Below are 1,094,456 nucleotides of genomic sequence, written 5' to 3' on the forward strand. Positions count from 1 at the left end.
TAAGAAATAATGGTCAAGCTTATATATTCTAATGTATTCCTCTCCAGGGCACAGATTTACCAATTTGGAGAGAATGGTTGAGGAACCAGCCCTAGTTAGGATGGAAGCTGAGAGTCAAACACTATCAGTGGGGAAATCACAGGGAGTAGGATGAGTGAAATGTGTCTTACCTACCGGCCAAAGGGAGCCCAGCTCTAGCCCCAAGTGTCAGAGGTGTGCAGAGAGCAGAACTGCCTCCTGGGGACATGCAGAGATGGATAAGCAAGGGTCCGCTCTGGACTGGTGGGGAAGAAAAACACAAAGAAAAGCTCTTGGTAAGGTAAGGCAACATGTGTAAAGGCCATAGCAGACTTGTGCCTAAAGTGCTAAGATGATGCAGCAGAAGGAAAGAGTAACTTCTAAGGGCAAAGGGTCACTTCCCAGATTATTGAAATACACTGTCACCCTAAATTGTAGGTGTGTCCTCTAAATATTTTATCTATTGACCTCCCTTGACTATTTAACTTCCGTCCTTTGCCTTCTCAGGTGGCCATCTCGTTCTACATATATTTTTCTCCTATTTCACATGATTACATTTACATTTTCTTTGTCTATGTCTAATGCTACCTTTGGATCAAAATCATTGCTGGTGTGTTGCTCTTGCAGAAGAGTAGCATCTGGCAAGCCATAGGCCTTCCATCACTGGTTTGCCCTTGTTTCTGGTTTTCTGGATGCCGCTATCTGGAGAAAGGCTGTCAGTGATAATAACTGCAAAGCATCATGGTGAGCTCCTGTTACTGCAGAGATGAGGAAGCAAAGCCATAAACAGGCAGAGGGATAATTGGGCCCAAGGATAAAAAGTGATCAGATTGTCCAGAAACAGTACAGAAGCACAGAAGTTGGCAGTTTAAAAATATTGTTATGGTTTTTCTTTCCTTTGAGATGGGAAAGGGACTTTACCGCATGAGAAACTTCAGGTGGATCTTTTCAAAACTCTATAACCTGGCATATTGTTTGATAAATATTTGTTGATTTAATGAATGAACCTGAAGAAGCTGTTCTCATGTATGTCAACACTGGCTCGAGGGAGAGCTTGGGCTGGTTGGATTCAATGAGCTTGGATAGCTTAGAATGAGTTGCTGCACTGGCACCAGGCTTGGGGAGAAGTGTAACCACCCTGAAGTCGTCTGAAAGCACAGATAGATTCAGGATTATCAGGGTAGCTCAGACTACTTGAGTGAGGTTTCATTTCATAGCTAGACATGTGAGTTACCACCAGTGGTTCTTCACCGGGGGCAATCTTGTTCCCCACGGAACATTTGGCAGTGTCTGGAGACATTTTTGGTTGTCACTGCTGGGAGGAAGAGGGCGATGCTACTGGCGTCTAGTGGGTAAAAGCCAGGGAGGCTGCCGAACACCCTACAACACATGGGGCAGCTCCCGTGACAAAGCATTATCTGAGAGTTTGAGAAAACCTGCTATAGACAGATTTCCTAATTTAAAGCGCAGCTCTAGAGAAGTTATTCTTAGAGGCTTTCCTTTGACAGTTATCAGCTCAAAGACCCTTTGGACTCAATTACCTATGTGGTCAGATGACCCGTGGACCTTTGAAATATATATTGTTGCTGTACATGCAGATTTGCAGGACGCAGATTATAAGCCCCTCCTCCATAAACAAAGCAGGCTCAGGCCAAGTTCTTTATGTCCCCTGCCCTAATGCTGCTAACTGCTTAGATGTTGCTGAGCCTGGGACATTGCCACAGTGTAAAGCACTTGAGACTGGGGCGGTAATGACAGCCGTGATCTGATTGGTCCCTACTCTGGAAGGTGTGGAGGTAAGGCAGACAGTGAGAGGGCAGCAGGTACATTGTATGAGAAGCCTGTCCACTTCACCAACAGTGCTTAGCTCCCCTCGCCGCCCACCTTGCCGCCTTTTGACAAGGGATTACTACCCAGGGATTCTATTGCACTGCAGCTCCAGGCCATTGAGGTTTCACTTTTGCCAACTTGCAGAATTCCTGACCTGGCAGATCAGTTGGACAAGGGCCCTGGGAGCTCGAAGGTGATTTTCATAAGGAGATTTGGTGCTTTCCACAACCATCTCTGGGATGTGTGCTTCAGTTCTGCCCTGACCGAACTGATTCACAACACAGCAAGCAAAAGACGGCTTTTAACAACTGCTGTAGCTGTTCTGAGCAATGACAAAGATATCACCAATACGTATTTCAACCAGTGTGCTTGTGTCAGTTGCATAGACTTGGGTGATGTGAACTCATCCCCAGGAAGTATATACTCTTCAGTTTACACCCTGGATCTGTGAGAGGTGCAGAACCTTTTAGCAGTCCAGCTCAGCAGACACTGATGGGGCTTCTGCCACGTGATCCAGCCTAGTGGGTGGAACAAAGCATGGCAGAATGCACAATGCACAGGAAGGGCACTCTGCTCAGCCTGGGGCAGACGGAGGAGGTGGGAGAAGAGGTGCCTGCAAAGAGCCCGAGTGTAGACCGAAGGGGTGAGAGGAGGGAAGTTCTCCAATGGCATGAAGCACAGGAGCCATTCAGACGAGAAGGCATTTTGCCATTGACAGTGAAGAGTGGAAAGCCCTCATTGGCTCTGCGCTTCCCTTTAGCTTCTTGTATATCTGTACCTTTCCTCTTTCCCGTCCTCCCTCCTTTTTGCTTCGCCTTCTCATCTCCTTTCTTCTTGTTGGCTACCACTGTTCAGAATTATGAGATGTCTGCACCAGCAAGCCCCATGCCTCCTCCGTTCTACTTCTCGGTAATGGAAGTGCCATGGACTTAAATCCTAGATCATCAAATGTATATAGTTCCTGCAAAGTAACAGACACAATCCAGTGAGATAATTATCAATTAAACAGGACAGCTTCTCCAAGTAAAGGAAAGACATGTGCATTCATATTATTATCAACATTGTAACACAAAGTGCCTAGCATGGCCCAGGCCCTAAAGGAGACATTTTATAGACATTATCTTTCATTGTCATGCCACTCTTTAAGACAGACCTGATTATTTCCATTTAACAATGAGTTACTGAAGCTAAGAGATTAGTCACAAGAAAGAAAGAAAGAGATATTGGCCCTGAAATATCTGGAATGGAATATTTGATTTGTAATAGAATTAAGATAAAAAACTTTAGTATATTTATTTGCAGGTTTGAGGGTGATTGTCATAAAGAAAGAGAAAATTTTGATGATAATTAAAATATAATTACAACCCCATAAATCACATATTTTGCATATAAAAGCTTGGTATATCTCATCCATCTCATTGCTTAAAAAACTATATTATAGTCCATGAGGGGAAAGGAGACAAGAGATAAGAAAGAGTCATAAAACAAAAGATCCAAAGATTGCAGTAGCTGTGGCACATGGATGAATTTCTTCCTGTGGAATTTTCCAGTGTAACCAAGTGATCTTGGGTCCCATAGTCAGTGTTTGCTTTTGAAATTGGACTTGGATGAGTTGGAAACTTCTTACATGGTCTCCATCAGCTATTCCTATTGTTATTAATTACCCCATTATTAATTATTATTAGCTGTGCGATTTGAGGGATGTTACTGAAGTTTCTGAGCCTTGTTTCCTTATTATGAAGAAATATAGATAAAAACAATAACAACTTTATAGATTTGATGTAAAGACTAGATATGAATGGACATAAAAATGCTTAGCATAGTGGCTGGCATTGAGTAAGCTCTCAATATATATAGATATTATTATTGAAGTTTGCCTATAATGGCTTGCCCATGCCAAGAGAAATACATCTTCTCTCTCCATGCAGTGGGCTGTTTCATTTCTTTCAGAAAGGTAAAATCATACAATTCCCAGTTATACTTAGCTATAGATTTGAAATTTCTCCCCTCCAAGCAAATTCAAATCCTAATATTGCCTAATGCCTAATATTTTTAAAAAGTGATTATTCTGATAATTAATATCACTGCCTGCCTTTCTATGTCCATCACCCTTGACACCTACCATGCCTCCTCCCATTTCCACAGGTTTGCTGCGGTTTTCTGATTATTCAGATATAAAAGTATTTTATTGTTGTTGTTTGTTTTGTTGGTATGGAATTCTTTTTTTTCCAAATAAAGTCTTATGCAGAGGGCTAATATATAAAATAGACCAACGCAGATCTGCTCTCTTTGAAATGGGATAAGTGCCTGCTCGTACTTCACCCCCATTTTGATTATTTATGTCTCTGCATTCCAGGGGAACCCTGAGATGTTTCCAAAGGAACCTTAGGATTTCGCTGAATGTATCTTAAGAACCACTCATCCATATGGATGACATCACAGTTTTAGTTCTCTCCTTCCCAGGAGGTTTGTAGAAACAGTCTTGGCTTAGCTGAGGGTAGAGGGAGGAAGTGGAGACGGATGAACTTCCATGTAGTCCCCTAGTACCCACATGTAATGCATGAGAGAAGGTTCCCTGGTCTGGATCAGGCTGTATCAGGACTCCAAACATCTATGTGGAACCAGAGCATGTAATTCAGTCACCCATATGTCTCCAAATATTTTAATACTTTGGTAATTTGACATCACCCCAATGGTCCAGCCATACAACCCCCCTTACCAAACACAGAACACATTTTCCATCACCATGCCTTTGTACTCAAGGTTTCCTCCTCCTGGAATAATGCCCATCCTTCCCTTTCTGCCTAGCTCTCTGACTCACCCCTCCTCCAAAGCCTTCTCCACGAGCTCCTCCCCAATTCCTAGGGCCAGAATACATCTCTTTTGTGCATTTGTTCATTTTTGCCTCCCCCACATTCTTCTATCTCCCTCACATTCTCATCTTGCCTGGGGCACTGTCTTATACAGAACAGACGGGGGAAATGCTCACTGCATCAAACTGAATGGATACTGTGTTGATCAGGTCTTGGGTCAGCCGCCTGTGTTTTCCACTTGGAATCACTTCATTAACACTCCCTGCAAAGTCCAACCAGGGAAGGATCATTTCCAAAGAAAAGCCAAACCTTTTCATTTCTAATTTCCTTCCCTTTGGGTGTCAAATGGAAACTGGGCAAGATATATCATCCAGTTCACTCCTTCAACAGCCCTACTTTTCCTCTCAATCCTGAACTTCAGCTGAAGTCTGTAAGATTTCTTCTTTGAGTCAGACCATTTTCTTCTTGGTTCTCAGTAATTGTAATAAACTATTAACCATCTGTTTGTTCCCTGAAAATAAAGCTAGCTGGTTTGGGTGACTCTTATCTATTCACAATCCAGCAGATTTTTTAAACCCAAGATTTCCTGTGCAAATACATTGTTTTGGATATTTCAAAGCCTCTTGCCTGAGTGATTGCAGAACTGCTGTTTTAATCAGGGGCAGTGCTCATAGAAACTATTTCAGTGGGACAAATTATATCTACAAACATTTACTGGGAAGTGTATTGCATACAACGCTGAGTATTAAGACAAATACAGAAACAAATACCATGTTCTAATTACGGAGACAGAAACCCTGTCCTCAAGTAGCTAATCAAGTACAAGGCAAAAAATGCTGGCACATGACTAACTAGAAACATTCTTTGTTGTTTATAACCAGCTTGTGTTAGGAATTTATGGCATCCTACAAAGAAACATATAATACGGGAAAAAAAAAAGAAAACACGAGTATGAAAGATCAGGGAAATGGAAAACAACGTTAACTAGTGACAAAATGGAGGCCAATTTACAGAATATACCCCCTGGAAACTGCAGAAAAGCAACAGCCATCTCTGCTGTGTGCACAAAGATATTCCCAGCGAATTGCACAGTACATGGCACATAGTAGATATTCAATAAACAAAGGATACAATGGGCATGCCTTCCATTTTAGGTTTTTTTGTAGCACCTCTATTAACTACACCAAAACCACATTTGGAGAATCCAAAATTTGAGACCACCTTCTCTGGACCAGACTACACTGAAAAGTTTGAAGCTGGAGACCCTGCTGCCATATCTTTCAATCTGGGATGAATGTGTCTTGTTTGAAGAAAGAGGCTGGAGGAATATGTTTTATAGTCTTATTGCACTGGTCTAGTGGCTATGACCTTTCTAAAGCATTTCTCTTGGAATGCATAATTATTACATTTTATTTTGATAGATAGGGTTTTTTCTCCATGTTTATGGCTTTCTTCTTCCCAACTGAAGACACCTAGAGAAGAGGAAACAGATAGTCTTCATCTATGCAAATTTCCCTGTTTCTTCAGCATATAGTGCAATACTTTGAATGTAGTAGCCATCTAATAATGACTTTAAAATTTTTTTTATTTTGAATGAGGATTGGTTCAAGATGGCAGAGTAGAAGGACATGCACTCACTCCCTCTTGCGAGAGCACCGGAATCACAATTAACTGCTGAACAACAGACAGGAAGACACTGGAACTCACCAAAAAAGACACCTCACATCCAAAGACAAAGGAGAAGCCACAGTGAGATGGGAGAAGTGGCATAATCACAATAAAATCAAATCCCATAACTGCTGGGTGGGTGACACACAAACTGGAGAACACTTATACCACGGAAGTCCACCCACCAGAGTGAAGATTCTGAGCCCTACATCAGGCTTCCGAACCCGGGGCGTCCGGCAATGGGAGGAGGAATTCCTAGAGAATCAGACTTTGAAGGCTAGCGGGATTTGGTTGCAGGACTTCAACAGTACTGGGGGAAACAGAGACTCCACTCTTGGAGGGCACACACAAAGTAGTGTGCGCATCGGGACCCAGGGGAAGGAGCATTGACCCCATAGGAGACTGAACAAGACCAACCTGCTAGTGTTGGAGGGTCTCCTGCAGAGGTGGGGGGTGGCTGTGGCTCACCGTGAGGACAAGGACACTGGCAGCAGAAGTTCTGGGAAGTACTCCGTGGCGTGAGCCCTCCCAGAGTCCGCCATTAGGCCTACCAAAGAGCCCACATAGGCTCCAGTGTAGGGTCGCCTCAGGCCAAACAACCAACAGGGAGGGAACCAAGCCCCACCCATTAGCAGACAAGCTGATTAAAGTTTTACTGAGCTCTGCCCACCAGAGCAACACCCAGCTCTACCCACCACCACTCCCTCCCATCAGGAAACTTGCACAAGCCTCTTAGGTAGCCTCATCCATCAGAGGGCAGACAGCAGAAGCAAGAAGAACTGCAATCCTGCAGCCTGTGGAACAAAAATCACATTCACAGAAAGACAGACAAGGTGAAAAGGCAGAGGGCTATGTACCAGATGAAGGAACAAGATAAAACTGAAGAAAAACAGCTAAATGAAATGGAGATAGGCAACCTTCCAGAAAAAGAATACAGAATAATGAGAGTGAAGATGATCCAGGACCTCGGAAAAAGAATGGAGGCAAAGATCGAGAAGATGCAAGAAATGTTTAACAAGGACCTAGAAGAATTAAAGGACAAACACCTAGAAGAATTAAAGAACAAATAAACAGAGATGAACAATACAATAACTGAAATGAAAAATACACTAGAAGGTATCAATAGCAGAATAACTGAGACAGAAGAACAGATAAGTGACCTGGAAGACAGAATGGTGGAATTCACTGCCATGCAACAGAATACAGAAAAAAGAACGAAAAGAAATGAAGACAGCCTAAGAGACCTATGGGACAACGTGAACCGCAACAACATTCACATTATAGGGGTCCCAGAAGGAGAAGAGAGAGAGAAAGGACCAGAGAAAATATTTGAAGAGATTATAGTCAAAAACTTTCCTAACATGGGAAAGGAAATAGCCACCCAAGTCCAGGAAGCATAGAGAGACCCAGGCAGGATAAACCCAAGGAGAAACATGCTGAGACACATAGTAATCAAATTGACAAAAATTAAAGACAAAGAAAAATTATTGAAAGCAACAAGGGCAAAATGACAAATAACATACAAGGGAACTCCCATAAGGTTAACAGCTGATTTCTCAGCAGAAACTCTACAAGCCAGAAGGGAGTGGCATGATATATTTAAAGTGATGAAAGGGAAGAACCTACAACCAAGATTACTCTACCCGGCAAGGATCTCATTCAGATTCGACAGAGAAATCAAAAGCTTTGCAGACAAGCAAAAGCTAAGAGAATTCAGCACCACCAAACCAGCTCTACAATAAATGCTAAAGGAACGTCTCTAAGTGGGAAACACAAGGGAAGAAAAGGACCTACAAAAACAAACCCAAAACAATTAAGAAAATGGTAATAGGAACATACATATCGATAATTACCTTAAGTGTGAATGGATTAAATGCTCCAACCAAAAGACACAGGCTCACTGAATGGAGACAAAAAGAAGACCCATATATATGCTGTCTACAAGAGACCCACTTCAGACCTAGGGACACATACAGACTGAAAGTGAGGGGATGGAAAAAGATATTCCACGCAAATGGAAATCAAAAGAAAGCTGGAGTAGCAATACTCATATCAGATAAAATAGACTTTAAAATAAAGAATGTTACAAGAGACAAGGAAGGACAATACATAATGATCAGGGGATCAATCGAAGAAGAAGATATAACAATTACAAATATATACGCACCCAACATAGGAGCACCTCAATACATAAGGCAACTGCTAACAGCTAAAAAAGAGGAAATTGACAGTAACACAATGATAGTAGAGGACTTTAACACCTCACTTACACCAATGGACAGATCATCCAAACAGAAAATTAATAAGGAAACACAAGCTTTAAATTACATAATAGACCAGATAGATTTAATTGATATTTATAGGACATTCCATGCAAAAACAGCAGATTACACTTTCTTCTCAAGTGTGCACAGAACATTCTCCAGGATAGATCACATCCTGGGTCACAAATCAAGCCTCAGTAAATTTAAGAAAATTGAAATCATATCAAGCATCTTTTCTGACCACAATGCTATGAGATTAGAAATCAATTACAGGGGAAAAAATGTAAAAAACACAAACACATGGAGGCTAAACAATACATTACTAAATAACCAAGAGATCACTGAAGAAATCAAAGAGGAAACCAAAAATACCTAGACACAAATGACAATGAAAACACGATGATCCAAAACCTATGGGATGCAGAAAAAGCAGTTCTAAGAGGGAAGTTTATAGCAATACAAGCCTACCTCAAGAAACAAGAAAAATCTCAAATAAACAATCTAACCTTACACCTAAAGGAACTAGAGAAAGAAGAACAAACAAAACCCAAAGGTAGTAGAAGGAAAGAAATCATAAAGATCAGAGCAGAAATAAATGAAATAGAAACAAAGAAAACAGTAGCACAGATCAATAAAACTAAAAGCTGGTTCTTTGAGAAGGTAAACAAAATTAATAAACCATTAGCCAGACTCATGAAGAAAAAGAGGGAGAGGACTCAAATCAATAAAATTAGAAATGAAAAAGGAGAAGTTACAACAGACACCGCAGAAATACAAAGCATCCTAAGGGACTACTACAAGAAACTCTATGCCGATAAAATGGACAACCTGGAAGAAATGGACAAATTCTTAGAAAGGTATAAACTTCCAAGACTGAACCAGGAAGAAATGGAAAATATGAACAGATCAATCACAAGTAATGAAATTGAAACTGTGATTAAAAATCTGCCAACAAACAAAAGTCCAGGACCAGTTGGCTTCACAGGTGAATTCTATCATACATTTAGAGTACAGCTAACACCCATCCTTCTCAAACTCTTCCAAAAAATTGCAGAGGAAGGAACACTCCCAAACTCATTCTACGAGGCCACCATCACCCTGAGACCAAAACCAGACAAAGATACTACAAAAAAAAGAAAATTACAGACCAGTATCACTGATGAATATAGATGCAAAAATCCTCAACAGAATACTAGCAAACAGAATCCAACAGCACATTAAAAGGATCATACACCGTGATCAAGTGGCATTTATCCCAGGGATGCAAGGATTCTTCAATATATGCAAATCAATCAATGTGATACACCATACTAACAAACTGAAGAATAAAAACCATATGATCATCTCAATAGATGCAGAAAAAGCTTTTGACAAAATTCAACACCTATTTATGATAAAAACTCTCCAGAAAGAAGGCATAGAGGCAACCTACCTAAACAGAATAAAGCCCATATATGACAAACCCACAGCAAACATCATTCTCAATGGTGAAAAACTGAAAGCATTTCCTCTAAGATCAGGAACAAGACAAGGATGTCCACTCTCACCACTATTATTCAACATAGTTTTGGAAGTCCTAGCCATGGCAATCAGAGAAGAAAAAGAAATAAAAGGAATACAAATTGGAAAAGAAGAAGTAAAAGTGTCACTGTTTGCAGATGACATAATACTATACATATAGAATCTTAAAGATGCCACCAGAAAACTACTAGAGCTAATTAATGAATTTGGTAAAGTTGCAGGATACAAAATTAATGCACAGAAATCTCTTCCATTCCTATACACTAATGATGAAAAATCTGAAAGAGAAACTAAGGAAACACTCCCATTTACCATTGCAACAAAGAGAATAAAATACCTAGGAATAAACTTACCTAGGGAGACAAAAGACCTGAATGCAGAAAATTATAAGACACTGATGAAAGAAATGAAAGATGATACAAACAGATTGAGAGATAGACCATGTTCTTGGATTGGAAGAATCAATATTGTGAAAATGACTATACTACCCAAAGCAATCTACAGATTCAATGCAATCCCTATCAAATTACCAATGGCATTTTTTACAGAACTAGAACAAAAAAATCTTAAAATTTGTATGGAGACACAAAAGACCCCGAATAGCCAAAGCAGTCTTGAGGGAAAAAAACAGAGCTGGAGGAATTAGACTCTCTGACTTCAGGCTATACTACAAAGCTATAGTAATCAAGGCAATATGGTACTGGCACAAAAACAGAAACATGGATCAATGGAACAAGATAGAAAGCCCAGAGATAAACCCACACACCTATGGTCAACTAATCTATGACAAAGGAGGCAAGGATACACAATGGAGAAAAGACAGTCTCTTCAAAAAGTGATGCTGGGAAAACTGGACAGCTACATGTAAAAGAATGAAATTACAACACTCCCTAACACCATACACAAAAATAAACTCAAAATGGATTAAAGACCTAAATGTAAGACCGGACACTATAAAACTCTTAGAGGAAAACATGGGAAGAACACTCTTTGACATAAATCACAGCAAGATCCTTTTTGATCCACCTCCTAGAGTAATGGAAATAAAAACAAAAATAAACAAATGGGATCTAATGAAACTTAAAAGCTTTTGCACAGCAAAGGAAACCATAAACAAGACGAAAAGACAACCCTTAGAACGGGAGAAAATATTTGCAAACGAATCAACGGACAAAGGATTAATCTCCAAAATATATAAACAGCTCATGCAGCACAATATTAAAAAAACAAACAACCCAATCAAAAAATGGGCAGAAGACCTAAATAGACATTTCTCCAAAGAAGACAAACAGATGGCCAAGAAGCACATGAAAAGCTGCTCAACATCACTAATTATTAGAGAAATGCAAATCAAAACTACAATGAGGTATCACCTCACATCAGTTAGAATGGGCATCATTAGAAAATCTACAAACAACAAATGCTGGAGAGGGTGTGGAGGAAAGGGAACCCTCTTGCACTGTTGGTGGGAATGTAAATTGATACAGCCACTATGGAGAACAGTATGGAGGTTCCTTAAAAAACTAAAAATAGAATTACCATATGACCCAGCAATCCCACTCCTGGGCATATACCCAGAGAAAAACATAATTCAAAAAGACACATGCACCCCAATGTTCATTGCAGCACTATTTACAATAGCCAGGTCATGGAAGCAACCTAAATGCCCATCGACAGACAAATGGATAAAGAAGATGTGGTACATATATACAATGGAATATTACTCAGCCAAAAAAGGAACGAAATTGGGTCATTTGTAGATACGTGGATGGATCTAGAGTCTGTCATACAGAGTGAAGTAAGTCAGAAAGAGGAAAACATATACCGTATATTAACACATATATGTGGAACCTAGAAAAATGGTACAGATGAACCGGTTTGCAGGGCAGAAATACAGACACAGATGTAGAGAACAAACGTATGGACAGCAAGGGGGGAAAGTGGTGGGGGGTGGGTGGTGGTGTGATGAATTGGGAGATTGGGATTGACATGTATATACTAATATGTATAAAATAGATGACTAATAACCTGCTGTATAAAAAATAAATAAAATAAAATTCAAAAAGAAATTTATTTTATTTTATTGACCATCAACAAGTGGTAACTCGGTTTGAGATGGTGCTCTGCTGTGCAAACAGTGATGATTTTCTGCGAAGCCCTATTGACAGTTACATATTGACAGCTAGTAGCGTCCAGAAAGCCAGCATAAATAAAAGATAAGTCAACGTGCACCTGTGCGTCTTATCATTCCATCAAACAGAGTTCTTTGGCAACATGAATCGAGACTTTTGTGATACCAAATTTGGAGTCTGGGTAGAGGAAATTAAGATCAGAGTGTCAGGAGGAAGGCGGATGTGATATAAAAGGCAAAGACTAAGAGGTATGGGTTGCTGGACACAGTTTTTGATGGAGAGTATGGATTGGGTGCGGTGGCGGGGTGGGAGCTTTCAAGCAGCCATAGGGTAAAAAAGAAAGGAATAAGCAGGATAATTTAAAAGTATTAGCATGGATTGTAAATTAGATCTTAAAAATGTTCTTTAAGAGAGACAAAGTTAGATATATATTTTTAAAATTGTTGTTAATTTTGGCTCCTGTATCATGTTTGTTCAAACAAGAAATCACACTAGGACTAGATCACATGTGACCAAGGAACTACTCAGGTTACAAAAGTGATGCATTTTTACTTCAAAACACACACTCTTGGTTACACCAAGTCATAATTACACATTTAGTGATTTAGGGAATCATGTAGCCAGGAAGGAGTAGAACAAAGCAAAACTCTTCACACATTAATTTTTTGTAAAAGTAACTTAAAAGCCTAAAAAGTAATACATTTCATTAGTCAATTCAAAAAGCGATGAAATAGGGCTTCCCGGGTGGCGCAATGGTTGAGAATCTGCCTGCCAATGCAGGGGACACGGGTTCGAGCCCTGGTCTGGGAAGATCCCACATGCCGCGGAGCAACTAGGCCCGTGAGCCACAACTACTGAGCCTGCGCGTCTGGAGCCTGTGCTCCGCAACAAGAGAGGCCGCGATAGTGAGAGGCCTGCGCACTGCGATGAAGAGTGGCCCCCTCTCGCCGCAACTAGAGAAAGTCCTCGCACAGAAACGAAGACCCAACACAGCCAAAAATAAAATTAATTAAAAAAAAAAAAAAGCGATGAGATAGTATTTTCACCTAGCAAATATTTTGGAAAGTATCTACACATAGGAAGTGAATTCTAAGTTTTTAATACCCAACCCTCCCAAAACTTAAAAAACCATATATTACTTGTTGGGGTTACAAGTTGAGTCCGAGTTTTTGGAAAATAATATGGCAACGTATATTAAGAGACTTAAAACTATTTGTAACCTTTAGTGGAATTTGGAACCTTTAGTTCCACCTTTAGTGGAACCTGAAACAATAATCAAAAATGGAGTCAGAATATGGCCTATTATATACCAGTTGAAATCAGGTTTTAATAAATATGTAAAAAAGTAAATATCCATATATATAAAATGACTTCTATTTTGTAAAAATATCTATACTATACACCCACATAGACAAAAGGCTAGAAGGAAATACTCCAAATGTCAAGTTTTATTGGACTGTTAGAATTAGGAATGAGGGGGTTTTTTTTCTGCTTTTTAAAATAAAATGTGTATGGGTGGGTATGGGTTTAATAATGTGACAAAAATAAACATTTTAGGAAAAAAAAAAACTAGTCCATAACCTAAGCCAATCTCATTCACTTGGCCTAGCAAAGGATTCTGCTAAATTTTCTACCAAAGAAACTTGACATGCAGACCTATCAAATAGATTTGTCACTGTCTCTTCAAAGGAGGGAATTCTGTTTCAAATTCATCCTTAGCCCAAAGCAGCTAATTTGATTTTATCAGTCATCAGCAAAGACCTTACATTAAATAATTTGTGCATTTCTTAGCTCCATCCCTACAGGGCAAGATTCAGTACTTAATGGAAACCATCACACCATTAGACTGTTAGAGCTCATCTAACATGTTGGCTTTGAGAAGCCTCAAGCCTGAAGTATAGAGTGGTCACTTAGAGCATGTTTATTTGATCTGACAGCACTAGAGAGTAATGCGGAGGTGGAAACAAGACAAAGAAATCACGATGTGTACATATCAGCCTTGGGATAGAAGGTCTGGGAAAAAAATGCAAGGACATGAGTGGCAAAAGCAGGTGCAAACATGATTGTCCGGTGGATGTCCATGGATGGGATATTTTCATAAAAAATTAGCTAATTGCCAGCACCAAAGTACCTCTCCTGGCTGCAAGACATTCCCAGATGAGCCTCCTTCTCCCGAGCGTCTGCTGTCTTGAAAGGTCTTCGAGTATCTGTTTCTCGTTAACGGTCTAACTCATCTCCAGCCTTATCTAAAATCATACCTGGGCTTGCTCTTCTGTGCCTCTTCATTTCGCTTTCTTTCTGTTCCTGGCGTTAGAACTGAATTTAATTTGTTCATTGTTAAAGGGCTTTTCATCACTAGATTTCTTGGGAAGTTCTGACACTTGGTGTTTATTCCCCTGACAAGTCGGTTTTGAGGATGGATCAGATGTAGCTTGTCAGGTGCTTTGAAAACAAATCTCCTCGCAGCTAGGGAGTTGCTATGAGTGGTGTTCCCGGCTTTGTTTCAGGATCCAGTGTGATTCTGAGACAGGTAGGGAAATGAGGAGCCATTTTATTTCTAGGAATACCATCTCAGTTTCATGTCTGTTGGCTAGAGTAGTCACAGTAAACACACCGCAGGGATGCCTTAGAAGTACACGGGCTCCAGGGATTCAGGCAATGGTCTGTATTAAGAGAGACTTGTAAGAAGCTGGGATAAAATACAGATGCTGGAATAAAACCTTTCTACAGAAATGGCAGAGAGGAAAGGGTCCATTAGATTCCTTAACAAGTCATCTCTCTGGTTCATCTACAATCTGCATTTCACCCTTTTACCAGGAAGTATAAAATCAAAGAAGGTGAGGATACAAGCTTCTAGTTAGAAGACGAAGTTCTGGAAATCTAACATTCAGCATGGTGATTATAGTTAACAATAATGTATTATATACCTGAAAGTTGTTAACTGAGTAGACCTGAAATGTCTTTACCACAGAAGAGAAATGGCAATTATGTGACATGATGGAAGTGTCAGCTAACACTACAGTGGTAATCATTTTGCAACATATTAATTATATCAAATCAACACATTGTAATCTTAAACATTGTATACAATGTTGTATGTCAATTACATCTCAATAAAGCTGGAAAAAAATTTTAAGTGAAGAAGGTGAAATCCAATGTTCCACAGCCTTTATCTAGCTAGAAGAGGCAAGAGGGCTGGCCACAATCTCATGAGCAGCTTGCCACTTCTTTGATACCCTGTACCAAAAGTCATGCTGTAGGTAGAATAATATGAATAAAACACACATCCAACATGTAGAGATAAAAAAAGCATAGAATCTTTTTTGTTCTAGAAATTCTCAAATTTCAGGCATCTTTCTGGCGTTTCTGAAATCGACAGTCCACCCAGCCTTCCCTGTGGCTTGGCTACTGCTGACAGGACATGCACCACCCTCTAATTTTGTGATCCAGCTGTGGACGCTCACCTCCATTCACTGCAGCTTCATCCAGGGGGACCAGCCCAGGGGCACATGTTTCAGCTTATATCATGTCTTTTTTTTTTTTTAATTAATTAATTTATTTATTTATTTTTGGCTGTGTTGGGTCTTCGTCTCTGTGCGAGGGCTTTCTCTAGTTGTGGCAAGCGGGGGCCACTCTTCATCGAGGTGCGCGGGCCTCTCACTATCGTGACCTCTCTTGTTGCGGAGCACAGGCTCCAGACGCGCAGGCTCAGCAGTTGTGGCCCACGGGCCCAGTCGCTCCGCGGCATGTGGGATCCTCCCAGACCAGGGCTCGAACCCGTGTCCCCTGCATTGGCAGGCAGATTCTCAACCACTGCGCCACCAGGGAAGCCCCTATCATGTCTTATTTATTCATTCATTCGCTTGGGTTGTTTAGGGTGGAGTGAGGGGATCACCTTATTCATGGGCTTTAAAAAATTTTTTACCCATGCCATGGATTTGGGCTGGATAAATATGTGATTTGGGCTCCCCAGTGAGCTAACCTTCTTGTCAGTGTTACTCAAACATATTCCGTCGCTATGGCCGTTACTGTAAGTGAGGAGCGTGCTCTACTCACATCTTAGTGCAGAATCTTTCTCTAGCTTTGGTATGCATCCCGGTCAATGGTGGCTTGTTAAAAATGGTCTGAAGTCTGGTGCAGGGATCTGGACTTTAACAGGATTCCCAGGTGATTCTGATGCAGGTAATCTCTTTAATTTGTCCCAATATTGGCATAGTGGTTTTAAAAATCAAAGAACAGGGGATCCACAATTCTTACTGTTTTATTCTGAGAGCAGTTCTCACACTCTATCTTGGTGTCTCATCCCTCTGGGGTATTTTCTGCAACTGCTGTGCTCCTCAACCCCCAGGAATAGCTCATTGTCTTTCCTCCCATCTGCACGTGGGCATTTCTTAACATAGGCTGTGCCCTGCGTTTCCTTTCTATTACCACCATAGCCCTTGAGATTTCTTATATTAAATGCGAGAAAATTAGGATCAGAGAGTCCTGAATTCAAAACCCAGCTCTTTTACTTTCTAGCCATGCGATTTTGGCAAGTTCCATAAGCTTTTCCAGCCTCCTTGTCTGTAAAACGGAGAATAACAACATTATTTACCTCATGGAGTTGCCGTGAACTATAAAAGAGTTACTGCATGCTAATATTTGCTGAATGAATAAAAGTTTGGCACAATGAAGACTCCATATACTAACTAATCATTTTCAATATTCTTGTTGTTTAATTCAATAGGTGTGCATTCAACTCTTACTATGCTTATTATTGCGTGTGAATCGCCCTTTAGGGGAATTTGTCATTTTCCTCCCAGGCAGAAGTGTTTTTAGCCTACATTAACATTTCTTCTTACCTTAATGTCTCCCTTTTGGATCATTGTCAGTTGTTTCCATCTTCTCTTATAGCTTTTCCTTTAAATTATTTTGCTAATATTTTTACTCTTTTTCCTTCTTCTTCCAATTCAGCATATCCCCATTCTGGCCACACGTGCTGGGAAGAGAACAGGAACTTTTAGTAAGCAAGTGACTGTGACGTATACAAGGTACATTCTTTCCTTTCAATTAAAAGGCACTCAGCTAGGGCCTCCTGCTAATAGGGAGGTAAATCAGTCACATTTCTGAGAAACAATTAGTTACACTTACATTTTCGTTGAATTTTCGCTCCTCCAGTTTCATATATGTTGCCTGCCACTTTCCTTTTTGTTATCTCGTGCTTATGTAATTTTTCCCCCTTTTTTTCACCGTTACCTTCTCTTTTGATTTAAATTAAGCTTGGTTGGTATCTCTTTGAAAAGAAAACACAAGCTTGCTGGCTTGGGAGGTTTTTTCAAGGCCTCTCTGCTCTAGTAAAATCCTACATACGTAGGTCCTGCAAACCAACATTATTTTTGCTGTACAAACACCACGTGCATGTTCTAAGACATGAGCCCTCTGTGTAAGATCCTTTCACACATGTAAAAACAGCTGACATGTCAGCACTTCCATAGAGTGAAAACAAAAGGATCCTGGTTCAGAAAGGTCAGGGCTATTCTCCTGGGGCTGGTGCATGGCGTACCTTGACCTTCATCCCCAGCGTGAGCAATATGATGCTGGATATTCCAATTTTATACATTCTTATACATAGTCTGCTCCCAAAGATGTGCCGCAAATTGTGAATTCCTCCAACAGAACAAGTGTTAGTTTTCTATTGTGATGTGATTATACTACTACAGACTTAATGGCTCAAAGCAACAAACATTTATTATCTCACAGTTTCTGTATGCCAGGACTTCGGGCATGACTTTAGCTGGATCTTCTGATTAGTCTCAAAAGACTTCAGAGTTTTGGCAGGGGCTGTGGTCTCACCTGGCACTTGTGTGGGTAAGGACTCACTTCTAAGCTCACTTAAGTTGTTGGCAGAATTCAATTCCTTCCTCTAGTAGGACCGAGAGCTTCTTGCTGGCTGTCAGTTAAGGATGTCATCAGCTCCAAGAGGCTGCTCACAGCTCCTTGCCGCATGGGGTTCCCCAGCATGGCCTCTTAACACCTCAAAGCTAGTGAGGCAGAGAGAGAGAGAGAGTGAGAGAGAGAGAGAGGAAGGTAGGGAGGAAGGGGGGGAGGGAGGGGGAGGGAGAGGAGAAATGACCTGTATAGTAACAGAAGCCTATAAAACTCAAATGCTTTATGATCCCATAAAGTGTGTTTCAGCAGAAAGAAAATAAGACTAGAAGATCATACTTCTGAGTGCTAACAGTGGGTATATCTGGGTGATAAGTTATGAGTAATCTTGTTTACATTTTTACACATTTTTACATTCCAATGTTTCCAATAAGCATGCAAGAGCTTTGATTTTAGTTTAACATTCAAACTAATAGAAGCATATATTTTAAAAAGTAAAATATCACCCCAAGGCTCTAAGATAAAAGCAGCAGTCTTCTGCAGCTCCCCATCTCATCTCCGAATCCCACTTCCCAGAAAAAGAATTTCTTCTGGTGCACTAAATAAGATAAATATAATGCTATTTCTTTTTTTTTTCTTCTTTTTTTCAGTTTTAGATATTATCCACTGACTTGTTAGAAAGATGAAGATTTAGTTCTCCTTCCCCATTCACCGCTTATATGCATATATTTCTCTTCTCTCCAAATCCCCAATAAGTAATATATTTATGCATGATTAAATATAATAATAATTATTATTATCATTATTATTATTGTAAGTGCTGTTCATTGATAGCATATATGGTACTATGATTATGTGATTTTTTTCTATAGAACTCTCTGTTTTTCTTGGAATTGATAATTGCCTCACTTTTCCCTGTCTTTTGTTTTCTATCTACCTAGCAATAATTCATCCTCACACTCTCTAAAAGAACTCTTTACCTTCTCTCAACATGGTCATGCACATCAGCTAAATTGATACCTAATCCTCCAGTGCTGCTTTTAGAAGACTAATGCCATTCTGACCGCTGATTCTTTATGCAAGACTCATTATTCTGTCCAGAAGCTTTTAGGATGCTTTCTTTATTGTGATGCTTCAAACTTCACGATAATCTACCTTGTTGTGAGTCATTTTGTATTCATTTTGCTCAACACTAGATGTCCCTTTCAATCTGAAAACTTATACAGATCTAAGAAATTTTTCACATTGTTTTGAAAAATTTCTCCTCTTACTTCTTTCATTAACAGGTCTTCAGGGTTTTTGTTTGTTGGTTTGGTTTGATTTAGCTTTGTTTTTACTCTTATAGAAATTCTGCAATGAACAACCTTGGGCATACTTCCTTGTGCTCACTGGTAAATTTTGCTGTACAGTAAATACTGAGATACAAAGTAAAATTTCTACATTATAGAATATATATATTTTCAAAGTTTATGCAGGAAATGCATGCTTCCAATATGGAAAAAAAATCCTCAACATAATTAGATAATTTTTTCAGTGCTTAATTACAATACGTCCACATGACAGTATCATATTTTGCTTTTTATAACGCTCACAACTTCATTTTTGACACCCTCCCCCAGCCAGTTTCTGAATCTCTCTTTTACAGAGGAAAGAGCAGGTAGAGCTAGTTCATAATCCTAGCTCTACCACTCCTTAGCTGCACGACTCTCAGCAAGGCCCTCTCTGAGCCTCAGTTTCTTCATGTGTAAAATGGAAATAATATCTATTTCCCAGTGCTATTGAAGGATTAAATGAGATGCATCTAGCACAGTGCCAAGCACACAAAAGATACTGAAAAATATTAACTCCCTCTCCTTAATTATCAATTCTATGCATTTAGAGACAATGGAATTAGCACCTGTGTTTAGAGATGCAACTTAAATCCACACCATAACTACAACAGGAATCTACAATGACTCCAACAAGACCCAAGTCTACATGTCAAAATCCAGATATTCCTTGAAGGTCATCTAGAGCCTACTCCAAACTCCATCCCAAGAAGTAGAGCCTGGACAAGTCCCTTTAGAGTGGACAACCCACTTTGTATGTCCTAGCACCCTCCTACTCCCTGGAGGGGTTTGAGATTGTTCCTTTTCTACCCTGATGGACCTCCGTGTATTTTTGAGCCAGAACAGGGGCTCATAGTCAGGGAGAACAGCTTCTATTCCATAATTCCTTTTCCTGTCTCATTATCCAATCCATTTTTATGAAGCTTCATGGCATAAAGTGACAACGAATTAAATGATTATTGCTTATTTGATTATATCACAACTCAGGTAACAATTATTTCTTGAGCGCATGGGATTTGAGCCTGACTTTGTAAAAGTGAGTTTCCTTTCCTTCCCCTTCCTGACCCTTTCTTCCTTCCTTCCCCTCCTTATGCTATTGAATGGCATGCATCCCTTGCTTTGCCTCTAGCTCTCTATCCATGCCAGTGGCAGGGGATAAAGTGGAGAGGGTATGGTGGCATCTTGCCTGCTTACTGCTCATGTCTCTACATCTTTCCCTCGACCTTGCCACCCCAGAATGTCCATACAGGGTCTGGCAAAGAAGCCAGATACCCAGTCCCACGTTACAACCTTCATTAGTGACTTATCCTTATGCTGAGGAAGTCTGATATAAACAGGCCAGACCAGAGCAATTCCCACAGGAGCTTTAGGCAAGATCATAGGTCAGGATACATGGTGAGGATGAGTGCCTAGTGACAACCTAGAACTGACTTGATCATACCCTGTGTTCCAGAATGTCTATCTGTTCATCTGTGTTTCTTGGCTTAACAAGACCAGTGGGATAACCTTACTTTTTCTACTGGGTATTTCAGAAAGTAGTCAAAAAACATTTGCCAAGTGAAGCTCAGTCCCAACTCAATGTACTGAAAGACCTGATCTATGTGATTCATCCCTTGAGAGAAATTTATTGAATACCTCTTATGCGTCAGGTATTGCACGTGGGGTTGGGAGACCCTTGTCCATGGTACATTCCCCTCCCTGACCCTCTCAAATCCACAGTCACGCCTATTTCTACTGCAGTGATAAAGATTGAAATTCTAGTTTATAAACTAATAAAAGCTGTCATTTATTGAGCATTTATAATATTTCAGACACTATGCCAAGTACTTTGTCTAGTTATACATTATTTCATGTAGTCCTCATCTAAGCCCCTTGAGATAGGTACTTTATCTTCATTTTAACAGATGCAGAAAATGGGTTATAGAGAGGTTGAATAAGTTGGCCACAGACACACAGGTAGCAAGTAGAGATGCCAGGAAATGTGCTTTCAGTTTATGCCTGTAATGACCACCTGATTCGCCTGTCTCAGAGATCCCATTTCTCTTCAATACTAAAATTATAAGGATTCTCTTAATCTTAGGGATTCTCATCTCTTTCTAAGTTCTGCTTAAGAGACATATTTCTCTCAGAATCTCTATTTTTCTAGGTTTCTTCCTAGATCCTTTTCCCATCCTTGAGTTATTTCTCCTCCAAACCTTCTCTTCACTAAAGCAGGATGGGTTTTGGTAACTCATGGGTAATCTTATTCTTAACAAAAACCATGATGGTTCTTTATATAGGATTTCCAGGAACTGAAGAACATTCTTTTGCTAATCAACTTCTTGACCACAAGTGGTTCTGTGCAGGTATGACTTTTTAAACAATGAACTGGCAGTTCAAAAATAGCTTAAATCAAATCCCACACAAGCAAGCACAGTTTTACACCCTGAGATCATTCTGTTGTTTGTCCTCTCTGCTTTGCGTAGAGGCATTCAGAACCTCAAGCCTGGGGGGTTTCCATAAGTCACCCTCACACAAAAGGATGACACTCGAAAATCACTCTGGCTCCGCTTCATCCATTACCTGGCTTTCAAGGTAAAGAGGGGGAGAAAAGGAGGGGAAACAAATCATCATTGATTCATTTCAAGGCATGTAAGCAGAAAAGTCAGACTCCTCCCATTGCCAAGTGTGGGACAGAATTAAATCTGAAGCCTAATCTTAAATCTGATAAAATGGCACTCATAAGCCCATCTGTTTGTGAGGAAAACACAGTCCATCGAGATGCCCCCAGAAGTGCATAAATTCTCTGACGCCAAAAGTAAGAGTGTGTTAGAAAGATCTAATTTTTTCCCTTGTATATGGGTCTAGCCTAACTGACCCCCACCCACCACCAAAAAACAAAACAAAACAAAACAAAACAAAACCTCGCAGTAGTTCACTTGTTAGTCCCGGCTCCATTTATCTATGGGACAGTTTGAACAAGGGCAAGTTTTGCCCCGTTAATCATATACAGGTTACTGTATTTATTATTTTCTTTACGAATCCAGTTTTAATACACTTGTCCATCTCCATGGAGCCTGTCACTGTGTCTAATAGCCTTTAATAGTCCCAGGTCACAGGGCACCTTGTTTCCAATTTTTGCATTATCCTTCCAACACGGCATAGGAGGGACATCTGTAGTCTTTGGGAATTAGCAGCCTAATAGAATTCCAAAGTGTGTGTGTGTGTGTGTGTGTGTGTGTGTGAATGAAAATGATTTTCTCCATCCAATAGCATAATATCTTGGTTTAATGTTACCCATGTAGGGAAACAGGAGAGAAATCAATGGATGAATTTATTATCACAGTTATTATCAAGTAACCACAAGCCCAGTTCTGGTTTCATGACCAGTACTAAATCTATACTTGGCAGGGTTTCATCACCAATGGGAAATCTGACAAGCAGGCAGAGAAACCAATAGTATTTTAAAATGTTTTTTGAAGTACCCTTTCAATATTCAAAAAACAGTTTATCTAAAACATAGTAAATCTTATCTTCTGCACAAACTTGTACTCATGACTTATTTCCCATACGCGTGGTAAATTAGCAAAGCATGCTCTACATTTGCTGACCTTTAATAAAGATAAATTCTCCAAGGGGACAGGAATGAGCTCTCCTTTGAAAATCCATTCCTGGGTTTCTTCTGGCCTGGAATGCAAACTGGGTGCCTCTCACATTTACATGCAATTGTTTGTGAGGGCCCCTAATCATGAAAATAAATCAAAGGAGGAAGTCCTATATCTTTATAGAGAGAGCCTTGAATTAGCATAATGCTATACTGATTAGAAAAGGAAAACATATTTTTCTTAATTTTCTCTCTCTCTCTCTCTCTCTCTCTCTATATATATATATATATATATTCCACCCCCCCCCACCCCGCCCCCGCCGCCCCAGTGAAGCCTGGCTGAAAGATCTCCTTACACATGAAGTGAATCCAGTGGGGAATGAGTCTGGCTGGAATGCTCGCTGGAGTTTTGATAATGAAACTGCTGCTGTGGCTGCGTTTTGTGAGCTTCCTGTTGGGTCTTCAAACACACAAGAAGTCACCTAAAGAAATAATTTGAGGGCTAGTAAAGCTCAAGAACCAAAGGACCCTCAAAAGGACTCAGAGCTTGAAATTTGCAGGATATATTTGCATTAGTTGTTTATTTGAGTTTTCTGTCACTTCTCTGACGTAGATGCTGCAAGAATTGTTTTTCATGTTTTACAAGGGAGGAAACTGGCTGAAAGGGGACCAGCGGCTTGTTCCAGACCAACTCTACCAGTGGTGACAGAATCACAGTTAGAACCTTGGTCTCTCATCACAGATGTCTCAAACACACAGAGGAGGTCTTTGCAATCCAGCAAAAAGGAACAACCATCTGTCTAATGCATCTTAGTATCCCCAGCTTGTAGACTGGAATAAGTGCTCAGAAAACAGTTGCTAAATAAATGAAAGAAGCAGCAATTTGCAAAGAGGAGAAAAAACCAATTATGGCCATGGTGTGCCACGTTCTTAAGCCTCTCCTCCACCTACTGCAGCCTAACTCATCGTCACTCACATGGCTAGTTTAAGGAAAGCATGACTGGCCTGGTGTGTTGTGGACTTTGTCATAAAACACAGACCTGCTGTTTCTAAACTGTCTTCCAATGTCCAATTCTCAGGCTTCAGGCGCTCACTCATGCGTACTGCATGTGAACCATCAGTGACACTGACATGGACCAAGCTGGGAGCTGTAATTCTCATCAGCACTTACTTCCAACAGCCATTTGCATTCAGCCAAACAGAAGTGCTAAAACACATTCGCACCTAAGTGACTATAGGTCCACCAGTTAAATGTCAACAGGAAGTATCAGACAGGGATTAACATATTACAAACTCTAAGCAAAAAATCACTCAGATTTCATGGGACTTCAAGGTGGGAGAAACAATAGCTATTCTCTATTATTATTTATGGCTCAAGAATATGTAATACGTGATGCCATTTCTCGAAAGGGCCTCAGGTCAAACGCTCTAGAAACTGAACTCTATGCAGTAGATACTATAATTGGCTGGAATTTTCATTATTAATATATTTTATGTGTCAGGATGGAAGTTTGAAGCTCTTTACCTGACGTTGGTTCCATTTTCATTATTAGTATACTGCTAACCCCATTACCTAAGAGTAATGCTATTAGGTAATGAACCATAAGGGAAAGGTGGGTTGTACAAATAAAGAAAGGTATCCTGGGATGAACTATTACTACATTTAAATATAAACTGAAACAATCCACTCCTTTTTCCAACCTCTAGACCACAGTCAAATGTTTTTTTTTAAAAGTGACTTGTAACAAAGATTATTTTAAATAAGCATGTCCTTGCTCAACAGTCGAAAACTTTGGCTGTACCACCCATTCATGCTCATGCCCTAAATTCCAGGCATGAGCTAAGAATATTATAACTCACATACAAACCTCTCCCTTGCCCACCATTAGAATTTTAAGTCCCAGGTGAAGACTAGTTCTCTAGTTGAGTACAAATTTCAGCAGGATTTGGAAAAATCCTTTAAATAGATTTTTATTGGTTTTAAAGAACAGGGTTATTTTGTGTTAATAATGGGCACACATTAGGCTTTAGATAATTGCTTTATGTAAGTTAGAGTTTTGGCTTTCAGCTAAATAAACACTCTATGTGTTCACAGGTGTATTGTCCTCAAGGGCACTCCGCCTTTAAGGGTGGCAGCTGTTGCCAAGGTGTTGCTGATACAACTCAGTATAATTTATTGGAAACAGGTGCTAGCTCATGATGAAGATAGACAGGAAACTAAAGCAGACAACATGTTTAACCACCATTAAAAAAGTTCAGGTTCAGAGAGACAATGTGTCTGAGATGTTTGGGGGATGTTGCCAGCATCCCAGTGCAAGTTTAAAAGCTCCTGCGGATCAGCATAAGGAAGAAATTGTACATGAATTTCAAGCAGCCCAGCTTAATGAGTGCCTGATGCTATGCTGCCAGATTTAATTGATTACATGAAAAATTTTTAGTTTGTGTAAGGCTAGCAAAAAATTATGAAATACTTTCCTAAGCTAATTGTTAAAGATTACTTTCAAATGAGGTAATAACTGTTACTTTTCAATGATCTGGACAGTGGATTAGGCTATAATATGTTTTCTTTATGCACAGAGTATTTGTTTTGGATTCTGTGTGTGGATCCTTGAGTGTTGGGAAAAGCCCAGGATTCACGTCCACAGGGCATTGGTACAGGTTAGGGCAATGAGACCGGAGACGGGTCATGAGATACAGATGCTCACCCTCTTTCTTCAGATATTACTCTGCTATGGAGCCGGTCAGCAGGCTTGGGGATGGCTGCCACATTCAGTCTTCTAGCCCCATGGATGAGTGGGAATGGCCTGAAGTCTCCTCATTCTGGGAGTGGGCCGTGGGGAGCAGGGTTTGCCTCAGGGCTACCTCTTACTCCCTAGTAAAAAGAGGAGACAAATCAACTCACGCACTGTAAGACATTCCCCCCGTGAAGAGGCATTTGTATATTTTCCCAACTAATCTCCAGTCTAATCGGTGTGCTTCATAATACACATGTGCAATAAATATGCATACTAAATACAGCTGAAAAAGAAGTTGCTAAGAGTGCGTGCACAGTTTTTCAACCTCAAAAACCTAAATATCTTGGCCATTTACATGTTTAAAAAATACCCACAGGCATTAGACCACATTACGGACTAATGGCCTGCCAAATTTCATTTTTGGGAAAAGATTCTACGTTTGAGTTACAACACACGAGTGTAAAAAGAGCAACTGAAACAACAAAATTTGGTTAAAAACATTTCTTGACCCCCCAGGCTCAGCCCCCGTGTGCCAAAAATGTTGACAAAAATTTATACCAACACCAGCAGGCATGCACAGTTTAATATCTACTTTATGTGAAAAATCATTGACAATTTAATGCTTGCATTAATTTGAAAGAATTTTATGCAGTAGGTAGAAACTTTTACATTACCATCCCTAATCTCTACCAGCCGTCTTGTTCCCTTCTCAAAGGGAAAGTGACTGACAGGGCTGAAAAAACCAAATCTGCTGAAGGGCCCGGGCAGCTGCTTTTATCACCCTTCCAACAGCCCCAGCCCGGCCTGAAATGCAAGAATTCGGTTTGCATGCTGCTCAGAGCCTTCAGCTGAGGTTTAGCATAGGAAAGCAAATAGCTGATGTAAAAATAAACCTTTATTTAAAAAAAAACTTTATAAGGCCCCTTTATTTAGAGGGAGAGTCACTCAAATAAATACACCGTTAACAAACTTCTATAATGAATAATAATATATACTGTAGCAAGTGATGAAATGGAATCCCACAAAACAAGTGCTGAAATCCGATGATTGATTATCAAACCTATAGGATAAATAAACCTTCTCCAATTAATAGCTAGTCTCAGGGATGAGTTTCTGGAGAAATGTCCTGCAAGGAAAAGCACCAGTTGCAGACAGTCAAATTCTGAATTCAGCTGGACTGGGCTGAAACGCGGCTCTCTTTCCAGTGTCGTTACGAGCTTGGGGTATCATAGTGAGATGAGTCCAAGTCACTGATGGAGAAAAAAGCTTTCTCCATCTGAGCTAATGAATTACCTGGCCCATTTGGGACCCACGTGTCTAACTATCAGAAGAAGCTATTTTTAATTTATGAAAAAGGGAATTGAAAATCAACCTGGTTTCCTTGAATGTGTTTCTTGCCAACAAACCAATGAAAGCACCCATTCAGAAATTTTTATTCTCTAGCTTTGGTTTCCTAACTTTGCATCCTTATTCTTCTTTCCGAGTCGATGCAGATAGCCCAGTCAGAAGTTTCTTATTGATTTTGGAAGGGAACTGACTTCATGTTTCTAACCAGCCATGATTTGATGTCTCAGCAGCAGAGTTATGGGGAATAACAGCTAATGTGAAATCCCAGATGGCCAGCTATGTTCCTACAATCTCCCTCCAGATCATTTAGCAGGGCCTTCATTTTGAAGCAATGGAAGAAATATCTATCCAGGGGTTGCATGAATGCCACTTTGTGACTGTGCTTTATCCTTGATCTTCAAATAGGGAAGTTTCCACTGAAACAACCATTCGTGTTAGACTAGAGCTATGGACGTCAGGGAGAATAAACCTTACATATCTATTGGTCCATCTATCCATCCATCCATCCACCCATTCAACCTAATTGTGTCCTGTTTGCTCAGTTTCTTCTTATAAGGACAGCCTTAAGCCTACTCTCTTCTAGGGTGGTGTATTAGGCATGTCTTTTTATTTTGATTCTTTGACATCTTGGGGCCTTGTTGGCACTGGAAGGGACTGCTCCTCCACGGGTTAGCTAATTCCTAGCTATGGCAAACAACTCATCAGAGAATGCACCTTTACATGCAAATCAACCAGTGTGAAGCCCATACCTCAACCACTTCTCACACTGGGGCCACTATCCTCCTGCCCTAATCACCCCAGGGGCCAAGTATCAGACAACTAAGAACAGCCCCAGTGCCCCAGAGTTCACCAAGATTATTCAAACTAGCCAATCAAAAACCCACTTAGCTTCCTTACCCTGCTTCACCCATTCCTTCCCATGGAAACACCAATAAAGTTTCTTGCCCACTTTTTCCCCTCACTCCCTCTGCCTCCTGACTGACCCTGGTGCTTCCCTATGTAGCCCTGCATGGTATGGTATATCCCCTCCTCTTGGGAACTATAAGTAACAAACTACCTTTTCAATGGCAGTTGTGTCCTGATCTGTTTGCTTCATCATACCTGAATAATAATGAAACCTACATTTCCAAACAGGTGGGATAAATACATATAGTTTCCTTCAGAGCCTCAGAGAAGTTCTGGTAGAATGGAAATAGCCCTGAAATCAGAGGTCAAGAAACCTAGTCCTGGCTACATCATATGCATAACTGAGTGGTTTGGGCCAAGCTATCTGACCTTGCTAAGGTTCAGTTTCCACTTTCATCAACCTGGACAATTCCCATTTTGCTAGATTTTTATAAAGGTCACACAGATTTGCATACATGAAAGACACAGGCATGTGATAGGAACAGAATTGAATCTGTTATTATTCCCTCAAGAATCTTGTTCTTTCTTGTTCAAGTTTTATAAACACTGCCCCCCTTAGGACACTCTCCCTGTGCATTTTGCTGGTGGGGACCACAGGGAGGCTCATTTTTATGCTCTGAATGAGTAGTAGAGTTCAGGATAGTGGCTGAGAGTACAGAAAGTCCAGTCAGATTTCTTGGGGTGACTGCACACCTCACTGACTGGTGGTCATTGGAAAGTTACTATGCTTCTCCGGGCCTTGGTTTCCTGATCTGCAAAAATGAAGATAAAATTCCCTACTTCATAGGATTGTTTTGAAGATAAAGTGAGTAACACACTTAGAAAATAGTGGGTGTTCTGTGAATATGAGTAAGTAGGAATAAGAGCAGGTATGGGGTAGTAACAGTATTACAGGTAGAAGTACAAGCAGACCGCTCATGACTGTAAATCATAATATACTCCTTTTGTTGCCAAGATGCCATTTCTTGGGTCAACTGCCTTATAGGCAATGGGGCAGCTGATTTAACCAGGCTACTTTTGACACAGACATGACACACCTCTTAGCTAAATCTAGAACTCAAAGATTATATGTTGATAGAACTTCAGGCCTAAACCATTTTACTGTTATGAATGAGATCTTAAAAACCAGTACCAAGTCCTGCAGGTTTATGAAATGACTATACTGGAACATCTGAACAGGTTTTTAAGAAAACCTGATATTTGAGCTGAGTTTAACTGAGGCCACTTTGAGCCAGACTGTCCTTCCATTCAATTATGAAAGCTGAGCTTCTTCTCCCTTGCTCACTGCTCAATTCTTTTTCCCCTCAAGCAACTTTCTCCTGGTAGATATTTTCAAAGTATGCTGGGCAATAATGATAAATAGTTCTCATAAATACTGGAATAATAACCAACAGATAAACAACTGAAGTGTGTAAACGCTGAATGTAGCAGAAGCCCATGGACTTCAGAGTTAACCTGACCTGCTTTTGAACTTAAACTCTTGTTACTTTTGCACAACATTTGCCTTCCCTGAGCCTTGTTTGCACATCAATAGAAAGATAGTAGCAGACTGAGCTTGCAGGGTTATAACCCCTGGCCGCATAAGAACAGCAATCACGACAGTCAATACTCACAGAGCGCTTACCACTAGCCAGGCACTGTATTAATTCATTTTAACCCAAGCAACAACACTGAAGTGGTTATTATTATTATCATCATCACAGTATACAGCTGAAATTCCTCAGGCACAGAGAGGTAAGGTGACAGCTGCAGCCAGGATTTGAACCCAGGAGGCCTGGGCTGGAGCCTGTGTCCTTATCCACCCAACTATGGGGTCTCCCAGGAATATCTCCTCAGAGTGGTCAGTGCACATTTTTCTTGGTTTCAAGTTGTTTTGGGGGCCCCTCTGGCACAAGGAGTGTGAAGACCCCTCCCATCCCATCCCGACCTCTTCCTCTCATGGCTCCACTGCCACCCACCCTCACTGCTAAGCCCCTTCTGTCATCAGCTCGTATCTCTGGAAACACAACACTCCCTACATTTTCAAATTCAGGCTTTGGGAGCTGGTGAAAATGGGGGAGTCCAAAAGGCCAGGGAGGGAGACGGCTGCCTAGAGAAGGGGCCCAGGGAAACTTGGAAGCAAGGCCAGTATGAGTCAATCAGTCAGCAAGTATTTATTTAGTGCTAGGCAGCTTGGGGGATACAGAGAAATTATAAGACGCCATCCGGTCCCTGGCTGGATTTCTGGCCGGGTTCCCCGAATAAGAACCAGGCCCGGAGCTGGGGCCTGCCCAGCCCGTGGAAAGCTGCCATGGTTTGTGAGGCGGGCTGCCCCGAGGAGCAGCCCCCAGGGCTGGGTAAGAGCAGAAGCTGGGAACAGCGGGCTGAGGAGTCCCTGTCCCCACCACGCCACACACCAGGAGCGAGTCATCTCACCATCCCGGACCTCGGTTTTCACAATGTAATCTGGGAATAACACCAGGACTTACCCAGTTAGGTGTGGCCAGGTATGGATAAACTGAGGCATGGAAGGTGTTTAGCCCAGGGCCGGCGCATAGTATGCTCAACACATGTGGTTTCCTACTAAGGGGCAAGGACTGCACAAGATGGCAGAAGGAGGTGTGCTCTGGAAGCCCTTGGGGCCCCGCCTCACGTCCCCAGTCACTGCTGTTGCAGCTGCTCAACCCGGCCGTACCTGACGGTGCTTCTCCCACATTCTGCCCGGGGGCTCCCCTGACAAGGCAGGGGTGGTAGTGGGAGAGACTTAAAACCCTTGGGGACCCTCGACCAGCAGGGGACAGAGCTGGCGGAGAAACACTCCCCCTTCCATCCTTCAGGTGGGCAATACTGAGGTGTGTTCCACAGGCAACTCCAAGGGTCTGGCTGGATGGGATCAACCCCACCATGGAGGCAGCTGGAACACACCCTCGTATTTGCTTTTCCCCTGTCCTGTTGTACTCTTCCCGCTCCTCCCACCTGTTCCCTGGGACCAGTCTCCAGAATGAGCCCCCTTTCTCAGACTCTGCTTTCTGTGGAGGAAGGTGGAGGGGAGTGGGTGTGACTTCATGGTGTAGCAAAATGGTCAAAAGTTGGATCAGACATGGGTTGGATCAGACCTGGCTCTCCCAGCACTGGCTGTGTGACAGAAACCAAATGTCCCTGACCGTGTGTTTCGCCATCAGGAAAATGGGGCTATGGATAGTCCTGACCTCATGCGGTTTTTTTGAAGATTGGAGGAAAGAATGCACAGAAAGTACTTAGCCTGTGCCTGGTGCAGAGAGCTAGGTTCTCCAGAAGCAGAACCTGAGACCAGGATTCATGGGAAAGTGATTATTGGGAGGCCATCCCAGGAAAAACCAGAGGAAAGTGGGAGAGGGAGGGGAAGGAAGCTAAGCAAGGATATCAAGCAGTTACATCAAGGGTAATACTGACTAAATCCCTAAGGAGCTTTGGAGACAATGTGGACACACCTCAGAGGGAGGCGGCACCTCACTGCACGTGATCAAACATGTGGACTCCAGTAGGCTAAGGGCAGCGCCGAGAAAGAGACGTGGGCACAGGCTTTGGGAGGCACACTGGACACCGTGTGCAAAAAAGGAATAAAGGAAGGAAATGATAATGGGATCCAAGGAAATACGGCAGACACTGACCATGTCAGCCAGAGCATACTAGTGGTGGTGGTGTTAGGGTTATTATACTTTTGTTTTTTAAAGAAAAACCTTCTGGAATAACAGAAAAGCCATGCTTTACAGCACGTGAAGCACCAGTTTCCCTCAGGCCTTTCCTTCCTGGAACTCATCTTCCCTAAAGTTCACACAGTAATGGCCTCTCCTCTGAAGTCCCAGCCTTCTGCCATGGGCCTCCTGCCATCTGTCAACAGAAGTTCAAGGATTTCCCAGTCCCCCAGGGCGTCAGGAGGGCTGCCTTGAGATGCACCAAGGATGGAAGCAGTCATGCTTTCTCTCTCTCTCTCTGAAGCTTCACACACTAGATTCTCTCTAGGTCTCTGGTAAAAACTGAGCTGGAGGTGGGGGGGGGGTGGGGCTGGGCAAGAAGTACAGCAGGGGGACCAGGTTGGAGCTGGAGGTAGTTGGAGTCTTTCAGGGAAGAGGTGATGTGGTCTCAACACAGGCAGAGGTGGGAGGAAGAGGGTCACGTGGGTAGACTTCAAAGTTATTCACTGATCGGTTGGATAGGAAGAGATGAAACAGACAGGAAGCATTAAGGACGATGCCCCGGCTGCCATGTTTTCCACTTGAGCCAATGAGGAGATGGTGGTGACATTCACTAGGATGGAAAACCAGAGGAGGAGGTTTAGTACTGAAAGAGAAGAACAGTTCGGGGCCCTTTTTACTTGAAATATATTAGAGACAGGCAAATAAAACTGTCATTAGGCAGATGGCTCTGGGGGTCTGCAGCTCAGGAAAGGCAACTTGGTAAAGCTACACATTGGAGTTCTGAAAAGAGTCTGAGCTAGGTAGGACCTACCCCCGTGGAGGAGCAAACCTGTGGTGCAGCCTGGCCCACAGTGGGACCTGAGGGATGAACATGACTGCCAGACACCTCTGGCTACCATCTCTATAGCTGAGAGCCTGGACATTGCTCTACATCTGCTCTACATCTGCTGTACATTGCTCCCTCCAAAGTTCTTCCACAATCTTAAGGCTCCTGGCAATGGAGTATTTAAAAAATATTGTTGACAAGGCATCCCTTTGGGAGAATGTGCTCAGGGAAGGGGGAGGGGGCGGCTACTGCTCTGCCTGCTCCCCAACTTCTCCCACCACCACTTTTCTCCTGACACCGCTGGGGAGAATGGCCCTTCTTGGGTCTCTCTGGCGGAGAGCTCAGGTACTGCTTCCTTTCATGTAGGGAACGCTTTCAAATTCTTCAGTATCTCTGTGACTCTCAAGACCTGGTTAACCTCTTTCGTTACTATCTTGGAGCTCTATTACTTTTCTTAAAATCATTGATCTCAGCTTATAATTATACTCTCCTTCATCTCATTACTTGGCCATCTTGCCTACTAAATTTTAAGCTCTGCTTTTGCTCACCATCAAATCCCCAGGGCCTTGCATGGTGCTTTCTGGCATGGTAGAAATTCAATAACTATTTATTGAATGAATGAGTCTCTCCTCGTTCCTTCTCTACTCTTGAAAACTTAGGTCCCAAACTAAGAATAAAGATTCTCAACAGTATAAACCATCCTGCTTCCTTATTCTTCTAATTAAAATCATACCAAAAGCATCTACTACTTCTCTTCCCGGTTTCTCTGTTCGGTTGTATGTGCCGTGGCATTCTTGGTTTCCAATGTGTTCCGAGTTTCCTGTTGGGCAGCTCGGAGGCCCACCTCTCCTCAGGTAGCCTTAGGAAGCCTGTAGGCTTTCTCAGTAGCTTTGGACATGGATAGTAAACGCTAATCCACTGCTCAGTTGTCAGAGCCTGAAGGAACTTTAATTACAGAAAACGTGAATATCACAGAAGATGTTTCTAAGCTCTTCAAACTATAGGTCTCATCTGGAAATTTTCAAAAAGGTTGTCCATGTGGTATATTCCATGTTACATAACCCATGCCCAGCACCCTTGCTCATGTTCCCAGACACTCTACAGAAAAAATGTTCAGGACATTTTTACCCCAAAGTATCTGGAGTCCTTATGGAAAATCTTCTCAGAATGTTCGTGTTTATGCCCAAATTCAACATGTGAACCTTTTCCTTTGCTTTCCTCTTCAAACACCCATGTGGGAATAGGATCTTATGCTGTTTGAAGATTCCTTTAGTTGTTGGCCTGCCCCATGTCAGGTGGTAATCACCACTTTAAAACATTGAGATTAGTGCAGTAAAAAAGATTTATGAATATTAATTCATTTTATAGCAGGCCATAATGTGAGCTGGAGAACAAACAGAGTATGGTTTCATTCCAATGTTTTACTGCAAACAAGAATGGGATTGCGTGTTGTGGAAAATATTAGTTGGAGATGCTGGTTTGAAAACCAGTTTGTTCAGAGTCTTTGGCTATAATTTGCCAGACACCCTGAATTTGTGGAGAGTCTGTTCTGGAGAGTAAGAATCATGCAAGTTTATAGCTGTCATGTTTTTCATCATCGGCAGCATTCTCCAAAGAATTTTTAAAAATATATTCTTAAAATGCAAACCACAAAACGCTAACGTGCCTAGAATTAAGAGAAAGGATGAGTCCTTCTCAAACTCTCTAGAGTTGTAGTTTAAAGGATTGAGCTGTCTTGCTTGTTGGTCACTTCTCCACAAGTCAGCACACCTCCGCCTGAAATAGTACTTGCAGAAGTCTCTGGAGGGACACATTCAGTGGTCTCTCCTCAGCATCCTTGCAGTACTTGACATCCTTGGCTCTTCTCTTCCCTATCTTGCTCCCCTTGGCATCAGCATGGAAAATCCTGAACAGCTGTGTAACCACAATTATGGGAACAGATTCTGGATTTGGCCAGGTTATCAGGGTTCAAATCCCAGCTCTACCCTTCACCAGCTACGTGACTTTAGACAAGTTTATTAACCCATTGTCCTCATCCCTAAAATGGGGGTAACAATAGTACTCAAGAAGAGTGAATGATTCAACATATATAAGGTACTCAGAACAGTGCCTGATACATAGTAACTGCTCAATTAACAGTCTCATTGGTAAACTGATGACATTGCAGTGTCAAGAGTAAGCCTGACCCCTGCTGATAACTTTGTCTATGGTGTAATTTTGAGGGGAAATCTTTCATTTTGATACCACACCCATTAATTTATCTCTTTGGGGTTTATGTGTTGGAGTCTGGATTAAGAAGCTTCTCATATCCCAAGGTCATAAAGATTTTGTCTACATTTCCTTCATTAATTCTATTCTTTTAACTTTCAGTTTAGTTCTTACTCCATATAGAGTTTATTTTATTTGGTATGAGGTAATGATTTAATTTAAACTTTCCGTAGAGTGAGGCTATTTTTCCCATGCTATTTACCGAATAATCACTCTTTTCTCCCACTATTTTGTGATGCCTTCTCTGTAACATGCCAGGTCCCAGAGGCACCAGGAGTCGATGGGGGTGCTCTAATCTGCTCCCTTGGTCTACTGTCCTGCTCCTATTTTATTGCTGTACTGTCTTAATTACTACTGCTTTTTAATATGTCAATACCTGGCAAGAAGGATCTCCCTACTCTTCTATTTCAAAATACTCTTTGCCATTCATTAACTTTTATTCATCCACATATATTTTAGAAAACATTTTCCAAAAAAAAATTCATGCTTGAATTTTTTCTTGGAACTGCATTTATTTTCAACGAATTCAGGGTATATTGATCGATATCATTTCAGTGTTTAATTGACCCAAACCTTTGGCAGAATATTTATGCACATCATTATTCATGTCCTAGAATAAAATTTAAAATTTTTCCACAAAGATCCTGTGCAATCTTTTTAAAATTAGCTAATAGATAATTCATAGTTTTAGTTGTTATTGTACATTTTTTTATCATACTTTCTAATAGGAACTTGCTTTAGCAGGTGCCCATTACTGGTTTTTATAACTTAACCTTGTTTCTGGAAAACTTGCTGAACTCTCTTACAAATTCTAATGGTTTTCTCCTGATTCTCGTGGATTTCTATGTAATGAATATTTTGTCTTGTCCTTTCCAATTCAAAAGAAATTATTTATTTTTGTGATCTTATTGCTTTTCCAAATATTTGGAATAGCAGTTGTTACAGTAGTAAGTTTTGTCTTGTTCCTGACCTCAAAAAAAATGCTTATAAAATTTCTTTATGAAAATGATGTTTTCAATGAATTTTGGATGATAAACTTTATCAGATTATTTCTACTTTTCTAAGACTTTTTTTTCTTTCAGAAGTGGATATTGATCTTTATCATCTGCTTTTCTCTATTTCTATTGTGACCCTCCAGTCTTTTATTCTATTTTTTTAAGGTGAATTATATTGCTAGTTTTTCTAATGTCGGGCCATCCTTGAATCATTTTAATATACTTCTGGAAATAAATAGGTAATATTTTATTTAATATTTTAAAAACTAACTTCAGAACTCAAATTATAGCACTTTTTTTGTCTTGAACTCTTTTCATCTGGTTTAGCTATTAAAATTATACTTGCCTCATGAAATGAGCTGCCCAGACTTGCCCCCATTTTCAACTTTCTAAGACAATGTATATAAGTTAGGAATTGTGTATTCCTTCCCTCATCTGTAAAACCTTCTGCAGCTGTCATTTATGTTTATATTGCCATCTTTCTGGTTTCTTTGGATCTGCTCTGTTGTCTTTTCCCTCTCATCTTTAGATGATCATTTAGCTTATTTATTTTTCAAATTTTTTATTTTTAGAATGTATTCATAGCTATAAATTGCACTCTAGGAACTGCATTAGCAACATCAAGCAAATGTTGACATGTACTACTTTTGTCATCTTTAAGCTGTAGAATTTCCCCTTTTGTTTTCTAGTTTCCCCAAGTTCTACCTGATAGTAAATTTTTTTGTTTCATTTTTTTCTTAGTTTATAAATAAATTGATTTTTATTTTTAGCTAACTCAGTTTTATTAATTTTAAATTTTATTACATTGAAGTTAGAGAACATTTTCTGTTTGAGACTTAGAAATATATTGGTATTTTCTTTTTGTCTCTAGTATATGATTTCTTTTAATGACCAATCTATTCTAGAAAAAAAAGTGTGTAGTCTATGTCTGGATGCAAATTTTAATATAAAGTTATATGCATAACTTCTTAATTATTTTATTAATGTCTTCTATATTCTAGTCTATTTTTATTGGATTAGGTACATCAGCTTCTGAGAGCAGTGATTTTAAATCTCCAATAGCTTTTTACCTCTCTCTTTCTCCCATTTATTTCATCTGTTGCTTTATGTATTTTGCTCTTATTATTATCATTGCTTCTGGATATATATCTATATCTATATATAAATGCAACATCTCTTTCTGTTCTTTATGATTTAAAAAATCTTACATATATTATTTCCATTACTCTAGGAGACAGATGCAAAAAGATATTGCTGTGATTTATGTCAAAGAGTGTTCTACCTATGTTTTCTGCTAAGAGTTTTATAGTATCTGGTCTTACATTTAGGTCTTTAATCCATTTTGAGTTTATTTTTGTGTATGGTGTTAAAGAATGTTCTAATTTCATTTTTTAACATGTAGCTGTTCAGTTTTCCCAGCACCATTTATTGAACAGACTGTATTTTCTCCATTGTATGTTCTTGCCTCCTTTGTCATAGATTAATTGACTGCCGGTGCATGGGTTTATTTCTGGGCTTTTTATCCTGTTCCATTGATCTGCATTTCTGTTTCTGTGCCAGTACCATACTGTTTTGATTACTGTAGCTTTGTACCGTCTTAAGTCAGGGAGCCAAATTCCTCCAGCTCTGTTTTTCTTTCTCAAGATTGCTTTGGCTATTTGGGGTCTTTTGTGTTTCCATACAAATTAAAAATATTTTTGTTCTATTTCTGTGAAAAATGCCATTGATAATTTGATGGGAATCGCATTGAATCTGTAGATTGCCTTGGGTAGAGTAGTAATTTTGACAATATTGATTCTTCCAATCCAAGAACATGGTATATCTTTCCATTTGTGTTATCTTCGATTTCTTTCATCAGTGTCTTATAGTTTTCTGAGTACAGGTCTTTTGTCTCCTTAGGTAGATTTATCCCCAGGTATTTTATTCTTTTTGATGCAATGGTAAATGGGGTTGTTTCCTCCATTTCTCTTTCTGAACTTTCATTGTTAGTATATAGAAATGCAACAGATTTCTGTGTATTAATTTTGTATCCTGCAACTTTACTGAATTCATTGATGAGCTCTAGTAGTTTTCTGGTGGAATCTTTAGGATTTTCTATGCAGAGTCTCATGTCATCTGCAAACAGTGACAGTTGTTTTTTTTTTAAAACATCTTTTTTGGAGTATAATTGCTTTACCATCGTGTGTTAGTTTCTACTTAATAACAAAGTGAATCAGCTACACATATACATATATCCCCATATCTCCTCCCTCTTGCATCTCCCTCCCACCCTCCCTATCCCACCATTCTAGATGGTCACAAAGCACCAAGCTGATTTCCCTGTGCTATGCTGCTGCTTCCCACTAGCTAGCTATTTTACATTTGGTAGTATATAGAAGTCCATGCCACTCTCTCACTTCATCCCAGCTTACCCTTCCTCCTCTACATGTCCTCAAGTCCATTCTCTACGTCTGCGACAGTGACCGTTTTACTTCTTATTTTCCAATTTGGATTCCTTTTATTTCTTTTTCTTCTCTGATTTCTGTGGCTAGGACTTGCAAAACTATGTTGAATAAAAGTGGTGAGAGTGGATATCCTTGTCTTTTCCTGATCTTAGAGAAAATGCTTTCAGGTTTTCACCACTGAGTATGATGTTCACTGTGGGTTTGTCATATATTTTTATGCTGAAGTAGGTTCCCTCTATGCCCACTTTTGAGAGAGTTTTTATCATAATGGGACCTAATTAAATTTAAAAGCTTTCACTCAGCAAAAGAAACCATAAACAAAACAAAAAGACAACCTACAAAATGGGAGAGAGGGGCTTCCCCGGTGGCACAGTGGTTGAGAATCTGCCTGCTAATGCAGGGGACACGGGTTCGAGCCCTGGTCTGGGAAGATCCCACATGCCACAGAGCAACTGGGCCCGTGAGCCACAACTACTGAGCCTGCGCGTCTGGAGCCTGTGCCCCGCAACGGAAGGGGCCGCGATAGTGAAAGGCCTGCGCACTGCGATGAAGAGTGGCCCCTGCTTGCTGCAACTAGAGAAAGCCCTTGCATGAAACAAAGATCCAACACAGCCAAAAATAAATAAATAAATAAAGTAGCTATTAATTTAAAAAAGAAATGGGAGAGAATATTTGCAAATGATGCAACTGACAAGGGATTAATCTCCAAAATATATAAACAGCTCATACAGCTCAATATCAAGAAAACAAGCAAAAAGTGGGCAGAAGATCTAAATAGACATTTCTCCAAAGAAGACATACAGATGGCCAAAAGGCACATGAAAAGATATTCAACATCACTAATTATTAGAGAAATTCAAATCAAAACTACAACGAGGTATCACCTCACACCAGTCAGAATGGCCAACATCAAAAAGTCTACAAATAATAAATGCTGGAGAGGGTGTGGAGAAAAAGGAACCCTCCTACACTGTTGGTGGGAATGTAAATTGGTAAAACCGCTATGTAGAACAGTATGGAGTTTCCTTAAAAAACTAAAAATAGAGCTACCATATGATCCAGCAATCCCATTCCTGGGCATATATCTGGAGAAAAACATAATTCGAAAGGATACATGCACCCCAGTGTTCATAGTAGCACGATTTATAATAGCCAAGACCTGGAAGCAACCTAAGTGTCCACTGGCAGATGAATGGATTAAGAAGATGTTATATATATATATATATATATATATATATATATATATTATATTTATATAGTGGAATATTACTCACCCATAAAAAAGAATGAAATAATGCTATTTGCAGCAACATGGATGGATCTAGAGATTATCATACTAAGTGAAGCCAGACAGAGAAAGACAAATATCATATGCTATTGCTTATATGTGATATCTAAAAAAATGATACAAATGAACTTATTTACAAAACAGAAATAGACTCACAGACATAGAAAACAAACTTATGGTTACCAAAGGGGAAGGGGGGAAGGGTAAATTAGGAGTTGGGGATTAAAATATATACACTACTATATATAAAATAGATAACCAACAAGGACCGACTGTACAGCACAGGGAACTATACTATTACAATATCTTTTAATAATGTATAATGGAAGAGAATGTAAAAAAAGATTATATATATTATATATATAATATATATTATATGTGTGTGTATAATTGAATCACTTTGCTGTACAGCTGAAACTAACACATTTTAAATCAACTATATTTCAATAAAATTTTTTAAATTAAAGAAAATTAAAATTTAAATAAATCTTACATATATTACATTTCCTTTTGACTCTTATTTGTGTGGTACATTTTTTTCTATCCTTTATTTTCCTCGATTCTCCACCCTGTTATCTGAAGTGTATCTTTTTTAAATATTGTAGAGCTTGGTCTTATTTTTGTTTTCATTTTAATTCAATCTGGGAGTTTCTGTCTTTTAATCAGTGTGTTTAATTTATTCTATTTTTACTTAGTGTAATGTTGAATACATTAAGAAATTTTTGCTGTTTAACACTATAATTTTTTATTTAACATTCTTTATTTTTACTTTCAAGATTTTTTCCCAGTTTTCATTAGACAGTTTTTTTTTAGTTATTCAATTTTATTTTGCTCCAAACTTTCTAAGCCTCATACTTAATTTTTTTAAAACAATGCTTGAAGTGATATTTATATATTTTCCTTTTACAAGTGACTAGTCCCGTGTCATCTATTTTAGTCTCTCTCAATTCCCATTTTATATCACCCCTACAGGGAACTGCAACTGAAGAATTTCATTAATTTTGAATTATACTATAGTTCCCTTTAGATTCATCTAAGTCCATAGGAGAAGATATCTTCTCTTTAATCTTCCCTTATAGTTTAACCATGCATTACATCTGCTTAATCAAATTTGTTGCAAGAGTAAAGTAAGAAAATTGGTATAAATTATTTAAAACAACTCCTGGATTCCAGTAAGTGTTCTCACAACTGCTTATTAGTATCAAGCAATTTGTACAATATTTAAAAGCATATCATGACCCAGATGTCCCAATGGATTAAACAAATGGTGGAATCTCCATATTGAGGAATCCTGAATGAACTCTTGGTACATGCTACAACTTGAATGAATCTCCAGAGAATTATGCTGAATGGAAATAGTTTCAAAGGGTTATATATTGTGTGATTTCATTTGTATAAAATTCTTAAAACGAGAAAGTTATAGAAATGGAGAACAGATTAACAGTTGCCAGAGATTAAGAAAGGCATAGGGGATGGCAAAAGCATGGGTGTGACTAGAAAAGGCCAACATGGGAGACAGTACTTCAGGATGAAGTACTTGGGAGGTACTTCAGGGTGTTCTGAAGGGGCAGAACTGGTACCCGGGAGTGCACCACCTAGAGTCAGGATCACGGTCATTTGGGAGTTAAACACAAATATGACCCCATTTTATCATCACTGGCAGATGAGGTTTGATAATTTGGTATATGACTACATATGTTTATTATTTTTTTAGTAGCTACAGTAGTTCCAGAACTTTGCAGGCAATAACTATAATCCTTACAAAAACTTTGTAGGACAGATATTGTCCCCATTTTACATATAGGACTATGGAGGCTCAGAGTGTTTAAGCAGTTTGCGTGAGGTCACTCAGCTACTTACATGGCAGGTCTGTCCGTTTTCAAAGGCTGGGCTTCATTGCCTCACTAGCTCTATACCAGATTTCCATTTCTGGGCTTGATTCCAAGGAACACGGGAATCCTGCAAATCAATGGGCATGTCACACTTTGAATCTCACTTAGATTCACCTGAGGGATGGCTCTTGACTCAGGCTGGCCAGTTATCACACTTCATCCTGCAGGGCTAAGGAGAGGAGCACTTGCATGACGTGGGGGAGGAGGAGTTTCCTAAGGGTGGTGATGCTCTGGGCAGACAAATCCATACCTGTCCACTGTATCTTCCTACCTGAGGAGAAGTGACATGTAATTTGGGGCTGTGGGGGTCATATGGGTGAGGAAGATTGCATTGTGCCCATGCAGAAGGTTCTGAAGGCTTGCCTTGCAAATGATTCATTGCAATTATCTCCAGAACGCGAACCCCTGAGATGGAGGTCATCATCTCCTTGACAGGAACAGATAACAACCTCGTTTCTCTCCAGACCTGACACCTGAGACCAATCTCAAACTGACCACCCCTTCCTTCCCCTGACCTGGAAAACAGTCCTCATTGATGGATAATGGGATTGCCAATTCCAAGGACATTGATTCTAATCTGCCTTGTCAGTTTAACCCAGACCGATTTCTTTGTTAAAAAAAAAAGCTGCTCAGAAAACTGATTTCTTCTAACAATTGTATAGCAAGCATTTTCCATTCCCTTCAAAGAATAATGCAATAATAGAAGTCAGAGAGTGGGGATCTACATAATTTTTGCTCCCCCTGTTGTAGGCAGTAAGAGATAAGAGACTGGGCTGGGGTGACATACAGTGTGTATTGCCTACAGAGAAGTGGCAAGTTTCATTTAGCTTGAAATAAACGGTTACCATTTATAATTAAACTTTCAAAGGGTTGTCCGCTGATTGAAAAACATTATCCCCTGCTCTTGTTTCCAGCTGTATTTGGAGCTGATTGGCTAATTTAGGGGCAATATGCCTTTGATATTTGAGTCTGTCGTTCACTTTAATTTGAAACAGACATGCTGAGAAGAGGAAGTTAGGCTGGTGATGTGCTAATTCTTGTTTGTGATTTACCCCGGAGGATCTATAAGGAACCTGCAACTTGTACATTAAGAAACGAAACTGGAGACAGTCACATCTGGTTTGTTGGATGCCCCCCTCCCGTTTTAAAAAAATAAAGCAGTAACCAAAAATGCTTAAGCTAGATAGTTTGATTAAATGGATAATTTACCATGGATAAAAGGTTGGAGACTAAAGTGCCCCAGAGAGAGAAGCTGAGGACATTGCAAGAAGGGTTATAAGCGTCAGTAAGTGAATGGAAATTTAAAATTACATATTATGGAGTTTCTCAGAAACAGTGTGCACCAAGGTAAAGCTTTTAAAACGCATTCATGTTTTGCAGTTGAAGGGCCAAGTGGCTCTGAGCCACTGTGGGGCACACTGCTTGGTACAGTTTTGGTCTCTCACGGGGTCCCAGGTCCGGAGGGAGAAGTGGGGATGTGTCGGAGGTAGGAAGTAATCAGCTTCATAAGGGCCACGTTGTGATCTTTGTGGGCCCCCCTTCTCTGTTAAAAAAATATTAAAAAGTATGTTTTTGATTATGTTGGTATAAAGACAACATATTAAATGTATTATATATTAAAACATTTAAATAAACTCAGTAATCGAAACACATAATAATTTATGCAGTATTTGTTAAAGAATCAAGATTAATGCAAAAACATCCACAATGAACAAAATACAAACATTTTAAATAAAGACAGGATCAGCTGTACCTTAAAGCTTTCTGAAGCCCCCAGCTGCATCCTCGGGATTCCAGGGAACATAGAGGAGGCACAGGAGGGAGGCTGGTGGTGCAGAGGGAAAGGTCTGGAGTCGAATCCTTGAGTCTGGGTCCTGCCTCTTTCTTCCCCATTCAGAAGTGTTGGGTATGATCTGACCTTGTTCTACCTCATTAACAAGTGATATTTCTGAGCAGTGATGGAGGAAAATATTCTTACCACTGGTGGAGCATAAAAGTTACTGGTAAAAAAAAAAAAAAAAAAGTTACTGGTAGGTGGTATACAGATGAATTTTTAAATTTTATTTTATCATTTTTTCATTTAGTTTAATGTGTGTTTAGTTTCATGTATATTAGAAAATCTGAAACTAGCACATTAAAACAATGGTTTCACACATACGATGGTTGAGGACAAGAGTAAGTAAAAAGAGAAAACAAAGAGCGAATTAAAATAGTTAACAAATCAACATCTCTTAGAAAAATTGCTGTCAGACACTCTCAGAGTGTTCTCCTAATGACTTCCCGGTAAGAACCGCCTGGATGGGACAATGACTGAGGCAGGCGGGGGAGTCACACTGCCGGCTTCCGAGCCCAGCTCCCCTCTCCAACTGCGTGGACTCGAGCACGTATACATAACCTGGGAGGGCCCCAGTGTCCTCACATGTAAAAGGAGGTCCCAAATGATTGTACCTACTCCATGGAGCTGTAAAGACGAAATGAGATAACTCCTCCAAGGCATGTGGCCCAGGCCTGGCACAAAGTAGGAGCACAACCCCTGTGAGTTCCGTTATTATTATTGCACCAACGTATGTATTGACTTTGCTCTTATAGGGAGAAATAGAAATAAAGCTATTTTTAACCCCTTTCTCCAGCACTAAAAAATGAAATGCATAAATGGTAAGCCAAGGTAGTGGGGTAGATTAGAAAGAACATGGGCTTTGGAATCAGCAATGGTTTGGTCTTGACTCTGCCATTTGCTAGTGTGTCCCTAGATGAGACAGATAATCTAGCTTCTGTGACCTATCTAGAAATTAAGCAAAGTACCAGTGCTTAAAAGAGAGCTGTGAGTATTGCTGGCAGAAAACAAGTTTGTTTCGTCTGGTCAGGTTTAGCAAATTCATATTTCCCTCCCTTCTCTGCCCTCCCCTCCCCAACCTCTCCCCTCCTCGCTGCCCCTCCTGCCTCCCCTCCCCCACCTCTCCTCTCCCATCATCTTTCCTTTCTTTGTTTTTGGTTTTGTCTTTCCGTAACATTCTACACAGTTTCTTATTCCAGCCACCTCAATGTCTTGCCTGTTCTGTTTTTTTCACTTGCCTTTGAGATGTTCCTTTGACTTTAATTAAACTCAAGAGCCTGGAAAATGTATTCAGTTCTGTCCAAAAAAAAAAGAAATAGACAAGTATAATTTCCAGGTCATTTTTTTTTTCTTTTTCACCTCCTACACTCTTTTTAGGCTCTCGATGACTATAACCTCTTATTTCATACACTTTTTCTCACCAAAGTCACCCAACTTGGCCTCTAGTCAATTCAACGTTGATTTTTTTTTTTTTTTTTGATGCTAGGGATAAAGAGGCTGAACAGAATGAAAAGCATCCAGTGGCAATCAAAATGAATGGCCCCACATTTTCAGCCCTTCTGAAAATGATTTTTCATTTAAGAGATGCTTTTGACTCTAGTCCAGATCAAAACAAAGCAAGGTCAAAATTTCCTGAGCATCACAATGTAGTGAAGCCTGGGAATTATCAGGAAAATCTCTCATGATGAGATTTCCAGTTCATATTTCCAGGTGTGGAAAGTATTTTCCCAGAAGTTTAATGACAGAGCCAACAGAGTAGGTACTTGCCTGATTCAAACAGGTAAATAGATTTGTGGTCTCGTATCACACGTGGGTTTTATTGATTCTACTGTTGTTGGTGACATGGGATTAAGAAGATGTGGAAATGAACTCACCAGGCGCAGGTCCTAGAGGGAAAATCCATGACTCACATGGATGAGTCTTAGCGAGTGTGCTTGGCTGCAGGACTGTGTATCTCCTGGGAGTCTCATAGCTTGGAAAAGAAGCCTTTCCTGAAGAATGGGGCAAAACATTTATGAAAAGTCCAGCCTTCATTAAGGAACATAGGAGAAGATGGTGAAGAATAGTGAGAAACCAAATGGATAGCAAAGGAAAGAAGTTAACATTTTCTGAGCTTCCACTGTGTGCCAGGCACACCACAAACAGCATCTCATTTCATTATCTCAAGAGGTCCCGCAGGAAGAGAGAATACCACCACCAATTTCACAAATGAGGAAACTGAGATTGGGAGTCTAAACAACTTGTCCAAGTTATATTCACAGTTGGTAGGTGGTGATGGCTAGATTTGAGATCAGGGTCTGAAGCTTAATATATGCGTCTTTCCACCATCTGGTGCTATACTGAAGAAAAAAAAAATTACTGGAGTTTTTTAAGGCCAAGAAATAAAAACAAGAGAAATGGGAACTTATAATTCTACAAAATATTTTGACCGTAGTCTGGGTGGAAGATGCTCTAGACTAAGGCAGACTTTGGTTCAGTTCTGGTTGGGCTGCTTAGGAGTTCTGTGACCTTGGGTAAGACAGTTGACCCTCATGAAGCTCAGTCTCTTCATACATGAAAGGAAGGGCTGGTGCCACTTGGGCAGCTGGGGGGTGGCGGGTGGGGGAGGGGGTAGACAGATGGGGGAGGGGCGCACCCATGGGGAGGATCCTGCTATCAGCAGTCTGCTCTGGGCATGTTGTCCCTCTACCTTTCTGGGCTCAGCACTGCAACTGCCACAGCAAAGCCTTCAAGGGGACTCATCATCATAAAGATGACGTTCATCACTCCTTAAATGAAAAGAAACCAGGGAGAATTATTAACTATTGCAATATCACATATGTTGTGTCTAATTTAGAACTCACCAGAGACTAAAACCACTGTTTACTAAAATACTGTCTGGGTGCCATGTACTTTCAATGAGATTCCCTATGCACAGCAAAAACACAAGCATGTTTTCTGTTTGAATGCCAAACTGGAGAGGTTACCTTGTTAAAAATCCCAGTTCCCTTATTTATGTAAATGCCAGGTGTTTATAAATATAATAGTTCATAAATATTCTTTCTATTGAGATCATCTCCTACTCACCCCATGCCTTTAACATGGTACCAGGAAACGTGTCAGAACTTGCAAAAGCACTTTGAATGGAGAATAAAGTATGGGTATTTTTTTTAACCAACCTAAAAACTCCTGAGAACCATGGAGACGAGCCCAAAAAATGGACTTGTCTTTTTAGGAGCTTCCAGTGAGAAGGAGAATCCTCCACAGGGGCTCTGAAATGGGAGAAAAATGGTTGAAAATGGAACCAAAGGTTAACTGCTTCTCCAGGAGCCAAGCCAGGCCTGGAGGATAAATGGGAGACAGTCTTTGAACTCGAGCATCTATACCAAAGGCCTCTCAAGATGTGTGAACTAGTCTGATCCTCTCCTCTCCTGGAATGTGTTTTCGCTTCCTGTGTCTCCTGCCCTCCTCACCCCCACTCTAATACACCTGTGGAGTGGGGTAGGGGGTTCCCTTTCAGAGCCTAGTTTTGGCCCCAAGAAGGAAATTGTGTAAGAAGAAAGTCACTCTGGGCTTGTCTCATTAAGAACCTGCAAATTAAGCCTGACCCTGTCTTCCAGAATGGAGAAAAACTGGGGGGGAGACTTTAAACACCAACCTAGTTGAGTGGTTTTCACAGTGTGGTTGCTGGACCAGCAGCACTGACATCATCTGGGAGTTTGTTAGAAATAGAAAACAGGTGGGCGTCAGACTTACTGAATCATACTCTTGGGTGGGGCTCCACATCAGTGTTGCAACAAGCCCTCCAGATTATGTTGATGATGCTGATGTCACTGAAGTTTGAGAACCACTGGCCTGGGTCCTTGGGTAATGGTAACCACAAGGGCCATTGCTGACTGATCCTATGCATCCGTTTATGGATTGCTTACTAGCCTTTACGCATTTCATTGAGTTCTTTCTACAACTTTTGTGGTTGGCGCTAACATTTTTCCCATTTTACAAATGAGGAAACTGACATCACAGAGGTTAAAGAGATGACTCAAGATCACTCAGCTAGTAAGTGGGAGGGTCAAGGTTTAAATCCACATCTATCTCATAACACTCTTTGCATGCATTATGATCCTCTCAACACTGGAACTCCTGTCGCCTCAGAAATATCCGCCTTGTAAAAGGGAACTGCAAGAATAAAGTAAAGCCTAACACAGAACATCAGATTATAGACTTGGAAGAAACCTTAGAACTCACCCTTGGACTTATGTATAAGTTCTTTACAGCAGTGTCCTCCAAAGTGTGTCCCATCGACCACTGGTTTCACAGAACATTAATAGGCAGTTTTATTATAGAGTTCTGGGGCAGATAAGTTTGGAAAATGGTGGCTTAAATCTTGCCAAATTAGTTTCTTAGCACCAGGACTTAGTACTGCTACAGAATCCAGTCAGGTACAAGGTGACTCTCCAAGGAGAGTGTGTACGGCATGTCTCATTCAATTAATTACAGAATTATTTTCTCATGGAGCATTTCTTGGATCTAAAGGGCCACAGAACGAGACTCCAGAAGCCCCGCTCTACAGTATGCTTTGGAAAGCAGCATCCAGGTGGCTGCTTCCTTGGAGGTGTTCTATGCTGAGTGCAAACCTCCTCCTCAATAGCTGTCTGACATTGCTACTCATTCTTTCTTTGGCAGGACTGAGGGATGCCAGTCCCTCTTCCACATCCTCACTATTTGGAGATTGGAAGACAAATACTACATTCCCTGCAAAGATTTGTTTCTCCAGCGTTCAATTCCCAGGGCTTCCAGACATTCCCCCATGGCTCTATTGTCATCCCCTTTAGGCTGGACTGTTGCAGTAGCCTTAGAGCTGGCCTTTCCCCTTCTAATCTTGTGCCTCCTCTAATCCCACAGCAGCCAAAGCAAAGATACAGAATGGTCCTATCTTGTCTCTGCTTAAAACCTTCCAATCGCTCTTCATTGAACTTGGATTGAAATCCAGCTCTCTAAAATGGCCTACATGCCCTGAGGCATCTTCCTCCTTCTCACCTCCAGGCCTTTGCGCTTGCTGTTCCCTCTGCCTGCATTGCTCCTCATCACTGGTTGAGAGGCTGCCACCCACTGACCTCTTCTTAGGTCTCAGTTTAAACGTCATGTTCTTACAGGTCTTCCCAGAGATCCAGTCTAACCTAAGGATCCTGTTATAACCTACATCATCACTGTGTACTTTCCCCTCATGGCACAGCCCATGTTTCCTAATTCTATGTTTGTGTAATCATTGATTTAATGTCTGTATACCCTGCTCAAAGGTAAAATCATTTGCATATCCAACAAAGACCACTGTGCCTTGCATATGGTAGGGTCTCAAAATTTTTGGATAGATGTACAGCTGTTGATCTCCAGACCTTTCATATCCTTCACTTCCATCTTCTCAGATCCTGGTGTGTTCTGCCTGGGTGGGTTAAATGGAACTGTCACCTTCCATGCCCTGGATATCATACTTCAACTACTGTAAAGCCAAAGACCAAATTAGCTTTTCCAGTGGCCACCTCCAAACTTGGGCTCACATCAGACTTACATTAAGTCTTCAGACACACCCCGTTCTTTCCATAGGTGTTCTCCTGTGGTATGATGTTCCCAGGCTAAACATACACCGCAAATCCACAGGCCTCAGCACATGTCCTCCATCTCAATATCTGTCATCCACTTCTCTTTTTTTCAAGCATGAAGTCATGGCTCACACCTAATGGAGTCACTGATAACTTGCACAGAAGTATGTTGAGGAGTGAGCACTGGGCCCTGTGACCCAGGTCCTCAGGGGCCTCCCACTAGATTAGCACCATTCTTCAGTGATAGCTCCTCTTTCGGTGGAGGGCTAATGGTGGCATTTCAGGTGTTATGTCATCTGATGAAAGGAGAGCTATTTGGGCAGACCCCCTACATAGACTGACACTGATGGGGCCCAGTTTGAGCAGAGAAACAATGTCCATCCATTCTCACTGGCACTTTCATTCCACCCATTTTAGGTCCTGGATCTCCTTTTCTGCCGCCTATCTTGGGGCATATATCCTGACCTCCTTGTTCTGGACCTTTCTGAACTAAGTAGATTTTCTCCTTCCACATAGTCATTTTTTAATTTAAAATGCTCTCTGTGTTGTCTTTAGTATTTACCATAGGAATTGGATTAAGCCGAAGAGGAGGAATGTAGTGTGATAGTTAATGATTCATGACTAAAATTGTGATCTTTAGATCCAGACAGAATTGGGTTAGAATTCTGGCTTCATCAATCGTGAGATGTGACCTCAGGGGAGGTATTTAACCTCCTACAAGCCTCAGAATCCTTACACATAAAATGAATAGTTCAAATGCACCTTTCAGAACTGGGGCAAAGACCTAATTGGCACTGTGCTTGGTAGGATAAAAGGGGGCTGGAGCTGCTGTTGTTTCTTCTACTGTTTCTTCTTCTACTGTTTGATCTCTGGTAAGTCTTTCTTCCATAGCTAGTTGTTCTCTGAGAGGAGTGAACAAACTTTCTGTGGAGGTATAGGGATAGTAAATATTTTAGGCTTTACAGGCTATACCGTCTCTGTTAAAACTACTCAACTCAGCCATTATAGCAAAGACTTCCAAGGACAACACATAAACAAATGGCCATGTCTGTGTTTCAGTAAAACTTTATTTACAGAAGCAGGTTCAGGTGGAATTTGGTCTACAGGTTGTAGTTTGCCAATACCTGTCCTAGGACATCACTTGTAGCTGCTTATTTGATTGCTTTGGAAATTGGACTCCAGGCTTCTGCACCACTTGACTTCTGGCCTGAGGGCAGGCAGGAATCCTTGTCACCATGATCATGCAATCTTCAGTTTTACCGGATGAATCTCTGTGCTATTTGTGGGAAACCTTGCAGATAGTCCAGGAAGAATGACTCCAGTCAGCCAAGAAAATACCCTTCTTGGGAAATATCATGGAGGCAACAAAACCAGTTTTTGGAAGGACAGGAAATTTGTCCAGTCAGTTGAAATGATAAGGATAAGGGCCTACAGCAAAGGCCAAATTAGAAGAGACTCTAACAAGTAGCCGTTTGTGAAGAGGAAGAATTCTAATGTAGCTTGCTGGGTTTCTTGGCTGGCTCTAAATTCTCTCCACTAACAAGGGTTGCATTTGGCTGCTTGTAGCTGAAATCTGACTATAGCAGCTGAATTAAATGGAGATTTAATATTGATAACCTAATGGGAAGTCTGGATGCAGCAGCCCAGGGAGGTATAGCTGGTCAAAGTTTCAAATATCTTGTCTCCTCCTAGCTTCCTGTCCTGTGATCCTTAGAATAATGGCTCTTGACTTCATAGTCACAAGAAGGCTGCTGTGCCTCCAGGCGTCAACTGCAAATTTCAGGCTAGAGAAAGGAAGAAGAAGCAAGGAGCAAAGACCTGTCAGAATTGTCTGTCCCAGGAGCCTTAGGCATGTGACAAGGGAGTCCAAAGCAGTGAGTGTTTTTAACTGGGTACACTGATACCTCAAACAAATCTGGGGTTATCCTAGTGAGGGGAAAAGAAGGGTGAATTTGGGAGAGACGATAGCAGTGTCTGTCATGTTCTCCAAAATGGCAAGTCTGGGCTGCACAGTGGCTAAGAGCAGGCCTCTAAAATCAGTTTTTCTCAGCCAGGTTTCCTCATTTCCGAAGGGGAGTCATAGTATCTCTACAGGGTTGTTCTTACGATTAGATAAAACAATTCATGTAAAGTACCAAACATTATTGTCATTATTAGTTGTATTGCTACTATCCCCCTGACCTCAAAAATTACATTTTTCTTTGAGGTAAATTGTCTGATTCCATAATAGCCCTCCTGTGAACTTACCTAAGAAGGAAACCGTACTGTCACCACATAACCTCTTAGCCGTCATGACTTTCAAAATAAAACAGTAGAGAATGCTTGGAAACACTGAGTAATTCTGTTTGCAAGAGACCCAAGGAAACACTTGAACTAGGTTCTGAAAAATAAGTAAGAATTTGCCAGGCAGAAAGGAGGGAACCAGAGAGAGCATTCCAGAAAAAGGGAACATCATGTACAAAAGCCTAGTATCAAAAAAGAGCATTCTGCCTCATTATATCACCAAGTGGCAACCACTTCTAACTGCAGAGTATCAGTGGACTTTTTCCAACAGTCCCAAAGGCATGACTAGAGGCCTATTAGGCAATTACAGTGTCGCCATGATCAAAGATGAGCTCTTTGTGAAAGGCTTATATTTGTCAAATGGAGATAAGCAGAAATTTGGGGCCACCCGTTCAGAAGCTTTTAGACCACATTTTATTCTGCACTTGTTATTCCTGTCCTGGAGTTAGTACTCTACAAACACCTTCACGTTGCACCATTCTGATAACTTTCTGAAGTAAGTATTATAATCCCCATTTCATGTGTGAGCAAACTGGAGTTCAGGCAGGTTAAACCATTGCCCAATTCACCCAATCAAGAGCATCTGAACCTATGCCTGTTCTCTCAACCACAAATCTGTCATCTCTTCAGGCAAGCCACCAACCCCCTCTGTCATCATTTTTATATCATCTTTGTGTAGGAGATGGTAGCAAGGTTTCTCAAGACTTGGAATTTTAGGGCTAGAAGAGCCCAGGACTGCACTATCCAATAGGATGGCTAACTAGGTACATGTAACTATGGAGCACTTGAACATGGCCACGTGGCTAGTGCAACTGATGAGCTGAATTTTGAATTTTATTTCATTTTAGTAAGTTTTAGTTTAAAAACATTCAATTCAGATATTGGAAAACATTTAAGTATGTTCAGAATAACTTGGGTATGGGAATCTACTTTTTCACCCATAAACATTATGAAATTAAATACATATAAATATGACTGATAAAAATTTAGCCTCTGAATTGAGATGTGTTATAAGAGTAAGACACACCCTAGATTTCAAAGATATGGTGCAAGATGTACAATATGTCATTAATAAATTTTCACGTTGATTCTATGTTGAGATGATGTTTTGGATATATTGGGTTAAATGGAATATAGTATTACAATTATTTTAATCTGTTTCATTTTACTTTTTAAAATGTGACTACTAGAAAATTTTAAATTACTTATGTGACTCCTATTATAATTCTATTGAGCAGTACTGTTGTAGAGAACACATCTCACTTTTCAGGTGAGGAAAGCTGGCTTCTCTCTGTCTCAAAGAGAAGTTGACCCCTTGACAGGGATAGATTCCACTCACACCTTTGTCTCAAGTGGCACGACCTTGGGAAAGACACCACGCTTCCGTGGACCCACTTCTCAAAAACTGGTAGAATTCTTTCACACTCCAAGTGTCTATGATTCCATGAAAATCTTCAGAGTTCCAAAGATATTAATCATCATAGGTTTACATAAAGAAAATCAGAATTTAAGATATAATATAGAAAACTGCCTGGTAATGAGTTATGCTAGTATTATAGACTTGATTCAAAATTTAAATTCATTAATAATTATCCTTGTTGGATACATACATATTACATATATATATATATATATATATATATATATATATATATATATATATGATTCTGTTCTTATTTCTGTATTTTAGATAGGAAAATGATAAATAACTTGCCCATAGTCACTCAGCTAGTAAGGGGTAAAGCTGGGATTCAGGTTGTGGTCTATTTGATCCTAAAGTCTGTACTCATACCAACTACCCTGTCATGTCAGCACCCAGAGATTCTACATGGCAAACCTCTTCAAAATGCTCTTTCCTTTTAGTACCCAGCTGTACACCCGAGGACCACAACTGGGTCTGTACCAACATGGGAAGGAATTTAGAGTCTGGATGCCCTGAAATCTGCACAAAAAGATTTCAGGGAATTTCGAGGCGGGAGGTTATGAATTAGCCTCCCAGACCAAAGGGAGGGCCGCCCATTTGTTAATTTGATTTTGTTTAGGTTACTGAGCCATGATTCATCCTTAATTGCATTGTTTCGAATGACTAAATAGTCTAAATATTAACAAACTGCTAAGTCGTTGCCCAGCCTCAGTTTAACTAGGACATCTTCAGCTTAGGAGTTATTAAAATCAAAATGCTGTTGGCCCTCTGCTGGGTACTGGGTGATCTGCCCACTGAATGATGGCCCTGGAGCCTGGGGCCACAGAGCTCCAGCAGACGAGGAATGCATCCCTTTTGTCGCTGTTGCCCGGGTGGGATTTGGGCTTCCCCCTTCCTTTGGGGTTGAAGATTCCTACAGAAGGAATGCCAGAAGAGAGACTAATCTGATTCAGTAGCTCAACCTTCCTTCTGACTGTGGACCTTTGCAACGTGCTCCACCAGAAAAGTTTTGAAACATGATAAAGCAGAGCTAGACTTCCATGTTAAAGGCACTCTCAGAACATATTCTACTGGGCCTCAGATTCCTTACTTACCAAATAGGAATAATAAAGTCAGCTCTGCCCTTTACTCCTCTAAAGTGAAATGATCTCTTAAAACGGGCTTTGGAAACATTTTTCAAACAGATTTTCAAAACAAAAAAGATCATTGGCTTAATACTAGTCTTTTCCAGCACATTTGTAGGTTTCAGTCTTTGAACATGGAGCTCATCTATGTTTAACTTCATATCACATTTCCAGCCCTATATTTAAAACAAATAATTTCAAAGTATCCCAGCAACTTGTTAAAGACTATCAGGAACTGAGAAAGGATGTAAACTTGGGCTCCATTTACGGTTAAGCTTCCAGAACACAAGCGTTGAAGGGGAAAGAGGTTATCATGGGAAAGATGGTGCCCCGTCAGTGGGCAAGCTTGGCTGTAACTATAGTTTGAGGGGATGGCACACCCCACACCTTAGATCAATGCTTCTCACACTTCAACACGCATGAAAACCATCTGGAGAACTTGTTGAAACATAGATTCCTGGGCCCGATGCCTGGAGACTAATTCAGTGGGTCTGGGATGAGGATGGAGAAAGTTAGGTTCTAACCCAGACCTAGTGAATGATGATGCTGTCGGTCCATAGGCTGTACCTTGGAGAGGACCATCCCAGATGAATCCTGCAGATGGTCACAGCTACTAGGGCCATTCTAATCAGCCTCAGACCCTTTCTCTACCTGGACAGCTGGCTAATGGCCCCTACCCCCAAGGAACTCCCTTATCCCAGACATAGCCAAGCCCAAACTTCTCCCTTTCCATTTATCCTGAGTGAGTGCAATGGCCCCTTGAGTAATCCCCCGTCTCAGAATGATCTTACAACCACACATAAATTTACTTAAAAATAAGCACAGGCGCAAACATGCAAGAATCCACTTAACATGAAGACTGACAGATTTCAGAATAATGTCCTTGTACTACAAATACTCCCACCCCAGGATGGATTGTGGAGGTCTTAGAAAGGAAAGCCTGGATGGATAGCCACAGCTGTGAGCAAGAAAGGGAGAAAGAGTCCGTCATTCCACCCACTCACAATCCTTTGCCTGCTCATTGTGAAAGGGAGGTGAACTGAATGGCAGATCTGTGAAAAGGGCCCTTTTGACTCCTTCCACAGTCTGACTCCTGAGTTGGGCTGGTGTGCTGCAGACACAAGAACATTCTTAAAGGCAGAACATCTGAACGGGGCAAGAAAGGGATTGACCACATGTACTGGTGGCCGGCTCCAGCCGCCTCGTAGGAATGAAGATATTTCCTTCTGGAGCATCGGAGTAATCTGAGCATGGTGCAAAATGAGTTTTATTTTGAATTTGAATATAAGTAAAATGTCCTTAAGTCAACAACACAACGAACTGCCACCAAAAGACTATGACAATAAAAATTGATGAGGAGGATGCTGTCTAGGAGAAGACATTGCAATAAGTTACAACTATGTTAGCAACCTCAAGCTCGTGGTGGAGCGTTTGGCTATGGGTTGTTTTAATCCAACTAAGTATTAATATGCATATCTAAGTTCATTCACTATCCAGATTAGCACAGTATCATATTAGTCTATTATAGCACTATCCTAATTTAATACAGAAGTTTTAACTCAGGGGAGTCCTTTCAAGGTAAGGTATATTTCTATAGCAACTTAGTATTTTATTGGTCTGAAACAATGAATGCAGTACCAATGTGCTTCTGTCCCAAAATACACCCTAATAAACATGGGCTTCTTTGTTTCCTGCTGTGGATTCAGGGCAGCCATTGGACAGACAGAGGATAAAGTCTTGGTCCCTCTCTGATCAAACATTCTGTGTCTGCATCACTGTCACAAGCTCCCTGGTATTGTTGATGATCTGTTTGCATACCTTTCTCTCTTGCCCAAGGGGAGTCAGATGGGATGGTTAAGGTCCTTCCCGACTGAAATCAGAGCTATAACGTGCCCGCTATATCCCAAGACAGGAGATGATTTCACCCTTCTGGTCTCCCTGGAATCCCTGTGGAACTAGGCTTCCGTTGCATTTAAGTGGAAAAGTACAAGCATGACTGAGAGGAAAATGTTGGTCTGGGTCAAGTCAATGTCAAGGCCCTAAAAGAATGCTGGAGGTCATTACAGTTTTCCCAGAACAGAAGCTTGCTGACCCATTCCCCCAGAGCAAGGCCCCTGCCCTCCTGCCCCTACCTAAACACAGTGTGAGTCTGAGACTCAGAGAGAGGCCATGCTGGCGTTGGCCATGAGAGATGCTGGCAGCACCTGCCACCTGTTGGCTTCACCTCCCACAGAGACTCCTGCACATCTCCTCCTTCCAGGCCCCTGCCCCTGACCTTGGTCAAGCCTTCATTAACTCTTGCCCAGGCTTTTGAAGTAGCCTTTCGATTAGGTGTCTTTGCCTCCAGTGTTTTTTCTTACAATCCAGCTTCTGCCCTGCTGCATTATAATCATTTAATGGTACAGTTCTGAATAATATACTCCTCTACTCCAAAGCTGTCCATGGCTCCCCATTGCCTTCAGAACAAGATCCAGGAATTCTGTCCCTTGTGCCTTTGGACCACTATTCAAACTTCGAAGGTAAGTTCAGATTCCCTCTTCTCCAGAACATTTTCCCCATGCCACCCATTTAGAATTAGTCACTTTCGGCCTTCTATTCTGCTTATATATGTACTTGTCTGGCCTCCCCCATAGACTCTGCAGTCTTAAGGAAAGGGCCTTGTCTGGGTCACTTCTCAGCAAATCTAGCACACAAAATGCTCACAGTAAATCTAGGGAAGCACATAAGCCTTGTACCTGCTCCATAGAAATTATTCTTACATGCCTGCACAGATTTCAATTACTTCTCATGATCTTCTAGACATCACTCGTGTTGAATATTGAAATCAAATCATTAATGCAGTCCTGATGGCTGTTTAGAGGTATTCAACCATGGTTAGGCAGAATCTCTGAGATTATGAAAGGAAAATTTCTCTGTTGTGTAGAAATTACCTCTGGATAACTTCTGTCTAGCATGAAAAAGGCTTTATGTATTATTATTTATGTATTATTGTTTATTATCAAAACATTGACCTTTGACTCTACATGAGACATGAGGGTAGTGAAATACCGTGGTGAATACTGAACCCTTGGTCATTCTCAACAAGACTGCCTCACTATGAATCACAGCTCCGCCAACACTTTCTAGCTCTGCAAACTTGGTAAATTTATTTTACCTCTACGAGCCTGTCTCCTCATTTTTAAAATGGGGCTATAATAGTATCTCCTTCGAGGGCTTTTCCGAGGAATAATGATATCATGTATACGTAAAACACAGAAGAGGGCTTGCCATCTAATTGATGCTCAGTAAATACTAGCTGTTGTTACTGTTATTATTTATTATGGCCATCATCATTACTAATATTTTCAGCTCACTCTAAACTAATGCTCCATACATACATGACTATCTTAGCATGGATAGTTATAATACTCAATTAGAAAGTGCGCAAATGACCCCCTAAACGTCCCCATATGGGCCATTTGCTAAATATCATGTCAATTTATTTCTAGTCTCTTGTACTACTTAAGTATCTAAAGTCTGTAGCCTTTTATATCTTTATGTCTTTGAAAAAGTTATCAATTGTTTCCAAATAATATTTTTGCCTCCACAGACCCATAGAAGGTTTAAGCAAGAGGGATGTTAGCAATACTCAGCGAGTGTAGGTGATTGCATCTGGAGCTACATCCCTCTCTGTACCCAAGGCAGACACTGATAATCAATCATGGTGCCCTTTCCAATGACCCCAGATGCAACTTTCCTATCCTTCCAACCCAGTGCTCAAGCAGCAGCCGCTCATCAATCAGAACTGATATCCATTTGCCATTCCTTCTCTAGTCCTCAGCCCTCATATTCTAGTTTCCATCCCCTTCCCCTTTATGGCTGGCATTGCACAGAACTTCTACTGGAGGCCCTTGGGAAAGGTCCATGCTGCAACAGTTGAAGTTTTCCCTTCTCCTTCAGAAGCCTTCAGTAACTAAATAGATTGGAGTTTTGACAGAAGGCTGACTTTCTTCTATTGAGATGATGCACCTGGTTCTCCTTTAACTCAAAGAAAACTCAGCTCAGAGTCTAGTTCAGCCAATTTTCTTCATTAATGAGGCTAAAACGAGATGGTGTGGGCTCATTTTCAACTTTATAAGATTGACTTGAGCCCATAAATGCCACCTTAACTCTTAAAACACTGAAGATTAGGCAGCAAAGAAGTTTTCTCCCTGGGTATGAAACTACCAGGTTTCTAATAGAGGAAGGAGCCAGTTTAGAAGAATTTTACGAAAACGTTCCTTATCTTTTCTGAAAATTCTACCTCCAGGTGTGGAAAAGCCCAGGGCTATGAAGGAGCCAGTGATACCTCCAAGGTGTGCTCAGCCCTGCAAATCAGAGCCGCCGGGAGGGCTGGGCGCACTCACTGGCTGTTGTCTCTGAAAGTCTCCATGAAGCCAAGCTCTTTCAAGTAACATGGCATGAGCAAGGCCAGAAAGAGATATTCCACCAAATACAGATTTTCAACCATGTCCTGTGGTACTGGGCATAGAAGATTCTAGAAAATTGTTTCCCTTTGTTTTGGCAAACTTGACAACCATGAATCATACTCTGTTGATAAACACTATGTTGATTCACACTAGTTGATCCATTCAGAGCCAGACGAGGTTTATGTGCTTGGAAATATGGCGATGATTTGCCCCAGAGAAATCCCTGTCCATGGAGAACCAATCATGGTTCATGGAATCAATGCACGAGCTAGTGACATTCACATTCAAGATTTCCAGAAAAGGACAAAGATCTAGGGCTTCTAACACCACTGCAATATTGCTTCCCACTGAGGTGAATATGGGACCTCCTCTGCACACACCCTGCTTGGCTTCTCCCTTCCCTTTCCCTTGCTCGCTCCCATTCTAAGAGTCACTGCCCTGTGTACCATCTCCATGTCACCTCCTCTGTTACTTCCTGCTTCCCCAAACTGGTGAGCTCTCTCCGTCTCTATACTTACCCCTTATTTCCAAACTCCTCTGCTCTCCTTGAAATAGCACCTGTCCTGCTGACCGTTGTCACTACATCACTAATATGTTGCTGCTGATACATTGTAATTGCTCGATAAATAAATTGCTGCTGGGTGAATTGAATTGGGTGAATGATATGAATGAAGCTATTTAGAGAAAACTTGAATTTCAGGGGGAAAATATTAGCTGAACTGCAAATCATTGAACTATCATTCAATTACATCTCTCTGCAAAAGAAAGACAAAGAACACAGTACAGAAAAAAAAAAAACACAAACATATAAATACTTCTTAACGTGAAGTTTTTTTGCAACTTTACAACCTGAATCTTTTCTTATCACCCCTGGTCAGAATTATCCTTTAATCTTATGCAGTTTGTCTGATCTTCTGTAGCAGGTTGTGTGTTCCTCAATGTCGGGGACTGGATATTTCATTTCACTCACAGCACTCTCTGAAGTGGAATGATCACATGTCTTTTGCTACAGAGTTCTTGAGCCTCTCTCTCTCCCTGTCTGCACAAGGATCTCAGTTAAAAAGCAAATGAAATGTGAGCATTCAATCCTTTGGCTGGACCTGTTGACTTGTGGTGCCAGGAAAATAGCTTGGTGGCTTTTCAGATTGGTTTTGTCTTTTGTTCTCTGAATTTAGCATCATGTGAAGACAGAGCATAGCCTAAAGGTGTACTTAAAATGTCATCCTGTTCCTGAGCTTACTCAGACAGGCAATAGAAAATGGTACCCTTGATAATTAATGCCCTTAAAGAAATTCAGCACAGGCTAGCAACTGTAAACAATAAGTTATTAGTCAGGGAATATGCTTACAACATGAGCATGAAATTCTTATGCATCTTCATAGGGCAGGAAAGGGAAAATGCAAGACTCTCTGGATAATTTCATTATCATTTTTGCTTAATCATTTTATACACAAGCAGACTGTTCATCCCATCATGCCAATCTCTTCTGCCAGCTTGAATTCCTCAATTCATTTATAAAACAAAATTGGAGTGTTGACTGCAACCTTTAAATTTGGTCCACATTTTTGTTTAATTATAGATTCTACATAAACTATTCTAGCATTACTGGAGGTATATAAAGAAGGGATAAAAGATTATTATCTTATTAAAATGTCAATTAAAAAAACATTTTTTTAAATGTACATTTATATCATGGGAAGAGACTGGGTTAAAATCACCCAAACTCACAAAATGAGTTTTAAGAATGATGCCACTGCACTGCAGAAAGAAAAAGACAAAACTGGTTGAACATAATATTTGAGTGGTTGAAATATGGTTTAATTTTTTTTTCCTTCTAGCCCCTTTTCCTCCCTTTGTAAACTGATAAAAGATTTTGTATTTTCTAAAGAAATCAACCTCATTTTTAGTTTATTTTCTAGAAGCAGAGATGTCTTTACATGTGTTTGAAAGTATGTCTGTCAAACCTTTGGAAGACTTCTCCACCAGAGCGACGAAACCTATAAATACATATCTTACCAAACTGTTTGGGGATTTTCCACTTTTATGTGTTTGGGCATTTTTCCCTCTTAAACATCAAAACTTAATAATAGTGGTGGAAGGTTAAATATTTTCCATACTTTGTTTCTGAAATTTATTCCTTACAAAGAGCATATGGGGGAAAAAATTTACACACCCAATCTATTACTGATGATTTCACTTAGGGTTGGGGAGTAGGATTGGGTTTGGGGGCAATAAAGGAGGGTTCTCACCTCTTTCTCTATTTTATTTACAGTGAAAATGTACACTTGGGTCACTTGTATAATCTCTATGGCTCTTAATAAAGAAGAAAACCTTGTATTTAGAAAAAATACCTATATGGCTAATTTAAAACGTGATATAGTATCCCTGGTTTGAACACTGTATGTAGGGTTCCAGGATGGAAGAACAGAGAGGAATTACTGTCTGCTCTGCTGGTAGCATCCACCCTCTAAAACATTTCTGTATATAAAGATTAAATAAAAATAGGGAAGGGGGAGCAGGCAGAAGCAGAATGAAGAATCTGATATCCAGAATGGAAGGTTTCTGTTGGGGAAAGCTTCAGGAATTAACACGTTGATTAGTTATATGCAGATCACATTGAATTCATTTTCCCTAATGCTGGTTTGCTTTAACTCAATATCCTTAAAAAAAAAAACCCAACAACTATGCCTTTATGACATCATCATTCCATTTCTTGGAGCTTTAAAACAGAAACAAAGTTTACATGTCACAACCAAATTCTAGAGTACCTTATTTAAATTCTCAATTCTCTTAGGAGTTAGGAATGAAATGTAATGCTAATTTAATTTAATAATTTGTTCTCGGGACTTCCCTGGTGGCGCAGTGGTTAAGAATCTGCCCAATGGGGGACAAGGGTTCGAGCCCTGGTCCAGGAAGATCCCACATGCCGTGAAGCAACTAAGCCCGTGTGCTACAACTACTGAGCCTGTGCTCTAGAGCCCGCAAGCCACACCTACTGAGCCCGCAAGCCACAACTACTGAAGCCCACGTACATAGAGCCCATGCTCCGCAACAAGAGAAGCCACCGCAAGAAGCCCCCGCACCACAACGAAGAGTATCCCCCGCTCGCTGCAACTAGAGAAAGCCCGCGCACAGCAACAAAGACCCAACACAGCCAAAAATAAATAAATAAATAAAATAAAATTAAAAAAATAATAATAATTTGTTCTCTTTCCACCAAAACACACAATCATTGCTTGTGAAAGCCTCATCCCTTCCTTTCGTTTTTCATCAGGCTGTGATGGAACTAAAAGCTGATTTGAAGAGCAAAGTCCAGTGGCATCCCAGACCCTGGTCTCCAAACATCCAGGGTCAAGGGATATTTCATGACCATGGTGTAACCATCATTTTATTTTCCAAACATGGGCTGTGGAGGTTTAATTGGGTGGAGCTTTTTATTCTGCTCCACCCCATTACTTCTGAGATTGAAAATTATGTATACATAAGCAAGCAGCTGGCACAAGTCTTTTGTGTGCGTGTGTGTGTTAGGAGAAAGAGTTGGATCAAATGAGTAATTTCCTGTTCAGAACAGGACAAAAATTTCATTCCATGAAAGGAAGTATAATTGATTCCACTTCCATCAGCATATCAAGAGGATGGCCCCAACTGGGGGATGATGCGACCCAGGGGAAGGGACCCTTCACCAGGCCAGGGATGGGTCCTGGCTGGCCAGAGAAAGCACACACCCACATGGCCCCTTGCCTCTCATGGTCCCCCTGGAGTCTGTCAGCATTTGAGGTCTGTCCTTTTTCCGCTCTTGGGAGGACACAAAATGTCCCTCCAGGTCCTACAGTCTGGGTTTGATTAAATAATTATAAACTCCCAGCAGCAGATCTATCATTTATGTTCCAAAATATGCCAGCATGTGTCTTTTGTGGCCATGCCAGCCAATCATCAAGCCACTCTTGTTATTGTCGCTGAGAATGCAGTGGTTCAATGTTTGTGCTAGTTCCTGGATTTGGGCGATAGAATGTTGCCCAGCAGTGTGCTGGTGCCAACATCACTACAGAACTTCACAGTAAATCCTTTCTATATTTACTCAGTCCACCACTCTGACACTGAAATTGCCTTTTATGAGCTTATGATTGGAGGCTCCCATTTTCCACTTCTAACTCTGGGAGATTATATATTCTAACAGCAAAGACGTCAAGGCCTGTTGTCTGTACGTGCAGCATGGCGCAGTGGCTACTAGCTGGTTGGGGAAAGTAGGAACCTGAAAGTGTGTAAGGGCTGATCGTTCATCCCACACAAAAGAAGCACAGAGACCATCTCTTTAGTCCGTTGGGTTAACATGTCTAAAATTTTCCACTTCCTCCACAGCTGAAGCCCAAAATAAAGTAGCAATATTTCATATTAATGTTATCCCCTACAAATGCACAAAGGGAGGTGGGGGACTCCTAATTGAGTTCAAAGGACATTTAAGGAGATCTTTTTGGCTCTTTCCTTAATTGAGACACAAATGATCTCTAAATTGTTCCCATTTAAAGTGTATAATATCAGCCATCACTTGGAAAATAATCAAAATACCTGAATAGGAAGTCTCTACTTTTTGTGTACATGAATAATCATGCTAGCAATAATTTCCAAGGCCAGAATTACCTTTCTATCCCACTATTCCACCAATGATAACACAAGAAGGAGCTTCTAGAAATGATGATGTATACAAACTTAGCGATGAAACACGAGCTATGTTTTGGAAATGGAAAGATGTGTCTTCTTTTGTTTTGCATAATTCTGTATAAAGGGGTTCAGAAAAACACTAATACACACAGCTCACGTGTGTTTTCATCTTTGAAAAATGATCAAAGTCACTCACCTATTGAAAGGAGTACAATGAAATGAGATAATATAGATTAGTGAGAAGAAACTGTATAAACCAAGGGGAGAGTGCTAGAATCACAAAATCAAACTCACCTATCACTAGTCCATCATCACTGCCTTTCATTTGCCTTTACATGCACTGAAATGCCATGGACCTGAATTAGCACATAGAGGAAATGTGAAACTTGAAAGAAGAGTTTCTTTATCCAAAGGTATAATTGACTGAGGGTTGTATGTTTTTGGTTTTACTGCTTCCTTTTAAAGGATGATTAAGACGTTTCCATTTAATGCAGAAAACGCAATATTCTATCATCACAGGAAAGGCTTCAGATATTTAATTTTATTTTTAAGGGAACGGGTTTTAGGAGAATAAATATTAATGAAAGATATTTAAAATATGTACAATTTGACATCATTTTTCCCAGATGAAAAAGCCTTATTTTCAAAAAAATATAAATTGTTATTGTTGCTTTGTTATGACAATTGGAGATCTAACGTTTTTCAGTGTTATAATTCCTGGTGATATCACATTCACCTCAGTGCTCCTCAAATAATGTTTTAGTATTTTTAAAAATGAAGTCTGTTATCCTTTTAAATAATCTTATACTTCAAAAATAGATTATTTCCAAATACATCAACTTAAAACTATGCTACTATCCCCTGAGGCAAACTCAGATTGGAGAAAAAATGGATAATAAAGACATTCCAGTGTGAAATATGTAGTAGTATCTCATGACAGGTTCTTTGGGTGAGTGTTCCTGGAGAAAAAAAAAAAAAAGGTCAGGAAAAAGCAAAACCTTCAAATAGCGTAGTAAAGAGAGAAACAGAAATACGCTTTTGTTCTCCCTTAGCTTTATGTAGGAGTTCTTATGTTTGTAAACATAGAAAAGACAAAGAATTATTAAAAGAGAATACATGTTTCAACTGTAGAAGTTTTAGCCATTTGTGAGAAAAGCTGGCTTTTAAAAGTCCTTCTGACTGATAATAGTGATTAAATAGAGATGCATCCCTGTGCAGGACTGTTTCTAGTTAAGCATTTTGGATGTGCTGACCAAGGAGAGACAGAATCGGTAACTGGCCACTAGGGGGCCTTCCTATTGGTCCTTCTTTAAAACAGGGAAAGTAATTAATAAAAAATTAAAAAAAAAAAACGCTGCAGGATGTACCACCAGTATTTTCTATAATACACATAGAAATAGCTGGTTGGGAAGTCAAAAAAAAATCCTGTCATATGGCCATTCACATAATATGAAACTATTGATTGATTTTCCCCTTCACTGAACAGAACTTTTTTTTTTTTTAATCAACTGCTAGGTTTTGGTTTGTTTGTTTGTTTGTTTTTTTCCAGTTCAAATAAGAGTTGTTTTATCATGCTCAGAGTTTGCTGTGTCATTTGTAATGCGTGGATGTTAACAGTGCCTGCTCCCCCTCCTTCACCAGATTCTGGGAGGATCAAATGAAGTGATTTATTTGAGAATGCTTTATAAAGGGACATTCAAAAGTTATGTGATTGCTCAAAACAACCAAAGATTTCTATTGACTGAATTCTTGACTAGAGTACTTTGATGGATAGGAGGCATTCTTTGTCCCCAGGTTTTAAAATATCTAATGATTTATTAGCCTGAAAAAATATTTCAGTATATTAAGTTAAAAAGATTTTTGTAAAACAGTATCTTTTATTGTAATATGGATACATACATGCATAAGAGGGTTGGCAAAGATATAATCCAAGGTTGATATTGCTGTTTAAATTATGAGTATTTTAATTTTTTTCCTAACTTTCTTACTTTCTGTAACTTCTGGTTTTCTTCAGTGACTCTGAAATATTTTACAATAAAATAATATTGTATTCATTAAACAAAATAGTAGAGAAAAAGAGATATTGCTAGGCTGGTGAAAAAATTCCATTTTCAGCCATGATGAAATTTTTCCTTGTAAATATTTTGTTAAACATTTATATGAAGAGACTTTCATTAAAATTTTTAGATAATTTATAAATCAGAAAAAATTAGTATCAAAATATTTAAAAGATTTATATGGAATTATCCTTTTATAACATAAATATCTCTTTCACTGTCTATTCATCCCAAAAGGGAAATTTATAAAAATAATGAGTTATTTTCAATTTAAATATATATATTTGTTGACATCCATGTTAAAGCATGTTCCTTTAAGATTTGTATTTAGAATAGGTAGCTCTTCCAAATGACTCTGCTTCCGCATTGGATTTGGTGCACTTAGGGTGACTTCTGCTAATTTATATCACATTCCAGAGTACATTTGAAAAGTGCCCCCAACTGTACCCTCTCCACATCTCTCTGATCTTGTTTTAAGAGGCATTTTGTGCACTTCCACCTTGCTTTCATAAGCCATGCAACTTTGATCTATTACTCATTTTCTCTGTTTGAATTTAATTCCCTGGATGGCTTGAAATTTCTTTGACCTTTTACTTTTTTGCTTATTTTTGAGAACACAAGTACTGAAATAATTCCTTGGTTGTTAAAAATACAAATATGTCAGAGAATGTCAGGTTTCTTCCCTGCATTTTATCCTCTTCCCAGAGATCGCACTGTTGTAAGCGCGTTGAATAGCTCTTTCTGCATCAATTGAGATGGTCATATGGTTTTTATCCTTCAGTTTGTTAATATGGTATATCACATTGATTGATTTGCGTATATTGAAGAATCCTTGCATTCCTGGGATAAACTCCACTTGATCATGGTGTATGATCCTTCTAATGTGCTGCTGGATTCTGTTTGCTAGTATTTTGTTGAGGATTTTTGCATCTATGTTCATCAGTGATATTGGCCTGCAGTTTGCTTTTTTTGTGACATCTTTGTCTGATTTTGGTATAGGATGATGGTGGTCTCGTGGAATGAATTTGTGAGTGTTCCTCTGCTATATTTTGGAAGAGTTTACGAAAGATAGGTGTTAGCTCTTCTCTAAATGTTTGATAGAATTCACCTGTGAATCCATCTGGTCCTGGACTTTCGTTTGTTGGAAGTTCTTTAATCACAGTTTCAATTCCAGTGCTTGTGATTGCTCTGTTTATATTTTCTATTTCTTCCCAGTTCAGTCTCGTAATGTTGTGCTTTTCTAAGAATTTGTCCGTTTCTTCCAGGTTGTCCATTTTATTGGCATATAGTTGCTTGTAGTAATCTCTCATGATCCTTTGTATTTCTGCAGTGTCAGTTGTTACTTCTCCTTTTTCATTTCTAATTCTGTTGATTTGATCTTCTCCCTTTTTTTCTTGATGAGTCTGGCTAGTGGTTTATCAATTTTGTTTATCTTTTCAAAGAACCAGCTTTTAATTTTATTGATCTTTGCTTTCATTTCCTTCATTTCTTTTTCATTTATTTTGGATCTGAGCTTTATGATTTCTTTCCTTCTGCTAACTTTGGGGTTTTTTTTGTTCTTCTTTCTCTAATTGCTTTAGGTGTAAGGTTAGGTTGTTTATTTGATACTTGTTTCTTGAGGTAGGACTGTATTGCTATAAACTTCCCTCTTAGAACTGTTTTTGCTGCATCCCATAGGTTTTGGATCATTGTGTTTCGTTGTCATTTGTCTCTAGGTATTTTTTGATTTCCTCAGTGATCTCTTGGTTATTTAGTGGCGTATTGTTTAGCCTCCATGTGTTTGTATTTTTTACAGTTTTTTTCCCTGTAATTGCTATCTAGTCTCATAGCGTTGTGGTTCGAAAAGATACTTGATACGATTTCAATTTTCTTAAATTTACCAAGGCTTGATTTGTGACCCAAGATATGATCTCTCCTGAAGAATGTTCCATGTGCCCTTGAGAAGAAAGTGTATTCTGTTGTTTTTCGATGGAATGTCCTATAAATATCAGTTAAGTCCATCTTGTTTATTGCGTCATTTAAAGCTTGTGTTTCCTTATTTATTTTCATTTTGGTTGATCTCTCCATTGGTGAAAGTGGGGTGTTAAAGTCCCCTACTATGACTGTGTTACTGTCGATTTCCCCTTTTATGGCTGTTAGCATTTGCCTTACGTATAGAGGTGCTCCTATGTTGGGTGCATAAATATTTACAACTGTTAATCTTCTTCTTGGATTGATCCCTTGATCATTATGTAGTGTCCTTCTTTGTCTCTTATAATAGTCTTTATTTTAAAGTCTATTTTGTCTGATATGAGAATTGCTATTCCAGCTTTCTTTTGATTTCCATTTGCATGGAAAATCTTTTTCCATCCCCTCACTTTCAGTCTGTATGTGTCCCTAGGTCTGAAGTGGGTCTCTTCTAGACAGCATATATACGGGTCTTGTTTTTGTATCCATTCAGCCAGTCTATGTCTTTTGGTTGGAGCATTTAATCCATTTACATTTAAGGTAGTTATCGATATGTATGTTCCTATTACCATTTTCTTAATTGTTTTGGGTTTGTTATTGTAGGTCTTTTCTTTCTCTTGTGTTTCCTGCCTAGAGAAGTACCTTTAGCATTTGTTGTAAAGCTGGTTTGGTGGTGCTGAATTCTCTTAGCTTTTGCTTGTCTGTAAAGGTGTTAATTTCTCCATCGAATCTGAATGAGGACCTTGCTCGGTAGAGTGAGGTTGTAGGTTTTTCCCTTTCATCACTTTAAATATGTCCTGCCACTCCCTATGGCTTGCCGAGTTTCTGCTGAAAGATCAGCTGTTAACCTTATGGGGATTCCCTTGTATGTTATTTGTTGCTTTTCCCTTGCTACTTTCAGTATTTTTTCTTTGTATTTAATTATTGATAGTTTGATTAGTATGTGTCTTGGTGTGTTTCTCCTTGGATTTATCCTGTATGGGACTCTCTGCGCTTCCAGGACTTGAGTATTTCCTTTCCCATATTAGGGGAGTTTTCATCTATAATCTCTTCAAATATTTTCTCAGTCCCTTTCTTTTTTTCTTCTTCTTCTGCGACCCCTATAATTTGAATGTTGGTGTGTTTAATGTTGTCCCAGAAGTCTCTGACATTGTCCTCAATTCTTTTCATTCTTTTTTCTTTATTCTTCTCTGTGGTAGTTATTTCCACTATTTTATCTTCCAGGTCACTTATCCGTACTTCTGCCTCAGTTATTCTGCTATTGATTCCTTCTAGAGAATTTTTAATTTCATTTATTGTGTGTTCATCACTGTTTGTTTGCTCTTTAGTTCTTCTAGGTCCTTGTTAAGCGTTTCTTGTATTTTCTCCATTCTATTTCCAAGATTTTGGATCATCTGTGCTATCATTACTCTGAATTCTTTTTCAGGTAGACTGCCTATTTCCTCCTCATTTGTTTGGTCTGGTGGGTTTTTACCTTGCTCCTTCATCTGTTGAGTATTTCTTTGTCTTCTCATTTTGCTTAACTTACTATGTTTGGGGTCTCCTTTTCAGGCTGCACGTTCATAGTTCCTGTTGCTTTTGGTGTTTGCCCCCAGTGTGTAAGCCTGGTTTAGTGGGTTGTGTAGGCTTCCTGGTGGAGGGGACTGGTGCCTGTGTTCTGGTGGATGGCTGGATCTTGTGTTTCTGGCGGGCAGGACTGAGTCCAGTGGTGTGTTTTGGGGTGTCTGTGAACTTATTATGATTTTAGGCAGCCTCTCTGCTAATGGGTGGGATTGTGTTCCTGTCTTGCTAGTTGTTTGGCATGGGTGTCCAGCACTGGAGTTTCCTGGTCATTGAGTGGAGCTGCGTCTTAGCGTTGAGATGGAGATCTCTGGGAGAGCTCTCTCCAACTGATATTATGTGGGGCCAGGAGGTCTCTGGTGGTCCAATGTCCTGAACTCGGCTCTCCCACCTCCAAGGCTCAGGCCCGACACCTGGCTGGAGCACCAAGACCCTGTCTGCCACACGGTCAGGTACACGGGGGTGTTTCTTGCCTTTTGGGAAGTCTGAGGTCTTCTGCCAACGTTCAGTAGGTGTTCTGTAGGAGTTGTTCCACATGTAGATGTATTTTTGATGTATCTGTGGGGAGGAAGGTGATCTCTACGTCTTACTCCTCCGCCATCTTGAAGGTCGTCTTGGGCAGAGGTTTTGAAAATCCTTATCGTTTCTCCAACAAGCACTGAGCTTTAACAGACTGATCATTGGAATAAAGGAGAAAGTTTTCTCCCTGAGACAATGAAAGCAATGTTTTAATAGACTGTACTATCAAATATGTTTTTTAAAAGTAGTATTTCCTAGTGCAATGGATCCAAAATGTCTGAATTATGAAAGATTAAGAAGGACTTCTATTTTTTTTTATTAAATTTATTTTAGATACAGGAAGATGAGTTTTTAAAGAAAGCAGATACATCAGGAACTGATTATTGACATCACAGAAAGATCTTCCAAGGGTTGCTTTAAAATATAATATCCCACTGATGCCCTTATATTTTTATTTAACTTTTTTAAAGTCTTTACTTTTTTTCAGTTGTGTTTAGGAAAAAAATTTGTACTTAGGATCTTTGAATCATAAAATATTAGGTTATGTTGCAGGGATGTAACAGGACATCTTAATAGTCCTGGTAATTTAAGATACTTTGTTAAAACACTTGTCAACTAATAAATATAGGGTAGAATCCATCTCTGGCTAAGAAAATTATCTGTTAATCCATTTTTGTTTGGTTTGGTTTTAATTTGGACTTTTCTATGAGCAAGTGACATTTTAAGTCAATGCCATGTGCTTTGCATGCATAGTTATATTTTCCTCCTACACCAGAGACATGGGCAATCCTAATAAAAACCATGCTTTAAAGCTTGCTGGAGCTCTCTTGCTTATGATGGCCCTTATTTCTGAGTGCAAATGTTATATAGATCTATTCCAGCCCCCAGTCTATTCATATATATAATACGTTTTATCAACCACTCTGATTTACTAACAATAGTATTTTTCATTTTAATTTATGAGCAGATGGTATTTATCAATTAGTTAAATGCAAATAAAGCAGTACTAAACTTTTACTTAATGGGAAGATAATTCTTCAAACCAGAAAACTTTTACCAAAATCACGTCTGATAAATTTGTTGGAAAATATGGCTATTCTTTTGACATCAATCAAAAAAGTCAAAGATATACAAATATGCCAGTTTGATTTTTAGCACCTCTTCCTTTGGATGTAACTCACTAAGAATTTGTTAGTTATAAAACATATTCTTGAAACAATTTAGAGTTTAATTTGAAGCAATTGAGCATTTAACCTGTATCACTTTCAGGGGTAGGGAGGTACGAGTTAAATGAATTTACTCCCCAAAATGCAAATAAGGCTTCCTTTAATTTGGGCTCAGCTTACCTCTCTCCAATAGTGACCTGGGGTTTGGAGAACACACCTTTGCTCACAGTAGCCACTCCTTCCGGAACTGTACATGACACTCAGAGCCTGTTTTCCAAACTTGAGTTGCAACCCTTTGGAGATTCATATGTTGCAGACAATGCCTGAGGGACCTTGTGCAGCAAAGGTGGGATAGAGACCACATGTGTTGAACCACAGTCCAGGCCAACGTGCCCTTGAGGGAGAGGGGCTAGTATAGGACTTTGAAGCCTGGGGAGAATAACGCATCTGGAAAATGCTTTGGAAAATAGCAAAGCAGTCTACAAAGATTTTAGTTTTATGTGTGTTTAGGAAAGGCCAAACAGACAGGATGTAATTTGACATTTTGATTTAATTCTGTTGACGATCCACAGCGTTGGGAACATGCATCCTAGAGTGTCCAGTGTCACTGGGAGCTGGCTGTACGCAAGAGTGGTACTCGCGTAGAAGAGATGAGCTATCAAAACAATTCGCTGTACTTTCATATCCTGGATCTCAATGAAAATGTAGTGGCAAGTTTGCTAGATAAAAGAACACAAGGCTAAAAGGCAAGTCAACCTAGGTTTCCACCTTATATCTACCACTGACTAGCTGTGTAACCTTCAGCAAGTGATTTAATTTCTCTGGTCCTCTGTTTTCTCAACTACAACTTGGTGCTATTGTTAATAATAATGGCTTTTTTTCATGAAAGGTTTAATATATGCTAAGCAGGGTTCTAGAAAGATGTATTAACTCAGTCCTCACAGAAAGTTTCTGAGTTTAAAATCTCTATTATCTTTTTTGTCCAGTTGAGGAAACAGGCTTGAATGGGTTAAGTAAGTGACTTCAGCTCATATAGCTAGAAAGTGCAGGGTCAACCTCCAGATCAAGCTGCCCAGATCCAGAAACTGTGCTCTGACCCACAACACTGTGAGAGGCAGGCAAGCTTCAGCTAAGGACGGGACGGGGTGCCCATCAGTCCTCCATCACTTACCATCACCTTGCCAAGGTGCAGAGCCTCACTGTGCCTTACATCCCCTCCGTGTAAACAGGTAATAATAATGGCATCTGCCTCCTGGCATTCTTGTGAAGGTTAAATGAGTTAATGTTTGTTAAAAACTCTGAACAATGCTTGGTAAGGACTAGATCGGTACTTAAGTGCTAGTATTATTATATTAGAACTCATACTCTTCAATGATGTGGATTGGAGCAAAGATTAAATAATATGTGTAAATTACCTGCCTGTATATAATAACCACCCAATACATGATTCCTTCCAGGAGATTTAGTGCCAAGTGTGACACATGATTTAGGCGCTAGAGAGAGATGAAGACCATAGGGCACAGGGCCACCTACCAGAGAGCTCACAGTCTAGTGGAAGCAAAGTTTAGTTTTCTCACCTCCAGGTATCAGAATGTTCTGTCTTTAAGCAGCTGGCTATACCTGATTTCTCACTTGCCTGTAATAATGGCGCACGTAATGGGATAAATGGGCTGAAAAGCATTCATAGGTCCATCTTCTGTCCCAGCCCGGTGGAGAGAATCCTACAGTGGGTCCTCCGTTTCTCTCCCTCAGGCATCCCCTGTGAGAGAACAGAATCCGACTTAGAGGGTGGGAGAGGCTGAGTTAGTCTCCACAATAAAGCACCCAGTGTAGGGGGAGAGGAGGGAAGAAAGGTGCCATCCTCAGAGCACGGCAGGGGTATGTTCACGTGTACATGTTGGATGTGTATGCTGTGTCCACATGCATGTGTATGTGTTGTGAGTGTGTGTTTCTGTGTTTGTTGGGGGCTGCGGTGGTTCTAGTGTAGCTGCAGGGTCTGGGGAAGGTAGAAGATAAGAAATGGGATTGTAGTAAGTATTGCAAGGATTTGCATCTTCTTTCTTATTTTCAAAATACAGGAGTAAAGGAACTCTGTTCCTTTTTATTACTTTTGACTCATTAATTGTGTTTATGCAAGCCATGCCTCTTGGAGACCAAATAGCCATGTGGTTTTATGGGGTCTGGAGCACCTCTATTTGCCAGGGGCTGTGCTGGGTCCATTTGTTGAATAGAGGCTGTCAATTCCTGCCTGTCCTTGGACATGCCCTTTTAGCAAATATTTCAGGGCTGGCTGGCCTGGTCTCAGGGAGGCCACAGCCAGCAGCCAGAGGACTGGCCAGAGAAGGCGGGGCAAAGCCAGACAAAAGAGAGCTCAGAAGCCAAAAGAGCTTTTTCTGAAAGTCAGGCTTCATCCTCCGCTGCCTTACGAGATCACACTGGGCTCCCTCCCCTGTTCACAGTTCTGGTGTACACCAAGGGGAAGTGAGGCTGCTTCTGCCGGCCCTTTCCAGCAGAGGTGTCATTCAGAATTGGAGCATGTGAGCAGATGGGCTTATTAAGGATGGCGTTTTAGTGGGGAGGGTAGCGGGTTGATGAGGAAGAAAGAGAGACTAAAGCCAAGACAGGAGCCAGCCTGACTGGGTTGCCTGGTCCAGAGGGAACAAGGACAAACAGGGCAGGAAGGGTGAGGGGCTTTGGCTGACTTCCCCCACACCATGAAGGCTCAGGTGCATCCTGTCTGTGAACATCGATTTTGGTGCATGTGTTTTATTTCCCTAAGAGTCTTAGCAGAAGATGCCCTCCTGGAGGGTACCTTCCTTGGGTGTGTGGGTGGGCAATGGGGATAGTTAGGGCAGGCTCCTGACCCAGTCCCTTTGGGAAGTGTATCTACGGATCCTTTGCTGTAGGGCTTCTCTGAGCTTTCTATGCAGTACTCAGGATTGGGGGAGGGGGGGTGGTCTCAAATGGGCATCATATTCTAATCTTGGAATGCAGCCACCTCTCCAACATAGGGTAAGAACCATTGACATCATGCTGGACAAACTCCACAAACAGTCATGTACAGAAGTTTCCCAAACTGCCCTGATGACACAAGTCACATGAGGGCTTGATGAAAGACCTGATTCCTGGGCCCAGCCTAGACCAACTGAAGCAGGAATTCCAAGGGAGAGTTCTGGAAATCTGGAGTTTTAACAAGCATCATAGGCCATTTTTATCAGTAAAGTCTGGGACAATCCCGTGGATATTTCCAGCATTACAGTCACTCCCTACTCCGTGGGAAGAGAAGAAACTAGCTCTCTTTCATGTGGTAACTAAAGTTGGAGCTGAGAGATGAAGACCTGTGCCCTGAAGCAGGCGTGTGCAACACCAAAACCCTCCCCGCACTCCCAACTTAGCAGCGTCAGAAATCAGTATCTGTGAGCCCCCCATTAGTTGAGGCAGAGTAAAGCTACACCACAGACACCACTCCAGAACAGAAGCTTCTGGCTGCCTCGGCCTTCCTGCTGCTCCACCTCACACTTCTCCCTGGGCCACCTACCTGCTGCCTCTGGGCTCCCTACCGCTGTGAACTCCTGAGGCTGGCACCCTAAATATGATACCTCAGAGCCCCCATGTGAGCTCACCACTCCATGTCCTGAGAACAAATTTCCCAACAGAAAACATCTGCATCCTGGCAGGGGCTGGGGGATCAACATGAAACCTCCTCTACTGTGTGACTTCCTGCTGAAGGCTCAGAGCACCTCTGCAATGGACCATCAGGTGTGGCTCTTGTGCCATTCTTTGACCACCCAGAACAGTGTGGCCTTAGTTTGAAGGTTACCTTATAGGTTTTTACTGAGAAATTGTGACCCTTTTTATGTACCTTTAATTGAAAAATATTGTGTGGTTTTATTAGTTTTTGACTGCTGTGCAACAGTATCACCACAAACTTAGCAGCTCCACACAGCTTACATTTAATTATCTCACAGTTTCTGTGGGTCAGAATTTCAAGGCATGGCTTAGATGGGTCCTCCAAGTAAGATCTCACGAGGCTGCAGGCAAAGTATTGGCTGAGCTGTGATCTCATCTGAGACTTGATCGTTTCCCCAGCTCATTCAGGTTGTTGACAGAATTTAGTTTCTCGTGGCCATAGCGTTGAGGACTTATGTTTCTTGATGGCTGTTGACCAGAGGCCATCCTCGGTTCCTAGCATGTAGGGTCTGCCAACATGATCACCTACCACCTCGAATTAAGGGAGGGGAAGACTGCAGCAAGATGGATGCTACAATCTTATGTTACAAAATCATATACCTGTAATCACATACATCACCTTTGTCACATTCTACTGGATAAAAGCATGTCACAGGCCTTGCCCACACTCAAGGTCACAAACACCAGGAGATGAAGATCATGGGGTCACCTAATAAGTCTGTCTGTCATAACAGTGGTGGCCAATTGGCATGTCTGCTCAAGCCCAAAATAACACTCCTTCTCTAAGAACAGAGTCAACTTGGCAGACGTGTGTGCCGTGGGAATCCACACCCTGACAGCATTGTCTGATGTGTAGGTAGAGATCCGGCCCCAAGTGAAACAACCGGATACTTCCTTCCAGGATTTTGACATTGGGATTTACAGATAGCAATTAGTCTGGACTACTTCCTTTCAAGGAAAAGGGACATCGAGTTCTTGGGTGGGCTTCTTCCAACATATGCACCAGGGACAGAGGAGAATGAAGTTGGATCAGAGGGAGGAATGAAATTGAGTCATAGGAAAAAAAAAAAATGGAGATTAGAGGTGGAGAAAGAACGCTGTCTCGGTCTCCAAAAGCTATTAGGTTGCTGGTTCTATTTTTTCGTGTAACTCAATGATTTTTGAGTTTCAGAGTTCTTTTGATATCCTGTCCATAAAGTCTCTATTTTGTGTAAGTTTGCTCAAGTTGGCTCCTGTTACTTGCCAAGGTCAAGAACCACAACTAAGTAGAGATGTCAGGATGGGCCTTATTTATTCTTCACTTAGAATCTCTCTATCATCCTGCCATTAACCTGCCATCCACTAAAAATTATTTCTGTACTCTTCATTACACACTGTCAACTTTATCATGCATTTACCATCCAGGCACTGTCCTGCGTGCTAGGCTACACAAGCAAACAAGACTCAGAGTTCCCACCCTCACCAACCCACAATCCATGGAAGCACCAGGCACGTAAGCAGAGTTACAGGCGGGAGGTGCTGAGGAGCACCCAAAAGGAACACACACCTGAGCCTGGGGAAGAGGCCTTCCAGAAACGCTTCCTGGAGGAGATGACTAAGCTGAGATCCAAGAGATAAAGAGGAACTAACCAACTGCATAGAAAAAGAGAGAAGAATATTCCAGACAATGGGAATAGCTGGTGCAGAGGGGCCAGGAGAGTGAAAAAACTGAGAATCAGAGAGCTGAGTGTATGTGAAGAGACCTTTTATGGAGATGGTGAGGAAGCTAACATTTTACATGTCTGTCGCCCAAAACGATTACCTCCTTGAAGTTGGGGGCTGTATTTTTAAATTATTATTATGAAAATCTAGCTTGGCACTTGGGGATTTATTAATTAAAAATTGTGCGTGGGCATTTTATTTACTTTTTATTAATATATATTAAAGGTAACTCTTCTTGACGTATAGAGCTATGACTTCTGACAAGTGCGCACAGCTGTGTGTCCACCACCACTGCCAAGATACAGAGCAGATTCATCTTTCTAAAAAATCTCCTCATGCTGCCATTCTGTAGTCAACCCCTCTCCCCATCCCCTTCCCTTACTGGTATTCTCTATACACAGTATTTTGTTTAATCTTTGTACCTACCTACATGATATATATATCACGTAGGCTTCTTTCCCAGCTTCATCCAGGAAGTTGAGTGATTTATGTGTGTGAAGATAAGGGAGCCCATTCTCTCAGATCACCACGAAAGACACTCAGATTTCTCAGATCAGGCACAGGAAAAGATCAATTCAGTTCAGAAAATCATACCTTGTTTCCCAAGACTCGGGTTCTGTGCTGAAAGGATATAAGAACAAAAAACCCAGCATTATCTGTGGGTCGGGTCTGCATTTCCTGGCCTTTTGCTAAGGGGCTAAAGGCACAGGTTTCACGGAGCCAATAAAATTCACCTTCTTCTCAAGAAATGTTACGACAGCTGGCTTCCAGATCCTCTGATTGTTATGTCTTTTTCAAGAAGTATCTATTAATTATTTTTCATCATGTCTTGATTTTACCAAGAAGGCCATTATTTCTATAGGCAGTTCACTGATAAACTGGGGAATGTTTTCATGTTGTTTTTCCTGGGGTATGGTGTAACTTTCTTTGTCATCAATACATACATTAAAGCAGGCTAACCCAAGTGTTTCCACAGACACAGCATATGGCTGGGTCATGCACACAACCATCATAAATCCTCCTTGACAATGGCCCAAAATGATATCGTGACCTGGTCCTGTTGGAATCCAGATTTATGAAGATCTGAATGTAAAAACTGAGTGTTAGAAGCATGGGTTTTTAAAAATGTGCCACATGAATAGGCTGGTCTCTTATATGGCTACTTGCCTCCATATGTGGCAAGTGAATGAAAAAATATATGCAGAGGTAGTTGAAAAATTCTTGAGATGCCTCAATAAGCTTGCCTAGAGCCAGTGCAGAGTAAGCACCCAATAAATATTCATGAGCGAGTGGACGAATGGATGGATGAATGAAGTGGAACTGGAGCGAGTTATAAAATCATCTCGTGGGGCTTCCCTGGTGGCGCAGTGGTTGAGAATCCGCCTGCCAATGCAGGGGACACGGGTTCGAGCCCTGGTCTGGGAAGATCCCACATGCCGCGGAGCAACTAGGCCCGTGAGCCACAACTACTGAGCCTGCGCGTCTGGAGCCTGTGCTCCACAACAAGAGAGGCCGCGACAGTGAGAGGCCCGCGCACCGCGATGAAGAGTGGCCCCCACTCGCCGCAACTAGAGAAAGCCCTCGCGCAGAAATGAAGACCCAACACACCCCAAAATTAAAAAAAAAAAAAAATCATCTCGTTTCACTAGAGAGCAGCTCATCCTAGGAAGCTGTCGCCTTTCCAACACCTTTTCCCCTTTTTCACTTGTGAATGCATGCTCAGTTTTGCTCATGAAACCTCTCTAACCTCAGCCCCAGGGGTAAATCAATCTTATTCTAAGTCAGTCAGAGAATGGGACTTCTCATGGAGATTGTGACTAGTCTGGGAACAGGCACATGGCCTTTTTTGACCCAATCAGACTGAAGGGGATGAGTTTAAGTTTGTGGCATTGGGATAAACTTTCCATTCCTTCCAGTAGAGATGGGAAAGGATGCGTGTTATTGTACCTGCTGCCCTAGAGTTTTCCCTTCCATGCCAACAAGACCCTGTCTGGGCTACCCTACTTACCTTATGACTTTGAAGGGAATCAGCTTTGGTTCGAGGCTGATGCTCTACAGGACAGAATGGGCAAGCATCTCATCCTTGACCACATAGTTGAGCTCATGGACCTTCCTGGAGAACACCCAGATTCTGGACCACCTATTATTTGAGAGAGTAATTTCTTTCTAACTTAAGTCACCCTGAGTTGGGATTTCTACTGCTTTCCCCTGAAAACAAAAAACTAAAATATTTAAAAGTTTGAAGTTGAGAAGAGAATAAGAAAGAAGAATGAGCTGTTTTGTATTGTTTCAGTAATAATAACACCAACCGCTGCATGTAGAGCACACGTGAAGATCACTTTTAGGTCTTGTCTTTCATTGCAAGTACATTGGGGGGTAAGTATTGTCATGCTGGTTTTACTTACTTCCCTCAGGTAAGGCTTGCCCATCTGGAAAAGAAGTCCTCCTCCAGTTGGGGTAACTGTGTACTTTGTTTTCCTTAGTGGTTTTGCATGGTTCCTCTGGTAACACAGATAAAAAGAGATTTCTGTCATCTCATACTCCACAACCCTCCCAAATTTTCAGCCATTCATACTATTGCCCTTCTCACTAGTACATGAAATTCAGAAAACACCTTAGCAAATATTCCTTTTACAGTTACTGTAAGCAGGGTGCCAGGCAAGTTATACAAATAAAATATCAATATAAAATAACTCTTGCCTACAAAGATCTTATCCTCTAATTGGAATGACAGAGCAGAGCATTTCAGACAGTAATAGGAGACTTGAAAAAATAGAAACACTAAACTGTGTTAACCATCAAAAAATAGTATGTCATTAATTCTTCGATGAGAGGAACATAATAATAGCTCTCAAATCCAAACATTTTCGGGGTCTCTTTCCCCACCACCACCTTTGGCCTGGAGGGCTGCAGTAGTTTCCAGATCTACCTACTTCTACCCTGTGTAACATCTGATCAATTCTCCACATTGAAGCCAGAGAGGTCTCGTGGAGAAGAAAAACAGACGATGACATTCCTCTGATCTCCCTCCAATGCCTATAAGACCCTGCCCAGGCTGCCCCTCTGACCTCTGCAGCCTGGACTCATACCATGCCCCGTCTTGTCCTTTCTGTTTCTCTCCCTCTGGGGGCTCTTCAGTCCCACCCCACACAGCTCTTTGCATATGCTGTTCCCCATGTCCAGAACACCCTTCCCTCTCCTCTTCAACTAGCCAACACCTACTCACCCTCCTTCCAATTTCAGCTCAAGAATCCTGTCCTCAGAAAACTCTTTTCTGACCTCCTTGAGTAGGAGAAAACCTACCACAGGCTCTCACAGCACCAGGAATCTTTCCTTTGGACTTGTCCCCACTGAAGTACCACAGTTATTTGTGTCATCATTTGAAATATCACCTGTATCCCCACATACCTCTAGGTGGCCAAGGGTTTTATCTGTGTTTACTCACCATTGGATTTCCAGAGCTTGACAAGGTGTCTGGTATGTGGTAGATGCTCAATAAATATTTATTGAAAGAATGAGTATATACATGGGATCCACACTCACTTTGAGCTAGGCACCATGTTACGAACCTAACCACTTTGTCACTTACTTCTTAAAACCATCCTACGAGAGAAGTGCTATTGTTGTTGTCCCATTGTATAGTTGGAGTACATATTTAGAGAGAGAAAATAACATGGCCAAAGTCACATATAGGTGACAAAGTAGGGATTCCAACTAGGCACATAACTTCAGAAACTGAACTCTTAGCCACTGGCCTCCACCTTGTCTCACAGATGAAGAAACTTCTGGAAGGTTAGAGGAGGAAGAAGCTTAGTGAGTGAGCAGGAGTTTGGGCTAGTCTCATAAGACAGGATAGTTTTGGCCAGAGAGGTAATAAGCAGGAGGACAGGTACACAGGGACACTGCTGGCATAAAGGCACCTTTGAGAAAGGCTCCCCTTCTGGGTAGGTGAATTAGAAAAAATGGCCCATCCTCCCTGCAGACATAGCCCCACATCAGGACAAGCATGTTGATAAGCCAAGCACTGGCTCAGCTTCAGGTCCTACTTTCCCCTCAGCTAGGCATCTTTCTGTGGTGCACAAACCACACAGCTGTATGCAGCACCCTGTAGACTTGAAGGTTTAGAAGAAAAAAGCAAGAGGTGAAAAAATCCATTTGGCTAGAATGGATGCTTTCTGAGGGAAATGCAAAAGTCTAAGACTTGCCCTGTCTAATATAGTAGCTGCCCGTGACTATTTAAAACTAAGTAAGTTAAAATTAAATAAAATTTAGCATTCTGTTTCTCAGTCATACTCTTTTCAAGTGCTCAGTGGCCACATGTAGCCAGTGGCTGCCATACTGGACAGCGCAGAGAGAGAACATTTCCATTACTGCACAGCATTGGTCTAGAAAGCCAGCTGGAGCCACAGTTTGTAAAAAAGGAGCTCAGCCTTTATGCCATGGGGAGTGATGAAAGGGTTGTAAGCTGGGAAGTGATGGTGCTGGGAGGAGTAACAATTACAATTTTTTGAAGAATTCTGATGTGCCCGGTAGTGTACTAAGTACCTTTCGGGCAATATCTCATTCAGTCTTCATAAGAGTCCTACAAGGGGATAGTATTATTATTATGCCCATTTTATAGGTAAGAAAACTGAGGTCCAGTGAGGTTAAATAACTGTTTTTTTAGATTTTTTTTTTGATGTGGACCATTTTTTAAAGTCTTTTTGAATTTGTTACAATATCGCTTCTGTTTTACGTTTTGTTTTTTTGGCCGAGAGGCATGTGGGATCTTAACTACCCGAGCAGGGATCGAACCCGCACCCCCTCCATTGGAAGGCGAAGTCTCAACCGCTGGAGCGCCAGAGAAGTCCCCTTAGATAACTCTTATACTTCCAGGTCTGTCTGACTCCAAGAGGTTCTGCTTTATACCATGCTCCTCCTAGTCTATATCCAAATTAGCCTGATGATGAGAGTGAACTATTCAACAGATCAGAGACTGAGGTCAGAGAGGCCTATTCAGCAGCCTTAGAAATATTCTAGGCATGAGATGATAATGTCTCCAACTGGGGGGGTCAGGAGCTTCCTTTGTAGAAACCTTCAGATTCTTGTTCTTTGTTCCCAGCCTACAGTTTGCCACGGTTTGCTTCCCCTCCTCCCTAACCATTCATCGCAATGGGCCACATTTTCTTTGGAATCATCTTTGCTTATCCTTTTGCTCCTTGTGTTGGTGTTTCCAGAGAAACTTGTGTTTGCATTAGGTTTTAACCTAATAAATTTTTATCCCTGGGAGGATATCTCCTGCTTCATCTTGCTGCTAGGCCTCCCGCTAGAGACCCCAGGACACAGCTGGAGAGCCTGTGTGGGCCCCACCACAAGCCAAGACCAGAAATCCCATCTGGAAACGTACGTGGCAGAAGCCTTCCCTCATCTCCCAGTTCCCCGGGAAATGGAATGCACCGAAGGATCCCACTTCCTGCTGGGACAGGGTTTCTTTTTGCTTCTTTGGCCTCCTGATGTTAAAGGTAAACTTTCACGTGGAGCAGTTCTGTCTTCATTGTGAGCTCCAGCAGTCCTGAGTTTGTGACTGATTCGGCTTTAGGTGAAGCCTGTCAAGCAATGGAGATGGATTGGCCCTCCCTCCGTCTTGTAAAGAAAACTGGTCTCCAGTATTTGCTTTCACAGCTTATGGACAAGTGGATCCCCATTAACCTCCCTGAGGAAGTCTGCGAAAGAAACCGGTGACTACTGATCTACGTGTGACAGCTGGGGAAACTGAGGCATAGGACGAGGGAGAGAATTTCACATGCATCAGAATGAACTAGAACGAGAAAGAAAACCATGACATCCAGGTTGCCTGGTCATGTTTTAACCACAAGCCACACTTGCCTATTTAGTTACAACAAACACAAAAGAGATAAACATAGATGTAAGTTAGTCTAAACACCAAATTTTAGAAGTTTTTCCTCTGATGTCTAGTCAGCCATCCTGACCTTTATTGGAGGATAAACCAAGTCGCAACAGCTGTGGACAATTATTTACTGTAAGTTAGAGACTAAAGAGTTTGGATAATGAAGTGAATTCAGCATTAGAAGGAGAGCAGAGTGCTTGGTACCAGAAAGTTACCTTTTAAGTCAATTCTTGAATTCCAAAGATTGAGATACCAAGTTCATGATAGAAGAGGTCCTAGAAAAGCCCAGGATTTGTGGGGTGGTGGGCTTTGCTCCCATCTGAGGGGTGTTACAAAAATGCACGGCCACACCTGGACCTTCCTCAGCCTAGACTGGTCCAGGAAGATACTCCATGCAGATGCTACCGAGATGACATGTCCCTTGCCGTCCATTAAAGCGATCTACGGCTGGCTGTGGAGTTACCCAAGCATCTTGGCTACTCAATAAGAAACAGATTTGGATTCCCTCACTCAGGCTGTCAGATTTTACAGCCGCCCGATGGTCTCCGGCAGGGCAGTGTGGCCTCTCAGTGAGACACTGCTGAGGGGGGCTCAGAAACATTTGGCAGTCAAGAGAGGGACAAAAGCTTTGCATAATTCAGGGGTGAGTTCAAAGCCAATAACATTTACACTCCATGCCAAGAAAGCATTTTAAAGCCAGTGAGGTGCCTCTAAGCCAATAAGGTATTATTACCTTTAAGCATATTCCTTTTTACCCTTTGATAATAAGCGCTATTTTAACGTATTTGAAAATACCATCCTCAATTTAAAACAGGATATGTCACCTCTGCACTTTGAACTTCCAAGAGGAAAAGAAGCCTTGCTTGAAGCTGATGCACTTTATTACAGGCAGACTCACATACACACACACACACACACACACACACACGCACACACACACACACTCTCTCTCTCTCTCCCCACCCCCTCTCACTGTCTCTCTCCTCCTCACCTGCGCTGCAAAATAATGGAATCTGGCCACCCTGAGCGTGGCAAGAGGATCAATGAGACAAATGAATGTCCTCCCCAGGGGCCTCCTGCCTAGAAGCCCACCCACAGTACAGGGGAAGATTTACTGTAAACACTCCCATATTTTGAATGGGGTTCAGCGCCATGATGCTTTTCAGAGCAAGCCCTAGTCCTTAAGGAAGAAAAGCTGAAGACTCTGTGTTCTAGAGTTTTAACTAAACAGACCACAAAACCCACTTGCTCTCAAATTGAATTCTAAGTCTGAATTTGAGAACAACTGCAGTCCTTAAAAAAAAATGACAACAAGCAGGGAACATTATCCTCGTCCTGAACAGAACTGTTGGGCATTAATAGCATAGAGACAGAATAAGGTTTGAAAGAAATAACAGCAGAGTCTAGGACTAGATGACTTGGGTTGAAATGATGGCTCTGCTATTTGTTCACTGTGTGACCTTGAACCTATTACATAATTTAGGTGTTTGGTGAATCTTTGTGGCTTGGAATTGTGACTTAGAACTGGAAGAACCCTGGAGACCATCTTGTTCAACCATTATCCCACTAGTCTTACCCAGAGACTCCAGAATCCCCAATTCTCAGCCCTTCATTACTTGCATCAGAGAAGACCATGAAGGTGTGTCTGCAGTAGCAGAGGAAGAGGAAAGGCAGGAGGCCTACTGAATCTTTTGCCAAATACCTTGGTCTACTTTGGAAAATATCTGATAGTCGTTGAGGTTTTGAGGGTGGACAACAAAACTTAAAGCTTAGGAGCTTAGGAGGCTAACTGACAGCTAAGAAACTGCCTCTTATTCCTCTCCCCCACCTCCAGGATTCCATCCCCTTATTTCTGGAGTGAGTACTACCCTGCTACATTCCATTGTTTACTGTATAAAGCATGACGTTTACCATGGAATACAAGGTTCTTCTCCAACTCTTCTGCCCTGTTCATCCAGTCTGACTCTCACCCACATATACTCTCTGTCTGACCACACTGACTGTCGCCTACCATGTCACACACATTCATGACTCCAGGCCATTCATGCTATTCCTTCTGCTTGCAGTATCTTTCCCCCTTTTCTACCTGGCAAATCTCTACTCATTATTCAAGGTCAAGGCCAATGTTAACTCTCCAGTAAGGTTTTCTCAGACATTATCACTAATTCTAATGATAGAAAAGTTGAGTACCTACTAAGTGCTGAGAACTGTGCTCAATGCTTTGTGTGATGATCTCATTTCATTCAGAAATCCTCACTACAATTCCATGAAGTAGATACTATTGTGATCCCCATTTTAAGACTAGGAAAGCAAGTCTTACTAGAGTTAAATAACCTGCCCAAGGACACAGAGCTAGTTAGTGGTAGGGCTAATTTCAAGTCCAGGTCTGTCTGATTCTATAAGCAAGCCCTTCCCCATCTGTCAGTACAACTCTTCCAATGAACTCATGCTTTGTTTACATCATTTTCCCAGTTTAACTTTACATCTTTTTCGTCCCTACTAGATTAAAACTCAGGTTGTGTGTTATTCTGTTTTAAATCTCTAATACTTAGCCCACTGCTTGGCTCACATAAATGTGAGCCAAGATGCTTAACATAAATGTGTATACATGTGTTGAATGGAGAAATGGATAGATGGATGGATGGAAGGAGGGAGGGAGGGAGGGAAGGAATCAAGGAAGAAATATTCAGCTTCCTTAAAGGTGCATATTCTAAACAAGCTAACCTTTTCCAAGTACACCAAACATTGTGTTTCATAAAGAATAATGTTAGTGCTTTCTGAAAAATGTACCTAGATATTCAATGCATATTTTATATTGACCCTGTGCCTTATTAATGGCAGGAAATTCAAAGGAAAGTCAAATCCATACTCTGTACACCTATGGCCACAGAAAAGAAGCCTGAAAATGTTGGACAAAGTAGAAAACATCTGGACCAGGTCATAACCTTGAAGAATGAAGATATATGCTCTCTGAGTTCAGTCTTTTCACTTAAAAAAAAAACAAAAACCTTAGGTACTTCTCATGACTTCAGTGCCTTGCTTTTTGATATGTCCTCCAAGGACAAAGTCTCACCCACAGACTTCAAATAGGTAAGCTTGCAGCTGCTACAAATTCAAGTGTTTAGACTACATCAACTTGCAGTTATTAGGGATGCATAAAAAGATCTAGAGAAAATGAGAACAGATCTTAGCCTTGGGCAAAAATATATAAGGTGCCAAACAGACACATTAGGGGAGGTTCAGAAGTCAGTACTTGTGGCTCTGCGTTCAAACTGGCCTGGCCAGAGTGCAAGCCTTTCCTCAGAGCATATGAGCCAGGGTAGCTATCATTCAGTATTTTCAAAGTCTGTAGGATGCAACCTGAGAGGAAAAAGTGAGTTTCCAGGTAGGGATAGAAGTAGAATCAGAATTCTGGGTGACATGTTAAAATACAATCTCATGCGGTAATTGTTTTTCCTTTTCTGACCTACTTCACTCTGTATGACAGATTCTAGGTCCATCCACCTCACTACAAATAACTCAATTTCATTTCTTTTTATGGCTGAGTAATATTCCATTGTATATATGTGCCACATCTTCTTTATCCATTCATCTGTCGATGGACACTTAGGTTGCTTCCATGTCCTGGCTATTGTAAACAGAGCTGCGAGACGTAAGAGGGAGGAGATATGGGGATATATGTGTATGTATAGCTGATTCACTTTGTTATAAAGCAGAAACTAACACATCATTGTAAAGCAATTACAACTCCAATAAAGATGTTAAAAAAAAAATACAATATCATGGTCTACAAGGCCTAAATGCTTTGAAGCTGCATTCATGGTTGGAACCTCTTTGGGGTAGCCATGCCCAACTATGAAGTAATTGCAGGTCAGGCTGTGATGGGAGAGCAGCCCAGGGCCCTCTCTTGGGGTGTTCTCAATGTGGAGAGGTTGACTGGTTCCATGATTGGCAGCAGAAGGAAGGTTTGGAAGCTGGATTAAGTGGAAACTTTCTGCCATCTGTCTTTGATCCCAAAGGGATAAGTTCAGATGAGCTTCTACAAAGAACTCGATGATTTAAGTTTTCTATAGCTATCTCAGCAAAAACTGCTTTAGTTTTCTTGCTTTGGGTGGACCCCTGAAGCTGTTTTCTACCTTGATTTTGTCCAGTTTCATTTTGGAAGAAGAGGTTTTTATAAATTAGGGTAATGCCCTGTGCACGTTACCACATCCTAAATGTGAGAAACAATAATTGCTTCCAGTTACGGGGTGTTAAGTGTAAGAGACTCTGCCACTGCTTGATATGACACTGTCTCATTTAATCTTTGCAAGCAGCCCTGAGAGAGACGTGCATGTTCAACTGCTCTATGGTTGAGGATAACGAAACTTGTCTGGTCATTTCACCATAGAGACGAGACTTACTTGCGGGCTTCCTTTCACACCCAACTCCACTCTTGCTCTGATGATAGTGCAACACTACCCAACTTTTCATAGTTATTCAAGTCTCCCCTAGGTTCTTGATGACCAGAACTGGGTTTCACCCTCTTGTGGGCATCACAAAGTGCAGTGTACATACGAACAGCTAAATAAGTTGAGGAAACTTTTTTTTTTTAACGAAAAAGACAGATACAGAATTTTTCAGATACTGAATTTTTCACGCACTGAGTCCAACAGGAATGAATTAAGAGACAAGGTATGTCAGCAGGAGAGTGGAAGACTCCTGGGTGGGGCTGAGGTTGGAGGCACCTTCTCGTATCAAGATAGGGCGAACCTCGGAGCCAAACAAAGGACATTTGTTGCTGGAGGATAAATGTTCTGTTCACTCAGGAAAGAAGACCACTTCAAAGACCATTTGTTGGCTTGGTGAGAAACTGTTGCCGAGGTGAAGAGTCCCTATGTCCCAGCTGCCCATAAACATGTCTCCCAACAGCAGGAAGGAGCTGCACAAGATGGCTGTGGCTACCAGAGCAGGGAGCAGAGCCTCAGGAAGCGGGTGCATCTCCCTCAGCAGCACCGACGGAGCCAGGAAGGGTTCCATGTGCCAACAGGCCAAGATAAACACGGCCCAGCGCTGCCGGGGGTCGGGGGCGGCCATCGCGGAGCAGCTGAACCACCACAGTCATGCAGCCTCTCGAAAGACTGTGGCCACAAGAGCGCAACCAGGGCCTGTGGTTTCCTGCCGTCCTCCCTGGTACACAGCTTGGGCTCCCAGTGACTCATGGCCAATGGTGTGCCAAGACTTCCCGTCCCATCTCCGAGGGAGCCCAACCTGCACAGAGCCATGGCCGTTCCCACTGTTTCCTCCCCGTGAGGAGCTTAATGAGGGGATTAACGATGACCAGGATGTGAGTGGGCGACTTCACAGGAGCAGCGGGCTGTAAAAGCACCCTGCCCAGGCACGTGAGGACAAGCGGAGCGCCAGGAACCATCAGCTGTGCCGAGCTAAGGCTGCTGTTTCTCAACTCTGCTGGTTGAGTTGGGGGGGGGCGAGGGGGAGGAAGAGAAACTAACATTTATTAACGTCAGGCCTCTAGAGAGATGGTGCGGTTGGGTGGTTAAGAGTGTGGGCGGGCGTCAGATTGCATCTGGCTTCACCACGTACTAGCTGAGTGATCCTGGGAAGTGGCTCAGTCCTCTGAACCTTAATATTCTCATCCAGAAAAAGAGGGAAAATAGTAGTACCCACCTCATCCAATGGTTCTGAAGATCAAACGAAAATTATAAATGCAAAGTTTGGTAGATGTTAGCTTTTATCATTGTTATTATTCCTGCCACTATTGCTGGTGGAGCTGAAGAACAGAAAGAGTTGTTTCAGAGGGAATTAATGCCCCTTATTGAGTAGAAAGCTTTATGGAAGTTGAACATTGGGCTCCAGTTATAAGTTGGCGGTACAGGGTGCATTGTGTAGACGATGAAGCCTAAAGACCCTTTGGGATCTGCATGTACCTCAGAAGAAGTAGACTGACCACAGTTACCGTCTCACTCCCCACCTGGCACCATCATTAGTCATCCAAACCCCAACCACACACGCCTGCTATTCAGTTCTGCCAAAACCTATTGAAGACTTGTCACGTGCCAGACACTGCACTAGGCACTGAGGTGGGGGGTGGGAAGAGTTAACAACGGCCCCTGTTTTTGAGACACGAGTGAGAGATACAGACATGTGTGCACACAACTAATACTAGGGCAGGCAAATCATTGCTCTGGTGCTGAGACAAACTACATGTAGGGCACACGGGGGAGAGACTGACGCCAAGTGGGGATACCTGCAGCGTCTTCTTGGGAAGGTGTATGTTTTTAGATAAGTCTCAAAGGTTGATGTGATGGGAAGGAAAGCAATATAGAGAAAGGGACCATCTTTTGCAAAAGCAGTAGCCTAGATTGGAAGGAATGGATCAACTGGAAACTGGGAAGTTGGAAAATTGGGAAAAGACCACCTTTTGTAGAGTTTTGACTATCAGGCTGAAATTTATGTTGGGAAGCAATATGCACTGGGAATATAAACTCAGGCATTGACGCTCAAATGAATGTGAGTCATGGCTCTCCCTCATGTACACGATGTGACCTTGGAAAAGTACTTTGCCTCTGAACTGCTGGCTCCCCACTGTAAAGTGGGGATCACGGCAGTGGCTAATTCACAGTGTTGTGGATATTCACAGACTGCTCTGCACAGTGCCTCAACACAGTAGGCTCTCATAAAAAATTAGCTATTTTTATCACTGTCAGCAATCAGGAAGCTGTGACAATAGCTTAGCGAGAAATGATGAGCATCTGAACTAGCACAGTGGAAAACAAAAGGAAGGGATGTGTGTACCTTTAAGAGGCAGAATAGGGACGTTAACAGGCTACTGGGTATAAGGAGCAAGAGAGGAGGAGTCAGTGATGCCTCAAGGATTCAAGCCCAGGAGAGGAGTTTGGGATGGTGTTACCAAGGTGGGGTCATGGAAAATGATCTTGGTTGGGGGTGTAGTGAAATTAAAAGTGGCTGGTAAATTCTTTAGGTTGTTCTTTTTCATAGGAATTTCATATGCAAAGATCTAAATTTCAGTAGAGTTTTTAGGATAAAAGACTCAGATTAGGGGATTATGTATATAGAAGTAAAAGTCAAGCCTTTGGAATGACAGGATGGTCTTCTAAGGATATTTATAAGCAATAGAGTTGCTGGGAAATAGGCACTTTGAAATGTGTATTTATAAAAGAGGATAGAAAAAGGGAAACAGAAGAACTAAGCAGTTACTGTGTTCCAGAAACATCATTTGATGGGGGTTTCAAAACGGCTGTGGTGATCAGCTCTTCAGACAGAAATGAGGTCACTAGTTTAATGATGCCTTCCACGAGCATCTCAAAAGAGGCTAGGGAAGAAGCTAGGCTGTAAGGCATTAAGGAGAAAACAAAGGGAGGAACATGGTGTATGTTTCATTTATAAAGAAGTTCAGAAGTTAAAGGAATGTGAGAGAGAGTGGGAAGGAGGTTAAAACCAATCTAGCACAAGGCAGGAGTGAGTTTGGGGTGGAAACTATTTGAACAGGTTTGTAGAGTAGAGAAATACCCAGTGGAGAAAAACTGAAGATGCACAAGAGGAAAGAGGTTATTGATGATCTAAGGCGAGGCAGAAAAGTGTGTCAATCACCGACTCAGGCGGGATGTTTTTTGGAGCAAACCAGGACCACATCTTATGTAAATGCCAGAGCATGGGAGAAAGGCCATGTTTTAAGGCAAAGGAAAATTTTATTTGGGTAACTGGTTTGGAGTACTTTTATCTTCGAATAAACTGTATGTTTTCCTTTAATATAATGAATTTTCATAAGTTAAAAACACACACACAACGACAACGTGGGGTGGGATTTGTCCCCTGAATTCTCTTGAGAGGCAGAGAAGGGGAGCAGGAATAACCACAAGAGCTGATTTGAAGTCAGAAGTCCAGGCTAATCATAACCTCATTAAATTTCAATAATCTAACCTACAAAAAGAGAATGCCCACCCAGGGGACAGACTGGGGTTCCAATGAGATAATCTATGGACCAGATTGGTAATTAACTAGAGTTTGTTATTTTTCTTCATCATATTTGTTCCTGAAGCTGTTTTTGGAACTTTGACTTGAAGAGATAACGATGACTAGGACATGAGAAAATGTTTGTGCTGTGCTTTATTTGTGCTGTAAGTAGATAGTGTGTGATGCAGAAGAAAACAGCACGTATCTGGAGGTGTCTCTGTCAAGTGCTCTTAGAAATGTGCCACTATAACACTGGGGGTGCGTCACGGACTTTCGACTAAGAAAGGCCCCTTCTCCCCCAACATTTTTCCAGTGATGTCTCCAACATGGTTTTGAATGACTCAAGCTTTGGGACTCCTACCACTTCCCTTGCTATGCATGTTTACCATTTCCCAGATTTCATCATTAGGGCATTTCCTGAAATTCAGCCCAATGTGTTCCTTTTTTCTGATTTCAAAAAGGATTCTGTTTCAAGCCTCAGCTGTCAAATGGGGAACCCAACTGTGAACAGTAGCGAATTTGACTGTGACATCAGAGTTTCCAACGGGAACCCGACTTTCCACCCTGAGATCCAATTCCCCCCTTGATTCAGGATTTAAGAATGATGCACAGCCTTCTCCAGACCTCACCAAGGAGCCACTGCTGGAGCCAGCAGCAGCAGGACCCCTAACTGCCTTGGAGGCTGGCAGCCTGCAAGGACTGTCTGCCAAGAACCCCTTTGGAAACGCATCACCTTTCCAAGACCCTGTTTTTAAGCAGATCAAAGTACTTTCCTCAGACTGGTGAAAGTCAGAGGCCCAGGTCAAGGTGAATGAGTGTGGGATTCTGAAGGAAGCTGGCAGAACATCAAAGAAGGCTGGGTGGGACCTGAATCCTTTCTTTGAAAACTCTTTTCCATTGTTTCCCAGATTTTTCAGTTTGACGCATCGTTGAACTTGCCTCTCTGCTCCCACGCCTAGCCTCTACAACTGCCCATTAGTTCAATCATCTGATGCTTACACTTCTTAGGTGTTTGCATGTTCCAAAAGCCAATAAACATACATATGTACTGATCTGTATGTGTGAATAAATGTCCATGTTCGCCCACACTTACTAACCATCTTATCTTAAACCCTGAACTCATAATTAAACTTTCCTTGTTTTTATTCTGTACTTAGTTGTAGCCCTGTAACACTTAATACATAGTTCCGTGGCTCCCCACCAGACTGTACACACCCTAAGGATAGCAGTTGTGTCCTCCTAGTCATCTCTGTGCTCTTCCTCAGGCCTAATGCAGGGCCTGCTGCACTTTAAATATTTGAAAATGGTTAGTGATCGCTACGGGTAGTCTCAGACTTCCTCCTAATTTTAACAAGTATCTATTTATGCCACAGCAAGGACTTTTGGGGAACTGAATTGTCACTCTTGAAGGGCCAGAAAAAAGATATATTCAAGGTCATCGCTTCTTAGATTGATACAAAAAGCAAGCAGGCACTGTGGATACAATAAATAAAATCATAAATATAGCCATCACAGGTAACATTCATTGAACATTTACTATGGGTCACACATGTGCAATGTGTGTTCTGCCACATGTTATCTCATTTGGCTCTTCACGCTGGACCGTCCTGGGCTCAATCCTCACCTCTTCTCCATCTGCACTCTCCTTGGTGATCCCACGTGTCAACTATATGCCACTAACTCCCAACTCCTCCAGACCAGATTTCTCTTCCAAACCCCAAACTCATCTATCCACTGCCTTCACTTGGATGTCACAAATTCAGCACATCCAAAACTCACTCCTGATCCCCCTGCAAAAGCTGCTCTACCTTCTGCCTTCCCCAGCTCAGCCTTCCGGTTGCTCAGGCCAAAATCCTTAGAGTCATCTAAATTCTACTCCTTCTCTTGTTTCTCACATCCAATGCACGGGAAAGTAAATTCTGCTGACTCTCTCTTCAAGATAGATCCAGAATTCTGACATTTCTAACACTTCCCCTCTGTTCTAGTCCCTTCTTCTACCCTTGTGCCCTAAGCCATTGGTCCCAGCAAAGCAACCAAAGCAGTACACATTTTGTCACATTTCAATGACTCTCCCTTTCACTCAGAGGAACGGCCAGAGTCTTCCCAATGTCTGGCATGCTTTAGGGTCCATCTGTCCTCTGACCCCATGTCCAAACACTCCCCCATTGCTCTCCTGACTCCTGCCACATTGTGTTCCTTGCTCTTTCATGAATGTGCCAGCAGCTCCCGCCTCTGGGTTTTGCTCCAGCAATTCCCTCTGCCTCAAGTGTTCTTCCTGCAGCTACTCTTGGCTAACCCCTCGCCCCTTTCAAGTCTCACTTAGGTTTGCCCAAACCACCTTCTTAGTGCCACCACTTGCTCACCCCCAACAATCCCAATTCCCCTCATTCTGCTCTACCTTGTTTTTGTCCACGGTGCCTCTCACCTTCTAACATACCATATAAAGTTGCTTATATATGACTTGGTTATCTTTCTTTCTTTCCCTTGTATAATGCAAGCCACATGAGGGTACAATTTTTGCCTCTCTAGTTTGGAAAGGTCTGGTTCACAGAGTGGGCACTCAGTGTTGAATGAGTGGGTGAGAAAGAACAGATGCTCTTGGAATCAGGATACTCAGGCTCCCAGCCTCACAGCTCCAAGTGGCTTTAACAGCCCGAGTGGAGAACATCCTTTCACCCATCATGCTGCGTCTCAGACTCAAAGCCCTACACCCTCTGGTTCTCTAAATTCCCTTTCTATAGCTCGAATCTCTGCCCTGAGAAACCACTCTGTCTGCCAGAGAGTGGCAAGGCACCATTTCATTTGCTTGAAACCAAATCCAATTAAGGATGGGGAGACTTTTTTTGTCACAAATAGCTGCTTGGTGAGTGGAAGCTAATAAAATATGACCAGCATGGGCAGCTCTCCTGGCAAGCGGTTCCCTGAAGAGAGACTTACAGCCTGGCACAGTTCCTGGCAAGCGGTTATCCTCTCTTGCTCCTGATGCTTGATGAAGAGCATGCTGGGAGCTGGGATGGGCTTCCAAATCTACAAGGGTCATGATGGTAAAAGGATGCTTACCTTTGGGGGGCATAAAGGAGTGTTTTCCATTTTTGAAAAGAGGGACCATCTGTTTTAGTACCTACAGTTCCATTAATTGGCTATAGTCTTGTATAGGGATCTTGATTAAGTAATACCAACTGAACTCAAAGAACTTTAAATTCATTCAGGATGAGCATCTTCTCATAAGCTTCCCATTAGCATCAGAGGCACTCAGCAGCCAAATTTCAAGATGAGGAATAGCCAAACCTCAGGTGGAAAACTTCCATGGTGCCTGCTGCTGCTTCTTTCCTTTTTTTCTCCTTCTCCTCCTTCTCCTCCTCCTCTTCCTCTTCTTCTCCCTCTCCTTCCTCTTCTCCTTCCTGTCCTTCCTCTTCCTCTTCTTCCTCTTAATATACCTGAGCATTGGGTGTTATCATCCCAGTATCTTTCCTGAACAACCTGGATGGATTGCAAGGGAATTTTGCCGAGTGAAAAAAAAAGCCAACCTTAAAAGTTTACACATTTGGTTGCACAACACTGTGAATATAATTAATGCCACTGAATTGTACACTTACTAAAAAATGGTTAAGGTGGCACATTTTATGTTTTCTATACTTTACCACGGTAAAAATGATTAAAGGTTACATATTGTATGATTCCATTTACATATTCTTAAGACGGCAAATTTGTAGATATGGAGAAAAGATTAGTGGTTGCCAGGAGTTAGGGAAAAGGAAGAAAGGAGGGAGGTGGCTGTGGCTATGAAAGTGTAGCACTAGGGATTCTTGTGATGCAACTGTTCTGTATCTCGACTCTGGTGTGGTGGCCATACAAATCTCACAAGTGATAAAATTTCATAGAACTAAGTAACACATGCACAAGCACGCACAAATGAGTGCACGTAAAACTGGTGAAATCTGAATCAAATCAGTGGATTTTATCAACGTCTGTTTCCTGGTTGTGGTATTGGTCTGTAGTTATGTAAAATGTTACCATTGGGGGAAACTGGATGGGAGGTATGTGGGATCTCTGTACTATTTCTTACAACTGCATGTGAATATACAATTATCTCATAATAAAAAGTTACACAACAACAACAAAGGGTTATTTCTCACTTGTGCCACATGTCCTACTTGGCACGGCTGGGGATTTTAGTCCATGTGGGTGGCACAGGCTATTAGAGCCTCCACCATCTGGAACATCACCAGTCACCTCATCGAGGGAAGGGAACATAGCAAGTTACTCCCTGGCTCTTAAAGGTTTCCACCTGGAAGCGACACATCATTTCCACTCATGTTTCACTGGCCAAAGCAAGTCCTTTGGCTCTCCTAGCTTCCCGGAAGTAGGGAAATTCAGTTTTGCCGTATGTGTGGAAAAAGGAGAGTCAAAATATTGGTGACAGCACTAATGATCACAGCTGTTGCTTAAGATTATCTAAATGGTTAAAATATTCACAAAGCATTTTACATTTACCTCATCATCATGTGACCAAGGAAACAAGGGTCTCCCACTTAATGATAAATCTAATATAGGAAATGCAAAAATGAATATTATACTGTTCATTGTGGATAAAATTTTGTATTGGGCCTGAGTTTCACTGTTTAGAAAAAGTGAGAGCTTTCTGAAAAGGATAATTAAAATGCTAAAATATAATTTTAAATGCACCCATGTAACAAAAACTATTTCTCTTTGGCTTTTGTTTTTACTTCCAAGTGTATGTGGAAAATAACTGCCTATTAAATTTTGATGGAAGCAGTGCTTGCAAATGACCTTTAACTTTTCAATCTGAAGGTACAAATGGCCAATTTAAAATGCAACTCAGGTGTGAGTAAAAATTTCTGCATGTTAAGGGAGGCCATGTGGAGGGCATTGGAAAGGGTGGGCTCAGGTGGATCAGACTGATAGATTTCAAAGGACATAAGTGTAGGAAAAATACCAGAGAGGCCAGGAATTTGCTAAGAAAAGAAATAGGACACCATTAATCAAAAAATAACCAGATTACTCCAGGAATGACCAACCAAATGTTGTGGTTCTTAAAAATTAAATCAGATATTTTGCTATTATGAAAATATATCTAAGATATAGTCTTTAACTTGTACTTTGTCAGAAGACAATTATATTGATCAGAGTTGCTTAGAAATGGGGACAAGGGGTAACCTACCCTTACTGAGCATCTATTATATGCCAGTCCCTGTCTATGCCAGCCACCTTTAACCTGCACGATGCTCTTGCACTCTTGTACCATTATTAGCACTCTATTTTACAAATGCATAAAGAGTTAGAAAGGTGAAATCACGTGCCCAGGACTGCCTGACTGCAGAGTGGGGTTCTCTCTGGTTAACTGTGCCGTACCCTTCATTCGTTATCAGTTTCCTTGGGGCAGGACCGTGAACAACAATCCCATGACTAGACTCCAGCTCCTTTTCCAGACTCTGTTCAACTGCTTCCTGCTATGACCCCTAAGCTCCAGCCAGAGGACACTTCTCACACCTCCCCAAGCCACACCTTCAACATCCAACCTCTGTGCCTTTGCAAAAGCTATTCCTCCTGCCTTTTCTTCCTGACCTCTGTACCCCAAATTTACCTACGCTACAGGTCCTAGCTCGTATGCTGGAGCCTTCAAGTCTTCCTACGTCATTGCCTTAAAATCTTTCAGATATGAGGCAAGAAAGGAATGAATGAATGAATGCATGCATGCATGCATGAATAAATGAACAAATGATATCTTCCCCTAAAAGTAATGCTCCATTCCTTCTTTCTTTCCATTGCATTTATTGTGGTTGTTATATTCTACTGGAGGTTGGTAGCTATTTCATTTCCATTCAGAAAACATTGAGTTCTTCCTATCACAAAGCTCAGTGCCAAGTAGGGTGGGGAATACAACAATGGGTAAGACCTAGCCCAGCCCCAGCCCCTAGTTGTTCACAATCACACAAATAACAGAAACTGTTTGTGAAATGAACTCAGGCACACATGAGTTCCCCTGCCAGGCTCTCAGCTCTTTAAAGGAGGAAGTACACTTTCAGAGAGGGGGACATGACTTCATGCCTTTTCTAAGAGAAGTCTGACTCACATCAACATACTTGATCAAGAGCAAAGCCCAGTGCAGAATGACCCCATTCCTGGCCAAGTCAAGACCCACCAGGCTATGTGATGGATAGCCTCAATGCCCAGGATTGCAAATAGCGTGTTGCAGCTTTAGCTGGCCTGAAGTGATAAGGTTAGAAAACCAAACAATATTGTCCTGAGTGTCCATAAAAATAAGCAGAAATTAGAGAAGCCTTAGCATCCTTAAGAATTATCATTTATTATTATAACCTTGCTCATTTCAAGAGTGATCCCAGAACATAAAAAAATTATGATAAAATAAGATGGCAACGTAATACTACTATTTAAAATAAAATCATAGATTAATACCAGAAAACTCCAGACTATTCCATTTAACTTCGTGTAGGGGAGTCTTTGAAATTAGGTTAAGTGACTCCAGGCTTTTTATTTATAGAAACAACTTGGATGTTGGTCTGAGAAGTGAGATACCCAAGTTTTCAAATAAACTCAAGTCACAGAGAATTGTAAATAATGAAGAACCATGTGGATGAAAAATAAATCTTTTAAATACCCTGTCTAATTGATAGGAAAAGCATTTCATATTAGATAAAACCCAATAAAAAGATTCAAAGACAGGATGTAAAAATCACACGCACACACACACAAAATCACAAAACCTGCACCACCATTCTGTATCCTGAGAGAAGAAAGGAAGAAAAAAAGCAAATGGGAAAGACAGTTGCATTGCTACAATAAAAAGTAACACCCCCTCCTCCCCCACCCACCACAAAGAGGAACTATAGAAATGGAGCTACAGCCTGGCTAAGTGCCAAGCTAGCCAGTAGTGTTCCTTTGTTTGAATAAGCAAAAGGCGCCCCCTCTGGGTGGATACAGCATTTTGAACACATGACCTGGCATGGGAAGAGCCCTTGTGCTAGAAAAGGTGCCTGGCCTCCAAAGAATGCAGTCTCACTCAGGGACTGAATTTCAGCCCCCAGCCCCCTCGTAGCAGTGCATACATTGACAGCTGACCCTACCTGCCCAGCAGCATTCTGTGTAAAATGCCTGGGGAAGAGACACTGGGTCATAGTCTGTTTTAGTTTCTGGGCTAAACTTTACCTCTCTGAGCTCAGTTTCTTCTGCAAAGTGAGAAGGCAGTGACCACTCAGACCTGCCGTACAGAGATCCATTGAGCTTACTTGTGGGGAAAGGCTGGCTTAGCTGCCAGTCATCACGCAGGAATAAAATTCTCCTTACTAAATAAGCCGTGTCCCATTTACATTTCAGGGAATAAAACGTTTTCCCTTTTTACCTGCTAATGTATTCTTATTTGACATTTTAAAGTATATTCATTTTCATTTTTGTCTTCATTTATGTTTGTTTCTTCAAGTAAAAAAATATATATATTATTATAATAGCAATAAACCAAAACATAATAATGATTACCATTGACTGACCACTTTCCTGTGTGCCAGGCGTTGTGCCAAGCACTTCCTGTATCTTTATGGTCTCATATAATCCTCACAAGTGGGAGTGTCATTTCCTCCATTATATAGATGCAAAAACTGAGAACCAAAGGTTAAGAAAAACAAAAAAACAGCACAGCTAGCGTTTAAATCCATATCTTTGTGATTCAGAGCTTCTGGTCCAAACAAAAAAGCTCTCGATGAGTTCATTGCAGAAAATTTGAAAAGAGATAAAGAAGAAAATAGCAATCACCCTTAATCTGTCACCTCTCCATTAACATAATGCTGTTCATTCTCGTGATACTGCTCTGACATTGTAAGATGACCCCTTTTACAGAGTCAGTAGAAGAAAGAGGGAATTTTTTAAACAGTCGAGGATATAGCTGTTAAGAGCTAGATGCCACTACCAGTTTTAGGAAGAAGGGAAAAAGCCTAATATTGTCTGCATTGTAACTGTTTTCTCTTAGCCACTCCAAGTGCCATTATAATTCCTAATATCATCCCTAGAATCATTTATTCATGTTAATAATTGCAGCTATAACCATTCAGAATCTCTGCAGCTTTGGCAAAGACAGTCAAGGAAATATACACTGTCTTTAATTAACTCTCTATTGAGAGTAAGTGGAAGGTACTTAATCATGTTCATGAACCTGTAACTACTCTCTTATCAGAGACTCCACTCGGGAGGCCCTGTAGCTCCTTACAACTGACAGGCAAATCGTGCCCTGAAGTGCACTGCTGCTGCCTTTGAGAGTTATCACCGGCTACTCGTACGCACCATGCCTCCAAATGTTGGGCTGTAATTGTGGAACCCATCATGTACAGTTTGTCCTGATTTCTGAAAATCTTCCCAGTATCATAACATGGGCATCCCTTCTGTGTTTAAAATATCTGATTCCCATAGGTGGGAGCAATGCAAAGAGTTGCTCATCCAAAAACCCAATGGCTTCTCCAGTGTTCTGGATAAGTGGTGACCAAGAGAATTTTTGAGAGATTACGGTGTGCCAGGTAGTGAATTAGGCATTTCAATTATCTCTTTTAATGCTCAGACCAATCCTACAAGGTAGTTAATACCCTCATTTTGTAAATCGGAAAACAATCAGAGTGATTAAGTATTTGTCCAGGGTTCCATTTCTCCTAAGCACACAATAATCCTAGTTGGCTTGACTCTAGCACATTTTTAACTACTAAATAATACTACCTCTCAGGTTAGGCGTCAGCCCCAAAGAGAAATGAATGGCAGAGCCCCTCCTCTATCATGCCCCACTCTCAAGTGAGCCCTCTGACTCCAGTGAGTCAAAAAAGAGCACTTTTCCAATAGCATTTTTCACAGAAATAGAATAAGCAATCCTAAATTTGTATGGAACTACAAAAGAACATGAATAGTCAAAGCAATCTTGAGAACAAAGAGCAAAGTTGAAGGCACCTCACGTCCTGATTTAAAACTATATTATAAAGCTATAATAATCAAAACAGCACGGCATTGGCATAAAAACAGACACAGATCAAAGGAATAGAATAGAAATCCCAAATATAAACCCACACATATGGTCAATTAATTCACAACAAAGGAGACAAGAATATACAATGGGTAAAGGATAGTCTCTTCAATAAATGGTGTTAGGAAAACTGGACAGCAACATGCAAAAGAATGAAACTGGATCCCTATCTTAAACCCATAAACAAAAGTCAACTCAAAATGGATTAAGACTTGAATGTAAGGCCTAAAACCATAAGACTCCCAGAAGAAAACATAAGGGGTAAGCTCCTTGACATTGGTGTTGGCAATGATTTTTCAGATTTGACACCAAAAGCAAAAACAACAAAAGTAAAAGTAAACAACTGGGACTACATCAAACTAAAAAGCTTCCGTACACCAAAGGAAACCATCAACAAAATGAAAAGGCAACCTACTTAATGGGAGAAAATATTTGCAAATCACATATCTGATAATGTTATGGTCAAAATACTTAGAGAACTTATAAAACTCAGTAGAAAAAAAATCTGATTAAAAAGTGGGCAGAGAAGCTGAATAGACGTTTCTCCAAAGATGACATTAAAATGGCCAACAGACACATGAAATGGTGCACAACATCATAATCATTAGGGAAATGCAAATCAAAACCACTGAGATACTACTTCAGACATGTTAGAATGACTATTAGCAAAAAGACAAGAAATAACAAGTGTTGGCAAGGATGTGGAGAAAAGGGAACACTTGTGCACTGTTGGTGGAAATGCAAATTGGTGCAGCCACTAAGGATAACAGTATGAAGTTTCATCAAAAAATTAAAAATAGAACTACCATATAATCCAGCAATTCCACTTCTGGGTATTTATCCAAAGGAAAAGAAATTACTAACTGGAAAGGATATCTGCACCCCCATGGTCACTGCAGCATTATTTACAACAGCCAAGACATGGAAACAACCTGAGTGTCCACTAATGGATGGATGGATAAAGAAAACATTACATATATACACATACATACATATACACAATGGCATATTATTCAGCCACAAAAAAAGAAGGAAATCTTGTCATTTGTAACAACATGGATGGAACTTGAAGGCATTATGCTCAGTGAAATAAGCCAGAGAAGGACAAATACTGTATGATATCACTTATATGTGGAATCTAAAAAAAAACCAAACAAACCAAAAAACTAAAAATCATAGATACAGAGAACAGATTGGTGGTTCTCAGAGGCAGAAGTTGGAGGGCGGGGGAAAATGTGCGAAAGTGGTCAAAAGGTACAAACTTCCAATTATAAGATAAATAATTCTTGGGTATACAATGTGTACAGCACGGTATAACAATAGTGTACTGTATATTTAATAAAGTTGCTAAGACAGTAGATCTTCAAAGTTCTCATCACAAGAAAAAAAATGTAACTATGTGTGGTGATGGATGTAAACTAAATTTATTTTGGTAATAATTTTGCAGTATATACATATATCAAATCATTATGTTATATACCTAAAAGTAATACAATGTTATATGTCAATATCTCAACTTAAATAAAAAAGTCACTCTCTCCAATAGAACCGGTATTAATCTATTGGTTGAGTCCATTTTCTTGATATATTACCATTCCAGATCTGAGCCATAATCCTCTCCTCTGTGCCATGCTCTGAAGGCATTTCAGGAAGTAAGAGAGGAGTCACGGAGCAACTGCAATCAACCCAGCATGGTTTATTGAACAATTAAAGGACTTGGAAATTCGTTTATTTGCTTCCCCTCTTCGACAGTGATGTGCTACTTAGGAACAAGACCAGAGAGCAGGTACAACTCTATTAGGGAAAAGTGGCCCCTGGCACCATTTTTCACCCAGACAAATTAAAGTAAGCTTCTATTGCATCCTCACTTGAGCTATTCCCAAAGGGGACAACAGGGGGTGGGGGGGGGTTGCTCATGATTGCCTGGTCCTCCTAGAGGCAGGCAACGCTTGGGTCCTTGTGGGAAATTCAAGTACTTGTAATTCCAGCTGTGTAACGGATGTCATTCTCACTTTGTCTTCCACTGGTGCGGGATAGCTGAGGAAATGCTACACTCGTCATCCTTACTTTCAAGGGAAAAAAATGTCTCCATTACAAGGCTATCTATAGTTTTCCAATGTTTTCTCAAAGAAGGCAAAAGGGGATGTGTTGAAAGACATGGCTGCCTGTGGACACTGCTGAGTAAATTTTGGCCAGTTTAGCATAGTCATGAAGCTCCAAAAATATTTTTTTTCTGGTTCAAGGGAGAAGGAGATAGTTCTACCACTCTGCTAAAGATGTGCTGGACTTGACAAAGGAGAAACCTATTCTTGTGCTTTGCTCTAAAGTATTTCCATAAGCCCAAATTTCTGGGTGGTTACAAGTAATTTGCTTCAACTTGATTTCTTTCATTCAAATTTATGGAAAAAAATGTCTGGTATAGGCAATGGAAAATAATTAAGACATCAGCTCACTGTTGAATGTTCGACAGCAAAGATCCATTAGCTTACATGTCAATGTTGAATTACAGTATTGTTGACCTTAAAGGAGTGAACGAAATTCTAGGAATGGGATGACCAAATAAGCCCCTGTCATATTTCACTCTTTAAGTTCCTTCCTTTTATATTCTGGCCTTCATCTTCTCCAGTACTCGGCCGCTATCTCTTGAATGAATTGATTTTGCCAACTTCGAGGATCCTCGTTAGTAATCTACTCAATATGTGCATTCCCTTTGGAAGAAATACAGTAGTCTTGTGTGCATTTCCTATCTGCTCCTAATTTCCTATACTGTGAATTATGTCATCTAGTTTTTGTGTTGTTGCCAGTGGGAAAAGGCTGTCTAGATCAATTTGGTCAGACTGCCTCATACCCCTAGAAACACCAATTAGATCACCACAAAGTTGACTCATGCCCAAGACCAACCCCAATTTCCTCTACTGTTCCTCATTGTTTAAACATTTAGCCTTCAGAAGGCTCTTGGATGAGTCATTTGACCCACAATGCTTCATCCAAGATCTAATACCATGGTGGGTCGGATTTATGCACATCTTGCCAAAGCAATGGAAATTGAGGAGATATTAAATCTAGGAGGAGATCTATTCTGGTTATGGAGAGTGGATCTTGACCCAGGTGGTATTTTGATTCTCACCCTCCTGAATTTCCTCAGAGCACCTTCAGATAAAGTGGGAAACTTGTGATTTACGGGCTGAAGACATTAGGTTAGAGGGTAAGGGGTAATGTAATACCCACATCTACACAGCAGGGAAGAGTAAAAATACTTTCACATCAAATTACCTGGATAATTGCTTCCATTATTTAGTTTGATGTCCATGGGCAAAGCACATAATTTGAAGATTTTGAGAAGTATTTTAATGCAATCTTAGCCTTTTGGCAGAATCTAGCTGAGGAGACAAAAGATTGATCTCTAAAGCTCCCTCTGAATCTAATTTCCTAAGAAGGCACACCCATAATCAGTCACGCCATCCAGGAGAGAAACCCTGACTACATGGGTATGTAGGATGGAATGTTCAGACACACTATGTAGATGAAAGGTATTTCCTTTTCTATGTCTCCCCTATTCTGTGTTAATCATTTGATTATGGATACAGGTCCAGTAAAAATTGGACTTGTATTTAGAAGTTTTGGAAGGGGGAGGGGGAGAAATGTGTTTGGCTGTCCAGCAGGACTGGTGGAAGCTGGTACCTGCCACTCCAGTCTGGGGAGAGCAGGCACGAATATGTTTGTGTAGAACATGAACAGCCAGCATCCCTTATACCTCTGGCTCCCAGAGATCCAGGGGTGAGAACCCTGCAATTTCTGTGCCTGGACACTCATTACAGAAGCTCCTATCACTGTTCTGGCCTCAGAAACCAAATCTAATGCAATGAACAACTATGGTCCCATTAATTCAAGGCTAAAATCTGCTTTCATCTGGACCTATTGGACAGACTTTAGCTGCACCTGCAAGAAAGGAATTTGTTCCTGGACTGTTTCTGGACTGTGATAAATGAGACCAAAGGGTTGGGTTATTTCACTTAATTATCCCAAACACTTAACTTTATACACCCCCTGCTCTGGCTTTCAGAGTCTCTTGGCTACCATCAGGAATAAAGATACTCAGTGGTTAACACAGAGTTAATTCCAGAACCATCACAGATAACTATCTGCATACACCAGATGCCCCAGTGCACATAGGATGGAATGTGTCCCCATTCAGAACCATCATTGTCATGGTTTTGTTTGTCCAGTTTACATAAGTGAGCAGCTGATTTGCAATTTGCTGGATCATAATAAGAGTAATGTAGAATAATAATAATAATATCAAAACCATTTAATATCAGGAACAAGAAAATCTTGGTTACTGCCTGTGGTAGGCAGAATAATGCTCCCCCAAAGATGTCCACATCCTAATCCCCAGAACCTGTGAATATGCTACCTTACATGGCAGAAAGGACTTTGGGGATGCGATTAAGGTTTTGGACCTTGAGTCAGGGAAATTATCCTGGATTCTCCAGGTGGGCTCAGTCTAATCACATGAGTCTGTAAAAGTGGAGAGCCTTTTCCAGCTTCAGACAGAGAGACGAGACATGAGAAGGACTGGCATTGAGATGGAGTAAGGAGACCACTAGCCAATGAATTTGAAAGTCTCTAGAAGCTGAGAAGGCCATCAATCTAGAGATAACCACTAGCTGTAGGACCTCAAGGAACTGAATTCTGCCAGCAACCCAAACAAGCAAGGAACAGGTTCTTCCCTGGAGTCTCCAGAGTAAGGCAGACCTGCCTAAACTTGACATTAGCCCAGTGAGACTCATACTGGACTTCTGACCCACAGACCCGCAAGATAATAAGATTTGTGTTGTTTTAAGCCACTAAGTTTGTGGTAATTTGTTACAACAGCAGTAGAAAACTAATGCACTGCCCTCATGTACCTTGCAGTCTAAAGGGGGGAAGAAGAATGTAAATTGGCAGTGACAATACAGCAAGGTATAGCTTATGGGGCGCAAATGTTTTGGCCCTGGCTCCACACTCAAATCTAAATTTGGCTTTGTTGCCCAAATGATGATACAGATACATATGGCCATTGTCTTATGAGTATATTTGTGTGTATTAAATAAACCAATTTGTTAAATTTAAACAATTTAAATAAATGATTGTGTTACCCTTTTGAAGCAACTCTTCTTCTTCTTCTTTTTTTTTTTTTTTTTTGATATATTGCAGATGTCAGAGAGCATGGTCTGAGCCTCTCTCTTCATCTCTTGGCATCCACTGGGGAGGTGCGGCTCCTCCTGACATTGAAGTGAATGAGTCTGAGGCATGGGAAAGGATGCAGGGTTGAACAGAGTTGCATGGAGGCGCGTTGATGGTGTGTTCCACGAGAAAGGAACGACACATGCCAAGTTCAGTGGTAAAGACACAAGTCATGGGCACAGAGGGTCTGAGTGGAGACCATAGTGTCTGGGGCAGTGATGGGGCAGACGGGGCACAAGGCGCCTGGGGAAGCAGGCAGGGCTTGTTGGTGTAGCCCTTGGGGGCTGTGCTGGGAGTTTGGACTTCACCCTACAGATAGTGGGAAGCCGTGCCAGGTTCAAGCAGTGAGGGGAGGGGAGGGGAGGCTTATGTAATGGGAGCTGCACACTTAACTGTGTCCCCTCTGGCATTACTTCCCAGTTGTAACATGGATGTTCCCATTAGCTGCCCCTTTCCCCTCTGCGTCTTGACCCTCTTCTAGCAAATGCACTTAAATTGTTTCCTACTTTTTGGACTTTTTATTTTAAGACTTTTCAGACAAACAGAAAAGTAGAGCATGAAATAATGAACATCCAGAAACCCATTTTCTATATTTAGTAATGTTAACGTTTTGCCATTTTGAGTCATCTGTTTTTTTTTTTTTCTGATGTTAAAGTAAATTACAGACATCAAGATGTTTTATCCTAAAATAGTTCAGTATGAATCCCTGAAGAAGGCCATTATTCTACACAACCACAAGTCAGCATCACTCCTAACAAGGTTAATAATCGCCTGATACCATCTAAGCCCAGTCTATGTTCCCATTTCCCTCACTGTCCCCAAATATCTTTTAAAACTTTTTTGTTCAGTCTAAGGTGAAAAGTCATACATTTTATTAGATTATTATTTCTACTGAGTCTCTTTTCATTAGAACAGGCCCTCACCACCATCCTTACTTTATTTTCCTAAGACATTTAAACTAGTTAAAGAAATCAGGCCAACTTGTCCTGTAGAATGCCCCACTTCTAGATTTGTTTAATTGGTTCCTCATGGTGTTGATAAACTTGTTCCTCTATCCCCTCTCCCCCGTTTCCTGTAACCTGGTTTTAGAATCCCATTAGTGTTTTTGGCATGAATACTCCGTAAGCAATGCTAGGTACTTCCCACTGCCTTCCATTAGGGGCACATCATGCCTGGTGCCTCCACCACCACATATGTCAAGATCAGTCTCTACTTAAGGTCATGACAGTGATAGGTTTTCCTCTTATGAGATACAAGTACCTGTAGGATCATACATTACCATCACGTGTATATCTAGTTCTCCATCAGTGGTTTGCCTAAAGATTTTTGTATCTATTCTTAATTTTTACTTAAACAGGGTTATTTCATAGGCATTGCAAAATGGTCAGTTGCTTCTTGATACAGAGGTGGGCTAAACCATGAGAACGATCAAATTCTTTTGCTTGGATCAACGAATGTGGAAAACTTCTGGCGTCCCCCACTTTCCTTTCTTACAGTTCTGCATCTCTGAGTGTCATCTGGAAGGGCCATGTTCAAGGTTGTCAGGCCTCATGTCCCTCCCTGCAGCCCATGCATACACACACTCACCTAGCCGACAAGTGAGGCTGTCTTTCAATTATTGACAGAATTGCCGCCAGACAGCCAACTTCCAAGAACAGAAGGTGTCCGAGGCGGCAGGAAGCACGGGGCCCCCACAGGGCCTCCTCTTGCATGCATGGCTCTGTCACGAGGGCAGTCAATTGCCCATCTCTTGTTTGTTTTATGGGGATCACCCAGCCGAGGAGAAATGGTGGTAGGAGATTCATTCAGCCCCAAGGTTATAGCAAGGAAGGACGTCCTAATTTGGGACTCCAGACATTTCTCATGACAACTAGAAATATTTCCATTGAAAGGCAAAGAAAATAGAACTGATAGATGGTTCCTCCTCTTAATGGACTCCTCACCTAGTCAATGTCCCTGCCTTCTCCTCCATGACACAGGCTCTTGGCAGAGCTGCCCGGCACTTTTCTTGTGAATGGAGACTCTGTTAATTAAATACCACTGTGCTTCCGGGAGACATTTTCTAGGCAATTATTGATCTCCATTCAACCCAGTGGAAATGTCCCCACATTCCTGGGAGATCTCCCTGAGATTCCAGCCTTTCCCCCCAATCTTTTTTTGTTTTGACTTTTTTAACCTTCCTTATACATTTGGATATTATACAGTCCTCTAATAAAACTGAAATGAAAATAATTGGGTTCCTCAGTGGATTCAAGTATTTGCTCATTTCCAAAAGTGGAGACATTTTATAGTTTTGGCTGCTTTTATCCTCTCTGTGAATTTAGATGTTATACCTATTGGCTGTTATTTTCTCTAGTCCCCCAACCACTAAACAGTTACAAATACACGGATGCAGCTCAGGGGGCTTTTATGTGGCTCTTTTCTCTGGAAAACCACTGGCTTGGCATCCATTGGCTCAGCATGTTGGTCTAATATTCTGTCTGCTAAGGTAACATTGTGGTTTAGCAAAGGGAAGGAAAAAAAAAATACAGGGGAAGTGGAATGCCACACTATAGTGTAAAAGACTTGTTTTGAAACTCAGACTGGGATTGACATATATACACTTATACATATAAAATAGATAACTAATAAGAACCTGCTGTATAAAAAAAAATAAAACTAAATTAAAAAAAGAAACAACAAAATCTAGCCACAAGTCTCATAACTACTGTAAATCTAAAGGAGAGTAAATGATATTTGGAGATATCTACAACTACTGTAGTAAGAAATGAAAATATCTGTGATTATCATACTCAGTATTATGTAATAACCTGTAAGGGAAAAGAATCTGAAAAAGAATATATATATGTATAACTGAATTGCTGTGCTGTACACCTGAAACCTACATGATACTGTAAATCAACTATACTTCAATAAAAAAATTTTAAAAAAAGAAAAAAAAAGACACATCAAGGTTCAGGAGGTCTTTGATTTCAGACCCACGAACAGGGGTCAGATGACTTACAAACCCCTAGACCTCATAAGCACAGTTTTGTGGGTCTTTGCACTTGTGCATTTTCCTGAGAAGAACGGTCATGACTTTCACCAGATCCCTGGAGGGGTTCAAGATCCAACAAACTAATGTGATTTTCAGTGCTCAAAAAGACACAGGAAATGGGAAGGAACTAAAGAAAAAAGTAAGCTCCACCATGTGACCTCCTCAGACACAGCCCAGGTTTAGAGAGCTGCCCCGGCATCACGAGTAACCTCTCCTCTCACTTTCCAAAGAGTCCTCCTTGGGATGGTCTCCCTATCGAGAACCCTGGTCCCCACTCTGTTGGGCTAGGGTTCCCACCCCTCTGCAAATTGCTGACACCATCCTTTTCCCAGTACATCTGCTAATGGGACTTTCAACTAAACCCAGATCATGTCTCTTTGGCTAAAATTGTCCTCGAAATAGTAATAATGTTCCAGATTATCAGATCATAAAATCCTGCAGGGTGAGTTGGGCTCAGGACCTGGGGGCACAGACGGGGTTACAGGAAGACTGTTGTATAATGTTGTCCTGCCCAGAAACCCTCTTGCATGGGTGCAGGTCAGGCCTGTCATGGGGCAGGTGAGGGGCAGGGAGAGGACAGAGGAGAATGAGGACCTTGAACAGGTCTTCTATTCACAAAAGGTGGTACATTTAGACCTTAGAAACAACCCTGGGGGCCAGAAGGGAAGTGCAAGAGACTCTACAATTTCCTTTGCTGTGCAAAAGCTTTTAAGTTTAATTAGGTCCCATTCGTTTATTTTTGTTTTTATTTTCATTACTCTAGGAGGTGGATCAAAAAAGATCTTGCTGGGAATACCCTGGTGGTCCAGTGGTTAGGACTCCATGCTCTCAATGCTGAGAGGGCCCGGGCTTGATCCCTGGTCAGGGAGAACTAAAATTCCACAAGCTGTGTGGTGAGGCCAAAAAAAAAAAAAAAAGATCTTGCTGTGATTTATGTGAAAGAGTGTCTGCCTATGTTTTCCTCTAAGAGTTTTATAGTATCCAGTCTTACATTTACGTCTTTAACGCATTTTGAGTTTATTTTTGTGTATGGTGTTAGAGAATGTTCTAATTTCATTCTTTAAACAAAAAGACAACCCACAGAATGGGAGAAAATATTTGCAAATGAAGCAACCAACAAGGGATTAACCTCCAAAATATACAAACAGCTCAATATCGAAAAAAAAAAACCCAATCCAAAAATGGGCAGAAGATCTAAATAGACATTTCTCCAAAGAAGACAAACAGATGGCCAAAAAGCACATGAAAAGATGCTCAACATCACTAATTATTAGAGAAATGCAAATCAAAACTACAATGAGGTATCACCTCACACTGGTCAGAAAGCCATCATCAAAAAATCTACAAACAATAAATGCTGAAGAGGGTGTGGAGAAAAGGGAACCTTCCTACACTGTTGGTGGGGATGTAAATTGGTACAGCCACTATGGAGAACAGTATGGAGGTTCCTTTAAAAACTAAAAATAGAGCTACCATATGATCCAGCAATCCCACTCCTGGGCATATATCTGGAGAAAACCACAACTCGAAAAGATACACGCACCCCAATGTTCACTGCAGCACTACTTACAGTAGCCAGGACATGGAAGCAACTGAAATGTCCATCAACAGAGGAAGGGATAAAGAAGATGTGGTACACATATACAATGGAATATTACTCAGCCATAAAAAGAATGAAATAATGCCATTTGCAGCGACATGGATGGACCTAGAGATTGTCATACTGAGTGAAGTAAGTCAGACAGAGAAAGACAAATATCATATGATATTGCTTATATGTGGAATCTAAAAAAATGGTACAAATGAACTTATTTACAAAACAGAAATAGACTCACAGATGTAGAAAACAAACTTAAGGTTACCAAGGGGGAAGGGGGGGGAGGGATAAATTGGGAGATTGGGATTGACATATACACACTGCCATATATAAAATAGATAAATCACCAAGGACCTACTGTATAGCACAAGGAACTCTACTCAATACTCTATAACGACCTACATAGGAAAAGAATCTAAAAGAGAGTGGATATGTGTATAACTGATTCACTTTGCTGTACAGCAGAAACTAATACAACATTATAAATCAGCTAACTCCAATAAAAATTAATTGAAAAAAAAAGAAAAAAAAAGACTATGAAAATTTCTCAGGTACCATGACACCTTTTTACAACATTTTCTTTTCTTTTTCTTAAGATTTTTTGATGTGGACCATTTTTAAAGTCTTTATTGAATTTGTTACAATATTGCTCCTGTTTTATGTTTTGGTTTTTTGGCCCAGAGGCATGTGGGATCTTAGCTCCCCGACCAGAGATTGAACCCACGCCCCCTGCATTGGAAGGCAAAGTCTTAACCACTGGACCACCAGGGAAGTCCCCAACATTTTCAATATGAAAGGAATCTGAAAAAAATGAAAACATCCCAGGTCATGCTCAACCTCTGGAAAGCCCGAGACCCGAGATATTTCACTTAGTCACTCAACAAATATTATTAAGCACTTATGATGTACCAGACACTGGGACTACATTGTGAGCAAAACAGATGTGAGTCCCCCCACCCTCCCAGAACTCATGGCTTGTACTTGTGAAGGGTGTAAAGAGGTGCCACCTGATGCCAAGTTCCCAGCACACTGTAGGCACTCAGTAAATGGTCATTATTATTAGCATGTGGTCCTGAAGTTAGCAGACTGGCTCTTTGCTGTGAATAAACAGGCTAATATTGTTTCTTTTACTTTTATGACCAATAAATAACTGATATTTAATTGCTGATGTTCTACCTTTTAAACGAGAATCATCACAGAATTACAAAGAATTGTTTTTGCTATTGCTACAATAATGTATTTAACAGGCTAATTTCCATCCTGTGAATATTTAGACAGATAAATTAGGCATTAAGGAATTTCCTTCAATTTATATTAAAAAATCAACTACAAACACACACACACACACACACGAAACAATAGAAAAGAAGGAGACAGACACCCACACAACATTTTCGTAAGGAATATTAACAACAGAGGCTTGTTTCTCTTAACGTTACAGTTACTTCACAATCACTATCATCGAATAAAATAATTCAAGGATTTTCATCTGTTTTTGTTAGTAGTATCTGAAGCTGCTTAATTTACTCTTACCTTTTAAAACCAGAAGTGTCATTTTGAAAAATGGATGGACAAGGTTTTTGAGAGCATTATTCTCTGCAATTTATCTTTCTCTTTGGAAGGAGTCACTTCAATAATAAACCCGATCTGAAATGCGTTGTCTGCACTTGGTGAAAGCACTTTGCGGGGCCACAGATTTCACAACTCTCTAATCTACTGGAACTGCAAGATCTTTCCCAGCCCAGTGTGATAAATCAAATTAATGTCTCCAATTACAGCCCAGGAAAACAAGAGACAATTGCTTCAGAATGAGCTGGCCCCTTTGCAAATCACGACCTTTTTATTTATTGTGTATATCATGCTTGCCTTTCAGGCGTTTTTATTTGAGGTGACTGTAATTAATGATATGGTTCATTAGTTGGAGAACGACTCAGGCAGCTTCACAGCACAGTAGTTCACAGCATTGTGGGACTTAACTGATTCCACATGGCCCCAAATAGTTCCCTAATAGGGCCTTAGCAGGAATAGTTTGATGTGTGCATGGCAAATGATGTATTTTGAAGCACGAGTACACAGCGGAGGCATGGTATGCTGAATGGTGTTGTTTTTGGCTGATACATAATTAATATCACAGGCTCCTTCTATTCCTTAGGCTTTTTCCGGCCTTTGACGGCTATCAAACTTAGGTGATACCGCATTTTAGGCTCTTGATTCGAATGCCTTTGTGCTTGAGTTTCTGAGAGTAAACCTAACACCTGCACCGGCGTGAGAGGTTTCAGTTAATTGTTTTCCTTTGTATTAAATGTCCCCCAACCAGCAGGGAAAAAAAGCCTACCCAGGCCCCATGCTGTGAGAGCTCCATTTTTCTCAATGGATCCCAGCTCTGGCTACACATGAGAATCACCTGCAGAGTGCCCCCAAAACACTCACCCCGTCACAGAGATCCTACTTTAATTGGTCTAGGGTAGGGCCCAGGCATCGGTATTTTTAAAAATCTCTCCAGGGTTAAGAGCCTCTAATGTGTCTTGACCCCTGAGCCATCTTTTTAAAACGTAAGTTGGATTAAGTCTTGATGGCTCCTCATGTGCCCTTGAGACCCTGAATGACCTAGTCCCTGACCCGTCTTCTACTACACCCTCATGACCCTGGCTGTGCCATTCCTGTTGTTACTTCAACTCACAGCATTCTCGTCTATATACAAACATTTGTAGTATAGCAATGAAAAAGCAAAGAAAATAAAAGTACCTAATTGTGTCAATAGTAACTTGAAACATTTTTGCATACACAGAGGATATTCAGAAACTTTTTCTCAAGGATAAGAAGAAAACATTTCTTTAAGGGAATCATACTCTTGCAATTTCTTTCCTTATGTTTCCAAGAAAATGTCTTGGAAATTAATAAAGAAAATGTCAGGAATACTCACCAGACAACTCTGATGGACACTAGCTGAGAAAGGAGTTAGCTGGTATTGATGTGGATGAGGCTGTGGAAGAAGCATCCATTCCTGTCCCATTAGCCAACCAACCGCCCCACCAGGGAAGCCGCCCCAGACACTTGGACTCTGAGTTCTTCATCTTCAGCCCATATTATATATATTAAATGTAATGCAGCCAAGTTTAATGAACAAAACTCTTCATTGCCTTGAGGTTTGTTCTTTACAATTCATTTTAGATACAGCAACAATATGAATTTGTGAGGAAATATTGGGTATAATTTTAAGTACCCAGATTTTCAAATGAAATTGCAAACATAAAGATTGGTGCACTTTGCCTCTATCCTCATGTTCAATTTGGCAATAGATGCTGTTTCCAAGATCTTCAACGTGAGTGGCAAATTTTTCGAGTCCCAAAGCCAAATTAAAAATCAGGGACCAAGAGGGGAAAGTGGCGGGGGTGGTGGTGGTGGTGGGATGAATTGGGAGATTGGGATTGACATGTATACACTAATATGCATAAAATGGATAACTAATAAGAACCTGCTGTATAAAATATAAATAAAATAAAATTCAAAAAAAATCAGGGAGAGGGGATGTATAAAAATATATAAATGCAGATTTTTTTTTTTTGTTTAAGTTATTGCTTGTTAATGAGGATCTAACTTGCCTATATCTTCCATGAAAGAAAATACTTAATTTATAACCCTACAGCTTTGAAGAAATTTTTGCCCCCATCCCCAGGTAACTGTGTAGTCCTGAGTCTACCTGAATATTCCAGTAAGAATTGTTTTTCCTAAGAATCCATGGCTCGATTAGAAAGGTAATCCATATACTTGTCGAGGATTTCAGATATGTTCGCTGACTTCCGCTGCCCTTCCTCAGAGCTCGTACCTAGACCCCAGTACAACACTGACCTTACACTAGATGTTCACTGTTTCATAGTCACACGTCTTAACAAGCAGCAAATAGGCTTTGGTCTTCTCCAGCTGGGAAGAAGTGAGCATCCCTAAATCTGGTCTTTTCTCCTAGCCAGCTGGCTCAACCATTAGCTCTCATGTAATATTTATTTTCCAGATTTGAAATCTAGACTGCCTCTGACTCTTGCCCTTAGCACAGTAAAGAATGTTATTTTATCACATCCCCCGAGTTTTTTGTGATGTCCCCATGCCTGGACCTGAATAGTGCTATTTCAGGTTTCCTCTTGGTTTGTATCTTGATAATTCCAGGGCTGCTTCCTCAGGCATTGTTAATGGCGATTAACTGCCATGGTCCCCTGTGTCATTTTTGACCCAATGGCCCTCACTGAGTCTCTCATTAATTCTGGGGCCTCTCTTTTCAGTGAACAGTGTTGCCTCCATTGTCCGTTTAGGCATGGCTTTATACACTTGTGAGAAAGCTAGTTTTCTCTTTACCTTTATTTTGGAGTCTTTCTCTTTCGGTGACGGTAATCCTATGATGAATATCTTCCTTTTGCTGAAGGAAACTAGCTTCTGGGCATGTAGCATTTGTCTCTGTTTCAAGGTTTCACACCCCTTTGCAGTAATCTTTTCCAACTGAACTGGCAATGTTCTTATCGTCAATGAAAACAATAAAGATTAATCATTGGTCCCTTCATGGTTTTTGGTAGATCATTAATCAACTGAGCTTCTGCATTGTGTAGCATCATTGGACCCAACCTACCTATTTCCATGGGACAGATCAATCACTACTGCTTAGTGAGAGCACACTCGCTCTTCCCCAGTGACGTGACTTGCATGTAGCCATCTGCTCCGGGCCTGACTCTAATCTGAACAATCTCTTTTGTATGAACTTTTACTTGCTACCTGATATAGAAAGAGCTTGCTTTAGGACTGAATGAATGAGACACCTTCAGTAGTGTCTGGCACATGCTGATCTAATTTGGATCTGAATTGGGTATGTGCCATCTATGCTTAAGCTTTAATCTTCTTAACTTTTAGACCAATTCTATTATTTTCAATAATAAGAATAAAAGGAGCTCCTGTTAAGGGAGAGCTTGTGACCTGCCCTTCCTATACATATACATGTTACATTCATGTTTCTGTTTTTCATAGCAGTCCTATGAAGTATGTGTACCACAACTGCATCCCGTTTGCCTAAGGGGGAGTGAAAGTAATGAAGAGGTGAAGTGATTTTCTCAAGATCACAGAATTAGTGTTGTATTTAGTTGTTATGGAAACAACAGCAATTCACAAGGCATTACAACTGAATCTGGACCTTCCATGGTTAATCCATGATTAAGGCAGTCACATTGTTCTCACATATTCCTGACTTCCCCGCCCTCCTTCCTTCCTGAAACTCATAGAAATGGCTCTTTACCCTCTCCTTAATCTTGAGGGCTATCACCCTTCTCAGCTAAAGATACTAAACCAGCTGACTCTGAGCCATATGCTCATGAAATTTTGTCTATTGTATTGGGTAGAGAACTTATGCACAACTATTTCTCAGGACTTTAAATTTCATAAAATGTAATGAACTTCAAGGCTCATTTAGAGCAACTTTGATCCAACTGTTCATATATAATTAACGTTTGAAATGGGCACCGGTCCCTGAGTACTGAAAAGTTGAGAAGATGCTTATGTGGCTTTCTTTAACCCTTTTCCGCTAATAAAAGTTTTCATCTGTGATCAGTTTAATATTACAATTTTTTTCTTCCTTTTTTCAAAGTAAAACTGGTAATAAAAAGCTGAAATGTCATCCGGACAACAAACTCTTTGACCAGTCCTCAAAATCACCCAATAAGTTAAGGAAACAGTTAATGTATTAAACAGAGTGTCGGAAGTGGACATAAATTAACTAAGCTTCTGTATTTTGTTTTAACTTTAAACGATATTACGAAGGTTGTGAGCACCCAGGAAAGAAAACAGCCAGGTGAGGTCCCTTTCCCTTCATCAGCTCTCAGAGACCCTGTGTCCTGGGAGAACTTAATTAAACCCTTTTGTGTTATTCTCACAGTTGCTGCCTCCACCCCGACTCTGTTGAAAGAAGTTCTGCCCCAATGATGGGTCAAGGCATGAGTAGGCATAAATTAACTTGTAAGCCAGCACTGGGCTCGGGAGCCTGCGTTCTTATCTCCTACTCTGAGATCTCTACTGCCTCCCATGAAAGCCCATGGCATTCCAGGTAAAGTCAGCACCTGGAGGGAAGGTATAGAGATGGGGGATACAAAGTATGTTTGGAAGATAGACCTGTAAATCTAGAAAAGGATGGCAAACACCTGGCATTGGGCTGCCATAGCCCCCTCCAGGGCACACGGCGCTCTTCCTTCTGGAAATGCATCAGCCCTAGATCCCCTCTCAAAACTTGCCTCCAGATTGTCAGTGCCAATCAGAAGTTATGTTATCCTAGGATCGACAGAAGTTCTTCACCTGAGGTCCAAGGATTTCCTGGGTTCATGTTTAGAGAACACGATAAGAATATGCACTTGTACAGATGTGTTTATTCTCTGGGGAGACAGTACATGCCTTTCATCAGACTCTCAGTAAGATCCCTCGTCTAAGAAAGATCAAAACCACTAGTTAGAAATGCTGGAGAGGGTGTGGAGAAAAGAGAGCTCTCCTATACTGTTGGTGGAAATGTAAGTTGGTGCAGCCACTACAGAAAACAGTATGGAGGTTCCTCAGAAAACTAAAAACAGAACTACCATGTGATCTAGCAATCCCACTCCCGGGCATATACCCGGACAAAACTGTAATTCAAAAAGATACATGTGTATAAAATAAATAAATAAGTAAATAAAATAAAATAAAAAAAGATACACGCCCCCCCTATGTTCACAGCAGCACTATTCACAATAGCCAAAACATGGAAACAACCTAAATGTCCAGTGACAGATGAATAGATAAAGAAGATGTGGTACATATATACAATGGAATACTACTCAGCCACAAAAAAAGAACAAAATAATGCCATTTGCAGCAACATGGATGTAACTAGAGATTATCATACTAAGTGAAGGAAGTCAGAAAGAGAAAAACAAATACCATATGATATCACTTATATGTGGAATCTAAAACAGGGCACAAATGAACCTATCTACAAAACAGAAGCAGACTCACAGACATAGAGAACAGACTTGTGGTTGCCATGAGGGAGAGGGAGATGGAGAGAGAGGGGGATGGACTGGGAGTTTGGGGTTAGTAGATGCAAACTATTACATTTAGAATGGATAAACAACAAGGTCCTACTGTATAGCACAGAGAACTATATCCAGTCTCCTGGGATAAACCATACTGGAAAATAATATAAAAAAAGAATGTATATATGTGTATAACTGAGTCACTTGGCTGTACAGCAGAAATTAGCACAACATTGTAAATCAACTATACTTCAATTTAAAAAAAAAAGAAAGATGAGAGGAACCAAGACGGCAGAGTAGAAGGACGTGCTCTCACTCCCTCTTGTGAGAACACCAGAATCACAACTAGCTGCTGGACAATCATCGACAGGAAGACACTGGAACTCACCAAAAAAGATACCCCACATCCAAAGACAAAGGAGAAGCCACAATGAGACGGTAGGAGGGGTGCAATCACAGTAAAATCAAATCCCTTAACTGCTGGGTGGGTGACTCACAGACTGGAGAACACTTATACCACAGAAGTCCACCCACTGGAGTGAAGGTTCTGAGCCCCATGCCAGGCTTCCCAACCTGGGGGTCCAGCAACGGGAGGAGGAATTCATAGAGAATCAGACTTTGAAGCCTAGTGGGAATTGATTGCAGGACTTCGACAGGACTTGGGGAAACAGAGACTCCACTCTTGGAGGGCACACAAAAAGTAGTGTGCACATCGGGACCCATGGGAAGGAGCAGTGACCCCAGGGGAGACTGAACCAGACCTACATGCTAGTGTTGGAGGGTCTCCCACAGAGGCGGGGGGTGGCTGTGGCTCACCGTGGGGACAAGGACACTGGCAGCAGAAGTTCTTGGAAGTAATCCTTGGCGTGAGCCCTCCCAGAGTCTGTCATTAGCCCCACCAAAGAGCCCAGGTAGGCTCCAGTGTTGGGTTGCCTCAGGCCAAACAACCAACAGGGAGGGAACCCAGCCCCACCCACCAACAGTCAAGCAGACTAAAGTTTTACTGAGCTCTGCCCACCAGAGCAACAGTCAGCTCTACCCACCACCAGTCCCTCCCATCAGGAAACTTACACAAGCCTCTTAGATAGCCTCATCCACCAGAGGGCAGACAGCAGAAGCAAGAAGAACTACAATCCTGCAGCCTGTGGAACAAAAACCACATTCACAGAAAAATAGACAAGATGAAAAGGCAGAGGGCTATGTACCAGATGAAGGAACAAGATAAAACCCCAGAAAAACAACTAAATGAAGTGGAGATAGGCAACCTTCCAGAAAAAGAATTCAGAATAATGATAGTGAAGATGATCCAGGACCTCGGAAAAAGAATGGAGGCAAAGATCGAGAAGATGCAAGAAATGTTTAACAAAGACCTAGCAGAATTAAAGAACAAACAAACAGAGATGAACAATACAATAACTGAAATGAAAACGACACTAGAAAGAATCAGTAGCAGAAAAACTGAGGCAGAAGAACGGATAAGTGACCTGGAAGACAGAATGGTGGAATTCACTGCCACGGAACACAATAAAGAAAAAAGAATGAAAAGAAATGAAGACAGCCTAAGAGACCTCTGGGACAACGTTAAACGCACCAACATTCACATTATAGGGGTCCCAGAAGGAGAAGAGACAGAGAAAGGACCAGAGAAAATATTTGAAGAGATTATAGTCGAAAACTTCGCTAACATGGGAAAGGAAATAGCCACCCAAGTCCAGGAAGCGCAGAGAGTCCCATACAGGATAAACCCAAGGAGAAACACGCCAAGACACATACTAATCAAATTGGCAAAAATTAAAGACAAAGAAAAATTATTGAAAGCAGCAAGGGAAAAACAACAAATAACACACAAGGGAACTTGCATAAGGTTAACAGCTGATTTCTCAGCAGACACTCTACAAGCCAGAAGGGAGTGGCATGATATACTTAAAGTGATGAAAGGGAAGAACCTACAACCAAGATTACTCTACCCGGCAAGGATCTCATTCAGATTCGATGGAGAAACCAAAAGCTTTACAGACAAGCAAAAGCTAAGAGAATTCAGCACCACAAAACCAGCTCTACAACAAATGCTAAAGGAACTTCTCTAAGTGGGAAACACAAGAGAAGAAAAGGACCTACAAAAACAAACTCAAAACAATTAAGAAAATGGTCATGAGAACATACATATCGATAATTACCTTAAACATGAATGGATTAAATGCTCCAACCAAAAGACACAGGCTTCCTGAATGGATATAAAAACAACACCCATATATATGCTGTCTACAAGAGACCCACTTCAGACCTAGGGACACATACAGACTGAAAGTGAGGGGATGGAAAAAGATATTCCATGCAAATGGAAATCAAAAGAAAGCTGGAGTAGCTATATTCATATCAGATAAAATAGACTTTAAAATAAAGAATGTTACAAGAGACAAGGAAGGACACTACATAATGATCAAGGGATCAACCCAAGAAGAAGATATAACAATTATAAATATATATGCACCCAACATAGGAGCACCTCAATACATAAGGCAACCGCTAACAGCTATAAAAGAGGAAATCGAGGGCTTCCCTGGTGGTGCGGTGGTTGAGAATCTGCCTGCCAATGCAGGGGACACGGGTTCGAGCCCTGGTCTGGGAAGATCCCACATGCCACGGAGCAACTAGGCCCATGAGCCACAATTACTAAGCCTGCATGTCTGGAGCCTGTGCTCCGCAACAAGAGAGGCCGCGATAGTGAGAGGCCCGCGCACCACAATAAAGAGTGGCCCCCACTTGCCGCAACTAGAGAAAGCCCTCGCACAGAAACGAAGACCCAACACAGCCAAAAATAAATAAATAAATAAATAATAATTAAAATAACAAAAAAAAGAGGAAATCGACAGTAACACAATAATAGCGGGGGACTTAAACACCTCACTTACACCAATGGACAGATCATCCCAAATGAAAATAAATAAGGAAACAGAAGCTTTAAATGACACAATAGACCAGATAGATATCCTATAAACTGATATTTATAGGACATTCCATCTCAAAACAGCAGATTACACTTTTTTCTCAAGTGCGCACGGAACATTCTCCAGGATAGATCACATCTTGGGTCACAAATCAAGCCTCAGTAAATTTAAGAAAACTGAAATCATGTCAAGTATCTTTTCTGACCACAACCCTATGAGATTAGAAATGAATTACAGGGAAAAAAACATAAAAGACACAAACACATGGAGGCTAAACAATACATTACTAAATAACCAAGAGATCACTGAAGAAATCAAAGAGGAAATCAAAAAATACCTAGAGACAAATGACAATGAAAACACGATGATCCAAAACCTATGGGATGCAGCAAAAGCAGTTCTAAGAGGAAAGTTTATAGCTATACAAGCTTACCTCAAGAAACAAGAAATATCTCAGATAAAAAATCTAACCTTACACCTAAAGGAACTAGAGAAAGAAGAACAAACAAAACCCAAAGTTAGCAGAAGGAAAGAAATCATAAAGATCAGAGCAGAAATAAATGAAATAGAAACAAAGAAAACAATAGCACAGATCAATAAAATTAAAAGCTGGTTCCTTGAGAAGATAAACAAAATTGATAAACCATTAGCCAGACTCATCAAGAAAAAGAGGGAGAGGACTCAAATCAATAAAATTAGAAATGAAAAAGGAGAAGTTACAACAGACACCGCAGAAATACAAAGCATCCTAAGAGACTACTACAAGCACCTCTACGCCAATAAAATGGACAACCTGGAAGAAATGGACAAATTCTTAGAAAGGTATAACCTTACAAGACTGAACCAGGAAGAAATAGAAAATATGAACAGACAAATCACAAGTAATGAAACTGAAACTGTGATTAAAAATCTTCCAACAAACAGAAGTCCAGGACAAGATGGCTTCACAGGGGAATTCTATCAAACATTTAGAGAAGAGCTAACACCCATCCTTCTCAAACTCTTCCAAAAAATTGCAGAGGAAGAAAAAAAAAAAAATTGCAGAGGAAGGAACACTCCCAAACTCATTCTATGAGGCCACCATCACCCTGAGACCAAAACCAGACAAAGATACTACAAAAAAAGAAAATTACAGACCAATATCACTGATGAATACAGATGCAAAAATCCTCAACAAAATACTAGCAAACAGAATCCAACAGCACATTAAAAGGATCATACACCATGATCAAGTGGGATTCATCCCAGGGATGCAAGGATTCTTCAATGTATGCAAATCAATCAATGTGATACACCATATTAACAAATTGAAGAAGAAAAACCATATGATCATCTCAATAGATGCAGAAAAAGCTTTTGACAAAATTCAACACCCATTTATGATAAAAGCTCTCCAGAAAGTGGGCATAGAGGGAACCTACCTAAACATAATAAAGGCCATATACTACAAACCCACAGCAAACATCATTCTCAGTGGTGAAAAACTGAAAGTATTTCCTCTAAGATCAGGAAGAAGACAAGGATGTCCACTCCCACCACTATTATTCAACATAGTCTTGGAAGTCCTAGCCACGACAATCAGAGAAGAAAAAGAAATAAAAGGAATACAAATTGGAAAAGAAGAATTAAAACTGACACTGTTTGCAGATGACATGATACTATACATAGAGAATCCTAAAAATGTCACCAGAAAACTGCTAGAGCTAATCAATGAATTTGGGAAAGTTGCAGGATACAAAATTAATGCACAGAAATCTCTTCCATTCCTATACACTAATGATGAAAAATCTGAAAGAGAAGTTAAGGAAACACTCCCATTTACCATTGCAGCAAAAAGAATAAAATACCTAGGAATAAACCTACCTAGGGAGACAAAAGACCTGTATGCAGAAAACTGTAAGACACTGATGAAAGGAATTAAAGATACCAACAGATGGAGAGATATACCATGTTCTCGGATTGGAAGAATCAACATTGTGAAAATGACTCTACTACCCAAAGCAATCTACAGATTCAATGCAATCCCTATCAAATTGACAATGGCATTTTTTACAGAACTAGAACAAATAATCTTAAAATTTGTATGGAGACACAAAATACCCCGAATAGCCAAAGCAGTCTTGAGGGAAAAAAATGGAGCTGGAGGAATCAGACTACCTGACTTCAGACTATACTACAAAGCTACAGTAATCAAGACAATATGGTACTGGCACAAAAACAGAAACATTGATCAATGGAACAAGATAGAAAGCCCAGAGATAAACCCATGCACCTATGGTCAACTAATTTATGACAAAGGAGGCAAAGATATACAATGGAGAAAAGACAGTCTCTTCAATAAGTGGTGCTGGGAAAACTGGACAGCTACATGTAAAAGAATGAAATTACAACACTCCCTAACACCATACACAAAAATAAACTCAAAATGGATTCGAGACCTAAATGTAAGACTGGACACTATAAAACTCTTAGAGGAAAATATACGAAGAACAGTCTTTGACATAAATCACAGAAAGATCTTTTTTGATCCACCTCCTAGAGTAATGGAAATAAAAAGAAAAATAAACAAATGGGACCTAATGAAACTTCAAAGCTTTTGCACAGCTTGAAACCATAAACAAGATGAAAAGACAACCCTTAGAATGGGAGAAAATATTTGCAAACGAATCAATGGACAAAGGATTAATCTCCAAAATATATAAACAGCTCATGCAATTCAATATTAAAGAAACAAACAACCCAATCAAAAAATGGGCAGAAGACCTAAATAGACATTTCTCCAAAGAAGACATACAGATGTCCAAGAAGCACATGAAAAGCTGCTCAACATCCCTAATAATTAGAGAAATGCAAATCAAAACTACAATGAGGTATCACCTTACACCAGTTAGAATGGGCATCATCAGATAATCTACAAACAACAAATGCTGGAGAGGGTGTGGAGAAAAGGGAACCCTCTTGCACTGTTGGTGGGAATGTAAATTGATACAGCCACTATGGAGAACAGTATGGAGGTTCTTTAAAAAACTAAAAATAGAATTACCATATGATCCAGCAATCCCACTACTGGGTATATACCCAGAGAAAACCATAATTGAAAAAGACAAATGCACCCCAATGTTCATAGCAGCACTATTTACAATAGCCAGGTCATGGAAGCAACCTAAATGCCCATCGACAGACGAATGGATAAAGAAGATGTGGTACATATATACAATGGAATATTACTCAGCCATAAAAAGGAACAAAATTGAGTCATTTGTTGAGACGTGGATGGATCTAGAGACTGTCATACAGAGTGAAGTAAGTCAGCAAGAGAAAAACAAATATCGTATATTAACGCATGTATTTGGAACCTAGAAAAATGGTACAGATGAACCGGTTTGCAGGGCAGAAGTTGAGACACAGATGTAGAGAACAAACGTATGGACACCAAGGGGGGAAAACTGCGGGGGGTTGGGGATGGTGGTGTGCTGAATTGGGCGATTGGGATTGCCATGTATACACTGATGTGTATAAAATTGATGACTAATAAGAACCTGCTGTATAAAAAAATAATAATAATAATTAAAAAAAGAAAGACAAAGTAAAAAAACCCCACTATTTAGAATTGAAGAAAATTCTGGGGTGTATCAACAGACAGCTACAATCAGAACTGGGGAAATACTCCAGGGGTCTTTAATTCAACAAATATTTATCAAGCATATACCATGTGACAATCTTTATGCGGGGGCTGGTGGTACAGAGACTTAGAAGTCACTTCAGTAAACATCTAGGGTGGGCTAATTTGGAGCTTTATTCATATGTAGACAGAAAGAATGGTTTTGTTGTATGGTGTTGCTATGTTGTATGTTGTTATGTTATGCTGTATGGTCTATATCTGTTTCTGTCCCGTGGAGTTAGCAATTGCCCATTCCCAGAAAGACATCACTCAAAAGTTCAAGGTGTATGTTTTGATTTATACCTGGGACATGGCAATGGTTTCTTCAAACAGAATGGTGGTATCATCTTGTTGGTGGGATAAAGAACCATCCCACGCTGAACCAAAGTCACGGTTATGGAGGTGGAAAACTCTGTACCTTCTGAACCGGTATGATCTCTCATACCTATCTGCACTGAAGCATTTGAACATATGTTCATTCAGGCTTATGAAAGAAAATGGAGGCAAAGATATCTGAAAATAATCCAAGTGTCTAAACCACTAAGATGGGTAAATAGATGGTGGTATATTTATAAAAGAGAATACTTGGCTTAGAACACTGGCAATGAATTTTGATCGGGGGTGCACTGACTATATAGATCATTAATATTAACCTCTATAAATATTGAGCCTTCTGATCGATAAAACATGTATCCCTCAAGTTATTTAGATCTCCTTTAACTTCCATAATATTTTACGATTTTCCACGTGGATGTCTTGCCCATTGTTTATTTCCCCTGGCTATCGGAGGTTACTTAATGCCACTACAAATATAAAGTGTTGGGCTTCCCTGGTGGTGCAGTGGTTGAGAGTCTGCCTGCCAATGCAGGGGACACGGGTTCGAGCCCTGGTCTGGGAAGATGCCACATGCCGCGGAGCAGCTGGGCCCGTGAGCCACAACTGCTGAGCCTGCGCGTCTGGAGCCTGTGCTCCGCAACAGGAGAGGCCGCGATAGTGAGAGGCCCGCGCACCACGGTGAAGAGTGGCCCCCACTTGCCGCAACTAGAGAAAGCCCTTGCACAGAAACGAAGACCCAACACAGCAAAAATAAATAAATAAATAAATTTAAAAAAATAATAATAAAGTGTTAAAATTTTTTCTAAAGTTTTAAATTCTTTTTTGTAACTTTTAAAATTACTTTTTAAAAGTTTTAAATTATGTTTTCAGTATTTCCATAATTTTAGATAGAAAAACAATGTTTCTCTTTCATGTTATCCTTGTATCTAGTAATCTTGATAAATTCATTCTAATGGTTTGTAGGTTCTATTGGATTCTATACATGTATACATATTTTATTTGGAAATAATAATAGCTTTTTTTTTCATTCATTACATATTTTAGTTATTTATCTTGCCCCTTTGCACTGACCAGGACACTGCAAAGGACAAGGACACAGGAAAGGTACAATCCATTTACATTTTGACAGATTAATTCCCAATTCCTAAAATGAGTGGGAATTAATCTTGTCTGGCTAATTCCCACTCATATCAGGACTGGGTCACATTTCTTTATTGTCCACTCTCATATCACCACTTATCCGCCCTTTGTAGCACTTAATCACTATTATAAATTTTAGATTTATATGGAGGCTTTATTGATTAATATACATTTTCAGCACCACCTTTACGCATCAATAGCATTTTTAATAAGCCACAAGGATTAAGAAGGCAGCAGCTGGACTGTGTAGCCCACACTGTATCCCCTTCTAAATCGGCACATGACATGCTAAATGTATGATAAATATCAATGGAGTGAAAAATAAAAATGGATGTACGGCCAACCATGTGAGGAAGGTACCATTATGTATTCCCATTTTTCAGAGGACAAAACTGAGGCCCAGGGAGATTACAGAGCTGGTCAGTCATAGCTCTGCAATCTGCTGGATTGTAAAATCGGTGCTCTTGGCCACTGCCCCCTGCTGCCATGACAGCACTTCAAAGGTTATGTATTTGGTAAGAAGGCCTGCTGTTCAGGGCGGGCATTTTCATATTAGGCTCATTTGTGAGTTGGAATTGGATCTTTATGAGAGATAAGACATTTGAACCGCTTCTGGCCTAACAACCATTACACAAGCCCTTTAAACGCTTCATTTTCTTTTTAGTAGGCAATACCAGCTAGGAGATAAACCAGATTTGTTACCTTTGTGTCACAGGGGGCAGAAAATGGCCAATTTGTCATCTCTTTCTTCTTTTTGACTCACGAATGATTGCATGTGGCAGGGGCAGTTTACATTCAGAAATTTCCCTTTCACACCTGTCAGGTCAGTTTCTCAGGGTCATTAATCCCTACCAACCCATGGCAGGCACAGAGCTGACTGCTCACTCAGCCCGTTCACAGGATAAAGTCAGTGGGGGACAAGGCGAGGATGGCCACAGTGTGGCCCGGTTGGCCAGTCAGAAGTTGACAGAGCAGCTGCCTGGCCAGGCTTGATCGTAAAGCTGCCTTGACTGAAATATTCTTTCACTGAGGTTTGGCTTTGGAGTCAAAAGACCAAGTGTGAGTTGTGGCCATACCTTTTACCAGCTGGGAGACCTTGGGGAAAGTTACTTAATCTGAGCCTCCATGTTGTCAACTGTAACATGGGGATGGTTGATGCCTAATCCATCAACTTCCGAGGGTTAATTTACAGAATCATAAAACATTAAAGTTCTCGGTCTAAAGGATTGTTGTTTTAGCCTGACCAGCATCAATTCCCTCTTCTCCAGGGAACAGTGCCCCATGTTTCCTTGGGAGAAACACTATTCCCTGACACTCAGGCTATGGGTTTCAGGTTGGCCTCCATCCATGGCTCCAGGAATAGAACATATGGTTCAGGCCTGGCCAATCAGAAAATCCCATCAGCCTGACCACACTCTAAAGTGATTTCTTCATAGACAGGCTTGTGACCAAGTATAATCAGAGTGAATCCTGGACTTGGACGCAGACGGATGTAGGTGGGGAGCTGCTGTCTGCCACCTTGTGATCACATGGACCCTGCCATGGTGGAGATGACAGAGAACTTGAAAATGGACGGCACCAGGTCCCACTGACATTATTTAAATTCCTGTATTAAGCAACACCTGAAGGCTGTATGTGGACTTTTCCATTATTTAAGCCAATAAATGCACTTTTTCAACTAAGTAGTGCTCGTTGAAAATTTTAAAGGAAATGTTGTATTGTTTGGATGGATGTAAAACATCCATTTTAGAGATGATGAAATGAGGTTCAGAGGTGAGAAGCAGTGACATGTATCTAAGCACGTGGTGAAATGTAAAGTGTCTGCATAATAACAGACTGTGTAATAAAAACTGCCTGTAAGGCCAGGCCCCCTTTTCTTCCCTGCACCTCTGCTCACTCTGGCCCCCCCATCTTGCTTTCCTTCTCCCTTTGTTCCACCTAATTAAATCCACCCAATTGTCTAAGTTCAGCTCAAGTCCCATTCTCTCAGGATGTCCTCACTGACTTTGCCTCACGATGTGTCTCACGTAGATCTGCCTTTCCCACAAATGCACAGCTTTCTCCTTGACCTGTTTTGAACTCTTGGTGTCTCAAGGAGATGGCCTGAGTTGCTCAGAGGTATAAAGGAAATTTGAGCACTATAATTCTTGCTCCTCATGTTCACACTGGGCACCATTTCTTGCTGATGGATCTAAATGAGTCAGTCACCAATGTTAAAGTGATTCTTAGCGTGAAGAGTTGATTAAAATTTAATTCATGAAGAGCACAAAACCTTAGTACAGTAGGAGAGGCACAGTCAGCCTGACCTCTTTCCCATCGTGGCTCATGCTATTTTCCCTTTCTGCTGCCAGAGAAAGAAACGACTGGACTCTGTCTTGCCTTTTGGACCTTGAAGTTCTATGGAAATTCACAGTATCTTGCCATATTTGCACTTTAAAAAATATTAATGGCAAAAAAAGACCCAAGTGAATTGAAGTATAAAAATAAACTATTTTCAAAGATGGAAGAGATAATGATGACCCTCTAACCTCAGAACTAAGGAGGCTTTCCTCAGAATAGAGACAAATATAGAAACCACAGAGAAATGTTGAGTTATAAAAAGATATGTATATGAACTCAGTAAAAACAAAATAGAACAAAACAGAAAAAACCCCACAACACTATAAGCAGAAGTAAACGACAATGACAAACATATGTGAAAGGTGAAGATTATAACTTTCCAAGCAGTAAGTTCTTTAACCAATAAGAAGTGAAGAAAAAACTTGAAAAGAAAATTTACAATAAAGGGGGGCTATTGATGGCCAGCACACGTAGTCAAAACACGTTCATCTCCACATGGAAGCCAGTGAGCCAATCAGAAAGACAATGTGTAGTCATTTTTTTTTGCCTCTGAAATTGAGAAAAATATACTAAAATGATATCTTGTATGAATACTAAGGAATGAACCCACAAATATGTTCCTGGTACAAACTGTGAAGGGTGATTTAACAGTAAATGTCAAGATAAAAAATGTGCATTCCCTTTGAGCCTATAATCCTGCAGGAATTTATCCTGAGAAAATAATCAGAAAAGATTCCCGCAGGGGAACTTTACTTTCCTTATCTCAGCCCTTCATAATACCGAAAAATGGAAAATAACTTAAAAGTCTACCAATTGCACATTGGTTAATTAAGTCATGATAAATGGTACATCCACATGATAGATACAATTATCAAAGGTGATGAAAGAGATCTATATTCATTGATTTAGAAAAATGTTCACAATATATTGATGAGTGAAAAAAAGAAATCCCCCAAATCTGCAGGATCTCAAAGAAAAAAAGCTTTGTATTAAGTATTTGGAGAATAATGGCAACATAGGTAACAAGATGATAATAGTGTTGATATCTGGATTGCAAGATCATGGGGGTGATTTTTTTTTCTCTTCTATATTTTCCAAATTTCTGTAACAAATATGTCACTTTTAAAAATTAGAAATATTTTTTTATTTGTAAGCAGCATGCCTTTACACTTATCTTCACCAAGGCATCTGATGCCGGTATCTGACAGATAGCATCCCAAAAGGATCTACATGCCATTGGGTTTGCATCATGTGCCAGCACATGGACCACTTGGGCCTCCTCTTTTTTACCAGCACTGGTATTTTTCGGCACAAAGAGAGATTTGTTTACTACCTACTTCGTCCATTCACCAACTGGGCACAGGCACCATAAACACTGTCATTTCCCAAATGGAAGAAGGTATGGCTTTGAAGAGCGGAGCCTTTAATCAGACAAAACATCTCACTTTGCCCTAGTCATTAAACTGACTTCAGAGACAAAGGCCCAAGGCCTTCCATCTGTTTAGTTTGTATAAAGACAGTCAAGTGATGCTGAGCACTGGGGATACCGTGTGTTTATATTAGGAGTAACGAACTGAAAGCCGGGCATCTAATCCTTTCCCTAGCTAGGAGGTACTTCCAACATTTTAAAAGTCTTTTATAAAGAGTAATAGAACTTTATAAGCATATTGGTCCTTTCATCTCCCAGAAAGTATATGCAAGGCACAATTCAGACCTTTACATTAAATCATATTAAGCCTAATTTGGTTCTTCAGTTCAGCAAAGAGCCTGGGGGTCTTTAGGAAGTTGTAAGAGTCATAGACGTTAAAGAACCTGCCGGTTTAAACAAACATGCATCTTTCCCATATGATAATTAATGTGTTGAATGTACTGCCTGGGGGGTCCTGCCGACACACTGAAGGGTGGGTAGTTCCAGCAACAAAGGGATGTAAGGGGAAGAGCACACCTAGCTGATTGTCTCCCACTGGATTTCCATATTTCTAGAAGAGCTCATCTTCCTCCTTTTAAATTTCTAGGCAGTGGTCATGCTGAGGCTGCTTTTGGTGAGCCAAGGGTATAGGGCAACTGATGGCCCTCAAGTTGTCAACTGGCTTGCTCCAGGGAACTGACATTTGATTCTTAAACCAGGATGCTTGCTTTCATAATTTTCATATCTGGGATCTCAGATGATAGTCAGGATTCAATTCTTTAAAATAATTTCATGGCATAAACCTCGCCAACAGATATATCACATGTGGTTCAGTAGGCATGGGCTCTGGTCATAGCTCTGGCTGTAAATCCCAGCACTCCCATTACCTAGTCTGGGACAAGTAGCTTAGCGTCTCCAAGCCTCAATTTCCTAATCCCTGAGGGGAGGGAGATGGGACTACTCACCCAGCCTACCTCACAGAGTGGAGACAAATGAGATCATGAATGTGGAAATACTTTGTGAACTGTAAAAAGCTATGTATCATGACGATAGTGCCCAGTTCTGTTGTTTTGCCAGCTTCTTATGCAGTCAGGTAGCTTCAAGTCTCAGAGACTGGAGAGTAGCCATGAATGCATCACATGGATGCTCAGAGCTGAGGCTGGGAGCCCTCAAGAAATGTCTCTGAGTATACTGTAAACCTAAGTCCCACCCGTTGTTCGAAGTCATCATTCGCTTTCCAAAGCAGCAGACTCCTAGGACAATGTGCCTTGTTGGATGACCTAGTGTTTTGTTGCAGTAACTATTGGTCAGGTCCACAAAAGCCGGCTGCTCCTCTGGGACAGGGAAATCTTTACAGAGAGATTTTGCTGGCTAATGGGATCTTCTGAAGGGGTCTTGGATAGCAGCCACCCTCCTCTGCCTCCCTTTCTCAGGCTGACTCTGCCTCTATCAGCATGAAGAGTGGAGAATTAATTGGGCTTATATCATCCACAAGTTAGCTTAGCTGTTGGAATCATCTCTCTAGTGCACATATTCCCAAACACAAGTGACGGTTCCCATTTGCTTTTCCAGTGAGGTCACCTTCCCTGTCTACAGCTTCGATTTGTAGCTAACCAGGACTCTCACCACAGGCTGCATGGTAGCAGAGAAAATAGCCTTTCATCCAGGAGTGACAGGCCAATTTTAGGCCTTCCTTCCCCTTTCTCTGTTCTGTTCTCTTGGGCTATGATCTCTACTTGGGCTGGACCCTTAAGCCTCAAACGTAGGCACCTCTCGGCCCTGAAATGTTCTTCCCCATGCGGGCCAGGGGATGCATTTTCCTTTATCGCTCATTTTGAAGCTTTGTTTTGCATGTGGTGTGGCTCACAGAAAGCTTTTCTTTCATTGACAGGGCTGCCTGTGACTCTCAAATAAAAACACAGGATTTGAACAAAAGGGATGGCCAGCCATGGAACCTCTGGTGGCACCATATTCAGAAACCCAAGTATGCCCAAACAAGGACCGTACAGCTCATGACATCAGGAACCTGAAAAGCTCCATGCTGACCTTGCAATTCCAGGTCCCATGTAGGAGGGGAGATTTATTATCTTCCTACTAGGTGCCAAGTGATGCTAATTCATGCTTATCATCTTCACAATTACCCTACCCAGTGGGCACTCTCCATCCCACTTTTGAGGTGGGGAGGTTAAAGCCCAGAGAAGTGAAGCAATTCACCTAAGAACACACAGCCAAGAAATCAAAAACAGATGGGCAGTGCCTCACAACCTCTACCCTGTACAGCTCACAGATATTGCTGGGCTGTTCATTTATTCAGTTAGTTCACAGCCACTGAGCACTCTATGCTGGCGCACTTCCACCTCCTGGGGTATGTACAGTGCTGAACAAAAGAGACCAGGTTCCTGCAGAAATGAACAAGCGACGACACATGCAGACAATTCCAGGTGCTGGCTGGGACTTCAAGGCCTCTACAGTGAGGCGATTTGATAGGAAAGAATGGCAGTGTGGAGCAACCCCTTCAGCCAAGGTGGTCAAAGGTGCCCCTGAGAGGGAACAGAGATCCGAGCACAAGGGTGAGATGTCAGCCATGCCATCATCTGCAGAAAAAGCCCAGCAAGCGCAGAGGCTCTGAGGATGGACAGGAGCAGAAAGAAGGTATGTGGGACAGCCATGGTAAGCAGGGCCCCAGTGGGAAGCTATATTTGGAAAGGTGAGCAGGGGCCCCACCATGCTCTTGCAATCTACAATAAGGTGCTTGCATCCTCTTCTGAGTGGGATAGGACACCATCTCAGGGTTTGGGGTGGAAGACTTATCTCTTGTTCTAAAGAGATCACGCTAATCTCAGTAGGTATTATGGCTCTAGGCAGGCAAGAGGGGAATAGGAAGACCAGTAAGAGATTTGGCAAACACCATGACCAAAGATTTTATACCTTATTTATATCTAATTTAATTAATTTCATATTGTGAAATGCTTTTCCTTTTTCCATGGCTATGTGAGTAGGAGAGATTGATAGTTTAAACCAATCAAGGCTTGCTCCTGGAGTTTAGTTGCGTCAATTCCCCATGAGCTACTTGGCTGACAATGGGAAAGAAGTGGTTTCCCAAGGAGAAATTAGGATATTGTTCTAATAGAAAAAGGTGAATGAATATTGAACAAAAAGATAAACTAGGGGTATGTTACATTAGGATAGATAGAGATACTACTCTCAAGGAGCTTATGGTGTTAAAAAAAAGCTTTAATGCCAAAGAGCATGGACTGTGTCTAGCTTGTTAATGGCTGTAGCTCCAGCACCTAGAAGGTCTTCAATAAAAATGATGGAAGAATTAGAAGACTAGGAAATTACAAAAAAAAATACATATATATCAAAAAAGTGTTCATAATTCCATAGTCCAAAGATAATCTTACTCTTAAAATGTTGGGATCATACCTTCTTTTTTTTTCTTCCTGTGTAAAGGTGCTTATAGTTATTTATACTTGGCAATATAATGTTTACTCATACTTTTTACCTTGCTTTTATTTTTCCACTTAATATTATACCATATACATATCTCAAGTGATGAAAATCACTTGAAAACACAATATTTAACAACCGTGTAACATTCAATCGTAAGGATTTTGTGTAATTTATTTAAACAATATTTGACTAAGAGGTATTTAGTTTGTTTCTAAAGTTTCGCTATGATAAATAATGCTGCAAAGAACACATACCTACTAAATCTGTGTGTGTGTGTGTTTAAGAAATGATGAGTAATAGGTATACTTTTTTGTGAGCACTCACAGTCTTGCCTTCAACGTGAATTCTAAGGTTTTTGCTGTTTGCTTTACTTTGCTTGTGAGGATAATGGATAGAGAAAAGAATTGGAAGAAGAGAAAAGAGCTAAATTAATTTTTTAAAAATTTAACTTCTGTAAAAATTAACCTAAAAAAAAGACAAGTGGCTACTCAAGAGGGAAAGTTGGGAAGAGCTGGCTGAAGAATGGAGACGTTGGGTTTTAGAGAAGATTTGGGTGTGAGCAGCTAAGGTGATGCATAAGACTTTAGAAGATGGATGCCCAGAGAGGATTCATAGTTTTGTCGCGTATTGCATAGTACAATTTCCCCTTTGCCATCTCTCCAAAAGGCTTCAAAAAAGCAACACACTACAACTCAGTGTTTCTGGAGTTGAGCTTATTTTTCTTTTGGAAGCCTGAATTTGACTGGGGATGAGTAAAAGATGAGAAATCACCCTCTCTGGACCCACCTTTTTTAGTCTGATTTCAGTTTGGTATTGCAGGAAGGGTGAAGAAGGGTCTCCCGCTGGCAGAAAATAAAAGTGTGTTGTGTGCTCTTTTGATAAAAACTCTTAACATTTTGGGAAAGCAAACGTCCATGTGAATTTCTTTCCAGGCATTCTGGTGTGGAGGATGGATTTTATTGACGGGTGGCAAACTCTAAACTAGGGCATCGTTTGTTTCTTGTAGGTCTCGTTCATCCTGGTTTGGGCCAAGATCAAGAAGGAATGTCGAGAACATATTATGGCTTCCATAGTTGATCTGAACCTGGACTGCACTGCCTTACATACTTGGGTTCAACTATTTTTACTTCCTGGGGACAGTCTGGATGGTTTTGGTAAGAAGAACCACATCAAGGCAGCTTTGCAGAGACTTTTCCAAGAATACAATACAGATATATTCTACCTACTGTTCCCACAGTAAGGATGGAGGAGGAGGGCTATGGGGAAAGTCTCTACCTGCTCTTCCAAGAGCTCAGGAACATCTTATCCCGAGTGTGCTCGTGATGAGGAATACAGCACATGCTCTGAAACAAAGGAAGCCACAGAGGTATCCTGAAAGAGTTTGCCTTGACTTGTTTTTCTATCATTTCCATCACCTGCTCTCTGGGAAACCCCAACACACCCCAAAAGCCCAATGACACCCACATATCCTCCTGTTTCGGGAAAAGGCCAAGCAAGACAATATGCTCCATTTTGCTGCCTAGGACGTCTGAGTCATTAGACCTTTTTCTAAAGTAAAACCCAACTAGCAATGTATGCCCCCTTCTAATCTGAAACAGCTTCATCTCAAGGCTTCCACTTGAGACAAAATGCTTTGGTGCTCCTGGAGCTCTTAGCCAGGACTGTTCTTCCTGAGACTGCTTCTGAGCCTTGCTTGCCACTAAGTGCTTCTTGTAAAATATGGTAAATGTAGGGCCTCAGAAATGCTTTCCTTGGGGGAGGGAAGAAAAAAGTGTTGTGCAAGATAGACAGCTGAGCACACATAATGATTGCCATATGTCAAAGGATTTCAAGCCTTTAAAATGGACTTGGGCAGAACTTTGCTAAGTGTTCTCATAAAACAATGGCTTTTATAGGTTTCTGAGGTCTTAGCAATGGAAAACGGATTCCTGATCTTTCTGTATCTTGTTTAGTTTTACCATTCCTTTGTTTCAAGGACTTGGGGACTATCTCCCTTTGGCACCAAGCAGAATCTGATCTGGATCATCCAGTAATGGTCCGTGAGTTACAAGGAAGCATTTTTCTCATGATATTCCCAATTTTAGTTAGCCTTTAAAATGTAGAGAAAATTGACCTTTTATGTAAACCTTAGAGCCCTGGGAGAAAGACTGATGAAAATTCATGAGCAAATGAACCGTTTATCTGGCTTCCCATGTCTCTTTTCTCCTTCAGTGGGAAAATGAAGTGATTAATTTGACAATAAGGCAAAAATCCTTAGGTAGGGGGAATGTACATAAATTAATAACTTCCTTTGTATCTAATTCTTAATTCTGGAAAATTCCTCATGAAGGCTTCCCCACAATCTAAAATGTCTCAGTTGGCTTCTGTATCTTAGAAAGAAGCAAAGGTTCCTTCAGTGGCCCCAAGGAAGAGGTTTAAGTTCTTCAGATCGGGGAAACTGGGCACACGGAGTGCCTCCAAGCTCTCTCCATATACCTCTTTGCACATTGTAAAGTGCTGCTTTCCACCTAACAAAGACTAAGACAGTTTTTGTGTGTGTAAAGGAGAATCGACAAAGTCCTTGTTCTCCTGAAACTTATGTCCTGGACTCAGAGACAGAAATCAGAAAGTAGACAAGTCAGATCTCTATCTCCTTTATTAAGTGCTATTAAGGAGATAAACAGAAGGTTGTGTAAAAGGGTGATTAAAGGGTGAAGTGGAGTGGTCAGTGGAGGTCCCTTCCAGAAGCCACACTGAACTGACACCTGAAAAATGAGTTAGCCATGGGAGCAAACTCTAGATAATATTAAAGGATTCAAGGTACCTGAGCCCAGAATGGATCTTTGTGTCTGAGATTTGGAAAATCAGATGCCAATAATGGAAATTTGCATCATGAGAGGTGTCAAAATTATGAGTTTGCATAAGGAAGCAAAGGCATAGCACAAAAATACCATTTAAAATTGTCCCCTCTTATACAGCTCTCTCTGTTAAACATCAGCTCCTGTCCCAACCCAATGGGTCAACATCATTGTTGGTCTGTCTCATGTTGATTGTGTAATGTAAACACTGGACAACATAAAGCAAATACAAGGCAAATTGACTGCAAAATGAAATTTCAAACTTTGCAAAGGATGCAAAATTTCTTGAAGTCCTGGGAAGTTGAAGAATCAAGTTAGCTATACCCAAAGCCGTGGACCAAGGAGGATTGGGCAGAGTTAAACCAAAAGAGAAAATCAACCACATTGAGGATGTAATTGGAGCATTAAATGAGAATGATTTGAATATCAAACAGTAAGAGAAATCAGAAAATTTGTAAAACCCTTGAATAATTTTGAAAGGCAGAGATAGACACTTTATGACAGTGTTACACAAGTTCAAGAAAAGTTGAATTTTTCTATTATACAATTCCGTCAGAACAACTGAAAAAAAAATACTCAATTCATATTATATATTTTCTAAGAGGGTGGAGTTTTAATCTCGCCCTCTATTTTGATCTATTTTGTTAAACATGAAATAAAATAACCTTCTTTTCATGATTGCTATCTTTGTTTCAAAGCCTCAAGTAACTGTTTTTTTTACAGTTTATTTTCCAAATTTAGTCCCCATTTTTGATGGATTTATGTTAAGTAGTATTTTTCCAGCACCAATTATCTTCAGATAATGAAGACCTCCTGTGCACACAGTTAGGAATGTGCTGTCTCTGCATATTAAGATGACAGCTCTGAGTCACTCACCAATGCCCGAGTACCTTGAGTTACTTCTTGAAGAAGGAGATGACTTTCCTAAATATTCATATTCTCCTCTGATCCTTCACCCTGTGTGAGGAGCTGTCTGGGAAAGGAAGAAAGCTGGGTCTAAGATCCACTGGCTTCAGCCAAGTGAGTTAATCCGCCATAGTCCAACCAGCAAAGGAAAGCACTTACCCCCAAGGGAGGGATATTTCTGCTTACCAAGAGCTTTCAGAAACTACATTTAAAATGTCCTTGTCCTAGGAATTTACAGATGTCTGCATAACATTGTAAAGACTTCTCAGATAGAATATATGCCCCATTCAGGAATGACAAGTATGATACAAGTACTTGAAATTCCTTCCCACACTGCCTTTGAGAATGTCTGTGGATACCTCTTCAGAACCTTCCACAGGCAGAGCCAAGAGCTTAGAACATGATGTCCAAGAGACTTGAGACCATATCCAGGTTTCTCTCCTTCCTACTTGTGTGATCTTGGACGAATAGACTCACCATCTCATTTATCTCAGCTATGAAGCTGGGCATAGCAACACTAACCCCCTTATAAGGCAGACGTAAGAATTAAGGTGGACATTGCATAGAGTGCTTAGCATTCTGCCTGGTCGGGGTAAGTCCACAATACATGTTCTCTAGTGGTAGTAAAGCAACAATACCTGGAAAGAAGTTACACCTGATAATTCTAAACTCAGTATCACATTTTGAAAAGTGAAGGTATAAAACCCCTGTAAGGATTTTGTGCTCACAGTAGCTCCTTCTCAGCTTATATTGCAGACCATGGAGCACGTTATGTACCAAAGCAATGTATTTCAACTTTATCCCATAGGTTAGAAAAGCCTTGGAAAAGTTTTCATTAATGGTAAAAAAAAAAAAAAAAAAAAGGAACTAATAATAATAATAAGATTAGCTAACATTTACTGAATGCTTATTATATCTCAGCCACTGTTTATAGCATTTCACAGATAATAATTCATTTAATTCTCACACAACCCTATGAAGCAGGGACTATTATCATTCCCTATTTTACATATGAGAAACTGAGAAACAGAGGTTAAATGGAAGAGCCAGGATTTGAACTAAGAAAGTATGATTTCAGAGACAGTGATTGTAACCATTAGTATCCCATGGGAGGTCATCATTGTTTTTGCATTTAGAAGGGCCAAATTGGAAGGCAAGGACATGGATTTGGCTATTGAAAGAGTCCAGAAGAGACATGATGAAAACATGATCCAGACTTTGATTGTAGATGATCAGGATTTCAAACACCTGGCTGCAAGCAGAAATGAAACATTACTTGGTGCATGAGAGGACCTGAGGTGGGTGATAAGAAAGAAGATTTAAGAAGTTACTTTCTGTCTTGGTTGACCAGTTGGCTGAACAGAAAAGACTTACAAAGAAGTAGATCTGGGATAAGAGAAAAGAGGATAGAAAGTTCAGTTATGGACAGCACACAAGAGGTCTGAAATTCTTGGAAACATCCACAGAGAAACGTGGAAGCATTTTGTAAGCCAGACAGATTCCAGAAATTTAAGAGAGGAAGCAACATAGTTTACCATTAAAAAAAAAATCAAGACAACCCAGAGATTGTGAGAAAATATTTGCAAATGATGTATCTGAGAAGGGATTTGTATCCAGGATATATAAAGTACTGCTACAATTCAACAATGAAAAGAAAAATAGTGCAATTTAAAAAATGAGCAAAGGATCTGAATAGACATTTCTCCAAAGAAAATATACAAATGGCCAATAAACACATGAAAAGATGCTCAACATCGTTAGCCATCAGGGAACTGCAAATCAAAGCCACCATGAGATACTATTTCACATCTACTAGAATGGCTACAATAATAATTAAAAAAGATAATAATAAGTATTGGCAAGGATATGGAGAAATTGGATTACTCATACAATGCTGGTGGGAATGTAAAATAGTGCAGCCACTTTGAAAAACAGTTTGGCAGTCCCTCAAAATGTTAAATGTGGTGTTACTATATGATCTAGCAATTCCACTCATAAGTATCTACCCAAGGAAAATGAAAATATATGTCCACACAAAAACTATATACAAATGTCCATAGCAGCACTGTTCATAATAGCCAAAATGCAGAAAAGACCCAAATGTCCATGAACAGATGAATAAATAAATGTGGCCAAGTCACATTTGGAATATTATTCACCAATAAAAAGGAAAGAAGTACTGACACAGGCTATGACATTAATGAACCTCAGAAACTTTATGCTAAGTGAAAGAAGCCAGACACAAAAGATCACATATGATTCCATTTATATGAGATGATCAGAATAGACAAATCTATAGAGGCAAAAAGTAGACTAGTGGGTGCCTAGGGATGGGGTCAGAAAGAGGAGAAAATGGAAGTGACTGCTAATGAGTCTGGTATTTCCTTTGGGGTGATTTGATTGTAGTGATTGCACAACACTGTGAATATACAAAAAACTATTGAATTGTACACTTCAAATGGGTGAATTGTATAGTATGTGAATTATATTTCAATGAAGTTGTTTACAAAAATTAATTGGGTCCAACAATAGAACTAAATACAGCATCTACATCTCCAACTGAATTATGGTGTTTAGACGTAGAAGTTTAATTGACACATCAAGGGCAAATTTTATTTCATCTTTTTTTCCCCCTTTCTCTATTATCACCTACCACCAATGTTTCATTTTCAGCAATGGGTATGCTGAGTTCTACCCTAGAGTTTTTCCAAATAAATTCTTTAAAAGATTCATGAATGATACGTATGATTATAGAAAAAGCTCCAACTCTCGTAAGTTGCTGGCAACCAGAAAGCAAATAAGTCAAATTAATTTTAAACTGGCAACTTCAAATATTTACAAAGTCCGTCTAATTCCCATCGTGTCTGAAAGTGGTGTTCTGAAGGACTTACTGAATCATGATTGCATAATGGACCCAAGTGTTAGGTTACTGGTAACTGGAAAGGACTCAACTCGAATTAATTCTAAACCCATAATCTTATGAGTTTACAAACAAAGGTTGCACTTTAATTCTGGTGTGTTTAGACATTTTCTTCCAAAGGCCTTGTCCTTTCAAGAATAGCAGCACCTTTCACCTTCCCCACACCAGCTGATTTTCTATCATCAGATCTTAGAATAATTTCATTCTTTCTAAAACCAAAAGCAGTTCTAGTTCCAAACTGCAATTCATTAGGGGAGGTTCCATGGTGTTTGTCAGGCTTTGTGCCACTTGCTTTCACCCAAATGGGTTTCATATGCTTCCATGGGGCAATGGTCTGCATTCACTTAAGATGTCTACCACATGGTTGGGAATTTTTATTTGAGATTTGAAAAGGGAGCAATGAGAGGTTCAGACAAGGCCCTCTCAGCTTGTACTTGTGTCTGTGGGTAGCCTGGATGGGAAGCACAAGAGCTGGTTCTGGTTGTTAGTCAAATTCATTTTGATTGTATAAGATCTATACCATGACTCTGAATAACGAATGATATTAGTGTGTGCTTCCTGTGTGCCAGGAACCATCTTTACACTTGACCTACATGAAAACATTTACTCCCAATAATTACCTTGTAAGGAGGCCTTTTATTTCCCTGTTTACAGGTGAGAAGATTACATTTCAGACAGGTTAAGAAACTGACTCAAAGCTACCCAGTTTACTATCTTTCTATTCACCCATCAAGCCATCTTATATTTTTATGCACTTTGAAGTAAGTTGGTGATATCAGTGCGCCTCCAGTGAAAAAAATAAGCAAAGTGACACAACTTGACCTGTTTTCTCTGAGGAAAATGGATCCAGGGGTAGGAGGTGGGCAGTGAAGAGCAGCACAGAGACCTCTGAGTAGGCTACTTCATTTGTTCTATGAAGAGTCTCATGGCTTGTACTAAGGTTAGTGGTAAAGATAAAATATTGTTGAAAGGTTTTGAGTATGCTTTGAAGGGATAGTCAACAGGACTTCCTGGGGGATTGGAAGAGAGGAGTCAAAGGTGGTTCACAAGCATTTGGACTATGCCACTGGGCCATGGTGGTGGGGACAGTGAGGCTGTTTACCAAGATGAGAAAAGAGGGAGTAGCAGGACTTGAGGATAAAATACAGAGATCTATTTGGGGCATATCAAGGTTGAGATGCCTCTACTACATCCAAGTGGGATGTAAAATTAAAATAGAACAGTCTGTAGGTTAAGCTATACAAATACCATTTTTTGTCAAGTTTACAGCCAGTACAAAATGACTCAATCACAGAGAGCCTATCGTAAGTAGTAATGTCTGAGAACTACCAACATTAGAGGTAAGGTATAATTTAGGATAGAATGGTATAAAGTTGTGGACAAAAGAAAAGAGTTTAAATTACCATTAATAGTATTAAAACAGAAGAAAGTAGCGGAGATCAATGCAGCATAGGATAAGATGGTAGCTTTGCTTTTAGAAAATTGGTTCAAATAGTTGATGGCATATTATATAGTAATATTATTTCTAAGTAGCTTAGTAGTAGTATTATTACCAGAATGAGTATGTGGTATTAACATAATAGTAAAACTAATTAAAATAGTAGTAACTAATAATTATTGAAATCACCACATCTTGTGCAATTAGAAGTATTTCTCATTTAGATATGTCTCATTTAAACCTCAGGACAATACTGTGAGTTGGGTTCTGTGATTAGCTCCATCATATAGTTGAGAAACTTGAGACTTACAACTACCAGGTACTTAGAGCAAAATTACGTAAGGATTAAGCTGTGAAGCTGTGACTCAAACTTATGTTTGACTCTGTCTGACTTCAAAGATCGTGCCTTATGTAATAGTCATGTATTCCTCTTGGTAGCATCAGAGTAGTATGTTAAATGTGACATACTGTAGTTACAGCAACACTGAAACTAAAAATAATACTAATGAAAGCTAAAATAATATATGATACTCATATAAAACTACAAATTACAAATATTAGGACTCTCATGATATGTGTGGTCTTTCAGAATTCTGTTTTATTACTGTGCTAAACCAAAATGCATTATGGTATATCAATTCTGTGAATACTTACTATTTAAGTGTCAGACTGGTTGTGTACTTCTGCTAAAATTATAGATACCACACACTAGTTATTGTAGTGGCAGAATTGCTTCCAATTCGGAAGCCAGTGTGACATGGCTTAGCAATAATATCATAACAATGCTAAAATTACAGGACTATCATGTGGAGTAGTGCAGCAAAGGGATTACTTTCAATATCAGAGCTGGCATAGAACCCAAGTGATTCCTAAGTGTGTTGGGCAAATTGCAAGCTTTTAGTGATGTGAAATGAGGAAGTCACAGACCATAGTCCTGCCTTTGAGGAGCAGTGATGCTTCTTTAACTATTTCCCTGAAAACTTGCAGTCGCAATGGTGGTTTTCTAGGCATAGGATATAGTACTGTATAGACCACTGGGCTCCCTATTAGCACTTTTGCTGTTTCGACTAAAACTGCAGGCTGCACTAGCACGGTAGCTGTATTGTTCTCATAACTAGAAGCAAGGTAGGACTACGAACAAGGGAGGGCAGCGTTATTGTTAGAAAAAGTACAATATGTAGAGTGTAATTGTGTTATTGCGACTGAAATGATAGTAGAGTGGTCTTTGGTGCACCATACTGTGGAATAATAATATTGCCAAATTTTCTGTTAAGACAGTACATGGGATAATACAGTAGCAATGCTGGTGCCGGCATGACTGACAGTGTAATTGACAAGTAACGTTGACAAGGTGGCAAAGTAAATAGGGCTTTGTCCATCACTGCCTGTGCGACTTGGTCAAGTCCTGTAATCTCTGAACCTCACACCTGTCGCCTCCAACATGCCCCTTCTCATGGCTTGTGTGCACTCTTACTGTGAGGATTATGTGACATAATTATTGTGAAGTGCTTTTCACAGTCAGCACTCAATAAATGCTCCCCTCTCTACCCCAAGTTTATTGCTATAGCTTGGAGAGTATGTGATAGCATAATGCAATAGCACATTCAAGGACAATATAGAGTTACTGATGAATATAAGAAGAGTATGACTGTAATTTAGGACTCTTCTTGATGCTACAGTTAGTAGTGCATATCATGTCACTGTGACAATATCTTACTGAAAAGGTGCCACTCAAATATTTATCTCTAATCACTGGTTTACTGTTAGCCATTAAGAGCCAGGGTAATTACAATATGGTGTCATTTGGTATAGGATTTTGTGGTAGGATTTTTGTTAACAAGATTCTTGGTAGCCTAACATCATGGGATATAGCAGTATGACACACAATATTATAGTTTAGGGCCACACAGTACAGCATAGGCTGAGGGAAGTAACTGCTTTAAGACAGCCAATGCTGGCAGCAGCAATGTGATTTTATGTTTCACTTTATTACATTTAATTGTGGGGACAGAAATGATAATGTACTGTGCTGAACTACATTATGTCAGCCTACACCCTCACCTTACAATTCGAGTAGCAGTAATGCTAGCACTCTATAGTGAGCTATGCTCTTTATTTATGTTTGTAGTTACATGCATATAAAGGCATTAGATTATACTAGGGTACTTACAGTGTCTCAAACAGTACTAGTTTGTGTGATGTTAAAGTAAAAATCGTGTGGTCATATTTGTACTGTAGAAGCTCCCATACTGTTAGTGCTGACACAATTCTAGCATGCATGCCTGTAAGTTGCAAGGATATTCCTAATTTATCACGTAATGAGAGCCTTAAGAATTGTCACCCGCAATCTTCTAAATCAAGGGGTTGACCAACATGGCCCATGTGTCAAATCTGGCCCCCTGTCTACAGTTTTCAGGCTAAGAGTGGTGTTTATATTTTTAAATACTTGAATAAACCTCTAAATAATATTTTGCAACATGTGAAAATATATGAAATTCAAACTTCAGTGCACTTAAAGAAAGTTTTAATGGAACACAGGGGCTCTCGTGCTACGGTGGCAGAGTTCAATAGTTGCAACAGAGGCAGATGACACGGCCCACAGTGTCTAAAATATTCACTCTGGCCCTTTATAGAAAAAGCTTGCTGACTCCTGGTTTAAACCATCCTGCATTACCTATAATGTGCATATGAGTAGGAAGGACTGTATTTTGAATATACTACAGATATAGCCACAGTGTCATATTATTCTGCTGTTTCTAACCATATTTTACAAAAATATCACTATAATCTACTATTGTATATTGCCTTCAGTGTATCCAAATGCTGCTGAATTAGAGTATCCTAAACTAGAAAGTATTGCTATCCTGACTTCCTACCTATCCAAGGGGACCGGGGTCTGCTGCCATGTGGGACTATAGTACATTGTACTGATACATATGCATATGGTATATAGTATTGTAATGGTTAAGGAGGAAAGGTGTGGCATAAGGCCCTGCCTCTTACTGGCTCTAGCAATTTGGGTAACTTGCTTATTGAGCCTCAGTTTCCTCATCAGTGAAATGGGAATAGTAGCAGATGTACGAAATGATGACGGAAAGTCCTCTGCACAGTAACTTGTAAAGAGAAGGTTTTGATAAATGGTATCATGGGGGTGGTTTATTTATTCATTAAGCAAACACTTCCTGGGTGTCACTGAAGTTGAGGAGCAATTCTCAGCATCGGGAATCCAGAAGTGAACAAGACATTTGAGCTCCCTCCTACAGGTGTGGGGAGGGGAGACTGAGAGTGAATGGGAAAATGCCAGCGTCCCATGAGTACCTTGCTCTGAAGCAAACAGCAGGCAGTGACCGAGGATTCCCAGGTGTTCAGTGGCAGACTGCTGAGGCCTGGAGGACAAGAAGGACCCCATCATCTGAGTATTTTAACATATGATATACCTGGATTGCTACTGAATTGAATCTGTACTTTAGTATCTTACACTATGTAAAGAATTCCTAGCATCGGTGGAGCAAGCGTGCACAATTTAGATGCCACGTGGGGATCCAGAAGGTCCGTGGCATCTATTTGTAAAGACAAAAGCTTATCGATTGTTAAAGGATTAGAGCAGGGTTTCTCAACTTTAGCTCTATTGAAATGCTTGGCTAAATAATTCTTTGTTGTGTGGTCTGTCCTGGGATTTGGAGGATGTTTAACAGCATCCCTGGCCTCTGCCCACTAGATGCCAGTAGCACCTCCTCTTGTCTCAAATTGTGACAACCAAAAAATGTTTCCAGATATTGCCAAATGTTCCCGAGTGGGCAAAGTTGCCCAGGATTTGTAATCACTGGATTAGGGGAAATGATGCCTGCAAAGTCCCCAGCAGGAATTACAGCTGCTACAAGCTGGATATACAAGACAAAGTCACATGAGTAGAAATGCCCCCAACAGGCTCCCCAGCATATATGTGCCAATTAGAGGCATCTTCACAAAGCTCCCAAGTTGCAGACACTGCAAATGGCCCTCAAGGGTCTGCTAAATTATAACGACCTCTAATATTGATAGTAATAAAACTGTGTTCTTCTGCCTATGATTTTAATATTTTACTAAACTATACAGTCTCTTATAACAAGAGAAGTATTATCCCCTGTAGTGCTGTACTGCTCATAATTTGAATAATAATGCTACATTTCCTTATTTTAAAACCACTTCAGACATTAAATAGTAGTTTTTACCACTGCCATTACTATCTTATTTTAGTGTCCTATGTCGTCTTAATCCAATCAATGTATAGCATATGGAGTTGCCCTGTTGTTAATTTTAGGACAGATAAAGGTATCACACCTTTATTCTTGTCTAGGCTGTGTTTTATTAATCTACCTGCAATAAATATTGCAATTGTTCTATATTTTTATGAATTTTCACATATATGAAAGCTTTCTACATTTTAGGAAGACTATTGCTAGATTGCTACACTATGATTAGCTCTAGGTGCCTTCTGAATCTGTTACCAATTATATTAAATGTCAAAGCTTATAATTTTAATAACTCATTGTGCCATATAATGCTATGTTAAACTGTATCACTTTATAGTTTATCTTAATTATAAGCAGCAAACCAAACATTTTAATAAAATGTTGTGATAGGATACCTTTGGATAGGATTGGCATCAATCATTAATACTGCAAATAGAAGTCTTCAAAAATTAGCAGTGGCAGGATAATAGAGAATATGGTATTACTCCTTGCTCTCTGCAGTAACGCGGATACTCCCACATGGCACTATACCACAGGGGAATGTATACACAGTCACCCCCTATGTTGGTAGCACAGCTCTTACTACTACTATCTCTTGCTTACTTGCTTAAATGTTTATTGAGGGTCTGCTCTGAGCCGGATACTCTACTCTTCTCTCCTTGGAGATGAGAATATAGCAGTGAGAAAATAAAAAAACAGCAAACAAAATCCTTGCCTTCTTGGTGTTTATATTCACCTGGGGAGAGACAAACAATAAACAAATCCAATGGTGATAACTGCTATGGCAGAATACCAAGCAGGGAAGAGAGAAGGGTGGAGGGGTGTGGAAGTTACAACTGCAAACAAGGAGGTCAGGGTGGACTGCCAAAGAAGGAAGGACCTGAAGCAGGTAAGGGAGGAAGGCATGCAGATATCTGGGGGAAAAAGTATCTCACAAAGAAGGAACAGCAAGTGAAAAGGCCCTGAGGCAGGTGCCCACTTAGCATGCTTGAGGAGCAGGAAGACCTTGTGGGTTGGAGGAATAGTAATTTAAAGAAGTATAACAATGTAGTATTGTTATTCCTATAAATGCTGGAATCATTTTAGTATAAAGTAGTATGACATCAGTTTTTCTAAAATATCAACAGGATAATGCGGCCTTTTTTTAAAGAGTTTAAGTTGATTTCTCCACATGACTTTTAGATGTCTGTCCTCTAAAGAAAAGCATTCTCATTTCTACCTAGGCATAGAAATTATTCCACTTGGAATGGTTATTTGGTAGTCATGATCCAATGGAAGATGTTTTCTTTGGTTCAGAAATTTAGAAATGCTTACAGGTCTGGGTAGTTTCATATTCTGTTATGTATAAGACCGAATTTCATCTCTTGTTTATGGGGAGAGCCAGAAGCCATATTCTCAAGCAATAAGGTTGAGAGTCATTTGTAGTCATTGTTCTTTTCCTCCTTCAAGTCTTCTCAGAATTCCTAGGATTTATGACTTTATTTCTATTCCCAAATAGTTCCCAAATAGTTCAACACTTTAATATTATGGAAGCTTGTGTTCTCATCCAAATTATGATTTCTACTGAAGTTCTGTTCAACAAAATTCAGAGCTCTGTGTAATAAATTCTTCTGATGTAGATGATATTTTGATTTACTTCTGTAAATATTTTTATAACTGAGAGTGGAGCATCTAAACAGTTGTTAAATACTTGTCTAGAATCTGCTTTAGAGTAAAGTCTCTGCCAACAACCATCCTTTCTTGCTGTCTGGAATGGGTGACATTTTCATGTAGTTTCCATTCTGTATTCTCAGCAGTAAAATGATAATAAAACCCAAACCAGGAGATTATGATTTTAATATACTTTATTTAAAAAGTACACAGTTTTAAATAGGTTTCAATGGGTTTCAAGCAGAAGGGACACTGCCCACTTGCAGTCCCGTTTCTGATGAAGGATGATAATAACGTAGCAAACTCACATTTGCATAACTGGCAAAGTAAAAAGATAACTTTTTTGTCAACATATCTCTAAGAGTTTATATCACGCACAGTTTAATATCATGAGATGCTGATGGTTGGACTACATTTCATGTCTCCTATGTCGCACCATATTTTGGCTCACAGTTTTTCCATACTTTAGCATGCCAAGAGAACATCTCCATCAGTGTCACCTTGAGAAGAGCATCAAAAGCAGAGGGAGCAGGATAAGGACCATCTTGGCCTGGAGATTCAGCGCACCCCCACACTCCCTCGCATTCTCCTACAGGGAAAGGCAGGGTTGGTTAGAGCCGAGGTGGATCCCAAGATGCCTTAAACTTCCCAAGGTATGTGGAGTCCCCAGATCCCTCCCTGCTCTCCAGGGTATGAACAAAATCATTTGGAACCTAGAGAATGCCAGGAAATGGACTTGTCTACATTTCATCACGTTAGTAATGAGAATCTCTGATTTCACTTGTCAATGCATAAAGTATTCAAAATGACTCTTTGTATACTATTATGCAGAACATTCAAGAGGCAAAGGGCTGTTGGTAGAGAAGTCTCTTGTGATTATTTTATAAAAGCAAAATACTGACCTTCTTAGTAAAAGATCACATCTCAGGGGGCTGATCATTTCAGATACTTGGCTATGGAAGGTTTTGTGTGTGTCTTCTTTTTAATTTGGGGGAAGGGAGGCTCTGTTTTACAAAACTCAAATCATATTATTTATTCCTTTCTGTACCATGATTTTTATCTACTAATTGATGGAAATTTCTCTATCTCCATTATTCTAGGTTTATTTTATTCAGTTCTTTTTTTTTGTTATTGATGGTCATTCATCTTCTCATCTGTTCTCTACTGCTACAAAGAGTGCTGAATATAGGTCCTTACCAAACAATGATACTTGCTCCTGCCCTGGCCTTAGGTAAAGATGCCCAGGAGTGACAGTGCAGAGCTAAAGAGTATTTTTGCTTTTGATGGCTATTGCTAGATATTTCATTGGTACCTGTATTTTCTGATCACCCAGTAAATTGTATATTTCATGTCCTCGGCTTATTTTTATATGTAGCTGTTTGACTTATCAATTTAAAGAGCTCTTTATGCTTTGATTTATAAATATTTTTTCAAGTTCTATAAATTGGATACTGATTTAGTTATGTTTTTCCATCAAAAAGTTATAATTTTTATATAGTTAAATAAATCTGTTTTTCTTCTATAACTCTTTGGTCTTGGATAAGACGGTCTCTCCAATCCCTAGAATTTCTTTTTTATTTATTTATTTTTAAAATTGTATTGAAGTATAATTGATTTACAATGTTGTGTAAATTTCTGTTGTACAGCAAAATGATTCAGATACATATTATATATTATATATAATATATATATTATATATATTATATATAATATACATAATATATAATATATATAATATATATATATTTTTTTTTCCATTTTCTTTTCCATTATGGTTCATCTCAGGATATTGAATATAGTTCCCTGTGCTATAGAGTAGGACCTTGTTATTTATCCATTCTAGACATAATAGTTTGCATCTCTTAATCCCAAACTCCCAATCCTTCCCCCACACCCTTAGCAACCACAAGTCTTTCTCTATATCTGTGAGTCTGTTTCCGTTTCATAGATATGTTCATTTGTGTCGTATTTTAGATTCCACTTATACTTGATAGGTTCCACATATAAATGATATCATATGGTATTTGTCTTTCTCTTTCTGATTTACTTTGCTTAGTATGATAACCTCTGGGTTCATCCATGTTGCTGCAAATGGCATTATTTCATTCTTTTTTATGGCTGAGTAATATTCCATTATATATATACACCACATTGTCTTTATCCATTCATCTGCTGATGGACATTTAAGTTATTTCTATGTCTTGGCTATTGTAAATAGTGCTGCTATGAACATAGGGTTGCATGTATCTTTTTGAATTATAGTTTTACCTGGATATATGCCCAGGAGTGAGATTGCTGGATCATATGGCAACTCTATTTTTACTTTTATCAGGAACCTCTGTACTGTTTTCCATAGTGGCTGCACCAATTTATATTCCCACCAACAGTGTAGGAGGGTTCCCTTTTCTCCACACCCTCTCCAGCATTTGTTATTCGTAGACTTTTTGATGGTGGCCATTCTGACTGGTGTGAGGTGGTACCTCATTGTAGTTTTGATTTGCATTTCTCTAATAATTAGTGATGACGAGCATCTTTTCATGTGCCTATTGGCCATCCGTATTTCTTCTTTGGAGAAATGTCTATTTAGGTTTTCTGCCCATTTTTCAACTGGGCTGTTTGATTTTTGTTATTGAGTTGTATGAGTTGTTTGTATATTTTGGAAATTAAGCCCTTTCAGTTGCATCATTTGCAAATATCTTCTCCCAGCCTGTAGGATGCCCTTTTGTTTTGTTTATGGTTTCCTTTGCTGTATAAAAGCTTATAAGTTTGATTAGGTCCCATTTTTTTTTAAACATCTTTATTGGAGTATAATTGCTTTACAATCGTGTTTTAGTTTCTGCTGTACAACAAAGTGAATCAGCTCTATGTATACATGTATCCCCATATCCCCTCCCTCTTGTGTTTCCCTCCCACCCTCCCTATCCCACCCTTCTAGGTGGTCACAAAGCACCGAGCTGATCTCCCTGTGCTATGCAGCTGCTTCCCACTAGTTATTTATTTTACATTTGGTCGTGTATATATGTCCATGCCACTCTCTCACTTCTTCCCAGCTTACCCTTCCCCCTCCCTGTGTCCTCAAGTCCATTCTCTATGTCTGTGTCTTTATTCCTGCCCTGCCCCTAGGTTCTTCAGAACCTTTTTTCTTTTTTTTTAGATTCCATATATATGTGTTAGCATACAGTATTTGTTTATCTTGCTTTTATTTCTATTGCCTTGGGAGACTGACCTAAGAAAACACTGGTACAATTTATGTCAGAGAATGTCTTGCCTATGTTCTCTTCTAGGAGTTTTATGGTGTCATGTCTTGTATTTAAGTCTTTAAGGCATTTTGAATTTATTTTTGTGTATGGTGTGAGGGTGTGTTCTAACTTCACTGATTTGCATGTGACTGTCCAGCTTTCCCAACACCATTTGCTGAAGAGACTGTCTTTTCCCCATTGTATATTCTTGCCTCCTTTCTTGAAGATTAATTGACCATAGGTGTGTGGGTTTATTTCTTGGCTCTCTATTCTGTTCCACTGATCCATATGTTTGTTTCTGTGCCAGTACCATGCTGTTTTGATTACTGTAGCTTTGTAGTATTGTCTGAAGCCTGAGAGGGTTATGTCTCCTGCTTTGTTCTTTTTTCTCAGAATGGCTTTGGCGATTCTGCATCTTTTATGTTTCCATATAAGTTTTAGGATTATTTGTTCTAGTTCTGTGAAAAATGTCATGGGTAATTTGATAGAGATCACATGAAATCTGTAGATTGCTTTGGGTAGTATGGCCATTTTAACAACATTAATTCTTCCAATCCAAGAGCATGAGTCCAATCCCTAGAATTTCTTATGAGACCATCATTTACCATGCAAGTCCATTCTATACTCTCCCCTTTGAATTGAACCTTTGTCATACATACGAATTACTACTCTGTTCCACTGACCTCATCTCAGTGGGTCTAGAAACTTAAAGTAAAAAAATACTGATTTTTTTTAGTGTTTATCATGTATCTAGTTACCAAAGCAAATTATCTTATTAACTCGAGAAAATTTTTACTCTAGTGACTTTAGTGCTATGTATGCAGTTCTGGTTTTAACTGAAGTGGTATTATTGCTTTTGGACTATTGTTCATATTTCTATTTTCATAGAAAATAGAAAGTTCATAGAGCTTTTATTAGAGGTGATCACTCAATTTTATCAAAGGCCCTTTCAACTTATGTTGTTATTGAACTCTCCCTCAAATATAGAAGGAAACATTCTCAAAAAATTCCAAATTCTTTTTAATACTATACTGACTTTAAAATATTTTCTAGGGGGCTTCCCTGGTGGCGCAGTGGTTGAGAATCTGCCTGCCAATGCAGGGGACACGGGTTCAAGCCCTGGTCTGGGAAGATCCCACATGCCACGGAGCAACTGGGCCCGTGAGCCACAGTTACTGAGCCTGTGCGTCTGGAGCCTGTGCTCCGCAACAAGAGAGGCCGCGATGGTGAGAGGCCCGTGCACCGCGATGAAGAGTGGTCCCCACTTGCCACAACTAGAGAAAGCCCTCACACGGAAACGAAGACCCAACACAGTCATAAATAAATAAATAAAAGAACGTGAATTTCTAAAAAAAAAAAAAAAAAAAAAAAAAAAAACCTTTATTAAAAAAAAAAAAATATTTTCTAGGACTTGGATAGTTTAAATAACATTAAAATTATTTGCTATTTACAGGTGAGATTAACACTCAGCTGGCTCTGGTGGCATTTTAAAAAATGAATATCTTCCCAGTCTCCCTATAGTAATTGGTCTAGGCAAGTTTTCTATTTTTCAAGGTGGGGGATGGACTTAATTCTTACATTGTAACTTTTCTTGCCATATTTAATTTTTTTTGCCTACAACATTGAAGGACATAATTCATCTACATGGGTGATAAGTTTACCTTTCTTAGTACTAGGTTTAATTTTTCTCTGATCATCACTTTTGGTGTAAATGTAGTGCCTTTAGAGTTGTGACTTCGTGTGGTTAGGGGAGTTTAAAGGCTTATCATTCCACACTTATATATTGTGACTCTTGATCTGACATTAGTATTGCCACTTTTGCTTTACATGAATTTCTTATAAATAAAAGGCTGTCTAAAAGTAAGCAGGAAAATAATTTTAACTACAATTTGAAAGAAGTAAAACAAGATGGTAAGAGCCACTTTACATGTAATAGTGGAAAGTGGTAAAATTATAGCACATTTGTAATGGGGAAGATAGTAAAGAGGCTTTTAAAAAATATACATGGATATAATAAGACTATTAAGCACAGACTAAATAAGAAGGCAGTGAGAGGCTGAAAGTACAGTACCATTAGCCTTCCTGTATATTCTTCTTTGGTTTGCCTGAAAGGGACTGCTTTCTCAAGAGTAAACTTTTGAGCTATAGTGAGATTCTCATGGTGAATCTGATGCGAAAAGAGTAGGAAGGGTTCTCAGATTACCTCAGGATGGAAGCCATGACAAGATTCCGGACGCCTTCTGATCTTCTGAGCCTTTAAACGTTCACACTTAAGGGATTCGTTATGTTGACTGTTGTTAAGGCATATTTCCAAGATGCTCCTTTCCCTTACTCTGAATTTCAGAGCTCAAAACTTGGCACTAAACTCCCTTAACAACTTCTTTCTCTCTAATAGTGGAAAGGATATCATCTCCTCCTCTCTAAGAATTCTCCCCTAGGTTTCCTTACTGTCGATCCCCCTTACCAGCTTCATCAGTAGTGGCTGGACCTACACACAAAAGGATATACCTGATTTCAATGGGTGCCATGGTGATGGGGGCCACAGACTCACAGAGGCAGCTACTGTCCACCACCACCATGAACAGATTGCTGCTTGGGATTTGCTGGATGACAAAGGACCTGTTGGAACAAGAGGCAGAGAGACAGTGAGTGGTCATTTACCATCCCTCAACTTAATAGCCATGAGGAAAACTTTCCCTGGGGTGGGGGAACTACTGTAATGTTTTGGAAAACAAGTTTCAGAGACTGCTTTACTAGTCAAGTTGCCTCCTTCCATGAGGCTCTTCACTTTCAAATATGAAGTTTCACTAAGAAGACAGTAGCCTATAACCTACATCTATGTCCATATATAGCTCATAAAACTCACCTTGGAAAGACTGGACTTTTACGTGTATGAAACAGGAGAGTCAGAGTTGGCTAAATCACCTCAGTTTCCAGGGTCTAAGAGGTTAGGCTTTTCCAAGACTCATTTTCTTCTCCCAGGGCCTAAACATCACCCCAAGTTGCATCTGATGTTCTTTGAGGTGTATTTTTCCTTCTCCCTCCATCAAGGATAGATTGAAGCTATGTCATATTAATGATAAAAGATGAAGTGAACTTCCTAGACCTTTCCCTGAACCACTTTGCACAATGTCTGCCCATAATAGAGGTATTTTTTAGATGAAATTAGTGCTAGTTGTTTAAGGAGATCCATCCTTCTCAGAGACCAAGTTAAGCTGGTACTAAGGCCATATGGCACTTCTGACATTCTGGGTCTATCTGTACAGCTAGTCCCACATAAGTAAGCCTAATGACACCTCTTTCTCACCTTACCCAATACAATGAAATGACAAAGTAATGTCACCATAAAAATACTCCTTGAACCAGAAATACCAGTGACTCTTTGGAGGAACAAATTAGAGAACAAATCCCGTATTCTTCTATAGCCAACAGATTAGCTAAATATGTAGCCCCAGGCCCAGAATCCCTGTCACATAAATTTTCATGATATTTTACCAAATTCAGTTTAGTCAGATGAACTAGACTATAACATTAAAAAATGGTCAATTTCTCTGTAAGTTATCTTCATTCATCTTTCTCTCAAAAAATTTGTTCTGTTCTCTAGAGTGTATCTAGTATAACAAGATATGACATGAATTTTTATGATCATAGTATACAAACTGATAGAAATACCAAAATGGTATGATGAATGCATGACTTGTTTAAAATATAGAGCAAAAACTCTTCAGATCTAAGCAATAACAGAATATGTCATTTTCAAACGCAGGGAACTGCAACACATTCCAAAGAGCAGAAAGTATCAATTACATGTTCTTCTTTTACTTTTGGGTAAAATTAGAAATTAATAGCAAAAAGATATAAGCAGTGGAAATAAAAGGTTAAAAACACATCCAATTAATCCTTGAGAATTTGAGAGCAGCCCAGACTCAAATCTGTGCAGATTTGAGTCTGGGCTGCTTAAATATTTTTACTGGGAAAAAAATTTGCAAATAAATGAACTGTGTTTTTGAATCAAGAAACTGGAAAAATAAGAACATAAACCTGCACCTGTGCCCTATACTCATTCTCCCCTGTGGTACACTGGGCTGAGAATTGATGCCCCTCTCCAAAGCCCAGCCTTCAGGCTTCTGCAAGGATGTGACTGATGGAAGAGGAGAGAGGTGATCATTGTACAAATAGTTTCTCTTGTCTACTAGCCATTTTCTTCAGCTTACACAAAACTCTCCCTTAACTTTACCTTCACCTACCACCCTGCTTCCCCGTCCTCATTTACAGTACAACTCCTAAAAAGAATTATACACAATCCCTCTCTCTCTCCTCTCTCTCTCTTCCTTTCTCTCTACTTCCTCACTTCTCTCCTTTCACAAATCTACTCCAATAAGGCTGTAGTCCTTACCACACCCTTGGATCGGTTCTTGTCAAGGACACCAACGACCTCACTGCCTTTCTTCTCAGTCTCCTTTGCCTCCACTTCCTCCTTCCTTGCTCACTGTCTGTCCCTCACAACAAACTGTGGTTTCCATAGGAGGAAGGCCACATGCGTCTGCCCCTGGTTATCTTTTATCCCCAGCAGCTAGAGTTACGCCTGGGACAAAGCAGATGCTCAGTAAACATTCACTGAATCAATGACAGGATGAACTTATAAAGATAAAAGCAGAAGAATAAGATGCAGACGAAAACGTGAAGATAACTAAAAGAATCAAACTCTGGCTTAAAAGAACAAGGACATAAGTCCACTTATGGCACTCCTGATCAAGAAAAAGAAGTCACAAAGTTACATTAAAACCCAAAAGATACAGAGGCATTTTAAACATTTTAAGTGAGTATTACGAATATCATTACAAACAATTTGAAAACTTAGAGCAAACACACTTTGGTGGATAAAGTATAAATTATCAACATTTGGCCAAGCTATAAAAAACACCAGCAAACCAACTGCATGAAAAAAACCTGAAATGCACATTGAGAATCTAACCCCAAGTGAATACTACCAAGTCATCCAAAGAACAGATAACACTGTGTTCATAGAAAATCTGTGTGAACCCACTGACCAACTGTTAGAACCAAGAAAAGAACTAAGCAAGCTGCCCAGTTACATAATCAGCATATAAAACCACAGCCTTTCCCTGACACTGGCAATAACCAATGAAAAAATATTTATGAAATAAAGAACCATTGATATTGTCAATAATTACTATGAAATGCCCAAGGATAAACCTAGTAAAAGATGTTTCTTTATGAAGAAAATGATCAAACTTTACTGAACATAAAAGAAAAAAAAAAAAACCCTAAGAAATCCACAGTCGTTGTGGAAGGGAACAGTTATATATTAAAGGTGTCATTTCTCCTTCAATTAACCTTTTAATTCAAAGTAATCTCAATAAAAATCCCAACAGGAATTTTGATGGAATTTGAGGTGATGATCCTAAGATTCATTCATAAGATTAAATACAAAGAACAGTCTGGACAATTGTATAAAATTGAGTTTTATAAAAAAAAAAAAAAAGAGAGAGAGAGAGAGAGAGAAGGGAAGATGCTTGCCCCTAATCAGTATCAAAACCCATAATTTACAGAAGAGGAAACACAGATAGACAGCTGATATGTAAAAGGGGTTCAATCTCACTACAAATTAGGTAAATATAAATTAAAATGAAATTAAAATAATGAAATGCATTTTTCACCAGCAGAATGGAAAAATTTTAAGTCTATGGTAGTATCAAATGATGGAGAGTCTGAAGAAGTGAATATTATTCTACACTGCTGGTGGGAAAGTGAATTTTACAGCCCCTATGAGAACAATTCGTTATCGTTACAATGAAAAATCATTTAGATCCTATTTTTCCAGTAGTTTTACTTCTCAGTAAGAGGAACTATTGTTCAAGAACCCAAGAAGACATACATAAAGATGCTCTTGGTAACATTGTTCATTGAGAGGAGGAAAAAACAAAACCCACCTGAAAGTCCATCAACAGAGGAATGATTAAATAAGCAACAGTGTGTCTGTTCTATGGTCTACTTGGCACCAGATGAAAGGGTAAAAGGTGTCCATTTACCATCATGAAAGATTACCCAAAACATAGTAAGTGGGAAAATAACATTGCAAAACTATACATAAAGTATAAATATTTAAGAATATTTAATATTCTCATCTAAGAGTATTTGATTCTGCTACAGAGAAGAAGAAAAATAAATGGGATGGATAAGACTTATCAGTTAGGTTAGGAATAGAGAGTATCAGTAAGTGATCCATGACTCATGTTAACATAGAAGGAATAAATGAACAAGTGGAGCACATGTGGGTAGAACACAAAAAAGGACAGAACATATGAAGTGTCTTCCTAGTGATAAAAAGGAGTGAAAGGACCAAGTGAAATTAAGTATTTATAAGGCACAGATCATGTCATCTCCAGATTGACAGTTGTCACCTATATCTTCCTTAAGTCAACCCACTGGCAACTCCCATGCTCTGCCTGGGACATGTAGATAAAAGTCATGGCTGCTCAACAGATTAGAGGCAATTTGCAAACTTGACCTTCCATCTCTCCAATAAAGCAAGGATGTATTGGCTCCAGGCACCTTCTGCCTACTGAGCCCCCATCCCTACCCTCAAGTCTGGTCCTCCTACCACATCATCAGTGAGAGAGAGAGCAAGGGAGGAGGGGATGGAGGGGAGGGAACAGGATGGCAGTGGTGGACAAGAGAAGACTGGGAATAATTGTCTGGGGAGACTTAAACTTAATCTGTAACATTGGAGTTCTTTACAAGGAGAATGTGTACGTGTATTCTTAAAACATTTATAAAATGGAATGTTATGCTAGGGGCAAAGAGTATTGATTTTCTCATTTCAGAAAAGAGAAAACTGGGACTCAGAGAACATAAGTCAACTCCTACAGAAGTTGTACGAATGAGACATAATTGCGCCCATATTAGAGATCAGGAAACAAGAGATTAACTGACTTCCTAGAGTAACAGGGGCAGAGCTGCAAGCCTCTGGAGCCCAGGCCTGTTACGGGGCTGCTACCATAGGCAGCCGACTTTCTGTCTTGTACTGGAATTATTAGTGCTCAAGCTCCTCGAGGGCAGACCCAGTGATCACTTGATATGAATGGTTAATGACAACCAGTGCAAGATATTATTCGTTTTAACACATTCACCCTCCAAGGTGAAGGCTCCCCAAGTGTTCTCATGAAGCCCCAAGGGGGGGAGAGCAAACTCCCCCCCTTTTACCCCCAGTCCTAGGAGATGGAAATCTCTGCAGGCAGCTATTACTACAGTGGAGGAAAACACCCCCTACCAAGGATTTGCCAGCGGAAAGATTAACTGCTTTTCCACATTTTAAAGACTTACTGTCTGCTTATTAACATGTTTTTTTGGAGGGGTCTGGCCAATGTTAGCTGTTCATTTATGTGCACAATGTGTATTTATGGCCCAGGGTGCAGGGTTGAACTTCATAAAACACACCTCCATCCAGCTGGGCCCAGCAGCCAGACTGACTTCGCTGTGTAGAGGGACCGTGGCCTGTGGCGTTGGCCTGGGGGCCAAACAAGGCGGAAGGGAAATGCCTCAACAGAGAATCACAGCAGCCATTTCTAAGCAGGGATAGGTCAAAATGCATGAAATAAATTAGGTCCTCAAGGGAAACAGAGTAGGGGAGAGGGAAGCAATTTTGATCTGTCCATTGCCGGAACTGAAATAACCCAGCCCTCCCTTTTCCATTCACAACAGACTGAGAAAGAACTAGAGGAAAAAAGATGATGCAATTTCAAGACAGCCTCCCTTGACAAGAGGGACTATCTGCTGAGGGGGCTTTGCTACCCAGATGAGGAAGGCGGTCACAATGCTCCCCTAATGTTGCCTGGACCAGTGTGTGTGGTAGGGGGAACCCATAGCTAAGATTCCCAGAGGACCCCAGGGTGAACATTTGGAGAACTTGGTTGGCTTGCTTTTCATTAATTGGGTACAAAACCATGGCTCAAAAAATAATCGGGCAGGACAGAATCTTAAAACATTTTAAAGTCTTTCACCTTTTATAGATTTTCAACCTTTACAAATTGTCCATATTTTTTCTAAAGATAAAATAAAAGACAATGAGTAAGTCACAGGGAACCAATTTGAATTTGGCACTGATTGTGTTCTAGGTTGTACTACTCTCCAGGTGGACTGGGTATGTGGATCTCCAAAGGACCCTATTCTCTTTGGAGGTGGGGAGACGCCTGTGTTCCCCCAATGTGCCCCAAAATGCCCTGCAGTGACCCAGGCCCATAAGTTGTGAAGAGCAAGCATTTGGTGATGGACTGCTTAAATTTAAACTAGAAATTAAATACTGAGGCCATGTTCTAATCCATAGTTGTGGTACCCTGTGGCATGGGGGAGGTAAACGGGGAACACTAGCACCTACTCATGGCTCAGTTCAAACAAGGTGAAAGAATGAACAGCAGGGCCTCCCCTGCTCACCCCCAAAAGTGTCAGGCCCAGGAAATTTCACAGGTGAATCATGTGAGCATGTCAAGGCACATGTAGTTCTAAAACATTTAAGCTGCTTCAGAACACAGGGAAAGAAGGAAATACTTCAGATTTCTTTTATCAAGGACCTTGATATAAAACCTGACCAAGATTATACAAAAAGAAAGAAAGAAAAAAAGAAAGAAAGAAAGAAACAAAGAAAGAAAGAAAGAAAGAGAGAAAGAGAGAGAGAGAGGGAGGGAGGGAGGAAGGGAGGGAGGGAGGAAAGAAGAGCTACGGAATAATCTCTTTTTGTGAATATTGATGCAAAGATCTTAAATGAAATGCAGCAAATAGACTTCAGTAGGACATTGAAATACAGCATGCAGCAGTGAGGATTAACCTGGGAATGCAAATGAACAAGCTTATTGAGTTGTCTCAGCTTAATAGAGATAGAAACATGAAACAATTTTTTTTTTTTTGGCCATGTGGCGCAGCTTATGGGATCCTAGTTCCGTGACCAGGGATGGAACTCGGGCCCTCGGCAGGGAAAGTGTAGAGTCCTAACCACTGGACCACCAGGGAATTCCCAAAACAATTTTTTTTAAGTCTCTATTTTCAACCCTACTGTATTGAATTCCTGCTTTCTCATCTCTAAATAATATCTTGTATAGATTCCCTAACTTTCTGAAAACTTGAGGTTAATAAAATTAGTCCAATCTAGTTTAATACTTTAATTTCATAGCTAGTTTGAAGCTCTACACTGTCATTCCTTCAAGCTTCTATTTTCTAGCTTCTTCAGTCATTTGGGGTGGGGAAAATGGAGCAGCAAAGAGGCAAGCATTTCCTACTCACCAGGCCATGGTGCAATCTCTCACCACAGCTTGTAACAGCTTGGCCTTTGGTGTCCTCTGTGTGGATCCAGCACCCCAATGTGGCTTTTTTGTGAGGTTACCGTGGATTCTCCTAAGAACCAAGAGCCCCTCAACGTGGCCCCAGCGTGACCACCCACACAGCTCTTGCCATCAGCATCTTGCCCTTAGTGTGGACCTCTCCTGGAGAGCAACGCCCTTGCTGAGTTTAAGCAAGATGATAGCAATCTTCCATATTGTCTATCTGCCCCCTGGGAAACAGGCATCTTTGCTGGGCCAGCCATAGGCCACTTCAGTGCTGCTCCTTCTCCAAGCCTAGCCCTCTCCCTCTAGATCTCTTTCCCCTGCTTGGATAGGACACGTCAGCACACCTGCCACCCAGCAGACATTTGGCCAGTGCTGGACCTCCCTTCTTTCAGATACCCCCAAAATATATTAGAGTCTTGGAGAATTTCCCACCACCCATCTGGATCCCAGCAGGAAAAAGTACCCCCTGGAGGAAAACGCCTCTTTCCATGAACCTTGATCTCTTCCTTGTTAGGCCCCTCATCAGTCTTCTTGTGGTAGATTAAAGGCGGGCCAGTTGTCAACCCTCAAATAAACTTGAAGGTGGGGGTCAGGGGGAGGGTTTCCAATTCTAAATCAGTGCCAGCTAAATGGCTGTTCTCTTTAGAACCTCTGGTGCTCAGGTCCTCAGTCTGGGGCTACAAGGAAAGCCTCACTTGACATCCTGTTGACATTCTTCCAGTAAATCTATTGATGTAAGAGACCCTATCCAGAGTTGGAAAAGAGCCAGGGCTGTGGGACCTGTCCAATAGGTCCCTACAAGACATCTGACAAAAATCCCATCCCTGAAAACAAGTGATCAAATTACAGTTGGAAAACTTAGGCGTTAGGGAGTTGAGCCCTAGAAACCATCATCATGGCTCCCACCAGGTATTCCTCTGATGGCATGCCAGGAACCAGACTGGTACAGGCCTTTCCTGCTCCATTTCACTAGAGTGGGAAATGTGTTGTGTTTTCACAGTTAAGAGCTGAGATTAAATGAGATGAGCATATTGTCTTTGTTATACTTATTTATTCAAAAATGTATATACAATGGACACATTATGACATTCCACTTGTGACTTGCTGATGGGAAGTGCACACAAAGAGCCCAAGTGATGCTTTGTCTGCAGGGCACAGTGTCCCACGGTGGTATTTATTATACTGCAGAAAGAATGAGTCCAAAAGACCCATAATAATGACTTTCACTCATCCTCAGCCCCACCAAGGATTTGTTGAGATTTATGGTGCCAACCCAGAGCTTAAAAACCACTTGGGCAGGAAGTTCTTTGGCATTATCAGCCCAAGGCAGGTGGCAAGGAAAGCTGTTTTGTGTTTGAAATATGGGGGAAAGAGCCCCATAGAATGAAATGCAAAAAGGATCCAATTTTCTTTTCTCATCTCAGAAGAAGAAAATCTCAAAAGAGCTGACAACAAAAGATATTTTTAAAGCTTGGCTGTTACTTTAGCTTTTCAAGCTTTTATTTATTCATTTATTTTTTTGGTACTAGAGTCTTCAGTAAATCCTCTTAATGATGACATGAAACATTTTCTTCTAATCCCTTAAGAAGAGTAAGGAATTTGTTAAATATTTTCACTGGAACTATTAGTGTCTTTTCTTATAAATAATGAGAATAAGAGCTAACATTTATGGAGTATTTACCTAGGGCCAAGCACTTTTCTAAGCACTTCCCCCTTTAATCTTCACACCAACTCAAAGAATTATCATCTTCATTTTAAGGATGAAAATATATATGCTTTGATAAGTTAAACAACTTTTCCAAATCCTAAAACCCATCAAATATCAAAGTAAAAAAAGCTCTATAAAACCAGACCTATTTGACTCTAAGTCTTTATTTTAATGATTACACTCTAATCACCATCATCACAGTCATCACCATCTACCACTTACTGAGCCCTTACCATAGCAGTCATTGTGTGAAGGTCTTTTACCTAAAACTGGTTTATTTCACAACAACTCTTCGAGGCAGGTCATAATATTCCCAAGTTATAGAAAAAGCACCTGAGATTTAGAGAATGTAAGTAATTTGGTCCCATCTTGGTTTAAGATAGCACAGGTAATAGGTATCAGAGACAAGTTCTGGATTTAAGCTGTCAGACTTTACTCCTTCCATCTTACCCCATAAAAATCAAAATATCAGATGGAAAAGTGTTTGGGGCAAATTTCAGTGATAAACTGACACCAGAGAACCTGTCCCTTGATTGGAGGGTTCACATTGACATTACTTTGGATTCACAGTTATAATCTCCCACTTTCTAGCTTTACAATGTCTTCTACAATCTCCAAGTGAATTGTTGGGTTCATTTAGCAAAATAGAACAACATCATAATGAACCATCGGGAGGTCTAAACAGACGCAAAACTAAAAAGAATTCACTGGGGAGTTGAACATCTAATTTTAACTGGAAAAGTCACATTCTACCATCAATAATTTCCTTCTAAAAGGTTGGACATCTTGCATTATATGAAAAAGGCATTTTGTCTACCACACTTTGTTAAGAGCAAAAAACCAATTAGACTAAGTATAAGTTTTGCATAGGAAAAAAAGCCTAGAAGGAAATATAGCACCATTTAAATACTTTTACTTATCCACAGTTTATAGATGAAGAAACTAGGTAACTTGCCTGAAGTTACTGAGCTAATAAGACATGGAGCTGGGATTCAGATCCAGACTACTTGGCTTTAGAGTGTAAGCATGTAATTTCTCTGCCTCAGTTCTGAGTGGTGAGATTGCATGTGATTTTTACTTTATTCTTATATATTTCTCTACTGTTCAGTTTTCTACAATGAGTAGAAATTACATTTAATAGGAACCAGAACCATGGAAAAATAGCTTTCTATTTTTTAGACTATAGACATACATATGTAGAAAACTAAATCTCAGTGATCAGCATTTGCTTTACAATTTCAGTTGCTAACAGAAAAACTAAAATCACGTGAAATTTCTCCAAGATCATTAATTGAAAGAAAAAGGAAGTACCTCCTTAGTGGTTTTGCTGCCCTCTTCCATGTGACCAATTTGACTATATATCCTTGGGGTAAGTCCCCATCAGGAGCCCTCTCTGAGTTTCTCTATAATATCATCTTTAACTCTGCCTGATCTACAGTTGAAACTCAATATATTTTCACTGACTGAAATAAAGGCGGAACCCATACTTTGTTACTTTGATGCTTTCTGAATAATATATCTTGTAGCTTTGAATCAATCTCCCAGGGAGAGAGTCAGACAAATCATGTAGTTTGGTATATTTTGAGATCTGACTTCTTAAACCAATGTTGCTAATAATTCCCACCACTATTAAATAGTTTCTTATCACAAAACAGCATAGTTATTCGTTTTGAAGAATGGTAAGTACTGAGGTAGAGACCCAGAGCCATAGGGAAATTTCAAGAGAGACAGATGCATTCCAGAAACATTATATCTAAGGCAATGTTGTAGGTTTTAAAGATTAGTGTTCACACAGATTTTTGTGACTATTGGTGATATACTCCAACACAGAAGAAAAAAAGTGCCCCAGAACAAAAATGAAAACTATTCTCCTATATCCACATAGACAATATCAATGTGGAGTAGGTATGAGGAATAAAATGAAGGAGGTGGGAATAGCAGGGGATACTAGAAAGTTCACTGGTTCAAAAGTCAGTGGAGTTGAATCAAGCTCCCAGTTTGAAATTAATAGGCAAACCACCTTGGGAATTATCCCATTCCCTCTCTCAGCCTTAGTTTTCCTACCTCAAAAGTGATTTCTAAGGTACCTCCCCAATCTAACATCATAAAGTACTTGGCTTTCACATCGTTTCCTCCTTGCACAAAATTCTAGGTTGATACAACAGACTTTGATTAGTTGTCACTATCATCTTCTCTTTTGTTTAGCTCCCTCCACTGCCAATTCTAAAGAGAATCAAATTTTTCTTTTAAAAAAAAAATTTTATTTATTTATTTGGTTGTGCTGGGTCTCAGTTGCGGCAGGCGGGCTCCTTAGTTGTGGCTCAAGGGCTCCTTAGTTGTGGCATGCAAACTCTTAGTTGTGGTATGCATGTGGGATCTAGTTCCCTGACCAGGGATTGAACCCAGGCCCCCTGCATTGGGAGTGCAAAGTCTTAACCACTGCACCACCACGGAAGTCCCGAAAATCATATTTTTCTTATTAAAAAAAAAAAAAAAGAGGTGTTTTGTTAAAATCCAAAAATTCTGAATGTTAAATTAACCTAGGGTGACACCTATAATTCTAACTGATGCAGAGAAATGCTATACATGATAAAGGTAAAAAGTTTTAATGAATAAATACTACATTCCAGGGCTAGGAGCAAAGATGAAACAGACTAACCAATGAAAACCTAAAACCAAGCCACCCAAAGAGCATGGTGATCCACTGGTAATTTAAATGCAATGTACAATCAAGTTTATTCCCCAAAGGAAGATAACAAAATCCAGGGCATCTACAATGTACCATCCAAAATATTCAATGTGCAAAAACTACTATACATGTGAAGAAATAATAAAATGTGACAAAACATTCAGGAGAAAAATCAGTCACTAAAAAGAGACCAACATATGACTCAGATGTTAGAATTAGTAAATATGTAGATGAGAAAATATATTTATATGTTAATGAACCTAAAACCATGGATATATTGGTCAAAGGGATGAAGGAATTTCAGCAGAAATATGAAAACTGTATAAAATAACCAAATGCAAATCCTAAAACAGAAAGAATAAAGTACCTGAAATCTAAAATACAATGAATTTTAGTTGCTAAAGAATATGTGGTTCATATATTTTATATATATACATATATAACAGAATATTAATCAGCCATAAAAAAGAATGAAATATTGCCATTTGCAGCAACATGGATGGATGATGGACCTGGAGGGTATTATGCTTAGTGAAATAAATCAGACAAAGGCAAATACTCTATGTCATCACTTACATGTGGAATCTAAAAAATAAAACAAATGAATTGAATTAATATAACAAAACAAAACCAGACTCACAGATAGAAAGAACAAACTAGTGGTTACTGTGGGGAGAGAAAGGGGGAGGGGCAACATAGGGGTGGGGGACTAAGAAGTACAAACTACTATATATAAAATAAATAAGCAACAGGATATATTGTGCAGCACAGAGAATATAGCCAATATTTTATAACAACTTTAAATGAAGGCTAATCTATAAAAATATTGAATCACTATGTTGTACACCTGAAACTAATATAATATTGTAAATTAATTATACTTGAATAAAAAAATAATAAAATAAAATAAAATTCATTGAATAGACATTGAAAGCTGATTGAGCTTTTAATGGAAGAAAAGATCAGTAAACTTGAAGCCAAGTTAATAGCAACCACCAAATTAGAGAACAGAAAGAGAGAAAAAAAGATTGAAACAAAAATGAACAGAACTTCAATAAGCAATGACACAGTATCAAGCAGTCTAACAAACAAGAATTTGGAATCTCAGAGTTTACTAAAGAGAGACTGGGCCAAAAAAATATAGAAAAAAACATCAGGTGGCTTAAAATGAGAGAGAAGAATTGGGAGTATATTATCATAAGGTATGTACACTACACATGAAACATAATATTATTTGAAGATAAACCATGAGAAATTAAAGATGTATGTTGTAAACCTTATTACAGTCATGAAAAAAAATCTACTTAAAAATATATAAATAAATAATAAACCAGTAGCAGGAAAAAAATGGAATCATAAAACACTCAACAGAAAACAAGGTAGGAGAAAAAGAGGAGAAAAGAAACGAAGAACAAACAGAACACAACCAAAAGGATGGTAGCTTTTAAGCCAAACATATCAAGAGCTAAAGTAAAAATTACTGGCCTAAACACACCAATTAAAAGATAAAGATTGACACACTGGATAAAAAAGTGAGACCCAACTGTAACTCGTCAACAAACCTTCTAATTATGAACACATAGATACGCTCAAAGTAAAAATATTAAAAGATATACCATGAAAATACTAATTAAAATTTAAAAAAAGCTGGAGTGACTATATTAATATAAAGAAGGATATCGCAGAGTGATAAAGGAGTTAATTCATCAAAATGCATAATAACATATATATCAAATGTTGTTAGGTATATACACATTTAGAATTATTATGCATGAAGCAAAAACTAATATACCCTGAAAGGAAAAATAGACAAATCCACAATTATAGTTGGAGACTGTAACAGTACTCTTTCGGTAATCAATAGAATTAGCAGAATAAATGGACAGAAAATTGTTCAGGATATAGAAACAATTTTACCTAATTGACATGTATAGAACACTCCAATTAACAACAGCAAAATATACATTTAAAAAAAAATGGAAACACTCACCAAATTAAATCATGTTATAAGCCATAACGCAAATCTTTGCAAACTTAAAAGAATTGAAATTATACAAAGAATGTTCCCAAACCGTAATGAAATTAAACCCCAAATAAATGACAGAAAGATTTCTGGAAGACCCCCAAATACTTTGAAACTGAGCAACACATTTCTAAATAACCTAAGTTTAAAGAGGAAGCTTCATGGAAACTGAGAAAATACTTTAAAATATTCCAAAAATGTTTAATGAAAAACAAAATACACAACACATATCAAAATTTGTGAGATGCAGTTAAAAAACTGCTTCAAGGAAAATTTCTAGTATTAAATTCTCATATTATAAAAGAAGAAAGGTCTCAAATCAATAATCTAAGTTTTAACCATAAGAAACTAGAAAAAGAAGAGAAAAATTCAAAGCAAGGAAGACAAGGGAGGTAATAAAGCTAAGAAAAGAACAGCAAATTTGAAAACAAACAAACAAACAAAAACAATAGAGAAATTAATAAAACTAAAAACTGGTTCTTCAACATGATCAACAAAACTATTAAACCTCTATTCTGTTTTTTCTATTACCAAGTGAAAAAGAGAGAAGACACAAACTAAAAGTAAAACTACCAGTAATGAAAAAGGGAACATCACTAGAGACCCAACAGATATGAAAAGGATAATAAGGGAATACAAAAACACAACACTATGACTATAAATCTGACAACGCAGATGAACCAAATTCCTTGAAAGACACAAACTACCAAAGCTCATTCAACAAGAAATAGATTAACTTCAATAGTCTTCTGTTGAATAAAGAAATAAAATTTGAAGTTAAAAATTTCCCACAAAGAGGGAATTACCTGGAGTTCCAGTGGCTAGGACTCCATGCTCTCACTGCCGAGGGCCTGAATTCAATCCCTGGTCAGGGAATTAAGATCCCACAAGCCGTGCAGTGTGGCCAAAACAAAACCAAAACCAAAAAAATTCCCACAAGGAAATCTCAAGGCCCAGAAGTGTTCAATCTGGGAGAGTTCTACTACATATTTAAATAAGAAATAATATAGGTTCTACATAAAATCTTCTAGAATGTAAAAGAGGAGAAAACATTTCACAAATCCTTTTATAAGGTCACAATTATACTGATACCACAACCATACAACAACTTTACAAGAAAAGGATATTACACATCAATAGACCATATAAAGCAAAAATTTCTCAGTATAATATTAGCAATTTGAATCCAGCAGTATATGGAAAGAATATTATATCTTGACCATGTATGATTTACTCCAGTAATGAAAGACTGGTTCAACATTCAAAAACCAATGCAATACAGTATATCAAAAGACTAAAGTAGGAAAACTATATGATTATCTAAAAGGATGAAAAATAAACTTTTGACAAACTTTTATAAGAATAAGAGGGAATTTTCTTCATCTAATAAAGGGTATTAAAAAAAAAACCAATAGCTAACACTAGACCTAATAATAAAGTTCTAAATCCTTTCCCTTTATGATCAGGAACATGACAAGATTGTCCACTCACACTCTCCTATTCAATATCACCCTGGAGGTCCTAGTCAGTACAATAGGCAAGAATAGAAAGATTGGAAAGAAGAAATAAAACTGTCTCTGTGCATATATGACATAATTTGTCTACACAGAAAGTCCTAAAGAAGCTACAGAAAAAAAAGTAAGTAGAATTAATAGGTCAGTTTAGTAAGGTGGGAAAATACAAGATCAATATGGAAAAGTCTATATACTAGCAATGAACAGTCAGAAATCAAAATGAAAAAGTATCATTTAAAGTAGTACCAAAGGAATAGGAAATACTTAGGTATAACTCTAATAAAATATTTGAAAAATCTGTAAGCTGAAAACTATAAAACACTGATGAAAGAAATAAAAGACCTAAATAAATGGGGAGATATATCTTGGCTATAGACTGGAAGACTCAGTAGTGTTTTGATGTCAATTCTCTCCAAACTGATTATAGTCAACACAATTTCAAACAAAATCCCAGCAGGGTATTTTACAGAAATTGGCAAGCTTATTCGAAAATTTAATTGGAAAGGCAAATGTACTAGAATATACAAAGGCATTTTGAAAAAGTGGAAAAGAGGAAAGGTTATGGATTCTTATTACCTGGTTTCAAGATGTAACAGAATGCTACAATAATCAAGACAGCTTGTTATTGGAGAAAAGACAGACACACAGATCAACTGAATAGCATAGAGTGCAGACATAGACACACATACATAAGGTCATCTGATTTTCAACAAAGGCACACAGGTAATTCAGTGGAGAAAGGATAGTTTTTTCAACAAATGATAATGGAATAAGTAGATATCCATATGCAAAAAAATCCCAATATGTACCTCACACTATGTACAAAAATTAATTCAAAATGGATTACAAACCTAAATATAAAGTTGAAGAGTATAAAGTTTTTAGAAGAAAGTATAGGAGAAAATCTTTGTGATCTTGGGTTAGACAAAGATTTCTTAGGTACAAAACAAAAGCACAATCCATCAAAGAAATCAGTTAATGAGATTTCAACAAAAGTGATTTCTGTTCTGTCTGAAAACAGTCTGAAAGACACTGTTAAGAGAATGAAAAGACAAGTTACAAGCTAGAAGAAAATATTTTCAAATCATATATTTCTACAAAATACTTGTATCTAGAACATACAAAAACTTTTCAACACTCAAAACACTCAACAAAAAGAAAACAAATAACCCAATTTTAAAAAATGGACAAAACACAGCCAAAAACCCCCAAAACTTGATTAAAAAATGGACAGAGAATCTGATAGACACCTTTTTAAAGAAGACATACAGATAGCCAACAAGTACACAAAAAGGTGGAAATGTAAATTGGTGCAGCCATTATAGCAAACAGTATGGAGGTTCCTCAAAAAGATTAAAAACAGAGCTACCATATGATCCAACAGTTCCCCTTCTGGGTATTTATCCAAAAGAAATGGAAACACTAACTTGAAAATATATCTGCACCTCCATAATCACTGCAGCATTATTTACAATAGCCAAGGCATGGAAGCATACTAAATGCCCACTGATGAATGAATGGATAAGAAAATGTTGTATATATAAAATGGAATATTATTCAGCCATAAAAAGAAGGAAATCTTGCTATTTAAAACAACATGGATGAACCTTGAGGGCATTATGCTAAGGGAAATAAGTCAGATGGAAAAAGACAAATATTGTATGATTTCACTTATAAATGGAATCTAAAACAAACAAGTAAAACTCAAACTCAAATACAGAGAACAGACTGGTGGTTGCCAGAGGCAGGGGTTGGGGGTGGGTGAAATGGGTGAAGGTGGTCAGAAGTCACAAGCTTACAGTTATAAAATAAATAAGTCATAGGGATTAAATGCACGGTGATTGTGTATGTATGTATATATATATATATATATATATATATATATATAGTGATAGTTAATGATACTGTATTGTATATTTGACACTATCTAAGAGCATAGATCTTAAAAGTTTTCTCATCACAAGACTTACTGTAGTGATCATTTCACAATATTTATAAATATCAAATCATTATGCTGTACACCTGAAACTTACATAATGTCATATGTCAATTATATCTCAATTTTTTAAAATTGGCAAAACATTTGAACAGACATTTCACTGAATAAAATACATGGAGGGCAAATAGGCACAAGAAAAGAAGCCTAAAATCATTATTCAGTAGAGAAATGTTATATCACAATGACATGCCATTGTGCTGCTCTCAGAATGGCTAAAATAAAAATAAATCAATATAAATGACAATATCAAAAGCTGGCAAGGATGAAGGGCAACTGAAACTCTCATACACTGTTGGCAAAAAGGCAAAATGGTACAGCCATTTTAAAATTTAATTTGGCAATTTCTTACACAATTAAACATACAGTCCTGAAATTCAACTCCTAGGTATTCATTCAAGTGAAATGACAACTTATGCTCATATAAACAACTGTCTGTGAATGTTTACACTGGTTCTAGTCACAATCATTAAAAATTCCAAACTGCCCAAACGTCCCTCATCTGGAGAATGGATAAACTGACTGTGGTACATACACCGGAATACTATTCAATAATAAAAAGGAATTAACTGTTGATAAGATATAACATGAATAAATCTCAACTGCATTACATTAAGTAAAAGAAGCCAGATTCAAAAGGCTACATTCTGTATGATTCCACTTATATGATATTCTGGAAATGTCCTAATTATAGGGACAGAAAACAGATCACTGTTTGCTAAGAGCTGTGCTTGGGGGATAGTGCTGACCACAATGGGGTACCTCAGGAGAATTTTCTAGGGTGATGGAACTGTTATATCTTGATTGTGATGGTAGATACACAACTATAAGTGTTAGTCAAAATTCATCTATGACAAAAAGAACAAATTTTATCATATGTAAATTTAAAATGTGAATAAAAATACAATAAAATATACCATAAACAACATCAAGAACGAAAGGGACTAAAGAGCAAGTCCAAAAACGTATGCTGCTTCCAAGAGGTGCACTTAAAAATAAAGACACAGACAAGGTGAAAGTAAAAGAACGGTACAGGAGATAACATGCAAATAGTAACCAGAAGAAAGCTGGTTTGGTATATTAATATCAAAGACTGGGACTATCACCAGAGATTAAGATGGCCATTTCTTAACAGTGAAAATAAGATAATTAATCAAGAGGACATAAAAACCCTAACTGTGTGCACCTAATAACAGAATCTCAAAATAATGAAACAAATATTTATAGAACAAAGGGAGAAATACATAAATCCACAATCACAGGTGGAGATTTTAGCAACTCTTTCTCAACGCTTGATAAAATAATTAGACCATAAATTGGGTAGGATATAGAAGATTTCAACAATGCTATCAACATCTTGACCTGATTGACATTTATGGAATACTTCAAGCAACAACTGCCAAATACAAATTCTTTTCAAGTGTATGTGGAGTATTCACCAAGATGGCAATATACGGGGCCATAAAATAAGTCTCAGTAAATCTGAAAGAACTTAAATCATACAGAATATGATCTCAAACTGCAATAGAATTGAAGTAGGAATAAAATATATTAAGTAATCTGGAAACTTTCCAAATATTTGGAAAATTAAGCCACACACTTTAAATAACACAGAAGTCAAAAAGGAAATCACAAAGCAGATTATAAAATATTTTTAAACTAGAGGACAATAAAAAGACAACATATCAAAGTCTGTGGAATATATTGTTATCATTTGTAGAGGGAAATTTATAGATTTAAATGTTTAGAGAAGAAGAATTACCTAAAAACAATGATCTAGGCTTTTACCTTAAGAAATTAGAAAAAAAATAGCAAATAAAACCCCAAGAAAATAGAAGAATATATAAAGTTAAAACAATAATCAAAGAAATAGAAAATGAACAATAAAGGAAATTTCTAAAAAATCAAAGAATAGTTTCCTTGAAAAAGTTAAAAGCCAAACTTTGGAAAATTATTTGCAACATTTTACTTAAAACGACAATATTTCTAATATAAGTAAAAAATCTGCACTATCACTTCTAGTAAGAGATATTAAATTAAAACTACAATAAAAAGTATTTTTCAATTGGGAAAAAAAAAAACCCCAAAACCTAAGAGTTTGACAATGCTCTAATTGGAAAGATTAAAGAGTAACAGGCAATCTCATAACTTTCTAGAAGAAATGCAAAATGGCACAACCTCCATGAAGGAGAAGCAACAATTAGGAAAATGATACATGTGTTTATCCCTTCACCTAGAAATCCTACTCCTATGAATACATCCCCAAATATCTTGCCAAATATTTTAAATTATGTATGTGTTAAGCTATTCATTGCAAGATTATGTGTAATAAGAAAAGACTGGAAACAACCAAAATGTCTATCAATAGAAAGCCATGTGGATAAACTCTCATACATCCATACAACAGTGCACTATGCAGCTGTGAAAAAGAATGAAGACAATCTCAATCCCCAATCCCTGGTGCTTACCACAGTGTCTGCCACCACATGTGTGCACAGGGAACACATAATCTCATAAACAAATGCATTTAATAAATTATATTTACTTTCATCTGAAAACAGCAGGGTTGTACTTCATAGTTTTTGCTTTAAAATATATTTAATGCTAGAAGGAAAAAAAAAAGACTGCTTCAGAGGGAAAAAGTCACATCACAGAAGAATTTATAAAAAGAAATAAAACATACACTAAAATGAGAGGAAAAATGTATGTCATGATACACTAAACAGTTAATTTGCCTCATCCTTTAAAGATCACTGTGGTAGTAATCTGGAGAACTCCATTCCTGTCTACTTTCTCCCCTTTCTAAATTGATGGCAATGACTTAACTTCATGCATCCTAGCTTTGGTTCATAGTTCAGCACACCCTCTTACAGGGAGGTAATACCTGCTTTCTCCAAAATTCAATGACACAAGTTCTGAAATCCCTCCTCCCAAAGTGCTAGTGATGCCTGGGTGGATTCTGTTCAGGTTTTCCTGAAGCCCTGATCCACAGCTCATTTATGATTACTCATCCCTTTTTAACTGTCACTCATTTTCCATAAACTCAACTCGAAATACTAGGTTAGCCATTTTCATTTCAGCCTGGTTGTTTTATAACCATACCTCCCAGTTACAGCCCTGAACACACAGTGGTGATACATCACCAAAAACAACCTCTGAATCTTTGGGGAGGGGAGGTACACATGAAACTTTTGGCATTGCCTTGCCCTCAGTTTTCTTCTCTTTTTTTAAAAAAATTCTTGATGTGGACCATTTTTAAAGTCTTTATTGAATTTTTTACAATACTGCTTCTGTTTTTTATGTTTTTTTGGTTTTTTGGCCACGAGGCATGTGGGATCTTAGCTCCCTGACCAGGGATCGAACCCGCACCCCCCTGCATTGGAAGGCGAAGTCTTAACCACTGGACTGCCAGGGAAGTCCCTCTCCTTTTCTTTTTTTCTAAATTATTTATGATTTTTCCCCTAGTTTATGCCAATAAGGAAAAAGGAGAAAGAATCAAACTTTTGGCAGTGAAGTCCAGGAAAGTATCCCTCATCTGGAGAACCTAGCCAAAATATAGATTCCCAGACCCACCTCCTGTAGACTGGGAATCAGTAAGTACAGGGTGAAGCACAGGAACATATATTTCCACAAGTACCACCAGATGATTCTGATTGGCCTCATCCTGTGTTTAAAAACAACTGCTAAATATTCTGACAGAGAAAACAAAGTAGAAAAATGACATCATTTTAAAAAGTAAAAAATGAAATTCCTGTGCTCATGTTGACTTAAAAATAAATCACAAGGGATGTTCTAATAATGTAAGATGGGAGATAATTGCAATATGGCTAGCTGGATTACTATATGGTTAATTGTCTAAGTCAAATGGTTTAATGAAACTGCCCACAAGCACAGGTGCCCCCAGAAGAAGAGCCATCACCTTGAACCTAATTCACTTTTTAAATAACTTTAGACCACTGTTCAGGAAACACCTGAGACTGATGTTGTATCTACACAGCAAGGTTAAGTGGAGAATTCAAGCTGATGTGTATTCAAGACCTTTCTCTTGAGTCAGCTTCATCACTGGAGCTAACATATTTTAACCTCTACCCTAGCCCATGCTTTAGTAGATGGTTATCTGAATTCACCATTTCACGTAACATGTAGAGACTTAGATTGAAAGTATTGTTAGAATTATCCTAAGTACCCTAACTGTACAACTCTTTTCTAGCCTGTGCAGTTTCCAAACATAGAAAACAAGGTTGTATATTATTTGTTTTGCTTCCTTTCTTAAAAAATAATTCAATTTTCAGAGCTTGAGAGGCATGCATCCGAAGCCCAAGTCCTTTATAATGGAGACATGACATAAGAATAGATAAATGGGCTTCCCTGGTGGCGCAGTGGTTGAGAATCTGCCTGCTAATGCAGGGGACACGGGTTCGAGGCCTGGTCTAGGAAGATCCCACATGCCACGGAGCAACTAGGCCCGTGAGCCACAGCTGCTGAGCCTGCGCGTCTGGAGCCTGTGCTTCGCAACAAGAGAGGCCACGATAGTGAGAGGCCCGCGCACCGCGATGAAGAGTGGCCCCCGCTTGCCACAACTAGAGAAAGCCCTCGCACAGAAACGAAGACCCAACACAGCCAAAAATAAATAAATAAATAAATAAATAAAAGAATAGATAAATGGGGGAAACCTTCAAGATGGCGGAGGAGAAAGATGTGGAGATCACCTTCCTCCTCACAAATACATCAAAAATACATCTACATATGGAACAACTCCTACAGAACACCTACTGAACGCTGGCAGAAGACCTCAGACTTCCCAAAAGGCAAGCAACTCCCCACGTACCTGGGTAGGGCAAAAGAAAAAAGGAAAAATAGAGACAAAAGAATAGGGATGGGACCTGCACCGGTGGGAGGGAGCTGTGAAGGAGGAAAAGTTTCCACACACTAGGAAGCCCCTTCACTGGCGGAGACAGGGGGTTGGCGGAGGGAAGCTTTGGAGCCACGAAGGACAGCGCAGAAACAGGGGTGCGGAGGGCAAAGTGGAGAGAGTCCCGCACAGAGGATCGCTGCCGACCAGCACTCACCAGCCCGAGAGGCTTGTCTGCTCACCCGCGGGGGTGGGTGGGGGCTGGGAGCTGAGGTTCCGGCTTCGGAGGTCGGATCCCAGGGAGAGGACTGGGGTTGGCGGTGTGACCACAGCCTGAAGGGGGCTAGTGTGCCACAGCTAGCCGGGAGGGAGTCCGGGAGAAAGTCTGGAACTGCCTAAGAGGCAAGAGACCATTGTTTCAGGGTGCGTGAGGAGAGGGGATTTAGAGCACTGCCTAAACGAGCTCCAGAGACAGGTGCAAGCCACGGCTATCAGCACGGACACCAGAGACGGGCATGAAACTCTAACGCTGCTGCAGTAGCCACCAAGAAGCCTGTGTGCAAGCACAGGTCACTATCCACACCTCCCCTCCCAGAGCCTGTGCAGCCCGCTAGTGCCAGAGTCCCGTGATCCAGGGACAACATTCCCAGGAGAACACACGGCGCATCTCAGGCTGTTGCAATGTCATGCTGGCTTCTGCTGCTGCAGGCTTGCCCCACATTCCGTGTCCCTCCCTCCCCCCGGCAATAACAACTGACAGTAACAACTGACATTGCAGAAATACAAAGAATCATGAGAGATTACTACAAGCAACTATATGCCAACAAAATGGATAACCTGGAAGAAATGGACAAATTCTTAGAAAAGCACTACCTTCCAAGACTGAACCAGGAAGAAATAGAAAATATAAACAGACCAATCACAAACACTGAATTTGAAACTGTGATTAAAAATCTTCCAACAAACAAAAGCCCAGGACCAGATGGCTTCACAGGTGAATTCTTTCAAACATTTAGAGAAGAGCTAATACCTATCCTTCTCAAACTCTTCCAAAATATAGCAGAGGGGGGAACACTCCCAAACTCATTCTATGAGGCCACCATCACCCTGATACCCAAACCAAACAAAGACACCACCAGAAAAATAAAATTACAGTCCAATATCACTGATGAACATAGATGCAAATATCCTCAACAAAATACTAGCAAACAGAATCCAGCAGCACATTAAAAGGATCATACACCATGATCAAGTGGGGTTTATCCCAGGAATGCAAGAATTCTCCAATATATGCAAATCAAACAATGTGATAAACCATATTAACAAATTGAAGGAGAAAAACCATATGATCATCTCAATAGGTGCAGAAAAAGCTTTTGACAAAATTCAACACCCATTTATGATAAAACCCTCCAAAAAGTAGGCACAGAGGGAACTTACCTCAACATAATAAAGGCCATATATGACAAACCCACAGCCAAGATCATTCTCAAAGGTGAAAAACTGAAACCATTTCCACTAAGATCAGGAACAAGACAAGGTTGCCCACTCTCACCACTATTATTCAACATAGTTTTGGAAGTTGTAGCCAAAGCAATCAGAGACAAAAAAGAAATAAAAGGAATCCAAAGTATAAAAGAAGAAGTAAAAGTGTTGCTGTTTGCAGATGACATGATACTATACATAGAGAATCCTAAAGATGCTACCAGAAAACTCCTAGAGCTAATCAATGAATTTGGTAAAGTAGCAGGATACAAAAGTAATGCACAGAAATCTCTTGCATTCCTATACACTAATGATGAAAAATCTGAAAGAGAAATTAAGGAAACACTACCATTTACCATTGCCACAAAAGAATAAAATACCTAGGAATAAACCTACCTAAGGAGACAAAAGACCTGTATGCAGACAACTATAAGACACTGATGAAAGAAATTAGAGATGATACAAAGAGATGGAGAGATATACCATGTTTTTGGATTGGAAGAATCAACATTGTGAAAATAACTATACTACCCAAAGCAATCTACAGATTCAATGCAGTCCTTATCAAACTACCAGTGGCATTTTTCACAGAACTAGAACAAAAAATTTCACAATTTGTATGGAAACACAATAGACCCTGAATAGCCAAAGCAATCTTGAGAAAGAAAAACAGAGCTGGAGGAATCAGGCTCCCTGACTTCGGACTATACTACAAAGCTACAGTAATCAAGACAGTATGGTACTGGCACAAAAACAGAAATATAGATCAATGGAACAGGATAGAAAGCCCAGAGATAAACCCACACACATATGGTCACCTTATCTTTGATAAAGGAGGCAAGAATATACAATGGAGAAAAGACAGTCTCTTCAATAAGTGGTGCTGGGAAAACTGGACAGCTACATGTAAAAGAATGAAATTAGAACACTCCCTAACACCATACACAAAAATAAACTCAAAATGGATTAAAGACCTAAATGTAAGGCCAGACACTATCAAACTCTTAGAGGAAAACATAGGCAGAACACTGTATGACATAAATCACAGAAAGATCCTTTTTGACCCACTTCCTAGAGAAATGGAAATAAAAACAAAAATAATCAAATGGGACCTAATGAAACTTAAAAGCTTTTGCACAGCAAAGGAAACTGTAAACAAGACGAAAGGAGAACCCTCAGAATGCGAGAAAATATTTGCAAATGAAGCAACTGCCAAAGGATTAATCTCCAAAATATACAAGCAGCTCATGCAGCTCAATATCAAAAAAACAAACAACCCAATCCAAAAATGGGCAGAAGACCTAAATAGACATTTCTCCAAAGAAGATATACAGATTGCCAACAAACACATGAAAGGATGCTCAACATCACTAATCATTAGAGAAATGCAAATCAAAACTACAATGAGTGCTGGTTGTGTACTGGGTACGTTAGGCATTTTCTCATTGCCCGGTGGAGGCTAGGAAGATTAAGAAAAGGACAAATTACTTAAAATAGAAATCCAACTTCAACTTCAACTTCTTTCAAAAAGTATAACACCAATGAAAACCAAAATGGCAAAAATCAAAAAGCAAACAAACAAAAAACTACAATGAGGTATCACCTCACACCGGTCAGAATGGCCATCATCAAAAAATCTACAAACAATAAATGCCGGAGAGGGTGTGGAGAAAAGGGAACCCTCTTGCATTGTTGGTGAGAATGTAAATTGATACAGCCACTGTGGAGAACAGTATGGAGGTTCCTTAAAAAACTAAAAATAGAACTACCATATGACCCAGCAATCCCACTACTGGGCATCTACCCTGAAGAAACCGTAATTCAAAAAGAGTCATGTACCACAATGTTCACTGCAGCTCTATTTACAATAGCCAGGACATGGAAGCAACCTAAGTGTCCATCAACAGATGAATGGATAAAGAAGATGTGGCACATATATACAATGGAATATTACTCAGCCATAAAAAAGAAACGAAATTGAGTTATTTGTAGCGAGGTGGACAGACCTAGAGACTGTCATACAGAGTGAAGTAAGTCAGAAAGAGAAAAACAAATACCATATGCTAACACATATATATAGAATCTAAAAAAGAAAAAAAAAAAAGGTTCTGAAGAACCAGGAATAAAGACGCAGACGTAGAGAATGGACTTGACGACACGGGGAGTGGGAAGGGTAAGCTGGGATGAAGTGAGAGAGTAGCACGGACATATACACACTACCAAATGTAAAATAGATAGCTAGTGGGAAGCAGCCGCATAGCACAGGGAGATCAGCTTGGTGCTTTGTGACCACCTAGAGGGGTGGGATAGGGAGGGTGGGAGGGAGACGCAAGACGGAGGAGATATGGGGATACATGTATATGTATCGCTGATTCACTTTGTTATACAGCAGAAACTTTCACAACATTGTAAAGCAATTATACTCCAATAAAAATGTTAAAAAAAATTAGATGAATAGGCTAGTCAGGAAACGTTTGGAATCAATAGCATTAGCATAATTCATTTGAGAGATTTACTATAGACTGAAATAAGCATTCTGGAACACACAGGCCTGCTCAGAGAACTGTGTGACTTTATGGACCCTCAGCACTTTACCCTGTTTTAATTAGCGGTCAGCAATCTCAATAATTTTTCATGTTGTTTTAATTTTCCTGAATAATTATAGCCATGCTCACACATTCAAAAAGTATTTCTGAAGCTCATTTTTCTCTGACCCCTCAACAAGCCTGTGTAATATCATTTCAGTGTTGCTTATTATTAAGTTGAAATAATTAACTGAACTTGGCACCCTGCTAGAAGTCAATACCTTTTGTTAAAACTGGACTTTTAAAAATAATGTAAGGACGTTTATAAATAACTACTAACAAAAGCACTAAATGTGTAAACCTGTCTATCACTACTGTATTTTCTATTTTTCTTACATCTTAGGCTAAATTACAAACCGGCTTATCCTATCACCTGAATATGGGAAATAAAAACTTATACCACTAAGGTTTCTACTCTCAGTTGGTGTCATATCTTCATGAAGAAGGTTTTTTGGAAAATAACTTCTACCTATTATCTGTTCTTTATAAAAGTTATAGCTTATGTCCAAAAATAAGTAAGAGAAAAAGGAATCAAAAGAAAAATAAACATTTTTACCTATACTGTGAACCTGATTCTTATCAAGATTTATCTTAAAACGGAATGGTTCCCAACTATTTTACTTGTAGGAATAGATACTAGAATAAATTATTACATAGATACACAGAGTTTTAGGAGTAAAGATATTCATGTATGGTGGCATTGCTTATATAGCAAATATTACAAACAGCCTAAGTGAGGCTGGTTAAAAAAACTAGTAAAGTCTATCTGCTGTGTGGCTGTATTTAAAAATTGTGTTGCAGAAATATTTAAGGGCAAGGAAATATGCTTATGACATTTCTAGTAAAAAAAAAAAAGGCATGTTATCAAACAGTGTTTATAATATCATCCCATTTTTGGGGAAAAAAAAAAAAAAAAACTACAGGGACTTCCCTGGCAGTCCAGTGGTTAAGATGCTGTACTTCCAGTGTAGCAGACGTGGGTTTGATCCCTGGTTGGGGAACTAAGATCCCACATGCCGCACAGCGTGGCCAAAAACAAAAACAAAGACAAACAAACAAACAAAAACCTACAGAAAACATGAGTGGAAGTAAATATACCAAAATTTTATCAGTAGTTTTACTTTTTATTTAAATGTATAAATTTATTTAGTCATTTATTTATTTTTGGCTGCATTGGGTCTTTGTTGTTGCCAGCGGGCTTTCTCTAGCTGTGGCGAGAAGGAGCTACTCTTTGTTGTGGTGCGCGGCCTCCTCATTGCGGTGGCTTCACTTGTTGTGGAGTGTGGGCCCTAGGCACACAGGCTTCAGTAGTTGTGGCGTGCGGCCTTCAGTAGTTGTGGCACAAGGGCTTCATTAGTTGTGGCTTGCGGGCTCTAGAGCTCAGGCTCAGTAGTTGTGGCGCACGGGCTTAGTTGCTCCATGGCATGTGGGATCTTCCCGGACCAGGGCTCGAACACGTGTCCCCTGCATTGGCAGGTGGATTTTTAACCACTGCGCCACCACAGAAGCCCAGTAGTTTTACTTTTGGACAATGAAACTGTAGATAATTTTCTACCATTTCCATAAAAATCACATATTACTTTTGTGATGAGAAAATAATTATGATGAGCTATGTTTTTAATGCAATACATAGGATAGTTAATTTTCTTACTACATAAGCTCAATCTAAAAGTCTAATATCTTAAGAGAAGAGACTAACAACACAGGACTAACAACTTGAGAAAAATAGAGGTTAAGAATATATATATGTGTGTGTGTGTGTATATATATATGGCCACACCACATGACTTGTGGGATCTTAGTTCCCCAACCAGGGATTGAACCTGGGCCCTTGGCAGTGAGAGCATGGAGTCCTAACCACTGGATTGCCAGGGAATTCCCAACAGAGGTAAGAATATAAGCAAAGGGAACTATAAATGGCTTTAAGACATATGAAATATATTCAACCTCCATCATTAAAAGAAAAGCCACAACGATATTCCATTTTTCATGTAACAGATTGGCAAAGGGTGAAACATTTTGATAAGGCACTGTGTTGGTAAGAGTATAACTAACATATATTCTCCTAAATTGGTAGAAGTGCAAATTGGTTTAACATCTCCAGAGTGCATTTTTGCAGGATCTATCAAAATTACATACCCTTTGTCCCACTGATTCTTCTAGTAATTTATCATACAGACAAATAAATTACATATTACCCAAGGATATTCCTTTCTACTTTGTTTCAAGTAGCCAACATTTTGGAACAACCCAAAAGTCCAATTATAGTTAAATGAAAACATCCTCCAATATGGAACCTCAGGTAACCATTAAAAAAAAAAAAAAGACAAACCTATATAATGACATGAAGATAGTTTCAGATCTATCAAGTGAAAAAAGGTGAAGTATCATATGTATAGTACACTGTCATTCCTGTAAGAAATGAGTGGTGAAACATATAATATACCTGTGTTTTTGTATTTGCATACAAAATGTTGATCTCTTGTTCAACATCCCTGGAGGGATACGTTAGTACCTGGAAACTATTATCCCCTAGAAAGGTTGCAAGGGGTCACTGGTGGGGGAAGACTTAATTCTCACTGCACATCTGTATGTGGTATTTGAATTATTTACCAAGTTTGTGTATGATATTTTGTATTATTATTTATTTTATTTACATATGTATTTAGCTAGTTAATAGTTATTTTTAAATTATCAGATATGAAGAAGAAGCACTGATGCAGAGAAAGATTCCTAAAAGGAGTATGGGGCTTTGAGTCTGGCATCAGCTGCTCCTTCCCTGTGGGATGTCAGGAAAGCCTCCTCCTTACCCTGGACCACCTTCTCTTTCCCTAAGGAAAATAATAAAGTTCTCTTTTCCCTCTTGGGAATCTGAGCTTCTAGCTGTTTTCAAAGCACATACTTGTTTTCAAATATCACACAAAATAACAGGTGTCTCAGCTACTAGAATTACACACATCCCCTGCCCTGTTGTTCACTCTTTACAAAGTTATTATCTTGGGAAACTTTGTCTCAAGCAACAATTTTCTGAGCACTATTTTACACACAAGGCCCTATGCTAAGTGCTAGGAATATAAGAGTATAAGACCTCCCAGCTATTGAGTGCCAACTAAATGTCAGGTGCTGGATGAAGTGTTTTTTATAATTGTACTTTGTGATGTTCACATCAACCCAGTACCTGGTAGGCTCTATTAATATCTTCATTTTACAAATGAGCAGGTGGCAACTAAGAGGGGTAAGTTACTTGCTGGCAAAGGTCACCCAATTAGGAAGTGATGGCACTGAGAACTCAAACCCAGCTCTACATGACACCAAAGCCTGAACTACTTTTTACCATTATTCCAGCCCATGGCGCCTCATTTGGTGGGGGAGGAAGACAAACAGATGCTTGACCAGTAATGGGGTAAGTGCTCTGAGAGAACCTCCAAGTAGGTCCGATGGAGATTTGCATGAAACTGGCATTCAGGAAGCATATGGCTCTTGTCCAAGTGGATGTTCGTAGACTTCTTCCCGTAGGTCAAGTGAAAGGTGAAATTGTCAGTTTTCAAAGCAAACATTGACCATGAGATGAACTCAGTCTGACATGTGGGCTACACAGGTGACTTGGTACCATGACAGGGAGGCATTCACCTGGATGCCACAGGAATTCTCTCTCAGGCTTCAGAGTCAAGCAGACCTTGACTCAATTCAGATCTGGCACTCAGTAGCTTTATAACACCAGTTAGGAGACTTAACTCCTCTGAGCCTCAGGTTCCTACTTGGTGAAATGCAGATGAAATGAAAAAATGGAATGAAAAAGGTGGAAATGAACATGAAGCTCTTGGTATAAAGTAGGCATTCAATAAACAGTAATCACATGTGAATTCTCATATAGGCTTGGATCTACCAAAATAATCCAAGATTGCAGGGCAAGTACTTCAATAGAAATGGAATCATTTGCAAAATACATAATTTGTTTTCCAAAAGTCAGTATAGTAGTGTTTTGTTTGAGAAGCATCTGACATAAAGATTCTAGCCTAAGAATTTCTCCCACTTCCTTCTGACTTTGATCATCCACACCTCTAATTACTGTGGATCATGAGTGATTCTTAGTCTCATCTTGTACCCTCCCTCTCCACCCATTTTTCTTCCAAATGCACAGAGGTGTCTGGGGCTGCTGTGTTTGCTAAGGGTCTTGGGTGACATCTTCCTAGGCATGAAAACTGTACTGAGATGGTGCCTTTCTCAACCTTATGTTGCCAAGGGGTCTTCTTGTCAAAATCATGAGCAATCCTAAAAGGAGGGGAGTGAAGGTCACCTGAAGAAAAAGAGAAAATCCAAGTCCCAAAGAAAAGCTGATGATTAAAAAATGAATTTCCTTCTTCAGTGTGCAAAATGTCTCTTGAAAAAGTGGTTTGTGTCTAGAAGTTTTATGTCTACATTCAACATGCTGCATTTCAAGCAGCATTTCTTCTTCGATCCTTTGAGCTCCTTTAATACATCAGATGGGTTTTTAATACCCACAGGAATATATAAACTCTTTCCAAGCTAAACAAATGGAGGGTAAGCTGGAGAATTAATAAACACACATCTATAGTTTTGGCAACTTGCTAAGCCACTTCAGGTGCAGCACTGGGAAGCCCAAGGGAGGAACACAGACTGCTCTTTGAGGTAGGGGTGGTGGGCGTCACACAGCAAACAGCCATCAGGATGGAGACAATGCACTGCAGAAAGGCCGCTCGCAAACGTCAATAGTGTGGATACATCTCTGCACTCCTCCATTCCGCGTGCAAATAAACATTCTAAAAATACTCCTTGGCTCTGCTGGTCTCCTACCCTCCGGCATGGAAGAGGAAAGCCTCACTGTATCGTGAGCCCAGCCAAAGTTACATGTGCTCCCACCCAGGTTTCCCACACATTAAGAAATGTACAAATGGGAAATTGTTGTGAGACTAATTCATGTCAGGTAGAGACCTGCCTAGTCATTACAGACATGTGCCCCTCTCATTTTGCATCATGGACTCTCGAGGAAAAACAGTAATTTACAACATTTCCTGTACTAAAACCTCTCCAAATATGGCTTATCAAAGAGCAAGTAAAGATAGTAACATCTACACAACAATGGCCGTTCTATCTGGAGCCTCAAAGTTGTATCATGGCTGCTTCTGGAAATAGGGCACTTTTTTCCTTTAAACAACTGAGAAAGAGAATCAGTGAAATCCTGTCTCCAGTAAAGTGCTTCACTGAATTGAGGCTCAGAAGAATTGGTACAAAAATCAATCAGAGGTTTTAATCCCAATTATTCTAATGTTTATGGGCTACATTTTCATCTTCTGGCGATGCTGCAACAATCCAAAATAAAGCTCCCAAGATAAGCATTTACTTCCCCCTCCTCCTTTTTAAAGTTTAAAGCCAAGATGTTTTTAGTAAACACAAACATACAGCACTAACTAGGTTGTTCATTGTAAGAGCTAATATTAAATTATTCAAGCCTAGCTCCATACCATAATATAAAAAGAAGGTAGCTCTTTATTAAGGAATGAGTGGCAGGTCACTAACATTATATGACAAATTGTTGAAAAACTTTTATATTTGATAGAATCATATTTTAAATATTTTGCGATGGAAAGAAATTGCTTTTAGAATCCAAAATTTATTCCTATACCACCATCTGAGATGCATGGGCTTGACACTGTAAAATTCAAAGGGAGGACTTCCCTTGTGGTGCAGTGGTTAAGAATCCGCCTGCCAATGCAGGGGACATGGGTTCAAGCCCTGGTCCGGGAAGATCCCACATGCTATGGAGCAACTAAGCCCGTGTGCCACAACTACCGAGTTTGCGCTCTAGAGCCTGCAAGCCACAACTACTGAGCTCATGCTCCACAACAAGAGAAGCCACCACGATGAGAAGCCTGTGTACTGCAACGAAGAGTAGCCCCCACTTGCCACAACTAGAGAAAGCCCGTGCGCAGCAACGAAGACCCAGTGTAGCCAAAAATAAATAAATAAATAAATAAATAAAAATTCAAAGGTATAGGAACTATTTTGATTTCGGTGATCTATGTTCTGCTCATTACCAGCCAACATGGCTAGATCTAAGAGAGTAAACGACACCAAGGGAAAACCTGGAGAAAAATAAGGCGCACAACCCTCAATCTCCAAAGGGAAGAGCTTGACCCTTGGTGCTAATTTCACTGCAGAGTAGGAAGGTTGTCTTGTTTAGAACTAAACTAAGACCGTATAAAAGGGCCAATGATTATTTCATGGGAAATTGAATCACATTTATTTACACGTTTAAAACAAGATTGAGTACAGTAGTTTGGCAAGAATCTACAGAGCAGGAGATACAAAAGTATTTCAACAAATTAGTGTATGCTTGCAAATTAAGTGGTTAAAAACTGTTACACTTTAACACCTACAAATTATATTATTCATGACACTAATGTATTCCCGCTGGCAAAGTCTGTATCTAATTTGTGTAATGAAGTATCTGATCGCTATTGAATATGTGTAGTCCCTAACTCAGAATTCCAAATTTTTCATGAACCAAGAGCTCAAGTAGATCCAGAAAGTGGCAAAACTCCAAGATTTATATTATCTAGAACAATCTCATTGGAGCAAAAACCTCACCAACTACTTTTTCTGATTGAAACTATTAGTTTTACCTTCCAGGCTAAGAAATCTGGAAGAGGGGACTGACTGGAGTTCTGTGGTTTTCCTACAACACTGTCAACACAGATGGGTTTGTGGACTGTGCTCTATAAAAATATCTCCAGTTTATAAAGCATTTACTCTGTGCTGGGCACTGTGAGAAATATGAGGGCTGTAGTTTTTTTTAATCCCACATACAGATCCTGTGAGACAGGTATTATACCCCTTTCAGAGATGAGCAGACTGAAACCTACAATATTTAAATAACTGGTTAAAATCTTTGCATGGTTAAGTGCTGTAGCCCAGACTGCAGTCCAATCCCAGAGCCCATCCTCTTAGTCTTTACTCCAGGAAGACACCATGTCCCCTTTATGCAGTGGGTCCACTGTACAGGTGGTACACTTGGTAAGATCCACTCGGTAAGAACACCTGCAGGGCATTCACTGAGAACAGTCTGAAGAATTTGTGGTAAATCACCCACCCAGCATAAGCCCTCAACAGGAAATTGGAGTCGTTTGTAGGAAAATGGAATCCCTGAACCATGGTTCTCTGAACTGTAGCCCACGAAACATGTCAACACAGCTTCGAGACCAATTACTTTCTTTCAGTTTAGTGGATAAATGAAAGGCGCGTGGGGAGAAGTGATGAGAGAAGAAAAGTGTAGCCACAGCTTTTGGGGCTTCCAGGAAGATGAGCAAAACTTGTGTGCAGATCCCAAAGTGAAATTGATGGCAACATAATTCTTATGAAAAGTGATGAGTAATACTACCAAAAAAAAAAAAAAAAAAAAAAGGACACACACATAGACACACAAAACAACAACATAAAAATCTAATCTAATTTGACTTAGAAATTAATATCTTGCCAGCACTGACATGTGACAAGAATTTTAAAGCTCTGGCATTAAAAATGTGACACATGTTTAATTTCATTCTTGATTAATTATTTTTAAATTGGTTATAAGTGTTTAACTCAGCAATTGATTCTCATTCCAAGGGAACCTTTGTGGATCCCTTTCTCAGCAAAGGGCGAGGGGGGTAACAAGAAAAAAAGCAATGTACTGGAAAGTAGTTAAAACATTGCATTCTTTTTAGATATCCAATTTTGTTAAGCTTGTTGACAGTCACAAATGCCCAGAAAATATGGGCTGAGTTGTTTTAGACTGCTGTTTGAATAACAGATTAATTTAATAATCAGTGGGATATTGAATGACGAAAATTATTGGTTAACACAGCCAAACCACCAACCCTAATGACATTCTTATGTAAATTCTTATTTTCTTTTAGGCTCCTGCATTCTTAATAAACCCTATATTTTTGAAAATCCTTTTTAAAACATTGCATACTGTCCCTCTGTTATAATGTATCTGTCTATGATATAGACAGATAAATGTCCACTTTTGGAGTTGCCACTGTGAAGGTTTCTATTTAGAGCAACTGAGTCACCTCTTGATGTTTTTTCCATATAAAGCCAACAAGGAATTCTGGAAACAGGACACAGAGATGGAGCTGGGAGCAGCCAGTCTTCAAAGATTGCTGGAGACCAAAAAGACTTTTACAATATGGCTAGAACCACCTGACATAGTTTCCTGAGTTCTAGCAAGATGTTTAGGCACCAAGGTCATCTGATGTCTTCTGAGAGATGGGAAGATTGTTCATGACAGTCCACGAGCAAACTGCCCCACGAAGCACGTTCCCGTGGGAAGTGCACAGTCCTTTGGGATTGTTGCTCTATGGTTTGCCATTGCTTGTGGAGGAAAGTAATCGCTGCCTTGAAAATGGTTTGTAAAGGACACAGCTTTATATGTTCCATTGCGGGAGGCGAGATGTTTTTCTTTGAAAAAGATCTTAGTGCGTAATTTCTGAAATACTGTAATTTTCACCAAACTCACTTTCCAACTCACTCATCGCCAAATACTGTAGAATTGTGTTATTTTTGAATGTCACTGCCCCTGACCTGAAGTTACCTACAAAGCTGGTCAAAAATTAGTAACTGTCTTAGAGAACTAGTCCTGCAAAATCTCATTCTTTCCAGGTAAAGGTTGACAAATTTCTACATTCATTGAATGTAAAGCAGATAGACAAATTTAGCTGCCTGGCTGCCACCAAACCTGTTGGCCACTGTACTGAAAAATCCACCTGCCAGCAAGAAGGGAAAGCGGACAAAAGTCAAATAACATTATTTTCCTCATTAACATATTGCATTCCAAGAATACAAAGCTCATACAAAATGTTATCTTCATTCTTTGATAAATACTCACATATACATTCTAATAAATTTTATTTCATAAAATGGAGAAAGGAAAGCCAGAGAGAATGGGATACGCAAAAGACAAGAATAAAAGAGTTCAATCCTTCAAAAGCCTTCAATGAGACTATTCTTTATGAGTCTATTTAGATTGATATGAGCATCATATCATAATTTTATAACAAAGCCTCACAAAAATTTTCGGATTAGGAAAAAAAAAATAGTCATGAATCGACTTCTCATTTAACTACTCACCCCAGCCAACCTGTCCATTTCTAATCCCTAAAAAGAGGAGGAGGAGGAGAAGAGGAGGAGGAGGAGGAAGAAGAAACAGATGAGTTTGCTCTGTTACGACCAGGGTATGCGTGCTGGGAGGGGTACATTCAGACGTGCAGCAAATGGCCTGTCTGAATCAGGAGTTTCTGCTTCAGAGGTCGGTCCCACGTCACCATTATTGCTGTCATTTCTCCCATCATCTGGCATCTGATCATTTTTTCTCCCTTCCTTAAAACTTCTCAGTTGTTCCATATGGGTGTCAGGGTAGCGTGTGAAGTCCTTCAAAGCACTAGTACTCTGCAACAGGATCAAAGGGGCAATACGACTGGGGCCTTACTCATTCTTTGCCTCCTCCTCATCTTGCCTCACCCCCACCTCTGTGTTCCAGCTTCCCTGAACTTCCAACCATTTGTGGAACAAACCACAACTTCTTTTGCCTCCACAAGGCTCTGCCCCCTGCCTGGATACTCCTACCTGTTAACTCCTCCATACTTGGTGGTCTTATATTGGATGCTACTTCTTCCAGGAAGACTCTCTTGATCACTCCAAGCCTCCCTTCTGTGCTCCTGTGTGACATTTACTCTCTAATCCTGGCATGAAGCAGGGAGTGTTGACATTGCCTAGTTACTTCCTTGTAAACTCCATGAGGAAGGAACCATGTGTGCCTCATTCACTGCTGTCTCTCCACAGTGTAGCCCAGTGTCTAGGATATAATTCACAATCAAGAAATGTTCACTGACGTCCTAAGCTATCCTTAATTTTTTTCCCTAAAGACCTATTTTGCTTTCCAGGCAAATTCCTTAGAAACATCCTTCAAGGTAATTTATGTATCAGCCCTCATATCTTAAAAACTAAATTGTCATCTCACAAATTAGACATTAGAAACAGGCAAAGCCAATCTGTGATGTTAGAAAACAAGAGAGTGGTTATCTTATGGTAAGTGGGGTTGCACCCAGAAGGGGGTAGGTGGGGGGCTTCTTAGAGGGCTGATGATGTTCTTTCACTTCTTAGCCTGCGTGCTGGTTACATAGAGGTGTCCTCTTTGTGAGAAAAATAATCAAGCGACGAACTTACGATTTGTACACTTTTCTGTATACGTTATATGTCAATAAAAAATTTACTAAAAAAGAAAGGAAAAGCACAAGCCCCTGTTCCTCTCCTCACTCAGACCCCAGAGCCTTTACTGTTTGCCTCCACAGTTTATGATGGAGCTGCTGGGTGGTGGTCTTAAAATAAAGTTTTGAAAGTAAAATCTTCCCAAGGCTACGGTATCTTTTCACTGCTGCCTGCAAATTGTATATGGCCTTACTCAACTTTCCAACCTCTTGTGGGTCTTCAACCCAGTGTGGAATTTCAACTCTGAAAAAGACTAGTCATGGGGGGTACAAATAACCTTCAGCATCAAATTCATTATCTTATTCATCCTTGGCTTCCCCAAAGCACCTACACAGTTTCTGGGCTGTAGCAAGAACACATTAACCTCCCATTGAATGAAAGGTAGTCTTCTCTTTAGTTTGAAACCTTTAGGTCACTTATTTTTATCAAGCAGCATTCATATCTTTGGTTTCTAACTACAAGTCAACAAGGAAAAATACTGCTTACCCTAGCAGTTGTCCATCTTGGTTCTATTTGTTTTCTCACTTAGAATGGAAATGAGAAACCTAACTTACTCTACTAAATATGATTGCCTATCATTTGCTAAGAGATATTGGCCACCTCATGGAGTTTGTAGTTATGATAAATGGGGAGATAATATCAGGACATAATCAGGACTTCCCCGGTGGTCCAGCAGTTAAGACTCTGTGCTCCCAATGTAGGGGACCTGGGTTTGATCCCTGGTCAGGGAACTAGATCCTGCATGCCGCAACTGAAGATCTCACACGCCACAACTAAAGATCCCGCATACTGCAACTAAAAGATCCCACACGCCGCAACTAAGACCCAGTGCAGCCAAATAAATAAATAAATAGTTAAAAAAAAAAGGTTCATGATCATTATAAAACCAGTAGCGTCCGCTTCACAGAGCCACGAATAGTCAACAAGCCTTAAGTCATACATGAACTTTGGTCATCTGAATTACCTCTTTCTCCAGGGAATTCTATAGTAGTGAAGTGATGTTAGACTTTGAAAAGGAACATTTACATTTCAACAGAATGGCTTATGGATGTTAAAAACTTTTTATATTAAGTTGGTATGGTATTATGTTTGTGTTAAGTGTGGCCATTTATTGAGTACTTACTCTCTTCCAAGCATTATGCTAAATTCACAACATAAATTTTCCCACTTAATTCTTATAAAAAGTCTATGATATGCTTACCATTATTATCCCCCAAATTACTCAGGAAGAAGTTGAGTTTCAGAGAACTTAGGTTTTTACTCAAGGTTACACAATTAGCAATTAATGGAGTTAGGACTCACACTCTGAACCCTCTGACTCCATAGCCCCAGCACTAAACCACTATACTTCAGTGCTTTCCTCTGGTGGCTCTAAAGTCCTCAGCTGATGTAGTAAACTATGACATGGTGGACTGGGCAAATACAGAAGCTATTCTGCTTTAAACACTTAGACATGCTGGATGAAATAGTAAAACAAAACAAGTGTGTTTAAATACAAAGGAACTTACAAGAAAAGATGCTAAAAGCCAACTTGTACATTTACAACTAAGTGTAAAAACCTGATAATCTGGTACTGTCTGGGGCTCTGAATGGGTAAAACAATGTTAGTGTGAGAAATTGCAATTTAAGCATAAACTACATGCTGCTTAGGAAAAATATTTACTGTAATTATATGATAAAGGGACTCCTAATTACAAAAACTTACATAACAATTACTTCTGGGCAGTCAATAGCAATAGGATACATGACTGAAGCCCAAATGTAAATCTACTGTGAAGAGAAACTCGGTCTCTATTCTGTTCTCACAAAAATAATCAATAGCAAAGATCAGCTCACAGTCAAAAATGACAAAACACATGAGAAAATAATCAACCAGGAAAGAAAGTAGACACAAGAAACAACAGGATTGGTACCTTCAAAATTTAAACTATTAAAATAATCTTAAAAGGCCTTTATTATTGGTTATAGAAACTTAAGAATAAGACTTTATGTAAAAAATATACAGATTTTTAAAATAAGCAAATAAAACTTCTAGAAATAAAAAAGACAAGCTTATTAAAATCTCAATGGATTCTTTGCACACCTGAAACTAACATAGTATTGTAAATCAACTATACTTCAATTTAAAAAGAGAATGCAGTATTTTTAAAAAATCTCAATGGACTCTTTAAGCAGCAGACTAGACACAATCAAAAGGAAATTAGTGAACTCTAATATGCTTAAGGAAATTATGTAGAATAAAGTACACAAACAGAAATACATTTAAATCTAAATACACTTCAGCGATACTTCAGAACATTAAAGAGACACACTTTAAAAGCCATGAGAGGGGAATGAAAAGCCAGACTACTTATAAAGGTGCAAACCTAAAAGTCATAAGACAATGGAATAGGATCTTCAAAGTATCAATTTAGATAGTATGAAGTTAAATTATCACTGCAGAGTACATATTAAATAAGAAATTTCAAATAAAGAATGAGATAATTTATCACTCCCAGATCATTCCTGAAAATAACTTCTAATGTATTGTAGAACCAAAAACAATGGTTAAAAACAAAGGCAGTGGGCTTCCCTGGTGGCGCAGTGGTTGAGAATCTGCCTGCTAATGCAGGGCACACGGGTTCGAGCCCTGGTCTGGGAAGATCCCACATGCCGCGGAGCAACTGGGCCCGTGAGCCACAATTACTGAGCCTGCGCGTCTGGAGCCTGTGCTCCGCAACAAGAGAGGCCGCGATAGTGAGAGGCCCGCGCACCGCGATGAAGAGTGGCCCCCACTTGCCACAACTAGAGAAAGCCCTCGCACAGAAACGAAGACCCAACACAGCCATAAATAAATAAATAAAAATAATTTAAAAAAAAAAAAAAAAAAAACAAAGGCAGTGGTAAGTAAACAACTTGGTAAACATCTCATTTACTATAGGCAGCAATAACAGTAATAAAATATTTGGTAGGTTGAGAACACAGTAGAACTAAAATGTTAGAAAATACTACATGAAAGAGATGAGATGTAATCCAAGTTAGAGGTTCTAAGGTTTTGTTTGTTCTGGAGGAAGCTGACCAACTGAAATATGTTTAAAAGGTTAAGGGTAACTAGCAAAAGAACAGAGTGTATACTTTGCTAGTATACACTAGTATACTGGTAAGGGAAAAAAGGGGATGGAGAAGACAGAATGAATACAACAGAAGGCAAAAAAGAAAGAAAAGAAAAGAAAGGAAAGAGGGGGAAAGAAAGAAAAGAAAAGAAAAAGCATGGGAAAGAGAAAACATAAAATGACAATAGAAATAAATACAAACTTATTGGTAAGCAAAATAAATTTTAAAAGATTAAATCTGCAATAATAGAGATAATAAAATTTCAAATCCAGCTATATTCTATTTATAATACAAAATCCTAATGCAAAATGACAAAAAAGAAAAAAAATACTTGAAAATGGAGGGAAAGGGGTAAATATGCCTAGAAAATATTACCTAAAGAAGAACTACTAATCCTATGCTATTATCAAACAAAACAGGCATTAAAGCATAAAGACTTTCATATAAAGAGGGTTATTACACAATGATAAAAGGAATGATTTATTAGGAAGCTACACCAGTCTTGAACAGAAATATCCATGGTAATATAGCTTCACAATATAGAAAGCAAAACAAAGTGAATGACATGAAGAAATGGAAAAATCCATAAGCCTGGTGAGAGCTTGACATCTAAAACAGACCAAGAAAAAAAAAGTTTGAAACACATAAACACACCTGATCCAATGGATACATATTAATCCCTGTACTCAGCTTTTAGAGAATAAAACTCGCTTTCAAAAACATGGGGACAAATGCCAGAATACAAAGCAAGTCTCCACACATACTAAAACACATGTGTTATACAGACCACGATGTCATTTAATTAGATATCAATAATAAAAAAAAAGATAGCCTCAAAACCCATATACTAGGAAATCTTAAAACACTATTTAAAAATTTACAGATCAAAAAAATGGTGAAAGTTAGAAAATTGTTAGAGCTGAATAACAATGAAACTCTCTATATTAAATTTACAAAGATAAACTGGAATGTAGAGAGAAAGTTTATATATTTATATATATATATATATATATATATAACGAAGCTGAAAAATGAAATTGAAAAAGTTAAGCATCAAACACAAAATCGTAGAAAATAAAAAACAGGGTAAATCCCAAATACATAGAAGAAAGGTAATGATACAGATAAGAAGCAAAATAAATGAAATAGAAAGTCAAAGCAACAGAGAGAATGAAACAAACTAAATGATGGTTCTTTGGAAAGAAAAACAAAACAAAGCTATCTGTGCCAGTATGGAGAGGGAGGGAGAGAGGAAAGGAGGAAACACAAGAGGGTGCGAAGGAGGGAGACAGGGGAAGAAGGAGAGAGTGATTTAAAAGGGGCAAAATCACAAATATGGTAACATTTTTAATGAAGAGAGAACACTATTTACAAATGTATGCAATAAACTTGAAGAGTGAGATGACACAGGCAATTTTCTCAGAAATATAATCACCAAAATCATTTAAAAAAGAAATGGAAATTCCAAAGAGATATTACCTAACCACTAAGGAAACTGAGTGACTGAAAATTTACTCACATACAAAAACAAACAAATAAGCAAAAACCCATCAGTCACTGACAGTTTTATGGGTAGTTTTACTAAATCTACAAGAAAGATAATTTAATCTTACACAAAATGTTAAAGATATTAGAGAAAGAAAGAAGACTCTTCAGGTAATTCTGTGACAATAAAATGAGCTTAACAGCAAAGCCAAACGACAGGACAAGTAAGGGAAAGCATAGTCCACTCTCTTTTTTGAGCACAGATGCAAATGTTCACAATATAATATGACCAAATGAATCTAGCAATATGGTTTTTGTTTTCCGTTTTTTGTAATCATGACAATGAAAGTCCATCCTGGGAAAGCAAGTATGTTTTCATATTAGATAACCCATCTACTATTAAAGATATTTATAATATATATGATATAGTTCATGATTTAAAAAATTTTAAATTATATTAATGTAACAACATATTTAAAAATTAAAATTATTTTAATAATGGATGTAGAAAAAGGTTTTGATAAATTTTAACATCCATTCAAGTTTCAAACAGTAACAACCAGAGCAACAAGTACACTTGAAGAGGTTTTCTTTAACCTAATAAATGGTTACCAAAAACTCATAGCAATTTAGGAAATGGATAATAATTAAGGTTGCACAACACTGGAATGTGCTTGATGCCCTTGAATTGTACACTTAAAAATAGTTATAATGGTAAATTTTATATTATTTATATTTTCCTACAATTTAAAAACCCTATATCAAACATCATACTTAACATGGAATTATTACAAGCAATTCCTTTAATTAGGAACAAGACACAGTTGTCTGCTCTCACAGCTTCTATTCAACAAATGTATCAGAAGTCCAGTTCAATAAAACAATAATTAAGTGTAGAGATTAGAAAGGAAAATTTTACAAATGGTATTACTCTGTACGAAAAAAAGTCCAAGAGAACCCATACACAAACTATTAGATCTAAAAGAGCAGTTAGCAGTTGGATGCAGGATATTTAACATACAGAAATCAGTGAGCTTCTCATATGTTAGCAATTACCGATCAGATAATGTAGTTTTAAACATATGCCATTTCTGATAGCAAAAAACCATAAGCTGCTTAGGTATAAATCTAACATAAAATTATAAAACTGTATTGATAGGTATGTAAATAAAGAGAGATATTCAGCTTATAAGTGGGAAGGTCCAGTATCATTAAAAATAGCACTTATCTTCAAATTAATCTATAACTTACAGCAATCTTAATCAAAACCCTAGCATAATTCATCAAAATTAATAAGCTGATTCTAAAATTAATACAAAAGTGTAAACAGGCAAGAATAGTCAAGTTGATTTAGAAGAAGAATAAGAAAAAGAGATTTGTTCTCCTGGCTATCAAGTCACATTACAAAGATATAATAATTAAAGAGATATGGTGTTGACACAGGTTTTGGCAAACCATAAAACCTGAAAACAGATCTGCAAATAGATGGGAATTCAGCCCATGACACAGGTGTCATAATATATGTATTGGAAAATAAAAAGTACTCAATATAAAGTGCTGGTTAACAGGCCAACTATATGGAAAAGGACCAAATTAGACCCTACCTCATGACACTCACACAAGTAAATTCCAGAGGGATTAAAGTTCTAATGTGAAAGGCAACCCTTTAAAGTGTTCAGAATAAAAATATATGAGAATGTATTTATTACATTAGGGCAGAGACTACTTTCTGAAGCACAAAATGCACAAATTGAAGAAGAAAATAAGAATAAATTAGACTACATTAAAATCAAATCAAAAAAAAATTTTATGTGCATCTATAGACTTCTATAAAAAGTGAAGAGATAGACCAAGGAATAAGACACATATACAGAGCAGAGAACTGCAAAGAAATCATACCTGAAACGAAAGAATGCCCAAATCAGTAAGAATAGATCCACCACCCAGTAGAGAACTGCCAACAGGAATGAAGAGGCCAGAGATCCCAAATGACCAATAAAACCAGTGAAAGAGGCCTGACTTCATCAGTAATCAGGGACACTCATTTTAAGCCTCCAAGAAATCATTTCCAATATGTCAGATTTGGGTGAATCCTGAAGGCTTGGTGCCTTCAATAAAAACACCTGAGAAATTTCCCCAACTAGCTGAAATTGCCAACTGTCAATTGGGAAAAAAAACCAATCAGGACTTTTTCCACCCATCTACAAACTGGACTAAAAATCTCTTATATTCTAGGATATATTTTCATACATTTGAATGTTTCCCAAACTCTAAATGATCTCTCTAGCTAAGCCAAATGATGTTTCTTCCAAGCTGATGGAAATACTTCCTCACACAAGAGGGCAGCCATGTTTCCAGCTCTCAACGTAATCCTACGCATGCCAGCCGCACTGGCCTGTCTGGAAAAGTTCTATACTGAGCAGAAAGGGGCAGGGGGGGCTTACTTGGAGCAGTCTTCACAAGCAATGTTCCCTGAGGTTTCCTTGATGGTGCGCTCAGAGACGAACGCTGGATATTCAGTATCACAAGGCTCCAGGGTCTGTTTCAATTTCTGGGCTGTAGGAGTAAGGAAAAAAAAAAAAAAATGATAAAGCATACAAGGCACAGGCTTTGTTGTGACTGGCAGCCCACAGTAACTCAGAACGCAGTTCCGCTCCTGCTGCTCTGTGATTTTTCTAGGCACAGCATAATGCATTATTTTCTAATTAGTCAAGTGATTTCATCTGCCAAGCAACTCTATAAGCTATAATTCCTCAAGCAGTTCTGCTGGCGTGATCAACTATCATTTATGCATCACAAGAATTCTACTTTCTGGGACAACATCAGTCACTCGGTCTCTGACCTCATACTTACTTGAACTTAGCAGTGACAACAACACACACACACACGTATATACATCTGAATAAATGTATAAAATACAAGTTACACCACATTATTTAGGGTCATGATACAATTGCATGGTTTTATTATAGAAACAAAATTGAAATATGGAATAGTAAAATACATAATGTCTTTGAAACACAGCCACGAACCTAATCCTACTATTATGAAGTTCCTTGTCCAGTAAGATAGTACTAAATAACCCTGGCACGTAGATGAATACACAGTATGTACTTGGTAAGGGCTTGGTGGTGGATTAATTAGTTTAAACAAGTTATGTCCAGTGGGCAAATTCCAAAACCTAAGTCTCAATTTTTTTAAATTTGTAAATTGGGATAATATAGTTCTTTTATTAGAGGCTGATGTGAGATTTCAATGAAATAATATATGTTGAGTACTTAGTGCAGTACTTGGAACATAGTGAGTGCTAATGTCAATTAATAATAATAGTAATAGCAACAACAACAACAAAAATAAAGCTAGCATTCTAATGAAGCCATTAGGGATGACGATAATGATGACAGATACTATAGCATAGTGGTTAAGGGTAAAAGTCAGAGCAGTTTGGAGTACAAATTCCTGCTTCACTGCTTTTAGCTAATCCTCAGTATTCTCATCTGTAAAATGGAGATGCTAGTAGTACAGGTACTCTTCACAGGAGATCTACTCATGAACATTTTCCTGGTAGAATGCTTGCTTATAGGTTTCCAATACCTAAACTTTGTATAAAGTTTTTGGCTGATGTTTATATAGAAATATAAATACATATTTGTAACAAAGTCTCCAGTTACATTCCAAATGCAACTGGTTTGGATGTCAGAACCACCAGTAGATGTTTTGTGGAATGTCCATCTGGGCGGCTGCCGGCACTAAGTGAGCCACCAGAGGGTTACTGAATGCAAAACAACTGTTTGGTAACAACCAGATAATTGTTGGGTGATCAGGAAGCCATGTTTTAAGCATTTGCATCCTAACGTGACTCTTTTATATACAGGCCTTTTTACTGAGCTTTAATTATTTTGAGGAAATTGGTTGGGGGTTTCGGGTTGAAGAATAACACCTTGTAATTTTTCTTATTTAAAACGAATGGAAGTAGACTCAGTCAGCTTTTTATGCATAACGTGATTTTCAGGAACTGCTCACCGACATTAAGGGGAGATTCCCATGCTAACTCACAGGGTTGCTCTGAGGAATAAATAGACTAATGCATGTACAACTCTTAACAGAGTGACACACACGCATATTTTGACACACATGTGTGCCACCCCTCCCCAGCAGCCTTCATGTTACCGTCTACAAGCCAGGAGTTGGGCTAATTGTGTAGTATTGACAGCTAAGAGCAATTCTGGGTGTTGTGAATTCTGCCACTGCTGTATGACATCAGGTGGGTTTTTAATTTCTCCACACTGTAGTGTTCTCATCTGCAAAATGGGAACCAACTCCGCATGGTCGTTTGAAGATCAAATGAATTCATCCACTAGAAGTGGCTGGTACGTTGCTAGTGCTACTTGAGTGTCTGTGCCTACTGCCAGCACCACTTCTACTGTGAAGGTTACTTCATTGAATCCTCAGACCGTCAGCCTTTTTGAGCCACTGCTGTTTGGTTAGAATGGCAAGCAGATGGCTGCCTCCCTGATCCTGACTCCACCGAGGGTACCACGCGGGTAGTCGTCATGCCCGCAAAGGGCCAGGTCCCGAACACTGTCTATCCCCTGAGCCTTCGGTGCTAGCTCATAGGAAGTGTCATTACATGCTTGCTGAGTAAGTGAATAATTCTCTTGAATGGTGTTTTTCAGGCAAATAACACAGACAAAGGAAATGGGAGACTCTCAGTCCCTAATGGCAAATTGCCTGCCTTGGGTGGAAGGCAAGGGGATTTCAGGCGGCTGAGGTCCAACAGTAACAACACAGAGGCGCTGGGCGGGAACATCATTCTCTTCCCATTTCTTTGTCAGTGTCCTCGATTTTTGTCAGGAAGATGTCTTTGTTTGATGCTAGGGAGCTTCTTCCATCTTTCTTTCATTCGCTTTTTTCTCCTTTACCCTAGAGAGGCCAAGCATGAAGCTCAGAGGACCTGACTACAATATGATAACATGGTTTATTTTCAGGGTTCTTATTTTTACAATTGATTTCTCTATATGGCAAACAAAACTGACTTTTAATTTGGGAAGCTTCCCTTTAATATTTAATTTATTTAACTTTCAAAAAGTCAGTCAGTTGCAATGAAATAAAGATTAAGTAAACAAAAGCATAGACTGTAAGTGGATATGGCACAGCATGCAGACGGCATACAATAACCCAGTGATGGTAACGGATAAATTCATTAAGAAGTTTATATGCCAGATGTTGTTCTGCTTTACATGTATTTATTTATTTAATAGTACAACTTGACAAAATTTAAAAAAAAAATCAAACTGTGAGGTAAGAACAATTGTTATCTCTGTTTTGGAGATGAGTGAATGGAGGAGAGGATGAAGTGAATTGTCCAAATTCATCCAGTGAGTATGTGGCAGAGCCAAAATTTGAACTTGAGCCGTCTGGCTCCAGCACATGGATATATATTTAACTGCTTTATGAAGTTTGGCCAATGAGAGAAAGGAAGAAAGGTCTTTGGGGCAGGCTGATAGGCAGCACACGTGATTTAAATAACCCTGATAATTGCACCATCTCTAATTCTAATTGTCTGGGCCCAGTTACAATGGAATGAGTCCAGCGCTCTCAATGGAGAGACTCATTTGGCTCTGATCCTTTCTAGAGATGAAATTCTTATTCCTCTGACAACTGTAGGGCACCCGTACTGATGTGGTGATAAGCCATTGAGTCTATCTGCAGTATGACTATAGATTGGCTGGAAGTTGCTTGGTACTTTTGGGAAACACACAAATTATCATATAAAACCATGGCCACATTTAATCTAAATAACATGGTTTATTATAAAGACCTTTCTTTGTCTGGAGCGCTATGGAAAACACCACATATATTTGTTGGCCATTACTGTTTATCTATGGAATTTCAAACCAATAACTAAGGCTGCCAGTCACCTGATGGGTACTGTTTTAACTCTCAGGCATTTAAAACTCATTATCTTACAAAGATGTAGGTACACAAGCATCATGGAGCTCAGATAGACTGATTCCTTATTTTCTCAGAAGGGAAAACTGAAGTTCAGAAAGCAGACATAGCCTGCCTTGAGTCCCACAGAAAGTGACTCATCACGATCATTACCTAAATAGCAAAACAACCGCCACCACCTTTGCAGCCAATACTCACTAAGCGCTTACTACATGCCAAACACCGTGCGAGACCCTTTGATGGATGGAATCCTCACCATCACACGGTGAGCAAGGCCCTGTTGCTATCCTGTTTTACTGATGAAGAGACTAAAACTCAGAGAAGTGAAGTTAACTGCTTGCCTACAGTCACACCACTATGTTATGGAGCCCAAATGCACATGCACACGGTCACATCCCGGAGCCTCCGCTCTTGGCCATCACCCTGTCTGCCTCCCACCCCAGTTATACTGGACGTCTCAGGCTGAAGCCGCCAGAACCTATCACTCACTCACAGTGAAGCACCCAATGGAGCATACACACAATTGGATTTCTTTAATTTTCCCTTAGCAACAAATGTCCCTGATGTGAATAACTGACTTGGGTTCACAGTAATTATGTGCAGACAATCAGGAATGAATAGAGTTGCCATTTGAAAAGCTTTCCTCTTCTTTTGTCTCTGTGAATGCACCCCCTTCATAACCGGGTGCCAGCAAGCTCCATTCTCTTTGTGCAGCTTCGCCAAAATGATACCTTTGTGATAATCAAGCAGAAATGGCCTTCCACAGTCCCCTTCATTAAGGAAATGAAGCAGATAAACAGTGTAATTATGGATTCCATTTTTAGTTAAACAAAGATGTATGTCTCAGCTCAGGGTCTTTATCCAGTGAAGGAAGGGTAAATTTAGAATGAAGAAACCTCTCAAGGCAATATTGCTATGGTGCTTGGAATTTTCCCTGCTTACACTGGGTCTGAGATTCACATTTACCTCTAACAAAGATTCAGATGATTGCAGCTCTGTGGGCGAGTGCATTCACCACCTGAACCAGTTTCTTCACCTATAAAATAGAAAAAGTCATAGCCATGCCCAGCAGAGGGCTGCAGGTCTGAATGAGACAATCCACGTGCGGCAGCTTGCTTAACTTGGGACTCACAGAAAGCCAGGTGCGTCTCTCGCCGTCCTCCAGCGGAGGTGGCTGGCCTTGGTTTGGGGTTGAGTCCAATTCCTATTAGCTGTCTGACTTACGTGCCTCAGAGAGGCTTAGTGACACATTCTAGCAGTCCCCACCTCTCAGGTATGTTGAAGGAATCTGAAGAGAACCTAGTGCCAGCTCTCTGGGAAAGAAAAAGCACTATATATTGGCACACAACTTGCAGATGATGTAACTATTTGACAAGGTCTTTGTGCACTCTGTCGATGGAGTGAGAGGACTTGGAATTACCTACTAAGGGTTGTTTAAAAAGCTTCCTAAGACAGAAAACAGAGACCTGAAGCATCACATCATTCCTCTCAGCTAAGGTGGAGGGGGAAGAAGGGAGAAGGGATGTGAAATTTCAGAATGGGAACCTTCACAAGTTTCTGTAACTGTCATGAGTGCCAAGACCGTATCCCCCTTCCTAATTCATCTCTCCTGCCCTACAGCAGGGTTTCTCAAGAGTGGCACTATTGACATTTTGAGTCAGATAATTCTTTGTTGTGAGGGGCTGTCCTGTGTGTTGTAAGATGTTTAGCAGCATCTCTGACCTCTAACCACTGGATGCCAATAGCTCTCTCCCATCCCCAGTTGTGACAACCAAAAATGTCTCCAGACACTGCAGTGACCCCTGGGAGGCAAAATCACCCCCAGGTTGAAAACCACTGGTCTAAGTGGAGATCACAGGGATGGGCACTCAAAAGAAACTCTACAACTAATTGTCCATGTCAAGGGCCAGAACAAGAGTGAGGGCAGGTGCCTGTGGCAGCAGGGAAGGGAAGCAGGCCAAGGTGAGAATGGGGGGAGCAGCAATGGAGGTTGGCGTGAAGAGGGCGCACTCTCATGCTCACCACCAAAGCCCCTCAGCCAGGGTGGGCAGGCATGCGGATATGAAGAGAAATGAGAGGAATGCCAGAAAGTGAACCACTGAAGACCACCAGCCTGCTGCCCCAGCACTGAGCACATGCCTCAGAGAGAGCCAGATGTCTTAGCCGAAAGAGACACCACCACCCAAAACTGGAGCCCCGCCCACCACGCTGGAGACTCGCTCTGTGCCCCATCTTGCACGTGGGCTTTGCATGCACGGTTTCATCCACTGCTCACAACCACATCACGTCTATTGTTATCTCTGTTGACAAGCAAGGAAACCAAAGCCCAGAGAGACCAAGCGACTTGTCCAGAACCGCACAGCTAGCAAGTGGCAGAGGAAGGCTGCCTGACTCCAAGGTCAGGGTACTTCATCTCTAGGTGAAACAGAGTTCAAAGCCTGACTGGCAAGGAGTGGTGATTTGTCCCCAGGCACTGGTGCTGCAGAGAGCAGCCATCTAACCAACTTGCCATCCATTCTCTTGGCCTCTATTGATCACCTTTCTTCCTTTTCTCTCACTTAATCTCATGTACCTTTTTTTCACCTCTAATAGTAAAATTGTGGACATGCTAGCCAAATAAGAAAAATGACTAGAAGAAGATAACAAGCACCCATTATGTAAGTTCCTTCTCATCTTTCTTTTTCAAATCATGTACAATTTTAAACAAAAGCAGGTTCATGTTATAGGTAAAATTTTATTTGGGGTGCATGAAAGTTTTCCTATTTCCTATTTTGGTTCCTGCCTATTGACTTCCCATTGGCCTGACTGCTGATCTGATTTAACTCTACATCCTCCTTCTCCCCAACCATTGGGGGGTTTTGGCGGGTATATACAACTTTGCATATTGTTTTTCTTGCTGTATTACTAAATTTCATAGGTATTTTCTATGCCTTTCTGTGAATGGGCTGTCATTTTTTTGAGGTAACCATAAGTTTGTTTCCTATGTCTGTAAGTCTTTTTCTGTTTTGTATATAGATTCATTTGTATTATTTTTAGACTCCACATATAAGTGATATCGTATAGTATTTGTCTTTCTCTGTCTGACTTACTTTACTAAGTATAATATTATCTAGGTCCACCCATACTGCTGCAAATGGCAATATTTCATTTTTTTACAGTCAACATCATCATCACCATTATCATGAATTAATTACAGCTACCATTTTTGAGGGCTTACTATATTCCAGTTCTATGCTCAGCATATATCATGATTTATCTTACCATTAAATGTACACATACACACAAATGATAAGAGATAAATATTTTTTATTATTTTCTCTACTTCGCTTACTGTGGGGGAAACTGAGCCTTGAGGAGATCAGCTAACTTGACAAAGGCCAACCTCAGAGCCAGAATTCAAATCCATACTAATCTAACTCCACAACTCAGGCCTCTAATAGTTTCTACTAATTACTGCTCAAATCATTGATAGTTTTGAGCAGGGAAAGTAATATGATCAGATTTATATTTTATGAAGGTAATGGTAAAAAGGTAATGGTTATCCATTCATTCAGCCTGAGAAAGGCAATGTGTCTGTGACCCTTAGATTTCAGCACTGCCCACTAGCTTTTGAATAATTCTCCTGTGCAGTGTATGACCTCAAAGCCTTAGTTAAGGAAACAGGTCAAAGTGTACATTCAACATGGGCTGAATGAAGCCTGTGGAATTTTTGTTAGACTGAACAGCGCTACCCTTAGCACAAAGGATGCCTTTTGCTGACAGAGAGGAGAAATCATCACTTCTTTGTCCTGGGTAGTCTTACGTGAGCACATCCCTAGTGAAAAGTAGCCAGTGAACCCTGGGTTCATCACTCTGAGCAAGGAAAGAGAAGCCAGTTGCTGCTTACCTTTAGCTGTCATATCTGAGTGCCACCAACTGCAGAGGTTAAATTCCACCAGGAACCTAAACAGGAGATGGAAAAGCCCAACGTTACTTGGTCACCCACACCCTGAATTGAAGTGACATTCTGTGTTATTCAGCATCACTCACCTAATTTGAAAGAATAACATCATCATCTGGAGATATCAAGGTGGTTGGTTCAGTTACCACTGAATTTTCACTAGGTTTTGTCTTACTTGTGAAAGACTATTTTATCACCAAGGCCAGCCAAACCCTGAAATCAGGTTCACCTAGACTCAGGGACTCTTTTGAGAAATATCTGCTTTATAGGCAGAAATTGTTTTCTTGTTATAGTCTGAGTCTATAGTAAAAAGTCAACATTCAAAGGGCTTCCCCTGCCTTGGTTCAGAAATACAAATGGAATATTCTCTACTTAGACTATGATCTACACTATAAAGGATGTTTTCAAAATTTACACTGTAACACAAATGTATTCAGTTGTGTGTGTGTGTGTGTGTTTGTAGGGCAGGGTGGTGGGGACAGAGAGGACAAACTCCTTTTTATGAAATTATATCACAATGCAACTCCACAAAAATCATAATTTCTCAACTGCTGGTAAAGAATTCAAAAGTAATATAAATCATCCTCTAAATAAATGGAAATAGATCAAAATTCAGTCATTTCCTTCTCAGGCTCATGGCTGCTATCCTCTAGCAGCTCACAATCAAAATCTCACTATTACCTGTATTTTCTGTCTCTTATGTACATTTAGAACTTACCCCCCACTTGAAGTTATAACTTTGTTACATAGGTTACATTGAAGCAATAAGGAAGACAATGTCTGTTCATCAAATAGCAAGAAATCTGCCTTAAACTCATAGAACTGGAAACTTAATGGGGAAAATAAGAATAAGAGAGTTTGGTGCAGCTTGAATGATCTGGTTTCCATGCTGGTCCATGGAATTCCTCCTTTCTGTGTGACACAGTGTTTCTGTAATGTGTCCAATATCTCATCTGGAAGTCAAGCCTTTCATCTTTGTGCCATTTCAAGTCTGACCTAAGTCACAGATGCATCCAGCAGGACTGTAATTTGACAGGGTAAACAATTAAATCACACCTGAGAAAGCCCCTGACCCATGACTGCACAGGCCCCCACGCCTGCACATGCCAAGACATCCAAAGTAGCACAGTGTACAGCCTGGCAATTTGTTCTTCTGACCACAGCCCACCCAGGCTGTATTAAAAACAGCCAGACATCTATGTTACATTTAACAGTAACCACAATAAATAAATTTGGTTTGTGTATTGCAAGCTGTTAGTCTGCTAAATGGTGACATAAGGGCATGAGCAGTGGCCATGAATAACTTAATAAAAGATACTTTTTTGGACTCAACGTTCAATATTTCGAGATGTTCAATCAGGTTATCGCAGAGTATTATGAATGTAATGGTTATTGGAAGCACAGTCTCCCAATTCACTTTTTAACACAGAAAAGCAATAATACTTTTTAATAAGCAATAACACTTTTTAAAAAAATGCAGCAAATTGTACTTACAAGACAAGTTCTGTCATTATCCATTTTATTGCAGCAAGGAAGGCATTATAAGGCTGAAGAGAAGAATTCAGTACATTAAAAACAATGTATCACACACAAAATTTGTAGTTTAACCTAAGGCTTTACAAAAAGACAATGTTATTTTTCTAGAGAGATTGATATCATGTCAAAAAAACAGTGAAGCTCTAGCTTAAAGAAGAAAATGGTTGGATACTGTATCCCAAAACTAACATTTTAAAACTTTGAACTCCCCTGTAGTGAGATGTGATTTACAAGTAAAATAAACATGATCTAATAGAGGGGTTATCTCTGGGAGGAAAAAGGAAGTTCACCAAACGATGCTTAAACCTTTACTCTCTGGGGGCTAATATTTTGCAGCCTAATGCTGAGCAGTTGGAATCATATAACTAATTTCAAATGGTAATTCACAGGGCTGCCTCTTGGAAAGGTGATTCCCTGTTCTCCATCACTGTATGTCATTCATTGAAATACGCAAAAATTGCACGTGCTTGATTTTAATGCCTCCCATTAATTATGTAGGATTTTAGCTGCGTTTTCTCACACTTACAAATTCAGACTTGAAAAAAATGATAACCAAATAAATATGTGATTTTATTCTTGCAGAAAATCCCCTTCACTCTATAAGAGAAGGCATTGACAGGCTAATCTTTATTTCAGAATATTTTAATTAAAAAAAGCAGTGGGATTGTTTACTCTGTGATATTTCCTATGTGGATAATTCAATTTCCTGAATTCTGGAAAATACCAAGTCTTCCCCTCAGTCGGTTCTTTGTACCTAGGTATGCTAGATATGTGAGCGGTGGGTGGACCTGAGAGACAGGTAATGACGTTGGCAAAGCCCGGGCCCCAAGTTGCAGGTCCAGAAAAATCTCAGAACCTTCTGTGGTTGTCTTTAGGTAGCAGGGAACTGAAATGCCCAATCCTGGTTTCTGACGTGATGGCTGCTTAATCCTACCTTCTAAGCATTTGGATGATAAGGACTAGAGCTAGGAATGGGAGGATCATCCAGTTTCAAATAAAACAAGGACAAATTTATATACCCCTGACCATTCTTAAAACTTGCCTATTCTAGCCAGTAAGCAACTGTACAGAACACAACAACAATCCACTGGGGTTACTCCCAGCCCACCCAGATTTCAGACTAAATCTCTTGCTCTGATTGAGTGTGTCCTCATCATTCCCTCAATCACAGGGCTTTCAGGGTCAGATAAGGATGTGAACTTTTAACTATTTCCTAAAACCAAATGCAGCCATGCGATCCTGTGGTTCTGCCATTACACTTCCTATGGCTTGAAAAATAACCATCTTTCTTTCAAAAGGACCAAGGGAGGTCAGACCATAGGACAGTTTTGTGTCTTTGTACCTGCCAGGATGGGTAGTGACATTTCAGTGGTCCTCCATAGTGTGGGAGGAGAGAATGAATAAAGGGATTAAGGAAGGAAGAGGGGGAGGCACAGGGGCAGCTCACCCTGAGGCCTGGGGAGGGGCCGGGGTGGGGCGGGGGGCGGCAGTGGGAGGAGGATACTCAAGCATTCCCTGCCAGATGCTGGCTCAATGCAGGGTAAACAAAGGGATTATGTAAATACGGGATTAAAAAATTTTAATGCACATTAGCATTCAGAAGGGTAAAGCCATTGAGCTCTTAAGCCTAATGATAAAAACATATCTTGGGAACATTTTAAGTCTGGAAATACTCATGCTAAGGATAGGGAAGCTGCGTTTGGAAATATGTGTTGATTCTCACTAAAAAGTGGTATTTTTCAAATCGTCCCATTTTTAGTTCCTAGTTGCCTCTCAGAAATGTCCCAGCTCAGAATCATTTCTTGCTCCCTTAGTGTAGCAGAACCGTGTTAAATATTTGGTTTTTAAATAGTCCCCTTGCAAGATCTTACATCTGCAAATGAGAAGGTGTATATTTATATTTTAAAACCAAAATGACTCTTAAATTTTGTGTTTCAAACCAAATTTTAGGTTGATTTTTTGGAATTTACAAAATGATAACATGTAAGGGTTATATTTATACCCATACGCCAGACTATGTTGAAGTATCTGTATCTGTTTTTTCTGTGTTTTCAAGTTATTGGTGACCAAATTTATATTGCTTGCACATTGTAAATTATATTTTTAAACTGGGGATAAATTGTAACAGTTAATTTCTGGTGATCTGAAAGCCAGTTTCTAATGATACAAAGCTATGTTGATTGATCCTCAACTGTGACATCATGGATGGAATCAGCTCCAGGGGAAATGATGTTAAAATCAGCAGCATGATTAGAGTAGAGAATCTCTGATCAAAATGTGAATTTGGGCATAGGCTAACAGCTCTATTACAAACTAAAAGGAAGGTTTCTGTTGAACCAAACCAAATTCTCTTTTATTTGAGAATGAGGGAACTGACAAAACTTCTCCCCTTTTCTATCCATCAAAAGGAAGGGGGGGGGGGTTTGCTGCATTAATCCATCAAATACTTTAGACCTGTTTATCATTCACACAATCACTGGATTTGGGTTAAAACAGAAGTGATTTTCTTGACTTGACACATTTAAATATTCATGGTTTTGAAACAGATAAACTTGATGACTCCAAAGAAAAAGATACGCTCACATGCAGGGACAGACAAAAACATGCAGCTGTTTTCTGAGTGACTGCACTGTACTTACATCCAGTAGACCATGGGCACCATCGCTGCTCTCCTTGTTGGCCCTGCACATGGCTTGATAGTCATAAAGGGTAATTCTACAGAAGAGAATGGAAAGGAGCTTCACTAAATGGGAAAACACGAGAACCAAATGATGCTGTGGACCAACCAGCAAGGTGAACAGTCACTGACACCACCAGCCAGTGCAGCAGTGACAAACACAAATCAAGGCAGGCCTAACAAAGGTGACAAGCAAGGGACACAGCAAAGTCCAAGACTGGAGACACAGTCATGTCACACTTGGAACTTAAAGAATAAAGAGAATAAAGCTATCGTTGGGATGGAGAGTTGGGAGAAGAAACCCCCCAACTTGACCAAATAGTCATTTTGGTTTGAACAACGATGACTTGCATGGACCAGGATACTCCAAAGAAATATGCTCTTTTAAACTGAATTCTGGGCCCCTGATGAAATCCACATGGACCATGTCTCCAAGGTCAAGGAGAGCTGGGAAGGGCCACTTTGAGTTAAGAAACGGCAGGATCCTCTGTCTCTTTTAAGCACTAGGAAATAGGCTTGGACCAAGATAAAGCCAGGACTTTCACACTTTGTTGGAAACCAGCTGGCTCATTGGTTGTTAACCCCCCTTCCATTACCACTACCATGGTAGTGAATATTTATGTATACTCACTACTAAGTATGCTTTCGAAAACAGTGCAGTTTATGAAACAGGAAAATGGACATCTTTTTCTCCCTTGGTGATAAAAATACAGCTCTCATCCCAGTTATGATCTTTACTCATTTGCAAAGATGTTTTACTTTATAATTTTTACAGATATTTTAGTTTCCTCTTAACAAAGTAAAAAAGAATGGCAATTTCCAGCAGCAAGTTAAGAGCTTTTAGATGGAGCGAACACCTTATCCCAAAGGAGACATGCATTTCGTCCCTCCCCCAAGCTCCTCTTCCCACTATTCCTGGCCCCCCAAAGGAGAGACACTTAAAGTCCAGCCTGAGTTATGTTAACAGCTGCCAGATGACATGTTAATACTGTAATACATGAACTTCTAAATGACTGGAAGGAATTCTCCCTACAGGAATATCTTTCTGAAATAATACAGTGCGTAATGTGAAGCATACTTAACACTGTGCTGGAAATGTACACTAGAATAGAAGTTCCATGCTGCAGGACTGGGGTTGGATCTGTTTCACACCTAGCACAGAACCCAGTATGGAGAAGGTGGTCCAATTTAAAAGGTTGAATGCATGAATGATTGCCTGATTGCATGAATCTTGAATAGTCGATGACACAGCTGAGACTGAAGAGGTCAACTGCAAAATGTGATGTGAAGGCTTTCTCCCCTAGACAATAAATTAGAGATATCACACACACGGATTAAACCAAAGAGCATCTATGGGCACCAAGTAGAAAACTGGCCACTTGACCAAATTGAAATGGAAACCAGCTCCTGACCAGCACCACACAGGCATCATAGGCAGCAAAGCCCAAGAGGGTACCAGTGTCACACAATCTCCTGGCAAGTCCCCCAAAGCCCCTTCCTCTTCAGGACATTTCTAGTCTTGCTGACTGTCCTCTGGCTTTTTTCCTCCCAGCAGATGCAAGCAGAACCAGTGTATACTGAGACAGAAATGAAGCCTGTGAACCAGCCAAGTGTCTGGCTCAGGGAACTCCCTGAACAAACTTCTCACAGAAACGCTCATCATTGATGCAGCCCTGACACGAATTCAGCCACAAAATCAACTGCAGGTCAGGATGGACAAGTCTAATTGGCCCCTGACTGGCCTACCATGCCACAGTCTGCATCCTCAACAGGGAATTTCGGCAGGTGCCCCTGGAAGGGCTTTCTAGGATTTGGCAAGAATTATTATTAGCTTTAACCTTTTCCTACTGCCCAACTCCATCTCTGCAGCTGGAATTTGGGTCAGAGCTGGTGAGAGGCAGCATGGGTTGAGTGGAACTTGAGTGTGTTTGGGGTCTTGTAGACATGGATGCAGTGTGGCCTTGGCTTAAAAGGTTGGTTCTGCCATTTATAATAGCAGGTTGCTTACTTCTGAGGCTTTATTTTTTCATTTATAAAGTGACTTCCAGAGATGTTCTCAGATTTAACTAATCAGGCATGTGGACGTATACTGAAATATACTATGCAATGTGCTGGCCTTGTTATGACAGAGGCCTAATTTTGTTCTTTGCTAGATTTTGGACTCTTAAAGCTACACTATTCCTAAAGGCCCAAGTGACTGGTAGTGTGACTTAATGATTAGCAAGCTAGCTTTGAAGTCAGTGACCTGAGCTCAAATCCTAACTCACCCACTTATTACAATTCTTTTTAACCCTCTTTGTGCCTCAGTTTCCTCATCTGTAAAATAGTGAGAATAATGGCTGCCTTATAGGGTGGTCGTGAGGATTAAATGAGATTATACACAGGTACTGCCTTTAGCACAGTGCCTAGTACAGAGGAAGCATTCAACAGAAGGCAGGGCTGCAGCTGCTGTTATAACTTATTAGTCTGGTTTTCACTGCCATTATTAATTAATGGGGGTGGTGTTAAATGCATTGGGAATTGACTCAGGTTTTACCCAGCTGGCTGGAGGATGGGTAGGCCTCCTGGTTTTCTTAGCTCATTGGCATATATTATGCAATGTAAAATTCACACTTCTTACTGAAGTAACAGACACCTTCAGAAGTCATGCTGGGGTTATCAACAGATGATGCGGCAACTTCTGTCCATGAGCTTCATAGCTGAGGACAAGGTAACAACAGCTAATGTCTACTGAAGTCTATTTAGCAACTGTGAGCAAGGTACTCTTTTAAGCATGTCCCTACAGGAGAGATTCTAATCATCCCCATTTCACACAGGGGCAAACCAAGTCTCGGCTAGCCTAAAAATGTGCCCAAGTTCACACACCTAACAAGTGGCAGAGCCAGAACTAGATGGGGGCCATGCTGAACCCACCTCACTCTGCCTTCCGCTCAGCAGCAGGTTCTGACAGGTCCTAGGGAATGCTTAGAATTCAGCCCTGTGCCCCATCCCAGAGTCTTATTGGAATGTCACAGGGAATGCTACCCAAGATAAGGTCTCATAATCAATATCCAGAATCAACTTCCAACCCAAGCTGAGGTGCTGTGATGGGGTCACCAGACCAGGCTGGAGTAGCTGGCCAGGCTAGTGAGAGCCCCTTGCCACGGTAACCACCATGACAAACAGATGGCTAGAAGCTCAGGATTCTCTTGGGATCATTTTTAAAGGCTCCAGTTTACTTGTTGGGTCCAAACTCAATTGCTCTAGGGCAGCTTCCAGGCCACTGGTTCCTGCCTTTCATTTCACAAATAAGCTTTCCTGATCTGATTGCCACTGAGAAGGTTACAAAACTAACCTTCTCTCTCTTCTCTATGCTTAGACAGCTTTAACTAGATGTTGCAGAAAGAGAGACTTCCAGATTGTTGCCCTTTTTGAAGTGATTTTGTTACTGTTTTAAATAACTCCATTTTGTGGCTACCTGTATCCTGTTCGGCTGATTATAGTTAAAGAACATGATAATTGCCTGCTTTCTTTCGGGTCTAAAATAAGCCCTGAGCATCGTGCCCAGCCCAAGATTGGTGCTGTACTGCTGCACTCAGCAGCAGGAGTTTATTCTTATTACAGATAACATGCCTTAATCCCCATGACATCACCACCAGGCCACGGCAACCGCGGGCTGCTGGGGAGACCTTATCATTAACATCTCTGTGCTCCCCAGATGGGTCTCCTTGAAACTTTGACAGAAGGCAGATACAGTTTCTGAAGAAGAAACTCAAAGCAATGCAAACCAAGCATGGGCAACCCTGTGTATCCTGTACTAGGTAGAGTCTTGGGTGTCAGGCTCATGACATTAGGAATTGCTTAAATCCATTTTGCTGATTCTGCTCTTTTCCAACTAGACAAAAATCACGACCAAGAAAAAGATTTCTCCTAAAAATTAGAAGGTTGAATTTCAAAGGCATGAGTTCAGCTAATTTAAGCTCATTAGTAACGGTGGGGACCAGCATTTATTAAACACCTACTTTGTGCCCATGAGGCCAGGTACATTACTTGCAACAACTCTAACTCACTTTGGCTAAAAATTTGCCTCAAAACCAGTCTTGAAACAGCTTAATGTTTGCAAATATGGCCCTAAAACAGGACAGGGAGGCATCTGACATAGAGACCCGCCAAGGGACATGTTTAATCAATTTTGAATCAAAAAGTATGAGAAGCAAAAGTGACTCACCAGGGTAGCATGTAAAAATATGCATCCTTTGTTGGGCTATAAAATGTGTTCTCTGGGGCAGTTTTCAACTTGCAAGTGTCAGGGCATGGAGCAGGAACATAGGAAATTCTAAACAAAGGGATTGTCACCATGGGAAGTTTACTCATTCATACATCTTAGACAGCCAGGAGAATGGAAAGCTCAGTCAGTCTGTTCCATCTGAACACTAATAGTAGATCCAGAAGGAGCTCTCCCGTCTCTCCTTTTTGCCTTGGTGGCCATCTCATCCCATAGCATCTTCTTACAGAGATTGTACTGTTCTTTATGATCAACACAGAGCATCTAACACAGCAGAGGTGGTAAGTTGAAGCTGCCTTTGAACGCTCTGATGGAAAATCGCTAAAACAAATCTAGTTTATGAGCACCCATCATTAGAAGAGAATAAGTGCCATAAGGCTGCACCAGCTGAAAGCCCAGCACATAGGGTATTGGGGCCACTCAGGGTCCAGTGCAGAACCCTGAGAGGGGAGCCTCACTCATTCTACAGATTAAGCAGAGGGTCTATCAGCCCCAAATGCTTTTCATCAACAGGTGCTGAGACTATAAAAAGAAACAAAGTCGCAGATACTGACCACATCAACATCTCACCCAGGTAATAAAAGCAGTAACAATAAGAAATAATCAATTACTTTCTGCCAGTCAAGTATTATCTCTGATGTCAAGGGCATGGAGAGGAAACTAAGGCTCAGAAGGTGAAGTCACTGTGGCTCTCCCAGCCAAATCTGCTTCAATCCTGGGGCACAGGATAACATGCACAGGTGCCTAGTAGGTGCACCTAGCCAGTGGCTTGTCTGCCCATTCAACTGCCCCTTCCATGAATATTAGCTTTCCTTGTTAAACTGAAGGGGAAAATGCAATTATGATTAATCCCACATAGAAAAGGCTGAATTTCTTTTGCTTCTTTGTTTGAGTAAGAAATAGAAGGAAACAGCTAAATTCTGCTTGGGGAATGAGTGAATGCAAAACCCACTTGAGGCAGGGAACTTGGACGCTAGAGGAGCATCCTTGGGCTCTGCCAAATGCCTGGCGCCATGTGTACATTTCACAACAACTGTCCCACGGTAATGCCTGAGTTGCACTTAGCACAGTGTGGGGCACGCAACTGAGGCTCAGGATGTTAGAACCTAGGCATGTTGGTGTTGCCAGTGTCATTCCTATTAGTCAAACCCAACAGGTGTTATCGAGTGCTCCTGCTGTCATTGCCTGGGGTCAGACATCATTGACACATGCATTAGATGGTGGCTATGACCATCTGTGTTCAGGACTGCACGGGCATGTGGGGTGTGGAGAAAGCTAGGAGTTAGGAATATAGCCTCATCTCTGGAAGGGTTTCAAAGTGGATGTCACAGGAAGCAGGATTCAATAGTTAGAGGACTTGGGTGGTCTGAAGCAAACTGGGGCATGTTGGATGTGGCAGAGGCTGACACAGTCTCCCGACAGCCATTCTCCTCTCGCAATGAGCAGAACACCGACTTTTTGATATGCACGTTTCCCAGGTCCTTTTGTAGGTAGGTGAGGCCATGTGATTAAGCAGAAGTATTATATGGAAGCAAAAGTATTGTATGGGACTAAGTACTTAAATAAAGAAAGAAATTTTAAGAAGAAACTTTACTTGGCCTTTTGGAGCTCCTAGAATCCTCCTGCCAGCCTAGATTGCAGAATTAATGGCTGCAGCTCAGCAGCTATCTTGGATCATGAGGTAATCTTGAGTTTAAAAGCCAACTTAGAAGGAGGTAAAGAAAAAAAAAGATGTGGTCATGCGTCCATGATGACAACATGAGGCCCCCAAATTAGTATTTTCAGACTTCCTTCACATAAAAGAGAAAAAGACTCCTATGTTCTTTCACGCTTTGTTATTTTGGAATTTCGTATTATTTCTAGTAGAACCAACTACTAACCAATACACTGGACTTCAAGTTTGAAAGACTTTTACTTTCTCTCAAAGCAAAACAAGCATGAATATGAACAAATATCCCTGCAGAGAATACTTTAGTCTTCTCCAACTATGGGAAAAGATGAGTGGTGACCAGGAAAACATGGTCTAGAATCTAGAATCCAAGAGACATGAGTTCAAATTCCATCTTCCCACACACTACTGTGGGTGAATTTGAACAAGTTACTAAAACGCTTAAAGCCTCCACTTCCAGTTCCTCTTTTGTCAAATGGCAATAATGATAGTAGGTGTTTCATGGATTTGCCATGAGGATTAATTAAGGTAATGCATGTAAGCTGCTTGGAATAATGCCTTGCCTGTACAGCTGACCCTTGAACAATGTAGGGGTTAGGGAGCTGACCCTCTGTGCAGTCGAAAATCCGAGTACAATTTGCCCTCTGTAAACACAGTTTCTTCATATCCACGGTTCTGTATCCACAGATTCAACCAACCACAGACCGTGTAGTACTCCAGTATTTACTATTTAAAAAATCCGTGTATAAGTGGACCCCCACAGTTCAAACCTGTGTTGTTCAAGGGTCAACTGCAGTTAGTATTCAATAAATGAGGCCTGCTGCTATTATGATGTAGATGACGGTGGCTATTGTTATTGTTGTAATTGGGGATCCTCAAGCAGCAGCTTTCGGGTTTTAAAGAGCAGTCCATTGGAATCCCCATGTTTCTGCATTCCAGAAAGTTTGGCCCAGAAACACACTTGTCCAAGCCAATCTGTCTTCTTGTTCCCTTCAATGCCACCTCTGACAAAGCATACTTCAGTGGACACAGTCAGGTCAACAGGAAGCCAAGAAGCCATTACATTCCTTACATGAGTTGTTGAGTATTAGACATCGGTGGAGCAGTCAGTATTAGAGAGCAGCCATCCAAACATAACAGACTTCTCCTCTAACACTCTCTGGATTGCAAGGCCAGGGCATTCGCTGAAATGTAACGCAATCACCAAAGACAGGGAAAGCTCCAGTCACCCGCCATGGAGCCAGTGCAGGTCCATCATATGGAGACAGGGGTAGAAATGGTCCAAGTCTTGAATCCTACCTGATGAGTCACCGTTTTAGAAAGGCTATTTAGAAGGAGCCGCCACAGGGAATTCTACACGAGTTGACTATGTTAATGAATGTGTAGGGGTGAGGTGAGGAGGACGTTCACCAGGCCCCGCAGGGAAAATACGAATGGCCTTGGAGGGATGAAAGCTCAGGCATGCTGCGCCATGCACACAAAACAAACAGAACAGAACAAAACAGAAAAGACACAACCAAGAGGGATAGGAATTCTCAGTAGCTCCCAAAGCAAAAACAAATTATTAGCAAGCAGTTCTTTTCTCTGCAAGTCAAGGGGCCAGGTGTGCCCCATGGGTCTTTCCTTCCTCGAGCTTACTTAAATACACAAAGAACAAGGGAAGACCCTTTGGCAGAAACCACAAGGATGTTTGGTAAAAGCATGCATTATTCCATTTAACCCTCACTGCAGGTATGAAAATCACTCCTTCAATTTCATTTTGCTGCAGAGAAAACCGAAATTATGGAGTTAAAGTTGCCAAAAGTCAGGCAACTTCAAAGTTGGGCAGCACCTAGACTGGCACCCGGTGCATTTAACTTAGTATTTCTTGACCCTGACTGCACCTGAGAATCACATGGATGCTTTTAAAAAGCATAAATGCCTGGGCTCCGTCCCCAGACAAATCTAATATGAATCTCTTGGGGTACAGCTGGAGCATGGGTGTGTTTTAAGAGCTCTCCAGGGGTGCTAGCTGAGTCCAGGCCCACAGGCCCACCCCCAACACTGTGACTGCTGTGCAGTAACTACCTTTCGGGGGTCATTAGTGATTTAAAAAAGAAGAGAAGAAAATTAAAAAAAAAAAAAGATTTCAGACATTTGGAGCTCTTATCCAAGAGCTAATCTTACCTCCTATTTGTAGTAGCATTGCAATTTGCAAAGCATTTTCACTTCTCTTATTTCAGGTGATTCTCACAAAATCCCGTCTCACCAAAATTCCTATTTTGGTGGCCAAGAAACTGAGACCCAGAGAAACTGAGGAATCTGTCCACGGCCACACAGTGGCCATTCTGAGGCTCAACCTGAAGTCTTCATATTTCAAGTCCAGTGTATCAAAGAGGCCCTATCAGGAATCTTGGACTCTGCTATGACCAGCTATATATATTTTTTCTCACTTTTCCCTGGATATTTGACATTGAGTCCCATCACTGGGGGCAAGAAGGGGTGGGGAAATAAATGAATTACTGTATAATAAGAAATATTTTGAAACTAGATTTTCTCTTAGTATTGTGAGAAGGGCAAAGTCACTGCCAAGGCCAGCAAGGAGAGCCATGGACTGTGGCTTTTGAGAAATATGAATACAAGGCTCTTACTGGACATGAACTTGAGTTAAAAGAGAAAAGCAGCTAAAATGAAAAGCCCTAAATGAGTCAGGGCCACTTAGGGAGTCCATTTACTTTCCATGGTAAGAATAAAAAAGTATTTCAAGTTCTCTGTTTGAAACACAAAAAGCTGACCTGGAATATGGTATCTTATGAGAAAATATGTGAAGCCTGGGGACATGGCTTGGTTTAACAATTTATCAACTTTAGTTAAAAGAAATCTGGGTGATCTTATCACTCGGCTGGCCTCCCATCCTGAAAGTTCTGCTTGCCCAGATAAGTCACTGCTGGGCCAACATCCTCCTTGGCTATCCTTCACTTTGTCTCCAACAAAACTGAAGGAAGTTCCATGCACTACACAATGTTACTGTACATAGAACCAGGTAAAGGGGAGAGGCTAGAAAATTCTCCCTGTGTTTAGACTGCAGGATGTTTGAATCCAGCTCCATTACACAGAGACAAGTTCTTAACCTTTCCAAGCCCCATTATTTCCATCTATCAAATACGTATATATATATACCCAGATCCAGCTTCATGGGCACGTGGCCTGTGTAACTGGACAGAACCCTGCACTTAGAAGGGCTGCGTGCTTTGTTTAATGCTCTGCTGTTGCCATCTTGAAACTCTCAATAATTTTTGAGCAAGGGTCACCACATTTTCATTTTGCACTGGTCCTGTTTATACCTGTCTCACAAGTTGTTGGAAAGGACTGCAGGAAGTAAGATCTGTCAGTTGCAACCTAGGCCTGGTATGTTGGTAGGTGCTCTGGGAAGGTAGCCACTGCTACCTTCATTATTTTCACATTGCTGAGGCTATTGGTATGTTATTTGGCCCTGGGCACTATGTCATCTGTAAGTGGGGTGGACAGAGTCAAGTCAGAGACTCAGCCTAAGTGACCAAGAGTGACCACTTTACCTCTTAGATGGTTTGCACATGCTGCTGAAGAACTTTCTCAAAGCTCCCTCAAGTTGGTAATTTGTTCACACAAATCAGTGACTTCCCTTCCTCCCACATGGCACTGTAGATGCAGAAGTGGATGTTCTTTCCCTCTGATGGCACCTAAGTAGAATGGCCATCGGGTCACCAGGTAAGTGGCCAAACAATCAAGGAAAGAGTCCATGCCAAGTAGGCAAGCATCGCCTTGCTTTAGAGAGAGAGGCAGTGACTATGGACCACTGGAGAGAGAGATAAAAGGGAGGTTGATAAAGGGAGATGGCGTTCTTTACTTTGAGCTCTGTCTTTCTGAAGAAGATGGTTTGTAGGGCTCTTGCATATGAAAGATGTTTCTTTAGAAATGGGTGTAAGCAGACCAAATTAAGAAACTTTGTGCCAGGGTGCGCTGTCCAAGATGCTGAGATGAGATGTCTGCTACGTGAATGGATCCTGAGCTTTACCAGGGCTCAGCCATGTCACCAAAGCAACTTAACCTCCATGTATCCTGTGTTTGGGGGTGGGGTACAGTTTAACATGGTGCCTGACATCTGTCCCAGGGCACTGTTACTTTTGGCTACATCCTTTCAGTGCTTCTGAAATACAGATTTTCTCTGAATAAGAGGACTGTCAACCTTATTTTCTGAGTAAACATGCTGGAAAGGGCAAGGGCTTGAACGTCTGAGTTCCAGGAGGACCTTAGTACCCCAACACTGGATGGAGACCCCATCACCAGGTGTCATGGAAAGCCCATTGAGAAATGTGTGAATGTAAAATAAAAACAAAAGCATCACCTGGTGCCAAGTAAAAAGCTAAGTCAAAGACCCACAACAACAAAAATCATAGCAGCAGCTAGCAATTACTGAGCCCTTATATATGCCAGGCACCGTGTCAGAACTTTATGCTTATTATTATCTCATTAACTCTGACAGCAACCTTTGCAAGTAATTATTATTATCATCTTCATTTTCCACGTAAGGAAACCAAAGCTTGGGGAGGTAACATGACTTATTCTAAGTCATGCAGCTAGATTTGAAGCCAGTCCATCTGACTCCAAAACCCAAACTCTCATTGCTGTCCTGGCCTCATGAGGGGGCCTTTCGAAGAAGCCTAGGAGGTTTGTCAAGTAATTCCCAAATGACAGCAGTCGCTGTTAAAATTTAGTAGAGAGTCCCAGCACTTCTCTTTTCTCAAATATGCTAGCTACTCTTGTGAAAGTTCTAAATTCATGTCAACTATACTTCACCCACATTAAGGAGAAGTCTAGGAATTTAAAATTCTGCTACAACCTTTTTCTTTCTCCCACCAAACTGTTTGAAAGGAATATCTAAGAGGGAAGAGGAAAAAAAAAGTCATTTTGTTAAAAAAGTTGAAAAATATGCTTTCAAATGAGAAACATGTGTGTACTTATTCTTCCTCTTTTGTCTCTCCCTACCCCCACCAAGTTGAAAACAAGCTAACACAATACAAATGTACATATCCACATAAAGATACAAGAAACCAGTGGTGCCCTGGATGGCAGACAATCCAGCAGAGCAACCCGAGCCCAGCTCCAAGCCCAGTTTTCAAGCTTATGTACAACGACTCCTGGCAAAAGAAGGAAAAAAATGTACTTGAATTTTAAAGAGGGACTCGAGCAGAGGTGAATACTCAGGCAGGCTGGAGAGCAAGTGTGTCAGAGATTGCAGAAGTGCTGGAGTCATGCCATTTAAAAATATCATTTCTTGTTTCCTTGCTTCTGGCACAAACAAGCTACGGAATCTCAAAAATTGGGTCATCATTTTTGAATTCCCTGCTTTCAGCACAGCACTCAGTTGGTCGTATTGACTAGCTTAAAAGTCTGATTTCCTGAGCTAACACTTCCTGGCCATTCAGCTGCGGGGGAGTAATAAATTGGGGAGACTGTCTCTCCCACTGGCAACCAATGTGCAATAGTTCTCACAGGTGAGCCTAGGTCCATCCTTGTATTTCCTGATATCATATATTTAACAGCATCATATATGTCCAGGAAAGCACCACTAATGGGCCACCATTCTCCCTGGGAGGCCAAGGGAAGGGAGACAGGTTGACTCCTGGGGGGGGGAAACCTGGCATCCTGATCTCGCAGGGTGACGATCTTTCTCATTGGCTTTGGTGTTCCCAAGAGCATGGCTGGCTTGCCCACGGGGGATGCGGGGCTGTGAGGAAATCATCCTATACGAGCTTCACTTAGGGTCAACAAGAGCCCTCACAACTCAATTGAGTGGTCCCTACCACCAATTTTAGCAATTCTAGCAACAGATTTAAACTTACCTCCATCTGGGAGCAGGTTTTGTGAACTTTTACATGATTTTCTAAAATTATATCGAGTCTCTAAACATCACTTCACATCCCTGAGTTCCAGATTTCTAGCAAGCTGCCCCAGCTTGTCAGTGTGAGACAAGACTCCCTCCTCCTTTTGACCAGGTGAAAATGCTTCCTGCTTCTCTGCAATCACTTGTTTCAGACCAACATAATCACCTCCCAGTGCAGGCTCCGACTTCAGGACCAGCCTCTAATAAATGCTATGCTAAGGGAACAGGGAATGCATTGTGAGCTGAGTTTCTGAGACTCTTAACACTCATGCAAAAGGCATCGAATTTCAGAAGATCTTCTGGAGCATGAACACAGCCATGGGGTCAAGTCTGGGCTTGCATTATTTGACCTTGGTTTGTTTTATTTTATTTAGGCAAACTTTCTCGGGGGACGCAAGGAACCATAAAATCCCTTACCTTTTAAAGGAGCCCATTGTTAACAATTTGTTCATCACAGCTCCCTCCACCTCACCAAAAAAGTCTCCAGTCTGCAGGGAAGAAAAGAAGACCCATGAGGAAGTGTAGAAAAATAATGTGCCCAAACACCAGAGAAGAAATAAAAATGGACACACTCTGTGTCCTGGAGCTGACAGGGGCAAAAAAGCAGGTTTTCAGGACTACTGTTACATAACAGCGGAAAAGGTCTTAATAGCCATGAGAAGTTATGGGATTACAGAGCAAACTAATAAGCAGATGTGAATATTCCAAATACATGGCAGGGGCGGCGGGGCGGGGTAAGGGTGACATTGCATAACACGTGCTGAGTGTTGTAATTAAAACACACATGCACACGTGTGCACACACATGCGCACAAGCACACACGCATGCACCATTACTCTTGGATAGAGGGAGTAGGCATTAATCTGCTCTCAATCCCTTGTGATTAAAACACTACTTCATACAGACAGAAACAGGCTGTGAAAGGGCTTCCTAAGCAGTAATAAAAAGAATTGTTTATAATTCCTAAATGACCTGTTTAGGGATATATAGCAGTCTTCTTCATCGGTTCTATAAATTTCCTACAGCAGAGAATATGTCCTTTCTCTAAATTACTTTCTGAGGAACACCCTCATTTTGTCCATAGGCAGTTAATATGTTGACCAAGAATGAAGCTGTCCAGCCCTGCGAAAAGAAGGCTCGGCCAATCAGACTTCCAATGGCCGACCCCAGCTCTGGGGCTGTCTTCAGGGCACTGGAGGCCTAGCAGTCCTTCCCCAGCACCAGGCTGATGCTTCCGCAAGTCCAGTTCTTGGTGCCGGCCGAGATTTGCCAACTCTGAATGGTGGAATGAAGGATTAACATCCTCGGGCATCCCTCCAGATTCCTGGAGCCACTATCATCAGTGTCCCAAGGGCGAGGGTGTATCCAATACAGCAGAACAGAGCTTGGAGCAACAGCCTTCCTCTGCCAATACCCTGGAAGGGGCTAGTGTAGATCAGTAGAGAACCCCCATCTGTACTGTGGGTGCTCTGAGGATTTATAGCTTATGTGGAGGTGGGTGGACGGCATTACACTCAGAGCCCAAATTATATAAATTCCATAGGCTTTGTATGATATTAACTAAATCCTGATTCCATTACAACGCAGTGACCTCAACAAGGCTCCTAGGAGTTTTCAGGCAGAAAGGCACATACAGACTTCGCCAAAAAGTCAGAAAAGAGAGGAGGAAAGAAAGAAATGACATTTCACTGACTGAAGGTCAAGCATTGCCTTTTTCACTCCAGGGACACTTGAACATTTGGCAAACTCTGTGGGTATGTGCTGCTGCTGGGAGCGAGAAGGACATTTGCATTTCTGGTGTGTAAATATGCCAGTATCAATGGAACTGGTTGTTGATGAAGAAGAATTAGCCTAATTGGAGTACAGGAAACAAGACATCAAACAAGCTGAGGCAGGGCAGGCCTGCAGGCTCCCTGGGCTATTCTATCCAGAAATAAAGCACGGATCAGAGCCCACATGTAGTGGCCATAGCTTGGGAAAGGGTCACTATTTCAGTGGTTCACTTTGTTGGTTGGTCCAAGACTCACCACTGGAAGATATCGTCATGTCCTTCCTCCCCCAGTATCAGGTTCCCACCCTCAGCCCTCCATGATTATGGCAGGATGACAGAGCTCCTCCTCACAGGGGATTGATTTGGTTTCTCACTCCTCCCAGACACACGGGCATATTACCATAGGCCTATGGCCAGTCCTGCTCCCAAGAGACTGGCCTTGTTTCATGGGCTCACCTTTCCTATCTAATGTCCATCAACCGTCCAACATCCAGTGATGTCCAGCATCTGAGGAGACCATGTATGGGCAGCTTGAGTCTCAACTGTGTAACTGTCACCCACCAAAGGTGCATTTAAAATCCCACAACATGGGCTCCTCTGGTGGTGCAGTGGTTGAGAATAGGCCTGCCAGTGCAGGGGACACGGGTTCGATCCCTGGTCCGGGAAGATCCCGCATGTCGCGGAGCAGCTAAGCCCCTGCGCCACAACTACTGAGCCTGCGCTCTAGAGCCCATGAGCCACAACTACTGAGCCCACATGCCACAACTACTGAAGCCTGCACGCCTAGAGCCCATGCTCTGTAACAAGAGAAGCCACCACAATGAGAAGCCCACACACTGCCACGAAGAGTAGCCCCTGCTCGCCGCAACCGGAGAAAGCCCGCACGCAGCAACGAAGACCCAATGCAGCCAGAAACAATAAATAAATAAAATAAAATAATAAAATAAATAGACAAAAAAAAATCCCACAGTGTTCTCATAGATAAGGGGGGAAACTGAAGCACAGTTCCACATGTTACCTGGAGCCAGTGTTCACAAATTAACAAGCCATTGAGCTTAGACACTAAAGAGTCATACTTAAAGACAATTAATTAATTAGGCATTAATGGGTCTATCGCACTGTTGACTATTAAAACATTTTAAATGATTTAAATGACACTTCATTATAAAATGCTAGTATCCTCAAATATTAGAGTCAGAAGAAGCCTTCGTTAGTCAACCATCCTCCTTTTATAGAGCCCGCCAGGAGTCCCTGGCAGGTTAAGTGATGCACCCAAGATCCCAAAACTAGTTGAGGAAGAGAGCTTGCATCAGAAACCATCTGCCTCCGCCTCTGGTGTTACTTTACTACACCACACTGCTAAACTTGTCTTGATTTGACTTTCTTTTAACATGCCAATTTCATTTCTAATTGCAGAAAAAGTTGTCAGTCACCACGTTTTAAAGGAGAAACCCGTGTTTCTCTATTACAGTGCTATTGATTTTAACTCTTATTTTGATTTCCAAATATCAGTGGAGCTTTCTTGGCTGAGCACCCTAGCTTGGTTTCTTTCCATCTCTCCCTCCTGCCCCTGTACTGCACACAGCTCGATCAAATGAAAAACATTCTTCCTCTATATGTGGATTCTTGTCCCTCTGTGTTGAGAACCCAAGTTAATCCCTGAGCTCAGATAACTAATTTTTAAAAAGTAAAAACCAGAAAGAAAGCCATAAAGAATAATTACTTTGACATACATAAATACATACATATATTTGTGTGTATATATAAATTATATATATATATATATATAAAGATAAAATATCAAAATATTAAAAGGAGGAAACTTCCTTAAAATTGACCAAACTCTTTCAGGCACCACCATGCTCAAGGCAAAGAGCTCCATAAATTGAACATTTTATGAGTGAGGGAGCAGACCCTGGGCTCTGCACCCCTCCCCACCTCTCCTCTCCGGAGGTAAAATCTCTTTGGGGCCTGCTGAGAAGTAGGCTGTGACATTCTTAAAGGGATGGAAATAAGGTTTTATAATCTCCTGCTATTACCTCTTAAATACAGATCATGTCTCAAAGTTTCAACACCATAATTTGTTCCCCCTGACCCAAGCACAGTCTGGGATCCTTACTTTGAGTAGGTAGAAATTTCTCACTCACTTGTGTGTAGTCTTCAGACACCAGAATAAATCCATTATTGTCTATGAGGTAACAGTTCACAGTCTAGAAAATAAAAACACCACAGTTTCAATTTGGGTCCTCAGACTGCTTTTACACGAAATGACGTACTTCCAACCTGAGAGACACCTATTTTAGGCTGTTTTGGGAGAACTGGAAATGCCTGCTGGCTCTAGGAGTTAAGGCTATGGTTAAGCTAACCCCAGCATTTACTCTGCAAAACTAATGAACAAAAATAAAACATGAAGCAAGCCTTGAACATCCCAGATTAGGATAAAAAGAATATACATTTTAAAGTTATGCATTACAGTTTATCTTCCTTTTTAAAAATTTTTATGACCTGAGTAATATTTCCCAGGAACAAAGTGTCCAGAGGCCCCCGAGCCTGTATTCATGGTGGTTGAAGTGCAGCCTGTTTTGAAAGCAAAACGCCAGCACAATGCCATTACTCTAATGATGTATTAATGAAAACACCGTGTCAGCTCAGAAGACCATCAGGGGACCAGGTAATATTTTTTAATTTGTTCATAGACTTAGGCAGGAGGGAAGGGGCAGAACTTCTGTTAAAGGGTCCCCTCAGGCCTCCTAAAGGTTTTCAAACTGTGTTTTTAATTGGGAGCTGGATTTGGGGGCAGGGCTGTTAGCTTTTGGTAGCTCAGATTTATAAATTGTAGCAAGGTAAGCCCAAACCTCTGCTTCCCCCATGCTACTTTAATCTCAAGTGAATGATTTGCTACAGGCTAAGTCTTAATTACAGTGCTGTGGAGTTTAAATTTAAGGTTTAATTCCGTCCTTGATGTAACTCAGTTTCTATTTATTGCGGCTTTACATACCGACTGCAACATTTAATTTGTAACATATCTTTACCCTGAGCTAAATTCCCCTAGCTCCAGACCACTGCAGGGCTGGTGTTTTCTGGGACATTTACCTATCTGTGTAGTCGATTTTAGTGAGGCACAAAAGTATAGCAGTAAGTTGGTCAGAAAGATGCATCCTTTATTAGTAGGCAATGGTGGAGAATCGGCAGAAAATTAAGAGCCCTGCTAGCATCTTTTAGAAACGAGTCGGCTGCTTTGGTGAGCAAGGGTTTCTCTCGGTTATCCCAAGGGGCCAGATGAATGACTTGGTCACACTCCTGCTGTTCAAAGAAGCTCTTAGCTGTAAGGAGACTACTTTGTCCCTGGTGGGAGTCTTGACAAACTTTCTCCTTTTTTAGGACACAGCACTATGAAAGCACTCATAGAGTTCTACTGCCCAATATGGCAGCCACGAGCTACGTGCAGAGTTAAACTTAATTTTAAGTTAATTGGGTCATATTAGACAAATCTATACCCTTGTTTATTTGAGGATCCTGATTGTCATTTTGCAGATATAGACCCTGATGCAAAGGGAGGTTAACCTCCTTTCAGTCATACATGTTGAGCATAGGAGTGGCCTCCATATTAAAATACCGACTCTCCAAATCCTTGCAATTGCATAGAGATCCAAAGTCATCATAACTCACCCTCTATCCCTAATTATAAAGTGAGTTCCTACTCAAACATCCCTAGCCAACTGGTATTGCTGCTATTAGACCTATATCTTTGGTCAATCTCTGTTCGTCTAATGTTGTAAACATTAGACAGTACAAAGCAAATAGATTATAAAGTCAACTGAAAATCTTCGGAAAGAGGCAATATTTCATGAAGCCCATGAAAGTGATATTGGAGATCAGCTCCAATCACACAGGAAGCCGTGGGCACATTAGTATCTGTCAGAGGTAACACATGAAGAAAGAAAACATCACCACAGATAACATGAAAGATGCTTCCAAAGAGAATGATTTCAAAAGCAAGGGACTAAGAGAAGCTCCTGGGGAAACTGATCAAGCTCCACTACATTTGACCTTCCTTGTGATCACTCTGTGAAAATCGAATATAAAGTGATGGATTCTATATTGTGATTTTTATAATTTTATCAGAAATGTTATACTCCCTACTCCCAAACCAAATGTGTCCTTTGTTTACAGAATTAGAGTATGACTGCAATTATAATTTAAATTTGTTAAATAAAATAAATGTATTTTCACCATTTCCACTTTATTTAGAGACAAAGCTTCAATGAAATGTTTCATTATTTGCCATAAATGTTTGGTTCTTTCCCCATCCTCATTTCTTGGAAATGAGGACCTCTGTGCTCCTTATAATGGCCAGCACTGGGTGAAATCAAGGTTGGATTGGCCATTAGGAGACTCACTTCTCAGGCATCCACCTTTGCTCCTGCTCTCTTCTGGTGTGGAAGGCACAGAGGGGAAAGTAAGAAACAGATATTGCCAACACTGTGAGTGACAAATCACTGAGAAAATCACAGGTCAGAAGCAAGGATGCTGTGTCATTGATGTAGAACTGGGCCCCTTAATCTGAAAGGTGTCATTTAGTTTTCATTATAGGCAATATTGCTATGTTAGGTATGTTTAGTCTCTGTGAAGACTTCATAAACAGACCTTTCTTGATTAAATTATTGGGAAGTATGGTGGAATGGAGTAAGGCCACTGGAGTAAAGTGAGCAGGGTACTGGGTTATGAAACAGGACAGAATTAGCCAGATTCCAGTCTGATGAATTGTTTTCTCTATGTCTCTTTACAATAAATAGCCAATCACCTTCTCCATACTCCCTCCTCCAGTAAAAAGAAAGAGAGGAGATATTTTCTCAGCTTTCCCTCACTGTGCTACTTCTGCCCCAAATTAAGCCAAACCTCTCAGAAGGAGTCTGCCCAGAGCCCTGTCCCAAGGGTAGGCTGACAGGCTGAAGGGCTTGGGGAAACCAGGAGCTCTAAGTTTTGACAGATATTGTAAGCAACCACTCCACAGCCACCTGTGACAAAACATGTAAAGATGAGGCTGTTTGAAAAATGCAGAGACAAAGACAGAGTGGGTGAGAGAAGTTGTCTTTTTTTAAAAAGGCATCTTTCTTCAACTACTTGATGACTCAGTATTGCTCAGAGAAGTCCTATTCCAGGCCACAAAGGCAGGTCAGGTAGACATCTGAGGTTCAGAGCCCCAAACCAGGCCATGGGAATTGGGCAGTCACAGATAGTAAGGAAAGCTGGGGAGAAAGGGTACTTGGGGGTGAGAAGCACAGCACCACGCCTGTGTTACCTGGAAGGTTACCTGTGTTACCTGAGGCTAAGATACTAGCTTGAGAATCGGAGACTTTGACACTTGCTATCAGTGTGACCTTGAGCAAAGCCTTTTAACACTCCCAGTCTCAGTTTCCTTATCTGAATGATGGAGACAGCAACAACTATTTCAGAGGAGTGGTGAGAAGATTAAGTAGGCCAGTGAGTACAAAGTGCTGAGCACAGAGCAAGGTGCATAGTGAGTACCTGAAGGACCTGTGCTTGTGTCTATTCAGCAAATGATGTTTATTGGTCACCTACTATGTGCCCTCTTTATAAGTATCCTACTGCTGCAAATTGAGTTTCTCAGAAAGGGAAGTTGTTACATAGTTTATAGCAAGAGGCTGGGGAGGCAAGTCAGCTGATAAGCGTGTGCGCTCATCTCCCCTGCTAACCAGTTAGCTCCTGGAGGACAGGGGCCATTTCTGACTCTGCTTCCCATTGACTCCCCGGGCGTTGGAGGTACCAGGCACGTAAGGAGGGCTCAGTAAACGTGTCTTGAAGGAATGAGTGAGTGTGTGAGAGGTTGCCTCTCAGGTTCTGAAGTTAACATTTGCTTTGGGTGGAATGGAGCTCCTTAAAGTCGTCAGTCAGGCCCATGGCCAGGCCCTCCATGAAGATGTATCTACAAGCCAGGAAGACATCTGGCCATACCGACTCCACCCACCGGCCCAGGGCACTCTAGCCAAGGCCCAGGGAGGCCATTGTTAGGAGAGACAGAGGGGCTGGAGTGGATCCAAGGCAAAGCATGTCTGATAAGTCTGTAGGAGTTGGGCCAGGTCTTCAGTACAGAGGAGAAGCCAGAAGCATGTGAACTTAATGAGCCCCCAGAGCTGTTTTTAATGGGGACCTGATCACTCGAGGGCAGTTCGGGGAGTGGAGGGACATGGCCTCAAAGACTTAATTAAAAGCTATGAAAGGGGAATGACACGTGGAAAGAGTCTGCTGAAAGGATGGAAAGGGGCCTGGCTTTTCCATTTAAAACGATGTCAACTGCTTGCCTGAAGCCAAAATTTAGAGTCAAAATGGGAAATGGATGATAGTTTCAAAGTGCAAAATGAGCATCAGATCAAGTTCAGCAATCCAGCAAATTCCGTGCTTAATTTTCAAAGTGTGTGAACTTTTAAAATGATATTTGAATGGGGGGTCCATCCCAATGGCTGCTAAAGGAGATCATTAGTAGTGAGGAAGGCATGCCCAGTGGAAACTGTCATTGCCTGAAGTGTGTATGTGGTTGCCGTCTGAGGTTTTAGGTTCAGGTGAGCCACTACTCTAAGGGAAGAACATGTCTGCAGATGTTTTTGTTTGATAGCTGATGTTTATTGAGTGCTTACCATTCGCCAGGAGCTGTGCTATAAAGTTTTCATATATTATCTCATTCATCCTCATCATTACTCTGTGAGGTAGGTGTTTCTACCCCCATTGTATAGTTGAGGAAACAAAGGCAAGGCTTATTACTGTCAGAGTCACAGTTTGAAGCTATTCTAACTCCATAGCCTGTGCCTTTAACCACTATGCTAGACCACCTGTGAAATCAGTTACTGAACAACTAATATATATTGTATGTTTCGAAGTCTAAGTGGGAATCCATTTCCACTTATTTTTATATATGAGAATGCACAGAGGCAGTGTGGGTTGTAGGAACACTGCCTCTAACTTTATTCATCAGATTATTCAACCAACTATTCATCCATCCCTCCAACCAATCAACTAGAAACCAATCAATCAACCAACCCAACTATCCAAAACACCATCAATCACACTAGCCAACCAACCATCCATCCAGTCACCCAACTAACCAACCAACTGTCCTCAGTTCTTTTACCACAAATAGGGATTAGTAATTGTACAAGTAAAGGGCTTAACATAGGGCCTTGTGACACTGATTAATCAATATTATTGTTGAGCTGAGTTGTCTTGAGTTGAACACTCCAGTAAGACAATTAATGCCTCAAAGACAGAGGAGAGGTTTGAAGCCACTTGACTATCCTATGAATGGCATCCCCAAACTTACTGAAAGGGTATTGATCATAAAACATCATAGGGTACTCTTTCCTACAGGAAAATTAATTTTGATCTGATGGTCAGGAAAAGTTGGGGTTTTGCTGAAAAGCTGATTGATTAGTTTTTACTCTTTGGATAGTAACTCATACAGCAATTATGTTTTTTTTTTTTTTAAACTGGCAGCCAGATCTTTGGGGACTGAGCATTTTTTACTTTAGCTTCACCCTGGACTCCCTTTTATATTTCTCTACTTGTCTTTGCTTCACCTGCTTTTCGGAAATATACTTCTAATCTATGTTTTCTGAGTTAGAATTACGTTTGGTTAGGATTTCTTTAATCCCTGTGGTAACCAGAAGGAATATGAATGTGTGATCATTTATAAGTTCCAGTTTATGTATTGACTAATGGTTTGGCTGACTCAGAGAGAGGAAGGCCGCCTAAGCCAAAGTGAAAGGCCACTTCACACCTGCTTGATCCAAAATGTGGGGCAGAAGATACATGGGATTGGATGCTGTAAAAACTTAAATCTGACGGACAGACTTAGGACAGTGGTACATCTTTTTTCTTCTATTGCTCATGTGTGGAATTCAAACTCCTCCTCCCAAGATTGAGGGAGAGGGAGAGAGATAAAGAGAAAGAAAGAAGGGAGGGAAAGGGAGTTGTAGGAGGGAAGCATTATGCTAGAATGCAACATTCTGAGTTTTCAACTCTTAGATTTTTGGCTTATTACATGAAATTAAGCAAGTCATTTTATTTCTCTGATCCTCAGTTTCTCCCTCTGCAGAATGGGTCATATATTCCTATCCATTTCACCGGGTGGTTAAGAAGATGAAAAGAGGTACCACATGGGGAGAAAACTTTGAGAGTTGTAACATGAGTTTCAAATGGCAGTAATTTGTATCTTTTTTTATAAAATGCCAAAGTCCCAGTAGTGCTGTTCGTGGGACATTTATATCACATTTCTGTAGCTCTCATAAACTATCTGATTGGGAGAAGAAAGAAAAAGAAAGAAACAAAGCAAATGTCCTTGGGTTTTTGGAAATTGGTCCAGAGCAATCTGTTAGACCTGGCTCTGTGAGACATTCCCCCTGTGAGAAAACACCCTTAGTCATCCAACCACTCCACCACCACCCGCCTCCGCCCCTGCCACCCCCAACTTGATTAGGGCAGACACAGGGCCAGGAGGCCATCATACCTCATCATCACAGCTGATAGAGCATTTGCCATCCAGAGAGGCACACTGTGGGGTGAGGGGGAAACAAAAGGAAACGTGTCATTTGGACACACCAGTGTCTGCTATGGCTGCCACATAGTTACTCAAGGACAGCCTATCAACGTCCTAGCCTGTTATGTAAATACCAAATTTCATCCAAAGGGAATGCTCCAGGATGAATTGGCCCATCCTCTCTAGGATGAGTACCAGCTCCAAACAGTAATATAAAAGACAATTTGGGGACTTCCTGGTGGCACAGTGGTTAAGAATCCGCCTGCCAATGCAGGGGACACGGGTTCAAGCCCTGGTCCAGGATGATCCCACATGCCCCGGAGCAACTAAGCCCGTGCGCCACAACTACCAAGCCTGCATTCTAGAGCCCGTGAGCCACAACTGCTGAGCCCGCGTGCCACAACTACTGAAGTCCATGTGCCTAGAGCCCGTGCTCCGCAACAAGAGAAGCCACTGCAATGAGAAGCCAGCCCGCTCACTGCAATTAGAGAAAGCCCGTGCAACAAAGACCCAACGCAGCTAAAAATAAATAAATTTATTTAAAAAAAAAGACAATTTGGGGGCAACAGGGCCCTTTTTCATTTTAATTTATGTTGTCCATTTTAATTTATGCTTCATTCAATATTGATGTCTTTTTAAGACCTGAAATCTTTGAGTAACAAGAAATATAATTATGTATCCATTTAATTTTAAATTAACCCCCAGTGACTTTTTTTTAAAACTCCTGTCTGTGTTTTTGGTACATAGTTTCCTAAAGTATCTTCATTTAAGAAATGATACACCATTTCAACATTTAGAATTGGACAGATGGAGGCAACTTATGTGTTGCCATTTCTGCTGAATTACTGAACAAATACCACTGAGATTACTTAGTACAGAATGTATAGTGCAAGTAAAGAATGTTCCCAGATTATCCAAGGCAGAAGAGCCCTTGGCCAAAGAAGGCATGCTTAGTCTAACCTAGTTATGCAAAAGCCTTCAAAAGAGATTCACAAATAAGTATTTGGGCACCACAAGATTAAAAAAAAGTCACTATGAAAATCTGCAAAAGTCCCCAATACTTAGAAGAAACACTTCTCTTTTAGAAGGGCACTAGTTTGATCTCACAATTACAATTACTACTGTTTGCAGGAGCGAATTCCCTGCTTTCCCAGCATGTGGTGTCTAACACGCTGTCAGCCCTTTATTTTGCAGTGAAATGAAAGGTAATCTGAGCAGCCCAGCAGTTCATTTTACAAACATTCATCGGAAATCTGGTACTTTTAGGCTCCAGGTACTCCAATGTGAACACCTGTATAATAACAGTGTCGCTAATGCTTCAACATGCTGATTATAACTTACCTGTCTGCTGGCAGTCCAGAACTTCCTTTGGAAAAATTCAAGTTTCATCTGAATGCCTACAGCTTGGACAAATTATAAATAAAACATGGTATTAGAGATCTCTTTACACAATTATTTAAGGTTATCATTGAAAATTATCTGTCAAGGTAAGATGCTGATGTAAGCACATCAGATAAAAACACTTAAAAACAAAATTTACAGTGAAGCATACAACTAAAACATTTTATCTTTCAGGTAAGGAATTTTCAAGGTTACCTGTACTCATAGAACTCTTGACAGAACAAACTGAGCACACTGCAGATGGCTCTTTGGAGAGATGTCACTTGAGTGTTTCTAAAATTCATATACTTGTGGTCACCACCCTCCCCAGCACAGCTGAAGACAGGAATGGAAATAAGAAGGATATTCAGAAGATCATGGTTTCTTCAGGGTTCCCACTTCTGTTATTATTGCATGAACTTGCATGCCTAAAATGTGTACTCTGCATATATTTTTGAGATATGAAACTTGAAAAGTACTTGTCCTGAGGCTGGTGTTTGGAAGCGAGTCACTCGGCCATGACATGACTTTGTTGAACTGTCCCCCAGCATCCACATCTCAGTGATCTTCTCTCCCCAGGAACTCTGGTGGAATTATATAGTTCTTTGCTTGTCTGTGGAAAGTTCCCTAGGGCAACAGTGAATGCTACTTCTAGTAAGAGAAATGTACAGAAATGGAAGAGGTTAAGAAAGTGATTTGAAACTCTGGAAAGAAGAATTCGGTGGAACCTTAGAACTAGGCAATGAACAAGCTCAGAATATTTCTCTCTATGAAGTCAAGACAAAGTAACTCTTGAAACTGTTTTCGAAAGTACTCAAGTCAGGGGAAAAAGCTCATCAGATGGTGAGAAAACTTTAGAGGAGATGGAAAGAAAGAATGAGACTCTGTGCTGGAAACACTGCCCTCCCCAAGGGGACACCATTTACCCCTGGGCAGTTTTGCAAACTTCAGTCCATTGCACACAACTTCCTCAATTTTTGCCATATCCTTATACCACCAGTATTGTTATTTATCTTTCCACATGTTTTTTCTTTTGCTGAAATACCTACAGTAACTTCAATCTACATAATAATACCTATCAAAAGAAATACACAATTGCAAAAAAAAAAAAAAAAAAAACTAAGTTCACTCATATACTTTTATGTGGCCACCATGTTAGATGCCCCCCACCAACTCCCACCTTGGGTAAACATTCTCCTGCTGGCTTCAGGAACTTGAAGATTTATGAAGGTCTTGGGCTGTTACCCTTATAAGTACCAAGTGCATTTCTACTTCCTAAACAAATTGTTGGAGCAAGACCTGAGAGTCAAAGTTAACTGGGATATGTACACTTAGAGAGACTCATCCTCTATCTTTGCACTTAGAACGTCAGACTCTAGGGTAAGACTAGAGCTAAGCATGGCTGCAACATGCAGAACGGAAGACTCTGAAATGCACCATTTCAGCACTCTGGGTTCATCCCGCTTTGCCCAAAGTGTCTTCCATCCTCTGGAGCATAAGCTCCCCAGGGACAGGGACATGTTCTTGCTCCCCACTGGATCCCTGCCTCCAGCAAGGTGCCAAGCACATGGATGACTCACTGGTAAATGCTTGCTTTTTTAGAAAAACTGTTCAGGTGATAGTATAGTTAGTAGATGGATGGATGGATAGATAGATAGATAGATAAACATCAGTGTGAATTATAATCATACCTGAATAAAGGTTTTTCAGTGGCAGTTCTCAACACATTAGAACCATCTGCGGGACTTCAAAAAAACATTCTGATGCCTGGTGCCTTCCCCCGCCACACTAAGACCATTTAAATCAGAATTTCTGGGAGTGGAGCCTAGGCATGGGTATGTTTAAAAAGCACCTCAGGTGATCTAAATGTGCAGCCGGGGTTGAGCTAGGCTACTCCACAGGCCTTACTGTAGACAGTAAGTTGGCTCTGGAGGACCTACCACGATATGGGCCATTTGGTCAGACTATAGCATAAACTGCTCGTCCTAGCCCTGGAGAAAATTTCAGAGAATACCTGAAGGAAGCTGATATTGAAGCCTGAAGGCTATTCACTGCAATTTCAAATGAATCTTGTCTTCCAAAATGCCTGACGAGCCATATCCCTATTGGAGAGGAACCAACTGAGGAAGCTGTAAACCAAAGTGCTGGCTGGGTTTTTAGTCAGATCCACCAGCAGGCAGAGGTAAGAGCCTGACCTGGACTTAACAAGGGTCTTGAAGCAAGTATCTCTGGTTCTACCAAACACAGGGAGGGATGGCAGAAAGCTGACCTCAGAGCAGAAGGCCTTAAAATTGTTGTGACATTCAATCACTGGTATCTAAGGGGAGGGAGGAAAACGAGTTTTCTCTCTTCCTCCGTGTGTATCTCTGCAGGCCAAGGTCAACAGCCACGGCAGGCTTCGAGACACAACAGGATAAAAGCAGAGGGTTCCTTGAGAGAGTCACCCCACGGTGACCTTTCTATGGTGTTTCTATTCCCAGCAACCCAGAGCTTCCCCTGGCCCACCCATCGTCTACTGAGTTCCCCCGTCAGTCACCCATGCCCTTTCTGAGCACCCTTCCCATTCTCTGATGGAGGCCCCGTTTTCACCTCTCTAATGAAGCTAGCTGCTCCCTCCTGGGTGTTTATCCATCTCACATACTTGCAGCCTGCTATCATCTGCCCCTTTCGGTCTGTATCCCAGCTCCTCAGAGTGCTTTAATCTTGCTTCATGAGTCAGTCCCTCCATCCCATTAATCATGCAGGCTGCTTCTCTCTGATCTCCCTCCAGCAGGCTGCATCCTCTCCCTGGTCCTGATGCCCTAAACTAGACACTACTTCCCTCACTCCTCACTCACTCCCTGTCTGGGCCATGAGGTCGATGCCAAAGGACTCCCAGACAGTCTTGATTATAATGGATCTGCTCCATTTTGCCCTGGCTGTGTTTTTTGTTGCCCACACCCCTTCCAGCAACTCTGGCCCATGGTTTCCCACTTCTGGGTTTGTAGTATGTTCACCTACAAGTTAATATACTTCTCTATGATTAAGAGATTCACAGGCCCATTGGTGGGTCAATTTCATGACCATTTGTTCAGTGGTGCTTTCTATGCCGGGCTCTAAGCTGGGTGCTAAGGGGAATGAGACCACATGCTCCCTCAGAGTCTATGTGGGGAGTGGCCACGTGGTAAAAGCACCATCAGAGGCTTAAACAGAGAACTGTGGAGCACAGAGGATGGGGCAGACTTGGCCTGGGGGAATCGGTAAGAACTTTGTGTAAGATAAAGCATGGAGATCTGACTCATAGAAAAAGTAAGAACAGAGGAAAGATGAGAATCAAGTGCAGAAACAGCACAGGCAAAAGGATGGAGCCTTTTCAAAGACCATACTGTCTTCTGAGGCTTGAAAGAATGCGAGTGGGGGAGATGGTTGTGGGGGCTGAGGTCAAATGGCAAATGGTCTTGAATGTCAGGCCAACACACCTGAAGAGTATCCTGTAGGCCAGGAGTTGGCCCAAGGACCAAATTTAGCCTCTTTTTATCAATAAAGTTTTACTGGAACACAGGCACCCTTATGTGTTTACGTACTGTCTGGTACAACAGCAGCGCTGAGTAGTTGCAACAGAGGCTGAATGGCCCACAGACACTAAAATACTTACTGTTTGGCCATTTACAGAAAAAGTTTGCTGACACCTGCTTTAGGGTCTGAGGAGTCATTTAAGATATTTAAGTAGAAAAGTCAAAGGACTTCAGATCTATATTTTAGAAAGTCCACAATGAAAGCCCTGAGCAGGAAGGACTAGGGAAATGGCCTGGACAGTGGGAAATAGGAGAGTGAGGTGAGTCAGGCAGCCACAGCCACTGGGTGCGTTTGGCTAATTATCTCTTAAGTACAAATTGATTTAAAGTAAAAAACAAACAAACAAGCAAACAGCAAAAAACCCTCAAAAAACCAGAATAAAAATTCCCCTCCACAAACAAACAAAAATGCTTAAGGGCATTCCTATGGCTAATTCTATTCAGAAAAACGAATACAAGCTTCCACAAACAGAAATTTAGCTTCCTCTTGCTATTTTCCTTCGTTTTGTTCCAGTTTTATTTTTCCTTTTTTCAACTTTTATCAGAAAAAAGATCATCATTACTTCAACAACTCCTCCTCTCTTCTCCCATCCCCCACACATCCCCAATGGAACCTGAGATATTTGTCATGCCCGTCTACTTTGTTCTTTCAACATTTCAAGCCATAACGGTATATTCTGATTCAAGTCAATCCTGCTAATTTAATAAGAAAAACAAGGACTGAAAATGCTTTAGCGAAACCCAAGTCCCAAAGAGAATGCAGAAAATTAAAACACCATTCCTGGGGTTTGAAATTTTTTAGACAGTCCAGAAAATCATCAACATATTTCTCGTGGAGTTCACGGTGCTCCTCACTTCCATTTGATTATAAAGGCTCCCCGGCTCCCTGCTAGGAACTTTCAACACAAGGATGGAGACAGAGTCCCTTTTCCATGACTGCATCTGGTGGTTCCTTACTCACCTCCCAGGAGCAGAACTGACCCAGAAGAAAGTATCTCTGGGGACTCTTCCCAGCACTCCAATATCGTGTGAGCCTCCTAGGACAATGACCTTAAGATACTAGGATGGTCTTTGGAAACCAACAAAACAGCAAAATCATCGTTATGAGAACTGCCATCCCAAAGAGCCCCAGAGCCTTTCATATGAAATGTTCGTGCATCTGGAGCACTGACACCTCATAATTTGCTTTGAATTAGTCAGGTTACTGCTGCCATAACACACCTCAATACTCTAAAGTATGCCTGAGTGCAGATTTTCAGCTCAGCAATACAGACCACAGAGCTTCCATGAAACATCTTCCTTCCAGTCTTCCCCTTTCCCCAACTCTCTAACTTCCTTCCTACCTACTTTTCCCCTCCCTCTCTTCGTCCCATGTTTATCAGAAACCAGATACGTGACAGGTGGTGAATGTATTGAAACGAAGACATAAGGGATGCAACAGCCATGGATGGAGGCCTGGGAGGGCAGTCAAATCACTGAAGAGAGGATCACACTTCAGGATATTCAGAGCTGACGGAGTCGAGCATCATCCAAGCACCAAAACATAATGGCACTTCATTTGCAGAATGTCAGTGATTAGTGCACTGGAATTGGGACCAACAGCTGACCTCAAATGCTGCAGTCCTATGTTGTCCAAATTGGTGGCCACTAGCTACATGTAGCTATTTAAATCAAAATTAAATAAAATTAATAATTTAGTTCCTAAGTTGCACTAGCCACATTTTAACTGCTCAATAGCCACATGAGGCTAGTGGCTACTATACTGGACCCAACAGATCCAGAACATTTTCATCATCGCAGAGAGTTTAATTGGACAGTCATCACTGATAACAGGAAGGAACACAGAGAGGAACTGGAGACTGGTGTCCCTTGAGGATGAAAGTTAACGTTCCCCACAGACCCGTCCATGCTACCCACTACCTGAAGGTGAAAGAAATGAGGATGACTTAGGTATGGAGGATCTAGAGCAGATGGACCTGCCCGTGTGAGAAGACCTGGATTTGCCAGGGGAAGATGGTAATTAGTTTGAGAGAAACCCAAAGAAATCAATGCAATATGCTCAATGTGGCTACCACCCTCAAGATTTATTTATTTTGCTTTATAAAATTTGAAAATACAAATTACATTTCCAGTGCTATTATATTCAAATGCATTCAAGATGAAATCATGCATGCATCTCATATCAGGTTAATAGACATGCATTCAAGTGTAATCCGAGACTCACCAAAGAACAATGTTACATGTAAAATTAGAAATAAAATAACTTTTTCATATTGTATTCATTTAGAAATAATTTTCTGTGGGCTTGGCCTCAACTGGCAACTTACCCCTAGGAGCACAAATCCGGTTTGTAAAACAGTGCTCACCACGCCTGGCACGCAAGCTCACACAAAACACCCCTACCTCCATTTGCCCAGTTCTCCAGCCATGCGATATATTCACATACACATAGAGAGCTCATCCAGGAGACAGAAAAACAACCCTGCCGCCATCAACAAATTATAACCAGGAAAGTGTTTACCAAGAGCTCTGGTTGTGAACACTGTTTCTAAGACAGCTGAGTGCCCATGGGTACATCATTTCACTTCTCTGTCTCTACAAAGAGAGTCACACTGGCTCTAGCTTCTGAACAGCACTTTCGTGGGATGGGGATAAATGACACAAAATAAAAGGATGTGTATCAGAACACTCTAAAGGGTTGACAGTGTTGTCAACATTCATGTGATGATTTGTTCCTAGTTTTTAATCCTTTTTGCTTGTATTTCACAACCAAGTACACCTTTTGTGCCAATATACTGACACTGAACAGAAGATTCATCCACGATAAATCCATATTGTCCACTGCTACCAAGGTCCCTTAGGATGTAATGTTGGTGGGTAAACACTCTACAAAATTATAATACCTTAGAAGGGGGGAAAGGCCATGTGAGCACTGGCAAAATGAAGCAGAAAACAGAAGGCAAAGATTCCTTTCCAGCTGAGCAAGCTTGAAATGGATTTTTTTCCCTTCAGGATTAATGAAAGGTGTGCCACTCTTCAAATGCCATCACTCACCCCTCTGGAATTGTGATTATCCATGCACACTCAGGACAAGGTTAGATAGGTCAGCATATAGACTCCAAGAGGGTTTTGTCCCTGATACTCTCACCATCAGCTCCATGTGCTCATCAGCCAGGCTACCTGGTCACAAAGCTTCTCAACTGACTGGCTACTGCTGGCAGCATGGGGACAATTATTTCATTCCAGTGCTCAGGCAGAAAATCAGATCCCAGAGCTCCCCTGGGCTGGCTTGGCCCACAAACAGGAGTGTTTTCTTCTAATAGATTCCAATTCATGGGTAGGAATATGGTAGAAAACCGTATCCTTATTAGAGAAAATAAAACTCTAATAAGTTAATAAATAAAATACATGCTAAGGATTTCCTTTGTATCTCATCACTTAGGAGTGGAACAAGTTTTCTTAAAATCCAAATTCTACAAGTTCATGCTGGCCATACATTTTCTCAACTAGAAAATGAGCTCCTTTCTGGTCATATTTCTCAAGCAGGGTAGTGGCTCTTTTTACACAGCTGGGTTAATATCTCCCACCTTGTCCTCAGCCCTCCTCTGACAGAGTCCCTGAATTTTCATTCCTTTGTGCCCAACAGCAATGATGGCTTGCAGTGACAGTAACAAGGCATGGCACATTTGGATTACAACTTGCCTTAATTAACGGTCAACTGTAATAGCTGCTAGCCAAGCCACATTGGTTTAAATGTTTTCTTCTGTTTGTTTTCAAAATAGTTAATTGCAAGTAGAACTAACAATGAATCTCAATGTCACTTTTTTGGAATATTTCATGATTAACTGGGGGTTTGGGAAAAGGCCACTGTCCTGGAGCGCTGAGGAAAAGAACTCTAACCTTCCTTACATCAAATACAAGCCCATTCCAGGGGTCTGCTAATGTCCAGGATAAATGACTTACCACATGAATAACAGTTTAAAACTGTAATGTGAATTATGACATAACTCATCTGTTAAATATTTCATGTGAAGATTTTAATGATTTGCATGATGGAATGTTGGACAAAAAACACAACTGAAATCCTGGGACTAATTTGGGCGAAACTGAGAACAGAGTATCCTCATGGAGATGAGGGGGAAGAAAAGGCAGCTGCATTTATGCCCCCCTGGGTGTCAGACTGGCAAGTCCAAAGGCTTTCTTAAAAGATTATAGGGACGGGAGAATGATCAGCAACAACCTTTTGAAAAATATTTAGATCAAAGCCATATTTGTTTATTATAATCTTGGTAAAGCCTGAACATTAATCTCCAAGGTATGGTATTATTTCAGAAATCAGGGGAAAAAAAACCATTCTCACAGGAGCAGACACACCTCATATTTTAGCCTATGCCGAGTGAAGAAATACAATGATAAAAGGGGAGGAGGTATTTTAAATATAAACCCCTCACCGATTGCATATTTCACTTCTGAAGTATACCCTGTGGTATTGGGGTGGAGGGGGGGGTAATCTTTCTTATACATGCTTTTAAGTAACAAAGAGCTACATGATATATGTCTGTGGTGAGAGAGAGGGAGGGAAACAGGACTCATTATCACTCGATTGACAATGCGATAGCAGAAGATTTTCTTTGAAGACTCATAGCTGCAGAGGCCTGTTTTAATCTGGGACTGGCTTCCGGGAATGTGTGTAGGAAGGCCTGATCCCTTCGCCTACACATTTCTTTTGTAGTCACTTTGTTTTTGTCCTGTCAGAGCTTCTTGGGAGCAGTCACCTTTGGTAAAGTATAATAAATGACAATTATGAATGTTTCCTCCATTTAGATTCTAATTACTTGACAGAATCAATGTTGAAAAGAATTAGCAGGGCTGTGGAATGGAATAATAATTTTCTTTTCACCCCTGAGGTAATCTGGAAGCATTTTTCCAGACTTCATCTGAAGAAACCTATATTCCCTCAGCTTTCTGAGGCCACTGGAGCTGGCATCGAATAGTTTTTGTCAGATCATTTTATGCTCACAAAACTCTTCAAATAATATTATTTCAATAAGGTTTTCAAGCCAATACATTTTTAGAGTCAATTCCCATCCTTTCAAACTTTCAGAATAAAACATTTAAGCCTCAGGCTTCATTGTATTTTAATCAGGGTTACGCAAATCAATGTCCATTAAGAAAATTATAAGTTTCCAAATTATAGCTCCCCAGTTAATAATTTCTTATTAGGTCACCACCTAATAACAGTTACCAAAGAGATTATAACAAAATCAGGGGTCACATTTCCAAACATTTCAAAACCCATAATAGAATGGTCACATATATTTGCCAAACACCTCTGAGCTGGATGTTGATGACTGTATCCAATGCAAAGCAGCATTAAAATATCCACATCAGAATGTAAATTGGTGCAACCACTATGGAGAACAGTATGGAGGTTCTTTAAAAAACTAAAAATAGAACTACTATACGATCCAGCAATTCCACTCCTGGGTATATACTTAGAAAAAAAGAAAACACTAATTTGAAAAGATACACACACCCCAATGCTCATAACTGCACTATTTAGAATAGTCAAGACATAGAAACAACCCAGTACCCATCTACAGACGATCTGGTTTAAGATGATGTGGCATACACACACACACACACACACACACACACACACACACACACACACAATGGACTATTACTCAGCCATAAAAAAGAATGAAATATTGCCATCTGCAGCAACAGAGATGGACCTAGAGAATATCATATGAAGTGAAGTAAGTCAAACAGTGAAAGACAAATATTATATGATATCACTTATATGTGGAATCTAAAAAATAATACAAATGAATCTATATACAAAACAGAAACAGACTCACAGACCTAGGAGATAAACTTATGGTTACCAAAGGGGAAAGGGAGGAAGGGAAGGGATAAAATAGGAGTATGGGATTAACAGATACAAACTACTATACATAAAATAGATAAGCAACAAGGATTTATTGTTTAGCACAGGGAAGTATATTCAATATCTTGTAATAACCTACAATGGAAAATAATCTGAAAAAAAAAATAATCTGAAAAAATAATAATAATCTGAAAAAATATATATATGTATAACTGAATCACTTTGCTATTCACCTGAAACTCACACAATATTGTAAGTCAAATATACGTCAATAAAAAAAAATTCACATGGACAGTTCACAGAGCTGGAGGAGGGTGTCCAGTTACTCTGATTCTCCAGCTTATGTTCCAGGGCACAGAGAAGGAAAGGGACTTGTCCAAGCACACCCAGCTCATCCTAGGAATTCTGAGTCCATTCAGACCCCCCAAAACCCAGGACTGGGTGGGAACTGTGGTGAACGAGAGACCACCCTGTGCTGGTGTCAAGGGAGCATCTCCGCTCAGCTGATGCCTTGTGGGAATATCTTCTGGATCCTGCAAGTTATTCTGATGCTGCAGGAGAAGCTGAAAATCTAGAATTAATATACAGACAATTCACTGAAAACTTCACAGCACTCCGATAGGGTTGCCAGATAAAATATTTCTGATTGACTAAATCTGGCAATCCTACACTGAGGGTCACGGGGCACATCCCAGGCAATAACCTGGCTGACCTCTGTTGCATGTTTAGCCCTGAGAGCACTGCGATAGCTTGTGTTCTGCAGGGAAATATCAGGATTGGAAACCAAGGTCGCCTCCATCAGCATGACTTTCGTGATTTTACTGTTTACTTCAGAAAATTCTTGCCCAGAAAGATAAGGCTATAAACCAGTAAAAATACTTTATGATTTACTTGAGAAACTTCCCCTAAATCAACTTATCTGAACAACAGACTGATCAAGAACAAGAGAGGGCTCAACTAGAGAAACTGCTCACTTATCAAACAACTCTGGATTTATCAAGACTCAAGAGGTACACCATTCTTAAAGGAACCCAATCCCGATCAGATCCCCACACTGAGAGACCCACCCAGACCCCAGAACCCTATCAACACCTGCCTGACTGCCCTTTCTTGGACACTCATGAGACCCTGTCAGGGCGGTGTTCCCCCTCACTGAGATAGGGAATAAACCTGATTTTGCTTGGTCTACTGGCTCTTCTGATGGTCTTCTTGTCAATAGTCAAACCGGCTTTATTTTTATCAAAGCATTAATCTGTATTTGGCATTAAATTATATTATGTAGTATTTATTGTGTTTTATTCCTACCTGGCTAGCGTTAAGCTCCTGGAGGGCAGAGGCTGTTTGTTTACACCTATATTCTCTGTACCTAGAGAAGTGCCCGGCCCAGGTAGGTACTTATGATACAGGTCAAAGGAATGACCAGGCGGTTTGATGCTGTGCTGATGGTGATGTCAACTATTCTCAGACTGTTTTCTCTCTCGGGAGACCTACCTTTGCCATCCAGGTATCTTGGGCTCTGTCCTGAGGGAAATGAAGAGCCATGAAAAGGTTCTCAGCAAGGGATGGACGTGAGATGTGAACAGATCCGTGCTTTGGAAATATCTGCAGGTGGAGGTAGTGGGCTGTATAGTTTGTGTGAGGGGCTGGTTAGGATTTGGTAGCATTCATCGAATCAGGTGAGAGGTGATGGACTTCCACCCAGCAGAGGGCACTTGGGATTGGATGGTGAGGTGTAGTCTTGCTTCTAATCCCTCCTGGCTGAGTGAAGCCTGGAACCCTGAGTTTTTCCACTGGCACAACAATCTCATCTGCGTCTTGCCAGCCACTGTCCACCTTTTCCACCCCAAGGGCCCATCATTTTAGCTTGGTAAATTTCAGCATGTTTTGATTTTGCTTGGAAATGAATTATTTCATGAAACATGTTTGTCTGCTCACCAGGCATGTCTTGGAATTACTGTTCTCTTAAGATAGTATTAGGGAAGTAGTCAATAAAGAGGGAGAACCCATAGGATGAGTAGGAATTCATGAGGACCTAGTGACCTGGTGAAGAGGGAGGGTGGAAACAGTATTTTAGGCCACATGCAAAACCCCAAGCTGGGAATAAGCTTGAAGTGTCTGAGAAAACTCCAAGACCATCTGCATGGCCAGTGCAAGTGAAGAAGGTACACTTCCCTAGTCTCTATCAGACAACAAGCAGGGCCTAACAGGGAGGTTCAGACAAAATCTGGTGAGCATTCTGGGGATAGCTCCTCAGAAGCAGAATTGCCCTCTTGATGGTGGGTCAACAAGACCATTATCTCAGTCTCTATCGACAACAGCAGAAACAGCCACGGGAAGAACATGTGCTTATGAATGTGCTCATGTGGGAAGGCAGCCTGCAAAGACAAGACCAGCACACCATTGGGCCTGGTTCCCTCTCACCATCTAGACCCCCATTCTAAAGTCAAATACCTGGGTGGTAACGTGTTCGGCTATGGCAAACCTGGACTAGGTCCTCCCACAATAGCTGCATACAAGGTGTTTTTGAGCAGGGAGGCAGAAGGGAATGAGAAGTACAAGACGGGTGAACAGCATTTTGGAGTAATCAAGCCTTTTTTTCCCCTCCAACCTCTTGGAATCTCAAGAGCTTGGAATATTTGGGAATTAGCCATGGGGTGAAGGATACCAGTTTTGTCCCATAATTTAACTAGGCAGATGTTGAGGATGGAAAAACCATTTTCTGTCATTAAACAATTGCTCCCAAACACATACTTGGCAATACTTGAGTCTCTCATTTGGGTTCCTGAACTGGCTTTCAGAACAGACTGCACTGGTCATGTTACTGTGCGGGGCCAGGGTGGGCTGTGGAGACAGGGTGGGTGCTTCCTTCTCTGATTTCGTAGGAAATCCAAATCCTTCTCAGCAGGGTAGAGACCACTGTAGACAGGCCTCAGTGGTAAGTAAGGCTGCCTGACCTCAATGCCCCTCAACTCAGGCAATTATTCTTTCTCCAAAGGTTCCTTGGCGCCCAGTAGCCTTCAGTAAAGGCTGACTGACTGAATGAATGAATGAACAAGCAAATGCACTATATTCCAGGCACTAGGCAGTTAATCAGTTGCCTCTTGTGCTTTCTTTGCGGGATAACACTTTGAAAGACAGTTGTTACCAACGTTCTTCCCAGAGTTTCCTGGCACACCCTGGCTCTTCTCCATTCCCTCAGCTAAAGCATTCCATACTTAGGGCCTTGGGGAAGGGAAGCACAGAGGAACTCGAGTCTCCAAAGCTGAGGCCCAGAGGAATCTCAGGGCTGGAAGGACAATGTGGCAACTGCCCGGGCCAGTTCCTCCCCTCTCCACCCTGCCTCCAGCCCCTAAACTGACTGCATGGGAAAGAAGATCTGACTGGAAAGGGAAGCCAGAGATGTGGCGGCCCGGAGGAAAGACCTGCACCAGGACGTCCTCGTAGGTGTCAGCCTTCCCTGCTCCTACCCTGGGACATTGGAACTTGGCTTCTGCTAGCCCTGCTACTGCTGCCAGAGGCTGCAGACAGACGGCGCAGCCCAAGGCTCCCTGCTGGCTTGTCAATAAGGCCCAGGGGGCTGCTGACTGACTCTAGGGCCACCTTGGGCTGGAATGAGGACGCCGTGCACGGCACTGACCTGTAGCTGAGTCTCCACATAGTTTTTCCAAGACTGATATACTGTGCATCACTCACCAGTCTAAGGTGTTGCCAACCCTCCATCACAGGCCCCAGATTCATTTCATTTCCTGGCCTGGACTCCTTGTTACCTGCAAGGACCTTGGGTTTCAAACCACTGTGGAATGTTTCATCTTTTTTGCTAAAAGTTAAACAAGTTGGACCTGGTGTAATCACAACTACCCAGAACATCTGCAGCTCTGCTGAGAGTTTGTAAAATCTGAAGATTCGATAAAATCCTCACAGGTAGATACTGTCACTATCACCTCTGTTTTAATTCTGAGGATACAAAGGTTTCTGAGTGGTCAACCTAGAGGTCAACCACATGCTTTAGAAGCTGGGAGGGACTCTGGAGGAACTAGGATTTGAACCCAGATCTTCATGACTTCAGAGACGTTAAAAAACAAATATCTAAATGAATGAACTAAAGGGAGTCACCTAAAATTACTCAAAAAGAATATGTATTTAATGAGCCTATCCCTGTAGAAAAGACTAACACTTTGCTTAATATGAGATTGGTAAATCTACATAATTTCTCATACATTTTGCTTTATGTTTTAATTTTTCTTTCCAATTCCTGTGAACCGATCAGTTTCCTGCAGGCCAAAAAGAGTTCCTCAGAGGCTCCTGGCATCTTTCAATGCCTCCAGGCCTTCATGCTTGCTGCCCCTCTCTGAAGAAAGAAGACAGGAGAGAAGCCTCCTTGGAAACAAGGCAATGGCCCAAAGGAAACCCATACCCACCTCAGAGCAGAGACAACAGCCTTTGTCTCTTAAGGAAGCAGAAAACAGAGAGAAGAAATGGCCCAGGACACGAAGGGCTGCAGGAGCTGGTCCCAATAACAGAGGACACACAGGGCACACACTGTGGGCCAGGCACCCAACTAACATTATCCCACTTAACTTTTCAGCAATCTCAGGGAGACAATGTTCTTTCCATTTTAAAGATAAGCTGCAGGCGGTCAAGTGACTTAACTAGGGCCACACAACTGCTAGAACTTGATGGAATTGGGATTAGAGACCACAAGCCTGACTCAGGAGCCTGCTGCCCATTTTCCCACATGCTTCTTCATGGGGCTGCATCACCCCCTAGGGGACAGTTTTGGAAGTTTGTAGTTTGATTGTCACAGTAACTGGAAGGCCTACAATTCACAAGACAGACCCCAACAAAGCATGGTTCCATGTCCCTCAGGGCTTCAAGTGCTCTGCCTGGTATTACTGTGCTTGGAAAGCATGATCCATAGCTGGGCCTTGAACTGAATTCTGTTCTACATCTAAATACAAAGTATGTCTTGCACATGAAAATTTCTGAAAATGTAACCTCAGTCCTGTGAAAGAGAGAGACAAATACACTCTGTTTTGCCTGAAACTTGACTATTTCAGAGAATCCCATCAGCAAGGAGGCATGGTTTGTGGTTGAGAGGCCCATACAGCAGCCATTGCATTTACAGAGATCCCGTGCAAGCTTCTGGCCTCTTCCTTCTGTCTCTTCTTATAGTTCTGCCCAAACATTTACACACTAAAATATATATTATCCTCTTATAAACTACTCTCCTTTTATTTCTTGATATTATAGTGAGAGCATTCTATAGTTTTTTTTTTTTTGGCAGCACGTAGGGAAACAGGTTATATTTTCTATGCATCTCGTTTTGGGATAGTAAAGGGAATATTCCAAATTATTGTGAAGAGGGATCCTTGGGTAAGATAGGACTGAAAACTGTCCTGGCTTCAGTTTTTCCTTTGCCAGTGAGTCTGGTGAGCACCCCTCAACCACATACACCCCCCACCCCCCACCCCCAAACTCCTTGCTTTTGTCTGTGGCTCCCCTCTCTCGTCTTGCCTTGAAAGCATAGATTTGGCTGGGCCAAACCTCACATGTCGCCATGGCTTCCTCTGTGCTTCCCTTCCCGTTTATTTTCGCCTCCACCAAGGTGCAAGATATTGGTACCTGAGGCTCAGCTCAATGGATGGATTTCCCATCTTGGAGGTGAGCAGTAAAGGAACAGCTCCTTCTGTGCTTCCTTTCTATCTAGGAAGCATTTCCTAGATAAGGAAATGCTTCTCTTGGGGCTGCTCTGCTTGAGTGTGGAGCTGGGCAAGTGGGCTCTGTTGCTGGTACGTTTTCTTTTATCAAGCAGTGTTGTCTCTGAATTCCAGGCAGGCTGTGCAAGGGAATGAAGCCTTGCAAATTGCTTTTTCTTTCACAAAGCATTTTAATTATAATTATTGTCAGCACTTATGTCACTGCCTTGGGAGATGAAGAGGGAAGGAGGGAATACTCTGCAATTTCACAGCATATACCAGTTTTCCCTAGAATGCGGAGGAGGGTTGCAGAGAGTAAAAGAGCAAGGAACAGAGCTCCCAGTAGATTAAAAGGGGCCTTTGTAGTGGCTGCATCTGTACATTAAAATAAATCTCTCCTAGCACTATAATAACATCTACATTCATTTGGGACAGTGCCACATTCAGCATTTAAGAAATTTGACAAAACACTGCTTGAGCATGTTGAAGTTTGCCAGCTCACAACAAAACAAGAAAGCTACCTCGGCCGCATGGAAATACTTCTCCCGGTTCCCTACTTTCACTTATGACTCCCATTTTCCGGCTTTACTTAAAAGAAAAAGACTGCCCTTTTTTCAGGTGCCAACCACTTAACATGGCCCTGAAATGGGCAGCAAATTGCCGCTGGAGGTGGTAAACTTCAAGGGGAATCTTTTTCTTTTCCCCTAAAGGAAAATGCTAGAGAGGCTTCATGCGTGATAAAGCCTTTAATAGCTAGAGAAACATCATCTGAGGTGGCCCTCAGGTAGACTAGACATGAATAATGCCCCATAAAAGCAATTACTTCTACCCAGGGCACAGCACACCAGATGAGTTTGGCGGGGGCCCTTTTTCCAAGAGAATTGCAGGCAAAAGAAATCTTCTATCTAGGATCCAATAGGATGGATCTGTCTGTGGCAGAGACCATGGTTGCTTCTGTGGAGTGTGTCCCTTCAAAACCCACTCTGAACTTTTCTCAGACCCCGACCAAAAACATTGGGAGATTTTTCAGGCTGCTTTTTGCTGCTTTACAGCACAAGGAGGCCTGAAATAAGTAACCCATCCACTTGCTGAGAATGTTGCTAATGGACCCTTATCCCAGTGCAGTCCATTTGGTTGTGGCATAGATGGACAGATTAGCACAAGTTTAGAGCTGGAATGGTGGAGTGGACCATTGAAACCAACCTACTTATTACACAAATGAGTGACTAGAAGTCCAAAGAAGCTAGCAACTTGACTGAGATGATTCAGAGATGGCCCAGACTGATTCTAACTCCAGCTGGGCTGGAATAACATACAGCTGTTGCTTCTGCCAGCTGGGCATGCATGTCCCTTTTTTGGGGGAGGGGTTGAAGAGCCCCACTCCCCTTACCCACACCCACACTATTTCCTTTAGGGACATGTTCTGCCTCCAATTTCAGTCCATATGGTTTGCAAAGGGTTTGCCCCACCCCCCCACAGGCACAGGAATGCATCCTCCCCTCCTCCATCATAGTGATGGCCATCTACCCACGCTTTGCCAGTGAGAGCCAGCCCCAGAACTTTGAACTGAAACTTTCAGGAAAGAGGAGGCTCTTCTCCACCGAGTCTGCCAAGGTGATCAGATGAGTGCTGGAGGCAGAGCATGAAGAGGGTCTGCTTGAGAACTGGGCTGACACAAAGACAAGTGAAACAAGAAACTAAGAACCCTGGTGACTTCAGCTGAGCCCTGGAGCCAACTGTATCTGAAGCCAGATATAGCTTTGGACTTTTTAGTTAAGAAACAATGAACTTCCACCCACCCCAAACAATCAATTAATTAACTTCCTTTAATTTACTGAATTTGCTTCAAGAGACTTCGAGTTTGATTTTTGTTGCTTGCAATGGATGGCAGCCTGACAAATACAGCTGGAGTCTAGCTTGGTGTTTCCTTCTGATGGGAGATGGGCAACTTATCTTCATGTACAGAGATTCATCGCATAAGCACCTCCTTGCAGACAAATACAATCACTGACATGGAGGGCAAATCTGTGGCATGCATGCTGCCCTTCCTGACTTCATGTCAAGAATAACTAATGAATCCCAGTACTCCTTCCTAGGGAGCCTCACCATCTACCCAATGCAGCTCCCCACACAACCATGGCCACCGTTGAGTGGTGCCAGGTCAGCATGACCATGCTGGGGCTCATAGTAGAACCTTTACAGGAAACACGGTACCTTTTCCTAGACCAGTTGAACACTCAAAGCCCTTTAACTGCTCTCAGTAACCACACTGGATAATGAAGAAGGCAAATATGTGCATCTGCATGAAGGGCCTGGTTGCTAACCTTTCAGGAGTATTCTCATTTCTTGTCATGGGCAATTATCAAGAATCTTACAGTTTTTACTGAGCCAGGGTATGATTTGATACAGTGAGAGAACCACTTAGCTTGCTGGGATCTCAGGAGGTCACCTGGAATGGACCCTAGGCTCACACATACCTAAACTTTCCCAGGTTAAAAATTTCTTATCTTACCCATCACCAAGACAACCAAAAAACAGTGGGCATGTCGGTGGTGGGAGGGGGGGGGCCTGGGGGGGGGTAGTGGTACAAATAGAATGCCATTGTAACTTGAGGTCATAGGAAGTTCCAGGGTATTGGTGGGTGATATTCAAGTTGACATCATCACCTCCTCCTTAGGAGGCCTGTCCTGCACTGAAGAAGAAAAGCTAGAACTGCATTTCCCAGAATCTCCTCCATTTGTGGCTCTGGATTAGGGTTTGTCAACTAGAGAGTTGTCAACTAGTTTTAAAGGGAGCAAAGAGACAGACGCCATGTGGCTTTGGAGGCAGTTGCAGGCAGATGTGCTGGCAGATGTGAAGTTTGAAGCAGCTCCCATGTGAATTCTTAAGAGCCATCTGCATGGATGCTTCTTGACCCACATCTCTCCACCCTTCAGTGATCGTAAAAGCTTCTTATTCCCTGTATTCAAGTCCTTTATACTTGGAATACTTAGAGTAGCTTCTGTTCCTAGGACCAAGTCCTGGCTGATAGATTGAGGACCTCCTATTTTCATGGGGTGCAGTCAGAGCGAGGACTCCCTTTACATACTGTTAGGTCTCCACCATCTCCACACTGTGAGTAGGGCCCTTCCCCAGGGCACCAGGCAATCTGGGGGGATATCTAGCACTCAGGAGGCTGTGGATCCATGCTGCTATACCATAGACACAATATCCTCCTGCAGGTTTTCGGGCAAAAATGCCCCAGTGACTCCTGCAAAGCCCTACTCTGTATGGGTAGCCCAGCCTGACTCTGCAACTCCTTTCCTTTCTCCCTGTCCAGCAAGTCCCAGCTACAGCATTTTGTGCTCCTTGTTTTGTGTCTCTTAGGTTTGCCTTAGTACTGCTTGAAAGATTACTCTACCCTTTTCCTGTTCCTTTAGTCTACTGAAAGAGTCAAGAGGCAGCACAGACTAATGGTGGGCTCAGGGTTAGAACCCAGCGTCTAACCTCCCTCTGCTTGGTTGTAAAAGCTGGGATGATAAAGTCAGATAGAGCACAGCGTCTGGCACATAGTGAGAATGCAAGAATTGTTAGCTTTGGTCTGATAATAACCCCGAGAATGGAAGATCACTTTCCTTATGGGGCTCCAGAAAGGATTAATGATGACCCTTCTGCCAGCAATTTACTGTCCCCTCCCCAGCAACAGGTTCTCAGATCCATAAGGTCCCCTTGGAACTATCTCACTATCCCCCCTCCCCCTCTCACCAATTGATCCTATAACAAAACATTGAAATCCTCCTTGAATTGTCACTGCTTAGAGCAGGCAAGAGCAAAGAGCTGCCGATTCCCTGCCTAAGGCTCTCCAGATAACTCTAATCATTTTAAATGCACTACTGTCACAGGCAGATTAATTTTTCACAATGCTTAACTATTTTTATCCACAGAGTATTACAATTACAGCTGAAGATCATTCATCCTAGAGCTCTGTTCCTTAAGAGTAATCTCAGTTGGGGACTAAACAGTCCCAGGGATTTTTTTAAATAAACCGCATCTGCCTCCAAAGCTGCATTTCTTACCTTTTATCTGTTCCTTTGTTTCAAGTGTTTAAGAAAGGATTGGATTCTTCGCATTCATTGGAGAAGAGAGCAAAGCAAGGTGTTTTTCCAATGTTGGGCAAAACCCTTGTTCCTCCTAGGTCTGGAGCCAGTTTCCCTGAAGTCACATAGCCGCTGTCATTATTTTTTGGTATTCTGGAGCAAGGCATTAGTGCATGTGAACCTGCTTTTCTTCTTTGTTAAATTACACTTTTAATTTTTCTTATCCACTGGAATGGTTATATTCATCTTCTTTCCTGCTGTTAATGGCTCCTCACATTGCTTCTATCCCTCACACTGCTTCTGTCCCTCACATCGCTTCTACTTTTCCCTTCTGGACCTCTTTTCATTCAACAGTGAGTCTTAGAGTTGCTAGCATATTCCCATTCCCCAAATTGGCTGGGTTCCCATTGATTCACCCAACAGTAAAGCCCACTGGTGGGGAAATTTTCAATCAGCGTTTTGGTGCCTCACTGCTAAATAAGAACTTAGGCCACACATATTTGTGGGGAGACTTTAACACGAAAAAGAAAGACAGAAACCAGCAGAAAAAAAATGAGTTCAAGTTAATAGCACAAACAGCAGGAAAACAACCCAACAACTTTAGAAAATATATTCTGAGAGATCAAAGATGGCATTGTGTCCTTGGAACAACAAAAGTCTGCTGTAAAAAAGAACTCTTGGAAATTTAAAAGAAAAGTGTCAAACATGTTTAAGAGCAAAAAAAAAGTTGGAAAAAGAAAATCTCTCAGAAAAATAAATAAAACAAACAGACTTGGAAAAATAACATAAGAAGACTTCCTAGAACTGAAGAATATTCATTTCTAAATCATAAGAGCTTGCAAAATGCCCAGCACAATGAGTGAGGGGGACCCACAGCAACACGGTATTTCAGGACACTAGAGACCCAGAGTACATTCTGAAAGCTTCTGGGATGGAGGTTGGGCAAACTTGGTCATATCAAAGGAATCAGAATGGCATCAGACTTCTTAACAATAACACTGGAAGTCAAAAGAAAATGGAGCAATGCCTTCACAGTTCTGAGGGAAAATGATCCCCAGTGAAGAATCTTATACCCAGCCACATGATAATTATGTATAGGAGCAGAATTAGGGTGTTTTTAATGCTATAAGGGCTGAAAACATTTTCTCTCCCTTTCTAAGAAAACTACTGGAGAATGTGAGCAAAATGAGTAATTAAGTCAGAAAAAAAGGAAGACATGGCTCTAGGATAAAGAGGGTTACAGCAGAGGAAAATGGTGAAGGGAAAACTTAGGAACCCAGCTGCCCAGCAGGACTGGGGAGCAACTATCCAGACTGGAACAGGATGGCAGCAGGTGCAGGGAGCAAGGTCTCTCCAAAGAATGATGAAATAAGCAGAAAACTGAATATCTAGGAAATAGTCATAATAGGCATTTGAGATATCTGATGAAACACGTGGGGGAAAAATAGGGATGGGTTGAAGGAAAACTAAGCAAATAAAAAGGCACACAGATTTTTCAGTCCAGGGAAAAATATCATAAAAAAGAAAACACACAATAGCATACAATTTAACACAGTAGGGAATATACATACATGGGCTTAATAATATAATCACTATCTAATTAATCAGAAACTATGAGATAGGTATGCAGCTGTGTTGGTGGAATAGTGAGAAGGTAAGAAGAGCTGCTCTAAGAAATCCAAAGTACCCGGTATTAAAGGAAGTAAATGAGTAATCTCTGATATTAAATAAAACCCAGTAATTTCAATTTGCTAATGAGAAATAGAGCTGCTAAGAGAGGTGGAAGCTGTTGTCTCTAGGAAGTGGGGCTAGGGGTTGGGAGTGGAGGGGGAGTGGTGGGTCAAGGGCCTGCTTTTTCTCTTTGTAAGCTTCTTTTTAGTACTATTTAATTTTTAAAAACTGTGTTCATACATTATTTTGCTATAAACCCAAGTTAATTCGAAATAAGAGTGAAACGTTAAGGGGAGTAAATAATCAGCAGATTCAGGCTCCTGGCGCAATTCTCAGGCCTGACTTACTTTTCTCATTGTTTATTCCTCTCTGTGCCCAAATAAGAAGAGGTGTGCACACCTGGAAGGCAAAACCGCTCTGGGAGGTGGATGGGAGAACATAGGGAGAAGTCAGTCTCTGCTCCTTGGGTCAGGGTCTGAATCTCTGAGCTTTGTCTGACTCTGCTTAGCACATCTCTGTCCAAAAAGTAAATCTCAGACATGCTGTGACCTCAGAACCCATGCCCCACACATCCAGGGACTACACTGGTGTGAGATGTACGGACACACCTGTTCGGGGATGCATTCGCAAGTCACTGCCCTATCACAGAGCCTTTCTACAGATGCTCTAGGATGCGAAGCTAAGGTGCAAATGATTGCCGGGCTCTTGCTAATAATCACACGGTAAACCCCATTTGAAGTTCGTACATGACCAAGGACATAGTTTTTCGAGAAGGAAACTGATCCCACCAATACCACCCGTGACTGTCTCTGGGTGGAACAACTGCCAAATAAATCAAGTAAGTTTGCTGAAAGACAGCTGTCTTTGCTATGGTACCAGGCTGAAGTTTATCCCATGGTGAGCAGTTTCCATTTTTACTACAGCCCAGACAGGTGCAAACTGAGCCGTGGAACTGTGTGGTGGGGAGGCCAGCGCATGTCCTTGAAGTCTCTGCCCAGAGTCCCAGGGACACTCACCCCAACCCTCGGCATGGGCCCTTTCCCCTAGAGGTCAAAGCCATTCATTTGAAGCTGAATCGTTAAAATTCGGTTGGAACAGATCTTCCACCAAGATCCCACTAGTGGGAAGAAATTATTACCTTAATAAAACCTAATCTCGTAACGTCCCACAAGTGGTTAAATAATATGGGTTATCTTCTTTTGTCAAAAAAGACAATGAAAACAATATGGAGTGTTGTGTGGGGAGCAATGATATTAAAAAATCCAAATGTCATCAAGACTTTATTTACTGCTCCCCCGCATAATTCCAGCATTATAAAAAGAGGAACAATGAATGAAGGGGGAGAAACGCGACAGACAAAACCAAAGTCTTAACGGTCCATCCCTGCGCCAATAAGTAGTTTGAAAATAACGTCCTTCAGGATCCATATGTTTTCTGCATGTGTAAGAACACTCTTGCACAGGGGGCTTACTTCATAACTGAGATTCTTTTTCATTTAATTCAGTCATATTAGATTATGGGGCTGATTATGATCATATCCACAAATCAGTATTTTAACAGAGTTTCCATGGAAACACTATATGCCCCTGTTTTTTAACTTTTTGGACAAGGCTTTGCCTGTTTAACAACTTGAACAAGTTTGACGAGGACAACATGTTTTGTTTAAGTTACATTAACTGGGGCCAATATTTCCTAATTGCATTACCAGGAGAAACATTCATGGCATTACTCTTACCATGAGAAAACCTCCCCTAGTCTCAGCGTTCGATTTGCTTTAATCACTGGAGAACAGGAAACATACCAGGATTGCCTTGTCTTATCAAGTTTTAAATGTGTTAACTGGTTTTAAATCTATGAAATAATCTCCCTTATTAAATGACAAAGTTAGTCTTGTTAAAAGGATCGGCATTTATGGCTATACCCATCGATTTTTCAAAATGCAAACATACAGATACCTTTAGCTCCCTGCTAGAGAGCTGATCTCATTGTGCATAAATGCATACACTTTTTTGCATATGGTTTCAAAAAATTCCATCTCCCCCGAAAAATGGTGAAAAAATAATAATATCAAATACAGAATAAATGTAAAAGTGATGTCCAGGAAACAAGAACTTTTCATAAAACAATCTTTTTTTTTTTTTTTTTTTTTGCCTTCTTAGGTATTCACACCCACACAATCAGAGACGTTTACTTCCATCAGTCCACAATTTGGGTGTAGCCTGTAGCAAAGTTTTTGAAAATGCTGCACTATATAAAGATACAGGGGAAGGGGGCTTTACGGACTAAAGTCAGAGTTCACCCTGACAGCATATAAAACATATGGCCCGAAGCTCTGTGAGATGTCTGCATGTGAAATGCTGGTGGAGCTTAATAAAATATCAGCGAGGAATAGTTTAATTTTATAGCAATAGGCACCGAAGCAGTAATTTGAGTGGGGCGAGCTGTATTTTAATACATCAAAGTATACTATACTACAGGGAAGTCGAATATATTTTTAAAAGACAAATGTTCCCTATTCAGAATTACTTGACTCGAAAACTTTCCTTTGTGAAGGAGGATAAGTAGAAAAGAGTCACAGTCTCCCAAGAGCTACCTGTCTTACTTTTTAAACTATAGACATATCTCAAAAGCTAGCTGATCTGTTTCCAGGCCGACACCTTTTATTCAGGGCGTGGAGTTGCAGATCAAGGCTATAAACCAACGTGGAAAGTGTGTGGTTCTTTCTTGACCCTGGAAGGCCAGCTGTCCAGTGGGATGGCGGTCAGGTCACCGCCATCCTCTCCATCTTCTTCCTTTTTTAGAGCTGCTTATCTGCTCAGATCTGAGTCCCAGTATCCTCTCCTCTGCATTATGACCGAGACTCCCTCAGTGTGAAGGCAGTGACCGTGACACTTCTACTTTCTCCCATGCCATGCTCCTCTGTCTTGAGTCTGGATGTTTTAAAGCCAGCGTGACCAAGGGGCTCTGTTCATGTGGCTGTCCAAACAACCGCCTGGCAGAGGAGCAGGAGGAAGCCCAAGAAATGTCATGCTTTTCCTGCTACCAGTCTAGAGATCAAAGGGAGTTCTCCCCTAGCTGCCCAGTGATGAAGAGAGGGTGGGGCCTGTGGGGGCAGCTTCTGAACAGGGGAGCAGCCATGACAAATACGGCCGAGATCTGACTGATAGTGCCATTCAGGGGATGGACCAGATTAACGCTAGCTCCATGCACAATGTGCCCTGCTGTCTTCACCTCTGGCCCCAGGACTCTTTCCCAGAACAGACAGGCGGCAAGCTGTCCTCTTCTCTTGATGGCCCTTGGCCCCGAGAAGCAATGGGCAATGGAGAGCTACAAAGGCAGAGGTCTTGCTGGGTAGGGGTGAGCGGATTATTCTACCAAGTCCGTTGTGTCTGAGCTAAGTCTCTTTTAGGGCCCTTCCTTTGCTGATGAAGGGTAAGGGGCTGGGAAGAATAAGATGCAATAAAAGAACACAGGAGTTAAAAGGCTTTGAAATCAGGCAATGCAGCCTCAAGTCCCCACTCTACTACTCACAAACTGATCTCTGGCAAGTGACACCCTGGCTAAGATTCAGGTTTTCCTTCAGTAAGATGTAGAAAATAATAGTTTCACTCCTGGAATGGAGGAGGAACTCATGATGGTCTCCAGGTAAAGGACCATGTGCCAGAGACTTTCTGAGTCTTCTATGAGTTTTAGATGTTTCAATTCAGCCCTGAGAATTTTGGGACTTACTGTGTCAGTCAGAGCAATTGAACTTCAAGACAGAGGAGGAACTAAACAAAGAATAAGCTGCTAATAATAACACTCTGCCGCCTCTAATGTGACGGAAGAGTAGAGAAAAAACCGGGAAATTAGATTCAGTTTCCTCTTGGTCCCAGTGTGTGGTCCAACCTTTGTTACCCTTTCAGATGGACTTCTTCTGGACCAGGTACTTCATTTTCTTAAGCCAGTGGACCTGCTCTGCTGGGGAAGTTTCAGCAAGATAACCCACATGAGCTCACTGCTGACCTGCCACTCCCAGCAGACACCTGGCAATCACAAGGAGCTCTACCTGGGGATCACCCACATGCCCAAATTGAGAAACACAAAATGCCTGTGCCATCCCCTGACTTAATCATATTTCTAGCGCATGCCAGGGGTTTCCTGTGCAAATGCACAGACCACAAACCTAACTTCTGTTTGAGTGTGTCCTAATAATTTGTCTGTCATTTTTGAAGTCCATTTTAAAAAATAAAGAGCTTATTTTTATCACTGTAGAAAAATTACCATGTTCACAAGGACAAGGAGAAAATACCAAGTTTACATCAAGATGTAGAAGCTGGAGGGGTAGGGGGGCTCAGTCAGTGGCTTCCTAGGGCGTGATTCAAATTCTCCCCTCAGCAAATTGGCCCTTGGCTTTGTATTCCAGACTTATCAGTCACTTCTGAGAATGGCAAGGATCTGCTTTAGGAACAGCAACTAGGATTATGTTAGCAGGATGCCACCAGTTGTCTGCTGTTTGTTGTCTGTCTCGACTACTGGGCTGGAAAGGATTCTAAGGCCATGCTGGGCTCCATGGGGTTGCTGCGTGGGACCACTTGGGCCCACAAATGTTACCTCAAGCACCTATTTGCCACCCCTGGACTGCTAGGTATCACATCCACACTTACATGCACAGGATTACCCAGCAGGGAAAGTTCTGTTCCATCAAAGTAGCCTCAGTGCCCCAGCGGGGCCGACTCCTCCTTTACTCCCTGTGTGGAGAGGCTGACGACTCCATCCTGCAGCCCCTCAGGCATGCGCGGAATGGATTCGCCCACAGCCACAATCTATAAGGAAAAGCTCAGGGTTTGAGATATGTGTACTGAAATTTCATAATGCTTGCAAAATTGCAATCCTCTCTACCTCTCCCAAGAAGCATATGAAGGACAGCAAGATGCATCTCTTTAGTTACGGTGAGATGGTGGAGTTGACAAAGGACACTGCCTGTGAAGTGACAGCACCTCCCAACATACAGTATAGGGCTCAGTGCAGGACTCTAATCCCGACCCCCACAACAGAAAGCAGCATTCTTGCAGAGGGGTGTGTGTGTGGGGTGTGGGTGTGGGTGTGGGTGTGTGCGTGAGGGTGGTGGAGAGAGGGAGAGAGAGCTTTTCAAAATCAATAACACAGTTATAGTGGAAGAGGGGGGCATGGGGCTCCACAACCAGCTTCTTCACCTCTTCTCCAGGATCTGCCTGCCTGAGCTCTCCCTTCACCCTCTATGCTGTAGTCACACTGGCCTCCCAGTAGCTCTAGGGCACTGTGCCATCTCTCTGGCCTGTCAGCCTTACACATGCCATGTCTTCACCTGGAATGACTTTACCTCATCATCGCTTCTCTTTTCTGCATTGAAGTCTAGCCCATCCTTCAGATTTCAGCTGGTTAAAACATCCATAGGGATGGCTACCCCAACCTCCCAAGTCAGATTCCCTGACTATATTCTCTTACAATGCCATGTACCTCCTCTTCCTAGCACTTTTCATGGCTGTAGGTTTTCATATATTTGAAAATATGTATGTCTCCTTGTGAGACTGTAGGGGCCATTTGGACTGTAGGTCCATCTATTTTGCTGCCTTATTTTCATGCCCATAATATCCTCAAACACAGAGATTAACAGGTCAGGAACACTCAATAGATGTCTCCTTAATAAAGAAATAATACACAACGAAATTTATAGCAGACTTTCAGAGAAGATGAGATGAGATAGGGGTCACAATGAGAGTCCCTCAAACATACCCTATTTTTATATAAGGGTGTTTTCACTTTCAGGAACATTTAAAGTGTCAAAAAATAAAGAAACTCCAATCTCTAAGAAGTAAACACCTACATTGCTTATTCTTAGTAATGTCCCAGTAGATTTACCCATCTTAGCTCTTCATCACACACAGCAGCAGCACGCAGCTGTATTTCCAAATGCCTTCATGGTAGGAGCAACTCAGGGCCATGGATAGAAACTTATAAACATCAGCTACAGCAGTGGAGAGCAGTACGCTGAGTTTATTTTCTCCTCGGCCCTAATTAGAATCACAAATGAAATGTTGACAACACATGGAGGAGCCTGCTTGTTGAACACAAATGTTTCCACTCCTATCAACCTCGAAACTCTGATAGTCATGCTTCATCATGAAAGCTAAACAGCCCTGGGGAGATGACTACATGTTTTCTCTAATTACTCAAGGATGGGGAAAAGGGCCTCCTACCAAGGACGGACTAACTAGAGGAAAGATTGGTAGGTAAACCTTAAAAAAAATAACAGCATGTGCACATAGTAGGTGACCCAATATGGGCTTCCTGGATGAAATGAAAGGATGAGACCACTACTGTTGCACCGGAATGGGAAGCTGACTGTTATAAACCTGGATGAAAGCTGCATCAACGTCAATGCAGGACCTTTATCTTGTTAACAAAAGTCCCACATGAAGGTTGCAGTCGCACAACACCAACAACCAACTTTCTTTTGTTTGTGGAACTATTTTGATGACAAGCAGAGATATGTAGAGCACAAATTCACTCAGACAATGATTCCAGGCAAATACACATACACATACATGCATGCTTTATAATCCTAAAAGATGGAGAACTCTGTCACACAGGCAAAATGCTCCTTTGCATTTAATTTGCTTGTTTTTGTTCCAAACAGATTAGTGCAAGTAGATACAGCCTAAGTGCCTAGTTGATACATGTCATACAGACACATTAATAGAGAATGTATTGTTAGGTGCAAAGGCATTTTTTGTTAAGATTCTTACATTAAAATATTATTTAACCCTCCTTACAAATCTGCCAGTTGGGTTCCTTTGTACAGACGATGAATTTGAAGATCAGAGAAATTAAATAACTCATTCAAGGTCATGGAGCCAGTTAATGTTGGAGACAGCATTTGAATCTAGATGGTTTCACTCCAGATTCCATGCTTTTAACAGGGATACTGTTCTAAAATGAAATAATGGGGCAGATGAAGCCTGGAATAATGAAAAGGATTCCTAAAGTTTGGAATCTATAATTGGTGAGTTACAATGTAAATCCTGCCTGAGACGACTGTGTTTTCCAGAACATTTTCAAGCTACATGTAGCAAAGAGCCAACATAGAGCAAACTTTAAAGAGAAAATGGCACAACACAGATTCATTATTTCATCACAATATACATATACTGCTATAACTTGAAAATATGAAAAACACATTGTCATCTATTTCAAAAACTGGACTTTTATCATGTTATAATAAAAGTACAAAAGCAAATAAAAAATTACCAAGAAGAGCTGCACAAAACACTCATTTTATGTGTAACATAAGTAAACAATCAAACATGAACATGAATTTGATTCCAATTTATATTCTTGGGGCAAGGACAAAAGTAGCCAATCAAAAGATCTAAGTAAAACAATGTGTCAGTGTGAGTCCTTGGCCAGGCTTCCTAAGCTGCCATATTTCTTGATCCTTTTGTTTCTTTCATTAGCTTTATATCAACCAGCATCTGCCTGTGTTTATTCCACCAGCTGTATGAGCTCACTAATTACCTTTAATCATACTTATCTGAAATGCATCTTTATCTTCACATACATCCAGTATGCAGGCAAACCAAGTGCTGGGAGGCTGAGGCTGGGAAGACATTGGAATGGGAAGTCTACTTCCTCTAACCTTGACATAGTGGATGGACCAAAAACAAAAAAGCATCTAGGTCTGCCTCCGCTACCAGCCAAAGGACTTCCGAGACTTGGTTCTCAGAGAGTTGGACAGTGTCGGTGTCCAAGCAAGTCATGTACAGTTTTCACATGGGTTAACAGGTGCAAGGTGATGAGATGATCAGCATTGACTGATAAAATAAGTAAGAATCGCTCAACAGCACCCTCCAAACTGGTAAGTTCTTAGAAGGCCAAGAGCCAGCGTGCTGTGTCTTTCCTAGTTCCCACGGCCCCTAGCTCAGACCTGGGCTCACTAGACAAGTGGGTGCTAAGAAGTAGTCTCATGCATTCTGGCCACTGTCTTCCTTAGCTTTAGGGCGCTTGGAGGCTCACATTTCATATCCACTAGTCCACTCATTTTATCAAACATCTCAAGGCCAGATAAAAGGAATTTAAACTCTATGGATAGTCATATGAAGTAAACTGAATGACCCTAGGAAGTCCTTGAACCTGAATTTTTACCTTATCCAAAAGGCAAGAAAGAATGAGGAGGCAACACAACCAAAAATAAATAAATAAATAAAATTAAAAAAAAAAAAAAAAAAAGACCCAACACAGCCAAAAATTAAAAAAAAAAAAAAAAAAGAATGAGGAGGTACACATATCCTTTCTACCTTCTTACTAGAGAAACCATATGGCAGCCTTGATTTTTGACCGAATGGCTCAAAAGGAACCGTGTTTTTATCTTCTAAGCTAGTTAGAACTTCCAGATAATAAAATTTGTAGCTTACCATAAAAAAGAATGGATTGTATTTTTTTAAAGAGATCTTAAGCCATAAAATACATAAAACTATAGGTTCCCTGAATATTTTACCTAATATGGATGCTCACAATCCATGTGTTTGCAATAAATACACTGAAGACTTTGAGCAAGTTGCTTAACTTTTCTGTGCCTTAGTTTTGTCATTCATTCATTCTACATTAATTTAATGTGCATACTACATGGTATTGTAGAAACTATGGGAAGAAATCAAAGAAACCATCTTAAGCTTATAGACTAGTGAGTTATTGTCAACTTTAAGTGATATAACGCAAATAAAATGTGGAGGCAGAGACTGCTAATGCTCTCCAACACCTGTGACTCCTCTTCTTCCAAAACACAGAGCTAGACTACATTTCCCACCCTCCCTTGCTGTTAGATATGATCATGTGATTTTATTCTGGCCAGTGGAATGTAAGTGCACTGATAAGTACCATTTCCAGGCCTGGCCAATCCGGGTCCTCATCTTCTTCCACCATCAGTCAGCTAACGGTGAGAACGCTGAGAACTAAGAGGAAGGCACAGTGGCAAGATGGAAGGAGCCTGGCCCCTGTCAATCTGAGCTAGACTGTGATAAGAACAATAAAGAAGTTGTTGTGTGGAGCCACTGAGATCTGGAGGTTTATTTGTTACAGCAGTTGCATTACATTAAGGATTTATAATTTACCTAATATAAATCCCTAGCAATAGCTGGCCCATTGTAAGCACTGAACGAATGATATGATAGCCATTTAAAATATATATTTCTAGTTCTCATGCTATATGTTTCATAAGACCAAAAAGAAAACGAAAAAAAGAAACAAGGAAGGAGGGAAGGAAGGAAGGAAGGAAGAAAGGAGAAAATAATACTGAGGTCTTTTAAAAAGCTCTGTATAAATTTTATACCTAGGTGCCGTTTGGTCATCCACAACCCTAGGGAAATATTTTCCAAGTGCCAAATCTCTCTTCATAATTAAATGAAATTTCTGCATGGCTCTGTGGTACCAAGGGCCTCTTCCAGGCTATCCTGGGCTGCAGCTGTCACTCGGCCTGGCTGCCTACCCCACGTCAGATCACCACAGCACCTGCTTTGGATGGGGCCCACTGATGGGGATGGGGGGAGCACTTTGCCAAGATTTCACCAAAGCAGACATTAAAACTGGGAGAAGTGCTCCTATGAGTTATAAGGTCTGGTCACATGTGGAGATCATTTGGCAGAGAAAGACAGATGTCACTTTTGGGGCTAATCTTCCTAGAGTGAGAGGAGCTGAACTCTAAGGATGTTATTTACACATATAACACAGCTAGTCACTAGAGGATAAGCCATCTCAAATATTCCAGTAAACAAAAGGAAGCTCTTTTTGCTCTTTAAGAAAAGTCAGCTCATTTCCTTTGTATTTTTAAAATTACAGATGTAATACATGTTTGTTGTAGCAAGTTGAATATGCAGAGGTATAAACAGAAAAAAGTTAATTTTCCTCTCTTTCTTCTTAAATTACTGCTGTCCTCTAGATAAGCAGTATTATCAATTTAGTGTCTATCCTTCCCCACTTACTCCATCTTCAGACAAACCAATGCACATTTTAGAGTTAATCCTTCCACCTTTGGTTTTTTTTTTTGTTTCAACATAAATGGGACTATACAATGTTCATTCCTATTCAGATTGCTTTATTTAACCTAACAATTTATTATGACTATCCTCCCAGGTGGATATATTTAGCTCCAACTTATTCTTTTAAAATAGCTGTATAATATCACCTGGGAGAAAGAGCTATTACATATTTACTGGATTTTAAGACACCATCTTTTTTTTTTTTTTTTTTTATTAATTTATATTTATTTATTTATTTATGGCTGTGTTGGGTCTTCGTTTCTGTGCGAGGGCTTTCTCCAGTTGCGGCGAGCGGGGGCCACTCTTCATCGCGGTGCGCGGGCCTCTCTCTGTCGCGGCCTCTCTTGTTGCGGAGCACAGGCTCCAGATGCGCAGGCTCAGTAGTTGTGGCTCACGGGCTTAGTTGCTCCGTGGCATGTGGGATCTTCCCAGACCAGGGCTCGAACCCGTGTCCCCTTCATTGGCAGGCAGATTCTTAACCACTGCGCCACCAGGGAAGCCCCACCATCCATTTTAAATGTTAATAATTGTTGATTTTTTTTTTTGGAGGGAGGTGAAATGTTAAATAGACCAATTTATGTGAGGAAATTTTCTGATTTAAAATGAGCAAAAGAATATAGGGAAACTTTCTGACTTAAATCGGGCAAAAGCACATAGGAAATATATTTATATAAAAATATACAGAAACTAGGAAATTCTTGAAATTGCAGTGTAACGATAGCCACCATATTCCTTTGAGGGTGTGTCTGAAGCAAGGTCTGTGTGGGGAACTGGGCTCTTGACTAAATCTTGGTACAGGAGCCCCTCACGGGAGTCACTTGACCTCACCTGATGTGTGGTGTCACTCCTAGGTGATTCTTTTGCATGCACAGTTGTCTTGCCACTTCTGGGCTCTGGCTCACCGAGGGAGGGAGGGACAGAAGGCAGGCGCTGCAGGTATTAGCATGCAGATCACACAGCCTCCCTTTGTTCTCTGGGCTGAGGTCAGATGGAATAAATCAATCAGCCCCTGCATCTAAAGTCTTTCTAGGTCCAGGAGCCTTCCACTCCAAGTGTGCACTGCCCATTTTGAATCACCATTAGAGTCAACTGAACCAAAGAGCCCCTTTGGGCAGTAGGCCACTGCTCCCAGGAGCCCAGCAGTGGTGGGGGCTCTCTGCGTATTCCCAGGGTGCTCACAGATTAGCTGGGAGCCGTCAGTCAAGACTCTTTGAGGGCCGAGAAGACGTACTGCTTACAGGAGATGCCACGTCTGATTATCTGCTCTACCAGACCTGTACCGTGCACTTAACATGTATCCCTTGATCCTCCCTGCCTCCTGTGAGGTAGGCATTCCACAGATGAGGAAGCTGAGGCTCAGAGAAAGTGAACGGTTTGCCCAAGACCACACAACCTCAGAGTATAAGCACCACGAAAGTACACTTCCTCCTTCAGCCACAGGGCCTGGCTTTAACTGCAGGTATCCTCGACTGCCTGCAGTTTTCCTTTAGGTGTCCTGGCCTCCTACGACCAGCTATGCTGTCAACAGATACATCTTTTTCAGGCCTCTGAGTCCAGGACCCTAGCTGGGTCCTGCAGGACACGGCTAAATAGCTCTGCTGTAACCCAAAGAGACACTCAAATTTTTTGTCCAAGCTCCCCTAAAGTCTGTAAGTACAAAGCCCTTCAAGCCCACTCAAGCATTCTGACCAGAATGACAAGGTTTTAGACATAAGAGGGGCCTAAAGATCATCCTCTCAAGCCCTCTCATTTTACAGATAAGGAGACAGGGTGGTGGATATGTCCACTGGGGCAGTGGCAGTTGGGGTGGGTGACAGCTGGCCGTGGTGGAGCAGTGACAGTAGTGGCTAGACAGCAGGATGGAGCAGGGTTTGCAAACTACGGCCTGTGGGCCGATCTAGTCCTCTACCTGTTTTGTCTCTGTAAATAAAGTTTTACTGGGGCTCAGGCACACCACTTGTTTACAGATTGTCTGTGGTTGGCTGCGTGCTATAACATCAGAGTTGAGTAGTTGCAACAGACATCACATGGCCCTCAACATCTAAAATATTTACTACCTGGCTCTTTACAAAAGAAGTTTGCTGGTCCCTGGGAAACACAGAGGCATGCAGGTTGATATAAGTTACTGGAATCTTTCCAGTTCTTAGAATGAGTGTCAGATTCACAGGTGTTTGTCATATTATGACCCATTGATGACTGAATGCTACATACAAGCCATTGATGGTCATGTATCACACACGAATAATTATTATTAAATTCTGTGCACCTGAAAGTAGACAGATAGGAAAAAGGGAGGGAAGGAAGGGAGGAAGAAAGGAACCATTTAGCCCTTATTAAGATTTAAATGGCTCTTTGTTGTCTACACCTCACTTTTCCCCACTGTATTATCAGACGCTCAAAGAATGTTGGAGAGAAGGACGAAGGATGACAGGCTGAGTGAAGCAGATTTTTCAGGAAGGAGGCAGGATGAGTGTCCTGGGTTCTGTGAGGCTGGACGGGGCTTGTCCAAAGGAGGAAAGGGATCCCAAAGAGCAGGCCGTTAAGGATAGTCACAATCCAAATGTTCAACTTCATGCCCAAGGGTACCGCCAGTGTGGCACGAGGGGCCAGGCCTCCTGGTCTGTTGTCAGGACCCCCTCCTGCCTGTGAGTCAAGGTTGAGTTGAATGCTAGCAGCACAGAAGCCTTGGAAAGCACTCTCCTGGGTAACTGTGACCATTTATTAAGGCACTCTGGGCCATGACATGTATTGCTTCACGTAATCCTGGGAACAATCTTATGAAGCAAAAACAACCGTTATCCCCATGTCAGAGATGAGGACAAGGGGTTTTCAGTGGGCAAGTTACTTGCCCAGAGACATCAAGCTGGTAAATGGTGAAGCTGAATTCAAATCCAGACCCAGCTGATTCCAAACCCCAAACTCAACTGCTCTATTACACTGCCTGGGGCCAGGGATCCCACTTCACACTGCCTCAAGAAAAGCATGGGGGCTTCCCTGGGGGCGCAGTGGTTGAGAATCTGCCTGCTAATGCAGGGGACACGGGTTCGGGCCCTGGTCTGGGAGGATCCCGCATGCTGCGGAGCGGCTAGGCCCGTGAGCCACAAATACTGAGCCTGCGTGCGCGTCTGGAGCCTGTGCTCCGCAACAAGAGAGGCCACGATAGTGAGAGGCCCGCGCACCGCGATGAAGAGTGGCCCCCGCTTGCCGCAACTAGAGGAAGCCCTAGCACAGAGGCGAAGACCCAACACAGCCTAAATAAATAAATAAATAAATAAATAAATAAATAAATAAATAATAAAGGTGCTAATAATTTTTTTAAAAAAAAGAAAAGCATGTTTTTTTCACCACAGGCATGTGGAACATTGTGGCATGTTGAAGGGCAGCTTTGACATTGAAATCCTACCTCAGCAAATGGCGGGGCATTTGCACATTCAAAGAAATGTTCCAGTCCCTGGTGGGAAAGCTTCCAATGGCTTCAATTAGAGAACAGTCACAGTTCATTGACGCCTGATGCTCATGGGGGGCGGCTTTATTGTTTTATAAGTGAAAAATGAGGAAAGAGCCAGAACCTCAGCATCAGGGAAACGATGAAAGATTGAGAAGTATTTCCAAAGGCATGCAAACCGAAAGGTCAGTTCAATGAGGGGGTGAGGGCGGTGGGGTGGGGGGGAGCAAGCAAAGAAGCAGCTGAGAAGTCTTTGTGGCCCCAGGGAGAAGAGGCAGTGATGTCCACGAAAGGAAACCATGGCTATGAATTTCAGGGCATCAAGACCCTGTCAACACAGCTAATCCCTGCGGATGTTGGCTGAATAAGCCTTCAGTGACCAAACAGTGCACTGTGGAAACTGTGTCAGCCTCCAGCAGGCCAATTTGTCCTAATATTACACACTCTGCTGGCTCTGTTGCTAGACCCCCAGATCGAGGATCCACAGCGAGTGTCCCCCAACTCAATGAGGGTTGACACAGTGTGGTTAGTAAGTCAACAGAATTCAGAAACCAGGACCGGATTAAATAGATAGTTTTATTTTGGTGCCCTGGACTTCAAGCAGATTAAATAATCAAAAAGCCTAAGCCACTGGGGTCATGTTTGAATGCTACAGCTGTTCACCGAGGTTTGACAAACATTTTTTCTCTGGCTCGTCGGCTCAATGGGAAAGGCAGCGATGATCCTGGGGAGGGCGACGCTTTGAGAAAGAAGCGGGGAGCACAATCAAAAGATCCTCTTATGGAAAACAATCCCAGCCAGATGGAGACAAGGAAGGGGTTGTCCGGAAAGTGACAACTGTCCCCTACATTGAAGAAAAGCACTAGTAGGATTCAGAAAAAAAGTGAATGAAAAGCTGGACTTGGAGTTTGCCATGCCCTCGGTGTGTTGATCTGCAGATTAATAAAGGTGGGCTTCGGGTTCAACGGGTAAGCTGGTGGAGACTCAGTCATGGAAGGTGAGCCATGATTAATTCCCTCGCGCCTTAGAAAGTGGGACGCCCCTCAGGAAAGTATCTGTGGGAAGCCTGTTTTCAAGTTGTCTTTCTCAAAAGACCAAACAGATGTTAAAAATTGTCTCTGATAGAAGGATTTATGTTTGTGCCATGCTGGGTCAGAGGAAGGGGGAGGGGACCAATGTACACAGTCATGAATGGGTATGCAGTTGGCCTGTCATGGGCCATTTCATAGAGAACACAGTCCTTCAGGTTGGAGTTCATATATCATCCACTTGGAGGGGGTGGGTGGGAGTGGGAAGACTTTCTGAAACTAATTAATGCTTGAGACCCACAGCTAAATTGAGGGGTGGCAACTCTCCTCTAACCGGAAGATGCTTTGGCACTGAGATTTATATTTATTTACATTATAGAAAGGAAAGCAAGGGTTTTGCTCTTTGATATACTGGAAGAGGGAATGGGACTATGATGCTTTGCATCCCTTGAGTTAGACTAAACTGAGCAGAATCTCCTTCGGAAGGCTCTCCAAACATCTTCCCTCTTGCCCTAAAGAATTGTTCGCAGCAGCGGAGAATTGAAAGGACAAAGGGGAAAAGGCTCCATGCATTTGACAGCCACACTGTACATTTCCCCAGTTAAGGCCAAAATCAGACAAACAAATACACCAAAAAACCTCTCTCAAGAGCTTTCTCTACAAGCAGATAACCATCTTGAGTTTTAAATATTATTTTCTGGCTCTGTGAATTCCTCTACCAATTTAACAAAATGTCCTTGATGGATGTTTGCCATATTTTGAAACTCAAGTGTTAGGAAAAAAGAAGGGAGTGATAGAGCTACATGGGAGATTGACCTAGAAGCACCTAAGAAAATGTCAACTCAGCATCCTCTCTGAACTTGGCAAGGAGGTTCCTGTTGATTCTAGAGACCCCGTACACATTTCCACATAGCCAAAGAGCTCCGCGTAAGGATGTCTTCTGCAGCATCATTTGTCATGAAAGAATCTGCAACAACTCAAATGCTCGTCAGTATGAGAGTGGCTAAATATTAAATCTGGCATGGCCTCACCACGGAATACTCCACAGAAGTTAGAAGGAATTAATGAGCTCTCTATATAACCATGTGGATGGATCAGTTTTGAGTGACTAGATTAAACTGAAAATTAAACATGCCTATGATTATATTTATGTAGTTTTAAAAAAGACACTATGCAAAACATTACGTAGTACGTGTATGTATGTGTGTGTATGTAAAAGTATTTACAGGCAGTAAAGCACAGCAGGTAAGGACCCTGACAGACCCTGGAAGCAGACTGCTGGGTTCAAATCATGATTCTACTACTTCTGTGTGACCTTGGGCAAGTGATTTAGCTTCTCTGTGCCTAAGTTTCATCACCTTGAATAGAGGCATAATAATAGACCCCAAATTACAAGATTAGAAGGACTAAATTAATATATATAAAGAACATTCAATAGTGCCTGGATCAAAACATGAGCTATAAGGCTATTTCCACTTGTTGTTCCTCTTAAGTATTGTTTTTTTTTTTAACATCTTTATTGGAGTATAATTGCTTTATAATGGTGTGTTAGTTTCTGCTTTATAACAAAGTGAATCAGCTATACATATACATATATCCCCATATCTCCTCCCTCTTGCGTCTCCCTCCCACCCTCCCTATCCTACCCCTCTGGATGGTCACAAAGCACCGAGCTGATCTCCCTGTGCTTTGCAGCTGCTTCCCACTAGCTATCTATTTTACATTTGGTACTGTATATATGTCCATGCCACTCTCCCACTTCGTCCCAGCTTACCCTTCCCACTCCCTGTGTCCTCAAGACCATTCTCTACGTCTGCATCTTTATTCCTGTCCTGCCCCTAGGTTCATCAGAAGCATTTTTTTTTTAAATTCCATATATACGTGTTAGCATACGGTATTTGTTTTTCTCTTTCTGACTTACTTCACTCTTTATGACAGTCTCTAGGTCCATCCACCTCACTACAAATAACTCAATTTCGTTTCTTTTTATGGTTCAGTAATATTCCATTGTATATATGTGCCACATCTTCTTTATTCATTCATCTGTCGATGGACACTTAGGTTGCTTCCATGACCTGGCTATTGTAAATAGAGCTGCAATGAACATTGTGGTACATGACTCTTTTTGAATTATGGTTTTCTCAGGGTATATGCCCAGCAGTGGGATTGCTGAGTCATATGGTAGTTCTATTTTTAGTTTTTTAAGGAACCTCCATACTGTTCTCCATAGTGGCTGTATCAATTTACATTCCCACTAACAGTACAAGAGGGTTCCCTTTTCTCCACACCCTCTCCAGCATTTATTGTTTGTAGATTTTTTGATGATGGCCATTCTGACCAGTGTGAGGTGATACCTCATTGTAGTTTTGATTTGCATTTCTCTAATGATTAGTGATGTTGAGCATCCTTTCATGTGTTTGTTAGCAATCTGCATATCTTCTTTGGAGAAATGTCTATTTAGGTCTTCTGCCCATTTTTGGATTGGGTTGTTTGTTTTTTTGATATTGAGCTGCATGAACTGCTTGTATATTTTGGAGATTAATCCTTTGGCAGTTGCTTCATTTGCAAAAATTTTCTCCCATTCTGAGGGTTGTCTTTTCATCTTGTTTATAGTTTCCTTTGCTGTGCAAAAGCTTTTAAGTTTCATTAAGTCCCAGTTGTTAATTTTCGTTTTTATTTCCATTTCTCTAGAAGGTGGGTCAAAAAGGATCTTGCTGTGATTTATGTCATACAGTGTTCTGCCTATGTTTTACTCTAAGAGTTTTATAGTGTCTGGCCTTACATTTAGGTCTTTCATCCATTTTGAGTTTATTTTTGTGTATGGTGTTAGGGAGTGTTCTAATTTCATTCTTTTACATGTAGCTGTTCAGTTTTCCCAGCACCACTTATTTAAGAGGCTGTCTTTTCTCCATTGTATATTCTTGCCTCCTTTGTCATAGATTAAGTGACCATAGGTGTGTGGGTCTGCCTCTGGGCTTTCTATCCTGTTCCATTTATCTATATTTCTGTTTTTGTGCCAGTACCATACTGTCTTGATTACTGTAGCTTTGTAATATAGTCTGAAGTCCAGGAGCCTGATTCCTCCAGCTCCATTTTTCTTTCTCAAGATTGCTTTGGCTCTTCGGGGTCTTTTGTGTTTCCATACAAATAGTGAAATATTTTGTTCTAGTTCTGTGAAAAATGCTATTGGTATGTTGATAGGGAGTGCATTGAATTTGTAGATTTCTTTGGGTAGTATAGTCATATTCACAATGTTGATTCTTCCAATGCAAGAACATGGTATATCTCTCCATCTGTTTGTATCATCTTTAATTTCTTTCATCAGGGTCTTATAGTTTTCTGCATACAGGTCTTTTGTCTCCTTAGGTAGGTTTGTTCCTAGGTATTTTATTTTTTTTGTTGCAATGGTAAATGGGAGTGTTTCCTTAATTTCTCTTTCAGATTTTTCATCATTAGTGTATAGGAATGCAAGAGATTTCTGTGCATTAATTTTGTATCCTGCAAATTTACCAGATTCATTGATTAGCTCAAGTACTTTTCTGGTAGCATCTTTGGATTCTCTATGTAGAGTGTCATGTCATCTGCAAACAGTGACAGTTTTACTTCTTCTTTTCTGATTTGTATTCCTTTTATTTCTTTTTCTTCTCTGATTGCTGTGGCTAGAACTTCCAATACTATGTTGAATAATAGTGGCGAGAGTGGGTGACCTTGTCTTGTTTCTGATCTTAATGGAAATGGTTTCAGTTTTTCACCATTGAGAACGATCTTGGCTGTGGGTTTGTCATATATGGCCTTTATTATGTTGAGGTAAGTTCCCTCTATGCCTACTTTCTGGACGGTTTTTTTTATCATAAATGGGTGTTGAATTTTGTTGAAAGTGTTTTCTGCATCTATTGAGATGACCATACGGTTTTTATCCTTCAGTTTAAGATGGTGTATCACATTGATTGATTTGTGTATACTGAAGAATCCTTACATTTCTGGGATAAGCCCCACTTGATCATGGTGTATGATCCCTTTAATGTGCTGTTGGATTCTGTTTGCTAGTATTTTGTTGAGAATTTTTGCATCTATGTTCATTAGTGATATTGGCCTGTAGTTTTCTTTTTTTGCGACATCTTTGTCTGGTTTTGGTATCAGGGTGATGGTAGCCTCGTAGAATAAGTTTGGCAGTGTTCCTCCCTCTGCTATATTTTGGAAGAGTTTGAGAAGGATAGGTGTTAGTTCTTCTCTAAATGTTTGAAAGAATTCACCTGTGAAGCCATCTGGTCCTGGACATTTGTTTGTTGGAAGATTTTTAATCACAGTTTCAATTTCAGTGCTTGTGATTGGTCTGATTATATTTTCTATTTCTTCCTGGTTCAGTCTCGGAAGGTTGTACTTCTCTAAGAATTTGTCCATTTTATTCGCATAGAGTTGCTTGTAGTAATCTCTTATGATCCTTTGTATTTCTGCAGTGTCAGTTGTTACTTCTCCATTTTCATTTATAATTCTATTGATTTGAGTCTTCTCCCTTTTCTTTATGAGTCTGGCTAATGGTTTATCAATTTTGTTTATCTTCTCAAAGAACCAGCTTTTAGTTTTATTGATCTTTGCTATCATTTCTTTCTTTTTCATTTATTTCTGATCTGATTTTTATGATTTTTTTCCTCCTGCTAACTTTGGGGTTTTTTTGTTCTTCTCTAACTGCTTTAGGTGTAAGGTTAGGTTGTTTATTTGAGATGTTTCTTGTTTCTTGAGGTAGGATTGTATTGCTATAAACTTCCCTCTTAGAACTGCCTTTGCGGTACCCCATAGGTTTTGGGTCACTGTGTTTTCATTGTCATTTGTTTCTAGGTACTTTTTGATTTCTTCAGTGATCTCTTGGTTATTTAGTAGTGTATTGTTTAGTCTCCATGTGTTTGTATATTTTACAGATTTTTTCCTGTAATTGACATCTAGTCTCATAGAGCTGTGGTTGGAAAAGATACTGATACGATTTCAATTTTCTTAAATTTAACAAGGCTTGATTTGTGACCCAAGATATGATGTATCCTGGAGAATGTTCCACAAGCACTTGAGAAGAAAGTGTATTCTGTTGTTTTTGGATGGAATGTCCTATAAATATCAGTTAAGTCCATCATGTTTAATGTGTCATTTAAAGCTTGTGTTTCCTTATTTATTTTCATTTTGTATCATCTGTCCATTGGTGAAAATGGGGTGTTAAAGTCCCCTACTATTACTGTGTAACTGTCGATTTCCCCTTTTATGGCTGTTAGCATTTGCCTTATGTATTGAAGTGCTCCTATGTTGGGTGCATAAATATTTACAATTGTTATATCTTCTTCTTGGATTGATCCCTTGATCATTATGTAGTGTCCTTCTTTGTCTCTTGTAATAGTCTTTATTTTAAAGTCTATTTTGTCTGATATGAGAATTGCTACACCAGCTTTCTTTTGATTCCCTTTCAAGGAGTATCTTTTTCCATCCCCCCGCTTTCAGTCTGTATGTGTCCTTAGGTCTGAAGTGGGTCCCTAGTAGACAGCATATATACGGGTCTTGTTTTTGTATCCGTTCAGCCTGTCTATGTCTTTTGGTTAGAGCATTTTATCCATTTACATTTAAGGTAGTTATTGATATGTATGTTCCTATTACCATTTTCTTAATTGTTTTGGGTTTGTTATTGTAGGTCTTTTCCATCTCTTGTGTTTCCTGCCTAGAGAAGTTCCTTTAGCATTTGTTGTAAAGCTGGTTTGGTGGTGCTGAATTCTCTTAGTTTTTGCTTGTCTGTAAAAGTTTTAATTTCTCCGTCGAAACTGAATGAGATCCTTGCTGGGTAGAGTAATCTTGGTTGTAGGTTTTTCCCTTTCATCACTTTAAATATGTCCTGCCACTCCCTTCTGGCTTGCAGAGTTTCTGCTGAAAGATCAGCTGTTAACCTTATGGAGATTCCCCTGTATGTTATTTGTTGCTTTTCCCTTGCTGCTTTTAATATTTTTCCTTTGTATTTAATTATTGATAGTTTGTTTAATATGTGCCTTGGCGTGTTTCTCCTTGGATTTATCCTGTATGGGACTCTCTGTTCTTCCTGGAATTGATTGACTATTTCCTTTCCCATATTAGGGAAGTTTTCAACTATAATCTCTTCAAATATTTTCTCAGTCCCTTTTTTTCCCTCTTCTTCTTCTGGGACCCCTATAATTCGAATGTTGGTGCATTTAATGTTGTCCCAAAGGTCTCTGAGACTGCCCTCAATTCTTTTCATTCTTTTTTCTTTATTGTGCTCTGCAGTAGTTATTTCCATTATTTTATCTTCCAGGTCACTTATCAATTCTTCTTCCTCAGTTATTCTGCTACTGATTCCTTCTAGAGAAGTTTTAATTTCATTTGTTGTGTTGTTCATCATTGTTTGTTTGCTCTTTAGTTCTTCTAGGTCCTTGTTAAACGTTTCTTGTATTTTCTCCATTCTATTTCCAAGATTTTGGATCATCTTTACTATCATTAGTCTGAATTCTTTTTCAGGTAGGCTGCCCATTTCCTCATTTGTTGGGTCTGGTGGGTTTTTACCTTGCTCCTTCATCTGCTGTGTGTTTCTCTGTCTTCTCATTTTGCTTAACTTACTGTGTTTGGGGTCTCCTTTTCACAGGCTGCAGGTTCATAGTTCCCGTTGTTTTTGGTGTCTGCCCCCAGTGGGTAAGGTTGGTTCAGTGGGTTGTGTAGGCTTCCTGGTGGAGGGGACTGGTGCCTGTGTTCTGGTGGATGAGACTGGATCTTGTCTTTCTGGTGGGCAGGTCCACGTCTGGTGGTGTGTTTTGGGGTGTCTGTGACCTTATTATGATTTTTTAGGCAGCCTCTCTGCTAATGGGTGGGGTTGTGTTCCTGTCTTGCTAGTTGTTTGGCATAGGGTGTCCAGCACTGTAGCTTGCTGGTTGTTGAGTGGAGCTGGGTCTTAGCATTGAGATGGAGACCTCTGGGAGAGCCTTCACCGTTTGATATTATGTGGGGCCGGGAGGTCTCTGGTGGACCAGTGTCCTGAACTCGGCTCTCCCACCTCAGAGGCTCAGGCCTGACACCCGGCTGGAGCACCAAGACCCTATCAGCCACTTGGCTGCCAGTGTTGGAGGGTCTCCTGCAAAGGTGGGGGTGGCTGTGGCTCACCATGGGGACAAGGACACTGGCAGCAGAAGTTCTGGGAATTACTCCTTGGCATGAGCCCTCTCAGAGTCTGCCATTAGCCCCACCCTACATGACTCTTTTGAATTATGGTTTTCTCAGGGTATATGCCCAGTAGTGGGACTGCATTGTCTTTAAAAGGCCTGGAGGGATACACTAGTAAATGGTAGGGAAGAGGGGCTTCCTGTTGGAAAACACGATGTGGGTGCTAATCAAAGGGAGTTCAACGGTATTAGTAATGCACTGTTTCTTTGAGTTAAAGAAAAAAGAGATGAAAGAAATATGGCAACCTATGAATAACCGACAGAACTTTGTTATAGGAACATGGGTGTTTATTATATTATTTTTAATGCTTTTCTTTGTTTTTAAAATCTCTTGAATAAAAAAGGAGTAGAGACGGTCATCATTCATAGAATTATTATACCTGCAAAGATGAACATCAATTTGTAAGAATGTTTCAGACCTGCCCTATCCAATATGGACCACTAGCACCATATGGCTATTTAAATTTTAACTGATTAAAATTAAATGCAAATAAAAATTCAGTTCCTTGGTTGCAGTAGTCACATTTCAAGAGCTCAGCAGCCACATGTAGCTAATGGCTACCATATTAAACAGTAGATATAGATCATTCCAATCAGCATAGAAAGTTCTATTGGACAGCACTGACCTGCGGCATACTTGTAAGAAATGTGAATATCTGAACTCCTTATCATTCTTCTAAACTTCTGGTCCCAGATAATTCTGCTGCATTGTACACAGGGCATGTGCCCCCCAAATTATTTTTTCACATTTCTACTTGATATCCTGTTTCATCTACCTTCCAGTTACCTGTGAATTTAAAGGGAAGCAAATGCTGACACCACTTACAAACTGGTTCCTATCCCAGTTTCTTTGTTTGTTGTAGGTGAACTGCTCCTGCTCTCAAGTATGATTTTCCTGCTCCCAGTGGTGTGCGGCTGCCCAGAGAGGTGCCGCTGTCACTCACCTTCGAATTTTGTAGACTGCAGCCGGCAGGATCTGGCTGAAGTCCCTTCCGATCTGCCTCCGCAGACTCTAACCCTGCACTTACAAGATAACCAGATACGTCAGCTTCCGGCTTCTGCATTTAAGTCAGTGCCACAGCTCACAACCTTGAACCTGTACAACAATTCTCTTTCAAATCTGACCTCCGGAGTTTTCCATGGACTTCAGCACTTGCGGGTCTTAAACCTAACCCAGAACTCCCTGCATTCCCTGGAAAGCAGACTTTTCCATTCCCTCCCACAGCTGAGGGAACTTGATTTATCATCAAACAACATAAGCCACCTTCCCACATCCCTGGGTGAGCCTTGGGAGAACCTAACTGTATTTGCGATCCAACAAAACCAGCTTCAGCAGCTCGACCGAGCCCTCCTAGAATCCATGCCCAGAGTGAGGCATTTATTTCTCAAGGACAACCTCTGGAAATGCAACTGCCACTTGCTCAGTCTTAAACTCTGGCTGGAGACGTTTATCTATAAAGGTCAGTAACGCCTATCTGTGTGTTACCAGCCTAGGATGAACCTCATCTGTTCTCTGCATTAGAAAGGATGTTGAGGAGTGTTTGAGGGATCCATGTAAGCTTTTTCACACTGATGTCATTTCACGGTATGGCAAAAGAGGCAAGTGAGTCATTAGAGGGTGTTTAAATTCAGGTATTTAAATTCATCTACAGATACGATTCATGGAGATAACTTTCCACTTTTTTTTTCTTCCCACCCCAACTTTCCACTTTTTGATTAACAACACCATTAAGTTATTAATCTGGGAAATGTAGGCCCTTAAGAAAGAGGGAATTTCAATCATCACCTAAATAATTACTCAACTCTGAAGTGACACCAAATTTTGATTTTCAAGTGTGATCCAAGTGGGCATGTTATCTCTCCTTAGGACTTTCCCCCCTTCTTTGTCTGCTTCTGACCATTTGACAGCTGTGAATCTTCCCTGAGATTATCCATTCTGCTTTAGCAAACACCACTGTTACTGACACTGGATACAGTAGGGTACCCTCTCCAAAGGGAACTACTCTTTCTTTAACCAGGTATCAAAAGCAAAGCAAGAGATCCCAGAATATAAAAGATGAGGGGATCTAGAAATCACTCAGGGGTCAGCAAACCATAACCCAAGAGCCAAATTTGCCCCACCTCCTATTTTTGTAAGTAAAGTTTTGTTGGAACACATCCACACCCATTTATTATCTACTGTCTGTGGCTGTTTTGCATTATAAGGGCAAAGTTGAATAGTTGGGACAGAGACTATGGCAAGGCTTAAAATGTGAACTATTTCTGGCTCTTTATAGAAAAGTTTGCCAACCCCTTCTAACTCAATGCTAGCCTATTATCAATGGGAAATGGAGGCCCAGAGATGTTCAGTGACTTGACCAAGGTCACAGAGTAGAAGCACAGACAAGAGTAGAATGAGTGGCTTTAAGTCTTGGCTCTGCATTCTTTCCTCTACATCACAGTGTTTCTTTCCTCCTAACTTTTAAGTATCATTCATTCATTCATTCATCCTATACTTGAGTGAATCTTATGTGCCAGGGACATTTCTAGGCACTGAGAAAAGGTCAGTGAACAAGAAAATCCCCACCATCATGGGCATTACATTCTGACAGTAGAAACATGTTAAAAAAGACAAATATATACCATGTTCAGATAGCAGTTAGTGCTAGAGGTGGGGTAAGGGGAGAGAGTAATGGGATGGGGGTTCCACTTCAGATGGGAAGGACAGGGAAGGCCCCTCCAAGGAGGTGACATGGGGGAGAACTGGAACAATGAGGGGAAATGAACCATGAGATAACTGGGGGAAAGAACAGCAGTGGAAGGCCCTGACGGGAAAGTAAGCATGGCTCCACTGAGGGACAGAAAGAGGGACAAATGAGTGGCTAGAACAGAGGAAGGGAGTGAGAGAGGATACGGCAGCACAAGTACCCAGGAGTTGGGTCATGTTGGAACGTAGAGAGCAGGCTGAGACATTTGGATTTTATTTTAGGCGAGATGGAAATCTCTTGAAGAATTTTAGTCAGGGGAACAATATGATCTGATTACATTTTAAAAGGTCACTCTGGTGACTCTAGGGAGAGTAGACCAAAAGCTACAGAAGAAGAAGCAGGGGGATGAGGGAGAAAGTGATTTCAGTCATGCAGGGAAAAGATGACGGTGGCCCAAACCAGAATGATGAGAAATTATCAAATTTGGGAGATATTTAGAATATTGAACTGATAGAAATTACTAATGGGTTGGCGTGGGAGATAAAGAAAAGAGAGTATATTATAGGAAATTCAATTTTGTTTTGTCCTTCAGGAGTAACCAGATAAATGGTGATGCCAGTAGCTGATAAGGGGCAGGCTGGGGAATAGGGGAAATGGGCAAGTATGTGTAGGAGGTGGTAAATCAAGAACTCAATGTGGGGCGTGTCAAGTTTGAGATGCCCATTACATAGCCAAGGAGTGCTGTTGAGTTGGTGGCTATATATTTGAGCCTATAATTTGGGAAGATATCAGAGCTCCAGAAATGAATTAGGGAATCAACAGGGTCTAGATGGTTGCAGCAGTTACACAGAAGGAAGCGGAAGAGAGCACATGAGTTCAAATAAATAATATTGAATTAAGAATCTCTCTCAACAGTATAATAGCCAATAGGTTATCATTACCCAGCTGATCTTCAAGCTGACCTACAACAGAGGCCATATAATGTGACAAAAATCTTTCTTATAGGAGGTTGCAAATAAAAGTGTTCACATCTAGAGGTGAAGTGGCTTCAGCTATTGTGTTCTAGACTAAATGGTAAGCATAAGCCAAAGCATCAGAGAAAGATGGTTTTCATCAATTAAAAATATTTCTTGACAAAAAATATTTCTCAGGTCTAGGATATTAGAAGCAACATAGGGTGTGATATAGCTCCCCCTACTCAGCCACAAACTCACTGGTGATCTTCAGGCAAATTAATGCCCCTCACTAGCCCCCAGTGTCACCAGATGGAAACTGACAGTGTTAAGCCAGGGAGTTCCTAAGGCCCGTTCTGGTCCTCAGATTCCACAGTGCAGTTCAACGCTCCCTCATGGTGGAGCTGCCCCGTCCAGATGACAGTCTTTCTCTGGAGGAAGGCAAAATTTACTTGGGATAACAAGACTTGGGTGTCCCAAAATAACTAAATAAAACCCCCGAGTGAATGTAGGAGACAACCTGACTACTGATGCATTGAATAAAGGCAAAATAAGGGAATAGGTATTTGTCAGGACCTTAGTTCCCACGACGGGGGAACAAAGTATATGGAGGATGAAGCAGGGGGTTTTGTGGCCTAGAAGTGTCATTCATTGGTTCCATTGGCCAGAACTCAATCACGTGGCCCCAATCTGACCACAAAGGGTGGGGAAATTTCATCTTCCTGTGGACCCGACAGCCAAAAAACATGCTTTGATGAATACCTAATAATGTCTCCTCCACAAAACCATGCACATAGATTTCGTAATTAGCATTCCTCTCTCTCCGTTCATAACTAAACAAATCATCTTTATGCGGACAGCTAACTCTATTAAACATTTATTCCGGGCTAGGAATTGTGCTAAATACTTGATATACTTTATCCAACTGAGTCCTCAAAGCAATCTTGTGAGGTGGATTTCATTATTACCCCAGTCTCCCACTTTCCAGATGAGCAAGCAGAGGCACAGAATGGTCAAGTAACTTGCTTAGGGTTGCACAGCAAAGTAATGGTCAGACTCAAGATTTGAATCCCATTTCTTCCCAAGACAGGGGTTAAGAGCTGCTAGTGGACAGATGATGAATAATGAGAGCGCTTGGAAAGCTGGAGCTTCTTGCACTGTCAGCTTCTCTGAATCCAGAAGAGACTGAGACCCTCAAGCTATCATCTGCAGATTTGCTTCCTGGGGTCATGGCTGAGGAGATGGTGGTGGAAGGCTGGGAAGTGAGTCCTGGCTAAGGACACAGGAGGCCACGGAGCTCTTGGTGGCCATAACCCCTGCCTTCCAGCAATATCCCAGACTCTAGTCTGTGTATTCTCCTGGCTCTGTGTCCTGAGGCCATGCCTCCCACCCTAACATTGAACAGCAGGAAGCCTGGAACTGGAGAAAGACAGAGCTTACCCCTGAAGTTACTGGGTGAACCGCCCCAGTCTAGGTCTAGGTCAGCTGGTGGAATTGCTGGTCCCATGGCAGGTGGCCTTTCTTCCCCTGATTAAAGTCTCAGTGCTCTTTGGCTGGGTTAAATATGGTTACTTCTTCTCAAGCCCCCACACTTCTTTCTGCTCTCTGGCCTTCTGCTTTACAACCAGCTTCCAGGCAGAGTATTGAAACGGTCTCTGAGACAGGGATCCTTAATCACGGTGCAGCCTGATGGCGCCTTGGGCTCATCCAGAACAGGCACCCCGCACCTCTGGCCTCCTGCACCTCAGCTCAGGAAAGGAGAAAATTCCTGTTATCTTTTTCACTTTAGAGTTGAGGCTCTTGCCTCAGGGGATCACTGAAGAAGCCAGGACGGGCCCAAGAGACTCTGGCAATAGGTGACTCAGTTCAAGCAGTAAGAGCAAAAAAAGGTATGAGTTGAATTTTGTCATGGCCACTAACCCCAGTGTGACCTGGGCCACAATAACCCTTGAACTGCAGAATGGCCCCATCTACTAATACGGCCATGGTAAGACTCGGCTTATAAGGCTCAGACAGAATGGATGTGAAGGCATTCCCAAAACTCTGAAGTGTTATACAAAGGAAGGTTCTAATAACATTGAAGTGACACGCTCCTGCACGGGAACTTCTGGTATAGTTTCATAATTCACCTACGATGTGTACAAAGAATCTCCGGTCTAACTTGGCTAAAATTGGTGCCAGGCTTCATGGGGGTGAGATTCTACTGAGGGTCACGTGTTAACTCCACTGACCTCAGGATGCTCCAGAGAGGAGGAAGTAGAGAGAGGCGGTAAGTGTAGCGGGGGAAAACTGGGATTACAGGAGAGGGCTGGGTTTCGGTGTTGATCTATCCACTTATGACCTGAATGTCCTTGGATAAGAATTACCCATTAGAGCAGAGTTGTGAGGACTTATCTAACAGTGCTTTATAAACTATCAAGTCAGATACAAATAGGATGTTTTCATAGCAAAAAATTTAGTCAGAGAAGTTTATCTGCCTGAGGTCAAATAGTAAATTGGTGGTCAAATTTGGCCAGGATGAAATCTGTTAGCTCAGTGTTCTTTCTAGAAAAGAACTTCTAGGCACTCAAATTCTCCCTGAACAATAGTAGTCCACACACCTGAGGAAATTAATCCCCTTAGAGAGAATGGAAATTGAGTCTAATAACCCATTAGAAAGTTCAATACTTGAGACTTCCTTGGTGGTCCAGTGGTTGAGACGCCACGCTCCCAATGCAGGGGGCTCAGGTTCCATCCCTGGTCAGGGACCTATGATCCCGCATGCCACACGGCAAGGCCAAAAAAAAAAAAAAAAATTGAGAAAGTTTGGTACTTGAAGTACTAAATGTTTCGAGGTCTGAGGAGACACGTTAATTGTATTTAATCCCATGAACGTAACTCATATTCCCGTCAAACCTTCAGATACACAAAGCACTCACAGGACCACTGACCTCCCGGTATGGTATCACTGAAGAGTGTTGGTAGAGACAGAGGGTCTTTGTAATTAACACATAACATCACAACGAAAGACATTTGTTTTATTTATTTATTTTTTAGATCTCCGGTGGGAATTTGGCATAATAGATTTCTTGTGTGGCAGGGCTCATTAGGGCATGCAACAGTGCCCTCAGGCTGGCCTCCAGCGCCCCTTCCTGTCAGCTTTTGCATTGTTACTCCCTTGGCATTTATAAGGTAAAGGTGACTTGGCCTCTAATGAATTCTTGGTCATACATAATTGTCCATTTAGTGTGTGGCATTTTTAGCATTTAGCCAATTTAGAAATCCTAAAATCATAAAATACGGTTGTTAAATTCTTTGACTCCAGGAAAAAAAAAAAAGGTGTTTTATAAATTCCATCTGCCTAAGTGTTTACAGGTTGAGGATTTGGGAGTTTGGTTGTATCAGGCTCTGTTATCATTCTTTGCTTTTGTTTCTCAAAGGGGGAATAACAGACAGCATCATCTGTGCCTCACCGGACACCTGGAAGGGAAAGGACCTCCTTAAAATCCCTCACGAGCTGTACCAGCCCTGCCCTTTTCCTTCTCCAGACCTGCAGTCTTCACAGGTGCAGCAGCTAGGTGCTGCCCACCGGGCTGTCCCCAGGCCCCCTGAGAGCCACAGCTCAGGGGAGCGAGACCACTGGGGGTGTGAGATCAAACCCAAGCCGAGGCCAGCCAGTCTGCGCCACGCCATGGCCACCATCGTCATCGCAGGGGTGGTGTGTGGGATCGTGTGTCTCATGATGTTGGCGGCTGCCATTTATGGCTGCACCTATGCAGCTATTACCGCCCAGTACCATGGGGGACGCTTGGCTCAGATCAATGAGCCTGCGAAGACAGAAGGAAAAGAGCTGTTTGACAGCTCAACGGCCTGAGAGCTTTCATCTCAAATAGAAATAATCATTATAGGCCAGAAGAAAGTTTCTGAGTAGGGTTGATATCAGGTTCACTGTTACTGCCTCATTTTCTTTTTCCAAAAGGAAAAAAAAAAAGAAAAAAAAAAGATGTGTCTGTAAAAAAAGACAATATTCCTGGGAAGAAATTTATGTTGAGATTTTTTTTAAATGCCATAGTTGAAACAGAGATGATAACTTGTGCTCTGCGCCTGAGAAGTTATGACAATATTCTATGTGGGGAAGGCTGTCCACAGAGAAAGGGAAGATTCATCTCTTTCAAGGTACTCTTCCCTGCATTAAGTTGCCTTTACAGGGCAGCAGAAATACAAACACGCGTGCCAGCATTCCTGGCAGCTTTATGGTCCACTGGAAAACTGCCCAATTTTGAGTGCCTGGGAAGAAGTTGGCAATCTTACCCAATGGGCACTGAGTGCTTCTATAGTCCAAGTTCATGCTAGACCGGTGATACTTTTAGATGTTAGGTATGTTATATATTTAGCGAAAGCGTCTGTTCGTTGGGAATTTTGTAGCTTGCCACAAGAGTCAGATTATATTTAATTTTCTAAATCAGAAAACCATTTGGGGCTTTCCAGGCCACAGAAGAAGAAGAGGGCTCCATGACTGGATAATAGGACTCAGGCCCAGGGTCTGGGGAAGTTTTCTGATGCAAGGGTAAATAACATATAAACAAACACAAAGAGGATGGGGTGGCGGAATTCAAGGCACATATTACCCAAAGGCCATATCCACCAGGCGATTGGAACCTTCCATTTATAACTCTCACAGCAGGAATGAATTTAGGGTGGGCTGAGAGCGAGATAATGGCTTATGTGTATCTGTATCTACGTACATAGTGTGCAGAGTGCATAGGCTTGTTCAACCACACCCACACATAAACATACTCAGAGCAATCAGTTTACCCACTAATGAAATGCAGCCGCGGCAGGGTGGAAGCCAGCAGCTGTTGACCACCACCCAGATTGTCTACTCAACACTCTGGGATAGGAAGTCAGAGGAAGTCTGAAGAGAGCGGGAATTATCAAGAGGCTGGAGATACGTGGCAGCAGCCGTCCTGAACATTATTTAGGCTGGGGTTTGAAAAAATCAGGTGTGGCTTGCTTGACTCCACAGACACGGTCCTGAAGAGCTGCATGCAAAGGAAATTTTTGTAAATTGAATCATCATTTTAATGCAGTAGGGGAGCTCGCTATTTAAAGGAACCTTTCATGGAATCTTTCTGTAATGGCAATAATTGGCTCCAGATTTATGTATTTTGTAAATTTGCATTTTCTCATGCTAGGATTTCTTAAAGTAGAATCTACCTGCTCTCTCTCTCTCTCTCATGATGTCCCATCTCATACTTAGTCACCTGTTAGTATTAAAATCATTTTACACAGAGGAGTTAAGGACTTGGCAAAAGCAAAGAATAGCAAATACAGGGCAAGCTGTCCCTCCAGAGGCCTTGACAGACATCACTAATCAATCCCAGCACTCCTCCCTGAGCCCTGATGCACCACAGATGCCTTCTTAAGACAGCACTGGAAGGCAACCAGAACTAATCAACTGGAATTGGTTCAAAGGATAAAACATATTTGTCATTCAGGGTACTGGCCCTATATTCACTCTTGCAGGCCATGTAAAAGTTGCTTGGATCCTAAATCAGCAGTCCATTCCATAACCTGGCATGTGAATGGGCGGTCCATTCAGCCTGGAATATTGTTTCCCTGTCTGATGTGGCCAAAGCCTTGCCCAACAGTATAAAGAGGCCAAGGGAAAGACGGATGAACCTACCCTAGCCTACCCTGAAGGACACAGAGGCCATCTATACCTGCTCACAGTGCTTCACAACTAGTGTGGGCTGCCCACACGCACAAGTTAAAGATGGGCCATCTCTTTGGAGCAGCAACTTTGCTAAATGATTCTTCTGGGGAAAAAAGTATAAATTTGATGTTAATTTTTTCTGAGTATTAAAATAAACCTGGGTACGTTAAAGAGTAGTTTGAAAAATTAGCATGGATTTTAAGGTCAAAAAGAGATTCCAGAGAAAGTCAGTTGCTGCATCAGCTCCATCCCAAGCCTGGTGCCTCCTTTCTGCTCTGCTTCGTGCACCACTTCAGTGGGAGAGACTGAGCATCTGGTCTAAGGTTGTAGGGATTACTTTCCAGGTGGAAAAAAAATCTTTCTTTCCCTTGCCCTGGACCATGAGTCCTTGGCCAAGAAAGCACTATGAGAAAGGAAATCGAGAAGATCTTTTTATATGTCGTCCTCATTTCACCAAATGTTTCTGGAGTTCGTACTACGTACCAGGCATGGTGAGAGGTGTTCTCGTGAACATTCATGTAATCTTGGCAACCATGCTGTGAGATCCTTGAACAGATATTACATAAGCTGGGAACTACTGAGGCCAACCACAAGAGCCTCTTCTCATTGCTGTGATTTAAGACATGCAGTGCACTGTGCTCTGCCGGAGGCCTGGTGACTGTACAGGTCAATCCCGTCCCCCTGGCCACAGTGATTACATGACAGAGCTTCCAATCCACCGCTGAAAATCCTGAATGTGGCTAGAACCCTCACTCCTCAACACCCACGTCCTATTAGATTTCTAAGCACAGATGATAACTCAGGCAAACAGATTCCTGCTTTATGAGAAGCCTTTAAGGAGAATGATTAAAATGATGCCTTCATGTATTCAGATTTCTACCTTTTGCCTATAGTCACCACAAAGAGCAGTTAATGATGAAAATAATTACCCTAAAATATCAACAATTCTCTCAGCACAGAAAAATATAAATCAAATTGTTTAGATTAACAATTCAGTGTTATCATTTGCTAATACGAGAAATGAAATGTTTTCTCTGTTAAAAACATCACAGATGAAAGACCCAATTTGCAGGGTATTCTGTGAGAACCACAAATTATCTTTCACATCCACTACAGCTCATGAGGGGTAATTTGCAAACGCCTCATAGATTATTTTCAGCTGTTTATTGCTGCTGTCATATTTATAAATTCCCCTATAAAAATGCCCTTCCATCAAAGAGTCATAGAGCCTTACTGAAGGAATACTGTGAACAAATATCACGTTTAGTGTTGATTGTTTCTGAGAAAATCATGTAAAATATAGTTTCTTCATTATATTTAGTGGAACAGTATCACTATTTTTGCTTTGCCAGAGATCACAAATTCACAATAGCAGGACCCAACAGACATGAGGCATATAAAGAGGGCGTAGGAGGAATTTTTGCCACAGAGATCGTGGAGAAAGACCTAGTGTCAAATCTATACCTGGAAAGCTTTTAAAATTAAGGCAAAAATCCTTGACCCTGGGGGAACAATCTCGTGCTTCAGATGATAATATGCCCACAGACAACTGGGTATTTTATTTTTTTCTTACAAAAATGGAAGACTGAAAAGTGAATCACAGGATTTCCTCCTGAAGGTTCATGAAAATCAAATATCATTATTCAAGTTAACCAAGTTACCCCAGAAATATCACACTCGTCTTAGATCCAAAATATCAAAGGAAGTGGCTCAATTTCTAAAATGATCTATCCATAGCACCCATTATCATAATTATACAACTGTTAGAAACCTATAACTTTCTATCACAGATCAGGAAATAACTGTTTTCACTTGGGTCAAACCCACCAGTGTATCCATTGCTAAATGCTATTAGACAGAAACCTACCAGGCAAATGATATCCCAACCTCACATGGCATCACTGGGGTGTGGTTTATATGCACAACTTCAGGGAACTATCCTGTTTTCCCTTGTGATGAAAATGTTTTATTTATTTATTTTTTTATGCTCAAAATGCAATAAAATCTCAAAGAAACCTCCCTCCCATTGGGAGAAGCAGCTTTGTAATCCCTCACTTTCTTTTCAGATTCTTGACTGGAGTATCCACACCTACTTTTCACTCCAATGACACTGAGTATTCATTTGGATGGATAGGATGTGACCCAGTTTCAAAGACTCATCAAGAAGAGCCAGAAAAAAGAAAAAGGATTGGGAGTTGGGAAGGTCCTTGGAGAGCATTTAGTCTAGGTCTGGCAAATTTCAGAATAGCTGTGACCAGCCTCCCTACCTGTTTCAGACATTGCTAATAGATCATGGCAAACTTATCTACTGAGGCAGCTGGCCTCAGAATCCTTTTTAATCTGTTTTCTAGGTACCTACTACTGATCAACTGGAGTCGACTTATGAGACTAAACCTATTTCTACCCTCATATAGTTCCATATTCTTATTTTACAAATAGGAATTGGAAGCATGGAAAAGGAAAGGAATTATCCCAAAGTCGCACAGATAATTAATTGCAGTTTGCAGGAGCATGGGGTTAGAATGTATAATACAACCCAACCCCTGCCATTCTTCATTCATTCTGGTGAACCACAATATGAAGACTATGGAATTATTATATTAATTATTTGGAAAAGAACAATTATAATACCACCATCAACATTTATTGAACACCCAGTTTTGTGCCAGTTGTTTTCAGTGTAGTATTTTCATTTTCCTCTAAGTCTCAAATTAACCAAAAATGTGAGCATTTTACTGCCACATGACAGATGAAGATACATAATCATTGGGTTTGGGTCGCTTGTTCAAGGTCATATCATTAATTAGTGGAGTAGGGGCTTCCCTGGTGGCGCAGCGGTTGAGAATCTGCCTGCTGATGCAGGGGACACGGGTTCGAGCCCTGGTCTGGGAAGATCCCACATGCCGTGGAGCAACTAGGCCCGTGAGCCACAACTACTGAGCCTGCGCGTCTGGAGCCTGTGCTCCGCAACAAGAGAGGCCGCGATAGTGAGAGGCCCGCGCATCGCGATGAAGAGTGGTCCCCGCTTGCCGCAACTATAGAAAGCTCTCGCACAGAAACGAAGACCCAACACAGCCAAAAATAAAAAATTAAAAAAAAAAATTAATTAGTGGAGTAGGAATTTGAATGAAGGATACATAGGTTTCTTCTTATGCTTCTATCTACTTTTTAGTATATTCAATATTATTCATAATAAATGTTTAAAAAAAAAGAATGACTCCAAAGTTTTTAGACTGAATAACCAGATAACTAGAATGACTTAAGTGTGGAATCGATTGCATTTGATGGACCTATTTGAGAGGCAGGGACACTGAGTAGTCAAGGGAGAGTCAAGGGAGAGAGGTCTGGCTTGGGAATCACCAGCTCACGAATGATGTTTAAAGCCTTGAGAGTGGACAGGAACCCTGGGGCCCTCTGACATGTACAATCAGGAGATGAACAAAATCAGCAAAGGAGGCCTAGGAGGGTGGTCAGTGAGGTAGGCAAAGAATCAAGTAAAGAGGTTTGCAAGGAGAACGTGATCAGCTTGGTCACGTGCTGCTCACAGACCAAGAAAAATGAACATCTGAAGTTCAATTTTGGATTTGGTAATGTAGGAGCTACAGGTAACCTTGATGAGAAATGATTCATTGTGGATGAAACCTGGCTGGAGTGGGCTCCGGAAAGCATGAAAGAGAGGAAGTGAGAAGAGCATAAAAAATGAGGAATAACACAAATAAAATAATTTGATAACAAAAATAATTTTGGCTTAAAAAACCTGACTATATCAGCAAAAATCTGGAAGTTGATAGACGAAGGCTAGTGAAGTAAAAGCATATAAAATGCCCATGCACTATGTTTTCACTCTGAACTTTCTTTTTATGTTTTAAGACAATTGTACACTCCAGTCTGCCTGAGCCTGGTCACATAAAATTTGGCCTTGAAGTAGGAATGACATTCAGACACTGATCTTGACCTCGTGCAGATCTTTTCACCCAGAATAGAACGTGGGAGCTCTTGGTGAGTGCAAACTGCGTGAGGCCATGGGAATCAAGAGCCTTTGATCAGCACTGTCCCTTTCCCACCACAGACTGGCAAAAGCATTTTCCATGAGCAAGAGTCCACTGACTGACTGTCAAAGCATTTATGCTGCAGCCTCTGGTCATGCCCTCTCTTCCCAGGGAGGGGAAATGTACGTCAGATATTTATCCTCTCTGGCCCTTCACTTAGCCTGAGTCATATATATTCTAATCTTCACCGAGATCAAAACCCCACTAAGGTCACTAGGAGATTTGCCTGGATAAGGGTGGCTAAACAAATCCCCAAATCTCTCATGAGCCATGCTGGGGGAAAAAAAGTATCCCAGAAACTGGTTTCCACCAAAGTATGTGAGGGCATTTCCAATGTTCTAACAAGCATTATGCTGATTACACTGTTCAGAGGTTTATAAACTAGAGCGAAGATTAAGTAAATCACTCTCTTGACTGACAGTGAGAGCATATATTTTAGAAAGCTCAGGATCTTTGATTGGAATTTCTCTGTAACCACATATATAAAAACATTAGGCACAATGATGGATACCTTCTGATACAGGAAGCTCTGTCTTTAACATCTACTTACACAGCCTCTGATTTAAATATTCCCTTAATTTTCATAAGATAAAAAGATGGTGAAATAAGTGAGTGAAAAAATTAGCATTTTAGGTGTTTTTTTTAAAAAATGGACTGTGACATATTTTTATCTAAAGCAGGAGTTGGCAAACGTTTTCTGTAAAGAGTCAGGCAGTAAATATTTTTGGCTTTTTAGTCCATGTGCTCTCTATCCAACATTATTTACAAAAACAGCTGGTAGATATCTGACAAGGTACTTGTATCCAGCTTATATAAAGAACTTATATCTCAACAATAAAAAGACAAATAACCTAATTATAGGCAAAAGATCTGAATAGACATTTCCCCAATGAAGATATGCAAGTAGCTGACAAGCACATGAGAAGATGCTCAGTGTGGTTAGTTATTAGGGAAATACAAATCACTTCACTCCTACTAGGATGGCTAAAATAAAAAAGATAGACAATAGTAAGCATTGGTAAGGATGTGGAAAAATTGGAAGCCTCATATGTTGCTGGTGGGATTATAAAAAGGTGCTGCCACTTTGGAAAACAGCTTGTCTGTTCTACAAACTATCAAACCTAGAGTTACCATATGACCCAACAATTCTATTCCAATTTCTACCCAGGAGAAATTAAGACATATATCTGCACAAAAACTTGTACATGAATGTTCATATCAGCATTATTAATAATAGTTAAAAAGTGGGAACAACCCAAACGTCCATTAACTGATAAATGGATAAATAGGATGCTATACATACATACAATGGGATATCATTTGGCAGTTTAAAAAGCCAGTGTAGTGACTTCCCTCGTGGTCCAGTGGTTAAGACCGCCCTTCTAATGCAGGGAGTGCGGGTTCGATCCCTGGTCAGAGATCCCACATGCTGCCCTCATGGCCAAATAAATAAATAAAATAGAATTTTAAAAAAAGCTAGAGGACTGATCCTTGCTACAACATGGATGAATCTTGAAAACATTAAGCTCAGTGAAAGAAGCGAATCACAAAAGGCCACATGTTGTATGATTCCATTTATCTGCAATGTCCAGAATAGGCAAATCCACAGAGACAGAAAGTAGATTAGTGGGTTTCCTGGGGCTGGAGAGGGGAGTGGGATATCAAGAATGAAGGAGTGTGTGTGTGTGTGTGTGTGTGTGTGTGTGTATGGGGGGTTTTGGGGGGGATGTGACATTGTTCGAAAATTACATTGTAGAGATTGTTGCACAACCTGCAAAATACCAAAACCCAATAAACTGTACACTTGAAATGGTGAATTTAATAGTATGTGAAATATATCTCAATAAAACTCTAAAAGAAGGACACAGGTAGCATCCTAGATTTGCTCCTATGGGCTACAGTTTGTCAACCTCTGTTCTAAGGAATAGCTACATGAAAGTGTGAGCTTCAAGGTTTTACTATGAAACATTTCAAGATACTATAATGACATTCCCTATGCAAGTTTTTCACAGGGGATGGCACATGGCAATAAGCACTGACTAATGAGAGGTGGTGGGTGTAACATAAATCATTCTTACCAACGGTAACAGCTGCAATAATAATTTAGCAGCTAACCATTACTGAGCACTCAACTATAAGCATTCACCAAGCACTTTATTTATATGAATTCATTTATTTCTCTCAAAAGGAACCAGAGGGGTCCCCCCAAAGTCAGACTGAATCTGGGTGCAAGACATACTCCATTATTGGTTAATTCTTCTCCTTTTCTGTGGTGATGAAACAAATCTCTGTCTTTAAAAACTAGGCTGTTAGAAATCCAACCAAAGCACCAATCAACCTTGTTTTACAAATGTGAAAACTCAATCCCAGAGCAAGAGGGGAGAAATGGCCCTCACTCCTAAATCCTTGGCTTACATTAGGGTTAATGTCCAAATCCTACTATGACCTCAAAGAGGAGTCTTGCTGATACAGAACTCGAAAACCGGGTATAAGGACCTGTAACTCCAAAATTCTGCGGCTGATTTTGGGGTGGAGAATGTGTTGGGGCTTTTGATAAGGTTTATAAAAGGACAGTGGCTCATGGGAGTGAGTGTCCTGGAGAGTTAGCACAGAGGATCCAGTTTCTCAAAACTCTGGGCTATTTTTATTTCTGGAGCAATGATCCTCAGCGTGCTCTGTCACTGGCTACCGCAGTATGCAGAGCAGCTGTTCTACGTGGCCAACCCTAACTCAGATTCTGTTGCAGACTTGAAATACAGCATAATTGGTAGCTACGTCACTAATCCATTTCTATGAAGTTTGCTGTTGTCATTCCTACCGGCCCTGACCTCCTTTTGTCCCTTCACTGCACCCACCAGTCAACTTAAAAAAGCAAATGTCAAATATATAAAAAGCCCCACCTCATAGCTGACATTTAGAGCAAAGACTTGCCTTGGGTTCCTCACCTCCCCCTGGGGCATCTGCCCATCTGCCCATCAGTTGTGCGTTTAGATCCTAGTAAATACCACCCAAACCTGAGAAACTCATTTGGGTCTCACAGAACCCATCTAGACACAACATGTATGGGGGATCTCATTCAAGATTCCTGGAATCTTGTTCCCTCTGCCTGGAATGCTCTTCCCACAGATCTTTGCATAATGGCTGTATCTCATCATTCTGGTCTCTGCTCATGTCACCTTCTCAGGGAGGCCTTCTCTGAGCCCCGAGCCTCCCCCAATCTGGAGAAGCATTGCCTCTGTCACATGCAAGTATGAACATGAGTGTTCTTCCCTGCCTTTGCTACTCCCAACCACACTTCATTTTCTACAGAGCATTAGCCACTGCCAGAAATTCCCCCTCCCTCCCTCCCTCCCTTCTGCCTTTCTTCCTCCCATTCGTGCCACGCTTGTCTGTTGTCTGTACCTCCCACACAAGTGGAGGCTCCCCTCCACTGGCAGCAACTTAGTCGGAATGGGTCTTCACTGGGCAGCTGCCACCCCAGCCTCAGGGCGGGGATGCCAACAGCGCCCTCTCACTGTATGAATCATCATCCCCTGACTCGCTCCAAAATGCCCTCTGGGATGCTTGTTCTCAGTTGTATCCTCAGCATTAGGTATGTAGTCGATGCTAGATATATATATATTCATTGAATTATTTAACTAAAAAATGAAGAAATGAAACATCTTTTTGTAAATGAGCCTATAAGGGAAAACACTGAATTTGAAAGCACCAAGAATTGAAGTCTGTCTGTCAGTTTAATCCAGCATTTCTCAGCCTCACCTCTACTGACATTTTGGACTGGACAATCCTTTGTTGTTGGGGGGCTGTCCTGTGCCTTGTAGGATGTTTGGCAGCATCCCTGGCCTCTACCCACTGGATGCCAGTAGCTCCCCTCCTAACCAGTCGTGACAATCAAAAATGTTTCCAGATGTTGTCAAATGTCTCCTGGGGGTCAAAACTGCTCCTGGTTGAGAACAACTAATCAGTAAGTATTAATTTCTGCTATGATAAAACATTCCTTTTGCTCAGATCTACAAAATAGAAGTTTATCCATGTAGACTTGACACATAATTCCTAAATACTAGTTAACTCATATACACCAAATATATGAAATCCCACCAAAGGAATGTTGATAAGTTGAATATTTGCCTATAACATTTTGGCAACATTATTTACCCAATTCTAAGGAAAGCTGAATATTAAATAGTACACTCAGTTTAAACAGCACGTACCTGACAATAGCTAATGGTCATTGATGTTAAGCAATCTCTTTCTTAATCATCTGGTTAAAATGAGATCCTTTGTCCTAATATCAAGCATCCCCCTTCATTACACTACCCAGAATTATGCAAATGAGACCATTTAACCCACATTTTCCAATTTCCCCCAGTGAATGAATCTAATGTGGTGTGTGTTCCTTGCAAAGGAATAGACCGTCAGATCGGAGCCCCCCCAAATTTACTAGTAATCATTAAATTTTATACTTAAAACAGGTGAATTTTTGGTATGTAAATCATATCTCAATAAATCTGTTAAAAATATTAATTTCTATAACCAATGCCTCTAATGCCTATAATCTCTGTTGCTGATCAGATTAGCTATTCTAAGCATCAGGTTAGATGCTTGGACCTCAGAAAAGACATCTGCTGATGCAGGGACAACTACTGGGCTAACAGTTGCCATTAGGAATGGACACTAAACAGTTTTTCTACTCCTTAAGATATCCACATTGGTCTGTATCATTTTGCTACGGTGTGGATTGCAGTTTTAGCTGCTGAGTGACTCTCTTAGAGTTTTGGTCAAGTACTGTGTTCCTATTGTTTGGTCAGTAAACTGTGCAAGTGTATGTACCTACGGAGAGCAAGTAAAAATGAAACCCATCTTTCTCAAGTCACTTAGTCAGTATTTTGACATATTTACCACATCAGCCCTCACACTTGGCACTAGGAATAAAAAGGTAATTGGGATGGTCCTTGCCTCTGGAGAGTTTACAATTTATTCAAGAAATGAAACTAGAACATCTTAGAATAGATTTTAGATTTTGATATGCTAAAATTTACATTTTAAAGCAAATGCAAATAATTCAGAATTTATTACCTAGTACTTAAAAAATTCAGAAATATGAACTTCTTATCAAAAATTGAGATTAAGTATTTTGTATTTGTCAGAGCGAGAGTCTAGAAGGAGAATACAGAAGGTCAGACAAACACCCCAAGGAGGGGAAGAAATTCCCTGCATGGTTATACCTTCCAACTTGGCTCAATTCCTCCCCTCAATGCATTTCTTTTCTTCTCCAGGTCATTTCCACCCTAGCATGATGGAAACAGTGTCTATGACTCTTGTTCTACTGGGCCTGGTCTCTCCATTGAGAGTGGAGTGGAGAATTAACACCATGATCTAGGTAATTTATGGAACTCAAGTCAATAACAACTAAGTAAGGGCAAATAGGTTTCTGCAAGTTCAATTCAATTTATAGAATCCTCACTGAGGGTCCACTATGCTCCAGGGACTCCATCGGGGTAATGCTGTGAAGGACAGAAGATGAAAATTATGAAGTCTTTGACCTCTAGGAGCTTCTAGATGACTGTTCAGCTTTTCAATTCACTTGTCCTGGGTAGACATAGCTTTAAAAATAGCTGCTATTTTAAAGTTCTCTGGTGGGGAGGGACAGGGGGCTGTGGGAGGAACTGTCAATTACAGGGCCCGGTTATTATTCACTTGTATCTAGAGTGCTGGCAAAAGCACGAGGTCAGGAAATATTTATTGAATAAATGAGTGAATGAATGCATAGGTATACTGCCAACTTGAAGATAAAAATGGGCCACCTCAAATCCTAGCAATTTTATACTTCCGCATATCCAGATATTTTCTTGTTTGTTTTCTCATTTTATCCCCAAATCAACCCAGAGTAAGGTGAGGGAAATAATAATCCCAACCCTATTTTAGATAGAACTTCAGGGACCCAAGGCCACACATTTAGCAAGTTATAGAGTAAGTGACAAACCTACGTGGACCTTACAGTCCCAGGCTTGCATCTCCAATAACAAAAGAAAAATGGATTAGGGGCCTGACACACACAGCAGGTTCCAGGGCTCTGGAGAGACTTGGTGGGCCAAAGAGAAAGTCATGCCACTTCTTCCTTTGCAGTGGGAAAGCAATTAAGCAAATTTAGCATGCTAGTGGCAGCTGGAGAGTTGGCAAGTTCCTCAAGAGAAGGACTGTAAGCAATGTCATAGGCCAAGAAGATGGATGGGGCCCATTTATGCACAGAGGCTGACATATAAATGGAATCCGGCCCAGTCTGACTGACTGCCCTTTCTTCAAAGATGTCATTGACAGATTATTATCTAAATGTTTTTGTTTGGGAAAAAAAAAAAAAAAAAGAGAAAGAAGAGAATCACACACACACACACACACACACACACACACACACACACACACACAGATACATACACAAAACCAAAATAAGAAACTCTTTCTATCCCAAACAGACATATGTAGCCAATGAACATGAGAACACCAGATCAGATCTGGGAGCAGTGCAGGCTTTTCAAAGTAGTCCTTGATAATAAACTGCAAAATTGTACACCTTTCCTTTCAGATAAATTTCAATTTAACACAAGGATTTCATTGAAACCCCAAATTACTGCCAGTTGGCTGTATCCCATCTGCTGTTGGAAATACACTGGTGGGGGACAAGCCTGCTCACCTATTCATCTTCACCTGCCAAAACAAGGTTTCTTCCCCAATTAAAATGGGCTTTTAAATTTTAGAGTAGTAAACAATGTCTACTTAATTTGCGGAGAATACACAGAAGAAAGTGACCAAACCTAATTACCCAGTGACATGATGGGTGAGTCAGAGTCAATGAAATTTGGGGGAAGTGCTGAAGAGGACCCTCTGCTTTTGGAGACATAAAGGACCTTTTGAAGTCATTGCCTTCACGGTGCTGCATCCGTGTCAGCCTTCAAGATCAAAATTGAGCAATTCTGTTTTGTCTTATGTCTATAAGACCCAGTTTAAAAAAGAAGATTAATCACCAGATTTAAAAGGTAAGGACTAAATACAGTTCCTTGGATAACCTTGTTTCTTTGTCTTGCTCTGTAATTATCTTCTGAAAATGGGCACCAGTTGACACATATTGAGTCGTAGTAAACAGGAATATGTCTCTTCCACCCACTCAGGGTGGGCCAGCCATGTCTCATGACTTGCCTGTGGTCTCTGGCCAACTGTATAACTCAACAGTAGGCAAGCACGCCATTTGGAAAAGTCATGGTCTTCTCCACACTGGATACACAGTGCCCAGGCTGAGTCCATGTTTTGCCCATACTCAGCCAAATAGACATTTATGAAATATAAGCCATTTGGAAACATTTGAGCACACAGTTTGTAAACTTGGACAGATGTGGCTGGGATGGGCACAGTGATCTTAGGGCCAAAACAGAGCATCCTTCATGATGACTTAATGAGAAATTCAAGGAAAAGGTTTTAGAAAGAAATTTCAAACAGACAGACAGATAGTTTGGTTCAGACCATGTCGTTATCAGCTGTTGCATGTGGCCCCAACTCCAGGGAGATAACATGCCTCCAGAACTAGCTGGCTGGGTCAGCCTGGAGGCGAGTAAGGCTGACCTTTAAGCAAAAATAAATCTTGCTGAGTTAAATGATCCTGTCTCCTATTTTCCTCAAGGAACATGAGACAGTAAGAACAGCAGCCCTGAATTTTCACAGTCCTTATCTCCTGGCTGATTAGTTATAGGTCTGCATAGTTCAAGATGAGCTTACAGGCCGGATACATAAGACTGTCTTCCTTGCTATACCCAATAACCCAGGAATAACCAGGGCACAACTGTCCCCAAATCTTTCAATCCCTGCTAATCTATGAGAATACAATTATGATGTATAGGCTATGTCAGAAATAAAGTGGGGGGGAAAAGGAATATTTCCTAGCCGAAGAACAACCACTTCAAACATGTCTGATCCATCTGAATTCCTTCCCACAAATATTCACAGCGTGTGCAGCCACCGCAGAAGCTGATGCTCAAAACCACCCTACGGTACAACTTACTGAGAGAGGCTACTGAAAACAAAATGACTCCCTTTGGTAAATCTAGCCAATATCAGGATGACACCTGGAGTGTCTCACCTATCCGTCAACCAAAGGCCCCAACAATTATTTATCAGAAATAGACAATGCGCCAGACACGCTCTTAGGCTCCATTTTCTCAGCAGCTGTCCTCAAAAGAGGGCTTGTGGCAGTTTCTGGTCCTTTAGGCCAAATACCACCAATGAAAGCCGCCAGCCAGCCACAAAAATCTACTGACACTCCTGAGAGTGAGAGAGATGGGAAAAGCCAGAGACAGGGTTTCTTTGACAATTCAAGACTCAATCATAAAATGTTTTGGCTTTCTCCTGGTCCCAAACCCAGCACCTGTAGATACATCTAACTCTAGTCACTCAGGGGGATTAGGGCGATGAAAATCTCACGCTCTCCAGAGAAGTGCACATTTCAGCTTGTATTTGCCTAAAACAAACCCACAATTTCCTTGTATGGCCCCTGTTATCCTAATGACATAGAAGTGGAAGATCTGGAGCTTACTTTAAGTGTTCATGGCACCTACTGTCAAGAAATGATCTTCTGCACATACCAACAATTTCTTACTGGCTCAGAGTTTAAGAATAAAATCCTGGGAAATATTTCTGCTTTCACATCAAATTCAACCAGCTCTCAGAGCCCTCGATTGGAGGAGATGATGCTAAGATGAAGAGGAAGTAAGTTTTAATGTTTTTTACCTTTCAAAGCCAAGTTTCTGATACGTGGAAGTAGTTGACAAATGATGAATGGACACCATGCTTACTTTATATTCATTGATTGAAAACCATCATTTACCTGCCACCACGGGAGACTTCCGTTCATCCAGGAGCTGGATGGAGGTACTTGCTGTCACCACATTGCTTTTGTTGACTGTTCCTGTAAGAAGAAACAAAACAAAACACAATGACAAAATGAAGATAGTCATAGAGCTTATGTTAAGAGAGTGATGGTATTGGTTTGCAGTCACCAGTTCTGCAGACTGTGCTGGGGCTTGCTTCCCAGAACTCGGAGCTGGTCGGCCCTGTTAGGCGATAGGTGCTGGGTGGGCGGTCCTCTCAGCTGAAGGAATCACTGCACCGAGTTATGACCACCCCCAATGGGGAATGTCCAGCCGCTTCACATCAAAATTATTAACCACCATGGAGGGACCACATTTTAAAAAATTTGTGGTTACTAATATCAGTGTTTACTTGTGTCAGTTTTCATATTTATATTGCCTTTCTAAATATAGCCATGGAGAGCTGCTTGAGATAAAGTTTTGAAATTATTTTACAGTGAGTTGAGAACTTTAGCTCTGATTTGTTGGTTAAAACTTTACTGATCTATAAAATTCTAATTTCAAGCCAGGTTTTTCTGAACAAAGCCATTCTAAACAGGGATAGAGCTGGAATGCAATCCTTACCCCAAACTCTTATTAATGTGATAACAATATGGTATTAGTATAAAGAGATTTTTAATTACTAACAATGTTTCTAATACTCATGAATTAAAAGACGCTGAGCACAAATTCCTAATGCCCGTAGTTAATAATTGTTAGTCCAGTGCCTGCCTTTTAAAAGGTTCAATGAATGTGAGCTGAATGGAATCCAATTGAATTTAGAATCAGGGAGAAGGCAGATCTGAATCTGAATACACTTATGACCAAAGCAATTAAGAATTCTCTGGCCCGAGTCTAAGCTGTAATAAAAACCGGCTTCTTTTCCAGTGTGTACAGGTATTCAACACACAGGAGAAAAAAACGAGGGAGAGCTCCACCACAACACCTGCATGTGGTGATTTTTAACATTTTCTCCAAATCTAAAGGGGCCACGAAATCTCCTAAGATATTATGTCATCCATAACTTTACCATGAACAAGGTAAATTCCTTTTTTATTATGCGATTTCATTGAAAGTTCAGTAAAAAACCCCACCTGCCAAAAACCAATTAGACAACAACCTTAATTAATCAGAATTTTTTTCCAGACATAATTCTTTGTAGGAAAAATGGTGAATAATAACAAAGCAAACTGACACGAGGAGCCATCTCACACACACACAGACACACACACACACATACAGCACTTCTGGGAGATGCTCTCATTACCCATAGCTCCTCCTCTCTGTCCAGTTTTGGGAAAAAGGCCTTCTGGATAACCTGATGGCTCCTGTCCAGATCTAGCAAGCTAAGTTCTAGTTTTTTCTTTAGAAGACTACGAAAAAGAAAGTATCATGAGACTGCACGATAAAAGAAGACATTATTATTGACAGGTTTGCAGTAGAATCAGAAAGTCCACTGTCTCTTAGTTGATATTTTCAGCAATGAAATGTGATACAGATAAACATATAAAGAAAGAGCCTTAGTACCTGGAAATTTATATTTGAGAACACATGTATGTGCATGGCTGTGGGTAAACACAGGCCTGTCACCACAGGAGCACAGACTCCAAGAATCTTGGTCCTTAAAGGAACCTAATTGATAATCCCCTCTAAAACCCCACCTAGGGAGGGAATTTCTACAATAACACTTGGCCTTTCCTTGAATATCTTCATTAATGAGGGACCCTCTTCCTAAGGAGTCCATTTAAATAATTATTAGACAACTCTTGTCAACATTTCTTCCACAAATTTTGAAAGCCTTATTTCTAAAGATGTTTTCATTCACGGAAATGAGCAAGTGCCAAAACTCAGGGAGGGGCTTTGACACTAAGCGTTAGAGAGTCTCCATTAGGGTTGACTTGGGAATGCTTGCAAGAGATTAATACAAAAGGCCCTAATATAAAACATAAGTATATATTGAACTGTCCAGAGCAATCCAAGTTTATAGAACTATGTCTTATTCATCTCTGAAGTTTCTACAATGCACGGTAAAGAGCCTTACACAGAATGAGCACCAAAAATATCAGATGCATGAGACAAGAAAAAGCCAAGGACAATTGAAAAGATTTTCCAGTTTGTCTTGCTTCTAAAACTGGTTGAAATAAGGTAATGGTCAATTCTTTTTTGGAGGGAGGTGACCTTAGTTTTTTTGGTAATATCGTAAAACCTTAAGACTGGAAGAATTATTGGCTACGTGCCTCTCGTTGGTCACTGCAGCTCCCTGTCAGGAGAGCACGAGGCTATACAGAATCTTAGTCCTTACTCTTGCGTGTTGATTTAAATCAGTTCTGATGGGGAATTGTGGGCCTCCAGAGTGATCTGACTTGCTGAAGGTTCTGGCAAAGGATGTTATGGCTGCATGAATTTTCTCTAAGTAGGGCCATGATCACATTTTAGATAAACAAAAATCTATTAAGAAGTTTGTATTCAAATTCCACACGGTACAAAATAACAGTCCTGCTTCCTGACATGCTTTTTACACAATCTGGGTAAGTTAAAGCTTCCTTTTATTTGGAGCAGCAGCACTTATGGAACCGGTCACTGGTTCAGAGCTAGGCCAATATTCAACATTGGCTCTCAGGACTGAATTTGGCTCCCTTAGCATCCAGGCTGCTCCCTCATACTCTGCACGCAATGCCCAGGCCAGCAGGACCAAAGGGACAGAGCCGGCCTCCAACAAGGGCACCCACCTGTGCTGAATGGGATCGAATAGACAAAGCTCCCCGGAATCTGCTCAGCGGCTCTTCGGTACCAGAGAGGGAAATGGTCTGCATTAAAGATGTTCTCCTTGTCTCCAGCTTTCAGGAAGTCCCTTGAAATAGAAAAGAAGAAGAAGAGCATGGCACCGCTCAGCAGGGAAAAGCCAGACACGAGTGCATGCCAGCGGCTCCTGTTGGGTAAAAACAGTGTTGGCTTTTAGAACCCCAACCTGCTTTTCTCAGTACAGAGAGGACCTGTGTAACATTGTGCAGCCCAGATTACTCAGAAATATCTTGTAGAGTCCTGGCAGTCAGACTCCAGGGGGTGAAATGATTTTTCCTAGGATATCTAGTGAACTAATAGTCTTAGCATCTGAAGCAAGCAAACAAAGCCTCCAGAAATCACACCAGAAGACCAAAGGTAGTCAGAAAGCTTTGTCTTGCCTTAAAATCCAAACACATAGATACATATCCTTGAGAGGATCAACATCTTAGGTAGAGCTCTCTCTTCTTATAAAAAGGGTAAAGGAGGTAAAATGGGTCCACATGGGGATCTTTGCTTCTTTCCTTCCCTCCCTACCCTCCAGCCAAACAGGACTGTTCTTACTTCTGGATACTAGGGGCTGTTGTGGTGTTGGGTGAGACAGGTCTAGGCTTTAGGCAGAGCTGAATGATCTTGGGTGAGTTACTTCGGTTAGTTACTGAGTCTCTGAGCCCCATTTGTTCACCTACAAAGTGGGAATGATAATATTACACTTACCACGATACTATCAGAATAACATAACACCATGTGTGAAGGGGCTAAGTAAACTGAAAGTGGCTCACACAAACATACGGGATTCTTAAAGCCCAAGAGTTTCTTTCATTCTTTATGGTTTAAATGGAAGCTGTAAAGTGGTAATTTCTTAGACTTAGGACTGTCTTAGGACTGACTTAGGACTTAGGGGGAGTGCAGTAACCATACAGTGGAGGCTGACATCACAGGTTGCTATATGTGTGCTACTACACGGGCTCCAAAAGGCCACACTGAAAGCACAGGATATATTAATATTGGGGATGGTGGCAGGTTACAGAGGCCATGAACTATAATGGATCTAATTCCAAAAGCAGGTGGTGGGAACAGGAGACAGAACCTCAGTGTAGGAGCCTGATGATAGTATAGCTCTAGGATGGGAACTTTATATTATCCAGACCTATCACCAATACTTTGAACTCTTCCTTGTATGCTCTCTTTAAAAAAAAACATAGAAATTCTAAAACCTTTCTAGCCCTGGCTAATAGAGTGCATCCCAATAGTTGGGTATCAACAAATATTATTTGATTGGAGTGGGTAGGCAGGTATAAGACCCTAAGACAATGGAAGTCAAGGTGCCTCTACATGAATCAATGATAGGATTTTCCTGAAGACAAGAATTGTTTCATCCAACCAGATAACCAATGAGTATTCACTTTGAGTCACAATAATGTCACAAGGAATAGAACTCATAGTTGTAGATATTTTTAGCTTCCCAAAGCAGTTTCACATCCGAAGGTTTTCTGATCCTCACAGTAAACCAGGGAGATCATTAACCCATTTTTCAGATGTAACAAGTGAGGTGAACCAGGTACACATCCCAGCAGTCCTGAGTGTGGTCCTGCCATATTTCAAATCCATCACAATCGCCTGTATATCAGACTAGCAAGGTGTTATGTTTTGTTGCTGTTAGTACTTTTCTTGTTTGTTTGTCTTAATCTCAAAACATACAACAGTTATTCTCTCTGAGCATTAGAAAGTTTATTCCTGTGTCTCCCTTTGCCTCTCTGGGTCCTAAAAGGAGAAGGCTATGTGTATCCCAACACTTGTAGTCCTTCCTAGGAACTTGCCTTCTGTTAAAGTAATTGTTTGGGGGTACAGGGGTAAAGAGGACTTGAAAAGAATCAAGTCACAACTATAGTCAACTTCATAAATGACAAATTTGAGAAGCTGAGGAAGAAAGAGTCCTCAGATGGGAATTAAAAGCCAGTTCATAAAACATCCAAAAATCTATGGATCTGCCACTTACCAGACCTGGTCTTAAAAGATCATATGGTGGGTGTCCGGGCCTCATCTAAGAGACACAAGAGCACAGCTAAGCTGGGCTTAATGGGACAGGAGTGTTTCCTCATTGGGCTCCTGATGGGCCAAGCCCTCTCAAATTGGTGGCCACCCTGTGCCTTGGTTATTCCCACACCCCCCCACCAGGGACCCTGAAGGTCAGGATTTGTGAGGTTCCATGGTAACCTCTGGAATCACAAACACACACTTTGCAAACTCTCTGAATCTCAGGTTCCATTCATCCCTGGCCTAATAATGTCTCTTACTTCAGAGAAAAGAAATTGAGAAAACATATTAATGGGCTCAGGAAAGACTTCCCAGGCTCACACCAGCTCTGGTCAAACACCAATTTGAAGAATTAAGACCCTGTGGCTCTCTGAAGACAGACACAGGGGCCGAGCAGTGGTTTAAAAGGGCATCTGAGGGCTTCCCTGGTGGAGCAGTGGTTAAGAGTCCACCTGCCAATGCAGGGGACATGGGCTCAAGCCCTGGTCCGGGAGGATCCCACATGCCGTGGAGCAACTAAGCCCATGCGCCACAACTACTGAGACTGCGCTCTACAGCCCGCGAGCCACAACTACTGAGCCCGTGTGCCACAATTACTGAAGCCCGTGCACCTAGAGCCTGTGCTCCACAACAAGAGAAGCCACTGCAATAAGCCTGCACACTGCAATGAAGAGTAGCCCCCGCTCGCCGCAACTAGAGAAAAGCTCGCATGCAGCAACAAAGACCCAACGCAGCCAAAAAGTAAATAAATAAATAAATAAATAAATAAATAAATAAATAATTTAAAAAGGCATCTGGGTACTGAACCTGGTGACACTCTGCCCACTGTCCATCTGGGTCTCTTTAGAAGAACAAGGAAACATTGTCAAACCCGAGAGCCACCAGAATGCCTGCTCCCGAGTGTGGGGCTCTACAGGCCCTCAGGCTCTGAGCTGAGGCATAGAGATTTACTAAAACGTACACAAACAAATAAAACACCAGACTTGAAACACTGCTTCTCGGGACAGGCAGGAATTCCTCAGCAGACCTGCGGGACAGCTGAATGCCCTCCAGTCATTTGTCAGGAGGTGAGTGAGTCCTCCCACTGGCTGCTCCCTTACCAGCCACACCATCTCCAGAGCTGAGCGAAATGACTCACCAGGGCAGGAGAGGACTCCAGGACAGTGGACAGAAGCCAACAAGCGTGAAAAACACAGAGTCGTGGAAGGGCCAACAATGGGCAGGTGAACACACACACTACGGCCCCCGAGGTAGAACGGAGAGGAAAAATGTCAACAGGCCTGGGGTGGCCTGAATTTTGTTTCTACTGCTGGTGGAATCAATAAATGGTAGAAGCTTCCCTTTCAATGTCCCACTTCAGGAGCTCCCTACTTACTGATTGGTGAGCTGCTCGGCCCCAACAAACAGGTTGATTCTTGAGAGGCCCGTGCGAGTGCCGAGGAAGGCCACCTCCACACCCTTGTCAGAATTCCTGAAACAGAGCAGAAGGAATCAGGGGGATTCTGCCAGACAGTAAGCAGATAATGGCTTCTGCATTTTAAGACTCATGGAATGTTTTACGAAATAACAGTCTTGAAGCCTGAAATTTTGGGAGAAATGATAGAAACATACGCACACATGCACACACAGGATGCAAACTCTTTATTCCTTACAAAAGTTTTCGTGGTAATTCTTGCCAGAAAAAGTAAGAAGTCCATGACCAAAAAAGCAGCATGAGGAAATAAATGCATCCCGAACACTAAATAAACACACCTTTATCTCAAGGTTCTGGGTGCAAGTTCAGAAAGAGCAGGCCAACTTTAAGGAGAGGAAAAAAAGCCTTAGAGCTAGCTTTTTGCACTGATGCTACCAAGTCTCTTCTTGGTTCTGAGACCGTTAGTGGAATCTGCCATTAGCGAAAAGAAGCAACTGAGTCACTGACTCAAGTCTGTAGTATCCCACAGCCTGGAAATGTTTAGCACTTGAATTCTACACCATTCTGGGGGCACCAACTGGTAACTTCTACTAAAGAATAGGCCTTATCCTCACCACCAACGCCAGAGGGATGAGTAAAGAAATGACTTCTGTAAATAGCCCTACAGGATGCCACACATAGGAACTCTAAGGACAGCCTTAGCAAAGAAAACTCATTTGAAAATTCACCAAAGATTTTATTCCAACATTCAAGGCAAATTTTATATGTTTGAACATGTTCTTCAGGGTTTTCTCAGTGGATACTTCTTCAAAAAAACAGCAAATGGTCTTTCTCCACAAATATACAATTTTATTCTACAAAAAAATATGAAGAGAATACTGATTCCTGAGTTTGCTTCCCTGCCCTAGATGCTAGTAGCAATTTGATTCAAAGCTTTATCCATGTCGTCTTCAGTATAAGATAATTTAGTTACTTGATCTCTGATGGTTGTCAAAGTGGTCAATACTACCTTTAAGTATTTAAGGGATGAATCAAAACAAACATTATGCATTTGTTTCTGCTTGTAGCCTACACCAAATTGGAAAGCCAGGCTGCCCAATCAGTTACAGATGTGGACTACAAAGCAAGCTACCATTTTGGAAATCTTTAGCATCTGTTAGGGGTGAATCAGCAATCTTTCCAGAGGATTTTGTGTTTCATGAGAACCTAAAAGAAACATTTCCACTAGAGAATGCAATCACAGGAAAGGCTTTGACTCTTTCCAAACCTCCCAGGGAATAAGATCCATGCAGGTAAGCAGTCCAAGGATACCCCCAAAAATAATGAGAGTGGTTATATCTTTGGGAGTCCAGACTCATGTGTTAAACTACCTACCTTACATCTATGCTTAGGAGTCATTTTAACTATAAAATGTCTAGAAAAGAATTCTGGCCATGTCCAGTCCCAAACCTGCTCTTCCTTCATTGTCTCCTGTCCTAGGAAACGGCACCACTATCTACCCAGGTATTGATGTCATTAACCTGAGAATGATCCTTGACAGCTCAGCCTCCCTCCCCTCACACCCCCATCACCAAGTCCTGGGGGTCTTACTTCCAAAGCATGCCACAAGTACATCCCTTCTCTCTGTGCCCACTGCCACTGCCTTGGTCCAAGTGGCAAATCCCTTGAACTGCTGTAGGAGCCTTTACTATTTTTCTTACCCCCATTACATTCTATTATCCACATAGCAGTAGAAGGGTCTTTTTTAAAAATGCAAATCTGATCATCTCCTTCTTAAAATCTTAAAATGTCGTTCTTAAAATTCTTCAATGATTTTTCAGTATTCTGAGTATAAAAGCCAAAATCCGTAATCTGATTCCCAAGGTCCTGAACCACCAGGCCCTACTGTACCCTTGTCTCTTGACATCTTCCAGCCTACCCTCTACATTCCAGTTCTGTTGGCCTTCTTTAAATTCCTCAACCATGTCAAATACTCTCTCACCTCAGGGCCTTTGCACATACTGTTCCAATTCCCCGGAATGCTCCCAGGGAACCCTTGAACTAGTTCCTGCTCAGAAAAGCCTTTCCTGTCTTCTATCTCCACTCTAGTTCTTGTTACTGTCTACATGTCTAATTTTCCTTCATAGTTATCACAATTCTTAATCATATAGCACACTATATATCACAGGTACCATGATGGTGAGGACTGTGTTTGATTGAGTTACCTCGATTTCACCAATACCTAGCCCAGTGCCTGGAACATAACAGACGTGCAGTCAATATCTGATGAATGAATGAATGAAGATGAGAACAGAATGAATAATAGACCTGATATAGGAAAATATACAAAAGGGAAGATAAAAAAAGGAAAGGAGCTAATAAAGAATAAAAAAGGAGAGAGAACTGAATAATGTATGACATGAAGGTATAAGGAAAAAGGAATAATTTTTTTTCTTATTTTTAATTGTTAACAGCCCACTTAAAATAGTAAAATACTAGTATTAATATTAAAAATAAGCTGCTGAAGCAGTTCTCACCCTAGTCTTTGACAACAACTACCGTTGCCTGCCCTCCTCCCCCTACATCCTCCACTTCAGAAATAAAACTGCAGGGTTATATCTGACACCCTAATGAAATAGAGCTCTCACTTCCCTGTCCTCCTCGCAACCTAGCCTGGCCCAGATCCCAAGTTCCCTCTAGACGGTGAAGGTGAGAGAGCCACGGCAGGGCAGGAAGCAAAATGCTCCTTCCGCCTCCCTCTCTCTCGGAAGTGTCACCCTACCTCAGCATACCAAATTTCATGTAATGTTAAAACTCAAACAAATTATATGTCAAACCCAGGAGCTTGCCATCCAAGCCAGAGCCGCTAATCTGCTCTAGCTCTTGTGGTTTGGAGCTTTGGGGAAAATTAAAGAACTTTAACACCAGCCTCCTAAAACAGTTTAGTTCTTTAAACCATAACCATATTTCGGATGGCTTGTGGGGAAATGGCCATGAAAAGGGGACACGTGCAACCACTTACTCAGATTTGTTGAGGGCAAGGCTGGTCCAATAGGCTTCAATGGGAGCACTCACCACAGCATCAAAAAGGACTTCTTGTATCAATTCTTTATCACCTGTTGGGAGGGATAGACTTGAGAAGATGGCTTTGGCTAGACCCCAAATTGTAGCATGAGAAGTGCTCACTGGGCTCATTTTACAGTATCTACAGGCTACTTTCTCCTATGGTGTGTTCCTGCATTAACCTCCCACCAGCTGAAAATATGAAACAGTTCTGACACCTGATATGCTGCAATACAAGGGCCCCCAAAGCATTTGGATGAGACGATAGTAAATTGAGAGTCTTGGGTGTCTCACGCTTCAGTTTTCTACTTTCCCTCCCCATCTAGTAGTTCATGCCATAGACCAGCACGCCAACTCTGGGATTCGGAGATCAGAAGGCAGCACTCCTCAGTTTGCTCTTTTCATCCCCATTTCTGTCCTCTATCAAAATTTGCAATTCTTCAGGGCCCTGATCTTGGTTGTAAGGGAAAGGGATATGATAGCTTAAGAACTTCTGGGACTCTTATTTTGTCATTCCTTCCATCTAAGATTTTTTTTTTTTCATTTTATAGTAGGACATCTGTCCTTATCCAAATGAATTCTTGATAGAGCTCTGTGGAAGAGGCCAAGGAATCAGGAGGATATCATGAGTCTAGCAGAGGCGTCCTAAAGCCCTACAGCTTTATCACCTACAGCAGGCCAGTCATCACCTTAGCTGGTGGCCAAGAAGACAGTGCAGCTTTGTTGTAAAAGCAAAAACTGGAAACAACTCACCATCAAAAAGACAATGAATAAACTGAGATATAGTTACATAGTAGAATACTATATAGTAATTCAAATAAATGCATCAGAGCTAAATGATCAACACAAATATATCTAAAAAAATATAATGTATAATGAGTGAAACACAAGTTGTAGAATAATATATATTATACCATATATATAAATCTTAGTATACAAAGTAATGAAAATAATGGCACATACTGTATATGGATATATATACATATATCCATATATTAGCTACTGGAACTAATTTATGCTCGTTCAGGGACTGTTCTTGCACTCGGTGAGCATCAGGGCTGCTGCTGCTCTCTCCCTGCCCCACTTTCCCTGCCCCCCTCACCAGCTACTGGCCATTTCTGACTCACTGAGCTCCCTCAGAGGGCACTCTGTAGGAGAAGGGGCAGCAGAATATACAGCGCAAGAAGCAACATGTCACAGTGGCAATCCCACACCGGACAGAACCAGGAGGCCTAGATTATGGCCTTGGATGAGACAAGTCCTGTTTCCAGCCCTTGTTTCTCTTTGTAAAATAAAAAAGCAGATATTGACAGTCCCCTCCCAGTTGAAACATTTTCATGTTACTCAGGTGCTTGACTAAATGGTTTGGTAAGGGGACAAATCCAATGTGAAGGGTTAAACCGGGATTGGGGATTCTGCATGACTCTTGGTAACCCACATTCCTTTTCCTGTTCCTACAGGAAGCAGACATTTGGCTGGATTTAATGTGACTGATCATCTCTGCCAAAGCAAAGCTTCCCATGAAAACTGAGGGGAAATATGGTCTTGAGTTCACACACACACCCCCCACCACCGTCTGACCGCCATAGGCACACACACATGCATCTGGAAGCACACTCACATTGGAGCAGAGGTTCTTTGCCTTTGAGGTAGAGCTTAATAGCTTCTAGTTGAGACAGATGACGGTGCTCTGGGTGTAGGTCAGTGTTGCAGTAGGACCTAGGCATGTGACATGGCCCAAAACAAGAACATGTACATATTTATGGCATCACTTTCCTTTGCCTTTGAACCAGGAGAACTGGGCAAGGGAGTACAGACAACTTGAAATCAAAGAGGGCGATAAACACCAATGCTGAGGAAGAATTGTTCCACTCTTACCATTCGTCTGCCAAGGACACATCAGGGTGTTCTAAGTCATGCAGGCCTGGAGGTCAAGGAGAAGGGAATCATGAGTAAGTATCATCTGTGTGGGGCACTGACCACCCCCCTCATCCTCTCCTGTGCTTCAAATGGGCAAGGCCATGGGGGGTGGGGGTTAAGGGTAGACATCAACCCCAAAGATATCTGCTTGAGAAAAGGGACTTTGCACATAGGAAACAAGTTCTCTTCCCAGGCAGAACCTTCCCCCCACGTCCACCTCACTCAGCCACCACTGCAACTTTCCCTGGCAGTCTCCCAGGAAAGCCTTAGCTCCCTGAAGATAAATGATGCACCAGTGAGTCCTGGGAGAGAAGCTTAGCAAGATGGTGGAGACACCAACTTTGGAGGCCCGTACAGTACAGCCTGAGTTGGGAAATTGGGTGGGCCACTAAACTCCTGTGTGATGTTAGCAGGTTGATTTACTCTTTCTTCAAGTGCAGAACAGTAATAATAATAGTCCCTAACTGACGGGTGGTTGTGAGGGTGAAATTATAGGTTGAATGATATGAGATTGCCAATACTCAACTGTTTTTGACCAGCAAAAATTGCTAGTTGATACAGGATGCTAAGTTAAAATGAATCATCAGTCTGGAGAGATAGCTAGGAGAACTGAGGCCTGTAGGGAATTGGGGAGTTTTTATATATAGAATACCCGAGACACCCTAACTCTGTGAAATCACTCTTTTTCCTTGTGTCTTCATGTGACTTCATTTTGATGGGTCATCAGCAGACAAACACTTCTGAGTGACAACCTCAGGAACTCCAATTTTTGAGAATGTCAGTTTCCCAAGTGACCAACAGTATCTTACTGCACTCAGGATTCCAGTTTCCTCCTCAAATACAAATGTACAAAATAAATAGCAAAATACTAGAACTATCATCACACACTCCTGTTTGATTTTATAGGAAGTAGGCAATAAATTATATAGAATATCATACTATATGACCCAAGTGGCCATATCCTGGCTCCAACACCTTCTGGTTGAATGATGTTGGGAATGTCACTTCAACTCTTTGACTTATACCAGTCAGAAGATGTGGGTAATAGTGCCTAACTCACAGACTGCATGAGAGGGTTGAATGGAATAGTGATTAGTCCCTAGGACAATCTATGTATCCATCCATCCTTTCTTCCCTTTCTTGCTCCCTCCACTCCTCCCTCCCTCCCTCCCATTCTTCCTTCCATATATTTACTGAGCATCCACTATGTGCCAGGTACTATTCTAGGTCCTAAGAACATAGCAGTGACCAATACAAAAATCACTGCTGCTCTCATGGTATTTACTTTCTAGCGGCAGAAAAGAGATAAGTAAATAAAGTTAAAATACATAGTCTATCAGTAGTGAGGGCTATGAAGTTAAGAAAGAGAATGAAGCAAGGAGAGGGGGTACCAAGAGATGGGGAGGGATGAGGGAAAGAGTTTCATTGTTAACTGTGGGAGTCAGGATGCTTCACTGAGACAGTGACTTTAAGCAAAGACCTGGAGGAGGTGAGGAGAGAACCACGTAGTAACTGAAGTGCTCGTAGCAGAAGAAACCACAGGTGCAGAGGCCCTGAGCTGGGATCTCACCTTCCTGGAATACTGGGTTAATGATATCAATTCTATATATAATATATTTCTAGTTTCTGTTCTCATCAACCTTCATCTGCAAAGCCCTCTCTGCCTATATTTCATAGGACCTATCAATGAGACCCTGAAGGGAAGATCTTTTTGATTGCTTCCTCTCTGAGTTCCTAGGCCACCAAGGAAATATGACTGCTCTCTAACTCTCTCACCTCCGATTTTGATCCTCCTGACAAAATCACACCTACTGCTTGATTGATAATGCTGACAATAATGGCATAAGCTCTAATTTATTGAACAAGTACTGTGTACTACATATATATAAAGACAAAGTGTCAAGGAGATTCAGAAGAGAAACGATTTCAGCAGGTAGAACTACAGCCCATACCTTCAACCTCAGTAGCAACTCCTTACATTTTGAGCAAAATCAGCCTGTTCACCATCTTTGTAATACCTGCCATTGTCAAAGCAGGTTGAAAATTCCTACTGTCTATGGGAGAGCATTCTTTATGGGACAACCTTCAGAAGCGGTCGCCATCCCCAAGAAACTCCTGCCTTCTTTAAGAACAGAGCAGAATGGTAAGCAAGCCATGGCCTTTACGGATGACAAGCCCCTCTACTAGTTAGCCCAGGGGAAGCAGCTTTCTCAGGCTCTGTCACTCAGCAAAGCTGGCAGGATTGGAAGCCCTCTTATTTACAGAGGACCAACAGAGAGAGGAAGATCTGACCTCATTTGTGTGGATAACCAGACACTCTTCCCCTTGCCTAGGATTCAAACTAATTTCTTGCATGATGGTTGCAGTTGGCTCTGAAATTCTCTCTGTGTGAGCTCTTAGCCTAACAGAAGATGATAGTGACTAAAGAAATGAAGAAATGATCCAAAAAACAATGCAAAACAACTCTGTGTGTGTGTGTGTGTGTGAGGGAGAGAGAGAAGATGGAGGGTCAGGTCCATTGACTAAGGGAATGAACACAAGAGAAGCAAACAATCCAATAACAATCTCTCCTTTTACTGTTCTGACCGTGAGCTATTTCCTCATCTTGACCTCAGATGGCTTAGATGTGAATTTTCTGTCTTCATGAGCAGTGACATCCACAGAGCCACACATGGCTCATGGAGCCAGAAAATTAAAGAAGTTTAAAAAAAAAATGATCCCTGAGAATACATCCTGTTGAGTATCTTGCCCAAATCACAACGTTGCCTGTTTTTTCTTGCCTGTCTCTAGGAAGAGGGAGTACATGATTGATTATCTCTGCAGTGGGCATACTCTGGGTTCTGCCCCGGTCAAGATGACCTCTTCACTCTCCTTCCTGTTCCTTAAGATCTCACAATCAGTTGGGAGACAAAACCCAAAACCCATGAAACAATGCAGGGACACTCGGGAGTAGACCAGAAGGCCATCTATGAAACCTGGCATCTCAGGGACTTCCAATCTCCTTCTTCATTCTCCACTGCATCATCGGAGTGCGCCACAAGGCAGTCTAGCTTCTGGAAGTTCACCAAACTCATTTGTAACCAGTTCTAACCCATTAAAACCCAGCTTGTAACTGACCTTCCCACTCTTGGCCACACTCCCTGAGAATACCCACAAAGAGTACGGGTCTGGTCCAACTCCTTCTCTGTCAAGATGCAAAACAGAACACCTAGGTTGGGCAAGTGACTAACTCAAGGCCACTCTGGGAGTGAAGCCTTTCAGAGGCCAGTCCCACTCCTCCTTGTGAGCTGGTGATGCTGGGAAAGATAACTTCTCTGAGCTACTAGGTTGTTGGGAGATGAAAAGGACAGTATGGGGGTGAGAGCAGTTTTAAAGTTTAAAGGGCTGTAACAACTGCTACCATTTACTGGGAGTTTCCAGTGCACTGGTGCTTTATGAAGACAAGAAGAGGGACTTCCCCGGCAGTCCAGTGGTTAAGACTCCACACTTCCACTGCAGGAAGTGCGGGTTTCTGACTTACTAAATCATTTGAATGATCACGTTTCCCTTGGACCCAGGCTGCCTTGAAACACAAGTGAAATTTGTGGCTCAACTGTGTAGAAGACTAAGGCTCGCACACCTCTCTTTTCTTTTTCTTTTCCTGGGCTTGAGTTTTTACACTAATTCGTATTTTTCTTGGTACTAATTTTTATGTATGAGAAGAATACAGTTGGTGGATGGATGATTCCTATGAGTTGCCTCAACAACTTTGTGGATGAAAGCAGAACATAAATAAATGAAATCATAAGGAAGGCCACCACTAGTTGGGAGTCCCACCATTCTGAATCAGTCTAGGAGAGCAAGGTAACATCAGGTGGGTAAATGGTTGAGTCACATGTCCAGGGATTGGAATAAGGGTTGGATAGATGAGCAAATTCTTCAGCTAACCCAATGGCTGGCTTCAGGGCTTTCTTCCCACACAAAAGGATAAGATGGATGAAGGCAGCATCTCACCTTCTTCAATGGTTACATTCCCTCGGAAGAAATATTTCCCATGGCCTCTAGAGAGCGCCACACCTAAACTGTGCAGAGAAACAAAGCAGACCTTGAAATCTATGACATTGACTGGAATAGACTTGCAGGTGAACTTTATTTTCCATTTTCACATTTCCATTTCATGTTCTGTAAACAATTTTTTTCAAGTTTACTTTCAAAACCCCACTGATTATAGTTGGTGTTGGTGTTTCTTAGATTCAATCAGCTGCTTCAGTGTAATTTCTGATTGGAAGTGCAACAGCAATGGGCGGCTCCCGCGTGTGTTTAAAGAGGTGTGGCAACTCCTACAAGCCCTTCTAGCAAGCCCTTCTTCTGGATGCTCTTGCAAGAGCTACGTGTCCTGCTCTTCACTACCACCTTATGCACCCCTGCCCTACATTCAGCCACACACAGCTCTTTCCAGACTGCAGAGTTTGGGACAAGGGAAAATTAACCCCTTCTCAATGGCAAAAATGAACACTTCCACTGCCACTTGAACGTAGCTACACGACTGTATGGTGGGCTTCTCTGCCCAACCTTCTCCCTTGTCTGATAGATTTTTCACACTCTCACACTCTCAAAAGTCTTGATTTAAGCTCCTTCCTTCATTGCCTAAAGTCAGAGAGTATGTTTTGATAACACAGTCTCTTCGTTTGGTAAACGTACTTAGCAGTCATGTGTTCCATCAACTGTTCTGGCTCCAAATGGAATCCACCCATGATCCCTGGCTGTATACGACAACAATGCCACATTTTTTTTTTTTTTTTAAAGATTAATCTATAGTTAGTAAATTCTTTCTCTCCTTAGCTCTGCAAGGCACCAGTTCAGGAACACAAAGAAGCCCTACCAACATAACTTTTTACAAAAAGTGTTATCACACTAAGTTAATAGCAGGAAACTTTAGAATGCCACATACACTTCTGAAAGCAGGCAAGGGGGCAAATGCATTTTTCAGGATTGTTACAAAGAGAAATAACAGGATTCAAAGGCAGACAAGCACAGAACAGTTCAGAGAAACTAAAACGGAAGCACAACATGTAGGGATGAATATGCTACCTCCAAGTGTGAAGGATCATGGAAATAAAAGGCAGCAAGTTAGATGGTTAAGGACCCTGGTAACCCTCTGAATTTATCTATCTACCCTTAGTTAGAACCCCAGAAGCTTATTTGCTTGATAATGAGATGCAAAGCCATGACAAATTGAGTGAGTTCTCCTAGGTGAGCCTGAACCATCTTCCCCCTTCTGGAAAACAAAAGCAAAAGCAGCCTGGGAAAAGCCCCTTCCTCACTCTTTCCGGCCTTTCGGCAGGGTGTTTGGTTATCTTCAGATGATGAGCTCTGAAAGCGTCAGCAGGTTTTGTACAAACACAACTGATGGGTCTGATGGAATGTCCATGTATTATGGTCAGCTCTACCTGAAAGGAGTACCCTTGATGTCTGTATAATAGTAGTCATTTGTCATCACCAAAACCCGTTTCTAGATTGAAAAAAAAAAAGTCGTAGAGAAAAGAAAACATGGTTAGTCTGCTAGGTGAAGTTTTCAGAAATAAATAAAAATAAATGGACACACTATGATCAGGTTAACAGTACTACATGAATCTTGTTTGAGATAAGTAAAGACAAGAGAAAAATGATCTCAGCGAAAGATATTTACTCCAGATAGAGCTTTCAAAGCTAATTTTTCACAGTGGTTTGTTTTAAATTAAGCAGCAAGAATGTTTGAGAAAAATGTACCCCTTTGTCCACTGTCTTCTTCACCTCCATGGAAAACTTCCCGGTCTTCCTATTCACCATGGCATTTCTTAACTAAAATGATAAAAGAAAATTGGAGTTAGTTCTTCCCAGGGTTACCATACTGTCTTGGACACCTTCCACCCTCCAGCTTGGGAGCACATTTGGTGGCTTGTGTATGACAGAGCTGAGCTGTTTCCCCATTGACTCTTGGGGTACTTTTGCAGTAAGTCTGCATACTACACTCAGACCTCTGAAATGGGGCTTGAGAAGAATAAACACCCAACCGCTCTTGTCCAGGGGGAGAGAGGTTAACAACAATAAATAAATGACCATCAACTTCAATTTGGGGTGCTCGTGTAAACCTCTGGGCAACAATGACCAAAAAAGCCTGTACAATGTTGACAAATCCTGAGAGTCAGAGAACGGACCCCCAGCAAATGCTAAAACACTCAAGAAGCAAGGGGAAAAAAAAAAAAAAAAAAAAAAGAAGCAAGGGAGACGAGTTACTTTTTCAAAAAGGGTATTGGTTTGTCATGGAGAAATCATTTTTCAAAACATAATCAAGTTAAAGATATTTTCCTACACAGTAGTTTTTTTGTTTTGTTTTGTTTTGTTTTAAAAGCCAACCATTTGGAAGACAGGGATTAGTTTTTCACAGCATGAATCATCTTCAAATACTCTGAGAAACCTGGGCCAGTGAAAGGCCTGGCTGAGGCCGATGGGCAGTGAATAGGGCGACCCTGTATTTGATTTTTGGAGGTCCCATCTGGGAACGGTGAGCCTCCCTCCCTTCCCCCACCCCTGGCTGATCTCTGCTAATTACTTGTGGCCCTTCCGTGAGTTCAGAGAAGGACAGCAGACACAGTGATGAAAGATGTGCCGTCATGGGCACCAATAGGAGACGACGGGAAAGCCATTTAATGAAATAGGAGCAAATGCTGACATGCCACAGCCTGTCAGGAAAGGCTCTTTCCCAGCCCCACGGCTTGTTTTTATTTTCTTATTTTTATTTTTTAATTCTTTCCCTTCTTTTTCTCCTTTGAGGAGCTTGAATAAGATCTGGCTGATAGAGAACTACAGTGCTTGCAAGCAACCTAAATTTGATGTGGGGCTGTCTAGATTTGGGTTCATATTCTCATCTTCTGTGAGAGAGGGTAAAAGCATAATTTTTAGCTGGAGGCATGTATAAAATAAAACATATATTTTACTCTAGATATTTTTTAACAACACATAATGGGCATTTCTGGAAATATTTTCCCATTTTAACTTTTGTGGTTTTGGATGGGGAGAGCTGGTCCTAATTAAGTCTACTTTCTAACTCTTAAGAACGGCTCGATTTATCTTTGACATGGTTTTCATTTTTCCTCTTTCTGGTGCCTGCCTAAAGCCATTTGGGACCTTCCCCTCTCACATTCCCCAGGCAAGTCAGAGATTAGGTAAGCTTCTCCATGCCTCAGTGCCACCCCACCCCCAACTCCCAGTAGCACAGAACAATCAGCGTCAGGACCTGGGAGGGTCCAAGGCCAGGGTCACTAATGCTTTCTGGAGGCAGATGCTTAGATGATTAGTCTAGTCTTTCCCTTTTCTTCAGTTATAATGGAAATAGATTACACTTATTGAACACTGAGGCAGGATAGCCCTGGAGTTCAGAAATGGACTCTGGGGCCAGAGGTTTATGATCTTGAACAAATCACTTACCCTCTCTGTGCCTCAGATTCTCTTCCTGCAAACTGGAACTAATGACAGCACAGACTGTCTCATAAAGTTGTAGTGGGAACTAGATGAGCTCATATGTAGAAGAGTGCCTGGTAACCCCTGAGCATTCAATAGATGTTACCTGTCCTGTATCATCATCCTCACCAGCATCATCATCATCTTCATTATCATCCTCCTCCCTTTTCTTTAATGTCAGACCCCTTTCAATAGCTCAAAATATTAGGATTCAAACTCCAGTTTGTTTCACACAGATATGACCTCACATCTTTTTTGGAAGTACACAGGGTCTATGTTATAAATGTGGTCATTAAATTCAACAAGATCCTAGCTGCCAAGAGAAGTAGGATGGTCCTTCCAAGAACTTCTCTGCAGCTGGGCAGACTCAATGCTGCTTCTTCCTCAGCGGGCTCTGCTTGTCTGGTCTTTCCCAGATCTTGACCTAAAGTCTGCCCTCTGCTACTTACATGCAAACCCCACTGGTGGACACATGGGCATGTGGGATCTTGTGTAGCCTTCACAGAGATGCTTTGTATAGGTTCCAGAATTCTCTAATCAAGGGAGTGCAAATCCCTAGGAGAGAAATGGTGACTTGGGTTTTCCCAATCAAGCACGTTGGTAGTGAAGGAATTCATGTCTCAAATGTACCTTATTTCCAAGGAGACAAGAGACCGAAACCAAAGAGACAACCAAAGGCTAACAGGTGAAGAATAAGAGCAATGAACTTTCTGGAGGTGTGGGAACTCTGAAGGTAGACACTCAGAACCCAGTCCTGGGAATCAGATGAAGGTAAAGAACATGGCACAGGCTGGGAATCCGATGACAAAGGAAGAAAAGGGCAAGGAAACAGAAAGCATTTGTCAAATCATTGTTAGTAAAAGGAGATACCAGCTCATGGAAAATTAACTTGGGCACAGGTGATGATGACTAGACAACTGGGGTACAGATGAGCCAAGTAATAAATCTCTTCAAGTAACTTGCAAAGGAGAAGTGCGAGTGTCAGCCTAGTGTTAACTAGCAGAGGGCCTGCTTCCTGGATGCAGGGACTCCCAAGTATGAATGAGCATCAAGCTTGCCTCCCATATCAATTAAAATGTAAAAGATGGGCTTCCCTGGTGGCGCAGTGGTTAAGAATCCGCCTGCCAATGCAGGGGACACGGGTTCGAGCCCTGGTCCGGGAAGATCCCACATGCCGCAGAGCAACTAAGCTCGTGCGCTACAACTACTGAGCCTGCGCTCTAGAGCCTGTGAGCCACAACTACTGAGCCCAAGTGCCACAACTACTGAAGCCCATGCGCCTAGAGCCCGTGCTCCACAATAAGAGAAGCCACCGCAATGAGAAGCCTGCGCACCGCAATGAAGAGTAGCCCCCGCTCGCCGCAACTAGAGAAAGCCCGCACACAGCAACGAAGACCCAACACAGCCAAAAATAAATAAATAAAATAAATAAATTTATTAAAAAAAAAAAAAAATGTAAAAGATGAAAGGATGGAGAAGCATGTTGATGACAGGGTTCAAACCTTCTGGGAAAGAAAACAAAAAGGTCCAGTGAAGTCAAAATAAAGCAGCTGATAAAGTGAAGAGGAAAGAGAAAGGAAAACAATGGAATGCACCCTTTAAAGTTTCATGATACAGTTTAGCAACTGACATTCATTAATGAGAATGAGGGTTGATGATGCTGAGAATAATACTAATAACAGTTACCACTCAGAATGCTTACGGTGTCCATGCAATGATGTTGATGTTGACACTTTTCACTGTAGTAACACATTTAGTACTCACAACAGCTCTGTGAGGTAGGTACTATTGCCATCATACTCATTTTACTGAGGGGAAAAAAAGGAAATAAACCAAAATTGAGATGTAGAGAAGATAATTGCTTACCTGAGACCAACAGCCAGCAAATAGCAGAGGTGGGGTCTGAACCAAGGCAGGCTAATACCTGAACTGCATTCCTCAGGACTGTGCTAGCTTGCTTCTTGGTAGAAGCAGGTTGAAAGGGTAGGACATGTACATTAGGTGCAGTACAATTCAAAGACCCAGACGTGAATCCTGATGACAATGTTTAAAGAACAAGAAGATATAAAACTCTACCAGGTCACTGAGCTGACACAACGTCAGGTCACTGGCACCTGGGAAAAGAGAATGGATGAGGAAGTAACTTTTTATCAAACAGCGAAGTTACTCTATCTGAATGGGGTTTAAAAAAGACTGAGTCCAGATGAAGAAGGAAATAAGTTAAATTTCTAAAACAGATATGACTCTTGCATTTTATAGGCAAGGAAAAAACTCAGAGATTTATGCTAGCTGAGACATCCAGGTTGCAGAGGATGTGAAGAGAAGAAAAGCATGCAGCAAGAGGACTGTGATGCCAGACATATTTCTGAAAGCACGAGAGCCCAGCCTGCAGGTTTCAAATGGTTCCTCTCAACATCCCTTTGGAAAGCAAGACAGAGGGAGGGATAGAAACACTGCTGACTCAATGATGAAGCTCAAGAAAGGACTCCAGACAAATCAGGGAGATGCAGGCAGAGAAACATAGCCTGGGCATGAAGAATCCACAGAGAAAGGGAAGAGCAAGTGTCCAGATAGGAACACCTGGGAAGTTAGGATTTAATTAAGGACAGTCTGCCTGCTTTCACAAAAGGTGGCATGTCTAACAAATCTGATCTATTGAGGCAGGAACAAGAAGACTGACGGGGCTAAGTCGTGGGCATAAGGAAAGCCTTTGATACAGTCCCACAGACTGAATCTGGGTAGGAAACAAGCATGTGTTACTGCAGTGTGGCCTGGAAAGGGGAAAGGCTGGGGCAGCCCTGGAAACAGGGCGGCCAACCAAGCAGGAGGAGAGTGGCTCTGCCAAGCCCTGGGCTGTCACCCTGACAGGTGAATTCTGGCCCTGACTGTGCAGCTGCCCAGCGAGGCTCGGCCAGGCTCCCCTGAGGGAGACAGATCCCATTAATGGCACTGAGGAGGAGTCTGGATTAATCAGCTGCAGAAGAGACTAGAGCCTGGAAAGGGATGGTTTTAGCAGACTGCACAAAGCAGGCCGGGTGGCTGGCCCGTTTGCAAGTGGCCCTATGGGTGGGAGCATTACAAAACTCCAAACGGGTACAAGGGCCCGTGCTCTCCGCGACCCTCTGGCGGCCAGGTGTCCCTCTGGTGGGACTCTCAGCTGGCTCCCAGGCAGCCTCTAGGTACAGAGGAGGGTACAATGGAGCTCCCTCCTCACCAGGCTTGAAAACAAATCACTTACCACATCATCGCGGTCCTCCCACTCCACCTCGGAAAGGTCAACACTACTGTAGTTAGGTTTCCTCCGCTTCTTCCCTTCTTCATACTGGCAGGAGGGGAAGAGAAAGAAAACAAATGACAAACAAAGAAAACATTTCCGTGAGATCACTGGCCAGGGCAACCTTCACCATCCGAAGTCGTGGTTCACGCCTGAGGACGGTGAGTGGAGTGTACTGGTGAGAAGCCCAGCAGCGGGGGCGGTCCTGGGGTTTCCGTGGCAGGAAAACCAAAGCCAGTCACCTGTAAACATTTGCTCCCAGCTAGGGGGAGTATACAAGCCAATTCTTTTCTCCCTATGAATTTACTTAGCGGACTCCTTACCTCTAAACATGCCAGATGCAAAGCAAAGCTTTTCCCCTCCTTGGACATCCTATGTGTGGAATGCAACCTTCCTCCTCGACTCCAACGCTTTTAAAGCCCACCCCTTCAAGACACAGGAAAGGGCATCTCACATAGTTTACAAAAAATCTAGTTATATCCCTCTGTGTTTTATAGTTCTCCCATCCCTACCTCCTGCCTCATACCTACCTCATACTCCTTGGCCAGGAAACAAAAGTACTGATCTCCACATTTGGGCTCAACATACTGGTAACATTTCACAGACACACAGAATCTTCTACTTGCTATCACACTGGCCACAGGAGTGCTGAGCTAAGCACAGCTACTTTACCTGGAGTACATGTGGGTATTGGGAATCACTACCAGATTTAATGGCCATTAGGGCATTTCTCTGGAAAAGCTGATGAGTGCATTAATAACAGAGAAAGTGGTTTTAGTTTTTTTCCCCCCTAAATGACTGGTGTTAGTCACCTGGAAAGCCTACATTTTATCAACTGGACAGTCCTGCGTCTGGATGTTCCTGTATCTAGGGCCTTTAATGCTGTGTTTATAATGTAGGAAAGTCTGCCCTCTGCTGCAGGCTCAGGATAAGCAACCCCTTTGCCAGTTCATAAGACATGGCTGATGGCATATTGGAAAAAATACATATGTATGTATAGTTTTTTTCTCTTTTCCTTTTATTTCTAAATTAGTCATCTTCTGATTTGATTCGTAGGATTCTAAGTGAGACGCAGCATCACTCTAGGTGTTTTAAGAACCCCAATCCACAGGTTACCATTTTGGACACTGCTCGGCTACCATGGAGACAGGTGCTGAAGGCACATGGTGTGAAAGAGAAAATCACTGCTGGTGTACTGAACCAAACAGGTCCAAACTGGCCCCCAGTGGAATCTAGGGGAGAGTGGCCAGACAGGGTAGATCTCCCGTCACTGTGAGGCCAAACAGGGCCCAGTGGTTTTCCTGCCGTCTTGTCTTCCCTCAGGGCTGCATTTCAGGAACCCTGAGATGTCCTTGGAGAGCACCCACCCTCACCACCCAGGAAGGCTGCCTTGCCTCGAAGGGGCAGTGGGCTCTGACCACCTTGGTCCACTGCCCTTCCACTCCCTTCTCTCAGGTTTCCAATTAACAGACAGTCACGGTCAGTTTTATGACATCAGATCCACTCCAGATGAAGGGGAAGCGAAGTGGTTCCCTCAGAAGCCGCTGTAAATGATAGCGGATTCACAGTTGGATCCTGTTATGGAAAGTTCGCTGTGCATAGAAGCTTTGGTCCTCGAGAGAGTCAGGCTGGGGCTGAGCCTGTGGGACAGGAAAGAGGTCAGCAGGGCTGTCACCCTCTTCTCAAGGTGAGGAGGTGTGATGGGGGAGGGGCACATGATGCTGAGAAGCCCACTTGTCCCCCGAGGAGCTAGAGTTGGACATTCTTGGACCTCTGTTATCTGTGCTAATGGCCCCCAAGTCCCATATTGGTAAGAACCATTCCTGGGAGCCACTAGGCACCCCAGAAGTTCCTACGGCCCAGCTTCTGACCATTAAAGGCAGAACTTTCACAGTTTCTTGGATAGCCTAGTGCTAGGTTTATACTGTCTTTTGGAGGAAGTTCTTCCATTGGTCACTTCAAAATCCTCCTTTATTCACTTATTCAACGTACATTTATTGGACACCTAGCAAGCACAAGGTCCTAAGGAGATAAGTAAAGTCAATTAAACGGTGCTTCATTCTTTCCCAAGGACTTGTCGTTTATCACTCTTAATTCTGCCTATCTACAGTCAATTTATTGCCCATGATGCCTGTAGCAAGTTAAATATCAAACTAAACAGCAAGTTAAATAAGATCACAGAGCCAGTATGGAGGAGGACACCCCGACCTACCCACAGCCCCTGACCAAATTTTCATGGCTAAGCCTCATGTCATTTCAACTGCTGCTGAAGAAATTAAAAAAGACCCCCAAGGTCCTTCATCCTCAGAGAAGGTGTCCCCCTGTCTTTGTTAAAAGAGGAGAGCACAGTGGTTCTGCCACTTACTGGGCATGTGACACTGAGCAAGGCACCCAGCTGCTCCGAGCTTCCTTTTTCTCAACTGCAAAATTGAGAAATACCTCCATAGTCAAGGTAGGTTGAGACAATTAACTAGGTACTGTATGTAAAATGGCAAGCACATTCCTGGCACAGCATGGAATAAACCCTTAATATGCATGTAGCTAATGTGAGTCCTGAAAAAGTCATAACCTTCTTGATGAAGACACAGGCTCATTGTATACAATTGGCTACTATGTCATTTCCTTGACATGAAGGAGACCCAGTCAATAATTTGTTGGGTCACTGTTGCGCAAGCCATAGGGAGGCAGAAGATGTTTGCTGAAGATGATGGTGCCAGACAGTCACCCTCATACGCCTCCTCTTGGTACGTAAGATACTTGTGTAGTAAACATCAGGTTGGGACTCAAGACTCTCCTGGCAGAAAACTTCATAACTGTGCTAAAGAGCCCAAGTCCTTTTAGATGACACGTGGCAAAAGTGGAATCCACAGAGATAGATCCCTTGACTTTTGACCATTCCTAGATATCTTCCTTCATTGTTGGTAATAACCACTCAAGAAATTCAGTACCCTGCACTACTGGTATTCAAGAAACTGGCAGAGATTAGAGAGTGAGGGGAAGGAAGATTTCCCAGCACATCGGTCTGTAAGTCACCATATTCCAGTAAGTCTCTAATTTAACTGCATTGAAAGAAACAGACGGGACTGGGGATACCCCCTCTGGAACTCTACTTTAGGAATGCCCCTCTACGATGTCTGCTTAACCAGTGAAATAGGTATGAAATACTTTCTATTTGGGTCTTTATTAATGAGTGAGCTCCTTTAAAATATAAACAGTAGTGTCGCAGAGTGACTACTCTGAGTAAGAAAAGAAAAACTCAGTAGGCTGTTGCATAGATAAAACAGGTCAAGGACAATGAGTAAACTCCAGCATGGTGACCCTAAATCCACCTAATCTTTTCTCCCGTTAAGAAAACTTACTAGATGGCTAGAGACTAGACCTCCACTCGGAAGACACCTGGGCTGTGGACCACCACTACCCAACCCCCACATTTTCCAGGGTAATCACCTTGGCTTTCCTACAGGGAATCCCCTTGGACCCCACACTCAGTAAATATAGTTCTAGCGAAGGCAAGACCATCCTGGTTCAGAAGGAAGCCAGTGACCTGAGTACGTGAGGGACACCCACAACTCTCCAGGACACAGTGGTTGGTTCAGGATTGGGGATGTAACTCATACCAACCCAAGTGAGACTCAGTCTGGTATGCTTTCCTGGATTTATCCAGAAAAAGTAGCTCTCCATCTACTAGCATCACTAAGGCAGTAGGATGTGAACTTGAGCTCCTCGTGGCCATCTCTGCCACTACTTGGAGAGAGCCTTCCTGAGAATGAAACCAGTGCAGAGAAGGCAGAGAAAGTACATGAAGAGAGTCCTGTAAGCACCGTGTGTGTCCCTGGATCAAGCTGTGCCTGAAATCTTTATACCCTTGGGTGTTTCACGTACCAACACATTCTCTCCACATTACCCACCTTCCCTTTTTAAAGATTTTTTTAAAGCTGGCTTGGGTTTCAAGTGTAAGTATTCATCAGAGTTCCAACTTGTATATATTTAGTATCTTTATTTTTTTCTTTTTAAATGAACCATTTTTAAAATACATTTTAAGTGAAGTATTCACAAACTCTGGTACTTTAATGATTATTTAGAAACAAGTGATTTGCAAAATACCTCACTGCTAATCAAGATAGTCCACTGTGTTTGAGCATGGCTTATCCTCTGTACCTGCATTCCCCCTGGGAGGACATAGGTGTGGCCACAGTGTCAGAGAGTGACAGAAAAAGAACTAAACCCTCGAACCTCTGACTCCCAGGCCAGATTGCCCCTCTCCCATGGGATCTGGAGTGGGACGAATCCCAGGTCCCCCAGCCCCACTCCCTCTTCCCCTTCGTGAGGATCTCGTTACTGGGGCTGAGGCATCGGATATGGCATTTGTTAGTGTATCTATAAACTGTAACTTCCTTTGAAAATATGATTAACGAATTGCAAACGGTTTCCAAAGGTTTATAAACAGATACTTTGAGAGCCACGGGTAGGTTTGTAGTTTTTGGTGCCTGTTTTATGAAAAAAATATGTGGGGGAGAATTTAATAAGGAAAGATATTCTGTGCTATGAAATACTTTGAGGTGGAGTTTCAAATAAAGGCCAGATGTGGTGAACACACAAACCAGCCTGTGGCCTAGGAGGATGGGGCAAGAAGGACACCTATCTGAGGAGCCAGCAGAACCATCGGGGGTCTGCCGTTAAGTGCCAGAACCTTTCTGGCAGTGTTTAATTGTCTGGATGTGAGTGCCCCTTTGTGTTACCTACAGACTGACTGTGGAAGCGGAATGGGATGGGCTAAGGTGATGGCCATGTTCATGTGGGTTTGAACAAAACAAAAATGCCTTTGCTTTCTCTGTGTTCCTTTGGGAAGGACTACAGGAAGTCAGCTACACACATCCATGCAGCCTCTGTGAAACAAATATTATGTGTGCTAATAATTGATAAACAGTACGTGCTGTTCCATGCTGCCAACAGGAAGGAAGGAGTTGGGGGTGGGAGGCCCACAACTGGAGAGGAAGAGGCCTTGCCCAAAGCCAATGCCATCTGGAGAAGGGGTGTGGCCAGGGGCTGGGAGCCAGCCTTTGTCTGGGCAGATGTTTCTCTTGGGAGGCAGTCACGGTCCTCAGCTGGTGAATACCGTCACCACCTCCTCCGAGGCCCCGGGTCTCCTCTTGTCTCAGAGGCTGAAGTGGCCATTTCAGGAGAAGGAAGGGAGGCACATCTTCTCTCCTCCATGTACAAAAGAGGAGGACCTAATGGCCACTGGGCTCTTCAGCCCTTCACTCTTTCATTCCATCATTTGTCCGTACGCATATCCAAAAATACTGTTGGACACCGATTATTTATCAGGCCTTGAGCAAGGCCCAGGTGAGCCTCGGGAAAGCATGGAGAAGCTGTTTGAGAAGGACCATCTTCCGCCCTCCAATTGCAGATCACGATTCACCAGGCCAGTTAGGAGAGCAGGGAAAAGCCAGGGCCCCAGAGGGAAACTCTGGTTCAAATCAGGTCTATACCTACAGGCTGTGTGCCCAGGGCTCACCTGCACTTCTCTGAGCCTGCCTTGCTCCTCTGCAGGATGGAGGTAAGAGCACTCAGCTCACAGGGCCGCCACGAGGAGCAAATGGGCACAGAAATGGTTGAGCAAAGCAGACGTCCTGACAAACAGGGCTGGGGCAACCTGCCACCCAGACAGCGCGAGTAAGCGCTGATGTTGCCCCGACTGATGAGACAGGGCAGTGCACGTCAGCATGCTCATGCCTAGAGACGACGTTCATGGGGTAAAATGGTTCTTAACAGTACAGCTGTTTATTAATACTTCTAGTCCCTTAAAAAGGCAGTTCAGCTTGGCTCGGGGGCCCATTCTTCTCAAAGTCAAAGGGAAGGGTCTCAAACAAGGACGTGGTCCCAAGGCCAGGTGGCCAGATGGGCCTGTGACAGACTGATGGTCTCTTCCCCTAGAATTTGCAAATCAAGGTCTCTGTCACAGCATGTCCTGCCCCAGAGGAGACGGCCGTAGGGAAAGGGAGTCTCAGTGGTATCAGCCCCTGCTCTACTGGCTATGGTCTAAATGGTTTAAGCATTTACAGTTTTTTAAGATCCCCCCCACCCCGGTTATACATGTAACAACTGCTCATTTTAGAAAATTTGAAAAATAATGAAAAGTGCAAGAAATGGAAAAAATATTGCCCTCGCTACCACAACCCAGGGATCGCCACCCGACATTCTGCTATCTTTCCCAAAGGGCAAGTAATTTGAAGCGGTTACTATTTTCAGTTTTCTAAGCTCATTGTTTCTCCAGCAAGGAATTTATAAAATGTAGCAACCAATCTGTTCTGCTTTCCAACTGACTGCTTTAAAAAAAAAAAAGCAAATTTGTTTTTTTCTGCTGGCTAGCTTCCCCCTCAACTCCCTATCATTCTTCTTGAAGAGGGTATTTCTTGTGCCAGGCACGGTGCTAAGCACTATGTGTGTATCTCCTGCAATTCTCACAACTCCAAGAGAGGAGTAATTCTTCACAGACGGGAAAGACGCAGAACCCAGGGATGTCGGTCACGCAGTGGCATGGCTAGCAGGCACTGGAGTCTGATTCCTTCCTTCTGCCTGCTTTCTGAGCCTCCAGTCTTCACCACCCTCTGCACTGCCTCCCTTAGCTGGTCCCTTCTCATAACTCACTAACTCAGGGCAATCGCTGATAGCACTTCAAGTAGCCAGCATGTTAATGGTGGCAGAACCGCCTTGGAAACCAAATCCCACCAGCCATTCATGTCTCTGTTAACAGCCAGCTCACTGGGGCTGCCTTGAAACTAACCTTGATGGCCAGCGGTGCAAGAATCAGCTTTAGGTTAAGAATAAGTACAATATTGAGTGAGTACAGTAAGCTAAGGATCATGCCACATGTCTAACATACAATATGTATTTACACGATAACCAATATCCAACTCAAGGCCTCAGAGAAGCCTGGTAGCACCTGATGGTATCACTGATAAAGGATTTCCAGCAAAAGTGTGACCCTCTGGTTGTGTGACCCCACCACAGCTCAGATAAGCACATGGTTGGATGTCATAGGCACTACGGCAGGAGAGAAATTCTGATGAATCTGTATTCAGAGCTGAAATCCTTTGCGTTCATGGGAAGATGAGACACCCAGATACACAGAGGGAAACAGGGCCACGAGGGTGTGTATAAAGGCAGTCAGAAGGTGGGAGAGAGGCAACAAGGGCATGCCGAGACAAGAAGCTTTTCCCTTTTTCTAAAAGGCACTGTGCTCTTATTAATGAATGTTTTTAAGTGTCTCGAAGACGAAAAGTTCTACATGCTCTCCTAGTGTGACTACAAAATCCTTTTGATTGCTGTAAAACTATAACAGCTCTGGTGGGTTTTTTTAAAAACAACTGGCCACTATGAAAATCCGAATGACCTTTATCTTAAACAGTGTCCTCTGAGTTGCTGGAAATGAGTCACACACGCTGTGAGTGGGGAGGAGGTGGCCAGCCCCACCACCATCGTTTTTGCAGGTCAAATGTGGTTTACTACACAGAGGTTGGATTTAAATTCTCCTTCTCAAAAAGCCAGTCTGTCTTGTAATAGCAAGCTAGTCATAAACATGAACATCACGCTGAGTGGCTGGGGTGGGAAGAACTTGTTGCAATAGCAAAGGGACAGGGGACGGGGACTCTGATGGGACAGGAGAGAGGCACCTTCAGACCTGCTGACTGAGGTGCAAGAGTGATGCTAAGGAAAGACCGCCTCTGCACAGAGAAGAAAGAAGAGGGTACCTGAAGGCTACATACAAAATAAAAATGCATGTGGGCGCCTGGGAGACAGCTACTCTAATAGGTTACAACACTTTGAGACAGAATGCTCTTCAAAGCTTCCTGGGCAAGGGTGAGATGCAAGACAGCATTCAGAATGAATTTCAAAGTTTCAAAAAGTTGCATCAAATTCTTTAGCATGGAAATGTGCCATGTTCCAAAGCCGATTTGAGAGAAAGATTTTCAGAGACCACTTGAGTCATTAGGAGATAATATCTAGGGTAAAAAGAGGACCTTTATAATTTGAGAGTATGTCTGTGACTTTTGACAAGCCACTTTTTTTTTTTTTTGCATTTACAGAACTTTATCTGGTATTATTCCTTTGAGAAGTTAATTATATATCAAAAGACTCTTGGGTATGTGGAACCTGTCAGACCATTTTGAACACGGGGTACAATTAGGCACCACAAATTGATTCCAGTTTTTTTTTTTTTAATTTTTATTTATTTATTTATTTATTTATTTATGGCTGTGTTGGGTCTTCGTTTCTGTGCGAGGGCTTTCTCTAGTTGTGGCAAGCGGGGGCCACTCTTCATCGCGGTGCGCGGGCCTCTCACTATTGCGGCCTCTCTTGTTGCGGAGCACAGGCTCCAGACGCGCAGGCTCAGTAATTGTGGCGCACGGGCCTAGTTGCTCCGCAGCATGTGGGATCTTCCCAGACCAGGGCTCGAACCCGTGTCGCCTGCATTGGCAGGCAGACTCTCAACCACTGCGCTGCCAGGGAAGCCCTGATTCCAGTTTTGAAATGGCAAAGACAATGAATTTCCTTATTCACTCAAGTAAAATCACAAATTAGTATCAACCTGCACTGTAACACAGTAATGTGTCAGCCTTCAAATGATGCTGCAGCTAACTATTCACTGTAGGGTGAGTTCTCTGTGGTGCTGGCTTTTCTCCTGCCCTCAGTAACATTCCCAGTGCCTCTGCCCAGCTCAATCACTGCGAAAAGGACTCTAGTCTCATCCCTCGTTGGAGGGATGGCAGTCGGAACAGAGAGATCTCTCAACTTCAAGGTCCTTGTGCTTACGGACATGAAGGGCAGGAAGCTGGCAATGATTTTGCAAGTGAAGTAAACAGAGGGATGCAGAAAAGAAGGAAAGGAACCATTCCTTCCAAGCCAGCTGCCATAACCCTGGACTCAGGTGTATGCCTTATGCCAGTAATGGTATCATCCTACATCACGCTGCTGAGCCTTCATCACCCATGCATGCATGAGTGTATGTGTGCAATTTTGGGAGCTGCTTGGCAGGATAGCTTTATTTTGTTTTGCTTTTTTCCTGATAAAATTTTTAAAGATACTTGTGAAGGAGGAAAAGACATATAGAGATCCATCTTTGTGGCCACCTCTTGCATGGAAGTTTCTCTGATCCTCCCAGCTAGAGTCTCTTTCCCTTCTTACTCAAGGTAGCCCTCATTCTCCACTCCCCTGAGGACACAGGGCTTTGCAGCATAAACATGCATGTGGCTATTTTTCCCACTGACCTGATCTCTGCTCTAGCCATGTCCTGACCACCAAACACAATGGTCTCATCAACCATTGGTCCATCCAGCCCTCTGGACTGGTGACTAGGCAAAATGTTTAGTTTTGATTTTTTTTTATATATGATTCTCAATTCTACTGATATATCTTTAAAAAAGTGTTTCTGAATGCATGCTGGTCTGAATAAGCCCAAGAGACTTCTGATATCATTCATAACTTATAGGAAAACCAAACGTCCCCTGCAAGGCTGACTGAGTCTTCTTATATTTGCCTGTGACAATGGAGATATGGGCAAAGGCTGGAACAGGTGAGTATAATAAAGAAAGAGGCCAATGGGCCAGGCAAAGTAGCCAGGCTCATCAAACTATCACATCCATTGCTTCTACTAAGTGTCTCCTAGAATGGAATTGCATCTCTCCATCCCTCTTGCCATCACCTTAGTGTTGGCCACCATGATACTGGTGTTGATGAGGGCGCATGTCTCCTAAGCACCCACGCCTGGACTCCACCCTCCAATCCATTTTCCCAAGTCCAGCCAGGGGGATTCTTCAGCAACCCTACTCGGATTACACATCACCACTCAGTCTGAAATCCCTGTTACTTCTCATAGGATGATGTCCAATGTTCCCGAATGCCACAAATCCCCATCACCCTGCCTCTGCTTGCTGCTCTGGCCTCTCACCACTTCCTGCCTCTCACCCCATACTCCCCAGCTAGACTGCGCTGACTGCTAGAAGGGTCATTGTCATTCTTGCCATCAGGGCTCTGCACTGACTGCTAGAAGGGTCATTGTCATTCTTGCCATCAGGTCTCTGCACATGCCACTCCATCTGCTCCCAACACCCTTCAACCCGACTCAGAGTCAAGCGGCCACTCAGCACTCAGCCAAGACATCAGCTTCTCTGGGAAGTCTGCACTGGCCTGTCCGCAGTCAGTTCAGGTCCTTCCTGTATCCCCTTCAGCGTCCCGTGGTAGCTCTATCTCCATGACTAACACACAGTACTGCAAAGTCATTGCTTCCTGGCCCATCTCCTCCACTATGTCCCAAGCATCTTTGGGAAAGAGGCTACTTCTTGTTCAGCATTGAACCTACATTGCCAGGAGAGTGCCTGGCAAAGAGTAGTTTCTTCATGAATATTTGATGAATGAGTAAACAGAGTGAATGAACAAATTAGGATGGGTCCTTACTTAATAAGTACATGTTATAACACCAATCACATGCCTGGCCTATTCTAGGCATTTCGTGAACATGAACCCACTTAATCCTCATAACAATCCCACGCAGTGGGCACTATTTTTGTCCTCATTTTTCAGTGGAGGAAACTGACTAGAAGGAGGTTGAGTAACTTGTCCAAGGTCACACAGCTGATAGTAGCAGAGCTGAGGGTGACCCTAGGCATGTGGCCTCAGAGACTGCTCTGCTCCATGGAGAAACATGTACTGGTGAACCTCCTGTAGGTGGACCTGAGTTTGCTGCCCGGTGCCTGCCTAAGATGTGTCCTTCGAGGACACAGCAAGGGGATCATGGCAAAGTGACCTGTAGTCGTCATCAACCAGCTGCCTAGAATTCCACCTTGAGCAGAGCTGAGTTTCAAATTATTAACTCTCAAAGGAATCTTTCCATGAAATATATATGAACGTACTATTTATACTTATATTTGAACCTGGATGAAATAGGCATCAGTTAAGGGCATCCAACCCATAGCACTCTCAAACCTGCTGCAGTACTGGGAGTCAGACAAATGTCTTTACCTGTCCCAGTCACACGCAAACCCTCTTCCTGGAGTGTAGCTAGAAACTTAGAAACTCCAGAGGAGGTTTTTTGGGGGAAAGTGGGGGGAAAAGCAGGCATCTGGGAGAATTAGAAAATTTTAACTGATTCTAATACCCAGGATACATTTCTGAAATCCTTACGTTTCTTCACTGGAGAGAGGTAACAGCACCCTTTGATGCCTGTCAGCTTCTGAATGTCCAAGATAAACTCTCCACAGGATTTTTTCTCCTCTTTCCTCTGTTTATCCTTCCCAATTCCAAGAAATTAAGCTTAGCTCACTGGGCACGTCTTTCTACTTGGGCACATTTCTGCCAAGCAGGGTCCTTGTCTATTAAAATCTGCCTTGAGCATTCCTTAGCAGAAGGGTTCTTGGGCTTTTGATTTAATTTGGAGTGTCTGTATGTGTGTATGTGTGTTCCTTTTAGAGGATGTTCTAGATTTGTTTCCTGCAGAGTCTGGCCACCACTCTGCATGGGTTGAATTGCGTGCATTTATCTGTGGGACTTCGGTTTTGTAGTCATTGGGTCCAAAAAGAGGCCATTGTGACAATGCTAAATGCCCCTTGACTTGCTCCTCAGGTGGTCTCAGTCCTTCCAGGGAGAGACAGGCACACAAAGCATCGAATTTCAGACTTGAACCCAGAGATCCCTGGGGTGAGGCTGGCAGGCCAGCCTGTCATTTGGGATTTCTGGCCCTGGCCAGCTGGGGCACAAAAGCACTCCATCCTATGAAATCCCCAGCCACAAACCAAAGAAATGCCAGCTACTGGGGGGGCTGGGTGGTGGTCACCCGGGTCCTGTCCCAAAGAGAAAGGGGCAAGTGAGGCTGAGAAAAGCTTTCAGCAAAAGCCCTGCCTGGCTTAGGCAAACTGCTTTCTGGCCTCAATATCCCAAATCCATTCGTGATTCCCTTTGCTATGAAAATATCCATGGAGAATGTGGAAATGGCACCTGGGAGGTGTTCAGAAATACATGTGGCCTGTCACCTGATTACAAAAGTTGAGTGAAGATCATAATCGTTTGGGCACCTCCTTAATGAAGGGCAACGGTCAGTTCAGGGGTGTGGTGGGGATTAAAAGATTGTTCCCTAAAGCCCATGTTCTCAACCTTTTTATTTGCATTCTTTGCGTCTTATCATTTAGGATTATGTAAAAATGACAGCTGCTTATAATTATTTGGAGGTTTGAGTTGCAATAATTAAAAACATCTGCCTTTATCTTACCGCTACCAGACTTAACCCCTCGAGGTTGGGTCTATTGAACTTCAAAGAGGGAAGCAAAAAATAAAAGAAAACTTCACACACATTACTAACAAATTTCTAGTGATTCATTTAAATGTATAACCAGTTATTCCAACAGCCTTCAAACCTTTAATTATCTCTGAAATATATATAATTTGGGACTGCTAATTAGATAGCAATTTAATGCTCTCATGGGGATTCAGATGCACTGTCTTTCTAAAATGTAAACTCACAGAGGAATCATCATTGGCATTCAAATGACTGAATTCTTCAGTTATTCAAATGAGGGTGGGCGTTTACACTGTTGAATCATTTGAATATTCTGCTGTCAGCCCCAGCTGTAGGTTTTACAGGGGTCCTCAATACACTGAGGGTGAGGCTAGATTTCTCCCAACTCTCTGGAGAGAAACAAGTCCAGCTCCTCCTCGAGGAAACCTAACCTCAGTCTCACAGGCCAGTCTGGCCTCTTAGATGAAGATGGCTCTGTTTTCCTATTTTAAGGAGGAACAACCTTTCCTGGAATTCATAGTTATGAAAGCTTTAATGCTTGCTTCCCAGCATTCTTCATGCTGGTCTGCCTGCTATTGTCTGGGCAGTTAACATTTTAATTAATAACTCTCCCTACAACAGACTGCTGCAGATGGAGGAGGTGAGGGTTTCTCTTTGCCTTGAGCTTCCACTTCCTGTGTATTCCTACCCCCGTTGAGATGGTCCTTTAAATTATATAAAGATGTGCATCACATGGAGAAAAGCAATTGATCAATTAGATGACATTGGACAATGATGGAAGCCAGCTCTCGCATCTCAGTCTCACAATGTGGCTAGGCTTTGCATTCCTGAGCCCAGGCTAGTAGCTAGCAGCTGAGGCTCATTTCCCCCACAAGGGGAAGGAGGTGCAGACAAATCTATAGGAATTTTTAACAGATCATTATTCAACACATTGCCTGTAATTACATTTTGATGAGCCTTTTATTGCTAATTCATCATCCAAGATGGGGCACTCTAGATATGAAATTAATCTAGTAAAACAAAGGTCAGAGTGTGTCCAGTGAAAAGAAAAGCTTTGTCCTCATCAAATCCTTTTGCCAAACAATAAAGCAGCAGAGAATCCTATCTCTAAACCACATTTCCTTAAAGTGCCTTCTCCATTATTAACAGCATAAAGCTAACACTCCCTGGTGCTTCTCAGCGCAAGCAGGCCAATGTGAGGCGAATACACATGCAGCGCCCTGAAACAGAAATGGGAAATGTGCCTGACACCGTCACTTTAAAGCTAAGGTATGTACGCACACAGAACTGTATTTGAAGCTCTAGTCTAGAGCAATCAGTTTTTGCAGAGACGTATCAGTCCACTGGTGTCTTGGCTTGAGTCCCCTCTGAAGCAGACCCTAAGACCAGGATTCAAGGGCAAGGTTTTTACTTGGGATGGGTTCCCAGGAAATGCCTGTAGAGACATGGCAAAGTGACTCAGAGACAGAGATGATGGGCAGGCAGCCAACACAAGTTGTATCATCGAGCATGTTAGCGCTGTGGGCACCCCAAGCTGAATCCCAGTGCAGGGGTCTGGGAGCCAGTGTGGAGTAGGAGTGTGGTACAGGTGTGGAACCCACCTGGGAGGTGGGAGTGCTCACCAGTCTTTGGTGGAAGGATGCTAATTCCTTGGCACATCTCGTCCGCTGCGTGCAGGAGAGGAGTGAATTCCAGAAGTCAGAGAAAGTCTTCACTAGGGTTTTGGCAGCCGCAAGCTAGGCTGGCCCCCACGGAGGTGAGGGCCAAGGGGACATGGGTGGGGCATCCACAGAACTACTCCACTAAGCATGTTCTCCAATAGGAATTTATCAATAAAACCTCAAGGCACTTTCCCTTGTCCTTTGGAAGTCTGTCCTAAATCTACCCAGATTGCATACACAACATCTTAAATCTCCCCATGCCTCAGGCTCTTTGCATACTCAGTTCCCTCAGCCTGAATTAGTCTCCACTCTCTTGGCACAGCAATTTCTTCTCCCCCTCAGGGCTACAGGGCTCAGCTTAAAATGTCATCCCTAACAAGGGTTCTCCTTGACCATCCAAATAAAGGTAGGGCATGTCCCTACTTTTTTTTCTCAGGTCCTCGTTTCCTTTGGAGAGGTTATCCAAAATGTGTAATACTTTTTATTTGCTTACTTATGAGCTTAAAAAAGACATATCTTCTCCATGACCAAATGAAGGAGGAATTATATCTGTCTTATTACTTGATCCCCAGCATCTAAAAGAGTGCCTGGCACAGGAGAGGTGTTCGATAAATACATGCCAGATGAGGGAAGGAGCAGTCGGAGGGAAGGTGGGCTACAGCAACACAAGGAGGAGCAAGCTACACATCTAGGTGTCTGAAGAGCCTTTGGTTGCTCCCTAATGTGCCGGACTGGATCACCAACTGTGAACTGAAGCTTACAGGATGCAGACTAACTCCCTGCAGACTTCTCTAGCCGCCCCTTCCACAGCTAGACACCAAGTCCTTTTATAAATTCTCCTTCTTGTCAGTATTCCCACCCTGGTACTTAATAATATACTGTGTCATTGTGTAATCAATTTCCTATACATGGGTCTTCTCTCCTGTTTATTTATTATTCCACTTCATCTGCTAGGTATCTCTCCAGGCCCTGGATATGCAAGGGTGAATAAAATGCTATCTGATTAGTGTCTTCAGGTTACTTGCAGTGCAGTGAGGGGACAGATGTGTCAAGGGATTTCTATAATGTAGTGTGGAGCCTAAACTCAAAGGCCTGTGCAAGAAGCCTGGTGGGATGAAGGGGTAGGGTGGTGTGGAGAGGAAAGTTTTGCGGGGTGGGAGTGGGAGAGAGGGAGGCAGTAGACAGCAGGGGTCAGAGCCACAGCCAGCAATGGTTCCCAGACTTGGGGATTTCACAACTATATCAACCAGGCTGCTCTGGTTGTAAGCAACAGATACCAATTCTTTATCATGTGAGCAAAAGAGGAATTTACTAGAAGTGTATATGGAAGCTCTCTGCTCCTACCACAATGAGAGATTAATGAATTAATTAATATGAATGAATAAATAAATAAAGGACCTGATAGAGGGCCTTTTGCTCTTGTCTTTTCTTTTCCTTCCTTATTTCCTTCCTTCCTTCCTCTCTCTTTCCTTTTCTTTTAATTCTTCCTCTTTCCTTTCTTCTTTTTCCTTTCTTTATTGGCATACTAAGGACTTGAGAAGACCAAACCTTCCATGTGTTCTTACCTTCGTATCAGTCAGGGGCCCAGCAGGGAGCACATGGCATAGTCAAGCTGCCTAATTAAGGAAGGTTTAATAAAGAGGCTATTGGAACAGTGGGGTAGGGTGTAGGAAACTATAAGAAATGGTGCAGTACCCTGAAGCCAGAAGCAGTGAGGACCTTCTCTTCCACTCTGCACGAAGGGACAGAGGAAGGAGCAGTCACAGGAGCCCACAGAGAAAAGGAGGCTAATGTGGCTTTCGTGCAGCCAGTCCCAGAGGACACAAGGCTGAATATACAACCCCACCCCACTCTCCTCTCTCCATTTCTTCTGAGTGTGTGTCCCCCACTAGCTAAACTCCATCCATAGCCGAGAGCAAAGGAGCCACCCTGAGTGCCATGCAGGTGGTGTGCGGGGGCAGAGAGCAGAGGCAAAAAGGAAAACTGCCCACAGGAGCCAAGGGAAGTCCTCTAGCCCAACTCTCATTTTATAAAAGAACCTTATAACACTGCTTCAAATTAAGGAAGTTTGTTCAATTGAATAGGTTTAACTTTATGAAAAATGACACTGTTCATAGTTGTCTTTTTTTTTCTCTGAAGATTGAGCCAAATTTGCTTTCTGACTGACAGAGTCCTTGGCCTAGGCATCAGTTAATCTCTCTGAAATAAGCACTAATGCACAGGATGCTGTGAGGACTTAAAGAGGCAAAACATACAAAGGGGGTAGGCACAGACCCTGGTTCTTGACACTCTAAGTAACAACTGCATTGTCACTGTTAGTCCCCTCTCTGCTAAACCCCATCTCTGTCCTATGTGTCCATGTACACACCCAGCCACAGAACTTGGGGACCAAGAGGTTGTTGAGTTCTTGAGGTTTGCAGAACAGAAAGCCAGGCACCCCTCTAATCTGCTTAATTCTGAAGCTCACGAGGTGTAAGCATTCCCTGCTCAGGGCTGCAATGCTTCCAATCAAGTGTCCAGACCCAGGCAGTTCCAACCGTTGCCCTCAACAATTTCATCAAGTGGAAAGCACGCAAGGCTCTGTTTTCTCCTTTGCCAAATGATGTATTTCAAAAAGAACAGGCTCGCTACGTGGGGGTCACGCAGTCTTGTTTATTTTTTCTCCGAGCACACACTCCTCTGAGCAGACACACTTACTAAGCATCTGTTCATTCTTTCTTTTAAACTAAATGGGATGGATTCAGACCTGGCGTTAAGAGGAGTCTCCTGGGCTGTGTTTTGAGAATGTGCTCAGGGACCAGGCACATTGCGGTGCCCGCGCGCCACCTACTGGCCGGTCTCGTTCAGTTCACAGCAGTCTGAACAGAGAGTGGGCTGAGATGGGATTCCAGCCTTTGGGAGCCATAGAAAGGACTATAAATGAGGCTAGGTCCCTACCCACTACACCACGACAGGCTGGGGCCAGCATAATGCATGGTTCTGAGACCAGAGAGAAAAGTCGTGCCTGGTCCAGCCTGAGGACAGAGATCCCAGGAAGCATGTGGGACCCCCCACTGAGTAGGAAGAAATGTGGACTGTGGATGCAGTTGGTGTGCATATCACCTCCTCTGGGAAGCCCTCCAGCATCTCAGGGCACCCTTTCTCAAGAAAATCAGATGCTTCCCCTGCAAGCACATAGCTCTTCTTGGCCTCTCTCGCTATCAAGAACTCTTGCTTTGCTCAATGAGTTCCCTGTGGGCAGAGATATTCTTCTACCTGCTTCTATGTCTCCATCAGCTAGCACAGTGCCTGACTTGAGGAACATCTGATGAAGGTTTGCAGGCCAGCAGGAGGGCAGAGGCAGGGGCGGAAAGAAAGGAGGGCTTGACCAATCACATGAGCTTAAAGTTTTGCGTCCAATGTAGCAAGGACTCAGTAAACATTTGATGAGTAAACATGTGACACCTGCACTTCTCATTTATTGTAGGAAATTGGTACCCAGATATTTAGTCACCAGCATCCTTCAAACATCATCAAAATCACTCAGTAAATATTTACCAACCACGCCCTCGACACAGCAGCAAAGTCACAGGAAGTCACAAGGGATGGGGCAGGAGAGGCTGAACATACAGACCTTTCCCAAGAGTGATAAGTGATCCTGAGGAAACTAAAATAGGGGATGTGATGGGGAGTGATGGAGGAGATGTGTGGCTCCTTCGGTCAGAGAGCAAGGATGCCTCTCTGTGGGGGTGACATCTGAGATGAGACATGGAAGCTGAGAACAGGGCAGTCACAGGTGTATCCGGGACAAGATTCCAGGTAAAGGGAAGAGCAGGCACAAGGATTTGGAACAGAAAGGAGCTTGGTGTTTCTGAGGAACGGACAAAAGGGCCGGAGGATACCCTGGCAGGTCAGAGAGGCAAAGCCAGATCTGGCAGGGCGCTGGGATCATGGCCTGGAGTTTGGGTTTTACTGTAAATGCCAAGGGAAGCCAGACCATCTGAGTGATGCCTGTGAAAGCCCCTGCTGACTGCTGAGTGAATAATGCTGGGGTGGGGGATGGGGTGAGGGGGGTACAAAAATAGGTGTCCAGAGCAGAGCTCAAAGGGAACTGAAGTCATCCAGGAAAGACAGGACAGAGGCCCTGTCAAGAGTGACAGAGGGGAGTGGACTTGGGGTGCATTTTGGAACCAATAGGACATGAGGGTGGATGGCATGGGGAGGGGTCCAGAAAAAGTCAGTGCTGGAGGCCACACCCACACCTGTTGAACTAAAAAGAACCCATAGCATTTGCAATGAGTGGGTGTGGATGGGAAGAAGAAATGAAGGAAGATTAGTTGAGGCATTCCTGGTCCAAAAATTACACAAAAAAGAAAACGATTAGATGTGTGGGATAGAAGCTAGTCCTTGCATGATTGAGGATCTGCATCATGATATAAATATCACATTTAAACGTCACATTGAACTTTTTGGGAATGATACAGAATCTCCTCACATGGCCCATTGCTTGAACTAAGTCAGTGGACTTCAACAAAGATTCTGATAGCGGTCCTTCCTTTCAAGCTCGCATTTAAACTGGCGTTTGATATGCGCTGTCTGCTTAGCATTTAACATATTTACATGTGTCCATAGGAATGTTCATTTCATTCCTTATGAGAGGACTTTGGCATAAGAATATTTACATTTATTAGCATGTTCACATGTCAATCTGTGTTATCAATGACCTTCTGCCAGGGTCCATCTATAACCCATGTGCAATAGCAAAAGGGCACAGAAAAATGAACTGCCTGGGCGTCCATGAGAACAAAGAAACAGAATCAACATTTGGAGTGGGGCGGGGACAGTCAAGGAGTAACACAGGGACTTGCTGGTGACATCAGGCAGAACTCAGGCTGTGGGAAAAGCAACAACATTAACTTCCAGAGGGAGTGGGGCAATTCTGTAATGGGAAGATGACTGTTATCTGCAGAACTTGGGCTCGTTAAAGAGTTAAGCTGAGTTTGACAGGACAACAGAAACGGTTTGTTGTCTGAGTATTCTGATGTAGATAACCTGACAGCTCAGTCTTCCCACCCCCTGGCCTGGGCAGCACAGTTTCGTTTAGGGCATCTACATGGGTTAGGTGGGAACCCGTGGGGCTGAAACAGGCAGAGCCAATCTGTCCTGACTATCGACTCGATGACCTTGAATTCCAGACAACTCCCGACAGCCTGGGAGGCCACAATGGAGGAGACTACGTAGCCCCTGACTGTTTGCACAGACTCCCAGGATGAAAGACTGGTGGTAGTGGTGGAGCTTGTTCTAATCCACTTTAAGGAAAGAGGAGGTGCTACCATCTGTTTACACTCTAGACTGGGTTTAAAACATCTGGTTCAAAACGTCTGGCTACACTCTAGACTTGTTTTGTTCCATAGGGCAGCCTCAAGCCACATGTGGCTCTTGAGCTCCTCAAATGTCGGAACTGAGATGTGCTGTGGGTGTAAAATATATGCCAGCTTTCAAAGATTACTATGAAAAAAATGGCCAACAGCTCATTAATAATTTTTATATTGATTGTAAGCTGAAATAATGTGATTTGGGATATACTGGGTTAAATAAAATATAGCCTTAAACTTAATTTCACCTATTTCCTTTTTAGATGTAGCTACTAGAAAATGTTAACTTACACAGGCAGCTCATGTTTGTGGCTTGCATTACATTCTTCCTGGACAGCGCTCGTCTAGACAGATTCTCACTATAATCGCCTGATGATGACCCTGTTATTCATCCATGTGGCTGCAAAGACCAGGCTCCTCGGTCACTCCATCCTCCAGCCACCTTGCCTCCCATTTCCTGAAGAACCAACCAACGTAGCACAGTGAATTTAGCACATCCAAACTGATCTGGGGGCTCCGGTTCTGGCTCTTTCTAGTCATTTTACCACCTTATCACTTGGTGCCTCACCTTCCTGTTTGTAACATGGGGATATGCACTGCCTCATGGAGAACCCCAGCTCCTCAGCCTGGCACCCCCAGTTGTCTACAATCTGACTCCAGGCTGCCTTCTAGACCCACCTTCCACCCAGGCCTGCCATCATGCACACCCTTCCCTTGAGCCTCTGGGCCTTTCTACTACTCCAGCATCCTAGGCTTGCTATTAAATTAGTTAATGATTAAAAGCCTTAAGAACTTAAAACACTTTGAACAGTGCCTGCCACACAAAAAGGAATCAACGAATGTGAAAAATATGACTAAGACCAACAACAACAATAACAAATACAAAATGCATCTTCCCTAGTTGTGTCTATGGTTACTCTTACACGCTACATATAAAATCGCATCCATTCTATTTGATTTTGAGTTCTCTGAGGTGGGGCACTTCTCTGCAACCACTCCAAGCAGCTTGCTCAGCCCTAGAACATGGTGGCCATCTAGCAAACGTTGAGGGAAGGAATGAAGATTTCTCTCCATCGTTCCCAACTTCCATCTCATCCACCACTACACCCAGTGGCCCATGTGACTGGCTAATTTTCATCCAGAATAGAAACCCTTCAGCATCCTTCCTCATCTTCTGGGCTTGAAGATACAGAGCAAACAGCTTTTGGCAAATGTCAACATGGGTTTCGTGGAAGTGAGTCCTAGATTTTGCCTGCCCCAGGCTCCTCTGTGGAGGCTTGCCTGTGCTGTGGCTGCCGGAAGGGAGCCTTCTTTGTGTTCTCTTGGTGGTCTGACTAGGCCCACATTCCAGGCCTCCTTGGGAAAGGCAGTCAACTCAGATGTCCCTTTCTTCTAAAACCGAGGGGCACATGGATTACCAAAATCTCAAAGAAAATAAGATCATGGCAAAGGTGGTCCCTTCCTAGTCTTATCTCCCTCAATGCTCTGTACGGCAAAAGAAAAAGAGATATTAGGGGCTCCACATTTTAAGAAAAATTCATAAAGCTCTCAGAGACATGGGAAGAATAAAGTGCAAGGAGAATCAATTTAGACAGTAACTCTAAGTAACTATGCTTTGAAATAGTTTTAACCTGAATGTTAAAGAGGGGCAGAGAACAAGAAAAAACTTCCAGATGTTTAATAACTACTAAAAACGCGTTCCTCAAGGTCTGACTTGAATCCTTCTTGCTGTGCTACTGTCCTATTCCCCACCCGTGATAAGGCCCCCAGCCCACGTTAAGATAGCTCCATCAGCCCCCAGTCTAACACACAGGACCCAGTACACCGGGAACAGGGTAAACGTTTGTTGAATCAACATCGGTTAGTCTACCAGAAGTCACAAGCAGGTGGCAAGGACAGAGTGGCTGAGAAACACTTGGACAAAGACTACAGAGAGCCCACGTATCAACAGAAAAGTCTTACTTGAGCAGCTTTGCCAATTAAACCAAAGCCAGTCTGCTGAGTAAGGCTCCTACATCTGAGCTGTTTTTGGAGACACTTCATGATTCACACCCAAATCATACAAGATGAAAGAAAATACTGGATAAAATCAAGCCAAATATTAAGTTTGGGGGAAAAATTTTATTAGACAAATAAGAAAAATACTGGTATTGTGCTTCAGGAAACCCACTTCTTTCCTCTGCCTGCAGGGGCAGAAACAATCTCAGAGGCAGATGGAGAGGGAATAGGAGTTATTTTAAGTGAGTCTGCTGCATCCTCTGCACTGGCCACAACCTCCCACTCACACCCACCGTGCTAAGCTAGCAGCCTTGGCCAGAACCGAGGGGAGCATCCATTTGTAACAAGGATTCGATTATATGGCTGGGCTTGGAGAAGGCCAATCAGGTTGGAGTGAGGATTCCCTGCCCGAGCTGGCCAAGGAAGCTGCTGGCGGCTGGCTCTCCCCAGCCGTGCGTGAGGGTCTGACCGGGTGCATTTACATCTGGTGCAGACACCGGGTTTCTGGGGGAAGCACGCCAATTACATTATCCCGAAGGACCCAAAGTAAGAGAAAAGCGAACAGTGGCTTTGGAGGATCCCTTCATCCATTCCCCTCCTGAGTTCCTCCTCTGTGCTGAGTGGCTGGTGGTGAGGGAGAAGGAAGGATGAAGCGTTCTGCTTTTGTTGCTCACGTGAACAAGACAGAGAGAAACAAACCACTTGTATGTGCCAGAGCTGGGGTTATTCCCCCCATGTGGATTGATTCTTAACTGTCATTCTTCAGTTACTGCAGCTGCTAATATATCCTTATTGCTACTCTGAAAACAAACAGACAACAATAGCAACAACAACAAAACCCTTCAGTTTCCTCACGTAGTAGGGCTCACACAGAACATCCCAGTGTAGCTACTGTCTGCTTGTCTTCTAGCTCAGAGTTGGCCCAGAAAATTGAGGGTGTGTGTGTGTGTGTGTGTGTGTGTGTGTGTGTGAGAGAGAGAGAGAGAGACAGACAGATACAGAGAGATAGAGGGAGGGGGAGAGACAGCAGGCATAAACAGGCTTAGCTGAGGTTGCACAGACTAAGTTGATACCAGGTTCAAAGTAGAACTGCATGCAGACTGCATGATTCCAAGGACTCTGTATCTATTCACTTGTTTGTGTGTGTATACAATCCCTCACCAATGTTTATCATAATAATCTGAACCAATTGAATAATAAAAAGTGTTCTTTAAATCCACCCCCACCCCCAAGCATCCACCACCACCATGTCCTCCCAACCCTTATAGCAGCCAGGCATAGTTCAATAAAATCAATAAAACACAAACAGGGTGCCGTATAACCGCCACTGTCCGCAAAATGTCCTGGGGCCTGCTTTGTCACACAAGGCTCTTTACTTGCATTATCCCATTTACACTGACAACCAGTAATATTATATACATTGGTTATGGCAAGATTACAAGAGAAAATGATGCTCAGAGAGGCTGTGTGACTTGCCCAAAGTCACACAGCTGGGATATGGCAGGACCAGGAATCAAGGACAACTTGTGTACTGCTGAAGTGGAATTCCTTCCACTTCACCGCTGTCTTTTTCCCAGTGAGAAAATGCAAAACTCAAGGCAGGGTCAACACTCACTACTGATCACATTCATATGGGTTAGTTCATGTAATCCTCAATGGTGGGCATCACGCCAAACCTCTTCTAAATATGTCAGGGCCTCAGGGTCACAGACTGATAGATGGGATAGATGGCTCACTGACCTGGCCACTCCTTATGTTCTTATCATGGATCAATTGCAAAATGCTTCATCTGGTTTGGGCTTGGGTTCTCACAAGTGAGATGTGCAGCATTTGCTTGGGTCACCCCATTTATGGGAATTTGACCCTAGCTACCATTTCCAGTGAAATCATTCAGTGCAATGTTTCAACAGTGAGAAGAACAGAAATGACTTGTATTTGTGAGTATTTGCACTGTCAGGAGATGATCAGTGTTGACTGGTTGGCCTGTTTTTATAAGAGCCTTTTGGCTGCCCTCTCAGTGGCCACAGCTCTGGAAAGTGCATGAGATGGATTATTTGCAAACAGACCATTTGCTGCATGACCAGGAGATATAAAAGACCAGAAAGACTTCGTGAGTTGACTGTGCAGATGGGAGCTGCTCATTTCCATTGCTATAGAGAAAGGAAAGGTACCTTGGTGACTTCTGACATCTGGTTCCATTTTGTTCCTTCTTTAAAAGCTGATACATAGAAAGTTAATTCATTCACTAGCGGAAGATCCAGGTTTGATTGTTTCATTTACTCTGATCCACTCCAACTTGGAATAAATAAGCACTGGGAGCCCATACTCAGCCACACCAAATACGTAACTCCTACCACCCACCAACAGGCAACCCCAACTGGAAGGCTTAGAAATGGGTAATGTGTTAAGCTTTTTAAACTTAAATATGTTTTTAGACTTAAATATCCTTAAAAAGTTAGTAGCTTTTTCAATCAGACTTTTCAATGATTCTGAGTTATGTTTGGAATTAGTTAACCAGTTAACTCAACCCTTTTTTGATAAAAAGATTGTTGAAGTCAGGTATTACCTTAAGTCCCATCCTGAAGCATGCATATGGGATCCACATGATGTGGCCATGACTCCATTAATACCAGGGCAATTAGAGCAAAGTTGGATGATGATGGAGCTAAAACATGGACTTTTTCTAAACAATGATTCAAGCGAGAAGCAAACTGGTCCCCACGATGTTTCACCAATAAACATTTGCATAGCAGGCACTGCTGCTCTTTTCTAATTTTGATGAAAGGGAAAAAGACATGTGGGGTGGATGTGCGTGCGTGCGTGCGTGTGTGTGTGTATAGCTATAGGAAATGAACTACACTTTCTTAACATTCAAAAGCAGAGTTTACTATATTACTCTTTATACTTTTATATCTTCTTTAAAATTAGCTAACCACAGACCGAAAGGGATGTCCTTTTTTCAACACATTATAACTAGTCCAGGGATGGCAAACATGTGGTGCACTCACTGCCTGTGCCCCTCCAGAGTCCACAGTGGACCAGGGCCTCCTATCTGACAAGCCTGGCTGCCCTTCAGAATCCTCCTCAACACAGTACTCCAGGCAGCCTCTCCCCAGGGATCAGAATGGACCGTGATATTCTGGGCCGTCCTGGATTTGACCTAACCCCACTCACTTCAGAGAGAGTGAAAACGATGCTGAAAGAAAATGGTTTACACGTCAGCTCACCAAACTATGCTACTGGATACAGCTTAGGCAGGACAAGGAGAAAATCTCAACTGTTTCAATTAAACACAAAAGGTACTGTTGAATACCTTCAAGGCAGCAGGCACTGGGCTTGGGTAATGTATTTTGGGGGCAAATCCCATCAGAATAAATTTCCAGGGATCTTGGATCTAATCTGTTGTATCAAATGTAACTTTCAATAAGTTGGTCTCAGACTGAAGTGTTAGAGACCATTTGCTATATAAAGGTATCTATTATGATAGGTTTCAAGCTGTCCAGAGTTTAAAATTTTTCCATATATTGGCAGATGTGAAATAAATATATAAGTACATATAGATATATATGGATTTATATACAAAACCATGATAGTAAATATATTTACCCTACATTATTTACATATTTTATGTCAAAATGCTAGTTATAAACTATTAAAACAACATTTTAGAGACGGTATTATGAATTGAGCGTTTCAAGTGAAAACTGCAAAGTGTAATTACTGTAGAACGGAAGAAAATCTTTTAAAATCATAAAGGGATAAACACAGAAATAAGTATGTCTCTTACCAGTGGTCTGAGTTCTGGATGCGTCAGGATATATCCATTATTTGTGATTGCAAAGGCATAGCCGTGAATCCCTAACTGTAAGAAGAAGTGAGAAAGAAACCTTCATTAGCTTGCTCCCTGGTGAATTCACAAAGCAGAAAGCAGCCCGACATTCAGTAATTTGCAGCTTAAACTTGGCATTCATAACCCTTATCAGCACAATATTTCATTAAAATGAATGCAAGGCGCTGATCCTTGACATTTGGTGGAAATGAAGACCTGTCACAGGATAAGCTCAGCAAATAGCACAATTTAAAATGTCACAGACCCACGTTGGCATCCAAAACCCTTACTCTGATTTATTTAAAACAAAAACAATTATAGTTTTTAAAAAGCAAGTGGCTAATGTTTCTGGAGGCCCTATGTCCAAGTGAACAGAATGCTGTCAACCTGGGTGTCTTCTCTCTACCTGAGACAAGGCAAGAGGGGCCTCCCTCTGAGGCACATCTAGGCTCCCTACAATTCCACACCCCTAGGGGCCATCGCAAGCATGCACTCTCCTAGGCAGTCATTTTCCATAATTCTTCAAGGATAAAAGTGTCCCCACCAGCCTATATAGGAGCCTGCCAACCCTTTTTATATCCTTTCGTCTTTAAATTGTGAGGCTGCCAAGCTTTTCCATGCATGCTTCCATCGACACAAAGCCTGGGTAATTTTCTATGCAGAACCTCACTTAATTTATGTTTTCTGACTAAATAGGACTACGGGAAATAGTTTGAGAGCAATGAAATGTTTTACTAGCTTTAAAAAGTATGTAATCAAATTTAACACTGCACTTATTTAAATAATAATCCCAGCTTTTTGACAATATTTCTATTACACAGTTGACTGCACCCATTGGCTACAATAAATTTACCTACAAATCATTCATGTATTAAAATGGCCTCTGGCATAGAACCCATACTGATCTCTCTCTCTGAAGAAAGAAAATGTAACCCACTTTTGCCAGAGCAGTGAAAGGGGAGAAGAAAAAGAAATCCTCTGTTTTTTTCCAACGAGTTATTTCATAGTTCTGAGCCCTCACTGTTACTTTTCTTGGAAATTCTCTGCTGCTCACATTCTTGAATATGATACTATTAAATGATCCAGACAACAGAGTTTACAAACCAAGAATGACCCTGTCTGCTTGTTAGCTTAACGTCAAGGTGATGTGAAATTAACTTCAGAGAATTTAACACCAGAAATTAAAAGTTTTCCTTGCATTACATAAAGTAAATATGCACATGGTAGTCAAGGGCAACAGGCATTTTCTTCTGGAGTTACCTTGCAAAGCAAGTCTTAATAAGATTCTACTTGATTCTAATGATAAAAGTGTATTTCATTATGCTGTGAAAGATAAACCAGCTATCCTCTGAGATGTATATCGTCTCTTTCATCTTGTCTCTTGGAAAAAATATCAGACACACTCAACACTGCATTAATTACCTTTATTTATGTCCCAGTTTAATATGGACTGCAGGGGTCAAAAAAGACTCAGAGAGTTTGACTTTTTCCATTAAAGGTAAAAGTGGTTATTTGGTTAGAAATTCAAACTCACAATGAGACCAAACAAATAATATTTTATAGTCAACTAATACATTCAGTGCCTTCTAATTTACATTCCTTCACTTCTTGGTTTGCTTGTAGGAAGTAATACTCAAAAGAAGGTAAAACTCCATGCATATGCCCCCCTAATGCCCTCTACTTTTCTTGTGTCAAAATGATAATAATCAATTATTTGTGAGGTTGACTATAAGTAATCAAGGCATCGGTCAAGGCCTTTAATTATTTAATGCCTGTCTCCCTGCCAGAATATAAGTTCTGTGACAGCCAAGGTCATACCATGTGGTTATGGAGGGGTGGCTGGGATGGAGGGAAGAGGGGTAGAGAAAGGAGAAAGCAGAAAAGGAGGAAGGAGGGAAACAAAAGAAACTGAATTGAGTGCAGATCCTACAAAGCTATCCTAAACTCTCCACTTCCTCCCTGGGATGCAGAGACTGAGCTGACCTTCCCACACAATGTCCTCTACTCACTGTTCAACTGCCATCTCTGCTTCCTTGTTGCTCACTCATGCCCGACCCTACTAGAGTCTGCCTCTGCTGTGACCCCTCGCCTACCAAGATGCCACCAGAACTCCTTTCTTTACAGTTGCCAGTGGCCTCCTAACTGCCAAACCCCATAGAAAGCTCTCTCTCTTCCTGGTTGTATTAGCCGACTGCCCCCTCCTCCTTGACACTCTCTAGTCCCTCAGCTGCCAGGACCCACACTCCCGGGTCTCCTCCCTTTCACAGGACCCTCATCCTCCACCCACCCTGGAAGCATTCATTTTCCCTAAGTTTCTGTCCCCAGTGTCCCTTGTCTGCTTTAGCTCTCTCTCCCCCAACATGATTCATTAACCACCTGGATGCTGTTGATCTCCAGATCTGTGCTCCAGGCCTTGGCCTCTCCCCTCAGCGGCAGATCCCAGTATCCAAGTGTGTGCCGGCCATCTCTGCCTGGACATCCCACGGGCGCCCCAGACTCACCCAGTCCAGCATGGTGGCTCTTTCCCTTAGCGCTGCTCTTCCTGCTCTTCTCTCTCAGTCGGTGGCACCACCAACCACCCAGACTCCCAAGCTGCAAACTCCTTTTTCTCTTTCATCCCCAACTTCTTGACCTAAGTAATTACTAATTTTTCCTCCAGAAATCACTCAGATTCAACTTTGCTTCCCCACCCTACCATTCATGTAGATTTAATATAACAGATTGCCATAATGGTCCTACCTGCTCTTCCTGCCTCAAAGCTTGGCCCCAACAAAGTCATCCTTCAGATTAATCAAAGTCAAAGGTAACTCTGACTCTGTTGCTCCCCTTTGTAAAACCCACTAAAGACCTCTTTCATGTATAAGATAAAATCCATGGGCCCAGCCATCAAGTCTCCCTGGGGTCTGGCCCCTACCTAGTTACCCAGCACTGCCTTCTTTCACTCATTGCCTCTCAAGGGCACACGACTGCGACACCACCACCCCTGCAGTTGTTTTCCCCTACTCAGACTTTTACTCACACAGTGTGAGCTGCCCAGAGCACTGCTCCTTCCCATCTCCCCTGAGCTAATTCTCACCCATGCTATGAGCTCAGCCTCAGGATCTTCTCCTATAAAAGGTCTCTCCTGTTGCACCGTCCTTTCCATACCATGTCTCCATAAAACCCTGAGAATTTTTTCCATTATTACCTTCACCCTAATACATGAAAATGCTACACTTACTTTTCTGCCTGCTTCTCAACCTAGCTGGTTGTCTTTCTTTCCTCTGCCTTGTTCTAGATAAGGCAGCGCCTCCCCCATAAGAATGGGCTCTTTGTGGGGAAGGAATCATCTCACTCATTTCTGACTTCTCCAGTCTCTAGCATAATGTCTAACACATGACAGGTGCTCCAGTTAAGGTTTGCATGTATTTAAGACATTCACTACTTTACCCAAATATTACTTAGTTCATCTTTAAAGTTTGAGCTAAAGTAAATATTGAACATGAGCTGAAAAGTAGAGGCTGATTTGCTATCGGAGGTACATAGTCAGTCCTCCTCAAGCCTGTACCTGAGAAAGTCTTCTGACATTCAGAAACTATCTGGTTAACATCCTTCCCAGGAGAACAGTCTGAGAAAACAACATCAGAATGTTTTGTTGGTTGGTTGATGGCATATGGATATAACCTAATGTAGATGTAAGAACAGAAACTGAGCAAATCTCAAAACACATTCTGTGGATGAGTCTCTCAGAAACCTTAAACTTGTGTATGGCAATGTCCAACATTTGTTTTGGGTCCCAAATCAATATACAGATGAAATCTCTAATTTTTGTTTCATCTGAAATAGAACCAGTCTTCCTGTCCATTCTAATGTGCAGTCCCGTGGAGTAATAAGAGAACAGATGGGACACAAGGCCTTCCAGCACTTGGGGCTGCCAAAGGGGCCCTCGTCCTGAATCATACTCTTCTGGAGGCCAGGAGTCTCAAGATCCAACAGCCCGGGGAAGGAGGTGCTTCCCTTCCAAGTGCAGAGACTTTGGGCTAATGAAGTGAACCCAATTATAAAATGGCTCATTACATTAACAGGGGCTGTGGTGTCTGGAAATTATTGCTGGGGTGTCTGGAATTCTTAATAAAAAGTACAGGAAGTCCGATTGCTTGTGGGAAAATCTATGAAGCTAAGGGAAAAAAAAGAATTCTATCTTCTGGGAAAACCCCAAGAGCAGACTCGTCTTTACAAGGTGTTAATCAAGAGAAAAAGGTGTAATTTGCACTCTGCTCCCTGGAGCTCTCCTCTCCTAGATGAGAGAGCCATGTTCAACCATGGCTCACTCTGTCTGCCATGCACACCTTTTTCCCAAGGCTCTTGGGGGAACCAGAGGAAGGATAACTTAGATTAAGGTATGTCATAGCTGGGTCTCTCGTTCCCAGACCTTAGGAAAAGCCTAAAACAGAAGTGCCTGTATTTCAGACACTGCTGGTTAATTTTCTGTAGCTGATCTTCCTCTATCCCCTTATTATACTTTGTTTCATTTATCTTTTACTAGCTGAGTTATACTGAGAAAGTTATTTCACGTATCCTCATCTAAAAATGGGGCCAAGTGGTACCCACTTCATGGGAGTGTAATAAGGATTCAGTGGGAATAGTGGATATAAAGCACTTTTACCATACCAAACACACAGTAAAAAGTTCAATGAATGCTTTATTGTATTATTTTAGCTACTAATAGTATTTTTAATATTTTAACTATTACTTAAACTATTACTATTATTGTCCTTTATTGTTCCTAATGGCTCTAGGGTAATAAAGGCTAAAAGTTTGGATTGCTAGTTGTGAGACTTGGCGAGATATTTAAACCTTCTGAGCCTCTGTTTCTTTAGCCAAGGGTAATAGCAGTGTCTACCTATTATTAAGTGAGATAATGCTATAAAGAGCTTAGTACATTGCCTAGTAGAGGAAGCTTTGAGAAACAGACTCACAGGGTAATTGTTATCAGTTCCTGTATGTTCACACTTTCTTGATTTACTGGGCATATATTAAATAGTGGCCCTATATATGGGCTTCTACATCTTCTTATATGGTGCAAGAGGATTAAGAGTGGTAAGGAAGGTGGGATGCCCTTCCTTAAACAGTAAGCCAGCAATTCTGGGCACCTAAGTCTGGGGATTTCAATAAAAGTAAAGTCCACTATCTTTAGGGGCCTCAAACACCTCCCTAATCCCCTGAGTTTCCATCTCGGGCAGCTATACTGTTTCCAACATGTGCTTATGTGAGTTTGGATCAACCAGATGTCCTATCATGCTCTGGAAACTTAACTTCAACTGTAAAAGCCTTGTTGTTGAATGAACCTGGTTGTCAGGGCTCCAGGGTGACAGTAGGAAGACTTCTGTCATCTCAGTAAACCCAATCAGGAAAGTTCTTTTGTTAAGGAGGCCACCTTTTGTAAGCCTGGACACCTGATTTTAGATTAGAGTTCATTTCCTCTTATCATGAAGGTAGCTTTCTAATTTGATCACCTAAATGGAATTAGCATATGGGAAGAGACATGCCTTGCTTGTTTAAAGAAGTTTCCTCTTCTAGGAGTGGAGCATTGCTAAGGACCAGCTAGGAAGCGCTGGGAAGAACTTAACCTTCTGGGTTCTCTGAGAAGCCTGGGCCAACAGGTGAGGGTGCAGCATGGGCTTATGGAGGGTGGTGATGGCGCTGATGTCCAGGGCTAAGGGGAGCCCTAGGAGGCAGGGATACATACCCCAAGTCTGAACAATCCCCTATGGTCCTCACTCCTCAGCCCTCCATCATTTTCCCATGGCCTATTTTGCTTCCTTAGGAAAAACAGTGTAGAGCGAGATGATTTTAGGTGGCATACAGGGCCTGTGTTAAACTTTATAGCCAGAACCACTAGTAAGAGTCAGCCCTTTTAAAAATTTCTTCCATCCTTCTAATTATATCCAAAAAAACCTTTCCATTAGTATATCTTTAACATTTGCCTTCAATACTAACTTCAAAGAAAAAGAGAGAACAGACTTCAAGTTCAGAACCTTGGAATCAATCAATTATTTAATACTATTATTTTGTTTTTATAATTTTTTTTACAATTATCTTCTATAATGCAAATTGACACTGGCTTTTCTTTTTAGAAATGATGTGTTTCCTATCAAAATTTAGTTAAGTGAAGAAAGTTTCAGGCTGATTTACAAGTCAAGTATTAAGTAAATAATGGTGCAGAGAGTATATGAAGTAGTATGTGAATGGCTTAGATCTGCTCTAAGAATGTGGGTCTAGGCTCAAATCACACTCACCACTTCCTACTTATGTAGCCCTGAGCTCTGTGCACATAAGCCCTGCAAACCTGAGTTTCCTTATGAGTAGAATGGATACAACAGCACTGCACTTACCTGAGGAAGGTTTCACAACATAATGGGGGTAATGTTCTTTGCACAGCACCGAGTACTGGACAAATGTTATCTGCTAATATTATACCTTGAGACATCCCATTTTGTACCACAAAATGGTGCTTTTTTAAATAGGTGTTTTCTGCACCTGTCACTTTGCATCCAGCCCTCTGAGGGGTGACCTGATCAATTTGGCTGCAGTCATCCATTTAGCTGACTTGCTTGGATAAGGGTTTGCTGTGATGCCTGGGGATCTGTTCTCTTGCTCTTACCCTGGCCCTCTGTCAAAAGGTGGACCTATCCTTGTCGTCAAACTTAAGAATCTTGCCTAACACACATGACCTTGTATCATAAGCCTTTCCCCGTGTCTTTCAAAATTCTTGGAAAACCCCATTTTCAAAGGTGGCTGAGGATCCCAGCATGTGGTTGCCTAGTCCATTGTTCAGTTAACCCATCGTTCTGTTGGGCATTCTGGGTTAGCAAAGGATCAGTGGATGTGAAGCCACAGGTGTCAGAATCTGGGGTAGGAAAGGTGTCAACAGCTCTCTGCAAGCAGTATCCCCTGTGGAAGAGGGGCTGCAGGTACCAGGGGCTGGGGGTCAAACCTGTCCTCTTGACTAGTGTGTTACCATTGCTCCTGACTGATGACAGTGGTCAATGCTTCACACAAGTCTACAAGCAGGTTCTTTTGTTATCACCATTGGACAAAGAGGAACTAAGGATTTGAGAGAGTTGTCCATACCCAGCTCCTCAGTGATGGAGCTGAACTCCACATGTATCTGCTTCCAGAGCACTAACCACTGCCTCTTCCTGCCAAGGTCCAGGAAGAAGGGCCTCTCACAACTGTGGTGAGGCAGGCTCAGCACATCAGGGAATGAGGTGGTAAGGGAGGGGGCCCTGCCAGTTAGCCAAGAATCTCAGATTCCCAGCCCAAAGGAGCTTGCCTCCCTCCAGATGGGAACAAAAAGAACCCTCGTCAGTCTGTGAGTGGGCCAGAGATGGAGATGGGCGAGCTGGTCTGCTTCGTGTTGGGGGAAGAGGGGACAGGTATGGTTTCAACCCTTGTACAGTCAGGGGAAGCATGTCAGTCCATGAACTCCTCCTAGGACAAGGAGCAGGGGCTGCTTTCTGCCCCCCTGCACTCCCATGCATGCATACACAGAGACGACTCTTGGGCAGTTCCATAGCACTGGGATAGGGCTTAAGGCGACCTTCCTCTTCTCACCTCTTGATTTGCTTTCCTGGGGAGCCCCCACTAGGGAACAGGTGAGAGTTTTCTGCATGGGGTTCAAGGACTCTCTGGGCCATCTTTTTAAAAGGAAAACCTGGTCATGTTACTCCCCTGGCTAACCTATGTATCAGAAAAATATAATGACCATATCTCAATTTACGACTTCACATGTGGCTGTTCAGGCTGAGGTTAGAAGAGATAATTAAGAAAAAGTGCCAGTCAAATGAAATTTAAAAAGATCTGTTCAGTAATTGTGCAGGTGGTACAAAGAAAAGACAATGTGTCACGATGGTGGGAAGCAAAAGGCTGAAGCTGGGACAACACTGCTCTAAAGGTAGTGGAGTGTGAACCTGACTTGGATGGAAACCAGGCTCCTGGCATGTCCATTGCTCTAATTTCGTTAAAGTGCTTATTTAACCATAGCAGCCAAAGAACATAAATACCAAGTAATATCATCCCTATGGACCACAAAATGGTTACTGCCACCATGTCCCCTTCATAGCAACTTGCCACCTCCTGCACCCAGCCTAGGTGGCAGTGCAGTCTGTCACTGTGTGTGCCTGCCTGCCCTAGACAGGGCAGATCCAATCCACGGACCTCTGGGAAATCATGTGGAGCTTGAGATGCTTGTTCTCATGGAAAGACGTTGGGCTGCGGGTGGCACTGGGATGACCCATTAGAGCCCCTCTTTCCCCAAATGTGGAAGAACTAAATAAACCAAAGAGTAGTTCTGGGAACAGAGTGCTGGGAATATAGCCAGGTAAGGGGGAAAGCATGACCCTCTCTCCCGAGGCAGGGCTGGCCTCACACGCAGAGCTGGTTCTAGCATATCCACCCCCCGCCCCACCCTTTTCTGAGCCCTTTCCATCTAGTGTTTCTTTTCCATGTTGTTCTGAACTCCCAAGGCAGTGGCCTACCAAGGCCTGCCCTAATCTCTTTGTTCCAAAATTACCTACTCCACCCTCTCAACTATCCCCAGAATTTAAAACAAACTTACAATTCCCTTAGTGCCATAGGTTTAATGCAGCATTAGGAAAGGAATATTAATTTGTACCCCATCACCTTCCAAGATAAAGGGAATACGTAGTTGAGAGTCAGAGACCCCTTTTCTTTGTGTCTCACTGGGTTCCTGTAAGAAGTAACGGATTTTAGAGGGTCCTCAGATTGGGGTGAGTCAAGATTGGCTTAGAAAACCATCAAAGATGTAAGACCTGTGGAGAACTGCACAGACTTGTGTAGATTTCCACAGACTCACACAAACCTGGGTAGGCACATGTAGACCTAATCAGACCTGCCTGGACTATTACTATTCTAACAAAACAAAACAAAGCAGAGCCCTCTAGAAACACAGTAGAAGGGCCTCTTTCCTTCCTGTTTTCCTTGTCACTATGGCAGGTTGTGAAGTTATCTTGTGCATTTGGCCCTTGACTATTAATTACGTGATGCATTACCTTGTATTTGGGGATGGTCTTCAGAAGTTCTTTCACTGGGACATCTGTGCCGACCACACCCAGAAGAATGCCTTTCGATCTCTGTTGAAAAGAAACATTAAACAATACCAACAATAGTATGTTAATTTGGTAGAAGAAATAGAACCTCCTGAAAAGCCACATACCATATATCACTGTCTGGTGCCTTCTTCAAACTGAGAGAGATTGAAGATTAACCTGGATCTCTATGAGGGAACCTCTTCTATTCCCCATCCGCTACCCAAAATATTCCTAGGCAAGAATGGTAGCTTCTCAGGCCAAACATTACCTACTATATATCCCTCAACACACACCCATACCAAGACACCCTAAAAACCATTTTCTTCTCTCTCCTGAAAATCAAGAATCTTAAGAAGCTAAGGACTTATGATCATTAATCAGTTTCTCTTATGGAAACTTTTTATAGGAAACACTTAACATGTTAACTACTTTCTCAATTTACACTGCCATCTGGTGCCCATGAGAGAGAGACTAAATAGCCAGAGAAAGATGCAATAACCCTAACACATTTTTAGCAGCAAGTTGGAATCAAGGACTAAGGGGAAGGAATAGGCCTCCAGGGTCCCAGGTCCCAAGGTCAATGTGGTGTACTAAACTTTCTAATGTCAGAAAGGGCCTTCTAGAAGAAAATACACATTGTTGTTGTCTGTTGTTTCCCCCCAATTCAAGTGTCCCCAGAACCTCAGGCTGTGTTATTTGGAAATAGGGCCTTTGTAGATGTAATTAATTAAGGATCTCAAGGTAAAATCATCCTGGATGTAGGATGGGGCTTATATCCAATGATCTGTGTCGTTATAAGAAAAGAGGACAGAGAGATAAGGAGAGAAGAAGGCCATGTGAAGACAGAGGTGGAGATTGGAGTTATGCTGCCACAAACCAAGGAACTTCTGGGGTCACTGGAAGAGGCAAGGAAGGAGTCTTCCCTAGAACTGACTCCTTGATTTTGGACTTCTAGCCTCTGGAATTGTGAGAATTCATTTCTATTGTTGTAAGCCATCCCGTTTGGGGCACTTTGTTGCCACAGCCCTGGGAATCTAATTCAAGGCTGGTACCTATAAATCAGAGAGAGGTTAACCCACCACAATCAAGGATTCTTTCTGGGGGTTTCCTTCCCCTGGTCATTTAAACACTTAAATTTTGGAAAACTGCTACAAACTGTAAAATGATGCCTGCTTGAATTCCTCTCATCTATTCTTTTTTCTCTGGCTGTGCCGGCTCTTAGTTGCGCCATGAAGGATCTAGTTCCCTGATCAGGGATCAAACCTGGGGCCCCTGCATTGGGAGCACGGACCCCTAACCACTGGACCACCAGGGAAGTCTCATCTCTCATCTATTCTTGATTTCATGATGCTACCAGCAGGATTAAAAGTGAGGAAAAATTATACACCCTCCATCCTTAAATTAAATGAGTAAATAAAGAGCAACAAAGCTTGAGTCAGAGGGGGTCTGAGATAACAACCCTCCTAGCATCAAGTAGGAAATCCAGTCACTGTACTCACAGTTTCGTTCTGCTTACTAAACACAGGCATGGCGACCGTGGTCATCAGGACGGGGCCCTGATCATTGGCAAGCTGGATGGAGACAGAAAAGCCAGTTACCTGAGAATGATCTGGGATAAACAGTGCTGGAGGCCATACCCTTTGACTATCTCATCCTTTCCTGACCAGGGGCTGTTGGGAATGGACCAGGGTCCACTTGAGCCTTTATAGCGTAGGTGGGAGTGCAACATTCCTCCACCCTGACTTGTAGGTGAAGATCCCAGCCCCTCCTCCCCAGCAGAGGAAACAACGTCAGTTACCATCAGTCACTCCAGTTGATCTGTTTACTGCATTCAGCTATTTGAGTTCAAATAAAGCCCTGTTTTAATCTCAGTGATTCATTTTATTTTATTACTACAGACTGATTTTACTGTTTTACTTTGCAGACTTTTATGTTCAATATGTGCAATATTAATGCTTCTCCTTAATCTGGAAATTGAGGATCAGAAAGCATGAGCATAAGGGGTTTTATGAGTTGCCCCTGCTGGAACCAATGGAATCTGGAAGCATTTATTCTCCCCAAGGTAGCTGAGTCATGGCCTTTTTGAACTTCTGCATATCTCTGTATGCCAGTCCCAGATGGAAAACAAACAAAATAAAAAAAATAATTTGATCAGCTCATCTTTAGATCACTGGTAAGAAGCTGAACATCCCTCCCGGAAGGACAACCCCTGAAATTTGGCACATAATACACTTCTGTAACTCACTGAATTGCATACAAATGCATTGAGACCACCATCACATCCGTCCTTCACAACAGTGTTAGGAGAAAGGCAGGAACCCCTACTCTGCCCCATTAACAAATGGGGAAACTGAGTCCTGGACCACAGTAGGCTTTGGTCCAAGACAAACCTTGCTCTAATTCTCAGCTTTGAATCTTTATGAACTGCATTATCTAAGCCTTCATGTCCTCATATGAAATAATGCCAACTATTCCCCAGCACTGTTGCCATGAAGATAAAATGTGAAACTGCCCAGCAAGGTACCTGGCATCTGCAGGTGCTCAAAAGATGCTAGTTTCCTTTCCCTGCCTTCAAGGTCACATGGCTAGCAAGTAGCAGAGTCTCCAGTAAGATCAAAGCATGTGGCACTGCGGATAGAGACCAAAATTGGCAAGTCTGGTGGGAGAGGTTTACTTCCTGGTTTCACAGCCCATTCAAGCTTCAAATGAAGCAATCTGTGAATAAGAATCCACTATCTTCAGTCTAGAGTGTTTTCTGATGTTTGGGCACTTCTCTGTCACTTTAATTCCATACAAAAAGCAGGTGTTGCTCCCTCAGTCTTCTTGGGAAAAGGCATTATAAAGAGAAGATCCTAAAATTTAGAGGTCCCCATGGACTGAGGTCCCCACAGACTGACTGGCCTCCTGAGAAAAGGTCATTAAACTCAGTCAATCTTCTACCAGTCTTGTTCTTCCAATAGGTTATTTGAGCAATAGGACCTCATTACTTGTAATGTGGTACACAGAATGGCAGTACCTCTGGCACCTGAGTGCCCTAGAAATGCATAATCCCAAGCCCTCTCTCGATTCTCTGAATCTGAATCTTCATTTCAATAGTTAGTATGCATATTAAAATCCAAGAAGCACTGTTAAAAGGCAATGCTTTCCACCATCAATAACCATGATAGTTAAAGAGAAACTTACATGCGTTGGGAAAACTCCTAACAGAGATAGAGGAGGCCATGTTTTTATTAGTTTTACCTCTATATCAAGATGGGCCTATATTCCTCCATGACAAGCAAAACAACACAAGAATCTCAAGATCCCTCAAGGACTGGGAATTCATGATGTGAAGGTTAATTTTATGTGGCAACTTGGTTAGGCAACGGTGCCAGCTGTTTGATCAAACACCAGTCTAGATGTTGTTGTGAATGTATTTTTTAGATGCGATTAACATTTAAATCAGTTGGTTTTAGAGATGGCCAAAATGGTGGAGTAGGAAGACCCAGAGCTTGCCTCCTCCAAAGGACACACCAAAATTACAACTACTTACAGAGCAACTATCTATGAGAATAAACTAAAGATAGCAGAAAAGATTTTCCACAACGAAAGACATAAAGGAGGAACCACAACGAGATGGATAGGAAGGGTGGAGACGTGGTAAAAGTCAAGACCCATACCTCCAGGCCAGCAACCTACAAACAGGAGGAATATCACAATCGCAGAGGTCCTCCCCGAGGAGCCAGTGGTCTGAGCTCCACAGCAGGCTCCTCATCCCAGGGATCCTACACTGGGAAGACAAGACCCCAGAACGTCTGGCTTTGAAAACCAGCAGGGCTTATGTTTAGGGGAGCCATAGAGTTACAGGACATGGAGGCTCTGCTCTTAAAGAGTGCTCGCAAAATCTCACACTTTCCAGGTCCCAGCACAGAGGCAGTAGTTTAAAAGAAGCCTAGGTCAGACCCATTTGCTGACCTTGGAGAGCTTCCTGGAGAGGCAGCAGGCAATTGGGACTCCCCCTGCAGATAGAGATGCTGGCAGCAACCATTTTCAGGAGCTTGTTCCACAACAACACTGGCAGTGGCAAGCCCCGTTTTGGAATCCTCCCTCTAGCCTAGAGCAACAGGGACCCAGCCCCACCCAACAGTGAGCTGGTAGCACCCTGAGCACCTTGGGGCTGTGCAGAGAGCCACATGCAGGGATAGAGCTGGAGGGATCATGCTCCCTCATTTCAAACTATACTACAAAAGGTACAGTCATGAAAATATTATGGTACCGGCACACAAAAAAAGACACATAGATCAATGGAACAGAATAGAGAGCCCAGAAATGAAACCACACTTATATGGGTTCATTATATGAATAATTATATGGGCAATTAATCTATGACAAAGGAGGCAAGACTATACAATGGGGAAAAGACAGCCTTTTCAATAAATGGTATTAGGGAAACTGGACAGCTACATGCAAAAGAATCAAACTGGACAGTCTCACATCATATACAAAAGTAGACTAAAAATGAGTTAAAGACTTAAATGTAAGACCTGAAATCATAAAACTCCTAGACAAAAAACAGGCAGTATGGTTTTTGACATTGGTCTTAGCAATTTTTTTTGGATGTGTTTCCTCAGGCAAGAAAAACAAAAGCAAAAATAAACAAATGGGACTCATCAAACTAAAAAGCTTTTACAGAGCAAAATAAACTATCAACAAAAAAGAAAAGGCAGCCTACTGAATGGGAGGAGATACTTGCAAATTCTATATCCAATAAGGCATTAATTTCCAAAATATACAAATAACACATACACTCAACATCAAATAAACAAACAACCAGACTGAAGAATGGGCACAGGACCTGAATAGACATTTTCCCAAATTAGACAAACAGATGGACAACAGGCACATGAAAAGATGCTCAGCATCGCTATTACAGAAATGTAAATCAAAACCACAATGAGGTATCACCTCATCCCTGTTAGTGAATGGTTATTATCAAAAAGATAACAAATAACAAGTGTTGGTGAGGATGTGAAGAAAAGGGAACCCTTGGGCACTGTTGGGGTTGTAAGTTGGTGCCGCCACTGTGAACAACAGTATGGAGGCTCATCAAAAAAATAAAAATAGAACTGCCGGGAATTCCCTAGCGGTCCAGTGATTAGGACTCCATGCGTTCACTGCTGAGGGCTCAGGTACAGTCCCTGATCTGGGAACTAAGATCCCACAAGTCACGTAGCACAGCCAAAAAATAAATAAATAAATAAAAATAGAACTGCCATATCATCCAGCAATTTCACTTCTGGGTAATTACCTGAAGAAAATAAAAATACTAATTCGAAAAGAGATATGCACACCAATGTTCATTGCAACGTTATTTACAATAGCCAAGATATGGAAGCAAACTAATTGTCCATTGAGAGATGAATGGATAAAGAAGATGTGATATATACACACAATGGAATATTAGTCAGCCATTAAAAAAACCTTGCCATTTGTGACAACATGGATGGATCTACAGAGTATTATATTAAGTGAAATAAGTCAGAGAAAGACAAATACTGTATGATCTCACTTATATGTAGAATCTAAAAAACAAAACAAGCAAACAAAATAAAATAAAAACAGACTCACAGAAACAACAAACAGATGGTTGCCAGAGTGGGGGGCGGGTGGGAGCGAAATAGGTGAAGGGGCTGAAGAGATACAAACCTCCAGCTATAAAATAAATAAGCCACGGGGATATAATACACAACATAAGGAATATGGTCAGTAACATAATAATTTGTACAGGGACAGATGGTTACTAGACATAGTGATGATCATTTCATAATGTTTGCAAATCACTATGTAGCACATCTGAAACTAAGATAATGTTATACGTCAACTATATTTCAATAAAAAATTAGACTTTGATAAAGCAGATTATCCTACATAATCTGGGTGTGTTTTTTCCAATCAGTTCAAGGCCTTAAGAGAAAAAAGGGTTCCCCAAGGAAGAAGAAATTCTGCTTCCAGACTGCCTTCAGACCCAAGACTGTAAAATTCCATCCTGCTGGAATTTCTAGCCTACCAACCTGCCCTACAGTTTTTCAGATGCGTCAGCCCCCCACATTCATGTGAGGCAATTGCTTAAAATAAATCTCTCTCTCTCTCTCCCTCCCTCCCTCTCTCCCTCCCTCCCTCTGTGTGTGTGTATGTGTGTGGGTGTGTGTATACTTACCTTACATTTAAGAAAAAAAATACATATATATCTCATATGGTTCTCTTTCTCTGGAGAATCCTGAGTAATACACATTGTAATCATGTAATCTATTATTTGGGACAGCCTTATTTTGGTGTTAGTATAAATAAACAAACTTGATGTATCATATTAAGAACCAAATAATATTAACTATGAGATGATGCTGACAGTTATTGTTGCCAGGAACCAAACCAACTGGTATATAACAGTTTGTGGAACCATGGTTCCAACATCTTGCTAAAAATACTTAAAGTATACTATGGCCATCAATGGGGGCATGCAAGGCCATTTTCAAAGGCAGAACCAACCCACGATAAACATCTCCCTCAGAATCAGAAATCTTCCCATATTCTGACTCCTTGATTAATCCTTAATGCTACAAAGAAAACTGAGTTGAGCTGATCCATAACCCTGGGCAACTTCCACTTTGCAACTCAAATCAAAATTTCAAGCAATGCCAACATGTATCACGGATAAAATCAAAACATACCATTGACAATAATGAGAAATGAAGCTTTTTTCCTGTAAACAGTAAAAATCAGTTATAAATCACTGGTACTTGTCCTGGCATAAATACAAGATCACGGGAAACTAACTTCCAAATATTAAGGCCAGAATATAGTAACAACTTCACTCAGGGGCTAATTCCAAATATAATTACTGCATCGTTACTTAAAATTTTCAAAAAACCCATAATATTACATTTGTACAGAAACCACTCATTTTTAACCAACCCCAGGTAAACAAGGGAAATGCAGTGAACTCAGTCTAGCCACTGCTATGAGCTCACATGTTCCTCTTTCAGGGACAATTCTGGCCCAGATTTGCACTGGCTTGGCCAGAACCCTAACCTGTAGCCTTTCTGATGTTATACCAGCTCATCAGTATGGCCATGAGGGCTGGCAGCACTCTGGAAATATGACTTGCACAACATGAAGATGCTCTTCTGCACCCACCAGATCCATCTTTCCCACTTTCCACTGGGTCTGGGTTCTGTGAATCTTAAACATTTTGTGGAGAGTGAACATCAAATTGAAAGTTAATTTGCACAGTAAGCACTTTACGATTGAAAGGCATTCTGTACTCCTGCCATAGGAAATAGCAGCTGGTGGCAAAAGGTTTTTTTTTTTTTTAAGACCACCAAGCAGGAGTTACGCAGTAAACCACAGCCAGACACCCTCTGTCCCCACACTACAGTAGGGGGTCCCTGCTTTCCTGTGGCTCCCTAACCTGTAGTAGCCACTGAGGCAAGAGCACTGCTTATGATTCATAGACATGGCTTCCAAGAAAAACTCAGAAATAGAGTCAACATTCATTTTCCAAGGGTAGGAGTGGGAGGGGGGGTGGTCACGATGGTCCATCTGGGCAAAATCCCATTAACTTAAGTCCAAGTGGGAATCCTAAAATGAACTGCCATTCAATTACACTTGCCCAGGCTTTGAACAGGCCTCTGAAATGCTTGGTTGTGGTGTTCTGCTGTATAATAAGTGTATATTATTCCATATCCTTCATTTCCTATGCTACATAATGGAGACCATTCTGGTATCAAAGGAAATGATGAATAATAATACCAAACATCTGGTTTATAAAACACAAACTTGCTCAACAGATTGACTGCTTCCTGTCAGCTTCCCAAGTTAATCATGCATGTGGGCTCATATGAATATGCATTTGTGAGGTACATGCAGTGATGCCAGGCCTCTCCTCCTAATGCCTGATTAGTTTCCCACCAGTGGCACTAGCTCGATGCAGGCAGCTCTAGGGTGTGGCCCCAGATACGATAACAGAACCAGATTTGTGGTCTATCAATTTTGCTGCAGGTCTAGTCATTATTATTCATTGATTCCCTTGATAAACATTCCTTGAGCATCAGCTATGTGCCAAGTTCCATGCCATGTGCTGGGAAGACAACCAGGAATAAGACATAGGTCTTAGTGGGGACAGGAAAGCTAATGAGGCAAATGGGGAAGAGCTGGCTGGGGCGGGTACACTAGCTCTCGATACGTGAGCAGAAGGTGATCTTCTTTATGACCAGCCTTAACTAAAATAAAAATGTCCAGCATTTACTGATATCTTTCAGGGCTTATAGGACAAATGCAGAAGCTTTCTGAGAACCAGTTTAACAGCACTAGGAACAAGTTCCCTGCCGCACAGCAATTTCATCACTTACTCTATACTTAAAAATATTTACAAATGGAACAATGCAGGGGAGACCTTTTTAAAAAATTGCCCGGCACTTTTCTTTTCCTTCTTTTGCAAATATCAACCCCTTCCTTTAGGGAAATCTTCTTCACCCCTTCCATTCACAAGGTTTTCTTGACAGTTAACCTCTCCCATCCTGCATGTGTGGCTGGGTATCCAACCCAGGCTGTGCCAACCACAGCACTACACACACACACACACACACACACACACACATACATATACATATATACATACACACAAAAATACACACAAACTCTGCCCAGGCCATAATGATTGGTTTATTAATTAGACACATGATTCAAAATGGGCTATTTGGGGATTTTTCCTTTTTTCCATCTGGAGCAAATAGGAAAAACTCTCTACACTCCTTTGTGTGTGGTTTTAGGAATGTAAGCCTGACAACTATGTCCCCTCCTCACAGAGAAGCAATTGAGAAAATAAAGTCAACCCAGAGAGATGAGGAGAGATGAGAGAGTGTGAGTGTGTGTGTGTGTGTGTGTGTGTGATGAGGGAAAAGCAGAAGGAGAAGGAGGGAGGAACGGGGAGAGGGAGGGAAGGTACCAGTCCTGAATGCCTTCATCCCTAAGATCAACTCCATCCATGCTTTCTTCTATTGGGTTAGTTGAGGCAGTAAGTTTTTTCTCTTTGTCCAAATGAACATGGATTGGATTTGTGACTTTTGGAGGACATCTGCTATGTTGCCTTCTTTCATATCTCCAATCAGAGGAAGTTTGCCAGGGCCAGTGGCAGAATGCTCTGTTTATTCTACAGCTGGAGACCCCTGGTGGTGAGTGCCAAGCCCCAGAGAAAGGAGGCAAGCAGGACTCCTGGCCCTGAGGAGGCATCTGAGTGAGTTAAGGGCAGCAGGCTTGGAAGCCCGTTTGAGGGCTGCCAGGTAGTTTTCAGCAGAGCCTCCTGCCAGATGTGTTCAGCCCTGGAGGCTGGGACTCAATGAGAAGGTTGTGCACAAATGGGGAACTCAGCTTAGGAAGAGAATGGCTCTAAGCCAAGAATAAAGGCCAACTCACTAACTCTCTGCAAATATATTTCTTCTATACTTTGCTCCTCCTATGTTTGTATGTTTTTCTTTTCTTATTAAAGTTGATCAGCATATTGAGTACATTAATAGAGTATATCATATAAATATATAACAATACATAAACATTTGATATATGTTTATGTAATTTGTGAGTACACAGCTGCATTTCTTCTGTGTCTTCCTTCCAACACCTGGTATGAACACTAAATCGCACTCCAGCAAAAGACACTACCACCATCTAGAGGCAGTCAGGGTGAACTGCAGGCACAAGGTCCTGGGTGATAAGCCATTTCCAGATTATGGGCCTTACCAATAAAAATGTATTTAAACTGTAACCAATGTCACTTAGTTCCCCACTGAACTGAAATACAGATAGGCGATATCAACTATTCCTTCTGTCAATAACCTTTGGTGGAAAGATGCAGCTGTGTACATTTTTAAATACCAGATGAAACATTTTGAAAGGAGAACCACTGTTTCTTTAAAGTGTTCAGGATCTTAGAATGTGATGAGGGCATGCAGGAAAAGGGGGGTTCTTTCACACCTACTTTCTCAAACACAGATTTAACAGAAGGGAAGCCAACTCCTTGGCATTCTCTCCTTTCTACATGAGCTCAAGTTTACAAATGACCTCGGAATCCCCCAGGGGCCATTCTCTGGCTAACACATGATGAGGGGCAATGTGGGTGGGACAGATGGCACCCATGTTCTCCAGTGTTCACACTCCATGGTGAGGGGAGAGCTGGAGAGTAGAAAGTCATCAGAATAACACTCTGTACAAATTAGTTGGTGAGACAGCACTAAGGAGAATAGCAAGGAAACACAGATCTAGAAAAGAGGGCATGTGCAGAGTATGTGGCTATGTAGAGATCACCACCCCCCCACCCCAACCCTCTGGTCACACACACAGAAAAGACACAGAAAAGATCCCTGGACCTTTCCACCTATTCCCAGATCAAAAAAAGTGCTCTGTACCTACTCCTTTTCAATGTCTGCCTACTTCCCCTCCCCCAAATCTCCCTCTCCTTCTACCATTACAACATCCCTTATCCTCAGTACTGGACAGAAGTATCAGGGCAAGAATATAGTAAGAACCATACTCAATGATCTGTTTTAACTTTTTGTACTGGGTATATGCAGAAGGACCTTTTCTCTGGAGACACATATAGACACACTTCAGAGGTAGAAAACAAGTGAGACCCACTGAGACATGGAAACTAAATCCTATTGGTGCATTTTATGCCTGAAGAGGGAGCACAGTATCAACACTGTCTGCTTGGCTAATGTTAACGTTATCTGACTCTGGCTGTGAATTTTACTCTCACATTACTTAGACTGCCACAGCTATTAGTGATAATCATGAAATTTGCTGGCTATTTCAATAGTGGTTAGTTTTAAATGAGAGGATTTACATACACAGGCACATTTAAAAATTCATTTTCTCAATAATCTAAGAAGTCATTTTGAAATGAGAAGGGAAAGCAAGAATAGCTTGCTTCGGTGATAAAGCCACAAGATTCCTAAATCACTATTGGCTCTGTGTGTGTGTGTGTATCTTTGATTAAGTGTTTTTAAAAATTTTGTCTCTTTTCTGTATGATTATTTCAATAATAAGAACATCCCATAAATTCTCACTTACAGAAAACATAAATAAAACCACCCAGTAACATATGCTTGCAATGAATATTAATGCCTTAAAAATAAATAAATATAAACAAACAAATATATAACAGTAATCCTATTTTTAAAATCCCTTTTTGCATAAAGATCAAAAAGTCCTTTAAACAAACCATGGTAACACTTTGACATGGAAATGCTATCAGAATAAAGTTTTTATATTCTGGGTTAAACATATTATATTTGATTATCAGTATTTTGGATGTTCTTCATAACAAGAGATTTAGAAAAAGCAGGCATTATTATTTTTAATTGAGGAGTTGATTCTTTCAATGTAAGCAATATGAATTACCTGTGTTTTATGATACTACTCAGATGAACTGCTTTCCTTTTTAAAATCTAGACAAATTAAGAACACCAACCATTGTTTAGATTCCCATTTTGTACTGGCATTTTTCAATATTTTTGCAAGATGCCTGAACCCTGAATAATTTAAGGCATTAAGAAAGTAGCAGTGGAGGGACTTCCCTGGTGGCACAGTGGTTAAGAATCCACCTGCCAATGTAGGGGACACAGGTTCGAGCCCTGGTCCAGGAAGATCCCACATGCCACGGAGCAACTAAGCCCGTGTGCCACAACTACTGAGCCTGCGCTCTAGAGCCCGTGAGCCACAACTACTGAGCCTGAGTGCCACAACTACCGAAGCCCGCGCGCCTAGAGCCCGTGCTCCGCAACAAGAGAAGCCACCACAGTGAGAAGCCAGCGCACCTCAACGAAGAGTAGCCCTTGCTTGCCGCAACTAGAGAAAGCCCGCACGCGCCAACAAAGACCCAACACAGCCAAAAATAAATAAATAAAATAAATTTATAAAAAAAAGAAAGTAGCAGTAGAGAATAAGAATAATAAAGAAGAAGTAAACCTTCCAAGTAACATTTCTCCCTTGCTTTGCATTTGACTGTCTTGGTAAAGTGTCGTCACTCAGTCCTTGAGAATGCTACATAAATGACACTTTGCTTTTAGCCAAAACTTTTCCTCTTTTTATTGAATCATTATTACTTGCATCTGAGATTTGGAAATCCTGAATTCTTATGAGATTCACTGTATTTTAGGTTGTCTAAATGTAAAAGTAATCAGATTTCCCTCTTTGAACTTTAACTGCATCTTGTATGAACTAAATTGTTGTATTTGTTTGTTCTCTCTTTCTCTTTTTAACAACCTAAAGACAACTTTGTGAATGATACTGCTAGATGATGTTAGATCATCTGGATGAGAATCTCAAAATAACTTTCTTCTAATAAAGTTGTTATTATTCAGGAAAATTTTTATGTTGTTTCTTTTTCTCCCAGTGTTTCAAAGATCTAAGTCATTAAGCAGGGAATACATTTTATGGGTAAATATCTAGACAGAGGGAGGATGCTGTCTTTGACCAGGGACACATATATAAGCAAACCCATGGACGAGAGAATATTACAGATTAACATATCTGAAAGTTGTCTTAGGGAACTGCTTTATTAGTGTACAACATGCTTACTTCAGGAATGCCCCAAAATAAGGACAATAGGAATTATTATGGGGCACTGGATTTTGGCCAATATTCATGATCAGCTATGACACATAACTGACCCCCCACTGTGGCCAAAGATTTATATTTTCACAAACTATGGTTTAGACGCCTCCCAAATAGATGCCTGAAAACAGTGCCAACAGTCAGGGCTTCGGGGCCCTGGGACGAAACCTTTCCCTTGTTTAAAGACCCCCTGAAATGCTGCTTCCTCCATAAAACCTTCCCTAACAAAGTGGAAATGGGAACCATATGTTCTCAAACTTCACTACAAAGATAATCATATTTACTCTACAACCTAAGATACAATCTAGGACCAAATTTGCGCAAACTGTTAATACAGCTAAGTCACTGAACACTGTGGCTGGAAGAAAAGCTGGGGATTCTGCAGAGCCTGTGAACTCCAAGGGCAGAAGTGGGAATGGTTCCTCCTTTTATCCATAGCATTTAGCACAGAGCCTGGTACTTAAGAAGCACTCAGCAAATGATCCTTGAATGAATTTATTCTAATCCTGTCCTTTTATTTACTTTATAAATGAGGCTCAGAGAGGAAGAGGAGTCACAGAGAACTGGTACCAGAATCTGGACAAGACTCCAGGGCTACCGCTGTCCATTTTATGTTGTGCATCCTCTACTTGCTCTTGGCTCCTTCTCTTAGTGTCCTTCTTTGTGTATCTTGCCTGTGCCAGTGAGGTCAAACGTAGACTGTAACGAGAGTCTGGGAGGCTGGTACCTACGTGCAGCTGCTGCTGATAGGGGCAAAAGGTTTATGATGTCACAGAGGTAAAGGAAAAGGACTTAAAACAAAAACTGCTTAGTTGAACACTATGATTTCCTTGGAAAGCAGCACAGAGAGAAGAAATGAGCTACAGAAGCAAAGAGACCTGAAATATTCCTGAACAGGTTACTCACTTCTTGAGTCATTTGTATTTATCCATCCTTCCATTCATTCATTCTTCTATCTGTCCATCCACCCATCCACTCAGCCATATTCTATTTCCAAACATGTTTTGCTATTACCAAACATTGCTTTAAACATTTAACATCTATATAGCTTTAAATTTAACCCTGTAAAATGTCTATACCCATCTTACAGATGAATCAATTAAAGATAAAGGAGCAAAGTACCTTGCTCTAGGTCACAGAGGGCAGCAGGGTGGGGGGTTTGAGCCTTGGCCTACCTGACACTAGAGCCCCTGTCCAAATCATTCTGCCCTCAGCCTCCTGTTTTAGGGGTACAAAGACAAATGTCATGTTTTGCCTTAAGGATCTTGGAATGAAGTAAAAGAGGCAACCAAGCAAAGCATCCCTAAAATAGGAATATCTCCAAGAGTTTTGGGGAGAATTAAATAGAATTGTAGATGCAAAGCATCTAATACAGTGCCTGACACATCCAACAAGTGCAGCTGTTCTCATAAAGACCATTCTAGGCTAAGCTTCTCTGAAATCCATCCACTGCTCTACCAAATTTGAACTTCATCCATCTCTGCATTCAAATTACATATACAAAATAAAAAAATACTTCTCCTTTATTCCATGATATAGACAATATGCTTTAGAAAGCAGTTGGGGGTGGTGGTAATCGTAAATATTAAAGAAGGTTGGGAAGGATGCACGTTGGGAAGGAAATTGTTGGAGAGGAAGGGGGTCAGAAAAGAAAGGACAGATGCTTCAGAAGCACCCGGCCAAATCATCTAATGTGTCCCAGGCCTGGGCAAACATGGATGGGTCCAATCCAAGCACACAGGGCTCATGATTCAGCAAGTGGTTCAATTCCATGAGTCATTTCTGGAAAAAGAAAGTCCATACCATGGCATTAGTCCTTTGCCTGACATTTTTCTACCTCATGAAACTAGGCTAGGTTTTCCAAAACCCTTCCAGTTAATCTGAAGGGATAAACATCTAACTTTCTGCTTTTGGACTTCTCAGTAGTGTTGCTGTACACGATTGCACAACTGCTCCAGTTTGCCCCAGAGGGTCATTTCAGTTGAATCCTTTGGCATGTGATGCCTGGAAGCTTGCACAGAGCCGTGCCTCCAGTTCTCATGGAACTGGGCTACATTTGGGTTTGTAATCAATATATATCCATTAATTGGGGGTCTGACCTGGGAATAATGTGACTGGAAAAAAGATCAGGCAGCTGAGCTATAACCAGATCAACAAATACATGACGTTAGTACAAAAAACTGAAAAGGCAGACCAATTTTCCAATTTTAATGTGCAGAAACAATAAACGTAGACAAATTCTGTTGATGAAAATTAGAATTGTTTGTATCAAAAAAATTATGCCAAAAAAAGTGAAGAAAGGAAAGGCAATGCCTATGAGTATATAGTGCAAGTGTATGTTTTCTCTTGAGTAATTCATGAGAGTTACCCACTACATCTGCCACTCAGGAAATTCCCTCCTGTGAGGACCTATATAGTCAGATTAAAATCACTGATGGTTATTTGCCATTGATTTGATATAGATTTGACTTATATTTTGACAGAGATTTAGTTTTCAAATTAGTCACTGAATTATATTGATTTTGCTTAGTCCTGTGTTGAAATGTTGTTCATTGTGTATTCTCTCTCCCTCTCTCCTTTGAGCTAGTGGAAACATAGTAACACAGTCAGAAAAAATTGTATTTCTGGCTCAAGTTCACACATTCTAGGTTGCTTAATTCTTTACTTCATTAAGCTATTCCATGCAGCTGTCCTTTAAACGGTACTCTTTTCCAGGGTCTTGACCAATAAACTGTAGATTCATATACTGCTTTTTCAGGAAACACATCTAGTGTGTCAAGTGATGGATACAGGTGTTCTAAATCTATCAGTAAATACAGAGGGGGGCCTCAAAATAGCAATCCAGTTATTTGAGTTCAATATTGCCTGAGGATCAATAAGAATGACCTACAGAATTGCATCTAGAAGCAAGGAAATCAGAACATCGGGTGTCCTGTAATACCCTCTTCAAGACTGTCCCAGGCTTAACATGGGTTATGCTGACATTAGTGCCACAATACCCCCATTCATTGGGCTTTTTGAAAGAACTTTTCTCAATCCTCTGCCTTCCCTTCTATACGGAAGGAAGAAGGGTATATAAATTTCTTTGGTGCGGGTGGGGGGTGGGGAGATGTAAGAACAAGTTAAGTTTTAAAATTCCACTGTTTTTATTTAGATTTTTTTTGACTTTCAAAAGAAAAGGCAATTTCATTTTAGCAATATTATGAGTAGAGTTTGTATTGTTTTAACACCTCAAGAGAGTCATATTTTATAGTTGTGCTTAATTTAAATAAATAGTAGAAGACATTCACATATCTTAACTAAATGAGAATTTTTTGAAAGAAGACTTTAAATTTCTAAGACACTGAAAAGTAAGTCTGGGACTAGAAAGCATTGATATATTAGGGATTTTTAAATCAATTCTTAGTTTTTGACTTTACAACATCTAGCCTTTTTTTTTAAAGAACACATTATACCAGTGTTTCAAAACCATTTCTGCTTTATTTGTATCAAATGTGTCTCCTTTAAGGTACAATGGACTAGCATGATCAGTACTATTTCGTTGAGTTAAGCATTCATCGTGGGTGGGGCTTGGCAAGTGCTGCTCATGTACTTCTCGGTTGTCACCTTGCTCTTTTCCTTATTATAAAATAGTACAGGACTTCCCTGGTGGCGCAGTGGTTAAGAATCCACCTGCCAGTGCAGGGGACACAGGTTCGAGCCCTGGTCTGGGAAGATCCCACATGCCGCGGAGCAACTAAGCCTGTGCGCCACAACTACTGAGCCTGTGCTCTAGAGCCCACGAGCCACAACTACTGAGCCCACGAGCCACAACTACTGAAGCCCACGCGCCTAGAGCCCGTGCTCTGCAACAAGAGAAGCCACCGCAATGAGAAGCCCGTGCACCGCAACGAAGAGTAGCCCCTGCTCACCACAACTAGAGAAAGCCCACGTGCAGCAACAAAGACCCAATGCAGCCAAAAATAAATAAATAAATTAAAAAAGAAATAGTACATAATGCTACAGAAGTTCAAATACATATAAAATGGGTACAAATTGAACATTTTTTTCCAGATACACAAGTAGACACACATTATGAGGTTGTTTAAAATTAACAAATTTTTTCTCTTAAATAAGAAATGCAAATAGCATCCTGCTTCCAAAATGGAGCTCCCTGGTCCCCCATCAGCCCATATAGGGGTTCAGCCAGAGCCCCTGTGCACTGTTCTGCTGGTCATCCCGCCATCAGGAAGCCATACGCTTTGAATCTGAGGGTCTTGCATTCATTTATTTATGGTCTCAAACACACAGTTGAACAGGGCCAATGGGAAAGGGACTGGCCAAGATTCACACGGCTGTGAACCTTGCAAAGTTCACCTCCTTTCTCAGCAGCAGGGCAGCTTGTCTGGAATGCCACAGATACACTCATATGGAACTACTGCAAAGAATAAAACGTTTGGTTCTGTAATCACCATTATGGTGGACCAATATGTTGTAACTCAGATTTCCACAGAATCCATCACACTGACCATGGGGGGAGCTAAAGTGACTGGACTTGCTCCGCTTTCTATTTCCCTTGCCTGATTCACAAAATAAATCTACTAATTTAAGATGCAGTTATCATCTTTTGGACTCTGAGGATAGTCAATCTTAACAGCCCCAGCTTGGGAACGCATATAAAAGATGTCTGTATGGGTTCCTATAAAACAGTAAATGATGAGGAAGAAAACAGGAGTATCAAAACAAAATATAATAATTTACACAGAAAGCCAGTCAAGGTAAAAGCAAATGAGTCATAAACCAGATCCAAATGTAAATAGTTATCACCTCCCCATTTTGCACTTCATTTGCATCGATTTAGCTGGTTATATAACTGTAATGAAACACTAAAATCACTAGACCTACAGTTCTCTGAAATCAGCAGCTTTGCAAACTTTCAAATTTCTGTTTTCAATGACAAGTCAACATTTCAAAGTGCAGAAGTTAAAAAAGACAAGGAATGATAAATGATGCCCCACAATTGCTGAAATCTGATTACAGTGAGATAAGAGCTGGCCAAATTCTGCTTGCATGAGTCTATACCTAAAGAAAAAGAAAAAGAAAAAGAAAAGAAAAGTCTTTAGATAAATGACTGCTTCCATTTATTCCTCCTAAATATAATATAAACAAGGAAACAAAGAAAATGCAAATGGATTCAGGATCCCATTTACACTTAGGGGGAGAAATTAATAAAACAGTTCCATCCTGAAAGAAAAACCAAAAATCGACACTTTTTTAAGAAGCTAATTTATGCACTCCTGAGTCCTCATACAAGTTAAGCAGCACAGAATATCACAGCAGGCATAGAACAACAGATCTCAAGCCCTGCTGTGTTTGTTCAAGAAGGCAAGTTAAGCTATTCCTAACAGGAAACAAAACACACGGTCTGGCTATTAAACAGGGATCGTTTTGCCATACTGTGCAGCCCTGAATCCATCAATTGCTGTTCCAAACAGGATTAGAGATGTGGTTTTCTTTAACTATGGTTTTGAGAAAAATGCTTATGCCTGCTCAGAATTTTCAGGCTGATATTAACTAATATAGTGCCAGGCAAGACACAGAGTACCTTCAAAACTTTCAAGACACTGTCTTTGACAAATTCCAAAGCTGTTTGAAGACAGCACAAAATGAAGGGGAGGGGAAAACCTGTGTGTGGAAAAGTTAACCATGTGAACAGCCAAATTTGGAATACCCCAAAGAGTATTTTTTCCTTTAAGTATTCAAGGCTCCATGCTATAGTGATTAATCACACAGTGAACAACTGATGTTTAGTTCCCATAGACAGAACCTACATGGATGAATACGTAGTACGAAAACTGGACTATTTTTGTGACTACTGAACATACATTTGCAAAGGCTTTGGGTAATTCTGTTATTATTATAAAATGGAATCTCCCAGCCATTTTTGTAGAAGTCAAGTACCACGTAAGGGAAAAAAGGCAAACCTTTCTTACATATGGACCTCTCTTCATTGTTGAACTCAAGAACAATCAATCCAATGGAGAAAGTGGTTCAATTTTCACTAAAAAGAACAGTTTTGTGATGGCCTGAAGGCATCAGGTCTGTATTGCTACATGTTTTTTTTAACCAAGATTCAGGACACTGCCTATGTATTTGGTGAAAATATTTATTGGTCAAGTGTATAACCAGTTAGTACTACCCCTATTTTGTATTAAGGGTTGAAATTTATAGAGTCTAGAAATTATCTCAGAGGTGCTTAAGAATCACAGGAAAAAAAAAACTTTTTTTTTTGTTTTTTTTGTTTTTGTGCAAACCATTGTTCTAGAAAATAGCCAAAAGGGCTAAAAGAGAAGTTTTGGAAAACCCTCAAATTATTAGCATCACGAAAATGATAATTTATAGACAACAATCATTAATGACTGCTACACATAAGAGGGATACCCAAATGGGACGTTTTTAGTTGTAGATCAGCCAAGAGATTAAAATAAGCATGTTTACAGAGACATAACTATTTAAAATATTTATAGAGAAAACAGTTGCAGATGATACAAAGAGAGATTCCAACAAAAACATAGCACAAATGCAGACACCATATGGTGCAATGTATGCACTCATGACCTCATGTGAAAAGCTGGCCAAAGACAGAGCAGCTGGAGCTACCTCCCTTTTACCCCCAGAACAACAAACTCTTGGGTTTGGAAGGGACTCATTATAATCATGGCCATGGATGGGTGAAATCTATGGGTAATGTCAAAGGCTTTGGGAAGAAATCTCTCAAAACAATTGTTTCTGAAAGCCTTTGCTTTGTTGGGATTTCAAGTCCAGTCTCCATTTCTTTCTGACTCCATGTAGGAGGTACAGGCAGGTGATACACAGAGTTTTTAATGAACCAAGGGAAGCATCACATTCCTTCTAGGCTCTTTTGACATCTCCTGATTATTCATTAGGCTTGAGTCAGGACCACAAAACACTATGGAGGTCCCAGACCACCGCATCACGTCTGACTGCACTCTTCATCTGCTCTAAAGCACTGGGGGCCAAGCTGAGCAAATGGTAATAGGAACTCTAAATTTTGTGAGTTCCAGCATATGTCAGGCTCTGTGGTAGGTGCAAGTAAGAGAAATAACTCTCATGACAAAACTACAAAGTTAGTCTCTCGTTCTTGTTGAATAACGAGAGGTTAAGTGACAGAGATGTTAAGTGACTTGCTCATGGTCACAAACAGATAAAGGCTAGAATGGAACCCACCATCTTCTTTTGCTGGTCAAGCAGCAAGACAATATATTTGAGGGGAATTGATAATTGTAAGAACCTTAACATTCTAGCAAAAGCCTTTGGTAACATTGGGGAGGGGAAGGGAAGGAACATGAGGGGCAGGGATGCTCATACATCAACAATTGAGACTAGTGGTCCTGAGGGAGAATGCCTTCAATCAGCAATGTGCCTCTCCTCAACCCTCCTCATCTTCCAGCCCGGATACCTGAGGTTTATAGTCAAACTCCTTCTCCAAAGAGCTGAATTTCCCAGAAACTATCCAAAGAATTCTGAAATCATTTCACACACGGCTCTTAATTTTTTGTTTAAGGTAAATACCTTTCTCTATTATAACAGAAGACCATTTGTAGCCATAGTGAGGAATGGGAGGCAGGGTGATTCTTTGTCATCTAGGGTTGCAGAACAAACCTGCTGGGCAGTCAAACATCTTTGGGACACAGGAAAAGCCCCTGGAGCATCTTCCTCACTTCTGAACTTTCAATGATCATGATAATAAGCTTCACTTTTCAGGCATGTGATGTGAGTCAAGATAAGATATGATGATAGAAGAAAAGAGTGTGATGAGCTAAGTGCTATTGAAGAATCATACGGCCCAGCAACATTTGTTCTTACCATATTCTGTGTTGGTTTGTTTTAAAATTTGTTTTAAATTCCATGGCTGATGGCACCTCAAATTCATGAGGAATCTTTTACAAGCGAATGCTTTTGTCTATGGATCAGTGGAAATTTGATGAATAAGTACTAGTAAGTTAAGGCCAGTCCATTTTTAGGCACTGAGTTTAAGTCGCTTTGCAAAGAAATTTCAAATGTGGGCAGTTAAGCAAGCATGACCTATCAAAGATGCCGAGCCTTCCAGATAATGTGGAATTCTGACCATATATTTACCCTGGAAGCTGTTGCTCTACTCAAATACTTTAACTTTTAATGAAGTGTTCAGCCCTTTTGTGATGGCACTGAAGTGTAATCAAACATTACCACAAGCCAAGTCACACACTAGCATGTCTTGCCTTGTTTAAATATCTCAAATATATTTGAGTAATTGTGTAATGATTTCTGGGCCTCTGGTTGTCCATATGGTCTGAACAGACTGTCTTTCGTAGAGCAGTTGTGATATCTCTCTTAGTGAGAAAAAACCAAATCATCTCTGATTTGGAGAGCTTAGGAGGTACTGCTTAAATTTCAGGGTGGCGCCCTACCTCAACTCTTGAAATGAAACCAACTCACATCTGGGCCCCAGAAATTACTCTTATCTTCTGAAAATCTTGCTTGTGTTTGTGAAATACACAAGAACAATGCAGCAGGCATCACGTGACATGTTTTCTGCCATAACTGTCCTTAGGATGCAGTGACATGCCATGGGAATGATACAGCAAAGCCAGCACTGCAACCACATGGAATCTTTCTGGACAGAGAACATTCTAGATGGTGGCACCAGATCATCTCAGACAGATAATGAGGACCAGTGAAAGGGTCTGACCATTGGCAAGAACTCTGCTTTAATGCTCTCTGGGTGGTATGCGTGTTGAGACAAGCAAAGCAGCTGTTGATTTTGCAATTAATGAAACCAAAGGTGAGTTTCAGGGATTTGGATTAAGAGCCCAGAATCTAAACATGGTTACTGGGCTTAATTAATTATTCATATTATCTGTCTCCCTAGGAAAGTATCCCAGGGAAGATCTGGAATGCTATGTTGGAAGGAATGTGCCAAACTTACTCTTGACCTATTATTTGAGAATTCTTAGCAAAATGGTTGGGCATAGATTCATCCCCAAACCACTGGCCACCATACGGCTCTCTGGTGGGACTAAGTTGGCAAGGGGCTAGTGGACAGCTAAGTCTGTTGGCCTTTCTGTTCCTGCCCAACTTCAGGCTCCCGAAGTCCTAAGAGGAAAACCATTTCACTGGTCATGAACAGTGCCGAATGCACAAGACCATGGAGGCATGCACAATTCGTGAGTTCTGGGGATGACTGGAATGTGATGGAAAAGAGTTTACCTTTTGTGCCTGAGGGAGCTGAAAAATAAGGGGGAAAAAAGAAGAAAAAACAATCATTATATAAGAAGTCAAGATTAACTGTAAAACTTCATTTGGCTGTCATCGGCAAATGGAAAGACCAAAACGGGGAGAAAAAGAGGAAAATAAAAACTAAAGCCTAGTCACTTCCCCATATAAAGCTATGGTGCTGGGACTTCCCTGGTGGTCCAGTGGTAAAGAATCTGCCTTACAATGCAAGAGACTCGGGTTTGATCCCTGGTCAGGGAACTAAGATGCCAAATGCCGAGGGGTAACTAACCCCGCACGCCACAACTACTGAGCTTGCGCACCTCAACTAGAGCCCGCGTGCTGCAAACGACAGAGCCCATGCACCTGGAATCTGTGTGCCACAACTACAGAGCCCACGCGCCCTGGAGCCTGCACACCACAACTAGAGAAGAGAAAACCCACACACCACAACTAGAGAGAAGCCCGTGCACCACAACGAAGACCCTGTGCACAGCAACAAAAGACCCCACATGCCTAAACAAAGATCCCATGTGCCACAACTAAGACACAACACGGCCAAAAATAAATAAATAAGTAAAAAATAAATCTTAAAGAAAAAAAGTTATGGTGCTGATTATTCCACCTGCTATCTGAATCTGCTGAATCTGTAGAGTCAACAGATAATCTGTGAGTTTGACAGTGTATGTTTTGGGTAGTTCTGGACCTGCAAAGCTGGACCTGAGCTTATTCTGTCCAGTGGCCCAAAGCACACATTATGAAGGCTGAGTTCTTTCTTCCTGTATGCCAACAGTTCCCCAATGCGGAGGACTGTCTGAAGACATGTGGGGCTGCCAAAACTGGGGGCAGTGGAGGGAGCAAAAGCTATTGGCCTCTAGCAGGTGGAGGCCAGGGAAGCTGCTAAACATCTTACAATGCACAGGACAGCCCCCACTACCAAGAATTATCCTGCCCATCTGTCAACTGTGCCGAAGTTGAGAAACTGTACTGTACATAAAGGTAAGACCATTAGAAGAATGTTGTTTTTAAAGTCAATTTTTCTTGCTTTGTAGCACAGTAACTGTTCCCTTTATTGGTGGTTAAGGAAGCATGAACAAGGATTTATGCATTTGAAGTAAGGCTGATATTCTAAGAACAACAGAAAGGCAGTCAGTCAATCCATAAAATAAGATATAATAGCTTTCCCAATGGCACAGGCAAGGAATTGAAATTATAGGTATGTGGAGAAAGATTGAATATTTATGAGATATATTTATCTATTTTTCTACATTGAGTCTATTAGGCTGCGGTTTAATGTCACGGTGTTTGTGATTGCCATTACAGCGTGCAGTGTTTCGAAAAGCATTTTCTAATCTGGAATGGAAATAACATTATCCATATATTAAATACCAAATCTAAGAATTACATCATTTTCAAGACTTACTTTTCATAGAGACTAACAGTTATTGAGTGTGAACTTGTCACTAGGTACTTTGTTAAGACCTTTATTTGCATCACCCCAATAAATCACAACAACCCAATACTAGGCACTCTTATTATCCCCATTTTACAGATGAGAAATAAAATGGCATTTAGAGGTTATGTAATTATACGATGTTCCATAGATAATAAATTAGAGGGTGGGGTTTCCTGATTTTAGAACGTACAAAATCAATTCAACTCACACGTTAATAAAGGCCACAAACAGTTGGGAATTGTGATGACAAACTCTCTCTGTCTCTCTAGAGTTTATAACCCTGCAAGTGCCAGAAGATGCAAGATAACTAAACGAGATATCCTATGGTCTTCATTTGAATCTTCTGCCTTTTCCATTCTTTTCTCCCTGTGAACAATGCTCTCTCTTCACAGACACTAAGACCGGGGCTTTCTTGAACCCATCGTAAGGCCCTGCCCTGTGGATGGAGCCCAACAAAGGCTAGAAGGGATAGACGCAAACCAACAAGGTGTCTTGGATCTCAGAGACTTTTGCAGAATGGTACAGAGAATGTCCACAAAGGGCGGACCCCAACCTCCCAACAATACATTTCTAAGCTCTTTTATGCTGAAAGGTCTCCCAATTTAAGAAGACAGGAATGCAATCATGTTTTTCTGATTCTTTGCTCCTACTTAAAGCTGCCACTATTAAAAAGGAAGCTCACATGTTTCTCTAGCACTTCTCAAGAGTGCAGAAATGTATCAAGAGGTGAGAAATTGAGCCTAAAATGAAGAATCACTTAAAGAAGGGTCTCTTAAATATTAAACATCTTTTCACACAACGGAAAAGAAACCTTGGAGATATGAACATTAATAGAATGATAAATGTATGTTTCCTTAGGAAAGCATTTGTGTTGAATCACAGCTTATGTCATATGAAATGCATTGGGGAGCCATGAGAATTACAATTGTTTGATGAATTAAAATAAATACCAAAGTTAAGTCCTGCACAAATTGTGGGACTTGACAGGCCTTTTAAAAAGGAGAGCTGCCTGCCCTCTCTCTCTCTCTCTCAGTTTTATCTTGGTGGAGAAGGAAACACCTCTTTTTGACTCACCCGTTTAAGCACATGAGAAGAAATCCTGGGAAGGAAAATGAGAGACCAGGCCTTTGTGGTAATGTCCTCAGTTTAAGACTGCCCTCAAGTTCTCCACAAAACATGTATTTTCCTCAAGAAATAACTCATGAGAACAAAGAGCAACTTCCCTACCAGAGCTTTTAAATAACATAAATTACAGCTTGCAATGCCCTATACAGATTGCACCTCAGAGAAGGAGCCTCAGAATAGAACGTAACAAATTAAGATGGGCTCACTGGCAGCCACAGACTCTACTGCTCGGGAGTAGGCTCTTCTGATGACACATGGTCACCGAATATTCACAGTGTGTAGAGTCCTGAACTGGGAGCCAGACCAGCTGGACGTTAGATCCACCCTGGCCTCTGGCTAGAGCCTTGAGGCACGTGCCTTCCAGCCTTTAGCCAGAGTGCTTATCCTTAAAAAAAGATGAGGGAGGGAGGGCTTGGGAATGGGCCAGTCCTTGTATGGCAAGAAAGGTTAGCCTCAAGAGCCAAGTCTAACTGATCGGTAATAGATTTCTATAGGGTTGTGTTGAGAAGGATTCTGAAGTTATATCTGAGTTTTGCTGTAAAGAATATTATAACCAATTAGCAATGTCTGCTGTGGGCTCAAAATAAGGAGTGGCAAAACATATCCCTGGACACGATGATCCCTAAAGGTCCCATTGTACTTTTTCTTTGTAGTTCTGAGCACATCTATAATTTGTATGTAAGTTAGTTTAATGTCTCTCCCCTGCTAGGTCACAAGCTCCATGAGGGCATGAGGGTACCTGCGCTGTATGAAAGTCTCTATTAAGTTCTCTATTTGTGACTGTGATATGGTGCTCACCTGGTTAAAGAAGGTAACTTATTATTAGGGTACACCTAGGGTGCATGCCAGGGAAAGACAACTGGGGTAACTGACTGCAGTCTACACCCCCCCAAACACAAAGACCATGTTGATAACCCAAGATAATGGCTTTCAAGAGAAAAAGAAATATCTCTGCCAGAAGGATGGATATGAAACTCAGATTTCAATATGCTTGGTACAGACTTCTGCAGATGTGCAGATTGTCTCACTGACCCATGGATGTGCATAAAACCAGCCTAGGAACTTCCCATCATCACTCAGCCTGAGGCAAGGCAACTTCTCTTCCTTGAAGACCTCTTCTTCTTCAAAACCACCTTGTCAGGCATTGTCAACTGGGCTCCACCTCTCTGGGTCTGTTTCCTTACTTACTACAACAGGGTCTGCACAGGCAGCTTCAGATTCCTTCAGGCCAAATGCCCCCTGATTGTATGACTCTATATCCAACTATTCACATCCTCTAGTCACTTTTTAAAAGGAAGGATAAAGAAAGAAAGAAGTTGTAGTATGTGATGGGCTTGTACATTCCTAGGGAAAATTCCAACGGTGTAGAATGCATTCATGGGACACTTCACATTCAAACCTGGAAAGACTAAGAATATGTCATCCAAGAGAGTGACAGGGATGAAGGGCACAGTAGTAACAGAAGCAGCCACTCTTGAGTGACTGCTCTCAATAGACCAGGAACTTGACTAAGTGCTTTACCATCTTGAGCAATTTTGGTCCTCACAGCAGAACTCTGGGTTATATATTAGTATCATCCTCAGTTTATGGATGAGGAAATAGAGACTATTTAAAATGGCTAAGAACCTCGCCAAGGTCACCCAGTCAGGAAATGCTGGAGCTGAAAGTCAAGTCAGAGTCACGTCTCTCTGCAGCCCTCACCTCTGCTTTAACTGTCAGGCTCAAGGTGCTGCTTCTCATGCAGACCAAGGGCGCTAGCACCAACCCAAGGTTTTGGGGGCCTCTCAGGCCATTCCATCCACGAGTCCCCCATATGAGGAAGGGGGAATGAGGAATACTGGCACCACCCCTTACAGAAGAGTCTGAATGGAGGATCTAGCCTCCCACGCTTCTCAGCATGTAGTGTATGATGTATGGTGTAGCACAAATAGTTACCATGTCTTCTCCTGTCACAGACACACTTGTTCTTCCCTCATCTTGGAATGCTCCCTCCTACCCTCCCCCCTTGTCCAGCAAACACCTACTTCACTGGTCAGTTGTCACTGTCTTAACAAAGCTCTGTCTGACGTCTCATATCAAATGTCCTCATCACATGCCCTCATAATATCACCTACTGCCTATTCATAGCATAGTTACTGCTAGTTGCAGTAACTGCCATTCTGCCCTTTTTTGGTAACAGAAACCCACCTTTTAGCCAGGCTCAGCTAAACGACCCTATTAGAACTTGGTGTGGCTAAGTGATTCAGTTGTGGTCAATGAGATATCCATGGATGTGGTTTTTCCAGATAGTACCCTTGAAAGGACTCCTTCCATCCTGCTGCCAGGAAGGTAGATGTGATGGCTGGTGCTTTAGCAGTCATTCTGGACTATGAGGTTGTCTTGGATGGAAATCACATGCTGCGATGTTGACGACAGCAGTAATGACAGGCAGTTATAATAGCTATGACATACTATCCACCATTCTAAGTGCTTTACCTATATTAATTTATTGAAAAGTCACAGAAACTTTATTAGGTAAGTTCTATTATTACCTCAATTTTCCATGAAACTACAAGGTCACATAGCCAGAGAGCAGCAAAGATAGTGTTTGAGAAGGGAGACCAGTAAGAAGACTACTGAATAATCTGAATGAGAGATGAAAGAGACAGTGCTGGTAGTGCAGGTAGCAGGCAGTGGTCTGACCCTAGATCTACTTGAGAGAAGAGATGATGGACTGGATGATAGATAATATGAGAGAAGGACACATATCAAGTCTGCATCTAAGGCTTTTGGCCCAGGTAAATGCAAAAATGGAGCCTCTGTTTACTGAGAAGAAGACTGTGGGAGAAGCATTTTGAGGAAAAAAACCCCACAGAGTTCAGTTTTGTCTAAAACGGACAATTTGAGCATGTCCCCTAGTCTTGCAGGCAGAGGTGTAGGGTAGGCAGCTTGGTCACCGTGAGCATGCAGACAAGGTCACCCAGGGAGTGAGTACAGGGACTGAATCATGGGGTAATTGTGGGGCACCAGTTAGAGGCCTGCGTGCTAGGGTGGGCCAGGGAAAAGAGCTGTGAGGAGCCACAGGGGAGGCGGAAGAGATCCGAGTGTGATTGGAGTCCCTGATGGTAAGTAAAGGTGTTTCAAAACGCAAGACATTTTCTGCACCGAGGGGAAGGGAATGTTTTTGTTTTAACTTTCCTCATTTACTTCATTTCTATCTCAGAGTCCCATAGAGAGCCAAAGGGGCAAGTGAGGGGACATCCATCACTCCAGCTCAATGAACTTCTGGAGTTGAGTGGACTCTTTTTCAAAAATAAAACTCAATTAAAGATCTATTGATCAAAACAACACATTCACTATGAAATATGTAAAGACCAAATGGGACATAAAGTATTTTCCTGCCAACTGTATAAAACAAAACAAAACAAAAAAAGCCAGGTCTACATATGTTTATTCCATTTGTAAAACTGGCCCTTTGCCTTGGGCCGTATGAATGAGTGATAAATCCCTGTTTGCTGCAAAGGTTCCCTGTGTTCATTTTTTTTTTCTTTTTCTTTTTTCCTGTGCATGTTTACATTTATAATCTTCCATTCTTCTTCATTAAGCAATGTGGATAAAGATTCCTACTCCTATATGTATCAGAGGAAGTTCTGTTCATTGGTTCAAACTCCAAAACCTACACCAGGCGGAGAAGGCCTCTGATGAGCTAGGATCCAGTGGTAGAGGTTCTGTCCACATCCATCCACTTCTGCCACCCCACACCAAGCCACCATTGCAGCTCATCCATCTCCTCGGTTTCACTCCTCTCCCTGGTCCTTCCTCTATACTGCATCCAGAACAATCTAAAAGTATAAGCCTGGTGCTTTGCTGGCCCTGTTGTCCAAGCCTCGCTTGCCTCAAAGCCTTCATGTGGCTATTCTTCTGACTGGCTGATGCTCTCCCACCATGTCAATTCCCTGACACCCCCCACGACCCCCGCCTCACTGATTCCTACCCATCTGTCAGATGTCAGCTCTGAAGGCACCTCCTCTGACAGCAGTTCCTATCTCAACCCCAAGTACCTTTCTATGACATCATCTTGTTTATTCCTGTCTTAACATTTATTGCATTCTGTAATCTTGTTTATATTTTTACTACTTCTCCACATAAGAACTCAAGATCCATCTAGGGGCCACATCAATGAACAATTTATTCATTGCTGTATCACCAGGAACTAGACCTGTACTGTACCTGGCCCTTGGTAAGAATTCACGAAGGAGTATTTGTTGGAGAAAGAGAGGGAGGGAACAAGGAAAGAGAAAAGAAGGAAGGAAGGAAGGAAGGGAGGGAGGGAGGGAGGGGGGGGGGAGAAAGGGAGGGAGGAAGGAGGGCCTTTGAGTTTAGTAGAACAGGTTTCCAATCCCACCTCTATCTCTTATGAGCTGTAAGGACTTAGGCAACAATATATCATCTCTGAGCTCTGGATTTCTCATCTGTAATATTATAGTAATAATACTATTTCATGGAATTAATGTAAGGATTACATGAGATAAATACATGTTGAGCCCCTGTGAAAGCCACTGGCCCATAATGGCTGCTGTTTTTACCCCATGACCTTGTAACCTCTAGAGTTTTCAGGGGTGCCCCAACCTGGTGTTGTGTGAGAAGTATACTAATAAGCAAGGGCCTCATGGTCCACAGATAAACGCACAGACCTAAGATCACAAACATTCTCAATGGGCCATCACTTCTTCACAGTGGGTTATGTGAAGAAGTGATAAGGCCTGAATAACGTGCTTACTCTTTACAGTGGACATGTGTCTCTTTGCTCTCACCATCAACTCCCTTCTTTCCTAGTAGTGGCCCTAGTAGTAGGGCAGTGGTCCCCAACCTTTTTGGCGCCAGGGACCGGTTATGTGGAAGACAATTTTTCCATGGACGGGGGCGGTGGGGTGGTTCAGGTGGTAATGTGAGCGATGGGGGGCAGGGATGGTTCAGGCGGTAATGCGAGGGATGGGGAGCGGCAGATGAAGCTTCACTTGCTCGCCCACCGCTCATCTCCTGCTACGCGGCCTGGTTCCTAACAGGCCACAGACTGGTATCGGTCTGTGACACGGGGGTTGGGGACCCCTGTAGTAGGGTAAGGCTCTACTCCAAGCCCCATGATGTGGGCAGTGCCCAGACCTCAGTCAATCAATTCATCACTGGCCCCAACAATTGGCTCAGGGTGGACATGTGACCTCACCTAGTCTACTCAGGACTTTTACAGAAGTAACCAAATATCAATCCCCCATCCTCCTTTCTCTCCTCCTCCCTTTCCTCTCTCCACTAGAGTCTGAGAGGATGTGCTGCTGGGGACAGATCATCAAATGGGACCTGAGAGTGAAGCCAGCACCACGGAAAGCAGGGCAGTGAGACAGATAGAACTCAGCACCAGTGGTGTCACTGGAGCCCATGTCCATCCATGAGACTTAGCTTCTAGAGGCTTCCAGCTCAGTACGAGGCATGGGGACATCCTGAGTGAACTGAGTTTTTCTCATTATTTCCACAGATACTTGTAGCTGGCCATCTCTAGGTACAGACCATGGCTAGTCAGAGCTAGATTTTACTCATACAGATCAAGAGACTTATCAAAATATTTCTGTACCATTTGCTCAGCTTCAAAAATACTCAGCAGTAATTTCCTCAAAAGATTTCCAAGGGTATGTGTGAAATTTCCTTACAAACACACAGGGCATCATATTTCTCCAAAAAACAGAAGCTATTTTGGCCTCTCTGAGAATATTAGGTAAGTCAGGAGATAAAAGGGTATCTCTCTGTGTCATTTTCCTTCTTAGAATCCCCTCCTCCCTGGGCTTTACCATGAGTGTCAATTTACTCCCACTGCCCCATATTCTTTCTCTAGCTCCTTAAATGAGGACGCCAGGCTGCTCCCTCTACAATCCCTAGTCCCATGGCTTTATCTAGTCCCTTGTCATGGCGGTGGTGAAGAAGGGTGAGGAGGAAAGAGTAGGAGTAGAGGTAGAGATAGATAACCCTGCAGAGTGGAAGACAAGAACAAAAACAGGGTCAATAAAAGAAGATAAATATAACTGACTTTTCTACTTTGAAGTAATTTAAGTACCCATTCCAATTTTCCCTTCATACCCTGTAAGTTTTTCAAACCTTGTTGGAAAGATCATGAAGAGAATGGTATGTATGTATTCCAAATTGTCTTACTTTTATTGGTTTGGGTATTATCTTGCCTAACCATATATAATTTAATAGTGATTTCTCAACATCTAGTTTGGGATACAGATGGAACTTTAACTTCTTTTTCCAACATCATATTTAAAGTCAAGAAAAATACAGACAGAAAGCCCCATCTTTGTAATACACATGTTGTTTAAAATGTTTAAAAAAAAAAATCACACAAGCAATGCATGTTTCTTATAGAAAATTAGATATCAAAGATAAGCAAAAGAAGAAATTTAAAGCCACTGATGATGCTAACATCCATTGTTGATTTCAGTTAATGCCAATTATTCAATTATTTGAATATAAAAATATTACTTATTGAATTCCTTATTATTAGCTATCTAGGCTGTATTCACCTTGTCACTAAATGGATGACACTGTAATAAACATCCTTGTAGTGAAATTTTTGCATACACTATCAACTTTTCAAGAAGTTGAATAATTGATCAAAGGGCATTGCGTATTTCAGTGCAAGTGTTCTCAAGGAAAGTTGTCCTGATTTACACTCTGACCAGGATTCTCTCTTTCCAATGTCAGTTTCAACACTCCAAACCAACACTAAGTATTATCATCTTAAAAAACCTCCCAGGAATTTAAAAATACAGATTATATGGATGAGTCTTTTCCATGTTCCAAATGAGTTTAAAGCAGAGAAAATATTAAACTTCAAAATGCCTAAAGGGCGAGGGCTCCCTCTGTTTCAGGTCTCCAGAGAACACTGTTCTGGCCACTGCAAACTAGCATCCTCAGGTTATTTAGTAGAAAAGATGTAGACTGATAACTAAGGGTCAGGTTTTTCAAACTGAACTCTGAATGAAAAAATCCAGCGTCTTTTTTTGCAGCAGTAGAGCCCTGCCTAGATGAAAGGCAAGCCCGCATAAATTATTCACTTGATGGCAGACATTTTTGGGGACATGGAAAATGTGGATTATTAATGGGCAGACCAGAACAATTCTCACATTACATATAGCTGAGGACTATCGGCTGGGGGAAAGCCCCAGACATTTTTGCTTGTTATAAAGGTCTGAAAATTCTCACAATAAGAAGTTATTTCTCATCAGGCATGAACTCTGCACTGTATCAGAAAAATACATTTCCAATTAAAATTGTCATTCTTCAGCCTTATTTTGGGTGGCCATCTTGCTGAAAAATTATCTGGAGTTCTGGCAGTGTGGGAGAGCCCAAGGTCCTGACAGTTCCCTGTGAGAACACGGAGTTGGTAGAATCAAAAAGAAATTTGGCAAAGTTCAGATAAAACCACCACCATGATGTGTATGTATTTCCTGCTTGGAAACCACATTGTTCCACATGGCAGGCCAGGGATCAGTGTAGATTAAGGAGGATCTGATAGGGAAGGAAGCTCTTTTCTGCAGGATTCATTTTGGAAATATCTGAACAGGATGCAAACCCACTCAGACCTTCTCCTGAACTCCCACCCTACCAGTGTCACTTTTCAACATTGTGACTGCTTCCAGTTGGATACTCTAAGCTGCTGGTTTTAATTAAAACTTAATTTGAAAAAATGTTTCATAATTTATGCATGTCATGTAATTCCTCTGAGATGAACTTGGAGCCAACTCAGGGCCATATAAGGAGACACTATACTGAGAAGGATGGGGGAGGAAAGGGATGTAGGAAGAGAAGTACCAACTGGCTCAACAGAGGAAGGTCCTGATACTTTGTTTCAGCCTCCCACCACTTGGATCTGCAGACACCTGGGAGAGACATGGGCTGTGATATCTAAAAGCAGGGAGCCATTTGGCAGGTCATAGACTCAGAGAACCAGAAGGGTCAGAAATGACCAGAATGGCCCTCCGAGAAAGGCCTTACCAGGGGAAATGGTGAGCCTAAGAACTTGAAACCCTCCAAAATAGATGAATGTGTTCCTACCCTCCCCACAGAAGGAGACAAAAAACAAAACAAAAAACCCTCAGAGGAAAATTAATGAAAACTCAAGAGTCTGCAATGAAACCGTTACTTCACTCAACAGATGTCTTCAAGAGAATTTGCAGGGATCTGCCAAACTGGTGAACCACAAAGAAATCTGTGTGGCAACTTAACTAGAAATATTGGGCCCCCAAGAAAGACAACTTCCCCTCAACACACATCCTTTATTAATGGCAAAATGAATGATGTGCAATCAACCTCCATGTCTGCAGTGGAAAGAGTATATAGACAGTGTTTGACATAAAAAAAGAAATCGATGGAGCCAGAAATAAAGGTAAATGAGTGGTCTGCATACTCACAAAGGATGGGCCATGTCAATGCTATATTTTTAGTGGCCAATCTGGTAAGTTACACATTTCATTGATAGATTTATTTCTATCTTTATTTCTATCTCTACCTCAAAGTTTCATCTTGGTCTGTCCATTTCCTGTCACCTATGAAAAGCTTAATAAGCTGTTAAGTAAAAGCAAGAGACTATACAGTTCTTTCATCCATCAAGCCTGTATCTCACAGAAGTGGACACATTAAATAGAGAGTCAAGGGTAAAGGTATGAGCTATGGGTGACAGATGATCTCTGATGACATTCTCAATTAGGGGATCCTTCAGGAAACCCCCAGTTCTGTGATTCTAGTCTATGAGAAGTTCATTTCTACGAAAAATTCATGAAAATTTCCTTCTCTTACATAATTTTTTCACCTTGGCCCATCAGTGCATGTATTTTTCACCTGAACAGAGAAGGAATGGCCAAAGCCATGTGTTGAATGATATTGGTTCTCTTTCTGCATCTAAGCACTTCTCAAGTCAAGACTGGATCCTATTTACTAATGATGAGAGCTTGCACATGCTGAGTGCTCATGCTAAACCAGGCCAGGAGCTAAGGGCTCTGAATGTGTCCTCATGAAAAATTCTCAAGACAACTGTAGGGGCCAAATACAGTCATTTACATTCTAAAGACAGGAAAACTGAGTCTGACCCCAAACCCTGTTTTTTGACCCAATAGGATTAATAAGTCAAATAATCCTGTTAGTCTTTCTCTTAAAACTTAGAATAATCTATTAGTGCATAATTAAGGGAATATGAAGTAAAAATAAAAATGAAACAGTCTGCTTGCCAATAGGGTAGAAGAGAGAGCTTTGTCCTCCACTCAAGCCTGCTGACACACTGAGCACCATACTACTTCAGGCTTATTTTTCTCATGTGTAGAAAGGAGATCTATTAATATGCTGGGACTGCTAATCTCTCAAAATACACTTGCTCCCCACCCCACCAAATCTGGGATTTGGCTATCTTTTTTTGCCAAACCCCAGATTTTTTTTGCCAAACACGTTTGTTTTTTTTTTTTTTTTTTTTGCCAAACACATGTTTTTCCACATTTTGCCAAACACGTGTTCCTATAATATTGAAGTCCATGTGTATTTCCTAGGGCCTTTTTTTCTTGTCATCTTACAGAATGACAGTTTTACAGTTTTTTTTTTTTTTTTTGTCTTAGTTAAGAAAGTCAAGTGCTATCAGTGCCATTTCAGTTCAAATCTCAAAGAGGCCAATGTGCTTCTGAAGCTCACCTTTAAAAACCAGAGAGGGGACTTCCCTGGTGGTGCAGTGTCTAAGAATCTGCCTGCCAATGCAGGGGATACGGGTTCGAGCCCTGGTCCGGGAAGATCCCACATGCCGTGGAGCAACGAAGCCCGTGTGCCACAACTACTGAGCCTGTGCTCTAGAGCCCACGAGCCACAACTACTGAGTCCACATGCCACAACTACTGAAGCCCATGTGCCTAGAGCCTGTGCTCTGCAACAAAGAGAAGCCACCGCAATGAGAAGCCTGCGCACCGCAACGAAGAGTAGCCCCTGCTCGCTGCAACTAGAAAAAGCCTGTACACAGCAATGAAGACCCAACGCAGCCAAAATAAATAAACTAATTAAATAAATAAATTTATTAAAAAACAAAACAGAACAACCACTAGAGGAATCCAAATGCCAAAAGCTGAACTATAAAATTCTGCCATTCATACTGAATACATGAGTTACGTAAGAGGATCAAGAAATCAAGAGAAGCATAAAAAAGGGCTATCTCACAATTAAACTGACTTAGTATAGTATCATATTTAAATAAAAATTATCTCACTGTCATATCCAATAAATTGTCATTGTCTTAACATTTATAAGATACGTATTACCTTTTGGTAAAATTAATCTAAAGCTAACATGTTTTAAATCTTGAATATGAATAAACAAACAGAACAATTTAAGTAAATAATCTTGAAGATAAAACAAACTAATATTCATGTCATCTTTTATTTCTATTTCTACTGTGGTCACAATGGAATAACTAGTACTACATTATCCCTCCTAACACAAACAACTAGATAACTGGATATAGTACAAAAAAGAAACAAATGTCCTTTGATATTGGTCAATAATCAGCACTGACTTTGCTTCCTGAAAGAAGGCAAAACAATAAAGTGAGACTCAAGATCACTCTAATACTCTACCTGGAGGCATTTATGAGAACCCAGAGCAGGGAAGGTAATGCCAAGTAGAAACTGGAAGTTGCACTGAATTGACAAGGAATGAATCAAAGTTTATAGATGCTGAGGTGGCTGGAATTTGCAAGGTAGAGCACTGGAGAGAGAAAGCTATACAGAGAAACAGCTCCAGAAATCTACAGAGAGGGTCTCTTAGGTCTTTGATTTAATACTAAAATGAGCTAGGGGAAGACTCCATGAGGCTGAGAAAAGCACAATTACAGGGGGTAGGAGAGGGGAACTACAGTGAAGTTGTAAGCTAAAAAAATCTATTGGGCCTCAAACAAGGCTGAGTATTTACAAGTTCCAACCAGTCAGAATAGAACACCTTGTTAAACACCTGGGACATTCAGTAGGAATCCCAGAAAGATTGTGCCTAGCGTTAGAGCTAAACTAGACCTAGAGTGAAAGGTACACCATACCTGCCAACCAAAGTTTAAAAACAAGTGTTTAAAGGGCTAAGCTGATACATAAGTAAATTAACTGTCAGGACATAACTCAACACTCCTTAAAGGAAGACAACAGAATCCAGACACTCAACAACATAATGCCCACTATCATGTGTCATTATGCTTAATGCCTAATAAAAATTTACTAATATAGAAACCAAAAAAAATGTGACTTATAAGAGGAAAAACAATCAATCATACCCAGAAGAAGAAAATGATTTATAAAGAAAGAAAATATACCCAGAAATCATATAATTGGAAAATACAAACTTTAAATTAGCTACTACAAATATAATCAAGAATTTAAAGGAAACTTAAACATTATGAAGGGAGAAATAAAACTAAAAACAATGCCAAAACCCATTAAAAATGGCTAAATATCTCAAATTTGATAAAATTTATAAACACACCAACCCAAGAAAGCTCAATGAACCTGAAGCAAGATAAACACACACACATACGCAGAAAATACCAGAGCACATTATAATAAAATTACAATTATAACAACAAAATCATAAAAGCAACCAACAAAATAAAAGGACATAGGTAAAGGGCATCAAAGATAAGATTTATCACTGACTTCTCATCAGAAACAATACAAGCCAGATGATAATGGAACAACTGCTTCAAAGTACTGTAAGAAAAAAAAAGGTAAACTTAGAATTCTTTATCCAGTGAAAATACCTCTTGAAAAGACAGTGAAATAAAATGTTTTCAAGTAACAACAAAAAAATTTTAAGAGAATTCATTGCCAGCAGAGTTGCACTTTAGAGAAGATTAAAGGAAGTTCAGGTGAAGTAAAATGATTCTAGATGGAAGTCTGAATCTATACAAAAAATAAGTAGCATCAGAAATGAAAAATATGTGGGTAAATATGAGATTTTTTCCTCACTTTTTAATTTAAGCAAAATAAAAATAATGTATTGTGTGGGGTTTATAATATATGTGGGAGTAAACAGTATGCTAATAATAGCACATAGAATGGAAGGGGTGCATGGCAGTATACTGTTTTAAGTTGCTTCCATTATAGGGAAGTTAGACTCTGAGAAGCTGAAGATGGAAATTGTTACACTAGAGCAACCACTCAAAAGACACAACTAAGAGGTATAGCTAATAGGCCAATAGTAGAGATAAAATGGCATTTGAAACACTAAATTAATTCAAAAGGAGACCAAAAAAAGAAGAAAAATATAAGAATGTATAGCATAGTATACATAAATATAGTATATTTGTTTATAACAATATGGTAGAGTTAAATAAAGAAGAAAAATAAAACAACAGAGTAGATACATATTTACAACAATATGGTATATTTAAGCCAAAAAATACAGATAATTACATTAAATGTAAATGATTAAATGCACCAGTTAAAAAGTAGAGATGGTCAGGCTGGATAAAAAGGGAAAAACATACAACTATATTTTATGTACAAAAAGTACACTTTCAATAAAAAGATATGTATGTTAAAGGTAAAAGAATAGAAAATACATACCACGAAACAATAATCATAAGAAAGTTGGGGTAGCTATATTAATATCAAACAAAATACACTTCAGAACAAGAAATATGGGAGATAAACAAAAATATTTCACAATAACAAAATGGTCAATTCATTGAGAAGACATTGTGTATATTCCTAATATTAAAGCTTCAAAATATGTGACACAAAAATTAGCAGAATCAAAAAATGAAACATAAATTTAGAATTTTCATTGGTGATTTCAATAATCCTTTCTCAGTAATTCATAAAGTAGTTGCTTTCTAGTTGTAAAGAAAATAAGTAAATATATAGAACACTTGACCAACACTATTTCAACCAATTTCATCTAACTGATTGTTCTTGAACAATATGCACAATAACTGCAGAATACACATTCTTTTCAAGTACATGTGAAATATTCACCAAGAAAGTCCATATGCTGGGCTATAAAACAAGTGTCAAGAAACAAATTTATTGAAATCATAGGATATATTCTCTGAACACAAGAGAATTCGTAACAATAATTAAATTAGAATTAGAATTTATAACAATAATGTATCTAGTAAAATCTGGAGTTATTTGAAAATAACACATTACTATAACCCAGAAGTCACTAGATCCCTAAATCACAAGTGGCATTAGAAAATATTCTGAACTGAATTAAAATGAAAACACAACATATCAAAAGTTGTGACATGTGGCTAAAGTAGTCCTTAGAAAGAAACATACAGCTTTAAAAGCTTATAGTAGAAAAGGAGAACAGTTGAATGGTCAAAGCTTCACCTAGGGCTTCCCTGGTGGCGCAGTGGTTGAGAATCTGCCTGCCAATGCAGGGGACACGGGTTCGAGCCCTGGTCTGGGAAGATCCCACATGCCGTGGAGCAACTGGGCCCGTGAGCCACAACTACTGAAGCCTGCGCGTCTGGAGCCTGTGCTCCACAACAAGAGAGGCCGTGACAGTGAGAGGCCCGCGCACCGCGATGAAGAGTGGCCCCCGCTCGCCACAACTAGAGAAAGCCCTCGCACAGAAATGAAGACCCAACACAGCCAAAAATAAATAAATAAATTAATTTAATTAAAAAAAAAAAAAGCTTCACCTAGAAAGGAGCTAGAAAAAAAAGACCAAATTAAACACAATATAATGAGAAGAAAGTTTAAAAACTAAAAACAAGAGCAAAAAGCAATGCAACCAAAAACAGACAGAAGAGTAAAATTGGTAAAAAGCAAAGGCTAGTTCTTTGAATATATCAAAAAAATTGAAAAACATATAGCTAGATTGATAACAAATTGCCAATATCAGGAATGAAAGAGGAGCTATCATCAAGGATCCTAAATACATCAAAAGGATAAGAGAATATTATGAACATATTTATGCCAATAAATTCAACAACTTAGATTAAGTGGACAAATTCCTAAAAAGACAAATGAGCAAAATTCATATAGAAATATAAAAATCTTTAAAGCCCTACATCTATAAAGAAAATTAATTTGGAATTAAAAACTGTCCCCCCCACCACCAAAAAATCTCCAGGCCCAAATGATTTCATTAGTGAAGTCTAACAATATTCATGGAAAATACAGCAATCTTACACCAACTTTTTCAGAAGATAAAGAAGGAAATTCTTCTGAACTCATTATTTTAGATGGACATTATCATAACTTAACAAATTACAAGAAGAAAAACTACAGACTGATATCCCTGGTGAACATAAAAAGAAAGATCCTTAATAAAATGTTAGCAAGCTAAATCCAGCAATATATATAATAAATTATGACCAAAATGTGTTTATCACAAGAATGCTAAGTTATTATGATATTCTTATAATTGATATCAATCAGTACAATTTGCCACATATGGAATATTTTCCAAAGTGGGCATAACAGTATCTCCCATGCCATGCTCTATTTACAATGCAATGTTGACATTCTTCCTATGAAGAGCTGGAGTCTATGTCCCCTCACTTTGAAACTAGGAAGACCTTTGTGATTGCTTCAATCTAGAGAGTATGGGGGAAATGGCACCGTGTGACTTCCAGGGACAGATTATAAACATGTCATGCAGTTCTGCCTTGCTCTGGAAACCTGGCCACCATGCTGTGAAGAAGCTCAAACTACCCTATGCATAGAGACCACATGGAAAGATAATGTAGATGCTCCCAGTGTAGGTATCCTGCCGATAGCTCACCTGACGTCCTAGTCAACAGCCAGTACTAAGAACCTGACAGGTGAATAAAGATGCCTCCAGGTGATTCATTCCCCAGCCATTGAGTCACTTGAATTTGACTCTTTACAGCTAGGACACTAGATGTCCTGGAGTAGAGGTAAACCAGCTTTGATATTTCCTGTCCAGATTCCTGCCACAGCATTTGTGAGCATATGAAAATTACTGTTTCACATCACTATGTTTGGGGGTGTTCAGTAAGCAACAATAGTTAACAGATGGTAAATATCATGATCCCTGTTTTACAAAGGAGAAAACTACCTCATGAGAGTGACTTAAACAGATTAGGGTGGGTGGCAGTGGCAGAGCTGGGCTATCAACCCATCTTTCTCTGCAAAGTCACTGCACACCCTGATCTAGACAGAAGTCCCAAGTGTGATACCACCTCATTCACCAGGGTTCTAGGCTCAGGGCTGTAAGAGGCTTTGGCCCCTTCATCACCAAAATAATGATCTGGCCCCGGTAACTCTGCTTCTCTCAGAAAGACACTTGAAGTCAGGGTTTGGTATGCATGGGTTACACAGCCAAAACCATTCACTATTAAACCTTTAGCAAAGATATATACCCAATGTCTACATTTACAAAGCTCAAGTAGCTCAATCAGCCATGAATTCTGGGCATTTATACAAGAGTTGGTTGAAACACGAGCTTAAGAAGACTCTAGCCAAACAGCTGCAAAGAGCACAGGAAGTAAAGGACTAAAACTGATTAGAGTCTTGGCTCCCCCTTTGGTGCAGCACAGGAGATATCAGGGGTTGAACCAACAAGTATTTATGATAACAGGACAAAAATAATTGATTCATTTCCCTCCTAGAAAGATGACTGATCTCAGGATGGTTGAGATGGGTTGGCATTTTCTATTTGCTGTCATCTTGTCCTCTGTTCCCCCCAAGACTCTCACCAGTCCTTTTTCCCTTTATACAACACGAGTTTATTCTCTGTGGAGGTGTAAGTCCTATCACCAGACCTGAACACAATCTTCACAGATGCAGAAGAAAAGTAGCAGGATTTGCTTAGATTCATAGGCCATTAGATCTGGAAGGGAGATGGACAGAACAGCTTTTTGCCTGAACAGAATTTGTCCCTTCTTTTGGTAATAGCACTTTATTTGCCTGTGAGACAAAACCCATCCCCTAGACTCAGGTCTTGTCATAAGAATGGGGCTGACTCCACCCTCCTCCAAATCCAAGGGTAGACATGTGACTCACGCATGGTGAATCAGAACTCTCCATCCTATTGACCACTGCGATTGGTTCAGAAAGAGGTAACACATGGCTGAAGCCATGAGAGTCAGCACCAGGGTCTTAGCTAGAACCATAGGGAAAGAGATTTCTTTCTTCTGGGGGCAAGGGGCTCCACTAGTAGGGTATAAACCTAGAGCTGCTGATGGCAGTCATGACACCACAAGGGGAGGAGAGTCTCACCTGAGAATAAAGATATACAGAGGAAAGCAGAGCCAAGAGATGGCAAGAGGCAGATTCCTGACTGCATTTGGGCATGCAGATCCAGCCATGCCTGAAGAGATCTACACTTTGACATTTCAGTTTCTCCTTAATCACGTAAGTCTGACTGAGCTGCATTTCTGTCATAGCCAAAGAGACCTCATTCACTAAGACAACATATTATCAACTATCTATACCAGTGGTTCATGAATGCTGCTTTGTGGAACCCCCAAATTCTGTGAACCAGAGGCCCTGACCCCAATTTAATCAAGCTGCTCTTATTTTACATATGATTTTACTTGAATAAAATAGCTTTGCTAATTAGGAAGAAAAAAAAGATGGCTATTCAGTTCAACCACCTTATTTTAGAGGTCCAGAAAAGCAAGTTTGTGACAGGAATAGGCCTGGTCTGTACCAATCCACCCAGCACACAACTCATTATCCCCAAACGCCAGTACTGCTCACATCAGTTTTGGGTCTTGCTTCTGGGATGAAAGCAGGTCTATGGCTCCCAGGCACTTCACCCCAATACATGGGAGGGTCCGACATGGACTTTGGCACTCGGTACCTGTACACCTTAAGAACAGAGCTGAATACCTGCCATGCTCTGAGCAAACAGTCCAGGTGTCACCCTTCCCAGAGTGTATAATGGGACCATAGACATTCAGGGAACTAACCAGTGAGTAAAGGACAATAACATCCTGAAATCATGGTAGGCTTCATTGAAAGAGCCTCTTTAACTACAGTGAATGGTGTCTCCTAGAAAAGCACCAAGCATGTACAATGTTTGGTATTTTTGTACAAACTGGTATTTTTAAAGATCACAGTATTGGAGAGCTTTGTTTAGAACCACCTTCTTTGACTTGTGCTGGGCTTGTGAGGAAGTCCCACATGTTTGCCAGGGAACAAATTTATTTCTGTACCCACTGCCTGTCAGAGTAAAGGGTAGAATTTCTTTTCAGTATTCTGAAATGATGGTTTGGTTTTTGAAAAGGCTTTTGGAATCTATCTTCTTTAAAATTAAAAAGAAAAAGCAAAATCTGGTCACTTTTGAGACAAGTCAATTAATTCCCATCTGTCTCAATGTGGCCGTCCTCTATTTTGAATTGGAAAAAAGAGAGAGAGAGAGAGAGAGAGAATCCAAACAATAATGTCCTTTTAATTGAATAAACCAACAGTTTTTTCATTCTAATGTGCATAAACTGTTTACAGAAAAGATTTTATTTAAATTACCCAGAGTGATTACTATTTAAATGCACAGTTTGGTTAAAAGCTACAGTCATAAATAATTAATTTTTCTTTTTAAAAGAATTATGCAAATTTAAGCCAGAAGGCTAAAAATGGAAAGTGTCTAATCACATGTGAACTGAGCTTGCATTTCTCTTCCTTGCTACCTCTCCTCCATGTTTCTGTCTTTGTACCTGCTCTGAACACAAACAATGCCTGCCCTCACGCTGCCCTGCCCATGGTCTAGGGTGGTTCCTACGCCCTCTGCTAATTCTTTATATTCCTACTGAACACTGAGTGAGACCAAGAAATGGGTGTGAACAGCTTTGGGTCATGCCCCAAATAATGCCATGTGCATGTGAACAGTAGCAAATTCTTGATAATGAAGGGAAGACAGAATCAATTGATCAGAACATGTTTCCTAAGCATCTATCCTGTGCAGGCATTCTGCTGAGTGAGCAGAGCTCAGAGGAATTAACTTCATAGACTATCCATAAGAGCAAGTGAAATAAAAATACAAGGATAAAGACTAGACAGTAAAATCTTCAAGCGCCCAGAGGCAGTGGCTGGTTAACAGTGCACAGTGGGAGACACCATAGAAGCCAGGATTCTGAGCACTGAGTGGGGGTTTTCAGGTCAGACAATCTGAGATTCCACAGTTCCTTTCACCTTGTCTGCCACTGCCTAGCAACAGAGACACCCCTGAGCAAGCCAAGTAAGAGAAGGTCCTTCTAGACAATAGGCTGCTGCCACAGGACCACAGGACACACAGAGCAGTGCCACCTCAACGTGGCAAAGGGAACACGGTGGCAGGCAAGAACAGGCGCCAGAGGTGTGAGCACTGAGGGACATGCAGGGTGAGCTCTAAGTGCAAAGACTGAGCTGTGTTCTGCCACCATGCTCGCTGCCAGTGGTCTTGTGTACAGGAAGGAAGGTGCCTTCAATAATTATCTTCAATAATTTGAGGAAGGTAGAAGCAGATTCTGGAAGGCAGGAGGTGAAGGGGGGCAAAGCAAAAGTTGTGAATGACATAGTCAGGCATAAGGAATTTCCAGCTCCTAGCAGATTATGCCCGTAGAGCTTCATTTGACCATTGGCTGTTTTCAAAGTTTTGAAATGAATACATTTAGGTGGTGCGTGCATGCTCTAGTTCACCACACTCCCCCCATCCCAACCACCATTTTCTTCTACCCAGAGTTCTCCACGCATTTAGTTCACCAGCCTCGCTCCTGAGAACATTTATGGTTGCACCTCCTGGCGTGGATGATCAACAGCACATGGATGTTAAAAGTGTTGGCTTGCAGTAGCAGTGGACAACCCTGCCTCAGCTGCCACAAAACCACCCATGAGAGGGGAGTAGGCAGGCCCCTGGAGAGGACACTGTATCAGTTATCCCTACAACATCACAATGGGGTAGAGTCTATAATTATCCTTCTGTTACATATGATAAAACTGGAGGCACAAAAGGGTTAAGTAAACAGTCCCAGATGACACATCTGCTAAGTGGCAGAGAGGATTTGAAGCAGCCCCTCACTCCACCACTGTGTCTTCAACCAGCATGGCAAACCCCTGCCACCTCCATAAGTGACATATGCAGTTTATTAGGAAAGAAAAAGAAGACATTCCTCATTACAGTCATCCCTCAGTATCTGCGGGGAATTGGTTCCAGCCCCCGGACCCCCAATAACAAACTCCGAGGATGCTCAAGTCCCTTATGTAAAATGGCATAGTATTTGTGTATAACCTACATACATCCTTCCCTACACTGTGAAACATCTCTAGATTGCTGATAATACTTCAGACAAATCTAAATGCTATATAAAGAGGTGCTGGCACAGTAAATTCAAGTTTTGCTTTTTGAAACTTTCTGGAAAAAAATTTTTTCCAATATTTTCAATTCGAGGTTGGTTGAATCCATGGATGCAGAGTTCAAAGATGAGGGCCAACTGCATACAAGAAGTTTGATTCTTTCTCCAAAAACTCCATTTTGCAATTCTTTGGGAGAACAAAGGGGGTGGATCTCAAAATGCAGAGCAATAGGCCATGGTGCCTGACACAGTCTTTGTGCCTTCACTTTCTCAGCCTAATGGAACCCTCAAGCCCCAGCTAGGGCTCACTTTAGTCCTGACTCAAATTGGCCTCACTGAAGGTGGCCATAACCCACTTTTGGTTTAGAGGAGCTTTAGAGAAAGCTCTAACAGCTCATGTAGCTAGAACTACATAGCAAGTTAATGAGCAATGAGTAAATGAATCAGAGGCACAGATTAAATTTTCATCCAAATAACCATAGGTTTCTCAATTAAGAGGGGAGAAAGCATGCTTGGCAAAACAGTTTGATTTTGGTCATAGCCACATGGATTTTCCCAGCCTATTTCCTGAATACGGCAGTGCACCCAGATCCAGGAGAACTCAGGCCTTAGGTATACTCACAAACTTTATTCAGAATCAAGCGTATGATGATAACTTTACAGTGTCAGAAATCTCCACTTGGTTATCATAAAGGAATTCCATCACACCACTCAATGCTTACGTAGAGAGCAACCCAAGGGGGTTCAGGCACAAGGCAAGTCTCTTAACCATCAAATAAGTCACTGGTTTTATTTTAAAATATTATATTCTACTGAAGAAAGGACAGATGTTGTTATTTTTTAAAACAAGTATCTCATGTGGTGCGATGGGGGTGGGGCAGCAGGATGCCCCTGACCCAGGCTGGCAACCTAGAGGCTTTCCAGTGAAGCAGATTCTGGCGTCTTCTCCCCAGACCTCGTGGAAGCTAGCTTCATTCTGGGAGTGATGCAGGAGGACTTTTACCCTCCAGTGCCTACTGTGTGCCTGGCCCATGCTGAGCACTCATGCTACTTGCCTCCAGGCCTCCCTGCACCCAGGCAGGGTCCTCACACTTTTCCCATTGGAAGACACTGGCTGGGAGTCACCAAGGCATGCCAGGCCAAAGGGCTAGAATCTCTGCAAAATGGACAGGGAAGGACCCAGTGTCTTCCTCTTCCTCGGTTTACTTCCTTGTCTGGATGAAGAACATCCTCCAGTAGCTTCCTGAGAAAGAATGCCTGATTCTGATTTTGGAGTTGAGAAGTCTCATGCTATTTTGATTCCCAACATTTTGAATTCACTTTCCCCCACCCCTGCTTTTAGGACTTTCTCTGTTATCCCTGATATACTAAAACATCACAATATATCAGCATGGGTCATTTTTCATGGCACTTCATAGGTCTTTTTAATCTAACAGTGGTTTTCAAAATGTGGTCCCCAGACCAGCACTACCAGCATCACCTGTGAGAAATATTAGATGTGTTAGAAATGCAAATTCTGAGCCCCACCTCACATCTACTGAATCAGAAATTCTGGTGATAGGTCCCAGCAATCTGTGCTTTGTTGTTGTTTTTACTGAGGAATAACTGACACATAACATTATATTAGTTCCAGGTGTACAACATAATGATTTGATATTTGTATACATTGTGAAATGATCACCACAATAAATCTGGTTAATATCAGTCACCATACATGGTTATAGGAAACTGAGGCTCAGAAAAGGGAAGTGATTTACATAAGGGCACATGGCCAATGAAGAGCAGAGCAAAAACTTAACCCTCAGTCTTCAAACTCAAAATTCAGTGATTTTTTCCCCAATTTCCATTCAGTTGTCAAGAGTCTCAGAAATTCTTCGGAGTGGTTACTGACAGCACAGTGTTGAGAAGGACAAAGGTCAGTTCCTCAGTAACCCCAGGTTTCCCATTCCTTCTCATTTGAGGAATTTCAAGTGCTTTTTTTTTTGAGACACACCTGACTCCCCAATGGATACTAAGAGTAAGGCAGTCACTACAGAGACATCAGGAGTCTTGAGGGCAGTGAGGTAACTGGGCCCCCCGACAGATGTTCCCCCATACTTAGACACTGAGTACTGGAGTGGAGATGGGACCTTCCTGAATAAGCAGGCAAGGAATAAAACCCGTAGAGTCCTTTCAAATAACAATGGCTTCCACAGCTCCATATTAGAAAATTTGAAAATCTATATCATAAAAGCAAGTTTAAGTCATATATTTATGAACTCAATCACACAATGAACATTCATGAGTATTGGGTATGCAGGCCACATGCAAAGATAAGGAATATACAGGCTCATTGAGGTATCACCACATTGTCCCCAGTTTCAATATCCCGTATGTAAAATCAATCAGTTGTGCTTTTTTTTAACCATGCATAGATCAGATGGATGTGAAATTGCAAACTGTTTATCCACTGGGTTATAATTAAGTGATAAAATCATTACAATTTTTTTACTTTTAAACCTATCAGAACAAATAATGTAGTTCTTTGCTTTTTATTTACCTACTAAATATCTATTAAGCATCAGCCCTTAGGCCATGGAAGAGTGGTAGACATAAGAGATTTAATTATTACTCTGTGCTGGGATGCTACAAATTGGGGAGACATAGGAATAAACTAAAGATAACCATACTGTATAACTGGGCCATGAACTCAGAGCAGGAACGAGTCCCCAGAGGAGGCAGTACTTAAAAAGAGACTTTAAGAATGAATAAGTGTTAGGCAAATAGATTCAACTACAAGAAGAATCAAATCACGTTCCTTCAAGTGGAGACTATTTTACCTATTTTATCAAGGGGATCAGAGTATACCACCCTGGAATATGACACTTTGGCATACGGATTATCTTGAGCTGAAGGCAATTGAGAAACGGCAGATGAGATGCAGGAAAAGCTCTGTACCCTCCCTCTTTCTGTCTAAAGGCAGGGTATAAATTTCCTTTTGTGGACGTGTCCCCCCCATTCCCTCTCCCATACCAGGAATAGGAAAACAACTCTTAATCATGGTAAATGCTCTTATCACCTCAGAGACTGCATGAGATTGAGTCTGCAAAGTAATCCTTACTAAAGTAACCCTTCCTTTGGGTAGTATACTCATTTTCACAATGTTAATTCTTCCAATCCAAGAACATGGTATATCTCTCCATCTGTTGGTATCATCTGTAATTTCTTTCATCAGTGTCCTATAGTTTTCTGCATACAGGTCTTTTGTCTCCCTAGGTAGGTTTATTCCTAGGTATTTTATTCTTTTTGTTGCAATGGTAAATGGGAGTGTTTCCATAATTTCTCTTTCAGATTTTTCATCATTAGTGTATAGGAATGCAAGAGATTTCTGTGCATTAATTTTGTAACCTGCAACTTTACCATATTCATTAATTAGCTCTAGCAGTTTTCTGGTGGCAGTTTTAGGATTCTCTATGTATAGTATCATGTCATCCGCAAACAGTGACAGTTTTACTTCTTCTTTTCCAATTTGTATTCCTTTTATTTCTTTTTCTTCTCTGATTGCCGTGGCTAGGACTTCCAGAACTATGTTGAATAATAGTGGTGAGAGTGGACATCCTTGTCTTGTTCCTGATCTTAGAGGAAATGCTTTCAGTTTTTCACCATTGAGAATGATGTTTGCTGTGGGTTTGTCATATATGGCCTTTATTATGTTGAGGTAGGTTCCCTCTATGCCCACTTTCTGGAGAGTTTTTATCAGAAATGGGTGTTGAATTTTGTCAAAAGCTTTTTCTGCATCTATTGAGATGATCATATGGTTTTTATTCTTCAATTTGTTAATATGGTGTATCACATTGATTGATTTGCGTATATTGAAGAATCCTTGCATCCCTGGGATAAATCCCACTTGATCATGGTGTATGATCCTTTTAATGTGTTGTTGGATTCTGTTTGCTAGTATTTTGTTGAGGATTTTTGCATCTATATTCATCAGTGATATTGGTCTGTAATTTTCTTTTTTTGTAGTGTCTTTGTCTGGTTTTGGTATCAGGGTGATGGTGGCCTCATAGAATGAGTTTGGGAGAGTTCCTTCCTCTGCAATTTTTTGGAAGAGTTTGAGAAGGATGGGTGTTAGCTCTTCTCTAAATGTTTGATAGAATTCACCTGTGAAGCCATCTGGTCCTGGACTTTTGTTTGTTGGAAGATTTTTAATCACAGTTTCAATTTCATTACTTGTGATTGGTCTGTTGATATTTTCTGTTTCTTCCTGATTCAGTCTTGGAAGGTTATACCTTTCTAAGAATTTGTCCATTTCTTCCAGGTTGTCCATTTTATTGGCATAAAGTTGCTTGTAGTAGTCTCTTAGGATGTTTTGTATTTCTGCGGTGTCTGTTGTAACTTCTCCTTTTTCATTTCTGACTTTATTTATTTATTTTTTTTTTTTAAATTTTTTTTATTTATTTATTTATGGCTGTGTTGGGTCTTCGTTTCTGTGCGAGAGCTTTCTCTAGTTGCAGCGAGCGGGGACCACTCTTCATCGCGGTGCGCGGGCCTCTCACTATCGCGGCCTCTCTTGTTGCAGAGCACAGGCTCCAGACGCGCAGGCTCAGTAATTGTGGCTCACGGGCCTAGTTGCTCCGCGGCATGTGGGATCTTCCCAGACCAGGGCTCAAACCCGTGTCCCCTGCATTGGCAGGCAGACTCTCAACCACTGCGCCACCAGGGAAGCCCCTGACTTTATTGATTTGAGTCCTCTCCCTCTTTTTCTTGATGAGTCTGGCTAATGGCTTATCAATTTTGTTTATCTTCTCAAAGAACCAACTTTTAGTTTTATTGATCTTTGCTATTGTTTTCTTTGTTTCTATTTCATTTATTTCTGCTCTGATCTTTATGATTTCTTTCCTTCTGCTGACTTTGGGTTTTGTTTGTTCTTCTTTCTCTAGTTTCTTTAGGTGTAAGGTTAGATTGTTTACTTGAGATTTTTCTTGTTTCTTTAGGTAGGCTTGTATAGCTATAAACTTCCCTCTTAGAACTGCTTTCCCTGCATCCCATAGGTTTTGGGTCATCGTGTTTTCATTGTCATTGTCTACAGATTCAATGCAATCCCTATCAAATTACCAATGGCATTTTTTACGGAGCTAGAACAAATCATCTTAAAATTTGTATGGAGACACAAAAGACCCCGAATAGCCAAAGCAGTCTTGAGGCAAAAAAATGGAGCTGGAGGAATCAGACTCCCTGACTTCAGACTATACTACAAAGCTACAGTAATCAAGACAATATGGTACTGGCACAAAAACAGAAACATAGATCAATGGAACAAGATAGAAAGCCCAGAGATTAACCCACGCACCTATGGTCAACTAATCTATGACAAAGGAGGCAAAGATATACAATGGAGAAAAGACAGTCTCTTCAATAAGTGGTGCTGGGAAAACTGGACAGCTACATGTAAAAGAATGAAATTAGAATACTCCCTAACACCATACACAAAAATAAACTCAAAATGGATTCGAGACCTAAATATAAGACTGGACACTATAAAACTCTTAGAGGAAAACATAGGAAGAACACTCTTTGACATAAATCACAGCAAGATCTTTTTTGATCCACCTCCTAGAGTAATGGAAATAAAAACAAAAATAAACAAGTGGGACCTAATGAAACTTCAAAGCTTTTGCACAGCAAAGGAAACCATAAACAAGACGAAAAGACAACCCTCAGAATGGGAGAAAATATTTGCAAATGAATCAACGGACAAAGGATTAATCTCCAAAATATATAAACAGCTCATTCAGCTCAATATCAAAGAAACAAACACCCCAATCCAAAAATGGGCAGAAGACCTAAATAGACATTTCTCCAAAGAAGACATACAGACGGCCACGAAGCACATGAAAAGATGCTCAACATCACTAATTATTAGAGAAATGCAAATCAAAACTACAATGAGGTATCACCTCACTCCTGTTAGAATGGGCATCATCAGAAAATCTACAAACAACAAATGCTGGAGAGGGTGTGGAGAAAAGGGAACCCTCTTGCACTGTTGGTGGGAATGTAAATTGATACAGCCACTATGGAGAACAATATGGAGGTTCCTTAAAAAACTAAAAATAGAATTACCATATGATCCAGCAATCCCACTACTGGGCATATACCCAGAGAAAACCGTAATTCAAAAAGACACATGCACCCGAATGTTCATAGCAGCACTATTTACAATAGCCAGGTCATGGAAGCAACCTAAATGCCCATCAACAGACGAATGGATAAAGATGTTGTGGTACATATATACAATGGAATATTACTCAGCCATAAAAAGGAACGAAATTGAGTCATTTGTTGAGACGTGGATGGATCTAGAGACTGTCATACAGAGTGAAGTAAGTCAGAAAGAGAAAAACAAATATCGTATATTAATGCATGTATGTGGAACCTAGAAAAATGGTACAGATGAGCCAGTTTGCAGGGCAGAAGTTGAGACACAGATGTAGAGAATGGACATATGGACACCAAGGGGGGAAAACTGCGGTGAGGTGGGGATGGGGGTGTGCTGAATTGGGCGATTGGGATTGACATGTATACACTGATGTGTATAAAACTGATGCCTAATAAGAACCTGCAGTATAAAAAAACAAACAAAACAACTAATACTAAACTTTCATTGGGTTATTTGTATGGAAATATGTTAATATAAATGATTCAGACATTACATGAAATTTCTAAAAATCTTATATTTGTATTTGTATGGAAATATGTTAATATAAATGTTTCAGACATTACATGAAGTTTCTAAAAATCTTATATTTGTATTTGTATGGAAATATGTTAATATAAATGTTTCAGACATTACATGAAATTTCTAAAAATCTTATATTTGTATTTGTATGGAAATATGTATGGAAATATGTTAATATAAAAAAAATAAAATAAAAAAAAAATAAAGTAACCCTTCCATTCCATTAGTTTTCCCCTGTATATTTACCCTCCCATACTTTACCACCCCTAGAAGCCCAAACACATTTTCCTTTTTCTTGTCACTTCTCCACAAATTTATCTCTCTCTGTTAAAATGGTATATACAAATCCCATCCCATTCTCCCATCCCCAGATCTAACTGCCTCTTTGCTTCTTTACTTCTTTTCTATGAAGACCTCCATATGCACGCATAGTAAACCTTTTTTCCTGTTAGTTCATTTTTTGTCAGTTTAATTTGCAGGGCCTATATCATTAAACTTAAGAGGGCAGAGGAATAAGTTTTCTTTCCTATACACCATTAATTTACCCATCGTACTATTTGTGTGGTACTGTGTTGGATATGGTGAATACAATGGCAAAAAAAAAAAAAGTCACTACCATGTATAAGTTAGAGTAAGCCAGAGAGACATAATCTTAAAATTAGCCCAAGCAATATGCAACAATAAGCTGGCTAAGTGCTATCTAGCACAAGAACCGATTCTATGAGAGAGTAGTAGGTGGCCTCTTTCTATTTGGGAAGTCATGGAAGGGGTTTGTAATTTAAGACCCAAAGATTAAATAAGAGTCAGCCAGGAAACAAGTGAGGGCCCCAATGGCAGATGTTGGCTGGGTGCTCACCTCCAAGGAACTGAAAGAAAGACAGGGAGAAACCCAGAGGTATAATAGTGAAACCAGAAGACCAATTAGGAGTCTACAGCCATGTCTAGTCAGGGTAGAGGGTGGATGGCACATTACAAATGGCGAGAAGGGAGAAGATTTGAGATATACTTTGGGAGCGGAATCAAAAGGACTTGTATCTCAAACCCAGTGACATAGGTGTTTGCCTCACTTGCCAAGAATAAGGAATCACAGGGTTCACTGGATATTCTGGGCCACTGTTCTTTGGTATCAACCAGGGCTGTCTTCAGTGGGCCTATCTCCTGTCAATGACATCACTGTATAATAAGACATGCAATGCAGGATCTGCATTTGGGCTTGCTGGCTTCTGCACATCCCTACAGCAAATGATTAATGTGTTTTACTTGCCATTTAAGTAGATAATGTGAAACAATTTACAACAAAACAAGACAAAAACAGGCCTATATAGCTAGACTAATAAGTCTTAGAGATCTAGTCCATTGGTTCTTAACACTGTGGGGAAATGATGGAGAAATTATACATGTTTGTGGACAGGTTTTGATGGGAGGGATCTCAGACTGCTTGAAATTCACTCATGGCTGGATGTCAGATTTTGAGATGTCCTGATCTCGAACAATCTCCCCATTTCTCAGTTGGAGAAACTGAGGAGCAGATGTTATATAACATGGTAGGAGATAGAAAGCTTAAAGTAATATCTCCTGACCCTTTCTCTACATTTTGTAACCTACTGAACTTCTGGTAGAAACATACATTTCAGCCAAGATATTCTAACAGTGGGACTTAGATACACCTGACCCAGACCCATCTCATATTGAGGGAAGCTGCTTGGTGCTGCTGGAGTCCTAGGGGACGATAGTGCTTCTGGATTCCAGCCACCCTTGTTCTGAGCTCCTGCTCCTGCTGGATTCGTTCTATTTGTGGACTACCTCACCATCCTACGTGCACAACCCCTCATTCCCTTCCCGGGAGTAAACAGATGTAGAAAACTGAAAAATTCCCACAGTTTCCCTTCAAAATTTCTCTGAGGCCTGAGAAAATGTAATGGACTTTTGGTAAAACACGGGACGTTACACTGCATCAGAGAAAATAACATAAAATTAAATAAGAGTTATCCCTGCCCTTGAAAAGACTTTAAATTCCTTTGCACTTCTGAGGTCAGGCCCCTACCCTCTTGCTAAGGCTGCTGTCCTCCCTCTTCTCTCAGGAAGCACGTCTGCTTTTTCATTTGTCCTATTGTCTTATACAGAACAATTTTGTTCCGCACTCTTTCATCCCAGGCTCTGCCCTGGGGCCTCTCTTTCATTTCCTAATGGTCCCAAATCTTTCCTGAGGAGTTTTGATTTGGAGGGGAACATTTGGCAGTGATTGGGCATGGAGGGAAGAGGTTAAATGTGGTCATCTTGTCTTAAAAAAGAAAAAGAACTTAAAGTTGATTTGAGGGGGTTAGAAAAGGCAGAGTTCTGAAAAGAAATGCCTGATGAGGTCACTGCTTCACCTCCTGGCCCATCCAAAGCAGTCTGTGAGCAAAGATTCAGACCAGAGGCAAGGTCTGAGAGAGACGAACTCTTAGCCCCAAGGTTAATTAGACAGCCTCCTGGAAGGCCTCCAGCATGAACCACAGATCCTGTTGCTCTGGGCAACGTAGGGTCTCCTAGATTGCTCAGCTTCCTAAATCCCAAGGTTCAAACACCCTGTTATGGCCTGCCTTCAGGGCACCCTGTCTAGTTCAATTTTGTATCTGAAGTTTTGATCTACTTATTAACTCACTGCTTGGCTTGCCTGACTACCCATCAAGGTGGCCAGACTTTCCATTCAAAGTCATTAGTAATGCCTCTAAGGAGTCTGATTCAGGACCCTCAATTTCCTTCAGGAGAGAAGCTATATAGATCAGGAATAGCATATCATGATTTTTGACATAGTGACAGCAGTTGGCATTATATAAATTACAGGATGTGATTACAGCCTTTGCTGTGATAACACCATCAAAATCCTTTTGTGATGTATAACACATTCAAAATGCAAATTCCAGGATATTTAAAAGCCCATCAGATAGAATTGTTATGACTCCAGATTTAAACCCAGGAATGCTGCGGTTTCTTTTACAAGTGTGATGAGCTGAGTTTTCCTTCTGTCATTTAATACAGCACAGAGAACTCTCCATGTGAGAGATGCATGTTACAAAATTTAAAGTTTCCTATCTTGGGTTGCCAATGCTATGCGGAACCTAATTCAGGATAAGTCAGGCTCCCTGTCTTCATATCCCAAAGCAGTTCCGTGAGTTTTTCAAAATTCAGTAGAAGCAACATAACTCAGGCTTGTGGGAATGGGAAGGACATTTCTAAGCTCACATTAGGCATTTTAAAGACTTTGGCATCTGTAATGTAGCCAGTGGGGCTAGCTCCTCATGACAGCACATACATAAATGTGAGACACCCTCCCATGCCCCATGGGAGAGAACAGGCCTCACACCCAAGCAGGCAACCTAGGGTTGAATCGTATTTGTTCCACTAATTATCCCATCTCCTTGGGCACATTCCTCAATCTCCCTAAGCCTAGGCTTCCTCATCTGGAGAATGGAGATAAGGCCCACCTGACAGGGATGCAAAAGCACTTAGTACAGGGTCTGGGGTGCATTTTAACTGCCCTAAACCGACGGCTCTAGCATTCCGGTTATTTTTACTGTGCTGCTCAAAGGAGGCCTAGCTAACTGCACTGTTGGGAAGGATGCTTCTGAAGATCACCATTAGTTTTCTCAGCTCAGCTTTTCCTCCTAAGCTTCTTGATTCATACCTGCCGGCCATAGCATGAGATTCTGGCACTGTAATTACTTCTTACTCTAGTTGTTTCTAAATGACACAGTCATAAAGACTTCTGAGACAATGAGGGGCAATGGCATGTAGACCACGTTTTTTTTTTTCTCTCTCATTCCCAAGCATGGAATGGAGCTTCCAGGCAGGACAAGCTGGACACACCACTCAGAGTAGGCATGTGGCTGCAAAGAGCAAAGGCAACTCGAGGATGCCCTTCTGCTGGGAAAGGAAATAAATGCATGACCAACTGTCTCCCCCTTTCTTTTGGAGAATGTCAGAATTTGGCAAGTCTAAAATAAAACTAAGGCAGAGTTCATTCCATAAGACTCTATGTATGGAACAATAAATAATGTTATTTGGAATTTCTAGATAATAATGATGAGCAGTTATGGAATACTTGCTATGTGCCTGACATGGTACTAAGCAGTCTTATCATTTTTAATCTTCACTCTGTGAGATCAGCACCATTATTATTCCCATTTCACAAAGAAGAAACCCTGATTGTATATAATATACAATTGTTATGTGGTGTATAATTTACTGTAGAATACTTCAGCATAGATGGTGTGATATAGATGTGTATGCTCATTGCAATCTATATCTCAGAGGTAGTCAACTGCCCTAATCAGGAATACATATTCCAGCTAGTATGTAAGCAAAAGGCAACATATGCTACAGTTATTTATCTCTGACTAACACCAGAGGTTTTGTCAATTACCATAATGGGCATTAGAAATGATTTTCATTGGTAAATTGGAGGTATCCATTCTTTGTGGATTGGTTCCATAGACTGCAGAGGCCCCACCTTTCTCTGCATGAACCCACATAAAGGCTTTGGGAGCTCAGCAGCCTCTGTCTCTAGGAATAGTGCCCCAGGCCTGATTGTTAAACAGTCTCGCCTCCAATTGCTGACTCCTGCTTCTTGGTCACCTGACTCCAAATAGAATGTTAAACTGACGCCTGCAAATAATGCATTTGTTCTGATGCAAGATGCCATCAGACCACCTAAAAGGATAGAGAGCTGGGGCTTGAACTTTCAGAAGTTGGTTGGCTTTTGTGCATGCTTCCAATAAATGTTCCCATGGATGGCAGGATTTGTCTGAGACTTGTGTTCACCATAGCCTGGTAGATTGTGAGTGAAAGGATGGATAGCCCTTGCCCCTAAATGTTGGAGGCTGCCAATCCCTACCAAAAATAATCTAATAATTTTAAATTACCTAATTGGCTTGGATTGTTCACTGAAGGGACTTAAACCGTATTTCCTAAAAATGAAAGCTATGACACCCTAGTGCCCAGTATAGGGACTGACCCTCAGCTTAGGAGGTGTCTAGTCAATGAACTAGGTAACCAAACATCTGGTTCCACAGGTATCCCTAGAACAAATATGGTCAGAGTAGATGATCCTATTTGTTGACAACTACAGAGAAGGAGCAATACAGCTGCATAAGAGGGTGTAGGGGAGCAAAACTTGCCATGCTAAAATGTCTCTTTGGCATGTGGATTATTTTGAGCTGAAAAACCTCAAGTCCCAAATGACTCAGAAAGAAACTCTGACTTTCACCCTAACTGCCTAAAAGAATTTAGATAGAGGACCTGTTCCCAGAAGAGAGCTATCACTGGAGATACTTGCAAAGATATGGACTAGGTGTGGTAAGGGAAACTCTTAAGAGATCAGAGTCTATTCTGTGTCCCATTGTCTCTGCGTGGCCCAGCTAACATTTAACATATGTTTGTTTTTCCATCTCCATGTCACTTGCTTTCCTCCCCTTTGAAATCCCAAACCGCTACTCCCAACATCCTCTTTTGTCTTTAGCTGAAGATGATATTTAAAGTGAGGATTTCGGCCATTTTGGTAAGTTATTCAGTTTTCCTCTCCCATGTATCCCTGTTATTAAACTTTTGTTTGATTTTCTGCTGTTAATCTGTCTCATATCAATTTAATTCTTAGACCAGCCAGAAGAACCTAAAGAAGGAAAATTTATCCCTCCCCAACAAGGGCCATAAAGTCCATACACTCTGAGTGCTCCTAATACAGCCCCTAGGTTGGCTTATCATGGCAAGAAAAATGGGGAATTGACAAACTTGGTCTAGATTCCATGAAGTCTGGGGAAATCAACAGACCTTCAAAAATGTATGGTTCTGCCAATATAGCAAAGGGCCGCTGTGAACCTATATATTGTGGCCAAGATACAACCCTCAACACATTTCTGCATTCCCAGCCACCAATTTTCTTTTCCAAGTTTGTTCTTGTTTGCATTCAGTTATACTTGGTTGAAAAATCTGTTCTTAATAATATTAATAGTTAAAATTAAGATTATTTTAACCTTTAAATAACTTATGTTTAACAAAACAACACTATTTTCGAAGTAAAATGACCCACACATTTTAATAACAAAATAGAGTCAGTAATCTCACTTTAAAAGGAGAGCTTTTTCAACACAATACCGTTTTTTACATACGTATTGTCATGCAGTGATCAATATTTCTTAACTTGAGAATTCCATGCTTTCACATAACAGAAAACTAAATAAGAAGCAGATTGTCAAGTGCTATGATGGTGAACAGCTGCCAAAAATCTATGATTTTTTTTCCCCTCTCATTCCCTTAGTATCCTGTTGCAAAAGTTATATTGAAACACTAATTCATTAAGCATTTCTCAGCATCTTCAGAAAACACACTACCATTCTATCATATCAGACTTTCTGGGAATTTTCCTTTCCAGTCTGGGCCAGAGTAATTAACTTGGCCTGAATCAGGACAGTAATTTAAAGCAGACAGCATTTATATTTTGATGGAGAATTGAGTGCTAATGCTAAAGAATTTCCATGGACGTGAATATTTTTCCCAACCTCTCCCATTATCAAGTTTCCTTGGAGTCCACCTAAATTATTATGATGCCCTACCAAAAAAATCACATTCCACTCTTCATCCATAAACCATATCTTTAGCAAGAAAACCACCGTTAGGAACTTTTCCATCAGACCTAAGTAATGTAGTATAAACAATATGCCTCAAGCAATCAGCCCTTTCCCCAACATATCGCTTTTAACAACATGCATAAAAAGGCAGCACTGCAGAAATCTGGTTCACTCCCGGAAGTTCCCTGTTCTTCCATCTGAAATCAGTGACTGCCACTGAGTAGTTGAAGTTGGCATTCAGAAAAACCAGTTGCTTCAGACTTAAACTTCATCATTCAGCTAGGTATTCAAAAGGAAAGACAAATATGACAGTTGCATTTCGGGAACAATATTTTAAACTCTATCTTGGTACCACCATCTACTTTGCAGTCAATATTCTTTATTATTTCTTCCCTAATTCTTGGCGTCTCATTGTACTTTTTAAGGAGACATGTAGTGCAGAATGGAAGAAACAAACTCCAGTGAGTAGTAAAAAGAGATTGGTGATATGACTAAAAACAAACCACTTAGCTTCCCTGAACTAATATTGAGTGTGTGGTACTGTGTGCCAGGCAGAGTGCTAGATTGTAGGGATACAAGACAGACTTTGCCCCGTTCCTTACATTATCATTGGGACAAACCAAAAAAAAAAAAAAAAAAAGATTTTTAAAGAGGGAAAAAATATCTAAGTACTTAATTGAAGTAATTATAATAATTATAAATGATCATACTTTCTATGAAGGAAATAAGGATCTGAAATAGAAAGTCAATAGGCATGTGAGGGGTGACATTTTAGCTGAGACATAGTGAACGGGAATAATTCTCCCCCCAGTAAAGGAGCAGAATGGGAGGGCAGTCTTTCCAGTTCAGAAGAAGATTGTTCAAAAGCCCAGAGGAGGGAGAAAGTTTGGGGGTGTTCAAGCAACAAAAAGGCTACGAGCATGGCTGATGTTTTGAGAGGGAGGGAGAGAGGTCGGCGATAGTGGGGCTCTGTTGATGAGACACTTGGAGGCAACATACAGGAAAGCACATTGAAAGCCAGGAAATGCAAAACAAGTATAAGGGATTATTTTTAAGGACTTCCTGAATACTCATTATATACCCACAGCCAAATATAATTCTGACAGTGCCAAAACCTTTTTTAAAAGTCCCTTTGTATTTTAGTAGTGGGTAAGGTGTGAGGACAGTCCTGCCCACTGATCTCTCCCATTGGAACACCACGAGAGGTCAACTGATGAACAAGCAGGGCATTTGAATCCTGTCCTTCTCAAAGGAAGGATCCTTCCCATGGAAACATGTGCTCCTTAATCGTGGGAGAGAAAGGGACTGTGGGATGAGTACTCAGCTTTGCTTCATCTCAGGCCACCTTTAATTTGATCACTTCAGAAGAGAAATCAATTATAAGAGTGCTTCACAGTTGTTTCCATCCACCAGCAAAGATGGTGATGTTCCAGATTTTTTGATTAAACATATTAGGAATTGATTTGAAAACATGTTCCTTTTGCCTGAATAAACTATTGTCTTTGCTTTTCCTTTCTTTGTTCAGAATAAGAGAGAATTTCCCCTTAGGAACTGGCACAGAGCCTCATGCTTGGTCTGGACATCTAACGGGAGTGTGTATCATCAGCAGAATAAGATTGAAGGAGCCCCCAGTTGCCATATCACTCACAAGCAGGTGTGAAAGGCCATGAAGGAATAATTTTTAATGGCAAGAGGAAGCAAAAGAGTGGTTGTCTGCCACTGTTCAATAGCAGCAGTTTAAGAGCCCAAGTCCGTTGAAATACCCTTATCTACAGTATCTTTGAGGCATGGCCTCATAGACAATACATTTATATTTGGCACAACAAACCTTAAGTTTTAAGAGTGAAAGAATTAAATCTTTTACAGGGGGAAAATCCTGTGCACAGCAGGAGAAACTGGCAGCTGGTATCAAACCACAGGCTGATTCTCTGGGATTATTTTAATTGTTCTTCATGCTGGTAATAAGAGGAATGTGTTCATTTTAGTTTAAACCATGTCAAAGCATGAGAATCAGCTCTGAGAATCTAAGTTGCCTAAATATCTGGGTCATGAAGGGGGAAAAAAGCAGTACGGATTTGGTTGTGGTGGCCAAAATACCTCCCTTAGCTCTCAGAAGGCACAAGGGAGAGGGCTTCCTACCACCCACATAGCAGGATGGTGGGTGGAGGAAGGGCAGGGTCAAAGATGTGGGAGGCAAGGAGAGGACTGGGGGACACTTGTTTGGGCAAATTGGGCTAAAAGGAAGCCATGAGCCTAGGAATAAAAGAGGAAAGAAGACATGCTCCCAAGAGTTAGTATTAGAGCCCAGCTGGGGATGCAACTTACAGAAGCCTTAGATGGAAAGACAGAAATCTAGGAATGCCAACTCCTTGAGACTCCAGTCATTTCCTCCTACCCACACCTCGTTCTTACAGAATCTGCTATTCACAGCCTTGGCTGACCTGTTTCTATCACATGTCCTTTCCCCAGCCCTGGCTGATTGGATAACGGGTAGACATCTGACCTCAGAGGAACCATGGACTAGAAATTTATGTACTTTGCTCAGAAATGAACTCAGATACACAAACACTGAGTTGTTCTCCGTTGGGTTTGAACTGGGACATATGTAAAGTAGGACTTGGAGGAGACCATGTTTCACCTATGAATGAGGATTGACAGGAGAACTGGTCTCCAGAAAATATGAAAAATACAGCAGGCATTTGAGGAAAAAAAGCACAGACAATTTGGTTTTCTAATACAACCACAGACACAACCTCCCAATCTTTCCTAACCGAAACCAACCCAGTATCTTGTTGTAAAGGCACAGTACATAATCCACAGCAGAGAATCCCATTTTGCCATTCTCAGACATTGACTCAACAATAACTCGGTATACTACTTAGGCTCTGCAGGGTCAGGGAGGAGCAAAAAAGTGCTTCTGAGCTTCCCTAGGCATTCAGGAGATGGCCAAGCAACCAGGGTTCCATGCCTCCATCCCCCAATGTCTACAAGAGTACTCTGCTTCTATATGTTTGTTTCTTCAACCATCCATGGAAACATTTGACTAGATAAAAAGCTCCAGTGCCTAAAAGCATGGTACCATAATGAATACCATACCGATGGGAAACACGATCTTGGGCATGGATTAGTTTTGGCTTCTACAAACAAATCGTATGCAGGACTCTGTTACTTCTCAGTCCTTCCAGTATCAGTTCCCTTTGGGACTGGTTTCTTCCCCACTTTGTGAGATTCAGACCATTAGTTAGCAGCTCCATCTCACCTCTCAGTATGGGTTTGTGACTCAAACAGCCTATCATAGACTTGACATAGATGCTGGAAGGGAAAGGGCTATAAAGGGCTATAAAGATAATGAAAGTTAGTGGATGGTAGAGACCGTCTTTGCTACTCAGTAGAGACAGTCTGCTGGGAATAAGCATATAAGAATCAAGGAACAAGTCAAAACAAATGGGATTGATCCCTAAATCTATCTAGTCATGCCTCAAGAGAGAACTACACAGATATCTTGCTTGCAGGTCAACAAATTCCCTTTCTGACCTTTGCTACTTTGAGTTGGGTACTGTCACTTGTAAACAAAGACTGCTGAACAATCTATCATGCTAAATTATTATTCAGGCTTAGTGATTTTATTTATTTTTTAAGGGCTTATCTATTTCTAGAAGCTGCCCTTTTATTATAGATAGTTGAAAATTACTATACCATAATAGCAGAAACAACAATAAATCTAAAAATCTAAAAAAAGAACCACTTGAAATCTAAAAAAAGTTTTTTCATTTTCAGCCCTAAACTTTTCTACTAGTTGACAGTCATCGATACAGGGTGTTAGAACAGCTCATCTTTCCTAAAGAAAATAATTTTATACCTTTGATTCATAGTTTTGTAACACCAACTCAAAGTGGAAAAAAAAATGGTTGTGCTAAAAAAAAAAAATCCTATTTAATACTGAAATCTAGAATCAAATGGAAGAGGAAAATATTTGGATGAATAGAAATAGCACCTGAAATCAAGAATGCACCAATTTTTAACATCACCATCTCCTGGCAAAAAAATAATTATAATAGTAATCTGTTTCAATGGAAATAAAGTACTGGAATATTTATGGTCTATGCCAGAGTTATAATGACTGCAGGGCCAGAAGTGAAGTGTCACAGCATGCTCCGCATGTTCTTAACACGGTTTCTAAAGGCTCTGGAGGCTATTAAATTTAATGAACCCATCTGCTATGAAATAGAGGTCCCAACATAATCAGTTTCCTCTATGCCATGTAATGCAGATGGCATTCTCTGTTCCACAACCCAGCAGGATGGTTTATGTTTCTCTTTAAGAGTGTCTTTTCGTTTTGACGATTTGAACTTCTTTGATATGCAGTGGTGTCTTGGGGAAAATACTGTAAAGTCAGCTTCCAAGCCCCAACAACTTCCTTATGATGGCTTCAACCCCCTGAGTAATTGCTTCTAGGCAGTAAGATGTTGTAGCCTAAAGCAATCACCCAAACGACTCCTAAATGTCCTAGGTGCCATTCTGAGATGGGAAACCAAAACAAATGTGCAATTTATCATATGCAAAGCATTTTCTCTGAGTTGGACTTAGTGGGGGGTGAGGAGGAGGGATACACGTCCAATTTGCAAATGCAACTAAATTGGTTTGAAAGTTCCTACAAATTTCGTACTGAATTGTATTACCAGCAGAGGGGAGGGGCAGGGGAGCTTGGTAATGAATTCTCATTATTTTAAATGGTCACATTCCTGCTGTTTCTAAAAGATTTCTTTGCTTCCCTTCTACGTGTCACTGTGGTCTGTGCAAACTCCCCTGGAGGGACTGATCAGGGATGCTGATGCTTCTACAGTCTGATGCATGTTCTACTCTGCATACCAAGTTGGGTAGCATTCCCAAGATGATTAGGACCCAACTGGAAAACGTAAGTCATTTGCTTACAAAATAGAACAAATTCATTGTTAATGATTTTTTGCTCTGCACCTAAGAGATAATGACTGTGCAGCACAACTTGTATTCAGATGAGAAGCCCATGAATTTCAGAATTCTGGTGTTCGCTGTTTTGTCAATTAATACATGAAATCTTATTAGATTAAACATAATTAATGCTGTTAACATTAATTCATTTATTTGGGCTTCACCAGGAGAGCAAATTGAATAGAACAGCCAGGCAGGAAACAGAATATTTAATCAGACTGGTAGTAATAGTCAGGGAGGATGGACCCTGAAAGGAAAATTCTGTCTGTCTTGATTCTAGGTCAGGCTGGATTAAACACAACCCTGGACTCTCATGTGCAAAAATCCTAACTCAGCTTCTGTTCACAAACTTTTATCTTGATCTTGTCCAGACCCAGAACTGTATGAATTAATGTATAATTAATAAAGAGGGAAAGTACTATACTCTTAGGTCATTACAAGCTATTCACTTAAGTATTAAATCAATTATATTATTATATTTGTTGCTGCTGGGTCTCCCACTGGATAGATACTATTTTTTTTTTATTTTTTCCTCCTAACTAGTCAAAAATCTCTAGGGAAGCACTTTGAGACCATGAAAATATCCTGCTCATCATCAAAATTCCCCCCTAGATTTAGCATCCATGGATGACCTTCACCCTAATCAATCTTTACTAAAATCGTTGCCCACTGGTGATTTTCCATCTCAGGACTCCCTCCCTCCACACCCACCAGGCAGCATCCCATTGCCCACTGCACACCACACTCCCTCCCATCCATTTCATCATCTATTTAGTCCATCTGTTTGAGATTTGTTTACTTATTTAGAACACATTGATTTGTTTTATTCAAGTTATAGTCCATTACTCTTCTATTTAATTTTGAGGCTCAAATAATCCCAGAGTTGACCAGTGAGAGCCCCTTCACGTTGATTCTTGGGCCTTTTGATGTGACCTCGTGGTTCTGAGTGCTTCGTTACTGTCTGGCACAAAATATGCCAGGCTTTTTGTTTGTTTGTTTGTTTTTAACATTAAGACTCCATTACATCCATGTACCACAGTTTATCCAATTGATCTCTTATGGTTGGGGATTTAGGTAACTTTCAATATTTTGAAATGACAAGCAATTCTGCAGTGAACAAACTTATACATATGTATTTTTGGATTGTTGGAGGTTTATCTTCAGGGTTAATTCCTAGAAGTAGTATTTCTGGGTCAAAGGGTAAATGCACATTTCCCCTTCCTATACCCCAATTCTGTCTTCCCACAAGCATGTACAAGCGTCCCTTTCCCACAGCCTCACCAACAAAGTTAAGCTTTTCATTTCTGCCACTCTAATAGATGAGAGAAATGGTATCTCAAACCATACTTTAATTTGCATTTTTCTTACAATGTGTGAAGTTGTACATATTCCATATGTTTAAAAACCATTTTTATTATTTTTGTGTGAATTGTCTGCTCATGTCTTTTGCTCATTTTTTTCTATAGGAATTTTGGGGTTTCCCCCTTAATTTTTGAAAGTTCTTTATATATTAGGATTATTAGTTCTTTATGTGTGCTATATGCTGCATATTTTCTCCTATTTTACCATTTGCTTTTTGATTTTGCTTCTTTTTGACTGTGCTTGATTTTTTTACTTATAAAAGTTGGGTTTTGTTTTGTTTATATTTTAAGTAGTCAAACCTATTTTTATTTATATTGCATCTGGATTTTGGAGTCATTGTTAGAAAGCCATTCTCTGGACTCAGGTTATAGAGGAATTCACTAGATTTTGTTCTAGTGCTTATGTGGTTTCATTTTTTACAGTTTAGCTCTCTGATCCCCTTGAATATTTTTCTCCGGTGTGATGTGAAGAAAATAATTTTATCTTTTCCTAAATAGCTATCTAGTTTTCCCAAAAGCATTTATTACAAAGCCCATCCTAGCCTTACTGATTTGAGATGCCACCTTTATCACAAACTAAATTTCCATATGTATGTGGGTCTTTTTTTTTGGACCTTCTACTCTACTGATCTGTCTGTTTATCCAGGTGCTAGTCCCATAGAGACTCTGTTTTATATTTTTTACATTGATGAAACAAATAAGATGACAGGCCCAACTGGCTGTTCAGGGTTTGTACACAGAACCACTGGGTGTCTGGATCAGTCCGTTCCTGGCTGGCTGCCCTCCTCCTCTCCTCTTCCCCGGCCTTACTCAACCACACATATGAGGAAGAGATGAAACCATCACTGTTGTTGCTCTGTTATTACTGTTAGTATGGTGCTGACACAAATGGGGTGGCTTAGTTATTTCACTTCCATGATTCTAAACCAAACTGGGTCAGACTCTGAACGTGATAAAAGCCCAAGGTCTCCCTGGCAACCAGAGATGGTTCTTCAGCTTAACACCCATCTCCACTCAGGGTGATTTCTCCTGGGGATGGGCTACCCCTTCCTGACAAGTTTGTATTTCCATGGTCCCACTGTGTACTTTAAGGCTGTGTGTGGGGGGTGCAGGCTGCTTTGCTGGCCCCCAAGATGGGTTCCCACATGCTGCTCCTGCCCTGTATCTGCCTGCAGCTGCCAGAAGAGCAGCAGGAATGAGAGAGCTCGTGGAGAGAAAAGCTGGCCCATGGCAGCCATTGAGATCACTCTGGAGGATGGCTGGTCTGGGTTACAGCGATTAATGTGATGTTAATCCCGACACAAATGATAGGAGAGGGGCCCTCTGAGAACATTTACAATCAATAAATGAAAAATGGCACTCCCATCAGATTCATTATCACTATGAAAAATCACCCAGCAACTACACAAGAAACCTGGCCATTGAGCCATTATTTGATGATTGGCAACACTCCTCCTTTTAAGGTAATTCGGCACCAGAATCTTTTTTCCTTGGAATTTGGCTTTAGAATGAGCCCATGGCCAGAGTTGCAACAACAATCAGTGCCTATATAACCACCACTGAAGCATTTTCTCACTTGTTCAAGGGAAGAAAAGGCAGCTGCGGCCTCTACGGTGGCTCCAGTTCACTGTCAGAACTGAAGATGGTCCCACCTTCCCAAGCTGAGACCCAAGATTCACCCCCAGGACTGGGCCTCTCCGATGATGGCAAGGACCAAATCTTACACACCTGTCATCATTGCCACACTGACAGAACTTGTACACTTGTGAGAAGGAAAAAAAGGTAGAGAAGACAGAAACCAAAAGTGAGTTTTCTGTGCTGACCAGACACCTTCCAGAAGAACCTGTTACATTCTCTGATATTAGGAGTTGTCACTAACCTTGCTTGCTAAGAGACCAATGCAAACCATACAAATATGGAAGATGTCAGTGAACCTCGTTACTGAGAAGGAATGCTACAACCACCATCTTCTGGAATAAACCCAGGGAAACTCTCCCATGGTAGGAGGAACCCTCAGGCTCTCCCCTGGGGCTCTGGGGACTCACAGTGCTGTCGATGTACGCTTCAGTCCACACCACGTCGTGCTCCTGGTCGATGACTTTGGGCCGGCTGAGTACGTGGAGGTATTCCATGACATTTTCCTGCACATCAGCCAAGGTGGAGATCTGGGTGAAAAATCCTGCCAAGGGAGAACCACGTTTAGTAAAGACAGGAACAACTACAACTGGCGAGCAGACCTACGCTATGCCTTCTTAGCCTCTAGCTAATTTCTTTCTTCCCTTTTCCTTTTTAAACATTGTCTCCTCTCTACCATCACCCACTTAATGAGCAATGTGTTCATGTTAGAAAACAGAGTCAAGCAAAAAGAATAAAATGAAGATCAACCACAAACCCACCTCCCAGAAGAAGTCCCTGTTAATCCTTTGGAGAATCTCTCTCCAGATGTTTTCTATACATATACATATAGACTTTCTCTGGTAGATATGGGAGTCCTCTCTACATGCCATTTTGTAACCCCCCCCCTTTTTTTCATTTTAGTGTATTTATTTCCAATGAGAAAACTAAAAAGCACAAAATTTAAAGGCTGTCCTATTTTTATAACTATAATAGTTATAATAATTTTTTCTTTTTTTAAAAATTTTTATTGGCGTATAGTTGATTTACAAGGTTGTGCTAGTTTCAGGTGTACAGCAAAGTCAATCAGTTATACATATACATATATCCACTCTTTTTTAGATTCTTTTCCCATATGGGTCATTACAGAGTACTGAGTAGAGTTCCCTGTGCTATTTTATATATAGTTGTGTGTATATGTCAATCCCAATCTCCCAATTTATCCCTCCCCCCTATAATTAATTTTTGAGCGCTTAATAAGGGGCACAAAATTTGCTAAACACCCGATAAGATTTGCCTCATTTATTCCTGACAACATGATGAAGTGGGGATAACTTGCCCACTTTACAGATAAGATGACTGAGGCAGACCAAGCATATGTGTTTCGGCCGTGTTCTCACCGGTATCAAGTGGCAAATACAGAAGGTGAAATGAGGCTTGAGTATCTTAATCTATGCCTTTTGCTTCTACAGAATTTTGCTCTTTGTGTGTTTAAGGCTGAAACTCCAGCTCAAACCCTCATGTAGTTACCAGACCTGCCTTTTGAATATGCTGGGTAGACATGGTTTCTCAGTAACATAAAAAGTTCTAAACATGCTATCATCTTGTGGGTGGAGAGGCCATTTTGATCTCGAGTTCAGGTACTGCTATGCTCCTCTTCAGCTTGGGGTCCTGTTGGCTTTATTGGGAGTTAGGAGATGTTAGAAGAGAAGGGCTGAACTGAGCACAGGTCTGGATCCCCAGGAGGGGGCCCTTCATTCAAACATTTATGGAAGGCTTTCTTGGTGCCTACCACTGGAGCAGCAGGAGCTAACTAGATGAGCATGACCCCTGCTTCCTGGAGGCCTGGGAGGTCTGAGTAAGCTGACAACTACAAAATAGCACAGTCAACATTATAGAGAAACACACAGCATGGACAGCCAATCACTTGGCTACCCTGAAGAAGGGTCAGTACAGCTGAACCCTGAAGGATGAGGACCAGTTAGCTGGAGGAAGGGGGGTTAAAGACTATGTCCGGCAAAGCAAGGAATGTAAGTAAAGGCCCAAGGTCAGAATTAGACCCATTCTAGGAACTGAAAAAAACTCAGAATGGCTGGAGTGAAAAGCTGGGGGAGAGTGACTAGAAGTAGGGTGCTATAAGATCAGAGGAATTAGCAGAGAGACTATCACATAAGATCTTGGGAAGGAGTTTAGACTTTATCCTACAGGCAAGTAGTCATGGAAGCATTTTAAGCAGGGGGACACTGGATGGACACAGATTCATGTTTCCTCCCCATGCCTCTAAATAAGGACCTTTATAACTAAGTTTATGCCAGCTCCTACTTGCCAACAAATGAGAGAGGATATGTGTGCCTCTGAAGCCAGATCTGTCACAGCACTTGCTGTAGTGTTTATAGAACCTCTTAGTGTTTAATACAGGGCTCAGGGTAAGGAAACGCCAGCCCTTTTGTTGTCCAGAAAGGACCAGGACCCTCCCAGGGCATTTCCAAACAAAAGCCAGCTGGTTTGAATTTGGTATACCAACCCCAAACCAGGTTGGGACCATGTGGCTTCTGGCTTCCTGGTGACAGCTCTGCACAGTGCTAATTAACATGCACTGTCACTCCTGTCCACTCCACCCTCCTGGCCAGGGCCAGAGCCTCGCCCATCCCAGTAGAAACTGAGCCCCAAAGGCCTGTGAGACCCTGCTCTAGCTCAGGGCTCTGGAGCAGGGCCCATGTGTACCTTGGCACTCCCTCAGAGGTCAGGCACTACAGTTAGGGATGTCCATCTGGGTCACTGCTCACGCAAGGCTTCCAGGTGGTCCCTCTTAGAGGCATAGTGGGAAAGACAAGTTTTAAAGAAGATTGCTGGATGACAGCAAGCATCATAGTTATAATCCCTCCACAAACCACGACTGCAATCAGTGTTTGAATAAGAAAGAAAACATTTCAGCTCTTCTCTAGTAGGTAAACCTTTGGCTCTGCATGAAGGGTCTTAGAGAGACAAACATGACACAGAGGACAAACCAAGAGAGGTGTTGCCATGTTGATAAGAGGAGGAGAGAACTCCATGGTCCTGAACCGTGAGGATACCTGGGTGAGCAATTCACAGTATAGCACTATTCGTACTGTGGGTTCCTGTACCAAATGTGCAGTAAACACAGCCTCTCTTGGGAGGAGTTTTTCTTGGTTGTCTGTGTTTTCATTCTAATCCTCAAAGCCAACAGTAAAAATCCCTGATTTGGCTTTTCCAAAATAGGGCCAAGAGAAGGGAGGGAATAAATAGAAGGAGGGAGATGGGAGAGATAGATTCTCAGCATTCAAGGGGAGTGGGAAGGAAAAACAATCACACATTTGGAAGGGGATGGAGCTGAGGGATCATCCTCACTTGGCCTTGCTTATCATAATCAAAGTTCTGAAAAGTTACAAAAAGCTGGCTACAGACCCATAGCCAACAGTATACCTGACACCTCCATAAGGATGACTAACAGGATTCTCAGACTGAACTTGTCCAAAGCCAACTCCTGATTTCCCTGGCCAAACCTATTCCTCCCGCATTGGGTCTTTCCCATCTCAGCAAATGACACCACTGCCAAACTAGGCCAAACACTTAAGAATTATCCTTGATAGCCATCATTTCCTCACCCCACCCCATAGCTAATCCACCAGCGTGTTCTTCTGGCCCTATCTCTAAAATATGTCTCAAGTCCAATCCCGCATTTCCACTGCTCCCACCCTACTCCAGACTCCACTGTCTCTCCCCCAGGGTACAGCAACAACCACCCTTGCCCCACAAATCCCCCTCCTTGTTAACTAGACTCCTGACAGCAGTCAAAGGAAAGTATAAAGCAGACCATCTAAAGTATAAAGCAGACCATCATCTCCCTGCCTAAAATCCTAAAACAGCTTCTATTTAGGGTTAGAATAAAATCCAAATTCCTTACCTGACCTCTAAGACTCTCCCTCACTAGGCCCCCGCCTCCCTGGATGAACTCATCCCCTTCCATCCTCCCACCAAGCTCATCCACCTGACCCTCCCCAGGAGCTTGCACCTACTATACCCTCTGCCTGGCACACCATTTATCCAGTTTCCTATGGATGGTTCCTTTGGATCATTCAGGGGTTAGCTGTCTGAACTCATTTCCTCTTGCTTCACCTTGCTTTCACTTTCTTCTGAAGATTCATCAATGCTGAATTCTGATTTACTTGTTTACTTTGTTCTCTGTCAATGGAATATTGGCTCCATGAAATGTTACAAAAAGCTGGTGCCTGTCTTGTCCAGAGTGATATTCCCAGAACCAGCACATGGCTCTGTGAGAGCCATTACTGAAGCAAGGACATTCACCAAAGTCTTACTGTGATTCACATTGTCGCTCTACACTTGGGTAACACAACAGCTCTACATGTGTGTGTGCTCGTCGTATAGGGAGGAAACAGAAACAACAGAGTTTAGTAATTTGTCTTGGATCAATTTGAATACAGATTCATTTGATTCCGAAACCTTTGCTCTTAACCACTGAAGACACTGCCTCTTCCTGTAATGGCAAAGGACAGCATGGCGGCTGCTCAGACCATGGTCCTCCTCTGTAAGGACACCCCTAATGGGCTGTTTGAATCTCTGTGGCTGGGAAAGTTTGAGGCTGGGGTGGGGAAATATGTGGTTGCCCTATGAGGTTCCTGGCAAATGCACAGTAGTTAGCACCAAAGGTCTACTCAAAACCCATACCACAGTTCTAACTTATATTTCAATATATAGACCAGAAATGCAGATGTATAAAAGGTAAGAAAAGCTAGAATTACAAAGATAATATTAATAATGTACACTGCAAAGCTTAACGCAAATCATGCAAATCAGATCGTCTAACCCCAACCCATTAAACTGTAAAACTTTTCTGAAAGTCTCTTTTTGTTTTTAAATGTTTTTCATATAAGTTTTAGTTAACAAATGTACCTTTTGATGGATAACAGGAAGTCGCTGAGGGCTGGACTCTTTGGCTGTAACCATAGATGCTTCCCTCCTTCTCCCTCTGCATCCCTTGAACTGGCCACTTTCCCTCCCCTTCCCTCACCTCTTTTTATTTCTTTTAAATTCTAGCTCTTGAATGTTTATTCTCTTCTTTAATGTGCATTTTTGGACTTCATATATCATGTAAGAAAACAGAATCAGCAATCTTTTCGTAATTATCAAGGAGTAATTAATGCTGAAATTAGCCACCTATTATAAATGATCTGCTCATTTTTCTCCATAACATCAATTTATTTACCTATTCCCTTACAGAGTCTCCTGTGAACTCTGAGTTACAACTACTCAGTGTGATAAACCACATGCAGCCTGGTGCTTTGTATTTCTGATACTTTACTACCCTTACTTAGAGATTTCTTAAGAGTCCCTTGTCTAAGTGGTGCCTCTGCATGAGATGCTCCATCAGTACATCATTCAACACTCCACTTTGCAATGACACCAGATCTGAGGGACCCCGGAGTCTGCTCCTCAGTGGGAGACCATGGCTGTCTACCTCACCAGTAAGGTCTGGGTAAGGTCCTCGTTCTACTTTTGGTGTGATGGGCACTGCTCCCTTGAGTCTTTTCAAAGACTCTTTTCCCCTCTGACATAAGGCAGGCTGAAAACAAGAAAGCCAGTGATCAGGTCCCAGTCTTCTCAAGGCAATAAGGTAGGCAGTGATGTTGCTGGTGTGACCTGGTGGGCATCCTCTTACGGAACAACAGTGTTCTTGGAAGACCCTCACAATATTCTGTCCCATCTTCGTCCTCCCCATCAACATCACACACTACTGAAAATCACTTTTTTTCTATAGAAAAATGCAGAATTGATAAACAACTTTCTACCTCCATATCTCTTTGGACCATTACAAAGAACAAGTAAGAGGTCTCTTGGGCCCTGAGAGCTGAAGGGCACATGTCCGATGAGTTGGAAAGAGAAGACCAAGGAGAGAATGACCACTAGGGCAGGGAGCCCAGGGGCCTCAGTGGGCAGGTGCCACCTGGAGAAGGGGGCTCCCAAGTGTGAAACTATCAGAATCAGCCAGAACCTCTGATTTAGGAGCAAGTCTTTTGTGTGTGAATAATATTACATTTTTCTCTTTTTTTTTTTAACATCTTTATTAGAGTATAATTGCTTTACAATGGTGTGTTAGTCTCTGCTTCATAACAAAGTGAATCAGCCACACACATTCATACATCCCCACATCTCCTCCCTCCCGCATCTCCTTCCCACCCTCCCCATCCCACCCCTCCAGGCAGTCACAAAGCACCAAGCTGATCTCCCTGTGCCACGTGGCTGCTTCCCACCAGCCATCTACCCTACACCCAGTAGTATATATAGGTCCATGTCACCCTCTCACTTTGTCCCAGCCCACCCTTCCCCCTCCCCGTGTCCTCAAGTCTATAATATTATATTTTTAATTTCAAATTTCATGCTAGAAAAAATAATTTAAAGCAGGGGTCCCCAATCCCTGGGGACCATGGCTACTGGTCCTCGGCCTGTTAGGAACCAGGCCGAACAGCAGGAGGTGAGCAGCGGGCAAGCTAGTGACGCTTCATCTGCCGCTCCTTATCGCTCCCCATTGCTCTCTTCACCGCCTGACCATCCCCCCCATCGCTCGCGTTACCGCCTGAACCATCCTCCCCCACCCAGTCTGTGGAAAAATTGCCTTCCATGAAACTGGTCCCTGGTGCCAAAAAGGTTGGGAACCTCTAATTTAAAGGATCACACTGTGGAGCTAGGAATGCTGGCTTGCCTGCAGCTCTATCGCTGTGCCCCATTCCACCCTGCCTCGTCTCCTCAGAAAGCCTTAATATCTCCATTTGTAAAATGTCAGAAACTGGACCACATGCTTACACAAGCTGAAGCAGGACAATTTCTGGAACACATAGGCTGGGAATAAATCCCAGCTCCAGTCTTTATTAACTATAGACCATTAAAGTCCTTTCTCAACATCTAGATTCCTTTTCCTAGATTCTCTCAAATCATGGGAAATATTCCTCTATGAACCATGACTTTCTTCTCCCCAAAGCGAAGCAACCTCACACCCTGGTGAAGAGTTAGGCTCAGGCTTTGGATCAACTGGGCCTGAATCCTGGCTCTGCCACCTGCTAGCTGGTAACCTGGGGCGAGCTGCTAGTCTCTCTGAGTCTCAGTTTCCTTCTCATGCACTTTATACAGCTTTAATGAGGGTCAAAAGAGATAATACATAAAAGTACTTTGCACTTTACCTGGCACTTAGTAAGAAGTTTGTCATCCTTAGTTGCTATTAACAACAGTAGCACCATCTTCATCTTCACAACTATTACCCTTTCCACTCAAATTCTCAAGTTCTATGGAATCTACACAAAGAATGTATACAACTTAAGTCTCCATTAATGGAAAAATGGATTAAAAAGATACAGTGTATACACACACACACACAAAGGAATATTATTCAGCATGAGAAACAAGGAAATCCTGCCATTTGCAAAAACATGTATGGACCTTGAGTACATCTTGCTAAATAAGATAAGTCAGACAGAGAAAGACAAATACTGTATGATATCACTGGTATGTGGAATCTAGAAAAGTGAAAATCATAGCAACAGAGTTGAAAGGGGATTACCAGGGGCTGGGGGTTGGGGAATTGGAGAGCTATTGGTTGAAGAGTACAAAAAAAGAATTATACAAAGGTATCTGAATAACTGTCATTTTTGCCTTCTTCCACCTTTTCTGAAACAGCAAAAAATTTTAATTGCCAGTTTTCCCCTACTCCAAACAACCATTCTGGCCTCATAAATTTGACACTTGGAAAGGTATAGTGAGGTTAAGAGATTTCTAGGGGGAAAAGGCTGTGGATCTGAACTTCCAAGGAGGTCTCAGGCCTCCAGTTCTCTTTCAAACAAGGAGAGACTGACCATTAGCCTATCAAAGAGGGACAGGCTGAGCAGATAACCAAGAGAGACTCACGTGGCGTTTCCATTCGATCTAATGATGACAGATAGGTTGAGAACCAAACACAGAGACCCTTCTTTATTTGCACAGCTGGAAAACACTCCATTCACCGTGATTTTTGAAGGAGAATCAGGCAGTGCTTATTTAAAATCTTGGCACACTGAACATTACAGAAGGTCATCAAGGCTTTATGGAGTATCTGGGCTAGTTGGCCCCTCTTTTCAGTTTTCCCAGTTCACTTGTTTAACCAGCAGTGTGAATGCAGAATTTTAAGTTCTATAAGCCATTCTACAGTGGCAATAATTGTTTTAATGTATTTAAAATGGTTTGCTGCTTTGCCTCATTAGGGCTGGTTGCCTCAAGATAGGAACTAGTTATGCATAAAATGAGACAAACCAATGAGATCCAGGCCTCTCTGGATTTTACTAGTGGATTGGAGGAGGCAGAGAACTCCTGTGAGGGCTATGAATATGCCCAGACATCCATTTCCAGAGGGCAGTGTCAGAGGTCCACTGACTGAGAACTGTCTCCATGGCTACCAGACTTCCAAACAAGAAGTTTCACACCGACAGCAGGTCCTTGACCACTGACCCAGGGACAATGAGCTGGTCCTGACAACTCCTGCTCCTCCCTAGGGTCACTCTGGTCAGTCAGCCAACAGGCTTCTCCCTGGGCTTCCCTGGGTCTGCTCTGGTCCCTGAATGCTAATGCTTCATTTCACTGAAGAACTTGGCTGAGTCAGGGCAAAAATATGTAAGGACGGGGGCGGGCCCTCCCTGGACCTCATGTCACTTGAGATGAAAAATGTTATGCTGCCTCCATACTATAACAATCTGAGAGTATAAACAATGATTTAATTAATGACCATAGAAGAATACTTGCTCACCGACGTTACGTTGGTCTAAACCCCATAACTGACGCAACATGAAGCCGATGTTTATATGGGCACAGATGACTGGAACCTGACATTTTGATGGCAACTGCTACTTTGAAGAGTGGCAAACAATGACATTTTATTCCCAAGGCCCTTTAGAAGAGAAGCAGAGGAGGAAGGTGAAACTATTGTGAGGGACTGACTCTGGCAGGGAAGGAAACAACTGGATTTGGACAGGAAGAGAAGGAGAATCACTGCAGAATCCAGCGGCCGGGCCAGCTAAGCAGCTACTATTACCTCCTTGGATTTTCCAAGTTGCTGCGCTCAGAACTTATAAATCTAAAGGGCTATATTCTATGGCCAGGCCCCGAAATACTCTGAGTTGACTAAATTGTCTTCAAAAGGATTCTTCAAAGATTCTTATAAACAATGACTAAAACTAAATTATGGTGTAATATTAGTTGATTAAGACAAGACTTCAATTTGAGTAATTTTCATCAGCTGGACACAGACAGTGGTTAAAAACAATAACCCATGACTAAATGCATACTCGCTGATGGGAAGAATTGCAGTCTGATGTGACAGGAATAACATGAAAACTTTTAAAAATTAAAAAATGGAAAGGAACTCTTTCTTTCAAGACCACAAAATCAAGGAAAAAATTGAGAAAGTGTAGCTCACTCAAATGTCAGTGAAGTTCCAAAAATTATCTCAATGGCCTCTTTTCTCAGAGGCAACCTAGGATCCATTCAGCCTCCATCTCCTCATGCCTACTTTCCTTCTATATTCCCCCTTCAAATGAAGCCAAATGCATTACTCTGAGACAATCAGAATTACTGATACTTTTGAGTGAGGTGAGCCTGCCAATAAACTAAAATAATTGCAGAACATGTTATCTTAGAGCTTCAAGGAAATGTTCAAACCTTTCATGCAGTTCTCCATTTTTAGATGAGGAAATTGAGACTTGCTTCAAAGATTTCTCCAAGTAGAAGCAGATAATAAAAGACAATGCCAAACGAAGGGAAAGTGAGGCAGAGGTTTACTTGCTTGGCTAGGAACCTATTCCCTGAGAACTTCCCGTGTCCATCCACCTGCAGAGCACATATATTTTTCTTTGTGGGCTTACCTCTGCCTACATGCAATTCGGCAGGGGAAGACCTGTCCCAAGCTGGGTGTCAGAATCATTTCTGGGAGAAGATATAAACTCTCCTTTCTCAACAATAGGTGTTATGTGGATAGATGGGTATGCACAGCGTGGGGTAGCCATTTTTGACATGCACATGCCCTAGCAGAGAAGGTCTATCTACAGAGAAGAAGAATGCCACGGAATGTAGAAAGAAACCAAGAAGGAAAAGAAAAGCAAAAACACAGCCCCTGGTCCCTCATGAGACATAAGCTTCCCTTCCCACTCTGGGTTCTGACTCACTCTCCTCTCTCTCCAAAACACTCTTCTTTTTAATTTCAGGGAGCAACTTTGGTTGCTTGCAACTAAAATAACTTTGTCTTAAGTCACCAAAACTAAAGCTGAGACCTGCCAACCCTTCCCTGAGTCCTCTTTCCTCCACTAACATACATATATTGGAACTTTTATAAAGGACGGCATAACAGGCAATGTAGAAAGAGACTACCTACATCCACCAATACCAATCTACTATGCAACAGGACATATCTTCCTTTATTAGTATTTATAGTCAATTTGCTCATTTTTCAAACCTTAAAGAAGCAGCCACTCTACATAGAGTAGGAGGTTGGGCTGAGTGCTCAAGAGGAAATCAGAGTGACAGGCTGCTCTCAGGGACTGTATAGCCTCTGAGCAGAGATAAGACATAACCACAGATCAATATAACACTAGGAAATCATATGGGGCATTTCTGTGCCAGGCACTGAGCTGCCAGCTTTACCTGCACGGCCTCATTCGTGCTCACAGCATCTGTCTGGGGCAGGTATCATCACTATCTCTATTCTGTAGGTGATATAACTCAGACCCAGGTAGGTATGGTAACATCTACCACCGTGATTGGTATTTGGTAGAGGCTGGATTTGAACTCAAGGAGTTTGGGTTAAGACTCAAGGAATCTAGAATATACCACCTATTTGCCTCCTATGCTTTGCCTTCTTGGTTGTGTGTAGACTGAAAAGAAGCCCTTCATAAGACTGGAGGCCCTGTTCCTTCCCTCCCTGTGCCTTCCCTAAAGCATTGTTTCCAACACACATCAGGGCCTGTGAATGTAGAAAATTAACCTGTGAATGCAGAAAAGCCAACAATTATTGAGTACTTACTAGGTCTCAGCACTGAACTAGGCACCTAATCTGTACTATTTCATTTTTTAACCCTATATTCAATAAAAATCAAAAAGAAAAGCTATTATCTCCCTCTCCACTTTGAAAATTAGAACACTGAAGCAGGTTAAAGTTAACTAAGTTAATTAGTTATGTAGGTTAAGTTATGCTATGGGAACACATCAAACTGGAAATCTCACTGGCTTAACACAAAGGTTTATCACACAGACTATATATCCATCATCGGCTGGCAGATGGCAGAAGACAGGGTGAGTGGAAAGGCATCTGCTCCATGCGGCCACTCAGGAACCCAGGCTGTTTCATCTATTCCATCATGTAGCTTCAGAGTTCACAGGAGCAGAAAAGAATATAGATACCACCAAACCAGTTCTTAAATGCTTTAGCCCATAAATGACCCAGGTTGGTTCTGCTTAAAGCCTGTTGGCCAGAACCAGTGCAAGGAGGCTGGGAATGGTGAGTGAGCACATGTATATTTGGTGCATGGTAAATGGCTCTGCCATAGTAATTCTTCCAAGGTCACTCAGCTACCAAGCAATAGAGTGGAGAGGCTTAACCACTCCACTTGACTGTGTCCTCAAAGTTTATAAACACATTTTGGGAGAAGTTGTTACAAGTCAGTCATAATCATTTAGAAACATCCAGACCTTATCTTAGAATTCACAGCCTTCTGGTAGAACTCTTCACTTTCTCGTGACTGTCTCTGTTTCTACACATCCACGGAGAACTTATTCAGAACTGAACCCATCCAGGGACCTACCTTTATTGGCACAGGCCATCCACTTGAGATTGTCTGCAAAAGCAGCCTCTCTTCCAATGAGGTACGTGAAGATGCGAACCTGAGAGGAAGAGGAACACCCGGATCAGTGGTTTTCACTTTTCACCCTCCTGCCCAGACCACAAGCATGGCTCACACACATGTGGCTTACCTCTTTAATGCTCCATGCTTCCCATCCTTAGAAACATATTTAAGACATTTGAAGTAAAGTCAGCTAGAAATATATTCAAAACTGGGGCCTTTGATCTTTTAACCCATATGGCACTGGTGGTGGTTGTTTTTCTGTGTGCAACTTGCAACAGAGAAGAATAACTTGAAACGGAAGACTGCCAGCATCGTGGGCCTGGGTTTGCTACACATATATGGACAAAGATCATCCAGGTCTGGACCAAATTGGCAACCATTTTCCTCATCCGCACAGGAAGTACAGAGTGTGCTCTTCTTGGGAATAAAAACGCCACCGAAAGAACTTCAGCATGCCCCCCACCCACCCAATGGTGAGAACAGGCTGCAGACACTCTCTTACTGTCTGTGGTGGTAATTAGTTGGGATGAGAGGCACAGCCTATAGCCAGGAGACCAAAGGGAACCCTCTCTAGCTTTCCTAAACTTTGGCTCCTAAAGAGCAGAGAACACATATAAAACCTTGGATCTCTCACTTTCTATTGCCTTCTCAAATCTCTATTATGAGGCCAGAATTCTTTGAAATAAAGTACAACCCACCTCCCAGAGTTGTACTTGAGGGTTAGATGGAAGAAAAATGAGAAATTAAAAGGGTTAAAATCCTTTGGTTCACATTTTAAATGGCAAGTGGGTCAATACTGCACAGTCCAAACAAAATTCTTCTGGCAGGTGAAGTCAGTACTTCGGCCACCAATTTATGACTGAGTTAAATGCAGACATGGTATTAGATGAATTACATTCAACATGTGGTCCCAAAGTCTTTCCAGCTGATGTCTCCTCCACTCAGCCAGACTGGGTCAAGCACCCCTATGGCTCCTTCAGAGCCTTTATTGCGACTGTTGTTAACTAGTATCTTGGTGGTTATATCTGTGAGGTTGATCTCCACTAGACCATCCACCTGACAAGGGAAAGGATGGCTGTGCTTTGATGGGGCACAGTGCTTGGAACATTACAACTCAATAAATGAATGGATAAAAATGTAAATGCACATAGCTGACTGAAAATTAAGATTTTGCTTTAGTTACTAGTATCCTCTTAACTGAGACATATAACTGGAAGACTAGTTCTTACGTGATGGTTTATTTCCAACTTAAAGAGATGTTTAAATATACATTATCATTGTGTAGCCTTAGTCTGTCCTCATTTGTGTTCAGTAAGGCAGTTATTTCATCCATCAACAGCTCCTGCAAGGGGGCTTCCGGGGCAGATGAGCAGACACAGAGGCCTTTGCCTCTTTCATTCCCCCAGCTCTTTTCCACACTGTTCCCACTGGAATCACATTGGGAGGAGGGATTTTTTTTTTTTTTTTTAAATTGGGAGATTCTGACTCTCTTGGGGAAAAAAAATAGAAGATGCAACCTCATAGACCCAAAGTGGTCACCACTGACCTTCCTACACAGAGCTGTCCCCTGTTCACTTTTCCTGCCTGGCCACTGTTGGCTTTTAGCTGAAAATGTCTGATTTAGGCGGAAACTGAGGCTCGGTTAAGTAAAGGGATTTGCTTAGTTTCATCAAGTACTGATCTAATGAGAGAGGTCTTCCATGACCTCAGGATAACACTGGGGTCTCCCCTCAATTTCCTGGAGATGCCGGTTCTGTCAACCCAGCCAGCTACAAGGCCCTGAGCCAGCACTCACGGGAGCCAGACCAGCCTCAGGCTTTTTTCTTCAAAGATCTTTACCTTTCATTTCAAATTCAATTTATTTAAAAGGAAAACATCAGATTAATAAAAACCTGCACAAAGCAAGTTCTTAACGAAGCAGAAAGCATAAAAGATAGCTCTTAGGAAGTGAAGCTGTGAGTCTATCTTTGCAGGCAAAGAGGAAAAGACCTGACGCAAAGCAGCCTATTTGCTCTGAGCAAAGGTACCTGCAGGTTCCAAACCTCCTCTGCCATCCAGGTGACGAACCTGAGGATAAACTGAGTTCTCTCTTGGAGGCATAGTTAAAACCCCAGAACAGTGCTGTGAACCATTCAGGAAAACTTACACAGTTTCTGATTTTGATGGCAACCCGTTTGGAAAACCAGTAGGATTGCACCAAACTTCAGACCAGACATGATTACACAGGAATAATGTGCTAACGGTAACCACAATCATGAAAACCAGCACCACGACCCCCTCCACCAGCACCGCTGCCCCTACTGACAACACTACTGTGGCTTCTTCAGTCAGCACCATCCGCTGGGTCAGGTATGTGCAAAGACATTTATAGCATTATACTCGTTTTGTTGGTTTGTATTTTATTTTATTGCTTATGAAAGAAAATCAGAATCATGTTAAATATTTCCATTTATGTGCAGCCCTTGGCTCCCAGTGAATTGGCCCCCTTATTTGAGTAGAAATGGCATGGAAATGACTCGTTGCCTCTCTGCGTATAAAATAAACATAATCAAACAATACTGGGTTCATGCCCTGGATTTCTCACAATAATGCCTTTCAACTGGCAACAAAATGAAGGGACTTTACTCCAAAATAAATATTCTGGAGATCCATTTAACAACAGCATTTTATATTTGTAATTTTTTCAGACTCAGTAATTCTAGCTCTAGGCATTTATCTATAGCCAGGATAACAAATAAAATGTCTGTGGGGGCCAAGCAGGTAACAGAGATGACACGAAGTCAGATGTATGGAGAATTGTAGAGTGCATATCTTCTTAAAGCCCTATAATTCGGTTTTAGACATTTTCACAAATACACAAATATGTAAAAAACAAGGACCTTCACCTTTATTATTTGTAATGGTTAAAACCTGTTAAATTCCAAGTTTCTCTTGATAGCTGATTGGCTAAAAAACTCATGGGACATTCATGTAGTGGAATACCATGCAGCTATGTACTCATGAGAAAGACATCCATTATAACTTAGCAAGGGGGAAAGCAAGTTGTGGGATACTGTGTAGCACAGAATCCTATTTTTTTCTAAAAGGGGACTTACATGTTTTACTCTGTAAACTTCTATATCCTTTGAATGTTTTTACAAATGAACAAATATTGCTTTAATAATTAAAGATCATTTTAAATGAAAAGAAAGTAATGACACTGCTACTTCCTGAACCATTCTCCAAGGACATAGGAAAAGTAAATGTATCAGTGAAAATCAAATAGGAGAAGAGATGACCTGTGGAAATTAAGTTCTGGCCTTGCATCTTGTAGGGTGGGCTGCCTTACTCCACTGCTCAATGAAATGAGTGCAAAACCTCTATGAGTAATAGAGTCAAACTGCTCCTCATTTCCATCTCTGACAGATTCTGTAACCTTTTGGATTTTATGCCCAATAATTGGAGATTTCTTCCCTAAGAAGCTCCATCAAACAAACTTTGACAAGTCTGCCTAGAGCCCAACTACTTTTACTATATGGCAAGCCTCCTTAGCAGAGACAGATGGGGATGGTTCTGAAAGGCAGGTTCAGAGCACAGATGATCATGGGAAGGGGCCATGGCACAGTGCAGACCAGGGCAGTCATCAGGGCACACCAAAACTCCCCAGAAAGCCAGGCTTTTGTGCTCATCATCCCCAGGTATGAATGCATCACTTTCATTACCGCAGCACAAAGGCAGGAGGCGGGGGGAAGTCTACATCAACCTATTAGTTCATTTTGATCTCCCATTTGAGTTTGGATGGTCTTTAAATATTCTACAAACCCAATTAAGCTTAATAAAATGTTAGGATGTGGACATTTCAAAGTTCAAAGTCACTTAATTTAACTTAGTATAAAACTTCCCAGATGACACAAAGAACTCAATCCAGCTTTTCCAAAACACAGATTATGCTTCTTACTCATTTAGATACAATTCCCTCCAGAAACTTAGAGGAGCACTATTCCTCTCAACCTTTAGTGCACATAGGGTAGTTTGAGTTTGCAAAAATAATCAATCAAATTCTCTCCTTTCTACAGCCATTAAACAGGGGAAGGAGAGTGGCTGCCAGCAGAACTATAATGGGGCAACTGTACAGCCAGGAAACAGGCTGCTGCTGCCTTCACAACTCCCTTCAGCGTTGAAGGAGAAATAACCAACACCCATGCTTTTGAGACAGTCCAAGGTAGCATTCATCATCTGTCACAAGTAATTTCTGAGCACCAAGTATGTGCCAGGGACCATTCTTGGTGTTGGGGATACGACGGGTAAAGAGAACAAACTCTGTCCTCAGGGAGCCTACATTTTCATGGAGTAAAACAGATGATAAATGGCAGATTCATAAAACGATTATGTATTTGTTGGATTAAAAGCTTATAAAGAAAATAAAGCAGGGTTATGCAATGGAGAATGATGGGGGCTGCTATTTTAGAAAGGGAGGAAGGGAAGGCCTCCCCAATAAGGTGATGCTTGAGCAGGGATCTGGACAAAACATGGATGGAGCTGGGGAGCAAGACGTATGGCTATTGGGGAAGAATGTTCCAGGTGAAGGGAGCAGAAGGTACAAAGCCTTGAGATAGGAATACTCAAGGGATATTGACAAGACCAGTATGGATGACGTGGAGTCAGGTAGGAGAGATTGTACAGGATGAACCTGGACAGACAACAGGTGCCTAATCATGTGGGCCTTGCAGCCTCTGTTAGAGCCTGGGCTTTTTCTGTAGCAAGAACAGAAGCCATAGGAGAAACTGAGTAGAAGCCTGATGTGGATTGACACATAATCCTGTGAAAGGATCATTCTGTCTGCAGTGTGGAGAACAGGCCTTAGAGAGTTGTGCTCATCCTGGTTGCCCATTCAGCTTTCCTGTGATGTTCTTACCGTTTTGAATGCCTGGGGCCCAACCAAGACAATCAAATCAGAACCTCTGATTTGGGCAGGGCCCAACTTTTATTCTCCCCATGGAGAGCCCAATTTGCATCCAAGTTTGAGGACCACAGCCATAGGGAGATAAGAATAGAAGCACAGACACTAAGTAGGAGGCCACTGAAACACTGCAGGTGAGATGACAGTGGCTCTGGCCAGGTGGGTGAGAGGTCTCAGACTTCACTGGGCATCGGAATAACCAGTCCCCAGCACCTATCCTCCAGAGATTCAGATTAAGTAGGCCCAGGGATCTACATTTTTTGGAAGCACCCATGGTGGGTCTGAAACAGGTGGTTGGAGTCCAACACTTTAAAAACACATCACCAGGGCTCCCCTGGTGGCGCAGTGGTTGAGAATCTGCCTGCCAATGCAGGGGATACGGGTTCGAGCCCTGGTCTGGGAAGATCTCACATGCCACACAACTAGGCCCGTGAGCCACAATTGCTGAGCCTGCGCGTCTGGAGCCTGTGCTCCGCAACAAGAGAGGCCGCGATAGTGAGAGGTCCGTGCACCGCGATGAAGAGTGGTCCCTGCTTGCCACAACTAGAGAAAGCCCTTGCACAGAAACGAAGACCCAGTGCAGCCATAAATAAATAAAATAAAATAAAATAAAATAAATGTTAAAAAAACAAACAAACATATCACCAAAAAGATAAGGCCTGAACAAAAAGAAGTGACATTGGGAATTAAGAAATATTTGAAGCCATTTCCAATAAAGTGATTCTATAGATTGCAAAGGATTGAGGCTAAACTTCAAGGAGTTTACAATCCATTGGGTGGTTAAAAAAAGAAACAGAGGAGCTGGATCAAGAGGACATTTTTAAAGAAGGCTGTGTCAATCCAACAAGGCAGGAATATCAGACACCAGCTAGACTGGGCAAGCAGGATCAGCCAACTGCACTTTCTTCTTTCCCCAAGAAAGGGCAGATCTGTACCCAGATGTCTGTAGCTGCTGAGCTGGGTGTTCACACCCAAAGTATTGCTTCTTGAAATTACAATAGCCCCACTACTGGGTCCCGATACAGAGGAAAGGGCTGGGGACAGGGCACTGAGGAGCCTCCAAATATACAGTCTTTACTTTTGTTTTTAAAAACGAAGGCAATCTTTTACTTTAAAATAACATTTAACTATAAATTCAGTATCTCTACCTTTAAAAACATGCAATTTATGGATTATAAGTATAAATAAAATTTGCTAAAAGAATCATCCAGTTACATATGGTTGCCCACACCCATGTGTTCCATATTTCAATTCAGCTAAGTTGCAGCCTCTGCAAACAAGCATGTAGACTCACCTTCACATCTTCTCACCTACTTCTGTCCCTTTTGACTCACTGTCCAACTCAATTATTCCCTAAAATATACCCAGGATTTCTCAAAAATGGTATACAACTTCAGCTTTAGAAAGAAGTCTTCTGATGTCTTTGTGTTTTAAAGTCAATTGTTACTATGTTCTTAACCTGTATCTTCACAAAAAATATTCCTAACCAACTTCTATTGTTATTTGCTCATTTCTATGATTTCCGACGCAGGGAAGCATTTCTGAATAAAATCTTTAATCTCTAAGCAGAAAATGAGAGCTGGAACTTGATTAACCACAAAAATGCTTCATAAATCACTGCCAATATTTGTCTTCATGAAAATGCTGCAAGAGTAGAGGTGGGCTCAGAGAAGGTGGATGCCAATAAAAACAGTTTTATTGAGCAGGCTGCTTTAATCTAGAAGCCATCATGCTCATAATAAAAGAAGAAACATCTTTATCCAGAAGGACAAGAGAGGCAAATAAGGTAACAGTGCCCTGAGCAGCAATAAAATGGGATAAATTGAATTAACTTACAAAAGTAATAAAATTTCAACAAATGAATATCATAGACCATTATGAAAAATGGACTGTCATTTTGGGGATGCTCTAAGAGTCTGTATAATCTCCTTCCTCTCAAGCACAGTGCCTGATATCTCATGTGTGGTACTGAAAATATCCTAATTCAGAAAAAATTGCCATTTGTAATCTTCTGGCCAGGGATGGAAGTCCAGTTTTATGGCCATGTATTTTTCCAAGTGAAGGAGATGGCTGTCTCTGGGTCACCCAGAGACTGTTAACTTAGGTTAGCACTGTGGAATAGAGATTACACACCACTTCAAGGAGCAGTAAGAAGTCAAGCTATAAATATCCTCAAAGGTGGGTGATACAATTCATTAGACTATCCAGCTCCATTAACTTCATTCAGGGGGTATTTTTGATGCTCTGATATCTGGGGACTTACTGTCCTGGAGAAACTGCCCATCCCAACTGGTTAGCCAATTTTGGAGATAGTAAACAATTTGCATTCAAGTGCACCTTTGATATGTAAACCAACCAATCCAGACCCCATGCCCCCAACTATCTCCTTTTATCAGGTGTGCACACCCAGGGCCATTATCCACCTGCCCTAATCACTCCAGGGCCAGATAGGTACCAGACAGCTAGGGACAGCCCCTACATCCCTGAGCCCACTGAAATTATTCAATTCTAAGCCTGCTTATCCTGCTTTGCCTCTTTCTTCCCACAAAAACACAATAAAGGCTTCAGCCCATCAGTTCCCCTCCCCACTGTCACTCATCTTGTATTTGTGCTTCCCCGTGTGGCCCTGCATAGTATGACATGCCTCTTGCTTCCAGGGGTCTATGAGTATAATAAACTTCTTCCTTCATGACAGTCATTTCCATGTCTATGTGCCTAACTATATTTGATTAAAACGAATACTGAGTACCCTTAAAACAGTTGGGAATCAGGAGAATTGGGTTCCAGGTGAGTCCAAATCCATACTTACTGTCTTGGCAATCTTGACTAAGTTAGTGAAACCCTCTGAACTGTGCTTTCTCCACCTACACATGGATCATTCATTCATCCATTTACTGTGATCAACGGTAAATGAGATAATAAATGAAAAGACAGGTTGGAAGCAATGAGTTCCAGTCAGGTAGGGTTGCATTCCACTTGTGTTTCAGACAGTTTGTTGCAGTAAAACCAAACAAGGTGAGCCCAGGAAAGCCAAATCTCCTATTCATGGATGCCTCCCTAACCATACCCAGAGGTTTGATTGAAGAGGAAACTGACTTTTGTGAGTAAAGAAGAGGATTTTTCTAAGAGAAGGGTTTTGACAAGCTAAGGATAATGAGATTGAGAGTTCCTAACACAATCAGAGTAACATCAGAGGTATAACATGAAACCTTCTATTAACCTTTGCAAAGTCATGAGATCCACCAAGAATTTGACAAGCGCTATGGACCTTCTCCCCACAAAAAAGGCTGAAGGATGTACATTCACAATTTCAGATAAGATTCATGAGGTTTGAGGTATCTCCTCCACCAAAGTCCAAACTGGGATTCTCTAAGAACCCTCTGGATTCCAGGTTAAAAACTGCTGTCTTATATAATTCTTGTATTCTGCACTATAAATTTCTCAAAAATAGATTGTGTTCTTTGGACAAACAAGATGGGCACTTTCATCTTAAGTGCTTGCCAAATTGAGAGAGAAGTTCATTCACTCATTTGCGTGCTTATTCTTTGATGATTCAGTGAGTACTAGATACTGGATATCCATGGTCAGATCCAGAAAAGTCACATGGGGAGTAAGTCCTCAACATGGAGGAATAAGATGTCAAGAGCCCTGAGACAGAATGGGCACCACTGTAAACCCTGAGTTTGTATGATGACATCAAGTCATGGAACCTTTGAAGGAGCACATTTAAAGGAGCAGGGATGGAATGGACAGACAGACATGACTCCTGTCTCATTCATTTTTGAATCCATAGAATCCAGCACAATGCTTGGCAAAGAGCCAGCACTCAAACACTTGTTGATTGGCAATGCCATAGAAGTCCCCTTCTGCTGATAGGAAGACTCTTGAAAAAAAACTCACCTCCCATGGGTGAGGTGAGGTCAGCTGGGAGGTCCCTCTCTGCCTCTCTTGCCCTCTTAGACCTGGAGAGATCAGGTGGTGACAGTTATTTGTTAACAAGTATGCCCCATCTTCCAAGAAGGCTTACAGATTCAATGCAATAAACAAAAAGAAACTCATGTATGTAAAGCTGTTAAATTAAGCAAAACATAAGAAAATCCACTTATGGAAAGAGAAGCTAATTGTTCCACAAATTGGGATGGCAGTATTTTTGCTTATGAAACATCATGGGATCGTGTGACTCCCTGGGTTAGAACCCTCTGATGTCTTCCCATTGCACTTAGGATATACTGCAAACTCCTTATCACGGCTAGATGCCCTGGAGGATGTGGAAATATGACAAAACCGTTCTAGCTTTAGTCTTCGTCTCCACCTTTCCCACTGCCTGGAATACTCTTCTCCTCCCACTTTTCATGGCTAACTCCCTCTGACCCCAGTTCCCCTCCTTTGGATCACTCCATTTGTCTCCTCCATGGTGTTTGATACATTTTGCAGTTATCTTTACGATTTGTTTGTTTATTTGATTTACATCTATTTCTCCCTCCAAACAGAAATATAGATGTTGTGAGGGCAGAATGAGGCAACTGTGCCCAACTGAGCATCCAGCATATGGTAGATTCTCAATCTACATCAGTCACTCACTTTCTCTTCATTTCTTTTCACAAATTTTGGAAGTCAAAAGAAGTCAGCATGGGATATACTAGAATTTATCAGAGTTAGAGCCCTTTCCTTCATTACTAACTCCATTTTAAATACTTTCCTGTTTTTCCAGACTGGTCTGCTACCAATCAGCTGAAGTTTTTACTTTCCCTCTGCTCAGTTCCCTTGGTTTCTTTTTACACTGAAGCTCAGTGATAAAACAGGAAGAAATGGAGAAATGAAAAAGCTCTGGTCTTTGTTATTACAGTCTCAGCTTTAGGGGCCATAAAATGGTGTCTTATTTAAGGCCGTCCATGGGTGGATGATCAGGTTTATAATATGTTTCTTCCTAGGTTCTGCCCCTTGATTCTAGATGAAAACCATGCAAAGATTGAAGCCAACTGTATTTTAAATTACTGCCTGCTTCAGAGATTACCTAGCAGGGAAAAGACTACATCTTAAAATAGTGATGTGACCCTTGCTATTCCAAGCAACTTTCAGTGGAATTCTCTCCTTTTCCCCCATAGTGACAGTTTGGACAGATGGCATCATTTCATGGAAAACAGAGATGACTGGGTGGGCAGGTTAGCAGAATGCAGTGGGTACAAGACAGGGTTAAGAATTGGGAATTGGGCACACCTAGTCTTAGAATCTGGGTCTTCTCTGAAGAAGCTGAAGACCGTCTAAGCCTCCTTTCCTTACTTGTAAGATACTATGGTTAACATAATAGGACCCACATGGCAGGATTGCTGTTAAATGAAACAAAGTATAATGGTAGGGGCTGGGGTGCAAAAGAGTGTGTGTGGCGGGGGATTCTTTCTAAGAGGAGACCTCCAATGGTCCTTCTTGCCTGGACCCTAAAGAGAGTATTGATTGGGGAAAAGCCTAGGAGTGCAAAGATTGAAGACTTGACTTGGGCCTGCCTCTCTGGACCTTAGAGAAAAGCTCTTTTTTCCTTAATGTTCCTCCCCACAAGTTTGTCTCTCTTTGCCTTCCTCTACCTCTGGACTGGGGAGACTCCGAGGGCCCAGATCAGGGTACAGGACCAAGGCCCACTTGGCCTTGGGCACAAGTGTGGTCCTTGTGTGTTCTCACTGGGATTTGTAGCCAAAGCCCACAGAAGCAGTAGCATGATTTGGATAGAGCACCCCCTCCACGAACCATCCTGGTGACTCAGTACAGTGGCAGGTTATAGGTCAAGGATGTAGGAGTTTGGAATTCTGCCCAAATCATTCTCAAACCCATTAAAACCAACAGCTGTTGTGAATTCTAAGCTAGCACTGTTGCTTTCTCCCAAGGTTCTTGTCACTTCTGTTTCCCCAACCAATCCATCCTGTCACTAAAAATTAGTACAAAATAGCAGCTTCTGCTGTCATCTCACCTACTGCCTTCTGGGGCTTACTGTCAGTAATAAAAGTCAAGGGCTTGTCAGAAAACTGCAAGGATATTGTTGAGGACAGTGTTCATTCCATTTTACCTGTGATTCTCCAAGAGGTAGACAGGTAGGGACAAGGCTCCTGGGGAGAGCTAGGGTGTGTGTGTGTATCAGAATCACCTCTGGGGTTTTGGCCATCTATACATGTTCATTATCTATACACGAACCTCTGCCCCCTCCAGGGATTCTGGTGCACCCTAAACCTAGAACTTCCATTGTGAGAGCAAGCCCCCAAGTTCTTTGAGGATCCTACTCTAGAGAGCCACTAAATTGACATAAATGAGTAGAGCCCTCAGGTGGACGGGACAGGAAAGTAAATGACAGTTCCATAGGGATTGGGGAGCCATTGTCTTCTTTTTGAGAAACTCCAGGGGAAAATTTATTGTCTTCAATCAGTAAAAGTTGTATTTTATCCTAAGCAATTGTTATGTTTTATTCTTACAGACTGTGAGTCTTACAGCTGTCCTGGGTTCCTGCTCTATACTGGCTGCCTCAAGCAGAGGGCTACAACCCCTCTGAGATAAGTTGTTTTTGGCTCTACTTTTATACCCCTGACTTTGGTGTCCCTTTTTCTTTCCTACTGACCTCTAATCTGTTTTACCTTTTCTGTTTTCTGTTTCCTATCTACCCACCCTCCTATCTACTCTTCCATCCATCAGGTATTAATGGGGTACCCATCATAGTACTAAACCCTCTGCTCAATGCTGGAGACACTATGGGGAGGAAAAAACCATATGGTCTCCACCCTCACTGAAGTTGTAAGTTTTGAAAATACATTTTATAGAAAGAGGAAGGCAAAGAGATATAAAGAAAAATAGAGAGAGAGGAGATGGGCCTGTTGTTCTGTTACTCGCTACTGCCGACTTCTCAAAAGTTGCTGGTTGAAGACCCTCCTCAATTTTTTACACTATCTCTATCCTAACTTTGTGAGCAACACTGAGGACATGGGTTTGTTTTTCTCTCTGGTTAAGGGGACCATGGTAGAGCCCTAAAAAGCATCATCTTCTTTCAGAACTGCATCACTTCTGCACTTATCCCCCTAAACAGCTTAGTTTCCTGAATAGGAAACAGGCCATCTTGAGCCCTGTAGCCCAAATGCCAGTAGATAAGGAGGAACTTGTGGGGTTTCTTCAGTCTTTTACCTGTAGTTTATTACTTTATGCATTGTACAAAGAAATGTACATTTATTTATTATTTAAATTGATAAACTAAGCATTTTTTAAAAATTAATTGTTTTTCCCCCTGCTTCATTGAGATATAATTGATGTATACCATTGTATAAGTTTAAGGTCTATAATATGATGATTTGATAAGTGGATATATTGCAAAATGATGGCCATAAGGTTAGTTAACACATTCATCACCTCACACAATTACTACTTTTTTTTTTCTAGTAAGAACATTTATGATTTACTCTCTGCAACTTTCAAGTATATGATACAGTATTGTTAACTATAGTCACCATGCTGTATATTAGATCCCCAGAATTTATTTATATTGTAACTGGAAGTTTGCAGCCTTTGACCAGCATCTTCCCCATTCCCCTCACTCCTCTCTCCACAGCCCCTGGCAACACCATTCTACTCTCTGTTTATATCAGTTTTGTTATTTGTTTTTGGTTTTTTTAGATTCCACATATAAGTGAGATCATGTAGTATTGATATTTGCCTTTCTCTGTCCAACTTATTTCACTTATCATAATACCCTCAAGATCCATCCATGTTGTCACAAATGGCAGGATTTCCTTTTTTTATGACTGCATTTTATATATATATCACATTTATCCATTCATCTATAGATGGCCATTTATGTTGTTACTATGTCTTGGCTATTGTGAATGATGCTGCAATGAACATGGTGGTGCAGATATCTCTTCGAGATAGTGATTTAATTTCCTTCAGAAAAATTCCTTCCTACAGGAGTGGGTACATATTGCCAGATTGCTGGATCACATGGTAGTGTACTTCTAATTTTTTGAGGAATCTCCATACTGTTTTCCATTGTGGCTGCACTAGTTTACATTCCTGCCAATAGTGCACAAGGGTTCCTCTTATCCATACCCTTGCCAACACTTGTTATCTCTTGTCTTTTTGATAATTACCATTCTAACAGATGTCTTACCATAAAACTTTCTACCCCTGAAAATCTCTCCCTCTTAATATTATCTAAAATAAGTCCCCCTTTTATTCTGTCTCAGCTCCTATCGGTTTTCTGCATAGCACTCAGTACAATTACATTTATTTGTCTGTCACTTAGCTATGTTCTGTTCCCTGCACACACACACACACACGCAGAGAGAGAGAGAAGAGTATACGCTTCATGATGGAAATACAGTATGTTTTGTTTCACCATTGTTGAACTCTTAATCCAGCACCTGACCCATAGCAGATACCCCCAAATATTTGTCAGATAAATGAAGTAATGTGGTTATTGCAAGCAATTAAAAGGTATAAACACAGGTTAAACGGGGATAACCTATCATGACATACGGAGTAGGAATGTGCCAAGAGAAATAGAGGGATTAAATGAGTATTGACGCATAAAAACTGAGGATTTTGAGCACTGGCCCTTTGCCAGATACCGTACATGGTAGGATTGCAATGGGAGGGCACTATCATTATTCTCATTTAGCAGATGAGCAAACTGAGACCTAGAAAGGGTAGGAAACTGTCCCAGGTCACAGAGCAGATAAGTGACAGCTACTGGACCCTTTTAAGGCACGTGGGACTCCAAAGCTCATTTTCTTAATTGCAACACTGTGATATGAGAACACAGTAATAGAGCAAAGGACATGAACTGCCAGGTCACAGAAGAAGAAACACTCATGGCAACAAAACAAACAAAAAAACATAGAACAAAGTGTTTAAACCCACTTTTAAGCATAAATACAAATATAAATTAAAATAAAAATAAGAGTTTTGAGGTGTTATTCTGGTTTGTTTTTGCTATTAAATTGAAAATGATTTGTTAATGACAATAAAAATATTAGGAAATAGTCTTTCTACTGATGGGAATATAAATTATTGTAGCTTTCTGAAAATAACTTGGCCATATGTTTCAAAAATGTAAAATGCATATAACCTTTGACATGGCAATTCCATTTCTCAGAAATCACTTCTAGGAATTTCTTTTTTTACCACCAAGTTGAAATTTTTTATTTTGCTAAAATGTACAAATAGAATTAATGTAACAGTCCATATTTTATGGCTTTTAAACACTTAGCCAATGATGATTTCCATAAGATGATGTTGTCCTTCCTATTTTAGAAAAAGTTCAGATGCCTTATATTCTGTGAAAGCCTGATTTGCCTTCCTTTCTACCCACCAAATTAATTTGTCTTTTCAGAAGTCTTGCTGGATATTTTCTTTGTTTGTCTCTCCATGTTGCCCAAGGACACCATCAGAGAGTGAAGCGAAGACTTAACATAAAGGATGTATGTTGCAGCACTGTTCATATTAGAGAAAAATTACAATCTAAATGTGCCCACAGAAGGAGATTACCATACATTCGTTCAATGGCCTTTAATGAAGCCATTACAAATAATGGTAAAGTTGATGGCTTAATGAGTTGGAAAGACATCAATAACCGAACAAAATAGGTTCCAAAATGCCATGGACAGTCTTATCCAATCTATAAAAAATTAAAAATACACATACATAGAAAAAATAATGGGAAGATATATGTGAAAAGTATCTAATATCATAATCTCTGGCAGTGCTTTTTTACAAATTTTCTACTGTGAACATGTAATACTTTCGTGATAAGGAAAATACTTTTCAGAAAAAGACAGTCAGAAATTTCCATTCATTTCCATTCAGTGGATATTTACCGAGCGTCTACTATGTGTCAGGCTTTGTGCAAGGCACTAGGGTTTCAATGTTGCCACAAGACCTGACTCCATACAGATGACACTCAAGTAGGAAAACGCACAGTTTAGGGCTTATGTGTTAGAGATGATATGCTATTAAATAGGTCTCATAAGTATGTTCCACTGAAAATTGGAAGCAGCACCATTCCACAGGTCATCAGAAATGGTCTGGACCAATAGCTACATGAAGGATCACCCAGAGCTGTTGAGAAAAGGCAAGCCCTGATTCATCTGTGTATTTGCAGTCCAAAGCTTATTTCCATGGGTATTCAACCATCATTTCATTTTATGTTTCTCCCTTTTGGAAACTGTAAGTGCTTGAGACACTACAGCAGAGCCTCCCAGAGATCATGCCCTCTGAAGGCCCACCCTCTACATTTCTTGAATCTAAAAAGAAATGATACAAATGAACTTATTTACAAAATAGAAACAGACTCACAGACTTAGAAAATGAACTTACTGTTACCAGGGGGGAAGGGTGGGAGGAAGGGATAGTTAGGGAGTTTGGGATTGACATGTACACACTGCTATATTTAAAATGGATAACCGACAAGGACCTACTGTATAGCACAGGGAACTCTGCTCAATATTATGTAACAACCTAAATGGGAAAATGTATTGTATAACTGAATCACTTCACTGTACACCTGAAACTGTCACAACATTGTTAATCAACTCTACTCCAATATAAAATAAAAAGTTAAAAAAAAAAATCTAGTCTGCCAAGAGGTGTTGGGAAAGTCCACCAAATTCTATGACTACTGAAGACTGCCCAAGAGGTAGGCCTGCCATTAAGAAACCAGACAAATGAATAAATAAGTCAATACAGCTTTGTAGCTGACCATAGGTTAATGCAGTATACTTCGATTTTCTTTAGAGGTGGAAAATAGAGGAGAAATGCTGGTAGGCTGCTTGTCCGTCTCCCTGCTAGAGTAGAGAAGGACTGGACGTAGTGGCTTAATAGTTACAACCCAAGCCTTGCATCCCCAGGCCTGAGGCCAGCCTCCTGCCTCAGCAGATAATGAGTTTGGCAATTTCTGACGGTCTTTTCTGGATGCTAATCCTCATCACAGAACTTCTATAATGCATAATATAATTTAATACACCTGGCAGACTCACCACCAGTTCATTCTTTTGTTATGTAATAGCCCAAAGTGAAGTCGAGGGTGATTAATGCTCTGACAATCAGTTATTATCCCCAATAACAGGCGATTTTCAAAGGATTATTGCCGTCAAAAACCATTCTGTAATAACTGGCAACTGGAAGCCAATGTAGCAAAGTAAGACAGTCTTTGAGAGTTGTACAGATCTGTAAAGACGTTTCAAGCATCCCCCAAATGAAATAACTGCAGTTGTGATGGGATTCACCAGCCACGATAAATCACCTCCTCAGAAAAGTTAGAGAAATGTATGCCGTAGAGTTACTCTTTGGAATCTTTCTATTTTTCTGACTTTTCACCATTTCCCCTCATCTTTGCCCTTTTACAATATTCTGGCATCCTAACAGCCTGCTTCCGGGTAAGTTACAGGAGTCCTGGGAGCTATCTTATGAACTGATTGCACTCTGAAGATACTTTGCCCTTGTGTCAGGCCCTGGAGAAAAGATCAGTCATGGGACTGGATCTGAGGGATTTCTTTCTGATATGTACATCCTGATTTAATTGAATCTCACTTTAGGAAGATAATTTGGATTGGGTTATGACAAGAGAAGAATGACTTATTGTCCTCAGCATGCAGGAGTTTAAGTATCAGTTTATGGCAAAGTCAGACTTTATTCCGCACAAGGCTACCCCATTATCATAGGGGCCCTGCCTCATGGAAGAAGATTGCCTTTCAGGGAGAGGTTTCATTAGACAGGAGTCCTTTCTTAAAAGAAACGCCTATGAATGATATATCTCCTTAGGATGGTTCCCAAAAACACACTCATGTTATCCAATCTCGAAATCCAAATTCTGAAACATCCAAAAGGTGGTTTTGTTATGTCACTGCTATGATAAAAATCATCGAATTCTTTGTACTTTATGCAGACTGCATAAATCCCAGCTGTTTGAATTTGGGAAACGTATTCAGTAATGAAATTAAATCGACATCATCTTCCTTTATCTTGGCAGTTCAGATGGCTAGAGGCAATTGCCGCTCTGGCTGTCGGGTTAGGACCGTCAGTGTTAAAATTATTATACTGCCTTTAAGTTTATCTTTGATTAAAAATTAAATTAAACTTCCCTTTATCATTTTCCATACCCCAACAACATGCATGTGTTCTCCAAGTTAAATCAAGATGGACTAAATATTTAATACCCTGTTCTAATTAGCTACAACTGTTACCTGATTTCTCTCTGTAAATGAATGTGAAAGGGCCCGGGAGGCCTAACGTTAACCTTCATCCACTCTCGTTATAGGAGAGAAATTACAGGCTCTAATTAGATGCTTCAAATTACAGAGAAATGGAATTTTCATAACCAGCTTATTAAAATCCTAGGGCCCCTTTGGGATAGGGCAAATTGCTTCTACTCTGATCTGCTTATCCTGGTACAACACCATACAGAAGACTCATGTTGTCTGCCGTACACAGCTCATATTTCTCCCAAATTAATGAGTACTCAAATTATTCCAGCTGCCCTCTTGGCACAAGGAAAAGTTGAAAATCTATAGCTGCCAAGTGACGTGGATAACTCAGCTGCTAAATAAAATATGCTTAAGGGGACACAGCTGCTGGGGTGCCTATTTACATTAAAATTACTAAATCCATGAACAGAGGACAAATGTCCCAAGGCAGCTAAACAGTGTTCAGCACTTGGGTTAACTCTTTTATTGGTCCAGGACCCTCAAGGTGCAAGTGTGCCACCTAGTAGGGCAGAAATAGGAAGTTTTTACCAGATGACATTTTTTCCCCCAGGATGGATCCCTAAGCATTACAGTGGGAGAACCAGTAAGTCCCTGCTTTTGGAAGTTGTAATCAGTTTTACTTCCTTTGATGTCTTCATACAAGCTAATCCAAACTTTTATTCTTACTAAAATTAAACAGATCATATATTTGTTAAATTTTGACGTTTCATAAATCCTCAATAAGATTCTCTCTTCTCTGCTCTGATCTCTTTATTGTTTAAAGGGTCCAATCAAGTTCAGATGACCAAGACATGTAGGTTTTAGGAAATGATGCCCCAACTGCAGCAATGAATCGTATCTCAAATTGAAGTACTCAGCCATTCGGGGGAGTTCTTAAGGAGGCCCCTGAATAACCAATTTACACAGAATGTGACACCATGGGAGAACAATAAAAAACAAGAACAAAGCATGAGGGGAAATGATCCAAGCAAATATTCATCACTTATTAATATGAAATTAATACGACCATCTATTACTGTCTCAAAATTCCAGTCACTAAGGGATTTTATTCAAATGTCTCCAAAATCCCTGATCATTGATACTAGCAATGACCTAGTCCAGATCAAAATTGTTAACACAGAGTTCAAAGGCTGAACCCCTATGCAGACCCATGTCTCAACCATACACAGCATTCAAGCAACCAAACACCCCTCAAAAAATTTATCAGCTAGGACCATCTTCTCTGGTTGAATTTGTAAGTGGGTTACAAGTTATAGCCTGGGTTCTCTGGCTAATGACAAAAACATGTTCTGTTTATCGTCCTGAACATTCTGCCCTGTGCACTCTGCATTGTCCAAATCATGTAAAATTATAGAATGATGTCATCAATTAGATCAGGCTCAGAGGAAACAGATGAAGATTTTATAAACACTTTTCACCCTTAAACACATAACCTAAACAGAATACTTCCTCTCTCTATAAGAGAAAAATGGCAACAAATGAGATTTAAAAAACAGAGTGGGGACATTTGACAAACATTTGAAGATGATTAAGGAAACACAGACCTAAGTGAAGATAAGAAGGAAAATGCTGTTCTCAGAAAGAAAAAGAACGAGCCTTGACACTGAAAGAACCCAATACAAAGTCAGCTGCAATTACACAGCAATGTTTTGATCCATGCCACTGCCATGCATACTTTTACTTATACCAAAGTGTTTCCCTATAAGAAAAAAAAAAAGGGTTCCCCTATATACATGAGTGTCTCCACAGAAGACATTACCTGCCTTCGAATAGTTCTGTCTCATCTAGAATCTGAGGACTCAGACATTTTTACACAGTCACAGAGTTCTGGATCCTGCTGAAAACCAAAAATTTTGGAGATGTGGGCTTTGCAGTTATTTCCCTAGGATGACAGTCACACTCCCCCTCAAAAGACAGAATTCTCTCAAATTCTTCACTGTCATTCTCATCATGACACTTCTGACTCTTCTAGGGCCACTGTGAGCTCTGGACAAGTTCTGGAGGACATGAAAAATCAGCACACAAGGTGTGACCCTGAAGAAAGAGCAGAAGATGTAAATGACCGTGACTTGGAAAAGCATGTTTACATTTCATCTTGCCTTTGACACCTTACAGTGTAAACACAAAAGTGATCCTCAACAACTTTGGGGGTTACACAGAGTCTTAATAAATAGCTCTGATATATGGGGTCAGGCATACCTGTTAAATTAGAAAGATGGAATAAAGTGTCAATTATCCACACTGATAACAGGAAGAGAGTCATGGATAATATTAAGTGTCAGACGTTCTAAGTGTCCGTTTCAAAAAGCAGTACGGGGCTTCCCTGGTGGCGCAGTGGTTGAGAATCTGCCTGCTAATGCAGGGGACACGGGTTCGAGCCCTGGTCTGGGAAGATCCCACATGCCGCGGAGCAGCTGGGCCCGTGAGCCACAATTGCTGAGCCTGCGCGTCTGGAGCCTGTGCCCCGCGACGGGAGGGGCCGCGATAGAGAAAGGCCCGCGCACCGCGATGAAGAGCGGTCCCCGCACCGCGATGAAGAGTGGCCCCCGCTTGCCGCAACTGGAGAAAGCCCTCGCACGAACCGAAGACCCAACACAGCCAAAAATAAATAAATAAATAAATAAATAAGAAAATCCTTTAAAAAAAAAAAAAAAAAAAAAAAAAAAGCAGTACGACTGCATAAAAGTATACCTTTCCTAATTATCTAACAGTCAGTCTAGGAATGTGGAAAAAAGTATGTATACACAGGTGTATGTATGTCTATATAGGCAGTCATTTATATGTATAACCACATAAAACCACAAGACAGATTTACATGCAATAACTAACTGACTCTTCAGATTCTTTTATTTTTTGCTGAGTGGACTCTTTTAGGATAATTGCCAACCTAGTTCTGTATGGTAGATCAAATGGGCTGATAGTGTTTAAAACATAGTTCCCTATCTTTTGATGTAATGACACTGTTACTTGATCTCTTGACAGTTTCAATTTAGAAAATCAAACCAAAAGATATGTTTAAAGAGAATTTAAATTAATTTTATTTCAGTAATGCAGCAATGCTTGTTGAAAAATGTGACAATGCACTGCTAAGAGTCAGACTCACTGTGGTAAGTTAAATATTCTGTTTCAATCTGATATATTCCCTAGAGGAAGCAAAACACTTCAAAATGACCATGTCCATTAGATACTCTTTCATATCTACATGCACTAGCTAGCATTTGAAAATAGTCAGTAACCACTGGAAGCAGAAATAAGGCCCAATGGGTGTCCACAGAGACTGGTCTAACACAGTGTTTCACAAACATGTGTTCCGTGATGGTGATGGTGCTCCTATTGTGGATTCCACAGGAAATTTCAATCCCCCCAAAGGCTGTTTTCTGTCTTGTTCATTACTGTATTCTCAACATCTAGAACAGAAAAGTTGAACACATAAGTGTGAAAGATGCTGGTCTATGCCTTTAATATGCTAATACTATGGAGTGTATTTTTTTCCAAGTCAAAACTGGGGCTTTTAAAGCTTTTCTAAAAAAAAAAAGCCTCTATGAACACTAATTTTGAAAACGTAGAGCACCTTTAAAATTAGCATTCATAGAGATTCATATTTTACGAAGAAGTACTTCATGACTGCATTGAGATAAAGGCAATACTCCTACCCATAACATATGAATGGAAGAAGCTGGCGTTTCTGTACTAAGCATTTCATCAAGAAAGCTGCATCTGGATGCCCACCACTACCTGGTGACTCTGTACACAATCAAATAGCAACAGCAGATTGAGTCCAGCTTCCTGAATGAAAGAACTTTTACAACTAAATTAAAAAGAAAGTGTTAACTGGAGAAATTCTACTTCTAGCTATGATAAACTAGCTACTGTCAGATGAATCCTAACCCTGAGAACATCTATTAAGATTGGATAAATTACAAACAAACAGCTATTTGGAGGCATCAGAGAACAACTGTGGAAACCAGGACTTGAATGTACTAGATCCTAGAGTGAAGAGAATTGCATGGAAAAAAGCTTTATATTCACCACCATTTGCCTCATCATGGCATTTGCCAATTCATGGAGCAGGGCATGTAAGCCAAACATAAAACAGAAACGTAGAGTTAGGGGCAGCCTCACTAAGATAAGGAGGCAAAATTGGGTTCAGGTCTACAGAGAAAGCCATAACACAAGGGAAAAATATCCCAAAGAAAAGGGGACCCTAGAGAAGTAATTCCATATTCAGCAGGAAATTTCTCCTTAATTTAAGGCATTTGCTAATCTCTAAGCTGTGCACGTGTTAGATAAGTCTCCATGAAACTAAGCAAAGAGCAGCTGATAAGAGATTGAAACATTAAGTAGAGAATTTCACAGTTGCAAAATGCTAGGAAAACAAAAATTGAAGTTAAGGGTTCACCAAGGAGGATGGGGTACAGATAGAAAGCACAGACTTTCAGTTGAAACCTCTGAAAGGGCTATGCCCCCAAAGTAAAGACAAATCATGAATAAGTTGTAATTGGTTCAAGATACTCTGCCTGCATTTTCTCTGCCTGCCAAAAAATTTATTCCTCTCAAGAGGAAGAGTCTCCAAAGCCTCAACAATTTTTCATATACACCATCAGGCAAGAAATCAAGAATTGCTAAGCATGCCAAGAAACAGAGTCAAATAACTAAAAATGAAAAAAAAAAAAGAATTACAGGTGATCCAGACATTATAGTTATCACGCATGGACTCTAAAATAACAATGACTAAAATGTTAAAGAAAATAAATGAAAAGATGAAGCATTAAAAAAAGGATCAAATGGAACTCCTAGAACTGAAAACAGTGACTAAAATTAAGAATTCAACATATGGTTTAATAGAAGATTAGACACTGTACAAGAGAAGATTAATGAACTGGAAAATAAATCAGTAGAAAACAACCAGATTGAACTACAGAGAAAAAGATCATGGAAAATTTTTTAAAAGGTAAAGAATAAATATGCAGTCTGGTCAAAAGGTCTGACATGCAATTGGAATGCCAAAGAAATTGAGAAGGAATGGGACGATGACAATATTTGAAAACAAACTAAGACAAACATTTTACAAAACTGATGATACAAATCTAGTCATAGATTCAAGAAGATAAATGCTTTCCAAGTGGGATGAATACAAAATAAAAACATATTTAGACATATCATAGTGAAGATTGTAAAAACTAAAGATACATATCATTAAGTCAGCTAAAGAAAAAGAAAAAGACACTACTCCCTAAGGAACAATAATAAAACTTACAACTGCCTTTTCAATAGAAATAAAAGGCAGACACACACATCTTTAAAGGGCCAAAAGAACCTAAGTCTCAAACTGGAATTTTATGTTGAGAAAAAGTATCTTCTAAAATGACAACAAAATCAAAACACTTTCAGAAAATTTGTTATCAGCAGAATTCAAAGAAATACTCCAAGCAGAAGGAAAATTATCCCAATAGGAAGCATGATAATGCAGGGAGGAATTATAACACAGAAAAAGAAAAACTGTATGAGCAAATCTAAGTAAATATTATCTGTTTAACATTACAATAATCATGGTTTGGGGGTTAAAATAGCATGAAGGACACGAGAAGTTAAACAGAGCTAAACTGTTTCAAGGTATGTGCATTATCTGGAAAGTGGCAAGTAATAATTTAAGGTAGATTCTAATAAACTAAGGAAATATAATTTCTAGGGTAACAACTCCAATAAATAATACAATAATTAACTACTAGCAAGCTAACAGAGGAGAAAATTGGGTAATAAAACATTTTTGTCTTTTTTCAGATTAATCAACTAAAGAAAAAAAAAACAAAGAATAGATGGGGCAAATAGCAAGATGGTAGGTAAGCTCAAATATATTATAATTACATTGAATATTGACTATTTTTTAGTACATTTTGCCCTATCTTTTTACTTTCAAGCTTTGTAAGTACAATGTAATTATAAATAACACTATTTGTCTTTAATAGATGTAATAATAAAAAGGCTGATTTAACAGGAAAAATGCCAACCCTAAATATGTATACTGATAATAACAAAGACATAACAATATATAAAATAAAAACTGACTGAACTAAAAGGAGAAACAGAGGAATACAACATCACAGTGGGGTATTTTAACACACCTCCCTGTAACTGATAGAATAAGCAAACAAAGCAAGAAGTAGAGACAAAGGACATCTGAATATTACAATTAGTCAGTTTGACCTAACTGACATATGTAGAACACTGTATCCATCAACTGCAGAATGCGTTTTGTTTACAAGTGCTCAAGGATCATTAACAAAAATACATCATGTACTTGTCTATAAAGTAAGTCTAAATGTATCTGCAAGAATGGAAATCATACAGAAGTTATTCAATATCTCAGTGGAATGGGCCAAAAATAGTAAAATATTAACTAGGAAATCTGGAATCCAAATTACTTCAAAATTAAATAATATACTTTAAATATTCCATGGGACAAAGAAGAGTTACAATAAAAATTAGAAAATAGTTTTCATTCAATAATAATGAAAATATGATATTTAAAAGCATGCAGGATATCACTAAAGCAACTGAAGGGAAATTGATAACTCTAAATGCATATAATAAAAAAGGATAGCTGAAAAATCAGTTATCTAAGGTTCCACTTTAACAAGCTTTAAAAATGTCAAATATATATGCCAAAGAAAGTGGAAGGAAGGAACTATAAAATAAGAATAGAAATCAATGACACAGAAAACAGATATACCATGCCAAAAGTTGCTTCCTAAAAATCCAATAAGATTGATAAATCCTTAAAAAGACAGATTAAGGAAAAATGAGGGAAAATTACCAGTTTACCATATTAGGAATAGAAAATGGAAAGGCCTAAAGATCTATTATATATTTTTTAAAATGAAAGGATTTTATAAACAACTTTAAGCCAATAAATATGAGAATTTGAGAGATATGGATACATTCCTTGAAAAGCACAACTTACCAAAGCTGATCTAAAAAGAAATTTTAAAATAGGAATAGCCTTACATATATTAAAGTCATTGAATCTATAATGAAAAATCTCCCCTCAAAGTAAACTACACTTCCTTGTGGCTTCAACATTGAATTCTTACATACAATTAAGGAAGAGATAGCAATCTTAGACAAATCCTTCCAGAGAACAGAAAAAGAAAAAATACTGCCCAACTCAATTTGAGGCCAGCTTACTGATCATAAGTTGAGAAAGGCATTACAAAAAAGGAAAAAGGCATTACAAAAAAAGAAGTCTCTTTCTTGAACAAAGACTCAAAGATATTAAAATCGCAGCAAATCAAATTCAGTGAAACGTGAATGCTTAGCATATTATGACAAAGTTGTTTTTATGCCATGAATGTAAGGTTAGTTTAACATTTGAAAATTGAACAATGTAATTCACAGCATCAAAAAAAACTAAAGAAGAAAAAATATGATGATCTCAATAGATGCAAAATAAGCACTTGATAAAATTCAACACCCATTCAGCTAAATTCTTACCAAGCTACAAACAGAATAGCACTTCCTTAACCTTAAAGAGAGTATGTATAAAAACCACCAGCAACATAATACTTAATGGTAAAAACATTAAAAGTGTTTATCCTGAAATCATAGATAAGTATATCTGCTAATCCTTATCCTTGCAATTGTACTGGTGGTCCTAGCCAGGCAATAAGATAAAAGAAGTAAAAGGCATACAGATTAGAAAGGAGGAAATAAAACAAGTCATTATTCAAACAAAAAAAAAGATTTTGCACACAGAAAATCAAAAAGGATATATAGATTATTAACAGAGTTAATAAGTGAACTTAAGTGAAGTCACTGGACACAAGGTCAATATAAAACAATTTTGTTTTCATATGTTAGCAAATGAAAATTAAAAGCTATATCATAAACTGTATCATTTATAATTGCAGCAAAGCCCTCAAATACCTGTTAATAATTCTAAAAAGATATGTGTAGGACTTCTGACACAAAAAACTGAAAATTATTAAGGAAAGAAAATAAGTGAAGGGAAGGACCCAGTTCATGGACTGGAAGACTCAATATTGTAAAGATGTGTCAATTCTCATTTGGTTGATTTTTACACTCAACTCAAGCCCAATCAAAGTACCAGCAAGTTATTTTGTAGAAATCAACAGATTGATTCTAAAAGTTTTATGGAATTCTAAACAACCAACAAGAGAAAAGACAATTTTCAAGAACCAAAATAATACTAGAGGACTTAACACTACCAAACATCAAGACTTATAAAGCTCAAGTAATTAAAATAGAGTGGAATTGGTACAAGCTTAAACAAATAGACCAAGAGCATAAAATCAGAGTATCTAGAAAAAAACCCTACTTTTAAAAAAGTGCTATTACAATACAATGAGGAAAGGCTTATTTCATAAATGTTGCTGGATCAACTGACTATGTGGGGAAAAAGAAACCTTAATTAAACTTCTAACAAAGTTTAAAAATGAAGCTTAATAATAAAGCTTCTAGAAGATAACATGGAGAATATCATCCACCTTTGTCATAGGAAAATATGTCTTAAACTGTTCATTAAAAAGTACTATCCAGAGAGGAAAAGATTGATACAGTAAACTTTATCAAAAGACAGCATCATAAGAGAGATAAAGGAAGCCACACAGTGGGAGAAAATATTTGCAGTGTATATATATATCCAATAAAAGACTAGCATCTAGAATGTATAAACAACTGTTTAAAATCAATTAAAAATGACTAATTTTTAAATGGGCAAAAAATATTAGGCACTTCACAAAAGAGGATATCCAAATAGATAATAAACGTATGAAGAGCTGATCAATATTAGTCATCAGGTAAATGCAAATTAAAATGACACACACACACACACACACACACACACACACACACACACACACACCCAGAATGGCTAAAATTAAAAACATTGAGAATATCAAGTGTTGACACACAGGAACTACAACTCCCATTGAATCTCACAGACATAACCTCGAGCAAAAGAAGCCAAACATGAAAGAGTATATACCAGATGGTTCCATTAATATAAAGTTCAATAATAGGTAAAACTAATCCATGGTGATAGAAATCAGAAAAGCAATTATGTTTGGGGGACACAGTGACTGGACAGAGGCATGACAAGGGAGGCTCTCAAGGTGCTGGTAGGTTCTACTTGATCTATTTGATCTCTCTCTCTTCCACTCACATGGGAGTGGTCACTTGGCAAAAAAATCACAGAACTGAACACAAATTTTCTGTACCTTATCACAAATATTTTGAAACCTTCAATAGATGAGGTCTTTAAAAAGTTAGCTGACTAACTAGTTGGGAAGTTGGGAAAAGGTACATGGGAACACTCAACACTATTTTTGCATTTTTGTGAATCCAAAATTATTTCAAAATAAAGGTTTTTTTGCTTTTTATTTTTAAAGTTAACAGTATTTGTGATAACCCAGTGCTACCATCATCCCCATGACAACAAGTATAAATGATCCACAGGTAAAAAGCTGGCCTAGTGAGGAAAGAAGCTATGGTTGCAATATTTTTGCTAAAAGTGTGAACATATCTGGGTACCTGGAAGAGTGGGACCGAATCACAGTAGCTCTAGGTGAAACCTACTAACCTGTCCAATTTCCACCTTCCAAGCATGGCCACTGCTCTCACCATTAGAAATCTAAAGAATCTTGGGGTGCACCAAGCCTATGAAGGAATCCTGAGTGTAGCTAAGAAGCAGAAAAAAGGTGGACTCTAAGGCTTGTTCTCTAAGCCATCCTGTTAAGACAGCTAGCTCGGAGAGATGCCTTGTTCACAGAGCACAGCACCATTCCACCTCCGTCCCAGAGTCAGTACAACGTGCTCCATGAATGAAAGAGCTTCAGCTCTGAAGACTTTCCTTCTGAACTGTAATCTTGAATAAATTAATGCCACTGCTAATCTCACATGTATGAACAAAGGCTGTCTGCAAACAATAGCACTCCTGTATCTAGGCCTGGAGACATTAAAATATCATCTTGTCTTTCATCATCTTTGTCTTTATCTTCAGTTATTCCCACTGTGGGATGAAAACAGCCCAAGACAAGGGATTACTTTTGCTGCATCCAGGTCCTGCAACATATCTCTTTCCAACCAAGAAATCATGGCTTTCTGCTGTCTGTCCCTTGGCCAAATTGTCATAATACACTTCAAGCAACAAATCCAGCCTCCACCCCACAAGGAAGATTCAAAACCCATCAACGCATGTGTAAAACTTGAGCAATGGCTATGTTCATTCTCCAGACAATGTTTTCATCCCCTAATTACATATCATGCAATCTGGGGAGGGACATTTAATGGAATAAATATTCACTCTAAGGTTTAACTACATGAGAATAGGATTTTTAAGATAACGCTCAGAATCCCTCTAGTTTGGCCCCAGATTAGCGAGAGAATGGCTGTCTCAACTCTAATTATTTTCAGTGAGGTCCTTAGTGCATATAAAACATCCCAGAGCTATTCACATCTAGCATTTACTGCCAGGCCTTCCCTGTGCCAAGCATTTCAGCTGTGTTAATTCATCTCATATTAAGGTAGGCACTACTTTTCTCCACATCTTCCAAATGGGGAAACAAAGGCTTGAGGTCTCCCAACTAGTGAGAACAGAAGAGAAAAAATTCCAACTCCAGTGTCCATTAACTTAACTACACCCTGGACTCCAGCTCCTTCACAGGCTCATAAAATGTGATTCCAGGCAGAGTAGCTCTTCACCTTTCTATTGGCCACTTTGCTGTGAGAATAACACTATCTATTTGGATCTTGCCCAGTTTGTTTCATTCTTGTGACTCATAAAATTGGCTTTGTACAAACCACATGCTTTCTGTAGAGTCAAATAATCCCAAAGGGATTTCAGACCTTAGCTTTGGCTTTGGAAAGCAAAGTGCAGGAGTCAAGGAGGAACTGGCTCTTATTCTTATCTACATCCTTTTATCATCCCTTCCAGCAGTGAACAAGGGTAGCATCAGATTCTTCCTCAAGACAGTCTGCCCCTCTGCAAAACGAATTCATTAAACAGTCTGACATAATGGGGTCAGGTCTGACATTTACTAAGCATTTGCTTATGTGACTGGCACTGTTCTAAGCCACTATAAGAGTCATCTCATTTAATCACTGCAACATTCCTATGGGATAGTGTGGGAGGCAGAATAATGCTGCTGGCCCACCCCCACATCATGTCTACATTCTAATCCCTGGAATTTGTGATTATGATGTTACAGGACACAGGGGACTTAAAGTTGCAGATAGAACTAAGATTGCTAGTCTGCTGATTTCAAAATAGAGAGACTATCCTGTATTATCCCCCTGGGCCAATGTAATCACAAGGGTTCTTTAAAGCGGAAGAGGGTGTCAGAGTCACACTGCTGTGATCTGAAAAAGACTCATTTGGCCGTTGCAGGCTTTGCAGATGAAAAGGGGCCATGAGCCAAGAAATGGAGAAGTCTCTAGAAACTGGAAAAGGCAAGAAAACAAATTATCTCTTAGAGTCTCCAGAAAGGAATACAGCCCTGGTGAAACTGAATTTAGCCCAGAGAGACCCATGTCAGATTTCTGTAAATTAATAAATTTGAGATGTTTTAAGTCACTACATTTGCAGTAACGGTAATTTGTTACAACAGGAGAAAAAAACCCACCTAATAAAGGTAGATTTTATTATGATGATGATCTCTATTTTACAGATGAAGAAACAGGCACTGAGAGTTTTAGAATCTTGCCTGTGGGCATCCAACTAGTAAGTAATAGAGTCAGGATCTGAGCCAAACTGTCCAGAGCCCTCACTCTTTTTATACTATGGCTTCCCTCCAAGGCAGCTCCTCTTACTACCAAAATTTTCCCTATTATTTCTTTCATTAAAACAGAGGCTCTGTTTAACAAGTTTACAATTCCTTGTGTAGCATCTGAAAGGGAAAGGAGGAGAGAGAAATAACCTAAGTCTTTCACCTCCTTAGTTAAATTTATTGCTAAGGATCGTTTTCCTAATTTCCTTTTCAGATTGTTAGCACATTGTTAGTGTACAGAAATGCAACTGATTTTTGTGTATTGATTCTATATCCTGCAACTTTATTGAATTTGTTTGTTGCTTCTAATAGTTTTATTTTTTTTTGAAGTCTTTAGGGTTTTCTTCATATGAGATCATGTCATCTGCGAACAGAGATAATTATATTTCTTCCTTTCTGATTTCAGTGCCTTTTATTTCTTTTCCTTGCCTAATTACTCTGGCTAGGACATCTATTGATAGATCCATGTTGAATAGAATTGGTGAGAATGTGCATCCTAACCTGTTTCCCGATCTTAGAAGAGAAGCGTTCGTTTATTCACCATTGAGTATGATGTTAGCTTTGGGTTTGTCATATAAGGACGTCATTATGTTGACTTATGTTCTATACCCAATTTGTTGACAATTTTTTTATCATGACAGGGAGTTAAATTTTGGCAAATGTCTTTTCTATATTTATTGAGATGATCATGTGATTTTTATCCTTCATTCTGTTAATGTGGCGTATCACATTAATTGATCTGCATAAGTTGACTCATCCTTTCATTCCAGGGCTAAATTTTACCTGATCGTGGTATATAATTCTCTTACTGTGCTGTTGAATTTGGTTTGATAGTATTTTGTTGAGGATTTTTAATCCATGTTCATTAGGAATATTGGCCTGCTGTTTTCTTTCCTTGTGGAATCTTTGTCTGGTTTTGGAATCAGGGCAATGCTGGCCTCATAAAATTAGTTTGGAAGTGTACATTCCTCTTCATTTTTGGGGAGGAGTTTGAGAAGGACTAACATTAATTCCTCTTTAAATATTTGGTAGAATTCACTAGTGAACCTACCTGATCCTGGTCTTTCTTTGTTGGGAAGTTTTTGATTACTGATTCAATCTCGTTACTAGTTTTTGGTCTGTTCAGACTTTTTATTCATGATTCAGTCCCGTAGGTTGTATGTTTCCAGGACTTCACTCATTTCTACTAGGTTATTCAGTTTGATGGCACTGTTCATAGTCTCTTATGATCCTTTTTATTTCTGAGGCATCAGTTGTAAGGTCTCCTCTTTCATTTCTGCTTTTACTTAAGTCTTCTCTCTTCTTTTCCTAGTCTAGCTAAAAGTCAATTCTGTTTATCTTTTTGAAAAAACAGCTCTTAAAAACAGTTTCCAAAAAACAGCTTTATTGATTTTTTTTCTATTCTATAGTTCTTTTACTTCTGCCCTTTCTTCTGCTAACTTTCAGCTTAGCTTCCTTTCTTTTTTCTCTAGTTCCTTGAGGTGTAAAGTTAAATTATTTATTTGACATCTTTCTTCTTTTTAAATATAGGCATTTAGCACTATCAACTTCCCTCTTAGTTCTGCTATTATTTATTTGACATCTTTCTTCTTTTTAAATATAGGCATTTAGCACTACCAACTTCCCTCTTAGTTCTGCTTTTGCTGCATCCCATAAGTTCTGGCATGTTGTATTTTCATTTTTGTTTGACTCTAGATATTTTCTTTTTTAAAAATTTTTATTTATTTATTTATTTATTTACTTACTTACTTATTTATTTATGGCCGCGTTGGGTCTTTGTTGCTGCGTGCCTGCTTTCTCTAGTTGTGGTAAGCAGGGGCTACTCTTCATTGCAGTGTGTGGGCTTCTCACTGCAGTGGCTTCTCTTGTTGCGGAGCATGGGCTCTAGGCGCGCAGGCTTCAGTAGTTGTGGCATGCAGGCTCAGTAGTTGTGGCTCATGGGCTCTAGAGCACAGGCTCAGTAGTTGTGGCGCATGGGCTTAGTTTCTCCGCGGCATGTGGGATCTTCCCGGACCAAGGCTCAAACCTGTGTCCCCTGCATTGGCAGGCAGATTCTTAACCACTGAGTGACCAGGGAAGCCCCTTACTCTAGTTTTTTCCTAATTTTCTTGTTGATTTTTTTATTTGAACCCACTGGCTGTTCAAAAGTGTGTTGTTTAGTTTTCACATATTTGTAAATTTTTCAGTTTTCCTTCTGCTATTTATTTCTAGTTCCATTGCAATCTGGTTGGAAAAGATACTTAGTAGGATTTCAATCTTCTTAAATTTGTTAAGACTTGTCTTGAGACCTAGCATGTGATCTCCTGGAGAATGTTCCACGTGCATTTGAGAAGAATGTATGTTCTGCTAACGTGGCTATACTGAATATTCTAATTACTAGTTTAAAATCACTCCTATAGAGAGATTTTCCTGGAACCTCTAGTCTAAATGATGTATTCCACTTAAAGCAAGATGCTCACCAGTCCCATTTCCTTTCTCTGGGCACTCAGAAGGACTGTGTTGTCTAAGAGACCTCTGGGACAACATTAAACACACCAACACTCACATTACAGGAATCCCAGAAGGAGAAGAGAGAGAGAAAGGATCTGAGAAAATACTTCAAGAGATAATAGCTGAAAACTTCCCTAACATGGGAAAGGAAACAGTCACCCAAGTCCAGGAAGCACAGAGTCCTAGGCAGGATAAACCCAAGGAGGAACATGCTGAGACACACAGTAATCAAACTGACAAAAATTAAAGACACAGAAAAAATATTAAAAGCAACAAGGTAAAAATGACAAATAACATACAAGGGAACTCCCATAAGGTTATCAGCTGATTTCTCAGCAAAAACTCTGCAGGCCAGAAGGGAGTGGCATGATACATTTAAAGTGATGAAAGCGAAGAACCTACAACCAAGAATATGCTACCCAGTAAGGTTCTCATTCAGATTTGATGGAGAAATCAAAAGCTAAGAGAATTCAGCACCACCAGACCAGCTTTGCAACAAATGCTAAAGGAACTTCTCTAGGCGGGAAAGAGACCAGCAACATAAAACAACCTTGTACATATATAGACTGCTATATCAAAACCTCATGGGAACAGCAAACCCCAAAACTACAACAGATACACACACACAAAAGAAAAAGCAATCCAAACACAACGCTAAAGATGGTCATCAAACCACAAGAGAAGAAAACAAAAGAGGAAGAGAAGAAAAAAGACCTACAAAAAAACCACCAAAAACAATTAAGAAAATGGCAATAGGAACATACATATGGATAATTACCTTAAATGTAAATGGATTAAATGCTCCAACCAAAAGACACAGACTGGCTGAATGGATACAAAAACAAGACCCATATATATGCTGTCTACAAGAGACCCACTTCAGACCTAGGGACACATACAGACTGAAAGTGAGGGGATAGAAGAAGGTATACATGCAAATGGAAATCAAAAGAAAGCTGCAGCAGCAGTACTCATTGCAGACAAATAGACTTTAAAATAAAGACTGTTATAAGAGACAAAGAAGGGCATACATAATGATCAAGTGATCAATCCAAGAAGAAGATAAAACAATTATAAATATATATGCACCCAACATAAAAGCACCTCAATATATAAGGCAAATACTAACAGCCATAAAGGGAGAAATTGACAGTAACACAGTAATAGTGGGGGATTTTAACACTGCATTTTCATCAATAGACAGATCATCCAGACAGAAAATCAATAAGGAAATACAGGCCTTAAATGACACATTAGTCCAGATGGACTTAATTGATATTTAAAAAGCATTCCATCCAAAAGCAGCAGAACACACATTCCTCTCATGTGCACATGAAACAATCTCCAGGATTGACCACATGCTGGGCCAAAAAGTGTGCCTCAATAAATTTAAGAAAATTGAAATCACATCAAGCATCTTTTCTGACCACACCTTTATGAGATTAGAAATATACTAAAAGAAAAAAACCCTGTAAAAAACACAAACACATGGAGGCTAAACAATATGCTGCTAAACAACCAATGGATAACTAAAGAAATCAAAGAGGAAATCAGAAACTACCTAGAGACAAATGAAAACGAAAGCACAATGATCCAAAACCTATGGGACGCAGCAAAAGTAGTTTGAAGAGGGAAGTTTATAGCAATATAATCTTACCTCAGGAAACAAGAAAAATGTCAAATACACAACCTAACCTCACAGCTAAAGCAACTAGAGAAAGAAGAACAAACAAAACCTAACGATAGTAGAAGGAAAGAAATAATAAAGATCAGAGCAGAAATAAATGAAATAGAGATGAAGAAAACAATAGCAAAGATCACTGAAACTGAAAACTGGCTCTTTAAAATATAAACAAAATTGATAAACCTTTAGCCAGACTCATCAAGAAAAAAGGGAAAGGACTCAATAAAATCAGAAATGAAAAAGAAGTTACAATTGACACCACAGAAATACAAAGGATCATAAGAGATTACTACAAGCAACTGTATGCCAATAAAATGGACAACCTGGGAGAATTGGACAAATTCTTAGAAAGCTACAATCTCCTAAGACTGAACTGGGAAGAAATAGAGAATATAAACAGACCAATCACAAGCACTGAAATTGAAACTGTGATTTAAAAACTCCCAACTAACAAAAGTCCAGGACAAGATGGTTTCCCAGGCAAATTCTATCAAACATTTAGAGAAGAGCTAACACCTATCCTTCTGAAACTGTTCCCAAAAATTGCAGAGGAAGGAACACTGGCAAACACTTTCTATGAGGCCGCCATCACCCTGAGACCAAACCAGACAAGGATACCACAAAAAAAGAAACTTACTGGCCAATATCACTGTTGAACATAGACTCAAAAATCCTCAACAAAATAATAGCAATCCGAATCCAACAATACATTAAAAGTATCACACACCATGATCAAGTGGAATTTACCCCAGGGATGCAAGGAATTTTCAATATTTGAAAATCAATCACTGTGATACCACATCAACAAACTGAAGAATAAAAACCAAATGATTATCTAAATAGATGCAGAAAAAGCTTTTAACAAAATTCAACACCGATTTATGATAAAAATTCTCCAGAAAGTGGGCATAGAGGGAACATACCGCAACATGATAAAGGCCATATATGACAAACCTACAGCTAACATCATACTCAATGGTGAAAATCTGAAAGCATTTCAAGACAAGGATGTCCACTCTTGCGACTTTTATTCAACATAGTTTTGGATGTCCCAGCTAATTTAAATAGATATAAACAATAGTTATTTAAAATTAGTCTCATCTTATTATAGCAGGATTAGTGGAAAACTAAAAGAAAACATGTCTTTTTTTTTAAAGATATTTTATTCTTCACTTTTAAATCTTTGTGGCATTTTTTAAAAAAATTAATTTACAAGCATTTATTCTACTTTGTTTATTGTAGAAAGGAACTCTTCTAAACCACATTTTCTTTGGGAATTTTAAATGTAACATCCATAAAATACAGAAATATACCTAAGTAAAGAGATACATTTGGTATTTCAAATAACAACATGTCTTTTTAACTGATGGAGTTACCAAAAAAAGAGGGAAACTTAAGACCCAAGATTTAAGTCAAAACCAAACTGGGCTGGTGGAAATTAAATGAGTAACTAAAAGCCTGTGTAAGCTTGTTAGGATCTTACTCCTCCACCATGAGCTCAGGTGTTAGAAGAAATTCTAGGGTCTCCCGGGATGTGGGCATTTAAATTATGGCCTAACTTATAAATGTGCATTTGAAAGCATTTTTCTCTCTAAAAAAAAAAAAAAAAAAAAGCCTTAGTTATCTGTCTTTTTAGCCCCAGCCCTCTACCTCCCACATACTTGGGACAAGGCGGGGGGTATTCAGCTTTCATGTGTCTCTGCTCAATCAACACATATCTATTATAAACAACCCAAAGTCCACTTTGGCAGTAATCCCAAGGTTTCCAATCAAAAGAATCCTACTCAATTCCATCCTTTCGAAGAAGTGTTTATTTGGGTTATTTTTCTGTCACTTTGTCTTTGGTAGCTCTATAGACTGTTACTAATCTAAACCTTAAAACTTATCTCATTGAATTGAAATTTCCATTTTTTACTAGAACACATAGGCAAAACAGTGGTGGCCTGCCATCAAATTAGATAGGACTTTTGCATATATAATGTGATACCATACAGTTACTTCTTACACTCAGAGATTACAGATCAGTGAATTGCAATGAATTATCGTGTCGCAAACCCAGAAAAGTTTCACTTGATTGTTTTATATGTTCTTCAATTGAATTGAGGCAAAGAAGATAAGGCCCCTGAGCTCCTTAAGTTATGTCTCCCACATCTCTGACTTTTGTCTTCAAATAAACAATTAGCTTTCAGGCCATAAATCTTGTTCATTGTTCAACATGAACAGTACTTCAAAGCTTTAAACAATGTATATCTATAGCCTCTCTGTGGATACAGGTGGACTTGAAGTCACACACCAAAGCCTTGATTACTATAGCTGGGATCTGACTGCAACAGAAAAAAGGAAATGAAAACAGGATTTGGAAGAGCCTTTCCATCAGATGAATGGTTCCTCTGATAGACAAATAGAACATGCTACTCACTGTTTCTCACTTCCCTGCTGAAGTCAGAAAAGCATATTAAAATTCAGGTAGCAGTGTGCCCCTGAATTTCCCATCCACTCCAGCTACCCTACATGGTGAAATTCTGAGATGAGTGGACCATGGAAATTCAATACGTCTGCAAGAATCCTATGGAGAAATGCATTTACTCAAAGGCTTTTTTATAATACAGCTTCCATGTAAGCTTTGGAAATATTAGCCACACCCTGATACTAGGACTGCAAAGAAAATTCTCCAGTTGAAAGACCGAGTCAAGGTTCTTCTCTGGCCAAAAAACCAGTGCCAATCTTAACCAGGGTCTCTTTCCCATTCAAACCCTAGGCTGCTCTGTGAATCCTTTTCATATATAGGGACGAGGGTGTACACGTCTTTTGTATTGAGGCACTGGATTGATGGTATAATGAGCCTGAGTTGACCACTTTATCTGACCTTCGTCCAGAAATTTAAAAAGCAATGGGGGGACTTCCCTGGTGGCACAGTGGTTAAGAATCCACCTGCCAAATCAAGCCTTGGTAAATTTAAGAAAATTGAAATTGTATCAAGTATCTTTTCCAACCACAATGCTATAAGACTAGATATCAATTACAGGAAAAAAATCTGTTAAAAATACAAACCCATGGAGGCTAAACAATACACTACTAAATAACCAAGAGATCACTGAAGAAATCAAAGAGGAAATCAAAAAATACCTAGAAACAAATGACAATGAAAACACGATTACCCAAAACCTATGGGATGCAGCAAAAGAAGTTCTAAGAGGGAAGTTTATAGCAATACAATCCTACCTCAAGAAACAAGAAACATCTCAAATAAACAACCTAACCTTACATCTAAAGCAATTAGAGAAAGAAGAACAAAAAACCTCCAAAGTTGGCAGAAGGAAAGAAATCATAAAGATCAGATCAGAAATAAATGAAAAAGAAATGAAGGAAACAATAGAAAAGATCAGTGAAACTAAAAGCTGGTTCTTTGAGAAGATAAACAAAATTGATAAACCATTAGCCAGACTCATCAAGAAAAAAAGGGAGAAGACCCAAATCTATAGAATGAGAAATGAAAAAGGAGAAGTAACACCTGACAGTGTAGAAATGCAAAGGATCATGAGAGATTACTACAAGCAACTATATGCCAATAAAATGGACAACCTGGAAGAAATGGACAAATTCTTAGAAAAGCTCAACCTTCCGAGACTGAACCAGAAAGAAATAGAAAATATAAACACACCAATCACAAGCACTGAAATTGAAACTGTGATTTAAAATCTTCCAACAAACAAAAGCTCAGGACCAGATGGCTTCACAAGCAAATTCTATCAAACATTTAGAGAAGAACTAACACCTATCCTTCTCAAACTCTTCCAAAATATAGCAGAGGGAGGAACTCTCCCAAACTCATTCTACGAGGCCACCATCACCATGATACCAAACCCAGACAAAAATGTCACAAAAAAAGAAAACTACGGGCCAACATCACTGATGAACAGAGATGCAAAAAGTCTCAACAAAACACTAGCACACAGAATCCAACAGCACATTAAAAGGATCATACACCATGATCAGGTGGGGTTTATCCCAGGAATGCAAGGATTCTTCAATATATGTAAATCAATCAACGTGATACACCATATTAACAAATTGAAGGAGAAAAACCATATGATCATTTCAATAGATACAGAAAAGCTTTTGACAAAATTCAATACCCATTTATGATAAAAACCCTCCAGAAAATAGGCATAGAAGGAACTTTCCTCAACATAGTAAAGGCCATATATGACAAACCCACAGCGAAGATCATTCTCAATGGTGAAAAACTGAAACCATTTCCACTAAGACCAGGAACAAGACAAGGTTGCCCACTCTCACCACTATTATTCAACATAGTTTTGGACGTTTTAGCCACAGCAATCAGAGAAGAAAAAGAAATAAAAGGAATCCAAATCAGAAAAGAAGAAGTACTACTGTCACTGTTTGCAGATGACATGATACTATACATAGAGAATCCTAAAGATGCTACCAGAAAACTACTAGAGCTAAACAATGAATTTGGTAAAGTAGCAGGATACAAAATTAATGCACAGAAATCTCTTGCATTCCTATACACTAATGATGAAAAATCTGAAAGAGAAATTAAGGAAACACTCCCATTTACCAATGCAACAAAAAGAATAAAATACCTAGGAATAAACCTACCTAAGAAGACAAAAGACCTGTATGCAGAAAACTATAAGACACTGATGAAAGAAATTAAAGACACAAAGAGATGGACAGATATACCATGTTCTTGGATTGGAAGAATCAACATTGTGAAAATGACTATATTACCCAAAGCAATCTACAGATTCAATGCAATCCCTCTCAAACTACCAACGGCATTTTTCACAGAACTAGAGTAAAAAATTTCACAATTTGCACAGAAACACAAAAGACCCTGAAGAGCCAAAGCAATCTTGAGAAAGAAAAACAGAGCTGGAGGAATCAGGCTCCCTGACTTCAGACTATACTACAAAGCTACAGTAATCAAGACTGTATGGTACTAGCACAAAAACAGAAATATAGATAAATGGAACAGGATACAAATCCCAGAGATAACCCACGCACATATGGTCACCTTATCCTTGATAAAGCAGGCAGGAATATACAATGGAGAAAAGACAGCCTCTTCAATAAGTGGTGCTGGGAAAACTGTACAGCTACATGTAAAAGAATGAAATTAGAACACTCCCTAACACCATACACAAAAATAAACTTAAAATGGATTAAAGACCTAAATGTAAGGCCAGACACTATCAAACTCTTAGAGGAAAACATAGGCAGAACACTCTATAACATAAATCACAGCAAGACCCTTTTTGACCCACTTCCTAGAGAAATGGAAATAAAAACAAAAATAAACAAATGGGACCTAATGAAACTTAAAGGCTTTTGCACAGCAAATGAAAACATAAATAAGATGAAAAGACAGCCCTCAGAATGGGAGAAAATATTTGCAAATGAAGCAACTGACAAAGGCCTAATCTCCAAAATTTACAAGCAGCTCATGCAGCTCAATATCAAAAACACAATCGACCCAATCCAAAAATGGGCAGAAGACCTAAATAGATATTTCCCCAAAGAAGATATACAGATTGCCAACAAACACATGAAAGGATGCTCAACATCACTAATCATTAGAGAAATGCAAATCAAAACTACAATGAGGTATCACCTCACACCAGTCAGAATGGCCAGCATCAAAAAATCTACAAACAATAAATGCTGGAGAGGGTGTGGAGAAAAGGGAACCCTGTTGCATTGTTGGTGGGAATGTAAATTGATACAGCCACTATGGAGAACAGTACAGAGGTTCCTTAAAAAACTAAAAATAGAACTACCATATGACCCGGCAATCCCACTACTGGGCATATACCCTGAGAAAACCATAATTCAAAGAGTCATGTACCACAATGTTCATTGCAGCTCTATTTACAATAGTCAGGACATGGAAGCAACCTAAGTGTCCATCAAGAGACGAATGGATAAAGAAGATGTGGCACATATATACAATGGAATATTACTCAGCCATAAAAAGAAATGAAATTGAGTTATTTGTAGTGAGGTGGATGGACCTAGAGACTGTCATACAGAGTGAAGTAAGTCAGAAAGAGAAAAACAAATACCGTATGCTAACACATATATATGGAATCTAAAAGAAAAATTGGTTCTGAAGGGGCAGGACAGTAATAAAAACGCAGACATAGAGAATGGACTTGAGGACATGGGGAGGGGGAAGGGTAAGCTGGGACCAAGTGAAAGAGTGGCATGGACATATATACACTACCAAATGTAAAATAGATAGCTAGTGGGAAGCAGCCACATAGCACAGGTAGATCAGCTCGGTGCTTTGTGACCAGCTAGAAGGGTGGGATAGGGAGGGTGAGAGGGAGACGCAAGAGGGAGGAGATAAGGGGATATATGTATATGTATAGCTGATTCACTTTGTTATAAAGCAGAAACTAAGAGACTATTGTAAAGCAATTATAATACAATAAAGATGTTTAAAAAAAAAGAAAAGTTACAAGTCAGTAATAAAATAATACTGAATTTTATACATACCCATTTAAAAAAAAAAAAAGCTTCCACCTGCCAATGCAAGGGACATGGGTTCGAGCCCTGGTCTGGGAAGATCCCACATGCTGTGGAGCAACTAAGCTTGTGTGCCACAGCTACTGAGCCTGCGCTCTAGAGCCCGCGAAGCACAACTACTGAAGCCTGCGTGCCTAGAGCCCGTGCTCCACAATAAGAGAAGCCACCGCAATGAGAAGCCCACACACCACAACAAAAAGTAGCCCCCGCTCACCACAACTAGAGGAAGCCTGCGTGCAGCAACGAAGACCCAACGCAGCCAAAAATAAATAAATAAATAAATTTATTTTTACAAAAAAGTCAATGGGCACATCCAGTGAATGTAATAAACAAACTTAAATAGAACATGTGGGAAACACACATGACAAGCTTCAAATAAAATCTCTCCTATGACCTCCAAAATGCCAAGAATGTCCCCCTTAGAACTGGACTGGACCACGGCCAATTAGGTCTGAATTCATTATACATGTTTTGGGAATGGGGCTTTTGCCTGGACTCACCCTAATGAATCACTGGGTCTTCATGGAAATGCTCTAATGACATCAATTTTCAGGAAGTTGCTGGCTTTTGCCTCCTTTCACCTGTTACCCCATAATACACCTTCCGTGTATTACTTAGATTAAGAACTTTGTAAAGGAGGCCTTTGTGAGAGAAATAACTCGGGCAACAGTGCAGCAGAGCATGAAATCCCAATCTGGATGGTTGGCTGCTTCATAAAATGCTAACCAAGAATGGAGAAGCCAAAAACGGAGGTAGAGAACAGAGTGATGGAGCTCACAGTAGCTGATGGAAAGCTTCCCAACCATATCATGACAGTTGGCCTGTGCAGGGCTCTGAATGAAATCCATTATGTTGCCCACAGAGCATGGGATTCTGGCATAGTCAGTGCAAAATGTTTCCCTCTGTAAGCTTTAAAAGTTATCAAAGCCTCCTACTGCTCCTCACCCTGAGAGTAAGGGTCTAAAACTGGAGAGCGTCAGTTCCCACCATGCCCCTGAAAATCAGTTACCAGAACACTTTCTAAGGGAACCAAACACATAGCACTTCAGGAAAAGGTTCAGTCTCCAGAGGTATTGTCACTCAAGGGAAGCTGGTCTCAATGGCAACCTGCCAAGGGTCATGGGTGATTAGAAACTAACAAAAGTCCAAGCACCAAAGTTTGTGAATAGATAACATTTTAATAGACAGACAGATTTTAATCATACTACTAATAATGTCAGCCCACCCACTTGCATTCCAAAGGGTGTTCTGGAAGGAAAAGAGGTGACCGATATATAACTTTAGGCAAGCATTGGCACCTGTCAAATATGGCAACGTCATGCGTTACTTATTTCACGGTTGAAGATGTCGGGGGTGAAGCACCCTATGCAAACCTTCTGCTGAAATGTCAGTCCCAGAAACAGAGCAAGTGCACGGTTTTACTCAACCTCCACGTTAGCTGAAGAAAATGGGGGGAGTGATCTCTGTGTGTTAAAACACAGCTTAACTTGGATACAATGAAATAATGCAGTCCTGGGTCTTTTTTTGTTTTGTTTAAACATCATTATTAAAATTTTTTCAGTAGAAATTTAGGACATACTTTGTTTACTTGAAAATCTTTTACAATAATTTTGTTTCTAAGTAATTCCTTAAATTATTATTTATCAGTGAATCGAATAAAGCAATGTTATCATTACTAGCATTACTGAATGCTGTCTTCTGCATACACCACTTCTAGAAATACAGAATAAAGACTGTGTCTTCTACAATCTTTGTATATGAAATAAAACAATGAAGGAAGATTAATCAATAGCATACATTTATCTTTTCCTTTTTGGTCACGTTATATTTCCTGACAAACTATCTTTAATATGTATATAGCTAAAATGTGCCAAACTCCATAATAGGTACAAGAACTTTGAAATTTCAGAGAAGGGAGAGTTGATATTCCATTCGGAGGACTATGGAATAAGCAGATGTGATAAGATCAGAGAAGACTGGCGAGAAGAAAGTGATATTTGAGTTTAGCTTTGTAAAGTAAATGGGGGTTTCTAGAGACAAAAACGGTAGAAAGATAATACAGAGACTAAGAATTGAATCCAGGCTCCCGACTCCCCTTCTTTCTTTTAGTAATAGAACCCGTTCTGCCATCCCACGTATCTGCAGGTTTTAACAGGGCACATGGCTCCCAGCCTGGAGGCTACATTTCCCAGCCTCTCTGGCAGTGAGTTATGGCCATGTGACACAGTCCTTGCCAATAGGATGTGAATGGGAATGATATGTACAATTTGGGGATCTTGCCTGTAAAATGATTCAACATACATTCTCGACAGCCCTGTCTCTTTCTCCCTTCTCAGCCCATCTTCTACCAGGCATTTAAGGAAAACATCCTAGGAGATGGTAAAGTAGAAAGAGAGGAAGAATCGTAGTCCCTGGACAATCTCATGGGGCAGGGCAGCATATCCACCATGGACTACCTACTACCTCGAGACTATTGTGTAAAAGAGAAATAAATGTCTAGCTTGATTGAGCCATGGTGCTTTTGGGGTCTCTTTGTTACAGAAATGAAATATCTCCTTCCTGTCAGAGGAACAGAGTATATAAGTAAATGTGTGAAGAGTCTGGAAGATAGGGGACCAGTGACCTTATCATGAGATGCATAGAAATGTGAATAAAACTAGCAAGGTAGATGGAATTTGGTACTTAAATGCTAAGCTGATTTATTTAGTCCTGGGTCTTGCAGGCAATGCTACTAGTCAAAGGAACACTGGATCCATGGAAGAACTGGACTTAAATGTGCAAATGAGGTTCTAGTTGATTTGGCTTTATAGTGTGTGAACAGGATGGTGCTTAAAACGAATGAATGAGCTAGCAATGCTGTCTTGAAAGAGGCATGAGAACTAGATGATGAGAAAAGGGGCTGTGGTCATCATCTCATCATCACTTTATTAAGGGTGAGCTTTATTATCACTGAAGTGCTTGTTTAGGACAACGTCATTGTCAGGTTTGAGCAAGACCATAGTTGTTAGACACAAATCCTCATACCAAATAGCAAACTCATTAAGTTAGGATCAGCACATTACTTGAAGCAACTTATATACTTGTACCCAGGAAGATGTCCGATTATTTTATAATTATATTAGATAATCCAAAGAGGGTTAATTCAAAGGTTTTAGTTATAGAAACATTACTTGGAAGGCTCAGACTGTTGAATTAAATAAATCTATGATCCTGTGCTAAAACACTCATTAAAAGTATTGGCCATCAATGAGAAGAGAGACTGCCTGCATGTTCTCTGAAGCTCATAATTTCACTGATTTTTCAACTATGGAGTCATTCACTCATTCAAAACAACAAACAAACAATAACAACAAAAAACTCACAATGACCAACTACAGTGCTAGCCATGTCACCAGGGGGTGGGGAGACAATAAGCTGAAAAAGGTCAAATTTTTGTTCTCAAGGAGTGTGGAATCTGGAAAGGGCTACCTTATAACTCTATTTCAATAATATGATTCCTAAGACACTGATACAAACAATAAAATTTGGCAGCAGTAAGAGCTAACTTTGCCTGGGAAAGGAAATAACATGACCCCTGGAAAAGGAGAAAGGAAGTGAGGACTTAAAATAAGGCCAAAGAGTTGAAATAAATAAGGCAAAATGTGATTATTTGCTAATTCCAGGTAGTGGGTATTCAGTACCTTTGAAATATATCACAAATTAAAAACAGTGACTCAATCTTTTGTAGACTGATCCATATTTAGAAAGGAACAGGTAGGAAGACCTGTACACTGTACAGGTGACAGTGCAGGGGCTGTGTCAGGGTCCATGGTAGCCCTGTGCCTAGCAGAGTACGAAGAACACTGGAAGCCCATAGGAAATGCATGTTGCCTTGACTTCAATTCACTCTCCACTCTCTCAGGGATGTTTCCCTTGAAAAAAATCTTCCACTTGGCTCAAGAAAATAGAACTTTCTGGGGTGGGGTTTGGAGGGGACTGCCATTCACATCAGTAACAACCGGACTTGGGTCATTTCTTTCTCAAGATAATATAATAAGAGATTTTAAACAATGGGAAGGGAGTCTCACGGTTGGGTCACTGCCCTACACTGGGTGAGTTTTTTTTGTGTCTTCTGGCCTAAACGCTTCTTGTTAAAGGGATTCCACCTCAGTACAGCTGTGCGATATTTCTGATCAACAACAAGTGGGTGATCAGCAGACTGTCCTCTACCAAGTCAAAAAAAAAAAAAAAAAAACTCGCTTAAACATTTATTATCAAGACACATAGCCCATGGACATCACTGAGCCTGCAGCAAGCAACAGATAGAGGGGAAGGGCAAAAACCCATTTACCAGGTATCAAAAAGTAGGAAAAAATAAAGAAATGGAAACTATTTATGGACTGGGGATCCAGCATCCCCCCAGTAGAAGATTTTAGCTGTCCTTTCAAGTCAGTTAAAAATGTTTAAGAAACATACTTGGACTGCAGCATTTCTAATGCAGCTGTCACACTACACTTAATGCAGAAAAGATGTATTTTTAAATGATCTGGTTACTCTGAGGGCTTTGGCTTATAAAAGCCTTTTTTATTGAGATTCTAAATTCCAGTCTGAATAACCTTTCAATTTGTTCCAGTAATTTTTTCTCCTCCTGCATTTGCATTGGCAATACAGCTGGAGTCATTTCAAAGCCCAGGCCCTGAGCACTGAGCCTTTTGTACCAAGTCTCCCCCTTCAGCAGAGACGGTGGGTGCCAGATTTGACATTGCTATGAAGCTGTTTGCACAAGAAAACCACTTGCTTTTCAAAGATCAAGATTAAAGTGAGCTTAGGAAAAGAAAGGGAGCATGTCGTATTTTTCATCACTCTTGTGATTACCTGGGGGTTGAGGCAGGGGTTTGAACCAGGAATTAAGTCACTTCAGGATTCCTTGAGTAGTTAAAAGTGCTGCAAACAAATGTGACTTTTGATTAATATCTCTTTCTACATCCCAAAGCCCGTGTTTTCTTATCAAACCATCGCTTTCCTTTGGGGTCCATCCTGAGCTCTCTGAGTTGAACATTTTCCGACTTGGAGTGTGAGTGACACTCAGGACAAAACTTCAGAGATGTGAACAATGTGTAAACTCTACTGCTTTTCATGTGGCACCTTCTTCCTAAATGTTGACACGAAAAAGAGACCCTTGCAGGGATGGGGAATTCATATAGGAGTTCTAGGTAATTCCAATCAAAACCTGGTCAGAGGATAACAAATGTTTATTAAATCCCTGCTATATGCCCAGCACTGAGCTGCACACTTTCAGGAATAATTTTGTCTAAAACAAAACACCTGAGTAACTGGTCACCATTCCAATTGTACGGACACTAGTTATTCTGAAGAAAATTTAACACCACCTAAGAATCTAGGAACTATTTTTATATTTATTTTGTTGGCGTAGGATTAAGCCTGTAAAATTCTTAAAGGTAAATTCTAGCCCCAAATGGCTGACATGAATCTTGTGTAGGTTAGTGAGAATAATGCAAACCTCATGGCACCTTGTCCACCCTAAAACTTTTAAATGACTTTTACAGGGAATAAATGTTTACGACATATAATCCCATCCTTTAAGCCCATCCTTAAGCTAGGTACACTGGGGTATGGAGAGAATGGGGAGGGAAACCCAGCAAAATCCCTGCAATATTTTTGCAAACAGTTGTTAGGCTTCTTGCACAAAGTAGGGCTCATTTTATTTTCATTAAGATCAGTAGTTTTAAAAACCTTGATGATACAAGCAGTTTTTCCTATAATTTGTTTCTGACCTGCTTTTGAACATCAGATGATCTTTTTTGGTGGGCTGTCCACATTTTCATTGGTAGTGATAGGACCAGAGATGATTTTTAAAACCTAGAAGAAAATTTCAGCTCAGTTGCCAAGCTGGTTTCTTTTAAGAACCAGAGGCACTTAGGCACTATGAAAAGGACCTGACTTCTTTCATCCACTATGGCTCAGTTCCATTTAAATTTAGAACAGAGAATTCTGCAGGCTCTGCCTTCAGAATAATTACTGACAACTCATACTTCTTGAAAACTTGCTATGACTTTTGAGGGAGGCAGTGCAAAGGACTGGTGTTAGGTAGGTCCATGTTTCTCCACTGGACTAAGAGCAGGTGATGTTCCAACCCTATAAAAAGGGACAAGTGATAACTTCTATCTCAATGGGCTGCTATGCGAATTACATGAGGCAACTCCTAGAAAACACTTTTAATGCAGCCCAACACATAGTATAAAGTCAATTAAATCAAACTTTAATCTTTTTATAGTGTAACTACTATTCTTCTACCAACTGCTTATCCAATGTCTCATAAATTATAAAAACTAAGGCTATAACCATGTATGTCAGAAAAAAAAAAACAACTCAGCAACTTGACTGTTATTTATTGAAGGTAGACCATGGAGCAGCATCGTCCAATAGAATTTTCTACCACGATGAAAATATTATACATCTGTGCCAATATGGTTGCCATGAGCTAAATGTAACTATTGGAACCTTGAAATGTGGCTAGTGCGATCCAGAAACTATATTTTGAATTTTATTTAATTTTAATTAACTTAAATGTGAATTTAATAGTCATGTGTGGCTTACGGCCACCATATTGGATAGCACACTCATCCCTGGAGTAAGAGAAAATAGGCTGAAGAACATAAATAGACAAAGAAATACCTATCAGTGGGAAAAGCCACATTTGGATGAGAATGATTACTTAGCACTTACCCAGCAAACATTTGAGGGATCGCATGGGTTTGGGCAGGTGAGGGTGAGCTGGGAGTTCAAATTCTGGATCCACCACTTACAACTTGTATGAGCCTGGTCAGATCTGTCAGCTTCTCTGAGCCTTGGTCCCCCCCACCCCGGCTGTGATTAGGTGTTGGGAGTAGAAAATAAAGGTTAGAAATGGGTTTTGCTACATTGGGAAACCAATCAGTGACAACCTTGTGTGTGCCTGTGTTACACACAGGTTACAAACACACATGCACCCATGCAAACACACAATGTAACATCATGCTTAACAGGATGGTTTGCATATTTTTGGTCATTCATTTACCAAGAGTCTAAACTGTCTAATAAGCACCCTTGCTGGGGGGTGGGAACTACAGGGATAGAGGGAAAGTTCAACTAACATTACTTAGCACATGCTAAGTACATACCCAGGATGAAGTCAATGTTGTAAACTTCACTTTACATAGACAACAAACTGAGGTATGGAGCAGTTAAACAGCTTATCCAAAGGCACACAGCAGAGCAGGGACTCAAAGCCAGTTTGATAAAGCTTCAGTTCAAAAGAACCACTGCTGAGAAGTACAACAATAAATGGAGTATGCCCATATAATAAAATGCTGCTAGTCTAGTAAGGGTAAAACAAACACAAGACACAGGGGAAAGGAAAAGAGGCCACAAGGAAATGCTGGCTTCTGGGCAATTTGGATATGGAACCAGTGGCCAAGTGAGCAAGCAGGTTGTTTTCCAAAGGAGGGAATGGCTGTGGTTCATAACGACAAGAATGGGACACTCTCTAGCCTATTAAACCCGTGTCAGCCCCATACTCCCTCGCTCCTCCAGCATCGTGCCCAGTCTTCCTCTCCTTCTGGTCCTCTCCTGACTGCTGCTTCTCCCAAGCACCCTATCACTGTCTTGCTGTATCAGAGACTGGCCGTCACGGGGTCAAAAGGAAAAAGCAAAACTGTAAAACTGGTAACTAGGAACCACCAGCTACCTATGACTTCAGCTACTTTTTTACACCCTTTGATTTTGTCATTTTCCAGACGCTTCTGTCTTATATTCATCTTAAGTCTTTTGGGCAAGTTCAGCATCTTTTATGTTTCTAATGAAACACACTGTCACATTCAGTAATTGTTAAATGATAACAGTAATTACACCCTAAATGCCTTCCTATGGTCTCAATAATCTTCCATTCCACTCTTGCTGAACTGCCTGCATTTACGTGGTTTTTGGTGATTTGTATAAGCTTTCACTCTCTCTCCCACACATCCTCATACTTGTATAAATGGTTACATTTTGCCGAAAAAACACAGGGTGGGAGAGGAATATATGATGGCTATTGCCCATGTATCAATTTATAAAATGCATCATAAGAGATGGAAAGTGTTAGGCAAATGTTTTTATTATTTCTATGCTGTTAACATTTTTCCCAGTCACATCGCATCTCCTTCCCCGAATGTTCTAATCATGTTTTATTCTGACTATAAGAATTCTGCTTACTTGAAGGTTTTCATCTCTTCAAAGACGATGGCAAGCAGGAGGCAGAGGTTCTGTTTTAATCTTTTGCTTGCCCTCCCGAATGTCAAGTATTTGTGTTCAGCATTTTAAAAATCAATAGGGACCGAAAACATATCAAAATGAATATCAGATAGTTCAGAGTAGAATATTAAACATGTCTTATGTTTTTCTAAGACAACTTTTAAAAACAGGACTGGCAACAAAGCAAGTTGAAAGTTTATGAAAACGGACAACTCTCGCTGTATTCTATTTCCCTTTGTCTGGAAGCCAGCTCTTTTGAAAGAGTTCAAAGGAAAACAGAATTGTGACTCATCTTCCAAACAAACAGCACCATCCCGGTATGTCAGTAAGTTAAACGTCCCCCCAGCTCCTGATGTCCAAACTTAGCCCCCAATTTGCTATTCACATTCCTGAGACTGCTCCTTGGTTACAAACCTCCTATTGTTGCTATTTAATTCTATATCCACAAGGCAGTTTCCTGGGAAGCACCGTGAGTAATCAATTGTCACTATGATCTGACAATAGCTTGAAAATATTATTTGGATTGTTTGCAGTTGATTGTTTTAAATGAAGGTAAGGAGAGAGCAGCAAACATGACAGTATAGAGTCAAAAAGGGCAAACATGATTTACTGTTTGTGGAAAGTGTTGCTAAGATAACATACTGATTGTGCATAATTTTAAAAATAAGAATGAATGACAGGCCAACAATGCAGATCACCATGCCTACCAGCCAAATGAGACTCTGGAAGAAAAAAAAAATAAGTCTGGCTAAGGGAAAAAGGCTAAATGAATTAACTGCTCCAGCTTAAAGATATTTAGCAAATATCCTTCCTTCGTCCCTCCCTCACTCCCTTCTCAGCAGTGGCTTTGGCATCCATTAAAATGGATGATTTGAATTCATGGAAGGTAGTTAGGAATGGCCTAGAAGTATCTTGCCTACAGCACTCTTGCTGCAACTCCCTCTCTCTGGAATGCATGAAAAATAAGTTAAGCGTGAGAAGTGCTCCATTCCCTTCCAGGACATGGGAGAGTGGGGCACCTTGTAGCCAGGTAGAGGGAAGGAACAGGAAAGAGGAGAAGAGTCCAAGAAAGGGTAATGGACATGTATAACTGAGAGCAAGGTCTCCATACAAGTGGTCGGAGGGGGATTTTTCCCCACAAACCAGAATCTTTACTTGTCCCCTGAAACTGGTGGGATTAGGAAGAGCTGATGCTACTGCTACCAAGAGTCCAGCTTGGAAGACAAGGCTGTTTTTCCCAAACCTGCTTGGAGGAAATTCAACTGAGGTTGTTAAGATCCTCCCTGGAAGCACAAAGACTCTTTGAGTCTCATGGGGGGATTTCATAGAAGATGCCAGGGGTCAGGCTCCCCACAGGAGGTGTCTCCATCGCTTGTTAAAACTGGAGCTTCTCTCTCCTGTGAGGCCCCAAGTCCAGGGTCCTAAGTCCAGTCCAGGTGGAGTAGGTGAGAAAGGAACTGCACTGACCAATTAAGCTTATCCACTTAGGCACCATGCCCAAGAATTGGTCCCTTGACTTCTTTTATGGTTCCACATACCTGTAAATACTGAAAAGGAGGCATGAGAGAAGAGCCACATGACCTCAAAAGTGCCCCAAACCCTCATCACCCATACATCTTCCCCAGGAGGGCTTTGTTAAGGGAAAAGCAGTAGGGCCACACACCAGCTTCACAGTAGGATGGACCTGAGTCTGAAGGGGCTGGTGGGGTGACCCCGGAAGGGGGTGTGGTCCTGTTCTTACCTACATAATCCTCATGAGGAAATGACAGTGAGGAAAACCATCCCCTGGAGTTGGCACAGCTAACCCTGCAGTGGTAGGCTGGGGAGGGAGGGGCTGGCTGGCTCTGTATGCAAATGAAGGGGCTTCTCTAAAGCAGTGGGTCTCACCCTTTATTGTGGATAATTATCACCTTGGGTGCCTGTTAAAATGCAGATACCTGGGACTGACCCCAGACACAGAGTTAGAAACTTTGAGGCTGGCGCTTGGAATCTGATTTTTTTTTAAAACATCTTTATTGGAGTATAATTGCTTTACAATGGTGTGTTAGTTTCTGCTGTATAACAAAGTGAATCAGCTATATGTATACATATATCCCCATATTCCTTCCCTTTTGTGCCTCCCTCCCTCCCGCCCTCCCTATCCCAACCCTCTAGGTGGTCACAAAGCACCGAGCTGATCTCGCTGTGCTATGCAGCTGCTTCCCCCTAGCTATCTATTTTACATTTGGTAGTGCATATATGTCAATGTCACTCTCTCACTTGGTCCCAGCTCACCCTTCCCCCTCCCCGTGTCCTCAAGTCCATTCTCTATGTCTGCGTCTTTACTCCTTTAAAATGTTGCCTGGAGAGTTTAGTGCTGGGGCAGAGAACTAGGGTCTTTCATGAAGTGGAACCACAGAGAGACTGGGTATACAAGTGATGTGGTGATGATAGGTACAGCCTGGATAAATTCAACCAGAGAAACAAAACCATCTCTGAAGGAAACATCCTATGACAAGGAAAAGCAAACAACGTGAATTATAAAATGAGCTGATGAAGGATGGCAAATGCGTTTCTATGCTCTGCAGATAGCATCAAGCCTCACAGGCACTTAAAAATAGTTTCTGAATGTCAGTGTAGCAGGAAGTAGCCTCCTCCCCTGCCATGAAGAACGTCACTGCTCTCAGAATGGGGACCTTCTCACCAACCATCTCAAGATGAAACATGAAGGCTGCAGGAGTCCTCAGAGTCTGCTGACTTGTGGAGGCACTGGCCCAAAGCACAGATAACACTAGTAATTATTTGTAAAGTTACAGCTGTCAACAGCTATCATTGAAGCTTCTAAGAAGATTTTTATCTGTATATAATGATGGAGTCACTAGAAGCCAGAAGCACAGAGATTTGAAAAGGAGCAAATCTCAAAGCAGTGGAGGAGTCAAACCAGAGAGAAAAATGACAAACAGGAAATGCACCTGCTCCTGGACTTGGCCATGCCTTCCTCCTCTCTCCTCAGAAGTGAGGAGAGAAAAGAGAACGAGAGGCAGAAAGAAGAGGAAACAAGAAAGCAAAGTCCTTTTCAGGAACTTTAGCCAAAGCAGAAGCCATAAAGGAAATAATTGATTATCTGACTCCACAAAATTTTTAAATTTTGACATGGCAAAAGCCACCATAAAAATCAGAAGGCAAACAAAAAAGCGAGAAAAATACTTGTGGCTGATGACAAAGGTTAGTATTGTCATATAAAAAAGGTCTCTTACAAACTGATAAGGAGAAAGATGAATTTCCTGGTTTAATTCCTTGATTTAAAACAAAAGGAGGCAAAGGGCTTGATAAATCATTCACAGAGAAGGGAACACATATGACTGTATGAAAACATATTAGTAATAAAAGAATTGCAAATTAAGAGGAGGTTCCACTTATTCTGCAATTGAATTGGCTAAGGGATTTTATTTAGTTTATTTTAACAGCTTTATTGAGATACTGATATACAAAGAACTGTATATATTTAATATGTAAAATTTGATGAGCCTGGACATATGCAAACAGCCATGATACTATCCCCATGATCAAGGTTAACAGACAAATCCAACAGTTCAGGTTTTTTCAAAGCTGAGGTTTCGTCTCTAGGAACAGCTAGTGGGTAATGGGAAGATGTGCATAGAAAAAAGGCTGGGAAAACTACATCAGGATTTTGGCTAATTAATAAGGGAGCAAGCAGAGGAGCAGGTGGGCAGAATGGATCCTCTCAGCGGGAAGGTACCCATCCCAGCCAGCAGAACCTTGGATTCTTTCTTAAAGTAGCTCTTTGAGTCTGTGAGTTTTGGCACTTTGAGTGTAAAGCATGGCCCAGCAGCCTCGTCATAGGATCTGAGCAGTAGGCCGACAGAATCCTCTCCTAACCGGTCCTGCAGTCACCAAACAGCAACAGACAGGGCAGCCAGTCTACGAGAAGACATCTTCACCATTCCAAGGGAAGGGAGGAAAATAGCAAGAGCGTACAGAGTTTTCCATAAGGTTGAACGTATTTCATTCAAAGAACTGTCTTTTATTCTGAGACAATGTCCTGCCTACATTTTAGTGCTAAAACGTCCATTCTTCTATGAGATGATAGATGATAGACAATGGTTGTTCTGTTTTGTTTTTCTTAACATTCTGACCAAGCAAAATAAAACACTGCCAATTTTTCTCTTCACATTTTACTGGTCTATGAAATCCAGATATCTAGTAGACAACGGTCCAACCTATAAGCCCTAATTTAAAAGAGTTGGCAATTTCATTTGTGGGAGCAAAACTTCAATGGCTTTGTCCTTCAGGTCCTTGCTGGGTAAAGTCTCAGCAGAGGATGATAGATAACTGCCTTAGCGTTGAACAGGTTTGGCCAAGCAGAGACATCTGTGGAATAAGAGTAACTCTTTCCAAAAGGGCTGCTAGAGACACGCAAATCTGCCTGCAGAATGAAAGAACCTGGTAATTGGGCTGTAGTCCATCCTGCTTGTTGGTGATCTGAAACAGGTAACTGAGCTGAACTCCATCTTGCTTGTTGATGGGTTGTATCCAGAGAGCTGAGACCTGGGAGTTTCTAAGAAATTCTGGTAGGATGCACAGCTGAAATGCAAGCTCAGTTCTAACTACTATCTGGAGAGTCATCTGACCCCGACCAAGGTAGAAAGAAAGCAGGGAGCTTATGAGCCTGCAGCCCCGCACCCGGGCCTGCCACCGACACGGCTGTTCATGCCCCCTGCTCCGTCTACAGGTGGTGCTGGCAGTGCCGGTGCAGCAGGACAAGGAAGAGCAGACAAGTGAGGTGGTCCTCTCCTGAAACGCTCTCACCAGATGGGCCTGGCTTAGAAGAAATTCTTAAAGGGAGAGAAGGAAAACAAATCTGACCACAGGATTGATAGAACTTAATGTTACTAATTTAATGAGTTATCAGCTGCTGGTGATGAACGGCATGGTGGCAGCTTGTGGGCTGGCTATTCAGAGTCAAAATTAAAAGATACAGAAAGATTGATAGAGACCTCTACTGAAGTCCCACCCAAGAATCAGCTCTTGAGGCTTAAAAGAAACTCCCGCTCACATGACCATTTTACTAAGCACACAGTGAATAAATTTAAAACTGTCCTACCCACAAAGACAGCAACACCCCACCCCCACTCCCACACACCCTAGAGCTGCCCCTTCTCCATGCCACAGGGGTCTGAAGGAATTCACCATTCGCTCACTTTCATGTGAATAAACTAAGGACTTTGAGCTAGAGATTAGTATAATTACTTTTCTTTCTAAGCCCTCTGCTGGGAATGTACTTTCAGCACCTTCCTTTGGGGTTCTGATAACCTCTTCCTGGCCAGGCAGGCGGAACGCGGCCAGGCCTCCATCACACGCCCCTCTTTCTTCCCCTTCTCACTGAACAATCCTGTCGTGTGTGACTGGAAGCTAATTAGTGAACCCCCCAAATATGCTCTTTTGCTGATTATACCGTCGCACTACTTGTGTGGCATCTTAGAGCCCTCAGGAAGTCACCCAGCAGCGCTGAAATCTGGACAGGATACCCCAGGGAGGAGGGCAGAAGAGTCAGCCCAAGGTGGGACCACACTTTTAGCTGAGAGGGAGGCCATATCTGTGGCCTGACGTTTATTCATGAGTATTTCAAAGCCTTGTAACGCTCCGTGATGTGGCTTCATTTTCTCTCCTTCGGGGGAAGCCATCACGGGGCTGCAGAGGGCTTTGCAAGGCTGGAATCCAGTCTCTCTTCCTAAGAACTGGCACAGCCCAACCCATTAGGGTAGAGGGTTACAGTACTTGTAAAGTCATCTTTAAACACATCACAAAAATAGGGAAAAGCTTAATTCACAAACTTTATACTTTCTTGTCATTTGTAGGCAACACAATACCATGAAATAGAATCAATCACAGGGTGAGAAAGAAGGACAGGTCCTCACATGAGTTGGGCTTTGCTATATTACTCCTAAAAGGTAGCTTTCTCCAGAAGACTAGCCAAAATCCTTCCAGGGATTCTATTCTAGACACAGTGTAAATGAAAAAGCAAAACAAAAGAGTCAAACGACACAAAATTGTTCCATCATGCCCTGATAAATAATGCACCAGAAAAGGGGACTGAGAAGGAGAGGCTGAGGAGAGGAGGAAAACCAAGAGACCTGAGTGTCCTGGCAGCCAAGTAAAGAAAATACTTCAAGGAGGGGGAGAGAGCAACCATGTCAAATGCTGCTGCTAAGAGAAGCAAGAGAAAGACAGCAAATTGGCTGCATGGTTTAGCAACTATCACTACAATTATTAGCATGAGTAAGAGCAGCTATAACTTCTGAGTGCCTTCTCTGTGTCAGGAGCCATGTCACGTGCTTTATGTCTATTACCTCATTCAGTCTTTACAACAATCCTTAGAGCCCATTCTACTGTCAATATAATGCAGGCTGAAAATTGAGGTCTAGAGAAGTACAGTGTATGCAGCCAAGTGGGAGAAAATAGATACAAATATAAACCTCACTGAATCCAACCCTGGTGCTCTTAACAGCTGTGCAAACTGCCTTCCTTCTTCCTCTTTTTTCTTCCCATATCTCCTCCCTCTCTCCTTCCTGTCTTTCCTCAACATCCACAGGAAAGAAGCAAAAGGGAAGAAGGAAAGGAGAAAGTGAAATAGGTAACAAATAAAAAATGAGTATGTAAAAGAGGGAGGAAAGAAGGAAATAAATGAAGGGCTCTTGATGGTTACAAATGGCTTCTATTTGGGCTTAACCTCAGCAGGCTATTTGGAAGACGTAGGATATTTATAATGAATATCTGACCAATTAATAGAAAGTAAGGAATAAGAACTCAGTGCTTGGGGACAAAGAGCCATGTCTGCCATTAATAAGGATTTATCCGCTAGCCCTTGTCTTCTGTTTTTAAAGGCCAGGGTGATTCTTATAAATAATAAGAAAATATGAAACATCAGAATTTGCTTATACAACATGAAAGATAATAAAACTAGGAGGGAAATCCACGCATATCATGAAGTGAGAACATTCTAGTTAATGGCAATGCAAAGACAAAAAATTCACAGAGTTTTTCTCATGGGTTAAAAAAATAGCTGTTGGACAAGGTGTAGAGACAAAGGGTGCCTGTAGACAGAAGAATCGTTCTCAGTAATGAAGTTTTTCTAGTGATTGTGTGTATCTAACACCAGTATGATTTCTACAGAGGAGCAGATTGCAAAACACTGCTCCAAATACCTCCTTGAAAATCAAATTCAGCCAGGTATGGGGTATGGGAGAGACTCATAGCGCTTAGGAAGCCAAGTTGCTTTGTGAAAATGATTCCTACAATGACTCCTGCAAGCACACATCTTTCTGCTCAGTGTCATGTCTCCAACACATAGTAAGCATTAAATTATTATTTACTGAAGAAGCTGAATCAAAGTGATTCCTTTTGGTTTAAATAATTCTTTCCAAAATTTTTGGATATAGTTACCAGCTAGTTTTAAGATGGTTTCTTTCCTGTTTTCCCTTCTATCTACCAGAGTTTCCATTTCCTTAAAGGAAAAAACTTGGAAGTTGTTTTCCCAAGAAAAAGAAAAGTCCCACTTGAATATCAGAATATATTGAGTGTTTCTTCCTGGCATCTATAAAGACCATAGATCAGAGGTTCCAAAACTTTCTCAATTCACCATGAGCCTACGCCAGAAAAAAATTCTAATATTTTCATTTATTAAGTAGTTATGTCCTAACAACTTAATAGACATTTGAAAAAATGATAATATTTTATATCATTCTTCAACAACTATGTATTTACACCTGATGGACCAGGCACAAATTTGCAAGTCTTGAAATCAGACTGGGTGGGTATGAACACCCTCATTTCCTGTTCCACATTGATTTTCACGTGGTACTTGCTTTTTCAGCCACAGCAACTGCCAAAAACCCATCCTCACAAAGATGTCACATCACTGAAAGGAAAGTAGTGTGATCCACTGAAGCTAGTAATTCATGCAATGTCAGTGTTGAATGTTACTGTGCTATCCTTGGAAATTTAAAATATCCGGCAGAGCTCCTGGGACTTTGCTGCCATGCCCTCGGGTGCCCTGGCATACAATTTGGGAACGGCAGCCAAATATTAAGCTTAAATTTTAGTGTGTCCAAAACCCAATACAATGTGAATTGGGAAGACATTTAAACCCAAACCCAGTAATTAAATCTTTCTTCTATCCCCTGTTGGTCTGTAGATTCGGTCTGACTATTACTTTAACACTTGACCATGAATCTTGAGATAGGCAGACAACTTTATATCTCTGTGCACAGAGTCTGAAGTACTAGGTCTGAATCACCTACAGTTTAATGGCAAGTGTTAGGGTACTAAGAAAGGGTTAGCCTGAAGTCAACAAACTTTCTCTGTAAATATTTTAGGCCTATTGGGCCATATATGGCCCAACTACTTCACTAAGCTGCTTTGTGAAAAAGCAACCATAGACAATGTGTAAATGAATGAGGATGGCTGTATTCTAATAAAATTTTTATTCTCAAGAACAGGTGGCAGGCCAAATTTGGCCCATAGGTTGTATTTTGGCAAACCCTGTCTAGCTAGATAGGGAGATTGCTCTATTTCCTGATTTGAATTAATATAGCCCTGCTATGAGAAATAGAACCAATTCACAACCTTAGTAAGAAGTGTTTCTGTAACAGACAGGTCATTCAGCAAGTACCTGCTGAACACTACTTGGGGCAGGTGCTGCAGTGGGACACAGAGACACGAGAGCTCACCTTGCCCTCCAGCATCCCACAGACTACAAGGATGCCCAGGTAAGTTGATAATTATAGCATGAAAGCACAGAAGAGAGTGTGGTGATTTTCACCTGAGGGGCTGGAGGAAATAATCAGGTGACAGAAACTGAAACAACCCCACAAAACACAAAATAAGCCAAAGGGGTGGCCTTGACAAACAAGAAGTCATTCTGCAATTGTTTGTAGTCACAGCTAACTGCCAACAATTATTAGGGAGTTGTTACAGGTCAGCCACCACGCTAAGCATTTTATATGTATTATATTATTTTACCAGAGGAGAAAACAGAGCTTACAATTACTTTTCTAGTTAACAGCAACAGTGGGATTTGAAGCCTGGTGTTCTTTCTCTAGAATTCAGCTCTTAATCGCTGTACTCTATAGCTTCTAGAAAAAGGAAGGAAATAAGTTTCTAGGCAACAGAAGAAAATATAGGAAATAGCTTCTAGAAATCAGAAGGAAAATAATCAAATTGACTGACTCATTCCAGGGGTTGGCAAACTATGGCCCTTAAGCCAAATCTGGCCCACTGCCTGTTTTTGCAAATAAAGTTTCCTTGGAACACTACCACACCCACACCCTTTTCTTTATATATTATCTATGGCTGCTTTCATGCTATTGAATAAAATAGCAGAGCTCAGTAGCTGCAGCACAGACTGTAATGGGCGGGAAAGCATAAAACATTTACTATCTGGCATTTTGCAGAAAAACTTTGAGGACCTCTGATTCATTCATTCAATTCAAGGATTTTGTTTGTTTGCTTGCTTGCTTGCTTGTTTGTTCACTTTGGTTGTTTCAGTTCTTCTCTTTTTTTGGAGCCAGTCCATGACCTCTCAGCCTCCTGGGGTCCATCTCTCTGCACTGCCAGCTGCTGAGCGGTCCACACGCCTTTGTGCTCCAGAACACTGTCATTTTCCACATTTGGCCCAGCTGCCCAGACTCACATGCAGGAGCTGATAAATCGTAAGGTGACATTTAATCAAAATCAGGGCTTTCCTGTCTTGCTGAATTTGAAGGTGAGTAGATATCGCTGCAGATTCCTGTGCTCCAAGCAGATGGGGAGCATGCATCACAGCCAGCAAACAGAAGGGATTGAAGGATGAAGCGACTTTGCAGACCCTCCTCTTATCTGGCTGAGATTCACTCCATCCAGCTAATGCTCACCCTTATCATACTGGGCTCACTGGACTGCTCTCACCATTTCTGTAATCAGCTGAGAGCTTCTCAACACAGAGGAAATTTTTTTGAACATGACAAACATTTAATAACAGTTTTTAATTTTCCATGATGTCTCCTGGGCCTCACAGGAAATGAGGAAGGTAACAGTATCTCCTGCTGTTTTATCAGATATCTACAATATCTACTCAAACCACAAAATGCATCAAGGGAAAACAAGACAGAGCAAGTCTCATGAAGCAATTGCTAAGCAAATGTTAACACCGTCAGCAAGGTCCACTCATGGGCAAGGAGAAGAAGGTACAACAGCTCGCAAAGCAGGTGACTTTTTGAGGATGTGCCAGATCCAGGGTGAAGCCTAAGATAAAGATGCTTTGCTGTATTTTGAATTATATATCCCAAAAAGGTATGTTAAAGTCCTAAACCCTGGTACCTGTAGTCCTGGCCTTTGTTGGAAACAGGGTCTTTGCAGATGTAATCAAGTTAAGATGCATTCACACTGGAGTAAGGTGGCCCCTAGTCCAATGACAGGGGAATGAAAAGGGAAATTTGGGCACAGACGTACACAAGAAAGATAGCCGTGTAAAGACAGAGGTGGAGGTTGGAGTTACGCTGTCACAAGCCCAAGAACACCAAGCATTGCTGGCAGTTTCCAGAAGCTAGGAGGGAGGTATGGAACAGAGTCTTCTCTAGAGCCTTTGGAGACAGCATGGTCTTGCTGATACCTTGATTTGGGACTTCTAGACCCCAGACCTGAGAGAATAAATTCCTGTTGTCTAAGGCCACCTAGTTTGTGGTATTTTGTTACAGCAGCCTAGGAAACTAATAAATGTTGATGGTAGTGGTAGTCATAAAATTGGGAGAAGAGGAAGAGTGTCAGCAATCACTGAGGGAGAGCTTTCCATGTCCCAAACACCATGCTAGGTGCACTGTGTGCATTATTTTAGTCCTCACCACTTTTGAGATAAGTATTGGTTATTTCCACATTCCAGTTGAAGAAATTCCTCCTGGAGAGCTTGTCCACGGTCTCAGGGCTAGTGAGCAGCAAGGTCTGGATTCGAATGCTGGTCACTAGACTCTGAATCCAAGCTCATAACCAGTACTTCATACTGCTGTCCACATCCACCTGGAGGGTTTTGGTTTGTGTGTCTGTTTCTATGTTTTTTATTTTGGGACCTAGCAAGCTGTTCGACACAGAGAAGCTCTTTCCAAGAGCCCTTACCCAGCGGAACAGAGGGTTCAGAACTCCTCCTTGTGGGGAGCCCCCCTCTCACACAAGTCATCGTCCAGCAACTTTAGGCAGGAGAAGGTGGGTGGCATCTAGGAAACTCATGGAGAAATCTGATGCTGAGTGTTCCATTTCAGAAATGAACTGCCAATTCTCTCTTTTTCCTTTTTATTCATGTCAGAGAGAAACTTTCCAGAAAAGAGTGAGACTGAAGAGGATACAATCTATATTGGTTTGTTTGCAAGAACCTTTATCTAGTTGCCTTTGCAAGGTAACCAGGATTCAATTTTCGCTTTTCATATTTTCACTGCATGTTTTGTCATAAATTTAATCAATTTGGAAGCTAAAATTAATAGCTCAGCTTCAAAGATGTCACCAGGGTTGACCCCAAGCTGTGCAGGTCTTGGGGCGGTAAGTACACATTTAGTCTCAACTTGGTCTCCCCAAGCAGTGTACAACACAGCTGGTCACCCTAATCCTGCTGCTTCGGAATTGCTACTGACAGCATTGTGAGAAGAAGATCTAGCTTTTCAGGTTTCCAGACATGTTTATAAAAAAGGGCATATTTAAAGGCCGTTCTGAGTGCATTAACAACATTTGGTTTTTGAACTTAAAATTCTTTAATTTTATTCCTTATTGATTTCATTCTCAGAGTTCTAACAATATAAAACATAGAAGAACTTCTGGTCCACACATATAATTATGCTTCTCCACTGTCTTCTCATCTTATATTGAAATATGTTTCTTTGTCATTATTATATGATTAGGGTTTTGGGATGGATGTGTGTGTGTGTGTGTGTGTGTGTGCTGTTTTGTTGTTGTTGTTGTTCTGTATAAACAAGACAAAAAGGAGGCAGCACAACACAGTAGAAACATAACACTTTGCAATCATGCTCACGTGGATTCAATTCTGAGTCCCCATATGTTAGTGCTGTAACCCTGGACAAGTCACTTAGTTTCTAGGACCCTATAGTCTTATAAACTAGAACACAAAGGGTAAATTTACAAATAAGAACTTCATATAGCTATAAGGTTTGGGGGAGGAGGGAAGCCATTAGATAATAATCAAACAAGCAAACAAAAAAGATATGTTCTCTCTCTTGACATCAGAGCTCTCCCCCTTGGAGGCACCTATACCTCCCCTAGGCTGTTGCCCTATGCCCCTCGTGGCCACCACAGCTTTTGGCACACAGGGAGGGAGTGCTCACTACACACTGAGGGAGTAATTGACCCAGAGGAAGGGCTCTCTCACCTCTACCTCCTGTTGATTATAATTCCATTTTTAAGATTTAACAAAATGGCTATAACTCCCCCAAATGTCCAAAGCATTCAAAGGTCCTTACTGCAATTTTGAAGTAAATGTTCTTTTCTGTAGAAGATGGCATAATGAGATGCACATTGAGGACCACTCTGTTGGGTCAGTTTTTGCCAACCAAGAGGAAAACCATGAAGAGTGAATCCAGCAGCTCATGGTCCTGCCACTAAACTCACAAATGTCATTTTTCCCTTTTCAAATGTTTTAATTATAGTAGCATATACAGGCACAGATCAGGAAAATGCTAAGGATACTAGGACAGTAGAATAAGTTTCCTCAGGTAAGACCCAGATTGGGGTAGGGGGCAAATTGAAGAAGCCTAAGCACATTTTTACTATCTGAAAGCTACTTATAAATTCAATAAAAACTCTATTCATCAGCACAGCCTCAGAAACTTGCAAACATATAAACACACCCGAAAAATTAATAACATCTGTGTAGCCAACAGAACAAAACCTTAAGATGAAGAGAAACTTCGTTGAGCTGGGCAAGATTATCAGCTTCTCCTTTTCCACAATTGTGTGAAGGCATACCTTTGTGAAAGATATCTACACATTTGATCCAGGGATATAGCTGGTGATTTTTTTTTCCTGGTAAACAATTTTTTATCCTCTAAGTGAATTTGGAGGCTATATTACAATTCCAGCCTGCCCCAATCATGCCCTACAACCCACCAGTACAAAAGTGATTTGCATGATAAAACTATCTTTTGTTCCTACATGAAAGATGAAGAACTAAAATATCTCTTCCTACCGTTATAAGCATTCATAAGGTATAGGTTTTAGAATTTAAATTAACAGCAACAAAAAATTTCACTCATATCTATCACACTGATTCAGGGTCAGACAGGCAATAAAAGATTTGATTCTGCATTTTTAAAGTTTCAAAATTTAAATTAAGACTATCCCTATAAAGGGGCCAGAATTTAATTGGGTCAGACTGACAAGCAATTATTTCCCCAGGGCATTATAAAAACTAACTTGCAAATTTGGCAATTGCCAAAAAGGTCATTTTATTCACTACAGGAAGTAGTTAGATTAGATTTGCCATTTTATTTAAAAATGAGAAATGCTTTCTCCTTTGAGTCCAACTTACTTTCTCAATGCTGAGCAGGTCTCCCATTTTGTTGACCTTGAATCCACCATGAAGCACACTTTCAAGGAATGGTTTACATGGACTCCTGAATCCATTTCTTAAGTCAGCAAACTGCCAGCAACAAGAGTTTTCTAAGTGCGGACTTGTAGTATGAGTAGGGGTTTGAGAGAGAGATTAGGGGTCATCCTAGGCAGAGGGTATGGCATTGAACAAATATTTGGAGGTACACGTTTTGAGAAACCACAGGGGACTTGACCATGGCTTGGACTCCTTGCTGCTCCAACTCTCTTGGGATTGATGCATGTAAAGAGGCTCCTCATTCCAGATTTGGAGTCCTCAGTCTCTGCCTCGACAGTCCCTGAACTTCCTATTCCCTCAGCCTCTCTCCCTGGTATCTAAGGCAGGATAAGAAGAGTGCACTTTAAAAAGGTCTAGGCAGAGACAAGCCTCTCTGAATGTAACAATACCCAGGAATATGCTGAGAGCAGGCCAGTTCTGGCAGCCTTGCAGGTCTGATTATTTTGCAGTTTTTATATTTATATTCGAGGATTCAAAGGGCCTCAAACCCCTCCACTTCCATTGTGGAGTTTAAGGGAGCATTAAGGAGGCTAAGAAAAGGACCTATGGGGCTCAAGTGCAGGGGACCCCACAGACAAAGGGACTTCCCTACAGAGCTTGAGGAGGTTCTCTACAGAGAATGACTGGCAGGTAAGTCTTGAGCCGTTTTACCCATCTTCTCAACTCTTAGTGTTTCTGGCTGGCCAAATGTAAGCATCTTTCATCCTGACTTGTGCCACTCTCCACTAAGAAGAGACTTATACTTGAATTTTGAATACCTATGTTTAAGAACCAGTTTCCTCAGGATTCCAATACAGCCCCTTACTTGAGCTGCCACTGTATGTTTTCCCCATCTGATCGTAATGTCAGTGTCTTTGCCTTCAATTCTCTGTGGACTGTGGGAAACATCATCATTTATAATTTTAAATGTGAAGAAAAAGCACATTTTCCCAAATGCAGAAACGTCTATGCAGTTAATTAACTTGTTCATCTACTTTTAATTTTGTTCTTTTCCCTCCAATGCAGTTCTGGGATTTCCTCTATGTCCCTCCTCTCTTATTAAAATCTCTTCCTCTTGAATTCTTCAACTGGCAGTCTCCCTTCTTGCCTCCTTATTCTACACAAACAGCAAACTTGAAATCACACAGTCACTGAATCTTAGAGAAGGCACTTTAACTTCTGCCATGACCAGACCACTTCATTCTTAGAAACCTTTAGCCAAATTAGAAGGGCTCATCTAAAATGGGAGAAAACCTACAGTCCTAGGCCCCTCCCTCCCCACTTGGGCCCCTCCCTTCCCACTGATCTAAGTGCCTAGACCTTTTTTCAGATCCCTCAGATTCAGATTATCATATTCAGTAGAAGTCTTCAAAAATAAGGCCTATCTATAGCCACCTGCATCTACTCCTTCTTTTTTTTAAATCATCATTTTTCTGAAAAATTCTGCGAAATTTTCACCTCTTGCTTCATTTCTTTCTCTCATCACAAATTTATCAGTGAAGATTCTAAAGGTAACTCAACTTTCACTTTTAAATACTGTGGCCCACTGCTCTTTCTCTGTCTCTGATGAACATGTATTTGTTTTGTTGTTATGACAAACTTTTCTTTATTTTTATTTTTTTGTGTATGTGAAAATTTTAAGAAGTGGCTGTTGCTCCCTTTCCTAGCTCTTATCTCTTTCTCACCACTCTATAGTTGTAACTCCAAAGTTAAGAGTCATTTTGATTAACCATGAAAATGTTGCTTTAAAAGCCCCTTACTATTAGTTGAAATAAAAATATCAAAGCATACAACTTTCCAGTCTAAGAATTTGAGTTATAAAATCAAGTGATTTAAATTGATACAGATAAAACAAAACTTCCTAAGCTGCTAAAACTGTGGAGGAGTTGAACCTTGGCCTTCATTTTTTTTGAACATATATTTTTAAGACTAAAATTCCTCTCTTTTCTCCCGCCTCCTCCAAGGCTTAATCAATCAAGCTCTAGCCCTATGGACAATACAACACAATTCCAATATTCTCTTTGGTTCAGAGATTTGACTTTTTTCCCACCCAAATAATGAATCGACTGGGATAAAAACTATAGTATTTCATAAAATAAAACATCATTTGCAACATATTCCTGGGACAGAAGAGTATAAGAGAAAATACTTTGGCTACAAAAGACAATTCTTCAAATACCATTACTATAATTGTTTCAACCATTAATTGAATTTTCATCTAGTCACACTACACAATCCATAATGAACACATCACTTTTGAAGTTATGTTAAACCCTGATGCTTATTTGAAGAGAATTTACGTTTGTCAATTTACATTTGTCTTGAAATAGAGGCCAATACTTTTTATTGAAGATAACCATTTGTAACCTCAGGTGATGAGACCTAATTTTTTTTTCTTAGTTCAAATGTCAAATTAATCTTGCCATTTACAGCTCTTGGCCATGAAAAAGAAAAAACTTGGAAGATATCACATATGCTCAGGTCTGCCTTTCCTTTTTATTTTTCCCTCTTGTAGAACTACCAAACCTAGGCTTCCTTGTATAAAATAAGCCAGCTGAGTTTACCTTCTAGCAAATGGCCGTAAGGCTCATGATAACAAGTACTGTTACTATTTTCCATTCAAGAGCATCCAAAATTTCAACAGTTTTAAGTTTAGCATGTAAAGTTATACAAGTTGGGGTACAAAAAGGAAAACACAAGCTTCTAAAGTAAATTGGGTAAGTTATGTTCTTGGGACCACATCTATTTATTTAACCAGGGGGCGGCGCTCAAGGGCATATACATATATATACATATATATATGTATATATATGTATATATATATATGATATATGCATATATCAACTCCTTTCTGACTCTCAAATACCACACATCATTTGAGTTTAAAAAAGAAAAAAAAATTCCATAAGTACCACCTCCCTAAATGTGCTGAACTAGCACTAACACAGTATGGACATCAGACTACCTACCTGATGCCAAAAACAATTCCTCTACCTCGGTCATTTTAGGGGTCAAAGTTAAATGCAAGGGAGATGGCCTCAAAATTCTTAGCTCTGGCCAGTCTATCTTCCCTCCACCTACAAGAGCAATTCCAGTCAAGGTTTATTTTTAGTTTCAGTTAATCCACTCTGCCCTCTCTTTGGCAGGCAGCTGGCAGCGCTCCTCTGACCTTCTTTGGCTAACAGAATGTCAGGAGTTCTCCTTGGAGAAAGAAGGTTGGGTCTGTGCTCACTGGAATTCCTTCCAGCCCATGGGAACGGCCATCCCAATGACCTAGATACCAAGATGAAGCAGCAAGTCATTTTCCCAGATTCCGTCCATCTGGCTCATTTATCTGAACTCCTCTGTTCTGCAAACAGTCCAGCATGTAGGGACCAGCACACACCCCTGTTCACCACCCTACAACATACACCCTGCTGCAAGGGGTACAGAGCAGCCCAACAGTGCCTAGGTATAGAGTCGGTATCTATCAAGGTCCTACCAAGACTCAGGCACAAGTTGGCAATGAAACCAATGCATCCATTCCAAACCCCCATTTACTTCTCCTTCAAACAGCTCTGTTATGTGTAAGGAACACAGTTCCTTTAAATGGGTTCTAAGGAAGAAAGAAAAAATGATTCAAAGGCTAGGATATAAAACACGGGAGTAGGTGTTTGAAGTGGGTAGAGGAGACTACCTTTGGGAGGGATGGTGTTAAGGAATTTAGAAGGCAGATGATCCACCTGTGTCAATGTTAATGTCAAAGAATGACAACAAGATGGTGGAGAGAGAGGCAGTGAGCCCAATGCTAAAGTATTCATGAATGATCAGGAGGTCAGGAGATGGCATCCACAAGAGGGCACATGAATGGTCTATCCAGTCTGATGAAAAATCATTGCCACTGTCCATACTTTCTTATTGTCAATACCAAGTTACCTCCAAAATCTCAATTTTCTGTACTCAATTGTCAGACCACCAGCTCACCTCCCTCCATTGGGACCTCAAAACAGCTGATCCTCCATTGTCTGACACATGCCTGTTACCCTCACTTCCTTCCTTAACCCCCCTGAGATTCCAAGGCTCATTCCCTTTGAATCCACTCTCAGTTCCATTAACTCTCCTTCCATCCAACTTGCACCCCAACCCTGATTAAATCCAAATTTCTACCTCCTCTGTGTTGCTAAGCAAGCAGCTAAACACATCTGCAGAAAAACACATAACTGTGTTGACCAGTTCCACTTTAAATTGATCATTAAAAATCTCAAGTGGGTCCTCCCCATTGATGGGTATCCTACTTTTCTACTGGTCAGTTCTTTGCCCAACTTTCCAGAGACAAGAGCTCCCCCATTTCTTTCATCAAAATTCCATCCCCCTAACTTTCTCACTCCTAACCTCCAACATTCCCTTCTCCTCTTTTACTTACTCACTTGTGAACAAAGGAATGAATGAATGAAAGGGCCCTGTTCTCTGTGAGACCGCTTTGGGGAAATAATGCAGCAGAATAAAGGAACACTGGGGGCCATATCTATGTTCCAAGCACATTCTAAGCTTTTGCTTGCTAAAAGAGACCAATTACTCCAAGTCACCGCATGGCATTATTGCTACCAAAAAATTGTTTCAACAACCTTTGGGGATGACACAAAAGTGAAAGTTATTTATTAATGAGAAATCAACACAAACCTTTAGATTTCCAGTGTCATCCTGGCCACTTCTGTTGCTATTCCTCACCTATCATGGAAGACATAGATGCTGGCCTGTCAAGTGTAAAGACAGACTGGGGCTTTCCTTTGCCTCTTAGGCAGGCTAGACAGGTTGAGGAGGCAAATGGAGTATAAGGTGGAGAGGAGAGAGTGCAATGTCTCTCAGAGGACAGGTCCTCAGAGCACACCAGTCCAAACAGGAAGGTTAAACATTGAGAAAGAAGTGTTTTAGCCAAAGAGTGAGCCAAATCCATCAGAATGATTTGCAACTGAAGCTGAGATTCCGAATGAAGAGTTTATAAACATTAAGGATTAATGTTTTACCAAACATTACCTTTGGTATTTTTCAAAGTTGTTCCAACCAATGTGTTCCATACATTTAAATGATGTGTGAAGCCACATCATTTAAATGTGGCTCTTCAGAAAAAGTTGCATTTCGATGAGAGGTGAAAAGTTCATGGTGGGGAAAGGGAGTCATTAAATTATCTGAGCTTTTGAGACAGATTTCAAGACTTTGGAGAGAAAGAATGGACCTTGGGAATGATCTAATTTCTCAAAGTCCATTCTGTGCAACACTAGTCTCACAAGTTGCTGAGGCTATGAAAATAAATGTATTCATGATCAGCAAGTTTGGGAAGAACGTCCCTTCTTGGAGTTTTCAAGCAGATTAAGGGTTCTGAGAAGTCCTGCAATAAAGAAACCTGCCTCAATTTGTTAAATTATACACAGCATTTCCAAAACCTACCCTAAGAATATTTTCTGCCTTTACCCCCAACATCTTCTAACATTCAGCTGAACACTTCCAAGAAAACTGATCTGGCCTAACCTTCCCATGTAATAGGTTAAAAAAATAGATTCAAAAGAGGTGAATTTATTCCCAAATTACACAGCTATTTAAGGCAGCAGTGAAACATCAGAGATAGCACCATCACCCTTGATTCTCTCTCTCATTAGGCAGATAGCCCTAACTGATTTCAGTGTTCTCTCACTGAGCCCATAGGCAGTCTCGGAATCTTGCTCAACACCACGGAAGATGGCATCTGAAATTAAATCTATTTGTCACCTGTAAACTAGCGTCCAGGTCTTTGGACTCTGGGTTTCCAAAGTAACAATGTTGCCATCATTTTCCTCATCACCACAGTTATCATCTATTGAGTAGTTACTTCATGCAGGCCACCGTGCTATGGCTTTACATGCATCATCTGCTTTAACCCTCACAATAACCCTGGGAGAGTTAACACAAACATCCTTATTCACACACAAGAGACTGAGGCGCAAATGCCTTACGCATTTGCACAAGGTCACCCAGTTTGAAAGTGGCTTAGCTGGCATCTTGGCTATTTGGCGCCAAGCTGTCACCTCCAGGACACCTCCACAGTCCTGTCCGAGCCATAAATGTGATGCTGAGTTACAAAATCAACATATTCAGGTCTGGGATAGCACAGACTATTTCCAACAAACCCTTTTTATCTTTCATTTTTATTCTAAGATGAGGTCAGAGTCCACATCAGTGCATTTTAGAGACTAGAAATGTGATCTATGATCAAGTTTTGGGATCTGCCCAGGATCTCAGGGGAAGAAAAAGCCCTTTGCAGGGTTAGAACTTGCATGGTAGAGTTAGAACATGGCAGTAAGGGTGGGGCACTGAACTGAGACCCTCAGGGTGTTTTCTCAGGTTGGCCTCATCCCAAGCGACACACAGCATCCCCTTCTCTCTCTGTAGACACTTTTACCAAGAACTACCAACTGGTCAACCTGATTAAGAAACCAACCAATAAAAGTGCCACTTGTTCCAACAGCAAAGGTGCTAATTACCTGCTATGGCTCAGCCGGTTTCAAATGGAAACCTTAAAAAAAAAAAACAGGGCTTCCCTGGTGGTGCAGTGGTTGAGAATCTGCCTGCCGATGCAGGGGACACGGGTTCGAGCCCTGGTCCGGGAAGATCCCACATGCCGCGGAGCAACTAGGCCCGTGAGCCACAACTACTGAGCCTGCATGTCTGGAGCCTGTGCTCCGCAACAAGAGAGGCCGCGACAGTGAGAAGCCCGCGCATCACGATGAAGAGTGGCCCCCGCTCGCCGCAACTAGAGAAAGCCCTCGCACAGAAACGAAGACCCAACACAGCCAAAAATAAATAAATTAATTAATTAATTTTTTTTAAAAAGTAGGTAAACATATATATTAAAAACAAAAACAAAAACAAAACAGTTGTGTGTGTTCAACATCCTATACCAAATGTGGTCTCCTGATACAGACTCAGCAGCCCCAGAGCCAAGCTGAAGACAGAGCAGGTGCCTCATTTGCTTCTGGGATCTTGATAAAGCAGGACGATGAGAGAACTTCCAGCTTACCTGGAGGCTCCCTTTGAAGGGTAGACTCTTTTTGCCCTTGGCAGAGCCCAATCATCTCAGTCAATGCATTAATGTCCTTCTGTGACCCCATCAAGTCTCACTAACTTTCCCATGACAGCAGAGCAGATGGGCAGACCCACTCATGGTCAATTACTGACTCCTCGAGGATTTGACTTCCTCCCCGAGTCTTGGGGTGCTGGGCCTTGGCAACCTCCCAATTTGCAAGCCTCACTTGGCATTGAGTCTACATTTCCAGAACTTCTTTAGCTAGGGAGTGACCTTGCCTCCTTGCCTCCTCCTCCATGGACTGTTGTGTAATTCTGCTGGGAGAGAGCCCAAAATATTCCCTGTGCCTGCCCCTTGCAGCTGTATTTCTGTGCAGAGTCTGTGAACCTCACCTGGCCATCTGCTGGGGAAAACACTGGAAGGAAGGTGTTATGTAAATATGAGGAGAGCTGAGGCTGATGGAGGAGCTCTGTTCTCTTTGTCACTTTTGATAAATCGCATGCTCCCTCACTTGCTTCTCCTCTGCCTTCCCAGTAGCAAAGTGGTTACTGAAGAGGCACCAGGCAAGTCTTTATGGAATAGAAATTGCTGGATATACTCTCCCCTCCAAGGGCTCCCAGAAACTTCTCTGTAAACACAAATAAGCAGCCCAGGCACATCCAAAGTTTCTCCACAGCCCTGCAAAGGGCAGGAACTCAGACCAACTAGGGTGGAAAAAAGCAGGGAAAAACAAGTTAAGTCTTTGACTTAGCTAGATGTAAATTTTCCTCCAATGAAAACAGATTCCAGTTACTAGAAACAAAGGAAATGATCAATATTTGTTAACTTCCAAAATGGAGGATGGGTTCCCTTGTAAAAATGCACAAACATCAAAAACAAATTCATCACTTATTTCTAGGCACTGTTTTTAATGTGACTCATACCCTTTTTTTTTTAAAATACATCTGGTAAACCTCTACTAGAGACAAGTTGATTTCCTAGCCAGAATAATGCATTTCTGTCCATCACCACATAATTAATAATAATTTCCATATTTACTTGGCTTTCGTCACACATCTCTTTGCACTGGTGAAGGAAAGCAGAGAGAAGGTGATCTCCCCTTCCTCTGCTTGGCAACAATTTCCAGTTAGCTGAAAGCGTACCTTATTAAGATAACAGAATGTAAATCAAAGTGAATGGGTCCACACGCCATGCTGCAGGTGTGTGTCTACTTGTACTGCTTGCAAAACATCCAACAGGTCTGGAAATTAAATGTGAAAAATCAGTGAAGACCCAAGGCCCATCACAGGAAGGGAGAACAGGACCCTGGCAGTCCAGCTAATGCCTATAATCACAGTGATAAAGGCTCATAAATGGCTTCATTCCACCTTGTCACTCACAGCCCTAGCTGCCACCCCTTGCTCTTGCTACCTGCAGTGACCTTTGTCATGCTTGAGCAAACAGCTCCTGCTGTGAGTTCTCTCTTACAGAGTGGCCAGATGGGGCGGTTTTGCTCCATTATTTACTTCTGTAAAGGGAAAATGCCAACAGAAAGATTCATTACGGTCCAGCCCATCTCTGCAAAGCCTCTCTGATTTATTAGGGCATAAACTACTGTATGGGCTGTAATGAGACATAAATGTTCTGGAAGGCCTATGAACTCCAGGAGGAAACGCCTTGCCATCACACTTCTGTGCCCCTAATTTATTAACAGCTTGTGCCGGCACAGCCTGGAAAATCCTGCCAACTCCGCAATCTGCAGCAGTCACCTTTGGGGTGGGCAAGGGAGAATGGGGAAAACGTGTCCAACTCAGACAAGTGACAGAAAACTTATGGGCACACTGTATAAAATGGTGACACCTGTCATTTCTCCATGAACTCCTCAGCAGATATTTGGCCAAGCTTGCTGTATGAGACAGCAAGGTTTCCCCAACTACATGATGCAAAGATCAAACTGGACATTTTGTTTTTTCAGGATTTCCTTGGCCTTGCGCAGGGGAAAGCGTTATATTTACTTCAGAGGAGCCCCAGTCACTGTTTCAACTTCCTCTACCATTTGAAAGATATTTTCTCCAATGCAGTGTTTGCCCCAGCTTATTACAGCACTCTTTGCAAGACAATTAGCATTTTGGCTCTCTAAACATTACCCTTTCAGTTCTAAATATAGAACAAAAAATTAACAACAGGCCAGCCCATTTTTATACTTCCTTTTATACAATCAATTATTTTTTTCTTAGAGCAAAATATGCATGTCTTTTTAATTCAATTTTGGTTGCATTTGCCAAACTTATGAAAAGAATAAGATTAAGTAGTGAGCTGCCAAGGAAATATATAGCATCCTGACTTGATATGAGGTATTAAGCATTTTATACTGCAGGCCTTAATGAGAGGAGACCATCTTTTGTCACTGAAACATTCCTTTACAAAATATGTCTTGAGCATATACCACATGCTGGAAATCTGATAGAAACACATGGCTCCAACCCAGGACCTACCATATGATTTGCAAAATTAAATTGTGAGGGCCATTGTTCAAAAAAGTATAAAGGATTTCAAGATGGCAATAGCAGAGCATTAAAGCCAAGCACAGAGCCCTTCTGAATGAGGAGCCCTGAGCAGCTGCCAGTAGCAAGCCCATGAAGATGGTCCTGCTCTACTGTGTGGAGCATACGGTTTAATGAAGGAGTCAAACAGTAAGACAATTCCACTGATGAGAATGTAAGAAGTAGACATCAATGCTCAGAAGGAAAGGAGTACTGCCCCACGTGAAAGCAGGACAAAAGAATATGATCTAGGCGGGGGCACAGGGGACAAGAGTTAAAATCTGAAAAGTGTGTGTTTTTTTGAGTAACGAACAGGAGGATCTCCAGGGGTGGAGCAGCACCTGCAGATGCCCTCTGGGGGAGGGAGAGAGGTATCCTGGCACAGAAAAAGGCCAGGTTTGCAGTGAAGCCTGGGAGAGGTTAAACGCCAGACCCCTGCAGGGCCTTGCAGGCCACGTGAGGACGGCAGTCTTGAAGGAACGCTAAGAGCAAGCACACAACTGAGTGGCTCCTTATCAATGGTAGGGTCCTCGTCACCTGTGTCAAGTGGCTTAAGTGGCAAACTGATTTACCACCACAGCAATCTGTGAAGCTTTGGGGAAGATATTTACTTTTGTAACATCAGAAGAAACAGAATGATTTTGTTTTTAATCTAAAAGACAAAGAATTCCCCTTGCTGCAAAGCAAATGCCAGGAGTGAGCTCAGAGTACATTTCTACACCTGAGGAATAAGCCTGTGTAAACAGTGACTGAGGTTTTGTCACTATAATTAAACACAGCAAAAGGCCAAGGATGCCTCCTTGAACAACGGCGGAGCCATATCCACACTCTGACTTCATGGTTCTCCATCCCCAGTGTTGGACCAATCACCCGAGAAGCACTCCTGCTGGTAGATCCCGGCCTCCTGGACTCTGCAGGCTGTTCACACTTGATTAAATATTACTATTAATATTGTTCTGTGAAGGAAAAATAAAGACTAGGGTCTTTTCCCTCTCAGTCACATGCTAATGACACAGCATGAAAAAAGCATAGGAATTCAAGGTACTCTATGTTTGATTGACCCACTTTATTTTTTAATTAGACCTAATTTATTATTAATAATAAATTCCCTCTTTTTCCTCATAATTTTCTCTAACAATCAAATCCACAATAATATATCCAAAGGCAGACTTTTCTGAGTTAGTTCTTTTCCATCTATATCCCTTTCTGATTAAAAATTCATGCATCTGTTCAAGTACACATCTGCCCTCTCATCCAACCAGCCACTCATCCACACACCCATCTATCCATCCATCTCTCCAACTCTTTTACTAAGTATTAATGTCACAGATAATGAAATTCAGAGTCAAAGAACTTATTCCCTTTGGCTTTGTCATTATTCTCTTCCTATCTCTGGCAGTTTTGCGAGATTATGAGCCTTAGTAAGGCATTGGGGCGGGGGGGGAAAATCTTAATGTTCTGGGATTAGTACAGCTACTTTACACACGGCTCTTTACACAGTATATGAAGCTAAGGAAAACTGATTCTCTTAGAGGGAATAAAAAAGAGGTACATATAAAATAAGTTTGTATTTCACTTCCAAGTTCTGTGGCTGTAAATAAAGCTTCATTGGTCAAGCTAGAAGGAGAACCCCAGAGGACTGACTCAGAGCTCAGTACTAAGAGACAGATGGCTTGCCAGAGAGGTGAATGCATTTCATTATCTTGAGCTTATTCCATAGGCATAATTAGAACTCCTTTGAGAAGTCAACTGATTATGTAACAGCCAACAAAATATGTGAGGATTTCATTTTGGCATTAAGCAGAATCTATCAAACTCTGTTTTAATTTATGATTTCCTATTAGAAGAGGACCGAACAGGACAAGCTGCTTCCACAGCAATAGTTTCTGATTAGTACCACTGGATAACATAAAGGTAGAGTATATATCTCCCCCTTGGGGCATCGCTGGAGAAAAGGCAGCTTAGATTAGCCCGATATATTATTAGACATCCCTGTTGTCCTACAGAAACACAGCTGCAGGTATATTATTTCTGGCTGGGGCAATGATAATGTGAGGTATAAGGAGAGACATCAAATGAATAACCTGTACTAGCTGGCTCATTTTTTTCCCCTTTCTATACACAGCCTGTATGAAGCAGGGAGATCTGGTCCCAGCATCAGAGCCTACAGCTGAAGCCTCACAATTCCCAGCCCACAGCCTGCACCTCCATCTCCAGCCATCTCTCCATGCTGAGCTTTCACTCCAACAAGGAACTTCAGCAACCTTGCTGGCCTCCGCGAGAAAGCGCCAGTCTCTGGACCCTCTTGCTCTGCTTTTGCCCATCTAAAGGGGATCTCATCTCCCAGTCTAGGCCCAGGAAATGGCTTTGTCACTTTTCTTCCAGAAAGCAAGGTAAGGAAAATAACGTTACTTAACTCTTTAAATGGTAATCCTGAGTGTTTCTCAAGAAAGGCAAAAATGGAGTAACAAAGACATTTTCAACAAGAGGAAAATGAGAGGCACAACCTCTCCTTTCATTTGCACGTAACTTATAAAACGAATGTGACTTTTCCCCCCAAAGCCCAAGTTACTCCTGGATAAATTAGCTTCAGATGATGTTTTTAAAAAAAAAAAAAAAGGTGGCGAAGTAAGTCATCCAGCTGCTATGTGACTGCCAAGCAGCCTAAAATGGTTCAATAGACTTAAAAATTTCTAATGACAGTCTATTTTGGAACATGTAGATATGGCTTTCCAAGTCCAGAAAGGCAAAGTGAGGCCTTTGGGATATGAAGAAACCACAGAGGAAAGGGATGGCAGACATGGCGCATGAGGGCCACCACTGGCCTTCTTGTGCACAGCAGACTGCCCACTGGTCATGGCCCTGCCCCTTTTCCAGCCAGATGGGCGCTTGCAACCCTTCCCAAGCTAGCACTCCAGAGAGCTGCCTACAAAGGCCTGGAACTGGCCCTCAACACAGAACCTCCTTGCCATCTGGGATTCAGTGCAGGCAGCTGGAGTTAGTGAAAGAGTTAATGCGATTTTCCACTCTCCCTACTCACTTTGAGGGACTCTAGTGAGAACTGGCCTGATCAAATCACCTTTAGGAAATGGAAAAATCTAACTCACCACAGAGAAAGGCCAGTGCAGAAAGGAATGCTGGAGATGAACCAAGGACAGGCTGAACAGAGCTGTACCATTAGGGCCACAAGAAAGGGAAACACAGACTCAGGGAGAAAAAAAGGTGGCAGCGAAGCAGCACCTTCCTAACTGCATATAGACGACCCCCCCTCACACGTCCACATCCCCATCCTTGGGGTACGGAGTTCGAGGCCTGGCGTGCACGTGGGAAGGAGGGGGCTCAGCCACCATCACCTTATGCGTCTCACAGATGCATCAGCTGGTATGAGTTAGCCAGGCAGTGTTCACATTTTGGGGAGAAATCATCCATTGATTTATCACAGGGGGCATAAATCATAAATGCATTTAGTTGTCTTCATCGCCTTTCTTGTCATCCTGCCCTTCTGAAGTGAAATTAAGAGGCAGATGTATTATCTGGGATCAATTCCAGATCCCGTTTGTGTTTGTAAAAAAAGGAAGCCAGGAAGGGTTTCACACAAACCTTCTGCCACAGGTTGATCAAAGTCCTGGCACCTCGAAGGCCAAGTCACCAAACAGAGAATGCAGAGAAGCTGGGTGATGGGAGGGGTAGACAGTTCACCATCGCCCCTTAGGCCCAGCTGGGCTGAGGACAACAGGAGGCCCTGCACTGTCCCTAACCCCCTCTTGGGCTCACGACCCTGAGGCCCGCAGAGCTCCCCACCATGAACTGGTAGGTTGCAAAGTCAATGGGAGAACAGAAGGTGGTTGGTTGCAGCAACAGTTTTAAAATTAAGTCAGTGAAGACAATGGCCACAGCAAGGACAGAGAGGGATTCTTCCAGAAAGGTCTGGAGGACTCCTCTCAAACACTTTTGCATTCTCACATCTCAGGTCCCATATAGGTCTTTTCAGGGATCCTGTCTCGTTCACACTGTTGCCTTCCTGGAGAAGTTTGTCTTATTTCCCTCTGATAACCACAAGGTACCACCACATGGCTTTTCTAATGGTTCTTGCAAGAAAACTGGGAAGGAGCTACAACAAGCTACAACAGCTACAAGGCTGTTTTATAAATTAGCTCAGAGAGCTCCACCTCTTTCTCCTGATGTCAGGGGGGCAATTGTCCATCCCTTAAGATTACTCTCGCTGGATTTTTTTTTTTTTTTTTGGAAGGGTTAGTTCCCCTTTTTCAGTCCTTTTTTTTTCTTTTTTTTATGATAAAAGCACATAACAGGCCATTTCCTAAGTCCAGAGGAAGAGAAAGGATCAGTATTTTTAGGAGGGTTGAGACAATTATTCTGTGGGGGAAAATAACCACATTTCAGTTAAGTATCTCTTTGGCTCGCACAGACATCCTTCCGTTTGGAGCATAAACTGGAAAAGTCTTCTTCAAAATTCCAAAACCATCACTTCTTGTCTCTGTCCCACTGAGGCACAAAAACAAATCATGTGAAGGCAAATTAATATGATCCAAATCTTAAAAGCCCTAACATTTCCATGAGTTCTGAGGATCAGATTCATAGAACCAAGGATGAGAGTGCCAAAAATTCAGGCTCCAACCCAAAAGGCTCCAAATCCCTGCCCATAGCCAGGTTAACCCTCTCCAAAACAGAGGGCACCTTGGAAATCTGTTCCAGGACCTAATGTAGCCCCAGGAGGCTGCGGGGCCACGCAGCTAATCCTCCCTGTACGTCTCCAGTTCAGCTGGCATTCCAATGCGACTGGGCCTCCACCTGGGCCTCTTTGCTTTCTAATAAGGCACATCAGGCAGCAGGCTTCCTGCTGGACAGTTAACATGCAGTTCATACAAGTCTCCCCCATCAGTCACCACCACCAGCTGTTTTGTTTTGTAGATGGGAATCTCCAAGGAGTGAAGAGGATAGGACCAAATCGGTTATTACATATGGAACAGTGAACAACGAACCAAAGGCAGCTTTAATGTGAAGACCCTGGGAGGGAGTGGAAAGGCTCCTATGGGAGGCTCTGAGCCGAGAGAAGTTTCTAAAGTGCAGGGCTGCAGTGACGGAACATATTCGCTAAGCCCTATAAATCTCCTCCCGTTGTACTTTTAATGTAAATCATTAAGGTAAGGGTAGTCGGATGGATAACAGGTCGATGGCCAAAATTATTTGGCATTGGGAGCCTCAGGTTTTATCCCCAGATGTTTGAAGGGGTAATGCAAGGGTCAGCCTATGGAGAATACCGGATTTCCCGAAATCTACTGGAAGAAGGAGCTTCATTTATGAGGCATAAGGGTGATTTCTCTACCAATAAAGTTAGCTAAAAACGCAAAGGGCTCCTCTGGGATGAAGACCTATCAACATGAAACAAGCAAAACGTACCAGAAGGTGCAAGGCTCAGGGTCAGGTATGGGACTGGGGATTCTTCCTGTTGGGCTTTTGGGATCAAGTTCTGCTTCTGATGGATGGGACAATGAACACAGTTACTTTCTTGTGATGTTTATCTAATACATTACAAGATGAAAAGGCTATCACCAAAAGGAAAGCAGTAACTAAGATTGCTGGAGGTCAGGTCTGTCTGGGGGTAACTTTAAATCAAGTAGTCAGGGTAGATCTCATTGAAAAGGTGTGTCTGGGCAAGGACATGATGAAAGTGAGGAGTGAGCCAATGTGGAAAGCTGGGGGCAGAGTGCCCCAGGTGGAGGGCACAGGAATTGCAGACGTCCAAAGGCCTGAGAGTAGTGGGCTCTGAGAGGAGAGAGTGGAACAGAGGTCAGAATGAATGGGCACCCATCAAACCAGGCCTTGAGGTACTCTCTTGGGACTTTGGCTTAAACGTGGCACAAAGTGGGGAGCTAGTGGAGGTTTGGAGGCTCACTGGCACAATCTGCCTCCGGTTTCCAAAGTGTCTGGCTGCTGTGTGGATAACAGGCTCTGGAATGCCTACTTCCAATGAAACCAATCTACCTGAGAATTAAGAAGAGATGTGGTTTGACTGCAATTTATGTGCATGTATGAGAGTGGCAGGGGTGGAGAAGCATGCTGGCCTCCATACCTGGGTGCTCCTAACTCCCAGCACGCCAGGGCATCTTTCCCTCTTCTCAACCCTGCTAAGCCCCCTCCTTGGCCCATCCTACAAAGGAAATGCAGAAAAGGGGGCAACAGCTCACTGGTGAGACGATGAACATGCAAGATGGGCTCAGCCTGAGCAAGGCTCCCCCAGGAGGCCAGCTTCTGGCTACCTGAGGTGAGGAGCCTCTGTTGGAAGAGACTTTTGTTTACCTGGCCAACAAGTTCACAGTCCTCAGTGCCTCATGGACCGGCTGTCAGGGGCCTTCCCACCAAACCACCTAGAGGGGAGTTTTACGAAGGGGGCAAATGAGGACTTGCTAGCCTCTGGCGCTACTCATCTGGCCCCCACAACAACCCTGTGAGGGCGGCATGGTGCTTGCCCCCTATTTCCTAGATGAGGAAACTAAGCACAAGGAGAGTCAATCACTTGCCCAAAGTCACCCAGCTCAGAAACAGTATATCCTGGACACCTGCCCAGGCTGTCTAGGCCTTCACTGCCACTCTAGAAAAGGGACAAATAATATAAAACAACACTACTTTTCAAATCTCCTTTTTATGTTTCACCAAGACAGCCTGCTCATCTGTACTGAAGAATATTAGCTATTGTATATCATTAATTAATGATACTGAACAGTCAAATATATCTCGGTATATTTTCATAAGTGCCAGAAGTTTAGGTAAAAAGGATACTGCATATATATATTTATTCAGGAAACAGGTAAAATGAAAGGCCTGGAAATGTTTTTTTAAATGCAGCTGAATAGTTTAATCTTCTTATAAGTCAACCAACACACCACATAGGAGTGATCCATATTCAAGGATAAAAGAATACTTTCTATTTTCCACCATCTGAAAAATTATTGCTATACCATCTTGAATTCATCCAGTACAACTACATTTTGGCTGTAACAGAGGGATTTTAACAATGTGAATGGTTGTCAATCATGGTGACAATGATGATATAGCATCATGCAGTCTTCCCACTCTGTGCCCAGCACTGAGCTTAGTAGCACATCATCTTTAATTCTGAACAACACGACAAGGAATTGACACATGAAATTACCTCCACTTTACACAGATGGGGGGAAACAGATTTGTCAGCATCCAGATACCACCCTCTTTCCTTTAGGCAGCACCGCTTCCCTACCCCTGCCTACTCCCCAAGGGCCCTATTCAATAGTCTAAGAGAAACAAAAATGCAGAAAATAAGAACTTGACATGTCAATAGCCTGCAAATGATGTTGAACTTATTCATCAAGCTTCCACTTATTGCTGGGTGTGCCAGTTAATAAGCTAATGTGTCTCGCCACCAAATTCTCTGGGCTCTGTGAGACTGGGGCTGGAGCTCTGCAAACCACATTTCCGCTTTGGCAGCTGTTTCCAGTGAGGCTCGGCCAAAAGGGTCAGTGTTGGGGAGGCCGCAAGGATGAAGGAAAGAGAAGGGACTTGCTCCTTCCGAGTGCTCCCTCTTGGCTTCCTGGCCCCAGTGCCATCACTCCAGTGAGGCCTCTTCACCCCAGCAGGGGCAGTTCATTCCAGCAGCAGTGAATGAATCCAGTTTGCAGCGTTCCCAACACTCACAGAATCCATTTTATTGCATCCCCCTCAGAGACCCCAGAACCCCCTCCTCAAGAGTCTGGATCCTGGCCGCACAGGACCCTCCCCTGGGTTCAGAGACCCCGGCACCTTCGAGCCGGTGTGTCCTCCTCAGAGGTCTGGGTCCTAGCCCTTTGAGTCCTCTCCTCCCAGCTTCTAAGTTTTAATAATGACCTTCTCTTCCCCTCCCCTCTTCTGCCCTCCCCCACCAGCCACAGAGGTGGCAGCTTTTTCCTGCAGTTGCTACTGCCATGATACCCTAGACTGTTTGCCCTTTCTGCTTAATGATTCTTAATATTAAATACTCTTTGCTAAAATAACTAGCGGATTTCTGTTCCTGATTGGACCCTGCCCGATCCACGGGGCACATAACCCAGGCAACTGGCATTTCTCAGTGGCCCCAGCTTCCCTGAGCAGAGGAGGGTCTAGGAGCCACCTATCAAAATGCCAATTCTAGGGCTAGGCCTGCAGAGAATGGAACCTAGGAAACATTTTTAGCAAGTCCCCCCAACCACGCACCCCTCAGTTTTTGAGCACAGGTGTGAACGGTCTGATGTGGATGACGATCAAAGACCCCGCAGCTTCAGAGTGGTGGGCTCCTGGGCTAGTGGCTTAATCCCTCTGAGCCTGAGTTCCCTCAGCTATGACATAAGAGTGGTAATAAAGAGTGTCTACCCATAGGGCAGAACTAAGAATTAAATGAGAAAAGCAAGTGAAGTGTGTGACTCTGCACCCAGCACGGGGAGCAGGGAGGGACAGCCATTTCCAGGAGGATGTGGCGGTTACTTGGGAATGTGCACTGTCCCCCGCCTGCCTTCGGAAGACAGCGGAGCCTCGGTGGAGGCCAAGGCCCCCACGCTGAGCCCACCAAGAGGAACAGCACCGGTGGCAGCGGGGCAGGTGCCCACGCAGTTGTTCTGAGCCCCTGACAAGAAGTGCTTTTTCGATGGCTGGCAGCAGGCACGCATCAATAGGCTTCGTTCCTAACTTGTCTCGTCATGTTCTTCTTGCTGGAGTCACAAGATGTCTAATAGCAGCAGAAGTAATTAAAAATAAACCGGGAGACAGCGAACCGTTTCGACTCTCCCTTCAGCGGTGAGGAGGGCCTGCGTGAGCTCTTACCACGGTGACTGGAAATGTCTTTTCCTGTCATACCACTGACTGACCACAAGAAATGAATGTTCCTGCTATTTTCCTAAGACAGCTGTAGGACTGATCACCCTTGAGAAAATACAGCAACGACACAAACTCACGCAAAACTTTCAGACCAAAGGTGACTTCAGTTAGGGAGGGAGAGGGAGGGAGGGAGGGAGGAAGGGGACAGAGAAATGTAACCACCAGACTGAGCCCTGAAGTAAAACAGCAGTAAGAAACAGGCGCATCTGGGAACTTTCATAGGAAGTTTAAAAAGTCTACTACCTAGACCACCCTCTATTGAAATTATTTACGATGAGGAGAGCCAGTACCCAAACCACATGCCCAGCCCAGGGCCATGCCTCATAGGCTGACTCCTGTACATCAGCCAGAGGAAGGTTCTGACGACAACCCGCTCGTGCCTCTCCTCTGCTCAAGAGCCTGCCATGGCTCCCCACTAGCCTTGTAGCACAATCCTAACTCCTTCTGTGCCCATCAAAGGCCAGAGGAGCTGGCCCTGCCTGTCCTACCAGTACCCCACCACCCATGTCACTACCCCCGGCACACCAGGCTCAGCCAACGGCTCTTTACGCAGCTCCTCACACACACCCAACTTCTGCTCCTCAGGGCCTTTGAAAATACTGTTCCCTTCACCCTTCCATGCTCAGCTCCTTTCCCCACATGCACTCTGCTTGGAGAGGGCTCCCCTGGCCACCCCATTACTCTGTCTCTGGCCCTTGCTTGTCTCCTTCAGAAGATTTATCGTAGTTTCTAATTATTGGTCTTCTCACTTGTTATCTGTGATGTTATCTGCTCTGTGAGATCTCCTTGAAGCCGCCACGTCAGCCCCATACGCCTTGGCTCTGGTACAGTGGCCTGGGACACAGAGGGCCTTCAATAAAAATCTGTTGAATGAATGAATTACTGCCCCCCCCCCGTTTGGCTACTCCCCATTATATCCCCTTCCAACAGCTTCTGCCACCCTCAGCCCCCACCTTAATCTGGTTCTATGGGATGAGGAATGACAGAGCCAGAGTGCAGGTGGGTGGGAGGAGAAGGTCGAGATCCCTCCTCTATGAGCAGTGGGACTTAACTCCTTTCCCAGTTGCCTGTGGTCTTGGGAAAAATCCCTCTCTCTCAACCGGCTCAAAGGAAGGCTAAAAAAAAAAAAAGGCTTTGTAAAATCATTTGAATGTCAAAGGGAATAATGTAGTTTAGGAAAAAAGAAAGAACAAAAAATTCCTTCCAAATCACTTAAGATTATTTAAAGGTTGCACTCTTAAAAAGATAAGCCCTCACTCCTCACTCCTCACTCACTCAGCTCAGGAATTTTGCTCTCCAGAGTGGCACCTGTCCCCAGAAAGATGAGGAGAGAGGGATTCCTGGGCTTTCCAAAATCACCCCAGAGCTACCGAGGCAGAGCTAAGTCTTTCAGTCCCTCTGAGGCCACTAGGACACGGTGGGATTGAGGCTTTAGCTTCCAAATTGTGCCAAGGGAGGAAGGCCTGGGGCAAAACTCCCAAGAGAGCCCCTTCTTAGAGATCGATGTGCTACCAGTTCAAAGGACACAGATTTCCAACAGTTCCCAAAAGTGCTCCAAAGCCAGGTCTCCAAACCATTCTATGATCAAGGGCTTCCCTTTACCCCCACACCAAGAGCTGCTTGTGTCCACCCCTCCTTGCAGCCCCACCAGGCATCTTCCAAGGCCCCTGAGTCCTGGTTGTCTCTTGAGGGGCCTCACAGCTACCACCTCCACTTTTGTTTGGGAGGTAACAGATAATAAAACAGACAACACTCAACTGAAATTGCATTCACCTTTGAGGTTGCCCTGTGCTTTTAGAAGAGGAAAATCATTTAGGTGCACCCAGACAGCCTCGTCCTCAGGCTGCACAACTGGCTTTCCTCTTACTCTCTGCGTGCAGCCCCAGTGGGTTCTGAGATCCCCAAATCTCTGACACTGCAGATTCTCTTGCACTTGGAGGTGGGAAGGCCAAGAAAACAAACTCATTGTCCTGATGACAGCATTCTCAGTATGGACAGCTCTTTCTCTGACCTAGGGCCATTTTGTTTTGCTTTTGCCCTTAAGAAGTGTGCATCCTGGTTAAGGGCACAGCCTGAGCATTCAACTGCTGGGTTCTCATTCTGACGCCACCAAACACTGTTATGGACCCCTCAGTCAATTATGTAGCTTCTTGCTGCCTCAGTTTCTGTCAATTGTGAAAAAGGGATAATAATAGTACCTGCCTTATGGGGTTTCTGTGAGAATAAATACAAAAGAAACATTCAGAATAGTGCCTGACAGTCAGCATTCAGTAAGAATTAGTTTTGTTTTATATATTTAAGTACAGGAAATTGGTTTAAAACGTTCTCTTATTGATGGAGACCTGGGGAGGGGGAGTAAACTGAGCATTCTAATCCAACCTGTGTTTCTCATCACAGACCCACATGAAGCACAGACACAGTGGCATCTAACAGGTACAGAAGGGTCATTACCCACACTGCATACCCAGGCAGGGTTTCACAGTTTACCTACAGCAGAAGTGAGTTAAGACGTGGTCAGTTATGTGACAGCTGCAGTCAAATCTCTCTCCCTGAAGAATAACGCAGAGCAAAATAAGAGGTAGGAAGCCATGAGTGGGTGGATTCTGACCCCACAGTGACAGGGATTCCAGGAATTCCATTTCGTTTGGATTCAGGGAGTCTCTGGTTTCCTGGGTCTTGGCAAAAAAAGGGAATCTGATTCTCTACAGGGTGTTCCCTCTTGCTCCAGAGAACCAAAAGCTGTGACACTCTGCCACGTGCCGTGTCACCACCAAAACGGGGTTCCAGGGGCAGTTACATCTCACGTTTATGAAGACCCGACATTCCGGGCACAGGGTGCAGTCCCAGGCTGGGTACCTGTTGCTGGCTCTCCTTCTGGACCACCAGGTCACCAGGTACTGTGCCCCAGCCCTGGGCAGCCCTGAAGGAGCAGGCAGGCGCACAGAAGGACAGAACTCACTCATGACAGAAAAAGAAAGGGTCGCGCAACATATGGGGGAGAGACACCTACAGCATGGAGAAGTATTTGCCATCAAGTCTCCCATCACGTGGTTCGTCTCTTTATTTGAGTAGAACAAACGCAATGGAAAGGCAGGAAGAACTCACCATTACCATCTTCTGTTGAATTCAGCCAATGCATAAATTTCTAAAGGCATCGCAATGACTCTCAACTATACCCTGGTTGGTCTAAATTTCTTCAAAGATTCCTTTAGATCAGGGGGTGGCAAACATATTCTTAAAGGGCCAGAAAATGAATATTTCAGGCTTTGCAGGCCAGATGGTCTCTGTCACAGCTATTCAACTATTTAGCAACAGACAACATATAATCAAATGGGTATAACTGTGTTACAATAATACTTTGTTTACAGACAGTAAAATTTTAATGTCATATAATTTTCACAAGTCATGAAATATTCTTCTCCTTTAGTTTTTTTTCCCCCCATTTAAAAATGTAAAAATTATTCCTAGCTCAAGGACTCCCCAAAGCAGGCAGTAGGCCATAGTGTGCCAACCTCTTTTTAAAATCTCTAACTTATCATTTTCTTACCTATCCACTCTGTTTTACACATCAAGGGAGGTAATGATTAATAATTCCGAGACCTTTTTCTTTTTTTTTTTTTAAGTTCACTTGAAAGAGCAACTATATAAATGGCAGGTATAGCCATTTTTCTTTTTTTTTAATATAAATTCATTTATTTATTTATTTGGCTGCGTTGGGTCTTCGTTGCTGTGTGCGGGCTTTCTCTAGTTGCAGTGAGTGGGGGCTTCTCATTGTGGTGGCTTCTCTTGTTGCAGAGCACAGGCTCTAGGCGCACGGGCTCAGTAGCTGTGGCGCACGGGCTTAGTTGCTCCACAGCACGTGGGATCTTCCCGGACCAGGGCTCGAACCCGTGTCCCCTGCATTGGCAGGCGGATTCTTAACCACTGAACCACCAGGGAAGTCCCATTTTTCTAATTTAAATGTAGAAATGTAGGCAGCTTTATTTCTTAAGCAGATCCTGGAATGAGTCCCTTTCATACTGAGGAGTTCATATTTTATTCCAAGTGTGTAAAGCTGCCATGAAGCCACTAACCAATGTATATTAGGCAAAAGTAAATGGCATCCAATAAACGAATAAATAGCTCCTCATTTCTGTTCCCAGCAATAACATGCTGGCAAGGGACACACTGCATAGGCGATCATGATGTCGCCTTCACAGACTCATAGTTAAATCACCAGTAATGGCTTCCTTCTTCCAACTCATTCTATGTTTTATCAAGCAGTTGCCTCACACGAGGCCCTGATTAGGTAGCATTAAAACATGACACCCACAAGTGCTCCCCTGGCCTGCTCCCCATTTCCTTCTGCTTTCCTTTCTTGGACCCCAACTGCCATACTGTAAGGAAGTCCAGGCTACTGTACTGAAGAGAGAGGACTCACAGGGTCACCTGGAGGATTAGACACCGCATGGAAAGAGAGCCCTCAGGGAAGAGAACCAAGGCAGCTCCGCCAAGCTCACAGATGAACACAGCTTCCTCAGTGACCCCACTGGACACCACAGGGAGCAGAACCAACCACCCAGTTAACCCACAGAACTGCAAGAAATAATAGATTGTTATTTTAAACCACTAAGTTTGGAGATGTTTCATAGTATTGCTACCATGAAATGATTCTCTTTCCTTTCTCCCTTCACCTTGTTTCTTCCAATATTGATAGTTTTCTATTGCTGCATAAAAAGTGACCACAAATGCAGTGGCTTAAAATAGCACACGTTTGTTATCTTACAGTTTCTGTGGGTCAGAAGTCTGGGCACAGCTTAGGTGAATCTTCTGTTCATTGTCTCACAAAGCTGCAATCAAGGTGTTGACTGGGTTGTGTTTTCAACTGGAGGCTCAACGGGGGAAGAATCTGCCTCCAAGCTCATTCAGGCCGTTCACAGGATTCATTTCCCTGTGGCTATAAGACGGAGGGCCCAGCTTTTTTCTGGCTGTTGGCTGGAGGCAGGCTGCCTGCAGTTCCTTGCCACATGGAATTCTCCAAACAGGTATTAACTTCATCAAACCAGCAAGGAGAGTCTCCTGGCTTCAGGGAGTGTCTAATCCCTCTTTCAAGGGTTTTCAATTAAGTAAAGCCCACTCCTGATAATATCCTTTTAGTTAGCTAAAAATCAGCTGACTTGAGACCTTGATTACATCTGCAAGATTCCCTAACCTTTACCATATTCTATTGGTTAGAAACAAGTCACAGGTGCAAACTACACTCAAGGTGAGGAGCTTATACAGGGTGTAAACACCAGTGGCCAGGAATCATGAGACTGCCCTAAGGACTCAATGCTATACTTCTCAGCAGGGACATGACAGAGTGCATGGTGGTGGGACTGGTCAGAGGTTCAGAACCTGTCCTCAAGAACTCACCAAACCAGTGAAGATGAAAAATAGGCCCAGAAGTGATTACAGTACTGGACATTAAGTTATACACTTCTCTTATACAGCTCTGAGGGAGTGTAAAGTGTAGGGCTCAGGTAAAGACAAGATGGCATCTGGCTGGAGAAGAAGAGGGAAAGCTTATGGCAGACCTAAGAGAAAGGAACAAATACCTAGAGCCTGGGTTAATCTGGAGCAGTGGTCCAGAACCCTACACCTATGGGTATGTAAAGAATTTAAGTGAAGTGGGCTGAGAGGAAATAATGGAGCGTGATGGAGGCCATGGCCAAAAGGAGCAGGCATTTGCCATCTAAGGGAGCAGCCATTCCTCAGCTCCAGCCGTTTTTTGCCATATGAGAATGCTGGCTCCAAAGAGCCATGTGTACACCTTTATGAAACTAAAACTTTAAAATTTTATATTCTATCTCCAGATTTTAAAATCATGATCAGTAATTGACAATTTTTTAAACAAAGTATGAGCCAAGAAACACATACCTGTGCACTGAATTTGACTGAGGGAACAGGCCCTCGTAAAGGTAAACAGAGGGAAGCAGAAGTGGCAGAGCCCACCAAGTAACCAAACCCTATTCCTTGGGCTGTTTCTGTGGCAGTGGCTCCCAAGTGCAGTTCGCCCACCAGTAGCATCCACATCACCTGGGAACTTGTTAGAAACGGACATTCTCAGGCCCCACCAGCCCTAATGAATCTGAATCTCTGGAGGTGGAGTGAGCAATCTGTGTTGGAACAAGCCCTCCAGATGATTCTCATCCTCACTCAAGTTTGAGAATCACTGTTTTATAGGAATCAGGTTCCAGCCTTAAGATCATTTTACCCTCTCCATTTCCTGTTTCTATAATCTTGAAGATAGCCAACGACAGCATGACCCAACCCTCTACTAAGTAACATTCAAAACAATAGAGAAAAATGACAGCTTAGACATGACACAGCATCTCTCTTTAACACAATGCTAAATCACATTGGGGTTTTATGTAAATTCATTACCCGCACCTTCACAGAGAAGTCCTCAAGAAGAGAATGTATATGCATATGAATGTCATGGAACTCTCCAGAATGGAGCAGGAGGGGCGGGATCCTGCTATTAATTTCTAATCATAGATAAAGGCCCTCTTGCTACAGAAAGAAAGTCTGCTTCTGCTTGATAATACTTTATAAGTAGATCAAACTGCTTCATGTAATGTTGAAATTTCCAGGACCCTGGTTCCAATTAATCCAAGAAAGCACCTGGCCTGAAGTCAATATTGTTCCTTTGGAAAGATATGTTGAAATTTGTGTTTTGTCTTTAGAGTTATGACTTTGCAGCCTTCATCCTATGCCTCTCCCAGCAAGTAAGGATAGGATGTTTAAATTCCAATATTCCTGGTCTACAGCTATCCATCAAGTATCACCAAGCAAGAGGGATTCATATGATTCAGCACATGAGTTTCACAAGATAATACATTTGGTATTAATGTAGCTGCTTATTAAAAGCCCCTTTTACTTCCTTCTTTTATTTAAGATGGTCCTAAATAATGTAAAATATCCTTCAACATGCTGTGAGATGTCACAGCATCTGTGAACATCTTATTTGACCACAAAACGTCCATGGCCCTACCCATGTTGACTCGTGCTGTGGCCTCCCCCCCAGGCCCCTCAGTCACTCAGCCACGCCTCAGGGTTGTGCCTTAGGTAGTGGCCATGTGCCCAGCACTGTGCTGTGTGCTGCGGGGGTGCAAGCACAGCCAGCATGCTCCTCACTCTGCATCACGTACATTTACCAGGAATTAACTCTGGCCTCTACGTGTCCTGGGAAATCATCACCTGAAATATCTCATTTAAAATCACCTTGTCCAACAGTGAACTTCCAGCTTATTCAAGGGTTGGATTCTAAAGTCAGTGCTTATTATGGGAGCTGCATTCAGCCAAACTTATTCCTGGATCTCCCTCAGGCAGGTGCCATGCCAGAGTCCCACCTACTCTCAGCAAGCTCAGCACAGCTAGTTTTCCTTCCAGCTTCAGAAGTGGTGGCTTTCTCTAAGGTTGAGCAATAGGGGAGGCATCCATTTGGGGACCATGTTGTACAAAATATACATGTATCTTTAAGCACCAGAATCATGCTTGGTGAGGTGAGATGCCTGTGTTAACAGAGACACGTGGGGATCAAGAATGACTGAAAGGATGTGCAATGACAGCTCACGCTGCCTCAAGGGTACATGCTTTCTGGATACAGCTGAGTGCACAGCTGTCATTTGTCTTCTGTTTCTTTTTGCCATGGGTGTGGTTAGTTCAATTCCCAGAAATTAAACATACAGAGTTGAAGAAGCAGAACGGACTTGGTCTCGATAGCCTCATGCCCCAACAGAGACAGTCAGAGTAATGCCACTGGCACATAGGATAGGAAAGCGCCTTTGTGATACCCCCAGGATAACACCCTCTCTGACGCACCTCTTTTTCTTGCTCAAATTTCACCATTTAGTTGAGATAGTGATCAACAACTGCCAATCTGCCGATTGGTGTCCACTCGAGGAACTTATTAAAAACACAGAATCCTGGGCCACACCCTCAGAGATTTTGATTCTGTTTAAGTGTACAATAGGATCCACAGTTTAAAAGATCTCCATAGGGAATTCAAACTGGCTAACAGCTTGAGGAACTCTGGATTAAGGGACTCAAAAGACACCAAAAACCTTGATATCTGTCACTGATACCCTAACATATGCGTTTATCAGATAAATAAATGTTAGCTTGGAAACCAAAGAAAGAATTTGAATAGAGAACAAACAAGCTTTGACAAGAGAGAGGAACAGCACCGGGGGGATGGAAAGGAGATTCTGGATGGTAATGAGGGCCCAGGAAGGAACTACAGGAACATGGAAACATAAAGGAGATGGCTACAGGGCCACCATGGCTGCCTCCACCATTCTATAGATGCTGGGTCCAGCAAGCGGCCCTGGCTCCATGGAAAACAAAAACAAAGAGAAGCACTGTCCATTAAGGACAAAAGCATACTTCACAGCGAATCTTTTCACTGAACACACTGAACCTGTCTTCATGGGTTTCTTTTCTCTTCCAAAGAAGTTTCACTTTGAAAACAAGAAAAGCCATAGTATTCAGTTTTGGTCAACCAGAAAACACAAGGCTGAGAAACCACAGGTCATGATGAGATTAAGTCTACATGGGGTACCTATCCATGGACAATCTGGAGGTTACAATGCAATATAGATTCTCCACACATGGCACTGCATGGACGCCATCAACATCGACTTACCTTTCGATCTGGCCAATTGTATTTTGCAAAGATAGTATCATAGGTGTCCACTGCCCCATCAGTGATGAGCATAATGGCCTGGCTGCAGATGCTTCCTTGTCCAGTGTGGTTGAACTGTGGAAAGAAATGAGTTCAAACTGAAAAACTCATCAGAGGCCTCTGTATATCCATGAGACTTCAGAAGCATGAGATCTTGGGCTTAGGAAGCTTCTTAAAATGAGAGCTCATTCTGCGTCACCAAAAAGAACCTACAGGATAAGCCTTTCCCCCCTTATGGATTTCCGTATTTGCTCTGAAAAACTGGAACTAAATAGGAACCAAAGAAGAGATTTCCTAAAAACACACACAAGGCAGGAAGTGAGATTCTAGGACAGTTAACCTCGCTTATCTTCAAGCATGGATAACACTTCAGAATACAAGTCCAAAGGAGTTGGCACAACAACCCTTTAGAAACACATTTACTGGCAGCAGAATATGTGACAGGTAACATCTCTTTCAAAATCTAAATGAGTCTAGTTTGAATGAGTCTGATGGATGCAGACTGTGCTATGTAATAAAATCAAGGAGGTTTTGTACACATAGAGAATAAAGTCAGGAACATGCCAATTCAGATTACACTGTAAGAACCCCATTTTTAGGGTTTGTTTTAAACATATATTTGTTAACATGTAACATTATATATTTGTTATGTATGTTAGTATGTACAGCATGCTGAAATTCCAAGATTGTACCCACTGGGGTACAAAACTCTAAATTTCAACTTTCAGTTTTACATAGCATTTCAAAAGTCCCCAGCCTTTGTGCGTGGTAGCTTGGATGACCAGACTATGGTTGTCAGAGACTCCTGTCCTTCCCCTGAATCTGGTGATGAATCCCCTTAATGAATGCTATTAATGCTACAATTCAAAGCAATGTCCTTTAAAAACCCTACAATTATATGACAATGGGGAACACACAAAATGACTTTAACCTTCAGTAGTGAAAGCTCCCACCACTACAATCTGTGAAGTTTATTCATTTATTCTAAAATTATTTCCTAAGTGCCCACACAGCGCTGAGGATGAAACACAAAAATCTCTTTGCTTGTGTAGTTTGTATTCTATTTGATGAGATACCAAAGTAAGTAAGTAAATTATGTTGTAAGTAAATTATGTTGTATGTTGGATAATGGTGATGCTAAGTTAAAAAAAAAAAAAAAAAAGCAAGAAAGGGGATAGAAAATGCAGAGGGCCAACTTCAGAAAAAATAGTCCGGGAAGATCTCAGTGAGAAGGTGGCATTTGAGTAATACCTGAAGGAGGTGAGCATCTGGGGTAAGGGCCTTTCAGAGACAGCAAAGAGCATGTACAAAGGCATGGAGTGACAACATACAGGCACGCTCAATCTGTTGACCATGACACGGGGGAAGGATGGAGGCAGCCCTTGGATTTGCTGCTGGCTCCTGATGAACCAGAGCTAAAAAAGCACTCACATTGACGAGTAATGCCCAGTCTCCATGGACTTAGAATTCTAATGAAGAGTCTGAAGTTGCAGTAACTTGAAAGAAGATTGGATGAATGGATGGATGGATGGATGGATGGATGGAATGAATTGCCTCATGGCTGTATTAGGACAAAGCAAAACCAACTCAGAACATGCATGGAATACCATAGTATAGCAGAAAATACTCAAACCCATCTCAGCACCACAAATTGGTGCCTAGGATAAGGTCTCTTTTCAGAATATCCTTTTCTCCATTTATAAGATGGCAGTAACATGCTTATATGGTTGTTACAACACAGGTTATATGTTCATTATATGCTGGGCTACAAGTATTAACCTACTTAATCTTTACTACCCTCTGAGATAAGTACTATCATTATCCCCATTTGACAGGTGAGGAACAGAGGCACAGAGAGATTAGCTAACTTGCCCAAGATCACACAGCTAATATCTGTCATAGCTGAGATTTGAACCCAGGCAGTCTGGCTCCAGAATCTACTCCCAGATTCGGTACATTCTACCTATGGCGTCCCAATGATGAGATGACATTCCTCAATCCAATGGCTCCACAAATGTTCATTTCCTTCTCCTGCTCTTCCTCCCTTTATCCTTTCCAGTGTTCCAAGGTGGCACGGCAGTCACCAAGGCCACTACCCTGAGAGTGAGTGAGTGCTCCTTAAATTCTGTGCCCTTGGAATGTGCCTCACTTTAGTCTTGGCCCTGACAGCCATCCCTGCAACTCAGACTGGACAGGTGCCCTTAAATTAATGAGCAGACAGGGCTCATGATACAGTATCAGTAGGTAGAAATACCTGAGAACTAAGGCCATCGGACCACAAAGCTTTCCACGTAACTCCTATTCTACTGTCTTTATTGACATAACTTACTATTCTAGAAAACTCTTGCTCAGGAAGATGAAAACTGCAAATAACTTTATTGCTTATTCCAGGAACTTCCTGAGAGACCCATCAACTCTTCAACAGAAAGCATCAAAGGACAATTTATACCCTAAAACTCTTTGAAACCCTGACCTCAAAATCTTCCCCTTGCTGCATCCACCAATCCTAAACTATAATTTAGGATTCGTACCCGGTCTCAACGAAGCCTCTTCCCTCTCCTCCACTTTGAAGACCCACCTCAACTAGACTTTCATAGTCTCAATAAATGACTTTGTCCTTTCCTCTCTGAGATGCTACTAAGATTCTACCAACATAGTGTAATAAGAAAGAACAGCTTTGCAGCCTTGTCTTAACAACAGGTTGTTCTGGAGATGTTTTGGAGAGCCTGCAATACAACACAGCCTTCACGGCATTGGATAAACCCAGTGGCGTGCCACTGAACACAAGTGACGTATGCATTTGGTCACAGAGGCTGCAGAATGGAAAAAAATCAGGACACCCCGGGACTGTTGTTCATATAACTCATTTGAAAACATCCTGGAAAAACTCTCCCAAACAAAAGGCAAGAAAGAGAGGGAAATAAAGATACCTGAATACTGCAGACTGGAAGAAGGGGCTGCCCGGAGCTATTTACTCAAAACCACTACTTTCCTTCGTGGCTGAGTCCCTGGTTTTCTCTGCAGCAATCTGCAGTTGGAGAATTTTGAAGAATGCAATTAAATTCAAATGCTTTGATGAGTAATATCTCTTCTCTTCATATTTGTCTAGAACTTATTTTTATTGAATAGCGAGAGCGATGGAAGTGTTTTCCATAATAATAACAATGACAAGGGCCTGATGATGAACTACAATTAGCTCAGTGATTCATCAGTTAGCAGCGAAAATTTCAATGCATCCTGACATTTAGAGCATTTGGTTGTGATTAACAGTCTTTGAAATGTCACCAAATTTTATTTAATTGGCTAAGAAAAAATTTTAAAAGGTAATCACTGCAAAGATTGTTTTCATCGCCAAAAAAGATAATTGCAGTTGTCACATGACAAGGTAGATGCTAAGTACTGTAGCAAACCGGCTCTGTGTTCCTAGGGAATCTAATGAATGCAGCAGAGATCAATAGCTAGGAGGGTCTCAGAAGTTTATTTGAATGCGCCTTTCAAAGCCTTTAAGTCATCTGAGCAAATACTGAAACTGAAATGCAGGTAATTGCAAAACAGAATTAACTTCATTTAGTTATAGTAGCCTCTGAACCATTCTAAGCTCTAACCATAATCGCCATTTCAAATTGTGTGTGTGTGAGAGAAAGAGAGAGAGAGAGAGAATGTGTATTTGTGTGTTCAAGAAATAGCTTTTTATTTCATACTGACTTGCAAAGGCAGGCATAATACACAGGAAGAGAATTATATCACTAAAGGTCATATTGATGAAGTGGAAAATAGCTAAAGCTTCATTTTCACGGGAGATTAACCATCTCTGTTTTTCAAAGTGTTTGGCTATTTAAAAGCCCAATGGCAAGGGATGGGATGGAAATGTTTCTCTCTCTGGGATAAATGTACACTCAAAAGAATATGGTGCCAACTGTCAATGAATCTTAAGCAGGGACATTTTGTAACATTTTTGTTCCTTCCATTTCTCGCTTTCTGGAATTTACACTCGACCCCTCAGACTTTCTGACTGGCCAGACCCCAGAGGAGTTTTACAGGTGAAGACAGAGCAAGCAGGTGTGTGGAAGGTTTCCCTGGTTCAAAAATACTTCTCTCACCAGGTTTCAAGGGAAAAAATCCACCACGTGTTGGAGATTTCTCTGGCTATTAGAGGTGTTGGGAGTGCAATACACCCTCTTAAAGGACAAAAAGATATTATGCCTGAAGGTGTGCTTGGTAAGCTGTGACTTCTACAAGATTCTATCCTGAGGTTGTAATATGATGTAAAGAGTTCCTGGGTCAATAAGTTTGAGTGCTGGTATAGACACACTTTAAAAGGTCTGATCACTGTGGGACTTCTAAGGCCTCTAGTAGCACAAGAGTATTGTGAGTCTCCAAAAGGAGGATGGCATCCTGCACCTTGACCACAACAACTATGTCGGAGCCTTGTGGCAGACCAGCATTCCACTGGGCATGCAGTGGGATCACTGACTTAGGAGTGTCTCTTTTTTTTGTTGAATTTTTAAATTTTATTTTATTTATTTATTTTATACAGCAGGTTCTTATTAGCTATCCATTTTATACATATTAGTGTATATATGTCAATCCCAATCTCCCAATTCATCACACCAACCCCTCCCTGCCACTTTCCCCCCTTGGTGTCCATACATTTGTTCTCTACATCTGTGTCTCTATTTCTGCCCTGCAAACCGGTTCATCTGTACCATTTTTCTAGGTTCCACATACATGCGTTAATATACGATATTTGTTTTTCTCTTTCTGACTTACTTCATTCTGTTTGACAGTCTCTAGATCCATCTACGTCTCTACAAATGACCCAATTTCATTCCTTTTTATGGCTGAGTAATATTCCATTGTATATATGTACCACATCTTCTTTATTTAGGAGTGTCTTAAAACAAAACTGATAAGTGAAAGGGATGGGGAGAGGAAAGGTGCCAGGGCAAGGAAAAGAAGAAAGGGTCAGATGAAGAGAAGCAGATATTCCTGAGGATTTGGGCAGGGAGTAGTACCAAAGCATCAAGAGTGGGAGCTGCTTCTAGAAACCACAGGCAACCTGGCAAAAGCTGAGGCTGCCTAATGTCTCTGTGGTCACGGAGATGGCACTTCCCACCCAACCCAGCACTGCTGAAAGGGAGCAGGGCACCACTTCCTCATGCTGAATCCTCAGCCCCCATCCAGCAGGGCCAGCTTCATGGCATGTGATGTGCATAGCTGTACAGGGCCCCACACTTGGTTGAACACTCTGCTGTCACTCTCCTAAAATTCTTTTTAACTTTTGAACAAGGGCCTGCATTTTCATTTTGCACTGGGCTTCACAAATTAAGTGGCCAGTGCTGGGTCTATTCCTATCCCCATTTTACAGATGAGGAAAATAAAGGTAAAACCGAGCAGAGTTTTTTTCAAGGTCACACAGCAAGCTCTGAGTCAGGCTTCTCAGCCCAGCCTGCCTGACTCCAGAAGCCACAAATTTAAACACAAGAAGCATCTCCTAACTCTTCACTCCTTTACCACTTCTGCCAAAGAGCAGGAAAAACAGAAATCTGCAGGGCACATTTCCAAGCAAGGGACTCCCCAGCTCAGAGTAGCCACCTCCCTGCACTAGACACCAGGTTTTTGAAATAAAGAGAGCCAGTTTCCCAAATGTGGCAAGTCCTTTCAATATCACCCCCTAGAAAAAGCCTGCTGAGATGAAGAGCTCGGCATCTCCCAGCCCTGAGAAGGTGCCTGCCCAGGATTCAAAGCAGAATTTAAAGATGTAACTTGGTCCTTGATTCTGGCCAGGTATGTTTATTAATTATTAACATGCTGTTAATAGGCATGTGCTGTCTCAAACACCGAGTTGTACGTAAATGCTAATTGTCTGTAGCCAACGGCCCTTTGGAGCGCGGTGAGAAGGAAGGGCCTCCAATTTGTATGAAGGAAGCTGAAATGACACCCTCCCTCCTTATTTTTCTCTCCTCTGCAGTTGTACATGATACTGGCTCAGGACTGAGATGTAAATGGCCTTCTATGTGTGAGTAGATATTATTGGTAAAAGAGTCTAGAATTAGGGCCTACCCTTGGCTTGAGAGGCCATTGTAGCTGAGTGGGAAAAACTCAAGTTATGGAGTCAGGCATAACTGACCACCAAAACAAGTGCAGTGCTGGGTGAATGCCCACCTGGAAACTGACAGCAGGCCACCCACAGAGCTACCTGGAGGCGAGGCCTCTGAGCCTCCAGCTGGTCTCCCATCTCCTGCGACACCTCAACATAGCTGTCACTTGTTTGCTTTCAGCTCCACCCCATGTGTTTTTCCTGAAAACCACATTTCCCAGGCTCTCCAACAGTTTTGACAAGTTTTGTCTTAAGGAGAACAAACACTGAAGGACACAAGGGAGAAGCCAAGGTATTTCTAAGTCATTTCTCCCTTTCTCTCTGCTTTGGGGGCCTGGGCATTTTCCAGCAATAGCAGCATCCCCTCCAAGGCACTAGCTTCCACAGGACAGGCCCTTCTCCCCAGGATTCCAGCTTGTGCTGGGCGGCCCCCTCCATGGTTTTATTCCCATCTGGACAGCCACAATGAGGAGGCTCTGATGGCATCCTTCCATCCTGTTGTCCTTCCTGCCCTAGAGGGGAGCTACCTCCTGCTGGTGCTAATCCATGGATTGTTTCATTCTTCGTTTGCTTTCTCAGCTTTTCCATCCCCTGTGCAACCAACTTTCTGAGTTCAACTTCTGCTGTTTGAAATACCTAGAGTGGTTTCTATTTTTCTGCTTCTTCACATCTTAACTGCTACCTCCCTCGTCCAAAGCCACCATTATATGTCACTTAGATAATGTCCTTCCGGCTACTGTCCTTGTTTATCAATACAGCAGCCAGCGGATACTGTTAAAATCCAAGTTGGATTGTGTCATTCTCTGCTCAGACTCCAATGACTTTCCATCCTATACAGAGCAAGAGCCAAAGTCCTCACTAGTGTCTATTAGGCTCCACATGAACCTGCTACCTCCGTGATCTCATTTCTCAGTACACTCTTTCTTCCCCACTTTGCTCTTGTCGCACTGGTCTCCTTGCTGTATTGTAAATATGTCAAACATCCCTGCCTCAGGGCCTTTTCATTTGCTGTTCCTCTTGTTGGAAATTTCTTCAAGATATCCATATGGCCGCTCCTTCACTTCCTTCAGGTCTCTACTCCAACATCACATAATCAGGGAGCTCTTCCCTGACCTCACTGTGTAAAGAAGCAAGTCTTATCACACTGAAACAGTGGTGCTATTGTTCTCCATAAGACTACTCACTTCATATGTCTCTTCCCATTAGAACTGGGGTCAGCAAACCTCTGTAAAGGGCGACATAGTAAATGTTTTAGGTTTTACAGGCCACATGGTATCTATTGAAAGTAATCAACTCTGCCATTGTAGTGCAAGAACAGCCATAGTCTATACATAATCAGGTGGGCATGGCTGTGCTCCAGTAAGACATTACTTACAAAAACAAGATGCAGGCTGATTTGTCTCCTGGGCCATAGGTTGCTGACCTTTTCACTAGGATGTTAGGTCCATTAAGGCAAACCCTTTGTCTATTCTGTTCACTGGTGTATTATTACCAGTGTCTGACACTAAAAAGCATGCAATATATAGTAGTTAAATAAATGATACAGAACCTGCATTAATATAGTCATTTATTTTCCTACTGCCCTCCCAGAGTAAAAAGATCACAAAAGTTGCATGTTGTTCTAGCCTAACACAATTGCATTCAAGGGGCAGAATAACCAACCCAAGCTTCCCCAACATACTTCACAGGATGTTAACAGGTGTTACTTGAAAAAAGGATTCTTTGTTCAAAGAAGTGGGAGAAACAGCAGGTGCAGCGGGATTCTTTTTTGCAGTACTTACCGAAGCCTTGAGTGTGCACTGCATACTGTGAATCTCCAGGGGGCTGGAGGGAGGGATAGGTAGAGCTTGTAGCACTCCCTAAACACACCACTCAGAGAAGCCCTTCTCCCTCTGAACAGCACCACAGGCAGGGACTCAGTGTGACACAGTAAGAAGTGAGTCTACTCCATGAAGAAACTGAGAGTTTTTCAGGTGAAAAGAAATCTGCATTAGATGGTGCTCTAGTGTTGAGACACTGACGGCCCCAGAGTCAATGAGTGTGTCAGGTGAGTCCCCTGACCAGACTGCACCATCAACTCTGCCCAGCAGGGGGCTGGTATGGCTTCACCACGTGGGCCTGGTTCCCCAGATCACTCATATGGCCAGCCTTACCCTCCCCCATTCTATGCCTGTGGATACTGCTCAGTGACGGCCAGGGCTAACAATAATGCTGGTCCACAACTTAAAAAAAAAATTCCATCTATTCTCTTGGAGAAGAGAAAGGCAAATCAAAGAGGAGCTTACATCACTGAGAATGCTGAAGGCTTCATTCAGAGCTATATCCAGCATTCCGATTCCTTTGGCAAAAAGTTTGTCCAGATGCTCCCTGAAGTGCTGAAACAACAAAGCAAAAAAATCCATTAGCATCTGTCCTGTTATATGAAACACCAACCTTGAATGAACAAGCACATGCCAAGGCAAAACCAATGATTCTCAGACCCAAATGGTCATAATTTGGCTTCTGCCTTTCAAATTCAAAACATAAGAACTTATTCAATATAAAATTTACCTTCCATGTGTATTTTTTTAGTTTTGGTTACATTTTAGGAGAAAAGAAGTTCAGATTTTGGTGAAAAGTATGTAATTTGCTGAAAATTCCTGCTTTCCTCTCCAGTTTCATCTCCCATGACTCTCCACTCTCCCACCCTCTATTTTCCCACTCTTGATGATTTTTTAAGACTCCATGCACGCCCTCCCTCCACTGGGAACACACTCTCCATCCATTTTCTGCCCTCCCCTCCCCATCGTGATGGTCTCTCTTACCTACTTTTGGGGTGTCAGTTTGAACATCATCCCCTCTTGCCCTGGGAACCTTCCCAGAACACCCACCTGAGAGCTTGGAATGCTTCCTTGCAAGCCCAGGCTGGCACACCAGGCTCAGATCCACCATGCACTTAGCACTTCAGGTGTGTAATCGCCTGATTAGATTCTCTCCCCACTCAAGACTGTGATGTTCCTAAGACATGGCATGTCTGGTTGTCTATTGCCCCCCACATCTACCACGTTTCTGATACACAGAAGGTGCTCAATAGCCACCTCCAAAGAGCCAAAGAGTGAGGCTAAAGACTGGATCACAACATGAGAACTGTGCCTATGGAAAGGAAATCCAGGCTACAAATAGAGAGGGCTTCGAGGAACAGGCAGATGGGAAGAAGCCTCTTCAGGAGCAGCCCCAGGCCCTCCTGCTATGTCGGTTCCACAGAAGCCCAGCATCAGCTGGAAAGTAAAGGGGACAAAAAAAGTGACTGTGAAACCCAAACATTTCTGCTTCCCAACAAAGAGGCAGGAGCGGGCCCAGGCGCATGCCCAGGTACACGGGAATGTACATGATGGTCACTGGCCCAAAGCCTATGTCCACAGCAACACAGCACCTGGCATCACTTTCCAACTGACCCATTCCAAAACCGTATCTTTTCTATTGAAATGAATTATTCTCTTTCCAAAGGCATCTATACCCTTGTCTGCTGGGGAAATGGCTGGAAAAGTCACTAGGAGGGAGAGGAGCAAGAGGGCTGGGTTAGTGGTAAAGGTTTGCCAGTGACTTCCCGGCCTAGGAGTGGCTTCCTTTCTCCTACTGTGCCTGAGACCCAACGGTGCTCAAAGTGTGCCATCAGCATCCACGTGGTGACACCCACTCACAATGTGTCTGCCTGAGGACTCCAAAAGTGATCGAAGCATCATAGAGACTGATCCTAGGACATGACTGATGGTTCTAAGATGCTGTTCTGCCTGGGGTTTCTGGTCATCAGGATGGACTGCAGCTTTGCTGGCAAACTGGACAGGAAAGCTTGAGTGGGATCCTTATGGTGATCAGCTTTATTTATTTTTTAAAAAATAAATTTATTTATTTTATTTATTATTTTTGGCTGTGCTGGGTCTTTGTTGTTGCACACGGGCTTTCTCTAGTTGCGGCGAGCAGGGGCTACTGTTTGTTGTGGTGCACGGGCTTCTCATTGCAGTGGCTTCTCTTGTTGCAGAGCATGGGCTCTAGGTGCGCGGGCTTCAGTAGTTGTGGTGCGCGGGCTCTAGAGCGCAGGCTCGGTAGCTGTGGCGCACGGGCTTAGTTGCTCCACGACATGTGGGATCTTCCCGGACCAGGGCTCGAACCCGTGTCCCCTGCATTGGCAGGTGGATTCTTAACCACTGCACCACCAGGGAAGCCCTGGTGATCAGCTTTAATGACACCTAAGCCTAACATGAGTCAAGGCTGGATGTGAAGTTGGCAAATCCCCCTGGGGATACTCATACCACCCACAAGACCTCTTCCCTGGTCCAACCCTTCCAGCAACCATGCTGTCATGCTTACCAGAGCAGCCCCGGTTCTGGAAGCCTGCTCTGTGTTAGGTCCTTAACAAACACCAGTCAACTGGATCACAACAACCCTGTAAAGTTCCATCATCCCACTCTGCAGATGCTAAGACTGAGGTCCAGTACTGTGCCTAAATTCACATACCTCCAAGCTGCCTGGCCCAGGTTCTACCCAGGTTGGCTTCAGCTGCTCTAATGCCCTCCTTCTTTCCACTACACACCTGCTGCTCTTTTTTTTTGGTGGAGGGTCAGGGGGATAGCCTGCATGACAGGCACTGGCTATGAGCTTGACATACACCTGGCCAGTTTGTCTCCAGTATGGTTGCTCTTAATCCCTGCACTTGGGCTGCAGCTGAGTCTACAGGTGATTATCAAGTGGCATGCTGAGGACCAGGGACCCAGGCAAGCCACACATCCAGGAACCAAGTTTCCTGCTTCTCTGTTCTTCTTGCTCGATGCCTAAGGCCCCAGCAGGATGCCGAGCTCATGGCATGTTCTCCATGAGCACTCGGTGGACAAACCTAGGAAGCTGACTGAATCTGAGGAAGCCCATGCATCCTGCTGCAGGTGGGCAAGAGGGGATCAGAGCAAACCAGTCTGCCTTCTCCAAGAACCTCCACCCTTGGAAACCCGACTTGTGGGTGAGTGGTGACCACCAAGAGGACTTAGGCTTGGCGAGCACCACCTCAGGGTGGCCCCAACACACCCTACAGGACACAGAGCAGGATGACAGGCCCATCAGAGAGTCTGGTCTTTAACCGGCCCCAGATTCACATCCCAGTGACCGGACGCTGCCTTGACAAGTTCGTTCTATTCATTTGATGTCATTTCTGTCAACTGCATTTAATTGTGCTCAGTCACACAAGTTTACACAGTTTTTTTTAATAACACACCAATTTTTCCTTTACTCCATGTGTAGCTGCATGTCATGTGCAGAATGATGCTTCAGGCAATGGTTGCTTTATTGTTGGACATTTAGAGTAAAATGCAATAACATGTCATGGAATTCCCCTCAATTTGCTATTATAACAAGGTCAATTATGATTTTGTTTCTTCCTGGTAGAAATTGGGTTCATATATGAGACAGAAAAAATATTTCCTCAAGTTAAAGGTTTCCAAATGATGTCATCCAGATGAAAGTTTCTCTCTTTATTTCTTCCTCCCTGTCCTCTCCCTCACGACCAAACTCCCTTTCCTCCTACTCCACAACCTAAACCAACTCAACTTCATCATCCCGGTCTTCCACGCTCTGCATTTAACCCTCAGCCCAACTCTCCTCCAAAGCGGGGACAGGGGGTCTTGCCTTCCAGGGAACCATCTCCTGCAATATGACCTCCACTAAGAGCTGCTCTGTCCATTATGGTAGCCATGAGCTACGTGTAGCTATTTACATTAAATTTAATTAAAATTACCTAAAATTAAAAACTCAGTTCCTTGATCACACAAGCCACATTTCAAACGCTCAACAGCCCCATATGGTTGGTGGTCACTGCATTGGACTGTGAAGATTAAAGAATATCTCCATCATCGCATAAAGTTCTATTGGATAATACTGACCTGGAGACACAAGGGCTAGTCTGGTCCTTCCTCTTGACTAATGGTGAGTCAGAGGAAACTCTAAGGCCAGTGGCTATGTGTGATTTTGCCTGTCCAGCATCCTTTGCCTTCTTCTGATTTTCCTTCTTCCCCGCCATCCCATAATTTATATAAATTGGATGAGGCTAACATCTCTCTCTCTCCTTCCCAGATCAAGGGGTGGGCCCTTTGATCAGCCCTGTCCAGTCTGTGAATTCCATCCCAGAGGCCACAGTTGGGCTTCTACTGGAACGTGAGGAAGAAGACTCTCTCTCCATTGAGATTACTGAGAGGTCAGGGAGGCAGGCTGGTCCTCCCAGCAGCCATGAAGCCACTGCACAGGAAGAGCTCATCTGAATAAAGGTAACAGCCAAGGAGAACAGAGCCCACAGTGGAAGGGGGCGAGATAGAGTCACGACAGCATGGCTTGAGCCCCCAGATCCAGCCATGCTTAGTTTTCTCAGGTAAGCGAGTCAATAAATTTGCTTCTTTGCCTGACCAGATTTAGCTGTATTCAGGCCACTCAATCCAAAGGACCCTGATGACCAAGCCCATCACAATAACCCTGGCTGAGACAATACCTCCCCAAAGACCCCCTTGCATTACAATGATCCTTCTCATCTCATCTATGCCCCCCTCCTCCCCTTCTTAATCACTGTCATTGCATTTCCTGGTTTGCACATTGTCTGAGTGCCCATGCCAGACAAAGACAGCCACTTCCTACACAGCACACTCGTGGGGCACATGGATGGCATAGCCATGGCTTTTGCTCCCCATGGCCTGGAGTAACTTGCTGAAGATGAACTCTAATTGTGTGCACTCCAAGGGCAGTGTCTGAAAGGGAACGAAGGGGCGTGGCTGACTGCCCTGCAGCCTTCTTATCAATACAGATTTCTTTACCTATTCTCGGGTGTGGCTACTTACTGTGAGATCAAAAAATGTTTATATTTAATGCAATCATATTATACTTGTATGTTAGCAACTTACATGTTAGACCCCATGGACTCTGCAAGAATAAAACTGAACTGGGATTCAAGAGACTGAGTCCTAGTTCTGGCTAGTCCACTTACCGGCTATGACACCCCGAGGCAAGAATCTTTGGCTTTCAGGCCTCAGTTTTGCTCCCTATGAAATGGGGATGGGAAAGCTTCTGTGTATTGGGTAGAAAAGTGAGAGCATCAGTGCCTTAGAAGCAGCAAGCAGGAGCCAGGCATCTTGAATTCCAATTCCCACTCTGCCACTCACCCCCTCTACAAGCCTTAGTAAAGCTACTTCCTTCATCTATGCCTTCTTTTCCCTCTTAATGCAAGAGGTATCAAGCTGACCTCTCACTATTATTACAGGAAAAGTCATCTGAAAGAACTGCAATGACAGAAACATGTGAGACTACTTTAATTTCATATTTGCTAAAAGAAATATTTGAAAAAAAATCCTGCAAAACTTTACACCTTAAACACCTATGCCAACTTCTTGGTTTACAACTTTACAGTCTAATCCACCTTGAAAAATGACTTATTTCACTCTTTAAAAAGGGCCAGGTTTTATTAAATGGAGAGACGCGTGGTTGATTTTACTGACACCAAGGCCTCAGTGTCTTTCAGAGCAAGCTACCAAAGAACAGGAGGTTCAGAATTAGCCGAGCCAGGAAAACAGTCCTCAACAACTGTGTGCCAGAAGGTGGCCAGTTTCCATTATTTTTCTAAATTAAAATAAACAATTTATTGGGAATGGTGACAGTTCCATTTTATTATTAAACTTCAATAAAGGAGGAGGCGGCTGGCTTTTTATTTTTGCTTTAGGCACTCATGCAGCATATGCTGCTGCTCAGGAGAAGGCCTCGCTTCCAAAGCAATTAGTGCAGCTTAAAGCCTGGGGAGATGAACCAGCACGAGCGCCACGGCTGCCTATGCCGGATGCCAGCAGGCACGGCGAGGCCGCTTATCTCTGTGAAACAGTCACAACATCCAGGCCAGTGGAGGGTCCTGGCGAAACAACCCTCTCCCTCCACCAGCATTTGATTTAGTTGAATCACTACTGATAACTCTCTCTGTGATAATAGCAATCATGTTTTTTCCTATGTAATTATAATGGAATGTTTGAGTCCTCCCAATTAAAAGCAGGGGATTAATAGAAAAAGTGGCCATCGGGAGACAAAGCAATTCCCCATCCGCAGAGTCACTGAGAGCCAGTGGTCCTGGCTGGGGTTACTTGGGGGAAAGGCTAACAACCACCTATCAGTGATGCCCATCCAGGTCACTTGAGTTCAGCAGACCCAAATTTTGTGCCCATTACATCTGGACAAGGGTTGCTGCAGCCACGGGAAGGCTTTCAGAAATTGCTTCACCCAGTTCCTCCAATGGCAGCCAGCACTGGCCGGATGATAACTGTCTGCTGGGCACTGGGTATTTTTCACCCATAACCTCACTTGATCCCCCTAAACACCCCTGAAATGTACTATTAGGTTCCTATTTTACACGTAGGCAAATGGAGACTTAGAATGGTGAAATACTTGCCCAGGATGGCAGAGCAAGTAAGAGGAAGGTGGGTTTCAAAGTGCAGAGCCCCATATCTAAACCCATATGCAATCGGCCCCTTCCAATACACAGGGTGCAGCTCTCGACGTCCCTGACAAGATGCAGCATACAGAGCCCTAGGGATCTCACGCAGGGCTGGTTTCATGGGTACATGACGTTTGCAGCCACACAGCGCCCCATGCTCAAAGGGCCCATGCTTGGTTTAATGCTACGCTGTCACTATCTTGAAATTCTTAATAATTTTACTGTTGAATCTATGTTTTTTGATGAGATCCAATGGAACAAGATTGTGCATGTGAGCGAAGGAGATATGGGAAGTGTGCAGGTCCCTGTTTCTTGCTGCCTGGGTCACACCTAGCATCTGTCAGTGCCCAGGGAGTGCAGAATTCTGACAGATAGCTAGAGAGCAGGTGTTCATCAAACATGCTTGGCTTTGTTAGGTTACTTTGTATTGTGGCCACCAGGTGACAAACTAAAATTAAGGAGCTAAAGGTATGAGTGCTCTGTGGAAGCTCTCCAATCTTCAGCTGTATGAGTAACAGACATGGTGCCACTCGCCTTCTCCTAAAATAGGGATACTGCTCATGTCAATATAAAATCAGACTGAATAGAGGAGCAGTGTCCCAGTGATCATGTCTGTCTCATTCTGACGCCAAACTCCTCATGGAAATTTCCAAAAAAGCCTTCACACATTGCAGTGGTCGCATCACCAACAAGCTCCAAACCCAAACTGCAGCAGGTTGTTTGTCAGAGACCCAGAGGATCTCCATTCCTGCCTTCCAACCTGACTGATACTAGGCCACGAGATGATTTCATATAAATATGGACTCTTCATCATGATGTAATTCCTCCTGACAACAAACCCTCCTTCATCCCCAACCCTGGGATAATTCTCCCATGCTCCAGTGGAGTCTGAGAAATCCCCTGGCTTAATTTTACACCATCTTTTGGGCACATATGTCACGGACCTAGGGCATGAGTACTTAAGCTGAGGCTGATGTATGTAAAGCACCCAATAAATACTATGGTCATCAGTATTACCTTCTCTTCTGTCTTGGGTACACTCTTTCTGCTACGTCTCAAACCATCCCCTGGACCACCTATTTTCCAGAAACCCTTTTCTCTAACTCTTTAGGGACATATTGTGATTTTTTTTTTTCTGGGGAAAGCTACCCTTTGTTTCTTATCTCCTCACTACGTGTGCTCCCCCTCTACATGCTGCAGAGAGAAGCACTTGTACATATCTTGTGACACCACTACCTCAAAGTGAATTAGACTGTCATTAGATTCCGGTTGGGAAGGCAGACTGTGAGATTGTGTTTCTCAAATGTGAAAACACAATAGCCCAATAAAGCTGGTTTTAAAGAGGCAGGTCCAGATGTTTGCAATTTGGGGGAGAAAGTACAGACCTGATAGAACTGTGTCTGAGTCAGTCCCCGTTTCTCCTTAACGGTGTATATTACAAATTGAAGTGTCTGGAGGTAGCAGCTGTTTAATACTAGCGCCAAATTAGAGACAAGATGGATCTCCTGGATATGAACAATGAGTATTAATTCATACCAGGTAGTCAGTTGAGCTACAACCTCATTTCAATGGCAGAAGCACTAACTACCCCATGTTAAGATGATGATGATGAGCCCAGAATTGGATATTCTCTGCAATCTGGAAATACCTGAAGTGGAACCGGTGCCTCCACAGAAGCTTTGCACAGCAGGGCAAGGCGGGGTCCAGGAGGACTCCCTGCCGTATCAGTTCATTATCCTCCTTGTGAGGCCTCTGAGGGAGCCAACTCTGAGAACCTTCCAGAGACTGAGGAAAGCCACAGTCCAAATGCTACTTGGACAGAAGCACTCGCTTTGTGTCTCGCTTGGCAAGATGCCGTTGTGTGTGTGTAAACAGGCAGGCCTCACTCTTCACACCTTTCTGACATTTCTGAAGGTCCAAGTTCATAAACTTTATAAAAACCTTGATTTGATTCAAGTTTGCTTCTTGGAGGAAGGAGGCTTTCATCAACTGTAGTATACGAGACCAGACAGAAGTCACAGCTTTAGTTCATTCCAAACACAATGCCAAGCTCTGGAAACTTCAGCTATGAAGAGATGTATATTTATAGTTGGCATCTCCATGAGAGAAAGGACTTCATTTGTCTTGCTCACATTATGGCCCCAACACCCTTACGGTGCCTAGCTAGCCCAAGGCAGACACTCAAATACTTGTTGAATCAATGGACAAACTAAAATATACAAAAAGCCTTATATGAATGCAAAAGTTAAATATGATTGGACCCAAGTTCAATTCTATGAATTTATTATAGGGAATTAATCAAGCAAATACGCAAATATTTATATACAGATGCTCATTACAGCATTATTTATAAAAGCAAAAAAAAGGAAAGCAAACTATATTTTCAACAATAAGGAGGTTGAAATGCTCTGTAGCCATCTAAAATATTGTAGAAGAATATTTCAGGGACTACAAGGGTTATCACAACTTGCTATTAATTTTAAAAGACATGGGCTTCCCTGGTGGCGCAGTGGTTGAGAATCTGCCTGCTAATGCAGGGGACACGGGTTTGCGCCCTGGTCTGGGAAGATCCCACATGCCGCGGAACAACTAGGCCCGTGAGCCACAACTACTGAGCCTGCGCGTCTGGAGCCGGTGCTCCGCAACGAGAGAGGCCACAATTGTGAGAGGCCCGCGCACCGCGTTGAAGAGTGGCCCCCGCTTGCCGCAACTACAGAAAGCCCTAGCACAGAAACGAAGACCCAACATAGCAATCAATCAATCAATCAGTAAATAAATCTTTAAAAAAAAAAAAAGACATTTAAAGAAGTTACAATCCACCTTTTTTTAAAGCACATATATCTGATATCACGGCCTTCAGGATAAACACAACGGCATTATAGTGGGTTCTTTTGGTAAGATTACACGTGACCTTTAAAATTTTCTTCCTTTTGCCTATCAATATTCTTTATTATTTTGTATAATAAGAAACGTTAAAAATGAAAGCATCATTACACAGACAAAGCCTCAATGCTGTAGATGAGCTCCCTCTTCCTAGCATGTCCACATTTGTGGAAGAATTCCAAATTTTGGAATGAGCCTTGAAGCCACCTTTCAATTTGCAGAAATACCAGGTTGCTCCATACGACAGACAGACATGCTATCAAGTGCCCATTGGGTGCTTGACTCTTGACCTGGAGCAGTAGGGACAGTGGAAGAGATGGTCCCTGCCTTCAAGGGAACCAGAAAAACCCACACAATGACACCTCAGAGGGGCAGGCCCTTGAAAGAAAGGAAGAGAGTGGATAGATGAGGCAGAGAGAGCCTGGCAGATAGGAGGAATTCTTGGAAGATAAAAGAACTGAAAACAGTTGGGTGAAATAAGCAGTCTTGGAGCCTCGTTTCGGAGGAGGCCAGGGACAGCCTCTCTTCCTCTTCGGTGGAGCCACCTACCTACATTCTCCGGGCTGGGCGGATGGCAGGGCCAGTGCTGTCTCCTAGCCCAGCTCCCTAATTGATTCTGCCTGTGCTACAAATGCAACCGACTCGCTAATTAAGGCAGAGCTGATTGAAGCTTGTCCTCATCTGTGGTTATTTCTTCTTTCCACACGTTTGTTGATAGTGACACCGAACAGAGGGGGACCACCCACAAAAACCTTCAACTTCAGACAATGGAAATGTCTAAACAACAGCAGGCACTGCACTGCTTCAACTCCAGTTTGAAATCTCAGATTATGCGGCTGGTGTTTTTTAAAAGATCCCAATGGAAGCTCCTTCTGGGGTGGTAGTAAAGAAGAGATATACCTCCTCTAGTCGTCAGATAAACTTTCACATCACCACAAGTGAAGTAGAAACAAATTTAACACTGGTTCAAAAAAAAAAAGACAGAACCCTAAAACTCAGTCTACCTACCTCAAAACTTTGTACAGTAATTCAGAACTCTTTTCTTCTTATTATTATGTAGATGTTCTTTTGAAGCCATCTTATAAACAGGTAAAAAAAGAGGAAATATTTATTCTCAGAGCTAATATATGAGACCAATTCAAGGGTTGGCTTCGCACAGGAACCCATGTTTAGAAGGGCCCAGGTTTAATGATCTGCGGCCACCACCTTGCAATTCTTAATTTTTGGACAAGCGGCCCCTCATTTTCATTTCCCACTAGGCCCTGCAAATTATTTAGCCAGTCCTGATGTCAGCTTGGCTTGGGGCAGACGTAGGGACAGGAACTTGGCATTGTATTAGAAGACTGTCTCCATTCACAGACTTTTGTCTCTACATAAATGTCTACTCCTGTTCATCAATGCCTGGTTTTATTTCCCAGTGTCCTAAAAGGCTAAAACAAGAACACAGCATTTTATCCTTAACTGGGAACTGTACACAGAGTCCTTCACAGCTATTAGTTTGATAAGCCAGCTATTAAAATTAGCTGGTGTCAAATATCAGGAAAAATGAAGAGTTTTAGAAGGCATCTCCTAACCATAAAAATATTTAATATTTTAACTCCAAAAATAACTCATACATTTAAGTCAGGCTCCCAAGGCTTGGAATGGAAACAGTAATGAGAGATCAGAAGGTACATGCTCATGAAGCTTCCACATCCACAAAAATCCAAGGAGAATTGCTAATTTCTGTGGGGTGACTGGAGCAAAAGTTTTGGGGTGTACTAGATCCCAATGATGTCTAATAGTAGGTTCATGGACGGACCACAACAGAAGTACCTGGAAACTTGTTAAAAAATATTCTGGGGCTCCAGGCTGACAGATTCTAATACAGTAGATCTCCAACGGGCTTAGGAATCTACACATTGTTTAATATTGTTCTTGGGATTCTTAGGCCCAGCTGCCAAGTTTTAATCATTCACCACCTGATGACCAGAATGGGAGTTTAGAAATTATTTAAGTCAAAATGCTTTTAGCCAAATGTGACCAGTCTCATCCAACGTGATATGTCCATGATGAAAACGTGAGTGAGTGGTCTTGGTCAGCTACTCTGGATCACACAAATCCAAGTGTAAGACATTGGGTACATGATCTGGGCATCATCAAAAAATATAGATAGATAGATAGATAGATAAACATTTGATTATCACAAAATTGAGTGAAGAAACCTCTGGGCAACGAGGTCCAGTGCAGCATCCTGGGAGCAGAATGATAGGGAGGGCTCCAGACATTGGGTCAGAGCTGCACTCAGTGAACTGCCCCTTCTAAGACCTGCAGCTTCCATGCATGGCTCATTAGATGTACACACGATGAAGCCACGGTGTGGGAGGCTCATACAGCTGGCAAGGAAGGAAAGCCAAAAACAAGTACAGCAGGAGGCTCCGTTTATGAGGCAGCTCCCTCAGTGCCTCACAGCATACCCCATTATCTTGGGTACTCGGCAGTCTGTAGTTCCCAAAACCAAACCAGTCCTTGAGAAAAAGCCAGGAATGCAACTTTCTAACTACCCTAGTGGAATGATCATGAGATATCAGTTTCAACCAAGGCACACCGATTTGTGCTAGATGCTCTCCTCCAAGACCCAGCTAGCTGCTAAATGAGGTCAATCCAGCTCAACCCAGCAAGAGTTTGAGGCAAATACCCTAGAAAGCTGCTAGACATAAAGCAAGTCTTTTAAGTATTACAGATAGAAGAACATCTTCTCTCTCTAAAGATAAGAAGAGGCAGCTACACAAGCGAAAACACCTTCTGCTTTGTGCACTGAACGCGTTTAATGGAGAGGAGACTGATCTTCAATTAGCAACAGGGCACAAACAATGTGTAAACGGAGCAAGGCTGCAGGAGCTTCCTTCTGTTAGTTTTTCGGTCTTCTACCCAAGTGTGCCATTGTACCTCACTCCCCCAGGGAGGGGACAGGCTGTATCAGACACTGCTTGAGAATGCAGAACTGGCAAGGTTCAGGTCAGACAACAGCTCCTTCCTGAGAAATGCCTTCCGTGCCAACCCTTGATTCTAAAGTGTTTCACGCAGCTAACTGGCCACAAACTCGAGGGTTGTGCACACTCTGTGCCAGCTGGCTTACACCACCAGGGCCTTGGCAGGCAGAGCAGAGGGTCTGGGCCTGGCATCTGGATGATCCTCCCCAGGCTCAGTGATGCAGCTGAGGCAGAGACCCTGGCAGCTCCCTACTGTCCCCAGGCTCTGCCCCTGTGGCCAGTGTGCTAATTAATCCTCAGATGGTCTGGCATCCAGGCCCAGACCTAAGGAACGAGCACAGAGTGAAGTCACGTGGCATTAAAACCTTCAGGGGGTTTCTCATAGCTCATTTTAACCATGTTTGGCAAAAGTAACAGGTTTAATCCCTCAGAAATAATTGAAGTTAGAGGGCAGACCTAAGGGCTGCTTTCCCACACTGCTGTGGTAATCTGCATATGAAAGTCCATTGTTCTGATGACCAGGTTGTTTTTGGTTTTTTTCTTATTAATTAGTTACTTTATTTGCTTTTAGGCTCCTGTACAGTTAATTTATACATTTAATAGTGATTAATTGAATCAGCTGTACAACCTATTGGGCGCATACAGGCTAATGTGTTACACCTGAGGTCGCCTCCCAATTAACAGGGACTGGCTGTAACACCGAAGAGAAATGCTGAACTATCAGACCATTTTTTAACCTACAAAAATAGCAATTTAATAAGGCTGCTCCTAATAGTTTTTTATTCTGATCAAGTCGCCCTAGATTCATTTCATCCAATATAAAATATATGAGATTGCAGGGTGTGACTTCCTCTCCCAGAGTTAGTGATGATCCAATGAAAGGAGAGAGAAGACGAGGTTTTGGAAAGTAAGAAGTCGCAACCGAGGTGTGAGGGAGGCATGACTGGGTTCCCATTACCCTGACATTCACAGTGTTCTAAAAGGTTACAGCAGAATAGCTAAGGTGGCTGCACCTGCCACTCAACAAGGCAGGATTTTACAGTGTGCTGCAGGACCTCTTGCCATTTCTACTTTCTTTTCTATCTTCCCATCAGTGACACCTGCCATAAAAATAACTTGGGTTTTGGGACTTCCCTGGTGGTGCAGTGGTTAAGAATCTGCCTGCCAATGCAGGGGACACAGGTTCGAGCCCTGGTCTGGGAAGATCCCACGTGCCACGGAGCAACTAAGCCCGTGAGCCACAACTACTGAGCCTGCACTCTAGAGCCCATGAGCCACAACTACTGAGCCCATGTGCCACAACTACTGAAGCCTGCATGCCGAGAGCCCGTGCTCCACAACAAGAGAAGCCACCGCAATGAGAAGCCTGCACACAGCAATGAAGAGTAGCCCCCACTCGCCACAACTAGAGAAAGCCTGCACGCAGAAACGAAGACACATGCAACCATAAATAAATAAATTTAAAAAAAAAAAACTTGGGTTTTAGTGTAAGACAGGGGTTTCTTGGACATTAGATGCTGGTCAAAAACCTAGACTACAGTCACGGACAGTATTATTTTTATAAGTGCCTGAAGTGGTCTCTAGGGTAGCCCAGATGCTCTGGGTCAGTCACATTTTACTCACAGATTGTTATATTTACTGATGGCCCAGGACATGTGTGCATCCAAGTGCTGAACTGTTTCTGTGCCACACTGCAAGGTACAATTCCCATGATTGTTAACTAAATATTTGTGAAATCATGGACAGCACATTCTAGCTTAATGGTTTGAGTGTTTCCATTAAAAATGTCAAAAGGTGGATAGCTTGGTGGTATATATGCACATGAGAACTTCATGCAGAAGGGCTGGTCTCTCTAGGAGAGATGCTCTGGGAAGTGGCTTGTTCTGAGAACTGCAGTTTATCCTTCAAATTCTCTATCTTTCTACATGTTAACATTTGGGGCAGAAAAACTTCTTAAGATATCATTAATTATCATTATTACTTAAGTGAATAATCAATTACTCAAATTTGTTAAGATGCTGGCCCTGCAAAACACCCTAATGCCATTCTCCCGTTAAACTTTCCCAGAGTCCTATGTGATGGTACAGGAAGGAAGGGGACAGTGGATGCTCACCTGTGGATGGGAAGGAAAAGGCAGCTTACAGAGGTGAGGTGACACACACACTGCTCCACAGCTGGTCACCTTGGCCAAACTCACAGCCATGTTAATTTGGTTCTTAACCGTTAGGCATTTCCACCTCTAATATTACTCTTCTCTCTCCAAAACAGAGACTATTGATCTGAAATTAAATTCACCCAATAACTCAAAATTGTCATGCTGAACAGTAACTCTGGTGGATATAGATATATTACTGTAACTTTTATCAAAATCCTTGATGTTGCTTATGTACTCCCAGCTCTTTTATCTAACCCGGTTTTGGTCTTTCCCCCCCCCCCCCAAATTAGACTATCAGCTCCCATTTTTCAACTGTCAGTTTGCCTACCTCTAGCTTTTTCTTTTACTCTCAAGACCTAAGACTTCATGTTAAACTATAGCAGGATGAGAAAATGAATATTCCTTTCTCCATTAATTCACCTATTTAGTCAGTAATATCTGAGCGCTTTTGATGGGCAAGGTCTCCTAAGAGAGGCAGCAGTGATAAAACACAGAGTATGAGTGTCCACAGAGAGCTCTTTCAGGTTGTGGGTGAGAGACAGACAAATGAACAAGTAAATAAAAACAAAGGAACATCTGTCACAAGGGCTCACATGAGTCAGAGCAGGGTAACATGGAGCAGGGGTCAGGGAAGGTGACCTCTGGGCTGAGATCTAACCAAAAAGGAAAACTTCTACTTCTTTCAGGAGGAGGAGTTATGCTGAGGCCCTTAGGAGGTGGGAGTGGGCATGGCGTACAGCGGAATGACAAAGAAATGAACTCCATGCCCAGAGTGGATGAAGAAAGAGCGTAGAGTGGTCGGCAGGCATTGCCCTCACTGAAAAGAAGGTTAGGTTTCATTCTAGGTGGAATAGGAAACCTTGGGAGGGCTTTGATCAGGAGACTGACTTGATCCGATGTGCTCCTTCCTTCCTCCATTCAGTGCTCTTTATGCACAGCCTGGCCCTATGCTGGATGCAGTAGAAACAGTGGTGAATACAAAATCAACCAGGAGGCCCTGGCTAGTGGGAAGGGCAGAGAGAAACCAGATCGCCATGTGGCATCATGGGGAAACCACAGAGGGCACTGTTATTCTATCTGAGCTCAGAGGATGAAAAAGTTAATTGGGCAAAAGAGATGTGGGAGAATAGGAAGGAAAAAAGTTGTATGTTCCAAACAGGGAAAACAGAACACATGTAAGGTTTCAAGAGGGTGCACAATGACTTCTAGGCTATAGGAATTTTAATATGGCTGGAATAGGAAAGAAAGAGGGAAGGAAGGAGGGAGAGAGAGAAAGATGATGGAAGGCAGGGCTGGGGGGAAATGTCATAATAGCAGAAGAGGAGAATGGATAGGCAAACAGGAGGCATATGATGGAAGACTTAATGAGGAGCGGCCCAATAATTCAACATTCCAAGATAAGTTCTAGAGATCTGCTGTACAACGTCATGCTTTTAGTTCACGTAACTATAGAGCATCGTCACTCTTTTGTGGTAATATACGTAAACCCACCTTATTCTTGTTTAGAGCTCATTGTGTTATTTTGGATCTAGAAAAATTTATTTACATTTAAGTTATTCCAAATTTTTCTTTGTATTTTTAAATGTACTGTGACATTTTTTAAAGCAATGCAATTCTTACTACCTTTTATTAATTCTGAATTGAATAAAAATGGGTTAGTGTTTGTTCTCTGTGCAATTTTGTCTCCCTTGGTGTTTGGGCAGGCAACATTCACCAATGTGCAGAGGGCTACTTTCTGCTTACAGTTCATAACATAGCCCTCACTCCCGAAACACTGGCTAATCTGTACAATGTATACCCATCTGTACACTGGATGCCCATAAAGCCATGGGAAGTGGGAAGTGTTAGAATCCAGGATGACTCTTTTGACAAAGTTCAGGCTGGAAGAAACAATACTGGGGAAAATCCAGCAACTCTGATGTGTATTTTTGTTAATTCATGGAAGTTCAGTGTCTCCTGATCCCGTGCGAAAAGATCAAAACTGTGGAGGAAGATGAGAGTGACATGGGTTTCTAAGACTGGTTGATTTTGCAGCAAATACAAATGAATCTTGAACAGAGCCATGAAATTCAGTGATTTCAGAACATCTTCATTATAAAACCAGAGAAAAACCATATCACTAATCTTCCTCCCTTCCCCAAGAGAGACCACAGGAGGTTCATTTTAAGGTCTGATGAACGGTTCAGGAGGTCTGAAGTAGATTAGGACGAGAGTTTACTCATTTGAATTCTATATTTAAACTCCAGGCTCAACCAATTTGTCATGGTTACTCTTTCTTTAAAGAAAGAATATTTCCGTTATTTGGTACAAAAAGCAGCAAAGCAAAATTCTCTCTAGACAGTAAACAATACTTTGAAAGACAAAAACAAAAACTTAATAGAATCTCAAGATCACTTGTTCAGGGATGATGTATCATGGGCCATGTCAAGCAAAATCACAGGAAATCTGTGAAACAGGACTATTTAGTCTGTCCAAGGCCAGTGTTTTTGCCCTAACATTTTCTTTTATTTCAAGACATCAAGATTCTCTCACTCCTCTTTCAAATTTTTAAGATGAATTTTTATCAAACTGTTTTAATTAAAATTATCCAGTTTTGATTTTTCAGGAGGTCACCTAAATATTGGGAAACCAGAGTTAACTGTCATTGGACTGAAGGTACATGACATAATAATCCTAGATGTCACCTTCTAGAAGCCCTTTCATACCCTTTCATTAACTGCAAGTAGCATTACAGTGGCCACCAGGGAAATCGTCATAAGATGAAAAGGTAAGAAAGTCATGATATTTGGCTGTTATAAGAACTTGTCAGGATATATATGGATATTTTGAGTGAAGAATGAAACATCCCAAAGGATTTGGCATATTTTAGTCAGAATTATTTAACTCACAGGATGGAAGGCTGGCATCAACGTGCAGGCACACTGCCCGTTGTACACAGGTTTATACAGAAGGTCATAATCCCCATTCCTATTTCACAAAGAACATGAGAAAATGGCTTCAAAGCTGCCATTCAAGGGATTTGGACTGAACTAGACAGAGTAGTGAGGAATATCAACCCTGGAATCAGATAATTTCACTCACAATCGAGTTCAGGTTATCCTGATTATATTAAAATGTAATGCATTTCATGCTTTTGTTTTCAGTGTTTTGTGGGTCTTCTACTGAAATGAAAAAAAAAATTTTTTTCAACCAGAATCCTCTCCCAGGTGGCTTATCTATTCATTCATTCATTCATTCGTGGTTCTACTGAGCATCAACCTCATAGGTACTGACCTAGTTGCCCAGTCTTTTCCTTCTGGAAAACCAAGCAGGTCTGTCCAACACAGGCCTGCCTCCTTGCCACAGCTGTAGACACTGGGACCAGGCTGCTGGCTGGGCTGCTCCAGCCACTGGAGATGCAGTTATGGATCCAGAATGTGCACCTAACCTTGCAGAATCAGAGTCCATAAGAAGACACATAGGGGAGGCACTGGAGGGAGCGGGGATGACTCCTGACACCATGTTCAAGGCCCTGGGTGCAGACTTTTCCGCCCCAGGACTTTGCAGTTAGGTGAGGTGATGTAAATTGTCATTTTGCTTTTTATGAATTTGCTAGTCTGTGTCACATCCACAATGCAAGTCCTTAATGTATGTGGCCTAACATCTATTTGATGATAGAAATGGAAATTGGTTGAAATTAGCCAAAAGAGCTCATCTTTGCTTAAAATATCCCAAGATTCCAATGAAAAATAAATGCTTTGTCTTCTGAGATTTGAGGTAAGAACACTGAAATCCCCTGCCATTAGAAACTGAGCTACAATCAGCACCTTTTTTTAAGACAACTAAAGCAACCTAACACACATTGTTCAACTGCTTGCACTAATTTGATAAAGCCCCTTTTTAAGCTCAACTTGTATACTTCATAATATTTTTAATTAAACCCTTTATTTTGAGGTAAGTATAGATCCACATGCAATTGTCAGAAATAACACAGAGAAATGCCTTATACCTTTTACCTAGTATTCTTCCACTGACATGATGCAAAACTACAGGATATAGTGATATATATATATATATATATACACTATCTATATAGTATATAGTGATAGAATATCACAATCAGGGTATTGACACTGATAAAGTCAAGATACATAACAATCCCATCACAACAAGGTTCCCTCATGCTGCCCTTTTATAACCACTGACCTCTCCCCACTCCCAACCCAAACCCCTGGCAACCACTAATTTGTTCTCTGCTTCCATAATTTTGTCATTTCAAGAATGTTATAAGAATGGAATCATGCAGTATATATTATTTTGGGATTGGCTTTTTCCACTCAGGATAATTCCCCAAATATTCAAAGATTTGTCCAAGTTATTGTGGGTACGAATAGTTTTCTTTTTTTTAAATTGCTAAGTAGTATTTCATGATATGGATATATCATAGCTTGTTAACTATTCACCTACTGAAGGATATCCGGGTTGTTTCCAGTTTTTAGCTTCTACAAATAAAGCTGCTATGAACATCTGTGTACAGGTTTTTGTGTGAACACAAGTTTTCATCTATCTGAGATAAACGCCCAAGAGTGCAACTGCTGGGTCACATCGTAATTGCATGTTTAGTTTTATAAGAAACAGCCAAATGTTTCCCAAAGTGGTTGTATCATTTTATGTTCCTTTCAGCAGTGTATGGTATGAGTGATCCAGTTTTTCCACATCCTAGCCAGCATTTGGTGTTTTTTATTATTTATTCGTTTATTTTATTCTAGCCATTCCAATAGGTGTGTAGTGATATCTCATTGGGGTTTCAATTTCCCTAGCTAATGATGTTGAATATCTTTTCATGAACTCACTTGTCACCTGTATATCCTCTTCAACAAAATGTCTCTTCATGTCTTTTGCCCATTTTCTAATTATGCTTGGACTCTTGAGTTGGCATTATTTATGTATTCTTTATATACTTGTACTCTATCTATACGTGGTTTACATATAGTTAGTATATTCATATAGATTGCTAGTTCCAAACTATATCTTGGGAGAAGGTATCTGCAAACCACACATTTTTTCATCCTTTCAGCAGGGTCTTTCACATAGAAAAGGGTTTTTTTCTAATTTCAGTGAGATCTATTTTATCAAATTTTCCTTTTATGGATTGAGCTTTTGGTGTCAAGCCTAAGAACTCTTTGTCTAGCCCTAGATTTTCTGAAGACTTTCTCTTTTTTTTTCAAAGGGTGTCATAGCTGTACATTTTACATTTAAGTTTTTGATCCATTTGAGTTAAATTCTGTTTAAGTTTCAGTATTTCAGCCAAGGTTAAATTTTTGTTTGTTTGTTTCCTCTTCCTTATGGATGTTCAATTGCTTTGGCACTATTTGTTGAAAAGGATATTGTCCTCCATTGAATTGTCTTTGCACTCTTATAAAAAATCAGTTGAGCATATTTGTGTGAGAATATTTCCGTGTTCTTTCTTCTATTCCATTGATCTATACGTCTACTCCTCCATCAATACCACACTGTCTTCATTACTGTAACTATGTAATAGGCCTTAACGTTGGGTAAATTGATTCCTCCTACTTCCTTCTTTTTCAAGATTGTTTAATATTCTAGGCCCTGTGCCTTTCTATGTAAACTTTAGAATACTCTTGTCTATGTCTATAAAAACCTTGCTGTAATTGACAGGAATTGCATTAAATCACAAAACATTTATTAAGTTCGCCATCTTATATGGGCCCAGGTTGTAGCATCCCAAAGCAATTACAATAGTAACATCAAAGATGACTGATCACAGATCACCATAACAAATATAGTAATAATGGAAAAGTATGAAATATTGTGAGAATTACCAAAATGTGACACAGAGGCATGAAGTGAGCCCATGCTGTTGAGGAAATGGTGGCAATAGAATTTCTTGATGCAGGGTTGCTACAAACCTTCAGTTTGTGAAAAATACAATATTATTGCAAAGTGCAATAAACTGAAGCAAAATAAAATGAGGTATGCTTGTAATTAATTCCTGCTCTTTATTATTTCCTTCCTTCTGTTTGCTTTGGGTTTATTTTGCTCTCCTTTTTCTAGTTTCTTTTGTTAGGAAGTTAGATTATTAATTTGAGGCTTTCCTCTTTAATATAAGAATTTAGTGTTATAAATTTCCCTCTGGATGCTGTAATAGCTTTGTCCCACATATTTTGATACACTGTCTTTTCATTTTCATTCACTTTTATATTTTTAAAATTTCCTTTAAGACTTCCTCTTTAACCCATGAATTATTTAGTAGTATATTGTTTAATTTCGAAATGTTTAGAGATTCTTCTGATGTCTTTATGTTAATGATTTCTAATTTGATTCCATTATAATTATAAAAAATACTCTATCATTTTAACTCTTTCAAAGTTGTTAAGGTTTGTGTTATGACCCAGGATCTGTTTTATCTTGGCTAATGTTCCATGGGTACTTGAAAAGAATGTATATTCTGCTGTTGTTGGGTAAAGCCTTCTATGAATGGTATCTGTATCTTACTGGTTGATGGTGTTGTTCAGTACCTCCATATCCCTGCCGATTTTCAGTTTAATAGTCTAGCAATTCTTGACTGTGAAGTGTACAAGTCCCCAACTATAACTGTAAGTTCTTCTATTTCTACTCTCAACTCTTTTAATTTTTGCTTCATGTGTTTTGAAGATCTGTAGTTTGGTCCAAACATATTTAGAATTGTTATTTCTTCCTGGTGGATTGACCATTTTATCATTATGTACTGTCCCTCTTTGTCTCTAGTATCTTTCTTTGCTCTGAAGATGACTTTACCTCATATTAATATAGTCACTTCTATTTTTTAATGTTTGCATAGTATATCTTTTCCCATACTTTTACTTTCAACATAACTATGTCACTGTATTAGAAGCAAATTTCTTGTAGTAAGCATATGGTTGGGTCATTTTTTTAAAATCTACTTGGCCAATCTCTATCTTTCAATTGGTGTGCCTAGATCATTTATGTTTAAGATAATTAGTGATATGTTAGGGATTAGGTCTGCCACTTTATCTCTTTTTCCTGTTCATTTCCTGTTTCTCATTTCTATTTCTCTTTTCTTACATTTCTGTGAGTTACTTTTTAAGTATTCCTCTTTTTATTGTTTTCTTAATGGTTGCTCTAGGTACTATAATATAAATATGTAATTTATCACAGTCTATTGGTATTAGCATTTATCACTTACAGTGAAATGAGGAAATCTTACTTCTAATTAGGTCCCTTTACCTTCCACACTTCCATATATAATTGTCTTAAGAATTTCCTCAACAAACATTGGGCACCATCAGATGATGCTATAATTTTTGTTTCAACTATCAAATATGATTTAAGAATCTCCTGAGGTGTGGAGAAAAGGGAACCTTCTTACACTGCTGGTGGGAATGTAAACTGGTGCAGCCACTATGTAAAATAGTATGGAGGTTCCTCAAAAAACTAAAAGTAGAGTTGCCATATGATCCAGCAGTCCCACTCCTGGACATATCCCAGACAAAACTATAATTTGAAAAGATACATGTACCCCTATGTTCATAGCAGCACTATTTACAATAGCCAAGACATGGAAACAACCTAAATGTCCATTGACAGATGAATGGATAAAGAAGATGTGGTATACCTCTTGCACTGTCAGTGGGAATGTAAACTGATATAGCCACTATGGAGAACAGCATGGAGGTTCCTTAAAAAAACTAAAAATAGAATTACCATATGACCCAGCAATCCCACTACTGGACATATACCCAGAGAGAACCATAATTCAAAAAGACACATGCACCACAATGTTCATTGCAGCACTATTTACAATAGCCAGGTCATGGAAGCAACCTAAATGCCCATCGACAGATAAATGGATAAAGAAGATGTGGTACATATATACAATGGAATATTACCCAGCCATAAAAAGGAATGAAATTGGGTCACTTGCAGAGACGTGGATAGACCTAGAGTCTGTCACACAGAATGAAGTAAGTCAGAAAGAGAAGAACAAATATCATATATTAACACATATATGTGGAATCTAGAAAAATGGTACAGATGAACTGGTTTGCAAGGCAGAAATAGAGACACAGATGTAGAGAACAAACATATGGATACCAAACGGGGAAAGCAGGGGGTGGTGGTGGTGGTGGTGGTATGAATTGGGAGATTGGGATTGACATATATACACTAATATGTATAAAATAGATAACTAATAAGAAACTGCTGTATTAAAAAATAGCATAAAATAAAATTCAAAACAAAAAGATGTGGTATATATGTGGTACACACACACACACACACACACACACACACACACACAGTGGAATATTACTCAGCCATTAAAAAGAATGAAATAATGGCATTTGCAGCAACATGGATGGACCTAGAGATTATCATAATAAGTGAAGTAAGTCAGAAAGAGAAAGACAAATAGCATATGGTACCACTTATATGTGAAATCTAAAATACGACACAAATGAACTTATCTATGAAACAAAAACAGGCTCACAGACATAGAGAACACACTTGTGGTTACCAAAGGGGGGAGGTATGGGAGAGGGAAGGATGGGGAATTTGGGATTAGTAGATGCAAACTATGATATATAGGACGGATAAACAGCAAGGTCCTACTGTACAGCACAAGGAACTATAATTTAATATCCTGTGATAAACCATAGTGGAAAAGAGTATGAAAAAGAAAAAGAAAATGAAAAAGAATATATTGATATGTATAAATGAGTCGCTTTGCTGTACAGCAGAAATTAACACAACGTTGTAAATCAGCTATACTTCAATAAAATTTTTAAAAAATCTCCTGAGAATTAAGATACTATATCATACTTACTTCTATATTTAACCATTTCTATATTCTTTCCTTTTTTTAAAAAAATTTTTTATTTATTTATTTTTAGCTGTGTTGGGTCTTCTTTTCTGTGCGAGGGCTTTCTCTAGTTGTGGCAAGTGGGGGCCACTCTTCATTGCGGTGCACGGGCCTTTCACTATCGCGGCCTCTCTTGTTGCGGAGCACGGGCTCCAGACGCGCAGGCTCAGCAGCTGTGGCTCACGGGCCTAGTTGCTCCGCGGCATGTGGGATCTTCCCAGCCCAGGGCTCGAACCCGTGTGCCCTGCATTGGCAGGCAGATTCTCAACCACTGCGCCACCAGGGAAGCCCTCCTTTTTTTTTTTAATTTTTTTTTTAAATTTATTTGGCTGCACCGGGTCTTAGTTGCAGCACATGGGATATTCGTTGCCATGTGCGGGCTCTTAGTTGCGGCATGCACACGCCGTATCTAGTTCCCTGACCAGGGATAGAACCCGGGCCCCCGGCACTGGGAGGGTGGAGTCTTAACCGCTGGACCACCAGGGAAGTCCCTATATTCTTTCCTTTCTGAAGTTTCAAGCCTTTTTCTGTTATTTCCCTTCTGTTTGGAGAAATTCTCTAACCATTCTTTAAGGGTAGGTTTGCTGGCAACAAATTCTCATAGTTTTCCTTCTGAGCATGTCTTTATTTCTCCTTCATTCATGAAGAGTATTTTCACTGAATATAGAATCCTAGGTTGACAGTTCATTTCTTTCAGTACTTGAAAAATGCAACACCACTTCCTTCTGGTCTCCATTGTTTCATATGAGAAATCTGCTGTTATTCAAATTGGTAATTTAAATAATATGTCATTTCTCTCTGGTGGATATCACTTTTTTTTCCTTGTGTAATTATATTTAATTATAATGTCTTCCCATGGATTTACTTGGATTTATCCTATTTGGAATTCACTCAGCCTCTTGAACATGCATGTTTATGCCTTTCACTAATTTGGGGAGGTTTTCAGCCAATATATCTTCAAATATCTATCCAGTCCCACTCTCTCATCTCCTGAGACTTTTATGACATGAATGCTAGCTAGCCCTTTTGCTGTCCCACATGTCCCTGAGACTCTATTCATTTTGTTCCAATCTATTTTCTCTCTGTTGCTCAGCCTGGATAATTTCTATTGATCTGTCCTGAAGTTTACTAATTCTATCTGCTGTCATCTCCACTCTACAACTGAGCTGATCCAGTGAGCTTTTTATTTTGGTGACTGTATTTTTCAGTTCTATAATTTCCACTTGGCTCTTTTTTATAACTTCTATTTGTTTACCGAGATTTTATATTTTTTCATTTATTTGAAAAATAAATGAAAAAGAGAATTCTTAATTGCTTTTGAAACAATTTAATTTTTAAAAAATTTTTTTAATTTAATTTTAAATTTAATTTTAATTTCAACATCTGATTCCTGTCAATATTGGCGTCTGTTGATTATCTTTTACATTTATGTTGTGACTTTTCTTGTTCTTGGGATGACAAGGAATTTTTAATTGCATTCTGGGCATTTTGGATTATATACAGTGAGACTCTGGGTCCTATTTAATCAGTTTTCTTGGCAGTCAATCTCTCTGTTGAGGTGTGGCACAAGGGCCAAGTGGTTGTGGGTGGGGTGGAAGATCAACTTCCTGTTTAGCCCTGCTGAAACTGTGGACAGCTGGTCTATTGGTTGCTCCATTGGTGTTTGGCTGGAATAGGAAAGGTACTGTCACAAAAGGATTTTATTGTTAGGCCATTCTTTCCCTGGTCCTTTGACTAAAGGAAACAGGCTTTTCTTGGAAGTTTGTTTTTCTGTTTGTTTGGTTTTGTCTATGCCTGTTGTTGGCCCAGGTGGGAAGCTTCTGGAGTGCTCTATTTGGGAACAGATTCTATTATAAAACAGATATTGATTCTATGGGAATCAATAAAAAACCCAGGGAACTCACCTCCATGTCTTTAAGTCTAGGCAGTTCCCCTTCTTTCTACCTTGCAGGTCTTCCTATACTCGTTTGTGGGGTTACGTCCAGGATTTTTCAGTTGTAAGGGGAGGGATCTGATTAAAATATGGCTACTCCATACTGGCAGAATAAAAAGTCTGGATTAGTTTTAATACAAATGACTTCAATCTTCAACATTCATAAGTTCAAAGGAGATTTTAAATAAATTCTTAGCTCACTTTCTCTAACAATTTTTTCATTCATTAGACTTCATATCTCCAAATATCACACTGCCCTTGTTCATTGGGGAAGCCACCTGAAGGAAGCATTTTAAGCATCTTATCTATTTAATGTTGTAAGCACCATCAGTGGACACCTATTTAAGGTTCTGGGAGATATTCCAATGCTACAAAATTGGGAAGGGGGTGAACTCTAGAGCCAGGCAATGGCCAAACAAAGAGAAAGTCTCTAGAGAAATCTGGCTGTAAGTTTGTTATTTTCTTCCTACCTTGGCCGAAAAAATGACCATGAACAAATATTCCCTGGATACACTTGTTCTTTGAACTATAATGTACTTGTTTCTCTCTCCTAAAAGCAAAGCTGATTATAGTGGTGCTTCCCCCTCAGATTGAAGTTTGGACATTAACTCTGGTATAATTTGTCCTTCTCACTCCGTGTTCCAGTTCTAGTGCATTTCTCCCAATCCTCTATTGTTCACTCCCTCAGAGGTGCCCAAACGTCTACCACCTGCATCTAGGATAGCACCAATGGCACTCCCTGCCCATTTGGGCCAGAGGTTCTTCCCAGCACATGCACAGTACATCACAGAGAGCTACCTTGGCCATTGTCCTCAGTCACCTCATGGGGATCTGCTCTCCACGGGAGGAGCATTATTTTATTGTACCCACATGGCAGGTACAACAAAACAATGTGAGTAATGATAGCTATGAGTCCCAGGACGTGTGACATTGTCGCAGCCACAGCTACACTTTCAACCTAAACTGTCATTTGGCCCTGTAGGGGTGATTGGTGGTGACTGTGATGGTTGTACTGACAGATTTAAGGGTGGCCAAAGGAAAACAGAATTTTATAGAAATCCACTGTGCAAATTTTCCAAGAATGCTCCAACTGGAAAGGAAACTTGTATCCCATTTCCTAAGTTCCTCCATTAACATATCTTCCTTTTGTTCCAGGCAATATATTTATGAAGCAGGCAATGCTCGGAGCATTAAGGATACAGCAGAGAGTGACACTGTCCCTATCCTTGTAAAGCTTACCTTCTAATCCAGGAGTCAAGTTACCCCAATATCTACCCCAACAGTTATTTAATCAATTTTATTAAGTGCAAGAAGAGATATAACAAGTGGGTTCAACTTTCTTTGAAATTACGGCAAGAGCCATATTCTTTCAATGGTGTCAATATGGGTGAAAAGCACAACACAGGATGTGCTTAGAGCAAAGAAAAAGAAAATCAATGTGATTGTTTCAGAACTAGCGAGCATCTGAACTCAATATAAGTATTTTACTTTCATGATTTTATTTGGGCCTCTTCATAAATGTTCTACACACTGGGGTTCCAAGGCCCTAAATGAAAGGGCAGTACATTTGGTGAGTTTCTAAATACTAGGACAGAATGACTGTAATTGATCACTGTGAGGGAGATGGGTGTGCCACGACCCCTGATGCACCCGTCCAGCGGCAGGCCCTACCTCCTTGTTTGTCCTGTCAGCTTGCACCAACGTTCCATTCAGGCAAGGTTCCACGTAGTGAAGCTCCTCGTTATACTGAAAAGGGAAAAACAGCCAAGAGGAAACACTTAATTAAGCATTTAAAGGGTACACAATAATTTAAGGATACACACACACACAAACAAAAAAGCAGCACGATTACAGGCTCATTTCATTTACATAAGGTGACTTTCTCAATCAGTGCCCCTACAAAAAAATTGTGCTTAAGTGCAAAGACATACTTTATTCATTTCTTGTTTGAGGGGGAAACGTGTAGAGCACATATTGGTAGATGGCAGTGTTCAGGGTGTACACAGTTAACTGATAGTCCTTCAGGGGTGACTCCAAACATAGGGGCTCCCGGGGCATGGTTAACAGTGCATGGTCCAGCTGAGATCTAAAGAGCATTCCACAGAATTCCCTGGAGGTCCAGTGGTTAGGACTCTGTGCTTCCACTGCAGGGAGCACAGGTTCGATCCCAGGTCAGGGAACTAAGATCCCATAAGCCGCATGGTGAGGCAAAATAAATAAATAAAGAGCACTCCAAACTTGGGCGGATAGGGCTCCAGCTCTGCCTTTGGTTTCATGGAGCTACGGAACCCATGTGCGGGTCACATGTGAGTGAGTACAGAATGTTGGAAAGGAGGGGCCTGGATGTTCCCCTATAAGAGGCTTTGCAGGTGTTGGTCAGAGCACTGCACATGCCCAGTGACACCACTGTCCACACAGGTCAATGCCAGCCTTCCCATCATTTTTGATTCCAGAATACCCAGATTATGAAAGCTTGTTTTTGTCCAAAGCACACAGCTAGGAAGAGAAAATTTGAATGGTCTTATTTTAATTTCTCTCATCAAGCATGGTTCTCTGCACTGTAGCTAGGTTGGGACATTCCCAAACACAAATCTAATCATGCCCCCTCTTGTCAATGCCATTCAGAGCTCCCCACTGCTCTGCAGAGGAACCTTCCCAGGGCTTGGCAGGGCTCTGGCCACTCGGCCCTGTTGACCTTTCTAGCGTCTTCACTCATTAGCCCTCCCCATAAACTCGGCACCAGCCAGCCCTAATTCCCTTTCTGTCCTCTGAGATGACCCATCTTTTCATTCAGGCCTTCCACAACTGGGCCTTCTGCCTCAAGCCCTCCTTTGGCATCTCCCAGCTGATGCCTGTTCATCCTCTGGGCCACCTCACTCCTGCCTCCTCTGGGAAGCTGCCTCTGTTGCAAGAGAGGCTCCGCTCCTATCTATTCCAAAATTTTAATTGCCTGGTGCCTGGATCCTTCATCACAATGTGGGACCATATCAGTAGGGTCTATGTCTGGTTCCTCAGTGTACTCCCTGTGACAAGCACAGGTCTGGACCCAGAGTAGGTACTGGGGAACAATTTGTTCAATGACAGTATCATGGCATTTCCACTTTAGGGACCAAAGGCCCAGCCCAGAGCTCCAGAGGGAAGGGACCAAAACCATCTCTCACAGGGCCAGCCTGCGAGCAAAGTCTGGCTAAGAAGTTTGGACTTTAAGCCTAGAGGCAGTGAGAACCATAGGCTGTGGGCAGGGGAGTGGGTGAAATAAAGAGATCAGCTTGGGACAACTACTCTAGACACACTGCAGGGACAGACTGCACAGGACCAGACTGGCAGCTGCTGCAACAGTGACTAAGATGTATCAGGTTTCACCTACCAAGATGTTTAATAGCAAGTACGGGTAGTGATGACACTAATATTTGCAACTAACTGTTAGTGAGCATTTCCTTTATCTAGACACAGGCCAGACTTCATTCACAGGATACCTCAACCTCAGGTAGTTAAGTACTTCCAATCACTCCCCCTTTACAGATGGGAAAACAGAGGCCGAGTAAGGATGATCAACTTGCCCAAAGTCACTGAGGAGTACATGGGGTGGAGTCCATATTCAAACCCAAGCAGTTTGACCTCCCAACCACTGACCCCACGACCTCAGAGCCCCCAATTTCTCCTCTCTGGCCCCTAAGCCTATGTTTCCTATCAATCTGACTTTTCCTCCCTCTTTCATCTTTGTTTTTAGTCACATAAAACCATCAGAAAAATTATAGCTCAGTGGACTTAGAGCTGAGATGAGGCATGGAGAAAAAATAGATTTCTGCAATTCTGAAATCAGCTGTCGACAAATGGAATGTCATCTCAGGATCCAGGAAGCAACTGCACAGTCTAACCTGAAGAAATGCTTCTCCAAAATTCTCAGTCCAGGGAATTCCCTGGCAGTCCAGTGGTTAGGACTCCGCACTTTCACTGCTGAGGGCCTGGGTTCAAACCCTGGTTGGGGAACTAAGATCCTGCAAGCCGCACAGTGTGGCCAAAATAAAATAAAATAAACAAAACTCTCAGTGCATATAAAACTGACACTGGAAGTTGCTGGGGGAAACAAAAAACAAAAAAAACCCAGCCATTTTTTCCCCTCCTCCACCTCCCTCACTGACTGATTTGGTTCAGGGTGATAATATGCCGATTCCTAAAGCTTAATTCCTTTCATTCCTGAAGCATAATCAGTCTTAGGCAATCACAGCTATTTGGTCCCGCTCTGTTGGATACAGGCTTTCATAGCATATCTTGCAGCTGCGGGTGGTCAAGTAATCCATTCCCAGCCAATGAAACATAAGGAGTAGTTTTCTGGGCAGTTTCAATGAAATTTTTTTTCTTGCCATTAAAGGAAAACACTTCTACATCCACTGCCTTCCTTCCCTCTTGAGATGCTATTGTGGAGCTGCAGCAGCCATTTTGCAACCATGAGGTTGCAAAGGTTGACAAGGTTAAGAATGGAGAGCAAGCCTCAAGGAAGACAGAGCAGGAAGATAGAGCCAATGTGGGGTCTTGATGACACTGTTGAACCACTGTACCAAACTGCAGCTGCCCTCCTTGAGGCTTCTTCCATGAGATTATGAAACACCTATATACTGAAGCAACTTTTATTCAATTGTTCTGTAACTTGCAGCCCAAAACTTTCCAACTCCATTTTCCAGGTAAATTTTAAAACTTTATCTACATTCTACCTGATACACATTCACAATGTTGATTCCTGGGGTTCTATACTCTGAGGTAGGAGTCAGGACACTTGGGTCCAAGTCCCGCCCCTGCCATACACTCAGTGTGTGACCTTGGGGAAGTCACTAAACCTCTCTGATCCCAGGTCTTATGCATAAGGTGCTAATTCATCTTCTGTTTACCCTCCATGGGCCCCTGTGAGGATCCAATGAGGCAAAATACCTGAAACTGCTTTGTTATGTAAAGGCCTGTATATGTGGGGGACCAGAGAGGGGCTTACAAGTAAAGAAGACCAAGAAGTTCTTGCCCTCATCAGGGAGGAACATGTGCAGTAATCAAAACCATGCTCGCCGTCACTGTGCAAGCCCTGGCCACAGTGGAGGAATCTGCTCTTCTGAACCCCCGCCAGCTTGTTAGTGGCATCATCCAAGCTTGCAGTTAACTAATTTCCCTTGACTGCATCAGGACAAAACTATGCTGAGCAATCTGGACTGTATCACCAAAGGGAATGGGGCTCAGCCGTCTGTGTGAGGGAATGGTGCACACCAAGCAGCTGTGCCAAAGAGGCCCATGGGCTGTGTATGCTCACCACGCTACCCAGCATTCCTCCAGAGGGGGACACCAAGGGTGCCCTGCATGTAGAACTGCTCCCAGGCTCCCAGCAGTTCTCCTTTTGGAAACCTTTCCATTTCTGCATTTTAATGGATGGCCCCTAGATTTCCACTTTGTGAAACAATGTGAGATGGCCAAGTCAATTTACAACTGAAGATCTGGTCACCTCTAGTCCTAAGATACAATGGCCTCCTTCAGCTCTCCTTCATCCCTACTTAAACAATCAGATATCAATGGTCTAATAGAAAAGGATGCAATGCACATCATCATTAGCCAGATGCAATGTTCTTCTGCCATTTGTTTTTGCTCCCTCCCACTACCAAGAGTGAACCCCAGGGAGGCACTCAACCACCCCCTACTCTCCCCAAACATTTTAGTCCTTCCTGCAAGTTTCTGGGAAATGAGAGGAGTATCTTAGCAGGATAGGAGAGAGCCCAGGCAGCCCTAGAGATGGTCTAGCCAGCCCACTAAACATGTGGTGAGGAGATGGACAAAGAACTTTCACCCTTTAAAGAGCTTAGAATCTACCACATAGACTCAGGGCCTCAGTCACTGTCAGTTTTCTTCTTCCTTTCTCCTGGCTGGTTGGCTCTTCTCCTCTGATTCACACAAGGGTAGAGCAGTAGAGCTAAAGCAACTGCGGCAAACAGGGTGGGTTCAAATCTGGGCTCAGACACACACTAGCTGGGTGACCTTGGCCAAAGCATCTCCACTCTTTGGTGTCAGTGTTCGTATTGGGGGGATGGGGATTGTAACTGCATCTTTCTAACGAACTCACCATGAGGATGAAATGAGATGGTTCAGTAAAGAGTCAACAGAGAAGCCGCATGTAAGAAAGTGTCTGGGTGTATGAGCACATGAAAGAAAATATTTATGTGAGTGTGCTGTGTGCTACACAGAAAGACTGACAGCTGGTACTTGCTAAGTAGGAAGGGGGTGTTGGGGCGATGGCCATGACTTACTCTTGGGAACAGGGCTCACGTACCCCTGACCTCTGCAGAGAGCACAGACTGCATTCGTTGGAGAGAAGCGCTGCTTCAATAGGCACATGTGACTTTCTAAATACCTGAGACAGAAACGACCACATTGTGTGGCTGTACACTGCCCCACCCCAGGCCACACTCTGAACCCTCCCAATCACCTGGGTCTTTGGCAGACAGGGAGCCAAGACAGAGCTGCCAGCCTACTGCCAAATACCAGCCGGGAAGGTATCTGCCATGAAACCCTTTGTTCATTTGCTCCCTGAATATTAACTAAGCACCTGCCATGTGTCAGGGATATCAAACACTGGCTAAATTTGCACATGATCATCACTGTGGAGTGATCATGGACCACTTTTTCTTACTTTTATTAGTAAAAGAATGTGCTCAATAATGTTTGCTTTTCCTTTTCATGACAAAAAAGTGCTTATTTGTGATGTTGCCATGGTCCATCCAAAAAAAAAAAAAAAGCCTCAAGAGAAACCCATGCTATTCAGGCCAACCACCAAACTCTAGGCTCCGACAGCAAAGAATACATCACCATCTGCCTTTTCTTTCCTTTTGCCCAATCTCTGGAAGTACTCCCAACATCTCGCATTTTAAAGACACAGCAAAATCCTCAATGGGAATTTTAATGAGGAAAGCCAAGTTTCATTCAATGAATGGCCAGAACTTTTGGGAGAAGAATCTAAAAACAAAGAACAAATGGGCTGGGCTCACCCACCAAGATTCATGCAAGCTTCGGCATTGGTGTAGAACAGTGTCACATGTTGGTTCATGTAAATCTCAGCCCAGAGACTGGAGAGCAAAGGACAGCTGACTGGGCTCTGGATGATACTGGGGATTCTGAACCCCCCTTAACGATGGAAGCTGGACATGATTAATGAAAGCAATGCAGCTTTCAGGCCTAACAAAAGAAGATCAACAGTTGCCTTTAAGGATAATGAGGAAAGACCTCATGAAGAAGGGAGAGACTTTAGGGAACATGTGGACACGTCACCCTGCAGCAGAGACTCCTTCCATGTCTTCCACTGCCTTCAGGGGATGTACCAGTTCCTCTACGTGGCTGACCAGACTTGCTTGATCTGGACCGCCCCTCTCAATCCAGTACCATTCTTTTCCCCATCACCCCCACCTACCCACTCTCTCTGCCTCCCACATTCACCCCCACTCCACTATGTCCAGTCACTGAACTCCTTTCGGTCAAGCCAGCCAGGCCTGTACTTCCTGGGGGTGGGAGAGAACTTACTACAACCTGAAAATAGCACTTTCCTCCTCAACTGTTATTCTCCTTTTTCCTGCCCTACCTCATTGCATATGCCTGGCTAATGCCTACTTATCTTAAAGTGTTCACTTCGTCATCGCTTCTTCCAAGAAGCCATCACTGAGCCCCCCGTTGGCTGCATGTTCCAGCTTTGTGCTCTCTAAGCCTCCCCGCCCCGACCCAACCCTCTCTGAGACTGCTCTGTCCACACTCGACCGTGAGCACCTGCTTCCTGGTTGCATCCACATCCAGAGCACACACATACACACAAAACCTCAAAGTCCATGCGGGAAGACAACCTGTCTTCCTGATCTACAAAAGCAGCCTCAGTACTTAACTCTTAGCTCTCAATAGTATTTGTTGAATAAATAAATAACCAGAACAAAGAAATGAAAGGCAAAACTGAAGATCACTGATGGAAAAGATTAGAAACAAAGCCAAGAGAAGAAAAAAAATAGTTGACACAAAGACAAAAAAATAAATAAACTAATATGATAAGAATCTCTAGCCTCTTTGTAAAACAGGTAATAAACAAAAAGTAAAGGAAGTAAATGCATACGTTTTAGAGAAGCCTAAGTTCCACAAAAAAAAATATATATATATATACACACATATATATATAGAATTAAAATACTGGCATGCTCATACAATGCAAGAATCTGATGTAGAATTGCTGGAACTCCATTAAATATTTTTATGGTTTTATTGGTGCACTTTTGATTAAATAACCTTTAGAATGAAAATGGGTAGAGTTTATGTAATGAAGCAGATGAATCCACAATATTTTCACCAACACAAGGCATCCCAGGGATCTTTTGCATTACAAAAGCTTCTTGTGTAATTTGAAACACGACTGGACGTAATTAGCAGTACAGAAAAAATGAGCACCGAAAGAAAATACCATCCTCATACTTTTAATACGGAATCGATTACTTTAAAAAGCAAATCCACAGCAGGCAAAGCACTGGAGAAACGGTTCTAAAGAAAATTCTGCAAATTAAAACCAGGGCACCAGAAAGTTCTGGGTTGAACTAACAAATGATGCTCTTCTCTATTCAACTCTGCACAAACACGGGCTACAGGAGGCATTTAAATTGATTTAACAATATCAGCCCAGTTAATACTGTGTTCATTTAATGCATGGCTTAGGCTTCTGTAAAATCATTTTTCTAACTTCAGCATGGAACAGAATTAGCACCCTCATTTTTATGATAATATTGTTAATTTAATGCATGGCTTGGAGTTAGACTTCAAAGTGAATCAGAAAAATATGGCTTTTCTCTTGTCAGAGACATCTCTCTTCATGCACCAGTGGTCTGATCTTAAATTTTAACTTCAACTGCACAAAATCACTCTCATATTTCAACTATTCTTTCATAATTCAATCATTTAGTTCATTGGTCTTAGATTGATTTTGCAATATCCTGCTCAGGAAAACTAAAACAAGTTTTAACATTATCTTTTCATGTTTATTCTCTGGAAAGATATGGATTGGACACTTTTCAGAATACACTATAAGATGCACTTAGCAATGAAGTTAATACAAACATGCAAAAATGGCTAGAATGGGCAAGGAAAGTCTTTTCCACCATTTAAATTCATTTCCTCCCTTCCCCATTATGGCACTGAAAATCAAATGGCAACGATGAATTAGATTTGTACAAACAAATAACCTACAATGTACAAGAGCTTCCAACATTAAAAATAAAGATTGTATTTTTTACTTTCTCTCTAAAACACTGAAATGTCTCCTCAAACATCTACCCAGCAAGCAAGAGAAAACTGACAGTGTAATGAAGGGTGAAATGATAATGTCCTCTCCCGTAAATGGAATCCAGCCAACTAGAACAATGCATTCAAACAGATTTGCAGGGCATTCTGAATGGAGTTTCAAATATCCCAGCCCCCTGCACTTACAAGAGCCTGCAGTGGGGTCTCCCTCTAGATGGGGGCAAGTGACCATTTTAGACAGATGGAGGAAAAATGTACATCACATTACTACAGCAATTTTGCCACTGTGAAAATAGGAAAAGGAGATGGAGGAAAAAACCACCACCACATTTAGGCAAGGCAAAACTGGTGAAACACACTTAGGGTTGGAAGAGACAATTCAAGGGAATGTAAATGAAGACTTGTCAATTACAAATCTACTATTTAGGACCCTCAAAATATTGTTGTTATGGATTGAATGTTTGTGTCCTCCCCTTAATTTATATGTTGAAGCCCTTAACCCCCATTGTGGTGGTATTTGGAGATGGGGCCTTTGGGAGGTAATTACGGTTAGATGAGGTCATGAAGGTAGGGCTCTTGTGATGGGATTGTATCCTGATAAGAGGAGATGTGAGAGAGCTTGCCCTCTTTCTCTTTCTTTCTGCGTAAGCACAGGGAGAAAAGGCCACGTGAGCAGACAGCAAGAAAGTGGCTTTGTGCAAGCAAGGAAGAGAATTCTCACCAGAAACCAAGTCCTGCCAGACCTTGACTTTGAACTTTCCAGCCTCTAGAACTGGGATAAAATAAATTTCTGTTGCTTAAGCCACTCAGTCTGTGGTATTTAGTTATGGCAGATGGAGCTGACTAATACAGTTTCTAAGTATGCAAACATTGTACCCTGCTTAGTGGACATTCTGATAATACCTAACTCTGTGCAGACCCTCCTTCGGTGCAACAATTTCACTTCTAGAGTTTATTCAACAGAAGCACACCCAATCCTGCAAAAATATATGTACGAGTCCATTCACTGTAGCACTCTTGAGTAGAAAAGAGATTAGTAACAGCATAGTGTCCAGCAAAGGGGGACTGGTTAAAAAATTAATGCCAACTATAGAGGATGGAATGCTCTGTTCTTCAGATACACTTGATACAATACAAGTATAGAAGCAAGTTGCTGAACAGTCTGTAAAATAGGATTCTATTTTTGTGGGAAAAATATGTGTTCATATATATATAGAAAAATTTGGAAGAATATGTGCCAAATGGAAAGGGAATGGAAACATTTCTGAGTTGTTTAAAATTTTTACATATGTTGCCTATATTAAAAGCAATCAATACATTAGAGTTACTGCTAATTAGTGGTTCCTTTTATGACCTCAGGCTTTTAATATAAATTCAAACATATTTGATCCCATTAAGGGAATAGAGTTCATGATTTTACTATAGAGGCTTCAAATGAAAAAGTTCAGAGTATCTTTCTAGTTGTCGAAATAATTATGTAAATAGTCTTGAAGCTGATCATTTATGTTGAAAACTAACAAACAGATGTACAGTGAGGGTTAATGGGCCCTCTAATGGGTTTCTTTATATAAGGGGCCAATTTGGGGTAAAAAAAAATGTTTTTTCCTTAACTGTTCTATAATAACTGGCATGTCTACTTTTAATTATCTTAATCACCCTCTCTTCATTATTGAGTTGACACTGTTTGTATATCTTAATGAATTTACAGAGATTATTTCAATCGATTGGTTTTGTTAACAGAACAATAAATCCTGACTGATAAAGGATTCACAATGTAATTAGCTAGCTCTTCTTATTATGCAAATTTCTGATACTTCTGTAATGAGTAATTAAAGATTAATAAGAAAGATAGTCCCAAATTAGCTGCTTCTTATCTGTAAATGCTTCAGGATGTGTGGGGATCAGCCCACGTTCTTCACATATTCACAGTGAGCCTGGTAACTAAAGTAACTTTTCTTGATTTGGAAACCCAAAGTTCTGTCTGAAAAATCTCCTTCAAAGAGCTATGCCTGAGGCCATACAGTTTCACAGTAAGATGGTTGAGTGGTTCAACTACATTTTCTTCACTTCTGCTCAGGAAACAGGACAAGGGGAACCTAGACAGTTTCTGAGTCCTCACTGTGCCACTTCTTCTGAGTGTGTGACCTAAAGGCAGTAGCTGCTACCTCCTGGCGCCTCTGTCTCCAGACTACGCGGTACAGAGCTCGGGTGAAGATCCAATGAGATCATCTACACTGGGACACTTGGCAGTGGTGCTCCATGGAAAGCAGCTGCTGGTATAACTCATTCAACAAGGATTTAAATTACTATTTGCCAGGTACTGTCCTAGGCACTGGGGACAGTTCAGTGAATAAACAAGACCAACCTCTGTTCCCACGGAATTTATTATTCTCTTCCTTTTCTTCTTTAGGGCTTTTTAAAATCTGAAGCTATTAAATCATGGTGCCCTGCTGTTGTGCTGTTGTGCCTTTTTGCTCCAAGTCTCATCAGAAGCTGGCAGGACACTAATCGAAGCAATCCCCTCTGCAAGCCCAGTGTCACTTCAATACCCATGCCCTCTGCCCAGTGAATAAAAGTGGATGTTATGCCCATGCAGAAGGCTGCCCAGAAATAGGGTTCCATGATGACACACTCTGCTCAGGGGCCCGGAGAAGCCATGCAGACACAGGAACAGCATTCTTGGAGCATGTCCATGCCACTCATTCTTCAAATAGCAGCCCTTCTTTGATACCCTAACACTGGCCTCCTGTGTACCAGCTTGGGTTATCCTGGCAGGGACCCTGGGGGCGATGTGACTGCACCTGCATCACAGCTGCAGGCTGAGGCACAGACTCAAGTGGTTCACCCCAAGACGCGGCATTGTATGTGGCCAAATTAGGATTCAAAACTAAGTCCCATCCCTGAAGCCAAGCTCTGTCCTCTCACCACACTGCCTCCACTGCCTGCTGCAGCCACTCTGTGTCCCAGATAGAGGTGATGTGGAAAAGCACAGGTGACCATCACACAGGAGCACCCAGCTAAGTATTCAAGGAAAACAACCAGGCTCATTGCGGCTATCATCTTTGGAAAAGAGTGGGACGGAAATAAGGAACATGATGAGACTCATACCAGAGAACGGGGGAGAAGAGGAAAAAGAACTGGAGATGGACTCCTGAATTAGTGCTCCTGCCCAGGCAGTGTGTTCATGCCCAGCTTGGTTCCCGGATCTCCCACTTCCCAGCTCTGTGACCTCCGCAAGTTACTGACACTCTCAATCCCTGCAACCTCACTTGAGAAAATGCCAAAACCACCCCAAACACGCTACAGCTGCTGTGAGGAATGAAGATAATACCAATATGAAGAGTAAGCAAATGGCACACAGTAGGCACTTAATAAACGCCACTTTTGTTTCTGAAGCTGAGATAAAGTACTCTATGAGCCTTAAACTGCTCTCTACATTTTCGTTGTCTTACCATCATGATTACTATTACTATCATTGCCATCAGACTAACTTAGCTTAAAATTAATTTCCACATGAGAAAATCTAGTAGTTTAAGGAAAATCTTGCTAGGTCTAATTCCCCAAGGTTCTGAAAGGGCTGGTTCTCCAGGAAAACTAAGTCTGGTGCTACTCTTCCAGATCACAGTGCCTGAGTGCTAGGTGAGAAAAAATGTGCTCAACTGCTTTCCCAGTCCCCGAAACCCCTCCAATACCACGACTCAGTGAACTCACATGGGACTAATGAGACCTCATCCTAGGGCATCTAATGCTATGTATACAAAAGCAATAAGAATGTTAACTGCTTGCTGATAAAAGATCCCATGAACTCAAAGTGCAAAGAAAGCACAAAACAGCTGCAATTACGGCAATTATGTTGAAGAAGTCGTCATCCCCCAGCGTATCCAAAATAGATGAGACTGTTTGCTTTGCGATCGTCAGACGGAGCCCTTTCATGCTGCCACTGACATCCACTAAAATGACCACGTCTTTTGGAGAAGTCGCTGCCTGGATGTACCTAGATCAGAGGAAAATTAAGTAAAAATGAATCCTGACTGAATCTCTGCAAGTTTTCTCTTTTAAAAAATAACTAAGAGGTTTGACCGTTTCCTACCATTTTCGGTTCCTGCAGTCAAAGGCAATGACTCCATTCTCATCTGGTTCCCATTTAATCCCTAGAAGAAAAATGGAGTTATAAGAAACCCAGAAACTTCAAATATTTATTCACAGCATTTCAAGGCTGCTCTGCTTTGCTGACTGAATGAACAGGGTGAAAAATCACATGCAAACACCAACCCTGGAGCTCATCACATGCTCCATCACCAACTCTGGGAAGGTGCTTTAGGGCTGGAACGCCATAGCAAACACGGCCTTAGCTCAGGCACTCCAAGGTCTGCTAGAGAGTGGTGACATCTTTAGTAACCCACTGTCCATCAAGAAAGGACATGACTCCAGCCCCTTCCCATGGCTAATGATAAAGTTAGCCAAGGTCATTTCTCACTGTCCTTCAAGTTGTTGGACCCGGCTGCATCATTCATGGATCTCTGGGCAGAGTCAGGCCCCGTCCCTGGACCCAGATAGGTAATGTCTAGGGCACGGGGGGTAGAAAGCATTCAATATGTTTCCATCTCAGAATATACACAAGTCTGTTCTCTTTTCAGTTCTGTTTTGTCTTGGCCTTCTACACTGAAATGAAATAAAATGGCCCTAACTATACTGCATAATAAAATTTGAATTTCAGTCTTTGAAGCCTGGGGGGTTTTCTCCTTACGTAAAATGGGATCCAACATCCTTAGTCTCATGGCTTGCAGACTGGTCAGGATATGTCCAAGGTTCACATTCTCTATTTACAACTTAATCTTTATGAATAAACTTTCATTTAAAAAGAAAGTGTTTGCTGCCTAAAAATAAGATAGAAAATCATTGTTTTCAACCATCAGTACTGCTCAGGGATGGAGGATTAGAAACACAGATTTTGGAGTTAAGAAAATAAAACAGAAAAATTATTTTCACAGGAGAAAATCCTGACTTTGATTGTAGCACTGAGATTCTCCTTTCCAATTAATAAGGGCCAGTTTTCTGGACCACACTGGGCTAATAATAGGCATGTGCTTAAGATAACATCACTAAATTATTCCAGAGATAATCATGAGATGGCAGCTTGTAAACCAAAGAGTCATTTTGTTTTGTCCTCCTTGTACCTACATTTCCCACGTGCAAATGGACCTAATTTAAAGGTTCTCTGTAACAAATCGGAAAACAGAAGTATGAGAAGCCATTGCCAATTGAAGGTTATTAGGTAATGAAGATAAAATAAAAGTGACATAATATATTGTACACTAAAGGAGAAGAATGCAATTTATTTTAAAAACATCTGACATACTACATTTGTATAAAGCCAAGTACAGCTAGGATGACAGTCTTCACACATAATGAAATTATATATATAGTGAGGCTAGGTAATGTTCCAATGTGTAATTCCACAAAGAACTGGTTTGAGTCCAAATGAAGAGAATTTTTTTTAATGTGTTGACGCATGGTAGACATTCAGTGGACATTCCTTGAGTTGAATTGTGGCCAGTGTTCTTAGACCACAACCATATCTGATCATCCTCCACCTCACCCCTACTCTGCCACCCTTCCTCCATCACAGCCTTATCGCCAAGTGCTCCACTGGGGGAGAAAACATGCAATTCTGTTTTACTGTCCTAGCATTTAGGCCAGGGCCTAGGAAGAAGGAATTAATGACACTCAATGCTCTCCTTTTGGATTGAGGTCCTTTCCCTGCAAATGGGCTTGTAACTCCACCCATGCACTGCTGAAACTTGGTGCTTTTCAAAAAGGCTCTAGGGAAAGAACCCTTCCTTGCCTCTTCTTAGCTTCTGGTGGCTCCCAGCAATGCTTGGTGTTCCTTGACTTGTAGCTCATCTTTCCAATTTCCTACTCCGTCTTCACGTGGCTGTCTTCCCTCTGTGCCTGTGTGTCCTCCCTTCTCATAAGGATACCAGTTACATTGGATTTAATCCTAATCCAGTATGATCACATCCCAGCTATATTAGATCTATTTCCATGAAAGGTCACATCTGAGGCTCCAGGTGGACATGAATTTGGAGGGACACTATTCAACCCACTACATGTAAAACACGTAGGACTTGTAAAACAAAAATGAGGGGTGGCCACAGGGTAAAGAAGACAACCCCCGGGCACAGAGAACCATGTCTGCCAAGGTATGAGAAGAGCATGTCAAGTTCAAGGAGCTGAAGGAAGGCTGGTGTGGCTGTGGAGAGAGGATGTCTATACCAAAGAAAGAGCCTGGGTGACAGCAGGAACCAGGAGGCCCACGCCCTTCCTGGTCAGGACAGGAGGTACACACTAAGGGGATGAAGACAGTACCTCAACACAGTTCTAGGCACAGCTGCCCTGGATATAACAATAAAGGTCACACTTTGACTCAAAGACAGGGCTGTATGGGCCCTGGAGGATCATCTCACCCACACCTAACCTTTGGGCCCAAATCTTCATTTCATAGCAGGGACTCCAAGGCTCTGAAAGTTCAACAGATTTTCCTGAGATTCCTAGTTAGGACTGGGACTTGATCTCCCAAATCCCATGCCACCATTCTCTTCCTTACACAGGCAGTATAAGGAGGTTCCATGAGAATTTTCTGTATGTTAATGTGAGTTAAGTGTGTAAAAGTAAAACTGGTTTCCATGCCATGGGAGGAACATCTGAGGGCCTTTAATCTGCTTATGTTCATCTTGAACCTTTGCTGCTGGGGCAGCAAGAGGCAGCATTTACCAAACTAATCTGACCATTGAGCCTTTCCTTTCCCAAGAATCTCACAACAAAATGATTTAGGAGACAAACTTCAGGAAACCCTGTCCCAGATGGTACTATCTCTCCTAGGACATTTCAGCATTTTAGTATGTAATTTTTTATACACACAGATATTTTGAAAATGTTCAAGTAATCAAATCCCAGAGAAATAATAGTTGGTTCATCTTAAATCTCTGAGATCCAAGGAACTGTCACTTAACCAAGGAGTACCCTCAGGAGCCGTATCATTTCCGGAAGTGTCACATGCCTCATGGGATCCCACCCAGGCTGGCTGGGGCATGAATCTCAAGATAAAAGGAACAATGCAGTTCAGCAGCAGCTTTCACTGCCATTCAGCCTTCTCTCGGCGGCACTCCAGACTTCATGACCCGCATCAGTGATGCCTAGCCTGCCTTCCTCAGCTTTCATAGGACAAGGTCCCTAGAACATTCAGCATATCCACAGGTGAAACTGAAAATAATGTCAAAATCTCTACTGCAGACTCAAATGCTCAAATCTGATTAAATGTAAAATATTGTACAATATTCCTATATACAATTGTTTCTCTCCCAAAGGCATTATAAACTAATATTGGAGGGAAATTAATTTCATCTAAGGCAACATATGTCTTCATAATCTTCTCGGTACATGAAAATGAAGAGTAGGGCCAACAGAGCAGGGCCTAACGCAGCATCACCTGAAAGTCAGGTGATTCAATGAATGTGTTCCTTGCTAGAGCTGGTTGGAACTGGGTTTCTGCCACTGGCAACCAAAATCTCTGATGAATGCACTTCCCCACAAGAGGAAGCTTCGCGAGGGCAGTGACCTTTTCTGCTTAGCTCACCATTTTATCCTCAGGGCCTCACACAGGGCTTGGAACAAAGCAAGAACTCAGGACACACTTACGTAAGAATGAAGGAACGTCCCTTCTGCTTACGACATTTACACTTACCACTGATTCATACTATTGTACCACTCTAAACATGAAAAGAAGCATCCTAAAAAGAAAAAAAAAAGAAATCCTAGCAATAAAAGCCCATGGATCCCTCATCTAACAATCATTTTCTGTCCAAGAAACAAGAGGCGTACTCTCTGTTCAGAACCAAGCACTGAGTGAGCACTGACATGTATCAGGGCAGTGAAGCCCTTTGGAGGACTGTGACCTATGTCTTTATTCACAAAGAAAATATGCAGAAATTTTACAAAGTCATAACTCTGCCACCAATATCATAAAAGAACTGTAAGCATTTCTGAGTCAACTATTCTGATTCTGACTGATTAAAATCTTGTACATAAATTAATCTCTCCAAGTAGAGAAACCCTTTATGAGGATTTTCTTTTGTTATGGACTGAATGTTTGTGTCCCACCAACATTCATAGGTTGAAGAACCCCTATGTTCTGGTATTGAGAGGTAATTTTCTTTGGGAGGCAATTAGGTTTAGATGAGGTCATGAGAGTGGAACCCCCATGATGGGATTAGTGCCCTTCCAGGAAGAGTAAGAAACACCAGAGCTTCCTCTCTCTCCCATGTGAGGACACAGGAAGAAGGCAGCCATCTGCAAGCCAGGAAGAGGAGTCTCACCAAGAACCAAATCTGCCAGCACCTTGATCTTGGTCTTCCCAGCCTCCAGAACAATGAGAAATAAATGTCTGTTGTTTAAACCACCTAGTCTGTGGTGTTTTGTTACAGCAGCCCGAGATGACTAATACATCTCTATTATCAGATTTCAAATTTGAAACTTTCAATTTAGTTTGAAGACTTCCTGCTGGTGGAGACAACAGATGATCTGTGGTTTCTTCTTATTTGCTCCACCTTCATCCAAATGCCACGTGGTAAGATGTCCTTGTGGCTTCCCTGATGGATCAGCCCCCCACCATGCTCTATTTTCACAACATCTGCATTAAATTTACTCTCTGTTGAGTGTATCAAAGCAGATTGCAATTTGGTGACACTGGAACTTTAATAGACCACTGTTTATTATAATGTTATCTTTAATAGAATGCTTATTGTTTAAATTTCTGTGAGCTCCAGGAGGAGTCATGCATGCCCTGCTGAACACAGCTCTTGGGAAATGTTGAATAATCTGGCAAAGCAGGCACTTGGCAGGCAAGTCTCAGGGGACAGATGCTAAGTGCAGGGCAAACAACTCCTGAAGGCAGAGGCTGGCAGTCTCTGTGCCTCAAAGTGGGAAGACATCAGGTGCCTAGCCTTACTTAATGAAAACATAAAAGACTCCACTTAATTGCTCCAAGATTATGCAGGGCGTTTTTTTCCTTCTTTTAGGTTGAGCTTGTTAATTTCTACAGCTGTGATATTGGCACAATTGCAGCCTCCAGTCCTGTTTTCACAACTTGTAAGCAAAATTAAAACTTCCTTTTTAAATTACAATTCAAACCAAGCCAGAATTAAATTCCTGTTGCAAAGCAGAGGCCTGGGAAGACCCTAGAAGGAACACTTGTTCCAAAGTCATGATGGACAAACTCTGACAAACACATTCATTTGAAGGTGCTCTTGGTGGCACTGATGTCAGTAGTGCTTTGGCCATTTCAACCTCTCCCTCTAGGAGCAGTCAGCTTTAGAGTAGGGAAACCTAAGCTCAAATGTTTCCATTTCTTACATTTTTCAGTCAGAATTTAACTCAGCCGATTATGGATTGCTCCTTTCCCTGGTAATAATAACAACAATAATAGTAATAGTAGTAATAGTAATAAAAGCAACCTCTTGTCCAGAAAGATGAAATATGATACTTTTCACACTCCAATTCCTCACTTTAGGTGGCGGCTCTATGACTTACTCTATTGAGGAAGATGCTGAAACCACATGTAGATCCAAATGTGGGTGTGCACACGTATGCAGATGCCACACTGCATTCCTGTCCTGTACCCTGACAACAGATTTAATAGATTTGGACTTAATCTTTCATTTTCTTCTAAGGGAAGGGAAAAAATTGTTAGCCCTGAACCCTAAAGGAAAATATCACAGGATCAGTAACTTGAATCATAATTCTCAATGCAGGGATACTCACCTGGATACTGCCTAAAAAAGCCCTTTGCACTTCCAAAGTACTGCCATATGAGACTCGGGTCACGATCAAAGTTATCTACAAAAACTTTGTTTAGGGATTCGGACCAATAAACCCCATTGACAATTGCTGGATCTGGGGAAAAAAGTGGGGGGGGGGGGGGAGAGAAGAGGAATGTTACAAACCAAAGTGAAACAGAACCCCAGCTGGCATCCCACGTAGCTGGCAGATATCACCATGGGGCCCGTCCTGCAGGAAGCTGTGAAGAAAGTAATAGCTCCCGAAATGTTTAGCTCCTGGGAATTCCATACATTAGAGCTTCCCCATCCCGCCTGAGCCCTCTAAGCCACCCAGGAGCCTCTACTGATGACTCCTTATTTGAAAGGCACATCCCCTTTTGCGTAACTTTCAATCTGGCTGAGCAAATAGTTCCTGAGAAAGCAAAGAGAGACCTTCTTAGCATTCTGTTCTACTTTTCGGCTCCTGAGTCAGAACTCAGCATTGAAAACAGGAAAAATGTGTTTTCTGTCACTGCAGTCACCTCAGCCAACGCAGCCCTGTTCCAATTCTCTCCACCTCTAACTTAAAAGTATGCTTTAAAAATAAATAAATAAGTAAATTGGAATTACATAACTAAATCTCTCTACCTCTTTTGTTCAGCAGATTAAGAGCTCCATAAGGGCAGGAACAATCTTGCTTTGATCTCCTGCTGCACACCTTTGACCAGCACGTGGCAGAAACTCCAAAAATGTATGGATGGGTAAAGAGATGAATGGATGAATTGATGGATGGATGGACTGATGAATAAAAGGCTGTTCTCCAATTCCAGACAACTATCTACTCTCTGCCCTGTCATCCCATGAGCAAATGTCTTTTCCTCACCCTTGGGAGCCCAAAGATAACCCCTTGTCTTTTGTCCACAGATGAGAATTAAGAGTGAAGACGAAGACAGAAAATATATATTTCTTGCAGACTGATCAAAGCATGGTGGATCACTGAGGATACTCTTTAACTGTCCACTTTTTTTTAACCTTGGAAGATCCTGTTTCAAAATAATGCAACACTCAGCAAAATTTTGTTGCAAGAGTATAGATAATTGTCCAGTCCCAGTATGATGAGGGTAAGGATGACAACAGGATGAGCATGTTAATAATCAGGAAGAGGAGGAGGAGGAGAAACCTTCGCTGAGTCCTTCCTGCAAGGCAGGCACTGTGCTCATCTTCACTCCTGTCACCCCACCACAGCCCTCCATAGCAGGTCCACTGATGTTCTCCATGCTATACAAGTGGAAACGGAGCACCAGGAGGTCAGGTTCTTTCCTAAAACACCCAACTAGCAAATGGCAAAGCCTCTTATCTGTGATTTCCTTATTTGTAAAATAGGGATAATAATACCCAATTGTTTGGCCTGTTTGGAAGGTAAAACACATTGACAGAAAGGGACTAATGGCCATAGGCATTCACAAAGTCATCAATGGAGCTAGTCCATTCCCCTGGAGTCCAGCACCCTCACCAGAATTCCCTGTGGAACTGTGAATCACAGTAACCCCACTGTGGCGTCCTCATTCCAAAGATCCCTCCATACTACGCAGACGGGGGGTATGGGGACAGTTTCCATCAGTCCAGCCCGTAAGTTGCACAGCAGGCCACCGAAAAAAGTAACTCTAGAAATGCTTATGTAAATTAGGTACACTGCAAGGAAACTCACTGTTGGCACTGTGCTAGCCACTACTCCTCCCCAGCTGCCTGCCCTTTGCCAGCTGGCTGCCCACAAGATGTGGAGGATGAGACAGAGCCACGATATGACGCCTGACCCAGTGGACAGACATGGCGCCTTGTCTTACTGTCTTAGCTCCAGCCTGTCTCATTCTTTCAGACCACTTACCCAGATTCAACAGGCAATTGGGATTCTAACTCTCATCTCAAGGGCAAATGCTCTAACTCTTGTAAACTATAATAAACCACATCATAGACTGGGAGAGTGAAAATGATCAAGTCAACTTTTTCCTGTAAAGTAATTTTGAGTAAGACTATCCTCACCATCCTGGAAAATGGAGTTCTTTATTGTTCCTGTCCAAGCTTAACAATAATTACTGTGACTCACTCTTTGCTACGAAAGCCACTTAAATTAATCCACGAAGGTGCAAACACAATAATGACAGTGAAAAATCCATGGTTCTTGCCTCTTCCATCAATAACTTCAATTATAAAAACCTTCCACAATTAGAAGCGAAAATTCCATTTCACTGGCTCTCTGTCTCAACATGTTAAGGAGTTCACCAGTTTCCAGTTAGACAATTCTTTTTTCTTGAGGATGATTTCTCTGGGGGTAGTAAAAGGCTGCCCATATCTCCAGATGGCCCTAGTAACCTAAGATTGTTCCTCCCTCTGGGAACTGTGAGCACCTTCAGAAATGAGAAAGAACTGTAGTGCCTGAGGATCATTTCATCCACTTCATTTGGATACCACATCTTGCTCTGAAATTATGTCTCTTTAAGAAAAGAGGGCTTCGGTTTTCCCAGGGTATGATGAATAAGGGAAGTAGAATCACTAAAAAATATGGTCTAGTTAAAATAATCTAAGGGGTTTAATGGACTGTATTAGCTTCCTGTGGCTGCTGTAAGAAATTACCACAAATTGGGGTGGGGGTGGGGGCTTAAAATAACAGAAATTTATTCCAGAGGCCAAAAGTTCAAAATCAAGGTGTTAGCAAGATTGGTTCCTTCTGGAGGCTCTGAGGGAGAATCTGTTCCATGCCTCTCTCCTAGCTTCCGGTGGTCGCCAGCAACCCTTGACGTTTCTTGCCTTATAAACACATCATTCCGATTTCTGCCTCCATCTTCACTTGGCCTCTGTGGGTCTCTGTGTCAAATCTCCCTCTCTTTTTTCTTTAAGAAAACCAGTCACTGGACTTGGGTCCACCCTAAATTCAAGATGAGCTCATCTCAAAATCTTTAGCTTAATTACATCTGCAAAGACTCGATTTCCAAATAAGGTCACATTTGAAGGATGTACTGGAGGTTAGGACTTGGACATATCCTTTAGAGGCCACTATTCAACCCATTACATGTACTCATACTCTCTTAATTATCCTATACAATATACCCATATTCTATGGTTGTTAATGTACTGTTTTTAAAATCTCAGTTTAATAGATGCAGGCCTTTTTCCTAGTGAAGGACGTTTAAAGGCCTTCTCCCTTTTCTTCTTTATGGGAACAATTCAGATTTTCACATCTGCATTGTAATTTTATGAGCTTACAATTCTTCCTGACCTCTTTCAATGGGTCCTACCTGTAGTGCAACAAACTGGACTAAAATCATTTCCCTTAATGTTTAGTGTTGTGTCAATGCCCAGCCTCTCTGCTCAATAAAGTGAACTCCACGTAACATGGTCATTTTCCCAATGTTCCTGTCCATTATGCATCAACTTATGATTCATATTGGTCAATATCAAGTCCAGGAATAGCAATTCTTCCTCCTGTTTCCTCTGCCTTCTGAGAGATTAAATTACCTCCAATGCCAGTCAAAAATCTATCAGACATTCAGCTTTTAGTAAAACAGACTACTAGCAGAGGTTTAGAGAGTAAGAGTCCCACACCACCTTTCTGATCAATTTGCAATTTGTATCTGAAAAGCACTCACACATCCCTGCTCTGTCTTTATAATACATCATACAATCCATCAAAAAATCACATTTGTAGCTTCCTTTTTTATTTCCACCCAGTAACTGCTCTCATCTGTGCTTTCCTCTGAAGCTTGCACTTTGCTACACAGGGGTCACCTGATGTTGCAGATGGCTAACGTTCTCTCTGCACACTCCCCCTTACACACATGCACACACATTTCCTTTTAGTTCTATTTCTGTGAATGAGTAGCCATCGCATTTCAGTCCTGAGTTCCATCCTCCTGTGACCTATCTGAGATGATCAGCCTCAAGCAAATTAATGTATGTAGAACACTTAGCACAGCAACTGGCACATACAAAACACTCCATACATACTGGCCATTATTTGCTCCATGTCTTAGCAAATAAATAAGGTTCCAAGAAGACTCCCAACTTTCCTCCCTGTTCTCTGCTGCGTGCCTCTGGGCAGCACCCCAACATTGCAGTCACCAGTCTGGAACTTGGGCTCTGGAGCTGGAATCCCAGGTTTGAGACCTCACTCAACACTTGTTAGCTAATGGCTTTGGACTTGTGACTTAACTTTCCTGTGTCCCAATGTCTCCATCTGTGGAAGGCAAATGAGAGCGGCCCTCCCTCAAAAGTTGGTGGTACAAGGCACATAGGTGCCCAGCAGCAGGAGGGCTCCACCAGGAGGGTACATCACCAGTTGCAGCTCTATGGTGGGCCCCCGACTCCCCACCCAGGGCAGTCCAGCTGTCCTAGGACCATCCAGGTAAGGCTCTACCTATGTGTCTTCCTCCCTTCCTCAAATTATCAGGGTCAGGCACTCTTGATGATTCTTCCATTTGTTCATTCGATTAATATTTATTGAGCACCTACTATCTCAGGCATTCAGCACTGAACCAGATAGATCGTGAAGCTGACATTTCAGTCTGAGGAGGGGAGACAAGGGAAAAGAAATGAGAATTCCAAATAGAAATGGGTGTGATGAAGACAAGTAAAAGGGATGGTAGGCTTGAGAGTTACCCTGTGTGATTAGTTGGGGAAAGGGGAGTTACTCAAATTGGGCGGTCAAAGATGACCTCTTTGAGGAGAGCCCTGAATGCTAAGAAGGCATCAGCTCAAAAACCCCTTGGCCAGCAAAAACTTTCTAGGCAAAGAGAACAGCAAGTTCTAAAGTCTGGAGCTGGGAAGAAACCCATGTCTTAGGGAACAAAACAACAAAGCCACAAGTATTACTGGAGCCTTGTGAGCAAAGGAGAGAGTTACAGGATGGGGCTGGAGAGGTGGGCAGGCCATGGTGAGGATTCTAGCAGATCAGCAAAGTTTCCTGCCAAGTATACATTTTCTAACAGACGTAATCTGTGCTCCACCAGTGCCAAGGCCCATCACGCTTTTATTCATGGTTCAAAAATCAAATTTCTTTTCTTCTGAAATCTATAGCCAGCATAGCCTACTTCCTTTTTCCAGGACACACCCTTCAAACAATCAGGATCTTTATGGATGCCTTAGTATTTGAGTTTCCTCTCCAGACCTCAAAGTTACCTGATACTCCCTTCATCTTTTTTCTCAATATCATTTATTCTCCAGTGAATTAGCAGCACTGTATTAATTTAAACTTGCCATTTTCTACCACAAAATATGGGTCCATTTCTAGAAAATCTGAGCATACATGAACAATTATAGGCTAATATTGAATTACAAACTACTGTTACCCAAAAGCCATTGTTTGAAGGGAAGGGGCTGAATTCATGTTCAACTGGGTTTTGAAGTATGGCCCTTGTAAAGAAGGTATTTATTTCCTGCCTTGAACAAGCTGGAGGAAGGATCTTGGGCTTTCCTAAAGGTCTTTGAAGGTGTGTGTCTCCTGGATATAAAATTACACCAGCACAGGGATTACTGGGGGCACTGAGTCCACGCAGTTTTCCTCAGCCCCGCATGCTGGACCAGATTCAAGAGGAGAATGGCTGGAGAGGTTTCATGTCTCCCATTTCAGCAAGCAAATGACGTCTCTCGTTCATTCTAAATAGATCATAGATTAAATAATGAATACTTTTGATGCTAATTATCAAGCACTTAATATGTATTGGAAAATAGCCCTTAATGTGTGTTGAATTATAAAATAGATTTATTAGCAAAACATTTACCCTTCCTCTAAACTTAGTGATGTGCTAGATATTAAATGCAGCTTGCTTTTCCCAAATCTGGAGGCGTTTTCTGGCAGTCCTGGGAAGAGAGGGATGAGGAATACTCATGGCCCAGTGCTGAACCACTCTGGATGGAGCTGGGAAGCAAAGTGAGTGGGGAACCCAGCTACCAGTTTGGCAAAACCTAGAGGGTACCTTAGACTCTCAGCCCATTGCCTCGATGTGCTAGACTTCAGGAGCTCATTCCCCAGTGGGATTTCCGGTCAATGACGGAACTTGTTTGTTCGGATTTTTTGCCTTAAATATATCAACTTTAAATAGTCCTCCTCCCTTAACATATTTAAATTTTTGTGGAGAAACTTGCATTTCTTCCTCCTTGTCATTCTTTATCCCCCTGGAATAAACCATTCCTAAGTCTTTGTCAGAGATACTAAGAAAAAGAAAATTATGTGATAGAAATCAAAATAATAATGATACTGATAGCAGCAGAGATTGCCATTTCTGGCACATTTATAATGTGCCATGTACTATGCAGGACAGTTACAAACTACTCTTCCTAGCCCTATTTGACAGATGAGGAAACTGATCCTCAGAGCATTGAAGTCCATTGCCCCAGTACATCACCTGACCAAGGTAGAGATTAGCTAACTTGCATGTTGCGTCCAAGCTATTAGATGGAAGAAGACTGGAATGGAGGCCTCGAACTCTATTACTCACCAGATAGTAAGGGGTGGGGGGAAAAAGGCGGCATGGGAGGTGCAGTCAAGGTAACACGTGGCTCAGAGCAGGCTGTCTGCCCCCAGCTGTCAACAAATAAATGAAGTGGGTGGTCCCTGGAGGAGGGGGCTGGGATCAAGCTTTCTTGGAGACCCTGACAGCATCTTCACACCTAATGCTCCAGGCATGTGTGTAAGTTGAAGAGGACATGGTGGATAAAGATAAGGTAGAGCCTGTCTGCAAGGGTCCCCTAATGCATCCCCCTTGGGGTCTCTGCTGCAGAGCCACAGTGAAGCTCTCTCATCACCATCAGCATTTGGATTTGGGGGCTGCTTGCAGAGGGGACATTTACAAGGCATAAAATCTTGGATAAGACACTCTAGAGTGAAGATAAGCATATCTCATGGAGCTTTGGATTCTAAAGTGGCATCTGATAAACTGTAGTTAAGCTGGTATCACTAATTTAAAACACCTCATTTGATATGTGATCTTGTCCCATTAACTGAGTCTCCCTTGAGGTCTCTAATAAAGAGCTGAAGAATCAAAGCCTACTTCCTCCCTGAGGTTTTGCTCTGGTTAGAAAGGGAATAAAACTCATCTTGGACAGGTTCAGAGATGCGGTGAGCACAGCCACCCCTTTCCCACCAACAAGTACTAGAATAACACCAGCCTTGCAAGACCCTTGCTGCGGCTCTCTGGAACCTGGCATCCTGATTGCAAATCTGTGCTGAATTCCAAGGCAAGATCGTACACCCTGACCCAGAAGTTTCAGTAGTTTCTGCTAACCCATCACTCAGAGACTACATCTCACTGCCCAGTGCTCTAAGATGCTCTGGTCTGGCCCAGGATCCATTTTCAAATCTGCTTCTCCTCCAATTCCCAACTTACACCCACATCCCCACCCTGGACAATCTTACTGAGGCTTTTCTTTTCTTGTTTCATTTATAGTAGCTGTTCCTACTGCCATTGTACAACCCATTTAAAGTGTGTAAATCATGTCATATTTTCTAACATTCTCCAAAGCATTTAGCCCCTGTACCGGATGTAGTATGCATTTATTCATTCATTCAGAAAATACCTGCTGAATGACTACTGTGTGCCAGGCACTGTGTTAGGATTTGGGGACAAAGCAGTGGGGAAAACCAGGCAAAGCCTTTAACTCAAAGGCATGTATAGTCCATTGGGGAAAGCAGAAAACCCAATAATTATCGAATTAAATGTAAGATTACAGTTATGATTAGTATCAGAAGGGGCAAAACATGATGCTGGGGAACATGTTCTTAAGCAAGGTCTTCCTAACACATTATTGATCAAGCTGGAATTTGAGGAATGAATAGGCATTAAAAGTGGGGCCGGGGGTGCGGGTGCAGAGTGGTCCTGGCATTGCCAACTGCAAGTTTAAATACCTGGAATTCAGAGGACAAAAAGCTTGGGTGGGAGGGATCGGGGATGAGAACTTAGCAGGACCTTGAAGACCCTGGGCTGCAGTCTGCTGGCAATCTCAGGAACAATGGAGGCCCCTGGATGGTTTGAAGAGAGGGCAGGTACACACTCCTGCCATTTGGAGAGCAACCAAGCAGAGGCAGGAGAGTGGGGGTGGAGGGACTGTTTAGAGGCTCCTACTGTCCTTCCAGGGGGACAGGATGGTGCCTGCACTAGGGTGGCAGGGTGGCAGAGTGAGAGGAGCCACTGGTGTAGAGAGGACAAGCTCACCAAACAAGTTTTGCACTCTAAAGGCAGGTGTTTATTCCAGAGGTAGAAGCTCTCTTCTGCATCGTCCCAGCATCCAAGCAGGGCGTCCTCCACAGTAGGAAGCCTGGAGGACAGTGCTTCAGAGTACTGCATCCTAGGGGAGTTCACCCAAGGGGAGCTGGCATGCTTCTTAGATGGCACACAAATGGGAAAATCTACTGATGGAAACAGGGAAGAGTTTGTCCTCCAACAGCTGGATTGTCACAGATTTGCAAACACCAATTTCTCTGTTGCAACAGTCCTCAGAATGTACATCCCAGCCAGCTGTTCTTGCAGTGTGTCCCTAATTCATAGAAGTTATTCATAAGCAGCATGAAAGAGTGGGAACCACAAGAAAAAGAAATCCTTGACCACACATTTGGGTGTTGGAAACCTTCAGCATGACTTTTTCTGGGCACTGCTATGGGCTCACACGGTGCCAGCTGCCCTACATGCCTCATTCACCGTCATGCTCACAGCTCCTGGGAAGGCGCACACTATTTCTGAAGGGTGGGAGAACCGAGGTCCTGTTGGGGAAAAGCTACACAGCCTGAGATGGGCTAGGCTGTCCTTTCGCCTAAAGTGAAAGTGTCCCTCAGAAGAGGCAGAGCAGGGGGTATGGGGAGAGAGTGGGGTGGGGCTCAGAGACACTTAGTCCCAGGCCTCTGTCCTAAACACACACACACCCACCCCACTCAAAGTAAAGCCAAATAAACATACCCATTCAGTCAACAAGCATTTAAAATTACCTAGGGTATTTGAAGGCTTGTCCTGTGTTCCATGGTGGGGGGCATGGGGGAAGCGCACAAAGAAACAATTCTGGAGAAAACTGATGTTATGACAAGTCACACACACAAAAAGACAACTCCCAGCTAGAGTATAGAACCTATAGCTGTCATTATTTGGTAAGAACCCACTCCTGATATTCACTCAGAAAGTCTCCTCTCATTCCAAACTTTCAGAAGAGAGAAAGGAATTTAAACATTCCTCCCTTCCATCTTGTGGCTCCCAGTAAAATATGATTTTGTGAGCCTGCCGTCTGCACTGATGCTATCAGCTTTTTATTGATATTTAATATAAACACAGCTCCGAGGCTAGCAGGTACCCTGACAGGGTCTGAAATATAATTGCTAGGGAACTGTACAAACGCGTGTAGCAATTAAGGAGCTGTCAGGGATACTGTCGGTGTGAAGACACAGAACTGCGGCTGGACAAAGGAAGGAGCTGAATCGGAGGCCGAGGGAGCAGAGGGCTGCAGAGGAAACAGGGTAGTGTATCACCATCAGCGGGCCCAGAAGCCACAGACAGGGAGATAAGTGGATTGTGGACATTCAAAAAGGGAAACAGAGCTAAGTGTAACTTCGCTGTTTGTTTTTAACACCCAAAGGCCGAGAGCTGACTCTCCTGCATTTGCTCTGAGATTTATATGGAGAGACGACATGCAGCCTTGAGTCTGGCTTCTGAGAGAGGCCCGGGTTGGGGCACGGAAGGGAATTAGTATTCTGCACTGCTTTTAAGAGATGTCACAGGGTACCAGCCTGAAAAATTGGCTTGTGGGTAGGAAAGATGGGGTGGATATGGATGAAAGGTGAGTTCTGAGTGAGGAAGAAGGAAATATGAGCCAGCTGGAAGAAGAGGCACAGCAGAAGGAAGATTTGAGCTGAGCCTTGAGGAGGACCACAGAACTCCTGATCTGCGTTTCAGTGCAAGTCCTGCCCATATCTACACTGTCATCGATTTAACAGGCCACTCAGTGGTGGCAGGATGGGTATGGTCATGGTGATGGAGGTGTAGACACGTTCTCCTCTTTGTACCAGGATCTCGTCATCCTTTGAGATGCTGGAAGCCTTGGTCTTTGTAAGTGGGTGCAGTGGGGTGAGGAAAGGCAATTGTCTAGCGAATGGCCTGGGTTTGGGGATCAGAATGACCAGGTCTAGTAATGGGTCTTTTATGCCTTAATTTACTTTTAAGTTCCCAGAAAAGAAGCACCCTTTTCCAAATTTGGAATGCTGCTGCCAGATATCTGAACTACAAGTAGCCATTGAAATAGCAGAATAAAATTTTAATCTCTTATTTCTTGAACCATGGATGGAAAGGGGCTTATGCCCTGCCCTCACTCCCTTCTCAAAACACACACACACACACACACACACACACACACACACACACACACACCACATGCCATCCTAGCTAAGTACTTTCAGGTAGAACACAAAGGAACTTTTAAAGACGTTAGCCTTTGTGTACTTCATTATGTTAGAGTAATTTTAAGCAACACATCAAACCCATGGGTACGCAGATTATTGCTCAGAACGAGGCTAAATTTATTTAGGTGAAAATAAAGAGTGAGTCAGTTTAAAGAAAAACATCAAATAATCAAATAGGCATTGGGCAGAAACAGATGAAGACATGAGTGTGGCCCATGAATGACTGGGGCTGGGGAAATGTAGCTCCAGTGGCTCAAAGCTGCCATGCTCATCACCTCTTCCCAGTTTCCTGCCTAAGTAACTCACATCTCAACCTTAACAGCATCTACACCAGGGTGTAGGATGGCAGGTGAAATGTGAACACATTCCTTGTATAAAGAAAACTGTGGTTTTTCTTTAATAAAATATAAATGATATATCCTCTATGTCTTCCAGCTCTGAAACTGACAAACTCCTGAAGGCATGCAGCCCCAAGAATAAGAAAATGTAGTTGTGGTCACATAGCCAAGGGCGTTTCTAGCTTGACACCGCTAGAAACATGTACAAGGGAGTCAGAAGTAGGCCTGAGAAAGGGCAGAAAGATGCTCTAAGAAGCAGACAATGTTCTCTGCAAATAAACTGCGGGGAAGATCCACCCCCTCACGGAGCTCTGTGGGGGAAACCAATTTCATGCCAAGGTGGTTTTGATGGATATGGCACCAGGGGACGGGGTTCACATGGCTAGAACATTATAGGGATTTGCTTTTGATGCTCATTTTCATGCGAAGATCCTCTGGTCGTACGCTCTCCCCACCCCCAGCCCAACTGTACCACGGCAAGTTCAAACTGCTCCCAAAGAGCATGATATCCACTAGGAATAATACCAGCTTCCAATAATGTTGGCCAAGAATTATTAACAAGGATGTTCCAGCCATCTTTCCACCAGACCTCATTCACCCCACAAATGCTTATATCAACTATTTTTTTGGCTTGTTGAACAACAGCAGTTGGGCCCAATTAATTGAGACCAAATGATTGAGTTTATGGACCTTCAGCGGCTAATGCACACTAGATCCTGAGTGGCAAGGATGGGTATTTGATGGTCCCCTCCTCTTGTCAAATAAGCTCGTGAAAAATCAAAGGGCATAGGTTTAATTCTATTCCATGATTTGTAACTAGATGAGCATATAATTTATTATCCAAACTGGATCACTTTTGAGGGGGGGTATTTTTATTAATACATAGAGATAATTAGTGTAAGTAGGTATATTGTTGGCAGAACGGAATGGACAGACACTCCATTTATAACTCACCCCATTCCACAGGGAATGGAACCGAATGACTCTGTGTGTGTGTGTGTGTGTGTGTGTGTGTGTGTGTGTGTGTGAGAGAGAGAGAGAGAGAGAGAGAGATCTCTCTGATGTGATCACGATGTGTATAACCAAAAAGAATTAGAGCAAGGAATCATTTTTATAATAATACATAACACCTTCTTTTAACACTTCGCCAATCAGTGTATGTAAGGCCATGGCCTTTTAAGTACTGGGGGCAGTTGGCTAGCTATGGACATTCAGCATGCTCCAGACATCAGCCAAAGTGTTTTATTGATGGGAGAAGAAATGGAAAACATTAATTAATCCACTAAATTGCTTAACTGGATGCTACTTAAGACTGTTGCTACTGTAATTATGTCAATACACCCTCTACTTCTTCAAGCTGGGAATCTTTCCAATTTAAGGAACCAAAGAGCCAAATTAAAATACCTTTAAAAATACTGGCCCATAGAACTAAAAAGATTAGGGGTAGAAACGGCTTCAAGGGTAGGTTGGTCCAGAGATTGCCAATGGTTTCACCAAGGCTGTGGTCTCTGTCTTTCTATCCTGTGTCCGACTGAGCTGGCTCCATCCTCAGACCCTTCCTCTCACACATCCCGCCTTTCACCCTACAGCCCTTGCCCCAGCATCTCCAGCATTTCCCCTTATGGGGCCACAGGATTGCTGCAGCACTTACAGTCATCAAACTTTTTCCCACCATACTCACAGGTAGAATGTGAGACCTTCAGATGTCTCCTTACTTTTATTGACTTTGAGCATTGTACACCCATCCCTGAGCTAACCAAAACAAGAGTGGAATGAGGCATGCTGACTGACTGGCTTAAACATGCTAAGTCTTGGGTCTGATTTCAAGCCCAGCAGCCATGAAAGATGGGTTTCTGAAAGAAATTCAGAGTGGCACTGGCGGGAAGAGGAAAGAGAGGGTGCCAAACCAGAAACATCTCCTCCAAGTTTCCAATATGGTCACAAACACCCAAAGAGTCATCTCAGAGGCCACAAAACCCACTTGACTTGGGATTTCACCAAGCACTAATTCCGCTAAATAATTTAAATCTGGCAGGATCATTTTCCAAGTGAAGCATTTCCATACCACACCGGTGTACAAGAAGTCTGTTCAGTGTTCTAAAAGTGCATGGCAGATAGAAGAAAGTTTATCAAGGAAAGTTTAATGCAGAAGATAGATCTCTTGGGATGCAAAGCAAAAAATTCAAAGAAGAGAGAAAAGTGCTTTGTGGGAAATAATGCTGCAAATTCAGAAGATTACATGCTACAAATAACAATGAAAAAGAAAAAAAAATGTTATTGCTACTGAAATAAAACCAACAAGGCCATACATATTTAACAGGAACTTAACCAAGCAAGAAGCCAGCTGCTATGAAAATTATGTATGACAAGGATGGGCCTTCAGAAATGGAAGCTGATCTCCAAAACTTTCAAGGACAGAGCTACTTAGAGATTTTAGCTGGAATTGTTTTAATAAGAGCATGCTTTTAAGTAAAGGCTTGACAAATCTTTTCTTAAAAATTTTAGTAGCCCAAACTTTATTATTTTCTTATTTGTGGAAACATTTATTCAGAAAGGTCTTCTAGCAATAAAGATGCTAAAACTTTTATATAGTGATGGTGGTTTATTTAATCAGTTTGATTAAACAGTTTCAAACATATTTTAAACGGACAGAAGTAGAGTAAATCAAAACTCCAGTAACATTTTGAAGTCCTAACACATTTGATGACTAATTTTATTTCAGCAGTTAACTAGAAATAAGACAAGCCATCTATGCAAATACTATCAAATTCAGCTTTCTTATTTAATCTGCCATGATTTCACCCCTTGGTCTGTTTGATTATTTTTAAATAGTATGTGAATTAAAGGGCACGTAAATTTAAAGTTGCTGCTATTTCAATAGCATTTACATGATTAGAATATAACAAAGTGTGTGTAAGAACTGAAAGCTATGTTACTCATGGAATGTCCCAAAGCAAGGACCATCCATGATGCCAAGTCAAAGTTTACAAGGTCAAAATAAAAAAGGCTAGCTTGGTCACTGTGAGGTCAGGAGATGGGTGGACTCCACAGCAAGAACAAGAAAAGATGTGAAGAGAGGATAATAAAGTTTGTTTCAGAACTATTGTTCATCATCAAAGGTAGAATTGTTTAAGAGAAAACATGTTACTTAAAACAAATATTTAATTTAATTTAAAGTTGTTCAATATTTGTTCTCTAAAACATATTATGTATTTACCATGTATATATGGAGATCTTTTCTCTTACAATTGAATTAGGATAAGACATAGTTAATTAGCATATGGGATCAGTACAAATTCATAGCAGAGGGTCAATCCAATCCTTCTGAGCAACACAGACTATATAAGAAGAAAAGGAAAGAGAAGAAGGACAAGAAAAAATGGGCCCTTTCGTCTTAAAAGTAGTAGACTACGGGCTTCCCTGGTGGCGCAGTGGTTGAGAATCTGCCTGCCAATGCAGGGGACACGGGTTCGAGCCCTGGTCTGGGAAGATCCCACATGCCACGGAGCAGCTGGGCCCGTGAGCCACAATTGCTGAGCCTGCGCGTCTGGAGCCTGTGCCCCGCGACGGGAGGGGCCGCGATAGAGAAAGGCCCGCGCACCGCGATGAAGAGCGGTCCCCGCACCGCGATGAAGAGTGGCCCCCGCTTGCCGCAACTGGAGAAAGCCCTCGCACGAACCGAAGACCCAACACAGCCAAAAATAAAATAAACAAATAAATAAATAAATAAATAAAAATAAGAAAATCCTTAAAAAAAAAAAAAAAAAGTAGTAGACTACAGTGCACATAGGGGTACAAAAAAATTAATAACTTTCTGAGTCCTTAACTTTCTCCAGCCATTGTCTTTAAAGCAAGGGGGAAAAAAGGTTCAAATGCTTAAAATCTCTCCAAAACTATTAGCAAAAACAATATGGAAATACATAACAGATGCACAAAGGCGTCTTGGGATGAATATATTATGGACCCACAACTGCAAATTCTAAAATCTACTTAATTGTGCCAAAGAGAAACATACGAAAGACCTTTTGATAAACAAAATGCAGACAGTGTTTCAAAAAAAAAAAAATCTTGACGTCTTGAGCCAAGGACTATTCCTCAGCTGGATATTTCAGACTCTGACTAGACCACCAAAACAGGCTCTGCTGTCAAGCTGGCCACCTTTGAGAACAGTAACATAGCTCAAGCTTTGGTCCTACATTGTGAGAGAGTGGAATAATAAATGAATTCTGCAAGAAGATTCCACTTGGGGCTTTTTATCTTAGACCAAACATAGAGCTCTTTTCTGGGGGAGAGAGTGGAAATCACCCTCTAAAAATAGTCTTATTCTTTCCCTTAAAAAATAACTTTTCATAATTAATAAAAATATCCTCAATATTTGAAAAAATCAAATGATCAGGGAGAAAATTAAAACCACCCTAATCCTGTTGATAACCATTGTTTACATCCTGATGTTAAAGCCATCTATTCCCTTCTCCATACATTTTATTTGTATAAAATGGAATTGTGCAGTATGCACTCCTTTACAACTTACACCCTTCCTTTTTGTTCCATTTATCAATTTCCCAAGACATATACATCACCCTCATCTGTAACAGCAATACAGCATTCCGTTGAAAATGGGGAGAAGTAAAGGAGTCTGTTTTCATGAGTGACATTTTCAGTACTCAGAGTATTTGGAGGGATTCGCTTTAAAATAAATGAATATAACTTCCTCACAAGTGTAAGGAGAAGAGTGTTGGTGAACAGAGAAACAAAGCCTGTGTTTTCACTACAGAAATGTATACACATTAGCCAGTTCACCAGCTCGCCGTTCTTGGCATGCACAAATGATCCCCCCAAACCTTTCTCTCTCATCTTTCTCCTATAAACAAACAGTATCTCTGTTTCAAATTTTCATTATGAAATACTTTCAGACTTCAAAACATTTGCAAAAATTGTAAAAAAAAAAAAAAAAAGAATCCCATATACCCTTCACCCAGTTTCCCCAAATGTTAACCTCTTACTTAACCACAGTCCAATAATCAAAACCACACCTCATACAATATTAGCACCTAATCTACAAATCTTATTCAAATTTCATCCACAGGCCCAGATCCGATCCAGAACCACACATTACAACAGTTGTCCTGTCTCTTTAGTCTCCTCTAAATCAGGACAGTTCCTCAGCCTTTCTCTGTTTTTCATGACCTGGATGCCTTCACCTCCCCCTGCAGTCCCATATGAAACTGTCTACTGGGACTCAGAGGAACCCTGGCTGGTGTGTTGGGCAGCCATAACAAACTCCTCCAACTGGGTGGCTTAACACAGCAGAAATCTCTTCTCTCACACTTCTGGGGGCCAGAAGTCTAAAATCAAGGTGTCAGCAAGGCTGGTTTCTTTTAGAGGCTCCAAGGGAGAAACTGCCCCATGCCTCTCTTCTACTTTCTGGTGGTTGTTGGCAATCCCTGGCATTCCTTGGCTTGTCTAAGCATAACTCCAGTCTCTACCTCGATATTTACATGGCCCTCCTCTATGTTTGTCTCTGTGTGTCTTCCTCTCTTCTTAAGGATACTGGTCTTTGGATTTAGGGCCCACCCCAAAATCCAGTACAATCTCATCTCCAGATCCTTAACCGATAATATCTGCAAAGACCCTATTTCCAAATGAAGTCATAGTCTGAGGTTCCAAATGGACATGAATTTTTGACGGGAACATCATTCAACCCACTAAAATGTTCTTCAATTCAGTTGTTTTAAAATGTATGTTTTTGGACAATGACAAGGTTAGGAGTGCTGTTAGATAATTTTTCATCTTTTTATGAGACAGCATGAGTAGGTGAAAAGGATCATTTAACTTCTTCTTTTTTTTTTTTTTTTTTTTGGCGGGGGGAGACGCACCACACAGCTTGCAGGATCTCAGTATCTTGACCAGGGATTGAACCCGGGTCACGGCAGTGAAAGCCCAGAATCCTAACCACTAGGCAACCAGGGAACTGCCAGGATCATTTAATTTCTTAAAATAGCATTGAACAAACTCAAAATACCCTTGGTATCTTAGGGGAGATAACAGCAAATTATATTTAGTCTTACCTTTAGTATTTCAATTATAGATAAAACTCAGCAGCAGCTTCACAGTTCACTACTGTTTGTTACTCTAGGTGAAAATGTATCCGTAAACAATCTGTTGACTAGGGGAGAAATGCAAACACTTCTGCTTATGAAGGCACCGGGAGCCTGAAGCTGCTACTAAATTGGATGTTCTTGTATGAGGTCATTATTTCCAAGAACTGCCAAGACTCCAGCTCTGCCTCACAAGCCAAGTGAAAAGGACAATTGGGACAATCACCATGTTCAATAGCCCAGCCGCCACTTGATTAGGGACAGAGATGAGGTTCACTTGCAGAATTTGTGCTCTGCAGAAATTCACCAGGGGAGAGACAGCAGCTTGTCCTTTCCAAGATGACTGCAAATTGAGTCAGTGGTAATTTCACTGTTACCCAGAGGGTTTCCAGGCTCACCTCTTTTTCTCCTTCTGAGTTACACTGATGGGGGTTCATCTCTTCCAGCCCAGCAGCAGAGCTGGCTCCCGGCAGGTTGTCATGCCTGGTCCTGAGATGCCCGGCCACAAACTGGTGGACTCTGAGAATGTTTGCTAACACATCTCATCTCATCTCATCGGTCTCAGAGTTTAATGTATTTCTTTCTTCACAATTTACTTAAACCAAAGGAGGAGACCCCTCATGCTCACACTCTGTGAGCTGCCTGCTCCAGCCTCGAGTTAACCAATTTCAAAACTTTGGAAAGAGAACTAAATATCTAAAGCATGCACACACGCTTAACCCATGTAAGCCCCATCCTACATGTGTGTCCGTGTGGAAGTTAACTTGGATTGAGACGTCTTTGGTCAGGGAAGGCAAAGAAAAGGAGGGCAAAGAGATGTCAGTTTTGAGATGGAAACAGGGTGCAAACCACACAAATACCCAAGCAAAAGAAACCATTCCACATGCACTCACATCATACACACACACACACACACACACAATACAACATAATATAAGCAATATTGATGGCCCTGGAAAAGGCACCATAAACTGTTCACTAGGCTTTATTTGAGAAGAAATTAACACAGGAAAAGAGAAAGATGAATTCAATTTTAAAAACACATCTCCCTAAAAATAATGACACTGGCCACATATATGCTCTTTCCACTTGCCGAATAAGCACTTTTCATGCTTTGGGTCACTTAATCTTCTGTGATATAGGTCCTCTGTGCCCATTTACAAATGAGGAGCCTGGGGCACTAGAGACCTGAAGTAATATGCCCAAAGCGACACCTTTAAAAGATAGTGGGCCGTGAACAAAGTCAGCAGTAGTGAGCACTCAGGATGTAGCAGGAACTCCTCTAAGACATCTACGTATAGTAAGAGATTTGATCCTCAAAACAACTCTAGGGTGGGTGCTAGTGTAATTTGTATTTTACAGATGGGGAAACTGAGCTTAAGTTGCTGAGTAATAAGCCCAAGTTCGCACTGTTAGTAGCAGAGCCACTAGGTACGTCTTGTAGACCACATTTTATTGACACAAACCAATCCAAAAAGAGAATAAGTAAATTATTGGGGTCACATTCCAAAAGTGCAAAATTTAAAAAGTCATACAGGCAGAACGTGGGCACTTCAGGTCCCATGGCACAAATAAAGGGCCAGCTTTAAGAGCGGTGTGCCTGGGATCTCGTACACACATGGGTGTGCCTTGAACAGAACCAGATTGAGGACCCTGAGAATCCTGTGCATCTTTGTATGATGGCCAAGGGGAATGAAAACAAAACAGTGCAGAATGACAGCCAATTCCTCAGAACACTGGCTAAGTGTGTTAGAATAAAGCCAGTCTTCCCTAGAGGGAACAGCTATGAATGCCTAGAAACTCTCTCACTGAGGTGTGGTAGTAACAGCCCCATTTCACAGGTGAGTGAGCTTATGTGCTTCCCCAGAGTTAACACAATGCAGGGCACCTGTGAACACTCAATGCATGGCAGCTGCTCTTGTAATATTGATAATAACAATAACAGAAAAGGCTTCAGTGTTCTACCAGAGTAAGAAAAAAGCAAATGAGAGAAAGAGACAGGGAAAGGTCCTTTCCAGAAATGCCCAGGGTCCTCATCTCCTCCGGTTCCCTCCCAGGGTCTCCCCTCCCACACATGTGGCATTCTGTGCTGGCCCAGGGTCAGCCTATACACTGGCCATCTACCCTAAGCTGGCTCACAAAGCAGCAGTAAAGTGAGCCATGGAAACGAAAGTGACATCAGGACATCCGGCTACCTGTGGAGAACACACTCATTCATTACCAGTCTGCTGGCATGGCTGGTTTCTGAAGGCGTTTCAATCACGGGAGCTTGGATGATCTATGGTGGGGTGAGTCCAAACTGTCCTTGAGATTGTCCTGCTCACTCTCTGCATATCTCACACACAAATGGAAAGTGGCCTGGCCTAACCAGATAATTTTCCCAAACACACCCACATGATCTTTAAAAAGTGTTCACTGTAGAAAATCCAGAAAGTACAGAAAAGGGCAGAGAAGAAAATAAAGCAACTCACACATAGTCTGAAGGCTCAGGGTCATCATCTGTAACACTGGGAACTGCCCATCTCTCCCATCGGCTCCCCAACCCCACCACATTCAGCAATGAAGTTAGTGCACGCAACATGCCAGCATCAGCTTGGCAAGTTTTTATTAGCTTTGTACTATAGGATTAGAGTAGATTTGGAAAACTGGATGTTTTTAATAATTTTTTTTTCTGCTCTATGGTAATTCAGTGGAAAGCCCACATTTTTAGATGGAATACATAAAGTACAACCATAAATACTCATGTGTAAATAGCTCTCAGCAATGAAATCTCCAAGAGAGTCTCTGTAAGTTGAAACTTCTAATTTTCCAACAAATAACTGTTTAGTCCCCTTTGCTTTGGCCATTCTGCCTGGTGGCCACTTCATCTGCTCTCCAGTCAAGAATGAGTTCAGATCTGACAATGACAAACTGATCAGCGGAGGTTCTGGTCTCACCAGACATTACTCAACATCCTGACAGGTAACCTGTCCACCTGGAAGCCTCTACTGTTAGCTGGGCAGTGAGGCCTGATATGAATGTTGACTCGGGCCAGTTTACCAGCTCAGGACACAGTCCATTTATTTGGAAACATTCTCAAGCCTACAGAAAAGTTGCAGGAATAAAAATAGCATGAAGAATACCTGTATTCCCTTCTAGATTCTCCCACTGCTAACACTTTATCCCATTTGCTTTAACATTTGCACACTTTCCCTAGAGAGATACATACAAAACACAACACACATACAAACACATGATTTTCCTTTCCAAACCACTTGAGGACAAGCAACATACGCCATGGTCCTTCTTTTCTAAGTAACTTAGAACTACGATGTTCTGAGCCTGATACGTCCGCTCATACTTAACGTAGCATCTCCTTTTCGTGGTCATGACACTGAGCTCAACAGAAAACACAGCATCAGCCCATGACACAACCTGGCTAGGAACCAGCACCATCAGAATGATGCAAATGTGGTCTATAAATACAGTGGAATGTTATTCAGCCTTAAAAAGGAAGGAAATTATGAATTATGCTACAACATGGATGAACCCTGAGGACATTATGTTAAGTGAAATAGTCCATCACTAAAAGACAAATACTGTACAATTCCACCTAGATGAGGTACTTAGTGTAGTCAAAACCTTAGAAAATTTTTTTAAAAGGTGGTTGCCAGTCTTGGAGGAGGAGAGATGAGTTACTGTTTCATGGGTAGAGAGTTTCAGTTTTGCAAGATGAAAAGCATTCTGAAGGTGGATAGTGGTGATAGGGTTGCACAAAAATATGAATATATTTAACCACTGAGCTGTACACTTAAAACAGTTCAGATAATATACTTCATGTTATGTTTATGTTTACCACAATTTTAAAAAATTAGAAAAAAAAAAGTAAGTAAGCCCTGGATTGAATGATTCCACCAACAAGCCGTGCAAGTGCTCTGAGGAGAAGGTCATCAGGATACGGGAGGCTTGCAGGAACACGGCTGAGCCCGACAGGAGGCTAGGTGGCTTTGAAAGTAGATGGGATGTAGACAGACAGGAGAAAGCATGGAGGAGCTGCCAGGAGGGGGAGGGCAATCTGCAGAGACTATGAGGAGAAAATGGGTATCTTCGCACAAGTGACAGAACAAGGCCACCCTGCACTGGGGGGAACACAACGGCACGGGTAGAAAATGAGGTCAGAAAGGCAGAATGGGCACATCAGAGAGAAAAGGCACTGACAGCCTGAGGACGGACTGACAAAGGAGGCAGCTCGGGGTCTGCTAGTTCCATGCACTCTGATCACCTGTCGAAGGATTTTAAGTTTTGAACAGGAAAATTGACAGAGACAATCAAACAAGTGGACCAAAATTCCCTTTCCTACATTTGCCAATGTTGCAAATTTCTAATATTACCTCCTTTGCCTCAAAGTCCTCTTGGACAGGGTCCCACCCCAGCAATTCAAGTTTCTCAGTGACTAGCCAACCCTTCTGCCTGCATTTGAATGATGACTTCTGACATTCCAACTTTCGACTTCACTGAAATGCACTTAACTTTGCTTCTCTTGAGCTCTGCGGAACAGCAAGCAATGCTGTCCTCCTCTAAATGACATTTCCAGAGGCTGGCTCTCACTGCCGTGCTCAGAGACAAGTTTATTCACTCAAAGTTGATAAATGCCCACAGTAATCAAAAGTTTTGCTTGCACAGGGGAAAAAAATCTTCTGAGGGTCTAGAAGCAGCTCAAAATGAGACTGAAATGTGATGAACCACCTCCATTTTTTTCATTAAGTAGGGTTTTTCAATTTGCCACTTAAAGGGAGCTTTGAATATCCTTCTATCATACCCCCCTATCAACTTCATCCAAGAGGCAGTTGGGCCAAGTATACCTGTAATTCTGAAGCACTGGAACTCCCACTCCAAGTTTATCCCCAACGGGTATGCAGAGATGATAATCTACCACAAGCAGGTATGTAAAATTCCTCTTCTGGAAGGTACAGAATGCAGAAATCAGAAACAGACCAACTACTACAGCATGTCACCTGTTCCCACAGCTTTTGATAATCCATCCTCGACCAGAACACAAGGCAGAGCAAACATCTTGAACACCACTGCAGCTGCCAGCCTTTGTTCTATAGGCTTTTAAAGGGCTTTAATTCTGGTATACTGAATTCTGTGTTATATGAAGCAAAAGGGGATCTATCCCCTCAGGGTTACACACAGGAGCAAAGTATTAAACCTACCTGGGCCCATCTAGGCAGTGCTAGAGTACGTGTCTGGGGAATGGACCACAAAAGGACACATCTATTCTTTTCACAGGCCAGCCAACACAGCACAATCTTCCAGGTGTCCATTTCCCACAAAGAATTTCACATTCAGGCAATATTGCATAGGTTGAGTATATCAAGGGGCTGTATGACACTGGGAGAGTTTTTCAATGTTGCTGAGCTTCATTCTTTTTTTATTTTGTGATTCAGAGTTTTTTTTTCAGATTATATTCCATTATAGGTTATTATAAGATATTGAATATAATTCCCTGTGCTATACAGTAAATCTCTGTTGCTTATCTATTTTATGTATAGTAGTTTATATCTCTTAATCCTATACTCCTAATTTGTCCCTCCCTCCCATCTTCTCCCCTTGGCAGCCATAAGTTTGTTTTCTGTGAGTTTGTTTCTGTTTTGTATATAGATTCATTTGTATTATTTTTAGATTCCACATAAAAGTGATATCATATAACATTTGTCTTTCTCTGACTTAATGCACTAAATATAATATTTTCTAGGGCCATCCACGTTGCTGCAAATGGCAATATTTCATTCCTTCTCATGGCTGAGTAATATCCCATTGTGTATATACATATACATCTTAAGCCAGTCGTGTGTTGATGGGTACTTGGGTTGTTTCCATGTCTTGGCTATTGTGAATAGTGTTGCTATGAACATTGGGGGCGCATGTATCTTTTCAAATTAGAGTTTTCATTTTTTCCAGAAGTGGGATTGCTGGATAATATGGTAGCTCTATTTTTAGTTTTTTAAGGACCCTCCATACTGTTTTCCATAATGGCTTTACCAATTTACATTCCTACCAACAGTGTATGACAGTTCCCTTTTCTCCACACCCTCTCCGGATTCTTCACCTATAAAATGGGGATAAAAACAGAGCTGATCTTCATAGGGTTGCTGTGAAGACTAAAGGGGATGTATATTTAAAACACTTTGCCTGACACATAGTAAGTAAATGCTTCTAAAATGTTAATATTATATTAATTGTGTTCAACTTTCCTATTTTACTTTGAAGACACAGGAAGCCTGGTCTGGACTCCTTTTGTGAGGAGGTGAGGAAGGGAAGGAAGGACTTCCCATGATTTAAAAATTAATAATAATAAAAAAATAACACTAAATAAATAGGAATAGAACTTTCTCAACTTAATGAAGGCCTTCTACAAAAAACCTATAGCTAACATCATATCTAATGGTGAAATACTGAATGCTTTCCCTTAAAATCAAGAACAAGACAAGAATGTCTGCTTTCACCACTTTTATTCAGCATTGTAGTAAAGGTTCTAGCCAGGGTGATAAGAAAGAAAGAGAGAGAGAGAGAGAGAGAGGAAGAATCCAGACTGTAAAGGTCAAAGTAAAATTATCTCGTCGTTGATGACATGAGCTTGTACACAGAAAATCCTAAAAAATCCACTAAAAAAAAAAAAACTATTAGAACTAATAAACAACTTCAGCAATATTGCAGAATATGAGATCAGTATATAAAAATCAACTGTATTTCTATACACCTGCAATAAGCAACCCAAAAATGAATTAGGAAAATAATTTCATTTACAATAGCATCAAAAAATAATAAATACTTTGGAATAAATTTAACAAAGAAATGCAAAACCTATACTGTGAAAACTACAAAACTTCACTGAAAGAAATTAAAGATCCAAATAAATGGGAAAATATCTCATGCTCACGGACTAGAAGACTTAATATTGTCAAAATTACAATACGTTCCATGGCAATCAACAGATTTCTATAAAAATCTCAGCTGACTTCTTTGTAGAAATTGATATGCTGATTCTGAAATTCATTTAGAAGTGCAAGAAACCCAGAATAGCCAAAACAATCTTGAAAAAGGACAAAGTTGCAGGACTCATATTTGCCAATTTCAAAACTTACTACAAAGCAACAGTAATCAAGACTAGCATAAGGAGAGACATATAGATCAACGGAATAGGATTGAGAGTCCAGAAATAAACCTGTGGGTCTATGGTGAAATGATTTTTCACAAGGATACCATGACCATTCAATAGCCGAAAGAATAGTCTTTTGAAACAAATTGTGCTGAGACAACTGGATAGTCACATGAGAAAGAATGAAGTTGGACCTTTACCACAAACCATAAAAAAAAATGAACTAAAACTGGATCAAAGACCTCAGTGTCAGAGCTAAAACCATAAAACTCTTAGAAGAAAACATAAGGCTAAATCTTCATGAACTTAGATTAAGCAATGAATTCTCAGCTATGACAACAAAGTTGTCATAAACAAAGTTTTTAAAATGGACAAATTGGACTTCAACAAAATAAAATTCCTTTTGTGCTTCAAAGAACACCATCAAAAAAATGAAAAGACAACCCACAGAACAGAATAAAATATTTGTAGATCATATGTCTGATATATAATAAACAAATCATGTAACTTGTACCTAGAACATATGAAGAACTCTTACAACTCAGTAATAAAAAATATAATAACACAATAAAACATGGACAAAGTATCTAAGTATACATTTCTCTTAAGAAGATATACAAATGGCCAATAAGCACATGAAAAGATGCTTGAAATTCTTAGTAATCAGGGAAATTTACATCAAAACCACAATGAGCAGAATACACATTCTTCTCAAGGGCTCATGGAACATTCTCCAGGATAGATCATATCTTGGGTCACAAAATCAAGCTTTGGCAAATTTAAGAAAATTGAAATCATATCAAGTATCTTTTCTGACCACAACGCTGTGAGACTAGATATCAATTACAGGAAAAAATGTGTAAGAAATACAAACACATGGAGGCTAAACAACACACTACTTAATAACCAAGAGATCGCTGAAGAAATCAAAGAGGAAATCAAAAAATACCTAGAAACAAATGACAATGAAAACAAAACGACCCAAAACCTATGGGATGCAGCAAAAGCAGTTCTAAGAGGGAAATTTATAGCTATACAAGCCTACCTTAAGAAACAAGAAACATCTCAAATAAACAACCTTACCTTACACCTAAAGCAATTAGAGAAAGAAGAACAAAAAACCCCTCAAAGTTAGCAGAAGGAAAGAAATCATAAAGATCAGATGAGAAATAAATGAAAAAGAAATGAAGGAAACAATAGCAAAGATCAATAAAACTAAAAGCTGGTTCTTTGAGAACATAAACAAAATTGATAAACCATTAGCCAGACTTATCAAGAAAAAAAGGGAGAAGACTCAAATCTATAGAATTAGAAATGAAAAAGGAGAAGTAACAACTGACACTGCAGAAATACAAAGGATCATGAGAGATTACTACAAGCAACTCTATGCCAATAAAATGGACAACCTGGAAGAAATGGACAAATTCTTAGAAATGCACAACCTTCCGAGACTGAACCAGGAAGAAATAGAAAATATGAACAGACCAATCACAAGCACTGAAATTGAAACTGTGATTAAAAATCTTCCAACAAACAAAAGCCCAGGACCAGATGGCTTCAAAGGTGAATCGTATCAAACATTTAGAGAAGAGCTAACACCTATCCTTCTCAAACTCTTCCAAAACATAGCAGAGGGAGGAACACCCCCAAACTCATTCTACAAGGCCACCATCACTCTGATACCAAAACCAGACAAAGATGTCACAAAGAAAGAAAACTACAGGCCAATATCACTGATGAACATACATGCAAAAATCCTCAACAAAATACTAGCAAACAGAATCCAACAGCACATTAAAAGGATCATACACCATGATCAAGTGGGATTTATCCCAGGAATGCAAGGATTCTTCAATATATGCAAATCAATCAACGTGATACACCATATTAACAAATTGAAGGAGAAAAACCATATGATCATCTCAATAGATGCAGAGAAAGCTTTTGACAAAATTCAACACCCATTTATGATAAAAACCCTCCCGAAAGTAGGCAGAGAGGGAACTTTCCTCAACATAATAAAGGCCATATATGACAAACCCACAGCCAACATCATCCTCAATGGTGAAAAACTGAAACCATTTCCACTAAGATCAGGAACAAAACAAGGTTGCCCACTCTCACCACTATTATTCAACATAGTTTTGGAAGTTTTAGCCACAGCAATCAGAGAAGAAAAAGAAATAAAAGGAATCCAAATTGGAAAAGAAGAAGTAAAGCTGTCACTGTTTGCAGATGACATGATACTATACACAGAGAATCCTAAAGATGCCACCAGAAAACTACTAGAGCCAATCAATGAATTTGGTAAAGTAGCAGGATACAAAATTAATGCACAGCAATCTCTTGCATTCCTATACACTAATGATGAAAAATCTGAAAGAGAAATTAAGGAAACACTCCCATTTACCACTGCAACAAAAAGAATAAAATATCTAGGAATAAACCTACCTAAAGAGACAAAAGACCTGTATGTAGAAAATTATAAGACACTGATGAAGGAAATTAAAGATGATACAAATAGTTGGAGAGATATACCATGTTCTTGAATTGGAAGAATCAACATTGTGAAAATGACTCTACTACCCAAAGCAATCTACAGATTCAATGCAATTCCTATCAAACTACCACTGGCATTTTTCACAGAACTAGAACAAAAAATTTCACAATATGTATGGAAACACAAAAGACCCTGAAGAGCCAAAGCAATCTTGAGAAAGAAAAACGGAGCTGGAGCAATCAGGCTCCCTGGCTTCAGACTATACTACAAAGCTACAGTAATCAAGACAGTATGGTACTGGCAGAAAAACAGAAATATAGATCAATGGAACAGGATAGAAAGCCCAGAGATAAACCCACGCACATATGGTCACCTTGTCTTTGATAAAGGAGGCAAGAATATACAATGGAGAAAAGACAGCCTCTTCAATAAATGGTGCTGGGAAAACTGGACAGCTACATGTAAAAGAATGAAATTAGAACACTCCCTAACACCATACACAAAAATAAACTCAAAATGGATTAAAGACCTAAATGTAAGGCCAGACATTATCAAACTCTTAGAGGAAAACATAGGCAGAACACTCTATGACATACATCACAGCAAGATCCTTTATGACCCACCTCCTAGAGAAATGGAAATAAAAACAAAAATAAACAAATGGGACCTAATGAAACTTAAAAGCTTTTGCACAGCAAAGGAAACCATAAACAAGATGAAAAGACAACCTTCAGAATGGGAGAAAATATTTGCAAATGAAGCAACTGACAAAGGATTAATCTCCAAAACATACAAGCAACTCATGCAGCTCAATATCAAAAAAACAAACAACCCAATCCAAAAATGGGCAGAAGACCTAAATAGACATTTCTCCAAAGAAGATATACAGATTCCCAGCAAACACATGAAAGAATGCTCAACATCATTAATCATTAGAGAAATGCAAATCAAAACTACAATGAGATATCATCTCACACCGGTCAGAATGGCCATCATCAAAAAATCTAGAAACAATAAATGCTGGAGAGGGTGTGGAGAAAAGGGAACCCTCTTGCACTGTTGGTGGCAATGTAAATTGACACAGCCACTATGGAGAACAGTATGGAGGGTCCTTAAAAAACTAAAAATAGAACTACCATACGACCCAGCAATCCCACTACTGGGCATATACCCTGAGAAAACCATAATTCAAAAAGAGTCATGTACCAAAATGTTCATTGCAGTTCTATTTACAATAGCCAGGACATGGAAGCAACCTAAGTGTCCATCGACAGATGAATGGATAAAGAAGATGTGGCACATATATACAATGGAATATTACTCAGCCATAAAAAGGAACGAAACTGAGTTATCTGTAGTGAGGTGGATGGACCCAGAGACTGTCATACAGAGTGAAGTAAGTCAGAAGGAGAAAATCACCGTATGCTAACACATATATATGGAATCTTAAAAAAAAAGAAAATGGTCAGAAGAACTTAGGGGCAAGACGGGAATAAAGATGCAGACCTACTAGAGAATGGACTTGAGGATACGGGGAGGGGGAAGGGTAAGCTGGGACGAAGTGAGAGAGTGGCATGGACATATATACACTACCAAACGTAAAATAGACAGCTAGTGGGAAGCAGTTGCATAGCACAGGGAGATCAGCTCGATGCTTTGTGACCACCTAGAGGTGTGGGATAGGGAGGGTGGGAGAGAGGGAGATGCAAGAGGGAAGAGGTATGGGGACATATGTATATGTATAACTGATTCACTTTGTTATAAAGCAGAAACTGACCCACCATTGTAAAGCAATTATACTCTAATAAAGATGTTTAAAGAAAAAACCACAATGAGATATCATTTCTCACACACTAGGATGGCTATAACCAAAAAAAACCAGATAATAACAAATGTTAGCAAGAATGTGGAGAAATCAGAACCCTCATCCATTGCTGTGGGAATGGAAAATGGTGCAACCACTTTGTAAAATAATCTGGCAGTTCCTCAAATGGTTAAACACAGAGTTACCATATTATCTAGCAATTCCACTCCTAGGTATACACCCAAGAGAAATCAAAACATACGTCCACAAAAAACTTGTACATGAATATTTCGAGCAGTATTATTCATAATAGTAAAAGGTGAAAACAACCTAAATGTCCATTAACTCATGAATGCATAAATAAAATGTAGTATATTCCTACAATGGAATATTATTCAGCCATAAAAGGAATGAATACTGATACATGCTACAACGTGGTTGAATCTTGAAAACATTATGGTAAGTAAAATAAGCCAGTCACAAAAGATGACATATTATATTACATTTATATGAAATATCTAAAAAAGGCAAATCTATGGAGACAGAAGGTAGACTATTGGTTGCTTAGGGCTGGGAGGAATGGGGGGCTAGGTGGGTGATCCCTAAAGGGTACAGGATTTCTTTCTGAGGTGATGAAATGTCCTAAAATTGACTGTGGGGATGGCTGCACATATTTGTGAATATACTAAAACCCACTGAATTATATACTCTAAGCAAATTGTATTGTATGTGAATTATATCTTAACATACCTGTTTAAAAAAAAGAAGCTCTGAGTGATTTTAATCAGTAAGTAGACTGAGATGAAAACCATTTCCCCACCCTCTGCTGCCTGGACTCTCCCCACGCTCTCTCTCTACAGCGCAAATAGTTACTCTGGTTCCTTTACATCTTCATGATGCTGGCTATGAAATGAATCAGTTCTGGACTTTGTGAAGTGCTGTATTTGGGCCAAATACACTGACAAGTTAGCTGTGTGAAGCCCCTGCCTCATCTGCCTCCAAGACTAAACACTAAGGCCAGCCCTCCACTGCTGGGCCAGACCTTTCAAGCTCTCAGGACGGAGAAGGGCCTCTTCTTGGTATCCTAGCATGTTACCATGTGAGAAAAGGTGGGCAGACTGCACTAAGGCACTTGTGAAATATCAGCTGTTGCACATGTAAACAATCCCAGTCCTCTTAAATATCTATGTGGAGAGTTACTGGAACCATTAAGAATTTCAACTATACTTTTAAGAACCCAGCCTCCTCACCACTTCATCATTTCCACTTCCACAGTACTGCAGTCCCACATCTTAGTGTTTTTATTTTCAACTCATACACACCAAAACATTACAGATTTGTTCAAACACCTTGCTTTGCTTTTTGGCTGGCATTGCCTTGGCCCCAGGTATCTCCCCACCTCCATCTGAGGCTGGACAAGCCCCTAGTAGCCTTGACTTAAGCCATTCAGTGCCAGCACATGGTTGTACTTCTCATCAACCAAGTTAATAATCACTCCCCATTTAAAATCGGATCTTGGTCGCCATCCTTTGTCAACAGAATATTTGACTTAGATTTCTGTCAGCTGAGCTAATATAAACCACATCCTTGCAGAGATAGAGAATCTCTGAAACAATTCCTCCTAGCTTGGTCATTCATTATACAGAAATATATGCCACAGGCCTGGAAATGGAAGATAAAGCTCTTTCTGGCACAACCTGAAAGTGCATTACGTGCTTCCTATGACTAAGCTATTTATTAAGAAAAGGGGGCTGCTTAAAATGGGAAAAGCATATTATCTCTGCTGCCGAGTTGTCTGAAAAGGGGCCAAAGCTCAGAGCAGACTCCCACTGTTCAAAGGTCTGACTTCTTCATCTGGAATTTGCTCTGGTGTGGGTCTGCTGGTCTTTAGATTTTGGTTCCATGAAGATTTTGATTCCATGGCCATGCCTGCCTTTCAAATGCTGTTATGTATGACCAAGAACACAGTGAGATCCTGGCAGGTGAAGGGGAGTGTGCACCTGACTCCATCTGGGCTGAAGGCGATCCAGGTCCAGTCCCACCTCTGTGAAGAGTGCTCCTTCCTTGGCAAGAGTCACTGCTGTTAGCACCTGGAGACGGACCTCTAATTTATTACCCGGTCCCTGAGGAGCATCTTTCTTTAGTGATGAACTTGGCACGTGTGGAACAACTCATCGTCACAACAGACACATCGCAGATGTGTGCCGGTGTCTCCTTTCTCACCACCCGTCCCGCGATGAAAGCTAGCATGCAGGGGTCCCTGCCTGCAGACCCACGGGGAGCCACTCATCACCCTGTCTTCTGTGCGGGCGGCATTAGGGCCCTGCACCCAGGAAGGTTCATTAATTTTCCACCCTCAACCCCCGAGTCCTTTTCTTTACTCAAGTGACAATGTACTTGTTAATTCCTAACATCAGCTAATAAATGTCATTTTCAAATATTTTATGTGACTCTGAATTTGACGGATGAAGATGGCTTTTCCTGTATAAGTAAAAAATAACCACCAACCCCCCCCGTCCTGCTTCCTTTTTTAGTAACTCAAGTGAGACTTGGGAGGGAAAAATAAAAAGGTGAAAAAGTGTCAAAAGATATTTCCTAGCTTGACAGCTGAAATAACTTCTAGTCAAATCTTCTTCAGTGAACTCCTTAGAATGAGCTACAGAGGGAAAGAAATCCAAAACTCTAGAATGAAATGTGTCAGGATAAGTGGAGAGTGTTTCTGGAGTCAGATGATCAATAATACCAGTCACAGAAGGAACTAGCCAGTGGCTGAGGCCCAGAGGAGCCCCTCCCTCCCCTCTTCCCCTTTCCCCCTCCCTGCCCTCCCTCCTTTGTCCACATTCACTCTCTCTCTCTCTCCCTCTATCACTCTTTTCCTTGCTCCATCCTACCGTTCTCCCAGATAGCCTCCCCCATCCTGCCACTGGGATCCCAGGCCTGACAGAAGATGACTAACTCTCACAGAGGTTAACAACTTGATCAGTCTGACAGCCAGCAGGTGGAGGAGTGGGGACTGGACCCCAGGCTTTCACTTAAAACCCCCCAGGATACACAGCAGCCTTAGTGCTGGCTCTACACTGGGCAGTGAGAGAGTCTACCCCCTACCCGACCCACCTTGGTTTAAAACAAAGAAGTCTCCACAGACCCAGTCACTTCCTGGAAAGATTCCACCCAGGACATTTATGGAAGCCTGTTGTGTTTTGTTAGAAGGATGCCAGGCCTTTCTAACCTCCATATGAGAACCCCAGCAACTGTGAGGGATACAAAGCTGGGATGTACATAGCCATCCTCGTGCTGCCAGGATGCCCGGGGCAACCCTAGGCTCATTCCTGGGCCGAGTTGGGTCCTGGCCCACTAGCCATGAGAAAGCCCCAGAGGTCTCCTCAGCCAGCTCCGAAGGTGTGTGGACCAAGCAGAGTGGCGGAGCTGCAGGAATGCGAGACCAAGGCCAGGAAGCCATGGAGAGCCAGGAGAGAGGAGGCAGAAGGCCTGGGCCCACTGCGAGGTTCTCAGGATTCTGCTCAGAGAAGGGTCAGAGCCCCAGGAGCAGAGAGCAGACACATTTACCCACTCTGAGGTCACTGCCAATGCACCTTGTTAAACTGTAGCCAACAAAATGCAGCACCGCTACACCTGGGCAATACTGTGTCTGCAACCCGTATGGCAGGTGCTAAGCAACTATAATGCACATCAGCCTCAGCCCTGCAGCAGGGCCCACCTGCGATGCCAAGCCCTTAGTTGTAAGGAGATACTGGGGTGGACAAGGGGCACTGGGGAGGGGGCCTTGGAGCAGTGGCTATTCACCAAGGACACACATTGTTTCAATATTCGAGCCACTGACTCAGCCACACCAATGCTTCCTGGCTGGAGGGTGGTCCTGGCAGCAGGAACTGTCATTAAGAACTAGCCATGGCGACACTCTGATCTGGTTATAACCAGCTGACCCTCATTGTGAGTGAGGAACTGCCAGGGTGCCAGGCTTCTCTGAGGTTCCCTCTCCTGGGAAGCTCTCGTTGCTCATTAAAGCATGGCAGATAAGGCAACTGACTTGGCAGTCAGGCAGACCTGCATCTGAATTCAGACTTGGACAAGTAACTTAACCTCCCTGAGCCTCAGTCTTCTCATCCATAAAATGGGTGCGCAATGGCAATAATGGTGGTGAAGACTTTATGAGCCTTCTGATATGCCAGAGTGTCTGTCTGTCTGTCTCTGTCTCTCTCTCATCTAGTCCACAAAAAAACTGCACAAGTTGAGTTGGGTACAGTTATTCTCCCCTGAGACACAGAGTGGCTAAGTATTTTGCCTGAAATCACACACGGCTGAGTGGTGGTACCTTGATTCTAACTCAGGCTGTCTGGCTTCAGAGCCCATCCACTGACCCACCAGATCTGATTACCTCCTGCTCATGGGGGTGCTGAAGGCATCCAGGGAGACGGTGTAGATGAAGCACTCACCACGGCACCTCCCCACGGTCAGCCCACATGGGGCGGCTGCTGTCTTGATTATCTATTGTTATCCCTTAGGAGACAGGAGCGTCTCGGTGGATTTTATGTTGATACCTGCTGGATTTTTCCCTCAAAAAGAGTGAACAAAATGAAGCTTCTCTGTGAGTTCAGTGTTTCTTACTCACAAAACTGACAGTTCTGTTCTTTAGTATCCTTCTTTTCATTCAACACAGTAGCCCCAAACTGTACTTAAAAAACAGTGCCTTTGGGATGAATGAATATGAATGAATATGAATATCACTCAGCTGTTTGCTGGACTCAGTTCAAGAGAGGGTAGAGCAAGAAGGACAAAAGAAGAAAAGACCATTTGGCCTGGTGTGGGGATGGGAACAAAGTTGATCTGGCCACTTTCAGTACACCCGCTTCAAGTCTTCAAGGAGAGTAAACTGGCAAATAGGAAAAGAATAAAATCCTTATAAATGGATGCATTTAAGACACTGGGATATTCTGTCTCAAAAGGGAGATATTCCACTGATGAGTGACGGGTGGGGAAGGATCCTGAGACAGGTGTTAACAACGAACTCAAGAAAACAACAGAGATAAGAGCAGAGAGTATGACAACCTATTCTTGAAATCCAAGAGCATATTCCAGAACACTGTAAAAACTTACTAAGCAAAGAGCCTCTAGTCAGCCTTTAAAGTCTGGTTTAGGAAAAAGCAAACCACTGCCACCCAATTGTGTGCGCACCTTAGGAGGGAGGGCTCGGCCAGGTCTGCCTTTTCTCAGGGCTCCCGCACCAGCTGAGGAAATCTCCCCACTATCTTCCCATTGATGGCCCATTGCAGGCACCTCTTCATCTGGGCTCCCAAGGCACTCAGTTCTGCTATTTCCCCTCTTTCACTCTGCCTTTGATGGCAGTGAATACATGAAAACTCAGCCCAGAAAAGTCTCTGAAGGACAAGAACAGTCCAACTTCCCAGCACCCATCACTGGCCTTTGAATAAAGCAGACCCAAGGGAGGACAAGCCCACATGGACTCAACTGCAGAGGCTCTGCTTCAAAGCTCTAGTGGGAAAACCACAGATTTGGAGCCAGAAGACTTTTAACTCCAGTCTGAGTTCCATCATGTAGAGTTCTATGCCTTCAGTCTCTCTAAGATGTGGATCAATCCACCTGCCAAAAGATAAAGTCACAGTGTATTGCATTTATCTGAGTATGGGGCTAGGAAAATATCTACCAACGTAGGTATGAGACAGTGCAGGAGCAGCTATTGAGGCAGAGACCACTCAGGGGCTGTCCTACTGCCACGGAGTAAGAGGGAGAAAAAGAGAAAAGATCAGCAATGTTCAAAAGTGACTCACTTCAGAATGGAGAGAGAATACATGATGGTGGCCCTTTAGAGATAACAAAATGGAGCTGCCCACATTGTGCAGAGAATGACATCTTGGAAAATAAGGCAACCACACTGTTCTTACTAGAACTCTACCTTAAATATATGAGGCATGAATTTTTGGGTGTCACAGGATTCACAAGCAGGCATTTGGAGGAACTGGTAAGCACTGAACAGAGATACACCTGAGACCTGGTGTCCTATCCTCACAGCCCACCTGTGCTGCCAACACTCTTCAGGTAGTGAAGATGCAGGCCAGGCATGAGGAGGGGGCCTGAGACAGGGGGTAGAGCAGAAGGGACCAGATATCTTAGTCCTGGGCCTCCGTCAGACAACCCCTCACCTCCAGAGGGTCCAATGAGGCTCAGGAACAGCTGCTTCATAAAAAGCCCTCTTGCAAGGTACCTGAGACAGTGCCGATGAGAGCACAGCAAGACTGCTCAGCTGCCTGCCTTTGACTGGAGAATAGAAAACCTTACTTCTATCGGTGTGACTCTTGGAAACACTGAGATATTCTTTCCCAAGTGCAGAATGTTCTTCATATTTGAGGCAGGGCTTCCCCATGTATGTGATACCCATCAGTGGGTGACTGAAGCATCATGGAATCACTTTAGAAGGAAACCAATTCTCTTTTCCCAGGCCAACATCGTTTGTATGAAAATAACTGCTGCCACCATAGGGACACAAGATGACACTAAATACCAACTCCAGCAAAGGCAGTGTCTGCAGATGAACGACTTACTCCATGGTCCTTCTACCTCCAACAAAACCACTGTCAGCCACATCCACCACAAGCTGAAAGGATTAGCAAGTGGAAAGCTGTTAGCAGTGTACACACAGATGTGTTTCCTTTCATCAAATAGATGTGTACCTGAAAATTACTTGTAGTTGAGTAGCTTTTGTAAATCAAGTTCTTTTGTTCTTTTGTTTTTAATTCCTGAAAAAGCAACACATGTCCCTGGTAACACATTCGAACTGAACAGAAGGGTAGAAAGTGGAAGGTAGGTACTTTAATTTCCTATACATCCCTCTAGAAGTGTTCAGTATATTCAACCATTTATGTATAGCCTTCAAATACACACACACACACAGACACACACACACACACTCTCTCTCTCTCTCTCATGCATTGTACTATGCATTTTCTTCTACATCCTTATCTTTTCCTCTACATCTTGGTCACTTATTGGCGTACCCTTGAGACCTATCACCTGAACACATGGAGCTACAGTTCTAAGTCTCCGAGTCCCAGGAACACCAACTCTTTCTGAGATGTTAGTGGTTGTTCCAGGATAAAAGGACGCCCTAATCAAATAAGTTTGGGGAAAGCTGCCTCATATAATTAAATGTCTTTCTGTCTGATAGAAACTCCAATTCCTTGAAGATCTCATGGACACAATGGACTGCCAAGAGTGACAGACTTTACATGGCACCTCCTTCCCTTATTTCATCCCAAAACATTCTTTCAAGGACTGCTTACCGGCATCTTGTGCAACACGATTTCTCTTTGGGATACTCCCAGCCCTGACCCAGCCTTTAGCTAAATTATTTCCTACCCGCCCTTCAAGCGTCAGGCAAGCTCATCTTCTTCAGGAAAACGTCCTCAGACCATGGCTGTCCCTCACCCCTGGTTCACCCCTGGTCCAGGCTGAGATGCTCTGGGACACACTCTCGCTGGACCAAAGCTCCCTCCACTGCACTCCTTCTGGTTGCATTAAATGCTCAGTGATGTGATTACTCCCCATCTGTCTCCCTGCTGGCCTAGAAATGTCACGAGAGCACAGGCAGCGTCTACTCATTCATCACCACCTCTAATGCCTAATGTCTGCCACACCAGAGGAGCTCTGTGAACATCTATTAAATAAATACATGAGGGGCTTCCCTTCCCTGGTGGTGCAGTGGTTAAGAATCCGCCTGCCAATGCCGGGGACACGGGTTGGAGCCCTGGTCCAGGAAGATCCCACATGCCGTGGAGCAACCAAGCCCATGAGCCACAACTACTGAAGCCCACGTGCCTAGAGTCCATGCTCTGCAACAAGAGAAGCCACCGCAGTGAGAAGCCTGCACACCACAACAAAGAGTAGCCCCCTCACCGCAACTAGAGAAAGCCTGCGCGCAGCAACGAAGACCCAATGCAACCAAAAATAAATTTAAGAAATAAAAATAAAAATAAATACATGATAGTGGTGTCCCCAGAACCCAACTCTGCAAACGCCACTCCAGTCCCTACAGAGGAAGAATTCACTTCTCCTAAACCTACTACAGTGACGTTTCTGGTGAGGCGAAGAGCCTTTTTGCATGTTGAATCACTGCTTCCTTACTCACTGGTCTCGTGTGCACTTTGGTACGGCAGGTTTGCAGGACTAAATGTGGAACCGCCTCATCTCTGACAGAAATATCCTCAACACGTGAGCCACTGGGACATACTGACATTCTGATACAGAATTTGCTTTACATTTTTAAAACAACTTTCTGCTGCAACATTTATTTTGATCAGGGGAAGAGACTGTGAGTGTTTATGCAAAATAAGACGTGTTTTCATTTATGATAGATTTCCATATGGTGGGAAGAAAATAGCACGATTTGACAAAAAAAGGGTCTTCCATTTGCCTCACACGTGAAGTGTGCACATAAACAGGTAGGACACAGCTAACTGAACATGTGGGCACAGCCACAGGGCGGTGGATGTAGTGGCATGTAGGACAGAGTCTAAAGAGGCAGGGTATCCAGGAGGTGCTGAAGGCAGTGTTGGGGATGCAATGCTGACTTGCCCATTTTACTAGCTGAGTCATGCTGACCAATCTCTAAGCCTCAGTTTTCTCATCTGGAAAATGGGAATAATAATTGTTTCTACTTCACTAAGTTGTGGGTAGAATTGTATTATATTAGATCATGCTTGTGCCTGCACGTCATAAAAACCACATAACTGTTACCTAGAGGAAGGAAAGTGAGACACGGGCACATGGGTGGACTAATGCACAGGTGAGTGTCTCCAAGGACAATGGCTAGTGTGTTCTGGACAGAAGAGTCCCTAAGCTTGGAGCTGGGAAGAAGGGAAAGAAAGTGAGAAGTGAACAGGAAGATTTCCTTTACTCCCTCTCTCCCCTGCAAGAGGAGGCTCACCAAACAGCTGAGGCCCCCAGAGACTTCTGAGAGCCCAGGGTCCCATACAAAAGGAAAGCAAAGAGTGTTATCTCAAACCCTACAGCATTTAACTGACAATGACACCAAGGTTCTTGGCAGCTGAGCAGAAGGACATGAACACAAAGAGCTGCCCCCGCCCCCCCTCAATCCAAGCACGATGAGCAGGGGGAAGATGGGCACAAGTATCAGGGACTGGCCGTATGCAGAAGATACTCATGGGCTTCCCAACCCCAAGCAACTCTGGCTCCACACTGTTTTCTGTTCATTGAATTTCTTGATGTACAACTCCAGTGATAAAAGGGTTTCCAAGGTGCAGGAGGAAAAAGAATGTCAATTTGTTCAGTGTCATAGATACTCCCAAGCATAGGCCATGCCATTGTGGGCTTTACACTACCATCACTCTTATAACAGTACTAACAAAAGTCACTCTTAGTAAGCTCTTACCACCCACTAGCCACAGGGCTAAAGATTTAATATATATTTAATCCTCACAAGCCCTATGAAATAGGTGTTACCATAATGAGTACTTAACAGATGAGCAAACAGCATAGCCTGAGCCCTTGTGGTGGCAGGGGTCAGCATCAAGGCAGCAACCACACATCACACTCACACCCAGACCCCACGCGCCTGAACAAGCCCCTGACCAACCCAGCGCATGCCGGGGAGGGCTGCTGAGGAGCCCAGGGCCGACTGCAGGACTCTCTGTGTGTCTCCCCTGTTCTCCCAAAATCCTGAAGGCCCTACCTGCATTTCCTCAGCAAAGCAATCGCTTCCTCATTCTTGGGGACCTGTGGCATAGCATGGCTGATTGAGTCAGTCCAGGGATAGTGGTTCTTAACTATTTTCCCCACTGGAACACATCTGACCATGAGCCCAGGCTGCAACATTCACTGCTGTCATTTCCAGAGTGCTGAAGATGGTCCCTCCCTCCCAATCAAAATACAGATTGGAAAGTAAGCACCTAAGTGTGATGTTAGCATAGGAATGACCTTCAATTCCCTCTAAGTCATCAAAAAAAAAAAGAAAAGAAAAGAAAAACAAATCACCTACAAACTCTGACTCTCTACTATTTACTGTGACATTTCACAAATGTCAAGACACCAGGTGAAAAAAGAAAACACTGTTAGTATATCATTTCTGCTCCTGCATTGTCCTTTACTGCCCTGGCCCCTCCTTTTAGAATTCCTCTAGCCTAGATTCAGCTCCTACCAATCGCAAGCCTCCATCCTGATTTCTATTACTCTGGAAAAAGAGATAATAAAAAATGCAAGCATATTAAAAGACCCTGAAAGTAGTATTATCTCATTAGACAGCCATCTAAGACTATTGTCTTCAAAGGGAACCCCACCCTCAAAAAATCAAATGCACAGAGAAGTAGAATTGACAAACCAAAAGCAGAAAAAAGAAACCCAGCAATCTGTTTGTCATGACCTATAGTAGCGTAGGACTAAAGTACTCATATAGTGACGCAGGTTCAAGAAACATCTGTGGAAGATCTTTTCTATTCCAGCCCTTCTGCTAAGTTCCAAAGGGGATGAAGAAAACACAGCCCCTGCCTCCAAGTTCAAGGGGGAGAGAGCCCAGTGAAAAGGAAAGCAGCAAACCATGGGGACATAAAAGAAGGACAGGTGACTGTTCTGGAGAGGAGGGCTGAGGCCAGAGGGCAAGACCAGGCTCTAGGAAGCTGCGCTGTCAGGAAAGCGGAAGCCTAGCTCTGCAAGAGGAGAGCAGGCTGGGGGGAGGGCAGAGCCCAGGGGTAGGCATTCAGGGAGTCAGAGTCCTGGTCTCATGACCCGGAGGAGGTGGAAAGGGGAGGCCAGTGAAAGAGGGCAGGAGCCGGTGTCAGTTTGTGATGATTTGCACGTCATCCTGCAAACAGTGCTGAAGGGAAGGGCAAGTGTGTGCTGGGCTTGGGCAGGGCCACATGGAACCCCCGCCCCCACACCCAGGAGCAGGAGTTGGAGACAGTTTGGCATGAGGAGTCAGCGCGTACCAATCAACTGTCCCAAGGTATGGATGCTGCGCCGGGCCCACACCCTTACCTCTGCTAATGCCCAAAATGACCCTTCACACCTTACAGATGGGGAGACTGAGACTCAGAGCATGAAACGCTTTTCCCCAGACCACTGAGATGGCGCTCACAGAAGTTCGAGGCAAGTCCAGGCCTGCCACACTCCAGAGGTTCCCCAATGGTTCTGAAAAGAGCCTGGAAATGATTCAGGACAGGGACAATGGGGAATGTACAGGTCAGTACCAGGGTGAAAGCGGACCAGAGGGACAGGAAAGTGTTTCACAGAGCCTTAGGTGGGAGCCTTAGTGGGAACTCCCTTCTCACTTGCTTTTCAGGAAACCATCCACCAGCACCTAAAGTCATGCATTTGAGTTTCACCCCATTTAACACGCCAGACCTGACCCTAGAACAGAGTGTGGGAGGTTGGTTTGGAATTCTCTCACAGTAGGTTGTGGAGGATGGCAGTCCCTACCTGCTGCCTGCAACACACCGGGTAGTGGTAAGTGAGATACTGCAGCTAAGGTGCTCAGTACAGAGCATGCCTCTCAGTAAGTAATCAGCTCATTCACTCATTCATTAAACAAGTTCAACATCTGGGTTAAACATAAGCCTAAGCAGAGGCCACAGCGAGCCACAGGACACCCTCCTTCCACTAACACCACCTCTGATGAGATAATAGAGATAATAGAGACCCAAACCTACGCGTACACACATACACATCTTCGCAGACCTATGTTTGTGCTATGCCCACACACACAGTCAGAAATGTGAAGGAACTGCCAAAAGAACTTGAACTCAGCCACTCAAATGGTGAATTTTAAGACAGAGATAGTCACTCTAGGACATATAAATATAATTTCCAAACTAGAAGAGAAAAATGATGAGTACTTGGGATAACGACGGTGGGGTCACTTCAGTGGCACTATCATCTGTGTATCTGGCCAAACACTCTTGTCCTATCGTGCTCTCACTGATGAAACAGGGTTGGGGACATTCATCTGGCCGTGGGGGGCCTGCAGGTGCCAAAGGGCCATGTGATGGGGAGGGTCCTGAATGCCCTTCTCTAGAAGCGAAGCAGTGTGTACAGGCCTGATCCTCTGATCCTTACTCAAGATTCCAACTTATGGCCATAGCACCATCACCTTCAGTTAGTGCCGAAAACAGACGTAAAAGCAAGAGTCTAGCCTACTCCAAATGTGTAGCTCAGAATTCTAAGGAGAAAACAAACCATTTAGAGTCCATATTTGTTTTTGACATCCTGGAGTCAGTTTCTTTCTTTCTATCCTTCTTTCTCTCCACCCCCCCTTCTCTCTCACTCTCACTCTCTCTCTCACACACGTACGTGCACACACACACCCCCAAGCAAAGGGAAAAGAAAGAAACAATTTTTAAACACAGCTTTTAAAAAGGTTCATGAGCCTTCTTGCACATCAAATGGCTCCTAGAAAACAACCTCTTAATGATTTCCATGTAAATGAATCAGAAACATATGGATTAAATTTCCCTTAAAATATACACATGTAATTAAGGGGAAAAGTGCTTGGCAAAATGCATTTTGCATTTTATCAAACCCAGCATTGGAAAAATAGGTTGAGACATCTGACAAATCCAAACCCAGCAATTCTGCCCATCCCTACGGCAGCCCAGGACCCAAGTCCGCCAGGCTAGACCTTCCCCTTCCTTGGGCTTTTCAGAAGAACCTAATGAACTGTAACACACAGGTTGGTTCCTCAGGCTCTACAGAGTTGGTTATGGGTATCCCTTTTCCTGGACCTGTGTTCATCTTCAGGGGCTGGGCCCCCATACACAGGAGAGCTTGCAGCCCATGCTGGCCTGACTGGGCACCTTCCTGGGATGTCTAGAAAATGAAGGGGTGGCCTCGGTCAAGCCCTGCAATTCACACCTCACTCCACCTCTGCCAAGCAGTGAACCTCTCCCAGGCCCTCCATTACTGGTGGAGGAAAGGGAATCGAGACTGAGAGCTATTCCCAGAGTCTTTTCTTCACCTGTACGAGAACCAAGTGAGAAGTTTTTCTAAATTGCTCCCTTCATTCATTTGCTCACCTGGCAACAAGTATTTATTGAGCACCTACTACGTGCAAGTACCATGTTGAGGCTGGCAAGTCATCAGAGAAGAACACAGAGGAGGTCCCTGCCCTGGTGGAGCTGATGTTCCTGCTGGAGCTCACTCTCTGGGGCCCGAGGCCCAAGGGCTTGCACCTTCACCATCCAGTCTGGGCCACACACCATTCCTCTCCACTGGGTCTTCTCCGCACCAGGCCCTGGACTCCTCCTCCTCTCCCTTCTTCCCTCTTCCTCAGTGTCTGGCCCCAGTGTTCCTCTGCAGACCTCTTCCCAGCAAAGCTCTCAACCATATTTTACCTGTCTCCATGGTTTCCATGAGCTTCTGATGGCCTTCACAGCCTCTCACCACCTGGCCAGCCCTTGGAGGCCCCATAGCCTAACCTTTCTGACTCCTCCCCACCCCAAGTCCCCTTGGACACCACACTTCCTCATTGTTAGCGTCCCAGCCCCATGCCCGCTCCCCTGACACCTGCTCACTGTTTAGTCCTTCTGCTGGACATGCTTCCCTCCCAACCACTCCCTTCCCGTCTAACTCCCTCCTCTCCACCTCCTCTCAGGGAGGGCTTTCTTGGAGCCCCAGGACCAGGCCCGGCCCCCTGCTACATGCCCCTTAGCACCATACTCTGCCTTCCCGCCACCTGATCATGACTTGTTCAGCATCTGTCTTCCCACTCTGCTCAAGGAGCAGGGCCCACGTCTTTCCTAGTTGTGGGCGTATCTCTAGAGCTCGGCACAATCAACATTTGATGAATGAAGGAAGGAAGGAAGGAATGAACGAATAGATGAGCGAATACTTTATAGAGGCAATATTCTGCTTGTCCTCCCTGCTATGTCCCACTTTCTGTCCCAAGCAGAGTCACATCAAGAATGTTTGCAGGGCTGATATGCAGACGCTACATGAGTCAGCACCTCTTCCAAGCTCACGTGGGAACCTCAACTCATTGGAGTTATGACACTGGGTATCACGGAGGGAAGAGGAGGCACGGCCAGAGAAGGGTCTGGGGTCTCACTACAGGGAGCAGGGCCCAGGAAGAGTTGGAGCTTCAGAAGGAAGGCTGGTGATGGATGGGCCCAGGGCTGGGGTTCTCAGCCTGGGCAAAAGTTCCGAGATCCCAAGGTGACCCAGAAGTAACTGAGCCCCAGACACTTGCGGGAATAGGTACCCATCCTCTCAGAGCTCATGGTCAGAGAGGCAGCCAAGTAAGCTGGACTCATCAGAAAATCCAGGTCCACTTGCCATGGACCTTCCTACCTATGTGACTTGGCCTCCCTGACATTTAGTTTCTTCATCTGAAAAAGGGAGATGAGAATATTGCCTAACCTCCCTCAAGGGGCTGCAGAGGGAAATAAAATGAGGCCACAGTGGTAAAATGATACCAGAGTTTAAACTGGTTAACTTCTAAAATTCACATTTTCCTTTATCCAGCCTAAAACTACTGGAGAATAAAGCTACTACTTTTGCCTCTTTTCTGCTTGGGTCTAAAACACTGACATGCTACAGGATTCTTTCCCTCCCCTCTCTCCCCCAGCCAAACTATAGAATCATTTGTGTTTAATGTTATCTATGGGCACATTTTTAAGCCACCACCTTTTTTCTTCCACTTTTATCATGTCTTTCCTCTGTCTCGACAGCACCATGGTTACAGCACAGTTATGGGGAGGAGGAGGGCGGGGAAGCAAAATGGGATAAGGAGAAAGGGGAAAAACCCCAAAACAATACAGAATCACCGAAACTGCCCTTTTGTGTTCTTTAGCAACCACATGAGACAAAAGAAGCAGACGTTTAGGGTCAAACTCTGGCCAATTTCCAGTTCTTGGATTTCAACCACTTTAAAACAAAAATATTTGGGAGCCAAAGTATTGTCTTTTCCCTTATATACACCCTTGAGAATAATGGCTCACAGACCAGCAGCCCAGGCACTGGGGTGGCGTGTGGTCCAGAGAGGACATAATTAATGAAAATGCTGGGTTCTAATCCTGCCTCTACCAGCTGGGGAACCTGTGACCTGTTGTTACTCCCTCTGATTTCAAGTTCTTCCTGTCTTAACCATAATTGCCTGTGAGAATCGAACAAGTTAATATAGTCATAATCACAACAGAATGCGTTGGTCTTCATTGAGTACCAGACTCTCTGACAGGCTACCTGTGCTATCTAACTGCAACCCCATGACATGGGCCTTATTTCCCCTCCAGCAGGTGACAAGAGACAAGGTCAGTGGGCTAGCCACTGCACCCCAACCCACACGAGCATTATTCTTGCTGTGCTCATGATAATCCTATAAGGTCAGTACTGCCATACCCATTTGACAGCTAAGGATGCTGAGGAATGGAAGGAAAGAAAAACTTGCCTAGGCTTGTGTACTGGGTGGCCTTCTCAATGTTTAATCCTCACCAAAACCCCCTGAGAAGGTGACTGGGATTATTATCTCCAGTTTCTGAATGAGGAAAATGAGGCACAGCTGTTTCATGCAGTCACAGATGCATGGCTGGGGTCAGCCATGGTGGCAGGCGGTCCTTACCAGGCTGGCTCTGATTGTGGCTCTGGCCCCTGGCTGTCCTCTCTCACGACCATTTTCTAAGCCTTATTCTCTAACTTTCTGGGAGAGTCTGTGAGCCAACCAATGTCCTTTCAAAAAGTATCTTTTCCATTTAAGTCAGCCAGGGTAGGTTTCTGCTGCTTGCAGGCACCATGGAAAAAGCCCAGGTGGCACTCCCTACCTCATCCACTGTAGAAAACCCGTTATGTAAAGAGCATGGTGCTCAGGGCAAAGGAGGGCACCAAGCAGGCTGAATCAGCAGAGCACCTGCCCTCAGAGAAGGAAAAGAATGCATGCAATGTACTTCTAGAACAAAGTGATACCAGAACAAAGGACCAGAGTCACTTACAAAACAAAAGCGTAAAGGAATTGAAGAGGTTGTACTGAGCTGGTTTTTAAGAATGAGCATTTGGATAAGCAATGAACAGGGAGGCAGGGATAAAAGAAATGAACAAGATACAATGGAGGAAAGAGAAAGGCGTACTCAGTGAACAGAAGGGGGTCTCACCTGCGTAGATGAAGGTGAGCGGCAGGGATGAAGGGGTAGGTTGAGGGCAGAGCATATTTCTTTCATACACACATACAAACACACACATACCCAGATACACACACACACACACATTGTGTGTGTAGGTGTGTACATGTACCTACATATGTGCCTGTGTAAATTTTATACCACTTCAGTCTAGAAATTACTTAAAAGAGTTCAGCTTCATCTGAATCCACTGTCAGACCATCCTCAGGTCTCACAAAAGCATCCTGCCCCATGCTTTACTCCTAGAGGAAATGGATTGTTCACAGCTTCTAAGGCATGGGCAGCTAGTCTCCAAAGTAGTCTCAACAGATGGTAAGACTCGCGGGCCGGGGATGCCAGAGCAGCCGCTCAGCAAACATCTGCTGGCTTCAGAAAGAAGCTGCTACACCAGGCGCCATGAGGACCCTAAGACACATTTCTAAAGACTCCAGAAGTATGACTCTTTGAATTCTCGTGGCCAATAGGTCAGTTTGCCCTCATGTCACCAACTCTGAACCTGCAATTTCTGTCAGTGTCTTCGAGAAAGGCACCTCAAGCACAGAGGTGAGCGCTGACCTGGCTGAACAGCCTGGTTGCAAGGCCCTGCCGAGGAAGCAAAAGAAAAGCAGATTGCAGGAAAGAGGTAGATTTTATCAGCAAGTTTCATCTATGCCTAGAAGTTATGCCCAAGAGCACAGCACACAGCAGCTCCTAAGCAAGTATCAAACCACTCTGCTATGTGCCCATGGGGGTTCAAGCTGCCAGGGGAGCATGGCCCCCTATACTGGTTTCCTTTGTTGGGGGCAAGATTTCTAACCCAGGAACATCTCAGCTAGTGACCAATCTCTGAGCATGTGTTTTGAGTACATGTCATCAATAACTAGATCTGAGCTGGAGAGCACTCTAAACATGAAATACATTTCTGCAACATGAAAAGAAAAAAGACTATTCGGGGCTGGTTTGAATTAGGTAGAATGAGACAGGAATTTTCCTGAAGTCCCCTGCTCTCTTCCTTGGGCAGCTACTCACTGCCTGGCAGAAACAAGACACAGTGCCTGGGGGACTTTAGCCCATGACCCACTGCCTGGCTGGGGGACCACTGTGTCTGAGTAGGGGTGGTAGGCAGACCTCATGAGGGGTGCTGAGGATGACGTTAAATAAAATTATGTACCTCTATGGCTCAAGAAATCTGACTATCTATTATTATTCTGCCTAGAGAGACTTGCAGTCTGTGTGATCAATGGCAGTGCTGGTCCCCTAGTGCTGCCACCATGGAAAGGTACAATTATGCCTTTAAAGCTCAAGGTGCAATTAAATCTCTATAATGGGGCTAATGGTTCAAGCAACCTTGAAGCAGTTGCCATATTTTAAAAGATCATTCTGAATTGTTTTATGTCTGGAATTGCTCTGTAAAATCTGAACTTTTCATCTTCCGTTGAGAATGTATTTAATGCTGAGAGAATGGTCTTCTTGCAGCCACACTGCACAAAAGGGGGTTTCCTTCTCATCTGGCAGGATCCCCCGGAGGACTAAACTCCACCGGACAAAGCTGAGCTCAGCCCTCTAAGGCTTGGGTTCTTAGGAATTTGCTTTCTGAGGAAGAGTCCAAAGTGAAGATTAGGTCACAGGATACAGTCCAATCGAGAGCCCACTAGGGGCAACTCGGACTGACATCTCTTTCTCTGAGAGAGAGAAAAGAAAAACATGTGGCAGCTCACAGGAGCAAGTGGTCAGGTCCCCTCCCTAGAGCTCCCACTGCCCGGTCTTTCAGTAACTGTGGCCAGCAGGTGACACACGGTATCCTATGATCTCTTTTACCTGTCTGGTCCCTAAGTTTACTATGAACCTCTCAAGGAAGGGGCTGCATCTGGTTCACCACAGGGGCCCCAATAACCATCAGAATAATTAATGGATGGGGTACTGCCTCACAGAACATTAAGGACAGGTAACAGGTCAACCAGGAAAGGGAGACATTAGATATCCAGACCCAAAGGACAGGCACGAGAGGAACACTATAGAGATGGTGAGTTGGAAGCTCTTTAATCACTGACCAAGCTCTTTAAACAGTAACCTAGAACAATTTAGAAATGCAATTTATATTCATGTTATTTCGCGATAATAATGATGACAACTAAGATGCACTAGGCAGTTTCCACGAGCAACAGTTGTGCTGAAGATGCTTGGGCATCATTTCATATCCTCACAATAACCCCCTGAGGGAGGCAGTATTCTTATCCCTATTTTACAAAGAAGGAAACTGAGGCTCGGGGAGGAAAAGTTACTTGCTTAGGATTACAGAGCCAGCAAAAGGATGAGCAGGATTCAAGCCCAGAGCCCGTCTCGTGACCACTGCTTTCCTGCCTGTGATACTGAAACGGGCCCCCGATATTTCTAAAACATCAATAGCTTATAACAGAGTAGATTTTTACTTTGAAGATGCCATGGCTTTCTAATTTATTTTTTGGGGAAGACAGCTCTTTGTTTAGGATCCTCCCAGGTATGACAAAGCAGAGCAAAATCCTACTCCGTAATGGTGAGGATGAGGAAGGTAACATCCTTAATTAAACCCTTTGTACTCATCATCTGTTTCATCCTCACAACTACCCCGTGAGGTAGATGCGATTATTATCCACATCCTAGATATAAGGAAACTAAGGTCTAAAGAGACAAGGTGGTCTCAGCCTTTCAAGGTCACAGCCAGTAAGAAATAGAACTCAGGATCTAATCAGAGGCCGTCCGCTGCCAGAGCCCAGTCCTTGGCTATTATAATCCCAATTCAAAGGGGCAGATGGGAATTTGGGGAAAAGAACTCTAGAATCTATGAGAAGACTGGATTTGAGAAACACAAGCCTGAAAACAGGGAGCCTCATTAAGATTCATGCTGCTTTGTACTCTAAGACCACAAGTGATTCCATGGTAACCCTAGGAGCTCCAGAACCCTCAAATACCATCACAAGGAATGGAGGAAGAAGAGAGAAGGCTCTGTACACTAGCGCGTGCAGGTCCAATGCAGCTATCTGTTTTTGTAGATTAAATATTTTCTTGGAACCAGCCAATTTACATAGTATCTGCTGATTTACATATTACCTATGTATGGTTGCTTCTGTGCCAGAACAGCAGAGCTGAGTAGTTGCAACAGAGACTTTGTGGCCCACAAAGCCTAATTAAGATATTTACTATCTGGTCCTTTAAAGAAAAAGTTTGCCAACCCCTGGACTACAAGTTAGAGGGCCTGATGCAAACAGGAGCCAGGAAAACAGCAAGCCCAGAGTGTCCAGGCGGAACAGGCACACACTTCACCTATCCAGCTGGTGCCTGACACACCCAGCTTATAATTGTTTTTCAAAAAAGCATGATATCCCAAACCAGCCAGCCCTGCCCCTCACGTCCTGCCCTCTCTACCCTCCAAAAGGAGCAGCAGCAGTGAGTCTTACCTTTGTTGTACATGTTCGTTGGCACTTGAACGTCGCTCAGGCTGATGTTCACAGGCAAATTATTAAAATGGTCATTTGGGGCTAAGATGAATTCCTTCCCCAGCTCCAAAAAATTCCCATCTTTGTCCCTTTCATTTATCAGCACGGCATTGAAGTATTCATACTGAAAGAGAAAGTCAAAAAACATGACATGTGGCTTAGGGAAGAAGGCTGTGAACTCAGATGGACCTGGGTATGGCTGCGGGCGGGCTGTCCCCTACCCCCTACACTTGTGGATTCTGTTCTAGTCACGTAATCTGTAAGTCTTTCACACCGTCTATGGCTGCTTTTGCACAGGTGTGATAGCACCATATAACTATTTCCCAATGTCATTAAGTACTCTTGAAAAACATAAATTTAAGAAGCTGCTTAGTACTTCCTTATGTGAATATAGAGAAAACTGCCCCAAAACATTTTAATTCTTTAAAGTTTGAAGACAGACCCTACCTTTATTCAGCCTACCTTTAAGTAGAAGGAGACTGGAAAACAACAAAAATTAAGTAAATATATAATATATTAGATAGTCATACTTGTTGTTCTAAGTGCTTTCCATATGTTAACTTATTCAATTCTCCTAACGACTCTATGAAGTAGGTTTTATGAGTATTCTAACTTCACAAATGAGGAAATTGAGGTAGAGAGAATTTATGTACGCTGTCAAAGATTACACCACCGATAAGCAGAACCAGAATTAAAACACAGACAGTCTATTTCCAGAGCCTGTGCACTTAACTGCTGTGCAGTATTGCAAGATGGTAGATGGCAGGTGTGGTTGGAATTATCAGAGCAGGAATTTAAAACAACTGTAATTAATATACTAAGGGCACTAAAGGAAAAAGTAGAAAACAGGTAAGAACAGACAGATAAGTAGAGAGACAAATATTCTAAGAGAAATAATCAAAAAGAAATGCTAGAAATCAAAAACACTGTAATAGAAATGAAGAATGCCAATGGGTCATCGCTGGCCTGGATACAGCTGAGGAAATAATCAGTGAGCCAGAAGCTATGTCAGTAGAAACTTCCCAAACTGAAAAGCAAAGAAAAAAATGAATGGGAAAAAAGGAATAGAATATTCAAAACCATAGAACAATTACAAAAAGTGTAACAGATGTGTAGTGTAATGGGAATACCAGAGAAGAAAGAGAAAAGGGAACAGAAGAAATATTTGAAGTAATATTTCCAAAATTAATGACAAACACCAAACCACAGATCCAAGAAGTCCAGGGAAAATCAAGCACATGAATATTAAAAAAAAAAAAAAATCTACACCTAGACATGTCATATCCAAAGAGCAAAAATCAAAGACAAAGAGAAAATCTTAAAGGAAGCCAAAAAGAGGAAAAAACCTTACCTACAGAGGAACAAGGACAAGGATTACCATCAGACTTCTGTTCAGAAAACATACAAGCAAAAAGAGAGTAGCCCGAAATACTTAATGTTCAAAGAAAAGGCCTACCAACCTAGAATTCTAGAATCCAGAAAAATTATCCTTCAAAAGTGAAAAAGAAATAAAGACTTCTTCAGACAAAAATTAAAGAAATTTGTTGCAAATAGACCTGCCTTGCAAAAAATGTTAAAATTTCATTAAAGTGAGGGGAAACTACACAGGTCAGAAACCCAGAAAAGAGTGTTACAACAGGAATAAATGAAAGTAAAATATTTAATTTTCTTATTCTTTTTTTTTTTTAATTTATTTTATTTATTTACTTTATTTATTTATTTTTGGCTGTGCTGGGTCTTCGGTTCATGTGAGGGCTTTCTCTAGTTGCGGCAAGTGGGGGCCACTCTTCATCGCGGTGCGGGGACCGCTCTTCATCGCGGTGCGCGGGCCTTTCACTATCGTGGCCCCTCCCGTTGCGGGGCACAGGCTCCAGACGCGCAGGCTCAGCAGCTGTGGCTCACGGGCCCAGCTGCTCCGTGGCATGTGGGATCTTCCCAGACCAGGGCTCGAACCCGTGTCTCCTGCATTAGCAGGCAGATTCTCAACCACTGCGCCACCAGGGAAGCCCAATTTTCTTATTCTTAACTGACCTGACAAATAGTTTGATCAAAATAATAATAGCAACAAATTGGATTATTATAGTTATGGATAAGTGAAATGAATAGCACAGTGTTATACTACCCATGAAGTGGTACAAGATTGACAGTGGACGTGAATTAGTTGTAAATGTATATTGCAAACTATAAAACAACCACTAAAACAATTTTTAAAAGAAGTATAAATGCCAAGGAAGGAGAAAATACTACGTTATGTAATATGCTCAATTAAAACCAGAGAAGGCATAAAAAGAGTAGAAGACCAAAAAAAAAAAAAAAAAAAAAACACAAGGGCAATGAATAGAAAACAGTTACAAGTATGGTACATATTAATCCAACTATATCAATGCTCACTTTAAATGTGAAGGGTCTAAATAGATTAATTAAAAGATAGAGATGGTCACAGTGGATAAAAAAGAAGAACCAACTATATGCTGTCTACAAGAAACTCACCTTAAATATAAAGAACAGGTCGATTAAAAGTAAAGTGATAGAAAAAGATATACTATGCTAACATTAATCAAAAGAAAGCCAGAGTGGCCATATTAATTTCAGACAAAGCAGACTTCAAAGCGAGGAAAATTATCAGCAAAAAAGATTGGCATTACATAATGATAAAGGGGTTAATTCTCCAAGAAGACATAACAATCTTTAATGTGTATGCACCTAACAACAGAATATTAAAGTATGTGAGGAAAAAAAATGATAGAATTACAAGGAGAAACAGATAACACGCTACTAAAGTTGAAGACTTCAGTACCTCTATCAGTAATTGATAAATCCATCAGGCAGAATACTGGTAAGGATACAGTTTGAACTGAACAGCACAGCAATTGAATCTAATTGACTATAGACTAATTCATCCAACAACACCAGAATATATATTTTTCTCAAGCTCACATGGAACAATCAAAATGACAGACCACATTCTGGACCATAAAACACACCTTAACAAATTTAAAAGAATAGAAATCATACAAAATGTGCTCTCAGACCACATTGAAATTAAACTAGAAATCTATAACAGAAAGATAGCTGGACAAATCCCAAAATATTTGGAGATTAAACAACGTATTTCTAAATAACACATGGGTCAAAGAATAAGTCTCAAGAGAAATTTTAAACTAAATTCAAATCAAAAAATAACTTGTCAAAATTTGCAAGATGCAGCAAAAGCAGTGCTTACAGGGAAATTTACAGCATTCAATGGATGTATTGGAAAAGAAAAAAAGATCTAAAGTTAATCGCCTAAGCTTCTATTTTAGGAAACTAGAAAAAGAAGAGAAAATTAAATCCAAAGTAAGCAGAAGGGGAAAAAAACACTTTTAAAAAAATTTTGCTGAACAGAAATCAATGAAATTGAAATCAGGAAATCAATGAAACTAAAAGTTGGTTCTTTGAAAAGATTCATTACAGTGAAAAGATATAAAGCAAAATCATCAAAGGAAAAGAGACGCATGTGCTGAAGTCCAGAGCAATCCAGATGTGAGCTTCCAAGATTTCTCTCCCAGCACAATTACATAAGATGTACAAATTCTTCCAGCAATGAATGGATGACAACACATTCGAAAGGCTGCCTACCAGAGAGGCTCAACAAAAACTCAGTGCTGGGGCTTCCCTGGTGGTGCAGTGCTTAAGAATCTGCCTGCTAGTGCAGGGGACACAGGTTCAAGCCCTGGTCCAGGAAGATCCCACATGCCGCAGAGCAACTAAGCCCATGTGCCACAACTACTGAGCCCGTGCTCTAGAGCCCGCAAGCCAAAACTACTGAAGCCTGCGCGCGTACAGCCCGTGCTCTGCACCCAACAACAGAAGCCACTGCAATGAGAAGCCCATGCACTGCAACAAAGAGTAGTCCCCACTCGCCGCAACAAGAGAAAGCCCACGCACAGCAACGAAGACCCAATGCAGCCAAAAATAAATAAATAAAATAAATTTATTAAAAAAAAAAAAGGACTCAGTGCTAAGGATTTTTACTGGGTGTTGGTCACGTAGCAACACTAGTTACCAACTTAAGCTAATTGATTTTAAGGAATTCCACACCTAGCAACTACAGAGCACACATTCTCTTCCAGATCATAACAGTGGGAATTCAATATATGATAATGATACAAAAAATATCAATAACATCTAAGAAAAGATGATATCTAGAAGAATCTTAAAGATTTTGAAATTAACCAACACACTCCTTAATAATACATGTACCATGGAAGAAAATGACAGAAAAAGTTGTAAAATATTTTGAAATAAATGATAATAAAAAAATATATTTGTAAGATGTAACTGAAACAGAAATTAGAGAAAAATTTATAGATTTTAAAGCTTAGCATAGAAAAGGAGAAATTTTTAAGATGAATAGTCTAAGATACTACCTTAAGAAGACAGAAAACAAGAACAAATAAAACTGAATGTTAAAAGAAGGAATAAAGTAATCAAGATAGGGACTTCCCTGGTGGTGCAGTGGTTAAGAATCTGCTTGCCAATGCAGGGGACACAGGTTCGATCCCTGGTCCAGGAAGATCTCACATGCCATGGAGCACCTAAGCCTGTGTGCCACAGCTACTGAGCCTGCACTCTAGAGCCCCCGAGCCACAACTACTGAGCCCACGTGCTGCAACTACTGAAGCCCGCACGTCTAGAGCCCGTGCTCTGCCACAAGAGAAGCTACCGCATGAGAAGCCTATACACCGCAATGAAGAGTAGCCCTCGCTTGCCGCAACTAGAGAAAGCCCACGTGCAGCAATGAAGACCAAATGCAGTCAAAAATAATAATAATAACAATAATAATAGAGATAAAAGCAGAAACCAATAAAACAAAACAAATAACAGGGAAAAAAATCAATGATATCAAAAGTATAAAACCCTAGCTAGACTGATGACTAAAAAATTAAGAAAGCACAAAATACGAGTCAGGAATGAAAGAGAAAACATTATTAAAGAGCTGACAGAAAATGAAAAGATAAGAGAATAATATAAACAACTTTATACCAATATTTGGCAATTTGAGTTAAACGTCAAATTCCTTGAATAACTGAAATTACCAAAATTGACACAAAAAGAAATATAAAATATGACTGGCCCTATGTATACAAGAGAAATTGAATTCACAATTAATAGCCATGATAAAACAAAAAACTCCAGGTTCAGATGGCTTAAATAATGAATGCTATCAAATACATAAGGAAAAAATACAAACTATCTTACATAATCTCTTACAAAAAATTAGAGGAAGGAATATGTCCCAACTTATTTTATGAGGGCAGCATAACACTGACACCAAAACCAAACAAGAACAATTTTTGGAAAAATTACATGCTATTATCACTCATTAATCTAGATCAAAAATCTTAACAAAATATCACATCAAATCCCCTGTCATTAAAAGGACAATCCATCATGACCAAGTTGTATTTATCCCAGGAATTCAAGGTTGGTTTAACATTTGAAAAATCAATCAACACAGTTCACCATATTAACAGATTTTTTTTAAAAAAATCATATGACCAAATAAAGTCAGAAAAAAACATTTGAAAGAATCCAACTTTTGTTCATCATAAAAACTATCAGGAAATTTAAAATAAGATAAAAAGTCCTCAACCTGATAAAGAGCAACTATGTAAAACCTACAGCTAACATTATATTCATGAAAAAACACTGAATATTTTTCTCCTAAGATCAGTAACGAGGCAAGTATGTCTTATCACTTCAATTCAACATTGTACAGGTGGTTCTGGCAAATGCAGTAAATTGCATGAATGAATGAGTGAATGAGTGAATGAATGCCATACATATTGGAAAGGGAAAAAGCTATCTTTTTCTGCAGACAACATGACTTTCTATGTAGAAAACCCTAAAGAATGCACATAATCTACTGTAACTATTGAGTTTAGCAAGGTCACAGGATATAAGATCAGTACACCAAAATCAATTATATTTCGTTGTACTAACAAAGAACAACTGGAAGAACGATAGCATTTACAATAGCATAAAAAGCTTGACATACTTAGGTATGAATTTTTAAAAACATGTGTGATACCTGTATGCTGAAAACTACAAAATATTTCTGGGAGAAATTAAAGAAGCCTTAAATAAATAGAGAGATATACCTTGTGCTTAAGGATCGGAAAACTCAGTATTAACATGTTAATTCTTCCCAAATTGATCTAAAACTCCAAAGAAATCTCAATCAAAATCTCAACAGGCTGTAGGAATTGCTGAGTTAACTGTAATTTTATAGAGAAATGAAAAGGATCTAGAATATCAAAAACAATTTTTAAAAAGAAGAAAAAGTTCCAATGACTCACATTTCCTGAATTTAAGTCTTACTCTAAACTTAACTAATCAAAATGGTGTGGTATTGACATTAGAGCAGACAAACAGATCAATGGAACTGAAGAGAGTCCAGAAATAAAGCCGCACAGATACAGTCAACCAATTTTCAATAAAGGTGCTTAGAAAATTCAATGGGGAAAGTATTTTCAACAAATTGTGGTGGAACATATGACTAACCATATGAAAACAACATCCTCAACCCCTAATTCACAACATACACATATTCATTCAAGATGGCTGAAAGACTTAAAATGAAAAAGCTAAATCTATAATATTTGAAAAAACAAAAACAAAAAAAACGATGAGTAACTTCTACTGCCTTCAGGTAAGCAATGATTTCTTAGGTTTTAGAAAGCACTTACAATTTTTAAAACTGATAATTTGGACTTTATGAAAACTGAAAACTTCTGATCATCAAATTCACTACTAATAAAACAAATAGTAAAGCCATCATTGAGGAAAAAGTATTCATAATACATACATCTGACAAATAACTTGTACCAGAATATGTAAAGAACTCCTGGGGCTTCCCTGGTGGTGCAGTGGTTGAGAATCTGCCTGCCAATGCAGGGGACACGGGTTCGAGCCCTGGTCTGGGAAGATCCCACATGTCGCGGAGCAACTGGGCCCGTGAGCCACAACTACTGAGCCTGTGCGTCTGGAGCCTATGCTCCGCAACAAGGGAGGCCGCGATAGTGAGAGGCCTGCGCACCGCGATGAAGAGTGGCCCCCGCTTGCCGCAGCTAGAGAAAGCCCTCGCACAGAAATGAAGACCCAACACAGCCAAAAATAAATAAATAAATAAATAATTTTTTTAAAAAAAAGAACTCTGTAACACAACTTAAAACACCAATTAAAATATAGGCAAGAGATTTGAACAGACACCTTACAAAGGAAAGTATACAAATGGCCAATATACAAACCAAAAAGTGTTCAACATCATTAATCACAGAAGTGCAAAATAAAACTCCGTCATTGCTCCAAAATGCAATTTTACACCCACTAGCTAATATTAAATTTTCTGAAAATACTAAATGTTGGCAAGGATGTGGAATAACCAGAAATCCCATACATTGCTCGTGGAAATATAAAACCTTTCATACCCTTCGGAAAACCATTCACAGCTTCTTGTAAAGTTAAACATGTATCTACCATATGATCCAGCAAATTCTACTCCTAGGTATTTATTTAAGAGAAATGAAAACATATAAATTAACAAAAGAGCCCAGCCTGCTTGGTTAAGGCCAGTGCCATTATGGTTCACTCATAGGCTCTCCAGAGACAGCTTCAAAACTGCCATTTAATTGAATAACCTGCACAACCCAGAATGAAACTGAAGGAAGGATGAAAACATAAGCAGGATTTTGCTCAGTGGTGCCCATCCTTCACCGCAGACGACTGTGTGTTCTGCTCCTCCCTAAATCCATTTGTCCATTCTGTATTGATTTTGAAAAGGCTGACTCAGTGCAAACAAGAAGAATCACTTCTGCGTCCTTGGAATTCATTGCTGGAATTATGAAGCTCAGTGGCTTTGTCTATAGGAGAGAGGAAGAGATGTGTTAAGCCTAAGTCACCTCAGTATTTCTGAGTCCCTGTCACCCAGGAGGTAGGAGTAAATTAGTTCTTTTGTGAGTATATCTGATCACCTACCAAGTGTGATGGGGCACAAAGGAAACTAATCCAAGGGACGAAATGTGGCAAAGAAAACACCAGGAACAAAATGGTAGGTGTGCTGTTTCCCCAAACCTGGCTTGGCACCAACTCAGGATGAAGTAGTCCAATCAGTAAGCATCTAAAAGTGACTCAGTGGGGCAGGGGTAGGAACATGTTTTGTGTGAAGGGTCAGACAGTCATACTTCAGGCTTTGCATGTTATACAGTCTTTGTCACAACTCTTCTACATTACTGTTGTAGCACGACAGTGGCCAGACAGTACATAAAATAATGGGTCTGGGTGTGCTCCAGTCAAACTTTATTTACCAAAGATTTACACAATTACAAAAAGGATTTGGCCTGTGGGCTGTAGTTTGCCAACCCCTGAAGGAGTGTGTTATGAGATTTTCAAGAGACAGAAATAAAAAAAAAAACCTCTGGCTGGAAGGAATCAAGCATTACTTTCATTAAAAAGTATTTGAACACAATACTAAACAAGAAGAACAAAGTTGGAGGACTTCAAGACTACCTGTAAAGCTACAGCAATCATGACAGTGCTGGACTGGTGAAGGAATAAACAGATCAGTGGAACAGAATAGAGCCCAGAAATAGACACTCCCGTAAATATTGATACAGTCAACTTATCTTGGACAAGGGAGCAGATAGTCTCTTTAACAAATGGTGCTGGAACAACTGGACATCCACATGCAAAAAAATGAATCTAAACAAAAACCTTATACCCTTCAAATTTAACTCAAAATGGATCATAGACCTAAATATAAAATGCTAAACTATAAAACTCCTAGAAGATAACATGGGAGAAAACTTAGATGACCTTGGGTATGGTGATGCCTTTTTAGATACAACACCAAAGACATGATTCATGAAAGAAATAACTGATAAACTGGGTTTCATTAAAATTAAAAACTTCTGCTCTGTGAAAGATAATACCAAGAGAATTAAAAGAGAAGCCACAGACTGGGAGGAACCATTTGTAAAAGACACATGTGATAAAGGACTGTGATCCAAAATATGCAAAGAACTCTTAAAATTTAACAAGAAAAATAACGACTTGATTAAACAATGGGCTAAAAAGACCTGAACAGACATCTCACCAAAGAAGTTATACAGATGGCAAGTAAGCATAAGAAAAGATGCTCCACATCATATGTCATTAGGGAAATGCAAATTAAAACAACAATGAAACACCACCGATTAGAATGGCTGAAATCTGGAACACTGACAACACCAAATGCTGGCAAAGACTTAGAGCAATAGGAATTCTCATTCATTGCTGGTGGGTATGCAAAATGGTACAGTCACTTTGGAAGACAGTTTGGTGGTTTTTTATAAAACTAAACATACTTTTACCATACAATCCAGCAATCATACTCCTTGGCATTTAGAGTTGAAAACTTATGTCCATACAAAAACCTGAAAACAGATGTTTATAGCAGCTTTATTCATAATTGCCAAAACTTGGAAGCAACCAAGATGTCCTTCAATAGGTGAATGTGTAAATAAACTGTGGTAGAGACAGACAACGGAATATTACTCAGTGCTAAAAAAAAAAAAATTATCTATCAAGCCATGAAAAGACATGGAAGAACCTAAATGCATATTACTAAGTGAAAGAAGCCAATCTGAGAAGGCTACTGTATGATTCCAACTATATGACACTCTGGAAAAGGCAAAACCGTGGAGACAATAAAAAGATCAGTGTTTGCCAGGGGTGGTGGGGAGAGGAATAAACTGGCAGAGCAGAGAGGTTTTATTTTTTTAGAACCATGAAAATAGTCTGTATATTATTGATAATGATATTGATTATAATGATGAATACTTGTCATTATATATTTGTCCAAACCCACAGAATATAAAACACCAAGAGTGAACCCTAAGGTAAATTATGGACTTTGGGTGATTATGTGTCAATGTAGGTTCATCCTTGATATAAAAAAAAGTACCATTCTGGTGAGTGATGTTGATAATATAGGAGGCTATGCATGTGTAGAAGCATATGGGAAAACTCTGTATCTTCCTCTGAATTTTGTTGTAAACCTAAAATTGCTCTAAAAAAAAATAAAGTCTCTTTAAAAAAAGTTTTTGAGTAGCATCTCCCTACATATTTATTTATAACTCATGTGTACTACCTACCAACTATTATACTAACATGTGCACATTATACTATAAAAATTATAATAGAAATTACAGTGAGTAGAAATAAAAGCAATGTATTCTTCTTGGGCATCCCAATGGCTCATTTTGTGTACCCCTGGGTGCAGCACTTCTCTGCAGTGTCCCAAAGCAGCATTTCCAAAGTATGATCTGTGTAAGAGAAAGCCATTCCATGGAATACTGATAAGGAATAATTTTTCTGAATGTGTGCCATGGTGAACAAAGTTTGGGGAAAAAGCTGGGGTTTTAGAAAAGGTAAAGAGATTTTTCATTTCAGGAATTCTCAAGGCCTTTAATTCATTTAGAGAGTACTCTATGTGCACTTTGAATATCTTGGGGGAGGGGTGTTGTATACAGCCTTCCTCAAATATAGCTGATCATGCAGTTGTCCTTCTCAGCATTTACCGTAGGGGTCACTTGACAAATACTCTCGTGATTGTTGTATCAATGCAACTCCCCCATGAGACTAGTTCTGCAACTACAAGAATTGTGTCTCTCTTTACTCACTGTTGTATCCCCAGCCCCTGGCATTTATTGGTTGCCTAACTGATGAAAGGACCAATGTCCAAATCCTTGTGGTTACCAGGTCTCTCACCTGAGCTGCATTTCCACAGACCTGTATTCAGAATCAACTCTTCAAGGTCCTATGGCAGCAGGGAAAGCTCTCAGCAGGTTAGGAAGATCATGCTGTAAGCAGTGTCTCCTATGGCCTGGAGAAGGGAAGCTGTAGGAGACCAAGGTCATACTGCTGTATGGCCTCTGTCACAAATCCAGACAGAAGACTGTGTCCAGAGTATGGGGTAAAGGTGACTCCAGAAGCTGCTGGAATTGCTGGTCTGTGCTAATCACCTTAAGATGAAGAATACAAGGCAGGAGCTCTGTGATACCTCCATGACCCTGCAGCTCCCCCAAGAGCCACCTGGTCATCCCCCTGCCATGGACTCCCTCTCCTTCAACACCACTGTCACAGAACATGTCAGTCTTCAGTTCTTCCTTCCTTCCTTCCTCCCTCCCTTCCTTCCTTCCTTTCTTCTTTTCTTTCTTTCTTTATTTTTTTGGCTGCGTTGGGTCTTCGTTGCTGCGCGCGGGCTTTCTCTAGTTGCGGCGAGCGGGGGCTACTCTTTGTTGCACTGTGCAGGCTTCTCTTTGCGGTGGCTTCTCTTGTTGCAGAGCATAGACTTCAGTAGTTGTGGCGTGTGGGCTCAGTAGTTGTGGCTCACAGGCTCTAGAGCACAGGCTCAGTAGTTGTGGCGCACGGGCTTAGTTGCTCCGCAGCATGTGGGATCTTCCCGGACCAGGGCTTGAACCCGTGTCCCCTGCATTGGCAGGCAGATTCCTAACCACTGCGCCACCAGGGAAGTCCCAGTCTTCAGTTTTGATAGGGATGCCATCAAGGAAAAGAATTCATTGCTCCACCCCTCCACCAACTGTAGAATCCAACTGCTCAGGTCTTCTCATTGACTCAGCTAAGACTCCTGTCACCAACTAGGGTAAAGCTTCAGATTCAACAGGAAATATCGAGAGATGACAAAAAGGCTTCAGTCTGTGTGCCCTCTCTAACTGATTGGTGTGACTGCCTATATGTGTTAAGAAGGCTTCTGAGGTGGTATCTCAACCCAAGGAATGAATGTATGCTTTCCTTTTTTTTTTTTTTTTAAAGAAATTCACGTTCTTTTTTATTTATTTATTTATTTATTTATGACTGTGTTGAGTCTTCGTTTCTGTGCGAGGGCTTTCTCTAGTTGCGGCAAGCGGGGGCCACTCTTCATCGCGGTGTGCGGGCCTCTCACCATCGCGGCCTCTCGTTGCGGAGCACAGGCTCCAGACGCGCAGGCTCAGTAATTGTGGCTCACGGGCCCAGTTGCTCTGCGGCATGTGGGATCTTCCCAGACCAGGGCTCGAACCCGTGTCCCCTGCATTGGCAGGCAGATTCTCAACCACTGTGCCACCAGGGAAGCCCTGCTTTCCTTTTAATGGTGGCTCAGCCTCTCCCACACCATCCATATCCTTGAAAACTCATTACTGGCTGGTTTAGCGGTTGGCAAACTCTTTCTGTAAAGAGCTAGATAGTAAATATTTTAGGTTTTGCAGGTGAGACACTTTCTTTCGCAACATTCTATTCTGCTGTTTTAGCAAAAGTAGCCAAAACATAAAAAAAATGGGTGTGGCTGTGTTCTAATAAAACTTTATTTACAAAAACACGGAGCTGGCAGAAAATGCCTGCAGACCTTTGTTTCCTGAATCCTGTCCTAATTCTCTCTTTAACTCTTTCCAGGTGAGAGGCACCTAATCACAATGTCTTCAGGCAGTACTTCTCAACGCAGGCTTCAGAGCTCTTCAACATCCAGATGCCCAAGCCAAACCTCAGAACAATTAAATCCGAATCCCAAGGTGGTATTTTTTCAGTCTCCCCCAGTTATTCCAACGTGCAGCCCAGGCCAGAGGCACTATTTCCAAGGGCAACTTCTGCTTCTCCTTCCTGCCGGGTAAGCTGCAGAACAGAACTGCAAGGCGCCACCGCAGAGGGCCTGCTTCATGGGTGGAAAGTAACTGCTCCACACATTTTGGCTTTAACGAAATCCTGCCTGTAAAGTTATCTAACTGTTTTCCTGTGTGTGTGTGCGGTGGAACCAACCAACTGTGAAATCCCCAGGAGGTGGGCCTGTGCTTCTCTGCTCACTTACTCCCCATGGAACCCAAAGACAACTCTGACTTGGAAAATACAGCCCAAGGGTTGGACCCAGAACACAAAGACACTTACTGAGCACCCATTCAGTAAGTAACTAGATTGGTCAAGGTTCTCCAGAGAAACAGAACGGGGAGGCAGGGAAAGAGAGAGGTATTGATTATTGATTAGAGGAACTGGCTCATTTGATTTCGGGGACTGCCAAAGTCCAAATCTGTAGGGTAAGCTGGCAGACTGAAAATTCAGGTAGAAGATAACATGGCAGTCTTGAGTCCAATTCCACAAGGCAGGCCAGGCAGGCTGGAAACTCAGGCAGGCTGGAAACTCAGGCAGGGTTTTCATGCTACAATCTCAAGACAGAATTGCTTCTTCCTCAGGGAATCTGTCTTTGCTCATAACGCCTTCAGCTGACTGGACGAGGCATCCCCTCATTATGGAGAATGATCTACTTTACTCAAAGCCTACTGCTTGCAAATGTTAATCACATCTAAAAAATACCTTTACATGGCTACATCAAAACTGGTGTTTGACCAAACAACTGGGCACCATAGCGTCATCAAGCCGACACATAAAATTGACCATCACAGTGACTGTCCCCTCTCAGTGGACTGTGGCCTGCCATTGGGCTCAGGCCGTCTCCTCATCCTCTGCCATCTACCCAGGCAGCAGCCAGAGTGATGGTTTAGAAACATGAAATGGACTGTGTCATTCCCCAGTAGTTTCCTGCCACCCTCAGAATAAACCCTTCCCCAGGCTTTGAAAGACTCTGTGGTCCGGCTGTGGCCCACCTTGCCCAGTTGGTCTCCTCCACTGACCAGCCTCTCACCCTACTCCAGCCCCACTGCTCTCTTGTTACTATCTGAACAACAAGCTTGTTTCTACTTTGCCCCAGTCTCCAACCCTTCCAGGCAGTCTAGACCAGTGCCCTGGGATTGCCTGAGGCAGTCACTCCCTCAGTCTTTATAACAAACTCTGCTATTGGCCCAAGTAGGTTTCTGTCACTGGCGAGCACTGAGTCCTAACCAGTACACTCATCACATCCTGATGGTGAAGGACCTCCAGGAACCTCTGGGGAAGACATGCCTTCAGCATCCCAGGCCCCATGTGGGCACGTGCCTCCAGCCTAAGTGGGTCCTTGTCCTTAAGAACATCCCCACCTGGCCCTATTACTGGCTTCAATCTCTACCAACCCAGTCCTTTGGACCAATTATCACCCATATTTCTCTTCCTGACCTTTTTGTGCCTCAATTGCCTCACCTATAAAGTGAAGCAACTATGAATTCTTCACTGCTGCATGTTAAGCTCCCCTCACAGTGTCCAGCACAGGTAGGAACTCAATAAAGGGCAGGTTAAGGGCTCAATCTCAGCTGCAAGGCCCAGGGCTCTCCCATCTCCCAGAAGCCTTTCTCCTTCCCTGTTATCCTGCTTTCTCTGATCTCCTCTCCTCTCAGGAAATCAGTGGGCTTTTTGGCCCTTTTCATCATGGTATTCGTTTCCCTGGAACCTTAGAGGGTTTGTTTTGGATGGTGAGCCCTCTAAGACAAGAAGGCACCCACGTGTCCCTGGATTTCAGGAGCATTGGTCTATCCCAGAGACACCACGCCTCTCTCATCTCCACATCCGTGGCACCAAGCACAGTGCCTGGAGGTCTTTGTCAGGTGATGGGACGAATGAATGGATACATGACTCCTTGTCTGTACCACTTAGGGAGACATTTTCATGTTTCACCACCAGCTGGGAAGAGTCTTCCCACTCCTTGCCCAGAAGTTAGTTCCAAGCCAAGGGAGGAATCTGGGTGGGCCTCCTGATTTCCATCACGGTGCCTCCCTCTGCCTGGGTTTCACCCTGAACAGGGTTCCATTCATGAAGCAAAAAGCCAGTCAGTATGGCAACAAGAGGAGGGGTTTTGGAGCCCGATGCCAAGGGTGGAAACTATGCTTGCTTCCTAATGGCACCCTCACGTGTCTGTGACTCAGTTTCTTTCTCTGTGTAAAGGGGATGGAGATGCCTACCTTTCTAGGTCTTTTGGAGAACTGAATGGGGTAAACGTACAAAAGTACGTTTTGTAAGCATAGTGCCCAGAGCAGTCTCTTAATATGTTCTGGTTCTTTCTTCTTTTCCTTGTTTTTTCTCCTTCCCTGCTCTGGGATGATGGCCAGCTTTTTACAACTTAGATTAAAAAATAAAATTAATAGGAATATTAGTTCCAAATGAGCCAAGCAATACCAAACTCCCTATGCATGTGTATCCTGTGGGGAAGTGACATAGATTGCTACTCATCCAAGCCCCTCTCCAAAGGTCTAGTGCTATCCGGTTACTACTTAGTAATCACATTTTCCCCTCATATGTGAAAATTGATTTTTTAATGATCTGTTCCAGAATATCTCTAGGTATTAATGTTACATTAACTCATTTATAATTCCCCAAGTGTCACAGTTCCTTTAAAAAACCAGATAATGAATATCCCTCTCCCAGCCATCTGGAATCTCTGGCCTCTGAGAATACTCAAGTACGAGTATTAAAGGCCTACTTAACAAGCTACTTATGTAGGCCTCGGACTGCAGCTCACTGCAAGGCTAGCTAGCCACTGGCATTTCATTTTAAGAGCTGTGGAGTGGAGTGTTTAACTCCAGCATGCTGGGTTCAAATCCATAAAATGGTATCACAACCACCCCCCATAACAGTGGAGTCATCATGAGGAATAAATAGATAAGGGAAAGAGAAAAGAAAGAAAGAAAGAGAAAGAAAGAAAGAAGTGGTCACTACTGAGGTGGTCACTACTGAGGTGGAGCTGACTGGCATACAGATGGCAGAGGGAAACGTTTCAAAAGACAAAGCAAGAATACCGTCATCTCCCACTCACCAGTGGGGGCTTCCTCAGCACCCACTTTGCCCAGCCCCCACCTAGCACCATGTCACCTCCATTCCCTCCACCCAGCCTCACTGGTCTCTGTTATTCCCTCCACTGCTCCTTGATCCTCAGTCCTTGTGACCTCCGCCCACGCTGCTCCCTCCGGCCAGAACACTTTCTCCACCTGTCACCTACAGAATCCGCATTCCTCCTTAAATCTAGCCCAATTATCACAACCTCAGGGCAGCCACCTCTGACTTTCTGGACTGGGGACATCCCTATCAGGCGCTCTTGAAGTCTCACGGGACTCTGGTGCGGAGCACTTAATTGCAGGGGTCATCATACACTTATCTGATTATTTGATTGACACGGCCTCCACTCTACAGTGTGACATATGTTTTCAAGTATCATAGCTGTTTCTTCTTGTGCCAATGTAATCCCAGCACCTAATACAATACCTAGCACAGAACAGGTATTCAATAAAGATAAATGAAGGAATATGAAGGGAAAGATATCTCACTGCAGCAGTGCCTGGCACTGGTTCCCAAGACACGGTGGGAACTCAGAGGGGCTGAGGGAAGCCAACAGTGAGCCAAGCTGTGGCCCAGAGAGAGGGGTCTGAGGGTCCAGGCTCCTCTGTGGCTTATCTGGTTGACTGCTCAGTCTACCACTAGGATAGGGGACCTCTCAAGGCAGCTGGGAACCCCTCTGTAGTCCCCAGACACATGGACACCCCAGCCTGCCTGGGTCTTCCATCAGTCTTTTCATTAATCAAATGATTTTTGAAGGCCTTCTAAGTGCTACTTCTAACCTTGCCACCCAACATCCCCACCTGCAGCCGAAATGATTCTTCGGAAATTAAATAAAGCTGTCACTACCTTGCTTAGACAATGGCTTCTCATTGGCATACAATAAACCCCAAGGCCATACCTGATCTAGTTTTTTCTTGCCTCTCCAACTCAATCAGACACACGGGCCATCTTTGGATCTTCACACAGGCCAAGCTCATTTCCATCTCAGGGTCTTTGTATTTACTGTTCACTCTGCCTGGAATGTTATTCCTCAAGAACTTTACATGGTGGCTTTAGGTCTGAGCATAAACACCAGCTTTGCCACAAGGCCTGCTCTAAACACCCCCAGATACATCCTTCTCAGTCACTGCCAAGCCCAGTATAACAGAACTTTGTGCAATAATAGTCATCTTCTATGTCTGCACTGCCTAATGCAGTAGCCACCAGCCACTCGTGCTTATTGAGCACATGAAATGTCACTAGAGTGACTGACTTTTTAATTTGATTTCATTTTAATAAATTTAAATTTAAATAACCACACATGGCTAGTGGCTACCATACTGGACACCAGGCCCAATACCCTGTTGTATTTTCTTTATTGTACTCAATATCTGAACTCTTTTGTTCATAAATTTATGCCAATCTTCTCCCATTAGAATTTGAGCTTCATATAAGACAGACACTTTTGCTGTCTTCATAGCTGGAACCCCAGTGCCTACAAGAGTGCCTGGCTGTTGGGAGTCACACAAATGTGCTTTATATAGGTATGCTTGTACCCGAAAAGGTGTTGATACAATTATCCTCATAACATCCATCCAAGAGCAGGGGTTTTCACCCCAGCATTTGTGCCCCAAGCAATTGTGAGATGTGTCACACTTGTTACTGCTAATAGTGGAAGTACTCACATTTGCAAAGGACTGTATTTTTCTAATTCGTTACGAGTAGATTTAAGGTTATCTGAATAATAAGCTCATACCTAATCATTTGTATCCAGACTGATTTTCTTGAGTGGGAGGGAGAGTAGGTGACTAACAGCTGGAAGACAAAAATTGCATATGGGAGTCTGTCACACATATGAGCATCATCAGTTATTTCCACTCAAGAAAAAAAACAGCAAATATTGGTGAATAATATTGCTTTGGTCTGCTCAGCATCTCTTCTTCCTTGTTTGGTAATGGAACCCCAACACTCCCATACAGGGGAAGATGTCAATCAAGGTGGGGGGGCTGTCAATCAAGGCAGCCCTGTCAGCCACACTCCAGCATGTGACCCAGGCTGGCCAATCAGAGTCCTTTGTCAGGCAATGCTGTGAATGTTGGGAGAGATTCCTGCACTTTTGGTCAAGGATCACAAGTTACAATGTTCCTGCTTTGGGCTGCCAATGGCCATCTTGCCCCCAACACAGAGATCACTCTTCTGAGAACAAAACCTCATAGAAACAAACAGAGCCAAGAGCTGATAAGAAAGAATGAACTTTGATCAAATGATTCTGGTCAAATCCTTGACTCTAGTCATGCTTAGAGGCAGAGTCACACCTTGGAATGCCAAGTAGTAAGTCGAAAGTAATGCCCTTTTGTTTTTTATTCTAATTTGCCTGGGTAGCTGAAGTCCTGACCAAGAGATCAGACACTGTCATCAACATCTGCAGTAAGATTGGCTTCCCTGAACCTCAGTTTTCTTCACATGTGAAAGAGGGACAAAAACTTCCACTTTGTTAGTTATTCTTTTAGAAGTGATGAAATTTATCCTAAGATATGGAAGTGCTTGATGGAATTCAAAGGACCGAAGGAAGCCAGGCCTCAGGAAAGGCCTGGTACCACAATCAAGCCATCAGGCTCCTGGGCCAAGTTCCCTCACTTCTTTCTGCTCCTTTCTGGTGTTTGCACCAGTCTCCTCTATACAGACTGGTTTTCTTGGCCCACTGGTTCACAGAACAAAGAGAAATACCCATCGCTTCTCCGTGTTTACACCTTTCTATTCAGACATTGGGCCAAAATACACTGAAATTTTTGATCCAATTCCCAGATCCTAGGAGACGGAATCTAATTGGTCCACCCTTTGTCAGAAGACCACTAATGATCCAAACAACAATAATGGGGCAGGTGGAAGGGTAATGGGGTCCAGTTGTACAGATACTGTTCTTGGGCTCACCCTCATGAATGAAGGGGCTGTAGAGCATTTTATATGGACTTACTGAGCTAACATACTGTATATGAAATCATCAGTAAGAAATAGTGGATGGTTACATGGCTCACACTCAAGAACTATAAGTTGAATCTGAACATGTGGCCTCTAGGTCCAAATGAGAAAGCCAGCTTATAAGACTAATCATCCTATAATAAGCTCCTTTAGTGTCCAATAACGAGACTTCCTTGGTTCAAGTAAACAAATTCGCCTATGAATTTGAATCCATAAATAAGTAGCAAAATGTGAAAGAACAAGACTCAACTAGGGCACTGGGTTTTAGAGCATAATGCTTTATGCATGACAATGCCCCTGACCCTAAGGCAAATCCAGATTTTGGGTGCTACATATTAGTAGTATTAAACTATATTTAAAATAATCTGCCCAAGTTGTTCTTCAAAGGAACTCTCACAGTTCCCAATAGACTAAAAAAAAAAGTTTCTTCACAAAGCCCAATTTAAGTAAGAAATAAATCACCCCCTAGTTTCTACATCATAATAACTTTGCCATTCCCACTTAGAAGAGTTAAGAAGCAATTAAAAGAGAGACACAGACTACTCGGACTCATTATCATGATTATTACTGCAATTTAGAATGTTCTAGCACTTAATACTGCAGTGGTCCAGTTGCTCTGGTGATTTACTTCTTCATTTCTCACAGGATGTTAATTAGGGGAAGAGACATAAAGGCCACAGCATACACCACACAAAAGGAGGTGACATCCATCTCCAGTTACCAAGGTAACAAATTATACTAATGTCTTTTCCATCACTACCTAGCATCTTAAACACAGAACTGCTTCTCTGATAAAGAAAAAAAAAAGTGATAAGTGAACAAGTGTTGTTACCAGTATTGTGCCTACTGTGCAGTGCTGGGTTTCCCAAAGACTAACTTAGTGTATGCTTGAGGTGGGGATTACATGCAGGGGAGGTGAGACAGGGACAGGTTAGAGAATGGAACAGAGAAGAAATATAAGCTTTTCTAGATATATCAAGAATATCTAGAATTTTGCAAAATCTAGAAAAATGGTATTTAATTTTCAGCACACAGAAAGTTCTGTATCATTTCATAAAATGCCAGTGTTATTTGAAGGCACATGGAGGGAGATGTGCCCAGGTACCGTACTGTTTCCTTGCTTAGGATCTCTTACGGTCTTACTCCAACTCTCCTTCCCATCTTACTCCATGGGGACACTGCAGCTCAGCATGATTAAGGAATTGTCTGAAGGTCCTACAGCGAGGAGGTGGCAGAATCCACACTGGAAACCTGATGTGACCAACTCCAATACCTACTGCATTTTTGGTTGTTCTGGGCTGCTTTCCAGAACTGCAGCTTCACAAGACATCATGGAAAAGCAGTCATCTATTACAGCATATAATATATTTTCTTGTATTTAGTGAGTGTTCTGATTATGTTTGAGTGGACTAACCTATTATCTGAATCATAACAGAGTACAGAAATGAGATGTCATGAGTCAAGAAAACAAAAACTAGAGATTAAATGCAATGATACTCCATAGGATTCTGCACCAACTACTCAGGAATAAGATGGAAGATTGTGAGACTGTGATCTTTTTCTCACTCAGCTTTCCCTGTTTACTTTTGCGTTATTGTTTTCACTTCATATGACAATAAGTAAGTGGGATAAAAAAAATTAAACATCAAAATAAAAAATAATACAAGATAGTAAATCCATTTAGTGCCCTGACACCTTATTTGAGATAATGCTCTGGAGAAAATGGATAAACTCCCCTATGCTGACAATACAGACTGGGAACTACTCTGTGGCAAGAGGAAATGACTTCAATATCGTCTTGTCAATGGAGGTTAACCTTCTCTGTAACCTTAACACGGTCCATTCCCACCATGCACACTGTGAAGGCTCTGCAACACTTCACCTAATCAACTGCACCGTGTTATTTGCTTTAGAGGTCTTTAAGATCAGAAAATGGAATTTTTTAGGCTCCATGTGTCAGGACATTGAAAAAAAAATCATTGTGTGGCATAGCAGAGATATCTAGACTTAAACTAGCAACAAGCTCTTAGAGCTGTCAATGATGTAAATATACACACAAAACCCTCTAAGGTTAATATTTTAAAGCCATTTCAATCCTTCTTCTATCAATTTAAAATAGTAATAGCATTCTCTGAGTGCCAAACTGTTTAACAGGATTCATCACACATTTCATCCATTCTCAGTATTTGCTAGGCTCCTGTCATATATCGGGTGGTCAAAGCAGTAATGCCCACTAAGTATCCCTTGTAATCTACATTTTTTAGCATCCCTTATAGCTGGTGTGGGGCGAGTAACTAGTTTGGTCAATGGGATATGAGCGGATGTGATACGTGTCACTTTCTATCTAAAGTCTTTGAAAAGGGGCTATGAATACCCTGCACTGTCTTTCCCCTTGTCATATTCCAGATGAAAGGATGGAAGATGCCTGGGTCCCTGAGTCACCCACTGAAAGATAAATGCCCAGGAAAGCTCCTGGTCCCACAATGGCATTTATATAAGCAAGAAATAAACTACGTGTTAATTCCCTGAGGTTTCAGGTTTGTTTGTTATACTGACTAATGCAGTTGAGCACTGGGCTAGGCATGTGAAAAGAAGAGAAATAGTATAAATCCCCACCCTAATTTACTGAAATCAAAGAAAACGGAAAATAAACGTAAATTATGGGTATTAGTCTTTTATAAAAATGTTTTCTTAGATTAAACCACCTCAATGCACATTCAGATCTCCCTGCTCACTAGTAATGAAGGCATTCTATTTGGTTGAAAGCCTTCCATTAGTTTAAAAGCTCCAATTGTGGAACCATCAACATCTATAAGAGTGTAATAAAGGACAAAATAACTAAGTGTTATGTAAGCGGAAGCTATAGCCATATTAACATTCATGAGTTTACCCACCACAGTTCCATTCAGTCAATTTAGAAATACAAATACAATAATAAAAATTTCAACTTACAAAGAAGCCAAATGCTTCCCCCCTTCCCCTCCCCACTCGGCCCCCAAAAGACAACTAAGTCTGGAATATCAGTTTCTTTTATAACATCTCAATTCTGCTCTAATTATTATGGGAAGAAATACTATTAGAGGGTTACCAAACACAGCAAATGCAATTTGTTGGGAACTGGAATTGTAACTTACATGCTATTGATATAAATTTCTCCCAAGTGTTACCCTTAAAAGGGAAAATATATTTATCTGCCAACACAACCCAAAGAAACATAAATGTCTTACTGTTCAAAAGGAAAAACTCGTTTTAGAAATCCCCATGTATATATTTTAGCATCACTTAATGAAAATTTTGTATAAACTAATAGAGGCGATGTGGTAATGTGCTGTGAGTATGTTTGTACCCATAAAGATCCACTTATAGAAACTAACACAGACATTGCTTAACCCCTCAAAGCGTAACCTGTCTCTCCTCAGAAAGCTACACATTAATTCAAATTTATTCACTTCTTAAGGCCTAGACAAATGGAATTCAGATAAAATCATCTACTGATAGAGTTGCCTGTAGTCGGGGGTGGAATAAGACGAGAATGTCTATTAGCTTTTCAACCGCTCCGGAGAATGAATGCTGTGTACAATTTTTGGAAAAAGATGTAAGGCTGGGCTTGCGAGAACAAATCACTGTGGAAGAACCAAGCACAATTACCAATCATTTAACAGGCTTGGGCTGTTTTGAAGTCTTTGATCTCCCCCAGAGAAGCCACAGAAGCCAGGTCACCAAGAAGCCACCCCAAATTCCAGGGCCATTGTGAAATATTAGCCCCAGGTTTTCCAGAGGGTGGTAATAGAGATCACACCACTTATCCATCTGCTTGAGGTTTCCAAGAAATCCTGCAGGCATCCTCGGAACACACTGAAAACACAACTCCACTTTGGCTGTGCATCTGAAACACCAGAAGGGAGTGAAAGTTTGGGGGAAGTTGAGGATTATCCCAAAGCTTTGAAAGAAAAAATACATGTGTGGCTTCTCATCAAATGTTCTTCCTGTTTCATTACCCAAGGGCAGCCTGGCCAGAGGCCACCCTTTCATGTTTGAACCCTACATTCTCTTCCTAGAAGCAATGGCAGAAGTGCTGTCCATCTCCAGGGAACCTGGATTCCAGGAGGCCATCAGGAAATGAGCATCTCCAGACCTTGCTGGTTCTCCGCAACAAAGCAACACACAGAATCAGACAGTGTCCGAGGACCTGGGGACTCCTGTGGTCATCACAGAGAGGAATGATCTCAGGCCTATGAGTCAGAAGGCTTAGATTCTCTTCTCTGGATTGTTTTCTCACCTGGACAAGTCTCCAACTTTCAGAGCCTCTGTCTCGCCATCTGTCAACAAGGGATTTCCACCAGATGACCCAAGGGGTTCCCAACCAGCTTCCATGAGCTTCAGATTCTGGAGGTTGTTCCCAGGCTTTTCAGGCATTTAACACCATCCATCACACTGGATATGGAAGCACAAGTCCACATTTTCCACTGAAGGGTTCGAAATGGAGAAGAAATTAAAATATCCCTGGAAATCAGGAGGCAGCCCAAGTCGACCAGTCATAATCATTAAATTACTGAAAGTGCCATGTTTAAGCTTAAATTTTCCAGGCACATTTTATATTCTATAACTCATTTATTTGTGACCCTGCATTTATGATTTTTTCTTACTATAAGACCCCCCCATTTTAGCAACAGGAACATGGATTTACCACCACCCGTGAACTGAAAACAACGCTGGTAGTGGGCCAAGGTAGTAAAATAGGAGGAGAAAGCATAATGAGGTGATCCAAGCAGTAGAAAAACATTTTTGATTGTGAGATGCAGGCTCCATGACTGCAAATCCACATGGCTCTGTATCGAGCAACAATCTCAGAAAAAGCATTTTATCTTCAAAACTCCAAGAAGAGGAAGGATGAGAAATTTTTTTAAAATGCATGTTCCGAGTCAGAAATTCTCAGTGCAAGTGTTTCAGGAGAAGCACTTGTATTATAACTTTAGGATTTAGCAGGAAGTTCTAAGCCCTATTATAGACTCTACTTGTGTGAATCTGTGCAGGTATGCAAAGTTTGGGAATGAACAGTTTCCTGTGACTTTCAGATTCTGACAAGCAATTGAGAGGAGAAAAAATTCTCCTGGATTTTTATAGAATTAACCCCAAAACGATAAGACAGCCTGCTAAAGATGGTATGATGTTCAAATGAATAAATAGCTATAGAAAGCTTAACAGCTTGCCCACTGAGCATGTATTACTATAAGATCTTAAAATACATCATCTAACCATTTGCTTTTAAGTGTCTGGACACGTTTTACAACACTGTTCAAACAATTTCTTCTTTTAATGAAACTCTTTAGTAAGCCAACGTCTCTCAACGACAGTTCTGTGGCTACAGGACGCATGGAGTAATAGGAAGCATTTTCTGCTGCTGAGTTATGACGTCTCCAAGAACGGAGGGAGAGAGAGGCTGGAGCCACCGCCCAGCTCAGGACTCTGTCAGTTTCAAGAAACAAAATCCAAAATGGGGGGAATATGGGAGAACTGAGGCTGGCAACACAGGTAGGGAGTAGGTTCCAGAAAGTTCTATAATTAAGGTTTCCCGAACTCCACTCTTTTTTGTGCCATGATCAATTTTTGCTATGCTATAGCACCTATTATGTTCACTAATTAATCATTTGTATTATGGGCACTTCCCTGGTGGTCCGATTGGTAAGACGCAGGGCTCTCAACGCAGGGGGCCCGGGTTCGATCCCTGGTCAGGGAACTAGATCCCGCATGCGTGCCACAACTAAGAGTTCACATGCCATAACTAAGAGTCTGCATGTCACAACTAAGAAGTCCACATACCGCAACTAAGAAGCCCGCATGCCACAGCTAAGAGCCCGGAGTGCTGCAACTAAGACCTGGCACAGCCTAAATGAATGAATGAATGAATGAATAAATAAATAAATAAATAAATACAAAACTACAATGAATAAATATCAAATCATTATGCTGTACATGTGAAACTAATATAATGTTATACTCAATTATACCTCCATTAAAATATTTTTAAAAAATAATTTGTATTATGCTGTTATTTTAAAATTTAAATATACTCCTTCTAAAAGGTAACTCTGTAACACTACTATAACTGGGGAAACATATCACAAGCCATAAAAATACAATAAAAACAAGCAGGGGTATTAAATTTTAGCTAACTATAACGGCTTGCTCTCTCTAGGTTAAAAATTGAGATAATGAAGAATTAGAAAGATGTTGAACATATATTAATACTAAATTGAGACTTTCTTCCTGAGGTTGTCAGGGGGATTACTTGAAAAACAATAACTCTATGACTGTTAGGCCAATGTCCTTCCCTGTGAAAGTCCACCCAAAATCCTCTCGGGTCCCATCCGTTAAGTGATCACACATAAGAGGGGACACCATAAGAAAGACCACTCTGTGTCATGGAATGGAGAATACACTGAGGAGTTTTAACCTCAGAAAGGGTCATATCTGAAATCCAAAAATCTCAAGAGACTGTGTGGAGATCAGATTGGAAGAGAGACAACCACAAGGCCAGCTAGAAGACAGACAGAAATCCAGGCAAGAGACAATGATGACTTAAACTAAGAAAGTGGCCATTTGGATGGAGAGAAAAAGATAGGTGAGAGAGATAGTGGGGGTGTGAAGTTTGACAAAATTTGATTACTGGTTGATGTAGGGAGCATGGGAGGAAGCAAGTCAAGGGTGAGCCTCAGATTTCTGGTTTATATAAATGAATGGATGGAGGAGCTGTTCTCAGAGAGAGGAAACACAAGAAGAGAAGCAGGTTGGGGTGGAGGAAAGGACCAATGTTTGGTATTAAATATAGTATAATGGGAGACAGTCTGGCATGGTGGATAACCATGTAGGCCCAAGAGTCCGTATGCATGGCCTCAAATCCCTGCTTTGCCACTTACTAGGTATTTTTGTGATGGTCTTGGTCAAGCTACTAATTAATTTGTGCCTCAGTTTCCCCATCTCAAAAAATTCTTTTAGTATTCTTTAGTTGATCTTGGTGAGGCTGGAGCCTCTGCATCTCCCCCATGACCCCAAGAGGAGCCCAAGGAAACCAATGAGACCACTCCAGCATGTTGGCCAACTTTCTTGAAAGGAGATTTCTTCTTTGTTCTAAATGATTTCAGTACTAAAATCTCAAAGCAAAACAAAGCAAAAAGTCCTTTATTCCTGTTTTTCCCTTTGCTGTAACTGAAACTTTCCACACCATTTGCAATTTCGCAGAGGAAGGTAATTCAATTATTTTATTCTCCAAAAAGCAAAATCACTGGCAAACCTTGAGATATCCTGCCTCAGATTAAATCAGGACTCTGTTGATCATGAAAATGTGTTCCTTTCTTTGTAAATGACAAAGGGGACAGTTGCTCCTGAATCTAGGAGCACTGGGAGAGGAGCACACCCTTGGGCTTCAGGCTCCAGTGGGACACTCTCTATCCCCCAAGTCGCTTCATTCATTCCCAACTTGCCATGCTATGCGAGGGAATATTTTACTTAGATTTCAGTTCTCCCGAAAGCTGGTGCTCAGAGTCAGAGTGAAAAGTTTGATGCCAACATCTTCAGTGTCAAGTAACTTTGCAAACAAAAAGACTGCTGGTTACAAGATACTTCCTAGTCTCTACTAGTATTAACACTGGATTACAGAGACATCCTGTGGGCTACCTTAATCAGTCCCTTAAAGCTTCAATCAAAGGATAGAGAAACCTAGCATCTCAAAGAGATGTAAGCAATAGACAGTCTTCATCCTGGAACTCAACTTCACTCAGAAAGTGAAATAATTCAATTCAAACTTAAATTATTCTTCTAAGTGCACTGAATCCTGGTGACCTAGACCACCCTCCTGCTTCTGTCTGCCTCTAGTAGTCTCCTTTTCCCCTCTTCCCTTTCATCCTTCTATTATTTCTTTTTCTGTCTCTCTCCCTCTCTGTCTCCCTCTCTCTTTCCTGCTTCCTTCAATTACAGCCAACATTTGCTAAGTACTTGTATGCCAGGTGCTCTGCTAAATGCTTTTATTGCATCACTTGATATAATCATCCAAAGATAAAGGTATTGTCTTGGTCCATTTGGGTTGCTGTAACAAAATACCTTTTATAACACTGGGTGGCTTACAAACAATAGAAATTTATTTCCCACAGTTCTGAAGGCTGGGAAGTACAAGGTCAAGGTGCCAGCAGATTCAATGTCTGGTGAGAACACACTTCCTAAGTGACTCTCATTCTGCTGTACCCTCACATGGTGGAAGGGGCAAGGGAGCTCTCTGCGGTCTTTTTTATAATCCCATTCATAAGCGCTCCACCCTCATGACCTAATCACCTCCCAAAGGCCCCACCTCCAAATACCATCACATTGGGAATTAGGTTCCAACAGATGAATCCAGGGTGGTCACAAATATTCAGTCCGTATCAGAGATTATTGTTGTTGTTGTCGTTATTATTATTATCTCTATTTTGCAGATGAGGACACTAGAGTTTAAGAGATAAGGCAACTTGCCCAAAGTCTCACAATAACTTGCCAAGTCTTGTTCAAGCTAAGACTTGAAGCCTAGTATAGCTGACTCCATAACTACTCTTCTCAACCACTAACCTCTCTCTTCTTTACCTCCTCCTTCTCGCCTTCCACAAGCCTACATGGGTTCAGGCAGCACTGATGTATTACCAAGCCTCCTCCCAGGTTTACAATTAACAGCACAGAAGGGAGCCCACACGGGTTGTCAGCCCACAGAGTTGGTGCCTCTTGCCAGTTCCAATTGGTTAGACCCCTGTTCAGATGCCATTTGGTACTTTGTTTTGAACTTATTTTCTTGGAGACAGATCAACTGCGGCAGTGGTCTATGTCCTTTTGCCAGCCAGGACTCCTATTGTTATTTATTTGATATAGGGAAAATCCCACCCTGGACCTCTCATTCTAAGACAGCACACAAAAAAAAAATATTTGCTTTTCAATTTAAAACCTAATTAAGGTTGATTTTTTTCTACTGAGAACTTTATGGTGCTTCCAGCAAATAGGCTACACGCCACAGTGTGGCAAATCCACCAGGACTATACAAACTTTTCTTTTTAGAGGATCCTGTTTCTTAACCCAAAGATAACACCACAAAATGATGAAGCAAACCTTTCAACACTGGATTGCCTACAAAACCCCAAGCAACTGTCCCAAACTTTTAAAGAGCACCCACTTTTCCAGTTATAATTATAGTGTTGGGCAACTAATGAAACTGAACATGGTTCAGAATCACAACATTATAATGAAGTGGGTCACTTTTTACAACTATTTTATATCGATTGTACTTCCCTTCTTCTTTTAAATTTTTCCACATGTTTAAATACATTTTTTTAAAGTAACTTAGTTGCCCAGGACCCCAAAAGAAATGAACACTATATATAAATAACACTTGTAATGTTACTGAGCAGTGCCAGCCATTGAGGGGAAAGAGTTGGCCCAGATCAGCAAATTTCTCTTCCTTTCAAAAATAAAAAAGGCAACAACATCAGCATAATTACTCGTTGTTGTTTTTTTTCTCTGTTAGATTCTGATTGTCTTATTTACAACAATGGGCAGTTTAACCAGAGTAACACTGATAGAATATTGAAGGAATTAGCAGAGTAAAACTCAATTAATTTAATGCTTTATTTAAAAACTTCTTACTATTCTTTCCTTGATTCAATACCAAATTAATAATAGTAGTAGTAGTAGTAATGCACACACTATGGTAATCAGAATTCTAAAGATAGCCCCATCCAAAATTCCTATTCCCTGATTATTCAATCAAACATTAATCTGGATGTATTTTGCAGATGGAATTGAAGTCTCAAGTCAGATGACCTTAACATATGACATGGGGGCCTGACCCAGACAGGCAAACTCTTTAAAAGCAGAGTTTTTTCCAGCTATTGGCAGAAGGGGAAGTCAGTCAGATTCAAAGCACAAGAAGGAGGCAAGCCCTTGATGGCTTCGAAAAAGGAGGGGCCACATGGAAGGGCCAGAGAGCAGCCTCTAAAAGCTGAGAGCAGCCCTCAGGGACAGCCAGCTAGGCAGTGGGGACCACAGTCCTACAACCATATGGAACTGAATTCTGCCAACAACTTGAATGAGCTGGTAAGTGGATTCTTCCCAGAGCCTCCAGATGAGAACCAGCTCAGCTAGTACCTTGATTTCAGCCTCGTGAGACCTAGAAAACCAGCCAAGTCTACCCAGATTGCTGACCTACAGAACTATGAGATAATAAATTGATATTATTCTAAGCTGCTAGATTTGTGACAATTTATTATGCAGCAATAGAATAGTAACACACCTACCATGTGCATGGCTCTGTGCTAGAGGGTTCAGGATGAAGTGTACACATTTTGATGTGGTTAGTAACTAAGTAGTTTTCCTCTCAGAACATAAACTAAGAGCATCCCCTCCTTCTACAAATCTAAAGAGCCATGTGACATAAAGTCCTTTAGTGAAGCGTTATGAGAAAGGCCAAAAGCAAATGGACAAAACAAAAGGGTTCATTTAGATGACAAGAAGCATACTGAAATCCCTCTAGGATGCTACAGATTGAAGGATGACAGAATATGCTGGAAGAGTAAATGTTTATTGAACAACCAGGATTAGTCAGGCCCTGGGCTTGAGAATTAAGCTTACAGATCTATTTTAAGGATTAAATGAAAATAAATAAAGCTGTATCAGTAATTAGAATCAGAACTCTTGGGTCTAATTGGCTTAAATGATAGAAAAATGTATTATGTGACATAACAGGACGTCCCAAGTTAGGGCAGGCCAAGCTGGTTCCATCAATAACCCAGCTTCTTTCCATCTCTCTGCTCTGCCAGTCTGTGTTGATTTTGTTCTCCAGTTGGTAGTTAGTTGGCTACAGATGCTTTGCCCTTTGCATTCAGAAATGATGCCATCTAGAAGAAGAAGATTAAAATCAAGGAATATTTTCCCAGTCACCTCCTAGTAGATTTCCTCTCAAATATCACTGGCCAGAGTCTGGTCTCATGCCCAAGCCTGGACCACATATGCAAAGGAGGGAAAACAAGGATAAGCTTCTCCCAAAGGGAAGAGATGCCTGGGAATGCATACAGGGCTTCCTGGAGAAGGAATAGATTCCTGAGCCAAATCAGGTTTCCATTAGGATGAAACAGAGGGGTAAGAATGCTGGGTGGGCAACCGAGTATCTCATGTAGAAGCTCCAGGTCTGGCACAAAATACACACTTGAATGTTGGTTGTAATGTTCATTACTTATGCCTTATCTCACTTAATCCTCACAGTGATTCTAAAGGAGAGTTGTTGTTATTATGTTATTTATTATTATTGAAAATATTAAAGATAAATAAACCAAGGTTCAAAGGGATGAAGTTACTCATTCAAGGAAACACTTCTAATATGCAGCAGAACCAGGATTCAGATCCAGGTCCAATGGACACTAATTCAGAAAAAGTGTTTGCTCTGCTGAAAAACTATAGCTCTAAGAGTCTAGTGTAAATTTTTCTAGCCTCTTTCAACGAGGTTGGGTGACTGTGACATAAATCCAAATGAGAATTAGGACTACTAATTGGGGACAGATCATTCCTGAGAACCCATGACATATATCCAGCTTCATCAGGAGAAGAGAGTACTAAAACAGACTGAAGGGGAAAAGTCAACCTTTGTGGGCACAAATCACTCCCAAGTGGAACCCTAGGGCTTCCTTAGACTACTTCCTTGACCCCATCTTGCCCTCATAAAATAGGAAATACAAAGTCCATAGTACCACTGATGTTTCAGTGTTTCTTCAAAGCATTATTATAGCTTAAACTATAGATTGAAGCGAAAGGATTTTGTTTTTCTTTAAAATGCTTGTGTCTTATCTTAGAAAGTGCTAGATTTTCTCTTCATTATCAGGCTCAACCAAGATAGAAGATTTCCTTTTTGTTTGGATTAAAAGGAATGAATTCTTACAACATTTTTGGTTTTGATGTCTATTGAGTACATATTTTAAATAACTAATTTCCGGAGACAGGATCATACACATATCTCCTTGGGATGGCATGCTGTAACAGACAGGAATGATGCAGTTGTATGTGACAGAAAAAAAAAAGTCCAATTGGTTTAGGCAAAGAACAGGAATGCACTGGCTCATGTAACTGAGGAGTCCAGAAATAGGTCTCACCCGAGGCACAGCTGGATACGACAGAGACTCGAACAATGTCATCTGGATTCTACCTCACTCTGTCTCATAGCTCTACTTCCTTCTATGTGAGGCTTTGTCAGGCTTTCTCCACACAGCAGCAGATGGCTCTCACAGCCCTGGGCTGACACCTTTGCTGTAGAAGACAGCATGTCCTCCCTGATAGCTCCAGCAAAGTCCCAGGGTTGGCCTCTGATTAGCTCTAACAGGGTTCTATATATCACACTTTGATTGACCAAACAGATCAAAGCATGTGAACCCTGTGGGCTGAGTTGGGGACCAGTGGGTCCCCAAGGAAGATCTGGGGGATATTACTAAAAGAGGAAGGAATGCAGGCTGGGCAAGCAAACCACCCTCAAAATGAGAGCTTCCTTCCTACAGTGATAACCCACTCCTCATCAGATCACTGTGAGCCTGGATGGCAACCCAAAGTGCCATCACCAAGCACGAGGCCATATGTATCAAATGAGTAAAAGACAAGGGACAAAGAGGTTCCACACCAAATTCCCTATGCACCAACCATTAGGAGTAGTTTGAGGGTTTTTTTTTTTTATTCTAGTCTTATCAGATTGAACCTTGAAAAGCTGTCATTTTTCATAGGTTAAAAACTATTGAACATTGGCAATTTCATATGGTTCATCCTAAAATGAGGAATGGCTTCTGCCTAATTTCACCAAACCCATCCATATTAATAAAAGCTAATGTTTACCTAAAATTGTGCCTTTAACTCTAGCCCTATAAATATTTTAATGAATTATTTTTTTAAAAATCCCTATGCAGAGCTATAATACTAGAAAACAGATCAGCAGTTAACAGGGTGAGGGACTAGGGTGAGGAAACTGAATATCAAGGGGTACAAGTGAACTTTGGGGATGAAGGAAATGTTCTATACAGTCATTATGGTGGTCATTACACAACTGAATGCATTTGTCAAAATTCATCAAATCGTGCACTTAAAATCAGTGGATTTTATTGTACATAATTTATACTTCACCGAAGTTGATCATCCAAAAAATTAAATTGAAAAAAAACCTTATGAAGTCATGTTTCATTGACAAAGAAACTAAAGCCATCCTATATAACTATTTGGCCAAGAATCAGTGGAGGGTGTGTAGTAAGATTGATTCATAGCAAAGTTAGAGCTAAAGGGCCCTTAAAGACATGCTAGTTAAGCCCCTTCGTGTACTGAGATGGACATCTACCTGTGTTAGCCGGGTAGGTACTCACCACCCACTCCCTCCCACCTTTTGGTAACAACAGATGGATTTCCATGATCTCAGCCCAAGTATTATGATAAGAGATGTCCTTTTCTCTGAGATATAAGCAGTTGGGAACCCAGTGGAGGCAAATCCAGCATAATCTACCTGAAAGTGAAGACAACATGGAGGAATAAGGAATTGACAGGGAGTAAGAGGGTGCAGGTCCTCATGACACTGTTTGAATCCCTGGATGAGGCCATGCCTGAAATCTGAAGTAGCCATAACTATACATCAGTTATGAGAGCCAAATGGGCTCATTTTGCCTAAGCCAGTTTGTGTTTTCTGTCATTTGCAATTAAAAAGGTCCTGTTTGTACAAATGTGGAAACTGAGAAGTCTCAGAAGGATGGCGTTGTGAGTTGTAGCATGTCCCCTCAAAAGATAATGTTGAAGTTCTAACCTCAGGTACGTGTGAATATGGCCTGATTTGAAAATAGGGTCTTTGCAGATGTAATAAGATGAGGTCATGCTGGCTTAGGGTGAGACCGAAATCCAACATAACTTGTGTCCTTACAAGAAGAAGAGAAGACACAGAGATGTGGACCAACACAGAGGGAAAGTGACCATGTGAAGACAGAGGCCAAAATTGGAATAATGTAGCTGCAAGCCAAGGAATACCAAGGATTTCTGGCAACCACCAGAAGCTAGAAGAGGCAAGGAAGAACCCTTTCCTAGAGCCTTCAGAAGAAGTAAAGCTTTGCCAACATCTTGATTTCAGACATCTAGCCCCCAGAACCATGAGACAGTAAGTTCCTATTGTTTTAAGCAACCAGTTTGCAGTACTTTGTTATGGCAGCCCTAGGAAACTAACACAGATTCTGGTACCAGGAAGAGGAGTACAGCTGTCACAAATACCTAAAATGGTGGAAGTGGCTTTGTTACTGGGTAATGGGGTGAGGGTGGAAGAATTCAAGGCACATGATAGAAAAAGCCTAGATTGCCCTGAGGTGACTGTTAGTGGAAACATGAAAAGCAATTCTGGTGAGTGGGATCAGAAAGAAGAGAGCAGTATAGAAAAAGCTCCTATCATCTTAGAGAATACATATATCATCATCAACGGAATGTTGCTAGAAATAGGAATGTTAAAGGGAGTCTTGGTGAGGGCTTAAGAGGAAATTATGCACACCACTGTAAAGCAATTATACTCCAATAAAAACGTTAACAAAAAAAAAAGAGGAAATGATGAACATATTATGGATACTGGAGGAAAGGTGATCCTTGTTATAAAACAGCAAAAAACTTGGCTGAGCTATGTTCTACCGCTGGGTGGAAAGTAGAATTCGTAAATTATGAACTTGGATATTTACCTGAGGAGACTTCAAAGCAAGGTGTGGAGGGTGTGACCTGGTTTCTCCTTGCTGCTAATAGTAAAATTCAAGAGGAAAGAGAGAAAATGAGAACGGAATTGTTAAACAAGAAGGAACTAGCACTTGCTGATTTGGGAAAATTTTAAGCTATCCAGATAACAAAATCAGAGAAAGCAGGCTCTAGAGGGAACACCAAGAGTGTGGGCTGGACAAACTGTAGCTGGAGAGATTAGGTGTGTGACTCATGCATCTAATCAACCATCTAAACAGAAGCAGGAATAAAGATGGGATTATCCCGGAGGAATCTGTGGAGAACCATCCTGTCTATTGCTGTGGATCCTCTTGACATTCACGTAAGACTGACAAGGTTTTGAAGACTGCTGTATCAGTAGACATATCTGTTTTCAGATGAAAAGAGACAGATGGGATGAAATGAAGGAAAAATGACTCTGAGCCACAGCTTGAGGCCAAAGAAAGTGGGACCAATCAGGTGGGGTTGCTACCTGGGGCCCAGAGGGTGGAACCTCAAGCCACAGAGTATTATTCGCAGGCCTTGAAATCTATGGAACTTGCCTTGCTGGGTTGCAAACTTGCTTGGGACTCATGACCCCTTTATTCCTTCCAATTTCTCTCATATGGAATGAGAATATCTTATCCTATGCCTGTCCCACCATAGTATTGTTAGAAACCGATAACTTGTTTTATAGGTCCACAGGTGGAGAGGAATTTTGCCCCAGGATGGAACATACCTAGAATCTCACCCATGCCTGATTTAGATGGTTTAGAAGATGAGATTTGGGACCTTTTGAGCTAATTATATTTAGGTGAGATTTTTGACTTAGAGTTGATGCTGGAATGGGTTAAGATTTGGGGGATGTTGAGATGGAGTTGAATACATTTTGTACATGAGGAGGATATGAATTTGGCTGGGGTGGAGGGGGAAGGGCAGACTTATGTGAGTTGAATTGTGTCCCCTCAAAAGGTGTGTTGAAGTCCTAATGCCAGGCACCTGTGAATGTGACTTCCATCCTCCAATACCATGAGATAATAAATTCCTGTTATTTTAAGCCAGTTTGTTGTACTTTGTTATAGCAGTCCTCAGAAATTAATACAGGTAAAGACTCATCTAGCTCCCCAGAGCCAAGCAGTGGCAAAACTGTGAACTGTGAACCTGCTTTACAAATTGATTTAGCTAACAAAGGGAAAAAAACCCAGAAATTACATAAGTAAACAATTTAATAACTATTTCTTCCACAAACAAGTGGTTGTTCCAATTATTGCATTTATAGGTAGAATGCCTAAGAGAGAGGACAATTAGTAGAGTTTGTGGGTGTATATTTATCTAGATACAGACTGACATAAAATTGGCACTGAGGTTATTACTTTTCCTTAATATAAAGAAAAGCAAATTTGAAACATAACTTAAAATGCAAAATTAGTAAATCTTTTTCACTGAAAACATGAACACGTTATATTCATTAAATGCAGTGAATCTGACTTGCCCCATATATTCAGCTACACAGAGGGACAAATTCCTATATTTAGCCAATTCTTCAATATTAGCCAACAAGAGCAATTCTTTCCTTTTATACTGTTTATATCAAAGCCAGAGCTCTCTCTCCTGTGTTTTGCACAATCCACTCTATAACAAATATTCACTGAGTGTGATTAATAACAGAACATGTACTGATTCTTGGATCCAATTCCTCTGCTCCACATTATTCCAACAGAGCACGCGAAAGTTAAGGATTCAAAAATACAATTCAACTACGACATTAAAAAGTAGTTTTCTTTTTCTTATTTTTCACTGAAGGGTTGATTGACTGATATCAACCACTCTAAAATAAATAAATACAAGATAGCGTCTCATATGGTTCCAAAGAATCCATTATTAAATTCATTTTGAGTCAAACTGAGACATGAAGAGACACAAAATAACTAAAGATGAATCCATTTCTGCAGAGGTGATGTATGGCTCCTCTGACAAATAGAAGGACATAGGTCGCCTTGCAGTTGGAAAACTAAGACACTGTACTGATGAAATAATGCAGAAGTGAAGCACCTGATACAAAGACTGAGTTCTGGGCAAGAGAAACAGCTGAATCCATATGGTTCACAAACATACTAGAGGTCTGGGGTGGTTTGATACATGGTTCAGTGGTGACCACAGAGGTGAAGAGCATGAGGACTTGTTAGTTCACGGGCACTTCTCTATAAGGGACGTTGGGAAGTGTGGGCCTTTCAGCAGCCCTGGTCTTACCTCTTGTTTCACCCTGCAATTTTTTGGTGGAACCAGACATCTCATACTTTCCGCTGGGGACCTGGTGGGGACATAACTTATCTGAGACTGAAGACAACACACAGGAAGAAGAAACTGAAACAAAGGAAAAGTGCACAAGTCTTGATGACATTGTTTGTACCCCTGGATGGAACAAGGTCTAGACTATGGGTCTGGAGGAGATGGTTCCTCCTCTTCCCAGTGAGAGGCTCCCAGTCCAGGCCTCAGCAACCAGTGCGCAGTGATCAGCTCAGACTGGCCATGTGACTTAGGCTAAATTTGTCAGGCCAATCCAGGGGCAAAGAGTCTCAGTTCTAAGACCCTTGTGTTGAGCTTCCAGGGAAGCAGATACTTCTTTTTCATTTGGCTTTGGGCCTGGTAAATGGAGTTGGTGCTGTGGTACCTCAGCCCACTTGAGAATAGACTGGCCTAGAACTATGGGACTGAATCATGAACACAGGGAAGCAGGATTCAGGTGTTCTTTAACATCATCTGAGCCCCTGTATTCATCCTTGCTTGAAGCCAGATCTCCCCTTGAACCTGTTTGTAAATGTCCTTGTTGCTATGCTACTTTGGGTTGAGTTTTCTGTCATAACTAAAATAGATATAATAAATAAACAAAGTCTTTTCTATTGTTAAATTCAACATGAGCTGGTTCTTTCCAGAACCTCTCCCAGAGGTATTACTGAAGGACTTGAATCCATTTACCAAGGACTCCAAGAATAGAATGATCCATCCTGGCATGACCGGAAATGCCATCTAAAATAGCTCTAAGGTTGGTTCACAGGAATGTGTGTCATTATAAGAAAGACATCCTCATAGCTTTCTTCCACCATTGCCAAAGCACCACTTGTAAAAGAATAGGGAAGTTGGGCTCTCTGGCCCATATTTGCCCTGGTATCTAATTATGACTTAGTAAGAACCAAGCAGTGTCTTGCCTGGGTGTCAGTAGAAGCAACAGATGGGTGCCCTCCTGTCATTGTTCAAGGCCAAGAAGAATCTAAACAAACAAAAAGCTCTAAACTGCTCACCAGCCACAAAGGCCCCAGCATACCACATGAGATGGAGAGCCTTCACTTCTGTGGTCTGGCTTACGAGCCTTGTGTATTCTACGTTTGACTGACATGAAAACAAAACACTGGAAATAGCTCATTTTCTGGAAACTTCTTCTTAAAGCCATTTGAGGTTCTTAGGCTTGAACCAGTCAGGACCCCTCCTGAAATACAGCCTTTGAAGCTACTGATGTGCTCCTCAGACAAGTTGCTTTTCCAGGATTTCTCTTCTATTTTCTTTTCATACTTCCCCAATTTTAATCATCTTGGCAAAGAATACATTGTTAATACTTTCACCCAGCATAATACAATTTCTCAGATTTCTCCCCCCCCCAGATAATTTTTAAGAAAAACAAAACCTACAGCTGCCATTCATGTGGTGGTTTTAATCTATTTTGAATTGGAACAGATTAGCACTCAGAAAAGTTGTGTAACACTGATCAAAGGAAAATGAGCTCAGAACGTCTGGTTCACAACATTGGAAAACAAGGACAGTCTTGTTGGCTGAAAAAAGTGTCTATTGTGTAATTAAGCGAGATGTCAGCACTGGGCTTGAAAAACGTTCTTCCTGGGGCGCCCTCCTCCCAGATCCCACCTTGAAGAATCTGGAATGTGGAAGAAGCCTCATCTGTGGAGCAGACAGTTCAGAGACACTCTGTTCCAGGGGAGTGGAAGATGCAGAGAACCCTCGTAGGGGGCTGGGGATGGAATGCCAGGGCAGGTGTGCCAGACCCCACACACTGCAGGAGCCCCAGCTCTGCAGGAGAGATGGAAAAGTCATCTGCAGCCTGAATTCTGAGATGGTTTGGACATCACCACCATGATGCTTCCTTAAATATCATCATTTAGGAATCCCATCATTAGGATGAAATGCAAATATGATTTGATCAAAAAGAAGCAGTACTCCTTAAGGATAGGAAACAAAAGGACACCCCAAAATGTGAAAAATGACAAAAGGTGAACATCCATTAATTCTGAGTGATAATCTTGGTGTTTGTTATATTACTCATTGTCCTTTCCTGAAAGTTTTTTTTTTCCTTAACATTTTTATTGGAATACAATTGCTTTACAATGGTGTGTTAGTTTCTGCTTTATAACAAAGTGAATCAGTTATACATATACATATATCCCCATATCTCTTCCCTCTTGCATCTCCCTCCCTCCCACCCTCCCTATCCCACCCTTCTAGCTGGTCACAAAGCACCGAGCTGATCTCCCTGTGCTATGCAACTGCTTCCCACTAGCTATCTATTTTACATTTGGTAGTGTATATATGTCCATATATACACTACCACTCTCTCACTTTGTCCCAGCTTACCCTTCCCCCTCCCTGTGTCCTCAAGTCCATTCTCTAGTAGGTCTGCGTCTTTATTCCCGTCTTGCCCCTAGGTTCTTCATGACCTTTTTTTTAAATTTTTTTAGATTCCATACATATGTGTTAGCATACGGTATTTGTTTTTCTCTTTCTGACTTACTTCACTCTGTATGACAGTCTCTAGGTCCATCCACCTCACTACAAATAACTCAATTTCGTTTCTTTTTATGGCTGAGTAATATTCCATTGTATATATGTGCCACATCTTCTTTATCCATTCATCTGTCGATGGACACTTAGGTTGCTTCCATGTCCTGGCTATTATAAATAGATCTGCAATGAACATTGTGGTACATGACTCTTTTTGAATTATGGTTTTCTCAGGGTATATGCCCAGTAGTGGGATTGCTGGGTCATATGGTAGTTCTATTTTTAGCTTTTTAAGGAACCTCCATACTGTTCTCCGTAGTGGCTGTATCAATTTACATTCCCACCAACAGTGTATGAGGGTTCCCTTTTCTCCACACCCTCTCCAGCATTTATTGTTTCTAGATTTTTTGATGATGGCCATTCTGACCGGTGTGAGATGATACCGCATTGTAGTTTTGATTTGCATTTCTCTAATGATTAATGATGTTGAGCATTCTTTCATGTGTTTTTTAAAGACAAAGCAATAGCACAGTATGGAAGAGGCCTGACTTGTGGGCCCAGACATCTGCCTCTCGCCTCTTCCCTCCCCCTCCCTACCTGTGGGGCCTCACCTAAAGCAGCTCCCTTTTGAGGCCTCACTTTTCCATCTGTGTAGAGAGAGGTCTTTCTTCTCTATGCTCTATGGATTTGTCCCCCATGAAACTTTTTGACCAAATTGGCCAAAGTTTAGAAACTGAGAACCTGAACAGGTAAGGGCATTGATTCTGAGCATGTGTGGATGTCAAAAGAAGATAGACAGCAGATTAATCAGGAGACATGGAGGGTGTAAACTTGAAGCACCTTGTAAAACTGCAGATTGGCAAAGCAAGACATAAAAATGTCCCCCTTCCGTGAACACAGGTACATGAAACCCAGCACTGAGGCGATTATACAATTAATACAGGAAGTCCAAACCTGCTCTGAAGTTTCTTTATTACTAGAGCTGCTTCTATCAACCTACTTCACCACTCATTCAGTCCTCGCAGGGCAAACACACCAACGGTCACCTACACACTTGGGGCAGCTTCTAAGACAGGCACTGGAGATGCAACAAAAATGAAGTGGTTCCTGCCTTCAAGGAGCTCTGCGATAAGGGATGAGAGGACTTGTAAACACCCATCCCTATAAAACAAGGGAGTTGCTGGGATAACCGTACAAACACAGCACTATCAGGCCCCAACTCCTCTCCTCCCATTTTAGTGGTATCCCCTTTTTTTTTTCTGACTACCAAAGTTAGATGTCTGTCACTAAAAACATACACATTACAGAAATGGGACATGAAAATTGTACATGCCCCAATGCTCCCCACCTCCTTCCCTCTAAGAGATAATTACTGGCAATAATGATGTGGATTCTCCACTTTCTCCCCATTCATATATGAATGTGTGTGTGGGTATGCATGTATATACTGTATGTGTATATATACATACACACATATATAGATAACTATAGCTGTATCTGTATCTATATCTATATACAGATAGATGGAGATACATTCTAAGCATGATCTTCTGTAAGCTGTTTTTCTCTATGAATTACTATAGCTCAGAGTATACAGGTCAAGAATTCTTGAGACCCCAGGCTAAGATCAGTCTGTAGGCATGTTTTGTTTGGCCCAAGTAATGAGGGATGCACGATGTTTTAAATTTCAGTTTGCTGCCAACACTTTTTTTAAATGGGATGGTTCACTTCAAAATACAAATTTCCAGCTCTGACAACAGTGGGCCTACCTTTGCACATGGCAGCAGCAGCTGGAGATGAGCAGTGGTGAACTAACTTGGAGGGGCCGTGTGTTATGCTTGTCCCACTCTCTTCCCCTGCCATTGTATCCCTGACCTGAGGCTCAGAATCACTACTGCTTATCATCTGACACCTGGCTGACTGGACTCCTATCTGCTACCTGCCTGGCTCAGATGGGTTCCGGAGTTTGCAGCCTCTGGCACATTTAGTTCTAACTCATTCATGGTCGGCACAGGCTCACTTTGTTCAAGGGGGAGGGGAGGGGTGTGGAGAAGATGATTTCATGGAGGAATGAGCTTAGGTAGACTATTCCTCAAGAACGAGAATATCTATCTCTAAAGCGTTAATAAAAGGAATTCAGTTCTTTCTAATAAGGAAATCCTAAAAGCAGTACTGAGTAGTAAGCAAGGTTCTGAGTAAGGACTCTATGGTCACGTTATTCAGAAATATATAGCTCTTAGGGTCTCAACGTTCAGGTCAACCATTAGCTTAAAACCAACAAAAGTGAGAACTATGTGCTCCTGGCAGCTCTGAGTGCCCCCTGGGGAAGAGAGGTTCAGCTCCACCAGGCCCTAACTCATGTTACTTGGCCTCCTTGATTTGTCTATCATCTCAGGATAGCTGCTCATGGACAAAGTCAGATGGAAAAGTACAAGAAAAGGAACAGGTTAGTTTATGAAGAGGCCCACTGCATCAGCCAGGGTTCTTTGGTCGTAAGCAAAATATATTCACTATGGCAATTTAAACCAAGAGGGAATGTTTGGAAAGCACTCAGAGACCTCACAGAATCAACAAGACTGGAGAGCAAGACTCGAAAAAGAAGGAACGAGGACCACCGTGGAGTTCCAAGTGGCAAGAATTATTCAATATCATGGTCAGGAAAATGCCAGAGAAAGAGCATCTGGGACACTCTGCTTAATTTAAAGTCCTGGGAAAGTCTAACAGGCCAGGTTTGGGACAGGGGCTTCCCTCTGGCTGGGGGGAAAACTAGGCACCTTGGTTAATATATTCAAACAAGGACATTCATCGAGGAAGCATCCAAATGAAGGTGGGAACCGATGATAAGGGGGAAACAGTGTGCCATACTCATCATCTTTGTGACATTCTCTGGGGCCAAGCCTCCACTCTTCCCTTGCCTTGCTGGGATAAATTGGTAGTTTCAAGTTCATTGCCAATGTTAAATAACACAATGAGGACATCCAGAAGCAAAGAGAATTAGAGTACATAAAAACCAAATCGTCAGCCTGCTCTCCCCCTAACAAAACAAAACAGCAGCATGTTTTGCAATAGAACTTTGTAAAAGCAAAGATGACTTTGTAGCCATTTTGATCTGTGACTCATGACTCAGATCAAAGGAAGAAACCATGAAAGTCCTTTTCCTTCCCAATCTCTTCTATCTGCCTGTGTTAAAGACAAGACGTGGCAAGAGACAAACATGAAGGCTGAACACAATCCTACTGACCCTATAAGGAAAGGATGCTGTATATGGAGAGCAGACCCCAGGACCAAGCCATCTGTGCAAGATGTGTCTGCTCCTCCTGGTAAACACTGGGTGGACATGCCAGGTGAGGGGAGGAAAGCATCCCCCATGCTGGTCCTTCCCCCTCCACCTTTCTAATTCTTCCTAGCAAAGAAGCCTCAAAGAATTAAAAGCCGTAGTTGTGCATTCCCTATATGGCAATCCAGTATATGGAAACTGGAGCCTGCCAGTCATGAGTTTTGCAGCAAATTAACCACAACCTAAGGCACTGCCTAAAGGGAACTGTGCCTCATTATCATGGCCACTCACCACACAGACACACATACACTAAGGCGACAAAACTAAACAACCCAGAGAAAAGGCAGATGGCTGGTGGTAGAGAAGAATTCCTGGTGTAGCCTGAATTCCCCAGAGACTGGTTCTGGTGTATAAAGATGCCACTTATCCCCCTCACTATATGTAGTCTCTTTCACCAATAAAATAAGACGAATTTATTCAAGGTGCTTTTCTTCATCAACAGTTCCCCTTTGCTTCCTTCCCCATGGACTTTCATTCAGCACTTCTGTGTGCCAGGACAAATATTCCATCTTTAAATGTCCCAAGCAGCCCTTCTCTATAGGTAGGTATTAATAGCCATTTCTGAGACAAGGCAGAGTTAGAGAAAAATGGATCATGTTCAAGTTCCCAAGCAGTCAGCAAATAGAGGGATGGTTTCACATCCACCAAAAGCCCAAGCTCTTTCTCTGTTCTGTCTCTGACCTTCATCTCAGCAACTCATGAAGTCGCTGACCACAAGTAAGATGGGAACTCTGTTTCTCAGAGGATCTGGCCCAGTGCTGTACATACAGTAGGCCCTTGCCCTGTCCATATATAGCAAATGGATATAGACATGGTTGACTGGATTAATGAAGGATGGATTCATGGGTGAATAAATGCTGACTTAGGGAGCAAATGATTTATTTCAACCAAGGGGCATGATTCTTAACACTCTTCAGCTAAAGATTTGGTGCTGCTGTGTGAATCTCAGTCCATGACACTGCATTCAACTCAAGGAACAAAAAGGCCACCCAACAACTGCTTAAACAAGTAAGAGGTTTATGTCCAGCAGTGGGCAGTTAAGGGCAGGTGCAGCTGTTCAAGAACATTCTCTGAGGTATCAGCTTCTCCCATCTTGCTAGTCTACCATCCTTAGCCTATGGCTTTCATCTTCGTGGTAGCAGAATGGCTACTGCAACTCTAGGCATAGCATCTGTGTTACAAGTAGGAGAAGGCAAAAAGGGAAAAGTTTTCTCTTCACCCATCTTTGTTTTTAAGTGATGGGAGAAATCTTCTCTAGGAATGTCTTCCAATATCTCATTGGCCAGAACTAGGTCACATGGGCCTTCACAGATGAAAGGGAGTCTGGGAGATCAAGGAGAGGAAGGCAAGGGAGAAGGGGGTTAAAATAGGCTCTGCAAGTTATCCTCTAGAGTCTACCATAATGGATTCATTACATAAGCCATTATCAATAATTTAAGCAGATTCAAGCAAAAAGAATGGTTCTTTGTGATTTTCTTTGTTCAAGAGCCAGTATAAAACCATGCATAATTAGAAACCTGAAAGTAAAAGTGTTTGTGTCCTACCATGCCAATCAAATATATCATCCTTCATAACTTATTCACCCCATGGGCCCTTGTTGGGTCAAGGATAATTTTTTCAGTGAATGATATCTGGCACATAAGAGGCACTTAAAAATGTTCACTGAGCTAAACTAGATCTCCTTTATCTAATAATGAAGAAGAAAAGCAAGTACTAAGTGCCGAGTGCCATAGACTAAAAAAAAATTAGAAGACACCATTCCTACCCTTAAGAACTTTGCAGTTCAGCAAGGGGGACCAGGAACACCAGTACATACTACAGAACAGTTACTTGCTAGACTTTGGCAATGAGATAGAGGCAGCTTGAAGACAGGAAGGAGGAGCATGGTTAGGGTGAACTTCCTGGGGAGGATGGAGATTGCTGGATCTTAAAGAAAAACATCTCCAGCTGCTGACATCACTCCTAACACCACTGTCAGCCCCAGGAGCAGGGCTCAGAGCTGGCTGCTCTTCACACCAATCCTGCAAGGCAGGTATGACCGTTCCCAGTCTAGACGCCTAAACCCAGGTCCACCTGAGCTGAGCTGAATCTCTGGAACTGGAGAGGAGAGAGGTGGGGAGCACTTCAGACAAGGAGCACAGCAGGAGCACACATCTAGGGTATGGGTAAGAAAAGGGTGGGTCACAAGCCAGCCCGGCTGGGTGCTGGTAAAGTCTACAGGGGAGTGAAGACAAGGCTGGCCTGGGAAGATCCAAGGGCCCTCTGAATGCAAGACTTGCCAGTCTGTTACTGGACTTGCCAGTATCAGAGTATCAGAAAGAACGTAGTTATTAAGTGTAACAGTGACGTGATGTAAATGTTACATTGGAGAAGCACATCTGGACAGCTATGTAGCAGGGAAGAGGGAAAGGGGCAGGTAGGAGGGGAGGAAAACAGTGAGAGCTGGTTCCACCCTTCCTGATGTGAGAGGAGGACTTGGTCTCCCATGGTGAGGAGAGCATATGTCCCAGGGGTAAAGGCACACTGACTTAGGGAGTTTGCCAGTCAGCAGTCTTCTCTAACTGCCTCCCCTGGGGCATGTTTTATGACACAAACCTTTCCCCTGATCATGGCTTGTTGAACCAGGGGTGGGTACACGATGAAAACACAGCCTCGGTTTCTCCCTCCTAGGAACGTGGGATCAGGACTCAAACTCTCTAGTCCATCAACTGCCAGCACTGGCCTCAGAAAGGCACATCAGTTCAGGGCTGGGGCCCACATCCCTGGCAAAGCAGAGAAACCAGGTCTGCAACAAGGCTGAAAAGAAAGCAGCAGACGCCAGTGGGTAAGAGAGAGACTGCCTTGTTTGCTAAGAACTCTCCCCTTCCTGACCGCAGACCTTCAGGAGGCCTGGCTATTCTGTTGCCCTTGGGTTCCAAAAGCTAACTCTCTACCCTGATTTACACACACACACACACACACACACACACAAAACTCCTTTATGCAGGCTAGCTTGAGGGGGTTTCCTTCACTTACAAGCACAGTAACTCCAATGGAGACAAAGACATTTCAAAATAAGACACGAGGTGGGCTGGACAAAGGTGAGAGATGGGCTGGACAAAGGTGACTCCAGGCTGCTGGCTGTGATATCCAGAAGATAGGAGGTGGGCACCTCCAGTTGCCATACGATCAATATGATAGGAGGCACTGGGGAGAGTGATGAGGCTGCTTTACAGCTACTGATCCTGAGACAATGGCAAGGTTTCTCACCCATGCCAGCTGGAAATATGGACCCAGCCAGCCAAAGTGGCCAACCCATACCTGGTCAAAGATTGGGTACTGGTATCCCCACGTATCTTGTGCAAAGTTATAGGACAGGCACAAGATGTATGCTTGCTCCTTCATTCCAATATTCAATTCTTAACAGAAGCTACCAGAAAACTACAAGAGGAGAGCATGGAAGCTCTGAGTCCTTTCCCCACATCTTGCCCTACACATCTCTTCCATCTGGCTGCTCCTAAGTTATATATCCTTTAATAATAAACCAGCAATCCACTTACATCTCCTCATTTTACCAGCTTCTAAACTCCTCAGTGAAAAGCTCAAGATAATGAGCACGGAAGGAAGCAGTTCTTAGCATGAGAAGGCCTCGCCTTGCAAAAAGGATTTAGTAAATCAGACATAAACCCCGGTCGGAGACATAACCCGGGCCCTAGACACAGGTCCAGTCCCCCGATGCTTCAGAGCAGAGACGGTGCCGCCAGGCCCCCAGCACACAGCGCCCTGGGTGCCTCAGACTTGAGATCTGCCCCTCAGGCGACTCCATGACCCTGAGGAGCCCCTGACAGGACAGCCGCCCCCGACATATGGATTGGAGACAAGATGGCAGAGAAAAAAGACCTTAAGCTCACCTCCTCTCGTGAGAACACCAGAAAACTAAAACAAAATGTATATTTTACCAAAGTAAAAATGGCAGATTAATCTTTTTGATGTTATATAAAGCTTAGATCAAGTATATCATTTGTAAAGATGATCACCAATATACTAGTGCCTCTCTTAATGATTGTTAAATTACCGCTTTAATGGATAATTAATGCATTTAATGTCTCTTACTATTATGATTACTTTTATGCAAATTTAGAATGATAATAGCTGACAAACACAATACTGCCTTTATCATAATTTAGCCATCTAAATGCCCTTGCTACAAAAGACAGGTCACCTTAAATGCTTTTAGTAATAATTCAATCTTTCTTTTAAACAAAGAAACATGCACTGACTTCTCAAAGACTTTTTCCATCTCCCAGGGAGTTGCTCTGAAAATCAGTGGCAAAAGGTCATCCTGATTTCCTAAAGCAACATTTATTTAGGAAGATTTTCACAACTGAAAATTGTTTGTAAGTCTTCATGCCCCTTATTTGGAGACTGATAAAGACAAATCACCCATCCTGAGGAATATCATAAAACACAAATTAGTAACTAAAATCCCCTACATGTCAGCTTCCAAATTATTTTTCCACCATATTTTGGAAGTAACCCACAAGAAAGTTAAGGGGAAAAAAGATTTACTTAGAAACCAACAGATTTTCCATATTCAAATAGCATTAGTAGCAATAAAGGAGTGACTCTGCCCCTCTTCCTACTACCCTTCCCATGGAGTTAACAAAGCCTTTCTTGTCCTCAGAGAAACTTTAGTTAGCCATTTGATCATCACTAATTTACCTTGATTCCATTTGTCTCTAATATTTTCCTTAACATGACCGCTACAGAACTCATATATACAGTGCGTGTACATCTATATATATGTCTCTTCCCCACACCCCACCAATGTCTGTCCACTTCTGGCCAGTGAGTGACAGTGTAGCAACCTGCAAACACCCTTAGCCAAAGAGCATCTGTCTCCCTTGCTACCTGAGTGCAGTGTTGGCACCTCTGTTGCCATTCACTGGACCTCCTGACTAGCTGTGTTTAACCATCTTAACTGACCAGAGACATGCAGGGAATTCATGTCCATCCACGCTGTAAAAAATCAAGGAAGAAAAGAATGGAGCGAGTTTTCTAGTGGCCCCAGGAATCCTCAAGGAAATGGACCTGTAGGCAATCAGGGATCCTTGAATATAATGAAAAGATTTCTTAAAGTTCCTTGCGGTCAGGGAGGAGTCAGTGACCAGCAATGTCTGAACCCCTTGGCTGAAGGTCTACCATGATGTACAGGAGCACATCTTCTGACTCTCTTAGAGCTTGCATTTCCAGGAAAGCTATCCCCTGCTAAGTGGGATCTCCAAGAATCTGATTTAGCACATGGGCCAGAATGAGCCAAGGAAACAATACAGGGGAAAATACACAAGGGGTTTTATTTCAATTAGAAAAATTCAAAACCAAACACACACATACTCAAGGAACCTCCAACAAGCATGCCCATTATGCATTGCTTGTAGTGGCTAAAGCCAGGAAAAAATGTGTCTCAATAAAGGAATAGAAAATTAAAGTGGTGCATTCACATCTAACACGGTGGTTATGAGGAATCATTGTAAAAAAAATACTGAATAAAAAAGCAAATTACAGAATGCCATGTAAAATATGAAAGCATTTATGTAAAATCCTCGTAAGTCAACACTCTGCATTTTGTAAGGTATGTGTACAGGTATGTAATCATGTTTTGAAAAAATGTCAGGAAGGAGAATCACCAATTTGAAATACTGGTTGTTCTAGGTATATAGATGCATAATTTATCACAGTCTACTAATAGAGATGTTTCTAGTGACATGTAGAAAGTTTACACGTATTTAACTCCCTTTACACTCCCCACTTTGTAACTATAATTGTCTTGTTTTCTCTACATACACTGAGCACCACATTAGGTTTTAAAATTTTTGCTTCAACGATAAAACATGATTTAAGAAACTTATGAGGACAGTCTATTATATTCATTTCTATTTTCACCCATTCCAATGTTCTTTCCTTTCTGAAGCTCTAAGCCTTCTGCTATGATTTCCCTTCTGTTTAGAGAACATCCTTTAGCCACTCTTTAAAGGTACCAAAAAATTCTCTTAGCGTTCCTTAGCCTGAGAATGTCTTTATTACCCTTTATTCCTGAGGGATATTCTTGCTACAGTTTCAGTACTGAAAAAATATTCTACTACTTCCTTTGGGCTCCATGGCTTCAGATAAAAAAATCTGTTGTATTTCAAGTAGGTGTTCCCTTAGAAGTAATAAGTCAATTTTTTCTTTGCTTTTAGTTTTCAGAAGTTTAGTTCTGATGTATCTTCATGTAAATTTCTTTGGGTTTATCCTATTTGGAGTTTATTCAGCTTCAGCTTCTTGGATCTGCAGGTTTCCATCTTTCACCAAATTTAGGAATTTTTTAGCCATTATTTCTTTGAATACTTTTTCAGTCTCACTTTCTCCTCTCCTTCTTGGTCTCTGATGATATGAAAATTAGTTCTTTTTTTAATTATCCCACAGACTACAACCCTGTCCTGGTTCTATTCTTTTTTTAACAATCTATTTCTCTGTTTTTCAGCCTGGGTAAATTCGAGGATAATTTCTACTGATCTGTCCTCAAGTTCACTGATTCTACACTCTATCATCTCCACTCTACTATTGAGCCCATCCAGTGAGTTTTTCTTTTATTTTGGTGGTTGTATTTTTCAGTTCCATAATTTCCATTTGATTTTTTATAACTTCTATTTCTTAGTTGAGATTTTCCAATTTTCATTTGTTTCAAGAAAATAAGTAATTGCTTGTTGAAGTATTTTTATGAGGCCTTCTTTAAAATCACTGTTTGATATTTTAGATAAAATCCAACCTCTGATTCACTCTTGATTCATGTTAGTTGTTTTCTCATTCAACTTGTGATTTTTCTTGGTTCTTGGTATGATGAGTGATTTTCAGTTGTATCACTGGACATTTTGGATATTATGAGACTCCAAACCCTATTCATCCTTCTCCTTTAGCAGTCTCTCTCCCTGTTGGGTTGTAGCTGGGGAGGGCTGGGTGAGTGTGTATGTAGCTTCCCACTGGGCCCTGTCAACACTATCTCAGCAAAAGTGGCACACTGAGTCACATCAGCTTATTGCATTCAGGTGGGGTGGCAGTTCAGCTCTCCCCTCGGCCCTGCTGATATCTCCCCAGTGAAACTGGGGCTCCAACTCACATCACCTTTTTAGCTCTGTGCAGATGTGTAAGCTTAGCTTCCTGTTGAACTCCACTGCCACTGGAGGAGTAGATGGGAGATGTGACATACTATTTTATTGCTGCAGAATGGACAAGGAAGCCCAGCTCCCCACTGGGTCCTACTACCTCAAGGGAGGAGAGAGCAGAGTGCTAACTAGCCCACCTCCCACACCCTCATTCCACTTTGTTGATGTCAGTGGAGGTGGAGGCTCAGCTGCCCACTGGGTATACTCTCACATGGGTTGGAGAGACTGGAGTACTGATATCTCCACCTCACACCATCCTCATCAGTCTCACTGATGCCATATGGGACCCCACCAGCACTGGAGGGGTACCAGGGTAGGCCAAAACCAGAGGGCCAACTAGCTCTGCTTTACACCATGTCCTTCAGTCTCATTGCTGCTGTGTGGGTGGGGAAGTAGAGGGTCAGCTTCCCACCAGGTGGGAGAAAGGAGAACACTGATGAGCCCCAACTTGCACTGCCTCATTTAGTCTTGTTGACACAGGGCACTGGTGGAGACTCAGCTCACTCTTGAATAGGAGCACTGCCTGTGTCCCCCTAGCAGGGGCTGGAAGCTCAGGTTCCCACTCAGCCACACAAATACCACACAGTGGGAGCAGCTGCCACTGCCTGCTTCAGTCAGGCAGGGAATGGGAGACCAGCCTCTTGCTCAGTCCTGCTCACACCACCAGGTGGGGGAATTGAAGCGCTGCTGCTTGATCGTACAGGTTGGAAGCATGGGGTGGAAAATCAGCTCTCTACTTGGCTCTGCTGAAACCATACGGGTGGTGAGGGACTATTTTTTTCATTGGTATTTGGCTGGTGTAGGGTGAATATTGCCTAAAAGGTTTTCTGCTCTTAGGCCATTCTTTTTCCTGTCCCCTGTCTAGGGGAACAGTATTTTCTGGTAGTCTCTGCTTATTGGCAGTCCAAGTGGGAGGCTTCTGGCATGCTCTGTTCACGATGTATGAGAAGTAATAAGGAAACCCAGGGGATCCACAGCCATGTGGTTCCTCATTTCTGAAGGTCCTTAGGCCATCTGTCTTCTTCTTTCTACCTTTCAAAGTCTTCCTATGTTCATTCTTTATGTGATGTCTAGAGGTTTTTAGTTGTACGTAGGAGGATCTGGGTATAATGAGGTTACTCTATCTTTCCTAGAACTGGATGGATCAGTAATGCTCTAACATTTTTAAAGGAGGAATGATTCAGGTATTACTTTGTACAATTCAAATTTTAATTTTATAGCGCCCTAAAGAATATTTGGTCAAAGGAAAACTAACTCCAGGAAGAAATATCTGAAGGTGACAGCTCTACCATTTCCAGAACACATTCATCCATTTGACATTAATCTATTGAGCATCTACTAAGTTGCAGGCACTGGCTAGTTGCTGGAGTTACAACCACCAAGAAGATAAGAGACACTGTCTCCATTCTCACAGAGTTTACAATTTGAAAGAGAGATAGACATTGAACAAGTAAATAAATACCCGGCTAGTCACAACTGTGATAACTGTCCCACTGAGCTGTATTTGCTCCTCCCCTTCCCAGCCTCCAATGTAAATTAAGCTCAACACAAAGTCATTTTATTATCCATTTCACAAGTGGATTTGTGTTCATTTTTTGCTTTGAATCAAAACATCAGCTCTATAATATTCTGATTAAAATGTGTTAGCCTATCTAAATTAAAACCTCTTGATTTTTTCTTAAAGAATTCCATCACCTCCTTAATTCAGCCCAAGCAAAAGGAGTGGTTTTAAAAAAAAACAAAACAAAAAACTATGGCATCAAGCAAGACTCAGTAATTCTTGGTCATTATTTGCAATTGGAACTTAGAAGATACAATGCAGACAGCATGAATGGGGAACTTCCAAACTGTCAACCTTTACTATATCCTCATTTTATATTTTAATTAAAATAAATTAAATCCAGGCAAGCTTCCTTAAAATTAACACCTGGAGTGATTTAGAAAAAGAAAAAAAAATCATCAACAGCAACAGCAATATGCATATGCTGAAAGCCTCACAATCCTAATATATTTGTAATATTTCAATAAAACTTTAACAGAATCCTAACCAAGTCTTGTGAGAAGAAAGACATGAAATGGGTCTACTGGCAGTGAACATGTAGAGAAAGTGATTTCAATGCTTTTGTTTTCAGGGGCAAACTCACAGATAAAGAGCATGTTTTTACTTCCTCCTTTAAAATGAAGTCCAGTATTTTGAAGAACGGCATTGCATTCTAGAATTCACTTTGTTACAGAAATGCATCTGCATTTTTTTCTCTAGTTACATTTTGATATTAGCATCTGAAAACACACAATGAATTGAGAGATCCAAAACAAACACAAACTTTGTTTATCCCCAGCAAGAAAAAGCTTCCTTATTTATTTTGTGATAATAAAAGTAATATAATTCCATCATGAAAATTAGAAGGCACAGAAGGATCAAAAATTTTTAAAGAGCTATAATTCTACTATTCTAGTGATAAATAGTCATAAATAGTCTTTTAGATGTATGTCTATGAACACCCACGTTTGTAAAAATGGGACCACAACAGTACAAAAGCATTTTAGTTTCTCTTTTATTTTGTTTTGCCTGAGAATGTAGCATGGCCATCTTTTCACATTAATGAACATAGACTTTCAACATAGTTTTTATGGCTATAATTTATCTCAACCCCTTAACGATGGACATTAGGTCTGAACAACTAACTTTATCAATACATTTCATAAGTACATATTTTGATAAAGCTACAAGTTTAGGTTTATTTGAAGGACATAAATTTAAATATATATATAATATTGTACTACATATAGTACAACACATAGTACAATATTTTATTTATATATATATATATATATATATATATATATATATATATATGTTATTGTGTGAAAGAATTAGTTCTCAAGCAAATTTCCACAATAATCAAATAAATGTAGAGAAACCCTCCCCTGACAGTGTCTTCATAGATTTAAGGTATTCACTCTACTCTGAAAGTGCTGGTTGCTGAAGTCATTATAGGTCTGGAGGAAACTCAACAGTCTAGCTGGTTTTGGACTTTACTGCAGGGTAGACCCTGAACATATCTGAGGGACCCAGAACACCCAAGATCCATCAGGAAACCAAACCATGTTCAGAACTAGGCCAACTTCCTGGTATGTTGAGTTGGAAGAGGAGCTTTAATCAAAGATATAAAAAATGGTTACTTGGTAGTTTAAATTCTAAATGCTGGCTCTGGGACAAAGAGTTATAAATTACAAAACTCAAACAATTCACTGGGGATCTTAATAATATACGCACAAATAATTCTAAACGAGCCCAACAACTCAATCAAAGTTATATAACTGACCCAACCCCCAATACTTTTAACATTTTGATTGAAGGGGAGGGGAAATATCAGTAATTTTTCCAAAAGTGAAAAATAGCAATACTGCATCTTGGTAAATCTGCAGAGAATAATTTGTATCGAAAAGGATACCTAGCAAATAACAAATCACATATACAAGCTCATTGTAAAACTTGCTTGGGGATTGGAAATGTTTTCACATTTTCCCACAATTTACACAGGAAGTTGATGTATAGCAAGGACACAATTAGTATCAAATATGATTAATTCATACTGTGGGGAAATTCAGGAAGTGTTTTGTGTTTTGATACTGCATTGAGGCTTCTTTTTCCCCAATCTCCATCCACAGGACAGTCAAGCAGACATTTACAGAGCATTCGTTCCCTTTAATTCTAAACAGAATGTCAGATTATAACCTGGGAACTTGGGTCTTTTTCTTCCAGAGGCTGGGAAATCTAACCTTTTTATGATTACATTATTCTTACTTCATGGATGTTACATTTTCTGCAATATAATGAAATCCATAGAAGATTATTTTAAAAATTAACTCAAGCCAAGTGCTTCATTCCAAGAAAAGTCCATGGCAGAAAAACCAACCACTTCATATTTTAGGATGCTTCATCTTGCTGGGTACCAAGTTAGGCATGGGAGATGAGAAGGAGAGCTTGGCAAAGGGCCATTCCATTCACTCTACTGTTGTCCATAAAGCACCACCATGGTATAAGTCCCCGGAAATCTACTAGTTCCTTTCAGCTCTCACTGAAATCCCAACTACAGCTGAGAAGCATAAGACCATCTTGCAGAAAGTACTACACCACCAGGGCTCCTCTGTGTTGAAGACAGGATCTAGACCAAATTCTCATTCTAATACAGGGCCCTAACAACCCCCCAACACAAACACCCACACCAGGTGGTTTGTTGTTTAAAAAATAGGAGATTTTCTTTTCTCTTTAACAAAAAAGAAAAGGAAGAAAGGAAAAACAGCTTGCCGTTATAATACTTATAAAATAACTTTCAATGAGTCTCAAGCTTTTCTGAAAATCAGTTTTATGAATTTTTGTTGTTGTTGTTTGATTAAAGCTATCCTTACTTCCTTTTAACATTCCTTTTTAAATTTGATGATCTCATCCCCTATTAGCCATGCTCTGGGGGAAAAAATGTAGCTCATTAGGACTGGAAATCTATAGCAGCTGCCGGTCTTTCTGCTTTTGCTGTTATTGTCCAGCCTAGAACTTACTCTGTATACCAGAGGGACTGGCTTCATTCCCTCCACATCCAACCATCCCATCTTCCTCCAGGAGAGTCCCTCCAGCTTGAGTCTTTAAGCCAGAATGGCTGACGAAAGACTTAGCCTCCTTGGACTACAAGAAGCATCTGATCCCTCCTATTGTCAGGGGCAAACCCCCAATGGTAAAGAAATATTACTCCTTTCTCAAAGTAAACCAAGCATAGACCTGTAAAAGGCAAACCAACTTTACTGGGTGCAGGAAATCTACAGTAACTAGATAAGTTATGTTAATATACACTAACCAAATTCATCAAGGAAATGAAGTCTGAGAAGTTTCCAAAGAATTCAAAAAAAACAACATACACAAAAAGTGAGATGGTTTAAATAAAAGAACCTATCTTAACCTATTCAACATGTCGTTTGCTCAATTTACAAAGGTAGGAGAGAGATCATTGAAAAGAAAAGAAGGTCCATTTGGATGAACACAAAGAAAATATTAAAAAGCAAAAGGTAAAGAAAGAAATACTTGGAAGTTCCAGGTTTTTAGCTCTTGCTTGACATTTTTAAGGACTTTTAACATCCCGAAATGGGCTCACAGTTGCACTGGTGTGAATCATCAGCGACATCTAGTGGATGACAATATTACGGTGTCTGGCGGCAGCTTAAATTCAAATCATATCTCGGACCTCAGTACCTCACCCTATCTTAACATTTTTCGTTGGCAGAAAAAAAAATATATAGGTGACCTCCATTTACTTTAATTCAATAAGTCTGTCTGAGTTTAGTCTGAAGATAGGAACGTGGAAGAAACTGTTAAGTTGCTTAGTCAACCTGGCAAGGATCATGCTTAGAAAGAACCTGAGAAAAGCTGACTGCTGTACAGGCTGAGACCTGGGTTTTATAAGGCTGTGTTGTTGCTCAGATTGATTTAATTAGTGTAGAAGAAAAAGAGGGCTGCACGGTAAACAAACACTGAGGTAGTAATTACGTGACTATGGCTGATGCTATTTCACCCCTGTCAAGCACATTATGCTTCAGACATTTTTCAAAATGACTTGACATTTTTTCTGCGTGACATGTTTCGGGTTTGATACAGTGAAAACAGCTGGTTGCCTCCTGCTGCCTGGAAGATCCAGCAGTGGAGAAGCAGCCTTGAAGGCTCTTCACTTTCCTGCAGGACCTCTTTTAAACCTTGCAAAAGGAGCTCATTGTTGTCACATGCTGGTTGGAAGGGAGGAGGGCATGGGGTGGAGGGGGCACAGGCTTTGCAGGTAGAAGGATCTGAGGTCCTGGCCCTGACTCACCGTTCCTTATCCCACCCTGCAGGTCCTAGCTGTCTGACCTTGGGGATGTTATTAACCTGTTCATCATCCCCTGTGAAGTGGGAAAGCACCGCCCACCTCCCAGGGTTGTGATTTGTTAAGTAATCAGCCTGGTGCCTGAGATTGATAACCTGGTTATGATTACTGGACCAGAAGCACCCTGCAGGCAGGAAGCATGTCCCACGTGTTTATGACTACAAATAGGGTTGCCAGGGTAACAAATAAAAACACAGGACTCTCAGGTACATTTAAATTTCAAATTCAACAAGGTGTCCTATATTTTACCTGGCAACCCTACCTTTTGCCTAGGGTAATCCTGGTTTATAACTGTTGTCCAAGAGTAATTATCAATAGCCCCTCTTCCACTTTTAAAAGTATCCTGATTTGAAGAAAACTACTTTTGGATCCCTAACTCCAAGCCTACGCCAAGCACAATGCCATGGATGTTAAGAGGCCCTCTGATGCGCATCTTAAACAACCAAAGGAACAGCTATTTTCTGGAAAGGAGACCCAAGGGAAGCACATGTGTCCAAGATGTTTGCTGATTTAAAAGCTTCTCTCTGTTACAAACTTTGAAAAATCTGTTTTATGAAAAATTTTATTAGTCTATAGATATGTATTGATAATCCAAAAGTGTCAGGACTCTCCAACACTCTACAAAGCCAAATGACCAAGCAGAAAGCATTTCCGGTTCATCCTGGGCTGAGTAGAGCATACACACAAGTCAACAGTCTCAGTTCTGACTTCTGCTAACACATTCCAAAACAAAGAAAGGAACAAGAGAACAGAAAGGAGGGAAGGGGAGAGGGAGTGAGGGAGGGAGGGAAGGGGAGAGGGAGGGAGGGAGGGAGGAAAGGGGAGAGGGAGGAAGGGAGGGAAGGGGAGAGGGAGGGAGGGAGAGAAGGGGAGAGGGAGGGAGGGAGGGAAGGAAAAAGGGAGTTAGAGAGGGGAGGAGGGAGGCAGGGAAAGATAAAGCCTTGGTGGGGAGAGAGAGAGAAAAAAAAGGAAAAAAATCAAGAGTAAAGAAAGACACAAAAGTAGAGACAGTACAACCAGACATTAATAAGGAGCTACACAGCATAATATCTTTGAATCAAAAAAAGGATTTTCTGACTTAACGGAATGCAACGAAATCAAAGGATAAGATTTTGCAAACAGACATCACCACCAACTGTGGTTACAAATTATTCTGTAAAATGGGGGAAAAATCAAAGAATGCATTTTTACACAAAAAGAACTATTAAGAATTCAGATTTGACAGTTGAAAAAAATTCAGTTGTTCCTCGGAGAAAGACACAGCATCGACTCTTTATTTGCTGCACATACATGCCACTCCTCAACTGATTTCATTTCTGCACACTAATTGGGGCTGGTATTTATGATGGGTTAATAACAGAGACAGTCAGGAAAGCTGAAACACTATCATTAATATCACTAGGGAAGAATAGCTCAGCAGAGATATGCATCATAATTAATGTCACCTAAGAAATTATTTTCAATATTCAGAATATTTAAGAAAAGAATTGATGGTACGTTTAATGTGAGAAACAAAAGCATTGTGTAATTGATTCCAAAATATCCTGACCCATTAAAAAGGAATGGAAAGACAAATATTATGACGGACATGTAAAGTACAGTTGATAACAAAGATGGAAAGCTGGAAAAGATCAAAATAATTTGAAGCTATAAAAATTATTGTTCTTTTATGGCATTCTTGAAACATAAATATGTTTTATATGAGTTTGGTGCCTGAACTAAACTTTGCACACATCCTGTATCTTTAGAATACAAATAAAAATGTGTCTACCAGCTCTCTCCAACTATCAAATCTATGATACAGACATGTTCCTGGGCTCTTCTCTTGCCCACTATAAGCCAGAAGTCAACATCTGTCTGAAAAGTTATCCAGGATACACACCTAATAATCATTAAATTTAAATCATTAAATTTAATAATCATTAAATTGAATTGTCTGAGTAGGAGAAGAAACTCAACTTTCATTCAAGCCAACCAACTTCCACTGTGCTCTAAGGTGGCTGAAGTCTCCAAGGCTAGGAATATGCTGGTTTGAACTGCTTGGATGAAAGCTGGGCTCCCAAAAACCCCATGTGTCCATCTCCAATGTACATCCATGGAAGGACATCAAGATCACTCAGTAAACCAGGTCTCCCAAGGCTTTACTCTCTGCTAGTTAACAAGGCAGAGCTGTGAGATGCTCAAGAACTGGTAACTGGCCCTTCCCTGCATCCTCAGTGCCTGACACTGGCCTGGTACCTCAGAGGTGCTTGCAGCTCAGCACTCACTCACTGAAACCACAGGGAATACTGAGGCTCCCCATGAGTGATAATGGAAGATGTGTAAGTACATCAACTTATATGCACTTCAGAGGAAAATCCAAGCCCACTCTTCTTTGGCCATTTCTGGTATCCCCAGAGATGTTCAGATTGGGTAGAGCTGACGGTGGGAGAGGGGACAACAGGGATACTAGTAGAAAATTCTAGAAAAGGAGATGAGCAGCCGAGTGTGAAGGTGCTTAAACAACCCTGAGTCTAGTGCCTTAGATCTGTTTCTCATATAATCCTCAAATTGTGCCTCAAAGGAGCTAAGTAACTTGCCTAAGAACTTACCCAGCTATTAAATGGCCACACTGGGCTCTGAAATTAGATCTTACTCCTAAATCCATATTCCTTTATTAGCTAAACTGCTTTAAGGAGGAGAATAAACAGCTGTGGGTACTTCTCATCTTCTCCTCCTGTATCCCCAGGACCAGCTCTGTGAACAGGACAAATGGGATGCAGAAGTGCAGGGGTGTGGGGCATGCAGAGATGCAGGGACGAAGGAATGCAGAGATACAAAGATGTAGAGATTCAAGTTATTTGTGAGGTATGGAGGATACAGAGATGTGGGTGATGTAGGAAAGTGGGGATGCAGAGATGCAGAGATGCAGGGATGGGAGGGATGAAGGGATGTAGGGATACATAGATGCAGAGATGCAGGGATGTGTAAGGTATGGAGGATGGAGGTATGTGGGGAGAGGATGGAAATGATGAGGAGAGCAGTGTAGACAAATCCAAGTGCTATGGACCACAGCACACAAGAAGCTGCTGGAGATGTGATGAAGGCTGCCTCCTGGCTACTTGCTCCATCACCAAGAAAGCAGAGCCCACCAGAGGTCCTGGCTCCATCTGCGCTCAGGAGCTGACTGACTGAAATGCAAAACAGTCATCTACGGGTAGAATGAATGCCTCATCATCTTCAGCAGTCAGTGGTAATGCTTCCTTCACAGACTACGGGCCCATCAGGAACTCTGGTCTAATGTGCATTCAGGCACAAAAGGAAGAAGTAGTTGCTGCCTTCAGGGCAAAAACAAACAGATTCCATGGCCTCCTTTGAGGAACTTGAAAGTCCACACTGTTATAAAGAGCTGCTTCTGTAGCTTCAATGTCAGAACCATCTGCTTTTCATGGAGACACAAGCCAGGATCTTCTCCAACCAGGCTCCAGGGTCCTCACCAGCTCTCCTCACAGCCTGGTCCAGGGCAGGCCTCAAAAATCACTCTAACCATGGCTGGCTACATAACTTGCAGGGCCCAGTGCAAAGGAAGATGCAGGGCCCCTTTTTCAAAAATCATTAAGAATATCAAGAAGGCGGAGAGATTGGTTCAAGATGGCAGAGTAGAAGGACATGCTCTCACTCCCTCTTGCAAGAGCACCAGAATCACAACTAACTGCTGAACAATCATCGACAGGAAGACACTGGAATTCAGCAAAAAAGATACCCCATATCCAAAGACAAAGGAGAATCCACAATGAGACGGTAGGAGGGGCACAATCACAGTTAAGTCAAATCCCATAACTGCTGGGTGGGTGACTCACAGACTGGAGAACACTTATACCACAGAAGTCCACCCACTGGAGTGAAGGTTCTGAGCCCCACATCAGGTTTCCCAACCTGTGGGTCTGGCAATGGGACGAGGAATTCCTAGAGAATCAGACTTTGAAGGCTAGCGGGATTTGACTGCAGGACTTCGACAGGACTGGGGGAAACAGAGACTGCGCTCTTGGAGGGCAAATACAAAGTAGTGTGCACATCAGGACCCAGGGGAAGGAGCAGTGACCCCATAGGAGACTGAACCAGACCTACCTGCTAGTGTTGGAGGGTCTCCTGCAGAGGCAGGGGGTGGTTGTGTCTCACCATGAGGACAAGGACACTGGCAGCAGAAGTTATAGGAAGTACTCCTTGGCGTGAGCCCTCCCAGAGTCCGCCATTAGCACGGGTAGGCTCCAGTGTTGGGTCACCTCAGGCCAAACAACCAACAGGGAGGGAACCCAGCCCCACCCATCAGCAGACAAGTGGATTAAAGTTTTACTGACCTCTGCCACAAAAGCAGCAGCCAGCTCTAACCACCACCAGTCCCTCCCATCAGGAAACTTGCACAAGCCTCTTAGGTAGCCTCATCCACCAGAGGGCAGACAGCAGAAGCAAGAAGAACTGCAATCCTGCAGCCTGTGGAACAAAAAATCACATTCACAGAAAGACAGACAAGGTGAAAAGGCAGAGGGCTATGTACCAGATGAAGGAACAAGATAAAACTGAAGAAAAACAGCTAAATGAAATGGAGATAGGCAACCTTCCAGAAAAAGAATACAGAATAATGAGAGTGAAGATGATCCAGGACCTCGGAAAAAGAATGGAGGCAAAGATCGAGAAGATGCAAGAAATGTTTAACAAGGACCTAGAAGAATTAAAGGACAAACACCTAGAAGAATTAAAGAACAAACAAACAGAGATGAACAATACAATAACTGAAATGAAAAATACACTAGAAGGAATCAAAAGCAGAATAACTGAGGCAGAAGAACAGATAAGTGACCTGTAAGACAGAATGGTGGAATTCACTGCTGTGGATCACAATAAAGAAAAAAGAATGAAAAGAAATGAAGACAGCCTAGGAGACCTCTGGGACAACATTAAATGCAACAACATGCGCATTTTAGGGGTCCCAGAAGGAGAAGACAGACAGAAAGGACCCGAGAAAATAGTTGAAGAGATTATAGTCGAAAACTCCCCTATCATGGGAAAGGAAATAGCCACCCAAGCCCAGGAAGTGCAGAGAGTCCCAGGCAGGATAAACTCAAGGAGAAACACGCTGAGACACATAGTAATCAAATTGGTAAAAATTAAAGACAAAGAAAAGTTACTGAAAGCAACAAGGGAAAAACAACAAATAACATACAAGGGAACTCCCATAAGGTTAACAGCTGATTTCTCAGCAGAAACTCTACAAGCCAGAAGGGAGTGGCATGACACATTTAAAGTGATGAAAGGGAAGAACGTACAACCCAGCAAGGATCTCATTCAGATTCGAGGGAGAAATCAAAAGCTTTACAGACAAGCAAAAGCTAAGAGAATTCAGCACCCCCAAACCAGCTCTACAACAAATGCTAAAGGAACTTCTCTAAGTGGGAAACACAAGAGAAGAAAAGGAACTACAAAAACAAATCCATAACAGTTAAGAAAATGGTAATAGGACAATGTTCATTGCAGCTCTATTTACAATTGCCAGAACATGGAAGCAAACTAAGTGTCCATTGACAGATGAATGGATAAAGAAGATGTGGCACATATATACAATGGAATATTACTCAGCCATAAAAAGAAACAAAATTGAGTTATTTGTAGTGAGGTGGATGGACCTAGAGTCTGTCATACAGAGTGAAGTCAGAAAGAGAAAACAAATACCATATGCTAACACATACATATGGAATCTAAAAAAAAATTAAAATGGTCATGAAGAACCTAAGGGCAAGATGGGAATAAAGACACAGACCTACTAGAGAATGGACTTGAGGACATGGGGAGGGGGAAGGGTAAGCTGGGACAAAGTGAGAGAGTGATAGTGTATATATGGACATATATACACTACCAAATGTAAAACAGATAGCTAGTGGGAAGCAGTCGCATAGCACAGGGAGATCAGCTCGGTGCTTTGTGACCAGCTAGAAAGGTGGGATAGGGAGGGTGGGAGGCAGGGAGATGCAAGAGGGAGGAGATATGGGGATATATGTATATGTATAACTGATTTACTTTGTTATAAAGCAGAAACTAACACACCACTGCAAAGCAATTATACTCCAGTAAAAATGTTAAAAAAAATAAAAAGAAAAAAAAAGAAAAGAAAATGGTAATAGGAACATACATATCGATAATTACCTTAAACGTGAATGGATTAAATGCTCCAACCAAAAGACACAGGCTTGCCGAATGGATACAAAAACAAGACTCATATATATGCTGTCTACAAGAGATCCACTTCAGACCTAGGGACACATACAGACTGAAAGTGAGGGGATGGAAAAAGATATTCCATACAAATGGAATTCAAAAGAAAGCTGGACTAGCAATACTCATATCAGATAAAATAGACTTTAAAATAAAGAATGTTACAAGAGACAAGGAAGGACACTACATAATGATCAAGGGATCAATCCAAGAAGAAGATGTAACAGTTATAAATATATATGCACCCAACATAGGAGCACCTCAATACATAAGGCAACGGCTAACAGCTATAAAAGAGGAAATTGACAGTAACACAATAATAGTGGGGGACTTTAACACCTCACTTACACCAATGGACAGATCATCCAAAATGAAAATTAATAAGGAAACACAAGCTTTAAATGACACAATAGACCAGATAGATTTAATTGATATTTATAGGACATTCCATCAACAAACAGCAGATTACACTTTCTTCTCAAGTGCACACAGAACGTTCTCCAGGATAGATCACATCCTGGGTCACAACTCAAGCCTCAGTAAATTTAAGAAAATTGAAATTACAACAAGCGTCTTTTCTAACCACAATGCTATGAGATTAGAAATCAATTACAGGGAAAAAAACGTAAAAAACACAAACACATGGAGGCTAAACAATACATTACTAAATGACCAATCACTGAAGACATCAAAGAGGAAACCAAAAAATACCTAGACACAAATGACAATGAAAACACGATTATCCAAAACCTATGGGATGCAGAAAAAGCAGTTCTAAGAGGGAAGTTTATAGCAATACAAGCCTACCTCAAGAAGCAAGAAAAATCTCAAATAAACAATCTAAACTTACACCTAAAGGAACTAGAGAAAGAAGAACAAACAAAACCCAAAGTTAGCAGAAGGAAAGAAATCATAAAGATCAGAGTAGAAATAAATGAAATAGAAACAAAGAAAACAACAGCACAGATCAATAAAACTAAAATCTGGTTCTTTGAAAAGATAAACAAGATTGAAAAACCATTAGCCAGACTCATCAAGAAAAAGAGGGAAAGGACTCAAATCAATAAAATTAGAAATGAAAAAGGAAAAGTTACAACAGACACCGCAGAAATACAAAGCATCCTAAGAGACTACTACAAGCAACTCTATGCCAATAAAACAGACAACCTGGAAGAAATGGACAAATTCTTAGAAAGGTATAACCTGCCAAGACTGACCAGGAAGAAACAGAAAATATGAACAGACCAATCACAAGTAATGAAATTGAAACTGTGATTAAAAATCTTCCAACAAACAAAAGTCCAGGACCAGATGGCTTCACAGGTGAATTCTATCAAACATTTAGAGAAGAGTTAACACCCATCCTTCTCAAACTCTTCCCAAAAATTGCAGAGGAAGGAACACTCACAAACTCATTCTATGAGGCCACTATCACTCTGATACCAAAACCAGACAAAGATACTACAAAAAAGAAAATTACAGACCAACATCACTGATGAATATAGATGCAAAAATCCTCAACAAAATACTAGCAAACAGAATCCAACAGCACATTAAAAGGATCATACACCATGATCAAGTGGGGTTTATCCCAGGGATGCAAGGATTCTTCAATGTATGCAAATCAATCAATGTGATACACCATGTTAACAAATTGAAGAAGAAAAACCATATGATCATCTCAATAGATGCAGAAAAAGCTTTTTACAAAATTCAATACCCATTTATGATAAAAACTCTTCAGAAAGTGGGCATAGAGGGAACCTACCTCAACATAATAAAGGCCATATACAACAAACCCACAGCAAACATCATTCTCTATGGTGAAAAACTGAAAGCATTTCCTCTAAGATCAGGAACAAGACAAGGAAACAAGACATGCTGGAAATCGCCATGAAGGACGACGCCCTGGGACCAGCACCACCCCCAGGTATTTCTGACAATAATCGTTACCAGGTCCAATTAACTGCTTTACAAAAGCAGGCGCATTCTCTCTCTAACCAGTGAACCCTGACATGCCGACACCACAATTAGAAGCAAAGAATAAATTAAAAACACATCCTTTCTGTCATGTGGGATAATGCACACAAGGGCAGGCCTAATTGTATTTTTTAAAGCTATATGTGAATTATAAAAACAAAGACAATGGACAAACCTGAGAGGTGATTATAAGGCTCCAAGCGAGGTGGACCACCCCCCTGCTGTGGGAAACACCAGTTAGGACATATCTCATCCCAATGCCCCTCGAACATTTTTTCTTCCATGATCACCTGAAATTTACTCCCCTAAATATCTCACCATCCTGAAATGGGAAGTGGCCTAGGGCAATATGCTGCTCAGTGGCTTGAATCTCCTCTTCTCATATGTATTCATTAAATCCTTATTGCCAACATGCCCTGGTTCCCAACCCTTGACATGATAACCATGCAGCAGGAAATGGTTGCCTCTCTCAGAAAAGCAAATCTGCCAACAACAGACCTCCCCCTGTGGAGTCCAGGTGAACTTTTCAAATCCAGAGTTGGTTTCTGCCACATTGGAAGAATATACATCAATAACTTAAATCCCATCTGCAGACACTCCCAAGGGACTGACCCCTAAGGCCCTCCTTGCTCAAGAGCGGATGTCACCTGCTCTGCCGTTTCCCCATCTTTTGTCTATTAAACTTAAAGAGAATAGAAAAAAGGCAGAGGAAGCAAACAAAGAGAGCACATTATGTCTGACTCACTGTATCAGGCACCTCCAATTGTTGCTGGCACCCTGGCTGCTGTCCCAAGTCCCAGGGAAAATATTGTAGAATCTTTTCCTTCGCAGGTAGATCCAAGAAAGTAATGAACAAATGAACTAATGAATGAATGAATACTCAGGGCCTTTGGTATAGAAATACTGCAGATGACAGATGTTCCCACACTACCACCAAGCTCACTGCAGAATCATCTTGCCCGAGGTGCTTCTTTCTTCATCTGGGAGCCGAGCCCCCACCCTGGAAAGAGTATCATGTGGCTTATAAACGGTGACTTCAGAAAATATACAACAATAGCATCAAATACCGAAGGAGACAATTCTGTAGTCCAATGAGGCAAGAAAATAAAAACAACAGCTACTGACTCAACTGAATTCAACCTGTACCTTTGGTAGTCTGCTTTCCAAATTCCTTACAATTTCCCATCACCCACCCACACCAGACCAAAGAAAAACCTAGAAAATAAATATTCATAAACAAATGCTTTCTGAAAAGCGTAATATTTAAGCACTGTTCATGGAATCAAAACCAGTTAGTTTCTGATCCAAGGGTTCACCATGCTGTACCGTGTGACTGTGCGTAACTTTTTAACTTCTCTGAATGCCAGTTTTATCATTCATGAAGTGAGGTTATCATAGTACCTACCCTCACCAGATTGGTATGAAGATTAAATACGATAGTCATAGCCTCCCAAATGCTATTTCACCTGACAGTCTAAAGTTTAAGGCGTACCTTGTGATTCTGAGTCAAGGTCTTGCAACTCCTCTCAAATAACCTGAGACTGGATGTGGACCCAGCTGAGATGTGACCGAGATTCAAGATCAGAACCCAGAGTTGGGGTTGGGGCGTATGAGACCTAAAAAGTGGAATATAGCTGGCTCCAAAGCAAACAGAATTTTGCTGATTTTTAATCTGATAGTTATGTTGTCTTTGAAAGTGAAATGAATAAAAAGGCCCAGACTCCAGACATCTGTTTCTGCTAAGACATTCTAAGAGCATGGTGGTGCTCCTGGAAATTTAAATGAGAGGGCATGCTCCCAGAACCACGTGCCCTACAGTTCAATCACTTTAAATTCAGAAGGTCCCAGAAAATATGGCACACAGAGCCAAAAAGAAGTGTAGAACATAATAAATGGCTGGTATTTAATAATAAAGACAGAATGCTTAAGGCAATTACAAGAGAGATTTCCTTTAAAACCATTAATGAAATTGTAAGAGGAATATAAAATATGTCCTAACACCAGTCTCTTGTTTGTGTTTCTCTTCAGACAGATAAAGGACCCTTTTTAAAACAACAATGAAAGCAAAAGTGAACAATTAGCTAACCCAGTGCTCCAAAATTGGCTGATGATTATGAAGGGAAATTGTTCCAGGTCTTTTGCTCTCTCTGCCTACTTAGATAGGGGCCTCCCACCATCTGCCTCACACACCCAGGAAGGCACAGGTGTGACCAAAGAGAGTCTGAGTTCAGTCCCTCCATGGACACAAAACACCCAATCCTGTCACCCACCAAAGTCCCAAAAAGGCTAGAAATGGCTCAGGCTCTGAGCATGCACAGCCCCGCTGCTGCTCCCAATTCTGCTAGGAGCGTCGCATTTTTTTCTCTTGAACAAATGATGCTTTTAACCGTCTTCCTAGTGGGGATCTCACTCTTGAGATGATCCTCCGTTTTTTTCCATCAGTCATTCACCCCTTCTTCAGATATTTCTTGAGTGCCAGCTGTGTGCCTAAACTCTGATCACAAACTGAGAAACAGATGTGGTCCCTGCCCCACAGAACTCACAGCCCTCAAAGGAGGCAGAGACTAAATAAGCAATTATGAATGTAATCAACTTCTTTGTATTTCAAGAGTATTGGTCAAAATAATGATCATAGTAATGATAATGGTTACCCTGAACTGGGATCATGTTCTGTACCAGACAGTGTGCTCAATACTTCATGTAGATCAATAAGCCCGTGGAAACCTGACACCATTACAGGGAGAGTATCATCACCCTAAATATACAGAAGAAACTGAGACTCCAACAGGCTAGGAAATTTGCCGTGGGTCTCACCACCAGCAAGAAAAAACAAGCCAGGATTCAAATGTGTGTCTTTCTCTCTTCAGAAGACAGCTAATATCTACCTCACCCAGAATATTAATCAGCAAATATAAGCAGACATAATGAATCCTTTCGTATCTTCTTGTAATCAAAACGGCATTTTGACCAGACAAAAGCTGTTTGTGGCCCATTGTTCTTCTGACCTGGGTTTCAGAAAATATTACTAATAAGCTGTAATTCCTCCTCCAGCTCTCCAATCTTGCTCCTTTTAATCAGAACAACTTCTACATTTCAGCCAATCTCATGTAGAATGAGAGGACAAAAGGCTTTAAAACCTAGAAAAAAATTTTTTTTCATGGTGTTTACATGGTCTCAGCCACCTGAAAACTTTTAGGAAGAAGGATCAATTATGAATACATTCACATGCACGACATAATCACTGCTAAATAAGGCAAAAGCAAAGGTTTAATTTGGTTCTGAATTTCTTTAACCATACAGAAACTATGGTTTGGGGTCAAGTCATTTACATTCCAGAGTTAAGTTCTTAAAATCACACACCAAAAAAAAAAAAAAAAGTGTCCTTTATATTATTCAAAAGAACCCCTTTAAATCTAAAATGATAAAATAATTTACGGGGGCGGGGGCGGTCTGTGAATGATCCAATCAAGCAATCTTCCCTTGAAATTTCTCTGTTCCAGCTTTAAAGTAGGAAGTTTATATCTATTTGTGGGGAGGAAAGAATTGAGAGATTTTCTTCTCAGAGGTGTTTCCCTTAGGACAATGCTATGTCTGTAGACGTTGCTGGATTTCCTAAAAGAATACCCTCACTCTACGGAAAAGTAATTGCTATCCTTTCCCTGTAAAAAATCACAACCTCACAGACTTAGGCAGTTCTAGGCCAGGCAGGAAAATCAAACCAGTCTCATGCCCTCATTTACCAGAGGTAACATGAAGTCTGAAAGGAAATGTGATTTAACCAAGGTCACATAGCTGATTAGCAAAACTTCAAGGCCCCTAGCTACTAATGCAATACTCCAAGGGAAAAAAATTACTTTTTTCCCCCTCTATTAATGACTACCAGCATGAGAAAAGCTGTTTTTGTTTTGAAGCCTGTTTATTTATTTTGTTGTTGTTTTATTTTGCTATGGACAAGTGAAATGTCAGATCAAGGATTTTCTGTAAGGGGCTGACTTTTATGGCTTTTAAAGGTATTCTAAGGAGATTATAATGTTAGATGTTTCATATCTGGTAGACAAAGATTTCACATACGACCTCAAGTCACACCCATTATTGCTGTCAAATACTCATTCTTAAAGGCTGATTATGTCTCCTCTGAATTCCTACTTGTGTTGTAAGAGGCTACTCCTGCCACAGACATATGGTGTCTGTAGCGCTGATTATGGGAGCTAGAAAGGTGGGTGGGGACCTGCCCAAGAGAGGAAACTTGAGTTGTAAGAGCATGTTTCCCTTCTAATTTTTCTCCTTTCCAATTTTAAAGATGTTTTCTCTATAAGAACATAACTCTTTAATAAAATAACTTGATACTCATTTAACATAATATTCATTAAATTAATCAGTTATCTTCTTCATAATTAGTATACTCATATATTTGTAACTACATATTAAATGGCAGAAAAATCTCATTTAGATTAAGAAAATTAGCCATTTCATGAATTTATTATAAGTAACAACAAAAGCCAACTGCTTCAATAAAAGCTGCCATTAATATATGAAAATGTCTTTGAATATTACAGCAATAATTTAATCACTTCTGGTCACGCCATAAGTATTTATTTTAAGAAAGAATTAGCTTTTTCTAATTGAAATAAACAGATGACAACTTCATGAATTACCAACGATGCTGGTGATTACCAGTCAGCTGCAGATTTTAGTGATTGTATCACCATTATGAATTTCAATTAATTCTAACAAATATTTGTGGACATATGACTAGATGTCAGGTGCCTGCTCTCATGGAGCTCATGTTTTGCTGGAGGAGACAGAAAATAAACAAACAAATCGTATAGGCGAGCTCAAAGAACAGAAGGAGTAAGGCAGGAACATAGCAGACACGAAGGAAAGGGAAGTAGCTGCTAATCCACCTGCAATCTTGAGAAAGTTGTGTGGCGCTCTGTAAGGTATGTGGGACATCCAGACTTTGTTCTTAGTATAAGCAAAGTGTAAGTAATAAGTAACTTGTATTTTTAAAAAGTCACAGTGGTTACTATGTAGATAATAGATCCAATTACCAAATGAGGGATGTCTCCCTTATGTCCATTTCTAATAATATCAGTAAAGTGATGCTTAATCATTTTTACTAAATCATTATATCTTATTAAGAGATTTTTTTATTACATAGGTTCATGGGTCAGAATTTACCATTCTAGAAAATTTCTTTTTGATGTATTTGATGGACCTTCTTTTTTTTGATAGACCTATTAAATAACCCACTATAACTTTCTTCTTAAATTTATTTCTTTATAAGATTTTGTCCAGTGCAATTTAAAGTCAGTGTTAAAATTTGTGATTCCATGAGGCAACATAACTGATTGGTCTTTGGAGCCAGACAGTCTCAGGTGTGGATTCTGGCTGGTCCACCCACTGTGGTATAACCTTGGGCCCAACGTGTGGCCTCTCAATCTTAGTTTCTCCTTATGTAAAATGGAGATAATAACAGTATCTCTCTCACATGACTGTGGGGAGAAGAATTAAATGAGATAATGCCTGGAAAGCATTTAAGCCACTGCCTATACCTAATACATTTTAAATAATGGCACCTATTACTCTTATCATTGTTCCTATATTCTATTAGTATTAATTAACCAGCAAAGAGAACTATCCTAAAAATGTCAGTCATGAAATTTTTTTAATTTGAAGAATTAGGATTACTATACCAAAGGCACGTACTTGGAGTTATTTATATTATAAAGACCTACCTCTCAAACTAAACTGAAAGTAGAAAACATGAGAATTAATTCATCTGTGTACATATCAGGTGCTTTATTAACAAACAGGCTTAAATGAGATTACAAAATTTCTGTTGAGGTGTCTACTTTCTACATTGCCACCAGATTCAAGTTTTACTTTAAAAATTCGATAGCAGTTGGCAAATTCCTAGACCACAAGACCCTTGATGAAATCAGCAACCTAAGGGCATTCCAGCATCCCTAAGCGCTGCCAAAGAATTTGCTGGAGAAAGACCCCAAGGTAACTTCTGGGATCTGCCAATGACCTCTGCAGTCAGCCATCTTAACGAAAGACACTAAGGTTTCTGGCAATGTACTGTGGGACTCTGATATTATGATTAACAGCACCACTAAGTGTTTATCTAATTATAACTATAGATATGCCAAGAGGGCCTCGATGTCCCAAAATGTCCCCTTTCCAAACTGGCTGATATCTGAAACATCACAATCACACTGTGTATGTGGAAACAATAAAACTGTGCTTTAAAAGTGTTTGTTTAATTGAAATGTTTAATAAAGTCTGAATTGGTGGTGTTTTACTATGTTTAATATATATTTAAAACAAATATGTTTTAAACAAATATTTATTTTAAATAAACATTCCCAGTTTTGAGAAAGCCCAATTGAGAAAACCCAAGATAAAAAGGAATCACAAAAGAACCAATGACTTGATAGGAAAAGAAAGGGCTTTCTAAAGCAACATTTCAGACTTCTCTAAACACTATTACCTACAAATTAAGGTATACATGGTCATGATAGAAAAAAGAATGTTGTAACAAGAAAGACTAGGACAAAGGGGAAACACATAGGGGTTTTATTAGATTATTCATTATTGATAAAATTAAAGATAAAAGACCTAGGTTTCTAAACACCCAAGTAGCAAAGAAAAAAGAGAGTCACTAATGTGAAAACATTCCACAGACAAATAAATGATAACTTTGGGAGGAGCAAATAATGTCATTTTTCCCCTCTGAACTATTAAGTAAGGTGACTGTTCAAACAAAACCAAATCAATTACCATTGCTATAAAGTTGTACTTTTTGTCTTTAAATTTGTTAACATTAATATTTTTATCTGGATTTAGAACAGGGGATGGTAGCAATATAATTAAGCTACAGAAATTATAAACTTTTGAGAAACAATGTTTGTGGTCCAAGATTCTATAACAGAAATGCATTTTTCTCTTTCTTTCAGCTAGAAGATGGCCTTGTGGTATTTCTGGAACAAAGAAGTCTATGTTGTACTCACTACTTACATTGTTAGAGTGCAGAAGATTAAACCACTGGAGTCTTCCCTATTATGTATAGTTGATCATTCTCTTCTCTTCATCTCTTTAATAACTGTTTCCTAAATCCAACTTAATTGGATTCAATAAATTTGGTATTTTTAGGACATCTACAACATGAATGGAACTACACTAAGTTACAATGAGGAAATTTACAAAAATCATTCAAAGATATAACACAATGCCTAACCTACAACAAAAATTACTAGACATGTGAAGAAGCAAAAAAAATGGGGCTTCAAAAGAAAACAGCACTCAATAGAAACAGAAATGACCCAGATGCTGGAATTAGCAGAGAAGGAATTTAAAACAGCTATTGTAGATATGTCTGAGGACTTAAAAGAAATCATGAACATAATTGGTGCATAGATGGGGAATTTCAGCAGGAAATAAAAACAATTTTAAAAGATTTGATAAACAACAAGGTCCTACTGTATAGCACAGGGAACTATATTCATTATCTTGTAATAACCTATAATGGAAAAGAATATGAAAAAGAATATATATATATATCTGAATTACTTTGCTGTACACTAGAAACTAATACAACATTGTAAATCAACTATACTTCAACTAAAAAAAAGATTTATTGAAAATTCTAGAACTAAGAGTACAAGACATGAAATAAAATATTCCCTGGATGAGTTTAACAGTAGATTGGAGACCACAGAAAAAAAAGGGCTAGTAAACTAGGAGACCAATTAATAGAAAATAGATTGGAAACAAACTAAAAAAAGAGCCACACTGATCTGTGGGATGATATTAAGCAATCAAACATAGATGTGAAACATCTATGAAAATGTAACAAGAATGGGGCAGGTAAAATTTTGAAGAAATAATTGTTAAAAATTTTCCAAATATGGTGAGAATATACAAGAATCTCAGCAAGTTCCAAGCAGAATTAATATAAAGAAAATCACATCTAGTAACACCCTTAACCTATCACACTGTATAGTATACTGAAAATCAAAGATAAGGAGAAAAAATCTTGAAAGCAGGAGAGAAAAATGACTCAGTGTATCCAGAGGAACAAAGATAAAAATGATGGATGACATTTCATCAGAAACATTAAAGATCAGAAGAGAATGGGATGATATCTTCAAAGTGGTAAAAGAAAAATATAAACTGTCAAGTAAAAATTCTGTATCCAGCAAAATTATCCTTCAAAAATGAGGGCAGATATTTTTTAACCATGTAAAACATTACAATTCCATTGAGGCAATACACCCCCTTCTTACCACGCCCCTCCCTCCCACTCTAGAATTAACCATGGCCATGAAGCACAGGCTTCAGTAGATTTTCAATTCATGTTATAATTGTCCTTCATTTTAATGGGCATTACCAATTTCTCTTCAAAGGAGCTATACCAATTTACATCCCACCAGCAATGTATGATAGTCCCTGCTTCCCCACATCCTCATAAATTTTGAAATGTATGTTCATCAATGGTTATGAAATGGTGTCTTGTTGTTAGTTGTAATTTGCATCATCCTAGTAATGCGGGTGTTAAGCACCATTTCAAATGTATATTGGCTTATATGTTCCTGTTCTGCAAACTGCCCTGTTCCTTTGCCTAGTCTTCCATTGGATCATTTACCTATTTTCTCGTGGTTCATAGTAGTCCTTTGTATATTCTGGACAGTAGTCATTTGCCTGTGTATGATTTGCAAAAATCTTCTCCTAGTCTGTGCTAGTCTTGTACATTATGTTCCGGATCAAATAAAATGTTTTACTTTAAAAAAAAAAAAATTAGGGCAAAATACAGATATTTTTAGCTAAACAAAAGCTGAGGGAAGTTGTTGCTACCAGACCTTCAATGCAAAAATGAAAAAGAAAAAAAAAAAGCTAAAAGATGTTCTTCAGGCTGATGAGATATGATAACAGAAGGAAAATCAATGAAATGAAGAGTGCCAGAAATAGTAAATGTGTAGGTAAATATCAATACATACTACCTTATTTCTTATTTAATTTTTTAGAAAACAGCTGTTTAAAGCAAAACTAAAACAAAATAACATCTTACAGTGTTTATAACACATATAATAGTAAAATATATGACTACACGAAGGAAAGTGGTAGGTAGAAGTACACTATTCTTGTTTCAGATGGAGTGGTACTTCACACAGTAAATTAACTCAAGATACACTGTGCACTTAAGTTAAAGATGCCTATTGTAATCCTTAAAGTAACAACTAACGAAACATATCTTAAAAAGGGAGATTAGAACTTTCCTGGAGGAAGAGGGTCACATCTCAGTTTATGGAAGTCCCACAACCTAGAACAGGGCCTATCAGGTGCTGAGTTCTGAATAAATTTAAATTAAGCAAAAAATGGACACATATGAATAAAACTAACAGGATAAGAAATGATAAGCATCATTAAAGAGGCAACAATAAAGTATCACTAGGTGAGAAAGACTACTATATGGAAAGCAGATAAAATAATTTTAATTTTGCATTTATGGAAAATACAGGTATTATGGGTTCTCTGTTGTTACACACACACATAGATGCACCGGAGATGCACACACTATTGTCTTTGTTCCCCTGGCTAGAACTTATAACTTTGCAGGGAGATTTCTTCTAGCCCTGGAGGAGGTAAATCTAGAATCACCACTCAGTCAAGACTCACTCTTCAGGGATTTGCACCAAGGTCCCTTGAACTCCCAGACCAGGCAAGGTCTCCTGTCCTGTGCTGTAATTATGCCCTGTGCTTATGTTTCTTTTCTTCCTTCCTTCCTCCCTCCCTCCCTCCCTTCGTTTTTATGGCTGCATCGGGTCTTAGGTGTGGCGCGTGGGCTTCTCTCTAGTTGTGGCGTGTGGGTTTTCTCTTCTTTAGTTGTGGTGCGCAGGCTCCAGAGCACGTGGGCTCTGTAGTTTGCAGCACGCAGGCTCTCTAGTTGAGATGCGCTAGCTTAGTAGTTGTGGCGCACGGGCTTAGTTGCCCCACAGCATTTCGGATCTTAGTTCCCCAATCAGGGATCGAACCTGTGTCCCCTGCATTGGAAGGCGGATCCTTTAACACTGGACCACCAGGGAAGTCCCTGCTTATGTTTCATGTCGTTCATCATGATCAAAATTTTAAAATTATTTCTGTCATCATGTCTTTAAAATCTGTCACTCGCATTAGAGCGTGAGTTCCATGAGAACAAAGACAGCATCTGTCTAGCTCTTGGCCATATCCAAAACCCAGTGCCTGACCCACAGGATATCACTGATAACTATTTGTTGAATGAATCTTGGCACATAAGAGATGAATGAGTTCTTAGAAATCATCTAGATATCACAATCTGTCTTTTTATGGATGAGCAATCAGTTCCTTGAGCAAGTAAATGGTCCAGTTGGGACCAGAACTACCAGAACCTGCATTTTCAGACCTCTAGACCAAAGCTCTCTCTGTAAAAGTTATAACGTTCTAGCCAAATGCACGAAAATGACAGTGTGTGTGCATGTAACAACGAAGAAATTACTTTGACTTTTAAATGCTCACACTTAAAGATTCCTCAGAAACTATTTACATATCAGTCTTGTGAATAAATGACATATGGCAAGTCCTAACTAAGAAACATCTAATGTAAGATCTTAAAATGCAGAAGACTGTGAACCCTGGCCAAGCTGATAAAAAGAAAAAGGAGAAAAGAAAAAAAAAAAGCATCCCCTGAAAAATTACATCAGAAAAGAGGGGCTTATTTTAATACAAAAAGTGTGAAAATTTCCTTCTCTTTTCATTTCTTTCTCCTATAGATGTGAACCCTATCTTTCTTGTTTAGTGCACAAAAGTCAATGAGCTATCTCTATAAAAAAATCTATTTCCAGTTTTGGGGTCTGGGTCTTCCGTGTTCCACCTCCTCCCTCAGCAAGGAGTTCAACACCTCACTCAGTCCAAGAGAGCAAGGATGGATTGGGGCTTAACAGAAATACATGAGAAACCCCACAAGGACAGTCATCTCCTCCACCCAGCAAGTACTTCTGCTAAACCTGACCTTTGCTCTCCTTCACAGCATACAGTTTTTCCCCAGGGCAAAGCCTCACTAGCCAGCAACGAGACGCTGTCAGGAAAAGGACAGCTCTACTCCGCTGTTTGCTAGATGCCCTTCCTAAGCCTTCTGAGAAAGGCTTCCTTCTCCCAGTGGCTAATGTTGGATGTTCCAAAGGGAATGTTGGAGCTCCAGAGCCACCCCTCTCTCCTCCCTGGGTTCTCCTTCAACACAGCCTCCCAATGCAACAGGCAGTGGCAACGAGGTGGAGGAAGATGCTCTAGCAAGTATCACAAGCCGTCCCACCCTGAGATTTCCCATCAGTGGTCTCTACATCACTTCCAATCCAAACCTCTCACCCCAAGTCTGAAATCAGGACATTGTGTGTGCAAGATAGGTGACAGCAGCTCGGCGGTGACCAGGAGTGGATGTTCAGGACACTGCGACCCCCCCCAGTTCCCTTCCACTCACACTTTGTTATCCCTCTGAATGTCATCAGGCTTTTTCCCCCTACTACTTACAAAGCAACAAAGAAAAATTATTGTAGAAAACTTTGTAATCAAAAAGCTTTCCGTAGGATACACAATTCAAAACCACAATTCTTTTTTTTCCCCCACTGTGCACCAGCTCTGTGCAATTGGCACTTATTTAAGACAGCTTTCAAAGAAAATATGTTTGCAGTTCAAAGATAAGCAGGTTTTTAGTAAACAGTCAAAAGGACTTTTTTCTTCTTTGCTGCCGGTAGAAAAACCCCAAAAGAAAGAATAAGTAAGAGGAGAAGGCTTCTCTCTGAATTATACTACATGCGCAGACCTAGTTTTCTGGAAATTCATCAATAGCTAGGATAATCAGGGCTAGGGGCTGCCCCCACCACCCCACCCTTGCCCCATCAACATAACGAGAATGAAATGCTCAAATGATCATATGTGATAATTCAGACAGTTTTTAAACTCTTTTCTTATAATTATCAATCTCATATGTGCTTTACCTTAAAAACCTATGTTAATTCAAAGCATGCAGTTAAAAAAGGGAAGATGCCATTTTAACAAGGCCTGTGTTTGCATCAGTTCTAACTGAAAAGTGCCCTAATGGAAATATCAGGGAACAAAGAACAAAACCAAGAGGCCAGTCTGGAATCCATAGGACACCATACAGGGGCTAAACCGACACCAGTGTCCACAAGAAAGTTTTCCAGCCAATGAACCCACGCAGCTCTGGTTTGTGTGCAGGACACTGCATTGTGGGTAGTTCACATATGCCACCCTTCAAAGGCTGTATTTTGCCTCTTGCCCCAACATAGTTTTTGTTAAGAACTAACAACCTAGTGCCATATTTAAGGACCTACAGAAGGGACTACCAATGTCAAGGCTATAAGCTCATAAGGAAAAGGCTAAACCTCTGGAGAAACTGTAAGAGGAAATTTAAATGATAAATAAAATCCTGACAATAAGGAGGCATGACTTTCTTTTGGTAATTTTTGTTGATTCTACCAATGAAAAACAAATTCTTCACTTTTAAAGCACATTATGATGCAAAGACACGAAGACTCCAATCTAAAGTGAAAGAAGAGGCAGATCCAGCATTTCTTTTTTATTTTGGAAATGGGATGGTGGAGTGGGGGCTAAGACTATGTAACTTGAAGCTGTACAGTTTAGGAAACGTCACAAAAACATTTTTGTTTCTGTAGGAAAACAGACTCCCAGCTCCCTCTGCTCTTCCCGAGCTGATAGCACGGGAACCTCCTCAACATTACTTCATGGTGAGCAGATGGTACTCTGAAATTTTTTTGATAAAAACAATCCACTGGCAGGTGTTGTAGAGAGGTCAGTGGAACCCAGATTAACAATTGATCAGTTCTAATGGACTGTCGTAGCAATAAACTCAGAGCCTGTACACAGACCTGCTACCCCAGGAAGAGCAACGGGGCTGACACCCAAGCTGTTAACAGACTTGCGCGTAACAGCATCAATGTTTCACAGCTTCAAAACCTTCATCTAAGCAGACATACATTCTTTGATGCATATCCATTTTCTCCAAATCATCTATTTTCCAGGTTTCCACAAAAGTGCACATTTACTCTGACCCAGAGAACATTCTGTCATGGTCCAGATAGTGAATGACACTCTGTAATACTGACAGATTATTTCAACATCTACTCTGTGCTCAGACCACAGCTGTAGCCTCTGATATTCGTTTTGTACTTATACAGAACAGATGACAATGGGGGAGGAAAAACTGGGCCCATCTTCTTTGTTCCCAAGAGAACAAAAACTGTAAGACTCCAGAGACCCGTTCTCTCAGTCACTATTTTTTTTGAGAGGGATACTCATGCTGCATTCGTGTTTCCATCACCACATTTGACAAGGGAATCAGTATGCTGCACCAGAATTTTATTGTGAAGGATCAATCATAGGAAGGAAGTCAGAGCACTCTTAGAAAATAACAATTGCTTCAGAGGGACAAAAAAAGAGCGCTCTAAAGTTAGTTAAGCTAAACCACAGAACACGTTTTCTCTCCTGAAGGATAAATAATCCTGCAAGTCAATTAATCATTCCCTCCCTCACCCAGTTACTTTTTGTAGGCAACTGATCTCAAAATAAAATTGACTATATGAACATAAACACCAGATTTTCCAAAAGAGTCCTTTAGAAATCTTTGTTGTATTTTTTCTGGTCATAAACATCTGAAGGCACTTTGTTTCCTTGTGTCATTATTGATGATATTACCTTTGATTACCTATTTAAAATGGTTTATCCATAATAAAGCTGCTATAAGTCTCTTTGTAATTAATAAGCAATTTGTGGGCAGATACTTTGAGATTGTCAATGTCCTGTTCTTCATCAAACTTTCACCTGCTAGTTTTAGCATCTATTGAAGATTCTTGCCTGAATCAATTATTACCATAATTTTATAACTCCATCATTTCTTCTACATTTAGTAGTTGGCATTCTACTGTAAGAGTGTTTCCTTCTCTTTTATTTATGTATTTATCTATTTATTTACTATCAGACTGGACTCACAGATTCTTATCAAATTTAAGTTGATTTGAGTTGAATTTCTGTCATTTACAACCAGAATATTCCTGAAAAGGCTTCTGGGACTCCCAAGGAGTCATAGTTTCCCTTGGCAATGCATTCAAGAGATCCTTACAATCTTCAGACCTAAAAGGTGCTTCCTGATGCTTTCATCAAATCCCTTCTGGTCCACTCTAAGAAGTCCAAACCCTCTGAAGGGGAGGCACACTTAAGACAAATGTGACCAACAAATGGACCCTGGTGTGGCTATAGGAAGGCAAGGTGCTTCTTGCTATTTTCAGCTGACTCCTCTGCTCCTTCTCTGTAGCTCTGCTCTAAGAGCGGGGCTGGCTTCCCCACTCCTCTCCAGGTATTACCAACAGTCCCCAGGGCTTCTCCGCCTCCCCCTGGAGCCTCTCATGCTTGGCTACATTCTTGGTTCTATTTGCTTCACACGTTGGGTGTTATGACTGAAAATGACCCCAATGGTGGGCTTGATATTTTCTGTTTCCCCTCCAGACCCATTTTTCACCCTTTTCCACCCAAAGCCTCAGAAAGTCTGAACCAAATCAACTACACCAACAGTTGGGTTCAGCCAATGGTGGGTACCAGCAAGAGATCAGAAGGCTAGAGACAGTTATCGGTGCATCTTTTTCCCCAGATTCTACACTTACTAGCTCACCATCTCTCTATCAATTACCCTTTCCATATAGCTACTCTCCCTGGGTTCTAGAAACCACTCCCTCCTCTTGCTCCTTCAGGCCATGAGTGTGGCTTGCCCGGGGGTACAACACCATTGCTTGTTGGTTTCTCTTACCATACATCTGTAAATATTTTCTTTATTAAACTTTCCTCCATTACCCCATTTGAGTGTGCATTCTTTTACAAGAGGTACAACCATGGGACAGAGACACAGCCAAAGGCTATCTCTGGTATCACCATCTTTTTCTGTGCTTGAAGATTTATCTTTTCCATATAAATGAAAACAGCAAAATAAACACTACTTCCTAATTGTGACCACATGGCACTAAAAGAGATATGTTCTAGCAAGGCACAGACTTAAAGAATTAAGATTCACCCCTGTTTTGCTAGCAGTGAGAAAAATTCACAAACCTAAAATGACAATACAGATGAAATTTCCTTCTGGAGGGACCCAAAGGAACCTCCAAGTATTATTCAATTCACTTCTTGCCTTTATCTATGTTTTATATATACATGACAGCATCAAAATCCTTCTCAACCCGACACAGGTGTGCCATGATTAGATATGAGATCCACAACAAAAAGTTATTAAGCAGATGTTCAAATCCCAGGTCTGTGAATGATTTAATTTTTAAATATAATTAACAGTCAATTCAAGGTTAGATCTATACATAACAACATTGCTTTCAGTCACTTAAAATGCAGCTATGGAAGAGGGATTTGGATATATTCTGCCATCTATCTTATCAATTTACCATTAAAATCTCTGGTGATTATTGTCACAGTTGACTGATTAACTCCCCCAGAATTAGAGAGGAAACCTGGTTACATGCATGTAAGTGTGTGTTATCACCTATTGTAACTTGCATAGTGGAAAATGGTTGAGGATCACTGTCCTGTCTTGTCAAAAAATAGGCACATTTATTTCAACCCTGTACCATTCTCTCAAGAGCCTTCTCTCCAAACCTCTGAACCCTGGTGTTCCCAGTATATCTAGTGTTTCTCCTTTGGCAACAAACACACAAAACAATTTAACTCAAACTATGATCAGTTACCTGCAAGTCTGCATCAAATTCATGTTTCAGGTGTGCTTCCTCTGCAGCCTCCACCAGACGCTGGCAAGATAGAAAGCAACACAAAGGATCAGAACTGTAGCCTCGACCCCATTTCAACAACATGAAAAGACCGAAGTTTCTCCATTGCCCAAAAATGACAGATCATATCATGGCATGTGAACTGTGACCTAGTGCCGTTGCTTCCATGAAACTGAAAATAACATCAGTGTCAAAGTCTAGTTTTTGCTTTCATCATCCAATCATATGTGTATATAAATACACATATGTTCTGCATCCACTTTCGTAAAAATTCAAAGACACTGGCCCTTGAGGCCAGATATGGACTCCAAAACCTACCTAGAAAAGTGCATTCCTTAAGCATAGAAGGCCCTTAGTCAAGATTTATTGAATTGAATCCAGTCTAACTCTAAGTGGGCTTTCTTCCCCAATGGTTTAGAAATAGTACTTAATTCCCTCAATTATTTAAGGTCAATTCTTTCTGCACCCAGCTCTGGTACATAATTATCAGGTGACAGTTATTTGAATTTAATGGTACCTCAATGCCACTTTGACAATCTGCATCCCAATAAGAAAATCACTAAAATTAAATCAATACGCAACACCTGTAAGTACACAACTCTTGTTATTCTTCTTAGCTAAGTAAATTCAACCAATTCATATTATTATGAAAATAATTTCATAAAATTCCATTTATGAGTCAACTATAAAATCATTTATTCTTTAATTTGAACTTTCCAACAATAAGTTATTTCCCACCATGAAAATGTATGCTACAGGATACTGCAGAAAACTCGTTTGGTGAAATAATATTTCACTGAAATTTTATTGAACTGAAAGCAAAACCTTAGATCCAAGTAAAAAATTCAACCATTTCTATTTTTTCCACAGTTATTCTTGTAGCCTATGCTGTCTTTAGCTTGCTTTTTCTTGACATATTATAGAACTGAGTTTAACAGACCCTGTTTCAAAAATGATGACATTAGTATTAATTTCTAAATGATCACAAATCAACAGACAAATGTTCCATGAATAATTATAATATTAAATTAGACATGGAAATAAAGAGAGTGAAATTTATTTGGGTAAGTTAGGCACCAGTACGAGCACTAAAGCCCTCTCTCTCCACCAGCGTTGCCCATAGATTGGAATCTGGGAGAGGTGGCCAATCTGGTTTCCCACATTCTCTTCAGATAGTCAGGAAGAAGCTTCTCCTCTGGTCAATCAAAGAACAGACCCCAGGAGAACATTACAGGGCCAGAGCCAGAAGATCCAGTTCTAATTCTAGTGAAGATGCAACTCCCTACCACCGCAAAATTTGGGCGAGCCCTTCCTCTCTCTGATTCTCAGTTTCCTCATCCCAAACACATGAAAAGGCGATCCCAGATCAGTGGTTCTCAAAGTGCAGTCCCCCACCAACAGCATCAGGTTCACCTGAGAACCTGTCAGAAACTCACATTTTCAAGCCCCATCCCAGTCCTACAGAATCAGAAGCTCTGGGGCTGAGCCAAGGAATCTGTTTTAACAAGCTCTCTGGGTTATTCAGAAGCTGCTGAAGTTTGAGAGCCACTGACTACAAATAGCACTCACCCCAGACCCCCTTGATTTATGAGCACCACCAACCCTCCAAGGTTTCCTAAATCTCATTTATCTCTTTAAAATCTGTATATATATATATATATATATATATATATATATATATATATATATGTATTTCCACTATAAGACATAAAATACTTTATAGAAGAGAGGCATAAAACAGAGAGGATGGGAAACAGAGAAAAAGCAAAAGGAGAGACACTATCTGTGTAGACTGGACACACTGGCCCCAAACTTTCAATGGGTTGTGGTCTTCTTGGAACCATCCTAGTCAATGAAGCTTGTTAGTGTCCTGTGATTACTTGACACAATTTGCAAATGTATCAATGTGGACCCTGAAAAATAAATGACTGACAGTGATTTAAGAAATCTATGTGAGAGCTTATTTTCTTAATCATTGTAACAGATTTAGAATGTATATGCATGTATCATGCATAAACATTCTAAATTACATTTACATATTGAGCTTTACAGAGTGTGTATAACAAATAGTATGCATCTCTTAACACTTACATATCAGAAAAACCCATTCATTCTTACTGTATTTACTTAAACTCATAGAAGTTATTTTCTCATGGTGTCTAAGCACTCTGAGAACCCAGAGAAGAAATGTCGATGAAATGGACAAATGACTGAAAGATAAGAACAAAATAAAATTTCTCAATTATCAAGACAGATAATATTGAAAAAAGTGAAAAATTGGAAATGCAAAAAAAAGAAAAAGAAAGCTGTATAGGACCAGCAAATAAGAGAACAAGACAGAAATAATAAGCAAGTTAAAGTTATCATGAAAGAACACAGCATGAAATTCATTTCATATGTAACGTTTTATTTACATTTATATGTATGTACATGTATATCACACATACATGCCAATAACAAATTTGTGTGTAATATAACATGAAATGTATTTCAACTACAAATATTGCAATACGAGACATGGGGCACAAGAAGATAACACATTGGAAACAATTCTGTAATATTGTACAAACCACTGACATCAGCCAGAACACTGTTCTTTGTGTGGAGCTGTGAGCCCATGAGAATTTTAATCCTGCTGGCCAGTTTTTACGTTCATTTTCTAGTTAAATTTGCTACATGCCTTTTTTTAACTTAATTTATCTCACATATTTGTTGTTTTCATAAAGATATTTTCCCATCATGCTCACTACAGAGCTTTAGGAGATATGATTCATAAAAAGATAGTCAACTGGCAGCCACACATAATACTGCCGCATGTGAAGCACAGAAGTACTTTGGAACAGGACTCTTTGAAAGGACATACCCTTCTTGCCATGGGGTTATCCCAATCTGCTCTCTTGATGCCAGCAGGAGACAGGCCTACATTCTATGGGAGAATTCAGGGGGAACCCCCCCACACACACACCAAGAACAGGCTCAGTTGCTATGCACAATGATGACAAACAGAACATCAAGAACTAGGTACCTTTTGGAAAGAACAAAGCATAGTCGATCTTCTTGAAACACTCTTATAAAGATAAATGAATTAAAAGAAATGTTATTTAATAAGGAAATCATGCGCCATAAATTTACCTAAAACAGAGTAGTCCTGGGGACAGAGTTCCTATTGTTAATAAATTAAAAATAAATTGAATCATCATTAACAAAATCAAAACCACTCAACTTCCAGCTCTGATGCTTGCCAGTAGAAAATAACAGCCCAGAATGTCTCTTTCTGAGCAAATATCCTTATCATCTAAGTCAAATTAAGTACATTTTTTAAATAAGTTTGATCATTATTTGCAGGCATGAAAAATCAATTTAAATGTGCTAATATTTTAGTTATTATATAAGGAACTGCCACTGAGCCTGAGGAGAACTGTTACTCTATTATATCCATTAGAGAGGCAGTGTTCTTTTAATAATAGTAAGTTAATTTTCTCTTGTATGAATTCCCCTTTTGGATCTGCAGATTGGATTACAGAACTGTGAATGTGGCTTTTAATTAGGACTGAACACTGGAAGTAAAAACGGCTTTGAAGACTAATATTCAAAACTGAGCTTTGAGGTCAGGGAAAGCAGCAGTTTTGTCCACAGATATTCCTTCCCCCTTAATGACCAAACATTTCCTTACTCAGTAAAAATGGTAACAATATAGCGGAATATACATCCTGGCCTTGGAACAAAGCACCTACAAGCTAAAAAGCTGTAATTCATCAATTGATACACATTACATTGACTTTTAAGATTTCTAAATAACTCTTCGTTTTTAGTGGAATCAATACAAACAAAAGCTATCTTTATATATAAGAAACGCTAGAAGCCATGGACCATGGATAGTATTTATAGCTGTGGGTAATAGTGGGGATATTAAAACATTTCATTTAAAGTCACCTCTTATTTATTGTTACAATGACCCCACGTACATCCATGCAACAATACAGAAGGCACAGTCTCCCATCTCCTCCCCTGAAACACTTAAATCTCTGTCATGCTCCAGAAGAGGGAAAATAGGACACCAAGTCAAAGTAAAAATTGGATCAGAAGAAGAAAATGATTTTTTGTTCTACATGTATTTCATTTTTTGGTTCCTGATCATTTTGGCTTAACAGGAGAAAAGAGAGAAAGAAATGTGCGATGAAAAGTGGGAAGCGTAATGGAAAATATGGTTCCACAACCAGAGTAACTTATTACTGGACTCCTACTGATTCTATCAGATGAACAAATTGTGTACAAGTGAAAAAAATTTTAATAAAAATCCCTAAAACTGGAGCAGGGGCAACTATGGCCAAAAATCCTTAAAACAGAAATATAAAAACCATATGAAAAGCAAAGAAAAAAAGTTATTTTTATTTCTCATGTTAAAGCTAAAAAGCTTTTGCTTGTAAATTCTGTGATCATGGGATGCTGGAATTTAACAAAGATTTCAAAGCACTTAATATGTTCAGTGATTTTCATTTTGTGTTTTGCAGGAACACATTTAATACTCATACCAGGCTTTTATTGCCATTTTTTACTCAAAAGAGTACTCTTTCTCAAATAATGCTTAAATTCAACTGAAGGGATTCTAAGGAAAATGTGTAATCATTAACATGGATTTGGGCTGCATCAATGATTAAATTAGAGCTAGTCATCAAATTGTCATTAATACCAGAATGAGAGATCACATGAGTCTTCCTTCAAATCAATAAGAACTAAACATGTAGAAAAGCAGCCAAATGGAGCGATCAAGCAGAAGTAATAATTACTGTCACAAACACACCCAGTGTGGCATGGTTCATCTTCTCCTTACACAAGGGTTAGTGGCTTTTGTTTTAATGACTAGAGTTTGATGGAGTAAGAGTTATACCTTTTGCCAATCAGTGTGTATATTGGGTAAATACTATCCTAGCATCATGTTACAGGGCAGGACTTGAACCTGACATGCTGACCATCTGAAGAGGTAAGGACAGAGGAAACCCAGGTCCTCTCTACAGTCACAGATTTCAAACTCAACTGATCCTAGAAATAAAAATGAAAAATCTCTTCTCTCATTAAATGCCATCACTGCATCAAAAGATGTGTCCAGAAATATGGACAAAATGAGATTTGTCCCAGGACTAAATTCAAACACTCCTTTCTTGTATGAACAGTCAGAAACCAACAGTTTAAGAATCATTACACTGGGGGAAAAAAGTAAGATATTTAAATTTACATTTTCATTCCATCTGGTGTTTTAATCCCTTCCCTTCTGTAATCCGGATAGATTTTTTTTTTTTTTTTTTTTTTTTTTTTTTTTATTTATTTATTTTTGGCTGTGTTGGGTCTTCGGTTCGTGCGAGGGCTTTCTCCAGTTGCGGCAAGCGGGGGCCACTCTTCATCGCGGTGCGGGGACCGCTCTTCATCGCGGTGCGCGGGCCTTTCTCTATCGCGGCCCCTCCCGTCGCGGGGCACAGGCTCCAGACGCGCAGGCTCAGCAATTGTGGCTCACGGGCCCAGCTGCTCCGTGGCATGTGGGATCTTCCCAGACCAGGGCTCGAACCCGTGTCCCCTGCATTAGCAGGCAGATTCTCAACCACTGCGCCACCAGGGAAGCCCCCGGATAGAGTTTTTATCACTCCGTAACAGTGTAGATTAATCTTTGATGCTTTTGTAGCTAGAGTAATTGAAGGACTTGTATCACCAATGAGCCACCGCACATCATGAGGTGGTCTACAGAAGGATGGAGGACATGCACAGGAAAATAGCTATTTCAATATAAAGGGCTAAGTGATAAATTATGGTAAAAATAGGCCACAAAGCTTCCCAGAAAAAGGCACATTTAAGCTGAGCCCTAAAGGAAAACAGGACATTGCTAAAACAGTGTTCCAGCCCAAGAAAACACTGTAAACAAAGTTTTGGAGACAAGAAAACTTCCAGGACTTTGTTCTAGAAACAGCTGTATCTCAGAGACCTACACAGAGACCACATCAATGGCTGGATGACCATCAGGCAATAAACCAGGGCAAAGGAATAACCTGGAGAGATAGACATCAACTAGACAAGAAGAAATCCAAGACATCTTTCCCTACACTCTGAAACGCTGAAACTGCAGTTACAGTAATATCTGAGAGCTTAATAATATTCAGTAATCCTTATTGATACAAATGTTTTCGCTTTTCAATTCCAATAGGAAAGGCACATATAAATCACCAACTATCAAGATGATCATTTCTTTAGAGAAAAACAACTTTTAAGGAGCCTTCATTATTTCTTTGATCCTGTAGAAGAAATAAGCTTTGTTGCACAAGAATGAACATTTTGTATAAAATGACCTTCTGCTTGAAAGCTGCAAAGATTGCTTCTGCTTTAAAAACAGCAAACATTTCAAAGTGGATTATAAAAGCTAATCTATAAAGTTTCCAGAGAAAACAGGTAACGGAACAATAGAGCAAAACACATCTTGTATATGTGGGGAGAGTTCTCTTCCCTTCCTCTACCTCCCTCTTCCTGTCTCTTTCAGATTGCATAAGACTACACCAGCCTTTTACAGACAAAATAAGCCTAGAGTTTACATCAGAAGACTTGATCACAATCAAGAAAAAATTATCTTTGTTTCCACAGGAGATATCTGTTATCAATTTTAGGCTGATTAAATTAATAGCTATTATCAACATGAGTGGCCAATTTCCCAACCAAAGTCATCTCATTCTACATCTAAGGCTACATTTGCCAAAATGTAACATTTGCAAAGCTATTGAAGATGGAAACAGCCAAACTTTGCTCAAAAGGCTACCCAAGGGCCAAGGCAGCTGGGGAAGAAACAGGAAGAAAAGATAACCTTATCTTTCAGCCCAAGTAAACTTTTCCAAATGATCCAGCATTTTAAAACATGGTCTTCTGCTTATGTAGTCCTCCTGGGAGTGGTTTAGAGTTGAATTACCAAAATCAAGGCTATTTAACCATAAACCCTGTAAAGTCCCCTCCAAACACTTCAGTTCCAAGATAACTGAACACTTTTCTTTGTGGGCAATGGTACTCCCATTAACTTCCTGAGAGGACAAGTCCAAGATGAAAAGAACTATGACATTATGTCAGTTTGAGGATGAACATTTGCTTTACACAATGGAAGTCACCCATCACTGAGGGCTCTGACAGTGGTGAATGAAATTCTGTTCCAGCCCTTAGTTACATCTTTCCAGAGCTGACTCAGAGGTTTTGACTGCAACCCACAATGGCAGAGCATTGAAGGTACTGTCCAACTAGCTAAGGAAGATGTAAACATCTGCCTAAAATAAGAAAGATAAGGGGACTTCCCTGGTGGTCCAGTGGCTAAGACTCTGCGCTCCCAATGCAGGGGGCCCGGGTTCGATCCCTGGTCAGGGAACTAGACCACACATGCCTGCCGTAACTAAGAGTTTGCATGCCGCCAACTAAAAATCCCATATGTCCCAATTAAAGATCCCACACGCCGCAACTAAAGACTCCGCATGACGCAACTAATGATCCCGCATACCGCAACAAAGATCCCACATGCCGCAACAAAGATCCCGCGTGCCGCAACTAAGACCCAGCGCAGCAAAATAAATAAATAAATATTTTTTAAAAAGAAGAAGAAAGATAAGGTGCAGCCAAGTTAAGAAGGTGATAGTACTGGAGAGGATGTCTACCCTACAGAGAGTTTCCAATCCTGGTTGTAGCAACAAGTTTCCATCAATTCTGTTCAATTTAGTTTAACAAGTATTTGTTGAGAACCCATTCAGTGATCAGAACAGCAACAAGAACTGAGTGTGACACTAAGGAGGAGATGACTTAGTCTTGGCTCTCAAGAAGCTTTTGGTCTTTTAAACATTATGGCCCAGTAGAATCAGAATAGTCTCAGAGCCCAGGAACAAGGGTTTGAATCCAGATCTTCCTACTCAGTAGCTACTTGACTCTGGGAAAATCTTTACTTCTCTGAGTCTTGGTTTTCTTATCCGATCTTTAGTCTGTATCTCCATGTGTGAATTTGATGAGCATGTACACAAAAAACATTTCCTGAAGGATTCCACACAAATATAAGATATCATGATGAAGGGGCAGAGGAGGAGACAAGATTTTCAGGCATAACACAGCTTGACTGGAACAGGAAAAGACCACAGAGTCTGTGCCACCCACAGTTGGCTCACATGTGGGGAGAACTTGGAACAAATCCTCAAGTTCACGGTTACATGGAGGTTATGTGAGAGTAATTCTGCTGCCAACGAAAGGACTCCAAACCTTGTGTTCTCAAACACAAGGCTGTGCACCTGTTCCTTAAGGACTGGCTTTCAGAATCCACCACTCTCTTTTTTAGCTTCAGCAGCAAAATCTGTGATCAGTCAGGCTGAAAATGGAATGAGGCAAGCGCCTTTATCAAAGGTTTGACCGATGTCCTCAGAATGGCACAAATACAGAAATTAAGCTGTTTGCCAAAGCAAGCTCTTCTGATGGATGGTACCTGTGAGACATGGAACTGGACAGCGAGTGTGGCAGCTCCCAGCCCCTGGGCCCCAACCGTAGCCAGGGAAGGAAAATTCTCTTTCTCCTTGAAAATAGAGAGATAGGGCTTTCCTGGTGGCGCAGTGGTTAAGAATCCACCTGCCAATGCAGGGGACACAGGTTTGATCCCCGGTCCGGGAAGATCCCACATGCTGCAGAGCAACTACACCCATGCACCACAACTACTGAGCCTGCGCTCTGGAGCCCGCAAGCCACAACTACTGAGCCTGCATGCCACAACTACTGAAGCCTGCACACTTAGAGCCTGTGCTCTTCAACAAGAGAAACCACTGCAATGAGAAGCCTGCACACCAACACGAAGTGTAGCCCCCCCTCTCCATAACTAGAGAAAGCCTGCACACAGCAACGAAGACCCAATGCAGCCAAAAATAAATAACTAAAATAAATAAATTTTAAAAAGAAGAAGAAAAGAAAATAGAGAGATATGTAACAATTTCCATGTCTAGTCAGATTATTACTTACTCAAGATGGATTTTTATGTAAATATGACGCAGGGGAAAAGCTATTTCAATTCCATTGCTATTCTCTCCTTGTATCCATCCATCCAGATGTTTACCAGGCAACTTCAGTTTGGAAGGGAACATATCATGTTGGTCCAAGAGCAGGCTCTGGGGTCAGACAATCTGACTTTGAATCCTGGCTCCAGCTACTTCATGAGAGTACTCTGGGCAAAAGTTCTTGGTACACAGTGAATGTCCATTAATGTTAGCTCTTATTATTGTTGATGATGATGATGACAAGACAATGCTGATGATAATTAAGTATATGAGAAGAATTATGTTAGAGGCTTGGGCCATGAAGATGACCAACACGTTCATAGTTCAGCTGGGAGGAGAAGCAAGTAATTAGACAGTGTAGTGTGGGCTATTACAGGAGGTCCCACAAGGTGATAACAGCAAATTATTTAGTTTCACACTTCCTATCCCAGTGCCAAACTGTTCTAAGTGCTTTAATCAATTAATCCAGTCAATCCTCACAACCATCCTATAAAGGAAAGCACATACAGTATCCCAACTTTACACATGGTGAAACCAAAAGCAGAGAGGTTTAAGGTGTTATGACAACTCAAAGCAGGGAGCAGATAACTCCGCCAGGGAATGCGGCACCACTCCCTGGCAGAGTTATGTGTGGGGAAGGTTTCATAAATGATGTGACAGTAAGTCTAAGTTAAAGGATGAGTGGAAGTCAGCCAAGTGGCCAAGAGAAATGATGGGAGAAGGAGCAGGAAAGGCTCCAAGGAAGACGCCTCATGTGTCTGCAAAGCTGTAGGTAGTTTGGAATGGGGAGGTCAGTGATGTGGGGAGAAGGGTGCAAAGAGGCAGGCAAGTAGGGTCCAAATGAGCAAGGCCAAGGAATACTATGCTCTGTGCACTGCAGTGGGGGTAAGGAGCTGAAGAGGTCTAACTGGGCATAAAAGCAAAATAATCAGTTCTGAAATTTAAGTCATCTTTCAATTAATCTGGTAGCAGTATTGAAAAAAATAGATTAGATTACTATATCTAGACTGGAAGGAAAGAAGGGAGGAGGGAGGGAGGGAGGGAGAGGCTTAGGGCGTAGCAGGAAGGGAATGCAGAGTGAAGGAAGGTTTTAAGATGAAAACATGCTCACAGTATGTGAGCAGTAATAAGCAAAAAGCAGTAATAAGAACTGCCATGGGAAGCTCCCTGCAGACTCAGTTCAGGGTAGCTTTGGGATACTTCCCATGGGCCAGAAAGCCATTGGGCCCAGGCCTCCAATTCAAAGAGCCTTAAACTTAGACTTTCTACACTAACTTCCTAAAAAGATCACATGTACAGTCACAGAGAACCATAGCACTGGAAGGAGAAGTTCTTTTAAGTTGCATCTCTTTCCTGGACCATACAGCCTATGGTGCATTATAATTTTTCTTTACTGTATCCTTTACTTCTTGAGGAGAGCTCAGTTACACTGTATAAGCACTCTTTGTTAAAACAAACAAACAAACAGTAATGTGTTAAATGTAAATATTTAAAATATAACACAATTTTCAACTATGTTTTGTCATTTCTTCATTTCATAACAGACTGGGAACCTTGAAAAATGAAAATGGCCTGGGTCCCTCCTGACTTTGGAAGAACCCGGGGATGTCAGACCAAGCTGGCTTTTTACTCCTCTAAGGTAAAGTTAACCGCTTATACATATGTGTGAAGCTGATTTCAAATGAAATCAAGAATGAATGATGAAAAATAAAGACTCTTCCCATGATCTTGGTCCCCAAACATTTTATGCAAGTCCCTTGCTTCAGAGTGCTCAGAAAAGGCCCTCCTCCAGCAATAGAAATAAGATCCTGAAGCCAGCACTCTCAACCCTGCCCAATACTTTCAAGAAAATGACTGCTTCAACTTAAGACACTGTGCAGCAAGGGGACCAACCCTGGGGGCAGATTCCTGTGTATATATGAGTTTTTAAGTCCATGGGGAGCTGAGTAAACCAAGGGGCTGGTTCTGAATGAAGTGTGTGTGCCTTCAACTCATTTTTTGTTATTTTTCCTTCTACTTTATATATGTTCCTTTTGCATTCAAGGAATGACATTTTCACTCTTTGCAACTAGACTTACCATTTTAAAATTTCCAAGGATGAGAAGCCAGCTTAAACGATAAGCTGGTTCTCCCTTTTTTAATGCCCAGGTAATGAACTGAAATTACACAGAAGGTTTGAATTTTTGGAAAGTTATTCATATACTTTATTCTCTCTGCTTCAACTCTCTTTCTGCTCTGTCAACCTTTAATTATAACTTTATTTCAAAATGACAATCAAGTAAGCAGATATATGAACACATGCTAGTGGTAAAAGATTCGAGGATTTTTTTTAATGAAGAAAAGACAGAACTAATGAAGGACTAAATCCATTTTACATAAAAGTAAACTAAGACCAAAAACTTAAATTCTCTCAAATGTCTATGCAATTCATTTGTATACCAGGCTTGCTTTTGACATTCATCATGCTTTGCTCACACATGCTCCCTCCTCATCGGCCATGCCCTGCAGTCTGGACTCTTGTAATTTTCTGATGCTCTTACAGGACCAAACAAAATGGACAACACACTGACACTCTATGTTTGCCTTTCTCCAAATACCCAGCCCCTTCTTGAACTGTAAAATAGACACACAGAGAAGTAGTAAGTTCAACCATATAAAATGTCCACTTTGTGAATCAAAGCAGTTGAATCTCAGCAAGTCTATGCAGTTTCAGTAAATTCATAAAATACATTTGGACTTTGGTGGGTTTTAAATTCCCTTTAACATTCTAAAGGAGCTAAATTATTTTGAGCAAATTAAGTCCAAGGAAGACATAGAAAATGGAAATGAACACAATCAAGGCCCTTCTTTATGCCAACACTTTACAAATGTTTGCCTATTTAAGGTCTACAATAAGCCCCTAGGGAGCTATCACATCCTCATCACACAGATGAGAAACAGTCTTAGAGGGGTGAAGGGACCACCCCTAAGTGACCAGAGAATGAGTTATGGGGTTAAGAATGAAACTCATGACGCTCCCAGTTGGCTAAACTGCTATAAAGACTCGGACCATCGATGCCAACGTGGATGCCCTCTGGTGTGACACAGGCCCTTGGAACCGTGGTCACTAGCAGCTGGCTCAACTGGTCCTTAAGCAAAGACTTAAGTCTAACAAGCAAATAAACTGACGACATGACGTCTTGATTAGATCCTGACTACCATGAGTATTAAGCTTCAAAACCAGGTATAAAGAGAGGGGCATAAGAGCTAGATTGGAGGAAATGATACACCCTTGTATCTTTTGCATTATATCAGAAACCGTGCCTATCACCTATTTATCTGGTGAGAGAAAAGGAGACTGATGTTCTGGTCACAGCTTTTTTCATGTCCCCAAAACATGGATGCAAATCTATCATTGAAGAAAAAAAAAAAAAACAATCTGGAGGCTGACGACTACCTAATATCTCTCACAGCTGAGCTATCCTCCCTTTCAGGCCTGGAGACCTTTCAAAGAACTTTCTCCATGGTGACAAGGGGTTAGCACAAGAGTCAAGACCAAACATCCAGTTTTCTCTGTGCTGGGAGAGGCAACAGCCTTATGTGGTCTGATATCAGCTGCTCAGAAGTGTCCTTTAGGTCAAGTTCCACTCGATCCCCATGGGGAACCGAGCAGAATCAGCTCAGTAGCAGCAGGACACTGAGCAAGGACAAGCTGCCATAGCCAGGAGGCATGGTCTTCACACTGCACTGCTCAGTGCCTCCTGAGCATCTCCACAGTGAAACAACAGCCAGGAACCTAGCCTTCACGGGGTTATGTTGGAAGAGACAAAGACAGCAAGCAAAGGAACAAATGCATTAGATCACATCAGAATGAGTGCCATGAAGATTACAAAACAAGGTGACATGGTAGAAAGTGACAGGGGCACAAACATTTGTGATGGTCAGGAAAGAGATTCCTGCAAAATCAACATGTACCTGAATAAAAAGAAGGAGCCCAGAGGCTATCTGGAGGAAGAGCTTCCCAGGAAGAAGAACAGCAAGTGCAAAGGCCCTGAGGTGCTGACTGCTAAAACCAAACACAGGTCCACAAGATCATACCTGAAAACTTTGGCGCCAGGTATGCTACGCTAGTTCAGTATTATTTGGGTTTTAGAAAGGTAAAATGATTTTACAAAGGTAAAATGATACATGTGTATCACATATTTGTTACAAATCACCCCCAGTGAGGGCTGAGGCAGCACCCCATAGTCAAATATTAATATTTCTGTAGTAAGGTATATGATTATTCACATTAAGTGGAACAAATAAATATTATACATATCCACCTGTCAATTCAGATCAAGTTTCTACCAAATAAGTTATGAAAAAAGTTTCAATTTTCAGGGCTATCTGGATTACAAAATTGTAGTATGAGTTTGTGAACCTACTCAAACTTAAAAAAAAATTAAGTTGATAAACATTTCTCAACTTTATGTTTGTTAGCCACAAAGTTTACTCAGCCCTTTGGCTCAGCTACCACATGCACCAACAAATCACAAAATTAAATGAGTAAGGATAAGTCAAATAAATGGGAATGGGAGGAGGGATCTTATCGGAGTGATGAAAATGTACAATGTGATGTGCATCGATTGTCACACTATTGTGATGCACTCACAACTTGGTAAACCTACTAAAATCACTGAAGTCTACACTTAGAAGAGGTGAATCGTATTGGATATAAATTATGCCTCAATAAAGTTGTTAGAAAAAATATCAATGGGAGAAACTCAGAAATGTGAATTAATGTACTTACAAGTCTGCAAATGTAGAAACCCTTTTATCTATAATGTGATCCATTTTCTCACAGTAAAAGTGTTCCCAGTAATGTAAAATGATACAGCCACTTTGGAAAACAATCTGGCAGTTCCTCAAAAGGTTAAACACAGACTCAACATACAACCCAGAATTCCACTCCTAGGTAAACACTCAAGAAAAATGAAAAACTAAGTTGACACAAAAACTTATACACAAATGTTCATAACTGTGCTTTTCATAATGGCCCAAAAGTGGGAACAGCCCTAATGTCCAACAGCTGATGAATGGATAAACAAATGTGGTATATCCATACAATGGAATATAAGTTGGCATTAAAAAATAATGATGTACATTAATACACCACAACATGGATGGAACCTGAAAACAGTATGCTAAGTGAAAGGAGTCAGTCACAAAAGATCACATATTATATGATTTCATGTATATGAAATGTCCAAAAAAAGGGAAATTCATAGAAACAGAAAGCAGATTAGCAGATGGAGGGCTGGGGAGAATGGTAAGATTGAAGGACAATAGCTAAAGTTATTGGGTTTCTTTCTGGGGTAATGAAAATGTTCTAAATTTAATTGTGGTGATGGCTGTACAACCGTAAATATACTAAGATTTAATATATATACTAAATGTACATAATATATATACTAAATATAATATATAAATATACATACACTAAAACTTAGAGTGAATTTACACTTTATATGGGTAAATTGTACGGTATGTAAATTATATTTCAATAAAACTGTCACCAAAAAAGAGTGTCTTTGGTATATTAGGATGGAATTAAATATGTATTGTTGTTTGATGTTCCTCAAAGCACAAATGACTCCTTGACATCTGCCAGCTTAGCGAGTACAACCTGTCTTCATAGAACATAACCTGGTGATGGCCAATCACCATCAACAGAGGGAAAGTTCTTGTCCACCAACTGTGACACTGGGCAAGTCTGTGAAGAGATTTAAATCTCCTCTAAAGACTTACTTATTTACTTGATCCTTAACTAGGATATCTGATGTACTTTTAGCACAACACATTTTAGATTAACTAGCTAAATTACTGTCATTTGCAATAACTGTGACAAGAAACACTAAATAAATATTATTGAGATAAAAGTAAGTATATTAAAATGATCCTCAGAAGTGTGTTGTAGCGTGAACACTCAACCACAGGAGTCTAAGAATTATAACTAATGGTATCTAGCATAATTCTAGGTCAATCCAGAGCTAACATACAAACAGTGCTAATTAAGATTTTTCTTGATTCTTGAGAAAGTAAACACCAAATGGAGGAAAAGCACATAGAGTAGCAACAACATTTTGGAAGGCTTATAATAATTAACTTATTATTGTTTATTTATATCTCAACACATTCCAAATAGATTTTTCCCATCTTTTGTATGATACATCAAGAAGAAAAAATAAAATAAAACCTCTATTGTTAAATTAACTAAGAACATCTGATTTTAAGGAACATGAAACCAACTGGTCAACAAATGTTTATTAAGCATCTACTATATACAAAGAACATGGCCAGACACTGAAAGGAGCTGCAAAATACTTATGGCAGTCTCTGCTCTCTAGGAATTTGTAGTCACGTCTCACAATAATAAATAACTATCCCTGATGCTATCGGCCGGATTTCATTTCAAACAAGGGGTCCAGCTAATAGGAGGTGTAAGAGAGGAATGGAGTGATGACTCTCCAATACTGCGGCCAGGGAGAGATTGGAGATGAATTCTAAACTAACTTTAAGAGGTGCCTAGGATTTAGGCAGGTTCCAAGAAAAGAAGGCAGATATCCCAAGTGGGGAAAGTTGTGAAAGGCCAAGGCGCGGTTTTGGGAATGGAGGGCACACCAGTCTGGGCAGTTAGACAAGGCCACTGAGCAGAGCTGGGGCCAGTGTTGGGTAGGAACCTGGACTAATTCGTGTAAGCACTGAACTTCATCCTAAATAAGTTCAGAAAGATGCTGGAGGAAAAGTGAGCCAAGACGATCAGGGGCCAGGGTCCACTGGGGACGGCGACGGCACGAAGGGAAAGAAGTTATGAGAAAGCACAAGGCCTCAGCTTGCCCATGTCAGCTGCTTGGAGCAGTGTGTACAGCACTGAACACCATGCAGATGGTCCCCAGTACAGCCACGGCTCTATCACTGCCAAGTCTAATCACACCTAACAACAGAACTTAGTCCTATTCTATACCACTATTTTTTAAAAAGGTTTGTGTCATTAACTTATTTTATAGCTTTTTTTAAAAGAAAAATGTTCTTTTGTAAAGTCTTAGGCCTAGGGGAAAAACAAAGACAACTCTTTCAGTGACCTGCCATAGTCCTTGAATATTGATACATCATATGTATACATATCTGTGATTATTTCTATTATGTTAATTAAGCTTTCACTGGGGGGCGGAGGGTGAAGTAAGCAGGGTGATTAGCATAGCAAGTGAAACAGGTTAAAAGGGGAACACACCCCCAAATATTAGCTTCAGGACACATATGATGATTATTAAACTGATTACAGCAGATATGCTGGTTATATGTTGAAAATTAAAGCTTATATGAACCAGAAGAGATCAGTGACTCACCTGGGTTTTCCCTCCCTCTCTGTCTCTCTCTCTCTCTCAGAAGAAGTTCAAGTATTATTTGGTAAGCAAAGATTAATAAGACACAGTCCTCCTCTTAAAGATTGCACAAAATAGGAAAGGAGACAAATATGTAATCAAATAACTACTATTTGATATGATGAACGTGATAGGTATCTCAGACGTGGTACCTTTAAAATAAGCATTAAAATAATAACTGTTAATAAAATAAGTCAAAACAAGAATACCAACTTGTGCCCATGTATTCTAATAAAATCGTGCTTTTTATAAAATTTCCCTCATTTACCAATATTTCGTTAAGACAAACCACTTAGTTTATGCTGTTTAATACATTATAGTTCTTAACATGCAGGTACTCAATGAAAACCATCAATAATGCTTTTCACTTTGCTGATAACTAACCTTATAAGCAACAGTCAGACAACGGGTGGTGAATCATAGGATAGACAACTACCAGAGGTCAAGGTGGGCAGGCATCTAGACCATGCAGATGGTAGGTTATGTTCCACAGGGTCAGGGACAAGGAAGGAGCAAAAGAGTGTTGCAAAAGACCAAAGGGGCCAGTGGGCACATAACCCAGGACACTCTGGGAAAACATGATGAAGATCCTGGCTCAATTAAGGTAAGTTTATTGGGAAGGCAAGTTAGCAAGGCTTAAAAAGAGACTACTAAAAAACAGGGATGAGCTCTTCCAGGTACCAGGTTAGGGGGCAGAGTGTGTGGTCAGGGCTCTTTCAAAACCCTCTAAAACTGTACTTCTCTCTTGACTTATTCCCCTGGGATGGTGTTTTGGCCACCATTCCCCATGATCCCTGCACTTCCCGTGAACTAGCAGCATTTGACAGAGGCTTCTTGTAATTATGTTATGAGTGGTCAGAAATCAACTATTCAGCTTCCCTTTTTCTAAATGCTGGCTCTCAGGGAGGCCACTCAGGGCTGGGAACAACATCCCTGGACAATAACGTAGGAGCACCTCAAAGAAGACAGGGGCATTTGAGTACTGATGGCCAGAGAATCCCAGGACCCACAGCGGGTTGGCAGCAGAGCTGACATTCACAGGAGCTGTCTGCCTTTGCTAATTGATTGTAAAGAAACGTCTTCCTTGGTGAGGATCAAGTGAGTCCACTGAATGAAACTTAGTGCACAGAAACATTGGTTAGTCCTATCATTTAAAAAACTCTAAGCAATATGACTGGACAGCTGTTAGAGTGGAAACGTATTAGAAAAGGTAAGTTGGTACTAAGAGAATTAGACTTGGCAGTTTATCAAATGTGAACTGGAGAGGATGGATGAATTCTAAGTCAATAACCATTATGGTCACTCCTAACAACTTCCATCTGGCAGGTGCCTGGATTTCTGCCACAACATTTACTTGCAAAATACGTTTGCTTTGTTGTCCCTGTTTTATTTGCTCTCTGCTTTGAATCTGTAGCACCCTTCTGTTTTGAGGTTGCTTTTCTCTTTATAACCATTGTAGCATCTTCTAAGAATCTTAACCATAATTGTAAGATCACCTGCAATAATGCAAATATGTATGGAGTTAAACAGCTGCCTTTTTCACATGGAGACATCTGGGAAAAGAAGGAAAAGGAAGGAAAGTTAAGAAAAGCTTAGTCCAAAATGCAGGAACCATGTCTATTGAATAGTTAAGCTAGTAGTTTCCAAGGTGAAATACATAGGCCCTTCTCAAAGATTTCTTAGTTTTTCAGCTGTATTAAGAAGACTTACTCTACTTTATGAGCAAAGTGTCTACATCATTTCCAAAAAAAATAATCTAGTACACATGTGGAGCTTGCATATCTCCTGTGAATCCAATTTAAATCCCTAATCTTTGCATCCTAATGGATTTAAACATTTTCTGACCTAGGGAAAAATGTATTTAACATTTGCTTTCCAAGTTTCAGAGCAAACTATTTTCTAGCCCTAGGGCTATTCTCAAAAGTAAGCCTAACTCCTCTTTTATTTCCAGAAGTCTTCTAGATAAAGTACAGAGTAGTGGCAAAAGTAATTCCCATGCCATAAAAATTGAACATTACACATTATTTAAACCAACAACAGGCAGGTGTGTCTTTTCTATATGTGGCGTCTCTGGCTAGACTCATCTCATCCCTGCCCAGCAAGCTCCTATTCCTCCTTCAGCACCCTAATCAAATACCCCCTGTTCTGGGAAACCTTTGCTGAACACTCCAAAGCAGAATAAATGACTCCTTACTCTGGGCGGTCCCAGACCCCTTTCACTGCAAAATCTGACAAACCTGTATTAAGCAGAGAGGTCTGCTTCATCTGCACTGTATTATAAACATCACCCACAGTGCTGACCCTTCCCTCCTTCTATCCCTGGCTACCTTGGGCTTGTCCACAGTTGTATGCTTAGGGCTTAGGTGAGTACCCCTCCCACAGTGGTGCTCCATCAGCATCTGTTGAACAAGTAGGGATACTTCCCGTATTTCCCTGGCCCATCCCTCTCCCATAAGGCTGAACTTGAGGATGGTAGACTGTCTTATCTACCTGGCTTTCTCCAACCTCTAGCACAGTCATTGCTCAGTAAATATGAGCTGAATGTATGAGTGAATGAATGAATGAACAAAAGAAAAGCAAACACTGCCCAGTCCCCTTCAAGCATTCAACACAGTTGTTGAATTAATGGTTCCCTCCTTAGAACTTCCTTATCTGTGTATCCCTCCTGTCACTCCACATTTTCTACCTTGTATTTTACAGGTTTATAGACACATCTTATCTCCTGGAATGGAAGCCCCCTGACGTCCAGAACTTGCTCAATTGTTCAGTGCACACAGTGGAGCTTACTGAGCCCAGAAGTCACTCAAATGTCTGTTGCCTAAATAGTCAGCAAAGATTACATGGGATTACAGGACATCTGAGGTGGCTGTACTTCACTCAAAGAAGAAGGTCCTTTTTCTGAGCCTCGTCAAAGTTTCAATAACATAAGTTGGTGCGTTGAGTTCAGGTTTCAGAAACACAAGTTTTACTATCTAATACCAGACCACAAACCTTAGTGAGTACTGCCAGCCATTTCATTGTCCCATTTCTCCCCTATCAGACAGAAATGACATAAAATTTGTCTTCAACCTTCTATAGAAAATAAAGGGAAAATAGATGAGATGGTGCATATGAAGAAATCTAAGTTTCTCTGACAAGAAGAGTTCAATAGGTTATTAGTCAAATACAATGCTTAGAAAAGTTAAATATGATTATTTACTCAATGCTTATTCACTGATGTCAAAAATGCTACTTTTCATTCACCTCCCTCCTCATTTCACTCCCTCACACTTATTTTTAGTTTAGAACAAATTCAGTCTGTGAATTATGATCTATATTGTAATAAACAGCTGAAGAGAGTCACTGTAATCAAGCAAAAAATAATCAATATTGGGAAATGCAATGGTCTTACTTCAAAAGTCTGAAATTGTTGCATAATTGGTTTTCTTCCATTTGCTATCCTTTTTGTTCACAATTTTTTTCAACTGAAGGAGTAACTTGACCTACATATGTTAAGAGGAAAAGAAATCACTTAAGTAGCAGCAAATGAGATACTATTATCACAGTTCAATATAAAATTGCCGTCCATCATTTAAACAATTTGATCTGTGGCAGGGACAGGAAATTTCCATAGACATTCTTAAACACTACAAACATTTTTCAAGCTATCAAATAAGAGGCACAGAAATAATTAGACATTGCCCAAGGTCTTTCTATTCTGAAGGGAGAGATTTTTCAGGAAGATAAAATTGTGTGTCCCTATTGTTTTGATATTTAGCCTTAATGAAAACAGAGCCATGTTTCAGACAACGACCGAGCTACAAAGTGTCAAAAAGGTCTTCACTAATTATTTTTTTTAGGAAGCTAATCAACATAGGGTACATGTGAAGAATGTTAATGTATCCCCTTGAGGTCTACACATGGGTCAGTTTAAAAGGCATTCTGCAGTGTCTGTCCAGCCCACAATCCTCCTCTCTGAGAACTGCCGAAAACCCAGCTGAGGGGACCCAGATGCCACTTTGTACGACTCAAGCTTGTCTCAAGAGTGGACATCTGAACAAACTGGGCTCCTCAGATACTCCTCCCTGAGAATTTGGAATTGGAGGTTGAAGACGTTCATCAGCCTCTATGGGACATTAGAAGTAAGGCATGTGAGCTTGGGAAAGAAGTGGTAGCCGCCATCAACAACAGTACACAGAGACCCAGAGAAAGCCAGGTGCTGACAGGAGAATGGAACAGGAGGTGGAGCAGCAGAGGGGAGAGACAAGGGCAGCTGCCTCAGCTCCTACTCACTGCCAGGTCCCAACCTCTCTGTCAGGCTCCATCACACACCTCTGATGCTTCACCATCAAATCCTCGTTTTCACCAGCTCAGTTTCCTGTGGGTTTTGGTGACTTGCAACCAAAAGAAGCTTGAGACAACTTTGTCAACCAACCTTGACTGCTTGGCAGGCCAGCAAGACAACTTCTCTATAAACTCTAAAAACAATGACACAGTAATGACCGTCAGGGGCTTCTGAACATTCTGATTTAGAAGGCACTGCAAAATCCTTGGAAATTCATTTTTAGGCTTGGCTTCACAAGAAACAACGTGCAAGAGCAACTGACCAGAAAAAGTTGTCAAAGATTTCAGCTACTATTTTAGCCCAGGAGGCCAATGTGGTCATACTCCCCAGGTGGATTCTAGTCTTAGCTCTAGAGCAAGAAGCACTGGGCCCCATTCGATGACAGTAAGATTGACAAACTGTGTTCTACACCAGGGCTCCTCACACTGTAAATGGTGAAGGGCCAGCTTTTGGTTTATTGGTTTTGTTTTTATTTTGTTGTGTGTGTGTTTTCCAATTCACTGCAGTGTAATACTTTCATAAAACACAAAAGTATAGTGTGTTTGATGTCACACCAATGTCATATTGTTATAAATATTTCTCAACACTTGCTCTCAATTTCTGTTCTTATCTCACTGCGATAATAAACAGTTCCTAAACCACGCCAGCCTGTGGTCCACACTTTGAGGAGCTCTGGTCTACACTGCAGCTGTCTTAGTGCTCAATATACATGGCTGTTCAGTTGTCCCCACGCAGGGCTTTGTTGAAGACATTGTGACAGCCCACCTGGTACAAAATGGAGGTTCATCCTGCCTGGAAGGCTGGTACTAGTCAAATTCCTGCTTTGTAATTACTGGCTTTGTGATTCTGGACTAGGAATGTAACCTCTCTGAGAATTCCTCCCCAACTGCAAAATGGGGGTGTATGGTAGGCAGAATTCTAAGATTGTTCCCCAAGTGCCTCCATTCTCGGGCAATATACCCTACAAAATCCCTTTCCCTTGAGTGTGGGTAGGGCTTATGAATATGATGGGATAGCCACTGCCTCAATGAAATTATATAAGATGTTTTATAAGTAGAAATGGGAGAGACTGATTCACTGTTGGTTTTGAAGAAGTAAGCTGTCACACTGTGAGAAGGCCACGTGCCTAGGACCTGTGGGTGGCCTAAAGAAGCTGAAAACAACCCCTGGCCAATAGCCAGCAAGAAACAGGGACCTCAGTCCTATCCCCTCAGGGGACTGAGTTCTATCAACAACCTAAATGAGCTTGGAATAGAGCCCCAAGCCTCAGATGAGCATGTAGCCCCTGCCAACACTTTGGTTTTAGCCTGGTGAGTCCTGACCAGAGAACTCAGCTCTGCTGTGCCCAGACCTCTGAGCTATAGACAATAATACTAACTGGTTGTTGCTTTGTTATGCAGCAATAGCAAACTAACACAGAGTGCTATACCTACTAACGCTGGGGCTGCTGCAAGGATAAGAAGTCATTTACGGGAAGTGCTGAGTATGCCGAAATCGTTCAGCTCACAGTAGCTGTTATGCCCACATTGATAATTAGTTCTCATGACTCATGTAGGCCTATTTATATGGTGAATAAAGTATATGCATGTACAAACACACGTATTCGCACACATAAAATTCTAACAGACTTCATGAGTCTCCCTACAGAGAACAATCTGCCTATCATTTTCAAAAACTGGCTTGTATCTCTTGAATGCCTCTCATGTCTCTCTCTTTTGATAACTGTCATAAGCCTGGGAGGTCAGTAAGGCAACACTACCATTTTCATTACACCAGAGAAAAACCTGAGGCTCAGACTCCACCCAAGGTCACATAACCAGTTGGCTCATAGCAGAACCAGACCATAAGCCTATCTTTTCAAAATAATCTATAGTAGTCTCATTTTTAAATGTAAAGATTTCTTTCACTGCAATAAACTGCCTCCTACGGTTTCAAAAAAGATTTTTGCAAACATCATAGATGTTACTGATTATAACATAGGTCTCTGTCCTGCCTAAAATCACAGAGTAAATTGTATTTTCTAGTTTGGAAAAAAAAAAAAGTAGATATTCCCATAAGCAAAATCCCAGAAATTGAATTGGGCCTAAAATTCATAATTTTTAGACATTGCCTTTTGCAATGAGAATTAAAAACCAGACCAACTGTGTTGGGGATATGAAGATACACAGTACACTGGCCAGACCTGCTCTGTTTGACCTGCACATGACTTCAGAGCTCCTAGCCAGGTATGCAATGTTTTCAATCCACTTCACAGGGTCCACATCAACTTTTGCACTTCATTTATGACCCCCTATTTTATAAGCTGTGGAATTCTTTTCTGGTACTTAACTTTCTATAAAAGCGAATATTCAAATCATGATTGGGGTGAACTTTTTCACTGGCATGTTTCACAGCTAAGAAACATTACATTTTTTATGTTTTGTATGCAGCTCTCTGAAAATATGGGATTCTGTTAAACACTTGCTACCACAAATAAAGTGACAGATATTAGCAATGCTTATACATCTTCCCGTTTTTCCCCCTAACTTTAGTAGACTCTCAAAGGCATCAATACCACTGAAATAAAACATTTTCAGATTTTTGGACAGCTGCACAGATGAGACAAAAATAAAATAAAACAAATACTGGGTGTTGGGCAGCCCAGGCCTTGCATGGACCACGTACGTCTGTCCTGTGGGAGTAGTGGAGTTAAATGGCTCCACTCTACCTTTTGGGACAACCACACACTTTATCATCACAAGACTTTACATTACACATGGTGTATAAATATATATGTCCCAAGAAATATGTGTAGAAAGTTGCTCCCCAAGGGAGAGAGGAGACAATGTCTGCCAGTATCAACAGCATGTGGAGGAAACTGGGCTCAGAGGAACCAGAAACTGCAGCTGGATTCCTAGGGAGGTGTGACATAGTCCGAGGCAGTGCCAAAGGTAATGACTGATAGCTTACAGGGCTCAAAATTCAAAGACACAAGTGGCTTCTTGATGCCCCTGCAGCCTGGGTCCCACCATGGGAGCAGTAACAGAGCCTACCAGACATGAAGGTAGGTCTTCAGTTCTCTTGGACCTTCAGAGCTGAAAAGGCAGAGGACAATCCCAGTCTCTGCCACTTGTATTCAACATTCAAGTTAGGGCTAATTCCTAGAATTTGGTATTTGGGATTTTGAGTCTATAAATATATATATAGGGCTTCCCTGGTGGCGCAGTGGTTGAGAATCTGCCTGCTAATGCAGGGGACACGGGTTCGAGCCCTGGTCTGGGAAGATCCCACATGCCACGGAGCAGCTGGGCCCGTGAGCCACAATTGCTGAGCCTGCGCGTCTGGAGCCTGTGCCCCGCGACGGGAGGGGCCGCGATAGAGAAAGGCCCGCGCACCGCGATGAAGAGCGGTCCCCGCACCGCGATGAAGAGTGGCCTCCGCTTGCCGCAACTGGAGAAAGCCCTCGCACGAACCGAAGACCCAACACAGCCAAAAATAAATAAATAAAAAAAAAAAAAAAAAAAAATATAACCCTGCCCCAATACAATCTTCTAAAAAAAAAAAAATATATATATATATATATTTTTTTTTTTTTTTTTCATTCATCTGTTTGAAGAAACTGGAACTGAAAAAAACCCAGATAGTTCACTTACGCTGGCAAAACCGAAACCAATCCAACTAACCACCCAGATCAGGAGTCAACAAGTGTTCCTAGAAAGGGCCAGATGGTCAGTATTCTTGGCTTTGCAGGCCACATGCTCTCTGCTCAACTCCTCAACTCTGTCGTTACAGTGCAAAGACAACATGTGAGGGAGCAGGCATGGCTGTGCTCCGACACAACCTTACTTATAAGAACAGGTGGTAGACCAGCCAGATTGGGCCCATGGGCTGTCGTTTGCAGACTCCTGACCTAGGTCTCAGAAAACATGGCCAGGACCCTCATAAGGTTTGCACTGGCACAGCCTACGGTTCTCAGGATGGTGTTCCAAAACATGTCCTTCTTCCCACTCCATCCTCCATCTGCCTCCAGATCCTTACCCCAGAGATCTGAGCAGGCCCCTCTCCTGTCAAACTTTATGTGCCCCCACTGGCTAGAGCAGCACCCCAAATCTACACCCAGGATACTCTGGTATTAGCCCAGATACCCAGGAGTGAGTTATGCACAGAAGGGTACTACTATCTTCAATACCAGTTGTTTGAGAAATGCCCGCTTCAGCTTTGACAAAGTTAAGGAATCCTTTACCACAGGACTTCTGAGGACCGTACACTAATGGTACCAGGCAGCTATCAAGGAGCAAGAATCATTTCCCAAACATGTTTGACCACAGAACCCTCCATTCCCACAGAGTATCACTTGGAACTTGCATCCCAGGGGATGTACCTTGGGAAATACTCCGTGATACATTCCTTAGCATGACACACACAAGTTATCTTTGATAATCTAGCCCAAAGCTATACAGAGTTCCCATTTGGCACTTGCCAGAACCCTTTCAGTGTATCCTCCACCCCACTCCCTTGAGCTGCACATCAGGGTTTTTTATATTTCTACATCGCAAAACATGCCGAAACACCCCCATGCCTGACAAATTCTATACTGCCAGGACCAGCTCAGTGTTTAAGCAGCCTCTCCCATAAAGTTTATCCCCCAGGCCTTTGTGCCCAGAGAATATCTGAAATAATAACTCAATCATCCCATACAGTTTGATTTATTCTAAACCTGGTGCTAAGCAACATAATCCTGGAGGAAGCTAGACTTCCCGTTCGAATTCATGACCTTGGATGACTAATTTGAGGACAGACTCTGAATCCTTTCCTATTAGTTTCTCAAATCTGGTGCAATACATTCCATTTAATACGAGGTTATTTCTCCCATAATGCATGTATCATGAAGATACTAAATATACTTCCCTATCTCTCTCTCCACCCCATATTATTTACTGGGGACTCTTCAGACAACATAAAGGGATGACTGAGTGGAAGGATATGGGGAATGTTTATGGGAGGACACAAAAGAGGGAAGCAGGGAAGGAAATTATCCTAAAACGTATCCCACCAATACCAAGTATAAACCATTAAAATTAATTATCTTATTTGCTTCCCAGATTTTTCCCTCTACCTTTTGACTTTTAATAACTGAATACTGGTCCTCTTACTTGCTTCTGGTTGATATCCAATTTGCCGTGGTGTTGATTCATATGCAATTTCACACACTAAGTATCAGCATAGGAATTACTGAACACCAGGGCTGGACGGAACAACAGGACCATTTTTCAATAAGGAAACCAAGGGCCAGCAGGGAGGTGCCTCGCCCCAGCAGCTCTCCCACGGATGCCTCACGTTTCAGGAGACTGTTCAAGGGCCATGAGGCACCCCTCTTATGCTTCCACAGGCCTCTGATTTTAAGTATCCTCAGGCATTATTGTCCTAATTTTAAAGATGATGAAACCAGGGCAAGGAGAAATTGAGTGGCCTGCCCAAGCAGCTCACTTGGACACTGAATCTTAATGCCAAAATGTCTCAGTCTGTCCTTCTTGCAGCTGTGGCCTCAGAGGGAGAACATTTTTGTTACTTAAATGAAACCACATATTCTTCTTCACAAAGAAATAATTTAATGAATTCTGGCTCAGACATAAATAATACTTTAAAAAAATCCAGTGACAAAAAGACATGATCACTCCTCTCCTTGCAACCTCTTATGTTTCTACAGCATTTTACTTTTTTAAAAATAAATTTTACTTTTAGAGAAGCTTTATGTTTGTAGAAAAATTGAGGGGAAAGTACAGGGAACTCACATCTACCACCTCAACCCCCACCCCCTGCCCAATTTCCCCTATTATTAACAGCTTGCATTAGTATGGTACATATGTTACAACTAATAGGCCAATACATTATTATTAACTAAAGTTCATAGTTTACATTAGGGTTCATTCTTTGTGTTGTATATTTTATGGGTTTGGACAAATATGTAATGACATACATCTACCATATAGTATCATACAGAATAGTTTCACCACTCCAAAAATTCCCTGCACTCCATCTATTCATCCCTCCCTCTCTCCAAAGCCCTAGTAATCAATGATCATTTTAATGTCTCTATAGTTTAGATTTTTCTGGAATGTCATATATCTGGAATCATGCAATATATAGCCTTTTCACACTGGCTTCTTTCACTTAGCATAAATCGCTTGACAGCTCATTTTTTATCACTAAATAATATTCCATTGTATGGATGTACCACAGTTTATCCATTCTCCTACTGAAGAATCTTCACTGCTTCCAAGTTTGGGCAGTTATGAAGAAAGATACTATAAATAATTATGTGCAGGTTTTTGTGTAGACATAAGTTTTAAGTCATTTGATTAAATACCAAGGAGCATAATTTCTGGATTGTATGGAGAGAATACGCTTAGGTAAGGGAGGAGGCAACTGTGGTCATCTTTCATGGTGAGCCCTCAATCATGGCAGCCCACAAGGAGGGGGTCCTACATACATCTCTAGGATGACAAAACAAAGGGCCTAAACTTTCTGCAACTGTGTTTTTGGAAAGTTGCCAGGAAGAGTTTGGTCTGCCAGAAAACCCAGGGAGAAAAGTGACACAAAAGCTAAAATAAGGAAGTGCTGGTGGAGATTTCTGAATCAAGAGTGTATATCATCCCTGAAAGTGTTCTGACTAACACTAACGCTGCCGGCATGCAATTTTAAAAAATTAATACCACTGTTAAAGATTTTTTAGATTCATATGGTCCACTTTCAATAAACAGCACCAACAAAAATTGTTCAATATTTTTGGGAGGATACTCATTGACATTTAGTACTGAATACTCCTTATATTTTAAGCCTACCATCCCATCCACACCTTATCCTTTAACACTACTCACAGACTGCTGTGCTGGTAGCATCTCTGAGCCAGCCCACATTATTTACAAAGGGTTTCACAGGGACAGGAATGCAGTGCCTAAGAGTGGCTGCCAAGGAATAACTCACCACGCTGTGTCAAAGTTAGACCTCAATGCCAATAAAGATTTATTACGTTCAAAAAACTGAATCAGCAGCGTCTTTGCAGTGACCTGAGCATTCATGTTGGCACAGAGTTCTGGAAGTTCTCAGCAAAGAGAAAAAGTGAAACTAAAAGACAGTTTTTCATTCTTACACAATGCAACAAAGGTAGGGAACAGCAGCCTAAACACAGATGACCAAAAAAGAAAATGAAAATTATTTTAGGAAACACCATTAGCTCAGCTCAGCTTCCTTCTATGAGCTCTCTCTCTGGGGACAACTAACCTACATTGCGTTGATCCTAACCTTGCAACGAGCTGTCCAGATTTCATTCTGGGACCTGCCCTCCAGATCTGGACATCGGGGCATTGTCATCACAGAGCACATCAGAAGGGACCTCTGCAATTTGTAATGAAATCATACCAGGATGATCCAGCCAGCCCTTGTGGACCTCCAAATATCCTACTGACCAAGAGCTAAGCAATTCCACAGTCACTGGCCCCAGCCTTCAGAGCAGTCAATGGGAGCAGGGCAGTGAAGAGTTTGGCTATATGTATACTTGTAAAATGGAGTTTCCAGTCTAACCAGAGTGAATGAGGTAAAAAAGATACATAGGCCAACTGGGCTCTTTTCCCCTTTCCTCCACCTGCAGACTCTTCTCAGTAACAATGATTTAATATACCACCTATATGCCAATCCTCCCAAGCCTCCATGACCAGCCCAGACTTCTGCCCTGGCTTAATCCTCATAGAGCCAATGGCATCTTCTACTTCTCCACTTACATGTCTAATATATATCTCAAATTTGGTTGGCCAGAGCAGAACAGAGGATGTAAAGCAAAGACTAGGAGTTATCATTTGTTTCTCTCCTTCCCTCAACCTTCCCACACACAACCCCCAGGGCCAATCTATGAGCAATTTCCAATGACTCCAACTTAAAATGCACCCTGACTGTACCTCTCTCCATCTCTACTGATACTACCCCATTCCCAGAACTCTTCATTGATGAATGTAGACATAAGTTTTCAACCCATTAAAAACTGATGAATGTAGGCGCCCCCTAGCTAGCCTAGTTTCCACTCTCACCCGCTGCAGACTAGTCTCCCCACAGCGGCTGGAGTAACCGGAATGTAAATCAGATCATATCTCTTACTGCTTGAAATCTTTCAATGGCCTCCATTTGTACTTCAAGTAAAATCCATCCTCCTAGCCCTGGCCTGCAAAGCTGTTTGTAACCCAAGCTTTGTCCATCTCCTCAACCTCATCCTTCATATTGATCCCAGTGTCTCATTGTCACATCTGCAGAGACTGTCCCTGATCCCCACTCTAAGGAGACCACCACCCAATCACTCTCTTATATGCTGTTATTTTCATTCTCTGAAGCATCCTTATTATTTTTCGTACACGTGCATGCACGCACACACACACACCTATAAAGTTTGTTTACAACAGTATCTCCACTGTCCAGAAGTATATGCAGGTCAGAGAATGTCCTCAATAAATATTGTTGAAGAAATGGAAACTGATAAGCCATCACTCAGTAAGTCCAACAGAGTCATTTTCCTCTCTGCTTTTGCAAATGATTTTTGTTTGTGTTATTGTTGAGTAAAAGATAAAGTAATTGGCTTACATTTGTGGACCATGTTGTACAAAAGATATGTATCATTAAACACTGGAATCCCACTCAAGCTCAGGGAGAGGCATGTGAGAACCCAGTAGCCCGAGGACATAGGTCTTAGATCTCACACTCTAGCCACTGAGGAGAATGACAAGTGGAATTAAGTGTAATATTTAAATACTTTTGCCCATTTTTTTTTTCCTTTTGGCTGATTTTGCATGAGTTAAACTGACTTTGTTGAGAAGTAAAAGCATTGACGGAAACCCTAAATGCACAATAAAGAGACTCGAAGACACTCAGGAGGGGCACATGGATAGAAACCACCGGAACCCCATTAAACTTGCAGCTCACCACAGCACTGTTTGTCATGTTTTATTACACTTGCATTTTTTTTCTTTTTTGGTTTTAGGCCTTAAAAATATCCTTCATAGTTTATAAGCTTTAAAGGAATGGGAACACTAGTCATTGTTGACTTTTGCCTATGCCTTAAATTCAATTTAAAGAGATATCATCAGGGGAACTAAAAGGCCCTGTGCTGTACTTAAAACAACAGTGAACTGGATCATGTCTCCTTAATTCCCTGTGTTAGTGTGCTTGTGGCCAATAATTCCAAAGGGAAAAATTCCTCTATTTCCACGATCCAATCCAAAGCAAACACTGCATAGCACATATGAGTAGGTGTTGAGGGGCTGGAAGGCTAAGATTTACTTGCAAAGATGAAAAGATCCTGAATGTGTGTAGCTTGGCTAAAGAGACATGATAACTGCCCTTAAGTATTTGACAGAGTAAACACCAAAGGGGAAAGAAAATAATGGCCTAAGCTAGACAAAGGAGGCAATTAGGGGTAATGGGAAACTTGGACCAACATGATAAAAAGCACCCTGGCAGGAAGACTTCTAGATGGAAGAATAGTTCTCCTTATTCAAGGTTGGAGCACTACCTGGAGGGGCCTTTTCTGGGGCTCCCCCACCTCACCTGGAGTAAGGCTAGTTGGCCTGACTTTTCTACCAGGACAAGATGGCAAAAAGCCCAAGTCTGCAGGGAGGCAGCTTGGCCAAAGCTCCAGAATCTCATCACCCCACTCCACTGCCCTCCCTGAAGCCTGCCAGGGAGAGGTGGACATTTCCAAGGGGTCATTTCAGATTCCAGAGCTCAGGCTGGCGTCTTCAGACATCACTCTGGTCTACTGCAATGCTGGGGGAGACTGTGTGCTAGGTTACTCACCAAAATGCCCTGCCACTTACATCACCTTTGTTAGAGCTGTGGTTCCCAATCTTAGCTGATAATCAAAAACAACTGGGAAGTGGGGGCAGGGAGGTGGCTTTATAAAACACCGTTCCTGAACCTCCACACACCCATACCTGCTGAACCAGGGCCACACCACTGGAAGGGGCAGAGGCAGGAGTCAAACCTACGTCAGCCTGGCTCCAAGACTCTGCATTCAGCTGCTGGTCACCGGCCAGGAGGGGACAGCTACCTTGCCTAACAACTTCAAATTTCCATCTCTGAGTTTCTTTCAGAGCATCACAGAAATTCTGCTGCCCTCATTGTCCTGCTGTTTCTGGCTTTGAGGAAGCAGCTATATCAGTAAGTTAACCACATGACTTAAATGAGGTGACTAGAAAACCACCAGATTTATTGGCCAGAATTTTATTAGGATTTACTACCACAGCTGTATTCCAAACTTCTGGAACTGGCTGTTTCTAACGTTTATGGATACCTTTGAGTAAAGCACCACTGCTTTCTCTCCCACTCACATTTGAAAGTGACATATTCGGGAGACACATGGTAATTTCTGGAATAACCCCAAATTGCTGGAGCTGTGTGCCATCCCATCCAGGGTGTCCTCTACTGTTGCCCCAGGGACAAGGACATGCCTGATCTGGTTGGGAGGAACCTTTAAAAACCTTAGTAGTCACCAATTTTTTGTTTGTGATCTTTCCGCACGTTGGCTTACGTGTTGGTGACCCCATGAGTTACAATTGACATTCCCCGGGTTTATGTCTGTGATTGACACAGACCAATTTGTTCAGATTCAAATCACTTTAACAAGTATTGACTGAATATCTTGTAGAAGTAATAGTAATACTAATACTAGGAGTAATCATACAACCAACAACACCACACCACTGTCTTTAATTGTACTGGACCCTGGGCTCTATCATCACAACCATCCTATTAGGTAGGTGATACTCTCACCTCTATCTTGCAAATGGCTCAACAGCGGCTCATGGAAAAGAAATAGCTTGCAGAATGAGGGGCAAAGAGGCAGAGGCAGAACCAGAAATCAGGTGTCCCTGCTATGCTCTAACCCCTGTGCTGTATGACCTTCCACTATACCAAGTGCAAGGGCATTACGAGAATAAAGGAGAATGCCCTGGCTGGGCTCATAAAGGGCCTGTCCTCAACTGGGGAAATAAAAACAGCACATATATCCATGTATCAATGCAGTACAGGTCATCAAAAGCAAAGTGCCAAGAGCCATGAGGACCAGGAGGAAGGAGACTTCGCTCCAGGCTCCAAGAGAAGTGCAGCAAAGGGGAAATCAGACTTTGAAGAGGAAACATCCAGCATGAGTTAAGGTGAATAGGATGAGTAGCTGAAGACCATACTGTGGGAAGCCAAGAGGGAGCTGAGCAAAGGATGATGTAACTGGGATGTGCTTTGCAAAAGTCACCTGGCAGCAGGCATGGCTTTGAATACAGGGTGGTAGGCAGGGGGGCCAGTGCTCTGTTTCCAAGAACTGTCTCCACAAAAATTAATATGCTTGGTGGTGAGAGTGAGTCTAAAAAGGAGGCTACAAACTGGCTTGTTGAAAGAGTTTCTTACCTTGTAACACAAGGTAAACCCACACAAATTGTTGGGATTAATCACTCTTTAAAGTTATTACATCCCAACTACCCTTGGTTACCTAGAATGTTCAAAATGGAGACAAAGCTGAGAACTAAAGGGTTGTACACAGCAGGGAACATAAATGTGTGAAGGTCTTTTGACTTTTGGTTTGAACACCATTCTAACAAAATAGAAAATGGCAGCAAGCAGCAGCAAGAAGCCACCAATGACTCTATGACAAGAAAAAGGGAGACAGAAAATGTTTAAAAATCAAACTCAAGAACTCAAAATCCATACCGGTCTGGCAACCTCTGACCCAGAAGCAAACCACCTCTGTTTGCCTTACTAAATGATTGTGTCACAACCAATGGATGCTAAAAGTCACTGATGAGACTACAAAGGAAATATTAAATTACATTAGCATTCTCTACCTGTCTGCAGGTAGGCAGACAGGTAGAGAATACCTTCAAGACAGAGGTCCCACAAAATTCACAATATTTTACAAGACTTGATGTTTCAAGGAACTGGAACGCTCTCTCCTGCGGATCATCTACCTGGGATGTGAGCAAGAGGATACAACAGGCTACGCTGAAAACAGAAGTGTTGAGTCAGTCATCCTGAAACTTCTAGATGTCTCTGACTGTGCTCCAGGAAAGCATGCACAAATTATGAAAGTGTGAATTATTTTGCAGCTTAGATTACAAGAACCTAAAATGCTCTACCCCTTGGAAAGATCTAAATAGACATTTCTCCAAAGATGACATACAGATGGCCAACAAACACATGAAAAGCTGCTCAACGTCACTAATTATTAGAGAAATGCAAATCAAAACTACAGTGAGGTGTCATCTTACACCAGTCAGAATGGCCATCATCAAAAAATCTACAAACAATAAACGCTGGAGAGGGTGTGCAGAAAAAGGAACCCTCCTACACTGTTGGTGGGAATGTAAATTGGTACAGCCACTATGGAGGAAAGTATGGAGGTTCCTCAAAAAACTAAAAATAGAACTACCATATGACCCAGCAATCCCACTCCTGAGCAAACCATAATTCACCCAGAGAAAACCATAATTCAAAAAGATACATGCATCCCAATGTTCATTGCAGCACTATTTACAATAGCCAGGACATGGCAGCAGCCTAAATGTCCATCAACAGAGGAATGGATAAAGAAGATGTAGTACATATATACAATGGAATATTACTCAGCCATAAAAAGGAACGAAACAGTGCCATTTGCAGAAACATGGACAGACCTAGAGATTGTCATACAGAGTGAAGTAAGTCAGAAAGAGAAAAACAAGTATCATATGTTAATGCTTATATGTGGAATCTAGAAAAATGATACAGATGAATTTATTTGCAGGGCAGAAATAGAGACACAGATGTAGAGAACAAACTTATGGATACCAAGGGGGCAGGGGGGTGGGATGAATTGGGAGATTGTGATTGACATGTATACACTACTATGTATAAAATAGATAACTAATGAGGGACTTCCCTGGTGGCCCAGTGGTTAAGAATCCGTCTTGCAATGCAGGAGACGCCAGTTTGATCCCTGGTCAGAGAACTAAGATCCCACATGCTGCAGGGCAACTAAGCCCGCATGCCACAACTACAGAGCTCATGCGATCTGGAACATGCATGCCACAACTAGAGAGAAGCCCGCACACCACAACTAGAGAGAAGCCTGTGCGCCGCAACGAAAGATGAGAAGGCCACCCGCTGCAATGAAAGATCCCGTGCACTGCAACTAAGACCCGACGCAGCCAAAAAATAAATTTAAAAAAAGATAACTAACGAGAACCTACTGTATAGCACAGGGAACTGTATAGCACTGAGTACTATATAGTACTGTATAGTACTCAGTGCTCCATGGTGACCTAAATAGGAAGGAAATCTAAAAAAGATGGGATATATGTGCACGTATAACTGATTCACTTTGCTGTACAGCAGAAACTAACACAACGTTGTAAAGCGACTATACTCCAGTACAAATTAATAATTAAAAAAAACAATAAAATGCTCTACCCCTCTGTGGTACAGTCTCTGTACACTTATCCTAATGTCATAAATTACATTGAGCCCCCAGATACCCAGAGCTTAAGCTCAATGAGGGAAAGGCCATGTCTATCATGTTCATTTCTCTATCTCACGGCCTGGCACAGCACCTGAAGTATAACAGATGTTTAATAAAGGTTGGATTAATAAAAAAATGAACAGAAAAGTGATTAGCCTCAATCAGGAAAACACTACACTCATTAGAACTATCCATTTAAACAAATAAAATAAGAACTAAAGTTAAATTGGGCAACTGGAAACCCAGTTGGAGTTTCTAGCAAGAGTGCAGTTATTTGAACACCTTTTTTTAAAAGGGGGGAGGGGGGCAGTCCACTTCCCTTTCAAAGGCCTTTCTCTTTACTCTCTCACCATAAAGTTGTGAAGCTTGAACAGGCATGGGGAAGGGACCCCTGCTCACTGGGCAGAACTGTTAACTCTACCCTGATGCGCAGTCAGAGCTGAAGGTACAACTGAATTCAACTACTTTGATCATAAGACATCAAAAGCTGCATCAAGAGCCAAAACACAAGACAACTGCACAGGCAATTTCCAAACCCAAGGGCTCTCTGTCCAGTACATCATGGTGGCCAGCACTCACAGACACGTCTCTGAAGGCAAGCACCTGAACAGCAGGGTAAAGAACAGAGATTCCTGATGCTCAGATGCAGGAGGTGTACTGACGTTGGAAATGGAGGTAAGAATTTAAGGAAGCCACGATTAAACAGAGAGAGACATCCATCTAACAAAGAAGAGACTCCAGGACGGGGCAGAAGGTCCCCTAACAAAGCCAGGCTACGGGCTGCCATGATGGGCACCTGGGTGGTGTGATTTTCCAGGAAGCTTTGTGGACAAAAGAGGCTTAAATCTAATTAAAAAGAAAAAAGAAGCTCATTGATGATTTTAAAGATAAGGAAGCGAATAATGAGAAGTCAGACAGACAAAAATTAAAGGAGCATAGTGAAATAAAGATAAACACAGCAATGCTCTGGAAAGATAAGGAGCAAACAGCTTGGTGCAGAGTCAGGGGAGCCATTAGGGGTAGTGGGGAGGAGGAGTGACAGATGGGCTGGTACTGCTGATGGGCTCCAGGAAGTCTTTGCTTTAGAATTCCTAAAAGGAGCTGCCTCTTAGGAATGTCTCTTAATGAGAGATTCCTAATGAGAAAGCACAATGTTCAGAACGAATGGTTGTGAGAGGCCAGTCCTGGACAGATTCAATCCACAGGCTCAGTGGGCTCAGGGTGTGGGCGCTTCTTGCTCTGTTTCATACCATACTCCTCAGTCCCTCTTCTTTAATCCTGCAGTGTGATTGTGGAAATAAGAGTGCCAACTGCAAAACAGCTCAGAAACTCAGCCCCCTGCTCCCTGAAATGCCTTTTTGCCCTTCCCCGGCCCGTCACCACCATCCTCATCACCACCCCAGATCCATTTTCTCTCTCCCTCCCTGGGACAGAGCCAGGAGCCTCTTACTTCCTACTGCAGGATGCTAATCGAAAAAGCCACAGTGGCAATTAGGTGTCTTTCTAACACAAAAATATCTCTTCTTGACAGAAAAAAAGGATGAGCAAATAATTTTCATGCCATTTTCAATATCCACAGAATGAGAAAAACTTGAGTTACGGGTAAAGAAATAGCAGCGTTTCTTCTGTGAACAAGAGACTCCTGATAATGTGCCTTGAATTTCCATTTAAAAGGAAATAAATGTCTGGGAGTTCAGAGAATCAAGCATTTTCTAACTAAAACATAATATTGTAGATATCAGAGGACTGGCAATAAAATTACCAGAAAATTACCCATTTTGACCTGAATATCGAGATTCTGTCAATTTAAAAATATTTTATCTTGCAGTTAAAATGTTTCAATGAATCACGATCACAGTTCTTTTGGCCACAATGCCAGCCAGTGAAATAAAAAAGAACTCCACCGAAACATGTCAATACTTACTCAGGTTGAGAACAGTGAAGGCCAAATTCCAAAAAGAACAATAACTGTCTATGTTGAGCCCATTCACAGGCAGCAAAAGGGGCCTGTGAATGGTTAGAGAACTGAGCTATGGTCCAGGTGCATATCCTGGCTGGCACACTGGGTGTTCTTGATCAATCAAGTCTTGTGCTGCAATCAGCTTATCACTCTAATGAACCCAAGAGCAGAACAATCTAGGAATTTTCTTTCAAGAAACATTAACTTCTTTGTATTGACATATGAGAGTTGAATAAATGTAAGATGCAACTTTCTATATACAGGCCTGCTTTGAAAAGCCAATAGCCCTATATAATTACATTTATTGAATATACATTTATTAAGTGCCCACAGTGTACCAGGCCCTGAGAGAGGTTCCTGCCTTCTAGGGGCTGAAAGTCTGGGAGAGGAAGGTGGGCCCACAGTCAGTTCACGGAAGGGCCCTGAGGCAGTCTGTGTGTGCACAGTGGTCCCCAGGCAATGACGCAGAGGTTCTACCTTGGATGGGGCAGAGGGAAGCCTTGAGTCATCTTACTAGATCCATGGGGTCACCTGGTAAACAGACCCCAAAAGAGCCTTCAATGAAAGAAGGAGTTGGTGATTTTAAAAACTCAGCCAAAACAAGTTATTTCTGATTCTTTATCTGTGCCCCCCAAACTTCTGATGTTTAACACAGAAATAAGCAGGTTCTGTGTTAAGGATGTTTATTACAAGGCATCTATCAAATCTGATAGAAACATGAGCAGCAGAAAAACTGAAGTTATCATCTTAAGTTATCATCTAAAGGACTTATAATTAATAAGGCAGAATAAAGATCTCTATTTCAGCTGATCTCCAAAATGAAAGGGAGTAAATAAGTATTATAAGCCTAAGAAGAGCATTTAAATCACTTCTTCATCAAGAGCCCACACCAGCAGGAAAGTGCACTGATGAAGAGAGGGAGATCTGGGGTTGAGCAGATGGGGATTTAATCCAATCTTTGCTATTTGCAGGCCCAGCTACTGGTCTCCCTACCTCTCCCTCCTTATGTGAGTGATTAGGAGAGGTGGGGGTGGGGGTAGGGGGCTCAGGGTGACCCCACATGGAAAATATACAGTAGGGCTCTCCACATGGGGTAAAGGCTCTACCAACACTCCACATAAGACAAGAAGGCACAGGACTTCAGAGACACAAAATCAAGTAGATCTAACCACAGTTCCAAAAAAAATTATATGAAAAGACGAAACTATAGAGACAGTAAAAAGATCGCTGGTTGCCAGGAGCATAGCAGATTTTGAGAGCAGTGAAACTATTCTGTATGATACTGAAATGGTAGATACATGACATTATACATTTGTTAAAGCCCATAGAACGAAATGTTTGTATCTCTGCAAAATTTATATGTTGAAATCTAATCCCCAATGTGATGGTGTTTAGAAGTGGGGCTTTGGGGAGTGATCATGAGGGTGGAGCCCTCATGAATGGGATCAGTGTCTTTATAAGAAGAGGACAGAGGGCTAGCTTTCTCTCTTTCCACCATGTGAGGATGCAATGAAACATCAGCTGTCTGCAGCCAGAAAGAGGGCACTCACCAGAACCTGAGCATGCTGGCACCCTGATCTTGGATATCCAGCCTCCAGAACTGGGAGAAATAAAACTTCCGTTGTTTACATGGCTGCTAATCTATAGTACCTTGTTATAGCAGCCCAAACTGACTAAGACCCTGTACAACACAAATAGTGCGCTCCAGTGTAAACTATGGACTTTAGTTAATAATATCATATGAACCTCCATTCATTGATTTTAACAAATGTACCACACTAATGCGAAATGTTAATAAAAGGAGACACCAGATGCAGTGGGAGGAGGGAAGAGGCATATGGGAATACTCTGTATTTTCTGCTCAATTTTTCTAAAACTGTAACACTGTTCTTAAAAGTAAAGTTTCTTAATTTAAAAAGATGCATGAGAAGAACAACAGGTAACAATTATGTGATGGCAAACCAGTTCACAGAGATCCCAAATACAATTAACATCTAAATATTATGAACATGAAACAAAACTATGGCAAAGGCCATTTAGTATTCTAAAGGAGAAGTCAATTCCATGTTATGCTCCTTGATGCAGGCTATTCTGACAGCCCCAAAGGATCTCTTCAGACTTTTGTCCTCCCTGGTGTTAGGCTGGACCAGATGCTGGATGAGACACATGATACCTGTAACTCAGGGAGCCCTCTGTGTCCTGTCATCTCTCCCCACTGCCATGCACTTCTCAAAAAGTGACACTTACAAAAGGATCACTATAAATCAGGCCTAAACTAACAACAGTCCAACTTCAAGGCAGGGTCATCAAACCTCTTGAGCAAGGATATGGCTTCCCCCTCCTCCAGGGTGGGAACATTTATTTTAACCCTCCTTAGCCCCCAGCAAGGGTCTAAGGCAGGAAGTACACTCAGTCCATAGATACAAGGCAGCATCCTATAAATCCTGGCATGGGAGGACAGATGTCATGATACGAGTGGGATCTTTCCAAACCCCTATATTTATTTAAGCTGAAAACAGCTGTAAGAGACACCTGGTTTCCTGGGAAGCTGTGATTCAAACACTAAACATGCAATTTTGCAAAAAGAAAAAAAAAAAAAAGGGTAACATGAGAGACCCAGTAACTAATCATGTCCTAGCTAAGGTAAAAAAAAGCCTGGACTCCTAGAATCCTCCAGGGTCAGAGGCTGAGGTCAGTGGGGACCATGTAGGGATTCAGGTACTTTGGGAAGTTACAGTAGGTAGTCACTAGACAACGTATTAAATAATACTGAACCTCAGAGAGAGAAAAGTATTTCTTTTGTACCTCCCCTTCCAGCTTCATGACTGAGACAAGGAGAAGGAAAGTCTCAGCCCAGTGTTCTGGACCTCTAAGGCCTTTCCAATCTGGACTCATCCCCCTCTCCCCACGGGCCCTTGGCTCCAAGCCCTGCGGGCCATGGCAGTGGGCTAGAACTGAGCAAGGCTGTTGCGGGTTCACTCTACTGCCTTACGTGTCTTCTTTTATGGCCAGCTGGTTTTCCTCCAACGCTAGTGATTTTAAAAAGGCTGCTTTTAAAATAAGCTTAAGGAATTCATTGTAGTAAAGAAAAAATCCTCTTCAACATTTCAATAGGTGATAGAAAAATTATGAAGGCAAAACAGGAATCCCTGGAGTTTGGGACGCTCCAACTCCCTTATTTCACCGATGGGGAAACTGAGACACCCACCCCAACCCCAGAGGAGGAGCAAATTATATGAAGGTCACAGCAGAGCTGGAACCCAAACCAGGTCCTGTGAGTCTATGTCTCCATCCAAAGAGAAGTTCCCTAGGGAACAGAGACCTTCTGGTCAGATGGCATATTAGACTGAAAAGAACTGTATAGAGAAAAACCATTTATCTTTGCCAAAACACAATTTGTTCTTGTTTATGCCTCCCATTATGCCAAGGACAATGATGGAAAGCAAAGGTTAGAGTCCTTCCCTCCCTCTCTCCTTCATTTAGTTACCAAACATTGGAGGACCCAGACACTGTGGTGGGGATAGAGACACAAAGCTGAATAAGGACACACTGGCTCTGCCTCGGAGGAACTCAGTCTAATCAGAGGTCCAGCTACCAGGTAATGAAGCACTCCCTGCTGTAATCACAGGGAGATGGGCTCCTGGAAACAGAGAGGTGAGAGACGGGCAATGCAAGCATAACTCAGCAGGGAACCTTAATAATAACGCTTGGTATTCACTAATTATAAGTGAAGTGTAATACCTGCTACTACTTCCTCTAATTATCTGTGACACAATATGCTTGGCCTACTTCAGCAAGATAAATCCCAAAAATTTCCTTTAAACTGTCTGAATGTTTTTAAATGCACATTCTTATTAGTAAAAAAGTTAGCATAGGGCCTTCCCTGGTGGCGCAGTGGTTGAGAATCTGCCTGCCAATGCAGGGGACACGGGTTCGAGCCCTGGTCTGGGAAGATCCCACATGCCGCGGAGCAACTAGGCCCGTGAGCCACAGTTACTGAGCCTGCGCGTCTGGAGCCTGTGCTCCGCAACAAGAGAGGCTGCGATACTGAGAGGTCCCCGCACCGCAATGAAGAGTGGCCCCCACTTGCCGCAACTAGAGAAAGCCCTCGCACAGAAACGAAGACCCAACACAGTCAAAAATAAAAAATAATTAATTAATTAATTAATTAAAATAAAAAAAAAAGTATAACCAAAACTTAAAAAAAAAAAAAGTTAGCATATGCCTGCAAACCAGTACATTTATATACAAATTACATAAATATCACTATTGTGTACATTATCTTGATGTACTATTCCTCTACTATGAATTGATATATTATAAAACATACACAAAGATAGATATTTTAAAAGACACATTCTAATATTTTCTTCCTGCTCAGTAGAGGTATATCTTATATACCCTCATTCAGAAATTTGTGCTCTGGCTCATGGCTTCTCAAAATGAGATTCTACGATCTCCCTGGCTAGAAACTGTCTGGCAGGTGGAGGTGGGGAAGAGATTTGGATAGTTTTAAAATTTCGGCACCCCAGTCCTCCTCCAAGTTTACTGAATCAACCCTCTGAGTGGGGCCCTCGAATCTGCATTTAAAGCTTCTCACGTGAGCCTTAAATTCACTGAAGATATAGAAGTACTTCTTTGGATTAAACACATTTTCCCAAGAGGAAAAAACAGTTTAAGAACTTCTTTAATGCAATAAATCTGTTTAAAGTACTCACTATCCAAGAAGGGTTCACTCCAAAAAGTATGGACAGCAAATTGTTTTGATGTGTGGGGGTGTCTGTGCACACACAGCTGCACAGAGGGGGCCTCCCCAGACACACTCCTCTCTGGGCCCCGTGGCTTCCTGCTCAGAGCCCCAGACAACCAGAGAGCCAAGGTCTGGTGGCTCCCCTTCCAGGCAGCTCCAGCCCAGATTGGGCTTCAGAGGCACATCTCCATGTTTGCCGGGAGCCAGTTATCCACCTTGTCAACCTCAAACCAGTCCTGGCCAATCACCTTAGACACTCTCTTTATTGACGTCAGTTTTACCTCCTGGGATCCAGGAGGTGTTTTCAAAGTTTAAGCTGGTCAGTAATTTGTTCAATGCTGTTCTTATCAATGATTTATCATCTAATCTACTGGCTTGGAGGGAACACAAGGCCTCAGGTTGTGAAGCATCAGCTTCACACAGGAAGATGCCCTACTCCTAGGTCAATGATCACATGGTTCTCCCCCTCACTTGCCTGCCTTTTCCACCTCTTCTCAGAGCCCTCTCTTGGCAGAAACCGGCATCAACCACCATGTCCTATACATTTCAACAGAACTGTATCTCTACTATAATACTCAGTCCCATCGCCTCATAGGACCTCTTTGTGAATAGATTTCTATCGCTAACTCTAGACTGTAAGCTTCTCAGATCCTGAAGCTAACTTACCCATCTTTAAATCTCTCTAATACTTATCATTTACACATAAGCATGGTTCAGTAAATATGCAGTAGATAAGCAGCCTATGACACTCTGTTACAAACATTCTAATATATGTTTAGGTGACACAGTAAAAATATACGACTACTGTATTATTTTTGCACATTATTAAAGTGAATACTGCATAGATACATATAGGCCCGAGTCCAAGCTCTTCCACTTGCCAGCTGTGTGATTTCTGGCAAGTCACTAAATAGTTCTGTGAGCCAGTTTCTTCATCTACAAAACAAAGAAATAGTACTAACTACCCCTTAATATTGTTATGAAGATTAAATAAATTTATATATGTAATGGGATTAGAACCATGCCTGGCCATTGTAGACAGTCAATAATTGTTACTTATTATTCTATTAACTTGACAGTTATCAACTATTATTATTGACTGAGGCCCTATGCTACATATTTAGACTATAAAAAAACAGAAAAATAAAAAACAAAACAAAGAAGGCCTCATTGTAGCTTGGAAGACAGAGGGAGTACAGGGAATTAAATACATTACACAAGTGCCATTTCAAGAGCTAAGACAATGTAAAGATTTGCATTTATCAGACGTATCGGCAGATGGATGAATGGAGAAAGCTCTCAGTACCTATCTGCTATCAGTTGCTGGAGAGGTTCCTAACATATCCAGCCTCTCAGGGCTTTGAGCTCCTGGAGAATGGATTTTAGTGGTAATAACACCAGGGCCCCTTTCCTACACTTTATATCCCTGCCACGTTACCCCATGTGTGTATACCAAATGACAGGGTGAGTGAACCTTCCTGGTCCCTTCAGGTCAGAGGGAAGTTTGGGTACCCCCACTTGGAATTTGTCTCTACTTTACACATCCAGGCACATCATCTCGCTGCATAGCCTCCCACTAAATCTCCGTTAAGTTACCTGGCAGAGAGCAGACAGGCACTGTAGCTCCAACTCAGGCCTAGGTCAGGGAACTACCCAAGGGCTCTACTGTGGGGATGCTGGACCAGCCCCTGGTGAGGTCAGAGTGCTACGACCTTGGAGCAGAGCGAGAACAAACACTGAAGGAACTTGAACAAAAGCAGCATTCCCATCTGGACTTCTTTACCAGTGAGGAACAGAAACCTAACTCAAAGGTGCTTACACAAGGTAGGATGTATTAGCTCGTGTGACTAAAAGGGCCAGAGATGCTATCTTAGTGAGGGTGACCAGGGAATGTCTCTTTGAGAACTGACATTTGAACAGAGACCAGAATGAAGTGCAGGGCAAACCACGTGGCTGTCTGAGGAAAGAGCAGACCAGGTAAATGGAATCTGCTCCATCCAAACCTTATGGACTGGGAGTTAGGAAGAGGCAGATTCCATGGAAAATCAGAAAGCAGAGTACCAGGAAGTAGAGTAATGGATGTTGCCTAGAAAAGAAAGGGCGTGGGAGTGCGGGGGGAGGAAGCACAGCATCTATTACCAGAAAATCATAGGAATCCAAAGCCAAGTTCAGCTGGAACAAGCTCCACTTTCCCAATCACATCACATTTTACAATTGCACAGCCTGGTGATGATGTGGGGGTCTTGGAATCATAACGCTAACACAGCTCTCCCTCTATGCAATGCAAATCTGAATGAACCGACTCCAATGCCCAAAATGGAAAACACACACACACACACACACACACACACACAGAGTCTGACAAAAATGACTTGATGAAAGAGACATTAATAAGACCACACAGTGATTCTCTCATGGCTTTGTTCTTGCATGCTTGTAATTACTTTGCAACCCCCTTATAAAGGACTGGAAGCAACACATATTTATATCTGTTTCAATTTGGGCACTGTTATTACATGATCTGATGGTGGCCAATCTTCACACTGGAGATTGAAAATTAAAAAGGGATTTTGTTTGTGTGTGATCTGAGCCAGAGGCATCAAACAGGAGTAGGTTGGTCAAGAGTCACATTAGCTTGGTGTTCACAATGTAGCCAGGAGGTATAGGAACCTTAAGCAAGTTCTGAGGCCGAGGTGACCTGTGCCGAGGACATCGTGCAGGTGAGGGTCGGGGACCCCTAACTTCTACGGAGCTTCAATTAGTCACAGCCCAGAAGTAAATCCGGAAAGCAGAGAGAGGAGCTATTTATTCATTTAAAGTAGACTCGATTCCTGCTATGGAGAGCTTACAGTTCTGTAAGGTACTGAAGAAAAGGGTGCCAAGTCTGCTTTTAGGGGGTTACAGCCCAGGTGGACACCAAAAAGGGAGGTGGGGTGGCAGTGTCTCAATGCAGAAACATCTAAGTCCAAAAGAGGTGCCTTATGGTAAAATTATATAATGGACTCAGGTTTTTGGTTTTTTAAATGAGTGGTGTGTAAGACGCATTTAGTTGCAAGTGACAGATACAGCAAACCGACTCAGCTGAAAAAAAAAAAAAAAAGTGTGTGGGGGGGACTAATTGGCTCATAAAAGTAAAATGCCCAGCCTAATGCCAGCTGTAGCCACAGCTGGATTCAGAGTATAAACCCTATCACCATATAGCTCCATGCCTGCATGTGTGAGCCTGCACACACAGCCTGTATCACTGCGGGGCTTTGTTCTCAGCAAGCGCTCCCCTTATAGGGCTTAAGGGAACATAGCTGTGGCACCTCTACAGTATATCCCAGCAGCTGAGCCACACTAGTGAAGAGAGCATCTCTGTCCACATCTTTCCAAATAAAGTCCCTAGTGGGGTTTCTTCAGGCTGACCCAAGTCAAGCACCCATCCTGAGATAAATGACTGTCTGAGAGAGAAATACACAGACTGCCCAGGCCTGGGCCATGTGTCACCCATCACCCCACCCTCACCATTGTCTAGAATGAGCAAAGAAAGTCAGGGTGCAGCTGCCTGAGCCAGGGGGTTGGATACTTGGAAGGCAGAACACAGCAGACATCCATGCCAGAAGGGTCAGGTGTCCTTTGAGCTCAAATCTGTCCAAAATGTGTATTAACCTGATTATGCAGTTCTTACATGGAATCCTGGAGAGCCCTGGGGGCAGGAGCAGGGCCATAAATGATTCCACAGGGCTCCAGGCCAGACAGTCCTTCCCAGTAAACACAACTCCATGTTGTGTCAGTCCATCATTTCCCTGTTCTCCTTTGCACTTTGGAAAGATTCCCACCCCTGGCCCCTTAAGAGATGATTTGAAAACATATATTTTGGGGATGCATCATTATATAAGCTCTTTTTCCTCCAGTCATGTGTCCATCTGCCCAAACACATTTGTTTGGTCAGTGAGAATTTATTAAAGTTTAATAGGACAGGATACAAGTCATGGATTTTAATTCTGAACATTTGCAATAGCAAAATGCTATCATTTGTATCACCAAATGACACTAGAATACTGTATATATTCCATGAAAAACTATGGAAGTGGCTAACTACTTTTCTCAACATGCTAGATATAGAATTATATATATAAAGTTTCCTACTGGTAAATACCCTTGTGCTTATTGTTGGTAACACCCTTGGCCCTGTATAGCAGAGGCTTGTAGCCCAGGAGCTACATTTCCCAGAATCCTCCAGGAAGGGTCTAGGTTAGATTCAGCCAATGAGAGGCCTCCTGGGAGACACGGGAGAGCAGGAGAAGCAGAGCAGTCGTATTGACTCTAAAGCAATGAGCCACAGGTATTAGGGCTTCAGCTGAGGGCAGCAGGAGGCATTGCCAGCAGCTTCCAGCATGTTCCAGCAAATCGCCCATCTCAGTACTTCAGGCAGCTGAAATCATAGGTGGCACATCCCCTGGGATCCCCACACTTCCTGGTTTCCTAAAAATTAGAGTTGGCTTTCTCTGATATTTGTTCCCTCAGCCTTGAATTCTCCGTGTTCAAGCTCTTCCTGTTTGAAATACCTGGAGGGATTTCTGTGTCTTTCTTTACACTTTCAAAAGTTTAAGATGCGTCAGCAGTGTATCTAAGATAGTGCACGTGATAATAACATATTTCAAATCTAAGGACAGAGCCCGGGAAGACTTTGGGTCCTGTTTAATTAGGCTGAAAATTTCACTAACTCCACTTCAAACTTTTGCATGCAATATATTAGACTTATATATCAACCCAACCTCCACAAAACATGTTTCTTTTCCAATGAAAAATGGATTGTTAAAAATACTACCAAGGAGTCTGCAATTTGCTTTGAACTGAACCAAAAATAAGATGTTTTAATAGATGGTCAGAGGGATGGGTAGATGGACAGATATGGGTGATGAGCATACAGATGTTCGTGGTAAAACTATTTCAATTTTGCTGTATGTTTGAACTTTTTCATAATAAAATGTTGGGGAGGGGTACACTATCAGCTCAAATCTAAAGAATAACATTGGTGGAAGTAATATTTCTAAGTGTTTTTTAAAAGTCAATAGGATTTTACTTGTCTATAACCTAACTTTTCTAAAATCATTTCTCTTGCAATATTGTCACTTTTCTTTGTCCTTTGTCACAATCAAAATGAGTTAAGCACTGTTACTCATCACCCTTGGGGAAATCTTTCCTCCAAAAAATAACCCTACAGTATCATTAAATACATGCATGTAAAATTCATAATTAATTATTCAATAAATATTTACAGGTCATCACAAATTATACTCTTTAAAGCCATGAGAAAATTAGGGTTTGACGATTAAATCGCATATTACTTTCCACCCTATAATTACCAGGAACCAGTGGTGTCATTAGTAGTTTTAATTCTACCCACTAGAGTGCATCTTACAACTCACTTGCCAAAAAAAAGCGTTGTGTATCCTACTTTAAAAGGCTGTTAATGAGGATTTATTTAAACTGAGTTTCCAATATTTTCATAGGTAAAATATTCTGATCTGATCTCCTGCACATCAGCAAAACACGTGTTCCTCATTCAAGGAATAGTTTTTGGGTATCTGCCCTATAGAAGGCACTGTCCTAGGGGAACAGGTTACACAGTCCTCCTAGAATTTAAATTCTAGGGCTTAAATTCTAGTGGGGAAGGAAATAAAAGCCAGATACATTAAAAGGTAATTTCAGATACTGATGAGTTTCATAAGAAGAGGCATAAACAAGCAATGAGAGGATGATGGGTAGGGGAGGAGAGTGAGGGTGGTGTTTTGGGTAGGGTAGGAGGAGGTTCTATCTTAGGCAAGCTCGCCAAGGAGGGCCACCTTAAGAAAAGGAGAAGCTGAGCTGAACCCTGAGTAACAAGGAGGAACCAGATCCGGCAAGGAAGATTCCACTCAGAGAGAACCCCACATGCAAGGGCACTGCAGAGAGTACTGGGCTTGGCGAGTTCAAGGAACAAGCAGAAGGTCCACATGGGAACTCAGCAGGAAGGGGCTAGGAGAGGGGGGCAGGGCCAGAATCTTACAACAGCCTTGCCAATGAATGGGTTTTGATTTCATTGTAAATGAAATGAGGAATAATGGAGGGCGATAAGCTCTCTGCAATAACAAAATGAACTTCCACAGTTAACACAGTTGCCTTTATGCATAAATTCTGAAGACTGCAACATAATGCCAAGGTTAGTGAAAATAGCACAGCTACTACAAAGGGATGCCTGAGGATCTGTGGTGATGCTGCTAATCGCTGCTGCTGCTGCTGCTGCTAGACAATAATAATGAAAAGAAACAATTACTAGGTACTTCCTGTGTCTCCAGAATTGGTACACGTGTTTTATAGGCCCCCACAAGTGAGGTTAAGTCACTGCTGTCATTTTGCAGTCGACAATCCCGAGGCTCAGAGAGAGAAATGACCTTCCCTAGATCACACAGCTGTCAAGAGGCAGTCAGGGTTTCAACCTGAATTCAGGGAGCTCTTCTTCACCACTGAATCAAGTGACCCATCATATATAAGCCCTTTTGATGGCTTGCTGAGGAACTTGAGAAAGACAGCATCTGTAAGCTGGTCATCACTGAGATGGCACTGCTCTCTGGTTCATTTTATCCTAGCCCAAATAGATATAACCACACACACACACACACACACACACACACACACACACACAAACACAGGGGTGGTGAGAGGAAGGGAGATGGAGAGAATATAGAAAGAAGAAAAACATAGTTGGAAGTTGTCTTCCAGGCAGGTTTATCATCTTCCCTTGTGGCAACAGCAACACACTCACAGCCTGCCTGATACATAAAAGAAAAAGAGAGTGCTCCCATGCAGTGGGCTATAGTTCATATTTTCCTTTCTGGCCCACAGTAAACAGGTTATGATGTTTTATTCCTGCACACCCATCACCCAAGCCTTAGAAGAAAAACATTGTTCCCAAATGTTTTCTTACTGCAGCGTCTTTGTGCACTGGTGATTGCTGTAATTTAACCTCCATAAAAAAACAGAATCGGGGCTTCCCTGGTGGCGCAGTGGTTGGGAGTCTGCCTGCCAATGCAGGGGACGCGGGTTCGCGCCCTGGTCTGGGAGGATCCCACATGCCACGGAGCAACTGGGCCCGTGGGCCACAATTGCTGAGCCTGCGCGTCTGGGGCCTGTGCTCTGAAGCAGGAGAGGCCGCGATGATGAGAGGTCCGCGCGCCGCGATGAGGAGAGGCCCCCACTTGCCGCAACTAGAGCCCTCGCACAGAAATGAAGACCCAACACAGCAGTCAATCAATCAATCAATCAATCAATAAAATTAAAAAAAAAAAAAAAAAAACAGAATCATCACTGGATGACAATTTATAGCACAGTTTCAGAACTGTTTTCTTCTTCACTAGTGCTCCATTGTGATTATGATTTACTGGCATTGTCTGCCCTCGGGGTGCACTCCCAGAGCCCTGCCAACAGCCACCAGGTCAGATAAGGCTCTCACTTAAGGCACCCAAACCCTTTGGATGCAAGACTATACATCTTAATGACCAGGACGGGCTTCATGGCTTGATGTACTCATGTGGGCAGTGAAATAAACTATAAAGCATTCCAGGTGATTCGGCTTTCCACAGTTGAGTTGTGCATCTTCCTGGTAAACCACTTGGAAGACACACATACAGAAGCCCAATGTTATATAATTATTTGCCTGGCTGGCTCATGGGGCAAAGGGAGGGGGTGGTGGTACAGGGAATGACATTGGGGCACTACTGCAAATGACAAACAAAAACGGGAAAAGACAATAAGACTTGGGACTTCAGAGGCATGAAATCAAGTTACCAGGAGTAGCAAAAGGGCTGCAGCAACAAATCTTCCTCCATCCAAAAGATCTAACCTAGTATTCCCCACAGGGCCTTCAACTACTGTGGGACAACTCTGGTTTCAGCTAATGTAGAGACAGCAGAAGTCAAGCAATGCAGGCATTAATTAGCCAGGTTGTTAAAGGTGCACCCATTTAAAAGGAATTCTTAAGCTAAAGGGGGTTGTGCAGCTACAGAAATGATGGACAGGGGCTTTGGAGTCAGATGGACTAGGTCTGCGTCTGCTCTGCCATGCTTTCCCTCCATGACCCTGGATCCACCGTAGTTTACTCATCTGTGAAAAGGGTAAAAATACTACCTACTTCATAAGGTTGTTGAGAAAACGAAATGCAATACTGTGTAAAGCACAAGGTGGGGCCAGATACAAAAAAAGTAAGAAACGTTCATTATAAAGGTTATCATTCTACCTTTACACTACTGCTCAAACTTCATACGTTAGCATACCACCATACTATTCACCTTCTCAGTCTACCACCCTGTGGACAGATCTATGTCTATCTATAGCTCACTGTGTGTGTGTATGTGTGTGTGTACCTACAACTTATACTGAAGGTTGAGTTACTCATACACCTAGCGTATTATCATCATGCAAAGCCTCCTCTTGATTCATACTTCCCCCTCCAGCCCTGACCCACATGCTTATCCCCTGCCCCCATAGACACCCACTCTAATGAATATGATAGACATCCTGAACTGTATGTGTGTTTATGCAAAATGCACGCTGTTTTACATGCTTTTAATTTCTATAGATACTACTATGCTATAAGTCTTGCTCTGTTTCTTATGCATTGTTTCACTCCAGATCAGCATGGATTGCTTTGTTTACATCCAGTACATCTCACCTGTCCCCTTCCCTAATGACAGAGTCCTAGAGAGTCTAAAACCACCCCAAAAACCATGCCCCAACCAGTCTCCTCATCTCACTTTTCCTGACTACATTTCTTTAAATGAACTCACATAGCTTAGATAAATTGTTTTAAAGGGCAGTTATATCTGTTCTATGAAGGATTAAAATATACATATAACTATTAAAATTGTCTGGCAGCTATGTCTGTGTGACCCCTGGGCTTCCCACCCACGTCACTTCATTAGAGGCTGGCCTAAGGCTGCCCACACTGGACACCAGCCTACACCCTACTGAAAGTCTGGGGCTGATGAGCTCAGGTTACCAACAGAGTTTTCTTCCCCAAATGTTCTCTCTAATCTGCATCTTTGCCTTCTCTCAGACAAGCCAGGGCTGCAGCAAAACCAAGCGAAGCCTTGGAGCATCACCCCCTGGCCCCTGGGAAAACACTGCAATGCCAGGAAGATCCACATCACCTTTCTACCGCAAGGAGCTGACACCTCAGAGGGGTGGGTCAGACGCCCCAAAGTCAGACAATCTGAACTGATCTGCTAAATGTAGGTGAAAATAAAGCTGGGCTCTTGGCTTAGTTCTCTCCAGCCACCAAAGTGTACTCAGCCAGAGGAGAGGGACAGAGGACAATGAAGCCAAGTCTCCCACTGAGATTCGGAGGAGCCCTCTCACAGCACCACTTCTGATTACTGAAAGGGCAGAAAACTTTTTTGAGGGGAGGGGTGGGTGAACATAAATCAAAAGCAGAGAGAAAAGTGGGGAAGACAGCAGTGTTGCCCTCACCACAAAGGGAAAGTTAGACAGCCAATGAGTGATGCAGAGACAGAAATGCAAACCCTTCCGCAGCTTCCTGCATCCTCAGCAGGACACCACAACTCTTCAGTGAACACCTACTGGCTCCCCAAGCCTGGTAGTGAGGTGCTGGGGTGACGCAGGGAGCAAGATGGACCCAGCCACTGCCCCGGTGGGGGGTAGGGGAGGGGGGGGTCAAGGGAGGCATTCAAATAACCACACAAATAGATCTCGTTTATCCCACTGCAGCAGGCCCCAAGTGGTCCCATCAACTCACAGACCTCCCAGCGCCCCCCTGTCTTGCTCTCTCCAACCCCATCCCCCATTCCACCGTCCTTTCAACTTCATCAACTTGCCCTGTGCTCTGCCCCCTCTCCAGGTTCGCATGTGCTGCTCCGCCTTCCCACAGCCCCTTCCCTTTGCCATCTCCTAGGTCCTGGGGTATTTTCCTCATCCCTCCTCAGCTCCCTGGGTGGGCACCACCTGAGCAGCCTGGACTTCTCGCCTCCAAGCCTTCCCCACTCCTCCAGCTTCTAACTCAGTATCTGTCTCCCCCAGTAGCCTTCAACTCCTTCTAGGGAGGCAGCCAGCATTTCCTAATTAGGCTGTAAATCTAGTTCCCACAGGAGCCAACCCAAGGTCCCAGGCTGTCCACGTCATGGGATACAGCTCACAGTCCACAAAGGACATAGGATGGTAAAGCATCCAGGGCTGAGGACGGACAGGGCAGGTGAGGTGAGTACTCAGACCCACACGCAGGCCTTATAGGGATGCAGGTGGCTTAGGGGAAGAAGAGAAGACAAATAAATTGCACCCCCACTCTCAAACCTTTATTTTCTCCTCCTTGAAACCATAGGGATTCTCAAAGAAATAAGCATTTTGTCCCACTCCCAACAGGCTTTAGTTGAAAGCATTGCTCACCCTGCCCAATTCCCTCACGAAGTAACCTGATAAATGAGAGAACGCAAACTTGATTTAGAGAGACTGGGACACCACATCCAGATCCTCTTAAAGTAGCAAGAAGTGAATACCTGTACCCAGGTCCCACAGGCACACCACATGAGAACACAGCCCCTGCATGGGGAGGGCATGGGGGTGGGGGGGCTTAACAGCCCAGGGGCACAGGTGTCAGATGACCCTCTCCAAAGGCTCACTGAGACCAGGGGACGTCACCCACTTCATTCAGGCTCCCTTTCAAATTGCCTTCAGAAGGGAAGCCACTGTAGGGTGCGATGTAAGGGTTAGGAGCTGGACTTGGAATCAGATAGGCCTGGACTGAAATCCCAGCTCTTCCACTTAGTAGCCGTGTAACCCTGGACAAATTAGTTAGCCTCTGGAAGTCACCTCTAAAAGCAGACTCAAATGGCTACCCCTGGAGCTCAATGCAGGATGAGATGGCACTGTTCAGACTTGGTTGCACATTAGAACCTCCTGGGGAGTTTTTGAAAATTCTCCCTGCCAAGGCTACACCCCAGACCAAGTCAATTAGAATCCCTGATGGAGGGGTTGGGCATAAGTATTTTTTCAAGCCTCCAAGTGATTCCAGTGTGTAGCCAAACTTTAGAACCAATAGGCAAATCCCTTTCTGCCTGGAATGTGGTCTCTTGACCAGCCGTAGCAAACTCTTAGATGAGCTCATAGGAACTGCAAACTCTTAGATGACTGAAATGGCATCTTCTTTTTTTTTTTTTTTTTTTTTGTTGGACCATAGTTTATTCCAGCAAGTCAGATTGAAAAGAAAAAACAGCTAACGTGGAGGTGGTGGGTATATGCTGTTGATAGGATCTTGCACCACTAAAGTTTTCCATGGCACAAATTATACCCCTTTTGTTGTCATAATAGATATACATAAATTTTTTAAATTTAGAAGTGTGAAATGGCATCTTCTTTATAACAACCTTCCTGGGCTATTCTGATGAACTTTGTGCTCTGAAAAGTACTGAGATCATTCACCTTAAGTGCTTAGCATAGCTCCTGGTCCCAGGCAGCCACTGTTTATGGGATCTTATTAAGAACCTAAGGACAGGCAGTACAGCACAGAGGTTGAAAGAAGTCTGCCTGGGTTGAAATCTCAACTACCTACAACCTATAGTATAATAGTTTTCTTATAATAATAAGAAATTGGGCCTCAATTGCTTCACCTGACACATGGGTTAATAACTGGTAATAACTTGACCCGTCTCAGAGGGGTTTGTGAGTATAAAATCAGACAACACGTAAAGTGCTTACTACGTGCATGTCAGAGTCAGCCCAATAGCGCTGTTGTGATTACAGCTGTAGGGATCCAGCTCTTTAGGTAATAGTACTGGGTCGATTAAATGTCAGAGCTGAAAGGAACTCACCTTAAATTGCACAGGTACTTTTCAACAAATGATGCTGCGACAACTGATATCCACATGGAAAACATGAAGTTGCACCACCACCTCACACCAAATCCAAAAGTTAACTCAGAATGGATCAAAGACCTAAATGTAAGAGCTAAAACTATAAAACTCTTAGAAAAGAACAAAGACAGACCTTGGAATTAGGCAATGGTTTCTTAGATATGATACCAAAAATACAAGCAACAAAATAGGAAAAATAAATAAATTAGACTTTGTCAAAGTTAAAAACTTTTGCACTACAAAGGACTATCATCATGAAAGTTAAAAAAAACAACCCACAGAATAGGAAAAAAATATGTTCAAATTGTATATCTTATAAGGGACTAGTATCTAGAATCCATAAATAACTCATAAAAAGACAAATAACACAATTTTTGAATGGGCAAAGGATTTGAATAGAAATTTCTCCAAGGAAGAAACACAAATAAGATATACAATAAGCACATGAAAGATGCTCAACATTATTAGTCATTAGGGAAATGCAAGTCAAAAACACAATGAGATACCACTTTACACTCACCAGGATGGCTATAATCAAAATGACAAATAACAAGTGTTGGCAAGGATATGGGGAAGTCAGAACTCTCACATACTTCTGCTAGCAATGTAAAATTATACGGCTACTTTAGAAAAAGTATGACAGTTCTTCAAAAGGTTAAACACAGAGTTACCATGTGACCCAGCAAACCCATTCCTATATATACCCAAAAGAAATGAAAACATATGTCCACGTAAAAACGTGTACCCAAATGTTCATGACAGTACTAGTCATTATAGCTAAAAAGTCGAAGCAACTCAAATGACTATCAACTGACGAATGGATAAACAATAAATGGATGTGGTATATCTGTATGGTGGGATAATATTTGACCATAACAAAGAATGAACTGTTGATACTTGTCGCAATATGGGTAAACCTTGAAAACATCATGCTCAGTGAAAGAAACCAGTCACAAAAGACCACACACTGTATGATTCCATTTATATGAAATGTCCAGAATAGGTAAATCTATAGATACAGAAAGGAGGCACGGAAAGGAGGAACAAAGAGGACTGATAACGGGCACAGGGTTTTCTCTTTGGGTTGATGAAAATCTTGGGGTGATGGATGTACAGATTCTGTGGATATACTAAAAAACATTGAATTCTACACTTTAAGTGAGTTAACTGTGTCATATGTGAGTTATATGTCAGTAAAGCTGTTAAAAAATTGTAAAGGTAAACTGGGCGCTGTGTTTTCAGGGTTGAGCCAATGATTAGATAACTGTTTTTGAAATGCTAACAACTCAGTTATTAAGACAAGTTATACACATGACAAACATCAGAGAGGAAATGTGAGAATCTAATTTAAAATCACTGACTATGCAAATGTGAAATTTCAAAATATGCAAATGTACCACACTGTGATAAAAAGGAAGGATACATGGGGCTAATTTCTTCCTGTTAATTCTGGTAAAATAACTCCTTTATTGTCCCATTCCTGCCATGGTGAGCTCTTGATATTGTTGTTGATGAAGGCTTAATGCTCTGTTTTCTTGAACAAAGTTTGATGAATTATTTTCTTCTATCAGGTGCCTGCACAGAGAGATAAGTGCCCCATATTCAAATGTAACCACTCTGAACATTTTTCATACCCTTCTTCATGTGTGATATTGTCCCAGTCATCATTCTAATAGGAAAGTGTGTGCTGGGGGGAGGGGGATTTAGGGAGAGAGGGGATCACTCTGATTTCTGTTTCTTGATTCTGTGAATGATACCAGATCGGGAATTATTTACATGGCTCAGGTCTTCTTTGAGCTGGGAGAAAAGGCACAATGAAACAAATAGGACTTATGGGTAAGAGACCAAAACAAAGGCTAAAATTCTAAAATGTTAAAGGTGAAGAAAAATCTCAGAAACAGTCCCATCCGGTAGATCACAAACTTGAAAGAAAAAGAAATCCTTGTCTCCTTATAATGCTTTCTTATCCTGTGTCCTGTGAAACAATCCTCGCCTCCAGCCAAGAAGTTTTTAATCCAAAACAGGATGGTAACATTTAAATGAGATAACAGATGTAGAGCATAGCATAGTGGCTTAGCAAAAGAGAAGCCCTCCATACTGTGACAATGACAATGACTACTGCTCACTTTCTGCAGAGTAAATTGTAAATGCTGCGAATATCCTGCCTATGAGCTTTCAGACCTCATACACCAAAACACTCTGCTATGTTCACTAAAAGAGGCTGTGGCCCTAATCTAACTAATCCAAGGATTGCCAACTCAGCACTTTGGGGGCACAGAGTGGCAACATAAATGTCAGGGAAGCAGCATGGAAATCAACCAACTGGGCAGTTCACTTGGACTGTCACTATGTGGGAATGGGGGTCTCGGGTGGCTACACCTCTCAATTTTTCAAGCTTTAAATCTGGATATTTTTACATCACTTCATATTTGCATATGTGATTTCATTTTTTTCTCAAAGCCCACGGAGATCAAGTAAAACCTGCCTATGACTTTCCCCATCACCACTGAAGCAATTCCTGTGAGTGTGAACCACTACCCACCCCACTCTATGTTCATTTTGCCAAGAGAAGAAGGCTAAATACACTTCCCTAGAGTCAATTCATCTCTACCATGTCTGATTTCCCCACGTGGACCACAGACCATGGCCACCGAGACTGTAGTGACAGACTCCCAGCACAGCAACGGAAGAGGTTCACTGAGCCCTTTGGGGAAAGTTCTCAAGAAGATAGGCTGAATGGCTACAAAAGCCCCATACCAGAGGCCACCATGTAGCCGGCCAAACAGCTGCCTACAGGCTTCGCCCCCTGCAAGTCTGCTTGTGCTTCTGCCTGGGGCTGCTTCCATCGTCCCTCGGCAGCTGGCACCTGTCTGCTCACCTCTTGGTAAAAGCACTGCCAGTACCTTTGCCTAGTCCAGAGACACCTGCTTGGGGGAAGGAGACGGCTGGTGTTGGCATGTTGATAAGCAACTTCGCACCGTGACTTAGATGGGGATCTACTTGCTGATGCCACCACGGACTTCTAGGGCCCCTGAAGAAGTCCCTCTCTGCAAAACCATCAAACACCTGATGAGATGGATGCTTGGGAATCAGCAAGTGCACAGTGAGGGAGGCTTTCTAAGTATATTCCCAAGGATATGATTTTCCTCCCCAACTGACACATAAAAATATCAATTAAAAACCACACACACACACACAAAATCCCCATTTGCCCTCGATTGTACAAAGCTCTATTTGTCTGTTCAAGCAGCCTGTACAGCTTGGGATAGGCAATCAAGGATATCCCAGCTGATTTTTAACAAAGACTCTGATTATTCAAAAGGGCTGTCAACCTTCCCCTGAATGCAGTATAAATGAAACGCCATTGAATTCCTAACTACCTTTTCATTTTCCCCTCATAACCTAATTTAGAAAACATACACAACCTCGCTGTGTTGCAGGACCAGCTGCTCCTTACCTCCATGTGGGAAACTGAGCAAAGACCAAAAAAAGACAACGGATGCTGGCAACACATCCCCAGTTAAACATCCTAAATACACATTCAAAACATTTCTGAAAACCTTTCATTCATTGCCAGTAATTTATACAATTATAGGTAGTGGGTTATTATTATTATTATTATTATTATTATTATTATTATCATCATCATTATTATTATTGCTTTATTCTGTCATTTGGATATATTGATGGTGACACTTCAGTGATTCACCATAATTTCCCCCCACCCACAAACCTTTTAAGATTTCTTTCACCTTGCCTAGGTATCAATTAAGTGGCATTATTTTCTACGTGGTCTGTTTTGTTGGAACAACCATGTAATAATCTGGAAGATCAGAAGATTTTTGATGCGATTCTGCTGTGTTCAGCTCTCCCTGACCCATCCACTTTGCTTCAAAGTGTCATGCATGTCATCTACTTGCACATGACACCTTGTTCTTCTAGTTGCAGTGAGCAAGGCAGTCAGAGCACCACAAGGCGAGCCCAGCATCTCCACATGGGCTCCCAGATGGGGTGTAATTGTTACTTGGCTAACAGCAGGGGCCAGCACTGTAATTTCACACAGGGTCTCCGTGGCCATGAGCCCCTCTTCTCCAGGCTGCTTGGTCCACTGGGTCTTGACCTAAGTGACAGGAAATCTTTCAAAACCAATTTTGTAAATGGAGAATAAAAATAGGCAATGAAAACAGGAAATACGATTTTAAGTGACATTTCACTTTGGATGCGAAAGGAAATTGTTTTTCTTTTTCTTTGTTATAAAGAAACATAATATAAACCATGAACAAGATAAACCAAATCCAAACTTCACATGTGAGGCAGAGGAGAAATGGATCATTTGGTGGGGAGCAGAGGGCAGGGCAGGCAGAAACACACAGGAAATGCCTGAGACCTTAACCAGCCCCGTGTTCTGGTGCTTAGACACTCATCCCAAGCAGGAGCATGACAGCATCACGACCAGTGTGGCCAGTTCATTCATTCACAGACACCCAAGTGCCCTGCCTGGGTCCTGAAGATATAAAAGGAACCATGACCATCAAGGTCCCCGCCCTCATGACAGTGGAGTTCTAGGGTGGAGACTGACAATATGCAAGTCAAAACTGAGATAAACAAAGTACAACTTTCAAAACATGTCTAAAGAAATAAGCAGGATGCTGTGACAGCTAATGCTGGCAGGGGTGGGGCAGGGCTCTAGATGGGTGCCCTGACCCAGACAGACTACAGCTGGGACAACACCAAACCCAGATGGGGGGAAAGAGTTTGGCAACTGCTCTCAGCATCACTCCAAATTCTCCTTCATGACATCACTCCCTAATTTAAGAAAAGCCTCTTGAACTTGCTCATAACATCAGTTTGTTCCATTTCTTGGGGGTGGTGAGCTGCCCATGTTTACCATCTGCCACATGAAGAGAAACATGTGCCAGGCCTGGAGGCACACACCCTAGTTCTAGCATTGAGCCTGTGCATTACAACCAAAAGCTCCTTCAGCCAGGCACAGAGAACACTGGGGAAAGTCATGGTTTTTCTGCTAAGTCATGGCTTCACAACACTCATTTCCTCCTTGCCCTGTCCAGAAATCAAGTCTTCCTTCATCAGATCCAACCAAATAGGAAGGAGGGGAGGGAGGGAGAGGTGTGTAGCCAAGATGGCAGAGTAGGAAGACCCTGAGCTCACCTCCTCCTATGGGCACACCAAAATTACAACCACTTATAGAGCAACTACCTACAATGATCTGAAGACTAGCAGAAAAGACTTTCCACAACTCAAGATACAAAGAAGGAACCACAATGAGACGGGTAGGAGAGGTAGAGACACAGTATATAGTTCAGACTCACAGCCCCAGATAGGTTATCCACAAACAGGTGGATAATCGTAACTGCAGAGGTTCTTCCAAAGGAGTGAGGTCTGAACCCCACATTGGGATCCCCAGGCCAGGAGTCCTGCACCAGGAAGATGACCCCTCAGAACTACTGACTTCGAAGCCCAGTGGGACTTGTGTACAGAAGGGTCAGAGGGCTATAGGAAACAGAGACTCTGCTCCTAAGGGGCACATGCAAAATCTCACATGCTCTGAGTCTCAGCACAGCAGCAGTAGTTTGAAAGAAGCCGGGGTCAGAACCACCTGGTTCAATATCTACAAATCAATCAATGTGATATACCATATTAGCAAACTGAAGAATAAAAATCATATGATCATCTCAATAGACGCAGAAAAAGCATCTGGCAAAACTCAACATCTATTTATGATAAAAACAAAGTGGGTATAGAGGAAACATACCTCAGCATAATAAAGGTCATATATAACAAACATACAGGCAACATCATATTCAGTGGTGAAAAGCTGAAAGTATTTCCTCTGCACTCTGAAAATCATAAGACATTGATGCAAGAAACTGAAAACAACATAAACAAATGGGAAGATATACCAAGCAAGTGCCTGGGCACACCTCTCTATGAGATGATGAGGGACCAGCACCCAGGCCGCCTTCTCTATGTTGTGGCACTGCACCCATGCTCTGTGACATTGTGTAATTTGCCTCAAACCCTGGTGTAGGGCAGGTAGGGAGCCAGAAAGGACCCACCATGCCAAACAGTGAGTAGTTACAGAAAATAAAGTAAAATGAGATGCTGCTTTTTGTTGTAAGATTGACCAAGACCAAAAGACTAATAATAGTGAAATGTGAGGGAAGAAAGTGTAGTAATAGTACCTCTCCAACCACACAGGTGGGAGCACAAGCAGGTGGGTGGTATCTGGAGGACAAGCTGGCAAGGTATAACAAAAGCCTTGATTTTACTTCTAGGAATACATCCTAATAAAAGCATCAAATAAATGGAAAAAAGTTTCTCTGCAAGAGAGTTTATCATATTATTGCTTATAATACTGAAACACTAAATGACATCAATGTTCGCCAAGAGAGAACTCCTTGATTGAAACATCTAGAAAGCAGATTATTATGCAGTCATGAAAAGGAATAAAAATATATATTCATTAATGTGGAAAGATGTCCACAACACATAAAATTTTTTAAAAATCTGGTTACAAGAAAGAATAAGCCAATGTTTTGGAAGTTTACATATATACATGTATATGCATATACACATATACAAATAGAAAGAAACCATCTGGAAGCATAAAAATTAAGATATTTAAAAACAAAAGGTATTGAAAGATGTCACGTGCCTTTCAATACCTCCTGGGGCTGTGGTATCTAATCTTTCCTTTATATTTTTCTGCACATTCTTTTTTCTTTTACAGTGAACCTGTATAGTATAATCATTAAAAACAAAGCAAAAAACATAAGAAAACCAACATGGGTAAGGTGAGCTACATAGAAACCCCAAAACAAAGTCTTCCATAGCTTTGCAAAAGGAGGTTTTAGGTCAAATATTTGGGAATGGGACAAATAACCATGAAGTTGGGGAGGGTTTGGTACAGTGGTTCTACCCACAAAGAACTCTTTCTACAGGCCAACAGCCCCAGAATAGGCAGGAAAGCTAGGATGCAGTTCACCAAGCCAACCCAACTCCCCATACAGGCTTGATGGAAAACAAAGGGCTTGAGGAGACTGGAGATGAAACGGATACAAAATGCCTGGCCTTTCTCCTTCCATCTCTTTACAGGAAGCGCATCTCCCTCAGGAGATGGGCTGGTTGCTTACTCTCAATGTGGGCAGGAAAGCAGCCTTCTGGGCCTCGCTGTGAGGCTCAGCTTGATACAATCTGAAGTATGTTAGAGGAAACCCCAACCCCATTTGGGGTGAAACCCACGAAGACCACGTGGATCCATGTGGTTTTGCCCTCAACCATTAACCAAGGATGGTTTGCTGACCTCATCAAAACTGGTGAATCCAGATTGTCGCTATTTTTTGTTTCTTCTGGTTTGAGGTTTCTGCTCTAAATTTCCTTACACATATGTATGGAATTTTGCAAAGCAGTTTGCCAAAAACAAACAAACAAAAAAGAATGAAGAGAGGAAGGGAGGGAAAGAGGGAGGAAGGAAATAGGGCAAATAGGTCACAAGATACAGCAATACAAAAAAATAATAGTCTTTTCCTTCTCCATTTGTGACTGAAAACATATTTTTTTCTGAAACAAATTCACTCTTTTTTCAAGGAACAAGTTTTGAAATTTTGAGATAAGATCAGAAATGTACACAAGGCAGAAAAATATTTTTAGATAAGTACAGCTACCTCCATTGGTTGATAACTGAAGTCCATCCTAGCAATGTTCAGTATATTCAACTCCCAAGACCTCAGTTTATTTTGGACTTAGTATTAAAAGAGTCCTTATAACCTAAGAGTCATTTTATACAGTGAGAATCAGTTCCATCTTAAGAATCTTTCCTTAATTCAGAAATCTGTAAACAAAATGGTTGCTTTCATTTCCAACTTAATGGGTATGCTTTTGAAAGCAGCCTCACCAACAAGTTTCACAATGCCTACCGATATAGATGAGTTTCTATACCACAAGTGTTTGCATAGTCCCTGTAGATATGAAACGCTTCTGCAGCACATATTTTTGGTCAGAGCATGCCTTCCTTGGGTGCATCCTGCTTTTCATGCCTCAGTGTATATATTTACACAAAAACATAGATGTGTTTTATAGTCATACATATGTAGACATGTACCAGTCAAAAAAACAGCTAGAGGAAGTCATTTTAATAGTACCCTCTGGCTTTTTGGAAGTTTGGCGTAAATCTCTTCTGCAGGGGAAAAAAAATTCATTTTTCTGGGAAGGTAAATGTTTATTAAATGCAAAAACTGATATTCGTTACCTAGGAAAAATGTCTTGCTGCATGTGGAATTTCTCGATAAAAAGCTTTGAAGTCCCAGGTTTCTCCAGATAAGCCCGTATCAGTGAACTGATGCGTGAATACACTGAAATTGAATTACTGTACAACAGCAATTACTTTCCACAGTACAGCTATAATGGGAATCAGTTCCGCAATGAACAGCAGGTAGCTATAGGAAGGGGAAAAACCTTAATATATAATCTAGTCTCTTTTAGCTTTTCCCAAGAAGCACAGATGTTTATTTTTAAGCAAAACAGTCTTTTTCAAGGGCTCAATTTATCATTTTATCAATATAAATCAGAAAATAAGTGAAACAGGATTAAGTTTATTTGCAGGTATGAGCTTCAGAGTGCTTTTAAAATTTATGAAATATCTTACCCAAAGTTTGGAAACAACAGACTAGACTCTTCACTTAGTGAGTTTCACTGCAACTTGCTTGCTATGTCTTTTCATAGTCCCCAGTGAAGTTTGTTTAGCCACTTCTAATTAATTGTTTGGGGGGAGAAAATAAATTTGAACAGCAAATAAAATACTTAATGTTTTGCCTAATATGCTACCAAAATAGATACCATCCTAGAATCCTTTCTGTCTCTTTGAAAAGTGTTTAAGTTTGTGGAGGCCTGCACTCGGTACAGCCCAGCAGAGAAAGCTGTGTGGACCAGTGCCTGGCCCGAACCCAGGAACACCAGGGAAGTCAGAAGGATGTTACAGTTCTGAAGCAGATTAGTGTGATAACCCCAAAGTTGCTCCACACAATCAAAGGCAAAAAACCATGCTGGGGAATTCACCCTTAGAAAACCATTCTGGAGAACACTAGTATAAATTCATAAATTCGCTAAGAAGTCATTCTGTTTGTCATTTCCTTGGTTTATCTACTTTTTTCAGGGTGTGCTGCTAATCTGGGTTATATGGACCACACGGAAATCAGAGGATCATTACTTCCCACTGGCTGTGTTGGAATCTGTCCTAAAAGTCTACCTCTATAACCAGAGATGCCCGCAGTTATCCAGATCTACTTCCTACAGATTCTCCTCCAACTGCACGGTTAGTTGTGCCTGCTTGGAATTCCCTGGAGCCTCAGATGATCCTTCCATCTGTGTGATGGTTTGTGCTACTTCTACTGAAGGCTCAGATTTTAAAGACAAAGGAAAGGCAGTGGCAGCCTGTCCCTATCACCACTGCCATGGAATGCACATCCTTTGCCTTCTCCCTTCCCTCAATCAGGGAAAAGAGTTTGTCACCATCAGCAGAAAAAAGGGAAGCTGTGTCAAATTTGCCTCCTATCAATATTTCAGATGAGCTCTGACTTGTAACACAGCCGAGCACTTCCAGGTGTCACTTAGACACGGCCCAACGGGAGTGCACAGCTGGCAGAGAACATATCACTTCCTCCATGTCCAGCATATGAAATATCTCCCTTGAAATGTTAATGAACTGAAAACAAATTGATTCCATTTCCTGTCCATTCATAGGGACTTAATACTTGATAAATTGCTCAGCAACATTAATCGAGGGCTTGGTAGCATGAATATGTTTGAACAAAGAAGTTGGGAGATGATGCTTTGGTTGCAATCTTTATACACGAAAGCAAAGAGCAGCATTGCTGCATCAAACCTGATGTGGTTTAATATTAAAACAACCTACATCAAGTCTCCGAGTGGAATTGAAAAAAATTATTTAAACCAGTGGCATTAAAAAGTGCTAGAAAATATTAGTTAAGAAATGCTACCATAATGATGGCACCATTATGTTAATGGCAATTACTGAAGCTAAGGTTATTTGTAATTTGCTAGCCGGAAAAATAAAAGTTACATATAGTCCATTATCCATCAGATGGCAGAGGTTATGTAATGGGCAGGCCACTCTGGCTTTCACATTTACTTCAGACATCTGATGGGGAGAAAAATAGGATTTTCTGTGATAGGATAATTGCATAGTGGAGAGTAATTCAAATAGGGGATGAGTATGATAAAAATCACTCTGATTCAACTAATCACTGGGAAAAGTGATGGGGGGAAATGATGAAATCAAGCCCGAAGAGACAGAGAAAAAGATCAACACTGTTTAACAGCCAAGAGGTGATAGGCATGTTAAAGGACTGCGTTACCCTAATACTCTTTTTTTTTTCCCATAGCACTAACTGAACCTCCCTCTACCAGACTAAAGGTGTTACCGCAGCTTCCTAAACTGCTACTGCCAGTCTCATAAATATTTTATATACATCAATGGAAATTTTAATAATCAGCATTTTTTGTGAGCTAGGTTTTTCCTCTGTGTTCTTGAGTCCTCCCAGCCATCCACCATCAATGAGCACTTGGTGCTAAGTCAGTTATTGGCAGGAAGGCACTAGGGGAGGCACCAGGGCCTCTGACCTGACTCGGATTGCTGGGGACGGGGATGAGGATGGGGGCTCGGAAAGGGGAGGTTGCTAGGCAGTGCATGACAGGGATGGAGCAAATTCTAAGATCCAGTGTTCTCCTGGGACATTTGAGAAGGGGGTCGCTGCTCATTGTGTGGCATGGACTGGAAAGGCAGGGCCTGGTGCACAGTGGAGCATTCTACTGCAACGTGGCAAGTGAAGACTCCACCGCAAACGCACCGGCAAATTGGAATTTGAGGTCTTTGCACTTCAAAATATCACAAGTCCCATGGGCGATAGCAACCTTTCCTATTGGAGAAGTGAGGTGTAATTGTAGTATGAAAAACAGTCACACCCACTGCTCCGCTGGCCTTAATATAAGCCAACATCCAGGAGGCCTGTCAGTGGCCACCTCGTCTCACTCCAAATGCCACATGGTCTGTGACTGTTGCCAATGGAGACGCACAGTCCACACAGGGACCAGGCCGATCTCAATGACGAAACTGTCTCCAGACAAAACCCCAACTTGATATACAAGCCCTCTTTCCTTTTTAAAGATTGGGAGCAGGGGAGAACCACATATTGCTGAACCAGTTACCCTAAATTTTATGGCATCAAGTGTGCTTACAAAGGGCCTTGAACTCTATTTTAAAATACATAAAATATATAATTCTGAGAATCTTGGATAGCTTTACTCTGGGAACATTTCAATTCAAATAGAGCAAAAAAAACATTTTTCCATCTCCAAGGAACCACATCAACCATATCAGTCTTTTTTATTTTCACCTCACTAATTTAAAGCAAAAAGGTTTCAAAATTAGGTTCCCTCCTGTCATCATCCAGGGACTTCCTGAGGCTTCAAGACTCTCTCACTATTACATATTCACAAACTGGGAGGTCCTGTAACCAGCATTAAGAGCAAACATTTACTGAACCTTTACTGTTTGCCAGGCCTGTGCTAAACACTTGACACAGATACACACAGAGCCACTATAATCCTACAGCCTGGGTGCCAACGGAACTCCACTGAGCCTGCCCAAGTAACCGGGGCCAAGCCTGTTTGCTCATCTCTAAACCAATGATAGTAACGTGTCTCATTCCCAGGGCTGATGCAAGAATGAAACAAGATGGCATGTGCAAAGTACTTGGCACAGGACCTGGTGCCTAGTGAACTCAATAAACATAGCTAAGGATTAGTAAGTCATCGAGTCCTAACGTCTCAAGGGAGCTGAGTGAGGAGAAGAGGTCCAATGGGCTTATTCAGCTTTTCTCACCAGCCTCACACCTTGGGGCAGAACTGAGATTCGGAACAGTTCTCTCTATTCCAGAGCCCATGTCTCACCCACCACATGGGCCCCTGCCTCTGAGTGCCCAGGTCCAGGGTCTGCTGCCGATTAGAACTCTGCATGACGGTAGCATGATGCACAAGCCCCCATGAATTCCAGACACCAGGCCTTCCTTGTCTGTCAATTGCAGAGGCAGAAGCTAAGGATATTTATGTCCCTTTCTACTCCAAAATTCTGTGATTCACGAAGAAATCCAATTTGGGACAATAATAGCATTTCCTTCTCTCAATTGACGATGTTGTTACTAGTATTTAAAACAAAACAAAACATTTGTATTCATTTTTTGAGGATTCAGGAAAACGTGCATTCACACACCACTCCTGCTAGAAGGACTGTGGATTGGCATGACCTTATTTGGACAGAAATATTTTCATATGCATAAAGAGCCTTAAAGATGGGTTCAGAGCCTTGGAACTGTCTCTGTGTTTGGGAATTCATCTTAAGGAAATCAGCATACACTGAAGGATGCAATGCTGAGGGCATGGAAGTGATGAAGGAAGCGGACTCTGGGGTCCCTGTGCCTGGGGTCCATACCCCACTCCCCAAGTAACCTCAGGGAAGTGACTTAACTTCTGCTCTGAGTCTCCTCTTTTGTAAAATGAGGATAATAATAGTAACTTCCATCACAGGGCCGTTATCAGGATAAGGCCTATATATACTTTATGTATATAAAGTCCTTAGAGAAGCACCCAACACGTAGTCGGTGCTGTCTACTGATCTGCTGTTAACATACAAGAAGATTTACTTCAGCATTATTTATATCAAAGCTTACAAACAACTTAAATATCCAGATACAGAGGAACGTCAAATCAATTATGACACACGCACCCATAGATTGGAATGTTATGTAGCCATTTAAGAAAATCTCGAAACACAGTGACACAAGAAAATGCTCACACTATAATGGGATAAAGAAGTGGAAAAAAGCTGGATACAACAAAAGCAAACAGGCAATACTATTGCTAATTTGATAAAAGAAAAACACATACAAGGACATGCACAGAAGTGTAAAGAAAAAAGGCTAGAAGGAAGAAAACAAGCCTTGGTTTCCTGCTGGGTGGTGGGACTTTTAAGTGATTTTTTTTCTCTGATACTTTTCAGTATATTCTAAAAGTTCCAACAAAGGGGGTGTTCATTTTATAAATAGAAAATAGTAATTGTGTGGGGTTTTTTTAAAATTTATCTCAGGGTTCTCTGACTGTTATATTCAAATGCCTACCATGCTGCCCTGTCTGTGAAGAATACCACTTGCCTCAAGGGAGTGATATAGAGACACACCAGAGGCCACCATGCAGCTCCCCGGAATGGCTGTCAGTGCAGTATTTCTGTGGCAGATAAAAGCACTTTTTTTCTTTTAAGGCACTTCAGAGTTTCCACCAAGAAGTCTCATCTTATTTAAATTAATAATCACAGTAAGAGCAGAAGTTACTATTCACTTAGCACTGCTCATGTGCCAGGTTCTGTGCTAAATGGCTCAAAACCACAACTGTGTTTGATCTTCACACTCCCTGTGAGAGTTTTCCCCATTTTAAAGATGAGGAAATCGAGGCTCATGAACGCTGTTTTACAGAAGGTTGAAGTTTAGCAAGTGACAAAGGCAGATACTGAACCCAGGTTCAAGCTCATGCTCTTACCTAAACTACAGCCCCTCCTTCCCTAAATCAAAACAGTACAAAAATGTTTTAGAAACAAGAAAATGTGTGGGATTATAAGGTCTAAAGCAGAAATATCTTGTGGAAATTTGGTTTGGCCAATTAAGGATGAGAAAAACTAAAATAGGAAATGGACTTTTATAATAAACTCATTCTGGAAATAATAAAACTAAAAGGTAAATAAACTATACTTTAGAAATAAAGAACTCTTCAGATTGCAATTCTTTCCCATAATCCTGTGCCAATATGGTATTAACATAGGATATTGCAACAGTCACATGTCCTAAATCAAGAATTCAGATGCCCTGTTTTGTCAGCAACAAGGAGTAAAGTTGGAGGTCATCTTGGAAATCCAAAATGATGCACATGTGCACTGCAGTTCCGTTCTTCCTGCTACTATAAAATTTCAGGAGTAATGGCCTATATGGGTAAAGAATCTAAACAAGAGTTGTGGATATATGTATATGTATAACTGATTCACTTTGCTGTACATCTGACACTAAAACAACATTATAAATCAACTATACTCCAATAAAAATTTTTTAAAAATTTTTCAGGGAGCTCTTGCCAGTCAAGATAAACATTATAATAACAGTAATATTCCAATAGAGATAAAAAGAACTTCCAACTTCATCTAGACTCATTTACCCCACAGAAATTTTCAATTCCATATTTTGGCAAACACTGCTTAAATTTTTTTACAAGTGCTTAGTTCAACCACAACGTACCCTTGAATGTACTTTGGCGATTAATGAATGCATTACACAGCCAGAGGCCATCCTCTGTGGATGTGCAATTAGGGACACCTCCACTGAAGGCATACGATCATAAGACGAAAACTGGCACCTAAACCTTACGTGGAGAAAGGGTAATTGTGCCCCTAGTAACTGCTTATCCTAGCTAACCAGACTTAAGAAAGTGTGTACATCATGGCTGAGTCAACTTTGATTTCTGAGAGTTGGGTTCATCAATGCCAGTTGCCTGCAGCTGCCTTTGTGTCTTCGGGCAGTACAGAGCAGAAACCAGAGGCACTTACCCGCACTGCTTCAGACTTCTTGTGAAACATCTCTTCCATGTTCTTTGCCAGCTTTTTCACCAGTTGGAGACCATCGATTTCTTCTATGGAAACGTCTTTCTCATACTCTTTGTATTTCTGGAAGGAGGGAGGACAACATTAACATGGCACATGATACCATAAAACATCATGCCTACAATGTCAGAGCACATTTACCTAAAAGGAATAAGTAAAAATAAAGTTACAATATGGCTGTCTCTGTTGGATTTGGGGAGATTGGACTGTATTTCAAAATTATTAAACCAACTAAAGAGAAATGTGAAAACTGGCTCTGGTTCTCTTGAAGCTTAGCTAGCACCCAGGAAAAAAATAAACCCTAAAGCAATCAAGGCACAGCATCTTACAGACATTTTATAATGTTAAAGTCCTTGCTGTCAATTTTAGTAATTCAATTCAATTCATTTCAATTACTGAGGACTTCCTATATATCCTCAAGGAGCTTGCAAAAAGAAGCATGTACACTAAGTACAAACAACATTAAAACAGCAACATTTCTTATATAAAAATAACCATTATATAAGATTTCATAATTTGTTAGTCTGTTCATAAGCGACTAATCTGACCCACAGTATACTCAAATTCTCAAAGACAACTTTTCATTTAAAACCTATCACATACCCTGGTAATATATCTGTCTAAATCGGCAGTTCTCAAAGTGGCCCAAGAATCTCTGCAGGGTCCCTGAGACCCTTTCAAGGGTCGATGAAGTCCTCCTTTTTTCCAACAGCTTATTTATATGAAGGCATGTCTTGTTACTTGATTTTAACAAATCACAACAGATTGACCACAAAAAAAGATATGAGAATCTACCTGTCTCCTCTTAAATCAAACCTTGAAAAGATTTGCAAAAAAGAAAAAAAAGCCACTCCTCTAACTTGTTTTTTAAAATATAGTTATTTTTAATAAAATATGTTATGTACAATATGTTAACATGCAATGAGTTTTTATGTTTTGAATTTGTTAATTTTTTTTTTTGAATTTGTTAATTTTTAAATTAATGAATTCTTGGTTTTAATTTCAAATGTGGCAAATATTTATACATACAACTCGCATAAGCTCTTGGGAGTCCTCAATATTGTGTAAGTGTATGAAGGAGTCCTAAAGCCAAAACGTTTGATATTACTAAAAATTTAATTTTGTTTCCACTGGAAAGAAATATTGCTTATTAATTTAAAAAATGTTCCAAATGGAGCTCAAAATACTTTTAATGTCAAGAGGAATCCTTTACATTTATGTAGCTATGAAAAGTCTGGAGAACTAAAAATATTGGGGGCCTTATATTTACCCTCATTTGGAGGGAAAACCTGAATCGGTCACTAACCCCTTACCCCAAGCTCCTACTTAGGAAAAACAAAAGGCTCCACATGTTATCTGGGCTCTAGAGACCTTGAGAGCAATTTCTGAAATGGAAAATATAACAATTTTTTAATGGCAGTTGTTTTTAATATAACAACCTTTTAAATTTTTAACATATAAATTTATATTTTCTCCCCATTTCCTCTACTTCTCCTTCAAATATATAAACCGGGAGGAGGCTCAGTCTTTCCTTGCCCCAAGGAAGGGAGTGTGTGAGTCTTTGTGTGTGTGTGCGCGCGCGCGTGCGCGCATGTGTGTATGACATAAAACGCTTCCCTTCTTAGCTTAGATTTCCAAGTCCTTTGAGGCAATAACACTGGGTGTCCTAAAAGGACAAGATTAGAGTTTAAGCACAGAGAGAGTGACTCTAAGGAAACAAATGTAGAGAGAGGATTCTTTCAATCCCTAAGACTAAAATGAAATCCCTAGAGCCTGGAGGCATCTGGCCACAGAGAGCTCCCAGTGCCCATTGGGCACTGGCAGAGCAGGAGGTCAGAAAAGCAGGAAGAGACCCTTGGACTGGGCATTGGGGCCTCAAACCTGGATGTCAGGTGCAGGGCTTGGAGTTTCTCAGAATTAAAGTGATCCTGAAGAAATTTTAAGAAGTGCTATCCTGGAGCACCTGAGTCTGGACCAAGACAGACATCTGCTACATGGTTTAAAAGATGCTCGGAAAGGCTCTGCATGGTCCTATAATGGACCATGAGTCGTAAGTGACATGCTTCTCCCTGCTCCCTGAAAATGTCCATAAAAATCTTATGTGTTTATGTTGAGAGTCTTTCTCTTCCTTCTTCTAGCCTTCCCCTCCTCTTTGACAAGGCTCTCCTGGTTCCCCAAGGTGAGGCGGCTGCACCCTCCCTCCAAGCTCCCAGAGCATTCTGTGCTCATATCTCCTGGCATCACAGCTTGCATGGTCCAGGAGCTGAGGTCCTCATGGTCATCCCCCAGCCCACAGCAGACACTCACAGAACTTCTCTGGATGAAGCTTGTTGCAGAACAACTGCAATGCTACAATACAAGGAAGACGCAAGTAAGGATGCAGCTGCACTGTCTGATGGTCCTGTAAGCGTGACCTCCCCACTCCTTGGGAGGTTGATAGGCTTGGCCCAGGATGTGGGACTCCAGCCAGCCCAAGCCTGGCTCAGGCTAACAGTGTCCTCTGGTGTATGAATAAAACTTCAATAACAGTCACTGGAAACTTTCCCTAAGTTCAAATGCAAGCCAATGATCTCTTTGGAGCCAAAAATTCTGGGGGTTCTCTGCTGCCTGCCAGATGTGCTCCAAAAGCCAAGAGCCAAGGCCAGCTTATACGCGAGGTTGATTCACTACCAAAAATACATAGTTCAAGAAGTGAGTAAAACAAAACAAAGCTAATGTTAGTCTAATATTTACAGTCAGTGAAATAAATCTCTGTCTTAAGTAATTGTGAAACTAAAGGTGATCTAGAGGCTTAAGATAAAGAAAAAGAAAATGTATTTCACAATTAGCCTTTACCTAAATCTTTTGATCTTTATATTGGGCCCCATTATTCTGGTCATATCTATTATTTACATGTTTTTTTCTCCCAGTAGACTTCTAGAAGGGAATCAATTTATTCAACTCTGACTATCCACCGACTTCTCAATGAGACCTTCCCGCATCCTCTCTTCTTCCGAGTCTGCTCTGTGAAAAGGAGCCGCCGATTTTATGGAGGGCTGTGCATCTCCCAGGCCTCCTTGTACCTGGTGACCTAGCTAAGTAAGCTCAACACGAAGCTCTGTGCCAAGCCAAGGATTCCAGATCTGGGACAAACTCAGTAGTTCACTGGTTCTATTCCTCTTCCAGCCTCAGCCCTCTTCCTTTAGGACATGTGACAATGGGTCCTCTTTGCCAATGAGCCAAGCCGCATACTACTTGCTCACCACCCTGGGGAAGTTATCCCATAAGCAAAACACACTCTGCTTTTCAAGATGTGTTAGTGGCTGTTGGAATTGGGTCAGAATGATGTAATGTCTTACTCTTACCAGGAAACATTACTCTTTGCTAGAATCAAAGGATTTTGAAGAACAGAGAGAGTAACCAACTGATAGTCATTAATCAATTGCAAACGCTTAGCGGCTTAGAATGGTGATATACACCAAAAGCATCAAAAACGTACCTACTGTATGAAACCAAGCAATATGACCTCCAGCAACTGGATAGAGTAAGCTACAACGGTACAAGTTCCACACAGCCATCCCAAATTGTGCAAAAGAATGCAGGAAACTAGCATATAGAATGTTGCAATAGGTTACAGACAGTAATGGGTGATTAGTAATTTGTTTTAAATTACTAATCTGCCTACACGTACACACACACACACACACACACACACACACACACATACACACAAACACACTGTGAGGACGGATGCCAAATGCTCACAGTTGGCTGTGCTACTGCAAATGATTTTTCTTCTTTCTGCTTACCTGTATTTTCTAATTTTTATAATAAACAGACTTTTTTTTGGAAATTAGAAAATATAAGAGGTGTAGTTATATGTAGAATAGAATATGGGCACTTAAAAACAAAGTTCTGTTGGGGAAATGTGGCCCCAATTAGAATCTGTGTAGTTAAGCAGGATGTCTTCATTAGCAGAGCCTAAGGAAGTCAGCAAAATTAGTCCTGCGTGTGTCAAAGGCCCAGCACGGCGCCGGAAGATTTTCACATATTAATTTGTCTAATCCTCACAGCTACCCTGGGGGGCACGTGTCATCCCCGTGTTGCAGATGGGGAACTGAGGCACAGAGAGGTTTAGTCAGTTGTTTAAAGTCAAATGGTTAGAGAGTGAGTTTTAAACCTAGCAAGGTCTGACTTTGAATTGCTTGGTCTTTTGAACTTAGGGAGTAGGGAGTGAAGGACTGATGGTCTAAATATTTGTGAACTTGTTTCAGAGGGCCCATTTCACTGCCATCACAATGCCTATTTCATTGACCTTGTAGCCAACAGTGGCTTGGACTCACCAAGAGAGAGTCAAATACCTAAAACCAGAGACATCGTCAGTTAACAAGGGCGGCAGCTGCTTACGAGGCTGATCCAAGTGAGCAAAAGCCATGCGGCAGGGCACAATGGATGTCACAGGTGGGGACGCTATCCCTCCACTGGGCCTCTGAGGGCGCAAGCTTGGAGCCTGACCCCAGAGGAGCAGACGCAGCTCTTGACCCCTGAAAGCGGCCCAGGGGACTTAATTATATATTAATACCGTGGCTGTGTTTGGGCTACAAACCGTCTGTTCTCCAAGGTACCAAGAACGACCTGGAGGCAAAATACCCCAAACTCCTCCTCCTCTGGGGTTTGCCTCTGCACACAGCTATGACAACAGTAAAGCTTTATTTTCTACAGCCTCAAGGACTGCTCTGGCAATTACTTTGTTTTGTGTAAAAACAGTAAAACAAAACAAACAAACGAACAAAAAAAAAACAAGCATCCTTCAACTGGGAAAAGGAATTCAGAAAGTATCAGTGGGTTTCTGCCAAGACACAAAATGAAGGTAGTGGGGAAGACCAACATGGAAGAGACACTATGCCACCTAATTAAAGATTCAGGCCGGTCTGCATTTGACCTCTGTCTCCAACACTCCATTTATTTGTTCCACAAATGTCTATTTTGTGTCTATGGTCTGCTAGGCAGGGGACGAGGCACCAAGCACAACATGATAAGTAATGCAAAGTCGAAGAAAGCTCATGGTCTAATGATCTGATGAGTAAACTGGCAAAGAAGATACAACATCGTGGTAAGTACACTTGTGGGGTGGTCAAGGCAGTCACTCAATCTTGCTGGAACCCTACAGGATGATTAGGCTGGGAAGAGGGTAGATGCAACAGGGGATGAGCAGAGGGAGCGGTAGGTGTGGAGTTCAGGGCAAGAGGCTGCCTGGAGCTCAGGGAACTACCCCTGTTCCACTTCACTGGTGCATGGATGGCCAGGACGAGGGACTCTGGTGAGAGATGAGGCCAAAGAAGTGAGCAGGGCCAGGCCATCAAGGGTAGTGTGCTAGGATGAAGAGTTTGGACTTTATCCTGACTTGGGTAGGAGGCTGAGGGTGTGGAGACAGACAACAACCAGAGTCACTGAAGGATTTAAGGGGAGGAAGGACCCAATGACTGGATTTGTGGTTTTGAAAAATCTCAGTGTGCAGAGTGGGAAGGAGGGACATAAAACTGGATGGAGACAAGAAATTGGGAGGCTGGGGTAGCTAGGACTTGGGAGACAGCACTGGAAAAAAAGTTAGAAGAGTCAGAGAATGAGAGGTGGGCTCCCTGGGAGACATCAACAGGTCTGATGGTCAGACACGGCAGCTGTTTGGGCTGGTTGGCCATGCCACTTTAAGGAAATTGCTTAGCCTCCTGGGTCTCAGTGTCCTCGATCAGAATACCAGAGATAATGATGCCCATCTTCCAGGGCTGCTCTGGAGGGTTACTGGGAGGACGTCTATGAAAGCTCCCAGCACAGTGCCCGCACAAAACGGGCCACTCTAAACCTTCGTGCTCCCCTGTTTTTCCCTCCTGGAATTTCTGCTACAGAGGATTCTAGTGCATGTTGTATTTTCATACCAATGCCTTCCTGAACTGAAGCTTTTAATGGAGCAGACAAATTCCAACAAGGTGGTTGATGACGCTGATGTTCTTCACTCTGCCACCCCCATCCATCCTCTGGGCCTCCCCCTGGATTGGGGCAGTAGCTAGTGACACCTGAGTAACACAGCCTGTGGCTTTAGCCAAGACCAGGGTCGAAGCAGAACACAGCCCTTCGCAAGAGCACCTCTCAGCGTTCATGACACAGAAGAAAGGCAGCCTTAGAAACTTTTTATTCCCTCTGTCACAGGGGAACATCTGAAGCTTCCATTCCTTCTGTTAGCAGAATCAGCATTTGGCAAGAAATCTTGTGATGAGCCAAGAACATTTATCATTTGAGAAGGGAGACAGAGAAATGCATTATTTCTGTAGCATCTATTTTGCCAGATCATTTCACACAAACACCAGGAAGAGAAAAGCCCTACTTCACTGTCAGAACACTTAATGTTGTTCATACCTTTGGGTTATTTTTTTCCTACAGGCTAACTGCATATCTAGGAGTGAGTCACCTGGAACAGTCCCCAGAGAGGGGGCTCCAGTCAGGAGGCTTCTGATCAATCACAATTAATTAGTATAGAAGCCCAACAAAGAAGAGGTGCTCTGAGTGTGCTCAGCACCAGCAAAAAATACCCTCTTGCAGAGGATGGATGCAGGAGTACCATTAGCCAAAGAGCTGGAACATCTGAGCATGGTCTCTTGGCCAAATTTTCTCATCACAAACTGAAATTACATCTCTAGAGTCAGTATAATTAAATCACTCAATGAGGATTGACAGAAGGTCCAGGGGAGGAGATGATAAAGCAAAGACCTGCTTGTCCCCAAGTGAGAATCTGGAGAGCTTGCCTCAAAGCCCACGACTTGAAAGAAACTGGCCTGCTTCCCCATCCCACCCCTAAGCCTCCAGCACTTCCCTTAAAAGCCCCTGACCCCGTTTCCCAGTAAACCCTATTACTGGGAAAGCAACCCATACAGGCTAAGCCCAGAACCCTTAAAGGTGGCTTGTTACATAAAAGTGGGAAATGCCTCATGTTCCTACCTTAAGATTCAATTTTTGGTCTTATTCTCATTCCTTCAAGTTCTGAAATAGCCACAGTACCAGAGGTAAAATCATTAAACCAACTACTGAAGTAAGGATCACACCAATACAAAAAAGGAACCTAAACTGAAATCACTGCTATTTTCATTCATTTAACAAATATGTACAAACTGCCTACCTACCATGTGTAGGCAGGTGGGGGGAACAATGACAAATATACATGTTCCCTTGGGATATAAGGAGGCTAATTTTTTGGTTCTTTTTATTAAAAATAAATAATAAATAAGTTGGAGCAGAGCCACACGGGTTATTTCAATTGAAACCTGAGCCCTGATATCCCACACAGCCGTTCTGTGTGTGTCTCCTCCCAGGGTCACACCTGTCTGCAGTGCAGATATGTCACTTCTGCCAGATGTGGGAGAGTGTTGTGTGTCTTCTACTAAGTGCAGAACTGTCTATAAAGCACAGACATATATTTCTCCCTGAGTAGGGAGGGGTGAGTAGCAGGAAATTTGGGCAACCCAAACTGATTTGTAAACAATGAAAAATTGGCCAGGAACAAGAATGACAGGATGGTCAGCAGGTAGGAAGAGGGTCCCAGGGAGGAATGTAAAACAATGAATTAGCCATGGGTTGCAGAAAAGGAGATGACTGTACAGCATATATCATTCCCTGCCTCCTGGGAGATGAAATTTACAAAGTACCCTATCAGTGTAATGAGACAGTCATGAGCCATCACAAGGTGGTTGGTCAACAGAGGCAGGACATCTATGGTCAAGGTTTGATGAACAGTGGGAACAAGGGGAGGTGGGGGAGGTGGGGGACGGGGGAGAGTGGGAAAGGTAGTCTCTTTAGATTGCATGTAAGCTCATCATATGTCCCTCCAGTGGGGAGAAAGTGATGCAGTTCCTGTTCAGTCTCCTCTGTCTTATTTGTAGCAAAGGGGACTGACAATGATCAGATGGGTGGGAAAGCATCTGAATGGATTTTGCTGGCATGCTATTGATTTGGAGCCTGGTGGCAGCATCCTGCTTGGCTTAGAATCACTGGCCAGGATTCAAGTCTGAGGAAAATCAACAATGTGCATCCCACTTGCTAGGCCATTTGGTGTGATGCTAAGAACAAGGACTCTCCATTCAGATGTACTAAATTCAAGTCCTAGCAATGTGACAAGTTGCTCAGTCTCCATCGGCCTCCTTTCCTTCAATAGTAGAGTGGGTTATACCAGACCCTCCTACTGTTCCCAGGATGATCAAATGAGGTCGAGTGTGTAAAGTCCCTGGCAGCACCCTGGACACAAAGTAAAGCACTCAAAAAATGTTGATGATGATGGCAGAAGTGGTAACACATGCCAACACTTGTTCTATAAGTTCTGAAAAAGGAAATTCTCTTGCCTCAACAAGAAAAAACTCTCAGCCAAGGTCATAACCTAACAGATGAACTACCTCTGAATGTTGCTGTGGGCAATGGCATTTTTCAAATACATTCCCAAGGCACTGAGGGGGTCTTCAACAGTAACTGTGGGGATGGCTCCCTTCTGGCAGAAACTGGATGCTAGAAGTCTGTATTTGTGTAAGGGTGGATGACAGTTTTCAGATATGTTACTAAAGATGTTGCAATAAAAACTAATCATCTATAATTTCTGGATTCTCTCCTTATAGGCAGTGTCATTTTTTTATTATGACATAAATGTACTTAGTATTCCTCTCCAATCAATTATCGCATGTGGAAGTGTCACTTCAAAATACAACACTCCAAAGCAATTATGTTTCCAAGTAAATATATTTCTAAATCCTTTAACCTGATGTTAGAAACACTTCTTTTTAACCATAACAACAACAAACCTAGCTGAATTCATGGAACTCTAGGTCACAGAAGAATATTTTTCTATTCGAAAATGGAAAATGCCATTTTGTACAAATCATTCTGTTTCACAGAGATATTCCAATCAAGTGTCTCCAGGGTCAAAACAAAACCCCACCCATTATTAATGCAGTGCTCTTCCAGATCTAGTTAAGTCTGAGGAACATCCTTGAAGAATGCAGTTTTTCTCTGTCAAAGCCATCAGAACAAGAGATAATTTGCATAAGAATGAGGGACCCTGTTTAGGAATGACAGAAGAGAGAGGAGGACAGGGCACTAAATTACCACCAAAGAATAAGCAGAGAGGAGGCAGGCAGCAGCTGGACCCTGACTTCTGCAGGGCTGCGGCAAACGTGGACCACTTGAGGAATCTGGAACATCACCTATAGGCAGTTCTTGTTCTGTGGGGTGAGAAGCATGGGAATGAACCACCATTGAAGGCGGTAGTTTTCCTCAGCATGTTTTTAAGAACTTCCAGCTTGAGTGGGGTGGTGGGGGAGGGGTGGGGAAGGCTGTCAGGGGAAGGAGTGGTGTGATCTAAATTACTTCTCAAGGTGCTTTCTGATACTCACCTCAAGAAAGCATTGTCACAAGAAGTATTGGGGTCCCCAGCCCCAGTGCCCCTGGAGCCTTTGTTCCCAGCGAGCTGTGTGGAATGCCCTACTAAATCAAGAGTTCCAGAGAGACTGCTCTTCAGAGCAGGTGGCTCTGCTGTGGGTGGTCTCTGACAGATTTCTACTACTTTCAGACTGTCAGGTCCTGAATTAAAAGATGGATATCTCTCCTCTCCCTGTTTTACTGTCTATACTCTTTTTGTTTTTTAAGTCCAAATAAGTCTCATAAGCTTTTACTGTTTCACGTAGTCAACTGGACAAATGCCACTGATAAATTTTAGCTCTGTGGTGATAAAACTGAGTGTGAATGCTGCATTAGATTCCTGTTTTATACAAGGGAAATTAAGTCAGAGGCAAGCTACTAAACCTGCTGTTGATACAACCATCTTTGCCCTAGCATGGCAGTGTAACATACTGCTTCAAAATTGGGAAATTCATCTGTCTACTGAACAAAATCAAATGGTCTCAATGCTTATTAAAAAAAAAAAAAAAAAAAAACTCCAGTTCCTGGATATTTTCTGGATTACTGCATGGGGATCTGAGGTTCTGAAATATGAATATTTATGCTGTACATACATCCTCACAACACGAAAAGCCAAAATAATGATTACAGGACCATGCGTGTTAGAGAAGACAAATCTCATTGTATGCATTTATGAGTGTGTTTTACGTATACCAACAAATTTAACTACAGCCAAACTGCAAATAATAAGCCATTACTTCACAAAGCCTGGACTACTTGTATAGATTATTTCTTGTGGCTTACTTTTTTCAAACACATTTTTCTGATGTTCCAATTTAAAATAATTCATTCTTCCTACTCCCCAAGGATCAGCGGGAACAATAACAACAACAATAATCATTTATTATTAATAATAGCAACCAGCATTTATTACTTACTTTGGGTCAGGTAGATATTATTTCCCCCCATTTTACAGGTTAGGGAACTGAGGCACAGAGAAATAAGGTAACTTAGCTAAGGTTGGACCGCTAGTAAGTTGTTGTATTAATTCAGGAGACACTAGCTACTATAATAAAAAAATATCCCCAAACCTCAGTGGCTTAACACAATAGAGGTTTACTTCTTGTTCATGTAACCCTCCCCTGAGGGGGTTCTTTGTCTCCAGTCTTTCACATAGTGATTCAGGGACCCAGGATCCTTCCATCAGGTGTCTCTGCTCTCCCCTCAGGCACTAGAGCCTTTTGCATTCAGCCAGGAGATGCAGGGGGAAGGGATGGAGAAGATGCACTTGCTTCTCGAACTCCTTAGCCTGTAAGTGACATGCATCAGCTCTGTTCACATTCCACTGGTAGTAACCAGCCACCAGCCCAACCCAAAGTAAGAGGGCCCTGGAAATAGAACAGGTGGTTGGAGAGCCATTTCCAGGCTCTAAGTCAACACCGTGGAAATGGGAACTTAAATCATCAGGGGTGTGTGTTAGCTGTCTGGATTTGAATCCAGGCAGCATGGCCCCAGAGTCCATGCTTGTAACCACCACACTTTAAACACCTGATATAAACTGTTGCTAGATGAAACCTCAGATTAAAACTTGGCTGGGAACCATCTGCATGATGGATACTTTAGAGCTGGTGCAATCAAGTCACAATCTACCCAACCACTTGTATGTGTAATCATGGTCAGGTGCCGATGGTAAAGGCCAAGATCTCGCAACACAGAAAGGAACACATTATAAACAATTCTTAGACCTTTTGTCCAATTTCTTTAATCCCAGCTCAAATAAAACTGCTTTTTCAATAACGTCAATGACCTTCTTTAGCATAGGATATTCGTTGCCCAGGTGCCACAAAGGTAATTGGCTTAACTAAAGTCTTTTTAATTCTACATCTGAGATGTCCTGGAAATCGAAGGCAATCAATGAATAAGTCTGGAAGACCGTAACAAGCTTAGAGCTAATACTATTTGCAGCTGCTCAAGTGGTTTCTGTACTTACAGAGCCAAAAGCTGGAAATGAGTGTTATGACCCTGCATCTGAATGAATCTTTAACTCCATCAACTCCAAACTAACTCCATCAACTACAAACTGAATACGGAGATGCCGATTTACGGCACAGCTAAACCCTAGCTTTTCTTTGGTGAGTGTAGAGAACCATGGTGAGATGGTGCTTAATAGTTATCAACCCACCCTCCCTCCTGTTGAAAGGAAGAGATGAAGACTAGGTCTCCCTTCTCGTGTTTAAAGCTTCTTTTGTAAAAAGATTCTGGTATAGAATTCCCTGCTGCTGATATCAGAGACTAAGAAAAATGATCCGTAGCATCAGCATCCTTCACAGAAATACTGCCTTCCTTCCACCTGTCCACAGGTGCTTGAGGAGTTTGCAGCAGGTGACCCCCTCCCATTTCACCCACCATCAACAAAAGTGCAGACATTATACAGCGCCTCCCCTATGCCGAGATGCAAAAACATAATCTGAGCCCTCTAAAAATTTAAATGTCACCAACTTCAGAATCAAATGATTTTCTGACATCCTTCACAAAGCCCAGCACACAGGACTTTCCCCCAATATCTTTAAAGTCACAGTGTTAGAATCCAAAAGGGACTTAGGAATAATCCATTTCAGAAGCCATAATTCAAACGCCTCCAGAGGCCAGATGGGTCATATAAGGCGACAGACTTGGGCCAGTCTGGGGCCTGCAACAAACAGCAGAGCTTCTGTCTCATCCTAAATGGTGGCCACTTTTTAGCTTCTGCTGATCTCTGTAGGGTGAGGGGCACACTGTGGTTACCCAATCTTCCATTTGTTAAGAGAAGCCAGAAATCTGTTTTTCTGTGAAATCTCCCACTGAGTCCATTTCTTTGAACACTCTGGGGCCCAGATACAGAATGTCTCTAAACATCTTCCTCCTCATTCATCTTCACATGAGGAGCCTGAGACAGAATAACATGGGCTCACATCTCCCACAGGGCAATGATGTGCTGGACAGTGTGTGGATGGCTTCTGGCATCTACCGCTAATCCTTGAAGCAGGCACTGCTATGAGCATCACCGAGTCTAAGGTATCTAGTGGGCAGCAGCCAGCCCAGGCCAATAAGGGACAGATGCCCACCTGGCTCACCAGGGTCCCAGCCAGTGCGGAAAGAGCCCGGGTCCTTTTCACCATTTGGGGTTCCCTGGCCATGCAGGGGCTCAGGACCTGAGGCTGCCCTCCCTTAGAGACCCCCATGTATGACCAAAAGCACTTTGATTCCTCATGCATTGGGGGTTGCTAGGCATGGAAATAAGACCCTGAAGTCGAGGAATCTATAGGCATGTTGAGAGAAGCCCACACATTCCTCTTGAAATGGGGACTTTTCTACAGCGCTTTGAAGAATTCTAGAGTCCTAGGATATGTTAACTAATGTTCTGCTCTCTCTCTCTCACACACACACACACACACACACACAATCATTATGCTACCAATATTTTTTCTCCTAGAACGTATTTAGGAAAAAAGAAGGAAATTAATCAATACATCCACCTTATTCTTATTACTATACTATGGTATGCCTTTAAGATGGTAATTTGTGGGTGGGGGAGTTGGGGGAGTGGCTGCTCTGGCATCTGGTGAAGCCCATGGACCCCTTCTAGGAATATTTTCAAATGCAAAAGAGGAAACACATAGGAAGGAAACCAATTATATTGAAATTCAGTTTTCAAAATGTTTAAACCATCAATTTGTGATGCAGTAATGCAGATGTTTCTTCATCAGCGCATTAAATAACAAGAACTAGTGGTAAGACTATACTGCCACAGCCATGGATGTCAAGGATAAGCATCAATAGCAAAGAGATATCTGCATCAGCTACGATATGCCATGAGAAGATTTGTGATTTCTGTTGGTGACAAAGTCATAGGAACTGCTGTGGCTTGTTACCTACATTTGTAAGCTAAAGTAATAAATTTCAGTTAGAGGTTGGTGAAAATAAAAGGTGTTGCTTTTTTCCCACCCAAGTTCATAGCCCCCTGAATTCCCTCCATGGCGGGGACACAGGTTAAGCACCCCTATGCACTCCCCAAGAACAGCAAGAGGTCCCAGAAAAGGTCACCCTATGTGTGAATAGTGACAGGGCATCTGCCCCTGATTCACATGCAGCATCAGGATATACAATGCCTGTTTTTGACCACTGGTATATGTCACATGCACTCTCTGATCATTAGCATATATTTACAATCCAATTTAAGGTTTATGTATATTAAACATACACACCAAATTATGGACATTTCCTGCAACAATTAATTCTGGCAGATGGCTTTGCTGTCTTTATAAGTGTAGATTACGAGTTTCCCTGGGTGCTCTGTAAATAAATGATGATTTCTCAAATGGATCAGGGAAGGGTAAACACCAAACTGGAAACAATATTTATCTCAGGCCAGGGTCTTCAAACAGAGCTGAAGAGAACTATAATTTTTTCCTTACGTAACCACTGGGTTATTAGAATTCTTCACAAAGAGCATATATTCATGTATTATTTGTGTGATTAAAAATACACAGAGTGTCAAGTTCAAAGAAATTTAGTAATCATTGGTATAAAAATATAATAAATGCCTCATAATCTGAAAAGAGGAATGTGACTGGCTCAGAAAGCCTACACTTGAGACATTAATTAAACAACCCATTGAACAAGCCTGACCTTTGTCCACAGCTACTAGACAACTGTGTCAAAAAAGTATTTCACCCGATGCATGTGCAACTGCATACCATCATAGAACTCTGCTCATGAGATAACTGCTAAGTGACGTACATTACGTCTATAATTAAAGCCATGTAAAAACACAAAGCAAAAGACACTGGGAGGGACCACGACAAAATTCTAACCATGGCTGGGTTAGGGTGGCAGAATTTTGGATGAATTTTTCCAGTTTTCTAAATGTATTTTGCAATATTGCTTTTCAAATGGGAAAAGTAAAGTCTAAGATGGAGAAAAATAGAACAGTAAGGGTGAAATTCAAGTGCAGGCAGGCTGGCTCCAGATCCCATGCTCTGACTTCCCCTAATAACTCTTCTAAGATAGTTGAAGGTAAAATGAGACTTTTTTCTTATTCTAAAAGCAAAATGTTCTCACTGTAGGAAGAACAACCAGAAGGTGGATGTAAGCAAATAAAACAAAAAACCCTAATCTCACTTCCCCAAAATACAAGGGGCTACCCTGTGATTAAGATCCTTACAGATATTTTCCATTTTTGAAATGTAAGATCATAAGTGTAGTTGTTTCTTTATAATCAAAGTGAGATAATCCTATACATACCTATGGGGTATATTTTCAAATTATGTCCCCAGGAAGTGTAAGTACAAAACAGTTCATCCGGACTTCCCTGGTGGCGCAGTGATTAAGAATCCGCCTGCCAATGCAGGGGACACGGGTTCGATCCCTGGTCCAGGAAGATCCCACATGCCGCGGAGCAACTAAGCCCATGCGCCACAACTACTGAGCCTGCACTCTAGAGCCCGCGAGCCACAGCTACTGCAGCCCGTGTGCCTAGAGCCTGTGCTCCGCAACAGAGAAAAGCCACCGCAATGAGAAGCCCGCGTACCGCAGCGAAGAATAGCCCCCGCTCGCCGCAACTGGAGAAAGCCCACGCACAGCAACAAAGACCCAACGCAGCCAAAAAATTAATTAATTAATTAATTAATTAATTAAAAAAAAAAAAAAACAGTTCATCCTTTAGACCACCAAAATAAATGCCAAGGGAAGAAAGAGGTCTGGCAGCCTTTTACAGGATCTACACCATTCCACGTTCATCAACCATGAGAGTTTCACTGCGGGCACAGCTTCACTGGGTAAAAACCAGCAACAAAAACACTTACAGGTTTGAATTACCAAATATTTATCTTCCAAATAAATCTTGTGTCTTCTAACCCTTACAGAAAATCGATTTGTTAATTCACTTCTATTTCATTCTATAATGTCTCCTTTTGTTAATCCTCTTTCCCTGGGGGGACTCTTTTCAAATCTTGTCACTTACTCTTTACTGAAAAAGTTCCCTTTCCTGAATTCAGGGTGAATTGTACTTAATATACGAGCCCTGAATTTACTTACATGCCGTTTTTTGCCTGCATTTTGTGTTCCATGGTCTCTCTCAGTAATTGAAATCTTTTTTTAGCTGTTCCATTTCCTTGTTATCACCATGTTTCCCTTAATTCATTCATCTTTCATTAAATACAGTGGTAGGCTACAAAAGGTTAACCAGAATAAGGAAAGGAAAAGGAAAAAATTGGAACATCAACCAAAAACAGAAAGTGAGAATTAACTTTAAAAACACGAAGTACACATTAGTTGAAGAAGCACCCAATGAAGGCACTTACTTGGGCCAACATTCTCCTTGCAAACAGAATGGGGGGCAGTTATCCCACAGCCCTGGACCAGGAGTGTGGTGCATGTCCCTTTAGCCTTGTCCTCATTATTATGATGTTTCAGTTAGGCTATAAAGCACTGACTACTTGAAAAAATATGGACCCACATATCTGAAGGTCAAGAAGCATGAACTTCCCAGTGAAGTATCCAAAAGCACATGTCACAAATGAAGACTCCAAGACTCACAGAGGCTACCAACTGGCCCAAGTTTCTTCCCACAAGTGGCAAAGTCTGGATCCAGTCCCAGATGGAGGACTTCAAAGTCCACTCATACACTTCCCTTCTTACTCCCAAGGAATCAATCTGAAAGTTGAGTCATCTCCTTGCAGAGTGGTAATACCTCTCCATCTGTCTGTTTTACGAATCCCCATTTCCTATATCAGAGTTCGGGAAGCAAAGTGCTTCTGTGCCGTCCAAAAATTATTTCACATGACCCAAGCACACGCCCTGTGTGAGTGCTAAAAAGGATCCAGGAAACAAAAAGCAACGGCGGGCCTTCCCTGGTGGCACAGTGGTTGAGAATCTGCCTGCCAATGCAGGGACACGGGTTCGAGCCCTGGTCTGGGAAGATCCCACATGCCGCGGAGCGACTGGGCCCGAGAGCCACAATTACTGAGCCTGCGCGTCTGGAGCCTGTGCTCCGCAACAAGAGAGGCCGCGATAGTGAGAGGCCCGCGCACCGCGATGAAGAGTGGCCCCCGCTTGCCGCAACTGGAGAAAGCCCTCGCACAGAACGAAGACCCAACACAGCCATAAATAAATATATAAATTAAAAAAAGAAAAAAAATCATTTAAAAAAAAAAAAGTAACGGCGGCAGTTCAAATGATCTTGCCATAATGGGCTTTGTACATCCAATTTTTTTTTAGAAGCTCCTCCCTCCCTCTATTTGCTCCCACCCTTCCCTCTCCCCAGCCAACTCCTGCTCCGCAGTCAATACCCTGATCAAGGGTCACCATCTGTAGGAAGTCCCTTCATTCCCCAGGGTAAGACTTTGGTCCAACTAACTTACTGATCCCTCCTCCAAATGAGAGTGAGATACCACAACACTTTACATAGTTTAATATGCATATGAATCTCCGGAGGGGGGTTATTAAAATGCAGATTCTGATTCAGATCTGGAGTGGGGCTGGAGATTCTGTATTTCTAACAAGTCCCCTGATGATGCAGGTGCTATTGGTCCCAGGACCACAAACTGAGGTCTAAAGGAAAGAGATTGTGGGTTTCACCTCCATATCTCCATGCATAGAGCTGCAGGAGAGGAGGTGAGGAGGGAGGCTCACTGAGGAAATAAAGAATTCCTACATGGGTATGTCAGGAAAGCTGTGTTGCTGCTGTTTGTTCAGTTTTTTTTTTTGAAACATTCAGCATTAATACACAAAGTACACTGATTTGAGAACATGGAACTTATAAACCAAGGCCCCAGTTTAACTTCAAAGTTATTTCCTACCATATTCCGTAGATTCAAAATATGACACCATCTTCAGCAACTCAGGGAGTTCAGAAGTTAAAAACAACAGGTGAGAAAACACAACACTCTGAGAGAAAATAAATGAGGTTGTCAATGTTCTTTGTAATTTATGGCTCCAACATGCCGGCTCCCTTTTCCTCACTACAGACTGGGTTATGAAATAATACTGCATCTGTCCTAAACCCTCTGCTAGGACTCTCCCTAAGAGGCTAATAATAATAACAATAATAACCACAGCAGCTGTAGCACCCCAAACTTAACTGAGCATTCACCCTGTCCCATGCACTAAGTGCTTCATATAAAAAGTAAGTAGTTTAACCCCACAACAGGTAGCTACTATTATCACCTCCATTTTACCAAAGAACAACCTCAGGTTATGAGGAATGACATGGTTTGCCCAAGGTCACGGAGCCAGTTCACAGTAGGGTAGGATTCGAACCCAGGCTGACTCCTAAGCATGGTGTCTGAGAGATATGCTACCAAGGTCATTTCAAGGTACAGTGAAGGAAAAAGTGACCCTAAAGACAAATTCTGAGACCTGGATCACAAACTCTAGATAGGAAGCAGGAGAGATATTCCTTTGGGTGTGCAGAAAGGTCCCCCTGACCTCGAAAGATGCTGAACTCAGCCCAGACACAAGCTCGGCTCTGCCGAAGTTGGCCTGATTGTCGGGCATCCACTGATCTCCCATTTTACTCATCTGCCCTTTATTCTGCATGAAACACATTCCTCTCCCTTTTCCCCACAATACAATTTGTCTCTCTCTCACTGGGCTTTTTAGTTAAAAACAAGAGAGATGAAGCTTGAAACCTAATTAAGGAAATGGCCCATGTACAAAGAAAACAGCCAGGGATCATTATTCAAATGGCAGCCTCTCCTTTTGTTTTTGAGGGAAAGCTAATGACTGCTATGCAGCCCAGTGGCCTCTATATCATATCGTGTACACATCCTATTATTAGAGGGTAATGCCAGTGATTGGAAAACACGCCAAATAAAAGCATGCATGGATCCCTGTTCTCACTTAAATGCTGTTTTGATGATTTAAAATAAAGACAAATGTTATCCTGGGAAATGTAGACCTCTCTGTGTCCAAACTCATCCATCTTATGTTAGTAAGATTCCCTCTCCAGCAGACCTGGGTCCGTGCGATGGGTGCCCAGGGTGAGAAATAAGAAAGCAGCAAGACGGATCAGACCTTCCTTTGAAACTGCTGTGGTGGGGAACGGGAAAAAGGAAAAGGAGGGGAAAAAAGAAAGCAAAAGAAATCCTCTGAGAAAGATCTGGTTGGATCTTCCCCCTGGATTTTGCTGAAATCTGTTCACTTCTAACCATCCCAACCACCAAGTCCAATTCACACCCATCTCACTACCTCAATGCCCCAGGTAGCTTCCCAACAAGCTAATTGTAAACAAAAATTTGTATCTGGCACACAGCCTGACAGAATGTTTTCTATCCTCCTGGGTATGTAGTACATGTTTTATTCACATACTCCATTATGATCTCCTTTTTCCACACAACAAGAACATTATTAATGTCAAATACATTTGACACTATCATTTTTATTGCTGCAAAGCATTCCAGTTTATTGAAGGGCCTTTATTTATTTAACCAATCCTTTATTTGGGAATATCTTTTACTTGTATAAATAATGCTGCAATGAACATCCTCCTCGGATTCTGACTTTAGGAAAACTGCTGAGGCAGGTAATCTGATGATTGTTTTTATTAATAAGCTCTGGTATTGAAGGAGCTTTCTTCCAACCAAACTGATATTTTACACTTTATTCTCACACTGAATTTGTTTATCAAGACTGAGATGTTTACTACTCAGGGTATATTAGATATCAACCTTACAATTAAAACACTTTAATAAAATTTTTTACTGAAGTAGGTTTATTTTGAAATAGTTCTAGATTTACAGAAAAGCTGCAAAGGAAGTAAGAGTTCCCATATACCCTTCACCCAACTTTCCCTAATGGAACATAATACCTAACTGTGGCACATTTATCAAAATTAAAAAAATTAACAGTGGTACAATAACTTTAAGGGTCTATCTCTTCCTGTTCAGAAGGAGACTTCTGACCCCAGAAAGGGAGGGATTTGCTCCAGGGAGGTCAACAGCTGATATTCCTGCGAGAATTAGGACCCAGAACTTGCGACAGCTGGACTATTATCTTTTCAACTACACAACTCTGCCTTCCCTATTAATTCTCTTTGGACAAGATTTTTTTCTCACTAAAACTGTGCAATTTGTATCCTATAATCATAATCACATGTCTAAGTCCAAATCACTCTCTCTTCATTTTTTTAAGGTAAAAAATAACCTTAGTGTCACATAAAGCCACAGCCTTCAGCACAAAACTACTTCATCACAAGGTAAATTTGCCTTCAGAAATAAAGACCTATTTCTCACATACATGGCTCCCTGTTTGATAATAAGACTTTAATCTACAAGCACAAACAATGCTAACTATCATGATATGGTTTGTGATCCAGCTAATAATAACTGTATTTGATTGCAAAAAGCCAAAACTGAAAATCTGCACTCATCTTAGAGGGCTAATTCCTAGAAAAAGTGATGCCTCTTATTCTATCACCTTGCAACCTGTTTTCTTTTTCATAACACTTATCACAATTTGTAATGTTCACATATTTATTTGTTTAATGTCTTTTAAATCTTAACACTGTACGCTCATGAAGTTATAAATGACCACTGCATCCTCAGAGCCCAGGGCATAGGTTGGTGACTTCAGAGTCGTGAGGGCAGTACATCCTCCACACACTCACTCTTTTCCTAGATCACTTTAGACATCTAGAAATGCACATGATGTTAACACGAAGATGGTGACGCTCCACCGGCAGATATGACCACTTACCATGAGGGTGGTAAAGCCCCAGAATGCCCCACGCAATACTGCTGTGTCCCTACACTGATATTTCTGTTCTTCACACCTAAAGGTTTATTACTTAACCAATGGCTACTATCCAGAAGGGAGATTAGCAAGTGAACTTAGTCTTAGGAGGTGACCTAAAGAGTTCATACTTAATTCCAAAATCGACTTCTCTATACCTTAGTTTACTTCTAAACTAATAAATGTTTATTGAAAGAAATCACAGGTAATCAAAATAGAAAATCCAGTAAAAATTCCATCAACCCACTACCCACCACACCAAAAAAGAAAAAAAAAACTTAATATTTTGATGTGTGGCCTTAATTTTTCTCTACGCTGAACACATATTTTAACAAATTGGAATTGTACCATATATGCCATTTTATGGAAGTTTTTAATGCATTATGTGATGAAAAGCTTTCTATGTCAATAAGCACTTTTGTTGTCACCATTGTTATAGTTAATCATAGTTTGGTTTGCTGAGACCACCTAAGGAATCAATCTTTTCTGTTTAATATTATAAATGTTAAGAGAGAGAGTGACTGGCTGACATTAACACATGGAAGCAAGCCTCCACCCAGTGCTATTTGGTGAGCAGTGTTAACTCAGTTCAGGACGACATAGTAAAAACCTCCTGTCAAACAGTCACATCAGACCCACTGGGACTGAATGCCCTCCAGAGGCAAATATCCATTCCTAAGTGCCAGGAGGTTCTATTGATTCAGAGCTGCTTCACCTCCTAATACCTGTACTAATACAGAGCTTAAGCTCTTCACTTGGAGCTTTATTCTACACAACAAAATAGAATTCATTTATTCCCAGCAAGAATCTGCAGAGGAAGGAAAACATCAATAAAACACAACCTCACCAACTGGATGTTCCGTAGGTTCTCTGAGTGCGTGAGGCGCCACGTGACCACCATGGGCACACATCTGTGTTGTTCTCCCTCAGCAGTTTAAGGAATGAAGAATCACCTCATTACACAGCTGCCATGTCTGAGTGAGCTCCGGGGTCTGGGGTCTGCTTTCCTGCCTCAGAGCTTGGCCATCCCTTCCTCTCAGGGTCCATCACAACATGGGGTGGGGAGAGGGGCGGGTTGGCCAGGTCTCCCTATGCATCCCTGCCTGGTCACACACAGTTAGGTTGCCGTGTGCTTTTTAGCTACCTGCAGGCACAGTGGAAAAGCTGAGGAGTCACAAAATGTGTGAGAATCTACACAAAAAGGGTGATGCCTTCCTGTTTCAGAAATTGTGAAACATTCCTACAAGCTCCAAGCCAGAGGGAAGGGCACTGTTTTTGACGCTGTTTTATTCTACAGTGCCTTTCCCAACCTAACTGAGATTGGGGAGCTATGTGCATGCACTGTCAGACTTCCTGCCACCCCCTGGGAAGCTACCTTTCTCCTTTCAACTCCACATATTTCAAGAGCCACAGACTGAGCGCGCCAGACACTCAGGGTGGCCGCTGGAGATATAAGAATGAATGAGATACCCACAATCCTCATCCTTTGGGAGCTCACAGCCTCATCAAGGAGGAAAACAAGAAAGCAGGGCGCTCAGCACCACGATGAGGGAAGTACGGGATGTACAACCTCTGGGAGTGGCACCCACTGCAGACTAGAGGGTCACAACGGGCTGTTCTAAAGAACGGGGCCTAAGCTGAGACCCAGAGGATGAGTAGCAGGCAGTTGGTTAAGAAAGATGAGGTGAGAGGGAATGAGAGAAAGATGCACAGGGAACAGCAGTGCAAAGGCTAACAGGCCAGAGATTGAAGGGCACAAGACAGAAAGTCTGGGAGGACAGTTATCTCTTGAGCTCAAGGGGGAAACGGGCAGTGTGAAGTTGCAAGGAAGGCACAGCCCAGAAGGGGACTCATAAACATAAACTCATAAACAGTTATTCTATGTCACCTCCTCTCTGAGGCCCGCCCTGACTACCCCCCTTCTTCACTCTCTTAGTGCAATGTTCATGGACTTCATAGCACCCCACACTTGGTATTTACCTATTTACTGGTGCCCCCCACCACTAGATTATAACTTTCATGAACACTAGAATTTTTGTGTTTCTCCCCACTGCACACCAGCACCCAGCCTGGGTCTCAAGAGGCCTAGGTGCTCAACAAACGTGTTAAATGTATATGCGAGTCATCTTTGTTGGTTTCATTTATGCCTAGTTGTTCTATTAAGGAAATCATTGTTAAAATTCTCTGCAGGTGGAGGCAACCTTGCATTGCATCTACTACTGAGCACTGAGGATATGAAATGGAATGTGGGAAACCTTTGCTTCTTGTAAAAATGACACTGCAGGCTGCACCAAATCCAAAAACTAAACAAATAACTCGGTCATATGCTGATCACAGCCTCCTGACCACTGTGAGTAGTCAAGGCAGCTACTCAGAGCACCAGCCCGCCAGCCAGGGTCCTCAGTCCTCGATTTGAGGGCAGAGACAGTTCTATGCACAAGACGCTAGGGCTCAAAAGAGTTTCAATTATTAGCACTAACCCAGAGTTTCGTGCCTGTAGGTGTAGTGTTCTCCAGTAGCTAAGACAGTAGGATGGAGAAGGAAAGTTCTAGAAAATCAAACATCCTCATGTCACATGCAGACAAGGCCTCTCTGGGAAAGGCCCACTTGCCAGGTGTGAGCTGAGCGCAGTCTCAGCACAGCCCAGGTCATCTCTGGGCAGGACACACTGTCAGAGAGAGGCGAGGACAGAGCTTGTCGAGATTCCAGTATTTAATAAATCCACTGTCCCCAGGATACCCATAATAGTCAGCCGTCCCATTTGGTCCACCCTTGTGAACACACAGGGAAGGTCATCGCTACCTGCCCGCAGCCTCGGCTGAGAGGAGCTGCTGAAATGGCCTGTGATGTTTCCTTAATCACAATTCACACCTCGCCCTTGCCTTGGACTTTTGCATTCCACCCCTGTCCCTGGAAATTAAGTGAGTCATCAAGGTGACACAGCCAATCTCTTCATCGATGGAGCCTCTCCAGGGAGGAGGGGACAAAGCTTTGGGTAATGAGGAAACAAGTTCATTTATGGTGGTGAATTGGATATCTTTTCAGGATCCATGTACATTAAAGAATGCTAATTTGATTCTGTCAGCTCTGTAGCTAGGCTGTCGATACCAGCATGTTTGAAAGAGGTAAGGAAAGTGCCAATGTTTGTTAAAATGGCAGTGGCACAGCCCTGCAGGGCGGATTTGTGCTAGGGCATGAGGACCTGGAAGACAGCAGGTGCAGGAAGTTCCCCAAGGACACCCACTTTGGTCTTTGTCTTTAAGCACCGCCTCCAAGCTGTGGAGCAGAGCTCAAGCAATGCAGCATCCAGAAGAGCGCTGTACCCCAACTCTGAAAACTGGAGCTGTACAGAAACAGGTGGCAGGCCAGCTTTGGCCCACTGGCCATGGTACATCAGCACTGGCCCACATAAATAACCACAGTACAGACCTTATTTTACTGCACAGCAAGGCAGGTCTCTGCATGCCTGCCTCAAGTGCAAGATGCATTATCTGACTAAACTGTGGAGATCAGAGATATAAAGGTGACTGGGTGGGACTCTGCCCAGGATGCCACTCAGTCCAGTGTGCTGGAGACAGCAGGTTCATAAATAAGCCTGTCTGTGGTAGGCGGCTTCCAGGATGGCCCCCCCAGTGGTCCCATCCTGCTTCCTCACATGTGTGCCTTTGTGTAATCCTCTTCCCATGAGTGCGGCTGGACCAGGTGACTTCTTTCTATGAATAAAATATGACAAAAGTGATGTGATGCCACTTCCAAAATTAGATCATAAAAAGACTCTGGCTCCTCTCTTGCTTGCCGTGTGGTAAGCCACTCTACAGAGAGGCTCACATGGCAAAGACCCAAGGGAAGCCGACGGCCAAGAGCCAGCAAGGAACTGAAGCCCTCAATCCAACATCCACAGGAGTGAACTTGGAAGTGGGCCCTCCCCTAGTTGAGCCATCAGATGAGACTACGGCCAGGCTGATATTTAACTGAAACCTGTAGGAGATCCTGAGGCAGAGGATTCAGTTAAGCTGTGCTCCAATTCCTGGCACACAGTGAGATAACCAACGTTTGTTGTTTTAAGCCACCATATTTTGGGGTAATCTGTTATATGATGACTCAGACCACACCCAGTGATGAGCAAGAACATTAACATTCTAGGGATGCTGAGGAAGACTTCATCTCTTTTAGCTAGGAGTGACTGCACAAAAAGCTATCTGAGGATACCTGCACTTGAAGTGGCCTCAAAAATGAGGATATCACACAGACACTCAAATTCATCAGAGCTAAAAAAAATAAAAATAAAAATAAATAAGTCAAGAGAAAATGAATCAAAATAGTTATAGTCAAGGGATAAACTTATGGGTTTTTGCTTTCTACCTTACACTTTTCTATATTTCCTAGATGTTTTTATATAAATAGAAATAAATCTATAAATATAGAAATGTATCTCTGTATATTTTCCAGACTTTCTAGAATTTATACATGCTGCTTTATACAAAATGTTTTTTGAAGAATGGGGAAGATTTTAGACTTAGATGTTGTAAGAGAAGATCTTTCCCAGTAGACTAAATACCACAAAGAGAGGAACACAGAAGGCACAGAATGTGATTTAATTTATGTGGATGATAGGTAGGTTAAAGAAAGCAGTGGGAAATAAATCAAGGAGGCGAGAATGGGATTGGAGGATAGATGAGTGTGTGTGTGTGTGTGTGTGGAGAGAAAGATCTTTTTCAACTTATGAACAGTTGAGAAAGGAAGAAGGGCCCAGCAGCCAAAAGTAATGAGACGGATCCAAACCCTTCTTTCCAGCCAATAAGCACAGCTGGATGAGAGAAAAGAACAAACCTGAGACCTTCACAAATTCCACAACAAGCTTCCTCACCAAAAGATATCCCTGTGTTGTGCATGCACAACCACAAAAATCTGCTCTCCCTTCTCTAGTGACATGTTTACAATGAATGAGACAGGATAAGAACTGAACACATGATGAAGAGAGTCATATGCTAATGTATTAACCAGGAGGAGAGGCTGGCTCTGCTCACAGCCGCAGCAAGACCCAGAACAAGGGAGTCCAAGGCCTGGCTTTAACTTCTCAAGCATAGAGCTCAGGATGAACAAAGCCTGGGAACAACAGGGGCAGAGGCAGCTGGAGCCACTTCTCCCTGTGCATTGTACTCACCCATGGGCTTACCGGTGCCCATGACGAGGGCCAGTCCACCTAGACTGGAAATGCTGGCGAGTCCTCGGGAGAAGCCAGGGAGTGCCCCGAAGAAGAGTGTGTGGTAAGGAGGCCTGAGTGTCCACCACCCCACCTTTGTCAAGTCAGGGATGGCAGGGGGAATAAAAGAGGCCCCATGTAGGTTTTTAGGGAACCTAAAAATAGGACCCTTGCACCTTCTGCTCCCACAGAAGCAGTGTAGGAAGCCAGCAGAGTCCCCCGGTTCTCCTACAACCAGCACTTTTTTTTAGTAGAACAAGTTATTACTCCCACTGAGTAGTTCTTAGGGGCTTCGATGTTAAGTCATCCATAATTCATGAAATAGCAGGAATCCTCCTAATCTCAGTGATCTTCTTTGACACCACCCCTACACGGATCTCACTGCCAGGTGCTGCAGGTAGACCAGTCATGAAATCACTAGTAGGAAAGGTTCAAATAACCAAGATCTCTGGCATGAAGGCTGCTTTTGAAGTGGGTCTCCACCAAAATATAAAGATTTCAAAATCACCAGCATCTGGCTGATTTTCCCAGCATGCCCAAGCTCCCTGAGAATGTCATAGGCTTCAAAACCAGCTTGGCGTAACGTACTGAACACCCCTGTCGCCAAGAAAGTGGGCAAAAGGCATAGGTATATGGTACAGGTGGGTAGAAGATCAAAGACAGCCCCAAGCCCAGGGAGGGACAGGAAGAATACAAAGCTTCCCTCACTGGCTGAGAGCAGCTTGAGCAGAGCATGGAGAGTTGACAACCTGCTTAGGACTTGCAGGTAGGATGAGAAAATGCAGAAGCAACTCAAAAGGAATAAACAACTGTGGTCGCTACTGGTAATGCTTGCCTGACATCCACTTGTCAGCCCACACACATTCACATTACCCAGCCTCCCTATGGTTGGGTGGGTTCATGTGTCCAGCCCTGGCCAATGGATATGGAAAAGCATGGGTCACATCCTGACCAATGCATTTAAGAGCCACCCAATGACCTTCCAGCTCTCTTCTCCCTGCCTGGGTGACTAGAAGCTTAACACTGAAACAAGACAGGAACAGCTAGTTCCTTGACCACTGTATGGATGAAAGATGTCCTGGATAATTGCCCAAGTCCTGGAGGATTTTGCCTGACCAGAAAATAACTTATGTGTGGCTGAGCTTTGGAGGTTTATTTGTTAACTCAGCCTCTCTTGAACAAAATCAAAGACAACCATTAGCAAGGATGTCTCCATAGATGCCATCACAGACAGGTGACAGCAACGTACCAGCAGCCCTCCACCTCCATGCCTGGGCCCTACATGGGTCCACAGAACTTGGACACGATGCCAAGGAGAGCCAGAGGGAGTACCACGAATTGACTGAGATTTCGCTTCAACAACTTGGCAGAACAGGGGCTCAAACTAGAAATGAAGTTCAATTAGAGGGAAAGAAAGTGGCTTTTCCTGCACACCTCAATTTGTGGTTTGAAAACTGAACCCGCTCCCCAGATGTCTGTATGACAAGCAAAGCCAAGGCCAACTGGCTCTTCTCTGGCTGTCTGCAACTTGGCCAAGGGAGTTGATCATTTCTCATTTCAGAGAATCGCAGCATTTCGGGATGAAACGGGACCTCCAAGTGCTAGGATGAAACACAGGTTTCACCTCCAGTGCCAGCTCCAGTGGATTGCTGGTGACTTCCTGGAGGGCCATGTCAAAAGGATTCTAGGACTGTGTCCAAGCTCAGTGGGGAAGAGTAAGGGTGGATGATTAGCGAGGGCTGCCAGGGGAAGGCACAATAAGAGCATGTGAGCAGACCAAAAAAAAAAGGAAAAAGAAAACTGAGCTGACCCTAAGAGCCCAGCTATCTCATTTTACTGATGGGAAATCAAGGCCCAAAACTCTCTGGACACATGGTCCCAGAACCAAGACTTGAATCCTCATCTCTCAATTCCTATTTTTTGTCATTCTATTACCACCAGCTGTGGCTGAGAAAGGTTGCTTCTAAAAATGCGAATGAGATGAAGCCCTCCTGCCTTTTTCCAATGTCTCTTGGCAGCCCAGTGTTCCTGATGTTAAACATAAAACTAAGTAACCTCTTAAAGGCGGAGAACTTTCTCCAACTGGTGACAAAAGGGAAAGTCAGAGACTGGTAACTTGAGAGGGCCTCAAGGGACTACTGCTATCTTTGAAGATGAGCAGCCTTAACGTGCTGAAAAACATCCATGACTCAGAGCTAGCCAAGAAATAGAGACCTCAGTCCTACCACTGAGGAACAGAGTCCAGTGGACAACCTGATTGAGCACAGAAGAGTATTCTTCTCCAAGCCTGCAGATCACAGCCTAACCAAGATGGCACCTTGATTTCGGTCAGTGAAACACTGAGCGTAGAACTCACAGACACATCTGGACTGCCAACCTATGAACTGTCCAATCATCAACGGAAGTGGTTTAAGTTGCCAGGTTTTGGGCAAACTGTTATGCAGGAATAGAAAGCCAGCACAGTTGGCAGCTGAAACGTGTCTCCTGTGGATGACTGGCAAAGCCACGTTTGAAGAATGAGGACTGTCAGCATCTTGTGGAGGGGTGGCAATGGTGGAAAGAGATTTACATGGTAAACTCAAGGAAAGCATCAAGGTAATGACTGGACCAGGTCAATGAATTCCTGCAACACTCACTATACAATATTTCTGTTTTATATTTAAATGAAACAAGGTTTGTATGGTAACAACAACAGTGAAAACAAAATCACCTCCAAAGTGGAGGCTAAACAAGGCAGAGAAAAGAAATTCTTTTTCTCATTCATATTTGCAAATTCAGCACGGGAAAGTTTGCTAAAGGCTGCTTTAAAAACTAAATCTGCAGTATGCTTGAGGAGAATGCTAGATACAGGTAGAATAAGGTGCTTGCAAGCTCAGGATCACATGGTCTGAATTAAATGGTGTCCACCTATGACTTTGCCAACCCTCCAACTCAGACTAGCTGCTTCTGGTCTGGTATAACAAGCCGAGGAAAGCTTTTACTTGTCTGTTCCCTGGGACCAAAATCTAATCAATACTAATATTATAATTACTAAACAAAGACAACGCAATAGATACCATGTATTGAGGTCCTTCCTCACATGCCAGGCACTTTCCTAAATATCTGACATAGTTTTAAGTGTCTTTCATCAATCAAACTCATAAAACCTAAAATGATTTCAGAACCAGTGCCTCCGAGGTTACCGTTCCCAAGTGCTTTGCTTCTTGTATCCTATTACATAATGGTTAGAATACAAAGAGAGGCCTGGGTTCAAGTCCTAGCTTTGACGCTCACCAGCTGAGTGACCTTAGACAGGTTCTTTTTTCCTTCTCCAAACCTCAGTTTTCTCATCTCTAAAACAGACAATAATTGTCCCTCATTCACGAGGCCACTGTGAGGGCAAAGTGAGATCAGGCACACATCTCAGTGCAGCAACCAGCAGGTGGTCACAGCTCAGTAATGGCAGCCATTGGCCATGACATCAGCTGAGGTGGCATGACCCCTTGAGTGGCCACTATAAGAAGGCTGTGCCACTCAGAACAGACGAGCAATATTTCTTATCCACAGGCGGCAGCTTCTTTCCTACTAAAAATTTGTCCTATGAGCTCTTTCTTTAAACTTCTTTTCCAAATTCCCATGCCAAGACTCAGAATATCCGAATACTAATAGTTCCTGACTGCCAAAGCCATCACCCTGTTCTGATTCTGAATATAAACTAATACCAACCCCAGGTTTCAGACCATTAACTTCCTTCCTTTTCCTTCTTTTTATGTTATTTCTAACTTGGAGCAAGCAAAGAGATTTATATTTTAAACATTATAAAAATATCCCCAAAACACCCTTCTCCCAGGCTGAAACCTTTTTGTGCCCTTAGCTTAAGTCCAAAAAATCATTATATGAATGACTTGCAAACCCCTGAAAATCATACCTGTTTGGGAATGGAAAAAATAACTCAGAGCCCTGGGCTCTGGAATAATCACTTAGAATACCTTGCCCCATTGACACCAAAACATTACATGTTACCTCATCTTCTATATTTCATTTAGGATATACTTTCCCAGGTTTAAGAAAAGCTTGAAACAGTGAGATACTGGGTGTTCTTTTCCCTGAACATCAGCCTTCAGTGTAAAAAGCATCAAATGATTTTAGACTCACATCCAACTTTGAGCTCCTGAAAACAGTGACTAAATTCTGTCTGGTTCAGAAAGGATTCTTTCAATTCTCTTTTAAAAAATAAAGTATTGAGTATCTCCTATATGCTAGCAATGTTTCTGAAACTTGACAAGTTCTCATCCCAGTGACTAGGGGAGAGGGTCCACCCTGCACCTTCAATGGAGACTTATGAACACCCTAAAACCAGGTTTTGTTTTGTTTTGTTTTGTTTGGCCGGGTGACATGTGGGATCTTAGTTCCCTGACCAGGGATCGAACCTTTTGCCCCCTGCAGTGGAAGCACAGAGTCTTAACCACTGGACCTCCAGGGAAGTCCTAAAACCACGTATTTAAATTGGACTGAGTAACCCAAAACAGGAGGTCCTGGCTTGTCATTGCCTCCATTATAACTCCAATAAGTCACTGTCATTAAAGAGTATTCACGGAGGGTTATTTAAGGAGGCTGAGTATACATTCTGCACCAAAAATATCACTTTGCAAGACCCAAGCTGTGAGAGGTAAAAATACACAATTGATTATGAGTGAGTACGCGAAGACAGTGCTTCCCAACTTCCACTATTTGAGTTGCACTGTCACCATTGAACTGTCTGAACACCACCTGTGGTGTTTGTTTTTTAATAAACTCACATTTTCTTCTTACTGGCTACTTTAGCCTTACCCTTAAGCCCAAATGACAATGATGTCATGGTTGTGCTAGTTACAGTTTCCCCCCCATTTCACATTAAGATAAATACAAACGACTGAAATGTAAGCCGTCTGTGGTCCACGCTCAGGGCAAGGCTGAGATGAAGTGTATAAAAGGACCAGGCAGAGCCGCTGAAAATGAAGCTGTGGACCCCCTCCATGTTGTTCTTACAAGGGCTGCTCTGCCTGCTCTTGTAAACGACTGAAATGTGCCCAAGTGTCTGCTGATTGGGTCACTTGGTGCTAATGGCCACTGACATGACAGTGGAACAAGCCAGGCACAGACCCATGGTAACTGAGAACTAGCAGGAGGCCTGGTCAGGCTGCATGTCACCTGTGTCACCACCTTGTCCTTTTGCCAGTGGTGGCCCTTCCCAAATTGGAATCTAAGGTAAGAAGGGCATGCACTGACTCTGCCAACGTCACTCCCTCCAGCCTTGAATTCTGCTCCTTACACATGGACTAGGAACTACTGCAGTCACCCACTCACTCATTCAGCAAATAGCATTATTACATAAAAGGCCTCTGTGTGAAAATGGAGACCTTGATGGCAAACGAACCGGCCATAAAGCCCTGTGAGGTGCATGAGTAAGATGTTTCACTGGGCCCTCGTGTTTGGGTTCCTAAAGAGACGGCCCACTTTGAGCCAGCAATACAACAACAGAGCCTTCTGTTCTCCACAACTATAATCCAACACCTTTAGCCAGAAGGCAGAGTAACTTCAAGCAACATTAAACCCCAAAATCCAAAACATGTGAATTCAGGAAATTGGCGTTCTTAGGAAAGGTTAGAGGCCTCCTTGATGTCCCATCTCCTCTCTCTCAACCTTATTTTCCATTTCAGTTATCTGGAATAACAGCCAGAAAAATATCATTAAATACATTATTGACAGCAGCTAGCAGGCTATCCAATTCCTATTATAAGAAGTATTACTGAGATCTCATGTTCCAACATCTCTCATATTCATTTCATATATCACAGCAATGGCTAAAGAACTTTCCACTTCTACAAGGCTCAGGCCAAACCCAACCATTTTCTGGATTTGGCAACAACCAAAATTTTCCAAGAGTCACTGATTTAAGCTCCAATTCTCTAGACTTAAGAACTTTTTCCACTGCTTTTAAACATGATTATATGTAAGAAAAAAATGGCTCATATTTTTCTAATTCCTGTGTCCTTCATTCATCAAATGCCTTCTCTGAGAGCTATTTGATATCCAAGAAGGCTTTTGAGTATTTTATAAGTCTTTAAATTTTCCCCTCTCTTTGAACTAGGAAGCTGCCTTTTTTGCTAAGAACAAACCAAACTTGAACCTCAAAAGGTTTTAGGTCAGTCTGAAATTTAAACCCCCTCAAAGTACAAGTGGGTTCTAACCGAAGAGAAAAACTATGCTTTCTTCTCTTACGTATATATTTCTTCCATTTGTCCCTCATATGCATATCAAAATGAGAAAGATGTTATTGAGAAAGACGCAGCTCTTAAAAAATGTGCTCCTTAAGCAATGAAAGCTTCAAAAGACTAAAAAGTAGAAGGCCATAATTTAATTTTCCCAAGTGTTCCCAAATAAATAAAGATATAAATAAGAGTCATATATCTCTCACAGCAGCTGGTATAAATCCACTAGCACATTGAGCCCATTACAAGCGAAAATACTGGATAAAAACTCTGGTCAACATCACCTACGGGCTCCTCTTCCATTTCACTGTTGATAGGAAAAAAAAAAAAATCAAGAAAAAGAAAAGGATGAGACATTAAACCTTTTCCACTCCTAAACTGAAAGATTAATTCTAGGTCCAAATAAAGAGAAAAAGATGAGCATGCCCCCTTCATCTGAGCCTTCAGAACAATTAATGCATCTTAGAGTTCAAAGCCAAGTGGCTTACTCTTCCTTCTGTCCTTAACTGTTCTCCTGATTTTCAAAGAAAAAAAATCACAGGCACTGTGATCATCTTTCATCATTACACACGACATGTTAAATATAAGAGAACCCTTCCCTTACTTCTTTTTTCAACACAAGCACAAAAAAAAGCTACCCCCAGAAGTGATAGGAGGACAGGAAATAAGACCAGTTTCCCGAAAAGCCTGAGCTGCAATCTTTGTAATCAGCTGAGGACACCACCCACCACATCTGCGTAGGCACCAGAGCCGATTATGCTAATTACGATTGAGCTGGATGAATAGCAAATCTGTCATATTGTGGCTGGGCAGCAAGTGGGGAAGAAACACCAGCAACCAAGACATGCTGCTGGGTCCTTTCCTTCTGACTGCACAGACGTAACATAGAAGGAAGGCAGTGATGTCACTACAGAAAGGCTAGTCTCCTCCAAATACGCCAATGGATCCACGTTAATAGCACAGTTTAACAAACGCCATCTAAAATGGAAGAAAATTAAACAAAACACAGGGCACAGACCATGTAACCCCAGAGGGGACAATATTCCTGCTCTACCAGGTACAGACATCATACATGCCTTACACAGGTGGTCACTCAGCATCATCCTAGATCTCTGTGAGCTTCGCGGGGCAGGGTTGTGTCTTCTCTGTGCTGTGTTGCTGGGGACTCGCATAGAAATACTCAACAGGTGTTTGCTCAATCTATGAACTGATAAACGTGAAAACCACCCACTCAGCCCCCGAGTGAGTCATGCACCATTCTGTCACACCCTGCTTCATAGGTTGCATTTAGTAAAGTCCCAGAAACCATAGGTGCTCGAGAGAACCAAGAAATCTCAGGCTCTGGCATTGCACTACCTGGCTTCAAATCTTGGCATCACTTCCTAACTGTGTGACCGTGGACAAATTACCTTCTCTCTCCATGTCTCACCTTCCCTCTCCTGTGAAATGATGATAAAAACAGCACTTAGCCCACTGAGTTGCTCTCATGAATAAATGAGATAATCCATGCAAGAGACTTAGAACAGTCTGGCAAACATTAAGCACTCAATACATGCAAACTATTTCTATTTCTTTTACTACTCTGGGTCAGTAGACAGTCACCAACATACAAGCTTCCAAGAAGAAGCACAACTCTCAGTAATTAAAATTAACCAACCACATTTCCAGGTATCAACATGAACTAATGTAAAAACAGCCTATGGAATAAAAGAAGCAAGGTGCATGAAGATATATGCACAGCATGTGCTGCAATCACGTCAGAACAACAATAGTAGCACATACACATGGGGTACACACACGTGGAAGTACGAGAAAACGTCTGCAGTCAAATCTATCACAGTGGTCACTGGGGTGGGGGAGGTCTAAAGGAACTTAAGCTTTATCTGTAATATTCTAAGTATAAAGAGAGTGAATTCCTGAATTATTTTCTTAAATTATCATTAAAAATTTAAAACAAACTTTTAAAATGTATACCAAAAATAAAAATGAAACAAAAAAAGAAAAATGGTTTCCTCTGGCAACACCACTATGAGGGAGCTCTCCATGTGGTTGCTGGAGGAGGGAGCTGTAATTACTTGGATAATGGCTTCTTCTTGGCTGGATCACAGGCTCCACCTGGCAAAGAATCCACCTGCCTTGTCATTATTCTTGTGTCCCCAGCACTGATCACAAAGCAAGGCACACAGTAGGTGCTCAGCATGTACCTGCAGACTGAATGAATGCGTTTAAGAAAAAGATTCCAAAATCCTTTCAGCAATTTGATAAGGTCTTTCATTTTTCGGTATCTTTTTTGACAGTAAGCACTTTTAATTATTTAACTTTCAAACTCTGAGGAAGGACTTCTGATTAGTCGGGGTTTTAGCCAGTGCATTTAAATCACAGATATCTGGGAACGCTCCCTGCCAAAATAGTGCTCCTTTTATTATGCACCCCTCCCATCTCACACTGTGACCTTGGAGGCACAATAAATAGCCTTCCTTCCCGCCTCCTTCCTACTGAGGCCTGAGATGGTGATATGATATGCAGACATGGTCAACCGAGTCTTGCAGGCTGAAGCAAACACATCAGCAAAATCTGCCCATCGTTGCTATAGATTTATGTCGGTCCAGCAATTATACAGGCTGTCACGGGTTCTGGGAACACGCTAAAGTGACACACAGAAGAATTCCTTAGAGAGCAGCAGCAAAAAATTGAAACTCCTGCTCCCTTACCCCAACCCCCTCTCCTGGACTAAGGTCACAGCCCCCAAGGAGACCCCTGTAGGGCTATAAAGAGCCACCCACCTTAACTGGCTTACTGGGGTGGGTCATATTCTAGCACCATGAGGCATTTGTGCAATGCCTATGGGGTAAGAACAGGACATTTCAAACATTCCTGCATGTTGCCCCTTAAAGCACATGTGTGCATTTTCGACCATGTACCCAACTTTCCCCCTTCTAGAACCCAGGGTAGTGTGGGGTAGAATCTAAGACCCAGTATCACTAAACACACAAGACCACGGAGCTTTCTGAACTCAGGCAGCCTGTGCTGGTGAGAAAGACTTTACATTTCTTTCAACTCCTGCAGAAGAACAGGTGAACAAGGAGTTTTCAAATGTTCTTTCAGCCATAAAGAAACAGAATTTGTTCAGAAGGAGTTGTGGTTGAAAACTCCTGTGTCCAGACCAGGCAGAGTAAGGGGTTCAGCCAGGAACTTTCCTCTACTCCTATCATTAGCCCCACTATGTGCCTTGAGCGTCCACTATGTGCCAAGACCTCCGCAAGACTCAGAGGATTCAGCAGCGAACACAGCAGTCCTAGAATGGGCTTAAGGCTCCAGCAGGGGAAGAAGATCATATACATAAAATTAAAAATTCAGCTAATCCCCATGGTAGCAAGTGTCTGGAAGAAATCTAGGTGCCAAAAAATGAAACCAGACTCCAGCAATAGTAAGAAGATAAGCTTGAGTCTTGTTGGTTCCTAAGACTTCTGTAAAAATTAAATGAAATCATTAAAGCATCCAGCTTAATGTGGCGTCTCAAACTTGAATATCTCATTCTACCTCCCCCTCTATATCAGAGAGCTGGAGAGAGATGCTGAAATAAATTGCTTAACTTACTTGAATGAGCTCACTGTTCAGGGGAATGGGTAAACTACTCAGCAATTTATTCTTTCTAGAAATAGAACTGAGCATCTACTATGTGCCAGGACACAGGTGACAAAAATGCCATGGGGGATAAAATGGATTACGCCCTCACTCTCATGATGCTTATATTCTAGTGGCGAGAAAGAACACACAGGACATGAGTTCAGATTTCAGATAAAGCTACTATGAAGAAAAGGAGGCAGGGTTGTATGATACAGAGTTAGTCACTAGGCAAAGGACACTAGATGGCCTGGTCAGTGTGAGCTCCTTTACGGCGATGACATATGAGCTAAGACCTGAGTATGAGCCAGGTTGGGGAGAAGAGTGTTCAAGACGGAGGGAATGTGAGAGTCAAGGTCCTGAGCAGGAAGAGGTTAACATGTTTAAGGAACAAAAAGGCTAGTGTGGCCAAAGCCTTGTTGAGCAAGGGGGAGAGTGAGCAGGAGACATAGTGGGAAAAGAGACACATCCTGAGGGCTTTGTAAACCACGGGAGGAATTTAAGGCACTCAATTCTAGGGGTCTGGTCCCCAGAGGAAAAAAGATATCAATATGAGAGGGTCCAAGGAGTGACATCTCAGCAGAGATACAATAAATATAGTTTCCGTTAGAAGACAGACAAGTTTATCACATGCCAATTCCATATAAGAAATGGCTCAAGTAACTAACAGCTAACACATCGTTTACATAAAATCAAACACTACTGGATTCAATTCTTGGAAGAAGTTAAGGCTAAAGACCCAGGATCCCCAAGGAGGAGAAGGAGAAAACACATTTATTCAAGACCCCTCTGCCCATATATTACTGAATCTTAGCAGAGCAGCTGGTCCATAAACACAAATGAAAATTCCTGAGCATTGCAAAAGCTGAGTGGCTAGAAAGTAGAACTTTGCTTAAGCAGCTGCAAATTTTGTCTTTTCTCAGAAGACCCTATTTTCCAGCTACATCAGTGTATTGGCAGGCTTCTGTTTTACTAAATGGACTTATAATTTTGTATGTTTCCTCCACAGAAAGCCTTTATGATATATACTCATGATGCTGGCATTATAAAAGTTACTTGAGAGAACTCTTGCAGTCACCGTAAAAGACGACACAGAGGCGACGGCACAGACCTCACAAGACCTGAAAACAAGAGGCAGGGTTTCAGCTCAGCTGTTCCCTCCTGGAGGAGGTCTTGCAATCCCACTGCACAGTAAAAGCACTTCTAGAGCCAGCTCTCCATACAGCAGAGATGAAATCTCACTGATGTGGCTTAATTAAGTGGAAGCACATTTCAATTTTTTTTTTGTTTTCAGGTGATTTTTTCCCCTATTAAATACGTATACTGGTTTAAACAAGATAACCTAAAGAATCAAGAACTCACAACTATGGATTGTGTCTACATATACTGTTTGTTTCTCTCTCCATTATAGCTTTCAGCTCTGCCTGACCTCCTTCCAGATAAGCAGGCCATTCCAGTGGCCTGTTAGATCCATGTTACCATGCCAGACTCTACCCCATCAGCTTAGCCACATGGTAGAAAGAACATCCTTCTCACTGTTTCCTGGACAGAAAGCCAGGGAACGCTCTGATTGGCCTAGTCTGAGTCACAAGCCCTTTTTTGAGGCAATTCCTGTGTCCAGGGAGATCCAGGGCCTTGGTAAACCAAGCCTGGGCATTCTTCCCACCTTGTGGCTGGAGCTTATAGGGCTCCAGCATCAAAAGGAAGGAGATGATTCCCAAAGAAATACAAAACTAGGAGGCAGAAAAGCATAATAATCAGATTAATACTTTAGCCACTTCAGTCCACTATGGTGGAGATGTGAGTTAACAAGGTTACATGCTGTATCTAATCATATGCAACTAAGTACTGTGGAATCCTCCTCCCTAGCCAGCCTTGCCTGGAACTTCGCAATTCTCTGAGTTTTGCTTTTGTAGGTTATTTATTATTACTCACTCCTGGTCCCTTCAGGTGTTAGGAACGTTTTCAATCAATACTTTCAAACCCTTACATGACTGAGCAGAAACAGAACCACTTACCTCTAGAGCCATACTCAACATTCTCAATCAGGTATTTTATATTGGCTCTGTCCCCTGCACTGAATGCTGATAGCATAAAATCCAAAGTGTAAAAGGAAAGTTCTGCTACTAGACTATCTCAAAGGCAAACCAAGTTTAATGGTGAAAGAGGATTCAAGCCATGAGCTGGGTTAGAGTCAAACCTACCTTACTTACTCTTTCTTGACCTTTGTTAACCAACATCAGAGTTGCTGCCTTCTGTCATCCACCATCTCAAACACTGTCTAACATTACCTGACATGTTTGAGTGTACATTACTGTCTGTCTTCCCAAACTTCCCACGAGAGTATAAGCTTCAGGGGTCCAGGGTTTCATGCACTTGGGTAATCCCAGTCTTAAATAATGCTTACATATTGCAAGCACTCACTATATATGGTTCGGCTATAGGATTAGTTGTTTATAGAATCCCTTTTTCTGTAATCAATTCCCATAGGCTCCATATTGGAATGCTACAATAAACAACTCTTAAAAAGCATTGCCTGCCTAGAAGTATTAGCTTCTGATTTATCCCTAGAATCTAAGAGATTCCCACCTCTAGTAGGATATCCAACTAACCAGGGTTTCAGAAAGCCCTTGAGGCCATGAAGGTTACTGTGCTTTGATGCTCCTGTTTCTACAGACATTTTACCTTCCTGTACCTGTTTTAAACGTATGCACTTGATTTTCTCATAAAAATATTTTATAACACTTCTCCCAAGTTCCACTGAGATCTTGCTTTTATCCAACTACTGGTCAGCTGGTTGATGAGGACTGAATGACCAGCCACTGTTGGGACTATCCTCATCTTCTAATTTCCTCAGTTGTCCTTGACTTCCTATCTGAATTGCTCTAGTCATTTCTCCAGTTACAAGCTTTTGAAGTCAAATGTATTCAGAAGAATCTCAGCAACATGGTCCTGCTGCTTTAATTAGCCTATTGCAACCATGGAAGAACACGGGATCCACTGTCATTTGCCTAATTATTCTTATACAGTCATTGAAATGTTTTTGAGGTCTTCTTGCTTTCATGTTGGCCAACAAAGCCCCTCTTTTTGTAAACAAACTTTTCATATAAGACATTTACTCTAGATGCCATCAACCTTTCTAGAAGGAAACCATTCTCTCTGACATGACAAGACCCACTAAAAAACAACAACGGCAGGAACAGCAGCTATACAACATTGCTGACATCTAAAAGAGTAGGGGAAAAAAATAGCTGGTGGGGGAAAAAACTAAGTCCATAAACATTGCAGAGAGGCAAGGCTCCCCCAGCTCTCATGCTACATGCGGCAACCAATTACTCTCTCAAAAGAAGAATGCAGGTCTTACATGAAGTGGAACAATTAATTTCACGCTTGTCATCCTGGCCTCAATACTAAGTTGATTTGAATCAGATATTTGCGGTACATTACAGCTTGCAGGGGACAGTTCTGGTGCCTCCTGAACTGACGGACTGCCTTGATGGCTACCATTGTAAAACAATCCATCAGTAAGAGTAATTATGGTATTGATCAAAGCGGTTGGCTGCTTCAGATTAGAATCAGTTCTCAGGAGTTCCTGGGAACAGAAATGTCTAATGGACTATTCCATCACTAGTCACTGCAGCAACTGAAATAGCTAATATTCTGGAAAGTTCTTAATAATTACTCATTGAATCTGCATTTCTGCTTCGGTGGTCATAACTAGACCCTGCTTAGTGTAGCCTGAAAGTCAGTCCAAGTGGATGAAGAAAGGGCCAAACAGATTTATAAAGTGCCAGCATAGGCCAAAAAGAGTAGAATAAATAATGTGGAAAGCTACCTTTTGCTTTTTTTTTTTTTTTTTTTTTTGGCCGCACCATGCAGCATGCAGGATCTTAGTTCCCCGACCAGGGATCCAACCAGTGCCCCTGCACTGGGAGTGCACAGTCTTAACCACTGGACCACAGGGAAGTCCCCAACTACCTCTGATAATTTTATTCTGTCCTGTTAATCAGAGAAGCCCATTATTATTTTTTTTTAATAGAGTTTCTGGGTGAGAAAGTGCACTGAGAAGAAAACAACTTATTTATTTAATAGATGATGCTCTTACAGGGATGCCTGATGAGAAGAAAATTCTGCATTTCAATGTTGATGGCATCAGTAACAAAGAGTACAATGTCATTAATTTGAAATTCTCATGTATGTGTCATTCACCATATTCTAGCTTATGTGGGGAAATTTGGACTCTGGGAAGCAGAAACTTGGGAAGACCCACAATAGCACATAAGCCTAACAAACCTACTCTCTTTTCCCTCACTCAAATGCCTATTGATTCACAATCAGGCTCTATATTTAGGGCAGCCCCTACATGGACTAGGAAGACCTCAGAAGCTGCCACATGCCTCATCAGATGGTCGCTTGATTAGAGAAAGGGTGGTTGTTCAATCCTGAGGACTCAGCAAAGCACTTCCTACCACAAACAGCAGGGAATGCACACCTACTAGTGACACCGAACCTCAGGCTTAGGGACTTCCCTTTCTAGGACTCAGAGAATACAGAGAATACAACCTTCTTTCAGTGTACAGTCCACTGATGAGGTCTCACAAATCCTATTTTTTGTCCCTATATTTGGCACTGACCTTCTCCTCCCAACTCTGCTTTTGCATTTTCATTTTTTTTTCAGGAAGTAGTTCATTTCCCACCCCAGCTCTGACACTTAAAAGATGTGTAACCTTGGGTAAGTTACTTAACCTCTCTGTGCTTCCATGTATCACCCAGTAAAGGAGGAGGAAATGATTAATTCTGAGGGTAGAGTGACTGGAAAAGACTTTACTGAAAGACATTTGAGGGGACCTGAGGGATTCCCCAAGTGCCAGAGTCCTTGGCAGTGGAGGTGGGGAAGGCATCCTCAGGCAGAGTAAACAACTTCAGCAAAGGCTGTGAGAGATGAACAGGGGGTATACAGTGTTATTTATAGCACAGGAGTGTTAGGAGAGAGATGGCCAAGTAAGGTGGAAAGCAGATAGGGAAGGGCATGGAACACAGAGCTCCAAGGACTGTGCTTTAGCTAGAGGCAGTGGGAGCTACCCTGGGCTTCTAAGCAAGGGAGTGAGCTGATGGAAACACCATTTTAGAAAAGGTATCCCAGGAATCATTGTACAAGATGAACCGAAGTAAAAAGGGAAAAGGAGCATGGAGCCCATTTAGGAGGGTGCCGCAATCATTCAGAGGAGAGATGATGACAAAACACCAAATTCTTCCCAAATAAGTCTTCTGTAATTGGGACATTATTTCAAACAGCAGGTTGATTAATACTCATGTGGACATTTGCCGACGTACATCCTTACGCCGAGTTTCGTTGTGTTATTTGCAAGCTGCAAGAGTGGCCACAACGTTATTAGGAATTTACAAAGTCATTATTTGTCCTTCTCTTATATATCAAAGCTCTATAAGATGCCTGAGTGAATTCCGAGTTCAGTTTGGAAAGTTTCAAGATAACAAAAATATATTTATTTAAAGGCTTAGAAGGTTTTAACGCCAGAATGACTCTTAACTCTCCATAGCTCTATAAACACTACCATTAAATCAAACATGATTCCTTTTTTAAAGAGGAACATCGAGTTTAGACAGTTTTTAACATCAAAGAAAAATGTGGGCAATAGAAACCAAAGAGCTATTCTAGAAGGGAAAAGGTACAGATGTTTGTCTTCCTTCAGCAACCAAATATTAATTTCCCTGATGATGAGATTAAAGAGGCAGACAGTAGTCACTGACACTCTGGTGCTTTTATCTGCAACTGGCAGCACCTTTGAGCTGGGCCTGGAGTACAGGAAAATGTCCTGGTAATGCTCTCCATAGTAGATGCATTGATAAAGCCTCCACATTACAGATAAGGACCACGATCATCCCAAACGTTGCACTGACTCCCTTAAAGCACGCAAGCTGCAGGTATAGGGTTCTCCCAAATCTTTGTTATTGACACCTATGAATTTCTGACAAAGAAGATTTTTCACTTTAATTCAAATAAGATAGTAACAAAAACAATAATACTAACAGCAACTAACTCTTATGTAGTACTTATTACATATACTAGGCTCTATTCTTAGCATTTAATCTTTATAACAATCTGTTCAGTAGGTACCATTATCATCTCCATTTTGACAGAGGGGAATTGAGGGTCAAAGAGGTCAAGTAATTTGCCCAAGTCTTATCTTCCCCCTTTAACACACAGGCACACGCACACATCACCACCAAGAAGCTACCAGAAGACTGTATTTGGTGGATACATCATTACACTCCTATAAGTATACTGTGTTGTTCCAAAAATCAACAGTAGTTTATTAGAAGCTAACTGACAATTCTCAGTGGTCCCTAAGTCAGCCCCTAGAAGGGGAAATGGGTAGGTAGGAAGAAGTGAATTTTGAGATGGAGATGCCATTAACCCCAGTTTCCTATCTGGAAGTGGAAAATGACCCTCGAGAGATTGGACACATCCCTGGCAAACCCAAACCCGTCATTTAATGAGCGAGGACCCCTCCTCAGAGAAGTACCTCTCAAGTGACTCCACCAGCATTGTCTAGGAAAATGGAAAAATTCATATTTCTGAGCCCAGCCCAGACCAAGCCCAGTGACTCACTGTGAGGAAGCATGAGAAAGTACATTTAAACAAGATCTCTATGTGATTTTATGTAGAATCCCTGGATTAGAGACTGAAGTTATCCCCATCTTGCTACCCATGGAATCCTCTCAAAAGCCACACACATACACAAACTCACAAATATTTCCTCCAAATCAAAACATGGGATAACAGGAATAAAGAAACGCAGCCATAACCTCTTATTCTCAAAAGAATTAACACACAAGGCTTGTTGAGCGGAGCAAAGAAACACCTTAAGAACACAGAGTTATTGTATTTCAAAATGTCATACCAACACGAAGATTCTCTGAGCAAGAGTACCTGAGAGAGCTGGTCAAACTCAGGGCAGTTTGAATCTTTCATATTAAAGGTCCGATACCAGAGCTGCGTATAAACAAGAGGGGCACAAAATGATTCAGTGAGAGTATTAAATCAAGGCCTGACCTTCAAAGACCAGCGGAAAACACAGGCTCATAGGAAAGGCAAAAGTTGTGTGACTCTAGAATGGCCAACCAAGTCTCAGGAAATGTGGACAGGTTGCTGAAGCCAGGAAAGGATTTAACATAAGAACCAGGATGCCTGGAATTAATCCACTGTGTTTTCTTAGGTCCTAGTCCTCCTGTTGGCTCTGCTCTCCCGGTTACCCCCAGATTTCTCCAACTCAACAGCACTCTCATGGAGCCCTTGGTCAATAGCAGGCTCTAGGATGGGAGATACAGGAAGTGTCACTCACATCCCTGGCATAAATGACCTGGGGGGCCATTGACATATAGCAGGGGACAGGTGGCAAATGCCTGGTCCCATGAGATCAGAGCAGAGAACAGAGAAAGGCAGCTCTGTGCCCCACGCTGGGCAGCCTGCACAGAAAACACCAGAAAGAGTAGAGAGACAATAAAACTCCTGGTGCAGAGTGTGCAGGACTCCCAGAGAGAAAAATGTTTAACTTTAAGGAATTGTAGCCAAGTCCTAATGACATAGTCTCTAGCCAGGTAAGTCTTTACAGAAGCCCCTAAAACACTTCTAAGACAAAGGAAAGAAAGAGTAAAATTAAAACCTAGCAGACATGAGACAGCCAAGATACCAGCCCACCACCGCCCTTGACCACAGAGCTGATCCCGTGCTCCCATCACACTTCTGTAATAGGTGGGGCTGACGTTATCTACTAGTAAGTCTATGTATACCCATATTATGATTAAGTTATTCTCAAATAATTTTTAGTGTGGTATCCAACACCAGAGGATCAACCTAAATCCAGGGCTAGTTTTCCGACAATCTCATCACCAGACCATCCTGCAAAAAAGCAGAGGATTTTTCTGCAAGGATCTGCTTGTCCTTTAGCAAAAGGGAATTCTTTTCAAGAAATGAAATGATCATGCCCAAAAGGCAGCTTTGCAAAAACAGAAATCGAAATACTGGGATCCAGGCACTTTACATAGATGTATCTTGGGATCCCAATTAAGGAGAATCTCTAGAGAGATTACTGCATGAATAAAAAATTTCAAAAGCTTCTAATAGACAGTACAAAAATACTGGAACCAAGCAGAGTTCAACAGGAGACCTTGAACAGTAAAACACCAGGGCTTCGCTATAACTCAGTGGGTCCTCAAATTTCACACTATTGTTCTGCCTTATAAATGAAATTATTTTATGACAATATCATTTTGATATTTATCTAACTAGCTCCTTGGAGCCAGGTCACTTAATGCTAATTCTGCTCCATATCAGTGCCATACCTATGTTGCAAAGAAATAGTATTCACTTGGATTTAAGAGAAAGATAGAGATTTCAAGGGCCAGAGCGGACGCAAGTCAAACATTGCTCAGAGAGGCAATATCGCTACTCCATTTCTGAAATTGCCATCAGAGCTGGACCAGATGGGATCAGTGTAGAGAGGACCAAAATAGGTTAACATTTGAGATTTACACTCATTCTCACTAGTGAGTGAGAATGCCACAGTCTACAGATTCTAAATAAACAGTGGCAGATAGCAGTAATAATGCTTCCACAAAAAATCCCGGATTGGTCACCTTATTCCATCCTAAATAATCTATGGTTTCAAATTAAGTTGATTATGCAAATATACTTGTTATCTGTTAACTCCAAAATACAAGAATACTGACTTGCACTGAAGAGTTGTACCATGATGTACAGTTAACAATACTATGATATAAATGCCAATACATCTTACGCAACATGACAAGGGGAAAACAGAGGGAAGAAAACAAAGATATTTGCTATACACACACACATTCATAACAAAATAAGGAGGAAATTCTCAGGACAATTATGGTCCTCATTTCTGTAACCAGTCACAGGGTCATAGTTGGTATTTATAACTACCTTCCTCCACTACCTATGCTGTATCTATTTCACCTTCAGCAAACACCTTAGCTGGTGGTGTTTCTTTACTTGATGGGGTGACACAAACCTTAAAATCTGTATTAGTCAGCTAGGGTTGTCCTAAAAAAAATACCACAGACTGACTGGCTTAAACAACAGGAATTTATTTTCTAACAGTTCTGGAGGCTGGAAGTCCAAGATCAAGGTGCCAGCAGAGTGGGTTTCTAGTGAGGCTCTCTCTTTGGCTTACTTATGGCCACTTCTCACTGTGTCCTCACGTGGCGTTTTCTCTGTGCCTGTGTACCCCTGGTGTCTTTTCCTCTCCTTATAAGGATATCGGTCCTACTGGATTAGAACTGATGCCCTCATTTAATCTTAATTACCTCCTTAAAGGCCCTACCTCAAAATACAGTCACATTGAGGCTGAGGGGTTCAACCTGTGGATTGGAGGGGGGACACAATTCAGTGTGTAACAGCTTGTGATAATATTCTCAGTCTCATCCAGGGTAATATTCAGCAAGTAATAGTTAAGGAAAATAAGATCATTACATTTTCTAGGCATTTTAGAGAATCTTTTATTTATTCACCAAACATGAATGCATTTGGCCAACAGTTTGAGCACCAACTACGCACCAGGCATAGTTCTGGGCGTGGCAGATATAAGCAATGATCGAACAACACACCAGAGTCTGTCTTGGGTGCTGGTCATAGCAGGCCACTCTTTGCAGATATGAGGTCCCGATGTGGAATTTCAAATCCTTCTCATTTCAGGTAATTTTTCTTGAATTATAGATTTAGTGTTAGTTCTGTTCCTTGCTCTAGTTTTTTCAGGGGTTCCTATCAGTTATATGTTAGATCTCCTTTGCTTCTCTTTAATACTTGTCCCTTCCTCTTGAATTCTTTTTTCTATTTTTTCTGTTTTAAATGTTCCTAATTTTCACCTTCTATTTCTTTTAAGGCATTATCAGTCGTGACTGTTTGCTCTTGTGTTCCTTCTAGTTTAATCTTTACTTCTAATACATTTCTTTTTTTATTTCCAATGCTTTCCTCACTTCTGTCACTTCATTTCATAGATTTTTCTATTTTGGTTACATTGTTCTCTCATATCTTTTATCTCTTTCTTAATGCATTTTGGTTCATTCTAACAATAATAAGATACAGTTCTAATCTGTTTTGTGGGCATGTCTATTTGGTGTGTTGTGTGTAGAGGTGTTATTCTGCTCCTTATTCTTTTTATCTTATTTTGTCTCTGTACAGGATTTTACCTCCATCCTTTTCTATGTCTTATATTTATATGAAATTAAATTTCCCCTAAACTTTTAGGGGAAAGTATAGTTCACAATAGTTTTTCTAACTTCAGAGCTCCCTCTTCTGTTGTTTTCATGTAGTGTTTAAAAATATATCGGTTGCTTTCTGAGATATTCTCGCTCTATTTCTACCCCAGCATCCACTTTTATCACTAAACCTTAAGGAGAAAAAAAAAAAAAAAAATTCTCTGAGCATCTGAGAAACAAAACCCAGTGACTTACAAGGGAAAAAAATATTATAATCAGACTTTGAAAGTAACAATTTTTGCAAAAGAAAATAGAGGAACATATTTAAACTACTCAAAGAACTAAAATATGAGCTAAAGGATTTTATACTCAGCAAAATTATTTTCAAGTATAAAGGACCCAGGCAATACATAGGAACTCAGGGAATATGGTTCCCCTGAGGCATTTCTGGGGAATATACTAGAGAATAAGCTTCAGACAATCAAATGGCTATTGAGCAGAGATCAGGACTGGTGGTGAAGATTAAATAGGTTTTTGAGAAATTAAGACTAAATTAAGGGCTTCCCTGGTGGCGCAGTGGTTGGGAATCCGCCTTGAGATTAATGTTGTTTTCATGCCTGCTAATACAACATCCAGTCCATGAACAAAGGAGTAATTTTGACTTTCAAATCTTATTATTTAAGAAATACAGGGACTTCCCTGGTGGCGCAGTGGTTAAGAACCCACCTGCCAATGTAGGGGACACGGGTTCGAGGCCTGGTCTGGGAAGATCCCACATGCCGCAGAGCAACTGGGCCCATGCGCCACAACTACTGAGCCTGCGCTCTAGGGCCCGTGAGCCACAACTACTGAGGCCCATGCGCCTAGAGCGCCTACTGAGCTCGCATGCCACAACTGCTGAGGCCCGTGCGCCTAGAGCCCGCGCTCCGCAATGGGAGAGGCCACTGCAATGAGAAGCCCGCGCACCGCAGCGAAGAGCGGACCCGGCTCGCCGCAACTAGAGAGATGGTCTGCGTGCAGCAATGAAGACCCAACACAGCCAAAGATAAATAAATAAATTTATTTATTTATTTTTAAAAAAAGACTAAATTAAGATTAAAAGTAATAGTATATAATGGCTACATGCTTCCAAATGTAGATATGATAAAAAAAAAAAACTTTAATAGAGAGAATGGGAAAAACAAATGCAAAATGTGTTTTAAGTATTTTGAATAATCATACTCATGGTGATAATTTATCAGTCTGAGATGTTTTATATATAATATGAGACCAAGCAAATGACTTATTATGAGTTATGAGATATTCTAATTCTATCATCCCTAAGTCCTTAGAACTAAGTTTCTTGATATGAAAGACAGAGATACAGATATGATATATCAGAAGCTAAAAACGCTATGGTCCCATATTTTAATTGAAAGTATAAATATGAAATCATAAAGTATCATATATATATATATATGCCTTCAGATACATGCCTGTTTCAGTCTCTTTATGAATGCAGTGAGGAAGGCTGGGCAGGCATTATGATCCATACTTAGAGCTAAGGAAAATGCGGCTCAGAAGGATCAGTGACTTGTCCACAGTCACACTGCTAAAAGGTGGCAAAGCCGAGTCAGAGCTCAAGAACTTTCTGCCAGGTAATCTACAACTTCTAAGGCCCCACCTCCCCAAGGGGTGCTTTATGTGTGTGGGAGGAGATGTTTTGTTTTGGTTTTGTTTGTTTTTCCCCTTTTGATTCTAATTTATTAATCATTTTTAGGGAGAACTATCAATTGCTTCTCTGACCTGAGGCATGAGTGTAGTGAAGAAAATACTATCATTTGCACAGCAACATAAAAGACATACACAAGCTCCTTGGGCAATACGAACAATCCCCAAGCCTTCCATTTTGTTCTAACCCAAACATGGCTTCCAGGCTGTGGAGATGGGTCAACACCTTGGCTTTAGGAATAAGAAAGCAGTGAAAAATCAAGGACTCAAAAAAAAAAAAGAAGAGTGCTGAAAATAAGGTAGAACCATGTGAACTTACAATAGAAGACTAAACACTGAATATAATCAAGAGAACCCATCCCATTTTTGGACCAGATTCTTCTGGCATCACCTGGCATTTGACAAGCACCTGACGGCTCCCTAGGTCTCAAGTCTCCCCAGGTAGGGAACCCACGCTCTCAGCAGCCTTGGGTTTCCAGGTGTCGACAAGGGCACGGGATGAAGGGAAAAGCACTGCTGAGCTATAGAACAGAGGAAGTGGAGGCAGAAGGCACAATCTTGGGGAAGATTTGGAAACAGAGGGCACCTGGTTTACGATCTGAAATTGGGGTTCAGACTAACTTTGACTGCAATTCACCCAGACCCCAATCTCCTCCAGTATCTCTGATGTTAGGAAAAAATATTTTCCACAGAGCAGTTCCATATTTTGACAGTTGGTGGAAGGTGCTTTATTTACTGTCAGTTATCTTCAGAACTCCTCCCCTTGCCCCAGGAACAACAACCAAACAAAAGCAATCACCTCCACCATGGATTGCAAATTTATCATGTTCCAGGCCCTTTGTTAAAGCTTTTACTTATTGTTCTCTCACTAATCCTCCCGGCAGCCCTATTTCATAGGGTTTTTTTTTTTTTTTTTTTTTTGGCGACGCCACACAGCTTCTGATATTTTAGTACCCCGACTAGGGATTGAACCCGGGCCCTCGGCAGTGAGAGCATGGACTCCTAACCATTGGACCGCCAGGGAATTCCTATTCATAGGTATTCTTATCATCATCATATTTTAGGTGGAGAAACTGAGGCTTAGGAAGTTGACGTAACTTCCCCAAGGTCACACTGGAAGCAAGTGTTGGAATTGCTGACCAGCTACCACCACCAACACTGAGCATTAGAAGCTGGCTGCACGGTCTCCAGAGGCCAACCTCTTAATCACTGGCCCACACAGGAGCTTTCTAGATATTGCCACCTGCCATCCACTCCATCCACCTCCCACCTCCAAAACAGCCACTCGAGCAGCACACAGGTGGTATATCAGCCTACGGTATCTCACAAGTAATTAAGAGTCGGGCATGCCAGCTGGGTCTCCATAATGCCCAGTTGGCTCAGACCTTGTCCTGCAGGTCATGTCTTCATCTCAAAGCTGTCCCAAAGCCCCTTTGTGGTTAATATGCTTCCTTAGACTATAGACTCTGGAGACCCATGGCCGAGGGTTGAAACCTGGCTCTACCACTTAGGAGCTGTGTGGCCTCGGGCCACACACACAGCCTCACTGTGCTACTTTTTCTCATCTCTCACATAGGTACTCATGAGAGTAATAAGACTGACCTCTCAGCATGCTATGAGAATTATATGAAGCTCTGCTTGTGAAGAGTTTACATTTGTGCCTTACAGGCAGGAAGCCGTCTGTCATGGTCACCTAGACAACAGCCATGTGAGATTTTCTGGATAAATGTTGAGATTTCTCTTACAAACTGAATGTTTGGAAGGAAATAAAATCAAAGATACAGAGTGACTCCAAGGAGGCTGGATCTTAGTTGTTGGGCCCATTTGCCACTGGATTCAAGTTCCATTTGAGGTCACCCAAAAGAAAGCAGAAGTGGGCAAAAAAATAAAGACTCCAAACTTTATTTTTAGATAGCTTTCTTTCCAGGAGTTGTATGATAACAACTGGCACTGGGTTCTAAGTTCATTTTTCCTTTGTACTAAGATATTTCCAAATGACAGCACCTCTAACATTTCAGAGGGAAAACCCAGCTTTCTCTCTGCTGTGGTTCTTCCCAGCATCTCTTTACAAAACCAGCAGATGAGAAGAACTAAAAGCCTGAAATCAACATGGAGAATCACATCATGAACCAAAACACAGGTAAGTCACATTCTTCCTCTTCCTATTTCCTTTCTCATGTTCGCTCACTAGAAAGAAATGCATCTCTCAGCTGCTGATCCACATTCCTCTTACTTCACCTAATTAGCATTCTGCATGGATGCCTCTCACAAGGAAAACCATCCTGCAACTTCTGTCGTTCTGATTATGCTGAAGCAGCAGAGGGTTTTCAGTAACTGCTTTTGACAAGCATGATTATGTCTGGTAATGACTGTCCTTGTGGGTAGGATGGAACAAAACAGACTTGCTTATCATTGCTGATCTTTCAACCCAAGCTGCTGGGCTTCTGACGTGCACCAACCAACCAACAGAATCTGCCAGTCCCCTTTGTGGCCCCTGTCTGGGGCCACCTAATAAGACCATCACCAGTTAATTCCTCTCTCATATCTTGATGCGTTGAATATTCCAAATTCCCTCTTACTTAGAGAGCTCCTCTAACATCTTGGAACACCCTAGGTAGTTGTGGATAGTTAGCATAAATGCCAAAAGAATATTTCATATTTAAAAATTAGAAATTAGGTCCTTTAACTATATGTTTCTATTCCCTATTCTGTAAACTTTATTCCTGGCCCCAAATAAGATTCCACAGGTGTTGTTACAGTAATTCTTATAGCAGGTGATGTTTAGTGAGACTTTACCAAGTACATACTAGCATAGTGTAAAGTGGTCTTAGTTTTAAAGTGTTATCTGATTTTATTCTTAGAGAAACTCCATTGGTAGTTATTATAGTTGTGTTATATTTTCACTATCCCTATTTTAATGATGAATAAAGTGAAGATCAGAGACTCAAATAGCCTGCCCCAAATGCCACCTAAGTTAGACTTGAAGGCCTGATATTTACCCACTATATTTTATTACCTCCTATGCTGATATATTGAGCAAGGTTCAAATTTTCAGCTTTTTCAGGAAGTAATGTTATGATTCTAAACTATGGCAGCTAGTAGAATCACATTTGTCCTCCCCAAAACTCTTCCACACATGATCTTTCTTCTTCTGACCCAGCCCTTTGGCTTGGACTACTGATTTGGCAACTGGGATCAAAACAGAAACAATAATGCTTTTCAAAGGCAGTTACTGAAAGAAAACCTCAGGGTGCTTCAGCAGTCTTTGATTCTAGCATTGGCAATGAACTTTGTCACTGAGTTTACATCTCATCTCTCTAAATGAATTGTAAAATCACTGAAGACTAGAAGAGTTGGGTTTATTGCTCTGCATCTGTCCTTTGGCATAGTGGTTACCCTATAAATACCTACTGATTTATTTCCACATTTAACTAATATAGTAACTGCATTCTGGCTTACAAGGTTGAAAGCAAAGCATCTCAAAAATTCAATCCCTACACTTTCCTGTTCTTCAGGAGCCTTTGAAAGGTCTTGATCCCACTCCAAGACAAGTCCCTCCCCCAGAGCCAAAGTGTAAGGGGATTTTACACTTTATTTACTTAACTGACTTAATAATTATTGTCCAATACTGCCTTGTGTCCTATACTTTAGCCACAGGGCCAGACACCCACTCCTTTTTGCGTAACAAATAATAACATTTTGACAAACATTAGAAAGAATGACTGATAATGCATTTATGAGCATCACATCCCTAATATGTTTACACTTTACAACAATAAACACATCTGTTGGTTTATGTTGCTAATAAATAAAATATTCAAAACAATCTAAAGACCTCAAATGAGTTTATTAGTGCTGTGGCTTATATTTTTGGTAAACAACATTTTGAAGGCATAAGAAAATTAATACCCTTGAACCACAGGAAGAGAATTGATTTGTACCATGTCCCAGTTGACCCTATCATGGGCAGTTTAGACCACAGTAGAGAGGTAACTGCCATGTGTTTCAGGGTCTTCTCAGCAGCTCTTGCAAAACCTCTTTTTACATTATTTAGACTTAAGTTGGAAATGATGTCTAGTGTTTTTCCTTCTTAGGAGAAGCAGGATATTTTGCTTAATTGTATCTACTTCTCTACCAGGTACTGTTACATATAAAAACTGACACCATAAAAACTAGGTGACTTGAAATTTACTGTTTTCTCCTCAACAGTAAGAAGCTCTATGATGATAGAAAGAAAATATCTTAGCAAGTGCATTAATCTTTTGAAGGTTTTTTTTTTTCCCCATTAAAGTAAGTCCACATAGTGGGACTGCCACAAGAAAGCAATTATAAGACTCAAATTAGGGGACCTCCCTGGTGGCGCAGTGGATGGGACTCCTCGATCCCAATGCAGGGGGCCTGGGTTCGATCCCTCGCTGGTGAACTGGACCCCACATGCATGCTGCAACTAAAAGTTGGCATGCCACAACTAAGGAGCCGGTGTGCTGCAACTAAGGAGCCTGCCTGCCACAACTAAGACCTGGTGCAACCAAATAAATAAATAAATATTTTTTTTAAAAAGTAAGACCCAAATTGGATTTTTTGCATAACCATTTGAGGTGATTTGCTCTACCTCTGGATTCAGCAGCAATTTGCTTATGCCTCTTAATATGCATAGGTGAGTGACAACTCACCAATGCCAATACAGGAGACGATGTGACTGAAATAAAACCCGAATTTCTACAGAGGTTCAACTATGCTATTTAAAAAATTACAGGGCTTCCCTGGTGGCGCAGTGGTTGAGAATCTGCCTGCTAATGCAGGGGACATGGGTTCGAGCCCTGGTCTGGGAAGATCCCACATGCCGCGGAGCAACTAGGCCCGTGAGCCACAACTACTGAGCCTGCGTGTCTGGAGCCTGTGCTCCGCAACAAGAGAGGCCACGATAGTGAGAGGTCCGCGCACCGTGATGAAGAGTGGCCCCCGCTTGCCGCAACTAGAGAAAGCCCTCACACAGAAACAAAGACCCAACACAGCCAAAAATAAAGAAAGAAAGAAAGGAAGAAAACTTAAAAAAAAAAAATTACAAACGTATATATATTGGGAGGGGGGGAATCATATGGAGGAAAAATTTAATAGTGTGTAAATTATGGTACAGATGACTTATGGACACAAGACAAGTCTGATGAGGGCAAAGCAATTGAAAAAAATTAGTGTAAAACAGTGTTTTTCAAGTATGCACCTCCAAGCACTGATCCCTGAGCATCAGGCTCCAGAGACACTACAAGGAGGCAGGTTTCACAGGGGTTTGGAGATGAGCCATACCATACACAGTCTTAAGAGACTCACAGTGCACATCAGGGAAGCCAAGCCTCTGAAAAGTCCTGTAGTAAAGAAACTTGCTTAACTTGGCTTAACACTGTACAGCTATCCCTCAGTACCCACAGAGGATTGGTTCCAGGACACGTGCGGATATCAAAATCCACAGATGCTCAAGTCCTTGACATAAAATGGCATAGTATTTGCATATAACCTACAGCATATCCTCCCATATACTTCAAATCATCTTTAGATTATTTATAATACCTTATACAATGTAAATGCTATGTAAATAGTTGCCAGTGTGCAGCAAATTCAAGTTTTGCTTTTCGAAACTTTCTGAAATTTTTTTGATTATTTTCGATCCATGGTTAGCTGAATATGCAGATGTGGAAGCCGCAGATACCGAGGGTTTATTTCCTAAACCCATCTGTGCATGAAGCCATTTTTTTTCCCCACTTAACACCTATTAAAACTAGCTGAGGGGCTTCCCTGGTGGCGCAGTGGTTGGGAGTCTGCCTGCCAATGCAGGGGACACGGGTTCGAGCCCTGGTCTGGGAGGATCCCACATGCCGCGGAGCAACTGAGCCCGTGAGCCACAACTACTGAGCCTGCGCGTCTGGAGCCTGTGCTCCGCAACAGGAGAGGCCGCGACAGTGAGAGGCCCGTGCACCGCGATGAAGAGTGGCCTCTGCTTGCCACAGCTGGAGAAAGCCCTCGCACAGAGACGAAGACCCAACACAGCCATAAATAAAAATAAATAAATAAATTTAAAAATGGTCCACATCAAAAAAATCTTTAAAAAAAAAAAAAAAAAAACTAGCTGAATTCAAATGGCTTTGGGGAAATCCTGCACTGGAAAGGAAAAAAAACTGGGAAATGCAGCAGAGGGGGGATTGAGCCAAAGCCCTCATGCTCTGCTGCAGCACATGCCAACTGTAGAAACACTGGGGTTTTCAGTCGGCGTAAAAGATGTTGAGGTAGTAATTCCTGAGAGGCAGGAAAAAAAAGGAATTAAAAAGTTGAATCCATTAGATGAAGTCTTGGTAGGTCAGCTAGCATTCCTCTTCATAACAGTCAAGTTCCAGAGACGTAGCTGCTTGGGTAAAGATTAGTCTGTATCCTGAAAATCTGTAAAAATGCTTTTGACCTACATTTCATTTGTACAACTTAGATAAATCCAAACTGCATGGATACTTAGATTAGCAGGGGATATAAAATACTAACTTCCTCGATAAACAGCACAGGGCCATCCCTTGGCAGATGTAGGTGGATTTGGGAAGTAAGCAGTGGGGACTCACCCTCCTCTAGGAACACTTTTCTCCCCCTCCAAACCTTTGCCACAAAGGTTCCAAGGCTCTGGTGTGCTCTGTTTCCCCTGCATAGCAAACCTCGTAAGCCCTTTCACACCAGATGTGTTATTCCTCCTAGGGACATGAGCAGCTTGAAAGGGACATGGTAATGTTTAACACAAATTATTTAACACAATTAATTCTCCCGAGGGGAAATATAGGTGTTGACAACAGATATCTTCTCATGATTAGAGTGGGATTTATGGGTTTTGAGGAGGAAGTGCCATTCTCATCATATCACATGACTTAATCACTGTTGCCGCTAACCTTGATCACCTGGCTGAGGTGATAACTGTCAAGCTTCCCCACTGTAAAGTTACTCTTTTTTTTCCCTCGCTTTCCATACTGTATTCTTTGGAAGGAAGTCACACAGCCCACAGCCCACAGCTAAGCAGTAGGAGTTACGCTCCACCTCCTTTAGGGCACAGTAGCTACATACATTATTTGGAATTCTTCTGCATGGGAGATTTGTCTACTCTCCCCCTACCACCCGCTGCCGTTTACATATATCATGGATATTTACTTCATACTTTGGGTTGCAATCCAATATTACTTTATTTATTTTGTTATTCAAATTCTTCCAGGTTGGCCATTGGGAGCCAATAGCCAGTTGATTCCTGCATCTCTTTGGCATATACTCATCAGTTTCTTTTTTTTTTTTTTTTTTTTATTTATTTATTTATTTATTTATTTATCGGCTGTGTTGGGTCTTCGTTTCTTTGCGAGGGCTTCCTCCAGTTGCGGCAAGCGGGGGCCACTCTTCATCGTGGTGCACGGGCCTCTCACTATCGCAGCCTCTCTTGTTGCGGAGCACAGGCTCCAGACGCGCAGGCTCAGTAGTTGTGGCACACGGGCTCAGCCGCTCCGCGGCATGTGGGATCTTCCCAGACCAGGGCTCGAACCCGTGTGCCCTGCATTGGCAGGCAGATTCTCAACCACTGCGCCACTAGGGAAGCCCCCATCATTCTGTTTCTATTGTTTGGTTTTTGGAGCACTTCCTTATTACTTTCTGACACTACAAATGCTCTAGGCTCATCTTAGAAATTTCCTGCCCCAGTCCTAAAATCTGCCATTTCTCCAAGGAGCCTTGGTTCCTTTCACTGGAAAATGGTATTAGAAACCAAGATCTGGAAAAGTATGTTTTTAAAAAACCTGCTTGGTTCTGTTTTTACCAACAGTCAACCCATCGTTAGTCTTTTTAAATAGAATCAATTCCTGTCTAATGTGGCCATACAAGACGACTGAAAACAAACTGTATGATGATCAAACAGAGAATTTAAGTCCTCCGTGCCTAATGATTCCCAACTTCCCTTTGAGCTGAGAAGGGGTCCAGATCTACTGCTGGCAGACGAATCCTCCTCGGATTAGATTGTCAAGTAGTTCATTGTGTCCAGATTGCTCATTTTCCCAACGTTATAAGAATTTTGTCCCCAAAATGAATGCTCCTACACTCTTTCAGAAAACAGAGCACAAAGAGCCACTGACCTGCTTTACCAGTGCTGTGTCACTGGATGTGTTTCCAAAGGTATAGACGGCCACAGAGGCCAAGAAGGCAAGGTAGTAGTCTCTTTAAAAATACACAGTCAGGATACATCCATCTATGGATCCTGAGACATTGTGCCTTTGCATTACCTGCTCCTATGGCCTGACAATGGCTCTCCCCGCCCCTGTGTGGGGCTCACCCTTGTCTAACCAGTAACCTCTCATGTAGTATCCACAGCTATGGATGATTGCTCTGAGGCTCCATCTATCATTCATCCATTCCACGCTGTGCCAGGCTAGTCCAGGCCCTAGGACCTGGGATACAAGAATGAATGCCGAAAGACTAAGGCCCTGTTCTACAGAGTAGATATTCCAGGGGAGTGCAAGGGGGACAGAAAAATGTCAGACGGTGGCAAGTGCTGAGAAGAAAAGTGGAGTGAATAAGGAAGTGGACACCTAGTCTCTATGTAAATGCCACCTTATCAGAGGGATCTTCCTGAGCACACCACTACCACTCTCCCCCTCCTTAGCCACTATATACGTCTTTCTAGCACTATCAGATCATTCACTACATTGAATATAACTATTTGTCTGTCTGTCTCCCCCAGTAGACTGATAACTCCTTGAGAGCAGGGATGGGTTAGGTTTTCCTCATCAGCACAGCCTTTTACAGAGAGCCAGCACCTAGACAGGATCCATCAAACCCCAAGGCAACTGATTGTCATGAGATCCTGCAAACAACAGGGGCATGGATTGCAACATGGCTTTGTACCCTAATTACATAACTTGAAGTCTGCCTCTTGTGCTATCATAAATCAAAGTGCCCATGTGTTCTACATCTGCATTTTGAGGAATAGCTATTCAGTATTAGGAAAAGACTTACGAAGAGCCACGCAGGGAAAAATCCAAACAACAGAGGTAAAAGGAACAGACCTTGAAAGCATGGTGGGGAGGCAGAATATATACAATATGGGGGTGGGGGTCAGAGATTGTCTAAGATGAGATTTCTTAAAAGAAAGTTCTTTTGGTCAAAACCAAGAAACACAAATCCTCATGCAAATCACCACTTGTGACAGGTTTCCTTTTGGTCTTTCCTTTCCACCTCACAGTATTGTTATGAAAATTAAGAAAGATTATGTGCATAAGAGTCTTAGTCCAGGACCCAGCTCCCAGTAATCCCACAGTCAGTGATACTGATATGAGAGCAGCAACAAACAACACTCACTCTCTTGCACATTCAACCACCCAATTCGCTAAAAGCTTGTGGGCACTAACTCATTTACTGCTCACAGTAACCCTCTGAACCAGGTGCTATCACACCCTCCCTGTAGCTGAAAACCCAATGGCTGGCCCAGGATTGGAACCGTCGAGCTGTTTGACTCTATAGCTAAGTTCTTCATGTCAGACAGACACACACAGCACACTTGGTATATCTGGTATATACATACACATGCATGTGTCTGCACACTGGAGGCCACCCCCACCACAGTACAGAGGAGGTCATTCCAGTGAAACATGCCTGTGTTTGGATAATGAAGCAGTGGACCCAAAAGCTGGGGTCTGCACCAAGTCATGCCACGTGGGTACAAGCAACCCCAGGTGCGCCAAGGGCAAGAGTTCACATCCAGTGCACAGCCTTGGCACTACTACCTGAGTTCTCATGAACTCCCCTCCCACCCTGCCTCAGGACCATCCCTTCCATTCATCACGCAGCTGCTTCACTTTAGGCAGCTGCCTGTCTCTGTGGAATAGAATACAGCAAATATGCCTCTACAACTGTGAAACCTATAATCTTGACCTTGACAAAACCATGTACTACTAACTATAACACCTGTGCAAACTATCCATTCATTCATTCATTCAACCAATTTTATGGAACCACCAGCACATGCCAGGCACTTTATTTGGCAGCATCTAAAAGCATTCTTACAACATGACTACATGTTAGTTACATGAATATATAAGCCTCCTGCTCATAAGGTTGGCCCAGGACAGGACAGGGCCTGTTCTCCAGCAGATGCTTACAGGGTATTTGATGAATCAACTAACATATTAACTAATATACTGCTTTCGATTTTTCAAACCTTGACAATCATCACTTCTAAGGGCTCCCTATATTTATCCTGCAAGGTAGAGACGAGTAATATTGCCCCTATCTTACAGATGGTGGATCTATAGTTCCATGTGGTTAGCCGTCAGAGTAAGGACCAGAAGGTAGGCTTTCTACTTCCTGCTTAAGAACTTTGTCTACCCAACAAAGGTACAACATTGGATTTCAACAAACAGAAACCCAGATATCTGGAAGCTATGACAGTTGAGCCACCCATTTTCTAAAGAGCCAAAACGCCAACCACTAAGCATTCCCCTCTGTCATCTCAATGTGGTGGCACCCTAAAGACACCACGCAAAACCACTGACCACTAAGCCCTGGCTTATATGTTGGAAGAATGGATATTTTTTGTAAACCACAGCCTGTGGCCAACACACTCAGGCAGAGCCCAGAGATGGAGTCTATCCAAGTCACCATGTGTCCCCATCACCATCTATCATGTTTACCAGAGCTGGATGTCTTTTGGCAACAGATTCAATTTACACAATTAAAAAGAAGCTTGGAAATTTTAGATCATTTAATTAATCTTTATGTATTTTGTCCTATTAAGCAGCAGAGAAAATGTTTACAGCTCAATTGAACAAATTAGCATTTATAATTCTTCTTTTTGCAGAGAGATTTATTATCTATATCTAGCTATATAAAATACTGTTGAAATAAAAATGTCAAATCTAGATTCTTTGGCAAGATAGAAGGAATTTTATAAGACTGTGGCAGTGACATGTGGCCTGAATAATCTCTCATACAAATTTATTGAATTTCTTGAGCTGTAAGTATAACATGTTTAATGAAGCTCAACGTTTGCAGCGTCTCCCACAGAGTCCGGCAGAGTTTGCCTCTAGAATCTCCTGTGTCTAACTGTGGCTCAGAGACTATTTACAAGCTAAGATGAGCTCATTCATAGATGATAGGACATATTCTTTGGAATTATCTATAAAAATTATTATGCCTTTTCAGAAATTAAGGACCCTCACAATTTACTAATTTAAACATGTGTTGGCTTAGGTAATTCTTATGAGATTTGAGAAACATTCTCTTGAATATGAGAATGGTAAGTCTCAGTCAGTTTGGGCTGCTATAATAAAATCTGGCATAAACTGGGTGGCTTAAACAACAGATATTTATTTCTGACAGTTCTGGAGGCTGGGGAGTCCAAGATCAAAGTGCCAACACAGTCGGTGTCTGGTAAGGGCCCTCTTTCTAGTTTGCAGGCAGCACTTTTTTACTGTATTCTCACACAGCAGAGGGGGGTGGGGGGGGGAAGAGAGAGAAAGGGGGAAAGAGACACCACAGAGCTGGTCTCTTTATATAAGTGCACAGATCCCATCACGAGGACTCCACCCTCATGACCTCATCTAAACCTAATTACCTCCCAAAGATCTATCACATTGGGGTTTAGGGCTTTGACATATGAATTTCCAGGGAACACATAATTCAGGCCATAGCAGTCAGAAAGGAGAATTTTATAAACTCTTGGATCTTCAACTTTTGTGGTGCCAAAGAGGCCAGAAAATACTCCACTGAGAAGAATGGAGAAAAAAAAATGAAATCTGGCATATTTTCCCTACAATAAAACTATACTACCTTTTAAATTCATGTCTGTTTTTGGAACCAGAAACTACAAACTAACTAATAAGTTGAAAATACTTTAAACCACAAGGCAAAACAATTAAAAATTCTTATAGTCAACACTGTGAGTAGGCCTGACTTTACTTATTTATTTTTTAACTCTTTTGCTTAAAATTAAACTTACCTTTGGCAAAGTTTCCAACTTGCATAATACTTTGTCATGACTGATGTTTCTTCTATCCCAGGTTATTCAGAAGCATTGTAAGATGAAGTGGCAAAGAATAGATGACAAGAAGTTATATCAAAATGACATGGTAAGCAAGGCCTCTGTAATCTGTACCCATCCAAAAGATTAAAATTTCCCTCTCTCTTGAAACAAGTGCTCTGAATAAGATATAAGAAAATGGATCCCAGAACAGTAAATTTGGTGCATTACATGAAAAGCTTGCCAAGGCAACTGATACTCAGGGGGAAAATAGGAATTTTTATAACTGGGTAAATGCCACGTGAGCAAAACAGAGCAAAGAAAGAAAAAAGCAGAAATGAATCTAGCAAACTCCATGAAGGCTTCAAAGTTCCTTAACTTACCACTAATTTTCAAATCCTGAATAGAAATCACTGGCCCTTCAGGCCTTACAGAGATCAGATAAAACAGAATCATCTGTTACAGAACAAAAGCCCCAAACAAGACAGAATCAAGTCTCCCCAGACTGGATGTCAGCAATGTTGCTAGTTTAAGAAATGTCTGATTCATTCCTGATGCTTCAAGACAACACAAAGGAAGCTCTGACACAGCGGGAGCAACACCTTGGAGGTGTCCCTGACATACAAGTCTGCAGGTGCACCTGGCCTCCAGAAAGATCTAAGGGTCTTCCATGGAAACAAACATGAGCTCCCAGTGGAGAGAACAGAATCAGAGCACATGTACCTAAAACAACACACTCTTGGCATGTCTGAAACCCATACACGAAAACCCAAACTGAAAACCCACACTCCACTCATGAACACATAGGCAATAATGTGGCACCTCCGTCCCTTATCTGTGAAAGTGATTCTGTCATCTCTCAATTCAGACAGTGAGGATATTATCTGGTCAACACAGTGAACATCTTAATAAAGATTGGTAGGGACCTACTGAGAGCAATAATGGGGGCAGAATAAAGTTGCAGGTAAAATAGGTCACAGGTCCTTGTTCTCAGGGTTCTGACTTCGAAATAAAAGGACTTGAAATAAAAGACTAGAGTCCCTATGAACTTGCTAAAGAGATCCCTGCTAGACTGTGGCCACCTCCTCAAAGACAGGGCCCATGCTCCCACCAAGGAGTCTGGTCAAAGTCAACAAATATTAGTTCAATCGTTTTAACAACACTCAGTGGTATCCAGGGCTAGGTGATTTATATACATTAAGTCTAATTCTCACTGTAAGGCAAATGTTATTCCCATTGTACAGGTGATGAAATCGAAACTCAAAGAGGTCAGATCTCTCCATAGGATCACACCCAGTTAAGGGCCAGAGCTAGGTTATGAACCCAGGTTTCTGCCACTCCAACCTGCTAAGGAAACCAAACTGAAGATCAATTAAGGCTCAAGATGTAGACTTTTGAACAGATCTCAGTTGTCTAATCTATAAAGTTAGGAGAATAAGCCAAGTCTCTTTGCACCATGGAAATTCTGAAAGTCCACTATTTGTCCCTGGTGTCTGAGCTACAAAGAAGAAATTAGGTCTGGTTCACATGACATCCTCTGATCACAGAAATTTTAAATTGAAATAAAAGAGCTCCCACAAATAGTTCCTGGAACAAAGTGGGACCAAGAGCATTCAAGTCAGTTCCACTTCGTCCAAGCTTCTGGTTCAGAAAAACAACTTCTCTCAAGATTGGTGAAAGGGACTAGGGGAGTTAACCAAGAGTCCTGGGCAATAGCTGAATTGTTTGGCTTTGCTTTGCCCCCATGTAAAACTCCAGCCTGAATAATGCGTGTATGGGATTGACTCAAACCAGTGAAAGAGCCCTTTTGGAACCAGTTGTCACATCTGAGAATGGCTTGATTTTCTAAGCTAATCATTAGCCATTCTTTTTAGGCTACAAGAGTATCAGAGCTTTTGTAAATTTAGCAATATTTTGGTCAATCTTCATTTTTACAAAACTTATTTTAAAACTTCCTCTATAAAGGGAATATTAGACAATAATCACATGCCTAATTAATGAGGCTTTACTGAAAACCTAACTGATAAGAGCAATTATGTCCCAAAACACGCTTGCAATCTGTGTGAAGAAAATACTATTCCTATCAGAGCAGGCTGACTGAAAACAAAGTTGGAGGAAACATTCATAGCAGTCACCAGGAAACAATTAACTAAATGTGGACATCAAAGGGGAACACTGTAATTTTTTAATAGTTTAGATCGCTCGTTGTATGGAAGTTCTTGATCAAAAAGCTGCTTGAAATTCCATTAGAAAAGAGAATAAGCAAACACAATTTCAGAGATTCAAAAGACACAGTTAACATGATAAAATGCCAAGTGCAAAAACAGTCTTGAGGATTTGTTAGAATATTTACTCTATGAGAATATTTCAGTTAGTAAGTAAAGATATCTCATTAAGCAAATTCCTTAATTAACTGACACCACCTTGTCAGCATGCTTCAAGATGTGCCGTATTCTACCAGGGTCTGGGGATTACCAAGGAACATAATCACCAAGCTTTCAGTGGGACTGCACACATCCATCAAATGTCAAAACGCTGGGAGGGATACATATGGTCCCCTAACAGTGGAATTCACAGGAAATAAGCCCAAAGTGCTTATGGAGGGAGGAGGTCATCTGTTTAAAGCCAACAATTATTTATTATTTCCCTTGTTCAAGAAAAGGAGAATTGTAATGCCAGCTAGAAATGAGAAAAAAAAAAAACAAAACCCCAGATTCCTCTGAAAGAAGGAAAACCCAAAGGGCACATGTTTATTATTCAAACCTATAAAGTTTAAACAGGTGTTAATAATGGTCTCCGTACCAAGATCTCCATAATTCTTCCTATTCATCCACATCCATCTCCCCAAACGTACAATGACAATCCATAGAACAATGGAGAGGGTGTCCTAGAAAACAGGCATCTCAGCCCAAATGAAATAGGCAAAAAGAATAGGGGGAGGAGGGTAGGAAGCCCTGAATTGTAGCAATTGCTGATTTCCATGGTGTAATCTTGTAAACTCTACCCTGACCGATTCCAGGCTACCTATGTAAAGTCACTGCTCATGAAACCAGAAGAGATACTGGCTCTTGAGAGCTGGTATCAGTCAGCTCCATCACAAACTAGAATGGGTGAGAGAGACAAGGCAGCCAGGGGGGTTTCTTACATGCAGGGCATGGAGATCTATAGGTAAATACTGTTACTGACTGACTACGGAAGGCATTGTAATGGCCCCTCAAGGATGCCCACGTCCTAATCCCCAGGACTTGTGAATGCCTTACTTAAAAAGAGACTTTACAGATGTGGTTAAGGATCTTGAGATGGAGAGATTATCCTGTATTATCTGGTAGTCACAAGGGTCCTTATAAGGGAGAGAAGAGATGACAGTCAGAGAAGGAGATACAATGACAGAAGCAGAGGTAGGAACACGCCATGGACAGGAGCCATGAGCCAAGGATGGCCTCCAGAAGCTGGAAAGGGCATGGAACAGGTTCTCCCCTAGAGCCTCCAGCAGGAACACCGCTCTGCAAACACCTTGATTTTAGCCCTAAAAAGTCTATTTTGGAACTCTGAACTCTAGAACCATAAAATAATATGTACTGTCTTAAGCAACTAGGTTTTTGGTCATTTGTCATAGCCAATGTACACAGACTAAAAGCCAAATCAGACCCCTAAACATGAGGGTGGAGGTTAAAATGCTAACCTCTGGGACAAATAAAAACTGTAAGACAAAGGTTACAAAACAGAGCCCTGCACCTCACGTTAGAGTCAAATCAGACCTACAGACTAAAATGCTTGAGCCAGATTTCAACATCAGAAAATTCCATGTTTTTTTTTTTAAAAATTCAGATTTTTTTCAGGTTTGTCTGGGAAACTAGGACATCTGACCCCACTGGCACACATCCCATGGGGCAACATCAGCTGAGGCGCTGTGCTGCTGCCCCGGGCATGTGCCAGTCCAGGCTGCCAAGCTCCCCCGCCACCACCCTCATCCACAAAGTATAGACAGTCTGGCCGCTGGACGTATGAGAGTGGACAACCCCTGCTCTAAACTGAGCTTGGCCGTAGTGTAAAGACAGGGGATGTGAGCAGACAGTCTCACAGAGTGGGAGGGACAGTGGGCTCTCATCACCCTCACCCTTCTTCCCCTTCGATCACCACCCACCATGCTGGGGGTTTGGGAGGTCCAAAGAAGAGAGGGACTGACACCCCTCCATCCCTCCCTTTCTCCTTAGGGCCTGTACTAGTTTCCTGTGGCTGCCATAGCAAATTACCACAAACTGGTGGCTTTAAACAACAGAAATTCATTCTGTCATAGTTCAAGAGGCCAGAAGTCTGAAATCAAGATGGCTCTCAGGAAGAATCCATTCCTTGCCTCTTCCAGTTTCTGGTGGCCATTGGCATTCCTTTGTGTTCCTTGGCTGTCTTCACCTCCTCTTCTCCTCCGGGAGTCTGTACCTCCCTTGGCCTCTCTTTGATAAGGACACTTGTGATGGCACTTAGGGCCCACCCAAATAATCCAGGGTAATCTCTTCATCTTGAAATCCTTCCCTACTCTTGCAAAGACCCTTTTTCTCAACAAGGTGATGTTTACAAATTCCAGGGATTAGCACTTGGTCTCTTGGGGTGGCCAATATTCAATCTACTTCCAGGTCCATCACCAACCTCCCTAGCCCAGGGCACTGTCTGGGGCGGCTGAGACAGAGCAAGGAGAAGGGACCCTGCCCTGCGGGGACGAGGTGGTGGGGGACACTCAGAAGCCACGCTCTTTATGCCCTGAGACCCCACCAGCCCTCTTAGCCACTGCCCCGCTGAACAACCCTCTGGTTGCTTCCCCATCGCACCAGAGATAAAACCCCACCTCCCTCCAAACTCCAGGGCCACCCTCCCCCTGTGCCCCACTCCCTTCAGCCAGTCAGCCCCCTCTGACTCCCCAGCAGGGCAGGCTCCTCCCACTCCCTGCCCAGATGGGACCTCCTTGGAAAGGCCTTCTCCATCACCTAACCCAACACCATCACTGGCTCACCTTCCCTTTTTCCTGGTCTTGTCACTTCCTGGAATCACTAATCTCATTCTGTTTCATTCTCCTTCACCTCCCTCCACCAAACAGAAGCTCCAGGAAAGCAGGGAGCTTTGCTGGACTTATTCCCACAGCATCCTCAAAGCCCACTGGGCAGGTGCTCGGAAAAACCAAAGCTAAATGAACGCTTGCCCCATTTCGCACCAAGGATGATTTTAAGTCCTGCTGGGCACTGGTGTCTTCCACCTGGACTTATTTTTGACAAACACAAAATAGTTAATGCATTTTCCTGGGTTGCCTTCAAATGTGGTCCGTTAAATCACTGATGTTAAAAAAATTTTCTAACCAGACAATTATATTGTTCTGTCTTCCAGCTGGAGTGCAAGAAACCATTATATTTTCTTTGAAATGCTTTTTCCTCACCTAATTAGTTTAAAATGTTTATAGTAATCCAGAAGTTTAACTGTAGGCCCAGCACTTTGGTGCTGCAAGCCCACCCCCACACACTTGGGGGAAAACCTGGATAACAACCTGTTCATGCAAACTTTAAAGGATATTTCAACAATTATACGAATATTAGCTTTTGTTTTTTATTATATAAAGTATACATATTTGAAATATTTAAACATCTCCATAACATAGATTTTTCAAAATTACTGAATTGTGAAGAAATGTATTATTGCAAGAAGATGATATTTAAAAGTCTATTAGTTTGGAATACAAAGATTCCATCTTTCAAAGCCTCTGCTTCATCAGTTGTAAAATATCTTCTGCAAAGGGTGGCTGTTGGCTTCTGAAATTGTGCCACACCCTCACCTCCCTGAAACTCAAAGTAGGAGCCTAGGAACAGAGGGAGCATCTCCCAAAGGGCTCCATAACCCAAAAAAGGAGAGGACCACCTAATTTGAGGGACCGGCCCAAGACTGTCGGGTTTTTATTTAACAAAGTAAGGAAATTAAAGAGGGAATAACCACATGTGCGCACACACGCACACACACACACACACACACACCACCATCTATTACCGTGGTCATTTCATAAAGGATATTTTAAATCAAAAAAGAAGGGACTTCCCTGGTGGTCCAGTGGATAAAACTCCATGCTCCCAGTGAAGGCGGACGGGTTCAATCCCTGGTCAGGGAACTAGATCCCTCATGCCTCAACTAAGAGTTCACATGCCACAATTAAAGATCCCACAGGCGGCAACAAAGATCCCGTGTGCCGCAACTAAGACCCGGCACAGCCAAATAAATAAATAAATATTTTATAAAATAAATAAATCAAAAAAGAAGCGCAAGCTCAGAATAAAAAAGCACAGCCCTTGAATGGAATATGTTTACATGTCTGCACACCTCTTGGCATTATTCTTCTTTCTCTTTGGTCGACTGAGATCAGCAGAAATAAATTTAACACCCACAGGCACTGGGCTGTGGAACCAAGATTGGAAATTATATGGGAAAGGTCAAATGACAGATGAAAAGTAAAAGAATGTGTTGACCCACCTCTCACCCTGACCAGCTTTATTCACTTGGAAAAGAGGAAGTCCCCCCAGGCAAAGCATGGCATACCCAACAAACAAAGATAAATCTTAGCTTCTAAAATCAAAAGGTCAAGTTCACATGGATGGAAGAAAATCTGAAGGGAGATAAGGTGGGGCAGAACCTTTTGCTGTCCCATCAACCCAAGGCCTCTGAGCTCCATGGCTGCTCTGAGGAGCTGACCTCAGCTAAGGGGGAGGATACAGCATGCCTGGGAGGGGACCTGAGGGGATAGGATGAGGTCACAGCTGTGTCTCAGCTGACGGATCCTTGGCAAGAAATCACATCTGAGGATCCCTCCTCCAGGGCACTGTGTTTAATGCAGGACGATATGCTCCCATCAGACTTGCTGGAACGACTCCAGCCAAAGGACAGAGGATCTGGGTCCTGCACCCCAGCCCTCGTTGATGTCAGCACCTGAGCATCGCATGATGAGAACCATGGTGACCACTTCTCACACAGTCATTGATTCTGATATTTAGGTATTATGAAACACAAAAACACAAGTGCTGCCATTTTGGTCTGGTCTTGTCACCTCTGGACACTGGCATGGGACATGAATCCATCAGAGCTGCTTCTTCCTGACTATGCTGGGTCAGCCTCTCCACACCCTAGGATGCTTCATGGCCACAGAACCGTGAGCTATTTAGAACAAGAATGCCAACCATACCTTTCAACTCTAATGCAGGCATCTTGCGTAGTTCAACGTAAGCCCTGAAATGGAAGCACTGCCTCATCCATGACCACAGCCACAGCACGTAAATCCATTCACATCTCCAACCCATCTTTAGTGGCAGCACAATGGGCACTGACCAGCCCTGCCCCTCAGCTCCAGATTTGGTCCCTTAGAGACTGGGGAAGAAGGGCTTCCCACTTGTCTCTCTCAGTTGCTGTGATGTAAAGGTGAATTTTAGATCTCCTCTGGGTGTTTAATCATCAAAAGAAAGGCCTGGAAGATATTAGTGCAGTGGCACTTGGAAATAATTGCTAGACAAGATGTTAATACTGGATGCTTGAGGCATGGTGAGTGATGGGTCTAACGAATTGATTAACTCAGCCAGAGTCTTCTGGAATATGAGAATATGAGACTTAATGAATGCCAGTTTCGTTCCCGCCAGAGGCATCTCGAGTCTTTATGGGTCATCATGAAGGCCCCATTACAACAAGGTTTCAACTCCAGGGTCCAAGGGATCTCAGCAAATGCCTTCATCCCAGTACTTCCATTTGAAATGCCAAGACTCTGAGCATCCCCAGCGTGGCAGTGTTGCACCGGTGGTGGACCAGGTGTTTATCTGACTCTTGTACTGAAAAAGCTCTATCAATAGCAGGTGCTGGAGAGGGATTCAAGGCCAGAGGCATCAAAGTTTTAATCTTTCTTTTGCCTCCTATCCCTATCCAAACCCCCCAACCCAAGTGGACAGCAAGATAAATAAATCTCCCAATTTGATACCATTTTTATTTCTATCCTAATGTCTTCTGCCACTATCACATGTCCCCATTATTAGAGGAAAACATGCTATTTGACTCTATCTGCTATTGACTCTGTTTGTGGTGTAAAACAAGTCTGGGGGTTCCGCATCCAATCCCTGCATTCAGCAGCCTGAAGGCAGCAGGCCACCCCTTAGAGTTAGCAGCAGTCACAAGGAATTCCTTAATTCAGCCTCCATCCTCTGAGTAGTGCAAGGAAATGAACCATCCTTTGGGTGAGGACCACAGAAGAGAGACAGAGTGCTGTGATCTTCCTCAAGAAGACTCTGATGGAGGCATCCAGTAAAGAAGAATGAACTACGACCCAGGAAAAAGACTGAGGTGGCAATTGTTCCTGTATTATCAACATGGCTTGGGGCAGGAGGGGGGCCTTTAATGGCTCAAACCCACAGTGGTAAATAGCTGCATTAACATAATAGCAATATACTAATTAATACAGCCAGACAGGACCAGAAGAAAAGAGGTTTTATTATTTCTATTTAAACTATCCCATGAACAACCTTTCAAAAGGGTGAAAAATCAGGTTTTCAGGAAGCAAATAACCTGAACATTTTGCTAAAGGAAGGAAATGTTATCTAGTTTCAGTGACCAGGAGCAGTTTATGGAAGCATTTGTTATCTCTGGGCCCTTGTCCCGGCCACCGAAGCAGGTGATCTGCAGGCCTCCACAAGGAACAGCTGACAGTGGATATTCTGACCTTGGATCATCAAAGTGGGAGCCCCAATTATGTGCACAGGTTAAAGGCTGTTTGTGAGGAACCATGACCATACAAGAGCCAGCATGTAAGGAGGGGTAATAAGGAGTCGTGGAGGGCCTCCAGAGCCCAGGCGCTGTATGCACTACATCACGCACCATCTCATTAATCCGAGTGGAATATCCTGTGAGGAGGGTAGTATCATCATGCCCATTTCACAGGTGAAGAAACTGAAGCCTCGAGCCAGAGGCTAGGAGCTCCCTTCCCTCCACACCTGTCTGAGTACAGAACAGACACTCGAAGCTCGCTTATCCCATGACTACTGGTGAGGCTTTTTTTCATTCCCTGAGCCTTGAAAAGTAAGGCCTCAAAGGTGTCTGGGGGATGCCTTAGCAAGACAGAGGTGGATGGGGTCACGATTTCTATAGCATCCCCTGCAGCCTTCCTAGATAAACAAATGCATTTGGTTTCGATGGTTCCTTTACTTCATTGCATACCTAAGTTTCCACTTTTTTTTTTAAACAAATCTAATACCTAAAAACCTAAAATGTAACAAAATATAAAAGATGAAATCATTTACATCTTCCAAATATAGTTTTTAGAAAACAATTTGTAAGTATCTTTAAATAACAGGTTCTCTTTCATTAATTAGGCATTAATTCATAGATGACTATCTACTGTGGTAAGGAAGCTAATGACGGAAAATTAAAACTAAAGAACTGAGTCGTTGTCAACTAAGACAGCATTTAAGAACACCTAGACAGGGGGAGGGAAGTATTTGGTTTGAAAAAAATATAAATGGGTCTGAGTTTTACATACAAAGATAGGGAATACATGAAGTAAAGAGCAGATTATGATGCTGTCCAGGGGTGAGGTTCCCAGGTGCTAATAACCTGCTCTCCTGGGAGGATGCAGAACAGAGAGGAGCTGGCAGTCCAGGGGGTACAAGGGGACTCAGGAAATCCCTCCTTCTCAAAACTGCATCCCTTTTTATCTATCAGATGAGCAAAAGCCTAAAAGTTCACTAGCACACCATCCTGGCAAGACTGTGGGGAAACAAAGGATTACCATTCATGGCTGGTGAGGGTGTAAATTGGTACAACCACTCTAAGGGTTAATTTAGCAACATCTACCAACACTACCAACACATACAGCCTTTATCCCTACATTTCCACTTCTAGAGATTTATCCTCAAAGAAAGGTGCCTACATGTGAAATGATGTCTGTGCAAGGTTTTTATGATGGCATGCAGGAAGAACAGCAAAAAGAATGGTCTCTGAAAGGGACTGGTTAAAATTATAATGATCCATTCATAAAATTCCCTACTGCGCAGCTGTAAAGGGAATCAAGGAAGTGTTTGTGCTCTAATATGGGAAGACTTCTAAAATGTACTCTTAAATGGAAAAAAGCAGGGCTTGTAGCAACATATATAACATGCTGGTACAAATGAACCTATTTACAAAACAGAAGCTGAATCACAGATGTAGAAAACAAACTTACGGTTACCAAGGGGGAAAGGGTAGGGGGAGGGATAAACTGGGAGACTGTGATTAACATATACACACTACTGTATATAAAATAGATAACTAATAAGAACCTACTGTATAGCACAGGGAACTCTATTCAATATTCTGTAATGACCTATATGAGAATAGAACCTAAAAAAGAGTGGATATATGTATATGTATAACTGACTCGCTTTGCTGTACAGCAGAAACTAACACAACATTGTAAGTCAACTATACGCCAATTAAAAAAACATATATAACATTCTATCACATATAAAAAAGAGGGAAACAAGAATATATATTTGGAGTGACTTTTATATGCATAAACATAGATCTAGAAGGACAGATAAGCTAACACCAGTTATTACCTGTTTGGGTAGGGAGTGGGAATTGGGCAAATGGAAAATAGAGGTGAGAGAGAAATTTTTTCCTGTGTTTTTTTTAATCCTTTTATGATGCTTAAGACAAATATGTTACCTATTTTAAACATTAAATAGTATTCAATGATCCCTCCATTGTTATCTACCTAATTCTATTAACATATCCTTCCATTAAATCATTAGTACAGAGCCCCCTTTCTGAGGATGCAGCCTATCAGTCATTTACACACTATCAAGAACTAGTGGACTTGACTACCTCCCTCCTCTGCCTGACTCATAGCCTTGGCACAGGGTGGAGACAAGAGGGCAAATCTGGATGGGAGATGCTTCAGGGGGCAGGCAGGCCTGGGAGGAGGGCACATGATGGGAACAATGGACAGGAGAAGGCCCTGGAGACAGGAACCTGAAGGATACACTAAGTCCTCCCCCAGAGGCTGATGTGAATTACTGTGAATCCCACATGGACTCACTCCAGGACAGGATGAACCGCATTTCACAAAGTCTTTTCATGTCCATTTACTCCTCCAACACCCAATCCATGTCTGACAGAGGAGGAAACTGAGTCTATGGAAGTCAAATGCCCTTACCAAGTTGACATATAATGTCATATAAAAAACACAGATCTTTTTTTGTAAAGCCAATAGGAGCTTTCTTATACCATGAGATATATATTTTTGCATAGTGTATAGATTTTTAAGGTATATTTGTTAATTTTCCTACAAAGAAATACACTAGACAGTCTTACTACCTAAGAAACAGCAGCTGTTTAGTTAAGCTTACAGGACAATAAAAAAAAAAAAGTCTACCTCTTGTTCAAAAACCTTAGAAGTCAGTTCTCAACATCCTAATTTTACATGATAGAAAATCAAGGACTGACAAGATGGGCCACAGGTGCCACCTCTGGATTGTACATTTCTATCTCCACCACCCCTACATCCCCAGGTACTCCTAATCTTCCTTACCTCTCTGCTTTTTTTCTCCATATCATCTGCTAACAAACTTTGTGTTTTTCTTATTTATTACGTTTATCTTAATTGTCTGTCTTCCCCTCACTAGAATATAAGCCCCACCAGGGCGTGGATCCTCTTCTGTTGACTGATGGATCTAAGGGCCTAGAAAGTGCATGGTGCATAGTAGATGTTCAATAAACACTTCCTAAGTACCTCTCAAATTCAGTAATTAAAAATCCCCATAGAGTAAAAGAGATATACATGCGACATTCATCTCTAAAGGGATTTTGATTTTTTTAAACAAACTGCTTAGATATTCAGTGAAGTGATACAGGCAAGAGCACAGAAAACACAGCAAAATTTAAAAGTTTAAGATCAAAGATACTTAGAGAGAACTAACATACACTTTAGATTAACCTCTGGAGAGGTCTATTAAGGTTATGTTCCATTAATATAATCCAAGAGACTGCTTGAGTCCCAATTTTAAAAAATCTTTGTTCTTAGAGCAGATGATGAGAGATTCTACCATTACTGACTAAGGCTCCTGTCTTTCTTCCATCAGAGTTAAAAGCCTTTCACATTATGCTTTCTTTAAATAAAGTTGTAAAGGAGCATACACTGGAACAGAACACTGAAAATGTAGTTTAATGGGTGAACTCCTTTCAGCCTCACTCAGTACAGAATGGATACAGAAATAATTATTTTTGACCTCTATTTTCATTAGCTAAAAGTTCTGTAGAAAGTTCTCTCATATCCTTTGAGTCACAACCCCAGTCAGAGCTTTAGTCTGCAGCAAGATCACCAGGTGCAAACAAAGGGACAGGAGGGCAAGGCATAATGGACAACTGACCTTATGAAAGGGCTTTTCCAAGGGCCAAAATTATGTCCTAATCTTATTTTGTTACATCCTCAGGGGTCTCCAATTATTTCAGTGCATATCTTGAAATCCTCTAAAATTTGTGTGAACTCTTAGTTCAAATCTTGGGATAATTAGAAAAAAAAACTTTTTTTCATTGCCACCCACACAGTGATGCTCTAAATAAAGGAAAGGAAACCTGTAGAGGCCAGAACTGGATACCCCTGTCCAAAATGAAAGAAGCAGTGAGCTCACTGGAGGGACTCCAATTGCCAAGAGAAGAGGCACTGGTGAGTGACAGGGGCCTGGCACCCACAAGGCCACACTGGGACTAGGACCAGATACTCCCAACCTGGAGAGAGTTGGGGCGAGGTGGAGGTGGCACCGAGGTCCCTGGGCAGGACTGCAAGCTACCCAGGACCCAGGAAGAGGCCACTCAAAGCCAAACACCCCACACACAATGGGAGCCTTCTCAAGCCAGTAAGTGGGCTTGCTGGGGACCCAGCTCTCCCCAGGTGGCCCCTGGAGCAGACCAACATGTTGAAGGGCAGTTGGAAACAAGATCAACCAATTAAAAAGATCCAGAACACACTAAATTCTCAGACTTTTTAGAAAAAAGTAGAGGAAATGCATCACCAAATCAAGTCAGTAACAGTAAGTTACCCCAACTTCAAAAGGGGCTGTGAATCACTGGACTGGACTGACAGGGGCCATGAGAAGCAGCATTCACACCTAGGCAGTCATTCGGCCAGCTGGGCTGTAGATCACTTTCCTGGATAACGGATAATGTCCTGAGAACAGATGCACCCAGGGAAGCTAATCGAAAGTAATCTTGTGGAAATGCTTTCTGTCAAGCAGCTCCATCTCAAGGCTCCCATGATGAAGTTACAGACAGGAGAGATTTGTCACTTTCCCTCATGCCATCAGCACTCTCCTCAGTGTCCAGTGACCATGGTCCCTGGCCCACTCCCCATATGGCACAATGTGCACAGAGCGTGGACTCTTACACCAACTTCCATTCATCCAGGAAGGTTAGCAGTGGGTTTGTGCAAGGGAGAGAAATGCATAGCTCTAAGTCTCAAACACAATATGGAAAAGAACTTAAGAATGGATCCAAGAGAGATTTTAAACATGATCTTAAATTTGCTCATGATGCTCCTTCTTTTTAAATAAATGATTAAAATGCAAATAGAGGACCATTCAGGATACAGTGGTGCCAGATCATGGGCAAACCCAACTCTCCCACTTGCCAGCTGAGTGACCTTGGCAAATGGCAATGTCTCTGAACTTCACTTTCCTGGTGAAGAAGATGAGGACCTAAGAACACATTTCCCAGGATTTGTGAGACAGTGTATGTATGTGAATGGCTTAATATGTTGACACCCTTACAGTGAGTTCAGCACACAATAGCTTTTGTGGCAGACATTGCCTTCAGGCTCACCTAAGCCCATTCTTCTTCCTGGGAACTCAAGAAGACTACATTTCCCAGCCTCTCTTGCAGTGACATTGGGGTCACATGACAGGATTCTGGCCAGTGAATGGAAGCAGAAGTGATGTACATCACATCTGGCCTGGCCCCTAAAACATGCTCTCCTATCCTATATCCAGTCACTCTTTGCTCATAGGTGGCTGTCAGAGTGAGTCCTGCCAAGGGTTCTTTGAGTACTGAGGGAGCAGCGGAGCCTCCAGATGAGAGGAGCCCAGGTCCCCCAGTCACCCCATGGAAGAGAACTGTACCAGACTGTAAAGAATAAGAAATAAATTTGTTTTATGTTAAGGTCCTGAAATTTCAGGGTTACTTGTTTCAGCTGCCCTAATTCAGCTACTACATGGATCTTCGCTTTTCAGAATCAACCAAACCCCCACACCTAACCAGTGTAGCGCCATCCAACATGGTTGCTGCAAAGCTCAGCATTAGTTTTATACTCTCTCTGTGCTGGGTAATGGCAGAGCTTCACTATTTTGTTTTCAAGGCCAATCAATATACCTCAGGAGAATAAGAATGAGAGAGAGGAGAGCCATTACAATTTGGAAACGCCAGTAGGAATGAGACCTTCCTCACAGGTCATAAAGTCTCTAATGTTCCTCCAAACACAGCCTCAATACAGATACAGTTTTCATCTTCCTCATGGTGACCTTACCTTGAACTGAGCTAAAACTCTCCCCATGCTTAAACCTCCTTGACCTCACCTCCCAGCATACACAGAGCCGCCCCTTCTCATGCCCTGTAGCTCTCAGAACGTGCCTCAAGGCATGTACACCCCAGTCAGCACTGTCATTGTCTTGAGTTTCTATGACTCCTTCTTTACTCCCAAAATTAACACATGCTTGCAGTAAAACAATTCAAATATGGAAATGCGAAAGAAGAAATTGCGATCACTCCCCTTTCCCAACGAAACACCCTAGAGGTACCTACAACTAAGTTAGATACGTCATCTTTGAACCTTTTGTAATCTATATATAATTATAGATTCTATTTATTTTTATCAAGGTAATACATACACATAACCTAGGGTTGCTTGATTAAGCAACAAAGAATACAGGTTGTCTAGATACATTTGAATTTCAGATAAACAATGAATAAATTTTTAGAATAAGCCCATCCCAAATATTAAATGCGCATACTTATTCTTTAAAAATATTCATTGTTTATCTGAAATTCAAACTCAATTGAACATCCTGTATTTTATCTGGGAACCCTAACATTACAATGTTGCCTGTTTAATAAAAAAGATATACTCCACCCCAATCCTCCTTACCTCACTTTCTGTCTCCTGCCCCATTCTCTGCCCCACTGCAGCCCCATTCCAGCCCCAGAAACAACTACTTTCGACTCTTTTAGTTTTTTACTCTGGCATTTTCCTCTGTGTTGCTAAATATCAAGAAGTAGCAATATAGGCATATTATCAATTTTAGACATTATCAGTTGATGCCCTGTTGTGGCAAACAAAGACTTAGCTCTCACCACAATCCCCTGCTTTCCCTCCCTCCCTCCATCTTCCCAGTAGAGTCACCATAATTTTTAAAACAGTCAATGATGTAAACTCTGACCATGAGCACACTGTTCACTGCTAAGCCAAGGATGCCACTATCACATTTCCTCTCTTGTGGAGCATTGTTTTACCTAGTGTTAAGAGCTGCCCTATATTTTCATTTGCTGACTGTTTATACTACTATGACCTCAGATGATCTACCAGTGCCATTTCCGTTTTCCTGGAGACCTCACTCTGGTTCCCTCCTTTCTCCTGCTCCAGTCAAAATGGAGCCTCCGAACCAGCTGTCATGCTGGGACTTTCCTGGGGTCCACACTGGATTTTCTGTGTCCTACACTGGGTATCCTGCATTTGGTGATGAAGAAAAAGGAGGAGCCCATGCTCCAGTTAGTTCTGAGCATCATTACTCTACCCTTGCTCTTGACTGAGAGTTTGTCAGGGTACCAAAGTCTAGACCAGAAGTTATATTTCCATCTAGATTGTCTCCTGGCTGCCACCATTACTGTTGAGAACTTTGACACCAATTGGATTCCTCATTCTTTCTCTAAATGCTTTAGGAATGTCTTGTACCTGGTATTCCAAACCTCACTCCTACGTGCCAAGGTACGGGCTCCCCATCTATTGCCATCCCCCTCTAGGACAGGTGAGCGTTTCCCTTCTTAAGACTCCAGTCTGCAGTTCAGGAAAACTGCCTTTTATATCTCTGACGATTTCCTCTCTTCTATTCATTTCATTGTGGGGCTGCAGTTAGTCAGATGTCAGACCACCCAGATCAATCTCTTGGCTTTCTCTCCTCTAACCTGATCCTATATCTTTGCTATTAGTCTACTTATGGGGAATGTCTTTAATTTTATCTTCCAAACCATCTACTGAATTTTTTATTTTGGCTATGACTTTTCATTTCCAGATACTTTTTCCTTCTTTTCCATATTTTATAGCTTTTATAGCTTCCTACTCTTGTTTTTTTTTCATCTTCAATATATTCTTTTATCTTTGAAGATACTGTAGGTTTCTTAAATGTTTTCTTGTCTTCCATTTCTGCATTTCCCTGGGGTTCTTTTTTTCTGATTAGTTGGCTTCTCTCTTTCATGTTAGCGACTTGCTTTAAGTCTGCTTATCCTTGGGTGTCTGTTCCTATAGGACTGGGCTCACAAAGCCGACTAGAACCTCTATATGTGTGTCACTGCCAGTTTTCCCCAGAGCCAGTCATTTTCTTCAAAGAACAATTCTCCCACCTCCTACCTATGTGCTCACTCTCTGCACGTAACAACCACCCTCCCCTAGGCCTAGCTTGACCATCTAATTTCCTATCAGAACAAAGACCCTTTGGAGAGTAAAGTTTGGGGAGAGAAGAGGGACGTTATTAACAATGACAATTAATAAATATTAATAACTATTGAGACATCAGGCATAAATTGGGACTGTCCTAGGACATACAGTCTTCTTACCTACATCTATTTTCCCCAACTTCCTGGTTGCCTGCCAGGAACTGAGGAATCAGAACTCTGTGTACAGATTATTTTTCTCTCAACAAAAATGAATCTGTCCATTAACTGGATAATTAAAATATGTGTTCCGATTAAGGCTGCCTTTCTATTAATGATAGAAACAAGATTCATTTATTTTAGAAGATGGTATGAAGAAGGTGTCATAACTGGGACCTAGGGTTGGATTCCTCCACTCTGTTAACTGCCTGCAGCATGAGGAAGCCTTAGGACACAGAGGGGCCCCATATTCCGGGAGGCAGAGAAGAGGTGCAGGGTTCAAAGGGGGCAATTGGTTGAAATCCTTTTTGCAGGGCAGTTGAACCCCAGTTTCCTTCTCCACCAAGCCCAGCCAAGTGACTACTTAACTCCTACTCCTTCCTTCTCCTTCTGCATACTGGAGGTTGGGATTCAGATAAACAACAAATTTATTTTAGTAAAAGTAAGTTCCAAATATTGTTTGGGACATGATTATACTAAAAATTATCTGTTGTTTATCTGAAATTCAAATTTAACTGGATGTTCCATATTTGTATTTGTTAAATCTGACAATCCTATTAATGAACAGAAAACTGGCAGGGATAAGGCCAGTTGAATTCACAGAGCTCTAGTGTCCATTAAATGTGAACTTCTGAACACTGCATCTTCAGGGAATCAGAAGTTTAGAAGAGTTCCCTTTTTTTTTTACATCTGGCTTGTTCAACTTTTTAATTTTATCAGATTTCTTTAAGGAATAAAACCTGATTTCTCTGTTGTCAATCTCTTCCTTTACAATTTCTTCTACTGCTTTCATTCTGAAATCAAATTCACATTTGACTAGATGATGTTCTAATTCTTTTCTATAGTTTCATTTCCTACATTTATTTTCTTAATCTATCTGGAATTTATTTGGGGGGTATAATATAACATAAGGCTCAAACTCAAATCTTTTACCAAATAGTGAATGAGTTCTAGACTGTTTATGAAATAATCTTACATGTCCCTAGAGATCTGAGGCCACCTTTACATTTACTCAATACAAACCTTAGAGTTGGTCTCTAAGCTAGATGTTTTGTTCCATCAATCTATGATTCTTGAGCCAATGCTCACTCCTTCTGTTATTGTAGCTTCAAACATTATAGCAAGTCTCCAATATCAAAGAAATCAAGCTTCTCCGTCATTGCTCTAATTGCTCAAAATTTCCTTTTTCTCATCCTAATATGCAGCACTTTCCAAAATAAACATGTAAGTACACGTGTAATTTTAAATGTTCTGGTAGCCACGTTAAAACATAAAAAGAAACAAGTGAAATTACCTTCAATAATATAGTTGGCTTAACCCATATATCCAAAATATTATCATTTCAACATGTTTTCAATACTTTTAAATGATGAGATGTTTTACATTCTTTTTCTTGTACTATATTTTCAAAACCCAGTGTTTATTTCACAGTAACACAGCATCTTCAGTGAGACCAGCCATATTTCAAGTATTCAACAACCAGATGTGGCCCAATGGCTATCAAACTGGACAGAGCAGTTCTAAGTAAACCACAGAATCATTTTAGCAAGTTGCCTATAGCACAGAATATAATAATACTAATTTTGAATTATAAGTAAAGAACAGGGTTTCCCTGGTGGCGCAGTGATTAAGAATCAGCCTGCCAATGCAGGGGACACGGGTTCGAGCCCTGGTCCGGGAAGATGCCACATGCCGCGGTGCAACTAAGCCCATGCGCCACAACTACCGAGCCCACACACCTAGAGCCCGTGATCCGCAACAAAAGAAGCCACTGCAATGAGAAGTCTGCGCACCGCAACAGAGTAGCCCCCACTCACAACTAGAGAAAGCCCGCGCGCAGCAACGAAGACCCAATGCAGCCAAAAATAAACAAATTAAATAAGGAAATTTTTAAAAAAATAGGTAAAGAACAATATTTTCACCTCAAAATCTTAAAATCTCAACTAAAAAAACCTTCCTATTTTCTTAAACCCTTGTCTAAAATGCAGGAAAACGGGAAACATCAGGAAAGCCTATGGGTCGATATAGTCTCATGGATAGTCAACCCTAAGTAACTGAATGATACAAAACAGAATAACATTTGTGCCTGCAAATTGTCCTGACTCTGATAATTATGGCAGGAATCAACCCTGAAATGAGAAAATCACAAGTATCTGCTACAGATCTCTTTTACATTTTATTTTACCTTGATGCTTTCCTCCTAGCTAGATATTTGCCACTAAAGCTAGCGATGAAATTGATATCCCTGAGTAAAGTCAGTCCAGAATTCTATGTTAGGAGACCTTCAGTCTATTTTATTTGGTGGTAAATTACTCAACTTCAAAAATACCCTCCTTGTGTCTTTGAAATTATTTGTCTCCTAGTCAGTTAATAGTTTGAGGGGCCGCAGAAACAGAAACTTAATACAAAGCATTTTGTACTAAATTACTAAAAACTAGAAATTATTTCTGCTCTGGAATGAACAACTGCCCAATGTGAGGCCTGGAACCAATGTGAAATGCTTACAGACATTAGCACAAGGCCTGGGGCAGTGTGTTATGGTAGGGAAAAGCTCAGGGATGGGAGCTAGTAGAATTCGCTGTAGGATGGATTTCCCTCCTCCCACCTGTGTGGCCCAGGGCAAACCTCCCCTCCCTGGGTCTCAGCTCCATCAGTTACAAAGCACAAGGCTGGATCTGACTGGCATTTCCCAAACTTTAGCCATTCATGCGCCAAGGTCATGATATATGCTCCATCAACATACTTCCTATTCCATGGGTCGGCAAACATGTTCCCATGAAGGGCCAGATAGTAAGTGTTTTCAGCTTTGTAGGCCAGACAGTAGCTGTCACAACTACTCAATTCGGCCATTGTCAAAGCAGCCATAAATAATATGTAAACAAATGAGAAAGGCCATGGTCCAATAAGACTTTATTTACAAAAAACAGGCAGTGGGCCAGATTTGGCCCTCAAGTCTTAGTTTTCTGACCACTTTCCTATACTAATACTTTTATTTTAAAATTGATTCACTTTATTAATGTTAGTATAATAAATGGAGTAACAGTATCACTTGCCATAAAACAGAGTATATTCAGGAAAACAAATATGTAATAATTTTCTTAACTATTACATGCCATCTCTATCACCGTGTATACTGCACTTTGAGAAATGCTGCTGTCAATGACCGTTAACAGCCTCTGAGTAACCAAGTTTCTGTGATGTTCTCCTTTAAGATTCTTTCATCTAAAGAAAAGCGAGAACAAGAAAGAGTCCTTCTCTTAGAGACACACAGTGAAATACTGAGAGATAAGGTGATATGATACATAAGAACTGCTTCAAAATAATCCAGGGGGCAGTGGAGCAGAATAATGGAGGTACAGATGAAACCAGATTTGGCCAAGAGTTGGTAACTGTAGAATCTGGATGATCTTAATATTCTGTGTTTTGAATATGTTTAAAGATGTCCATTTTTTAAAGTTTTTTTTTAAAAAGAGTGTATCAAAATAGGGAATATAATCCTTAGCCTAAGAAGGAGGGGGTCAAGGACAGGGTGAGGAAGGAAAATAAGGAGAAGATAAGAAATAAGGGATTAATAGGGAAGAAGAGAGGGGGGGAAAGTAGGATACCAGGAATAAAAGAAATGGAATAAATTTCATGAAGCCAATAGCTTTCTATTCCATAGCAAATGTAAAGATCCAGGCACAAAGAAGCTCATGGCAGTAGCCATCACTCAGCACAGGAAAATCAGCTGAAGAACAAAAGCTTTGGTGAATGACCTGTGCCAACCACACCTATGCACTCAGGGTCCAGATGCAGGGAGGCCTCACCAAGCCTGGGGCTGCAGATGATGCTACCGGGTAAACCCACAGAGCCCGTCACCAGCCGGGGCCTGAAACCCTGAATTCCACTTGGCTCCCAAGCTGAGAGTCTTCCTTTTACACAATTCCACATGAGGCTCAGTGCCAAAGCAGGAGAACAAAGCGATTCACTGTTCTAGAAATGGGCCGGTTTGATTTCATTGTCCAAATGTACTGGAACTAAAGCATAAAAAGTGGGCAAATCGTATAAATTAGCAAATAGAGCCCCACAGAGCATCTGGCCCATCAATACTCTATGGAGGGAGCCTGGCCAGCAACTTCCAGCTGGTTTACAGAAATACCCTGGGCCATGGGAAGCCAAAGGCTCTGGCCTCACACCAGGCTGCTAGCCCTAGGTGGTTCACGTGAAGAGTTCAAGACACATTAAAATGCCCTTGGAGAGGCTGAGCCGGCACACAGAAGTCATCAGGCCTTTCCGGCAATGGTGGGTTCACTGCATCAGACCTCTGGTATCAGACTGGCAGAGCCACAAGGAGCCTACTATGATGGAGGCTCTTTTAGACATTACAAAGACAAAGACACAAAGAAATACAAAGACAGTAGTTCGCCCTCTTCTTTGTTATGCACAGGTAAAGAACAGAACCAGCCTTTTAGCTCTTTTAGGTTAAAAAATTAAAAGTCTGATAAGAAAGAGGCATCAGTTTAGCTTCTGACATCTCTCTTTCCTTGGAACTTCACACAGCTGTTCTTTCATCGTGAGTGTGTCCAAAGATACACACAGCATCACTTCACTAATCAAAGCCCAAGCCCAAGATTTCTCTCCTCAGAGAAAACGCGGTTCCCAAGTGCATCTCTAACACCCAAAGGCTAGAAACTTTTAACTCCAGGTTGGAGATAATGAGGAAATGGGGAAGGAGGAATTGCAGACAGGGCTCATCAAAGAATATGGCTAGAAATGGAAGAATGAATATGGAAAAGATGGCTCAGTGACCCACTCCTGTTCAGCCCCATTCCCTCCAGGGCCTGTACCCACCCACAGGTCAACTCCTCCCTGCAGCCTGAGGATCAAAGATGCTCACACACAGAAGCAGTTCTGAAACTGCAAGATCGCAAACAAGTGTAAGATGTTATCGTTATGATCTGCCACGAAAAAGCAACACACACATCTCAAGGAAGGAATTTTATCTGTGGGCTCACCTCCTTGCTTCCCTCAAGAGATCAGTGTAAGACCAGAGGGAGGAAAAAAATGGTAACAAAAAACAAAAAACCAACCAACAAACAAAAACACCTCCGATAAGTTCTGATCAGGAGAAAATGCTGAAGGTGGATCCACACTGGAGTCAGGCATTACATACTGTCCTGAAAACTGAGAAGGGATGAGGATATACTGTAGACGGCAGCTCCTTCCCGTAGATGCTCAAATAACCATGGCCAGGACTAGCAGACATGGGGTCAAAGAGAAGATATTTCCTGCCATCCCCAAGTTCAGGTTCTCCTGGAATTTGCTCAGGCCCATGTGACACATGTGCAAGAACATTTTGAACAGATCTGCTTTTCTGCCTAAAGAGCTCATGGATAAAGATGAGGAAACCTAGGCTAGAATTGCCTTTCAAAGTTGGCCCTTTGTATAATAAATTTTAAAACTGTTTACTAACAAGTCCGATAATGGCTTTTATGTAAACATGAGTGGGGAAAAGTGAAACACAGTTTACATTGGCTCTCATAAATAATTCAAAAGGTCTAATTTACCATAATCATGTCTGGCATTTTATCTTCATTCGATAATGTTATCGGGCACACGCGTTATTTTATATGGAAGCAATCACAGGGCAGTAAGCCTGCCTCTGCGTTTGGAATCAGGTCAATTCCAATGCCCCTTGAGTCCATGTGCGAAAATTGCTGTCTCTGAAGACATTCACCTAGGCAAAGGCTGGAAATGTCATTATTTTCTGTGGGAAATTAAGTGGGAAATTACTGAAAATGCAATTTAAATGAGGAATTTTTTTTCCTGAGACATAAATATTCATAACTTGCAAACCGACAAAGCCCTGCAGATACCATAGGAACCACTTTATAAGAAGAGCTGATTCTTCCAGATTTCGTTTGTCGGTGACAAGATAATTTTCCTAGCAACAAATTAACATCTCAAAGAGAACCGGGAGGGCTGTGATGTGTGGGCAGGAGGCAAGCTGAGGTCTAGCAAAGGCATTCCAGACTCAAGTTTCCTTTGAACAACTTTCCCTTGAAGATCCATCCACTTGGTTTCCCTCCTGAGAACTCACTGCCCTCCCACCCCTTAAGAGGCTTGATTTTGTAGAGCAGTGATTCTTCATCGATGAGACCAAAGACTCCTTTTTAAGCAATCATTTTGCAAAGTCTCCTTTATTACCCTGAAATGAAACTCAGATAATATCAACATATAACACTAAAAAAATCAGTAGGCCTGACCTATAATATAAAAAAGAATCAAAGGCAGGTGGTTTATAATAAAGTAATATGTATTTCAGTAGGTAAACACTTAGGCACAACTACACTAAAAACATAAACAGTCAGATGCTCGTACCTTGATGTAGAATCACCGAAAATTCAACAGCTACAAATACAAATACACACAGGTATGTCTTTTTTTTTTTTTAATATTTATATTTTATTTTTGGCTGCCTTGGGTCTTCGTTGCTGCGTGCGGGCTTTCTCTAGTTGCGGTGACCAGGAACTACTCTTCATTGCAATGCGTGGGCTTCTCATTGTGGTGGCTTCTCTTGTTGCGGAGCACAGGCTCTAGGCATGTGGGCTTCAGTAGTTGTGGCACGCAGGCTCAGTAGTTGTGGCTTGCGGGCTCTAGAGCACAAGCTCAGTAGTTGTGGCGCACGGGCTTAGTTGCTTCACGGCGTGTGGGATCTTCCTGGCCCAGGGATCGAACACGTGTCCCCTGCACTGGTAGGCAGATTCTTAACCACTGCGCCACCAGGGAAGTCCCCACACAGGTTATGTCTTAATGGCTATTAACGTTGCCCTTGGTGATGTGACTCCTCTAAAATACTGAATAACTCTTGATGATTTACAGTGGTCATGCTCCAGGAAAATCCAGTGTTTATTAAAACCATGAAATTTTTAAAACCGTGTGTTTAGATTAGATTCTAGGCTCAAATCATTACGGTCAGGTTTTTTACCTGCAGGAAAGCCCAGCAAAATATCTGCTGCTAACCTACACAGTAAAGCAGGTCCGACTCCCGAGCCCTGCGCACTGAGTACCAGCAGTTTCCTCCAATCACTGTGATGTTGGGACAACCCAAACCAGTGCCACAGAAGTCCAAGGGAAGGTGCCTCCCACCCACACACCCCGCCAAGACCTGGGCTCCTCCCCTGCTCACTGGCCACCGGCTCCACAGCAAATTATACCCGCTTTCCCACACCTCACTTTCCACATCGACCAAAGTGGGGACAACATCAGTATTGACCTCACAGGGCTATGAGGAGTTAAAGGCTTAATACTTGTAAAAGCTTCCCCCAGCATATGATGACCCTTCAGTGAATACTAGATATTATGATTATCTCTGCCATTGCTTCTTCATGTCAGTCCCTCTCAAAGCTAAATCTTAAAACACAGAAGCCAGGTCAAAGGGAAGCAGAGGGCTTCCCTGGTGGTGCAGTGGTTGAGAATCTGCCTGCCGATGCAGGGGACACGGGTTCGAGCCCTGGTCTGGGAGGATCCCACATGCCGCAGAGCAACTAGGCCCGTGAGCCACAATTACTGAGCCTGCGCGTCTGGAGCCTGTGCTCCGCAACAAGAGAGGCCGCGATAGTGAGAGGCCCACGCACCGCGATGAAGAGTGGCCCCCGCTTGCCACAAGTGGAGAAAGCCCTCGCACAGAAACGAAGACCCAACACAGCCATAAATAAATAAATAAATAAAATTTAAAAAAAAAAAAAAAAAAAAAGGGAAGCAGAGGCAGGGGACAGAGTGGGCAGCCTGGCAGAGACACAGCGGCAGAAATAAGCCAGACTGAGGAGGCAGGTAAAGGAACTTGGACTGATTCTCACTGATCAGTGTTTCAGTCCAGATCTCACATGCCAGAATCGCCCGGCATAACAGCCGGACAGCATATTCCTGAGCCTAACTTAGACCCACTGAACTAGGCCTCTTGGGCATGGGACCCCAGAATGTGCATATTAGGTGCCTTCCTCAAGTGATTCTAATGCCCTGTGGGATTCAAGAAGAGCTGACTGTAAGTGACCGGGTACCACTCAGGACTCTTTAGCAGGGAAGTGACCGGGTCAGATGTGCTTTGCTGGCAGAGCAACCTGGTGGCCATGTGGGAAATGGATCTGAAGAGGCACAGCCGGAGACTGGGAGGCCAGGCAGGAGGCAGCCCTCTCAAAGGAGATCATGGGGTAATCAAGTGGAGAGGAAGGACAGCCAGGAGGAATATTGCAGGAAAACTGTCAGAAAGATGGGGAAATGGAAGAGGCAGCAGGGAGAACTGGTGTGGGTTTCTGGGTTCAGCAACTGGGGGATGGTCCCACGTCACATCCTTGCTTCTCAATTGTGAATTTAATGCTAGCTCCCAAATACTGTGAGCTGACTATTGGGCAGACCCTGAGCTCTCAACATCCCAGTGAGGTACTCTTCTCCTGTCTTACATAAAAGGAATAAGGCACAGGAAAACAATGACTTGCCCATGGCCACATGGTCTGTAAGTGAGGGAACACAAATTTGAACCCACGTCTCTCAGGCCATGGAGCTGGTGCTCCCAACAACACACCCTAAAATCAGCCCTGAGGAACATTCTTTCTGCAACAAAATCTTCCAGGTTGGGGGGGTCCCTCTCGAGAGCACACAGCCCAGTGCTTATGGGTAGGAGCTCTAAAGACAGGCCGTGCAGGTTAGATGGCCACCTGCTGGTCCCAAGATGGCAGGCAAGTGACTCAGTTTCCCCATCTGGAAAATGGGACTAATCATAGTACCTGTCTAATAGATCAAATGAGACAATGTTTGAAAAATTCTTACCTAGAAACTAGAGTTCAGATGTTTATTATCATTATGTCATCTGATGCTACCATCGGGGACAGAGGAGAAGCTGTAGTTAATCCCAGAAAAACTGGACCTTGGAAAAGGCATTGCCTACAACAGGCAATTTGCAAGAAGGTGCGCAAGAGCCCTCCTCGCTGTTTTTTCAGATGTGTGATTGTGGACAGTGCAACACTCATTCAGAGCAGCCTCACTGGTCCCACAGCCACAGTTCTAGCCACGAGGCCAAAGGCAAGGATCACAAAGTCCTACCGCCTGGGCTGGAACCAGCCTCCCCAACTTACCTCATAACAGGGAGTGTCACTTCACCCCTCCAAGCCTCATGCCCTCACCTGAAAAATGGATTCCATAATAACAGCCCCTTCCTCAGAGGGTTGTTGTGAGGATTAAACATGAATCATTTAGCACAGTGCCTGCCAAGGTCACGTGCAGAATAAATGTTAACTAGAATCACAAACAGCCTCCTCAGCACAGTAACAGGAGAAAGGACATTTGAAGGACAATCTACCCAGTCCAACAGGGCTACAACCATACTATTTCACTACCCATAATTCTTAGATCCCTCCTCCCCATCATGGTTCTCCTATAATGACGGACTCTCTGAGTCTCTGAGTTTCTCTGAGGCTCCATAATACCTGCTCAATTAAAAGTCGCTTTCCCTTGCACCAGCTGCAGAGCCGTCAGTGTGCATCCGTTGTCACACCTTTTCTCCCACTGAGTTACCTGGAGGGCAGCATCAATGGTCCCCAGAGAACAATCTATAGCTAGCACAGTGTGTGCACACACACGTACGCACACACGCACACACACACATGCACACATAGCCCTTGAGTGTGGGGACAAGCGTGTGGGGAGCTGAGGTGGCCTCATGTCTCTTGTGTGACTTTACTGGGGAAGAAACACACTCGGAGAAGAATCATTTGCCCCAGACCCCACAGTGATGGCAGCACTGGGACCTGACGTTCGGACAATCAAAAGCATGTGCTCTCTGTGGGCTGCTGCACCCTCCTTTAGGTCTCTGGTTTTTAAATGCCCCAGGAGTCTGCTGGAGCATTGCTGTGGTTTCGATGTGTTTACCAAAGATTAATGGACCTATCACACCAGCCCTGCCTCAGTCAGGAGTTGTCTCCACAGGTTGCATGAGGGACTCAAGTGTCAATGCCCTGTTTGCTGAAGGAAAAATAAGCACTGTTTGTAAGAGCAAGCATTTCCCCTTTAGCATAAACTCACCACGGTGATATATTTTTGTCAAAATACATCATTTGTGTTAAAAAGAAAAGTGTTCCCCTCCACCCCCAAGCAATCTTTAAAAGAACTTTCTGGAAGTGGGAGGACGAAGGGTCACCCACTCTTGAGTCACTTGGCACTGCTGACTGACAGGGAATACAAAAAAAACACTGCATCCCAGGTTCTGTCATTATAGATGGCACAAGACATTCTAAAGAAAACTCGCAGGGAGAGCATGAATGCACTAGAAGGCAGCTGGCAGATCCCAAACATCCAAACCTCCTCCAGACAAACCCCTCAATGTCAATGCATCCTAGGACCCTCTAAGTTCAGGACAGAAACGGAGGATTAGATATTACTGTATAATAGCATCAGCAACAGCAGCAACTAACATTCATGGAGCCCTTCCTCGCCTGCCGGCTCTGTGCTCTTCATACATTCTCAATCTTCAGCCCTATGGAGGTAGGTATCATTATCCACCATTATCCTCAAGTATCAGAAAATGGAAGCCCAGAGAAGTTACACAACTTACCCCAACTACACGGCCCTGACACCCAAACCCAGCTCTGCCTGACACCAAAGCTGAGCTCTTCCAAGGCAAACTGTCCACAGAGGGGGTGAACACGCCACCTACCCACCCACCCCAGAAGCAGAGAGCGTGTCACCAAGTTCCAAGTGCTCGGTCAGCTTAATGTGGAAACACAGACAAAAAACTGCCTGTCCCCTTCCAAGGAGCTCCCTGGATACCAGATTACGAAGTCCGTTTAACAGTTTAGACTGCTCAGCATGGTTATAAAACCAAAAATACTAAACTGAGTAGTATTATGATGATGATGCTGTTGATGATTATTTTTAAAGGCGTTAGAACATTAAATACAGCCAGAAGGCAGAAAAATGCTAATTTTAAAATCATTAATCTGATGTGATCTCCTATTACAAAAAGATATTCAAGATTACATGTGTGTCCCCAGACACTGCCCCTGCTCCTTGAGGCTGCCTGAGTTCTGCTTCTCTTTTAGTGAATGTAAAAGCCTGCTGTATCTAAGCCTCAGGATTATCCTCCATTTCCCCAGAGCAGATGTGTTTTGGCTCCATATGAGTTCTTCACAACTGTCTTTGAGTAAGTTCACTTGGATTAATTAAAATAAATCCAACTCAACAAAGGGAAGGTTTTCTTCAGCTTCCACCAACATTGATCAAGCAGCAACCACACCAGACACCATGCCAGGCTCTGATATTTACCCCCTTAGGGTCCGAGTGACAGTCCCTGGGGGGTTGTTTCTTCTTTGTGTTTTAGACAGAGATTCCCATTTTATGGATGAGAAAACTGAGGTGCAAGGAGGTTAAGTGTTTTGTCCAAGATCATATGACGACTGAGTGGCAGAGTCAGGATTCAAATCCAGCTCTACAGGTCCCAAACCTGTGTTCTGTCCACAACACCTTAACAGCTCTATAACTGCAACAGGATGGTTGGAAAATGTTTCTAGAATATTGTACTTAAAATCCTATATAATCTTACAAGGTGAATCAGAAGAAAGAGATCTGCTTTCCCTGGAAGAAAAATGGCTTATTGCCAATGTCATCATTGTGAAAGAGAAGATGAGAAAGCACGCCAGGGGATTGCTTTGAGGTTCACATTCAAAGGTTTCTCTAGACAGAAACTCTGATAGTGACATGCTTAGAGATTTAAGCTGGAGCTAAAAATCAAAGGTTACAGGGATGTGAGGTTTTAAATCTCTAGATTTCAGGAAGGGGGAAGTGGTGTATGCACTGATGGCAGGGCAGGGAGAGGTGTCACTCGCCTAGAACATAATCTTTTAACCGTCAGCAGTAGGTCCTAAACCCTGTATTCTCCCACTATCTTTTTGCCTTCTATTCAGGGAAGAGGTTTTAAGAAACATTTGCCCTTTCTGGGTACCCCCCCTTCCCCGCTGCTAACACTTTGTCATAACCCTACATTGCAACGAGGAATAATGGGGAAAGCATTTATGAGGATGGGCTGTTACACGTGAAGACTAAAAAGGAGAAAGTTATGTGTATTCATTTACCTTAATGACATAAGAATTAAAAGTTCCTTTTTAAATCATCTAAGGTGAAGGCGCAGAGGGCCTAGAATCAGCTGATAGGGCAGACAGGCCTGCCTGTGGGGTCCAGCTACTGGCACCAGGCCTCTGGCTAACCCTGCCTCTCCTCCATGCCCAAGGGGGTGAGAAAGGCCTTCCAGCAGATCTCTTCAAACCCTCACCGCTCCAGAAAACTTCCTCCTGAAGCTGGGCAAGAATAAACCCACATCCCTATAACTCGCCAATCCTACGCCCAGAGGCACAGCCTGCCAGCTGCTCCATCTCACTGGGACATTAATCTAGCACCACCCAGCGGGGCTAAGACCCCTCCTCATTGCCTCCTGGACTCTCAGTCACAAAGGACAGGTTGGGTGCTGGGGGAGTAAGGGATAAGACTGCTTGGAGAGACACAAGGCAACTTGCTGCCTTTGTCTTTGACTTTGGTTCTGTCCCTCACTGGCCTTATGCTAAAACTATCTACCATGGAGGGCAGTTATGCGACCTTTATTAATGAATAGAACATTTATTAAAGTCCCTTCTACCCTCTATGGACTCAGAACTCCTCAAGTCTCTACAAGGTCCTTGTACTCTAGTTGTTATTCTCTTTCCATACTAGAATATGCCCAGGACCAGCTACGTAATTTATGGAACTGAGTCCAAAATGAAAATGTGGGGCCCTTTGTTCAAAAATTATAAAGAATTTCAAGAGGGTGGCAACAGGTCATGAAACCAAATGCGGAGCCTTCTAAGTGCAGAGCCCTGTGTGACTGAACAGGACACACACTCATGACACTGGCCCTGATTATGCCAAACCACAAAGGTCCATGAGCACAGTTAACTCTAGTGAGTTTGTTTTGAAATAGTCATATGAAAATTTTTTTAAAAGACACCAGCCCTTTCAGACCAGAGAAACCACACACAAGATCAGTGGGCCAGTTCCATGGAAAGCCTCTTCTTAATCCTTCTAGCTATGACTATACAAACAAATATGACTCTCCACTGCATGTCTTCAGGGAGCCAAGTACACACACAAAGGCTTCTCAGTCAACAACCTGGCTAAGTGGGAGTGGAAAAATCAGGAGTTAAGATCACAGTGTTAAGATCACAAAACCCAAGAATTCCTTCAACAAAGTTGAGCCATCATTTCCAAAGGTAAAGGGGTTATTTTAGCTATTGCTCCCAATAAAATATGCAGAGTCATGCTGGAGGCTCAGACACCTCAGCTTCACTTCTGGCTGAGGCTGGAGTATTGGGGGAGGGGTGGAGAAAATTCTATCAACTTGTTAAAGTCAGTCAAAGGCCAAATCCACTATCCTGAGTTGTTGTGGGACAAACACCACAAATGATATTGGAGTGGCCTGCCAAGTTCTAAACGAGTGACGCTCCCTATGCTACATAATTCGCAGCTTATATCACCACTAATGTCACTCTACTGATAAACAGAAAAACGAGCCATTCTGGAAATGTGGGATCTGTGGGTCTATTAGAAAACCTATGACCTGGAAAAGGCATGGAAATTCCTCATGCATAAAGGAACTGAGAGCAAAACTATAACCTTGGGCCAACTGTCTGGCAGAAAACACAGCAAGCATGGCCTTCCACTTGTTTCAGGAGCAGGACCCTTGAGATCTGATCCCAACTCCAAGGGGTCTGTACCAAGGGAATGTGGACTCAGACACTTGGCCTCCAACAGAAGGGTAACATAGCCTAACCTATGACAGCCAGACAAGCTCGGCTTGGGTGCAGTCCTAAGGGCACAGTGAACACAAACTCTCTGTAAAGAATGCCATTCCTTACCACACCCAACACCAGTGAATCATCAACAGAGGAATTACCAGGCCCCAGAGCTGGGCAGGCTGCTTGTCACTGTCCTTGGTGCTGAATCATCACTGCTCTCCTTAGCGGCGTCATCTGTTCAGGGTAATTCCTGCACAGCTTCTCCTGCTACTCACAGTTTTTCTTGGTTCATCTTTTATACTTGATAAAAGCAAGTGTAGCAATGGAAAAGATGGAAAAAGCACAACCATGACCCATGTTTAGCAATCTACATCATGAGTTCCATGTACGTATATTCCACAGCTGTAAATGTTCTGAGCAGCTGGCTGGAAAAACACAACCCCCTGTTATTCCCCTGATGCTATATCTGTGGACCTGAGAATTATCAGGGAGTTCTGCTCTCTTTATGAGGAATGCCCAGCACCCTGCCCCTCTATATGGTGAACAGCAGGTCATGCTTAAACACCTAAGTCGATCATGACCCCATCTGGGAAACTCTTCCTGACTGCCTAGTGCCCACTCCAGACAACCAGTGATGCCTTCCTCCACACCCCCACAGTGCCTTACACATGCCGTTATCCCCCAACCCTGCAGTTCTGGGTTTGTGTGTCCACTTCCCTTATTTAGATATGAGTTCCTAGAAGAAAGGACCTGTGTTTTAATAAAATTAGGAACACTAATGTGGTATACAGTTATTTCAATTGTTAAGGCTTTGAAATCTCTGTCATTTCCTTCTACCCAGTTCCTACAAGATTAAAATGAGAAACAGGCATGGTGGTATTTAATATTCAACTGGGTACATGGAGTTTTATTTGCTAACATCGAAGACAACCCAGGAGGCCAATCGATCAGATACAGATGGAGTCATCCGGAGAAGGCCAAGATGTCAAGTGACTCTCCCAACGTCACTCCCCTCATCAGCAATGGCACTGAGATAGGACTACTCTGCCTGACAAGACTCTGAAAGTCACAACATCCTGCGGTGGTCTCCAGCACAGCAGCAGAGGGGGATAAATTGCTGAGAGATTCTCGGATGCCCAACAGTGGACTCTGGGACGGTCACAATGTCTCTTCTAGATGAAAAGACCCTCTTCTAGGGTCTTCTTCAGTCCCTAGGAAACAGCAGGCCAGCCTTTCTTTTCATCCTCATCAGGCCAGTTCAGGAACATGGCCACCCCTGGAGATGAGTGAGGCTTCCCATCAGGAAAGGTAGGTGAGAACAGGGCTCTCTTGGCTTCAGAGATGAGGAGCCCAGCTGCTGAATGAGCATTTGGGTTGGATCTGAGATTTTAAAGTCTCATTCCCTTTTTTTTTTTAACATCTTTATTGGAGTATAATTGCTTTACAATGGTGTGTTAGTTTCTGCTTTATAACAAAGTGAATCAGCTATACATATACATACATCCCCATATCTCCTCCTTCTTCCGTCTCCCTCCCACCCTCCCTATCCCACCCCTCTAGGTGGTCACAAAGCACCGAGCTTATCTCCCTGTGCTATTCGGCTGCTTCCCACTAGCTATCTATTTTACATTTGGTAGTATATATAAGTCCATGCACTCTCTCACTTCGTCCCAGCTTACCCTTCCCCCTCCCCGTGTCCTCAAGTCCATTCTCTACGTCTATGTCTTTATTCCTGTCCTGCCCCTAGCTTCTCCATAACCATTTATTTTTTTTTAGATTCCATATATATGTGTTAGCATACGGTATTTGTTTTTCTCTTTCTGACTTACTTCACTCCGTATGACAGACTCTAGGTCCATCCACCTCACTACAAATAACTCAATTTTGTTTCTTTTAATGGCTGGGTCATTCCTTTTTAATTCACCTCTTTATTTTAGTATTAACTCAGCTATATTTTTTTCAGGAATAAGGAAGAAGAGATATCATAAATCCAGATAGAGCAGACAGCACATTAAAAATGCAGTTCTATTATCTTAAAACTAGAGATGTAATTAGAGCAGTCATGTAATATGAAGAGAAATTACCAGAAAAAAATATTTTACAGGCCTGGGTGAAAAGAGAAAAAGGTCTATATCATTTAATCTCTAATACATGGAGAAAGAAGGAGAAAAATACGCCTTCAGATATTTCAAATACTCCCCCATTGCCCCCTAAATTATCATTTTTCACTCGGCTTTTCTGTTCCACATGCATAATTTACCACAGTTCACAGTAGCCTCATTTCTTCCTTTACCCGAGAAGCATATATTCTGGGAGGATGTAGAATTCATCCCCAGATTCATTCAAATGATCTGCGTCTTTGGGGGTGTTTGAAATTTTCATTTGGAAAGAGCATTTCCTCCTGCTGTATTTACTATTAACTCTAAAAGTTCATCCAAACAAAACAAGATAAAACACTGTATCAATTCATCATATTCATCCAACAAGCTCCCAGTGAGTGCCTGCAGTGTGTCTGGTACACTGTTCATCCTCATTATCAGAGCTGGAGATACACAGTGGTAATGAGGTCTCTGCCCGCAGAGCTTACAGTGGGGTTAGGGGTAGGGAAGGAAGTGACTGATGACAGCACATTGCTTAGGGATATGATAGAGGAGAAGAGCTATGGGAGGACATAGGAGCAGGTGCTCAAGCTGTCCCAGGAGTCCAAGAAGGCCTCTAGGGAGTCTGAGCAGGAGTTGTTGAATCAAAACATGCATTACAGCCAGAGGCAACAGCACAGAATGTGCAGCAGAGTGATCTGGGGACCAGGGATCTAAAACAGGATAGGCAAACTACGACCCACAGGCCAAATCCAGTCTGCCATCTGTTTCAATAAATAAAGTTTTATTGGAACACAATTGTGTCCATTCGTTTATGTATCGCCTCTGCTTTCACGCAACAATGGCAGAGTACAGTAGCTGCAACAGAGACCTCATGGCCTGCAAAGCCCCAAATACCTACTATCTAGCCTTTTAAAGAAAAAGTTTACTGATTCCTGGTATAAAGGATTTGGCCTTGAATCTGTAGACTGTTCATGAATAAATATAATTTAACCTTTATATGTTGTGTGACTGACCTCTAAGTATCTAAAACCCCATTTCTAGAAATGTGCTTCAGGCAGATTAAAATTCGGCGTGCTAAATAAGGTTTGGAGATGCCAATAAGGTTGGTAAAATTAAACAGGCTTCGTTCTCAGGACTTCTCAGAGCCTTTAATATGCAAATGTACAATTGCCAAGGTGGGTAAAAATTGAGAAAGCAGAGTTTCCCAAAGTTATTTGTTCAAAAGACTCTTTTTGTGAGGAATCTCTCTTCTGCAAGAAAGTCATTTAATGCTAAGGTATTTCTTTTTGTATCCTAAAAAGGTTAGGACAAAGCAGAGCTTGGAAACCTCTGGACTCTGAGCCATTTAGAACTATAATCTGAAAAGTACAAGAATCCCAACTTTGTGGTACTGAAATAGGTTTTTCCATGATTTCACCTTCCAAACCAATGGGTTCATCAATGTTCTGTCATCAGAAGAATTCCAACATTTATGAATAGAATCTATGGGAAGTGCAGACAAACCCCTCCTGCTTCCAAAGGCATGCAGGCCTCTGCTCAGGCCCTTTGGGTAATAACACAATGCCACTGAGTTCTCTCCATTTAGGGCTTCTCTGCCTCAATCACCGGTAACTTAGAAGTCATTCTCCTCACCAGAACCAGTCATGGTTGGGATTCTTGCCTCAGAATGTTGCTGACAGAGACAAACCCTGCAGCCTTCTGCTATTAGCTCTGGAAAACTCCGGAACCCCAGTTCCATAGAAAACCTTCATTTTGCCCACATTCACTACTCTGAATCAAAGGAAAAATAGAAATGTGAGCCAAGAAGAGATGAGAACATGCAGCACGGTCAGGAAAGGAGCCCATCTCCCAAAGTGAGTTCAAGTTGATCAGGTATAATAATAACCTGTGTAAATCATAAAGGGCTTCCACATGTGATGGCTCATCAGCCAAGAGGGCAAAGGAAAGATGAGGCGGGGGAGGGGGGGAAGGGGGATGGGGATGCTGCACCAGGGGGCTCAAATGTCCTGTGCTCCTATTGCCGGTGCTGGGCAGAGCCTAGGATGGAAGCCAGACTTAGGGACTCCAGGCTGGTGATCTTGGGCAAGTGACACATGCTCTTAGACCTCATTTCTATGCCTCTAAAATCAGAGAAGGGAGGTCATAAGGCCTTAGCACAAACAACAATCACAGAAGTGGATGGTATTCACTCAAATAGGTCACGAATGCCAATCATATCCTGGGGACGCGGCAAAGACCAAGGCAGCGACAAGGATTTGACATGTCAAGGATTTGTCAAGTGTGCAGCAAATGTTCAGACAGAAACTTTTAAGGCCCTGGCTTTTCCCTACCAGCCTAAATCTCTGATCGTTTTATTTCCCCAGCTTCATAAGAGCACTTGTTTCCTGCACTCAAAGAGACTGACAACTACATGTTCTTCTTCTCATGACAACTATACCGCCTTTGAACTTGACCTCTGACAGCTGAGTCTCATCTAAAAAGACCATCACAAACGCACAGGGACAGATGCCCTGGAAAATGCAGGTGGCAGTCGAGGCAATTCCACATTCCCTAAATTGAAAGGAAGTGAGTTCAACATGAGAGAAGTGCTCCCATCAGTCACTGCTCAAGTCTCTGGTGGAGAGTTATTTATTTTGTGGCTCCTCTTAAGCAAATATGAATCTAGAAACTGAGAAAACAGTACACTGAGGTATAAAAAAGAAAAATCTACAGGCTTCACGAAAGAAAAGTTTTAGAGAGGCAAAGGGCACCTTGGCAAATAGCCCCCTGAGGTACACGGACCAGGATGCAGACCCCACCCTGCCCTCAACCAGCCCTGTGACTCTCAACAGTTTGCCTCTCCCTCCCAGGCTCCAGGCTCCTCTCAGCCAAACCAGGGGGTGGGCCCACCATAAACCCCACAACCACCCACCGCTCTCAAACACACACTGCACTGTGAAACAGAAATGGGTGCAAACTACCATGAAATTATGGGGTACCCCATCATCTCCTTCAGTATATTTATTCTTTGAATAGCAAAAAAAAAAAAAGTTTCATTTTTTATCCCTGATTCTCCCAAACCCAAATTCACTTTCTTGCTCACTGGTACCTATAGTGGGTTTTATTCCAATTTTGTTGGGGTCAAGTAAATTACATTTCACAGTGTGAAAAATATTCTTTGAGGACACAAGGTCAACTTCAGGAGGGGAAAAATACAGTCAAGCTTTGTCTCTGATTATTTCCCAGGAGAACATGTAGATTATACATTTTAAATGGAGACGAATTGTAATTTAAAGAAATGTTGTCATAATATGCTGTGAAATAAACTCAGAAATGCGCTTTCCATCCAATGCCTGACAGATGAGTTCTTCTGTTTGTTAACCGAATCTTGCATCTCAGCCTCTAGTCACTGCTCTGATTGTTATTTTCAAATTGTCATTTGAGCTATATGGTGCTTCCAGGATTTATTTTCTGTCCTGTGCCACGATAAGCAGGTTCTGCCATCCCAAAAGAAACCCACAGTGAGGAAGTGATCGCCAAGGGCCCACTTTCCCAATGATCATCCACTGTATGACTAAAGCACTCAGCTGTAGCAAAGTAAAACCCAACCACAATTAATTGTCAAAGTTATCTAATCGTAGCCACTCTGAATCAAATAAGGTAGTAACATTCATTTCAGAATTCAGTCTCTGGATTTTCAAAGGCAGCATCAAATTTCTCCAAAGTTACCATCAACATCCTTCTCCTCTCTGTCCAATAAGAAGGGATGCTCTTGTTTATGCCAATGACAAGCGGACTTCCAGAATCTGATTTTATTTATTACACCATCTCACTGCAGAAAGCTGTTTGTTACCTCTCCTATAGACTTTTAATAAAGGGTGACAATATCAGAAAACTCATTATCATGTGAGACAAAAAGCTAAAAGTGGATTTTCCAAATAAAAATAGCAATCCAGCAAAATCTCATATACAGCTAATAGACTTTTCCACTCTGCTGATGAGTTCTCCTCGGTGAGTGCTGGAAAAGGTAGCACTGCTAAGTGGCTTACCCAAAACACCCTCATTTGTCCTCAGTCTTGGCATAGAAAACACAAGTATTTGCATTAAACTTACTTTATAACTATAGCTTTGGGGCAAAATAAAGCTTAACTTTGATGAATATTATTGCCTGGAAACACATTTCCAGAAGGGTGTATTTATCGACCTTTCAAGCCCACCAGATTATTTAAGGTATCAAAACCAGCTTCCAAATTTAGATATTTGCTTCAAACCACTAAAAATACCATTTTAAAAACAGCCCACATATTAGCGTAGTATGTGCCAGACTCTGCACCCAGGACATCCACGGTTGCATTTCCCCCCACAATCATGCCAAGAGGGGCCCCTATCACAAGAACACTGGGACAGAAGAGGGAATCCACTCCAAAACTTGTGTCCACAGACAACCCCTTTCCTCTTCAATAAAACATATGCAGGACTTGGCCCAGCTCACAAGAACTGTCTAAATAGTAAATGAGACCATTCATAGCAAAACACTTGAAAAGCATTTTGAAGTATAGGTGATAGGTTCAAATCCTAATCCTGTCGCAACAGCTGTTGACCCTGGAGCAAGTGACATGACTCTCTGATATCATTAAATAAAGCATTCTTTATTTAATAGAGGTCTAGATTAGGACAGATTTTAATAGGAGCATACATTTTAAACCCAATAATTTATTTAGAATTAATTGAAAGTAATTAGCAGTGTCTCCTTCTGTTGGTATGCCTAACCATAACTACTGTTTAAATGCAGGGTTATTACTAACTTTTTAAAAAGTCTAATTGTCAATAGCCAGTGTTCTTAATGGGAAGTTAATCATCAAATGGTATAATTCATCCTTGGGAAAGTTTATTTACTTTTACAATCCCTCATGGTAGCCGTTACTGCTAAATATGAACATCTTGATTAATAGCAGCAACGTAATTGGTGTCCAATATCTATTCATCACCAAGTCTCAATTTCTTTATAAAGTACCTCCTTATATATATAATAAATAAGACCATCATGTTTTACCTGACAGCTTGATTAACAACCCTACAATCAAACCCTTTTACACAGTAAGTGAAAAGTTAATATTGTAAGCGTCAGCTGTTCTGTTGTTTCCACTCAAGTTAGAACCATCCACTGGTCACAGAGAAGAGAGCGGATTCCAGCTATACATCCTCTAGGATCCTAGGAAGCCTTTATTATTCATCACTACGGGGTCAACCAGATGGTCTGCTAGCTCACAGAATCTACCCAGAGTTAATATCTAGAGGGTACCCTTCTTCCACAAACGTCTACTGAGCACCTGCTGGATGTTAGGGTGGAAGAGGCAGCCCTTACCCTCAAGGACCTCCCAGGCTGGGAGGCTGGACACACAGTACAGGCTTAGTGCATGTAATACACCCAGCTCTGGGTCACTGACTAAGCACATCCCAGAACATCAGCAGGGGAGCAACCAGGCCTACTGAGACAAGAGGGCAGACATGGTTCTTCTGAGAGGAAGCACGCACAGAGGAAGTAACACATAAACTAGGCCTCCAAGGACAAGACAGTAACTACACAGAGAGCTACTAACAAAGGAAGCAGCAGCTGGTGCTCAGAAGGCCTGGCTCCTAATCCCAGTTCCGTGGCCCAGGCCTCCTTGGACTGAGGTAAGAGTCGGGTGAGACTCCAGCCCAGCAGTGAGTTCAAGTATTTCAGTGGCTGTGGGGCTTTGAGGTTTATAGCGCAGGGCTGACACCAGTCATGAGCCTCAGTTTCCCTGTCTATGAAATGCAGATGGTAACTGCACTATTCACTCACAGGACAGATCTTTGTCTCAAGCCCACTCAGGGTCATGGCCACTAAGCAAGGTCACTTGGTGTCCCACTGGGCACAAAGCCAGTGTGCAGCAAATGGGCTGTGTGTGGTCCCACCTGGTAAACTCAGAATCTCATGAACTCCATCCACCTCCCCACATGGTTGGGTGAGAGTCTCAGAAATGCAGTTACTATGTCAAACTAAGGCTGTTCTTCATGTTACACTCATTTCTGGAAGATTTTCCTTTTCCTTTCCCAGTTATGGCTTAACAAAAAAAAGCAAAAAGAACATGAGTAAAAACATAGAACTGGGAAAAATATCTTTCAGAAACTAAAGCTAGGAACATCCAAGGCACAGACAGAGATAGCCTGGGCCATAAAGGAGCCCAGCCTGCACACCCAGCTGAAGAATTTTGGAGGATCTCAGCAAAATTCCACCAAGGTGAGGTGCCTCCACCATCAGGCAGGAAGTGTGCAGATGCAGACAGCTCAGCCAAGCACCCTGAAGAGTCAAGAGCAACTTGGGTCAGAGTTGAAGAACAGAGGGCAGGTACCCCAAGAGCAGCAGCAGGATGCCCCTAAAAGGCGCTACCCCAGGGAGCAAGGCCGCCTGAAGGCCTGGCTTTCAGATCTTTCTACACATCGGTAATCCGCACCCAACTACTGAGATGCTGGCAGAAGATGCAAGTCGTCACATTCCCACTTTGGACCAAACAGTGGAATCCTCAGTAAATCCGTGGCTATTTCTCATTCCCTTTTTTATTCTTTTGAAATCAAAAAAGTGCTGAACCTCTGAGGAGGGTCAAGTGACTTCTTGATGAGCTATATACAGCCTTTAAGGGAAAAGTTTCAAGCCTCTACAGGTACCATCAGCCACCAACTCAAAGCAATCTGGTGCTAAAGTTAAAGAGACATGTTTGCTATTCCAATGAAGCTTCAAGACCGGCACCTAAAGTACCTTCCAAACAGAGGAATCTGGAGATTCTGGAAACCAACCACTCACCAGGTGGCCTCAACCCTTTCAGTCCCACACTCTGCCCTTCCAGAGCCCAGAACCAAAAGCTCTGGATCCAAAAGCGTAGAAACCCACTCAAACATCCCATTTCATTCTCATTTATTTTAAAACTGCTTTCTTCAAAAGACAGCATTTTTTTTTTTTTTGACAGATTATTTCTGTTAATGGTATGGGTCGGCTCCTGACCAACTCTTCCGGTAAAAGTTGGTCAGACTGATTGGATTTAAGTAAAAGCAGAAAGCCAATTTCATAATTTCCAGGCAAATAACCAAGACAGCCCTCAGAAACAGCAAAGCGTGGTTCGTGACAATGCCACTCAACCTTGCCTTTTTGTTCCTGTGTCTGCTTACTAAAAGCAGATAGAAAATCTGAAAGCTTCTGCCAGTGTATGGACTCAGGGAGACTGAACTCCTGGCAGACAAAAGCCGGCTTCTCTCTTCCTGCACACCTTGGGAGACCAGGGCTACCAAAATCGCCAGGTAATCAATACCTGATTGTCTCAACTGCTTTAGAGACGATGCTAAGAAGGAGGCAGGGGTAAGTATCCAGGAGGGCTGACGCTGTCTCTGAAGATGGTTCTAGAAGACAAAGTTAAGTGTGGAAACAAGAGAGCCTCCCATCGTAGGGCCAACGTCATCTTCTGAGTATTATCCTCTGATCTTCCAGTAAGTACTAGCATCACAGAGAGTTCATAACCAATCTGACCACAAGGTAACCTCCAGATCAGAGTCTGGACCACAGTCCACATGGCAGCTCACTACTTTATGGAATCCTTTTTACCTTGTCTTCACCAGCGTGCTTCCATCTCTATGGAAACTGGAGTGGGAATCAGGAGCCAGCCCTGAAAATGCTCGTCAGAAACTATCTCCTAATTCTATTTCCATGGAAACAGATGACAGATCAGTGGAAATAAGGTAATATTTTTAAATAAGGTAATCCTTTTTCAAAAAAATTCGCCTTACATAATTTTCCACCAATTTCACAGAGCTGAAATTTGAGTGTACATTGCTCATGAGCTACAAAAGCAGCAACGTTCTCTTGAGATTACAGATAAATGTTGGGGACAAAGAAGCAAGAATCCAACCACACAGGAAACCAGTGAAATTAAGATGACATTGTCTCGGCAGCAATCACAAGAGCCTGAAGTAGAAGATTCCACACGGGGCATACAAGCTTTTTCTCAGGCCCTTCATCAACTTCTATAATAGGATTACCACCATGTGATAATGGTTTTCACTAAGTAAAGATGTTTCCTGAAAACTAAACACTCATGGAAGCTTTAAAACAAGAAGGATTAAGTGTAGGGACAGGATTGTTTTCTGAAACCAAGAATTCTCCAAAGCTAACTATTGCATAAAAAAGCACAAGGAACCTCCACTGTCCAACAAGATTGAAAAAACACCTCCTAGGTGACCAGGGCAGCAACCCGGTTGTGAAATGTGACTGACTGTTCCACCTACCATTTCTGTTACAAGGAGTGAAACTGAAGACATCCTGCCAAATCCTTCTTGTGAAATAACTGTGGGTCCAATACCCAAAATAGCCAGCCACAGATAAAGAACCTGAATTTGCAGGACGAAAAATATAATGAATCGCAGCATTTCAGGTTGGAAATAGGGCTTATGGGAACTGGCATATTCAGATAGATGGTATTTCTTCTTAAGTAGATGGGAAGGGATTCACACTGTGGAGGAGAAAGAACAGATTCATCCACCTTCTGATTATCATGGTAACAGCTCCTGAGTTTGGGGACTGGCTCTCCTGCAGGCATATGCAAGACATTTTACATGCATGGGATACAACCCCGTCCCAGGGAGGTACTATCATCCCCATGTTGCAGAGAAGGGGCCTTAGGCTCTGGGTCACCCAGCCAGGGAGTCTGGGCTGCTCTGGATATCCAGGCCCTGCTAACTCCTACCCGCTAAGCCCTCACTAGACTGCCCAAAATGGTCCCTGAAAACACCTCCAACCAAAGGAGAAAATACAATCTCTATGGAGCAGGTTAATAAGCAAAGTCCATGTAAATGTGTGGAAGGACATTTGTTGTCCACAGAAAGCACTGGGTAAATGTTTTCTGGATGAAAGGTAAAAATACATTGGAAAGAAGAAATTAAAAAAGAAAAATCAAGAGTGAAAATGACATACAACACAAGCAAAGCATAAGTTTTCATATTTAAAAAATATATAAAAGCCAAGGCTTCTAAAAAAATAAACAACAATGAACAAGAGAAGGCTTTAAATTGCCTTGTGATAAATGCAAAGTAGTTTTGGAAGTGGATATAAATATGTGAAAAGAAAATGTTCTTGTATTTGATAACAGTGAGATGACAATGACATTGCAAAGCTACACAAGCTAATGATACCACAATATACAGACATGAACCATGTGGGAAACAGATTTTAAGGCTGAATCAAAGAGAACAGCTCAGGTGTATGTGCCATTATGTTTGCAACATAAGCTGCAGTATGAGCGTAACTAAATTAAAACATTATAAAATGCACAAATTGGCCACCATCATTATCCCTTCAAAAGAAATCAGAAAATAAGATAATAGCAAGGAATTGCTGTGACACAAAGAAGAAAAGCTTCAAGGCTGTGGAAAGCATCTGAAAGCAGCGTTAGTCGGTGCATTCATGGCTGTGGTCCAGAGGAACTATTTCTTCCTTAAACACATAAAAAGAAAATTTCAAACTGAGCAAACCATTTGGAAAAACAGAATATTGGAACAAGGGAAGCAGAAAAGCTCATAATCCGGTCGGATGTACGCAGTTAGGACGATCGAACCCCACACCCAGTGTAACACAACAAAGCATGGAAGCATACATTCTCTAATGCTTAGTACCAACACTTAGAAAACTGGGCTCCTTTTCACTTCAAAAGCCTTTTAAAAGCAATGAAAAAAATTAGCTACAAAGAATGTAACACAGAATGTGGCATTGGAAAACGGCAAGAAAAACTCAAGTCGCTGAACTTATTTGGACTCCGAGAGAAGAGTTCAATGTTCTACGAAGTCAGGGCATAGAGGCAAATCCAGCGCTGAGGATAGGGGTGGGTTTGCCTGACTCCAAAGGCCAGGCCAGACAGAGCAGGAACTCTGCAAAAAGGGCCTAAACAACAAGTGGGGCAGAAAAAAAGAGGGGAAACGGCACCTCTCAAACCAACCCCCCATCACCACCAAACTTCCATCTCCTCCTTCAAGAAAAACCTGAGGCTTTTCCTCAAAACAGTCTCAAGTCCATCAATTCAGTTCTGTCCTAGCTCCCAAACCAGGAAATCACCTTAGCCACAATCAAAGATGGAGATTCCAACCCACTTTAAAACTCATGTCAGCAAGTATGGTTGTCAAGAGAACCATTTACCATTAAAGCACTCAAAACTCACTCCCTCCCCACTCCCAGCAACGGCATAATCTCCTTTTGCCTATGTTCAAGCCAGACTGAAGGAGATATTAGAAGCATGGGTGACTTTTAGCACAAACACCATTGAAAGCTGGAATTCCATTAAATGGGCAGCACTTTGCAGATCCCAGGGCAGGGGTCAGCAAATTACAACCCAAGAGGCAAATCCAACCACTGCCTGTCTGTAAAGAGAGTCTGCTGGAACATAGCCATGGCCATTTTTTTACGTATTGCTTATGGCTGCTTTCGCACTATGATAGAGTCAAAAAGCCTGAACTATTTACTACCTGGCCCTTTAAAAAGTTTGCCCTGTCCTAGAGCAAAGCTAACTCCAGTGAGCAAACATCAAACTCAGCTGGGGTGCTTGTTACAGAATCAAATTCCAAGACCAGCCTAAGATAGTCTGTCTCAGGGGATCTGTAGAGAGGCTGAAATCTGCATTTTAACAAGCTCAAAGAGGGTCACAAACCACACTCAGAAACTCTGTAGGCTTAAGAGACGTCTTTAAACATTTAAATGTAAAAAGCCAATTACCATAACATTAAAGGATGACTTTCCCTTCTGAAGTAAGGAAAGACTCCACGCCTGAGCCTGTTCAGCTCTATCCAAATTAAAATTTTCTAGGGCTGGAAAGTGCAAAGGCCAAAAAACACCTGTTCAATCTTTTAGGCTTACCTGTGCTTTGCAAAGATTAATCGTTACCACTGAAGTTTACTCAGCCATGCTCTCTAATTATTACCAAGGCACTGTTCTCGGGCAGGGGAGACCATTTCCGTTTCCATAACAACTTGGTTAAGCCTTCTATGCAAAAAAAAAAAAAAAAAAAGCACTTGCAGAAAGAGGTGAGCGGCCAGCCTGGTTCTGCGTACATCAGCCAGAAAAAATAGCCCTGTGGTACTCGCAACCCTCCACCGCACATTAACAACGCTTCTGAAAAAACTTTTAATCCCAAGGTTGCATTGTTATTAAATTTTCTTGTGAAGGGCTATTTTGATACTAATTATTGCCTGAATCATGGATAAGACCAATAATATAAGGTAATAATGTGCATTTTAGGATAGAGAATGATGCAATTTTTCCCCAAAGGACAAAGAGGGGCGAACCCAAAGATGTTCACAGGATGTTAAGTGCAAAGAGTTCCCAGGTCAAATAAATTAGAAAAATCCTGGTTGCACAAATTAAACAGCTTTATCTGCTGAGACTTCCAAGATCCTTTATTTTTCTAATGTGCTTCTTGCCTCTCGAAGGAGTAAGGAGTGGGCTTCATTTCCAGTCCTAAACTTCTTTAGTCACAGAGTTTCTTTCTTTTTTTTTCCCCCACAGAGCCATAACTGCCACTCCTGACTCCCCCCACCTGTGCCCTACAGTAATCTGGTCCCAGTTTGCTCAGGACTTTCAGTGGTAAAACTGGGACAAACCACGACAAACAGTCACCCCACCGTGCCCTCAGCACACTGGCTTTCCTTAGATCACCTGACACTTGTATTAGAGTTGGCTGAGTGCTGTCTTCCTGGCTAGAGGGCAGAGAACGGACTCGATTTCTCTTTGTAACCCCAGCACCTACCAAAATGCTCCATAGGTGTGTCTTGAATAAATGAACTAATAAAATAGAAAATGTAAAGTCCTTTTAAACAAGGCCCACTCCTCCTATTCATTCAATACTACTATGAAATTGCCATTTTTATAGGTCAAAAATGGTCATATATGGGGAGTTTCATGTTTCAACCTAATTTACATACTTTTATTCTAGAAATGAGGTTTTCATATGCAAAATAGAGAGCTGGCAGCCACCTTCTCCACTTGGTCAGCATTAGATACCCAAAACCTTGCCCAAGTATGTTTACATCACTTTAACCGACATTTAAAGGGCCATTCAGACAGTGAGACCAACTTTCTGAGATAGGAGGGAAGAGGGCAGGGCACAACCTTTAAAAGAATGACACAGCCCCTGAGGGGTACCACATAAACTGGCTAGAACCCACTAGGCCCAAGATGGCAGGAGAGCCACTTCCAGTAGACCTCAAGCCTCATTATACGCTCACAGTAATACATTAGCTCAATGACACACCCACGGGCGCCAGGCCAGTTCCACGGCCGACCATAAAAGGCCAAAAAGTGGGCAGTGACCCAATTCCGGGAAATCCCTGCCCCGTGCCCAAAATAGTTGGAAAAATCCCCCCACTCATTAGCTTATAAAATTACCCAGCCCATGAAAACTAACCACCCCCCACACCTTGGGGCTTCTTTCACCTTCGGACATGGTCCGCAGTCTTCCGTGGAGCATATCTCTCTCAAGGCCGCTCTCGCCCTCTGAGACGGTCCACACCCCGTCTAAGAAACGTGTTTCTCTCAAGGCCGCTCTCCCCTTCTGAGGTGGTCTACACTCTATGGAGCATGTTTCTCTCAGGGCCACTCTCGCCCTCTGAGACAGTCCACACTCTATGTAACGTGTTTCTCTCAGAGCCGCTTCAGCCTTCGGAGACGTCCACACTCTGTGGAGCGTGTCTCTCTCTCTCTCGGGGCCGCTCTAGCCTTCGGAGACGTCCACACTCTGCGGAGCGTGTCTCTCTCGGGGCCACTCTCGCCCTCTGAGACAGTCCACTCTATGTAACGTGTTTCTCTCAAGGCCGCTTCAGCCTTCGGAGACGTCCACACTCTGTGGAGCGTGTCTCTCTCAGGGCCGCTCTAGCCTTCGGAGACGTCCACCCTCTGCAGAGCGTCTCTCTCTCTCGGGGCCGCTTCAGCCTTCGGAGACGTCCACACTCTGTGGAGCGTCTCTCTCTCTCTCTCTCAGGGCTGCTTCAGCCTTCAGAGACGTCCACACTCTGTGGAGCGTCTCTCCCTCTCTCTCTCGGGGCGCTCTAGCCTTCAGAGACGTCCACTCTCTGTGAAGCGTGTCTCTCTCAGGGCCGCTCTAGCCTTCGGAGACGTCAACACTCTGTGGAGCTTGTCTCTCTCCGGGCCACTCTAGCTTTTGGAGACAGTCCACACTCTACGGAACTCTCAGGGCCGCTCTAGCCTTCAGAGACAGTCCACACTCTGTGGAGTGTGTCTCCCTCGGGGCCGCTCTCGCCCTCTGAGACAGTCCACACTCTATGGAACGCGTTTCTCTCAGGGCCGCTCTAGCCTTCAGAGACAGTCCACACTCTGTGGAGTGTGTCTCCCTCGGGGCCGCTCTCGCCCTCTGAGACAGTCCACACTCTATGGAACGCGTTTCTCTCAGGGCCGCTCTAGCCTTCGGAGACGTCCACACTCTGTGGAGTGTGTCTCCCTTGGGGCAGCTCTCGCCCTCTGAGACAGTCCACATTCTATGGAACGCGTTTCTCTCGGGGCCGCTCTAGCCTTCGGAGACAGTCCACACTGTGTGGAGCGTGTCTCTCTCGGGGCCACTCTCGCCCTCTGAGATGGTCCTCATTCCATGGATTATGTTTCTCTCAGGGCTGCATCGACTCAATATGAATAAAGTGTTTTTTGCCAGATCAAATGAACATCTTTCAGCGTGGGCTTACACTGCCAGCCCAGTGTAAACAGCATTGCTGTGTCTGTAAGGGAAGAATGGAGACAGCAGATGCCTGGAAAGAGACACCGGAAGGCAGAATTTCAGGATCACTTTGCTGTACAAAGGCACATGGGCAATGGGAATGTTTGATGGACCCATGGTGTTTTCTCGAAAAAGAGGCCATTCATGAAAGCGAGAGAGAGCTTTCTCGTTGACCATTGAGAGGATACAGGAGAGGAGGAAGGACAGAGAGTGATCTTCTTTGGACTCTGGCTGAGGGAGGAAGGATACTAAAGACAGACAGAAATGAATGTTAGAGAAGAAAGCAGGCAAGAAAAGCAGAAGAGAGGGAGATGGACAGAAAAAGAGAAGGAGGAGCAGACAGATAGATGCAGAGGGAGAGATAGAACCAAGGGTTTCAGCCTAGAATACTTCAAAGTTCAATGGAAAGACACCCCATGGGAGTTACATGCCATTTCTTCAACAGTCAACTGTCCTTGGCCGTGCCAGCTAAGCACTCTGAACTGGAGAGAAATGGCTCTCCTCAAACTGGCTGGTGGCTTCAATGGGTTAAGTTTTCAAGCTATTTGAGTCCCACCTTCCCTAATCATTTGTGCTTCAGATGTCAAGAGACATCTGAATTTCTTTAATCAACCTTTATGGTAGATGATCATTTCTCAATAGTTTAGGACACAAAACATTTCATGTCTGGAATGTGGAGATTTGTAAACAATCTGTGCTTTCTCTCCGATAGCAATGTGTGTATGTGTCAGAATGGCTTCTGAGGGCTTGGAAGGCATCTTGGTATGAATGTCCCACCGCCAGGAGTCAGCCCTACCCCCAAGAAATTGCAACCAAATAGATTTCAGGGCCTGCCAGACTGTACCCTAGAGCCTCAGAGCCTTCGGTTTAAGAATCACCAGAGCTCTTCCTTGGGCACCTCTCACAGTAACTCATAAAGATCATTTCCACACAGCAAACAAACTGACATCTCAGGAGAAACATCGAAGTGTTTGTTACAGTACAGTTACAGAATTCAGAAAAGCCCTCATCAAGTAACTTCATCACATCACTTTCCTAAGAAATGGTTATAATCTCTAAAAAGTTAAAAAAAAAAAAAAAAAAAAAAAAAAGGCTCATGAAACTGTTCCACGAACATGCCTAAAATAGAGAAGCCTCAAAGTTCCAGACTGTAAGGTCCTTTAGGAACTTTTGGTCCACACACCGCCCCCTCCCCCCAACCACACTGTCAGATCACCTGTAGAAGAGTCTTTCCAGCAACACACAAGATCTCCTATTATTCAGTCTAAGATCTTTTTTTATAAAAATTACTCCACCTGTAATTTTCGTTTAAAATATCTGACAAAGCCTATAGAAAGACTGAAGTCTATTGACATGGCAAAAATAAAATTTACTCATCTTTCCAGCTGAGTTCAAGTTTGACAAAAATTTGCTCTCTTAAATAGAAACTTTAAAACGTAGACTTGCTAGATTTCACATAGAAAGCTTTTACTGAAAAAGTTGATTCCAATAAAGAAAGGTTTACTCACTGATCTGCCTTTGGGTAATACTGCTGAACTGAAAGGAGGGAGGGAGGGATGTTTCTTGACTCTACGCAGATAAAATTATCAATACAGAAGAGGTCCACAACAGCAGTATTTTGAAATTCCAAACTGCGCCTCAGAGTGTCCTAAAATCTGGCCATTAAGACTTATCTGAATAAGGAATGTTTATCACATACATTGCTTAATTTTTAATTGTACTTTGAATTTTACTCTATCTATTTTGTACTAGGAATCGGCAAACTTCTGCTTCTAATGGGCCTGATGAGGAAACCTCTACCTAAACGATGAATTGTCCTCGTCCCCTTCTCACTGGGTCTATTGGCAAAGCCTGTTGCTGAGTTGGCTTATTCCCAGGCCACCTTCTCCCCGGACTCTTTATCTGAAAAGCTCATTCTCATCATTCACTTCTTGGCTGAAATGTCACCTCCTCAGACAGAGGCCTTCCTTCATTGTCTTATATAAGAAATATTTCCATGCTCAATATCACTAATTATTAGAGAAATGCAAATCAAAACCACAAAGAGGTTCCACCTCACACTGGTCAGAATGGCCATCATCAAAAAGTCTACAAATAATAAATGCTGGAGAAGGTGTGGAGAAAAGGGAACCCTCTTGCACTGTTGGTGGGAATGTAAATTGGTGCAGCCACTATGGAAAACAGTATGGATGTTCCTTAAAAAACTAAAAATAGAGTTGCCATATGATCCAGCAATCCCACTCCTGGGCATATTTCTGGAGAAAACTCTAATTCGAAAAGATGCATGCACCCCAATGTTCATAGCAGCACTATTTACAATAGCCAAGATATGGAAACACCTAAATGTCCATTAACAGATGAATGGATAAAGAAAATTATATATATATATATATATATATATATACACACACACACACGCACATACACACAATGGAATACTACTCAGCCATTAAAAAGAATGAAATAATGCCATTTGCAGCAACACAGATGGACCTAGAAGATTATCATACTAAGTGAAGCAAGTCAGACAAAGAAAGACAAATATATGATATCACTTATATGTGGAATCTTAAAAAATGATACAACTAAACATATTTACAAAACAGAAATAAACTCACAGACATAGAAAACAAACTTATGGTTACCAAAGGGGAAAGCGGGGGAGGAATAAATTAGGACTTTGGGATTAATAGAGACACACTGCCCACTCAACAAAATGTAACTCGGTTCCCTATCCCTTTCCAGGGGCCATGAGGCATTATTCTCAGTCTTGCAAATGGACCTGGTTCAGTAACATCTGGAGTCCAGGAAAAAGTTCTATATGCTAAAAATTAATACCCTTTCCTTGAGCGGGTGTGTGTGGCCTTGCCACCCAGAGGGCACTGCTATTTTCTTTACAGGTTCAGGTTCGGACACCGATTATTTTTCAGCCTGGACACACTGGCTGAATTTTGAAGAACTGTGTTTTTGTTTGTTTTGTTCTGCAGCTTTTCGGTTTTATGTTTTTGAGACCCCTCGGGGTGTCTCTTTCCACAACACACTGAGAGCTCCCAGTTTCCTATAATAAGCGACACCCCCTCTGCTGGTTTTGAAGTCCTTTCCTGATCATATTCCTGGTCATCCTTAAACGTCCATTTCAATCTCACGGTCTTGGGCACGACGAAATGCAAACCCAAACTGGCAGGGAATTTCAGGCCAGTGAACAGAAGAACCTCCTAGCAGGACAGTGAGCGCTCAGAATGGAAGCCTTGGGCTGCAGTACTTACATCAGATTACCTGGCACTGAGTAAAGTGTAATAGGTAAGGCCCCAGAGGGTGCTCTCCTGAGCCTTTGGACTTCTCGCAGCTCTGGGCCAGGCCACCTGAAGGGGCCTTCCTTCCACCTTTCATTTGCATCGATTCGTGCTTTCATTTGCATCGATTCGTGCTTTCATTTGCATAAGCGAACTCCAGAGAGTCAACAATAACGCTCTAAAGTAAGGCCTGGGCCAGGTGCTCCCGGGTCAGCCTCAGTAACAGGGACAGGAGTGTTGAGAAGGCTGCAGATCTTGGCAAATACGCCCGGAATCTCATCTGGATTGTAAACAGAATTAAGCCAGGTTTCCTAAGGCAGCTTTGGAAGCACCCACAGCAACGTGGGAGGTGAGCATCTTTGCATTCCAAACCTGGGCTCTCCATTTAAAATTGCAAACAACTCCCACCCCAAAATCATCCTGACTTATTAGGTTGTTCGCTCATCTTTACATTTTAAAAGATAAGCACCTCAATCAGGGAGAAAATTCAAAGGATATTTTTGCATGAATTAACAAAATAAAACTTACTCACCATTATGCATATATGAAATAAGGCTAGCACAAGTGAATGAAAGTTACAAACTCATTCATTCCACAGGCATTTATGGAGAACCTCCAATGTCCCAGATTCTGTGCAGGAGGCTCCCACTGACCTCATTTTCACCACTCGGCTTTAACTCTTCCACTTCTCAAGGTCTATTCTTTTCAATCCTAAGGAGTCAAATACAGCAGTCCTGCATTTGCTCTATTGTAGGGCTCACTAACAAGCAAAATACAGGAAAGGAGAGAAAGGAAGAGAAACATAGATAAAAAATAAAGAAGAAAGGAGTGAAGGAAAGGGCTTAGGGCAAAAATGAGGAGAGAGAGAGAGAACTGGAGAAGAGGGTCCTAGGAAAAAAGGAAGACAAAAAGAGACTGCCATTTAGGGAGGGAAAAAAGTGAAAGCAATGAAGAATGTATAAACCCGGCACTCATCCATTAATTGGGCAAGATTTGAGCAAATCGCTCAGAATCTAAAAGGAGCCCTTTAAGGTCCTCTGCTCCAACGCTGCTCCCCCATACTGCCTCTCCCCAGGATGTGAAGCCTCCCCCAACAGTCCCAACCAAATGGGCTTCTCTGCCTGAGCCTGTCTAGTGAAGGAAGCTCAGTCTCCCACCAGGCAGCCCTGTCCATCTTAACTACACTGGGCATCCATTCCCCAGCATCAGATGAAGGTGGTGTACAAGATGAGCTCAAGGCCCCATCCCCTGCCTCCCACACTCTCTAGTTCTAAAAGTTGGTCCTCACTTAATCAAAAACCCACAGATTTGAATGTGGTCCTCCTTAACCTCACCAAGACTACTGGAGCCAACCGTCTTGAACTCACTCTCTCCCATGCTTAAGCTGTCATTGCACATTTCCACAGATGCTGGTGCGTATAACAACAAATCGTACAGGGGTGTAAGGAACCCACTGGAAGACGCTATGTCTTAATGAGAGAAAAGCAGAAAGCTGGGGGTGAATAATCAGAGCTGGAGGGTATCAGGTCCACTCTGATGGCTGGTGCACAGCAGTGCCTTTGCAGGGCTAAGGAAATCATACATTTTTCCATATGACAAACCTTTACTAAAAACATTCTACTGTGTGCCAACTATGTGCCCCGTTTGGAGACATCTAAACACCCAATGGAGAGCTTATGACCTAGAGGGGAACACAGCTGTCCCGATAACTCAAAGAGACAATGGAATAACTCAATAAGAAAACAAGGTAGAGGGAGTTAAGTGCAAAACAGGAACCGGCACACACTGTGTCAGTAGAAATTCTCATTCTATGCATAGGGAATGAGAGAAACTCCCCCCAAGACCCAAAGACTGTATCACAACTCCTTTCCCCAAAACAATCTCACTAGACTTCTTTTTTTTTTTTTTTTAACTTTAAGAAAACTGCAATCCAGGTAATATTAGAACTCCTAAAATCTTCCCCAAAGTGTTAACTTGCATCAGGATATCTTTGATAGGAGAAATGACCTAAAATCTATCATCAGTCAAATGTAAATAGAGATGTCAGAATTTTTCAGACCATCAAGTCAGCAATCTTCATCTCTCTGTGCTAAAGAGATGCACAGAATATTGTCACAGAAAGTCTCATAAAAACTCATTAAAAATGTTCGAAAAGCATCATAAAATTATCTCATAAAGGCAACAAACTCTTCAAAATTCATCTTCTATAAACTGAGCACCACAGAGTGAGAAGCATCACAAACGTCTTGTTAACTAAGATGCTTACAAGTGAAGGTACAGGAGAAGAAGGGAACGTCTTCCCCCAAATTACCAGATTTAAATAATTTAATTAGGGGCTTCCCTGGTGGCGCAGCGGTTGAGACTCTGCCTGCCAATGCAGGGGACACGGGTTCGAGCCCTGGTCTGGGAAGATCCCACATGCCGCGGAGCAACTGGGACCGTGAGCCACAGCTACTGAGCCTGCGCGTCTGGAGCCTGTGCTCCGCAACAAGAGAGGCCGCGATAGTGAGAGGCCTGCGCACCGCGATGAAGAGTGGCCCCCGCTTGCCACAACTAGAGAAAGCCCTCGCACAGAAACGAAGACCCAACACAGCCAAAAATTTAAAAATATAAATAAATAAATAAAATTTTAAAAAAATAATAATTTAAGTAGATGAACATCCAGGGATAAAATAAAAATAAAACGGGGGCGGGGAACAAACTCCCATATTTCTAAATTAATGGCACTGTATTCTTCTGCCACATATTCAATTAATAAGGGGCTCTTGGACAGTAGGGTAATTTTCTTCTCTATTCACAGGATTTCAAGGTGAGCAGCTAATAACTTGCACTAAGTTGCGTGCTTAAGATTAATGGTATTCAGCAAGGAGCATTATAATTTAGGGCTGTCAGCCTCCGGAGAATAAATGGGCAAAGGGCCATGATGGACTCAGGCTGCCAATGGTCCTCAGGACCACAAAGCACCAGCTGGAAAAGAAAAGTCCACCAGGGTCAAATCTCCAGCCTTCCTCTCTGACATGTGGAGACAGTCTGAAAGGAAATGCAGCCAGCTCCACAGGGATCCACGCTGCAAATTTTAAGGGTTTAAACAAAGCCCCTGCCCACCTGGATGGTTCTTGGCAAACAGGGAGACAAGAATTTCAGGTGATGGGCTGCAGTCACTGCGTGCCTGGGATCCTCTCTTAGGGCGCTCAAGGCAACCTCTCTTTGTGGTTTCTTTTTCTGGGTAACAGACTTCAAGTTACACCACTGGAGGTCGAATGTATTTTTGGTGATCACAGGGCCACCTCTCCACCATCCCTGGAGGGTGAGCCGAGAAGCTTCTGCATCAGAGGAAATGAAGCCATCTCAGAATCCCAGGGCAGAGGGACCCAGCGAACTGTTCCTTGTCTAACCGCCCCACTGGATCCTCCCTCCGCCCCCCACAGGACGTCAGACGGGATCCAAGTTCAGGATAAGCTGGTTCAGTGATCTCCAGCGGGGGCAGCACCATCACCAAATCCCAAGGACATTCATGGGAAGGACTTGCATTTACTGTGGACACACACCAGAAACTGTCCCACACGATAAGGAACTATCCCTCCCCAAACGCCATTAAAGTTTCTTTTTAAAAAGACCGATTTCCTTCATTCATCTTGTTGGACAGAAAAGAAAGATACGATTCAGAGAAGTGGTGCATCCTGCACTTGGTCACCCAGCTAGTTAAGAGGCAGAGCCAGGACTAAAACCTGGGCTTTCTGGCTTCTTCTCTCTATTCCGCCGTAAGGAAAGGTGGAAGCAGCAGGAACAGAGGTGATGGGTATTGTTTACTGAGGCTTCACCATGGTCCCAGGCCTGGGTTAAGTGCTTTGCACACTTTCATGGAATCTGCACAAGCACGCTGATTGGAATCTAGGTCTCAGAGAGGGTAACTAACTTGTTGGAGGCCACACAGCCTGGAAGTGGCAGGCTATGGCCCTCACTGAGAGGCCTGTCCTGCTCAGAGCTGGGCACTACTGTGTACACCACACAAAGGAATGACAGGCAGAGACTGAGGATATACCAAACCACTCCTCCCCTCGTCACAAAGTGCCCGCCCCCTAAGGCCTTCGGGAGATGCATCGAGGACTAGAAGGTTACCAAACTTCCCCTTCCAGAACTTTCAAATGACTGGAAAATTGATCCCAGAGGAAAAAGTTCCTTCCAACGCTTAGGAGCTGTCTGCAGAAAGGCCAGATACATGGATTTGAAAGGAAACTTTGGAGTCAAAAAAGCAGAATGAGGGCTTCCCTGGTGGCGCAGTGGTTGAGAATCTGCCTGCTAATGCAGGGGACACGGGTTCGAGCCCTGGTCTGGGAAGATCCCACATGCCGCGGAGCAACTAGGCCCGTAAGCCACAGCTACTGAGCCTGCACGTCTGGAGCCTGTGCTCCGCAACAAGAGAGGCCGCGATAGTGAGAGGCCCGCACACCGCGATGAAGAGTGGCCCCCGCTTGCCACAACTCGAGAAAGCCCTCGCACAGAAACGAAGACCCAACACAGCCATAAATAAAAATAAATAAATAATTAATTAATTTTAAGGAAAAAAAAAAGCAGAATGACGGAAGTAATCCCAATCGATTCCCCAGGAGGAGGGGAAGGTGGGCAGAAAGCCCAGTCTCAGGTGAGCTCCAACTGCTTGCTCGGTGCGTGAATCCCTTGCCATGACAGGGAACTGATTGTTCCAAACTTCGGTAGTGGAGGGAGTATTCCTAAGGTTGGGACTTGCAGGTTGAATGCGTGTGGAATCAGCATGCTTACCATATAGACACGGGAACTCCCGGAAGGACAAAGGAAGAGGGAGGGCAGGTCCCACAGGAAAGGCAGGGGACACCTGGGTCTCAGCTCATTCTCCTAATACACAGAAAAGGTGGCACGAAGCCATCTTTCTTACCTAAGGGCCTTTGTTCATCCTGGTGCCTTTTCCAGAAGCATCCTATTCCTGTCTCCCCAGCGTCTCCTCCTCACCCGGCTAACTCCAACTTAATGCTGAGGCTCAACCAAGGGGTCGTCTCCTCCCTGACCTCCTGATTGGGTTAGGCACCCCACTGGGTGCTGCCCTAGCCCTCTGGGCTGACCTCTCTCCAAGAATCAACCACACGGTACTGAAATTGGGTGTTCACTAGTCTTTTCCCCAACTAGATCATGCAGCCTGTATAGGAAGGGGCTGAGCATCTCCTGCAGCACCTGACATCGTGCCTGTCATGCTGCATACAGACAGGCATTGACACCTCCTCCTCCTTCAAGTCTCAGCCCACCCATCACTCTGGGGACCACACTACCACAGCTCTCTCCTATCCAGGTCTCATTTCAGTGGCAGTATTACACTTGCTTCTCCAGGGGATCTTCCTAAAAAGCAACCTAAATGTCATTACCCATTCAAAAACCAGTGACTCTCAGGTAGAGTGTGTTTCTTGTTTATAACTGTTCTACCCCTTCCTCTGGGAGGACTGTCACTCCTACCCCACTAACATCAGACTTGGCCGTATGATTATTTTGGCCAGTGAAATGTGAGAAGTGACATGCCCACTTCAAAGCAGTAGCTTTAGGAGCTATCTTGGATTCCACTATTGCTCTCTCCCTCTGCCACCAGGACAGCACTCTCCCAGAGCAAGGGGACTCCCTCAGCTTGGATCTTGGGATGCAGAGGATGTGGAGCAGAGCCACAGTCAACCCATGAAGGTCAAGTAACCATGTGGGTCTTGGTTACATGTTTGAAAGGTGGACTGCAGCCATTCCTTAAGGCTTTCCTGAGATTTTTTCCTCACAGTACTTATCACAATCAGTTGTAGGTCACTGATATGTGGCTGTTACTGCAGCATAACCCAGCAAAAGCTGACTATTATAAGCTCCCATTGCACTTAGTATCAAATCCAAACTCATCACCACAGCCTGGAGCCTACACCATCTGACCCTTTACTGCTTCTCCAACCTCACTCTCAAGCACTCTCCTCCTCACTCGTTCCGCTCCAGCCAAACCAGCATCTGACCATTTCTCAACATGCCAACAAAATTTCTGCCTCCAGACCTGGCACTTGCTCTCCCCTCTGCCAGGAATGTACCTAATCAGGGAGGCCTTCTTTAACAGCCTTGTCTAAAACAGCGCCTTCCCTTGTTCCTTATCCCTTTACCCTCTGAAGTTTTCTTTATGTCACTTACCGCTACATGACATTATATTATATACTAATTTTAACTAATTCTCATCAGTTTCTACCACCAGCAGGTAAGCTCTGTGGTCAGAGAGTACATGCATCGTATTTATCTCTGAATCCCCACAGCTCAGAACAGAACCTGGCGCACTGCAGGCACTTAATAGATACTTGTTGAATAATTCAACGCCTGACTGCCTTACCCACTAGGTTATAAGGTCCATGGGGGCAGCAGCTGGGCCCCTCTGAGACAGACGGTATTTTCCAAAGATGGCCACAACATTTCCCATCCTACATGTTCTTTTAAACATCTTACCACTCCCTCATCTTGAATGTGGGTGGATCTTTAACTGATTCAACCAATGTGGCAGAAATGATGCCAAGGGATGTCAAGACTTTTCAGACTAGGTCCCAAAGTGCCATTCACTTCTTCCTTGTTCTCTTGGAACTCAACTCTCACATTAGGAGGATGTCCAAACCATCCTGCCACAGAGACCATACAGAGAGGCCACATGGAGGGCCCCCGCCCATAGCCCAGCTGAGGTCCCAGTATATACACATGAGTGAAGCTGCCTCCAGACAATTTCAACTCCCAGCTGCCAGGTCAGCCCAGGTTCCAAGTCTTCTTAGATGACGTCCCAGCAGAAACAAGTCACCCTGTTGTGTTCAAATCCCAGACCCCAGAATCCATGAATAGGACAAAATGGTTGTTCTTTACCATGAAACACTGGGGTGTTTTGTTACTCAGCAACAGTGACTGAAACATCTCTATGACCACCCAGTACATGACCCAAACCCAGCACGGAGCAGGCACTCAGTAAATATCCTGAGTGAAAAACTGACTCTGGCCCAGTGTCCTTGTCTTTAATTTGAGGCTAAAATCCATCTTTTGCCTTGTCTCCAACAAGTCCTGGGGAAGGGCACTGTCTGTGACGTGAGCCCCTCCAGGATTCCTGGGGGTCCATACACCTCAGAAATGGCCATGACCGTGAAGGTGAACCCAGATTATGAGCCGATGAACATCTGCCCGTGGCTGGGAAGCTATAAAAACACAAGTGGCTACTCCCCAAGGAGCAATCGTCACTGTCTTAAACTCAGGGAATGATGAGACCCAGAAACCCTCACGGGCTGGCTTTGGTTCAGCCTTTATTGTATTTCCTAAAGGAGCCTCTCTCTTGTCAAGGTACACAATGGAAACAGAATGGCAGCCTAAGAATGATGATTTTCATATCATGATATCCTAAAGGCTGGGAGGCTGCTGCCTCAAACAGTCATTTCTCATAATGAAAACAGAAGGAAAGGCACAAAAGCTTGAACTGTTTTTTAAGGTCCTGGGGCTGAAACTTTGTCATCAGTAGCTCTTTTATTCCCTCTTAAGCTTCAATTTGACCAGCACACATGACATACAGTTACTAACTCCTGTGCTAAAGCAGAGGTTGATGACCTGTGAAGCAAAAGAGACCCAAGCTTCAGGGCCCCTCCCAGGGGACCCAGCATTGTGTTCACATGCATATGCTGTTGTCAAATTAACAAAAGTGAAATATTTTAACCTCAATTGGTTAAGACCACTGTCTCCTTCACTCCAGCATGCCCTCTGTCACACTTCTCTCCCCATCGGGGGACAATGGTGTGGCCGGGGGCTTGTAGGGAACGTACTGAAGAGGAATTGGGGGGGTCCATTCAGTTGGGGTATAGAGGGCTCTGAGTATGTCTTATTTCCCTGTATAGTCAATGCTAGTTCAGTAATTAGTAGTATTTGGGATTCACACAAAGTTTTGCGTGCCTCTGAAGGGAATAATCCCAACACCGAATGATATTGTTTCATATCCTTACTGTTCCCTCTACCTTAATATTCCCTCTACCTTAATAGCAGATGTCTACCCTCCAGCACTTGCTGGTAGGTGGCACTCTCCCACCTGTACCCAGGGTCCCTTTCCAGTCACCTCCGCCATGGCTGCCCCACCTGCCACTGACCTCCTCCATCCACACTGGCCTTGCCTGCTGGACCGTGCCTTTGCTCACATGCTTCCTTCGTCTAAAATGGTCTCATCCAATCACATTTCTTGAGGCCATTTAATTTCTTACACCTTAGACACGAAATACTGATCTTAATGAAAACCAGCATAAATCTCATTAAAATGCATGGAAAATGAGGACACCAATGACAAACTGGTTAATGAGTGTCTTCAATTCAAAGGACATTTAAGATTAGTCACTGCACAGAAAATTTGAAATGCCCTAAAGTCTCACAGCTCATGAGTGAAAGAAGTTTCATAGGAGTTTTCCCAAATTTGACATGCCTAAAAATATATATGACAATACCAGTAACAAGTAGTGAAGCTGAAAGTTTTCTAAACCATCAGTAATAAAAGTCAAATTTCCATCATCCATTCCAGAGCTGTGGTTCTCACCCAGTGCTTTTACAACAGACTAATGCCTGGGTCCCAGCGATTCTGATTTAATTGGTCTAGGAAGCATCCTGGGCTTCAGGATTCTTAATAGTTCCCAGATTATTCTACTGGGCATCTGGGGCGCAGAACCACTGCCAAAAAAGAATGCATCTTTCTATTTTCTCCGCAGAAAACGACATTACAAAATCACCATCATATGAAGAGTGGATCAATATATATTCAACCAAAAAGTGTAGGGAAAAAAAGGAGATTTTGGAGCATGTCAGGCTATCAATTAAAATAATAATAATAATAGTAATGATAACTTTATGTTATTTTCTGGATTTTGCAATGTTTGTGGTATGTTTGTTACATAAATGACACAACTTTTAAATTAAATAACGTGTTGTGATTTCTTTTCTATTCATAATTTTGTGTTCTGTTTCATAAAGTGTACTCCCCAAATTGTATAAGCTTGAGTTCTCCCCTGGAAAAAAGAGCAAATTTTGTGTGTGTTGTTTTTTCAAAATAGGTAGATTCCATTAGCCAAGGAAGGCAAAGAACTTGATGGGTAACAAATCCAAGAAGATTAAATATAGAATCAACATTCATCAGCACCAGGTCCATAAGAATTTGATATTTCTGTCATATTTGCCTCCATATTCAGCACAAGCCGGGTACATGGGAGGTACTAGTGAGGAATTTGTTAACTTTTTTTTTTTTTTACTGATTCCCTCCTTGACTACTGGATATATTACAGCTATGCAGAATATAATTTTTTATGATTTTGAAGTTTAAAAGTTTTTTATTTAAACTGCATCCCCTATTACAGTCATTAAAATGGACTCTTATTAAGAGTGTGTATTAACACCAAGAATGATAAAGGACATAAAACTGTACATCCCAAATCACTGAAATCAAGTTAAAAAATCTGCACTGAGCAAGAAAAAAGTCTGGAAGAAAAAAATGACAACATGTTAATAGTAGTAATACTTGCATATAAAATTATGGATTATTTTTTCTCTTCTTTCTCTAGGTCCCCATTTTCCAAAATTTCATGATTGATCATGTACTAGTTTAATGATGACTGAATCAACCAGGACTCCAATAGGAAATAAATGACAAAGGCAAATTATTATAATTTGCAGAGCGTTTCCTTAAGAGGGATGATTTAAAACGGAGAGATTGACAGAGCTTTTACCCTCTGAAACACTGCAGTTGCTATGCAGGGTGATCAGATACATGACTCTTACAGGCTTCTTCCCAGAAGTGACACACATCACCTTCACTCATATTCCATCGGCCAAAAGCAAGTTATATGACCACACCTCAACAGGATGGGAAGTGTGATTTAACATGCACCCCCTGAGGGAGGACAAAGGGAATATCTGTGAACATCACTAGCGGCCATCATGGGGGAAAGATCCAGACAGCCAATTTCCTTTGCATTTCTGCAGATGAGTGAGTCTGGCCCAAAGCTCCAAGCAGCACAAGTTCCAGAAGTGCTTGCTGGGTGAACAAATCAAAATCATTGCCCCAAGAGGAATTGCCCTGTCTCTACTACCTCAACACAGAAGCAGCACAGTGGGTGATACCATGTGGGACCTAGATCAAATCCTCGAAAGGAAAGACAGAAAAAAACACCACCAACCCTTGAAAACTGAGCATGGCCATCCGATTCTGAGAAGCCAGTTCTGCATCAACACTCTTGTTATTCAAGATTTGATGTAAGATGAATGGGTAAAAAAGATGTGGTATATATATATATATATATAATGGAATACTACTCAGCCATAAAAAAGAACAAAATTTTGCCATTTGCAGCAACATGGATGGACTTGGAGGGCATATGCTAAGTGAAATAAGTCAGACAGAGAAAAACAAAAAAATATGATATCACTTATATGTGGAACCTAAAAAATAAAACAAACTGGTGAATATAATAAAAACGAAGCAGACTCACAGATATAGAGAATGAACTGGTTACCAGTGGGGAGAGGGATGGAGGGAGGGGCAAGATAGGGGTGGGGGAGTGGGAGGTACAAACTACTGGGTGTAAGATAGGCTCAAGGATGTATTGCACAACACGGGGAATCGAGCCCAATATTTTGTGATAACTATAAATGGAAAGTAACCTTTTAAAATTGTATAAAAATATATTTTAAAAGATTTGTAAAAAGGAAAAGTCAGTTTATCCTGGAGAGAAGACGCACCACATGATTCTGCTTGGGAGGGGTCAGATGCAGGAGGCCAAGCACACACTGCTCTAGAAGCTAGCGATGGGCTCCTTTTTTCCTGGCAAGTGGTGAACTCCAGTATATTGTTCAAAGACAGAATCGATACTGAAAACATTTTCAAGTTGGTCTGGAGCAAAATTTCCACAGAAGGCATCTGAAATAAAATAGCTCACAAAAGGAGCTAAATTAACAGGTAGGGGGATTTTTGTAGCTGCACCCAGGGTGACCTCATAGCTGCCACTGGAAGATAAACCCCTTAGAGAGCCAAATAAAAGCCCACAGAAATAGCGAGCCAGGGGTCTTCTGATACCATCCCACCCCCTGCCAAAGAATTACAAAGTTCTAAGTAGCCAGACTGCAGGAAGCAGAGATTATAGACAACACAGCAGAGGGGACAGTCTTGGTGCAGCACCATGGAGCTGGTATGCCTCCCACCCTGGCTGGCAATTTCCTTCTGAAATAGCGCAGCTCCTTTTAAAATTATATGTTGCTTCTCCCCACCTCAAAGAACTTCTGAATGTAATGATTACAAGGAAGTTGCTAACTGAAAAGAGCCTTTGCATGGAGAATTCCTCCTCTTTCTTCTTACTGTTCCCACCCAAGTCATCACCTTTGTTCAACACATCCATCATCCCTCACTTGAAGAGGAAATCACTCCAACAAAGGAGCTGGGGGCCTCTGCTGACTCGCAAAGCACTCAAAGACTTTGGTGAGTGTGTTAGTTACCTATCACTATATAACAAGTCACCGCCAAAACCTAGTTGCTTAAAACATTAATGGTCATTTCTTATTTCTCATGGTTTCTGTGGGGCAGGAATTGGGGAAAGGCTCAGCTGAGCGGTTCCTATAAGATGTCTCGCAACTGACTGCAGTCAGATCTCAGCTGGGGATGGTGTCACCTGAAGATGAGACCAGGTTAGAGGATCCATTTTTAAAGTGGCTCACCCTCCTAGCTAGCAAGTCAGTGTTGCCTGTTGGCCAAGGGCCTTAGCTTCTGTCCATGTGGGCCCCTCATGGCATGGTGACTAGCTCCTCCAGAGCAAGGGATCCTAGATACCAGGGCAGAGACCAAGCCTCGGAAGTCACGAATCATCAGTTCTGCCAGGAAGGACTAGCCCTGATTCAGTGAAGGAGAAGACCGTACAAGAGCATGAAGACCAGGAGCCATCTTGGAGTCTGGCTGCCAGGGAGTCAAAGAGACTGACCATTAGGCACTATGGGTGTAGCAGATGCAACTGATGCCTTACCCACATTCACCCAACTTCCAACTGGGCAGGAAGTTCTGAGGATTGACCACCTCCGAGGAGCAGCCCTGAATCAACGGCTGATGTGCATCAGTGTATAAATGTGCCAGCTCCCTCACCCTTTGAGTGGGAACCCCCAGTGAATTACACTCCAGTTGCACAGTGGCGACTGGCTTAACAAAGCACCCTTTCTCACTTCCCCACTCCCCAGCTGGTGTTTCCTGGGTTCATCTTATAAATAAACAATATGCACTCAGATCACTAACTCAGGTTCTGCCTCTGGGACCCAACCCAAGGCATGGAGGGCAATGAAAAGTTTCCTGTATTCATGGAGCTTTCTTTGAGTTGGGGAGGCACAACAGATGCGTATAAATCAGGCTTCATAGCCTCAAAAAACAAGGTATAAGCTAATACCAGCAATTATGTCCCTAAAGAAAATACTATGTTTGGCAAAACTTCAGTTGGCAAGATCACATGAAAAATAGAGGATTAGTGGGGTAACAATAAAAGTGACACTCCATGTATTTTTAAACTACAGTAAATAAAAGTTCTGGAAGGTATCAATTTCCAAAACAAACAAAGTGTGTTCAGGTTGAAGATTTGCTCCAGGAAGCAGCCCTGCTCCTGAATGACCTTCCTCACTTGCCCTACAGTCATGGTTCTGGTGCTGGGACCTGCTAACACAGGTTTTTCTGCAGACTGGATGCCCCGCATGAAATAGCATTCATCCACACTGTGAGGGAGTTTTCCTCTCTACAGCTTGCTTTTCATTCTTTTGATCATGTTAAGAAAAAAAAAAAAAGAAACCCAATGCTGTGTTCAAGGTTATCTTTAACAAAATACCCACAGGAATTCCCTGGTGGTCCAGGGGTTAGGACTCCACGCTTTCACTGCTGAGGGCCCGGGTTCAATCCCTGGTTGGGGAACTAATAAGATCCCAACAAGCTGCAAGGCCCAGCGAAAAAAAAAAAAAACCAACGTGATCCTCTTTATCTCCCAATGTCCCTTGTCCCTAGACTGAGGCCATGATCAGGTTCTGGCTGATGGAGCTGAGCAGAAGTGATGTGCGTCCCTTCCAAGATGAGGCAGATAGAGCCAGGGTGCATCCTCACCCTCTCTTCCATTTCCACAGCAACCTACAGGCATGTGATGTGATGGTGGAGCCAGGATGGAAGTGGCCTGTAGCCCTGAGTGGCGATTCAGGACAGACACTGCCCCAGAATGTTGTCCTCCCTCAGCAGGCTCTGTGCGAGTCCCTTTGTTGAAGGAAGCCAGGAGATTCCAAGGCGTATTTATTAGTGCAACATAGCCTAGCGCAGCCCTGACCAATAAAACCACCTCCCCAAAGTCTTTTTCTAAGGCTTCAAGCAAAGAGCCTTCAGAAGGCAAAACTATCCAGCTAGAATTTAATACAACTGTTTTGTTTTCTTAGCAGTTACTTCCACTGTGGCAGGTGATAATGGTTTGTGATTTGTTTATAGTACCAATACAAGATTTCCATTTAAATAATTGTATTGAAGCTTTTTAAAAAAATAAGTCCGTTTATAGAAAAACAGTAAAGCCATGAAAGTACAACCAAATGACTGAAATGTAGGAAACACGGCATCGATCTCACAGAGGTAGAGGAAACCACAGTGGCGTGTGTTTTTGTTGACAGCACTGGACTGTCCATCTGCAACAAGATCATAGATTTTTTTAAATGTGACTGTACAACATAATACCGCATTACCTCAAAATCATGTTGGACAAAGCCTCATTTGGCCAGACATAACAAAAGAGGCTGGGTAAACAAGACCAGAGGGAGGATCAAAGCAGAGGTGCTTGGAGGTTGATGGCTGACTTTGGGACAACTTTCTAGAAGAGAAAAATTAGACAGGCATATTGGTTGCAGTTGGGAAAACAATAATAATTTGGGGGAAGAAATAGTAAGAGGCATTCGAGGCATAGAATATACTATTTGCAATGCGCTAGCAAAATAGCACAATGTTTAAAAGTACAGGTTCCTAAGCCCAAGAGCTCTGGATTCCAATCTGACTCCAGTGCTTGATCTTGGGCAAGTTACTTCACCTCCCTGGTTTTGGTGCTTATTTGTAAAATGTGGATAATAAGAGTACCTCCCTAATCAGGTTATTGAGAATATTAAATGAGTTATTACCCATAAGTGCTTAGATTAGTGCCTTGTACCCAACAAATGCTACAGAAGTATTAGCTATGTCTTTTTAAAAAAAATGGTACATAGTAGATCCTTAGTAAAATTGTTTGAATTTGAATGAAAGAAAATAATGATTTGTATGGGGAATAGCATTCAAATTAGCTAGTTGGATTAAAAGAGCCATTTTGTTCATCTATTCTGGAGATTTAAATATATATATATATATATATATATGCCCTTCCAATCATATCCTAATACAAATCCCCATAGTTTGCAGCTAAAAAGCTGTGACTAGGTCTAGAATTCAGTATTTGATTGTCTTCTACCACATTACTTAGCCTCTAGTTCTTCGTTGGCTGAATGCCCGCGCTGCCCCAAATAGAAGTTCTGAAAGGGTGTTAGATCACATTTCACTTTATCATGAGGACTTGCACCAGCCAGATCCCAACAGAAAAAGTTAAGTATCGTTCTACAGAACTTTTTCAGGCTGCAAATAGCAACCCAGTAGTAAGAGGTAATACCATTAATTTAGTGGGTTAGAACTACCATTTTTTAAATAAATAGAATAAAAAGGGTCAGTGCAATGCACACATAAGAAAAAACAATTGACACACACACACATGCACAGACACACCACTTTGCCACGTAAATATATTTCTTACTGTGGGTCATGTTAAAAAGTTCAAACGATGGACTATAGCCCCTTTAAGTTTTCTCTTCATTAGTCATTATATCTACTCCTTTATTTAGCATCTATCCAACCAGCAACCCCCAACCATATTCCTTGAGACCGCGTTTGTCTTCATTGTTCACAAACAATAACACAAGCACAGTGCCTGACAAACAGCACATATTCAATAATGTTGATTGGATAAATGAGATTTAAGTTATTCCACAAGCCCCACAAACCTAGAGTCCACTGATTTCTCAGTAAGTATATTTATTTTGACTCCAAAATATATATGCGTGCATATCTCCTTTCCTATTTCCTTTCACTGTCTTGAACTAAGGAATTCAGGTAGGCTGCTGGCATTGACTGGTTGCTCTATCAACTGTGGTCAGTGGCCAGTGCTTACAGATATGATCCCAAACTTCCCCAAAAGAACAATGTCCTCTTTTTACAAATGGGGACACTGAGGCCCAGAGTAGTGTCTTAACCTGCCCAAGGTCACAGAGCTACCATGTGTCACTTTAACCTGATACCCCTTCCCCTGCACAGTCTATGGTTACTCAGTACAGAGGAACTTGTCTACCTTCTCCTCCAAAAGGAGACTGGGGTCACAGTGGACCTGTGGCCCATTTACACAATACAATGAGCTCATTTGGAAACTGAGTGTGATGAAGCTCTCCCACAACCCTCAATTTCTGGCTACATCACTAGTAACACCTATATGGGTCCAATTTAGATAAAACTCCTTCCCAGGGGACCTCTTTGCTTCTCTAGCAAGTGTGTAAAACAGGAGGGGCTGTCTCAGCAATCTGATCACAATAAATAAGCATGGAGTCCCACAACCCCACATTTTTTTCTCACACTGAGATAAAAATTCTTCTGGTATTAAAAAGATCAATCACAGGTTGCACTTCAAAGTATCTATAAATGTCTCCTTAAAATATTTTACCCATGTGTTTTTGTTCTATAAACACTATTAAAAATTAAGAAGGAAAGATGGAACAATTACATTCTGAGGTTTTATTTTGCCTTTGCCTCTCCCCTTTCTGGAACCTTGAGTGATTCCCTTCTTTCTCAGTTTGTCCATCTCCCATCCCACAGTTCCTTGGGCCACAGTGTGGACAAATGACCAACTTCTGAGAACAGGTATTTATTCTTTAAAAGATATTTGAGGCACCTACTATGTGCTAGACTGTGTGAGACTTAGGTTCACATGCATTTAATCAGAGAAGGTTTTGAAAAGAAGCCAAACTCTCTCATGGATTTTTTTTTTTAATTAAATGACCAATTGGATGGATGGGTGGATGGAAGGATAAGCACCATTTTAAAGTCTTACCAAATAAGAGGATCTGTCAATAGAAATGCAGCTTTTAAAGAAACAGGCACCAGCTCAATGGCCAAAACATCCCAGGTGTGGTATTTAGTATAAATCAGCTTCAGAACAATGTCCACTCTCCTGAGATGAGAATGTTTCATTTAATATCATTTGCTTCAAGTATGGAATATTAACCACAGCCATCCTTCCATTTACCCATTCATCCATGCATTCATCACCTATGCACAATCCATCCATTCATCCACCCAACCACCCATCCATTCACCCATTTCTCCATCCATCAACCTACCTACCCAATCATCCATCTACCCAAACATCTATCTAGTCCTTCACCCAATCAACCATCCATCCTTCTATCCAACCCTCCCTTCCTTCCTCTCTCCCTCCATTCATCCAACCACTGATCCAATCCATTCACTCATCCCTACATCCATCCATTCACCCATCCATCCATCCACTCATCCAAACGATTCATTCATCCATCCAGTCACCCATCCCTCTATCTCTTCCTCTCTCCATCTATTTATCCATCTATCCATCATGTATTAAGTACTAATTCTGCAGCTACTTCAAGAGCTACCTCCTCTCAGAATACTCCCCAATCCTGGCTGAATTATAATTATCACTTTGTTTATTCCTCTATAATGGTTTTATTTTAATAGGTGACTCATGCCTCTCCCTGGGAAATAGCTCTACCATATAAGAGAATTAAGTTATAGTAACTATAATAATAGAAATAATAATGATGTTACCATTTATTGAGAATTTACTATGTCCAGATTATTTGATGAACCCTCATAATGGCTCCCAGAGACACCAGAATCACCCCCAGCTTATACACCATGGGCACACTGTGTTACAGAAGCAAGGCCAGAATGGGGCGCCCAGGCCTGTCCAGACCCTGCCCATGTTCTCATGAGAGGGAAGGGGGCTGGGGAGGGATGCCTGGCTTTCATTCTTTCCCATTCTCCTCCTGCCCCTGGAATAAGACCATCCCATCTGTCTTTCACTTTCATTATATTTTTCCTTTAAAATTCTCAGAGCAGGGCTTCCCTGGTGGCGCAGTGGTTAAGAATCCGCCTGCCAATGCAGGAGAGACTGGTTTGAGCCCTGGTCCGGGAAGATCCCACACGCCGCGGAGCAACTAAGCCCGTGCGCCACAACTACTGAGCCTGCCCTCTAGAGCCCGCGAGCCACAATTATTGAAGCCCGCGTACCTAGAGCCCGTGCTCCGCAACAAGAGAAGCCACCGCAATTAGAAGCCCTGAGAAGCCCGCGCACCGCAACGAAGAGTAGCCCCCGCTCGCCACAACTAGAGAAAGCCCGCGTGCAGCAACAAAGACCCAATGCAGCCAAAAATAATTAAAATTAAAAAAACCTAAAGAATAAAAAAGAAAAAATCCTCAGAGCACTTCCCAAAGCTTATACCTTTAACACCTAAAGTATAAACTAAAAGGGGGAAACTAGAAAATGACAAATTCAGCTCCCAGTAGGCAAGCTGCATAGTAACTCACTGGAATTTTAGGGACTTTTGTGTTTTTGTTTTTTCTCCCCAGGAACAAACCAAAATCTTATTTTTTCCACATAGGAAAGCAGCACTTCAAAACTGAACTTTCCCAGGGAAGGTCAAATCTGCTTCTATTCTTTATGTGTTTGTATGTGTCTCCACATAAGACAGACAGACAAACAGACAGACAGAAGTTTCTTCAGGAGAGCCCCTCTGTTACTAAAATAATATGAAGTGCATTACCCATTCAAGAGCCAGGCACTGAATCTATCTTCCACTTACCTGGACTTGTGGTAAACCCCAGACCATGAGCAGGTACCCTAGGATATCCTGTGGGCACCTGAAACTAGGCATATCTGGAACCATATTTGTCACCCTCACCCTACAAACTGGTCCTCTTCTTATGTCCCTTGCTTGACTCTAGAAACCATCTGATCACTGAAGGCCCTGCCCTGGGCCCCAAGCAACAGAGGGCCTCCTCTGGCTTTCCTCCAGCCATATCCCTCCCAAAGGGGAAAAGGGTCTACAGGCACAAGGGGACATGACACCCACCCCACGAACAACAGTCTTCCCCATCTACACTTTGCTCCAGCACCTAGAATCCTGAAATTCCCTGCCCAAATGCCTGCCCCAAGTCTGCTCCCAGGACCTGTGTGGGTCCCTTCCCCAGTGGTCCCCCCTGAGGGCAGACAACACTGCCAGCGTGTGCAGGCCGAGGCCCAGGGTAGCCTAGAGGTGGCTGGGTGCAGAAAGGGGGTGTGGAGGTGGCACAGACGTGCAGGCTGGACTGTCCACAGGTGTGTGCAAGACCCTGCACAGTCCCAGTTAGAGCCGGGGTGGGTGGGGAGAGAAAGGAATCGGGCCACAGGCTGGGGGCCTCAATTTTGCTCCTTCCCTGAACCCACAAATGTTAGGGACAGGCCTGGATTCTGCCTCTGAAACATCTCCCAGGTGTCCATCCTCCCGGTTCTCACTGCCCTGGTATAAAACCTTCATCACTAGACTTCCTAGCTCCACCCAGGATCCCCATCCCTTCCTGTGACCTATACCGGTTGGTGTTTGAGTTGTCCTAAAACACAAAACTGGTCCGATCCTGCCCTCATCCTCCACTCCCCTCATGGTTCAAGCCTCCTACTTAGCATGGAAACAAGTCCACCCATCCCTGGGCTCCTACCCACCTCACCAGCTCCACCTTCTCTTCCTGAGCACCCGTACGCAGGGCTCAGACCACAGCAGACTCCTTGCCCTCCCCCCCAACGTGGTGCTGCCCAGGCTGCCCTTCAGCCTGGGAAACAACCTCTACTTGACAAGCATGTTCCAGCTGCCAGGTCCTGGTTGATTTTCAACCGTCCCCTCCTTTTCTGAGGTCCTCTGCAGCCCAGGAGATTGAACCAAGTGGCTGCTCTCTCTCTGGGGCTGCAGTCTGTACTAGGAGGGGTTTCTGACTGTTCTGAAGTCTTGTTCTGTGTCTACCTGTCCCGCTGCACTGTGAGCCCCTAGCTTGGTCTCTGCATCCCAGCCCTGTGCGTAGCACACGGCGGGGCAGGGAGAATGGAGGAGACATCTGAGGCTGAGAGCCCCGTGTCACCCCAAGGAGCATATGTGAAGCATCACAGAAGTCAGTCGTATAAGAACAGTCTAAGCATAACTCTTCCTGTGAAACCTTTGGAAAAGCTCACCTTGGCCCTCAGTCAAGCAGACGGTCAAGCAGGACAACAAAAGCAAACATCAATACAGTGCTCACCATGTGCCAGGAGGTACCTGTCTTAACACTGTAATCCTCACCAAAATCTTACAATAATCTTCACTTCACAGATGAGGAAACAGAGGCACAGAGCGGTTATGTAACTTGCCCAAGATCACACAGACTATGGAAGAGTCAGGATCTGACCCAGTTTGGCTCCAAAGTCTGTTGTCTTTTCTTCTATATAACACCACCGACAATAGCAGAGAAGGATAAAGAAGGAAGAGTCTGTTTTGGTCTCTCTTTTACCAGAACCTAGCAGGAAATTCTCCAAGCAAGGGCTTCCCTGATGCCTTTCACCTGCTAATGCTCTCTACACCAAATACTGGTTTTTAAAGAATCAGAGGAGCTAATGGTTCCTCTGTGCCACACACTATGGTGATTGCCTTAAATGCATGAGTTCCTTGCTCCTCACAACAGCCTCATGACGCTGAAGCTATCATTTCCCCATTTTACAGATGGAAACACTGTGTCCCTGAAGAGTGAAGCCACATGCCCAAGCGACAGAGCCAGTAAACAATGCAGAGGGGATTCACAGCTGCGCCCTCATCCCAAGCTCTTACCCTGACATTTATTTTTCATCTTTTTGGGTAGCTATGCACTGGTTCTCCTGGAAAAGTGTGGGTTCTGCATGCATAAAGAACTAGCTGGAAATCAAAGTATATTATTAGCATTATGCACTAAAGAGGAGAAATTTTCATTCCTCGCTGAACTTGCAACGCAGGCAAGAAAAGGCCATGAGTGACGCCGAGCTTCGTCCATGGCCATGGCTGGGCCGTGGCTGGGACGGTGAATCCCCAAAGCGAGGAGGAGCCCATGGCCAGTGGCCCTGTCCATGGCAACAACGGAGCCCAGCTGCAGCCTCGCGTCTGACTCTTGCTGCCACCCTGTGACGAACTGCTGCAATCACAGGCAGGGAACACGGGCCCCATCAGCCGGGTTGAAGACAGAGGGGGGGCCCCCAACACTGATTCCCCGAGAGAATCCACTGGGCTTGCCCCCTTAGAGATTCAGGGGCTCAGGCAGCTCAAAAAGACTGGTGGGTGGAACGTGTCCCCAGCCCCCAGAGAAGAAGATTCCAGCCGTGGGTGAACAAGCCACGTGGCCAGCGCAGTGCGGGGACCCAGGAAGATGAGAGGGTGACAGGTCCCAAGGAAGCCCTCGCCTCCTCTGCTGGGGCACCCAGGCTCAAGGCGTGATGTCCCAAGGCTCCCGGGCAGGCTCCTGGGTGCACAGCCAGACACTGTGCCCGAGACCTTGGAGACGCCAGGACCCTGCTGTCTTCATCCTCCGGGGGAGCGAGAAGGCCGCCATCGCCCTTGCAGGGGAGGTAGTGGGCACAGAGCACATGTCTCAGGCGGGGCCCTCAGCTTCTTGGAGGCTGTTCTCCTACCACACTCTTTCTTAAACATACTCTGTGTTGTGAGCTTATTTTTCACAGCGAGATGAATCAGACTGTGTTTCTTTTGGAGCCAGAGTAGGGAGTCCAGAGCCCCCAGGGTCAGGGAAACATCTCGCGTGCAGACCCAACACAGAATAGCAAGGGGCTGAAGTTCGGCCTTTGGAGTTGGACAGATCTGAGTACAAACTCCTCCTGTGGGTCACGCCCGCCCTGTGTGACCTGAGCCGGCCCTCCCTAAGTACAGCTCCTGGTCTGTACGATGGGGATTATCACACCTGCTCTCTGGGGTCCTCGGGAGGATTCCGTGAGAAGAGTGTGGGTCCTTCTACGCAGTGGTGAGCAGTTATGGGCTCCAAACCATTTGCTGTTACCTTGCTGTTACCTGTGTCTCCCTCAGTTCCTCACGCTCCAGGTTAAGCCGATTACATGACCCTCTTGCCTCCACCTCTCCAGAGTTACTTACTAACTGTAGAACCTAGAGCAAGTTACTTAGCTGCTCGTGCCTCCGTTTCCCCATCTATATGACCGGCAAAACAGGAGCACAGCTCTCTCAGAGGGAAGCGGTGAGGATTAAATTAAACAGTAAGTAAGTTCAGGGTAGAGCACACCGCCCTGCCCAGAGAAAATGATCAATAAATGCTACCTCTGATGGAGAATGCTGCCCCCTCTGAAATGCAGGGTGCTGGGGAGGGGACTAGGGATGGGGGCGCAAGCTGCAGCCCCTGCTGGTGGTGGAGGAGAGCCTTGGGCCAGAACTCCTCTGCGGAGAAAATGGGGCTCCAGCTTCATGTCGGCTCCAAAGGGGCTCCCACCAAGCTGACAACGGGGTCCTCAATTTGTCCTCAGCTGGAGAAATGAGAACAGTCTCCCTGCCAGGCTATAAACTGTCTCAGCCAGATTTCCTTCCAGAGGAGAGATTTACATAACAGAGCAGCAGAACATCAGTGGGAAGAGAGACAAGTCAAAAGCTGATCCAGGCAGCAAAGGGCATCAGTCACCTGGAAGGGACTCGGGGGGCAGGAATCCAAAGAGAAAGGGCCCAGTTTGGCTTTACACAGTCGGTCTCCTGCTCTCCTGGTTTCTGCTGCTTAATCCATGGCAGTGGCGTGAAAACTAGCCACACGCTCTGAAGAGTGGGTGTTGCCAGGTCCAGCTTGCAGGAAAGGCAAGGGCTCTGAGCATGTTCTGGGGAGCCCGGGGCCACCTCTGAGCTTCTCCCCAGGGCAGTGGGGCCACTCATGTCCCTAAGAGACAGCATGGCTGCAGATGTGCACAACCACCACTGAGGTCTCAGCCCCCAGGGCATCTTACAAAGCACCACTGTGAGTCGCTTCATCCTTGCAGCAACCCCCTTCCAGGCAGGTACAACCAGCATCTGATTCCCTGAGATCAAGGTAACAAGGCTGAGAGATTCAGTGACTTGTCTAAAGATAGGCCCCACCCTCCAGGATCGTTTATCATTCCCTGGGGCCCTGCTGGATACATGGAGGGCGCTGTGGTGCACGGAGCTCACCATGAAAAGGAGCAGTGTGAAGGGACCCCATCATCACCTGGCCACACCCAGCCACTCTTCCTCTCCCCACAGCCTCACCCCCTCCTCTTCACAGAGAAGTCTAGTCTCTCTTCCCACCGACATTCTCTTGCTTTATTACGTCAATCTCTTTCCTGGAGAGTCCCATGAGACACAGGGACATTCAGTGGCAGGACGAGGGTCTGCTGTTTAGGACCACCCACACTCAGAAAGCACCTGGAATTGTTCCTCTTCTTTCTTATACATTTTAGCGATATTAAACGGATAGGGGGACACTTCCCCAAAAGAAAACACACAATTCTTAACAGTGTCTAGAGACCCAGTTTTCCAAGCTAGCAGTAAACAGCGTCTAGTTTGGCACCCAGGCTGCAGAAGTCCACGTACACGCATCCTGGACGCTGTCATTTTCAAAATGCTACCCCCTGGTCTCCTGGGAATTGTATGCAGCACAAGTCGTATCTGCAAATATCTCCATTTCCTCTGGGGTTGAGGTACCGCCACATAATTAGCAACACACCCCATTTTATAATTAGTTGCTGGTAATTCCTATTATTACTGTTACCCTTAATTTATTTGACTGCAAAAACAACAGCACTGGGGAGACTAAGGAGGCAGCTTGTGTTCCCCCAGCCAACACTCAGATCCTGGTCTGTCTTTTTAAAGCCAGTCTTCTAGAGTAGGAGCCAATCCAAAATCTCAAACTCTTTTAAAGAGATGTCTGACACCCTAAGACCTCCCTCTAAACTACACAGAGAGTAGCTAAAACACACACACACAACTGATCTCTAGAATATTTTAAAGCTCTATTGGTATGGACAGTAGTAGTTTTAAAAATGAATCAAATTCCTATAGCCCTAAGGGATGAAAGTTGGAATTAATAGTAAAAATAATAACAATAACATTTGCCATTATTGAGCCCTTACTATGTGTTCAATTCTGTACTAAGCACTTGACATATACCATGTGATTTAATACTTCTAACAACCCCAGTAAGTGGATATTATTTTTCCCTTGGCCAATTGAAACTCAGGGAAGTTGGATGATTTGCTCCAGTCCGCATATCCAGTAAGCAGCACAGCCTGGATTGGAACCCAGGTACACCTAACCCCAGAATCTTATTTTGAGCTCCACATCAGTTGTCTTGCACATGTAAGGAAAAGTCAAGGCCGTTTAGTCCAACCAATGTTGTTTGGTCTCCCAGGTAAGCCTGAGCCATGGAACAGAGCTGGATGCTATGGGAAAAACAAGGAGGGCAAATGAACACACCTCACATGCACACGTGCACACACGCACTCATGCACACAGACAGCAGCAGCAACGGCAGCAAGAAAGAAGAGTGCTTACAAAGCCCCGCATCCTCTGGCACTGGGACTCCCCCTGTAAGACTGTCCCTGAGGGGCATGATCAGGAATGGAACAGACAGGAATGTTCAACAAAGCACTGTTTACACTGGGGGAAAACCTGGGCTTCAACCTTCGTGTCCCACAGTGGGAGAAAGGTGACAGAAGTTACGCCACACCCACGTGGTGAAATGTTTTGTAGCCAGAAAACAAATCATTTTGAAGAATACTAAATGAAAAGGGGACACGTTCATGAGATAAAGTTGGGGGAAAAACAAAATAACTTCATATCGACTGTCTGATTCCAATTTCAAGCAGTCCAAAGGAAATGCTACAAAATTTTGATGTGGTTATTCCTGCGTCATAAGACTAGGAGTAATTTTTTTCTTATCATATCATTCAACACTTCCCAGTTTTTCAAAGAAGAGGATGAATTGTATTTTTCATAGGAAAAAGGATTATCCCTACCCTGCCAGGATCCACTCTGAGATGTCTTGCCATTATAAAATAGTTTGTGCAATATGATCTCATTTATGTAAGATAAATATACATATGTGTATATATACATACACATATTCAAAGGAAGAAATACACCAAAATATTAACAATAATCAGGCCAGGATAATGGGATAGCAGTTTGTCTTCATTTGCTTTTTATTTCTCTATATTTCCAAAATTTTCTGAAGTGTTATAGACAACACTTTGTAATTTAAAAAGCTATACTTTCCTCACAGCTATTATTTCTTCCCAGGTGGTCATACAAACATCTACATTTCAATACTGCAGTGCAAGGACATTCTTGTCTCTAGCACCATTTGAAGCCCATGTGTTCACACAGAAAACCTGTACCTGTAATAATGAACTGGCATTTCTGTTGAGGGGAAGTTATTCACACAACAACTTGGACTGTTCTAGGGACTGCTTCAATCCTGGGAAGAAAAGCAATTAGGGAAAAAGAATCTGCTCAGAGCCTAGTAGGGATACTGGCATGACCAATGTGCACATAAACCTTGCTCCCTGCTTCCTGTAATGGGAACAAATTCTAAAGCACAGAAATCTAGTCATGACCCCGCCTCTCCTGGCACCTGGAGGACCAGCGTTAGCTAGTTACTCCTTCATCACTCAGGGTTGCTGTACTTGTGCACACTCTGGGAGAGGGACGTATTGTACCTGTCACCATTTCACATGTATTACTTGACTAATGCGGGCCATGCTAGGAAGGAAGTGTGGTGCAATGGTTACAGACAGAGCCACGGGAGTCAAAATGCCTGAGCTGCTCTATCACTTCCTAGCCAAGTGACTCTGTGAAAGTCATTAATAGTTTCTGTGCCTCGGTTTTGTCATTGGTTAAATATGGATAATAATAGAGAAACTTGCTCTCAGGGTTGCTGTGAGCATTAAATGAGTTAACATGTATTAGGTGTTTTGAATCTGTCCCTCTCTTGGTAAACGTTCAACACGTATCTGTATGTTGTCATCATCATCATCATCACAAGGCTTTGTCCAAGGGAGCCACAAGGAAAACAAAGATGATAAAGACAGAGGAGAGGAGAGGAGGGGAAGATCCTAATGATGGTACGACGGGAATCAGAAACCAAGGTCAACTCTGACGACCACACGGAGGTATAAAAGGGAAAAAAGGCAGAGATTGGAAAAGGTTTCCCAAAGGCAGTAGCAATTGAGGGCCCAGGACTGAGCCCCTGGCAGAGCAGGAGCTCAACAGCTGTTGGTTAAATTAAAGAAGGAGGCCGTGAAGACTGAAAACTCAACAGGAAGCTCTAGGGACAAGGGCAGGAGTTTAGGGCAGTGGGAGCAAGAAGAAGCAAAGGTTGAGAAGAAAGTAGGGAATGACCTTTGGGACCAAGAACCCATGCAAGGCGCTGAAGCATGAGCCCAGGCAAGGTGCTGAGGCTGGACCAGGATCCAGGGTCCCTTCTTCTATCTCTCTGTCATATTAATTCCTGCCACCCTTCAGGTTTCTTCTGAAGCTCATCCCCTCAGCAAAGCCTCCTCTGACACGGACCAGAGCAAGTCCTCCGGTCACATGCTGTCAGTGTGCTTCCAGAGCACTGCAGGAACACTTGCACACATTAGACTAATTCTTTGAGTAATGCCTGATTCCTGCACTAGATGGTAATCTCCACGAGGGGGCAGACTGTGTCTTATTTCCCTTGTCCTCTACCCCAAGCCCAACACAATACCTGGGACAGAGTAGCAAGAGGTAAAAACGTTTGTTGAATAAATGAATGAATGAATGAATAAACAAAAGAAACCATCAAATTAAGATTTTCTCCTGCTCCTGCTAGGGACCAGCCATGGTCCAAGGCAGGGATGTTCTCTCTGGAGATGTTCTGTACCACCCCCCTACACATGAAATGGAGAAATGGAGAAGGAATGTGTTATTGATGTATTTTGACGTCCTGGACTACATGCTGCTACACAAGAAGCAAAGTATTAACAGCCATCATCTCTCAAACTTATACTGCACTACTCAAGGGCTGAATTCAAGGACTTCTTAAAAAGAACAGCAAGTACTTCTCTTCACACTTCAGCCCCTCTGTCTCTCCTTCTCATCTTCTCTTAACCTAGCAATCTTGCCCACAAAACGGATCTGAGAAAGAAGATAAACAGTGAAACTTCGTAGCCCATTGCAATGGGAATCTTAGGGGCTTGGGGGTGAGCTGGGAGGTTTAAAATCACCACTGCAACATACAAGAGAAAGATGACACCTACACATGGAGCTCAAAGGGAAAAGCTTTCCCTTACCAAGACCCAGAAAAAGCACCTCAAAAGTGGCCTTCATGGATATGAACTATTTCAACATCCTAGTGGGACTTTGCAGTATTTCAGAACATAAGAGCTTTTACGGTGTTTTTCCCAAAAGAGAGCAGGGTTACCAGTCTGCTATTTTGCCCCGGAATGAAAACTGACCAATTAGTTTCTAAACAACCAGGAGGCTACATCTAATATGACCTATCTTCTTGGATGCCATCCTGGAAAGTGTGCGTGTGCGCACACACACCCCCACACACACACTTCACCTTCAGATCGCAGGGGACGAATGGTATTGCTCCCAGGAATTTAGCTAGCGCTAAAGAGAGGAGCCATCAAGCCCCCAGTAGCTGATGGTCACGGCTGAGGACAAAGCAGACCTGGTGGGAATCTCTGTTCTGTCCTTTATGATCTGGCCAGCCTCTCTGAGGCTCAGTTTTTTCAGCCTGTAAAGTTCATTCCCCGCACTCATTCATTTGCTCCACAAATATTTACTGATAAAGACTACTGTGGGAACCAAAAATAGAGACATGAACAAGCCAAAGGTCTTGCTCTGGGGAGCTGATGGCCTCTGGATCCGGCAATGCCAGTGACCTCAGAGAGTGGGTGCACGACTCCAAGATGGTAAGAATTAAAATAATGGTAGCTGCCATTCATTGGATTCCTTTGACTGCCAGACCCTGAGCTAAATTTTAGATTCATGATCTAATGTAATCTTCACAACAGTCCAGTGGGACAGAGATCACTTAAAGAAGAGGAAAATGTAAAATAAGAAGCTAAGCAGGGCTTCCCTGGTGGCGCAGTGGTTAAGAATCCGCCTGCCAATGCAGGGGATACGGGTTCGAGCCCTGGTCTGGGAAGATCCCACATGCCACGGAGCAACTAAGCCCGTGTGCCACAACTACTGAGCCTGCGCTCTAGAGCCCGTGAGCCACAACTACTGAAGCCCGCGTGCCTAGAGCCCGTGCTCCGCAACAAGAGAAGCCGCCACAATGAGAAGCCCACGCACCACAATGAAGAGTAGCCCCGCTCGCCACAACTAGAGAAAGCCTGCGCGCAGCAACAAAGACCCAACGCAGCCAAAAATAAATTAAAAAAAAAAAAAAAAAAAAAAAAAAGCTAAGCAGTTCTCAAGGCCATATACTAGTCATAGGTGGAGTCAGGATTCGAACTCACAGCCAGCTTCCAGTGCCATAAACTTAACCCTAAGCTCCACTGCTTATGTCTGGCCCAAGTAGCTGGTGTTCCCAGGATGTACAAGTCCCTTTCCTGAGCTGGTCAGGTTACATCTCAGCCTGCTCTCCCACAAGAGACTTCAGCTCTTCTTTCCTGGCTCCAGCCAGAAATGATCACAGCACACTTGTTGAATGAACGCTGACTTATTTTTTTTAATTTGGCAGTTTAAAGTAATTAACGTCATTTAGACAGGCATGTTATTAAGTCAACATTCAAGGGAGGGTGGATCACGGGAAATGAATATACCAGGCTACATAAATATCAATTTACTCACTGACTAAAATATCACAGAACTTCATCATATGTCAAATATTTTAGTCCCTTTTATTTTTGCCTTTTACATTCAAAGATGACTCCATTCCCTGACACAAGTCTAAGAACAAGTCTATGGTACAAAGACTCCCAGGAAATAACGTTAGCAAAAATGTAGAGGAGAATTTAGCAAGATGGGATGTCTTTTCTGCCTCCCCCAACGTGGATGTGACTCTGTCTTCTCCTGGTCATTTGGCCAAGTCTGCCTTGTCTTCTGAAGAGTTGCACTGGTGTGAGTCACCGCCCCTAAGAGAATCTAAGCACCTGGAGGTACGGGCAGCAGTGTCTCCCTACCTCCATTTACCCCAGCAGGTGCCTGGTTCGGAGAGAGGCAGCGCAACAGATGTCGGTAGGATGGATGGACACTGGCAAAATGGTAAGAGCACCACCCATCTCATGGTGGAGCCGACGGGAAATAATGTAGGATCTGCCATCCTTTGGAACTCTCCTGAGTCTCAGCACCGAGGGTCCTTGGAGCTCTATGGAGTGCAGGCTCAGGGAGAAGCAGTGAGCTGACCCAGGTCTGAGAGCTCAGCAGTGTCAGAGCCAGAGCTAGAACTTGGACCTCAGACTCCCAGCCAGAGCCCTGACCTCTCTAGCCTTGTGACCCTCTGGTCCAGCCACATCGTACCCAGACAACCAGAAAAAATAGGAAACCAAGTCAGCAAACCCAGATCGAGACGGTAGGAAGATAAATTCTTGGGAGGAGGTAGGATTACCAAATTAATCTTCAAAATTAGATAAATACGAATATAACAGGCATTTCTGCATTTGTTGGGGGGGGGGGTCTTCCACCTGGTTCTTCCAGCACTAGCTTTGTGATCTTGGGCCCAGTCTCCTCAAATGCAATACGAGGATGGAAAATTACTCAGGGATAGTTGTGAGGATTAAGTTAAAGGATCTCTTCATGCACTTGCTCATTCACCAAACACTCAAGCAGCATCTCCTTGAGCCAGGTGCTAGGCATGCCAAGAAGGACAAGGCATCATTCCTGGCCTCTGAACAATGACCCCTGGTCAGAGAGATGAGAAAACAAATAACTGACCATTGGGTACAATGACAAATACCAGTGCAATGGATGCTCTAAGAGGAGGAGGCCAATATAACACAGATGGAAAAACTCTTTGTAAATTCTCTAAGTGCTAAGCAAGATATCAGGTGTTTTGAAGACCATTGTTCACCTGTGCTTCCCAAACTTCCCTCTCCCACTCTCCTCCCTTTCCCTCACATTTCCTCCCTGTTGCCCCCCATCATGCCACCCCCATATTGCCTCTAACTGGGTTTCCCACACAGCAGTCCATTGGTAACACTTGGGACCAATTAAGGTGGCTGCTGGCAATAGGAAGAGGCAAAGGCAAACACAGGTAGGAATACAGGTGTCACGGTCAGACAGCCCTGAGTTCAAGAACCAATGTCACCACTTGTATTAGCTTTGTGACCTTGGGCAAGTCACTTCCCCTCCCTGAACCTAAGTGTCCTCATGGAGAAAATGGGGCTATCAGAGCATCTAACACATGGGGTTATTGAGAAGGTGAAATGAAATTTATACAGAGAGCTTAGCATTGCAACTGGCTGAAAGACATTAACTATCACCATCTATCATTTTTATTGGAGAAAACACAACTTTAATCTCAAAGATCAATACTACACCTTCCAGAATAAAATTAATCTAGCCAATAATTTACCCTGGTAACATTTAGAGCACTGTTTTTTTTTTTTTCTTAACACATTTATTAGGTTGTGAAATCAATTTATTGTTCACAGCCAGCTTTCTAAAATGAATAGAGTAGAATAGGTTAGGTTAGGTTAGGGTAGACTAGGTTAGGGTAGAATAGAATAGAATAGAATAGAATAGAATAGAATAGAATAGAACAGAATACAGTAGGACAGAGTCCTGTCGAATCAAATAAACCAGATTGCATTGGAGGGAATAAAGCTAAGTGGTTTCATAAAACTTGTGTTTCCCACGTGAAGTTGTGTGGAATGGGTTCATTCAGGAACCATGTATTCCTCACTGTGCACCATGGTCGAAAAAGTTTGAAAGCCACTGACTTAAAAAAATTCAGTTTTATGCCCAACAGGCCCCTGGGGGAGCAATTCTTGTACCAGGAGATTAGGAGCAGCCTTTATGGGAAGCAGATGGCGTCCTTCATATTGACGTTCACCAAACAATTTTCTGTTAAAGGGCTGGTAACCACAGGTCTCCGTAACCTATTTGGTAATAAGAAAAACCATTGGCGACAGGTCAACAAATTTCTCTCCATCTTACAAATTGGAGAATGGCCATTTCAACTCTGCTCAGTGATTTATAAATAAACTGCTTCAACAGTCAGACATGCTCCTGGGTACCTTCTGACTTAAAAGATAAAATGCCTGACTTGCTCCAAAGCCCCCATTTCTATTGCAGAGAAAATCTCCAGTCACGCCACGCACGCTGAGGAAGGCTGCACCAGTGCCAGCTTTAGGCTGGGTTCAGAGGCTGAGTAGCCACCGCTCTTGGCCCATGATGGAACAGACTTCACGCACACAGTTATGGAATCAAACCACGGTGGGAAGATGTGCACATTTCTTCCCAGGAGGAAAGAGAGGGAATGACTGGGTCTCTTTAGGGGAAGCCAGCAGCCTTCCCAGAGGTGGCATATAATAGCATTTCTCAAAGCATGGTCCCTGGAGCACATCAGAATTACCTAAGACATTTGTTAGAATGCAGATTTCTGGGCCCTGGGTCAAGCTTACTGAGTCCAAATCTCTTGGGCTGGGTCCCTGGAATCATGCGTCTTAGCCAGTTCCCCAGGTGATATTTCTGCATGCTGAAGTCTGACATCCTCTAGAGTCAGGGCTCAGCAGCCAGACAAGGGCAACAGGGTCAGCAGTGTAGACAGCCAGAATGGCCTCGGCCGAGGCACAGAGGCGTGACACAGCCTGATGCGTTTGGGACTGAGCAGTGTGCTGTCACTGAAGCATTCAGGGCGAGGATGCGAAAGGTGGCCACAGCAGCAAAGGGATTTTCGCACCCAACACAGCTCTGCACGCCTCATTGAGTATTCAACGAGTGTTTGCTGAAGCAGGAAGGAAGGAAGTGAGGGAAGGAAGGAAGGAAGAAAACATTTCCAAGATTTAGTCAAAAGCCAACGTGTTCTTGTAAGTCTGTTAGGACAGCTAAAGATTTTCCTAAACCATGATATTCTCCCCCATAAAGAAGCTTTTGGTCCTTGGAAACTCTATTGTGGAAAAGGAGAAAGTTGAGGCCTCCTGTTTTCAGATGGGTTTATTAGTAATGAATAAACACTTGACTAATTGTTCTGTCTCCTACTCACTTCACTAATGTAGATCATGTTACTAGGGGGATGTTCCCCAACAACGCACTGGGACAAAATATTTTGGCTGTTAAAAAGGAGAGGCATTGGGGGAACATTTTCTCTAGGTGAAATTCAGGCTTAAATGCGATTTAATAGGAGGAAATGTTGCAAAGGCCTTTTTGCCCGGAGAGTAGAGAAGGTTTCCTGTGGAGTGCAGCAGGGGAGATTTCAAAGGCATGGGGCAGGGAGGAGGGGGACATGGGGCTGGAGGCTGCGTCCCTCTGTCCTGGGAGAAGCCTGCTCAGGGACGTGAAGCCTTCCTCCCCTCTGTGGCCTCAGTGCCCTGATCAACGCACAAGCTGGGGGCTGGGAGAGGAAACGCCAGTGTTCCGTGCATGGCCCATTCCTGTGACCCCTGGGGCGTGCCGTCAGACCCCGAGCACCCACCCCCAAGCTGGAAGCGCTGGTTCCCAAAATCTGCCCCAAATAAGAGATTTTCTCATTTCCTTCTAGGTGAGTCATCAGGCTCAGCAGGAAGGTAGAAGGTGGGCACCAGATTCCGGTGACTGTAGGACCACACAGCAAATTCCGGATATGATAAGACACGGAGTGCTCCACAGAGCAAAAATCACGCAGGAAGCTTCACGGCCTCCATAGAATAACGTGCCAGGGAGGAGCCAGACTCGAGACTCTCCAAAAACCTCAAAATGCCATACTCTGTCGGGTCTCATACTGGGAGGATGGGAGGGGCTGGAGCTAAACATCTTTTGGCACAACTGCCCCCCGTTAAATCCATATAATTTAGTTCCCGCTTCCCAGCCAGCTGCTCCCCCTTATCTCAGAGGGGCTGTGCTTGGTGCAGGCTTTCAGCATATCCGTGGGCCAGGCAGGGGGAAGAGAAAGGACAATTGCACTTGCAGGATACAAATGCAAATCACCCAAACTTGCTTTAAGCCCTCTCACAAGTTTTCCTCCTGTGTGGAGGTGCTGGAAACAGCTGGAATGCTGCCCAGGAATGGGTATCGCTGCGCCGTGGACGCTGCAGCAGACGAAGACGCGGCCCCCAAACCCCTGCAATGCACAGACTCAGAAACCCAGTCCCAGGGATGTACACAATAAATAAACAAACAAGTGTAAAATCAAAGGAAGCTGCACAGAGAAGGTGACATCATGCCCAGCAAACACCGTGCAGCATCTTGATGCCAGCAGGGCTTCCGAGAAGGCCAGGTAATGACCCCATGTGAAGATGAAAGGGATAGAAATTAAAATTCACGTTTCTCTCGAATGTCACTGGGAATGTGGTGTTCGAGCACTTCATGGAATTAGCTGCAGCAGCTTCCTAATTGCCTTTGCCGAGTTGCCGCCCCCAGGTTGATGGTGGCGGCTGCAGCCGCCCCATCAGTCTCGCTTGGTGCTCCTCGCACACCCGCCCGGCACTGCGGTGCTCCTGCCACAGCTGCTCAGCTTGGCGCTGCGGAGGCGCTGGGACCCCTCTGCCAGGCTCGGAGGCTTCGGAGTGGGGAGACTCGGCTCTGTTTTCAGGGTGTTGATGAAATGGGCTGGGATGCTCCCCAAGGGCGAGGAGAGGGGTCGTGGGCTGGGAGAAACGAGGACCAGCTGGCTCGGATGTCTGGCAGTCCCTGCTGGCACCAAGCAGGCTATGGGCAAAGGACCCACCCGCAGGGCTTCAGAGCTGGATTGCTGAAGCTGGGAGGTGGCCCTGACTTTTTGCAGCATCTATACCTGATAATAGGGGCTCATAAAACCCAGCACTGGAGGGTAGAGGGGGAAAGGAATGTGAAGGACCTAGTTTTGTGGCCTGTGCACAAGAGTGTTATTCCCATCACCAGTGTGTGAACACCAGGAAAAGGCTCCTTTGTTTATCCATACATTCATGCATTCCACAAACAGCCCTTGAAGCCCACCCCAAAGGTAGCTCTGTGCTAAGTGCCAAAGGAGGACCGTCTCCCATCAGAAAGAACAAGCCTGCCCTCGGGGAATTTCAGCTCTGGCTCACCTGCCTCCTTCTCCACACCCACCACCCCCACTGAAAGAGATAAGGGTCCTCAGGATATCACACTTCCCCAGAATGGCCTGGGCACGGACAGATCTGCCAGACTCATACGATGCAAAATAAAACTGACCCTGTGGGTCCAAGGGCTATAGCCTTCAAGCTAGCTGTCAATCATGCAGAAAAACAAACTGTGGCTGCCCTGAGGGGAAAAAAAGAAAAGGAAGCACCAACAAATATCCAGGAAAGACAGACAAAGAGTGGGGACATCCAGTTCTGTGCTAAGACTGTTACCACATGTTGACAAAGCTAATCCTCACCATGACCCCATTTCACAGATAAGGAACCTGAGGCCCGGAAGTGAAACTAACTAGAGCCAAGCTGGATCTCAAAGTCAGATCTGTCTTGTACCAGGGTCCCAGAGCCCAAGCTGGCTCTTTCACACAATTATCCATTACCATGATGGGAAATACACAAAGGGAAATTTAGCCAAATTCAATGAGATTCTCAGAAAGGCTTCTTAAAAGTCAGACCTGGGCTTCCCTGGTGGCGTAGTGGTTAAGAATCTGCCCACCAATGCAGGGGACACGGGTTCAATCCCTGGTCTGGGAAGATCCCACATGCCGCGGAGCAACTAGGCCCGTGAGCCACAATTACTGAGCCTGCGCGTCTGGAGCCTGTGCTCCGCAACAAGAGAGGCCGCGATAGTGAGAGGCCCGCGTACCGCGATGAAGAGTGGCCCCTGCTCGCCGCAAATGGAGGAAGCCCTCGCACAGAAACGAAGACCCAACACAGCCATAAATAAATAAATAAATAAATTTTAAAAAAAGTCAGACCTAATGAGGGGAGGCCTGGCTGACCCTCAAAGGAAATCAAAAAACAAGCAGCATCGTTTTATTATAATAAAAGGGAAAACTATAGAAACCTAGAGGGCATACAGGGCCCGCCCCCCCTCATTCCAGCTCTTGCTCCTTTTTAATTCTGTATTAGGAAAGCAAATGACAATGCACCAAAAGCTAAGAATTCCACTGGGGAAAGGATTAAGGGCAGAGAAGTTTCCACCAACCAACCTGATAAGCCAACAGCAGGCTAAGATCAAAGTATGGGGAACATGCTGGTCCTGGGAATAACCAAATGTCCCTCCTCAGACCCCACCCCAGCCCAGGCAGCTGAACAGGATTCACAAGACCCAGGTTCCAAGCCTGCCTTTGTCACTTGGAGCTGAGCAGCCTTGGGCCAAGATATATTCTCTGTCTTTGTTTCTGCATCTCTAATATAGAGATGATGGCAGAACCAAACTCAGGATTGTTTGTGAGAAATTAAATGAAACAATGCAAATAAAGCACATGGCACAACATGCAAACAAAGTACCTGCATCATTATTACGATTACTTCCTAAGAAGACCTTTTGGGGCTCAGTGGTGGGCAGCTCTAGTGGAGGGCTGTAAATAAGACCTCCGGGTGGCCTGATATTCTCTCCCCCCATGCACAAACTACTGTCTTCAGCAGCCAACCTGCCCTGATATGTGGGAGAGCTCCTGGGGAATAAAAATAATAATAACAACCACAACAGCAGCAGCAGCCCACCTTGTCTAAACACTTCCTCTGAGCCACTTATTACCAAGCATTCTGTGTGTATCTTCTCATTTGCATCCCTCAACTCCACTCTAGAAGTTAGTACCATTGTGCCCATTTGACAGATAAGAACACTGAGGTTCAGCAACTGACTTGTCAGGGTCATGAAACTAGTCAGCAGTAGCACTGGATTCTACCCTGGAGAGGCCTGTCTCAGATCCAGACTCTTACCTCTACACAGTTCTACCTTCCCAAGACCAACTGCCTCCTTTTAAAGTAAAATTTTAAAAACCAATAATCCTCTAATTTCTTTCTCAGTTTATATATTTTTCATATCACTCATAGGGCATTTGTGCATTTGTTTCGTGAAAAAAAACTGAAAATCTTGCTGTTTAAGTAGGAAGTCTAGCTATAGTTCCATAATTCTGAAACTCCTGTTCTGGAAAATGTGTATTGTTGGCTTTTTTCAAAATATTAGTGAGCTGTCAGACTTCCCTGGTGGCGCAGTGGTTAAGAATCCACCTGCCAGGGGCTTCCCTGGTGGCGCAGTGGTTGAGACTCTGCCTACCAATGCAGGGGACACGGGTTCGAGCCCTGGTCTGGGAAGATCCCACATGCCGCGGAGCAACTAGGCCCGTGAGCCACAACTACTGAGCCTGCGCGTCTGGAGCCTGTGCTCCGCAACAAGAGAGGCCGCGACAGTGAGAGGCCCGCGCACCGCGATGAAGAGTGGCCCCCACTCGCCGCAACTAGAGAAAGCCCTCGCACAGAAACGAAGACCCAACACAGCCAAAAAATGAAAATAAATAAATAAATAAATAAAGTGTAAAATTTATAAAAAAAAGAATCCACCTGCCAATGCAGGGGACACAGGTTCGAGCCCTGGTCTGGGAAGATCCCATGTGCCGCGGAGCAACTAAGCCCGTGCACCACAACTACTGAGCCTGCGCTCTAGAGCCCACGAGCCACAACTACTGAGCCCACATGCTGCAATTACTGAAGCCCACGCGCCTAGAGTCTGCGCTCTGCAACAAGAGAAGCCACCGCAATGAGAAGCCTGCGCACCGCAATGAAGAGTAGCCCCCGCTCGCCCACAACTAGAGAAAGCCCACGCACAGCAACGAAGACCCATTGCAGCCAAAAATAAATTAAAAAATAATAATAATAAGATTAGTGAGCTGTGAGCCCTTTCCTGGGAGGATTACATCTTACTTCAGGGTGACCAGATGACTCCTCTGATGTTCTGAAATACTGGAACTTGGCTACAGACCCTGGGATTTTAAAGTAGTTACTAGTTTTTAACAAAGGGAAACAGCCCATGTATATCAAAACACACACACACACCTTTTACTGGTTGCCTGACAGTGATTCTCTCAAGGTGTGCCCTCAAAAGCATAGCTTTCCGACAGGGGCCCAGGCCAAAACCGAGAAGAAAGAACATTCAAACTTGAGCTTTACCATCCCAGAAGCCAAACGATCACCATTTATGTCAGTGGGGCAAAAAGCTATGCTCGTTGAGCTGTTTGTACATGATGCAGCATATTGTGCTAATAGAAATTTCACTGATAATGGAAACTGGTAGGAGGCTAGGAGGAAAGCCATGTTATAACTCGTGGCCAAAGACTACCTACCTCCAGTGGATTTACTGCTTCCCCCACCTATTGTTCTTTTTATACTATTTTTCCGCCTCTGTATCAACAAGGCACAATGGAAAAGGCATTTCGGATGGCGCAGGTACAAAGAGCCAAACGCCTGCCTGGTATTTCTCTCACCTTGCTTTGCAAATTACAGTACAGCATGATAGCAAGAACAAAAGTGAATCCCACAACTGCCCCACCTGTACTGTACGAGGGACAAGATGGGAAGAATTAGGGAAAGAAAGCAAAAAAAAAAAAAACCTTCATGGGGACATAATAAATGCTTCTGTTTGCCATTGTGCCCCTGTCACATTAAATGTGTGTGACATATACTGCCTTAATCTTATGAACTCATTGTGGGATCAAAGTGACTAAAATTCCAGGAGTTTCTCTTGCTCTTCATTAATAATGAAGCAGACACTATAAACAAGAGAGTAGCCAGAGAACTAAGGCTTCCCGTGTGCCACGTATTGTTCTGAACTACTTCGTCTGTGTTCTCTCATTTAGCCCTCTCCAAAGCCCTATGACACAGGAGCTTTTATTATTAGTTCCATTCTGTACTAATAGAATGAGTAAACCACGGCCCAGGTAGGTAAAATTAGTGACTTGCAGAGTGGAATTCAACTCCAAAGCCCATGCTCTTTTTAAAAATCTCTTTTCAGCTGTGCATGGCTCACTGTAATAGAAATCTAGATCCTTCTAAAACAGACAGGCTCTTTCCTGGGAGCCAAGAGTTATGGAGGAGGAAATGCAGGGTCAAGTTTATAGCATGGGAGGTTCTAGACTTGGGGGTATTCCAAGGGCCAATTATACCTTTGATTCCATTTTAATGCAAAACACTAAAGTCTCAAGAAAATGCATCAAACCATCAAGTGTAAAAGGCACACCCTCACGAGCCAAACATAGGGACCTGAGCAAACAGATGAAGAGCAGGTTTGACTTTCGGAGGAAAATGTGAGGGGAAATGCTCCCTGCTTTTTGCAGATCAGCCGAGTCCTCTTGTCTAAGCCGAGACTGAATCCTGCTCAGGAGTTTCGCAAGGTTGTTCTCTTCCTTGGCAGCCCTGCCTTCCAGGCTGAGCAGAGGTATAAGGTACCTGACACCCACACCTCTCCACTGCCAGCCAGGGCTCCTCCAGTCAACCTGCCCACTCTCCCTTAGGAACCATTCCTGTCCCATCATGGCTCCAAGCCCCCTTGGAGCGGGGGTGGGGGGGAGTCCTTCCCCGCCTCATAGGGGCCGAACACCCACAAAGCCTTCGCTGCCAAGAGAACACCTCTTGAAACCCCACCTGAGGACAGCACACCTGGGGGAAAGAAACCAGAGACGGTGCTAGCACCCCACCCACCTGGCCCTTCTCATCCTGCTGAGGTCCTGACTGAAGCTGGTGCTCAGGTGGGAGCAGCTCACACGGGTGACTCACGCTGCAGAGAAAAGTCAAAGGCTTGGGGGTCAAAACGCTCCAGTCTGAGTCCAGCCCTACCACGTGGCAAGCGCACCACCTCCCTGAGCTGCAAGCCCCGCCTGTAGGAGGTAGATAACCTGGGCCATCTCCCAATGCAACTAAGGACCACAGCAGATGCCTTGCGTTATCTACTTTAATATGAAGAATGCTTGGCTCATTAATCACTCCCCCCACAAGTCCACTGCCTCCCTGTCCAGTCCCAGTGAACAGTCTGTTCACCTGAGCTGGTTATGATCTTGGTGGATTTTTGAGAAGCCACCAGTGCAGACCCTGTAGTTCCGTAACAGTCCCAGGTACAAGTGGTTCTTCGGTGCTTTTCTTAACTATTTGGCCCAAGTGGAGCAACCAAAGCTTTTGCACATTGACTTTCATAACTGATGTCTCAGTGACTTTCACTGCTGACTATATAGTTTATGCATAAACAATGGTTAAAAGTTATGCAACTACAATAGCATCATCTCCCCCAGAGTTAGTACCAATGTTTACAGAAAGAGGGGCGGCACGTGTCACTCATTCAACATCTTTAAGGAGATCACAGAGGACTGCAGATGCTCAAAGGCCAAAACACAACAACAGGCTGTGCCAAGGAAGCTCTGAAGAGGAGGTGCGCGGGGCCAGCAGGAAGGGCCACGGAACCCAGGATGCCCTTCAGTGCCTCCCATGACTTGGTGGCTGACGGCAGTCCCCATGCGCTGCTGCACCTCCCTGCCACCTGACTGGGGGAAAGGACACCCTGCCAGCGAGGTGCCTCATCCCCTGTCTGGTCTCCAGCACCACTCCCCCAGGAAGCTGTTAGGAGAAGTCTAGAGTCCTCCAAACCTAGCGGGAAGAATTCTCATGGAGGAAATGCCTGGAGAGCACCAGGTGTCCGCGGCTGGCTTCTGGACGCACTCCCACAGTGGGGGAATCGCTGGGTCCGCCGTCTCTCCTGCGGCTTCAGGCCTCACTCCGAGCACTGGGGACCCTCGGCCCTTCCTCAGCTGGCCCACCACCTGCACAGCAGGGTGAGCCAAGGACGGGGTAACAGGAAGACCCTGAGGAGGTTCTTCAACCCCGATTCCTCATGTGGGCATCGCCCTGACTCTTGGGGGAAGGGAGCTGACCTCTAGGAGGAGAGTGAAGGTCTAGGCAGAGGCTGGGTCCACTGCAGCCTCCTCCTGCTCCGAAGTCCCTGATTCCCCTGGCTCCTCCCTGTCAGGTGCCAGGTGGGACCACCTTCCTACCTGCCAGCACTCGGGCCCACTCCCCTGTTCAAGCACTCGCTCACTCACGTCTATGGAGCCAGCCTCACAGATGCTCAGTGAAGGTTATCTTAAGAGCTTGTCTTTGTCTCGCACCACCAATAATGACCTCCACAGCTCGATGGCAGGAAGCTTCTACATGCCAGGTACTATGCTAAGCGCTTTGCGTATTTTATTTCATTTCACCTTCACCACAGCCTGTAAGGTAGAAAGCACTGGTCTCCTCTCACACTGGAGGGTGCAGGTTCAGAAGTGTCACACCGCAGATCTGGGACTCAATGCCAAGTCCATCGGACTCCAAACCCTGTCCTCTCAGCTGTTTTCCCAGGCTTTGATTGTTTCCGAAGTAATTCCCCAGATGTTATCGCATTTAATCCTCCCAAACACCCGAGAGGTAGGGAAACACAGGTATTATTCACATTGTTTTCAAACTAGAACTGAGATGGAAAAAGGTCACACAAAGATGAGGGACCAGGCAAGCGGACTCCAGAAGCCCAGGTCGGTCACCTGGGGGAGGCTGCTTAACTTCTGTAATCCTCAACTTCTAAATCTGAAAAATGGGGTGAATGGTAGTTCCTGACTCATCAGGTAGTACAGAGAATTCAGTGGGATGACATATGTAAAGTACTTATCAGGGTACCTGGAACTCGGGTACTCCAGAGTGAATGCTACATGTTTTTACTATTAGATTAGACCATTTGCCCAAGGCCATTCGGGAAATGCCTACAGAAAAGATAAGAAGACAAACACCAGGGTTCCTAGGCTCCTAGGCCAGTGACCTTTTTCTTTGCTTTAACAACACTGCATCTCCCAAGATGTGTCTCTGAAAATGTTCCAAGCTCTGCAGTTATTATGATGATGAAGAAAGATGGGCAAAGGATGCCTCCCCAACTGACTGTGGCCAGAACATTGAAATAAAATGAGAGAAAGCAATTATACTCCAATAAAGATGTTAAAAAAAATAAAAATTAAATAAAAAATAAAATGAGAGGATGAGCTACCCAGCAGGGAAAAGAGAAAGCCGAAATGAGCACGGCCCATCCTTCAGGGGACTCCACCCAGGCCCAACGGGCCCCATGCTCCCTGTGATGCTCTGCTATCATCATCTTGAAATTCTTCAGAATTTTTTTTTTTTTTTTTTTTTTTTAATGAGGATCTTGAATCAGATGCGTATGTTTTTGATTGATTGATTGATTGATTGATTTTGGCTGTGTTGGGTCTTCGTTTCTGTGCGAGGGCTTTCTCCAGTTGTGGCAAGCGGGGGCCACTCTTCATCGCGATGCGCGGGCCTCTCACCGTCGCGGCCTCTCTCGTTGCGGAGCACAGGCTCCAGACGCGCAGGCTCAGCAGTTGTGGCTCACGGGCCCAGCCGCTCCGCGGCATGTGGGATCTTCCCAGGCCAGGGCTCGAACCCGCGTCCCCTGCATTAGCAGGCAGACTCTCAACCACTGCGCCACCAGGGAAGCCCTCTTCAGAATTTTTTAACAAAGGGTCCCCGTTTTGCTTTCGCACTGGGCCCCACAAATTATGTAGCTGCTCCTGGTCTCAGCAGACCCTCCGCTGCAGCTGCCTATAAAATCTCAGAAGCTGGACAAGCCCAACTTGGTGGACTGGGTCATTCGGCTCTGTCCTAGCACCCTGGTTCACTCCCTTAAGCCACTCTCGCTAGCAGCACAGGAGGACAAGAACAACCTTCCCCGTTAGCAGGCAGCACCTGGTGCACTCTGTGATGAGCAGCATTCATTTCTACTGGCATACGCACGCACGCACAAACTTAATAAGTATAACGGTAATGACATGTGCAAGCCCAAAATACCGACTGGCAGTTGCTTCACCTAAAATGGATAACCAGAGGTCTGGTTTGTGAACCCACAGCCATTTGCAGCTCTGCCCAACTTGTCTGTCCAGATCGTTTACATGGATAACAGCTCTTTTAACCTTGGGAGAGTATTGTTTTCCAATATCGGGTGCCAAGATAAATACTTGGCAGTGCACAAAGTGACAAAAGAGCCATCTATTTCTTGTCAAGAGATAATGCTCTCCTTCCCAATATGGCCTTGAAATGCCCATTAACAGTTTGACTCTTGAGTTGTTTATTTCCATAATCTTGATCTGGGGTAACCGAGAAGCTCTGCAACATATAACCGTAATACACCTTATAAATGTAATGCCTTATTTAAACAGCCTTGGAATGAGCACACAATGAGTGTTGTTCAAAGCGAATGGAAATTAAAATGTTTACCATTTATTGAAGACATCCTGGACCCTTTTCAAAGTTGTGCCTGTAAAATAACTTTCTTCTGAAAAGCAGACATGCTGGCTATGCAAAGAGAAATCCCCTAAAACACATCAGCTGTACAGATCTGCCTCATCTGCTGAGGGTGAGCTGTGGTCCAGGCTGGACTGTGTCAGAGAGGGGTCTCTGAGGCTGACTTTGCACTTCAGGAACGATCACCTCAGTTTGCTGGTCAGTAAATACTCAGGGAAATCAAGCATCTTCCTCTTCCTCTGCATCATTTTCTTCTCATGAAGGAGAAGCTCACTTTTGTTTAATGGACCAAAGAGGGCTGATGAAGATTCTATCGATGTTGCCAGGAGCCTGACATGAGGAACTTCTCCTCTTGTTCCATGATACACAAAAGCATCACTGCAGCCACTGAAGATGAAGCATAGGCCATTATGTCTCTTGTATAAAAATTACATTAAAAAAGGAGTCAGGGTCGGGGGAGGGAGAATCTCATATACTAATTCATAGGCTGGCATTTATAACATCTATTTCCTTTTTTCTCAGTCTCAGCCACAGCAAACCTCTAAGTCCAATCTGAGTGTCCCAGGGAACACGCAATCTGCGAAAAGTCTCTGTCTAGAAGACGCTGTGGGTCTCAACACGCACTGTGACTGCAAAAGACGGGGGGACCCCCAATATAAATGCCACTCGCTTCCAACAGAGGATGTGTATTTGGATAAAGAAAAAGCCTAGTTGTTGGTATCTGTAATGACAGATCTGGATTAATGACAGATCGGAAACAAAGGATCCTTGTGAGAATGTACGCCTCTTTCGATAAGCCCAATATACCAAGTCATTTATTGCTCCACGTATGTGGGAGCACTAAACACCTAGGCGAGGATTGATCAAAGACTGAAAAGCCTAAAACCCCAAACCTGATTTCCACAAATATGTGATCCAAACTGCAGGACAATGGGACATCTTGCAGGGTCACAGGTACTTGGGGTAATGGTTTCACATTTCTTTCACTTTTGTTCATCACAATACACGGCTATGTCTTCATCACAACTAGAAACGTTATTTGTGCTTGCCCTTGCCTGACAGACTTTATAATTATTAGGTGGTTTGGTACTCATGTGTTTGCCTAAATGCACACTGGTATTAGAATATATAAGATAAAGTAAAATAAAACCCGCCTGAGATCACTTGAGTAATTGATCAAAATTAATAACCACATTGGAATTAAAAGTCTGAAATTTGCCTCCAACAAGAAAACCATGCCTATGTTTTCATCTCCCTTAATTTTGACTAGCATTCGTAAATCGGAGCAATTCAGGCTGCAGCAGTTCCTAATGAGAGAAAAAGCAAAGCAGAAACATTTCTGTCAGAAAAGAAACTTTGAGAAGAAGAAGGAAAGAAAAAAATGAACAAAAGAGGCTCAGACAAAAACTTAGCAAAGCCATACAAAAATAACTTTATCTGGTCCTCAAGTGACCAAGCATGAGTGTACAAATGCAATAAGATATATATGTGTAGGTAAGATGCGTGAAATGAATTCTAACTGGTTTATCCTGCTCTGCTGATGTCCTGGTGACTGGGCTAATGAGACCAATAAACTGCCCAGAAAGATTGAAAACTGTCATTTCCGAGATTTCAAGACTTTGAAAAATAATCTGCCAGGGAAAAGTACAGTAATTGAAGAGGTGCTGTGAATTAAAACACTGGCAGCACAGGTTGAATGCACTAATCTCGTGGGATGACAAATAACCGTGTTTATTCAACAAAAATGTTCAGCCTAGTAGCGCCTCCCCAGTAAAAGCAATCCATAGAGTGTCAGGCTTCCTACAGGCAGCACAGCACTGCTACCCAATTCCTGATAAATGAATACTCCTATTTAATTATTTAAAAGACCATCAATTTCCACATTGATAAAAAGTCATAATTATCAAAATGGCTTAAAAGAACCAACCTTTTACTTTGCTGACTCTGTCCTGTGGAAAGAGACATCACATTCATGTATTAAAGCCGCTCTCTCAATAAATAGTTGATAACGCAAAAACCTGGTTATGCATTCCAAGGAGAGCACGTTTGATAAGTGCTGCATGAGGCATCCAAAGTAAATGTCAATTCTTTTCTAGCATTAATGGCAGAGACACACAGTACCTGTATTTCCGCTGTGTATTTATCATCACGATTCTGGAAAATACAATTGGAACCCTTCATTCCCATGAACATGCATTCCCTGAATGCAGAACTAAACAGAATGACAAACCCAGCTCCTACCAAATTCTCCCTAAGAAGGATGAAATGAGAATCATGCCAGTTTAATACCTTTTATTGTGAATGTTAGGGGTGTGGAGCCCATGAGTTTAACAGCCTAGATTACTGGACCTACTAGAATGCTTCTCACTGAATCCCAAAATAGAGAGGTAATGAAACTATGCCTCCCCAAAAGAAGCCACACAAAGCGCATTCTTTGGGGAAAATGAAGCAAGATAGAGGCAGCTGAATACTGGCATGAATATGTCAAATAGGAAAGTTAATTAAAAGTTGAAGTGAATGGAAACCCCTGCAGTATCTGCCAGCTAAGAAGGCAGGACACAGGCACACGGCCACACTCCAGTGCTTCGCTTTCAGGGGCCCGCTGTCCTATAACAACTAAAGCCTCTCAAGATCGACTCCAACTCCAATATACAAGTCCTACGTTCTTCCATTCTGTACTGGAAACACAAAACTTTGCCAAAATGTGGACTACAGCATTTTATACAATCAAAAATATCCTCTTTATAAGGAACAAACAGATTGCTATTCCTGTGCTCAGCAAAGAAAAAAAATAGAAAAAATAGGAAAAGTCTGGCACTGGATGCCAAATATATTATCATAAGCTAAAGTAATGAAAGCCATGGTATTAAACAAAGAAACAACTGATGAAATCTTCTCCTTTCTAAAGCCATGGCAGTGAGGTACATTGTTAAATAGCTATATTTACATTGAGGAAATCAGTGATAATACTGCTACCTCGAATTATATTACCTAATAAAAAACCTGTTACCAAAATGGCAGTTTTCCCAGTCTCCAAACACTTTAAAATTGGTGGCCAATTACTATTTAACTTATATTAACAATTACTATTTTGTAAAGTGTTTGCCTTAGTGCAAAAATTACTAAACTCCCATTCTAAAAATGAACATCCCGCATCAATTCACAACATAAAGTGTCAGTTAGAAAAACTACATAGAGTACATAAACTTGTACAGTGGTATACAATATACCTTACTTAACTGAAAATCAAGTTTAAATGTCCATGCCTTAAAAGTATGATTACAGACTCTTACACAACACCTTTGAGTCCCCTTACTACAGTGTTAATGCATTTATCAACCAAGTTTTCTAACTCATTTCGAGAGTATCTTAATTGTCAAGGATGCAGTGATGTGATGGAAGGGTGCATAGAGTTTTGACTCAGAGGAGTAATTCCTCATGCAAATGGCCAGAAACTTGAAAATAAGCAAGAGAAAGGCAACTGTCTCCTTGCTTTTCCAAATCATGTTATGCCTCCCCCAACTCTGAGCACCTCACATCCTTTCTCATTCATACTCTGAGCTCTCGAAATCAATTTTCTTTGCTGATTATAAAAATACAATCATATTTGGGGGCAGTGGACCAAGACAGCCAAAAGGTACCTTCCCAAGTTGTCTAACATGCCCTGCCCCATCATTCATGGAAGTCCTTGCCTAGCAAGCCAAAGCCATGGGTATCGCAGGACTCCACGGCCGGGTGACTGCAATCCAAATGCAAGAGCAAATGCCCACCCCAGCACCTAACGCCCACCAACACCTCACCTTCCCCATGCATCAGATTACAAAATGCCAGGCAACAGCAAGAAATGGCAACAAAGCCACAAACAGCTGGAAATAATTACCCAATTGTCAAGCTGCAAACATGACAAAAGCAAAGCAGGGCTTGTGAATACAGTATCAGAAAGGATGCTGATAAGGTAAGAGAAGCATTTTAGCTTTTTCCAATTTGCTATTATAGAGTAGCCAATAATATGGTTGATGGGATTTTGTGCAGTGTGTGTGTGTGTGTGTGTGTGTTGTGTGTTAACTTCGGAGAGAAGGATAAAATATATTTCACATGCTCCTACAAAATGCGAGATACGAGATATGTAAGCACAGCCCCCCCCGCAAAAAAAACGTTCACAGGCTCTCAAGGGTTACTTTCAGAGTTGTTACAACTAAACTACAACGTGCAGATGAAAAATATTTCTTTAAAGTTATACAAAATGTTCTCTTCTTTAAAAGCATAAGCAAAATACACAGGCAATGCAATAGGCCAGAACTCTTCACATAAAACATCTGACACGCAGGCAAAATGCCAAAGCTGAGTACAGACTGGTCCAGATTAAAAGAACACTAGCAAAAAAGGCAACTCCTAAAAACTGAGAGGCAGGTCACAGGTATGTAAATTATCACTGACCATAAAGGCACATCATAACCTCAAGTTTTTATCAACTGCCTACAATTCAATGAACTCCGTCCCCAAATAACAGAGTTGTGATAACAATCTTTCCATGGTTTCAGAGAATATGGCTATTGGCAATTTTTAAGCCAGGCTAACCTCTGTCATTCCATTGTGGGCTGATGCTTCATTACGATATTTGGATTTCATGTGACAAACTGTTTCATATGATGTCCCCAAAAACGCTACTCTCTAAAGCAGAATGCCATAAATAAAATACGTACTTGGTTACCAGGCAGCATGCATGACACATATGTTACATTGGCCCAAAAAGCACATTTTAAAATACTTAAAAGTTAACTTAACAATTTAAGCTTTTTGTACCCATTTTCAGAGAATTATCCCCTAAAGGCCAATTTTATTTTCTATCTTTGAGAGAATTCTTGGATTAATCCTGTTGATTTGTTAACTTGAAATTCTTTTAACGCCTCTAATCTCTCCTCCCCAGCCCATTTTTTCCCTTTTTTTTCTTGGAGGGGAGGGCGAAAGACCATATATCTCACAATGTAATTTTAAGCATAATGCTGCCTGTTTGAATTAAAATTGATGCAGCTTCTGATAAAAGCCTAATAATCAATTCTGCATTCTCATTACTCTCCAGAATATATGGATGCAGACCAATTTCTTAAGTTTGTGGACTACTCTCATAGGTTATTACCAGCAGTGCAGCTGAGTGGAAAGATAACCACATTCATTCTCCTTATCTGTAATGATGTAATGCATCCCAGCCCTGAGTCTAGATGATTGGGGAATAATGGGATTGTACAACTGCGGGGATGACAAACAATAGTGCAGCATCTTTCTCTGATATACTGAACCCCAGCCTCCAACGCAGGCAAGGTGAAAGACATCATAACAGGCACTGATTCTGCCCCTTGGATGAAGTTAGCGTTTTTTGGCCAGAGGAGCATCTGCTCTCACACTGAAACAGCAATACCGACACTGAGAGGAGAGCCATGCAAAAACACTCAGTTTCCGAGCCCCAGCCAGGACAGTGCCAGTGAGTATCCTGCTTTTCTTTGTGTTTAGAATCAAGTGTCATCTAAAAATAACCGGTTGGTAGGGAGAAGTCACTGCACAGTACATTGCCAAGAAACGGAGGATCAGAGACACCTCTGATAACTGATGCTGCTCGGGGTTCACGTTTGTTTGGAAAACTAAATCTGCCTCCATTTTCTGTGCTGGAAAAATCATCGCTTCCTGCCACCACAGAAACCTTACCTTCTGCAGAAGCTGGGAGCCGGAGTACTTAGCGGCAATAGATTTTATCTCTCCCCCAAAAGCAGAGGCCCAGAGCTTCACCCTACAGGGAGAAAGGGCACAGGAACAAATGTAACACCGTGTCACAGTCAACACGCACGCATACGCACACACGGGGCTGTGGCTGAAGGAGCCAGGCGGTATAACATTGGAGAAAAAAAAAAAAAAAAAAAAAGACAGAAAAAGCGCCTTGGTAGAAACTGCCAGCACCAAACTGCAGAGCGCAGCGCGGGGGGGGGGCCTGAGGGGGGTCACATAGTTCAAAACGCGCAAAGTGTCCCAGGCTCTCCGGAAAGATCACTGAATTTTATTTGAATAATTGCCTGAGAACTTGACCACCCAAACTGAGCATCACCTGGCAAAGATTAGTCGAAAGAAATCCACCCATCCCCCCCTCCCCAAAAAGAAGTGAGATGGCAAGATAGCAAAGAAGGGGTAAATAAACGGCCCATGGAAGTTGCATGCGGTAAACAGGCTTCAAAGTTGGTGCTGTCGCCGGCGGTGAGCCTCTCCAGGTCTCACTCGCAGCCCGGGGAGGGGGCGAGGGGATCCCACCCCAGTCTCGCCGCCCCACGCGGGTCCCCGCCGGCAGGTGCTAAAGGCGAGGCCGACGCCCGCGGCAGGTCCTGCCGGCCGCACCTGCAGGAGCCCAAACTTGGGCACAGAGAGTCGCGGGCGGCAGGGTACCCTCCCCGGGCGGCGCAGGACCTGGCACTTACACGGAGAGCGGGATCTGCTGCTCCGAGCGCACCACGTCCCCCAGCGCGGCATAGAGAAGCACGGCGGTCAGGAGCGCCGAGGCCCCCCGAGACGCGCGCCGCTGCGAGCCCAGCCCGGCCATGCTGGGCTCCCTCCGACGCGCCGGCGGCGGCGACGAGAGCGGCCGCGGGGAGCTGCGCCGAGCGGGCGGTGGGCGAGCGCGCTGGGCTGCCTGCTCCACGCCGCCCCGCCTGCCTCTCGCGCGCCGGGCTCACTTGGGGAGCAGAAAAAGGAGCGGGGCGGGGAGGGCGGAGAGGAGGAGGGAGAGGAGAGAGGTGGAGAGGGAGGCAGGCGGGGGAGGAAGCAGGGAGACGCGCCTTTCGCAGCGGCGGCCGCCCGGCCCCGCCTCGGCGGCTCAAGGAGTCCGGCCGGCCGCGGCGGGAGGGCGGAAGGGGCCGCGCGGGCGGAGACTTGCAAACTCCAGTGTCCTTGGCCGCTCCTGAGCGCGCCCTACCCCACCCGGCCCACTGCGGCCGCCGAGTTCTTTACAACTCCGCAGTCCGCCGCCGCGGGCGCCACTCTCGTGCTGACCCCGGGCTGGACCCCGCAACCCCCCGCCCCGAGCTGGTTGGGGGGCGGGGCGCAGGCGGGAGGCTAGGGCCCGGCCGGGTAACAGGCGGCGGCGGGTCGGGTCCTGCGGAGACAGAGGTGGCGCGACCCCCGGCCCCGCCGCGCAGTTTCCCGGAGGGCAAGGGGTGCAGGGAAGAGGCCAAAGTCTGAGGAAGGGGCCGGGGCTCGCGGCGGCAGACTGGGTCGGGTGGGGCGGAGTGCGGTGGGAATGAGAGCGGAGCTCCGCTGTCTGACGCGGGCGCTCTGCGTGACCGCCCGCGGCTGCTCCTCCGGCCGCTGCGCCGACCAGGGAAGGCGCGGAGGGCGGCGCTGCCGGCGCGGCGCTGGCGCACGAGCGCGGGGCTCCCGGTTTCGGGCCGCAGCGGGGCCTCCCTGGCGCGCCTGAACCCGGGCCGGGCTGCCGAGCAGCTCGCGCTCTGGCCCGCTAGGGCCCGGGGTCCACGCGACTGCGGCGAGTTGCGGGGTCTGGAGGGGAAGCACTGCTGCTCCAAGTCTATCCTGACTGGCGGACTCCCTGGATTTCGGGAGTAAGAGAGTCCTCTGAGGCTCGGGGGCTCACCCGCTCCCCACTCGGACCCCCACCCGCTGGGCAGGAGGCGCGGTCGAGCGGCTAGCCTAGGCGGGGGCGAGGAGGAAGGAAGTCGGGGAAGCCCTGGGCGTCCGGGGAACCAGGCTTCGCCGCAGCCTCTCTCGCCGCCGTCCTCAGCCCGGGACCCGGCTTCGGAGCCCCGGCCTCTGCGAGAGGTCTGGGTGTGACTGGGAACTTTGTGGGGCCCTCGCGCCGACCGGCAGTAAAGACCGACCCGGGCAAGGCTGAGTCATCCTTGACCCGCCGAGCGCAACTCGACTGAACCCCGGCAAGCCGCGCGCTCCTGATGCCGCGGGGTCTCCCGGGGCGTCCGCCGCCTGGGTTCGCCTGGTTTGTATGACTCCCCTACAAGGGCTTTGGGACCTTCCCCATCACCAGCCTTCTGCCTCAACGCCCTCAGCTTTCAGGGGAGAGAGCAAGGGTGGGCTCCAGTTTCCTTCTGGTGCTTTCGGGCGAGAATCTAGGCCGGCTCTCCTGCCCAGCATACCTGCAAAAAGTTACCCCAGAAGATGTGGGGCTAGATCTCAGAGTTGCCTGAGCTGGGAGAAGGACCGCCCAGGGGCCCTTGGTGATTTTGCTGAGTGCGGGGAGAGCCCGGGCTCCAGTGGGCGGGTCGTGTTCCCACCTCGGGGCGCAGCTCTGGAAACAGGCCCCACCCGGGAAGCGCCAGGTGCTTCCCGCCCACGGGCAGCATCTACAATCTCCATGGATGACTAACCGGTTATAATGAATTCTCCGCTTCTGTGCACACCTTCCATCCATGGAAGTGTGCTAGCTGTTCCAAACGGAGACAAGCGCGGCCTGACCCAAGGGCAAAGGGTCCGGATGGCTTTGCCGCTCAAATTGGGGGCTGGGAGAAAAATAATTTTCCTGTCAGACCCCAGGAGCCTTCTTTTTAAATGAATGAATAAGTGTGTGAGTGAGTGAAAGCATACTAGTCCTTATCTGTAAGCCTACAATCCACTACCAATGTAATATCTATATGATAATGGCCTTCATGCGTTCCCTCCTTCATCCAGTGAATAACTGTCGAGCGTCTTTGTGACAGGACCGTAGGGTGTGCGGGAGACACACTGGTGAACAAATCAGACACCTGCCCTCAAGGAGTTTATACACTATCAAGGGAGACAGGCTTTACTCCAAAAGCCATAATGATAAATGCATAATTGTAAACTTTGACAAGAGGTCAACTATAGTATGCATGAAGAAAAAGTACCTGTAATGTCCATATTATTGTTATGCCTATTAACTGATGAGAAAATTGAGGCACAGCAAAATAACACAGCTTAGTCATATATAAACAACCACTTGACTGCTGGACTATATTGAGGACCACTTGGGCATCAAGGTCATGATGACATTTTATGATGAAGTCATTATTCTCTGCCAGCCTTATGCAGGTGAACATCACAGGCGTTTTGGGGCAACTGGAGAGGAACCGGAAGAGGAGCCCTGGCACAGGGAATCACAGCCCCAGAAAATCACAGCACCTTGAGCATTTATAACTTATACATGGACCATCTTAAACAGAGCATTATGCACAACACATTTAAGAAAGATCCCACTAAACACTTCCTACTCTCTCAAAAATAAAAAATATTTTAACTATCTGATATTAATAAAATCAGAGCTCAAAGTGTCACGGATTTGAAGTCCTATCGGTTACTAACTCTATCATCCTTTCCAGAATCACAAAAATCAGTGCTGAAAGGGATCTCTCAGCTTTCTAGTGCCATACTCTTTTTTAACAGAAGGGGCTCAGAAGGGTTTAGCCAGTTGTCCGAAGACACCCAACCACTTAAAGGAGGGTCTCCAAACCAAAGCAGGGGGTTCGTACAGCCACATCAGGACAAGGGACCAAGAAAGCCTTCGATTTGCCAAGTGCAGCCCCAGGCATCTGGTCCTGCTTGCCATTTTCACCCAAAACCCCATATTTCAATACCCAGCTCTCAATGAAGCATTGAATCCAACCAATGAACATTTCATTGGCAGACCTGCAGACTCTGTCCCATCAGCTGAGGATATTGCACTTGTTCTGCCACAACAATGAGCTGCTGGAGGGGTTTGAGCAGAAGTGAAACATGATGAAACAGAGGTGAGTGTTTTAGAAATGCTCACCTGGTCCTGGTCTAAGGAATGGGTTCTAGAGGAGACCCCAAAGCAGCCATTCTCAGAGCAGGAGAGGGCATTGCCCCTGGGGGCAAAATGAATCATTGGGACTTCTCTGTTTGACACAACGACTTGGAATCCTACTGGCTTTTCATGGATGGGAGCAGGACAGTCCCACACAAAGGAGAATCATCCTGTGTCCCACTGGACTTTCAAAGGACCCACTGGACATTCAGGTAGGAGAAAAATCTGCTTATAATCACCTGAACCTAGAACCTGGAACTTAAACCCATTTTATACATAAGTACAAAGGAGTTTTTGCATGGTTTTAATAAACACTGAATTTTCCAGGAATGCAACTGCAGTGTAAATAAAGAGAAAGTTGTCTTCTGTTTTGTTCAGAACCTTACCAGAAGGTTTTGTTTGCTTGTTTGTTTGGTGTTTTACCATTTTGGAAAATCACTTCTCCTACTGCAGCTGTGCTCATGGATCCTGAGTCACCAATAGAGCACCTCTGTATCAGTCTGCATTTGGGGGTGTGGCATTCCTAGTTTGTCTGCTTACAGGCACAAGTACACAAGCACTTCACATAGTGAAATGCTTCTTATTTTATTATAAATTACTTTTATTTATCTTTGAGATTACCAGATGAAGCATCATATTGATTTTTTGGTTTTAATTCTGACTTTGAGTAGGTTATATTGTCTCAGAATTTCATATCAGAATGGTAATGGGGGGTGAAGATCTATTGCTCTATATTAGAAATACCAGTGAAAGGCTGAAGGAGCAAAATGACAAATGCTTTAACCTTTGACCCAGCAATCCCTCTTCTGGAAATTTATCTTACAGTTGCTAAATGATGTACATGTGCAGTTATTCATTACCGCATTATCTCTAAGAGCAGAAGACCGGAAGCAACCCAACTGACTATCAGTACATAATTGGTTAAAGAAACTGGTGCATCCACACAATGGAATATTATGCAGCTATTTAAAAAATGAGGATGATTTCTATATATGGATGTGAAAAGATCTCTAGAGGGACTTCCCTGGTGGCACACTGGTTAAGAGTCTGCCTGCCAATGCAGGGGACACGGGTTCGATCCCTGGTCCAGGAAGATCCCACATGCCACGGAGCAACTAAGCCCGTGTGCCACAACTACTGAGCCACTGCTCTAAAGCCCGCGCGCCTAGAGCCCGTGCTCCACAACAAGAGAAGCCACCACAATGAGAAGCCCATGTACCGTAACGAAGAGTAGCCCCCACTCGCCGCAACTAGAGAAAGCCCGTGCACTGCAAGGAAGACCCAACGCAGCCAAAAATAAAATTAATTAATTAAAATAAAATAAAAAAGATTCCTAGAGTATATTTAAAAAAATTTTTTTTAAACCACGGTACATAGCAGGGTATATGGCACGTTGCCTTTTTTTTTTTAATTAATTTATTTATTTATTTATTTTTGGCTGCATTGGGTCTTCATTGCTGCGCATGGGCTTTCTCTAGTTGCAGTGAGCGGGGTCTACTCTGCATTGCGGTGCACTGGCTTCTCATTGCAGTGACTTCTCTTGTTGTGGAGCACGGGCTCTAGGCGCACAGGCTTCAGTAGTTGTGGCACGTGGGCTCAGTAGTTGTGGCTCGCAGACTCTAGAGCGCAGGCTCAATAGTTGTGGTGCACGGGCTTAGTTGCTCCATGGCATGTGGGATCTTCCCGGACCAGGGATAGAACCTGTGTCCCCTGCATTGGCAGGCAGATTCTTAACCACTGTGCCACCAGGGAAGCCCCACATTGCCTTTCTGTAAGAAAGGGGGAAAATAAGATTACATATTTTTATTTGCTTAAGAAAACAATGGAAGATACACAGAAAACTACTAATAGTTACTCCCTGTTGGGAGATTAGGAGGAACAAAGTAGATGGGGATGGGATTCAGAGTGACACTTCACAATATCTATCATTTTAAATCATTTTGATTTTTGAGCCTTGTTAACCTATTACTTATTCAAAACAATAAGAAGACAAATGTTCATAGCTCTTGGAACAGTTCAGACACTGGGGCCAGAGCTGGAGTGAAGGGAGTGGTCATTGGGATGAAATGTGCGAGACACTTAGAGTCCTAGATCCCCTACAGAGGTGGTTCTCAAGCCCTCAGAGGTTCTGATTCAGTAGGTTCAAGTTGGGTCAGGAGATGGAGGGGCATCTGTGTTTCTAATAAGCCCCTCAGAGGATTCTGATGCTGGTGGCCATGAACCACTGTTGGCAAGCATGCAGTTTCTTTTACATGAAATGTAGTGTAAAGCCTGGTGGCATTATGGACTTTGGGTTCAAACAAACATACATTCAAGTCATGGCTCACCCTCACATCAGCCGTGAGAATTGGGCAAGTTACCCAACCTTTCTGAGCCACACTTTTTCAACCACAAAAGATGGATAACAACAGGACCAGAGAGCAGATATCACACAGACATAAAGAGGGTGCAATGGGACGATGCAGCTAATAATTCAACAAATGTTCATTACTGCTTCCATTCTGCAAATACAGCAAGATTTCCACGCCTGGGCTATTGCCCTGGCTAACTTTGCCTTGGAGTGCCAAAGCTTCCTGCTTCACCATCACCATGCACACACATACACACACACGCACAGAACCCACCTCTCCATCCCCACCACACTGCCCAGCCCACACTGCTCTACCCCATCCTCCATAAAGACATCCCTTCCCCTCGCCCCTCTCAAATACATTCCTTTTTCTTCCTATGGTAGCTAGAGCCATCTTTTCAAAGACAAAAATCAGACCATAGTCATTCCCCTGCTCAAAATCCTCCAGTGGGTTTCTGTTTCCAATTAAAATACAGGCTCCTTACCAAGGCACCCAAGGCCCTTGAGTCCCGCCCCCCACCCCCCGCCCCGCCGCAGCCTCATTTCCATCTCTCTCCCCTTTGCTCACTGTGCTCCAGCCAGTCTCCTTGGAGTTCCCATCAAACGCTGAGCTCCTTCCCACATTTGGGCCTTTGCATATGCTGTGCCCTCTGTCTGGATGACTGTTTCTCACTGTATTCAGGTCCCTGCTCAAATGTTTCCTTCGTGGGGAGAACTTCCCTGACCCACCCCCAAACCCCAGTAAGGGAGAAACACATACACACACACCCATCCACACACATACCCCCATACTCACACACTCATACACCTCTGTGCTCTTATCTTGCTTCAGTTTTCTTCCTAGCAGTTATCACTACGGATAGAGTGATTTACTTGTTTACACCGTGTCTCCCCCATTGGATGGGATGCGCCCATCTTCATCATTGAGACTATAATGACTTCAGCAAGGCCTTTGATATTGGGTGGGGTGGGGGGTCGATAAACATCAACTAAATGGCTAGAACAGGTGTCAGCTTGAAATTCCTTTCTCCCAAGTTCCTGCCTGTTTCCGTCTTCCTCAGGCTCTAGCATCCATCTCACACAAGACAGAGCCTTTTAATAGGCACTAGATTTGCCAAGAAGGAGAGAATCAGGGAAACTGTTCTTCTGGGGAGAAATGCTCAGTCACATCTCTGTGGGAGGATGCTGGTTGGAAGAAGAAAAGAAAGAGAGACAAGGAAGACTTCTCAAAAGTTTAAAAACATGATGAGAATGGCTCACTGAATGCTGGGGGTTTTTTTGGGCTACGTTAGGTCTTTGTTGCTGCACGTGGACTTTCTCTAGTTGTGGGGAGCAGGGGCTACTCTTCGTTGCGGTGCGTGGGCTTCTCATTGCGGTGGCTTCTCTTGTTGCGGAGCACGGACTCTAGGCACTTGGGCTCTAGAGCACAGGCTCAATAGTTGGGGCACACGGGCTTAGTTGCTCCGCGGCATGTGCGATCTTCCCGGACCAGGGCTCGAACCCATGTCCCCTGCATTGGCAGGCGGATTCTTAACCACTGCGCCACCAGGGAAGCCCTGAATGCTGTTTTTTAAGCTATCAGGGGAAAGAAATTTACTTGTCATCTTCAGAATTCTATTTATTGTACAATGGTGACATTATTTCCAGGCCCGCAGTGGTGTTCAGGGTGCAGGCTTGTGCCAAAGAGACCACTGTGAGCCAGAAGTGTTCCACTCTTAGAAGATATATTCTGGTCTTTGGAGATGTCTGAAATGCAGCCCTTGGAAAAGATAGCCCTGAAGACAGGGTCAGGTTCACTGTGCCCAACCTCCTTGCATGGAGCAGGCATTAAGGCAGCTTCAGCTGAATTGCACCAAACTAGATGACCCTTTCAAACATTTCTGAATCTTCCACTGGACTGAAAAGAGCTCTTGAATTCCCAACACAGGAAAAGGCAATGGGTGGGCATGTGGGTACTTTACCCACCACATGTGGGCATGTGGGTGGGCTAGATGTGTCCCCTCTATCTAAGAGCTGTCCCCACCTCTGAGAAGGTTGTCCTTGGTGAGTGGCACAGGCCTATCCCAGAAGAAGGAACCGGCAGGAGCAGCTGGCCCTGGAGCAGCGCATCCAAGCCTAGAGATGTTAGAGGCGGCCGGCCCCCTACTACTCAGGCGTGCGGACTGAGTGTGCCAGGCTGTGTGCTCCCCCAGCCCTCCCCTGTCCACCCCCAAACCCACGCTGGGAACCCCCACAACTTTTTTTCATGGAAAGCAGGGTAAATGTGTATTTAAATGATTTAAATGATTCAGTGATTTTTTTTTCACTTTTTTTTTACATCTTTATTGGAGTATAATTGCTTTACAATGGTGTGTTAGTTTCTGCTGTATAACAAAGTGAATCAGCTATACATACACATATATCCCCATATCTCTTCCCTCTTGCGTCTCCCTCCCTCCCTCCTTATCCCACCCCTCTAGATGGTCACAAAACACCAAGCTGATCTCCCTGTGCTATGCGACTGCTTCCCATTAGATTCAGTGATTTTTTAATTGAAGTATAGTTGATTTACAGTGTTGCGTTACCCCACAACTTTTTATCGAATACGTGATTCTCTGTGTGTTTATGTGAGTATACATTATATATATTGTAAATATATATATAATTATACACTCATATTGAGACGTTCTGCACATATATACATATATATACATTATACATTATGACCATATATATATATACACATATGTATATTACACACGTACCCACACATGTGTATGTATATGTGTGCAGAATATCGCGATATGACTGTATGAGTGTGTGTGGGCGGGTGTGCGAGTCTGTGTATGTGACTGTGTGAGTGCCTGCATGTGTATGTGATTGTATACATGAGTATATAGATGTGATGTTTTGTGCATGTCTGTGACTGTGCGTATGTGTGCCTGTGAGTAATCATAACATTGCAGTTATCTGGTCTGCAAAAAGCAATCAGTCCTAGGGCAAGGCAGGTCTGGCACTCAGTTGAGGAGATTCCTTTAAACCAGCTCTACCTTGGTCCTTGGAGAACAGTGGCCTCACATCCACACTCACACACACGGTGACACAGCTTCCCAGCAACCACTCTCCAGGCAAGAGAAGAATGCTCGTGTGAAACGAGAAGCCCTTAAATGAACAGTTGCAACATATGCCAAGCCTACTATTCTGGTTTTGTTTTACATTCAAAACATCAAGCCAAGTGGAGAAAGAGAAGAAAGTGTTCACACATAGCACACCTTCTAGTTATCTGAATCTAAAGTTGCCTGTTTTCGTAGAGGGCAGACTGCCTTCTGGAGGTTAGAGATGTAAGAAAATGTCTTTCCAGAATTGAATTCATTTCTTTGGGAAAATCTTAAAAACAAGATTTCTAAGTGTCCATCAAAGAGAACTGGTTAAATTAATCACAGTTTATCACATAATGGAATTTCATAAAGCCGTTAAAAAAGGATAAGGTGACTTCTGTGTACTGACATGCCCATGTGCCAAGTGAAAGTGTTAACTGGAAAAAAACAACAGGTTGTAGAACAATATATGTAGTATAAACCCATTTCTGTTTTTTTTTTAAATGTAGCTATAGGTATAGGTATAGGTGTAAGTATAGGTATGGCTGTATCATACTATATATCTTCTGAGTGTGTAAGCATGGAACAAACCAGAGAGTCACATGCTAAACTATCAATGCTGGGTACCTCTAGAAGAAATGGTTGGGAAGTTGAAGTGAAACATTTCACTTTTTACTTTCAGCATTTTGGCATTGTTTGAATCCTTACAAAAAGCATGGAGAGTAAAAGTATGAGCTGGAGAGTACAGACAGTTAAGTAGAGTATGTCTGGAGGTATTAGCAAGGCAACATCCGAACAACACAGATGTTCCAAAAATATGATGTATGTGTCATCACCTCTTTTCAAAATCATGATACAGTAGGAAAGGAAGGTCCATCAGTGGTAATGAATGAGCGGCTGGTGGGGACAGGTCGGGGAGGGAGGTCACTCCTCAGAGCTGGAGAATACAGACAGTTAAGTAGAGTATGTCTGGAGGTATTAGCAAGGCAACATCCGAACAACACAGATGTTCCAAAAATATGATGTATGTGTCATCACCTCTTTTCAAAATCATGATACAGTAGGAAAGGAAGGTCCATCAGTGGTAATGAATGAGCGGCTGGTGGGGACAGGTCGGGGAGGGAGGTCACTCCTCAGAGCTGGAGTGGATTTCAAATCAGGAGGAACCAATACATGTTTTCTGAGTTGAGATAATGACCACGTCAGCAGGACCAGATGGCAGTGTAGCCTGGATAGTGGCCCCTGACCTCCTTATAGTGCATGCATTTGTGGCTTTCCCCTCATTGAGTTGTTTTCACTGATGACAACTGTTTTTTGAAATGTTGAATTGCAATTGTGCAAATACCTATCATACACTAAAACATTTGTTTTCATGACCGTGTCTGGGGGACAAAAGGTATGTAAACTCCAGGAATATCAATAATCAAAAAGTAGATTTTCTGCTATATTACTTTTATAATAAATATAAATATAATATTCAAAATTTTGCATGAAATAATCAGGTTTCAAATATAAATGGTAAACCCTCTATTTGAAGCCAGTTTTTGGAAGATGCACCCTCAACATCTCATTGCAGGTCAGCTTCTCCAGTGCCAGTCAGTAACCCCTCACACTATTCAATAAGGCTACACTTTGGAAAATAAACTAACTTTTAAATAAGATACGTAAAAATCATTTAGGTTAGTATGTGATCTATTTAAACACATATATTCCAAAGGCAGATGTAAGTGTGGATGAGATTAGCCACTGTTTTAAGTGCTCGTTGTCAATAGTTCTCTGTCTCTCTGTCTCTCTCTGTCTCTCTCTCTCTCTCAGAATGGACTAGAGTTGGCAGTAAGCACTGAGCATAACTTCCTGTTGGGAAAAGAGGACTCTAGATCCTCAGCTCATTTATTTATTTATTTATAATTTACTTATTTTATTTATTTATTTTTGGCTGCACTGGGTCTTCGTGGCTGCACGTGGGCTTTCTCTAGTTTCAGTGAGCGGGGGCTACTCTTTCCCCCTGTAAAGGTAGCGGGGGCTACATTTTCCCCCTATAATTGAAATACGGCAAGAGGTCTACTTTTACCACTTCTATTTAATATCGTACTGTAATTTTTAACAGTGCAATAAGGAAAGAAAAATATTGGAAAGGAAGAAGTAAAATTTTCATGATTTTCATATGACATGGTTGTATACATAAAAGACCCCATAGAATCTATTTTTAAAAACATACTAAAAAATAAAAACTACTAAAACTAATAAGTAAACGTAGCAAGGTCACAAAGTCAATATATAAAAATCAACTGCCTTTATATATATTAGTAACAAACAATTAAAATGAAATTTAAAAAATAACACAGGCACATAGGAACAAGTCTAAGAAAAGATATGTAAAACTTTTATATCAAAAATGAAAAAACATTCTTGTGAGAAATTAAAGAAGGCTTAATAGAGTTAAACCATTAGTATTATTAAGATGTCCATTTTCCCAAAACTGATCTCTTAATTCAACATAGACACAATAAAAATCCCAGAAGACATTTTTATAAAAGTTGAAACACTGATTCTAAAAATGCAAATAAAAAGCACCTAGAATAGACAAAATGATCTTGAAAAAGAAAAACAGTTGGAAGACTTACACAAACCAACTTTGAAACTTATAAAGGTACAGTATTAAGACAATATTGTATCGATGTAGGTATAGACATAAAGATAAATAGAATGAATAGTGAGCCCAGACACAGACCATACTTATAAGGTCAATTGATTTTCAACAGAGGTTCCAAGTTAATTCAATGGGGGAAAGAATAGTGTTTTGTACAATTGGAATCCATGTGCAAAAACATGAACCTCAGCCCTTGCATCCACTGTACACAAAAATTAACTCAAATGGATTATAGATATGAGCCTAAAACCTAAAACTACAAAACTTCTAGAAGAAAATATAAGAGAAAAACATTTATTACCCTGGTGTAGTCAAAGATTACTTTATGCTCACAATAAACACTAAACCAAAAAAGAAGAAAATGATAGCTTGGACTTCATCAAAATTAAAAACACATGCTCTTTGAAAGAAACCTTAAAAAAAATGCAAAGACAATATTGAAGAGAAGACATATCTAGAATATATAAGGAATTTCTACAACTCAATATTAAGAAGATACACAATTTATAAATGGACAAAAGATTTGAACAGACACTTCACAAATGAAGATTTGTGGACGGCAAAAAAAAAAAAAAAAAACACCTGAAATGATGCTCATCATCATTATCAAAAGGGTAATGCAAATTTAAATCCACAATGAGATACCACTACACACCCACTAGAATCGTTAAAATTTAAAGGCAAGATAATACTAAGTGTTGATGAGGCTGTGGAACGACTGGAACTCTCATATATTACTGATAGGAGGGAATATAAAAGAATACAATCATTTTGGGAAACTTGGCCTTTTTTTATACACATAGACCTTTCCTGTTACCCAGAAATTCCTAGGTATTTACTCAAGAAAAATGAAAACACATGGCTACAAATTATACACAAATGCTCCTAGCCCCAAACTGAAAGCAACCCAAGTGTCCATTAACAGGTCAGTGAGTAAACAAATAGATTATTCATATAATGGAATGCTACTCAGCACTAAAAATGAATTACTAATACATGCAACAAACAACATGAATGAACCTCAAAAGCATTATGCTTGTATAGTATACGAAAAAAGTGTATACTATAATAATTCCAAAATAAAATATGGAAAAAACAAACAAAAACTAATCTACCATGACAAATCAGAAAATGCTTGCCCAGAAGACCTAAAGAGACATTTCTCCAAAGAAGATACACAGATTGCCAACAAACACATGAAAGGATGCTCAACATCACTAATCATTAGAGAAATGCAAATCAAAACTACAATAAAGTGTCACCTCACACCAGTCAGAATGGCCATCATCAAAAAATCTACAAACAATAAATGCTGGAGATGGTGTGGAGAAAAGGGAACCCTCTTGCACTGTTGGTGAGAATGTAAATTGATACAGCCACTATGGAGAACAGTATGGAGGTTCCTTAAAAAACTAAAAATAGAACTACCATACGACCCAGCAATCCCACTGCTGGGCATATACCCTGAGAAAACCATAATTCAGAAAGAGTCATGTACCACAATGTTCATTGCAGCTCTATTTACAATAGCCAGGACATGGAAGCAACCCAAGTGTCCATCGACAGATGAATGGATAAAGAAGATGTGGCACATATATACAATAGAATATTACTCAGCCATAACAAGAAATGAAATTGAGTTATTTGTAGTGAGGTGGATGGACCTAGAGTCTGTCATACAGAGTGAAGTAAGTCAGAAAGAGAAAAACAAATACCATATGCTAACACATATATATGGAATCTAAAAAAAAAAAAAAAAGGTTATGAGGAACCTAGGGGCAGGACAGGAATAAAGACGCAGACATAGAGAATGGACTTGAGGACACAGGGAGGGGGAAGGGTAAGCTGGGACAAAGTGAGAGAGTGGCATGGACATACACTACCAAATGTAAAATAGATAGCTAGTGGGAAGCAGCCGCATAGCACAGGGAGATCAACTCGGTGCTTTGTGACCACCTAGAGGGGTGGGATAGGGAGGGTGGGAGGGAGACGGAAGAGGAAGGAGATATGGGGATATATGTACATGTATAGCTGATTCACTTTGTTATAAAGCAGAAACTAACACACCATTGTAAAGCAATTATACTCCAATAAAGATGTTAAAAAAAAGAAAAGAAAATGCTTGCCCAGCTGGGAGGCACTGGGTAACTGTCTAGAAAGGGCACAAAGACACTTTCTGGGCTGAAGCAAATGATCCACATTTTGTTTTGGGTGGTGTTTGCACAGGTGAATACTATCGGCAAAACTCATAAAACTGAGCACTTAAGATCTGTGCATTTTATTGTTTGTAAATTATGCCTCAATTTAAAAAAAAATTATGGTTATTAGATTTCTCTGTGCAATACTGTTGCCCAGCAATTATACTGTTGTTATCAAGAGATGCTGATGGACTACCATGCATTGTAATAACTGCCTTTTTGTATTACAACTATTTGTAACTTCATGAAATCTTAATAAATATGATCAATTGCAATAATAAAGTTATGAAACACTTAAAAATGACAACTGGCAGAGGGAAGTATTTGCAACTCATCTCTCGGATAAAGGGCTAATCACCCTTATATACAAGAATTCTTAAAAACTTATTTTAAAAATACTGTAAGTTGCCAAAGTAAAGATGGCTTTATTCTAGGAGTGAAGTGCTTTCATCACAAGTAGATTCCACACTTGGGTGTAGCCACTTTTCCTCTGGTTTTACTTCCATGTCTAATGGTAGTTTGGAAAAGGGGAGGGAAGGAGTGAGAAAGAGATCAGCAAGAGAGGAGGAAGGATGGGAGGGAAGGATGGAAGATAGATACATACCTATGCTTGGAAAATATACTAGAGACATATATCAAAATATTAATAACAGGCAGTGAAACTATTGGAGATTTTTTCTTCTTGTGGATTATCTGTGTTTTTTACAATGACCATATATTACTTTCTGTTCATTTATAGGAAATGTTATCTTGCAAATGAGAACTATTTCTGGTGAACCTATTATACTTACAAGTACTTTAAATAATTTTCATGGAGCTCAATTTATGAGTTGAAATTTTTTTCCTTCAACAGGCAGTGCTTTTATTATTCATTTATCCCCACCTACCCACAGAATATAGATGAATTAAGAGAGCTTCATGAACTTTTACTTATAAATGCTGCATAATTTTATATTCCAACAGCAGAGAATATTTTTTAAAACTCATTTAAATCTACCTAACTTATATTTGGAGTTTTCTTCTACAGTTTCCATCAGAGATGGTGCCCATATTGGTTTCTTAAAATAGATGTAGGAAAGGAATCTGCTGACAAGTTATTTGTCCTTTAAAAAAGCCTTTGTATTATATTTCAAACATGCATAAAAAATAGAGAATTAATTAGTGAGCCTTGTATAACCATAACCTAGATTGAACAAATATCTTTGCCATATTTGCTTCACCTTTTTAAAAGTAAATTAGACGTTGTGACATTTCATCCCTAAATACTTCAGCAAGCATTTCTAAAAAATAAAGACATCCTACATAACCACAAAACCATTTTCACATCTAACAAAATTAACTGTAATTTCTTATATCATCTAATATTTATTTTTTTAAACTTATTTATTTATTTGTCGTTAGCTGCTCTGGGTCCTCACTGCTGCGCACGGGCTTTCTCTAGCTGCGGCGAGAGGGGGCTACTCTTCAGTGCACAGGCCTCTCATTGCAGTGGTTTCTCCTGCTGTGGAGCATAGGCTTTAGGCGCGCGGCCTTCAGTAGTTGTGGCATGTGGGCTCAGTAGTTGTGGTTCGTGGGCTCTAGAGTGCAGGCTCAGTAGTTGTGGTGCACAGGCTTAGTTGCTCCGCAGCATGTGGGATCCTCCAGGACCAGGGCTCGAACCCGTGTCCCCTGCATTGGCAGGCGGATTCTTAACTACTGCACCACCAGGGAAGTCCCAAATATTCAGACCATATTCAAATTTCACCTATTGATCCCCAAAATGTATTTTTGCAGATATTTGTTTGAACTAGGATCCACATAAGGTCCAACCAACCATTTCTTTTCTAAAATCTAGTCTTCTTTAAATCCAGAACAGTTTCCATCATCACCACCTCTATTTTCTTTGTTAAAATAATGTCATTGCTTAAGGAAACTTGGTCAGTTATTCCATAAAAGTGTTTTCTGGCAATTTAAAGAAAGATTTGAGAAAACCACCAAAGAACTGGTTGCAAAAATTGTCATCTCTAAACACAACATCAGATTCATATTTTAACGTCTAAATTTTGCAGATCTTGATCTTGGACATCAAGAATGTAATGCACTCTTTGAGGAGGGAAGTGGGAGAGGGAATATTAGAAAAAAATGCCTTAAAACTAGCATACAAGTTGATTGATCTAGATCTTATTTTTTTTTATTAAACTCTGATTTTAGGAAGAAAGCTGCCTTGCCATTGAAACCTCTAAAGCCAGAAGAGACATTACAATTTCCCTTCTGGCCTGGAGGAACACAAGCTTAATGTAGCTTGCAGGAAGCCTGAATTCAGCTAGCTTTAACAACCCCAGAAGGAGATAAAATGTAAAAGAACAGCGCTTTCCCTTTTAGGAGGCCCATCTTATCACAGACAACAGGGGTAAGAGAAAACATTTTAAGCTAATGATGTTTACAGCTAACCAGATTTGGTTGAAGCAATCCATTGGACACCAGTCTACAAGTCTCATTTCTTATAAGGTTCATTTATCTTAGAATGCTCAACCACCAAAAGTACCCTGCCTTCACATTTCTCTGAATATTAAGCTAGACGACGAATTCTTCTCCCAGCTGTTTAACTATCTTTAACCCCCCAGGCTGCTACAGTATTGTGTGTGTTAATTCAACTGCATTACAAATTCTCTAATATTGAAAAGAACAACAAAAGAGACAAATATTAAGCATAATGAAAGAAATGTTGTTGCTAGGGAGATTTTTTACATGATTCAACCAAGAAAGTCCTCCATGTATAGAAGGAAGAATTCTTAATTCATCCAAAATACAGTAATTGAACATCTGCTGACTGGGTCATGCAGCCATCTCTATACTGGCCTGGAAGAGTGTACTGCTTTCCTTGCCATGTCTGGGTCACAAGCAGACCTGAGGTCAGAGGCAAAGTCAACTTCATCCAAACCTAAATCTGAGAGTGGTGAACAGAGCTTCCCACAAGGAAAATCAGAGAGCAGCTATCAGCAGAAGATGGAATGGATCCCGGGAAGGCAAAACCAACAGATGGGCATCCATAGACCCAGGACTAAATGAAAACAGGGCTCAACAAACATAGAGAAGGGGTCCTCACTTGTGTGTGTTCCCTCTTTCCATTCGAATGCCCAGGTCCCTGATACTTCTGAACTAACCAGCCTTGGCCCTTCTCCCACAGGCATCCCATTCTCTTAGGACTCTGGGTCCACCAGGCTTGTTGGCCTATTGGGCAAGCTTGCTAATCTCCTCTCCCAGGCAGACAAACCTCATCTCCAGCTAAATGCATTTTATAAAGTCCTTAATGGAATGGCCTTAAGGGAAAGAGTGTTTTGGTCCCGATCCCTGGACACACATCATAGTCCAGCTAGCTATCTAGTCTTCTGAGTCCAGCCTTAGCGGGAGAAATCATTCATTTCTCGATTTGGTTCTTCTAGATGTTGGGAGGTAACAAAAGAAACAATCATTCAATTTTTCAGTGAAAGATTAAATGAAGGCAGAGGGCTTGTTTGTTTTTGTGTTTTTCTTTTTTTTGTAAAGACTTTGCTTTTAAGAACAGTTTTAGTTTTACTACAAAATTGAGAGGAAGGTACAGAGATTTCCCCTGTAACCCCTGTACCCACACATGCATAGTCTCCTCCATTATCAACATCACTCACTAGAATGATACTTTTTTTTTTTTTTTTTTTTTTACCAAGATTGATGTTTACATTGAAACATCATAATCACCCAAAGTCCATAGTTTACCTTAGGGTTCACTCTTGGTGTGTATATTCTATGCGTTTGAACAAAAGCATAGTGATGTATATCCATCATTATAATGTCATACAGAGTATTTTCACTGCTCTAAAAATTCTCTGTCTTCTACCTATTCATCTCTCCTACCTCCCCTACCCCAATTCCCCAAGGGCAGGAAGTTTTCAAATCACTACACAGACTTACCTTTCTAGTAAAAAGAGATCCCCCTCAGAGCTTTCCTAGCCCAATGAGGTTTGCTCAGTCCTGCCTTGTAGGTTTTTTTCTTTTTTCTCTTCCCCTCCTGCAAGCAGCTCAACAACAGAGGGAAAACTATAAACATGCATAAGACAACACCAAGGTTCCTCTGGCTCTTTCCCAGAGTCGCTTATCAGAGCCTTCCAGTGAGGGCCACATGTGTGCTGAAAGGTGAATGGCAAATATTAAAGGATAACAAATAAAAAATAAAAGGGAAATGAGTAATGTTTGCAAGTGAATTTATGTTTACACAACATATTTGTGGAAACATGCCTTTCCACTTTGGAGATTCTGCCAATACATCACCATGACACAAATGTTGCAAGAAGCAGATCCGTCAGGTGGTGGCGACCATTACTTTTTAATAGACTACTCCATTTTCAGTAATCACACTAAGAAAATCAGGACAGAGGTCGGTCTGCTTGCAGGAGATGCAAACTCAAGAAAGCTTGACAAATGTTCCCCTACACACACAGAGGCCTTTCTCGCGGGTAGTCTAGATGCCGGACAGGAGGTGAAAGTCAAGGGAACATCCTATATAGGTGGATTCTTCCAGAGCCTGGCTAGCATCTGTGTGCTGCCTAAACAACCAGTGCTGGGTTTTTCATCATACTGTTCTCATTTTGCCCAGAAAGTTTCGGCTCGAGGCCTGGGTATATGGCCTTTGCTTTCAGGTTATATAAGATGCTAAAAGAGATGATCTGGATCATGTAGGCCAGAGTATGATTTTAAAACTGCTTACCAAAGGACACTAAGAGAGAGAGCCTTTTTTGTTTGTTTGTTTCTGATATATTTGTGACTACACCAGCACACAATTCATTCATTCACTCATTTAATGAGTAGCTCCTCAATGGTGGGAACTGTGCTTAGTGTTATGGAATATGGATATTCATAAGTCATGGTCCCTGCTCTCAAAGGAGAGGGAAAGGCACAATTGACCATGCTAAATATCAGAACTAATTAAGTGGGAAACCAGATATACAAGTAAGGATCTACGGGAGCATAAAGAAATAAGTGATTTATGAAGCTTCATATGAATCCAGAAAAACTTCAGGGAGGGGATATTTTGGATCTTGACTTTGAAGGTTAGCTACAAGTTATTATTTATTATTTTTATTTTATTTTATTGCCTTATTTCATAAGTAATATATTTTTATTGTAGAAAATACACATAAGCAGAAGCCCCATAATTCTACCACTCAAATATAACTATCATTGGTATCCCCATTTTTCCCCCTAGGAATATGTGTTTTTCACAAAAATGTGATCATACATCATGATTTGATTTGTAACTTGCTTAACCTGCCATGTGTGCATGTGTGTGCACGTGTATATGTATTGTAATATTACAGCAGAATTTCTCTTATCTGACATAATCAGAAGTACTAGATAGTTGGTCAGTTTAAAAAAATCAATTAATGAGAGGAATCATCAAATATAAATAAAGACCAATGCCTGAAATGTCTTATTTTAACTGAAAACAGTCATGTGCCTTCATTCACCACTCCCTGATGCAGGGCCAAGGGTGTGACCCTGCGAGGGCAGCGCCGTGTCAGCATTCTTATGTAAGTTGTCCTCCTAATGCATTACGTACAATTTCTAATTCCAAACTCTTTACCATGGAGGAATAATTTAGAGATACTTGCAGAGCAAGCTCATTGAAAAAACCTTCTAGACATTTACAGTTCTTTTCTGGGCTTCTAGTTGCTTCATCCACCTAATTCCATAGCATTTGTTAGCAACTACTGTTTATCTAACTTTATTATTTATTTTCTTTTGGCCAAGCCATGTGGCATCCTAGTTCCCCGAACAGGGATCGAACCTGCACCCCCCTGCAGTGGGAGTGCAGAATCTTAACCACTGGACTGCCAGGGAAGGACCTAGTGACTACTGTTTATCATTCCAAAGCATTCAATGCTATCTTAATAGAAAGGTGGACCCTCTTCATGTTCACTCTCCTACATCCTCAGTTGACATAATGCTTTTAAACATATATAAATATGTAATTATAGTAGCCAACACAACTAACCATCAGCAGGTTTGAGAGCAAATGACTCAACCAGCAGAAGAGGACAGGAGTACTTTCAAGTTCAGGCTGTCGTAGGTTTTATTCAGCAATTCTTACAAATTGGAATCTTTTAAGTAACAAGCCCAGCAAGTTGGTTAAAAGTAATTTCTAGTCTGTCTGACAACCCTGTTTCTATGTCCCTGTACTAGTTTTCTATTGTTGCTATAACAATCACCACTAATTTATCAGCATAAAACAACACCCTCATTTATCCCACAGTTCTGTAGGTCAGAAGTCCAGGTGGGCTAAACTGGGTTCTCTGCTTAGGATCTCACAAGGCCAAAATCCAAGTGTTGGCCAGCTGGGCTATGATCTGGAAGCTCTAGGGAAGAATCCACTTCCACACTCATTCCGGTTGTTGACCAGATGCAGTTCCTGGCCATTGTAGGTCTGAAGTCCCCATTTCCTTGCTGGCTCTCAGCTGGGGACTATGCTTGGCAACTACAGGCTGTCCACGTTCCTTGGCATGTGGCCTCCTCCAGCTTCAGGCCAGGAATGGTGTGTCCAACTCCCCTTGTGCTGCAAATCTATGACTTCCCCTTCTGCTACAGAAGAGAAAACTCTCTGCTTTTCAAAGAGCTCATGTAATTAGACCAGGCCCATCCTAATAGCCTACCAAAGTCAATGGTGCCAGGTAACAAAGCACAGTCATGGGAGTGAAATCTCACCGTATCAGTGGGTTCCAGGGATTAGAGCAGTGGAATCTTGGGAGCCATTTTTAGAATTCTTCTTACCACAGTCATTAAAAGTGGGGACAGAAGGAAAGAACATTCCAGGCTACATGAAGAGCATAAGCAGAGACACAGGAATTACAGGCACCAAGTAACTGGGGAACAGCAACACTGAAACCCACTTCAGTCCCAGCTGTGGCCTCCTCTACTTCCAACACCCCAGCTAACACTGGACAAGAGAAAGTGAGGGAACATGAAAAATTAAATTATGCTGTCTAAATAATGTTTCCTTGGGTTGCTTCTTTCCCCGGAGAGCAAAGACTTCCATGTATCTATTGACAAAGAATGATATAATGATATCAAAATGCACCCACTTTCCACCCATTCAAGAAGGAAAAGATTTGAATGAGAATTCCCGGTGCTAACTGGTAAAACTGATATATGGTCAAAAATTGCAGTGTAAATGAGTACAACTCATTAAGAACACAAATTTGGACTATACTATAAAGGATAAAAATATTCATACCCTTTGACCTCACTTTGGGGACTTTATACCAAGGAAATAATCCAAAAGAATTTTTTAAATTATGCAATAAAAATACACTTTGTAGCAATATCTATAAACTATAGTATATTTTATCTAAATGTTCAGAATTGAAAAATGATTAGGTGAATTGTGGTCTCACGATATTCAAAGGAATATTATGCAGATATTAGCATTTTAATTGTGAAGAGTAAAATAAAATGTGTATAAAATGTATATGACACCTTAAGTTTAAAAGTAAAATACAAAGCCTTATCTATCCTACTATTATAACTCTGTGGAAAAATACTTCTGGGCATAACCAGGATTTGGGGGGGAACTTGGAAAATGAAAAAAATTTTGAATAGGTTTGCTTTTTCTTTCATTTTGATTTATATGAACAGTGCTATAAGATTGTGCAATAAATAATGATAGCTTTTTAAAAAAATCATACATGAACTCCTAACGACTCTGACTACCGTGAATGTCACTGCACTCTCACTGGTTTTAAAAGGACCAGAGACAGTTAATCAAACAAAGAAAATATAGATTACAAGTCAGGGCCATTGCAAAATGAGCCCTCACCTCTGAGCTCAATGCCTTGAAGCAGCCGGACAACGTGGAAATACAAGTACATTTCCTTTCTATCCCTTTTTCATTTTATTTCAAGGAAAAAAAAAAAAAAGCACATGTGGTATTGAAAATTGTGTCCTCTGCCACGAGAAGCAATGAGGAATGTGAGGAGGTAAAGAGAATCAGTACAGTTCACAATTCCTGGAGAGAGAGAAAAAAACTTGTTTCTTTGCAAAACTGTGTTACAAAAGACCCATCACCTAGAGAGTTATTAAGAGATGGTTTGTTTTTCATTTATCTGTTAGGAATTCTGGTTAAAAACACCTCTTAAATGAATTTGCATTCCTAACCTGAACTGGGCAGGCCTTCTATTCAACTGCTGGCCAGTGATTTAAAAAGCAAACAAACCCCAAATCATGCCATTTAGCCAAAAGTTAAAACAAACTAAACTGCCGCACCTATTGTATAGACTTCATTATTTGCAAATACACAGTCTCACCTACCTCTTTCCTCCTAAGATGAAATTGGTTTTCATTCTGTTTTGCTAGGGATTGGCCCTCTTTCATAATGGGACTTGCACTGCAGAGCCCTGAATCTTGAATGTGGAGGCCCACTGGAGGGGAACACCTGCCATAGTGAAGAGAAGGCAATGCCCATTAAGGTCAGAGATCGATCAGGGAGCATGGACCTCCCTCACCTCTGCTGGCTTCTAATTCCCTCTGGTTTTACTTCCATCACAGAAGCAAACATTGTGAGGAAGTAGTTCTATTATTTAAAATTCCTCTGCTAATCAGCAGCACTCAGGAAAAATTCATGTCTCTTCCAGCTCCAAGGGATCTATTGCAAATCCTTTAAATTGTCATATTATCCTCTCATTTGCTTCTATTTTAGCAAAGCAAATGATTAAAAATTAAACTTTCATTTAGAAGCATAATTATTTTAAAGGATGTCAAGGCTTCATGTTAAACAAATTTACTTCGGCAAATAGAATGAGGATTTAGAATTCGATTGAAGAGTTAATGAAATAACCGTAATTTGGTTAGGTGAATAAACCTACGTCATCTTATTTATTTAAAGATTTCTCTCCTTCTTCGCCTGTCGTGTATATAGCTATGTTTTTTATTCCTGTAGTAAATGTCTTAGCTTCACAGAGTGAATCAGAAACATTTTTTGCTTTCAATCAGGAAGAGAATTTTCTACATACATGAAAATGAAAATTAATTAATGTGACATCCCTCAGAGTGGGAATTTATAAGTTGTGAAAGTGGCAATAATACTAATCTGAATTTCTAATCCTTAAAAATTCCTCATGTAACATAAAATTTTGTTCTGAGAAACTGAGATTAACTAGTTTAGTGTTATTAGTTATGAGGAAGGCCAATGCCCAGTGCCTAGAAAGCTCTAGGGTGAATGAGTGAATGGACAGAAGAACTAACTGTGATGGGCAGCATATTGTTTCCTCATATCGTTTCCAGAGATCTCTGCTTTCTGGAATTCATACTCTTATGTAATCTCCTCCCCTTGGATATGGGCTGGACCTAGTGACTTACTTCTAAGGCATAGAATGTGGTAAAAGTGATGGCATGTCACTGCCAAGACCAGCTAGCTTGCAAAAGACTACAACTTCTATTTTGCTCATACTTCTCTCTCCCTCTTGTGGAGTAAGAATGTTGCCTGCCATATCAGTAAACAAAGGATGTTGCAGCCATCAAACCAGCAGCCCCCCACCCCCACCCCGTGGCCACCCCCAACAGTGCACCCTGAGGGGATTCAGGATGGATAAAAGCAGGATACTGGCCCTACACAGTTAAGGTGCATATCAAAGGAATTCAATGAACCCAGACTCTGACATCTTCCCATACATAGAAAAGTGCTAAATTCATTAACTTGAGATGTCTGGTTTTCTTTAATTAACAGTAATCTTCTGATGTTCTGACTACCTGTTTTTTGTTGCAAAACTCCTATATCCTGGCTCCTCCCTTACCTCTTCAGGGCAGTTCCTCAGAGCTATCTTGAGAGGCTGTCTTCTGGGCTTAAGTTCTCAATTTTGTCCGCCAAATGAAATGACTTTTAGATTGTGCATTTTTTTCAGTCGAGACTCTGATAAAACAAGCTGTTTTGAGCTGCCCTATCTAGAGGCCCACACAGCAAGAAACTAAGGATGTCCTCCAGCTGATGGTCAGGGAGGAACTGAGACTCCATCCAGTAGCCCACAAGAAACTGAATCCTCTTAACCACCATGCGAGAGAGTTTGGGAAGTGGGTCCTTCTGAAGTCAAGCCTTAAGATGACCACAGCCCCAGCCAGTACTTTGATTGCAGCCTGTGAGAGACCTAAGCTGTGCCCAGATTCTTGACCTACAGAAACAATGAGGTGAGACAAGTGTTGTTTTTTTAAGTCACTAATTTTGGAGTAATTTATTACACAGCAATAGATAACTGATGCACTAATAAATTCATGCATGGCAGAGCATCTCTCCCATGGACACATTCATATTGAAATGTGGGGCTCAGCCTAGCAGGTGACTCACAATTGTTTCAGATGATACGGTCTCCATGTAAAATATATATGCTAATCCAGTCAACTGTCTAGGCAGTTTGTACCATGGTGATAAATCCAGGAGCTGGGGCTCCAGAGGGAGGCCATGGTGGAGATCACATTAGATACACAATGGAAATGCCACCTCTTTGTCTCTTCTACCTTAAGATTGTATCCCCCTGGCAGTTCAAGAGGCCTAATAGATTTTATTGGGGGCAGGGGATAAGGGGGCAGTGGTAGGCAACCTGGCTCTAAATGTATGGGTGTGAACCAAGAGTACAAATGGAAGTCCATATACTAAATGTTTACGTATTTGAAAGTTCTAACGACACTACACGCACAGCAAGGTGCATGTTCTCACCAAGAGCTCCCCCACTCCCCATCCACACAGCCCTCTTCCCAGGAGGCCAAGGGAGTTTGCTCTGTATTCCAGAGCCAACCCTTTACCCTGTGCGCCTGAGTGGGAACACTGATAGACTGGGGCAATGGAAGCCAGGCTGGACTCTTGAACTGCTAGACTGGCCCAACTAGGGATGGGGAACAACCCAGTACAGCTCCCCAGGGAGCTGGCTCTGGCGGGGCAGCCAATAACAGTTCTTATGCTGAAAGACCGAGCAACCAACCAAGGGCTGAAGCCCTACCAGCTCCTGGAGAGATTTATACAAAATCTTCAGCAGTCCTTAGCTAGAGTAAAGCAGGTTCAATGAGCTCAGTTCATCCCAACAGTCACCATGCAATCATCATCCACAATTAAAAGGCCAAAACTAAGGAAAGCCTGAGAGGATTTCACCACACAGCAACCAGTTGCTTAATTATGCAGAGTACAGAACAGCAGTGCACAGTCTGCTGTGTCCTTCTGCACCTGTCAGGTGGGTGTTCTGAAGGACCCATGCTTCCAGCCTCCAAAGTACCATGCACAAAAGTCTACTTTTATTCAAGAGAAGATGAGTTTTAGAAAAACAATAGTAATAGCTAATGTCCACTGAGCACTTACTGCATCGTGCTGGCCACTGGGCTGCCTGCTTCCTATGGATGACTTCACCAAGTCCTGGGAACAACTCTGTTGGGTAGAGACAAGTATTGTTAGAGGAAGAAGCAGAGGTCCTGAAGGGTTAATTCTTTGCCCAGCCAAGGAACCCAGCGCAGGGAACTCAGCATCATTCAAGAATTGTGTGCTCTTAGCCTGCACACAGACCCCTTTGGCCAACTGCACTTCAGAAGAATGAACTGTCCTTCAATGACTTGTCCTTGAATGAAAGAATCTAAACCCAAAGAGAAGTGATTTGTCCTAGGCCGCACATCTCCCTATCTGTCACCCTTTATTCTCTCCACCTACCCCTGCCCCAGCCAGGGGACAGAGCAGAGCCCTTGACAGTGAGACCACCCAAGCCCCCTGCACAGCCAACCAGCTGAGAGATCCTAGGAAGGTTAGTCATCCCATTTTTGTCTAGCTTTCCATATCCACCATATGGGCATGGTGGGATTATGGGTTCATTCACCTAAAATGCAAGTGTAATTGGTCTTTGTGCAAATGCACATTCCCATTTTACAGAATTACTTATTTTACTTTTGAGCACCAAAAATATATAAGATACAGGTTTGAACAAAGTTTCCCCATAAAGCCCAATGTTTAGCATAGGCTGCTAGTCGGTAATTTATAATATACAGAAGAGGAATCTATGACAAAGGGGCTAAATCACTTTCCTAAAAAAGTTAATGGTAGGGCTATATTTATGTCTAGCATCTGGCAGACATTACTAAAGATTTAATGAATGAAAAAAATAAGTTTAGATTATATACAAAGATCTATCTAATTATATTGTATACAATATTGTCAAATATGTATATTTTTATTACTTTTAATATTTATATAATATTTGATTAATATCATTTTCCCAATAAACTCTAAGTTCCAGCAAGGCAAGGCCTATCTGTTTTGTGCACTAAGACTTAGAATACTGCCAGGCACATAAAAAAACTCAGTAACTGTATATTCAAATATTTATCGAATGCCCCTAAATATCAGGCAGAGTGCCAGGCACTCAATTGTTATTCCAATGAGTCTCTGTTTTTCCCAGGAGGAGAGAGTTTAATGAAAAGAGCATTAAGGATCACGATTCTGTTCCTGCTTCTGCACTAGCTCTGTGACCTTGAACAAGTCACTTAACGTCTCTAAGCCTTACGTAGGAAAATTCTTATCTTGAATAGATCCTTCATAAAGCAATATTTCTAGAACCTCCCAGGTTTAATGTGTTTCTATCACCTCTACTGAGTACAGATAACATTGCTTCACATGTGGGAAACATACCAAGGGCAGCCTGTGAGGTGATTTTAGTGGAAGGTGGACATGTTATTAAATTGATTGTCTTTTAGTTCTTCATATTACTTCGGGAGAAAGGCTCATTTGACATCTCCCTAATAACTTGCTAGAATCTGATTTTAAGGAAGAGAGAAGGAGCCTTAGGCTCAACAGCTGTAGCAAGAAACAGGATCAAACCAGAATTTAATAATATGGCTTTACTTTCAATATACTCATTTATGTCAAACAATACCATTTTGTCATTTATGATAAGGATATTAAGTTTCCCTTCGTTTAAAAAAGTGTGTAGCTTTAAATAAAATTATTAAGCCTTGAGTCTGTCACCCAGGGCTGGCTTTCTCCCCAGTTCCCTCAGCCTCCAGTCTCAATATTTCCTAATCACCTCTCCTTGAGTCAAAGGAACCTTCTCTCCTCGGACGGTGCGGCCATTACCCTGGACCCGGCCCTGATTGGCCTATCCTGCTCACACTCCTTCCTTGACGCAATCCCTATGGCCAGGGGTGGCATGTACTGATGGATTTAGATCAACTGAGTCCCCCCACCCTCTCGTCAGGAAGCGGTCACCCCCATGCAAACCTGCTGGGAGTAAGGGAAGCGAATTCCCAGAGACAAAAATCCGAGGAATGGTCTCCGGGGAAGCCTGGAGCTACTCCTGACCTCCCTGAGCCATTTCGCTCTGATCCCAGGGTGTGATGCACCCACCCTGGAGGACTGTGGGGAGGACACAGGCAAGTCACACTCCCATGGCCGAGAAAGAGTGATAGCTCAGCAATGCGGAGCTGGTCAGAGCCTGTCGCCCATTAAGTGCTCCGGAAGAACGCGTTCCATCCATCAGAGAACGCAGGAATAGTCCAACGCTGGCGGAAGTCGCCTTACTGCCTGTCTCTGCACTTTATGGGATGTTGACAGCTCTGCTTCCTTCTAATAAAACCAGGGATAGTGCTTCAAATCTTCTGGAACTGCTGGGGGACTTCACACACACACACAACCGCTGCGGGAGCCCCAGACTCGGGGGCGAGGGGCGGGGCCAGGGGCGCTCCCAGGAAGACTCGCTGCTGCCATCAGGGGGCTCCCTGTGCACCCCGTCTCTGGGGTCCTACGGCCGGCCTACATGGTAGCCGCTGCTCCGCGGGTTGGGACGGTAGGGACGGGTCCTAGAAGCCAGGTCTCGGGCCGAATGCGAAAGAGGCGGATAGAGTCGGAACGTGCCCTGCAGGGAGGAAACGGGACGCTCCTCCTGGGGTCCCAGATGGTGTGGGGAAGAAAAGCTATTAGCAAGGAAATAAAGAAAACAGCAGGTCAACTAGCGCTGCTCGAGCAGCCCTGAGGGATCACCCGAGGGGGCATCTAAAGGCTGTGCCGGGACACCCCTCGGCGCACACCCGGCCATCCCGGAACCCCCGCGCGCCCCGATGGACTCGGAGCCGCGGTGTGGACGCGCTTCATCTCTAAGCCCCCTGGCACGAGCGGGCAAAGCCGCTGGGGATCCGGCTTTTTTTTTTTTTGTAAGAGCTAGTCAGCCTGGCATACTGCTTTTCTCCCCCTTTCTTTTCATTGTTTTTCTCGTTGTAGTCTTCTTTACCCATGCCCCAACGTTCTCTTAAGTGCCTTTAGTTGAAGGAAAATTAACCCCTAGAAGTCTCTTTGCAACGTACCCAGGACAGTAATGGAACTTCCTAATGGCACTAGGAATCCCCTCAGGGCCCTGCTTCTAATAAGCAAAACCTCTGAAGTGGAAGAAAACAGTCTTCTGACCCTATTAATAGTCTTTAAAACTGAGACTCAACTAGAGGGCCGGCTTGGGCCGTCTGGCTCATAACTGTGCCCGCAGGCCTGGGACCTGTGGCCCTCAAAACCCGGCACAAAGGGAAGGAAGAGGCAAACCAGCTTCCTCCTGTTGAGCATTTACTAGGCCCAGGTCTGGCTGGGCATCCTAAAGCCTAGGGGTTGTTATTAAACCCATTTTACAGAGAAGAAGGTGAGGCTTGGGCATGATTGACTTGCCCAAGGTGCCCTCCTTTGTAAGCTGAATCCTGGTCTGTGGTTCTTCAAATGCTCTCGAACCTCTTCTCATGCCCCATACGATTCTCACTGGTTATCAGCGATTTTAGCCACCACTCAAGATAATAAAATCAGCTATAAACAGAGTGACTGTCATTTTCGGTTGTGGCTGTGTTAACCCTTTGTAGACCACTTGCAGGCAGTTGCAGCTTCTGGAAGTCCACGTCAAAGAAGACTGTATTTCATTTAGTTGACTAGGCAGTAGAGGGTGTGGCACTTGTCAGTTTTCCTGCAGGCTAGTAAATCTAAGTGCAATCTGGCGCTCACATGTGTGCACTTTACATAAAAATGCATCTGCCCACACTAATATCAGAATCACAGAAGGTTTAGCATCAAGAAAGCATATTTCCTTGCTTACATTTTCTGGTGCAGACTTTTCTCTTTTTCAGTGTCCTTGGGCTTAAAGCCTTCATAAAGCATTGTAATCTTAAGTCACAATGACAATATGTATTTCCTTTTCACGTGTGAGAAATGAGAAAAGCCATAATCATAGATTAATACTATAGAGTTTAAAATAGTGTCTGTCCAAGTTCAAGATTTAGAGCAACATCTTTACCAATTCCGTTTTCCCCTTGAAGAAAAATTTCCATTCTCTTAAGACCTGCTTATTATGTCAGAAGAAAATGCACCTATTTCTTTAGCTGCACTTCTCTCTCTCTTTTTTTTTTTTTTTTTTTTTTGCCTTAATGATGTGGGCAAAAACTAAATGTACTAATAAATACCTAGATGTCATAGAAGCAGGACAAAAAAGAACAAACAACCTAAGGTTTAAAAATTAAATTGAGAGCCATACCTTCTAGGCTGTGAGAAATAAAGCTCTCACCTCCCCCTCTTTATGGAGTATCCATCATGCGCCAAGCCCAGGGCTAAGCACCAAAACCAAAATAGACTCAGTCCTAGCCTTCATAGACTCACATAATAGTGGGGCAGACAGACCTGAGGCCAATAGTTACTAATTACACCATCCAGGGGAATATGGGAACATATAGCAGGAGAATCAAATCTAATCTGGGGTCAGGAAAGTTTCCCCAAGAAGGAAGAATCTCCGCTGAGTTGAAACGGAGAGAGCCAGGCAAAGAGCACTCCAAGGCATGGAGAGCGTGTGCGAGGAGCAGAAGACAGGAGAGCCTGGTGGGATGGAAAAACAGAGGATCCCAGAATGACTGAAGGGGAAAGATAAGGAAGAGAGTGGTGCCAGGTGACACTGGAGAGGTCCTAGCCTATTATTGGACATGACCTGTGCCAGGGATTCTTCCCCAGTGCTGTAGACCACAGAGGGTGAGAGCCATGAGAACAGGGACCAAGTCTGCTTTTGCTTGCCATACTTGCTAGCCCAGGGCTAGCACATAGTAGGTTCTCATAAAACAGCATCTATTTCTACATTATTGTCACAAATCCTCACGCCTAGTCATCCCCCTTTCTAATTTCCTTCCCTCCTTTCAAACTAAATGTTGCTCCTGTTTCTCCCATTTTCCTCTTCCTGATTTGAAGGTCATGGATTCTACCTTCCATATTCTTCCTTCTTCTTTCTTCTCATTCTGTTGTATAATGTATTTAACAATTCCTTGCAGTGCCAAACAGAAGGGGGAAATCATCCAGCTAGATTACAAAGGGGAAAAAATCCAGAACACTCTTGCCTCTTAAACAGACATCCATTCACTCCAAGGGTGGCTCAAATCTGGGCAGGGCTAGTGTATATTTATACAACCAACTGGCAAAATAAGGAGGACTTCCTAGTTTGGGCTTTAAGTGACAGGTAATTTATACCCAAAGGGAATGTTGTAATTCATCATTAAGCTCCTCTTCCTTGATTTCCATGCCAAGGCTTGAGGTGGCACATGGAGAATGTTGTGTGCCCCGAGTGCCAAATTGGTCCCTCTGGGACTGGAAAAGCACTTCGGAAACCATGTTCAAGGCTGCTGTACACACAGCTTTGAGCTGTCAAAGCTCATCTCTCTACTGTAGCAGAAATCACCAGTAACCTTGGCTTCTCAAAAAAATTGGCACGACATACTCTCCAGACACTCATGCATATGTTGCATTTTGTTTTGTTTTGTTTTCAAGTACTTTGGATTCCAGGAGACCTTCCTGGAAACCTACTTAATAAGCAACTCATCCTGAAGTTTTATTTGAATTTGTTTATTTGAGTTCCTCAGCCTTCTGGGACAGTCACCCTTGGCTTTAATACCCAACAAAGACAGCTTACATTGTCATCCCACTGTTGTTCACACTTCCAAAAGCTTCCCCAATAGCTCAAGGACACACGTTCCTGTCCCCTCTTGCTCTTGAGTTCCTGCTTAGAGCTCACACCTCCAGCCCCTTCTGCTCAAGCATGAGCAAAGCCACCTCCCTTTCATTTCCCAAGTTCCACCAATCAAGGTTCTGTGTGTAACTGACCCATATAAAATCTGGAGTCAACAGAAGGTAATTACAGCACAGGGCAGGGGCTGAACACTAGGCATGGATAGTTCCCAAAATCCACCCACTGTCCCCTGGCCAAGACTGTCTTTTACTTATTGTAGTCTCTTTGGGCCTTGGGTCACTGGTCCCTTTTCTCTCATCTCCCAAGAGCTTTTCTCCCTCTCTTTTTCTCCAGATGAATTCCACTATTACCCTATCATTCAAAAAGCAACTAGAGACATTTTATCTTTTCAAATAGCAATTATTTCCTCCCCTTTGTACGTTTACTGGAGACCCTTCAAGAAGAGGAGTCTGCCTTTAAAAGTCAAAACCTACAACTTCTGTTTCAAAATTCAACAGCTCCATTAGACCTGAATCTTTCTGCCCCTACACATCTCTTACCCCTTGAGAATGATATTTCTAATATAGAGAAATGACCCTAAGACTATGTTATGAGAACTTTCTAGGTACCAGCTACTTAACAAGTCTTATTCAATTTCATCTTTATAATGGCCCTATATGATTGGCTCATTCTCTTCATTTTACAGATGATAATCATAATGGAGCTAAGATTTATTGAGTGCCTGCTATGCTTCCAGCTCTATGCTAAGCACTTTGTATGGATCACCTTGCTGAATCCTCACAGCTCTACGAAGTTGGGCTCATTACTATCCCCATTTCATGGATGAGGAAACTGAGGCTTGGAGAGGAGAAATGATGGCTGTCAGCAGCACTCAAACAAGCATGGAGCCCAGGTCCCCATGACTCCAAAGCCTGTGATTTTTTTTTACTACACCATAGGGCTTCAGTCTGACTGAGCTTCAGGAGTTAGAGAAAAATCCCTTCGAAGACCATGAGCAATGATCTTCCTGAACTAGCTCTGAGCTAACCCAGAGTGTGCCTCAGAGCAGGTCTTCAGTAATTAGTTGTCAAATGAAGGAGGGAGACTGGTTCTGGATCCAGTCTGCAGAGACTCCCAGGAGCACAGCTCCTGGTTAAGGGGGCTGGGTCTTTTCTTGGTTATCATTTGGCTTCCCCTGAAGTGGTACAGTGGCGGGAGTGCCCATCAGTTAAGATGCATTAAATTTTCATGGGGAGAAAGAGGGGAAAATAGTAATTGTGGCAAGAATAAACTAAGCTTTTTTCCAACAAAACTCATGCTGTAATCATCCCCGATTTCCTTGGATCTTTTGAAGGCGGGTTGGACGGTGGTATGATGAAAGCCCGAGCTGCCACTGAGAGACAGGGGAATGACCAGTTCTCTCCAGTCTGCTAACAGGACCTATCCTTTCACACTCCCTCTGTCTCCACACTGTGCCAGGAACCCAGCATCCTAAGCGGTTAGAGGAGCACTGGCTTGGGACTAAGGGGAGAAGGAGGTAATTCTCCTGGAATCTGAGACTGGAAAAATGAGGTTGCCGGCCTCTCTAATCCTAGGAGCCAGGTTCCTCAAGAGAACTTGCTGTTCTGGTCAGACCCATGTCCAGGAGAAAAGTGTCCTTGTCAGGGAGCTTTATGCAAAAGGACAGGAGAGACGAACATGGCCCCTTGCCCCACACTGTTGCCAAGGCTACACCTCCCTGCCCTTCAGATGGGCAAAAGAGAAGGAAAAATGATGACACTCAGTATTGGAGATGGGGCAGAGGGCTGGGCTGTTTTGGGGGTAAATACCAGAAGTCAGACTGGCAATGTGTGTCACAGAGCTTTAAAAGCATGCATTTCTTTGGACCCAGCAATTCCACTTCTAGGAATTTACCCGAAGGAAATGATTTCAAATGTGCAGTATTTTAACTATAAGGATGTTCATTCACTCACTGTTTTTGTAATAGCGTAAAACTCAAATCAACCTAACTATCCAACAACAGAAAATTAGTTCAATTAATTTTCGTTCATCTCTGCAACGGAATACTCAGCAGTCATTAAAACAATAATGTACAGCTCTATTTGTTGGCAAGGAAAGATAAGACACAATGTTAAGGTGAGTTAAATCAGTATGGTTCTGTGTGTGTGTGTGTGTGTGTGTGTGCGTGTGTGCGTGTGTTAGCGGTGATTATTTCTTAGTGGTAGGATTATGAGAGTTTGCTTCTTCTTTATATGTTTACGTATCCCATATAAATTTTGTAAGCACAGAAAAATTATAATCAGGAAAAGAATCAATAATGATTTTATTTCTTTATAAAGAACTATTTATCAAGAAACCTAAGGACAAAGACCAATCTAGGAAGTTCCCATACAACCTAAAGGATAGAAATCAGTTGGCTGCTGAACATGCAGTTTGAACGGAGTTTGCACCTCTGCTCTTAAACAGTAAAGCATTCCCTCTTCCACCAGACCATACAGCCAGCATGAATTATGGGCAGGGGTCTGTGATTTCCCACCTTTCTGTCTTGAGGCCTGGCTCAAGGGTTCAGCTACCCTATTTCTCAGTGCTACACCCTCCACAAAGCCATTCATCCTTTAAGGATTTACTGAGCGCTCATCCTGTGCCAGGAGCTGAGCTGAGCAGAGCCTCTGGGATTCAGAAGACAGGAAGATATAGTCCCGTGATTAGAAGAGAAGCCTTTCCTCACTGTGAGCATTCCCCCCTAGCTCCCTCTACCATATGATCTGCATCTCTTGGGGCATCTTCCCTGCCCACCTTGTTTTACCATTGTCTTCTGCTTCAAATCCTCTTTCAATCAGGCCATCTGTCCCTTGAGGGCTGCTTCTGAATCTCCTGCAGCACGTAGGAGATTGAATGGCACATAGCAGAAGCTCAATAAATGTTCATGGAATGAAAGACTAGATATAATTACTACCAGAAAAGCATATTTCCTTTATTTAGATTTATGTGAGTCTGATGTCTGATATCCTGGGTCACTTAGAACTCTTCTCAGATGTAAGTGACAAAAAAATGCAATCCAAATCATCTTAAGCAAAAAGGGGGATTTATTGTCTCCTATAACTATGAAGTTTCTAAGCATAGCTTCTGCTGGGTCCAAAGCTCAAATACTTGGTCTCCCTCTACTTCTCAGCCCTGTCTTTTCCTTGTTGGCTCCATTCTCAGATAAACTCCTCCCTTGTGAAACCAAGATGGCTCCTAGCGGCTCCAGGCTCTCACAGATTCAAGTCTAAGAGGAAAAAAGAAAGAGTGCATCTCTTTTGAAACCCAGGCAAAAATCTCCAGATTAGGTGATGGAACTTGACTGGTTGGCTTGGGTCATGTTTCCTTCCTAGACCAATCCCTGAGCTGGGGGATATCATGTCCTGATTGCCAGGCCTGGGTCATGTGTTTGTCTGCAGCAGCTCATGCACCATAGTGAGGGGTGGGGGTGGCTGTCTCCCCCAAACACTGCACTGTTACCAGAAGAAGGGAGGGGGAATTGGGGGAACAAAAAAATATGTAATCCTCCCCTTCCAGCAGAAAGCACATCTTGCCTTGTTTCTTGAGCCCAAATCAAGCCATTCCCTTTTCAGCGTTAACATCTTTGTTTTTTCTCCCTGCCTAAGCAGCAGAACTATACCCAAGTCTATGCGGGGAAGATAGAACTGTTTCAAACTAAGCCTCCTCGCTTTAGCCAGGTGCTGCCCTTGGATTTGAGTTTGCATCTCCCAGGGTGGTCATTCTCCACCAACCCCAGCAGTGCATGGGATCACCCAGGATGAGGAGGGCTTTGCAGATGCCTGGGTGTGCCCCCCACCCCAATTCTGATTCAGGCAGACTGGGTGGGGCTCTTGATGTCAATCAATCACCATCTCCCCTGTGAACTGTAGAGCAACCAAGGAGAGACAGCCTGGGGTTTGCATTCAGACAGCTCGGAGAACAGGACCCTGCCCTGCCACCTATGACCCAAGTCATAAGTGGACAAGTTAACCCATCTCTCTGAGCCTCACTTTCCTTATCTGTAAAATGGAAACTGTTAAAAATTCTTTCAACCAAGTAAATTTTAAAGATCTAATTGCCTTTATTGAGTGATTCATGAATTGGGCAGCATCCCATCTAGCAAGTCAAAAGACACTCAGAGGAGTTGTACAAAATGAAAAGCTTTTATAGGTAGAAGGAGGAAAAGAGTGGATTGTTTTGGGCTTAGGGAACCTACCCTATGGGGGACAGAAGGGGGCTACGTGGCAGATTACCTCATTAGTGCTGACCAGAAAATTCCAGACTGAGGGTTAAGACTACATTCCTGGGGGAGCATGTAACTTCAGTTAGGTTAGGTGTTAAGTCTTGGTTTGCTGTTGTGGTGCTTAGCACAAGTGACTCCATTTTGGGCCTGACTTCTTTTTTTTTTTAACAGAACGATAACCCCTAGTTTACAGGGATGCTATGAGGATTAAATAAGATAAGGCAGACAAAGTTCTGGCACTAATACATGCTTAAAAATTCTTAGATGTAGGTTCCAAACAAGATTGCCAAGGGGCATCTATTACTCATCCATGCAGAAGCAAACCTTGCTTTGTTCCCAACTAACTTGTTTTTCAAATGCCAGCCACTCATTCTTTGCCTCACCAAGGAAGATCAGTTTGTCAGGATGCTTAATTTAAGAAATCCCTCTTCATAGTATCAGAACGTGAAAGGATATTTTTTTTTGAAAAGTGAGTCTGTGCCATGCTCAGATAGCATGAAGTACAAAAGAGACATGCATATGCAAATTAACCTTATAAAAGAGATACTCCAAAGATACTTTCTGAATAATGAATGTGACTAATGACAAGAATGCTGGCTTACCCAGACACCAAAATCTGTCTTGGAAATTTCAAACATTTATTGTATATATTGTTGACATTTTATGAAAGGAAAGGTCACAGGTGAAATGTAAAGAGATTTTTTTTACTATTTGAGACTGTGTTACAAGAACAGCTTCCCTCTAGCATAGCAGTATCTAGAAGGGTTTAAATGTCACTAACGGTCTCAAAATTATTGCAGTGGATTTGCAGCAAGAGGGGTGTAAAGGGACTTTTTTCATTAAAAATGTTCTTTGATTTTCAGTTATAGCTTTGGCGGCGTTATTGGCAAGAGAGCCATGGTGGGGGAACGTGTCTCAGATGGTGGTGGGGGACAAAGTAGGGAAGGCTTTTGTGGCAGATTATACATGAAAGGAGTTTCTGCTCAAAGAGGAAGTGCCGACCAGACAGCTGAGTGCACATGTAGTCATTTTGTTAATTTCTACACAGACAGGAGATTGAGACGAATACTTCAGAGCACTCTACCCTGCAAGGAAACCAGCTTAAAAGTGCTCTTGGGCACCACCTCAGCCTTACAGACTGCACCTGTTTGCTCATCCCACAAACACGGACGGATGCTTGGCATGGGCCCCGGGATCAGCAGGGCATGAGGCCGGGCCCCCAAGGAGCTCAAGACCTAGAGGGGTCCAAGGCCCTCAACTACATAAGCCTTACAGACCCCCAACTGCAGGGAGTGTAAAGGACGGAAGACCCTTACATAGGATCCTTTATGTAAAAACATCCGACCCAGTGCTGGAGGGGTTGGATCAATACTGGTCAGGGAGGGCTGAATCTGAAGTAAATATCATGCTACTTTATCTTTCTCAATCAAATTAAATCTCACTCCAATTTCCCACTCCTCAGGATGAGTCCTCCTCCCAGCACCCCTCTCCTCCCACCAGTGCTGTTTGAAGGTTCAGGTCATGTCGGGTCTGGAACATTCAGGAAGACCTCTGGCCTTCGGTCACCGTGGTCACTGCTGCTGCTCAGGGCCAGGCCAGCATATGGTCAGTGGAGGCAGAGACTCTTCTGCTCCTGTGTCCAATCCAGGGGTCCAGTCACAGTGTGCGGGGCTGGGGGAGTCCAGTCTTCCAGGACCACCGTGCAGCCGTGTCCCTCTGCAGCTCTGTCATCTCACATGTCCCCCAGGGAGTCAGGCACAAGCTTCCCACTGACACATTAGGGCCAATAGTGAGGACACCGTTCCTGAAAGGCTGGAGGGTGGGTGAGCTTCCCAGCTGCCTTGGCCTGGTGGAGGAGGGTGGTGCTTCTGGGCTGGGGTCAACCCTGAAGTTAGAAGGCAGGCCAAAGCCACTGATCAAAGAGCCCCACAGAGGGAAAGCCCAGGAGGCTCTGGGACTTGATTCGGGATGACCCACCATTAACTCCGGACTCTCCGAGCTGGCAAGTGTAGTGGATGCTGCTGTATCCTGGCCACTTTATGCTTCCTCTGTGAATGGTGCCTCAATTTCCTTCTGGTGAACTCACCTCACCCCCACATGCAGCCCGTGTGTTTTGCATAGAGTTCAATCAGTCTCTGATCAAATTCCCCTGGCAGGAATCGTTGGTTCAGGAGTGGACTTGGGACCTGATCAAGTCAGAGAGATGTGGTGGGACTTCAGTGGTGCCTGAGAGAGAAGTGGGCTCTGCTTTCCCACTGGGCTGGAACCCACCAGGGTGCAGACCCCGAGCCATGGGCAGTCAGCTTGTCTCAGAGGAAGCCAATAGGGAGAACAGAACTGAGAGACGGTAACATTGTTTGAACCCCTGGATCGAAGGGAGCCTGAAACTGATGTGCCCCTGGATTTTTCAGTCACCTCAGGCAGGTTGTGGTGGGTGTCCTATAACTTGCAGTGGAAAGCTTTTCACCTGTTCAATCGTCCCTCCTACTTTTAGTCTGTGACTCCTAACTTTCCCACCAAACCTCTCGTCCCTGCCAAACAAAAAGCTGCCAGAGCTCCCTTTGTCTTCCTAAATCCTGCATCCTTGCCTGCAGGTAACTAGAGTCAGGACAAGCCAGCAGCACATCTGGAACCCGCCTGCTCACCACCTTCCAGGAACACTGGTGACGCTGGAATTTAGCCATCCTGCAGAAGAGGCTCAGACTCAGCACTGAGCCCTGAGGTTCCTGCCGGAACTAGCTGCAGGGGTTCTCTTCCTTAGAGACCACCCTCAGTGCTGGCTATGAGGATGGCAGACGTGGGACTGGAAGAGCAGGCTGTGTGCAGGGTCTCAGGCCATAGGCTTTTCACTAATGGGAGGTGGGGATGCACATTTACAGAGCAACAACCACATGCCAGGCACGGGGCTGAGCCCTCATCCCCTCACATCACCTTGTGATGTCAGTGCCATTATTACCCCATTTTACAGATGAGGTAAAATGATACTTGAGAGGAGGGAGATTTGTGGACCTTTCTCATCCTTTTCCCAATCCATTAAAACTCTGCTTATGTAGCATTATTATTTTCACCTTAAAAAATAGGTACTATAAACATACAATCTTAAAAAGTGGAACCAGTACAAAAGATCTTAGTGTGAAATGTCCTTCTCCCATCCCTGGCCCCAGCCCCAGTATTTATCTAGTCCTTGCAAGGTGCCAGGCCCTCTGCTAAGCTTTTTAAATTCTCCATTTAATCCTCAAAACAACTCTAAGTGGTAAATGTATTATTCTTATCTCCATTTAAGATGATGAAACGGAGGCTTAGATGGTAAGGACAGACCAGGACGCCAAACCTAAATGTTGGCCTCCAAAGCCCATCCCCTCGACCTCGTCTGCACACTGAGGCCCCTCCCACTTGAGCCAGGACTTCTCCACTGCACATTCTGTTTGCCAATGGTACCCCCAAGCCTCAAAGTCACTTGGCTTCTGTGGGTTTATTTCAGATATTAAAGCTAATTTCTTCCCAATGCACCAGAAAAATATCTCCCGCCACTCCCAGCTCCTTACTACAAGCCATGTCTGTGCCTTTCCTCAGCCCACATCAGCCAGTTAGGGGACACACAGCAACATTCAGAGGCTTCCCTGTCCACTGCTCCGGGGAAGATATTGGTCTGCAATGATAACTGGGGTCTTATTTTAAAGCTGCCTCCCACTTTGCTATCTCTACCCACTCTGGCAGCCCAGATATGGATATGGGAGATAGGAATAGGCCAGCTGATGAATATTCTCCAGGATATCGCAACTAATTCCATCCTATCCCTCTGGGTAGAGGGGCCAGCAGGTGGAATGCCTGGCATCCTTCCAGTTCACGGTTGGCAGGGCAGAGACAGGGTCTCAGCGCTGTCTTCTTGGTAGGGGTGAGAGGAAGTGTGGAGTTGTTTTCCCATGAAGCCCAGTTTGTCCGCATGCCATCTGCCCTTAGCAGCAAGTGGCCCAAACACTGAGGACTTCTCTAGTTTTTGCTTAGACGGTGCCTCAGGCGAGCAAGGAGAGAGAGAGAGAAAAGGAGCATCTTGGCTGCTCCATGTTAATTAAATTGTAAAGAGTCAAACAGGAATGCAGTAATGATAATAGGCCTGTGGGTGAATCAAGTGTATCTGCCTCTTAGGGACAGGCTGGGAAACCTTTGCTGGGAGGAAATTATATTAATAAATGGGTGACAAATACAGAACAGCTTCCAGCCTGCAGGCCACACTGACTTGCTGGTGGAACTGAGTATGGCTTACACGTTCGCCAATAACGCATCTTGGGGAAGCCCGTCTTCTCCCGGTGCCTAAAGGCAGTGGGGTGCTGTCAAATATTTAACAACCAGCTCTTGGAGGGGGGGAAGCCTTGATTTGTAACATCTGCTGATTTCCGAGGTATAAATACTCCCGCCATGCCTAATTTCAAGCTACCAACATGAAGTCACTGAACATAGGGTTGGGAAGAGCTGTGCACACCAGTATACAGCTAAAATAGATGCAGATAACCTCAAGAGCATGACCATGGGTAAAATGTATAACTAGGAAGTGATGCGTTTTGAGTATTTATTATCTTTGTTTTTAATATGACTTATTTAATTGCAAGTACATATAATTTAAAGTTTTATAATGGCTGTGCTTAATAAGTGACTCATAGAATTCCCCAAAATGTAACAAATCAGCTCTGGCAAGGCAGTATGAGCCAGCCTAGCACCCCACCAACAGGTGAGGAAAGTCAGTTGTATTTGAGTTGTAGAGGTTTCAAGGAAGAGTCAGACGCGGATTATCCTAGCAATGGGGGTTTAGCGTAAAGAAGTCCTCAGTGAATGGTTTGTGTGACAGCACTGGATCAGTGCACAGTCCAAGATAAAGACTGCTTCAACCCGCAAAGATGGGAAGAATTAGCTCTGACTTTCCAAGAGTATCTCTGTCAACATAGAAATTATATGATTATGTCAAAGATCTCATTCATTTGAAATTTTTCATCTGTGCCACCATTTCATAGATGGAAAAACTGAGGCCCAGAGGGTCTAGAGACTTCCCCAAATCACACAGTAGGTGGTAGAGCCAAGTAGGAATCCAGATTCTTTAAGTCTTATTATTTTCTATCTCACCAGCTGTATGGTCAGGCCACTCAAGATGGGTGTTCTCTTGCTCTCTTTAAATCCCCTGCTTCACCTACACCCTACTCATAGGACTGACCTTCCTACATACTTGCCCCTGCCTCAGCTGGTGATTGTTCTAACCTTTAAATCAAAACACCTGCACCATGATAGCTTATCAAATGGGCCCGTGGGGGCGTGCTCCTCTGCTGGTTTCCCTGGCAACCAATGAGCCAGCCTGACATCAATTTTGCCTTTAACTGGTAACCTCCCCTTTCCCCCAGAGTGAAGACTGCCGCCATGTCCTGCCCGCCGTCCACCGCTCACAGTGGGGTGTCGCTCCAAGACATTGCTTCACACAAGTAAGCTCCCCCATCCATTAAACCACTGATGTCTCTGTCACCGACTCTGGGCTGTTTATTCCGTCTTGAAGCTGGGCAACTACAGGGCTTGTAGGCCTGCCTGGTGCAGCCAAACAGTTGGCGGAGCAGCCAGGAGACAGAGGAGACTCCCAAGAGAGCGCCGAGATGTTGGGAAATAAGGATGGGGAAGTTATGGGGGCCATCCACTAGCATGTGTGGCCCAAACGTTGCGAGGGTGATCCCTAAGGTGGCGGGGAAATCCTGTGGCAGCTGTCCCTGATGAATGGGGACCGCCAAGAGAGTACGGGGACTCATAGACACCCCTAAGGCTGTGGAGATACTGGCCACAATTACAATGGGAAAAAAGAAGTTAGACAATAAGGCAGCTGTGGGCTGGCCATTGCTTTTTTTTTTTTTTTTTTCTTTTTAAAGCAGAAAATAAAAATGCAACAATTTTATTAATATCTTGTCTATTTTTCCCTTTTTCTTAAATTTGAGAGTATTCTTAAACACATCTTTTCTTCAGAATTTTTCAAACATTTTTTTCAAATTGAAATATAGTTGATTTGTAAACGTTTCAGGTATACAGCAAAGTGATTCAGTTATATATATATATATTATATATAATATATATATATACACACACACGTATGTATTCTTTTTCATATTCTTCCATTATAGGTTATTATAAGATATTGAATATAGTTCCCTGTGCTATATAGTAGGACCTTGTTGTTTATCAATTTTATATATGGTAGTTTTTATCTGCTAATCCCAAACTCCTAATTTATCCCTCCCCCACCCCCTTTCCCCTTCGGTAACCACGAGTTTGTTTTCTGTGTGTGAGTCTGTTTCTCTTTTGTAAATAAGTTCGTTTGTATCATATATTAGATTCCACATATAAGTGATATCATATGATATTTGTCTTTCTCTGTTTGACTTACTTAGTATGATCATTTCAAGGTCCATCCATGTTGCTGCAAATGGCATTATTTCATCACTTTTTATGGCTGAATTGTGTATTATACCACATCTTCTTTATCCATTTATCTATCAATGGACATTTAGGTTGCTTCCATGTCTTGACTATTGTAAATAATGCTGCTATGAACATTGGGGTGCATGTATATTTTCGAATTAGAGTTTTCTCTGGATATATGCCCAGGAGTGGGATTGCTGGATCATATGGTAACTCTATTTTTAGTTTTTTAAGGAGCCTTCATACTGTTTTCCATAGTGGCTGCACCAATTTACATTCCCACCAATAGTGTGGGAGGGTTCCCTGTTCTCCACACCCTCTCCAGCATTTATTATTTGTAGACTTTTTGATGATGGCCATTCTGACCAGTGTGAGGTGGTACCTCATTGTGGTTTTGATTTGCATTTCTCTAATAATTAGCAATTTTGAGCATCTTTTCATGTGCCTGTTGGCCATCTGTACATCTTCTTTGGAGAAATATCTACTTAGGTCTTCTGCCCATTTTTTGATTGGGTTGTTTGATTTTTTGATATTGAACCATTGCTTTTTATATTAAGAAAGTCCACAGAGGCTGAGCTGACTGCTGCGGTGAAAGTTAAGTTGAATGTTGATTCACGTTCCTCTGAAAGGGAGGCATGTGCATATGAGTGAATGATATGTATTATTGTCTATTACTATTATTTGTTTAAAATGAATTGCTATTTAGAAACTGAAAAAAATTCCTGAAAATGGCCAAGATGGGAATCTTTTGACGTTCTTAAACTGTTTTTTGCATATGCCATTAGAGGAAGTTAGCTTTCTGGACGGAATTGGTATTTCTCTTCCTGTGCCTTTGAGATATGATATAAATGATCTACCTGGGATCTCAGGATCTTTAATCCCTGAGAGTGAAGAAAAAAAAAAAGAGGGCTTTTAAACTCTAGCAGGAAAACTGTGAGGTCTCTGTGTCTATATAGATATATATATGTCTATGTGTACCTTATAAATATGAGGTGTGTCTGCCTCCAAATGGCATTGCCAAGATTCGTTTGTGGATGAGCTCTGTTTAATTGGCATAAAAGAAATTACCTGCTTATGTGAATTCTCAGAAATATAAAAGAAACTGGCCAGAATGAAGTTCAGCTTCACATGATCTAGAAAGTATTCAGTACTGAATCGATATCTGGTATTGAAGCTAGCTTAAGCTTGTTGGTTTGATTAATGTAGACATGTCTTTAGAGTCATCAGTGTTAAGTATAATGTTGCTATTGTACATAGGTTTACTAGAGATCAAATAGGACCTCATTATATCTGTTGCAAATTTGTAAGCAAGGAAAATAACTCGATAGTATGGAACTTTAAGTAAATGTAAGTAAGGTAAGAGCTTTTAGGTAAACTCTATAGGAATAATTACATTTTGGGAATGTCTATCTAAAATAGTCTCCCCAGATTTTGGTAACTTGAAACTAAACTATGTTAAATGAGGAGAATTAACTGACTATTTGGGTCATTTCAAATAGGATAAAATATTGGAACATTAATTGCTGGGCAGATCTAAGCTTACCTACCTTTGCCTTCTTAGGGGAGGAAGACTAAAGCATAAGTTTTCCAATCAGGAGATGCTGGTATGACAAACAGTGCACAATTACTTGCTTCTTGGTTTTTGCCAGAGATTAAGGTTTTTAAGGGGTGAGATTATAATCAGTCATAATTCTAGTTATTGTAACCAAGTTTCTTTATTGATTACATTGTAATCAGGTGTTTAACATGTCAGTTTAAGTCTTTTATCATTTATAGGCAGTTATTGTTGTACTCTGATGCTTTTGCAAAAGTTCCTCATCTTCAAGAAGATTCATAGGAAGAACTTTTGACATATACAGGTCTCTGATAAATTTCAGATCATACTGCTGAACTGGGTAAGAAATTAAAGAGTCCTAATGGAAAATCTGATGACTTCATAAAAAGTTAACAAAAGGATTGGCTACTGAGTAAACTGGTGAATATGGTTATAATTTTTATGGATTTTGTCTGGGATATTACTGGGTTTGATTTGTGTTTTGGTTTCTGTTTTCCAGATATAGGGAATCCTTTCCCCTTAAGTTAGTTATGACTTACAGCAATTTGGTAAACTTTACCTGTGGGTAAAATTGAAATATTTTTCTTTTCTCGCTGCCTGGTCCCTCCAGAAATTGGAGACGCTTGGGTTCCAAGCATCCTTGTGAGATGAATGGGAAAGACTGTCTCCTGGCATGTGCAGAAATCTCGATATTTTGGGGACCTCTGGAAGAGAGAAATCTACTGAGGCAGAGCTTGATGGCAGGCCTTTGGCATGGTTTTCTGGCCTTGGGAGGCTTTTCGGAAATTCAGTCTGAGATTCCTTCTGAGGAGTTCCACCACCACCAGTTTGGAGAAGCCTATGTGGCCAATTGACCAGACTTATTTTGCAGACAAGTTAGTCTTGATTTGACTGTGTTTGGTAGAGATGAGGATAACTTTAGAGAGAAAAAGATTATTTTTCAGTGGATATTAAATTCTAGTCCTGTTAATTGAAGTCTAGGCTTATGAAATTTATTGTGTAGGCCACACTTCTGCCCTGATATTCAGGAGGAAAAGAAAATTCTCTAGTCACAGTGTAACTACTCATGATCTGTAACACTACTTGCTTTAAGTCTATTACTAACAGCACATGTATTGATACAATGTTTTTGTAAAAATTCAGTATAATTGATAAAATATATAGTCTCTAAAATATTTCCCTGTTGACATACTTCTGAGCTTATCTGATCAGTTTTCCCCCAATGTAGATAACTAGGCCAATATAAAGAAGACCTAGCATGGGGGGACACAAACCAGACCCAGGGCAGGACCCTGGCTTTGAGGGACAAATATTTTGGCCTATTGAAAGATTTGCAATCAAAAGGGGAAATGATGGGAAAATCTTCACATTTGGAGGTATGGGGAAGTAATTCTGGCTTATAAATGGTTTAATTTACACCATGTGACAGAGTCACCTGTTTTGTGGCCCATTGAACATGCATTGTACATCTGCTTTGGCCACTGAGGAGGGGAATTCATTTGAAAGTCAAAATGGAGTAGCTGTGGTTCAGACATCCAAGGTAAAACTAGGTGGCCATTGTAGATGTGATTTTAGACACATTCCTGTATTACTGAAAACTTGAGTTAATGGAACTGTATTGCAGACCCAACAAAAAACCACAGGCAGGGGTGGTGTTATCTCAGAATGCGGCTACTGCTTGTATTTTGCTTAATGGTCATGATCTTCCCTGTGTTGTGCTTGTTAGATGTCTTACATTTCACCTCTAGCCTGAGTGAAGGAAATCTGTTTGAGGAGTGGGAAGCAACAATGGCCTCACTGTGAAATGAGTCTAATTGCTGGGCCTACAGTGAGATGCTGTTTTCATCCTCCTCTAGGCTTGCATGAAAAATAGACCCAACTAATGCAACCATGTGGGGATGACTGACAATGGGGGAAAAAGACTCTCACCATCTTCCTGTCCCACATGCCAGTACATCAGAAGGACCCCTGTTGGTAAACGTTGCTGTACAGCTGACTGCCCCTGAGCACCCCTGGGCTATGCTGTGTGGAATGGAATAGGCTGACTTTTGGACACATGAGTCCAACTAGCGGGATTAACTGGGTTTTGTTTGGAAAGACGTAATGGGTCCACCACTAATGGCACTCAATGTAACATGGGGTGGCAGACCTGTATTGTGACTTCTGACTCCTGGCTAGGCCACCAGAATGTTTCTTTTAGAGCTGGGGCCTTCCCCCTCCTCATGGAGGGGCTCTGGGTTTGTGAAAACTAGGGATGGCCTTACCTTCCTTATAACTGGACAGGACGCTGCTGCCATTGACTCCCCCTCCATTGACCTGGTAAGTGCTTGGCTCCAAAATTTGCCCACATCCTGGTGAATGACTGTTCTGAGCGTACCAGGTGTCTTACTCTTGATGCTCTCTGGCTGCTGCTGTCTATACTGTATTTGTGGTGTCTGGTTGCTATGCCCCTCTACGTACCTAACCCCAGGGGTATGGCAGAAGAGGGGCAAACAAAGATTCTAAGGGTCGTGCAGGATATGTAGGGGTGAAGTGTACGGTCAGGCCACTCAGGATGGCTGTTCTCTTGCTCTCTGTACATCCCCTGTTCCTCCAGTGCCTGCTTCACCTACACCCTATTCATGTGACTGACCTTCCTACATACTTGCCTCTGCCCCAGCTGGTGATTGTTCTAGCTTTAGATCAGAACATCTCCACTGAGATAGCTTATCAAAGGGCCCATGAGGGGTGTGCCCCTCTGCTGGTTTCCCTGGTAACTGAGGAGCCAACCTGACATCAATTCTCCCTATAACTGCTAACCTCCCCCTCCCCCAGGAGCAAAGACCACCACCCTGTCCCGCCCACTGTCTGCCGCACATGGTGGGGTGTCGCTGCAGGACTTTGCTTCAGACATGTAGGATCTCCCCATCCATTAAACCATTGACGTCTCTGACTCTGGGCTCTTTCTTTGGTCTTGAAGCTGGGCAAGTACAGGGCTTGCAGGCCTGCAGGGTGCAGCCCAATACCAGCTAAGAGTATAGAGAGAAAGTACAGGAGGCTAGATAAAGATAACAAAAGTTTGCATTTATTGAGAACTTCCTGAGTGCCAAGCCCTTGGTTGGACCTTTCTCATGTATTATCTCATTTAAGCTATACAACAAGCGTGATTATCATTCTCATTTTACTGACGGGAAAACCGAGGTTCAGAGAGACTGGGTAACCCTCCCAACGTTGCACGGCTGGTCCAGCCTAACCTAGCCTGGGTCCAAGCCCCTGCAGTATTAACAGCTCAAGAAATGGAAAAGCAAGAGCTGGACAACGTGGAAGTGCTACCTTCAAGGAAGGCACGGGGCCCTGGAGGCTGTGTTCAGATTAGGTTGATGACAGGCCGATCAAGGGATGGCTGGGGAGCAGGAGGCTGTGCTGCCAACCAGACGGGTCAGAATCGCATCGCTCTCTGACAGAAAAAAGCTGAGGAGCCAGTTAAAGCTCGGCCACATCTTGCATGCTTTCTTTCTTGATTATTTTACTTTCCTACCTTCCTTCCTCTGTTGGCTTCTCTCCTGCCCTTCTCCCAACACTGCTGGACTTTCCTCAGTTCTGAGCTGGGATAGTGGCCTCTTGCACAGAGCACCTTCTAGGGAGGTTGGCTCTTTTCCCCTTCCATCTCTCACTTCTTTGCTCAACCCGGGACTCCTTTGTCTTCTGGTTGGAACTTAAGTCCTAATTTGAGCATCCATCTTGTCGCCCCTCCATATAACCGAGCTCATCACCTTTGATGGCAGCTCCCAGGCCCTTTTTCTTTTGCTACAATGACCCTCTCTTTCTCTCCCTATCATTGCAAGCACAGGATTCCAACAGCGCTTCTTATCTCATCTTCAAATCCTTACCATTTAGGAATCTTTGTCCATTAGTATGATGGCCAAAACAGAAGCGTGTCTAGTCTTGCATAAAATAGTTACTCCAACTTTACTAAAGTTTTTAAGAGGGAAAATATCCCAAGAGATATGTCTTAGCACAAAAATCACTTTTCTGTACTTAAGAACTTTGCCAGGTCCTTGTGTCTGAGATAGAGCAGTCCAGTCCCTACCCAGTGAGGCAGCGTGGTGTACTGACAGTTTAGCAAACCTGGTTCTGCTGCCTCTCGGTTGTGTAGCCTTAGAAAAGAAACAGCTTCTCTGTGCTGTAAGTCTCTCATTTACACAATGGGATGATCACATCTGCTCTGCAGGGCTATAAGAGGACTCGAGGTGATGGCCTGCGCAGAGCAGGTTCTTAAGAAGAGCTGCTCTGGGTACATTCTTATTCCCTAGTGAACCAGTGGTTTATATTGAGGGCACTATGTACTTTATGTTTTTAGGGCATCTTCACTTCTACTGTGTAACTTAGGCCCATATACCCATCAGGGTTTGGTTGTAGAGCGTAGAGTATACTCTAGTAAATATAAGCAGAAAAAATTTATTTTAAAGTATTATGTGGCTTACAGAATCATTAGAGACTTGAAGAAAATGACCCTAGCTTAAGTTTTCTAGACTGGCAGAATTGGACCTCCCAAAAGACTCCTGCCTCTTCTATGACAAGGAAGAGCTGTCTGATCCAGAAACTTCTATTACAACTGTTGGCCCTGTACCCATGCAATTACTACCATGGTCAGAGAGCCACCAAAGTCAGGAAATCTCCACTATTGCTGCCAACTCCACAACCTCACTGCCTGCTACAATCTGCACCACCAAATGGGTGCCCTATACACTGCTTCCCCCCCAGCACCTCCAACCACAGCCCCATCACTGTTAGTGTCAGCAGAAGCTGTAGAAACATGGCCTCTGTCTCATCTCTGTCTCCTGACTCCCTCCTGAGCACATATGTTTGGCTGAAGTTGGAGCACATCTGGAAACCTAGCTGCAAAGGAGTCTGGGAAATTCCATCTTCCCCGTTTCAGCCTTTGCAGGACAGGAAGGCACTTTGGAAGGAGGTCAGAATTGATGCCAAGCACCAATCTTCCATTTTCACAACAGCCTGACAAATGATCTCCTGGTGGAAATCTTGTGGCATGACTCCCTGTTCACTTGCTCTTCCGCTGGTGACTGTCCTGCCTGGTCTGGGATCTTAAGGAATCTCTGAGTACTGCCTGCTTCTGAAAGCTGGCTGTCACTGAGAGCACAGATTTCCTGAAAGTCTCTCAGGTGGAAACTGCTTTATGTCCCAAAGGTGGGGTAGGTGTCCTCTTTGCTTCTCATTGCCACATCCAGACCACTCCTCCTTTGTCTCTCAAAAATCCCGACTCCTGTGGTGCCCAGACCACCCTCTCCCTCCATTTTTAGACACTTTTTTTTTTAGAATTGTTTGACTAAAACAGTAAGTTTAGACCATTATGACTCTTCATTAAAGATTTTAGCACCTTGTTCACTGTCTTCGTCTCTACCTCTACTCTTTTCACCATTCTTTTCAACTTTAGCACCTACACAGGTGATCATGTAGCACCCTAGCACTGTTCTTTGATCTTTCCTTCCAATGATCTTTTCCTCCACCCCACCTCAGACACCATCTCTCAACACACCCTAGACCTTGTCATTTCCAATATCTGGACTGCCTCAACATCTCAGCTGCTGAACATCCTAATATCCTACTAGCTAACATCACTTCCTGTGTTTCCACCTCACTTACTCAGTGATACCCACATTCTCTGAACCCACCAGAAGCTGAAGTCCATTTACCTTTTTGCTGTTTTATTATTCATCATATCCTTTCTGTATTTACTTCTCTGCTTAGGTACCACAGCCCATCACTGCATTAATTTCTTCACTCTATCCTCAGATTCCTACCTCTCTATCACTTTAGCAAAACCCCAATTCTAGCTAAATCCAAACCACCCCAACTCTGCACATGAGCAGCTGAATTTGGCTGTAGGGAAATATTCCATGTTAACAGGTCTCACTACAACTACATAACTCTGTATCTTCACACTGCCTGGCAGTTTCACTAGGAAATCTACTTCCCAGCCCTAGACAACATTTTCAGAACTTCTCATTTTCCTTTAAATCATCCCATTTTCTACGCTTTCTCCTTCGCAGCTTATGATTGTTTAGAAGGACACTTGGAAGAGCGGGACCCTGTCATCCTTATATCTAGTCCACCAACCTTGTTAGCTGGACCATGTGCACTGCCCTCCTCCTTCCAGGGGTGGCCTGTCCCCCTCATTCCATTTCCTCACCTCCTATTATTTTCTAACTCACTTCAGTCAGGGTGAATTGCATTGAATCTACTCTTGTCAAAGTCACTGGTGACCTGCATCTTGATAAATCCCATGATCTATTCCCTATGCTCATCTTACAATTCCAAGCATGGAATATTCCCCCTCGGCACCCCTACCCCAAACAGTAACTTGCCTGCCCTGGGGGATGCCACCCTTCTTGCCTAACCTAGGAATACCATTTCTTCCTAAAGACGTTCCAGACGTTCCAGAACTGGATACTCCTGCCCATAGGGTCACACACAGAAGCAGCTAGTAGGCTCCAGTCTCTTCAGGAGTCCCCTGTGGTGGAGATGGAGACAGTGGGAAAAAAAAGTTCACACTCTCTGGGAGCCTTCCCACCAGGTGCAAGCTGCCAAACCAATGTCCCTCTTCAGGCACAGCCATAAAGCTATCTACAGACAAATGGATTTTTAGAAAGTGGAAACGTCAGTGGTGCTCAGGACTAGAAGAGGCTCTGGGGACCATCCAATTTATTCCTCTCATCTTTCAGAGAAGGGACATGGGGCCCTGAGATGTAAGGGACTTACCCAAGGTCATACAGACAAGGTGATACTGCTTCAGTGGGAAGGATGCCTTCAGCAAATCAGCAGACTTACCAGGAGCCAACTTTGTGTAGTGGCTGTCTTTGGTCAGGCTTCCTAGAAGCAGAGCCTGAGAAGGGGTTTGTGTAAAAGGCATTTATTAAGGGAGTGATCTCCAAAGAACCTGTATGGGAAGGAAGGAAGAAGGATAGGGAAGGAGAAGAAATTAAGTAAGACTGTAGTTTCAGGTGACCTCTAATCATAGCTTGATCCTGCGGAGAGCTCTAGACCACAAACTGCATTACAGAACTTGAACCACCTCAAAACAAGGTTGCTGGGCTTTTATACTTCTACATCAGCTAGTTATTAGCTATGGGTTGGTCCAACATGGGGGCCGTTATTTTCAGGTACTTCCAGGAAAATTGGCTCTTGTCTCTGAAGGGAAATGCTCCCAAAAAGGCATCAGGTGTGCCCTATTAACAAAAGCACCTCCAGCAATTGGGGAATGGGTGCAGTGAATGGTAAAAAGGGTCCCAGGAGATCTAGGTGGGGCACCAAGGTGTCTGCTACAGTCTTTAAGAGAAAATTCTCTGGATCCCAGCATAACAAGTGGGATTCAGTGTAAGCTGTGTGACCTTGAGCAAGTCACTGAACCTCTCTAAGCTTCAGGTGCCAAATCTGAAAATTAGGGAAAAAAATCTTCCCTCTTAGGGTTGTTTTGAGCATTCAGTGAGCTAATGCATGTGTAAAGTACTTAGTCCAGTGACTGCATTTAGTATTATTGTAATTATTAGTACTTATTATTGATTATAGCAATATAATTATTATATGTTAAATATATAATAATTATAGTAACATAATTATTATAAGTACTTACAGTGATGATAAAAATTGACTTCCCTGGTGGTGCAGTGGTTAAGAATTCGCCTGCCAATGCAGGAGACACAGGTTCGAGCCCTGGTCTGGGAAGATCCCACATGCCGCGGAGCAGCTAAGCCCACGCGCCGCAACTACAGAGCCTGTGCTCTAGAGCCTGTGAGCCACAACTACTGAAGCAAGCGCACCTAGAGCCCGTGCTCCACAACAAGAGAAGCCACCGCAATGAGAAGCCCGCGCACCACAACAAAGAGTAGTCCCCGCTCGCCGCAACTAGAGAAAGCCCGCACGCAGCAACGAAGACCCAATGCAGCCAAAAAAAAAAAAAAAAAAAAAGACTACCTAAAAAGTGGAGCTGTATGAGGTCACCATCCGTCACTTACCATCCAAGGGAAATGGGAATGTATTGTCCGCATCTCAACAACAAAATCAGGATCATCCAAGGAGTGGCATTATTTTTATCCACAATATGGATGTGAATGTGTGCCTTTGGTGCTCCCAGCTCACCACTGAGATAATTAACCAGAAACAATTACAGTGCACTTGGCAAATTGCAGCTTTGCCCTCTTTGCAAGGGACATGTTTTATTTATACTTCCTCCCTTGTGGCTTGCTGATTGATCACATTCCAAGTCCAATATTTAAAGGTAAGATGCTGACATGGACTTCACCTGAGTTTCCCTCAGGGTTCTCACACACTGGGGCCTGGGCAGGAAATTTCCTTGTTTTTTCGGACACAGCCATCTCTCTGACAATTGGCATATCTGGGCAGATCCCAATGTCCCCAACTCAGGCATAATTGCAGCGTCCTCCTTTATTGAATGTCGCCAGTGAATCAGTACAATGTCCTGAGCTAGACACCTCACCTCCCCTGCTTATTCTTCTCCGATTTCAGACCGGTGGTAAGCCAACTCACTTTTAGAACATTGAATTCACAGAAGGCTTTCAAAGCTGGACATTAAAAGGAGAGATCCCAGTAATGCTATTTCTGAGGATCTGTCTGGAGGACATAACCTGGAATGTGGATTTATGCTGAGATGGTCATCTGAGAATTACTTACAAAGCAAGAGATGGGGGGAAAATGAAATGTCTTAACTTAAGGTTAGATATGATATGTTCAGACATGAGAGAGTAGGCAGACATTAAAATAATATAAACAAAGAGTGTTTAAATATATAGGAAAATACTAACCAATGGTTTTTCTGTACAAAATGGATTTCTTCTATATATTCTCTCTATGACCATTTGTGTTAGTATTTTTATTGATAGATGTTTGATATTAATTCTTTGAAACCTAGTGAGTTATTAGCATTCTAGTAAACAGTATTCTTCATGAATATTAAAGGTTTGAAACAAACTCTTTAATTTCTTAACACAACACCTATATTTTTTTCATTAGATGAAACAGAAAAATACTACCCACAAGAAACTCCATATCATGACTGTATTATTTCTTATCATAATCTATATATCCGTGGTTATCTCTTTTCTCATAGAAAAAAGGAGATTCCTCAGGTGACAAAGTAACCAAGGGAAAAGGGGATATGGCACTATCTTTTGTCCTAAGCAATCCCATGAGATCTGCCACAATAATGTGTTAAGTTTTCATTTAACCACCTGGTATTGCAAACAGTTGGTACATCCTCTCTAACCCCCAGCCTCCACATCCTGAACACCTCCTATTGTACTATCTCCGTTACTCTGTAAGAAAACACTTGAAATAAAAATGAATAGGGCTTCCCTGGTGGCGCAGTGGTTGAGAGTCTGCCTGCCAATGCAGGGGACACGGGTTCGAGCCCTGGTCTGGGAGGATCCCACATGCCGCGGAGCAGCTGGGCCCGTGAGCCACAACTACTGAGCCTGCGCGTCTGGAGCCTGTGCTCCGCAACAAGAGAGGCCGCGATAGTGAGAGGCCCGCGCACCGCGATGAAGAGTGACCCCCGCTTGCCACAGCTGGAGAAAGCCCTCGCACAGAAACGAAGACCCAACACAGCCAAAAATTTAAAAAAATTTAAAAAATAAAATGAATAAGCACTTACTTGGTGTTTTGAACATTAAATTTCATCTTGATACAGTGGCATCTAACCTCTATTTAAAATTAGCTTCGGTTGCTCATTTTTTATTTAGAAATTATATATTGAGCACCTTACACATTTCAGGCACTATGTTAGGGCCAGGAAATAAAATGGTACATTCATCTCTTCCCTGAGGGAGCCTAATGTTAGTGGGAAAAAATAAATACTAGCCTAAAAAAAAAAAACCACACTATTCACTAAAGACTAAACACTAACAAGTGCTAGAAAGGAGAAGAATAAAGGGTTTGACCCAGTCAGGGTGAGTGCTGAGCTGACCCTTGAAGAATGAGTAGGAGTTAACTAAGAAAAAAGAGAAGTGAAGAGCAGCCCAGGAAGAGGAAATAGCATGTGCAAAGTCCCCGAGGTAGAGAAGATGACCACCTCATTAGAAACTGGAATCAAGAAAGAGGTGGGAGAACATAGTGCAAAGTAAGACTAGAACATGACTAGGGTAGGGAGACATTATAAGGGGCCTTTTCACTGAACAATTTCAGATGCCTATCCAGCATCTATCCTACCTTTCCCAGTAGGATTCAAATTTCTTTAGGTATTCGACCTCCTCCATACAGCTTAAATGATGCATCCTCAGCTCCAAGGATGGGTTCCAGCAGATCTAAGTCAATCCTTCCCTATCCCAGGTTTAAGCCCTGCATGAGACAACTACTAATGGTACCAGGTAACCTAAACTGGACTAACTGGACCCCCAAATGATGGGAGGGATTTCATTCCTTTTTTAAAAAATTAATTAATTAATTTTTATTTTTGGCTGTGTTAGGTCTTTGTTGCTGCACGTGGGCTTTCTCTAGTTGCAGTGAGCGGGGGCTACTCTTCGTTGCAGTGTGTGGGCTTCTCATTGTGGTGGCTTCTCTTGTTGTGGAGCACGGGCTCTAGGCATGCAGGCTTCAGTAGTTGTGGCTCACAGGCTCAGTAGTTGTAGCACACAGACTTAGTTGCTCCACGGCATGTGGGATCTTCCCAGACCAGGGATCGAACCCGTGTCCCCTGCATTGGCAGGCGGATTCTTAACCACTGCACCACCAGGGAAGCCCAGGATTTCATTCCTTGATGGGGAAGAGGCCTTTCTCTCTACCTCTAGGCATAAAGCAGGAAGCCTGTTGACCTAATTGCTGTTGTCAGCCATGGGATAAACCAGTTGGGTGGACAGCGAAGAGGAGAGATGGGAAGAACCTTGGTCCTTGACCATGCTGTGTCGCTAAATCAAGCAACACTGAAGGCTGAATTACCTCTAGACTTCTTATAATGCAAGATAATAAATATTCTTGTTGTTCAAGCCAATTTCAGCCAGGTTTTCTAACGCTTGCTCCCAAAAGCAGCATGCTGTATACATCCTTGTGCATAAGGATTGTTGCCTTTATCCCAAGAAGAACAGTGTCCTGAAATTTGGGTGCAGAGTGCATAATTCTGAGAAAAAGTTTTTGGAACAGAACCTGATACATTCTGCACTACCACCACCACCCAAAATATTCTAATGTTAAATGAAAAACGTAGAAAATAGAACTCCTCACACATGATCCCAATAGAGTTAAGCGCCTATGAGCGCACAAACATACACATACAAACACACACACTAAAGGAAAGACTGGTAAGAAAAATTCTATGTTAAATGCCTGCTCCTAGGTAGGGAGATTACTACTAGGTTTTTAATTCTGTTCGGCTGGGCTCTTATGTTCTTCAGTACTTCCTGATTTTTCTGCAATGAATATCCTTTACTTTATAATTAGACATCAAAGGCAGTAGAACAACGTTTTCCACCTAAATTTACATCACCTATCACAAAAGAAGCTAATTTCATTTTTTAAAATATAATGGCCAAAATAAAACTAAAAAGTAGCATATCTAACATAGTATATTGGAAAAGAGAAACATTTCTAGTCTTTATGTACTGTATCCAGACAGTTAAGGATTTATCATTGGTCTTATAATAGAATAAAATATCTTGAGAGCATGAGTATGTCCAATTTTCATTTTAAATCCTCAATTTATAAAATAGTTATGCTTGCTCATTTCAAAATTCCATTATATAAAAGAGAGACACTTGCAAATTTTGAGACCCTCAGGAGATATCATTTAGCATCTTTGGAAAACATAATATTTAATTATCATAGCATGAGGTACTCTTAATGGCACATTTCAACATTGCGATTGAAACTGATTTCTGAGAGGAAAATTAAATATTTCCACTCACATGCCTTATTTAAATACAAACTACATGCATAATTATCCTTTATCCCCACTGCCACTTAAAAATAAAATACAAAACTGAAAATACTAAATACTCGTGGAGGTTTCTTTCCCTCCATAACTATAGTTACCAAAAAATTAATAATTACCAAGCACCCCTGAATGATCCATGTACCTCAAAGGATTTTGGAGCCCTGTTTGTTGACCAGTATCTACTACAGGATTCAAATTCCAAAGCTTACCTTCCTACTACCAGAGTCATTTGAGATAAGCTCTATTGTAGGAGGGAAGATCGTATCATGTTTATTAATTCTCTTTAAATATAAAATTTGCATATTTTTGTTCAACCTTTCCTCAACTATGTACTTCTTTTTTTTCAAAAGTAATAAATAGACCTTGTTATTTTCACACTAACTATTTACTTTCTAAGATGGCAGCGGCATTTTTGGATAACAAAGCCAGACAGCCTAACAGATACATCAGAGGCAATACCTCCTCCTGCAGGTCCTGCCTCTGTAATGAGTGAGAGATGATAAAGGAAGAGGTAGTGGACCCTAGGGTTGGCCACAAACATTCTAGTTCTCCCCTCTGTGAGCACGTGGTAGGACTACACTACTTCTTTGAAGTTAGGATGGCCATGTAACTTTGTGGCCAATGGTTTATGGATACAAGTAATTGTGTCACTTCTAGGTTGAAATTTAGAGAACCAAGCATGAGTCATTACACCCCATCCCCGAGCCAGGGAGATGGTGGAAGCACACTTCAAGGTCAAACCTCCATCAGCCTGAATCCCTAAGGGACCAACAATGAGCAGAGGCCCACTTCCAACCAGCACTGGAGAAATGCATTTTGTTAAGTTAAGCCACTGCCCTTTGGGGGTTATTTGTTAGTGCAGCATAACCAAGCCTATACTAATTGTATAGAAGGGAAAAAAAGGAAAAGAGAGCTTGAATTCCTTCAAAGACCTTTTATGCTCCTGCTGAAACACTCATTCCCCATTTGGTAAATGATAAGTAAGCTGAATGAAGTCCTTATACAAGTACAAAATCATCCTAAAAATATTCATTGTGTTATAATCAAAACCTTTTCATTCTAAGCTTGAGTTAAATAGTTTAACTCTACACCTATATTTACTGGGTTACTGGAATGAATTCATAGGTACCTATGAACTTTCTAAAGGGGAGTTTTTAATTTGGGGTTTTCAGGTTGATGATAAAAAATATTAATACTAACATATTCTGTATTACCTGGATGGCCAACCTATACAAGGCAATGCCAAAGCCCAAATTTGCATTTGTGGTTACATTTATTTTGGTACCCAATAGTACTACTTTGTCAAGGGGTAGGCAGTAAAGAACCAAGTTGGACATAACACTGAAGGGCTGCATTTGTGCCAAAAAAGCTCCCAAAAAGCCAAGGTGGTCAGCATCTTGTTTTGAGCAGTGATTTAGTTCCAGAAAAACTATATCATCTTTCACATTAATGTTGTTAGTTTGAGTTTTATTCACTTGATTGATTGGTTTTTAACCTGTAAATTTGTTTTTTCTTCTGTTGTTTAGAAAAACTACAAACATAAATTTATATCTATTTTTCTGCAATATACATTTAGGTAATATTGTAATACAAATAGTAAAACTCCACACTTTGGTGGTGTTAAGAGTGTGGTTCTCGGATCATTTTTCCTTTAAAAGTCCCCATAGGGGCTTCCCTGGTGGCGCAGTGGTTGAGAATCTGCCTGCCAATGCAGGGGACACGGGTTTGAGCCCTGGTCTGGGAAGATCCCACATGCCGCGGAGCAACTGGGCCCGTGAGCCACAACTACTGAGCCTGCGCGTCTGGAGCCTGTGCTCCGCAACAAGAGAGGCTGCGATGGTGAGAGGCCCGCGCACCGCGATGAAGAGTGGCCCCCGCTTGCCGCAACTAGAGAAAGCCCTCACACAGAAACAAAGACCCGACACAGCCAAAGATAAATTAATAAATTAATAAATTTTAAAAAAAAAAGGACTAGAGTATGGAAAACTCCAAATCTAAAAAGAAGAAGAAAAAAAAAGTTCCCATAAAGAAAAACAATAGAAGTTTAAAAGTTAAATTTAAAAATAATTTTTCAATATTTAAAAGAAAAAGGCCACAAACATTGTTCATTTCAGAACAGGCTCAAAGCAGCTCTCTTCCTTTGAGTAGGAGTTTCCTTTGAGTAGGAGTTATTTGAATTTATTCACCCAAGTTTACCCAAACGAGTTATCTGAAGACAAAAGAGCTAGCTCTAGGACTACATGAACTTCTACTTTATACTTCTGATGGAAGAAACCAAAGAGAAAGAAGAGAGTTAAGACCTTTGAAAACCAGGAAAGAGTCAGAAACGATGAAATAAAGGCATTTGTGGCTCTTTTCAAAGGCAAGACCTGTTGCAACAAAATATATCTTTCTTTGCCCTGACCTCAGTGGGATGGGAAGGTTGCTTTCACCATTAGTTCTTTGTTACCATGTTAAGAGCGATAAGGGATGAATATGACATTTAACAATTGGGGCATTTCTGCACTGTAAACATTGACCACAACAGGGTTGATGCACAGTATTCCAACCAAATACAATGTAAGTTTAGTCCCTTTTTTAAAAATTGGCTTTTGTTCGAATTATTTATTTTTGCTAAGTGACTTAACTAATAAATACTAGCTTTTGTTTCCTGAGACATGTCACCTAGCTACATCTAAAGCTGCCCATGCCTGAAGATGTGCCTGGAGCACCAACAGAGCTGTTGGCAAGAACTGAAGAGTGTCAAGAAAAGAAGGGCCAATGCAGACCACTCTGTAAATTCTAACCACAGCAGATGGAGAGCACAAACATGTACCTCCAATGGGATTATGCCCATGACTGTACTTAGAAATTGGAACGACACTATCTTGACATAAATGAAAGCAATAAAGGAGAAAAAATGGTGATGATGAATGTAACGAAGATGATGATGGCCTAGATTCTTTCATGGGTTCAGAATCATATAGTGTCACATGCCATGCACCAGTCACTCTAGGGGAGGAAAAACCCAAGTTAGACATGTACTCTGCCCTCAACAAGCTTCCAGGCCAGGAGAGGAGGTAAAGCAAGAAAATACATACATTTTAGGAGAAGACCATAGAAAAGACAGGGATTGATCTTGCTCAAAGCAAAGGTTCTTAGCCTTTTGGTTTTCTGTCCTAATTTGAAAGTAGGCCTCTTGACAGAGCTTAGTCTCTTGGTCACTGTGATGGTTAATTTTATGTTTCAACTTGACTGGCCATGGAGTGTCTGGATTAAACACTATACCTGAGTGTGTCTCTGAGGGTGTTTCTGGATGAGATTAGCATTTGACTCAGTAAGTAGATCACCCTCCCCAGCGTGGGTGGGCATCATGTAACCTGTTGAGGACCTAAATAGAAAAAAAGGCAGAGGAAAGAGGAATTTCCCCCCCCCACCACCACCCTCTTTTTCTGCCTCACTGCTTGAAATGAGGCACCTCATCTAATCTCCTGCCCTTGAGCTGGAACTTATGCCATCAGCTCCCCTGGTTCTCAAGCCTTCAGTCTCACACTGAATTATGCCACCAGCTTTCCTGGGTCTTCACCTTGCAGAAGGCAGATGATGGGACTTCTCTGCCTCCATAATTGCCTGAGCCAATTCATCATAATAAATCTCCTTTTATAATATTATGTATAATAGGATATATATTTTGTATATAAATATATATCCTATTGGTTCTTCTTCTCTGGAGGACCCTGCCTAATGTGATCACCCTTGGCTGCTGTATGACTGGTTTATTCAATCTTTCTTTCTTGTGACCATTAATGATTTGTCATTGGGCTAACTCCATGCTGGCAATGGGCACCCAGTTCTAGAGGAACCCTGGAGCTTCAACCTTCATGGAAATTACAGCAGGGTTCTTTGAGGAGAGCTGTGTCTTGCCCTGACCACACTCTCTTATATGCTCATGAAGCAAAAATCTCACACAGTCCCCAAATTACTCAATCTTCCTTTGGTGCCAGTTTCCTGTTAAATTGTACCTGGTACCTCCTTGCAGCAAGCAGTAGCTGTGCAATCAGCTTCCTATTCTGTCTCTTCAGTGTCACTGTGTTGGGAATTTCCTCATTGCAGGACAAATTAACCTTACACATTCATCAAAATTTGAAGGTTTACCTAGAAGGAATTGAGGCCATGCACACCAGTTGAGAAATACTGTCCTAGAAGCATAGAGAGGCAAATTCTGTCCATATTGACTGCCACTCAGGACTCTGGATCTGAAGAACACTTTTACAAAACACTTCCCCACCCCCTTAAATCTCTTCAAGTCTGTATTTTAAAGGGAAAATGTAATTCATTTGATCCTGATTTGTTTGCACTTAACTCATCACAATGTTGTTTTGAAGAAGCCGATGTGCAAAAAGGCTTTTCATCAGCTTTTTGAAGAGCTTTTCTTTTCAAGGGGAAAAAAGAATCAGACAGTGTTTACCAAAGGTAAACAAACCAAAGTCTTGAAAAAAAAACCCAAGTTTATTTCTAAATTCTGAACTCACCAGAGGTCAAGAAGATTTGAGACCTGCTCTCTCACTTAGAAAAAAGAGTGCGGCGCAGAATCAACGGCCTGGCCTTCCAGGCGGAAGCTGGCAAGGCCTCACTGAATGCTTCAGAGCGGCGATGTGTGTTTGCTGCAGCCAATAAACACTCCTAATGATGCTCTCAACAAAAGCCCATATTCTGAGTCTTGTTTTCTCTTTTCTTTTCATGTTGTTTCTCTCAGTGAAAGGATCAAAGCAATGAGGCTACTTTTCCTTCACTCAGACAGGAGTTCTTTGAAGTAAATGTATGTTTCTCTTTTGCTTTTTTTTTTTTTTTTTCCTTTCTCCTTAAGGAAGAATCTTTATAATCAGAGGCTGACTTTGTAAATTTCCCTAACACCAGTCCCTTAGCAGGTGCACGTGTGTCTCAGGAAACAGAGCCCTTCTTGGATTTCCCCTTCTTGCGCTCCATTTGATGAAAGCCATCGGGTGGATTTTAATGTGCCCAGGATGGTTGAGAACATCTAAAGACAACATCATCCATTCATCAAAAACATATAAAGACAAAGACACAAAAGTTCAGCTGAACAGAAAAATAAATCAGGGAATTTTGAAAAAGCATTTGTAGGTACAGCTTAAGGCTGTCTCGTAAAAAAAAAAAAAAAAAAAGTATCAAAATAACTCCATTAATGATCATCTCAGAAGCAAAATGAAGCTGAAAGCTTGTTACTATGGTTCTTGCTTCCACAGGGAATTCAAAATATCTTATAAAAAATAATGGGATGGTGAATAAAAAAGGCTGCAGAAGTCAAGTTGAGCATGATTTCTTCAGGGGCCTTTCAGTGGCATATAGTGTATAAAACCAGTTATTCTCCAAGAATGGGTATTTTGCTAATGGACGATAAATAACTAATAATAGCAGCTAATGGAAATTAAGCACTTACTAGGTGCTGGTCATTGTACTAAGTGCTTTCATGCATTATGTCTTTTAATGTTCATACTAACTCTAACAAGTAGGTGCTGTTATTAGTCCCACTTTGCAGAAGAGAAAACTGAGGTTCAGAATACCCAACGTTAACATGGATTGAAAATGGCAGAGCCAGAATTCAACCCCAGATCTATTTGATGCCAAAGCCTAAGCTCTTAACCATGGTGTATGTGGTTTACCAGGAATGTGGTACTTATGCTCATCCTGGAGCCTGGAAGTACTCTTGCTACTCAGGCTAAAGTCACATCTGTTCTAGTTAAGCAAACTGAAGCATTAATCTAACAGTTTTGGACAAAATTCCTTCTTCACTATTAATAAACTCAAAGAAAGAGAAATTGTTTTACAGAAGTTTCCAGACATTCCCTCAACACTCTTCTTGGTATAGTGGTAGTATAGACCTACTTCCCTGGACACTTTCCTCATCAAAAAATGTAATAAGGTTGTTAAAACCCATCAAACTATACACCTGAATTACCAGCATTTTATCATGTGTAAATTATACCTCAGAAAAGTTGTTTCAGAAATAAAGATCCCCGAATACTCAATGGAAGTTACTCCCAATATGTTTTCAACGTCACCATTTCCTAGATTTCATGTTGAATTGTCATTAAGTTGAACTATGTGAAATTGCAATTTATGCAGGTCAACTCCATATGGATCAACTTTAACTTTTTAATATTTTTTTATTTTTAAAATTTTTATTGGAGTATAGTTGATTTACGATGTTGTGTTAGTTTCAGGTGTACAGCAAAGTGAATCAGTTATACATATACATATATCCACTCTTTTTTAGATTCTTTTCCCATATAGGCCATTACAGAGTATTGAGTAGAGTTCCCTGTTATACAGTAGGTCCTTATTATCTATTTTTGGATCAACTTTTAACAAATTTTAAATAATGTTAGCATGTAATCTGCAGCTGTCCTCACCTATTGTTTTAGTAATACATTTTAATTTAGATGAAGATTTTCTTTATCAGCAAATGCACTAGGTGAATGGAATTTCTTTCATTGTCTTCCTTCCTTTCCTTTTTTTTTTTTTTAACAATCAAGCTTTATTCTTTCTAACATCAGTTTTATTTATTTATTTATTTTTATTTTTGGCTGTGTTGGGTCTTCATTTCTGTGTGAGGGCTTTCTCTAGTTGTGACAAGCGGGGGCCACTCTTCATCGCGGTGCGCGGGCCTCTCACTATCGCGGCCTCTCTTGTTGCGGAGCACAGGCTCCAGACGCGCAGGCTCAGTAGTTGTGGCTCACAGGCGTAGTTGCTCCGCGGCATGTGGGATCTTCCCAGACCAGGGCTCGAACCCGTGTCCCCTGCACTAGCAGGCAGATTCTCAACCACTGCGCCACCAGGGAAGCCCCTTCCTTTCCTTTTTTATGGCTTTTTTTTCCTGGACACTCTGCTCGACTACATTTCCCAGTCTCCCTTCGCAGTTAAGGCATAGCCTTGAAACTGAGTTCTGCCCAACAGAATGTGAGAAGTGATATATAGAAAAACCTCCTATAGGCAATGCTCCACTCTTTTTCCCATCTATTATCTGGAAGTGAAGAATTCTAAGTCTTTGGCTGAGGCACAAGACAGAAGAAACCTGGATCTCTAAAGCAGAGTGTGATACACCACCTGCCAATCCAGCCCCTTTAGAGGAGCAAAAACTAACTTCTGATGTGTTCAGCGCTGAAATATGGGGACTTACCATTACAACTAGTGTTACTTTTACCAATGGTCGTTCTTTCAGTAATATTTATTGTGGAGTCTCTGTGTCCCTTAGGGACAAGTTCAGTGGACCAAAATTAAATGGCTCTTCAGAGAAGTGCTACAGAACTTTGAGAAATGGGGATATTCAGGTTCAGGGAAGAAAATAAACTTTCCCTTTACAGAGAACATCTGTTATCTACTACCCATCACTCATTCACCCTCTTCCTGGGAAACCATCCTCCTTCCTGCCCAGCCATGTGATTTAGGTGATGCTGAAACCCCAGATTGGCTTAGGCCAACAAGTACTCCTGACCCTCTGCCGACAGCACTTAGCCAGTGAAACACAAGGATGTGAGGAGGAATCTCTGAGTCTTTCCAGCAAAGAAGAGATTTCTCTTCTTCTGCAAAAGCTGGTCCAAGAGACCGTCTCTCTCAGCCTTGAGAGTACATTGCAATGATGTTAAAGTCTGGAACTCTGTAGCTATCTTTTTTTTAAGATTATTTTTTTCAGGACTTCCCTGGTGGCGCAGTGGTTAAGAATCCGCCTGCCAATGCAGGGGACACAGGTTCGAGCCCTGGGCTGGGAAGGTCCCACATGCCACGGAGCAACTAAGCCTGCACGCCACAACTACTGAGCCTGCACGCCACAACTACTGAAGCCCGCGCACCTAGAGCCAGTGCTCCACAGCAAGAGAAGCCACTGCAATGAGAAGCCTGTGCACTGCAACGAAGAGTAGCCCCCGCTCATCACAACTAGAGAAAGCCCACGTGCAGCAACAAAGACCCAATGCAACCAAAAATAAATAAGTAAAATAAATAAATTTATTAAAAAAAGATTATTTTTTTTCAGAACAGTTTTCAATTCACAGCAAAACTGAGAGGAAGAAACAGATTTCTCATATTGCCCCATACATGCACAGTTGCCCTCGCCATCAACATCCCACACCAGAGTAGCACATTTATTACAACCAGTGAACCCACATTGATACATCATCATCACACAAAGTCCACAGTTGACATTAGGGTTCACTCCTGGTGGTGTACATTCTATGGGTTTGGACAAATGTACAATGACATATATCTACTGTTATAGTGTCATACAGAGTAGTTTTACTGCATCCTGGGCAGCATTTGGTGTTGTCAGTGTTCCAGATTTTGGCAAGTCTAATAGGTGTGTAGTGGTATATCATTGTTTTGTTTTTTAATACATGTATTTATTTATTTATTTTTGGCTGAGTTGGGTCTTCGTTGCTGCACGCAGGCTTTTCTCTAGTTGCGGTGAGTGGGGGCTCCTCTTCGTTGCAGTGCGCGGGCTTCTCATTGCGGTGGCTTCTCTTGTTGCGGAGCACGGGCTCTAGGCGCGCGGGCTTCAGTAGTTGTGACTCACAGGTTCTAGCGCAGGCTCAGTAGTTGTGACGCACGGGCTTAGTTGCTCCGTGGCATGTGGATTCTTCCTGGACCAGGGCTCAAACCTGTGTCCCCTGCATTGGCAGGTGGATTCTTAACCGCTGTGCCACCAGGGAAGTCCTATCATTGTTATTTTAATTTGTGTTTCCCTGATGACATATGATGTGGAGCATCTTTCTTTCTGCTTATTGGCCATCTATGTATCTTTTTTGGTGAGGTGTTCTCTAGCCATCTTGCTGCTGCCCAAGAGAAAGCTGGCCTGCCAGGACTGCTGAGTGAAGCCTGCAGATGCTACTCCGTGAGAAAAACTGGAGGAATTGGGAGAAATGGGCCTGGGAGGATTGCATCTTACTATCTGGATCAATACTGACCTCACATCTGGTCTTCTGGACTTCTCAGTTTAGTAGGGCTACTACTCTCTCCTAGTAACCAATTTGAGTTGAGTTTTCTGTCCTAAATTTTGCAATTTTGCTTTTCATTCATTCATTCTGAATTTGGCTGAGTAAGGAACTATCACAGATCATATGAATTTGAAATGGAGCAAGGAAAACTCAATACTGAAAATACTTACTGAAATATATGTATTATTTTCTGCCTTATAAAGACCATTTTTTCTTCTCTCACAATTACTAAAGCTTCCAAACCGAACCTAACTATAATGGTACAATCACTCCTGCAATGATAATCAAGCCTCAGCATTCAGAAAGAATTCAAGCTAGGCCACTGCTGATTGTCAAAGAAAGCCATCAAATAATTTACAGGTTTTGCCTTTATTTGTACATCCTGTATTGTAATACCTATGCATTATGTAACTTAAAGTTATAATCATTTGCTCTAATACAACCCATTTTCAAATGTTATATAGAAAATGACTCAGTGATGTAACTTTAAAACCTTTTACCAACTGCCCTAGTGTTTTGGCTGAATCGTAGTTCACTCTGCCCATGACCCCAGCCTCTATGGCCATTCATTCATTCACTTGTTCTGAAATTGAGTGGATAAAGATGGATGACATAGAAAATGTAGAAAATTGACCCTCCTCATCTTTACTGCCTGTATAAGTCAATACTCTTGGTCACAAGTGACCAAAAAACCCAACTCAAGATAACTTAATCAAAAGAGGGATCGAATTTATTGGTTTAGGCAACTGAAATAACCTTGGACAGATCAAGTGTGATTGAACCCAGGGTCTTAGGCAGTGCCAGTAGGTCACCCCAATCTCACTCTCCTTGTCTCTTGACTCTGCTCTCTTCTAAGGCTACTCTCTCCTCATGTGGAAGCCCTCAGCAGCTTGCATTCTAATCATAGCTTCAGATCCAGTAGAAAGACTCTGCTTGGCTCAAATGCCCATTTTAAAACCAATCACTATGGCTAGGGGGATGCAATGCTCCGATTGACCAGGCCTGTATTACTTACATATTCTCTGGAGCATATGGACAGAAAATGATGCTATGTCCCTCAGAAAGGGAAATGGACACTGGATGGCTGTATTAGTCAAAGTGATTAACAATAGCTGCTATGACAAGCAATCCTAAATATCTTAACATTAAGATATCTAAAGTTGTATTTGCCTTAACATTAAGTTGTATTTTCTACTCATACAAAGTCTAATGCAGAGATGTCCTGGTTGGGCAGCTCCCTTGGCAGCTCTCCACCAAGCACTGACTCAGGAATCCAGTCTTCTTCCATCTTGGGAATGCCGCTATCCACATCACATCATCTCCAAGCTTGTTGTGGAAGGGGAAAGGGGAGCTGGACAAGGCATAACTGCTCTCAGCTGCCTTGGCGTCAGAACGACACATCAATCAGCCCTTGCATTCATTGGTGAGAACTTAGTCACATGACCCCACACAGATGCAAGGGGGCTGGGAAATACAATTCAGCTGTGTGCCTAAGAAGAGAAAGCAGATTTGGTGGCCACCTGGCCAATCTGTGATACAAAGGCAAACCCAACCCATATCTAACACACAGCCAGAATGGCCCACTGGCTCTCCTCTGGTACAACAAACATTAAGTCAGGGCCAGCAGGGTCCTGACAGGTAATCTTGTTCTACCATCTACTCGGACAGATGGGGGCAGTGAGATAGAAAGGGCGTTTCCCAGATCACTCAAAACTGATGTAGTGAACCACAGGTTTTTGAGACAAAAAAAGAATGAGAAGGAATTCCTCCCTCCCCAGATACCAGAAACATCTTCCTGTCCTGCCCCCACCATAGCTACCAACTTACTGAAGTTTGCTCTTACCAAGCATGGGATAGTAGAAATGTGGTTGGTTTTACAGCCAGATAGACCTGAGTTCAAACCCTAGTTTCATTTGTTTCTAGTTTAGACAAGCAGTTAAGCTCTCTGAGCAGCGTGTTACTCATCTGTTCAGCCTAAACGAATACTCAACAAGCATTATCTGAGGGTTTCAAGTGTACAGTGTGTTTTCCCAAAGTTTTGTGGATAGGGCACTAAAACTAAATATACATCCAGGGAAACTGTACAAACTCTAAGAGCTAGAGAAACTATCCCTAAATTTTTAGAGGTGAATTTACTTTCATGTCGTAAACATTTTACTCCCAGAATGTGCTTTGCTGATTTAATGATCACAGTTCTACAACTTGGCTAGCTAAGATAAAAGTGCAGAAATGGAGATAGACTAGCTCGTCTCCAGGACTCGAATGAGGATAACATCACTTCCTGGGAGGAAGTGGCTCCATTTCCGGAGGTGACTGAATTCTAGGTGCTATGCAAGCCCCTGCCGGGTAGAATGCCACCTATCTGGAGACCCAAACTTCGCCATTTGTACAGTAAGAGCCTAACTCACACTCCTTGGGTCATAAACATCATGCCTGAAGCTTAAAGCAAACTAACTTCAAGCTTCTATGTACTTTCAAAGGAAACTAAGCTGTTGGCAAAAAAAGTTTGAAGAGTCCCCGTAGGGCCAGACCTGGAGACTGGCTTGGTTTTCAGTACCCCAAATAGCCACTCCGGTGTTCCTCACTGCAGAGCTTCCCCACCCCAGGCAGCCCCCCAACCTCAGGATTTTTGTCCCCTTCCTTAACTTGTCAAAATTTATTTGTCGTATGTCTCATTCCCCCAGATCTTTGCCAAAACGACTCGTCAGCCAACCAGCTTGATCAGGTAATTCATGGTTAACCGTGATAGCATTTCCCAAATAACATATATTCCTTTAAGCAGAGGCCTCTTTGAGACAAACTACCTGCCTCAACACAAAAAGTACATCTAAATATTCTAGTGGAGTAAGTTTAGTTGAGAAGACATTTCTCTGTCCTAGAAATTCTTATCAGTTTTGGTTAAAAGTTGACCATACCATAAAACTTGACCAAAGGTCTTGAGGCAGTTACGATTCCATAAGAAACGTGGCTGTGGACACTGTCTAAATTCTCACCACATTGCATTAAGCTTCTGGGTAAGGAGCATTATAATTGTAATACTTTCATTATTTTGTGCATTTGCTCTCCAGGTTACAGAAACGGTCATTATAAAGATTTTTTAAATTTCATTTGAAAATCTCCCGGAGGAAGTCTCCATTTTATCAATCCACACTTTTAGAAACATCATGGTTTTGTCTTCCTAGTACAAGTCTTTTTTTTTTTTTTTTTAGAAACTTCTTTTTTTCTTTTCTGTTTCCTTTAGCTGACCTTCAGAGACTGACCCCTAAAGTGTGCCTGAATTGCAGAAAGTCACAACTGAGAAGAAACATGAATCCATTTCACCTTGGTTACTCTAATACTTTAACTCCTGCTTTTAAAAAGTATGTAGCAGTATTACTATGACTGAGATTTCTGTTCAAGATCCTATCTGATAGACTATAATTCAGGACTTACTGAAAAAATATTTAGGGAACACTTCCTGCAGGAGCTTAACACCCTCCCACGGGCCCAAAACCTTAGTGATTTGCACCCCAAAATAGACTGATGCACATACCTCACTGCTGCCTAATTTATGTTCCAGTCACACCTGGATCTTACTTGCATTTCATAGACACTTGAATATTGGGGGCGTTTCTTAGAAACAGACCTCCTTAAATTTCTGTTAGGCTGGCCAGAGGGAAGGCACTGACATGGCTGGAGCTGAGGCAGCCAATTCTGAGAACTGACCTCTAAATAGCAAGGACCTTGTGTTGGTCCAGGATGGGAGGGTTAGAACCATTGCTTGTTCAAACCTCTGCACCCCTGTGCCTGGGGTCAGCTCATACAGTGGAGAAAACCCTGGCTGAGGAGTCAGGAGACCTCGGACTCTGCCAAGGACCAGATGAGGTGTGATTTCGTACAAACAACGTTGAGCTTCAGATTCCCTGCTTGCAAAATGAGGTGGGGGTGGGGAGAGCTTGGCCTGGGTCAGACTCAACCTTTTTGTTGTTGGAAGGTGGGGAGGGCCAGGTTCACCCCTCCAAGAAACAGATGAGAGGTGTGGATCTTCTCCCTAGAAAATACACAGAGATACAAAATGGTACCTAGAATTGATGGCCCAGGAATATCAGCTGAAAACTCCCAAACAAGATACTTTCAAAAGGTCTCTCTTCTAGTAAAATGACAACAAAATTAATAGTTTGTTCTTCGTTCCAAAAACCTGATGGTCATGCTTGAGTCTTCTCTCCCTCTTACCTCTGCCCTCCCTATATCTCATCCACCATGATTTCCTATCAGTGCTAACAACGCAAGATGGATCCAAAAGGTCCACTTCTCTCCACCTCCTCTAACTCCATCCTGGTCTGAGCTGCCACAGCATCTCTCACTCTGACCTCGTACAATCCATTCCCTACCATCTGCCGGGGAGGGCTCCTTCACACATGTGACTCCTCTGCTTCCCCGCTTCCCGTGGCCCAGCGTGATGAGGCTCCAACAGGATCTCCCAGTGGATGGTCCATCATTCTCACCACCTCCGCTCTGTTCCCTGAGCTTCACAGGGCTTAAAGTTCTCAGTTCAAAGGTCCCCTCCTCGGAGAAGCCCATTTGCAGACACTGGCTTTCCCATTCTCCTATCCTGGTGTCTCCACAGCATTTATCATTGACTAGAATGATTCTGTATGTGTACGGTTTCCTTGTTCACAGCTGGTCCCTCTTCCCTCTGTCCCCATCCCTGCCACCAAAATGTGAATCCTACCGGAGGAAGGCCCTTGCTGGTCCTACTCCCTCTGTATCTGGGCCATTGCAGCTGCTTACTATATATTTGTTGAGTTCATTAAATAAAATAATGTTTAAATCCTTCCTTTGATATTGCATAATAAAACTAGCAGACTGGTTCCTGTTTTTAAAATATTTTAATTGATTCTCATGAAGACATCAGTGGTATGCCATTAATTTAGCCTCTAGAATTTATTTCTCCAGATTAAATTACTCTTATTCCTCTGAGCCTTCTCACCAGTCTTACTCTCATCCTCTTAATCACTTTCCAGGACCTTCCCTGGAGGATCTCCAATTTCTCTTTGTCCTCCTGAGAAGTTGAATAACCTTGTTCTTAGCGGGACCCATTGTGAACCTTCAGAGGAGTTAGGGCAATAATTCTGCATGAGTTTGGGATTTCTAAGCAGGGGTGACTTCAGATCCAGGCACTTTCTAGGTGACCTTGAGTGAGGCCCTCTCTCAGCCTGGGTTTCCTCCTCTGTAAAACAAGGATGACAAAAATATCTTATAGGGCTGTCTGTGATGAAGCTTCCAGGCACTTTATCCTACAGGGCATTGAGCACAGGGCCTGGTGCACACTAAAAACCTCAGTAAATAACGGCTATTATTATTAATCATTAAGCTAAAACTATAACTTCTTGAAATAAACAGGACAGCCGTGAAAGGGAACTGAGCTGTATACAGAAATCACACCGTAAGATTTTGGATTTTGTAGGGGAAAAAAGGATGAGGGAAAAGGTTATTTATTAGAACTAAATAAAGCGAAGGGGAAATGAAAGAATATCTGCAGCCTCTTATTGGTGTGGCACACATCAAACAGACATCGCTAATTGTAGCATGCACAGAGAAAGAGCCAGCTGAACATGAAACAGAAGCAAGTGTGGGGGCAAAAGGTGAGGCTGTTTGAAAGGAAATAACACCTCCTTTCATTTGGTAGGAGATGAGCTAATACAGGGATGTCAGCCAGGGTTTCACACACCTGCCTCTTCTAATGCAGAGAGTTCCTCCTTCCTCCGAGGAGCAGCAGGGGCTTGGCTGCATTTCCTTCAGTGGCCCCAGGACCTCCACAAAGACAGCTGGGAGCCATCCTTGTTAATAGAAGGCCTCAGAGGCCTCATTTGGAGTCCTTGTGGGATACACATACACCAAACTCGGAAAGACTATTTTGAGGAGGCTTATATTTAGAGCACACACTTCCACGACAGCACAGCCCAACGGGCCCACCCCGAAGGTCCTCCACAAATGATGCCCTTCAAACAAAGATGGGATGGCCTCCAAAGACCTAGAGCTCAAGTTCTATCAGGCCATCCACGCAGTAGAATACTAAGCAGCCAGAAAAAAGGATGAATTGGATCCCTGTGTTCTGGCCCAGGAAGACGTCCAAATGCATGTCTAGTGGCAAAAGCAATTCTCTGTAAGACACAGGTCAGGGAGAACCTTACCTCTCCCCCTTCCCTCCGCTATGCACATGATTGGAAGAGACCTGCAGCCAACACTTCCCATCTCTTTCTCCATCCCTGACTCACGCCTCCCCAGGAGGGCCATCCCTTGTGCCATGTTTTCTAGAGGGCAGGGAAGTGGGGAAGAACTCAAGGCCTCCTAGACCTTGAGTTGCCTGCTTCTGGGTGTGGCAGGTGCTCATGGCATCTCTCAGGCCCTTCCCTGGGCTTCCTGTCCCCAGGTGAGAAACCAGCAGCAGAGAAGCAAGAAGAGCTGAGCAGATCCAGCCTTCCCTCTCTGGTCCAGCTCCTTCTCCTGCATCAGGGAGTGGGGATCAGACCATCCCTGCCCTGAGCTGTGAACCTGGCTGCCTCCAATTCAAGGTGCCTTCTTGGCCTTACCCTAAGCCAACTGCTCCAATCCAGCCATTACCAGAGGTTTGTCAAAAATGTGAAAGTTAAAAATAAGAGTAATGTGACAGACTCTAAGAATGACCCTCAATGATCTCTGGCTCCTGGAATTCACACACTTGTGTAATCCCCTCTCCTTGATGTAGACTAGTTTGGGGACTTTTCCAACCAATAGACTATGGCAAGAGTGGTGAGATGTTTAGGTTACATCAGATAATAATCTCCATCTTTCTGGCAGACTCTCTCCTTTGCTGACTTTGATGAAGCCAGCTATCTTGTTGAGAACTGTCCTACGGTGAGGCCCACATGGTGAGGAACTGAAGGGTGGCCTCTGGCCAACAACCAGTAAGGATCTGAGACCCTCAGTCCAAGAGCCCATAGGACCTGCCAACAACCATGTGAGCTTGGAAGTGGATCCCATCCCAGTCAAGCCTCAGAGGAGTCCCTGCCCAACAACTTCATTAAGGGACCAGGGTCTGGAGCTTGACTGCCTGGGTTCAAATCCTGCCTTCCCACATAACCTCTCTGTGTCTAAGTTCCCTCATCTTTAGAATGAGGGTAGAAGTAATCCTACCCTATAACCCTGTGGAAATGACTCAATGAGTTAAAACAATATGTGTTCAGTAAGAGCCAATAAAGTTAATACTTGCTGGCTTGTACTTGGTCATACCCTCACCTCTAAACTATTGAGAGCAGTTATCTCTAAGGAGAAATATTGGAATTTTCACATTTGGAGACATAGATTTTTCTCTCTATATATATATTTTTTATAATGAACATTTATAATTTTGTATTTTGAAAAAAATTCTTTTAAAAATTCATGTGAGCTTTCTGTTAGGCCTTTCTAAGCATCGGATCTGTCTCAGGTTCTTATAAATAACAAAAATCCATGCAAACCAGCATAAATGAAATGGAGAAGGAGTTACAGGATGGACTCTGGACTGTGGCACAGAATAGGAGGTTAAGAAATGTCCAGGGGCCTTGGAGGAAGTGGAACCCGGGCCAGATAGCATGACCGGCCACAGCAGACAAGGCCTCAGCCTCTCTCTTTGGCCACGTGGTCTATCTTCATGGTAGGAGATGGTGACCCACACTGTTTATATGACCAGTCATCTCTTTAGATAAGAGATGGTGTTTGCCTCAAATACTGGAAACCACTAGAAATCTCTCATTTGGAGAGAAATTTAGCAAGTTCTTTTAGTTGGTTGGATTCACCCTTTTCTCCTTGATACCCTGATCCACATGAGGTTGCTGCTTCTCTCTCGGGCATAAAATATCAAAGGTGTAAGAGGGAGGCTCTGCCTGATTGATACTCTGCCTCAGTGTGGCAACTCCAACAATATTTGTGGGACCACAGGAGTTGGTACTTACGATGCCAGTTAGTGGGCCAGGGTGCAAGTTATCCATAACCTAACTCAAAGGGAATGTGTCCTTCCTTGCTCTGTCCTTGTAAAAGTAACAGTTACAAACCAAGTACAGATGTAAGTCCAAGGCAAACTCTGTGTCTCACAAAATGATGCTAAAGACAAAGAATACCTTTCAACTTGAAATTATACCTCACTTAGTAGAAACATTATCTCCAATTAGTGTAATTATCTAATGAACATTCAAAGGGGAAAAACTAATTACTAGAATCATAGGCTCTCTGTAAATGCCTGCCCTCTCTCCCCACGTTCCACAACCCTCAGCTGGTACAAGAATCCCCCTTACCACGTCCCTACCAGGTAGATGCTAATTCTGCTTCATATCTCCATAGAAGCAGCACCTTCTAAATATTTCTGGATAACTAGTTATCAGAAAATCTTGACCCTAGTAAAACTAAAAATTGGCTTTCTTATAACTTCTACCAATTGACACAACATTTGCCCAGTTTTTGTGTTTGGAGACTCATAAACCATTTTCTGCATACCAAGAAGAAATACCTTCTCCAATTTGAAAAGGAAGCTATAAACAGTGGCAGATACACTTGGTTGCCCACCCAACAGCCATTCCTCACATCTCTTTCTTCTGAGCTAAAAGAATTCCTATTTTGTTTGGCTATGAGATGGGCGGAAATACGCTCGAAGAAAGATATCTCTTCCTCAGCCCCAGGTCTAGTTAGTCTTTGAAACTAAAGAGCCAAAGGGACAGCAACGTGACCCAATCTGGCCAATGAGATATAAGGGAAGCCTGCTAAGGAACTTCTGGAAAAGTTTTTGCTTCCTGATGGAAGGGTGAGATGTTTGAGAAGAGCTCCCTGGCTCTGCCTCTGCCCACTTCTCCTTTGCCTTGAACGTGGTTGTGTAAAGCCTGACGCTTGGAGTCATGGTGATCATCTTGATACCGTAAGGCGACAAACCTAAGAAGCCAACATGCCAGAGACGCAAAACATAAATCTAGGAGCCTGGCCCTCAGGTGGTTATCATTAAGCCACAACTTCCAGTTGTCTCGTTCTGTGAGATAATCACGTTTTTATCACCTAACGGCTGCTAGCTGAGCTTTCCCTAAGTTGCAGAGGAACATGTTTCAACCAATAATGGCTCACCAGAGCCTCAGGTCTCTAGGCTCCCTCCGCGGAGATTCTTATAACATTTCAAGTCCCGACCTCAGCCCTACCACCCTAACTTGTCTCCTCAATATGATCCCTGTTTGTCAAGTGTGGGGAAGAAAACTCAACACGAGCCCCGGGTGACAGCTGCCCAGGACAGAGCTGTTCCCTCTCCATCCTAACATGTCCAATTTCACTTTCTTGGCAGCCGTCACACACCTTGAGGTTGCCGTTTGCTACAACGCATGACTCTTTCCCAGATGCTTAGGCTGAGTCCCTCACCTGCTGTCCTCCTGCAAGTTGTCACTTGTACTCAAGAGTTCGACTTTACATTGGTCTCTGTGATGGTCCAGGTTGCTTTCCAGACTGTCAACATTGCTTTGGCTCATTATTCTGTCACCCATTTTATTAGCTCTCATCACAGAGCCATGGCAGCCTGGAAATCTGATCAGCATGCCATCAATGTGCTCACCCACAAAGCTCTAAAAACAATCCACTGAATAAGACAGCAACCAGAGACTAAATGCAACACAATACTAGCCGTTGGTCTGATAATAACAGACATACCAGTGTCTCCAAAAATACACCAACTTGATACCCATTTGGATTGAACTTTTTCTGGTATATTAATATAGCAGAAGGAGGAGAAGGCTTGATTCATCCCACAGGAACTAAAAGTGCTGAGGAAGGAATGGTGACGGGAGGTCAACAGATTCCATGGTCATTATTATGACAGTTATCAGTCTCTCCATTCTGGATGTCCTACAATAGCAGCTTGTTAGGTCATGTGCAACAAAACACAAGTTGAAAAAAGTCCCAGAGATTTAAGAGCTTTGCTCTAAAAAGACTGCATTTTATAGAACACAGGTGTTTGTTCCATAACAAGAGAACACAGTCGTGATTTACAAAACAAAGCAAAGATATATAGCCTGCTATCATAATAATATATATATATATATTTTTTTTAAAGGATTTTCTTTTTTTATTTATTTATTTATTTATTTATTTGTTTATTATTTTTGTCTGTATTGGGTCTTCGGTTCGTGCGAGGGCTTTCTCCAGTTGCGGCAAGCGGGGGCCACTCTTCATCGCGGTGCGCGGGCCTCTCTCCACCGCGGCCCCTCCCGCTGCGGGGCACAGGCTCCAGACGCGCAGGCTCAGCAATTGTGGCTCACGGGCCCAGTCGCTCCGTGGCATGTGGGATCTTCCCAGACCAGGGCCCGAACCCGTGTCCCCTGCATTAGCAGGCAGATTCTCAACCACTGCGCCACCAGGGAAGCCCCAATAATATATTTTTTTATTCTAGACATAATAAGCAGATTTGAAGTAAAGCAAACTCCTAGATGAAAGCAGGTATCTGTAATACCAAGAATGTGGGGGACAAGAGAACGAAAAAAAACAAAAAAGAAAAAAATCAGGGGAAAGAAAAATATATTCTGGAGAAATAACCAGAATAACTGCTTTTGCATTTCCTAAACTCTGACTTTTGCTTTTAGGAATTTTCTGGAATTTAAAAAATATATATTTTCCATCTGGGTTTGGTTGAATCTGCAGATGCAGAATCCATGGATATGGAGGGCAGACTGTATACAATAATGACTGTATGAATATAAATCCTCTTATCTGCATATCTGCTTAAACTCTGTACTGCCTTAAAATGTGATCCGAGGGGTAGGATTTCTAGTTCAAACTCACATGAAGACTGCCCTCAAAATCAGAAAGTTATCCAAAATTTAGATTCTTGTTACTAACTTAAAATTATTCCCACAAAGATTGTACCTGTGCAAACTTCTGCCAGCACCACTGCCAACTCCAGAATATTAATCATTGATATAAATCTTTGACAATTTGGTGGGAGAAAAATGGCATCTTGTTGTTGCCTTCTTTTGCATTTCTTTCATCATTAATAGAGTTTTTTCTTAATCCTTATTTTAAATAATTTTTCTCTGACTTTCACAGAGAATTTGTAAACTCGGTGAGTTGAGCATTCATAAAAGGGACAAGCACCATGTATTTCTAACTTAATTACTACACCATTAAAATGAGCTCTGCACAACATATCAGGAAGTGGGCTTTTGTCTGAGAGACAGAGAAGATGTATGTGGTTTCTTTTCCAAATCAGGCAGCAGAGAGCTTTGCCTGCAGAGCTGTGTCCTAGAAGCACACACAACCTCCACATCCCCACCCATCCTGGGTACAGACCTTGCCAGGTGGCTCTTGCTCAACTCATGACAGTTCCCATCCTAATTGTTTAAAGCACAGTCATTTTTAAGATAAAGGAACAAGAAACAGTTCTCCAGTTGTTTCTATGGCTAATTTAAGTTGTAGTAACCCAATAATACTTTTCACTTGAATAGCTTTTAAGATTCATTTTGAAAACAGCAGTAGCTACCTTGAGACATATTGATTGTGAGTTTTCAGCACTGCACCAGTGGGGGGTACAAAGTAAAATTCTAAAATAGCTACTTATAATGTTTAAATGAATTTAATTAGACTGTTCAAAATGAAAAAAAGTGCTGAACTATAAACCATGGTAGACATGATTAATTACATTTGCGTTATGCAAAAAGCACAGGAGTGAGACCACCCCATGGCTTGCTCCTCCCAGATTCGGAGGTATATGTATTGTTTCCAGCAAGACAGCTCCCGGTGGAGGCCCATCTAGAGTGTGTCTGCAATCAAAGCAGTGAGAGTCTGATCAGAAAGGGCCCCTGTGCCTCTGCAGACTCATGACCAACCATTACTGATGAGCCACCTTCCTTCAAGGGGCTGGGCCCTGCATCCCTTCCTGCAGCATCCCCCTGTCAGATCCCGGCCTTTCTCGACGGCAGGTCCTGCCTTTCGTCATTCCAACCCAGCCCCTCTGGACCTAGACATGCCATTGTTTTTGATCTGTGCTGCCCAACTCTCATTATAGTAGGTGCTCGCTAAGTAAGTGCTAGATGAGTGGATGAATAAACACAAATAAAGTGAGCTCCCCTCTGAGGAACAGAATGACACACAAGTCAAGATGTCCATGACACAGTAAGTGGGAAAAAGCAGATTTTCAAATGGTGTGTAGAGAGGATAATCCTATTCTTAATTTTATAAAAAGTGTGTAAATGAAAAGAAAAAAAATTCTGGAAAAATGCCCTTACATCAACATTTAAAGGTGAGAAGCTGAGGGTAGATACAGACAAGACACTGGTTTCCTCTCCTAAGAGGCCTCTTTCCTTTAATTGAGTAATATATGTTTTACTTAGAAACTCCCTGGCAGCCTGGTCCTCTGGGCGCCCACAGCTGAAGGTAAACTGGGAAAGTGAAGACCTAGGTCCTTCAGTCTCCGTCACAGGAGGTGGGTATGGAAGAAGGGAGTTGGGAATAATCAGCAATGTTTGCCCCATATATTCCCAGTCATTTATTCAACAAGTATTTATTGAGTACCTGCTATGTGACAGGCATTGTTCTGGGTGATGGGCTACAGCAGTGATTAACACAGATAAAATCCTGGATCTCACAGAGCTTACATTCTAGTGGAGAGAGCCAGGCAATAAATATAATATTGATAAAATAATAAATTATATAGTATGTTAGATAAAGCAGAAACGTAAAGAGTGCCAGGAGGGGCAGGATTGTAATTCTAAACAGAGTGGCCAGAGAAAACCTCCAGGACAAGTGATTCGACAGACAAACGGGAGCTCTTCAGGAGGCCACATGGGGAAGGGTCTTCTCCAGGTGAGGGAACAGCCCGGGCAAAGGCCCTGTGGCAGGTGTGTTCCTGGCACATCTTGGGCACAGTGCAGGTACAGTCAGAAAAGAAACTGAAGGCCAGGTTACCAGGGACCTTGCAGGGCGACATGGGTCATGAGGATGTATGTGGGTCTTAAGCTAAGGAGGGTCAGAGAAAAGAAGTGACAGAATTTAATTTGCATTTTTAGATGATTTTATTGAGATATAATTTACATATAATATAATTCACCCATTTAAAGTATGTAATTCAATGATTTTTAGTATATTAACAGGATTGTGCAACCATCGCCTTTATCCAATTTCTGAACATTTTCATGCACCTTTCTCCCCAAAACACAGACCCATTAGCAGTCATTCTCTAGTCCCCCCCTTCCTCCAACCATAGGCAATCACTAATCTCTTCTGTCTCTTTTGATTTGCTTATTCTGGACATTTCATACAATTGGAATCATACAATATGTGGCCCTTTGTGACTAGCCTCTTTCATTTAGCATAGTGTTTCCAAGGTTCATACATGTTGTAACAAGTATGAGTACTTGTTTTTTTTTTTTTAAGAGAATTTTTAAAAATTAATTTATTAATTTAATTTTGGCTGCACTGGGTCTTCATTGCTGTGCACGGGCTTTCTCTAGTTGCAGCAAGCAGGGGCTACTCTTTGTTGTAGTGCACGGGCTTCTCATTGCGGTGGCTTCTCTTGTTGCAGAGCACAGGCTCTAGGCACGCAGGCTTCAGTAGTTGTGGCACGTGGGCTCAGTAGTTGTGGTGTGCAGGCTTCAGTAGTCATGGCTCGTGGGCTCTAGAGCGCAGGCTCAGTAGTTGTGGCGCATGGGCCTAGTTGATCCATGGCATGTGGGATCTTCCTGGACCAGGGCTTGAACCCATGTCCCCTGCATTGGCCGGTGGATTCTTAACCACTGCGCCACCAGGGAAGTCTCTTCATTCCTTTTTGTTGTCAAATAATATTCCATTCTATGGATATACCACATTTTGTTTATCTGTTCACTAGTTGATGTATATTTGGGTTGTTACTACTTTGGGGCTATTATGAATAATGCTACTATGAACATTTGTAAGATTTTATGTAGACATAAGTTGTCAATTCATTCTGAAGAACTGCCAAACTCTTTCCCAGGGCGGCTGCACCATTTTACATTCCCATCAGCAGTATATGAGGGTTCCAGTTTCTTCATATCCTCGCCAATGTTGTTATTTCCTGTTTTTTTGATTATAGCCATCCTAGCAGGTGTAAAGTGGCATTTCATTGTGGTTTTGATTTGCATTTCTCTAATTACTAATGCTGCTAAGCATCTTTTCCTTTTTTTGTTTTTTTAAAATTTATTTAAATTTATTTATTTTTGGCTGCATTGGGTCTTCGTTGCTGTGCGTGGGCTTTCATTAGTTGCGGTGAGCGGGGGCTACTCTTCGTTGCAGTGCATGGGCTTCTCATTGTGGTGGCTTCTCTTGTTGCAGAGCCCGGGCTCTAGGCGCACGGGCTTCGGTAGTTGTGGCACATGGGCTCAGTAGTTGTGGCTTGTGGGCTTTAGAGCGCAGGCTCAGTAGTTGTGGTGCACAGGCTTAGCTGCTCTGCAGCACGTGGGATCTTCCCAGACCTGGGCTAGAACCCATGTCCCCTGCATTGGCAGGTGGATTCTTAACCACTGCGCCACAAGGGAAGTCCCTGCTAAGCATCTTTTCAAGTGCTTACTTGCCACTTATATATCTTTGAAGAAATGTTTACTCAAATCATTGCCCATTTAAAAAATGGGGTTATTTGTCTTTTTATGACTTATGTTATAAAAGGCTTATTCTGACCACTGTTGAAATAGTGTGTACAAAGAACACAAATTACTTTTGAAAATGTAAGAAAATTTAAAAAAAAATTTTTTTAATTTTGACAATTTTTATTTTTCAATTTTTTATTTTTAAAATATTTATTTATTTTATTTATTTATTTTCCTTATATTTTTTGGCTGTGTCGGGTCTTAGTTGTGGCACACGGGATCTTTGTTGAGGCATGCGGGTTCTTTTCGTTATTGTGTGTGGTCTGCTCAGGTTTCTCTCTAGTTGTGGCGTGTGGGTTTTCTCTAGTTGTGGCGCGTGGGCTCCAGGGCACATGGGCTCTGTAGTTTGTGGCACGCAGCCTCTCTAGTTGAGGCATGCGAGCTCAATAGTTGTGGCATGCGGGCTTAGTTGCCCCGCAGCATGTGGGATCTTAGTTCCCCAACCAGGGATCGAACCCGCATACCCAGAATTGGAAGGTGGATTTTTTACCACTGGACCATAAGGGAAGTCCCTTCAAATTTTTTTTTTTAATTTTCTAGTTTTGAAATCAAAAGAGCTGAGTACATGTTCTGGCCCTCAAAGTCCATCCTTAACCAGGGCTGCAGTCCAGAAAACCAGATCCTCTCTGACTCGCAGTGTCTTAATCTATAAAATAGACCTCCTGGGCCCTAATTAAGACATAGCGCTGATGAAAGTCTCAAAATTAGGAAACTACGATGCTTGGGCTTTGCATGTCATAGCACAAGATACAAGGATAAGTTTTCACGCTTACACAAAGTAGAGAGATTGCATTACCCTACAGTCTTAAAAACCTTGGACATATTTGATGATACTCTGGGAACTGGATTTTGCCCCACTGAGTGTCTGAGACAGAAGGTCTTCTCCAACCACAGGAGAGGTAGGGAATGGGTGATTTGTATTTGGATCATCCTTTTTAATAAATATTGTTGTGGAATTGGATGGAGAGTCTGGACTCACTGATCCTGAGAGAGGACCATGAAATGTGAGGAAAAGAACAAACATCTCAGAGGGCCAGGGTGTAAAAAATGACCATACACATATTCATAGGGAAGAAAGTTAAAAGGAAGCATACTGTAATAGTCAGGGAAAGCTGCTGTAACAGAGAGGTGCAACAACACAATGACCAGAAAAACAAAGAGTTGTATTTCTTTCTCATACAACAGTGTCAAGCTGGGTGGTGCAAGAGTGGGGCACCTCTCCTTGCATTATGTGCCCCCCACCTCCTGCCACTGTCATCACAAGCACTGGTTGACCCTGGGTGGCTGCACGGGCAGGTTCCAGCCATCAGGAAGGAGAAAGAGCACTGAGGACTCGCCCCCATCGTCACCACAGCCATGTGGATGGTCCACTTCAGCTCCACTCACGTTCCACGATGACAACCACATCACCTGTTCACATCTAACTGCCAGGGAGGCTGGGAAAGGCCGTCCAGCTCAGCAGCCAAGGCCTGGCTATAATTCCATCCCTGTGGAAAAAGAAAGAAGGGCTTTAGTGGACAGCCCACAGTACGTGCTGCAAACACCAAAATGCTCTCGTCACTATGACTGTGAAGTGGGCTTAGGCGTATTTTTGTCTTCTTCTTTACATAGGTATCTGGATTTTTCTGAAATGTTCATATTGCTCTCAGGACACACTAACAGTCATGGGTATAATCTCGGGTTCTGGAGCCAAACTGGATGCAAATCAGCCTTACTAACTGGATGACCTTTGACCAGTGACTTTTCCTCCATGACCCTCCGCTTTCCTCAACAGTATCAAGGAAACAACAGTAGAACCTACTCCCCGAGTAGTTGTGAGCATTGAAGGAGTGAAGACCTACAGCGCGCTTTGCCTCGAGCCTGGAACACGGTAACTGCGCGTGAACAGTACTGAGCGTCGCTACCGAACCACAATTATGACTGTGATTATTAGCATCAGACAACCTAATACACAGGCCCCGATTGTGTTTGGAGCACCCCTCCCCATGAAATTCCGCCCTCTTTTTCTTCTCTCTCTCCTTCCTCCTCCTCAGCTCCTTCACATGTTCATTAAACACTTGAGGCTCCTCTCTCTCATCTCTCCCACTGCCTTTATGATCGCTCTCTCACTCTGCTTCCTCCTCCACCTCCCTGCAGATGGCCAAGGGTTAGGGGGCGCTCATGGGTCCTGCGTGGAGATAGAAGAGGCTGACTTTCAGGTCCCTGAATTATTTAGATCTGACTGTGAAGGTGCAGCAGTGGTCCCGTTAGCACCCCTGGGACGTCCTGTAGAGGCGCTAACCCGCTAACCCTTGAGCTGGTCCCCTTCCTGTCCCCAAGTTAGCAAGACTAACCCGTCTTTCCCACCTTCCTCCTTCCTTTCCTTTCCTCTCTGCTCCCAAACGTGTGCAAGCTTGGATGAGCACAAGTTAAACAGCTCATTAAAACTATTAAAAGCTGAAAATTGACCTTGGGAAATGACTGTGCAATAGCTTTATTAGATTTCTTGGGGTAAAAAAAAAGTTAGAAAGCCTGGCTGTCTTACTACTGATTTCTCGGGGCTCTCCATACAAGCTTCTAAATTTGGATCTTGAGAATTATTGAGCTTCTACTGGGAAAAAAGAAGAATTTGAAGTCCTGCCAGAGCCCAGAGTAATTCTCCAGCTCTTTGTCCCAGAGCCCTTGGAGAGGGAAGAGGCCATGTCTTTAGATTTGGGGGAAGGAGGGAGGGTGGTCGTTGTTGTTTTTGAGTTTCTGTGGGGCAGGAGGTGCGTGTAGGGGTTGAGGATCTTCTACTAAACTGATTTCCCTCTTCACAACCCTGAAATGAATCTTTGCAGGCGCTCATAATTGATAGGAAGCGGGAGGTGGACAAAACACCAAAAATCCACCCAGTAAAGAAAAGCAAGTGATTCAAAACCTATTTCAAAGACAAAGGCGCAGATGCAGCTCTTTCATCCGTTTTCTAAAAGGTACGTGTGGTGGGGCTGGGGGCTTAAGCACTAGTGGAAAGGAAATGGGAGTGAACTGCGAACACACATGTGCTTGAAGGATCCAGGGCTGGCCTGGTCCAGTGTGGCAGTGAGGGCCTGAACCAGGTGTCAGAAGGCTGGGTTCCAGGGCACGCCTTGCCTCTAATCAGAGCAAGGCAAGGCACAGTGCTCCTCACCACCCGCAACTCCCAAGGCTAATGAGAAGAATGAATGCTGGCCCTCCAAGATCCTCTCACTTCTAGCAGTCCTGAGGCATACTGGATCAGATTCTTTTTTTTTTTAAGGAACTCCTTTATTTATTTATTTATTTATTTATGGCTGTGTTGGGTCTTCGTTTCTGTGCAAGGGCTTTCTGTAGTTGCGGCAAGCGGGGGCCACTCTTCATCGGGGTGCACGGGCCTCTCATTATCGCGGCCTCTCTTGTTGCGGAGCACAGGCTCCAGATGCGCAGGCTCAGTAGTTGTGGCTCACCGGCCTAGTTGCCTAGTTGCTCCGCGGCAATGTGGGATCTTCCCAGACCAGGGCTCGAACCCGTGTTCCCTGCATTGGCAGGCAGATTCTCAACCACTGTGCCACCAGGGAATCCCCCTCTTTTTTTTTTTTTTTTTCTTTTTTAACATCTTTATTGGAGTATAATTGCTTTACAATGGTGTGTTAGTTTCTGCTTTATAACAAAGTGCATCAGCTATACATATACATATATCCCCATATCTCCTCCCTCTTGCGTCTCCCTCCCTCCCACCCTCCCTATCCCACCCCTCTAGGTGATCACAAAGCACCGAGCTGATCTCTCTGTGCTATGCGGCTGCTTCCCACTAGCTATCTATTTTACATTTGGTAGTGTATATATGTCCATGCCACTCTCTCACTTCGTCCCAGCTTACCCTTCCCCCTCCCTGTGTCCTCAAGTCCATTCTCTATGTCTGCGTCTTTATTCCTGTCCTGCCCCTAGGTTCCTCATAACCTTTTTTTTTTTTTTTTTTTAGATTCCATATATATGTGTTAGCATACGGTATTTGTTTTTCTCTTTCTGACTTACTTCACTCTGTATGACAGACTCTATGTCCATCCACCTCACTACAAATAACTCCATTTCATTTCTTTTTATGGCTGAGTAATATTCCATTGTATATATGTGCCACATCTTATTCATCCATTCATCTGTTGATGGACACTTAGGTTGCTTCCATGTCCTGGCTATTGTAAATAGAGCTGCAATGAACATTGTGGTACATGACTCTTTTTGAATTATGGTTTTCTCAGGGTATATGCCCAGCAGTGGGATTGCTGGGTCGTATAGTAGTTCTATTTGTAGTTTTTTAAGGAACCTCCATACTGTTCTCCATAGTGGCTGTATCAATTTACATTCCCACCAACAGTGCAAGAGGGTTCCCTTTTCTCCACACCCTCTCCAGCATTTATTGTTTCTAGATTTTTTGATGATGGCCATTCTGACTGGTGTGAGGTGATACCTCATTGTAGTTTTGATTTGCATTTCTCTAATGATTAATGATGTCCAGCATTCTTTCATGTGTTTGTTGGCAATCTGTATATCTTCTTTGGAGAAATGTCTATTTAGGTCTTCTGCCCATTTTTGGATTGGGTTGTTTGTTTTTTTGATATTGAGCTGCATGAGCTGCTTGTAAATTTTGGAGATTAATCCTTTGGCAGTTGCTTCGTTTGCAAATACTTTCTCCCATTCTGAGGGTTGTCTTTTCGTCTTGTTTATGGTTTCCTTTGCTGTGCAAAAGCTTTTAAGTTTCATTAGGTCCCATTTGTTTATTTTTGTTTTTATTTCCATTTCTCTAGGAGGTGGGTCAAAAAGGATCTTGCTGTGATTTATGTCATAGAGTGTTCTGCCTATGTTTTCCTCTAAGAGTTTGATAGTGTCTGGCCTTACATTTAGGTCTTTAATCCATTTTGAGTTTATTTTTGTGTATGGTGTTAGGGAGTGTTCTAATTTCATTCTTTTACATGTAGCTGTCCAGTTTCTGGATCAGATTCTATCAGTGTTTCCTGAACATATACTCTGCGCCAGGCACTGCCCTAACCATGTCATCTGGCCCTGCTATATGCATTTCACTTTATCTTCACAGCATCTCCCTGACAAAAGGTTCATCATCCCCATTTTTCAGAGGGGGAGACTGAGACTTAAGGAGGGAAAGTGACTTGCCCCAAACCACCCAGCCATGAAGTGACAGCGCCAGAGCTCAAACCCACCTCCTGAGGCTAGTCCAGTGTTTTTGAACTGTGCTGGGTAAATATGCGTGTGTGCTGGTTTGTGACTTTCTTTTTTAGTCACCTAATTGTATGCCTCCCTCTCTTCCTCTCTCAGCTCCTTGAGGGCCCTGCACATCGATCCCCACTGTATCCCCCAATCCCAGCCTGGTGCTGAGGAGTGCAGAGGACAGAAGATGGAGAAATTGGGGTCCCAGTCCTCAGGATGCTAAGGGAAGCAAGTGAGGACCTTTCTTCCTAAAGTTCAAACTCTGACCAAAATCCATTTTGTAGAGGATCCTGGCTAACATTCCCTGAAGGAACTGCAGTCTTGGTCCTGGCTTCTTCCACAGCCTTGGAGAGTCCCTGAGATGACCTGTCACTCAGTCTCCTCCTCTGGAGAGTGACTAGAATGTGAGCGACCATCCTTGCTCATTGGGGTCTTGTTGAAAGGCTAAAACCAGATAGTCTATTCTCACAGTGAATTGTGCAAAGCAGTATTTCAGTAATCAAAAGGTATTTGACAGAAGGATGCTCACTTAGAAGTCTGAATTTTGTAGGTTCCTGTTTCTGGACTCCACCTTCCTTGTAGGTTTGGGAGGATTGAGTACAATAAAATAATATATGTGCTGAATGGTAGTTGGCAATAGTATTATTTCTATGCAAATTGCTTCTTTCCTCTACAGACTTAGAATTCTCCCTGAGCTCATTTTCTTTTGAAACCTAATTTAAAGAGATGAAAAGTACAATGAGATACCACTTCTCATCTATCAGATTGGCAAAAATCCAAAAGTTTGACAGAATAGTCTGGTGGTGAGGCTCTGGGGGAAATGGCCACCCTCACCCATTGCCAGTGGGAATGTAAATGACTACAACCCTAGCAAAATTACACATGCCCTTGATCTTTGACTCAACAAAGTCACTTCTAGCTATCTATCCTGGAGATATACTGCCAAAAATACACAAAAAGACATGAGACATATCAACCAATTGCAATGTATGGGGCTCATTTCGGTCCAGATTTGAACAACAAATAGTAATAACAAGAAAAGGAAATGTGAACACTGGTTGGGTATTTGATAAATTCTAAGGAATCATTACTAGTACTTTTAGGTGTGTTCATGGTATTATGGTTATGTTTTTCTTAAAGGGTTCTTATCTGTTAGAAATACTTATGAATGGAATACAGTGTCTGGAGTGTGCTTTAAAGTAATTCTGGAGGAGGGAATATGTGGTTGACAGGTACTTGGGAGCTTATAGTTTTCTATTTTTGTATATGTTTGAAAGTTTCCACAATAAAATTATAATATTACAGATAAAGCTGAAATCCCCCCTGACCCCACCTAGGGGTCCTAACCCTAATCCTAGGATTCTCCTCAGGTAACCACTGTTTCCAGTTTGCTCTGAACCCTTCCATACATTTTTCTGGGCATTTAGAACTATATATATACTCACAAGGGTGGAGGAATAGTATTTTTTTCCATGTACACCAGTGACTTAATGTCCTGCCTTGTGCTTTCTCCTAGTTGTATGTCTTGGAGAGTTTCCACGTAGCACACAGAGATTTATTCTGTTCTTCCATTGCTGCACAGCATAGCATGGTAAGGGTTTACTATAGATTATCTACCCATTCCCACAACGATGGGCATTTATGTTGTTTCCAGTTCTTTTGTGATTACAATCATTGCTGCGGTGAACATCCTTGGATGTATCTCCTCATGCAAGAGTGAGTGTTTCCGAGCTGGAGAAGCAGGAGCCCTGTGCAGGGAGGCGCCAGGCCGGCCAGTGGGCGAGGGTGCAATTGCAAAGGCAGATGCAGGGACTGTTGCAAGAGATGGCCCCACTGAGGGCCAGGAGGACACCACCGGGCTTCGTCATATGGCGGGGCATCTGGCAGCGAGCCACCTCCCCTTCCCACCCCCTGGATGCCGGATCAGAGCCAGGAGCTGTGCGTGTTTGGTTCTTAGCCCTGTCCCCGAGGCTCGTGTTGCCCACGCATCTGGCAGTGTTTCTGCCTGTTTTCTCTCTGGGGCCACCAGAAGCCCCTGCAGAAGAAAGATTACTTTCTACTGCAGGTAAAGAGGGGTAAGCAGCTCTGCCACTGCCCGGGCCTGGGGTGAAGACACCTGTGCGCTCTCCCACCCGGTCTGAGCCTCAGGGTCCTACCTCAGCCTTGGCCCGGCTGCACCTCTGCCCCTCCTTACCAGAAGTCTCCTCCTCTGCCTGCCCCTTAAATGTCGTCCTCCCTAAGGGGCCTCAGGGGTTCTCAGAACCCTCCCGCTTTACACTATTTCCCGCTGATCCCATCCGCTGCCGTGTCTCCCTCCAACACCTTCACTGGGCATCTTTTTGCATGACATTTGAAATTAAAATGGGTCTGAATCTGATCAAGGCTTCCAACTTATAGGACAGAGCGAGACAGAGGAACATGCCAACATACACCAAGGGAATGCAACCAGCAAAGTCCAGAGTGTGGGAAATTCTGTGGGCAAACAAATTCATTTCTTCACAAATAAATTGGAAGGGGGTAGGGAGTGGGGATGAGGTGGGGAATGAGGATGGGGGCGAGAGAGAGAATCCATAGAGTAAAAGAGACTTAAGAGCCTATCAACCAATCCCAATCTGTAGACTAATTTGAATCCCAATTGAAATAAACTTTTTTAAAAAATGAAAAAAAAAAAAAAAAAAAAAAGAGTGAGTGTTTCCATAGGGTAGATAGTGAGAAATGGAATCGTTAAGTCCTAGGTTATTTTCAGCTCTGTGTTAATAGATACAGACCCTGCCTCCCTGTACCATGTTTCCTATCACTGAAGTCTCAGAAACTTGTTTCCTCTTAGTCAAATAGGGCACTCACTAATAGGAGATGCTATTTTTTTATTATTACCTGTTTGCCAATCATTTTATAATTCTGTCCTCAGCTCACCTCCTACCTCCTTCATCTCTTAGAACTGTTGCTCTAGGCTCACTCCTCTGCTCCCTGCTTTGTGATCCAATCAGCCTGGCTCTCCTCACTCCCACACCTCTCCCCCCTTCCTCTGGAAGACCCCTTGCCATGGACCTGCACACTCGGTCCCTCATACTTTGCTGCCCACATCGTCCCCGGTTCTCCTCCAGCCACATGAGTCTGTCCCTCTTCAAATGTTCTCTAATCCCTTCAAGGCTTACACACGCCATTTCTTCTGCCTGGGATGCCCTTGTCCTGTCCCATTAGTGACCCGGTTTAACAGTCATTTTCTCGAGACAGCCATCTCCTGCTCTGGAAGTGCTAGATACCTTTCAGTATAGCACTTGGAGCAATTTTTAATAATACAAGTATTTTTAAATTAATCTGATTAATGTCTGTCTTTCCTATTAGATCTCAAACACTGTGAGGGCAGAAATTGAGTGCATTTTTGCTCACCACTGTACACCCAGCATATACCCCAGTGCCAAGAATGTAATAGGGCCTCAATAAATAGTCATCAAGTGAATTAATAAGTGAAGGAACTATAGGAGACCTGGTCACACATGGACAACTCCCTTCATTGGCAGTTTTTTACTTGACCCCTACTTCTATCAAATGAAAATTCACCCACAAGGTCCACTGGTAGAAGAGATTCAAGCATCTAGTTGGGCCACTGGCCAGGATTCCCTTCAAGACCCTTTTGCAGATCTGAAGTTCCATGTTTTCACAACATAGCAGCTCCTTCGTGAAACACTCCTCTGGCTGGAAGAGATGGCTTGCAGTTTCCTCTCAATTCCTATAGCACCTCTCGGAGCACAATTAGTGTTGAATCTGGTGTACAACTATTCACAGACAGGCCTCCTTTGCTATTGGACCCAGTGGTAAGGGTCGGAATCTTAGTCGTCTCTACCTCCCCTGGGCTTGATAGCTGCACATCTCTTAGTAAATATGCAATAGAACATCACTGACTGAGAAATGAAGGAGTGATTATGGGACCCTAAGTACCATTTCTCTTCTAACTGTGGGGTTGCACTGAGTGCTGGTCCAAAAGCTAGAACATACCTCAAATGCTTTCAAGAAAAAAAAAAAAATCCTGGCCCTGCTGCTTTCTCTCTGTGGCTCATTCCACATCTTCATGGTTGGAACGCCATCCAGAAAGCCTCTTTATTCCCACAGTGCAATGTGAGCCCGTCTCCTTGCTGCCACACCTGCCCTTGTCAGGAGGACAGAGTCCCTGAAGGTGTCCGCGAGCTCTGGGCATCTTCTTCCCATGCAGTTCCTCCTTCAATTTGGCTTCCAGAATGTTGAATGCCAAGTTTTTCTGGGCAAGCCCAGCAACTTTTGTGGGTAGCACATCTGTTTTCCTCCTCTTAGTCACTACTTTTCCATTTGAAAATTGCTAGTTCATACATTTTGTTGTATGAAATTTTTTGGTAAGTTGCTTCAAATTCAATTAAGGAGGGAAAAGAGCCAGATACATATCCTGAATAAATTTTACTTAGAAAGTCTCCACTTTCTGGTTCTACCACATGAATTTGGAAAGAGTCTCAAGACTGAAATGATTTCAGGAAACGTGCACCTTCAGGAAACTGCACCCTTCTTTGAAGAAACAGTGGACTCCAGATCTGGGACACAGAAATACAAAAGGAATTTGGAACATCTTGTTGTGACAGAAAGTAAAGAAGAGCCCAAAGAGTGATAGGGGACATGTCAAAATACGGCCCAGCTGGAAGGGCTGATAATAAGCCAATTAATTGATTAATTAGTTGGGGGAGAAGTTGTCCTCCTGACAGAAGAAAGACAACAAACAAATATAAAAGGCATGATGGAATTAGAAAATCACCATTTGGCAACCACCATATTAAGAACTTTCAGGAAAGAATCATCATTGATGAAAATATTAGTGGGCGGAAGTTTGGGGAGTAACAGAATATTTCCACCGTCTCCAAAAGCATCAAGTAATGAGCGGAATCGATACCATGTGCTTTTCTGATATGATGCACTGAGAAGAATGCAACATTCCTTCTGTGGTATTTCTGCTAAAGGATCAGAGTCTGAATCTAATCATGGGGAAACATCAGACAGATCCAAAGTAAGGGGCATTCCATAACATCACTGGCCTGGGGCTTCCCTGGTGGCGCAGTGATTAAGAATCCGCCTGCCAATGCAGAGGACACAGGTTCGATCTCTGGTTGGGGAAGATCCCACATGCCATAGACCAACTAAGCCCGTGCACCACAACTTCTGAGCCTGCCTTCTAGAGCCTGCAAGCCACAACTACTGAGCCCACACGCCACAGCTGCTGAAGCCTGGCGCCTAGAGCCCCTGCTCCGCAACAAGAGAAGTCACCACAATGAGAAGCCCGCGCACCGCAACGAAGAGTAGCCCCCGCTCTCTGCAACTATAGAAAGCCCACGCACAGCAACGAAGACCTAATGCAGCCAAAAATAAATAAATAAATTTATTTGAAAAAAAAAAGATCATTGGCCTGAGAATTGTACATCTAAAAAGGGTGAATTTTACTGTACGAAGATTATACCTCGATACACCTGATTTTTAAAATATAACTGATCTGCTCTCTTTAAAACTATCAATGTCAAGGAAGAAAGACTAGGAACTATTCCAGATTATATGAGATTGTATAGACAAGACAAGTGAATGCAACATGTGATACAGAATGTCCTTTTGTTACCAAGAACATTATGGGGATAATGCACAAAATCTGAATAAGATTTGTACATAGACAATAATCATGTGTAAATGTTAATTTCCTGATTTTGTTAACTATATTATGGTGATATAAGAGAATTACCTTGTTTTTAGGAAATAGACTCCAGTATTTAGCTGCAAAAGGGCATTATATCATGTCTACAACTTAATATCAAACGATAGATTAGATGGATGGGTGGATGGAGGGATGGATGGTGTTAAAAGATCATAAAATGGAGACCAGGCCTGAGGATCCCCCAAGTAGATGAAACCAGTCAAGCAAAACTTATTCTAGCTTATTTCATGAACATAAAGAAAAACTTCGCATATTTCCTGTAAATGCCTCTGATAATCATAAACAAAACTTGTCATCCTCCTAAAATGATATAAGATAATCACTTTTAACCAATCCCCTGCCATCTGGAAAACCTCATTGAAACAACCAGTCATTGTAAGGTTAAGCAATCCTCATTTTCACTTTGTAAACCATACTGTAATGAGCCTCTGAGCTTCTTACAATCTTCGGGTTTGACATCTCCTTGTTTGTGAACATTTTATTTCTCATTCAATAAAATATCCATATCTAGTAAAGTTCTTTGAATTTCCTTTTGACAAAAAGGGGGTGGATGGATGGATAGATAGATAGATAGATAGATAGAGGCAGGATGCATATAAAATGTATCCTTGAATACATTTCCAGGCTATATACGAAACTGAGGTCTCCAGCAGGCAAACTTTTTGTATAGATAATTGACGTGGGCCTTCATGAACCAACTCGGAAGGGATTCTGAACTGCAAGGGCTCCAATTCCCACCAGGCAGCAGAGACAATGAGCCGCCAACGCTCCACTGCCTCCTCCCTCAGCTGTGACCACGGACAGGTCACCCTGGGCTCTGGGACGTTCTGAATCTCCATGCAGGGGCCCAGCTCCTGCCAGCCTCCCCTCACAGTTTCCGTACCTCCTGTTTCCCCCACCCCCTCCTCTGCAGTCAGTCCTAGTAGAGAACACTCTGAGCCCCCAGCTATGCCAAACTGGGCACCGAGCGATGCCACCAAACCCCTTTTCACTCGTGACCTACATTGCCATTGGTTCCATGGACTGTGCATTCTGCAAGTCGAAGGGGGCAATGTTGCTATGACAACAGCTCCTGGAGCTGGAGGGATGCAGTACACCTACTTAAAAAAGTTCCCTTACCCATATGGCAAATGGACTTCATCAGTTGTTTCTAAATCAAATATCCAAACCAGGTGGGCTGAAAAGGGAATGTTCTTAGAGGGCTCATTGAGGTCACAGCCGCAGAGCTACCCTTTAAGGTATCAGAGAGTGAAGAGTGAGCAACACAGCTTCTTTTAATTTTGTGTTTTTAAAGACAAATATGATTACAGATTAGCAGCGTGCTCTCTGGCTGCTGTGATCTTGTCGGAATGAGAAGGAAACAGACATCTAAAAGCAAGGGTTGATTCTCTCTCTTCTAAAAATCAACCTTGGCTGGTTCCTATCATTTTCTCCTTGTGACTGTCTGGGTTTCTAGCTCTTTCCACTCCTCCATCCAGCAAATGCTGTGTGTGTGTGAAAGAAAGAGGTTGAGGTTCCTAGGTCTGATTTCCAGCTTTGCTGTGTATCAGCTGTGTGACCTCAGGCACGTTCTTTCTTTTCTGAGGCCCAGTTTCTTCACCAGAGACACTCGTTTATTCCTTCCTCCAAATGTTCACAAATGCTTCTTGAACGCTGACTATGTGCCTGAGGAATGATACCGCCCCACCCCCACCCCCACCCCAGGGGCTTGCGTGGCTTTAGACCACTCCTAAGGGTTAAAATCAACGTCAAAATCATGATCACTGGTTACCTTTGCGTCTCTTCCCCCCACCCCAATGCTGGGGCCCCCATCACAGCCCAATTTGATGGGGTTACATTATTGACTATGTGTCTGGGTCACCCACTGAGACGGAGAGGGCTCCTCAAGGGCAAGGATCGGCTTCCAACCCAGCCCTGTCTACCCAGGGCCTGGCACCCAATCATTGTAAGCCAGATCCTGTACAATGAAAGATGTTAGAGCCTGTGTCAGTAACGTGGTTTTTCTTTTTCTCGTGTACCTCGTAGAATCACTGAATTCAACTCACAATCACCTTTCAGTGTTGGCTCCAGGAGCACTCTCTGGGGAGGTGCTTATGAGGGGCACCTGGCTGGGGGCTGAGCCGCCCACGTGATGAGCCGCACTCTTGCTTTAAGTGGATTGCACCAGCATGGCCACCCGGGGAGCTTGAAGCTGCGTCAGCACGGTAAGCGCTCTGGTTTTGCTTGGGTTTTTTGTATTCGGGGTGACTTGGGCAGAGTGTGCATGAAGATTACGAAGGCGCTTGACCGTTAGCCACCACCTTTGGAGCCCTCGGTCCTCAGCGCTTTCCAGCCGAGCCTCTCTTTTCTGAGTCTGTGCGCCCTAGAAAGTGACCTGTGACAACCCTCACTACCGCCCGCCAGAAGAACAGCTTTCTTTCATTTCCTTTCTCAGCTGAAAACCTGGTCTCACAGGAGCTCCTACAGAGAAGAAAAAAATCAACATAAAACAGGGCATCAAAACTCTGGGGATGTGAACCCACACCGTGTCACCCTCTCTCAATTTCAGTCTCCCTCCCCGAGGGGCTTGGAGAGAAATGTGGAACATCACTCTGGTAATCCCTTCTGGACACAATTATGTTTAGTTACTGCCTACTAGGACCTACTTGGTATGTCTCATCTTAACGCTGATTGCATTCAAGACTTGATTAGATTCTATTGATTCTGTCATAAAAAATAAAGGCAGACTTCGTTCCTGTTATAAGCTTTTGCTTGCTTAATATAAAAGATCCCACCTGTGCCTCATAGGCTTCTACCTGCTTTCTTTGCTCTGCTCCACTTCTAGCCCTTGCCCTGCTCAAAGCCCACATCTCCCCTCAGTCTTGTGCGTGGGCTTTAGTTTTTATTACTGTTATTTGCTGGTCTCTGTTAAGGCTGTTTGCTCTCCCAGCTACCAAAGGGGAAAGGAGAAATATTTCTCCAATTCCCAGATAGTGTTGTTATTGGCCAAACTGTTTTTCAGTGAATTCTTCTATATTTACTGCCCCAAGTGTTATTTATTCCCATTACAAGCAATTTCCCTTATAATAAAGGAAAAGCTGACTGTAACCTACGAGGAGAGTCAGGCCCCTTGAGGCGTCTCTATACCCACTCTCTATTATGTGGCAAATGCTCACACCTTTTAAAACCCAGTTAAATGTCCCTACCATGTGAAGTCTTTCCTGGCTCCTCCAGGCAGTTGAAAGCAGATGAGAAGGAAGAAAGCAAGCCAGACTGAAGCCCCAAAATGGGTCCATGAATGATAATCATACAAAGATACAGTTGAAAAGAGCTCACACTGGCCAGGGGCCAGGAGACCTCGGTTAACTCACTTTTTCCCCAAATTTCAGTTACTTGTCATGATTTTTTTGCCATATCTGAGTATCACTGTTTACTTAAAATTTTCTTTGCTATCTACTTGCTTTTTCTGCTTTCTTTACTGACATTTATTTTTAAAGAAATCTTATATGGATCTCTTGCCATAACCAGGAGATAACTACAACAGGTAGTTTTTTAAATGAATACAGTGAAAATGAAACAATGGCACTGCCAAGGCTCTGACCCTGATCCAACCCTGAAGTCTCTCTCCTTGTCAACAGGGGAAGTTAGAGGGTATCCCAGCATCAGACTGAGAATGGCTCCTTAAAACACATGAGGAGGACTGAACAAGGATTGAAAAGGGAATGTCTTTCTCATCACGTGATCTGTGCTCATAGAAACCCACCTAAAACTCGTCTCCTGCACCATCTTGAATCCCTCCATATACCAGTGAGGCTTATCCCACAATTTAAGGATGAGGTTAAGGGACTCCCCTGGTGGTGCAGTGGTTAAGACTCCGTGGCGCACAGGTTCAATCCCACATCAGGGAACTAAGATCCCACATGCCGTACAATGCGGCCAAAAAAAAAAGGATAAGGTTAAATACTCATAGAAAGGTTGATTCCACACTACTCACACATTGCTCCCACATTCCATGAGTTTCCTAACCCTTGCCTGAGGCTCCTGACCCACAACCCCCAGAAAATTTAAGCTCAGCCATCCTAGAACACCAGGCTCTTCTTGGAGTGGCCAGGAGCTAGGTCAGAATTCTGGCCACAGATACACAAGGTAAAATAACGTTTTTTTTAATTTTTAAAAATCCAATTCAGCAGCAAAACTATCCCTTCTTCCTACCCTTCTACTCTGTTTATCCTTTTATCCTTTCTCTTTTTCTGGAGTGTTCCTGAGTAACAGGTCTTTTACTAGAGGTTAAAAAACACTCATGGAGAATCTGTGCAGATATTACTGTTTAGGAAAACTGACCTTCATGTGATGGGATGTTTTAGGGGGTGGGCCTTAGTTAGCAATAATAATGTTGGCTCATTAGGAGAGACAAAAATAGGAAAAATCCAAACCCCCAGCAATAAGATATTGATTCTGAAAGCCTTGGGACCTTCATTCAATCGAATTCTATGCAGTCATTAAAAATTATGTTTAGGAGTGTGTAATTGACATGGGGAGATATTTACACCATAGAATCAATTCAGGCAGTCTGTCTAGTACAACTATATAGATTAAATATGGTCTAGGACTTAAGCTCAGTATTCCTCAGCTTTCTTGTCTTCCATGAAAACTTGCATTAGTTCCTTGAGTTATAGAAATTAAGGATTCCATGCCCAAGTAGATTGGAAGAACTCTAGATTAACCACAGTGAAATGAGCTTTGCTACTAAATTCCTCAAATTTTTGAATATGCCAACGAGCATCATGAATTTCCAAGAGGAGGTGCTAATGTGAGCCATTTTCTAAAACTTATTTAATCATGAAACTGGTGTCCTGAGAGCCACGCTTTGGAAAGATGGATAGATGGATAATTGAATGTATGCATTAATGAATTAATATAGAAGTCTAGAAGATACACACAAAATGTTAACAGTGATTCTATCTGGCTGTTGGAAGTATGGGAAGCTTTTATCTTGTGATTTTTCCCACAAGAAACATTTCTGTTTTGTAATATTTAAATAACAAAGTTGTTTTGCAATTGTTTAATTTTTAAAATTTGGCTGGAGAAGGGATGGAGATAGGGGAGAGTTCTCGTTCTCAAAGCCAGCTGTGTGACTGCTTTGAACACATGCCAGTGTGAATTATTGCTCTTCTAAAGCAATGAGGCAGGTTCCCTGGATGGCTTTCCCACAGTTCCCATTGGCCGTCATGGGAAACACTCTGTTTTCAAATAAAGCCTAGTCATCACCATCACCATTATCATCATCAAAGTCATTTGGTCACCGATATGCTTTTCTTAAGGAAAAAAATGTTTTTATTGAGATAAAATTCACCTAACAAAATTAATCATTTTAAAGTGGCATTTAGTTCCTTCACAAGGTTGTGCAACCATCACCTCTATCTAGTTCCAACTGATAGGCATCTGATGAGGATGTCTACAAGAATTGAGGTGGGCTGTCAAAGGAATAGACACATAACAATGTTAATAAAGCAGAAAATCAGGGCCATAAAAAGGAGAAAGGGATAAATATACCAACCATGAGGTTAATATGATGCTTGTGATTGATTATCAAGAGTATCTCTGGGGACTTCCCTTGTGGCACAGTGGTTAGGAATCCGCCTGCCAATGCAGGGGACGTGGGTTCAATCCCTGGTCTGGGAAGATCCCACATGCCACAGAGCAACTAAGCCCATGAGCCACAACTACTGAGCTTGCACTCTAGAGCCCATGGGCCACAACTACTGAGCCCATGTGCTGCAACTACTGAAGCCTGTGCGCCTAGAGCCCGTGCTCTGCAACAGGAGAAGCCACCACAATAAGAAGCCCACGTACCACAACGAAGAGTAGCCCCCGCTCGCCGCAACTAGAGAAAGCCCGCAGGCAGCAACGAAGACCCAACGCAGCCAAAAAAAAAAAAGCATCTCTGAACTTCCTGGCAGCCAGGGCAAAATGGGAAACACAATGATAAATGGCTATTATCAGAAAAGAGAAAGCTTGGTATAACTCAAATGAACTAAAGTATTTTTCTGGAACTTAATTCTAGAAGAAACTTTTCATGTGGATTTCATACATAGAACATTAATATGTAAAATAGGCAATGCCCTTGACTATAATTTTATAGCAAATGCACGAGGAAGGATTTTCCTATAGTTGTTTTTCAATAAATATTTACTAGGTTAATTAATAAGTAAATAAATAATTGAATAAAAGATAAATCAGCTCATCTGCATTCTTATCCCACAAATCCTTCATAAATTTTGTCCGTACGATAGAACTAAATGCCAAAGATTGAAATCATTGCTAAATTAATAAATTTTTTTTTTTTAAAAACCCTCAACTGGAAGTTATTAACTATTTTCTATTTTTTTTTTTCGCCTCCCGCCCCCTCGTTCCATCCCGCCCCCTCGTTCCATCCCCCTCCCCGCCGGCCTCCCGGCCCCGCCGCGCCGAGCTCCGCGGAGAGAATCGCGCGGGCCGCCGCCGCCGCCGTCGCGTTCCCAGGAGTGTGGGAAGCGGGTCGAGGCAGGCGGCTCCCGAGCCGTCTCTCGAAGTCGCTCTCTTCGACCCAGGCCCAAGTGTGCGTGTGTGTTTCCTTCCCCGTAAGCACTTTGATCAGCGTTTCCTCAGCGCCGCGGAGGAGCCAGGGCGAACCGGAGCTTTTAACCCCCTGCGTGCCGCCCCACGGTGGGCTCCGTGGGGAGGGTGCCGCTGGGAGACTAGTCGACACGGGGGCCATCGGTTTGGTTTGGCAAGCCAGTGTCTGGAGGAGCCCGACCGGATCCGAGGAGCTGGCCCAAGCGCGGCAGGCTCTCCTGGGGAGAGCAGGCCGCGAGGCCCGGGGCGGCTCGTTAATGTTCCAGCCTGCCCGGGGGCCGCACAGTAACCCGACCTGACTGGCGAGGCGAGGTGCGGGCTTGAAAGGCCCGGCGGGCGGAGGCTTCTGGAGGGGATCTGGAGGCCCCGGGGGGACCCACTTTCACGCACCCTGTCCGCTGGTGCGTGGACGGCGGGGCCTCGCTCTAGCCCCGCGGACTCGGCTCTGGCCGCCGCTCCCTCCCCTGGCCAGGCCTTGCCGGGGAGTTAATGGTTGATTTACTGGCTCCGCGTGGCCGGCGCCCTCCCAGCTATTTGTCCAGGCTGAGGAGTTGCTGGCGACTAACTATTTTAATCAAATGAAAATATTAGGAAACTCTGGATTATCTTCTGATAGCACTAACAATGGAAAACCATAAGGCTTTGGGCACTATCTAATTGCTTTATAATTTTACAGAGATTTTAGGATAAAGGGGTCTCCATTCTTCATTCCAGATATGCATAAGTTGTTTAAAGATCAAAATTTAGTTAAAGATTTGCAAGAGTTCCTAAAATCTATCTGCCCCCCAGATCATGGAAGTATGAGAGTTAGAACAGTCACGCGAGCATAGCATTTTTCTTCACCTGCCTAATTCTGTCATGGGGGTAGACTCAGTCCATCCAAGCTCCATTTCTTCAGTCAATCCCATCTTAGATTTCAAGAGAGGAAATTTTGCCCCTCAGCAGTAGTTTCATGAGTTTTCTAGGCCCTAGTCCCAAGGCTAAGGCTTAAGACATGCACCCCAATGTTTATAGCAGCATTATTTGCAATTGCCAAGATATGGAAGCAACCTAAATGTCCATCAATGGATGAATGGATAAAGAAGATGTGGTACATATATATACAATCGAATACTACTCAGCCACAAAAAAGAGTGAAATTTTTCCATTTGCAACAACATGGATGGACTTGGAGGGCATTATGCTAAGTGAAATAAGTCAGACAGAGAAAGACATATGTATGATATCACTCATATGTGGAACCTAAAATATACAACAAGATATTAATGTAACAAAAAAGAAGCAGACTCATAGATATAAAGAACTAACTAGTGGTTACCAGTGGGGAGAGGGAAAGGGGAAGGGGCAACCTCGGGATAAGAGATTAAGAGGTACGAATTATTAGGTATAAAATAAGCTACAAGGATATATTGTACAACATGGGGAATATAGCCAATATTTTATAATAACTATAAACGGAGTATAACCTTTAAAAATTGTGACTCACTATACTGTACATCTGTAACATAATATTGTACATCAACTACACTTCAATAAAAAAGTGCCATCAAAAAAATAAATAAAGACTATGGTTTAAGAACAAATATTTCTCCTCCTTCTCTACCTCCCAGATGGGGAAAACATACCAAAGGTCCTAGTGAGCCATTTGCAGGAGGATCACAGTGGCGGCCGTGAAAGGAAATGACCTGGAAGGTATGTCCACAGATTGACCACGGATTTCCCAGGTTTTGTCATTCAGACTAATTTTTATCTTAAAAGTTTTTTTCTTTCTAGTATTCTCTAATTGTTCTATAATAAGCTTGTATGATTGATTCATGAAAAGTTGTTTGGTTTTGTTTTGATAAGAAAGAAGCAGTAGATAAGAGAACAGGTTTAAAGTGACAGGAGCCGCAGTGCGGGAGGCCACTCGGCTGTCCCCTCAGCATCTGTGCCACTTGGAGAGAATCCTCCTCTCTTGCCCGTGCACCAGGGGTAAACATTCCCACCTTACAGACGTGTGGGGAGGATTAAATGAGATAATACAGAGCTCAGCAGTTCAGACTGAGCATGTGTTTATTAGTACGTTGTGAATATAATATTAGAAATGGTGGTTATTAACATTACTAATTGATATTTTTATTTTGCATAATGGCAAAGCATTTTCACAATAGTAAAAAAAGAAGAAAAAGTTGTCTCTAATTCCATCATCCCAACAAATCAAGCTATTGTCATTTGCCTCCGGCCTCTTCTAGTCCTAACCCACATAATTCATACATAATTATAATCATATTGTAAATGCAATTTTGTATTCTGATTTCTTTCACCTAACATTATATGATAAGCACTTTCTGCCATATATGAATCATTAAATGGCGATTTTAAAAGCCATACGTATTCAGGGACAATAAGATGCAGTGACTGTCTATAGCACAAGTGGTCTGCTTCATATTTTCTGAATTAAAATCCCTCAGAATGACCAATACTGGCCCTTGAAGTAACCAAATTCAGTGTAATAAAACACATGTCACAAGGAGGCGAGCAAATCAGGGCACTTTGGGTGAGGAGAGAGCATTAACCTTTTATAAGCTTGAAAGCTGATGGGTTTCAGTTGGCTACAATGTACAAATGTACCTCGGAATAGATCTGAGGATGTACTGCCTTTCTGAATGTGAGTGCAGGATCTGACCTCCAGAACCAAGCCCAGAGTATCTGAAGCCTGAAGATCAAGGAAGGCCAACCCTGGCATGCAAGCTGCTGCTCTTCCTCCCCCATGTGCTGAAGTCTGGGCAAGCAGAGGTGGGGTAGGACAGGGCCAGCCAGAGCGAGGAGGTGAGAGGACACAGAACTTGCTTAGGGACAAAGATAGAGCACCTTTAGGCAGGAAGATCAGGTGTGGATCAGGAAAGAGTGGGGAAACATGTCAAAATCGCTGGCCTGGAAAATGGAAAGCCTTGAATTCTGCTAAGGAGCTTTGAATGTAATTGGGTGGGAATTGGCAAGCCCCTGAGAGTTGTTGAATAAGGAAGTGGGCCAGCCAAGGTGCTGAGTGGGAAAGAGAAGAGAATAAACCAGTGCCGGTAGACAAAAAAGAAAACAACCCTGACAGGGGTGCAGAAGAAGAAGGAATCACAAGAGAGATGGCGGCTGATGGGTCCTAAGTGCCACGTTCCGGGCTCTGTTCTGGGTACTTTGTGCGTACTCACCAATTCAGTCCTTATAGCAGTCCTCTGATTTGGGTACTATTATTATCATTCCTGTTCTCCAGATGAAAATTATTAGATGATTTGGACAAGTTGCCAAGGTCCCAAGTAACCCCAGCACAGAAATCCAAGCAGGTTTGTTCTGGAGAGAGGCTACCAGGCAAGTGGGGAAAGCACTCCAGGTAGAAGCGACAACATATGCAAAGCCACAGAGATGAAAAACAATGTGCCCCTTTGGAGTAAGGCAAACGTTCCAAGATGCAGAGAGTGGACAGACCAGAGAAGAAATTCTTGGAATTTCTGTGACTGGCAGTGTGGAGGGGGGCCAGTGACAGAGGCTGAGAAGCTCTGTGCCCCTTCTTGTCCCCTGCCATGTTGTCCCCAGCAACCTGCACAAGAACTTCGTTTCACACACTGTACTGTTTACAAATTGGTTAGGATTATTTTGGTTGAGCCTGCCTCCATTCTGGCTGGTCTCAACACTCATCCTTCTAACAAACACGTATTGTGTGCCTCTCAGTGAAGGGTGCTGGTTTTACAGAGATTAGCAAAATTGGCACAGTGCCTACACAAACACACCCCTGGGGTGAACTTCCTTCCGCCCAGCGCGTAACTAGTTAGGACAAAGGATCTCCGCATGTAACACCTCAAACCTCTTTGTTCTTTCTTGTGAAAATCTCATCCTACAGAGCTGTGAGCTCAAAAAAGCTGCTTCCTGCTGGAGAGATCAGGTTTTACTCGCTTGTCACTGATAAAATTAACAGCTGGCATAAGTGATTTCATCTTGATTATAGCTGCATAGGAACCAGATGATCCAAGCTGATGTTTTCCTTGTTAGAGTCAGAATTCTTTAACCCAAAGAATATCCAGGATGCCAGCCTCTCCTTCCTCCAGGTTCCCAAGGGAAAGGCCACTAAAGATGGTTCCCAGCATGAGCTCTGAAGATGGAGATGCTGGAAGCCAGGTTCCTCTAAGTCTTGAGGGTGCTTATTCTGGGAGAACTTGGAGGTTCTCTCAAGGGTGAACTCTAACGGGGCAAAGATATGGAGATCAGTGGGTTTTCCCTGAAGCTGGACAGTCTATGGGGCACAACTTGAACTTGCTTTGTTCAGTCTCCTCACTGCCCCGTGTTGTGAATATCCACTTGTCCATTCTCAAAGCCATTGGATCAGCTACAACCTGGCTCAAGGCTCTACAGGAGGCATTTGTAGGACTGGAGTAAACTTGCAGTGAGTGGGGGATATACTGAGAATTGCTGAGCGTCTGTATAAGCAGCAAATGGCTCAGATGCAACTTGACACACTGATGAGCAATTATCAGGGAAATAGAGGGGCATTTAGGAAAGTAGCAGCAGCAGCAGCAAATTTTGTCTAACACAGGTTTGCAAAAGGACCTACATCTCTACTCAAGAAAGACTGCTTCTTATGCAGTTAAAATAAATCCTCCATCTGTCTAAAAACCACTTACATAAAGCGCCCCCTTCTCCCCCGCCTCCGCCGGTTCTTCATCTGTGGGCCAGGTCAGGCTTTTGGCCAGCTACACCAGGCCAACAGCTAACGTGTGCATAGCCATGCACAGCCCAGAGCTAATTGCTAGAGAGAGAAGCCCCTTAGCGGATAGCTTGCTCTAAACATGCATAGGAGCAATCCCTATGTGGGGAGCATGCTTCCCCAATGTCCGTTAGCATAGTTCCATCGGCACCCCTGCTGCGAGCAGTAAAGTCTGAAAATATTACATATGTATGTCTGTACACATGCTCACCCAGAGCATGTCCCTGAGCAGAATGGATGAGAGGTGGCTTCCCTGGAAAGGGCTCAAATCTTCCGTCCCTCTACCTACGCACAGACACACGCTCATTTGTTCCTTTAAAGGATGAGGATACTGAGAGGGCTTTTTCCCAGGATGGACGTGCAGACTCCAGGATAACGCTGGTGGCCTGTTTGCCACCTACATCCCAGAGGCTCCGGAAGTGGCAACGCCAACCAGCCAGAAGGGATGAGAGGGCACGTGTGTCTCAGAGGGCAGCAGAGCTCCCCCCCCCCAACAACCTTCCAGGCTGACCTCAGGCTCACACCGTCCCACTCCCGCTCTGTGCTCTCGTCTGCGGCAAGTCGTAGGACGAGGACATAAATGAGACGGTGAAGCCACCAGTGGCCTGGGCTTGGGCACCAGGCAGAGATGAACTCAATTTGAGCTCTGCACTTGCTAGCTTTGTGACCTCCACACAGCTCACGTAATTTCTCCAAACCTCATTTTCCTCATCTGTACGATAGAGACAGCAGTGCCTGCCTACCAGGTTTGTTGCAGGGATTGAATGAGATAATGCGCGTGCGAAAACCTCCATTCAGTATGTAACCACACTGCACAAATGCTAACTCATGGCATTTGCTGTGCTTGGTTTTCTTACCTGCTTAATTACACTTAATAAATAGTCAGTTCTTTTTTTTTTTTTTTTTTTTTTTAAAGAATGAAGGAAGAGTTACTTTATTATCAGTTTTTTTTTCTTTATTAATTAATTTATTTTTGGCTGTGTTGGGTCTTCGTTTTTTTGTGCGAGGGCTTTCTCTAGTTGTGGCGAGCGGGGGCCACTCTTCATCGCGGTGCGCGGGCCTCTCACTATCGCGGCTTCTCTTGTTGCGGAGCACAGGCTCCAGACGCACAGGCTCAGTAGTTGTGGCTCACGGGCCTACTTGCTCCGCGGCATGTGGGATCTTCCCAGACCAGGGCTTGAACCCGTGTCCCCTGCATTGGCAGGCAGATTCTCAACCACTGCGCCACCAGGGAAGCCCTAAATAGTCAGTTCTTTGAAGGCAGGGTTAATGACTTATTGACTGCCGTATTCCAATGGATAAACATAGTTCCAGGCACACAGTAGCCCTGTATTTAACATTCATTAAATATTTATTGAATTTGTTGAATTCATAATTAATTATAGACCCATGCCTGTGGTACCTGTGATGGTAAATTTTACGTGTCAACATGGCTGGGCCCTGGTGCCCAGATATATGGTCAAACATTATTCTGGATGTTTCTGTGAGGGTGCTTTTTGGATGAGATTAACATAAACTAGGGATATTCTCACTCTTGGTCTGCCATTGCCAAGAGAGCAGGTGCAGGCTAGCATGCTTGAGGATGGGAGATATGGGGCTCAGAGTCGAGACACCATTACCCCAGCCTAGGCCATCCTAGGTTAGTGGTCAGCTAACCCCCATATATGTAAATAAGCTCATTAAGATCAACAAAGTTGGCTAGGTGGTCACCCTGAATCATGAGCAATAAATGCTTTGTAGGCCATGGAGATTTTGGGGGGGTTTGTTCCACTGAATTATTTTCACAGTAGATAACTAATACATAGAACTCATGAGTCACCTGCCCAAGCCTGTCTACCTTCACAGTCTGTACTCTGCCCGGTGCATCACACAGTGATGGATGTCACCTGAAGGCAGGTCTCTTGGGTGGGACAAAACTTTTAAAAAGTGGAGAAGAGGTTCCTCTGCAATTCAGCCATGTGAGGATGGCATGCCCACCAGGCACCGGGCTGCCCACTAGGCAAGCTAAGCACAGGTGCCAGGCAGAGCCTAGAAAATCAGGGCAGCAACACAAAAATGAGAAACTTTTTTTTTTAAGAACTTGATATTTCAAAAAATAAGCATTGAAGTAGTCATCATAATTTTTTCAGAATTCCTTATGCTATTTTATGGTTTAGGTTTTTTTTAATGAGAATTACATTTTGGGAGGTGGGTTTGTCTCCAGAATCTGTTATAGGTTTAGAGCCTCTGGCATGTCCGTGGGCCCCCTCCTCTATAGGAATGTGGGGGACCTAGGACTGCATTTAGCTGGAACAGCACTGCAGGGCATGCAGGAAGGAGCATATGAAGCATCTTGGGGGGCGGGGTGTGGGGGACACCCAAGTAACGGAGCTGGGCTTCTGCAATCTGTTTCCAACTGCTTGTGCCTATGAATCATCTACATCCACACTCCCTCACAACCCGCATGTTACATAAATAATATACAAAATGAGCAAAATCCAGCCACTGGCACGGATGAGCTTGACCTTGGGTAGTCATGGAGGAGTTAGGAGAAAGGGTTGCTTTAGAGAGCTGTGTGTGGGCTCCCTCCAGAAGGATGAGCTTTGCTTGGCTTCTCTACGTCACTAATAGCTTTTAAAAAGTCAGTCACCTTCAAGGCCCAAGCCCTTAGGAAACTGCCTTCAGTGCCAGTTTCTCACCCAGTAAAATCTCTGAAAAAGAAAATAAAAGTAGGCTTGCATTCCAAGAAGAAAAAGGAGCTCAGAGGGAATTCCCTGGTGGCTCAGTGGTTAGGACTCCACACTTCCACTGGTGACCTGGGTTCAATCCCTGGTTGGGGAATGGCTGGCACAACCAAAAAAAAAAAAGGGAGCTCAGAGCAATCCCAGAGGATTTGGAATACTTGTGAAATCCAACTTAGGGAGAGGGTAGGTGTAGGTGGGGAATAGTCAGTAACTAAATGAGCAAAAATGTGAGTGCTGGACTCTTTCGTAAAATCTAGGGATAGAAATCGTTGTTTCCTCTCTGAATATTCAAAGGTGATGCAAAATTACTGTCAGGTGGGGCTGAACAGTGGCCTCCAGAAACTTTCCCTGGATTCTAACTTGTTTCCAGGAGAGTTCAGCTGAGAAAGTGAGCAGGAGACATCAGCAGTGCCCAGGTTAGTTAGCAGGGGGCAAAGGAGGATAAAGAGGAGAAGGAAGAGGAGGAGGAGAAATTTTTACTGAGCACTTGCTTTGTGCCAAGCATTATCTCATTCAATCTTCCTCACAACCCTGCGAAATCCATTATTATTATTCCCGTTATATAGATGAGAAAATTCAGAGAGCTTAGGTAACTTAGCCAAGACCACTGAACCAGTATGTGTCCCAGCAGGGTTTAGATCCCAGGCTTTTTGACTTAAATCCCATTGGCTAAGTCATGGGCCTATCCTGACTCTTAACAAACAGCTCAATTACCTTAACACTATTTAAATGTTTCCCATTTACAGAAATGCATCCACAGCTATAAAGCACTTTATTCTGTATCCACACAGGAACTGGATGATTCTCAAAACACAACATTTATTTTTGAAGTAAACTTATTTAACAGAGTCTTCCTTAGCATGCCTTAAATGAATACCGTATGAACTTATTTTGGTAGTGGAGGCCTCCTCCATTTTGGAAATGCTGTTAACTTATGTTGTCCTTCATTCATCATTCATTCATTCAAGAAACATTTATTGAGCACCTACTAAGTACCAGATACCCTCCTGATTCCTAGGACTTAGCTGATGAGGTTACTGCCCTGAAGGAGCTCACAGTCTGTACCTGGGATTGTTCAAAATGAGACATCCAGAACTCATGGACTATTAGTGGGATTTTAGGTGTCAAAAACAGATTCACAGTGCAAGAAGAGAATAAGTAGATTCTCTAGATCTGGAATCTTAATAACTGAATGTAGCTGCCACTAAGTGACCAAATACTATCAGACCTCTAACCAAGTCATTCATATTAAACAAAAAGCATTGTGCTCACAAATCACTGCTTCCTCAATTGATTCCACCAGTGTAGCACACTCCTAAAATAAAACAAAAAGAGTTAAACATTTCAGCTTTCCAAAACTGGACCAACGCCAGTACCCTGGACTTCTGCTTTAGAATAACCAAGACCCTTTCTGTAAACCTATAAATAAATTTCAGCAGATGCCTGAACTCAAAGAGTACAAGTAGAGAGCCAACCCTCTGGTCCTCAGAAACATGTGCTGCCTCCTTTCCTGACCCCTCGCCAGCTTTAGAAATCTGTGTTTTGGGAAGCTATTAGTGAAGAAAACAGTATTTCCAAAATTATGAGTTACCCCAGAAAACCCTACAAAAATAGGTAGCTCCAGAAAGGAGTGAGTGAGCTCTGTGTCCTAGTTCCAAGAGATCTCTTCTACCCTGAGGTTCCAAGGGAAGTTAGGAGTGAAAGCCTCTAGACAGGCCTCTTTCAAGACACTATGATGAGCTCCGCTGAGCTGTGCCGTCTCCATCACTGACCACTCAGAATGCCAAGTCGCAGGCTGTAAAAGCCAACCTCATCCCACCTCAGGATTAGAATGGATGTCAAGTCATCAGTTTCCAACCCTGGTTTTGCACCATCACGGGGGGAACCACATATCTAAAGGATGGCACATAATTTTCAAAACAAATGTACTTTAATTCATTTCATTTGAAAAGGTAAGGAGCTGGCAACCCTTTTAGGAGGCGTAGGAGTAGAAAGAGACCCAATAATGAGAATAGTAAATAACAATAATAATTAGAACAAACTAGAATATAAGCTTCGTAAGAACAGAGACTTTTTTCCATCCTGTTCCCTGCTGAATCCGCAGTGCCTGGTCATACACATCTACTTCATACACATCTACTGAATGAACGGATGGACGATACTCATAGGAGTGTTTACCGTGTCCCAGATTCTGTGCTAAATACTTCATCCTCATGATCTCCTTTAAGCCTCTTGACCTATTCACCAGGAATCTGTACGACCCCCAGTCTGTCGTGAGGAAACTGAGACTCAGAACATGCACTTCACCTCTTCAGGGTCATCCTAGCTCTAGGGTAGATCCAGTTTTGTGGAGCCCGAAACTTATAAAACTTGAGGATTCTTGCTTTAAGGAAAAGAATACATAACTTCAAATATAAATTTATGTATGTAAGTAAATATTTATTTAGAATGAGGAAAGAAAATGCAACAAATTACAAATGTAAAAGTATTACAAGTATCATAAAATCTGGAAAAATAACTAATTTTTATCATCTGTCTGACATACCTCTATTATATTTTTTTCCGATATTTTTTGGCTGCATTTTTTTCTATAAAGAAAACAGAAAAATAATTTATCTTTCCTTATTGTGGTTGATCAAAATTTTTAGTTAAGGAAATATCTTTCAGCTTCACCACTCAATAGAGATGATAGCAGATAAATCCTTAGGGTTGTCAAAGGTGGGGACAAGCTCTATCAAGTTTCTTTCATATCTGAGCCCTAAGACTTCAGGGCATTTCAAGTTTTCTTGTCAATGATTAATCTTGAATCAACATCACATTAGACAACACTCATTAACCTGTTTGCTGTCAACAGACATCTTCACTACAGTGACTTACGAATTTCATGTTATCTTTGTTCTGAGTCAAATTAGTACGTAATTTAAATCTTTTCCCAGTGTGATCATATAATTCACCCCCCTTTGTTAATTGGATTATCAAAGCTACAAGTGTTTCTTCATTATTTCTAGTCAATATTTCTTTCTTGCTAAATGAATGAATTTTTTCTTTCTGTTGAGTGCATTGGATATAATCTGAAAATTTTGGTTTTAATTTGCTTCTCAGTGTCTACTGATTTTATTGCTCATCTGCGTCAGTTCTATTTCATGTTTTTATCTTTAAATGAATTTTCTTTCAGTTCTCTAGTGAATTTAAAGATAGCCACATAATGCAGGGGACACGGGTTCGAGCCCTGGTCTGGGAAGATCCCACATGCCGCGGAGCGGCTGGGCCCGTGAGCCACAATTGCTGAGCCTGCGCGTCTGGAGCCTGTGCCCCGCGACGGGAGGGGCCGCGATAGAGAAAGGCCCGCGCACCGCGATGAAGGGCGGTCCCCGCACCGCGATGAAGAGTGGCCCCCGCTTGCCGCAACTGGAGAAAGCCCTCGCACGAACCGAAGACCCAACACAGCCATAAATAAATAAATAAATAAATAAATAAATAAATAAGAAAATCCTTTAAAAAAAAAAAAAAAAAAAACAGAAAGGGAATAGGAACCATCTCTGCATTCCCTTGTGCTCTCCTTTGGAGAAGGGCAGTTGGGAGGGTTTACTGATCAACAGGGCCACAGCCAGACCTCCCTTCTCCCTCTAAGTACCTCTAAGTACCAGCAGGGCCCTGGCACCAAATTCATCCCTTGAGAGCTGCGATCCCCAACCCTCTGGGAACATCAAAACTTCTACTCTGTGCCGGTGTTGGGAATACATGTTCCCCTCCCACAAGGGCACAGTGGGATCCCCACTTCTTTCAAGGGTTTGTGCGTATATGTGTGTGTCTTTCCATTTTATATGTGCCCTGGGAACCATAAACAAATACAAGTAACCAAAAAAAGAAAAAAAAATGGTTTACAGCTGAAACACCCTTTCTGCTTACAAATTATTAGAGATATAAACATATTCTCCATCTCAGGGTCACCAAAACATCCATTCCATGTGAAAACTCCTCATTATAATATATTTGATAACTCAATTTTTTTTTTTAATTTTATTTATTTATTTATTTATTTATGGCTGTGTTGGGTCTTCGTTTCTGTGCGAGGGCTTTCTCTAGTTGCGGCAAGTAGGAGCCACTCTTCATCGCGGTGCGCAGGCCTCTCGCTATTGCGGCCTCTCTTGTTGCGGAGCACAGGCTCCAGACGCGCAGGCTCAGTAGTTGTGGCTCACAGGCCTAGTTGCTCCGCGGCATGTGGGATCTTCCCAGACCAGGGCTCGAACCCGTGTCCCCTGCATTGGCAGGCGGATTTTCAACCACTGCGCCACCAGGGAAGCTCCTGATAACTCAAATTTTTAAAAACATATTCTTGAAATAAGAACTCCACCTACTCATGCCACCAGCAAATTCACTGTTAATAACACATATACAAGTATGGGTCTACTCTCAATAAATTTACAGTGAAACAAGGGAGTGAAGACATGGACACAAATACCGATAACACCATGTAGAAAATGAGGAATGACCGAAGAGTGGACCTGACACAGAGCTATGGGGGTTCAGAAGAAACACTTCCAAAGAGGGAATACCAGAGGCGTTTAAAGCAGTATCAATCATCTAAGTCAGAATTGTATTTAAAAAACAACAACAACAGCAACAACTAATACGGTTCAGAGAACTTGAAAATATCTTTAAAAATAGAAACGAAAGGGAAAGATGACAAAGCACCCTCCTTTTTTTCCCCTTCTGTGGGTGATTTTTACACAAAAGTTGATATTGTATTTATTCCGTGTAATTGTGCTTGACTAATCAGAGATCCTGTTCAATCATCCTCTTGATTATCTTGTTTTCCTGCCTCATTTGTTTCTGCTTCCAAACTCTGGCAATATTATCCTACAACATTATCACAAAGTAAATTTTAACTGAATTTGCAGTTTGAAATCATTGATTTTTCTAAGTTTAAACAAACAGAAGCAACTGCCAGATATGTCATACAGAAAATCTTCTGAAAGAGAGTATTAGATGGTTTCATGGCATTCCATTCTAGAAGGAAAAATGCTGAAGAGTGAGGAAAATAAAAATTTTAAATGTGTGGAAAATGATCGATGAGCAGAGGGGTATGGAGAAGAGAATTCTCCTATAGCAGAGGATATTTGAGATGACCCTCTTTGATGTTGTTTTTTTACTGAAGTATAGACTTACAATGTTGTGTTCATTTCTGGTGTACAACAAAGTGATTCAGTTATCTATATATCTATATCTATCTATGTATATTCTTTTTCATATTCTTTTCTATTATGTTTTACTGTAAGATACTGAATATAGTTCCCTGTGCTTTACAGTAGGATCTTACTGTCCATCTATTTTATATATAGTAGTTTGTATCTGCTAATCCCAAACTCCTAATTGATCTCTTCTCCACCCCTTTTCCCTTTATGTAACCATAAATTTGTTTTCTTTTTTTTTAACTTTTTACTTTATATTGGAATATAGTTGATTAACAATATTGTGTTAGTTTCAGGTGTACAGCAAAGTGATTCAGTTATACATATACATGTATCTATTCTTTTCCAAATTATTTTCCCATTTAGTTGTTACATAATATTAAGCAGAGTTCCCTGTGCTAACCAACAAGGACAATAGGTCCTTGTTGGTTATCCGTTTTATTTATTTATTTATTTATTTTTATTTTTTTAAACATCCTTATTGGAGTATTATTGCTTCACAATGGTGTGTTAGTTTCTGCTTTATAACAAAGTGAATCAGCTATACATATACGTATATCCCCATATCCCCTCCCTCTTGAGTCTCCCTCCCCCCCTCCCTATCCCACCCCTCTAGGTGGTCACAAAACACTGAGCTGATCTCCCTGTGCTATGCGGCTGCTTCCCACTAGCTATCTATTTTACATTTGGTAGTATATGGTTATCCATTTTAAATATAGCAGTGTGTACATGTCAATCCCCAACTCCCTAACTATCCCTTCCCCCCACCCTTTCCCCCTAGTAACTATAAATTCATTCTCTAAGTCTGTGAGTCTGTTTCTGTTTTGTAAATAAGTTTGTTTGTATCATTTTTTTAGATTCCACATATGTGATATCACATGGTATTTGTCTTTCTCTGTCTGACATTTCACTTATTATGATAATCTAAGTTCCATCCATGTTGCTGAAAATGGTATTATTTCATTCTTTTTTATGTCTGAGTAATATACCATTATATGTATGTATGTGTATATATATATATATATATATATGTGCCACATCTTCTTTATCCATTCATCTGTTGATGGACATTTAGGTTGTTTCCATGTCTTGGCTCTTGAAAATAGTGCTGCTATGAACATAAGGATGCATGTATCTTTTTGAATTAGAGTTTTGTCCAGATATTTGCCCAGGAGTGAGATTGCAGGATCATATAGCAACTCTATTTTTAGTTTTTTAAGGAACCTCCATACTGTTTTCCATAGTGGCTGCACCAACAGTGTAGGAGGGTTCCCTTTTCTCCACACCCTCTCCAGCTTTTATTATTTGTAGATTTTTTTGATGATGGCTGGTGTGAGGTAGTAACTCACTGTAGTTTTGATTTGCATTTCTCTAACAATTAGCGATGTTGAGCATCTTTTCATGTGCCTATTGACCATCTGTATGTCTTCTTTGGAGAAATGTCTATTTAGGTCTTCTGCCCATTTTTTGATTGGGTTGTTTGTTTTTTGTTATTGAGTTGTATGCGCTGTTTGTGTATTTTAGAAATTAAGCCCTTGGCAGTTGCATCGTTTGCAGATATTTTCTCCCAGTCTGTAGGTTTTTTCATTTTGTTTATGGTTTCCTCTGCTGTGCAAAGGTTTGTAAGTTTGATTAGGTCCCATTTGTTTATTTTTGCTTTTATTTCTATTGCCTTGGGTGACTGACCTAAGAAAATATTGCTACAATTTATGTCAGAGAATGTTTTGCCTATGTTCTCTTCTAGGAGTTTTATGGTGTCATGTGAGATGACCCTCTTTGACTATGAGTGGACAGAGAACTTTTCCATGAGACAATTTGTAATTCACGCGTCTTGCAACCATGCTTGGCAGTAACTTGTTCTTAAGTTCATTGAATGGGGAGGCTATAAAAACATTAGGGAGCAAAAGATACTATTTTGAAGAGCCAAGTCAAAGTTCAGCTCTGATGGAGAGAGGGCTCCCTACCTTGGCAGGGATGGGTTTGGCATCAGGATCTACAGTGGCAGAAGCACCAACACGGCTGTGAGAAACTGGAGTCAGTGCAAAGGGAAAGAACAATTAGGTGAAACAGCCATTGTATAAGGAAGAAGGAAGACAGTGAGAAAGAGGGAGCAGCCCTGAAGGGGCAGGTGAAACACTTTAATGACAACTGGAAGAGAATTCCAGAGTGGGTGTTGGATTCCAGAAAGGACAGTGGATGAGGACTCAAGACCAAAGACTGTTATCGTTGCCACGTACCCCATAATCCTTGGTTACTCTTCTCCTTTTTTTTGTTTAATTTTTTTTATTGAAGTCTAGTTGATTTACAATGCTGTATTAATTTCTGCTGCACAGCAAAGTGACTCAGTTATACACATATATACATTCTTTTCTTATATTCTTTTCCATTATGGTTTATCACAGGATATTCAATATAGTTCCCTGCGCTATACATTAGGACCTTGATGTTTATCCATTCTAAATGTAATGGTTACTCTTCTTTTTGATGAAGGAAGAGAATTCAAAACAGCCTGAGCTTCCCCAGGCACTGTGCCAGTCATTAAGAGCCCAAATTCACTGGGTCTTGTCCCACGCAAAGTCCTATCTAGTTACTTCTGAGAGAACCTGAGGTATCTTGCTTGAGTCACAGACATCCCTTTGGTGTTCTGCTTGAGCCCCTAGTTGATGTCAGCTCCCTACAAAGCCAAGTGAGGGCTGGATTCACCCCTATCATTGCTGCTGGCCACCCTGAGTGGTGATAGCCCTCTGGGTGCCAAGGCCAAGCCAGGTTCACTGAAGTTTTCACTATCAAAGCAACTCTCTGAGGCACTCCTCTGTCCCGCTCTGTGCTGTCCTGAGTCCCCTAGGCCCTGAAGTGCCTCAGCTGTGCTGCCACGAGCCACCATCCCGATGAAAACTACTGTTCGGCTTGTGCCTACAGCCCTCTCCAAAGGGCTCAGATGAGGTCTGGGGTCCCTGTGGGATAACTCATGCATGAAACATACAACATCCTCTTCTCCGTCTGCCGCATTCCCATCTCTTCCCCGGTATACAACTTCCTCTCTGAGCAAGTCTCTCTTGTCCATATAAATTCATTCTTGCAGAGAGACACAGGCTGGCCACCTGCCCCCCTAACTCAGCGGACACATCCTAAACCACCAGAATTCCAACCACAGGCCCAGCCTGGGACTTCTGCTCCTCAGTTAACAACCATCACTGTGAAGCCAGGCACTTTGATAAAATGTGGAAGACAGGGATGCAAGGGGAGGGTGGTTCCCAAGGTCCCTTTCTGCAACACAGAGAGTGAACATGAACTCCGGACTGTTACCAAGAGCTTTTTACCCTATGTGTCCCCAGGTAGAGGCTAGGGATGGTGGAGGTGAGGGGTGGTATTAGAGCCAGGATGAATTGAACCAATTAAACTGCTTAAGCATTCCACGAGGATAAAGGAGCCAGAGCATATTTGGCTAGTGCCAGAGTAATTTTTTTCAATTCTAAATTTATTAATAAATGTGTGAGTCAAACTATTTTCCCAGCATGCACCACAACCCACCCACTTATCACACAAATGAGCATTATATGAACTTCCTGGAGAGTAAACAAAAGCTCCAGATCAGTGAATTCCAGCTATGAAATTATTATGGGTATTCTGCTTGTAAACTCATGGAACCTGCCAGGCCCAGATGGGTAATTGATAATTGATGTTTATGAACAGTATTCCCCACAGCTGGGGGAATCTGGCTGGCACATGGTTGGTCACCCACTCCCAGCAAACCTCACTTCCACGCTCCCTCCTCACCCATCTCAGCAGTAAGAGGCCCATGAATGGTTTTTCTGAGTCCTCAGACTGGCGATCAGCCCATCTGCTGGAAGCCGATGTGGACTTTGGGGCTGGAGCAGCTCACCATGCATCCCCATTCCACTCCACAGCACCCAGATTCTGTTGATGCTTCAAAATCTGAATTCACAGGAACACCCTGCACTGTATTCTTTGGAGTTCTCAGAGATCTGGGATGGAGAGTCAGCTCTGCTGCCAAGACCTCAGAAATAGCACAGAAATCTGCCAGCATATGGCTTTAAAAAGTCCACTCACCTTTCTCGAGAGAAATTGGCTCATAGCAAATGAAAATCACTAATGTTCCTATTCATCTGGCATATTATTCCCCTTGGATACGAAGTGGCTCTTTTCCAGGCTGCAACTAATGATGTCTTGACCTCTGCCGCTCAAACTTGTGAGCAACCCATCGTGTCCACTCATCAGCACCGAAGGACTCGGAGGGAGGGCATGGGCTGGAGCTGCGGAAGCTGCAGCCCTGGTTTCAGCTCCACCACTGACTGCGCATTTCACACAAGTCTGTTCTTTCTCTGGGCCTCAGTTTCTTCAGGTCCAGCCAGAGAATAAACAAAAGCCCCTGGCCCTCCCCTCCTCAAGGATATTAAGATCCCACTCGGTCTAAGAGATCTGAACAATTTGATGTTCCGACTATCTGCCCTTTTTTGCAGAACTCCTATATATCCTAGCTCCACACCTCTCCTCCTTGGAGCAGTTCTCTCAGGGTTACTTGAGATGCTACCTTCCGGAGTTGAAGTCCTAAAAATTCCCTCCGAATACAACATAACTCTCAAAAAAAAAAAAAAGAGAGATCTGAACAATTTGAATTCTTAAAAGTCAAGAGAAGGAATCAGATGTGGGGCTGATTGCTGGCTCACTGACCTGCTAGCTCTTCAGCCTTGGGTAACACCTATTCACCAATTTTCCCCACCCCTCCCTAACCTCCCATTAACTGGAGTAGATTTGAGGGCAAAGGAAGAAGGGAGGGTATTCTAAGACTGGGTTCAAGGTAGAAGGGTAGGAGCACAGAAGGTCAGAGAGGTCCTGTTATTTTTCGGCTACCCTAATATTTGAAAATAGGAACCACCAAACAGAAAAAGTAGAAGGTGATTATTTGCCTTGTAAAGGAATTCTTAGTACCAAGGACAATATCAAGCACGGATACACTTAAAGTCTTCAGTTTCTTGGCAGACTGGGGAAACATCTGTTGATGGTCTTCATCACCATGAACTAGTTATGGTGCTAGGTGCTTTCGCATTAATTATCTTCTCTAATCCTTTTAATGCCCCAATACACTGAGACCCGTCCAGGTCACGTAACCTGCCTAAAATTCCGTAAGTAATAAATGTTGGTAGGATTTCAGCTCAGGTTGTTTGACTTCAAGGCTCATGTTCTTCCCACAATTCCATAGTTTCTCAGACGCAGGGAGACTCCATTTGAATTAATAGTTAGGTGTCTAGTTTGTGAAATATTTCCCTAAGATTAGGCATAATGTAAGTAAAAGGAAAAATAGGATTCTAGTGAAACAAATATGTCATTTACATTTCAGTCATCAGAAACATAACCACTGCAGGTGAGATTCACTTATGCTGCTTTATTGTTGATGTTCATACTCAGATTTTTCCCCTCAGGTAATTGGCACAAGGCTCTGTGCCAGGAGAAAAGAAAGGAGGTTGCTTCTTCACTGACTGCCTATTTTAATGGCTGGCTCTCAGTACTTAGACTTTAATTCCGAATGCAACACGGAAATTGTTAATTTGAGAAAATAAAAAATAGTTTATTTCTGTTAAGTGTTAGCACTTATGCCAAAGGGGAAGCCTTAAAGGAAAAGATAGATTTGAGTGTATAAAGTTTAAAATTTTTTACATGACAAAAACACTGTAAATCAACTTAAAAGGAAGTGACAACTTGAAAAAGTATTAGAACATATGGTAATTATCAAGTAACTATTAAATATATGAGCCCTTTTAAGTTATTTTTAATGAACACCCCTTTAGAAAAATAAGCAAAGGATCTCAAAAGGCAATTGGTGAGTAATCAAAGTACAAATTAATATATTTCTTACTTATTAGATTAGTTGATAAGACAACAGGGCCAGAGGGAACTGGTAAGAATATAGGGAAATTGCCCCCTTGGTTCACTGCTAATTAATGTGGATTGGCACATTTCAGAGTGGCAATATGTATTAAAACAGTTTACATTTCTACTATTTTGGATTTTTTTTTAACAAACATACATTCCTTTGCAATAACAAAAAATAGTAATAATATTTTAAAATGTGCTCACCTGGCACAATTATTTCTGCAACATAAATTCTAAGGAAACAATTATGGATGTGTAAAAGTATTTAGCTAGAAGAGATACATGACAGCATTGATTATAAGGGCAAAAATCGGTGTGGCAGAAACCACTAGTTGCTACCCAATAGCCATTCTTCCCCCTTTTCTTAGCAATAGAACTCTTTTAAGTCCCCTTCAAAGCCTCCCTTGCAGCTGAGTATGGCCAACTACAAGATAGCAGAAGTGTTGTACAGGACTTCCAGGGAGGCTATTTAAAGGCAGCTAATTTGGCTGGGGAGGAGCCTTTTGAATTCTTCATTTCTCCTCTGTATTACCTAGAACTTTGGGGATTTTTTTGGGGGGGGGGTGTTTTTTAAAATTTTATTGAAGTATATTTGATTTACAATGTTGTGTTAATTTCTTCTGTACAACAGTGACTCAGTTTTATATATATACATATATATATGTATTCTTTTTCATATTCTTTTCCATTATGGTTTGTCTTGTCCCAAGATATTGAATATAGTTCCCTGTGCTATACAGTAGGACCTTTTTGTTTATCCATCCTATATATAATAGTTTGCCTCTGCTAATCCCAAACTCCTTCCCTCCCCTACACCACCTCCCTCTTGACAACTGCAAGTCTCTTCTCTATATCTGTGAGTCTGTTTTTGTTTTGTAGATATGTTGATTTGTATCATATTTTAGATTCCACATATAAATGATATCATATGGTATTTGTCTTTCTCTTTCTGACTTACTTAGCGTAGTATGATAATGCTGCAAATGGCATTATTTCATTCTTTTTGATGCCTGAGTTTTATATATATATATAAATAAATATATATATATATATGTGCCACATCTTCTTTATCCATTCATCTCTTGATGGACATTAGGTTGTTTCCATGTCTTGGCTATTGAACATAGTGCTGCTATGAACATAGGGGTGTGTGTATCTTTTGGAATTATAGTTTTTTCTCAGTATATGCCCAGGAATGGGATTGCTGGATCATATGGCAACTCTATTTTTAGTTTTTTAAGGAACCTGCATACTGTTTTCCACAGTGGCTGTGCCAATTTACATATTTACATTCCCACCAACAGTGTAGGAGGCTTCCCTTTTCTCCAGACCCTCTCCAGCATTTGTTATTTGTAGATTTTTTAATGATGGCCATTCTGACTGGTGTGAGGTGGTACCTCATTGTAGTTTTGATTTGCATTTCTCTAATAATTAGTGATGTTGAACATCTTTTCATGTGCCTATTGGCCATCTGTATGTCTTCTTTGGAGAAATGTCTATTTAGGTCTTCTGCCCACTTTTTGATTGGGTTGTTTGTTTTCTTGTTGTTGAGTGGTATGAGCTGTTTGTATATTTTGGAAATTAGGCCCTTGTTGTGCACTGTGTAGAATGTTGATGTGATGTCTAGAGCTTCTGCAGCCATTTTGGGCCAACAAGTGACCCTAAGAATGGAAGATATCCAGAAAAATGATAGAGCAAAAAGATAGAAGAAGCCTGAGTCCTTGATGACTGCTATACCAGCCTTGGACTGCCCACCTCTGGGTTATTTCACATTAAGGAGAAATAAACATCCATCTTATTTAAGCCACGGTTCTTTGGAGTTTTCTGTAAAAAAGCTGAACCTAATTTTACCTAATACATACAATTAGTAACCTAAAAATCCAACTGTTGAAGTCTAGTTAAATAAAATATATGGAATCCACATGATGAAAGCTAAGCAGCCATTTAAAATAACACTATATGAATAGATGTTCACAATATATTGGTATTTGACAAAGCAGAGTTTTTAAAAGCATGTACAGTATAATCTCATTTTTGTAAAAGATAAAAATTGATGTTCATGTATGGAAAAGTCTGGTGAGTTATATTCCTAAATGTAACAATAGTTATTTATGAGCAGTTGGACTGTGGTGATTAGTCTGTGTTTCTATACAAAGTATCTAATTAATTTCATAAAAGGGGCAGGTATTAGGCATCAGCCCTGGATGAGACACTAAGTACCACATGAAAATCTATTTACTTCCAGGCGACCAGCAACCATGTACAGGAGACATGGACGGAGCTAAGGTTGACTGTTAGGAAGTGTGTTCAGTCTTGCAGATCATTAGGGAACCACTAAATAAATTAAATTCAACTCCACAAAAGAGTTCCTTGAAAGACGAAGAGTTAAATACAAAGGCCCATTATTTTTCAGTGGCCATATGTGTCTCAAGCAAAGAAAGGGGCCTGCAGAGTTGCTTCCAAATGTTCAAAGGACACGTTTCCAGGTCTATAGCTGGGTTTTATTAGGGAGCTACAGTCAATATCCATAAGAACTTGGCATAAACTTATTCTAGCAAATGTTAACGTGCACTGAAAGCAGATTTCATGTGTTTGGGGAGCAAGGATTGGTCATCCACTTTATGGAAGACAGAAATCAAACAGTCTAGCAGATGTGTTTAAATGCTTTCTGTAGGTCTTTTCCAACTTGGTAGGTTTCTTCCACTGCTTTCACCATGGAACTCAATTTCTCCACACATGACACAACAGACAAGGACACTCAGCTGAAGGGAATTGTCCTGGAGCCCTGCAACAGGCACGTCACCTCAGCAACGCCGTAATTAAAGGCCTCCTCAGAGGCTGCCAGCGCAAGCCTCCTATTTTCAAGGGTTACGTGTTTTTGCTCTAAAACACTTCCTCTTTTCCTTAAATGGCAGCCGAGGAACTGGTAGCAAGAACACTTGGGCAGCTCCTCTGTCCTGTGGTCAAATAATTTTCCAGTCATATGAAAATCAACCAGAAAAGACCCGTGGGGTTTCAAACAGCTTTATGTTCCCATCTGCCGTCCAAAACAGGCTCATTTAACTTAACACAGACACGTTCTTCAAACACCTGGTTCTTCATTGGCATTCTGTTGAAAAAAAGTTCTTCCAAAACAAGAACAAAATCTCAGTTATCATTTAACTGTCCCTCAGTGTGTGTGGTGAGAAATATTCTTCGTGTGTTTGAGTTTCTGGTGGGGCACTTCAGAGCCGACAAGAGGAATAACTTCCTACCACACTGTTACCGCCACATCTATTGAGTGCTTACACGTGGTGCTAAGTACAGGCGCGATGACTTACATCCTACCTACCTAGTGAGTTAGGCAGTATCACCTTCACTTTTAAGAAGAGAAAATGGAGATTCAGAGACTTTAAGTCATTCTCCCTGTTCACACCGGAAGGAGGCAGATCTGGGATTCACACCTACATCGGCTTGACTCTTTTCATCATGCCAAACTTTTTTTTTTTAATTATAGTGAAATAGGGGCTTCCCTGGTGGCGAAGTGATTAAGAATCTGCCTGCCAGTGCAGGGGACACAGGTTCGAGCCCTGGTCCGGGAAGATCCCACATGCCGCAGAGCAACTAAGCCCGCGAGCCACAACTACTGAGCCTGCATGCTACAACTACTGAAACCCACATGCCTAGAGTCCGTGCTCCTCAACAGGAGAAGCCCGTGCACCACAACGAAGAGTAGCCCCAGCTCGCCACAGCTAGAGAAAGCCCATGCGCAGCAACGAAGACCCAACGCAACCAAAAATAAATAAATAAAATAAATTTTTAAAAAAATTATAGTAAAATATACATAACATGAAGTTTACCATTTTAACCACTTTTAAGTGTACATTTCGTGTCATTAAGTATATTCACAGGGACTTCCCCAGTGGCCCTGTGGTTAAGACTCTGCCTTCCAAGGCAGGGGGCAGGGGTTTGATCCCTGATCAGGGAACTAAGACTCCACGTGCTGCAGGTGCAGCCAAAATTTTTTTTAAAAAAGAGGGGGGAAGTATATTCACAATGTTGTATAACCACCACAACTATTTCCAAATTTTTTTCATTACTCAAAACAGAAACTCCATAACCCAATAACTCCACATTCCTCCTTCCCCAGGCCCTGGTAAATTTTGTGTTTCCGTACATTTGTCTATCTGGGTACCTCATATAACTGGAATCATACAATATTTGTCCTTTTGAGACTGGCTTCTTTCACTTAGCATAATGTCTTCAAGGTTCATCCATGTAGTAGCATATGTCAGAACTTCATTCCTTTTTATGGCTGAATGATATCTGTGATAGAGACAGAGATAGAGACATCTCACATTTTGTTTATCCATTCATCTGTTAATGTGCACTTGGGTTGTTTTCACCTTTTGGCCACTGTGCATAATGCTACAATGAACATTAGTATACCAATATCTGAGTTCTTGTTTTCAATTATTTAAGTATATACATAGGACTGGAATTGCTGGGTTTATGGTAATTTCATGTTTAATTTTTTTTAGAAATCCAGACTTCCTCCAGTTATAGATTATGGTACCAACTTTATATAGATATATTGATAAATATTGATATACCACTCACACACAGTCTTTTGTTGATTCAGGGTGGAAAGAAGACGCCCTTTGAATCAGATAGACCTGGGTTTAAACCACGGCTGCACAACTTACTAGATCTTGGGCAAGTCACTTCAACTCTCTGAGCTTCAGTTTCCTCATCTGTAAAATGGGAATCATAAAATGTATCTTGAGGAAGTGAAGATTTGATTTCAAATGAGCAAAATGACTAGCATGTGCCTGGACAGAACGGGCAGTGGATAAATAGTTACTGTTTTCCTTAGTTTTATGAAACAGAAGAATCAGCCAGTACTTTTTATGTGTAAAATGTAGTGCCTCTTTAGGTCCAATTTACAGGTGATGAGCAAAAGCAAAGCCACATCAGATCAAGTCTGGGGACTTTAGATGCCTCGAGGAGATCCCTGGTCCACTGGTTCCTATCCAGGGAGGCCATGAGTGGGATGGACACACTTGGCTGGCCATTATTAGCTCTCTCTTGTGCCTTTCTTACAGCCAAGTGATTGTGAATCAATCAATGTAGTTATTCAATAAAGCTCCTTGACCACATGTGGCTCAAAGCACTAAACAACTAAATCCAATTTACCTGGAATACAAGACATGTTACATCTCCCCATGTGAGATGAAAGCTCTTTAAATACAGAGATTATTTTTTAATATATCTATGAGTCCAAATTCATTGGAGTCAGTGGGACCACTGATGTCTTCAGCAACATAAATGGAATCCATGTGGTCAAGGATTCTCCTCTCTCTCCTCTCTCTCAGCCCCAACCAAAAACCAGGGCTGCTTCCAGCTCTGAGTCTGTTGTCCTTGAAGGGATGAACAGCCTGTGTCCAAGAGCAGTGATAACTTGTACCCAGAGGTACAGAAATGTGACTTGATGAGGGTGATAAACTCTTGTGATCAATTTTGTTTTGAGTTCATATGCATATAGTGACTTTTTATTCCATTTACTAGTAATAAAGCTGTTAATGCCATCACTGTTCCTCAATGTCAGTTTTGCAGCTTTCATCTTGCTTTGTCAGTTTCCTCTGACTTTCCTAAAAGATTGCTATGGATGGGTCTTCACTTTCTGTTGGTAAAACATGATTGCATATTGAGAGATGAAAAATATACTTAGTATATAAAATTGACTGCAATTCAAGAGTGTCCAATTCACTCATTACAGCCACAGAGAGAAACCATCTTTGAAGAGTCCAGTTCTCACCTGAAATTTAGAGGGCTGTTTATTTATATTTGAAACTATAGCACTAATCAGACACTGATTGGTGAATTGCTTCAGTAACTTCCTCTGTATACATAATCCCTGTCTTGGCTACTCTGCCATCAGTGAGGCCAAGAGAGGAATGAAACTATCCCGAGAAGCTGGATGCCCAAGTTTGGGATAACAGGGTTCAGCACTTCATGTTTTGTCTTTTCTTCCCTTCTCTAAGTCTAAAGAGGCAGGCTGACATTTAGAGCGCGTGAATACAACTTCAACCTCCATCTGTAAGCAGAAAATAGTTCATTAAATAAATGTCTGTCAGTACTACTGCTTGAGCATAAAGTCTGGTGTTTTATTCGGCCCTGAAGTTTTGTAAAATGATAATGAGCTGGTTCACGAGAACCCTCGTTATGTTAATCCAGATTCCTTCTGGAGTGACCAGGATAAAAGCTGAGGCTGACAGAACCTATTGGTAGATGAACAGGAGTCCCTGCCCTCACATGTCTGCAGTGCATGTTGATGTGACCGAAATCCTTTTTTTCCCTAAGCTTCTGAGCTGTTCCTTCATTAGGCATGTAAAGCTTGCCCTGTCTTCATTTGGCTGGAAACACCATGCAGATAGTTCTTATTTTAAGAAGGGCAACGAGCACCCAGAAATGTGACTGACATATTACTGCTGGGCTGATTAGAGAAGTTACAAAGCTGCCTGTGTGTACTTTGGACAGTTGTAATACAGTGATTGCTCTTGTGCTGATGCCTTGAGCAGCTGGCAAGCATGGAGAGGAGGATCAGAGCATTTACAACACCTCAATCATAGTTTCCCCACTCAAACTGGTAGGGCAAAGCCAAGTAAATATTGTTATTTGGGGGAAGGTTTTGAACTCTGAAGATTTGCAAAGAGAATTGCATTTTTCAGTTCCTTGACTCAAGAATTTCATTCTTTAAGTATGCACAAACCAAACTACTATTTGAGATCTTTTCATTCATTCACTCAAAAATTTTATTTTACTTCAAAAATTGCACACACTTAAGATGCGCCAGGCACCATATTGGATGCTAAGAATAAGATAATAAGAATGTCACATCCTCTATCCCCAGAGCACGTACAGTTCTGCAGATGAGAAAGATAAGTAACCAGCTACAGTGGAGTCACAAGTGCTGTGACAGAGGTGGGCACCCAGAGGATATAATGAAGCACATAAGGCACACTAACCCAGAGTGGGGTCTGAGAGACAGGGGTCAGGGTGGGGGAGGTCAGGAAAAGCTTCCAGAAAAGGGTGAAAACTGACCTGATTCCTGCAGGAAAAGCAGGCTTCACTCTGGGGTCTGCAGGGCTGAAAGAACAGAACTAGAGGGACAAGGATGGAGGCAAGAGCGTGGGGTCTGGGAGCCACAAGTGAGTGGGGCCCTGTGGCTGGACATGAAGGAGGACACCTGGACATCATCCAAAGACCACGCCTGCATCATGAAGGCTCAAGAGATTCAGTGATAAGATCTGCATTTGGGAGAGAGGATCCTGGGAGATTCTTTTAGCTGGGAGAATAGCTAAAACCAATAGATGAATCTCTGGGCAGCCAAACCTGACGCCACCAAGTCTCTGAAATAACGTTTCCCCTTAACGTTAGGAGAGCCCACTTGGGAGTCTTACTTCAGCCTAGCAGCCATGGCAGTTCAACTTTCTAGTTCACAGACCGTGAGAGAGAGGAGGAAGGGGGCAGGGTCAAGCCTAAGCAGTAGCAGCAACACAAGGTGCCATTAATGGAACGGCAACCCTGTGTACTGAGTGCTACCTCTCCACAATCACTTGGGATATGTATTATTATTCCTTCCATTAGACACATGAAGAAACTAAATTTCTGAGAGGAAAAGTGATTTGTCCAAGATCACGTGGCTGGTAAATGATGTCAATGGGGCTGGCACCAAGGCCTTTGGAAACCAACAACTACATCCTCACCGAATACGTTACTTGGCAGAAGGGAAGAGACAGCTGGAAGCCAGAACACAATGGAAAGCAGACAGCAGTATTTAGAAAGCAGACACCAGACACTGGGTAAAGATGGCAGACTGAACACATCTACTTTTGCTCTCTCCTGAGACCCTACTAAATTTACTATTAAAGTAAATTAATAGTGGTGCTATTAAAAAATTACTACCAGGATCTGGAGAAGGAGAAAGGAGGCAGGTAACTTAGTAGCTGAGAGAATGCTGATTCCTAAGTCAACAGAGAGGAAAGCAGAGAACCAAGTCCATTTACATGGAGAATCCTCACCTGCAAGACCTGTCTAGCAGGTCCAATGTCCAAATAATGTTTCCAGAAAGAAAAAGCAGAGAAGAAAAGGAGCGAGAATAAAAGAAGTCATTCAAGAACATTTCCTAGAACTGAAAGGGCTCGCAAGTGCCCAGTCCAATGAATGAAAGTCAATCCACAACATGTAAAACATCTTACAAGTTTCCAGAAATAAAAACAGGTCCCATAGAAAGGGTCTGGCACCAGAATAGTCTTTCACTTCTTAACAACAACACTGGAAGCTGGAAAACAGGAAAGCTTTCTGAACAGAAATGAGTTCCAACCGAGAATTCTATACTTAGCCAAACAATCAGTCAAGAGAGTGACACGAAAACGTTTTCATTTTTTGACATTGGGATCTCAAAAAATTTCTTTTCTGCACACCTTTTTCCAGGAAGCTATTGCAGGATATGCTCCATAAAAACAAGGGAGTAAATCAAGAATGAGGCGGGCATGGGAACCAGAAAAAAAGCAGGGCAAAGAGAAGCCTGAGGCTTAAGGAGGAGAATCCAGACCCCTTAAACAACTGTATACCTTGGTATACAGAAGGTAACCAATTCATAGTGGCATGTCAGAAAGTGCCAAGGAGCCTTCTTCAAGAAGACAAAACTGACAGAATGCTCAATATGTTTAGATGTATTAACAGGCAATCTGACAGTGCCACATGAAGTAAATACGATCGGTTTCCTGGGGCTATCCATGAACTGTTCTAAAAATATATTTTTATTATACTTTAGAAAAACATCTATCTGAAACAGATTAGAATTTTTTTTTTTAAAAAAGCTAGTCCTTCATCACAGATAGCTTGAGAAGCACTACTGGGTTGAAGCAGAAATAAATACACAGAAAACTGAAGCAAAAAAAAATTTTTTAAGACAGTTATTGAGAGAAAACAAAATTGTGCAGGAAAAGAAAAGTGATTGTTTTCTACATGGTGAGCTCTGAATAGTATATCGGGTCATAGTATGTAAACACTGAACATTGATTTAACTAAAATTATGATAAATCACCTTAGGAGTATGGAAAGTGACCATGTGTTATAGGGACGGGAAGAAGCAAGAGTTAAATCCTCATCTTCCATAGTGGGAAGTCAATAGATAAAGCCAAAAAGAGAAAAATAAACAAGGAGCAACCCGACCATATTATTCATAGATATGGAAGGAAAATTTTTTAAGTCAGTTAAAAAATGTAAATGTGGTTTCCTCTGGGGAAGGGAAAAAGGGTGCAAGGCAGACTGGGGACTACTCTTTTTCTTAATCAGACTTGAAGAACTTGTCTCTTTGAACTACATGCCTATATAACTCTATAAAACCAAAACTCTGTAGTCCAAGGGCAAACAATTCTGCATATACTTCAATAGTCAATAAGATCCCCTAGAGGACTTCTCTGGTGGCGCAGTGGTTAAGAATCTGCCTGCTAATGCAGGGGTCATGGGTTCGAGCCCTGATCTGGGAAGATACCACATGCCGCGGAGCAACTAAGCCCTCATGCCACAACTACTGAAACCGGCGCACCTAGAGCGCACGCTCCACAATAAGAGAAGCCACAGCAATGAGAAGCCCGTGCACTGCAAGGAAGAGTAGCCCCCGCTCGCCGCAACTAGAGAAAGCCTGCACGCAGCAACGAAGACCCAATGCAGCCAAAAATAAAATAAATAAATTTATAAAAAAAAAATAAGATTACCTAGGCCTAAAGATTATTATTATCATTAAGGGTTCAAAAAATTCTTGAATATACATAATGTATATATTAAATATATATTACATATAATATAACATAGTTGTATATATATACAAGACTGTTATATTACACATAATACATATATAGAATATACATATTTTATATATATTTTTTATATTTATATATATTTTATATATATATTCTGTGAGACGTGACTTCTTAGAGATAAATTCCTGGGGATGTTTAATTAACCCTCTGTTGTAACATGAAAGCACAAGTTCCACTGTATGTTCACTTAAATGTTGTCCATCTATTTGGTACAAATTTTTTAAATATTATGAATGTGTCCTAAACTTCTCAAGTTTTACAGGTGACATTATAGCATAATCCATATTATCATAATTAGGCATTGTTAAGCATCCAACTGCATTATAATACAAAGACTGAGACAGCCTTTGCCCCAGGGAGTCCACTCTAAAAAGATGGCCCGGGGATAAGACTCCGCGCTTCCAATGCAGGGGGCACAGTTTCCATCCCTGGTCAGGGAACTGAGATCCCACATGCCTCACAGCATGGCCAAAAAAAAAGAAGATGGCCCCGGTAATTTAAAGGGAAAAGAAAGAACACAGCAACTAAGAAAGTCAGCACCATTTTTATCCTTGTTTCTTTGGCAGAGATAAGGTGATTTAAAATGCTAAAGAGGGCATGTCTTTATTCGAAGAATCATAAAATTAGAGAATTTAAGAGCATGAAAGAGCTTCAGAGACCATCTAATCTGTGAGTATGGAGGGGGTGGAAGGAAGGAGGAGTCCCATGAAAGGGTATGTAAATGTTTCATGCATTTTCCTGGGGAGAGGGTACTTGGTGTTCATCAGATTATCAGAGAAACTTGTGAACCTTTGTCTAATCCAACCATCTTATTTGGCAGATTTATGTATTTTAGAGCTACTAGGACTCAGGCTTTTAGTGTATGTTTTTATTTACAAGAGAAGGGAGGCCTGGGAAAGAGACAGGCTCTGTCTAGTGGGCAACTAGAAAGTCATTGGCAGAGCTGGGAAAAGAACCTTGTTTCCTGACTCCTAGTCCTGGGTCTCTTTGCCCCATCTCATTGCCCCTAGCATGCTGCATCTGCCTGTTTACAAAGCAACCCATGTTTGGCTAACTAAATCTGTTGCACATAAGGAGTTAATGTTTTATACCTGTCAGTGATTTTTCATAAAACATATTTCTACTGATTTGTCCAAGCCAAAAACCTGGGCAGTCTCTGACTCCTTCCTCTCCCCTCAACACCCTCTGCCCAACACCTAATCAGTCATTAAATCTTACCTGTCTTCTGCTCTAAGTAGCTCTGAAATCTTCTCCATCCCTACATTCAGGCCACCACCCCCTCTGCCTCTCACCAGGACAGCCTCTTAAACTGAGTCCCTGGAGAGGTTGTCAAGCAAAATATATAAGGAATCCAATGGGATGGTAAAGACATTAATCCAATCAAGTGGTGACAAGAGTTGAAGGAAATTAAGGGAAATCATCAGCGATGCTGAAAGACTCCCCAGCGAAATAGAATGCACTGAGCTGCAATAAATCCCAGTGCAAGGAATGGCCAGGAGGCATCTGCCAGCAATGGAAGACAGAAACTGATGCTAACCAAGGGCCTGGCATGTTTTCCAGTGGCGTGGGTGGAGTTATCCAGGAGGATGTAGTATCAGGTCCCAGGTCACAGTCTCAAATATGATTGGTGAGGAACAATATTGCGGTCCTCATTTTTTTTTTTACCTGGTACCCTTGGCCTGCCTGAGGTGGCAAAACTACTCTTCTTACTTGCGTAAGTGACTTTACAAACTGAGATGGTTTACAGATAAGTACCTTAGCCTCAATTTAATACTGGTCATTAGAGAACTAAGTTTTGTAATCTTTAGGACAACCTGTGTACATTTGTTATTTAAAAATGGAGGAGATGGGACTTCCCTGGCAGTCCAGTCTTCCCTGGTTAAGACTCTGTGCTTCCACTGCAGGGAGCTCAGGTTCGATCCCTGGATGCGGAAGTAAGATCCCACATGCCACGGGGCACAGCCAAAAAAAAAAAAAAGGAACAGTTAATAAGGCATGTTGCTGAATCTATGTGATTTATTTCAGATGTGGGATTTTTTAAAAGTTTTTAAAGGTGTAAGTCCTCCCAGTCAGACATGTGGAATGCTTTAAAGAAGTCAGATATATTAAATAAATCTATAAATATAGTATAATGTTGTAACCGAAAGTGGGGTCCGGCTGCTTGCTGCTCAAAAGCCAAGAAAGAGGCCAGGTGGGTGGAAAGGAGAGTTTGCTTCATCTAGGATGCCAGCAACCAGTAGGGGTGCGGCGGGCCGCAGGGCAGACGCCTGTCCAAAGGCTGACTCCCTCCACTGACAATCGGTGGGCAAGAGCTTTTACAGGCTGAGGGGGAAGGGGCTACGTGCAGAAACAGCACAGTCAGCTCTGACAGTCATCTTGAAATTGGTCATCAGTGGTCTGATCAGCGTCATCTTAATTGTTTTAGGTACAGTTAGTCTTCAGTTCCAGGGTCGGTTTGTTCCCATTTCTTTGAGGCCAATTCGTGGAATTGTGGCAGCTTATGTCATGGCTACACTCTGGTCATCATGTAGTTGACTTCTTCCACCTGGTCGGGGTTTCAGTATCTACAAGACAGCTCACAGGATATGGGTCAGAATATTATCTATAGCCCTTGAGGAGGAACTAAAGGTCCTGAATTATGCTTAATGACTAAACTATTATTATTTAATCTTGTTGGACTGTTTTCCTTTGTTTTTGCATTTTCTCACTTCTCTGATTAAACTTATTCTTTGGCTAAAGTTTTTCCACAGACAAAAGGCAGGCGGAGGACACGGGGGCGACGTGACCGTAGGGTCCTGCTCCGTTTCAGTGTGTCTTAGACCATGACAATTAATTGACTAATTATATAATTAGGAATAAATATTTAGGGGAGTTTAATACACATTAATGAAAGTGATTGCTCTTATTTGCAACTCTAATTTAAATACCTGCAACTGTAAATACTGTAGTTCTCCCTGTTGATAACAGGAGACTCAAGCTTTCCCCTTTTCCGAGCTATAAAGCCTTCCCACTCCTCTACCTGCCTTCGAGGCTCTACCAAAACGCAGGTGATGGTGGCTCACTCCCTTGTACAGCAAGCTCAGAGTAAATAACCTTTGCTTATTCTCATTTGGCTGGTCTTCATTTATCTCCACAATAAATGCTCGCTTGGACATTAAAAATCCAAACTGATCCAAGTATTGGTCTCTCAGGTTCATCCTCCATTCTGCAGCCAGAGTCACCTTTCATGTTTCCCCTCCCCCTCCTCAGTATCCACTCCAAAGTCTTGCATGTAGGTAACGCAGCCTTTGCCAACCCGCCCTGGCCAACCTCCCCACCATCTCTGCCCTCTCTGAGGCTTCCTCTCTAGCCTCTGGCCCTGCCAAATTTCAATCCCTTGCACCTAGGTCCTCTTTCCCTTCTGCACTGCCTGCCTAACTCCCCCCTGTCCTTCTGGTCTTAGTGCAAACATCACTTCCATTCCTGCCCTCTGCTCTTACCAGGACTTACCATGCTGTTGTTATTTCTCATCCCTCTGCCTTGTCCCCTTGACCATAAGCTCCACAGGGGCAGAAACCCCACGTGCCTTGCTCACTGTATCCCTACGAACTAGCTCAGTGCCTGGTACATGATAGACATTCTATAAATGAATTCATCAGTGGGAAGCCAGAGTTCCTACAGATAGCCTATGGCCAGGAACATGAAATAATTGTTTTAATGGGCTATACTAATGAGAGGAATTTTACAAGTACAAAAATCCATACTACTTCCAAAGATGGAAACTTGTATTTAGCTATTTCAGTTCAATAAATATTTTCTGAGTGCCCGCAAATGCCAGTCTCCAAATCAGGTGCCAAGGACAGAAAGAAAATAAGACATGAACTCAGCTGTCAACAACCCTACTGTATATTGGAGATACACAGATGATTAAGATGTGCTCCCTGCCAGCAAAGGACTCACGCTATAATGGCAATAACAGACAGGAAAACAGGTGATCACAACATATAGAGTACAATAGATCAAATCATAGGATCTCTACAAGGTTTGGAAGCAGCACACAAGTTGTACCCATGCAAATCACACTTGTCTACCTTCCTCTCTGCACAGTGTATTTTCCTTGAAAGTTTGTGTGCCAGTCAAGTGTTTGTAAATCAAATAATGTGAAATGCCTCCAAGGTACCTCTCTGTTTAAAGAAAGCTTTTGGTGAGTTTTTTAAAAATCAATTCCTAATTTAATACTTTTGTAAATTTGACAATTAAATAGAATAATCTTTTTCCACCAAGCAGATCACAATTATATTACAGTCTAAGGAGCCAGAATGACCATTAATTGGGGACGGGGGTGGGGGTGGGTGTGGGGTGGGGGGTGGACAATAAACTTTAAGAGGAGGAATTTTCTCTTGGGAGCATCCTTATCTGCATTTATTAATTTATTTTATTTATTTATTTTTGGCTGCATTGGGTCTTCATTGCTGCACATGGTTTTTCTCTAGTTGCGGCGAGCGGGGGCTACTCTTTGTTGTGGTGTGTGGGCTTCTCACTGTGGTGGCTTCTCTTGTTGCAGAGCATGGGCTCTAGGTGTGCGGGCTTCAGTAGTTGTAGCACGTGGGCTCAGTAGTTGTGGTGCACAGGCTTAGTTGCTCCGTGGCATGTGGGATCTTCCCGAACCAGGGCTCGAACCCATGTCCCCTGTATTGGCAGGCGGATTCTTAACCACTGCGCTACCAGGGAAACCCTTATCTGCATTTAAAAGTACCACTTAGAAGAGGCAGTTGAATGGATGTGAGGAGGGAGAGGCAGTACAGGGTCTGACGGCTCTTAGTGCCAGCTCTGCCCCGCCTCATTGAGTCACCTTCAGCAAAGCGTGTGCCACTCCTGACAGTGACCCCTCCCTCCCTCCCTCTCTCCAGAGGCTGCTGTGAACACCTGGAAGCCTGCGAAAGAACACTGTCAGACACCATGTGCTCCAAAAGCACACGGGACCTCCCACATTACTCCTCCCAGGGAAAACTGAAATCCAAAAAGCTGCCTACCAAGGCTGGGGTAACTCTTCCTAGGGTCTTAAAGTCCAGAAAGCAGAAGGTCTTAGTTTCCAGGCTTCAAGCATTTTAGGTCTGGCTGGAGCATCTCACAGGAGAAAGCATGACTGGCCACATGCAAGCGAGAAGGCGCTGCCCTACTTCAGATGGAAAGACTGGGCAAAGGGAAGAGAATGGCTCCAGTATCCTGGTCTGATGCAGCGCCTAAGAGAGCACATGCTTCATTCCACTAGCATACAGAGCACAAGACATGAAGCAAAGCAAATCTTTCTCTAGTATGCAATAAACTTAGGGGCTCATGGGGAATCTAGTTCTGTGTGTGTACTGTGCCTGGTTCTGTTCAGGCTGTTATCACAGAACTCTAGAGACCGGGTGGCTTATACAACAAACGTTTATTCTTCACAGTTCTGGAGGCTGGGAAGTCTAAGATCAAAGCACTAGTGGATTCGCTGTCTGATACGAACCTGCGTCCTGGTTCATACATCTTCTCACTGTAACCTCCCATGGTGGAAGAAGTAAGAGAGCTCTCTGGGTTCTCTTTTAAAAGGGCACTAATCCCATTCATGAGGGCTCTACCCTAATACCTAGTGACCTAATTGTCTCCCAAAGGCCTCAACTCCTAATACCATCACCTTGGGGATTAGGTTTCTACATATGAATTTGGGAACGACACAAACATTCCGTCTATATCACTGGTGCTACTTTTACTAAGGTGGTCAGGAAGACCTCTCTGAATTATAAGCACAGCAAAGTGCCCAGAGATTGAAGTTTCCTGCAAAATACTTTTCTGCAAAAGACACCACCAGCTAGTCCACTCTTTGCTTTGTAGAAATGATTCCGGTTTTGTAGAAACACATGGACATGTTGTCAAAGGCTGGGAGTTTTGGAAGGACGCATACCCAGCTGTGCTAAGCCGTCACCTGTGGTGAGGGATGATTAAGTGGGGGTTGAGGGATTTACTCTGTATTTTTTAAACTTCTTCATTGTGTACATTTTTAATAATGTTAATGTTCTGACTCTTTCAAGTCCGGGTCCCAAGAAGGGTCCTCCTGCCTGGTATTGCTTGCACCAACAGAATGAGACTGAGTTTGGTTCAGACACAAAGTCAAGTTTTAGTCTTTGATTAAAGAATGGACAGGTGTTGGCTCCCACTGTAGAGCACACACTCTGCCCAACAAGCTGTGGACAGGGCTGCGTTACAGGGTCTGGTCGCGGGGGAAGGGGCAGCGTTCTCACGGGTTGGGCGCAGGCGCGTTGCTCGCGGCTCCAGATCTCAGCGCCAGGGGCAGCGTCTCTGCTGACGACAACGCCATCTTGAATGGAGGTTTCCTGCGCAGCTCTTCTGCCTATGGTAAAGCCAACTTGGGGTGTCGGGAGCATGGGTTCTGTGCTGGGAACTCTAATCCGATGTGTTAGGTGCAAGGCCTCTGTACACAGCCCCCTGTAGGCAAGTGAAACTAGACTAAACCCAAAAGGTTAGACATTATGACCTAGATTCCATCTGATTTTTCCTGGGGACCCCAGTGAGCTTTGCTGGTGACAGTAGCAGGAAAGTCCAGTGGCCTGGGGCCCATCTCTGTTCTGAGAAAAATTGATTTTTGTTGTGTAAATGAGGGAGCAGGGAGCAAATGAAGAAACTGGCCTGTGGAGTGTGGGTTCAAACTGGACACTGCCTAATTTGGGGCAATTACTTTCTTTGTGCCTTAATTTCCTTCTACATAATATGAGGATGAAATTAAGGCCTACTTAATTTGTGTGTGTGTGTGTGAAGATTAAATGAGCTAATCCGTGTAAAAGATTTAAAACCATGCCTGCACGTAGTAAGTGCTCGTAAATATTAGTGATTTTTATTAGCGGTAGGGGATATAAGAATTCACTGTTTGGAGAAGGATGGTCCCTGGAAGGGGTCAGATATCCTGGGCCTTCCTGGAGGAAAAGAACCAAGAACATCTCTGAGGTTCAAAGTCACAGGCACCTCTTAAGGCCTGGAATGGCTGTAGCCAAAACTGAGTGCTAGGGAGGGGCAGTGCGATTCATGCCAGCTTGACCCTCGGGGTCTACAGAACCAAGTCCAGGGGGCTGGCTCTTCGGCCATGAGCAGAGAGGCATCGAATGAGGCCATTCTGCTCTGCCCTGGCTGTCCTGGAGATGGAGACGCCACTGCCCTGAACAGCACCATCTCACTGGAGAGCTGTAACCTGGCTCCCTACTGCCCCTTTGGCCTGCAGTGCCCACAGCTGAGAGGACCACTGACAAGGGGGAAAGGAGGCTTTCTCGTTCCCCCAAACCCTGAGAAAACTGGCAAGACCCTAGACAGCAACATGCTGCTGGACTTCCGCCATGCCCCCTGCACTGGATGGGGGCTGCCCGGTGTTGGGGAAGAGAAAGTTTCCCTCCATCCTTTTAGAGTCCCTGGCTGGGCCTGAAAAGTCAACTGACAAAGGCAGATTAACAGGAGAAAAGCACACATATTTACCTAATGTAAGTTTTACACGGGAGCCTTCGCAGTGAAATGAAAACCCCCCAAAACAGCTGGACCTGTGTATTTTTTTTTTTTTTAAAGGATTTTCTTATTTATTTATTTATTTATTTATTTATTTATTTTTGGCTGTGTTGGGTCTTCGGTTCGTGCGAGGGCTTTCTCCAGTTGCGGCAAGCGGGGGCCACTCTTCATCGCGGTGCGGGGACCGCTCTTCATCGCGGTGCGCGGGCCTTTCTCTATCGCGGCCCCTCCCGTCGCGGGGCACAGGCTCCAGACGCGCAGGCTCAGCAATTGTGGCTCACGGGCCCAGCTGCTCCGTGGCATGTGGGATCTTCCCAGACCAGGGCTCGAACCCGTGTCCCCTGCATTAGCAGGCAGATTCTCAACCACTGCGCCACCAGGGAAGCCCTGGACCTGTGTATTTTTATGCTAGGTTTGATGGCAAGTGGACAGTCATGCAGGAATAGGATAACTTAAGGAGTATAAGTGCAGTAAACTGGGGGAAACTTAGCAAGGCTCGTTTGTTCAGGTTCTTTTTGGCATCCCTTTGTCTTCAGAGATAAGGATGCTCCTTTCCTCCAGATATAGGGAGGGGACCTCTCACAGGAAGGTTTTATGATCTATTTCAGGGAAGAAGGGCAAGGGGGGAGGAGGTCGGAGTGACCTTCCTGCTTGAAATATTCAATATGCCAATGTGTCAGATTTGGGGTAGCATGTGCTGAACTATATCACCAAGACCGCTGGACTTTGTGCAGCGACACCAAAGGCAATGAATACTGAACCCTTTGGACTGAGTCAGCCCTGGGCTTCTTGACTTAGAAGAAGGGAACCTTGCAGAGTGGAGTACCAGACTTCCTCCCCATATGGGACTGTGGGGATAGGACCCTCCAGTGTTTTCATTTGTGACATAACCTTGGGTCACTATTTGGGCCTCAAATTGTAGAGCAGAAGGTACAATTTCACAGGTTGAGGCACTACTGTCCCACCTGAGGATTTTCAGAAACAGAAAAATCTCACTGCTTGAGATTAGTGAATTCTATTTTTCCCATTTCATAAGTCAATTAGACATCATGTCTATTGATTACTTCTTTTCTACTGAGAAAATATGATAGGTGATTGCCTTCTTACTATTATATGCTCATAACAACATATGCAAAAAAATGGCTTGTGAAGAGACACTTTAAAGATGTAGCTGACTTATAAAGAAGAGGAGAAAAAAAGCATTCGCCACCCATCTCCTTGGACTCAGAGGCAGGTGCCAGATGTGCTGTGGAGCTGCAATTCCAGCATCACAGCAACAGCAACAGCAGCACATTTTCTCTCTGCCCCGTAAAGTACCAGTAACAAGTCTTTAATCAGAAGGCCCCATCATCCAAGAGGAAGCTCATGCCTTGACGGGCACCTGTGATTACGGAACCTCTCCGCTCACAATGAATGCCTTTCTGTGAAGGGAATTGGCTCTTTTTAGAGGGGCTTGCCTGGCAGCAGCAGCAAGGAGCACCTGTCTGCCTGCTGGCTCTCTCTCCCCAGCGCTCACAGTATGGCGGAGGGTATTCAAGAGGAGGACTTGTCTTCATGACCCACTCCCTCCTCCAGCCAAGCACTTATCAGTCACTCTCTGCCCCAAAGTGCCAGTGACGGTGCTGGCAAAGGGATCTAACAGTGAGTGTCACCTTCTTTCCCCTCACTGAGTTCAGAGTCTAGTCAAGCCACGGGCAATTAAAATAAGGCTCTTGAGGAGCCTGTGTGCCCACCAAAATTTGTGCTCTTCCTTCCATATTATAGCACTGTCAGTGGACAGTAGCTGCCCCTGGCAACGACATGACACCATGTTCATGCCAATGGGATCGGCGTGGAAGGGACAAGGGACGCCCTCACATCGAAGCAGTAAAGTGCATGTGTGCCTTCCAGCCCCCGTCTCTCCTGCCCCAGGTGCATGCTGAAGACTCAGAGGCCCTAGAAGATGGCAAAGCAACAATATGGAAAGAGCTTGGCGCCTTGAATAACCCTGGAGAGAACCACCTGACAGCCAGGAGCACCTGCATTGGATGGTTAGATGAAGGAGAAATAAAATTCTATTGCATCAAGCCACTGAAATGTTGGGGTTTGTCTCTGCAGCTGGCATTTTCCTAACACAATGCTGTGTTGGAGAAAGCAAAGGATGCCGCTGGAACACCCAGCAGAGGCACCTCCAGGACCACTCCCCGCAGGAATTATTTTCTGGGCTGTCACCTGAAATAGAAGTAGGAGTAAGTCAGCTGAAAGGATGGAAGTGTGGACAACTGTAGAGAAGCAGTGCTGACAAGCGGAAAGGAGGAGAAATGGGGAGGGTTGAGACTCTAGAGATAACTGAGAATCTGGCTGACCGTACTCAAACCTGCAGCTTTATCCTGAGGGGCATGGAAAGAATGCGCAGGTTTTCATCAGGGAAGTGACATGATGAATTTATGTTTTAGAAAGATCACGGGGACTGCAGTGTAAAGAATGAATTGGAGTATTTTTGGAAGAACACATGTTCATTATTTCCTCTTGCTGCCAAAAATGTACAAGGACAATGCCGCTAGAAAAATGTGAGTGGCCACTGCTGGAGCCTGGAGGGGTTCCCAAACCTCACTGAGGCCTCAGGAGTTTTTGAGAGGCAGGTGCTGGGCTGCTGGGGGACAGCATCAGTGATCTTTGTTTACAACATGTCAGGGTGCCAGATGAACACGCAGAGCCCCGGAGGAGGCCTGCATGTGGGAGGGAGCCCGAGATGAAGACAAATCCTCACCGATGGCTATGGGTCCCCAGCACACGGAGGGGAGCTTGCTCTGCCCAGTGACTCCTGGACCCAGGCACCCTTGAAGGCAACAGCATAAAGAGCTGAACTGCTTCTTTTTTTTTTCAGCCATGCAGTATGAGGGATCTTAGTTCCCTGACCAGGGATTGAACCCGTGTCCCCTGCAGTGGAAGCGTGGAGTCTTAACCACTGGACCGCCAGGGAAGGCCCAGAGCTGAACTGCTTCTGCTGCTGGGAGAGGACTGTCACACCCCAGAGAAGCCTGAGACCCAACACCACCACCACTCCACCTCCAATCCTTTGTAACACGTCACACATAGCCACACACCCTTCCTTCCTCCTGGTGTCTCTGCTGGGCCTGAGGGGTTCCCCTCTTAAATCTCCCAAACACAAAAAAGGGAGACTGAAGCCCTTTCCCAAACCTTGAAGTTCTCTGCAAGTGCTTTGGCTGTTCACCCTTTCACTGAAGCACAGGAAAGAACACACACTTTTAACTCCAGCAGGGTCCAGCTGAGAAGAAATGTTTACGGAAGATGCTCACCCTCTTCCTCTAGACCCTCTTAATCTGTGTGGTTAAACCAGCAGTGCATAGAGTACCTGGAATACGTCCCTTTGATCCCCAGGAGAGAGTTTTTCCTCTTTTTTTTTTTCTTTTTTTAAAATTTTTATTTATTTATTTATTTATGGCTGTGTTGGGTCTTCGTTTCTGTGCAAGGGCTTTCTCTAGTTGTGGCGAGCGGGGGCCACTCTTAATCGCGGTGCGCGGGCCTCTCACTGTCGCGGCCTCTCTTGTTGCAGAGCACAGGCTCCAGATGTGCAGGCTCAGTAATTGTGGCTCACGGTCCCAGCTGCTCCGTGGCATGTGGGATCTTCCCAGACCAGGGCTCGAACCCGTGTCCCCTGCATTGGCAGGCAGATTCTCAACCACTGCGCCACCAGGGAAGCCCCGGGAGAGAGTTTGTGATGAATTCTGCTGGGGGATGACATCACAGGCCGATACTGAAGGCTGTACCAAGACATAGCCCTGAGGAATTTGTTGTTTCTTCCAGGTGGGGAATTCCACAAAGGTCCTCATTCCAGAGCCTTATGAGAGACATTTCTCTCTTGTCTAAATTCCAGGAATTATTGCGCTGCTTCTGACCAAGTAACTGACTTGTGACTCATGTCACTGATCGCTTTCCCCCTTTTGAGTTGACTGCTAGAAAGCCAGGGCCAAAATTGGGGTCCACGCCTGGCAAGGGCTCAGAGCCTCATGGAGCATATTTTGTACTCCCAGTTTCTTATTCTTCCCAGCTTTATCTTCCTTTTGCCTTAATTTCTTCGCTATACTAATCTTTGTTTCATCTTGCTGTATCGCATGCATTTTTGCAACCCACCTTAAATTCTTTTTAGAACAAGGTGAGAGTGAAATAAATAAATAACAGAACTATTAGCGATCTTTTGCCATCGTTATTGTAAAGCAGCTACTAATGGCCGAAATATAACACTCTCGAGTAGAACACGGCTCCTGGTAATGAGGAGAGGAAGTGGGGAGGAGAATAATAGTAAGTGGCATAGGTTAGCAGAGAAAGAAAGGAGCTTAGGAGTACTTCTAATTCTGATCAGTGCAGAATTTTAGCAAACAAAATAGAAAAGGATGCTTATCTACGGGGATCTAGTAAAAGATAATGATTGTTAACAACCTGTCTAGTTGGGTGTCTACCATTGGTAATCTTTCGGGCCATTCATTGAACAGTCTTCAACAGTTTTTTATTCTGAGCCAAATTCTTGTCTCTCTGTATGTGTTCCAGCTGCCAGTTATTCTAAATTACAACTTTGTTGTATTTTACGTTCTTTGGGGGTCTCTTCAAGGGAGCGAAATATATGCTATATATATTCATATGTATGTATATGTTCACATATGTATGTTTATATAGAGGGCCTGTAGAGTCATGCATTAATGCAAAAACAGGTTTTTTAATGGCAAGCACAATAATCCTTGGAAAAGAGGAACTTTGCTATTCACCTTGACTACACCCTAGATTCAGGGTAGTCTGGTTGTACACATTATCCATAATTCCAATCTTCTTTTTCTTAACCAAATAAAGCACCATACACAAAGTCATCCTCTAGCATATCAACCTAGCCGTCACCTGTTCCAAAGCCATCCATCAGTCACTCCTCTGAATACTTGTTCTGCCCTAACCTTTCTTCTAGAGAAGGCATGGAACATGTGTTAGTTTCCTACTGTTGCTATAACACATTACCTATACTTAGTGGCTTAAAACAGCACAAGTTTATTATCTTACAGTTCTAGAGGTGAGAAGTCTGAAATGGGTCTCATTAGGATAAATCAAGGTGTCAGCAGGGCTGCATTCCTTCTGGAGGCTCTAGGGGAGAATCCATTTCCTTGCCTTTTACAGCTTCTAGAGCCTACCCAGTCTTGGCGTATGGTCCCCTTCCTCCATCTTCAGAGCTAGCAATATCAGCCCAAGTCTTCCTGTGCTGCCGTCTCTTGGTTCTGACCTCCTCTTCCACCTTTCTCTTCCACTTTAAAGGACGCTAGTGATTATTTTGGGCCCAGCCAAGTAATCCTGGATAATCTCTTTATCTTAAAGTCAGCTGATTAGATTTTGTCTTCAACCTTAACTCCTCCTTGCCCTGTAACACAACGTACTCAGAGGTTCCAGGGATTAGGACGTGAACATTTTTAGGGCACCATCATTCTGCCAAGCACAGTACATGAGTCCTCTAAGAAGTGCAAATATGATCTCCCTTAAGGAATATAATAAGTTCATATTTCTGAAGATACCAACATATATAGATTACTAATAGTTACTTCTAATTTTTGTGACACAGTCACTTCAATAATCTGGAAGCATTTCCCACATTTATTTCATCACCCTCACACTAAAGAAAATTTCATTCAGGGACATTTATTTGTTTTTCGAGTTCACTAGTCAAAGGAAAGACAAAAGTTCTGGATTTTCTAATGGCCTGAAGTCAGCCAACAGGCAAGCATTCTTTTCATCAATGCTCAGGCACCCTCTACTTCCAAGGTCATGGAAGGGTGAGCTTACTTCCTTAAAGATGAACATGGCCAAGTGACTTCCTTGCAGTCCTTCCATGAGCCTGGAAGTGGCACACATCTCCTCTGCTACATTTTATTCGTGGAAGCATTTAATGGTCATTGCTCCACTCTCAGTCCTCTGTTTCCCTGACACAGTGATCACGAAAGAGCATGTCAGCAGCATGGACATGGCATAAGATTGACACATCCTGGAATGTTTCTCTGATATCTCCTTATCTGCCTAAAGACAAATCCTCCAAAACAAACTCAATTGTCATAAATCCCCTGCCAGGGAAGACTGACTCTTATCACAGGAGAGAAGACTAGAAGTCAACACTACGCCCAGACAAACTTTGTCACAAACTGTCATACCTCCCATCTATTCTTCTAAGGGCCCATTCAACTTTCCTAAAAATAATTTACTCTCCCTTAATAGTCCTACATTCCTCCTCCCCTTTCCTTATTAAGATGGCATTTTATCCTGAATTCTAAGCCACCTCAGAGTGCCTCATTTTCCCTGGGTATCTCCCATGTATACGTGAGGTGTACATATTTATAAACTTCTGTTTGTTTTTCTCTTTGTCTTTTATTACAGGGGCCTAAGCCAAGAACTCACCAGAGTGGAGGGAAAATTATTTCTTCTCCCTTACAATAACATAATATTGCCTACCTTGATTGGTACATGGCCTATCTATGAAATAGAAGTATCCTCCTTAAATACCACCGCCAAAAGAGGGAACATCATTTAAGGACATCACCGGCATAACACCCAAGCTGGAGTTTATGTGATGCACTCCCTAAGCCATCAGATTCTGCTCTTGATGTATTTATGAAAGTCCACTACAATATGGTAAGGAAAAAATATTAATCTTTATATTCTTGCATTGACAGAAATCAGCTTTGGTACTCCCATTATATAAGAAAATATTCTTTGCTTATTAATAGAATATTGATGATGAACTTAATCATAATTAATAACCATAATTGATGATGAACCAAAGGTTCAGGGGAAAGACCTTTTGGTTAGAAAAATTCTGACAAATGTCAAGCAACCAGGGGGTTTCAAAGCATTGACAATAGTCTGCACTTGGGATCTGGAAACCAATTCCATATTAAAGCAGAGTTCAAAGTTTTTGTTTTCTTTCCTGCAATCCTAACAACCATAAGAAGCACCTAACACAGGTGCTCTGGGCACGCTGGTGTACACACTGTAGGAATCTAACAAATATCTGTGGCATGATAGAATGATCTTCATGGCACCTGGGATTCAGGACAAGCCTGTCTTTACAAAAGTGTCACCAAACAATGAAAAATGTGCCCTCGTTGCCTGCCTCTGGCACTGGCCATGAGAGTATCAAAGTACGGATACCGACCCAATCATTTATTCCATCGCAACCCAGACTTCTGCTCAAGTCAGCATGCCTCCTCCTGTTGGCTTAGCTTAAATGATAGGACCAACCATATGGAATATTAGTTTCATGTGCAAATGAGGCATTAATAATTATTGACTAGTGTGAGCAGTGAGCCATTAATTATTTACCAGACGCAACTTTAAGAGACACTTCAGATCAAAAGTCCTGTTGTAAGGAATTTACTTTAATAAAAACTTGTCTAATTTTCAAAATAAAAGAGAATGAATTAGTCATTACATTACATTTATTGCCTGAGGAATTGAGCTGTCCTGAAAACTCCAAATTGTGGTACCAGCTTTAAGCCTCAGGCTGCCGGGTCACCTTAGAGGGCAATGAACAAGAGAGAAAGAGCTGGCAGCTCTTGCAGAAGAACACAGGCAGCATACTGAGTGCATCCATGCACACTTCTGGGCCACACCGGCAGCTTGTCCCAAGTTCACGAGTGGGCAGGGCAGGAACATTCACACACAGAGGCCACTCTGAGGCCTAGCCAGGGGCTAAGACTAAGGTGACTAAGCCCAGGATGGGGTCCAACAGGGACAGGGACAGAGCCTTGGTTGTAAGGCAGCGAGCCTTACCAAAATGGAAGATTCCATTAAAAAATGGAACCATTTTTTGAACATCTTCTCTCCATTTCATGTGTTGATTTCACACTGTTTTTCTCTCATGCCTTTTCCCCATAGCCTAACGTCTTAGAGACTGTGCTTGGGAGGACAGAGTCTCACCCCTGGTCTCCCCAGCTCAGTTTCTGTAGGTATCAAAGGAGACTGAGAAAGGCACAGCAAAGGGGAGACAGAGGGGGTCCTATATCCCTCAGTGTGCAGTCTAGGGGGTTGCCAGTTGTTGCAAATCCTATCTAATGTCAACAGAGTATAGGGGGAAAGGAGAAAACACCCTCCACAGCTCCCACGTGCCATTTACCTTGACTGTGCTGTTAGAGACCGATCAAAGGTCTTTTTATGCCTCTGATTGGTATATGGCATGAGGGTCAGATTTATTTCCCCTTCCATACTAAATGAACCCGTCATAAAACTACTCAGCAGTAGTGAATAGGCAGGAAAGATCTCCAAAACATTGCCAGGCCACACATCTCTCCATCTGCCACAATGTGGGGATATGGTGGTGAATGTTCATGGGGCAGAAAACAACATCTATACTATATGCTGGTAGGATAGCAAAGAAGGAAGGTCAGTGAGAAATCTGGTTCAAAGCAGGAGAAGTTTGGGACACATTCACACTTAGCTGATAAGAATCTGCCTAAGTGTCAGCTGTTTCACAATCAACTTTTCTTCAGATAATGCTACTTATACATTGTAATTATAGAGTTAGTTGTGCAAACTTTACCAGTATTGTGTTGAAACAGCGGTTTGAAAAGTAAAGATCTCTGCCAAAAATTAACTATTTTTATTTACATTATGTCTGAAAATAATGTGGCTGGCTTTTGAAAAAATTGAACTAACTGCTTTGGGAGCTGACTTGCCTAAACTACTAGATATATTGCCAATATTTGCTAAACCTTGGAATTTTGATAGGTTTCCTCCTTTGTAGCAGTTAACTGGAAGTGGTTACCTGGGGCTCAGTATTTCAAGGGATTCTGAGGTCACATGCTGGGTCAATGGAAAAACATGTGCTAAATGATTAGTGATGCCCATCACAGATGTGTGGCACAGTGGTGGGGGGATGGGGAAGGACTGGGGGGGCAGGGGATAGAGAGTGGGTGGGAGTGGGATTGGAGGGGATGAGGAGCAGCACTTGTACTATACATGGTGTCATATTACCCTGTTACGGGCATCGAACCATGATAATGCATATTAGAGAGAGGGTACTGAATTATTATTACACTTAAGGGAATCCTTGGTCCTTTGATTAAAAAAAAAAATTGTTTCAAAAATGCAAATGTCGGGGCTTCCCTGGTGGCGCAGTGGTTGAGAGTCTGCCTGCTAATGCGGGGGACACGGGTTCGAGCCCTGGTCTGGGAGGATCCCACATGCCGCGGAGCGGCTGGGCCCGTGAGCCACAACTACTGAGCCTGCGCGTCTGGAGCCTGTGCTCCGCAGCAGGAGAGGCCGCGACAGTGAGAGGCCCGTGCACCGTGATGAAGGGTGGCCCCCGCTTGCCGCAACTAGAGAAAGCCCTCGCACAGAAACGAAGACCCAACACAGCCAAAAATAAATAATAAATAAAAAAAAAAAAAAGATTTAAAAATGCAAATGTCTTGGGACTTCCCTGGCGGTCCAGTGGTTAAGACTCCAAGCTTCCACTGTAGGGGCCGTGGGTTCAACCCCTAGTTGGAGAACTAAGATCCCACGTGCCGCACGGTGTGGCCAAAATTTTTTTTTTTAATTAAAATTAAAAAATAAAAAAAAATTTTTTTTTTAATACAAATGTCTTATTTACATGTCTCCACTAAAGGGCAGACTGTTTTCTAAGTACATAGTTTTCTCAATTATTAAATTAAATTATTAAATAAATATGACCAGGAATACAACAGCCTCCTTCCCGCCATGCATGGTAACCATGAGTCAGCGCTGCCTGGCGTTCCTAACATCTACATCTGAACTGGCTGTTTGTGTAACTTGATCTTTTTCTTCCCATGAGCGGGTGAAGTTGAAGCATTAAGGAAATAGCAAAATTCATAAAAACTACAAGTCAGAGTCACTGTTTTCTGAGAAGACAACACATTTAAAAAGCATCACTTGTAATTATGAAGCTATTATAAATACATTTTAAGAATGTGGAAGTACATTAAATCTACTCAAGAAAGCAGATAAGAACACGGCCTAATGTCATCTCTTGGAATACATTTAATGTGTTGAAAGTTGCTTCATTTAAAAATAATTAAAATGTCCAAAATTATATAAGTTATTATATACATTATTAAAGTTAAAAAGTCTATAGTCAGGAAATGAACAGATACTTTTTGGAGACTGCCTTAATGACTAATACAAATTATCAGATAATTGAGTCGTAATGAGATTGGAGTCAAAATGAACAAAAGATTCTTTCTCATACAGGCATAGAGCATAAGCTGTGATGGCCTAGAATAAAATCTTAGGTAATTTTGTCTACTTCCACTTCCACATTTCAAATTGCTTTCAATGCTACAAGGAATCATAAATTTAAAAAATGAAGGCCTAGAAAAATGGGAATTTGATCCTGAACCTCTCCAAAATATTAATAACAATAGTGGCTTGCATTATGAATCCTAACCATGTACCAGGCACTGAGCTAGGCATTTTATATATATTACTACAGTTAACACTCAAAATAATTATTTAAGGCAAGGATTATTATTATCCCCAAATTACAGATGAGAAAATCCCCTTTCCTTCAATGGCTTTCCCCAAAATCCCACAATTGTAATGAAAATTGTCTATTAATATCTGAGAACAGAATTACATAGGTCTGGACTCAATGGTGCACACTAGAAATGAGAAAGAGCTACAGGCCTGGCTCAGCTCTAAACTGAATTTGTTTGGGCTCCTGCTAGAATTCAGAGAATAACTCAAGCCCAGTTGTGAAATTTCTTCTCAGTGCATTCAGACACATGAGTTATTCTCTTATGTTCATCTTCTCAAAGACTAATAAATACCATTGTAACAATTTAAACTTTCCCATCCAAAACTATCAACAGTTAAGTTTATCAACCTAGACTATTTTTCGAGGTATGCACATATAATATATACACACTTTTTACTTTTACAAAATTGGAATCGTACTACACATAATGTTTGGCAACATACTTTTTTTACTTTATTGCATATGTGCCTATCTTTCTACATCAGTATACATACCCTCTACCTTATTCTTTTCAATGACTGCCTATATTTCCAATGAATGAGTGTACTTTTATCTATTTAACCATTTTCTTACTGTCCAACATTTAAATTGTACATAGTTTTTTGCTGATATAAACATGCTCCACTAAACATCCCTGTATACCTACATGAATATTTCTGTCATATAGATACTCAGAAGTACTACTGCTGGGTTAAAGAGTTAGGAACGTAAATATTTGATAGATACTGTCAAATTGCTCTCTAAATGACTTTCTTAACCAACTTCTTTCTCTCTGCATGTGTTCCTCTCCTGCTTTGGGCGGTGGTATTTAGTCTACATCTCCCCACCCTTTACCCCTCTTATCTGTCTTCTTCACTTTTGCTGGTCTACTCTCTGCTTGTCTCTACTTATATCTCACCATTGTTTTTACCATCCTGTTTAACTGACTATAAAATGACATAAAAACATATTTAAAAATTTAACTTTTAATGTTTTCTGTTCCCACTTGTTAAATAAATGATCAGGTAGTTTTATCGTTCATATATATCTCTTCCTTTAAAAAAAGTAATAAAACACAGTAATTAAAATACTTTCATGTGGTCCCTGATTCCAATGACCCATATCAGGGAAAAATGCCCCACCTCTGCCCTAGGTACACAACTCTAGTGTGCAAAATGTCAAAATCCATCCATATAGAAAAATTTAAACTTCAGTTCATTATCGGGAATTATTTTTGGTAAATAAAATTTCTCAGGTTTTAATTAGATATTCAGTTTTAGTAGTTAGAACAAGATATAGGCAATCATGAGCACAGAAAGCACTTGCAGGAATAACTCTTTTCCAGTGAATCTTTTGAATAGAAGAGTAACGGTCATGGAGAATCTGCTTGACTTACATTTCTGTGTAACCAGTCTCTCCAAGAACAGGTCTCCGCTGGGTCTCATATACTTATTTCCTTTTAGTTATCAGTGAATGGCCCTTGCGCAAACACAGAGGGCAGTTCAAGGACTTAGAAGACCATGGGAAACAAATATTGGGGGCTTTCAATTTATTTATCCAGAAAAAAAGAAAACCTGATTTTCTATTTCCAAGGTAAACACTATAGAGAGAAATACAAAGAGCTAACAATGATGGGGAAACAGAAAAAATAAAATCTATATGGTACGCAAAGCAAACAGCAAAGTTAAAGGAAAAAAACCTAATAAATAGAAAAGATGAGATTTCCTTTAAACTACATATAGGACAAAGGATGGAAAATTACATAAGCATGTGTGTTGGGGTAGAGAAGCTGTTATGTTCCTTGAAAAATTCTAGAAAGACAAATGCTAATATTGGTTATCATAGGGGTTTGGGTTTTTAGGTAGTCTTTGTTCGTCTGCTTGTCTAAACTTCCTAATTTTTCTCCAGTGAATACAGGTGACTTGTATAAAAAAAAAATCAATAAAAGTTAAAAATAGAAATGTTTGGGGATTTCCCTGGTGGCACAGTGGTTAAGAATCTGCCTGCCAATGCAGGGGACACGGGTTTGAGCCCTGGTCCGGGAAGATCCCACATGCCGCAGAGCAACTAAGCCCGTGCACTACAACTACTGAGCCTGCGCTCTAGACCCCAAGAGCCACAACTACTGAAGCCTGCACAGCACAACTACTGAAGCCCATGCACCTAGAGCCTGTTCTCCACAACAAGAGAAGCCACTGCAGTGAGAAGCCCACGCATCACAACGGAGAGTAGCCCCCACTCACCACAGCTAGAGAAATTCCGTTCGCAGCAATGAAGACCCAACACAGCCAAAAATAAAAAGATAAATAAATAAATAAATAAATAAATAAATTTATTTTAAAAAATAGAAATATTTGTAAAGACTCAAGACATTTAAAGGGACATTACAGGGACTTCCCTGGTGGCACAGTGGTTAGGACTCTGCACTCCCAATGCAGGGGGCCTGGGTTCGATCCGTGGTCAGGGAACTAGATCCCACACACATGCCTCAGCTGGGAATTCACATGCCACAACTAGGGAGCTGGCGAGCTGCAACTAAGACTTGGCGCTACCAAATAAATAAATAAATAAATAAATATTTTTTAAAAAAAGTCTTTGCGAAATATATCTAGGGCTCTATCAAACTCCAGATACCTGACATTTGACTTGATAAAATTTTTTAGACCCCAGCTTTCCCCACTTTAATAATGAAAATGTTAATACAATGAAATGAGTTGATACAATGAAATGGAAAGTCCCAGAAATACTAATTAAAGATAGTCAAAGAATTTGGTTGTATGCAGGAAGCAATCCAATATTTACATATTGGATTTACATATTGACAGGATGGTCAATAACAAATGGCATCTCTATCAAGGATTTGTTTCCAAAACATTTTAGCTTAGAAAAATAAATAATTTCAAAGTGATTTAAACTAACAGGTAGTCCAAATGGAATTTCATCACAAACAGTATTGGATCAGTTATATAAGCCATAGCTAGCTTGGTCTGCCGAAGGACAAACTCATTCAGATGCCAAGGAATGTTCATAGTTTGCACCTTAAATTTACAGCAACTTCAAGGCTATGCATTGCAGCATTATGAATAATAGTAAAAAACTGAAAACAATCTAAATGATCATCACCAAGAAACTGGCTGAGTAAACCATGGTGCATTACACAATGGAAGACTACGCCACTGAAACAGAGGAATGTCTACCACATGGCATAATCGCAAGGATATATTGTTAAGTGAAAACAAGAAGCAGGGGGAGAAGGTTTATATTGTGGTTATCTTTTGGTAAAAAAGGGGATTTCTTTATAGTTAAAAAAAAAATTGAGAGTTAATTGCAAACCCCCCCCACCCCCCCAAAAAAGATTACCTATAGAGGGAAGAAGGAACAGGGTAGAGGAAATTAGTATAGAAGCTAGACTTCTTGATGTACTTTATAGTGTAATTTTGACTTTGGAACCGTAAAAATGTTTCACATACTTAAACATCTTAAATAAAAAAGAAAAACATTTACTGGGTCTTGATTGAAGTTTTCTTTGGCTAACAAAATCTTTCACTTCTACCAAGTTGGAATTTCATAAAAAGAAATGACAAATATTTCTAGTTTTATTATCCCTTAAAATGAATTTTTTGCCTATTTGACCTGTTAAGCCCAATTTTTTGTTTCCCACAAGTTATTTTCCCCTTTCCTACCAGTTTTTCCATGCTACAGATAGAAAATTTAGGGTTGAAAAAGAGATAAGTGGGTTTTTTAAATTATTATTAAGACTTTGCTTTTTTAGAATAATTTAAGTTCACAGCAAAATTGAGAGGAAGGTATAGAGAGTTCCCATATACACACCTTGCCTTCACACATACATAGCCTCCTGCATTATCAACATCCCCATCAAAGTGGTACATTTTTTACAAGTGATGAACCTACACTGACACATCAACCAAGATCCATAGTTCACTCTTGGTGTTTTATGTTTTTATGGGTTTGGACAAATGTATAATGACGTGTCCATCGTTGTGGTATCATTCAGAGTATTTTTACTATCCTAAAGATCCTCTGGGCTCCACCTATTCATCCTACCCCACACCCTACAGCCGACCCCTGACAACCACTGATCTTTTTACTGTCTCCACAGTTTTGCCTTTTCCAGAATGTCATATACTTGGAAGCATATGGTATGTAGCCTTTTCAAATTGGCTTCTTTGACTTAGTAATATACATTTAATAAGCATTCATGTCTTTTCAAGTGGTTTTTAATATATCAGTATCATTTATAAATGAAACAAACCTCTTATTCCTTCAGACCTTTTTTCTGATATTTCAAAATAATCATAGAAACTAGTATTTCATTGAGTGTTTATCATGCGATAGGCAGTCTAACTTTAAACATTATATATTTGTTTTCTCTCTTGATCTGTCCAATGACCCTATAAAGTAAATATTTTCATTATCCCCATATTACAGATGAAAAGCTAAAGCATAGAGAAGTTAGCCACCTGCCCAAAGTCACATGATTTTCTTTAACAACTTTATTGAAGTATATTTCACATATCATAAAATCATCTCAATTCAAGTGTATGATTCAATAATTTTCAGTAACTTTACCAAATAGTACAACCATCAACATAAGTCAGTTCCAGAACATTTTCATCCCTCCAATAAGGTTCCTCATGCCCATTTAAGGTTAATCCCTGTTCATATTATGAGTTTCAGGCAACCACTAATCTACTTTCTGTCTCTATATCCTGAGCATTTCATATAAATGAAATCACACTATATGTGGTGTCTTGTGTCCGGCTTCTTTCACTTAGCATAATGTTTCTGAGGTTCACTCATGATTAACATGAGTCAGTAGTTCATTCTTTTTTTATTATTGAATAGTACTCCATTGTATAAATATACCATATTTTGTCTATCCACTCACCAGTGGATGGATATTTAGGCTGTTCTGGTTTGGGGCTATTATGAATTACAGTGTTATGAACACTTGTGTACAAATTTTTTGGTAGACTTATGTTTTCATTTTCTTTCATTTCTCTCTAAGAATGTAATTTCATATTATATAGTATTTATGCTTATCTTTTTGAGAAACTGCCAAAATGTTTCCAAAATGACTGCACCATTTTACTTTCCCCTCAGCAGTTCCCGTTTCTCCAAATTCTCACCAACATTTATTATTGTCTGTCTTACTTCTTATAGCCATTCTAGTGAGTATGAAATGGTATCTTATTATGGTTTTAATTTGCATTTCCCTAATGACTAATAATGTTGAGCATTTTTTCATGTACCTCTCAGCCTGTTTGTGTGTGTGTGTAATGTCTGTTTATATCTTTTGCCCATGTTTTGGTTATTTATCTTATAATTCAGTTGTACTTATATGTTTGTAAATTCTTAATATGAGTCCTTGATTGGATGTGTGTTTTACAAATATTTTCCCCCAATCTGTTTCTTTTCTTTTTTTTTTAGAAATGTATTTATTTTATTTATTTATTTTTGGCTGCGTTGGGTCTTCGTTGCTGCATGTGGGGTTTCTCCAGTTGCCGCAAGCGGAGGCTATGCTTCGTTGCGGTGCGCAGGCTTCTCATCGCGATGGCTTCTCTTTGTTGCAGAGCACAGGCTCTAGGTGCACGGGCTTCAGTAGTTGTGGCACGCGGGCTCAGTAGGTGTAGCTTGCGGGGTCTAGAGTGCAGGCTCAGTAGTTGTGGCACACGGGCTTAGTTGCTCTGCAGCATGTGGGATCTTCCCGGACCAGGGCTTGAACCTGTGTCCCCTGCATTGGCAGGCGGATTCTTAACCACTGCACCGCCAGGGAAATCTGTCCGTCTGTTTCTTATCTTTTCATTTTCTTAATGGTATCTTTTGAGATGCAAAGTTTTGAATTTTGATTCTTTTGCATCTTTGTCTAACTCATGATCTTGAAGATTCTCTTGTATGTTAGTTCTAACAGTTTTGTGTGTATGTGTGTGGGTGTGTTGTGTATGCCTTAGAACAGGGGTCCCCAATCCCCGGGCCGCGGACCTGTAGCAGTCTGCAGCCTGTTAGGAACTGGGCCGCACAGCAGGAGGTGAGCAGCGGGTGAGGGAGTGAAGCTTCATCTGCCGCTCCCCATGGCTCCCCATCGCTCACACTACCGCCTGAACCATCCCCCCACCCCACCCCGGTCCGTGGAAAAATTGTCTTCCACGAAACTCATCCCTGCTGCCAAAAAGCTTGGGGACCACTGCCTTAGAATATTCTGTATAAGGGATTATATCATCTGTGAATAAAAACAATTTTTCTTTTTCCTTTCTAGTCTTTATGCCTTTTATTTCTTTTTCTTGCCTGATTTCACTGTCTAGAATCTCCCATACAATGTTGAATAAAAGAGGTGACAACAGATATCCTTGCCTTGGTCCTAATGTTAGGAGAAAAGCATTTAGTCTTTCACCATTAGGTATGATGTTCAATGTAGGCTTTTCATATCACCCTTTACCAGACTGAGGGAGTTCCTTTTTATTCAAAGTTTGTTAAGAGTTGTTGGATATTGGCAAATGCTTTTTCTGTATCTATTGAGATGATCATGTTGTTTTTGGTGTTTTATATTATTTATATAAATAATATATATTTATATATATAATATTATATATTATATATATATTATATATATATAATATATATATAATATATAATATATATTTATATTTGTTTTATTTATATTATTCTGGGTGTTCAACCAACCTTGCATTCCTGGGATAAATCTTATTTGATCATGGTGTATAATCTTTTAGATAAATTGTTGGATTTGGATAGGTTTGTTCATGTTTTGTTGAGGATTTTCACATCTATGTTCATGTGGGGTATTGGTCTTTAGTTTTCCTTTCTTATGATGTCTTTTTCTGGCTTTAGCATCTGAGTCATACTGGTTTCACAGATGAGTTGGGAATGCTTTATTCTCCTCTATTTTTTGGAAGAGTTTGTGCGGTATTGGTGTTATTCCTTTACTTCTTAAAGGTCTATCTAGATTTTTTACTTCTTCAATCAGTTTCAGTGATTTGTAGCTTTCCAGGAATATTTTCATTTCATCTTAAATTATCAAGTTTGTTTGCATAAGATTGGTCAGCAAAGTCACATGATTTTAAAGAGTGGATCTGGGATTTAAACAAAAGGATGTCTAATTCAAGCCCCCAAACTGTACTCAGAAGCAGTAGCAATGACCTGAGCCATCAATGAGGGGCATGATTTTCAAAATAAACTGGAACATATACTTTGCAAATGAATCCTTCTAGTTTTAAAACTCTTCCTAGATGGCCCCAGATGTGACTTCTTGACTGCTTGTGCTCTGAAGTCAAAAGCCTAAAAATCATTAGGGTTCATGCAACCAAATGGGTGACCCTGAGTAGGAGCAGATTGCAAACATAGTATGTGCAATGGTGGGCATTCTCTGTGATGGTAGCTTTCCATGAGCAGTAGATGCTCTGATTTAGTAATTTTGTCCATTCCTGTTAGCCTAACTGGAAAACCATACTTGTGAATAAACATAAAAATATGAATTCCAGAATTATACGGTTAAGACCTTAGAGATCATCTAACCCAACCCCATGCATTTTCTTATGGCTAGAGAAACAGAAACCCCACGAGGGCAATAGCTTTTGCCGAGATCTCCAAGGCAGTTGATGGCAAGGCCTTCTTGACACGTAGCCAGGTTGGTTGGGGAACAAATGTATAGAGGAGAAAAATAAAAGAAAAGGAAGGTTGTTTGGGATGACACAGTTATTTTCTTGGTGCATCAGTATCTTTTACCACTAGGATGATTTTAAAATAAGTATAGAAATATTTAAGAATCTCATATGTGTAGTATTAATATTTTCAGGTTAAGGAGTCAGTGCATTTTTGGCATTTATGGACTTTATATACTTCTCTGATGTTTAAGAGAATTGGCCTTATGAAGCAAGGAGTCATCTTTGTGATTCTAATTTTAGATATGTACTTGATTTAGACTTGTGATTTTTAAGTTCAAATTTTAATAAGTATATTACAGACCTGAATAACGTAATAGAACTAAAGGTTTACCATATTTATAAGTTTAATGTATTAGATTTACAGGAGTTACTTAAATATTCAGGAAGGTGTTGTTAAGTCAGACTATTATAGTACTTAAAAGGAAATTGAATATATTAAATTTATAAAAGCAGTTTAAAAGGAGTTCAGTCAAGTTTGTAAATGGGATAAAACATTAACCAAAGGCCCCTTAAAAGTGACTGTTAGGGCTTCCCTGGTGGCGCAGTGGTTGAGAATCTGCCTGCTAATGCAGGAGACACGGGTTCGAGCCCTGGTCTGGGAGGATCCCACATGCCGCGGAGCGGCTGGGCCCGTGAGCCACGGCTGCTGAGCCTGCGCTTCTGGAGCCTGTGCCCCGCGATGGGAGGGGCCGCGATAGTGAAAGGCCCGCGCACCGCGATGAAGAGCGGTCCCCGCACCGCGATGAAGAGTGGCCCCCACTTGCCGCAACTGGAGAAAGCCCTCGCACGAACCAAAGACCCAGCACAGCCAAAAATAAATAAATAAATAAATTAAAAAAAAAAAAAAAAAAAAAAAAAGTGACTGTTAGAGCTTGCTGGACTTATCAACAACATAATAAGATTTGTAATCTAAACTTAAAAGCTTATGAAATGCAAGGCTTTTAAAATTTTTTAATTTTAATAAATCAAGGACTAATCTAAAAGTCAAAAAAATTCATACTTATGAATAAAGTCTGTTGTGGACGAAAACTACCATTGAGGACCTTAAAAATCACATTTAACAACTTGGAGCAGAATATCTCTTGGGTAAGGTAGGATGTCATTCAATGGGCATGTATGAAATGCCTACTGTGTACCAGACAGACACCGTGCTGGGTGCCAGAGACTGAGAAGCTCACAGGCTTCTCTTGGTGGTGTCTTGGTGGTGCTCACACGAGAATCCTGAAACAGCAACCTGTACAGGTATTAGCCAGGCAACAAAAGAGATTGAGTTGCTCAGCATTCTCCATAAAATAAAGCCATGCTACCACAGCAGGACACTGTTCTGAAATAGGGGAACTTAACAAACATAGGGATCAGTGCTTGGCTTTTGGGTTTTAAAAGTCTCTCCTTAAATTAGTTAAAAGATTTGCAAGAGAGTGTGGTAGAAGACAGATTCGCTGTCCAACAACTCCCCCTCCCCTGCCCCAGGATAGATCATAATTCCCTCTGCTTGGTAGGAAGGAGCAAGTGGAAAAGAAGGCAAGCCAAAAAAAGAAAAGAAAAGAAAATCATAATGCTAATGCATCCCTGAGAAGGTACCCTGCACATCTTCCCTCTGGGCCAAATTCCCGGTGAAGAGGAGGACAGATCTGGACATTTGAAAAAGGGAGAGCTATGCCCTTGTCCCCAGCAAGCCTGGTCGGTAGCAAGACCCAGAGTTCCCCAGACCCTAAGTGGTGAGTCAGAGAGGTCCCAGGTAGCCTCACCAAGAGCCTTGGGAATAGCAAGATGATCCCAGGCGGCTGTGAAGAGCACAGAGTGGGATTGCCCCCCGAGTGTCGGCACCGTGCAGAGTATCCTCGTGCCCATCAGATTCCAGCCGACAACAGCCCTAGGAGGGAGGCCGTCTCAGAATCCGTGCTTTGCAGACGAAGAAACCAAAGCTCTGAATTAAATCACATGCTCAAGGACACACGGCTCGACGGGGTTGGAGCCAGGATTGAATGCATCCTCCTAACCCGCACGCTATGTTGCTCCCTATTAAAATATGTGTAATATCTACCACCTTTCTTGAGAGATGGATGAGGTGGAGACCTGTCTTCATGCCTTGTAGCACACAAAGAATGGCAGCAAGCCAAAGACAAGAACCCAAGCAGAGAAGAAGATCATTCAAGCCCTGACTCAGCACTGTTCTTGATGACAGTTAAGGTAATGGAAGCTACAAAACACAGCCAAGAAAATTCTTTTTTTTTTCCCTTTGCTGAATAGGATCTGGCTGTTTTGAGGGTCATTTAAAGGCCCTGGCTCGTTCCTTTAACAGTGCATTCCTTCCACACTGCTCGTGTGCTCTTCTTAGCACCACACCCCTCAGTCTGCCTGGCTCTACAGGGAGACCCCTGCAAGAGGGAAGTGAGGGATTATCTTAAAAATGAAGATAAACTTTCAAGTGTACTGCTAAGAGAAAAAGAAATTACCAGACAGTACATGCAGTAGGATCCAGTTTTTTTTTGAAAGAGTCTTTTTTTTTTTTTGGCTGCTTCGGTTGCTACGCGCGGGCCCCCTTCAGCCGCGGCCAGCAGGGGCACCCTTCATCGCGGTGCCCAGGCCTCTCATTGCGGTGGCCTCTCCCGCTGCGGAGCACGGGCTCCAGGCGCGCAGGCCCCAGCAGTCGTGGCACGTGGGCTTCAACAGCCGTGGCACATGGGCCCAGCAGCCGCGGCCCACGGGCTCCAGAGCGCAGGCTCAGCAGTTGCACACGGGCTTCGCTGCCCCGCAGCATGTGGGATCCTCCCGGACCAGGGATCGAACCCGTGTCCCCTGCATTGGCAGGCGGACCCACAACCACTGCACCACCAGGGAAACCCTAGGATCCAGTTTTGAGTACAATATGCACGTGAATACATTTTCACAGAGAATGAGCTCTTTCTGGGCAGCAGAATGAGGGGTAATTCTATTAGCTTCAGGTCTGGAGAGCTAAGTGGTTAAGGGGCAAGTTCCTGAGCCTGGTGGCCTGGGTTTGAATCCCTGCTCTGCCACTTACTGCCTATGGAACCTCAGGTAAAATGAGTGAAGCTCTCAGAGTCTCAGATTTTTCATCTGTGAAATAAGGGTACTAGCAGAACCTCCCCTCACAGGGCTGTTGTGAGGATGATATCAAATCATCCCTCAACTGTGCTCAGCATATTGTTTGGCACATGATAAGCACTCAATTCTCATATGTGGGAAATACCTCCACCTTCTGCCAGAGGTCATAATCCAGCTCCTGGTTTCATACTTACTTAAGAGACCACCTGACCCGACCTCCTTCTACAGATACGGAATCCCAGAGGCGGCAATGGCAAAGCGCCGTGGGGGACCCAGGGCTCCAGCCACCGTTCCAGCCTCTCTCCCTCCCTTCAGGGACTTCTCCCCAGAGCATTCTTTGCGTGAGGGTCTCCCCGTTACCACTTGTTGGTCCCCTCAGGTTCTGGGCTCTCAGACATGGAAACTCTGACTGTAAACAGCTGTGTCAAGGGAATCCAAACAAACCCTGTCAGAGACTCATAGTCTGAAAGGAATTTTGTTCCACCTAATTTAAGGCACTGACAACTCAGACTATAAAGAATTGCAGAAACTATTGCATTGTTACAAGAACCACGTCACAAATGTATGTTCTAATGAGAAATATTACATTAGATAAAGAGAGGGTAGATGGAATCTAGATCTAGAGAGACAGAGACTTATCTTAATGTGAAAGTTTGTTTTTTACTTTGAGTCACATAGGTATTTGACCAGGAGAAACAACTCCATGAGACAAATTTCGAGGACCTCCTATGGAATTTCCTTTGAACCTGTGCACCAGCAGGGGGTTTGAGGAAAAACAAGACAAGACTGAAGATGACTAGAAGTTCTTCAGAACTGTAAGTCTGAGTGCTGTGGAAGTAGACAGACCTCAGTTTAAATGCTTTCTCCTCCACTTGCTGTGCTGTCTTGGACAAGTTACCTAACATCTCTGAGTCTTGGTTTCCTTGCCTGAAAGAGGAGAACAATCCCTAACTCACACGGTAACTGTAAGAACATAAAAGACACAGCACACAAGGACCCAAGAATTCATTGAAATCAAACAGATGATGATCCCTTCCTTACTTAGAAAACTACATCCTAAAATCAGCAGTTTCTGTTTAAGGCTTACAAATTTAGTTTCATGATGATTTGCCTCAGAAGAAGAGGTATATGCACAAAATTTGGAAACTGAAATTATCCAGATTAGTTTAAATCCTATCTCTGCCATTTACTACCTTGTAACCCTGAATAAGTTGCCTCAGTTTCCTCAAGTCTAAACTGGGACTGATCATAATAACTAACTCAAAGGGTTAAGGATAAAGCTTGTAGAGTGCTGGGCACAGCCCCTAATATTCTAAAAATGTTGGCTATTTACTTTTGTTTTTATTTCTGCTTTTCTAAGATTTATTCATATAATTGCCTTGTACCTTTCTTCAATTTTGCTTGAAGTCAGAGCCACAGATTTTGCATTTTACAGCAAGGCACGTTTCCACTGCAACAATTTAATCCATATAAAACTTAGGCAAAAAAAATATGGAAATGTTTACTTAGATAAGCCCAAGAAACTGACATGAAAATAATACAACCAAATAGTTGTTTTCATTTTAAAAGCACCCTAACCCAGTCTAACACAGCTCAAAGGGTCCATCTGCAGACTAAAATGGAGAGATCACAAATACATCCAGTAGGAAATTACTGCTCAGCCTGCTCAGAAAGAGTCTATAAAGCCCCTGGCAGCCCAATTAAGTACGAATGAGGAGAGAATTAATGTTTATTAAGCATCTACTATGTGTCAAGGGCTACACTTATACGCTCCCTCTTATCAGTTACACGATTGCGGCCCCTGCACACCTCAGTAATGGATGCCAGTCACAGTGGGGTTCTTTACTCTACTGTGTTCTTTTTAAACATTTCATTGAACACAACAGATACCAACTCGTCCAGTCCTCTCAATAACGCTTCAAGGTAGGATTTACCATCACTTATTTAAAAGGGAGCTGAGGCACAGAGAAGCTAAGTAGACCTGCCGTAGGTCACGTGACTAATAAGTAATAGAAGCAGGATTTAAACCTCAGCACTAAATTATGCTGTCTTGTCAGTAGTGGAGCTGATCCTGGTGTGAAGCTGCACCACCAAAGTGAATTAGCAGTGGGTCAGGCTATGCTGTGAGAATATTGTATTTTAGACTGCTACAGTGATTATCATATGTTTTGGGGGGGGTTGGGGGGCAGTGGGAATCTGGCTATTATTAATATTACTATTTTTCTTGTTATTAGATTAGGTAATACATTCATGTAGTTCAAAATTCAGAAGGTACAAAAGAGGGGCTTCCCTGGTGGCGCAGTGGTTGAGAGTCTGCCTGCCAATGCAGGGGACACGGGTTCGAGCCCTGGTCTGGGAAGATCCCACATGCCGCGGAGCAACTAGGCCCGTGAGCCACAATTGCTGAGCCTGCGCGTCTGGAGCCTGTGCTCCGCAACAAGAGAGGCCGCGATAGCGAGAGGCCCGCGCACCGCGATGAAGAGTGGCCCCCGCTTGCCACAACTAGAGAAAGCCCTCGCACAGAAACGAAGACCCAACACAGCCATAAATAAATAAATAAATTAAAAAAAAAAAAAGCCTGCAAAAAAAAAAAAAAAAAAGAAGGTACAAAAGATATCGACTAAGTGCCCTCTATCCCTGCCCATGTAGTCAGTATCTTGCCCTGGAGGCAAACAGTGATATTAGTTTCTTGGGTATTTCTCCAGAAATTTCTTATGCACATAAAAGCAGATAAATAAACACACACACACTCACTCCCTCAAGGTAACATATTATTCACGCTTTTCTGCACCTTGCTGTTTTCCTGGGACCCTATATCTGCAGACCATTCCATCTATACAGAGAGAGTTTCCTTATTCCTTGTGAAAGCTGCCAAGTGTTCCATTGTGTGATTTGTCCTCTGTCAGACATTTAGGTTTTTTTCCAGTTTTTTGCTGTTACCAACAATGCAGCAATGAATAACTCTTGTCTACAGATCATTTTTCATATTTGAAAGTACATCTGATAACATCCTAGAAGTGGAATTGCTGGGTTAAACAGTACCTCCATTTGATAGATATTCCCTTCTCCTCTTCCACAGGGATTACCTAAATTTCAAAATCTGTGATTCCTGCCACTCTTATTTATGAGTGTCTGGATCTGTTTGATTTAAAATGCTTCTGAGTGAATGGATAAAGAAGATGTGGCACATATATACAATGGAATATTACTCAGCCATAAAAAGAAACGAAATTGAGTTATTTGTAGTGAGGTGGGTGGACCTAGAGACTGTCATACAGAGTGAAGTAAGTCAGAAAGAGAAAAACAAATACCATATGCCAACACATATATATGGAATCTAAAAAAAAAAAAATGGTTCTGAAGAACCTAGGGGCAGGACACGAATAAAGACGCAGACGTAGAGAATGGACTTGAGGACACGGGGAGGGGGAAGGGTAAGCTGGGACGAAGTGAGAGAGTGGCATGGACATATATACACTACCAAATGTAAAATAGATAGCTAGTGGGAAGCAGCCGCATAGCACAGGGAGATCAGCTCGGTGCTTTGTGATCACCTAGAGGGGTGGGATAGGGAGGGTGGGAGGGAGACGCAAGAGGGAGGAGATATGGGGATATATGTATACGTATAGCTGATGCACTTTGTTATAAAGCAGAAACTGACATACCATTGTAAAGCAATTATACTCCAATACAGATGTTAAAAAATAAAAAATAAAAGAAAATGCTTCTGAGATTTCAGCTGCTTATCTCCATGATCTGAGATGCCGCTGAGGGCAACTTTCAACCACAGCTCAGAATGTAGGACCTTAATCTTCATCGAAAGGGTATTTCCCACTGATTGGCTTTTAAATAAAGGTTCAAAGGTAGAATGTACAATTTTTTATGTCAATAAAATACTGATTTTATTTGCTTTATATTTTGGGGTGCTGCCCAGGCACCACCTACGGTTACAGAGACAGCATCGCAAATGGCACCCCCTAGAGTTGTGCACAACTGTGTATGGCGGCTCTGGTTTTGCCTATTTCATTTAGGAGAAGTGGGGAGGGGAAGGTGTTCTATTTCAGGTAAACACATTTGAGACCTCCCCCCTCCACGCTAAGTTTGACACAGACAGTTTATAAATGCTGCTTGATGTTAATGATTGCAGCTGAATCTCAATCTTCCCCCAGGACGTTTTAATAGCCATGTCAGATGACCTAGCTGAAATGAAACTTTAAACCTTGCATCAAAAGGAAGGCCAGGTGTCAGTGGCAACTTGTCTTGGTCAAAGAACAGAACACAGAGTAATCACTGACCCACCAGCTTCCTGATTCCTGGTTGTTAAATTACTATCCATAGCAAGTTAGGTGGTGGTACACAGGGAGACCTGTCTGGGAGATGGAAGGGGTCAGCCTCATGGAGCCAAGTGTCATTAGATTTAGATACATTCGCAAGTGTTTATCACTCATCCTGGGAGATACCTCGAATTAGCTGGGCTTTGCTTTCCACCGAGCATCCTGATATCCTAAATTAGATCTGAGATCAAGCTGAAAATCACGGGCCTGGCCTGCAGAGGCTGTTGGAGGTTGGGGACTAGGGAGAATCTTTATACTAGCAGTGGGACAGCTTGTCAGCTGGGGTGTTGGGAATGAAATGCCGCCAGAGGCTGCCACGTTCACTCCCCCCTTATCTGTGGCATCTTACCTTCCGCCTTCACAGAAGAGTGACCACAGAGGAGGCACTGGGAGGAGGAAGGATGTAAAAGTGCTGTGGATAGAGAAGGATCATGTCTAATCCCCAGCAGCCGTAGGAGCTCAGCTTGGGTGATAAAGGGATCTAGCAGTAATCCAACCTCTCAACAAAGAGATTTAATATCCTGAGGGGTGAGATCCACTCAGCCTTTGCAGGGTCATCAGCTGATTTAATCCAGCCAGGTTTTTACCGATAGAGTGACTGTAAGCTCCTCTCTGCTTGGGTTTCCAGGACTGACAGCATTTTAAGAGAGTGAATGAACGAGGTAACTTACTTTCTGGCCTGACTATATGTGATTTTTATATCTTAAAGATACAGTTTATTAAATAAACTAATTAGGCCCAATTTGCTGCTAACCATTTAAAGTCTAGAAGCCTATCACTTATGTCATTTCCCTTCATTACTGTGTAGTGTGGTGACATCTAGTGGGAGAAAGGGGAGTGGCCAAGCAGGAGCCAGAAAAATAATTGTATTTTTAGTGACTCTATTTCCGTGAAGGTTAGAGAACTTGGGGTGGGCAGGGCCCAACTTAAAAGTCTCTTGCGTGTTTCCTCCATTGCTGATAACAAGTGTAGCCTTATATCCTTTTAAAACCTTTGTGACTTGATAAGGCAGAGAGGTGAGAAGTTAATAAACACTGTGCTGTCCAAAACACTTCTCCTACAGAAATGACTCTTGTTTTAGGCCTGAGAGAAGCCTGAAGAAAGCCATTCAAAGACTGGAAATAACTATGTCACTTAAAGCAAGTAGCCCCACGGCTGTGCTTTTGGACAGACTAGGAGACAGCCTAGTTAGTCTGATGTCAGGGAAGCTGAAAAGACTTCTCTGCCTCCCAAATGCTTCCTTCCTCACCTGTATCAATGCCTGGGTTTCCATCACTTTGTAGCTCATTCCTTCGGTGCTGGAAAACCTTCTGCAGCCCTTAATAACACATACTAAGAGCTAATAACTCTGCCGTGGGTCGTAGTTTAAGCCTTGCTAACATTCCGAAGAAGGAAGGTAAATTAAAGATGGGACCAACTGACTATTTACTAAAGGAGTGAAGCCATGGGTAATCACCAGTTAGATCCATTACACCTGTAACCTTCCTTCACTGATCCAGCTGGCTTTCATTGTTGCTACAAAAAAAGTTGCATGTCCTCCCAGCAGCACGGAGCCTAAACAATCAGATGTTTGCCCAACTTGTTTTCCAAGAATTTGGAGTCAGCTGTGTCTAGTTGGAGCTCAAGCTGGTTAAGACTGGGTAAGACTGCTGACCCTCCAGCTGGGCATGTGCAAGTGTCCACTCGGTGACCTTTTGACATCAGAAGGCTAAAAACTCCACCCTCAGAACACGTGGCTCCACCATTTTCTGAACATGCGTCCCAGGAAGAAGCCTATAGCTTAGTTACGCCTGCGTAGAACGATGATTACCTCACCTTTTTCTTATCTCCAATCACCTTTCCCCGCACCCCCCATGCCTCAGACCGCCCGACCTCTTTATCCGTAAGTACGCAAGCCCTCTTGTCTTCAGGGACATGGACCTCAGGCTTGTCCTTCCATCTCCTCACTTGGCTGCAAACCTCGGCGTCTCAGCGTTTTGGCTGGCTGCATGTCGGGCAAAAGGACCTGGTTTGGTAACAGGTATGAGAAGGAGAATTTATATATTGGATCAAACTAGATGACCTTGAGAGTTCCTTGTATGGTTACAGCAACTAGCTGGGATCTAGATCTTGATGAAAGTGGAGCAGACGCAGCTGTGGGGAGAAGGATAGAGCCTAGGAAGGGAGAGATGGGATGGAGAGGAAAGGAAGGAGGAGCTTGCGATGATTTTGTCACCTCCAAACCATTTTTACTCACGATACTTCTGTCACCTGATAAAGAGGAAAACCACAGGCCCAAAATGGGGTCACTTGTGCTAAAGTGCACGATTCCAAACTTAGGTTTAATACCTGAACTAACTGCAGCTTTAACCTTCCCCAGGAATGTAATCTTAATCGGCCAGCCTGGGATTTTCTGGTCAACATCAGTGAGGTAATCTGCATGATAGACCCTAGGCATTCCCCCCAAATAAGGTGACCTGGCCTGAAAAAACCCTTTCTTTTCTTTTGCTAATAACTTCCTTGCCCCACCCTTCTTCTGCCTATAAAAATCTTCCGTTTTGCACAACCCCCTCAGACCACGCTTCTATTTACTGGACAGGGTGCTGCTTGATTCAGGATTTGTGAATCAAGCCAGTTAGCTCTTCAAATTTACTTGGTTGAATTTTTGGGTTTTTTTACACACCAAATGCATGGTGTCTTTTCCAACACTTCTCCAACTCTTCAAAACCAGGTAAGCGTCCTATAATTCAGTTTATTTATTTTTCTATAATTCACTTTAATCCTAACACCTTCTACCTGGAGTTAGCTTCGGATTCCACAGGTTAAGGGCTCAGTCCACAGGACTGCCCCCTACTTCATATGCCAGTTCCAAGACCTAGGCTGACACTTCTGACAGACCAGCTATACATTCAGGAGGTTCTTACGACCCCCACTTGAATGATTCACCAGAATGCTTTATAGGACTCAAGAAAGCACTTTACTTACTATCACTTTACTTACTATTACCAGGCTATTATAAATGATATTATAAAGGATACAAATAAACGGCCAGATGAAGAGGTACATAGCATGAGGTCCGGAAGGGTCAGGAGCACAGGAGCTTCTGTCTCCTGGGATTGGGGTGGGTCACCCTCCTGGCACATGGATGTGTTCACCAATCCAGAGGCTCGCGGAACTGTACCGTTTAGGGAGTTTTATGAAGGTTGCATTACAGAGGCATGATTGATTAAATCATTGGCCATTATTGACTCAACTCCATCTCCAGCCCCTCTCACCTGCCCAGAGGTCAGGCGAGTAAGGAGTAAGGCTGAAAAGTTCCAACCCTCTAGTCATGCCCTGGCCCCTCCCCTGTGGTTATGCGTCCATCCTAGGAGCCCCCAGCCACCAACCACCTCATTAGCATACAAAAGGCACTCATCACTCCTGAGGTTCCCAGGGCTTTAGGAGCTGTGTGACAGGAATTGGGGACTAAGATCAAATGGTTATTTTTTATTATATCACACATCCTCACACCTTGCTAAGGTTCTGACTTTAAGCACTCTAGGATAGTTTTTTGTTTTTTTTTTTTAAAAAAAGACCTTCCTCAGTAAACTTTGCTGGGACCAAACTACTCCACTGAGCCTTTTAATTTTTTATAAAAAGAGAAAAATCTGCCCTCAGAATCTGAAGAAGAGACTTGTGAATTATGTGACACGTTTGAATAAGAAAATATAGAATAGAATAATACATCATGATCAAGGGTGGCTTCTCAAGATGCAAAATTGTCTTACCATTAAAAAATTAATCAATGTAAATTCACAACGTTAAGATAATAAAGGAGAAAATCCATACAATCATTTGAATATATGTAGAAAAAAGCACTTGGCAAAATCCAATTCATGATTTTTTTTGAAACTTTCAGAAAATTGGGAATAGAAGGAAATTTTCTCAGTCTAATAAGAGTATGAAAAACCGGGACTTCCCTGGTGACTCAGTGGTTGAGAATCCGCCTGCCAATGCAGGGGACACGGGTTCGATCCCTGGTCCAGGAAGATCCCACATGCCGCGGAGCAACTAAGCCTGTGCACCACAACTGCTGAGCCTGCGCTCTAGAGCCCGCGTGCCACAACTACTGAAGCCCATGTGCCTAGAGCCCATGCTCCGCAACAAGAGAAGCCACCGCAATGAGAAGCCCACACACCACAATGAAGTGTATCCCCCGCTGGCCGCAACTAGAGAAAGCCTGTGTGCAGCAAGGAAGACCCAATGCAGCCAAAAATAAATAAATTAATTAATTAAAAAAAAATAGAAAGGAGTGGATATGTGTATATGTAACTGATTCACTTTGCTGTGCAGCAGAAGCTAACACAAGCTAAATTAACTATACTCAAATAAAAATTTTAAAAAAAAAGAATACACCAGCTATGAAACAAAGAAAAAAGAAAGAACGAATAAGTCATTAAAAGCTCTGATGCTTGTATATCAGTTATCTGAAGAATTTACTACTGTGGGGATAGCTCAGTCTATTTCAGAATATCATATATTAGTAAATTCACTTCTGGATACAACATTTTTTTAAAAAATAAATTTTTTTAATTTATTTTTATTTTTGGCTGCATTGGGTCTTTGTTGCTGTGCACGGGCTTTTCTGTAGTTGCGGCAGGAAGGGGCTACTCTTTGTTGCGGCACGCGGGCTTCTCATTAGGTGGCTTCTCTTGTTGCAGAGCACGGGCTCTAGGCGCGTAGGCTTCAGTTGTTGTGGCTTGCGGGCTCTAGAGTGCAGGCTCAGTAGTTGTGGCGCATGGGCTTAGTTGCTCTGTGGCATGTGGGATCTTCCCGGACCAGGGCTCGAACCCATGTCCTCTGCATTGGCAGGTGGATTCTTAACCACTGCGCCATCAGGGAAGCCCACTTCTGGATACATCTTGACATTTTGTTTCTTCTAGCCTGGGATATGATCTTCAGGCTAAAACTCCAGAACATCAGCTATCTCTATAGATATATTGATAGACATCGCAATGTGACCATCAGAAATTTATTTTCTAGTGGCAACAGGATGACTCAAAGAGAAAAAGACATATTTATTTCTGCTTGAACAACTCATCAAATTGATAGTAAATCCAATGAAAAGACAGTGTCTCCAAATGATGTTCTGTGGAGTTTGATATTTGCAACGTATTCCTGAGAATAATGCACTTGATGCAGTAGCTGTAGATGATACCTACATGGTTAACTCTCTAACATTCACCCTTTTTCATCCCTAGGATTCTGGTAAGGATTGAAGGTGACGACATTTGTGATACACTTAACACAGTGCCCAACACATTAGGTAAATGCTCAGGAAATGCAGGCTACTGTTATTTTTTATGGAATGTGGGGACAGCATTTTAAAAAGTGTAACATGAGAGGCAAGAAGGAGAAAACAAGAAAATTATGTTTCTGTTAATCAGTCCGCTCCCACTTACCATTTTCCAAAAAAGCATCCAAAACATTTGGTGTTAATTACCCAAGTATTTTGGGTTTTGCTTTCAGTTTAGTTCAAGATTTATATTTTTATCTTCCTTGATAAAATGAATACATAATACAAATATTCTCATTTTCAAAAAACTCAAACTAAATTGAAGCATGTAAGATAAAATGTGGAAGTTCCCCTAACTGCCTCCTACTCCTGTTCCGTGTCCTCCCAAAAGATGTCAACCTGTATTTGTATCCCTCCAGTTGTTCAACTAACTATGAAATGGTTTTCACATCCATGGCCTCATCGTGGACATTTCAATGTCAGGCTTAGTTGTCTTAGTCATTGCATAACAACAAGTCCTCCCACAATAAAGTTTCCTCTACAGCTTTGGTAATCATCTCAATACGTTTGAAAGAATTTGACAAACCCACTCACCTCCATCCTCACAAATACACATATCTCTGGACTAATTTAGGGATTCAGGAGACTCAGCTATAGCAAGAGATTTTGGAGGCCCAATTCCATCGAAGAGCCTGGATACAAGAGACTTGAAAGCTCACTGCCATAGCCAACCAGGTGAGTCATATAATCAGCTGGAACCAGTTAATTTCTTGAGGCCTGCTGTCTGTCTGTCTGTTCTGCTCTGAGGAATCTAGTAAAAGGTAGACCACAATTTTTAAAAAGTGTCCTAAAGGGATTCCTCAAGGCTGGGAGGCCTCTCTTTCTTTGTCAATGCGAGTTACCACACAGGCCACTGAAATGTAGAATGAGGCTTTCAAAACTAAATGATTCCATAGCCACTTTGCCAAGCAGATGATTAAAATGCAGCACATTACACTTGTTGCCCTTCTCCAGGTGGTTTTCTAGGCAGTCATTATATTTTGTGGGCTATCTGTCCTGTAGCTTTTGATATTCCGGAAGGATTGACGACATCCATTTCCTTTCAAATAGGGCAGTTTCCAATTTAGCTCCATTCAGCAACCTACAAATCAGTCTGCAAGGCACTGTGAGGAAAACAGACCTTGGCTATGTTGCAGGTGATTCTGCCGAGAAGCATAAAGTACAGAAACCTCTGAAACCTTTGATGAGAACAACATCAAAAGTGAGCTTCCCTTTGAGCAAGATACATGAAAGTGAAAACTTAGCTGACAGCATCACATCACAGGATTCTTTTTAAATAATGAGAAGAAATGAGACCAGGGCACTATTTATTTCCTCATTGCATGAAATTAGATCTCCACTAAGAAAAAATGCATGCATAAAAATAACCTGTAAATTCTTGCAAACTTTAAAAATCACAAAACATAAACAGTCACAAAATATTCGCATTTCTATAGCCTTCTATAGTTTTTTTTAAAGAGTTGGTTGTCTTAAAAAAAAATCATACAAGTAATGTATTCATTTGCTGGGGCCACCATAACGAAGTATCACGAACTGGGTGGCTTAAACAATAGAAGTTTATCATCTCACAGTTCTGGAAGCTAAAAATCCAAATTCGAGGTGTCAGCAGGGTTGGTTCCTTCTGAGGGCTGTGAGAGAAGGATCTGTCCCATGCCTTCCTCCTGGACTTGTAGATGGCTGTCTTCTTCCTATGTCTCTTCGTGTCATCTTCCTTCTATGTGTATCTCTGTACCCAAATTTCCCTTTTTATAAAGACACCAGTCATATTTGATTAAGGTACCCTAATGACTCACCTTAACTTGATTACCTCTGTAAAGACCCTATCTCCAAATAAGGTCACATTCTGAGATACTAGGGTTAGGACTTAAACATGTGGATTTGAGGGGGCTACACAATTAAACCCATAACAAGTAATTTAAAGTTCTAAAACTATCTTTGTGATATAATGCATATAGCATTTAGTGATATAATGCATTTCATCTTTAGTAATATAATGGAATATGATAAGACATTCCAAATTTTCCTTTGGAATCTATTTATAAACATAATTAGATTCAACAAAATCACAGTTTCAAGCTAGATAATAGTGCCTCACATATAGTAGATGTACAATAAGTGTCCTGATTTGAATTTGATTCTCTCAGGACCTTAATAATGAATCTGCCAAACAGTGATTGGATCCCATGGAGTCAAGCAGGTTCCAAGTGACTACAAAACACTTTAGATCTCCAGCTGTTCAGACACAACATAAATTATCTGAATGCATTGGCCTGTGAACCTTTATTCTGTAGAGCTTTACGGTTAAATATGGCTATAAATCACCAAATTTTTTTCTGCCAAGATAATTGAATGAGACCAGATGAGAGAGAAATTTTGTTCCTTTAATTGCCACTGAAAATGCATGGGGCCACTTAAACCATGAAACTTAAGTTGAGTCTACCAAAAGAAACAGAAACTTGCGATAAAATTGCAGTGCATCTGCAATTGGTCATAAAGGAGTCTCTGATCATCAAAAAGGAAAGGGGTGGGGGGAAGGGGAGAAGAAGGGGAGGGTACTAATTAACTGAGCCATGAAAGTTTTTGTAGTGGCCAAAAGCCTCCCAAACTTGATAAAAGACACGACTAGAAGCATCTAAGAGGCTCAAAGAACTCCAAGTTCTCTTTAGTCACTCCAAGTAGGACACTACTTGGAGTGACTAAAGAGAACCACACCAAGAAACATAATCCAGTGTTTGAAAGGCAAAAACAAAGAATTTGGAAAGCAGCAAAAGAGAAGTGACTTGTCATCCACAAGGAATCCTCAGAAAGATTATCAGCAGATTTCTCATAAGAAAATTTGGAGGCCAGAAGGCAGTGGACTCATATATTCAAAGTGCTAGAAGGAAAAACTGTTAACCAAGACAGGATTCTTCAGATACAGGATTATCTGGCAAAACTGCTCTTCAAGAGTGAGAGAGAAACTAAGATATTTTCAGATAAACAAAATCTGAGTGTGTTCACTCCACTGTATGTATATACCACATTTTGTGTATCCATTCATTAGTGGATGGACATTTGAGTTGTTTTACCTTTTTGGTTATTATGAATAATGCCACTATACACATTTATGCACAATTTTTTGTATGGACATAGGTTTTCAGTTCTCTTGGGTATATACCTAGGAGTGAAATTGCTGGGTCATATGGTTAATCTGTGTTTAACTGTTTGGGAAACTGAAAGTGTTTTACAGAGTGGCTACACCATTCTACATTCTCATCAGCAATGATAAATGTTCCAATTTCTCCACATCCTCATCAACACTTGTTATTGTCGATCTTTCTTTTTTTTTTTATAGTCATCCTAGTGTGTGATATCACTCACCTAGTATGTGAGATACTTCACGTGGTTTTGGTTTGCATTTCCCTGATTATTAAATGATGTTGAGCATCTTTTCATGTGCTTATTGGCCATTTTTATATCTTCTTTGAAGAAGTGCCTAGTCAGATCATTTGGCCATTTTTAAATTGGGTTATTTGTCTTTTTATTGTTGAGTTCTTTATATATTCTGGATGCTCTTATCAGATATATGAGTTATAAAAAATTTCCCCATTCTCTGTCTTTTCATTTTCTTGATAGTGTCCTTTGATACACAAAAGCTTTTAATTTTAATGAAGTCCAATTTACCTGTTTTTTCTTTGGTTGCCTGTTCCTGAGATGTCATATCTAAAGACATCACTGCCAAAACCAAAATCACAAAGATTTACACCTATGTTTTCTTCTAAGAGTTTATAGTTTTAGCTCTTAGATATTTAGACCTTTGATTCATTTTGAGTTAATGTTTATATATGGTGTAAGTTGTATGTCCAACACATTCTTTCACATGTGAATATATAGTACCATTATTGGAAAGACTATTCTTGCTCTGCATTGAATTGTTTTGGCACTCTTGTCAAAATCAATTGACCATAAATACATGGGTTTATTTTTGGACTCTGAATTCTGTTCCATTGATCTCTATGTTTATCTTTATGCCAGTCCTGCATTATCTTCATTACTGTTGCTTTGTAATAAATTTTGAAATCAGGAAGTGTGAGTCCTCCAACTTTGTTCTTTTTCTAGAATAGAGGCTATTTTGGGTCCCTTGAATTTCCATATGCATTTTGGTATTAAATCATCAATTTCTATAAAAAACCATTTGGGATTTTTATAGAGGTTTTGTTGAATGTATAGATCAATTTGGGAAGTATTGTCATCTTAATATTTAGTCTTACTATCCATGAACGAGATATCTTTACACTTATTTAGGTTTCCTTTCATTTCTTCCAGCAATGTTTTAGAGTTGTCAGTGTACAAGTCTTGCCCTTCTTTTGTTAAGTTTATTCCTATTTTATTATTTTTGATGCTATGATAAATGAAATTGTTTTCATAACTTCATTTTTGGATCATTCATTTCTAGTGTATAGAAATACAGTGGATTTTTGTATATTAATCCTGAATCTTGCCATCTAGCTGAACTCATTTATTATCTCTAAGTGTGTGTGTATATGTGTGTGTGTGTACATGCATGTGCATGAGTATGTATTCCTTAGGATTTTCTACATACAAGAACAGGTCATTTGCAAATTAAGATAGTTTTATTTCTTATTTTTCAATCACAATGCCTTTTACTTATTTTTCTTGCCTAATTGCCATGGCTAGATCTTCTAATATAATGTTAATAGAAATGGTGAGAGTGAACATCTTTGTCTTGTTGCTGATCTTATGAGGAAAGCATTTATTTTTTCACCCATTAAATGTGATCTTGGCTGTGCTGTTTTGTTTTGTAGAGCCCTTTATGAGGTTGAGGGAGTTCACATCTATTCCTCGTTTATTGACTTTTTATCATGAAATGTTTAGATTTTGTCAAATGCATATTCTGCAACTATTAAGATGACATATGGTTTCTGCCTTTATTCCATTAATATGGTGTATTACATTAATTTTAGATGTTAAACCAAACTTGCATTCCTGGGATAAATTTCAGTTTGTCATAGTGTATAATCCTTTAATATGTGGCTGGTTCAGTTTGTTAATATATTTGCTGAGGATTTTTTAATATCTATTCCTCAGGCATATTGGTCTGTACTTTTCTTTTGATGCCTTTATCTGATTTTGGTATCAGGATAGTACTGATCTCATAGTATGAGCTGGGAAGTGTTTCTCCCTCTTCTGTTTCACGAAAGAGTCGTGAAGAATTGGTATTAATTCTTTAAATGTTTGGTAGAATTCGCCAGAAAAGCCGCCTGGTTCTGGGCTTTTATTTGTAGGAATATTTTTTGTTACTAATTCAAGAAGATTGTTCAGTTCTTCTTGCCAGTATTGAAACTGGGATATTAAAGTATCCTACTATTATTGTTGAATTGTCTATTTCTTCCTTCCATTTTGCCAGGTTTTGCTTAATATATTTTGGGACTCTGTCAGGTGCATATATGCTTATAATCATTATATATTCTTGCTGTAGTGACACTATTATCATTATAAAATGTCCTTTTTCTCTAGTGACAAATTTTGTCTTAAAGTCTGTTGTGTCTAATATTAGTATAGCCACTCCAGCTATCTTTTGGTTACTGTTTGCATGGTTTATCTCTTTCATCCTTCTACTTTCAACTTATTTGTATATTTAAATCTAAATATGTCTTTTATAGATAGCATATATCATGAGTTTTTAAAAAACCCATTCTGCTAATCTTTGCCTTTGAACTGGAGTGTTTAATCCATTTACACTTAATGTGATTTACACTTCTATTATTTGTTTTCTATGTCTTATGCCTGTTTTTTTTTTTTTTCCTATTCCTCTATTAATAACTTCTCTTGTGTTAAATAGATACTTTCTGGTATACCATTTTAATTCCATTGTTGCTTCTTTTACCATATATTTTGAGTTATTTTCTAATTGGTTGGCATGGGGATTATGATCAATATCTTAACTTTTAACAGTCTAGTTTGAATTCATACAATCTTAATTTCAGTAGTGTATGAAAACTTTGCTCTCATATAGATCCATTCCCTCTCTTCCTTTGGGCTGCTATTATCATATAAATTACATCTTTATTCATTATTTGCCCATCAATACAGATTTTATAATTATTGCTTAATGCAGTTGTCTTTTAAATAAGTGGGGGAAAAAAAGAAAAGAGTTGCTGAAACTGTGCACCTCAGATTGGGACTTAAACCCACGTGCCAGGACTCAAACCCAGCCTTAACCCTGCTTGGGACTTGAATCCCCATGGCCAGGACTCGAACCCAGCCAAAACTCAGATTGGGACTCGAACCCAGGCAGCCAGGACTCAAACCCTGCCAAAACCCACCGTCTTCCAACTGAGATCACACACCTGGTTTCAGGACTTAATGAAGCTCAGGTTCTTGATGTCTTGAGAGACAAAGTGATAGGTAAGAAGTGGATTTATTTACAGAGAAACGCACTCCATAGACAGTGTGGGCCATCTCTGAAGGTGAGAAAGGCACCAGGGTATGGGATTGTCAGTTTTTATAGGGGTGGGTAATTTCATAGGCTAATGAGTGGGAGGAGTATTCCAGCTATTTTAGGAAGGGGCAGGGATTTCCAGTAACTGGGCCACTGCCCACTTTTTGATCCTTAAGGTTGGCCTTGGAACTGTCTTGGTGCCTGTGGGTTTGTCATTTAGCTTGCTTATGTGTTACAGGGAGTGTATACTGAAGCTCAAGGTCTAGTGGAAGTTGACTTGTCCACCATCTTGGACCCATTTGATTCTAATCAGTTTATATCAAGTCCTTGGGCTATGTCATTCTTTCAAAGGTTGTGCCCTGCCCCCTTCCCTCCTGTTTCATTACCAACAAAAATACATTTATACTGTCTTTTATATTTACCTATGTGGTTACCTTTATTAAATTGTGGAGAGGTGATCATCTTTGATTATCCAGGTGGGCCCTAAATCTAATGACAAGTGTCCTTATATGATACACACAGAGAAGACAAAGAGGAGAAGGCAATGTGAAGACAGAGGCAGACATTGAAGTGGTATGGCTACAAGCCCAAGAACACTGGGCAGCCACTGTAGGGGAGCAAAATTTGCTACCCAAAAATGTCTCTCTGGCATGTAGATTATCGTGACGCCAAGCTGTCAGGGAGGAAGAAGTTTTCCTCTACACTTCTAGGTTCCTCTGGCTGGTCTAAGAATTAAATTGACATGAGACAAATTAACAGGAGAAAATCAAATGCTTGATAACATATATACTTGGGAGAGAACCAGGAAAACTGACTAACTCCCAAAATGGCTGAAACCCTCACCTTAAATACTATACTCAGCTAAAGACAAAAGAGGATACTGGGGGTCGCTGTCTGGGATTTCAAAAGGGAGGAAGGCAATTGACATGGAGAAGGAAAAGCAAATGTTTGGTAAACAAATGTTTGCTGGGACAGGCAAAGACAGTGGGACACAGAGAGGAATTTTAACTTTGCTGGCTCCTCCCTGTTTACAAACCTAGTTCACACTGTAGTTATCTATGGCGATAGCTCCCTTCCTGGGACAGGCTCTCTATCTACGTTCTTTAGGCAGCTGTGGGGAAGGTCAAAGTTTCTTACTGAGTCTTTTAGACCTTGATTTTTTTCAGTGCAAAGCAATCTGCATGCCAAAGAGACATTTTGGGGTGGCAAGTTTTGCTTCCTTACACTGTCAGAAACTGGAAGAGGCAAGGAATTGTTCTACCCTAGGATCTCTGAAGTGAAGGTCTTCCAGATTCTGGCTTTCTAGCCTTCAGAATGTGAGAGAATAAATTTCTATTGTTTTAATCTACCCAGTTTGTGGTCATTTGTTACAGCAGCCCTAGGAACTAATATACCAGAGCTCTTTATTTCTTTATATGGATTTGAGTTACTCTCTATGGTTCTCCTGCTTCAGTCTAAATGGCGATGTTCATTATTTCTTGTCAGGCAGATTTCATAGCAATAAATTCAGTTTTGTTTATCTAAAAATATTATCTTAATTTCTCCTTCATTTTCGAAATATAGTTTTGCTGTATATACAACTCTTTGTTCACAATCCTTTTCTTTCAGCATGTTGAATATATCATCCCATTACCTTCTGCGCCCATGGTTTCTAATGAGAAACCAAGTGTTAATCTTATTGAGGATTCCTCATGCATAAGTAACTTATCTCTTGCTAGTTTTAAGATTCTCTGTTTCACTTTGGATTTTGACACCCAGATTAATTATTATATATCTATGTGTGGCTCTCTCTGATTTTATCTTACTTGAAGTTATTTTAGTTCTTGGATATATAGATTAATATTTTTCATCAAATTTAGGGAGTTTGGGGCCATTTTTTTCCTTGAACAGCTGTATTTTTTTTAAGTTTTTGAAAAAATATATTTTCCTTTATTTATTTTTATACAGCAGGTTCTTATTAGTTACCTATTTTATACGTATTAGTGTATATATGTCAATCCCAATCTCCCAATTCATCCACCACCACCCCCACCCCCATCCCCACTTTCCCCCCTTGGTGTCCATATGTTTGTTCTCTACATCTGTGTCTCTATTTCTGCCCTGCAAACTGGTTGATCTGTACCATTTTTCTAGATTCCACATATATGCGTTAACACACGATATTTGTTTTTCGCTTTCTGACTTACTTCACTCTGTATGACAGTCTCTAGCTCCATTCACGTTTCTACAAATGACCCAATTTCGTTCCTTTTTATGGCTGAGTAATATTCCATTGTATATATGTACCACAACTTCTTTATCCATTCATCTGTTGATGGGCATTTAGGTTGCTTCCATGACCTGGCTATTGTAAATAGTGCTGCAATGAACATTAGGGTGCATGTGTCTTTTTGAATTATGTTTTTCTCTGGGTATATGCCCAGTAGTGGGATTGCTGGGTCATATAGTAATTCTATTTTTAGCTTTTTAAGGAACCTCCATACTTTTCTCCATAGTGGCTGTATCAATTTACATTCCCACCAGCAGTGCAAGAGGGTTCCCTTTTCTCCACACCCTCTCCAGCATTTGTTGTCTGTAGATTTTCTGATGATGCCCTATTTTTTTTAATTTTTAAAAATTTTATTTTATTCATGTATAGTTGATTTACAATGGTGTGTTAAAGGGCCATTATTTTTTTCAAATGTTCTTTCTGCTTCTCTCTCGTCTCTCCTTCTAGAACTCTCATTATGCATAAGTTAGTATGATTGATGGTGTTCCACAGGTCTCTGAAACTCTGTTCACTGTTCTTCATTCTCTTTTCTTTATGTTCCTCAGATTGGATAATCTTAACTAATCTATCATTGATTCTTCTTCTGCCTGCTCAACTCTGCTGTTGAGTCACACATTCTAGTGAATTTTAATTTCAGTGACCATAATTTTCACCTTTAGATTTGTTTTTATCTTGTTTAAAAATAATTTCTATGTCTTTATTAATATTTCTGTTTGTTGAGACATTATACTTTCCTTTAGTCCTTTTGACATTGCTACTTTTAGCTTTTTGAACATATTTTAAATAGCTTATTAAAGTCTTTGTCTAGTAAGTGTAACATTTGGGTTTTGTCAGGATCAGTTTCTTTCTTTTGTTTTTTTTTCCCCTATGGGTCATACTTTCTTGTTTCTTTGTATGTCTTATAATTTTTTGTTGAAAATTGGACATTTTAAAGAATATAATGTTGAAATTCCACAAATAAGATTCTTCTTCCTCCTCCAGTTTGTTATTGTTGCTGCTTATTGTTTGTTGAATGACTTTTCTAAACTAATTCTGTAAAGGCCATTGTAGCCCCTGAAGTCTCTGCCCAGTTAGCTTAGTGGTCAGCTCAGAGATTCCTTTAAATGTCTGGAATCAATACGTTTCTGACTCTTTGCTGAAGCACCCTGTATGTCTTGGGGCACACCTTCAATGTTCATTCAGGCAGTTAGCAATTCTCTCTTACTCTTCACTCACTGCTTGTGCAGGTTCTCAAGGTTGAGAGCTTAGGGCCTTGTAAGGTCTTTCTTGAGCATGCAAACAGCCTTAGGCATGTGCAGAACCCTAACCCCTACAGTTGGCCTTCTAGATTCCCAGAAACTTGTCAGAGCTTTTCAAAGTACCTATGGGCTCATTGCCAAGTTTTTCCTTTTAAGTTTTTTGGTTACCCTATTGTTGGCCCCAACTGTTATTCCCTGTCTTCGGCAGTCAAAAAGTTAATCAATTGCTTTTAATTGTTTTCAACAAATGCCCCTGGGAAAAATCTTTTCCACACTTTGTGAGTTCTGCTAGCCTTGCAAATGGTGTCTTCTAGGGAACCTCCAGACAGGTCAAATAATGACAGTTTTCTGTGACTGAGGCTTTAAAGGTACTCCAACACCATTCTGCTAGGCTGTTGGCTCTCAAGGCTACTGTGGAACTGGAGAGGTGGGACTGGGAATAGATCAAGTTAACATGCCAGAAACATTGCTATTCTTACTGATATTCAGCCATTTTTGAATAAAGGCTATCCAGATTGCTGTAAGCTTTTGATTAATTTCCACAGTTTTGAAAAAGTCGATTCTGACATTTTTTGTCAGTATTCTTATTGCTTTTCTGGAGGAAAGAATTTTTGGAGATCCTTACTACACTGTTTCTGCTGATGTTTTCCTAATGTATTATTTTTATGATTTTTTTAACCTAAAAAAAATTACGTTTTTTAAAGTACTCTGGTAATAAGGTGATGGTGAAGGTACTTCACTTACATGATTTGGTACTTTCCTAGTTACCAGAAAATATATCACATTATTATTCATCACATCACTAGAACAGTAGATTTTTCTCCCATGGACACAAATTTTGTTGGTTTTCTCTTCTTTATTCAAAAGTTTTATTTTTATTAAAATGTTGTGTTCCTCTACAGATTAAAAGAGATTTATCAAGACATATCAACCAACTCAGTATATTTCAATCTTGATTTGAAAAATAAAAGCTGTAAAAATATTTTGTGACAATTAGGAGGGGAGTTCTGAACATTGGACATTTAATGATACTAAGGAATTATTGTTGATTTTTATTGATGAGAAAGTAGCTTTAAGATTATATATTTTTAGAGAGTTTTTGTCTTTTAAAGATGTATACTGAAATATTTATAGATGAAACTATATGTGTCTAGGATTTGCTTCAAAATAGTCTGTGGAAATGGGGGAAAGTGGGGGGCAGTATGGATGATACAAGACTAGCTATGAGTTGTTAACTGTTTAAACTCCATAAAGGGTACAAAAGGGTTCATTATACTAGTCTACTTTTCAATGTTTGAAATTTTCCATAATAAAAGGGTTGGGTTTTTTTTAAATTATTTTTTAAATTTTAATTATTTATTTTATTGAAGTATAGTTGATTTACAAAGTTGTGTTAATTTCTACTGTACAACAAAGTGATTCAGTTATACATATATATACATTCTTTTTCATATTCTTTTCCATTGTGGTTTATCATAGGATATTGAATATAGTTCCCTGTGCTATACAGTAGGACCTTGTGGTTTATCCATTCTATATATAATAGCTTGCATCTACCAATCCCAAACTCCCAACCCATCCCTCCCCGACCCTCCCCTAGGAAACCACAGGTTTGTTCTCTTTTTTTTTTTTTTTGGACACACTGTGTGGCATGCAGGATCTTAGTTCCCGGACCAGGGATCGAAAGGGTTGGTGTTTTTGTTTTTGTTTTTGTTTTTAATGTATGCTTCTTCAAGCCTGGGCCTGTAAGGAATTTCAGCAATTTCTAGTGGCTATGTTGTAAGCAAAGGTTTCAAACAGGTGACTCTTGGGCTGTATTCGGCCCATAGACACGTTTTGTTTGGCTAGGATCATGGGGGTTTTTGTTTGTTTTGTTTGTGTGTTTGTTTGTTTGATTTTGTGTTTTTTGTGTTTTTTTTTTTCTCTCCACGCCACATGACTTGCAAGATCTCAGTTCCCTGACCAGGGACTGAACCCAGGCCACGGCAGTGAAAGCCAGGAATCCTAACCACTGGGCCAACAGGAAACTCCCCCAGTATCATGTTTTTTTTTAAAAGTATGAATTAGTTACTAATATTTTAACATTTTAAAACAGGGACATTTTGGATAGTCATCCAGATTTCAAGCTTCTCTTGAAATCATCAGAAGCTCTGGCTACAATGGATCCCCATCCCACATGGTGACAAGTGGCTAGAGCTGAAAATTTTCTGTCCCCTTTAGAGAGGAAAGGTACTCTCTGTCTGCCACAGTTCCCACCCAAGTGTGCCAGTCCTGCCGTATTGTGCTTCAAGGGCTTGTTGGTAATAGGAGATGACAGTGAACAATAATCCAAAAGTTTATTTGAGTTTAGTCAGTGTATAGTGCAGCTATCCATTTGGTTCTAAAGAACAAAAATGACTTAAGATATAATATGTTGCCAGTATACAAAGCATTCAAAAGAGGCAGGGAAATATCCTCTGCAACTTGATGCCAGTTAGAACATTTCTAATGTGAGTCTACCAGCTGGGTTTTAACAGGTAGACAACAAATCTGAGTCAATGACAAAACAATTGTCTTTCATAAGATAAACTATGGAAACAGCATGCTTAAAAAATCATCAGCCAATTCAAGTTAATTCCATCATAAGTCTTACTAGGTTTAAGGTATGTGATCATTTGGAGATTCAGCTGAAGTGAAAGGATTTCTGGATGACAGATGCAATCTCATCATACATCCTTCATTTCATTTCTAGCTCCTTACTGCTCCTGTCAAAATACTCTTTAGCTCACAGGATATACTTCAACCATCACTTCTCAGGAATCCTTTTCTGATTCCCTCCAGGTAATGCGTGCTCTCCCTCCTCCTCACCCCATGGGCACTTAGCGTGCAATTCTCTTAGGGCACTTGACCTTCCTCAATCTTATATTATGCATTCTCTTAGGGCACTTGACCTTT

General features: G+C 41.9%; 2 protein-coding genes across 2 annotated transcripts; one reads left to right on the forward strand and one right to left on the reverse strand.

Annotated features, from left to right (window-relative positions):
* Window positions 1-144,772: 144,772 nt before the first annotated feature.
* Window positions 144,773-918,953, reverse strand: CACNA2D3 (calcium voltage-gated channel auxiliary subunit alpha2delta 3). Its single transcript, XM_057555140.1, has 38 exons — window positions 918,832-918,953; window positions 918,074-918,155; window positions 761,742-761,858; window positions 694,159-694,218; window positions 615,417-615,579; window positions 567,550-567,681; window positions 561,821-561,881; window positions 561,574-561,724; window positions 550,111-550,185; window positions 523,440-523,529; window positions 515,016-515,129; window positions 426,298-426,376; window positions 414,877-415,010; window positions 371,296-371,313; window positions 350,901-350,972; window positions 349,363-349,443; window positions 340,268-340,342; window positions 315,140-315,223; window positions 310,171-310,242; window positions 309,852-309,913; window positions 308,416-308,483; window positions 304,381-304,426; window positions 304,124-304,221; window positions 302,462-302,555; window positions 299,422-299,517; window positions 295,958-296,079; window positions 293,207-293,287; window positions 228,304-228,365; window positions 226,933-226,977; window positions 220,559-220,621; window positions 217,058-217,128; window positions 204,768-204,843; window positions 202,087-202,139; window positions 200,539-200,594; window positions 193,145-193,256; window positions 150,167-150,279; window positions 149,864-149,946; window positions 144,773-145,010 (listed from the first exon to the last, which is right to left on the reverse strand). The coding sequence occupies exons 1-38, from the start codon at window positions 918,951-918,953 to the stop codon at window positions 144,918-144,920; spliced, it is 3,276 nt and encodes a 1,091-aa protein (XP_057411123.1). The 3' UTR covers window positions 144,773-144,917.
* Window positions 263,650-278,446, forward strand: LRTM1 (leucine rich repeats and transmembrane domains 1). Its single transcript, XM_028164674.2, has 3 exons — window positions 263,650-263,726; window positions 271,817-272,413; window positions 278,013-278,446. The coding sequence occupies exons 1-3, from the start codon at window positions 263,720-263,722 to the stop codon at window positions 278,444-278,446; spliced, it is 1,038 nt and encodes a 345-aa protein (XP_028020475.2). The 5' UTR covers window positions 263,650-263,719.
* Window positions 918,954-1,094,456: the final 175,503 nt, after the last annotated feature.

This window comes from Balaenoptera acutorostrata, chromosome 10 (assembly GCF_949987535.1).
Source record: "Balaenoptera acutorostrata chromosome 10, mBalAcu1.1, whole genome shotgun sequence".
In the NCBI taxonomy this organism is placed as follows: Eukaryota; Metazoa; Chordata; class Mammalia; order Artiodactyla; family Balaenopteridae; genus Balaenoptera; species Balaenoptera acutorostrata.

What these genes read in the sequence shown, in the direction of transcription:
- LRTM1 (XM_028164674.2), top strand. An exon ending in GGAGACGTTTATCTATAAAG is followed by an intron (nt 272,414 to 278,012) that starts GTCAGTAACGCC and finishes TGTTTCTCAAAG; the next exon opens with GGGGAATAACAGACAGCATC.
- CACNA2D3 (XM_057555140.1), bottom strand. Translation starts at nt 918,953, where the DNA reads ATGGCCGGGCTGGGCTCGCAGCGGCGCGCGTCTCGGGGGGCCTCGGCG. An exon ending in CTTGCCCTCAACAAATCTGA is followed by an intron (nt 299,518 to 302,461) that starts GTAAGTGGTTGC and finishes GCTCTGTTTCAG; the next exon opens with GAATTCTGACAAGGGTGTGG. An exon ending in CTATCAGCTGTGATGATGAG is followed by an intron (nt 220,622 to 226,932) that starts GTATGATGGCCT and finishes TTTATTTTCTAG; the next exon opens with ACTGTGAACTGTTACCTCAT.